The following is a 1,153,433-nucleotide window of genomic DNA, read 5'->3' as shown; positions in this document are numbered from 1 at the left end:
TGAATGTAGGGTAATTTCTCCAGTGAGGACAAAGATAACACATTTTTCTGACAAAATATATATTACAAGAATGCGGTTTTCACTTTTCATCCCTAATGAAGGGGGTAAGGCTTAGCCCCCAAAACATGTTGGTTGTGTATACACTATTTTGATATTGCATTTGAATAAACTCATTCCTGGAGTGCAATATCACTGTGGCACTTAAAGTGTTACTAAACCCAGGACCCTGCATTCACTATATCTGGTCTCCCACAGTACACAGAATGTGGAAATGCAATTATTGTAGTATATATAAACTGCTAAATACCATTTCTCATCAGCAGTATGTAGCAGTCTTCTGACTTCTATCAGTGTCTGGCTGAGCGCTGAGTAATCTTGTAAAAGGAGTTTTCATTCTGCTTTGACTGTCCTATGAGGCTGCATAACCCCTGACCCTCTGTCTGGACAGTGCTGATTGGCTCTGTGCCGATCACATGCACTCGCTCAAAAAAACCCCAACTCTCTAGCAATACACACCAAACTGAGCATGTGTAGAGTGTCTCCTAGGGCTCTGTACTTTCAGCAGATGGATTGGGGACAGTAGAAGAAGGGGAGGATCAGAAAAGACAGGATCAAGCAGCCTTTTTACATGATGGGGAGGATTAACCCCTTAGGTTCCACAATGACTATAACAATCATGCTTTACTGCAGTATGTAAACCACCTGCGCTACTCAGAATGAAGACAAATATAAAGATCAGGAAGCTGCTATCACCTGGTTATATACCTGAATACGTTGCAAACATAAAAAAGAAAATGGTGTTGCGCTTCCATACACAGTACCTAAATACATTTAAATACCATAATTAGTGCATAAATATAAAACTCAAATAAATTCTAACAAAAAGAAATATACACATCAAAAAAGGACAATATCATGTGATAATATGCAAAAAATAAAAACAAAAATAAAAACAAGCTTACAGAGCCTCATATGTGAAATGCTGGGTGTACTCTCTGAAGTTCCTGAGGAAGTCATGTGATATGTGATGCAACGCATCAGATGATTACGGAGGCGTACTGAGGTCACTTCCAGCGTAGGCGCCATTTTGGTACACCCAGAGAGTACACCCAGCATTTCACACATGAGGCTCTGTAAGCTTGTTTTTATCAATGGAAATGTGAGTGAGCAATTTGCTGGTTTATGACATTTAAAATAAACATACAGTATTACACTATGGGAAGATTTCTTTTCTTCTTTCAAATATATATGTGAGTTGGCTGATTTTATCATCCTGCCTAAAAGAAGTTTGGACATCAGGATTGCTCATTCCTATTGTTCCATAAGGGGGATACCACCACTACTGCTAAACCGGAATTATTTATGTTGATTGGCCGTATTGCTGTATCTTATATTGTGGAGGCATATTGGCCCTTTGGGGTCGGTGCATGAAGGTGAGGGGGCAATCCAGCCGGTGACGGATCCCAATTTTTATATCTATACACAAATGTTTTTCCTTTCATTTGTATTTTAAACTGAATGAGTTATTTTACAAGGTGAGGGTTTACAATCACCTTATGTTTCACAATAGCTTTCCTTTAAGATCTAGCTGAAGAAATACAGTATTTGCAATGTATCACTGGCAAATCAGAGTTAATTAGTTAATTACCATTAAACCTAGTATAATAATGCAGTTACTTTTATAAAATGGCAAATATTGCTGAAAGATAATTATCATCCATAACTATCCCATGAATTCATAATAAACAGCATAGCAGGCATGCAGTCAGGCTATTAACCAGTAACAGCTATGCCAGCTATTATTTATTAAGTAAACACAGTTTATTGGGCATGTCAATTCTATAACAGCTGACTAGAGCAGGGAGGATGTTGATTAACTTTTCCAATGTAATGTTGTGGAGGTGAATAAATTATAGCCAGCAATATATCTCTAATATTCTGCACAGATCATTAATGCAATTCATTACCTTTGGCTGGGTAACCACGGGGTGATAATAAATTAATATCCTAATCGTACCAAAATGCTTGAGCACCGATATAGAATGTTCTCTTCCCTGGGATTTCAGCTGAGGGTCTGCTGACGTGGTTGTGCAGCATGTCATTGTGATATTACAGATTACCAGACCTGGGATAATAGCACACTAGCAAAAACACCATCATATTTCACACACACTTACATAAATGTACTCACCAAGACACCCCGGACAGAAACGGGGAAATACAGGTGTCTTTTTTAAAGAATATGCAGACCCAACATTTCATTTTCCTGGTATGTGCCTGCTGCACCATGTATTCGGTGAAAAAGTATCCTGTTCTCTTTGTAGTACTTCCTTTGTGTGAAATCCCTGGTGTTCCTGTCAATTCCTCTGCTTTCCTTTTAAAAACTGACCATGGCATGAGAACACAGTTTGACCAGTATTCTGGCTGTGCTGGGAGCTAATCCAATGATCATGATTGTGTTGACATGCCCCCTGCACTGCCATTCACTAGGAAGATAAGTGTACTAGGAAGGTAATATATAAATATACAAATTGCCAAAAGTATTGGGATGCCTGCCTTCACACGTACATGAACGTTAATGGCATTCCAGTCTTAGTCCATAGGGTTCAATATTGAGTTGGCCCATTCTTTGCAGCTATAACAGCTTCAACTCTTTTGGGAAGGTTGGCCATGAGGTTTATGAATGAGCCTATGAGAAAGTTTGACAATTCTTCCAAAAGCACATTTGTGAGGTCAGGTACTGATGTTGGACGAGAAGACCTGGCTTGCAGTCTCCGCTCTAATTCATCCCAAAGGTGTTCTATCGGGTTTAGGTCAGGACTCTGCGCAGGCCAGTCAAATTCCTCCATCCCAAACTCATCCATGTCTTTATAAACCTTGCTTTGTGCACTGGTGTGCAGTCATGTTGGTATAGGAAGGGGCCATCCCCAAACTGTTCCCACAAAGTTCGAAGCATGAAATTGTCCAAAATGTCTTGGCATGCTGATGCCTTAAGAGTTTCCTTCACTGGAACTAAGGGGCCAAGCTCAACCCCTGAAAAACAACCCCACACCATAATCCCCCCCTCCACCAAACTTTACACTTGACACAATGCAGTCAAGCAAGTACCTTTCTCCTTGCAACCGCCAAACCCAGACACATCCATCGGATTGCCAGAGAAGCGTGATTCGTCACTCCAGAGAACACATCTCCACTGCTCTAGAGTCCAGTGGTGGCATGCTTTATACCACCGCATCTGATGCTTTGCATTGCACTTGGTGATGTAAAGAATGGTTGCAGCTGCTCGACCATGGAAACCCATTCCATGAATCTCTCTACACACTGTTGTGCTAATCTGAAGGCCACATGAAGTTTGGAGGTCTTTTTCCCTTTTGACTCTACAGACAGTTGGCGACTTCTGCGTACTGTGCTCCTAAGTATGTGCTGACCCTGCTCTGTTATTTTACATGGCCTACCACTTTGTGGCTGAGTTGCTGTTGTTCCCAGTTGCTTCCATTTTTTTTTTTTATTATATCTTTTATTAAATTTTTCCAATACAAAAAGAGCATCTAATGCACACAAAAATAAAAAGAACTTCACCAATACATAAATTCAATTTGCATCGTCTTATCCCCTGCCCCACCCTTCCTCCCCCCCTCCAATTACCTCAGTCCATATCCAAATTCCTAGTTTCTATCCTTTCTCGTGATTATCTATCTATATCTGTATCCCTTCCCTCCTATCTCCTTCTCTCTGTTGGGTACTCCATCAGAACTCCCTCTAATACCCTTCCACCTATATTCCATCCAGTTCCAAATATCTTTTAGATGTTTAGAAAATTAACTAGTTAGTCCACATTTTCCTACATTTTTCCATTCTATCCTCCTCAATATGACACAACTCCTCCATCCTGTAGATATTTTCCACTTTTGCTTATACATTCTATCCCAAACACCTAAAACTTACTTTGTCAGTGGAATAATATTCACATCTAATGTGCAGAATATGTGGTACCCAAACTATCTTCCCTAACTATGCCTTACTCAGAATCCTTTCCATATTCACCCAACCTTTCCCTTGTGAATTAAATATCCAGTCCATTATTCATGAAAATATCACCACTTGATAAGATTTCTTAACATTAGGCATACCCAAACCCCCCTTCTTCCACTCTGTTATAATACATCTAATAGTTGACTGTGGAATATTTAGTAGCAGAGAAATTTCATGGTTGGACTTATTGCACAGGTGGCAACCTATCACGGTAACACACTTGAATTCACTGAGCTCCTGAGAGCAACCCATTCTTTCACAAATGTGTGTAGAAGCAGTCTGCATGCCTAGGTGCTTGATTTTATACACCTGTGGCCATGGAGGTGATTGGAACACCTGAATCCAATGATATGGAGGAGTATCCCAATACTTTTGGCAATACAGTGTATATATACAAATATTTTGCCTTTCATTTTTTTTTTAAACGGAATGGGTTGTTTTACATGGTGAGGCTGTACATATACTTTAAGTTTTATACAGCATTTCTGAAAGTGGGGTAACACTTTTCAAAATCACACCTTGCAATTTGGATGCGTAGCCTGCTTTAAAACAACTCCCTGCCTAGAGACGTATAGGAAGGGTTCTCACCGACTGCTGCTCCCTCCTGCTGAAAGAAATAATGATAGGGTGATGCAAAGAGGAAAATCAATGTATATTTTTATATATTGACAAATTGTGCATAATGTTTCGTTACATTATAACAGTTATTAGTATCAATTGAGACAAGGCAGTATGTTTTAGCATGGTTAAATCTGCTTATTTTCTATGTCTCTGTGTGCTATATGTTATGGTGCACATTGATGTCAATGCAAAATATGTGAAGGGATGCGTACATTGCCAGCACTAAATAAATACCTATAAAAAATAGACATTTTATTGGTACAATGGCAACCAAATAAACAAAAAAAAAAACCACACACTTTGGGGAATACCCAAAACTTTATGTTGGGTGGGAACAAAGCCACCTATCAAATGGAGGTAGGCATGCGCTTTGATTAACAACTAGCTAAATGAGGTTGATACTGCCCCAGTACAAGGATAATTGTTTTATAGGGTGATATATCCATAGGCTGTTGTTTACGGTCTTCCCTCCTAATGCTAATTGAAAACAAAATTACCTTTTACATCATCACAAACAGGCATACAGTATTTGTGACTGTAGCGTTTTTTTCCTATGACAGACATCCCAAATATAACTCAATAATTTGCAATTTTTTGTCATATGTAGAAATTACATCAAAACATTTAATGCAAAAACAAAGTACACAGCATCATGATTTTAGTCTGCTTGCCTTAACTTGATTTATGGAACAGACCTGACCAAGGGCCGTGGAAAGACAATAAATACTGGTCAACTGGGAGATATAGTACCTTCAGGATACTCACCTCTTCCAGTTGGTTAGGCCTGGAAGAACTGCGAGGGGGAAGCCATGTATGTTGATGCACAAAACTAGAGTAAACGATGCTTAGAATCATCAAGGCGTCTTTGTGGTCAGCACTATCTACACAGTTACTACAGTATATTCTCCTTATATTTTTCAGCTTTCCCACAGGCAAAACTCAAACATGGGCTACAAGTATTAACCACTTCCCGACTGTCCTATAGCAGAAGTACTGCTACAGGGCAGCAGGAATTCACAAAATCATGTATATATATATATATATATATATATATGTGTGTGATTTTGAATTTCTGGGTGGGTAGGGGGCGTGCACACGCCCGCTACCTATCCGCTCCGCTATTGGCTCCTCGGGATGTCAGTCACCAGGTTCCGGCCGATAATTCTCGGCTGGGACTCGGAGATCCTCGGCGAAGCTGACGGAAGAGGTCTGTATCTGAACAACACAGATCTCTCCCGTCAGCACGAACAGGCTGCTTTGTATTGCTCTGCACAGAGCAAAACAAATCAGCTTGTCTACATAGTAAATCACACACAGCACACTGTTAACCCTTTGATCACCCCAGATGTTAACCCCTTCCTGCCCAGTGTCATTAGTACAGTGACAGTGTTTTTTATTAGCACTTGATCACTGTATTAGTGTCACTGAGGATGTCAGTGGCAGTAAGTCAGGTCCCACCCAGTGTCAGAATACCCACCGCAGTCCCGCAATATGTATAGACGCCATAAATAGCCATTTGTAGACGTATAACTTTCACGTCAACCAATTCATTTACATGTATTGGGGTTATTTTTTTTATAGCAAAGACATGTAGCTGAATACATTTTGGCCTAAATTTAAGAAGAAATTTTATTTTTTACATTTTTTTACTCGATATGTTTTATAGCAAAAAGTCAAAAATATTGTACTTTTTCAAAATTGTCTGTCTTTTTTTGTTTATAGCGCAAAAATTAAAAACCGTAGAGGTGATCAAATACCACTAAAAGAAATTGAAAGAAAGCTCTATTTGTGCGAAAAAGGACATAAATTTCATCTATGTACAGCGTTGCATGACCGCACAATTGTCAGTTAAATTAACACAGCGCCGTATCGCAAAAAATGGCCTGGCCAGGAAGGGGGGTAAATCCTCTGGAGAGCAAGTGGTTAATAGCTTGCTTTTAGGAGAGGGCAAGGACTGATGTCAAGTGTCCTATTTATTTTGCAAGATTCTTCAGAATTTGTTGTTGCTATGAATAACTTTCCTACTGATAATAAAAGTATATAAAAGCTGCCATTTAATCTAAACTAGTAATGTATTTATCTTCTATATTTAATCTACTTTTTCAGACCGAAAGGTTATTGCATATTACACATAGGAATGAATTGCCACCTTGGTTAGGTGTCAATTTCCTTCATGTAAAGTGAAAGTGCAGATATGTGACCTATGTATAATTTAAATGTCCTCAGACTGATAGATGACATTGTCAGTTATTGTCAGTGATGAGGAACTGAGTCATTAGCGTATGTTCTTCCTAAGTATTTCCTTGGGGGTTATCTGGTGCAGAGGCACTTAGCTGGAAATTCTTGGCATTACCAAAGGGATGCAACATCTGGTGATAACAGTATTTTATGCATCATTCTACGTAAAAAAAGCTAAATAGAGATCTCTCTAGAAATAATCACATGTTGGCACCTCCAGATGACATTCATCAATCTGCTCTGATTTGCATGCACAGTCTGTCACTGTTAGGGACCTCAAGCTGCAACACTGTGCAGTTCAATAGCAGATTATGCTACTGAGTTGATTGATAGTGCAGGCTGATCACCTAATTGATCTCAGGATGAGGCCACTGTCACCAAGCACAACTACTGCTGATGCAAAATTTATGTACCTATTAAGTTCACTCAAGACTGCTGGCACTAAATATACATTGACATAAAGTAGTTAAGACGTGATATGTTTCAATCTCTGGTTTTACATTCCCATGTCACCTTACATTATCCGTCAGCACTGCATGACAAGGCAATGATCTTTAATTGCACAATATTCTTACTGTTCTATCAAATTTGTCTCAGAAAATGTTTAGGGAAATCTAATATATTGTAGTAGATTACTGATCTAAAGTTTTGGGCTAGAATAATGGGAAATGTTTAATTACACCATCAGTTTTTTTGCATAAGAACACATATCACAATAAGTGTCACATTCTAATGATCTTTATTTTAAACTATTGATACAGAGATATAGAAAGAAAGCATTACTTTGATTTTACACATTTTGTTAAATGACGAGTGATATGGGTCCCTAAGGGACACTAAATACACTAAATATTGTTTCGTCAGGTGTTCAATGCATAATTATTTGACGATATGCTGTATATATAGAATATACAGTATGTCACATGATTGATAGCTCCCTTATGAAGAGTCATGGTGCTGCATGTTAGATTACCATTCAATGTAAAGCATACTAGTGGCAATATTAAAACTGCAGCTGAAAGCAAATCTGTCTAGTAAAAAAGCAACTGTCATGTATTATGTGCAAGCACCTAGAGGTACCTGCACATATCCACTACAGCTTTTAATTCTGTTTTTATTCCCAAGTGCTTGGTCATTCTGATAGTCCAGGTTTACCCTCCCAGTTCTGCCTCCTGCACATTACTATGGTCCAATGAGTAAGGAAGGAAGGCGTAAAAAGTTGGAAGGAGCAGCAAGCTTCAATACTACCTAGAAGTGTCACAATTTTGTCTTTCAGAACGGCCTGACATTCAAATAACTTTGCATCTAAAGGCACTTTATACTTGAGGACATTGTTTTTCTGGATGAGACATCATAAGTTAATTTAAGATATAGAGTGGGCACTTTCAGGGTGCCTATGTGTTACTAACTGGGTACCTTCCATATGCGAAAAGGTTTAATGTTTGCCAGCTCCCTCCTTCCTGTCTATTGTGCCTTACTATAGGACCCCATCACAGTGGGCAAAGGGCCAACAGTAGATTAAAGTACTGCCTGCTTTCCAAAGTGTCAGATTCAGTTATAGCATTACTATAACAGCTGGTACTGTGTGTAAAATGAATACTAAGAAGTGGTCTTTTGAGCTGTCCACAGTGCTGATTCTGTGTTGTAAAAGCATTGATGCTATAATAGTTTTTTTTTCCACAATTTTTAACACATTTAAAAAAAAAAAAAAAAAAAAAAGCTTGTGGCACTCCAGACATGGTAAGCACCAAGTATCTGCATGTCTGGAGGGCTCTTAACTGTGCAGGCCATCCACGATGCAGTTACCAGCCCATATGCCCTGGTATGCTTTGAAAGTGGCTCACTAAAATAAAATGAAATATTTTAAATTGAATTGGATTAATATTACAATAACAATTGATAAGCATCATAGTATAAACATTTACTTCAAAGATTATGCTGTCATGTTACCTAATTAAATAGAGGTGCTTTAATACACAAATGGGCTTAGGGTAATACTAAAGTCACTATACATCAAGGAGGCATTTGTATACAGAAAAACATGCATTTTTACAAATTTCCTAAGAGAAATTCACCAAAAGCATTTTTAAATTACTTCAATTATTGTTGTAAGAAGGATCAGAACATTTCAGATTTTTTTTCTAGGAAATGTCTTTGTGTTTGTAGAAGAACGTAAAACTGATATTATTTGGATTTTGTTTACTTTTCCCTATCTAGCCACAGAAATCAGGAGGCCTTATGATGTGCTGTCATTAGGTGACAGTCAAATGATCTTTTTATTCTTTAAGCAGCAATTGCATTCACATTTTCTGAATCTGGATGTTTACATATTGGAGAGCAGGGATAGTCAGAAAGGACAGAACCCCTCAGTACTGGTATGATCTTAAAGGAAACCAAAAAAAATAACCTGGTTAAAAATTCATTCACCTGACAATGACCTCCATATGGTGTCTACTGCTTCTCTCTGACATTGGCCTGACTGCAAAAAGACCATGCCACAATAAGTGCTACTTAGGGTCTATGCACACTGGGCTTAAAAAAATGCAGAAAAGGAAATCACATATAGAGTGTGTTTGTACAGGTGTTTAGGAGCGTTTAGCATTTTTTTTGCCAGAAATTTCCTCTCAAAAACACAAACAATAAGGGTTTTTTTTCTGTCTATAAACACTGAGCTTAAAGCGGAGCTCCATCAATAAGGGGAAGTTCCACTTTAAGGATTGGTCCCCCACTTTCCTTGAGGAATTGACACCTTCGGGGAGCAGATTCCTGATTTTGGCAAGTACCTGCCCCCCGATGGAAGTTTTCCTTCCCTCTCCCTCCCCATAGTCTTCTTTGACACATGACAGGTCCACTAACACTACAGGACCATTCACAATGCGCAGTGCTGCTTGCACATGCGCAGTGGGCACCCGGCTGTGAACCCGCAAGGACAGGTGAGTGGCTGTTTTTTAAAAGTCAGCAGCTACAGTTTTTGTAGCAACTGGCTTTTATTTCTTTCAGATGAGACTGGAGATCTGATTTAAGATATGCCTCTAAACATCCTAGTGTGCGTGGACACATAGGATAACACTGAGCTGCATTTACTGGCAACAGACAAAACTCCTGTAGAAGCAGCATTTATTTAAGCTCAGAGTGCATGGACTCTTATAATACATATAAAATTATAACAATAAAAAAGAATTGTCTTAGGGTGGACTATTGAAAAAATAGTGCTTTTATATAAGTGAACTAAGCAACTGAGATGTTATCGATTTTTACTTTTGCCCACTAGCATGACATAGAACCTTTTACTACTAACTTACTATCTTGCATACAATGTCTATTACAGAGGTGTCAAACTATGGCCCTCCAGCTGTTGCGGAACATAATGTCTCTGCTTTTAGGAGTCATGTCTGCAACGGTCAGCCTTTAAATGCATCATGGGACTTGTAGTTCTGTAACAGCTGGAGGGCCATAGTTAAACACCCCTGGTCTATGGGAATTCTGCAAAAGCACTGCAAAAACATTGAATCTTTCTACTGCACATTTTTCTCAAACTAGCTGTTCAGCAAAATTAAAGTTAATGTTACAGCAATTGTACAACTATGCAACAATAAATTGCTGCCATGAAACAATATAACTCACAACGTATATAGAGTAAATATACACCAATCAGCCATAACTTTAGGACCACCCACTTAATACTGATTAGATCCCCCTTTCTGCAGCCACAATTCTTGCTTTTGCCACCAAAATGGTCCTGTCCCATTTAGGCATGGACTCCACTAGTCCTCTCAAGGTATTCTGTGATATCTGGCATCAAACCATCAGTAGCAGATTCTTTAAACCCTGTAAGTCGAGAGGAGGGGTCTCCACGTATTGGACTGTACTTCACACCCATCCCACAGATGCTCGATTGAATTGCAATCTGGAGAATTTGGAGGCCAACACCTTGAAATTGTTGTGTTTCTCAGACCATTTTTGAACTAATTGTACAGTGTGCCAGGATGCATTATCATGCTCTAAAGAGGCCACTACCTTCAGGGAACACTGTTTTCATGAAGGGGTGTACTTGGTCACCAGCAATGTTTAGGTAGGTGGTATGTGTCAAAGTAACATCCACATGAAGGACAGGTTTCCCAACAGAACATTGCTAAAAGCACACTGCCTCACTTTCTTCCCATACTGCATCTTGGTCCCATCTCTTCTCAGGTAAGTGCCACATACGCACCACCCACATTATGTAAAAGAAAATGTGATTCATTTGGGCCAGCACTGCTCCGTGGTCCAATTCTGATGTTCACATGCCCATTGTATGCACTTTTGGCTTTGGACACGGGTCAGCATGGTTACCCTGACTGGCCTGCCATTACGCATCCCCATATGCAAAAAACTGCAATGCACTGTCTTCTGACACCTTTCTATTGGAACCAGCATGAACTTTTCGACAATATGAGCTACAGTAGAAATGGACTACACAGGTCAGTCTTCGCTCCCCGCGTTCATCAATGAACCTTGACCACCCATGACCTTTTTGCCAGTTTGCTGGTTTTCCTTTCTTGAACCGCTTTTGATAGGTCCTGGCCACTGCAAACTAGAACATCTCACAAGAGCTGCAGTTTTGGAGATGCTCTAAACCAGTTGTCTAGCCATTACAATTTGGCCCTTTCTGCTTTCAACACATCAACTTCGGGAGCAACATATTTACTTGTTGCATAACAATTCCACCCACCTTCAAATACCATATCAAACAGATAATCAATACTATTCACTTTTACCTGTCAGAGGTAATATTGTTAATTGGTGATGGCTGATATACTGTATATTATACAGTAAGTACCCTTTATTATTAAAAAGGAAAATTATGTATTCAACCTACCGCAGGCAATAGTGAACCTTCATTGCACAGCTAAGGAGTGTATTCTCACTATAACTTAAAGACCCAACAACGTAACAACAAGGTAACATAGCCAGTGCCTATAGGATGTGGAGTTTGTTTGTGTGAGTTAGGTTTTTTAAAATTTTTGTTCTAAAGATTTTTTTTAGTATAATCTTTTTTAACTTTTATACAACTTTATGTGGGGAATGGAGGGCTATCATTAAAATGGACCTTTCATTTTCATTCAAGGCCCACTTTAATACAGGGAGATTAAGAGTTAGGCTATATACACATGAGCGGTTTTGCCCATCTACACCAAACCCTGGCGTTTTCGAGCACCCAGGAAGCACAGGTGCAGTGTTCAGCCTCACCGGCAACAGCCTGTCAAAATCTATGACAGGCTGAAATATGCCTAGCTGTATGCTGTATCGAGTGGAACTCGCTTTTAGGGCTGTATGCATGCAGGGATACCCTGAATGCAAATGGCTCTAAATGTCAGTTCATTTTTAGGCAATTACTAAAGGCACAATAAACATATCTAGATGTTCTATAAAACATAGCGCATCTTCACTTTTTGAGTTCAGGTTCACTTTATCAAAACAAAAAGTGTATCTAGGTCCACTGTATTTTTTTTATAGTTACATCACACAAGTTTATTTTTTCAAAATATTTTAATTACGTTTGAGTGGGGCTTACTACTACACTATATTGCCAAAAGTATTGGGACACCCCTCCAGATGATTAAATTCAGGTGTTCCAATCACCTCCATGGCCACAGGTATAAAAAAAAAATCAAGCACCTATGCATGCAGACTGCTTCTACAAACATTTGTGAAAGAATGGGTCGCTTTCAGGAGCTCATTGAATTCAAGCGTGGTACCGTGATAGGTTGCCACCTCTGCAATAATTCCATCCATGAATTTCCTTGCTACTAAATATTCCATGGTCAACTGTTAATGGTGTTATAACAAAGTGGAAGCAACTGGGAACAACAGCAACTCAGCCACAAAGTGGTTGAGAGCGGGGTCAGCGCATGCTGAAGCGCACAGTGCGCAGAAGTCTCCAACTGTCTGCAGAGTCAATAGCTAAAGACCTCCAAACTTCATGTGGCCTTTAGATTAGCACAACAACAGTGCGTAGAGAGATTCATAGAATTGGTTTCCATGGCTGAACAGCTTCATCCAAACCATACATCACCAAGTGCAATGCAAATCGTTGGATGCAGTGGTATAAAGCATGCCACCACTGGACTCTAGAGCAGTGGAGACGTGTTCTCTGGAATGACAAATCCCACTTCTCTGTCTGGCAATCCGATGGATGTGTCTTGGTTTGGCGGTTGCCAGGAGAATGGTACTTGCCTGACTGCATTGTGCCAAGTGTAAAGTTTGGTGGAGGGGGATTATGGTGTGGGGTTGTTTTTCAGGGCTTGGGCTTGAGCCTCTTAGTTCCAGTAAAGGGAACTCTTAAGGTATCAGCATACCAGAACAATTTCATGCTCCCAGCTTTGTGGGGACAGTTTGGGGATGGCCCCTTCCTGTTCCAATATGACTGCGCACCAGTGCACAAAGCAAGACATGGATGAGCGAGTTTGGGGTGGAGGAACTTGACTGGCCTGCACAGAGTCCTCACCTCAACCCTAAAGAACACCTTTGGGATGAATTAGAGTGGAGACTGCGAGCCAGGCCCTCTCGTCCAACATCAGTGCCTGACCTCACAAATGCGCTTCTGGAAGAATGGTCAAACATTCTCATAGACACACTCCTAAACCTTGTGGACAGCCTTCCCAGAAGAGTTGAAGCTGTTATAGCTGCAAAGGGTGGGCCAACTCAATATTGAACCCTACGGACTAAGACTGGATTGCCATTAAAGTTGTGCATGTAAAGGTAGGTGTCCCAATACTTTTGTCAATATAGTGTACGTTATAATTCTGAGCCATTAAATAAGATTACTTATGTTATAGTATCGTACCAAATAATTATAAAGAATATAAAAATGTAAATAATTACACTACAGATACAATTTTTCATACAAATGATTAAGAAACAAGAAGATCAGAATGGCAGAAAACTAAAAAAAATGTTAATTAACTGTTCATAATACAAAACTGTATAATGTTAGAACTTTAGCACTTGAAATTTTGATGAATTGATTATTATAATCACCTTACTATGGCTGTAATGAAAGCTGTCTAGTGAAGGCTGTTAGCACCTGCATGTCCAAGTGAATCAATGTGAAATCAATATAGGGTGTCATAGAAAGAGTGAATGAACACAAGAGACCCACAGAGCTTCCAAACTTCAGGTTCACGTAGTTATAAAATAAGGCACTGGCTCCACCTGCAGGCAGCTGAAAAAAAGAATTCTAAAAAAGCAAAAAAAAACGCAAATGTAATGGATTAACCAAAGCCAATTCCAGGTTGTTTAATAATTAGAGTTACTATAGTTGCATTTTGTATGCAGACATTTTTCCACACTTCCATTGTGTGGAAGTGGATGATGTGAACTGTCATAAACTTTTCCAATACACAAAATTACAATAAAAATAAACGTTGCTGCTAGCTTAGATGTACAACACAGATCCCTATAAATTCATTACTGCTGTATGCCTATCATAGGTGGAAGAATGGACAGGTGGACACAAATAAATCTCAGGACAAGGGAACATTTTTTAAATTAATTGTTTCTATTTCATATGTTTTTATGCACACAAAAAGGATATTTTGCTCCTAGGCGGCCATACTTGGATCAAAATTCACCTGCTTCAGTAGGGACCAGTTAAATTTCAATCCATATACGGGCAGACTGGTTGTACAGAAGTCGATCTACCAATCGACTTCTGTACAATCAGCCTCTAGGAAAATTTCTGTGCAATTAGCCGCGCCGGCTTTAGCTGGCAGCACTGATCAGTGTATTCTGGTGGCAATTAAGTTTCTTCACTGTCAGAACACATTACCTAAGCGTGAGTGATTCCCTATCCACATTGAATCTGTCTTTTCTTGTTCAACACGTTGTTGAACGAAAAAAATGACTAATGTCTGGGTCGCCTTACTGAGCCTACCTTAGCCACCTCAACACTGGGCACTTTTACCCCCTTCCTGCCCAGACCAATTTTTAGCTTTCAGTGCTGTCACACTTTGAATGATCATTACTCAGTCATGCAACACTGTACCCAAATGAAATTTTTGTCATTTTTTCACACAAATAGAGCTTTCTTTTGGTGGTATTTAATTAGCACTGGGTTTTTTATTTTTTGCGCTGTAAATTAAAAAAGACCGAAACATTTAAAAAAAAACCCAAATGTTTCTTCGTTTTTGTAAAAAAATGTTTGCAAATAAGTAATTTTTCTTCATAAATTTGGGCCAAAATGTATACTGCTACATTGCTTTGGTAAAAATAAATCTAATCGGTGTGTATTATTTGGTCCGTGTGAAAGTTATAGAGTCTACAAGCTATGGTATCAATCACTGAAAATTGAACACACCTGATCAAACCTGATGTACTGACGGCTTATCTCATTTCTTGAGACACTAACAAGCCAGGACAGTACAAATACCCCCCAAATGACCTTTTTTTGGAAAGTAGACATTCCAAGGTATTTAGAAAGATGCATGGTGAGTTTTTTTGAACCTGTTATTTTTTTCCCCACAAATCTTTGGAAAATGAAGAAAGTAAATAAAATGTTTTTTTTTTCACACAACTGTTATATTAACAGGTTATGCCTCTCACACAGCATATGCATACTTGCAGCTTCACCTCAAACACATTCTGATGCTCCTCCTGAGTTTTTTTTACACAAAGTTGTCCATTTATAAGATATTTCTAACACATAGCATGTACATACCAAAGATTACACCCCACAATACATTCTGCTACTCCTCCTGAGTATGGGGATACCACATGTGTAAGACTTTTCCACAGCCTGGCCACATACAGAGGCCCAACATCCAAGAAGCAAATCTCATTTCCTGACTATCTATCACAATTTTGAAGGCCCTGCAGCACCAGGACAATGGAATTACCCTCAAAATGACCCCATTTTGGAAAGCAAACACCCCAGTATATATTCTATGATATAACGAGTCTTTTGAACATGTCATTTTTTTCCACAAGTTTTCAGAAAATGTGGAAAGAAAATGAAAATGTATTTTTTTTTTTACACAAAGTTGTCCATTTATAAGATATTTCTAACACATAGCATGTACATACCAAGAATTAAACCCCAAAATACATTCTGCTACTCCACCCCAGTATGGTGATACCACATGTGTCAGACTTTTCCACAGCTTTGCCAAATCCAGAGTCCAACATCCAAGTAGCACTTTCAGGCTTCTAACACATAGCATGTACATACCAAGAATTACACCCCACAAATACATTCTGCTGAGCAAAGGGTAAACAAAAAAAGTGCATGTAGTTTTAATAGTGCAGTTGTCCAGAGAGGAGAGCATTGGTACAGGCAGCAAACAGGGACGTGGTCAGTGACATCGAAAGGAATCATCCAGGCAGCAGGAAGGAATACTGTTCATAGTCACTACAGACAGCAGGCCCAGATATTGCCAGCACAGCCAAAGCATCGGTTGAGGAAGCAGGAAGACATGCGGTCAGCAACAGCCAAATGAGTTGTCCAGGCAGACACATGGTCAGCACAGCCAAAATATCAGTCCTGGTAGTAGGCAGGAACATGGTCCATAGTACAGGTAGCAGGCAGAGGTGTGGTCAGTTCATGCGGCAGGCAGAGGTATGATGGCAGTAAGTCAGCAGCAGGCAGAAATATCAGGCTTAGGGCCTTGGTCAGGTAAGACCTGGGCACGGGGTAGAGGCTTCGTCCCACCCAATCTCTTCGAAGCCTCTGGACTAACGGACCCTTTTCTGAGAATTACAAAACCTGGAGAAAACCAAAAACATTGTTTTCTCCACTCTGAAAATCTATTCTGGAGCCCCTCACGTACATGAGACCCCTATGTTGTCTTGAATCCAACTAATAGAGTCGCAGGGCATAAGATCAGTTCAGGAGGCGGGCAAAAAACATGGTCGATTAACAGGCTGAGATCAATTCACGTGGAAGGCAGAAACGTGGTTGATAGTTCAAGCGGCAGGCAGAGGAATCATCAATAAACAGTCCAAGGTCAGTTCAGGTGGCAAACAGAGGCATTGTTGATAAGCAGTCCAGGTCATACAGGGAAATAGCAGATAGTGGACACTGGAAAAATATATTGACTAATAGTGTAGAGATGTGTGATAGATGTGGAATCACTCTCCAATACAGAGTCCTGGCTGGGAAGGACATTGGGGACAGTAGTATCGGGTGTCATGGCGAATATGGTTACTGGAACATACACAACATTTTTTTGGGGGGGTTTGCGGCCTGTTAGGTTAAGAGGGAGGATATCGGGGAAATGCCTCTCATGGAGTCTGGTCAATGAAGCAGAGTGAATTTGTTCAGGGGCATGGCCATAGAGAAGGGCTGTAACAATATCCTTATGATACTTTAGGTAGGTTAGGGATCTTGGTGTGCACTTAGAAAAGATGGCAAAATGAATTGCACAGGGCTAACTGAAACAAGTAGATAGCAACCTTTTTATACCGATAGAGTGATCTCCTGTTGGCTAAGTATGGCTGTAACATCTGGTCATTCATATCCCCCCCCAATGAATTGGTTATAGTCGTGTATGCATCTTGGTTTCTGGACAGGACCTTGTCTTGCTTGAAGTTCCACCGAGGTGTCATCATGAATTGAGGAAAGGATATAGACATCTCTTTTATCGTTCCACTTTAGAGCTAGGATCTCTTCATTCCGCAAACTGGCTGTTTCACCCTGTTTTAACTTTGTAGTGACCATTCATTGTGGGAAGCCCTTGCGGTTGGCCAGTTCTATCCCACAGACCACAGTTTTCTTCAAATAGAGATGGCGGAATAATGGGAGACTTGTGTAGAAATTATCTACATACAAATGGTAACCTTTCTCGAACAGCGGTTCTATAAGCTGCCAATTTTGCCACTTTTCCTTATATAGATAGGGCATCCAATGGGGTCTAGCTGCCTGTCCTTTCTCTCATAAATCTTGATGTTGTAGGTATATCCCACGGCCCTTTCACATGCCTTGTAGAATTTTACTCCATATTTTTCCCATTTACGGGGGATGTACTGTTTGATGCCAAGCCTTCCAGTAAAGTGGACTAGGGATTCATCCACAGAAATATTTTTGTCGGAGGTAAACATTTCCTTGAAGGTACAGCAAAAAAAGTTGATTAGTGGCCGAATTTTGAATAGCTTATCATAATCCGGATGATTTCGAGGAGGGCACTGGGTATTATTATTGAAATGCAAAAACCTCATTATCATCTCATAGCGTGTTCTGGGCATACAAGATGAATAGACTGGCATATGATGTATAGGTTGAGTAGACCAGTAGGCATGGACTTTTTTTTGTCAGTCCCATGTTTAACCACTTGCCTACCGGGCACTTATACCCCCTTCCTGCCCAGGACAATTTTCAGCTTTCAGCGCTGTCGCACTTTGAATGACAATTGCGTGGTCATGCAACATTGTACCCATATGAAATTTTTATCATTTTTTCACACAAATAGATCTTTCTTTTAGTGGTATTTAATCGTTGCAGGGTTGTTTTATTTTTTGCGCTATAAACAAAAAAATAGCAAAAAATTTGAAAAAAACGTTTTTTTTCTTTGTTTCTATTACACAATTTTGCAAACAGGTAATTTTTCTCCTTCACTGATGTGCGTTAATGAGGCTGCAATGATAGGCAACACTGATGAGGTGGCACAGATAGGCAGCACTGATGGGCACTGATAGGAGGCACTGATAGGCAGCATTGATAGGTGGCACTGATGAGCTGGCAAGGATGATGCTGCACTGATAGGCAGCACTGATGGGCACTGATAGGTGGCATGGATGGGCAGCACTGATGGGTGGCACTGATGGGGGGCACTACTGGGTTCAGGTGGATGGCACTGCTAGGCACTGCTGGGCACAGATGGGTGGCACTGCAGGGCACAGGTGGGTGGCACTGATGGGCACAGGTGGGCGGCACTGATCATCAGTGCCGATCTCTTCTCTGACAATTGTCAGTTATTGGCAGTACTTTCCTCACGCTGTGACAGCATGATAAAAGTGCATCCAATAACCGGCAACTGTATTTACCAGGTGATCATTGGACACAGCTGATCACGTGGTAAAAGGCTGCTGTGATTGGCCTTTTACCACATCACGTGATCAGCTGTGGATCACGGGTACTGTGACAGATGTGGATCACTGGCACTGTGATAGATGTGGATCACAGATGTGAATCACTGGTGCTGTGACAGATGTGAATCACTGGTACTGTGAAAAATGTAGTTCACTGACACTGTGACAGATGTGGATCACGGGTACTGTGACAGATGTGGATCACAGGCACTGTGACAGATGTGGATCACGGTTACTGTGACAGATGTGGATCACTGGCACTGTGACAGATGTGGATCACGGGTACTGTGACAGATGTGGATCACAGGCACTGTGACAGATGTGGATCACTGGCACTGTGACAGATGTGGATCACTGGCACTGTGATAGATGTGGATCACTGGCACTGTGACAGATGTGGATCACAGGCACTGTGACAGATGTGGATCACTGGTACTGTGACAGATGTGGATCACTGGTACTGTGACAGATGTGGATCACTGGCACTGTGACAGTAGTGGATCACAGGCACTGTGACAGTAGTGGATCACTGGTACTGTGACAGATGTGGATCACTGGCACTGTGACAGATGTGGATCACTGGCACTGTGACAGATGTGGATCACTGGCACTGTGACAGATGTGGATCACTGGCACTGTGACAGATGTGGATCACTGGCACTGTGACAGATGTGGATCACGGGTACTGTAACAGATGTGGATCGCGGGTACTGTGACAGATGTGTATCACGGGTACTGTGACAGATGTGGATCACAGATGTGGATCACTGGTACTGTGACAGATGTGGATCACTGGCTTACAACAGATGTGGATCAGAGATCTGGATCACTGGTACTGTGACAGATGTTTCTCACTGGTACTGTGACAGATGTGAATCACAGATGTTGATCACTGGCACTGTGACAGATGTGTGTGGATCGCAGGTACTGTGACAGATGTGGATCACTGGTACTGTGACAGGGTGATTTTAATTCACAGATCGGCTCTGCTTCTCCTCACTAGCGGGCTCTGTGTGAGGAGAGGCAGAGCCGCTCAACTGAACGGTGGCTTTGTTGACATCACATGATGGCTGTGATTGGACACAGTTGTCATATGATCAAAAGAGCCAATCAGAGAGCCCTTCTGCCGAGCGCCGTTGCGCTGTGTCCAGGGGACAAGGGCACACCGAGAGCGTGCAGCTGCGCGGTCACAAGGATTCACGCGTGCCCATGTTCTGCAGGACATTCAGGAACATCCACTCAGGACAGCGAAGCTCCCACCTGGCCAGTTATGTGCAGTGGCCAGGTGGGAAGCGGTTAAAGAAGAACACCATTAAAACCAGCAACTGTTGAGAAAATGAACAGCTTGGTCAGGTCTTTGTATATATATGCATAATGTACAGAATACAGGGGTCAGAATAAGTAAAAAACTAAACAACATATGGAGTGTAGCAGTCAGAATGAGAGCCACATTCACATCAGAGTCCTCCCTTACATCAGTGTCTCCAGAGTAAAACCACCAAACATTACATTCTGCAGAGTCCCCCTTAAATCAGAATCTAGAGTGCCCCCCCTTACATCACAGTCCAGCAGATTGATCCCTTACATCAGAATCCAGCAGAGTGCCCCCTTACAGAGTTTAGCAGAGTGCCCTCTTACATCAGAGTTTGGCAGAGTGCCCCCTTACATCAGAGTCCCGCAAAGTGCCCCCTTACATCAGAGTCTGGCAGTCAGAGCCCAGGACAAAGGGATTTTGTACGGTCACTTTTCTCTTGTCCATGAACATTTGCAGATTGGAGATAAGTCTCTTTTTTATACAAACTGTCTGTAAATTTATGGATGGTTGGCAACACAGGATTGGGGTGTACACATACTGCCACTGTGAAGTTTTGTGGCCATTTAAGAAATTTTATCCTCTGTTGCTTTCTGTGGGCACAGTGCCTGCTGAATGTGACCCATTCAAGTGAATGAGGCTGCTCTGCAAACACCCCGCAACGGTGTGCAAAGCACGTGGTTGCAGTGCACTAGTGTGGGGTTCCAGGGGTTAAAGCAGGTGGTGAGGAGGTTATACATCTCCTCACTACCTGCCAACTGCTTTCTGAAGAGTGATCTGAATGCAGATCGCTCTTCAGAGACCAAAGTTCATGTGCCAATCCCATAAAGGGATGCTGGGGCTGGGCAGGAAGAGGTTAAACAGAAGCATCACACACTTTTGAGTAATAACTCCATCAGTTTATCCAGCTTTCAGATTGTCAACCATCCCCAATAATACTAAAGTTGTCCCTGTGTGTTAACATGAACAGAGACGGGTAGGGAGACAGATGGGGGAGAGAGGGGATGGGGAGAGATGGGGGGGATAGAGAGAGGAGAGGAGGGGAAGAAGAGAAGGGGGGAGAGAAGGGGGAGGGGATAGAGGGGGGAGAGATGAGGGGGTGATAAAGGGAGGAGATAGAGGGTGGAGAAGGTGGGGAGATGGGGGGGGGGGAGAGATAGAAGGGGGAGAGATAGAGTGTTAGGGACCAACCGGCTGTAACCTCTAGCGCCCCACATACCAGAATTCCCCAGGGAGCGGAATCTAAGCTCCGACCTGTTTGTTCACCAGAGCCCCTGATGGTGGGGATGGACTTGGAGCAGGACGAAACCAGGTCGCGGCCCCTGGGTACAACCAGCTGCGGTAGTGGTACCTGCCAGTGGTACGTAACAGGTGAGAGCCTGATGTGAAGAGGTGGAGGGAAGCGAAGTCAGCCAAGCCAGGTCAGTAACAGTGGAGGCGTAACAGTACAAAATCAGCAGGCAAAGGGATAAACGGGTCACAAGCCAGGTTCGGTAACAGGATGTCAAAACGTATAGGAGCAGACAGAAGAATGGTCGGAAGAGCCAGGAATCAGAGCAGGAGATGGTCACCAGAATCAGGGTCAGGCAGGGTCGGCAACAACGCAATCTCACAGGATACAGCAGGAAAGACCATAAGGCAATTTGAACATTGCACTGGCCAGTTTAAATAGCCCGCCCGGATCCGACAGGCGCGTCTGGGTCCTAGTGCCTGCCTGGTGCTGTCATTGGTGACAGGCGCACCTGGGTCCTAGTGCCCGCCTGCCTATAGGTCTTGTCGGGATCCTAAGCACTCGCAGATTCGCGCGTCTAGGTAAACCGCACCGTGGCGAACCTCGGGAGAGAAGGGGGCAAGATAGAGGGGGAGAGAAGGGGGGGCAAGATAGAGGGGGAGAGAAGGTGGGGAGAGAAGGGGGTGAGATGGGGGGAGAGATAGGGAGAGTTCAGCTGTAGTGCAGAGCTCCCTCACCCAAGTTGGTCTCTGCAGGCTCACACAGAATAATCAATCCTGCAGCTACCATGTAGTTGGCTGCAGTGCTTCAAATTTCCCGGCTGTATATCTTTTTAGGTACATCACTGGCCGGGAATTGGAGTGTGGGCATGGCAGACAGGAGGAGAGGGGTGGGAGGAGGCAGAAGGGGAAGGGGGAGTGTGCTGTTTGGGCTATGTAAGCCGCTGCAGACAGTTTCTCTTGCTGAAAAAAGTCCACGGGTTGCCGGGGGGGGGGGGGGGGGGGTGCCCTCCTCTGTTACCATTTTTTTTTAGGTGTCAGGAAAACTCATCAGAAATGTCTCATGTTGATAGTACTGCAGCCCGGGGTCCGGATGTGGCCCTTTCCTTGCTTTTATCTGGCCCTTGGGGCATTACTCCTCCCACTGATACCAATGAAGGGGCACTATTCCTTCTACTGACACTATTGATGGCGCACTATTCCTTCCACTGACACCAATGATGGCACACTTTTTTTTCCCACTGATACCAATCATGGGGCACTATTCCTCCCACTGACACAATGATGGGGCACTATTCTCTTCACTGACACCAATAATGGGGGACTATTCCTTCCACTGACACCAATGATGAGGGACAATTCCTTGCACTCACACCAGAGATGGGGAACTTTTCCTCCCACTGATACCATTTATAGGGCACCATTCCTCCTCCTGATACCAATGAAGGGGCACTATTCCTCCCACTGATACCAATGATGGAGCATTATTTTCCCCATTAATTTTGGGGCATTTTATACTCTCATTGACACCAGAGTATTTTCTACTTACACTGCCCCCCTCAAAGTCTGAAGGACATTATATTGGCCCTTTGTTTAAAAAGTTTTGTAGACCCCTGCTATAGAGGGATATACATTGTTTATGTCTGAAGTTTACAACCACTTTAACTGCTTCACAACCGCCCTATAGCAGAAATACTGCTACAGAGCGGCACGGGCGCACAAAATCATGTATATACGTAATTTTGCATTTCCAGGTAGGGGGCATGCACCCTACCCATGCAACCATTGGCGGCCGCAGCTGTCAATCACCGGGCCCCGCCCAGTAATTACCCGAAGGTGCCCAGTTATTACCGAGCATCTCCGAAGGGAAAGAAGACTGTTTTGTTTACAAACAGTCTTCCTCCCTGTCAGCTCAGGCACACTGCTCAGGATGGCTGTGAACAGTACAGCCATCCCGATCAGTGTGCTTACAGTGAAGCACACCCCCCAACCCCTAGTAAAACACTCCCTACATATAGTTAACCCTCTCATGTTAACCCCTTCCTGCCCAGTGCCATTAGTACAGTGTCAGTGTTTTTTTTTTTAGCAATTATCACTGTATTGGTGTTACTGGGTATGTCATTGACACCAAGTTAGTTCCCCCCCCAGTGTCAGAATGTCTGCCGCAGTCCCTCTAAAAGTCGCTGATCGCCACCATTACTAGTAAAAAAAAATTCCCAGTATCTATACCGCCATTTTACGTAAATCAATTAATTTACACGGATTGGGATTTTTTTTAGGAAAGACATGTAGCAGAATACATTTTGGCCTAAATTTATGACGAAATTGTCGGCCTTTTTTTTATAGTGCAAAAAATAAAAAATGCACAGGCTATCAAATACCACCAAAAGAAAGCTCAATTAGTGGGAAAAAAGGACATAAATTTAATTGGGTGCAGCGTTGTACATCTGTGCAATTGTCAGTTAAAGTAACGCAGCGCTGGCCAGGAAGGGGGGTAAAACCTCAGGAGGGCACGTGTAAAGTCAATTTTATGTGAATGTATTATTTTTATTATTTTTATTGTGTTTGTAAGAGTATTGTTGTTGCACCCAAATAGTCCCAGTCTTTATTCCTAGTTGTATTCTTAGTGCAATGATGGATGCGGTGCCATGACCAAAATACCGGTCCAGATACACATATTTATAGCTGACCAAGGCTGGCTGTACACTATACAATCTGATTGTACAATCTTTTTACATCTCCCTACAACTATGTAGTGTTAGGGCCTGCCTGAATGAATGTAAATTGATTCAGTAGATCAGGTTATGTCCTCATATTACACAGTTTGGTAGATTCAAAGTTGATTGTATGGTCAGCTTGTAATGTGTATGGTGACCCTAAGCGCAATGTCAAAAAAATATTGCCGCACTGTGATTTCTCTTTCAATTAAAGGGAAACTAAACACTCCAAACCAACATTAATAAATGTTATTCTTACGCTGCTAGCATTAGTAAATATATTCATTTTACTTATTTTAAAGTTTTGTTTTTTTTTTATCTTTTCTTCACTCACTTCTTTGCTAAGGCCAAAATGATGTTATATGTCCCAGGAGCATTTTTTTCTCTGGAGGAGGGGCTTTCCCAGCTAAGCTCACTCTCCTGCCTGCATGCCTGAGTTAAGGGCAGATGGATTCCAGGAAGTAAATGCTAAATGTATCATCTGCCCCTCAAGATGACCACAGCTAGAAAAGCTAGAGTGGGTGTCTTCTAAGTGCATTCTCAATAAAATAAACTATGGAGACATTGGTGGATGGGGGAGTTATCTTTGAATATTAACCGCTTCACGACTGCCCTATAGCAGATATACTGCTACAGGGCGGCACAGGTATGCAAGATCAAGTATATTAATGTGATTTTGCATCTCCGGGTAGGGAATTGAGCGAGAGGTGCGTGCGCGCCCTACCTGCACCGCCATTCGCCAAGCATCTCTGACAGGGAGGAGAACTGTATGTAAGCAATATAGTTCTCCTACCTGTCAGCTCATGCACACTGCTTTGGATGGCTGTGCACAGCACAGCCTTGCAAAGCATTGTGATTATAGTGAAGCACAGACACAGACACAACTAAAACAGCTCACAGTTAACCCTTTGATCGCCCCTCATGTTAACCCCTTCCTGCCCAGTGCCATTAGTACAGTGTCAGTGCTTTTTTTTTTTAGCACTGATCACTGTATTGGTGTCACTGGGGTTGTCAGTGACACCAAATCAGTTCACTCCAGTGTCAGAATGCCCATCACAGTCCTGCTCTAAGCTGCTGGTCACCGCCATTACAAGTAAAAAATAAATAAAAATAAATTCTAATATCTATACCGCCATTTGTAAATGTTAAACCTTTCATGTTTAATGTACACGCTTTTGGATTTTTTTTGGCAAAGACATGTAGCAGACTACATTTTGGCCTAAATTTATGACAAAATTAGTTTAAATTTTTTACTGGATATGTTTTATAGCAAAAAGTAAAAAATATTGTTTTTTTTTCCAAAATTGTTGGTCTTTTTTTTTGTTATAGCGCAAAAAAATAAAACGCACAGGTGATCAAACACCACTGAAAGAAAGCTCTATTTGTGGGAAAAAAGGACGTAAAAATTCATCTTGGTTCAGCGTTGCATGACTGCGCAATTGTCAGTTAAAGGAACGCAGCGCCATAACGCAAAAAATGGCCTGGTCAGGAAGGTGGGGGGATCCTGTGGAGGGCAAATTGTTTAAAAATGCTGTTTTTGGTACATGATATCAGTCCCACCACAATGAATATTGTGCACAGGTGAGAAGCATATTAAATGATTGTGTATATTATGGGGCGTCAGTCTAGCAGAGGCAGTACTAACATCACGCCACTAGGGGGCGCTTTGATCTCGCAGAAACATAGCACAGACAGCACAAGCAGCAGGCAAGTGCGAGCAGAGAACCGGAAGTGGAGAGGCCTCGGGGGTCCCACACTAAACGAGGTCCGTACACACAGGAGCCCCGCGGTCAGTGTTCCCTGTGTCAGAAGCATGGGCTCGTCTATTAGAACATACCGTGCCCTCTGTGCTACCGCTCCCCATATCACCCATGTCATGGTGACTTCTTAGAACGCTGCATGCTCTGCACTGTCCGGGGTGTCCTGAAGAGGCAGAGAACCTGAGTCTACAAATATGAGAGATGCCATTGCTGCTTTGTTTTGGGTGGGAGGGCATCTTTATGAATCCTTTAGGCTGCGTTTACACCTGCATGGTCAGCCTCATTTAGGGTGCAAAAATATATGTTTGAGCTGCGTTTTTGCCGCCCGCTAAATGCCACCAATCTTAGGCTGCAATAGTCAGCAAAGGGGATGTTTACATGCCATCACCACAATGCTTTGCAACCACGGTTAAATTGACCCAACGTAGCAATTGGTGAGCGGCAAGCCCACCAGACACTACAAATGCAAGTCTATGGGGAAGCAGTGCACGCAGTTACTGCTCAATTGTTACTAAAAATGGGGTTAAAACAAGTGGTGAGGTGTTGCAGTATTTCCTCACTGCCTGTCAGTAGCCTTTGGAGCGTCATCCGAATGCAGATCAGGCTTTAGAAGCATATATAAAATAAAGAAAAGTGAGCGCACTCCAGTGAGCGGCAAATGCGCAAAAAAGGAACTACAAGCCCTTCCAACCAGAATAGAAACAATATAAGTGCAGCGCTACAAATAATATCCAAGTGACAATTATATACGATCATCAAATATAAGAATATTAAAGATGATAAACAGTTCAGTGATGGGGGACTAGCAGGGAGTGTAGGTGTAATCCAATCCCAGGAATAGATAAATTGCCTGCTTACCAGAAGCGCAATTATAATACGCATGTACAGGTTTCATGTAGCCGGGGTCCCATGTAGGCGCTGCTTTATAGTACCCAGATGGTCCGTCGGTGGTAAGACGATGCTGGCCTGGTCGGATCACACTGCTCCTTGGATCCACACAGAGAACCTAAAAATGCTGGGGCTGAGGTATGGGAACTCCGTGCCAGGTATAAGGAGTAAAAATACTCATAGTGTAGTATGTTTTAAAAATATTTATTAAATCCAATACGTAAAACCATAGAAGTTACAAAACGCATGCCTGCAGCCTGTAGCCAGTATAAGCAGCTTGAAAAAGAGATTCTATACACTGACCAGTGAACACCATAGGTGGGCCGCCGGACCTCCTGACCCGGCGGCGTAACGTCAAGGCGTGCGAAGGCTCCTCCTAGACGCGTTTCGTGTCAATACACGTCTACTGTAGGGGTGATGCCATCCTGGGATTGGATTACACCTACACTCCCTGCGAGTCCCCCATCACTGAACTGTTTATCATCTTTAATATTCTTATATTTGATGATCGTATATAATTGTCACTTGGATATTATTTGTAGCGCTGCACTTATATTGTTTCTATTCTAGGCTTTAGAAGCAAGGGAGATTTATAGGGTTGCACTGATACATTTGTGGTGCGATATGAGCACATAAAAAATGAATGCATTGCGATTCCTGTTCCAATCCAATGCGGTTGCAATTTCAGCCATTTATTTTGTATGGCTCAAATTGCACTGCGAATTGCGCCGCAAGGAAACTGCATGTGATTTAGACAGGAATCACACCACATTTCTGTTCAAATCACATACGATTCTTTGCAGTGCGATTTGAGCCCATTCATTTTGTATAAGCTCAAACTGCACTGCAAAGGTATCAGTAATTGGTATTGGCCAGTAATTGAGCACAAGTATTGGTACTCGTACTCGCCATTATAAAAACGGTATCAGTGCAACCACTTGCCCTCCAGAGGATTTACTCCCCTTCCTGACCAGGCCATTTTTAACATGGCGCTGCATTACTTTGACAATGGCGTGGTCATGCAACGCTGCACCCAAATGAAATTTACGTCTTTTTTCCTAGAAAGAGCTTTTTTTCAGTGGTATTTGATCGCCTGTGCGTTTTATTTACTTTTTGCGCTATAAAAAAAAAGATGACAATTTTGAGAAAAAAACTGTATTTTTGACATTTTGCTATAAAACATGTCCAGTAAAAAAATTTTAAGAATCAAATTTCGTCATAAATTAAGACCAAAATGTATTTTGGAACATGTCTTTGCTAAAAAAAAATCCCAATATGTAAATTAATTGGTTTACATCAGTGTTTCTCAACTCCAGTCCTCATGGACCCCCAACAGGTCATGTTTTCAGGATTTCCATTATTTTGCACAGGTGATTTGATCAGTTTCACTGCCTTAGTAATTACCACAGCTGTTTCATCTGAGGGAAATCCTGAAAACATGACCTGTTGGGGGTCCATGAGGACTGGAGTTGAGAAACACTGGTTTACATGAAAGTTTACAAATGGCGGTATATATACTGGGATTTTTTAAAATATTTTTACTAGTAATAGCCGTGATCAATGACTTATAGCGGGACTGCAGTAGGCATTCTGACACGGGAACTGACTGTCACTGACATCTCCAGTGACACCAATACAGTGATCAGTGCTAATAAAAAGCACTGACACTGTACTAATGGCACTGGGCAGGAAGGGGTTAACATGTGGGGTGATCAAAGGGTTAACTGTGTGGTGTTCTACATAGTGTGCTATGCACAGCCATGCAAAGCAGTGTGCAGGAGCTGACAGGGTAGAGAGCTGTATTGTTTACAAACAGTTCTCCCCCCACCCCCATCGGAGATGCTCGGCAATCATCGGCCGGGACCTGGCGATTGACATCCATGGCGGCGCGGGTAGGGCATTCCCCCTACCCGGAACTGCAAAATTGCATACATATACGTGATTTTGTGCACTCATGCCGCCCTGTAGCAGTACTTCTGCTATTGGGTGGATGGAAAGCGGTTAAACATGTCCAAACCTATTCTGGAAATGTGTGAAAAGTATTGCTTGCGATTCTTAATGGCATCGCAAACATGGGCAACAGATGTGCAGTTAAAAAAAAAATGCAGAAGTTCTATACCGAAAAAGGTGCAGGACCTTCTTTGGTATGAGTAGGGTAGTCTATTCAAGTGAATGGACAACCCTATGCACGTTGCCAGAAAAAAAAAACAGGTGCATTCCCACTATGCTAGGTGTGAATGGTGTATTAAGTGTATGTCTAGCTAAATTATTTTATTTTGGTTTGGCTAAATGGGGGAAGGGTTAAGTCTCATAGACACAACTGGAAGTTAGATGAACTTTCCCAAAGTTTTCTGTCCTTGCTGCTTCTTCGCCAGCCCAAAGCAGTGCTCTTCTGATTAAATGAGCGATGATGATGTCAGAGACAAATTTTGCTTAGAAACTATAAATGAAGGGTGCCGAGGCGATGCCTTCTTAGGAGGGAAGGGCCATGACACCCATTCATTCATACTACGCACCATATTTGCAAGATGCATGGATGGGGGGGGGGGGCATTAGGAATTAATGACACCCGCATGCATCTGCAGACGGCAACATGGCGGCAACATCCTGTGCATTATGGGAAAAACACGCTGCAGTTGTGAACTGGCCTTTAAAGTTTTAGTTCACCTTCACAGAAAAAAATGCAAAGGTGAACCAACACTGTACACCCAAATGTACACCTTAGAGTTGAGTGGAAACAGATGTAATCCTTTATACAAAATAATACACTGTACCAGTTGGTGGTCAGTGCATTCCCCAAAACTTTCAGAGGGCCACACAATAGCAGCGCATTCTTTTACATTGAGGTGCATTGCATTATAATTCACCTCGATGCCCAAAAATGCAAGTCCTGCTGCGTTTTTTTTGCAGCATATTCGAATGCACACTGAAGAAATTGGAGTACAATAAGCTCAGCAATGGTGTCAGTGACAGTAAAAAAACAAAACACAGTATTGATGTCAGTGGATACAAAAATAACCCCCACCATTTGTGTCAGGGAGTGAAATAATAATCCCAAATATTGGTGTCAGCTGCTGTAATAGTAGCCCCCAGCACTGATGCCAGTAATATTAACTCCCCCCCCCACACACGCACACACACACACACACACAATGTTGGTCTTGGCAGTGAAAGTTAACCCCCCAATCTCCCCAGCATTGGTGGGTATGGCTGTAGAAGTTAACCCTCCCCCCTCGCTTTGGTGCCAATAACAGTAAGTAACCCCCCAGAATTGGTGGGCATAACAGTGAAAGTTGAACTCCATCTCCCTCCAACATTGGTGGTCATGGAAGTAAAAGTTACACCCCCTCTCCCCCTTTCCATTTGTGGTCATGTCAGTGAAAGTTAACCACCCAATTCTCCCCTCTTCCTGCATTGGAGGTCTCGGCGGTGAAAGTTGACATATTTCTATTAGGGGTCGAAGATGCAAACTGCGAATTAGACATATGCAAGAAAAAGTAGTCACACATGCTTACTTCTTCCCTTGTAACATATCTTTATTTCTATTTAAAGGGAAACTTTACATAAAATGGTACCAATAGCTGGTGCAGAAATGGTGCATAAACCTCTACAGCTTTATCGGTACCTTCTTCGTTGTTGTAAGCAGCTTCCAAATGAGAATCTCCAGCATTATTACAAGCATGCAGTACGACAGGTATGTTTTATTGTGCAGAAGCTCAGATGTATAACAATTCCTATTAAAATGTGTACATACAGTTAGGTCCATATATATTTGGACACGGGCACAATTTTAGTTTTTTTCAGGTATTTACCAAGACATATTCAAGCTATAGTTATATAATGGATATGGGCTGAAAGTGCACACTCTCAGGTTTAATTTGAGGGTATGGACATCCAAATTGGAGAAAGGGTTTAGGAATTACAGCTCTTAAGTGTAGCCATCCCCCTTTTTCAAGGGACCAAAAGTAATTGGACAATTGAATCAAAAGCTGTTTCATGGCCAGGTGTGGGCTACCCCTTCGTTATTTCTTCATCAATTAAGCAGGTAAAAGGTCTGGAGTTGATTCTAAGTGTGTTTTTTGCATTTGGAATCTGTTGCTGTGAACCTTCATCATGCGTTCAAAGGAGCTGTCCATGCAAGTGAAACAGGCCATTGTAAAGCTTCAAAAACAAAACAAAATCCATCAGAGAGATAGCAGCAACATTAGGAGTTTGGTACATTGTGAGGAAATAACGCACTGGTGTGCTCACCAACATAAAGAGGCATGGACATCCACAGGAGACAACAGTGGTGGATGATCGCAGGATCCTCTCTATGGTAAAGAAAACCCATTCATAACATCCAGATAAGTGATGGACACTCTCCAGGAGGTGGGAGTATCATTGTCAAAGGCTACAATAAAGAGAAGACTTCATGAGAGCAAATACAGAGAGTTCACCACAAGGTGCAAACCATTCATAAGCCTGAAGAATAGAAAGGCCAGATTAGACTTTGCCAAAAAACATCTAAAAAAGCCAGATCAGTTCTGGAAAAGCATTCTTTGGATGGATGAAACTAAGATTAATCTGTACCAGAATGACAGGAAGAAAAAAGTGTGGAGAAGACTTGGAACAGCTCATGATCTAAAACACACTACATCAGTGTTTCTCAACTCCAGTCCTCATGGACCCCCAACAGGTCATGTTTTCAGGATTTCCCTCATGAAACAGCTGTGGTAATTACTAAGGCAGTGAAACTGATCAAATCACCTGTGCAAAATAATGGAAATCCTGAAAACATGACCTGTTGGGGGTCCATGAGGACTGGAGTTGAGAAACACTGCACTACATCATCTGTAAAACATGGTAGAGGCAGGGTCATGGGATGGGCATGTATGGCTTCCAGTGGCACTGGGTCATTGGTGTTTATTGATGATGTGACAGAAGACAGAAACAGCCAGATGAATTCTGCAGTGTGTACAGATATACTGTCAGCCCAGATTCAGCCAAATGCAGCAAAGTTGATTGGACGGCGCTTTACAGTACAAATGGACCATGATCCAAAACACACTACAAAAGCAATCCAAGAGCTTTTGCAGGAAGAAAAAAGAAGTGGAATATTCTGTAATGGCCAAGTCAATCATCTGATCTAAACCCAACTGAACATGCATTTCACTTGCTGAAGAAAAAACTAAAGGCATAAAGACCCGCAAACCATGAACAACTGAAGACAGCTGCAGTTAGAGCCTGGCAAAGCATCAGAAAGGAGGAAACCCAGTCTTCGGTAATGTCCATGGGTTACAGACTTCAATCAGTCATTGCCAGTAAAGGATTCTCAACAAAATATTAAAAATGAACATTTTATTCATGATTATATTTAATTGTCCAATTACTTTTGGTCCCTTGAAAAAGGGGGCATGGCTACTCTTAAGAGCTGTAATTCCTATACCTTTCTTCTGATTTGGATGTACATACCCTCAAATTAAACCTGAGAGTGTGCACTTTCAGCCCATATCCATTATATAACTATAGATATGAATATGTTTTAGTAAATACCTGAAAAACCTAAAATTGTGCCTTTGTCCAAATATATATGGACCTAACCGTATGAAGGAAAATCAATAAAGTTTTGGAAAAATATGCTTTTCAGCCTAGGGATGCATAACTCGAAACACCTGTTCTTGGGCCCCTTGCATGCAGGCAGTCTTATCAGATCCTCCTGTCCGTTTTTCAGGTGGATCTGATTGGAAGCTAGTTTGTGGGCGTCCAGATGAAAATGGGCTTGCATCCACTTACATTTGAGCCCATCCAGGTTCGATGGTAAAATTGGAAAAGGTCTGTGTCCCTTTCTATTTTTTCAGAGCTAAATGTGATGGATTGGATGTCCTGTCCACTTGAAAAATGGACAGGCGGACCTGATTGGTCCGCCCGTGTGAAGGGACCCTTAGTGAAATACTTTTTTGCTGATGGTTTCAAGGTTACTATGTGAGAGATCTACTAAAACCAGTGCGCACAGAATCTGGTGCAGCTGCGAATAGTAATCAATCAGTTTCTAACTTCAGCTTGTTCAATTAAGCTTTGACAATAAAACATAGAAGCTGAATGGTTAGTATGCACAATCGCACCAGATTGTGTGCTCCAGTTTTAGTAAATCTTCCCCTATGTGCCCACCTTTGCAAAGCTCGCAAGTCAACTGATGCATAGCTAGTAATAATATTACTAAAGTATTTTCTTCCATTGTTGAAAGCAACATTAGAAATAATATGCATGCTTGCATATAACCGAGCAAGACAGTTTTTTTAAGTCACTTGTTATAATTTAAAATGTATGTTGGACAACATTGAATTATTAAATGTGCTTTCTAACAGAGTTTTCAAGTTCATGCTGATGAGGATGATCCAGAACGAATACAGCAGATCATTAAAAGAGCCATAGAGGATGCTGATTGGGTGATGAATAAGGTGTGTGGAAGAAAATCCTAAACTAAAGCCTGAGTTTTGTTTTTGAAATAGGTTTAGTCACACCAGTCAAAAAATAGGCATTGAGATACAGACAAGGAGCACAGCCTATCTGCTCAGTATTTGTTTTCCACGCATTAACACACACATGGTGAACGGGCAGATGATGGGTGCTACACCTTTCTTAATGCAATGCACTGCCACTCACAGATTGTTTATATCTCTGTTCTATTGTGCATTTCAATGCGTTAGCATGTTGGAGTGCTATTCAAAATGAATGGCAAAGCACTTTACTGCACTACACTTGTTGCTGTACGTTTGTGGTAAAGCATGGCAAAATGCGCAGTTTAGAGTGTGTCAACACAGTGCGCTGGTGTGAACAGGCTCTTAGTCTAGTGCACCAGCCCACCCCATTCCCAAGTGAAGTGCAATAACCCTTAGCAACTTGGCACCTATCAGTGTACTGTAGTTAGATAATGAAAAAAATAGAACTTAATTCCTTGTCATCAGTTACTGCACGTTACAGTAGATATTGCATTTTGTACTCATATACAAAGCGGAACTAAACCCTGCTACTTTTTACAGCCCAGGAAACTGCCATCTTTGCCTCTGTTTTATCTGCAGTTGCCATTATGCTGCACATATGACACCAGGCATTTTAAAGCCTAGTATACACGATGAGAAAATCAGATGAAAAATAAAATTTTTGGAACAATTGTCCAATAATCTGATCATTCGTATGTAGCTTTCGGGAGCTGATCATGACAGTTCATGCAAAATTATCCAAAGGGACAAGCACAAAAAAATTTCTTGTACAATATCAGAACGAACAATTTTTTTTTAATCGATACAGTATTTGTCCAAAAAAAAATGAGCGACCAAGACCATGGATGCTCAGAAACTAAAGAATACATTACAATTTAATACTTTAGAAGTTGTATTCTGTCAAATGAAAATTTTTGTAACTTTAGTGACATTCATTTTCGATAAGAGACTATCATGCAAAAATAACCCAGACGATCATTTGTTCGATATTCTCATTGTGTGTAAGAGGCTTTTAGGCTTAACAGTTTGTTTGAGAGCTGACAAAAGCACACTAGCAACTGTAACATTTATCATTCAAGGCATGCCTTGAATGTAACTGTTTTGAAAAAGTTACATTGGTGGGTTTATGTCTGCTTTAACCACTTGCCTTCCTGAGGATTTACCCCCCTTCCTGACCAGGCCTCTTTTTGCTACTCGGCGCTGCACTAATTCAACTGATAATTGCGTGGTCATGCAATGCTACACCCAAACAAAATTTACGTTCTTTTTTTCACACAAATAGAGCTTTCTTTCTATGGTATTTGATCACCTGTGCGCTTTTTATTTTTCATGCTATAAATAAAAAAAAGACCAAAAATTTTGAAGAAAAATTTATATTTTTTACTTTCAGCTATAAAAAATATATAGTAAACTCAGAGTTAATTATAAATTTAGGCCAAAATGTATTCTGCTACATGTTTTTGGTAAAAAAAAAAAAACTATGGTATAGATACTGCAATTTACGCCATTTTTTTGCTATACAGCGCTGAGCTAGTTTAACGGACAATTGCACGGTCATGGAATACGGTACATAAATTAAATTTATGTCCTTTTTTCACACAAATAGAGCTTTCTTTTGGTGGTATTTGATCACCAGTGCACTTTTTAGTTTTGGAACTATAAACAGAAATTTTCTTTTTTTAAAAAAAACAATATTTTCTCATTTTATCATAAAAAATATCCAAAAAAACTAAACTTTTGTCATAAATTTAGGCCAAAATGTATTCTGCTACATGTTTTTGGTAAAAAAATCCCAGTAAGTGTATATTTATTGCTTTATGTGAAAGTTGTAGCGTCTACAAACTATGGTATAGATAATGGAATTTACACAGCTTTTACTTTCTGACTGCCCATCACATTTCTTGAGGTAGTAAAATACCAGGATAGTACAAACACCCTAAAATTACCCCTTTTCGGAAAGTAGACACCCTAAGCTATCTGTTGAGAGGTATATTGAGGTATATTGAGGTATATTGAGTCCATGGAAGATTTATTTTTTTTCCACAAGTTTCTGGAAAATGACACATTTTTTTTTTTACACAAAGGTGTTAATTAAATGATTTCTTTCTCACACAAGCCATGGGTATATATGGAATTACACCCCAAAATACATTCTGCCACTTCTACCGACATATGTGAGACTTTTTTGGGAGCCTAGCCACATACAGGAGCCTGAAATCCAATGACTACTTTGAAAGCCTGAAGGTGCGTAACTTCCTCATTACACTTCCTCACTACCTATCACAGTTTCGAAGACCCTGAAATGCCAGGATAGCACCAAACCCCCCCAAATGACTACTTTCTGGAAAGTAGATACCCCAAGGAATTTAAAAAGAACCATGGTGAGTATTTTGCGGACCTCATTTTTTCTCACAAGGTTTTGAAATATAAAAAAAGAAAAGAAAAAATATGTTTTTGTTTTGTTTCTTCATTTTACAAAAACTTGTGGCAACAAATGAGATCTGCAAAATACTAATAGGTGGTCAAGAAGTGTAATGAAATAAAGCCCTTTAAAAGCCTTAAGGTGCTTATTGGGTTTTGGGGTCCTGTACTTGGCTAGACTGCCAAAACGTCTCTCACATGTGGTACCCCCATACTTGGGAGAAGTAGCAGAATGTATTTTGGGGAGTAATTCCACATATACCCATGGCATGTGTGAGCAGTAAATCATTTAAGTGACAATTTTGTATAAAAACAAAAAAAAAAATATTTTCCAAAAAAAAAATAAATTCTTCTATTGATTCAACATGCCCCTCAGCAAATAGTTTGGGGTGTCTACTTTCCAAAAAGGAGTCGTTTTGGGGAGTGGGGGGCGTTTTATGCCCAGCATTAGAAGTTTATGCCACACATCACTCACTCTTCTAACCACCTGAAGACCAAGCCTTTTCTGACACTTTTTGTTCGCATGAAAAAAATCAGTATTTTTTGCTAGGAAATTAATTTAAACCCCCAAACATTATATTTTTTTTAAAGAAGACATCCTAGTGAATAAAATGGTGGGTACTACAATTTTCTATGGCACATAGTACTCGTGCAGCAATTTTTCAAAAGCAAATTTAAAAAAAACACTTTTTTTATTTTTAATGCACTTTTATTACTTTTATGTGCCACAATATATTGGCCAATTATTTGGTAACATATAAAAGATAATGGTATGCGCTGAGTAAATAGATACCAAACATGACATGCTTTAAAACTGCATATGCATATCCATAGGCAACGCTTTAAAAGCTACCATTTTAGATTTACAGAGGAGGTCTAGTGTTAGAATTACTGCCCTTGATCTGACGTTCACGGCGATATCTCACATGTATATTTACATACCGGCACAGGGTCAACGCTTGTGCACACAGGTGTGCGCACATGGGAGGGGCGAGTTTTTTTTTAATTTTTTTTTTAAGTTATTTTGATTTTTTTATTATTTTTACACTGTAACTTTCATTTTTTTTTTATCACTTTTAATGCTATCACAGGGAATGCAAATATCCCCTATAACTTCAATGGGCATTGTCATATATTCTTTTTTGAGAAATCTGGGGTCTATCAGACTCTAGATATCTCCTCTGCCCTTACATTATCTAATCAAACCAAAATCGGTGTGATCAGATGCTTTCCCAATTTACAAATGGCGCTGTTTATATTCTGCAAAACTGAAGTGATGAAATGCTTGTAGCTTCCAAATTCTTAGACTATAGAGATGATTGGCACCACTCTGGTCTCCAATCAGCTCTATGGTCAGCTGGCAGAAACACCGGCTGCATTCTCAGGTTCCCCTGATGGCACGGGACTGCCCGAGAAGGCCGTGGAAGGCAGCGGGGGAGGGGCGGGGGCATCATCTCCCACTGCTTGTAAAAGCAATTCTGCAGCTAATTAGCCACTAGGATTGCTTTTACATGAAAGCCGATCGCCGGCTGAAAAAAATTATACCAGGATGATGCCTATAGCTGTAGGCATCATCCTGGTATAACCATTCAAAGTCCAGTGATGTACCAGTATATCGCTGATCCTTGTTGGTTATATATGCTATGTTCTTTTTTTTTTTTGGATGCAGCCTGTGGGCTGAATGAAAAAAAGAGAAGAAATCTCTGCCAGAAAAAGTGTGTGGTATGCCCACCATTAGAATATACCGCCCTGCATCTACCCACTTCTAATGGTGGACACACACTAGGTCACACTTTGCCACAAGCGCCAGTTCCAAGATTGAACAAATGTTTAAATAGTGGCACGCTTGAATAAAAATTGTCCACGTATAAGTGGTACCCCATATGGAAAAAGGATGACGCCAAGTCCCAAACTATCTTGCCACTACTCCCCATGTAGTCTGGGCATCCGGGGGGCTCCACGTGACTAACTTTTCCCCATAAATCCGAAACTTATAAGTATAGCCTGTTGCCCTCTCACAGGTCTTCTACATCTTGACCCCATATCTGGCATGCTTGCTGGGGAGAAATTGTTTGAATGCAAGGCGGCCAGAAAAATTAATAAGGGACTTATCAATGCAGATGTTTTGCTGGGGAGTATAGACATCTGCAAATTTTTGGTTAAGGTGATTTACGAGTGCTGAATTTTGTGGAGCTGGTCAAATTCAGGGTCCCCCCGAGGACGACAGAGTGTATTGTCGTTAAAATGCATAAAACACATTATACTCTCATATCTATGCCTGGCCATGGCAGCAGAGAACACGGCATATGATGAATCGGGTCTGTGGACCAATACAACCGCAATTAATTTCTTTTAGTAATGCCCATGTTGATGGTTAGGCCCAAAAAAAATGTAAATTAGAAAACCGTAATGAGTTTCCATGCGACTGGTCTGGCAAGGTTTGAATTTGGGTTGGCGGCGATAAATTGTTGTGCATATAAATTGCTTTGATCCACAATCAACACATACAGATATTCCGTGAAAAACAGCTAGAAAAATCAAGGGGAGGAGTTAAATTTGCTATTTCCACCTGAATTCCGGGTTGGGTAGTGAATGGGGGAAGTACGGGTGCTGCAGAATTTGTGGGCTGTCAATCGGTATTTGCAAGCACATCCGGAAGGATACTAGGGGATCTACAGGCCTGTGTGCGAATTCTTGGTGGTTGTGGGACAATACTTGTGCTCGCCACAGCACCAGCTTGTACTGCACTTATGGGACTCACCACGTCGCCAAGTCATACTGCAGTGCTGGTATTATTATTATACAGGATTTATGGCGCATACAGTTTGCTCAGCGCTACAATATAATGGGAGACAATACAGAACAATACAGTTCAATACAAGAGGGTTAGGAGGGCCTGATCCTGGGAGCTTACAATCTAAGAGATAAGTGAAAGACCAGGATGTACTAGGCCACTAGTACTCGCCAGTTCACCAAAAGGTAGCGTGGCACTAGTACTGGCACTCTGCTGCATATAAGAGTCATCAAAATTTACTGACAAGTGCTAACAGAGATCAGGCCTGATTCTGCAAACACTGCGGTTTTGTGTGCAATTTATCAAGTAACAATGACCTACTGACACTGCACTTGCTGGGGGAGAAGGGGGAGGGTAAGCATAGGTGCTAAACGCAGGTGCCGGGGCTGATCTTGCTAACGCTGCGTTTTTGGGGACGCTATACTAATGTGAACTCTGGTATAGTGCTGATCTGATCAAAGATATTTATCCGTTCAGACACTATACTAGCAATGGAGGTTTATTGTGCATGAGCGTGCTCCTGGCAATCAAGGGGTTAAATGTGATGACTGGTGTACTGACGGCAATCTGACACTATCTGGGAGGGCGTGAACACCGCGGGAGCGCGAATCACGTATATATATATATATATACCCATGTCACCCTGTAGCAGTATTTCTGCTATAGGGCGGTCAGGAAGCGGTTACAGAAGCGGTTTGTGTTACGTCGCTGCTTTACTTTAACTGATAATTGCTCGGTCATGCAACACTGCACCCAAACTAAATTTATGTCCTTTTTTTTTCCACAAAATGAGTTTTCTTTCGGTGGTATTTGATCACCTGTGCATTTTTATTTTTTTGCGCTATAAATAAAAGGCTGACAATTTTGAGAAAAAAAACAATATTTTGGACATTTTGCTATAAAACATGTCCAGTACAAAAATTTAAAAATCACATTTTGTCATAAATTTTCAGCCAAAATGTATTCTGCGACATGTCTTTGCTAAAAAAAAAAATCCCAATACGTGTAAATTAATTGGTTTACGTGAAAGTTATAGCGTCTACAAATGGCAGTATAGATACTGGATTTTTAAATTTTTTTTTTCTATACTAATAATGGCGGCGATCAGCGACTTATGGCGGCGATCAGCGACTTATGGCGGGACTGTGGCGCACATTCTGACACTGCGGGGAAACTTACTTGGGGTCACTGACATCCCAAGTGACACCAATACAGTGATCAGTGCAAAAAAAACCCAAACACTGACACTGTACTAATGGCACTGGGGAGGAAGGGGTTAACTTTTTTAGGCAATCAAAGGGTTAACTGTGTGAGGGGAGTGTTTTACTAGTGGGCGGGGGGTGTGTATTTCGTAGGAACACACTGATCCCGAGAGCTAAACTACGCTCTCAGGAACAGTGTGTTGGGAACTGACAGGGAGCAGAGCTGCATTGAAAACAATGCAGCTGTGCTCTGTGTCACTGTTTGCCAGCAATCACCGGGTAATGACCGGCCGGGGCCCGGTGATTGACACCCACGACTGCGATCGTCTGCGCAGGTAGGGCGGTCGCGTGCCTCGCACGCACCCCCTACCTGTTTTGCTGAATGACGTTTTAAAACGTGATTCAGCACAGCGGTGCCACCCTGCTGCAGTATATACACTGTGGCTGGTAGGCAACCAGTTAACCATTTGCCGCCCGCCCTATGGCCGAATGGCGGGCAGCAAATGTCATCAGCGTTCCGGGTGAACGCCATATGGCGTCCTCCCGCACATGCGCAGATTGCGCTCCTGCAGAGCGGCGCAGCGGCGCGATCTGTCACCGGCCCTGTACCTCGGACACGGCCGATGACAGATCTGAGTATCGGCCCTGTTGCCGGTACCATGTGACCTGCTGTGACCAATCACAGCAGGTCACATGACAGTTGAATACAATGGATGGCTTCATTCATGCCATCCATTGTATACTAGTGTCTAGCTGTGAATGGTCACAGCTAATCACATGCACATGTCATGTGATTAGCTGTGGCCAAATCACAGCTAAGCACAAAAAAAAAAAAAAAACCCTGAATGAATCGATGTCATTCAGGTAAATGCTTGCTTATAGCAAAGTAATTCTTTGCTATAAGCAAATTGTGTAAAGAAAAAAAAAAAATACTGATCACTTCTCCAAAGTAGTACAATGTTACTATGGTAACACTGTACTACTTTGGTCATAGTGAAATATGAAAAAAAAAATCTTAAAAAAAAGAAACAAATTTTTATAAAAAATTAAAAATAACAAAAAAAAATATATATATATATATTTTTTTTTTTCATACTGTCACCAGTCAGTGTCCCTGATCACCGCCATGCCAGTTATATGATGACGCTGTACTGCACTGGTGACAATATGTAAAAAAAAATATAGTGAAACTAATTTTTTTTATTTTTTCATTTTCCGAAAAATTCTGACAAAAAAAATACAACTTCAAAAAACTCGTCATGCCTCTTATGAAGTTCATCGGACTGTCTACTTTGCAAAAAGGGGTCATTTGGGAGATATCTGTACTGTTCTGACATTCTTGGACCTCAAGAAATTAGATTGGCTGTCAGTACTTCAGGATTGATCAATATTCAGATTTATACCATAGTTTGTGAACTCTATAACTTTCCTACAAACTAAAAAATACATCCTAATTTGGGTAATTTTCACCAAAGACATGTAGCAGAATACATCTTGGCCTAAATTTATGAAGAACAATTATTTATTTGCAAACTTTTATAACAGAAACAAAGAAAAACTTTTTTTTTTCAAACTTTTTGGTCTTTTTTTGTTAATTTAGCAAAAAATAACCCCAGTGGTGATTAAAGACCACCAAAAGAAAGCTCTAGTTGTGTGAAGAAAATGATAAAATTTTAGTTTGAATGACAATTGCACGGTCATACAACATTGTACCCAAAGTGTGAGAGCGTTGAAACCTGAAAACTGGCCTGGGCAGGAAGGTGTAAAATTGCCCGGTATTGAATTGGTTAAAGAACATGTAAACCCAATTAATAATTTTAAGCTTTAGCTTTTTAAAGTCAGTTCAAAATCATTTTAAATCTGCAGCTTTCATTTAAATAATTCCTGCTGGTCCTACCATGGTAAGTTGACACACATCCGCCACCTCCTGCGCTCAAGGACTCAGATCAGAGGAGAGCCAATCGAGTAAAATGATATTGTTCATCCAACACTGATCAAAGGTTCTGCAGCTCTGACACAAAGCTGGGGAAGCTCGATATAGACTGTAGTAGAGAACAAAAGAAAATAGCGCACCAACCTTGCGCATTACCTCAGTAAACAGTTCATGAATTTATTGATAAATTATACTCACAAAAGTAGCAGTAAAAAAAGCATTTAACATCCAAAACCAACACAGGGTTAGAAGACACATGCGAGTTCCATACTGAAGGGAGATATACTCTTGGTCAAGTTGATGCGTTTCGAAGGGGGGTCTCTTCTTCCTCAGAGCTTAAATGGTCTACAAAAGAGGACCTAGATTGCTGGCAGGAATGATCTGTTTTCAGTACTCCAATGATATTTGGCAATCTTACTGTTCTCTATTTTCTGTGTTACTAATTCACAGGTGGCATTCTGCTACTGTGTGTCAGTGTTTTTTTCAGTTTTGCAGCTGACAGAAACACTGACACATAGTGGCAGAATGCCTCCTGTGAGTGAGGCTGCCAAATATCATTGAAGTACTGAAAACAGATCGTTCCTTCCAACAATCTAGGTCTTCTTTTGTAGACCGTTTAAGCCCTGCGGAAGAAGTGACCCCCCTTCAAAACACGTCAGCTTGACCAAGAGTATATCTCCCTTCTGGATGGAACTTGCACGTGTCTTCTAACCCTGTGTTGGTTTTGGATGTTATATGCCTTTTTTACTGCTACTCTTGTGAGTATAATTTATCAATAAATTCATGAACTGTTTACTGAGGTAATGTGCAAGGTTGTTGCGCTCTTTTCTTCTGTTCCCTACCATGGTAAGACCTTGTTCAGCCACTTCCTGTTATGGGCTACAAAAGCTCTGCTCCTGTTGGCCAGTTGTGCTCCTGTATTGTCACCCTGTCTCATGGGTTTCCAATGGAGACTACAAGTGGCCATTTTAATACAGTTTATGCAGAAGCGGTCCACTGTCAAGGCCATCAGGACACCCGCCTTAATGTGTAAACTCTCGCCTTGCAAAACAGCCATTTCCAATTGAAATAGAAATGAAAAGCAAAACGTGTGTTTACATATAAAGAACATTATAAATATCATTTTTTTCTCTTAATATAAGTAATCACATACCCTTTGTTCTCAGTTGCATAAGGAGCTCAGAGAACTGGGGAAGGAGAAACTGCAGCACTGAAATTGCCAGTGAATGGCTGTTTGGGGGGGAAGGGGGGGGGGTGTCAGCACAGGCCTGATCATTGGAGGAGAGCAGGCTCCTAATACAGCCAGAAAACAGACTACCCTGTGTTCTCTTGCTTAGTGTGGTCAGTTTTTAATAGAAATGCAGAGGGACAGGTGGGAACACCAGGGATTTCACACAAAGGAAGCAATACAAAGAGAACATTACACTTTTCATACAAGTGCATGGTGCAGCATGCACATATCAGGAATATGAAATGGGTTTCCATATTCATCAGTAAATCAGCAAGTTGCTAGGTGACAGTGGAAAGTTTTCAGTCTTGCATGGAGTTCTCTTTTATTCTGGAAAAAACATTTTGTTCTGTTTTGTAGTATAAGAAACAAAGCTAGAAGAAGAGTGGAAGAAAAGAGAGATGCCTTTCCTTTAGAGTTGTGATGCAGATAAAATGGGAGAATGTTTCTTTTCGTTCATCAGGCTGGATGTCATCTCCTAAGAGTGTACTACATGTTATGGGGAAAACTGCTTCTGCGAAAGGTCTCTCTTCCATAAAAATGACTTGCTGATGCATGTGAGGATGCCTGCAGTCTTCGGCTTTGAGATCAGCCATTCTGGAAGAATATAATAGTGTTTATTAAATATTTTGCTGCTTTTTTAAAATGCCAACATTGTTTTCTTCTTAATGTGTTTTCCTATCATATCACGGTTATTGTTAGGTACATGATCACTATTCAGAAGATCTTCTCTGTGTGGCACAATGTTCATTTTCAGTTTCTGAAAATATACAAAGAAAGCAATTTCAGTAAAAAAATGTTTACTGTTTTTATGTGGTCCCTAATCATCTGACAGCCAAACACATAAGGAAAAAATAAAAATAGAATTAGGACCTATTTATGATTGCTTTTCAGCATGTCATTCCTTAGAAATTATGAATCAAGGGGGAAAAGAAGACTGGCTTCCACATGGTAATAGCAGTTTGCCCTGTTATGTGTAAGCTGTGTTGCTCAATGATGGAGGTGGTCACTGACACAGACTTTCCTAAGCTGTCAGATTCTGTTTCCACAAATATTTCCATTACTTTTTCCCATTGCAAGGAAATAAGGTAAAATGCGTCTCTGTGGGTGTATTGATTTTGGCAGCATTTTTTTTTTTTTTTTAAGTCCAGCTTCGTGTTGGCTCTGTTGACTTTTTCATTTTCCTTTCCTCTATCCAAAGTCTTCCGGCTTGTCACATGATGAACAGCATCCTCTTCTTGTTCTCCCATTGGTGAGTAGGGGGTGGGCCCATGAGACCCTGCACCCACAGTATATCCACAGTATTTCAGAGTGAGTATTTCTGGGCTTCATTCTACATGAAAACAGAATCATAGGCAAAATGTTTTTTTTCATTTTGGATAAAGCAAAGGATGGGTTATAACTCGTGTCAGATTTTTTTTGCCATGTGTATCCCAATGTGGAGATTTCCCTTCACTTCCTGTCCCATAGCCAAACAGGAAGTGAGAGAAAATCCCTGCAAATTAGGGGAATCCATTGGCACACCAGGCCACCAGAACTAGTGTCCCTGTTGGAAGATTTCCACTCTATTACTTTTCTGGGGACAACCCAAAATTTGGGGTTTTCTTTACTTTCACTTTCAATGCTAATGATAAACAGGACAAATAGAGATGGCAAATCTCCTTAACGGGGGTACAGACAGCAATAAAAAAACTGAAAGTGTCCTAATCCATCTTCACTCTATCCAAAACTAAAACAAAATACCTACACTAAATAAATAAAAAAAAGTTTTGCCTTTATTTATAGTTGAAAGGCTGAGGACATCTTGTGGCAAAAAATAATACTGTCTGGATTAAAAGTGAATACTAAAGCCTATGGATTAATTTGTATTTTAAAGTGGAACTTCATCCAAAAAGAGATGTTCCACTTTAAGCCCTCCTCCCACCCTCTGGATGCCGGCGCTGGGAACCTGAATGCTAGTAAAGAACTAGACTGGGTGAGGACGGTGCTGGATCCCTGGACAGGTAAGTACCACTTGAACCCCTTAACATCGACACCTCCGGGGGTTTCTGATGCTGGAAGGCAGGGCGGGGTTTATGATCATGTGACTGTCATGATTGGCTATTACAGCGGACTCATGATCTGAAAGCTTCCATTCCCAGGTAGAGATCCGGAGCTTTCAGTTATCCGCTGGTAGGTGTGCGCTCTTGGCACAGATTTGTTTACATTTTAGTACGCATATATGCGGCTTCGCAACATCAAGGTCCACCCGCCGAGAGGCTGCATATATGCGTACTGTTGATGCAAAGGAGTTAAAAAGGTTTGTCTAGGGTAGGCTTTAATCTAACTACTAGAGAGGTACATTAATAAAATATTTAATACTGTAAACACTTTAATAATATTCAGCAGAGTTACTTAGTTAAATAGAACAAAATTAACAAATTGATATTCTGATTATTTTTCTTCTGAGGAATATGAACTCTCAGAAATCTTGCTACTACAGCTTTTTGGATTCAATTCAATTAAAGATATTCCATACATTGACATTTTGTGGTCTCACTTTCTGTACTAAAAAGAATTGAATTTTAAAATTAGTTTCTTTAGCTTTTTTGGCAAATGTTCACTTGCACCAGTGAAGCACCAGTAGATGGCAGCAATATAATGCATTTCACTACAATGTTTTGTTAACTGTTGTGCCTCATCATAAATGTTATGTGGTGTTTTCAGTTATACATATCAGCAGCTCTGTTCTTTATCCAAATTTTGAACAATGACCTAATGGGTGGCAATGTGGAAAAAGTTAATCCACGTTTGCATTTCAATAGTTGTAATGCATTCTATGTTAAACAGTCATGTTTTCTTTAGCTCAAAATTGACTAGAGGAGTGAACTTTACAATTCAAATTGATTGTTTTTAAAATAGTGATAAGTGTATTTTAAAAATTGGAGTACATTTTTTTAAAATTAATGTTAATGCTAAACTCCAGATACTGTAAGTGTAAGACACACATGCAATAATGCAGCTATACATTCAATAAAGTGACCATTACTTCTTTAAAAAATGCCAACAGCTGCATGGGTGATGCTTCCAATCTTCCCTGTTTTGCAGAGCTAGAAGCACTGTAGTAGACACCTCTAAGTGTGTTTGAATACTTGTCTCTTACGGGGCATTGTGGGTCCTTCCGCCAGCCGCAAAATGCAATCTCTCATGCTTTTATGTGTTTTGGTCTTTTGGTGGGTATGTGAAAATATGCCTTTAAATGCCAAAAGGCTCACCTGCTAAATACATAACATAGATGACACTAATTTATAAGTATTGTGCATCCAGAATTTATTTTTTTTGTATTGTATAGTTTATAGTACTGACCTTACAAAAAAGTATTTTTTGTAGGCGCACTGCCTTGTGGAATGCGCATTATAATTAATAAATGCATAGAGGGGTTTGAAAAGGTAAATCCTTATGGGTACTGTAATTTTTAAATGGTACTTACTGATACACTTCAAAATCATTACTGAAATTTAAGTGTTTAACATCATAGAACAGCTCATTTCCATTACTTTTTAAAATACACACAACATCTACACCTATATATTGTTGCTTGTGCTCATCCTAAGTTAATAATATTGGGAGTCCATGAACACCATGCTTGTACAATATTAGTGTTTATGGCATAATGAAGTTGAAGAGTAGGTACATGCAGATCCTAGTATTTGCAACGTTCAAAATGTGGACACATAAGCTGAGGTGTTTTTGACAGATAATGGATGGATGTTGAATCACACATGTTTTTTTTGCTGTCTGTCCTACTGAGAAGATTTCCCTTTATGTTCTGCACTGCACATGCAACAGGAAGTGAGAGGAAACCTCTCCAAAGTGAGGGGATTTCCATCTTAGACAGTAGTCATCAGAGCATTTGTTCACATTGGATGATTTCCTCTTGCTGCCATGACTTTAAAATGTAGGGCCTACTGTCTATGTGAGAATGATCAGAAATCAAAGAGAGGGGTGAATCACCCCAGCAGGGCCCCAGACTTTATTAAACACTTAGCAGGGGATCTGAGCCTCCTCCCCCTGTCCAAAATTTATAAAAATTTTTCTTATAGTTTAATGAAATACAGCTTTATAGTGGCACCCATTCTATTAATCTGTCTCCTGCTTTTGTTTTAATAGGAATAAGGATTTGAAAATTCCCTGTGAATATATAGTTAGGTCCATATATATTTGGACACAGGCACAATTATATATTTTTTTCAGATATTTACCAAAACATATTCAAGCTATAGTTATATAATGGATATGGGCTGAAAGTGCACACTCTTGGGTTTAATGTGAGTGTATGTACATCCAAATCAGAGGAAGGGTTTAGGAATTACAGCTCTTAAGATTAGCCATCCCCCCTTTTCTAAGGGACCAAAAGTAATTGGACAATTGAATCAAAAGCTGTTTCATGACCAGGTGTGGGCTGCTCCTTCATTATTTCTTCATCAATTAAGCAGGTAAAATGTCTGGAGTTGATTCTAAGTGTGGTATTTGCATTTGGGATCTATTGCTGTGAACTTACATCATGGATTCCAAGGAGCTTCCATGCAAGTAAAACAGGCCATTGTAAGGCTTCAAAAACAAAACAAATCCATCAGAGAGATAGCAGCAATATTAGGAGTGGCCTAATCAACAGTTTGGTACATTCTGAGGAAAGAAGAACGCACTGGTGAGCTCAACAACATAAAAAGGCATGGACGTCAACAGAAGACAACAGTGGTGGATGATCGCAGGATCCTATCTATGGTAAAGAAAAACCCATTCACAACATCCAGACAAATGAAGGACACTCTCCAGGAGGTGGGCGTATCATTGTCAAAGTCTACAATTAAGAGAACACTTCACGAGAGCAAATACAGAGCGTACACTAGAAGGTGCAAACCATTTATAAGCCTGAAGAATAGAAAGGCCAGATTAGACTTTGCCAAAAAACATCTAAAAGAACCAGACCAGTTCTGGAAAAGCAGTCTTTGGATGGATAAAACTAAGATTAATCTGTACCAGAATGATGGGAAGAAAAAAGTGTGGAGAAGGCCTGCAACAGCTCATGATCCAAAGCACACAACGTCATCTGTAAAACATGGTGGAGGCAGTGTGATGGCATGGGCATGCATGGCTTCCAGCGGCACTGGGTCATTGGTGTTTATTGATGATGTGAAAGAAGCAGCTGGATGAATTCTGCAGTGTTTAGAGATATACTGTAAGCCCAGATTCAACCAAATGCAGCAAAGTTAATTGGATGGCGCTTCACAATATGGACAATGATCCAAAACACACTGCAAAAGCAACCCAGGAGCTTTTGAAAGAAAAGAAGTTAAATATTCTGCAATGGCCTAGTCAATCACCTGATCTCAACCCAATTGAGCATGCATTTCACTTGCTGAAGGCAAAACTAAAGATAGAAAGACCCGCAAAGCATGAACAACTGAAGGCAGCTGCAGGTAGAGCCTGGCAAAGCATCAAAAAGGAGGAAACCCAGTCTTTGGGTTATAGACTTCAGGCAGTCATTGTCAGTAAAGGATTCTCAACAAAATATTAAAAATGAACATTTTATTTATCATAATATTCATTTGTCCAATTACTTTTGGTCCCTTGACAAAGTGGGGATGGCTACTCTTAAGAGCTGTATTTCCTAAACCCTTCCTCCAATTTGGATGTACATACACTCAAATTAAACCTGAGAGTGTGCACTTTCAGCCCATATCCATTATATAACTATAGCTTGAATATGTTTTGTTAAATACCTGAAAAAACTAAAATTGTGCCTGTGTCCAAATATATATGTACCCAACTGTAACTGTTACACATAACTGAGCCCCAGTTTAGCCCACAGGGGACTGTTAAAAAGTGTTAAAGCCTCTGGTTATATCAGATGGTATGATGGTAAGGGGAGATAGCATGGGTCTGTGGTGAAAGTATCTGCAGACATTGATTATAAATTTAAACATGTAAAAATTAAGGTCCCCTCAGTAGTATGAAAACTTAGCTTAAGATGTGAAAGAGTTTTTTTTTTTTTGAAAGAGACTATTGCAGATTCAGTGGAATTGTGGAAACAGTCACCAGGGTACAATAAATTATTTTTTTTATTTTGGATACCCACTTTGTAAAGAACCATTAGGAGACATTTCTTCTATCTATGTAGTCTCCAAACCTGTGATTAAGCAAGCCATTGTGCCCTTAGTACCTTACTTTGCCCATTTGAAAACAAGTGTAATATATAATGTATCTTATCATACACACCATGGATACACTGTTGTCCAAATGTAAATATTGCTCATAATTAATGAAGAAATTATGGATAACCCTGATCTGACCCTGCTGCAGCCTCCAAAAATCATTATATGCAGAGAATAGCAATATCAGAAAAGGAAGCGTCGCAGCCCAGAATGATTGGTTAGAAGGTAAAGTTACACCTTTTGGAACAGTGAATATCCTGCTAAATCTGGCTGTTAATGATCATGGGAAACTATATACAAACCTATTTCAAGCAGCTTTTTACTTTTCCAATTTTTACCAAAACCATAGAAAAAAATTACTATACACCCTATACAGCTTGTAAACAAATCAATTAGAACATAGTGGATAAAAACTCTACCAGCCTATACCCAAATACCTATCTTCCTCCTTTTGGGATGCCACCATCTTGCTTCTTAACAGAGAGATGAAGCCAGACACCTTTGCCCTTCCTGTGGCAGTTGTATCCGTGAAGAGTAGAAGACGATGCAGGCTTTTACTTGCTGCCTAGAGTTGCTTAAATGTTGCTTTTCTGTTTCATTGTTCTCATTTCTCACGCCAATACACCGTTTTGTTTTCCTGTGTCAGCTTTGGTTTTCATCAGGATCAAAGCACATGAAACATTAGACTATTTCCTTGTCTTCTGTCGCTACTATCTTGTGTCATTGTGTGTGTAAGGCATCCATCATTCCAAAGAATATTGAAGTAAAGTCAAAATTAAAAACATAAAAGAGTGGGGTTGATTTACTAAAGACAAATAGACTGCACTTTGCAGGTGCAGTTACACTCTGCAAGCCTTAAAAGTGATTGTATAAGCATAGTTTTTATTTTTTGAAAACAACAAAAATGTCATACTTATCTGATTTGTGTAATGGTTCAGAACAAAGCAGCCCCAATCCTTCTTTTTTGGGGTCCCCAGACGGTGCTCCCGGCGCTTTCTCCTTGCCAAGTGCTCCATAGCCAGCTGCCATGGGGGCACTCGTGCATGCTCACTCTTGAGCTGGCTCTGTATGTCCATAAGATACACAGCACAGCTTGGCCCCACCCCCTCTCCCTCCTTATTGGCTGTTTTTGACAGCAGCAGGAGCCAATGACTTCCCCTGCTGCCTGAAATAATGAGGAGAGAGCCACCGCTGTCGTACACATCGCTGGATCTAGATCGGGCTCAAGTCTAGTGGGAGCTGCTTTCCGAAGTTTTTTTTATCTTAATGCAGACAATGCATTAAGGTAAAAAACATTATGCCTTTATAAACTTTAATTAGTACATATGAAAGAAAAAACACAAAATAAGCAATGAAAAAAACACAAAAACCCACAAAATTACCAATAATCAACAGTTCTGTTCAGTTCAGCTTTTTCAGGGCTTGTGCATACATTTAAGAGTTTCTAAGAAATAAAGATAGTCTTTTTACAGAGATAAGATGGTGTGATTGTTATTTTTAAAAACCTGGTTTTAAAGTAAAATGGAGAAGCAATAGACGTGGGTAGCACAGTGGTTAAATGGCTAGCACTTCCACTTGGCAGTACTAGGGTCGTTGGTTCGAATCCCAACCACAGCACCACCTGCCTGGAGTTTGCATGTTCTCCCTGTGCCTGCGTGGGTTTGTTCCCACACTCCAAAGACATGCTCGGTAGTAATTGGCTCTTGTCTAAAATATTGGCCCTAGTATGTGTATGTATGAATATGAGTTTGGGACCTTAGATTGTATGCTCCTTGAGGGTTAGGGACTGATGTGAATGTACAATATATATGTAAAGCACTGTGTAAATTGATGGCACCATACAAGTACCTGTAATAAATAAAAATAAATGTGGACCAATAACATATTAAAAGGGGGGAGAACATCAGGCCATCAAGTTCTGGTGGCACTGGAGTTGGTTCCATGCAACCCACTTGCCTCAGATTTTATTAAAAAAATTTTAGGACATCCTTGCACATCATACGTGATTCCATAAAGAGGGAGCATTTTATTAACCAAAAGTTTAGGACTATGGTTTTCCAAGTATAATAAAGTAGCAGTCTTCTAAAAGTTTTCTTTGGCTGTACTCAAATCCAGCTCCTCAAAAATACAGATAGGATGAGAACATTGTGGGAAATAAATTCAGCAACCAAAATGGGTTGACTATAGAACATCCCTATACCATATGTAGAGTATCCCCATCCAACACTTGGTAGTTCTGACAGATATTTGTGTGTTAAACCCATTGTAAATAGTCAGGTAGGTGTTCTATTTGAAAATATCTTAATTCCGTGAGATCTTGTACAGAGATAATTATGTCAAAATATGAGCCAAAAAAATCCTTCCAGCTCTGCTCAAGCAGGTCTGGAATATCTGCATTCCATTGTTTCCATATCACATTACCCGGAGTCTTTTCAAATATTTAAAAGGATACAAATTTGGCAAACTTGAAACTTTGAAGTAGATTAAAAGTGCTGAACCAATTTGATGAACATGTAAAAAAGAGCTGTAGCTAAAGGTTTGCAATACTTAAAGGAAACCTGTACTGAGAGAGTATGGAGGCTGCCACTTAAGATATCTTCTAAAAAATGCTAGTTGTCTGTCTGTAATGCTGGCCCAGTGACTTTTGTTTTGAAGCATGGACTTGGAAAAAATATGCACATCAGGAGATATGACTTCATCCTGACATTTTCTGAAGTGATTGAAGCTGGACAATTACAGTAAGTCCCCGACTTACGAAAGAGTTCCGTTCCGGGAGGACGTTCGTAAGTCCGACAAAGTGAGTCTTATACACATTTTACATCGCTTTGCTCATCCAGGTTTAGAGCACGCATACGCAAGCCCCCCTGCTGACACCCATTCATGTCATTCGTTGTAGTATGTCAGCGGGTTTTGGCCAGGACTCTGCTGAGCTACAGCGAATGGAGATGCAGAGCAAATACAAGCACAGGATCTAGCTGGTTCTCTCCATGGAACCATTTTGTTCCAGAGAGAGACGAAAGACATCACATGTGAGTAAAAGCAGCACACTGCACCCACACACGTTAGAGACATTTTAACCCCTTGATTGCCACATTTAACCATTTGATTGCACCCTGCCATCCTGCAGTGCCGATAGTACAGTGTCAGTGTACAGTATTTTTCTCTGACCACTGTATTAGTGCCACTAGCGACGTCAGATAGCGTCAGGGTTTCTGATCACTGTCACCTGTAATACATTGCACACAAAATCAGTGTTCACAGAATCAGGCACTTGCCCGTAATTTTTTTTGTTTAAAATATATTAAGTATGTATTCCCATTAACACCAATAGAAGGATCCACCAAGTGTATCACTGCGCCAAAGATACTCCAAGCTCCTTACTGAACCAATAAACTGTGCTTTTAATAAATCATTCCACCTTCTTCCCAGTCTTTACCAGCGTGACTTGTGCAAATGGTCCCCAAAAGATAAAGACTAATATAATGTGATATCGCTTGTAAACAGCGCTTGAAAATTAAACTTAAAACCACTCGCATTTCCATACCATGAAAATAGAGCATATCCCTTTAAATGATCCAGATCCACTGCATGCAAGTGTTTAATAGTGTCATTCCATGCACCTTACCAGATCAGTGCCTTTCAAATCGCTTTCCACCAAACTCCTCCACTTTCAACAGTCCCCTTCTTAACTCCAGCTTCTCCAGGGTTCCCATGCAAGAGGTGTCATACAGAGGCCATAGTGTAGTAAATCCTTATAAAACCATATACTGTATTTATTAAAATCTATGCATGACATCTGATATTCGGTTTTAAAGAGACAATATTGAACCTATCACATTGAAGGCGCTGGTCTCTTCAGCTGCTAAGGGAATGATCACTGTTTACTACATTTAGTTTGTGTTAAAAAAAGGGGAATTCCAGTGCACTGTTTAACCTCCCTAGCGGTCTGACTATGTCAGTATTTCTGTGCTCAAAGCGGTACATTTTTTTGCATGGAAATATGTTGTTTTTTTATTGTAGGCCTGTAATTCTTAGGAATAACTCACTGAAATCTGTCCGAACAAGAGTCTAATAAACATCCCGGGTATGATAAAATTTGAAACACGAAATCATATATTATAATATAATAAATAATCATAAAAAATAATAATATAATAATAAATTTAATTCAATAATGTAATCAAACCAAAAACACTGAAATTTGAAACAGCGCCAAGTTGTTTTCAGTGTCTGATGATGAATTTCCCCAAAATCATCACTCAATTCTGCAAGTGGTTCTAATTTACTATCGCTGTTCTCTAGCTGGTCTAAAATTGCTTTTGACCTAAAGGGACGCTTTTTGGACACCATGGACTTTTCTCAGTTTCCAGGCAGAAAGAACAGTAAAAATGCAGGCAGGGCACAGGACAAAGCACTAGGGACAAAATGTATGTGAAATGGTTTGATACAGTAATGTTATACTATGAGATTTTAGTGTATTGAGTGAATGTCACTTTTAAAATTTTTGAATTTCCCCCCTGGTTTGGTCCACTGTACGTCCCGTATTGTCAGGAATGGACTTGCCAATAATGGTGGGACTCACCTGCCTTGTGGGCTGCAGTACCAGGGCTGGCCAGCGGGTGCTCTCAGCAATCAGAGACTCACACCTGCAGTCAGCCAAACACCTGAAGCTGATTGCAGGGGTTGTATTTAAGGAATGGCCAGACTCACAGTCAAGGCCGTGGTGTGTGTTTTCCATGGGCCCCTGTATCTTGTATCCTGTATTCCTGTTCCTGTCTGACTTGTTGCCGACCCTGCCTGATCCTGACCTCTGCTGACTTCTCCTGTTTGATCCCTGGCTTGTGACCCTAACCATTCTCTCCCTGACCCTCTGTACCGCGCTGCCCATGAGTTACTGAACCCAGCTTGTGACCCCGACCACTCTCCCGCCTGTTCCTGGTACTCCGTTTTCCCGTTTGCTACTGACCCGGCCTGCCTGACGACTCTTGCATTGTATGTATTGTTATCTGTGGGTGCTTTGGTTTGGTTTGTTTGCACTATGTTTAGGTTTAGTTTTGCACTGTGTTTTGTATTGTTAGTCTTAATAAATTATATTGTTTATACCAGATCTGAAGCCTGCGTTTCCCTGTGTCAGTCCACACACCTCTGGTCATACCCGGAGCCCTGACACGTATGTCCCGACGCTTGCAGGGAAAAGGAACCCAGAAGACGGATGCCGGAGGAGATGGCTGGGGATGCTGCAGGGGGGACTTTGCGGGAGTGAAGGACAAGGTAAGTGCTGGAGGGAATCCTTGAGCAACGCTGCAGGGTAATCCCGAGTGTAGCTCGGGGTTACCATTTTTGATACTGAAAGTTAACCCCGAGCTACACCCGGGAATACCGCCAGGGAGGTTAAAAATATTCAATGCTAGTTTTATAGAAAATATGTGGAATTATTAAGATCTGGGTCTTTTTACACTAATTCATGGTCCCATGCTGCAAAGTAAAGGCATTAGAACCTCCTAAGGATTTTATGCGAGTCACTCCCTAAAACAGTGGGGGAGCATGAAATAAGGTTACCTGCTGCAGTAGGACTGCCATACATACAGTTACATATCCAGGTATGTTAATCCAAATGCAGAGACATATGCACAAGATAATAAGCTTTAGAGACTGGGTCAGACCAAAGGTCTGCCATGACTCTGAAAATGGAGGGTAGTTTGCAGGTAACTGACATAGTATACAAAGGTCTTGAAAAAGCCACAATATAGAATCCCATGTTGCCACCCTGCCCTAAATCTAAATTTAGTATGCTGGGCAGTAAACACTCATCTGGCATTAACTCAGTGTTGCTGAAGCCTCTCCTTATTGCCAGTAGGTATCAGTGAGTGAGACAACAGTAATGTTGGTTTATGAATATTTATGTTCCCCATGGTGAACCACTAGGAGGATTATTGCCAGTGGTGCAAACTAGGAGAGGATATAAATAGATGGGGCTGACCTTGTGAGGCTTTATCCTCCTGTGCTTTGGCCTTGAGAGGTGTGCTGCTTCTAGTCTGACTTGTTAGGCCTGTAGCAGGGGCCCGGGGTCAGTAGGGAGCCCCATGAGATGCCCCTGGTACCTTTTTCATAGGCTTTTTTGAGTTTGGGCAATGACACAGGGGCCCCATGATCCCCGTTTGCCCGGGGGCCCCATGAGTTGTCAGTCCGCCCCTGGCCTGTAGCCTGTGTGGGGCCTAACATCTGCTTTTTCTGTGAGCTAGAGTGGGACCAGCAGTGATTTGCAAAAGCTATCCTGCCTGGTCGAGTTAAACTCAGATTGAAAACCAACAGGAGGACCCTGCTGGAGAAAGGAGCCAGGGAGAGGCTGCTTTCCCACAGGGACCATTCAACTCTCTGGTATACACAGAAGTTTGGGAGGATGCACATAGAAGTGTGCTACCCAGCTGTCCTTTACACTGTTCAAGCTGGAAGTGGATCTAGTGTTTGTAAATGCTGCCATGGGTATCTACAGGTCTTATTCAGACCTCATTTATACAGCTATATACCTGTGTGAAGGGCTGTCTTCACCCACATGGGATTCACAGGTGCTCCATGCAGCTGCATGCAGGCAACCTGTTCAGATCAATGACAGACAAGCAGCTGCACAGACCTGCATCGGTCTCCAAGTGCATCTCCAACAGTACAACTGCAGAGATAAGAACGCAGTCTGCCTGCGTTCTGATTCATGTATCTGTCCTGCACAGATGTACAGTCACAAAACAACTGTGCATCCCTCATGGGTGAAGACAGCCCTTCACAAAGGTGTACAGATTGGCATGCTCATGTGAATAAAGCCTAAAACCTAGAACAAAATTCTTAAAGTGACTGAAGTCCAGTGTTTTTTTAGTCCTCTGTCACTACACATCGACTCTGCGGTAAATGTCAGTTGACCCTACCACTGGGGGTCCCCCACAGGTCCATAGGGGTCAGGAGGGTGTCACCAGTGTCCAAAGGGCACATAATAAATCACCCCCCCTTTCAAATTCTCTCTAACTTTGCCCTCCTAGCATAAATCCTCTTTCCAAATTCTACTTCCCCAGCCCAAATCCTCTCCCCCCCAAACCCCTTCTTTTTGCACTAATCCTCTCACCCACAGCACCAATCTTAGGTATTCCCCCACCAGGTCAGTCTGTGCTCCAGTACAATCCTCCCCATGTCAATCTGTCCCCCAGTACAATACCCCCCCCCTCCCCCCTGAGGTCACTCTGTCCTCCAGTACAGCCCCCCTCACCAAGTCAGTCTGTCCCCCAGTATATTCCCCCCTCCCCAGGAAAGTCTATCCCCCCAGTACAATGCCTCAGGTCAGGAAATGCGGGGCACATACCCTGGGTACCTGATGCTAGCTAAACCCCTGGCAGAGATAGCTGGGTGCATATTCGGAGGCCAGATTGTCCTTCCCTGTTAAAACTAGTGTGCAGGCAGCCATGCAGGAACCTCATAGCATGCAGCTTCTCCAGAAGACCCAGCTACTGTGGGGAGCAACTTCCTCTACTACAAAGTACTGCACTTTCAGTAGGGTGGTCCCTCTGTATCCTCAGGTCTGGGATCCCTCCACCTATTGACCTGTATTTCAGAGCTACCCAGGACTTCACTGAGAGGAATGCTGTTTATGAGGGCAAGCACAAATAACTTTTCTGAACTGTTTTACTGAAGTAGTGATTCTCAGCTAGACTCTCCTTTGTACTAGGGATGTATAGAGACTATGCTGTGAAAAGCCCATGTCTCTCTCAACCTGTAATAAATAATACATGTCTGTGCAGCTTTCATTAATGGTGTGAACCTCCTGCGCTCACAAGTGTTTCAACTATAAAAAACAAACGAAGAGAAGCTGCTAACATTAAATCATATACCAGTGATTACCATAAACTAATACAATAAAGAATATAGCGCTACTCCTTTAGGTGTAAACACACATATATATCTAACAAATTAGTGATAAGTGAACACAAAATTACATCCAAAATTGTGATAGAAATATCAATTAAAAATAATTAGTGCTCATTACTCAAAAAAATCTGCAAAATTAATTAAATAACCTAAAACATGTGAAAAAAATTCATTTATATATATATATATATATATATATATATATATATATATATATATATATATATATTCTGTGAATAAAAATCACACGTGCCTCTCGTGTAGTGAAAAACACAATATAACAATAAATAAAACAGTGCTCTCAAAGTCCAATCAATGCTAATAGTGATCAAACATTAGCAAACACTCGTGCTCTCAAAGTCCAAAAGCTGCTGGTAATGACCCAAAAAATGACAGAAACTCGTGTAGGTATTTGTGTGCAAGTGAATATGACAATCCGACCACCATCTGGATAAGCCTGTCACCTTATCACTTCGACCTTTGCGGATCAAAGCGCTTCAGTGGATCCCTCTCACAGATCCTCCAAGTAAGCTATCACTCCAAATGCTGCTCTTTGTCGCACCCCAATACCTCAGAAATTAATACTCCAGCAATGGCTCCTCTCCAGGTAAGATGTAGCATCAATCTCTCAAATAAGACATAAAATAGATCCTCCCATAGTGCAGTATGTTTTATTTGTCAAGTAGGGACAATAATAACAACAGATCTTCACTCACATAGCAGCCGATCCTGTCCAAAACCTCATGCTTTCAGATGAGGGCATGTATGTATGGGTGTACAGCTGGGTGTACAGGTGTACCAAGATGACCGCCACGCCGCAAGTGCGTCACTACCTCAGGCCGACGCGTTGCGTCACAGTGTCATGTGACTTCCTCAGGGCTGTCATTCATAGTGACAATCTCTCCTAATATACCCAACACAATGAGAGGAAACGCCCTCAAAGGAGGGTTCTCACCTACTCATCGATCCACCTCTATTTCCTGTGGCCTTGACTATGACGTAACCTCAGCAAATTAGAATTGAAATGGATTTATAATATGCAAACGTATTTTCCTAGAGGATTGAATATTGAGTTTGATTTAAACTGTTTTATTTCAGATTTTTGATTCGATATGGGTATGAAATTGGTACAATTAGGATTTCTGGTTATATTTTCATGATCTATTTTAATATATTTTAATATATTTTGATATGAGGACATTTTTAGTAAAACTACCCATGAATCTACAGGTGATTTAAATACCCTGTATAGAAGACTTGGTCATGTGATGGAGAAAAAAGTCAAACTGTGGTGGGATATGACGACCCATGAAAAATATCTCAAGGATAGGCTAGTCCCAAGAAGATTGAGATGGGATGTGCCTATTAGTGATGGACTAGTAGATCAGGAGTCCAAAGTTGAATGGTTTGACTTTTTTCAAGAAAAGGGTTTGGAATTAATTAAATTTTTATTAAAATGTAAACAGAGAAAATTGAGGATTTTAGAGACACAGATTTTAGAGATTAAAGAAAAAATGGAACCGTATAAGGAATCCATAGAGATGAACAATCTTGCAAAAAGATTGAGTAAGGATTTAGAGAAAATAGATTTAGAAGTGAAAAATAAAAAAATGAAAAAGTATCATAGAGATGTGAACGATTTTAGTAAGGATCAGGTTTTTAAATGGCAAACTTCAGGTGTAGAGTCTGATTTTAATTCAGCTAATACCACTCCCATTAAAGAAGTTCCTATAGAACCTACTAAGGGGCATGTGAATGAATACCCAACACAATTTAGAGGTCAAGGTAAAGGAAATCTTCAAGTGAACTATCCCCAAGGAGAAAAGGGATATCATATGCCATATAATGGATGGAGACCGAGAAATGGAGGTTCATTTCATAAAAAGCCACAGGGGAAGAATAATGGGTATGGAAAACCTTATCGTCCCCCATATAGACCATACTACCCGAAACCTAATCACAACTATTATCAGCAGCCCTATAGACCATTCTTTCAGCCTAGGCAGGAGAATAGACCATTTTTTCCTAGAAGTCCCAGACAGGAGAATAGATCTTGTTATCCTAGAAGTCCTAGACAGGAGTATGAAGGGTGGCAAGGACCAAGATTTGAAGGTAGGAGCCCAATCCCGCTATACAATAGGTTTGAACCATTAGAATATGAATATCAGCAGAAGAATTTTTTAGGGAAGGAATATGGGGAGAAAAGTCCCCGGAGAGAAGGATGGACCAACAGAAGTCCAGGAAGGCAAGAGGCTGTAGAGCAGGACGGAAGGTCCAAGAGAAAAAGAGAGTAGTAGGAGAAGGTGTCTTTAACATTAGTGGTACTGAACTTACCAAAGAAGAAATCCTTGTGTTGGATAAGGGATTAAAGTTTGCTCCACCCAGGCCAGCAAATAAATTTGATGTATTTATATTTCAATATTTTTATTGAGAAACAAGCATAATAAAGCGTAAAACAAGATGGCAAACAATAAAAGAGAAAAAAAAAGGGCCCACCCGCATGGTGGAACAAGATGTAGAATTATAATCATAACACTGGTAGGTACATAAAAAGATTAGCAGACAATAGCATTACAATTCACACAAAAAATGTCATAGCCATCAAAACATACAGGTTTCATAGATCAATAAACAAAAATTAAACCAAAATGAAACAAAAATAACAGAGAGAAAAAAAATGTTTCAACGAATAGTAGAAAAAGAGAGGAAGAGAGAGACGAAAAGGAAAGTACTCTTAAGTGAAAGAAAAAAAAAATATAAGGGGGGGGGGGGTCAGCTGCCAGACACTCATGATACAGTAATATAATTAATCCAAGGATCCCAAGTCCTCTCAAATCTGGACACATCATCAGTGACGATACTCGTCAGTTTATCATTAACCATTATCCAGTTGAGTTTTTGTTTCACTCTTTGCAGCGGGATCAAGGATTGTTTCCAACTCCTAGCTATGGTAATGCAAGCCGCCAGTATGATATATAAAATTAATTTAATCGATTTTTGGGAACATCAGAGGGCAGTATATTAAACAAGGCCACTTCCGGTGATCTACGGATATTAATTCCTGTCACTGAGTAAAGAAAATTAAATATGCGGATCCAGAACCTACTCACGACTGGACATTTCCACCAGACGTGGAACATGGTACCCTCTTGACCACAGCGTCGGAAACAGCCAGATGAAACGGAAGGATACATTATGGCTAGGCGAGCAGGAACCAAATACCATCGAAGTAGCGTTTTGTAGTTAGATTCAACAAGATCAGTGTTAATCGAAATCTTCGATAGGGCATGGGCCGCAGTCCGCCAGGTATCCAAATCTAATGAACTATTTAAATCCCGTTCCCATAGAATCATGTAAGATAATTTAGTTAGGGGATCAACCAACAAAGCATAAACAATGGACAAGCGACCTCGCATCATCCCACTTGCCCCACAGGAAACCTCGAGGGAAGTAAGCGCACAAGGTTCTGTGAGTAGTCTAAGTTTGCTATCAATAAAAGAGCGAAGTTGATGGTAACGAAATATCTCTCCACGAGGCATCCCACAAAAATTCACAAAATAATGAAGAGACCGAGGGCGAACCCCATCCAAATAATCCCCAATACGTAGCAACCCCTTATTAATCCACCTTTGGAACCTCGCGAAAGATAAACCAGGGGCAAACTCAGGATTACCAAACACCGGAGCCAACGGGGTATGCGGAGAGAAGAAAGGTTTACAAGCTCGCCATCTATCCCACACTGACAATGAATAGGATAGAGTAGGACACAAAATAGGAGGGCGCAATCTACTGGGAAGCCACATAAGAGTACCAATAGCATATAGACGGCACGAAAGAGCCTCTATCCCAACCCATTGGGGGACATATCCCCTGGCCGTAGTACAAGATAGTTGTGCTATTTGGGCCACCTGAAAGTATGCGAAAAGATTAGGGAGTCCCAAACCGCCATGCCTCTTCAAAGAAAATAAAGTAGATTCGTTCAGCCTAGGGTGCTTTCCCTTCCATACAAATCTGGAGACTGAATTGGTAACGTCCTGAAATAGTATAATAATCTAGGTAGGAAGGTCATTTTAATAGAATTAATTCTACCGAACCAGGAAAGTGAAAGATCCTGCCAGGCTAATAAATCATTTTTAAGTCGTTTGAAAAGCGGGAGATAGTTGGCCTGGTATAGCGTCGATAAAGATTTCGTAAGGAGAATCCCTAGATAGGGGAGAGAACCAGGGGCCCACTGAAAATCAAAGTTTTCCCGGCAGTAGCGAACCTCTGAATCGGGTAACGAGATATTTAAAGCAACAGTTTTAGATGAGTTGAGCGTAAGACCGGAGGCCTCAGAAAACCGATGAAACAGATGGAAGAAACCAGGCAGAGACGTTCGAGGATTAGATATGTACATAAGAACATCGTCGGCAAATAGGGCGCATTTATGAACCCTTTGACCACAGGTAACACCCGATATAGTGGAATCAGCACGAATAGCAATCGCAAGAGGTTCCATCGCCAACGCAAAGAGCAACGGAGAAAGAGGACATCCCTGTCTAGTTCCTTGTTCTATCGAAAAAGGGACTGATTTATGTCCACGAATGGAAACTTGAGCTGACAGAGTAGAATAGAGGGCCCACAACAGCGTTGTAAAATAAGGGCCAAATCCAAACCTGTCCAACGTTCTAAACAAATAGTCCCAGGACAGACTGTCGAATGCCTTCTGAATATCCAGTGACAGTAGTAAAATTTCCCTTTGCGACGATCCATCCCAATTGGACTGCACAGCTGACAGCAAAGCTATAGTCCGCCTAAAATTTGGTCCGATGTTTGTCGACCACTTATGAATCCTGATTGGTCATCATGAATGTATAAAGCCAAGAAGTTATGGAGCCGTAGGGCCAGGATTTTAGTAAGAATCTTTAAATCACATGAAATAAAGAAATAGGCCGGTAATTGGAGACCATAGCGGCATCCTTGAAAGGCTTGGGAATGACACTAATGAATGCCTTATTTTCCTCTGGGAGAACCACTTCCCCCTCCCGCAAATAATTAAAGTACAGGGCCATATGGGGTATCAGAATGTCCGGGAAAGCTTTATAGTAATTATTGGGAAGACCATCCGGGCCTTATGAGAGGCCAGGGATTTCACCGCATTCCCAACTTCTTCACAGGAGATAGGTTGTTCCATTAGCTCTCTATGGGCCTCCCGGAGGGGGGGAACTGAGATAGACTCCAAAAAAGCCTCCAGAGAGGAAGAAGAACAACCCCCTGTGGGCGAACTATAAAGCTGAGAGTAAAAAGAATGGAATTGGTGGAGGATCTTACCCGGGTCCTGGGATAACGAACCGTTGTCCAGTCTGAGCTTGGGGAGGGCCGTCTGGGAATGTCTAGGAGTCAGCTTGCGTGCTAACAGGGTGCCAGGCCTGTCCCTCCAAGTAAAGAATTTATGATTAGACCAACGAAGTTGTTTATCCGCAGTGGTAGTAAGACATAAGTTAAGTTCCAGTCGGGCCTGGTCAAGTTTAAGCAACAAATCAGAACTGGGATGTTGCTTATGTTGAGCAACCACTTCAGTATACAACTGAGTTTTAGTAGCAAGTAGGTCATTTCGGGCTTTTTTTAAACGAGAAGAGAGTTGAATAATATATCCCCTGACTGAGGCCTTATGAGCTGCCCAATTAATCGCCGGGTTCGTGTCCTCTGCTTTATTAAAATCAAAAAATATTTGTAGGTGTGAGGAGATTTCCCGACAATGAGAGGGGTTACCCAAAATAGAGTCATTAAGATGCCAATGAAAAGCCGTCTTACCAGGAGTCTCGGACGACAAGGTGATAGAAACCGGGTCGTGGTCAGACCAGGGCGTGGAAAAGATTTTAGCAGTAACAAGTTTGGGGAGTGAATATGTATGAAGAAAAATATGGTCAATGCGAGAATAACTATTATGAGCCCTGGAGTAGGGGGAGTAGTCTCGAGAAGTAGGATTAGCCTCCCTCCATGCATCAATAAAATCATATCGATATAAAAGTTGAGCCAATTTACGGCTCCGTCTAGAAGGAGGCTGAAGCGTGGCGGTTTGGGAACGATCCAGAGTCTGGTCCACCGCTAAATTAGTGTCACTAGCTAGAATAACGTCACCCTCAAATTCTCCGACCAGAGTGCTTAGCAAAGATTGGAAAAATTCAACCTCATTGGCATTGGGGGTATAATAAATTATAAAAGTGATAAGGTTTCCTCCCAAGTGGCCTTTCACCAAAAGATATCGCCCCTCCTTGTCCCAGATTATTTTAGATTCGACAAAGGACACTCGGCGAGAAAAGCATAGGGCCACCCCCCGCTTTTTCTCTGTAGCATTAGGAAAAAAGCAGAGAGGGTAATTTTTATGAATATAACGTGGAGAGAAGGAGGGGGGAAAAATGAGTCTCCTGTAAGCCAACTATATCCGCCCCAAGGGAGTGGTATGAGCTAAAGGCCTGTATGCGTTTGGATGGGGAATTGAGCCCCTGAACATTGTGAGAAAGGAAGCGAATTTCTCCGCTAGTAGACCGTAAGGAAGACATGATAAATAATTATGGAACTAAGCATAATAAAGACCCCTTGTTCCTTAAGAGTATGAAGATCCCTAGAAGTCCTTAAATGTTGCCAGCTGACCCCCAAAAAAATCAGAAAAAAACAAAGAGAAAAAAATTGGAAAAAAAAAGAAAAGAGAACATTTGGAACACAAAAGTCCAAATGCCAAGTGACCGCGGTACACGAAACAGTACTAGTAAATGAATGAAACAATGTACCAGGAAATACAGAGCAATAGCCCTGTGGTGGAATAGATCTGCCCAGAGAAACAATCCCGGGGAAGAGTCTTCCAATCAGGGAGAGCGCAAAGACACTCTCCGGCACCGACAGCAATTATAACCCATCAACAATAAATCAAACGCACAGCGCATTGAACATAAAAACAAAGCAATTAAAACCACTTGAAATGGTATTCAGCAAACAGATGCAATTAACACCCCAAGTCCCACCCTCAGCACATCCCCCCACACCAACACAACAACAGCGGCCAACGCTCTTAAGAGCCACAGAGAGGCCGCCATCAATGAACATATCCCAGCGAAAAGTCCCCAAAAGAACACGGAAGTTCAAGAAATCCTCCCAGGTGGATTCCGGGACCCCTTCTTCTTAGATGTTGGAGTAGTCCACAATGGCTGGAGCAGCGGAGGTCGAGGAGCCGATCCCGTAGGAGAATGGGACGTCGGACTGCGAGATATAATACCCAGCTGAAGCAGCAACTCCTCGCCATCCTGGAATGTAGCAAACCCATAGGACCTTCCATTAAGAGTGAACTGTAGACGAAAAGGGTAGGCCCAACGATATTTAATGCCCTTTTGGACCAGGTGAGAGAGAAGTGGCTTAAGGGATCGCCGCCTCTGGATAGTGGCCAACGAGACATCAGCAAAGATTTGTACCTTGTGCCCTGCAAGCTCTATATCCGGATTCTCCCTGCCATACCGCATAACAGCTTCCTTAACCTGGAAAAAATGAGGCTTGACGATGATATCTCTAGGAGGCCCCCCTTGCTGGGGGGGGGGGATCAGTGCCCGGTGAATGCGATCAATCTCAAGGTGAAGGTCATCAATAGCAGGCATAGCAGACCGCATGCGGGTGTGTGCGCAGCTAGTAAGCTCCTTAACCGATTCAGGAAGACCTCGAATGCAAAAATTGTATCGCCTGGCCCGATTCTCCAGGTCATCAATTTTAGAATACGCCTCCTCCAGGCGATCTTGCAAGTCGGTGATCATGTTAGAATTTTGGGAGATACTTTGGACTGTCGCATCAACTTTAGCCTCAATACTGTCTAGACGGTGGCCCAAGGCCTGAAAATCCTGCTTAAGATCAGCCGCCAGTTTTGAGGTAGCTCTGTCTAATTCGCGTTTCAGCAAATCTGCGAACCGAGCTATGCGGGTCAGGAGGAATCGTTGGCGAGGAAGCCGGGCTATTATCTGCGGGCTCAGGACCGCTATGCTGGCTTGAAAAAATGGCAGCTATTTCGCTGCTCAAGGGCGAGGATGCAGGGAAGTTATGGCTCAATGAACAGGCCGAAGCCTGGGACTCTAGTGGCACAGGGCTGGAGGGTGACTGGGGGGGCTGCAGGGAGTCACTCACCCCAGCTGATGATGCTGCTGCAGTCCTCCCCGGACCAGCGTGGGACGAGCAGCCCATCTTCTCCCTCCGAGGGAGAGGTGCTGCTGCAATAGGGGCAGAGGAGGCACCAGGAGCCGCGGGCGCCGATCTGGCCGCCATCTTGGATCCCCCAGTCCCCGCAGGGAGCCGCAGCTGGGAGCCTCTACAGCTCTTCACCGCCGTCTTTCCGGGCATATTATCAGGTGCCCGAGATCCGGAGAAAGGCGGGGGGGCCCCGGGGGTGAAGCAGCACTATGCCCTTTTATGGGCTGCTGTCAGTGCCGGAGATGTGCGGAGCTAGTGCCGGGACATCCGATCCCAGCGGCCGCGCATGCGCACCTGTAAATTTGATATATTTATAGATTTACAGAAATTTATTAGAAAGGTTAATATTAAAAAGTATTTTATGGGTTTACCCAAAACCAGAAATGTGGTCAGTAGTACACTAGATAGTAATGTTCATCATACTCTATTGAGGAATAAATCTTTATTTAATCCCCAGATTACTAGCAATTGTCAAGTTGAGGTTTTTAAAAAAATGGTGAGCCAAGATTTAGAATCTTTGAAATTCCCTAGGATACGGCCTAATATAGATATACAAAAAGGAATTAAGATGTTAACACAGAGAAATGACATAGTGGTTAGGCCGGCCGATAAAGGAGGGGGAATTGTGGTGATGTCTAAAGAATATTATTTAGAAGAATTGAGTACTCAATTAAGTGACACTAGCACCTATCAAATTATTAAGAAAGATCCTACGGTCAAATATAAAAAGGGATTAGAGAGATTGATCAAAAGAGGGCTTGAGAAAGAATATCTAAATAAAAAAGAAGCCAGATATCTTGTTCCAGAAATTTGTAGGATCCCGATCATTTACACCATTCCCAAAATTCATAAAAATAAAAATCGACCTCCAGGACGCCCTATAGTGAATGGTATTGGATCATTATTAGCACGATTGGGACAATATGTTGATGTGTTCCTACAACCGTTAGTGAAGGAAACCAGGTCCTTTTTGAGAGATACCAAGCACCTAATACAACTGTTGGATAAATTAGATATCGATGGTAATGATGTCATTTTAGCTACGGCAGATGTTTCGTCGTTATATACGATCATTGGTCATACTGAAGGCATGGAAGCAACTGAATGGGGTTTAAATAAATATGGAAATCTGAAAAGAGGACAGAAAAAGTATATCTTAGACTGTTTAGAGCAGTGGTTCTCAACCTTCCTAATGCCGTGACCCTTTAATACAGTTCCTCATGTTGTGGTGACCCACAACCATAAAATTATTTACCCAGTAATTATACTTCATGAGTGTCGTTTTACCTCCAATACTGCTGCTTTCAACACAGTAGCTGCTTTTAACAGAGTAGCTGCTTTCAACACAGCAGCTGCTTTCTACACAGTAGCTGCTCTTTACACATCAGAAATATGTGTTTTCTGATGGTCTTAGGGGACCCCAAAGGGGTCGCGACCCACAGGTTGAGAACCGCTGGTTTAGAGTTTTGTTTGCAACATAATTATTTTTTGTATAACAATTTCTTTTATAATCAGATTAAAGGTGTAGCCATGGGAGCCCGTTTTGCCCCTAGTGTGGCAAACATGTTTATGGCACACTGGGAGGAGGAGGCAGTATATCTGAGACCCCCTAATGAATTAATATTTTTTAAAAGATATATAGATGATATAGTAGTTTTATGGAAGGGAAAAGAAGAAGATCTAATATGTTTCTGTAATAATCTAAATATGAATAACAATAATATTGTTCTATCTTGGAAACATAGTCGGGAGCAGAGTAGTTTCCTCGACTTAGATATCAGAATAATACAAGGTAAGATTTCTACAAAGACATTTTTTAAGAGTGTTGATAGGAATGGCTACATTCCTCAAGATAGCTGCCATTTTCCACCGTGGTTACTGAATATACCAAAAGGACAAATGATTAGGCTCAGAAGAAATTGTACGACACAGGATGATTTTTTTAATCATGCAAAAAATGTAGGCCAAAGATTTGGACCCAAAGGATACTCACAACAGGAAATAAGCAAGGTCATTCAGGAAGTAGGAGATACAAAAAGGGACCTACTTCTTATGGATAGAGAGAAAAAAGAGGATCAGAAAGACCAACTGGCTGTGTGTTTAGATTTTAATGTCCATTTTAGGAAAGTGGAGACCATTTTTAAAAAACATTGGCAACAAAGAGGCATTGGCGGGGTAGTCACAAGGTGCATTCCCTAAGCAAATTAGAATCGAAATGGATTTATAATATGCAAACGTATTTTCCTAGAGCAGCGTTTTTCAACCACTGTGCCGCGGCACACTAGTGTGCCGTGAGATATTGTCTGGTGTGCCGTGGGAAAAATTCCAATTTCATCTGTAACATGTGGCTTCGGCTCACAAATAGACCAATCATTAGAATCTAATGATTCAGTGGTCGGCAAGCCGCGGCTCTTTACCCAGTCTAATGCGGCTCTTCTGTGTGCCGGGCGCCTGCTCCCCTCCCTCCTCTCGGTCGGCCGCTCCCCTGCCTCCTCTCGGTTGGCAGCCCCAAAAGTCCGCGCGGACCTTTTAATCCGGCTTGCGGATGTGGCTGTCAGGATGTGTGTAGGCGGGGCAGCGTGCCGAACGTGAGGGGAGGGGAGCTAGGCTCCTCTCACAGTCCGCCCTGAAGACCCGAACGGCGCGGGAAGACAGCGAGAGGAACGCAAAAGGTAAGTGAATTGACACGGGGGACTTGGCTTACTAGAAGGGGGGGGGGGGAATAGTACTGTGGGGGATGAAATACTATATGAGGGATGAATTACTTTATGAGGGATGAAATACTATATGGGGGGATGAAATACTATATGGGGGGTGAATTACTATATCAGGGATGAATTACTATATGAGGGATGAAATACTATATGGGGGGATGAAATACTATATGGGGGGATGAAATACTATATGGGGGGATGAATTACTATATGAGGGATGAAATACTATATGGGGGGATGAAATACTATATGAGGGATGAAATACTATATGGGGGATGAATTACTATATGAGGGATGAATTACTGTATGAGGGATGAAATACTATATGGGGGGATGAAATAATTATAAAATAATTTCTTTGTGTTTGATTACTATTCAAGAGAATTACTTTATATATAGTCAATATAGGCACAGAGGTAATTTTTTTTAACATTTTCTAATGGTGGTGTGCCTCGTGATTTTTTTCATGAAAAAAGTGTGCCTTTGCACAAAAAAGGTTGAAAAACACTGTCCTAGAGGATTGAATATTGAGTTTGATTTAAACTGTTTTATTTCAGATTTTTGATTCGATATGGGTATGAAATTGGTACAATTAGGATTTCTGGTTATATTTTCATGATCTATTTTAATATATTTTAATATATTTTGATATGTATTAATTATATGTCATATGGTGTAAACTCATGCTTTTAGATAGACGTATTTATGTATATTTGAGTGGATACCCTTATTATTGCCGGAGAAGGGGTGGAGTAGACTAGATAATTTTAATTTTATGTTTATTTTTATGTTTATATTTATTTTTATTTATTTTTTATATTAATTTTATTTTATTTTTATTTGTATTTTATTTTTATTTTTGTTCTTATTTTTATTTTTATTTCTATTTATAGATTTTTATTTTATGTTAATAATTTTTTTTTTTTTTTTGATTTTAAAATACGTTTTTTTATTTAAAAAATATTTTTAAGGATTTTTTAATATATATTTTTTACATATATACGGTTTTGAGGAACTAAATGTTTAATAAATAAATTTATTGTACCAGAGATACTTTTTTGAAGGAATTAATATCATGTTTCGAATTAATTTTTATTTTCATATTGAATTAAATTATATAATAAATGTAGATTTAAATTATGAAATAAATGCAGGTTTTATAAGATTAATTAAAAGATTAATATTTTATTTCTATGGGGTTCCATATACTACCACTATTTAATAGTAGATATATTTTATAAGATTTGAGGTTTTTTTTTAATATAGTATAGAATAATTATTTGGGCTGGTTGTACAATATATGTCTCCCGTGGATTCATATATTTGTTGAGCTAATTGCATAGTAGTCTCTTGTGGTCTTCATAGTCATGGCCCCAGGAAATAGAGGTGGATCGATGAGTAGGTGAGAACCCTCCTTTGAGGGCGTTTCCTCTCATTGTGTTGGGTATATGAGGAGAGATTGTCACTATGAATGACAGCCCTGAGGAAGTCACATGACACTGTAACGCAACGCGTCGGCCTGACGTAGTGACGCACTTGCGGCGTGGCGGCCATCTTGGTACACCTGTACACCCAGCTGTACACCCATACATACATGCCCTCATCTGAAAGCATGAGGTTTTGGACAGGATCGGCTACTATATGAGTGAAGATCTGTTGTTATTATTGTCCCTACTTGACAAATAAAACATACTGCACTATGGGAGGATCTATTTTATGTCTTATTTGAGAGATTGATGCTACATCTTACCTGGAGAGGAGCCATTGGTGGAGTATTAATTTCTGAGGTATTGGGGTGCGACAAAGAGCAGCATTTGGAGTGATAGCTTACTTGGAGGATCTGTGAGAGGGATCCACTGAAGCGCTTTGATCCGCAAAGGTCGAAGTGATAAGGTGAGAGGCTTATCCAGATGGTGGTCGGATTGTCATATTCACTTGCACACAAATACCTACACGAGTTTCTGTCATTTATTGGGTCATTACCAGCAGCTTTTAGACTTTGAGAGCACGAGTGTTTGCTAATGTTTGATCACTATCAGCATTGATTGGACTTTGAGAGCACTGTTTTATTTATTGTTATATTGTGTTTTTCACTACACGAGAGGCACGTGTGATTTTTATTCACAGAATATATATATATATATATATACAGTCATGGCCTAAATTGTTGGCACCCTTGATATTTTTCCTGAAAATCAAGTATTTCACACAAAAAAGGTATTGCATTAACACATGTTTTGCTATACACATGTTTATTCCCTTTGTATGTATTGGAACAAATATAAAACAGAGGCAGAAAAGCAAATATGACATAATGTCACACAAAACCCCAAAAATGGGCTGGACAAAAGTATTGGCACCCTTAACTTAATATTTGGTTGCACACCCTTTGGAAAACATAACTGAAATCAGTCGCTTCCTATAACCATCAATAAGCTTCTGACACCTCTCACCCGGAATTTTGGACCACTCTTCCTTTGCAAACAGCTCCAGGTCTCTCTTATTGGAAGGACACCTTTTCCCAACAGCAATTTTAAGATCTCTCCACAGGTGTTCAATGGGATTTAGATCTGGGCTCATTGCTGGCCACTTCAGAACTCTCCAGCGCTTCTTTGCCATCCATTTCTGAGTGCTTTTTGACGTATGTTTGGGGTCATTGTCCTGCTGGAAGACCCAGGATCTTGGACGCAAACCCAGCTTTCTGACACTGGGCCCTACAGTGCGACCCAAAATCCTTTGGTAATCCTCAGATTTCATGATGCCTTGCACACAGTCAAGGCACCCAGTGCCAGAGGCAGCAAAACAACCCCAAAACATCATTGAACCTCCACCATATTTTACCGTAGGTACTGTGTTTTGTTCTTTGTAGGCCTCATTCCGTTTTCGGTAAACAGTAGAATGATGTGCTTTACCGAAAAGCTCTATCTTGGTCTCATCTGTCCACAAGACGTTTTCCCAGAAGGCTTTTGGCTTACTCAAGTACATTTTGGCAAACTGTAGTCTTGCTTTTTTATGTCTCTGTGTCAGCAGTGGGGTCCTCCTGGGTCTCCTGCCATAGCGTTTCATTTCATTTAAATGTCGACGGATAGTTCGCGCTGACACTGATGCTCCCTGAGCCTGCAGGACAGCTTGAATGTCTTTGGAACATGTTTGGGGCTGCTTATCCACCATCCGGACTATTCTGCGTTGCAATCTTTCATCAATTTTCCTCATCCGTCCACGACCAGGGTGATTAGCTACAGTGCCATGGGTTGCAAACTTCTTGATAATGTTGCGCACTGTGGACAAAGGCAAATCTAGTTCTCTGGAGATGGACTTGTAACCTTGAGATTGTTGATATTTTGCCACAATTTTGGTTCTCAGGTCCTCAGACAGTTCTCGTCTCCTCTTTCTGTTGTCCATGCTTAGTGTGGCACAGACAGACACACAATGCAAAGGTTAAGTGAACGTCTCTCCTTTTTATCTGCTTTCAGGTGTGATTTCTATATTGCCCACACCTGTTACTTGCCCCAGGTGAGTTTACAGGAGCATCACATGCTTGTAACATTCTTATTTATCCGCAGTTGTGAAAGGGTGCCAATACTTTTGTCCAGCCCATTTTTGGAGGTTTGTGTGACATTATGTCGAATTTGCTTTCTTTCCTCCCTTTTTTTGTTTTGTCCCAATACACACAAAGGGAATAAACATGTGTATAGCAAAACATGTGTTAATGCAATACGTTTCGTGAGAAATACATGATTTCCTGGAGAAATATCAAGGGTGCCAACAATTTCGGCCATGACTGTATATATATATAAATGAATTTTTTTCACATGTTTTTGGTTATTTGAATTAATTTTGCAGATTTTTTTGAGTAATGAGCACTAATTATTTTTAATTGATATTTCTATCACAATTTTGGATGTAATTTTGTGTTCACTTATCACTAATTTGTTAGATATATATGTGTGTTTACACCTAAAGGTGTGAAGCTTTCATGATTTGTTAGGCATTATTGTGCAGTGTATGCATATTCTTTGCTACCTTGACCATGTTCTGCATTACTAATTTTAACTTTGCACCAGGGGCGGACTGACAACTCATGGGGCCCCCGGGCAATAGGGGATCATGGGTCCCCTGTGTCCTTGCCCAAACTCAAAAAAGCCTATGAAAAAGGTACCAGGGGCATCTCATGGGGCCCCCTACTGACCCTGGGCCCTCGGGCAGTGCCCGATTTTCCAAATGGTCAGTCCGCCCCTGCTTTGCACCTGTTTATTAGTAAAGTGCAAATTACAATCTGATGAATTGGCCAATAATGTATCCTATTACAGAACAATGGAGCTGGAGACAAAGAGTGGAAGAGAAAAAGGCATTTAAGGCATTTCCAAGTCAAAATCAATTAATATCATAACATAGGATGGTACAGAACTATAAAGAGAAAAAAAGATTGGACTTTAGTGATTTTGGCTAGAGAGTTCTTTTCCCCAGATTTAAAGTGTTACTACACCCAGGGCCCTGCAATCACTATATCTGGTCTCCAACAGTACACAGAACATGGAAACGCAAGTATTTTAGTAAATATAAACTGATAAATACCTTTTCCCATCAGCAGTTAGAGCTGTGTTTTGAAACATACGTAGATTAGGTGGTGTAGCGCTAATACCATTTAATTATAGACACAAAAAATTTATAAAGGACTCGATATTAAATGGGTGAATACATACATAATATGAATAAATATATAGGTGTACAGTGGTGCACCTAATGTGTAGTCCAAAAACATGCCATCAAGAATGTGACTAAGTATGAGTGATAGGTGATACAAGTGAAACAAAAATTAACCAAATATAAATACATGTGATCATAAATGAACAATATTCATAAATCATTTAGCACAAAGTCCCAATCATATAACTAGGATGAATCAACCTTCAACCATGAAAAATAATACGTGCTCAAGTGCATCAGACCATCTGTCACCATCTAGCGTGCACGCTTATCTCCAATCTTTGACCCTCAAGGAGTCATAAGGCATAACAAATCACCATTTAGTCCCAGGTGAGATGAATCTCACTCTCTGGATGGATATAAGATCGGCTTTCACACAACCAACAGTTAACCACTTCCCTTCCTGTCCAGGCAAATTTTCAGCTTTCAGTGCTAAAGTGTTTTTCTTATAAAATTTTGCAAATAAATAGTATTTCATCATAAATCTTGGCCAAAATCTATTCTGTTATATTTTTAGTAAAAAAAAAAAAAACAAATTAGTTTATAACCAAAAATTATAATTTTTATACATTTTTTTTTATTTTTTATTTATTTTTTCATTCACAGATTTCACACGTAGTAAGCAATGATGTCAGAAGTGACATCTTGCTTACTATTCTGCATGTGATCACTAATTGGCCAATCAGTGATGTCATGATCGGGACCTCGTACAGAGGTCCCGTCTGACGATCGGTGTTCCACTGTGTCCGGAGGACACAGCGGGCACCGGATCGCGGTGCTGTGCGCTCCCAGGGAGCGCGCACAAGCAGGGTGTAGGGAGGCCATTTATAAACGGCCACCTGACCCTGCACTGCCACCGTCTGGCCGTTTACATACAACGGCCAGACGGGAGGTGGTTAATTACGTACGGACAGCAGCCATCTTTGGACTCCCTATACAAGCACCCTGACTGTGGGTTATACAGTTCATGCCTGGTGGGTCTATGACCCGATTTTAATGTGTGAGTATGTCTTTGGCATTTGTGTATGGTATACTAAACTTTACTTTATTACACTATGGTGGCTTTTTCTCTGATTCCCTGTTTATGAGCCATTGGGAGAGTGGAGGAGTTTTGTAAAGGTGCCTTTCCATTGTAATAATTGATTAACCGTGGGCTGTGTGGAAGCTGATCCTGTGTCCATCCAGAGAGTGAGATCCATCCCACCTGGGACTAAATGGTGATTTGTTATGCCTTATGACTCTTTGAGGGTCAAAGATTGGAGGTAAGCATGCATGCTAGACGTGACAGATGGTCTGATGCACTTGAGCACGTATTATTTTTCACAGTTGAAGATTGATTCATCACACAACTCTCATCTCTGTCTGGGCAGTGCTGATTGGCCCTGTGCTGATCACATGCACTCTCCCACGAGAAAAAAACCCCCTCTATAGCACTTCACACCAAACAGAGCATGTGCAGTGTCTCCACACCATATGTCTTATCAGGAGATTAGAGGGAGACTCTGGAAGAAAGGGAGGAACAGAGATGTCAGGATTAAACATCCTTTTTACACAGTGCAGAGGATTAACCCCTTAGGTTCCAGGGGTACTGAATTAAAATTCACGGGGATCTGGTCAGTAAAATTTTCTTCCAGTGGAGGTCCAAGTGTCATGTTGGTGCTATGACTCAGATCCTTCACATCACGCCCTCGTGCACATCACAGCTCCTCCCCCCTATCCCCATCACCCCCTTTTACATCATAGACCACCCCATTACAAACCCCCCCAATCATCAACTGCTCCATCACGAACCCCCTCAGACCCTACCTCCAAATCACAGACCCCCCCTCATAACAGATTGCCCCATCACAGTCCTCCTTGCATATTACCTACCTTTTTCACACAAGACGGCAAGCACGGCACGTCTGGACTTTTTATGTTAAAGGCAGGAAAAAGATTGCTTGGACCACCCTGCTGCCTAGCAGCCAATCACTCGCTTCCTAACATGAAAAGTCCCGCCCTATGTCAAGACCTGCAGTTCTTCTCGTCTTGTGTGAATAAGGTAGGACAGTGTGGGGGAGGGGGGGTGCGAGGAAGGTGAGGGTACTGTGTTGTTATGAAAGAGATAGTCCTGCTGCACCTCAAATGTTGTGCCCTTCCTTGAGGACCATAGCGGCAGCGGTGGGCAAGTGAGCCGGCAGCAGAGAGAGGACATTCAGGCAACTATTTGGGGAGGCTGTGGTCCAGAAAGGAATGTTTCTAGGTCTGGATCTGGACCACGGTCCGCCATTTAGTGATGCCTGCTTTACTGCATATACAGACTGATTTTACTGTTGGGTTTAGTAACACTTTAATGAACCTGTAGTATCTACACAGCTAGTATTTAAAGGTTCTGCAGTGAGATGTTTTAAAGTCCCGCATATATACTGTATATATTTAGGGTAATTGATTGAACTTCAAAACACCCTCTACAACATAATGTAACAATATACAGTGGGGATCGAAAGTTTGGGCACCCCAGTTAAAAATTTGTATTAATGTGCATAAAGAAGCCAAGGAAAGATGGAAAAATCTCCAAAAGGCATCAAATTACAGATTAGACATTCTTATAATATGTCAACAAAAGTTAGATTTTATTTCCATCATTTACACTTTCAAAATAACAGAAAACAAAAAAATGGCGTCTGCAAAAGTTTGGGCACCCTGCAGAATTTATAGCATGCACTGCCCCCTTTGCCAAGCTGAGACCTGCCAGTGTCATGGATTGTTCTCAATCATCATCTGGGAAGACCAGGTGATGTCAATCTCAAAGGTTTTAAATGCCCAGACTCATCTGACCTTGCCCCAACAATCAGCACCATGGGTTCTTCTAAGCAGTTGTCTAGAAAACTGAAACTGAAAATAGTTGACGCTCACAAAGCTGGAGAAGGCTATAAGAAGATAGCAAAGCGTTTTCAGATGTCAATATCCTCTGTTTGGAATGTAATTAAGAAATGGCAGTCATCAGGAACAGTGGAAGTTAAAGCAAGATCTGGAAGACCAAGAAAAATATCAGACAGAACAGCTCACAGGATTGTGAGAAAAACAATTCAAAACCCACATTTGACTGCACGATCCCTCCAGAAAGATCTGGCAGACACTGGAGTTGTGGTACACTATTCCACTATAAAGAGATACTTGTACAAATATGGTCTTCATGGAAGAGTCATCAGAAGAAAACCTCTTCTACGTCCTCACCACAAAAATCATCGTTTGAACTTTGCAAATGAACATATAGACAAGCCTGATGCATTTTGGAAACAAGTTCTGTGGACCGATGAGGTTAAAATTGAACTTTTTGGCCGGAATGAGGTACGTTTGGAGAAGAAGGGGCACAGAATTTAATGAAAAGAACCTCTGTCCAACTGTTAAGCATGGGGTTGGATCAATCATGCTTTGGGGTTGTGTTGCAGCCAGTGGCACAGGGAACATCTCACGAGTAGAACGAAAAATGGATTCAATAAAATTTCAGCAAATTTTGGATGGCAACTTGATGCCATCTGTGAAAAAGCTGAAGTTAAAGAGAGGATGGCTTCTACAAATGGATAATGATCCTAAACACACCTCGAAATCCACGGGGGATTACATCAAGAGGCGTAAACTGAAGGTTTTGCCATGGCCTTCACAATCTCCTGACCTCAACATAATTGAAAATCTATGGCTAGACCTTAAAAGAGCAGTGCGTGACAGACAGCCCAGAAATCTCAAAGAACTGTAAGACTTTTGTAAGGAAGAATGGGCAAAGATACCTCAAACAAGAATTGAAAGACTCTTGGCTGGCTACAAAAAGCGTTTACAAGCTGTGATACTTGCCAAAGGGGGCAGTACAAGATATTAACTCTGCAGGGTGCCCAAACTTTTGCAGACGCCATTTTTTTGTTTTCTGTTATTTTGAAAGTGTAAATGATGGAAATAAAATCTAACTTTTGTTGACATATTATAAGAATGTCTAATCTGTAATTTGATGCCTTTTGGAGATTTTTCCATCTTTCCTTGGCTTCTTTATGCACATTAATACAAATTTTTAGCTGGGGTGCCCAAACTTTCAATCCCCACTGTACATTGCCTTTTCCTAAATGCTAATTATGCAATGAATGTATAAAAGCACATTGATATTTAAGTGATAGTTTCCAGTTGCATTTACAGATAACATTTTATTTCTCTTACTTTCATCAAACATGGCCCGTGGTGATAACTTTTGAAATAATCATACAGGAAAGGGGCGGTAGCACTCCACCATCCACCCTTTTTTCCCAAACAGTGCTTACCCATCCAGCCAGCCTTTCATCTGCTTTTATTTTATTTGTTTAATCTTTGCAACTCATCAGGTCAAGCTTATGAAGTGGTGTTAAGTGAGAGGCGCTGCCTTCATCTGGTGAACCTTTGAATGCAATCAGTAAAAAAGGCAAAACATTTGTTGGTAAAATGTACATCTCTTCTGCTGCTGTGATTTTCTTTCTAAGCCCTTTATTAACCAATTATTGCTCTGTAGTTGTGAAAACCATATCAAAAGGTTGCTCACAACCTTTTTTGCTCTGTGATTTGTTCACTAATGTCACTTTTTTTATCATTTTGTATGCTTAACTCAACTCAATAAAAATGTTTTGAAAAAAAAAAGAGTTGCTCACATAATTTGTACTTTATAATGGAAAGATAAAAGTGTCATGTGCCACAATTCTCAATGAAATTCACTGCCTAAACCTTTAAACTGTTTTATATCACTTCCTGTTGTATATTCCTGACTACTTTTAAGAAAATAAGGATTTCACGGAATTAAAGCTGGACTACTAAATACACAGTCAAGTCACATATCATATTGGTGAAATTTTTATTTTCCAAGATGTTTGCAATTTTGACTTCACCCGCACCTGCCAGAAGTGTATATCCAGGCATTTCCACAATGGACGCCCAAACCCCTCTCTCCCCCTCTAGAGCATTCATTTTCTTTTCTTTTATGTTTTTCCTGTAGCAGGAAACAGCTTTTATTCCTTCTTGTACATCACAAGGTTTGTAAAATTTATGCAGGGGCAACTCCTATTTAAGTATGCCCCCAGACATACACCTTCCAAGAGCCATTTCCTGACTGGTGTTGGCAAGCCCTTATGAATTATGGCAGGATAGTTTAGTGAGGGGTTTAAACCTCTGTCAGGAGTTTATTGCTATCTATGTTCCTGCTGAAGAGATTCACCATGTTTATTTGTCCTAGTGGCTATTGCCACAAGACAGTACTAATGGAAAATCCATAGCCACCAGAAAAAGAGATGCAGGGAAAGGTTCCAATGAGACACCTGTTCCAGTGACAACTGTCTAAAAGGGTGATTTCCCCCACTCTAAAATTTCCACTTGTTTACTATTGAGATCTGCAGGACAAGAAGAGACACAATCTTCCCAACAGGTCACAGACAGCAAATAATAAAAAAGAAACTAACAAGGGTTTGAACTCTTCCCTACCCGTTTCAGATATACATATACTTTTATTTTCATAAATTGATAAACACATGTACAAGTGTCCAAGCACTATCAGAGTGTTTCTGCTAATGGGGTGGATCATAGTCTGAATAGAGAACTAATATTAGGTTCTTTTTTAGGGAGCACTATTTCTCTTTAATCACATGTATTTCCTTTTCCTACCCCAATACATTTTGTGAGGTGAGGTTTATTCATGTTTATTGGGTCACAGATGTGATTATTTTAGAGAGGTATTTTTTGTGGATATGTATAATATGGAGGTGTGTTATATCCACATGGATGGGTGTACCCGCGTTACATATCATAGATAGATGGGCCTCATGACCAATAGATAGAAAAGAAAGAGACTAGTATACCATCCTCTGGGATGAAGGAATGAATAGCAGTACTTTTCTCCTAATGTTATACCATCTAACTGATGGTGGCTGGAAATCATACTTCTAGTATCCACATATACTGTATGTTACTCCCCAGGTTTGTAAAAGATACCATCTTGTCTTACCTCAACCTATAGGAGTTTATATGTGTGGTAGTATGACATACTATTTTATTTAAATAATAAAAGTTACATTTTATTCAGGTGGCTTAATGGTGCAGTGAAATACGCACCCCCGTTTAGTCTTTATATTCAGTTGCCACATAGGATGTATGAGTAGCATGTCTTAGGCTAAAGTTTGGTTGTTCAATTCATAAATAATAGACATACGTCAACTCAAACATGAGCTTGGAACTATAACTTTGGAAATTTTAATGCAATAACTCAGTAATCTTACAGCATAATATTTTTTTAATTAAATCTTAAATCAAAAGTATTACTTCATAGAAAAAAATGAAGGGTGGTTTAGCTGAAAACAAAATCATTTGACAATTTCTTATATTGCTCAGAGATGCTATTGATAACATTTATATGCTTGGATCCTGGGTTAGCACATTAGATTGTATGCCTTTGAGGGTTAGGGACTGATGTGAATGTACAATATATGTATGTAAAGCACTGCGTAAATTGACGTCGCTATATAAGTACCTGAAAAAAATAAAATAAATGTGTATAATCCCTGTTGGGTTTGAAATGTATTCTGGATTATGTAACAGGGAGAGACAGAACATGGAAAGGTAGGGGGGGAAGACCCAAAACTCCCAGACTAACTGTAACAAAATTAAGAACTAAAACAAGGAAATCTCGCTGTTGGAGTAATCAAGACCCATTTATAGTTCAAATATAATGTGTATGTGTTTTGGACCATGAGCTGGGTCTCCAACAGTTCGACACTCCTCCTGCCCAATGTTCCAGTCAACAGCACTCATGCTCTCTAAACAGTCATGTTAAATGCACTGCAGGGGGAGTTTTGAAACGCTGGATACCCAGACATCTGCACTCTGTGTGAAAGCAGTGGTCCCTTTCTCCAGTATGCAGCAGACGCAGGCAAATTATACAGCATAAAACACATACTCATTAAAAAATATCATATTCTTTACTTGTTATGAAGCTTTACTACATAACAAATAAAAAAACTTTAGTTCTTGGCTGAGATTTAAAATATTTATAATAGTTATTACAGTTAATTAGAATTAGTGCTGTGCTAAAGCCATATCTTCTTACATCCTGCTACTATAAATATATTTGCTTTCAATTTTTGGCCATGAAGATCCCTTTTGAGAAGACTATCTGGCTATTAAAGCCTGTTAGGGAAGTTTGACCATTTTCTAATATCCAGATTGCAGTATCCAGTTATTCACTGTTGAAGGCATACATTTCAATGAGCCACTGCTGACTGAAACATTATAAACTGACTAGACTGGGATATATTGGTCAATTGGGTCTTTGTTTAAGCTGGGGGTGTTACAGTAAGTAATCCTGTCACTACACATCTTTCTTCTTTTTATAGAAACATTTACATGAAACACACCTGACTGCAGCTGACCTGCTCTGTTGCACGTACTCACTTGGCAAAAAACAGGATCATTTAACTAATCTGCTGGTCAAATAAAATAATGTGGATTATAAATGTGGATGCTAATGAACACAGTTATTGAAATAATATACAAATGAAATGAAGCATGTGTTTTTTTAGAGGTTTGTATTTATGAAAAAAAGTTGGGGGAAAAGGCAGAGAAAAAAAATCCAGTGGATAAAAGACGTAAAAAAAAAAATTGGTATCAAAACCACAAATGTAATTATTAGTTCAGATGTAGGTCTTTAATTAAGACATGTTTTTGTGGATTTACATATACAGTCAGGTCCATAAATATTGGGACATCGACACAATTCTAAAATTTTTGGCTCTATACACCACCACAATGGATTTGAAATGAAACAAACAAGATGTGCTTTAACTGCAGACTGTCAGCTTTAATTTGAGGGTATTTACATCCAAATCAGGTGAACGGTGTAGGAATTACAACAGTTTGCATATGTGCCTCCCACGTCTTAAGGGACCAAAAGTAATGGGACAATTGTCTTCTCAGCTGTTCCATGGCCAGGTGTGTGTTATTACCTCATTATCCCAATTACAATGAGCAGATAAAAGGTCCAGAGTTCATTTCAAGTGTGCTATTTGCATTTGGAATCTGTTGCTGTCAACTCTCAAGATGAGATCCAAAGAGCTGTCACTATCAGTGAAGCAAGCCATCATTAGAGAGATAGCAAAAACATTAGGCGTGGCCAAAACAACTGTTTGGAAAATTCTTAAAAAGAAGGAATGCACCGGTGAGCTCAGCAACACCAAAAGCCCCGGAAGACGACGGAAAACAACTGTGGTGGATGACTGAAGTATTCTTTCCCTGGTGAAGAAAACACCCTTCACAACAGTTGGCCAGATCAAGAACACTCTCCAGGAGGTAGGTGTATGTGTGAAAGTCAACAATCAAGAAAAGACTTCACCAGAGTGAATACAGAGGGTTCACCACAAGATGTAAACCATTGAGGAGCCTCAAAAACAGGAAGGCCAGATTAGAGTTTGCCAAACGACATCTAAAAAAGCCTTCACAGTTCTGGAACAACATCCTATGGACAGATGAGACCAAGATCAACTTGTACCAGAGTGATGGGAAGAGAAGAGTATGGAGAAGGAAAGGAACTGCTCATAATCCTAAGCATACCACCTCATCAGTGAAGCATGGTGGTGGTAGTGTCATGGCGTGGGCATGTATGGCTGCTAATGGAACTGGTTCTCTTGTATTTATTGATGATGTGACTGCTGACAAAAGCAGCCGGATGAATTCTGAAGTGTTTCGGGAAATATTATCTGCTCATATTCAGCCAAATGCTTCACAACTCATTGGACGCTGCTTCACAGTGCAGATGGACAATGACCCAAAGCAGACTGCAAAAGCAACCAAAGAGTTTTTTAAGGGAAAGAAGTGGAATGTTATGCAATGGCCAAGTCAATCACCTGACCTGAATCCAATTGAGCATGCATTTCACTTGCTGAAGACAAAACTGAAGGCGAAATGCCCCAAGAACAAGCAGGAACTGAAGACAGTTGCAGTAGAGGCCTGGCAGAGCATCACCAGGGATGAAACCCAGCGTCTGGTGATGTCTATGTGTTCCAGACTTCAGGCTGTAATTCACTGCAAAGGATTTGCAACCAAGTATTAAAAAGTGAAAGTTTGATTTATGATTATTATTCTGTCCCATTACTTTTGGTCCCCTAAGAAGTGGGAGGCACATATGCAAACTGTTGTAATTCCTACACCGTTCACCTGATTTGGATGTAAATACCCTCAAATTAAAGCTGACAGTCTGCAGTTAAAGCACATCTTGTTCTTTTCATTTCAAATCCATTGTGGTGGTGTAAAGAGCCAAAAATGTTAGAATTGTGTTGATGTCCCAATATTTATGGACCTGACTGTAGGTATAATTAAGGCATTTTTTGAAATGATAAATGTGGGTTTTTTTAGGTTTGAATTTATAAACTTTTAACATGGCGTAGTTGGGGAGAAGGGAAATCAAGTGGGTAAGAAACTGGTAACAGAACTGCAAACATAATCCTTTTTTTATGATTTAACCTGTTCCTACTGGCCATATGCATTTATGGTGTAGCTGGTTGGTTGGGCCTTAAAGTGGAACTTCACCTCTTCTCTCACTTCTGTTTTGACATGTTAATCCCAGCAGAAGTTAACCCCCACTATCACCACCGCAACCTCCTGAGACTTGTCAAAGGTCCCAGGAGTCTGTGGGTCCATTCCAAACAGCAGAGTGACTTGCACATGCACAGTGGCGAGCTGACTTTTTACAGTAAATATGCTGGTGTCAGGAACCAAAGACAGGTGAAGAACCACCCTGGGTGAGATTAGTGCTGGATCCCTGAACAGGTATGTGTCTTTTTATTAAAAGTCAGCAGCTACAGTATGTGTAGCTGCTTAGTATTTCACTATTACCACCCACTTCTAGGGAGCCCAGAAGTCTGTGGAAGATAAAGTCATCTGGAAACAAGGTCTTGCTCCTGGAGCAAGTCCTTCCTGGTGATAGATCCCCTGGTATCTATAGGGTAGGGTGGCATGGCCCTGGCACATTTTCAGTACATGTCCTCTTGGATGTATTGCTCCATCTGTTAAAGTTTATTTTATGGAATTCCTTCCATATAATAGAATGTCAGAGGCCTAAATAGCAAATTTAAATGTGCTCTGATTTTTCAATCACCTAAATTAAACATCACATTACTCTCTTACAAGAGATGCACTTGGAAGTTAACAATATTTTAGCCTTACACCACCAATTCATATGCCAGGAAGGTTTCCATTTTGATTTGGTTAAGTTAGATGATCCTTGCTGTGCACCATTCACCATGTTTTTCTTGATCCAGGAAGACATTATATTGTGTTAAAATATGCGTAGGGTAGCTGTTGTACATGTGTATGTTCCCCCGCTTTTCCAGCTGCAGGTACTGTATGATATTATTGATAGGCTTTTATGCCCCTTCCACTGGTGATTACTGGAGATTTTAGTAATTATCTGAATTAATCTTGACATCACTTACCTGCCTCAAATCACCCTCCTCTGCTCTGACCCCCTGGGCTGGTGTCACTTTGCTCACTGAGGTGTGGAGATGAAAGCATGTCTTGATTTGAATTTATTCTTACCTAAATTAGGCACACAGACTCTCTTTAAAGATTGACCTGGTGTTTGGGAAGGTAGAGTTCCTGTAGATGGTGGTGTAGATCTTTTTGATCTTAGAATCTGAACTTTGTGTCTGAGTGGGTTGTGTGGGACACTTTAACATCTGTTTATGAGGGAAGTACATTTATGTTACTAAGTTGGCTTTTGTGAAACATGAAGCTACACTCTTACTTACAGGAGGCTGAGAAAAGCTCTACATACCTTAATTTAGCTTCCCCTTCAGAAGAAGCTAGGAAAAGGCCTAACCTCCATAAGTACAATCTCACCCAAACACCTTTAAGGAGGAGGGATTAGTCACTATTCGAACAAGGGGACAAGAATGGGAAGCTATTAGCGTTGGTGGATTCAGATCAGTGGGAATACACAAACATTCCCTGTGACTACTGACCCTGAGGAAATAATGACCACCTTTATATATTATAATAGTTCCTTGTATGCCCCTATTCCGCCATATGCTGGAGGTTCTCTGAGGACCCTGCATTATTCCATTCACATGCCAGTCCTGTTGGATTAGGAGAAGACTTCTTTTCACCAGGATAGTATCACTGCTGAAATTGAACAAGCCACGCAGTCATTCCCTAATAATAGGCCAACAGCTTATACCACTTAATGGGTTTCTCAATAAGTGGTAAAAACCCTATGCAGATCAGCTGGCTTCTTACCTTCAATCCCTCTGTACTCTCAAATGTACTTTCTTTGGAGTTGGGTATTCTCCTATGATGGATGCTTATGTTATCCTTCTCCCTAAGTCAGGAAAATATTTACAATCCTGTTCTTCTTGCAGACATACAGTAATATGTTATTGGATGTAGATCTTAAGATATCACCTAAAGTACCATTAATAAAATTATTGAAAGTTATCTCCTCTTTAGTATTTATAAATTACATGGGGTTCATCCCTTACATGTATATGGACACAAATCTGTGCAGGCTTTTTTTCCCAACTTCTAATACACCATCTCAATGTAGGCCACACAGTCATTGCATCATTAGACATAGAAAGGACTGGAGTCATATGAGGGAAGTCTGAGAGTGAATGGTTTTTGGGCCTAGGTACTTACAATGGATAGCTGTATTGTACAACATCCCCAGGGCTGCCTCTAAGATTGGCATATTTATGTAATCCTTTTATTCTATTAGTAGAGGAAAAAGGCAGGGATCTCATCTGTCTCCGGGCCTTTGTGCACTGATGATGGACTCATTGGCATTGGCCCTCCAAACCTCACCTGATGTTGGCGTGCATGTGGGCAGCATAGAGGAACATTTAGCCCTCGATGCAGATTAATTTCTCCTGTTCCTCCATGACCTGGGGCCCTTGCTGCAGGCAGGGGTGTAAATTCTTAATGAGTTCATGCTCTATTCTGGTTTAAAATAAATTTGAGGAAAATATATTCTTTTGATAAATCCAGAAGCAAAGGAAACAGCGACTGCAAATCTCCCGTTCTAGTGGGTTATGCAGATTAGATATTTAGGCATCAATATGACATACAAGTTATTCCTCCCAACCTAAACCCCCCATGGGTTTTTATGATACAAAAAACTTAGCATGGAAACACCTCCCTTTATCCTTGATTGGCAGGATAAATTTCAAAATGAAGATATTTCCTGTGTTTCTTTATGTGCTCAGTTAAACTTCTGAAGTCATTCTTCTACGAAGTTAAACATTTTGGCTAACAAGCACCCCAGAATTTATATATGAGCATTGCAAGAACCTTGGGCTCAAAGTGGTCTGCTTCTTCCTAATATGTACAAGTACTGCTTAGCCGGTCAGATGATATTCATCCATAGATGTTTGCTCCACGGTGAAGGGGATATGGCTACAGTGCTGAAGGTAGCATGTTTAAGCTCCTTTGAGGCTCTACACAATTTCATTTATACCACAAACTCCCTATAATGTTACAGGGTGGTTCTTTCTGCTTGGCAGCAAATCCATTAAATTCTTTGCCCTCAGGGAGCAGCAACAACTCCGTATACTCCCCTGTGGCGTACTCCTAGATTTTCACATTTCTTGGAAATCTCTGACCCAGCACTTTCGGTGGCTAAGGGTGTTAGCATTTTGGGAGATATAACACCGTTGAAAGTACTTCTTACGTTATATAAGCTGAACACTCCCAACTATCTGTTCCACTATCTACAGCTTCACCCAGTTTGGCACGGCAGAACTTGTGACTCAGCCCTCTAAACTGGAACAGTTAGGAATTCTTCTTCGGGGAAGCCCTTGTCCATTACAGTTGTGTTCAAAATAATAGCAGTGTGTTGAAAAAAGTGAATAAAGCTCAAAATCCTTCTAATAGCTTTTATTTCCATACACACAAGTGCATTGGGAACACTACTCATTCTATTCCAAATCAAAAGATGGAGAAAAATATATCAAATTTGTGTTGTTCCTTTAAAAAAATTGAAGAAAAGTGAATATTAGACTGTTCAAAATAATTGCAGTGTTTGTATTCTTCTTTACAAACTCAAACATTCACTATATAAACTGAAAAATGTTTGAAGATTTTGCTTTCCTTTGAATCACTTAATTAATATTTAGTTGTATAAGCACTGTTTCTGAGAACTGCTGTACATCTGTGTTGCATGGAGTCAACCAACTTCTTGCACCTGTGAACAGGTATTCCAGCCCAGGATGATTGGACTACATTCCACAGTTCTTCTCTATTTCTTGGTTTTGCCTCAGAAACTGCATTTTTGATGTCACCCCACAAGTTTTCTATTGGATTAAGATCCGGGGATTGCGCTGGCCACTCCATAACGTCAATCTTGTTGGTCTGGAACCAAGATGTTGCACGTTTACTGGTGTGTTTGGGGTCGGTGTCTTGTTGGAACACCCATTTCAAGGGCATTTCCTCTTCAGCATAAGGCAGCATGACCTCTTCAAGTATTCTGATGTATTCAAACTGATCCATGATCCCTGGTATGCGATAAATAGGCCCAACACCGTAGTATGAGAAACATCCCCATATCATGATGCTTGCGCAACCATGCTTCACTGTCTTCACAGTGTACTTTGGCTTGAATTCAGTGTTTGGGGGTCATCTGACAAACTGTCTCCGGCCACTAGACCCAAAAAGAACAATCTTACTTTCATCAGTCCACAAAATGTTGCGCCATTTCTCTTTAGGCCAGTCAATGTGCTCTTTGGCAAATTGTAACCTCTTCAGCACGTCTTTTTTTCAACAGTGGGACTTTGCGGGGGCTTCTTGCAGATAGCTTGGTTTCACATAGGCGTCTTCTAATTGTAACAGTACTCACAGGTAACTTTAGACCTTCTTTGATCTTCCTGGAGCTGATTGTTGGCTTGCCATTTTGGCTATTCTTCTATCCATTCGAATGGTAGTTTTCTTCCACGTCTTTCAGGTTTTGGTTGCCATTTTAAAGCATTTGCGATCATTTAAGCAGAGGAGCCTATCATTTTCTGCACTTCTTTATATGTTTTCCCCTCTCCAATCAATTTTTTAATCAAGGTACACCGTTCTTCTGAACAATGTCTGAAACGATCCATTTTCCTCAGAATTTCAGAGAGAAATGCACTGTAACCAGCATGTACTACATTTGCTGCCTTCCTTCCTTAAATAAGGGCAATAATTGCTACCTGTTTTTCAAAGAATGAATGACCTCACTAATAGAACTCCACACTGCTATTATTTTGAACATGCCCCTTTCAATTAGTGATTCAATTACACAGAATCAGCAGCATGCATGTCATGACTGTTGGGTCTGTTGGATTTCTATTACTCTACTACACCTGCTAGTAAATTATTTGCCATGGTGAAATATAATTTCTACCAAAAACAGTGCTATTATTTTGAACACAACTGTATATACAAGGTACTCTTCCTAATTTTACCCCCTTCAGTCAGGCATTGTAGAGAAAGGTGGGTTTGGGATGTTACTGATATCCAGCATATGGACTGGGTTAATGAATAGGAGTACTAATTCTTGCACATAGAATCCAACAGGGATTGTTATATTCAATATATGTTTTTATACAGAATTTATTTAACTCCTGTCAAACTAACAGGTATCTGTCTAGAAGTGCATTTGGAATGTTGGTGTTATGCTCTCACTGCTGATTACATATATAAAATGGGGAATAATTATTTTAACCCCTGCTGATTTTGTAAGTTTGCCCACTTACAAAAAAATGAAGGATCTATACTTTTTATCATAGGTGTATTTTAAATGCTAGAGACAGAATAGCAACCAAAAATCCAGAAAGAACACATGATACAAATGTTATAAATTGAAATGCAGTTCAGTGAGTAAAATTAGTATTTGATCCCCAAATGTGTGTGTGTGTGTGTGTGTGTGTGTGTGTGTGTGTGTGTGTGTGTGTGTGTGTGTGTGAGAGAGAGAGAGACAAAAAAGAAGAAGAGAGAGACTTTTCCCTAATGTGGAAAAAAGTTTACTAACCAAAAAAAAAAAAATTAAGTTACATCCAAACACTTAACCCCCCCAAAATGTTGTGCTTGCCCTCCTGCAAACATATGCATTGAGGGGCACCTATATTCGAAAACATCAATGGCACTACACATATTAACCACTTCCATACAGGAAGTGCTTTCAATGCTGTCACACTTTGAATGACAATTGCGCGGTCATGCAACACGGTACCCATATTACATTTTTATCATTTTTTTCAGACAAATAGACCTTTCCTTTGGTAGTAATTAATTACCACTGGGTTTTTTTTTTTTTTGCACTATAAACAAAAAAAGACCGAAAATGTTCTAATTGTATAATTTTCTTATACAATTTTGCAAATAAGTAATTTTTCTTCAGTACTGTATATTATTTAGTGTGTGTGAAAGTTTCAGCACAGCCAAAGTATAGGTCGAAGCAGCAGGGAGGAACATGGTCTGAAAAAGTCTTGGGTCAGTACAGGTAGCAAGAGGAGATATGGTCAGCACAGCCAAAGTATTGTTCCAGGCAACAGGCAGGAACATGGTTCATAAAAAGTCCTGGGTCAATACAGGTAGCAGGCAGAGATATGATCAGCACAGCCAAAGTATTGGTCCAGGCAGCAGGCAAGAACATCATGCTTAGGGCCTTGGTCAGGTAGGACCGGGGCACAGGGGTAGAGGCTTTGTCCCACCCAATCTCTTTGAAGCCTCCGGACAAACAGACCCTTTTTTGGGAACTACAAAACCCAGAGAAAACCAAAAACTGTTTTTTCTCTACTCTGAAGCCCCTCGCATATGTGAGACCCCTGTGTTATCTTGAATCCCACTACTGCAGTAGCAGGGCAAAAGATCAAGCCAAGCGGTAGGCAAAAAACACTGTCGATTTAACAGGCCGAGGTCAGTCCAGGAAGAAGGCATAAACGTGGTTAATAATCCAGATGGCAGGCAGAAGCATAGTCGATAAACAGGCAAGGGTCAGTTCTGGTGGAAGGCACAAATGTGATTTAGAAACAATTCAGATGGCAAGCAGAGGCATTGTTGGTAAACAGGCAAGGGTCAGTTAAGGTGGAAGGCAGAGGCATGGTCAATCAAGGCAGCAGGCAAAAGATCAGCACAGATAATAAAAATGGGGAAATTTCAGGCTGTTAAAAATATGGGGAACTAATATTTTACTAACGTGTGATAACATCGGAAGCAGTCTCCGATGCATAGGCCTGGTTGGGAGGAACACTGGGGACAATGAAAACTGGTGTCTCTCCTAACTCCCCCTCTGTTGCATACACTACATTTTTTTGGCGTCTTCTTCCTGTTTCTGATCGTGGAATGTTCTCAGGGAAATGGCGTTCATGAAGTCTGCTGACACAATTGGAGCAAATGCTTTGTGGTGGAGATCCCTGCTGATAGATTAGGGCAGTGACGATATTTTCTATAAATTTGAGGAAGGTGGTAAGTCTTTCCATTGAGTTTTGATAGGTGATGTACAGTATGCATTAAAAATGGCCATGTGGAAAAAGTATATTGCAACTTTTTTATACCAGAAGAGCGATGTCCTTGTTGATAAATAGGGCTGCAGCATCTGATCGTTTAAATCCCCCCTCCCCCATGAATCGATTATAATTGTAGATACACTTTGGCTTTTGGATGGAATCTCGTCTTCCGTGAATTTTCACCATGGTGTCATTATGGATGGTGGACAGGGTGTAAACATCTCTCCTATCCCTCCACTTCACGGCCAACACTTCCTCATTCCTCAGACTTGCAGATTCCCCCGACTTGTAGATTCCTACCTTTGTAGCCTTGTGTTCACTAAATTTTGTGGGAATCCTTTCCTGTTTGTTCGGGTGGTACCACAGGCCATCGTTTTCTCAAGGTACAGGTGGCATAAAAGGGGCAGGCTTGTGTAATAATTGTCTAGGAAGATGTGATGCCACATATCCCATGGCACTTTTACAGAACTTGTTGAGCTTCAGTCCATACCTGTCCCTTTTACTGGGAATGTATTGCTTGATTCCAAGCCGGCCAGTGAAGTGGACAAGAGATTCGTCCACACAGATATTTTGGTCAGGGACATAAAGTTCAGAAACTATTTTAGAAAAAAAATTAATTAGCGGGCAAATTTTATAGAGTTTGTCATAGCCAGGCTGATCTCAGGGAGGGCACTGGGAATTATCACTGACATGCAGGAAGCGCATTATCATGTCATAGCGTGACCTGGACATTACAGCTGAAAAATATGGGACATCTTGGCTGTATAACAGGCAACTGTGATGGGTACACTGCTGATGGGCGGCAGTGATGGCGGCTCTGTTATGAGTACACTGATTAGGCTGCACTGATGACAGATACACTGATGGGCTGCACTGGTGTATGCACTGACAGGTACACTGATAGGCTTTAATAACCATACAAAATGGAGGCATTAAAGGTAATAGGTATTGCTAGATGTATAGTATTGCCCAATAACCAAAAAAGCCAACAGGAACCCAATCTGGATATTGTGTGTACTCTCCAGCGCTCCAGGAAATGGATTGCCAAAGGGAAGCCAAGGGGACCAGGACAGAGGTGACCTAAAGATGATGCTTTAGGGGTGCAGCCCTCCTCAGACGGGGAAATCAACCACTAGAAAAAGAGTAGATAAGTGGCGCACACACCTAGTGCATTATCCAAGATTTATTCAAAGGTATAAAAGACAAAAACATACTCACAGACGAAGCATGTATAAAAAGCTTTTGCATAATGGAGCGGGCAAGGTGTTCCAACTGTCAGTGCAGTCAGGAGGCCTATGTGCTTCGGGGGTGAGTCCCTTTCCTCAGAGCTTCTGACCAGCCTCTCGGACAGGTTCAGATGTGATGTGAGTGAGGTAGACCGATGGCTGAAACAAAACCAGTGGTGCTTGTAATACCTCTATTGGACTCGTCCCCGAAACAAATCAGCCTTCTGACCTCACTGACAGTTGGAACACCTTGCCCACTGTTGTGGCCATCTCCATTATGCAAAAGGTAAGGCCATGTTGGCTATCTGGATTGCATTTAGTGCCTTAATCACCACTACCTTGATACAGGCATTCACATGTGGAATATATCCAATATATAGACATTTAGTCTATTTTTCTACTGTGTATCCTTCCCAGCTGGGCTTCTATTTCCATGAAAGTAGAGGTTACACTTGCTCAATTTTGTCTCTACAGCATATTACATTGTATGGCCTAGCCATGATGTCTTTTTTTATTTTTATTTTTTGCTTTTATGTCGTTTTTTGTACTGTCGTATATTGAGGTGATGGCTATCAACGGTCTTTACTCAATGTTTCACATTACTATTTTGCTAATAAAAGCATATTTTGATTACAAGTTTGAGTATCACATTGTCCTTTATGTAACTGCTTTTTCTTGTGAATCTCTTGTTCACATTGGTTTCCTGTACACTGATAGGCTTCCATGATGGATGTGCTGACAGGTACACTGATGGGCTGCTGGACATGTACACTGATGTCCTGTACTGACATGTATGCTCATGCGCTGCACGAAAGGTACACTGATGGGCTGTGCTGACAGGTACGCCAATAGGCTATGCTGACAGGTATGCTGATGAGCTGTGCTGACAGACTGCACGACAGGTACACTGATGGGCTGTGCTGATAGGCATCATGACAGGTACACTGATGGGCTGTGCTGGCAGGTATGTGATGGGCTGTGCTGACAAGTACGCTGAAGGACTGTACTGACAGGTACACTGACAGGCTGCATGACATGTACATGATGGGCTGTGCTGACAGGTAATTGGCGGGCTGTGCTGGAAGGTACACTAACAGACTGGCGACAGGTACGCTGATGGGCTAGCAACAGGTACACTGATGGACCGGTGACAGGTACGCTGATGGTCTGGCAACAGGTACGCTGATGGGCTGGTAACAGGTGCGCTGATGGGCTGGTAACAGGTGCGCTGATGGGCTGGTAACAGGTGCGCTGATGGGCTGGCGACAGGTACACTGATGGGCTGGCGACAGGTACACTGATGGGCAGCTGTGACAGGCAATCAGGGCAGTGTGGTGCACAGTACTGAATGCGGTAACTCACTGTTCCCCCTTCTCCTTCTCACACAGGAAACGAGGAGAAGCTGTAACAGAAAGTTACCACTATTTGTTTACACTTGTGAAGGGCTGTGATAGGACACAGCCAATCACATGGTAAACAGCCAATCAATTTCATAGGCTGTTTAACTGCATCAGTGAAGCACTGTGTTCATGGGACGGCAGACTAAGGATCAGGGGCTCATTCGAGGGGCGTGACTGGGAGGACGTCATATGACACCCTACCGGAGGCCCCGTCGTCATTTTACCATAGGCCTTTACCATAGGCCGGGCAGGAACTGGTTAAATATCACCATGCACATTGGAGTGAGAGCAATAATTATAGGGCCATTATTCACAGTTAACTCATATATGATGACCTATGGGGGCTTTTAAAGTGTTGTCTGTGGAATCTTTAGCCTACCGAAGTTTGTTTACTTCCTTCTGTGACACGTATTTATTATGCTTTGTGAGTAGGTACTGCTGTGTCACAGAATTCACTGGGCCTGCCTTCTGAGCTACAGAGATGCTGAGAGGAGGAGTTTCAGGAGGTAGAGTCAGTACCGGGGGCGGACTGACAACTCATGGGGCCCCCAGGCAATAGGGGATCATGGGGCCCCTGTGTCCTTGCCCAAACTCAAAAAAGCCTATGAAAAAGGTGCCAGGGGCATCTTATGGGGCCCCCCACTGCCCCCGGGCCCTCGGGCAGTGCACAAGTTTCCAAATGGTCAATCCGCCCTTGGTCAGTACAGGAATCACTACTTGCAGGCAACAAGGTACCATGGGATATGTAGTCCTTAGAATTTATAAGTAAACCAAAGGCATGAACAGAGGGGAAGACACAAAGCATGCAGGGAATACAGGAAATTTTGGAAATAGATGGCCAGTAGACGGGCATCACTCATAAACATCAAAGGAGATTTGTTTAAGTAACCTTATAATAGATTGTCAAAAATAACAAATGTTTGTATTGCTATTACAAATCTGATGTTATATAATGACATACTTTGACCATAGAAAAATTGAGTTCTAATCCAAAAGGGACAGGCTAGATTATTCTACTTATTATGGACAAGTCACAAAAATTTTCAAATTCACACAATGATCAAAACCTGCTACTCAAACTATTCATAAAACACTATCCTTCCAATCAGGATAATGCCTCCTTACCACCATCTATTCTGATGAGTAACCTGGCAACAAGACCATCTTACCTTTGAATACTATAACTCTTAAAGCACCTTTTTCATTCCTCCAGTCCAGATCACACAGATCTGTATGTTCATATTTTCAAATAATTATCTTAAATCTATGTTAACAATCTTGCTGGAATGAATATGTAACAGGGTGAAATATTTAACTTTCTTGGCGAAAATGTGCTCCAAGCTCTTTTTGGTATTGGTCCTATGACCAAAAAGCATTTGGTCAGATGATCTCAGCTGAACAAATGGTCAGCCAACCTCAAAACAAGAAACCCACTGTTGTTTTGTACATTTTTCAAATGGCTACTGTAAGAGTTTGGATTATAAAAAAGTTTGTGGTCAATGATGTTTTGCAATTTTGAATGCCAGTTGTACCCACTGCATCTAGGACTGCAACCCCATTTTCTTTCTTTTTGCACACTATTTGTTTGCAGAAGAAATACAAATATGCTCTAAAATTTTAATTTGTATGTGAATTAAAATAGGAATCAGTATTAAAATGGGAAATGGATGAAGACTACCTGGCAGTTTGCTGTAGTAGGTATATTTACACAAATCTTATTGAGGGTGAAACTGTCTGTGACTACTCTTTAAGTGTACACATTATTTTACTTTCATTTTATTGAAATTTGAAAACTGGAAATTCCACAAGAATGAAATAATTCACAATTTATTTTACTTTCATTTTATTGAAATTTGAAAACTGGAAATTCCACAAGAATGAAATATTTCACTACTGTCTCAAAATTCTTCACTTTGGTTGTGCAATGTATAGTAGACACAATATTTTCATCTCAACATAGTTTTATGGTCATGGTTTGTGATGACTAAGTGCCTGTGGTCATTTATTTACTTCCTAGATGTTACTGTCTTTAGAGAGGGGGATAAACTGTTAACCAAAGTGTATTTTAAGCCGACTGACCGGAGTAGTTATCTATCTTTGTTGGGTGGTCATCATCCATTATGGTTAACAAATATCCCTAAGGGACAAATAATGAGGGTCAGAAGGAATTGCAGTTTAGAATCTGATTTTGTGAACCAATCTCAAGTGATAGAAGACAGATTTGTCCAGAAGGGTTAAAATAGTGACCAAATACAGTGGACAATCCAGGAGGTAATGGAGGTGCCAAGAGAGGAATGCTTAAGAGAAAAAAACGCAAACAGTACAAATAAAAGCCAAGAGTGGGACTTCATTTATGATTTCCATGTACAACACAGGGAGGTTGAGGCTTTTTTCAGGAGACACTGGCACATCTTATGTATGGAAAGGGTGTTAGGCCCAGTGCTTCCAGAAAATCCACCTTTTATTTATCGGAGAGTCCCTAATTTTGGGGTTAAAGTGGTTAAAAAAGATTTTAGACCCCCCCTAAGAAACAGATGACATATTGGAATAAGAAAGGTTTCTTTGCCTGTCAAAAGTGTAATGCTTGTAAATAGGTAAATGAACTATTAAGGGGTATAACCAGCTTCACATCTTCCGCAAATAAAGAATTTAAAAGCTCTGAATTTATTGCATGTAACACCACTCATGTGGTATATGTTTTGGAATGTCTTTCTGGGCTAATGTATATGGGTCGAACAAAAAGACAACTTAAAAAAAGAATAGTGGAACACATATATAAAATTGGAATAGTATACAAGTACCATAGCGTTTCGCTACATTTTAGATAGTGCCATAATAGGGATCTTGCTGGTTTAAACTTTTGAGGGATAGATAGGGTCTTGCCTCAGTAGAGAGGCGGTAATATGGAGGGGGATTTATCTAAAAGAGAAATGAAATGGACTTCTATGGCAGATACATTAACTCCTAAGGGCCTGAACATTGAAACTGACATTAACTGTTTTATTAGCGACTATTAAATAGATATCAGTACTGAGCTCATAATGTTAGGGGTTTATTTTAAAGTTTAATGCACTGAATTTTATATGTATGAAAGTTTATTATGTATGTTACCCAAATTTTAAATAATGTTTGCTATGTAAAGAGATTGATTATAAAAAGATTAAGGGACAAAGTGTGGTTCGATGCATGGTTATTCTATGGAGGTCTGTTAACTGAGATCTTTTAAAATTGTTTATTTCATTGGATATAAGTAGATGCAATATGATGTGTGACCAAGAGATGTCTCTGTCTGGATACCACTGTGGTTAATAGAATGGACATTGGTGGACAAGAGATTATAAAGTGTTAAATACCAAAAGGAGGTCAGTTATAAATAATGGAACGCTGTGCTGTGCTGTTTAGCCATTAACTCAGAAGAAGTCGTAGGGACTAAACGTTAGGGACGTGGCTAAACAATGTGAAGGAAGTAACGTCAGTCTGTGAATCTACAGGGTGGTGAGATACCACATGCATTACTGTGATGTGGAGGACTGACATCTAACAAATTGAGATTGTGATAAGCGATCATGCTTTTTATGTTTGTGAGTGGGAACGAACAAGCAATACATTTGTTAAATGTGATTATGCTATGTGTGTTGCTTTGTTCCCTAATCTTGAGCTTTTAGAGTTTTAAACTACCGCTGTGGGGAAGGAAAATGTTGGATGGATCCACCTAAATGGATGATCGAATAAAAGTGTGGTTTGCCTGTCAGTAATATGACAGCCATTTGATTGTGGTGAGTGTTGTATCCTGAGGTTTGATTAATCTGCTACTCTGATGAAGTTGGAGTGAAACTGTGAGCTATTTGACCCATCTCACTGACTGTTTGGGATTTGGTTCACTTTTCATCGCCAAATGGTGGAAGACTATGAACTTTTAAAAGTGTGGAGTGCTGTGATTAATGTTATATTGATTGCTATTCGTGACATTTATTGTGCATGCTATTTACCAAGCCTTGGGAATAAACACTGAAAAAAAAAATAGAAAAAAATAAAGCTTCCATGTTCTTTCCTCCACTAGAGATAACCACAGTAGAAGAGTGATGTAATTAAACCAGTGGTAGAAGGTGGAAAATCTAAAAGTTAAATGACTTAAAAAGTTAAAAGCAGATCTACCCTCATAGATATTCCTTTAAGTTAAGTACATGCATGATAAGTAATGCTATGTGTTTCTCCCCAACAATGCAGTCATATTTATTGTACGCTAAAAGGCCCTTGTTTAGGCATAATCAAGGGTCAGCAACTATCATATCCTGACCATAGGATCCTGACCCAAAGTCATAGAATTCTTGGTGGCTGTACACTAACCTTGGCAAATGTTGACTGCTTGCTGTGATCAAGATTACTAACTTTTCTCCCCCTGGAGGCTTGTTTTTTGTTGTTGTAACAAGCCTGATGAAAAATAAATTTTCTTTTTTCTTGAACAGTTTAAAAAATGTATTTAAGCTGATTTTTTTTTATATAGGAAAAAAGTTTATTAATTGCATCATTATCCAAGTAGTTTTGCATTCACTTGTGCCACAGTGAAGTGATACAGATAACCTGGAACTTTACTGAGGCCTTAAATTGGATTCTGAGGCTACTGTTGTAGTGAAGAGAAATGCATGATTTTGAGTTTTATTAATGTTCGTGGAGTTTATGGTGGACAGTTTTAAAGTCTATATAAAATACAATAATCTCACACCTTACTAAGACTGTGTGGACAGGCTTTCATTCATGTCAGATCTGCTTTCCCCATACAAGTCTATGAGAATGCAGGTCAGCTGCAGGTAAAATACACCTGCAATAAATAATACTCTCAGAATTATTCTAAACTAATCATAAAAGCAACTGATGTCAAAAAGCATGTTTAAAAATAATAAAACATTGGAGGTCCTCCAATGCAAACAAGTGTAATTGTATAGTTCTTTTGCAAAAGGCTGCTTCAGCTACTGAGTATGGCTCAGGTGACTTTGCAAAATTGTATAGAGAGCTTTTACACATCTCTAAGTCACACATCCTTAGGTTCAGGCTTCCCGGGAGATTCTAAAATTACACTTTATTAGAGGGGGCTTTAAACAATTTTAAACAATAACATTTATAGTAACATGAAGATGTTGGCCTTAAGAAGAAATAATATCAATTTCCAGTTTACCAGGATTTGCTGAGGTGGATAAACTTCAGGCACTAGTGAAGGCTATAATTCCTATGATGTCAACATTTTCGTAAATCAAAATTGAACCACACCAGTCAACTACTAGACCCTCCTGGCTGTGATCCAAAAAATATCAATATATAATCTGCCATATTTACTACTGTGTTCTTGTAGAATCTTTTCCCACAAATCCCTGTGTTTCTCTGCTTTCCTCCCTCAGTAGCTCAGAGAGGCCACACCCGATGAGGCAAAGGTAGCTGGGCACATGCAGCCAGGTGAGAGTCCCTCCCCTGTCAGAACTGGCAGGCAAGTTTCCAGGCCAAAGACTAAAAGTTTGCATGCAGGCATGCTAATAGGTTTTGGCCCGCCCTTGACGTACAATCAAACAGCAGAAAACTGCAAATTGGTAAATTAGATGAACAGCAAAAAGTTATAACACATAGATTATTTAACAGGCATTTGTCCTCTAGTAGACTTCTTGGGATGATGTCTCCTATTGCTACTTCCTACATCAACACGTGGACTGTCCGCAGCAGTCAGTTTTATGTTCACAGGAGACATAGGAGGCAATATGACAACTTGATCACCCCCTTTCTCTGATGGTAGTTCATCTACAGCTCCAACACTATTAGCAATCTGATTTTTCTTCAACAGGTACAACTTCAGATTCCTCTAGGCGCTGGTCTCTGTCCGCTTGCGGCTGCTCCACAGAGTAGCTTAGCTTACAATGGAAGATGTAGTTAAACCGGGCTTGCCTCGCAGCCTATTGCTAGACTTGTGCATTTCGCTTCATAACAGATCGATTTTTGTCCAAAAACTTGACTTTCGGATATTCAGATGTATATAAATCTCTGAATAGACATAGTAACAAATATAAACAAATCTGAAAAAAGTTATAACAAAATTAACAAATGCATTCATTTAATTTGTTTCAGTTGAATAGTAGTTCAGGCCAATTGGGAAATTAATTCAATTTTCAAATTCATTCAACAATTCGAATTCGATGAATACATTTGTGATTTAAATTGAATTTGTAATTGTCGCAGTCAGTCAGTTCAGTTCCACAGTCTAATACAATTCTTAGGTTTGAAAATTTCAAGACTGCCTAATTTTGCTTTGTTTATTCAGTTAGGTCTGAAAATATTGAATCCTTCTGAATAGTTTTGATATACAAATAATGAATCCATTCGAAATATTGAGTTTGAAAAATTAATACACTGCTCAAAAAAATTAAAAGAACACTTTTTAATCAGAGTATATCCTCAAGTCAATTAAACTCCTGGGATATTGATCTGGTTAGTTAATAGAGGGGGTTGATAATCAGTTTCAGCTGCTTTGGTGTTAATGAAATTAACAACAGGTGCACTAGATCGGCAACGATGAGATGACCCCCAAAACTGAAATGATTTTGCAGGCGGAGTCTACTGACATTTATTTTCCTACTCATTTTTTTCTGACTGTTTTTTCACTAGTTTTGCATTTGGCTTGGGTCAGTGTCACTACTGGTACCATGAAGCGATGTCTGGACCTACAGAGGTTGCATAGGCAATCCAACTCCTCCAGGATGGCATACCAATACGTGCCATTGCCAGAAGGTTTGCTGTGTCTCCCAGCACAGTCTCAAGAGCATGGAGGAGATTCTAGGAGGCAGGCAGTTCCTTTAGGAGAGCTGGACTGGGCCGTAGAAGGTCCTTAACCCATCAGCAGGACCGGTGTCTGCTCATTTGTTTATGGAGAAAAAGAATGAGCACTGCCAGAGCCCTACAAAATGACCTCCAGCAGGCCACTGGTGTGAATGTCTCTGACCAAACAATCAGAAACAGACTTCATGAGGGTGGCCTGAGTGCTCAACATTCTCTAGTGGGCCCTGTGCTCACTGCCTGGCACCATAGTGCTTGATTGGCGTTTCCCATCAAACACCAGAATTGGCAGGTCCACCACTGGCACCCGATGCTTTTCACAGTTGAGAGCAGGTTCACCCTGAGCACATGTGACAGACATGAAAGGGTCTGGAGAAGCCGTGGAGAATGTCATCCTGACTGAAACATCATTCAGCATGACCGTTTTGGTGGTGGGTCAGTGATGGTCTGTGGAGGCATATCTATGGAAGGACGCGCAGGCCTCTACAGGCTAGACAATGGCACCCTGTCTGCCATTAGGTATCGGGATAAAATCCTTGGACCCATTGTCAGACCCTACGGTGGTGCAGTCGATCCTGCATTCCTCCTGGTGCCTTATGTGGCGAGAGTATCCAGGCAATTCCTGGAGGATGAAGGAATTGATACCATTGAATGGTCACCATGCTCGCCTGACCTAAATCCAATAGAACACCTCTGGGATATCATGTTTCGGTCCATCCGATGCCGCCAGGTTGCACCTCAGACTGTCCAGGAGCTCAGTGATGCTCTAGTCCAGATCTGAGAGAAAATACCGCAGGACATCATCCGTTGTCTCATTAGGAACATGCCCCAACATTGTCAGGCATGCATACAAGCATATGGGGGCAATACAAACTACTGTGCACCGTTTTGAGATGCTGCAATGAAATTTCAGCAAAATGGACTAGCCTGCTGCATGATTTTTTCACTTTTATTTTTGGGGTGTATTTGAATTCAGTCCTCTGTAGGTTGATCATTTTCATTTCCATCAAAGGATGGGGAATCCTTACATTCCTAACACATTACCCAGTCATTCACCAAACATCCTGTATGGCTCATAATGTCACTGACTCAAAATATAAACCAAAAGTGGTGCAGAAATAAAAGTTCCATATTTCCAGAAACATACAAGTGTTCCATGCCAATTCTTACATTATTGGGGATCTGTGCTGGCAGTGGTTTCTAATTGTCCCATGTCGAGCGGTGTTGTAACCAAGCAGGTACTAATCTCCCACAGTGGTTTGATAGACCCAGGACCAGAGCCGCATGCTCAGGAAGTGCTGTACTGGAGGTGACCTCACAATGCCGCCTAGGAACACATTGGAAAGAGCTTCTGGTCACAATAGCACAGAAGCTTGGAACACACAAAAGCTTGTAATTACCACGACAGTGTGTTTGGCAAATGTATGCTTTATCACCTCATACTATAAACTTGCTTTTGAAATGACTGCTACAGAACTCAGTGCCTGACTGTTTGTGGTTTACTCAGTGAAAGAAAGCATCCTAAATGAAAGGAAATTAAAATTACTGGCGTGCACATGTCTACCCATTGTTGTTCCAGGGCTCCTTGTTTAGCAGATTCTAGACAGGCTACTGGGTTATTATCATTGAAGATGCCTACATGTCCGCCAATACGATACTCAGAAAACCTTTCTGTGATAGTCCAGACCAGGGCTAGGAATTGCAACTTAAAGGAGCTATACAGTAGTTGTGCAGATTACACTTGGTAGGTTGTGGCTGGCATAAGCAATCACTTTTCAACTCCATCTTGTTCTTGAGCCAGCACCACCCAAAGTCCTTGACAACTGCCATCAGTGTATACCCAGAAGGGCTTAGAGGAGCTGTCAGACGCCAGAAGGGGAGCAGTCGTTAGCCATTCTTTAAGCTTCTCAAAAGCTTCTGTTTGAGCGTTGTGCCATTGAGTTTGTATGGAAGGGGACAGCTTGCTCTTTTGCTGAGATAAATGACCGCAACGTAGTTGTGTGAGGTGTATGGCAATTTGGGTGAATTGAGAAATAAACTGTCAGTAGTTCCCCACCAGTGCCAAGAAGAAGCAAAGATAAGTAACTGTCTTTGGGAATGGCCAGTTTCTCACAGCCTGGACTTTGGCTGAGTACAGTGACACCTCTTTAGCCTGCACAACAAGACCCAGATATTGGATGCAAGCCTGCATGAGATGATATTTGTAAGGCTTTAGTTTCAATCCAAACTGTGCTAATTGGGGAAAGATTTGGTCTAAGCATTTATGTTCCTCATATTTCTTGGAGAAATTCCTCCCTCAACTGTAACCACCCTTCTGAGCTTCCACATCCTCCTGCTCCCTCACCACTGCATCAGATAATCTAGCACTTAAGGCTAAGTCTTTGATGAGTTTTACCTTGTTTTGCAGTGCCCCCCAGAGGGGATGGCTCAAATTCCCAAGATAAATTGATCTGTGATGACCTGGTCAGGGGTCCTTATGGAGACACAGCCCTGCTGATCCTTGTTCCTTAGCTGTTTCCACAGCAACAACAAATTGAGGAATAGTCTCATCTTCTTGCTGCTTCCACGCAAAGAATTGCTGCCATAATTCCACCACAGGGGTCATGGCACCATACAAACTTGCTAACCAGGCTGTAATCTATGCCAAGATGGTATGTCTTGGGTCTGGCAGTAGCAGAATGGCTTCTTCCTAGCATCATGTTAATAGCCAAGTCAGGAACAAAGGCTTCCAGTACTTGGCGAAGGCAGGCTGCACTCTTTTTTTTTATTTATTATTTTTATTTGGATTTTCAAGTTTTCTTTTCACAAGATAACAAAAGGAACAAAATATACATGATCTCGATACATAGGAACCAGGTAGGAGACAAGAAAAACAAATGAATGGCATAGCAGTCAAATATTTGAAATGAAATGTTCTCTGCGAGACAGATATGTAGAGAAGATCTTGTCATTAGGCTGCACTCTTAATCACTACCCAGTCAGCTAGCAGGAGGTTCTTTTCTTTGTATTTGGGTATCATTGCTAAAGCTGCTCACAGAGATATCGTTGTTGCACAGTTGGTACAATTGATTGAACCACAGAGGCATTGTTGTGTTTGTGCAGCTTTCTTAATCTGTTTTGCATTATTCTGCAGTGTATGCATGCTCATTGCCATTCTGACCCTCTTTTGCATTTTTGATTCTAACTGCATCTGTTCAATGAACTGCAAATTACGGTTAGCCTCTGTCTGACTATCTGGCCAAGGAAACTACAAAAAGTCAAAACCAACTTTCCTTTCCCCTCCCAAAAAATTCCAATTGTAAAGTAGAGGGGAAAGGATGCAAACAAGCGAAACTTCCCTTTCTGGTTGAAGTTCCGATTTAACTCATTTATTTGAAACCTTTTCTTCATTAGTTAATCACCAGTAAACAGATAATACTGTCTGCTTGTGAGATATCTCAGTTTGGCTGCAAGTGGTTTGAATTTCAAAGACTGACATAACTGGGTACAATATTTCATGGATATTTTTATGTTGTGCAACTTGGTACAAACCAAGCCTCAGGTAATATACACATATTATTTTAGTGAGGGGATTTCCATTTCTATAAAAACAGAAGAAAAAATAGCATTCTTCATTTATGAGCTTATTTAATGGAAAGTGTGGCTGGCAGACTTTTGGTTTTGTGCCATGCTGTGAGTCAAAATGTTTGAGTTCTGACCAGCCCTCTTTTCCAGTGAATTCATCCTCAGTAATAACATGGTTATATTTATTATATAATGCTTGTCTAAATTAAAAAAAACGAAGTAGCAATATATTGCATTTTATTCATTCTTAGATATGGCGTTATTAATTTATTTTTTTTCCTTTTTTTGTTTATTTTTGTCTGGTAATCCTGCCAGAAATAGTTCCTTTCCTACACTGACAACACTTACTGATGACACCATATCTGTAGGAGTAGTGTTGTTACCCTAGGCTGCTTTCCTGATTTGGGCTCCAAACACCTCCACCTTTCCTCATCTTAATTGCACAAGGTGTCTTGTAGTTCACAGAAGATATCTGACAAGTCTGATTAAACTGATGTTTCACTTTGCCGTGTAAGTATAAATTAACAGGGTACAAGATTTCTGTCAAGATCAACAGGCATTTATCTGTACTTGCAGAAAACATAATTACCCTGAAAAAACTAATGCAGCCACCACTTGCACTTTACATACTGTATATTGTACATTCTCATCAGTGTCGGCCCTCACATGCATACATACACATACGTTATACTAGTGCTAATTTAGGCAAAAGCCAATTTACCTACCAGAATGTCTTTTCAGTGTAATAAGAGATTGGACTATTACTTACTACCTTGTGTGCAGGTTTTGGCATTCATGTCATATGCTAAAGTGCAACGCCTAACAAAATTGTATCTATTTTAACTTTGGATGGAATGAGGAATGGCTAGGAGCTCCGGTAGGTCCTTGTTGATGTTTTTGTCCCCAATGGGTAGATTTTCCTCAACCTCCTCTGTGGTTACCAAAAACAGTAATAAGGATCTATCCAGAGGGGACCTGGCAAGAAAATATTTTTAGCATAGGAAAGGGTTGAAACCTTATTGATTTTTTTTGTCATTGTTTTGTTTGGTGATTTTATTATAAAGAATGCAATAGGTTTAAATAAATTCTGTCACATGAGGAACATGAAGAATTCAAAATGTGGAGAACAGAGCTGGGAAATGCAGAGTAGAGGTTTTACCACCTTAGGGATAATATAAGCCATTGGGTAGTACCATCCAGCATGTCAGGGTCCTTTAGGAGGGTGTATTGGCTCTTTTTCAGTGGGCCACTTAGAAATGGCTTGTAAATATTTCTAGTTGGTAAGAGAACTGATATGTGATCAGAAGGAAGACCTGATCATGCCATAGATAAAGTGGAAGCAAGTAGTGGTGCACCGAAATAAAAATTCTGCTACCAAAACGGAAAATTCACAACAAACTGAAACCGAAATGGACAGTTTTTAAAAGTTAATATATTTTTCCATCGCAATTTTACAATTTAGTGATTAAAAAAAAACAAAATATATACCCAAATTTTTTTGCAAAATATGAAAGATGATGTTACCTCGAGTAAATAGATACCCAACATGTCATGCTTTAAAATTGCGCACGCTCATGGAATGGCGCCAAACTACGGTACTTAAAAGTTTCCATGGATGATGTTTTAAACATTTCTACAGATTACCAGTTTAAAGTTACAGAAAAAGTCTAGTTCTAGAATTATTGCTCTTGCTCTGATGTTTGTGGCGATACCTCACATGTGTGGTTTGAACACTGTTTACAAAAGGAATGCAAACACCCCTTGTGATAGAAAGAAACAGTGACAGGTCCTCTTTAATAAGACCCAACATCTCTCCTTTACAATGTAAAGCATTAGATCAGGAAAAGCATTTGATCTAGTGCTTTAAAAAAAAAAAAGCCTTGTTTCCAAGGCTCTGGAACTGGAAGTGACGTAGTAGTGACGTCGCTGCAGTCCTCCAAGGGCATAGAGATGAGAGGAGGCCATCTTTCATTCACTGATCTCTACGTCCAGCGCCGGGATTGTTGTATGGGTTCTCAGGTAAGGCTGAGAACCAGCGGGCGGTGGCGAGGGGTGGGGTTATTTTCGGCCCCTGTATCAATGCCTATTTTCATATCGGATAAAAGGCCAATAGGGGTGTTCTTGGCCGAAACGTTTCGGCCACTGAAATTTCGGTGCATCCCTAGAAGCAAGATATTCTCATGCATAGTGAAAAAAGATTGACTTCAACACACATTAAAGCACCTACCTCTTTGACATGCTTTTTTATGTGTTTTTGATGCTTAGGTGATGCTTTGAAAAAACTTTGATGATGCTTCAATTATGCTTTTTTGAAGCTTTAACCACTTGCCGACCAGCCACAGTACATTTACTGCGGCAGGTTGGCACCGCTGTGCAAAATCACGTATATATATATATACGCGATTTTACTTTGCAGGTAGGGGGTGCGCGCGACCGCCCCACCCTCGCTGCTGATCGCGGCCACGGGTGTCAATCACCGTGTCTTGGCCGTTGATTACCCGCCGGAGCCTGGCGATTGCCATCAAACACTGACAGGGAGCACAGCTGCATTGTTTACAATGCAGCTTTTCTCCCTGTCAGTTTGAGCACACTGATCCCTATCACCGAGCACAGTCAGTGTGTTACAGTGAAGCACCCCCCCCCCGCCACCTATTGAAACACTCCCCTCACAAAGTTAACCCTTTGCTTGCCTTCTAATGTTAACCCCTTCCTCCCCAGTGCCATTAGTACAGTGACAGTGGTTTTTTTTTGCACTGATCACTGTATTGGTGTCACTGGGGGTGTCAGTGACCCCAAGTCAGTCCCCCCCCCTAGTTTCAGAAGTCTGCCGCAGTCCCGCCATAAATCAATGATCGCCGCCATTATTAGTATAAAAAAAAACAAATTCCATTATCTATACTGCCATTTGTAAACGCTATAACTTACACAAAAACCAATTAATTTACAGGTACTGGGATTTTTTTTTTAGCAAAGACATGTCACAGAATACATTTTGTCCTAAATTTATAATGAAATTTGATTTTAAAATTTTTTTTACTGGACATGTTTTATAGCAAAAAGTCCAAAATATAGTTTTTCTTCTCAAAATTGTCGGTCTTTTTTTTTATAGTGCAAAGAATAAAAAATGCACAGGCGTATCACCGAAAGGAAGCTCAATTCGTGGGAAAAAATGCCGGAAATTTTTATTTTGGTGCAGCGTTGCATGACCGCACAATTGTCAGTTAAAGTAACGCAGCGCCTCAACACAAACCACTTCTGTAACTGCTTCCTGACTGCCCTATAGCAGAAATACTGCTACAGGGCGGCACGGGTGCACAAAAATCACACATATATATATATATATCACACATGTGTGTATATATATATATATATATATATATATATATATATACAGTGGGGATCGAAAGTTTGGGCACCCCAGCTAAACATTTGTATTAATGTGCATAAAGAAGCCAAGGAAAGATGGAAAAATCTTCAAAAGGCATCAAATTACAGATTAGACATTCTTATAATATGTCAACAAAAGTTAGATTTTATTTCCATCATTTACACTTTCAAAATAACAGAAAACAAAAAAATGGCGTCAATTGCCAAATACAGGACCCCAAAATGCATTAAGCACCTTCAGGCTTTTAACCTCCCTAGCGGTCTGATTATGTCAGTATTTCTGTGCTCAAAGCGGTATATTTTTTTGCATGGAAATATGTTGTTTTTATATTCACAAATAATAGTGCAGTGCTGACTCAACAATAAATACTAAACCACTGGGTGTAAATAAATACACCTAAAAGTGCAAAAATAATAATACAATATGGTGGATAGACAAGGGGATAGACAAAAGTGCTAAGTGCAAAAATAAGTGTCCACACTTCAAAAACACTCAATAATCACAAAGTCCGTAAAGCAAACAATGAATGATAAATGCGTTCATGCAATGAGCAATGGTGCTATGCAATTCTGGGACCGTGTCAACACACTTCTTCTATTGCGGCTAAAGTGCCTCCTCACCTCCTCCCGATGACCCCCAGGGGCCAAACAGCTTTCAGGTTCACCCTGGATCCTTAATCATATGGGCTGGTAACAATCCTCATGCCGTGGATCTCCTATAGGGCTCCCATTGCCCTAGACAGGCAGTTTCTGTAGGACAATAGCTATCCAACACAGTGAGCCAAAAAAGATCCTCTATAGTGCAGTAATTCTTTGTACCAATACTCTTTTAATAAATGTAAAAGAATGCCACTCACATGTTTAACAGTACCCCCTCCTCATCGATGTATGGGTGTACTGCATGTGTGTGGAACTTCCTGGGTATACCAAGATGGTGACCGACGCCGGAAGTGCGTCACCGCGCACCGGAAGCTGTGTATTAGCGTACCTACGCATTTCATCAGACTGCTCGTGACTTCCTCGGGGTATCACCATGGGAATGCAGCTCCTCCCTTTTATACAGAACCTGATCACTTGCACCAGCTACGGCCCACCTCCCATACTAATTAGTGGCGTCCGCGGCCATTTTATTGAAGCACCACTCGCATTTTGATATTGCCCAGCAATCATAATACACTGTGGGGAATGGAAGGATGTTTAAATCCACAATAACCCAGTATTATATTAATAAACGGAAACCTGGTAACCTATATTCCCGACAATAAAAATATATATAAATCTTTATTACAATAATTATAAATAAAAATACTATTGAATTAAAATCATTTATACTACATTCTCAAAAAAAAATAAAAACAAATAACGGACAATATGAGTAAGCTCCGGGGATGAAAATAACCTCTAACCTGACACTTAGAATCAAATCTAAATAAATATATTAATGAATATAAAGTTTATTAGTTTATTTAATTTTTATTTAAATGATTATACATATTTTTAAAAAACAAAAAATTATAAATATTAGTAAAATCCTCCTTTGAAATAATGACATAAAAAATAAATAAATAAATAAATACATTATTAATTCTAAAAATACTAATAAAAAATCTATTAAAAATCTATTAAAAAATCTGTCCCTACATCATGCAATACACATTAACATAGATCACTATATCCATATTCAATCCTCAAAGATACACAAAAATACAAAACTTAAAAATATAAAAACAGCCATATAAAAAGAATAAAAATTATAATATAGACCAGCCTGAAACTTGAAATTAGAAATCACTAATGAAGCAGTTGAGGTTGAATTCTACATTCAACCCTTTAGGGACCTGCGTTTGCATATGATAAATCCACCTGGACTCGGCTTGACTCAAAGATTTAATTTTGTTACTGCCCCTCCAATGTTTCTTAAATTTCTCCATACCCCAAAATTTCATCTTACTAGGGTCCTTGTTATGATATGTGGCAAAATGTCTGGAAACATTGTGTTTTGGGAATCCTTTCTTAATATTTTGGGCATGCTCTCTTAATCTCTTCCACAATGGCCTTTTGGTTCTGCCTATGTATTGGAGTCTACACTCACACTCTAAACAATACACGACCCCCTCAGTCTTACATGAGATGAAATCATCAATAACATACTCCTGGCCGGTGGTATTAGCAACAAAACTCGTTCGCCTCTTGTTTTGTCTTTTGGTGGCTATACAGGCAAAGCAATTCCTACATGGAAAAAATCCTTTTTCGTTTAAAAAGGTAATATGATTTCTAATGGGAGGATCCAACACATTCTTCACAATCTTGGACCTAATAGTGGGTGCTCTTCTGTATATGAATCTAGGAGTATCCGGTAACACACCCCCTAAAACTGGATCCAACAATATTCCAATGTTTTTTATATATACTCTCTATCTTTTTGTAGTGTACATTAAAATCTAAAATAACCGCAATTCCTGAATCCGCCTGCTCATCCTTAATTTTATCTTCCAAAAAAGTTTTTCTGTCAATGTTTCTTATCTCTTCTATTTTAAGGTTAATCTTATCTTTAGAATAACCTTTATCTATAAATCTTGACCCTAATAGCTTGTTCTAAATAATCATTCTTAGAGATGCAATTCCTTCTAACTCTAACAAACTGGCCTTTAGGGATATTAAATAACCAAGGTGGATAATGACAACTCCCCATAGGGATGTATCCACTGCGATCAACTGTTTTAAAATATGTCTTAGTTACAAATTTCCCATTGTGAATCTTAATGTTTAGCTCCAAAAAATTCAACTCTTCTTTACTAAATTCCCACGTAAACTTAATATTCTTATTATTTACATTAAGTTTATTAAGAAATGTCACCAAGGTGGTAAATTCCCCTTCCCAAATGATGATCACGTCATCAATATACCTTTTGTAAACTTTTTACTCTTCTGGATAATTCTGATAGAAATCCTTATTTTCCCAATGGGCCATGAATACGTTGCTACACTCAGCACAAACCTTGCACCCATGGCTACTCCTCTTATTTGTTTATAGTACTTATTGTTATGCCAAAAGTAATTGTGATTCAAACAGAACTCCAAACAATCCAATAGATAATTCCTTTGAGTCCAGGATAGATTACTATACATCCTAAGTCCCCAACCAACCGATTCCATTGCGTCCTCGTGTCCTATAATAGTATATAATGAGGACACATCTGCACTGGCCAAATATATCTCTTGTCCTCCTTTAAATTCTTCCAACAGCTGTATTAGCTGCTTAGTATCTCTCAGAAACGACTTCGTTTGTTTTACCACCGGTTGTAAAAATTCATCAATATACTGTTCCATTCTCGCCAAAACAGATTGTATGCCATTTACTATAGGCCTGTCCGGTGGATTTGTGGCATTTTTATGAATTTTGGGAACAGTATAAATAACTGGTACTCTGCATGTGTCTGGTATAAGATATTTTGCTTCTTTTTATTTAAAATATTTTTCTCTGCACCCTTTTTTACCAATGATTCAAATTCTTTTTTATTGCATGGTAGGGTCTCTCCTTAAAATCTGATAAGTATGACTTCTAACTGGGTAGCTAACTCACCAAGATAATAATCTTTGGACAATATCACGATCCCTCCTCCCTTGTCCGCTGGTCGGATGACTATATCATCCCTCTTGGTTAATCTCTTAATACCTATTTCCATACCGATATTCCTAATTACTTTTAGGATGATTAGTTGTTCTAGGTGATGATTGACCATTTTTTTAAAAACATCAATCTGGCTGTTATTCGTAATTTGAGGATTAAAAAGTGATCTATTTTTAAAATTGGTGTGAGTAAATCTACTATTAGGGGCACTATTTTAAATATTCTTAGCCCCTGGTAATCCTAAGAAATACTTTTTAATATTTAGTTTTCTAATAAATTTCTGAGTGTTAATATAAATATTAAATTTATTTGCAGGTGCGGGGGGGGGGGGGGGGGGCGTATTTTAGGCCCTTATCCAAGACCAATAATTCTTGGCTTTTTTAATCGATTTTTAATAGATTTTTGTTAGTATTTTTAGAATTAATAATTTATTTATTTATTTATTATTATTATTTTTTTTTTAATGTCATAATTTTTATGTCATTATTTTAAAGGAGGATTTTACTAATATTTATAATTTTTTGTTTTTTAAAAATATTTATAATCATTTAAATAAAAATTAAATAAACTAATAAACTTTATATTGACTAATATATTTATTTAGATTTGATTCTGAGTGTCAGGTTAGAGGTTATTGTCATCCCCGGAGCTTACTCATAATGTCCGTTATTTGTTTTTATTTTTTTTTGAGAATGTAGTGTAAATGGTTTTAATTCAATAGTATTTTTATTTATAATTATTGTAATAAAGATTTATATATATTTTTATTGTCGGGAATATAGGTTACCAGGTTTCCGTTTATTAATATAATAATGGGTTATTGTGGATTTAAACATCCTTCCATTCCCCACAGTGTATTATGATTGCTGGGCAATATCAAAATGCACGTGGTGCTTCAATAAAATGGCCGCGGACGCCACTAATTAGTATGGGAGGCAGGCCGTAGCTAGTGCGAGTGATCAGGTCCTGTATAAAAGGGAGGAGCTGCGTTCCCAATAGCGATACCCCGAGGAAGTCACGAGCAGTCTGTGATGAAATGCGTAGGTACGCTAATAAGCAGCTTCCGCTGCGCGGTGACGTACTTCCGGCGTCGGTCGCCATCCTGGTATACCCAGGAAGTTCCATACACTTGCAGTACACCCATACATCGATGAGGAGGGGGTACTGTTAAACATGTGAGTGGCATTCTTTTACATTTATTAAAAGAGTATTGGTACAAAGAATTACTGCACTATAGAGGATCTTTTTTGGCTCACTGTGTTGGATAGCTATTGTCCTACAGAAACTGCCTGTCTAGGGCAATGGGAGCCCTATAGGAGATCCACGGCATGAGGATTGTTACCAGCCCATATGATTAAGGATCCAGGGTGATCCTGAAAGCTGTTTGGCCCCTGGGGGTCATCAGGAGGAGGCGAGGAGGCACTTTAGCCTCAATAGAAGAAGTGTGTTGACACGGTCACAGAATTGCATAGCACCATTGCACATTGCATGAACGCATTTATCACTCATTGTTTGCTTTATGGACTTTGTGATTATTTGCGTGTTTTTGAAGTGTGGACACTTATTTTTGCACTTAGCACTTTTGTCTATTCCCTTTTTTAAGGGGTCTACATCATTCTTCATTTTTTATGTGTGTTCACTGTTTTTCATTTTTTATGTGTGTTCACTGTTTTTGAGTCACTTTACCATTAGTGGCACTATATATATATATATATATATATATATATATATATATATATATACTTTTACTTTTATTTATTTTGGCACCATATTGTATTATTATTTTTGCACTTTTAAGTGTATTTATTTACACCCAGTGGTTTAGTATTTATTGTTGAGTCAGCGCTGCACTATTATTTGTGAATTATACTACACTGTTTAGGTATCAATTGTGAGTGTTGGCAGCTTTCAGTGAGGTCACACTTCCTTTTAAAGCACAGGAGGACTCTGTTTTTATGTTGTTTTTATATTGTAGGCCTGTAATTCTTAGGAATAACTCACTGAAATCTGTCGGAACAAGAGTCTAGTAAACATCCCGGGTATGATAAAATTTAAAAGACGAAATCATAAATTATAATATAATAAATAATCATAAAAAATAATAATAATAAATTTAATTCAATAATGTAATCAAACCAAAAACACTGAAATTTGAAATAGAGCGCCAAGTTCTCACATCACTGACCTTAGTCGCAAAATCGTTTTCATTGTCTGATGACAAATTTCCCCACAAATCCTTATCACTCACTTCTGCAAGTAGTTCTAATTTACTATTGCTGTTCTCTAGCTGGTCTAAAATCGCTTTTGACCTAAAGGGATGCTTTTTGGACGTCATGGACATTTTTCAGTTTCCAGGCAGAAAGAACAGTAAAAATGCAGACAGGGCACAGGACAAAGCACTGGGGACAAAATGTATGTGAAATGGTTTGATACAGTAATGTTATATTATGAGATTTTAGTGTATTGAGTGAATGTCACTTTTAAATTTTTTTAATTTCCCGCCGGTTCCGCTCCCCGTACGTCCTGACACTCGCAGGGAACAGAACCTGGAAGATGGACGCTGGCACCGGCCGGAGGAGATGGCTGGGGATGCTGCAGGGGGGACATCGCGGGAGCGCAGGACAAGGTAAGTGCTGAAGGGAATCCCTGAGCAACGGTGCAGGGTAATCCCGAGTGTAGCTCGGGGTTACCGCTTTTGGTACTGAAAGTTAACCCAGAGCTACACTCGGGAATACCGCCAGGGAGGTTAAAGGGCTTTATTTCCTCATTACACTTCCTGACTACCTATCACAATTTTGGAGGCCCTGAAATGCCAGTATAGCATCAACCCCCCCCCCCCCCCATGACCTTTTTTTGGAGAGTAGCCACCCCAAGGAATTTGATAAGAAGCATGGTGAGTATTTTGCAGATCTCGTTTGTTGCCACAAGTTTTTGGAAAATGAAGAAAAAAACCAAAAACATATTTTTTTCTTTTCTTTTTTTATATTTCAAATCCTTGTAAGAAAAATGAGATCTGCAAAATACTTACCATGCCTCTTTTTAAATTCCTTGGGGTATCTACTTTCCAAAAAGGGGTGCTATCCTAGCATTTTAGGGCCACCAAAACTGTGATAGGTAGTGAGGGAGTGAAATGAGGAAGTTACGCACCTTCAGGCTTTCAAAGTGGTCATTGGATTTCAGGCACCTGTATGTGGCTAGACTCCCAAAAAGTCTCACACATGTGGTACCCCCATACTCGTTAGACGTAGCAGAATGTATTTTGGGGTGTAATTTCACATATACCCATGGCTTGTGCTAGAAATATATAATTTAAATGACAACTTTGTGTAAAAAAAAAATGTTTTTGTCATTTTCCAGAAACTTGTGGAAAAAAAATAAATCTTCCATGGACTCAATATGCATATCAGCAGATAGCTTAGGGTGTCTACTTTTTGAAAAGGGGTCATTTGGGGGTGTTTGTCCTATCCTGGTATTTTAGCACCTCAAGAAATGTGATGGGCAGTCAGAAAGTAAAAGCTGTGTAAATTCCATTATCTATACCAGTGTTTTTCAACCTTTTTTGTGCAAAGGCACACTTTTTTCATGAAAAAAATCACGAGGCACACCACCATTAGAAAATGTTAAAAAAACTTATTGAAAAACTTTTTGACTTGAGGGCCGCAATGGGTTCATATATTGGACCCGGGGGCCGGACCAAGAGTAGATGAATGATGTGTATGTGTCATCCATAGTAAGTATAGTAATATTCCCCCATAGTAAGCATAGTAATTAATCCCCCATATAGTAATTCATCCCCCATATAGTAATTCATCCCCCATAGTAATTCATCCCCCATAGTAATTAATCCCCCATATAGTAATTCATCCCCCATAGTAATTCATCCCCTATAGTAATTAATCCCCCATATAGTAATTCATCCCCCATAGTAATTCATCCCCCATATAGTAATTCATCCCCCATAATAATTCATCCCCCATAGTAATTAATCCCCCATATAGTAATTCATCCCCCATAGTAATTAATCCCCCATATAGTAATTCATCCCCCATAGTAATTAATCCCCCATATAGTAATTCATCCCCCATAGTAATTCATCCCCCATATAGTAATTCATCCCCCATAGTAATTCATCCCCCATAGTAATTCATCCCCCATATAGTAATTCATCCCCCATAGTAATTCATCCCCCATAGTAATTCATCCCCCATAGTAATTCACCCCCCATATAGTAATTCATCCCCCCTATAGTAATTCATCCCCCATATAGTAATTCATCCCCCATATAGTAATTCATCCCCCATAGTAATTAATCCCCCATATAGTAATTCATCAACCATAGTAATTCATCTCCCATATAGTAATTCATCCCCCATAGTAATTCATCCCCCATAGTAATTCATCCCCCATAGTAATTCATCCCCCATATAGTAATTCATCCCCCACAGTAATTCATCCCCCATAGTAATTCATCCCCCATATTAAGTCCCCAAGCCCCCCCCGTGTCAATTCACTTACCTTTGCTCCGCGCGTTCCTTTCGCCGTTCCGGTGTAGCATGAAAATCTGTCTCCTATGAGGATCTGTCCCCCTCGACGTATCTGCGCATGTGCCAGTTTCAGGCATTAGCAGCCGATCGGCGATCTCCGGCACATGCGCAGATACGTCGAGGGGGACAGATCATCCTGACAGTATCACGCTCCGCGGGCCGGATTAAAAGGTCCGCCGGGCCGTAGTTTGCCCATTGCTGTTCTAATGATTGGTCTATTTGTGAGCCGAGGCCACATGTTACGGATGAAATTGCAATTTTTCCCACGGCACACCAGACAATATCTCACGGCACACTAGTGTGCCGCGGCACAGTGGTTGAAAAACGCTGATCTATACCATAGTTTGTAGACGCTATAACTTTCACACAAGGCCATCAATATACACTTATTGGGGTTTTTTTTTACCAAAAACATGTAGCAGAATACATTTTGGCCAAAATGTATGACTATCTTTGAGTTTACTATATATTTTTTATAGCCGAAAGTAAAAAATGTTGTTTTTTTTCAAAATTTTTGGTGTTTTTTTGTTTATAGCGGGAAAAATAAAAAGCACACAGGTGATCAAATACCACCGAAAGAAAGCTCTATTTGTGTGAAAAAAAGGACGTAAATTTAATTTTGGTACAGCATTGCATGACCGCGCAATTATCAGTTGAATTAGTGCAGCGCCGAGTAGCAAAAAGAGGCCTGGTCGTTAAGGGGGGTAAATCCTTTGGAGGGTAAGTCGTTAATGAAGCTTGGCAAATGTCCTGTGTGTGAGTGTTGATTTTCTGTTTGTTTTAAAGGGGCACAGTAGAATCCCAGCTCAACAGCACCCCCAATCAGCGGATCCGCAGCTCATTAGTACCCCTGTTCAGCAGATCCCCAGCTCATTGGTATATCAACAGTAGAAACAAACAGCAACTGCCCCAAACTTTAACTGGTCTTTGCTGCAAGGAGCACATTCAGTAATATCCCCATCTTTGCTGATCCCTTGCTCAGCAGTAACCCTCAGCTCTGCTGATCAGCTGCTTAGTAGTATACCCCAGTCAGTATTCCTACTCCTGTTGATGCCCCACTCATTAGTGCCCCAAGCTCTATGTTTATCCGTTACTCATTGGTAACCACAACACTCAGTAGTACTCCATGCTCTGTTTATTTCCGCTCTTCTGATTCCATGCTCAGTTGGTACTCCCAGTTCTGCTGATCCCCCACTCAGTAGTATCCCCAGCTCTTCTGATGCCTCGCTCAGTAGTACCCCCAGCTCTGCTGATCCACCTGCTCTCTCTGTTGCCTAAGCTCTACTGATACTACTTCTCTCTCTGGTCCCCCAGCTCTGGAGAACTTCCCCTCCTCTCTCCAGGGCCCTTAGCTCTGTTGTGACCCTCTTCTCTCCAGTGCCCCCAGTTTTGTTGTGATCCTCATCTCCCCAGTCTCTCCAGTACCCCCAGTTCTCTTGTGACCTTCTCTCTCCAGTGTCCCCAGGTCTTTTGTGATCCTTCTCCTTCCTTGGTACCTGCTCAACATCCACAGTGTGTTCCCTTGCTGCACACCACATTGTGTATGTTGTCCAAGCTAGTTTCTTGCTCTGATGCCCCCAGCTCTGTTGTGATCCTTACTCATTCTCTCTCCAGTGCCAGCAGTGTGCTGATACTCCACTTGCTCTCTCCAGTGCATGCAGTGGGCTGATCTCCCCTCTCTACTGTGTGCACAGTGGGCTGATCCACCCCCCCTCCTGTTTGTGCAGTGTGCTGACCCTCCATCACCTCTCTCTCCTGTGTGTGCAGTGTGCTATCTCCCCTCCCCCCTCCACTCCTGTGTGTGCAGTGTGCTGATCCTCTCCAACATCTCTCTCCTGTGTGCAGTGTGCTGATCCTACCCCCCCCCCTTCTCCTGTGTGTGCAGTGACTTGAACCTCCACTCTCTCCTGTGTGTGCAGTGTGCTATCCTCCCTCCCCCCTCCACTCCTGTGTGTGCAGTGTGCTATCCCCCCTCCTCTCCTGTGTGTGCAGTGTGCTATCCTCCCTCCCCCCTCCACTCCTGTGTGTGCAGTGTGCGGACTCTCCCCCACCTCTCTCTCCTGTGTGTGCAGTGTGCTATCCCCCCTCCACTCCAGTGTGCGCAGTGTGCTGACCCCCCCTTCTGTGTGTGCAGTGTGCTGATCCCCCCTTCTGTGTCTGCAGTGTGCAGACTCCCCCTTCTCCTGTGTGTACAGTGTGCTGACCCTCCCCCCCTTCTCCTGTGTGTGCCCTGTGCTGATCCTCCCCCCTTCTCCTGTGTGTGCAGTGTGCTGATCCTCCCCCCCTTCTCCTGTGTGTGTGCTTATCCTCCCCCCCTCTCCTGTGTGGGCAGTGTGCTGATCCTCCCCTTTCTCCTGTGTGTGCAGTGTGCTGACCCTCCCCCCCTTCTCCTGTGTGTGCAGTGTGCTGACCCTCCCCCACTTCTCCTGTGTGTGCAGTGTGCTGATCCCCCCCTTCTCTGTGTGTGCAGTGTGATGACCCCCCCCCCTTCTCCTGTGTGTGCAGCGTGCTGATCCTCCCCCCTTCTCCTGTGTGTGCAGTGTGCTGATCCTCCCCCCTTCTCCTGTGTGTGCAGTGTGCTGATCCTCCCCCCTTCTCCTGTGTGTGCAGTGTGCTGATCCTCCCCCCCTTCTCCTGTGTGTGCAGTGTGCTGATCCTCCCCCCTTCTCCTGTGTGTGCAGTGTGCTGATCCTCCCCCCCCTTCTCCTGTGTGCGCAGTGTGCTGATCCTCCCACTGATCTCTCAGCAGTGCTGGCAGTGTGTTCATACTCCCCCACCTCTCTCTTCTGTGTGTGCAGTGTGCTGATATTCCCCTCCCCCTCCTCTGTGAGTGCAGTGCGCTAATCCTCCTACTGATCTCTCACCAGTGCTGGTAATATGCTGATCCCCCCACACCTCTATATTCTGTGTGTGCAGCAGGCTGACCATATCTCTATCTCCCATTTTTGTGTTACGGCATTGCGTTACTTTAACTGACAATTGCGCGGTCATGCAACGCTGAACCCAAATGAAATTTAGGTCCTTTTTTTCCCATGAATAGAGCTTTCTTTCTGTGTTATTTGATCGCCTGTGTGCTATAACAAAAATGACTGACAATTTTGAGAAAAAAACAATATTCTTGTCTTTTTGCTATTAAACATGTCCAGTGAAAAAATTTTAAAAATCAAATTTCGTCATAAATTTAGGCCAAAATGTTTTCTGCTACATGTCTTTGCAAAAAAAATCCCAATACGTGTAAATTAATTGGTTTACATGAAAGTTATAGTGTCTACAAAAGGCGGTATATATACTGTTTTTTTTTTTTTTACTAGTAATGACTGTAGCAAGCGTACACACAGAGATGGACGCGGTTCAACCATTTCAAGTGTGTGTGTACTGGTTGTGTGTCACTGGCAGGCCAGCACAGCAGGGAACCCCAGAGCTATAAAACATTTTTGAGCTAGGTGCCTGGCTGCCTGGGCGAGGTGTACCATATAAAACCTCGTATAAGATAAGGCAAGCTTTCCCAGGAGTTCAAGGCATTCCAACAGAAGCAAGAATCAGATAAACACTTTTCAAAATCCATTTTTTCCCTTTGTGTCATATATTGGAATATGAGAGACATACATAAAAACCAGACATATCGTCAGATTGGCCATAGAGGAGACGAACAATTTGATGGGTCATTCTCCTTGTCTCGAATACATAGGAAAGCAGAAAAGTAGATCTCAGGAACCATTCAGTGTATAATTTCATAATTTATGTCTAATCAATCCTCAGACGTGTCTGCATCATAATCTACCCGCGGGTGGAGTGTCACTTGTGCATAGGAAAAGTTATGAGCCAAAATATGAACTACAGGAGATTTTGGTTCTAGTTTAGGGCTACGCCCAGACCTCCAAGCCCTAAACGGTGTATTGGTCCTTGACTTCAGAGACACCCCCTGCTGGGGAACCCCAAACTGGCCTGTCAGGCCTAAGAGTCGAAATTGAAGAGGTCTCCCTTTTTAACATCAGTACCACCTGGGGAGCCCCTGCCCTTTCGCTCTGAAACTTGGATCTGCTAACCCAGGACTTTGGCAAGTACCTTAACCCTTTCACCTCTCTCTGATATCTCTTTGCTGTGCTGTTGGTCTCTGTTTATTTATATATATATCTTAGTTACATCTTTTTCTGTAAATATTTTTATTGCACCCCTTTGACCTTTTAGTGATAAAAGATTAGATTACACTATCTGGCCTCCTTTTTTGGAGCTCCTTGCGAGCTACTAATACCCACAGAGCAGCAGTATCATGTGTGGCAGTGGTTACCAGGCAGTGAGGGGCAGCTGACCAGACCAGACCATAGAGGGATCTCCAGTCCTCTGAAATTGGTATTTCTAAATGCGCAGTTTGATTGCGTATCTGGTGAGTGCGCAATCTTATAATTTATATCACCACAATACCAGATCAGACCACTGGATTTTTGAAGATCATCAGGATCTCCTGCGCACCTAAATTGTGTACTATTGTTTGATTTACCAGTCCGGCACCTTGCACCTGATTTGTCACCATTTAGTGACACAGCCATCACTTCATGTTGCACTTTATGCTAATTTATTTATTATGAGTTGTTTTATGCGTTTTTTATGATGTATGCATGCATTTATTATTGACACGTTTTACATCACTTAGTCACTTTATTTTATGCATCTATATTATTTGATATAAGTACAGATTTTAGCGCTACACCCTGCTTTTACTATCTATTTGGAGGTTTTATATGGTACCTTTTGGTGTTTAGCAGCTTAAATTCGTTTTAAGCGCTCGCTTGCTTCTTCAGGTGATAATGTTAGCTGTTGGTAATCTTAGTTCTGTAAATTAGGAGGCAATACACTTGCTTCTAAACGTAAAATTTTCAGCACTAGCACTGTATACTAAAGCCCATGGTGTATTTTGGTTTTAATATTTTAATTATTGTCTTACATTATTAACAATAGCAGCCAGACGTGCAAAAATAATTCTTATTTTATTAAAGCATTCTGAAAGTGAAAGCAAAACTATCTGCCTTCAACCCTCGGGTTATTTTTCTTGGAACTGCAGTATTTCATCAAGACACAAAATTCCATACTTGCGTCTGGTATTGCATGAATAGTTATTGGCACAAAATACATCACCACATTATTTTCTAACGTACATTCAGTCTGGGTCGAATCAGCAGATATTATTGTAAAACCTTTTCCATGGTAGTTTTCCATGTTGCTGTATATTTTATATTGATGATGTTGAGGAAATGTGTTTCGCTCTGTATTTCCAAAGGTTGTTATTAACTTGTTTAAAATGGTATTAAAACTAAATCATTAGGCTTTTTCCCCTCTGTTTTCATCTGGTGATCTGGCCAGTAACACACCTCCTGTATTAGAGTGCCTTCACTCTGGATGAAGTAGCAGCATTGCCAGTCTGGGGGGGAGAGGATTAATAGATGTACTAGCAGATGTAGATACACTAACTAAAGCCAAACTCCAACTAATACCTTATAAGCAGTTACAGCAAACTTTTTTTTCCTTTTGCGATAAAGGCTTTACATAAATAATTAAAATCTGATCATCATATGCACATCTGTCAATGGTAAATGGTTTGTCTCATCTCTGTAACTGATACATTCTGCTGCAGAGCTTGTTCTTTTAAAAACAACAGACTTACTGGCTGATTCACCAGATGAAAATACAAGAAAAAAAGCCTAAAAAAGAAAACAAATGCAGCCATCACATCAAAGAATTGGTAAGCTGCAGTTTAATAAATGCTTTCTTTTGAGTTTAATATTGCTTTAATAACAATATAAGCTGCGATTTTACTTTCTCCATCCCCTCATCTGGCACAGCTATTACCTTTTGTATCACTCGACCCTTCCTCTTAGATTGTAAGCTCCAACGATCAGGGCCCTCTGATTCCTCTTGTACCAAATTGTATTGTAACTATACTGTCTGCCTTCATTTTGAGAGCGCTGCGCACACTGTTGGCGCTATATAAATCCTGTATTATAATAATAATATTTCTAGACTGGACATCAACAAACCTTCCCAAGGTCAAATGTGGACATTAAACCCCCCAATAATAAAAACACATTTCTGTTACATACTTATATATTAGTTTAACCACTTGCCTACTGGGCACTGTCACCCCCTTCCTGCCCAGGCCAATTTTCAGCTTTCAGTGTTGTCGCACTTTGAATGGCAATTGTGCAGTCGTGCAACACTGTACCCAAACCAAATTTTTATCATTTGTTTGAGACAGAGCTTTCTTTTGGTGGTATTTAATTATCACTGGGTTTATTATTTTTTCTAAAAAAAAACAAAAAGACACAATTTTGAAAAAATTAAAAAGGTTTCTTAATTTTTCTCCTTCACTGATGTGTGCTGAAGAGGGTGCACTGATAGGCGGCACTGATAGACAGCACTGATAGGCGGCGCTGATGGGTACTTACAGGCATCATTGATGGGCACTGAAAGGCAGCACTGATAGTTAGCATTGACTGGCACTGATAGGTGGCACTGAATGGAACTGACAGGTGGTACTGATTGGCACTGATAGGTGGTACTGATAGACTGCACTGATAGGCAGCTTTGATGGGCATTGACAGGCATCACTGATGGGCACTGAAATGTAGCACTGATGGGCACTGATATGTGACATTGATGGGCACTGATAGGCAGCACTGATGGGTGGCACTGATGGGCACTGATAGGCAGCACTGATTGGTACTGATAGGTGGCACTGATTAGAGGCAGTGATGGGCACTGATAGGCTTCACTGACTGGCACTGATATGTGGCACTGATTGGCACTGATAGGTGGCACTGATGAGTACTGATAGACTGCACTGATGAGGAGGCACTGACAGGCGGCACTGATGGGCATTGACAGGCATCACTAATGGGCACTGAAAGGCAGCTCTGATGGACAATAATATGTGGCATTAATGGACACTGAAAGGCAGCACTGATGGTGCTGCACTGATAATCGAGGCACTGATGATCAGTGCCCTGATTATCAGTGTAGATGTCTCCTCTGAGGAATTCCACTTATCGGCTCTTCTCTCCTCACGCGCTGTCAGAGTGAGGAGAGGACTGCCAATAACCGGCAATTCCTGTTTACACGTGATCAGCTGTGATTGGACACAGCTGATCACATGGTAGAGCCTACGTCATCGGCTCTTTACTGTGATCGGTGATCCACTGTGTCTTAGGGACACAGTGCACCACTGGTCACTGTGCCGCATGCCCCCTAGGGGTGCGAATGCTCAGCTAGAGTGGGAGGACATCAGAATTGGCAGGTCCGCCACTGGCGCCCTGTGCTTTTCACAGATGAGAGCAGGTTCACCACCCTGAGCACATGTGACAGACATGAAAGGGTCTGGAGAAGCCATGGAGAACGTTATGCTACCTGTAATATCATTCAGCAAGACCGTGTGGTGGTGGGTCAGTGATGGTCTGGGGAGGCATATCCATGGAGGGAAGCACAGACCTCTACAGACTAGACAATGGCACCCTGACTGCCATTAGGTATCGGGATGAAATCCTTGGACCCATCGTCAGACCATATGCTGGTGCAGTAAACATGACACACTCATAAAATTAAGTACAACCATCTCAAGTGCAACATTCCAACTGTATTCATTTTCAAACCGCAAAAATGTTCTGGGGGCCTTAGACTGCCCTAATAATTATTGATGTTAACTGACCAATCAAAGCTCTCACGGTGAAACCATCTCTCAGCTTACCTCAAAAAATCAAAGAGTTGTCTTCTTCAAAAATACATTTTAAGTCAAACATTTATTATTAACATCACCAACACCTTCATCAAAATAATTTAAAGCAGAACTCCAGCCAATATTAAACATAAAAATGAATAGCCCAATAACAATCCCAGTTTTTGCAGAAATATTAACCTTCAATTCAGAGGTTTCCCCTGCAGTACTTTTTTTTGCCACTAGATATCCCTAGTTTGATGGGCAGCATCATTCAACCTCTTTCTTGGAGCCCAGGTTGTCCTGGACACACTCCAGCCTGTTAATAAACAGTGAAAGGAAAAGTAGCACAACAATGAGCTCTTCCTTATGACACTCTGCTTTCTCTTCCTATCAGCATACTTTTCATCAGCACAGGAACTGACTGACTCTATGTGCTACTTTGTGTCACATTACTTCTCTGCTATATAGAGACTGCAAGAGGCTAAATCCAGGTTCTTATGTTGCTTACATTAAAAAAAAACACATTTATTATGTATTATTGATTTTGTTTAAAACTTTTTTTAATGTGTTTTGAGGTATCATCTGAAAATTCCAGGCAGTAAAGTGGGTTTTGTTCTTTTTGGTAGTTTTGTTAGGGATATAGGTACCAGTTTGACTGGCACAATACGTAAGGTCCATTGGATTCAGGTGTTCCAATCACCTCCATGGCCACAGGTGTATAAAACCAAGCACCTAGGCATGCTTCTGCAAACATTTGTGAAAGAATGGGTCGCTCTCAGGAGCTCAGAGAATTCAAGTGTGGAACCGTGATAGGTTGCCACCTGTGCAATGAGCCCATTTGTGAAATATCCCTGCTGCTAAATATTCAACTGTTAGTGGTATTATAACAAAGTGGAAGCAACTGGGAACAAGAGCAACTCAGTTATGAAGTGGTAGGCCTCATAAAATGACAGAGCGAGGTCAGCGCATGCTGAAGCGCATGGTGCATAGAAGTCACCAACTGTCTGCAGAGTCAATAGCTAAAGACCTCCAAACTTCATGTGGCCTTCAGATTAGCACAACAACAGAGCTTCATGGAATTGGCTTCCATGGCCAAGCAGCTGCATCCAAGCCTTACATCACCAAGTATCTTTGCCTCAACCTGCTAGAACACCTTTGGGATGAATTAGAGCCTTACTGAAAGAAGGAAAAAAAGATCAAGTATTTCTAATTCCTGGACCGCTACACCGTTTGCGTGGGCAATGACAGCTCATTACCCAGGAAGGTAAGTGCAGCAGGGACCAAGGGATGGGGAGGGTGTTAAATTACCTTTTAATTTTTTGTGAAAAGAGGAATATATACTTTAACTGTAATTATTCAAAAAGCCACCTAACACTGTAGTTGGGGTCCAACCTGTGCCCCACGGGCAGCATGCGACCCAAGACAACTATGAATGCAGCCCAGCACACAATTGTAAACTTACTTAAAATTTTTGATTTTTGGGGGGAATTTTTTATAAAAATGCATTTACATATAGCAAACACATGTAGCAAAGTACATTCAGAAAGCATAGAAAATGTATGAGATACTTAGCTGGCTTAATTGAGATGCTAGTAGGGGATCAGGTGCAAATCCATTCCTGTGTTGGGTGTCCATGTCTGGACACCATTGCTCGTGATTTTGTTTTTGGTTTGATAAATTGAGCGAGAGACTGATATAAAAGGGAATGGTTGTATTGTCAGGAAGCTTCAATTTTTGATAATAATAAAAGTGTTGGACACAGGACTGCAAGCAAATTGTGCTAGAAAGGTAATGCTAAGTACTGCTGATGTGTAAAATAAGTTTGGTTACTTATGTTTGAGTGTCAGTGTAAGTAAAAATACTGAAACTAGGGTAAACGTTATGAGAAAAGTGAAAGCTTTTGAAATCATTTGTAGCAGAGATGGCTGCAGGTTTGGAATGTCTGTGTGTATGTGACCCTTTCCCTGCTCCTTGATGGATAATGTACATATCCTGTTTGAAAAAACCTGCTTGTGTGAGAGAGAGAGAAGAGCTGTTTCCAGCTCTCCCCTCAATCCCCCTTAATAGAAAGTCTGTCTGTAAAACAAGACATTTTTGACCAGCTGTGAAATGACTAGTACAGTGGTCTCCAAACTGCGGCCCTTTGCTTGCTTTTATCTGACCCTTTGGCACTATTTAATCCACTTACACCAGCGAATCCCTCCCAATGGTACCAACGATGGGGCACAAGTTCCACCAATGACACCAATGATGGGGCACAGTTCATTTCAATGATACCAAAAATGGAGCCCAATGACACCATCCATGGGGCACAATTCCTCTCACTAACCCCAAAGATAGGGCATTGTTTGCTCCCACTGATGCCAGGTCATTTTTTGTTCCAGCCCCCCTAAAGTCTTTAGGACAGTAAACTGGCTCTTTGCTTAGAAAGTTTGGAGACCCCTGGACTAGTATAAAGGGAAATGTTTAATTATGTTGCATAATTAACATCTCTGTTGATGTAATTCTAAGATTACTTGAAATAAAGAAAAGAAAATGGATGATTGTGGTCAACACCCTTTTGCTGATTGTTGCCGACACCCTTTAAATTCCTAAAAGCAGCAATGATTATTATAATTATTTAAATGTTTAGTTGTCTGTTCCAGCCTACTGGACATGGAAATGGAGAAGGCTTCACCTACCAATAAACCCTTGGTGTAGTCCTTTAATGACACTCATTTGCACAAGTTAGGTGACTGGTAATGTTCTGTATAACTTGTTATATTTGTGACCAAGACAGGGTTGGACTGACCATTTGGAAACTCGGGCACTGCCCGAGGGCCCAGGGTCAGTAGGGGGCCCCATGAGATGCCCCTGGTACCTTTTTCATAGGCTTTTTTGAGTTTGGGCAAGGACACAGGGGCCCCATGATCCCCTATTGCCCAGGGGCCCCATGAGTTGTCAGTCCGCCCCTGGACCAAGAGCACAGCATGAGATAGGACAATAGTGAATGATCACTAGAGTTGTATATCTACTTTGTATTGTCCTTATTGGTGATTGTAATGAAGTGTGATACTTTAGAGTATAACACTAATTGTTTTTAAGTTTTTTTGTTAAACAGAAAGAACCATATCTGTTCCTAGAAGTTAAGGAGTTGCCAAGATCTGTATGGGATTGAACAAGAGTTTGAAATATAAAAATCAAAATGGATGGTGAGGTATAATGCTTGTGCGCAAATGTGATTAATCTGTGAATGTCATCTCACAGGAATCAACAATATAATGGCCATATGTTTTGTGTCTTGTGTAATGTGTTCTGTGCTAACCATTTGCTTATTTCTAGGAAGGAAATTTATTGATACTCACTAAGACCTTTTATTTTGTTTAGTTCCCAGACAATACTAAATTGAATTAATATACGGTTGTTTTAAAAGAATTAAAGAAAAAGACCACAGCCCGGACAATTTGCACCATTTTATTATTGTTTTTTATGTTTCTGTGAAATATTTGAATGTGATGAGAGTTTTTGCTAGAGCCAATTGTAAACTGAGTAGGTAATAATTGTGATGCTGCATGATGGATATATAGTATTATTGTTTTCACATCTGGGATGATTTACTAGTTTTTTTGTGTTTTGAAGACTAAAGAATATCCAAACATTTACACATAAAAAAATGTTGTTGTATATCTTCCTGTACTGTTCCTGTTTCCTGTGTGTGTGTGTGTGTTCAAACTAGCTTATGGTGGCATGTACTTTGGTATATTCTGCCATAATCATCTAGAGCAGGGGTTCTCAAACGTTTTAAACAGGGGGCCAGTTCACTGTCCCTCAGACCGTTGGAGGGCCAGACTATAGTTTTAAAAAAAAAAAACTATGAACAAATGTGGACACAGTACAGGAGATGACCAGAGACTGAGGACATACAACGGCGGCGGGAATACTGGGCCAGCCGCTCCATAAGACGCACAGACATTTCCCCGCAAGTGTGTCTTATGGAGCGAAATAGTGCCCCATCATTGGTGTCAGTGGGAGGAATAGTGCCCCATCATTGGTGTCAGTGGGAAGAATCGTGCCCCATTAGTGTCAGTTGGAGGAATAGTGCCCCATCATTGGTGTCAGTGGGAAGAAACGTGCCCCATCATTGGTGTCAGTGGGAAGAAACGTGTCCCATCATTGGTGTCAGTGGGAAGAATCGTGCCCCATCATTAGTGTCAGTGGGAGGAATAGTGCCCCATCATTGGTGTCAGTGGGAGGAATAGTGCCCCAGCATTGGTGTCAGTGGGAAGAATCGTGCCCCATCATTGGCGTCAGTGGAAGGAATAGTGCTCCATCATTGGTGTCAGTGGGAGGAACAGTTCCCCATCATTAGTGTCAGTGCGGGGAGGAATAGTGCCCCATCATTAGTGTCAGTGCGGGGAGGAATAGTGCCCCATCGTTGATGCCAGTGTGGGGGGCGGGGGGGAATAGTGCCCCGTCATTGGTGTCAGTGGGAGAAGGGCATATTGTCCCAACATTGGTGTCAGTGGGAGGAATAGTGTCCCATCATTGGTGTCAGTGAGAGGAATAGTGTCCCATCATTGGTGTCAGTGGGAAGAATAGTGCCCCATCTTTCGTATCAGTGGCAGGAATAGTACGTCATTGGTGTCAGTGGGGGGGAATAGTGCCCTGTCGTTGGTGTCAGTGGGGGGGTAGTGTCCCAACATTGGTGTCAGTGGGAGGAATAGTACCCCATCATTGGTGTCAGTGGGTAAAGAAATAGTGTTCCATCGTTGGTGTCAGTTGGGAGTGGAATAGTGCCCCATCGTTGGTGTCAGTGGGGGGAGGAATAGTGCCCCATCGTTGGTGACAATGGGGGGAGGAATAGTGCCCCATCGTTGGTGACAGTGGGGGGAGGAATAGTGCCCCATCGTTGGTGTCAGTGGGGGGAGGAATAGTGCCCCATCGTTGGTGACAATGGGGGGAGGAATAGTGCCCCATCGTTGGTGACAGTGGGGGGAGGAATAGTGCCCCATAGTTGGTGTCAGTGGGGGGAGGAATAGTGCCCCATCTTTGGTGTCAGTGGGGGGGGGGAATAGTGCCCCATCTTTAGTATCAGTGACACCAATGATGGGGCACTATTCCTCCTGCTGACACCAATAACACTTAACTTACTGACCCCTGCTCCAGCATGGTGCTGCTGCAGCCAGCATACCTGATTGCAGCAGCACCATCTGCACGGCACACTTACCTGTCAGCTGTTGTCCTTCACTCCGGCCTCTCCCTCACTCGATGTTCGCGGGGCCGCTCGGCTCTGCCTCCTCGCAGGTGATTGGCTGCCTGTGTTCCTTTCCTGAGCTACAGTTCTGGCGCCCAATCACCGGTGAGGAGGCGGAGCCGCAGCACGAACATCGAGTGAGGGAGTGGCCGGACTGAATGAAGGAGCAGCGCTTCCTGGACTGGATCATCGTGGGACTGGGATACGGAGCCAGGTAAGATACAGCAGCCCCCTGCCCGCCCCTGTTCTTAGCGTCCCTTCCTCGCGGCAAATACGCCCCTGCCGGCGGGCCAGATAAATGTCCTTGGTGGGCTGCAGTTTGAGGACCCCTGATCTAGAGGGACTGTAAGGCAGAACCACTTGCGGAGTGAAAAACAGAATTCAGAGAATGTTCACAGTATAGGGAGAGAAAGGGTGACACAAAAAGTTTAACTTGATGCAAGTTTTAAAAATTAGTCTTTTAAAATAAGGCGCTCTAAGTATCGATATATACATTGCTATATCTGACACTCAGCGATCCTCTGGCTACCACGTTTCATATACTTGATTGAGTGTTCATAACATTTTCTTACTAAATAATCATAAAGAAATAGGTTTCCAGGTTTGATTTTCTTCAACACTCCCCGATTGCTTTCTTTATGGGACTGGCATGTAGAGTATGATGACACATATGTATAGGTAATTTGTAAACACATACAGGCGTCAGTGCAGACAAGATCCAGTTAGCCTGCCAGAATGGCTTTGGTGTTTGGGAGGAGACCAGAGTACACATACACTGAAACATTTACATTTGAAGTTGGGCCTATAGTTTAAGTAGATACAGAGTTGTGTAGAGCTGAGGTGGTAGATGGGTGGTAATCATGTAACAATATTTAATCTTTAACAAAAAAGGCTGAGTTTTTCTTTTAGTGTTAGGACAGTTCACTATGGATCATGGATTTACCTGTTGAGAAATCTATAATAGTCTATATGGGCATTGTTGTTAGTTATGGAATGTTGGACTGACGGTCTTAGTAACACGTGCCTTGACGTCAACCAAAGCATGTTGGAGAAAGGAGATTAACGCTTTTGACAGCAGCACTTTTGACAGCAGCAACCGTTAGTAAAGACTTTTGGTGCAAGTCCCACCTGCTCTGATGGTTAATTACCTGAATTGTTCCATCCGCTATCATGGTCAAGTACCTGAACTGTTGGAAGACAACAAGTTCATCTCCCTGAGACTTTCTTGCAGCAACAAGAAAATTTGTATCAAAAATATATCAAATAGATCCAAATAATTAATAAAAAATTAATAAAAAACAGATTTATTGTAATTCCATCTAAAATAATGGCTTAAATAAAAACAGAGCTCTGGTCTTGTCTATATAATTTGATAGTTATAATATTCTTACCTAGCATATATGAACAATCATTTGCCACATGCAAAGGTTACAGGGTATCGACAATGATTAGCTGGATTCTGATCTCTAAATTCACGTTTGACCAATCTGTCTTTAAGAGAAGTAGCTCATCAAAAAGTGATAGCTGTGGGTCTTGTGTTAGAAGGGACCAATGTTTCTTTTTAGAATTTTCTTAATGTTTAGTTGTTGACTAGTATAATGTAAGATAATTTGTGTGGGTCCTGGTTTATACTAGAAGTGTCAGAAGTGGAAGAATCAGAATCACCCATTGTGACGATCACGGCGTCAGACCCCAGCTCTTCTCACCAACTCGTGACCGAAGGACTAGCCAATTAAAACCGCGCTGTCACGTGCGTAACAATGCCACGCCCAGCTGCACCCTGCACAACGATTTTCCAGCTAATGGACCACAACCTGTGTGCCGGCAGCCTGGGAGTGATTGTTACTGGGTCAGGTTAATTACGCAATTAACCCTTAAGCTCGCCCCAGGTTTCCCTGAAACCAGACACCATCTATCATAGGCCTTGCCAGCAACTTCTGTACCTGAATGGAAAGGGGAGGTGATTGGAGCTGAAGGCCGCAGCCCCCTCTCTGAGAGCCGGCTATCAACTCCAACGGGACCCCTCACACTTCCAATCCAGGTGTGCTGTCACTAGCTCTGACATGTGTTTGTCTGCCTGGTGCTGGGGGAGGGAATCTAAGCCAGAAATAGTTGGAGGGGGTTTCCTCCCTAGCTTCAGATTCTCTCCACACATGTTGACAGGCCAGATCAGGTGACACTCTTTCAGTCCCCAAGCCCCCTGCTGGTAGACCATTCATTCCACCATCCCTGTCAAGCCATTGTTTACCTTTCTCAGCAAGGAAGCTCACAGCTAGCTGGCTGCTGAAGTCCACATGTTGATCACTTTTCAGTGTTGCCTTGCCCGTGGAACTACAAGTACCAGCTGGCTGTTGTGTACCTTTCTCAGCAGGGAAGCTCACAGCTAGCTTGCTGCTGAATGCAACATGTTGGTCACCCCTCAGTGCTGCCTCGGCCGTGGGACTACAAGTACCAACCGGCTGTCCAGTACCATGCAAGGACAACGGATGGGTGATTATCAAGGTAGAATCCTCTGTACCTTGGCAAGGAAAAGGCCTATCCAGACCATCCTTTGCTCAGCTCCCAGAGATTGTACCTCTGCCCCCTTCACAGCACTGTGGGTGACCCCCAACAATGAAAATGCATCATTATTATCATAATGACCATCATCATCATTATCATCATTACCATTGACAGTATCAACATTATCATCAACATTATCAATATCAGCATCATTGTCCTCATTATCATCATCATTATCAACAGTTACGTTTATAATATCAATGATACATGAGTTCATTACCTCCCCATGCAAGGGGATTTCTTCTCCATCTCCAGCTAATGGAGAATCCTGTAGCCCCACTCTATTCCCAGCCCCCTCCCTCTGTCCATCCACAGGTTTCCCAGACATTACCTTGGCATGTCCAGAGAGTTCCAGGGGGGCCTTTTGGGTATTCTTGGCAGGGGCATAATAGGACACAAGAGTACCCAAATTGGCACCCAACAAAACAGGTGTGGGAATTTCATCTGAGACCTCCACCTCCCTCATCCCCCTTCCCGCACCCCAATCTATGAATAACTTTGCACAGGGTATGCGTGAACGGGTCCCCCCAACTCTCGTGAGGGTAAGGAACTTTCATGGGATGAGGTTCCTTTGCTCAATCACCTCTGGCCGGATCAAGGTGACTTCTGCCCTGGTGTCATGGAAACCAGTTACGGTCCGGTTGCCAACTATGACTGGCTGTAAGTTGGTGCTGGTTCCCTGAGGTTTACCACTGACCAACAGCATAGAGGAAGAGTTGCTGGCCGGCTGGCCAGGTGATGTCATCTGCTTCTGCTCAGGACACTGCATCCTGAGGTGTCCGGATTTCCCACAGGTGAAACATCTGCGGTTGTCAGTCAGGAATGGCTTGGCCCCAAGTGCTGCATGTGTTGGGTGAGGGGGAGCTTGACTCACCGGCGTAGGAGGGGTTGCTATGGGCGATTAACCTCCTTTCCAGCCATTTGGAGGAGCCTTGCGATGGTCAGACACCCGCGTGTGGCTATAGGTATCTGCCAGATCGGCTGCAGCTTTAGCAGATGCTGGTTCTCTTTCTAAGACAAACTGTCTGATGTCTTCCTGGCAGATATGCAGGAGCTGATCTTGTATCATGAGATCCTCCAAAGACTCTTAGGAGTCAGCTTTCAGTCCTTTAGTCCACTGCCGGAATGTGGTGCGTAAGCAACTTGCCACATCCGTGTAAGAGTCCCCAGGTCCCCTTTGCAAGGACCTAAACCGCTTGCGGTACACTTCCGGGGTCATCTAGTACCTTTTAAAGCTTCATAATCGTCGTCCTGCCCCTCTGGCAATTTGACAAACGCATCCAGGGCCTTGCCTCATAGCCTTGGTGTCAGGTACCGAGCCCATTGTGCTTGGGGCAGATGGTACTGACGACAGTAAATACATGTCAATGTCACTATCTTTTTCCATTACCGGAAACTTGGCTGCTGTGCCCACGGTCAGAGAGGCGTCCCTATGCTCTAAGGACCCGAGGTTCTGAACCCGTCACTGCTGCTGGAATCTCGCCATCTCCAGTTCGTGCACTGCCTCTCGGTCAGCCTGGCGTTCCACTCTGACCGCTGCTGCTTGGCGTTCTGCAACCTCTCTGTCAGCCGCTGCTTGGCATTCTGCAGCCTCTCTGTCAGCCGCTGTCTCAGCCTGGTGGTCAAGGAACTGCAAGTATGCCATATGATCTGTCTCCATGATGCTTTTCAGGGCTTCCTGCATCTGAGGAGAGTCTCTGCTGGTTACAGGCATTCCACTGCTGGCCTGCTCAGGCTGTGGTGTGAAGATAGCATTCGATGATACTCTAGTGTCAGTCTCTGTATGTCCATCCTGTGAGGCCGTCTCTGAGCCACTGGGATCGGAGGTAGCGGGAATCCCTTCATGGTCAAGTTCCCCCGAGTTCTGGTCTGCTCGGCCATCATGCTCCAGTAGGTCACGAATCAAATCTTCACGAGTTTTGCGACCGATGTCCATTCCTCGTGAGGTACATTCCGTACTCCAATCACTTTTGCTCATTTTCTTGTATTCTGCTGCACCAGGCATAATTGCAAGCAAAGATAGAATAGAAAGCAGAAAAAGGAAGGAGCTGTTGCTATATGTCTCTCTCTCTCTCTCTCTCTCTCTCTATATATATATAAAAAACATGCACCGCTTGTTTCTAAGGCCACAAAGGTTACAATCCTTCAGTGCAGAGCTAATTCCTAACAATGCAGTGAAGCTCAAACACAAACTATCCCACGTACAGTTGCAAGAAAAAGTATGTGAACCCCTTGGCATAAAATGTGCTCTGAACGTCATCTAAGTCATAACAATAGAAGAACACAGTCTGCTGAACATAATACTACACAAACATTAGATGTTGCCATGGTTTAATTGCACATAACATGTAAACATTCACAGTGCAGGGAGGAAAAAGTATGTGAACCTTTGGACTTAATAACTGGTTGACCCTCCTTTGGCAGCAATAACCTCAACCAAACGTTTCCTGTAGTTGCAGATCAGACCTGCACAACGATCTGGAGTAATTTTGGACCACTCCTCTTCACAAAACTGTTTCAGTGTAGCAATATTCTTGGGATGTCTGGTGTGAATCGCAGCATTTCAATCGGGTTGAGGTCAGGACTCTGACTGGGCCACTCCAGAAGGCGTATTCTGTTGCAGCCATTGTTTTGTTGAATTACTTGTATGCCATTGTCATTGTCCTGTTGCATCCTCTGCGGAGCTTCAGTTGGCGGACAGATGGTCGTACGTTTTCCTGCAAAATGTCTTGATAAACTCTGGAATTCATTTTCCCATCAATGACAACAATCCGTCCAGTCCCTAAGGCAGCAAAGCAGCCCCACACATTTTTTCTCCAAACATAATGTTGTGTTTTCTTCCCAAACAACTCAATCTTGGTTTCATCTGTCCACGGTATATTTTGCCAGTAGTGCTGTGGAACATCCAGGTGCTCTTTTGCAAACTTCAAACGTGCTGCAATATTCTTTTTGGACAGCAATGGCTTCCTCCGTGGTGTCCTCCCATGTACTCCATTCTTGTTTAATGTTTTCCTTATTGTAGATGTGTCAACAAAAATGTTAGCATGTGTCAGAGATTTCTGTAGGTCTTTAGCTGACACTCTGGGATTCTTCTTTACCTCATGCAGCATTCTGCGCTGTGCTCTTGCAGTCATTTTTACAGGACGACCACGCCTAGGGAGAGTAGCAACAGTGCTAAACTTTCTCCATTTGTAGACAGTCTGTCTTACCATGGACACATGAACATCAAGGCTTTTGGAGATACTTTTGTAACCCTTTCCAGCTTCATGCAAGTCAACAATTCTTGATTGTAGGTCTTCTGAGAGCTCTTTTCTGCGAGGCATGGTTCACATCAGACAGTGCTTCTTGAAACCAGTAAACCCAAAACAGGTGTGTGTTTTTTAAGGGCAGGACAGCTGTTAGCAACACATCCAATATCATCACACTGATTGGAGTCAAGGTTGGCTCACTCCTGGCTCCAATTAGCTCTGGGAGAAGTCATTAAGCTAGCATACTTTTTCCTCCCTGCACTGTGAATGCTTACATGTTATGTGCAATTAAACCATGGCAACATCTAATGTTTGTGTAGTATTCTTTTCAGCAGACTGTGTTCTTCTATTGTTGTGACTTAGATGAAGTTTAGAGCAGAGCACATCTTATGCCCAATTCATGCAAAATTCCACGTAATCCCAAGGGGTTCACATACTTTTTCTTGCAACTGTACGCTGCCAGCTAATATGTGACGATCGCAGCGTCAGACCCCAGCCCTTCTCACCAACTTGTGACCAAAGGACTAGCTAATCTAAAACCATGCTGTCACGTGCGTAACAATGCCATGCCCAGCTGCACCCTGCACAAAGATTTTCCAGCTAATGGACCACAACCTGTGTGCCGGCAGCCTGGGAGCGATTGTTACTGGATCAGGTTAATTACACAATTAACCCTTCACACTGCCACCACCTCCTTTTTGTACAGAGAAAGAGGAAACTCAGCAATATTAGCAATAACACTATGTTGGTTGGATAATCGTCTGTATACCACTGTCACCGCAGTGTCAGGAATGGTGGTGGGACTCACCTGCCTTGGTGTAATGTCAGGGCTCCGGGTATGACCAGAGGTGTGTGGACCAACACAGGGAAACACAGACTTCAGGTATAGCGTGTAAAACAATATAATTTATTAAGGGCAACACAAACATAAACGCAGTGCAACAAACCAAACCCAAAACTAACACAAATACGTACAACAAGGTGCAACAAACCCAAACCTTAACTGATATATATATATATATATATATATATATATATATATATAAATACGGAGCACAACGTAGTCAAGCGGGACGGGTCGTTAGCTAACGGGCAGACAAGGTACAAGGAGTAGGCAGAAGATTGGTCATGAGTAGCCGAGGTCGGTGCAGGCAGAGTTCAAGCAGAGTCAGGATCAAGCAGAGTCAGGATCAGGCAGGAAGCAGACAGGATGCAGGTACAGGAGCTCATGAGAACAATACACCAAGGCCTTGACTGCAGGCCTGGCCATTCCTTAAATACACCTCCTGCAATCAGCCTCAGGTGATGGCTTGATTGCAGGAGGGAGCTTCTGGCTGCTGAGAGCACCCGCTGGCCAGCCCTGGTACTGCAGCCCACAAGGCAAGATATATAATCATAGAGGAAAATGGATGTTGAATGTGGTGTCTGGTTTATGATCTATCTGGAATGTCTTTGAACTCAGTGAAGGACTTGGTTTATGGTTTTAAGATATCCCAGATTGCACAGCTAACAGACAGCTAGGCCCCAGCTTGGTTGTGGCATTTATAGCCATGACGCATGGAGTTTGCTGCCTGTGATCTGCATCAGACAGACCATATGTCACTCAACAGAGAGGGAGGGGGGATGAGGAAAGCTGATTTGGGAGTAGAGAGATGATACAAAATGGAAGATTCTTAACAAGATGGAGGACCACGTCCATCTCGGTGTGCACGATTGCTACACCCATCACCTCACCTTTGAGCATAGCCTATCTGATAAGAACAACGAGAAGGTTGAGGGTCGCCATGTACAGTATGAGTATTGGATGCGTGAGGTATAGTGGTGCGCTTTTTGTGTTCTTGATCCAATGTTCCATCGCCACTAAAATGTCTTTTAAAGCAAAAATAGCCTTGTTGTCCTTTGACCTGTGTAGAGAAAGGTGAGGGGGAATCAGAAAGTGCAGAAAAATTTGTCCCATAGTAAGTACGTTTGTTATATCTATTCAAAGAATTTCCTGGTGGGTTCAACCACCTATAACCCTTTCCTTCATCAAAAGCCAGTTTGTTCCACCTACCATGGTGGTCAAGTGTCTGCACGTCTATGATTTGTGAATTGTAATAGTCTGGAGGATGAAATGGACTTTGTATTCTACAGTTCTTTGAGCTCTACAGTTTTGCAATTGCTGTGCTTCAGCTACGATCTGATCATTGGCTGTCTAAGACTCTGTTGCCCATTATCAGATATGGAGAACTTTGACAAGCTTCTACGCTTTTAAAATCTTGGAAATGAAAGTCTGATGTTCATATCTGCTCCTGTGCTTTTGAATTCTTGGAAAGAAAAGTTTGGTGTTCTTTTGTTAGTCCAACATGTAGTTTTTTTTTTACATTTTGGATATTTTTATATTTTTCAGGCCTAACATAGCCAAATTCGATTTTCTGTGTAGGTAAATCAGACAGGGAAAGTAGATTTAGATTAGATTAGATCCCCAATTTTTCATTTAAGGTAAATTTAACTTAGGGGGTGGAAGGATGTAGAACTCTTGTTTACAATAATTAGGTGCTTTCTCTCTACTGTTGACATGTTGCATTTATGTACAATGGGAGGCATTACTGTACAATATTTGTGATAGTGTGATTGGAAAATTGAAAATTACATATTTCCTTATTAACGTTGGCCTCACAATTGTTTAAGAATACCTCCAAGGCTATACGAGGACAAAGTCTGATTACCTTAAATAACAAAAGAATGTGACTATATGGACGAGCCAGCCCACTCTCCTTTTAGGAATATACCATTTTCCTTAGAAGGTCATCAAGTTTTTTGCAGTGGGGGGCTGGACATTCCCTTCACATGATTCTAGTATATAACACACAGCTAGACTGGAAATATTTGTCTCGACCCAGAGCTTGCGTTAAGTATGCATCTGTTCTGATCATCGGCCACACCATATAACGGAGGGACCCGTGGTGCCAACAGAATCTTTAGTTAAGTATTCTTGTTATATTTTCTTTATTGTTATCTGTATCTGTCATTTCTTGTAATAAATGTTATGCTTATAAGTATTTGTGTGATTTCCCTTTGCCCATATCAAATACAACCCAAAAACCATAACAAAACAGTGGGCCAAGACAATTCCTCTACTTCTAATGTGGTCCAGGAAAAACAAAAGGTTGGAAAATCCTGGAGTAGAAATTGTTCACTCAGAATTAGCCCTCAGATTTAAACTGAGGAAGATAAATAAGGTGAAACAGCCACATTCCTTTTACCATTGACACAAGTTGGGCAAGCTCTTATGAGGAGGAGTGTTCACTTTTAGGGTTGCAGTCCCACACAGATTCTTTCCCACTGGGTATATCATCACAGTTTCTAGAGTCTCTCAGTAAACAATCTATAAGACAGGAGGAGAGGAAGAATAAAAATATCCATTAGCTTGTGGTGATGGGGCAGGGTTGGTGTTGCTCTCCTCCATGTTTCCCCAATTAACTTGTTGGGAGCCAAGTATGGGTCACATAAGAGGGCTGTCCCGAGGCATAGGTTTTCTACTACACATATGGGGTACCTTTACTCTTGTGCGGTTTTCATCAATGCCCTGGGACTCAATTTTAAGTTGGATCTCTACTCTTAGAGATGAACATGCACCATGTACACTTGCACCACAACTGTTCTCCAGTTAGCTCTCGGGTCCCCATGTAAATGTATATTCATCCACTGTAATTTGCAATTAGGAGGTACATGCTGGGCTTTGTCCACAGCCACCTGTCCAGAGTTTTCCATTACCATTCTCAGTAGCAGAGTGGGTCCCACTGTGCACTTAGCGCAGGCTCCACAAGTGCACTTGACTTGACTACTTGAGCATCCGTACCTCTGTAGACTTCTGTTACCCATGGTAACCACTTGTGGTACTGCACCAGGATGACTCTTAAGTGCTATCTCTTCATACCCCAATATACTAGTGACCCAAGAGCTGCAGAAATGTGATAGTTACTTGCATTGTACTCCATTAAATTACTTCAGACAAGGCAGAAGGCAAGAAGGCAAGGTTTCAACTCTTTACTTGAGAAAGACTTCGAGCATACAAAGTCCATAATATAATAAAACAAAACAATTATTCTACCTACATCACTAATTCTAACTCAGGGTATGTGCTACCCCAACATGCCTGTAAAAGTATAGATCATGTATAAAAAGGTCCATCAGTTGCATTCCCCAGTGGCAGGTGTCTTTGGGGCAATCTCCAGGTCCCGATGACCTCCTACATCATGACAGGTTCACAGAAGTTAGCTTCAGACTCTCTCCACAACCCCAGGGCTCTCTGCTCCTGACCACTGTCCCTCTTTTATATCACAGGACCAGTGGGTCAGACCCAAAGAAACCTGCCAAGCAAAAGACCTGGGAAAAACATTAATTCTAACCCTCCCATCTGGGGCAACACCTAACTAGCTCAAATGCAACCCGCTTACATACGTAATGGTTTCTATGCAGAGCTGCTCCAGATTTTCCACTCTCCAGTTTTAGTAAATCAACCTCAAAGTGTTAAAGGCTAGTTACTGTTGATAATGAAGATGAGCCTGCACAGTACAGACAAGGTTAATATTGGCAAACACAGCTGCCCAGCCCCCACATAAACAAATAAAACTACCTAGGATTTTTGTTCTTTGTTGGATGTCCCAGAATAGAACATCTAAAAAAAGGTAAGCTGTCATTTTTAAATATTTTTTTTAAGATATAGTGTGTGAATGGGGACATTTAACAAATATAAAGTAGGTGTCATCCCACTTTGGCTGCAAAAGTGGAAATACACTATAAAGTTTAATTTTATTGGGTTTTTTTCCCCTTTTTTTAAGGGATTCTTTAAAGTGACCATTCAAACACGGAGCCATGGTTCGGCCCCACCCCCTGCCCATGAAGACTCCTGGGATGTATGACATCATTTTGGCCAAGGCAGAAACCAGGAAACAAGTGTAAAAACAAGTAAATTATAATATCTATTTAATGAAGCCAGCAACATAAGGATTAAAAATAGTTTGTTGATTGAGAGAGTTTGGATTAACAATTACATATCCTCCCTAGGATTAACCATTACGCATTAAAGATTAACAATTATGCATCCTCCTTAGTTACATAAGATATTGTTGATGAAAGAAGAAGCTCAACAAGGAAACGTTTCTTTTATTTACAGCAATAACACAGAAACACAGAAAATACAAAGAATTGGTAATTTATCAATTTTCTGAAAAGTGTGCAAACCTTTGATTATAAATTTAGTGTCAATGCACAGTACTGCGATATTATTCTATTGTTATTATTCTATCATTATTTCTGCTTCTGGCTTTTCTATCGGAAGAGGTCCTGTTTGTTTTGTTTCTGTTTTCTGGTGCTATCTGATGTTTAAAATTAGACCTTCCTCCTCCTTTGTGGATTTTTTTAAAATGTACATTTTTATGAATTCTGTGTTGACTTATTGTAATCTATCACTTTGCTGCTGCACACCTGGTCCTGTACCACCATCTTTCTTCATTTATATCATTGGAAGACAGCTGCAAGAATCTGATCTGACTCTAGATCCATCTGTTTGTTCTGATGCCTCCTGAGATATGTGACATTGGTATTCTGGGAGGCAGCTGATACATCATTCTCGCTTAAAGGAGATGTGCAACCAAAATGCTTTTGGCTGTACGTCTCCTGTGGATCACAGGAGTGCGGATCGTTCTGCACTCCTGTAAACTGGTTTCATCTGAAGCCTGCTGCTGGCTGATGTCACTCAGCTGGTGCAGGCTAGGGAAAGATCCCGACTTTAAAGTCAGGATCCACCCCAGAGTCTGGAGCGGCACCTGACTTAGCATCTCAGTGAGTTGCTGAGAGGCTGAGCCAGCTGCTCCCTCCCCCTCCACAGGGGGGGCAGAGCAGACAGCAGTGACTGACTCTCTGCTCATAGCTGCTATGAGTTTTGCCGTATTTTGTTTTGGTACAAAAAAATCCAAAAATGCTGGTTTGCTGCGTTTTACCGCATTTTGCCACGTTTTTCAGTGTTAGAGCGTTTTTACAGCTAAAAAACTCATGTAGAAACCCATTAGTCCTGGGTTTTTTTCCAGCCAAAAAAACGTCCCTGCCAAAAAAGTTGATTACAGTATGTGTGCATGGACACATAGGATAACTTGCTGGGGGGTTTACTAATTGTAGAAAAAAAAAAGCCAAAAATAGCAGCTGTAAAAACGTCAAGTGTGCATGAGGACTAAGTGGGGGTAAAAATGGAAACCTTTACTTCTCTTTTAAGCAAGAATCGAGGGGCAGGTCAAATGAATTAAAAAAAGAAAAAAGTTTAAAAAAATGAAAATATTAAAAATATTTTTTTATATTATAAATGAAGAATGATTAGAATTTGCCATAAATGGAATGCGGTATTAAACCCAAAAACAAAAATGTAGTAAATTGCAGCTCACCAATTGTTAGATGTGATGGCTGCATTCATTTTGTTTAGGCTTTTTTTTATATTATTTTCACCTGGTGATACTAGCAGTGAGTCTGTTATTTTTCAACTTCCTTTTCTGGCCAAGCTGTCCAAACAAAGAAGCAGTTAGAGGGTTGAGACAAACCATTCAACACTGACAGGTGTGCTTACAATGGTCAGCTTTTATTCATTTATGTAAAACTTTTATCCAAAAGGAAAAAAAACTGTTTACTCTAACTGCTTATGAAATGTTAACAAGAGTTCTGCTTTAATTTGTTATTCGAGTCCATTTAGATCTGATAGTCTAAGGGACTTTTCACACAGGTGGCTTCCATTCTGATCAGCAGGGGATCTGTGAGCTGATCCCCTACTGATCAGAGCAGAGCGAGCGGATGACAGGTCCATATCTGCTCAGTTTCAGTAGAGTGGACATGTACACATCCAGCTCTGCTGTATGGGTGGTAGGGAGTAAACTAACTCCACTCTCTGTTTACACCTGGCTGCCTCTGATACAGGCTGCCCAAATGGAAGAGAACTCAGTCCTCCATTTTTTTATTTTTTTTAATGAGCCTGTAGGTAAACGGGTGTAATTGGACACAAGTCCATGTCAAAAAGCCTGCATGGACTTTCCAATCAGGTCCGGCTGAAAAATGGATATGTGGACCTGATCAGATCGCTTGTTGGGGAAGGGCCATAACACTACCCTCTCCCTAGATTGGCAATGATTCTATCCAAAAGTGTCTGCTTTAGGGTCCTTTCACACAGGCACCATCTATTCAGTCCTGTTTTTGCTATTGAATTAATTTTTTCATCTGTCTTCAGTTCAGTTTACATCAGTCTTCATCTGTTTTATTAATTGTTGCAGAAACCAATAAAAGGTGACAAAAGTATAAACCAAAGATGTTTCTAGCCTAAAAACGGATATAAATGGAACAGATTTAAATAAATGGCATTGGTTTGCATCCATTTACATCCATTCAGATCCATTCAGATCTGTCAAAGTGGAGCAGGGATGCAGCCTTGTTCTGTTGAAAAAAATGGACCTGAATGGACACGGATGTAGGCAAATGTAGATGGATGTAAATGGATAATTATCCATTTACAGCTGCCCACCAATAGAATGCATAGTAGTTCAATCTGGATCCATATGAAAAACTGACAGACGGATCTAGACTGAATGCCTGTGGGAAAGAGCCCGTACAACTTCTTCCAGAATGCAGCATCCTAAGACAGGAAGTGTGTTACTGGAAGAATCAACAGAAAAATAAAAGGGAACAGCCTAAAAAAGAAAACTAATGTTGCTACCACATGTAAGAATTGGTAAACTGCAGTATATTCAGTTTTTCTTTTTTGGGTTTAATACAGCTTTAACATGGATATATATGACGTTATTATTTTTCCTTCATGTAAATAAATCTTCTTTTGGCATATAATAAAAAGTAAGTGCAAAACTCAAATTAGATTTTTTTGTAGATGCTGTAAATGAAATCTGCACACCTTCTGTGGTCATTATACAGGGGTCCCCTGCTCTCTGCCAGGAGCTATGGCAGGAGGATCTCACTGTTGTAGTATGCAAGATATAAACAAATCCAGAGGCTGGCACAGCCCACAAAGTTCCACTAATAATTATATTCCAGTTCACACTGCCGTGCTGCACTCACTTATCATGTGACTTGCGACACAAAGTTGCATGACAAGTCAAAACACATTCATTTCAATGGGAGCGGTCTTAATCAATGCAACTCAGTTTCAGCAACAAAAGAAAGGTTCGTGCACTACTTTTTTGAAACTTTCATGCAGGGGCGGACTGACAACTCATGGGGCCCCCGGGCAATAGCAAATCATGGGGCCCTTGTGTCCTCGCCAACACTCAAACCACACCCAAAAAAGCCTGTGAAAGGTATCAAAAGGCATCTCATGGGGCTCCCTACTGACCCCGGGCCCTCGGGCAGTGCCTGAGTCCTAAAATTGTCGGTCCGCCCCTGCTTTCATGTGTCTTCAATGCCATAGACTGCAATATTAAATCACAAAAGTCGCAAGCAAGATGCATGACTTTGGGGTCACAGCAGTGTGAACCAAGCCTAAATATTACTTTTGAGTGGAATGGGAAGCAAATCAAAGAACATGATTTACTAAGGTCAGAAACTTACTTGTCAGCAATACAGTAGGCATACCTTACCCTTATTTTGCATGTGTAAAGTCCATGTGTTGCTTGTACATACTGGACTCAGACCTGTCATGGGAACAAGTGTCTCCATGGGAAGATTTCCCCTCTACTCCTGTACTGGTAGCAACTCCAAATTTTGGATTAACCCTCACTTTCATTTCCCATGATGTTGGTGATTAGGACAACGGGGAGAGAAAAATATCTCTAATGGGAAGGACAGCAATAAAAATTTGCCAGTGGTTCTAACTCTTCACAACTCTATCCAATTCTACATGAAAGGTTTTATATTTAGTTATACCTTAACCACTGTTAAATGTATTAAAGTGACTCTGTTGCCACATATACTTAACTTTTACATATACTTACCTTACTTTTTTTATATACGGTACTTATGTTTTTGGTGGCCCATGTAGTAAAAGCTGCTTCATCTTCACTATTCAGCCATTACAAGTTCCCCCCACTAGCTGCTGTGGTTCCTCCTACCATCCTGAAAGTCTTGTAGTCACGTACCAGTTGGTAGAAGGAACCATAGTGGCCGGAGGGTAAGCAAGTATTCTGCACACACAGAACTGTAGAATACTTGCAGCAGCTGGGTAGCAGATGCCACGACTTTGCAATATACAGGCCACCAAAAGAGTACATACTGTATATAAACACTAAACACTTGTCCCATCACTGACTATGTAGTTATTCTGAGGGAAATAGCGTAGAAAACTGATTTTCCTCCACCAACTCTTTTACACACTTTATACTTTACTTGCTTCAGCTCAAAGGCATGGAGGGAATCTGGCAGTTCTATACCTCTCACAACCGTGGACCAGACCCAGTGTCCATAAGAGGGTTACATTACACAGCGGGTCCTAAAGTAGGGGCCTTACTGCTTAGAGTGTACCATACAGCCAACAATTCTTTATCCTGACAGATCCTCCATCACTCTCCACCACTACCTCCTTTCCTGAGCTGGCTTCTCCTCCTCCCCTTTACATCTTTCTCTCCATCACCCAGAAGGCTGACATGAGGATTTACACTTTGTTTACGTCCCAAATTCACAGTAGGGGCATACCTTTACTCTGTGTTTGCAGTAAATCAGACCAGTCATTGTTATTAAATCAGAACTCTAGTTGAATAAAATGGCATAAAAGTACAGTTCCTCTTCATCTCCACATTACATTTTTACATTAGACACATGGGCAATGCTACAGATTACCAATCATGACTGTGTTCCTTCTTTTCCTTCTTATATACTATGCTGGAATTGGGCTATGCTTTGGTGCTCATACCTTTAACTTGGAGTAGTTTCCAATTGGTGGTATCATAACTTCAACAGTCCAGTTTAAGGGTCCTGCCAAGGGGCAACCCCACTTAAGTGCAACTCTATATCTTCTCATTCATGGTCTTTCTCACTCCCAGGATCAGCAACCAGCAAGCCCCAGGCCCAACCCTCTTCTGCCTATATATCCCCCTACATAAAGCACCAGAGGCCAAATGGCAGGCACACCAGTATATTAACCCCAGAATTACCGAACATTAACTTCAAAGAGTAAAGATCACCAGTAACACTTTAGGCACCTGCCTATAGGTGAACCGTTATTCAACCCCCTATTCAGCTACGATAGATAGATAGATAGATAGATAGATAGATAGATAGATAGATAGAGTAGTCTTTGAATTACCTTGAACCTTGATTTATCTATTTATCTATCATCATCTATCCACATTGAATATGTCACAGTAATTGTGTAGTAGCTGAATAAGGGGCCAAAAAACGGTTCACCTGTAGGCAGGTGCCTAAAGTGTCATGGTGAAAACAGTCATACCAAAACAGAAGAAGCATTCTGAATGTCTTAGTGTTGGCCAGGCAGTGAATTACTAACCTGGAGCAATGTTTGGACATCATTCAGAATAATTTCTGCTTCTCACCTGCATAGAAGGGAGCAGTGCCCACATGTCTATGACAAACAGAGCAAGTCCTTGTCTAAAGCACTAGTGGTATAAGAGATCCCTACTTCCCAAAAAGCCTTTGCTCATTTGCACAAACGGTATGTCCTTCTGCTAGCAACCATAAGAAATATGCCTGTGTGATCTGGAAACAATATAATCTGCTCCATACTTTAATTATAGTGGAAGCAATAAAATCATATTTTAAATTGGGCAGTCATTTATACTCATGGTACCAGACTTTGCCCACATGTAGAAACATGTACTACTGTATAAAGCTGTCTTGTAGGCAAAGCAGCCTCCATTTTGCAGGTAGCACTCTGTGCTGGCCACTATACAGATGGAGTGGAGACTGGGAGAAACATTTTCCCCCTGCAAACTCCACAGTTATCATCAATGAGTAGCGGTTTGATTGGACCCTGCAACCCTGATTGACCTTGATGGCTAGATTAGGGAAATGAACCATGCTGGCCATAGACAGGGAATTAGCTTTAGGGCAGGCTCATGTTCCAGGAGGGACAAATTAGGGACACTGCTGTTTTCTTTGCTTTCCACCAATCTCCAGACTTACTGCTAGTACCTGCTCAGCTTCTCTAAGAGCCGCTTGTACTGCCACTCTGCTAGTCAGCCACCCTTCTTGCAGAGGCTGCCCTGTAATGTAGATGGTGCCTGTGTGACATTGTGTGGTGTTGAAAAGATACCATATACCATCGACACTACTGTGACTGCCACTAACTGCACCACTGCACCTATATTATCAGCATTATTGAGACTTTTAATACAAGAGTGTCTGGAACTTTACCTGTTCCACCTTTTCCTGGACCCTGTGTGTCATTCCTTCAACCAACCTCCTGGTGCCGCCCAAAATCTGACAATAACTTGAAAATCACAGACAATGTGCACTAACCTTACCCTGCAATGCACTTGTTCTGAGTTGTCAAGCTTTTTTTTTGTATGGCTCATTGCCCCTATCCAATAAGAATGAGGGGCAAATTATGGAAAACATGCAGTGTTTTGCAACATGTCAGTGGGAAATTGTAATTGCATGTTATCTGCAGCTGTGTGTTACATTTCCATCTTGTATCCTTTGGTGTGCCCAGATTGTCCTTTTGTATTTCAGCACCTGGCTGAGGCAGCTGCTTTGAAAAAATACAGATATTCCCCAGCACTAAATCCAACTAGTCAACACATACTGTAAATTTTAAATTAAACTGTTTTAACATTTAGGTTGTAGCAGAAAGTTTGTAATTTAAATGATACCCTTCATTACCTAACTTCAGTTTTTAAAGATGCAAGCTTTTGCATTGCTGACTGATACAGCTTGTGTGCCCCTGACATACTGTAAGTTGTTGGATGCTTTATAATTTGTGAGGACATTTACAACAATAAGCTGGTATTGGTAGGTCACCAAAAGTTCTTTTTGCAATTATTACTGATCTGGCATTAACGCTCCTCTTAATGACTGTTGGCATCTAGATGGCCTTAGTGACCACTCAGTGGGAGGAATGGTGGCAAGTGTTTTGTTTTTATGTATTTTCATCGCCACTCTGTCTACCACTGTGTGAGTACTGTACACTCATAGAAACAGGATGATATTGTGTAGTATGATTTTGACATGCCTGTTCAAAAAATGTCATTCTAATTTTGTCATAGACTACGCTACATTTATTGCAGTCACACCTGAAGAAGGAGCTTTATTACTCTGAAATGCTTCAGGTATCATCTGACAATCTCTGCATAGCAAGGTCTCTTGAAATAACTCTGTAGTTTAGTATTTTAGAGTGTATCATAGTGGTAATGCAGTGAATTTGTATTAACCACTTGCCCTCCTGAGGATTTACCCTCCTTAATGACCAGGCCTATTTTTGCTACTCGGCGCTGCACTGATTCAACTGATAATTGCGCGGTCATGCAATGCTGTACCCAAACTAAATTTACGTCTTTTTTTCACACAAATAGAGCTTTCTTTTGGTGGTATTTGATCACCTGTGCGCTTTTTATTTTGTGCGCTATAAACAAAAAAATACAGAATGTTTTGAAGAAAAACGATATTTTTTACTTTCGGCTATAAAAAATATATAGTAAACTCAAAGTTAGTTATAAATTTAGGCCAAAATGTATTCTGCTACGTGTTTTTGGTAAAAAAATCCCAATAAGTGTATATTGATTGCTTTGTGTAAGAGTTATAGCTAGAGATGAGCGAATCGAACCAGGCGAAGTGGATTTCGTTTCGAATTTCAGGAAAAATTCGATTCGCGTCGAATCCGAATATTTGCATAATTCGGGTGCGCGAATCGGATTTTTCCCGATCAGCCGGCAAAAGTGTCCCCGCAGAGAGCTCCGCTATTTCTGACAGTTCTCTGACAGTTCCTTCACATGTACAGTGGTTGAAACATTGTATCTATTTGTTTCCATTTAGGATACAGATGTTTTTATTCGGAAATAAATAGATACAATGTTTCAACCGCTGTAAATGTGAAGGAACTGTCAGAGAACTGTCAGAAATAGCGGAGCTCTCTGCAGATACACTTTTTGCTGTACTGGAATACTTCTTCTTTTCATTCTTCTTTTCATTCTTCTTTTCATTCTTCTCATTCTTCTTTTCATTCTTCTTTTCATTCTTCTTCTCATTCTTCTTTTCATTCTTCTTCTTCTTTTCATTCTTCTTTTCATTCTTCTCATTCTTCTTTTCTTCTTCATGAAAAGAAGAATGAGAAGAAGAATGAAAAGAAGAATGAAAAGAAGAATGAGAAGAATGAAAAGAAGAATGAAAAGAAGAAGAAGAATGAAAAGAAGAATGAGAAGAAGAATGAAAAGAAGAATGAGAAGAAGAATGAGAAGAATGAAAAGAAGAATGAGAAGAATGAAAAGAAGAATGAAAAGAAGAAGAAGAAGAATGAAAAGAAGAATGAAAAGAAGAAGAAAAATAATCTTTTCATTCTTCTCATTCTTCTTTTCATTCTTCTTTTCATTCTTCTTCTTCTTCTTCTTTTCATTCTTCTTCTTCTTTTCATTCTTCTTTTCATTCTTCTTCTTCTTCCTTTCATTCTTCTTCTTCTTCTTTTCATTCTTCTTTTCATTCTTCTTCTTCTTCTTTTCATTCTTCTCATTCTTCTTTTCATTCTTCTTCTTCTTCTTTTCATTCTTCTTCTTTTCATTTTTCTTTTCATTCTTCTTCTTTTCATTCTTCTTTTCATTCTTCTTCTTCTTCTTTTCATTCTTCTTCTTCTTTTCATTCTTCTTTTCATTCTTCTTCTTCTTTTCATTCTTCTTCTTCTTCTTTTCATTCTTCTTTTCATTCTTCTCATTCTTCTTTTCATTCTTCTCATTCTTCTTTTCATTCTTCTTTTCATTCTTCTTCTCATTCTTCTTTTCATTCTTCTTCTTTTCATTCTTCTTTTCATTCTTCTCATTCTTCTTTTCTTCTTCATGAAAAGAAGAATGAGAAGAAGAATGAAAAGAAGAATGAAAAGAAGAAGAAGAATGAAAAGAAGAATGAGAAGAAGAATGAAAAGAAGAATGAGAAGAATGAAAAGAAGAATGAAAAGAAGAAGAAGAATGAAAAGAAGAATGAGAAGAAGAATGAAAAGAAGAATGAGAAGAAGAATGAGAAGAAGAATGAGAAGAATGAAAAGAAGAATGAGAAGAATGAAAAGAAGAATGAAAAGAAGAAGAAGAAGAATGAAAAGAAGAAGAAGAATGAAAAGAAGAATGAAAAGAAGAAGAAGAATCTTTTCATTCTTCTCATTCTTCTTTTCATTCTTCTTTTCATTCTTCTTCTTCTTCTTTTCATTCTTCTTCTTCTTTTCATTCTTCTTCTTCTTCTTTTCATTCTTCTTTTCATTTTTCTTTTCATTCTTCTCATTCTTCTTTTCATTCTTCTTTTCATTCTTCTTCTGATTCTTCTTTTCATTCTTCTTCTTCTTTTCATTCTTCTTTTCATTCTTCTCATTCTTCTTTTCTTCTTCATGAAAAGAAGAATGAGAAGAAGAATGAAAAGAAGAATGAAAAGAAGAATGAAAAGAAGAAGAAGAATGAGAAGAAGAATGAGAAGAAGAATGAAAAGAAGAATGAGAAGAATGAAAAGAAGAAGAAGAATGAAAAGAAGAATGAGAAGAAGAATGAAAAGAAGAATGAGAAGAAGAATGAGAAGAATGAAAAGAAGAATGAGAAGAATGAAAAGAAGAATGAAAAGAAGAAGAAGAAGAATGAAAAGAAGAAGAATGAATGAATGAAAAGAAGAATGAAAAGAAGAAGAATGAGAAGAAGAATGAAAAGAAGAATGAGAAGAATGAAAAGAAGAATGAAAAGAAGAAGAATGAAAAGAAGAATGAAAAGAAGAATGAGAAGAAGAATGAGAAGAATGAAAAGAAGAATGAGAAGAATGAAAAGAAGAATGAAAAGAAGAATGAAAAGAAGAAGAAGAAGAAGAATGAAAAGAAGAAGAAGAATGAAAAGAAGAATGAAAAGAAGAAGAAGAAGAATCTTTTCATTCTTCTCATTCTTCTTTTCATTCTTCTTCTTCTTCTTTTCATTCTTCTTCTTCTTTTCATTCTTCTTTTCATCCTACTTCTTCTTCTTCTTCTTCTTCATCCTCATCCTCATCCTCTTCTTCTTCTTCTGAGGATGAGGATGAAGAAGAAGAAGAAGAAGTAGGATGAAAATAAGAAGAATTCCAAGCCGGCAAAAAGTGTATCTGCAGAGCTCCTCTATTCTGCAGATACACTTAGAGGAGCTCTGCAGATACACTTTTTGCCGGTTTGGAATTCTTCTTATTTTCATCCTACTTCTTCTTCTTCTTCTTCTTCTTCATCCTCATCCTCATCCTCGGAAGAAGAACAAGAGGATGAGGATGATGAAGAAGAAGAAGTAGGATGAAAATAAGAAGAATTCCAAGCCGGCAAAAAGTGTATCTGCAGAGCTCCGCTAAGTGTATCTGCAGAGCTCCGCTAAGTGTATCTGCAGAGCTCCGCTAAGAAATAGCGGAGCTCTGCAGATACACTTTTTGCCGGCTTGGAATTCTCCTTCTTCTCATCCTTCTTCTTCTCATCCTTCTTCTCATCCTTCTCCTTCTTCTCATCCTTCTTCTTCTTCTCATCCTTCTTCTTCTTCTCATCCTTCTCCTTCTTCTCATCCTTCTTCTTCTTCTCATCCTTCTCCTTCTTCTCATCCTTCTTCTTCTTCTCATCCTTCTCCTTCTTCTCATCCTTCTCCTTCTTCTCATCCTTCTCCTTCTCCTTCTTCTCATCCTTCTCTTTCTCCTTCTTCTCATCCTTCTCCTTCTCCTTCCTCATCTCCAAGGGCATTTAAATTAAAGGTACAGTGTTCTGCACTAATTTAAAGGCTCTCTGAAGCCTAGAAACCCTTTTTATAAGTTAAATTCGTAGCGAATAAATTCGCATCGAATCGAATTTCTTCCTCAAATTCGGCGAATCAGCCGAATCGAATTTTTGAATAATTCGCTCATCTCTAGTTATAGCGTCTACAAACTATGGTATTGCAATTTACACCATTTTTTTGTTATACAGCATTGCACTAGTTTAACTGACAATTCTGCAGTCATGCAACACAAATAGAACTTTCTTTTGGTGGTATTTTACCACCTGTGTTCTTTTTATTTTTGGCGCTATAAATAAAAAAAGTTTGAGAAATTTTATTTTTAAAAATGATATTTTCTCATTTCTGTCATGAAAAATATACAAAAAAACTAAAATTTTGTCATAAATTTAGGCTAAAATGTATTCTGCTACATGTTTATGGTTAAAAAAAATCCCAAAAAGTGTATATTGATAGCTTTATGTGAAAGTTATAGCGTCTACGAACTATGGTATAGATAATGGAATTTACACAGCTTTTTCTTTCTGACTGCTCATCACATTTCTTGAGGTGCTAAAATACCAGGATAGTACAAACACCCCCAAATTACCCCTTTTCGGAAAGTAGACACCCTAAGCTATCTGCTGAGGGGCATATTGAGTCCATGGAAGATTTATTTTTTTCCCACAAGTTTCTGGAAAATGACAAAAACTTTTTTACAAAGTTGTCATTTAAATTATATATTTCTCACACAAGCCATGGGTATATGTGGAATTACACCCCAAAATACATTCCGCTACTTCTACTGAGTATGGGGATACCACATGTGAGACTTTTTGGGAGCCTAGCCACATACAGGTGCCTGAAATCCAATGACCACTTTGAAAACCTGAAGGTGTGTAACTTCCTCATTTCACTTCCTCACTACCTATCACAGGTTCGGAGGCCCTGAAATGCCAGGATAGCACCAAACCCCCCCAAATTACCCATTTTTGGAAAGTAGACACCCCAAGGAATTTAAAAAGAGGCATGATGAGTATTTTGCAGATCTCATTTTTTCTCACAAGGTTTTGAAATATAAAAAAAGAAAAGAAAAAATATGTTTTTGTTTTTTTTCTTAATTTCAAAAACTTGTGGCAACAAACGAGATCTGCAAAATACTCACCATGCTTCTGATCAAATTCCTTGGGGTGTCTACTTTCCAAAAAGGGGTCATTTGGGGGGGTTTGGTACTATCCTGGCATTTCAGGGCCTCCGAAACTGTGATAGGTAGTGAGGAAGTATAATGAGGAAATAAAGCCCTTTAAAAGCCTGATGGTGCTTATTGGATTTTGGGGTCCTGTACTTGGCTAGACTGCCAAAAAGTCTCTCAGATGTGGTACCTCCATACTAGGGAGAAGTGGCAGAATGTATTTTGGGGTGTAATTCCACATATACCCATGGCATGTGTGAGCAATAAATCATTTAAGTGACAATTTTGTGTAAAAAAAAGAAAAAAGTTTTGTTTGTCATTTTCCAAAAATTTGTGGTAAAAAAATTAATTCTTCTATTGATTCAACATGCCTCTCAGCAAATAGTTTGGGGTTTCTACTTTCCAAAAAGGGGTCATTTTGGTGGGTTGGGGCATTTTATGCCCAGCATTAGAAGTTTATGCCACACATCACTCACTCTTCTAACCACCTGAAGACCAAGCCTTTTCTGACACTTTTTGTTCACATGAAAAAAATCTGTATTTTTTGCTAGGAAATTAATTTAAACCCCAAACATTATATATTTTTTTAAAGCAAACACCCTAGTGAATAAAATAGTGGGTGCTGCAATTTTTTATGTCACTTAGTACAAATGCAATTTTTTTAAAAAAATACACATTTTTTACTTTTAATGCACAAAAACACTAAATATTGGCCAATTATTTGGTAAAATATAAAAGATTATGGTATACCGAGTAAATAGATAACAAACATTACCTGCAGCTGTAGGCATCATCCTGGTATAACCATTCAAAGTCCAGTGATGTACCAGTACCTCGGTTTACAAATTTAATTCGTTCTGCAGGACATTTCATATAGCGAAAAATTTGTAAACTGAAACACTGTTTCCCATAGGAATGCATTGAAAACCAATTAATCCATTCAGAAGGTCAGAAAAACAGTAAACGGTACTAAAATACTGCATGAGTTATTTTATTAACTCATGCAGTATTTTAGTAGTGACAACCATGTTTTAATATTTCAGCTGTCAGCAGGGTTCCCCATTGACAGATGAATGTAAAAGAATTGCTGGTAATTAAAAAAAAAAATTTAATTGCAGGCAGTTCACTCAGTTGTCAGGTGCCAGTTTTTAAATGTAATTACTGTTTTTTTTTTACCCTTCACTATACAGTAGTTCAGAAATTCAGCAGTTACTGTAAGGGATTTCTGACAAGGAGAATCGTGATCGGGAACGCGCATGCGCACAGGCATTCCCGCAGGAGAATTGCCAGTTGCACTCTGCGCACAGGAATGCGCGATCGCGCACATGCACGCGCACGTGCACACGCATGGCGAAGATTGGCACCAGACGGCCCATTTAAGGAGTGCCTCTGCTCAGGTTCAGTGCTGACTGGTCTTCAGCTCCCCCCGTGTCCTGCTAGTTCCGTACGTGTCAGGGACCCCAGGCTTTACCGCGGCACGCGAGTCTGCACATGCGCGGTATGCCGGGGTGCATTAGCATGCGGGCACTAGGACCTGGGCGCCCGCGATGGCAACGGCAGTAGCGCATGCGCACTCACGATTGCGGACGCACGCCTGGCACCAATGAGAGCGCAGGGTGCCCTATTTAAACAGGCTCTGACTATGCTCAAATTGCCGTATGGTCTTTTCCTGTTATCCTGTGTTCCTGAGAGATTGCTTTGTTGACGACCCTGCCTGACCCTTATCCATTGACTGTCTCCTGCTCTGATCCCTGGCTTGTCTGACCATTCTCCTGTCTTATCCTGTACGTTTGACCTCCTGTTGCTGAACCTGGCCTGTGACCCGTTTATCATTCTGCCTGCCGCTTTGTACCATTCTGCCTCCACCATTACCGACCTGGCCTGTCTGACTTCGCTCACTCCACCTCTTCACATCAGGCTCTCACCTCCTACGTACCACCGGCAAGTGCCTCTACCACAGCTGGCTGCACCCAGGGGCAGCGACCTGGTTTCGGCCTGCTCCAAGTCCATCCCCACCATCAGGGGCACTGGTGAACAAGCAGGTCGGAGCTTAGATTCTGCGCCCCGGAGGAATCCCGGTCTGTGGAGCGCTAGAGGCTACCGCCGGTCAGTCCCTAACAGTACAATTCCTTTGTTCCTGACCCGAATCCGATTACTCTTCTGCTCCTGGTTCCTGACTTCGGCTCTGCTCCTGACTTTGGCTTCTCCTTCTGATTCTGTACCGCGCTGCCCGACTGTTTATGACCCCGACCATCCTTGACTCTGCTCCAGTCCTGTGTCCTTGCTACCTACCTTGCTCTGCTGCACATCTGGCAATCCACAGAACCTACCTGGTCTATTTCTATGGTGCCCAAATCAGAGGATACTCTGCCTACCAAGGTCATCACCTGCAAGAGCCGCAAGCAACAACCACTGGCGCTCTTGTCCCCCTGGTCCCTAGACTCCCTCTGTTCCAACATCAGCGGGGTCAGGGCTAGTGACACAAGTGAGGCCGACCTCGTCAATTCAGACTCCCATCAGGTACGTGACAGTTACTTTCCCCCTCCAGTTGAAAGAGAGAAAGTTTCTTTTAGTTTATTTCCCCAAATTAAAAGATACAATATTTACTTTAAGTTTCTTAAAAGATACAATGGTTCCTTTCAGTTTCTTAAAAGATACAAAGTATCCTTTAGCTCTGGGAAACTGACAGCTAATGTTGTGAGCTATACTGAAGAAAAAAAAAGATGGCAATTGCATTTGAAAATCAGCACTGACATACACTTAGTATTGTGAAAAAAATTAGTAAACAATTTGTAAACTGAGGCATTATTTTCAATGGATTTTCATTCGTAAACCGAAAATTACTTTACCAGAGGCATTCGTAAACCGAGCTATTACTGTATATGCTGTGTTCTTTTTTTTTGTATGCAGCCTGTGGACTGAATGAAAAAAAGAGAAGAAATCTCTGCCAGAAAGTGTGTGGTATTCCCACCATTGGAATATACCGCCCTGCATCCACCCACTTCTAATGGTGGGTACACATTAGGTCACACTTTGCCACATGCTCCAGTTCCAAGATTGTACAAATGTCTAAATAGTGGCACGCTTGAATAAAAATTGTCCACGTATAAGTGGTACTCCATATGGAGAAGGATGACACCAAGTCCCAAACTATCTTGCCACTGCTCCCCATGTAGTCTGGACATCTGGGGGGTCTTTTCCCTTGTAAATCCGAATAATACTTGTGCTCGCCACCGCACCAGCTTGTACTACACTTACAGGACTTAGGCACATCGCCTAGTCATACTGCAGTGCTCATATTATTATTATTATTATACAGGATTTATATAGCGTCAAAAGTTTTCTCAGCACTTTACAATATAACGGGAGACAATACAGCAACAATACAGTTCAATACAAGAGGGTTAGGAGGGCCTGATCCTGGGAGCTTACAATCTAAGAGGTATGTGAAAGGCCAGGATGTACTAGACCGCTGGTGTCGCCAGTTCACCAAAAGGTAGCGCGGCACTAGTACTGGCACTCATGCTGCATATGAGAGTCATCAAAATTTACCGGAAAGTGCGAACAGAGATCAGGCCTGATTCTGCGAACACTGTGGTTTTGTGTGCAATGTATCAAGTGACAGTGACCTACTGACACTGCACTTGCGGGGGGAGAAGGGGGGGGGTAAGCGTAGGGGCGAAAAGCAGGTGTTGGCAGGTGCCGGGGCTGATCACACTAACGCTGCATTTTTGGGGACGCTATACTAATGTGAACACTGGTATAGTGCTGATCTGATCAAAGATATTGATCCGTTCAGACACTATACTAGCAATGGAGGTTTATTGTGTATGAGCGTCTTCCTGGCAATCAAGGGGTTAAATGTGATGACTGGTGTACAGACAGGCAATCTGACGCCATCTGGGAGGGGCGTGAAAACCACGGGAACGTGAATCACGTATATATATGTGATTTTGCGCACCTGTGCCACCCTGTAGCAGTATTTCTGCTATAGGGCAGTCAGGAAGCGGTTACATAAGCGGTTTGTGTTACGGCGCTGCGTTATTTTAACTGACAATTGCGCAGTCATGCAACGCTGCACCAAAATGAAATTGACATCTTTTTTTTCCCCACAATATGAGATTTCTTTTGGTGGTATTTAATTGCCTGTGCGTTTTTTATTTTTCGTGCTATTACAAAAAAAAAACGACAATTTTGAGAAAAAAAGATATTTTGGACTTTTTGGTATAAAACATGTCCAGTAAAAAAATTTAAAAATCTAATTTTTCATAAATTTCAGCCAAAATGTATTCTGTGACATGTTTTTGCTAAAAAAAAAAAAACAATACATGTAAATTAATTGGTTTATGTGAAAGTTATAGCATTTACAAATGGCGGTATAGATACTGGATTTTTATTTTTTTTATACTAATAATGGTGGCGATCAGCGACTTATGGCGGGACTGCGGTGGACATTCTGACACTGGGGGGGAACTCACTTGGGGTCACTGACATCCCCAGTGACACCAATACAGTGATCAGTGCAAAAAAAAAAAACACTGACACTGTACTAATGGCACTGGGGAGGAAGGGGTTAACTTTTTTAGGCAATCAAAGGGTTAACTGTGTGAGTGGAATGTTTTACTAGTGGGTGGTGTACTTCACTTTTCCACACTGTTCCAAGAAGCTAATCTCTGCTCTCCGGGACAGCGTGCTGGAAACTGACAGGGAGCAGAGCTGCATTGAAAACAATGCAGCTGTGCTCTGTGCCACTGTTTGCCGGCAATCGCCGGGACCCGGCGATTGACACCCGTGACCTCAATCGGTGGCACGGGTAGGCGGTCATGCACCTCGCGCGTGCCCCCTACCTGATATGCAAAATGACGTTTATATATGTGACGTTGCGCAGCAGTGCTGCCCTGCCGCAGTATATGTACTGTGGCTGGTCGGCAACAGAAAACAGCCGTGAAACCCTTTTATAACGCTTTTTAATTTTTAATTTTTATTGTTTGTAGACAAAGTACAGATTGGTATAATTTTATACACAGTAAAGTCCCAAAATTGGGGGATTTATTTTCATATTTAGATCCCTTCCTCAGGCTTTATACATTTTGCTATGGTTAAAAAGGAGTTTTTGGTGCATACATCTTTAAATACATGTAAAGCTACACTGCCAAAGCAATTCTATAAAGTGTGGTTCCTAGCTCTAAACTATCTGAGCTCCCACTCTACAGTATATAGCAATGAATACATTGAAAATAAAAATACATTGGAGTTAGCCCTACAGCTGCCATTCATAGAATGCTTTGTATTTTGCATTTAAATATAAGGCATGTTTTAATTGGACAAGGTGGAGATTGTGATGCCACCTTCACATCTTTGCACAAGGTCCAATCAGAGAATGCCTTGTATTCACTGAAAAAACTACAAGGTGTTCCGTGAATGACAGCTGTGCTGAGCAAGCAACCATGTTCACTATGTAGAAGGGCAGCTGCTTGGCAAAGAACCCTAAAGGAGCCAGAGATTACTGTAATAGCATTGACTACTACAGTGATTCTCTACTTTAGCTGAGGTCCCACTGGTACTAAATATGCATACTTACATTGGTCAAAGCTGGATCAATGTAACTATGCAATAAAAACCTTCCCTGGAGTTTAGCTTTAAAGGTACAACAACACACCACAAGCCCAGATTCCCTGGGGGTAAATGAAGACCCCCAGTGTGTGTCTGTACTAAATATAACAAAGCAAAGATTGGCAAACCATTTCAACATTTAGGCCTTGTGTGCATTGCTACTCCTTTATTCATGTTTTTGCAGCCTTACAGCGTTTTTTTTGCCAAAGCCCCTGAGCACAACTCAGTAAAAGCTTGTGTCAATGCACACATAGGCTTTTACCAGAGTTTAGGAGCTCAACATTTAGAGGCAGTAAACTGTCCTCTCCCAAATGCTTAGGAGAGAACAGTTTTGGCAGAAAAAATGCTAAACGCGGCAAAAACACGTGTAAACAGGTGGGTTTCACACTTGAGCGTTAATTCATTTCAGTGGCCAGAATGAATCATTTATCCTGGCCAATGAAATGAATTAACACTTAAGCAAGCACTTGACACTGCTAAATGTGGGTAAACGTGGCTAAGTGTGGTTCACATGTTTATCAGCACCCAGCATTTTTCTGCTGCCAAGAGAAAGGCGTCTAGGGAGTTTTCAATGTGAATGAACCCTTATTAGGATTTTTAGGTTGTGTCAAATGTTTATGGAAGGAGGGAGGTGTTGACACATCATATACAGATTCCATTAGGGAGGAGCAATATAGTTACTAAAAAGAGACCACCAACTGAAAGACGAATGGGGGTTTACAGGGAAGGGGCATGTTTGACACTTAAGGAGGCCGGATATGCCTCTGTTCAATAAAACCATTTGACTGAGAACTTTTTTGGGGTAGATGAGTATAGCCAAAAGATTGAGCTCTGAGGAAGGAGTACATCTCCCGAAACGTGTTAGCTTACCCCACCAAGGGTCTACCATCACTTTGGACTGTTATTACAGACTCTTCTCTGTTTTTATCCCCTTTGGTTTGTGAGTATGCATGTATATGCTTTAAAATAAATTTGTGTTTCACCACCGTAATGCATGATGAGCGTGCTCCCTGTTTTGCTTTTGTTCAATAGCCAAAAGATGTGTTGAAGGAGGTGCTGATAAAAAGAAATATAAGGGCTGATGAGCTGCACTGGCCAGGCTCAAAGTAATATGGATGTGCTGTCCAGATATCTACCTGAGCCACAACAAGAAAAGGAAGATAATGATTTTGAAGCATTTACAATAAAAAAAATATGGAAGAGCAAGTATGTAAAAATGGGAACGTCAGATCAAAAGTTGTGTAAACATGAATAATGTAACTTTAAAGTGTTACTAAACCCACAACTCTAAAATCAGTCTATATATGCAGTAAAGCATGCTTGTTATACTCACTGTGGAACCTAAGGGGTTAATCCTTTAAATTGTGTAAATAGGGTGTTTGGTCCTGTCTTTTCTGATTGTCCCCTTCTTTTACTGACTCCAATCCATCTCCTGATAGAACAGAGCTTCGGGGGCAAGCTGCACATGCGCAGTTTGGTGTGTAGTGCTAGAGAGTTTTTTTTCCTTGAGAGAGTGTATGTAATCAGCACAGGGCCAATCAGTGCTGTCCAGACAGAGGGTCAGGGGTCCTGCAGCCTCATAGGGGAGATTGAAAACTCCTCCTACAAGCTTTAACCAGTGCTCTGCTGGACATTGATAGAAGTTACAAGACTGTTTTAACTGCTGATGAGAAAAGGTATTTAGCAGTTTATATTTACTAAAATAATTGCATTTCTTCTGTGTCCTGTGGGAGACCAGATATAGTGAATGCAGGGTCCTAGGTTTAGTAACACTTTAAATCAAGATTTCCACAATGCTTTGTCTTAAGGTAATCAAGCTTTTGCCCAGGATCCTCAACTGACTTGAATTAAAACATCAGGGTGCAGAGCTAAATAGTAGTGACTGAAGTAGGGGAATGCTATATCTTCAGTCCAGGAGGACCGTTCTCTGGATCTCTAAAGAGAAGTATGAACTCAGCATATTTTTACTTGATCAACTTCCACACAATGTTCAGTTTTTTACTTTTGGAATACCTAACAGTAGGCAAACCGAACCCCTTATAAGCTTTACTTTCTTCTATAATGTGTTCATGTAAATGTGTTCGGATTGCTTTAAGTAGTCTTTAAAAATGACTTTCCTGAGTTTGTCAAACACTTTATTGTGAAATATGGGAGTAATGTGCTCATTTTCCGCTTAGCTGAACTAAAAATAACGCCCCATGTAGGTAATAAATATGACTTGGGCGAGTTCCAATCATTTCCAGTGAACGCTCATAGCACACATGGGTGGGGAGAGAAAAACAATAATATTTGTGTATTTATGTTCAGCCTAAAGAGGAAGAAATATAAGATGATTAAGCCCTGGTTCACAATGATGCGGTGCGGAATTCACAGCATTTTCTGTGCGATTTCCGCACTGGATCACAATCACACTCTGTTCATGCAAACCACCGCGGGTGTGTATGTTAAGTAACAACACCCCAAAAGCGGTCTGCAAAGCGCGGTGCAATGTGCAGAATTGGATCGCATAGGTGTGAATACCCATGCGATCTGATTCTAGTGCGGACCAAAAAAAGTATCCTGCACAGGAATGCGGTGCGAATCACATGCGATATACCGCACCGCATTAATGTGAACCCAGGCTTAGCATATTGTCCTCACTTCCTTATTGTGCCATAGCTATACATCTGATTACAAGTTTCTTATACTGTGTAATGTCAGGGGCCTGTAAAATGTGCTGGTGCTGCACGACTGTATTGTTATGTTACTGAAGAAGTAACTTACAGGCCTATGTCTCGTGGGGTCCACTTTAGAATCATCTATGTGTATTCACCTTTCAGCCATGATCCTCCAGAAATCGCAGAGTCCAGTTCATTTGCACTCCTATGACCTGTTTTCAGTTGACAGTGGGCTAAAGCTTGCTGTTGGTTTACGTCACTGAGCTAGTCCAGCCTCTGAGAAGATCCTGACCATATAGTTGGGATCCCACCAGAAGCCTGGAACAGCACCTGGCTTAGCCTTTCAGTGATCTGCCAAGTGCCTAAGCCAGCCCCTCATGCCCTTCCACAGCCTGGCGATCCAGTGAGCACTGGAGGGGCAGAGCAGGGAGCCGGAGACTGACAGTCCCACTCTCTGCTCAGTGCAGAGGGGAGAACTGAGCCATTAGCAGTGTTTGATCACTCAGTTCTCACTGCAGAGCTGGCAGAGGACATATGCAGCATTAGATCAATTCTGTATTCACCTAGGTGCGTATAATTTTTTTTTCTAAAGTCCATACTTCTCTTTTAATAAATAGTGAAAACAAAAAGAAGTTACACCACATTAATATCCAATGCCTAGGTACATTGTGCACATTTTACATTGTTTCCTCATAGTACAGAGTCATTCCTTGGTAATTATTCTATAAGGCAGCCTTTCTCAACCAGAGTGCCCAGGCACCTTGGGATGCCTTGAGGTTTCTTCAGGGGTGCCTTAGCAAAATGTCTAAAAATTGCTCAAAACTTGTATACAAGCCAGCAGGTGGAACAAGCCTGCCTTTTAGTTACACAAAGCCACAGGTTTTCATTGTGCACCATTACAACCTGCTAGTCGCCGGCATCCATGACATCAACACTTGATAAGGAGGATGTCAGTTGCCTGCACAGCATCCTAGTTTGACCCTCCCCTGCCCCTCCCTATCAGTGCTGGGGTCACATTGGCTTAGTGATGGAGAAAAACTGAGGGAGAAGAGAAACATTGGAATACTAGCCATTACCAGTGTGCAAAAGTGTATTTGCTTAGGAAGAATAAATCACCTGTAATGATGGGTGTCCTATGTGTGTGGATGTTGCTGCGTTATATAAAACTATTAGAATAGTTTTTCACATTTTAGAATGGGGTGTCCTTTTAACTGTTTCAATACCGTGCAATTTTACACCTTCCTGCCCAGGCCATTTTTCACGTTTCTGCGCTCTCACACTTTGAATGACAATTGCGCGGTCATACAACATTGTACCCAAACTAAAATTTTATCATTTTCTTCACACAACTAGAGCTTTCTTTTGGTGGTATTTAATCACTGCTGGGGTTTTTATTTTTTGCTAAATTAACAAAAAAAGACCAAAAGTTTGAAACAAAAACACGTTTTTCTTTGTTTCTGTTATAAATGTTTACAAATAAATAATTGTTCTTCATAAATTTAGGCCAAGATGTATTCTGCTACATGTCTTTGGTGAAAATAACCCAAATTAGGATGTATTTTTTAGTTTGTAGGAAAGTTATAGAGTTCACAAACTATGGGATATATCTGAATATTGATCAATCCTGAAGTACTGACAGCCAATCTAATTTCTTGAGGTCCAAGAATGTCAGAATAGTACAGATATCCCCAAATGACCCCTTTTTGCAGAGTAGATAGTCCGACGTACTTCATAAGAGGCATGGCGAGTTTTTTTGAAGTTGTATTTTTTTGTCATAATTTTTCGGAAAATGAAAAAATTAAAAAAATTCTTTTCACTATTTTTTTTTTACATACTGTCACCAGTGCAGTACAGTGTCATCATATAACTGGCATGGCGGTGAACAGGGACACTGACTGGTGACAGTATGAAAAAAAATATATATATATATATTTTTTTATTTTGTTTTATTTTTTTATTATTTTTAATTTTTTATTAAATTTTTTTTATTTTTTTTAAGATTTTTTTTCATATTTTACTATGACCAAAGTAGTACAATGTTACCATAGTAACATTGTACTACTTTGGGGAAGTGATCAGTATTTTTTTTTTTTTTTTTTTTACACAATTTGCTTATAGCAAAGAATTACTTTGCTATAAGCAAGCATTTACCTGAATGAAATCGATTAATTCAGGGTTTTTTTTTTTTTTTTCTTGTGCTTAGCTGTGATTTGGTCACAGCTAATCACATGACATGTGCATGTGATTAGCTGTGACCATTCACAGCTAGGCACTAGTATACAATGGATGGCATGATTGAAGCCATCCATTGTATACAACTGTCATGTGACCTGCTGTGATTGGTCACAGCAGGTCACATGGTACCAGCAATGGTACTCATCTGTCATCGGCCGTGTCCCAGGTACAAGACCGGTGACAGATTGCACCGCTGCGCGGCTCTGCATTAGCGCAAACTGCGCATTTGCGGGAGCACGCCAAATGGCGTGCACCTGGAATGCCGAAGCACTTTTGAAGCCACCAAACGGCCATTGGCCGGGCGGCTAATGGTTAAAACTATGGACAGTCTTGAGGCACCCCATTTTAGAACTGGGTTCCTCAAGACTGTCCATAATTTTAAAGGGTGCCTCGGGACTGTCCATAATATTAAAGGGTGTCTCGGGACTGTCTATAATTTTAAAGGGTGCCTCGGGACTGTCCATAATTTTAAAGGTTGCCTTGAATGAAAAAAGGTTGAGAAACACTGCTATAAGGTACAAGGAGGGTGTGTTAACCATTAATGCTACATCTGGTTATATACAGGGTATGAGTTGTTTCTGAAAGCAAAAATGTGTTCAAATGAGCATAGCATGTTGACTTCAACAATAAGTTCCAATAAACATGGTGGGGTTGAGGAGTTCTACTTGTTTGCTATACAGGATTTAAGTGCTAAAAGTATATGTTATATTATATTCCATATTAACATATTAGCTTTATTCCATATTAACATAGCTACCTTCAATAAACTTTCCAGAGCAATAATTATTGCTCTGGAAAGTTTATTAAAGGTAGCTATGTTAATATGGAATAAAGCTAATTCCATCGAGGCTGGAATAGGGAATTTGGTTACATCTGAATGCAACATAAACACTTGGTTCCAATAAGATCTAATAGATTTACAGAGCCAAAAATGTGGGCCAGGGAACTGATAGAACTACATTCCCACCAGCAAGAAGGAGAGAAGTTAGGATAAAATTTGGACAATCTATATGGGGTTAAATACCACCTATGTATGAGTTTTTGTTGTAATTCCCAATGATTAGCGCATTGAGTAGCCTGATTTAAATTTTATGGCCTTAAGCCAGGACTAGTCTGTAAATGATGTCCCAATTTCTTGTTCCCATTTCAAAACAGAAGAGGTTTGGAGAAGTTTATTATAAAAAAGCGGATATACCCATTGGACGAGAAGTAGGGGAATCGTAAAAAAAAACATCAAGTGAGCATGTGGTCTGGAATTGATTTTGGTTTAGTAGGTGCTGAATTTGAATGTACTGTAAATACACCACTTGTTTTCAAGAGCGGAAAATGGTTTTAGGGAGGATTGCGTCATTAAATCATTAACTCATTAAATCATTGATGCCATAAGAAATGTCCATGAGAGTTTAAGTGCAGGTAAGGTATGCAAAGATATAAGGAATCTAAATGGGTATGGATGGTACAATAAGGAGCAGGGGCTGATTTGGAGCTACCAGCATGTTTTTATTAGAGTGTTTCCTATGTGTCCTAATAGCCAGAAAGGATTTAGATCCAGTTTTTGTGCACCTAATGCTTTTACAAACCCATATATTACTTTGTAAAAGTAGTAGTGACATCATCACTATGCTGTACGTAACCTGTGCAGAGAGTAGAGCTGTTGGAGGGGCCCAGCAGGTCCACCCACTACAGGCTGCCTGCAGAAAGGTACAGGAGGGGGCAGATACAAGACCAGACACCCTGCACAAGGAGATGGAGCCATAGTGATCGGTCTTTATTACAGGAAACTCCTGCACAGAGACAGTTTTACACTGGATTACTGCACAGATATGGGAGAAATACATAAATCATACAAAGAGTCCAGTAGGAGTACACATGACTCTTGTACTTACTGTAGAGATCATTTGCCTCATTTGGAGAGGAGATTTAGAAGCAAAACAATATCATGGGAAATAAACCCTTTAAAACCATGACACCTGGGTTATGTGATTGGCAGCAACAGGGTTAAAAGTGTGAGTTAACTAGCTGTTATGCTGATCTACTGGCTTAAATACCTCAGTAATCACTGACACAGACTTACAGTACAGTATCCATAGATGTATTTTTTTTTTCATCGGCCAGGGGGCTGAAAAAAAAAATGAACAGATTCCTCCATCCACACAAGCAAGGCGAATGGTAGAATCCTCCCCACTACCAGAAGACACTGATCAGTGGCTGCAGCCGCTGATGAAAAAAAATTTCCAACGTTCTTGTTCAATAGAAGTCTAACGATTGTCTACTGTCAAATGAGGATGGCCACAAATGGTTTGAAATTCAGCCGGTCCCTGCTGAACTGGCCAAGCTTGAGTTAGAGGGAACTCAGAATCCGTTATCTGCTATTTTGTTCCAAGCCATTAACTTAAAATATTGAAGCCAGAGGGTCAGCAAGATAGCCAGGTATCTACAGGGGCAGACTAACAACTCATGGGGCCCCCGGGCAATAGGGGATCATGGGGCCCCTGTGTCCTTGCCCAAACTCAAAAAAACCTACGAAAAAAGTACCAGGGGGATCTCATGGGGCCCTCTACTGACCCCGGGCCCTCGGGCACTGCCCGAGTTTCCAAATGGTCAGTCCGCCCCTGGGTATCTAGCACTTTCAGAAGGTGCTAAGCAAAGCACAGGTTTCCTTGAAAATCCCAAAGAAAAATGTACAAACATATGACACAATTGCTTAGCAATGATGAAAGCAGGAACTCACGCATTTTGCAGAACAGGTTATTCATTACTAAAAACAACATTCAGAATAGATGACTAATGGTCAGCACACTTAAAAGGTTCCCACTGATGTAGTTTTGTAATTATGTTTTGCATATAATCACTTTGTCAAATATTATTTTGATGACTTGATTGGTTTAATTACAGAAATTTTGTATTGTACAGTAAGAATAATATTAATAATAATAATAATACACGCTGCATGTTACCCTTATTTTATGAAAAGAGACTTATTAACTGTTTTAAGACCGCCCACATACTTTTACTGTGGGCAGGCGGTCAGGCTCAACAACGTAAATATACATTGCTTTGCACATGTGCACTGGCGCGTATACTGACAGTATGTAAAAACAAGAATTGTGAAAAAAAACACATTTTATTTATGTGCCAAAAAATACAACTTCAAAAAACTCACTATGCCTCTGAGGGTCCTTTCACATAGGTGTTCTGTTTATGTCAGTTTTTCATCAGTTTACATCCGGTTATCATCCGTTTGTTGTCCATTTACATCTGTTTTAATCCGTTTACATCCATTTTTGTCCGTTTACATCAATTTTTTGTCCATTTTCATCCATTTACATCCATTTTTGTCTGTTTACATCAGTTTTTCATCAGTTTACATCCATTTTTGTCCGTTTACATCTGTTTTTCGTTTGTTTCTTTTTTTTTAATGGAAGAAAAATAAAGTTTTCTTCCGTTCACAAAAACAGATGTGGACATTAACGGATGTAAACAGATGATCGTCCGTTTACATCCGCTAGTCCATACATGGGTGTCCGTTTTTAAACGGTTATATGAAAAACATACATACAGAACATCTGTGTAAAAGGGACCTTACTAAATACCTTGGAATCTCTACTTTACAAAAAGGGGTAATTTGGGAGGGTGGGGGGGATTTGTACTGTTCCGGCCTTTTAAGGGCCTAAAGAGATAAGATAGCCTGTCAGTACTTCAGGATTGATCAAATATAAATTACATTGTTTGTAGACTCTATAACTTTCACACAGACCAAAGCCAGCCATATATGGTGCGATATTCTTTTTACTACAACCAGGTTGCAAACAGGTTGCAGGAAAAAACAATCGCTTGATTCCCCCATCAACACAGTCAGTGTTGATGGGGTAATCCCTCCTGCGGAGCTATTGTGTTCTCCTGGGGGGGGGGGGGTGCTGGTTCAGGGGGATGCTGTGCAAGCCAGGAGAACACAGTGATTATTGTTAGAGGCTATAGCCATTGCAATAATTGCATGAAAAATGTGACAGGTTGATTGTACCCAAGTCACCAAGTCATACAGCAATTGAATTGGGTACAATCGGCCTGCCCAAAGATCGCTTAAATGTCGGCTGATCCCTGCTGAACCAGCTGAGATTTGAACCATCTGAGGCTGGCTTTAATAATATACACTGATTTGGGTTATTTTTACCAAAGAAATGTAGTAAAATATATTTTGGCCTAAATTTATGGAGGATTTATTTGCAAAATTTTAAAAAAGAAACTAGGGAAAAAAATGTTTCTCAAAATGTCTGGTATTTTTTCATTTATATAGCAAAAAAATGTTTAATTGGTTTATTATGGGTTAAACTAAAAAGCTATATACTCCATCAGTGTTCAGGACTAGGAACAGAGCAGAATGGTTTTATATATAATTTCCTAATGTATGAAACAGGCTCTGTTTGGCCAAAATGTTGACCTTGATTAAACCATGTTGGAAAACTCCCATTGAGTGCCCCTACTGCCTATTTCATATTCTACATATTTTTCATGGATTGAGTCCTGGCCAACATCCCTACAAGTGTATGTGGTGGCCAACCTCTACCACCACTATTTGTTTAACCAGATAAATATGAAATACTGCATATGATAATTTTGTAATTTAATTTTACAGCCAACAGGTGGATCCCTACGCCTCCTTGCACATGCTTTCCAACTCTTCTTAGCTTTCTGTTATCTACAGCCTAATAGCTCAAGCTCAGATTTAGACTAGGGCTCTATAGGTGTAAAAATGTTTTTTAGTACTACTGCCAGAATTTCTGGTTAATTATAAACAGATTAGGTCCCAAATGGCCATGATCAAAAGTTTACATGCTCTGGAATGTTTGGCCTTCGTACAGAGACACAAGGTGACACACACAGGTTAAAATGGCCATCAAAGATTAATTTCCCACATCTGTGGCTTGTTAAATTGCAATTAGTGTCTGTGTATAGATAGTCAATGAGTTTGTTAGCTCTCATGTGGATGCACTTAGCCATGGGGATCAGAAAAGAACTAACAACTGGGGGGTGTACAACTGGGGGAATCAATGGTGGAGAAGGATCTGAGAGTTCTGGTAGATCACAAGCTTGATAATGGCATGCAATGCCAAGCTGCGGTTTCTAAAGCGAGCAAAATCCTCTCTTGTATTAAAAGAGGTATAGACTCCAGAGAGAGATATCATATTACCCTGTACAAATCATTAGTAAGACCTCATCTGGAATATGCAGTTCAGTTTTGGGCACCAATTCATAAAAAGAACATTGGGGAACTGGAGAAAGTACAGAGAAGGGCAACCAAACTGATAAGAGGCATGGAGGAGCTCAGCTATGAGGAAAGATTAGAGGAACTGAATTTATTCTCTCTTGAGAAGAGGAGATTAAGGGGGGATATGATCAATATGTATAAATACATCAGTGGTTCATACAGTCAACTCAGTGTTATTCACCCTGAGGTCATCACTGAGGACAAGGGGGCACTCTTTACGTCTGAAGGAAAAGAGATTTAATCTCCAAATACGGAAAGGTTTCTTCACAGTAAGAGCTGTGAAAATGTGGAATAGACTCCCTCAAGAGTTGGTTCTGGCCAGCTCAGTGGATTGCTTTAAAAAAGGCCTGGATTATTTCCTAGATACACAGAATATAATTGGAAGCTAACATTTATAGGTAAAGTTGATCCAAGGAAAATTCGATCGCCTGTTAGGGGATCAGGAAGAAATTTTTTTCCCTGCAGGAGTAAATTGGATCATGCTTTGCTGTTTTTTTTTACCTTCATCTGTATCAACTGTGGGTATAGGATTATAACTTTTTTTTTCTTTTTAATGGTTGAACTTTTGTCTTTTTTCTGCTGGAATAACTATGTAATTTTTTGGCATGATCAGTCAATATCAAGGCCAAAATTTTACGATTTCTGCCAGGGTATGCAAACGTTTATGCACAACTGTATATCTACACAACTACCCATATAGTAATTCTTCACCTATAGCATAACCATAGGCAAGCTTTTGGTGATGAGGACACATCATTGCCATTTGCAGTGTTTTTAATGAGCTTACATCTTTCAGAGAGGAACTAAAATTAAAATTTGCATTGGTAAGATCATGGCATGTAGGCTTACCAACAATAAACTGTTCTGTTAGGCAGGGCAGCTGTCATCGTCATCATAAAGTGAAACAATCACAGTTTATAAATGAAACATCTGACTAATGTTTTAATAAGTATGAGTTGCCCATCTTCAGAATCCTAGCTGATACTTTCCTAGACATTAAACAAGCATGTTGAACCATGATGGGTTTTCCCAGCAGTTAGGTAACTCAAGTCCTTCTGTTCCTGTCACTTCCAGGGGCAAACCCCTATCTCATCCTCATGGCTGGATTGTATATATAAGGCTTTCACTTTGCTGTGCTTCAGGTCACTGACTAAAAGAACAAGCCAAAGCAGTATCCAGGTAAGAACAACTATGTAGATTATGTAGCATGTGTTTTCAGGACATCTATTGATTTTATATTATAGAACAATGCACACCTGCTGATGTACTGATAAATGTTTAAACCTTTTTGATGCTGCTGATAAAAAAGTAAAAGCAATTGGATCCCTCTGGTTTAGGAGGATGTAAAGTCAGAATCTTTACATCAAAACAGGTTGCATCTTCCAACAGCACTACAAATAATATACATATAGGTACATGAAGATATATACATTTTTAAACACCTTAAAAAGCAACTGTATCATTTCTAAAAGAATATTGCAAACACTATAGAAAACTTTTATTGTTACTAGTAAATTATTTTTGTATCCCTGAACCATTTGCTTAATTTCACCATTTTCACAAACTATAAATATCAATAGTTTGGACTTTATTCATGCCTATGTTATTCAATCTCTTTCCTATTCAGTAAGGCAGCAGCGCTTAATCTGTCTGTTGGGAACCCACATAGGGGTCCCACTCTCAGTTTCGGGGCCCAGAATTATTAGCAATTATATTAACTCTATAAGCTGGAACCATATGTTGTTGGCATCCATGAAGTGGAATTCCAAGCTATTCCTAACTATTCTTAAATCTCCTAGAATTCCTCCCCCCCTTCTAAATCCCATTTTACTACCTTGTAGAGGGAAGGTGCTTATACTTACCTATTCTCAGGGCTTCCGTGTGATCTCCCCAGTAGCCAGCTTCAGGACAGAGGAGAGATTGGTGACAATGGCTGAAACGCCTGTGCAGTGATGTGTCCAATAGGCTTACTATAGGGCATCCATTGTAGCAGTGGTCTCCAAACTGTGTCCCGTGGGGCTGGATGCGGCCCTTTGCTTGCTTTTATCTGGCCCTTGGGGCACTATTTTATCCACTGATATAACAGTGGGGCATAAATCCCTCCACTGACACCAGTGATGGAGTAAATTCTTCCCGAAGACACCAATTATGGGGCACAATTCCTCCCAATGACACCAACAATGGGCCCAATAGCACCAATGATGGGACACCATTTCTCCCACTGACACTAAAGAAGGGGCATGGTTTCTTCCCACTGATGTTGGGACCTTTCCTACTCCCCCTGGCCACAGTCTGGCCCCCTAAAGTCTGAAGTAAACCGGTCCTTTGTTTAGAAAGTTTGGAGATCCCTGCATTGTAGGCTGTTCCTTCTCTCCTCTAAAGCCACAGCTAAAAGTCGATCCTATGATGAGCCAGAGTGACCTGAGAATAGGTAATCATAAGAATCTTCCTTTTACAGAGTAGTTAGAATAGGAGTTAGAAGGGGGTGGGAGCTGGTTTTAGCTTAGTTAGAAATAGCCTGGAATTCTACTTTAAGCCACTTAGAAGATACTAATATTGACTTTATTTATTATACCTAACATCAGAAATGGGAAGTAAGGGCATATATTTCAATACGATGCACAGTGGTTATTCCAGGGTGCAAATCACTATGGTTAATATGGTTTGACATTTACAATAGTGACATCTGCAGACAGTAAAAAGGTACTGCAACTCAAATTGTTAAAATGTCTGTTCATAACTCTTGAATTCTGCAGCCTAGACAAAGTCCTGCACATCTCCTCCTTTTAGAAACATGGAATTCCTCAATAAATAGATAAAACATATTTTATCAAAAGAAAAACACGTGCAACAGTTCTAAAGTAATTTATACAATCCCCTTATGTATAATTTTACTGTAAATCACAAGCTTTTCAGTGCTATGTACTTGTAAGACAGCAGAAGTAGAGCACCATGGAGCTTTGATAAAATTCCATTTTTTTCTCCTGATTGGACTGATAATGAAGACGGAACAAGACAGTGTTTATACATCCACCTGTGCCACATAGTCTGGCTGGGATCATTTCATGCCTAGGTTCTCCTGCCTGCCACTGTGCAGAATTATTAAAAAATCACCATTAGACAGGTTTATTATACCTCAACACTGGAAGCACAAGAAGATTGTTTAGGTCATCTTGGGCTAGATGAAGAGCATCTCTCACTTTTTCCTGACATCTTCGTAGCTTCACAGCAAAGGTAATTTTAAGTATCAGGACATGCTGTTAGTAAATTATCATGTCAATACAAAATCATTTATATTTTATACTTTTAGTTTAAACATTGCTATTACTGTAATAAAAATGTGCATGCTTTCTTTTTTTTTTAAACTGCACTTATTTTACCTAAATGTTAGTTTGTCATTGTTAAAAAAGTATCTTGGTTGTATTAGAATGAACAGAAAGTGTAATGTACTGTTTGCACCTGTCAGATAAAAAGTAAGAGCACAAAATTCCAGTGTTTACCGGCTACAAATTCTTCTGTATTCTGTCCAGTCAGATTCTTGGATAATTGTGTGTTCTTTGATATGATCTCTAAAATAAAGATAGATACTAAGCACAAAAGCTAAAAGATCTGTTGCTTCATTGTGGATGTTCAACAAATACCTAAAAAGGTGTTGCTTGGCACAAGATAACTGTGTTGTTACGTAGACTAAGGGCTTGTGCACACATAACTTTTTTATAACACTACTTTTATGGGTGTCTGCCATTTTTTTTCCGCCTCTAAATGCCCCTCCATGTTAGCTTGTGGGGTAGATTTACTAAAACTGGAGCACGCAGAATCTGGTGCAGCTCTGCATGGTAGCCAATCAGCTTTTAACTTCAACTCGTTCAATTAAGCTGTGACAGTTAAACCTGGAAGCTGATTGGTTTATATGCACAGCTGCACCAGATTTTGCACTCTCTAGTTTTAGTAAATAACCCCCTATGTGTTCATGCACACATAGGAGTTTAAAGGAGTTTAGAGACAAAGAATCCCCACTGCCAGCACATCCAGGAGCGGCTGCCTTTTTTCTCAAAAAAAAAAATAAAATGCTTGATGTGTCAAGTGCTTGAGAGTTAAAGTGTTACTAAACCCAGGACCCTGCATTCACTATATCTGGTCTCCCACAGTACACAGAACATGGAAATGCAATTATTTTAGTAAATATAAACTGCTAAATATCTTTTCTCATCAGCAGTTAGAGCAGTCTTGTGACTTCTATCAGAGTCCAGCAGAGCACTGGTTACAGCTTGTAGGAGGAGTTTTCATGCTCCTGTAGGAGGATGCAGAACCCCAGACCTTTGTCTGGACAGTGCTGATTGGCCCTGTGCTAATCACATGCACTTTCCCAAGAAAAAAAAAACTAGCAATACACAGCAAACTGAGCATGTGCAGCTTACCCCAGAGCCTCAGTACTATCAGGAGATATTTAGTAGACACAGGAAGAAGGGGAGGACAAAGAAGTAAGGATCAAACATCCTTTTTACACAATGCAGAGGATTAACCCCTAAGGTTCCACAGTGAGTATAACAAGCATTCTTTACTGCATATACAGACTGATTTTACTGTTGTGGGTTTAGTAACACTTTAATTTTCATGAAATTACGTAATGCCCAAGTGCTTGACATGCCTAAACTTGCCTAAATGTGTTTACATGCGCCAAATGTTTTGTCTGCCAAAACATGGCTGACGAGAGGAAAGGAATTTATGAGAGGTTGTGGGGAGGTGCAGCGTGGTATGGGCAGTAAATACACAGAGTCCGATTGCAAAAAACATGGAACTTGTATTAAACAGAATGCTAACCTTACAAACACCCAGGGGGGAGATCAAAGCTAGGGAAATACCTCACAGTTCAATGTAGTCAGATGTAGAGGAGGAGAGGTGCTGACAGCGTCTTTTTCAGAAGGTGAAGCACGGGTTGGCGAGTCTGGTCCCAAGATGGAAGCTTCTTTCAGGATAGAGAGTCCCCAAACTTTCCCTCCTCATAAGGAACCGTTCCCTAGCACTAGTTACTTTCCCTAACAAGTGCGGTCTATCTTCCTACACTAGCCACATGCTAGAAGCGCTCCAAAACCCGGGGGCAGGGACATAAATAGCTCCTACTGACCCAAGATGGCCACTGAGGGTCACATGGGTGCAGCATAGCCAACCGGAACGCTGCTCCATTGACCCAGGAAACCATAGAGAAACATTTCTCTTGGACTTCCTCTTCAGGCTGAGGTGCCACTCGATTTGAGCGCCACCTGCAGTGGAAAAAACAAAGCACACCTGCCTACATAGCTAACACCCTGTGTGCACGGGGCTTTAGGCTGGCCATAAACTGATCAAATTTCTGTACATTTCTGCTGAATCTGACAAAATTTGTTCTGTGGGTGAACCCATTGGCACACCTGCCTCCACAGAAGTGAATTTTTCAATTGAATTTTGTGAAAGGATTCAAGCAGAAAATTTTTAGTTGGACATTGACTGCATCCAATCAAATGCAGGCACTGCTTAAATAGTCTAAGAGCCGTGGATGCTAGCTGGTGGAATACAATTTGTCCATCCATACTGTTTAGCAAGGATGGGACAGTGAGGGATTTCTCTTGTTCAGTTCATAGGGCTGAATGAGGGGAATCCAAACATGTATGGCGAGCTTAAAGTTCAACATACATGTCACAATCTGTTCAAACTTTATATAATCTGCTTTATATTTATCAGAACTATGTAATATGAAAATTTATCCAAAATATTTAATCAATTTGTATCCATTCAGGCAGGACCTTGTGCTAAATAGTTGTTGTAAGATCTAAAGACAAATGTACAGTCCGATTGTAACATGTCAATGAGCTTAAAACAGAACCAAATTTGTTTTAATTGTTACATTATTAACACATTTGGTTTCTTTTATTAAAATCTCTTAGTGACATGAATGTAGGGACAGATAAACTCTGGGAAGATGTTACTAAGGGCTGGTTCACACTATAGAAACACAGACCAGATGCGTTCCAGATGTATTTCTGCATGCACATTTTTTATGTGTTTTTTGGTGCATTCCGGTGCGTTTTTGATGTGTTCCAGTTCATTTTTTCCCCAATTCTTCAATTTAAATAGGGACATGTGCATTTCGGTGCATTTTTGGTGTTTTCCCAGTGCATTCTGCTGCATTTGTTATGCGTATTACCGCATGCCAGTACAGTTCTGTACAGGAAAAATGCAGCTCTGCATCCGGAACGCACTGGAACTGCAAGCACTGATTTGAACTATTACATTGACAACCATATAACCTATTTTCTGTGTGTTTTGGATGCAGAAAAAAAGCACACTTAAACACATGTAGTGTGAACCTGCCCTTAAATCTTATTTAATAAATACATAAGCACATATGGCAGCGTATCAGCAGCGCATGAGTAGTCAGACTGTATTTTCATAATATTTACTATGGCAATGTGATGCGCACGCACGCACGCACGCACACAAGCACACACGCACACACACTGCACTCTAGCATTATAATATATGCCAACAAGGTAGGTTTTGTGCCCTAAGTAAAAGTGTGCTTTTTATTGCTGTTAGCAATTTCACATGTGCATTTCATGCAAGAACAAAAATGCAGAAAGTGCATAATGCCATCATTAGTGGAGTCGTAATAATACATTCAAAGTAAAAAAAATAGTGTGTGCTGTGCTGGGGGTATCACAATGAACGGGGGCAGATATTCAAGTTGTAATCATGGCAAGTGAATATACATGACATGATTTAATGCACATCTGCATGACAGAAACACCCGCATGCACACACAGTCTGGTTTTACCCTGACAGCACAACATTCAGGTATTTTGAACCTGCTGCAATCCACTCCTTAGTGCCCGGTCACACCGGTGAGATTTCAGCTGTGATTTGCGAATTGAAATTACACCTGCAATCGCATTTAGTGAATGTGAATGTCAGTGTCTTAATGTGCGATTTTCTGCAGCTCGATTTCTAAAGTAGTTCTTGCATTACTTTTTCTGCAGTTTGTTGGGGTTTCACATATATAGAATATAATGGAAATTGCACTGCAAATTGCAAGAAATTTTAAAAATCTTCATGAGTAGCAATAAGTCTTCAGAAAATCACACCTGAAATTGTGTTGAAATTGCACACAAATCACACGCTTTTAAATTGCAGTGGTGTGACCGGTGACTAAATGAGAAATTGTGGTGCTGGTCACGTTATTATTATCCTTTTTTATTTCCTGTTGACTTCCTGCACTTGTAGGAACTGAGAGCACAAAAGCATCATTATTTGGATGTTCAATGCACTCTGCCACACTATGATTGCACTCTGCCACATTACGATTGCACTCTGCCACATTACGATTGCACTCTGCCACATTAGGACCATGCTACGATTGGTTAAATAGTTCACATTCACTATGCTTGCCTACATCCACAAGTCTGATCTTTTTCTTTTTTCGTGTCGGTGGTCCAAAGAGTGACATATTATATGTATCTATATATCTATGATGTCAAATCTTGGAAGAAAAATATCTTTCTTTATCTAGAGTTTAGACATCTAGGCTGGTGATAGTGACCATTCAATAAAAATGACACAGCATAATGTTAAGATAGGATGCCATCTACTGGCAGAATGTGCCACACCTTTTACATTGCATTGAAAGTTTGCATAATTAACCACTTGCCCACCTGAGGATTTACCCTCCTTCCTGACCAGGCCTCTTTTTGCTATTCGGCACTGCACTATTTCAACTGATAATTGCGCAGTCATGCAACGCTGTACCCACACTAAATTTGGGCCCTTTTTTTTACACAAATAGAACTTTCTTTTGGTGGTATTTGATCACCTGTGCGCTTTTAATTTTTTTGCTATGAACAAAAAAGGACCAAAAATTTTGAAGAAAAACGATATTTTTTACTTTCGGCTATAAAAAATATATAGTAAACTCAAAGTTAGTAATAAATTTAGGTCAAAATGTATTCTGCTACATGTTTCTGGTGTAAAAAAATCCCAACAAGTGTATATTGATTGCTGTGAAAGTTATAGCATCTACAAACTATAGTATAGATACTGCAATTTACGCCGTTTTGTTGCTATACAGCTCTGCACTAGTTTAACTGACAATTGTGCGGTAATGCAATATGGTACGTAAATTAAATTTACGGCCTTTTTTTCACACAAATAGAGCTTTCTTTCGGTGGTATTTGATCACCTGTGCGTATTTGGTATTTGATTTTTGGCACTATAAACAAAAAAGTTTTGAAAAAAAAACGGTATTTTCTCATTTCTGTCATAAACATATCCAAAAAATCTCAAATTTTGGCATACATTTAGGCCAAAATGTATTCTGCTACATGTTTTTGGTTAAAAAAATCCCAATAAATATATATTGATTGCTTTGTGTGAAGGTTATAGCGTCTACAAACTATGGTATAGATAATGGAATTTACACAGCTTTTACTTTCTGATTACCTATAACATTTCTTGAGGTGCTAAAATACCAGGACAGTACAAACACCCTCAAATGACCCCTTTTCAGAAGTAGACACTTTTTTTCCACAAGTTTTTGGAAAATGACAAAAACATTTTTTTTTTACACAAAGTTGTCATTTAAATTATATATTTCTCACACAAACCATGGGAATATGTGGAACTACACCCCAAAATACATTCTGCTACTTCTACCGAGTATGGGGATACCACATGTATGATACTTTTTGGAAGCCTAGCCACATACAGGAGCCTGAAATCTAATGACCACTTTGAAAGCCTGAAGGTGTGTAACTTCCTCATTTCACTTCCTCACTACCTATCACAGTTTTGGAGGCTCTGAAATGCCAAAATAGCACCAACCCCCCCCCCCCCATGACCCCTTTTTGGAAAGTAGACACCTCAAGGAATTTAAGAAGAGGCATGGTGAGTATTTTGCAGATCTCATTTTTACTCACAAGGTTTTGAAATATAAAAAAAGAAAAGAAAAAATATGTTTTTGTTTTGTTTCTTCATTTTACAAAAACTTGTGGCAACAAACGAGATCTGCAAAATACTGATAGGTAGTGAGGAAGTGTAATGAGGAAATAAAGCCCTTTAAAAGCCTGAAGGTGCTTATTGGGTTTTGGGGTCCTGTACTTGGCTAGACTGCCAAAACGTCTCTCACATGTGGTACCTCCATACTCGGTAAGTAGCAGAATGTATTTTGGGGAGTAATTCCACATATACCCATGGCATGTGTGAGCAATAAATAATTTAAGTGACAATTTTGTGTAAAAAAAATTATACTTTTTTTTGTCATTTTCCAAAAACTTGTGGTAAAAAAATAAGTTCTTCTATTGACTCAATATGCCTCTCAGCAAATAGTTTGGGGTGTCTACTTTCCAAAAAGGGGTCATTTTGGGGGGTGGGGGCATGTTATGCCCAGCATTAGAAGGTTATGTCACACAAGATTCACTTCTGACTACCTGAAGACCAAGCCTTTTCTGACACTTTTTGTTCACATAAAAAAAATCAGTATTTTTTACTAGGAAATTACTTTGAACCCCAAAACATTATATTTTTTTAAAGCAGACACCCTAGTGAATAAAATGGTGGGTGCTGCAATTTTTTATGTGACATAGTACTTGCGCAGCGATTTTTCAAACGCAAATGTTTTGAAAAAAATACACTTTTTTTTACTTTTAATGCACAAAAACACAATATATTGGCCAATTATTTGGTAAATTATAAAAGATGATGGTATGTCAAGTAAATAGATACCAAACATAACATGCTTTAAAACTGCGCATGCCCTGTGCAATGGCGACAAACTGTATACATTTTTAATATCCTTTACAAGCTACTATTTTCGATTTACAGAGGAGGTCTAGTGTTAGAACAGGGGCGGACTGACAACTCATGGGGCCCCCGGGCAATAGGGGATCATAGGGCCCCTGTGTCCTTGCCCACACTCAAAAAAGCCTATAAAAAAGGTACCAGGGGCATTTCATGGGGGCCCCTACTGACCTCAGGCCCTCGGGCAGTGCCCGAGTGCTCAAATGGTCAGTCCACCCCTGTGTTAGAATCACTGCCATTGATCTAACATTTGCGGTGATACCTCACATGCATGGTGCAACCGCTGTTTACATACTGGCATGGGGTAAACGTGGCGAGCGCGGGGGGCAAAGGGTGTTTTTTTTTGGTTTTTTTTTACGTAATTTTGATTTTTTTAATAATTTTTACACTGTTCCTTTCATTTTTTTTTCATCACTTTTAATGCTATCACAGAGAATGCAAATATCCCCTATAACTTCAATGGGCATTGTCATATATTCTTTTTTGAGAAATCTGGGGTCTATCAGACTCTAGATATCTCCTCAGCCCTTAAATTATCTAATCTCACCAAGATGGGTGTGATCAGATGCTTTCCAAATTTGCAAACGGCGCTGTTTATATCCTGCAAAACTGTGATGAAATGTTTGTAGCTTCCGATTTCTTAGACTACAGAGATGATTGGCACCATTCTGGTCTCCAATCAGCTCTATGGTCAGCTGGCAGAAACACTGGTTGCCCTGATGGCACGGGACTGCCCGAGAAGGCCGTGGAAAGCATCGGGGAAGGGGGGACATCGTCTCTCGCTGCTTTTAAAAGCAATCCTGCAGCTAATTAGCCACTAGGATTGCTTTTATATGAAAGCTGATCGCCGGCTGAAAAAAACAATACCAGGATGATGCCTGCAGCTGTAGGCATCATCCTGGTATAACCATTCAAAGTCTAGTGATGTACCAATACGTCGCTGGTTCTTGTTGGATATATATGCTATGTTCTTTTTTTTTTTTTTTTGTATGCAGCCTGTGGGCTGAATGAAAAAAAGAGATGAAATCTCTGCCAGAAAAAGTGTGTGGTATGCCCACCATTAGAATATACCGCCCTGCATCCACCCACTAATGGTGGGCACACATTAGGTCGCACGGTGCCAAATGTGGCAATTCCAAAATTGTACAAATGTCTAAATAGTGGCATACTTGAATAAAAATTGTCCATGTATAAGTAGTACCCCATATAGTACCCCATATGGAAAAAGGGAGACACCAAGTCCCAAACTATCCTGCCACTGCTCCCCATGTGGTCTGGGCATCTGGGGGACTCCACGTGATCTTTTCCCTCGTAAATCCGAAACTTATATGTGTAGCTTATTGCCCTCTCACAGGTCTTATACATCTTGACCCCATATCTGGCACGCTTGCTGGGAAAAAATAGTTTGAATGCAAGGCGGCCACAAAAATTAATGAGGGACTCATTAACGCAGATTTTTTGCTGGGGAGTATAGATTTTTGGTTAAGGTGATTTACGAGGGGCTGAATTTTGTGGAGCTGGTCAAATTCAGGGTCACCCCGAGGACAACAGAGTGTATTGTCGTTGAAATTGTCATTGAAATGCATAAAACACATTATACTCTCATATCTATGCCTGGCCATGGCGGCAGAGAACACGAGCATATGATTAATCGGGTATGTGGACCAATATAACCACAATTCATTTTTTTAGTAATGCCCATGTTGAGGGTTAGGCCCCAAAAAAATTTAAAACTGTATTGGGTTTCCATGCGAATGGTCTGGCAAGGTTTGAATTTGGGTTGGCGGCAATAAATTGTTGTGCATATAAGTTGCTTTGATCCACAATCAATGCATACAGATCGTCCGTGAAAAACGGCTACAAAAAATCAGGGGGAGTAGTTAAATTTTCTGTTTCCACCTGAATTCCGGGTTGGGCAGTGAATGGGGGAAGTATGGGTGCTGCAGAATTTGTGGGCTGCTAATCGGGATTTGCAAGTACATCCGGAAGGATACTAGGGGCTCTATGGGCCTGTGTGCGAATTATTGGTGGCTGCGGGAGCATCAGCCTGTACTGCACTTATGGGACTCGCCACGTCACCAAGTGATACTGCAGTGCTGGTATGTGAAAGACCAGGATGTACTAGGCCGCTGGTGCTCGCCAGTTCACTAAAAGGTAGAGTGGCAATAGTACTGGCACTCAAGTGCTAGCAGAGATCAGGCCTGATTCTGCAAACACTGCGGTTTTGTGTGCAATGTATCAAGTGACAGTGACCTACTGACACTGCATTTGCTGGGGGAGAAGGGGTGGGGTAAGCGTAGGGGCTAAACGCAGGTCCTGGCAGGTGCCGGGGCTGATCCCACTAAAGCTGTGTTTATGGGGACACTATACTAATGTGAACGCTGGTATAGTGCTGATCTGATCAAAGATATTGAACAGTTCAGACCCTATACTAGCAATGGAGGTTTATTGTGTATGAGCGTGTTCCTGGCAGTCAAGGAGTTAAATGTGAATACTGGTGTACTGACAGGCAATCTGACACTATCTGGGAAGGGAGTGAAAACCACGGGAGCGTGAATCACGTACAGTCAGGTCCATAAATATTGGGACATCGACACAATTCTAACATTTTTGGCTCTATACACCACCACAATGGATTTGAAATGAAAGGAACAAGATGTGCTTTAACTGCAGTCTGTGAGCTTAAATTTGAGGGTATTAACATCCAAATCAGGTGAACGGTGTAGGAATTACAACAGTTTGCATATCTGCCTCCCACTTGTTAAAGGACCAAAAGTAATGGGACAGAATAATAATCATAAATCAAACTTTCACTTTTTAATACTTGGTTGCAAATCCTTTGCAGTCAATTACAGCCTGAAGTGTGGAATACATAGACATCACCAGACGCTGGGTTTCATCCCTGGTGATGCTCTGCCAGGCCTCTACTGCAACTGCCTTCAGTTCCTGCTTGTTCTTGGGGCATTTTCCCTTCAGTTTTGTGTTCAGCAAGTGAAATGCATGCTCAATCGGATTCAGGTCAGGTGATGGACTTGGCCATTGCATAACATTCCACATATGCAAACTGTTGTAATTCTGTATATATGCAAGATTTTTGCACCCGTGTTGCCCTGTAGCAGTATTTCTGCTATAGGGCGGTCAGGAAGCAGTTTGCATTATGGTGCTGCATTACTTTAACGGACAATTGCGCAGTCATGCAACACTGTAAAAAAATGTAAAAATCAAATGTCGTCATAAATTTAGGCCAAAATGTATTCTGCATTATGTCTTTGCTAAAAAAATCCCAATACATGTATATTAATTGGTTTACGGGAAAGTTATAGCGTCTACAAATGGCGGTATAGATACTGGATTTTTAAATTTTTTTTTTTAATACTAATAATGGTGGCGATCAGCGACTTATGGCGGCGATCAGCGACTTATAGCGGGACTGCAGCAGGCATTCTGACACGGGGGGGAACTGACTTGGTGTCACTGACATCCCCAGTGACACCAATACAGTGATCAGTGCTAAAAAAAAAGCACTGACACTGTACTAATAGCACTGGGCAGGAATGGGTTAACAGGAGGGGCAATCAAAGGGTTAACTGTGTGATGGGAGTGTTTTACTAGGGGGCAGGGGGAGGTGAGCTTCACTGTAAGCACACTGCTCTGGATGGCTCTGCTCAGCCATCCAGAGCAGTGTGCCCAAACTGACAGGGAGGAGGGCTATTGGTAAACAATGCAGCCCTCCTCCCTGTCGGTGATTGCCATAATCACCGGGCGCCGGCAGGTAATCACTGATCTGGGACCCGGTGATTGACACCCGGGACCGCGATCGGAAATTGCTATCTGAAATGCAGAATCATGTATATATACGTGATTCTGTGCACAGGGTCCGCCCTGTAGCAGTAAATGTACTGTGGGCGGTCCTTAAGCGGTTAAAGAAAATTTGTATTAAAGTGGATGTAAACCCTTACATATACTATGTGAAGTGATTGGCCTCAGGTGATACACAGAGATTAAACAATTCCTCCTACATAAGTTGTAACTGTTATCTGCAGGTTTATCTACAGTTTTCTCTTCTATACGTCCATTCAAAGTAGAGCTTGTGTCTCTCCCCTCCAATCAGCTCTCAGAGCTCCGCTCACTGATCTCTGCAGGAGGTGAAGTTACACTCTGCAGAGATCAGGGAGAGCTGATTGATGGTAAGAAACACACCCCCTCCACACAGCTGACAGGAAGAGAACTGAAGCTGTCAATCTGCTGGAGGTCTCTCCTCTGTCACCTTTGTTTCCCTTGGTGTCAGGAAAACGTGTCAGTGGCGATTCATGCTGATGGCAGAGGAACAAAGCAGCAGACTGAAAATACATTTAGTGCTCTGGACAAGTACACACTATAGAGGGATATGCTTTGTTCATATTTCATGTCTGAGGTTTACAACTACTTTAACCTCATGGCCTGGCTGTCATGCTGATCCAGTGCCTTCAGTACTTTGTGAGGTTGTAGCAATATGTAGATCAGAAGTTCTGATATCACTCTGACTTTATAAGCTTTCTAATCTGAATGCTGCTTCTGAGTCAGTGACTTAGCTTACCTTTAAAGTGTATGTAAATACAAAATCTATTTTTCAGTATGTTAGACATAATGTCTTATTATATACAGTTTTCTTAAGCAAGCTGTATCTAAAAAAATCCTGCCAGTAACGACACTTCCTGTTGCAGGCCGACAATGCTAATTCAGTGCCTAACATCTTGGTATCTATGTCAGCCTGCAGTGTGTGCTCCTTCTTTTGACCACCTAAAAAAAAGCGCACAAGGTAGGATAACAATTCTGCTAATTGAGAATCATTAAAAACATACATTTGAAAATTAATAAAAAAAAAAAAAATGTTGAGGTTCTTTAGACCACTTACCAATAAATAAATAAATGCAAAACTCACACTCTATCCATTGCTCTGTAACCCTAACCCAAACATATCCAATGTGTGACTGTACAGAGCTGTAGAGGATGGAGGGGATTAAGAATTGTGATTTCCTCACTCCAGTAATGTATATAAAAAAAAATAATATGGAATTTCCTTATTATGGCATATGGCATGGCAGAGCATGGCAGAGCAGGGAGCATTAATGCGTTCATCCTGCACATTGCTTCACTAGTGGCCCATGGGTAAGAGTAGGGATCCCACAGTCTGGGACAGAGCACAGGTCCCCAGAATGTATACCTATCTAATCTAAGCCATGCTCTTTCAAATCCCTAGAAGAGCATATTTTATGGGATTTTGCACATTAGTAAGTAGGCTATTTACACAATTGACAAATTATTTCAACTACATGAAGAGAGCCTTATTGCCCTTTGAAGGCTTAGAAAATGATCAGATGACCAAAAGCTCACCTTATATAAATTCCAAGTATGCAGAGTAAATAAACGCTAGATGTTTTCTCTGACCGTGTAGACTGAGATCATTAATATCGTCTCCTCTTTGTATTTGGCAATGTGGCAATGGTGCACATTCTCTACTGAGCGCCGCCACAATCATTGAGTATAACAGAAGATCAGAACACAGACTTTCAACCGATCTCATGCAGAGGATATCACAGACACTCCCCACCCAAGTCATACAAAACCTAGCGCCACTTTGACCAGAAACTAATTAGTTTACTATGTTCTTAAGTCATGCAAGGAAATCAAATAACTCAAAAGCAGACTGTGTCCTTGGTCAAAATGAATCTCATAACCCCCATGTGACTCCCCAAATCTATCACATGCTACCATCATCTGGCTACTACCGGCAATACAGGTGTTTCTTGATATGGTCATCTCTCTGTCTAGTTTTTAAATGAAATATAAAAAAATGAACCAGGAAATATTAAGGGTAATTGCTATTACATCAGAACAACCAACTGTTTGGTCACACCCTAATAAAACACTCATGTATAACAGGTCATGTATATTAAGTGCAGAGAATGCTGCTCTTCTTTTTTACTGTACGAAAAAAATGTGTTTCCTGATTTCATGAAAAGCGGTTTTTTCTCTCTTTGACTAGGATCTTTTTTTTGTCATGCAGAAGCCCAGCCCCCGTGAGAACTTTTTTTTTTTGCACTTAGTGTGAAGGCTGTCAAGGTCCTAATATCTAAACAATGATGTGCCCATGGAAGCTGTTCATGAAATCTGGGAACAATAAGGATAAATTTGCACAGGATTCAACAGACCTAAACAACAATCTGTCAAAGGAGAGAAAAAACCATTGCAGGTAAAAAGAATTTTACAGTCCTATTTATTTGCTATGAGGCTTGTATGCAGTCATTGTGCAATTGGTATTGCTTTTACTGATACATTTTTTTACTGTTCTGATGAATTTCAGCAAAATGTAGTTTAGCTTGAAACTTGTTATGACACTTGAAACATGTTAGTTTTCTGAGAATTTTGTATGCTTTATAACAAACAGATAATGATGCATTAGAAGTGTCTTGGATAACATGCAGAACTTGTGAAACTGTAAATTTGACTTGTTTTAATGTATAATGTCAATGCACAATGCATCCATTTCTAAAACTGGTCACAGCTTTACTTCTTTAGTTCCCTACTTTAAACCTCTTTCTAAACTCATTATTTAATTTTTTAACTCTCTATTGTGAGAGATAGAACAGAGAGATTTTATTATTACAGGGCTTATTCAAAGTAAATTATACATTTTAAAAAACAAAGTAACAGATATGATAAAACACCCTGCCCTCACCCGCTGATGACTACGAATTTGTACATGGCGCAATGTTTATGATAATCCCAACCAGGGGCAGACTGACAACTCATGGGGCCCTCGGGCAATAAGGGATCATGGGGCCCTGTATCCTTGCCCAAACTGAAAGAGGCATCTCATGGGGCCCCCGTACTGACCCCGGGCCCTCAGGCAGTGCCCGAGTTTCCAAATGGTCAGTCTGCCCCTGATCCCAACACTCAGTTTGAATTGAGGTTTTAAGTTGTGAGGAGGACATTGTGTTGTGTGTTTAAATAAGTAATAAAGGAACTTTTGTATGGGCACCTTACCTTGCTGAATATGACTTTGAAAATGTGAAAAAGAAAGGCTTCAGATATTTTAGCAGTGATTATGATGATGTCTTTTAATATATAGTAGTTTCCCTTAAAGTCCCATATTGTTGATGTTCTGTTCATAGTAAGTTTGAACTGATGCGTGCACCTTTGGCATCCCACAATTAAAGAGACCTCAGCAACCTGGGGCCCAATGGGGCGTTTTTCAGATTTAACAGGGAAGTTGGTATTTGCATATTGAATGTATTGTTGGCGAGGGCACTGCCAGGATGGGCTGACACCACAGCTTGAGAAACTGCAGCATGTACCAATAACTAGTCCAGCCTGTTTTTAAAAAGTTACCTTGATTACACGTTAGTTTCAATACATATTCATTGGGATTATTAAATGAGTAGAGGCTGTTCACTTTTCCAAAGGTCCATGCTAATTTCTTTTTGAATAAACTTTGGTGCTGGCCTGGCACATGAATACAATTGCAAAGTCAGCATTTGCTTTGTTAGGTGAAGAGCCTTTATTTCTATATTCAATAATCCCCTATGTGCATTTACCATATGACTTAAATTACTAAAACAAAACTTTAAAGGAATACTGTGGGTTGACATATAATTTCCATTTTCACCATGCGAGTAATGCAGCCCATTGCATTTGTTTTCTTGTACATTCATAGTGATTATTAATGTGTGTTATCCAACGTACCAATCTTCATAGGTAGTATTATACTGTAGTTATGCCAGTTTTGGTCATAAAACATGTCATGTGATTGGATTTTACAATTGTTATCTTTATGGGCATCACTCCATTGTAACATTAATGCAAAATTCTTTGTAATAAAAGCGTTACTGATAATACTGTTTATTATTATCAGTCATTACTTATTTTATGATGAGTACATGAAGTAACCCTTGGGCTTATTGGGAAAGGCAGTATGATGCAAAGTTGTATAGTATCTAACTGCCACCAACTACATTTTATCTTTCATTACTTAAGAGTAGTTTTAACAATAAAACATGAGTGCTAATTAGATGCAGTGGGTTACTACACATTATTATTATACAGGATTTATATAGCACCAACAGTTTTCGCGGTGCTTTACAATATAAAGGAAGACTGTACAATTACCATAAATTTCAGTACAGAAGGAATAGGCGGGTCCTGCTCGTGGAGCTTACAATCTAAAGGAAGGGGGAGGTGATACAAAAGGTGATAGCTGCAGAGGATGATCTGATGGAGGTGACTCAAATACAGTTCTTAGGTAGAGGTGGGGTAGGCTTCCCTGAATAAGTGAGTTTTCAAAGATTGCCTAAAAGCAGACAGGGTGGGGGCTGACCAGACTGCGGTATGGAGTTCCAGAGGATGGGAGAGGCTCTGGAGAAGTCCTGGAGGCGAGCTTGGGAGGAGGTGACGGGGAAGCTAGAGAGCAAGGTGTCATGGGAAGAGCGGAGCGGGCGATTTGGACGATATCTGTGGATGAGGTTGGTGATGTAGCTAGGGGCAGTGTTGTTGATGGCTTTTTATGTCGTGGCTAGTATTTTGAATTTTATATGTTGGGTTAGTGGAAGCCAATGAAGGGATTGGCAGAGAGGGGCAGCAGTAGCTGATCTGTTGGTAAGGTGTATAAGTCTAGCAGCAGCATTAATAACAGACTGACGAGGGGATAACCTATGTAATGGTAGACCAGTGAGGAGGGAGTTGTAGTAATCAAGGCAGGATATAACCAAGGCATAAATAAGTTGTTTTGTTGTGTCATTGGTCAGAAAAGGGTGGATTTTGGAAATGTTGTGGAGGTTGAGGCGGCAGGATTTAGCCAGTGATTGGATGTGAGGCCCAAAGGAGATTTCAGAGTCTAGGATTACACCGAGCACCAGGCATGAGTTGGGGATTGGGAAGGAGAAATTATTACAAGCTCAGTTTGCTTGATTGAGTTTTAGGAGGTGGTGTGACATCCATACTGACATGTCACTTAGTAGATTTGTGATACGTGAGGAGATTGAGGGGGTGAGCTGGGGAGTGGAGTGATAGATCTGGGTGTCATCAGCATAGAGGTGGTATTGGAAGCCATTTGAGGTTATCAATTGGCCCAAGGAGGAGGTGTAGAGAGAAAAGGAAGGGCCAAGGACAGAGCCTTGGGGTATCCCAACGAAAAGAGTAAGAGGAGAGGAGTTGTTGTTGTATGTGATACTGAAAGTGCACTGAGAAAGGTAAGAGGAGAACCAGGAGAGAGCAGTCACGGAGGCCAATGCAGTGGAGTTTACTGAGGAGGAGCAGGTGGTCGGCTGTGTCAAAGGCAGCGGAAAGGTCTAGGAGTATGAGTATGAAGTAATGGCCATTGGTTTCAGCAGTTGATAGGTCATTAGTGAGTTTTAGTAGGGCAGTTTCAGTGGAATGTTGTGGGTGGAAGCCAGACTGTAGAGGATCGAGAAGGTTGTTGTTGGTGAGGTAGCACGTTTGTGAACAAGGTGCTTGAGAAGCTTGGAGGCAAATGGGAGCAGAGAGATGAGTTATTCAAACAGGTTGGGTCCAGTGAGGGATTTTTAAGAATGGGGGTAACCAGTGCATGTTTGAGCGGGGAGGGAAAGGTGCCCGTGGAGAATGAGAGGTTGAAGAATGTGGGTTAGAGAGTTTAGGATAGAGCAGGAAGGAGGTCGCAATAATCGTGAGGGGATAGGGTCCAGGGGACAGGTGGTGAAGTGAGCCTTGGAAAGGAGTTCAGTAACTTCCTTGGCGATAACAGGGTCGAATGAGGAGAGTATTGAGCGTGGTGTTGGGCGCGGTACACATTTAGCCTGATCTCTTTTGTCATATCATTTTATGGAATAGTTGTTCTGTGTGGAGGTGGTCATCTTAGTAGAAAAAGGTACAGCTTCCTCTTCAGCAAGGAAAGCAGTGAACAGCACAGTAAAAACACCAAATCTAATTTCTAAAACTCTTGAGACTAGCAGTCAGAGATTGCAATGCCTTAGATGTTTTGAAACTGCTTATTTACAGCTATGAGGCTGTGGGCTGAGGTGTGTCAAGGCTCAAGAAGTGTGCTGATATATTTCTGGAGGAATTCAAGACAAAACCTTTTCAAGGATAATGTTTATGTTGGTTTTAATCCCATCCCATCTGAAGGATTTTATATATAGGACAAGAACAGCTCAAGAGCAGTCCCCTGTTTCCAGAGCCCACAACTCTGTAAGCAGCACCATGCTCTCTGACACACCCAGACTGCAGAAGGGATATTTATTGCAACAATATGTATAATACTACAAATGACTGAAGAAATCTAAATGCCAATAAACCAATGGTCCAGAGGGTAACCCCCAAGCCTATAGTGAAGATGATCCTGCCAAAAGGAAAATGCTAAGATAATAGTTCGGCAGTCTCTGTCAAACCCTTTCCCTACTGGTCAGTACGTTGGGGCCCAAATCTGGTGCTGGAGTGCTCAAAGTTCCTCCGAACCCTGTTGTAGGTGCCTGCACTGTGTCCCAAGTGATGTAGTGGGGTTTGGCCAGCAGCCTTTCACCAACTCCAGGGGCAGCAGCTGGTCTCCCTCAGTCTTTTTTTGATGGCTCATCTGGTTCAATGGCAGCAGTGTTTTCCCCAGCAATCAGGCTGCAATACCAGTCAGCCACAGTTCTCATGTACCAGAAGATGTCCACTACTCTATCTATCTGCATCCCTGATGGGTGACAAAACCTTCTGCTAACAGCTGCAGCACAGTTTGTCTCTGACAATGTCCACAGTACATCTGCCTTTAGCTCAGGAACAGACTTTCGTTTTACTCTCCACAGAGCCCGTCATGCTGGGATGTGTAGTTCCATTGCCAGTCTAATACATAGGCTCAGTCTGCCTGGGGACTACAGTCTCAGTTCCTTCCTGCAGGCTTTTGTTGTCCAAGGATGCACAGCAGTCTATATCCACTTCTTCTGTGTTCTCCTTTGGCCAATCACAATCCACCCTGCATATCGGTTCACCTAAAATGGCTGCCCCAGGATTGAAAACACTTTATACCTTAGCATTATTCATGCCTATTCACTTTTCCAAAATGTTCACTTCAGCTCAGCATTGCAGGCAGTTCATTTAACCCTTCGTGTGTCACAAATAAGGAACAAAGCTTCCAAACAGGAAAAAGCATTTGTAACCACAAGCAAACCTGGCTACACCTAAAATTACAATAATGCATTTGAATAAGAAAACAGAACTGCATTTTGTGGTTTGAAATTGATCTTGTTTTATTTTTGAAGTTCTTTGAAACAGGAGGATGCTTGCGTCAATGGCCCAACTAAAGACATGGCTGAAATTAAAATGACTTTAAAGGTTAGTACCATTTAAACTCCAAACAATTCTCATTTGAGGATCATTACTGAGAAAGTTGTAACTGATTGTGATAAGAACTTAGGTCTCCACTACTAAGTTAAATTTCAGGTGGTACAAAATATGCTGTATATTTTTACCGGGTGATATGCAATTTTTCGGTATTAATTGCAATTTTTTTACCTGTTTTGTGCTGGATAAAGGTGACTTCCGAAGAGGTGTAAAGGCTCCCTGTATGGATTGGGGTTATGGCCATTGTTGGTTAAAATGTCATAGTGTCTACTGGCAAACTTGTCGGCCACTACACATAGAAGTAGTTGAGCTTCATGTATTGATACAACCCCAAAACTTTGCAGAATTTCTTTTTTTTTTCCAAACTGGTGATTTCATGACCAACCAGACTCAGACATATAGCTTTTCTAGGGCTGCTGCCTGGACAAGCTAAGTGGGCTGCACCACAACATTAGTGCAGCTCATATCTTATTGAAATTAATCATGTAGTTTATGAGTGTGGCTAAATATTAACAGTGACAACCTGGGAAAAATCAATACTATACACCCTGTTCCAAATTATTATGCAAATTATATTTTTCTCATTTACCTAAATAATTGATGTAAATAACAGTCAGCATAATTCTCATGTTATCAACTATTAAGAGTACAATTCAAATTTTATTGAACAAACCTTCTAATGATAACAGTATTTTTTTTAAACATAAAAAACATACAATGCACTGTTCCAAATTATTACGCACAGTAAGTTTCAAAGCACTTTATAGGTTGTAAAGAACTGAAAATTGTCATTTGTTGTGTTTGCAGCATATTTACTGAAATCAAAAGCTGTTTCAATCAAACTTTTAACAACTTTTTAACTTTTTAAACATTTTAACAGGTCACGTTACATTGTAACATAGGACCACTTATTTGATAGCAGCTTCACAAGTCTTGCATCCATTGAACTTGTGAGTTTTTGGACGGTTTCTGCTTGAATTTGTTTGCAAGATGTCAGAATAGCCTCCCAGAGCTGTTGTTTGGCTGTAAACTGCCTCCCACCCTCATAGATCTTTTGCTTGAGGATGCTCCAAAAGTTCTCAATAGGATTGAGGTCAGTGGAGGATGGAGGCCACACCATGACTTTCTCTCCTTTTATCCCCATAGCAGCCATTGATGCAGAGGTATTCTTTGCAGCATGAGATGGTGCATTGTGATGCATGAAGATGATTTTATTACGGAAAGCATAGTTCTTCCTTCTGTACCAGGGAAGAAAGTGGTCAGTCATAAACTCCACATACTTTGCAGAAGTCATCTTTACACCTTTGGGGACCCTAAAGGGGCCGACCAGCTCTGTTCCCATGATTTTGGCCCAAAACATGACTCCACCACCACCTTGCTGACGTCGCAGCCTTGTTGGAACAGGGTGGCTGTCCACCAACTATCCACCACTCTATCCATCTGGACCATCCAGGGTTGCTCCAGAGGCACCAGCAACTTCAAATATCTGTTTGCTGCTATGTAATGGTATTTTAGCAGCTGCTCTCTTGATCCGATGCATGGATCTGGCAGAAATCTTCTTTAATGTGCCTTTATCTGCACAAACCCGTCTGGACCATCCAGGGTTGCACGGCACTCATCAGTGAACAGGACTGTTTGAAAATTAGTCTTCATGTATTTTTCTGCCCAATGCAGCCGTCTCTGCTTGTGAGCATTGGTTAGTGGTGGCCAAATAGAAGGTTTATGCACAGTTGCAAGACTCTGGAGGACTCTACACCTTGATGTCCGTGGGACTCCAGAGGCACCAGCAGCTTCAAATATAAATTTGCTGCTATGTAATGGTATTTTAGCAGCTGCTCTCTAGATCTGAAGCATGGATCAGGCAGAAATCTTCTTCAATGTGCCTTTATCTGCACAAACCCGTCTGTGCTCTGAATCAGCCACAAATCTCTTAATAGTGCGATGATCACGTTTAATTTTTCGTGAAATATCTAATGTTTTCATACCTCATCCAAGGCATTGAACTATTTCACTCTTTTCGGCAGCAGAGAGATCCTTTTTCTTCCCCATATTGCTTGAAAATGGTGCTCTGCTTAATAATGTGGAACACCATCCTTTAGTAGTTTTTCCTTAAATTGGGCTCACCTGCCAATCTAATTATCACAGGTGTCCGAGATTGTTTTCAGTGATCAAAAGAGCCCTGACACACAATGCCATCCATGAGTTAAACTGAAAAACAAAATATTTAATCGTTGTGACACTTAAATAGAATTTGCATAATAATTTGGAACAGGGTGTAGTTATGTATATTTACTACCATATACAACTCTGTGCCAATAAATTAAAGCTTAATTCCAGGCAGATATATATATAACACCATTGAATAAAGTTGTGTATTCCTTTGCAAAAAATACATTTAATTTAACATGAAACTAGCATAAATATCTGCATCTATATTGATACAAGCCTTTATTATCCCTTTAATAGCAGTATTTAGACTGGGAAACATTGGATCTGCATTAAGAGCTAATCAGGCTCTGATTAATGCAAAGCTAATGACTTATCAATGCGCTGCTACTCCTGCATTGTAAGATCTGAATGCTGGGGGCGGCAATAATATTTGCTAAAAAATGTAAGCATTAACAATATATTGACAGTACTAATCTACAACTATATAATTTGTGTTACCAATTTTCTACCTTATTTCTACTCTTCTGGATACTTGGATACAATTCTCTGTGGTGGGTGTGATATGGAGCCATAAATCATGAATGTAAATGTCTGCATACATCAGTGTTTCTCAACTCCAGTCCTCATGGACCCCCAACAGGTCATGTTTTCAGGATTTCCCTCAGATGAAACAGCTGTGGTAATTACTAAGGCAGTGAAACTGATCAAATCACCTGTGCAAAGTAATGGAAATCCTGAAAACATGACCTGTTGGGGGTCCATGAGGACTGGAGTTGAGAAACACTGGCATACAATAATGTGTATGTAGATTTAATGCATGAAGTATATTCTAAGACAAACCTGGGTTCAGCTAAAAGAAGTCTTTAGATCCTTAGTTGATTAACGGGTTAGACTTTGCAGGGGGTGCTGAAGTGATGATAATGAGTACTTCCAGCAAGGGGTTTGATTAACCAAAGCTAAATTGACTGTGCACTTGGCAAGTGCAGTTGCACACATTTTATCCAGAGCTTAGTGAATGAGGAGAAGCTCAACTTTGTAAAGAATACCCAGTCAGTTGATAGGAAATTTAATTTTTTTCTTCACATGATTGGATGATGGAAATCAGTAAAGCTTCATTTTATTCACTAATTTCTGGGGAAATATGAGTGCACAGTCTAGTAATCCAATAACTTTGACTTACAATATGAACAGTTGCCCAGGTAGCATGATATAAGACATCACTAGGCAACCTGCAGACCTTCAGGTTTTGAAGAACTGAAAGGCTAAGCATGTGCAATCAGTGGACATGATGAGTACTGTAGATATTTAGCAGTTGAAGGACTAACTAGAGTTTGAAAAAAAGTGGAGGTATTTTTCGAGCAGTCAAATCTTTTCTTTCAATGACAGCTGTAACCAAACAGTTGCTGTAAGCAATACACCCCGATTTACATTAGTTCACTTTTACAGAATAAGTCTATATGTGTTTCTACTGAGTTTAAGAGACTGTCCCAGACTCTTTCTCATTAATCTTTTTCAGAAAGATGCTCCCGAAAATCATAGAAATTCGTGTAAAAAAGAAAGATACCAAAGGTACATGAAGCTAAAAAACTATGAAAATGGAACAATTCTACAAGATACTTTACACCTCAAAGCAAAACAGGTTTGTGGTATCTTTATATTTAAAAAATGTGTAATAGGATGGTGTTATTATGGCAAAATCATTTTACTCCTTATCAAAATACATCCGCATGGTATTCCTGGCAATGATTTTCTAATGCTCCAGCAGTTTTGGTATTTGAGATTTTGTCCTTTGATATTTTAGTCAATTAATTAATGAAAAGCTGTGATTTAGTAAGAGTCCCATTTAAGCTGGATGATCTATTATGCAATATTCTATCAAACTAAATCAGTATCGCCATGTGTAATGAAGGCAATGGGGCTGATTTACTAAAGGCACGTAGGATGTTAACTTTGCAAGGGAATGTATCCTTTAGCTTAGTAAATGTGATGAAAATTCACTCATTTCTTTTATACCTACATTTAAGCTTATAATAAAGCTTATCTGTAAGTAAAATGAATATCTCCTAAACATGCACCGTTTAGAAGATATTCTACAGAGCTGCAGCCAGTGACATCGCCGGCGCATGCACTCTGAAGGAACGGCATACCCATGCTGTTCCTTCAGAGCTGTGTGCCGTGGCCGAAACTCCCACGCAAATGCACGGAAGTGACGTCATCAACGGCTCAACCACTCAAGGAGCTGCAGCCCAGAGAACCGGAAAGAAGACCAGGTGAAGATGGAAGCCCTGTCATTGTAGGGCTTCATTTTAAGGTAATTTTCAGATAATGCGCTAGTACACAATGCATACTAGCACATTATGATATTACTTTGCAGGGGATTTTTTTTTTCAAACACGTTTACTACCACTTTAAAGTGGTTCTAAAGGCTGAAAGTTTGCAGTCCAGTGTGCAGCTCCCCCCTGAGCCCCGCCTCCCTTCTTATACTCACCTGAGCCCAATCCAGCAGTGTGCAGAAGCTCTCCCAGGGCTGGCTCCTTGTTGGCTGAGACAAAGCAGTGGGAGCCATTGGCTGTCAATCACAGTGAGGAGTGATCAGACCAAGACACACAGAGGCTGCTCAGGAGCAAGCACGCACAAGTGCCCCATTTGTTTGAGTATCAAAAAAATGTTTTCTGATTGCTCAATAAAGTCTTGTAACAGCTGTTATTTCCTGAGTGTATCTGTTATTGCATACAGTCTATTATCTGGCCTTGCAGTTTACAGCATTATATGTATTTGGACAATGTCAAGACATTGATACACAGAGACTGAATGAGTATAAGCTTGTAGCATGGGGTTACTTTCTGTAGAGCAGTTACCCCTTGGGGCACAGATTACCAGTCCTATGTAGTCTGAGCTCTGCCTACTGGACACCAGGCTGTGCCTTCCACAAAGCTCACTTGGGAACTTCAACCCCAGGACTTCACAGCTTCTTAGCAATACTTATCTGGGGCTCCAATGTTACATGACACAGGGACCCAGAATTATAATTCAGCTATCACCCGGAGGCAGCAACAGTGGATGTGAAGAACATCACCCATACCATTGTCCCTCTGGGAACACCGGGCAGCAACATACTTGACAGAGCCAGGAAAACCAGTGCCACTACAGAGCCCAAAGACTCTTTAATAGAGTTTGTCTTCTCTAATTTATGCACAAGTTCTTCTAGCAAGATAATTCCCTCAAGCAAATAAATGAATGGTCAGATGACATTTCCATTCATTATCCTAGATTTTAAGCTCGAAAGAGCAGGGTCCTCGAACCCCTCGTGTATTGTATTGTTTCTGTCTTGTCTCATGTTCTGTCCCCCTTGCTATTGTACAGCGCTGAGCAAACCCTTTGGCGCTATATAAATACTGTATAATAATAATAATCAAAGTTACAAAATCCAATTTAGACAATGGTAGCTGTTTCTCTGCAGTCATACACTTTGACTCTTTCAAAGTAGCACTACTGCAAACAGGGATATCACAAAGTTCAAATAGACATCACATAACAGTCTTCTCCACAAAATTGGCAAATGTTCTTCTTCCCTCAAATTTCCCCCAGGGAGCAGTCCCAATGCTTTCCCTGAAGGGGACCACACAGTCCAGTACTCTAGGCCACTGACATATTGGCTTTCTATGTGCTCCCTGTATAAGGCGAGTTCTCTCCAACATTTTTTCCACACCGAGCAACAACCTGACTCCACCCACCAATCCTTCAAATCCAACTAATAAACATGTGAGATTGACATGGAACACTGCTCAGCTACTATCTGGGTGGGACCTAAAAGGTCAAATGTTCAAAATGTTCATCTAGTTTGAAAATAAGTAATAAGTGGGTATTTAACCTCCCTAGCGGTATTCCCGAGTGTAGCTCGGGGTAAAATGTCAGTAACAAAAGCGGTAACCCCGAGCTACACTCGGGCTTACCATGCGGCGTTGCTCAGGGAGTCCCTGCAGAGCTTACCTTGTCCTTCGCTCCCGCGATGTGTCCCCTGCAGCGTCCCCGGCCATCTCCTCCGGCTGATGCCGGCACCCGGCTTCTGTGTTCCGGCCCCTGTGACGTCGGGACGTACGGGCGGCAGCGGCGGCAGGACATTTGAAAATTTAAAAAGTCATTTTTTTCAAAACGAATTTTACATATTAAAACATTGCTGTTTCAATCCATTTCACATACATTTTGTCCCTAGTGCTTTGTCCTGTCCCCTGTCTGCATTTTGACTGTTCTTTCTGCCTGGAAACTTAGAAAAGTCCATGGCGTCCAAAAAGCGTCCCTTTAGGTCAAAAGCGGTTTTAGACCAGCTAGAGAACAGCGATAGTAAATCAGAACCACTTGTAGAATTGAGTGATAATGATTCGTGGGGAAATTTGTCATCAGACACTGAAAACAATTTTGCAACTTTGCTCAGTGATGTGCGAACTTGGCGCTATATTTCAAATTTCAGTGTTTTTGGTTTGATTATATTATTGAATTAAATGTATTATTATTATATTATTATTTTTTATGAATATTTATTAAATTATAATTTATGATTTTGTGTTTCAAATTTTATCATACCTGGGATGTTTACTAGACTCTTTTTCGGATAGATTTCAGTGAGTTATTCCTAAATATTACAGCCTACAATTAAAAAACTACATATTTCCATGCAAAATAATGGTACCGCTTTCAGCACCAAAAATCTGAAATAATCATACCGCTAGGGAGGTTAAAGTGAACACAACTTCACAGTATTTATTAAACTAAGTGAGTGTTCACTTTGCTAACTGAACACGCTCTATTCCTTTAGTAATTCAACTCCATCGCTTATGGGTTTTATGAAAACTGTGTTTTGTATTAGCTGCTTTATATACTCAAATAATGTAAAAGTGTTAACTGGTTATATTTAGGGATTTCAGTGGCTTCCTTATAAATACAATTATTTAATTTTTTTTATATTGAAGTTCCTTAATGTGTAATTAAAGGCAATTTTTTAAAGTTTTCCATAGAGTGCGGAAGAGTTAGACCTCTGTCAAGTTTTCATTGCTCAAATAGATAGGTCCAAAAAAGAATCTACCCTCTTTAAACAAATAGTCTACCTATATGTGCAACAACAAAATTTTCCCCATATAGTTATATACGTAAACTAACACAAAGTCATAAAGTCCAGTGTCTCAGTGATCCAAAACAAATAATAAAAGTCCAGTGTCTCGATAAAAAAAGAAAATAGTAGAACTAAAAAGGATGTATTTCTTGCAGTGTTGATTGTTGTGAAAAAACCTCAAAAATAAAGAAACTCACAATAGTGCATTACCATAATATAATCAAAGAGAAAAAAAAAAAAAAAAAAAAAATTATATATATATACACCTATATACACCTATATATACGTATACATGCACACACAGATGTGTATCAAAAAATTGTGCAACATTAAGTGATAAAAAAATAGTAAACACTTGTGAAAACCTTCCAAAAAAAAGTAATAAAACACTCGTGCTCATAAATTATAAAATCCTGAAGTGATCCATTCAGTGAGATTCCTACCCACACGTGACACTTCTAGTGAGTAAGGCCAATATACCCTTACCAACAGTAGAAAGAACCCACGCCTTAATCATATATTATGTAGAAATCCTCCAAAGGAACTTTATCCTCCTCTCCTCCTTCACTTTTTGTTAGGGTGATGTTAAAATGCCATCCACATTCACAGATCTATGAAGCATGACGTACCTCCATATATATTCAGAATTTTAATGAATCTGCTTGCATTTAGAGTTAAAAAATTAGCGGTTTGGACAAACCCCACTAAGTGGGGATTACCAGGCAGTTCCCACAGTTTCCCAGGCAGTTCACACACGAGTATCCAGCGATTCCCCAACAAAGATGGCCGCTGTAACACTTCCGGTTCCTGCTCCTTGCGTATGACGTCACTTAAGAGGAAGTGACGTCATACGCAAGGAGCAGGAACCGGAAGTGTTACAGCGGCCATCTTTGTTGGGGAATCGCTGGATACTCGTGTGTGAACTGCCTGGGAAACTGTGGGAACTGCCTGGTAATCCCCACTTAGTGGGGTTTGTCCAAACCGCTAATTTTTTAACTCTATATGCAAGCAGATTCATTAAAATTCTGAATATATATGGAGGTACGTCATGCTTCATAGATCTGTGAATGTGGATGGCATTTTAACATCACCCTAACAAAAAGTGAAGGAGGAGAGGAGGATAAAGTTCCTTTGGAGGATTTCTACATAATATATGATTAAGGCGTGGGTTCTTTCTACTGTTGGTAAGGGTATATTGGCCTTACTCACTAGAAGTGTCACGTGTGGGTAGGAATCTCACTGAGTGGATCACTTCAGGATTTTATAATTTATGAGCACGAATGTTTTATTACTTTTTTTTGGAAGGTTTTCACAAGTGTTTACTATTTTTTTATCACTTAATGTTGCACAATTTTTTGATACACATCTGTGTGTGCATGTATACGTATATATAGGTGTATATATATATAATTTTTTTTTTTTTTTTCTCTTTGATTATATTATGGTAATGCACTATTGTGAGTTTCTTTATTTTTGAGGTTTTTTCACAACAATCAACACTGCAAGAAATACATCCTGTTTAGTTCTACTATTTTCTTTTTTTATCGAGACACTGGACTTTTATTATTTGTTTTGGATCACTGAGACACTGGACTTTATGACTTTGTGTTAGTTTACGTATATAACTATATGGGGAAAATTTTGTTGTTGCACATATAGGTAGACTATTTGTTTAAAGAGGGTAGATTCTTTTTTGGACCTATCTATTTGAGTTTAAGCTTTCAGGGGTTGAAAGTTTTTTCCAATTTGGAATTAGTGTAGGTGTAAGGGTGCTTTGTTATCATTTTCACATTGTATTTATAAGTTTTCATTGCTGTGTTCTCAGAGAGAAGATTCACCTCTCTATTTGTCATGGTGACCATGGTAACCTAAACAGAAAGTATGGGGAAAGCCAAAAATTTTGAGTTGTCACCAAAGCAAGGGGTGGGAGAAAATCTGTCATGTATCTGTGACAACTCAGTAAAGTGGGAATTCCAAATTTCCTCTAATTTCCTGTTGCATCTCCAGAACAGGAGGTGAAGGTAAATCTCCATAGTTGGACACAGGTAGCAAAACTTCCCTGATAGGGGTTCTAACCCTTACATGCTCTATCTAAAACTAAAAAAAAGTGTGGGCTTTATGTTGACTTAAGGTTTATTTTTAAAAAAACCCAAAAAACAAAGAAAAACATGTTTAATCACCATACTATTATCAATGTATCCTGATATTGTCGGTGTAACCTTCCTTGTGAAAATAGCTTTATGTCAAGTCCTTTCTTTTTTATATCAGGCTGATTTGCATTGCATTGTCTTAACAAGGTCATAGTTCTTTCAGTCTTGCATACTTACACTATGCTTCCATTTACTTTACAGAAACTTGGATGCCAATCATCAATTTGTCATGGATCAATAATGAACCCTCAGTGTTATATAAGAGGTCCAAGAGACAAACCAGTGTCACAAGATGTAATCTTACCTCAAGCAATAGAATTTCTAAACCAATATTACAATTCTTTCAAAGAGTAAGTCAAGCTGACATCAAAAAAGGTATTTAATTGCCAGCATAAAAACAGTTCTAGAGGAAGAGGAAAAACAAGGTACTCTTCTTAAGGATTATATGAATGAAGTAGGTGTGTATTATATCTCGTCCAATTCCTGAGTGCCAGCAGTAAACTGCTGCAGAATATTTTACAGAACTAAGTTAGCAACAGGACAACAGACTTACTGCAGAGGTCATACACATACTTATTTCAAGTACCTATGTAGGACCATTGATTTATGGTGCGCTTTACTCATTTTGTACACACTCACATTAGTCCGTGTCCTCAAGGAGCTTACAATCTAAGGTCCCTTACTCACATTCATACATAGCTGAGCCAGTGTAGACAGGAGCCAGTTAACCTACCAGCATGGGAGTTGCGAGGAAACCCATGCAGACACAGTGAGAACATGCAAACTCCTTTCAGGTAGTCAAGATGGTGACAGAGATCCCCCTGCGCTAAGATGGAACCTAATTTCTATATGCTGCTAACACCCTATCCTCTACCTATAAGTGGACAAATATAAGTGATAAAATATAATAGTGGTGTAGCGCTGATAACTAAATGTGCAAACTCCACAATAATAAGATAAAAATCATAAATCACATCAATGAATGAATATAAATATATAAGTGATAGATCTTTCAAGATCTAGAAAAACAGTGTCTCAAACTGTGATATTATCAGTACACAAAGTGCATAAGATGAACTTGGTCCTATGCCCGGACCCTCATACAGTGACAGTACCCAGTCCCACTTGGGACCAAACCCCAAAAGACTAGATTCTATATACAGTGGATCCCAAAATAAGGGATATGATCACAAACAAAGTGAATGATATATAAAGTGTATCCCAAAATTGTGATAAAAACAAAATAAAGTGACTAGTGAATAATGTTAAACACAATATATAAACATAAACTTCATAAACGCATAAAACGATAAAAAGTGTCCAACAAATTGCCAAGAATAGCAAAGATGGCAATTACTGCCAAAATGTGCCTATATCTTCAAACCACGTGCTATAGTGCTGGTGCAGATGGTGAGCATATCCATCCGCCGATTTTGGACGCTATCCTGAGGAAGTGTACGTGACGCAACGCGTAGATACGTTGTGGTGGCACACTTCCGGCGGAGCGCTATCCTGCTACACCAGGTTTACACAGTACACCCATACTGAGTGGTGTGACAAGCCTTGTTTGATCTGCATTAATAGTGATTTATATTGGAAGGAAGTTACCAGTGAGGTTCAGTGGAATCAGAGCAACCTGGAGAGTTGGTACCTGTAGAATCCAGAGTGATCCAAAAGGCGTGTTGACCCTTTTCGGTTGCAGCAAGGAGGTGAGGGGGTATGCCTGCCATCTAAGGATATATGCTCACCATCTGCACCAGCACTATAGCACGTGGTTTGAAGATATAGGCACATTTTGGCAGTAATTGCCATCTTTGCTATTCTTGGGAATAATTGGCTGTAAAATTGTATAATGGTCCTACTGTCTACTGAAAATGTATTATATTGTAGAACCATATTTGTAGACTGGCCAGTAGGGAAGTTTTAAAAGTACAAATTATTTCAGTTTAGTGGGACATAAAAAAAATACCGGATATAATACAGCAACATGGTATGTACTTTGCTTTAAAAACTCATAAACATTTTTTTTTCAGGCTAGAGATAGAAAATTACCTGAACAGGCTAGAAACCATTACCAAAGATATTGAACTAACTGGAACTTACCAATTAACTATGGATGAGCTTGTCTTTGCTGCTAAACAGGCATGGAGAAATGCTCCCAGGTGCATAGGCCGGATTCAATGGAACAATTTACAGGTAACAGATGTTCAGTAACGTATAAGTAATATTCTTATGAGTTCATACTACTTCAGTGTTTACCAGTCTAAACTGTTAACCCTTTCGCTGCCATACAGAACTGCTTCCAGCTGGCCATGTCAGTACTGACGTGGAATTCCTCCTTTTGTTATAAGCTCACAGTCACTTCAGTAAGCATGACCCTATAGCCAAAGTTTTCAGCAGGCCCTGCTGAACAAACTAATAGCTGTGATCAAGGCTATTCACAACAGCCTTCTACCATGTGACACCCCCCCCCCCCCAACACTGCTGCTCTGCCCTGGTCTCCCATGGTGTTGCTGGCCTTTGCTCCTTTCCTCTCCCCTCCCTCCAGACTTGGGTGCTGTAGGAGAGCCACAGGGGATTTAACTCTGCAAACAGATCCCCCAGCTGCTGTGATATCCCACCCCTGTATTGGCCCCACCCTCACTCATCCCCCTGTGCCCCTTCTCTGTACTGCTGCTGACTGGCTTCCTTCCTCCCCCTCCTGCTGGCTTCAGCTACAGCAGGTGAGCCTCAGGGGACATAAAATGTGCCAAATATATTCCCCCTTGGTTCTCCAACCTGAAATGCACCCCTTCCAGCAGCATCAATCCCCTGTGCCACCCCAATCCCTGCAGCAGTGCTGGCCAGCTTCCCTTTCTCCCTCTCCCACCTTCTGCAGCTGCTGCTGTGGTGGGGAATCGGTATCAGGGTGGAGAGCGGGGGGAGGGCTAGTAAACATGTAATGTTTACCAACCCCTTCCTGAATGAACACAGTGAGCGATTGGTGCTGATCACTCCTATGTAAATTCATTACTGAATCATAGTAAACTTTTAGTTTTAGTTTAGTGTAAAATGATTTTAGTTTATTTTTACTGAAAATGGTGATTGAAAAACATTTTTGTAAAAATTTTATGGGGCCTAAAAAATCAGTAGCAAATTTTGTTATTCTACGGGTCATGTGCTTTCAGAAAATGTATGGTTTGGGGGGTCTTTTACAAAATCAGCTATCAGTAAATGAAAAATTATAACTTCCAGATTTTTAAAATAAATTGCTTATTTACAGTTTTGAGTAAATTTGATTTTCACCATTTCGTAAAAAAAAGGCGCAAGTTAAGATTTACAAATATTTGTTATTAATTAACTCAATACAGTTTTAGATTTTCTATTTAGGCAGAATTGTGTATTTTTTATTGTGTTTGTGTCCAATAATAATAATTTTTGTGTATGTATAGTAAAGTTATTGTTTTGATTAATATTTGTGCAAATATCACAGGGCCAAACAAAAAAAAAATCAGTAGCACCTTGTATTTATTGTACTGGTCCTGTGCTTTCAGAAAATATATGGTTTGGGGGTCTTTAACCACCTCCCATCCGGCCGTTGTATACAAACGGCCAGATGGTGGCAGTGCAGGGTCGGGTGGCTGTTTATAAATGGCCTCCCCGCACCCTGCTTGTGCGCGCTCCCTGGGAGCACGCAGCACCGTGATCCGGTGCCTGCTGTGTCCTCCGGACACAGTGGAACACCGATCGTCGGACGGGACCTCTGTACGAGGTCCTGGTCATGTGATCGCTGATTGGCCAATCAGTGATCACATGCAGAGTAGTAAGCAAGATGTCACTTGTGACATCATTGCTTGCTACGTGTGAAATTTGTGAATGATCACAGAGGTCACATGGTAAAAGGCTATTCACAACAGCCTTGTACCATGTGACAAGCTGTGACCAATCACAGATCACTTGGTAGTTCTCAATGGCTGCAAGAATGCAGCTAGAGAGGAGAAATGATTGCTTTTACATCCTTTATGGGTGTAAAAGCAATCAGTGTAAAAAAAAAAAAATCTTCATCACCCCCCACAAGTAGTACAGTGTCACCATGTTGACACTGTACTGCTAGGGTGACAGTATGTAAAAAGAAAATAATAAATAAAAAATAATATAAAAAAAATTAAAAAATGTTTAAAAAGTATAATTTTTGGTTATAAACTAATTTGGGTTATTTTTTTCTAACTAAATATATAACGGAATACATTTTGGCCAAGATTTATGATGATACTATTTATTTGCAAAATTTTATAAGAAAAACACTTTTTAAAAAATTTTTTGGACATTTTAATTTACATAGCAAAAATAATAAAAATCCCAGTGGTGAATAAATACCACCAAAATAAAGCTTTATCTGTCTAAAAAAAATGCTAAAAAATTCATATGGGTACAGTGTTGCATGACCGCGCAATTGTCATTCAAAGTGTGACAGCGCTGAAAGCTGACAATTGGCCTGGACAGGAAGGGGGTAAAAGTGTCCGGACTGGAAGTGGTTAATAAACTATGAAAGCTGAAAGTGAAAACTTAAAAAACTGGAAAAATTGCAAAAATAGTCTGGCCACCTAAGTTTTAAATGTGGAGCACAGGGTCTGGCAGTGAAATGTCGGTGCTACAATGACAATGTATTTGAACAAATTGCTTATTTGCATTGTTTTCTTTTTTATTTAAAAGTGTTACTGGGGGATATTATTTATTTATTTCAGGTACTTATATAGCACCGTCAATTTACGCAGCGCTTTACATATATATTGTACATTCACATCAGTCCCTTACCCTCAAGGAGTGTACAATCTAAGGTCCCTAACTTACATTCATACATACACATATTAGGGCCAATTTAGACAGGAGCCAATTAACCTACCAGCATGTCTTTGGAGTGTGGGAGGAAACTGGAGTACCCGGAGGAAACCCACGCAGGCACAGGGAGAACATGCAAACTCCAGGCAGGTGGTGCTGTGGCTGGGATTCAAACCAACGACCCTAGTACTGCCAGGCAGAAGTGCTAACCATTTAGCTACTGTGCTGCCCATAGGCAATCCAACTGCTATAGATGTGAAGTGCAGACACAGAGAAACCTGCACTTATCTGAAGCAGCCTTCAAAATGTTTTAGTAGTGCTCGATTCTCAGGCTGTTCCAATAGCTTGCTCGCCCCTTACCACCTCCTGCACATTCTTATTGATAAGGAGCCTGTCCATCATAGTTATGAGCAAAAGGAATGTGTATGGGTGGAGCTTAGCAGCAAATTCTGACATCACTTTGATGTGTTAGAGCTTTACCTGTCAAAATGGCCCTGCATTTACCCATGACAGGAAGGAATCTGCACTTTAAGCTTGTAGCAGTTTGTCTCCCTCCCTCCTGTGACTGATTCTCTTTAAAGAGACCCTGTCACCAGACCATTCTTTTTAACAACAATCTTCGGATAAGATTTTATGTACATTTATTATGTTTGAAGCATGTTATTTACCTTTAAAAGCCTCCCTTGTGTAGACAACCAAAATCCCTGAGGCCGCTGCTGGGAGCTGTTATTTTGGATATGATATCAGTTCTTTGACAATTGATATCACTCAATTGACACTCTATAGAAGCTTTCTCAACCTTTTCAATACAGAAGAACCCTTGAAATAACTATCCTGTATTAGGGAACCCTGCTATAAAATACTATATCTTTATCATCATATCCTTTGTGGCACAGAAGACTGTTCTACATAAGTGAATCTACACAGCACCACCTGCTATTTCTTTAATTATAGCTAAATTATTCTACGTTTTTCACATAGAATGGGTGGAGGCCTCCCTGAATATGGAAATATGGGTTCAAAATGTCTTTACATTTGGGAATCTTTCATTCAAACCTTGCCCATAAAAATTCAACAATCTACATTGCAATGCTTTCAACATACTCTATAGCAGTGGTTCTCAACCTGTGGGTCGCGACCCCTTTGGGGGTCGAACGACCCTTTCACAGGGGTCCCCTAAGACCATCAGAAAACACATATTTCCGATGTGTAAAGAGCAGCTACTGTGTAGAAAGCAGCTGCTGTGTTGAAAGCAGCTACTCTGTTAAACACAGCTACTGTGTTGAAAGCAGCAGTATTGGAGGTAAAACGACACTCATGAATTATAATTACTGGATAAATAATGTTATGGTTGGGGGTCACCACAACATGAGGAACTGTATTAAAGGGTCACGGCATTAGGAAGGTTGAGAACCACTGCTCTATAGTATCTACGCAGACTCCTAGCCAATGTCTAATTGACATTCCATGCCTCTTGTAAATTGAATTACACATGTTAATCTAAAATTTGAGGCCTCCCCCTTTTCCTTTTGCTTGCTACTTACTAGTCTGACCACCGTTCACTCAAATATATCTTAATGTACACCACTAGACCCAGCACTGCTAGATCTCTCTCAATTTATATTAACATACTGTATATTGTCTTTCTTACTTTAACTTGTCGGCCAAATGGTGCGACCATTGTTCTTATTAATTGCATTCTCATAATGAAATGTAATTTTTTTTAAAATTACTATGTCTGTATCATGATAAATTAGTGTGATGGTCAGTGGGAAGAATGCTCTTTACACTTGTTGCGTTCATTGGGAAAAATGACCTCCTTATAGATAGCTAAAAAGATCAGTGGTGTCAGTGGGAATGTATATGAGAGGCAGAAACTGCTCATTGCTCAAGGAACACCTAGCAACCTCTGAAGGAACCCTAAGAATTAGTGGAACCCTGGCTGAGAAACCATTCTATAGTAGTCCTCTTCACTCCTGGCTGTAACATAATAGGTTATTTCATAATTTGGTTGGGACAGGAGCAGGGGCGGACTGACAACTCATGGGGCCCCCGGGCAATAGGGGATCATGGGGCCCGTGTGTCCTTGCCCACACTCAAAAAAGCCTATAAAAAAGGTACCAGGGGCATTTCATGGGGCCCCCTACTGACCCCGGGCCCTCGGGCAGTGCCTGAGTGCTCGAATGGTCAGTCCGCCCCTGGACAGGAGACAATTTATGTATATGGGGCAGTACACAGCAATCTTGAATAATTGAGCATAGGGAACAAAACACTTGGTTAAAGCTTGACTAATAACTAGTGTTTTCCCTGAGACACGCTGGTACAAGACTCACTGCCATGTTCTATCACCCAAGCTGGGTAGGTTCATAATACTAAAGCTTTAATGTTGGGGCAGAAATAGGTCTCAAAGACATCATAGAGATTCAAATTCTGGAAACGTATTCATGTGTGAATTAAAAAGGTTCTTCAATAACTATAAGTCTTAAGAATTATGTGCCAAAATATTGACAGAGAAAAAAGCGGTATCTTCGCTTTAAGGCTCCATGCACACTAGTATTTATTTAAGCTCAAACAACGCTGGAGAAAACGCTGGAGAAAAAACACTGGTAATAGAGTTTTTAGTAGCATTTTAGTAGCATTTAGGAGCATTAGCGTTTTAGTAGCATTTTACGGTAGATGTAGAAAAAAGCTGTTAGGAATGTTTCAGGTTTCAGTGTTTAGGACCATTCATCGTTTTTTTCTGCTGAGAAAATGATCACAAAAAATCTACAAAAACAATTATTTTTCTGCTCCTTAACTGAAACTCGAAAAATGCTGCTAGCCTAAAATAGACACATAGGAAAACCCTATTTAACTTCCAGAAGCATGAAAAAAATGCTGATAACAGCTTCTAGGAGCTTAATAAACACTAGTGTGCATGGAGGCTTATATTATAAGCAAATGTGTCTGATGAGCTGTGTAACATGAAATATTGCAGATATCGCTATTTTTATTAGAGGCACAATTATCGACTTTTATCACTGGTAATTTAAATTCAGATGTTTCAGTTTCAGAGCTTCATAAACAGCAAAACAACACTATGACAAAATAAAGTATATAGGTGTGTAATGTACAATGTTCCTGAATGTACAGTAAACATGTAATTTAGTATATCAGTAGTATAAAACAGTATTGTGGAAAGTAACATTAACCACGCTTAATGGTAGTGCTAGTATAGAAACATAGATATATACAGTTGCAAGAAAAAGTATGTGAACCCCTTGGGATTACGTGGAGTTTTGCATGAATTGGGCATAAAATGTGCTCTGAACGTCATCTAAGTCACAACAATAGAAGAACACAGTCTGCTGAACATAATACTACACAAACTTTAGATGTTGCCATGGTTTAATTGCACATAACATGTAAACATTCACAGTGCAGGGAGGAAAAAGTATGTGAACCTTTGGACTTATTAACTGGTTGACCCTCTTTGGCAGCAATAACCTCAACCAAACGTTTCCTGTAGTTGCAGATCAGACCTGCACAACGATCTGGAGTAATTTTAGACCACTCCTCTTCACAAAACTGTTTCAGTGTAGCAAAATTCTTGGGATGTCTGGTGTGAATCGTTCTCTTAGGGTCATGCCACAGCATTTAAATCGGGTTGAGGTCAGGACTCTGACTGGGCCACTCCAGAAGGCGTATTCTGTGCTGTTGCAGCCATTGTTTTGTTGAATTACTTGTATGCTTTGGGTCATTGTCCTGTTGCATCACCCATCCTCTGCGGAGCTTCAGTTGGCGGACAGATGGTCATACATTTTCCTGCAAAATGTCTTGATAAACTCTGGAATTCATTTTCCCATCAATGACAACAATCCGTCCAGGCCCTGAGGCAGCAAAGCAGCCCCAAACCATGATGCTCCCTCCGCCATGTTTTACAGTGGGGATGAGGTTTTGATGTTGGTGTGCTGTGCCTATTTTTCTCCACACATAGTGTTGTGTGTTCTTCCCAAACAACTCAATCTTGGTTTCATCTGTCCACAGTATATTTTGCCAGTAGTGCTGTGGAACATCCTGGTGCTCTTTTGCAAACTTCAAACGTGCTGCAATATTCTTTTTGGACAGCAATGGCTTCCTCCGTGGTGTCCTACCATGTACTCCATTCTTGTTTAATGTTTTCCTTATTGTAGATGTGTCAACAAAAATGTTAGCATGTGCCAGAGATTTCTGTAGGTCTTTAGCTGACACTCTGGGATTCTTCTTTACCTCATGCAGCATTCTGCGCTGTGCTCTTGCAGTCATTTTTCACGCCTAGGGAGAGTAGCAACAGTGCTAAACTTTCTCCATTTGTAGACAGTCTGTCTTACCGTGGACACATGAACATCAAGGCTTTTGGAGATACTTTTGTAACCCTTTCCAGCTTCATGCAAGTCAACAATTCTTGATCGTAGGTCTTCTGAGAGATCTTTTCTGCGAGGCATGGTTCACATCAGACAGTGCTTCTTGAAACCAGTAAACCCAAAACAGGTGTGTGTTTTTTAAGGGCAGGACAGCTGTCAGCAACACATCCAATATCATCACACTGATTGTAGTCCAGGTTGGCTCACTCCTGGCTCCAATTAGCTCTGGGAGAAGTCATTAAGCTAGGGCCTCACATACTTTTTCCTCCCTGCACTGTGAATGTTTTCATGTTATGCGCAATTAAACCATGGCAACATCTAATGTTTGTGTAGTATTGTGTTCAGCAGACTGTGTTCTTCAATTGTTGTGACTTAGATGACGTTCAGAGCACATTTTATGCCCAATTCATGCAAAACTCCACGTAATCCCAAGGGGTTCACATACTTTTTCTTGCAACTGTACATATAAGGGCCGGTTCACACTGCATGCATTTCAGTGTGCTTTTTTTATGCATCCAAAATGCACAGAAAGTAGTTATATGGTTGCCATTGTCATAGTTCACATCAGCACTTGCAGTTTCAGTGCGTTCCGGTTGCAGAAAAAAAGTAGAACAGGCTGCATTTTTCCTGCAGAGAACTGTACTGGAACGCGGTAAAACACATCAAAAAAGCACCGGAATGCATCAAAATGCACTGGAATGCACATGCCCCTATTTAAATTGAAGAAAAAGAGGGGAAAATTAACCGTAAAGCATCAAAAACACACTGGAATGCGTCAAAATTCATTACAAACGCACCGGAACGCACCAAAATGCGTCAAAAAATGTGCATGCACAAACGCAACCGGAAGGCATCTGGACTATGTTTCTATAGTGTGAACCGGCCCTAAAAAATATAATTGATTAAGGGATAGTGGGATTGATTAGAGCGTTTCACTTTTATTTATTTTTTATTTCAACATTAAGTTCCCATTCACACTATACTGCACAACATCAGGCGTTACGCATATGAGTGCTTTTTATGCACTGTCGCATGTCATGCATAGGGCAGCCTATTAATTTCAACAGGTTGCCCTACGTACAACAAAAGCAGAAAAGAAGCTCATGCACCTTTTTGACCTTCAAGCTTTGCACATTGTTTTAACTGAGCAGATTGCTGTGTTTTCTGTATTCTTTTTTGTGTGTAAAAATGCACAACTTTCCTGCTGCATTTGGGGTGCCATTACCAAGAATGGCACCACAAGCACAACACATATTTTTCATGCTATGCCAGTGTAAATGCAGCATGACAGTTTAAATGGGGCTAAATGTGGTCTGAGTGCATTCCATTAGAAATAATTACATCTTCAGCTATTATTATTATAAATCATAGATGGAGAGGTTGATCCAGTGAATTAATCTGACTACCACTGATGAAGTCAAAAAGTATATATTTTTTATATACATACCTGACGGATATATTATTATTATACAGGATTTATAGAGTGCCAACAGTTTGCTCAGCGCTTTACAATATAACGGGAGACAATACAGCAACAGTATAGTTCAATACAAGAGGGATAGGAGGGCCCTGCTCCTCGGAGCTTACAATCTAGGAGGGAGGGGCTACTAGTACAAAAGGTAGTAACTGTGGGGGATGGACTGGTTGGAAGAGTAGAAGATTCCATTGCTAGCTGAGGGCAGGATAGGCTTCCCTGAAGAGATAGGTTTTCAGAGATCGCCTAAAAGTGAGCAGAGTAGGCGATAGTCTGATACATTGGGGTAGAGAGTTCCAGAGGATGGGAGAAGCTCTGGAGAAGTCCTGGAGACGAGCATGGGAGGAGGAGACAAGGGAGCTAGAGAGGAGGAGGTCTTGCGAGGAGCGAAGAGTACGATTTGGGTGATATTTAGAGATAAGATTGGTGATGTAATTTGGGGCTGAGTTATAAATGGCTTTATACGTTATTGTTAATGTTTTGAATTTTATATTGGCAGCTACCTTACAATTGTGCCTTTTGATTGCTTTTTTTCTGTAACAACACTTTCAATCTTAATTATTAAATTACTGTATGCATTTTTTTTCATTCAAGGTAATTGATGCCCGAACCTGCAAGACAGCTAAAGAAATGTTTGATCTTATTTGCCGTCACATAAAGTATGCCACCAATGCTGGGAATATAAGGTAAATTAACTTTCTTGGAGGGGCAAAACCCAAGTTTGTATTTAAAAAAGACATTGATCAATGTGTAAAGTTATGTAATGGGATGTAGTGTTCACCCCAAAGGAGCCACTGTATTGATTATGTTTTTCTATCCTGCTCCAACAATGGCCCTCTCAGCACCACCCAAAACTCACCAACAAACCTTGTGGGTTTTAATGGGTTTTATTAAAAGGTGCAATAAAGCCTTAAAGGGAGAAAAGTGGTTGCAACAATCACAGCAGAAAGACAACACAAAACAGGGACAGTAAACACAAAGGCAGTATATATATATGAAAAATAATGTGTATACAGTAATGCAATGCAGAGAAACTATAAATGTACACAACTACAATATGGACAATCAAAAATTACCACAAGGCCTAACTAAGGGATACCAAAGTCCCTGCCTACCATACTGTCCAGTAATAACAGGCCCAGTCCTGCCAGTATTGGGGCCCTTAATTTTTAGGATGAAGCCCACCTTAACTGATTTTTTTTAATCCCCAAAAGAAACTAGATTGCTTCCAAAGGAATATGTTCAGATTAATCCCAAATGGGCAGCACTAACCCACTAAATAGGCAAACAAGGAACGTCAGAGGCCAAGAGCCCTCTCACCACTGTAGTTGGTCTTTGGGTCTCCAGCAGTGTTTCCACCAATCTCATGAAGGCCAGCAAAAGGTCCCCTCTGGAGCCTACAGCTACTTCAGGTGGTCGTTTCCTTGAAGGTCAAGAACAGCCGCTGACTCTCACTGGATTGGCCACAGTCTTTCATTGTATTATCTGAGGACAAAAAGCCTATAGTTTACAGAAAGTTTACAGGTCAAATTTACATACAGAACCAAGAAAAGACTCATTCTTTATTAGTTGGCTCAGTATGTTTCAAAGTGAGATGGCTGTGCCTGACAGGGAGCTACTTCTGTTATGCTGTCTATTTAGCTATCCCATTGTGCTGTGGGAATTCTTTATACTATATTACATTTGTAGGTGCAAAACAAAGACTGCATACATATATAGCCTTCTTATTAACATAGATACCTTTACATGGCTACTTGCATATTTCACACCTGTATGGTATTTGAAGATTGAGCCTTCGCTCAGTTGGGAGGACTTTGGCCTTTCTCAGATAACAGCCTCAGGATCAAGGCTTGGACTTCACCACTCCAATCCTCATTTACCGAAGGCTGAAGTAATTCCTGTGTATTCACTGCACAAGGTGTTTGATTATACCACCAGACCAGTGAAGGTTCTAGATTTACTTCAATGCCCCCATCCCTCAGCCCATTGCTTATAGGCAGCAGGGTTAGGTCACAGCTGCAGCAAAATCCTTTAAAAGCTTTTTTTGAAAAACTAGGACCCCTCTAGACTGTTGTCCCAGATATTTAACAATTGTTCCGCCCAACCTACTGGGTTTAACTCCAAAGGGATTGGACAGCTAATAAATATGTAATATTAATCCCTATTTATTGTTCCTACACATCTCACGGGAATAGCTCAACAGTGGTTGTTAGACAATACGGCAGGGGAAAACCAAACAGAACTGCAAAACCTGAAAATCCATATAGGAGATAATATTATTATTTTAGCACAAATGACTTTTTGGAGACATAATTGCATGTTTGATTTGATTTGTAATTTTTAGAAGACTGCATAGGGCAGCGCTCTTATATTTATGACTGTTTACATAACTGTTACTGATGGTACCACAATGATTTGTTATTAATTGTAAATGTGCTCATTTAGAGATCCCCTTCCTTTTCGTGCCCCCTGCAGATTGAAACGTGTCAGATTTCCTGGGGAATGTCCTGTTGCGTTAACCCTATAAGGGACTACATAAAAAAATTTCATTTTTCTACAATAAAGTATACTGTATATAATTTTTTTATACAAATACATGTGTGGAATTTTGTCAGCTGCATTAACGTCCCAAGGGGGAAACGCTTTCTTGCACTACATTTGCACAACCCGGAAGTAATGTGACAAAAAGATTTATACCTTACACTTGGTGGGGTTTTTAAGGCAACCTTAGAATATATAAATCAGACTATTTTTTAAACAAAATATGATATTTTATTTAACACATCAGTACCTATTTTCCCCATAGAATATAACAATTCTTGAAAGCATACTTGCGTGACAATATTAGCAATTATTGCATAGAGAAATTAGCGATATCTCGTGACGCTGATATTCATCTTGCAACCTCATTTGAGGGAACTACAAGTGCATTCAGCCTATATCTAACGTGTGTTGAATACTTTAATGTGATTCTTCCTCAGGGAAGGGATACCGCTCACAAAAAATGGTCAAACTGAAAATGCTTAGCTGTGCTTTTGGAGAATGAGTCCCCCTCATGTGAAGGATGAGATCATCACTTGGCATGCAAGAACCATGGGCGCCACGTTGAAGAGTAATTCTTTAAAATTGCCATGAATATATACGGTGCTGTTGTAGTTTAAACTCAGAAATATGTCAAATTGTGTCCGGTCCCCAGGAGAACCACATGTATCACATCTATCTCTGACTCTCTGATGGGTTAAAGTCTGAATGCCAGATTTCTGAGGTTAAACTACCACAGCACTGTGCTTTGAACCCCAAGGACAAAAAAACTTGTTTTCCTGTAATCTGGTACATTTTGTTTGGGAGGATCAATAGAAGCTCATATTCATTTAAAACATTTGAGTTTAGCATATAAGGCTGTTTTGAAAGCAAAGCATTGTCAAAGTGTCTTGTCATAATAGCACCTCACAGGTCAAATTGATGGCCTCCCTACAAGTAAAAATGCCATATATCATGCATAAATGTGCCCAAAGCCTTGCTGCAATTACCCTACCTACGTACACTCTCACGCAAGGTACATTACAGAAATATTTAAAAAATTTTGCTTTGATTGAACCCTGGGAATACAAAAACGTTTTCTTGTAATTATTTATATCGATCAATTGAAATTAATGTGGTTCTTCTTTTAGGTTATATCGTAACCATTGAGGTGCGATGTGAAGGGGGCCAGTGGGTTGTAATGACACATTGAACTATTTACTTTTTTTCAACTTCATTTGACATTTCATTCATCTTTATGCATCTTTATGAATGTTATGATGCACAGTCAGTGTTGCCAACTGTCTGTAAATTTAGTAAAAGATTAGCACTTTTCTCCAGTCTGTAAATGTCCATAAATGGGAGAAAAGTGCCTGTAAAAAATCCCCTTGTCGGGGATCTGAACTATACATGCACAGTTCCCGAGCCAGCTGATTAGAGAACTGCCAGGCTCAGCCTTGGATCGGGCAGTGGGTGTGGCTTATATTCATGCTCCTTGCTGCATGAGTTGAGACAGAGCTTGGCAGTTCACTAAGCGGCTGGCCCCCTCAATGACTCCAGATTGCCCCCTTGCATCCTCTAGAGTGCCTACTTACATCCTTTACTGTACCCCCTTAGTAATACTAAGGGCACACTCTGGAAGATGTAAGGGAGAACTATGGAGGAACTAAGGGGAGTTTTGGAGGATGTAAGGGGGCATTCTGGAGGATGCAACGGGGCACTCTGGAGGTACTAAGGGGGCATTCTAAAGGATGTAAGAGGGCACTCTGGAGGTACTAACTTAATACCTCTAGAGCACCCACTAAATCCTCCAGAGTGCTCCCTTATATCCTCCAGAATGCCCCTTACATCCTCCAGAGCTCCCACTTACTTCCTCCAGAGTGGCCTTTTATTAACTCCAGAGTGTCCCCCTACATCCTCCAGAGTGCACTGGCAGGGGGATCCCCAGAAGAGAAGTTTTGAGGCCGCTCTGTGTAAAATCATTGCACAGAGCAGGTAAATACTGTTTAACATGTTCATTAGTTAAAAAAACTTCTAATTTTGCAAACCAGTAATTTCTGATGGCATAATATGATTGGTTTTTGCGGTATGGTTCTAACCTATAACAACATCTTAGCAGGCTTGAGTCAAATGCCTTGGTTGAAAAGGTTTGTTTATGTTTGTGATGTCTTGCAACACGTACACATACCATAAATGCATGCAAACACGTTTGTTACATAAATACTTTAGATTTTTAGCTTTGATTGAACCCTGAGAACACAAAAACTGTTTTCCTGTAATTTGGATTTATATTTTTTCTTTGTATAGATCAATGGAAACTCATGTTGTCCTTTTTTTAGGTCGGCAATTACTATATTTCCTCAGAGGACTGATGGGAAACATGACTTTAGAGTCTGGAACAGCCAGCTACTCTGTTATGCAGGGTTTGAAATGCCAGATGGGATAGTCATTGGGGATCCAGCCAGAGTGGAGTTCACAGAGGTATGCGATTTATGGCGTGTCAACATAAAAACAATATGCTGTGGCCATACACGCAAACAAGGTTTTAGAAATGCCTACTTTCAATATTTTGTTGTTAATTTTAATTTTGAAACTAAACTCACAAGTTCAGTTGATTGTTTAAAAAAAAAGTAATAACATCAGAGACTGTTAATCTAGGGAATATCCAACAGTTTTACGAGATTGGGAACAATTTTTTTTCCTGGTGGAGAAAATTGGGCTATGCTTTAAGTGCTCTTTTGCCGCCTCTGAATAAACTGTGTCTATAGGGTTCTTTACATGGAGGTTTTTAATTTGATAATTTATATTAATTGACCTGGAATTAATTTCTATTGCTTGAACTAGATGCAAATGTGTCTTGTGTCTTTTTTCAGCCTGACTAACTATGTAAATATGTTGCTCTGTAAGGCAGGTAATACCTGAATAATTTTTTTTTGTTCAACTAGGAAGTTGAACAACAAAAACACTGTACACTTGTGTTCTGATGGAAAGGAGACTTCCCTGCCATCAGAACACATTGATTAGTGTTGCTGGCTATAGCCAGTGGCAGTGATCATTTGAGAAAAACCTGACAGACTGGTTGTACAGAAGTCAATCAGTAGATTGACTTCTGTACAACCAGCCTACCAATACATGTATTAAAATTTGACTGGTCCCTGCTGAACCGATAGGATTTCAATCCATCAATGGCTGGCTTAAGGCCCCATGTACATGGGACATTTCTAAACTATGGAAACTGACTGCTAGAAAACGTAGGTTAAAAAACGTCTGTTTAGCCGCGTTTGCATAACGCGTTTATGCACATTTGCGATTAGAACCGTTTTTTAAAGATAAGCACTGGAGAACCTCACAAATGACCAGAATGCACTGAACAGTGGTAAATTATTAACTATTTCAGACGGTTTCAAAGAAATACAGAGAGTAGAAGCAGAGAGAGCAGTATGTGTTGAGATTATATATGAAATAATGGTGAAGCGCTAAGCATATAAAACAATCATAAATATTCACAAAAAAACAATATATCAATGATGAACCATGATAAAAAAAATAGATAAATGCATAAAGGTACATATATAAATAAACACAATAATAGATCACAGTGACTGGTGCTAATAACCCACACTTGTGGTAGTGTGCAAACGACAGGTCTAATGTGCCACAAAGAAAAACCCCCCAACTTCAATAGAGGGATATATAAGTAGTGTATCACTCAATATACTTTACAATAAAGTGACTAGTGCTCATATACCACACACTCAATAAACATATAGATATAAATATCAAATAGCAAAAATAAAACCCATAATGTAGTGCAAACCAATATGTGCAAAATTGGTGTGCAAATATGCAAATAAGGTGCTTCACTTTTCCACTCCAACCTCAATGCGTGCTCGTGCGACACTCTATCTATCCTTAAGTGGCTAGAGTGCCTCCTCACCTCCTTAACTCGAACCCTGGGGGCCACAACTCTTTTATCATAACTGGCTCCAATGGCTCCACTCAGTATTCACTGACAGTTCAGATGCGCCTGAACTTCCTCAGGATCCTGAGGAAGCCACGTGGTATTCGTGGAGTAACGCGTAGAGCCCGGTGACGCACTTCAGGTTAACGCACTTCCAGTTAATGCACTTCCGGTATACGCCATCATCATACACTCAGTGTCCCACAGTACACCCATAGCACATGGGAAACCGCTTGTCTGTACCAGCTAAACGCGAGTGTTCTATTGGTGTTTTAATGTGATATGTACCAATAAATAGTATCACACTATGGAGGTCTCTTCTGTTTACTCCTCTATGGCCCTGATACTTACCATGCACCTTTGAGCTTTACTACAGTGACCATTACCTGAGAGGCTGTCAGTGGATACTGAGTGGAGCCATGTGCATTTATTATTTTTTATATGGGAGTCTGCAGAGCTTTGCACCATGACCAGTGCAATGTCTGGCTCCTGCACACTCCCCCTACAGATTTCTGGCCTATACCTCTGTACAAGAGGTATAAGAGGGGACTCATCGGTGTCTGCAGTTCATCACTTCATTGAGAGCTACAAGTCATAGCTATCTGCCTTGTTGGAACATGAGACTTGTAGTCTTCTAATTTTTAGACTGCTGTGAATGAATGATGTAACTGCGGGTGGAGCCGTTTTTAAAATGTGACAGCGGGTGTGGGGAAAAAGTCGCCTGCCCTCTGTCACAGTGTTGGGAGGGGGGGAGGGCCCTAGTAACATGTTACTGAAGCTGAACATCTTTTGAGGATGAACACTTTTGATTTGATAAGGTTGATATCTAAAACCTGTTGTTAGGTTTTGCAATACGCAATACGCAATACTCACACTCATACAAGATGACCTACATCCAATCATTCATAAATATTACATTCAATTCAAAGGTATTAATTCAAAAATGTATTAATAGTTTAAAAGAAAGTTCATCTGGGCTTTTACTCACCTTATCCACTTTGTTTACATTGTATAAATCTAAATGGAATATCATGCAGTTGCATTTTTTATACAATATAAACTTTTTTTACAGCTATGTATACAACTTGGATGGAAACCAAGATATGAACGCTTTGAGATTCTTCCTTTGGTGCTGCAAGCAAATGGTGAAGACCCAGAATTATTTGAAATTCCAAAAGATCTTATATGTGAAGTTATAATAGAGCACCCTAGGTAAGCCCAAGATGTGAAATACTCAGATACACTAACAGAACCTCCCTTCTGGCAGTATCTTCATTTGGAAATACATTTTCCTCTTGTGACTTTGATTTCTGTAATCCTACAATTTAACATGGATGTTGTTTTGTTTTCTGCTAAGGCACTGAAAATGGATTTTGGGAGATGTTAGAGAAAGAGTCTGCTCATAAATGCTCACAAGCTGTTGGTTAGCTTAGCCCATTAAGAGAGAAGAGCTTAATGCCCCCATTCCCCACGTAGGGACAGCTTTTTTAAAGTGGACCTAAACTCAGAAAGTGAAGATTTGCTATGTTAGAGGGAACCTTTAAAAATGTTACTGGTATCTAAGTTCTAGCCTGAAAAATTGTCCTTTTTGGCTTGAATTACTCATGAAGCATAGCAGTGCACTTCCTGGTATGTGAGGGTGCCTAGGCATTCCTTTTACTACAGCTGTATATTTGCAATGTGAGATCTGCATTGCCACTGCCTGTAACTGCATGTCTCAGGAGATCTGAAGAGAGATTTTGAAATCACTCTTGTACTGCTTGCTGTCCTCTTTGCTGGAAGCTCTGACATGAGGATCAAATGGTGTTGGCACCCGCTTGCGAGTAGCATACAATGCTTTATTAAATCAGGATAAAAGGATACATGATGTCCTCTACACTTACACATTTCAGCCCTGTGGGGGCCTATAGGGCTGAATGCGTGAGCTTAGAGGACATCATGGGGTTTATTTACTAAAGCTGGAGAGTCCAAAATCAGACTCCCTTCTGCATAGAAACCAATCAGCTTCTAACCTCAGCTTGTTCAATGAAGCTTTGGCAATGAAACCTGGAAGCTGATTGGTTTCTATGCAGAAGGGAGTCTGATTTTGGACTCTCCAGCTTTAGTAAATAAACCCCCTAGTGTCCCTTTTTTCTTGATGTAACAAAGCATTGCATGTTACTCTTTAAGTGGGTGCCAACAACATTTGCTGCTAATAAAGACTGGGCTAACAGGAGCCTCTGTGCACTGCTACTTACACCAAATACAGGCAGTCTGGTTGAGAGGTGGGTTTGAGTTTTTTTTCTCTGACATGCGGAAGCAAACGTCCAACCTGTTAGCCACAATTAAAGTGTGAATGGACAACTCTGCAAAGATAACTCCTAGGCCAAAATAGGTTTTCCAAATACTATATCACTTGAAAAGAGATTCTAATATGTTGGAATATCACTGCAACTGATCAGTGATTGTCCTTCTATTTTCTCTATAGTAAACATGCTGAAACCTATGATTAGTCTCTGAGAAAAGCCACAACAGGTCCTGTTAGTGCAGTAGTCCAGTGGAGGTTGGACAGATGTCTCACCACCAGTTCTTCTCAATGAGAGATCTGTCCACCTATGGATACGCTAAGATCAAGCACATGTTCAGATATAACATTGATTTTATTTCACCTATTGGTATGATATGATATTAATGGAAACCTATTACAAATGTTACGAAGAACAGATATTACAAGGGGCTGCTGTTACTGATTAATTAAAAAAACCCTTTTTCTCTGATCCCAGTTTCACTTTTTTTTACTAAAAGCCTGACTTTCCTGAGCTTGGAACATACAGTTCTCTGTCCAGTGAGAGTACCTCAGTGGTGGGAAAGGGAAATCTTTTTGGGGATAGTAGGTAAATGGGGCTTAAATCTTAAAGTCAAGCCAATTACACTTTTGCACTGTTTTTTTTTTATCTCTGTGAGCATTGAACATATTGGAGGATATGTTGTGTGTGAAATTAGTTATACCATTAAAGCAATTTAGGAATCTACTTTGTACTGAAAACAGTAAGCCTAAGGTCGGGTTTTATGCAGGAGATGGATGTGCTTTAAAGTTACCTGAACCTTCAAATTAATATGTTCAAGACTGTACAATTGTTTATTGTTTCTTAAAGGCTTGAGTGGTTTAAAGAACTGGATTTAAGGTGGTACACCGTGCCTGCAGTTTCCAACATGCTGCTTGAAGTTGGAGGCATTGAATTCCCAGCATGCCCCTTCAATGGTTGGTACATGGGTACAGAAATTGGTGTTCGAGACTTTTGTGATGTCCAGCGTTACAATGTGCTAGAGGTAATTTTATTAGCTTTAAATACCATACAATGTATTCTTTTTTATCTATTTTGATATCTCTTATCAGAGATATCAGGAAACATTTGGATTTTATGCAAGACTTTATTGCCAGTGTTCAGTTTTTTTTTTAAAACTCAACCTTGATTATTAGAATACCTTGAAACACGCACTGGGGTTAATTTTCTAAAGGCAAATAGGCTGGTCACATTGCAAACAAAGTTGCACTTTGCTAGGGAATCGTTCCCAGAGCTTCATGAATGAGGTGAGGTGCTGCTAACTTTATCCATTCACGTGCAAGCAAAAACGCTATTGTTTATCTTCCTTCTATTTGATTGGCTATTCTTTGTAAAATGAAACGTTACTACATTCACTAAGCTCTGGGGTAATTCCCTTGCAAAGTGTAGCTTCCCTTGCAAAATGAACAGCCTATTTGCCTTTTGTAAATCAACCCCCTTGCCTGCTGCCCACATGGCATCCAATTGGATTCTTACTTTTATATTCTTCTTCTTTATTACACCCGGTAATTTAAAGTGAATGCAAAAATCTGATTGGCTACCTTGAGCAGCAGATGCTTTGCATTTCAAATGCATGTATTTGTACTCGAATATCAATTGCAATATTTGAAACAAAGGCTTGTCAATAGGAACCCTAATAGATAGTGGAAATAGCAGTGACAATATGCAGAATGCAGTGCCCAGATGCAACCAAGTAAATAATCAATATCAACAGTTCCCTTAATGAAGAAGCTCAGTGAGAATGGATTACTGTTCTGCATGTGAAGATTGTTGGTAACTGGGTGTTGAAACTGCTGTAGCAGTTTTTTTACGCAGAGATGACTGATCAGTGGTATGGGAAATTTGTTTAACAGGAACTAACACGTAGACCACCCATTTCTTGTATGTTGTGAAAACCTTATGCTGGTTTCATGGGTTACGGTCAGCTTCCTCTAAACTGCTGTATCTTTCCTAACCCTTATTTCCCATTCAGTTTAAGCAGCATGCTGAAATAACTTGTTACTAACCCCAATCACAACTTTAAGATGATAACATAAAGACTTATTGGCAGCCATGTTAATGAGCAATTAAGCATTATATAAGTCAATAAGGTGTTAGCAAGGAAAAATATCTAAAATCAAAGAAAATAGGCAGATGAGAAATCACCATAATAAGGAACTATTGGCTTATGTTAAAATGGAAGCTGGACGTTGACTGATTTAGTATTTCTGCTATTTGGATAAAATTGCTCAGCAATCTAATACTGAACTGGTGTAAATAAACAAAAGTGTGTTCAAAAACAAAAGTAATACAAAATTTAAAAAATTATGAACTAAATAGCTAGATCAAGGGTTGATCTAGATCAGTGCTGACGTTACGTAAGGGTCAAAGGTCAAGTTCAGAGTCAAAGGTGATATCTTAAGTAGGATTTTTTTTTTTAGGAATTTTTTAATTTAGTTTCAGTGTCAGTTAGTGTCAGTGTGTTTTATGTAGAATTGAAAAAGAAAAATGTGCATTATTGTTTTCTGGCCCCTACTACGGGTACAAACAACAAATAACGTCCACAAATGTGGTATTTCTGAAATTGTCAGGATCATCATGTTTCTTGATGGTAAGCTATGGTAATACCAAGAAATATAAAGCTAAATTTAATTTAAAAATATTTGATCTTTTACTATTTTGGGCCAGTTTTCCTTTAATAATAAAACATATAAGGAGATATCCATTACCATCTACCACAAAAAAAAAAACCCAGTTTGTCCTGAAAAAAAAACACAAGGCATAATCCACCTGGATACACAAACTAGTTGTGATGATATACAGTATACAGTTTTACTGGTGTGATGCCCTCCAGGTTAGTTAGATAGCAGTGTGTTGTTTTATTTTACTAGGCAGAGGCTGAGTAGCAGCCTGGGATGAGCCAGCCTGTGAGTGAAGCAGCAGTTCCCCTCAGGATAGGCTAGGGAGGTTCTGAAGTTCAGAATTTCTGGAGCCCTCCCACCTCTTCAGAAACCTGAGAACTTTCTGGAGGAGGAATGGAGGAGAGGAGAAAGCTCAGATCTGCATACTTGAGGGACCTTAGCCAATCCCCTGGCAGGAGGCTGGGCACGGTGACCAAGGCAACCCTTAATTATTGCAGAGCCTGGGTGGAAAGGAGCAGTGTTGGGTAGAAGATGTAGTGAGAGACTGGAGTGTGAAGTCTGGGAGGGGGCACAAGTAAGGGGCCTTCCTACAGGCAGCTGCTGGAGAAGAGGATCTCTACTTTACCACTGTCTCCAAGGGAAAACAATCCTGAGTAGCAGGGATGGAGCCAGCCCAGTGGAAGACCTGAAGGCAGCCACCAACCCATTGAGCTATCATGAGAGGACTGTGTGAGTACTCTTACACCCTCTGGGCTGGATAAGGGAAGAGGGCAGTGAGGTGGAAAACCAAACTAGCTTCTCATCCGGGGTTACTATGCTAAATTGGCAGTTTCTGGGCCCCCTTGCCCAGTGCAGCTGGGTGAAGAGGAGGATTCTGGGGTCTGAGGAGGTACAACAGAGAAGTGGAATGCTCTTAAAGGAGAGACTATTTTGTCTACATGTGTACAAACAGTGAGGAACAGACGTATTTGAACACCCTGCGATTTTGCAAGTTCTCCCACTTAGAAATCATGGAGGGGTCTGAAATTCACATTGTAGGTTCATTCCCACTCTGAGAGACAGAATTTATTTTTGTTTGGAGGAAAAAGAAGGATGAATTGCATCCCAAGAACACCATCCGTACTGTGAAGGATGGGGGTGGTAACATCATGCTTTGGGGGTGCTTTTCTGTGAAGGGGACAGGACGACTGCACTGTATTAAGGAGAGGATGAATGGGGCCATTTATTGTGAGATTTTGAGCAACAACCTCCTTCCCTCAGTCAGAGCATTGAAGATGGGTCGTGGCTGGGACTTCCAACATGACAACGACCAGAAGCACACAGCCAGGATAACCAAGGAGTGGCTCCATAAGAAGCATATCAAGGTTCTGGAGTGGCCTAGCTAGTCTCCAGACCTAAATCCAATAGAACATCTTTGGAGGGAGCTGAAACTCCGTGTTGCTCAGCGGCAGCCCCGAAACCTGACAGATCTAGAGGAGATCTGTGTGGAGGAGTGGGCCAAAATCTCTTTTTCAGTGTGTGCAAACCTGGTCAAGAACTACAGGAAACGTTTGACCTCTGTAATTGCAAACAAAGGCTTCTATACCAAATATTAAGACTGATTTTTTTAGGTGTTCAAATACTTATGTTCAGCAGTGCAAGACAAATAAATTCTTTAAAAATCATACAATGTGATTTCCTGAATTTTTTTTTTAAATTCTGTCTCTCAGAGTGGGAATGCACCTACAATGTGAATTTCAGACCCCTCCATGATTTCTAAGTGGGAGAACTTGCAAAATCGCAGGGTGTTCAAATACTTCTGTTCCTCACTGTAGCTGTTAAAGAGTTTGTCCTCAAGATTGCAGTTTCCTTGGGCATCCCATACACCTCTCAACCCCATCCAAGTTCTAAACCTCTTTAATATAATCACAAAACCAGTCTCAAGGACTGTATACTGACTCTGAATGCAACATGTGTAAGAAATTGCATGTGGCCTGGCTATGGAGAACTGTAAGGGGACCTTAAAATCAGCAGCTCATAAGGGGGTAGTGCTAAATTAACAAATGTCAAAGTTGCAGAATTGTGTTCAGACATTAACACTTGTTTTACCCTCAGTCACTAAGAGGTTAAACATTACTCCAAAGCCCCCTACTAAACATTATAAAGCATGGTGAGCTTGTTAGGATTTTTAAGCAAAAAACACTTAAAAAAGTAACCAGCAATTTATAAATATGTAGGTTATGCTATAGCAATGGAAATGTGTCACAAATATAAAGGTGTTTCCGCTACAGAAATTCATGCTCTGTATTTCTCCCAGTGATCATTGCCTCCAATTCAAAATATTGTGGAATTAAAATGATGCAGAATCTACAATTGTAGAGTTGTTGCAGGAACAGTATGTAAGAAGAATTCTAATGGGCATATCTGTTCTGGTGACAGCTATCTTAGCAGGAGAAAAAAAAGAAAACTGATAGGGTCTTAAATATTTCCTACAGAGTCAAATCTAAAAAATGTGGGCTATACATACTCTTTAGGCCATATAAAGCAGAAGGAAATTTGTATAATTTACATTTACAAATATATTGCCAGTGTTTGAAAATTTTGTTGAATTCATCAGCTGAACTCTGATTATGGTCAACTTTAGGCCATGTTCACACTGTTGTGGGCCGCACGGTTCGCATTTGTATGGGCTCAGTAAACTTTTTATTTAGATAGACCGCTGTACCTCAGAGAAAGGCAGGGAAAAGTCCATGACCCCTTTTTAAAAATGCGGCTACATGGAACCGCTTGGGCATTGCCTGTGCATTTTCATCTGCAAAAGAGCAGAGTGTTTTGCCTGCAGGTTGGGGAATCCATGCAATTTATACCTGTTCCCAGACCTGCTACAGTGTGAGCTTAGCCTTATGCTGGCCAAGGATTGGCAGTTATTTCACCAACATTGTTTTGTGTTTTTTCAGCAACCATTAGAAATCAATCATATTACATTGTTATATTTTCTAATATTGGTAAACTGAACTTTGCTTGATTGTGATAGATTGCTACATTGTTAAAAGCATCAGTGCTATGCATTCTGCTTTGGAAATGAAATAGATTAACATGTGCTTTTGTATCTTTAGGAAGTTGGAAGAAGAATGGGATTAGAAACTCACAAACTGGCATCTCTGTGGAAAGACCAGGCAGTACTTGAAATCAATGTAGCTGTTCTTTACAGCTTCCAGGTAGGTTCTGTTGTATTAAAATGGAAAACACTGGAAAACATATGCAGGTTTAATGACTGGTAGTATTCATGTGGTTATAAATCACCTGTTCTAGATTTATATCTTCTAGTATTTTAAGCAACCTTGTTGCAAAAATGTGTTCAAAGTACATCAATCACTAGAACTGGTCCCACTGGTAGCCCTCTTAGACTTAAGGTCTGTAAAATAAAATATATTTAATGTTTCTACATATAAATCTTAACTACCTACCTACCGGGCAAATTCTGATGCTTCTCACATACATATAAAAATCAGCATTTTTTTGCTAGAAAACTACTTAGAACCCCCAAATATTATATACAGTGGGTAAAATAAGTATTGAACACATCACCATTTTTCTCAGTAAATATATTTCTAAAGGTGCTATTGACATGAAATTTTCACCACATGTCAGTAACAGCACATACAATCCATACATACAAAGAAACCAAAATAAATACATTCAGAAATTAAGTTATGTGTAATACAATGGAATGACACAGGGAAAAAGTATTGAACATGCTAACTGAAATGTATTTAATACTTTGTACAAAATCCTTTGTTGGTAATAACAGCTTCAGGATGCCTCCTGTATGGAGAAACTAGTCACATGCATTGCTCAGGTGTGATTTTTGCCCATTCTTCCACACAGTCTTCAAATCTTGAAGCTTCCATGGGCCTCTTCTATGAACTCTGATCTTTAGTCCTTTCCATAGATTTTCTATTGGATTCACCTCAGGTGATTGGCTGGACCATTCTAGCAGCTTTATTTTCTTTCTTTCTTTAAACCAGTTGAAAGTTTCCTTGGCTTTGTGTTTGAGATCATTATCTTACTGAAATGTCCACCATTGTTTCATTTTCATCATCCTGGTAGATGGCAGCAGATTTTTATCAAGAATGTCTTGGTACATTTTTCCATTCATCCTACCTTCAATATGAAGTTTGCCAGTACCGTATGCTGAAAAACAGCCCCACACCATGATGTTCTCACCTTTAACGTTCACTGTTGGTATGGTGTTTTTGGGGTGATGTGCAGTGCCATTTGACCTCCAAACATGGTGTGTATTATGGCATCCAAGGAGTTCAATTTTGGTCTCATCTGACCAGATAAATTATCCCAGTATTTCACAGGCTTGTCTAAATGTTGTGCAGCAAACTTTAAGCAAGCTTCAACATGCTCTTTCTTCAGCAATGGAGTCTTGCATGGTGAGCGTGCATACAGGCTATGGCGGGTGATTGCATTACTTATTGTTTTCTTTGACACAAATATACCTGTTAATTCCAGATCTTTCTAAAGCTCTCCACAAATGCTCTTGGACAACTATTCTGATAAGTCTTTTCTCTCCTCTGTCAGAAATCTGGTGAGAAGCACCTGGTCGTGGCTGATTTATGGTGAAATTATGTTCTTTCCACTGCCAGATTATGGCCCCAACTGTGCTCACTGGAACATTCAGAAGTTTAGAAATCCTTAAGTAACCAATGCCATTTCAGTATGTTTTGGAACAATAGGGCTGCAAAGGTTTTGAGAGAGCTCTTTGCTTTTCATATTCTTGTGTGACACCTTGGTAATGACACTCCTTCTTATAGGTCATCAGTTGAGACTGAACCAGCTGATATTAATTTACACTGACAGGCAGGATTGCTTTCTAATTACTGATAGATTTCAGCTGGTGTCTTGGCTTTCCATGCCTTTTTGCACCTCCCTGTCTTCATGTGTTCAATACTTTTTCTCTGTGTCATTCCATTTTATTACACATAACTTAATTTGTGAACTTATTTGTTTTGGTTTCTTTGTATGTATGGATTGCATGGGTTGTCACAGACATATGGTCACAATTTCATGTCAATAGCACTTTTAAAAATATGTTTACAGAGAAAAATGGTGAGGTTCTCAATACTTATTTTACCCGTTGTATATTTTTAAGTAGAGGCCCTAGAGAATAACAGGGTGGGTGTTGCAATATTTTGTGTCACACTGTATTTACACAGCATTTTTTCAACTGCAAATTTTTGGGAAAAAATACACTTTAATGAATTTTGGTGAACATATGTGTCCTGTACATCCTAGTACTCTGCCACCGAGCCCGCCTTTAGCTGTAGTTGGATAGTGGCTTCTGTAAGGGGTATCACTCTCAATACAACAGGAGTCTACAAAGCAACAAGTGGCAACTCTGCCCCCTCAGAGCTCGGGGAGAGAAAAGAAGACTGAGCAATCATGTGACCGCTAATAAAATAAGGAAAATTGGGTATTTACAGTTTTTTTTATACATTATCATCTACAGGGCATGCTTAGGCAATGGGTATGCTTTGCCACAAAGTGTTTTAGTTTACCTTTTTACTTTAACTGAAACTGTACAGTATACAGTAAATACATAAGTTGGTGACAGTGCACAGAACGTTTATTTTAATGTTTCAAGTGTTAATAATCGCTTCATTTAAAAATTTAAAATATACTGTGTGTATGGCAGCATCCTACAATATTGATGTCTGCTTTCTGTTCTCAGCTTGTTACGTCTCTGAAATTTGCCTTAGAAATATAACTCTCTTTGGTTTACCCCTTGTAATGTCCCCTTGCTGTAGCCACCTTGTGAGCTCACTCCTGGATGGGACTACAGCCTGACAAGCCACAGCTCCGTGTCATACATGATTTGTAGTAAAATGTATTGCATATGGCAGCCTTTAGTTGTTAAAGTGTTACTAAACCCACAACTGTAAAATCAGTTTGTATATACAGTAAAACACGTTTGTTATACTCACTGTGGAACCTAAGGGGTTAATCCTTTGCATTGTGTAAAAAGCCTGTTTGATCCTTTCTTCTCTGTTCCTCCCCTTTTTCAAGTGACCACCACTTATCTCCAGACTGAACCGTAGGCATGCACATCCTATTTTCTCTAGAAAAAGAGAGGAAGGCGCCTCTAAGTGCAGTATTGACAATTTATTCATTAAACAATGGAAAATTTGCACTTACAAGATAAACGATTAAAAAGACTCATCATGTGGTAATTAGATCCAGGTGGGACATCCAGCCGTCCAGCAGCAGACTATGCCTATAGGATCAGGAAGTAGAGACCAGGATGTGCCTGTGCATCAAATATGAAGCTTGGAGAACAGAGTCAGATGTAGCAGGTGAAGGGGGCGGTAATACATTTCGGAGCATGCTCAATAGGCTCCTTCTTCAGACCTCCAGAGGTCTGAAGAAGGAGCCTATTGAGCATGCTCCGAAAGCTCCGAAAAGCTCTCCAAGCTTCATTTTTTTGAAAGATAAATAATGCATTTTATATACAACTGTATAGATCAGACCAATGAGGGACAAAGGAGGAGGAACAGTTGGGAGGTATGTTTATTACTACTTTAAGGGGGTTTGGCTATCAAGTCTACTGGTGCACTTCTGTGAACTATTTGGCCTTTCCGCAGACTCAGGTTTGTTTATGGTCAGTTTATAAAAGGGAAAAAACTGTTCCATTTATTCAAAGTAGAAATCATATTTACTGTATATGTGAGCTGAACAGCAACAGCGCATATATGTTTATATGTGTATACATTATACATTATTTATACATTAGCTATTATTGCTGACCTGCTTGTGAAAATCCTACTTCCTTACTGCCTTAAGCTTCATGATTTTTAAGACACTGGCCAAAAATAGAAATGAAGTTAGAGGAAACACGCAGAGAGTAAAATGAAGGCTATCACTGCTGACTCCCTTTGGAAAATTTGGTCAACTAGAGTTTTTAGAAGGTGGTCAGCAATAGCAGTCTCCATAGTTCTCTCACTAGTGGAAACATTATCTAGAGTACCTCTTTAATTCTTTTGCCATTTTTTCATTTTGCTCACACATATCAAAAAGCACATTTTGTGCACATGTCCACATTTTGGAAGGCAGAAACCCTGTAGAATAAAATGGTGATAACTGTAATTTCTTATGTCACAGGATATTTGTGCTAATATTTATCAGATCTATATTTTTAGTAAAAAAAAAAATACACCCAATATTAATTTTAGTGTACAACAGCACAAGGTGACCCCTATTTTTTTGGTAAAATATATAGTTGATGAGGCTGTGCTGAGTAAACAGATACTTAGTGTATCTATTTACCCGACACAACTTCATCAATTACTGTACCCAAAATTTTACAATGGCCTTTAAACCTCATCAGTTTAGAGTTAACCATGAATGATGGCCCTGGAAGTATTGCCTTACTCTGGCATGTGCAGCAACTCCTAATACATATGGCACAGTTGTTGCTTTCAAACATGTTTACACTCAATGTAAACATTTACTATATTTTATTAAATCTTAATTTTGTAAACATTTTTTTTTTTTAAACTTAAAGTGGAGCTCCACCCAAAAGGGGAAGTTCCACTTTACGGACTGATCCCCCACTCCCTGTTAAGGATTGGCACCTTTGGGTATCGGGGGGGGGGGGAGCAGATACCAGAAATTGACAAGTACCCGCTCCCACTTCTGCTGCGATCGCCTAAGGAGATCAGAAGCGGACGTTTCCTCCTCCACTCCCTCCCCATAGTCTTTTGGGGAGGGAGTGGATACTAGTTCTGGTGACACCCAGGGATTCCCTCACTTTGGAGGGATTTCCTCTCACTTCCCGTTTTGGCTATGGGACAGGAAGTGGAGAGAAATCTTTCCAGTGGGACAAAGATGGCAAAAACAACTGATAGGGGTTATAAACTTCCCCTACTAAAGTGGTTCTAAAGGCTAGACATTATTTACCCTAATGCAGTCCCTACATTAAGGTAAAAGAATGCCCCACCAGTTGTATCACCTCTCAACTCCCTTTATACTTATCGAATCCTATCTCGATCAAACGATGTGCCGCTGTGCTGTTCATAGGCTTACATACAGTAGCAGGAACCATTGGCTGCTGCAGTCAATCAAATCATGTGGGGAGGGAGCAGGGACAGTGCTGAGCTGCACTTTGTGTGTCAATGGATGCACACAACCTGGCTAGAGAGCAAGCACGCAGGTTTGCCACCATAGGAAGCTGCTTTCTATGGTGGCACACTGAGAAGAGGAGGAGCCAAAAGCACCTGCAGGCGACCCCAGAAGAGGAGGTTTCAGGCTGCTCTGTGCAATATCATTGTACAGAGCAGGTGAGTATACCATGTTTATTATGTTAATAAAAAAAATACCTTTTACAGCTGCTTTAACTTTACTGCTATTGCTGACAATCTTCCTATGGAATTGCATACAGCAGGTGACTGTAACAAGCGTGCACACAGTGAAGGACGCAGCCTCCATCTTGTTAAGAAATCTCCATTTTGTCCTTTCATTCTCCCCCCCCCCCCTTGCTCTCTGTTCATACACATTGACATATGACCTGTGTGTTAAAAAGTGTCACAGGCCAGAGCACAGCAGGGAATCCCAGAGCTATAAAACATTTCTGAGCGAAATGCTGGGGTGTCTACCAGAGCTGTACAATTTAGCACCTCGTAAAAAGATAACGCAGCCTTCCCAGGAGTTCAAGGCATTCCAGAGAAGCAGGAAACCAGATAACCTTTTTAAAAATCCATTTTTCCCCTATGTCTCACATCTTGGAGTATGAGAGACTTACATAAAAACCAGGCATATCTTCAGATTGGCCACGAGGAGACAGTTTGGTAGGTCACACTCCCTGACTGGAATACATAGGAAAGCAGAAAAGTAGATCTCGTGAACCATTCAATAATGTATTTCATATTTCATATCTACCCGTTCTTCAGAGGCAGCTGCATAATAATCTACCCGCGGGTGGAATGTCACTTGTGCATAGGAAAAGTTATGAGCAAAATATGAGTTATGAGAGATTTTGGCTCTAGTTTAGGCCTCCGCCCGACGATCCCTCCCTAAACGGGGCATTGGTCCTTGACTTCAGAGACACCCCCAGCTAGGGAACTACAAAATGGGCTGTCAGGCCTAAGAGAGCTGAGTTGAAGATTTCTCCCATTTAACATCAATACCACCTGGGGAGACCTGTACCCTTTCGTTCTTAAACTTGATGTGCTAACCTAGGACCTCGGCAAGTACTTTAACCCTTTAACCTCTCTCTGTTATCTCTTTGCTGTGCTGTTGTTCTCTGTATATTTATATTTATATTGGTTACATCTTTTTTCTGTAAATATTTTTATTGCACCCCTTTTTGACTTTCAGTAATAAATCTTTTCTTTTGAAAGTGTTGAACTGTTTCTATAGCTCTTAAATGCAATTTACGAATTCCTGCCTCTAAAAAGAGCGCTACTATGTTTGTTTAACCCTCTGTATAACCGGCCTGCGGTGACCGTGTTAGGCAGACGATTATCTCAATCATTATAGTGTTATTGCTGGTATAGCCGAGTTTCCTCTTTCTCTGTACAAAAAGGAGGTGGTGGCAGTTTGAAGGGTTAATTGCGTAATTAACCTGACCCAGTAACAATCGCTCAGGCTGCCGGTACACAGATTGTGGTCCAATTAGCTGGAATATCGTTGTGCAGGGTGCAGCTGGGTGTGGCATTGTTACGCACGTGACATTGTGGTTTTAGATTGGCTAGTCCTTTGGTCACGAGTTTAGTAAGAAGGGCTGGGGTCTGACGCCGTGGTCGTCACATATTGGTGACAGCGATCGCGGGATTGTCGCATATTGGGGGCAGCGATCCTGTGTCCGTCACAGTGACAGGTTCCTTTAAGGAGACACCAGGGATCTATTAGAATCCAATGTCATCTCTGCACTCAGCCGAAGTCAAACCAGCACACACTGCGCTCGATTAGCTGTTTCTCCTGCCAGATGGCCAAGGTTTGACTACTCTGAGCATGGACATGCTCAGAGCCAAGTTCACATTTTACAGGGGAGATTAGCAAATGGATGTTTACTATCTCCCATTGCTCTCCCTTCTAAAACCTACCATGTACATCCTGGGCATTCAGGAGGAACAGGTAAGCTTTAGACACATGGTGGAGGTGGGTTCAGGCCGGACGGGGACAGCACTTCACCAGCATTTATGAGTTATCAGGCGACTGTAGGGCCATTTCTATCACATTGCAAGCAGCCAGGAGTAAAATGCAGTTTGGTAAAATGCTGACTCTGCCACCATCGCAATAGTTTGGGCTGCAGATAAAGGGTTATATCATAACTAGAGGTCAACAGCAACACAGTTGTGAAGCCAGAAGATGGCCATGATTGTTGGGCTAGCATTTTTAGAAGATATGTAGTGAACACCAACTTGTTTTTTTCAAGACAGTTTTTCTTTCAGTTCCAGAATATCTATTTGTTGCACATTTTAACTGTCTTGTATGCTTATGGTAAACCGATGGACAAGCTTTTAAGTATTTACATTTTCATTTGTATTAAAAAGCTGCTTTAACAGAAGCCCATGATCTCCTCTGTGGCTGCAGGCACTGTGGAGTAATTCATCTTCAAGGTTCAGAATCTCTGTTGTTCAAGTTATTTTCTCAGTAGCACTGTTTACCCTGCTTCCCCTCCCAGAGCACCTGCTATATGTTTACATTAAAAAAGTCTGGAAGAATTCAAAGTCACTGGGAGGGGGGACAGGGTAAAGTGAACTGGTACAGACAAGGAATTCAGTTCTTCTATTAGAAACTTTGAGAATTAATTTATCCACAGGAGAAGGATATCAAAGCATGCATGACAATGGGAATACATATGGAAAGACAAGCCTTTGGGCAGTTGGATAGTGTCAAGATAACCATCCTCTACTACCAACATTAGGCTACATTTCCTTTGCCTACTTACTGTATCTTTTAATTATACTTTTTAATTGTAAGCTTCTTGAATGGGTCTCTCATTTCAACTGTTACATGCATTTGTGAATGATATAAGACTATCGCTCTAGTTATTACATTTTAGAGAAGTGGGTCTATATAGTTAATAGGAATGACTGAATGCAGTTATATAGTGATGTGATTATAAAAAAGTTATGTAAGTAAAATCTTCAGTCAGAGCACATTGCTTTTAAATAACTTTTGTTTTTCAGAAACACAATGTAACTATAATGGATCACCATTCTGCAGCAGAGTCTTTTATCAAACACATGGAGAATGAGTACAAGCTGCGGGGAGGCTGCCCAGCTGACTGGGTTTGGATTGTGCCTCCAGTGTCAGGGAGCCTCACCACTGTGTTTCATCAGGAAATGCTCAACTATATTCTGAGCCCTTTTTACTACTACCAGGTAGGACAAGTGTGACACCATAATGAGCTTCATTTTCAAAGTATCAGTCAGTCACCAGTCAGAGTCAATTTGAAATGGCAAATGACAGAACAAAAATAAAAAGGTGATTTATGAGGGTATAGTGCAGACAAACATGTCTTGGAATGATTACAGGTAGCACAGCCTACTAGTTCAGAAGTTCAGTGTTCCATCCTGACATTGCTGTAGAGCACAGTCTATGCCATTTTCTTTCGCTGACAGTCTGTCTGTTTGTAAAGCAGAAAATGCATTCCAAGACACACCTATTGCAGGAACTTCACCTTGTTATTAACACACAGAAAGAATGATGGCCTTATGCAGGCAATACATGGATCGGATTCAGAAACAATTTTCTTTAGAAAATCGTAAATTTCATGCAATTTGTAATCCGATGGTGCCACCATTGATTTTCCAAATTCAGCCAACCAAGCCTTCAATTTCACCTCATCTTGCTACAGAAAAGAAGAATTTTCTTTTCTTTCCAGGTCACAGCTCATGCTCATTTCTTTTCCGATTAAATTTCTCACACCATTCTCCCATCAATGATTAGAAATTTGTTCGTTTTTCAAAAAAATTCCAACATGCCCGATCACTCAAATTCGATGGTCGCTCGAAAATCAGCCATTGCTGTCGCCCTCTAATGGTGCAAAATTTGAATGAAAATTCTTAGAAACGATATTTGAAAGAAAATTCTTACGGAATTCGACCCATGTATGGCCAGCTTTACTCGGAGGATTCGTTGGAAGTTTGAATCTGATTGGTTATATAGCATGCAGGCTGATAGGAAGGTCAGGAAACAATCTCCCACTGAACATGTGAGGAAATATGTGAACTCTGGTTTCAATGGATAACAGAAAACCCAGATCAAGGTAGTCAAGTCAAGTGACATTGACAGTTTGTGTTGGTTATTATTTTCAGTGCATTAGTTGATTTCAGTTGCTTTCTGGAATTTTCCTGTAATAACATTAAAGCTGAAGTCTGCGTAGAATAAAATGACACAAAATAATGCAGTTCTGTATTTATGAATACATTAATAAATGTATTTGTAATGGAAGAAGTTTACCTGCTTGAATTTTACCAGAATTTTATCAGCTGCTTGCAATCCTTGCACAGAAGATTATAGACTTTGAGAGGGAGATACAGCATAAGGGGCAAATTAGTTTTGTTGCATCGCAAGCTTCATGCTGAGTGGAGAAGAGAGCAGAGTGACAGAGAGATGAGCTCATAAGTCTGCTGCTTCTCCTTTCACTGGTTGGGGGAGGGACAGGACCTGTGAGCATTAACTGACTGTAGCAGAGAACAAATTGGTCACCGGCCGTGCTAGGCAAGACTTTGCTTTTTGGCAGATATACAGTATGTAATATACAGTATGAAAATCTCAGACCTGGATATGTATTTTATCTGTGTATTTAGCTGTTTTCTTCAAGTTCAGCTTTAAAGCCTTTATAAACCCGACAAAAACATGTAATTTTATGAAGCCTACCTGTCATTATATATTGTGGCTGGATTGGTTTTCTCTGCTTTTGCTTTATTTTCTCCTAGTGTTCCTGTCAGTAACATATTTCCTATCCAAGGGTGACAACACTCATTCCATGTTCCATATCTATGGAAAAGCAGTGTTCCTACCCTAGAATGCTTTCCTTATTTGGAATACAATCACACTGCCATCCCCTCATTTCTTTTGCATGGGGAGCATGTGTTTTGTAGTTCACAGAAAATAACTGAGAAGGCTGATAACATTGTCTGAGTCTTCAGTTTGGTGCACAGAAAGTACACTAGAAAATGTGCTTAGCCTGAAAGATGAAAACTAATGCCGCCACCACATCTAAGGCCTGAAAAGTTGCAATGTATTACATTTTTGTAGTTGGGTTTAAATATAGCTTAAATTATAAAATGGCTTGTGTAGCATTTAGGTATGTTTGCTCCAATGTTTTGCTATCAAAAATATGCATTAAAGTGGTTGTAAACCTGAGACATGAAATGTGAACAAATCAAATCACATCCCTCTATAGTGTGTGCTTGTCTTAATAAAGAGGACAAAGTGCCATTTCTGTTTGCTGCTTCATTCCTCTGCTACCAGCATGAGTCACTTCTGACAAGTTTTCTTGACACCAAAAGAAAAATGGTGACAGGAAAGGGACCTCCAGCAGACTGACAGCCTCAGCCTGTGAGCTCCGTGGAGTGTGTTCCTTCCCTCCAATCACCTCTTAGAGCTCTCCTCACTGAGCTCTGCAGAATGTAATTTCAGCTCTCCACCCCCTCTTTTCTGAACACTCAGACAAGCTTTATAAATTCAGCACTTTGAATGGATGTGGAAAAGAGAAAACTGCAGACAAGCACAACTTATGTAGGAGGATTTGTTTCATCTCTGTGTATCACCTGAGGCCAGTCACTTCACTGGGTATATGTAAGGGTTTACAACCACTTTAGAACAGATTACATTTATTTTAAATACAAATGAATGTGAATGACCGTTAAACAGCCATACATTAAACAAGTAAAAACGGGGGAGTGATCTTTTATATATAGATCATACTTTAGATATGATTTGGGAGTTGTGCATATATAAATGACCATAGGCATTTTTCTAAAACAATGATATGGTACTCCATAACTCCAGTGCTTTCTTACTGCACAGTATGCTTTGTCTTTGCAATTGTTTCCTGTATTTGTTTAAATTTGACAATTACCACAAAATGCATCTGACTCTGCAGGTCTCTCATAAATAAGTACTGGAAAATTTATAGCTGCGAGCAATCCAGTTATAGAATTATTTTTCACTGTAGGATAGAAAAGTGAAATGAACACAGAAAATGTTTATTTGCTCTTTTTTGTCAGCAGTTTAGTTTATTTTATTTTTCTATATTTTAAATATTTACGGCTGTCTGAATGTAATTGAACTGAAAAATATGGTGCTGCTAGCTGATGCTTGAAATGTTTTGTTAATCTATCTAAAAATACAGTATACGGTGCATTATTAATGAGATATCCCAACACTTTATTCCAGATTAATGCCTGGAAAACTCACGTGTGGCACGATGAGAGCCGAAGACCTAAGAAGAAAGAATTTAAGCTCAGTGTTATTGCCAAGTAAGAGACTGAGATTGTCAGCACAGATATGTGAATGGGAATGGAGCTTTTCCACTTGTTATGTCATTAAGTGGTCGCAGTCACATTCATCCTCTGTGACATGTTTAGGGAGTTTTCAGCTTTGCAATAATGGAACAAGTTTTCTGATGAATTGCGATAAATCTCCGTATCCATTTGTTCTGGTAGCTGTGTACTGTGGATATACATAAATGGTGCTGAGCTCTTAGGAAATAAACTATTAATCAGTTTACAGAAATGGATTGATCTGAGGTGTGTTGCCAGTGTTTGACATGTTTAACTTATGTTTTAGGGCTGTGTTCTTTGCTTCTTTACTTGTGAGGAAATCTATGGCTGCCAGGATAAAGGCCACAATCTTGTACGCCACCGAGACCGGAAAATCAGAGACACTGGCAAGAAAACTGCACACGTTATTTAGCTTTGCTTTCAAAACCGAGGTAGGTAAAGTCAAACATATATATTATCACTAAAGGGGCAACTATATTGCGGTCATATATAACAGAAGTGTACATTTACTTTGGTGGCCTCTGATGTAAGAACTGGTTACTTAGCCACTGCAATGAATGCCCCAATATTGTGATGGGGTTCATACTGAGCTGTGTGGCAGTGCCTTTATTTTGCTGCCCAGTGGAATCCAGACCTTGGTGGCCACACACAGGTTTATTTACTAAAGCTTGTTCACTCTGCCCCAATTAGGTTACAGGTTTTACACTCTGGTCACATCGGGTGCGACTTGGCATGCAATTTGCATGCCATGTGACTTGCAAATCGTATGCCAAGTCGCACCCTATTGTCCGCTATTAGAGCGGTCATATCGGTGCGGTTCCGACTTGGTTGGAGCGGCACCGATTTCTAAAGTAGTACATGCACTACTTTTGGTGTGATTTGCATAGACATCGGTGTCAAATGTCTTGCAAATCGCACCTCAAATCAGCAACTCACCTGACTTTGAAATCGTGCGACTTCACTGCAAGTCATACGATTTCAAAATGGGCTTTGATGTGACCGGGGTGTTATTGCTACAGCTTAATTGAACAAGCTGAGGTTAGAAGTTGATTGGCTACCATGCACAACTGCACAAGATTCTGAGTGAACCAGCTTTAGTAAATAAACCCCACAGTTCTGTACATATCCAGGGAGTTCTGCAAGTGACTGTAGTATAATGCTTAAGAAATCTTATCTTATGAAATACATAGAAATGATGGAATGAGTTGGTATTGCTCTTAAGTTGACACGAAGCCATATCCTTAGTCTTCAAAAATAATTCAAAAATCCACTACATAATGGCCCTGTAATATGTATATTTTTTTGTTTCTTAACCTCTCCTTTCCCCCATCACTTCCATTTCTTTGCAATGAGCAGGGCACTTTAGTCATGGTCATATGCACTGCTCTATGCACATTAAAAACCCCATAGTCCATAACACACAGTACACCATGGGAGCAAACAAAACAGGGTGGCTACATTCCTAAATACAGTGGGACCATGGAGAATGAATGTAGTCACCTTCTAACAGGAAGTTGGATCACAACAAGAAAATACAAATAATTTGGAGATTTGGAGGAGGCTGAAAGCAAAAGAAGTCACTTTTTCAGTTAAGGCTACTTTCATATTGAGGAGTTTTTCAAGCGTTTTTGCGTTAAAAAAAGTGCCTGAAAAGCTCAAGAAAACTGCTTCCCTGTGTATGTGAATGTATATCTATGTATGTTTTCACACTGAGGTGTTGCGCTTGTGGTACGGTGTAAAAGCTCCTGCTTGCAGCATCTTTGGGGCATGTTTGGAGAGTTAAAAAAAACACCCCAAAAACTGCTCTTTCCATTGAAATCAATGGAAAATGCCTCAACAACGCCTCTGAGAAGCGTTTTTGGTGCAGTTTTAAGTCATGTGTCCTTTAAAAAACGCAGCAAAAACATGCTAAAAACGCCTATGCGTTTTTGAGGCGTTTTTGCAGCGTATCAGTGTGAAAGTAGCCTACGTACTTGCTCAGAATTTTTGTTAAACCAGAGTTTAGTGTTACATTAAATGTTGTGATCTTGCACTTTAGAGGCGTTTTTGCGGTGTATCAGTGTGAAAGTAGCCTACGTACTTTCTCAGAATTTTTGTTAAACCAGAGGTTAGTGTTACGTTAAATGTTGTGATCTTGCACTTTAGAGGCGTTTTTGCGGCGTATCAGTATGAAAGTAGCCTACGTACTTGCTCAGAATTTTTGTTAAACCAGAGTTTAGTGTTACGTTAAATGTTGTGATCTTGCACTCTGTGTTTCTCCGCTCTTGGCAGAAATGGCTTACCCACCCATGTACACTATAATGTTCCCTGATCACACTTATGATTTATTTTATAAGATGAACTCCTTCAAAATCCTTATTCCCTAGGACCAGGTAGTTACAGTTCTCTGGTTTTCTTACACTCATATGTTTGTTGGTTATACATTTATTTACTTCTTAGGGATAGGTGGATTTGCTCTTATTTTTTACTGTATAAGATGTAAGGCTTATGCTCTGTTAATAAGATGATGTGTTAAAGTATCAGACACAAGATCCTATCTCATAATGTGTATTGTATCCTACCTGTTTTAAAGGCCTTCCTTTGTAACTTGTTTTCTTCGAAATTAGTAACGATGAATAACAACACGACTGTTGTGATTCTAGGGTTAGGTCTTTTTTATTGTTCCACAAATGTTTTGTTGAAAAAGATATAGCAGCATACAGAAATGGCACCAGTTATATTGCGTTCCAGGAGAGAAAGGCAAACACATAGCACATCACAACTGTGTAAGAAAAACTATTTTATGTAAACTGTAGATATTTCAAGTAGATCCCTGGAGGTAGGTTACCCAAAGCATCAGAATGGAATGGGGAGCAAGTTGAATTGTGAAAAAAGAAAGCTGAGATAGGAGAAATAGAAAAAAAGGATGGCAAGGTTGGGGGTTAAGGGGGTAGGGGTCTGAGAAGGCACAGGCGAAGGGAAGCCATGGGAAAACAGCGCCTACTCTTTGTATCTGGCCCCTATACGCTGGAAAAGATTACACTGTCTTTTAACTCAGGAGATATTTCTCCCTTTCTGGCCCAAAGCACCCTCTTATGTCAGGATGTGACTGGATGTCAATGGAACAGGAAGTAAATTCTTCCTAATCAGTGTGCAGACAGCACAAAAAAAGACTGACAGGCTTCAATAAATATTGCCAAAAAAAAACCCGCAACCCTGGATGGGCATATACTGTACCTTGACAATTAAGTATTTTGGACACACCATCCTTCTGCCTTTCACCAGGAGCTAATTCAATTACATGAAAAATACTTCATACAGTTTCTAATAATACTTAGTCACATTCATAGTTACATAGCTACATAGTTAGTCTGGCTGAAAAAAGACAAAAGTCCATCCAGTTCAACCATTTAAAAAAAAAAAGTTATAATCCTATACCTACAGTTGATCCAGAGGAAGGCAAAAAATCCCCCAGCAAAGCATGATCCAATTTGCTCCTGCAGGGAAAAAATGCCTTCCTGATCCTCCAAGAGGCAATCGGATATTCCCTGGAACAACTTTATCTATAAATGTTAGTATCCAGTTATATTCTGTGTATCTAAGAAAGCATCCAGGCTTTTTTTAAAGCAATGCACTGAGCTGGCCAGAACAAACTCTTGAGGGAGTCTATTCCACACTTTCACAGCTCTTACTGTGAAGAAACCTTTCCGTGTTTGGAGATTACATTTCTTTTCCTCCAGACGTAAAGAGTGCCCCCTTGTCCTCTGTGATGACCTCAGGGTGAATAACTCTACACCGAGTTCACTATATGGACCATTGATGTATTTATACATGTTGATCATATCCCCCCTTAATCTCCTCAACTGGACTTGTTCTGTATTGCTAAAGTTGTTGTGTATCTCATCCAAGTACCTATGTTTTAATGAGTCACCTTAATCCAATCACCATGGAACATGTCCAAGAACAGGATGAGAGGTGTGAAATTTCTTACATAATTCCATTCTTTGGTTGAAGGTATAAATTATATAAAAAATATGTCCCTTAAAATAATCTGGACTACAGCATATTATAAATGTTTTTAGCTGTGGTTATGGTTATTATCTGTTTAGATGTAGAAAAACCCCCCAAAAACCAAGCTTGTGTCTCTAAGATCACTAAAGGTTAAAAGCTGCAACCACACGCTGAGATATTTATCACAATAGTCACAGTAATACATAAAACATGTTGCATTATTATACAAAAGCCAATATGAAACAAATCAAATGTAAAAGTCCCATTAACTGGTGAAATAGTCCACTCTCTGAGCAGATTCACAGCAAATTAATATGTCCTGAATTGTGTTCCCACACCAGAAAGAATCTCCACCACCACCAAATAGCCACAAATGAAGCTTTACCAAAATTATATGACTCTCTTACGAAGGGAAGTCATATGCAGCATATGATTCCAATGGTCAGCTTAGGCAAAGCTTCTGACTTCCTCCAACAGGCTTAGTGGTTGGCCAGAGGCGTTAATGCTCATATACTGTATATCTTCCATCAACTTCCACATCTCCATATGTGCTCAGAAAGAAATAGGAGAACAAACGCTCCACATAGTATGAAATCCAAAGTATGAAATGTATTAAATTCTAAAATGCACTTACAAATAGAGAACAGAGTACTGCAGAGTAAAAAAAAAACAGTTCCAGCCATCACAAAGGCTCACTTCAGAGTCATTTCCTATAGCGTGATGACGTTAACATGTGGTTCCAACATATGCATTTCATCAGATGTGATGTGTTCTGGGACATGGGTGCCATGCGGATACATTTCTCCTTATATACTCAATTGTAATGAAGACTCATTTTGGTGAGCCAAGATCAATATCTCAAGCAAAACACCAATTAATCCATTCATAACCCATCTAGAATATGCCCAAATCTGTCTTACACCATACCATGTTGATGGTGAGTGCCACCTTTCACTGTTATGAATTCAGTTGAAATGAGTGATTTTTTTTACTGTGTCCTTTTAGGTTAACTGCATGCAAGATTACAATATCAGCAATCTGAACAAAGAAACTCTCCTTCTAGTAGTTACAAGTACATTTGGAAATGGTGACTGCCCTGGTAATGGGGAGGTAAGCTTCATGTAAATGTTTGGATGGAAGTCAAATAATGAAAATCAGCACTTTAAAGAACAATGACATAAAAATACAAACATTTATGTAAAAGAGCACAGGAAATAGGTGTAACACTCAAATATATTGCTGTTTTCCTAGCACACTTAAGGAGCTAAAAGCAAACATTTCATTTTTGCTGTGAGGTAAAGGATGTTTCCTGTACAATTACTTTACCATTTTCAGGGAAAAAATGCCCATAAAAGATTATAGACTACAGAATACTGATCCAAGTCTAAATCCTAGATTTTGGACAAATAGACCAAAGTGATTCAACTGTTTTGTTAAGTTTAGCTCATAAAAGTCCCAAGGCTCAAGATTCCCTTTACTGAATTCTGAATAAAATATTCTGAAATATCGCTAAATGTTTTCTGATGTCTGGAGCTCTTATTATGACCATAAGTGTTTACTGGATTGATAAAGGCTGAGCAGTATATTAGGTAGTTAAAGTGCATCGATCAGTAAATTTACAAGCCTGCATGAATAAATTCATGACAAAAAAAATAGCTTTTACCTTAACCACTTCCCACTCATAATCTGTTTATCATTGGGTGAGAGTTACTAAAACTGGTTTACACAGAATCTGGTACAGCTGTGCATAGTGACCAATAAGCTTCTAGGTTTTACTGTCAAAGTTTAATTTAACAAGCGCAACTTAGATGCTGATTGGCTACTTTGCACAGCTGCACCAGATTCTGTGTGCACCAATTTTAGTAAATTTCTTTCCCCTCCCCAATGTTTTCCAGCACAGTGACCCACATCAAGGATACATTATTAAACATCCTCCCATTGAGAACAGGTGCTGACACTTTGGGGGGATTTACTAAAACTTTGACAATAAAACTTAGAAGCTTATTGGTTACTATGTACAGCTGCATCAGATGCTGTATGCACTAGTTTTAATATATCTCCCCCCTTTTGTGCGGCTGCTCGCTCCCAATGTAGACTGTTACTGACAGCTGGGGTCCTCACTATTGATCAGGTATAAATCAGAGAACCACCAGCCCTGATGTGACATAACATGACATGCAGGCTATTGCCTTCACTGACAGAAATGAAGGCAGCAGTGTTCACCTGCAGTGCCATCTATTAACCTCTTCCCATCCGCCTTATAACAGAAGTACTGCTACAGGACGGGACGGGTGTTCAAAATCACGTGTATATACGTGATTTTGCATTTCCGGGTAGGGGGTGTACACACTCTACCCATGCCACCATTCGCAGCCTCGGCTGTCAATCACTGGGTCCTGGCTGGTGATTACATGCTGGCACCCAGTGATTGCCAAGCATCTCCGAGAGGGGGGAGAACTGTTTGTAAACAAAACAGTTCTCTCCCTTGTCAGCTCCTGCACATACAAAGCTCACTGCCATACAAAGCAGTGTGCTTACACTGAAACACAGACACAGCCCATGTAGTAAAACAGTACACAGTTATCCCTTTGATCGCCCCACATGTTAACCCCTTCCTGCCCAGTGCCATTAGTACAGTGTCAGTGCTTTTTATTAGCAACAATCACTGTATTGGTGTCACTGGGGATGTCAGTGACACCAAGTCAGTTTCCCCCAGTGTCAGAATGCCCGCTGCAGTCCCGCAGTCTTGCTATAAGTCACTGATCACCGCCATTACTAGTAAAAATAAAAAAATTCCAGTATCTATACTGCCATTTGTAAATGCTAAAACTTTCACGTAAACCAATTAATTTACACATATTGAGATTTTTTTTTTAGCAAAGACATTTATTTATTTATTACAGGTACTTATATAGTGCCATCAATTTACGCCGTGCTTTACATATATATTGTACATTCACATCAGTCCCTATCCCTCATACACATACTAGGGCTACTTTAGACAGGAGCCAATTCACCTACCAGCATGTCTTTGGAGTGCGGGAGGAAACTGGAGTACCTGGAGGAAGCCCACGCAGGTGCAGGGAGAGCATGCAAACTCCAGGCAGGTGGTGCCATGGTTGGGATTCGAACCCATGACCCTAGTGTTGCCAGGCGGAAGTGCTAACCATTTAGCCACTGTGCTGCCCGCATGTAGCAGAATACATTTTGGCCTAAATTTATAATTAAATTTTATTTTTTAAATTTTTTCACTGGACATGTTTAATAGCAAAAGGTCAAGAATATTGTTTTTTTTCTCAAAATTGTCGGTCTTTTTTTTAATAAAAAATGGAAAAGCAATCAAATACCACTGAAAGAAAGCTCTATTTGTGGGAAAAAAAGGACGTAAATTTAATTTGGGTGTAGTGTTGCATGACTGTGCAATTGTCAGTTAAAATAATGCTTATCATTTTTTTTGTTAGCAGACCGGATTGGAGGCAGGTATGTCCATTTGCACCCGCTGGTCCATAGGAATACATGCATCCGATCAGGTCTCCCTTAAAAACTAACAGGCGGACTTGATCAGATCGCCCATGTGAAAGGGGCCTTAAATGCACATAAAACAGATGTGAAAAAGTACTTTCAATTGCATATTTAGCGGACCAACAGGAAGAAAATAGTTCATCATTGCCAGGTGAAAACAGTCATACCAAAACAGAAGAAGCATTCTGAATGTCTTAGTGTTGGCCAGGCAGTGAATTACTAACCTGGAGCAATGTTTGGACATCATTCAGAATAATTTCTGCTTCTCACCTGCATAGAAGGGAGCAGTGCCCACATGTCTATGACAAACAGAGCAAGTCCTTGTCTAAAGCACTAGTCAGGTATAAGAGATCCCTACTTCCCAAGATAGATAGATAGATAGATATGATAGATATAATAGATAGATAGATAGATAGATAGATAGATAGATATGATAGATATAATAGATAGATAGATAGATAGATAGATAGATAGATAGATAGATAGATAGATAGATAGATAGATAGATAGATTGGGTTATAAAGCTCAATGCAAGGTATACGCTGACTCTTTACTTTTTATTTTTTAGAAATTCAAGAAATCATTGTTTACCCTGAAACAACTCCACAGTAAAGTAAGGTACGTAGGCATGAAGTATGTAACAATGTATTTACATTTATCACTTCTGCATTGTTTCTTCTTCAAGTTTAGGATACGTTTTTCATATCAGATGATTCTATAAGAGCAGGACTCCTTTTTCACATACAATGACAACAGATTCCTTAAGCCGGCCATAGACAGATCAAAATTCAGCCAGTTGTGCAGGAACTAAATAAATTTCAATTCATGTTTGGGCAGACTAGCTCTATCAATCGACTACAAGCAGCCTGTTGGGTTTTTTTTGTGCGATCACTGCCACCAGCTATAACTGCCAGCAGTGATTATAGCAAACGTGCACACAGAGATGGAGGCGGTCATTCATTTTGCTCCAAACCCCTCCATCCTGTATCTCTCTCTCCCAAATCATATTCCTCCGATATCCCCCCTCCCTCTCTGTTGAGTGACATGTGGTCTGGATGATGACAGAGATCACAGGCAGCAAACCCATTGGGAGGGCGTCATGGCTATAAACCCCAATAAGCTGGTGCCCATATGTCTGCGAGACTCTTGCTTGGAAAGGGATCATAAAGCCATAAACCAAGTCCCTTGCTGAGCCTCAAAGACATTCCAGATAAGCAATAAAGCAGACATCACATTCAGGACCCACTTTCCCCTATGATTACATATCTTGGAATATGAGAGACGTACATAAAAACCGGGCATATATTCAGATTGGTCTTGGTAATACAAGTCGTCTGATATATTACACTATACTATCTAACATATACAGGAAAGCAGAAAATGATATCTCCTTAACCGTCACAACAGGTATGTCATATTTCATATGTAGACGTTCAGCAGAAGATTCTGCGTATTAATCTACTCGTGGATAGAATGTTATATGTATCCAGGGTAAGTTATGAGCCATGACATCAACTGCGAGGGTTTTTGGTCATAGCTTGGGTCTCCACCTGCAACACCCGCCCAAATGAGGCAATTGGTTCTCTGCTTCAGGGAGACACCCTGCTGAGTTCCTAGAAAAAGCTAAGCTAAGCTGAGTTGAGTGAAAGTTGCAGATTCTCCCTTTTAACATCGGAACTAACTTTGGGAGATAAGGCATCCTTTTGGCACAGGGAACCTGATCTGCTTAACCCAAGGCTTTTGGCAAGTACTTTATCTAACTAAATTCCTTTCTGTTATCTCCTTGCTGTGTTATTGCTCTCTGTATATTTATATATATATATATATATATATATATATATATATATATATTGGCTACATCTTTTCTGTAAATATTTTTATTGCACCCTTTTGACCTTTTAGTAATAAATCTTACTTTCTGAAAGTGTTGAACTGTTTCTAAAGCTCTTTAATGCAAACTAAGAACCCCTGCCTCTGAAGAGCGCTACTGTGTGTGTGTTTTAAACTTCGGTATATCTCTGCCTGCAGTGACAGTGGTATACCGACGCTTATGCAAACATCATAGTGTTATTGCTGATATTGCCGAGTTTCCTCTTTCTCTGTACAAAAGGAGTTGGTGGCAGTGTGAAGGGTTAATTGCATAATTAACCTGACCCAGTAACAATTGCTCCCAGGCTGCAAGTACACAGATTGTGGTCCATTAGCTGGAACATCTTTGTGCAGGGTGCAGCTGGGCGTGGCATTGTTATGCACGTGACAGCGCGGTTTTTGATTGGCTAGTCCTTCGATCACAAGTTTGGTGAGAATGCCTGGGGCCTGATAGTCACAGTGATAATTGTATTCTGATGGCAGAGAAACCTCCAGCTGCCAGAATACAATAGTACAGCGGGAGAGATTCCTCCATCAACACTGACTGTTTATATGAGAGAATCAAGTGATTCTCCTTCAATCTGTGGTTGAAGGAAAGAAGGTTGCATAGTGTATGGTCAGCCTTAAAAATGCCTTAAAGTGGTTGTAAAGGCTCATGTTTTCTTACCTTAAAGCATTCTATGCATGAAGGTAAAAAATATTCTGTGTGCAGCAACCCCCCCAGCCCCCCTAATTCTTACCTGAGCCCCTTTTCGATCCAGTGATGTGCACGAGAGCCTTGACTCTCCCAGGTCTCTCCCTCATTGGCTGAGACAGCATTGGTAGCCAATGGCTCCCTTTTTTGTCAATCACAGCCAGTGAGCCAATGAGGAGAGATCAGGGTTCAGAGCCAAGCCATGCTCTTTGGACACACAGAGCAGCTGCTCAGGAGAAAACCTTCTCAAGTGCCCCAATGCTTTGGGGCACTAGGGAGGATGGAGGGGCAAGGAGCACCAGCAGGGGGCCCGGAACAGGCTGAAATTTGATCCATGTGTACCCAGCTTTATTAGAGCAATAAAGTTTGTTCAATGTGGGAAACCTGGTTGTCCAGTCTACTATTGTATAGTTCTAGTGGTACTCTGTCCTAACCTAACCTAAAATACTGTACCTGCCAATATTCCTAGATTTGCAGTGAAAATGCCCAACATCAGCCATTTGAAGTTTACTGCCAAACTAATGACCCCATCTAAAGAAATCAAGGATTGCTGGTAAACAAAACTGAAGAATGGAGGGATTATAACACATGAAAGGAAATACCTTTGGGTTAAAAAAAAAATTTTTTTTTGTTTTAAATCACTTAAATCACTGAAGTTGTGTCTTGTAGATGCCCTACATAGTAAACTCTTTGCAGCCTCACTACTGAGTTTACACTGTCCAGGTCCTGCACTTGCCACACATACTTGTCATCATTCTCCAGTCATTCCTGTGCCCATACTCATACTCCAAACATATTACAAATGCATCCATATGAATGATCGTGGACTTTAGGTCCTGGCCAAGATAGAAAAGAAAAGGCCTTGTGACACCTGGCAGGGCTGTACAGTAAAGATCTCAGGATTGGGGCTGCAGCCATGAACCCACATGGAAATTCACTATGGACAGCTAAGTAAAAGACAACTTCACTAAAAGTGAGATTGTTAAATAATTTTTTGCTTGAAACATGTCATAAATACTGCTTTTTTTTATACCAGGTATGCAATTTTTGGACTTGGTTCCAGCATGTATCCACAGTTTTGTGCTTTTGCTCATACTTTGGACCAGAAGATGGCACAGCTTGGTGCTTCCCAGATTAGTCCAACTGGTGAAGGGGATGAGCTCAATGGACAAGAAGAATCTTTTTCATCATGGGCTGTTCACACATTTAAGGTAATAAGTGAAAGCAGCAAGTACACATGCTAATACTATCCTGGTAATATTGTGTACCAAAGTCAGAAAGTCCATTCAATATTACAATTTACTCTCACCAACCACTTTATTAAGTACACCTTGCTAGTACCGGGTTGGACCCCCTTTTGCCTTTAGAACTGCCTTAATGCTTTGTGACATAGATTTAACAAGGTGTTGGAAACATTCCTCAGAGATTTTGATCCATATTGACATGAGTTAATGTTGCCTTTCTATCAATTTGAACCAGCTGATCTCTGACATCAACAAAACATTTTCATCCACACAACTGCTGCTCACTGGATATTTTCTTTTTTTTTTGGACCATTCTCTAAAAACCCTAGAGATGGTTGTGCGTGAAAATCCCAGCAGATCAGCAGTTTTTGAAATACTCAGACCAGCCCGTCTGGCACCAACAACCATGCCACGTTCAAAGTCACTTAAATCCCATTTCTACCCAATTCTGGTACTCAGTTTGAACTTCAGCAAGTTGTTTTCACCATGTCTAGATGCCTAAATGTATTGAGTTGCTGCCATGTGATTGATTGATTGATTGATTAGCAATTTTTGTTACCAACCAATTGAACAGGTGTACCTAATAAAGTGGCCGGTGAGTGTATATCTGTAGCTAGTCTATGTCCTTTTAAACCAGCTTCTTCTCTTAGTAGTTCTGAGGAAACTTGAATGAAGCATCCTGCTTTTGAGTTGAGGGAGCTGGAAGGGGTGCAGCAGAGGGGAGGTGGGAGCAGTGCAGTGGGTGTCTGAAGACAAAGAGGGGGATTCGTGAACATAATTAAAAAATTGGGAACTCAGTGGAGCATGCTGGGAGATGATGACATAATGGGGTTGATTTACTTAAGGCATTGGATGTTCATTCTGCAAAATAAGTTGCACTTTGCAAGGAAATTTGTCACAGAGCTTAGTGAATGAGATAAAGCTCTTTTGACTTCCAGGAAGCAATCATTTGCAAGCAAAATTGTTTTTTTTTTTATTTTCTTTGCACATGATTGGGTATTCTTTGCAAAGTGAAACTTCACCACATTCTGTAAGCTGATCACGCCCTTTATGGGTGCTCAGCCTATTTGCCTATAGTAAATCAACCCCAATGTGTTTAAAACAATTTATTAAAAAATGTACATTGTTTACCTCTGCACTCCCCTATCTTTTCTAATCAAACCGTGTTAATCTAAGCTGCTGTGTTTATTGTCAGTGATCAAAGTGATATAGTCAGTCACTTTGTGGTTGTAGATTTCCTAAAATGACAATGGCGTTATGATATGCTGCCATTCTACTTGTATAAAGAAGCAAGGCTCTCCACCAACTTGCCTTGACTTTCACTTTAACACTGTTAAACCACTGTGACATTGTCCTTTGACTTCCTTGTGTGTATTCTAGGCTTCTTGTGAAGCATTCAAGATTAGAGACAGACAAAACATTATACTGCCAAAATGTTATACGTCAACTGAAACATGGAATGCAGAAAACTATCGCCTGGTCAGCGAAACCCAGCCTTTAGAATACATCAAAGGTATTTCTACAGAAAGACAAATAAAAATATATGTGAAGCTTAATTTGTAAAAGAGTTTTTCATTACAGTTATCTCCCTATTATTGCCATTTTTATCTTTTCTATTGCTCATAATGACTTTCTTTCTATAAAGACAATCCTAATACATTGAGTATTGAAATCAGCACAGGGGAAGCCTGTGCATATATAGTAGCACCTTGAAAAGAGTATGCGTTACATTATCTCCACTCATTAAATGCAGTGGGACTTGTATAAGTTCATTTGGGCCAATGACTCCAATGTAGCTGAGGTAGATTGCATGCTTGGGTGACATTGCATCCTGAATAAACTGTACATGCTATTTGCTGTGGTGTTTGTGCTGTACAGTTTGATTCTTTGAAAACCAATGATGTTGCCCAATTTGGGTAAAACATATTAAATGATAATATGCCATATGTTCATGATGCCCAACATGCAGTGCTGAAACAAGTTCATCTAGAGAACAGGGAAAACATGCCAAACTGCGACCCCCCCAAGATGTATGCGCATTATGTATCAGCAAAAATCCCCCAGTAGTTAGGTGAAACAGTTGTATGGGCTAAGCACTGTTTTACTTTAAGGTGAGAGTAGAGCTAGAAACATGGGTCACAGCTTCTCAACATAATGATTCTTCAGAGGTCTTCTGACCAAGGTAATGGTATGATCCCCAAAATGAAGGTGCTATTCAGCCAGTGACAGACATAGAAGGAGTGTGCGCATAACTATTCTTCATGGAGGCATTTTCATTAAAGTAAAGGGGCATGGAAGAGAACCTGACAAAACACAGATACTTTATACATATATAAATAAATAATACTTTGCAGCTCATATTTCCCAGGTTATTGCACCTGCTGACCTCTAGGTCTAAAGACACCAGCCACAGACTGCTTGCTGGGAACTGCTAGGAAAGGTGGCGTACATGTTTCCAATGACTGCATGTTTCCCTTTTGCACCATTCTTCACTGTACACTTGGCTCATTGTTCCTCAACATCTGCCTAATAGTAGAGGTCAGGAAAAGGTGTGGATTCTGTGTGCTAAGGAAACAGCCTGTATAGTAATGTGCCTATTAACGGCTCAGACTGAATGAGAGAATAAATGTATTGTGCCACAGGGGATAGAAACTTTTATTAATAATACAGATAAAACAATGAAATATAGGTACAGTTTCTTAGATGTTTTTACAGCTTTGTGCATTTATCATATGCATATCGTAATGAACATATTAATGATAGAGAGATTGCAAGATGTGCAAAGTACTACATTTCACTAGATTTGCATAACTTTCAATAATTTTGCAAGGATCAATGTTTACTTTTGATATACAGGTATGCCTTTATGTAACTGTTTTTTTTTATATTTTACCAGTAGAATTGCTACATTTAATTCACAATGTATGATATCAACAAATAGGTGCAGTTTTGCTAATGTATACAAATATATTTTGCATACATACAGTATCTGTATCAGATACATATATATAAATAACCCCAATTCTAAAAACGTTGGAACACTGTTGAAACAAAATTCAATGATTTAAAAATCTCATAAACTCATATTTTATTCAAAATAGAAAATAAAAAACATATCTAACGTTTAAAATGAGAAAATGTACCATTTTAATAAAAAAAAAAAAGGTAAATTTTAAAATAAATGGCAGCCAGTTTCAAAAAAGTGGGGACAGGACTTCAAAAGAATCTGTAGAAATCTCTGTGCGCAAAGGACAAAGCTGAAATGCAATACTGGATGCTCATGATCTTCGGGCCCTCAGGTGACATTGCATTAAAAACAGGCATGATTCTGCACTGGACATCACTTCATGGACTCAAGAGTACTTCCAAACCGTTTGTGAAAACAGTTCGATGTGCCATCCAAAAATGCATGGTAAAACTCAGTCATGCAAGCAAAAAGCCATATCTGAAAACGATCCAAAAACGCCACCTACTTCTCTGGGCCAAAGCTCACATAAAATGGTCTATTGCAAAGTGGAAAACTGTTCTGTGGTCAATCAGTTCAAAAGCTGACATTCTGTTTGGCAAACATTGGTGCTGCATCCTCCGGACTAAAGAGGAGAAGGTCCTTCTAGCTTATCAGTGCTCAGTTCACAAGCCTGCATCTCTGATGATATGGGGGTGCATTAATGTGAAAGGAATGGGCAGCTTGCACATTTGGAAAGGCACCATCAATGGTAAATTATATATTCAGGTTTTAGAGCAGCATGTGCTCAGGCAAGAATGGGACAATATTTCTCTCCAAAAACTCAAACAACTGCTTTCTTTGTATCTCAGACGTTTACAGTGTTGTCAGAAGAAGAGGGGATGCTACACCATGGTAAACATGTCTGTGTCCCAAATTTTTGGGAGCTGGGTTTGTACTTTGCTGGCTTTTTGTTGCCCTGTCCCACCTTTCTGAGATGTGTTGCTGCCCACAAATTCAAAATTACCTTTTTTTTTCTTAAAACTGTTAATGCTAATTTCTACTGTGTCCCAACTTTTTGGAATTGGGGTTTTGTATATATATATATATATATATATATATATATATATACATATATATATATATATATATATATATATATATATATATATATAATACTACAGTATATACGCATACTATATATTTATATTGTATAAACTGTATTTGTAATAGTTTTCAGTTAGTATTACTTCTGCAGAATGCTTGCATTTTCTCCACTAAAAAACTTATTTACCAATTCAAAATTCCTTTTTTTCATTTAGCCCTCTCCATATTGCACTCGAGAACTATCCTAAAGATGAAACTAAAGTCAAGGCAAAATCTGCAAAGTGACAGATCTGGGTAAGTTATCTGCTAAAATAAATAAATTCCCATTATAGCTGTCATAAAGGCATACCTATATGTCAGGATTGCTTCTCTTCATAATAGCTAAGTAAACAACCATAAAGTGTCCTGTCATTTTGTTGCTGTTCATTAAAAATCAGCCATAGGCAACAGAAGATGGTTGGGCATGGTTGCCTGCCTGATCACACTTTAAAATTGTTTTTTTAAGCATAATTTTGCTACCATTACATTATATCTCCTGAGTTTGTCTGTTAATACATCTTGAAGGGAGCAGTCAGAAAGCAGCAAGATACTCCCTGGCACCATCCTTATCTGGAAGTGACAGGTAAAAAAAATCCACCACAGGTGATCTCCTGAACCATTAGGTTGGGTTGTCTGTTGGCACCCATGGGCATAATGATCCTTACTTGTCTGTGGGTACATTTAGTTCTAGAATGATTCCTAATTCTGTTTTGGCTCATACAGCAAAAAAGCCCTCCCTCCCTTTCTTCCTAGTTGTAAAGGAAGTAATTATGCTCATACTATAACTATCCATTGTATGAACATCCAGCACAGTTTGAGTTATACTCAAGTAGTCTGCAACATATCTCCACCTCCCTATATGTCAATTCATCTCTGTGCTTTCCTATACAATATTCAATATCTGCTCATCAGACAATGATAACTTCAGTGTAATGAAGTCCCAAAATCAAATTACTTGTTGATTCTGTCAGAGAAAGGAAATCCTGCATACGCAATTAGTCCTATTAGAAGTTCTTTTCTTGTTGTTTTCAGCCTTGCCACTCTGCTAGTGAAACTTTCCAGCGAGAATTACCAGGAAGCTCAGTATCTGCCAGGAGAACATGTTGGTGTATTTCCTGGCAACCAGCCAGACCTAGTTACCAGCATAATTAAACTTCTAAAGGATGTTCCCCCCAACAATCAGGACATCCGACTGGAGACACGCAGCCCACAGGGTAAGAATCTGTTTTGTTTTGGTGAACGCCTTGACTTCCTTCTTGGTATATTCAGATAAGTGTTTCGTCATTTTATAAATAATCTTGGATGTTTTTGTTCTGTCTGATGGAATGACTTCCCAGTTGTGGTAAATTAAGCAATCCTGTTATACATAAAAAGATTTTATATGTATGGATTTATATTCTTTGTTATAGAACATCTTATAATGGGTAATTTTATAAATCTCTACAGAACACTTTAAGGCATCAGTGGGATCAGAGAAACACTCAATTTTCATGGACCCCATAGACATATTGTAAATCTTTGTGACATATAGCATAGGGTATGTGCACATGAGGATCCCTGTCTCTCACATCTCCCATTCTTAAAAAAAATGGTCAAAATTCTAGAAGGAAAGGCCATGCAAAAAATGGTAGATCTCCATTCTTAAATATTATCTTACTTATCTTATAGTAAACTGGAACTGGTTGCCGACACTAGCAATTTGAAGTGCTGGCTGTGGAGGAGGAAGGAGTGATGAAGTGAAGTTTGGGGATTGGAGGGGGGTGGGGGCAATATAAGACATTGTCATTGTGCCCTACATAGGGAAGAGAACAGCATCTCTAATGAAAACCTGCACTGACAAAAATAAGCAGGCCATCTCTGCCAATATCTTAAAATACTAGTTACCTGACTCTAATGCATAATACTTAGATTTATTATTTTCTGTGATCCCAACTATTGGATCAGTGAGACAGTCAGGCAAATAGAATTTTAGGCATATCAGCAATGGTGATCTCCCACTTTCCCCCAAGCATTGTGATCCATTTGCAATTCATTACATACAATTTCATACAAGTCTGTTATGTCTTTTCCTCCCTCCTACTGACACAAGGAAGGTCCCCTTTAGGTTCTTTTGAAATTACCCTTCTGTCTAATGGTGTACAGCATCAAAAAAAGAATATTTATCACAGACCAAGTACAAAAGGACGAACAAGTGAGAAGATACAACAGCACTTAAAAATTAACACAAATATATATTAAAGTGGTACTGAAGGCAAAATCATAAATTACATATACAGTATGATGCAGTCTGTCATTAGCATTTACACAACAGTCTTTGACCTACTCTGTTGATCTACTGGGATTTTCACACACAACCATCTCTGGGGAAATCGAAACTCATCAGACCAGGCAACGTTTTTCCATTCTTCTATTGTCCAATTTTGGTGAGATTGTGTGAATTGTAGCCTCTGTTTCCAGTTCTTAGCTGACAGGAGTGGCACCTGGTGGGGTGGTCTTTTGCTGCTGCAGCCCGTCTGCTTCAAGGTTCAGCATGTTGTGCATTCAGAGATGGTATTCTGCATACCTTGGTTGTAACAGGTGGTTATTTGAGTTACTGTTGCCTTTCTATAATCTCAAACCAGTCTGCCCATTCTCCTCTGATCTCTGACATCAACAAGGCATTTTCATCCACACAACTGCCACTCACTGGAAATTTTATCTTTTATGGACCATTCTCTGTAAGCCCTAGTGATGGTTCTGCGTGAAAATCCCAGTAGATCAGCAGTTTTTGAAATACTCAGACAAGCCCGTCTTGCACAAACAACCATGCCACATTCAAAGTCACTTAAATCTTCTTTCTTCCCCATTCTGGTACTCGGTTTGAACTTCAGCAAGTTGTGTTTACTACGTCTAGATGCCTAAATGCATTGAGTTGCTGCCTTGTGATTGGCTGATTAGCGATTTGTGTTAACAAGCAATTCAACAGGTGTACCTAATAAAGTGACTATCAATTACTGCATGTTACAACTTATTTCAAGCCCAGAAAAGTGTGCTTGCCTATGTGTTATAACTAGACAACCCTGGTGCCAGCCTTATCACAAGAATGTAAACCAATCATTCAAGCAATTCCAAGGCAAACCATCCATTGTCTCCTCCCTTTGATCTGTTAGACTGTGGAGTCAGCTACAGTCTGAAAGTGTACCTAGACATCACAATCATTGCTCAGTCCTACTGATCCTGTAAAGTGACATTGCTAAAGCTCATTCTTTTTATTGTTGATACCATATAATTATTGAATTGCATCACACACAAAAATAACTGCATCTTTCCATATTAGGTACAAAATAATTATAGTGTTATTAGACAGCTCAGTTAAAAAGGCTATTTAAACCAAAGACACAGCAGAACCACTATCAGCATGCAATTGTTACATATGTAGAGCATTATATAATATGTATTTATTTCCGAGGTGTCAATATTGTTCAACAGGCACTGATTATAGAGTAAAGGTTGTTAGACATGCTGATGTACAATGACGTTTATTAAAAGTGTACAACCCTGGTGCCTTGTGATTACACTGGAGTAGTTGAATAAATATAGCTTTCTTTGCATTTATGCAAAATAATGAACACCAGCCATTATACTCTGAAATGGGTGTTTTTTTCAAAAGATCATGATAATTTTATGCGATGAAGTCAGCAATAGCCATTCAGTTGCAAAGGCTTATTATATGGTTTAATGACAGCAACCTTCCTTTGCCGTCTCTCATTATATACAAGTAGCACAGAGCAGTTTGGGTTTCGAACTAGCCTGCTTTATTGTATGGTTAGATAACAAAATTAGCTTGCCCAAAGCAAATATCAATAAGTAATAAATCCTAGCCCAGCAAACAAAACCCCTTCCTTGCAGGGAAAGGGATCTTGCGTCCATGTCCCTCAAAACTGTTAGTTTTGACTTGGTGTCACAGCTGCTGCCACACAATGACTCTCTGAGGAGAGACATGCTCTGGTTTTCCAGGGTTTGCGACACCCTTGTGAAGGCGGCTACATCTTCTATAAAGAAAAATCACAACAGTGGCCTACCTACCCCTGATTATGATAGCTTCTCAAAAACACAGCCCTTCCTAGCCAAAGTGACTTTCTTGATACTCTCAGTAGACATGAGAGCATCCTGAGGAAAATGAAAACCATTTCTAAAATCTCCCAGATCTTCTCTCACAGCAGGAAATATTATAATATCACATAGTATAATTTTACCATATATCTGATTAAAAAAAAATTGTTGCGCTGTGTAACTGATTATCTCCACTAAAACAAATAAATAAACAATTATAGTGTTCAAAAACCACTGACATTGTAAATTATCCTCAACAAAACATTTGTGAGTATGAAATGACAACAATATAAAAGTCCATAGATCTACTGCAGCTTTAGTCCATGAAACAAATTGTCATGGGGACCAGTCTATCATGCTGACATACTTCTGCTTTATATGTATAGGAGACTATACACTAGGACTGGGAAAGGTTTTCTCTTACTAGTTCACCTGAGATTACTTTTTAAACTCATGTCATGCTCCGATAGGGAATAGAAACAATTACTTAAATAAGTAAATTAATTTATTAAATAATTCATTGAATACACCAACCCTTTTAATTCACATCTTTTCGGAGGTATATGCCTCCTAGCATATGAAAATATAAATATTTTCTAGCTAAATATTGAAACCAACTTCATTTATATAAATTAATATTGAGGATATCTGAAGAGAAAATTAATTTCCCCACCTATTACAATAAAATTCTTATATCCATAGCTAAAATAATTCATTTTTATATGATAACTATTTCATGAAGATAAAATTAAAATAAACTATAAGATATTAAAAAATTATGCACATTATAAAAGAAGAGGATTTACAAATATTATATACAAGACAAGTTTAATTATGTATATTCCTAATTATTACTAATAAAACTATTACTATCCCACCCCATGATATGATGATGGGAGGCAAAGAATTTTAAATTAAAAATCCATCTCGTTTCTAACTGGGAAATGCCTTTTTTTTTATCACTGCCTCTCCAGTGAGGTATATCTATCAATCCCTATAAACCTTAGGCTCGATGGATCTTTATTGTGTCTCAAAGCATAATGTTTTGATAAATTGTGGTTTGGGTAACCTTTTTTAATATTATCAATGTGTTCCCTAATTCTTATTTGTAGGGTTCGCTTAGTCTAAGTACAAGTTATAAAGTGCATAATTTCAAAGGATTCATTTGTCACTTTAGATAAAAACGTTTTGCTTTTATGACAGTTATTCCCACTGTTTTACACTTTTTGCATGGAAAAAATCCCTTTAAATCTTCAAACACGCAGTATGTCTTTCATGGTTTGTGAACCGCATTTAGGGCTAAAAAATGCCCTAAATTTGGGGTTTTTTTTATAAACAATAGAAGGTTTTTCAGGAATCTTGCTGTCCAGGATCTTATCACTCTTTATTATGCTTATTCATTAATTTATTAACAAAATAATATTGAGTTGAAAAGCTTGTATAGAAAGCCTTTTCAAATTTATTCTCACTTTCTATGTTATCATTATCTTGAAGCAATTATGTTCTTTCTGAATTTGAAATTTACTTAATTTCATCCTTTAATCATCCTTTATAATATCCGTTCTTTTTAAATCTATCCTTCAATATTTCTGCTTGTTGCTGAAAGTCAGAAATATGTAACAATTCCTGAAAAACCTTAAAAATTACCCTTTAGGTATACATCTCAACCACAAGGGATGGTGACAACTTGTGGTCAGTATGTATTCATTTTTGTCTGTGTTTTTACATATGTATTATTTGAAAGGGATTGGTTATCTTTATAAATGGTGAGATCCAAAAAATGAACTGAACTAGAACTTACTTCATAAGACCATTTAAACCTCACACTAGAGTGCCGCTGTGTGGAGTCCCCATTCAGTTGAATGGGACAATGGGAATCATTTCTGTGGCATGTGTACAATGTCCCTCGCACTTGCCTTTGCAGCTTATGGAGGGAGTGGTTTGGGGGATGGTAAGAACATGGCTCAACTACATTTTTTTAATTCCCCCCAATGGCAAGTATAAACAAGCTTTAAATTGGAGCTTAGCCCTCTTACCCCTTACAGCCAAGGAGGCTGCCATCTCATCCTAGGTTTGATCTGCAGTTGCTATGGTGCTGCGCATGTGATCAATTATGACACCAGCCATTTGATGGTTTGGCAGTTAGGGTGAGAGCCCAGGTAAAAGTGACAGTTATCATTAATGGCATGCACTGAATGTAACTGTTTTGGGAAACTGTTAAATCGAATGGGTTTTGTTCCACTTTAAAATGACCAAAGGATTGAGCCCTACCCTTCTTCACCTAAAATTAGAGCGGAACTATAATCACCTAGAATCCAGTGACGTGCTGTCCCCAAAACACGCTGATGAACCCAATGACAGCAGCCGGAGGTTGTTAGCGCCCAGCTGCTGTCATTGGCCATGCAGAGATGACATCACTCTTGCACGTGCGCGGGAGTTCTGTCAGATTTGGTATTGCCGAATTAGTGCAGCTTACTGTACAGGGGCAGACAGGTGATAAGTACTGATAGCTTTAATGCAGAAGAGACAAAGCATATCACTCCTGCATTGAAAATCATGCCTGTACTCCCATTTTTAATGTAGAGCCTAAAGTTCTTCTACTTTAGACAGGGCATTTGATTGAAATGCTCTTTAAGAAATCTATACTATAAAACATATTCAAATATTAAAAAGATGTCAGCATTTTAATATGTTAAAATAAGAGAACTTCAACATAAATTGCTGGTATAGCAGGTAGAGAAATTGTAATAACTAAGGCCCTTTTTACCTCTAGTACTAAATAATCCAGTAGCTATTTACAAAAGTGTCTTTACAAGAGGAATCATCTGAGTAGAGTATACTGTAGGAAGGACATTTGGAACTTCTCAAGGTTATATCATTTATGAAACTTTTAATAGAATCTCTGAAACAGGATAACCGAATAATCCCCAAAAGTTTTCAAGACAATGAAAATTAAAAGCTTTAACTGGAACACTTTGGGATATCTTCTGAATGATTTCCTTCCATGTTGTACTTGCAGGTAACTTCTGGACAGTCAGTGAGAAAATCCCTCCTTGCTCTCTGTTCCAAGCGTTGACTTTTTTTGTAGACATAACTACTCCACCCTCCCAGCTACTTCTGAAAAAGCTGTCACTGCTGGCTGCTGATGCAAAGGATAAACAGAGACTGGAAGACTTGAGCAATGTACGTACAAGGTTCATTCACTCTGCACCTAGCATTGTCCTCTGGTTGTAAGCACAAGACTTTCATTCTATTTTTGGCATGTTGTATGTGTATTTTAGGTGCAGTTAGGATATAAGTGGCACATACCGTATGTATAGAAAATATTTGCATGAAAATATTATTCCAAAGGTAACTTTTTAAAGCAGAAGTAAATTCTAATATAATAAAAACCTTTCGGTCCCCCTGCAATGGAATGTCATAATGTGCAAGTATGCATTGCATACTAGCACATTATGAAAGACTTACCTGTAAAATGCAGCATTGCATCGGTGCCCAGGTCACCACTTGCAGGGCTTCCATCTTCACCCATATATGTACACAATGCCTTGTAAATCATACAAGCATATTCAGTTCTCAGAATGGTGATGGAATATAGCCTTTGTGCAAGTCCATAAATTTGTAGATCAGCAATAGGGATACACACACAATGTCCGGCAACTCCTCGCTCAAGGTTAGGGAAACTCTTCAAGTCATGTAAAGTAGAAAGACAGCAGGGCACCAGATTAGTATTTCTAAAAAATAAACAATACTTAAATGTAGCTCACTCACATGTCAAAAATGCTGTGAAATGCTCCAGTGGTCAGGATGGCATGCACATGCACAGGCTTTTTTAACATGTGAGTGAGCTACATTTAAGTATTGTTTATTTTTTACACAACTAATCTGGCGCCCTGCTGTCTTTCTACTTCCATCTTTACCCAGTCTTCCTTCTGGGTTTGCAGGCATCAGCTGTTTGAATGGCTGAGCTGTGATGACGTCACTCCTTCACATGTGTGCGGGAGCCTTGATCGCGGAACAGCACTCTCAATGGACAGCATACTCGAGTATGTCATCCATTGAGAGCGCTGTGCCCATGCACCAGTGACATCAGCAGCTGCTAGTCATTGGAATATCTCCTTAACAGTTGCACATTTAGGAGATATTCATTGTATCTTGTATTACAACTGATTACTAATTTGTGCAGTTTAATAAGACATCACTGGTACCATTCAAGGCACCATCACCAGAACAAAGAGACCAACAGAAATGTCATCCTGCGGTTAATCCTGATCAGCTGTGCTCCTTTATACTGATGACCATCAGGATCTTATTAGAAACCCACTTTTTCTAATGGTCTTTCCAGTGGGATCTCCTGTGCAGCAGTAATTACTGTCAAAGTGGACCTTCACTCACCTTTTATACTTTATATGTATTTTTTTATATGTACTCCTTTCCTCCCTCCCTTTCAGAGATTTGCCTTTATCTGTGTAGCTATGATTTGACCTAGGGGAGAATGACGTTCTCACCTGCCTGAAGCCTCCTGGGATAACCATACCATGCATCCCAGAAGGCTTTGGAGCTATAGCATCATTTGGAGATTAATTGCTAGGACCCAGAAGAGACATAGGACCTCTTGATGGCTTCACAAATTAGATGGTGGCATGAGACTCAGTGTGTGTCCACTCTCAGCTGGACACTCTGGATTCGTTTGGTCGGTAAGTATTCTATTTCAGCTAAACCCAGCATATCAGGTAAGAAGAGTTCAATGTTAAAGTTAACCCTGGGGAGAGGCGTGAGAGTTCTCTTTAAGGCTTGCAAAATCAAATCAAAATCAAAACTCAAAATATAAATCTTAAAAGCATCAGAGATTGAGTTTTTTTTATTGTGTATTCAGTTATTTATTTTTTCAGTTTTCAACAGCTTGATTGCTTACCAGTTTATCCTATGTAAGCTAATTTAAATTCTTTTTTTTTTAGAACATTGAAAAATATAAATCATGGAAGTCCTATAGTTATCCATCAATACTTGAGGTTCTGGAAGAGTTTCCATCTCTGGAGGTGCCTGCTACATTTATTTTAACTCAGCTCCCACCACTGAAGGCACGGTACTACTCTATAAGTTCGTCAAAGGATATGATACCAGGGGAGATCCATCTGACAGTGGCTGTGGTAAACTACAAAACGAAAGGTAATAACAGACCTGTATTAACCCCTCCACTATCTGCTCTCAATCCTGGCTTCACTGATGATCAGGAAAAAGAGTGGCCCAAAAGTTTCACTTAAAAAAAATCAGCTGAATATTCATGCAGATGAATACTGTCACCTTCATGCTGCAATAACACCTGCAGTACCTTTTGTTAATTACTCTAATTGTCTGGTACAATAAAGTAATTAAAAAAACGTAAATTATTTTAAAAATACGAAATAGTCTACCAAATAAAGACCTTAAATATATAGGACTCTCCCTTATGGTAGTAGGGAGATAATAGTGATGCAAAGGGGTTCCTCTTCAGACCATTGGTAGATTTTTTTTTAAACAACTCTGCAGCTGCTGCTTGGTATTTCTTAGCATGATATAAAGTAATTGTGGACTCTGATACTAAAATCAATGGTCTTCAATGGAGTGCTTCTGTGTACACTGTTAGTTACATTGCTCATTGGGTTTACTGGAGTTCTGTCTGTATATCAGGTGTACATAAAATTGCCTATGTATGCAAACCTAAGAGCAGTAGTTCTCAAAAAATGTAACCTTGAAAATATGTTTACTTCATTTTACAATATTTAGTTCAGTACATCAGTACATTACAGGGGCGGACTGACAACTCATAGGGCCCCCGGGCAATAGGGGATCATGGGGTCCCTGTGTCCTTGCCCAAACTCAAAAAAAGCCTATGAAAAAGGTACCAGGGGCATCTCATGGGGCCCCCTACTGACCTCAGGCCCTCGGGCATTGCCCGAGTTTCCAAATGGTCATTCCGCCCCTGGTACATTAATATTCTATAAAAATTATTTTCTTCTGTTTTAGGAGGTCACGGTTCTCTTCACCATGGAGTGTGTAGTACATGGTTTAATACCATCGGTCTCAATGAACTAGTTCCTTGTTTTATAAGAAGGTAAGTATAAAATATAGCTATGTACAATATCCTGGCATACAGTGGTATCTTGGTTTATGTACACATGTCCTTGCACAATAAGTGGAACTAAACACAGGGCCCTGCATTCACTATATCTGGCCTCCCAAAGTACACAGAACATGGAAATGCAATTATTTTAGTAGATATTAACTGCTAAATACCTTTTCTCATCAGCAGTTAGAGCAGTCTTGTGGCTTCTATCTGTGTCCAGCCCAGCACTAGCTAAAGCTTGTAGGAGGAGTTTTATTTCTCTTGTAAGAGGATACAAATACCCTGACCTCTGTCTGGACAATGCTGATTGGCCCCGTGCTGATCACATGCACTCTCTCAAGAAAAAAAAACAAAAAAACCTCTCTAGCAATACACACCACACTGAGCATGTGCATGCCTGAAGTTCAGTCTGGAGATAAGTGGTGGTAACTTGAAAAAATGGAGGAACAGAAAAGAAAGGATCACACAGCCTCTTTACACAATGCAGAGGATTAGCCCCTTAGGTTCCACAGTGAGTATAACAAGCATGTTTTACTGCATATACAGGCTGATTTTACTGTTGTGGGTTTAGTAACACTTTAACTAATGCACCCTTGCAATTTACACTCTGGTATTCCTACCAAGTTCACACCTAGACATGCTTTAATGGCACCCATGAACAAATTGATTGACACAATTCATTTTCTGGTTAAATAAAGAAACGGTATATGCTCTATATTGCTTTTGATGACTATTTAATAAAAAAGGATTATGTATTCCTAACAGAAACATGTTTAATCATTATCTGTGGAGATTTAGAGTGTATGGTTTATCAAACATTTTATTCCAGATTTGATCCCTTCACTCATCATTGGTTGAAGGTTATTCAAATAGGACTTTTAGTAGCATTAGCCAATTTTTACCTTTAAAAAATTGATTTTTCATTGAAAATGTGATAAACTGAAACCTGTTTGGCCAGTTATAAAAAGGAATTAGATCAGATAATCTAAATTAAATGAGAAAATCAATGTGTCTTTATCTGCTGGAGGCTTGGACAGTAGAGCGCAGCAAAACCTCTGCTTCTCTGATGCGTTTTGTTATACTTGATTCATACGTGCCAAACAAATGTGTTAAACCTGGCAGAAATCCAATGAGCTGATAACCTTCTGTGAAAATCACAAGCAGTGTTATCAATCCTTCCCAGTTATCCTCTGTACACCATAATAGAATTCCTCCCCCTATGTTATGGAGATGGAGGGTAAAGTATTCTGTAGTTTATCACATTTCCTGTCAGCACATTGATGGAGTCTTGTCATCCCTGTACAGGAAAGGAGTGCCAGATGAAATTTAGTTTTTTGTTCTTTTCTTTATGTATAATGGTGTGTATCCCATTACCTGTGGGCTACTGCTTTTGCTAAACATCCTCCCTGCAGTGTCTTCTCACTGATGCTGGATACTGTGCTGAACGTACGATGTTGTGAGAGTTAACTGCATCCGCTAGGAAAAGACATAAAACGCCACTTCAGGTCGGTCCCCTCTTCCACTACCATTCACACACTGTCAGGTGCTGGCCCCATCTGTACCAGGCTTCATAGAACAAAAGAACATCCGATTGGCTGCACATCCAATAGAATCACCTTTATTCACAAATTTCTTCTTTATTTACAGTACTCCTTCTAACGCATTTCTTGCTCCATCAGCACTTAGTCATAGTTCATAATATAATGTCATACACAGATATTTATATGAGAGTTAACTGCATCCGCTAGGATAAGTCACAAAACGCAGCTCCAGGTCGGTCCCCTCTTCCACTACCATTCACACCCTGTCTGATGCTGGCCCCATCTGTAACAGGCTTCATAGAACAAAAGAACATCAGATTGGCTGCACAGCCAATAGAATCACCTTTATTCACAAATTTCTTCTTATAAAAACACTTCCACATAACATGGCAAGGAACACAGTACCCCTACTAACGCGTTTCATGCTCCATCAGCACTTAATCATAGTTCATAATATAATGTCACACACAGATATTTATATGTACAAAGATGTGAACAGGACAATTCCTAATTCAAATAACTTGGGAGGACAATCAGAGTGCAGATGCCAATCAGCAGCTGCTACCATGTTCATTTAAAACTACAAAGCAAAAAAAAAAAAAAAACATGGAACAAAGACATTTAAAATCATTAGAACACAATTTCATGCACTTAAACATAACTGCTACAGGACAAATACTGCACCACTCGCTCATCCCCCTCTGCCCTCTCTGCCTTTCACAGAACTCCTATTACTACACGCCCACAATGCATTGTGTTCTGTGAATGGGCGATGGAATCCTGTCATTCAACTGCTCCACCGCCCATTCACAGAACCTTACATTTTGGGGGTGTAGTGATAGGAGTTCTGTGAATGGCGCAAAGAGCAGAAGGGGGCAGGTAAGTGGTGCAACTTTTCTTTGTAGCAATGGCTGTACTTAACCCTCACAGCGCCAATATACAGCGACTCAGGATGGTATCCAGCAGGTATAAAGTGGCACTGTCGGACGGATTTTTAGCAAAAACTGCATATAATGAGGTTGATTTACTAAAGGCAAATAGACTGTGCACTTTGCAAATAGTTTAGTAAATAAAATGTGGCTCTGTTGACTTCCATCATCCAATCATGTGCTAGCAAAAATACTGTTTTTTTTTCAATTTCTTTTCATTTCTTCTTTTTTTTTTTTAACAATTTTATTTTAGCCAAAAAGCAATTTGTGTAAAAGTTGGTCACCTGATTGATTTCAATAGCTATGAGGCAACAATACAATCCACTGAGATACGATTTATTCTTACATTATTTTTATTGGATGAATACCTGAGTGCACAGTAATGATGTAAATGTAACTATTTTACAGCACAAACACATTCCATCTTCCAGAGAGCCCTTCAACTCCGTGCATTTTGATTGGTCCAGGTACAGGAATTTCACCATTCAGAGCATTCTGGCAACAAAGATTACATGATCTGGAAAAAAGAGGTATGACTCATGAATTTTGAATGAAATATTAGTTAGGTTAGACTTATCATAAAGTTATATTAGCAACTAGGTAATAAATTGGCATCCATGTTCATATTAAGATGCATTGTGGATCAGTTATTAAACCTGGAGCAAATCATTTAGTGCTGCTGTTCTTAACAATCAGTAATTTGTTAAATTCAATTATTTCACCTGTACTGAAGAAAGGTCTTATGACTGGCAGTTATGAATTCATGAACTTGCCTTTACACTGGCATTTTTACCATGATCCACAATATAACAAAAGATAGGGCTGTCAGGAGCCTTAAAGGGAATGTATCGGCCCATTCAAACCATTGCGTTGCACAGGGGCGGACTGACAACTCATGGGGCCCCCGGGCAATAAGGGATCATCGGGCTCCTGTGTCCTTGCCCAAACTCAAAAAAGCCTATGAAAAAGGTACCAGGGGCATCTCATGGGGCCCCTACTGACCCCGGGCCCTCGGGCAGTGCCCGAGTTTCCAAATGGTCAGTCCACCCCTGACGTTGCTGTCTATAGAGTGCATACATTACATCACATAATGGACTTTACTTACTAAAGCTGGAGAGTGTAAAATCAGGCTCACTTCTACATAGAAACCAATCAGCTTCTAACCTCAGCTTGTTCAGTTAGGCTTTAGCAATAAAACCTCAAAGTGTCTTGCAGTGCGGTGCTGTAAATGAAATAGAGCAGGTGCAACTTCTTCTGCATTTGGTCTATAATATAAAAAGCACCACGCAACCAATCCAATACTATTCAAATAAAAACGGAATGCATCGAATCTAGAGTGAAAATACAGAAGTGTCCCATGCACATATATGTGAACTATACACATATAAACATATACAAGAAAAATACATATATGTCACGTGTCTAACTAATGGGTCACACTAACCTGCTCAAAGTTTGTTTCAGTACTGTCACGGTACTTTGCTCTTTGCATTAATAATGAAGGAAACTCACAGAGAACATACATTGGCTGCCATTGGGAGCCATTAATTATATTAATAGCAAACCCATGCATCTGAAAAAGTGGTGCATTTTTTGGTGCGTGTCAAAGCACCACGCAATTCCCTGTGGCTGCATTTATAATTAAGCGTTAAGACTTTTCCCTGTGTTTTCTGCAGGTACAGCAGCCCTATAAAATAAACGCACTGCTGTGCCTGTGCAATCCTGATATGCAGGACTCGCAGTAGTGTGAACCTAGCCTAAAAGTTTCTTTTAAATATTCAATAAATTTAGTTGGTCCCATTTTGTCCAATCTTGTTATCATTTGCTAGTGAAATTAATGAATACATACTGTACGTACAGACACATACAATGAAAACTCCAGCCTTGCCAAATAGTTACTCCATGAGAGGCATGTACATATACTGTATATATTTTTTTCACTCTTTATCCAATTATATATGATTGGTTTAATAACAGGATCACAGGTGAGCCCTATGATACTGTTGTCTGGTTGCCAGCAATCAGTTTGTGAAATCTATAAAGAAGAAAAGAAATTCATGAAAAGCAGAGGCATTTTAAAAGATGTATTCACAGCATATTCCCGGGAACCAGGACAAGCAAAGGTATGAAACAATAGGATATGATGGTTATGATTTACCACATATTCATTAGTTATTATCTGTCTTTATATCTTTGCTAATGTATTCCATTTCATCATATATACCAGCCTTTCTCGACCTTTTGAAAACAGAGGAACCCCTGAAATAACTTTCCAATCTGAGGGAACCTCTGTTAAAAATGACTTTATCTGCAACTCTTGATACATTAGATGGTCAGTGTGACGAATGCTCCTTACCCTTGTAGTCATTGGGAAGAATTCCCCCCTTACAGATTGATAAAAGGATCAATGGTGTCAGTTTGAACTTATCTGAGAGGCACACATTTCTCATTGCTCAAGAACTCCCTAGAAACCTGTGGAGGAACCCTAGTGTTCCATGGAACCCTGGTTGAGAAACCTTGATATATACAAACAAAAGGTCCAGTCCACCCTAACATTACATTAGTTAATTTAGCTGACTTAGCCCTGGCTTTTTCTAAACCTTGAATGTCCCTCTCCGCTATAATTACTGATCTGTTCTCATCATCCTGGGAGTATTGGGTGCTACCTCTTGCCACTGTTTTCTCCACAATTAGAAAATTAGAAAAAATATATATAAAAAGTTCAACAGGGAGATCCAGACCCCTTGACATGGACAAAATGGACATGTAGACCCAGGAACTGGACTGACCCTTTATTACAGCTAGACTTAACATCCCAATATATCCACTTATTTTCTTACCAAGTCCATCATGGATTGCCTTTAAATTAATAACAGTGAAAAGAGCAATTCATAAGCAAAAATATTGTTATTCCTGTATTAGTTGAACTGAACTATCTGGTCACAGAGATCGTCGACAAACTCACATTGATTTGTGGCATAGGTACCCCCCTTCACTCCCATCTTGAAATGAGCAGCATTTTCTCCTTCTAGAGAGCCAGTGGGCAGTTCTGGTCAGGACCTGTTTTTAATCATTGGTTTCTTTAGAAACACAATTTCTGGTACCCTTTTTGAGAATTGCCTCTTTTACAGAGAAAGTTTCCTTATTTTCCTGGTCCTAGTTTGGCTTAGAATATTGTGATAATGTATGCATAACCTTATAAAAGTTCACTATTAGTACCCATGATGATTAAAAAAAGTGTGGCCAAAATATCCCATCTTTTGTAAATTGTAGTCCATTTTTGGTTTTAGGATTATGTCAGTAGATTACCTTTAGTGCTTGGCAAGAGTCTCGGTCATTAAGCAAGAATATTCTTCCACAAGCTGTCATTACAGATAGATTCTGATCTTTGCCAAGTGCCAGTAGAGACAAATACCACCAGTGGTCATAGCCGTATACTTTCTGATACACTGGTTCACAAGTCCAATAGGAGAATGTGTGATAGGTTGATGAACATTGCCAGACACTATTTATCCTGTAATTACATTGCAAATGAAAGGCCTTGTAGCACAGATTGAATTAACATTCTCATTTTGTTGCACATTGCTGTTATTTCCAAAACTTATGATTTATTAAAGATGTGTTTATTGTTAGACTTATGTACAGGATATTCTGAAGAAGCACCTTGCGGATGATGTGATCAGGATAATCTTCAGAGAAGAAGGACACATTTATGTGTGTGGAAGCATTGAAATGGCTAGAGATGTGGCCAAAACAATTAAATGGATTATTGTAATGCAGATGGGGCTGAATGAGGAGGAAGCAGAAAACTATTTTTCCCAGCTAAAGGTATACTACATTTTAATTGGTCATCTAAATAATTAATCACCTAAGTGACTATTTAATGAAAAGTAGTTAATGCAGGGTCTAATGCTGAATTATAGTCAAACAATAAAATGACAATGTGACCTGCTGATCCTGTCAGTAGAACCATTGGATAGGCGCTTCCTTTTATTGGATGACAATGCTTTTCTACTGCAGTGAAATCACTGCACCAATTTTACCCTTTCTGCTGCTGTAGTTGCTTAGATGACATCTTATCAGTAAATTGCAACATCTAGTTCTGCTCACAGACCTTAAGATTGACTGTACCTTGCTGTCAGCAAAATCTTAAGGAAAAATGTAAAAACCCTACTTCGACCTTTCCACCCCATCCAGCAATGTCCAGAAGGGTACAGAAATAGCTGCATTTACCGTTAAAAAAGCTAATTTTCTAACTCTATTTTTACCTGGTGATCTAGCCAGTAAGTCTGTTGTTTTTCATAAGAACACGCTCTCCTACAGATGTATCATTTTACAGGGATGAGCCAAACCATTTACCACTGGCAGGGGTGCTTACAATGATCAACATATTTAGTCATGTAAAACATTTATCCTAAAAGGTTAACTGTAACTGCTTATAAAGTGTGAGCTGGAATTTGGCTTCAATTTGTTAGTGTATCTAAGTCTGCTAGTACATCTAACATTACCCTCTCCCAGTCTGACAATGCTTCTGTCCAAATGTGCCCCCTGTGCTATTTCATCCAGAGTGGGGGCACTCTAATACAGGAGATGTGTTACTGAACAGATCACCAGGTGAAAACAGAAGGGAAAAAAGCCTAAAAAATAGGAAAATTAAATCTGTAATATATTACATTTTTGATTTTGGGTTTAGTACTGCTTTGCATGTTTTTACTTTCACAAGCCCAGATAAAGGGGGATGGTTGAATGACCCAAAATCCTTTGGCTGTCAATTCAACATCACATTGTTCTGTTTATCATCAATAGCCCATTCCATAATTACCCAGCTCATTATTATCAATGTCATCAGGAACTCTTTACCCATTCTATGCTATGACCTCGTCTGAGGAGGGACCACATACGGGCAAGCAGTTACTCCTCACGGGACCTTCCCAAAGTTTCACATCGCCTCCTGTTGTCTAACACTTCACAGGCAACTGCCCTACCAATGAGCATTTTCAAAACAACCCTTGGTCAGATTGGTTACACCAATCTCTTAAACCACCTCTGTGTTCTCTGGTACTTTAACCAATACCTCTGACCTGTCCAACAGTGCTCTGGAGTGCCTCTCATCCACAACACCAGTAGGAATCAATCCAGCAACGCATTGTGAAACAAACTTTCAACATTATCACAAAACATTGCATCACATAATTCCCATATTGGTTATCTTTGCTCAGTACAGCCTGTAGTATCAACCTTGAATTAGCAGTACCCCGTGATACGGGGTCTCCTTACCAAGGAGGAGACTGCAAGATATATGGGGGGTTGTACATTCCATGACTCTAGCATTTCTTTCAGCATGTCTGTCATCACAAGACATACTACACCCTTTATTTCTTTATGCATTGTGAGCAAAATGCCTCCTATGCATTCGTACTTACTCAGTCCTTCTGTCACAAGAGGGTTAACTTCTGCAGCAGCCAACGTGCCCTTGACTACCGACTACTCTGCAGACCCTCCTCCTGCCACAGGCAGCACTGCATCTGTCCAAGGAGACACAGACGGACCAAGGGGCTCAGGAGCACCTGACACATTACACGTGTCATTAACATCCCATTGCAAGACCACATCAGACATCATTGGCTGCAATACTACATTTTTACCACCATGCACTGGGGCACTTTACTTCCAACACAGGATTTTGCATTATCAGCTTTTTTCCGGCTGCATTAACCCATTATTCACCTCAGCATTTTCAAACTCATTAGTAAGCAATATTTTATCACATTTAGTTTTACCACTCATCTCTTTGCTACGCAGAACACTGCATGGAGACAAGTTCATAACAGTCCTCAGTCGCAGTGTGAGTTCAACTTGAATCCATGTTTCCCCACTACACAGGGTACTAGACAGCAGCAAGTCTCGATTGGAAGCGGATTTACTCACCAGACTTGCCGTCACTTCACCCAGATTAGACTCATCAGTCTCTCTTGCATTTCTAACAGCAACAGGCTTGCCACTCCACTTGGAAGGTGTTGCAGTCTTCCTTTGCATGTGTCGCCTCAGGAACCATTCCTCTATGGCACTTTCCCTGGTGCATTCACCCATGCAACCACAGGGTGAAACAACAGACTACCTCCCAGGCATCACAGACTCTCGAACACCTCAGCTCTTTATGAGGAAGATGAGCCACCTCTCCAGTGCAGCTCCACCATCCAGACTATACTTTTTCATAGGAGACCATCCTCTCTGAGCAGAACTTTTCCAGCTCTCTGGCTGTAACTGTTCCTCTCAAGCCCACCAGCCATGACTCTTTGCTGGAAGACTCCACCATTCACCAGTCTCACGACTGACCTTGACTTTGTTGCTACAGGCAACAACCCCCATCTTTGCAGTCAAGCACACAGTTCCTCAGAAAAAGTTTTGGTGTAGTGTCTCTTTAAGGCTGCAAGACAATACACATCTCCATGCAGAGACACCACCTGCTGCTCACACAGCAAAGCACAGACAGTCTGTGACAGCTCACAATTTTTTTTTGGTGTGCGAAGATCGTAACTCTGCATTTTTCCCACAGCAATCCTCCACCAATTGTGACAACATGGGGGTTTTGTAGCTCATTGGTAGTGTAAAACCATGAGTTTACTCCATGCCAGAACTGTGTTTTCAGGGCCTTTTCTGCTCACTTTTATGCAAAAGCAGAAAGAAAGTTCACAAAGGAATATCTTCCCATGCAGGGGTTTCCACCATCAATATGACAAAACAATATTCAGTATCCCAGCTCTCTTTGCAGCTTTACTTCTCAAACGTAGTACCTTTGGTCCTTCTGACCATCAAACACATTCCAGTACTTGTGCAGTAACCGCTGTACCTCTCAGCTTCTTGGCACTTTCCTGCATCTTCTTCTATCACAGGCTCATGCCTTTGTCCTGGACAGCACAGTGCAGACGTGTACCTCTCTCTGCTCCCAACACACATTGGCCCCCTCGGGAGGCAGGGGCACCGACCTCTAATCCTGTCTCTCCCTAGAAGCCAGCACACACCTGTGCCATTTGTTTACCACAAAACCCGGCCCAGACTACCATGTTCTACCATGGCATCGCCTCGCCCTGCCACACCATGTACACCAGTTACAGAAATAGGAACAGCCAATGATTCACATTCCACAATTTGAGAAATGGGCTTACGTCAAAAGACAGTTACTTATTTCAGCATGATATACATGATATCCAGTTATTCTGACAGCTGTGTTCTGTGTCTAGTATTGTGGAATGAATCCTACATTCAGAACACAAAGAGTAATCACTACGTTTGTCATTGTTTTTGTTTGCTTTGCAGAATGAAATGCGTTATCATGAAGATATCTTTGGAACAGTCTACAAACCTCTGCAACTTCAGAATGGAATCTAAACATCATCCAGCTGGGTCCCTGGCACATCTTTACTTTTGCAGTCCTGAATTGGAGAAAATCTGAAACGTCAATATGTGATTCAATTTTAGATAAATATAACATGATAAAAAGTTACATGCAGAACAAGCTATTTTAGTATACAATATTTCTCATCAAAAACATTGGAAACAAGAAATCCACAGCCAACAAAGAGGAAACTTTGGTGAAATCTTTATCAGGATCTTAGTTTACCAATACTACTGAAGACACTACAGACTACCAAAATGATGTGCTCTACACCTAAGATCACTTTCTACGACACAACATTTATTTAAAATGTTTTGTATTTAATATAGAGTACTTTTGGAGACCATACAGAAAAGTTTAAACTTCAGGTCAAGTATAACTTTAATATGAAACATCAGCCTTAATATAAGTACCTGAAATAAATAACAACATATTGCAAGCACTTTAGAAGGCTTTATAAGAGAATCCCAATGTGATGATCTGCAGGGGGTTGGGTTTAGTGTTTAGTTTGCCAATCAGTGTAGCAAAATACCCAATATGTGCCTCTGTCCTCCACAGACGACTCGTCAGGCATCAAAAAAGGTGTCTAATGAGACCTGAAGGAGTTCTGTTAGCTTACAAATTGTAGTTTAATGATAATAAAACTTTTAAACCTTACAAAAGCTGCATTGTGCATGGCTGGTTTAAAATTCATGTATCTGCATGCGTCTGTTGTAGCTTGTGCTGTAAAACTTTGCTACGTACTGGATATAAAACACTAAAAAGCTTATTTAGCATGCAAAACTCAATAATAATGTGCTTCCTGACTTTCAGCTTTCTGAAGTCAGATCAGTGAAAATGAATTACAATTGGTTGTCATTGTTTACCATACAACGTTCTTTCATTAAAAGCTGGCCATAGATGGTTAGAATCTCAGCCGGTTCAAGAGGGACTGGCTGAGATTCGAACCATCTACGGGCAGGCTGATTGTACGCAATTCAATTGGTGTACGACTTGGGTACAACCAGCCTGTTGGATTTTGCATGCGATTATTGCCAGTGGTTATAGCTGCTCATCTAGCAATAATTGCTGTGTTCTCCCAGCAGACATGGCTCCCCCCTATGCACCCCCCCTCCAGGAGAACACAATAGCTCTGTAGGAGTGATTCCCCCACCAACACTGAATATGCAGATGGGGGAATCAAGCAATTTTCTTTCCTGCAACCCATGGTTGCAGGAAAGAGAACTACATCTTCTACGCATGGGTGTCAAACTGGCAGCCCTCCAACTGTTGCCAAACTACAAGTCCCATGAGGCATTGCAAGACTGACAGTTACAAGCATGACTCTCAAAGGTAGAGACATGATGGGACTTGTAGTTTCACAACAGCTAGAGGGCCGCCAGTTTGACACCCCTGGTCTGCAGGTATGGCCGGCTTCAGAACAGCAGCCAGCAATTACTGTTTCTATCTTGTGACCACACTTGTGTTGTAGATAACAGGTTCAGTGGTGTATTTAGGTTTTGTGCTGCCCTAGGCAACACAAAGATTGTCTGCCCCTGCGGACATGAACCAACACCACCACCCCTTCCCCCTCCCATGGAGAGAGCCTGACATTGACCAACAACACCCCTGTCCCCCACCTGGAAGAGCCTTCCACTAACCCCCCCCAGCGATAGAGAGAAAGACTCTCATCTTCACAGCTCCGGACATCCCTGGGAACAAGAGTCAGGCTCTACATACAGGGGGGGTGCTGCCCCCCTGAAAAATATCTCCCATCCCTTCTTCTGGGGGGAGGTGCTGCCCCCCTTAAAAATTCCGCCCTAGGCAAGTGCCTTGTTTGCCTTGTGGTAAATACACCCCTGAACAGGTTTACAGTATTCAGAAAATCTTAGATAATTGTGATATCAAGCATCTTGTTTATAGGTTAATATTACAGTTTTGTGGTTTACAGAAATCCTACTGATGTCAGCACTTGGTTTTTATCACACATTACAAATTAGAACACTTTATAATTGGTTTCATAGTAACATTGTGTAAATAATGTAAATTAATCTTAATATATTTTTTATATATTTGTAGAAACTATATATCAACTACTCCTTTCAAGAGTATAACTAAGTAATACAGATAGAGATCATTTTAGAAACTTAAATCTTAAATATCAGCAGCACAAATTAAGGTACAGATTTTGACTGAAAAGATTTGTTCAGAAAATTGTGGTTCCACTGGTTTTATTTTATGATTGGATAGACTGATAGCTTGGCCATAGCCAAGTAGTATTTGTATGGGTTTTTAATGCATTTACACAACATTGTAAGCTTCTTCCAGCCATAATTATCAATACATCTGAAAATGTTCTCACTTCAGTTAGATGGTTATTGGTCTACTTTGAGTCATTCACACTGCAACATAGGGACCAGTTCAAACTACTGCCAACTGTCAAGCATCTGAGCCTAGATGTTTTTTACACTCTAGTATTTAAATGCTACTGTTATTCAACTCTTTTTTAAATGTACTATATATATGTTGTTTCTATAAAGCAGCCATTTTTATTGCATTTTTCCTGTTTTATGATTTTTTTTTATGAACAGAAATATTTTTCCATAATCTATTTCCAAATAAGTAACAGCATAACAAAACATTAAGGGTGCACTGCCCTCATTATGTTTTCAATATATACCTAATAATAGTAAAAAAGTATTTTGAAGCAGAGGTCAAGGAACTTGCTCACATTTGAATCCATAGGTTGTTTGCCAGAAATAGTTTTTTCTTGTAAAATGGGTGACTCAGTTATGGCAATTGTGCAGATCAACTGCAGGTTTCAAGTGACAATGCAGCTTTTAATTTTTTTTTTTTTTGGTTGAAATTGATCTTTTCTAACCTACATACATAACTATGCAGGGTCACTGAATTATATTTCAGCTTGATTGGCTAATTAACCTGGTACGTCACCGGTCTTCAAGGTTGCAACTGTAGACATAATCCCGGTACCGTTATTTACAGTCACCCCCACTGCCTTCCGCTGCTTTAATGGGTTCTCCAGTCCCACCAAGAGTTCCGATGGACTAGCCGGCACTGCCACCAGCTAGTCATGGGGCTGAACAAAGACCGGATTGGTTTTGTTTAGTTTTGTTAGATAGTAAACCTGAAGCGATAACCTAACATCACTTCGGATTTACTCGAAAACAATTGGTGCCATTTTTAAAAAAATAAAAGCATTCAGTCACACTGATCTTGGTGTGATTGAATGCTTTTAATAGCACAGGATGGATTTGGGGTCTTATTGACCCCAGATCCCTCCATAAAGAGTACCCGTCACATGCCTATTGCCCTCAGTCCAGCAGTGTCCTCACAATGGCTGGTTTCCCCAGCCGTCTTCTCTCCCTGGCGCCAGTATTTTCAGTGTGGGCACCCGGCTGTGACAGCTGCGCATGTACAAGAAGCGCTGTGCTTTTTGAATGGTCTCGTGTCCCAGAAGACTACGGGGAGGGTGGGGGGAGGACAACTTACGCTTCCGATCGCCTTAGGCGATCACAGCGGAAGTGGGAGTGGGTACCTGTCAAATTTGAGTAACTGCTCCCCAAAGGTGCCAATCCTTAACGGGAAGCGGGGGACAATGCATTAAAGCGGAACTTCCCCTTTTGGGTGGAGCTCCACTTTAACAAGGGAAATTTTCATTACAAAAGAATAGTAATGAAATAGGGAACCTAGGTATTTCATGCAAATATTACCTTTGGAAATCAAAGTATGTGTTTTTAATACATGCAAACAGCAGTTCAAATATTTTTCTTTGTTTTCTCTGGGAGATTTCACATATATGCAATTCTATGCAGGACAAAATCCTGGCGGAATGCTGCATTCTGCAGTTTGCTTGTAGCAGTTTATTTGAAATTGCACCAAAGCACATAAAGGGAGGCAAAAACCTATTCTAAGGTAGCTTGGAACCATGAAAAATGTAACCTGAGATGCCCTTAAAAACAAGAAAACTGCAACCCAGAGAATCTCAAGAAATATAAAAGGCATTCAAATGAACAAAAAAATTTGATTTTTTTTTTCTTTGAGCAAACAGCCTTACAGTTTAATGGTTGCTTTGGTTAACATGTCAGCTTTTTTTTTTGTACTTATACCCAGATATCCTTAAGTGATCTTTAATTTAGGGGCACGATACAGGATCATTAGACCCTAGTCCTGGTTCTACAGCTTTTTACCTCACTAGGTGAATCAACTCTCACATCAGCCCTTTCTACCTGACTGTGTAGCATTCAGCCTATTGAGCAGCCTTTATAAAATACCGCCAACTGCAAAAACAAGAATGCTATAAATGTCTCTAGTTGTTTTTTGAATAATGGTACTACAAAAATGGCACCAAACCTACACTCATAACAAGATTCTATATTTATTTTGAAAGATGAACCCTGATTATTACTGTAGCAATAGTTGGTGAAAGCCTTTATGGCTGATTTATGGAAACTGGATCAAAATTGGAGCTGTTCTACAGAACAGTTCCTCTAGAAAATAAAAACTGATTGGCTGCTTTCTTGAACAGTCTCACTTAGCTGCAGTTTTTTTTTTTTTTTTTGCATTAAACATTTTTTTTTCGAATCAGTCCTTGCATTCCCATAGAGACTTTCATAGCACTATGACTAATGAGATGCTTAATAGCACTGTCTGCTATGTAGGATGAATTCTAGGTGACAATGGATGAGTAGTAGGAAGAAGAGAAGGGTTTTATACCAGTAGGGAGGGGGAAAGACTGCCATTGGAGCCCAAATGCCCCCATGACTGCTGTGCTAGGTGAATGCTGGAGGATACATCATTTAACTGTCAGCAACTTGGCTGGTCCAGTTGCACAACTTCTGATGCAGATATCTCCAAAGAAAACCTGTATTGAGTATAACTGGTAGACTGATGTTGATGATCTTCTTGTGAAAATTCTACTTGCCTGGCAGTCTTCTGAGTCACTGACCAATTGCAAGCATATAGCAAATAAAGCCATAGTGCTGCAAGGATTTGTGAGCTGCATATTTCTTCTGGTTCAGTAAAATTTATTCTCACGAAAGGTCAGTATTGGCAGCCAGGGCATATATCTCAATACATGTTTCCTTTAATATTTGACCAAATGTATACTTTAATATTTATAATGTACAATAGTATTCTGCAATGTATCTGAATTCTATCAGACCCTGTTTCATTGTAATGTAACAGTTTTTTCTTGAATAATAATAGATAAATACAAGAAAAATAGTTTACATCTTTCAACAAATGTACAGAACATATATTATAAAATCATAGTCTTTTGTTATATACTGTATATAAATGATATTAAAATATACAGCCCCTGACTAGGATTTGTAATGTGGATCATTTTAAATCATATGTACCGGTAACTAACAAGCAGTTAAAACTGGGAGAACACTGATCTTATTTTATTATATGTTATTTTCTGAGTGTTTGTTTTACTCTTATTATCACTCAAATTTATTTAGGAATCTGCAGTCTATTTTTTTCAGATATGTATGTTAATGTAAATGATTGTATCCACGTGTTAATGTTATATATATATATATTATTATTATTATTATTATACAGTATTTATATAGCGCCAAAGGGTATGCCCAGCACTGTACAGTAGCAAGGGGGACAGAACATGAGACGAGACAGTAACAATACACTACACGAGGGGTTCGAGGGCCCTGCTCTTTCGAGTTTACAATCTAGGATATATATATATATATATATATATAATGTAAATGTTTACTTTTTTTCAGAATTACACAGGACATCTTTGATTTATTTGTTTTACATAATTGTTAGTAAATCTATGTTCTGTACAAATTAATTAAAACAAAAGATTAAAGCAGATTATCACCCGGAGTGCTTCCTGCAGTGTAAAATAACAGAGAATGCACTTTCCTGATGCCAATGCAAGTCTATATTTTACTCACAGTGATTCATTAAGCAAGATAAAAGGGGAACAATAAAGCTCTAATGGCATGTTTCTGGTGCAGTTCCCTTTAAAACTACCTGCCCATAATTCAGGCAAGCATTTGTGACTGTTTCAGTAATACAGGCATAAATCGGTTTACAAATGTCTCGGTTAACGTAATTTTTGGTTTACGAATGAAAATCCATTGAAAATAGTGCCTCGGTTTACAATTTTTTTTTGCAATACAAAAGTAAGTTTCCCCAGGATGCATTACGCCTGGGAGGTTTATAGCACTGGCCCCGTGCCTTTAAAGTGCACTTTATAAAGCATTTTGAACAGATAAGACTTTTTTTTACTTTTTTCTGACCTTCGGAACTGATTAATTGGTTTTCAATGCATTTACGAATTCATTTTTAATCATGTCCCTGTACAGTATTTATGCTATTAAAGTTCACTTTCTAAAGAGTTTTGAACAGATAAAAGACTTTTTTTTTACTTTCTTCTGACCTCTGAAACAGATTAATTGGTTTTCAATGCACTCCTATGGGAAACCATGTTTAGTTTTACAAATTTTTTGCAATATGAAACGTCTCAGAGAACGCATTAAATTCGTAAACCGAGCTACGCCTGTATTACCAACACATGCAACAAATCTAGGCAGTTCTAACTACTGCCACTTTAAGAAGTTGAACTTATGACAGTGACAGATTCTTAAAGTGGAACTTTACTCTCTCAATCAACATGGACTATTTCTAATCCTTATGCTGCTAGCATTAGTAGGATATAGATAGGAATAGATAGAAATAGATAGGAAAGATAGGAAATTATAAATAGGAAAGTACCGTATTTTGCGCTCCATAATACGCACCTGACCATAAGACGCACCTAGGTTTTAGAGGCGGAAGACAAGAAAAACAATATTCTGAACCAATGGACTGCAGACACAGTACAGCAAATGACCAGAGACTGCAGACATAGCACAAGAGATGACCAGAGACTGTGGACGCAGTACAGGAGATGACCAGAGACTGCGGACACAGTACAGGAGATGACCAGAGACTGCGGACACAGTACAGGAGATGACCAGAGACTGCGGACAGTACAAGAGATGACCAGAGACTGCAGACATAGTACAGGAGATGACCAGAGACTGCTGACACAGTACAGGAGATGACCATAGACTACGGCCGTAGTACAGGGGATGACCAGAGACTGCAGACAGTAGAGGAGATGACCAGAGACTGCAGACAGTACAGGAGATGACCAGAGACTGCAGACAGTACAGGGGATGACCAGAGACTGCGGACAGTACAGGAGATGACCATAGACTGTGGACGTAGTACAGGGGATGACCAGAGACTGCAGACAGTAGAGGAGATGACCAGAGACTGCAGACAGTACAGGAGATGACCAGAGACTGCAGACAGTACAGGGGATGACCAAGAGACTGCGGACGGTACGGTAGATGACCAGAGACTGCAGACAGTACAGGGGATGACCAGAGACTGTGGACAGTACAGGAGATGACCAGAGACTGTGGACAGTACAGGAGATGACCAGAGACTGCGAACAGTACAAGGGATGATCAAGAGACTGCAGGCAGTACAGGAGATGACCAAGAGACTGCGGACAGTGCAGGGGATGACCAGAGACTGCGGACACGGTGCAGGAAATTACCAGAGTCTGCAGACAGTGCAGGGGATGACCAGAGACTGCAGACAGTACAGGGGATGACTAAGAGAATGCGGACCTTTGGGAAGGGAGGGGGAGCAGGTACCTGAATTTGACAGGTACCCGCTCACACTTCCGCGGATTTGTCCTCCCTTTAGTGTGTGCGCATGCGCGAGAAGTGCTGCGCTTTGTGATTGGACCTGTCATGTGTCCCAGAAGACGCCGTACTATTCACAAAGTGCAGCACTTCTTGCGCAGCCGAGAGCCCACACTAAAGATGCCGACACGGGAAGCCTTCTCAGAGCTGCACCGAGGAACAGGTAAGGTCCTGCTGCAGAGAAGAGATGAGCGGCCGGCCCGGTATTCTGACATCGCAGCTGTGGTGGGAATACCGGACCGGCCGCTCCATATTCGCTCCATAAGACACACTGACATTTTCCCCCCTTTTTTGGGAGGAAAAAAGTGCATCTTATGGAGTGAAAACTACGGTATATCATATTTACTTTCTTTAACCTTTATTTTGCATTCCTTCATTTACTTCCTGGTTTCCATGCCTAGGCAAATTATGTCATACATCCCAGGAGTCTTCAGGAGGGGATGGAGGATGGTTGAAGGAGTTTGTTTTGAATATTAAAAATGAATTATATAGCATTTTTGGTTTGTGGTGCTCAGGTGCAATGCAGTTCCACTTTAAAAAATTACTGCCAGCTTACTAATCTGCACACTGGCAGTAATTCGTTAAGACCAGCTCTAAGGCTAGGTTTACACCTATGCAGTTTGCGTTTGACCCATTTCTGCATTGCGTTTTGCGTAGCGTTTTGTGTTTTTGCACCTGCGTTCTTTTTTTCATTTTTTTTCTTGTTGCTAGGAAGATTTAAAACACAAAATGCAGCAAAAATGCAGCAAAAACACACCACATGCTTTTCTGCAGCGTTTCCATTGAAGTCTATAGAACCAAAAAAGCTAATTTTTGTGTTCAAAAAAGTCCCTGACCCTTTTCAAAAAACTCACTGGGTGAAATCGCGGAGATGTGAACGTGTCCCATAGGAAATTATGTTAAATGGACTGTAGTGCATTTCTGCAAAATGCAAAACGCTGCGGAAAACGCTTCAGTGTGAACCTAGGGTAAGCCCTGGTATGCCAGTACTCATGGCTGTGCTGAGAAGCTGTAGAGAATGTGGCAGCTTCCTGCACAGTACTGTATACCCGGCCCCATTCAGCTGTCAGCTCGGACATTCCCTGTCAAAAAGCTAAAGGTGAACAGATGGGCTAGGGATACTGTTAATGCCATTACCCAAATTGTCCATATTTGGGAAACTACTTGGGGATCGCCTTATGTTTGATTGACAGTGGATGTCAGTGGGCAAATTGAAAAGCCACTATTGAGCTGAAGAGAAGCTATGGATCCACGCAATTCTGTGTGCTGTCAATCATAAAAAAGGCGGACCAGATAGGGAATAAAATCAGTGAAACCTGTGGGCTGCTATATGATCATAAAGCAATATTATTGCTACGTGAATCAATAAAAAAATATGGAGATTGCTGCAACCACTCACCAAGTGTACTCTCACTCAAAAAAAATTCTAAATATAATCGTGGTGCGCTAATTCCTCAAAGATCATACAAGACCATAGGGAACAATAAAAGAATAAACATAAGTCCACAAATAAAATCTGTCAGAAAATAGTGACCCCCATCCCAATTATAATGTCCTAATATAGTGCTTTATGAAGTGTCTGGCATCCGCTTCAAAAACAATTTTTTTTCCTTGGGAATACTCTCCCTGCTCACCTTATAATTAGAACTACATAATAGTATAGGTCAAATGTGCTTGTGGTTAAATCTTATCCTTCATGCTGCAACTAGGTTCCCTCCAAGCATATCTTCACTTCTTGGGACTCCAAACGTGCAGTATGATTCCAAAAAAAACAAAGAAAATATTTTGTAGTGCAACCCTGTTTAGGTGAAAGCAATAAATATGATAACCATGTGCACTCACAATAAACCAAGTTACAACGTGCCCCACACCAAGTGCTTCAGTGTTCAGAAACAACAATCCTGCCTAGACCCAGCAATGCTCACGGTGTGTAATTACTCGTGGTACTTCCCACCACCAATACATGTACTATACACTCACCTTCTTCATTGATCTATAATAAAATAGGCCACATACACTTTTAGGTTGATCAATCTTTGCTCATCCACCTCTGTCCTTTACTTTCGATGTACTGTCCCTTTAAGAGACCGAACTTCAGAGTTTTCCCACTGGGATGGTGAATGCTAGCCTGGTATCATGGGACAGGAAGTGAAGGGAAATATCTCCACTATGGTCATAAAAGCAATACTGAAGTTCTAGCTTTTCTCTACTTTATCCAAAACTAAAAATGTTATAGGATATAGCTTTACTTCCATAAAATGATCAAAGTTTAAAAGAATGACAAGTCTACCAGTATATTATCTCAGTATCATCTGAGAGAGAAATCCCCCTACAGTATGTCATGCCAAAGTGATCCAGCTGCCTTTCTGAGTTGGCATTATAATTGCTGTAGCATGACCAAAAACTGATACTTAATGTATATTAGACCTAAAGCCCAAGTTTAGCTAAAATAAAAAAAATAGCAAGGGATGGTACTTCCCTTCAGTGAGAAGTGTCTGTTATACTGCTGGCATTCTTAGTTGATATGTATGATATGCCTGCAGATATGATATGTATCAGGAACAAAGTCGGAGGTGATTGGTGCAGGGGAGGGACATTGACAGCATCCTCCCTCCTGGGCCCCCCTTCTGTGCTCCTCAGCCCCACCCCCCTCCTCGCATGTCTCTGATGTCTCCTCTTCTCTGACAGTGTCCAGCCCCTCCCCCCATCCTCTATGGCAGAGCCGAGGAGAGAAGATCAGCTCTGCCTGCCCTGTCCAGATCAGCCGCCAGCTCTGTGATGCTTCTGCATGTACCAAGTCAGTTCTCTCTCTCTCTCTCTCTCTCTCTCTCTCTCCCTCTCTCTCCCCTCTCTCTCCCTCTCCTCTCCTTCCCTTCCTTCCCACCCCTTCTTTCCTTCCTTCATCCATTTCATCCCTCCTTTTGCTTCCTTCTCCCTCCCTCCCTCCCCTCCTTCCTTCCTTCCCTCCCTTCCTTCCTTTTGCTCTCCCTCCCTCCCTTTCCTTCTTTTTCTTTCTTTCCTTCCTTCCTTCCTTTTCTTTCTTTCTTTCTTTCTTTCTTTCTTTCTTTCTTTCTTCTTTCTTTCTTTCTTTCTTTCTTTCTTCCTTCCTTCATTCCTTCCTTCCTTCCTTCCTTCCTTCCTTCCTTCCTCCCTCCCTCCCTCCCTCCCCTCCCCTCCTTCCTTCCCTCCCCTTCCTTCATTCAGTCCTCCATCCATTTTCTTCCTTCCTCCATTCCCGCCCTCCCTCCCTTTTCTTCCTTACCTTCATTCCTTCCTCTATCCCCGCCCTTTATTTTTTCATTCCCTCCCTCCTTGTCCTTCAATCATTCTTTCCTTCCTTCCCCTTCCTTCAATCCTTCCTTCATTTCTCCCTTCCTCCCTCTCCTTCATTCCTTCCTTCCTCCATTCCCACCTTTCATTTCCTTCCTTCCTGCCACCCTTCTTCCTTTCATTTCCTTCCTCCCTCCCTTTCCTTCATTCTTTCCTCTATCAATTTCCTTGCTTCCTCCATCCATACCCTCTCTCGCTATTCTTCCTTCCCTTCCTTCCTTTCTCTATCCATTCCCTTTTCTACCTTCCTTCCTGCCTCCCCTCCTTCATTCCTTCCTTCATTACCTCCTCTTCCTTCATCCCTTCCTCCATCCATTCCCTCCCCCCCTTTTCTTCCTTCCTCCATCCCCACCCTTCATTCTTTCCTCTCTCCCTCCCTCCCCTCCTTTAATTTCCTTCCTTCCTCCCTTCCTTCTTTCCTTCCCTCATCTTTCTTCATTCCTTCCTTCCATTCCCTCCCTCTCTTTTCTTACTTCCCTCCCTCCCTTCTTTCCTTCCTTCCTTCATCCATCCATTCCCTCTTTCCCTTTTCTTCCTTCCTTCCTTCCTTCCTTCCCCCCTTTCTTCATTCCTTCCTCCATCCATTCCCTCCCTCCCTTTTCTTCCTTCCTCCATCCCCTCCTTTCATTCTTTCCTTCCCTCCCTCCCTCCCTCCCCTTCCTTCCTTCCCTCCCTCCCTCTCACCCTTCCTTCCTTTCGCTCTCCCTCCCCTCCCCTTCTTTCCTTCCTTCCTTCATCCATTTCCTCCATCCTTTTTCTTCCTTCCTTCCTCCACTCCTTCCTTCCCTCCCCTTCCTTCATTCCTGCCTCCAAACATTTCCTTCCTTCCTTCCTCTATCCCCTTCATTCTTTCCTCCCTCCCCTCCTTTCAAGTCCTTCCTTCCTCCCTCCCCTCCTTCCTTCCCTCCCTTTCCTTCATCCCTTCCTCCATCCATTCCTTCCTTCCTCCCTCCATCTATTCCCTCCCTTTTCTTCCTTCCTTCCTCCTTTCCTTCCCTCCCTCCTTTACCTTCATTACTTTGCCCATCCATTTTCTTTCCTTCCTTCATTCCTTCCTTTCTTCATCCATTCCCTACCTCCCTTTTCTTCCTTCCCTTCCTTCCTCCATCCCCTCCCTTCTTTCTTTCCTCCCTCCCCTTCCTTCCTTCCCCTTCCTTCCTCCATCCATTTCCTCCCTCCTTTCCTTTCTTTCTTTCTTTCTTTCTTTCTTTCTTTCTTTCTTTCTTTCTTTCTTTCTTTCTTTCTTTCTTTCTCTCTTCCTTCCCTCCCCTTCCTTCCTTCCTTCCCCTTTGTTCCTGCCTTCATCTATTCCCTCCCCTTTCTTCCTCCCTCCATCTATTCCCTCCCTTTTCTTCCTTCCTTCCTCCCTCCCCTTTCTTCCTCCATCCATTCCCTCCCTCCCTCCCCTCCTTTTCCTTCTTCCATCCATTTTCTTTCCTTCCTTCCTCCATCAATTCCCTCCCTCCCTTTTCTTCTTTCCCTTCCTTCCTCCATCCCCTGACTTCATTCTTTCCTCCTACCCCTCCCTTCCTTTCCTCCTATTTCTTCATTCCCTCTCTCCCTTCCTTCCTTTCTTCCTTCCTTCCTTCCCTCCCTCCCTCCCTCCCCTTCCTTCCTTTTCCTTCATTCCTTCCTACATCCATTTTCTTTCTTTCCTTCATTCCTTCCTTCCTCCATCCATTCCCTCCCTTTTCTTCCTTCCTCCATCCCCTCGCTTCATTCTTTCCTCCCACCCACCCCTCCTTCCTTCCCTCCCCTTCCTTCCTCCATCCTTTCTCTCCCTCCCTTTTCTTTCTTCCTTCCTTCCCTCCATCCATTCCCTTCCTTCCAATATAAGGGGGTACAGGTTCTGTTTATTCATCCCAATCTAATGACAGCCCAACATATACTAGTGCTCCCTGTTCACTCCCTACTGGCACTGCCCAATGCCCCCACAAAATCATTGTGAAAAAAATAATACAGAAACAAATTGTAAAAAATAATAAAAAAATCAGATAATAAAAATAAAAAAATTCTGACACCTACACCATTGCTCTACTGACACCATCCACTGGCCACCCAAAAGCATTTTGAAAAAAAATATAAAAAGAATAAAACATAATTTTTTTAAAAATATCATAAAACTGTAAAAAAAAATACTAATAAAAATTAAGAACTACTGACACCACCTACTGACACCATACTACACATACTACCCACAGCCATGCACTCCGTATTCCTCTCCCTGTACATACTTCCCACTGTCATACACTCCACTTTGTACATTACCTATTTAACATTACCTCATTCTGCACTATATAAGTCATCGCAGACACTTTTTAACCCTCACCCCCTTCTCTCTTTCACTTCCCCCACATGGCAGTCATCTTTAAACCTGAAAGTGTCTAGTGGCTTCTACAGAAAGAAGCCGGGAACATTCATACAGTCTTTGCTGCAGTAAATATTTAAATGCCCCTTCTATGCAGCTGAGCTGCAATATGTAGGTAGGGTGTTGTGTGGGTGTAGGACAGGGCACAGGGGGCCTAATTATCTCTTACTGCCCGGGGGCCCCGTGAGTTGTCAGTCCGCCCCTGATCTGCTCTAATTTTAAGAAAGGGGTTTTCATATCCTGAATTCTTACTAAATAAAGCCATTTTGTTTTTAAGATACCAGTGTAAATGTTTCTTTGAGAGACCAGCCACCTTTAAAGTTCCCTGTCTTTGAGTTGTCGGGGTTCACTCGACAATAAAAAAAATCTCCTGTAGCAAATTAGCCCATTTGACTCTGGAGTCCCTAAGGCCCCTTTCACATGGGTGATCCGATCAGATCCACGGGCCTTTTTGGATGGTCCATGTATCCCTATGGGCCATCCGATGGAAAGGGATCCATTCCCCTCCATCTAGGCATATCAGATGGGAGGGCAGTCGGGTGTAAATGGACAGCGGAGACCTGCGATCCACCTACTCTGCACTGTTCAGCAAGGGAGGCAGATCCCACCTCGTCTGAAAGGGGCTTAAGAGATATATAAAGACTGTGAAATTGGCTCACTACCTAAAGGATGAGCTTAACTTGCATTCCTGGCCTGCGCTGGCTGCTCCTTGATAGACAGTTGTGCAAACACTGAACTTCAGCCCATTCAGTGAGAGCCAAACATTGTATATACCAATGGATTTTCTACTGCTACTACATATGACAGTTTCCCTCTTCCTCTGTCAATGGTTGTTAAGGAAGCAGTGGGCGCCGACACCTGCTGTGTCCTTAGTAACCAGTGATGTTACAGGACCCCATTCATTTGCTAGCTGGGAATTCCTGGCCATGTAAACAGAGGGGCAGAGTTAGTGGCTGACATTATTGCTCAAATATGGACACTTCACCAAAATTGGGCAATGACATCTCTGGTATACCCTGCTTCTTTGTTTACATTTAGTGGCAAGGACTGGAGTCATCATTTGTGTGTAGTAACCACATCAGTTATGTTAGCCAGTCAGTGGGTTTTTTCTTTTGGCGAGCGTCATTGGTAATGATTGACATGGATCTGTATCGGTGGACAATGTGACCCAATGTGAATATACACCATGGTACAATTTTTTTGTATTTTTATTTTTTAATAAGGGACTTGTCAAAAAATGTGGCGCACTATGCACCCCTACTCATGTAGGTAGTGGAGGATTGGTATGAGGGGCCCTTTATGAAGGGGGCATCCAGATTCTGACAAGCCCCCTGCTTGCAGACCCCCACAACCACTAGGCCAGGGCTGTGTGAAGGAGGCCCTCGTCCTCATCAACAAGGGACAAGCTGCTTTGTACAGTGGTTCTCATAACTTGACAGATCTTCCTTCTTTTGATGGTATACGAGAGCTGCCAAATGTGGTTGCAGTCCCCTTTTCTGGACCTCGAGGGAGTGTTGACAGAAATTACATGACCAATCATCCGGTCTAAGGTGTGACTCAGTAATACTCACCTGGAGCAGCATCATTTTCGCTTTACTGATCTAAGGTGTGGCTGCTGGAATATCACTTGTTATGACCATGTCCCAGATACAGATTTCTATAGGTATTAATATGAATACCTACATGTTACAGCAGGGGTAGGCAACATTTTGAGCATAGTATGCTGAAAAATGTTTTTGAAGAAATTGTGAATGTCAGTTGTATAGAAAAAATGTCAACTTTACACATTCAATCACGAAGAAATTTTTATACTGTAAATGCTGTAAACTATTTGAATAATAGTAAGAAGACATTGAGCTTTCAAGGACAAGGACTTTTCCAGAACACATGTGCTGTGAGGTAAGTATGAAAAGGTTGAAATGAATAAGTCAATGAAGGACTTCTGCGAAATATACAGTTGGAAATAAAGTGTGAGGTGATAGTGGTCACCCTAATAAAGTTCTCTCAGATCAAACTTAATCTCTGCACCTTCAGACCCTAAATCAGCCCACATTCCTGCACCTTCACACCTCAGGACACCCTGATTCGTATACTTTCACCCCTCAGATCACCTCAATTCCTGCACCTTTACACCTGAGATCACAGCAATTTCTGCATCTTTACCCCTCAGATCACCCCAATACCTGCACTTTCACACCACAGATCCGCCCCAATTCCTGAACCTTCACACCTCAGATCACTCAAATTCCTGCACTTTCACCCCTCATTTCCTGTTTCTTCAGGCCTCAGATAAGCCCCAATTCATTCACCTTTACTCTTCAGATAGAATTCCAGCACTTTCACACCTCAGATCACCCCAATTCCTGCACTTCGAGACCTCAGATGACCCCAATTCCTGCACCTTCACACCTCAGGTCCCCCCAATCCCAGCAACTTCACACCCCAGTACCCAGCGACAATTCCTATGCTTTCAGGCCTCAGATAAGCCCATATTCATGAACCTCCAGAACTCTTATCACAATTTCTGCACCTTCATACTGCAGATCACCCTGATTCCTGCACCTCCAAGCCTCAGATCAACCCCAATTCCTGCACCTTCACACCTCAGATCAGTCCCAATTTTTGAACCTCCAGACCTCAGTTCACTCCAATTCCTGCATTTTTCCAACCCAGATCAGCCCCAATTCCTGAATTTTCCCACCTTAGATCACGCAAATACCTGCACCTTTACACCTCTGATAATCTCCAATTCCTACGACCTTACAGCTCAGATCACCTCAATTCCTGCACCTTCACACCTCAGAATACCTAATTAATGCACTTTCACCCCCCCCAATTCCTACATTTTCACACACAAAATCAGTTCCAGTTTCTGCTCCTTCAGGCATAATTTCAGCCCCAATTCCTGCAACCTTCTGGCATAAATGTACCAAGCAATTTTCACATAGACACTCCAGATACGAACACCAGCCAATGCTCCAGTCAAGACAGTTCCACCTGTACAATGCAGTTGAATTGAGTCCCAATCCTGCAGTTTCCAATTTCTTTCTCTAAAGTATTACCAGTATCAGTTCTGAAGTTGAGTTCCCAATAGAAGTTCTAAAGTAGTAGTTATCAAACCTTGTTTTAAAGTAGTAGTTCCTTTTATTTGGAGGCCACACTTAATGGTAAGGGCAGGAATCTGCTAATTCCTGCTGCTGTTTTTGACACTTGTGAACTGCTAGCTGCAGCTACCCAGCCAGTACAATACACTTTTATGAAAAGTTGCCTGTGGCCATAGCTATTTGTGCCTATTCACACAACCAGCGATTGCCGATGGTGATCTCTGCTCATTGTACACAAAGTGTGTGTTCAGCACCCATCATCATGGGTAATCACTTACTGTGTGTACAGACACGAATAACTGCAGCACCCAGTAACCTGTTATTATAGTGTACTGTATGGGCTTGGCAGTTGCAGTTAAATACTCACTGGTGTCAAAAACATTCATTCGCCCGTGTCTAAATGCCTGTGTGAATGGAGCCTAAATTAGTAGTTACGAAAAGCTGTTATGTCTGAAAAGCCTTTAAAATCCTTCTCCCTCCACATTATTTATTTATTACAGGTACTTGTATAGCACCATCAATTTACGCAGCGCTTTACATATATATTGTACATTCACATCAGTCCCTATCCCTCAAGGGGCGTACAATCTAAGGTCCCTAACTCACATTCATACATACACATATTAGGGCCACTTTAGACAGGAGCCAATTCACCTACCAGCATGTCTTTGGAGTGTGGAAGGAAACCGGAGTACCCGGAGGAAACCCACACAGGCACAGGGAGAACATGCAAACTCCAGGCTGGTGGTGCCGTGGTTGGGATCCGAACCCACGACCCTAATACTGCCAGGCGGAAGTGCTAACCATTTAGCCACTGTGCTGCTAAATCCTTCTTTTGCATTAAGTTACTCATAAAAGATTGCTGTGGAAGGGGTTAATAGCCATTTAAGATAAACCTCTCTGGTATATCTCCTCCAAGATGAGCCAGGCATGCGGATGCTAAGGGAGAGAAACGTTGAGATGGAGAGCAGGTACACCGATAGTAAAAGCCTGGCCATGAGCCGGCTCAGGCTAAAAGAGTGGTGTACCATAGAGGTGCAAAAATACTGAATATAATTATCCTTTCAAAGTGAGAACAAGCAGCCTGGGGAATCCGACTCGACACAGCTTCAGTGTGGAGAGAGCAATGCAGGAACCAATGCTAGCAGGCATAGAGATAGGTGGGCACTAGCTGTGCTGCTTCTTCTGTGTCCAGCTGCTGGCCAGCTTTATTTTTTGGGAGGTGGGAGCTGTTGGGGGATGAGCTGATGGAGGAAATAAATGGCAGCTTACTAGGTAGAAGCAGGATAGGCTTCTTTAAAGAGAAAGGTTTTCAGGGATCATCTAAAGGTGGATAGATTAGGAAACAGCCGGACAGATTGGGGTAGGGAGTTCCATAGGATGGGAGAAGCTCGGGAGAAGTCCTGGAGGCGAGCATAGGAGGAAGTGACACAGGAACTAGAGAGCAGAAGGTCTTGGGAGGATCGAAGAAAGCGGTTTGGTTGATATTTTGAGACCAGGTTGGTGATGTAGCTGGGGGCAGAGTTGTGGATGGCTTTGTAAGTTGTTGTTAGTATTTTGAATTTTATTCGTTGGGCGAGTGGAAGCCAGTGGAGGGATTGGCAGAGAGGGGTAGCAGACACTGAATGGTTGGTAAGGTGGATGAGCCTGGCAGCAGTATTCATGAATGACTGGAGGGGGGATAGCCTATGTAAAGGTAAGCCAATAAGGAGGGAGTTGCAGTAGTCAATGCGAGATATGACCAGGGAGTGACTTAGGAGCTTTGTGGTATTATTGGTTAAAAAGAGGCGTATTCTGGAGATGTTGCGGAGGTTGAGGCGGCATGATTTGGACAGGGATTGGATGTGGGCCTGAAAGGATAGTTCAGAATCCAGGGTTACCCCTAGCACCCTGGCATGCAGGGATGGGTTGATAGTGGTGCTATTGATCCTGACTGAGAAATCAGGGGAAGAGGCACGTGGGGGAGGAAATATTATGAGCTCAGTTTTGGATAGATTGAGTTTTAGGAAGTGGTGTGACATCCAGTCTGATATGTCTGTTAGAAAATCGGTGATATGTGAGGAAACTGATGGGGTGAGCTGAGGAGTACACCCTGTTCCAAATTATTATGCAAATTATATTTTTCTCATTTACCTAAATAATTGATGTAAATAACAGTCAGCATAATTCTCATGTTATCAACAATTAAGAGTACAATTCAAATTTTATTGAACAAATCTCCTAATAACAGTATTTTTTTTAAACATAAAAAACTTAAAATGCACTGTTCCAAATTATTACGCACAGTAAGTTTCAAAACACTTTATAGGTTGTAAAGAACTGAAAATTGTCATTTGTTGTGTTTGCAGCATATTTATCCCCCTTCCTTTAGATTGTAAGCTCCATGAGCAGGGCCCTCCTATTCCTTCTGTACTGAAATGTATTGTAATTGTACTGTCTCCCTTATATTGTAAAGCGCTGCGCAAACTGTTGACGCTATATAAATCCTGTATAATAATATTAATAATAATAATATTTACTGAAATCAAAAGCTATTTCAATCAAACTTTTAAGAACATTTTAACTTTTTAAACATTTTAACAGGTCACGTTACATTTTAACATAGGACCCCTTATTTGATAGCAGCTTCACAAATCTTGCATCCGTTGAACTTGTGAGTTTTTGGACAGTTTCTGCTTGAATTTGTTTGCAAGATGTCAGAATAGCCTCCCAGAGCTGCTGTTTGGATGTAAACTGCCTCCCACCCTCATAGATCTTTTGCTTGAGGATGCTACAAAGGTTCTCAGTAGGATTGAGGTCAGGGGAGGATGGAGGCCACACCACGACTTTCTCTCCTTTTATCCCCATAGCAGCCATTGATGCAGAGGTATTCTTTGCAGCATGAGATGGTGCATTGTGATGCATGAAGATGATTTTATTACGGAAAGCATAGTTCTTCCTTCTGTACCAGGGAAGAAAGTGGTCAGTCATAAACTCCACATACTTTGCAGAAGTCATATTTACACCTTTGGGGACCCTAAAGGGGCTGACCAGCTCTGTTCCCATGATTTTGGCCCAAAACATGACTCCACCACCACTTTGCTGACGTCGCAGCCTTGTTGGAACAGGGTGGCTGTCCACCAACCATCCACCACTCCATCCATCTGGACCATCCAGGGTTGCTCCAGAGGCACCAGCAACTTCAAATATCTGTTTGCTGCTATGTAATGGTATTTTAGCAGCTGCTCTCTTGATCCGATGCATGGATCTGGCAGAAATCTTCTTTAATGTGCCTTTATCTGCACAAACCCGTCTGTGCTCTGAATCAGCCGCAAATCTCTTAATAGTGCGATGATCATGCTTACGTTTTCGTGAAATATCTAATGTTTTCATACCTCGTCCAAGGCATTGAACTATTTCATTCTTTTGGCAGCAGAGAGATCCTTTTTCTTCCCCATATTGCTTGAAAATGGTGCTCTGCTTAATAATGTGGAACACCCTCCTTTTGTAGTTTTTCCTTAAATTGGGCTCACCTGCCAATCTAATTATCACAGGTGTCCGAGGTTGTTTTCAATGATCAAAAGAGCCCTGAGACACAATGCCATCCATGAGTTGAACTGAAAAACAAAATATTTAATCTTTGTGACACTTAAATAGAATTTTCATAATAAATTGGAACAGTTGTAGAGAGATAGATTTGTGTGTCATCAGCATAGAAATGGTATTGGAAACAATGGGAAGCTATCAGCTGACCCAAGGGAGAAGTGTAGCTTGAGAATAGGAGAGGTCCAAAGACAGAACCTTAGGGGACTCTGACAGTAAGAGGAGTAGGAGAGGAGGAAGTAGAGTTGTAAGTGACACTGAAGGTGCGGTGAGATAGGTAAGATTCAAACCAACGGAGAGTACAGTCATGGAGACCCAGTAAATAGAGTTTTTTGAGGAGGAGGGGGTGGTCAACTGTGTCAAAGGCAGCGAAGAGGTCCAAGAGCAAGAGTATAGTATTGTAGACTTCACCTCCGCAACATCTCCAAGATACGGCCATTCTTAACCTCAGAAACCACTAAGCAACTTATTCACTCCCTTGGTATATTTCGCCTTGACTATTGTAACTCCCTCCTCATTGGCCTACCTCATCACAGGCTATCCCCTCTTCAGTCTATCATGAATGCTGCTGCCAGACTCATCCACCTTACTAACCGTTCTGTATCAGCCACTCCTCTCTGCCAATCCCTCCACTGGCTTCCCATTGCTCAACGGATAAAATTAAAAACATTAACAATAACATATAAAGCCATTTATAACTCTGCCCCAAATTACATCAGCAATCGTCTCCAAATATCACCCAAACCGTACTCTCCGCTCCTCACAAGACCTCCTGCTCTCTAGCTCTCGTCTCCTCCTCCCATGCTCGTCTCCAGGACTTCTCCAGAACTTCCCCCATCCTCTGGAACTCTCTACTCCAATTTATCAGACTATCGCCTACTCTGCTCACTTTTAGGCGATCTCTGAAAACCTATTTCTTCAGGGAAGCCTATCCTTCCCTCAGCTAATAATGGAATCTTCTACTCTTCCTACCAGTCTATCCCCCACAGTTATTACCTTTTGTACCACTAACCCCTCCCTCCTAGATTGTAAGCTCCAAGGAGCAGGGCCCTCCTATCCCTCTTGTTTTGAACTGTATTATCTCCCTTTTTATTGTAAAGCGCTGAGCAAACTGTTGGCGCTATATAAATCCTGTATAATTATAATAATAATCATCAAAGGAAAAAGATGGCGGCCCGGGATTTGGGAAAATGTCTCCAGATGTTAGGAGAAGCAGAAGGGTGAGGGAGGTAATATGGGAGTATGACTTATACGGAGCGATAGGTTCCAGTGTCCTGGTGGTTTTATTAGTGTGTAAGTTCAGAATTAGCAGCAGTTGATGAGTACAGTAATAAGGTGAAGAAAGGAGTGAGGGTGATATATATAAGTTGTGGGGTGGAGAAGAGGAGTGAAGGAGAGAGAGTTTGAAGAGAGAGGATACAACTGTAAGTAGGAAGAGTAGGGAGTGCATGTTACAGAGTGGAGATAAAGCAGACTGGATAAGAACTGAAAGAGCTGGATGAGGAAAAGGTTACCTGTAGTCTGATTAGTATTTGAAGTTGTCTGTTGTGGTTTCTCACTTTGTTCGCTGAAGTGCAGAGCCGAAGTGTAATACTTAATCCAAAATCAATACTTTATCCAAAGATGACAGTTGACAATGTATGTGTCTAGTTTATATAGCACATATTATTGTCACATAGCACGATTCAATTCACATATGTATATTGATTTATTTAGCACTGTATTTGAGTTTATAGTACTGCACTGCATTTTTGTGATTTAAAGAAGCAGTCTGAATGCCTAGGTGCCTGATTTTATACACCTGTGGCTATGGAGGTTGAGTGGAACACCTGAATCCTATGATTTGGAGGGGTGTCCAAATATTTTTGGCAATATAGTGTATATAAATATATAAAAGTCAGATCAATATCAATAAATAAATTAGCAGGTAATGCTTAACCTCTTCAAGCCGGCACCTCCCGGCCCTTTAAGGGGTTTCAGACTCCGGGAGGCGGGGCAAGGATTTAGGGTCATGTGACCGCTGAGATTCGCCATCATGGCGGTCACATGATCGGAAAAGGTCCCGATTGCAAGGGGAGATCGGGACTTTTCCGTGAGACACGACACGTGCTGGAAGCGCGCAGGGCGCACGCTCTCAGAACATATGTGTTTTCAAATGATACACAAATATGCAACAGCTTGGCATCAAGGCCCAGCTGCCGAGAGGCTGCATATTTGTGTACGGTTGGCGTCAATGGGTTAAGTAATTATCTTGTATAGCTGTGAAAAGACAATTGTAAAAAAGCGCTCTATAATTCATTGCTATAAAAGATCATTAAAAATGGCATGAAATATACTACATTCAATATAAATCCTGCAGTTTTGAAATAATGATACTTCTGTAAGCTAAAGTTGATTGTGCTGCAAGGAAGAATCTGTACAAAGAACAAAAACCTGAAACAGGGCTGAAACAAAGATACTTCTTTTATACTATTTAGTGATATCTGATCTTAAACCAAATATATTACTGTAGATGATGAGCATGACCAGCTCTTATTAATGATATCATGTTGCTAATATATTCCTGTAGCTGTAGGTAGTCTAGTATCTGAAAGGAAATATTTGACATACTTTGCAGCTAATGAGAAATGTTATGAATTAGACATAGATACAGAGAAATATACCTGAGCTCTCTGATCTCCAGACGGCTGCATATTTGCACCTGGTCACATTTGGTGCACCTGTGACTTGTAAGCACATCTTTCTTGAAAGCTAGTTTTGTGTATCTCCTTTTCTGATTTCTCTTGTCTTCCACTTCAAAAATGTGTTTATTGGTGTCATAAGTTCACCATGACTGCACACCCAAATTGGCCCCAAATGCTGTGTTTCAAGGATTGGGGAAAACAGTGAGTTTTGCTTTGGGTAAACGCACAAGCTTTAATTTGCTATTACATAAGTATTTCCTTCACATCAAGTTTAATTATTATAAACCGCAAAATTCAGTATCATAGATGCCAAAAGAATGTCTTGCGCTTGTCTGTATTTTTTTCATATCAACATTTCAAACCTTCAGGCATGTGGTTTGAAGGGTTTACACCATTGCAGACCTCCTGATGCCAAGGTTTATGTAACTACAACAGACATACACAGGTCCACAACTTTCATGCGCTCCTTGTTCTTGGACAATCAGCATTACACATTCCATGGTGATTAGATTAAAGTGGTTGTAAAGCCTAAATGTTTTTTACCTTCTTGCATTCTATGCAAAAATCTTCAGTGTGCAGCTCCCCCTAATATTTACCCAAGGCCAATCTCAACCCAGCGTTGTACACAAGATTGGCTGCTGTCCCAGCTCTCTGCCTCCTCATTGGCTCAGAGACAGCAGCAGGAGCCTTTGAGAAGGGAGGGTCTTATGGACACACAAAGAAGGGCTTGGGAGCGAGCACGTACGTGTGCCCCTAGAGCAAGCGGCTTGCTATTGGGGCACTTGGCGGGGGAGCCCATAGTGCCAATGGGGGACCTGAGAAGAGAAGGATCAGGGCTGCTCTTTGCAAAAGCCTGCACAGAGCAGGTAAGTATAAACAGGTTATTATGAAAAATATATCATTTTAAGTTGTCTGTGCTTTTTTTGTGAATATACTTGCTCCTGAGAAATTAGAACTGAAGAAGTGACTTGTATAAGCTACAAACATATTCAACATTACAGATTTGGTCCAGTTAAATGCGACTGACTACTAGGGATGAGCTCAGGCATGTTTGGATCCCAGTCTGAACATATCTGAGCTATCCTGCCAGAAAGCAGTCATTGTACAAAGCCAATCATAAGCTGCTAAAGCATTTGCTGTCCTGCAGCCACGTGTGTATACTCCCCTTGTATACGTGCAGCTAGGGGGTGGGGGGGGGGGGGTAATGCCTCTACCGTCTATGATTGGTTTCGGCACTTCTTAGTGGTATAGCTTTGGTGGGTTCGGACTAGGATTCAAACACACCTGAGCCCATCCCTACTAACTACAGTTCTACTATCTATACCATTACCTGGATAAAAAAGAACCTTCACATACAAGGGTATATAATGTTACTTGTTGTAACTCCAGAGCCCACTGGTGAAACATTCCATTTTATACCCAGGACAATAGTAGCCATTGGAAATGATGTTATCTGAGCAAAATGCAGACCCATCTAAAATCACCGAGCGTTCTGCATAGCACTTGGGAACTGGAAGGGCAGAGAATTTTGATGATCGCATTTAAAGTGAAACAGCTTAATAGACATTTGAAACACATATATGAACTCTTTTACATGCCAAAGATGTATAATTTTGTTCAGCTAGTCTTGTGACAGCACAGGCACTGTTCTTCAGTTTTACTGCTACAGGGCGGCTGCTCTGCACAAAATCACACACAAACATATCTATCTATCTATCTATCTATCTATCTATCCATTCAGTCGTATCTGACCCTTGGCGATTGCATGGACCATCACTCGTAAGCGACTTTTTCCATGAATTCTCTTAGCAATTATTTTACAGGGTAGGTTGCCAGGTCTTTCCCCAACCCTACCATGCAGGAGATCCCCTATGGCCAGGGATAAATATATATATATATATATATATATATATGTACATACATATATAGTTGTGTTCATAATAATAGCAGTGTGTTGAAAAAAGTGAATAAAGCTCAAAATCCTTCTAATAGCTTTTATTTCCATATACACAAATGCATTGGGAACACTACACATTCTATTACAAATCAAAACATGAAGAAAAATATATCAAATTTGTGTTGTTCCTCTAAAAATAATTGAAGAAAAGTGAATATTAGACTGTTCAAAAAAATAGCAGTGTTTGTATTATTCTTTACAAACTCGAACATTCACTACATAAACTGAAAAATGTTTGAAGATTTTGCTTTCCTTTGAATCACTTAATGAATATTTTGTTGTATAAGCACTGTTTGTGAGAACTGCTGTACATCTTTGTTGCATGGAGTCAACCAACTTCTGGCACCTGTGAACAGGTATTCCAGCCCAGGATGATTGGACTACATTCCACAGTTCTTCTCTATTTCTTGGTTTTGCCTCAGAAACTGCATTTTTGATGTCACCCCACAAGTTTTCTATTGGATTAAGATCCGGGGATTGGGCTGGCCACTCCATAACGTCAATCTTGATGGTCTGGAACCAAGATGTTGCACGTTTACGGGTGTGTTTGGGGTCGTTGTCTTGTTGGAACACCCATTTCAAGGGCATTTCCTTTTCAGCATAAGGCAGCATGATCTCTTCAAGTATTCTGATGTATTCAAACTGATCCATGATCCCTGGTATGCGATAAATAGGCCCAACACCGTAGTATGAGAAACATCCCCATATCATGATGCTTGCGCAACCAAGCTTCACTGTCTTCACAGTGTACTGTGGCTTGAATTCAGTGTTTGGGGGTCGTCTGACAAACTGTTTCCGGCCACTAGACCCAGAAAGAACAATCTTACTTTCATCAGTCCACAAAATGTTGCGCCATTTCTCTTTAGGCCAGTCAATGTGCTCTTTGGCAAACTGTAACCTCTTCAGCACGTCTTTTTTTCAACAGTGGGACTCTGCGGGGGCTTCTTGCAGATAGCTTGGCTTCATATAGGCGTCTTCTAATTGTAACAGTACTCACAGGTAACTTTAGACCTTCTTTGATCTTCCTGGAGCTGATTGTTGGCTGAGTCCTTGCCATTTTGGCTATTCTTCTATCCATTAGAATGGTAGTTTTTCGCTTTCTTCCACGTCTTTCAGGTTTTGGTTGCCATTTTAAAGCATTTGCGATCATTTTAGCTGAGAAGCCTATCATTTTCTGCACTTCTTTATATGTTTTCCCCTCTCCAATCAAGGTACGCTGTTCTTCTGAACAATGTCTGGAACGACCCATTTTCCTCAGAATTTCAGAGAGAAATGCACTGTAACCAGCATGTACAACATTTGCTGCCTTCCTCCTTAAATAAGGGCAATAATTGCCACCTGTTTTTCAAAGAATGAATTACCTCACTAATAGAACTCCACACTGCTATTATTTTGAACATGCCCCTTTCAATTAGTGATTCAATTACACAGAATTAGTGATTCAATTACACAGAATCAGCAGCATGCATGTCATGACTGTTGGGTCTATTGGATTTCTATTACTCTACTACACCTGCTAGTAAATTATTTGCCATGTAGAAATATAATTTCTACCAAAAACCAGTGACTGATCAGGTTAGTGATGTCTGACTGCTATTATTTTGAACACAACTGTATATATACATACACACACACAAATCTCTCTCCTGTCAGCAGGGACATTCTGCTGTTTATCTCTCTGCAAAGCAAAGAGATAAAAGCCAGCACATCCCCTAGTAAAACACTAAACAGTACACTGTTTAACCACTCCCTAGCACACAGTTAACCCTTTGATCACCCCAGATGTTAACCCCTTCCTGCCCAGTGTCATTAGTACAGTGACAGAGATTTTTATTAGCATTGATCACTGTACCAGTGCCACTACAGATGTCAGTGACAGTCAGTTCCCACCCAGTGTCAGTTAGTGTTAGTGTCAGAATGCCCTCTGTACTAGCGCAGTCCTTCTATATGTTGCTGATCGCGGCCATGACTAGTATAAAAAGTAAATAAATAAAAATTCCAGTGTATATACCGCCTCTTTGAAGACGCTATAATGTTCACGCAATAAACACTTATTGGGATTTTTTTTTTTTACCAAAGACATGTAGCAGAATAGATTTTGGCCTACATTTAGAAATACATTTTATTTTTTACATTTTTTATGGATGTTTTATAGCAAAAAGTAAAAAATACAGTTTTTTGTAAAAAAAAAAAAAATGTTCAGTCTTTTTTCATTTATAGTGCAAACAATAAAAAAAAACCCAATGATGATCAAATACCATCAAAGGAAAGCTCTATTTGTGTGAAAAAATATGTATATAAATTTCATTTGTGTACAGTGTTGCATGACCGAGCCATTGTCAGTTAAAGTAATGCAGCGCCTTATAGCAAAAAAATGGACGGGTCATGAAGGAGGGCAAATCTTCCGGAGGGCAAAAGGTTAAATTGCATTTTTCAACGATAGCATTAAAAAAATAATAATCTGAAACAGTAATGGGAAACTGTAACCCAAATGTATTCTACTAAAAACAAAGAATTTTCCCATGCCCATGTAATTTGCTTGTATTGGAAAACACAGCAGGATGCGTGATAACATTGAGACCTTAAAGAAAAAGGTCTCAAGTGTAAGGAAGCTGTAAGGCCCCTTTACACCCTTGAGGTCAGTTGCTGTGTGTTACTACACATTTATTAATGGGTGTTATTTTGCATGTTATCATGCATTGCATTTTACCTGCAATTGCAGCATATAGGTATGAGGCAATAGAAGAGCCTTTATGATAGCAGTCTTACATGCTACAACAGTGTTTGTTAACATAATATTGTAGCATTTTACTTGGAATAGAATAGAAAAGGTATTTAAAAATATTTGTAGAAATAATTGAGCAAAATAAATAATTAGCATTATAAAGACATATTCATCTACCTTGGCAAAGCACAGCTATTAAAATATGTGGCAATCCTTTTGTATACTTTTGTAATATTTTATGGCAACAGTAACATTATCTTTAATAGAAGTGAGGGTGGGACCTTTCATCTTCTGTATACAAAACTAATATAATGCTTGCCACAATCCAAGAGGGAGAAGAAGTCTATAGAAGAGATGGATTAAAGATTAAAAAGAATACCAGAGAGCTGGAGGTCACACAGTGGTTATTAAAAGCAATGTGTAGCTGGATATGGACTAAAACCTGGGCCATTCAAGAGCTGTAGAGCAAAAAACGTAAAACACAGGTCACTTTCAAACTGCACGTATCATATCTTACACATAGAAACACAAGCACCTATCATTTAAAGGATTTGCCAAAAATAATAAATATACATTTCTTTGCAGGTAAAAAAAAATGTGCATTTATTATTTTTGTCTGCAGGAGCCTGGAAAGCATTGCACCATAAATCAGTAGATCGCTGATGCCATGCAGGGCTCCTGCAGACCTGTCAGAATATCTGTTTGCCGTACGGGATGTACGAGCAAGCAGATATTCTGAAAGGAAGCTTCAATGAACTAACACAGCGCTCCACAGCGCCGTGGTAGTTCATTGAAAACTACAAGCCGATAGCTACTAAGGCTGCCGGGACTTGTAGGCACTCAGTCACAGAACTCTGTGACTGAGTGACGCAGTCATTTGGGCGTGGGCGGAGCCCCGCACAGCCATGCTGTTTTCAAATTGGACAGATAGTATGGGGGGGAGGTGCAACTGCAGCTATGTGAACATGTTACACGTTCCACCCTAAAAAGGGGTGGAGCATGTAACATGTTCCCAAAGGTGAACTTATTGTCTTACACTCTTCTGCCACCCAGAGAACAAAGTTTATGTTACTAGGTGCTTCCTATGTCTCGTTATGAGGTCCAACCTGCCCCCCTCTCTTTTCCCCACAGCAAACCCAACAGCAGCTAGGAAGGATGGACTCATCATAACCACAGCCTGTTATGGTCTCTTGTAGAGAGACAGGAGGCTGACATGCCCCCCGTGCATTCCTTTTGTCTTGGAAAAATGTTTTAAGCTGGGACAAGCTGCCATTATGAGTCCATCTCCTTCCTAGCTTTTGTCAAATTTACTGTAGGGGGAGGAGAGGGGGGCAGGTCAAAACTCATACTAGACTTAAAAACCTAGCAACATGCAACAAAGTACTGTGCCTCATTGGGGGGCAGAGCTGTGTAATTAAATTGTAATGATAGTTTTTCTTTAACAAATAACAAAATAAACATTTCCCAGTTAATTATTTGTTAAACTTATTACCCAGCACTTGCAGTTTAAATTTTTCATTGCAGCTGGATCCTGCTCTCTTAGCACTGCTTCCCTGAACTTCTAGTCTTTAGAGGAAAGAGTTAACAGATGACAGTGCAGTCCCAAGTCAGTCTATTGGCTTGGAGAAGGCTGAGGGGAGGAGCAGGAGCAGCAAAGTGTAGGGAGACAGAGCTCTAGTCCCTGCATACAAGGGTGACTTCATAGGAGGCTGCAAGAGAAAGGAACCATTCTGAAACAGGAGACCTGCGGCAGTTGCCATGGCACCAGCTTAAACTGGAACATAGGCAAGGATTCTAAGATAAAGAAGCTGCACACTCAGTAAGCAATTTGGTCAGCTGCTGAGAGTGCTTAAAAAGGAAGGTTTAATATTGCTTTATAGAAATAATTTAATGTTGAAATATTATTACACAATGTACGAAGTATAAATCTTTTTGTCACTAAACATATACTGTGTTAAATAACTTGAACATCTTCTTGTGAACAAGCTATAGTATTTGCATAAACCGTGCCATGTGAAGTCCATTTATCCATAAGGAAACTCATCAGGAACAGACAGGTTTCTTGCGTCACAGTGCCTGTTATGTGATAATGGACATCTCTTCCCGGTCCCTGCTCTCTGACAATGAGGTGACGACACCTCGGAGATATTTAACAAATTCCATTCTTACATCCTCAGGATCTTCTTCTAGATTGGAATGTACCAGTGCCAATTTGCTTAAGGCTGGAGCTGTAAAATAAACGCAAGGATATTTATAATAATATTATTATAATTATTAGCGTCCAACAGTAATGCTTAACGTGTTACTAAACCCACAACACCCACAATCAGTCTGTAGATGCAGTAAAGCATGCTTGTTATACTCACTGTGGAGCCTAAGGGGTTAATCCTCTGCATTGTGTAAAAAAGCCGTTTGATCCTTTTTTCTCTATTCCTCCCCTTTTTGAAGCGACCACCTCTTATCTCCTGATAAGACAGACTGAACCGCAGGCATTTTGCACATGCTCAGTTTGGTGTGTAGTGATAGAGAGGTTTTTTTTTTCTTGAGAGAGTGCATGTGATCAGCACAGGGCCAATCAGCACTGGTCTGACAGAGGTCAGGGGTTCTGCATCCTCCTAGAGCAGAAAGAAAACTCCTCCCACAAGCATTAGCTAGTGCTTGGCTGAACACTGGTAGAAGTCTCAAGACTGCTCTAACTGCTGATGAGAAAAGGTATTTAGCAGTTTATATTTACTAAAATAATTGCATTTCCATGTTGTGTGTACATATGGAGATCAGATATGGTGAATGCAGGGTCCTGGGTTTAGGAACACTTTAAATACAGCAGTAAATAATCAACAGCTATGAAGGAACTATTTTTAAATAAATCTGTCTACAGAAGCTTCAAATAATATATTACTCATTATATCTTCACAATCTACACACTATATTTGACTGATCTATTTTGGGCTGCGCTAAAAAAAAAAAAGTAGAACAGGTTGCATTTTTACCCAGCGGAGCTCAATGCGTTGCAATGCACTAAACCACATCTCAACATGCTGCGGTGCATAGAGTTGAATGAAATAGAATTTTGTGACATTTCAATGCAGTTAAAAAAATATAAAGTGTGATTGCATTGTAACAACACATTGTACCACCCCTACACAATGCACACAAGCAGGCATGCATTATGTGGAACAGACTCAAAACAGAACACGTAAAAACAATAATTTACTATGCAAGCCTCCCTGCACATTTACTTTGCTTTATTATACTGAAATGCTCTTTGAGAGTCTCTGAATCAATACAGCCGGACCAGCAGCAAGCTGAGTGTCCACAAACTGATATTCTACTGCCATCTAGTGTCAACAGAATGAAAGCACACCTAACAATCACACATACACTATATTGCCAAAAGTATTGGGACGCCTGCCTTTACACACACATGAACTTTAATGGCATCCCAGTCTTAGTCTGTAGGGTTCAATATTGAGTTGGCCCACCCTTTGCAGCTATAATCGCTTCAACTCTTCTGGGAAGGCTGTCCACAAGGTTTAGGAGTGTGTCTATGGGAATGTTTGACCATTCTCCCAGAAGCACATTTGTGAGGTCAGGCACTGATGTCGGATGAGAAGGCCTGGCTCGCAGTCTCCGCTCTAATTCATCCCAAATGTGTTCTATCGGCTTGAGGTCAGAACTCTGTGCAAACCAGTCAAGTTCCTCCACCCCAAACTCACTCATCCATGTCTTTATGGAGCTTGCTTTGTGCACTGGTGTGCAGTCATGTTGGAACAGGAAGGGTCCACCCCAAACTATTCCCACAAAATTGGGAGCATGAAATTGTACAAAATGTCTTAGTATGCTGATGCCTTAAGAGTTCCCTTCACTGGAACTAGGGGGCCAAGCCCAACCCCTGAAAAACAACCCCACACCATAATCCCTTCTCCACCAAACTTTACATTTGGCACAATGTAGTCAGACAAGTATCGGTCTGACAACAACAAACGCAGACACATCCATCGGATTGCCAGACAGAGAAGCATGATTCGTCACTCCAGAGAACACGTCTTCACTGCTCTAGAATCCAGTGGCGAAGGAAAATAAGTTGTACTTATTGCACAGATGGTAACCTATCACGGTACCACGCTTGAATTCACTGAGCTCCTGAGAGCGACCCATTCTTTCACAAATGTTTGCAGAAGCAGTCTGCATGCCTAGGTGCTTGATTTTATATACCTGTGGCCATGGAGGTGATTGTAACACCTGAATCCAATGATTTGGAGGGGTGTCCTAATACTTTTGGCAATATAGTATAGAGCCTTATGTATCAATGTCTTTTCTAATCAGTTCGGAGCCATTTTTCCACAAACACCCTATGAACTCAGACTTATAGAACAGGTAGATAAGTGAATGGAAGTAACTTTACTTCTTGGCAAGTAAATGCTTATGAATTATATAGCAAAATAGGTCAGGTGTGTTTTTTTTCCACTTTGTAATTATTTGGTAGCCTGAAAAAGAGCATCTAATTCATATATATGACTTCAAGACTCAGGCCCCCTCCTCTATTTCCACCAAAAGACAAGTTGAAGGATCCTAGTGGGAAGCTGTAATAACCCTAAAGATGCAAATGATCTAATTTCTGTCCTGATACATATGCAAAGCAGACCTTGTCATTTGCAAAGGAGACCTGGGTGGAAAGAACAGCAGAGCTGTACAGATTTAGTGGATTAAAAGAGGATTTTGGATGGAAGTTGGTTGAAATATAGAGAATGGACCAACAAAGAATTATTCAATAGCTATGAACAGCCAAGTAAAGCAGAGGATGTGAGAAGTCAGTATCTTGGATAACTTGGCCACAGCAAAACAAACAGATAGAGAAAAACTATAGTCTGGATAATAATTCAAAACAAGACAAGATGTTATCAGGGATATCTCTGCTCCCTCCAGTCCCGTTATGACATAAATGTCTCTGCTTTAAACTGTACATCCTTATTATTATTATTATCTTCTGGCATGCATTCCCCATATATTCATAAGCAGTGTCCCTTAGAGCAGGGGTGTCCAAAATTTTCCAAGCAAAGGGCCAGCTTACTGTCCTTCAGGCTTTAGGGGGGCCGGACTGTGGCCAGTGGGAGCAGAAAATGCCCCGGCATCAGTGCCCCATCATTATTTTTTATGGAAGGAACAATTCCCCATTGTTGATATCAATGAGATAAATAGAGTACAAATGATAGTGTCAGTAGGAGAAATGGTGACCCATCATTGGTGTCAACTGATGGAATAGTGCCCCAAGGACCAGATAAGGGCAAGCAAAGGGCTGCATCCAGACTCCGGGCTGCAGTTTGGAGACCACTTCCCTAAAGGGCTGTTAAGAGCAAAATGTGTCTGTGATCTGCCCCCTTGCAGAGTTTGATAGCAATATATAGAGAATGCACTATGTCAAGGGAACAAAGAAGTACAGCTCACAGCAAAAGAGATGTTATGGTAGAACTACAGAAGGTGGGTCTGTTTGGGGGTCATAGACATCAATTAATAAGGAAAATTGCAAGTGATATCAATTTAGGGGTAATAAATAAATACATTTCAAAACATCACTGGGGGATGAGAAATATAAATATAAAGTTATTGGCTTGTTTACAAAACACCTTTAACTGCTTCCTGTCCACCCGCTGTCTATAAACGGCAGAAGGGAAGCAGCGCTGATGTGGGCTCATGTGCCTGTACGTCAGCCCCCCATTGGCGGCTCCTGCGCGGCTCATAGAGTGCGAACCCGGGAGGCTTGTGATCTGTGTGTTACCTGGACATAGCGGATCACATTACCACTGTGTTTGGGTGATTACATGGTGTTTTACCATGTGATTGCTGTGTCCAATCACAGCAATCAAATAGTAAATAATAGGACATAAAAATAAATATTGGTTCTCTCTGCTCTCACTGTGAGAGCAGAGAGAAGCGATGCTGCAGCCTGTGAGTATACAGCAGCCTGTGTCCCTGATCAAGGCCTCAGCATCCTTTATCACTGCCCTAGTGTATTCACAATAAATAATTCAGACAATCCTTGTCCCATTTCTCACAATAGCACCTTCATACACCATACCAATGTCTTGATCAATGCCACACCAGAGTCCTGATCACCACCGTACCTGACACCAGCACCATAATCACCGACATATGCTATACCAGCACCCTGATCACCGTCATATGCCATACCAGGAGCCTGATCATGCCATATGCAATACTAACGCCCTGATTGCCGCCATACACCATTTCACCACCCTGATCACCACCATACCCCATACCAGCATCTTGATCGTCGTCATACCACATACCAGTGTTCTGATACTCCATATGCCATACCAGCATCCTGATCACCAGCATAGTCCATACCAGTGTTTTAGTCAACGCCATACCCCATACCAGCTACCCGATCACTGCCATACCTCATACCAATGGCCTGATCACCACCATACCCCATACCAGCATCTTGATTGTTGCCATACCACATATCAGAGTTCTGCTCACCCCATATGCCATACCAGCATCCTGCATTTTAGGGCCTCAACTGATTAATTGTAATATATACAGTTAGGTCCATATATATTTGCACACAGGCACAATTTTCATACTTTTGGCTCTGTATGCCACCTGAATAAACTAAAACGAAACAATCCATATGAATCTGAAGTGCAGACTTTCATCTTTAAATCAAGGGGTTGAACATAAATATCAAGGAGGAAATGCAACCATTTTTATACACAATCCCTCCATTTTCAGGGGCTCAAATGTAATTGGACAAATGAATATAATCATAAATAAAATGTTCATTTTTTAATATTTTGTTGAGAATCCTTTACTGGCAATGACTACCTGAATCTGGAACCCATTGACATTACCAAAGACTGGGCTTCTTCCTTTCTGATGCTTTACCATGCTCTACCTGAAGCTGTTTTCAATTGTTCTTTGTTTGTGGGTCTTTCTTCCTTTATTTTTGCCTTCAGCAAGTGAAATGCATGCTCAATTAGGTGATTGACTCGGCCATGAGAGATCAGGTGATTGACTCGGCCATTGCAGAATATTCCACTTCTTTTCTTTAAAAAGCTTCTGGGTTGCTTTTGCAGTGTTTTGGATCATTGTCCATCTGTACTGTGAAGCGCCGTCCAATCAACATTGCTGCATTTGGCTGAATCTGGGCTGACAGTACATCTCTAAAAACTACAGAATTAATCCGGCTGCTCCTGTCTTCTGTCACATCATCAATAAACATCAATGACCCAGTGCTACTGGAAGCCATGCATGCCCATGCCATCACACTGCCTCCACCATGCTTTACAGATGACGTTGTGTGTGCTTTGGATCATGAGCTGTTCCAAGCCTTCTCCACACTTTTTTCTTCCCGTCATTCTGGTACAGATTAATCTTAGTTTCATCCATCCAAAGAATGCTTTTTCAGAACTGGTCTGGCTTTTTTAGATTTTTTTTTTTGCAAAGTCTAATCTGGCTTTTCCATTCTTCAGACTTATGAATGGTTTGCAGCTTGTGGTAAACTCTCTGTATTTGCTCTCGTGAAGTCTTCTCCTGATTGTAGACTTTGACAATGATAGGCCCACCTCCTGGAGAGTGTCCTTCACTTGTCTGGATGTTGTGAATGGGCTTTTCTTTACCATAGAGAGGATCCTGCGACCATCCACCACTGTTGTCTTCCGTGGATGTCCTGCTAGCTCTCATTTGTTTCATTTTTTAAGCATTACAATGGCCTGTTTCACTTGCATGGACAGCTCCTTTGAATGCATGATATAGGTTCACAGCAACAGATTCCAAATGCAAATACCACATTTAGAATCAACTCCAGACCTTTCAATTGATGAAGAAATAATGAAGGAGTAGTCCACACCTGGCCATGAAACAGGTTTTGATTTAATTGTCCAATTACTTTTGATCCATTGAAAAATGGGGGTGGCTACTCTTAAGAGCTGCAATTCCTAAACTCCAATTTGGATGTCCACACCCTCAATTTAAACCTGAGAGTGTGCACTTTCAGCCCATATACATTATATAACTATAGCTTGAATGTTTTGATAAATACCCGAAAAAAAATAAAATTGTGCCTGTGTCCAAATATATATGGACCTAACTGTATATCCCATAGTCTGTAGACTATCCAAAAAATGTAGCAAAATAAATTTAAGAAAACAACAGTATTTGCAAAATTTTATAATAAAAGGTAAGCAAAAAATGTTTTTTTCCAAAATTTTGGGGTATTTTTTAATATATATACAGTTGCAAGAAAAAGTATGTGAACCCCTTGGGATTACGTGGAGTTTTGCATGAATTGGGCATAAAATGTGCTCTGAACATCATCTAAGTCACAACAATAGAAGAACACAGTCTGCTGAACATAATACTACACAAACATTAGATGTTGCCATGGTTTAATTGCACATAACATGTAAACATTCACAGTACAGGGAGGAAAAATTATGTGAACCTTTGGACTTAATAACTGGTTGACCCTCCTTTGGCAGCAATAACCTCAACCAAACGTTTCCTGTAGTTGCAGATCAGACCTGCACAACGATCTGGAATAATTTTGGATCACTTCTCTTCACAAAACTGTTTCAGTGTAGCAATATTCTTGGGATGTCTGGTGTGAATCGCTCTCTTAAGGTCATGCCACAGCATTTCAATCGGGTTGAGGTCAGGACTCTGACTGGGCCACTCCAGAAGGCGTATTCTGTGCTGTTGCAGCCATTGTTTTGTTGAATTACTTGTATGCTTTGGGTCATTGTCCTGTTGCATCACCCATCCTCTGCGGAGCTTCAGTTGGCGGACAGATGGTCATACGTTTTCCTGCAAAATGTCTTGATAAACTCTGGAATTCATTTTCCCATCGATGACAACAATCCGTCCAGGCCCTGAGGCAGCAAAGCAGCCCCAAACCATGATGCTCCCTCCGCCATGTTTTACAGTGGGGATGAGGTTTTGATGTTGGTGTGCTGTGCCTTTTTTTCTCCACACATAGTGTTGTGTGTTCTTCCCAAACAACTCAATCTTGGTTTCATCTGTCCACAGTATATTTTGCCAGTAGTGCTGTGGAACATCCAGGTGCTCTTTTGCAAACTTCAAACGTGCTGCAATATTCTTTTTGGACAGCAATGGCTTCCTCCGTGGTGTCCTCCCATGTACTCTATTCTTGTTTAATGTTTCCCTTATTGTAGATGTGTCAACAAAAATGTTAGCATGTGCCAGAGATTTCTGTAGGTCTTTAGCTGACACTCTGGGATTCTTCTTTACCTCATGCAGCATTCTGCGCTGTGCTCTTGCAGTCATTTTTACAGGACGACCACGCCTAGGGAGAGTAGCAACAGTGCTAAACTTTCTCCATTTGTAGACAGTCTGTCTTACCGTGGACACATGAACATCAAGGCTTTTGGAGATACTTTTGTAACCCTTTCCAGCTTCATGCAAGTCAACAATTCTTGATCATAGGTCTTCTGAGAGCTCTTTTCTGCGAGGCATGGTTCACATCAGACAGTGCTTCTTGAAACCAGTAAACCCAAAACAGGTGTGTGTTTTTTAAGGGCAGGACAGCTGTCAGCAACACATCCAATATCATCACACTGATTGGAGTCAAGGTTGGCTCACTCCTGGCTCCAATTAGCTCTGGGAGAAGTCATTAAGCTAGGGCCTCACATACTTTTTCCTCCCTGCACTGTGAATGTTTACATGTTATGTGCAATTAAACCATGGCAACATCTAATGTTTGTGTAGTATTATGTTCAGCAGACTGTGTTCTTCTATTGTTGTGACTTAGATGACGTTCAGAGCACATTTTATGCCCAATTCATGCAAAACTCCACATAATCCCAAGGGGTTCACATACTTTTTATTGCAACTGTATAACAAAAAATAAAATACTCAGTGGTGATTAAATACCGCCAAAAGAAAGCTCTATTTGTGTGGAAAAAAAGTGGTTAAAGACAGTAGCTCCTAAAACATAACCAGTTGTGGTATTCTGGTCTGCACATATATGACAGACCTAAGCATACCTACAGACATAAGAGAGTGTTTGTACTGGCCAGCCGTTTATGGTAGGATTGGGGTTTTCCAACACCCGTCTGAGCTTTCTTGGCCATGTGGTTATTTGAACATGATTCATTTCTGACTGGTAGAAATTTTCCCTCAAGACAGACCAGGAGTGGGGTGTCAACAGTTAGCTCACTGGAACATTTATAATCAGACCAGTGGAGACAGAAGAGGTTGGGCAACATCTGGCAGCTTGAATGTTGATGTCTGTAGGCACTTTTGGTTACCAATACCACAGATAGTAAACTCCTTAACATATAAAACTACATCACAAACAGGCTCACGTTTTTTTTACAATATGCTTACACAAATCTGGTTTCTCTGAATCATCCCCTGATCCAGGCTTGTGGTGTGCTATCAGCAGACACTGATTTTCTTGAAACCTTTGTTGTTGAATGAAGTTACTGTGCCACATTTCAATCTCTTTGAGGTGACTTGGAATGTCTGCATTAAAAACAATGATTACCCCATGGCAATCTTTCATTATGGCAGGCCAGCAAGTTTCAAACCTACAGTACCAGAAGAAGAAACAGAATATGTTAAGAAACTTTGAGCAAGTTATATTGAAGAGAATCTGTCACTTAAACAAAAAAAAAAGGAAGAGCTGTTATCAAGAATGAAGTGTAGGTACTTAGAGAGGCCTGCATATACCTGCAGCAGTTTAGATTGCCCTCACATATGCCCAAAGGCCAGGCCATTCAAAACAGGCAGAGCACTGACTTTTCTATGTAGTGTCAAACCTTAGCAGTTTCCTTCCATCCTCTCCCAATCCTATTCGACTATCACTATGTCAGGCTGCCTCACTGTCTAAAAGAAATGTGGGTGAGCTGAAGGGGATTGGGGAATGGACTAATGCCATTGTCATCAAGATGTGTTTGGGCATTGCTCACCACCTAAGAATGGCCCAGCATTCAGATGTAACATGAAAGTTGAAAGCATCTAGATAAAATTAAACATTTCTTCTTTTGGAGCAATAGCAGAAAATGAAACATTGCATAACTGATGTCCCTGCAAAGACAGTAAATACTTACCTCTCCCGCTGCCTGTGCCACCAATCATCATTCTGATGCAAAGGAATCATAGTTGAAATTTTGTCAGAAACCGACACTTCTGAGAGTGTCGATCTCCTCTGTTCCACCATGTGCAGGTTACATCCTGGTATGACAGGCATGACTGTTATTTAGTATAGCAGAATATTACAGTAACCTTTTCAAAACAGCCACTGTATCAGGTATATCAAAGGATGAAAGAAATATTGGCATTGAATTGTGCAGAAAAAAAAAATGCAGCAAAATGACAAGCACATTAACTGAAAGGATTATGCAATAATGCACCTCTGTTCCTCTTTTACTAAGACCAGCCATTGGCTAGGCGCTTCAAATCTGTGGATCATGGTACATTATATAGTATAATGATATAGAACTATATTATATAATATAGTACAATATATTAATCAGGATTATTTTTTTATTCACCTTCCCTTCAAAATGTTTGGTGACATGAATCCAAAAAAATATATGTTAGCTACCACTTATACAGTTAGCTGAACTTCGTGTGAAGACATCAAGGGCCTGTTCACATTGGCTGGCATTTTTTTGCACTGCCAGTCACCACAAGGGTACATAGAAAACAATTTTGCAAAATGTAGACATCCTACATTTTTCACAGTGTATTAGATTGTACCGCAGGTCACTGCACTGCAGTACACAGACTTGAATTGAGTGTAGCATTGTAAACTCTCTATAATGTTAAACCTAAAGGAAAAAAAAAAAAAAGTATGCAGCGCATCACACCTCCACTGCTTGTCAAGACAGACACCAGCGAGTGTGCTAAAATTAATTTTAGTATGCAGATAGTGTGAACAGGCCCTTAAAGCGGAGCTCCACCCAAAAGGGGAGGTTCCGCTTTAAGGACTGCTCCCCATTAAAGATTGGCACCTTTGGGGGGCGGGGGGAGGAGCGGGTACCCACTTCCACTTCCGGTCCGATCGCCTAGGCAATTGGAAACAGAAGGTGTCCTCCCTCCCTTCCTGTAGTCTTTTGGGACACGTGACAGGTCCCAGAAGACTACAGGACCATTCATGAAGCGCAGCGCTACTCGCTCATGCGCAGTGGGTTCCCAGCTGTAAAGCCGCAAGCAGTTACAGCAAGGTGCCCACACTGAAGATGCCGACCTCCAGGAATACAGGATGGCTGGTGAAACGGGCTGCGGGGGACACACCAGGAGACCGATGGACAGGTAAGTGGCTGTTTTTTAAAAGTCAGCAGCTACAGTTTTTGTAGCTGCTGACTTTTATTTTTTGACAGGGTGAGTGGAACTCTGCTTTAAAGTAGAACTTCCAGCAAACAGCTCAACACAAAGATGAAATGCATACTGTGTATGTGAACTGGTTTACTTGCCAACCTTTTTTTTATCTATTCACGGAGCTATGCCAAGATGATGAGCCCATTATTTCTTAGTTCAGCTTTAGAGTTTTTTGCCACTGGATCACAGTTAAGATAATACTAAATTATTGCTTAATACACAGACTTGTGGCAGATGCATGACAAGGGAAGTTGTAACTGGAATAGTGGTGACACTTGTTTGGCTGTTCCGTGTGGCAGAGATGTGTGAATCAGAAGACTGGCTAAACAGAATTATGTATAAGAAAACAGTTCATATATATGCATTTTGCTTGTGTATTTGGCTACTTGCCTGGAATTCCACTTTAAAACATGACATGGATAGCCTGTTGACATATCTAGTGTAAAAGCCTTTTACAGTGATAGCAGATGTTTTCTGTGTTCCCCAGACATGCAAATTCTATATATGAAATGCACTGATTATTGCTTTACGGTATTATTTTACATAGGAAATAGCTGATATTTATTTACTTGTGATCGCCTCCACAGTCCCACAGTTCCACTTCACATCCAGGTCCTTTGTTCCCATTTATATTAGGACACTCAAATTCTAATATTCTGTAAATAAAAGAGACAGGTTATTAAGAGAAGTGTTTATAGATGTTTAACAAACATCACCGTGTGAATATCATTGAACAAATTTGCTATTATCTTACAGCTGAAGGAGTTACAGCTGAAGATGACACATGCTATACATTTTATGAGGGGTTTCATTAAACTCTGCACATCTGTGCATGCCTGTTAGACTGAGCCTTTGTGTGAAACTACAGTGCATCATAAACAAGTGGAGGAAATAATCTGCACTCTGCAAGAACCCTGAACATGTGCTCCAAATAAAACAAGAACATACAATTGTCAGAAATGTAAATGAACAAAAAAGGTCTCAATGTACTGCCCTATAACAATCAAATTCTCTAAAAAAAAAAAAATCTTATTTGTAGTTTTGGGGCAATAGAGATTGAGACTGTTCTCCTCCTTGTTCCAGAATACTATGGAATCATTTCTAAGCTACAGAACACAGACATGTTTCAATTCCCTAGTTTTCAGGCAAAGAATATCAGCACGGGTGACCCAGGTATCCAATGCAAATAAATAACATTTTACGCTCATCTTTTTGAAAGTCTTTTCTACTGTCAAGAGAACCTTCCACCTTCCTTGGCTACCAAAAAGCCATCCTGGCTCTTCCACTAGACTGGCTTTTGTATTAACAATATGCTACATGGGTTAGAAGAAATTCTGCAATGTCTCTAAACCTTATCAGCTATAACAGAGTAGATAACTGATACAAAACACTGAGCATTTTTAAAGTTTCCTGCATTGTTTCCTGCTTGGACCAATGTAAATATATGCACATCTGAGGAGCCTTTGTGGAAGCCGATAATCACTGTAGTAGTCAGGTCTACTATAGTGAAAGCCATAATCTACTAGTTCCTGTGTAGAGTGGCTGCCCCACTCCATGGTAAACACTGGAAGTTGCTTGGCACTGCTTCCAGAATGCCTTGTATTTTTTTCAATGAACACAAAGCATTCTCTGATTGGAGAAGGTGAAGAGAAAGAGTGGTGATGTCACAATCATCAACTCATCTGTTTAGCGAACTCCTTGTATCCACTGACAAAAATAAAAGGCATTCTGTAAAGTGGCGGGCAAATGACCCAGATGGCAGCTATCAATGTATTGCAGTGTGGTAGTGATTACTACAGTAATTGGCGGCTTCCCCAGCATTGGTGCAAGCTGAACCAGTGTAAATAAGTATGCCCATGCTCAGACTTCTGCTTTAGTGTTTGTAAGCCCTAACAATGAAAATCTCGAGCATGATCAGTTTTGACCTTTTACATATACAAGTTCTTTGTTATATCTGTTCAAAAAATAGTAAATACACTTGTTGATTCTGATTTGAAATCTAGTGAGGTCCCAATTTCCTGTGCTGTCTGCCTGTTCTTTTTTTCCGAGCCCATGCTGAGTGCACAAAATAATAAACACCAAGTGAACAAAACCACATATGAACAACACACAAAGTTCACTGGGTGTGTTATTGATCCCTTCCCAAAGAGGACGGACCCTTCTCTGCCCCCCTGGGTACAGGGATCCTATTAGGGACACTCTGGTCTCCCAGTCAAGAGGCTCAACTGACCCCTCTACTCATGCTAGACAACCACCAAGTACTAGGTGAAGGCTGTCCTGAAGAAACACCCCCAAAGCAGAAGAGAACCCAATAGCCACACATCCTCCCCCTAGACTTTGGAGTAGGCCCAAAAACCCACACTTGTCATCCTGTGGAGTGAAAATAACACATAAAAAAGGTGAAGTGACACACACATGGAGAGAAAAATAAATAGTTGTCAATGTGTTATAAAATGGCTAGGCCTAGGAGCCTGGAAACAAAAATTACCCTGGTCTCTGCCTATAGGCCTAGCCCATTATGTGTGGTGCAGAAAAAAAAACAGGTTTTGTCATGGCCTAATGCTCATTCTCAGAATGGGTTCCTAAACGTATAGTGATACTAAGAGCACCCCAGGGTTCCCACTCACAGGAGGCGCTTGACACTGTCAGCTCTCTGTCTTCCTAGCCCTCAGCTGAAATCAGGCACTGGGCCCCTCAAAACCCTCTAAACTAGGGAAGTACTACCAATCCCCACATCACCCTGTGGGCTCTTAATTCAGATTCCTTCCCATGGTGAAGGACCCTCAGGACCCCCTTCAGACAGGAAGAGCACTATACAGAAAACCATTCCTGCAAAAAGGCCAGAGTAGCAGAAGAGAGCTCTTCCTGGACACTGATAAGAACAGATACTACACTTGATCTTAGATAAAAGGCAGAGAAGCTGTGCTCCACTGAATCTCCAAAAATTGTTATCAGCCCATTCAGTTCTCCTCTGTCAATTACAGAACCCCTTCCCCGGTCCCACCTATGTTATGGACATAAGATGTTCTTTAGATTTGAAAATCCTGAAAAAAAATGGACTGTTGAGCTATAATACAGTATATACACGGTTTTGTCCCTGTGGGTTTGCATACACTTTGATAAACTAGCTTTCATAAAAGAATAATCAATTTTCCATTCCGTACTTGGTGGATATTGAATTCTCACTGGCTGACAGGTATAGAATACTCCCCAACCTTGTCATAAACATAACAGAAAACTATCAGATTACCTTACACCTTGTGTTGGACTGTATTCTCCACCAATGTTCTCTGTAGCATCAGCTAAAAAGTTTGCCAAAACGCTCTTTCCACACTGAAAATATTAACAATTTAAGTACACATTATAAGAAATCTTCAAAAAAGTGGTCATGGGTTAGTTTTAAACATTCAATATGAAAAAATAAATAAAAATAAGACACAGATATAATAGTCCATAAAAAGATACCAACAAAACTAGCCTTTGCTGCAGTATTCACTTTCAGTCCAGAGACTGCTCCTGCAGTACTTTTTTTGTGCCACTAGATGTGCTCAGTCTGATGGCCAGCATCATTCAACCCACCTCCTCTGAGCACAGATCATTGTAAACCTCCCAGCCTGTGACTGGACAGTGAAAGGAGAAGTGGCATAGTGAGGAGCTCATCTCTCTGCTTTCTCCTCCTGTCAGCACATTTCTTGTCACCACTTGAACTGACTGGCTCCTTATACTGCTTCTTTCCCTTACACTCCAGTTCTGCTATATGGGGGACTGAAAGAAACTGATACCAGGTAAAATGTAGGTACTTATACTGTCTGCATATAAAAATAATTATTTTTATATATCAATGATTAACCACTTGCCCTACTGAAGATCTACCTTCCTGACCAGGCTATTTTTTACATTACGGCGCGGTGTTACTTTGACAATTGCGCGGTCACGCAACGCTGCACCCAAGTGAAATGTATGTCCTTTTTTCCCCACAAATTGAGCTTTCTTTCGGCGGTATTTGATTGTCTGTGCATTTTTTATTTTTTTGCGCTATATATATATTAAAAAAAAAGACCGACAATTTTGAGAAAAAAAATACAATATTTTCGACTTTTTGCTATTAAACAAGTCCAGTAAAAAGATTTTAAAAATCTAATTTCATCATAAATTTAGGCCAAAATGTATTCTGCTACATGTCTTTGCTAAAAAAAAATCCCAATACGTGTAAATTAAATGGTTTACGTGAAATTTAGTGTTTACAAATGGCGGTATAGATACTGGAATTTTAACATTTTAAAAAAAATGTTTACTAGTAATGGCAGCGATCAGCGACTTGTAGTGGGACTTCAGGGGGCATTCTTACACTGGGGGGAACTGACTTGGTGTCACTGACATCCCCAGTGACACCAATACAGTGATCAGTGCTAAAAAAAAAAAGCACTGACACTGCACTAATGGCACTGGGGAGGAAGGGTTTAACATGAGGGGCGATCAAAGGGTTAACTGTGTGCTGTTTTACTTGTGTCTGTGCTTCACTGTAATCACGCTACTTTGGATGGCTGCCATCCAAAGCAGTGTGCACAAGCTGATAGGGAGGAGAACTGTATTGTTTGCATACAGTTCTCTTCCCCATCAGAGATGCTCGGCAATCACCTGCCGGGACCTGCAGCAGTATATCTGCTATAGGGCAGCCGGGAAGCGGTTAAAGACCTCATACGTGTCTTTAAGACCTGCCTGGAGATTAGCTTTTAGTGAATTTGCCATCAAAATGACAGATGAGCTCTCAACTGAAAGGAATGGAGTAAATGTTTAGTCCTTCACTACAGAATCCTGTAGTTTTTGGACAAAGGCCATTCTAGGTAGCCTAAAGACATAGTTACATAGTCTGACTGAAAAAAGACAAAAGCCCTTCCAGTTCAACCATAAAAAAAAAAAAAAAGTTATAATCCTACACCCACAGTTGATCCAGAGGAAGGAAAAAAACCCAGCAAAAGCACAATCCAATTTGCTCCTGCAGTGGGGGCGCGGGAGGGCGCGTTCTGGGAGGACGTCATATGACGCCCTCCCAGAACTGGACAACCGCGCTGTAGCCATCATTTGGCTATAGCGCAGTTGCCAAGTGATTAATCTTTGAAATAAAACCTGGAAACTTATTGGTTTCTATGCAGCGCTGCACCAGATTTTGCACGCTTCCGTTTTAGTGGATAACCCCCATTGTGTTTGTCTATTGTGACTTAGATGAGGATCAGATCACATTTTACAGCAATTTACTGCAGAAAACCGTTTAATTCCAAACAGTACTTTTTTTTTTTTTTTTTTTTTTTTACACACTTTTCTTGCCACTGTATTTGTGCATTATTTTGGCTACTTTTGCTTTTGCGGTTTCTGTATTTATACTGAGACATCTGGCATATTTGATATTAGGAGAAACGTATTCAGGGGTTGATTTTGTAACTTTCTGTTGAAAATAGAAACATTAAAACAGAAAAGTGACAGCAGAAAAAGATCGAGTGGTCCATCAAGTCTGCTTGTTTTTTGATTTTTTGTTAACTTTTTTGTACAGATCTATGCTTGTCCGGAGCATGTTTGAAGGGATTTCTGTTGACTGACTCACTACCTCTGGAAGTTTATTCCAAGCACCAACTACTCTTTCAGTAAAAATACTTTCTGAGTTTAGTTTTGAACTTTCCTCCAGTTAGTTTAAGGTCATGTCCCCGTGTTCTTGATTTTGGTTTCATGTTGAAAATCCTGCCCTCCTGAACCTTATTCACCCCCTTGATGTACTTAAAGGTTTCAATCATGTCTCCCCTTTCCCTTCTTTCCTCCAGACTTTGTTAAGTTAATGAAGTTACTCTTTATATGTTTTATCCCCCAGACCTTTCACCATTTTTGTTACACATCTCTGGACTCGTTCTATCTTATCATTATCTTTTTGTACGTGAGGTCTCCAGAACTGGACACAGTATTCTAAATGAGGTCTAACTAAAGATCTATATAGGGGAATCAGGACCTCCTTCCTCCTGCTGGTGACCCCTCTAGTGATGCATCCTTGAATTATATTTGCTTTCCCCACTGCCTGGCCACACTGTTTGCTGATTTTACAATCATCTGAAATAAGTACCCCCCAAGTTCTTTTCCACTAGTGCTGGCCAACAATGTACCCCCAATGTTGTAGTCTCTTAAGGGATTCTTTTACCCGAGGTCCATTATTTTACATTTAAAATCACTGAACAGCAATTTCCACTTCTTTGACCAATCTTTGAAACATTGAACTGCAATTTCCACTTCTTTGACAAAGATGTTATATATTTTGGATATTTCTTTTGCCTTTTATGCTATATGCCATCATCATATGTCACTAGGTCATACATTAGGTCACTGGTCACACTGCTGTGATTTCAAATCGTGTGATGTGTGCAATTTCAGTGCGATTTCTGAAGACTTTATTGCTATTTGTGAAGATTTTCAACGATTTCTTGCAATTTGCAGTGCGATTTCCATTATATTCCATGTATGTGAAATCGCGACAAAACTGCAGAAAAAGTAATGCAAGAACTACTTTAGAAATCGCGCTGCAGCAAATCGCACATGGTAAGACACGGACATTCACTAGATGCAATTTCAGGTGCAATTTTAATTTGCAAATGACACCGGTGTGACCGGGCACTAAGAGTATTCAATACTGCATTCTCAATATTCTGGTTGAAAAATCAGTAAAAGAAAAATATAAGACATTTTGCAGTACAATTGGTTTGAAATTAAAAATGTTCTCTTGTTTTGCAGGCTTCATACCAACAAAACTATATTGGCTTCAGGTTCAGTGTTCAGTTCAGTGACGTACTATGTGGTTGATTTACTAAAGGAGTAAAAGCTGTTCACTTTGCAAAGTGAATTGTGGTAAAATAAGTAAAGCTGTGTTCAGTGCCAGGACCAGGTTCTCTAGCACCTCAGACAAGAATGACAAAGTTTGGTGTTCCCCTGAGCTTGTTAATAAAAATAATAATGGGTTAACTAAAATATTAACTACAAACTTTAGGGTTAAAAAACTAATTAGGGTTAACCATAAAGTTTATTCGGCCTTTTTTTTCTTTTCAGAAAGGTACATAATCAATAGAAATTCTAGATAAACCCTCTGCAAACTACTATATACCCTTTTTACCAAACTTTGCAATAAAAACAGGGATTTTTAGTTCACACATATTGCAATACATGTTTAACCACTTGACCTCCAGAGGATTTACCCCCCTTCATGACCAGGCCATTTTTTGCGTTACGGCGCTGCTGTACTTTAACTGACAATTGCGCGGTCATGCAATGCTGCACCCAAATGAAATTTACGGCCTTTTTTTCCCACTAATTGAGCTTTCTTTTGGTGGTATTTTATCACGTGTGTTCTTTATTTTTTGCGCTATAAGCAAAAAAAGGCTAACAATTTTGAGAAAAAAAAAATAATATTTTGGACTTTTTGCTATTAAACATGTCCAGTAAAAAAAATTTAAAAAATCAAAATTTCATTATACATTAGACCAAAATGTATTCTGCTACATGTCTTTGCTAAAAAAAAATCCCAATACGTGTAAATTAATTGGTTTACGCGAAAGTTATAGCATTTACAAATGGCGGTATAGATAATGGGATTTTTTTTTTCTACTAGTAATGGCGGTGATCAGTGACTTTTAGCGGGACTGCGGCGGACATTCTAACACTGGGGGGAACTAACTTGGTATCCCTGACACCCCAGTGACTCCAATACAGTGATCAGTGCTAAAAAAAAAAAAAAAGCACTGACACTGTACTAATGGCACTGGGCAGGAAGGGGTTAATGTGAGGGGCGATCAAAGGGTTAACTATGTGCTGGGAGTGTTTTACTAGGGGGCAGGGGGTGTGTGCTTTACAATAAGCACACTGATCGGGATGGCTGTACTGTGCACAGGGAGGAAGATTGTTTGTAAACAAAACAATCTTCCTCCCCATCGGAGATGCTTGGTAATTGACATCCGCGGCCATGGAAATGCAAAATCGTGTATATATATATATATATATATATATATATATATATATATGTGATTTAGCGCAGACGGGCCGCCCTGTAGCTGTATATCTGCTGTAGGGCGTTCCTTAAGCGGTTGAGCTCATTACCAGAAGGGTCGAGTATCTGGCTGCTTGTCCCTGAATGGATACATGGAAGAAAAAAACCCTTTATGGTACTTTATTGCAGCAAACTGATACACTGCACATATACACCCAAGAAAACTTTTTAAAAAACATCAACTTTATTACATAGACGTGCTCCCTTTCTTAGGTGTCTTTTCACTTTGTGAAGAAAGCCTTTTTGTAATATTTGTCAGAGTGAATGCTTTTTTAACAAAACTCACGTATTTCTTATAAGCAAGTCTATGTAATAAAGTTGATGTTTTTTAAAAAGTTTTTTTGGGTGTATATGTGCAATGTCCCAGTTTGCTGCAATAAAGTCCCATAAAGAGGTTTTTTTCTTCCATGTACATATTTAAGCTGGCCAACTGCGTCAAAGTAATCCCTCCTGGCCAGTCCTACTCTGCTCTGCCAATGCAAATTCTACTGTGGACACAATTCTAACATACGGCAAATAGACACTTTGTGGTTGATTTACTAAAACTGGAGAGGGTAAAATCTGGTGCAGCTCTGCATAGAAACCAATCAAATATCATTTTTTTAAGTTAATTGAACAAGCTGAAGTTTGAAGCTGATTGCCTACCATGTACAGATTTTGTACTCTCCAGTTTTAGTACACCCCAAATAGTCTGGTTTATCTTGTTTCAGGCACATAATCAGGGCACTATAATCAAAGCCTTTTAAAAAAAAGGTTGTGCTACAAACATGAATGAATGCAAGTATATAAGTTAAAAAAAAATTTAAAAAATAATTATGGTTCTCTATGGGTGAATACACATACACAATGGTTATCTCTTGCTGTGAATGTGTGATATAAATGGCTGTATGTACTAAGACACTCTTTAGGCTTGTTTCAATGACAAGCAGCATCTGGCCCTTGTAGATCTGTACTACGGTGTAGACCTTTCTGATGGACATTACAGCAACCAGGACTTCTCACAGCTTGGGGAAGTAGTGATACATGATGGAGATGCTGCCAGGTTCCTTGATCAGCTTGCATTTCGTGCCCTGAGCCTGGAAGGATGAGCAGCAGTTGATCAGGAGCAGGAGCAGGCCAAAGATGGCCATCTAAAGAGAGCTGTGCATCAGCCTCCTAATGGACCACCACTGTGTGACAGCACTAGGAATACAGCTTTGTTACCTTGATGAAGATATATGGAGATCCCAGATGCGCTGGGCTTTGGCTGGGCAATGCATAAGAAGGAAAGCCCCCCAAGCTGCATTATCTGCAGAATGGAACACCAATTCATGTGCAATGGAAATAAAAATTAAAAAAGGATTTTTGCTAGCACTTGATTGCCTAATCAAAGTGAACACAGATTTACCTGATTCATTAAACACAGAATTTGGCAAATGAAAAGCCTCTATCTGAAAAGCCTCTTTTAGTAATCAATTTCACGGTTTGGCAATAGACTCCTATGGACATGGAAGTTTTGGAACATGAGTCACACCATGACATCGAACACTACACAACCAAAGCTGCAGTTAACCCCAATGTTAAAGAACAGACTTAAATGAGAAGTATAGCCAAGGCTCATTTGGCTGTACTCCTGTGTATCACAGGAGTGCAGTTTGTTCTGCACTCCTGTGACCTGTTTTCCGACAGCGGGCAGACATTACTGGGGAAAAATCGCAACCATATGGTCGGGATCCACCCAGGAGCCTTGATCGGCACCTGGCTCAGTCTCTCAGCAGCGCTCCTGCCCCCTTCACAGCCCAGCTTTCCAGCGAGTGCTGGGGGGGGTTGGGGGGATTTGCAGAGCAGAGAACAGGTGACTGACAGTCACTGCGCTCTGCTCAGAGAGGCTGGGAGAACTGAGCGATCAGCGGTGTCTCACCCTCAGAACCAGCCAGGGACCGATGCAGCATAGGATCGATGCTACATCCACCTAGGTAAGCATGATTTAACATTTTTCATTCTATTGCAGAAATAACAAAGCAACTTTAGTGAAGGATCACAGTATATTGTATAAGTTCTGGATAAAACTGATGCCCTCTTTGAGATGAGCCCAGGGCCAAATGACCCTGTTGGCCTCCCTCCATAGGACTGCTTTCATCATCAGAGTGTTCTAAGGGTGTCAGTGCAGGATCATAGTTACACTTCAGGCATCAAGGATAAAGCAAACACACAGTATTAGAATTGAGCATTTTACACTAAATATGTTTACTTAGCGAGTGCACTTCATCAAGCATGTACACACACGTTCTAAAGGGATCTAAAAAACAGAAAAATATCCGATTGTGATCCCTACCCTTCTTCCTATGCCAACACTACACTGATGAATGGTGAGGTCAGACTTATTTTTAGAGGTAACTTAGTACAAACGATCACTCTGTGCAGAACCAAGCTGAAGTGTGGCTCTAGAGAAAGATTTAATTTTAGTTTAGTTCTGTTTAGATAAGGAATGGTTAAAATCTCACCCGTTTTTTTTTTCACTATCTGTGTCCCATTAAGAACTGAAACGGCAAAGCCCACATGTATGGTTCATTGTGTACGTGACAAAGCTTCTGAATTACTCCCACTATCACCAATAATGGGACATTTATTACTCCCAGTATCACCAATAATGGAGTATTTATTACTCCCACTATCACCAATAATGGGACATTTATTACTCCCACTATCACCAATAATGGGGTATTTATTACTCCCACTATCACCAATAATGGGACATTTATTACTCCCACTATCACCAATAATGGGACATTTATTACTCCCACTATCACCAATAATGGGGTATTTATTACTCACACTATCACCAATAATGGGGCATTTATTACTCCCGCTGACACCAATGATGGGGTATTTATTACTCCCACTATCACCGATAATGTTGTATTTATTACTCCCACTATCACCAATAATAAGGCATTTATTACTCCCACTGATACCAATGACAGGGCAATTATTACTCCCACTGACACCAATGATGGACCATTTAGAACTCCCACTGAGAACAATGATGGGGCATTTAATACTCCAACTGACACCAATCATAGGGCGTTTATTACTCCCTCTAACAATGATATTCCCGCTGACACCAATGATGCGACATTTATTACTCCCACTGAGAACAATGATGGGGCATTTATTACTCCCACTGAGAACAATGATGGGGCATTTATTACTCCTGCTGACACCAATGATGGGGCATTTATTACTCCTGCTGACACCAATGATGGGGCATTTATTGCTCCCACTGAGAACAATGATGGGGCATTTATTACTCCCACTGAGAACAATGATGGGGCATTTATTACTCCCACTGAGAACAATGATGGGGCATTTAATACTTCCACTGACACTAATGATGGTGCATTTATTACTCCTGGTGACACAAATGATGGGGCATTTAATACTCCCACTGATAACAATGATGGGGCATTTAATACTGACACTAATGATGGGGCATTTATTGCTCCTGCTGACACCAATGATGAGGCATTTAATACTCCCACTGAGAACAATGATGGGGCATTTAACACTTCCACTGATACTAATGATGGGGCATTTATTACTCCCACTGACACTAATAATGGGAAATTTAATACTCCCACTGAGAACAATGATGGGGCATTTATTACTCCCACTGAGAACAATGATGGGGCATTTATTACTCCCACTGAGAACAATGATGGGGCATTTATTACTCCCACTGCGAACAGTGATGGGGCATTTATTACTCCCACTGACAGCAATCATAGGGCGTTTATTACTCCCTCTAACAACGATGGGGCATTTATTATTCCCGCTGACACCAATTATGCTGCATTTATTACTCCCACTGAGAACAATGATGGGACATTTATTACTCCCACTGACCCTAATGATGTAGCATTTATTACTCCTGCTGACACCAATGATGGGGCATTTATCACTCCCACTGATGCCAATGATGGGGCATTTATTGCTCCCATTGAGAACAATGATGGGGCATTAAACACTTCCACTGACACTAATTATGGAGCAGTTATTACTCCTGCTGAAACCAATGATGGGACATTTAATATTCCCACTGACACCAATGATGGGGCAATTATTACTCCCACTGACACCAATGATGGACCATTTAGAACTCCCACTGAGAACAATGATGGGGCATTTATTGCTTCCACTGAGAACAATGATGGGGCATTTAATACTTTCACTGACACTAATGATGGGACATTTATTGCTCCTGCTGACACCAATGATGAGGCATTTAATACTCCCACTGAGAACAATGATGGGGAAGTTAACACTTCCACTGACACTAATGATGGGGAATTTATTACTCCTGCTGACACCAATGATGGGGCATTTAATACTCCCACTAAGAACAATGATGGGCATTTATTACTCCCACTGAGAACAATGATGGGGCATTTAACACTTCCACTGACACTAATGGTGGGGCATTTATTACTCCTGCTGACACCAATGATGGGGCATTTAATACGCCCACTGAGAACAATGATGGGGCATTTATTACTCCCACTGATAACAATGCTGAGCATTTAATACTGACACTAATGATGGGGCATTTATTGATCCTGCTGACACCAATGATGAAGCATTTAATACTCCCACTGAGAACAATGATGGGGCATTTACGTAATAAATGCCCCAATAATGGGGCATTTATTACGTCCTCTCACACCAATAATAGGGAAAACACAGCTCAATCGTGGGGTTCACTAGTGTGAACGAGCCCTCGGTTCTATTTACCTTGTACAGTATTGGATACACTTTGATGAGAAGTCGTACAGAATGAGCCCTATGGTAGCAGTACTGGCCAAGCAAGCAGCATATATTCATCAGGACAGACACATATAAAGGAAGGGCGATCTACAGCACAGGAGAAGGAGTCTGTACATCGGGGGCACCTCCAGTTTAAGACAATGCAGCAATCGGTCTCCCCAGCCATGTCCTATCCCCGGGATAGGATGACTGTCCTCACCTCGCTGGGTCCCAGCAGCAGGACTTTCGCCTTTAGCATCTTCCAGGCGGCTCTCCCCTCCCGATGTGTACGCCCCAGAAGATTCTACGAGGGGCCCTCTAATCGCTATTCCAGGGGCCGATATAAGGCCACACAGAATCCGACAGGTAAGACTGACTGAGGCCTATGCCCTCCGCGGCGTCTTCTCTGTTGCCATAACAACAGCTTCTCGGTGCCGATTGGCTGCAACACTTTCCACAGCATGCGGAGTCAGCCTTCCACTTCTCCGTCGCACATTCCACTCACAGCTCAGCGCGGGAAGGGCGCAGTGTAGTCGGTGTTCAAATTGAGCTGGAGGTATGTTCTAGAAATGTATACAGAGAAATGTCCGCCTTTATTCTGTGCATTGCCAAATCATTTCATCCTTTGGCTGGTGAGACCCCTCATATGTTTATGTTCTATTCAATACCTGTAATAAATAATACATGTGGTAAAAAACAGCACTTACAGTCTCCTGCAGGGCCCATTCACTAGGGTGGCCACCTCATCCCTTTAAAACTGAACACAACAGGTTCTGTGGCTGATTCAGCTGGTAATTAACCCCTTCTCGCCTAAGCGATACCATATATGTGTATGTTATTTGTCGTTTGTGCCTGTACTAGAGCCCACAAACAATAGTGCGCATTTTGTTTTTTGTGCTTTTTTTTTTTACTTAAAACACACTGACATGGATACCAATTAAAAAAAGTACCTGAGGACGATCTATTGGTCAAAACTAGTCGAGGGCTTAGAACACAACTTCCGCTGACGTCACTTCCGGGATTTGGAACACATGCTGGAATGCGGCGGCCATCTTAATTCCCATTCATAATATACAAAGCGGACTACCCCTAGTGCCAGGAAAGGCACTTTTTTTGTGAGTGGCATTTCTATTGTTTGACCCCATATTAAAGTTCTATTCAGTTTTACACTATGGGATGTCTGGTTTTGATTTATGCTGAAAATATGAAATACTGCCTGTGGAGGAGAGGAGTTGCCTAACGTTGATGCAGATCTAGTGGAAAGTTATTGGTTACTACCTACAACCACGGTTATAAGGGTGAAGGAATATCAGCCATCAGGACCAGATTGCAAACTAAAATAGTCCCAAAAAGCGAGTGTGACTTACCAAGAGATACAGGTGAAACTCGAAAAATTAGAATATCTTGCAAAAGTTCATTTATTTCAGTAATGCAACCTAAAAGGTGAAACTAATATATGAGATAGACTCATTACATGCAAACAAGATAGTTCAAGCCGTGATTTGTCATAATTGTGATGATTATGGCTTACAGCTCATGAAAACCCCAAATCCACAATCTCAGAAAATTAGAATATTACATTCAATCAATAAAACAAGGATTGTACATAGAACAATATCGGAACTCTGAAAAGTATAAGCATGCATATGTACTCCGTACTTGGTTTGGGCCCCTTTTGCAGCAATTACTGCCTTAATGCGGAGTGGCATGGAAGCTATCAGCCTGTGGCACTGCTGAGGTGTTATGGAGACCAGGATGCTTCAATAGCGGCCTTCAGCTCTTCTGCATTGTTCGGTCTCATGTCTCTCATCTTTCTCTTGGCAATGCACCATAGATTATCTATGGGGTTCAGGTCAGACGAGTTTACTGGCCAATCAAGCACAGTAATCCCACGGTCATTGAACCAGGTTTTGGTACTTTTGGCAGTGTGGGCAGGTGCCAAGCCCTGCTGGAAAATGAAGTCAGCATCCCCATAAAGCTCATCTGCGGAAGGAAGAATGAAGTGCTCCAAAATCTCCTGGTAGACGGCTGTGGTGACCCTGGACTTAATGAAGCACAGTGGACCAACACCAGCAGATGACATGGCTCCCCAAATCAACACAGACTGTGGAAACTTCACACAGGACTTCAAGCATCTTGCAGTGTGTGCCTCTCCATTCTTCCTCCATACTCTGGGTCCTTGGTTTCCAAATGAGATGCAAAAGTTGCTCTCATCAGAAAAGAGAACTTTGGACCACTGAGCAACAGATCAGGTCTGTTTTTCTTTAGCCCAGGTAAGATGTTTCTGACTTTGTTTGTTGTTCAGGAGCAGCTTGACAAGAGAAATACGACATTTGAAGCCCATGTCCAGGATCCGTCTGTGTGTGGTGGCTCTTGATGCACTGAATCCAGCCTCAGTCCACTCCTTGTGAAAGTCCAACACTTTTTTGAGTGACCTTTTCCTGACAATCCTCTCCAGGCTGCGTTCATCCCTGCTGCTTGTGCACCTTTTTCTTCCACACTTTTCCCTTCCACAGAACTTTCTATTAATGTGCTTTAATACAGCACTTTGGGAACATCCAACTTCTTTTGCAATTACCTTTTGAGGCTTTCCCTCCTTATGGTTGGTGTCAATGATGGTTTTCTGCACAACTGTCAGGTCAGCAGTCTTTCCCATGATTGTGATTCCTACTGATCCAGACTGAGAGACCATTTAAAGGTTCAGGAACCCTTTGCAGGTGTTATGGCTTAATTAGCTGATTACAGTGGGACACTTTGAGCCTAGAATATTGCACCTTTTCACAATATTCAAATTTTCTGAGATTGTGGATTTGGGGTTTTCATGAGTTTTAAGCCATAATCATCACAATTATGACAAATCACGGCTTGAACTATCTTGCTTTGCATGTAATGAGTCTATCTCATATATTAGTTTCACCTTTTAAGTTGCATTACTGAAATAAATGAACTTTTGCACAATATTCTAATTTTTCGAGTTTCACCTGTAGGTGGTCATGAAATGATGGTGAGTTTACTTCTATGTGGGGCACCAGCGTGAACCCAGTGAAGCACTTTTCATTTCAGTATGGAGTATCACCGTTAAAGATACAGCACCATTGCACCAATTATTCACATGTTGGGACTGAATATTAATATTGTATTTGTATTTTGCTCAGTGTTATCACTTTAGATTGCACAGTTTATTTTGTCTATTTGTGACCTTAGGGTGGTTCATTTTTGAAATATATAATACAAAATGTCAACTGAATGTCTGTGAGAAAAAATGGTGCAAGCCAAAATGAATTAAAAATGTGTTGAAATTATGTCCATCCACCACCATAAAGTGCTCTTGCTTGTAGCAAAACAACTCCAACCAATAAATGTCATCATCGTCTCCCAGTGAATTGAAAACTCACCAGAAATGATGACTGCTACTACAACAGTATAAACACCCATAAATTTAAGCAGGAACACATATGTCTTGACGTGAGACTCTCCAAATACGTGTCATTCTGTCTGACCGGGCTGTGGTGAAATAAAGTTTACCAGGAGCAAAATATACTTCCAATAGTGTAGCATTTATTAGCTAACAAGTGAATGCAAATGCATAAAGTCGAAGAGCATATAGCAAAAAATGACAGTTTATATGAAGATCCCCTGCCGACCCGGGATCGTGCAACAGCATGACATCAGCACCGTAAACTCCTCCCTGACGCATTTCGTCCAATAGGACATTATTAAGGGGTAATGCAGTGTTGACGTTTCACATAATTATATAGTATCGTGTATCCACTCTCTGACTGTCAATCAATTAGGGAATGGAAATACAAAGCATCCATCTTGGAAAAACTTTAAGTGATGATACCGCCATCTTTAAAAGGGTCATTAATGGATATCTAACTAGAATCGGATGTAAGTAGCCCCCATCTTAAAAAAGGGCACAAAATAGTGGAGCTGCCATCTTACAAAGGGTCAGTGGATACATTATCCACATAAATGGAAGCTAAAAACAGGGCAGCCTGAAAAGGACAAACCCCACCGACGTAGACTATGTCCGAAAATATGATTTACAAAAAATTAAATATATAGTAATATAATACGAACAGGTAAAAAAATCTTGATAACAATTATAAAAAGTATATCAGCAATAACGCGACTATCAATGCCCCCAAAAAATTACAAAAATAAACATAAAAATAATAAGAGAATGGGAACGTTCCACTATAAAGACATGACATGTTTATTTAGTATCTATAAAACAATTGATATCCCAATCTGAATTCATACAGTACCAAAGGGAGCATAAGACTTAAGTTCATAAATCCATCGCATCTCTAACTGTGAGACTTCTCTAATTTTATTGCATTCTCTCTGTTGCGGTTCTAGTTTGTCTATTCTGACAAACCTAATCTCCCTCGGATCTCTATTGTGGAATTGTCTGAAATGTGCTGAAAGACTATGATGTTTGAATCCATGTTTGATATTATTCACATAAATAAATATAGGAGTGCGGCGCTAATGAATATATGTCTCAGATGATCTAAAACACAATATGATGTATAAGCAAAAGATCAGTGCATCAAATAAACCAAATAATAAATAATGTCCAAATAAATGTCCAAATAAAATGAACGCAGGATCTTGCATAAAAGATAAAAGAACCAGGATCCAACGGTAAAAATGCGCACTCACCGGACGCGCTATGGAAAAGCGCATATGTAGTATGACCTTTAGGAAACCTTCATCATCTGGAGACGGTGGATAGCCATCCAGGAACAAGTGATCTCTGTGTAATGGACAATTTCAAATCCAGGAATCCCTTTAGAAATTGGATGACTAATGAGTGAGGAACTCCCTCCGGTGGTGAAGATAGGTAATTCCTGAAATATGTTAGCTCCAGATGGGAGCCAAAAAATCTCTCATAGTGTAGTAAGTAAAATGTATTTATTCAAAAATAAGTATCATAAAAGCAAGGCAGAAACACTGTGACAGTCAAACATGAAAAAACTGAAGTGTAACTGACCCAAAAGTAAAATGGCCGCCGGGCCTCCTCGTGGCTCCAGGCGGCTAGATGTCACGCTCTGCTGGCTCCTCCTAAGGCCTTTCGTGCTCCAGCACATCATCAGAGGGGAGGCCAACAGAAGCATGACAGACCTCTCTCCCTATATAACATTTGTGCGGTAATCGCGCATGCGCGAATCGGCGCCGCCATTTTGCCGTGGTCGGCACAAGTGCGCATGCGCGGAACCGCGGGCGCCATTTTGCCATAGGTCTGAAATCTTATTTCAGACAGCACTCTCAGCTGCGGAAATACTGTGCCACCACAGCACACCACAGCTGATGCTAATTAAGTCCAGACCTTAAGCACTCTATAGTAGTGCATGTAGTGCAGCACCGTCATCATATTAATGTTATTGACATCCATAAGGAGTCACTTAACGGGCGCCATTCTACTAAAGGGCATAAATAAACTAATATCATGTTATATATAATCTAAAAAATTAAAATGCAAACAGAAACGCCAGTGAATCTGGCTGCAACATTACAATATTAGATATTAATTATGTTATTATAACACAGAAATGACAACACTCAGAATTCTTAAGCAAACTCAATGTGCAATAAAGATACTATTACAAATTCACACATATGAGATATATAATACAGAAATGTGTAGGAAAAGATACAAATAACCTCCATTATAAATGGTTAACAATTGTCATAATGCTGCCAGCATATTTAAAATCAAAAAAGTGTAAATATACACTCCCTACACATCGAAAGACCCCGACGTTCATGTTTATCTTTTAAGAAACCCACATGAACAATTAAGATAATTTAAACTAGTGATGACCACTAAAGATGGAAATAGTAACCTTAATCCAAAAAACATTAAAAATGGTTAAGATACCATGAATACAAAATTTTTTGAAATTTATAGAAGAGTCTCCCTCAGTCAAGTATCACCAATAATGGGGGTAGGGGGGTGGAAAGAAAAGACCAATACCAATGTAATATTATTAGCTATTAGCGATAAAACTGTTGACATCAATTTCGATGTTAAGTCCCAGAGGGTATAAAGTACCCAACTCGTATATCCATCTTGTCTCTGCCTGGGACACTGCACGCGTTTTGTTCACACCCCTCCAGTGGGGAGTGACAACATCAATAGCAGTAAACTTAAGGGAAGTGGGATCCATATTATGATGTATTCTGTAATGGTTTGACAGGGAATGATCCTTGTACCCTTTTCTGATATTTGCCACGTGCTCTCGCAAGCGGTCCCTTAACCGCCTTGTGGTGCGTCCCACGTACTGTTTTAGACAGGGGCACTGAAGTAAATAGACAACATATCTACTATAACAGGAGATAAAATTCTTGATGGCATATGTGTTGCCTGTCGTGTGTGATGTAAACTCAGTGATCCTGCGTTTCCTACTATTATCACATCTGCAGATCACACATCTATTACATGGACTGAACCCCTTCATGTCAGAAAACAGGGAAATGCGGGCTGGTGGATCTATCACATTTGGTGCTAAATTATGTCTAATGGATACAGCTTTCTTCAACATAATCTCAGGTCGTGCGGGTAAGACGTTACTCAAAATTGGATCAGAAAGTAGAATATCCCAATTTCTTTTGATCAACCCACTGATAGCTTTATGTTGTATGTTATAGGTAGTGACGAATGGGCAGACTTTAGTTTGAACAGGTCTATGATTGTCCTGTAGCATAGTATCCCTATCAGAGTTCGCAACCGACTGTATTGTTTCCATCAGGCTACTGCTACTGTAACCCTTTTCCATAAATCTTTCTTTCAAGACCATAGCCTGGGAATAATATGCATCCAAGTTGGTACAGTTGCGTCTTATCCTAGTAAATTGGCCCCGTGGAATGTTCGCTAGCCAAGAAGGGTGGTGACAACTATGCATGGGGATGTAGCTATTACGATCCGTGGACTTGAAAAAAGACTCCGTGATAATCTTTCCCTCTACGTTAAAGAGTGTAAGGTCAAGGAAGTTTATTTGCGAGTTACTATACACATATGTTAGACTTATATTGTGTGTGTTGTTATTCAAAGTTCCAAAGAAATTCACAAGTGATTCCTCACTGCCATTCCATAGGAGGAGGACATCATCGATATATCGCCCGTAGAATGCCAATTCAGGCCAGTCTCTGGCATAAATGATGTCCTCCTCCCATCTTGCCATAAAAAGATTAGCGAGGCTGGGGGCAAACTTAGCCCCCATGGCTACACCCTTGATCTGCAAATAGTAGGACTTGTTAAACCAAAAATAATTATTGGTCATTGCAAAATCAAGCAATTTGAGAATGAACTCTTTCTGTGTAGCCGGCAAATTACTATGATGTAATAAGTAATAATCAACTGCTTCCATTCCATCACCGTGTTTGATGTTAGTATATAGTGAGGCGACATCCGCCGTCACGAAAAATGTATCTGCTGATATTGTAAGATCTTTAATAAGGTTGAGTACCTGTTTGGTGTCTTTAAGGTAAGCAGGCGTTTGTACTACCAATGGTTGCAGGTAGTGATCGATATATTTGCCCACCTTTGAGCAAAGGGATCCTATACCGCTTATAATTGGGCGTCCCGGGGGTTTGATGGGATTCTTGTGAATCTTTGGAAGTATATATAAAATAGGCAATTTAGGAGCAGTTGGAATGAGAAAAGCTTTCTCCTTTTTATTTAAAATTCCTTGTTCAAAGCCATCATTAACGATTTTTTTCAATATACATTTATAGCCAGGAAGTGGGTCGCCAAGTAATGGAGAATATGTCGTATGATCACTCAAAATATCCATAATTTCTGAGATGTAGTCTGACTTATTGAGGATCACGACCCCACCCCCTTTGTCAGCGGGTCTGATTACTAGATCTTTCTTTTCGAGAAGTGATCTCATCGCTGTAATATCACCCGTCCTATTGTGTGGTTGCTTGACGGTTAGATGTCCTAGTTCTTTCAGGACCTTATCTCTAAAAATATTGACATACGAATGGGCTTGTGGAGGAGGGTTATATGTGGAGGCATTCCGTAAATTGGAATGCACAAACTGATCTACCTGCATATTGCTGTTACTTGGTTTATTGGCAAAAAATCTTTTTAGAGACAGTTGCCTAGTAAATTTATGTATGTCCATATAAACTTTAAACTTATCCAGTCTGCCAGCAGGGGCATATTTCAAACCTTTATCTAACAAACGTAGTTCATCGCTATTAAGGGCAATATTACTGAGATTGAATAACCCTTTACCAACTAGATCCTTCTTTTCTTGTTTATGTCCGTGTATTCTTCTCCCTCCTCGTTTAGTAAGGGAGAAACTTATACCATTTAAAGAAAAGGATAATTAGAAGAGCGAATCAGATAGACTCAAAACACATTTGGAGGGGGTAGAGAAAGAGCAAAAATTAAAGAAAAAGAAAAAGTTTCAGAGGGATTATAAAGATTACTCTGATGGAATAGTTTTTCAGTGGCAGAAGGAGAAGGAGACTTCACATGTTCCTCCCACCAATACCCCTAAACCGCCTGATAATATGAATAAACCTAGACCAATTTCTAAATATCCCCATAAAAAAACTCAATATTATAATTCTAACAACATTGTGACTAGTGGTTCTGAGTCCACACAACATTTACATGATGAGAATATAGGGTCCAGGGATTCTTCCTGGCATCCTAATAGGTACCCACCAGGATATAGAAATTCCCCTTATAAAGACCCTAGGAATGGTTCCCAACAGTGGGGTAACCCAAGAGGAGAAAGAAGGATTGATACTTTCTATGCCTCTCCAAGGCAACATTACGACAACTATTCTAATTACCCTGGTGGTCCTCAAACATGGAGGAATGACCACATGTACTATGCGTCTCCACGTCAGCATGGAGGCCACTTTAATCAGAACAACACTAGACCTTATAGACCTGGTCCCCAAACATGGAGAAATGACCATGTATATTATGCGTCTCCACGCCAGCATAAGGGCTACTCTAATCAGAACAACAATAGGTCTTTTAGACCTAGCCCTATGCGCTCTAACCATCCACATGCTCAAAGGACACCACACACTCCCCCTAGGCATATTTTCCATCCTGATGGTGGGAATAACGGGAATAATCACCCTAGACAACCTTTTTTAGGGGAAGGCAAGGTGAGAAAAAGGAAGGACGCAGAAGAGGCAGACGAGGAGGGAGAAGAATACACGGACATAAACAAGAAAAGAAGGATCTAGTTGGTAAAGGGTTATTCAATCTCAGTAACCTCAGTAATATTGCCCTTAATAGCGATGAACTACGTTTGTTAGATAAAGGTTTGAAATATGCCCCTGCTGGCAGACTGGATAAGTTTAAAGTTTATATGGACATACATAAATTTACTAGGCAACTGTCTCTAAAAAGATTTTTTGCCAATAAACCAAGTAACAGCAATATGCAGGTAGACCAGTTTGTGCATTCCAATTTACGGAATGCCTCCACATATAACCCTCCTCCACAAGCCCATTCGTATGTCAATATTTTTAGAGATAAGGTCCTGAAAGAACTAGGACATCTAACCGTCAAGCAACCACACAATAGGACGGGTGATATTACAGCGATGAGATCACTTCTCGAAAAGAAAGATCTAGTAATCAGACCCGCTGACAAAGGGGGTGGGGTCGTGATCCTCAATAAGTCAGACTACATCTCAGAAATTATGGATATTTTGAGTGATCATACAACATATTCTCCATTACTTGGCGACCCCCTTCCTGGCTATAAATGTATATTGAAAAAAATCATTAATGATGGCTTTGAACAAGGAATTTTAAATAAAAAGGAGAAAGCTTTTCTCATTCCAACTGCTCCTAAATTGCCTATTTTATATATACTTCCAAAGATTCACAAGAATCCCATCAAACCCCCGGGACGCCCAATTATAAGCGGTATAGGATCCCTTTGCTCAAAGGTGGGCGAATATATCGATCACTACCTGCAACCATTGGTAGTACAAACGCCTGCTTACCTTAAAGACACCAAACAGGTACTCAACCTTATTAAAGATCTTACAATATCAGCAGATACATTTTTCGTGACGGCGGATGTCGCCTCACTATATACTAACATCAAACACGGTGATGGAATGGAAGCAGTTGATTATTACTTATTACATCATAGTAATTTGCCGGCTACACAGAAAGAGTTCATTCTCAAATTGCTTGATTTTGCAATGACCAATAATTATTTTTGGTTTAACAAGTCCTACTATTTGCAGATCAAGGGTGTAGCCATGGGGGCTAAGTTTGCCCCCAGCCTCGCTAATCTTTTTATGGCAAGATGGGAGGAGGACATCATTTATGCCAGAGACTGGCCTGAATTGGCATTCTACGGGCGATATATCGATGATGTCCTCCTCCTATGGAATGGCAGTGAGGAATCACTTGTGAATTTCTTTGGAACTTTGAATAACAACACACACAATATAAGTCTAACATATCGTGTATAGTAACTCGCAAATAAACTTCCTTGACCTTACACTCTTTAACGTAGAGGGAAAGATTATCACGGAGTCTTTTTTCAAGTCCACGGATCGTAATAGCTACATCCCCATGCATAGTTGTCACCACCCTTCTTGGCTAGCGAACATTCCACGGGGCCAATTTACTAGGATAAGACGCAACTGTACCAACTTGGATGCATATTATTCCCAGGCTATGGTCTTGAAAGAAAGATTTATGGAAAAGGGTTACAGTAGCAGTAGCCTGATGGAAACAATACAGTCGGTTGCGAACTCTGATAGGGATACTATGCTACAGGACAATCATAGACCTGTTCAAACTAAAGTCTGCCCATTCGTCACTACCTATAACATACAACATAAAGCTATCAGTGGGTTGATCAAAAGAAATTGGGATATTCTACTTTCTGATCCAATTTTGAGTAACGTCTTACCCGCACGACCTGAGATTATGTTGAAGAAAGCTGTATCCATTAGACATAATTTAGCACCAAATGTGATAGATCCACCAGCCCGCATTTCCCTGTTTTCTGACATGAAGGGTTCAGTCCATGTAATAGATGTGTGATCTGCAGATGTGATAATAGTAGGAAACGCAGGATCACTGAGTTTACATCACACACGACAGGCAACACATATGCCATCAAGAATTTTATCTCCTGTTATAGTAGATATGCTGTCTATTTACTTCAGTGCCCCTGTCTAAAACAGTACGTGGGACGCACCACAAGGCGGTTAAGGGACCGCTTGCGAGAGCACGTGGCAAATATCAGAAAAGGGTACAAGGATCATTCCCTGTCAAACCATTACAGAATACATCATAATATGGATCCCACTTCCCTTAAGTTTACTGCTATTGATGTTGTCACTCCCACTGGAGGGGTGTGAACAAAACGCGTGCAGTGTCCCAGGCAGAGACAAGATGGATATACGAGTTGGGTACTTTATACCCTCTGGGACTTAACATCGAAATTGATGTCAACAGTTTTATCGCTAATAGCTAATAATATTACATTGGTATTGGTCTTTTCTTTCCACCCCCCTCCCCCCATTATTGGTGATATTTGACTGAGGGAGACTCTTCTATAAATTTCAAAAATTTTGTATTCATGGTATCTTAACCATTTTTAATGTTTTTTGGATTAAGGTTACTATTTCCATCTTTAGTGGTCATCACTAGTTTAAATTATCTTAATTGTTCATGTGGGTTTCTTAAAAGATAAACATGAACGTCGGGGTCTTTCGATGTGTAGGAGTGTATATTTACACTTTTTTGATTTTAAATATGCTGGCAGCATTATGACAATTGTTAACCATTTATAATGGAGGTTATTTGTATCTTTTCCTACACATTTCTGTATTATATATCTCATATGTGTGAATTTGTTAATAGTATCTTTATTGCACATTGAGTTTGCTTAAGAATTCTGAGTGTTGTCATTTCTGTGTTATAATAACATAATTAATATCTAATATTGTAATGTTGCAGCCAGATTCACTGGCGTTTCTGTTTGCATTTTTAATTTTTAGATTATATATATAACATGATATTAGTTTATTTATGACCTTTAGTAGAATGGCGCCCGTTAAGTGACTCCTTATGGATGTCAATAACATTAATATGATGACGGTGCTGCACTACATGCACTACTATAGAGTGCTTAAGGCCTGGACTTAATTAGGATCAGCTGTGGTGTGCTGTGGTGGCACAGTATTTCCGCAGCTGAGAGTGCTGTCTGAAATAAGATTTCAGACCTATGGCAAAATGGCGCCCGCGGTTCCGCGCATGCGCACTTGTGCCGACCACGGCAAAATGGCGGCGCCGATTCGCGCATGCGCGATTACCGCACAAATGTTATATAGGGAGAGAGGTCTGTCATGCTTCTGTTGGCCTCCCCTCTGATGATGTGCTGGAGCACGAAAGGCCTTAGGAGGAGCCAGCAGAGCGTGACATCTAGCCGCCTGGAGCCACGAGGAGGTCCGGCGGCCATTTTACTTTTGGGTCAGTTACACTTCAGTTTTTTCATGTTTGACTGTCACAGTGTTTCTGCCTTGCTTTTATGATACTTATTTTTGAATAATACATTTTACTTGCTACACTATGAGAGATTTTTTGGCTCCCATCTGGAGCTAACATATTTCAGGAATTACCTATCTTCACCACCGGAGGGAGTTCCTCATCATTAGTCATCCAATTTCTAAAGGGATTCCTGGATTTGAAATTGTCCATTACACAGAGATCACTTGTTCCTGGATGGCTATCCACCGTCTCCAGATGATGAAGGTTTCCTAAAGGTCATACTACATATGCGCTTTTCCATAGCGCGTCCGGTGAGTGTGCATTTTTACCGTTGGATCCTGGTTCTTTTATCTTTTATGCAAGATCCTGCGTTCATTTTATTTCATTTTATTTGGACATTATTTATTATTTGGTTTATTTGATGCACTGATCTTTTGCTTATACATTCATATTGTGTTTAGATCATCTGAGACATATATTCATTAGCGCCACACTCCTATATTTATTTGTGTATTATGAGGGTTTAACTGTGATTACCTTTGAGTGCATTGGCTGCTGCTGAGCGAGCGCTCACTTTCATATTTCTCTTTTTTGATATTATTCACATGTTCTCTAAGACAGTCCCTCAAACGTCTCGTGGTTCTGCCAACGTAGTGAACACCACAAGTACATTAGAGGAGATAAACAATGTGTAGAATTACAGGATGCAAATGAATCTATATTGTACTCTTTACCTGTATGAGATGAAATTGGTCTGTTTCTTGTGTCTATGTCCTCCTACTGTATAGATAACACATTTGTTGCGGCGATTAAAAGCCTTTTAGACCCTTAAAAAATAAAATTTTCAATGGAGGATTGACTATGTTCGGAACTATTTTATCCCTCAAGTTTGGAACCTTATGGAAAACAACTCGTGGGACATCTGGAAGAATTTTATCCAAAACCGCATCTCCTTTTAATATATCCCAATGTTTACGGATAATTGGTGGAAAAATTGGTGCTAAAAAGACAAGAGATTTTGCTAACATTCTCTTTGCCCTTATGAGTCAATAAAGAGGATCTGTCTAAAGAACTCACTTCACATATTAATGTATCCAATTCATCCTTCTGATATCCTTTCTGTGGGCACTTATATATATATATTGGTTACATCTTTTTTTCTGTAAATATTTCTACTGCACCCTTTTGACCTTTTTAGTAATAAATTTTACTTTCTGAAAGTGTTGAACTGTTTCTATAGCTCTTGAATGTAACTTACGAATCCCTGCCGCTGAAGGGCACTACTATGAGTGTTTAAACCTCTGTATAACCTGTCTGTAGAGATAGCGGGATACCGATGATTAACCAATCATCCTAGTGTATTGCTGATATTGCCGAGTTTCCTCTTTTTCTGTACAAAAAGGAGGTGGTGGCAGTGTGAAGGGTTAATTGCGTAATTAACCTGACCCAGTAACAATCGCGTCCAGGCTGCAGGTACACATTGTAGTCCATTAGCTGGAAAATCTTTGTGCAGGGTGCAGCTGGGCGTGGCATTGTTACGCATGTGACATCGCGGTTTTAGATTGGCTAGTCGGTCACGAGTTTGGTGAGAAGGTCTGGGGACTGACGACACGCCCGTCACAGTTCTACCTTGTTTAACTTAAAAATGCCTGCGGAATCTACATTTTTCTTTTTTTGTTGCCTGTTGAGAGTAGTTGGATGTACCATAATCTCGATTATAGGACAACATCCGAGGTCTGTAGTATGTGTTATTTGAAGGCTTGGGTAATCTGTAGTTTTGTTGCCAATGAACAACTATTGGGTGGTCGTTGAGAATATGAGTTTTGTGGGTGTGTATAATATACCGATCACCCACATGTTCATCCTCCGTAGAGTATAGGGGTTCATAGCGATTATGTACTTCAACTCAATAAGAATTGTCATGTTGTCCAGTAACATAATTATGAGACATCTCAGATGGCTTATTAACTTTGTTGGGAATAGAATTAGGTTTAGATACTGGTCCTCTCAATTTAGAAGGTATAGGAGTCCCAGTCATGGGTCGTGGGGGAGGATCTTTTCCCATGGCCATAGGGGGATGAAAAACTTCCTCTTGGGCCGAAGACGCGGAACTTTCCTCCTGCTATCTAAACACTTTACCTTCCTTATAGTCATCATGATCCCTTAGAACTATTTTCCTTTTCTTTCGCCGTTGCTCTAGTTCTGTCTCTTCTAAGATTTTCTGCAGAATATCAGTCTTGTCCTTATAAGGATCCAATAGTTCTTTAATCTTTAATGATTTCTGCATTTATACTTAGATCTTTTAAAGTTTTTGATTTTGAGAAAAAGGGAAAAATTGCTATTCCAGCATTGTTAACAAATTTAAACCATTCTGGATCATCACTTTTACCATCCCTATCAGGTGGGACATCCCATCTCAAAGAATGTGGAACAATTTGTCAGTAATATATTTTTCTAGATATGATATGTCCCACCATGACCTCATTTCTGCTTTCATGAGGTTCTTTAACCTCCCTGGCGGTAATCCCGAGTGTGGCTCGGGGTTAATTTTCAGTACCAAAAGCGGTAACTCTGAGCCACACTTGGGATTACACTGTAGTGTAGTTTACCTTGTCCCTGTGATCCCCCGATGTCCTCCCACTGTGTCCTTCGGCCGATGCTGGCATCCGTCTTCTGGGTTCTTTTCCCTGCAAGCGCCATGACGCAGGGGGGCGGAACCGGCGGGAGATTCAAGAAAGTAAATAAAACATGACATACACACAATACATTGTAATCTGTTAGGATTACCTTACTGTATCAAACCATTTCACCTTAGTTTTGTCCCTAGTGCTTTGTCCAGTGCCTTGCCTGCACTTTTACTGTTCTTTCTGCCTGGAAACTTGAGAATGTACATGGCATCCAAAAAGCGTCCCTTTAGGTCAAAAGTTGTTTTTGGTTTGATTACATTATTGAATTAAATTTATTATTATTATATTATTATTTTTTATAATTATTTTATTATAATTTATGGTTTTGTGTTTCAAACTTTATCATGCCCCAGATGTTTACTAGACTCTTGTTTGGACAGATTTAAGTGAGTTATTCCTAAGAATTCTTAAGAAATATAAAACAACAAATTTCCATGCAAAACAACATACCGCTTTGACATTCAAAAATATTGACATAATCAGACCGCCAGGAAGGTTAATTGAATAAAAATCCCATGCATTTCCACATCTCCATCATTGGTGTTAAAAACGTTATCTATATTAGAAACTGCCCTGGTTTCAAAAGTATCCAACATAATTGACAGAGCACAGCTGCAGATATCAATATATTGAAAGTATTAATAAGATAAAATAAAATAAACAATATCCACGCTGACTGATAATACAAAGCAGCTAACACAAATAGGTAGTATAAAACCTATATAGTGACTAAAAATGTGAAGTGCAGCGCTAAAAATATAATAAAATGATTAAAGCATATCAAATAATGCAAAAATGCATACAAAATGTCAAATGAATGTCCGTGAGAAAAAATGGTGCAAACCAAATTTAATTAAAAATGTGTTGAAATTATGTCCATCCACCACCATAAAGTGCTCTTGCTTGTAGCAATGGGTATAGCTGTTTTCTAGGGAAAGACAAAGGTAAATGACAGAATGGAATGCTGTTAGGGTATAATGTGAAGTAAGATGTGACTTGACATCAGAACCATTAGACACATCAAATAAATCCTTACCCAACATACTCTTCAAGAAAACAATAATATTTCCACTTTCAATTTTAAACACCACTGAATGTACAGAGTATGTCTGCTAAAGATTTATTTGATATGTCTAATGGTTTTGATGTCAAGTCACAATTTGCTTCCCATTCCTTTTGTGTCATTCACCTGTCATTCAATAGAAAACAGCTATAATCCTAAATAATTTCATTCTTACAATCTGATACTCTACTTTGGGAACACATGTAGAAAAGGTTAGTTTGCTATGTGACACAGATTTGTCTGCAAATACATTCACTTTTTGCGTTTCATTTTATTCTCTGGGCATTCCGTTCTGTTATCCACCTTTCTCATTCCATGGAAAGCAATGATAATCCTTTTTAATGTCAATTTTAATCTGCCACTGAATGTGAAGATTGTTCATGTAAGCTTATATCAGGGCTCGACGGATCCCAGGCACCAGGTCGTCATGATAACTAGACTTCCACTGGGAAGTCGCGCCCCACCGACTTCCAATGGGAAGTCGCGCCCCACCGACTTCCAATGGGAAGTCGCGCCCCACCGACTTCCAATGGGAAGTCGCGCCCCACCGACTTCCAATGGGAAGTCGCGCCCCACCGACTTCCAATGGGAAGTCGCGCCCCACCGACTTCCAATGGGAAGTCGCGCCCCACCGACTTCCAATGGGAAGTCGCGCCCCACCGACTTCCAATGGGAAGTCGCGCCCCACCGACTTCCAATGGGAAGTCGCGCCCCACCGACTTCCATGGGAAGTCGCGCCCCACAGACTCTAATGACAAGTCGGGCCTCACGGACCCCAATGGGAAATTGCTCCCAACGGACTCCCATAGACTTCAGTGGGCCCGCTACGCTTGCCCAGGGAGAGCTATGGTGGGTGCCGGCGAGTAGAGAGGAGAGCGGACGAGCGTCCGCTCCCCTTCCCTACTTTGTGTGAACTGGAAGGCGACTTCCATGACGTCACTTCCAGGTCATGGCTGTCAGTTTCCCAGCCGGGGAAAGATGTATTGCAATGCGGTTTACATTACAATACATCTAATGGTTCACAGAGAAGACATGCAGGGTCTTTTAGACTCTGCATGTCTCAATAAAGAGAATCTGTCACCCAAAAATCATCACATAGGGGACTTTGTGTCCCCTAAGTGATAAGAAAAAAAGTTAAGTAAAAAAAAAAAAGCACATATTTCTTCCCCCCCCCCCCCAAGAAAAAAACATTTTTTTTGAGGCCCCCCCCATATACGCATGTAAGAATGTAAACACACACATGTAAAAATGTTGATCACGATACACATGTTACATATTGCCGAGCACGGAGTGAGAGCAATAATTCTAGCACCAGTCCTCCTTCGTAACGCTAAACTGATGACCTATAGGGGCTTTTGAAGCGTCTATAGAAAATATAGAGTACTGAAATTTGACGCAATTTCATAGGCGCACACAAATTTAAGGTTTGGCATGTTGGTTACTCGGCACAACCTCGTCTTGTATATTTTGCGAAAAATGTGGGTAATTTATTGTGTTTGTTTGCCCTAAAATTCACTTTAGTGTGATTTTGACAGAAATTTTGCATTTCCTAGACCTTTGGAATAATATTGTGTGACATAAAATATTGGAACTACCTCTATTTTAATCTCTAATCTTCAGGCCTAAAATAATTTTTTTAATCGTGTATAAAAAAATGCAAAAACGACTCTGGCAGCAAAAGGGTTCAATTATCCAGCCCCCTCACTATAAAAGGGGAAAGCGCAGATCAGCCATACTGTCAGAGTATGAGAAGGCTGCTATTGGAAAAGAGTACAGAAAGCTGACAAATTACATAGAGAGAGAAAAGACTGTCAGTTTTGATTCTGTATTCTGATTGCTAGCTCTTTGGGTAATAAACCCTCTTTTCCTTATTATTACGGGATGTTAATTGAAACTTGTGGCTGATTTAAGGACAGCAGTTCTTTTTAGCTGCTTTCCTGTTCATAGCAACATTTTTCTTTTTTTTTTTTGCAAGGCTTTCCCTTAAACAAAAATAGACTTTTATTAGTGTGTGGTATTCTGGGGTTTTCGTTTAATGTGCAGGTAAGGATGCACGGAAATACTGGCAGCTGAAATGTGTTGGCTGAGAATGGTGTTATCAGCATTTTGCTGATAGGAAAAAAGGTGCCTATAGTGGCGGCCTAAAACGCATGATTTTGCCTACGATTTTGCCGCAACGTACACGTTTAGGGTGCTTTTTTTCATAGGCCATGTGACTCAAAAAATGCATCAAAACAGAACACGTGTGCGTTTTTGTTGTGTTTCAATGCATTTCAGGCCTGGTTCACACCAATGCAGTTAGAAGAATGGTCAATGGTTCCCACATTTTCCTATACCTTGTGGACAGCCTTCCTAGAAGAGTTGAAGCTGTTATAGCTGCAAAGGGTGGGCCAACTCTAAACTGAACCCTACAGACTAAGATTGGGATGCCATTACAATTCATGTGCGTGTAAAGGCAAGCGTCCCAATACTTTTGGCAACATAGTGTACAGTGCATCCAGAAAGTATTCACAGCGCTTAATTTTTGCCACATTTTGTTATGTTACAGCCTTATTCCAAAATGGATTAAATTCATTTTTTCCCTCAACACTCTACAAAACAATACCCCATAATGACAGAGTGAAAGAAGTTTGTTTTGAAATCTTTGAAATTTGCCATGACACTCAAAATTGAGCTCTGGTCCATTCTGTTCCCACTGATCATACTTGAGATGTTTCCACAACTTGATTGGAGTCCACCTGTAGGAAATTCAGTTGGCTGAACATGATTAGGAATGGCATAAACCTGTCTATATAAGGTCCCACAGTTAACAGTGCATGTCAGAGCACAAACCAAGCCATGAAGTCCAAGGAATTGTCTGTAGACTTCCGAGACAGGATTGTATCAAGTCACAGATCTGGGGAAGGGTACAGAAAAATTTCTGCAGCATTGAAGGTCCCAATGAGCACAGTGGCCCCCATCATCCGTAAATGGAGTTTGGAACCACCAGGAATCTTCCTGGAGTGGACCAGCCGGCCAAAATGAGCGATTGAGCGTTTCTCCGTGGAGAGAGGAGAACCTTCCAGAAGAACAACCATCTCTGCAGCACTCCACCAATCAGGACTGTATGGTAGAGTGGCCAGTCGAAAATCACTCCTCAGTAAAAGGCAAATGGCAGCCCGCCTGGAGTTTACCAAAAGGCACCTGAGGGACTCTCAGACCATGAGAAACAAAACTCTCTGGTCAGATGAAACAAAGATTGAACTCTTTGGCCTGAATGCCAAGCGTCATGTCTGGAGGAAACCTGGCACCGCTCACCACCTGGCCAGTGCCATCCCTACAGTGAAGCGTGGTGGTGGCAGCATCATGCTGTGGGGATGTTTTTTAGCGGCAGGAACTGGGAGACTAGTCAGGATCGAAGGAAAGATGAATGCAGAAATGTACAGAGACATCCTTGACGAAAACCTGTTCCAGAGCGCTGTGGATCTTAGACTGGGGCGACGGTTCATCTTTTAACAGGACAATGACCCTAAGCACACAGCCCACATAACAAAGGAGTGGCTACGGGCCAACTCTGTGAATGTCCAGAGCCCAGACTTGGCTTGAACTCGATTGAACATCTCTGGAGAGATCTGAAAATGGCTGCGCACGGATGCTCCCCATCCAATCTTATGGAGCTTGAGAGGTATTGCAAAGAAGAATGAGAGAAATGGCCCAAAAATAGGTGTTCCAAGCTTGTAGCATCATACTCAAAACAACTTGAGGCTGTAATTGGTGCTAAAGGTGCTTCAACAAAGTATTGAGCAAAGGCTGTGAATACTTATGTACATATGTTTTTTTCCGTTTATTTTTAATAAATTGCAAAGATTTCAAAACTAACTTCTTTCACATTGTTATTATGGAGTATTGTTTGTAAAATGTTGAGGAAAAAAATGAATTTAATCCATTTTGGAATAAGGCGGTAACTTAAAATGTGGCAAAAGTTACGTCCTATGAATACTTTCTGAATGCACTGTATATATATTTTTTCATAGTTTGAAAATTACCATATTGAAGGGATTCTGGAAACTGAAACAATCCATGAGAGCCTATTATTGAGAAATAACATTTCTGATATACAAAACATATTGAAAAATCAAAATCTTAAAAGAAAAATGAGGAGTCCAGAAATATTTGCCGAGGTGATTATGTTTTTATGGCAATGTCAAAAGCAGGCAATGAAAATGGAACAAATTGCAGCCAGATTTCCAGGGGCCTTTAAATTAATTGATGTGTTTGTAAAACAAGCAATAGTAGAAGACAATAAAGGAAAGAAAAAAATGTTCATACAGACCATTTGAAAATATTTACAAAAGTAACTCCTAGAGCTACACATAAGGCACAAATGAGCGAAAGGACAAGAGCAGCGGATGTGATGGAAGACAATATTACCAAGTTCCCAATACCTTCACCATCTGAAACAGTTGACAACATGGAGAGCACAATAACAGCGGTGACATCTGATATGATCAGTGAGAGGAAAAAAAAAACCAAACTGACACATTCTTGCATGCCAAATCATAAGTTGTTGACATAGTAAAGTGTTCAGAAAAATTGGACAATAATGTTGCAGGGTAATAATTGAAGGAAGTTAAATGCTATTTATGTACATTTTTTTAATATATATTTATTATAAATGATATTGAACTATAAATTTATAACAGTGCTGACAAATTATCAAAATTCTGCAAATATTGAAAGAGCATGGAAAAATGTTGCTGGGAACTTAAAATTGACCCCTATAAAATCTTTGATGCCAACATACAAACATTACACCCAAGATGGGAGCTAGAAAGTGGGGTAGGATATCAACTTCATAATAAATACCTATCCTTACATCTTGTGCAGATGTGCTGAGGAGCAAAGGAATGAGAAAATCAAAATTACAGACACTTATCTAATGAGCAAATGTGTCATGGGTGTGAATTAGAGATGAAATTTCGGCAGCCGAAACATATTGGCCGAAAATAACCTTATTGGCAAATACAGGAAATTTTTAGCCAATACAGGTGCTGATAGGGGGCTGTGTGTACTGCATAGGGGGGGGTGGCGGAGAAAGGCAGGAGAGAGGCAGTGTATGCAGTGAGATGCCGCTGAATGTCACTGCCGGGTTTTAACTGCAATCACCGATTTTTTTTTTTTTCCCCCTTCACTATAGCTCCAGGAATGAGCTGTCATTCTCCCCTCACCTAAAGAAAATGTTACTGGGTGATCCCGCCCCTTCATTTCTTTTAGTGGAGGGGAGAATGACAGCTCAGTCTTGGGGCTATAGTGAAGGAAAAAAAAGCCTGTAATTGCATTTATAAACAGGCAGTGACATATATTGGCAGCCAGTGAGCGAGTCTGACTGTATACATTTCTCCCTCATTGTATTCACTGCTCCCTCCTTACACACACTGCCCCCCCACCCCCTCACCTCTACAAAGAGGACCTGTCACTCATATGCTATCACATACGGGACTATTGGTCCCCTATGTGATAGCAATTAAATAGTAAGTTAAAAAAAAAAAAATCAAAAATACACATTAAAGTTAAAAAAAAAAAATACAAAAACAAATTGAGCCTCCCCTCACCTCTTGGATTATGATATGTAGATTGGGTCTGATAAAGCTACCACAAATGTACTTAATAAGTACATACTTAACGAAAAATCATTATAATTAAATACATCATGCACTTCTTATTATTTTATTTTGCATTGTTCTAGTCCAGTTTGTTGTTTACAATAATCAGCACCACAAATCCGATGCGTTACTTACTAGTAAAAGAGTACAGATTATAAGGAGGCATCCACCGCCACATAAAATGTTATTTTCAGCTAGATTGTTTAAATGAACACTGTATGTTAATGTTTCTCTTTGCAAAACAGTGTTCATAAGGATTCAAAATGACCGAAAATAATAATTTTTTTATGTTCAGGTTAAAGAATGACAAAAAATTAATTATCAACACATCACACCACATCATTTTTAAAAATGTGAATTTACAAGTTTATCACTGTGTCTGAATATTAACAAAATGACTGATCCTGATTGTTGGCTGTCAATGTTATGCTTAAAAGAGAAGTGTGGGTTTAATAAAAAACAAAAAAAAACATTTATGCTCATCTATGTAGATACAGCATCGATCCAATGCTGCAGCTGTCCCCCCACTGGTTCGACACCTATTATACATTCTCAGGTTCGCTCTGAACACAGAGTGGTGACTCGGAGCCACCGTTTTGCTCCTACAGCACTCACTTGAGTGCCAGACTGTGGAGGGGGTTGGAGCGGCTGGCTCAAGCTCTCAGCGGCACACTGAGAGGCTGAGCCAGCTGCCAGCCAGGATCCTGTAGAGCCTGTACCAGCTCTGTGACGTCAGCCCCCTGTGGGCTTCAGTCCACTGTGTGCTGTATTAGAGGCACAGGAGTGCAAAAGTAAGTTCACTCCTGTTCATCCCTGGACATAAGTGTTTATCCTAGATTGTAAGCTCCGAGGAGCAGGGTCCTCCTATCCCTCTTGTATTGAACTGTATTGTTGCTGTATTGTCTCCCATTATATTGTAAAGCGCTGAGCAAACCGTTGGCACTATATAAATACTGTATAATAATAATCATAATTAGGGATGCACCGATACTGTTTTTTAATTGATGAGTACCAATACTTTCGATAAAGTACTCACTGATACTTATTACAGATACTTTGCGGTGGATATTAATGGATGCAAATTGCACCACAAAGAATAGCATGCGATTTGAAAAAGAATGCGATTCCTGTCCAAATCGCATGCGGTTTCCTCACTGCTCCTGTGTGAACCCAGCGTTGTCAAAGCCTGAGTTTACACAGGAGCGGTGCAGGGAGGTTTCTCGTAGCGGAGAGTGGGTGAGTGGGGATGTATACTATGGAGACAGATGCTCCTTATTCTCAGTGGTAGGAGAGGAGAGCAAGCGGCAGGGATTTCAAATCCCCAGACCTGTGAAACGGGTTTCTTTCCTCTCCTTGCAGGGATGACAGTACAGACTAGAGGACTTTTGATTGGTCAGCAGCACCTTCACATGGACAGTGCTGACCAATTAGATGCTGTTTAACCCGAACTGTCATTGCTGCAAAGAGGAGGAGAGAAAGCCACTTCACAGGTCTGGGGATTTGAAATCCCTGCCACTTTCTCTCCTCTGCTACCACTGAGACTCAGCATGGGATGCCTGCAGGGAGGCATCCCGCACCGCTCCTGTGTGAACTCTGGTTATGCTAAGCTTGGGTTCACACAGGAGCAGTGAGGAAACCACATGTGATTTGGACAGGAATCGCATTCCTGTCCAAATCGCATTCTAATCTTTGCGGTGCAAAGAGTGCGAGTACTCATGAAAATACTTGGTATCAGTGTATCCCTAATAATGGTTTGAGTATGCACAGCACTTAATATTTCCAAACCATGAATCTTTAATTATTAAATTTTTATGATTTACAATACTGTCATAGACATGTAAATTAGTAAGTCATATGACAATTTTCTTACAGTGGGCAATTAGGACATAGATGCAGGTGGTTGCGTGTTTGATATGTTGATATCTAAAAATAAGCAATCTTTCAGAAGGAATTCCTTATGTCATCAGTTAGAGCTATGTAATTACATCATACAAAAGCAATCATTAGATTACTGATAACATTTCTTGACTTAAGGCCCGTACACATAAGAAAATCGTACAAAAATTTCTGTATGAGAAACAATGGGTGGATTATTGGTTCATTAGCATAGTGCTTGCAACAGCTGAATCCAGCTGGACTAAAAAAAAAACAAAGGTGCAAGCTAGAGAATTTCTATTGAACATGAACAACAACGTCCGATTTTTGCTCAGTGTGTACAGTAATAATTTGGAAATTATTGAATAGAAAAAAACACACATGATCAGAGGCAAAGAACGACTTGGAAGAAGGAGGTAACAAGCATAGAAGTTGTACACAAGAAAAAACATTTGCCTACATAGGCCAAGGCTGCAAGTGCTGATCTGTGAATTCTGACAGCGGGGAGGTGGGAGGGAACTTTGCTTGTGTTGGTATGGGAATCCATATTATTTTGTTGTCTTCAACATGCTGGTTAAATGTAACAAAAAATTACCTTGTATTCCCAGGGTTAGTGTTTGGATATCTCCCTATCATTGGTATAAAGTTTTTCCCGTTACAAGATATAGTACATTGACAGAGATTCTCTCTCTCTCTCTCTCTCTGCATATGTGTATTTACCAAAACATAATTAAACTTATCTTACAATATAAGATTTTCTTTTTTCTAAGCTGTCATGTGAAAAGTGTGGATTGTGGTTCCACATATCCCGCATAGGCTGACAATTTAAAGATGAATATACTGTATATGCCCAGTGTGCATAAAAATGTATGTTTAAAAATTTCAATATTATGGCACAGTTGGCTGAACATAGAGTATGGGCATTTCATTATGTAAAATGAACAACTGAAACTTGTTTACCCAAGTATACATATTTTTTATAGTTTATAAGTTATAAAACAAGTTATATAAGTTTATAAAACAAATTGTTGTTGATATTTTATTACTAGTAACATTTTTTATAAGCAACAATATTGACGACGATATATTGCAACATCGATCTTTTTCCATTCTTCAAGAATTACCTCTTTTAGAGCCTGGATGCTGGATGGAAAGTGATGCTCAACTTGTCTCTTCAGAATTCCTCATAGGTGTTCGATTGGGTTCAGATCAGGAGACATACTTGGCCACTGAATCACTTTTTTCTTCATCAGAAATGCAACAGTGGCCTTAGATGTGTGCTTTGGATCATTGTCATGTTGGAAAAGTGCACAATGACCAATGGCACAGAGTCATGGTAGCATCTTCTCTTTCAATATAGAGCAGTACACCTGTGAATTTAGGATACCATCAATGAACTGCAGCTCCCCAACACAAGCAGCACTCATGAAGCCCCACAGAAGGACACAGCCAGCACCATGTTTCACAGTAGGCACCATGCATTTTTCTTTGTACTCCTCACCTTTGCGACGCCGTACAGTTTTAAAGCCATTAGTTCCAAAACCATTTATCTTGGTCTCATCATTCCAGAGTACAGAGTCCCAGTAGACTTCTACTTATTCAGCATGGGTCCTGGCAAATTTTAGGTGGGCTTTTTTGTTCATAGGCTATAGGAGAGGCTTCCTTTGTGGATGAAACCCATGCATGCCATTCCTCTGCAGTGTACGCCGTATTGTGTCACGGGAAACAATCACCCCAGTTTGGCTTTCTTTAGCTTACTGCAGTGAACTTGCATGGCGATTTTGTTCAACTCTTCTCATCAGAAGACGCTTCGGTTGAGGTGTTAACCTCTGTGGACAGCCTGGATATCTCTGTGAAATGGTTGCAGTTCCATCTTTGTTACATTTTTGTATCACTTTTGCTATAGTATTCTGACTGATAAGTAAACTTTGCTGATCTTCTTGTAGCCTTCACCTTTCGTGTGTAAAGAAATTATTTTCTTTCTCAGGCCTTGTGACAATTCTCTTCCATGTGGTGCCATTGCTGACAGCATGAAATGAGAAGGGGTTTTCTTTGTAAAGTAATGCCCTTTTATAATCAACTGTCTGCTGGACACCTGTTTAATGAATAATTAGACTCACCTGTAGTTAAATCCTTGTTAATTAGATTTTTTTTGTCAAAAATTTAGCTTTGCTTCTAAGACTTTCATTTGGGTGTATTAATTTTTTGCAACATGGTCTTGAATTAATTTGTTAAGAAAAATACTTGTTTGTGTGTGTAAATGAACAAATCTTGTTTGTAGTCAATGGCCCGTATTTGTGGGAGTATTTTGTAGTTTGCTGTCCCTTAGAAAATGTTGACACAAATTCCGGGGGCTCCTGATGTCAAAGGGGGACTCTAATGTAAAGGGAGCACTAAGGATTCTGATGAGTAGAGAAACTCTTACACAAAGAGGGGACTGAGGACCCTCAAGTAAAAGGGGACTCTGATGTCCACACTGCCTCATTCTGTATGATGTGCTGGAAGTTCATTATTCTACATTGCCTCATTCGGTATTATGCACTATACATTTCCTATTCCACACCACCTCATTCTGTAAAATACATTTATTACACTCAGCCTTATTCTGTATACTGATTTGTGCCTTTCCGTTTTCCACGCTGCCTCATTTTGGAAACTGCGCGGTACCTTTCCTATTATACTCAATCTCATTCTGTACTATGCCCTGTACATACCTCACTCCACACTACCTCATTCTACCCCATTTCACACCACCTCATTCTGTACACTGCACTGTATGTACCCTATTCCACACTTACATTCCCTATCCTGCACCAACTCGTTGTGTACGCTATGCTTTAAATTCCCTATTCCACACTGCCTCATTCTATACTAGTAGTATCCAAACTGCAACCGGCTGTGGCCCTTTGCTTGCCTTTACAAACTATGAAAATATTGGACGAATGATAGACCCCAGGGCCTGGTATGGATGGAAGGGGGAACCCAACGTTGTTTTTGTCATCATTTGTAATTGCTGGCATGTTTTGTTTTCATTCAGCTGTCAGTGGGACACCCGCTGACAGTGAATGAGTTATCCATTGTTAAGTACACTGCGACTGGCTTCCTTAACAACCAGCTACTGTGCAATAAATTACTGCATGAAAATATGCGCTAATTATCGCAATACAGATATTTTACCGCAAGAGTTATTTACCACAAAATTCTTAGTGAATTGCACATTTGCAAAAAATTACCGCATGTGTTATTTTACCGCATTTTTTCAGTCATTTTTTAACTTTTAGTGAATTGACCCCAATAAATTGGATGCACATCCAGGTCTCTCCACATTAGGATTGGGGAGCATTATAATGGGGCCAGTTATATGGAGGAAAGAAATATATCTCAGGTCTCTAGATATTTTAAAAATGCACATGCAGACAATATGCAATCCTTTTCTTAGGGTTAACAAATCTCTTCATGGTGATTTCCACCGCAAGATGTTAGAGAGGGAGGTTTGGTGGATTTTCACCCTAGGCACTAGCAGTCCAGGCGGTTTGAATTCAGGATGGGATGTGGTACTCTTTTTAAAATAGATAGATAAATTAGATATCCTATGATCTCATTTATCCTTTTCCCATCTTCTTTTTTCCATCTCTATAGGTATCGATTTATTGTGAGGATTTGAGTTTTGGATCTGCCATTTATATTACCAAACCTGTATCATTCATTTGGTCTTTGCTCATATTGTTTTTAATTATGTGGTTGTGTAATTGTTCAGACCCTTCTTTTTTTTGGGTGGAGGTTTGTGTATACACACACACATGTGTATGTGTTATGCCTTTTATTAAGCATTATGCTGTGATCAAGGCTACTTGCTGAAATGCATCAACGTGCTTTAATGTCACTCCTGTATCACTAATAAAGCTTTCATGAGGATTTTGGAGCTGCCGGCTTCCTGCTTTTTGTATCCTGTATCCAGTGTTTGGAGGACACTTTGGAGCCTGGGCACTCACCCTGGATCCCACTGCTGAATCAGGTGTGTTTCCTGTTTGAGCACTGGTTCTCTGCTATCACATTCGACCCAACTTATTATCATTTACACAGGCCTACTGCATTCAGAAAATGTGCCTCATCATAGCTTATCCATTCAGCTTTATGCTGGATGAAAACCTCCCTTTAACATTACTACAACAACATAGATGGACATATACATAAGGAGTGAGGGAGGTGCAACTAGATGCAGCTGACAGAGATGCACCCCTTTCCTGTTCCATGAGGTGAGGTACCTTTGTTATGCTCTATTCACTCGACAGCGGTTTTCAACATATTCTTTCAGGGGAATTGCAAAACTGCATTTATAAGATGTATGCCATTGCTGCACTGACACTAAGTTCCCTGACCCTCAATATATAAAGTTATGATGATTAGTTTAATTGACTCAGATTACATGTATATAAAGGTTAATAAATATTTAGGTAATATAAATGTATAAACCTACTTAACTTCAACAACATAACCACAATTCTAAAATTATTTATATGTAATACTTCTTCAAAATAGCATGTTTATATCCCTCATCTCTAACATGTCAGCAAATGCAGTATAAATGAAAGCCCACACACATTTCACAAATCTATCTAGAGGGGATGGGGGAAGTTGGAGGTGTATAAATGTACAATTTTTTTTTTCATAGAGCTCTTCTACTTAGGGATACTACTAGTACTTACTATTATCTATACACCATGTGAATAGCAAATAGCAGAACACATAGAACATGCATGTATTTTTGGCATATTCACTGCTTGATTAAAACCGGGACCAAAATTACAATAGTGTATGGCAAAAGAGATCTCATTCTGTGAATTATAAATGCAATACTCTGCAATGTATCATTCAACAATGCTAAAGTCAGAAATTCCTCTTGATTTACCTTAAAATTAACCTGTACTTTGATTATGCAAGGTGTTTTTTAACTACTTAAGTTCTGAAAGGTTTTACCCCCTTCATGACCAGGCCATTTCTTGCTATATGGTACTACGCCACTGTGACTGGTCATGCAACTCTGTACCCAAAGAAAATTCATAAATATTTTTTACATAAATAGAGCTTTCATTTGGTGGTATTTGATCATCGCTGGGATTTTTTTACTACATAAACTAAAAAAGACCGAAATGTGGAAAAAACACCAATATTTTTTACTTTCTGCTATAAAACATATTCTATATAAAAATGACTAAAGAGTGCAGTGGGATTTGAATGCATCCTACAGGTTCTAATAACTCTTTCAACTGTCCTGAACCTGCTCTTGTGCTGCCCCTTGTTAGTCCCTTTATTTAAAATATTTGTAAAAACTATTTTTTTGCCTAAGCAGCTTAGTGAACAAAACTGAATGTTCGGCGAAACTGGTAATTATGGCAAAATCAATTTAGTTTACTCTTCCCTATCACTCATCCCTGACCAGCTTCTCACCCTAAGCCTTCTTTCACCACTTAGACTTCCACTTCCACTCCATTTTAGCTTTCAGAAGAGAAGAAAAATATTCAGTGCTTCTGGGTATGATGAACTTGAGACTCAGTTCCTCCCATGTGCTGTTTATTTTTGGACATCTGGGTACCCAGTGCTGTATAGAGATAGGGAGAAGTTCATTATCCTTGTGAAGGTTTCAAGGTAATATTTGGAGCTTACACAGGCCTTTTTCTTGTTGCCTCCATGGGACAATGGGCTGGCAGTGGAGCAAAGTTAAAGTAAGAATAAGCAGCTCCAAGGACCGTAGAAAGACTGCAGTTTGCTGAAGACAAGCAAACTAAAGACATGGATTACTGGAACCATGTCCTGTGGTCTGATGAGACCAAGATAAACTAATTTGGTTCAGATGGTGTCAAGCATGTGTGGTGGCAATCAGGTGAGGGGTACAAAGACAAGTGTGTCTTGTCTACAGTCAAACATGGTGGTGGAAGTGTCATGGTCTGGGGCTGCATGAGTGCTGCCGGCACTGGGGAGCTACAGTTCATTGAGAGAACCATGAATGCCAACGTATACTGTGACATACTGAAGCAGAGCATGATCTCTTTCCTTCGGAAATTGGGCCGCAGGGCAGTATTCCAATATGATAACGACTCAAAACACACCTCCAAGATGACCACTGCCTTGCTAAAGAAGCTGAGGGTAAAGCTGATGGACTGGCCAAGCGTGTATCCAGACCTAAACCCTATTGAGCATCTGTGGGGCATCCTAAAACGGAAGGTGGAGGAGCGCAAGGTCTCTAACATCCACCAGCTCTGTGATGTCATCATGGAGGAGTGGAAGAGGACTCCAGTGGCAACCTGTGAAGCTCTAGTGAACTCCATGCCCAAGAGGGTTAAGTCAGTGCTGGAAAATAACGGTGACCACACAAAATATTGACACTTTGGCCCAGTTTGGACATTTTCACTTAGGGGATGTACTCACCTTTGTTGCCAGCGGTTTAGACATTAATGGCTGTGTATTGAGTTATTTTGAGGGGACAGCAACTTTAAACTGTTATACAAGCCGTACACTCACTGCTTTACATTGTAGCAAAGTGTCATTTCTTCAGTGTTGTCACATGAAAAAAGATATAACAAAAATGTGAGGGGTGTACTCACTTCTTTGAGATACTGTATATACATACACATACACCAGTGGTCTCCAAACTGCGTTTGTTGGCTTTTATCTGGCCCTTGGGGCACTACTCCCACTGACCCCAATGATGGGTAACTATTACTCCCACTGACACAAATGATAGGGCACTATTCTTTCCACTGACAATAATAATGGGACATTTTTCTACTCCTGGCCACAGTCCCCCCCCCCCCCCCTCCTAAAGTTTTAAGGACAGTAAACTGGTTCTTTGTTTAGAAAGTTTGGAGACCCTTTGTGTGTGTGTGTATATATATATACACACACACTCAAAACTTAGTTATATACGAATATACTAGGTATACATGTGCATATACCACTTTTCATTGTGTGGGGTATTTTCCCATATTTGCTGTTTAAATCTAAAACAGAATTCATCTTTCTGTTATTTTATATAATGTTACTCACTGAGTCATCCCAAGTGTTTTTGGTATTTATTGTCTCCCTCTGGTACCTTGTCAGCTTCAATGATAACATCAAAACTGAACTAACAGACATCTGTGATAAAAGCCAGCACTTTTTCATTAAAATACTATTTTGTGATCTTGTCCCACGAAATACATTTGTACCTTGATGTCTCCCTTTTTTATTGTTTGGTACAGACGAGAAAAGAGAAACAAAGGAATTATGGCAGAACTTGTGAAAATTGAGCAATCATGACTTTTTCACGTTTGGCACATAGTCAGAACAACAGCTATGAAAACAGATGCATTTACAGATTGTGTGAAAGTTTCTGTGTGGGTTCTACTAAGCAGAATCAGATGTGGAAGGTGCAGATTGTATAAAAGCCTCAAGGTGGCGCACAGTGTGACTCAGGTGATAAATATTGCATTAAATGAGCCCAAACGTTACCGCCATAAATCATCGTGCTACAGGGGGATGTTTGACAGCAAGATGGCAACAAAACTTTTTAAAGATCTAAACACATAAAAAGGGCAAATCAGTAAAGCTATAAGTAGATAATATTTACCATACTATGTTAAATAGGATTATAAACATTGCATTCCTCTACTAAGAGCACCCGTGGGACCAGTGAAGAAAGTGGTTTATTTAGCAGAATGCCTGTATAAAAATTGTTTCCATAAGTAAGTCTGCAGACATTTTTTCCAAGTGTGTTGTGACCCGCAGCTGTCAAATTAGACAAGCAGTTGCCCAAGGAGGATCTGTGTAGATGTCTTACATGTTGTACAAGCAGAACAGTGGCTAATTAACCACTTGCCTACTGGGCACTTTCACCCCCTTCCAACCCAGGCCAATTTTTAGCTTTCAGTGCTGTCACCCTTTGACAATTGCGCGGTCATGCAACACTGTACCCAAACCAAATTTTTAGAATTGTTTTTAGACAGAGCTTTCTTTTGGTGGTATTTAATTAGCACTGGGTTTTTTATTTTTTGCTAAACAAACTAAAAAAGACAAAATCTTGAGAAAAAAAAAAAAGTTTCTCTTAGTTTCTGTTAGAAAATTATGTAAATAAGTAATTTTTCTCCATCACTGATGTGTGCTGATGAGGCTACACTGATAGGCGGCCCTGATAACACTGATAGGCAGCACTGATGGGTACTGATGGGCACTGATAGGCTAAACTAACAGGTACTGATAAGCAGCACTGATAGGTGGCACTGATGTCAACTGATAGGTGGCATTGGGGGGGGGGTGGAGATTGAACATGGCGGCTGAGGAGGGCGCGATGTAGGAGCTCTCTGATAAGCTCCACTTTCCAGCCTCCCCAAGGGCCCTCTTAATGCAGGAGACAACCATGGTGAGACCTACCTCCGTGTGAGAGGTCTCGGTGGACCTGGCGAAGGATTTGTGATGTGGAGGGCCAGGGCTTGCCGGCGAGGACCCAGTATAGCGCGTCGGGTTGCCGGGAGACTGGGTGATGCGGCGTTACCACATGGGCAGCCGCGAAGGAGCGCTGGGAGGAGAAGCCGGCTGGCGTCCTGAGGAGGTAAGGAGGCGCCGGTCCGCTCCCCAGCCCGTTTCCCAGCTTGTTTTCCGGATTGGAGTCAAGTTCTGTGCCCCAGCCCATTTTCCCCGGCCAGACCCCTATTAAACAGGGGTATAATCAAAAGAAGTGACCCAGAGGAATCCCCCTAAGGACTGAACTGTCTGTGGAAGGACTGAAATCTGCAGCCCGGAGCTGCCTCCCAAGAAAAGTAAGAGAGGGGGGTGAGTGAGAGCGGCTGGGGCTTGCTATATGTTATATGATGCATTGTGCTGAATAGAGGAGCAGGGGGTGAAGGGGGGATTCCCAGGGGTCATGAAGGAATGGAAAAGAAAAGAGGACTAAGTGACACTAGAAATAAGTGTAAATGAACAAATAGTAAGTCAAGTCTGGGTTCCTAGTATATATATTTAACACTTACCCTGGGTTTTTAGAAGAGAACAGGATTCACAGAAGACATGAAGAACAAAAGTGCTAAAGGAAGTGGGCTCAAAGGGTCCCAAACTGGTACGATCAAAAAATATTCATCCCAGGGAAATGTGACCCCAGAAAGGTCCCAAGGTGTAAACGAAAAAGGTGAAATGGAAATTAGCCTGGAAAACAGTCCTAGACTATCGCTGGGAATGAATAGTAGTAGTCAACAAATGATAGGAAATATGGAGATGAAAGAACCTGAAACTACAAGTACCGAATAAAAAAGATGGCAGAAATGTTAAAAGATTTGGAAAAAACAATAAAGCAAGAAATGCCAACCATACGGAAAGATTTGGGGCAGTTGTTATTGAGAGTGGAAGAAACGGAAGAAAAAGTTAAAAAACATGCCCAAAACATATCCAAATTAGAAAGACGACAACTAACATTGGGAAAGTTCAGAAAAAATTACTTTATAAGATAGAGGTACAAGAAAATAGGGACAGGAGCAGTAATCTTAGGATACGAGGAGTCCCAGAGATTTCAAAAGGGGAAGAATTACAAGAATTAGTTTGTAAAATCTTAAACTCCATAATGGACAGACCTGATACAGAATTGATTAAATTGGGCGGAGTCTTTAGAATAGGAAAGTTTCTACAAGGCAATGGGAAGGAAAAACCGAGAGATATAATTGTTAAATTCCATAAGTATGGGGACAAAGAAGAGATTTGGAGGAAGATCAAAGGAAGAACAATTATTAAGTATGGAGAAATAGACATTCAGATTTTCACAGACTTAACACCTGAGACTTTGTGGAGAAGGAGATCCTTGAAACCCCTGTTACAGCAGATGAGAAAACAGAACGTGCATTATAGATGGGGGACCCCAGCGTGCCTAATTGGATGGAAGAATGGAGTTACAGCTTATCTAAGATTTCCTGAGGACTTGAGAGACTTCTGTGATAGACTTTATTTGCAAAGAATAGAGATTGCTGGATGGGAAGAAGAAGACAGAGAAATAGGAGCGATGGGAAAAGAGGACTGGCAGTTTGTTAGAGGGGGAAAGTAAGGAGGAAGGGGTGTTTTTTTTTTTCCTTCCTTACGGTATCCCCCTAGATTTCTGATCTTAAGAGTTGGTGGAAACTTACAGAGTTAAATAGATAGAGGGTAATTGGGGAGGTTGGAGGGGGGCAGAGACATTCATGGGTGGAGTTTAACCCCAAGGTTTGAATCAAAGGTGGGACTAGGCCCACAAATGATTAGTAGGCAAATTAGAAGCCTAAAAATTGGAAGGGTAGTAAAAGGGGGGGGGGGATGGATTGGGAGATGGATGGGATAGGAGTATTAGGGCTAACACTCTGCAGGATTAGAGGAGTCATAAAAGTAAAGAAAGAGGAAGAGAGGCGATGGAGGAGAAGAAAAGAGATTTAAGAAGGGTGGAAGAAATACAGTTTATAACTTTTAATGTAAATGGGTTGAATTGTCCAGGGAAAAGATATAGGTTATTTAAAGAGCTACAACACAGAGCATCTTCAGTGGTTTTCTTGCAGGAGATACATTTTGAGATAGAGTCAAATGTTAAGTTGAATTCTAAATATTATCCAACATGGTGCTATGTAGATTCCCCAATTAAGAGAGCAAAGGGAGTAGCAATAGGGTTTGCAAAGAATATAAGGTTTGAGTTGGAGGACAGAAAGACAGATCCTGAAGGGAGATTTTTGTTCTTAAAAGGTAAACTACAAGAAATTGAGTGTACAGCAGCTAATATTTATTGTCCAAATAAGAGACCAGAGATATTTTTGAAAGGTGTACTGAAAAAATTGATGACTTTAAAAAAGGTTGTTTGATACTGGCTGGAGATTTCAATTTCTGTATGGATCCACAAAAGGATGCAACATCTTGCGTGCAGAGAGAGGGGGGTAGGTCTCTGAGATTACTGAAGAAGGTGATTCATGAGTGCCAACTGGTGGACATCTGGAGAATTACGCATATGAATGATAGAGACTATACCTTCTTCTCAAATGCACATGAAATGTATTCGAGATTGAATTATATATTGGTAGATCATCAACTTATAGAGTTTGTGGTTAAAGTAGAAATTGAATCAATGTCTTTTTCGGACCACGCCCTTGTCACAATGAAACTAGGGTGGGGAAGGCGGTGGACAGGAGGTTCAGGATGGAAGTTGAATGAGGCACTTCTCCTGGATGAGGATACTGATCAGAAGATTGGGGAAGAGATTAAGCAATTTTTTGAGAATGAGACAGGAAACGTGTCGGTAGCTACAGCGTGGGAGTCCCATAAGGTTTACATAAGAGGAATTCTGATCGCAATTGGGGCAAAAAAGAGAAAGAAGAGAGAAAATTAGTGGGCTTTTTAAGGAAATATTTGACTTCGAACAGATACACAAGAATAGAATAACAAAAGAAATAAGGCAGAAGGTAATAAAAAAGAAGAACTAGAGATTTTGATGGAGGAGGAGAAGAGCCTATAATAAAGTGTTAAGCGAGAGGTACAGATGGGGAGATAGACCAGGAAAGTACTTAATGAGAGCCCTGAGGAAAAAGAAAAATAGGAATTATATAGAAAAAATAAAAAACTGCAAGGGAAAATTGGTTCAGTCAACTAAAGAGATTGCTAAGGTGTTTAAGGAATATTATAGTAAGTTGTATAATATTATCTCCCACGACTCTTTAAACAACACTGGAACTGAGAATATGGAAAAAAGAAAGACATATCTAGAGAATGCGAAGTAAAACTGAATTCCCTAGATGCAGAAATTACACAGGAAGAAATAAAAGCAGCATTAAAAAGTACGGTGACGGGGAAAAGCCCAGGGCCAGATGGGAGTTAGAATGAGAGAGTGGATAGGAAAGTTGTACAGGGAGCCCTCCACAATTATTATGGTTAATGGGGAGAGGTCAGAGTCTATTGGGATGTCAAATGGAACAAGACAGGGTTGTCCATTGTCCCCATTGTTGTATGTTTGTCATTGGAATCTTTGTTGTCAACAATAAGGAAGAATATAGATATAAAGGGAATACAGATAGGAGCTATAGAATATAAAGTGGCTGCCTTTGCGGATGACCTGTTGTTTTATGTGGGAAACCCCAGGATAACACTCCCAAATTTAATGAAGATATTGAAGGAATATGGGGAGTTATCAAACTTAAAAAGTAACCCAACAATAACTGAGATTTTAAATATAAAATCTTTCAAAAAGTGAAAAAGAAAAGATACAAAAGGAATTCCCCTTTATATGGAAAGAAAGATATAAAATATTTAGGGGTAAAACTCACTGCTTCATATAAGTACTTGTATAAATTAAATTATATTTCACTGTTAAATGAGATTAAGGAGGAATTAAAAAAATTAGGAGGAAACTCGTCTTGGATAGGATGCATAAATCTAATAAAAATGGTAATTGTACCCAAAATCCTATATAGATTTCAAATGATCCCAGTTACCCCCCACAGAGGTTTCCCAACAAGATATATATGGGGGAATAAAAAAACTAGAATATCCTATGAATTGCTAAGTAGAAATAAAGAGAAGGGTGGATTGGGAGTGCCAGATTTTAAGAGATATTACAAGGCAGTAATTTTAGCGAGAATTTTTGATTGGACGTATAATTCATAAGGTAAAAGCTGGGTTAAAATTGAAAATGAACGGGGGGCGCTCGTGAGCAGCAGCCAGGATGGCTGCCTATTAATTCACTGTCTCGGCCACCGGACAAATCGGCCGATTTCTGACCCTCAGGGGGGGTCCCTCCGCTTCCTACCTGTCCCCCTGTCCTTCTAGCACCCTGATGGGGAAAAAAACCCCGGCTGCCCGCACCTCCAGTGTCCGACGGACCGTTCGGGAGGTTGCGGCCTACCCGCCGGAGATCGCGGGTGAAGCCGCGGCCTCGATTTTGGGCCGGCCGCCGGAGGCTTCCAGGACCCCGGCCGCGGATTCGCGGTTTTCGCCCGGGACAACAGCTGAAGCCCTGGCTGCAAGTTTGGGTCCCCTGCCATCACTACCTGCAGGTGAGATGGATCCTGGCAGTGGGGAGGACCTGGATCCCGAGCCATCCCGGCAGTCGCACATTCCATCCCTGCGGGATGCCGAGCTCCTGCGCCGCTTTAAAACTATGTTGCAATCAGAATTGTCCTCCGCTACCTCCAAGCTGGCCGACCGTCTTTCGCGGGAAATTCGGGATTTGGGCAATCGGACGAATGATCTCGAAGATAAAATGGACGCTGCTGCCACGGTCATTGAAAATCACGAACAGGACCTGTGCGACCTTAAGAAGGAATTGGCGGACGCACTACTGCGGCTTGAGGATTTCGAAAACCGTTCCCGCCGTGGCAATTTGCGGTTAAGGGGTATTCCGGAAACGGTCACGGATCTTACCTCCACTGCTACTGCTCTGTTTCAGGAGCTGACACCCGCTATTCCCATTGACCGGCTCGAATTTGACCGCATACATCGTTCTTTGGGCCCCAGACGACCGGATGGGCCCCCGAGGGACATTATCATCAAGTTTACTTATTACCGCACTAAGGAAACTATCCTCTTGGCGGCCAGAAATAACCCTGATCTTAGCTTCCAGGGGCACCGCTACCAGCTTTTCGCAGACCTCTCTCAGACCACTCTCCAGAAGCGACGCCAGTTGAAGCCCTTCACTTCGGTCCTGGTGAAACACAGAATTAAATATGCTTGGGGCTTTCCGTTCCGCCTCACCTTCACCTACCAGGGCCGCAGTCATTCTGTGGCTACGCCGGAGGAGGCCCATTCTCTCTTGGAATCTCTACATCTTCTCTCGCCGGAAGCTGCTGATCGGAGCCCGGCTCATTCATCTGGATCCTCGGCAAGGCCGCCCGCTCTGGGCCGCATCTGGGAGCGGTCGTCCACCAGGAGGGGGGCTCTCCCTCAGACCCCTTCGCGATCAAGTCCTTCCTGTTCTTCTCCAGGCTGAAGATGCGCCTTGGAACTCCCACATATTGTCTCACCGAGGGACTACCCTGACGAGATCGTGAGTTTGGCCCTTAGGGCCTCCCCGGTTTGTCAACATTCTAGGTTGAGACTGCTCCGGCTTGCCCTTTTGGGTTTCATCCCGGGTTGGGGGGGGTCTCTTCCTGGACTTAGGAATCGGGACTTTTTGCTGCCGCAGCCTGTTTTGGGTCCATGTGATGGTGCTTGGGTCTACGTTTGTGGCATTGGGTGATGGTTCCCTTGGGCTCCGGGGTGGGAGGTTGACCCGGTGGGCCTGGTTGGGTGGAGGGGGGTTGGCCCCTGTGGTTCTCCGGGTTTCTATGGGGAGGTTGTCGCGGAGGTTCCTGCTCCTGGGACTTTTAGTTTATTAAGATTTACTATATTCTATTATGTACATTGCCTTTTTGCCCCCTGAGGGCTTCTGTTTTGATGTTTCCATTTGCAGCCATTTGTCCGGTGGTAGAGTTACCCCTAACTGTATCCTTCATGTGTAGGATGCACGTCACCATTGGTGTGACACGATTGCACTGTTGTGTATACTTTTTGTGTCTTTTTCCTTTTTTCTTTCTTTGTTCTCTTTTTCTCTGTTTTTTTTTTGTTTTTGTTTTCTGCAGGGTTCCGGGACGCCATGGTCCGATCGCCATTGGGAGTGGAAATTGCTGGCTGCTTTGGGCTTTTTTCTGCTGAGCGTGTTGCGTTGATACCGCCATGGCCTCACCCCTTTTGAAAATATATTCACATAATGTTCAAGGCTTCAATTCGCCTCAGAAGCGGGCTAAAGTTTTTCATCATCTCAAGTCACAACAAATTGATGTGGTATGTCTACAGGAGACCAGGTTTTCTCAGTCCTCCGCTCCGCGTTATCTTTCACCTCACTATCCCATCTTTTACACGGCCTCGGCTCCTGAGAAGCGTCGGGGTGTTCTGATAGCTTTTAAACGCAATCTCCCCTTTGTCTGTGCTCGGAATATAGCGGACCCCACGGGCAGGTATTTGCTTCTGCAAGGCACCCTCTGGGACCAGGAGGTTACCTTTGTCTCTTACTACGCGCCTAACCGTTTCCAGCATAAATTCTTTTCACATCTTTGCACCATTATTTCTCGACACCCTAAGGGTCTTCTTCTTGTTATGGGGGATTCGAATGTTACCTTGGATTCCACACTGGATAGGCGCTACGCACAAGGAGCGACCCCCTCTCATGACTTGGTGCTGGAGGCACGTATGCGCTCTCTTTTGCGGACAGCGGGGTTAGCGGACGTCTGGAGGGAACTTCATCCAACTGAACGCGACTTTACGTTCTATTCTAACCCTCATGACAGTTTTTGTAGAATTGATCATATATTCATGCAGGTCCAGCAACTCCCCTCGGTCCGGCGGATAACTATTCCCTCCTCACCCTGGTCAGACCATGATCCTTTGGTACTCCTCCTTGCCCTTTCTGGGTCAGAACGACGCCCTTTTCATTGGCGCATCAATGACTCTTTACTGACCACTCAGGCTACCTGCCAAGAAATAGAATTCTTCTTACGGACATACTTTACGGAAAACTCAGGATCGGTCTCTTCAGCAGTGCCCCTATGGGAAGCGCATAAGGCCACGGTGCGGGGTCATGTTATACAGCTGGCTGCGGTCCGGAAGCGGGAGCGGGAACGTCGACTCTCGGAGCTTCATTCTCTCCTGGCCTCTGCGGATGCGCGTTGGAAGTCATCTCCATTCGTGGCCCATAAACGCGCTCGGGACGCTCTGGCGACAGAATTGGACCTCCTTGCCTCTTCGGAGGCGGAACGGGCCTTGCGTTGGACCAAACATAAATTCTATTCGTGTGCTAATAAGCCCGGTCCCATGCTAGCCAGGAAACTAAATTCTGTGGGGAAACCCCATAAACCGATTCGGCTTCGACTTTCCACGGGTGGCTGTACTTCTAATCCCCAGCAGATTGTTTCCCGATTCTCGGACTTCCTTTCGCGCCTCTATGCTGCCCCAGATCCCTTCCCTGTGGCCCAGGCAGAGGCATTCTTTCAGGACCTCCATCTTCCTGGATTAACCGAGGCAGCACAGGCGGCCCTCAACGCAGGTGTCACCGTACCGGAAGTGCTACAAGCAATCAAATCTTTACGGTCCACCGCGGCCCCAGGTCCAGACGGCTTCTCCGGTCTCTATTATAAAAAATTCTCAGCCCTTTTGGCACCCTTTTTAGCTGCCTACTTTAATGAGTTACGACAGGGCTCCTTGCCCTCTCCGGACGCACTTAGGGCACATATCTCTATGATTCCTAAGACGACCGATGATGTCCAGGAACCGCAAGCCTTCCGGCCCATCTCTCTTCTTAATGAAGACTTGAAAATATTGGGCAAGATCCTTAGTTTTCGCATCAATAAATATTTGTGTAGCCTGGTCCACAGGGACCAAGTAGGGTTCGTCCCCGGGAGGCAGGCGGGTGATAACGTCCGTAAGGTGGTCCATCTTATACATTTTCTGCAACAACGGAAAATCCCAGGATTCTTACTGTCCTTGGACATATATAAAGCTTTTGATTCTCTATCCTGGGAATATCTGCGGTTTGTGCTGTCTCGCTGGGGTTTTGGGGATTCTATTCTCTCATGGATTCAAGCCTTGTATTCCTTTCCTTCGGCTTCCGTTAAATACGCTGGATATTTCTCGGATCCCTTTCCTGTTGGGCGAGGGACGAGGCAGGGCTGCCCACTGTCCCCGGCACTCTTTGTCCTGGCGCTTGAGCCACTGGCTTTAGCGCTCCGGACCGACTGCAATGTATCGGGGGTTCCATACGCGGGACAGGAGTTTAAGCTGAGCCTCTTTGCGGACGATGCCCTCTTGACCCTTACTAATCCTCTGACGACGCTTCCTAATTTGCAACGGGTTCTTGAGCGCTTTTCCTTGATCTCGGGTCTACGTATTAATTTGGATAAAACCGTTGCTCTCAATATTACTTTGGCTTCAGATTTGGTTTCACGCCTACAATCCCATTTCCCTTACCGGTGGGCTTCCTCTTCTCTTGAATACTTGGGCATTCGCTTGACCCCCACCTATGACTCCCTTTTTGCTGCAAATTATTATCCTTTGCTTAGCTCCTTATCTTCTCTTATGCATTCCTGGCAATTTCCGCACCTGTCTTGGATAGGACGGGTTCACTCAGTGAAAATGACCATCTTGCCGAAATTGTTATATTATTTTCGCACCCTCCCAGTGCGGGTTCCCCCTCATTTTCTTCGGTTGCTTCAGGCGAAGTTTATGCGTTTTATCTGGGCCAATAAGCATCCCAGAGTTTCTAGAAATACGCTCTTTGCTCATAGACTCCAAGGTGGTCTTGGGGTACCCAATGTAACTAAGTATTATCAGGCGAGCCAAATTGCCCCGCTGTCTATGTTGCACGCTTCCTCCGACGTTCCTCTCTGGGTCCTGCTGGAACTACCTAATTGTGCCCCTATCGCACTATCGACACTTCTATGGCTTCCCCCTGCCCTGCGCCCTACGGTGCTGAGTCCGATGTTGCTCCATGGCCTACGAGTCTGGGACTCGGTACGTTACTCCAGTGGTCTGATGTCGCCTTTCTTGCCCTTGCTTCCAATCGTTAATAATCCTCTTTTCCCGCCGGGTCTAGATCACCCGAGGGCATTTTCTTGGTGGGTGGCTCATGGTTTCTCACAGGTGCAACACTTTTTGATTTTTCGGTCCTTTCCCACCTGGAATGTCCTCCGGGAGTCTCGGGATGTTCCCCCAGCGGAATTTTTGCGGTACCTTCAATTGCGGCACTGGCTGCTCTCGCTGAGGGCCACTTCTGCTTTCCCATATCAGAAATCTGCCTTTGAACGGCTTTGCCAACAGCGTCCGGGCGCCCCGGGCCTTATCTCCCTTCTTTACGCAGCTTTGAACAGATGCTCGTCGCACACTTCTCTTTCATATGTAGTTCAGTGGGAACGCGACCTGGGAGTGGCTGTGGATCCGGAGGACTGGCATAAAGCCTGGTCACTCATAGCTAAATGTTCGTTTAATACGACCACGCTGGAAGCAGCCTATAAGGTATTGTTTCGTTGGTATTGGGTGCCGGCTCGTTTGGCCCAGGCTAACCCTGCCTGTAGTGATCGATGTTTTCGGGGTTGTGGCCATCGTGGCGATGTACTGCATATCTGGTGCCCGAGGTTGGTTCGTTTTTGGTCTCGTGTGTTTGGCCTCCTTTTCACTTTGTTTCATCTCTCCATACGCCGGGATGCTCGGTATGCTTTGCTTCATTGCCCCATACCGGGCCTCTTGGCTCGTCAGCAGCGGTTGGCTTCCTATTTGTTTTTATCGGCCACTAGGACAATTGCCCAGGCCTGGAAGAGTCCGTTTGTACTTTTTCAGGGGGTGCGGGATCGTATGACTACTATGATGCTCAATGAACAGATGTCGAGTATATGCAACGACTCTCAACATAAATTTTTGACAATATGGGAGCCGTGGTTGCAATATGCCTTTCCCACGCTCCCCCCTGCCAGTGTAGGGAGGTGAAGGAGTTTTGTATTGGCGCTCATGGACCCTTGCTCTTTTGTGTGTGTTTTTTTTTGTTTTTTTTTTTTTTTTTTTTTTTTTCTTTTTTTCTTTTTTCTCTTTCTTTCTTCTCTGCTTTTCTTCTTTCCTTTTCTGTTTGTTTTGATGTGACAGTGGACAGCTGTCTTTAGGTGCGATAATCTGAGTTTCACTGATGTTATTGTAACCTATGTGCCATTGATAGCCCCTGCGCGGGCATACGTTTTGCCTTATTGGAATTAGAGCGTTGTCTGCTCTATTATGCATTTTCTATCGGTGCAATTGATAGCCCCGCGTGGGCGTGTTTTGTTGCCTCTGTTGCCTCTGTTTTATACTGTTTAAAATTAATAAAAACCATTGAAATACAAAATTGAAAATGAACTTAATGGAACTAATTTGAGTAGAATTGTATGGGTGCCAGCACAATATAGAGGATTAAAAGATAGCACAAGTTTATATACTTTAAATGTTTTAAGAGTTTGGGATATTTTGCACAAATATATGAAGTGGGATTTTAATTCTATATTAATGCCACTGAGGAACACAGTTTTTTCCTCCAGGTAGAGAGGAGATTACAGGTAAATGGTTTAAGAAGGAGGATGGAGGAGAGATATAATGGCGGGGGGGATTTGAGATCATTTAAGGACTTGGAAAAGGAAAAGGGAGGAAGTTTCACTAAGATGAGTGACGTTATCACCAATTAAAACACTTTGTTGGGAATCTTCCGAAACCTTTGAGATCTAGAAAGGATTGGAATTTGTTTGAGAGGTTGTTGGAATCACGGGGAGATGAGAAACACGGTACTGCTAAAATATATAAAATTCTCACTGAATTAGACACAAACACAAAGCCAATGTATATAGCAAAATGGGAAAGCGATATGGGGGTTGTGATAGAAGAGGATAAACAGAAAAATATATATAGATTAACTCACGAGAATGTAAGTATGAGAGAGGTGGAAATAAATTATAAGTGTTTGACAAGATGGCACATTACACCGAATGTTGAACATAAGATGAGTGGGGAGAATTCACCGTGGTGTTGGCGGGGGTGTGGAGAGATAGGCACGGTGTATCACATATGGTGGGAGTGCCCAAAAATTCAAGTATTTTGGAAGATAATAGTTCATTTAATTGGGATGTTTACTGAGATTGATATTGGGTTGGATCCAGAGACTTGTCTTCTACATAGTACAGAGCTATCAGTGAATAAATATAAGGAATCGGGTATATGGTACTATCTAAACGCAGCAAAAGGTCTGATACCCAAGTTTTGGTGTAAGACAAAGGTGCCGAAGGAGGAAGATTGGGTAGATAGAGTGAACCAGATTTGTAGGATGGAGAAGCTTTACCATATGCATGAAGACAAGATGGGGCTACTATGTGAAATGGAAAAAATGGGAAGAATCTGGATTGAAGGTGAAATATAGGAAGCTATAGTGGGTGATGATGTAAACGTTCTTCTTGCTTTAGTAGGGAAGATATGGGGGAATGCAGAGTGGATAGATTGGGGGGGGGGGGATGGAGGGGAGGTGTGCTGGGAGGGTGTGGGAAATAGTTATAGAAAGGGAAATAAGTAATGATTTTGTATATTTTATGTGAATATGATGGAAATATGTATTCATCTGAAAAATCAATAAATATTTAAATAAAAAAAAAACCTGATAGGTGGCATTGATGAACACTGATAGGCGGCACTGATGAACACTAATAGGCAGCACTGATAGGCTGTAGTGATGGGCACTGATAGACAATTATGGGCACTGATAGGCACTACTGACTGGCACTGATAGTCACCACTGACTGGCACTGATAGGTGCAACTTATTGGTACTGATAGGTGGCACTGATAGCTACTGATAGACAGACTGCACTGATGAGGCACTGATAGGCATTGACAAGCATCACTAATGGGCAGTGAAAGGCAGCTCTGATGGTCACTGATATATGGCATTGATGGACACTGATATTTGGCACTGATGTCTGGCTTTGATGGGTACTGATTGGTGGCAATGATGGGGCTGCACTGATATCAGTGCCCTAATTTTCACTGTAGATGTCCCCTCTGAGGAACGCCGCTTACCGTCTCTCCTCTCCTCACTCGCTGTCTGCATGAGGAGGCGACTGGCGATAGCCAGCATTTCTTGTTGACATGTGATCAGCTGTGATTTGACGCAGGTGATAACATGGAAGAGCCTACATCATCTGCTCTATACCACAATCGGTGATCCACTGTGTTCTAGGAACACAGTGCACCACTGATCGCTGCGCTGTGCACCCCCATGGGCGTGCATGCGCAGTTAGAGTGGGAGGACCACATATAATGTCCTCCCAGAAGAGAGCTCCCATCTGTCTTTCATTTCTCTTTATGGCAGGCGGGAGGTGGTTAAAGGGTAAATTGATGTAGTTGGTAAAATTACCAAACGTAATTACTTTTACTGTTTGATATAGAAAGGTAGCAAGTATAGTACCCAACTCACTACCACACTATAGTTCTGATTCATCAAACTGTATGGCATTCAAGGCATGCTAAAATACACGGAAATATTTATTGATGCTACTTTTATTGAGAAAAAAAACATTCCCCTCTGGGTGATCTATTTACATTGCAGGGATTTTAACAAACTTGCAGATTCCTACTTTTTATTATTCTGATGGAATGTTTGTCTTTTAAGGTGTGATTTGAGACTTCATTTGTGCCCATTTCAAATGTTGTTAGTACACTAAAGGAAATATAGCGGGTGGCAAGGATTCTTAGGCATCAAAACAGTCAACACAAGTTGTTTATAAAAAAAATTTAGACAAAACTTTATTGTTACAAAACTAAAACCCTAAATACAGGGCAGATATTCCTTTATATACCCCATATCTTAAATAAAATAAAAATCCATGCAAACTGCATACGTTGAACCATACAGTAGATTCTCAATACCATCCGACCAAAGAGGAATTTTTACTATTAATTGTGTCATGCCCAAGTGCCCGTTGAGATGAAGATGAAACACATGACATACTGCCCTCAACTTGCACATGCTTTGTAAGGCATTACACCTATTTGTTGGAAAACATTTTTTTTAACAGTTGAATGTAATGTTGTATTATGCATGCATTCACGAGAAGAGGCGCATGATATCATGAGCTTTATCTCACGCACACGTAGTGTGACATAGCAAGAGATTTGAGTTATTTTCAAAATAGCGGCACAGGAGCAGAAGCATAGGCAGCACAGAAGCAACTTGAAAAGGGCTTCAAATAAAGAAATAGGAGCATGGACAAATCTAAATATACTTGTTTAAGTACATCTTTTTACATATTTTTGCATTTTTATTTTATGAGGAGAGGTCCTTTTTAAGGAAAACCGACTAAGAGTTTCTTACTGGTTCCCATTCAACACAGCATACCTAAAAACAATTAAAAAAAAAATCTTGCTTTTGTGGATGTTTGTTTGGATGAGCAGACTTCTGGGCAGACTGTAAGATACTCTAAACAATTTCATGGTGATTCTGTCCCCACACAGAATAGGGACACACTGCGCTTTCAATCATACATACAGTGCAAGAAGCCCAACTTCTAGGTCTTTAACCCTTTGATAGGACAGACAGTGTACAAATCTAGCTTACAACAGATAATGAGATCTGTCAGTACAGTACAGACAATCAGTGGTGTATTTTGGTTTTGTGCTGCCCTAGGCACTAACATCTGCCCCCCCCCCCCCCCAATCTAAATTGAGAGAAAAATATATAAAGAGGGAGAGAGAGAAAAAGGGAAGGAGAAAAAGAGAGATAAAGAGGGAGAGGGGGAGAAAGAAAGATAAAGAGAGAGATAAAGAGAGAGATAAAGAGCGGGTGATAAAGAGGGAGGGAGAGAGAGATTGAGAGAGAGATAGAAAGATGGGGGGGGGGGAGATATAAAGAGAGTGAAAGAGATAAAGAGGGAGGGAAAGAAAGATATCAAGAGAGAGAGATGAAGAGGGAGAGAAAGATATATATATATATAGAGAGAGAGAGAGAGAAAGAAAAAGAGGGAGAGAAAGATAAAGAGAGATAAAGAGGGAGGGAGAGAAAGAGATCGAGAGAGAGATAGAAAGATAGGGGGAGAGAGATATAAAGAGAGTGAAAGAGATAAAGAGGGAGGGAAATAAAGAGATATAAAGAGAGGGAGAAAAAGATAAAGAGGGAGAGATATAGAGAGAGAAAGAGGGAGAGAAAGATATCGAGAGAGAGGAGAGGTATAAAGAGAGAGAAAGAAGGAGAGAGAGAAAGAGAGAGGGAGAGATAGAAATAGAGAGTGAAAGATAAAGAGGGAGGGAGAGAGAATAAGAGAGAAAGATAAAGAGGGAGGGAGAAAAAGATAAAGAGTGAGATAAGAGTGAGTGATAAAGAGGGAGGGAGAGAAAGAGATATAAAGAGAGAGAGATGAAGAGGGAGAGAAAGATAAAGAGAGAGAAAGAGGGAGGGGGAGAGAAAGAAGGAGAAAGATAAAGAGGGAGGGAGAGAGAGATCAAGAGAGAGACATAGAAAGAGGGAGAGAGATATAAAGAGGGAGAGAGAGAGATATAAAGAGAGAGAGATAAAGAAGGAGGGAGAGAAAGATATAAAGGCAGAGAGAGATAAAGAAGGAGGGAGATAAATAAATATAAAGAGAGAGATAGAGAGGGAGAAAGATAGAAAATACAGGGCAAGAGATATAAAGAGAGAGAAAGAAAGAGGGATGGAGAGAAAAAGAGATAAAGGGAGAGAAGGAGATCAAGTGAAAGAGATGGAGAGAAAGAGGGAGAGAGGAAAAGAGAGCGAGTCTAGGCTGATCAGATAGGATCCCCAGTGCAGCTGGTACTTGTAGTCCTCCAGGCTGTATAGATCTGCTCACTATAACAGTATATAACAATGGAGCAGCAGATCCCATCCTTCCATCCTCCTCCTTGCTGTGCTGTCTCCTACTGAGGTGTCTGCCTCCCTCTGCTCATACTCCTTCCATCCCCTCTGTACACACAACACTGACACCCAGCAACTGTCATAGCTGCAGCCAGCCAGCCCCTCTCTGCTGCTGCGGATCGCTCACCTGTCACCCAGCTCAGCCCAGGAGTAAACCTCTGACACCAAGCTCTGCGCTGACCTGGAGTGTAGCAGCCAGTGAGTGAGCTCATGCAGTTCCGGCCCTCACCTGGTCCCCATCGTCGGTGGCCAGCTGCCTCGTGTGTCCCTTCTTCCGGGGGGTGGCGCCACCCCCCTGAAAATTGCCGCCCTAGGCAAATGCCTTGTTTGCCTCGCGGTGGATACGCCCCAGCAGACAATGTGAATTATGGTAAACATTAACTTCCTAGTAGCCTTGTAAAGATAAGCTACATTTAGTAAATTTAGAGTATTTAAAAAAGGTAAACTGAAATTATTAATATTTTTTATTTTTATAAATGAACTATGTGAACATGTAACAAACATAAAGAAGTGTTATCCCAGTTTAGTTGCAAAATTGAAAATGCATTTTTATCTCTTTGTCAGGGCAGACAGTGTGCAAACATTAGATTACAACTGATAATAAGATCTGCCAACACTGTAGGGGCAGGGATAATTAACGTAAACATAGCTTGCCAGCTCCTTAACTTTACATAGGAAAAGCTAAGTAGGATTTTTAAGTACATAAAACAGTAAGCAGCAAGTTTTAAATTGTTATTTAACCTTTACAGAAACAATGTAAAGGTGAACAATGGTCACCTTCCTCATCCCCCCAGTCCCTGCTGTACTTACTTCTGGGGTTGTTGAGCTGTCAGCATCTCCACAGCCACTCCAGAGGTCCTTTTTGCACTAATTTGTTTGTGCACTTTTTAATATTATTATGCTATTGGAGAGCTACCTTGACCTGATGACAGTTTGAAATGGGACTTTATGGGTGCTGGACTAGAAAAGATAGGACTTGTTCAACAGTTTAACTACTTGCCCTCCGGAAGATTTACCTTCCTTCATGAACAGGCCATTTTTTGCTGTTTGGCACTGCGCTATTTCAACTGGTATTTGCACAGTCGTGCAATGCTGCACCCAAACTAAATTTATGTCCTTTTCTTCACACAAATAGAGCTTGCTATCACCTCTGCGATTTTTATTTTTTGCGCTATAAACAAAGACCGAATTTTTTTAAAAAAAAATATATTTTTCACTTTTGGTTATAAACAAATATCCAATAAACTCAAAGTTAGTCATACGTTTAGGCCAAAATGTATTCTGCTAAATATCTTCGGTTGAAAAAATTCTAATACATGTATATTAATTGGTTTGTGTGAAAGTTATAGCGTCTACAAACTATGGTATATATATATTGGAATTTCCAGAGCTTTTCTGATGTTTTGACTATATGCACCGTGTGTTCACCAGACTTGTAAATAAAGCACCGCTTTATTCACTAAGATCCTGCTGTTGTGCTGAGCCTCTTCCACCGTGCTCTGACCCATCCAGGGGGTCAAGCACAACCCGCTACTGGGCTAATCCCTCACATATGGTGGAGGATGCGGCAGGTGAAGTAAGGCCAGCATGGAAGAGATACTGAGACAGCTTGCTTTGGCAAATGCAAATCAGCAGCAAAAAAATACAAACAGAAAATAAAGCCTTGCCACACTGGGTGTCTAACTGCAAACACAGGTACCTATCTAGCTGTCTGAATACAGCCTACCACTGCTCAGACACAGGGTGTTCACACAGTCTAAGATCACACCGATTTTCTCTCACCACAGGATTGTTTGGTTTCTCCCCAGTATGTCCTGCTCAGCAAACTGGTTCCAGGTTGGAGCATCCAACCTAAGCCGCCTGGGAGTTTTATAGAGCCCAGAGCCCTTAACTCACTACACCTGAGCTCATTAAATCATCAGTGAGCCAGACAGGCTCACTACACAGCACCATAGGAGAAACAGTCAGCATGAACCTGGGACAAACATACCTCCCATCCTGGACACATCCCTTGGTTCTTACTGACCTACTGTCACAATATATACATCTATTATTGGGGTTTTTCAATTAAGGTGCGATTAACCCAAATCCTCTGTGATGTGTGAAATAAACAGTATTCTTCACCGCTTGTGCTCTGTCATCACTTTTACTACCTGTTCACCTCAAGGATATGACCTATGATTTAAAATAGGTCATACTGCGCCTTGCCCTTTAATTGAGACTTAAAGGTTCGTCTGACTCCTCCACATGTACCATTCGGACTCATCAGACCTCCACTGCTTCCAGGGACATCAGCTAACCACCTCTGATCCATATTGTTCAGGAAGAACAAAAGGTTATCCTTGTGTAGTATATTAAAATAAAACACTTTATTTCTCAAACAAATAAAAAACAAATGGTAGAAATTCACTTACAAACACAACACACAATCTTCCTGTGCACTGGAAATAATCAGCTTCTTTACATTTGCATTGCAGCAGCTTATCCACATAGTATGGAACCTCACTTCCTGCATGTGCGATGATATCACGTGGTTCCACCTCTGAGACGTTTCATCATGCCTTAATCATAGGGAAATCACCTGGGTCATGGATCATGGGGCATGATAAAATGTGTCGGGGGGCAGAGCCACGTGACATCAAACAAGCTGGAATTGAGGTTCCAGACTATGTGGATAAACTGCTGCTATTGTCTCTTAAGGGTGCAATGCATATTTAAAAAGGCTGATTATTTCCAGTGCACAATAGGATTGTGCACTGTGTTTGTAAGTGGATTTTCATTTAGTTATTTTAGTTGTTTGACAAATGTTCAAAGTTAATATACTACATGATGATGGCCCTTTGTTCTTCCTGAGCAATATGGGTCAGACGTGGCTGGCTGATGTACCTGGAAGCTTGCAGCTTCACAGCCGGGTGCCCACTGCGCATGCACGAGAGGCACTCTTGAATGGCCCAGGCGATTGCAGCAGAAGTGGGAGCGGGTATCTGTCAAATTCGGGTACCCGCTACCCAAAAGTGCCAATCCTTAATGGGGAGCGGGGACAAAGGCTTAATGCGTAACTTCTCCTTTTGGGTGAAGCTCCACTTTATGTCCTAATTATTATTATTATACAGGATTTATATAGCGCCAACAGTTTGCGCGGCGCTTTACAATATAAGGGAGACAGTGCAATTACAATACATTTCAGTACAGAAGGAATAGGAGGGCCTTGCTCGTGGAACTTACAATCTAAAGGAAGGGGGGGGTGATACAAAAGGTGATAGCTGCGGGGGGATGATCTGGCGGAGGTGATTCAAGTACAGTTCTTAGGTGAAGGTGGGGTAGGCTTCCCTGAAGAAGTGAGTTTTCAAAGATCGCCTAAAGGCAGACAGGGTGGGGGCTGACCGGTGGTAGGGAGTTCCAGAGAATGGGAGAGGCTCTGGAGAAGTCCTGGAGGCGAGCGTGGGAGGAGGTGATGAGAGAGCTAGAGAAGAGGATATCATGGGAGGAGCGGAGTGGGAGATTTGGGCGGTATCTGTGGATGAGATTGGTGATGTAGCTGGGGCAGTGTTGTGGATGGCCTTGTAAGCTGTGGTTAGTATTTTGAATTTTATACGTTGGGTTAGTGGAAGCCAGTGGAGGGATTGGCAGAGAGGGGCAGCAGTCGCTGATGGGTTGGTAAGGTGTATAGGAGTCTAGCAGCAGCATTCATAATAGTAAAATACATAAATATGCAGCGCTAGTAAATGAACATAAGTAGAAAAACTGGACTAATAAAACACTCTGGATCATATAAAAGAAGAGTCCATTATATGGTGCGATAAATAAAGTGTTCAGTGCAAGTATTTGGTAAATCTGTACTGGAGGAAAACTGTGACTTTAGTGATTGTGAAGATAGACAAACATTGCACTAACCAGATAGCGCAATTAAAGCGCATGGAGCATATAAGACCTGCTCCTGGTACTCTGGATGTGTAATCATGTAAGGGTGTGGAGGCATGGAATACTGGTGTGTAATGTTAAACTGTAATATGCCTGCAATATGCTCTTTGGTCAGTAGATGGCAGCAAAGTACAAGAATCGATTTTGTAGTGACTTTTGCTTATTTACCCTATAAAGTTTAATGAATACTAATTTAGGGGCCGAGTAGGACCCTCAGAAGGGTCATAGTGAACTGTAAATGCAGGTTTGAGGCTGCAATTAAGAAATGACTTACTGCATCACAAACTCTATGGGAAGGGGAGGAGTTCCGGTGCAGAGGAGGAAGTGACAGGGAGTCTGGGTCTGGCTGGTGTATGCTGAGGACGTCTGGAGAATCTGTGTGAGGCCTGGAAGAGGATTTATGGCTCACAGTTGAATCTGGCGACAGCTCCTAGGGAAGATTCACCACAACGAGACCAGGAAACAAGTGAGTGTATGGTCCGGTTTTGGAGGGGATCAGGAGAAAGTACCAAGAGCCTGCCAGGGAACTGTAAGTGCGGCTTTGCCGCAGCACATCGCACCACACATGGTCAGTGACATTTTGGATATACCAGAAAGTTACAAGAGACACACTCCACTTTCCTTTGGATTACAAATAGTATTGCGCAATACTTAGGGTGCACCCCAATGTTATATCTTGCTCAGGAACATTCAGGCGCAGCAAGGCTGCTTTCTGGACATTGGGGAAAAGTCCGCAAGTACGGGGTTAGTGTTAGACAGTATTATTCTTACTGTATGGTTATGCGCTGTTATCATTCTGTTTATGTATGCTCAGCTACATGATCACTATAACTGTTCAGTAAACGTAATTGTTTTAAAAGAACCGCTGTCTGTGTCTGTGTGGCATCGTGTACCCTCTGAATCTGTGGGCCCAGCCCTCGGTCTTCCTTCAATACCACAAGGATAGGTGTCATCAGCATATAGGCCACTAGGTGTCATCCATCCACGTATACCCTCCAGTCTCCGGATATGCCAGTCACAGCCACCAGGGGAAGGGTCATGCACCAATCCAAGCCACCTTCAAAAAACAGGCTGTCAAGGGAATGAAGAGCCCAGAGACAGCCTCCAATAGTGTAGTAGGTCTTTATTTCCAAAAAATCAGCATAAGCAGGTTAAAAGAGTGAACTTACGTCCAAATCCAATATGGCCACCGGCCGTCTATCAAAGTGGCCCTGCGGTCTATGCACAGTAGTTAGGGGCACCTCCCTAACGCGTTTCGTGTCCTTACACTTCCTCAGAGGGAGTGTGCCCATAGTCAGATGCATATATATATATACTAATCGGTGCGCATGCGCAGTAGTGCGCGACTGCGTTATCTTCTGGAGACTGGAGGGTATATCTGGATGGATGACACCTAGTGGCCTATACGCTGATGACACCTATCCTTGTGGTATTACACATCCAGAGTTTTACCGTTTTTACATTAGCATTCATAATAGACTGAAGGGGGGATAGCCTGTGTAACGGTAGACCAGTGAGAAGGGATTTGCAATAATCGAGGCGTGATATAACCAAGGCGTGGATAAGTTGTTTTGTGGTGTCATTGGTCAGGAAGGGGCGGATTTTGGAAATGTTCCGGAGGTTGAGGCTGCAGGATTTAGCCAGTGAGTGGATGTGGGGCCCAAAGGAGAGGTCAGAGTCTAGGATTACGCCTAGCACCCTGGCATGAGGGGAAGGACTAATGGTTGTGCTGTTGATCTTAATGGTAAAGTCAAGAGTGGGGGATCGGGTAAGAGGAAATATTACAAGCTCAGTATTTGAAAGATTGAGTTTAAGGTAGTGATGTGACATCCATGCTGATATGTCGCTTAGTAGATTTGTGATACGTGAGGAGATTGAGGGGGTGAGCTGGGGAGTGGAAAGATAAATCTGGGTGTCATCAGCATATAGGTGGTTTTGGAAGCCGTGGGAGGTTATCAGTTGACCCAGGGAGGAGGTATAGAGAGAGAAAAGGAGGGGCCCAAGAACAGAACCTTGGGGTACCCCAACAGAAAGAGGAAGCGGAGGAGGAGGAGTTGTATGTGACACTGAAAGTGCACGTAGAAAGGTAAGAAGAGAACCAGGAGAGAGCAGAGTCACGGAGGCCGATGGAGTGGAATTTACTGAGGAGGAGCGGGTGGTCAGCTGTGTCAAAGGCACTGGAAAGGTCAATGAGTATGGAGTAATGGCCATTGGTTTTAGCAGTTAGTAGGTCATTAGTGAGTTTTAGTAGGGTAGTTTCTGTGGAATGTTGTGGGCGGAAGCCAGACTGTCAGGGATCAAGAAGGTTGTTGTCGGTGAGGTAGCAGTTCATACGGTTGTGAACAAGGCGCTCGAGAAGCTTGGAGGCAAACGGAAGCAGGGAGATGGGTCTTAAGTTATTCAAACAGGTGGGGTCCAGCGAGGGAGAGTGAGAGGTTGAAGATGTGGGTTAGAGAGTTTAGGATAGAGCAGGAAGGAGGCTGCAACAGTCATGAGGGGACAGGATCCAGGGGACAGGTGGTGAAGTGGGCCTTGAAAAGGAGTTCAGTAACTTCCTTGATGGTAACAGGGTCAAAGGAGGAGAGTGTAGTTTGGTGTTGTGTCTGGTATGTTGGTTAGAGGAGGAAGCTTGACACTGGAGATCTCATCACGAATTGTGTCGATCTTCTTCTTGAAGTGACTGGCAATCTCCTGTGCAGTAAGTAAGTTGGGTGGAGGCAGTGGAGTAAGGAATTAAGGGTAGAGAAGAGTTGACGAGGATTGGATGAGAGGGTCTTGAAGAGAGTGTTATAGTAGGTTTGCTTAGCAGCATGGAGGCTGGAGTTGTATTTGAGAAGAGTGGATTTGTAGAGGGTAACGTTTTCCAGGGATTTATTTTTACGCCATGCTCGCTCAAGAGTGCGGCTGCATCTAATTAAAGGGCAAGGAGCGGTTTGACCGATTTTAAATCATAAGTCATATCCTAGAGGTGAGCAGGTGGTAAAAGTGGTGACGGCGCACAAATGGTAAAGAATATTGTTTATTTCACACATCACAGAAGATTGAGATTAATGGCACTTTTATTGAAATTATCCAAATGATATATACAGTCAGGTCCATATATATATTGGGACATCGACACAATTCTAACATTTTTGGCTCTATACACCACCACAATGGATTTGAAATGAAATGAACAAGATGTGCTTTAACTGCAGACTGTCAGCTTTAATTTGAGGGTATTTACATCCAAATCAGGTATGGACCTGACTGTATGTAGCGCTACCCCTGTAAGGGTCGTTGGATATTGCCTTTCCTCTTGTGCTGCCCTTACCCTGAGAACGTCCCAGCCCTTTTGACCCTTTAGGTTCTCACATGTTGTATACTCCTTTAAGTGAACCACAGACACAATGTAAGGTGAATACAGCAACTTCTGTATTGATTACAGCAAACAGTGAATTTGAAGGTATCAGCCAGCAAAACTCTGGAACAGCATCCAAGACTTTCTGGACAGCAGGAAGCAATTAGGTACTTTAACCGCTTCCTGACCGCCCTATAGCAGAAATACTGCTACAGGGCATTACGGGTGTACAAAATCACATATATATATATATATATCAATATATACGTGATTTTGCATTTCCGGGTAGGGGGCCCCGCCATTCGCAGCTGCGGCTGTCAATTACCGGGTCCCGGCCGGTAATTACTCGCCAGCGCCCGGTGATTTCCGAAGATCTACGACGGGGAGGAGGACTGTTTTGTTTACTAACAGTTCTCTGTCAGCTCAGGCACACTGCTTTGGATGGCTGTGCACATCTATCCAGAGCAGTGTGATTACAGTGAAGCACACTGACACTGCCCCCTAGTAAAACACTCCCTGCAAACAGTTAACCCTTTGATTGCCCCTCATGTTAATCCCTTCCTGCCCAGTGCCTTTAGTACAGTGTCAGTGACACCAAGTCAGTTCCCCCCAGTGTCAGAATGTCCGCCGCAGTCCCGCTTTAAGTTGCTGATCGCCGCCATTACTAGTAAAAATTAAGAAAAAAAATCCCAGTATACAGTATCTCACAGAAGTGAGTACACCCCTCACATTTTTGTAAATATTTTATATCTTACTGTATAATAATAATAATAATAATATATTTTCATGTGACAACACTGAAGACATTACACTTTGCTACAATGTAAAGTAGTAAGAGTACAGCTTTTGTAACAGTGTAAATTTGCTGTCCCCTCATAATAACTCAACACACAGCCATTAATGTCTAAACCGCGTGCAACAAAAGTGAGTACACCCCTAAGTGAAAATGTCCAAATTGGGCCCAATTAGCCATTTTCTCTCCCCGGTGTCATGTGACTTGTTAGTTTAACAAGGTCTCAGGTGTGAATGGGGAGCAGGTGTGTTAAATTTGGTGTATCACTGTCACTCTCTCATACTGGTCACTTGAAGTTCAACATGGCACCTCATGGCAAAGAACTCTCTGAGGATCTGAAAAAAAGAATTGTTTCTCTACATAAAGATGGCCTGGGCAATAAGAAGATTGCCAAGACCCTGAAACTGAGCTGCAGCATGGTGGCCAAGATCATACAGCGGTTTAACAGGACAGGTTCCACTCAGAACAGGCCTCGCCATGGTCAACCAAAGATGTTGAGAGCACGTGCTCAGTGTCATATCCAGAAGTTGTCTTGGGGAAATACTGTAGATGTATGAGTGCTGCCAGCATTGCTGCAGGGGTGAGGGTCAGCCTGTCAGTGCTCAGACCATATGCCGCGCACTGCTGCAAATTGGTCTGCATGACTATCGTCCCAGACAGAAACCTCTTCTAAAGATGATGAGGTGCTATCCTGTAATGCTTCCAGAGGACCTGATGAGACCAAGTGTCTTCTGTATGGTGCGTTTGTGTACATGACTCACGGCTGCAGTGCCCTGCATGGCTGTCGTCCCAGAAGGAAGCCTCTTCTAAAGATGATGCACAAGAAAGCCTGCAGTTTGCAGAAGACAAGCAAACTAAAGACATGGATTACTGAAACCATGTCCTGTGGTCTGATGAGACCAAGATAAACTAATTTGGTTCAGGTGGTGTCAAGCGTGTGTGGTGGCAACCAGGTGAGGAGTTCAAAGACAAGTGTGTCTTGCCTACAGTGAGAGTGTCATGGTCTGGGGCTGCATGAGTGCTGCTGGCACTGGGGAGCTACAGTTCATTGAGGGAACCATGAATGCCAGCATGTACTGTGACATACTGAAATAGAGCATCATCCCCTCCCTTCAGAGACTGGGCCGCAGGGCAGTATTCCAACATAACAACCCCAAACACACCCCCAAGATGACCACTGCCTTGCTAAAGAAGCTGAGGGTAAAGGTGATGGACTGGCCAAGCATGTCTCCAGGCCTAAACCCTATTGAGCATCTGTGGGGCATCCTCAACTGGAAGGTGGAGGAGTACAAGGTCTCTAACATCCACCAGCTCCGTGATGTCGTCATGGAGGAGTGGAAAAGGACTCCAGTGGCAACCTGTGAAGCTCTGGTGAACTCCATGCCCAAGAGGGTTAAGGCAGTGCTGGAAAATAATGGTGGCCACACAAAATATTGACAATTTGGACATTTTCACTTAGGGGTGTACTCACGTTTGTTACCAGCAGTTTAGACATTAATGGACATGTTTAAATCTGAAATATTTTTTTTTTTCTCAAAATTGTTGGAATTTTTTTTTTATAGCGCAAAAAATAAAAAATGCACAGGCAATTAAATACCACCAAAACAAAGCTCAATTCATGGGAAAAAAATAACGTAAATTTCATTTGGGTGCAGTGTTGCATGACCACGCAATTTTCAGGTAAAGTAACGCAGCGCTGTATCGCAAAAAATGGCCTGGTCAGGAAGGGGGATAAATCCTCAGGAGGGCAAGTGGCTAAGATAACAAAAGCAAGCAGCAATGAACCAAAACCTTTAAATATGCACAGAATGCTAGATACTAAATAATTGAATGTAACCAAAGGACTCACAGGTGGAAGGAAGGCCGGTTATAACTAAAGAGGGCTTGACTGCAGGAAATCCTAATCCTATGGTGAAGGGTTAAATTCTATATGGATCAGCGCACACGCTGCAGATAAAAGGATAAAGGTAGTTCAATTGTCAGGCCTGAACATAGTCTTCGCTGGCATGTGCAGCTCAGTGATGTTGAAGAAAATATCTTCTGTGGGGGGAAAAAGATTTAAACAGCAAGCAAGCAGTAGGTATAGCAAAAGTGACAAGTTACTTTGTGATCCAGATTATGATGTCTGCATGCAGTGTCCTTGTGCTGAGTGTTACTGAAGAGAAGGGAATTTGGGCTGAAGCTGGTCACCAGATTCTGAAGGTAGTTGGCACAAACAGGAAGCGAAGCAGGGTCTGCACTTCAGCCACTGTACGGATGGATGCAATAGGTCTGTTGGATGTGAACTCATCAGTCCAGGATGGCGCCCGCAGTGCGGTGACAGAGGGTCTCCTAATGCTGCACAGTGGTGCAGGCTCACCCTTACAGGAAAAGAGATGGCTCACAGGTAGGCAGCAGTCCCAGAAGCAGGATGGCAGCTCTGATGCACGCTGATGGATCCCGGGGAGAAGAGAGAGAGGACCCATTGAACACAGATCTTTAAATAGCCTTTCCCATAATCTCCCTTCATGAATAGCAGCTGGGAACTGTAGTCTAAGGAAGACTCAGCAGTCCAGATATGGCTACAAGACCCACTGTCCTTTACTTCTGGACTCAGGAATATGATGCAAGCTGGAACAGTCTGCACCAATGAAGGTAATGTCCACTGCATTCAAATTATTGTAGCTGGCACCTGGCTACATATATGTACAGTATAAACCAGGCCTTGAAATTTCCACTCACCTCCTCGCATTGGTGAGTGGAAATTATGGTGGGGGTGAGTGTGTACCCCAGGGCCATCTTGCTGAGCAGGCTCGGAACTCAGGGCTGGCTCCGTCACTCGCACTGGGAGCTCAATAGTTGAGCAAAGTGAAAGCAAAGGAAGGAGTGTGTGCTGTGCTCTCTGCCTCCCCCTAGAGTGCAGTAACCAGCTCCGTAAGTGGAGGTAACAAAGTACTGTACTGCAACTTTTTATAGGGCTGTGTATGTACATGTGTGTGTGTATATGTGTGTATATGTGTGTGTATGTATGTACGTGTGTATGTACGTGTGTGTGTGTGTGTATATGTACATGTGTGTACATGTTTCTGTGTGTGTGAGTGTGTGTATGTGTGTGTTTAAGCATACATGTATGGCTGGTTTGGTCAGGTTCAGGACAATGTGGTTATTATTGGTGTTAGAGGATGGGGCATTTGAGGTACTGCTGGGTTGGATAGAAGGTAGGATATGCTTGGTAGAGTTATGGTTTGGTGAGTGAGAGATTATGGTTGTATGCGGTGCATGGTCTAAGTATGATGTAGTGCTTAGGGGGACATGGGGGGACTTTGGGGACCATGATATGATGTGGGGGGACTCTGGGGACCCTGATATGTGGGGGGACTCTGGGGACCCTGATGTAATGTGGGGGGACCCTGATGTAATGTGGGTAACATTTAACAGTTTAATTTCATGAGATAATTTACGAGGGCATGTTTAGGGGCAGAATTAGGTGCAGGGCAGGGTAGGGGATGGGTGGGGCAACTGGTGGCGAGCAACTCTTAAGGCCCGGCTAGTAGTTCAGAATTTGAAATTTTAAGCTCTGGTAAACACATGTCACTGTATGTTATCAATTGATTTGCACTTTTACATTTAATGTAAATATACACTTCACAAATGCAAATTGATGTATTATAATTTACAATTGAGAGGGTTTGTTTTGTATTAATGCACGTCATTAGGAAAATTCTTGTGGACATGATGCGAAATATGAATTATTGAGTGGATGCAGGTGTATTTATTTTTGGTATATGTACTATTAGTGTGAGATTATGTTAGGATAATAGGAGATTGTACAGCATTTGTTTGAAAAAAATTCACATTGCTGATTGGGAACGCATGTTAGTGCTAGCAGGAATACAATTTGAATTGGTGATTATATATTTTTTTTATTGTTATTTTTTTTAGTTATAATTGGTGGTTGCTCAGAGGATCTGGTTTATATACTCTTATTCATTTTGCACCAAAGTGCACAGAGAACTGGCTTTGAAGCGTGGACACTGGAGGAATAGCAAAGATGTAGAATACATCAAATTTTTGTTTTATCAATGTTGAATAAAAAGAGCAAGCTCAGTTGGCATAGAGTTGTGGGACAACCCTCTTGGCTCTACGTGTTATTACATTATATATACTAAACATGATGAAAAGGCCCATAATGTTTATCTAGGCCAGACTGACATTTGCAAAATACAGGTCTGTTTCGCTTTCAAAATCTAAAACATAAGGAGATCTGCCCAGGTTTGTCTAGTCGCCCCTAATTTTGGCTTAGAACTCTGACCATTCACATGAATGTCACATTGCTGAGATACCTCTGTATTGAAGTATGCTTGTGGCTCATGGATACTTGGGTATGGATGACAAGGCCAGCAGTATTGCCATGTTAGATTTCCCAATACACACGAGGACATGTACAAACAAATGGCAACTGCCCCAACCTATAACTTGCCTTTGCAGCAAGGAGCACATGGAAAGACGACGCATGTCAAACAACAACAAAGAAAAATTCCAGGCTCATTTACCAGCCTGTATGCAACAAACTGAATTGTCCTATCTAACAGTTCATGGTAAAACCAGGGGTTTAGTTTGCACACATTTGCAACTATATGTGTAAGCTGCAGGGCCACTTCACGACACCTTTAGTGTACTGCAGTCCTAACTCTATACATTTTGAGAGCCTCCATAGTAGTATCACATTTATACTAATGGATAGATTGAGGGCAAGTATGCCTGGAGGGAGCCCACCCCTCCTTAAATGCACAGGGGTGCACTGGACACCCAGCAAATAGCACAATGGCAGTAAAGGTGTCCAGTGTGCCCCTCACCAATATACCAACAGTACAAACAAATGGCAACTGCCCCAACCTATAACTGGCCTTTGCAGCAAGGAGCACATGGAAGGGCAATGCATGTTAAACAACAACAGAGGAAAATTGAAGGCTCACTTGCCACCCTGCCTGCAACAAACTGAATTGTTCTATCTAACTGTTCACATTAAAACCAGGGGTTTAGTTTGTACACATTTGCAACCAGGGGTGTGGAAATTTTTGAATGCCCCAATCTACTTGTCCCTCATGACAATTTACTTGTCCCGATAGAAAAACATACATTTTAACCAAAACCGTATTTAAATCTGCTTAAGTATGTCTGAGACATTTATTATTATTATTTTATTATTATTATACAGGATTTGTATAGCGCCAACAGTTTGCTCAGCACTTTACAATATAACGGGAGACAATACAGCAACAATACAGTTCAATACAAGAGGGAAAGAAGGGCCCTGCTCCTTGGAGCTTACAATCTAGGAGGGAGGGGCTAGTGGTACAAAAGGTATTAAACTGTGGGGGATGGACTGGTTGGAAGAGTAGAAGATTCCATTATTAGCTGAGGGCAGGATAGGTTTTCAGAGATCGCTTAAAAGTGAGCAGAGTAGGCGATAGTCTGATAAATTGGGGTAGAGAGTTCCAGAGGATGGGGGAAGCTCTGGAAAAGTCCTGGAGGAGCATGGGAGGAGGAGACAAGGGAGATAGAGAGCAGGAGGTCTTGTGAGGAGCGGAGAGTACGGTTTGGGTGATATTTAGAGACAAGATCATTGATGTAATTTGGGGCAGAGTTATAAATGGCTTTATACGTTATTGTTAATGTTTTGAATTTTATCCATTGGGCAATGGGAAGCCAGTGGAGAGATTGGCAGAGAGGGGTGGCAGATACAGAACGGTTAGTAAGGTGGATAAGTCTGGCAGCAGCATTCATGATAGACTGAAGAGGGGATATCCTGCGATTAGGTAGGCCAATGAGGAGGGAGTTACAATAGTCAAGGCGAGATATAACAAGGGAATGAATAAGTTGCTTAGTGGTTTCCAAGGTTAGGAACGGGCATATCTTGGAGATGTTGCGAAGGTGAAGTCTACAAGATTTGGACAGTGATTGGATTTGGGGGTGAAAGGACAGATGGGAGTCTAGGATTACTCCTAGTACCCTGGCATGAGTTGAGGGAATGATGATTGTGTTATTGATCTTGATGGAGAATTCAGGGGAGGGGGTACGGGCTGGGGGGAATACTAAGAGCTCAGTTTTGGAAAGATTGGGTTTGAAGAAGTGGAGTGACATCCATGCCGATATGTCACTTAGTAGGTTAGTAATGCGAGAGGAGACTGAAGGGGTGAGGTGAGGAGTAGAAAGATAGATGTGTGTGTGATCAGCATAGAGATGGTACTTAAAGCCATGGGAGTTTATCAAGTGACCAAGGGAGGAGGTGTAGATGGAGAAGAGAAGGGGTCCAAGGACAGAACCTTGAGGGACCCCTACAGAAAGAGGGAGTGAAGAGGAGGAGGCAGCGTTATAGGTAACGCTGAAGGAGCGATAGAGAGTGATAGGTAGGAGGAGAACCAGGAGAGAGCAGAGTCTCTGAGACCAAGAGAGTGGAGTTTTTTGAGGAGGAGGGGATGGTCAACCGTATCAAAAGTCACAGAGAGGTCAAGTAGTAAGAGTACGGAGTAGTGGCCATTGGTTTTAGCTGTTAGTAGATCATTAGTGAGTTTTAGTAGGGCAGTTTCAGTGGAGTGTAATGAGCGAAAGCCAGACTGTAAAGGGTCAAGAAGGTTGTTGTCGGTGAGGTGGGAGCTCAGGCGATTGTACACTAAGCGTTCTAGGAGTTTAGAGGTAAATGGCAGCAGAGAGATGGGTCTTAAGTTGTTCATGTTGGTGGGGTCCAGGGAGGGCTTTTTAAGTATGGGAGTGATGTGCGCATGCTTTAGAGGGGAGGGGAAGGCACCAGTAGAGTGGGAAAGATTGAAGATGTGAGTGAGGGAGCATAGGATGGAAGAAGAGGGCGACCGTAGTAGTTGTGAGGAGACAGGATCCAGGGGTAGGTAGTGAGACGGGCTTCTGAGAAAACCTTAGAGACCTCTTCGGTAGTAGCAAGGTCAAAAGAGGAAAGTGTTGAGGGAGGTTTAGTATAAGGTATGCTAAGTGGGATGGGTGTCTGTGCAGGGGCGATGCCCCTACAAATTGCATCAATCTTGTTTTTGAAATGATTTGCAATCTCGTGAGCAGTGAGTGAGGTACTGGGTTGAGGTGGAGAAAGTAGAGAGTTAAAATAGAGAAGAGATGATGAGGACTGGATGACAAGGTATTAATAAGAGTGACAAAATAGGCTTGTTTGGCAGCATGAAGGGAGGAATTGTGTGTTGAGAAAGCAGATTTATATAGGGTGAATAGGGTGATTTATATAGGGTGAATATAGGGTGAATGCTTGCTGGGATTTGGTTTTACACCACAATCGCTCCAGCGCACGACTATGTCTGGTGTCGTCAGTCTGCCAAGGTTGTAACAGTCGGGGCCTGATGCTTCGTGTTGTTAGAGGAGCAAGTGAGTCTAATGCGGATGAAAGCAAGCTGTTGTAGACAGCAGTGGCCAGGTCGGGGCAGGACAGGGGAGAGATTCTGTCATAGAGTTGGTCAGTTGCAGAGTAGAAAGGAGAAGGGTTCAAGTTGTGAAGGTTTCTGCGTGTAATTGTTTGCTGCTTGGAGGGATAGGTGTTTGAAGACGAGGACACTGTGAAGGTGATGCGATTGTGATCAGAGAGAGGAAAGGGAGTGTTTGTGAGGTTGTAGGGAGTGCAAAGATGGGAGAAAACAAGGTCTAATGTATTCCCATCAGAGTGAGTGGAGGACTGTATACATTGTGCTAATGCAAAAGATGAGGTTAAGTTGAAGAGTTGGGATGTAGCCGGGTTGTTGACATTAATAGGGATGTTAAAATCTCTGAGAATGATAGTGGGTAGTTCAGAGGGGAGAAAGTAGGGTAGCCAGGCAGAGAAATCATCAAGAAAGCGGGACACCGATCCAGGAGGCCGATAGATCACTGCAATTCTCAGAGAAATGGGAGAAAACAGCCAGATGCAGTGAGTCTCGAAAGAAGAGAAGGATAGAGAGGGAGGATTAGGGAGGATTTGAAAGGTGCTCAGTGGGGATAGAAGCAAACCAACTCCACCACCTTTCCGACCACTGGGTCTAGGTGAGTGGGTCCAGATGAGGCCTCCAAAGGAAAGTGCTGCAGGAGAAGCAGAATCTGCTGCTTGGAGCCAGGTTTCTGTAATTGATAGTAGGTTAAGGGAGCGGGAGACAAAAGGTCATGGACAGAGGTGAGCTTTTTACAGCTTATTAAAAATAAAAGGGGCTCTATGGCGACTTAAACATTTAATATTGCGCTGTATATCTTTTCCTCCCCTCCCTGCCTGTCTCCAGCACCGCACCCGGGGACTAGCAGGGAGGAGAGAGACCTTGCAGTGCAATGAGCACCGATTGGGTGCTTGTCAGGAAAGGGGAGTGTCAGGCTTATCCTTTATCCCTTTCGCTGTCAGAGCTGTTTTTGCCATTTTTTTCCATTCATTTAAAAAATCATTTAAGGCCTGAAGATTGCACAAACCCCCCAAACTTATATTTTCTGAAATTAGAGACCCTAGAGAATAAAATAGTGATAGTTCCAATTTTTTATGTCACACAATATTATCACAAAGGTCTAGGAAATGCAAAATTTCAGTAAAAAATACACAAAAAAGCAATAATGTATCCAATATTTTTATCTAAAAGACCCTGCATGTCTCCCCTGTACTACACTGGATGTAATGCAGTGCACATCACACTGCATTACATTCTTTCACAGCCTTGATTGCTGGAAAATCTGTCAAAAGAGACCTGGAAGTGTTGTTACATCACTTCCGGGTCAGGACAAGAAGTGGAGGGGATAGGTCCACTTTCCTCCCTCCCCTATACCCGCTGGCACCCACTGAACTGGTCCCGCGCCTGCAGATGGGCAAGCAGAGCCCGGCAGACATAGCAGGCAGGGGGGCTGAGGCTGTCATTATAGTGGGCTATGTGGAAGCAGTCGGATGGCAGTGCTGCCGCTGAATGCTTCCACCTGACAGATGAGTCCTGCTGCTTGCCTGCAGCCGGGCTAAAGGTAAAAAAAAAAACTACCTGCCCGGCGGCTGGAACTACATGTCCCGGGTGTTAGGCAATATGAATTGAACATCCCTCTGCAACTATATATGTAAGCTGCAGGGCCACTTCAGTGCATCCTAGTGTACTGTAGTCCTAACTCTATAAATTTTGAGAGCCTCCATAGTAAGAGCAACCTGGCCAGCCTTCAAAAAACTGAATTGTCCTGTCTAACAGTTCACATTAAAACCACACATATATTTGCAAATGTGTGCAAACCAAACCCCCCGTTTTTAAAGTGAACCATTAGACAGGACAATTCGGTTTGCTGCAAGCTGGCTGGTAAGTGAGCCTGGAATTTTTCCTTCTTGTTGTTTGACACATGAGCACATACCTGAACCCTTGTTCACTGGCTAAAAGCTTCAGGTCTCTGATCAAACAAGGGGCTTAAATGCCGTTGACCACAAGGAGACTGCCCACATACATATACTGCGGCAAGGCAGCCCCTGTGCGCAGCATCACATTTATAAACGTCATCCTGCATTTCTGGGTAGGAGGCATGCGCGAGGCACATGACCACCCTACCCGTGGCACCAATTGTGGCCGCGGGTGTCAATCACCAGGTCCCGGCCATTGCCATCAAACACTGACAGAGAGGACAGCTGCAATGTTTCAATGGAGCTCTCCTCCCTGGCAGTTTGAGCACACTGATCCGTATTGCTGAGCTCAGCCTTCCGGATCAGTGTGTTACAGTGAAGCACACCCCCTGCCCCCTAGTAAAACACTCCCCTCACACAGTTACCCTTTGATTGCCTTCTAATGTTAACCCCTTCCTCCCCAGTGCCATTAGTAAAGTGTCAGTGCTTTTTTTTTTTTTGCACTGATCACTGTATTGGTGTCACTGGGGATGTCAGTGACCCCAAGTCAGTTCCCCCCAGTGTCAGAATGTCCACTGCAGTCCCGCCATAAGTCGCTGATTGCCGCCATTGGTATATAATAAAAAAAATCCAGTATCTATACCGCCATTTTTAGATGCTATAACTTTCACGTAAACCAATTAATTTACACGTATTGGGAATTTTTTTTTTTAGCAAAGACATGTTGCAGAATACATTTTGGCTGAAATTTCTGCCAAAATTTGATTTTTAAATTTTTTTACTGGACATGTTTTATAGCAAAAAGTCCAAAATATTGTTTTCTTTTTAAATTGTCATTCTTTTTTTTCATAGCAGAAAAAAATAAACTCACAGGTGATCAAATACCACCAAAAGAAGGCTCAATTCGTGGGGAAAAAAGAACATACATTTTGGTGCAGTGTTTCATGATCGCGCAATTGTCAGTTAAAGTAATGCAGCGCCATAACACAAGAAATACTGCTACAGGGCAGCACGGGTGCGCAAAATCACGTGTGAGAGGGCAACAGGCTATACTTATAAGTTTCGGATTTACGAGGGAAAAGATCACGTGGAGCCCCCTGGATGCCCAGAGTACATGGGGAGTAGTGGCAAGATAGTTTGGGACTTGGTGTCATCCTTTTTCCATATAGGGTACCACTTGTACGTGGACAATTTTTATTCAAGCGTGCCACTATTTAGACATTTGTGCAATCTTGGAACTGGGGCATGTGGCACCGTGCGATCTAATGTATGCCCACCATTAGAAGTGGGTGGATGCAGGGCGGTATATTCTAATATAAGAAAACAATGAGAAATATGAATGAAACACAGTCCAATATAAAGGTGCTCCGTGATTCCCCGTGCAAATGGTAGAAATTCACACTAACCAGAGAGCTAGTCGGAGGAGCTCCGTGCAGCGATGTCCGTACTCCTACGAGGGAGATTTCTCATCCAGGCTATCCGTCCAGCCAGTAGTACTGCCAGTGTACATATCTCACCAGCAGATGAGGTGGACACACATGAAAATGAAATTGTAAACCCTGAATTCACCAATCGGAATCCTCGTAACTGGGAACGTCTGTCGCTTGCAGTTAAGGATCGTGGCTGGGGTACAGTGTGGCCAACCAGGGCATATTGGCATAGCCCCAAGTGATCCTGGTGTCAGTTCCTGTGAGGGATGAGGTTTATCCAGTTACTTCAGTGACCTGCTGGACCACATTTCCACCACAAGAGGGCGTAGGATCTCTATCTTTTCCAGCCATTCCTTTGACCAGACCTGAGAGGAGAGGGGAGCCTTCAGGAGATATATATATATATGCGTATTACTTATACGCTCTCTGGTTAGTGTGAATTTCTACCATTTGCACGGGGAATCACGGAGCACCTTTATATTGGACTGTGTTTCATTCATATTTCTCATTGTTTTCTCAGAGCGCTGCATTTTCTTATACATGAATTTTGGGACTCTTTATGCGTTTTCCTTTATGTTCAGCTGCTGTTACTGTTGTTGAGCGCTTACTATATATTTTATTATCCTGGTATATTCTAATAGTGGGAATACCACACACTTTTTCTGGCAGAGATTTCTCCTCTTTTTTTCATTCAGCCCACAGGCTGCATGCAAAAAAAAAAAAGTACATAGCATATACAGGTGAAACTCAAAAAATTAGAATATCGTGCAAAAGTTAATTTATTTCAGTAATGCAACTTAAAAGGTGAAACTAATATATGAGATAGACTCATTACATGCAAAGCAAGATAGTTCAAGCTGTGATTTGCCATAATTGTGATGATTATGGCTTACAGCTCATGAAAACCCAAAATCCACAATCTCAGAAAATTAGAATATTACATGCAATCAATAAAACAAGGATTGTACATAGAACAATATCGGACCTCTGAAAGTATAAGCATGCATATGTACTTAGTACTTGGTTTGGGCCCCTTTTGCAGCAATTACTGCCTCAATGCGGCGTGGCATGGAAGCTATCAGCCTGTGGCACTGCTGAGGTGTTATGGAAGACCAGGATGCTTCAATAGCGGCCAGTATAAACAGCGGTTGCACCATGCATGTGACGTATCACCATGAACATCAGATAAAGGGAAGTAGTTCTAACACTAGACCTATTCTGTAAATCTAAAATGGTAGCTTGTAAATGCTTTTAAAACATTGCCTATGGATATTAAAAACGTATGCAGTTTGTCGCCATTGCACTGGGCATGTGCAGTTTTAAAGCATGTCATGTTTGGTATCTATTTACTCGGCATACCATCATCTTTTATATTTTACCAAATAATTGTCCAATATATTGTGTGTTTTTGTGCATTAAAAGTAAAAAAAGTGTATTTTGTTTTAAAAATTGCTTTTGAAAAATTGCTGCACGAGTACTATGTGACATAAAAATTTGCAGCACCAACCATTATATTTACTAGGGTGTTTGCTTTAAAAAAATATATATAATGTATGGGGGTGTAAATTAGTTTCCTGGCACAAAATACAGATTATCCCCATACTCGGTAGAAGTAACAATGTATTTTGGGGTGTAATTCCACATATACCCATATCTTGTGCGAGAAATAAATCATTTAAATGACAACTTGACAAAATGTTTTTGTAATTTTCCAGAAACTTGTGGAAAAAAATAAATCTTCCATGGACTCAATATGCCTCTCAGCAGATAGCTTAGGGTGTCTACTTTCCGAAAAGGGGTCATTTGGGGGTGTTTGTACTATCCTGGTATTTTAGCACCTCAAGAAATGTGATGGGCAGTCAGAAAGTAAAAGCTTTGTAAATTCCATTATCTATACCATAGTTTGTAGATGCTATAACTTTCACACAAAGCAATCAATATACACTTATTGGGATTTTTTTTAACCAAAAACATTTTTCTCAAAACTTTTTTTGTTTATAGCACCAAAATAAAATGCGCACAGGTGATCAAATACCACCAAAAGAAAGCTCTATTTGTGTGAAAAAAGGACATAATTTATGTACCATATTGCATGACCGCGCAATTGTCCGTTAAACTAGCGCATCGCTGTATAGCAAAAAAATGGCGTAAATTGCAGTATCTATACCATAATTTGTAGATGCTATAACTTTCACACAAAGCAATCAATGTACACTTATTTGCATTTTTTTTACCAAAAACATGTAGCAGAATACATTTTGGCCTAAATTTATAACTAACTTGGAGTATACTATATATTTTTTATAGCCGAAAGTAAAAAATGAAGTTTTTCTTCAAAATTTTCGGTCTTTTTTTGTTTATAGCGCAAAAAATAAAAAGGTGATCAAATACCACAGAAAGAAAGCTCTATTTGTGAGAAATAAAGGACATAAATTTTATTTGGATACAGCATTGCATGACCGCGCAATTATCAGTTGAATTAGTGTAGCACCGAGTAGCAAAAAAAGGCCTGGTCATTCAGGGGGGTATATCCTCTGGAGGGCAAGTGGTTAAAGAGACTCTGACAGAAGAACCCCCAACCCACTGATACTCACCCAGAGCCGCCAAGAAATACCCATATCTTTTAGTTATGGAGGAATATGTGACCTTTTCTATTTCTTCAAGAATGCAACGTCTGGACAAAAGTGGCCAGTCCCCAGGTCTAAACACTGTTAGGAAGGGGTAGAAGTAAACAACACTGTGTAAGCACTATCTGACACATACACAGGCCTATGACCCTGGCTGTGATGGATGAATGGAATGATAGGGGGATGTGAGGAAGGTGAGAACCAGTGAGTAGAAAGCTCTCTTATATAACAAGAACCTGGCGCTTTGACCATTTAGAATCTCAATAAGGTGCTCATAGATATTAGCTCTCCATATTTGGCCATCTGTTATTTTTCAACAGACTGAGAATTTTCAGGGACACTGGTGTTAAGGTTAAAACCTGACCTTGACCAGTCATCATTGTTTTCCTCTGACAAGGTAGTGGCAAAGGTGTGTTCAACATGACTTTCCTCTATGTCCCCTTAGGCCAAGCGCAAATGGTCACTTGATATGAACATACATGGTTAGAGACCGTTGGCTGAAAATGATTGAGGGATGTCAAATTGTACTTAGAATCAAAAAAGAAAATTGGTTCTAAACAGTTTATGCTTGCATGTTTTCTAGTGTCTATGATAATAATAATTTATACATTATAACATAAGCAAAGGGAATCTAGACATTGCAGTCCATTGAGAGACATGAGTTACACAGGATTGCAGATTGCTGTATGTCTATTCTGCATACATCTTAATTCAGAACACTTCAGATAATACAGACAATGCTATTTTCAAAAGTCATTCTGTGATTTTCCAGTTCTTTTTATTTCACTCCTGAGTCCCAGCATTGTACTGACACTCACTGTCAGATACAGTCTGATAAAATTGTATATCCAGCTTTTTACAGTCACTTTAAACATGCTCAGAAGAGACTGCAGATGATTACACATGCAGTATACTATACTTTACATATAGATTAAAGGATCTCTGCTCATGTAAATATCCCAAGGGCTCTAAATCCTATTGATGTTGATCTTATTCTGTGTAACAACTCTCCATATTTTTACATAAAAATCATCATATTGCATGTTCATCACATTTCATAACATCAAAGTCATTGTTTATGTTCTTTTCATAATTTTGGTTGATGCCTTTGTTTTTACTTTATATTTTGAGGCGGATGAGAAAGTTGAAGAATAACTTTGTTTATTTTGCTGGTCCTCATAGGCTTTACTTGGGTGGTTGGGTGGGCTCTGCCCTATTTGGCCCTGTAGGATTCTTTCCTCTGAGAATTCCAATATTGAACAAAACGTTTTTACTTGTAAAAGAGGAGACATGTATTGCTGTTATTAGTGGGTTGCTGGCGCATCAATGGTAAAAACATACTGCTTGCTCATTTTATTTTGAAATTAGCTAATAAAGGATAAGTAATCACAATAGAAAAATAGTTTGTACTAACATTACCTGAGCATACAAATATTATCAAGTTTTAATTTCAGGCAGCTGGCCACTAGAATCTCTACAAACATGGCAAATGCCAAATATGCTTAATTATAGCAAGTAGCAGAACAATACTGCTCACAGACCTAATTAAAGTGAACCTAATCTCATTGTCTAAGCAGTACACTGAAAATTGTGTCAATTGTCTGGAATTCCTCCTAAGAATGTTGCAGTGTAGATCCTGGTATGTGAAGGTTCCTACAACCACATAGGTTTGTACAGTATCTGTAGTGTGAGATCTAAGGCACTGCTGTCTCAGGAGATTTTAAGTGAGATTTGGTAAGGTCAGTGCTGTGTTGCTTACTGTTCTCATTGCTGAGGTAATGAGGAGACAAAGCCCTACCTTTACCAAGATGACCACCTGCACACAGGTACACAGTGTAAAACAAGACATGGTAAGTCAGTAATGGAGAAAGCTCAGCTGCAGGGAGGACACCTGAGTAGGGGTTGCTTTCAAAACTTAGTGTACTGAAGGCACTGTCCATCACTACTTTAAAGTGGAACTATACTCACCTTCTATCCAACGTGAGCAGGAGGTCATGCATCTTGGCATTGCTCAAATTTGTACACTGAGCTGCGTGTGCACAGCCCAGTGTACAGGCATACAGGCAGATAGTGAAATTTAATGTAGAAAAGAAATAGTGGGATTGATTTACTAAAACTGGAGAGTGCAAAATCTGGTGCAGCTGTGTATGGTAGCCAATCAACTTCTAACTTCAGCTTCTTCAATTACGTTTTGACAACCTGATAGCTGATTGGTTTCTATGCAAAGTTGCACCAGATTTTGCAAGCTCCAGTTTTAGTACCCAGTATGTCTCTTCTGCATTAAAATCCTGCCTGACTGCCAATTTTTCTTTCTAACATAAAGTTCCACTTTAAGACACTTTTTTGGACATCATCAAGAACGAAACTATGAGGACAGCTTTGGGGAGTTCAGGTTATTGGCAGAGGAGAGGAGTCCCAGTGCTGCCCCCAGTATTTGCTTCAGCATCCTTCTGATTAAACTACCAATACACGTTCTGCCTGGACTAATACACGTGTCTAGGATACCAATACGGTTAAGCACACTAAACAAAGTTAGGGGCTTGGTAGTAGGAGTAGTTTTTTGTTTTTTTTTTCACAAAGAGAATTACATAGGGTGATTCCTTCCCATGTGGAAAATATGCTGTTGATTTTTATGCTTTGTATATCCATACATTTATTTCATATTTTCTTATAATGTATTATATTATTTAATTTATCTTGCTATTCATGCTCCATTACTTTTTCTTTCTAGAGTGAGACATGGGAGGTTGTTCTAAGTCAACAGATACATAAATCTAATCTTTCTAAACTTTTTCAAGTTTCTGTTTGCTCTGTAAAAAGTTAGTATTTTTTATTGTTTCTTTTTATAACATTTCTAATGATTTTAAATGCTGCAGGAATATACTCTATACACATGCTTACTCGTTTATTAAAACGTTGTAAAATAAAACAAATTATTATACTTTCCTTATCTAACTGCAATCTGGTCTGCTTATGGACTGCAGAGTGCTGCACAACTAACCCTGGTGCTCAGCTTGTGGCCCAGGGGCAATATACAGTCCTTTGGCACTTATTATGTAGCCCTCAGTGCCCCTGCTGCGAGTTGTCTGTGTTTTTGTGCTTACTCAAGCCAGTGAAGGAAAATATTCTTTAGACTAGCCTTTTGTTTGACTTATTTCTTTCTTGTCTTTTTGATCAGGTCTTTAACAAGTCATCTTAGTGAGAGAAAACTTAAATAGGATGCAAGTAATTTTTGAAGAGGCTGATTTTTTTAACTTCATTTTAAAAGAGTGCCCGCTAGTGACCCCCAAAAAAATACAATAATAATAAACAGTTTCCTGAGCATCACACCCAATGTGTAATAGAATAAATCTGTGAAACAAATATAGTCAAAATAAAAAAAAACAAACGAAAAAAAAACTGACTGAGCCACTAAATCCAAACAATAAGTGAAACATAAATCAAAAATAAACCAAAATCAAGTAGCAATAAAAACCTGGCCAGCCTATAATAAACACCTGACTGAGCTGAAGAATAAAGTACAACAAAAACAGTTAAATATGGAACATACCACTCACATAGATACAAGATTCACAAGGTTCAAAAAAATCTATGTGAGTGGCATTTTTTATACATTTTTATGGTAATAAAGCCTTACTACACTATGAGTTGTTCATTATCGTTTGAGCACCTATCCATCAGAGAGTGCCTGGAGAGACCTGTGGAAGCAGAGGATCCAGTGGGATTAATATTGAGAGCATGCTGACCTATATTTTCTATAGGTCAGCTGTTAAGGTGAGTGTTCATGCCTGAAGGTGGAGGAGCACGATAGATTTGCACACCTAGTGAAGTCATTGGTGCATTTATTTAAATGTTGGAAGAAAGAGACTGTTATATCACTTTTGAACTGCATTTTGCACTTTATTAAGTGTTATCTATCATTCACCATTTATCTGTTTTTTGTATATTCAGTAGAGCTGCATATCTTTTTTTTTCAATACACACTTTTTGTGAATATCTAGCCCAGCTGAACATTGGATTTAGTGGTTCAGCCAATTTTTTTTTTTTTAATTTACTATTGACTTTATTTGATTCACAGATTTATTCTATTACACATTGGGTTTGATGTTCAGGAGGGTGTTTATTAGTGTATTTTGTTGGCCACTAGGGAGCAGCGCACAACTATTCTTGGGGAGTTTTATTGATGTGGAAACACATTTAGGTGCTTTCAGCAGCTTGTCATTTATTTGTGGCAGTGAATGAGTATTATATCCTTGTTATTAGTATTGGTTTCATGTACCATTTCTCCAGTCTATGGCTGTCCCCTAAAGCATTTCCCTAGTCTCTGACCATCTACTGTAGCATGTCTTCAGTCTTGGACCATATGTTGTTGGATGCCAGCTTTCTCTGACCATCCTGCATGTCTGAAGTCTCTGTTTTCTGTCTCAGTTTTCTGTGGCATTACATTTACTGAATATTATGTGCAACCCTTTGGTGATGTCAAAGGTCACACTTTAGGACCTGTATTTTAGGCAATCTGACCACCACTGTGGTAAACGTTTCCCTGTGTGCTCAAGCCTTTAGGACACTAGATTTTAAAAAAATATAATATGTAATTCATTGCATTAGTGCATTAAGAGAAGGTAAGGTAGCAATCACCAACCTTGAATTATTATATTTTACATTACAATATACTTATTTGTGAATGAAAGTTAACCGTGCCTTTAAAACACATTAGCTCGTAACTCTTATACAGAAATAACAAGTAATAATGGAAATATAACGTGCTACTTCAGCCATTTCCCCCTTTGATTTGGCCTCATGTGGTAAAAATAGCTGTATTTACATTTAGCTGGTCTACAGTCTGCACAATAGAGTGTAGAGAACATCCTGCAGACAAGGGCTGAGAACAAAAAAATGCATCTACATATACCCACGTATCTTTTTGATATCATTAATATTGTAAGCTATAAATCAACATTTCTGTTCTAAATGTAGCTTAGACCTACCTTTCCCCATGTCGGGCAGCCAGCTGTGGGATGCCTCTCTTATTTTGAGTTTGGGTATTTACACAAGACATTAGCCAGTGTTGGCATAATTCATGAACTGAGAAAAACTAGTCCCGGGAGCCCCACCCCCCAAAGCATTAGGCTTATGGATAGGTCCACTGCTCTCGAGGTCACCAAGTAGGATCCAACAGGGATTCCGCTTTTAATGATGCAGGGGTTTCTCAACCTCTGTAACATAGGTGGTCTAATAATATTTTTTTTGTAAAGTTCTGTTTATTCATTATCTGTAAAACATACAAAAAAGTATAATAAACAATAGACAATATAGCCTTGCTAGTGCAAGGCTTGAATTGGTCACTCAGGACCAGCCACTGAATGCTTGACCAGCAAACGGAAAAATAATTAGAAAAAGGTAAAGAGAAACCAAAAACCACATAGAAAAAAATAATTGTACATTCCTATACTGCGCCCCCCCCCCCATTCCAGGCATGTCCATCCAGGCTAGACCCTAACATGCAGGAGTCCAGAAACCCCAAAGGGTCTTAACAGTGGGTAATTTACCAACCTTTCCCAGAGCCAGCCAGGATCTACAAAACTAATATGGAATATACAGTAGTGTCACACCAGCATACCACCAGGTCTAATGAAAGTCACAGGGCAACTTATCAAGCCGTATCTGTGGGCACTCCCATCAGCAATCACCAATGGCATGTAGGGGCATGGGCCAGTTAGGAATAGAGTAAGTTTATAATCATGTTCTAACATCTAAGCACTAGTAGTGGAGCTAACTAGCCAGGGTCACCAAACTTTATAAAATTTATAATATGTTTTGGACACCCTCTCCTTAGGTAAGTAGCTATATAATAAGACGTGGATTTACCCTAGGTTCACATCTGTACGGGTGGTGCTGCTGCAGATCCGCACGAAAATCCGTGTAGCCCGGCTCCACCAACCACACAGAGAAATGCGGACCCGTGGGTGGGTGCCATTAGTTCTAATGGCATGCCGCCCGCACTGGAAAACGCAGCCGTACTGGGAACTGAGGTTCCCATGTGGGCTTCGTTTTCGAAAGAAGTGCGAGGACTTCTTCCCTGCGCATTACGGGCACGGGAGTCCATTCAAACGAATGGTCTCTCGTGCCTGTTCAAAACTGGGCCCATGCGGTCGCAAATAAGTGAACCGGGGATAATTGATCATCTTTTTCCAGAAAGACAAGGAAGGAGCCGTCAGCTTCCTCCAATGGATAATAATAGTTTTGCGAGCATAAAAACAAGTAAACTAAGTAACGTGTTCTGCCCTAGAAGGAGCTAAACCTTCCACGAAACCCAAAAAAGAAACAGATACAGTCAGTGATAGTTTTATGGAATTTTATGGAATCGCCATCACTCCTTGGAAACCTGTGATTAATCGTGTGCCAATTTTGCAGGGTTAGAGTAAATTCTATGTAAAAATTTAAAATGGATCAGATGATCCCTAGCTGAGACCAAATGTGTGAAAGGAAAATCCCAGATGTCATCCCAGCCTTCACTATCTAGAACAGGTACATCATCCACCCAATTTGCCCCACATTTTTACACCAAAGCTGGAGGAACTGGAAACAATTCTTTATAAAGCTCCAATATCGGTTTATTAAGAGATTGGTCCATAAGTATTTTGTCAAGGGTCATGGGCCATGTCACTATTTTGGGAAACGAATGTGTGACGCAACTGCAGATATCTAAAAAGATTTTACAAATTATGCTTGGATTTCAAATCATCAAATGTTAGCAGAGTGCCCCCTCTAGTGATATCCCCAAGGGTATTAATGCCTTTGGAAGCCCAAATTACGGGATCCAGAATCGGTGAAGTATGGGGTTCAACCAAAGTGGGGAAGCAGATGACAGAAGTAGAATCAGGTTGAAGAATTGACTGCATACATTCCCAGGGTTTAATCGTGGCCTGCATTTTGGTGGTTAGGGGACATTGGGCCCCCGAGCCTCTATACAGTAGAAGTCTCAAGCTCTTATAAGAGCCCAGGACTGCGGCCTCCAAAACCGCAGTCAAATCTCCCTTCCTCACTGAGAAGCCATCAGTCATTAGAGAAAATAGGAAGGGTGACAGAGGTCACCCCTGTCGAGTCAAAGTGGTCTAATAATACTTGCTTATATGGTGTTGCCTTAAAAAGAAATGTAGTACTTGAGTTTAGCAGTGTCACAAGTAGTTGAATTGAAGTTCATCTGGGGGCAGGAATTTCTGCTTCAAAGGCAGAAAGCAAAGAAACCACTTAACTAGTTCAAAGGGTGAATTAGGTTTCCAGGTGATGCACATCATCACCTTGTGGTGAACCCCATCTCAAAGTGAAACCGTTTGAATCACTGCAGGTTTTGATTCCCTTATCCATACTCTGCACCATTCAGTGTAGAATGCAAACAAGCTGAATGAAAATGAAACAATGGGGGTTACTTACTACAACTACATGGTGAAAAATCTGGTGCAGCTCTGCAAAGAAACCAATCAGATTCCAGGTTTTATTGTAAAAACTTAATTGAACAAGCTGAAGTTAGAAGCTGATTGGTTACCATGCACAGCTGCCAGATTCTGAGTGCACCAGTTTTAGTAAATCTCCCCCCAATGTTTACACTGCCAATCACCTCTGGTTAAAATTTTCATGGGAAAGCACGAGGAAAAAAAGGTAGAAGAAAGTTAGTTGCTGTCCCTGAATATATTAAAAAAGCTAATGTACAACTGTCCTTTAAAAACTGTTATACAGTACAGTGTTCAGGTTAGAAAATAAGAGAATGTAGTACTGATTTTAATAAACCATTCCCATTTGCATCACTGTGTACAAATGTTAGCTATTAGGTCATATCAACAATGACAGTTAAATTAGAATCTGACCATTGCGTGCCAACAAGCTACTTCCTTCCCCTAAGATTCAGTCCCTGTCTACAGCCTAAATACTAACAAATGCTTGGGCAATAGAGGAAGGAAGTGCGCTTGTTTTGATTCTCATTTATATATAACTTGTTAAATTTAGATGCCATATATTTGTTGTTTTTACTCTTCAGAGAGACCTTGAGGTTAGTTTTATCTCTAAATGGTCCCAGAGCAACCTCTGTTCTGTAGCCAGTATGAACTGAGCTTCTGCATCTTCTTTAAAGGTACTAACAATGACTGTAACATGTTATTCTTTTGAGGATAAGTTCACCTTTGGAACATGTTACATGTTCCACCCGTTTTTAGGGTGGAGCATGTAACATGCTCCTATAGCCAAAGCCACACCCGCCGCTCCCCTCCCTCTGACAGATAGTACGGGGAGACTTCTCCACATACTATCTGTTAGGTTTGAAAACAACATGGCTGTGTGGGGCTCGGCCCACACAGCCACGTCTCTCATTCACAGAGTTCTGTGAATAAATGCGCACAAGTCCCGGCAGCATTAGTGGCTGTCAGCTTGTAGTTTTCAATGAACTACCAGGGCATTGTGGAGCGCTGTGGTAATTCATTGAAGCTTCCTGTCAGAATATCTGCTTGACTGTACTTCCCATATGGCAAGCAGATATACTGACAGGTCGGCAGGAGACCTGCATGGCATCAGTGATCTACTGATCGCTGGTGCAATGCTTTACAGACTCCTTTGGGCAAAAATAATACATGTTAATTTTTTTTTACCTGCAAAAAATGTGCATTTATTATTTTTGTCCAAAAGGTGAACTTATCCTTTAAGGCTTGAGGGATATTTGGGTGGAAGAGCTTAAGGCCCAATGAAATTTACACACAAACCACTCAAAAAACAAAAAATAGATTTTTGTAATTTTACAATCCTAAATTTTATTAGGAAATTACCTATGTAATTTTAACTTAATCCCTGACTCACCACCAACTCTCTTAAAATGGGGTACACACTATGAGAAAATAAGAAGAATGATCGTAGGATTTTCCACGAAGGTGCGTATCATGATGTAACCAACAATGGTATTAACTAGTACGAAAATTCTCCAATGGCAAAAGACAAACGCTCTTTCTTGTGCATGATTTCTGTGTTCGTTGCCACCTTTTTCCGGGTCATTGCTTCTGATCATGCACTTTTTTCTATTCTTTATTATATTATTTCCCTATGATTACTGTACATATTGAATGAAAATCGGATGTTGTGGTCACGTACAATAAAAATTTTCTAGCTTGCACCTTTTTTTTTCCCGAACTGTCAGAATTGGCTGTTAAAAGCACTATACTAACGATCAAATAACTGACCGACTGTTCCTCGTACAGATTTTTTTTTCCAGTTTTCTTACAGTGCGTACCCAGCTTAAGCTGGCCATACATCAGTAATTTTTTTGTTGTTTCATAATGTTTGCTGTAGTTTCTAATGCTTAGTTGGGTCAAATCAATAATCTTTGAAATATAGCGATGAAGAAATTTGAAGGAGCAGGATGGAAAACATCTCAAATAAGTGAGGCATATATTTTAACTAGGAATGTAGTTTTCTTTCGAGAAAAATTGGAGAAGGCACAAAACTAACCTGCTTAGTAAATCTGAAATTCCATTGAAGTGGCAGGTCTAGATGAAATTGTTCGAGCATAGTTATTTGACTCAATCATAGCAAGATGGAATTCTCTGATGAACATTCTGTATGACTGTTCAAAACAAGTCTCGCTTGTCAGCTTAATCCTATAACCAAACTACTTATCCCCATAAAAACGAATCCTTAACCTAATCCCTAAAGGTCAACTTAAATCCCACACTTCATCCCTAACCTAACCCAAAATCTAATCCTAAGGATAAAAATAAACATAACCCTTAAACTGAATCTTAACCTCAAAACCAATAAAACTTTAACTCAAAAATTAATGACGGATTAATAATACTGAAACTGTCCTATCATGATAATAAAGCCATACTACAAAAATCTTAGGACCAAATCACACTGAAAACTACTTATCTGGATTTTTGGAAGCAGTAAAATACACCAGGTCACATTGATAATGAGAGTGAAAGGGGAAGCTGCCCTGGGCCCACCATTCCTGAGTCAACTAGAGGATCCTCTTGTTGACCCCCTGATATCCAGGCACTGGTTCTAGTAATATTTCAGGTCCCAGTAAAGCTGCAAATAAACCTGTGCTCCATTTTGAACTTTTTAAAACAAAAGTCCCAGGTACCACCAGCTTGGACTATTGTAAAAATACATATTCTGTATCTGGCCAATCCCTGTGGAAGCATAGACTCACTGTAGTACCTGGCACTGCTACAATGATTGCCACTGTTTTCTGGGTCCCGTGCTGCCCTACTGCATAGTGAACAAAGGGGGCTGCTTGCTTCGCACAGATGTTCTCTGAATGGCACCCATACCAAGCGAACAGCCCCTTGTGCTCACTATATGGCAGTTTCTCGGTACTGGATCTAGAGGGCGTAAGGTTCAATGTAGTAGCAATGGCTATCATGGTGATTTTTCCACCTCCACGGAGATCAGCCAGTTATGGAACATGCCAAGCTGGACCAATGTACCTATGCAAAATATCTTCACCTGGAATCTAGCTTTATTCATTATGACATTTAGGCTAAGTTCACACTGGCATTTAAAGCAGACATTTAAGGGGCATTTTTTAATGCAAATCATACAGCGCTGTTCACATTATCAAAACATGAAGCTTTAGCATTGCATCACATCACTTCAAAATTGAAGGCTCATGTTGAGGCTGGAGGAGTTTGAAGCCTTTCAACACCTCCCATTCAAGTTTATGGTAACGCTTCACAAACGTACTAGCAGGTGTTTTCAGCATGTTAACAACAGTTTATTATAAGCATTTGTGGTATGGTTTTAATGAGCGTCAAACTTGGCAAAAATGCACATAGGGCATTTGAGGAGTTGTTTTAACATGCGTTAAGCGCAAGTTAAGCGCCCCTGTTAACATACCATATCCCTCTAGTGTTGTCAGGGATGTTTAAACAATTAATTGAGTAGGCTATATTGATTATTTAATCAATGGATAACAGTACCTCCAATACAAAATAATTTACTAAAAATCATTAAGCTGACTAATTAATTATTCCTGAGATTCTTTGCCCTGTGCAGATATTCTATAAATATAATTAAATTGGGTGAAAGTACAGACTGCAAAAAGATCACATAATAAATTGCGATGACAGATACATGGCCCTTTTAATTGAAAAAGCAGGTTCCTGGTGGAATGCCTAACAAATCTGACAAAAACAGTCTTTGAACAAAAGATAATATGAAATGATTCAATCTAGAGTCATTAGGACCTCTGTCAGATATTTATTTCAGAAAAAAAAAAAAAGGAATTTTTTTCGGCTGGAGATCCACAAGAGTCTGACTTATGCAAGGGAATAGTAAACAGGCCACAAATAATTTACCTTTTGTGAGGATGAACCATAGGCTCCAGGGGAGCTTCAGCAGACCTAAAGTGCAAAACGTTTGTAATTTTTTCTATATTTGTAGGAAATAGTAATTTTTTAGCAACAGAGACTTTGTATGTCTCTCCTGCTAGAAAACTCATTTTCACCTTTCTCCTAGCAATTTTTAACCACTTGTCTACCAGGCACTTATACCCCCTTATTTACCAGGCCAATTTTCAGCTTTCAGCGCTGCCGCACTTTGATTGACAATTGCGCGGTCATGCAACATTGTACCCATATGAAATTTTGATCATTTTTTTCTCACAAATAGAGCTTTCTTTTGGTGGTATTTAATCGCCACTGGGCGCTTTACTTTTTGCGCTATAAATAAAAAAATTGCAAAAAATTTGAAAACAAAAAAGTTTGTTTCTATTATAAAATTTTTCAAACAGGTAATTTTTCTCCTTCACTGATGTGCGTTGATGAGGCGGCACTGATGGGCACTGATAGGCGGCACTCATGGGCACTGATAGGCAGCACTAAAGGGCACTGATAGGCAGTACTAATGAGGTGGCACGGATAGGCGGCACTGATAGACAGCACTAATGAGGTGTCACGGATAGGCGGCACTAATATGCAGCACTGATAGGCGGCACTGATGATGGGTACTGATAGACGGCACTGACTGGCATCACTGCTGGGCACTGACTGGCGGCACTGACTGGCACAACCGCTGGACACTGGTGGCACTGACTGGCAGCACTGCTGGGCTGCACTGGTGGGTGGCACTGGTGGGCAGCACTGGTGGGTGGGCACAGGTGGGTGGCACTGCTGGGCACAGGTAGGTGGCACTTCTGGGCACAGGTGTGTGACACTGCAGAGTGGCACAGGTGGGTGCACTGCTGGGCACAGGTGGGTGCACTGCTGGGCACAGGTGGGTGATCTGCTGGGCACAGGTGGGCGGAGCTAGTGGGCGCACTGCTGGGCACAGGTGGGCGGAACTTGCGGGTGCCACTGCTGGGCACCGATCATCAGGGCACTGATCATCAGTGCCCTGATGATCGGTGCCGATTCTCGCTCTGACAACTGCCGGTTCTCGGCAGTACTTTCCTCACGATCTGACAGCGTGAGGAAAGTGCAGCCGAGAACCGGCACTTGCATTTCCCTCTGATCAGCGTGTCATTGGACACCGCTGATCACGTGGTAAAAGGCCGCTGTGATTGGCCTTTTACCACATCACGTGATCAGCTGTGTCCGTAGGACACAGCGATCATGGAGATCGCCGGGTGCGCGCCCCCCGGGGCGCGCAGGAGAGCGCGTTCTGGGAGGACGTCATATGACGTCCACTCAGAACTGGCCGGCCGCAGTGCAGCCGTCATTCGGCTATCTGCGTTCCTTGGACAACAAGTTAAAAGAGTGTACCCTGTTTGAGGTGCATATACGCAGTACATTGTACACCTTGGCTCATCCTCGGCCAGGAATGAAGCCGGATGCTGGGGACAATATAACTGCAAGAGGCAGAGATGAGTGACATGGGATCCAGAAAATGCAGCAGAGAAGATGGGGGTGATGAAATATAAAAGTAATTAATGAACTGAACACTGTCATTACATGTTTTGAAAGAGGAGTGTGGGATTCTAAAAACAGAAACACACATACTGACCTCAGCACAACAGCATTAGTCCCCTGCCAGCTCTGAGCCCAAGAACTGAGCAATCATGTGACCTCTGATCACTCTGTTCTCAGTCCCCATTGACTGTCAATAAACGGCTCTCTGCTCTGCACCTCCAGCACTCATTGGAGCATCAGACTGGAGAGGGGGAAGGGGCGGGAGTGGGTGGCTCAGGCTGCCAGCTGCCAGGCTGAGCCAGCTGCCAACCTGTTCAAATTTATCCCCACATTAAGTGGTTAACTGCAGTTAGGAATAGGTATCTGACCCTGGATGCATTCAACTGTGAATTTTAATGGCTGCTGTCAGCCTGTCATTACTTTGTACAGGCTGAGCAGCCACCGCTCTTTGCATGCACCTGTCATTCCAGCCTCAAGAATACACTGGTTCTTGCCGCTCCTGTTTGACGGAGATTTGGATGTTGAGTAGCCACCACTATTCACATGCACCTGCCACATTTGCATAAAAGTGATGTCATTCTGCACCAGCCAATCCAGGTGGACAAAGACTGGCACCCAGAAGAAGCTTGAGAGAAGATGCCAGTCCCGGCACAGGGCCTTAAAGAGTGTTGGACCAGAGGTAAAAAGTTGTGCCTTTAGTTCCACTTTAAGCTTAAATTAAATGGTGCTAGGAGTTTGCAAGCTCATGAAGCAGCTTTGTACGTTTTGTGGCCCTAACATGATAGTGGTCATTTAACAATAACTTGTCTAAGTGTTGACAAGAATACTCAAAGCCACTTAGGCCTGGACGACCGATATGGAAAAATAAGTTAAAGTATATGTGAACCCTATCCTATAAAACAACGTATTTAAAGCAAAATGTTTGTGTATATACATTTTTTAAAAATAGTTTTTTGAAGTGATCACATGACCTGTTTGCTACACAGGGGGTTTAGAGAGATGGGGGCGGAGACTACAGGAAGGCATTTCAGCAGGAGGCAGAGAAACAGCAGTACACTTATCTTCCCAAAAAAGGGCTGTGCAGGAGGGCATGTCAGCACAAGTCTGACCACTGGAGTACAGGAAGGCTGATCTCCCAAGTAGAATGCAAAGAAAATGATCATACTAAGATGGATGCGCTTCCTTTGGTCTTAGATATACTTAAACTTTTTCCTATTACTTGCCATTTCCAAATATAGTCCTTTCATTAAAAACACTAATGTCAGCATCCTGAGCCATGTTCTCACAATTGCAGATGACATTGGTATGTGGCGAGTACTATTTAAGGAAGATGAAAACCTTATATATATTTATCCTCTTTTCCAATTGTACATCTGGATCTTAGACTGCATTTTATATCCTCAGCAGATTCGATAGTCTCACAAGACAGTAGTGGATACTGCTATAAAAAACTAATTTCTTAATTGGTATCTAAACCAGGAGTAGACAAACTTTTGAGCATGGTGTGCTGAAAAATGTTTTCGCAAAAATTGAGTGCCAGTTATATAAAAAATGTCAACTTTACATACTCAATCACGACAAGGAATTTTTATACAGTAAATGCTGTAAACTATTTGAACAATAGTAAGAAAATATTGAGCTTTCAAGGATGGTAACTTACCCCTTTTCCAGAACATATGTGCAGAACACGTGCTGTGAGGCAAGTATGGTAAGGCTGAAATGAATACGTCAGCCAAGGACTTGTGCTAAATATACAGTTGGAATTGAAGTGTGAAGTGATAGTGGTCACCCTAATAAAGTTCTCTCAGATCAAACCCAATCTCTGCACCTTCAGACCCTAAATCAGCCCTCATTTCTGCACACCTCAGATCACCCCAATTCCTGCACCTTCACACCTCAGATCACCCCAATATCTGCACTTTCACAACCCAGATCAGCCCCGATTCCTGCACCTTCACACCTCATATTAGCACAATTCCTGCACCTTCACACCTCAGATCACCCCAATATCTGCACTTTCACAACCCAGATCAGCCCCGATTCCTGCACCTTCACACCTCATATTAGCCCAGTTCCTGCACCTTCACACCTCATATTAGCACAATTCCTGCACCTTCACACCTCAGATCACCCCAATATCTGCACTTTCACAACCCAGATCAGCCCCGATTCCTGCACCTTCACACCTCATATTAGCCCAGTTCCTGCACCTTCACACCTCCGATCACCCCAAATCCTGCACTTTTGCACCCCAGATTAGGCCCAATTCATATTTCTTAAGGCCTCAGATCAGCTCCAGTTTGTACACTTTCATAACCTAGATCACTCCAATTCCTGCACTTTCACACCCCAGATAGTCCCAATTTCTATTTCTTCAGGCCTCAGATCTTCCCCAATTCCTTCACCTTTACACCTCAGATTAGCTCCAATTCCTGCACCTTGTGGTGGTTTATGTAAGGATATATTTTATTTATAAAGGGCGTGTCCCTTTCCCTTAGATGAAATATTACAGTGCCTCCAGCCGTTAAAATACGGCAAATATTTAGTAAACCAATAATTTGGACACCTTGATAATTTGATCATCACTTATTATTATACCTTGAATTCTTTTAGCCAATATGATTTCGTACCATACACACAAAATTTGCCTTATAATAGATAAATATAAAAATTTATTTATGTACAAAAATTATATATATATTAACACAAAACGCAAAAGACTGGTGATAGATGAATATTGATACACACAATCAAAGATATACCCTACCAATGTAAGACAATAATAGGGTTTCTAACTAATTAAATCAATATCACAATTTTAAATGATCTGATTATTAATTAAATTTATTAATAATTAATAATTTCGAGTATCTCAAAGGTTATATTCTCACAAGCCGTGGCCATAGGATTGCAAGAAGCTAGCCCTTGATATATTATACTCTGATTATTAATATTCAATAAATTATGAAATATATAAAAAAAATTATAATTTGACACCACACAATTTCGAAACAGTAAAACAGGATCTCTCTACATATCTCTCGAACTACCCAATATTGTTGTGATACACTAAGGTAATTCTATGATTCCACACAGCAGAGAAAATAGGTAATGCAAAATCAAATAAACAATCTCACCGCACCCGGCATTCAGACTAGGAAACTCTCCCGTGGATTTAGCTGGCCGTGGAATGCCTTCAGAATGATGACCACAGGGGAAATTGAGATAGAGTTCAATAGTGTGGGAGAATGTAGGAAGTTATAAGGACAGAGGTTTAGAAATTTAGTAAAGTTTTAGGAAGTTTGAAAGTATGGAAGAGGGGTTATAGAGAGGTCTCTTCAGATGTCTTCAGAATCAGGTCTTTCTTCAGTCAGGTTTTCTTTTGATGAGGTCTTTTCTTTTGATGAGTTTTTCTTTTGATGAGTTTTTTCTTTTGAAGGTACAAGGGCTTTTATACCAACTAATCCATTGTTCTAAGATACCTTCCCACCAAGCTTCTTGATTGGCTAGTTGAGAAATGTGTGTACATAAGCTATTTCTCACCTGCCCGCCAGGTGGCGGTCATGTATCATAGAACAATTTGAGTATTTGAGATGACTCATACCTCGGGTGGAATCTTAAGGTAATTTCAGGGATCAAATATACGTCTTTTTCCAGATATAAGTGATCATACCTATAATATTCTAAATAGGGACCATGGAATATAGGTGTATATTCAGTTATTCCTTCTTGAAATACCATCCTGTTTGTTTCCTGATAAGACATGTAACTAATGCTAGTTTATAATACATCTTACTTTCCATCATCTCAATACTCAAGTTAGTGATATATAGTTCCCATTGCTGAATATTTGGTGGTGTGTAAAACCTATCCTTTATAACATCTCATTTATAATATGTTTTTGTAGTATATCTTTGTAGTTATATACAGTCAATTTTTAGACTTAAATGTCCTGAATTTCACTTCTTTGTTTTAGAACCAACATTTTCTATGTGTAGGGAAGAACTCTCTGTTTGCCTGGCTCTTGTATTGGAATCACGGTAAACAACTCTTAATACTTTCACCCTTGGTGGACAATAGTATATTGTGATAGTTTCAGAGGTCTGTTGGTTTATCACACTCTGCAAGGTTTGGTTAAGCTCTCAGACAATCAGTTTGGTTCCTCTATTGTCATGTCCAGACCTTGTATATGTTTACCTGCTATTGAAGTCTGAATAATGGTGTTTGACCACCTGTAGAACTTCAAAATAGTATATTGTCTCTGGGAGGAAAAAAAAATCCCTTCACCCACCGTCTACACCTCTCCAGCCAGATGGTCATTCGACTTTCCAACCAAGAAAAATTAACCCCTTAACATCCGGCTATATTGAGCTGCTTGTCATATAATATTATGTCTTGATAAAGTCATATTTTTGAGACATAATTCAAAAGGTCCACAACAACCTTCACACCTCAGATCTCCCCAATTCTTGCACCTTCACGTCTCAGCTCATCCCAATGCCTGCACCTTCACCCATCAGATCACCCCAATGTCTGTACTTTTTATACCCCAGATCACCCCAATTCCTGTACTTTCACAAACCAGATTGGCCCCAATTCCTGCACCTTCACCCCTCAGATCATCCCACTTTCTGCATCTTCACACCTCATCTAACCCCAATTCCTGAAATTTCACACCCAGTCCCCAGCAACAATTCCTGTGCCTTTAGGCCTCAGATCACCCTAATTCCTGCATCTCCAAGCCTCAGATCAGCCCCAGTTTGTGCACCTTCGCACCTCAGATCACCCCAATCCCTGCACCTTTACACCTCAGATCACCCAATTCCTGCACCTTCTAACCTCAGGTCAGTGTCAATACTGGATCTAGACCTTCACACCTCGGGTTACCCCAATTCGTGCACCTCCGGACCTCAGTTTACTCCCAATTTCTGCATTTTTGCAACTCTGATCAATTCCTGTTCCTTCAGGCCTCCTGCATTTTCACACCTCAGATCATGCAAATACCTGCATCTTTATACCTCTGATCATCTCCAATTCCTGCACCTTATTAGCTCATATCGCCACAATTCCTGCACAATCACACTTCAGCTCACCCCAAATCCTGCACCTTCAAACCTCAGATCAGCCCCAAATTCTACACCTTCACACCTCAAATCAGACCCATTCCCTGCACCTCCAGGCCTCAGATCAGCCCCAATTTCTGCACCTTCACACCCCATTCTCCAGCAACAATTCCTATGCCTTCAATCTTCAGATCAACCCCAATTCCTGCTCCTTCAGGCCTCAGATAAACCCCAATTCTTGAACCCCCAGAATTCTGATCACAATTTCTACACCTTCACACCTCAGATCAAACTAATTCCTGCATTTTCACACCTCAGATTAGCCCAAATTTTTGCATATCCAAGCCTCAGCTCACTCCAACTCCTGCATTTTTATAACCCAGATCAGCCCCAATTCCTGTTCCTTCAGGCCTCAGATCAGTCCCAATCCCTGCATTTTCCCACCTCAGATCACCCAAATACCTGCACTTTTACACCTCTGATCATCTCCTATTCCGGCACCCTTACAGATCATATTACCCCAATTACTGCACTTTCACAGATTAGCCCCATTTTCTACTTCTTTAGGCCTCAGATCAGCCCCAACTCCTTCATCTGGCATAAATGGACCAAGCCGTTTTCCACATAGATTCTCCAGAAATAAACACCAGCCAATGCTCCAGTCAAGACAGCACTGCCTGTACCATGCAGTAGAATTGGAGAATTGCTTCCCAATTCCTGCAGTTCCCAAATTCCTTTTTCTAAGGTGGTAGTTACCAGTATCTGTTCTGAAGTTGTAGTTCTTCATAGAAGTTCTAAACTATAAGTTACCAAACCTTGTTTTAAAGTAGTAGTTCTATTTGGAAGCCATGGTGAATGGCAGTGGTAAGAATCTGCTGATTCCTGTTGCTTTTTTTTGACACCTGTGAACTGCTAGCTGCAGCTACCGAGCCTGTACAATACACTTTTATGACAAGTTGCCGGTGGCTGTAGCTATTTGTGGCTGTTCACACAACTGGCAATTGTTTCTGGTGATCACTGCCATCACCGTGGGTAATCACTGACTGTGAACAGACATGAATAACAGCAGCACCCAGGAACCCTTTCATTATAGTGTACTGTATGGGCTTAGTGGCTGCAGCTAACTGATCACTGGTGTCAAAAACAGCAGCAGGAATGAGCAGATTCCTGCCACTGCCATTCGGATAGTGACTAAATGCCCGTGTGAATGAAGCCTAAATTAGTAATTCCCAAATGTTGTTATGTCAGAAAAACATTTAAAACCCTTCTCCCTCCACATTAAATGCTTTGCATTGAGTTATTCATAAACGATTGCTCTGGAAGGGGTCAATAGCCATTTGAAGATAAACCTCTCTGGCTATATCCCCTCCAAGCTGAGCCAGGTGCAAAGAGTGCTGTACCACAGAGGAGAAAAAATACTGAATATAGTTAAGCTTTCAAAGTGAGGACAAGCAGCCTGGGGAATCTGAATCAACACAGCTTCAGTGTGGAGAGAGCAACATAGGAATTAACACCAGCGAGAATAGAGGTGGGTGGGCATTAACCGTGCTGCTTCTTCTGTATGCAGCCGCTGGCCAGCTTTATTGTTTGGTATGTGAGTCTCCCAGGACTCCCCTTGGGTGCCATCCTTGATGCTGTCATGTGCCACCTCCAGCACTAATGCCTGAGGTTGCCTACCCCTGATCTAAACCCAAAAGAAAAATGTAAAGTACTGCAGCTAACTAGTGCTTGGTGAGGTGGTTGAATTAGTTTTCTTGTATTCAAGCTTCTTTTTGCCTTACTTTTGCCTGGTGATCCTGCAAAAACACACACATGCATCCCTGTGCCTGGGAGCAGAAGTATGCAGAGAATGCATTAAGGTAAAGAAAACTTTCTGCCTTTAGAATCACTTTAAGAATACATACATCAATATATTTTTTTAAAACCAGAGTTTAGTGCCCTTTTAAACATATACCTCTGTTTCTTTTAGCAATGACATGTCGCATGTTGACTTCATTTGTTTTACTCCACATGTTTTCATGGCAAGCCTAAACCTAGCAGTGCTATTTTAAGCATTAATTGCAGTGATCTCTGGTTCTAATCCTTAGTCTTGTCTTATCCAGGCATTCCACTAGATGGTGCTAGCAATATACACTGTCATTGTGTTACAGCCCACTTTTTCAATGACTGGAGCAAAACTCACCAAATTTAAAGGACTTCAGTTCAGAGAATGCCTTGAGCAGCCAGTTCCTGTGTGCTCAGTCCAGCTCAGCAAAACTTTGTTGTCCTTGTACCTTAGATTCCTTTATATTGCTGCTGGATTGGCTCTTCATCTTGGCATGATCCCCTCATTGATGACAATGAAGTTCCCTTTGGTTTTGTTCTGGTCCTCCAGCCTGTTGGGATTTACCTGTAGCACCGGTTTCTTGTACCAATTCCCAGCATCCCCTCTGCAACATAACTATCCTGATCAAAATGCAGCATCTGCTAGTGCCAGTTACACAAATCGCAGGTAAGTACAAATGTTCTGCATGCCAAAGACAATTGCAACTTTTTTTTATTATTATTTAATGCATTACTGTTTGGTTATTTTGCATGTTTTATAAATGAAAAAAATATTTAAGGAAAATATATAAATCATTGTTTTTACAAAATGAAATAACTTCTGCTTGGATTGCTGCTCATTTTAATGTATCCACTGGCCATTGCATATTACATTTTGTTTATGCTTCACACTGTGATTTGAACAATTCATCTTTTCCTTTGTGGAAAAACTTTTTCATGCATAAAAGGAGTTTTTGTTTAACACAAAAACAAATTGCAGCTTATTTTTTCCATCATGGGACACTTCATAACATACACCCCATTGCAATGCATATCCTAAACATATGAAAGCTGAAAGAGAAGTTGATTAGACAGGTTGGAAATTTTTTGCCAATTCTTTCTTGTTATGATAAGAATGAATGGTTATGTCCATGTTCTTTACTCCAAAGATATATTCATAGAAAGGGAGACAAAGAGATCATATGAAAGAGTATATCTAAAAAAAACCCTTTGACATCTGTATAGACAAGTACGCCAACCTAGACTGCTTAAGATTTTATTTGACTTCATATTAACTTTTTATTGACTTTGTTGTATCATTTTATCACAAAATTTTAAAAATGGTATGCTCTAAATACAAAAACAAACAAAACACGACTGAAATCTTTATCCTGATGCATGTACTACTCTTTACGTTTTACTATCATTAAGTTTCTGAGTCATGCTTTATCTGAGTATTTTTTTCTTTTGACAGTTATTTTGCAATGTAAGGCTTGAGTAAAGGTGCCTTATAACATGGTCATGCAAACAATGCACACACTTTGATAGGCTGATCACTGGGTTTTCAAACTGGCCTGGTATTTTAATTTGCATGTAAAAAGTTTGTTTGGCACCCCTCATCCTGAATTTCTCAGGTTTCACCAAAGACAGGCATTCCCAAGCTAATTTTAGTGGTGTGATCATGTATATCATGAACCCATTTGAACTCTACTGTCCCAAATTCATTCCTGAGAAAGCAGTGTTCCACATCTGGATTGCTTACTTCATCATGAAGTTCTCTCTTGGGCCAGTAGAGGGGAGTGTTGTTCCAGACAGGGCAGGGCATTCTGGTTCTAATAGTTGTATAGGGTCTGGGTCCTATTAATTTGGAGGGCTACATTACATTGTGCTCCCCAGTAAAAGAGTGTATCATGTTTATGCCACATGATATGTTTGTAGTGATATACTGTATATTTATAGAGTGTATGTCTAGCTACAATTAAACCTTAACTTGAGTTTAATGTTGCACAAATTGAATTTCTCTTTGAATTGGGTGCATGCGCTAAACTGGATTTGGGATCTGGCATAGGGATAAATGACTAGACCTTTCTTTTAACTAAGCGCATATACCTAATTCTATAGAAGCTACAACCATCAGAGTGAATAGAGACTGGAGATAAAAACTGAAGAACATTTAATGTATTTTTGCAGAAGTTACAATAATGGGCCGTAATATTTTACAAAAGTAACTATAACATTTTTATTTTACCTATTATGATAGCAAGGATAGCTGATGGCACTACAAAGCAATGTAAACCACTGTAGAAGAAACTAATTTACATATTTCTATGTAAACCCCAATATGGTGACACTTGAGTATGCTAAAGCACTGTCTCTCATAAGTGATTTACATTTTTTACACCTTTTTTCATTAGTTTTTGAATCTCCGTGCTGCTCATCCCCCCTGTCCTCTCTGGCCGCGGCTGTACATCATTGCTCTGGACCACCTTTCCTGGTAGTAACAGCGGTGGATCATGCTGCTCAATGTTTGTCAGTACGGCTGCATATAGTCTCCACCAGGGGCACATGAGAATGAGGGGGACAACCAAGGAGCATAACTTGCCATTGACACATCATCATAGGAAGTGCCTGAACCAGGACCTTCATGACAGAATGACAAGGTGTTATTTTAATGAATGTTGCCATTTTAATTACATTGACATGATAAAGTATGTATATTTTATAGATTGGGTTGAGATCTACATTAACCCCTTCATGCCTGTGAATGTAGCAGTTAGAGGATTGAGGCAAACTAACACTCAAAGGGGGGGTTACAATGACCAGCTTTCATTCATCTGTGTAAAACGTTTATCCCAAAAGGAAAAACACTGTGTTTCTGTAACTGCTTTAAAAGTGTTAGCTGGAGTTGGGTTTTAATTTGTTAGTGTAACTTAACCAGCTAGTACATCTAACACTCTCTTCCCCCTAGATTGACAATACTGCTGTCCAAAGGTGTCTTCACCCAGATTATAGGAACCCTAATACAGGAGGTGTGTTAATGGCCAGATCACCAGGTGAAAACAGAGGGGAAAAAGCATAAAAAAAAGAAAACTAATTCAGTCACAGCATTTAAAAATTGGTGAGCTGCAATACAGGAATTTTTTTACCGGGCACTTATACCTCCTTGCTGCCCAGGCCAATTTTCAGCTTTCAGCGCTGTTGCACTGTGAATGACAGTTGCATGCAACACTGTACCCATTTGAAATTTTTATATTTTCTTTCACACAAATAGAGCTTTCTTTTGGTGGTATTCAATCACACTGAGTTTTTTACCAGATAAAACAAAAACACCTGAAACTTTTGAAAAAATAACAAAAACGCACTTTTCTTTGTTTCTGTTATAAAATTTTGCAAATTAATAACTTTTCTTCATACATTTAGGTCAAAATGTATTCTGCTACATTTATTTGGTGAAAATAATAATAATAATAATTGAATTTGTATTTTTTTTCAAATGTTTTTATTATTTTTTATTACATTTTTTTCTTTTTTTTACTATTTTATTTTTCAACACACTGTGACCAAAGCAATACAATGTTACCATAGTAACATTGAACTACTCTGGGCAAGTGATCAGGATTTTTTTTTAACACATTATGATTGCTAATATCAATGTATTTCATTGATATTTGCAATCATTGTTACTGAATGAAACTGATTCATTCAGTCTTTTGTTGTGATTAGCTGTGATTGGGCAACGCTGATCACATGATACAGATGGGCTGTGATTGGCCCTGTCTGTATCATGTGACTGCCTTGACCAGTCACAGCAATACAATGTTACCATAGAAACATTGAACTACTCTGGGCTTCAGCAGAGAACTGTATACAGCAAGCTATTACAAAGCACTTGAAGAGCTTTCTGCAAGTTTCATGCAGACAGTCAGAGACACTGTCACTTTGTATAATCAAAGGCAAAGTGACATTATCTGTTTAGAATCCACCCCCTCCCAAGACATTGTTCTTACTGAGGCATGCTCCCTCACCACCTCCCTGCTGCAGGAGCCCATTCTAGGTAATCTCCAATGTTGGCTGGTGTTGGAGCTTACCTGGGTGGAAGATCTCACTACCCCCTATGGAACATTTTCAGGTCTGGCAATTTACCTTATCACTCTCACATAGGGGTGGGAGGTAGGTTACATACTCCATACCTGGAAGAGCAACATAGCAAGGACTCTGACACAGGAGGGAACACAGCATGGGAGCATGAGTAAAACATAAAGCTGAACTCCATGTATGAACTTAATTGCTTACTTATATTGTTCCAGGTTGGACCAGTGGAACCATGCACATCTCATACTTGAGGGACCGCTGGTGAAGCGTAAAATCATTCCAGTAGTCTGCACTACTACAATCAACACTGCAATCTTCCTGGTATTTTTTCAATAAATACAAGGCGTTCTCTGATTTCACAAGGTGAAGAGTAGGAGCAGTGATGTCATGATCTCCACCTTGTCCAATCAGAGAATGCCTTGTGTTTATTGAAAAACAAGGTGTTCTGTGAATGCTGATGGTGACTAGCAAGTGACCCCCTGTGGTCAGTATGCGGTGGAGCAGCAGTTCAGCACAGGACCCGGAAGATTGTGTGGTTGACTGCAGCAGCACTGACTAATACAGAGATTGTCAGCTTCCACACTGGCCCAACAGGTATGAGATAGGCATGCTCATATTATGCCAAGCTGGACCCATTTAATAATGCAATTATATCATACCTGGAGTCAGCTTTAAGGTTAGACTATCAGCAGACACTATCACTTTACCCTTTGTAAAGCTGAACTCCAGGTAGGATCATTAATACCTCCCTTAGTGGGTCACATTTTGCTGTTTCTAGTTAGCTTCATATTTAGCAGTGTAAAGTGCATAAAGGTAACTACCATCATGTGTTTGTATTTACCTATGTGAGTTTCATGTTATCATGCCAAACTCATGGTCTGTGTTTTCTCCTAAAAAACAGGGTCTCTCTTTTCTAACCTGACCTAACATCTAGAAATTTTGATTGAGGGTAAACATATGACCTTTTAATAACATATACATACAGTAGTTATCAGTGGTGTATTTTGGTTTTGTGCTGCCCTAGGCAAGACTAAAATTGGGCACCCCCCCATCTAAATTCGTCTCTCCCCTTCCTGTTTAAGATCCACCCCTTCATCTGTAAACTCCACCCTTCCTCTTTAGGCTCCACCTCTTCCTTTTAGAGCCCCACCTCTTATTTTATTCCATTATTGGTGTCATTTGGAGGAATAGTGCCTCACCATTGGTGTCAGTGGAAGAATAGTGCCCCACCACTGGTATCAGTGAAAGGAATAGTGCCCCATCATTGGTGTCAGTGAAAGGAATAGTCCCCCATCATTGGTGTCAATGGGAGGAATAGTGCCCCATCACTGGTGTCAGTGGGAGGAATAGTGCCCCATCATTGGTATCAGTGAGATGAATAAAGCCCCATCATTGGTATAGGTGGAAGGAATAGTGCCCCATCATTGGTATCAGTGGAAGGAATCTTGCCCCATCATTGGTGTCAGTGGGAGGAATAGTGCCCAATCACTGGTGTCAGTGGGAGGAATAGTGCCCCATCACTGGTGTCAGTGGAAGGAATAGTGCCCCATCACTGGTGTCAGTGGAAGGAATAGTGCCCCATCACTGGTGTCAGTGGAAGGAATAGTGCCCCATCATTGGTGTCAGTGGAAGGAATAGTGTCCCATCATTGGTGTCAGTGGGAGGAATAGTGTCCCATCATTGGTGTCAGTGGGAGGAATAGTGTCCCATCATTGGTGTCAGTGGGAGAAATAGTGTCCCATTATTGGTGTCAGTGGGAGGAATAGTGCTCAGTCATTGGTATCAGTGGGAGGAATAGTGCCCCATCATTGGTATCAGTGGGAGGAATTGTGCCCCATCATTGGTGTCAGTGACACCAATGATGGAACACTATTCCTCCCACACTGACACTAATGATGGGGCACTATTACTTCCACTGACACCAATGATGTTTACATTGCTGACCCCTGCTCCAGCCCGGGCTCCCTCCCTCTCCCATGCACAGCCCGCACCCCTGGCTGCAGCAGCACCATCTGCTCTGCCCAGATTCCGACCGCACAGACACCTTACCGATCAGGTGTCTTCTTTCTCCGGCCGCTCTCCTCCTGTTCACCGGCTTTGGCTGGTCCCTCACTCCAATCAGCTTTTTTGATCTTCGTGCTGCCGCTCGGCTCCTCCTCTCTAACCTCTGCCTCCTCTCTGGTGATTGGCTGCCTGTGTGCTTTTCCTGAGCTACAGATCCAGTGGCCAATCACCGGCGAGGAAGCGGAGCTTGGAAATGGAGGCATAGGCTTCCCAGTGATCCTGGAGGTGTGGCTAAATGAGAGGGGCGGCATGTCATCCTGCCCACATCACAATCCAAGATCCAGGGAGATGAAGACACCGGACAACCTTTCTATCTACCCCTCCTCCAGCAGCACCTCATGGTCCAGATCGAAGAGGGACACGGAGTTGCGGCGACAGGTAAGACATAGCAGCCCCTGTCCCTATCCCATGGAAGTGTCCCTTCCATTGGAAAAGGGGCGGGGCAGCACCGCCCCCCTGAAAAGTGCCGCCCTAGGCAAAGGCCTTGTTTGCCTCGTGCCAACTACGCCCCTGATAGTTATCACTGAGCAAATATGGACTTTTAGAAACAATCCAGCAGCTTAAAACAAACTTTTAACCCCCCCCCTTAAATAATCAGATTTCATTTTTTAAATACATTTTAGTGGGTCCTGAGTCCTACACTTCCTCATTTCTTGCCTAGGTGAGGGTGACATCCCTCTCTCCTCAAAGCTTCCTGGGATATTCGCGTCACCTTTCCCAGGAGACTTTGAAGCAATGTCCGGCACTGTGTGCATGCATCAGGCAATCTAGGACAATATAGAAGATGGCTGGACCGGATCTGGCATGAGGCAACTGAGAGGAAGGTTTCACCAGACAACGCTGGATTTCCTGGATATTTACAGTATCTCACAAAAGTGAGTCTACCCCTCACATTTTCGTAAATATTTTATTATATCTTTTCATGTGACAACACTGAAGAAATTACACTTTGCTACAATGTAAAGAAGTGAGTGTACAGCTTGTATAAAAGTGTATATTTGCTGTCCCCTCAAAATAACTCAACAAACAGCCATTAACCTCCCTAGCGGTATGATTATTTCCGATTTTTAGTGCTGAAAGCGGTACCATTATTCTGCATGGAAATATGTAGTTTTTTATTGTAGGCTGTAATATTTAGGAATAACTCACTGAAATCTGTCCGAACAAGAGTCTATGATAAAATTTGAAACACAAAATCATAAATTATAATTTAATAAATAATCATAAAAAATAATAATATAATAATATTACATTTAATTCCTATAATATAATCAAACCAAAAACACTGAAATTTGAAATATAGCGCCAAGTTCGCACATTGCTGAGCAAAGTCGCAAAATCGTTTTCAGTGTCTGATGACGAATTTCTCCACGAATCATTATCACTCAATTCTGCAAGTGGTTCTGATTTACTATCGCTGTTCTCTAGCTGATCTAAACCCGCTTTTGACCTAAAGGGACGCTTTTTGGACGCCGTGGACTTTTCTAAGTTTCCAGGCAGAAAGAACATTCAAAATGCAGATGGGACAGGACAGAGCACTAGGGACAAAATGTATGTGAAATGGGTTGAAACCGCAATGTTTTACTATGAAAAATCGTTTTGAAAAAAATGACATTTTTTTTAAATTTTCAAATTTCCCGCCGGCGCCCGTACGTCCGGATGCCGGCATCTGCCGGAGGAGATGGCCGAGGACGCTGCAGGGGACACACCGCGGGAGCGAAGGACAAGGTAAGTGCTGCAGGGACTCCCTATGGAGCGCCGCATGGTAAGCCCGAGTGTAGCTCGGGGTTACCGCTTTTGGTATAGAAATTTTACCCTGAGCTACACTCGGGATTACCGCTAGGGAGGTTAATGTCTAAACTGCTGGCATCAAAAGTGAGTACATCCCCTAAGTGAAAATGTCCAAATTGGGCCCAATTAGCCATGTTTCCTCCCCAGTGTCATGTGACTCGTGTTACAAGATCTCAGGTGAGAATGGAGAGCAGGTGTGTTAAATTTGGTGTTATCACTCTCACTTTCTCATACTGGTCACTGGAAGTTCAACATGGCACTTCATGGCAAAGAACTACCTGAGGATCTGAAAAACTGAATTTTTGCTCTACATAAAGATGGTCTAGGCTATAAGAAGATTGCCAAGACCCTGAAACTGAGCTGCAGCACAGTGGCCAAGACCATACAGCGGTTTAACAGGACAGGTTCCACTCAGAACAGGCCTCGCCATGGTAAACCATAGAGGTTGAGTGCACGTACTCAGCATCATATCCAGAGGTTGTCTTTGGGAAATAGACATATGAGTGCTGCCAGCACTGCTGTAGAGGTTGAAGGGGTGGGGGGTCAGCCTGTCAGTGCTCAGACCATACACCACACACTGTATCACTATTGGTCTGCATGGCTGTCGTCCCAGAAGGAAGCCTCTTCTAAAGATGATGCACAAGAAAGCCTGCAAACAGTTTGCTGAAGACAAGAAGAGGAAGGACATTGATTACTGGAACCATGTCCTGTGGTCTGATGAGACCAAGATAAACTTATTTGGTTCAGATGGTGTCAAGTGCGTGTGGCGGCAACCAGGTGAGGAGTACAAAGACAAGTGTGACTTGCCTACAGTCAAGCATGATGGTGAGAGTGTCATGGTCTGGGGCTGCATAAGTGCTGCTGGCACTGGGGAGCCAGTTCATTGAGGGAACCATGAATGCCAACACGTAATGTGACATACTGAAGCAGAGCATGATCCCCTCCCTTCAGAGACTGGGCCACAAGGCAGTATTCCAACATGATAACGACCCCAAACACACCTCCAAGACGACCACTGCCTTACTAAAAAAGCTGAGGGTAAAGGTGATGGACTTGGCAAGCCTAAACCCTATTGAGCATCTGTGGGGCATCCTCAAATGAGGACCTGGGTGGGACATGTATCATGTTCCCAAAGGTGAACTTATCCTTTAAGGTTTGGGTGCGGCTTGTTGGATGGGTTAATAACCTGATAATTAAAAAGAAAAAAAGAATACATTTATCTACTGGGGGAAACAAATTTAAGCAAAACTAAAAAATGAATCTCTTGAATAGCACTAGAATACTGGGAACAAAGTCAGTAGAACTGCACAGCTGGCAAATATTTAAAAAAGTGAACTGTGAGAGTTAGGCAGAACTGGTCTATTATGAACACTGTGTTTCCTAGCCCAGTTGTGACCACTGGTAGCTATCTGGTGTTATTTGCTATTTGTCCTTCCTCTGACCACATGACCTCCTCCCAGCCACCACAGCAGGGAAACAATGGTTACTTTCTTTAGTACAGGAAACACAGACAGGCAGTGAGTGATTGTGTCTCTTCTTGTAATGCTTTTTCTGTATGGTGACAGTGCAGACCTTGTTCAACAAAGAATTGCGTAGAAAGGTTGATATGGGATGATTCAATGCCTTCCAAATTTCAGAAAGTACATTTGAGTTGTGCCTGCTTTATCATGAGAAAAAAAGTACATTTTTAAAGAGTTTTAAAGCCCTCCAAAAATGTTTTAAAACTTTGAATAGAGTAAGGCTGCTTTCATATGAGCGATCTGATTAGATTTGCCTGTCAATCCATTTATTCCAATGGACCAGCAGGTATAAACTGACTTGTCCATTTACACCTGCCTACCGCTGGGTCCAATCAGGCCCGCTAAAAAAATAGCGGAGGACTGCCTCCTGTTCCAATTGGGCAGACTGGATTGGAGCCAATCAGTTGTAAAGGGATAGTGGAGTCTGTTTACTCCCAGCTGCCCACAGAGCAGAGCGGGATCTATCTATGTCCGCTCTGCTGAAACAGACCTGTCATCTGCCCCACTCTGCTCCGATCAGCAGAGGATCAGCTCACAGATCCCCTGCTGCTCGGAACAGAAGGTGCCTCTGTGACAGGGCCATAAGGATGTCTAGAGCAAGGAACTATTAGAACCCCTATCAGGTTTTTATTGTTAACATTATCTCTGTATTTTATAAATAGGCTTGTTGGGCTGTCACAATGGTGGTTTCTGGTTCTCGATATGACACGCTGGCTATATGGCATGCTGGCTTTCTCTTACTATTAGGTTCCTATTGCCGTTTGTGTCCCTACTGGTGGTATTCACCCCTTCTATATGTCTGGGTGATCATTGTGAGGGGAAAATTAGAATTTTGAATGACCAGAATAGCGACAGAGGGAAACTCTTCCAATGGGGGAACTTGTTCAGGTGCCAACAGTCTAAGAGGGTTTTTTTTTTTAAAGAGATTTCTTCCTGTATGCTGTTGTGTCTACTGGACGGGAAGTGAAGGGAATTCTCCATATTGAGACAGAGTTTGACATAAAACCTGACAGAAGTTTTAAGCATTCCCTACACCAGCATTTCTCAACCAGTGATCTGTGGAACCCTAGGGCTCCTTTAGAAGTTTCTAGGGGGGTTATTTGAGCTGTGACTGATTGTTCTCCCATTTGATGGTGGCTGCATAGTTCCAGGGCCAATGCCACTTGGCAAAGAAGCAGCATGACACCAATGATCTTTTTAACTATCTGTAAGTACGGCATTTTTCTTACTGATCACCAATGTAAGGAATATTATTGTTGTTGACCCCCCCCCCCATAAATTGGTTTTAGTAAAGACTCCCTAATATCTGGAAATGATTTCAGAGGTTCCTGAGGATTGCAATAAAAACAGAAAAGCATGGTCCAATTTACTCCTGCAGGGGAAAAAAATTCCTTCCTGATCCCCCGAGAAGCAATCAGATATTCTTTGCATCAACGTTACCTATACATGTTAGTGTCCAGTTATATTATGTGTATCTAGGAAAGAATCCAGGTCTTTTTTAACGCAGTCTATTGAGTTGGCCAGAACCAACTCTTGAGGGAATCTATTCCACATTTTCACAGCTCTTACTGTGAAGAAACCTTTCTGTATTTGGAGATTAAATCTCTTTTTCTCCAGACGTAAAGAGTGCCCCCTTGTCCTCTGTGATGAGCTCAGGGTGAATAGCTCTACACAGAGTTCACTATATGAACCACTGATGTATTTATACCTTTGGGGTAAAAGTGTTGAGAAAGGCTGCTCTACATGATCCAAAACTAAAAAAAAATGTTTTGGCTTTGAATATACTTTAGTTTAGGCTATTTCAGGTTATGAGAAAAAAGAGTTTCAAAGGCGGTATCATCTCTTGATAAAAGTATGATAATGGATATCTGAACCAACATAAAATCCATCTTTCTTTTTATTTATTCTTTAAGGAACCACTGAACCGACTTTACACTATGTGGTTTCTTGAATCAGAAAAATAATAACTTGGTGGCTACAAGATAATAACTAAAACAGAGCAATCAGGATTAAGCCCTAAGTAGATTTCTAAAAGAAAGATTCTCTGAGGTCTTGAAAGCTTTTCAACAGCATCTGATGCTTCCAGATATTTGATGGGTGTGAATGTTAGCAGTGGCTGTTCAGTGAATATGAATAATTGCAAGAGCTAATAATGGCACTTTATATTTTCAAGGAAACTTGCACGGACACAAGATATTGGTACCCATGAGCATGTGTGTATCACGTGAAAGATAGGCATTTTATCTACAAGCATATCTGCCAACATAAGAGACCTTAATTTAATTTTAACATGTAAATTAATTCATTATAATCATGTGCTCTGAACTAGTTTGTGTTTTGAATTGCAGTTGTATTGATTTTATTAAACAATGCCATTGCCCTTTAGCACTCAGAAACCACTGCAAACACACATGTTTATTTTAAACGTACACCACATGTAGCTACATGTACATCATTTATACCACCAAATAAAGTAGTATACTTCTTTTATATTTTATGTGTTGTGAAATGCTGCCCTAAATTGACTTGATATAAATGAATACATGAGATAGAAAATTGAGACATTTAAAGTGTAACTGCACTCAAAAAGTGAAGTCCTGCTTGTTTGTTCCCTTCACCCTGCCTGTAACTGAGTTAAATTTTTTTGGAGGGGGAAGCATTGATTGAAGCCCCACGAGTGCCGCTCACTCTTTTGGAATATATATATATATATATACTGTGTGTGTGTGTGTGTGTGTGTATATATATATATATATATATATATTTAATTTTGCCTGGAAATACGCATTAATGCTGTAATTTGATTACAACAAGGGGCGGACTGACAACTCATAGGGCTCCCGGGCAGTAGGGGATCATGGGGCCTCTGTGTCCTTGCCCAAACTCAAAAAAGCCTATGAAAAAGGTACCAGGGGCATCTCATGGGGCCCCCTACTGACCCTGGGCCCTTGGGCAGTGCCCGAGCTTCCAAATGGTCAGTCCGCCCCTGATTACAACATTTAACAAATAATCTAAATGAACAAAAAAGCTGCGCACCAAGTAAAACCTTTATATGGTCTTGAAAATATTTAGTTATACAAATTAGTCATAGAATTACTGCCAAGTTAACCAACACAGGCTGGCACTGCTAATTTTGACATAGGCATCAATGACCTCTGGGGCACAAAAGGGTTAATGCATAAAACAATAAGCAGGTTAACAGACCATGTAAAAGTGTAGATATCAGTAAAAATAGCAGTCAATTTGAACTATCAAGGGACCACGCAGAGAACACATGTTTTAATGTTAAAGCTGACCGTTCTGATTTATGGTCATGTTTAGTCCCTTACGTATACCTTATTGAATCACAGTGAGATCACAATATTCAGTGTCGTTCGTAGTTTAAAAAGTTGGGTTATGCCAATAGGGACTCTAAGATACTTCTTTGAAATGACTTTAATTGTTTTGTTCATAAAGAATTTCCTGTGGGAAGGGCAGCCTAGAGGAAATGATGTCATGTTTGTAATGTTGTCTCAGACATATGTTAGACTGCATGTTTTCAATGTCAAATGGTAGGGTCTCCTGTACAGTCACATGAACGACGTTTCTTATGACAGCACTGAAAATAAAACTGTTTTCCTGTAGGATATCAGAGGAGTAGGTTTTATGTTGCCAGCACATTTTATGTTTGTTTCTTTTTTTTTTTTTATAATATATAATTTTTCATGTTTTTGTTACATCATATAGGATATGTTTGTGTATTTTTGTTTCATTGAATAGGCCTTTACATAACTGTGTATGTTGTTGGTTATGTAGTACATTAGTGAGCAATTACATGAATTGCAGGTGTGCAATAAAAAGCCACCCATGGCACTTGCCTGGACCATCCCATCAGCCTGCATGATCTCAATAAACAGAACCTGGACAGTTTTGTGACATCATTGATTTTGGAAATTAGTGTGATAACAAATGTCATGACCACACGTTTACACTGGGGTATTACCTCATAAAGCAAGCTTGTAATGTTATCTGGCTATCAGAACATGATCTAGTATTGTGGTGTAGGTAAAGAGCATTTTTTTGCTTTGCATACCACATATGACTGTGAAAATTGCAGGCTGTTTTTCCACAACTGTACCACAGTATATAACCCAGGCATCAGCAGTCCAATGAAGTTACTGTGGCTATAGCATGATGACATCATCAGTCTAGCATGATGAAATAATCAGCAGTGCATACAGGGCTACGCCACACATCTTGGCTTTCCAAGTATGGCAGCATTGTAATTGGGGCTATTTTTCAAAGGGTAAGGTGAGGTTTGTGTCAAGGTAAATACTGACTTAGGTGAGAACATGATTAATGTTAATGTAGGTTTGGTATTAGAGAAAAGCTATGCTTTGTTCATAAAGCACAAAGCAACAGTTTTGCTTTAATGTCCCCTCCTTAGCAGCAAATAATCACCTTTCTGTGTTCTCTTGCCACTCTGTTTGTGTTAAAAAAAACTTACAAACATCTGGTACTTCTAGGTATGGAGCATCATGTATCCCGCGCAATGTAACAACCAAATCTATCTTTCTACTCAGGTCGCCACTTCAGTCTCCTCACAAATCAGTAATTAACTAATTGACATTATTGACATATCAGTATGAATGTCACACCACTTCCTCAAACTCAGTCTTTAAAAAACTGAAGTCATAATATTTCTTCAACCCCCATATGGTGTCCACTCCCCTATGTTTTCCATCAAGATCAGTAGCAGAAATATTAGTCTGCTCATGCCATGGTGCTATGTGTAATCTCGGTCTCTGGCCTTTCCTTCCAGTTATTCTCCAAATATTTCCTCCTTTACTTTCATCTCCAAAATTCATCCCTTCTTTACAAACGACATCACAAAGATACTAAGCCACTACCTTTTCACTTTTACTTTGACTATTGTAGTTCCTTTCTCATTGATCTGCCTTTACATAAGCTAGACTCTTCCACTTTGGCAACTATTTATCCCTTATGTTCTGCCCCGACAACAATGTACAAAGCCATCCACAACTCCACACAAGCTACATCACCAACTTCACCTCAACAAATATCACCCAAACTGTACACTTCCAAGCCCATCCGCTCTTTAGTTTCCTCATAACCTCATTTAATGCTCACCTCCAGGACTTCACCAGAGCCTCTCCATTCTTCTGGAACTTTCTACCCCAATGTGTCCAGGTATCTCCTACTCTGTTCACCTTTGGGTGATCCTTCAAAAATGATCTCTTCTGGGAAGCCTATCCTTCTTCCACCTAAAACTGTACTTCTATCTACATCAGATTGTAAACACTCAAAAGTATGGCCCTCGTAATCATCTTGTGTCAAATTATATTTTAACTGTTCTATCTCTCTTTATTTTGTAATGTACTGAGCAAACTGTTGGTACTATATAAATCCTGTACAGTAATAATAATAGTACTACAGCACCAGTAATCAAGCACCTGTGCAGTCAGGAGGAGAGTTCTTAGCCTATGTAAGCTAAAGTTTGAGCAGCTAATGACTTACACAGTTAGGCTTCTCCTGCTGCTGGCAGATGAATAGAGCAGCAGAGGAATGAAAAACATTTGATTGAAGGGGTCATTAAAGTGAACCAATTGCTTTGCTCTGCATGTGGAAAGTAAGGGTTCATACAAACTTTTACAGCTGAAGTTAGAAAGTGACTCATTTTATAAGGTGTCCATAGTCAGGTGGGTCTCACACCACAAATGCCAGGAGATGATAGGTCTGCCATTATTAAAATCACAGACTGCTGGTACTTTGTGTGACTTTGGCATGAAGCACACATATTGTGAAGGGATTTCACTCCTTTGTAAGCAGGTTAAGAATCAATGGTGATCATTATAGAATTGGTTGCACTGCCTTAAAATGTATGGGTCAGTTACATGCTGACTGCTTCAGCAAGCATGTGAGTACACGATTTGCTGATTCAGTTGTGGCGCCTGCCTTCCACATATTGTAGATGACACCGCTCCTGAGCCTACTCTGCGGGAGATCCTGGTTGCAGTCACTACATGCAACACTTCTATATCAGATTTAACTAGGGAGGTAAAGGGGATGAAGGTAGAACTCTCCCTAGTGAGACAAGACATGCAAAAGTTATGTGATCGCACTACGGCTCTGGAAGGCAGGCTCAGTTTCTTAGAGGATGAGTGGCAGCCATTACAGCGAGATGTCTGCTATGCAGCCAGATTAAAGGACCTTGAGTATAGACTAAGGCACAACAATGTACGGGCTGTTGTCATTCCTGAATGGACTGATGGGAAAAACTCGGTCTTCTTTATTGAAACCTGGCTTACTGACACCTTTGGGAAGAATGCATTCTCACCTATGTTTGCCGTGGTGCGGGCACATCGGGTTCCGGCGAGACCACCTCCGCCAGGTTCCCTTCCTCGCCCTTTCCCGTTCTGTCTTCTCAATTACAAAGACAGAGATGTCATCCTGACCAAAGCCAGATCGATTGTGGATCTTATGGTGGATAATGCCAAAGTGTCTCTCTTCCCAGACTTTTCTACTGTGGTGCAACGTCAACGAGCGAAGTTCTTCGACATTAAACAACGGCTCCGTAAATTGGGTGTACAATACGCCATGCTGTATCCTGCCAAGCTGAAAGTTGTCGCTAATGGTACATCACAATTTTTTGATAACCCCTCAGCAGCCATGAACTGGCATGATAAGGAGGAATGCAACTTGGCATGTCGCTCCACACCTTGATCCTTCTGGCACTCCAAATCTCCGGTGCATCCACGGGGGAAAAAAAGTATTTTCTATGCAAATGGTGGACTATGACTTGCTATGGAAGCTCATATTTCATTTTTTCTTCCTCTCTACACCACCACTCTATTTTCTCCATTGGGAGTCACTTCCACATGACCAGCTATGTGACTTTGGGGCTACTAATTTACCCCCCTTACCATGGTCCTCCAAGGAATTAAGAGTTTTCTCATGTTATGGTTTTGTCCTGACGTATGGGCCAAGTTGGTCTTGATCTTCAGGATGGCAATACTTAACTTTATTTCAGGTGGGACTTATGCCAAAAATATACTGATACAATACTATTGGTCTCCATCTAAATTACCAGTTTTCCTTGTGTCCAATCAGCCCTATGCTTAGAACAGCGGTGGGCTTTAGTATTTCATCATTTTGTCCACCAGTCCATTAACTGGCTATCTCTTCAGCAGCACTAACCTGTAAGGCCGATTACCATGGTTACCGTTAGTAATGATGGCGAATAAACAGTCTAAAACAGGGGTGGGCAAACTTTTTGACTTGAGGGCCGCAATGGGTTCATATATTGGACCCGGGGGCTGGACCAAGAGTAGATGAATGATGTGTATGTGTCATCCATAGTAAGTATAGTAATATTCCCCCATAGTCAGCATAGTAATTAATCCCCCATATAGTAATTCATCCCCCATATAGTAATTCATCCCCCATATAGTAATTCATCCCCCATAGTAATTCATCCCCCCTATAGTAATTCATCCCCCATAGTAATTCATTCCCCATATAGTAATTCATCCCCCATATAGTAATTCATCCCCCATATAGTAATTCATCCCCCATATAGTAATTCATCCCCCATAGTAATTCATCCCTCTTATAGTAATTCATCCCCCATATAGTAATTCATCCCCCATAGTAATTCATCCCTCATATAGTAATTCATCCCCCATATAGTAATTCATCCCCCTATAGTAATTCATCCCCCCTATAGTAATTAATCCCCCATATAGTAATTCATCCCCCATATAGTAATTCATCCCCCATAGTAATTCATCCCCCATATAGTAATTCATCCCCCATAGTAATTCATCCCCCATATAGTAATTCATCCCCCATAGTAATTCATCCCCCATATAGTAATTCATTCCCCATATTAATTAATCCCCCATATTAAGTCCCCCTTGTGTCAATTCACTTACCTTTGCTCCGCGCGTTCCTCTCGCCGTGTTCCCGCGCCGTTCCGGTGTAGCATGAAAATCTGTCTCCTATGAGGATCTGTCCCCCTCGACGTATCTGCGTATGTGTCAGTTTCAGGCATTAGCAGCCGATCGGCGATCTCCGGCACATGCGCAGATACGTCGAGGGGGACAGATCCTCATAGGAGACAGATTTTCATGCTACACCGGTCTTCAGGGCGGACTGTGAGAGGAGCCTAGCTCCGCGGGCCGGATTAAAAGGTCCGCCGGGCCGTATACGGCCCGCGGGCCGTAGTTTGCCCATTGCTGGTCTAAAACCTTACTTTTTTTGTCATGAAATGTACAAGAGTTGAGAGACAAAATCAAATGTGGTGCTGTATTTGCATATGTGAACAGGTTAAAGTCATCCCTGTTATGCTTACAAGAAACGCACTTGACACCCGACTCTGTCCATCTGCTTCACTCTCGCAAGTATAGGGTTCATTCCCACTCTATGTACTCCTCTTTTTAAATAGGGGTAAGCATTCTGATCTCTCGAACAGTGTCCTTTGCTTGCTTGCTTGTGGGAACTTGTGGACGATTGTGACTATATATATTTTTGTTATGCAAGTTAGATGTATAATTGCTGCTATATACATCCTTCCACCCTTCTCCACTGAGGCTCTAAAATGTTTGGCCCAGTTCATGGCTATCTACCCTGATGTTCATCTCCTTGCGCTAGGGGACTTTAACAACTATTAAAACTCAGCCTTGGATAAACTATCCACAGACGGTCAAGGCAGAACATTTGCTCCATGTAAAAGGATGTGTGGAGGGAAAAGCATATGGGGGATAAATGTTCATGTCATTCTGCTTCCCATGGGGGTTTATCCCGCATAGACTTGGGCCAAGGCAATTCTGGTATTCTACCCCCTGTTGTGGATTCTGCATATGAACTGAGGCTTATTTCTGACCATTCTCCATTCTGGGCTTGCCTATCAGTGCCGGTTCCCAAATACACACTCTGTGGTGAGTTAATCCATTTTGGCTTACACTCTTCCCAGCAGATGACCCCATTGCAAGGGAACTGCCAGATTTCCTTAGGCAAAAGGAGGGTTCGACCTATGGTTGTATGGGACTCCCTTAAAGTATATCTTAGGGGGCTTATTAGAGCAATAACCTCTGTAAAGCACAAATCTAAGGAATGGGAGGATGGGAGGTTGGAGCTACAGTGCAGAGAGGCAGCCATGATAATAGACCCTAACCTTACCACTCAGTTCAGGTGGACTGAGGCTTAATGCTTATATAACTCAGTAAATCTGTCTGAGGCAGAAAAGAAATGCTATTTCCTGTAGCAAAGCTATTTCAAGAAGCGAGAAAATATAGGCCATGGTGGCCAGATCACAACAGGACACCTCTTCCATGATACCATTATGGCTCGTGATGGGGCCTTACATACCTCCCAAAGGGACATCTTACAAACTTTTCACCAATTTTACTCCAAGCTCTATACATCAAAACAAGATGTTATCTCTAACGAGATAGCAACATTTCTAGAGGGTTGTCCCCCCCCATTACTGCGAAGGCTCTAGCAGCGGCCCCCAGTAATAAATCCCCAGGCTCTGATGGTCTTTCCTCATAGGTGTATGCTAGATACAGTACAACACTCTTACCTTCTTTATTGCTACAGGAGGCTGCTGTCAACAGGGAACTGCCGATTTCTTTGTAGGAAGCTATAATTATAGTACTCATGATACCTGGGAAAGATAAACTTTTGCCTGACTCGTATCATCCCATTTCTTTATTGAATATAGACGTTAAACTCTTAGCTTGAATCCTGGTGACCAGGCTATCCAAGGTCATTGATAAACTGGTTCATTGAGGATCAGCCCGTGTTTATCCCTTCGAGATCAATGGCAAATAATATTAGATGCCTCTTTATCAATATGCAAATGTTGGTGGACAATTCGGGGGGGGGGGGGGGCAGAGCCATTTTTTCAATGGACGCTGCTAAGGCATTTGACAGTCTGGAGTGGCTTTACCTTTGGGAAATACTCTCCAGATTTGGCTTGGGCACCAATTTTATTAACTGGGTCCACATACTTATTCTACCCCTAGAGCCAGACTCCGCATAAATAATGAACTCTTCAATAGTTTCCTGTTGCATAGGGGCACTCAGCAGGGGTGTCCCCTCTCCCCCCTGCTTTTTGCCCTTGGAAATAGAGCCTCTGGCCATTATGATCCACAAATCTACGGACACAGTTGGATTCCGCAGAGGAAACACAGAGGAAAACATCCCTTTATGCCGGCGACACTTTACTATATCTAGGTGACACAGCTACCTTGTTGAAGGCACTCATGGATCTTATCACTAGATTTGGGAGATATTCCGGTTTTTCCATTAATTGGAATAAATCTGCCCTTATGCCCCTGGATTCACCGAATTTGCCCCTACTGGCTTGTGCCTTGCAGATACCGGTCACTACGTCCTTTAAATACCTGGGGGTTATAGTCTCACCTGACCCTAATCAATATTTACAAATAAATATGGCTCCGCTACTGGATAAGCACAAGGCAAAATGCAAGGCCTGGTGTAAGCTTCCCCCATCGGTGGTGGGGCGGGTGAATCTGATCAAAATTATTTGGGCAACACAGCTCTTATATATTTTCCACAACTCCCCTATATGGATAGTGAAGAGATGGTTCTCTAGCAGCACAGTTTCAGCAATTAACTTGTTGGGGGCTTTTGAATTACCTGGACTCTGGCTAGACTGATCACATTAACCAACCCAGTTCTACCAGCACTTTCCCACTTGGAGATGGCCTTCCCTGCTCTCCCTCCTCACTGCCCCACCGCTGTTCTCCTACGAAAAGTATGGGACGCTGTGAAGACTGCCCTAGTCATCAGTGTTTTTTTGGACATTTCCCCCATTTGGTGCACTCCTAGTTACCCAGAATTCGCTAAACTCAATAGTTTTCATGAATGGAGGCAAAGAGATATATGTTTTCTTGATCAGCTGTTCCTGGATTCCACAATCGAGTCATTCGAACAATTAAAGTCTGATTTTCCATTATCAAACAAATATTTTTCTCAGTACTTACAACTCAGGCATGCGATGAAAACCCAGCAGCACACTGTTACTGTGAGCAAAACTACCTCTCTGCTCATTAGAGAAGTGTCCAAAGTGAGGAGGGGGTTAATCTCAAGAATATATCAGACTCTGCTATCCACTATTCCATTATTCACAATTCCACTAATTTTAAAAGTAGGGCACAATGGTCAGCAGAAGTGGACGAGATTGATGGGGAACAGTGGGAACTGGCACTCGAGTCAGTACCCTTGACATCCCTATCAGCATCACACAAACTCTCCGAACTGTTTATACTCCACAGGGCCTATAGAACCCCTGACAGGTTGTTCTTGTGTGACAAAAGAAATACACCTTTGTGCCTGAGAAGCTGCTCCCACACAGGAGACTTTATCCACATGATTTTAGGTTGTCCTAAACTTACTAGATACTGAACGAAGGTGGTGCAAACTGTCTCACTAGTTGTCAAAAGTGCTATCCCTCTGAATCCCTTGATATGTCTCCTAGGCATGCTTGACACAGAATTGTATCAACCGGGAACATATATTATGGTTAATCGCTTGTTATACTTGGCCAGGAAACTCATTGCGAGATATTGGATGTCACCTACACCCCCCAACCCAAAAACAATGGATAGAGTATGTCAATTCACTATTGTTAAGGGAACAACTCACTTATAGACACTTATGGATGGGATTCTACAACTCTAAGGGGTATAAGCTATGGCTACTTGTCTTATCCTAATAGAATATTTCTCTTGATTATTATACTTTCTGGTAACAGTAAGACTCAGAATTACCCTATATCGACCAGCATTCTATTGGCATTAAATTTACCTCCCTTTTGTTAGGTTGATGGTTTCTGTTTTACTAGCACTGACAGGACAACCCTTATGACAAAAAAGGGATAATCTTTCACTCTGTATTGTACTGTTTCTGCTTCTGTTATAATATGGAGAATGTGATATGCCTTCATCAATGCAATACTGTAGAATATCTACCTCCTCTACTTCCTTTTTGTCGAGATGTACTGTCAATTGTACTTTATAATACTAATAAAAAGAGTTTGGATTAAAAATAAATGGGTGACACTAGTAGGGGACTAAGCTGGTTTCCCACCAGAGTGCTCCTTCCCCTATCCGCCCAGGGGGTGCACACAGATTCTCTCCTGTACTGCTTGCGGAATGACTGCTGCTACCAGGCCTATTAGCTGGGCTGCTCCTTTCCTACCATACAGGTGGACCTCTCTCAGGGGGCCAGTGAGTCCTGAGTTTTCCTCCTTTCCATCTCCAGGCTCGCAGGCAAGCCCAATCCCACCAGATCTCCTGGCAGCCTTCCTCCTCAAACTCACATTTTCCTCTCTCCTTCTTCCACCCAACTCTCCTGCTACTGAGCTGGCTCCAACACTGTTATGGGAGTCCAGTCCCTTGCCAAACCTCCAGTTGGGGATTGGCTGAGGTCTCTCAATAGTGTAGTCAACCACTCCTCAGATCCACCCACTGCCTCTAAGTCCCTCCTCTAAAAGCTCCAGAGCAGGGGGAAATTTCAGAGGCGCTGGCCTGCAGAGTCTCTCAGTCCTGACCAGAATTTGACCCCTCTGACTATCTCAACTGAGCTGCTAATCTGCTCCTCACTAGCCATCAGGTTCTAGCTCCCCCTACCTAAACTAGGAGTGTGCTACAATACTATAAATAATGTTTTCCTGAATTTGGCCTCAACCTTTCTCTATAAGTGATCCACTTCCTGTATTACTGACCTGAAATTGTGGCCACATATTCGAATGTGGATTCTGTCCACAACACTCCAAAAAGTCACACAATACAATAATGCCTTTCAAAGATGAAAAAATAATACAGTCAGAATTTCTTATTCAAATATTTGTTCTGGATAAGCAACAGGAAGCCAACAGCTTCCAACATATGAGCAAAAGCGTTGAATGCATCTAGGAATTCTGTGTACAAGCCCTTCCAAACAAAAATCTTACACTGTAATGTTACAGTTTATATGGACTACAGCACTCTGATGATCATTGTATCAAATTGGATCATTGTATAAATAAAAACACCTAAAGTGTATATTCCCTCTCAGCAACATATTTTATCCAGCTGTAGCTGAGAAGGAGAGAGTGCACTACACTTGTGCATAGTTGGAGCAGCCCAGAGCTGAACTCAGCTGGAGAAGGAGAGAGTGCACTGAGCATGTGGGCAGTTTGAACAGCCTTGAGCAGCCCCCAGGGGGTGCACAAATGTAGCATCCAGCCCATCCTGCAAACAGCAAGATGGAGGGGGTTCCAATGGCCATTGGATTTGTGGAGAGTACCTCCAGAGCTGCATGTGTAATGGGAGAAAGTATTTGAAAACAGGAGGACTGCTAGTATGTACTATTAGAAGATATGGAATTGTATAGGGGGATTTTTGAAATATGTTGTTGAAGGTGAACTACAGTTCAATATGTTTAATTTAACCAGGGAAACCCAAACACAGCAGACTTGAACATTTATTATTCCTTCTACAGTTCTGTTTATTTGAAACAATGGGAATTGTGGCTAAGAAGGTCTGAACAAAACAGGATAATGAGCTGTATAGACCAAATAAGTACTTTATGCTCTGCATTTCATTGTCAAATTCACACCATATACATAATCTCTGCACATAAATCTTAAATGACAAGTGAACAGACCTGCACATCTGTAAGTGTACACATATGTATTGTTTATGTCATTTATGAGGAGTGCTATGGGAAGCATTTGTCAAACAAACATATACCGCCACTATATAGAAGTGACAGTTGCGGTAACACAGCAGTGACCTTATTATGCGGTCACTGGAAATAAATGCTTTGCTTAGAAATTGGTACTGTGTTGGACAGCATTAGGAAATGACTCAGTTCAAGCTGCCAGCTCACTTTTCTCCACAAACATTATCAAGAGTCTATTCAGCATATGAGAAAATACACAGTCATGAGTCTAGAGACTTCATGTGATAACAGGAAAACATGAGGGATGTGGCAAGTCAACGAACCAGCTGTATATGTTAAACAGTTCTTTTTGTTCTATATCCAGCCATACAGACATCTATATGGCATCTATTTATAAAGAAGGCAAAAATAACTGCCTTTTGTTTTGCCAAATTTGTAAAAATTTCAAATGCAAACTATTTTATGTGAGGTGGAAAATTGTTTATCATAGGATGGTAAAAAGAAAGAAGGCATTTAGAAAATGGCAACTTGGTAACATACATTCCCAAGCTTCCCTGTATTAAAATTATAACTTATGGCTGATTTACAGTGGAACAAATGTATTACATTTTGAGAAAAAGGAAAATTACAGAAAATCTTAATCAACTAACAAATGTGATCTGCAAAATGCATATGTATTGTTGATATGGGTAAGCCGATAAATTTCTAAATGGCAACCAGTTCATGTGAGGTACCAGATAACCCACCAGCTACCGGGTAATGCAAGATGTTGTTAGCCTTCACAGGCCAGAGATCTTAAAGCCACCAAAATTCCTAATGAAAGGTCCGTACTGATGCATATCCATTTGGTGAGGAGGGCATACAGGAAACATTTTACAGTGCTATTTAACATTTCAGTTCTAATTAAAACATAACAAAATGTGCACTTTTAGAAACTGTGTTTAGCATGAAAAGAGATGAAATAATCAGAACCCATGTAAATAGTACTCTTTCAAGGAAAGCTCTCCTTTTACCTAAAGGATCTGCCAAAAGTGATATTTAAGTTGTTTGATGGTCTGATGAACCCACTGGATTAGAAAAAGCTTTTGATTGGCATAAGACCCAGAAGCCCCCACTACCACCTTAGTCATCCCCAATACCACCCTGGAGTCACACTTTCTGCTTTGGCAGGGCTGTTGTCTTCTAAAAGACATGTTCCTAAAGGACATATGTTTTTGTGACACATCTTTTAACACCATCAGCTTCTCTGATCAATGTCTGATTGTTCAAGTACCTTCACTCAAGACCAAGAAAATAAAATGTGTTATTATTACTGGCCCAGTCCTCCCCTGCTTTAAAGTATACTATACAGTAAATAAACGCAGCTGAATTAAGATGACTTATCTTTCCAAACTGTTATACTATTGTTGAGTGCTGCTGGCAGATGTCCCTTCGCTGCAGCTCCAGAACACTCACTTTCTGTGGCATTAAACCAATCCCTATCCAAACAGGGGACCCTACCTCATAGCAAACATTTGTGGGGACTTGGTCTACCACACTTGTATTAATACTATTACACAGCCCAACTAGTCCAAATTCCCAAGTTGCAAGCCATACGAGATACCCCTCTTGTTGGTTATTGAGGCCACAGAATGTAACCCTCTGTGAGCTAACCTTTTTTTGGCTCAACCCCCTGATAGACATCTTCTTTCTAACCTTGTCACTAAACTCACAATACAAGTCTGCAATGCATTTAAATACTCAGCAAACCTCCAGTCCCTTACAAACCCCTTATGACCATTACACATAATCCTGCATTTCCCCAGGATTTCATACTATTATAATCTCCAGGCATCTTAATTCATTATACCACCTGATTACCAAAAAAGGGGCAAGTCCCCTGGTTCTTATCTCCTTTGAACTTAGATACAATTCAGAACCCCATACACTAGGGATGATCATTTTGTTACGTTGTACAGTATATACCATGATTCTAGCACACACATCCCAGCAATCCACTAAATGTACCCAAAAATGGCCACCAGAAGGGCTAGTCGATACCAATGATAAAGTCCCAACATGATATTTAGTACAGTCCTGGATTGCTCACTATGCACCCATATACAGGTGGAACTCGAAAAATTAGAATATCGTGCAAAAGTTCATTTATTTCAGTAATGCAACTTAAAAGGTGAAACTAATATATGAGATAGACTCATTACATGCAAAGCAAGATAGTTCAAGCTGTGATTTGTCATAATTGTGATGATTATGGCTTACAGCTCATGAAAAGCCCAAATCCACAATCTCAGAAAACTAGAGTATTACATGCAATCAATAAAACAAGGATTGTACATAGAACAATATCAGACCTCTGAAAGTATAAGCATGCATATGTACTCAGTACTTGGTTTGGGCCCCTTTTGCAGCAATTACTGCCTCAATGAGGCGTGGCATGGAAGCTATCAGCCTGTGGCACTGCTGAGGTGTTATGGAAGACTAGGATGCTTCAATAGCAGCCTTCAGCTCTTCTGCATTTTTCGGTCTCATGTCTCTCATCTTTCTCTTGGCAATGCCCCATAGATTCTCTATGGGGTTCAGGTCAGGTGAGTTTGCTGGCCAATCAAACACAGTAATCTCACGGTCATTGAACCAGGTTTTGGTGCTTTTGGTAGTGTGGGCAGGTGCCAAGTCCTGCTGGAAAATGAAGTCAGCATCCCCATAAAGCTTGTCTGCTGAAGGAAGCATGAAGTGCTCCAAAATCTCCTGGTAGACTGCTGCGTTGACCCTGGACTTAATGAAGCACAGTGAACCAACACCAGCAGATGACATGGCTCCCCAAATCAACACAGACTGTGGAAACTTCACACAGGACTTCAAGCATCTTGCAGTGTGTGCCTCTCCATTCTTCCTCCATATTCTGGGTCCTTGGTTTCCAAATGAGATGCAAAAGTTGCTCTCATCAGAAAAGAGGACTTTGGACCACTGAGCAACAGACCAGTTCTGTTTTTCTTTAGCCCAGGTAAGGCGCTTCTGACGTTGTTTGTTGTTCAGGAGTGGCTTGACAAGAGGAATACGACATTTGAAGCCCATGTCCAGGATCCGTCTGTGTGTGGTAGCTCCTGATGCACTGACTCCAGCCTCAGTCCGCTCCTTGTGAAAGTCCCCAACACTTTTGAATGGCCTTTTCCTGACAATCCTCTCCAGGCTGCGGTCATCCCTGCTGCTTGTGCATCTTTTTCTTCCACAATTTTCCCTTCCACATAACTTTCTATTAATGTGCTTTGATACAGCACTTTGGGAACATCCAACTTCTTTTGCAATTATTTTTTGAGGCTTTCCCTTCTTATGGAGGGTGTCAATGATGGATTTCTGCACAACTGTCAGGTCAGCAGTCTTTCCCATGATTGTGATTCCTACTGAACCAGACTGAGAGACCATTTAAAGGCTTAGGAACCCTTTGCAGGTGTTATGGCTTAATTAGCTGATTAGAGTGGGACACTTTGAGCCTAGAATATTGTACCTTTTCACAATATTCTAATTTTCTGAGATTGTGGATTTGGGGTTTTCATGAGCTGTAAGCCATAATCATCACAATTATGACAAATCATGGCTTGAACTATCTTGCTTTGCATGTAATGAGTCTATCTCATATATTAATTTCACCTTTTAAGTTGCATTACTGAAATAAATGAACTTTTGCACGATATTCAAATTTTTTGAGTTTCACCTGTACTCACCACAGTGTTTCAGAGAGTGTGGACAAATAGGAACCTTTTTTTTACATATAGTGGACCTGTCCTATAGTATGCATTTCTGGGAAAGAAATATTCTAGATGATCTCTGAACATGATCCCTTTTTTAGACCAATATGCACTCTTAAAACTCAAACCTCCAGGCATTTTCATTCAAATGATTAATGCATGTTCTAACAGCAGCCATGCCAACAATAGTCAAAGGCTGGAACCAAGCTGAAGATATTGTTGAAGGAAAATATAGAAGCTAACATGACTGACAAAATGGATAAATATTTGTCCAGCTGGCATTTCTGGGCTACCTGATATCTTCCAAAAGGATTAGAACATGATCTTTTGGCCCTTTGGGATAGAAGTGTGTCTTTTGGGACACCTATTCTGTTTCCAACACCCCCCTTAATACTCTTTGCAAGTTGTAATGCCTCTTGTACATTTTTCATAATCTCCATTAGAAACTGTACTTTACTACTGTTTTTCCCTGCAAATTGTTAATGAACAAAATTAATGCGTAATCTACAGTATAATAAACCCAGTTACTAAAACCTCATATAAGCTGTAACATTTTCATTTCAAAAGTAATTTTCAATATTTAGAAATCTTAAAGTGGTTCTAATGGCTGAAGTTAACAATAATGGTGTGAACCTCCTGCGCTACTAGCCTAATGTAAAAAGTGTTATAAGAAGAAGCTGCCAACATTAAATCATATACCCATGATCAAAACTGAATCCATATCTAAATGAATGTGGCGCTACTCATAAATCTAATAATGTACTAGCGTATGGTTTGTTTTTATTTCTATACACTGTCCTATGCACATGTTCTGTATGTCATATTTATAGGGTATTGTAGTATCACTGTGACCACTGGATTATTATTCACTTTCACAGTAGGTCTTTATTATATGTATTGTATTCACATGTCACATTGCATGGTTTTTGTGTTTATTATAGAGGTAATTTCTGTGTGGCACTTTATGGTATCAATTATTCACTTGTATATATTTTTTTTGTGATTTATGAGTAACGCCACATTCATTTAGATATGTCTAAAGGCTGAAGGTTTTTTACCTTCATGCATTCTATGGATGAAGGTAAAAAACCTTCTGTGTACAACAGCTCCCCCAGCCCCCTCAATATTTACCTGAGCCTCATCACGATCCAGCAATGTAAATGACAGCCTCAGCTGTCCAGGGTCTGTGCCTCCTCATGGGCTGAGACAGCAAGCGGGAGCCATTGGCTCACTGTTGTCAATCACAGCCAGTCAGCCAATGAGGAGAGAGAGGGGGTGGGGCCAAACCACAGGCCCATGTGTGAATGGACACACAGGGCTGCAGGTGCCCCCAAAGCAAGCTGCTTGCTGTACAAAACCACAACACAGAGCAGGTAAGTATAGACATGTTTGTTTTTTTTAAAAAAAAAATATCAACCTTTAGAATCGCTTTAACTGGTTGCTGACCAGCCACAGTGTTTATACTGCGGCAGGGCGGCACCGCTGCGCAGAACAACGTTTTAAAACGTCATTCTGCAAAACAGGTAGGTGGCTCGCTCCCGCCATACCTGTGCCGCTGATCATGGCCGTGGGTGTCAATCACCAGGTCCAGGCCGGTCATTACCCGCTGGGTCCCGGCGATTACCGGCAGTCACTGACAGGGAGTATGGCTGCAGTGTTTACACTGCAGCTCTGCTCTCTGTCAGTTCCGTGCATGCTGATCCTGAGAGCGGAGTTTATCTCGGGATCAGCGTGTTCCTGTGAAGCACACACCCCCGTCCCCTAGTAAAACACTCCCCTCACGCAGTTAACCCTTTCATTGCCTAAAAAAATGTAACCCCTTCCTCCCCAGTGCCATTATTACAGTGTCAGTGGTTTTTTTTTTGCACTGATCACTGTATTGGTGTCACTGGGGATGTCAGTGACCCCAAGTCAGTCCCCCCCAGTGTCAGAATGTCTGCCGCAGTCCCGCCACAAGTTGCTGATCGCCGCCATAAGTCGCTGATCGCCGCCATTATTAGTATAAAAAAAATTAAAAATCCAGTATCTATACCGCCATTTGTAAACGCTATAACTTTCACGTAAACCAATTAATTTACACGTATTGGGATTTTTTTTTAGCAAAGACATGACGTAGCATACATTTTGGCTGAAACTTATGACGAAATTAGATTTTTACATTTTTTTACTGGACATGTTTTATAGCAAAAAGTCCAAAATATAGGTTTTTTTCTCAAACTTTTCAGCCTTTTTAATAGCAAATAAAAATCACATAGGCGATCAACTACCACCGAAAGAAAGCTCAATTTGTGGGAAAAAAACTACGTAAATTTAATTTGGGTGCAGTGTTGATTGACCGCGCAAATTTCAGTTAAAGTAACGCAACAACGTAACACAAACCGCTTTTGTAACCGCTTCCTGACCGCCCTATAGCAGAAATACTGCTACAGGGCAGCACGGGTGCACAAAATCACATATATATATATATATACATGATTTGCACTCCCATGGTTTTCACACCCCTCCCAGATAGTGTCAGATTGCCCCTCAGTACACCAGTCATATTTAACCCCTTGTTGGCCAGGAAGACGCTCATGCACAATAAACCTCCATTGCTAGTATAGTGTCTGAACAGATCAATATCTTTGATCAGATCAGCACTATACCAGCGTGCACATTAGTATAGTGTCCCCAAAAATGCAGTGTTAGCTGGGTCAGCCCCGGCACCTGCCAACACCTGCATTTAGCCCCTACGCTTACCCCCCCACACTTCTCCCCCAGCAAGTGCAGTGTCAGTAGGTCAGTGTCACTTGATATATTACACACAAAACCGCAGTGTTCGCAGAATCAGGCCTGATCTCTGTTAGCACTTGTCAGTAAATTTTGATGACTCTCATATGCAGCAGCGTGCCAGTACTAGTGCCACGCTACCTTTTGGTGAACTGGCGAGTACTAATGGCCTAGTACATCCTAGTCTTTCACATATCTCTTAGATTGTAAGCTCAGGATCAGGCCCTCCTAACCCTCTTGTATTGAACTGTATTATTCTGTATTGTCTCCCGTTATATTGTAGCGCTGAGCAAACTGTTGGCGCCATAAATCCTGTATAATAATAATAATACCAGCACTGCAGTATGACTTGGCGATGCGGTGAGTCCCATAAGTGCAGTACAAGCTGGTGCGGTGGCGAGCACAAGCATTGTCCCGCAACCACATAGAATTCGCACACAGGCCCGTAGAGCTCCTAGTATCCTTCCGGATGTGCTTACAAATCCCGATCGACAGCCCACAAATTCTGCAGCACCCGTACTTCCCCCATTCACTGCCCACTATTTCAGGTGGAAATAGCAAATTTAACTACTCCCCTTGATTTTTGGAGCTGTTTTTCACGGAATATCTGTATGCGTTGATTGTGGATCAAAGCAATTTATATGCACAACAATTTATCGCCGCCAACCCAAATTCAAACCTTGACAGACCAGTCGCATGGAAACTCATTACGGTTTTCGAATTTACATTTTTTTTGGGCCTAACCCTCAACATGCACATTACTAAAAAAAATGAATTGCGGTTGTATTGGTCCACAGACCCGATTCATCATATGCCGTGTTCTCTGCTGCCATGGCCAGGCAAAGATATGAGAGTATAATGTGTTTTATGCATTTCAACGACAGTACACTCTGTCATCCTCAGGGTAACCCTGAATTTGACCGGCTCCACAAAATTCAGCCCCTCGCAAATCACCTTAACCAAAAATTTGCAGATGTCTATACTCCCCAGCAAAACATCTGCGTTGATGAGTCCCTTATTTTTCTGGCCGCCTTGCATTCAAACAATTTCTCCCCTGCAAGCGTGCCAGATATGGGGTCAAGATGTAGAAGACCTGTGAGAGGACAACAGGCTATACTTATAAGTTTCGGATTTACGAGGGAAAAGATAGTCACGTGGAGCCCCCCGGATGCCCAAACTACATGGGGACCAGTGGCAAGATAGTTTAGGACTTGGTGTCATCCTTTTTCCATATGGATTACACTTATACGTGGACAATTTTTATTCAAGCATGCCGCTATTTAAACATTTGTTCAATCTTGGAACTGGCGCTTGTGGCAAAGTGTGACCTAATGTGTGCCCACCATTAGACGTGGGTGGATACCACACACTTTTTCTGGCAGAGATTTCTTCACTTTTTTTCATTCAGTCCACAGGCTGCATACAAAAAAAAAGAACATAGCATATACACCCAACAAGGATCAGTGATGTACTGGTACATCACTGGACTTTGAATGGTTATACCAGGATGATGCCTACAGCTTCAGGCATCATCCTGGTATTGTTTTTTTCAGCCGACGATCGGCTTTCATGTAAATGCAATCCTAGTGGCTAATTAGCTGCAGGATTGCTTTTGCAAGCAGTGGGAGATGATGCCCCCTGTCCCCGCTGCCTTCCACTGCCTTCTCGGGCAGTCCCGTGCCATCGGGGGAACCTGAGAATGCAGCCGGTGTTTCTGCCAGCTGACCATAAAGCTGATTGGAGGCCAGAGTGGTGCCAATCATCTCTATAGTCTAAGAATTCAAAAGGTACAAGCATTTCATCACTTCAGTTTCGCAGGATATAAACAGCGCCATTTGTAAATTGGGAAAGCATCTGATCACACCGATTTTGGTTTGATTAGATAATCTAAGGGCAGAGGAGATATCCAGAGTCTGATAGACCCCAGATTTCTCAAAAAAGAATATATGACAATGCCCATTGAAGTTATAGGGGATGTTTGCATTCTCTGTGATAGCATTAAAAGTGATAAAAAAAAAAAAATGAAAGGTACAGTGTAAAAATAATAAAAAAAACAAAATAACTAAAAAAAAAAAAATCGCCCTGCCCATGCCTGTGTGCACAAGCCTTGACCCTCTGCCGGTATGTAAACAGTGGTTGCACCATGCATGTGAGGTATTGCCATGAATGTCAGATCAAGGGCAGTAATTCTAACACTAGACCTCCTCTGTAAATCTAAAATGGTAGCTTTTAAGGCGTTTCCTGTGGATATTAAAAATGTATGCAGTTTGTCGCCTTTGTACGGGGCATGCGCAGTTTGAAAGCATGTCATGTTTGGTATCTATTTACTCGGTATACCATTATCTTTTATATTTTACCAAATAATTGGCCAATATATTGTGTTTTTATGCATTAAAAGTAAAAAAAGTGTATTTTTTTAAAAAAATTTGCTTTTGAAAAATCGCTACTCGAATACTATGTGCCATAAAAAATTGTAGTACCCACCATTTTATTTACTAGGTTGTCTGCTTTAAAAAATATATAATGTTTGGGTGTTTAAACTAATTTCCTAGCAAAAAATACTGATTTTTCATGTGAACAAAAAGTGTCAGAAAAGGCCCTGAAATGCCAGGATAGCACCAACCCCCCCCCCCACAAATGACCCCTTTTTGGAAAGTAGACACCCCAAGTAATTTGATAAGGAGCATGGTAAGTATTTTGCAGATCTCATTTGTTGCCACAAGTTTTTGGAAAATGAAGAAAAAAACCAAAAACATATTTTTTCTATTTTTTTTCTATTTAAAAACCTTGTGAGAAAAAATTAGATCTGCAAAATACTCACCATGGTTTTTTTTAAATTCCTTGGGGTGTCTACTTTCCAGAAAGGGGTCATTTGGGTGGGTTTGGTGCTATCCTGGCATTTCAGGGCCTTCGAAACTGTGATAGGTAGTGAGGAAGTGTAATGAGGAAGTTACGCACCTTCAGGCTTTCAAAGTGGTCATTGGATTTCAGGCTCCTGTATGTGGCTCGGCTCCCAAAAAGTCTCACACACATGGTATCCCCATACTTGGTAGAAGTAGCAGAATGTATTTTGGGGTGTAATTCCACATATACCCATGGCTTGTGTGAAAAATAAATCATTTAATTGACAACTTTGTGTAAAAAAAAAAAATGTTTTTGTAATTTTCCAGAAACTTGTGGAAAAAAAATAAATCTTCCATGGACTCAATATGCCTCTCAGCAGATAGCTTAGGGTGTCTACTTTCCGAAAAGGGGTCATTTGGGGGTGTTTGTACTATCCTGGTATTTTAGCACCTCAAGAAATGTGATGGGCAGTCAGAAAATAATAGCTGTGTAAATTCCATTATCTATACCATAGTTTGTAGACGCTATAACTTTCACACAAAGCAATAAATATACACTTACTGGGATTTTTTTAACCAAAAACATATAGCAAAATACATTTTGGCCTAAATTTATGATGAAATTTTAGTTTTTTGGGATATTTTTTATGACCGAAATGAGAAAATATTGTTTTTTTCAAAAAATGTTTTTTTCTTCAACATTTTTCTGCTTATAGTTCAAAACATAAAAAATGCACAGGTGATCAAATACCACCAAAAGAAAGCTCTATTTGTGTGAAAAAAAGGACATAAATTTCATTTATGTACTATATTGCATGACTGCACAATTGTTTGTTAAACTAGCACAGCGCTGCATAGCAAAAAAATGGCGTAAATTGCAGTATCTATACCATAGTTTGTGGACGCTATAACTTTCACACAAAGCAATCAATATACACTTATTAGGAATTTTTTACCAAAAACAGTAGCAGAATACATTTTGGCCTAAATTTATAACTAACTTTGAGTTTACTATATATTTTTTATAGCTGAAAGTAAAAAATATTGTTTTTCTTCAAAATTTTCGGTCTTTTTTTGTTTATAGCATGAAAAATAAAAAGTGCACAGGTGATCAAATACCACCGAAAGAAAGCTCTATTTGTGTGAAAAAAAGGACATAAATTTTGTTTGGGTGCAACATTGGATGACCGCGCAATTATCAGTTGAATTAGTGTAGCGCCGAGTAGCAAAAAGAGGCCTGGTCACGAAGGGGGGTAAATCCTCAGGAGGGCTAGTAGTTAAGCTTTCATTACAAAATGCCTGTTAATTCAGCCATAAAAGTGTAAATGTATGGTCAGGCACTATAGGGTGACATTGCTGTGTCCCTGTCTTCCCAGTTCTACTTCTGAATTGTCACCCTGTCACATGGGCTTTTTAATACTTCAAGTGGCCATCCGCTGTTGTCACCATCAGGAAACCCAACAAAGGAAATGCCATGCAACTATCAATGGAGTGCATGAGTGTTGACAGAGGCTGCGAGAGATGTGCAGCACCAAGACGCAATGAAGGAAGAAAAAAAAGTTCAAAATTGTATTTTATAAAACAACAAAAAAAACAGCAATTGTTTGATACATAGTTATTTAGCAAACTAAATGTCACCCAGTTATGGTTTCATCAAATTTAATGGCCAGTCAGATGCTCCTGTTTTTTTCTTTTTTATTTTTTATAGTGTTTTTTATTTATATTGTCTTTTTATTTGTGCTCTCTATATTTTTGTGCTTTGTTGTGCTATCTTCTTATTTTTTATGTATTATTCTGGTTTATTCTTGATGTTTTATCTCTTTTTTTTCTCATAATATTTTATGTATGGTAACAGACAGTACTGCTTTTTTCTATGCTGTGAAGTTCCTGTTTAATATATGGTCAAATTATTCCAGACTGGGAAAAAGCCAAATAAAAACTTTTCAAAAGCAAATAGTTGAAAAAAGTATGTCTATGGACAGTAATGCAGACCACATGCCCTGCTGTCCTTTAACCTCCTCTCTGTTTTCAGTGTTATTTCTGTGGCTGTGTATAACAAAAGAAGACTATTGTTCTTATCTTTCCTGCTTTGGAAGGCACCCAAATCTAACATGAAGGACCTCCATAGTGATATGAATGGAATCTCCTTGGTGTGATATGCTATAGAGCCTTGCTTTAGATTGATGCAGTCTCAGCATGATCATAAAGCAGCAAGTCATGTTTTACCTATTTTTTGTGATTTTGTCATCCAGTGTTTATCTTAAATACGATTTATACATGTTTTCACATTTATGTTGCAGAATTTGATGGAGCCAAAAGGAATTTCATGAAATCTATCTATTATTGCACATTAAACATATCTGTTTCGGTAATTGCAAATGGAGCTCAGTCAATTCATTTTTTTGTTTGGTTACATATCTGAGACATATCAGATTTTAGAATCGAAACAGTAATTGTTGGGGATATTTTTGCGCTAAGATTTTAATAGGTTTAATTTTTTTGTGTGGGAATGTTTCTTATTAACTTTCACACACATTTATCTTTTATTTGACCTCGGCACTTACATAAATGTGTAGATATACTGTACATAATCTGCTTAGCAAAGAGCAATTTCCATTTGGAAATTTTAGTGTGGGCACTGGGAATATAAGAATATTTCAATCAAAATGTTTTTGTTTATCTTTGGGGAAGAGTTGGGGTAGCACTAATTTTTTTTTCTCTCTTATGTTAATTTACGGAGACAGCTTCTCTTCATTCTTGACCATAGGGTTTATAGCTCCACTTACAGGAGTAGGACACTGGGCAGTCCTCGCTGGTATAAACCCCCTCTCTGCTATAGGTAAGCCACTTATTTCAGCCTAGTGTTTCAGGAGTAAGGACCTAGTTTTCTGCTGGGACCTGTGGTTCCACAGCTTTCTTTTTTCCTTTGAGCACAATCACTGCTGTGCACTGCATGTTGGCGGTCTTGTCCTGTCTGTTTTCTTATTGGCCTTTTTCCTTCTGAAGGTAGTAGCTGCCTTTCATCTGGTTAGGATGTTTCCTACCTTCACTGTATCCACATCCTTTGTACTTTTAGGTGTTTGCCCTGCATTCCTTGGACATGATCCTGGTGGTTCGTGTGTACCTGTCTACTACGGCTTCCTTCCAGAGGTGGGATCCTCCTTTTTGTGAATATAGACAGGCCAAGGATGGGCCTTGTGGCCTTATCTACAACTGATTTTCTATGGATCAGGCAAATGGTGCTTATGGCTTCTGCCATTAGGGGTCGGATTCCTCCCTTCTCTGTTACGGCTCACTCTACCAGGGCGATTAGTTTATTTTGGGCATTCCAACTTCAGGCATCTGTGTCCTAGGTTTATAAAGCGTCTACCTGGGCATCTGAGTATACTTTTTCTACCTAGTTTTATGAAGTTGCTTTTTTGCGCATCTTGGGTTGCTTGTTTTGGCCGTGAGGTTTTCCAGGTGGCTGTTTGAAATTCCTTGTTCCCCCTGTGGGGGATTCCTTTTTGGGTGGTTTCCTGTCTTGCTTGTTGACTCCTGTTTTGCTTTCCACCCCTCATTGAGTCACTGCACCTCTATGGTCATGAATGAAGAGAAGTGGTGGCCATCAATGAACGTAAGAGAAACCAGTATTTTGTGTTACTCACCGTAAAATACCTTTTTCTTAGTCCATTGATGGACACAGTACCCACCCCTCTTTTGGTCTTTTTTCTTCTACTGCTTGGTAACACACTGGCTTGCCTATAGCAGAGATGGGGTTTAAACCAGCTAGAACTGTCCATAGGCAGTACTGTGTTCTTTTTCTTCCTAGTGTCCTGCTCCTGAAGGTGGCGCTATAAATCCTATGGTCAAGAATGAAAAGAAGCTGTTATCCATCAAAGATGTCAGAGAAAGGGATTTTACAGTGAGTAACAAAAAAAATCCAGGTTTTTGGAATTGCAGCACCAAGCCAGCCATAGTGTCATACACCACCCACTGGGTAGGGAGACTGCTAAGAATTATTATTAAAAATAAAAGTAGAATTTTTTTTTGTTTTTTTTTCAATGGCTACAGCAGTATCATTAGCATTCCATATGACATATTGAACTTTAACAAAATAAAAAAAATCTTCTATTTATTTTTTTCCAGTAGTGAAGCACATCACTGTAATAATCTTGTACTTGGCAAGGAGGCTGGCAAAGTAGGCTAGTGATGATAAAGCATAACTAGACAATAATACAAATTTCTTTTATCATATGTAATAAATATGTGTGAGAAAGGTCTGAAACTGATAGTGGGCTGTAGTAAATGTAGTCAGTCAATGGTATGGTATTGGGCTAAAGGACTTTAACATAGCACCCAAGCTTTCCTCTGTGAGTAACTGTCCTGAGATTTATGCATTGATTGATAACAAACTCAAATGATATCTTAGAACCCAAAAACATGTAAAGATTGTTGGAGCCTCAGGCCAGGCCCCATCAATGGGTGATGTAGTGTTAGCATGGGAACCAATTGATGCGATGACAGAGAGATTGATAAAGGGTCTGCTGTAGTGAACTGATATCAGGGACACAATTTCAAACATGATTTATGCCTTGCTTGCCTGTTGTGACTTTGCTGACACTTGTTACACATAATGTGACAATTGCCAGCACACCGCTAACCAAAGATACTCAACATATTTCTATAACCAAAATTCCCTAAAAAGCAAGCGGTAAGAGCAACAGAGTTCTAACTAGAGCCCTATGCTACTTGTACTTTGGACAATGTATAGTTATTACATGACTAGTTGTAGCATGCCTCATGTATCCTGTTCTCCATCATCATGACCCATGAGCCATTTTTTCCAGTGTAATTACCTAATCTACAATCCAATACATCACAGCTAGTATTACAGCTGTCATTATTTGTAAAATACTAATTTCCTTGATTTAATATGTAAGTCAAAGATCCCAAAAGAAAATGAGATTCTGGAAACTACAAATCCAATTACATGGCTTTAAATTTGAAGGTCACAATATATGGAGTGATGAGACCAAGATAAATGTTTTTGGAACTGATGGCTTCAAAACTGTATGGCGTCGCAAAGGTAAGGAGTGCAAAGAAAAATGCATGGTGCCTACAGTGAAACATGGTGGTGGTAATGTCCTTCTGTGGGGCTGCACTATATATATATATACACACAGTATACTGTATATATTTATTCAGAATTAAAAATGTTTCCAGGAAGGACAGAAGCAAACCCTTGGATTATTATTAATACAATACAGAATAGGGAGACGTTCTAGCAGTTTAGTTTATCTAATTCTATGTTCCTCTGTTATCTCCAATTACACCATGCACTCGGGTCACAGTTTTCGACAGGTAACTTTACTCACTGCTGTGTAGTGCTGGAGATAATGCAAGACTTTATCCATAGCAAGGGCATAAGTACAGGGGTCGCAGAGGTTTCAATTGCAACCTGGTCTGTGTGGCTTTCCTATACACCTGGATAGGTGGCATGGCAGGGGTGGCATATAGAGGAACCGATGCCCTCCACTTCCCTCCTGCAGCTACTGAATTCCCGCTTCTCCTCCTCTCCCTCCCACAGGCTGTCACTGGGGCCCTGAAGGTTATAGTTATACCCCCCCCCCCCGCTACAATATTAGCCTGACAGCCTAAAAATAAATAGAAAATAGATACAGGGATTTAGAGAAGGAGTGGTGGAATGAGGCTTGCTACCCCTTAAATTGTCTGTTAGGACCTATGTAGGAATTATAACTGTGTGACACCAATCTATCGTTCCAGATTTAGACCCAACTACTGTATATTCTCCTATGCCTCATGTGTGCCACTGCTTTTAGCACATTTTTTCACTAACTCTAGTCATGCCTTTTGATTGAAGCATACTGGAAAAAGGTGATCAACTTCCTTCATGATTTAAGGGGCTCCTTGATTTCCTTGAACCTGAAATACTGTTTGCTGGTCTGTTGTCAGATCTAGAACTGGATAAGGTCACTACTGTTTTTTTTTTTCTACATGAAACTATTTATTGCTTACAAAAAGATTGCACACACTTAGATTTAAGCTGCCTCTCCAACCCATGCATCCAGCGCATGCATCATGTTAACTCTGTTCTTCTATATAAGAAATTTGTAAATGACCATATGAGTTGTACTGCCAAGTTTCAAAGGCTACAGGCTGAATGGATGGCTGAATCTGGTACTTTCAAACTATCACCATGAACTTTCTAAACAAATGGCCAGTTTACTGTCCTTAAGACTTTAGGGGGGCCAGCATCAGTTGGAATAAACAATGCCCCATCTTTGGGGTCAGTGAAAGGAACTGTGCCCCCTCCTTGGTGTCATTGGGAGGAATTGTACCCCATCATTGGTGTCAGTAGGAATCGTGCCCCATCATTGGTTTCATTGGGAGGAATTGTGCCCCGTTGTTGTCATTGGGAGGAATTGTGCCCCATCATTGGTGTCATTGGAAGGAATTGTTTTCCTTTTTGTTAGTGTTAGTGAATAAAATAGTGCCCCAAGGACCAGATAAGAGCAATCAAAGGGCCGCATTTGGTCCCAGGGCCGCAGTTTGGAGATCACTGACCTATACAAGCTTAAAAGCATATTTACTTCTGAGATTGATCCTTCTGAAAGGAAAGGCTCTCCTGATACCATCCGTGTACATTGATATAGCTGAACTGGCTTTCTGGTTCTTGAATCTCTTGTATATTCATATTGCCACACTATGACAATAACATTACATTATGGTATTACCATTCTGTGCTTCTCTATATGAAGCTTATTTGCCACATGGAGCACCTTGTGATCTGATGTTTGTAATATTTTTTTCCCAGAATGGGGGGTGTTATTTTTATGTTCAGAGCTCAGAAAGGCAGGGGGCAACAACTTATCTGCCTATTAAGGGGAAGTTAACCTCCAATCAATCACCCCCCCCCAATCAATATCTTCAGTCACTTTCAGTGCATATCATGGGTTGACTTTTTTAAATTACAAAATTTTTTGGGCTCTATAAGGATAACCCTGACTGGTAACCTTCAGTGCATCCCCCAAACACGCACCCACACCCACATACACACTTTTCTTTTTAATAAAAAAAAAGAAAAGCAATTAGCAGATCAGGAAATATTTTTAGATATCTGATGTTTGGAGATCTGCCTGATATGGATCATGAGAACTGTTTTGCATTTAAAAAAAGATTGACATTTATATATGCCAACGTCAAAATCCCAGTACATGGTATGTGGGTCTCTTAAAGAAGTCTTCCTAAGTGCTATTTCGTAGTTCAGCCTTTGCAGACTTTAGAAGTTGTATATTTCTTTGTGGGTTTGCTAACTTCACTTTATATCTCCAGCACTAGTACAAGAAGTAATTTTTCTTGAAAATAGAGCTGCCGTCACATTCTTGACTCTGATCTGCTCACTGCCACCTGGATTCAAGCCTGAATTTCCCTCAAGCTATAGATAAAAAACATGAATACCGAAGCTTATATAATCATGACTTTGTTCTGCATTCACTCATGGATAAAAGCTGCAGTCTATACTGTTTTTTCCTGAACGTATCCCTAATTCTGTGTACTGCTTGCAGCCTTTTTCATTCTTACATTTGCTTTTGTATTAGTAAAAGCTTTTTTCATTCCTTGCACATAATCACTGAGTAATTTGTAATATCAAATAGTTTAGTATGTTACTGTGAGCTAAATTGAACTAATTAATGGTAGACATCTGGAGTTAAAGTTGAACTCCAGTCTTAACTTTAGTCTCTCCCCTATACTGAAATGTATTATTCTGATTTCACTGCAGACTGTGAGCTCCTCAAAGTGTTCATTAAAGCTGCAGAAAGGCAGAGCCTGCTAATTTCCTGTTTGAGAGATGTTCAGTTCAAAGTTAGTTTGATTCATGATTTTATTCATGGTTTTCAGTTCTTTCAATCATGGAGACTGAGCCAAGAAAAACGTACTACTCCAGACTGATATCCACCCTTCAAGGCGTTTTGATATTTGCGTAACTCCTCTCAAGCACCAGAACTCTGCTTGTATCAGAGCAGAGGGCCCTTGAGAGGAATACTAGGCAAGGTGCTGTGATGTTTTTAGGAAGCTGCTTTTAGCACCCTGCTAGTTCCTCCCACCAACCATGATCTGCCTGCTTTGCCTAGAGAAGTACAGGTTTGGGGACAGGGTTAGTAGGAATCAAGAAGTCAAATTGTAAGAGGAATAAACTTCACATTTTAATGGAAATACTAGTTCCTTGGATGTCTTTGTCCTCAATACTTTTTAACCTATATATATATATATACAACTTACCATGCTGAGAGCGTGCTCCCTGCACTCTCCCAGCACAGTAGCCGGTGGGGATCAGTAAGCTCATGATGCATACTTGCGATCGGGAGCTTTCCGATCATGTGATCATGTAACAGCCAATCACACCGGTAACCTGACCTGCATGCCCACCTCCAGCTCCCAGTTTTTAGAACTTTTTAAAGGCCAGCAGGTGCAAAGGGGTTAAGTAACTGATCTGGAACAAGCATGCAGATACTGAACTCAAAGAAATGGCCAGTCTTCCTGATCTGAATATTTATTCTGACTCAAAAGTTACTGAAGCCTTCAACATCAATACAACAGCTAGGCAGTGAGTTTGTCCAAAGCTCAACAATGTGTCACCACTTCTTGTAGATGTTTTAATTACATTTTGAAATGAGAATAATGTAGCAAGGTATTGCACCATGCCTGGATTTCTTACTGTAACTAACTGGGCTATCAGCTGAAATCATTACTGTAATGTCTTTATAATTTGCAGCGTCATGTAAATCCAAACACAGATTTAGGGTTTGTTTTGCAACGCCCATGTCTGGGCATCTCTCTGGGATAGCAGCTTAAATTATTTGTGTAATGTCTTCATAGTTTGTCATGAAATATAAATCCAAACACAGATTTAGAAATTGCTCATGAATCATTTAAAAAAGTTTGACTGCATAGTAAATAATCTTAACTTTTATGAACTTCCCTTTTAGCTGCATTTCATTTAAATTTAGAATCATGTTTTGGATTTGTGTCTTTTCCTGTGTAATGCGTGTTCTGTCTGTAAGACGTTTTGTGTTAGTTCATGTTTCCTTTCTTCGATCTTCCTTTGTGTTCTAATAATTGGCTGTCTTTGTTTTTTTTTCATGTGTAATCACTGAGTAAATATATACTGTAAACAAAATGCATGTTTAGTCTATGGACGTCTTTCTTGACTTTTTTACCATGGAGGAGCCCTTAAAAAAACGTTCAGGTCACAGAGAACCTCTGCTAAAATGAATGATGCTACAATGCACAATACGTGATAAGTAACTTGTACATTTAATAATAAATAAAGGTATAAGGAGCATGGTCTACCTAACGTATTTAACATCTAGATTCGATAGATTCTAATACCCTACACCCAACTTTACATAATATTATTTTCAGTAATAATCATAAAATGAGAAGAGCAAGAATGGCCAGAAGAGAAAAGTAGACAGTGACCCTTTGCATTTGGCAATCAGTGGAAAAATGGCAGTTTAGATAGAGGGTCAGTGTAGTCAGTGAGGTGCTACTGCCATCTCCTGATGCCTGTGATCTTGTTTACTTTTTTTTGTAATTGCCTAATAGCAATTTTACACTGTGGGACCCTGCCACAACTGCCAGCCAAGTGTTTGGCTCACATTTGTACATGTAGTGCTACCGGTCAAACTCTGCAGCTTGAGTTAATAAAAACAGGACATTGTAGCTACAGCATGTACATCCCTATCTGGGTTGAACACATACCACATGTTAGGATACAGGCTGGCGGTTGGGGAAGGAAAACTGTCACTCAACTGCCTTTTTTATTGCCGCCCCCCTCATGTGAAGAGCCCATACTGGTTGGAACACCAAGTGAAAATAAAGGGAAAAGGCCTTAAAAAAAGAGCGAACACAGCCACCACATCTAAGAATTGGTAAGCTGCAGTATAACAATTTTTTGTTTTTGTTTTACTACCACTTTAAAGTGGAACTAAACCCACCAATCGAACAGGTTTTCAAAACAGTTTAATTTAGGGCATGCCTTGACTGATAACAGCAACCGTTATTAATGTGCTTATGTTCATCTGAAACTGTCAATCTATCAAAAGGTTGATGTCAAAAATGATGATGCGGTACAATGGGGTTGACTTATTAACCACTTGACTTCTGAAAGATTTACCCCCCCCCCCCTTCACGACCAGGCCATTTTTTGCACTGTGCTACTTTAACTGACAATTGTGCAGTCATGCAACGCTGTACCCAAATAAAATTTAGATTTCTTTTTCACACAAATAGAGCTTTATTTTGGTGGTATTTGATCATCACTGGGATTTTTTTATTACTATATAAATGAAAAAAGGCTGAACATTTTGAAAAAAAATATATTTTTTACATACTTCTATAAAACAGCCAAAAATATAAATTTAAAAATTCAAATTTCTTCTTAAATTTAGGCCAAAATGTATTCTGCTACATTGGTCTTTGGTAAAGAAAAAACCCAGTAAGCTTATATTAATTGGTTTATGTGAATGTTAGAGAGAGGGAGGGAGGGGGAGAGAGAGAGAGGGAGGGGGGGATAGAGAGAGGGAGGGGGAGATAGAGAGAGGGGGTAAGAGAGAGGGAGGGAGAAAAAGGGAGAGGGAGGGAGGGAAGAGAAAGGGAGGAGAGAGAGGGAGGGAGGAGAGAAGGGGGTGAGGGGGGAGAGAGAGAGGGGGAAAAGAGAGAGAGGAAGAGAGAAGGAGGGAGAGAGAGGGAGGGAGAGGGAAGGAGATGGAGAGATAGAGGGGAAAAAGAGAGGGAAGAGGGAGAGAGAGAGGGGGGAAAGGGAGAGAAAGAGAGGGATAAGGAGAAAGAGAGGAAGGAAGAGAGAGAAAAAGAGAGGGAGGAAGAGAGAGAGAGGGGGGGAGAAGAGAAAGAAAGGGAGAGAATCATATATACATACACACACGTATTGAACTCTCTCGCTCTCTCATTGGGGAGGGTGCAAAATTTTTGTGTTGCCTAGGGTAGCACAAAATCTAAATACACTACTGGGTACACTACCTGACTAACTGACATCAGTTGTGACACTAATACAGTGATCAGTGCTAATACTATACACTGTCACTGTAGTAATAACACTGGCTGGGAAGGGGTTAACCACTTACGCACCGCCCTACAGCAGAAATACTGCTTCAGGGCCACCATTCGTGCCCTTGGCTCTCAATCACCAGGTCCCAGCCCGAGGATTTCCAATGGGGGAGAAACCTGTATGTAAACAATACAGATCTCTCCCCTGTCAGCTCCTGCGCACTACTTTGTATGGCTCTGATATGCTTACAGTGTAATAGACACACAGCCCACATAGTAAAACAGCTCACAGTTAACCTTTTGATCGCCCCAGATGTTAACCCCTTCCTGCCCAGTGCCATCATTTTAGTGTCAGTGCTTTTTATTATGTCAGTGACTCCAAGTCAGTTCCCTCCAGTGTCAGAATGCACACTGCAGTCCCTCTGTAAGTCGCTGATTGCCACCTTTACTAGTGAAAAAAAAAATCCCATTATATATACCGCCATTTGTAAATGCTATAAATTTCACTTAAACCAATTTACGCGTATTGGGATTTCTTTTAGTAAAGATATGTAGCAGAATACATTTTGGCCTAAATTTATGACAAAATTTGATCTTTTAACCACTTCCCGCCCGGCCTATAGCCAGATGGTGGCTGGGCGAACAGCTTGCCCTCCTGGTGGACACCATATGGCGTCCTTTCAGGCATGCGCAGTTTGCCTCCCCACAGAGCCATGCAGTGGTGCGATCTGTCACCGGCCGTGTACCTCGGACACGGCCGATGACAGATCTGTGTACCGACCCCGTTGCCAGTACCATGTGACCTGCTGTGACCAATCACAGCAGGTCACATGACAGTTGTATACAATGGAAAGCTTCCTTTCATGCCATCCATTGTATACAAGTGTGGCTTGCTGTTAATGGTCACGGCGATCATATGCACAAGCTGGGCCAATCACAGCCCAGCTGTGTCATGTGATTAGCTGTGGCCAAATCACAGTTAAGCACAAAAAAAAACCCCTGAATGAATCAATTTCATTCAGGTAAATGCTTGCTTATAGCAAAGTAATTCTTTGCTATAAGCAAATTGTGTAAAAAAAAATACTGATCACTTCCCCAAAGTAGTACAATGTTACTTTGGTAACATTATACTACTTTGGTCATCGTGAAATATGAAAAACAAATCTTAAAAAAAGAAAAATGTAATAAAAAATATTTAAAAAAAAAAAAAAAGAATTATCAATTTTTTTTTTCGTACTGTCACCAGTCAGTGTCCCTGATCACTGCCATGCTAGTTATATGATGACACTGTACTGCACTCGTGACAGTATGTAAAAAAAAAAATAGTGAAAATATTTTTTTTTTTCATTTCCGAAAAATTATGACAAAAAAATTACAACTTCAAAAAACTCGCCATGCCTGTTATGAAATATGTTGGACTGTCTATTTTGCAAAGAGGGGTCATTTAGGGGATATCTGTACTGTTCTGACATTCTTGGACCCCAAGAAATTAGATTGGCCGTCAGCACTTCAGGATTGATCAATATTCAGATCTATATCATAGTTTGTGAACTCTATAACTTTCCTACAGACTAAATAATACATCCTAATTTGGGTTATTTTCACCAAAGACATGTAGTAGAAAACATTTTGGCCTAAATTTATGAAGAACAATTACCGTATTTATTTGCAAACTTTTATTACAGAAACAAAGAAAAACGTGTTTTTTTCCACAATTTTTGTTCTTTTTTTGTTAATTTAGCAAAAAATAAAAACCCCAGTGGTGATTAAATACCACCAAAAGAAAGCTCTAGTTGTGTGAAGAAAATGATAAAATTTTAATTTGGGTACAGTGTTGTATGACCGCACAATTGTCATTTAAAGTGTGAGAGCCTGGGCAGGAAGGGGGTAAAAGTGCCCTGTATGGAAGTGTTTACATTTTTTTACTGGACATGTTTAGTAGCAAAAAGTAAAAAATCTAGGGTGTTTTTTTGTCAGTCTTTTTTTTGTTTATAGCGCAAAAAATGAAAAACGCACTGACAATCAAATACCAACGAAAGAAAGCTCTATTTGTGGGGAAAAAAAGGACGTAAATTTAATTTGGGTGCAGCATTGCATGACCATGCAATTGTCAAAGTAAAACAGTGCCATATAGCAAAAATGGCCTGGTCAGGAAGAGGGGTAAATCCTCTGGAGGGCAGGTGGTTAACTGTGTGCCTTACAAGTGTTAACGTGTGTAATATGTGGTGCTTTTACTAAAGGATCTTAGCAGGGAATAAAAAAGCAGCAAAGACTCTAACACAGCAGCAACACGCTCTTCTTCTAACAGGTATATCCTTGGTAAAGAAAATACACAATTTTCATATATCTATCCATATGCATATCATTTAATCATCATATTAGTGACTGCGCAAGAGTCTTTTTAAAGCAAGATCACTTGTCACTGTACAGAGCTCTGTGTTGTTTACAATCACTGAGCTGGTCAGTGGGTCCAAGCGATCAGTCATTGGCCTGGACCCACTATTCGGCTTGTGCTGGAACAAATCAGATGTGCACCCTACCCAGAAGCGCTGATCACAGATCAGATATGTGATCCATCACACAGCAGCATAGTATATCTGTGTGGGGTGGTCCCGAAGCAAAAAAGACTGTTCACTTTGCAAGTGCAGTTGCTCCAGAGCTTAGTGAATGAGATAAAGCTTCACTTTTCAAATACCCAATCAAATGCAAGAAAAATAAAAAGCAGCACTTCCCCCCATTTACTAAGCTCTGGAGCAACTAGTTAATCAACCCCACTTGCAACTCCGGATCAAACAGGGAACAAGATGGCAGCTTTCCTGGCTATAAAGGTTAAGAGGGTTAAGTTTCAGTTTAAGAACTGAAGAAATGAAAAGTTCCCAACAGCAACCAACCAAATGTTTGCATCTTTTTTTTTTTTTTTTTTTTTTTTTACATAACGTTCATCTTATAAAAAACTGGAGTGAGCCTGGTTGCCCTCACCCTGGTGGCATAACATAAAAAACTCAGCAGCTCTTTAGGCTCATTTTGTCATTTCCTCATTCAGGTCCCTGGACGAGTAGGTGCTCTACACAAGTAAGTCCCCTCATGACACCACCAGATGTGTCTTGACAAGCAGCCAAGATGACGTTTGTTTGGTGTCTGGCGGTTACGGAGGGCTTGCACAGCTGAGTGGAGGTCTGTTCTTGTCTGACACCTTCTAAACCCTTGGCAATCAGCATTGAAATGCAAACATCGAAAAAAAAGTCTTATTATCCAGTCTCATAATAATATGGAAATGTTTAGTAAGGTTTTTGGTTTTAATTTATTGCAAAATATAATTTTTGAAAAATGAAGGTTTATTTTTGTCCTTGGTGTACAAAGTGGAGCAAGGAGAAACAATCATCTGTCTAACTTTTGGCTTGCGCATTTGTTTTCAATTTTGTTTCAAATTAACTGTCTCAGCTTTTATAAACCTGAAATGGGTTACCATGACTCAGGCTTGTACACATGAACATGGGCAGCTGCTACTTCTGTTTATGTACATGATTACTTTCCATCTTTGTTTCATTACGTGGCAGGGTAAAATGGACTCTGGTGCAGTGCATAGGGTTAATGAAGATGGACCCATGGTTGCACCCTGACATTAAAGTATATGTAAACCATAACTGATTGACATGTAGTTTGCCTAAAGTTGAACTCCAAACAAACATTTTTTTTCGTTTAAATTTAAAGCAGAGCTGAGCTTCCGCTGTAAGAAACAGAGAGCTGGCAGGCTATCATTGCAGAAGAGACATGCAATACCCCTACCTGCTTGCTCGGTGTGTTCTCTGGTGCAGTAAACTGAGTTGCGAGGGACTGTTGAACAAGTAAGCATTCACCCTTTAGTTCTGTTTTAAACATATTTCTCAATAGCCATAACAGATATACAGTGGGGATGGAAAGTTTGGGCACCCCAGCTAAAAATTTGTATTAATGTGCATAAAGAAGCCAAGAAAGATGGAAAAATCTCCAAAAGGCATCAAATTACAGATTAGACATTCTTATAATATGTCAACAAAAGTTAGATTTTATTTCCATCATTTACACTTTCAAAATAACAGAAAACAAAAAATGGCATCTGCAAAAGTTTGGGCACCCTGCAGAATTTATAGCATGCATTGCCCCCTTTGCAAAGCTGAGACCTGCCAGTGTCATGGATTGTTCTCAATCATCGTCTGGGAAGACCAGGTTATGTCAATCTCAAAGGTTTTAAATGCCCAGACTCATCTGACCTTGCCCCAACAATCAGCACCATGGGTTCTTCTAAGCAGTTGTCTAGAAAACTGAAACTGAAAATAGTTGACGCTCACAAAGCTGGAGAAGGCTATAAGAAGATAGCAAAGCGTTTTCAGATGTCAATATCCTCTGTTCGGAATGTAATTAAGAAATGGCAGTCATCAGGAACAGTGGAAGTTAAAGCAAGATCTGGAAGACCAAGAAAAATATCAGACAGAACAGCTCGCAGGATTGTGAGAAAAACTATTCAAAACCCACGTTTGACTGCACGATCCCTCCAGAAAGATCTGGCAGACACTGGAGTTGTGGTACACTATTCCACTATAAAGAGATACTTGTACAAATATGGTCTTCATGGAAGAGTCATCAGAAGAACACCTCTTCTACGTCTTCACCACAAAAATCATCGTTTGAACTTTGCAAATGAACATATAGACAAGCCTAATGCATTTTGGAAACAACTTCTGTGGACCGATGAGGTTAAAATTGAACTTTTTGGCCGGAATGAGCAAAGGTACGTTTGGAGAAGAAGGGGCACAGAATTTAATGAAAAGAACCTCTGTCCAACTGTTAAGCATGGGGTTGGATCAATCATGCTTTGGGGTTGTGTTGCAGCCAGTGGCACAGGGAACATCTCACGAGTAGAAGGAAAAATGGATTCAATAAAATTTCAGCAAATTTTGGATGGTAACTTGATGCCATCTGTGAAAAAGCTGAAGTTAAAGAGAGGATGGCTTCTACAAATGGATAATGATCCTAAACACACCTCGAAATCCACGGGGGATTACATCAAGAGGCGTAAACTGAAGGTTTTGCCATGGCCTTCACAATCTCCTGACCTCAACATAATTGAAAATCTATGGATAGACCTTAAAAGAGCAGTGCGTGACAGACAGCCCAGAAATCTCAAAGAACTGGAAGACTTTTGTAAGGAAGAATGGGCAAAGATACCTCGAACAAGAATTGAAAGACTCTTGGCTGGCTACAAAAAGCATTTACAAGCTGTGATACTTGCCAAAGGGGGCAGTACAAGATATTAACTCTGCAGGATGCCCAAAGTTTTGCAGACGCCATTTTTTTGTTTTCGGTTATTTTGAAAGTGTAAATGATGGAAATAAAATCTAACTTTTGTTGACATATTATAAGAATGTCTAATCTGCAATTTGATGCCTTTTGGAGATTTTTCCATCTTTCCTTGGCTTCTTTATGCACATTAATACAAATTTTTAGCTGGGGTGCCCAAACTTTCGATCCCCACTGTAAATGCCAAATGTCTTGTAAAGCCAGATATTACACAAAAAAAATAATGGTGACATCATCTCTATGCCGCACATAACTTGTGCAGAGAGGATAGTTGTTGGATGAACATAGTAGGCTTCACCCATTGCAAGCTGCTGCAGAAAACTACAGGAGGGGGCATATACAAGACCTGTTACCCTGCACAAAGTGGGAGAGCAGCAGAGAATGGTCTTTATTACAGGAAGCTACTACACAAAAGCAAAGCTTCACACTGGATTATTCCACAGATCTGGGAAAAATACACAAAGCAAACCAAGACTCTGGGTGTAAGAAACATAATTCTTTAGTAACACCTCTAGGTACAGTATATTAGATTTGCTCAACAGAGTAGACCAAAGGAATAATGGGATTAGGGTGCAGAACCCCAGTTAACACATGAAAGCATAAACACTGGTATAATAGAAACCGTCAATACACAATGTTTAACAGATTATACAATTACTAGATGTAAGCTTCAACCAATTAGGTACAACACCGGCAGTAAGAGGGGGAAGGGAAGACTTGTTGGTTTATCAGCTCTCTCTGGTCCACCAGCACTACAAGAAGTATGCAGAGAATTATGTAAATGTGGACTCTGACATAAATATATGTAGGTACCCTAGTTTGAGTAACAGTTGCTTAAAATGGAAGAGGTCTCTTTAACTAGAGATTGCAGCTTGAGTCCTGTGATGTTAAAAGTTCCAAAATTGGTAATATCTGCTGTCTTTTGCTAGAAATGGTGGGGCTCATGAACAATATTAAATACTGGTAATTCAATTAAGTTAAACAGGCTGTGTTACTGCTCAAAGCAAAGGTCTCCTGGTGACAGAAGTGTAAAGATGTGCAGTGTCTCTAGAGTGATGACAGAAGGAGGTTGGCCATCTGCCTGCACACCAATCCTCTAAAAAAGGCTCTGGATATGGAACAGTTAAAAAACGCTTGTAAACGCAAACGCTTATAAACGAGGTTAACCGCATTTACAAGTGTTTAGCGTTTGAAACGCCGGGGAAATCTACTCCTGAATGCAAGTTTGGTGCATTCAAAAAAAAGACTGTAAACTCAACTGCCTGTAAATGACTGTAAATGACTGTGTACATGGACACATAGGAAAACATTAGGGAGAGTTCAGGGGCTGCTGAAAAAAACACTGAACAGCTCCTGAACATCAGTTTAGCAGCTGCAGTGTACATGAAGCCTAATAGGAGTTTAACATTTGGCAGGATACTTTCAGGGACCTGTTTGGGGCTGCAGGGGCTGTAGCAGGGGCTAGGGCTGCAAGGCTGCAGCTTTTCTTATTACCACTAAAAAGGGGTTATAGCGAATCTCTTGACTGAGCACTAATTTTAGCAAGGACATCCATACCAAGAGGGTAGGAGCAAGTAAGCTGCAATAAAATGTTCTAAAATTCTTGAACTGCATATAGGCCATCTGGAAAAGATTTGTTTTTTCAACGATCCACTTTCAGCTTTGCAACAAAGATGCTTTATTTGGTTCTTCACCCATTTTGGTATATTGGGTATATAGATCATAGACAGCAAGATGAGTCATTGAGATTAACAGAAGGGGGGACATCTGCTGTCTCTTGTATTACCACAATGCAGGAACACATCATGTTTTTCTACTTGTTCCTCCAGTCAGGAGAGGTACAGAAATGAAAATGATCTTCTCTTTTTTGCCTCAGCTGGGCACTCATGCTGCCCTGCTGTTAATACTGAGAGCAAGGGGGGCTTCATGATGGACACCCTGGAAGCCCTAGGGATCGGAGACAGAATGAGAGAGTGGATAGGAAAATTGTATAGGGAAACCCTCCGCAAATATTATGGTAAATGGGGAGAGGTCGGAAACCATCAAGATGTCAAATGGAACAACACAGGGCTGCCCATTGTCCCCACTGTTATATGTTCTCTCATTGGAACCCTTGTTGTCAACAATAAGCAATAATAAAGATGTAAAGGGAATTCAGATAGAAGATATAGAGCACAAAGTGGTTGCCTTTGCGGATGACTTGTTGTTCTATGTTGGGAATCCCAGGATAACACTCCCAAATTTAATGAAGATGTTGAAGGAATACGGGGAATTGGCAAATTTAAAAATTAATCCAACAAAAACTGAGATTTTAAATATAAATATTTTAAAAAGTGAAAAAGAAAAGCTACAAAAGGAATTCCCTTTTATATGGAAAGAAAGAGATATAAAATACTTGGGTGTAAAACTTACTGCTTCATATAAATATCTGTATAAATTAAATTATATCTCATTGTTAAATGAGATTAGGGAGGAATTAAAAACATTAGAAGGAGGAAATCCGACATGGATAGGATGTATAAATCTGGTAAAAATGGTAATTGTACCTAAAATCCTATATAGATTCCAAATGATTCCAATTAAACTCCCAGAAGCCTTCTTTAAAGCAATTAAAAAATAAGATATATATGGAGGAATAAAAAAACAAGAATATCCCATGAATTGCTAAGTAGGAACAAAGGGGTGGATTGGGGGTACCAGATTTTAGAAGATACTACAAAGCAGTAATACTGGCAAAAAGTTTAGATTGGACGTATAATTATGAGAAAAGTTGGGTTAAAATTGAAAATAAACTCAGTGGAACCAGCCTAAGTAAAGTTATATGGGTACCACCACAATATAGAGAATTGAAAGATAATGTAAGTATATACACTTTAAATGTTTTAAGGGTTTGGGATAATTTGCACAAAAATATGAAGTGGGATTTTAATTCTACATTGATGCCACTAAGAAACACAGAGTTTTTTCCCCCAGGTAGAGAAGAGATAGCAGGTAAATGGTTTAAAAAGGAGGATGTTCAATTGAGGGATGTTATGGTGGGGGGTGAATTGGGATCATTTAGGGATTTGGAAAAGAAAAAGGGAGAGATATTCACTAAGATAGATGAGTGGCGTTACTTTCAATTGAAATGTTTTGTTGGGAATCTTTTGAAACCCTTGAGGACTAGAGGAGACTGGAATTTGTTTGAAAAGTTGCTGGGGTCACGAGGTGATAGGAAACACAGTATTGCTAAAGTTTATAAAATTCTTACTGAACTAGACACAAACACAAAGCCAATATATATAGTAAAATGGGAAAGAGATATGGGGGCTGTGATAGATGAGGAAAAACAGAAGAAAATATATAGATTAACTCACAAGAATGTAAGTATGAGGGAGGTAGAAATAAATTATAAGTGTTTGATAAGATGGCACATTGCACCAAATGTTGAACATAAGATGTGTGGGGAGAATTCACCGTGGTGTTGGCGGGGATGTGGAGAGATAGGTACAGTGTACCATATATGGTGGGAGTGCCCAAAAATCCAAGTATTCTGGAAGATAATTCATTTAATTGGAATGATAACTGAAATTGATGTTGGGTTGGACCCAGAAATATGTCTCCTGCACAGTACAGACTTAACAGTGAATAAATATAAGGAATCAGGTATATGGTACTATCTTTATGCTGCAAAAGGTTTGATACCCAAGTTCTGGCGGAAAGCAGAGGTGCCAAGAGAGGAAGACTGGGTAGATAGAGTGAATCAGATCAGAAAGATGGAAAAACTTTATCACATGCAGGAAGATAAGATGGAGGTTTACCATATGAAATGGGAAAAAGCTGGATTGAATACAAAGTATAGGAAACTATAAGGAGAAATGAAGATTAAACTCTACTCACCTTAGTAGGAAGATCTGGAGAGAATGCAGAGAAGGTTGACGGGGAGGGAGGGAGGGAGGGAGGGAGGGGGAGGGATTGGGAAATTGGTTTAGAAAGTGTAAATAAGAAATTATTTTTGTATTTTTTTTCTTATGTGATAATGATGGAAAGATGTATTTAACTGAAAAATTAATAAATATTTAAATAAAAAAAAAAAAAATACTGAGAGCAAGGAAGAAATGAGTCCTGAACCAAGAACACCATTTTTTCTTAACCAGAGGGAATTTTTCCAATGATAGTATTAATGCTAACTGGTTGCTTTAAGTTAATAATGCTGTTGATTGCTTCCACAGCTCCCAGTTCTGGTAACACTCCCCCGCACGCTCCGCCATGTAACCGGGCTCCGCTCGCCCATCTGCGGGCCCAGGGAGTGCCATGGCGGGTGGATGGGACAGCAGATTAGCATCCGGTTCCCTCCCCTTCTTTGTGTGACCGCACATGTTGGGGTGCCTACGCATGGGAATGTTGATTGCAATACACATGTTACATATCGCTACACACCGGAGTGAGATCAATAATTCTAGCACCAGAACACCTCTGACGCTAAACTGATGACCTATAGGGGCTTTTGAAAATATAGGGTACTGAAGTTTGTCGCCATTTCATAGGCGCACCCAAATTTAAGGTTTGGCATGTTGGGTATTTATTTACTCGGTGCAACCTCGTCTTTTATATTTTACTAAAAATTGGGGTAATTTATTGTGTTTGCCCTAAAATTCACTGTAAATGTACTAGAATATTTAATCAAAAATGAAGGAGTATCTAAAGCCCAAACCTTTTTTTTTTCATTTTGGATACAGTGGTGAGGTATTCGAAACAGCATACACAGAGAGACACAGACAGCAATAAAAACATGACAGGGGTCTGTTTGTCCTGAGAACAGTTGGCAAAGTTTTGAGCTGTAACCAGGAACAAGATTGAAGGGATATTTTTTTAAAGGAGGTCTTTCAGGGTAAGAAATGTCTAAAGTCCCTTACACACGGACCGAATATCGGCTGATATCGGCCAGTACAGTAAACACCAGCTGACACTTGGTGTACAGGTCCTAGTTTGACAGAAACAGCTTCTGTCAAATGAGCATGCTGGAAAGCCAGCAGCTGATCAACAACGCATCAGCTCTTTCAGCCAACGACTGCGAGCGCTGACTTGTGTGGCGGGGGGGTAGCGGTCTGGTCCCCCTGTCAGAACACAATAGCTCAGTGGAGACATTACTGTAACATTCAGCAGTTCAGCGAGCTGAATGAAAACAGAGCTACCATGTGTACCAGACTTAAGACTGCATCTCCTTAGCTGTGGAGAAATGTAAGCTGGCCATACATGAGTAGGAAATCTTTGAAATTTTGTTCAAAACTCCTGGTCGTTCAACTTTCTAAATGTTATTGGGCTCTTAGTAGTTCTTGAAGGGCAAAGATTTATGACAAAAAAAGAACAGTCATGTTGGAATTTTTAGTATGAGCAAACGATTTTCAAAGCTTGAAAAGCGGAATCGATTGAGAATAATGCAATAAATCATAGCACGCATGAATGTTTCTGCAATTGATCAACAAAAAATTTACCTTTAGTGTTGTGCACAAATGACAACATATCAACAAGTGGGGGAAATGAATTTGCATCATTGACCTATCTTTATCAAACACATTTTCAAACGATTTTCTACTTATCCATGGCCAGCCTTACTCTCACTTATTGTATGCACAGGGCAGGAAATTTAGGGACATCTCCCCAATGGAATAAAGATGGATAAAAAAAACTGACCAGGGCTCTTAACAATTTCCTACTCTATTCAAAAGGAATATGACATTTTGTCTTTTTGATTTAATAGATATTGATGAATGATATAATGTATTTCATGAAGAAAGGTGCATTTAAAATGGAATTACACTGCATTTGAGCACTACAAACCAAAAATTCTATTTATTCAATGTTAATATTCAAACCAAACTCCCCCATCCATTAATGTCTCCATGCTTTATTTTGCTGAGAAATCATTTTGAAAAACACCCCCCTAGCATTTCTGACAGTGGTCATCTTGAGTAAGGGCAGATGATTCATGTAGCATTTACTTCCTGGAATCCATCTGCACTTAGCTTAATATTGAGAACCCTCCCTCCCCTTCTGAAGGCTCCTGGGATGTATGATATTATTTTGCAACTAAAAAAATGTAACAAAAAACATTTAAAACAATTAAATATGATATGCTTTCCTATCCATTTACTAATGCTAGCAGCATAAGGATTGAAAATAGTCAATGTTGATTGAGAGAGTGAAGTTCCAGCTTAAATCACAGAAAATTGATCTGTTATGTATGACCAGCAGAACAGCTCGTTTTATTCCAGATGTTTGCATCAGCTTTCATTGATCAGCCTTAAAGTATAACTAAAGGAAAAACTTTTTTTTTTAGTTTTGTATAGAGGAGAGATGAATTAGAACATTTGTCAGTTTTTATTGCTGTCTGTGTCCCTGCTAGGAGATTCACCCTCTCTATTTGTCTTGTTTACTATTATCTTTGAAAGTGAATGAAAATCATACATTTTGGGTTCTCTCTAGAACAGGTAAGAGAGAGGGGATCTTCCAATAGGGACATTAGTTCTGGTGACCTGGGGTCTCCAAGAAATTCCCTTAATTTGCAGGGATTTCCTCTCACTTCCTGTTTGGCTATGGGACAGGACATAAAGGGAAATCTCTGCAATAAGACACAGATGGTGAAAGAAAAATATTGACAGGGGTTATAACCCTGAAGGGGAAAGTGTACAATCCAAACACACACGTTCCTGCATTAAAAATGGCTGTGTGTATAAGTGGGTGCTGCAGCGACCGTTGGCTGGAACTGAACAGAATCAGCAAGGGAAAATGTCACCAGCACACCGAAGATCACCAATATGGGTCCAAATGTTTTAATGAACAATCACATAGTTACAACAAGGCAACGTTTCGGAGTCTCGCAGGACCCCTTCATCAGGCATGTGACCTGATGAAGGTCACATGCCTGATGACCCTCTCTTACTCTATCCAAAATAAAAAAAAAGTTTTGCTGCAGTTCAACTTCAAAGCAGAACTAAACTGTATGCACTATAAACTGAAAACATTATTTAGTTAATTTTCCATATTCAAAGCAAACGCCCCCATCCATCCATATGTCCATATTTTATTTTGTTGAGGAATAATTTTGAAAAACACCAGCCTAGCATTTTTAGCTGCACCCATCTTTTTTTAATTTAAATATTTTATAGTTTTCAAATCACCATATTAAATGTACAAAAGCTAATAAAACAGACAGTATACATTACACATTTCTATCATAACACTCCCCAGAAATAACCTTAATCTTGGTGACCTTTTACCCCTCCCCTTACCTATCCCCCCCCCAACCTTTAATAATGCATCTTTAACTGCATTCTAGAAATCCTGAACCTTAGCTATTACTGGTATTATACTGTACTCTATTTATCCCCTTCCCCTTCTTTTCCTTATTTCACATATTCTAGGTATACCTCTGAATTTTTAAACTGTACCCACTTTTCCCAGCTTGTACGAAATACCTCAATTTTATCTTCCTCCATATGGTAAAGTTCCTCCATTCTATATATCTTCTCCACTCTTTCTACCCAATCCTTTATTATCGGTGCCTGTTGTTTCTTCCAAAATTTGGGTATCAGTCCCTTAGCTGCATTTAAATAATACAATAATCCAGTTTTTTTATATTTTTTAACCAAAAACTCGGTACCAAAAAGAAGGCAAGTCTCAGGGTCCTTAGGAATATTTACCTCTGTTATTTCCTGAATTATATTCACTATGCCCTCCCAGTATTCTTGAATTTTGTGACACTCCCACCATAAATGTATCATTGTACCTCTCTCTCCACATACCTGTCAACATAAAGGTGAGTTGTCTCCACTTATTCTATGCGCTACATCCGGTGTAATATACCATCTTACTAAACACAAATAATTAATTTCCATTTCCTTCATATTTACATTCCCGTGAATTAAACTATATATTTTCTTTTGTTTTCCCTCATCAATTATTAAACCTGAGCTGCAGCCATCTTGAGTAAGGGCAGATGATTCATGTAGCATTTAATTCCTGGAATCCATCTTCCCTTAGCTTAGCATTGGCTGAGCTGAGAACCCTCCCTCCCCTCCTGAAGGCTCCTGGGATGTATGACAGTATTTGCAACTGAAGAAATGTAACAAAAAAAGTTTAAAACGATTAAATATGATCTACTTTCCTATCCATTTACTAATGCTAGCAGCATAAGAATTAAAAATAGTCAGTGTTGATGAGAGAATGAAGTTCCACTTTAAATCACAGAAAATTGGTCTGTTATGTATGACCAGCAGATCAACTCCATTTTTATTCCAGATGTTTGAATCAGTTTTCATTGATCAGTCTTAAAGTATAACTAAAGGACAAACTTTTTTTTTTTTAGTTTTAGATAAAGGAGAGATGAATTAGAACATTTGTCAGTTTTTATTGCTGTCTGTGTCCCCGCTAAGGAGATTCACCCTCTCTATTTGTCCTGTTTACCATTATCTTTGAAAGTGAAAGAAAATCATACATTTTGGGTTTGCCCTAGACAGGTAATGGGGGGGGGGGATCTTCCAATGGGGACACTAGTTCTGGTGACCTGGGGTTTCTAAGAAATTGCCTAAATTTGCAGGGATTTCTTCTTACTTCCTATATGGCTATGGGATAGGACATAAAGGGAGATCTCTGCAATAAGATACAGATGGTGAAAACAAAATTGACGGGTTATAACCCCTTATAAAAAGTTTTGCCTATTCTACTTTAAAGCAGAACTAAACTGTGTGCACTGCAACCTGAAAAACACTATTTAGTTATTTTTCCATATTCAAAGCAAACTCCCTCATCCATCCATATGTTCATATTTTGAAAAACACCAGCTTAGCATTTTTAGCTGCAGCCATCTTGAGTAAGGGCAGATGATTCTTGTTGCTTTTACTTCCTGAAATCCATCTAAATTTAGGACATGCAGGCAGGAGGGTGTACTTACCTGAGAAAGTTCCTCCTTCCCTCCTCCAAATGAAAGAAAAAAAAATGTCCATGAAGACTCCTGGGATGTATGACATAATTTTGGTTTAGAAACCAGGAAACAACTGAAGAAATGTAAAAAAAAAGTTAAAACAAGTAAATATACTTTCCTATCTACTAACTAATGCTAGCAGCACAAGGATTATAACTACTTCATGCCGATTGAGAAAATGTAGTTATGTTTTAAGGGATCTGATTGTCTGCTGTGCACAGCCACTCCGCTTTTACTTGAGTTTCAGAAATCAGCTGCATGATTCCAGTTCTCATGCAGTTCCACCATTTAAAGCAGCTTTAAAACCCTGCTGTGCAGTCAGTCTTTGATCACACTGCACGTTATGTTATATTTAGGTTCATATCTGAAGGCGCCCTTAGGGTATTCATGGAATAATAACAGACAGGTCTTTGCAGCAATTTAATTTCTGAAAAATGCTTAGCTAGAAAGTTTACAGCAGGATTTTTAGTATCAGAGAGCAAAGCAACACAGCTGTAGTGTCTTTGTAGAGTCCCCAATGTTTTCCTGTGTGTTTAGAGCTCTCTTCACCTTGGCTGAGAGGCATGTGTCATATTCTCGCTCTCTCTCTCTCTCTCTCTCTGACTTTCTTCACTTCCTTTCTGGTGATCACTGTCAGCAGGTTATCTCAGTATGAGGTGGAAACAAGGAATGATTTAATAGCTGACTGTCAAAAAAACAATTGACCGTTTTTATTCATAGTAATAAAACATCATAGCTTTATGTCAGTCATGGGACATTTGAAGCTTTCTAGATCCAACTGGGGAGTTACATATCCTAGCACAACCTTTTAGTCTTTCCAATTAAAGGAAATCTGTAGGGGTGAAGTATGACGGCTGCCATTATTGATCTCCTGTTCTAAAAATGCTAGTTGTCTGGCTGTCACACTGTTGGAGTGGTTTTAGAACTAACTGAGTCACTAAAGTAGAACAATTATGCAGAGCTTTGGCTATCATGAAGTTATGGGATCAACATGATAGCCATGGAACTAGCATTTTTGAAGGTGGTTAGCAACTGAAGCCTTTATATTAAAGATATATTTTGAAGATAACTGTCCAGTCTCAGTTTTCTCAGTATATTTTATTGGAGTTCCTTTAGAAGTTGCTAGGGGTTCTTTGAGTGATGGGTGATTGACCTCCCATTTGATGGTGCCTGCATGGTTCTGGTGCCAACTCAACTTAAAAGGAGAGTCAGCTGCATGGCATGAATGATCTTTTTATCTGCATGTAATAGTCATCCTTTCCACTAGACATCAATGTAAAATTGGCCATAGAGGGGCTAAATGAACAATTAAAAAAAGGACAAATTTTTCCATTAACAAAAGCAAGGTGAATGAAGGAATGTTCCCTGCTGAGGCATTGTATTCTGACAACAAGAATCTCTGACAAACGTTTTCCAACATTCCTGTTAGATTGGCTTTTGTAGAACAGGAATGCCCACACATTGATCAAACTTCAGCTGACTTTCTTTCCATCTGTGGTCAGCCTAATGATCCTTTTTTCTACCGGCCCCCAATTAATTGGTTTTGACAGGGATTTACTGATATATGGAAATTATTTCAAGGGTTCCTCTGTACAAGAGAGGCGATGAACTCACTGGGCTTCACCATATCATGGATGCCCTGATAGGGGATTAAATCCTATTCAGGGGCGGACTGACCATTTGGGCACTCGGGCACTGCCCAAGGGCCCTGGGTCTGTAGGGGGCCCCATGAGTTTCCCTTGGTACCTTTCATAGACATTTTTGGGTGTGGTTTGAGTGTGGACTAGGATACAGGGGCCCCATGATCCCCTATTGCCTGGGGGCCCCATGAGTTGTCAGTCCACCTCTGATCATATTCCCTATTAACCAAAACTCATTTGAAAAGCTGAATAAACTGAGTTTTTATTTAGCAATTGATGAACCTCAAGAGTTATCCTCAGATGATTAAAGAGTAGGTCATTCAGGGCAAAGTGACATGGGCAACGGGAGATGGCCCCAGCAAATTATACTCACCCATCTGTGCCCTTGCTCAGTTGCTCTTATTTCTGCTGTGTATCAGCGAGTATGTTATCTTCCCAAGTGATAGTGAGCTAGCCTATGGCCAGTTCCAGTTCCACCTGAGTAACTTTGACACTGGAGCTCACACAGGGTGGACTCCTGCAGTGAAGAGGTAATGAGGTGCAGATCAGAGAGTATACCTCCTGTGGGGGGAGGGTTTTCTGAAGACGCTGTCACTTTAGTTAAATAAGGGGGTATATATTGTAATAAATCTAAATTATGATTCGGCACTTATATTGATGGCAACCTTGCAAAATATTTGGTTTTTATGATTAGTCATAATTAATATTAATATGTGTAAATGGTCTTTTGACAAATGGTAGTATTAGTATTCTTCAATTAAACTGAGACTGAAATAGATATGAATAAGTTAAGCTGAACTAGCTAAATCAGTTGAAGGTTGAGTATACTATATTTAGGCATAAAGTATCTGGTAGTTATGTCAAGGTTATTAGAAGTGACTTACTATTACATTATGTATTTTAATAGTATCTGTGTGTATTTAGTATACGTTTCTAACATTGATACATATATAGTTTAGTGATTATACATTGATATGTTCTTAAGCTATACTATTCTTTAAATATATAGCTGAGGGTTCATCAGCATACATATGTTCCTGTCCATCAAACATCATATGTATAGCATCCTTTCCTTATATGAAATGGCTTTGCTAAGCAGTAATAATTTCCATAGAAGGTATTAAGATCACTAACTATGACGTACATTTGCCTCATAAAAGACCATGAGACAACGGACAAGACACACACTTACACGCTACATGACTCTTGCATACACACGTCTGAGAAGCTGCAACAGGTGCATACTGTTACAAGATCACTTCCGGCTACGATATCGTCACGTCCGGTTTCTTCTTCACAAAGTCATTGAGACGGACAAGGACATGGATAACTGCACATGGCCGTACTTCAATACCTAATAATGGTGACTTTATCTTTACACATTTGCTCGTTATTTCTACAGTAATTTTATCTACATGGAACTGTTCATAATACGCTTTACATTTGTTATTTTACACCATTGTGTGATAGAATAAAATCACACTTCATTTTTTATTTCAATGGTTCTTTCATTCATAATCGCCTCAAGACACTAGAAGAAGTATTATATGTGTCTAAAAATCCAACATATATAAAGGTTTTTGGGGTTAGTTTGTGAAATTTTAACACTTTAAAGCTGAACTCAAGGAGTTGTTTGTAATGTGTACTTACATTGGTCCAGTTTGGCACAATGTAAGTATGCATATCTCATACCTGGTGGGCCGCTAGGGAAGCTGAAAATCACTGTAGTAGTTGGAGCAGATTGTGAAACCACCACCCCTTAATCTTGTCCAATCAGAGAAGACCTTCATTAATAAAAATGCAAGACATTCTATGAATGGCGTCAGTGTTGAACAAGCAACCCCCTGTAGTCAGCGTGCAGAGGGGAAGTCGCTTGCACAAAATGAGCAAGACATGGTAGTTTGCGGCTATCACTGTAGTGGTGCTGACTACTGCACTGATTTTATGCAAACCTTAGGTATGGTATATACATACTTACAGTGTACCAAGCTGGACTTGCAACACAGTTCCTGGAGTTAAATTCTTGCATATGCCCAATTGTGACTGGTTCTCTCTAAAGCCCAATGGACATGTGTTCATTTATATCCGCCTCCCCATAGAGAACAACGGGTGGTCTGATCGAGTCTGCCTAAAAAATGGATAAGCGGACCCGATCGGTCTGCTCATGTGAAAGTGGCCTAACAATGAGTTAAAGTGTAAACAAATAAAACATTTCAAATTAAGGAAACATTTTTATCACAAAATCATGTTAGGGAAAGCTCAGTTGCATGTACAGAGTACAGGGCATTTGTGTCTTGGTTGTCATTTCAGACCGATCTTACAGTCATTATAATAAAATCATGTAAAAATTGATTGGAGATATCAATCATCTTGCTGTGCCATGTTGTAAATCTCTTAGCCAGGTACAAAGTATATTAGTTCATTGCAGACTTTCTTTTCCTCCCTATAATGTATACTGCACATTTGCAATTTAGTTCTTGTTTCATTTCCTAAACCTGATGAATAGACCCAGTAGGGGGAAGCAGTAGATCTTGTGTCTATTATTATACATAAGGAAAGAAACAAACTGCACTGTTTTGTCCTTTATAGTTTCTTGGCCAGCCAAGGCGGTGTACAGCTGTGTCTGTACCAATCCTCCTACATCAGGATTCACAGTGGCTGTCTCCTCCTAGAAATACATCTGTTATCCTTAGCCGCACAAGAATGTGCTGGATGTACACTTAGCACCTTTCACCATTAAACAGTTTGGCCTTTTTTTTTACTTAAAACACAGAGCGGCTGATAGGATGAAATCGCTAGATGTCAGTGTGTCCTTTGATCACTCTGCCTTCTGTGCCTCTATAAAGCATATTAGTGGAATGTGTCCAACAGGAAATCATTGTCAATTGCAGTGAAAACTATCAAGATAAACTCTTTGAGGGAAAAAGTAGCTCAAGCTTCATTATAGGAACATCTGCAAAACAAGTTGGATCACATTTTTTGAGGAAGCAATGAAGTCGACATGAGTAGACATGTGAGCACCAAAATGTTTCATTTTGAAATTTGACAGGCAGGTGTTTAAAGAGAGGAAGTAAAGGACCACTTTGGAGATCAGGGGATTATACTAGTTAAATGGTAATATCAAATATATGTTTAGGCTGTTTGCCTTTGTGTTAAATTACATACACTGAGATTTGGTCATGTTAGACCAAATTTTAAGATAATGAGCCCATGTATGAATAGGAAGTGACTATGCACCTAAATGCTGTATGCTGGATTATTGATAAATAGGGGTAGAAAACTCAGTTGCATAATGACTGCATCTGTGTATATAAACATCGCCATGCTTTTTTTTTTTTGTTTAGCCACACAACCCAGAATTCAGATCTGCTAAATTTGGTCTTATTTATTTATGGCAAAAGGTCTTTATGATAAGCCCTATCTTCTTAAAGCGAATCAGTTTAACAACAGTGACAAGATAGTAACTTCTAGGTGCAACAGCCCCCAGTCTTCTGGAATACTGGACTGTCCAGTTTAGAAAAAGCTTTGGTACTTCCTGTAGTATCAAAGCTTTCCCACCCTTTCTCACCAACTACATTACTATTGGCCAGTAAGCAGCCCATTTTTATGGATTTATTCAAAACAGGAAATTTTCTAGCACCAAAAATGTACACAGTGCTTTACATACTGTACATTCACATCAGTGCCTGCTCTTAAAGCGGAGTTCCACTCACGCTGTCAAACAATAAAAGTCAGCAGCTACAAAAACTGTAGCTGCTGACTTTTAAAAAACACACACTCACCTGTCCCTCATGTCCCGCGGTGTGTCACCTGCAGCCCGTTTTATCGGCCGTCTTCTCTCCCTGGGCGCTGGCATCTTCATTGTGGGCACCCGGCTGTGACAGCTTGCGGCTTCACAGCTAGGTACCCACTGCATATGCGCGAGTAGCTCTGCGCTTCCTGAATGGTCCAGTAGTCTTCTGGGACCTGTCACATGTCCCAAAAGATCAAAACTGCTTTGATGTTAGCACCATTGGCTGCCCTATCACACTAGCTGTGCCCACAGACTTAAAGCATATGAAAAACAACGTACTGTCTTCCCAAAAACTTCAGCTCTGTCTAGCAGGGTGCATGAAAACTACAGTTTCTCAGCTATATGTAAAATTCCAATTACATTTCTTTTAGAGCATATCACAGGCCAACTTGTATCAGTGGCCTGGTGAGGCTGATTTTGGGAAGTATGCTTAGGGTTAGGTTTAGGATAGAATATAGTTTGGGTGTAGGGGTAGGTTGCTGGTAGGTGGGGTTTTTTTTAGCTTTATAATTCCAGGTGTGATTATTACTGATAACATAGGCTATAAACATAATTTCTATATACATTTTGGTTACTAAAATTTACCTTATTCTTCATATGCAAAAAAGGGGTTTACTTTAATATTCTTTGGCTCAAAACAACTCAACATGCCATACAAGTCTTGACTCAACATAATGGATAATGTCATATGAGTTCTGGTGTAAGATGGTTTGAAAAAAGACAATCAGAAAGACTCATTGTATGGTATGGTAATCAGATATTAGCTAGAATAATATGAATATGAATATATAAACCCACTTAAAGTGATATTAAAGGTTCAGATTTTTTAAAAAAATAATAAGTATGTCATACTTACCTGCTCTGTGCAGGGAATCCAAGGAAGCTGTAATTTTGGCCTGTTTTTGATCTGCAGTTGTCATTACATAAGCACATTAGTAACTGTAACGAATATCATTCAAAGCATGTCTGGAATTTAACTGTTTTGGAAAACAGTTGAAGTGTTACTAATTCCAGGGCCCTGCATTCACTATATCTGGTCTCCCACAGTACACACTACATGTAAATTCAATTATTTTTAGTAAATATAAACTGCTAAAATACCTTTTCTCATCAGCAGTTAGAGCAGTCTTGTGACTTCTATCAATGTCCAGCAGAGCACTGGTTAAAGCTTGTAGGAGGAGTTTTCTTTCTGCTCTAGGAGGATACAGAACTCCTGACCTCTGTCTGGACAGTGCTGATTGGCCCTGTGCTGATCACATGCACTCTCCCAAGTAAAAAAAAAACCTCTCAGCAATACAAACCAAACTGAGCATGTGCAGAGTGTCTCCACATGATATGTCTTATCAGGAGATAAGAGGTGGCACTGAAAGAAGGGGAGGATCATTGAAGTCAGGATCAAACAGTATTTGTACACATTGTAGAGGATTAACCCCTTAGGTTCCACAGTGAGTATAACAAGCATATTTTACTGCATATACAGACTGATTTTACTGTTGTGGGTTTAGTAACACTTTAAATCAGTGGGTTTATTTCAGTTTTCTGGGGCTTGAAGCTGCAACATTTAAAATACCAGGGTTTTCAATTGTGCCTGTTCACACCTAAATGTAGTGTTGCTTGCAGCTTGAAGCTTGTAGCTTAAAAAAGTACATGAGCTTCTTTTGAGCTACAAGCTTGAAGTGTTTTTGGCACCAATGCACTTAAATGGGTGCGTCTGAAAAATGCTCATATTTATCTTCCCATTGGCTAAACATATTTAGCCAATGGAAATGTAGCCTTAGTAAAGCTTATTGAATTGAACATTATGATGTTATATAATTAAAAAATCATTCATAGATTTCAGTAAAATTGTGTGCTTACTTCAGATAAATAGTTTAAAAACCATTTGTAAAATTTTTTTTAAAGGATAGCTACAGGACTGACAAATATAATGCATTAGAAGGAAAATTTTCTGTGTTTCAAAGACAAGATAAAACGTGTAGCATGAAGATCTTTTTTTACTCATTCACCTCTTCATATTCTTACTGTTTAATTAACCATGAAAAGATGAACTTTGCATGGCATGGAATCTGAAACTTTAAAGACAAGTGTTAGGAGCAGAAAGGAGAAAGAGACAAGATTGTGTTTCTAGTATTCGCCTCCAGACGTAAGTAAGTTGAACAGAAGGTTGTCTAGGCAGTGTTCAGATAAATGCATTCAGCTTTACAGATATGAATAACAAATTCATTGTTTTCTCATTTTTAAGATATCATCCTATTCCACATTGATTACTGCAGGAAAAGATTTCTATATACGGTAACTCAACATGTAATAGTAGATAACACTTTTGTTCGCGTTAAATAAAAAAGCCTGCAGAGTTTTGGGAGCATTGCCTTCAGGTTCATGGTAATAATTTCAAGTGGTTGTCAAATAAATGTTGAAATGTATAAACATCTATACATATTTATTTCAATAGTAAGGTGTAAAAGGACACATGAGTGTGCCTAAGGCAAAGATTACAGTACTAATACTTGTTAAAAAAAGACAAAGGGGCTCATTTACTCGTGGAGAAATTTGATCTTGGCTTTGCGAGGATTGATAACGTTATCTGTCTAAACTTGGCTATACATGGGTCAAAATGTATATATTTAAATATTTTTATATAGATTTCTATCATACATTTATATAATATATACAGTGCCTTATAAACGTGTTCATACCCTGTGAAATTTTTCACATTTTGTCATGCTACAACCAAAAATGTAAATGTATTTTATTGGGATTTTATGTGATAGACCAACACAAAGTGGCACATAATTGTGAAGTCAAAGGAAAATGATAAATGGTTTTCAACGTTTTTTACAAATAAATATCTGAGAAAAGTGGTATGCATTTGTATTCAGCCCCCTTTACTCTGATGATAAAATCTAGTGGAACCAAATGCCTTCAGAAGTCACCTAATTAGTAAATAGATAGATAATCAGAGTCCACCTGTGTGTAATTTAATTTCAGTATAAATACAGCTGTACTGTGAAGCCCTCAGAGATTTGTTAGAGAACATTAGTGAACAAACAGCATCATGAAGGCCAAGGAACATACCAGTAAAAATGGTGGAGAAGTTTAAAGCAGCGTTAGGTTATAAAAAAATATCCCAAGCTTTGAACATCTCATGAAGCACTGTTCAATCCAACATCTGAAAATGGAAAGTGTATGGCACATCTGCAAACCTACTAAGACATGGCCGTCCACCTAAACTGACAGGCCGGGCAAGGAGAGCATTAATCAGAGTAGCAGCCAAGAGGCCCATGGTAACTCTGGAGGAGCTGCAGAGATCCACAACTCAGGTGGGAGAATCTGTCCATAGGACAACTATTAGTTGTGCTCTCAACAAATCTGGTCTTTATGAAAGAGTGACAAGAAGAAAGAAATGAAAGAAAGCCATAAGAAGTCCAGTTTGCAGTTTGCGAGAAGCCATGTGGGGGGGAAAGCAAACATGTGGAAGAAGGTGCTCTGGTCAGATGAGACCAAAAATTAACTTTTTGGCCTAAAAGCAAAACCCTATGTGTGGCGAAAAACTAATAATGCACATCACCCTGAATACACCACATGGTGGTGGCAGGATCATGTTGTGGGGATGCTTTTCTTCAGCAGGGACAGGGTAGCTGGTCAGAGTTGATGGGAAGATGGATGGAGTCAAATACAGGGCAATCTTAGAAGAAAACCTTTTAGAGTCTGCAAAAGACTTGAGACTGGGGCAGAGGTTCACCTTCCAGCAGCACAACAACCCTAAACATACAGCCGGAGCTGCAATGTAATGGTTTCGATCAAAGCATATTCATGTGTTAGAGTGGCACAGTCAAAGTCAAGACCTAAATTCAATTGAGAATATGTGGCAAGACTTGAAAATTGCTGTTCACATACACTCCCCATCCAATCTGACAGAGCTTGAGCTATTTTGCAAAGAAGAATGGGCAAAAATGTCACTCTCTAGGTGTGCAAAGCCAGTAGAGCCATCCCCCCAAAAAAATGCAGCTGTAATTGCAGCGAAAGGTGGTTCTACAAAGTATCAACTCAGGGGGGCTGAATACAAATGCACGCCACACTTTTCAAATATTTATTTGTAAAAAATTTTGAAAAGCATTTATCATTTTCCTTTGACTTCACAATTATGTGCCACTTTGTGTTGGTCTATCACATAAAATCCCAATAAAATACATTTACGTTTTTGGTTGTAGCATGACAAAAAATGTGGAAAATTTCAAGGGGTATGAATACTTTTTCAAGGCACTGTATTTATATATTGCAATTTTTTTGTATTTATATATTACAATTTTTTGGGCTTAGGTTTAATTCTGCTTTAAGAAACGTACATCACCCATGTTGTCCATAATAACCAAAGTCTTCCATTCATTTTCAGCCTGAACAAGAGAAATAAAAGCTGGAATCTAACTGTGCATATAATTTAGGTACCTTGTTCATATTGCCATGCAAAGTAGATAGTATACTTCAGTAGCCTGATCTTAGCTATTGCATAACAACACTGAAGTTAATATATAACTGGCCCCAAAATAGTTTCTTAGTGTGGCCTAATATATGGCACCCTGCACATGTCACACTTTTTACACATCAGAGTGTTAGAATGCCACCTCAGAGTCACATGCCTGAAACATAAATGGTAATGAGTCATAGCCTGTCACTCAACGAACACCTATATTAAATTAAATGTTTTACTTTCCAATACATTTTATGAGCTTAAAATATTACCTCTGACTCCTCACCCTCACAGAATGCAGCAGAACCCCACTTTTTAAACTAGGAATCTGAATCTATAGCTTGGCTACAGTGTGTCTATATCCTGCGCAAACTTGACTTTGGATAGGAAAGCGAAGATGCTATCATCAAATTCATAGCTGCTCTGTTTATGCTAACAACATGCAAAGGAACTGATATTTATTCTCCTTACAGAGTCCTGGCAAGGAGATACAAGCTTATTTTATGGTTACAATATGCCAAACTAAACCAATTTCTCATTGAAAGCACACTGAGAAACTGCCATTATTACTTTTTAGAATTTGAAGAATACATGCCTTCTGCCTTCGGAAGGGGCTGTAAGAGGGGGCAAGAGTTCACTGTGGTTGTAGCTGGTGGAAATCTCTCCAACAGACAACAGTGTGTCAGAAGTTCTGTTTGTTCATTCCATCTGAAGCTTAAACATGTTTTTTTTTAATGGAATTTGTTTAGGCCATTCAGAAATTATATTATACTTTTTTTTGGTAGATGCAGGAGAGTGCAACCATCTAAAAAGTTTTTATGTCTCAAAAATGCTCTCTCTACATTACTGCCAAGTTCCACTTTCCTTTTTTGGGCTTTTTATTCATTATATAAGGAGTAGAATGAAACAGAAGTAGGAACACATCAAGTTGAGTGAGAACATCCAAAACTTCATGGTACGTTGTAGAGAGGTAAGAAGGCAGACAATGACTTAGCTCAGTAGACTTCAACTATACATGTAATACTGGTTTTGGCTGGACAGGCCCTTTAATATAAATTTCTCTATGAGTGCTATTAATTGGCAGAAGGCATATTGGGACTGGTTTGGTAATTCTGTCCGGGATGGTTCAGTCACATAGAAATATGCACTCTAGCCTCAGACATTTGCATGGCTACATAAAATGATTCCTTTACGACAAACAACTCTAAACAACGAGATTAGTAATGACTGGTATTTTTTAGCTTAATATTTGCAAACAGTGATCTCCAAGTCCAGCCTACACAGATGACAAAGAATTCATGAAATTATTGGGTGGTAATTATTATTATTATTATTATACAGGATTTATATAGCGCCAACGGTTTGCTCAGCGCTTTACATTATAGTGGGAGACACTACAATAACAATACAGTTCAGTACAAAAGAGGGATTTGAGGGCCCTGCTCCTTGGAGCTTACAATCTAGGAGGGAGGGGTGAATGGTACAGTAGGTAGTCACTGTGGGGGATGGAGTGGTTGGAAGAGTAGAGGATTCCAGAATTAGCAGAGGGCGGGATAGGCTTCCCTGAAGAGAAAGGTTTTCAGTGATCGCCGAAAGGCAAGTAGAGTAGGTGATAGTCTGATAGATTGGGGTAGGGAGTTCCAGAGGATGGGTGACACCCTGGAGAAGTCCTGGAGATGAGGTAATTGTGGGTGCAAATGAGTATGATGTTAAGATAATTCACAAATGAACTAATAATTTAAAAATGTAATATAAGTATATCACCAGGCAAAAATGTAATTTAAAGTGAGTCATTAACCATTACCCTCAACCTATCCCCAAACACTAAACCACAAATAAATCCCTAAACACACAAAGCCCCACCATACCCTAAATCCAAACCTAAATTTTAACTCTGATTCAAAGAAGAACATCACTTCTCTGTGCTATTTTTCCCCTCTTACCTAGTATCATGGGTTACTCTCAAGACACATACTGATACATTCAGTGAATCTAGTCTTCTTTCCTTATGTCATCGGACGTTGGCTGTCTCTTCCGGGTTCTTGCAGATGGCCCCTGATGTACTCTGGTGCATATACAGTGTGATCTAGATTGGCCAAAAGCCTCCTGGCATGCATGATATGAGTATCCCAGGAGGCATTGGGCAGCTGGGGACATCATTCTCGACTAGGCTGTACTCCACATAAAAATAATTTGAAAAATGTATCTAATTATATGAAGGGTCGATTTTTTTTTCGCAGAACTTTATTGACATGCCACAAGTAACACTTCAATACAGTTCTGTTCACTACAGCACCGTTATAATGCAGTGGTTCGTGTCGTAACCCACTGTGCTGAAAAAAGTACCATGTGCAGTAGTTTTTTTTTCAGTGCACACCGCAGTAATGCTATTCTGTGAACTGACATTCACATTTTTTGCATTGTCTATGTGTTAGGGCACTGCAGGAATTAGCTGCCAGCATAGTACCAATGCATCTAGTATGAACAAGCCCTGACTTTAACATAAACCACCCTTTTTCCTTGTCTCCACCTCACCCAGACACACCCTAGGCTGTCCCCTACTATCACCTTTAGCAGTAGGACCTGACTCCCTTCAAAATTTGTGATTATGCCAGGGACTCTTATTAAGCCATTATCCCTTCCATTTGATCCCTGGTTACCACCTATTCATAAGGTTAAAATGTTTTCTATTATGCATAATTGTTGGCTCTTTCCGTGTCGTACATGAATGCTAACAGAATTTGAAAATCATGTAAATATACTTATATACGTTTTTGGACTTTATGTAAAAACTCTGCATCTTAACTTTCAATTAAATATTTAGCTAAACCTAATACTCAAAATAATCCTAACCCCTAAAAATTAACATTATAAAACCAAACACTGGATTATCACAACAACATTATATAGTATAACACGGAAATTTCCATGTCTCAAAAATTCTATATACCAATAGTTTTATATTTTTGTTTAGATTTAATGGTCTGGTAGTCCAATGTATGCAATATTACAGTACACAGTCTTGGATTTAGGTTTTATTCTTTAATTTTGACACCTTAGCCTATTTTACTGTGCTCAGTAACATTGGCTTTAAACATCTTTAACTTTGAGAAACCTATCTTGGTTCCATAGCATAAGTGACAGCATAAGTGATAGCTCATAAATGACTAATAGGAATATGTTACACCATTCAGTTGAGCCAGAGGAAATATTGGTGGCAAAATATAGGTTACAGTTCACATATACATGCTAATTAAAGTAAATGAAAACAAGGAACTGTTAAAATGGCTAGGGATAACCGGTTGATGTTTTTACCCACTTTACTTTCAGTTGAACAACTGCAAATTGTCAGCTTCGTAGTATACCACACCCTTATAATTAACTGTGTCTCCCATCCTGAGCTTCATAATATAGACTTTGAAGATGAGGAATCCCCTATTTATGGGTGTTTCAAGATGGTGGAGCATAACTTGATGCGCAGTGAAGGAGCAGCAGGTAAAAAAAGGACAAAGCAAGATTCACTGGGCTTGGTAGTATGTGTATCCTGCATAAAGAGCATCAAAGGTGACAATTGTCTCTTGACCTTGCATATGCACAGAATTCCAATAGGTCATGCATGGGTGGAAGGCGGTAAACAACGAGATACTTTGGCACAGCCTCCTGTGTGACATTGATATCTCATAAAGCTGCAGGTAACTGAACTTATCTCGGTACCATACGCATTGGTCAATGTAAATACGCGCAGTTTTGTCAAATGCTTAGGGGTACCATGAAGAATTATTGAAACCTACACTCATCTGCAAATGGCAGCATGTTTTTGTGTGACACTGTAATTGTTCCCGTATCGCATCTGGTGTGAACAAGCCCTAAAGATTGCCAGAACTCTGCACTGTAACACCTGAAAGGGCATTTTTTTCAGCACATTTTAATATTACCATGGCACCACCTGCCTGGAGTTTGCATGTTCTCCCTGTGCCTGCATGGGTTTCCTCCGTGCCTTCCAAAGACATGCTGGTAGGTTAATTGGTTCCTGTCTAAATTGGGCCTAGTGTGTGTATGTATGAGAGTAAGTTAGGGACCTTAGATTGTACTCCCCTTGAGGGTTAAGGTCTGTTGTGAATGTACCATATATACAGTTTTGTTCAAAATAATAGCAGTCAGACATCACTAACCTGATCAATCACTGTTTTTGGTAGAAATGATATTTCTACATGGCAAATAATTTACTAGCAGGTGTATTAGAGTAATAGAAATCCAATAGACCCAACAGTCATGACATGCATGCTGCTGATTCTGTGTAATTGAATCACTAATTGAAAGGAGCATGTTCAAAATAATAGCAGTGTGGAGTTCTATTAGTGAGATCATTCATTCTTTGAAAAACAGGAGGCAATTATTGCCCTTATTTAACTTAGGAAGGCAGCAAATGTTGTACATGCTGGTTACAGTGCATTTCTCTCTGAAATTCTGAGGAAAATGGGTCGTTCCAGACATTGTTCAGAAGAACAGCGTACCTTGATTAAAAAGTTGATTGGAGAGGGGAAAACATATAAAGAAGTGCAGAAAATGATAGGCTGCTCAGCTAAAATGATAGAAATGCTTTAAAATGGCAACCAAAATCTGAAAGACGTGGAAGAAAGTGAAAAACTACCATTCGAATGGATAGAGGAATAGCCAAAATGGCAAGGACTCAGCCAACAATCAGCTCCAGGAAGATCAAAGAAGGTCTAAAGTTACCTGTGAGTACTGTTACAATTAGAAGACGCCTATGTGAAGCCAAGATATCTGCAAGAAGCCCCCGCAAAGTCCCACTGTTGAAAAAAAGACGTGCTGAAGAGGTTAGTTTGCCAAAGGGCATATTGACTGGCCTAAAGAGAAGTGGCGCAACATTTTGTGGACTGATGAAAGTAAGATTGTTCTTTTTGGGTCTAGTGGCCGGAGACAGTTTGTCAGACGACCCCCAAACACTGGATTCAAGCCACAGTACACTGTGAAGACAGTGGAGCTTGGTTGCACAAGCATCATGATATGGGGATGTTTCTCATACTACGGTGTTGGGCCTATTTATCGCATACCAGGGATCATGGATCAGTTTGAATACATCAGAATACTTGAAGAGGTCATGCTGCCTTATGCTGAAGAGGAAATGCCCTTGAAATGGGTGTTCCAACAAGACAACGACCCCAAACACACCAGTAAACGTGCAACATCTTGGTTCCAGACCAACAAGATTGACGTTATGGAGTGGCCAGCCCAATCCCCGGATCTTAATCCAATAGAAAACTTATGGGGTGACATCAAAAATACAGTTTCTGAGGCAAAACCAAGAAATAGAGAAGAACTGTGGAATGTAGCCCAATCATCCTGGGCTGGAATACCTGTTCACAGGTGCCAGAAGTTGGTTGACTCCATGCAACACAGATGTACAGCAGTTCTCGGAAACAGTGCTTATACAACTAAATATTAATTAAGTGATTCAAAGGAAAGAAAAATCTTCAAACATTTTTCAGTTTATATAGTGAATGTTTGAGTTTGTAAAGAAGAATACAAACACTGCTATTTTTTGAACAGTCTAATATTCACTTTTCTTCAATTTTTTCTTTAGAGGAACAACACAAATTTGATATATTTTTCTTCATGTTTTGATTTGGAATAGAATGTGTAGTGTTCCCAATGCATTTGTGTGTATGGAAATAAAAGCTATTAGAAGGATTTTGAGCTTTATTCACTTTTTTCAGCACACTGCTATTATTTTGAATACAACTGTATATGTAAAGTGTTGCGTAAATTGATGGCACTATATAAGTATCTGAAATAAATATTCCATGTGGGACACAACCTGTTTTTTTTACAACTTTTTAATTTTCCTTGGGGAACCCCCACTCTAGATCTAAATTGCTCAAACTTATTATGTCTTTTTCTTACAGCTGGTTGCCTCACTCAATTCCTAAGGGGGCCACTGTTCCTGTTTTCAGAGTGGCCCTGAATCTGAGACTGGTCATACACAATTTTTCTTTTTCATTCAGCCAGTGAAAATGAATCAATTCCCATATCCACACACTCAAGATCGATGGGGAATCCTTTCCGCTGTGCTATTCTATTCTGACAGCGGGGTGACTTCTGATCGAGAGAACAATTTCCAACAGGCTAGTTGTAAACAAGTCTCTCAATAGATCAACTTGTGTACAACCACAGCCTACCCAAACCTGGATCAAAATTTGGCCAGTCCCTGCTGAACCAATCCAAATATTGATCCATGTGTGGCCAGCATAAGTCTGTGAAAACATAGGCCTTGCATTTGTTGCATCCCAGGTTCTTCTGTTCTCAAAAAAAGAGGCAACACAGAATCATGTGACTTTGTTAGTCTTCAGCCCAATGCAGAAACACTATGAAAAGCCTGCTGGATATGGCTGCAAGTTATGATTTACATGCTTTTTCAGTGGCATGTTTCCTGGGTTAGTTAAATAAGAAGGGAAGTAACCCCTTAAACATTATTAGCCAAACCATTTATAAAAAAGCATCAATGTTCCTCTGTAAATAAACAGCAGTCACTGAAAATAAGCCTTTTACCTGTTTGTATCTGGGGCGCAGCTGTGCTGGCATCCCTCACGGACACCCTAGAGCCTCAAAGCAGAAATGCTGTCAACATGCCATGGCAGATTTATTAATAGATTCTTTACTACCTCAATGTGCACAGCAGCACCAATAGCCTTGTACAGCTCCAATGTGTTTTCGGAAAATAACAGAAAGCTTAAAAAATGACAATGTTTGAAAACTCCAGTGGATGTTCTATTGCTGCCAGTATGTGGAATAAAAGGATTGTATCAAATTAGCTGTTTTTCAAGTCACTCATTTTAAAACATATCTGCGTAATGTTTTTATTCACTATGCAAAACATAATTTCTTTTGAAATAAACAGGCAAAATTATGTATTGTTTTTTTTTTCTTGTGAGTAGGCAGCATTGAAATGTATCTATAGCCAAAGCTAATTTTTGGAGATAGAATGAGCGATGAATAGAGCTCCTGTCAGGTTTTTAATGCTGTGCAAAAGAGATTTCCCCTCATCTACTGTCAATTTCACCAGACAGGAAGGACACAGACAGTAATAAATCGCTAATAGGGGTTCTAGCCTTCCATTACTCAGCATTTTGCATGTAAATCCTAACAATTAAGGTTTTTTTTTGTTCACTTTTGGTCTGGTAAATATGCAGTTGGAAGTAAATAAAAACTTCCACATACTGAAGACATCATTATAATATGAGTTTATTCCAAAAGAAACCACAATGGCAGTTCTCATCTCTACAACTAAGCCCTATTAGGTGAAACGCATTAGAGAGTGGTCTTCAGGCGGGGACTCCCATTGTGGTTGCTTTGTGAAATAAACTTGAATTACAGTGATGTTATCAGTGTGCTGCAGTTTTCGTTTTCTCCAGCAGTATGTTGAGAGCACAGACCCCCAGGGCCCAGTGTTTCATTTATTCCCAGCACCCAGTGTTTAGGTTACAGTGGAAAGGGTCAGCTTGAGAGTGAAGGAGGAAGCTTTACCTGTTGATCCTGTCAGAAATCTTTTCAGCTGATAACTTCCTGTGCGCTCTACCTGTGCTGCATTTTAGTCAGTTCCTTTGTTCTGAGAACGACAGAATCCCATCATTTGATGTTATGGAAAAATGAAACAGAGAAGTTTTCAGTAGTTGTAGTTTCTGTTGTTCAGGTAGGGCGCAGTGAGTAAACATTGTCACCCTGCTTCAAAATACCACAATGTGCATGGACACATTGGCTGAAATACATCTGTATTCAAAGGAATAAAAAAGAAAAAATGAAAGCAGTGTTTTTTTCTGCCTGTGTGCATGATGCTTTCTTCCCAAAAAGTTTTGGTTGGACATTTTAAGAAACACCTGCTTTCCATTGATATTGGCTCTTGTTAAAGGGCAATTCCCACATCAGTTATACTAAGCTATTCTCACCTTACCGGTACCCCATTGCTACTCCTACCTCCATGGATTTCAGCACTGGCTATAGCAGAGGCAGGAGCTGGGAGGGCCCATTGTATGGTGATTATATCTGAGGTGTGTGGGGGGGTAGCCTTTACAAAGATAATGCCCCTATGCATGGGCAAGATGACAGTGTGTCTTTTATCAGAAAGTAAAGCTGGCCATAGATGGATTGAAATTTAGTTGATTTGGCAGGGACCAGATGCAATTTGTTTTGTTTATGACCATTCCCTTTTCAGAGGAGTTGATCTATGATTGACTCCTCCCATATGGTACTGTTGGTAAATTTTAATTTGATCAGCCATTGCAGCCAATCAGCTGCAACACTGATCAGTGTATTTTGACAGCAAAGGAGTCCCTCTATTAGGTTACAATAGCGCAGCGGGGAGGATTTCCCCATCCCCCTCGAATGTGTGGATGGGGCAGTCCTTTCAGCTTTTTTTAATCAGCCTGCTGGCTCATGAAAAAAGAGTCAGGGCCAGCCTAAGTATTTCATGCCCTGTATTAATAACTGTTAATCAAGTAAATCAGCAGTTGAATCTGACATAATCTCAACTGGATGTACTGTGAATAAACTGAGAGATGCATCTGTTTCTCTTCTACAGATGTTGGGCAACATATGAGGCAGAACTAAATTGAAAGTATACTGTATGCAAATGTCCCCCTTCTGATGCAGTTTCATGAAAATATAATGAGAAACTGATTTGCACATCTTTGGCTTAAGCATTTAATAAGCTGGTATACATTAACTACACAGTTTGAGACGGCTTCTTTCATTAGAGTTATGAAGATTTTTGAGGCCAAAGTTTGTTGTTGCCCAGATCTTCTGCTGGCTGGCCCTAGTCTCCATCCTGCTGAACATTCTCCCAAAGCATTCCTTCCAGTCAATGCATTGGGATGCATATAGTTAGTCTGCACATAATTTCTCATAAGTACCTGCAGAGGACTCAGGTTTGGTATAATAGCTTAATACTGTTATGCCTGCAACAAATACTGAACCGTGGGTAGGCGCACTGTAGACATCTTAAGGCTTAAAATCCCTCACCAGGCAGAAAAACAAATACCCTTGCATTGTGCACATCCGCCCCCACTTAGTTAATTCCTCACTTTTGTAGAACCCCCTCTATTTATGTGTCCAGTCCCCTGAAACTTGTATATTCATTGAACGGGCTGAATATCTAAAGGCACCTCACCACAACGGTGAAGAGCACAGAAGTGCACATTGGCAAAGTGGCAGTAAGAGTCCCGAGGCATGCATCAATGTAGTGCCATTGAACAAAGAGGTAGGCATTGGTTCAGTGGCAAGTAAAGTGGGGGCATGTGGGCGGGGTAGTGAGAGCAGGGCAGAGGATAGGCGTCAGGTGTAGTGGTGACAGTGGGGTTGCTGTATAAGTGTGGTGCAGGGTGAGGAGGATAGAGGTCACTGCGGTGATGAGAACATGGGGGATGGGGAGGGGTTATCATGAGTACATAGTGGTGAGGAGGTTTCATGTATGGTGGTGGGAAGGGAAATGAAGGCAGCTAGGGGATAGGGAGGTGGTATGAGCTGGCAAGAAAAGAAATGAGAAGGGCTTGTCCCATTGCAAGAAAAACTCAGCTGTTGTAGGGACCACTCTGTACATGCTTCCTGCTGGGTATGACTGTTGTGGATCGTGCTGGTGTACATTTAAACACTGATGGTACTTCTCATGCATAGTAGTGACACAATGACGTTGATTTACTAATAAAACTGGTGAACACAAAATCTGGTGCAGCTCTGCATGGTAGCCAATCAGCTTCTAATTAGAGCTTGTTCAGTTAAACTTTGACGAAAAAAACTGGAAGCTGATTGGTTTCTATGCAGAGCTGCACCAGATTTTGCACTCTCCATTTTTAGTAAATCAGCCCCAATGTTATTGCCTTCCTGAAGCAACTGTGGATGCGCCGGGTATGGATGCCTTTTTGGCCTATCCCAAAGACTATACTTCCTTCACAGTGGCACTGACATTTAGTGACAGTGCTGCTGATCTCCTCCAATCTGCATGGACCTTTGCAGATACTGGCAATCAGCTTTCACAGGAAGTCTCCCATCAGTAAAAACTTATTTGTGACTCCACATCATACCTCCCAGCTGTCCCTTATTTGGAACCCAATCTCTCTTTCTGTCTTTTACTCTTTAGTTGTAACTCTTTTTTGGACAGATGTGCAGACATTTATAGTAAATGCAACACCTAGCTACCTTTTTATTATTTCATTATTATTTTAAAAAAGCAAGTACAAAGGAAACATAATGATGACAAAATATGTGTGGGTTTAGCAAATCAATGTTTGTTTATTAATTTTTCATGGTCCATGTAACGGGTGTGTGACATGGGGTAGTGTAGTTTGCCTCTTTTACATCTCTTTTACATCTCAGAAAGTTGGGAGACTTGCCTACATGCCACAAGATCCAATAAAGTGAGCTGCAAATAAGTTATTAAAGTGTTAATAAAGCCAGAACAGTAAAATCAGTCTGTATATGTAGTAAAGCATGCTTGTTATACTCACTGCGGCACCAAATGGGTTAATCCTCTGCATTGTGTAAAAAGGCTGTTTGATCCCGTCTTCTCTGATACTCCCCTTCTTCCACAGTCCCCAACTCATCTGCTGATAGAACAGAGCCTGCACATGCTCAGTTTGGTATGTATTGCTAGAGAGGTTTTTCTTTTCTAGGGAGGGCAGATGTGATCAGAACAGGGCCAATCAGCGATGTCCAGACAGAGGGTAAGGGGCCATGCAGCCTCGTAGGACAATCGGGGGAGAATGAAAACTCCTCTTACAAGCTTTAACCAGTGCTCAGCTGGACACTGATAGAAGTCACAAGACTGCTCTAACTGTTGATGAGAAAAGGTATTTAACAGTTTATATTTACTAAAATAATTGCATGTTCATTTTCTGTGTACTGTGGGAGACCAGAGATAGTGAATGCAGGGTTCTGGGTTTAGAAACACTTTGAGGAGAGGCTTCCTTTGCCGGGATATTTGGTTTGTGGGGGAATTGTTGGAGGTTGGAGGAGATCAGCAGCACTAAATGCTGGGTCCAGGTCCTGTTTCCCACGCATGTGAAGTAGAACCTAATAGCCTTCGCTGGAGACTGGAGACAGATCCAAATTCAGGCCCAATAGAAGTCAATAGGCTTCTACTGCGCAATTTATTAAACTCTGAACTGCTTCAAAACATGTTTGGTAAGATTTCAAACATAATCTATCAGCTTAAATTTGTTAAGCTGGAAGTGAAAATTTATGAAAAGTATAAACTGTCTCCCATTTTTGGAAGCCCTCATAGTCCACAAATCACATTACCAGCAAGGCAAAACAAAATATTAAGACTCCATTCACAATATGGCCATGGTGTTCAGTTGTTGGGTGGGTGGAGCCTGATGAGTAGCTCTAAGACTAGGTCCGCATCATGTCCACCCTCCCTGTTATTGGCAGAGGACCAATTCCATAGCTGTTATTCATCCCAATAACCACTCTGGAATCCGCCTACTGCCATCTACTGTCAATGACCAGTAAAGTGGACCTGATGGGAAGGGGCCACACTGCCAAAAAGGTGCTTTACTGAATCCCCTCCCTCCCGTTGTATGTTGTGGGGGAGGGGGGGGCGGGTAGAGTGACAGTCTGGTTTGGTTCCAAAGAAGAGCCATGGTGGCGGTTTTTGCTAATTGATTTGCCCCCAACTGTACTGTGTTATAATAAACTCAGATATGAAAATTCTTCTCCTTTAGACATTCCCACCAAATATGTGTCAACATACCATCAGATTGGTATCCTTGGAAGTTAGTGGAGAGGTAGCAAGGTTAGGATCAGGTACTAACCCAAAAGGAGTTTATAATTTGTTTCAATTGCTATGGCATTTTCAACAGTTAGAGATGGCATGCCACATTTGATTACAAACCTTAGCTGCTATTGAATAAAGTAGATCTCTTTTTACTTTTGAGAAAGTTGATGTGACCTTAAGGTTATAAGTAGTTAGGAACAGATTGCTGAAATTATCCCCTGTGGATTGGTACTTTATTGGCATTTGAATAGGGTATGTTTAGTAAAATTTTAGCTTCTATGGGTGTGTGTATGCTTAAAAAAATTCTCCGTTGATCTCTGACATCAACAAGGCATTTTCGTCCACACAACTGCCGCTCACTGGAAATGTTTCTCTTTTTCAGACCATTTTCTGTAAACCTTAGAGATAGTTGTGCGTAAAAATCCCAGTAGATTGGCAGTTTTTGAAATACTCAGACCAGCCCATCTGGCACCAACAAACATGTCATTTTCAAAGTCACCTAAATCCCCTTTCTTCCCCATTCTGATGCTTGGTTTGAACTTCAGCAAATCGTCTTCACCATGTCTAGATGCCTAAATGCACTGAATTGCTGCCGTCTGATTGGCTGATTAGCAATATGTGGTACCAAGCAATTGATCAGGTGCACCTAATAAAGTGGCCAGTGAGTGTTTACGCAGTACTTCACATATACTTTATATTTACACAGGTCCATGCCTCGCATGCATACATACAGTACATGTGCTAGGGCCAATTTAGACAGGAGACAATTGACCTACCAGCTTGTTTTTGGATTCGTACCTTGTATATCAGATTTTTGATTTGAAAATGTTTTCTTTCCCATTCATGGTGCCTTTAAATTAATTCCCTGCATTTGTTTCCAAACCATAGCTCACTTTGGCGGTGTACATTGTCAATCACTAATTGAGAGCAATACTCATTAGTTTCCTTGACTCCTTCTAAATTCCACAGGAAAACACATTTATCATGTTCTGCTATAGCAGCAAATGCAAATAGTAGCTGACAAAGCCTTTGTGTAATTATAATCGCCATTAGTTTTGTTTGGGTTTTAATTTCTTTGGTATATTAAACTTGATTTTCCTGACAACTATATAATGATTTATTGTGTCCGTAAATACATAGGTAGGGTACACTTTAATAAGTCTGTTTCAAACTATGGAGATTTCAAATCGCTGTTTGGATATTTCCATCTGGTATACATGGTATGCGTGTTGTACAATACAAATAAATAGACATCAGTGGCTTAGAATGCTCCTTCAATAACAGAGCAGTAAAATGCAGGATATTTAATGTAGCTATGCAAACTGTAAAAATCACAATAGCTCAGTGAATACGTTCTTGTAGGTCTTTCTTCTGCAAGGTATTGTGAGAAATAATTTGTAATGTCACAGTAAATGGATCAATAATTGTGGTTGAATTTGCTGATAATGCTAAGAAATAAAATTATCCATGCCCACCTTATATATGTAAACCCTAACAACAAACGTATTTATTTGCTTCCTTTTGATATGTTTAACTTACCATTAAAAGCATTTTGTTATATCTATTGAAATAGATAAATAGAGACCTATTGATTCTGCCAGAAACCTAATGCTGTCTTGTGAACTTTGTACAGTTATCTAAAATGTTATTATGTAGGCTGTGTGTTGGGACTACAGAAATTCTCCTCCTATGCTCCTATGTTATGGATATGGGGGGCTTATTCTGTAGTCCTAGCTTACTTCCTGTCCTAGCAATTCTCAACCTTTTTTTAAGACATGGCACCCTCTAAAAGTATGCAAAGGCTCGAGGCAATCCCAGGTGAATCGTCTTTTTCAGAACAAATTGGGTCCTAATTTGGTGGCAGATGGTAACTGGTATCTCCTGATTATTTACTATCAAAAACAACAAAACAGAAACAGCAGTGTTCATTTTGCTTTTTTTTTTACCTACCTAAGCACACTGATTCTAACACTGACACTGACTATAACGCACTGACACTGACCCTAAGACTGACACTAACGCTAACCTGGTTGAAATCCATATCTATTTTATATTATTTTTTGTCATTAGATTTTTTTTCGCTTACACAGACTTCTCCTCTATTGAGGAGAAAAATATACAATATATTTTTTTCTCCTCACAGAGAAGAAACAGTAGAGGGGTGAGCTCTAACACTAGTGTTCACTGTGATTGGCTGTCACAATGATCACATGATCAAGAGCCATTGCGGGTACTGGTGCATGACCCCAAATGTAGACAGCATGTGTTTGGGGTCACGCACCTGCACGGATGTGAAATTGGGAGCAGCGGTTGTGTCTGCACAGGTGCTGTGTCCCAATTCACAGGAATAGGACTGCCTGCATGGGGATGTGTGGAACATCTGTGAACAGCTTCTGGCATTCAGACACCTTTCTGGTTTTTACCTCGGGCCACCTGCAACCTGTAGTCACAGAACCTTTGCTGCTCTTGTTTAACTGGTAGCACGCTGACTCCAGCTTGGGTCCATGAGTATTCCTGGGTGTTCTTGTAGCTCTTTTTCTAAAAGGTAGACACCTTTTTTGTTATCAGATAATGTATAGCTTCAAACAGAATGTGGGTGAATCTTCAAGTCATCAGAAGCTATCGCTGAACCCTTCCTCACTATTTTAAGGATGACATTTCTTCTGTAATGCAAGGCATTCTGTTTCAATTAAGGCTACTTGTTGCTGGCCCTGATCACAAGGGATTGAAAAGCACTTTGTCACATGTCCCTGTGGATTCTGATGTTAAGGTATCTAACGCTCCTGAGTCTCTCCCTTCCCATGAGGAGGAGGTGACCCTGCAAGGTGAATTTCAATCGGTAGTAATTTCACTTATAAAAGTGCAAATTCAGCAAGCACTAAAACATAAATAGAAGCAGCAAAATGCACTAAAAAGAAACCTTAAAACCATCTTAAATATTGTAAAATAAAAAGTGCAGCGCTAATAAAATATATATATGAATGCCTGAGGTTCAATGTTAAACACATAGATTAATATAATAAGACAATAAATTATAGTCCAGTAGTGGTATAAAATTGTGTAAAACAGTTCTATAGTGCTCTTTACGAAGATGTAATTATGAAGGTGACTCAGATATTCCCAATAAGGCATAAATTCAGTGTCGTGCAGGAAATGATAAAATTGCGCACTCACCAGATGCGCAATTAATAAGCGCAGTAATCAAAACCAGAGGTCCCCTCTGTTCTGGAAAAGGTGCAGCTCGCAATGGATGGGCTTTCACTCAGGAATGGGCAGTAGGAGTAGTAGTAATTTCACTGATGCAGAAATAAACTTTTTTCTTTCTCATCAATGCTGTATGTGGCGCTTTACATTTAGAGGATTCTACTGTTACTTCACCTACCATAGTGTTCAATCTTGGTTCCACCAGGGTTTTTTCTCTTCATCCACTATGGAATTAATTTATTTACAAGGATTGGAAACAAACAGACAAATATTCCCTTGCCTCCAAACGGTTTCAAATGCTCTATCTAACCTTTGTGGAGGATTTTGTCACCAAATGGTTTGCTTTTCCTCAAGTTGAAACTCCACATTGACCATTCCTATCAAAGGCGATCCTTTCTTTAAAGGCCCTGCTGAGAAGACATCAGAAGCACTTTCTTGATCCATCTACCCCTTTGTGACCTTTGATAGATAATGATTTTATTTCCAAAACTATGACTGCTTTACCCAGAAGACTGTTGTGTCAAATTTTAAGTCTGACGTGGTTTGGTTGCTAGCCGTGTTCTATTTTAGGCCTCCCTTTCTTCTGTCCAAATCTGCAGAGCCATATGCAAACTATATGCAGGTACTTTTAGTTTTTATACTATTTATTGTATTCCCTTTTTTGTATTTTATATTCATATAAACATACATCAATTTATTTTTATAAAGCAATTTTTTAAAGCTGAACTCCAGGCAAACAATTAACTACACAAATGAGATACATAGAGAGCCGTTTTATCTGTCAAATGATTTTTATTTTAGTTCTAAACCATTCTCACAGTCCAGCAGGGAAGTGGAACTAAAATTTCTCTGCTAAAGTTTAATTTTCACTTACAGGTAACATCCCCACCCCCACTTGGTGTCTGTAACTCTGAAGTTGCTCTTTCCTGACCAAATTGGTATGTAGGAATACTTTGCATGACTATTCCTATTGTCATTAAATAGGAAATAAATTCTTCTTTTTGGATTTGTAATGAAAGTGATGACATAAATATATTCTAATTTAGAAAAGTAATGGTTTACTTGACAGCTGCAAACAACCCTTTAATGAGGAGCCTGCTTCATCTATTGCTTCACTTTTCCAACGACTACAATCTAAGGAATGATATTTATGTTGAATCTCTTTTGATGTGACTCAAGACTGTTTTAATTGTATAGAATGTGAAAATCTGACCTATGTGGTATTAAAGGTTGACTAGAATAAACATCTTTGCCAGATGACATAAAGGCTTTGAAAAATAAACTTAAAGGTAAAACCAAAAGAAGAAAAACCATCACGTTTGATTATAGTGGCTGCAGGGCATATACAAACTAATAAAATATGTCTAAAGGTGGACAACCTTGTGTAACTATAGTAGAAGTTACTGGCTTATTGGGCAGATACGGAAAACAACTCAAAGAACTACTCTTTTTAGTAATGCTTTCATCTTAAATCCAAGCAGTAATCGCAGGTGACTTTCAGGCTATACTATTGACTTCAGATTACTGGAAACTTAATAACTGTTCTACCCATATGTGTTATAACCTGATCTTGTACAATCTGCCTTTCCAATATCTTGATCATAGTTTTCATTTTCTAAAATGTTATTGAACAAGATGTAAACTCAAAAAAAAGATTTGTAGTTCAATTGCAATAGTACTTATTTAAGTAGATATAAATCTCATATAATCTGGTAATGTAGTTTCAAAAGTAATTTTTGTAAAAGATTTCATTATACAGGATTAAACACTTCAGCTTTGGAAGGCTTTACCCCCTTCATGACCAGGCCATTTTTTGCTATTTAGCACTGTGCTACTTTAACTGATAATTGTGCGGTCGTTCGATACTGTACCCAAATGAAATTTATATAATTTTTTTCACACAAATGTATTTTTTTACATGTCTTTGGTAACAGCAATCCAAATAAGTGTATATTGATTGGTTTGCATGAACATTACAGCATCTACAAACTATGGTATACTATATACTGGAATTATATATTTTTTTATACTACTAATGATGCTGATCAACGACTTATACTGGGACTGTGATAGTGTGGTGGGCAATCTGACACTAACACTGGGTGAGAACTGACCAACTGTCACTGACATCTGACTAACTGCCACTGACATTAATACAGTGATCAGTGATAATACTATACACTGTCACTGTACTAATGACACTGGCTGGGAAGTGGTTAAAATCAGGTAATCAAGGGGTTAAACGTGTGTCTAACAATGTGTAGTGTGGGTAATATGTGCTGATTTTTACCAAATATCTCTCTGTTTCTTCTCCCTGCTTCGCAGGGAGAAGAAACATAGATTGTTCCCTCTGTACACAGTCCTGTGTTGATTGTCAATACAGAGCTCTGGGCTGTGATTTGACAAAGCCGATAAGCAGGTCCCTGCCATGAATCATTAGCTATTACCTGCTGACTAGCTCCTGCTGTGTACAAGCAGTACGTACACTGTACCAAGAAGAAGCTAGCAAAGTACAGGTACGACGCTGTGCCTGTACAGGCTGCCCGTCCACAGTACATTGCGGGAGAGCAGTCTGCAAGCTGTTAATAGATGGTGATCCTGCCATGAAGGTGCTTGTAAGATCATTTGTTGTTGTAGGATAGCAATGTTGTGCCCCCTTCTCTCAATTGCTTTCCTGTACTGTCTTGACACATGTGATTTCAATAGAGACTATGGGATTGATTTGCTAAAACTGGAGAGTGCAAAATCTGGTGCAGCTGTGTATGACAGCCAATCAGTTTCCAACTTCAGCTTGTTCAATTAAGCATTGACAAAAAACCTGGAAGCTGATTGGATTCTATGCAGAGTTGCACCAGATTTTCTACTCTCCAGCTTTAGTAAATCAACCCCTATATGTTGGCCTAGCCTATGCTTTCTGTGCAGACATGTTCCAACATTCTCACAATAACCGCCCATCCCGAGAAATGATGGACAGCAACTGCTAAAGAGCATTCAGATAGATTGATCACATCTGCAAAAAAGAGGTGATCAGCAGTGCAGACATGCAAAACTGGATGAAGTGAATCTGAAAAACACATGGTGATTGTTTATGATAAACACAACTTTAACATTAACATCTGTTGCTTTAAAGTGATAGTAAACGTGCTCATAAAACTGAAAGAATATATGTAGCCGTATACCATTGTACACCATTGCCTTCTGTCCCCTGTTTTGTGCAGTCAATCCAGCGTTGCCAACCTCTGAAAGTTGGCTTGTGCTGTTTCCACCTGTAGGGTTCCCCTTTGGCCTTGAGTATCTCCCATAATGTGAAGGTGCCAGATAAACAAAGGGCAAGACTGTACACAAGAGAGCTGTCCTCCAGTGTGCACATGCCAGCAGGACAGCACCAGTGGTCCCAGCACCGGTTGTCCTCCTGCACATGCATCCCAAAAATTCTAACTTCACTCTTCTGCATGTTTGTTCCTGGTCTGCAACTCATAAAGTATTGAATCCACAGACATTTAATCAACCATAATTTTTTAAAAGCAATAGCAACCAACTTGACTCAATAGAGGTTTTCTTCAGATCTGATTTCCACCTGAGGCATTGTCCTGCAGGTTGCTGTATTTTCTAAAATAATCAAAATGCATGAACATCCAAAAGATGCTATTAAAAGACTCTCACAAATATTTTAGGCTGCAGTGCACTGGGAAAAAGTCCTGCATGCTGCATTTTGAGTGTGGTAAATTGAACTTTCCCATTGGGAAAAAAACACAATATACATCAATACATGGCAATACACGTCAATGCAATTCATGTTAACATACCGTATGTGCTCTAGTGGTAACAGTATATTTAACAAGTTTTGTTGACTTAAATACATATTACTTCAAGTATATTTCAAGGTTTACATGTGTTTTTATTTGTCCTTGATATAGCTATGGATAGTGTGGTAAAAACATAATATGGCTGCTTGCTAAATCAGTTTTAAAATGTACTGCGCCAGGGTACAGCTTCTAAAGTTGCACGTCTTTGTACAATTACGAACCTGGTTCTTTTAATTAGGTGGTACTGTAGTACAGCTGTTCAATAGTTTAGTAAATGCTGTGAAGCGCATTTTTCTGAAAGTGCAACTTATATGTAGTTATGTCGCATTTGCATTTACTTTAATAAATCAGCCATAGTTTGTATATAATTTTTTGATTGTCCTAAGATAAAAAAAATTATCAAAATATGGACAAAAAAGCACTTTTTGTCTGACAATAAACAGTAAAAGTTTCCCAGGCTGATTTAATGTGCATCGTTTTTGTTTTTCGTTTGCACCTGAATCTCATTGCCTTCCAAACAAGTCAATGTGAATGCAAAAGCCATTTGATGCATCCCAGCAGATTATCATGTCTGAAAAGTAACTCACAGCAACTCCATGACCAACTGCGTGTCCTGTGTCAATTTCAGGAGCAGCTGAATTTGTCCTTTTGACTTTGATGCTGACACCTAGTTCCCATGCACACAGATGTGCTTTCTCCTTATGGTGTTCAATAAACTCAGCAAACAGCTGCAGCTCAGCTATGCTTGCTTCTGCACATGAACCTGAGCGCCAACCATAAAAAGCATATTAAGGTTTTGGAATGCGTAGTATAGTACAAAGCGCCCTCTGCATCTAAGTTTTGTTTGATGTGTTGAAGTGTGCACTTTGACTTGTATTATGGAGTCCATAGAACTAAATAATAAATTCCAACAACTGACTAAAAATAAGAAGGCTATTTATATAGAAGGGGGCATGGTTCAATTTACAAGAGGCAGCTTGGACTCTTTTCTCATTAGAATTCAGTGACCTCTGAGTCTCTGAAATTCCTCCACTATATAACATGGAAATTGATAGCCCCAGTCAAGGAGCACTTGTACAAAAACTCATGGAAATCTGTCTGTCTGTCAAAACAGTCCTACTGTTTCGATGCCCCAAATGCTGATCTTAACCAACTGTAACATACAATCCATTATCCTTGTGAAAACAAAAAGATAATTTGGTACAGTTGTTTACACAGCTAAAAGGTTTAGGCCTAAAGAAAATGCCATCCTGTGGATGAAAGCTTTGTAATATTCCCTGTGGTCAAACACAATTTGCCTACATCCCCTGGGCAGCTGCTGTCAGTAGTGTTGCTAAAAAGCTATAAATAATTGAAAGGTAATGTTGTTCCTCTTGTGAGGCCATTTTCCTCAGATGTCATGTGTAAACAGTCTTAAAAACCAGCAGCAATGGGATTTTAACAAAGAATGCCACCTTCAAACATTTGTCCTTATGTCACCGCAGAATGTGTTAATTCCTACATTTATATTTGTGCTGCCTGGGTCATACCTTTGTTTGCAATAGGCCAATTAAGTCAATTTTGATAATATGCAGTGTGTGTATATATATATATACATATATATATATATATACATATATAAAACCGTGCTCAGCATAAATGAGTACACTCTTCTTGAATAGTAAGATTTTAATCAATATCTCAATGAACACAAGATCAATTTCCAGAATTTTGACAAGACTGAGTTTTATAGAACATTTGTTTAGCTCATTACAATGACAGCAAAGTTAATTATATAACTTAGATTACAAAATCTTCAGTGTTACTCAAATTAGTTGATGCAAAAGTGGATACACCCCACAACTAAAACTATTACATCTAGTATTTTGTATGACCTCCATGATTTGTTAGGATAGCACCAAGTCTTCTAGGCATGGGATGCGATATATTGCAACATCTATTTTTTTCCATTCTTCAAGAACGACCACTTTTAGAGCCTGGATGCTGGATGGAGAGAGCTGCCCAACTTGTCTTTGCAGAATTTCCCATAGGTTTTCGATTGGGTTCATATCAGGAGACATACTTGGTCACTGAATCACTTTCACCATGTTCTTCTTCAGAAATGCAACAGTGGCCTCAAATGTGTCTTTTGGATCATTGTCGTGTTGGAAAAGTGCACGATGACCAAGGGCACGGAGTGATGGTAGCATCTTCTCTTTCAATATAGAGCAGTACATCTGTGAATTCATGATACCATCAATGAAATGCAGCTCCTCGACATCAGCAGCACTCATACAGCCCCACAGAAGGACACTGCCACTACCATGTTTCACTATATGCACCATGCATTTTTCTGTGTACTCCTCACCTTACAGATCTGAAGCTATTAATTCCAAAAACATTTATCTTGGTCTCATCACTCCAGAGTACAGAATCCCAGTAGTTTTCTTTTTCAGCATGGGCCCTGGCAGGGGCGGACTGACCATTTGGAAACTAGGACACTGCTCAAGTGCCCGGGTTCAGTATGGGGGCCCCATGAGATGCCCCTGATACCTTTTTCATAGACTTTTTTGAGTTTGGGCAAGGACACAGGGGCCCCATGATCCCCTATTGCCTGGGGGCCCCATGAGTTGTCAGTCTGTCCCTGGGCCCTGGCAAATTCTAGCTGGGATTTTTTGTGCATGGGCTTTAGGAGAGGTTTCCTTTGAGGACAACACTCATGCATGCCATTCCTCTGCAGTGTACACCATATTATGTCATGGGAAACAATTACCCAAGTTTGGCTTTCTACTTCTTTAGCTAACTTCAGTGAACTTGCATGGTGATTTTCTTCAACCCTTCTCATCAGAAGACGCTCCTGTCGAGGTGTGGACGGCTCGAACGGCTCTGTGAGATGGTTGCAGTTCCATCTTTGTTAAATTTTTGGATCACTTTTGCTATAGTATTCTGACTGATAAGTAAAGCTTTGCTGATCTTCTTGTAGCCTTCACTAGAGATGAGCGAATCGAACCAGGCGAAGTGGAATTCATTTCGAATTTCAGGAAAAATTCGATTCGCGGCGAATCCGAATATTAGCATACTTCGGGTGCGCGAATCGGATTTTTCCCGATCAGCCGGCAAAAGTGTCCCTGCAGAGAGCTCCGCTATTTCTGACAGTTCTCTGACAGTTCCTTCACATGTACAGCGGTTGAAACATTGTATCTATTTGTTTCCATTTAGGATACAGATGTTTTTATTCGGAAATAGATACAATGTTTCAACCGCTGTAAATGTGAAGGAACTGTCAGAGAACTGTCAGAAATAGCGGAGCTCTCTGCAGATACACTTTTTGCTGTACTGGAATACTTCTTCTTTTCATTCTTCTTTTCATTCTTCTCATTCTTCTTTTCATTCTTCTTTTCATTCTTCTTCTCATTCTTCTTTTCATTCTTCTTCTTTTCATTCTTCTTTTCATTCTTCTCATTCTTCTTTTCTTCTTCATGAAAAGAAGAATGAGAAGAATGAAAAGAAGAATGAGAAGAATGAAAAGAAGAATGAAAAGAAGAAGAAGAATGAAAAGAAGAAGAAGAATGAAAAGAAGAATGAAAAGAAGAATGAAACGAAGAATGAAAAGAAGAAGAAGAATGAAAAGAAGAATGAGAAGAAGAATGAAAAGAAGAATGAGAAGAATGAAAAGAAAAATGAAAAGAAGAAGAATGAAAAGAAGAATGAGAAGAAGAATGAAAAGAAGAATGAGAAGAATGAAAAGAAGAATGAGAAGAAGAAGAATGAAAAGAAGAAGAAGAATGAAAAGAAGAATGAAAAGAAGAAGAAGAAGAATCTTATCATTCTTCTCATTCTTCTTTTCATTCTTCTTTTCATTCTTCTTCTTCTTCTTTTCATTCTTCTTTTCATTCTTCTTCTTCTTTTCATTCTTCTTTTCATTCTTCTTCTTTTTCTTTTCATTCTTCTCATTCTTCTTTTCATTCTTCTTTTCATTCTTCTTCTTCTTTTCATTCTTCTTTTCATTCTTCTTCTTCTTTTCATTCTTCTTTTTCTTCTTTTCATTCTTCTTTTCATTCTTCTTCTTCTTTTCATTCTTCTTCTTCTTCTTCTTTTCATTCTTCTTTTCATTCTTCTTTTCATTCTTCTTCTCATTCTTCTTTTCATTCTTCTTTTCATTCTTCTCATTCTTCTTTTCTTCTTCATGAAAAGAAGAATGAGAAGAAGAATGAAAAGAAGAATGAAAAGAAGAATGAGAAGAATGAAAAGAAGAAGAAGAATGAAAAGAAGAAGAAGAATGAAAAGAAGAAGAATCTTTTCATTCTTCTCATTCTTCTTTTCATTCTTCTTTTCATTCTTCTTCTTCTTCTTTTCATTCTTCTTCTTCTTTTCATTCTTCTTTTCATTCTTCTTCTTCTTCTTTTCATTCTGCTTCTTCTTTTCATTCTTCTTCTTCTTCTTTTCATTCTTCTTCTTTTCATTCTTCTTCTTTTCATTCTTCTTCTTTTCATTCTTCTTCTTCTTCTTTTCATCATTCTTCTCATTCTTCTTTTCATTCTTCTCATTCTTCTTTTCATTCTTCTTTTCATTCTTCTCATTCTTCTTTTCATTCTTCTTCTTTTCATTCTTCTTCTCATTCTTCTTTTCTTCTTCATGAAAAGAAGAATGAAAAGAAGAAGAAGAATGAAAAGAAGAATGAGAAGAAGAATGAAAAGAAGAATGAGAAGAATGAAAAGAAGAATGAGAAGAATGAAAAGAAGAATGAGAAGAAGAAGAAGAAGAATGAAAAGAAGAAGAAGAATGAAAAGAAGAATGAAAAGAAGAGGAAGAAGAATCTTTTCATTCTTCTTTTCATTCGTCTTTTCATTCTTCTTCTTCTTTTCATTCTTCTTCTTCTTTTCATTCTTCTTCTTCTTCTGAGGATGAGGATGAAGAAGAAGAAGAAGAAGTAGGATGAAAATAAGAAGAATTCCAAGCCGGCAAAAAGTGTATCTGCAGAGCTCCTCTATTTCTGACAGTTCTCTGACATTCACATTTACAGCGGTTGAAACATTGTATCTATTTGTTTCCATTTATGGAAACAAATAGATACAATGTTTCAACCGCTGTATGGAGTGAATGTCAGAGAACTGTCAGAAATAGTGGAGCTCTGCAGATACACTTAGCGGAGCTCTGCAGATACACTTTTTGCCGGCTTGGAATTCTTCTTATTTTCATCCTACTTCTTCTTCTTCTTCTTCATCCTCAGAAGAAGAAGAAGAGGATGAGGATGAAATAGCCTATTTCTGACAGTTCTCTGACATTCACTCAAAAAGATACACTTTTTGCCGGCTTGGAATTCTTCTTATTTTCATCCTACTTCTTCTTCTTCCTCTTCATCCTCAGAAGAAGAAGAAGAGGATGAGGATGAAATAGCCTATTTCTGACAGTTCTCTGACATTCACTCCATACAGCGGTTGAAACATTGTATCTATTTGTTTCCATAAATGGAAACAAATAGATACAATGTTTCAACCGCTGTATGGAGTGAATGTCAGAGAACTGTCAGAAATAGCGGAGCTCTGCAGATACACTTAGCGGAGCTCTGCAGATACACTTTTTGCCGGCTTGGAATTCTTCTTATTTTCATCCTACTTCTTCTTCTTCATCCTCATCCTCAGAAGAAGAAGAAGAGGATGAGGATGAAGAAGAAGAAGAAAATAAAATAAGAAGAATTCCAAGCCGGCAAAAAGTGTATCTGCAGAGCTCCGCTAAGTGTATCTGCAGAGCTCCGCTAAGAAATAGCGGAGCTCTGCAGATACACTTTTTGCCGGCTTGGAATTCTCCTTCTTCTCATCCTTCTTCTTCTTCTCATCCTTCTTCTTCTTCTCATCCTTCTCCTTCTTCTCATCCTTCTTCTTCTTCTCATCCTTCTTCTTCTTCTCATCCTTCTCCTTCTTCTCATCCTTCTTCTTCTTCTCATCCTTCTCCTTCTTCTCATTCTTCTTCTTCTCATCCTTCTTCTTCTCATCCTTCTCCTTCTTCTCATCCTTCTTCTTCTCATCCTTCTCCTTCTTCTCATCCTTCTTCTTCTCATCCTTCTCCTTCTTCTCATCCTTCTTCTCATCCTTCTCCTTCTTCTCATCCTTCTTCTCATCCTTCTCCTTCTTCTCATCCTTCTCCTTCTTCTCATCCTTCTCCTCCTTCTTCTCATCCTTTTCCTTCTCCTTCTTCTCATCCTTCTCCTTCTCCTTCTTCTCATCCTTCTCCTTCTTCTCATCCTTCTCCTTCTTCTCATCCTTCTCCTTCTCCTTCTTCTCATCCTTCTCCTTCTTCTCATCCTTCTCCTTCTCCTTCCTCATCTCCAAGGGCATTTAAATTAAAGGTACAGTGTTCTGCACTAATATAAAGGCTCTCTGAAGCCTAGAAACCCTTTTTATAAGTTAAATTCGCAGCGAATAAATTCGCATCGAATCAAATTTCTTCCTCAAATTCGGCGAATCAGCCGAATCGAATTTTTGAATAATTCACTCATCTCTAGCCTTCACCTTTCTTGTGTAAAGAAATTATTTTCTTTCTAAGGCCTTGTGAGAATTCTCTTCCATGTGATGCCATTGTTGACAGCATGAAATGTGAAGGGGTTTTCTTTGTTAAGTAACGCTCTTTTATAATCACCTGTCGGCTGGACACCTGTTCTTTTTGTTTTGTTAGGAAAAATACTTTTTTGTGTGTGCATGTTAACAAATCTTGTTTGCAAGTCCCTATGCTTTCAATCCTTGACTTTTTCCATTGCCAATAGGTGTACTCGGAGTTGCGTGCTGTATTATGCATTATTCACCAGTCTATGTATTCATTGATGTACATTTATAAGGTTGAGATCAATGGTTGAATATATTTAGCCCATGAGTGTTGCAGCTGCAATTGAGGAGGCAGGACGGTTTGGATGGTGCATGGCAGATCAGGGATACATGCAGGACCTTTACCTAGTAGTCAGCCCCAAGCTTGTCAAGCACAGTAGGCACTAGGACTGGCTCTGTTTGATTTCTTGCCATTTAGGTAGGCATTTTGTGGGATGAAGTGGAATATACCATATTTTCCCTGCCTGAAGGGGGGGTCCCTTATTTAGGGGCTAGGAGATTTTAGGACTCTGGCTGGAGGCATTTTGGTGGGGGGGCTCGGGGATTGTTGGAGAAGGGAGGGTGAGGGTGGATGGGTCTTGTGTGTGTGTGTATGTGTGTGGGGGTGTTCTGGGGGGCTGTCCTCCACATTTGGGGGGGAGGGAGTGCATGGGCTCTGGTGAGGTGGTTTAGGTTAGGAGGGATTTTAGGACATTGAGACTTGGCTCTTAAGTGTATGGTGGTCCCACATACGTGTGATGCATGTCATTATTTTTTACTCCGTAAATAATTTTCTAGAAGTAGCCAACTGGGTGTGCATGCATCTTCTTTTCTCTCTTTTTAATGTCATAAAGCATGGTATCACCAATCTAATTAGAATATCAAATTGGCTCAGATAGATTGATCTAATGCCTACCCCACCCTCACCTAACAGCCGATCTCCTCTACTCCTCCTACCACTCCATCCCCCACAGCCACTTCCTCCTGTTCCTCTATCCCCTCCCTCCTAGATTGTAAGCTCGAAAGAGCAGGGCCCTCGAACCCCTTGTGTATTGTTTTGTTACTTTACTGTCCCATGTACTGTCCCCTACTACAATGTACAGCGCTGAGCAAACGTTTTGGCGCTATATAAAAACTGTATAATAATAATTTAAAATAATCTTTTTTTTTTTCTGTAGGTGCTTGCCTGTGCAATATAACGTGTATAAAAATTGTTTTTTTTTTCACAAAACAACAGAGTGTTACGCTTGCATGGGGTTCCCATGTCTTCCATAGCAACACAAATGCTTCACTTCAGCCTTCTGGCTATCTAGGCACTTCCACACAGCTACAAGGATTCCTTCGGGAGATAGAAGTCAGGAACTATTGCAAACAACTAATTCATAAGGGCTGTGCACAACTGCCCAATCAAGATTGGAGGTTTCATACTTTTCAGGTCGCTATGAAGCCTCCAGGCTCCAGAACCCATACAAGACCTACTAACTCCAAAGGACACTGAGCAACCAGTTTCCTCTGTATGAAATATGCATCCCATAGCCCCTTGACCAGTATGGGTGATAATCCTGGGTGCCACTTAACCCTCCTTACATCATGACAGGGTCTCATACTGTCACAACATACTTAAAAAAGCCATTAACCTAATTTTGACACTGAAAATAATAAATATGTTACCTGTTTGCTAATTTTAGCCACATATCAGAAATATGTCAGGGCAAACAATCCAATTAATTTACCACAGTCAGGTCTGCTGTTAGTGTAATATGCAGTTCTTTTTTTTATTTAAACTTTTATTTGATTTTCATACAAAAGGGACAAATAAAGCAGTTCTAAAAATATTTCACATATACATAATCCATTTTCCCCAATAATAACCCCTCCCCCCCACCATTCCCCCCCCCCCCCCCCCCGACCCGTCCACCCCATCCACATCCTCTTTCCTTATCTATTTCTTCTCACATAGTTATCTGTCTATATCTAGCATTTCTCTTTCTCGAACTCTCCAATGAGGCTCTCTTCTGATTTCTAATTTCTAACTGCCCCCTCAACTCCAATCAATTCTGTATATCTTTCAGGGGTTTTAAATTTCAACCGACTATACCATATTTTCCTAAATTTTTCCATTTTATCCTCCTCCATATGATATAGCTTCCCCATCCTATAGATATTTTCAACTCTATTTATCCAGTCATTAATTGTTGGTGCTTCAGGAACCTGCCAAAGCTTGGGAATCAAACCCTTAGCCGCGCTAATTAAGTGATAAAGTACCCTATTTTTGTGTAATTTCATTAAGGGCTCAAAGTTATAAAATAAACACTTCAACTTATTTCTCTGTACTGTTGTCTCACATATTTCCTGAATAAGTTGGATTATTTCCCTCCAGTAATTCTGTATTTTCGGGCAACTCCACCATATGTCTGCCATTGTACCCCTTTCTCCACATCCTCTCCAACACAGAGGTGATATATCTACTTGTTGCTTGTGAGCTAAGCTATGCTTGATGTAATATACCATCTAGCCATACATTTATAGTTAATTTCCACTGTACTCATATTTGTCACCTCATGTGTTAATTTAAAAACTTTATTCCTTTGCTGTGCATTCAATTCTGATCCCAGCTCCTTTTCCAATTTTTCCAAAAACCCCAGATGATCAGTTCCTTCCATGTCCATAAGAATCTTATAGATCCTCGAAGTAACACGTTTTGGAGTTATTTTTTCATTTAACAATTTTTCAAATGGATACATATCCTCCGATGTCCTCGGTGGTTGTGGGAGACTCAAAACAAAATGATTTAGTTGATAATACACTTATCTAACGTGATAAATAAATCTTTATTCTTTTTTAGGTTTTGAAGTGTGCAATTTCCCTTCCTTTAATATATCTTTCAAACGTGATTCTCCTTTATCCATTTCCCACTAATGTTGTCCTTCCCTGGGGGAAAGTACTTCATTCCCACTAAGGGGGTTATCAGTGAATTAAATTTCCATCCTTTTTGACTATGTATTCTATCCCAAGTACTCAAAAATTTCCTTGTCAGTGAACTAATATTAACATCCAATGTGTGAAACGTATGTGGTATCCATACAATCTTTTCTAATTGTGACTTACTTAAAATCCCTTCCATATTTACCCATTTTTTCCCTTGTGAGTTCAATGTCCAATTTACTACTTGTGATAAAATCACAGCTAGATAATAATTCCTCACATTAGGTAATCCCAGATCTCCATTCCCTTTTACTGTACTCAATACATCGTAGCTGATTCTCGGTTTCCTATTTGCCCATATAAATTTAATAATCATCCTTTTTATTGTCCCAAAAAAAGACCCTGGAAGGTGGACCGGGAGCATGTGGAACTTGTACAGACTTTTTGGCATTATCATTATCTTAACCAGGTTTATACATCCTATCCAGGAGGCTCCACCTTTTAAGAGTTCTCAGCTCTTCCTGAATTTCATTTATTAGGGGGATATAGTTTGCCTGATAATTTTTTAATGAGGGGGTTATTTTTAATCCAAGGTAACCTATTTCTTTTTCCCTCCAGGTAAATGGGAACTTTTTTTCTAAGCCCATCTTCTCTGACCTTGAGAGGTTAAAAATAAAAATTTCTGATTTTACTGGGTTTATTTTCAGGTATGATAGCTCACCATACTGTTCTAATACTCTCATTAGATTAGGCAACGTTATTCTAGGGTTAACAATATAAATCAACATATCTGCATATGTGGCAACCTTGTGCTCCACTTCTCCTAATTTTATTCCCGCTATATCTACACACTTCCTTACCCTCTCCAGGACAGGTTCCAGAAACAATACAAACAATAAGGGAGAGTGGGGACATCCTTGTCTTGTACCATTGTACATTTTAAAAAATTGAGAAAGAGATCTGTTAACCTTAACCACCGCTGACGGGCCATTATACAATCCTTTTATCCAATTTAACATTTTAGGCCCTATTCCTAGTGCTTCTAGAGTATCAAACATAAATCCCCAATTAACACTTTCTAAAGCCTTTCGGCATCAATCGATAGAAGTATTGCTGGTACTTTTTCTCTCTTAACTTTGTACAAGAATCAAGGATCTCAGACCATTATCTCTACCCTCTCTTCCCGGGATTTTTAATGGCCATTTCTAGTTTTGCTAACATTTCTGCCAGTTAATTTTTTAAAGTAATTGTGACGTGAGCCCTTGCTGTTCCATGTTTCTTTGTCCTCCTGCATTTTCCATACTTGATCTTTCTTTATCTTGGTTCTCTTCCAGAATTCCAAAAGACAATCTATATTGATCTCCACTAGATTTTATTGGCCTTTCATAGTAATTCTCTCAGATTTGCGACTCCGGGCTTTTTTCCTGAGAAGGCAAATACTTTCTTATAGTGCTAGTGTTTGCTCTTGATTGGGGGGTTTTAGATCCCCCCCCCCTTTAGTCGGTCTACTTCTCATTTTTTTCTAGGACTTTGCAGTTTGTTTTCCTCTTGATCTAAATATCAGGAACATTGCACCCAAGACAGTCCTCTTTGCCCTTCACTATTAATCACAGACAGTCTCTTTATTCTTTGAAGTGGAAAGTGCTTAATAATATTCAATACAAAAAGTTGAATGGCCCCTCTGAACCCCAAGACCTCTGGACCCCCCAGAGGTCCTGTACTGGACCCCCCAGAGGTACTGTCTTTCCAAACAGTAATCACTCTATATATTGGTATGTTGCATAAAAATAACAGTTCTTAAGAATATTTTGCAATGTTTTTAAGCAACTTGCGGCAACTCACCAGGCCATGCTTCGGCTCCTCCCCTCCTGACCAGCATAGGGTCTGACAAATAATGTAATATGCAGTTCAATTGCTAATTTTACAATTGTGGCCTGAAAGTCACCTATATGGCACACAGAAAAGTTATTCAATATCATTCATAGTAAGAGTTAAAAAATCCGTAAATGCTCATAAAGAAGCTTAATGAAGCTTAATGAAACCAACTCCAGGCATGTATTCCAAGTGTAAGCTGAAATGCCCTGCAGCTATTCCCAGTGCTCAGGGAAAGAATTCATTAACTGCAAAATTAAACACAAAGAACATGTAGCAGCTTTGAGCTTTCAGTATTCGCTGAAATTCACAGTTAAAAAAAAATTGCACTTACAAGCAAATGCAAGCAAGACAAGCTCATCTCCTACGATGTACGTAACACATTATCTGTTCTGCATTGCAGGGAAAATGCTTTTCTGGCTTGCTAGACTTTATCATTATCCTTTATTTTCTTCTTTGGCATCTTTGTTGTTCTGTCTTTTTGGTTTCCTGTGTAATCAAATATAGCCAAGCAAAGCCAAGCAATGGTCAGAGGATAATCTGACCCTTGGGTGCTCAGCAGACATCTGAAAGGTCTGTACCCTCCATTGTCTGTCAATTGCCTCTTTTTGAGAGGCCGTACAGAAGTAAAACCTGACACAGTTTCTAGTATACGTTTTTCCCATAAGCATTCTATAAAGCAGATTGTTCAGTAAACTAACTGCAGCTGTGCATAGCTCAACTGATTACATTTCACTGGAAGGAAGTGGCCAGTGTAATTACACCCATGCTCCAGAGTTTTTGTAACTGACACCTTGCTGTAAGTACAGTATCTGTTGTCCTCTCTTTGTGTACACAAATCATTTAATAATCTAGTAAGATTGTCAATCTTATTCTTATGTTACTGTCTTTTTATACATGGAATATGATACTGTACTGTATGTATGCCTTATCTGATTAGTGCGCACATAATAAGAAATATTTGTTAGAATGGGGATATCCTAAGAGCTGCAGATGTTTAGGAAGTATAAGCTCACAATAAATTCAGTTTTAATATTAGCATAATAGGTAAATTATATCAGTATGCATTTGATGGTTTGGTTGGGCAGTGATCTGCCAGATTTTGTTTACCTTGTCTGGGCAAGGTGGAGACTGGTGGGCTGAGTCGATATCTGGCTTTTTCTATGCCTTGGATACACCCCAAAATATAATAGTCAGGCACATCACGTGTGCAGACCCAGGAGTGCAAGTGTAGCGCTTACCCCATTAGGAGCCGCTGTAATATTGTCCAAGTCTTCCCTAATTTCACCCCTCAGCCAGGCGCAAGGTAGTGTCACAGCCAGGTACACACACACTTTCGCTCATTGTCTCAAATGATCAGTCTAGGGGTTGTTGTTTTTGTTGTTTTATTATTGGAGAACTTGGATAGGGATGGAGAATATAGTAGGACAGGGCTTAAAATTTCGAGTCTAGACCTACCAGCCAGGCACAAACCTTACTGTCCAGTTGCCCCACCCAACCTTGCCCAGGTCTGCCTCCAACCCAACCCGCCCCAGTCCTGCCCCCAACCATGCCCAGCCCTGCCCCCAACCATGCCCCCTTAAAGCTTATGAAATTACATTTTTCTTTAGAATAAAGAGTCCAAAATATAAAACTGTATACAATAATGTACATCCCAGCTCCCCTGTACTGCATTATAGTGATATGACGTGTATACAGTACTTATTCCTTGAGTCCCCCGCGGTGGTGGAGAGGGTGTCTTCCATCAGTGGAGGAGAGCGGACCTCTCCTGCACCTGTCCCCTCAGCGGCGGTGCCAAAGAAGCCGGAACTCGGACACCGGAACTCGGCTTCACAATGAGGCTTGGAGCGCAGCCGCTCCATCATCTGTGCTCGCCGCTAGAGAATTTCTCCTTGCATTTGGTGAGCAGGCGAGTGGCCTTTTCAAACCCTGTAGTACAGTGTTTCTCAACTCCAGTCCTCATGGACCCCCAACAGGTCATGTTTTCAGGATTTCCCTCAGATGAAACAGCTGTGGTAATTACTAAGGCAGTGAAACTGATCAAATCACCTGTGCAAAATAATGGAAATCCTGAAAACATGACCTGTTGGGGGTCCATGAGGACTGGAGTTGAGAAACACTGCTGTAGTAGGATACTCCAGGAATAGAACTAATTACAGTTGAAGACAGAACTTCCTTAAGTAGCAGCCTTGAGCAAAGTCCCAGTGTTAGGAAGAGATTAAGTGAGCAGTGTTCTTCAGGACACCAGCCGATGTCTCATTGTTTCAGACTCACACTTTAAAACACCAGAGGGTTAGCAAAGCACACAAGTCCCCAAGATCCTATAGTGTCTGTACTCACAAGGCCCATGGACAGAATGGTAGCCTCCTTCCAATATTTTAAGCGATGCCCTCCAGTGATACCAGACAGATCTTTGTCAGACAGCTCCCCTCAGTCAGCTTACTGAAGAACCAGGGTCACTCTCTTTCCTACTTCGGGCCCTCAAGTCACACACCTGAGACTGATAGCAGCAGGTGCCTTTCCCCAAGCTGGTGCAATCCTCTCCAGGAAAGACCCAGGACTTAGTATGCCCAAAGAATAAACACTCTCTCCCAGCATTCCTCAGGACTGCACTCCCTGGGATTGGCTGGAGTGGCATTAATATTCATACAGTGTCCTGCATGAGTTCCACCTACACATCCAGAACCTTCCTAGGTTTCTTAAAAACAGAGGAAGTCAGGGGCAGAGCTAGCAGTACTTGAACACAATGAGTAAGCACTACTAACAATTGCAGCTCTCTGTTAAGCAGAAAGCCTAAGTAGATTTTCCTAGCAGTTCTCCTGTTAAGCAGAGGAACCAACTATAATCTACTTATCCTAGCACCTATCTAGGAGGGTGCTACATTCATCCCCCTGCCAAAAATAGGCCATGTCCTCTTTGGCCTGGACATCCGACCCTATAAAAAACTTTTTACCAAAAGCCTAAGTGCAGTATCCCACAAAGTTGGAGGGGGAAAAGGGAAATACCAAATGTACAGGGCCAATGTGGCCAGTAAATACAAATAAATTATACCTATCTAGGGGGGTGCTACAAAAGCATAGTGATCTCACCAATATAATCTTTACTTACTTGCCCTACAGAGCATTTACCCCCCTTCCTGACCAGGCCATTTTTTGTGATACAGCACTGCGTTACTTTAACTGACAATTGCGCGGTCATGCAATGCTGTAAATAAATGAAAATGATGTCCTTTTTTTCCCACAAATAGAGCTTTCTTTCAGTGGTATTTGATCACCTTTGTGTTTTTATTTTTTGCACTATTAACAAAAAAAGACTGACAATTTTGAAAAAAAAACCCACAATATTTTTTACTTTTTGCTATAAAAAATGTCCAGTAAAAAAAATAAAAAAAATCTAATTTCTTTATAAATGTAGGCCAAAATGTATTCTGCTACATGTCTTCGCTAAAAAAAATCCTAATACGTGTAAATTAGTTGGTTTATGTGAACGTTTTAGCATCTACAAATGGCGATATATATATACTGGAATTTTTATTTTTTTTATACTAGTAAGGGCGGCAGTCAGCGGCTTATAGCAGGACTGCGGCGGGCATTCTGACACTGGGTAGGAACTGACTAATTGCAACTGGTATCCCAATGTCACTAATACAGTGAGCAGTGCTAATAAAAAGCACTGACACTGTACTAATGACACTGGGCAGGAAGGGGTTAACATCTGGGGTGATCAGAGGGTTTACTGTGTGCTCTGTGCTGTTTTACATGATGTGCTGTGTGTTTTTTACTAGGGAGACATGCTGCTATGTATTTCTCTGCTGTGCAGAGAAATACACAGCAGCATGTCCTTGCTGGCAGGAGAGAGACCTGTGTTGTTTACACACACGTCTCTCCCCTGTCAGTCCCACAGAGCAATCGCCGGGTGCCAGTGGGGCCCGATGATTGACATCCATAGCTGCCAATGGCGGAGTGGGTAGGGCAGCGTGCGCCCCTACCCGGAAATGCAAATCACGTATATATACGTGGTTTTGTGCAGCCATTCCACCCTGTAGCAGTAGTTCTACTATAGGGCAGTGGGAAAGTGGTTAATGGGTTTATTTATAAAGCAGCTAGTTGTCCATACTGTGGCCATATTGCTGCTTTACAATAGAAAGAGTGCCATATAGTGATGGGACTCTGAAGTCAATGGAGCGCAATTCAAATAAATAAAGGGAAAAAAGATAGAAGAAAGAGAACCTGATAACATGATCTGTCAGTCATGCGACTGATCTCTCCTCCAATCAAGAAGCTCTCTTTGCAGTGTTATGCAGAGAATAATCCACTGGACATCACATTAGGGATCATTTACTAAAACTGCATGGTGAAAAATCTGGTGCAGCTCTGCATAGAAACCAATCATCTTCCAGGTTTTATTGTCAAAGCATAACTGAACAAGCTGTAGCTCGAAGCTGATTGGTTACTATGCACAGTTGCACCAGATTTAGTAAATCCCCCTCATTGTCTACACTGTGGTGGCATGGAGTAATACTGTGATGTCCAATGGGCTTTCAGAGATATAAGAAATTGTCAGTGGTTTAACTCTCTAACATCAATAATAAACATAAATATCAGTTTTGGGTTCTCTGACTTTTCATTGCTATTCATAATTGCACATAAAATCACAGATGCAGCATCCATGCACGTAGTAGAATGGCTATCAGAGCCTGGACTTGAAACCAGGACCTCTATTGCTATGTCTGGCAATGACTCTTCTTGCTGAGCCACCTGGAATACTGCATAGCTCCCTAGTCAATTCCTTGAATGATCCTGCCTTGAACCTTGTTTGTCTTAAACCTTGAACTCTCTGCTCCTCCCATGAACTTCCTGATTTAAACCATGTTTCTGCTGTTCCTGTTTGGCAGATTATTGTGCTCTATACAACATTTATCTTGCTCTTGTCTCTACCGACCTTTGGCTTGTTTACTGACTACGTTTCTGCCTGATCCCTTCCTGCTTATCTGCTACTGGCCCAGCTTGCTCACCCCCTGATGGGGTGATCCTGAGGACTGCGACCTGGTACAAAAATGCAGCCAAACCCACCGCCTGGAGCTCTGTTGAATACCGATTAGTATATAGACCCCGCACATCAGGTGAGCCCATGTCATTCGCCAGGGTGACATGCTTGTATACCTGTCCTGCTTGTCTGTGAGTGCTGCTCCAGTGCTATAGCTAGTGGCCTCCGAGACTAACTCCAGACATTGACAATGGTACTGGTAAGAGGCATTTGTAAAACCAGTGCATGTACGGTAGATCCATATCTCAATATAAAACAATATTGATGCAGAAAACCTTTTTTCTAAATGGCTTTCTGCAAAAAGCAGGCATATTATACTGAGTATCGATCAAGGGCAAAATCAACTGAACTGAACACTGCAGGGCAGCTCTTCTGGTATCATAGCACTATGCATATGTTTCCTCACAAATGTTGCCTAATCTTTTTATCTCTTTGAGCTTTTCCAGTTTTCTTAACAGATGGCTTCAGTTCCACTGCACATTCTGAACATTTCACAGTATATCGATCATCACATTCATTCATGTATTTTACATGTAGAGTATGAGTCATTCTGTCTGTGGGAGATTCCACGATGTATACTGTTATCACCTTTCATTACTGCTAGTACTCATTACAGAGACACTAGTGTGGAAACAAGGTAGAATGTGTTTGTTAAAGATGTGTCTTATGGTATTTCAATGTAAATTTATCCTGTATCCTAGACTACAGTGAAACCTTATAATACCCCCCATGTATATAAGAAACAAATGGGTAGCCCCAACTAGTGATCCACATGTGGCTTTCAGCTGCCTTTAGTATGACTACCTACGGCCTCTAACCTCATGCTTAGTACTGTAGCGGTCTGTCTGAACCTCTACAGAATCATACACATCACATGAGCAAAAAAGTCAAGCAGAGGTCACCCAATATCAAACATTATTTCTTCAGCAATCCATGTGATTCTTATTTTTCAAAGTAGTGTAGTTTACAATGTAGCAAATGGCTACAGATCCTTGCTATAGATGGTATTAGCACTATTTTATGGTAAACCTGTAACCAAAATGAACATCCCAGTTGGACTATATTAAAAAAAAATGGTAGATATCCAAATATGCAAAAGGGTTTCCTTGTGCCTGAAGATCTTTTTTAGTCCTATGTACACAATGTATGCTAATGCTTGCCCATATCTGTGTTGAGTACACATTTACACACTTTAGGGGCTCATCCACAAGCATGGCATGTTGACACATGTAATGTAGAGCATGCCCATAAGTTTAATAGGTTTTTAATGCATGCCCACAGACCAAAAATACACACCTGCCTTTTTTTATTTGTTTTTTGTTTTATTTAGCTAAGATTCAGGTGTATTTCTTTTGTTTATGTATGTGTCTTGTGCCTGGGGATTCCTTTTTCCTGGGAAAACACTGATTGCTGGCACTTCCTCCATCTGTATTAAGCTCAAATTGTCACATGTAAAAAGTTCATCCACAAGTGTATATTGGTATGTTGATGCCTGTTATGTAGAGCGTGCCCAATAATTTTTAATAAGACTTCAGTACAGGCACATGGACCAAAAATACATGCTTGCCCTATTTTTTTCCAACTGAGGTTCAGGTGTATTTGTTTTGTTCATGAATGTGTCTTGGTTTGTCATTGCATTGGCCATATACAGTCGACTTACTATGCTTTAACATACACTATAACATGACAATATATGCACATAAGTGTGAATGTAACCCAACAGACAAGGCTTTAAAAACTGAGATTTGTGATGAATTCATCAAAAAGTTTTAATCAATCTTTGTCTTTTGAAGTTTCACATAACACTTGTAGGAAGATATTGGTACCTGTTCATCTACCAAAGTCATTGCAAACAGGATTAATATTCACTTTTTAATTTCTGGTTCTTTATATTTTAGGAAGTCCAGCAGAAGGATTATAACTGTCTACACACTGTACCATCTTATTGTCTAAGCTCATTTAGATTTACCAATAGAATCTACCTTACTAGATATACATTAAATAGATTGTTTGGATAGACTCCCGTATTACATTGCATTGGCTTTGTTGGTAGCTAGTGTTAAAATGTTTTCAATACCAAAACTTTTTTTTAGTGTTGGACATGCTGGTAATGGTTAGAATCCCTGTTGGGTTTTTAATACTGCCTGTTCCTATTAGGGAGATTTACTCTATTTGTCCAACTTGTACCTGTTACTGCAACTGAGAGAGACAAAGTGAGAAAAAATCCAAAATCTGGAATTGTCAATAGAACAGGTGTAAAGGGGATATCTTACAAAAGGGACAACTGCTCTGGTGACAACTGTCTAAGAGGACCATTTCCTCACTTTGATGAGATTTCGTCTCTCCAGTGGGACATAGTTTGGGAATTTAGCCATTCACGTAAATGAAGAAAACAGGATTTTACTTAGATTACGCTTTGGTGAGATTTCACAGCTTGGGCAGGTTAAAGCTGAATTCTGGACTGGAAAAAAATATCCTGCTGGTGAAGGGGCCCCCACACTGCAAGGAATAATTGGTCATTAAATGTAGGGGTACAGGAATAAGGACTTAACTTACCAGCAGGCTCTCATCATCGATGTGACCAGTCTATAACTGCCACCCCTCTAATGGTTTTTCAGCCGTGATCGCATTCTTACCTCCTTCACTTACAATGCAGGGTTAATAGCTATCCAACGTAGAAACATCAAATGGCACCCGCACTGCAGATCGCAAATGCTCCTTATTGTGTCACAGATAAAAGTTACAAAATCCCAAAGTTACCAAATTATCCCCAAACGTACACATTACAGCTCAATATGAGCCTTAGTCATAGCTAGCATAGATCCATACAGGGCTGAAATGCGTAAACATTGGGATCTAATCTGTAACTTTTATCTGTGACACAATAGGGTTGGTTTACGAAAACTGGATAGTGCAAAATCTGGTGCAGCTGTGTATGATAGCCAATCAGCTTCTAACGTCAGCTTGCTCAATTAAGCTTTGACAGAAAAAACTGGAGGCTGATTGGTTTTTATGCACAGCTGTGCCAGATTTTGCATTCTCCAGTTTTAGTAAATCAACCTCAATAAAGAGCATTTGTGATCTGCAGTGCAGGTGCAGCTTTATGTTTCTACACTGGAGGACTGGCTGACAGGAGCAGTCAGTGAACACTGCCAGCCTGCAAGAGGGTATTGTTACCTAGCGATGAGATTTTCCTACATAGGGTAAATAGCCCTGTATGTGATGATGCTGAGAGAGAGCCCAGAGCACAAAGATTAAGGGAGAAGAGGACAACACTGAAGCTGGTCAGATCAGGGAGTAAGGTAAGTAATATAGCCTCTTCTGATACCCCTAGCGATAACAAGCAAGGGTGCACCACTGTAAACGTTTTGGGTTTTTTTTAACACTCCAAGGGTACAGCTTCAAAATGTAACTGATGGCAAAACTTTTTTTTCAGTTTTGGATAGAGTGAGGAGGGATTAGAACTCCTGTGAAGTTTTTTATTGCTGTCTATGCCCCTGTTAGGGAGAGTCACCCTCTCTTTTTGTCCTGTTTTCCATTATCGTCAAAAGTGAAGGTAAAAAAAACTGGCAGAGGCTATGACCCTCCCTTACTCTATATTAAAAAAAAAAAAAAAAGTTTTATCCTTGATTCTACTTTAAAGTTTGCATGGATTTTTAGAGGTTGCAGCAGAAATTTAGAAACTCCAAATTGAGTGAAAAAAGCTCAAAAAATCTAATTCAGTGTAGTTTTGTTTTGCTTGATGCACTAATTGATTTGTTTTAATGTTTCTTCTCTTGTAGGAATTGGTGTCAGTTCACAGTAACTAAAACAGTTACTTGCCAAGTACAGAATGGATCAGAGACGGTGGTCCAGAGAGTGTACCAGAGTTGCAGATGGCCAGGACCATGCACTAATCTTGTCAGGTACTGTGAACTCTAAAAACTAGTGACCTTTTTTACGGTCTTTAACCTTTTCTAATCCTATATTTCCATATTAGTTTCTTTTTAATAATTATCCTTGTATTCCATTGTGTATGCAGGCTTTTCTAAAATTAGTCTAAAATTAGAGATATGTTGAGGCTGCCATTGCTGTCTTCCTTCTGAAAATGCCATTTTCCTGTCTTTCTTTTTTCTTGGTCACTGACCTGGAACAAGCATGTAGATTAGTAAGAGAATAAAGTCAGAACTCGTGATCTGCATCCTTATCCCAGATCAGTGCAACTTGCATTTTCAAAAGGATAGGCCTACATAGTGGGGTTTATTTACTAAAATTGGAGAGTGAAAAATCTGGTGCAGTGGTACAGGGTAGCCAATCAGCTTCTAACTACAGCTTGTTCAAGTAACCGTTTCAATACCGTGCAATTTTACACCTTCTTGCCCAGGCCATTTTTCACGTTTCAGCGCTCTCACACTTTGAATGACAATTGCGCGGTCATACAACATTGTACCCAAACTAAAATTTTATCATTTTCTTCACACAACTAGAGCTTTCTTTTGGTGGTATTTAATCACCACTGGGGTTTTTATTTTTTGCTAAATTAACAAAAAAAGACCAAAAATTTTGAAAAAAAACCACATTTTTCTTTGTTTCTGTTATAAAAGTTTACAAATAAATAATTGTTCTTCATAAATTTAGGCCGAGATGTATTCTGCTACATGTCTTTGGTGAAAATAACCCAAATTAGGATGTATTTTTTAGTTTTTAGGAAAGTTATAGAGTTCACAAACTATGGTATAGATCTGAAAATTGATCAATCCTGAAGTACTGACGGCCAATCTAATTTCTTGAGGTCCAAGAATGTCAGAATAGTACAGATATCCCCAAATGACTCCTTTTTGCAGAGTAGACAGTCCGACGTACTTCATAAGAGGCATGGCGAGTTTTTTTAAGTTGTATTTTTTTGTCATAGTTTTTCGGAAAATGAAAAAATGAAAAAAATTATTTTCACTATTTTTTTTTTTACATACTGTCACCAGTGCAGTACAGCATCATCATATAACTGGCATGGCGGTGAACAGGGACACTGACTGGTGACAGTATGAAAAAAAAAATATATATATATATATTTTTTTATTATATTTAATTTTTTATTACATTTTTTTCATATTTTACTATGACCAAAATAGTACAATGTTACCATAGTAACATTGTACTACTTTGGGGAAGTGATCAGTATTTTTTTTTTTTTTTTTTTTTACACAATTTGCTTATAGCAAAGAATTACTTTGCTATAAGCAAGCATTTACCTGAATGAAATCGATTCATTCAGCTTTTTTTTTTTTTTTTTTGTGCTTAGCTGTGATTTGGTCACAGCTAATCACATGACATGTGCATGTGATTAGCTGTGACCATTCACAGCTAGGCACTAGTATACAATGCATGGCATCATGAATGAAGCCATCCATTGTATACAACTGTCATGTGACCTGCTGTGATTGGTCACAGCAGGTCACATGGTACCAGCAACGGGAGCCGGTACTCGGATCTGCATCGGCCGTGTCCGAGGTGCACGGCTGATGACAGATCGCACTGCTGCGCCGCTCTGCACTAGCACAAATGGCGCATGTGCGGGAGCACGCCAAATGGCGTGTACCCGGAACGGAGAGACACTTCTGAAGCCGCCAAACGGCCATTGGCCGGGCGGCTAATGGTTAAAGTGTTACTAACCCAAAACAGTAAAATCAGTCTGTATATGAAGTAAAACATGCTTGTTATACTCACTGTGAAAACTAAGGGGTTAATCCTCTGCATTGTGTAAAAAGCCTGTTTGATCCTTTCTTCTCTGCCCCTCCTCTTGTTGAAATGACCACCTGATACAGACTGAATCTGTAGTCACATGCACATGCTCAGTTTGATGTGTATTGCTAGAGAGGTTTTTTTTTTTTTCTTGGGAGAGTGCATGTGATCAGCACAGAGCCAATCAGCACTACCCAGACAGAGAGTCAAGGGTTTCACATCCTCCTAGAGCAGTAATAAAACTCCTCCTACAAGCTTTAACTAGTGTTCTGCTGAAATCACAACATTGCTCTAACTGCTTAAGCGAAACGGTATTTAGCAGTTTATATTTACTAAAATAATGTAGGGTCCTGGGTTTAGTATCACTTTAAGCTTTGACAATAAATCTGGAAGCTGATGCTTCCTTGCACCAGATTTTGCACTCGTGCAGGTTTTCTTTGAATTAGATGTAGTTATTTGTTGTATCAAACTGATTTATAGCAAAACAATGTATTGGAAAGCAGACAAAATTTTAATCGTTTTTTAGACCACATATAAAAAAAAGCCACGAGTGTGGCTTTGAAATTGTGCTAGTTTGTGCAATTTCACACCTGACTATTCAGTGCAACTTTATTGTGGCTTGCTGACACTCTTAGCAACTTCATTTAACAGATGGCAATGCAAGTTGCAATGAAGTCCCACAAAAATAGTGCAGAAACCTTTTTCAAAGTTGCTACAACTTGAGTCGAACCAATCTGAATGGTTCCATTGCAGCTAATGGAGTGTGACTTGTCATGTGGCTTTGAAATCTCAAGTCACATGACAATTTACACTGGTGTGAACCAGGGCTGCATCTAAAAATGAAAAATCAATGTGATTTGATGTGTATGTGACCAGCATAAGAGCTAAGGCATGTTAAAAACGTTGTTTTGCAAAGGCTGTAACTGCCACTTTTTCTGGACAGCTTGGCCTGTATCTAAATGCGGAGGAAAAAAATATACTGTATATATACTAATACAACCATTACAGGCATGACCATATACAGTTACCAGAAGAAATTTTTTTTCAATAGTAGTCATTTAAAATCAAAACATTTGAGCTTTTGTAATTTTTTTCTGGTTGCATTCTGTAAGAAGACAGATAGCTGCAATAATTATATTACCCATGGCGAGCCTATGAGCGCATTCAGCTATTATTCAAAGCACTATGCTGAAATACAAAGCTGTGATCTCATATTCCAGCAAAAAACTGTACTTCTGGCATTACATTTCATTTGGTGATTACCCCTGTCTTATACATTACCTATTTAACTGGATGTGATGAATGGAGTGATGAGATAACTGAACAAGTGTGCTCTTGGCTAGTTAAAATCCCGATTAGATGTTTAGTTTAAATCAGATAAATACATTCCAGGTACATCAAAACAAAAGGTATTTACAGTTTTTTAGAGGGAGAGATTTCAGTGCACTAATGGCTAATGTCCAGCGTTATATGTCCATAAGTCCCAATAATGTTTATGGCTAGTAACTGCTTCAGATAGCAGCCATCCCAGAGTAAGCCAGCCCTGTATGCAAAAAGAAGGAGAAGAAAGGCACAGGAAAAATTTAATGAACCACAATGATAAAACTTACAATGTAAAGAAGTTAAAAAAGCCCATCAGTAGACCTTAACTGTGTCCTGTGGGGGTCCATCCCATGGGGAGCTGGCCGCTTAAAATGGTGACAGGATCTCAGGCTGCTGGAGAGAGTAGAGGATCCCACAGTCTCGTAGTGAGTGTTAGGCAGAGTCCTAGGCTGCTGAAGCTGATAGGGAATCTAAGGCTGCATCGTCCATCCAACTGGAACCGGAAGTGTCTGTGATTAGCGTGAACCGCAATGAGGCGGACGTGACGTAACACAGGAAGAGATGCTTTGAACTGAAGGGGGGACACAAGGCTACGCACTCAGAGCTAACTGCTCCTTCTAGAGGCCAGTAGAAGGAGCAGTTAGGAGCCCTAAGGAAGTCACATGACCTGTGACGTAATGCGTAGGACCAAAGCGTGGTGACGTCATATCCGGTACAGACAGCAGCCACCATCTTGGTACTCCCAAAACCCCTACACCTTCCTTGCAGTTTTTTACTGCAAGAATTTTGCCTTTTTTGGTCTGCTGACCGATATAAATGGGAGCAGTGATTCTTAGATGTTATTTAAAATAAAGTTTGTGACATATTCAGGGGCAGACTGACCATTTGGAAAGTCGGGCACTGCCCGAGGACCCGGGGTCAGTAGGGGGCCCCATGAGATGCCCCTGGTACCTTTTTCATAGGCTTTTTTGAGTTTGGGCAAGGACACAGAGGCCCCATGATCCCCAATTGCCCGGAGGCCCCATGAGTTGTCAGTCTGCCCCTGGACATATTACACTATGGGAGTCTTCTTGCTTGCATCTTCCATGTGACATATTACACTATGGGAGTCTTCTTGCTTGCATCTTCCATGTGAGACACTGTGGATGACAGAGGTCTGCGGCCATTGCTGGAGCATGCTTATGAGTGTTTGTTGGCGCCATTGAAGATGACCTTTTGCTCTCTGATTGTATCGAGGATCTATTCCTGTATATTAATAATATAATGTACAGCGCTGAGCAAACCTTTTGGCGCTATATAAATACTGTATAATAATAATATTCCTTGGAAATTATTGTTTGAGGCTTCTTTGCTTTGTGACTCCTTGTGGGTCGAATTTTGAAGGTGAGCGCGCACGCTAGCTGGTGGAGGATTTGTTCATATATGTTTGCAGCACTGTATCTGTCACGGCATGCACTGAAGATTTACTGTGTTTTTTTCTGATTTTTTTGGGGACTGTTGTTTTCATTTTTATAGTTATACACATATATTATTTGGGACTGAGTCACTTTTTGATGTTTTTGCATTGAGTCACCTATCAATTATTTTTGATTGATAACTTTGGGACTGAGACCCTTTTTTTATATATATATCAGCCATTGTTTTATCAACTTGTGTTACTAGCACTTCTCAGCCAGTTTTCTGCGACTGGTATTGTCATTTATTATTGTTTTTGATTGATCATTTTGGGATTGAGTCACGGTTTGTATATATTAGCTATTGTTTATTCACCCATGTCACTAGCACTTCATAGCTGATTCCCTGCGGCTGGTATCATCACTTGGCATTTTTTGCACCACCTTACATATCTGTATGTTATGTTTACACCTGGATGAGGGATATATTTATATCTAGCTTATGTCATCCATACTTTGTGCAACCACCTTTCGCTGCAATAACAGCTGCAAGTCTTTTTGGGGATGTCTGTACCAGCTTTGCAGATCTACAAAGTGAAACCACAAAGTAGACCATAGTGCAGTAGGCTTCTCTAAAAGGCATATATTTATTAAACTCACATGATAATAGTGTTAAAAACACATGAAACAGGGGTCAGAATCAAATAATGGAGAGCAAGACCCTGCCTGTCGGAACAATGTAGGAGCGGTGATGTCACCTGACTTCTCATGCGTATCATCACACACCACGTGACTTCATCAGAGGTAGCTAGGTGACATGCGCAAGCTATACTATATATAGCCGTCAGAGATCTTCAATCAAGCTAATGTGAAATGGCTGCAGCTGGAGAGAAAGGCAGGGAGAAGACCTTACTCGGACTCAAAGGGGACATCTAGTGGTGCAAAAAGAAAAATGCTCCAATGATCCAGAGCTCATGAGCACAAAAACGGCCAGAGGGAAAGATGTATTAAGATAAAAACGACCAAAAATCTATTAAACGACATTAAACAAATACTTTCCACACAGAGGTTCACAACATGCATAGATTTCAACTACAATTCACATGTGGACTCGATGCGTTTTGGAAATCCTTCTTCAGGATCATATGTGAAATAATCAATACATTTGATCCCACTCCTAATCTTTAGCGGAATAATGTCAGACAGTAGGATCGACTAGAATTCATAGCAGCCTATGCCGGTGAATTGTTGTAAATTAAGACCTCCGAGATACTGATCTAGAGCCCCCTCTTTGGAATATGAGCTTTGACTACCATGTTGTCATTATGGTGATTTATCTGCACTATGTTTGTATAGTTCCCCATTGGGAATTTGGTCCCTTTATTTGAAGAATATGCTCAAAAGACCATTGTCAGTTCTTTGATTGTATCTGAATCCCCCACCTGAGAGGCAGTGGCTTCACCTTGGCTTATTTATTTGCACCTCTATGGGAAACATACAGAATACATGCTATGAATTCCAGTCAATCCTACTGGCTGACTTCATTCCACTAAAGATTAGGAGCTGGAATCTATGCATGTTGTGAACCTCTATGTGGAGAGTATTTTTTAATGTTGTGTATTAGATTTTCAAGGGTATATAATAAAGTTTTTTTTATGATACTCAGTTATTTTCTTATATGTCCACATAAAGTCCATAACTATACCCTTTGTTTATAGTAACGTATGACTTATAAGAATGTGGGCATTTAGCACATACAGTCTGGATCTTTTTCTATCTGTAATTTTTTGTAAAGTATCATGTAGACTTGGTGTGTTGTGCTACTTTGCAATGACATGTGGTGCCATCCAGTGCAGTGCAGAAAAATGCTGACATGCTGCATTTTTCTGCAACTCACCGCTCCACGTTGCATTTATCCATTGTGGAAAAATGCGGATCATCGCTGATAGTATAAATGAGCCCTAACACCTAATTATTTCTGCCCCATTTAGATTGGCCCTCCTGATAAATTCCGGTGTTGTAGAGTCACCATTAATTGCTAATTTTACTCTGAATGCAGCCAATTTATTTTTAAGGGCAGACTTCAGTCCACATGTGCAGTAAAGAGCAGCAGTAGGGGGTCCTTCTTGTACTTACAAATACATTACAAGAATAAAGAACCCTTTTATGTTACTACACAGCAGACTCACAAGTAAAGCACAAGTTTCCATTTGTATTGGAATTATCCTAAAATTATTAGAAATATTAGCACTTTTAGAAAATAGGAAATTGGTTTTACTTTAAATCATACCTAAAGTCTGAGTTTTTTTCATTTTAGTAGTGTAGGTAATGGTGAAAACCCCTCTCATTTCCACTTGTCAGTTCCATTTGTGTCTCAGTGGGAAGATTTCCCCTCACTTCCTGTCCTGAAGAGACAAAAGTGGTAACGAAAATCTCTTCAATGTGAGGAAAATCCCTCTTAGACAGTTATTGGCAAATGTTTCCCCATTGAAAGATTCCCCCTCTACTCCTGTTCTTCCCACATTTGTTCCCAGAGATGGCAATTACTAAAACAAAAAAAAGAGAGTGTGACGCCCTAAAAGGGACTCAGATAGCAATAAAAAATGGACAGGGTAATAACCCCCTTATCACTCTATCTAATCCTAATATAAACATTTTGGCTTTAGACACTTTAAAGGGTTATACCAAGCACCGATGTTCTATCAACAAGGCAAACACTTTGACCTTTTATTCCAAATTGTACAAATTCAGTTGAATTACAATTGCTGCCATCCTGTATGAGCGCTTGCTCACACTTCTATCTGCCAAGCTGCTGATGATTCTTCTGCCAGGAGACCATCAATTTGATAACAGAATATTTTCTTGCAAACAGATGTATCTGTTGCTATTGGGCCATGTATTCAGCTGTTTCCCATCACCAGCCTTATTGTTTTTATTATGGCTCCTTGCGTAATAATCTGATCAGTGCCATATGCTGGAGAGTGCAGCACTAATTGTGGACACAACAAAGGAATATAAATCCAGCTGCGGAGTCAGCGGCACTGCACACATTGAAGGCTTAAGTCATACATGCTTACTTTTATGTGCTCTGTTGGACTCTGCGATGTAGGATGCTTCTCATGATTCATCAAAAATCATTAGAGCAGTGAGATGTTGCTTTCCACATGTTGCAGTCATTAGTTATTGCGTTTATCTACTAAAGCTACTATACTTTTGTGAATCACTACTTCTTTGCAATGCTGGTCAACTAACAATCCAACAACAGTTATCCTCATTTATAATATCTGATATGAGACTCATCAATGTAGTGTTGGGCTGAACTGTGATGTCACTTTAATAGACTGATACTTCTGCCAACCCCTACTTCCTCTTACCACCAGTAATTGGATCAGTACAGCTGACTTCTAATTAAACCCTAAGCAAAAAAGATCATGTCTATACTGTAATCAGAAATTGTGTGTGCATGTATATACAGTGTCTTGAAAATGTCTTCATACCCCTTGAAATTTTCCACATTTTGTCATGTTAGAAACAAAAACGTAAATGTATTTTATTGGGATTTTATGTGATAGACCAACATAAAGTGGCACATGATTGTGAATTGGAAGGAAAATGATAAAAGGTTTTTAAAAATTTTTTTCAAATAAACATTTGAAAAGTGTGGCGTGCATTTGTATTCAGCCCTCTTTACTCTGATACCCCTAACTAGTGGAATTTAGTGGAACCAATTGCCTTCAGAAGTCACCTAATTAGCAAATAGAGTCCACTTGTGTGTAATTTAATCTCAGTATAAATACAGCGATTCTGTGAAGCCCTCATTTTGTTAGAGAACATTAGTGAACAAATAGTATCATGAAGGCCAAGGAACACACCACACAGGTCAGGGATAAAGTTGTGATAAAGTTGTGGAGAAGTTTTAAGCAGGGTTAGGTTATAAAAAAATTATCCCAAGCTTTGAACATCTCATGGAGCACTGTTCAATCCATCATCCGAAAATGGAAAGAGTATGGCACAACTGCAAACCTACCAAGACTTGGCCGTCCACCTAAACTGACAGACCGGCAGGAGCTGCAGAGATACAAAGCTCAGGTGGGAGAATCTTTCCACAGGACAACTATTAGTCATGCACTCCACAAATCTGGCCTTTATGGAAGAGTGACAAGAAAAAAAGCCATTGTTGAAAGAAAGCCATAAGAAGTCCTGTGTGCAGTTTGCGAGAAGCCATGTGGGGGACACAGCAAACATGTGGAAGAAGGTGCTCTGGTCATATGAGACCAAAAGTAAAATTTTTGGCTTAAAAGCAAAACGCTATGTGTGGCGGAAAACTAACACTGCAATCACCCTGGACACACCATCCCCACCGTGAAACATGGTGGTGGCAGCATCATGTTGTGGGGATGCTTTTTTTCAGCAGGGACAGGGAAGCTGGTTAGAGTTGATGGGAAGATGAATGGAGACAAATACAGATCAATCTTAGAAGAAAACCTGTTAGAGTCTGCAAAAGACTTGAGATTGGGGCAGAGCTTGAGCTATTTTGCAAAGACGAATGGGCAAAAATGTCACTCTCTAGATGTGCAAAGCTGGTAGAGACAAACCCAAAAAGATTTGCAGCTGTAATTGAAGAGAAAGGTGGTTGTACAAAGTACTGACTCGGGGGGGCTGAATACAAATGCACGCCACACTTTTCAGATATTTATTTGTAAAAAATTTTGAAAACCATTTATCATTTTCCCTTCACTTCACAATTATGTGCCACTTTGTGTTGGTCTATCACATAAAATCACCCAGAGGGGATTTTTTTTCTCAACAAAAGTGGAGTTACTCTTAAAATATTTTGATCTCTGACTCTACTTATTTGGCGTTCCTACACTTTAACCTGTTCAGATTCATAAAGTTCTTCTCCCTGGAGGCCAGCCTGTCTAAAGCAGTGTAGATTGAAATCTGGAAAACTTTCTAAAGTGAAACAACAAGTAACATCACTCTTTCCAATTGATTCAGTACAATGGCAGACTGCTACAGCATAAATTGGCTGGCAATGTTGAATGGTTGGATTCACTTCATTGTAAAGATATGTTAAATTCGGGTGGGACAACACCAGCTTAATGCTAATGAATCAATACATGGTTGAGCACTGGTTGTAATATGTTTTGAGTTACTGGAATGTGGAATGTGGACGGTAAATTGCATATTATCAATCCACCAGAAAATTTGTCTTATTACTCACAGATGAGAGAGGTGATAGAATAAGACTGCCCATACTGTAAATGGCAGGAATTGTCAACATTAGCAAGTGGTAGTGACATATCTGCTCAAGCTCCCTTGTTTTGCTTGTACGTCATCAAACCCTTATTAACTCTTACACAGTCCACTGATATCCCAGTCAACTAAGGTGATGTTTGAATTAGTCCAATTTTCCCTTCCTATAGTGCCTTGAAAAAGTATTTATACCCCTTGAAATTTTCCACATTTTGTCATGTTACAACCAAAAACGTAAATGTATTTTATTGGGATTTTATCTGATAGACCAATACATAATTGTGAAGTGGAAGGAAAATGATAAATGGTTTTCAATTTTTTTTACAAAAATCTGAAAAGTGTGGCGTGCATCTGTATTCAGCCCCCCTGAGTCAATACTTTGTAGAACCACCTTTCACTGCAATTACAGCTTTTTGGGGATGTCTCTACCAGCTTTGCACATCTTGAGAGTGAACGTTTTGTCCATTCATCTTCGCAAAATAGCTCAAGCTCTGTCAGAATGGATGGAAATCGACTATGAAGAGCATTGTTCAAGTCTTGCCACAGATTCTCAATTGGATTTAGGTCTGGACTTTGACTGGGCCATTCTAACACATGAATATGCTTTGATCTAGACCATTCCATTGTAGTGCTGGCTGTGTGTTTAGGGTCATTATCCTGCTGGAAGGTTAACCTCCACCCCAGTCTGAAGTCTTTTGCAGACTTTTAACAGGTTTTCTTCTAAAATTTCCATGTGTTTGGCTCCATCCATCTTACCATCAACTCTGACCAGCTTCCCTGTCCCTGCTGAAGAAAAGCATCCCCACAACATGATGCTGCAACACCATGTTTCATGGTGGTATGGTGTGTTCAGGGTGATGTGCAGTGTTAGTTTTCCACCACACATAGCGTTTTGCTTTTAAGCCAAATATTTTACTTTTGGTCTCATCTGACCAGAACACCTTCTTCCACATGTTTGCTGTGTCCCCCACATGGTTTCTCGCAAACTGCAAACGGGAATTCTTATGGCTTTCTTTCAACAATTATATTCTCTACAATGCTCATATCCTCAAATAAAAATTAAACATGATTCAATAAAGTGGCCTTTGTGCTTCAATAAAGTCTCTCTGTGCATATAAAGTCTACAAGTGTTTTCAGTTATTGACAATATAATGCACAATGCCTTCAAACATATTAAAGTGTTCATGCTCAAAAAAGTGCTCCATTGCCAACAATCAGTGCCATAGTGTTCCCGAAATCCTCCACCATAAACACAGACCACTCACCAGATTTATATGACTACCTACCTACCCTAAAAGATAGGGTATACATAAGGACTGATACCAATAATATAGTACTTGGTACAGCAGCTGTGGTGAATTAAGGGATCACATCAAAAGTGCTGCTTCACATTATTTAAATTTCTTACAATAGCTTTCTTCTTGCCACTCTTCCATAAAGGCCAGATTTGTGGAGTGCACGTCTAATAGTTGTCCTGTGGACAGATTCTCCCACCTGAGCTGAGGATCTCTGCAGCTCCTCCAGAGTTACCATGGGCCTCTTGGCTGCTTCTCTGATTAATGCTCTCCTTGCCAAGCCTGTCAGGTTAGGTTGACAGCCACGTCTTTGTAGCTTAGCAATTGTGCCATACTCTTTCCATTTTTGGATGATGGATTGAACAGTGCTCCATAAGATGTTCAAAGCTTGGGATATTTTTTTATAACATAACCCAGATTTAAACTTCTCCACAGTTTTATCCCTGACCTGTGTGGTGTGTTCCTTGGCCTTCATGCTGCTGTTTGTTCACTCTTAACAAACCTCTGAGGGCTTCACATAACAGCTGTATTTGTACTGAGATTAAATTACACACAAGTGGACTAATTTACTAATTAGGTGACTTCTGAAGGCAATTGGTTCCACTAGATTTCAGTTAAGGGTATCAGAGTAAAGGGGGCTCAATTACAAATGCATGGCACACTTTTCAGATATTTATTTGCCAAAAAAATTGAAAACCATTTATCAATTTCCTTCAACTTCTCAATTAGTTGCCACTTTGTGTTGGTCTATGACATAAAATCCCAATAAAATACATTTATGTATTTGGTTGTAACATGACAAAATGAGGAAAAATTCAAGGAGTATGAATACTTTTTCAAGGCACTGTATCATTAGGCCATGCATGGGCACCTTAGGTCTAACCAAACATTTATAGCATAATTAACCAGTCTTGTTCTCAACCTTTTTAACATGATTTATTACCTGAAATTCAGATGTAGTACAATAATGAATTTGGAAGGTCTGTTAAATATAAAAACAAATGGTTTGTGCTCTTGAATGTCAAGTCTTATACAGCATGCATTGAGGAAAAATGGTTTTTATTGGAAAGCTGCTGCAGATATTATTCTAAGTCAGCTATAGATGGATCCAGATTCGGCTGCTTCAGCAGGGACCGGCTGAATTTCGATCCATGTATGAGCAGGGAGGTTTTACAGAAGTTGATCTACTGAATTACTTCTGTACAACCACTCTGTCTGCTTTTCCCCACTCGGTCGGCTCCACTGGCTATACAGTATCTCATTGAAGTGAGTAAACCCCTCACATTTTTGTAAATATGTTATTATATCTTGTATATCTTGTGTACAGCTTGTATAACAATGTAAAGTTGATGTCCCCTCAAAATAACTCAACACACAGCCATTAGTATCTAAACCGATGGCAACAAAAGTGAGTACACCCCTAAGTGAAAATGTCCAAATTGGGCCCAATTAGCCATTTTCCCTCCCCGGTGTCATGTGACTCATTAGTGTTACAAGGTCTCAGGTGTGAATGGGGAGCAGGTGTGTTAAATTTGGTGTTATCGCTCTCACTCTCTCATACTGGTCACTGGAAGTTTAAAAGGACACCTCACGGCAAAGAACTCTCTGGGGATCTGAAAAAAAAGAATTGTTGCTCTACATAAAGATGGTCTAGGCTATAAGAAGATTGCCAAAATCCCAAAACTGAGCTGCGGCAAGGTGGCCAAGATCATACAGTGGTTTAGCAGGACAGATTCCACTCAGAACAGGCCTCGCCAAAGAAGATGAGTGCATGTGCTCAGCGTCATATCCAGAGGTTGTCTTTTGGAAATAGACGTATGAGTGTTGCCAGCATTGCTGCAGAAGTTGAAGGGGTGGGGTCAGCCTATCAGTGTTCTGACCATACGCTGCACACTGCATCAAATTGGTCTGCATGGCTGCCATCCCAGAAGGAAGCCTCTTCTAAAGATGATGCACAAAAAAGCCCGCAAACAGTTTGCTGAAGACAAGCAGACTAAAGACATGGATTACTGGAACCATGTCCTGTGGTTTGATGAGACCAAGATACACTTATTTGGTTCAGATGGTGTCAAGCATGGTGGTGGGAGTGTCATGGTCTGGGGCTGCATGAGTGCTGCCAGCACTGGGGAACTACAGTTAATCGAGGGAACCATAAATGCCAACATGTACTGCGACATACTGAAGCAGAGCATGATCCCCTCCCTTCGGAGACTGGGCCGCAGGGCACTATTCCAACATGACAACGACCCCAAACACACTTCCAAGACGACCACTATCTTGCTAAAGAAGCTGAAGGTAAAGGTGATGGACTGGCCAAGCATGTCTCCAGACCTAAACCCTATTGAGCATCTGTGGGGCATCCTCAAACAGGAGGTGGAGGAGCGCAAGGTCTCTAACATCCACCAGCTCTGTGATGTCATCATGAAGGAGTAGAAGAGGACTCCAGTGGCAACCTGTGAAGCTCTGGTGAACTCTGTGCCCAAGAGAATTAAGGCAATGCTGGAAAATAATGGAAGCCATACAAAATATTGACACTTTGGGCCCAATTTGGACATTTTCACTTAGGGGTATACTCACTTTTGTTGCCAGGGGTTTAGACATTAATGGCTGTGTGTTGAGTTATTTTGAGGGGACAGCAAATTTACACTGTTATACAAGCTGTACACTCACTACTTTACATTGTAGCAAAGTGTAATTTCTTCAGTGTTGTCACATTAAAAGATATAATAAAATATTTATCTATGAACTGCCTTACCAGTCAAAATGGGGCTTGACACTTGGCTGAGCCCTTTTGGAAAATGACAGAGAGACAGGACATTGCATTGTAACCATGTAAAGGTACTTACACTAGAAAGAGCATTATATTTCTCGGGTATCAGATATTAATACCACCTAATGCCAGAACTACACAGAAAATCACAGTATAATATATGAGAATAATTGCTGCACCTATGTCGGTATAAGCTTGCTATCTGTGTGCATCTGGGATAATTTTGGGATACATATAAAATGCATTTAGGATTCTTTTTCCTTGCTTTTACATTCACCTTTATAGAGGAATAAAGCAGCATTAAGTCAAGCAAAAGCAAGAAAATGATGCATGCCCCGTTACAAGATCTAGTCCAAAATTCAGACACAAAATTCCATGACCTTGAAGGCCCATTAACACAATGCTGGTTTGTTCCGTTGCATTTAATGTACACATGCTGACCTCAATGTGTGGTGTGAACAAGCCATCAAATTCCTCAAATTGATTCCACAAGCATAAGTCAGAACTAAACTAATAGCCTACAGTTGTGCTCAAAAGTTTACATACCCTGGCAGAAATTGTGAAATTTTGGCATTGATTTTGAAAATATAACTGATCATGCCAAAAAATGCTCTTTTATTGAAGGATAATGATCATATGAAGCCATTTATTATCAAATAGTTGTTTGGCTCCTTTTTAAACCATAATGATAACAGAAATCACCCAAATGGCCATCATCAAAAGTTTACATACCCTGGAATGTTTGACCTTGGTACAGACACACAAGGTGACACACATGGACTAAAATGCCAATTAGAAGTTAATGTTCCACATCTATGGCTTTTTAAATTGCAATTAGTGTCAGTGTATAAATAGTCAATGGGTTTATTAGCTCTTACATGGAAGCACTGACTAGGCTAGATACTGAGCCATGGGGATCAGAAAAGAGCTGTCAAAAGTCCTGCGTAACAAGGTAATGGAACTTTATAAAGATGGAAAAGGACATAAAAAGATGTCCAAAGCCTTGAATATGCCAATCAGTACTGTTAAATCACCTATTAAGAAGTGGAATGTTCGGGGATCTCTTGATACCAAGCTAAGGTCAGGTAGACCAAGAAAGATTGCAGCAACAACTGCCAGAAGAATTGTTCGGGATACAAGTCATATTTTCAATATCAATGCCAAAATTTCACAATTTCTGCCAGGGTACGTAAACTTTTGAGCACAACTGTATATACACTAAACCGTAATGTATCTAAAATGGCCAGTTGAATTTTTAGATCATAAATAAATATATATATATATATATATATTTCTTTTTTTTAAGAAAATGACTTGCTGGCTAGGAACACTAGAATAAGCCTATACCATATTTTATCATTTGTGTGTAATTTCAGTGTTTTAAACCATTTCACCAATAAATACAATTTACTTTTATTAGAAAAGTGAAAATGATGCTGCTCCGAAAAGCCCGCAGGATTTTCTGCCCTAATAGATGCATTGCTGCATGAGAGCCGGTTCTAACTGATGTCCAGACACAGCAGTGGAAGGAAAGACTATGTATTTAAGTACATTTTATCCAGCAAAAGTATACAAGACACAACCCCCTCCAAAGCCCAGAATGAGCTCAATTGCATATTTTGGGTAAAAGGTATCAGTGTGGGTGGAATCAAGGTGTCTTGAACAGCTTTGCTGAATAAACTTGTACTTTGTTGGACCAGTGTTTCTCAACCTTTTTTTTAGTCAGGGCACCCTTAAAAGTTATGAAAAATCTTGAGGCACCCTTTAAAATTATGGATAGTCTCAAGACACCCTATTCTAAAATGTAAAAAAAACTATTCTAATACTATTACCTAATGCAGCAACATTCAGTGTTAGAGGGGATTTATTCTTCCAATTCAAATATACTTTTGCGCACTGGTACTGAATAGTATTCCAGTGTTTCTCTTCTCCCTCAGTTTCTATCACTCAGCTAATTTGACCCCATTGCTGACAGAGAGGGGCAGAGGAGGGTCAAATAAGGATGTTGTGCAAGCGACAGACATCCTCCATATTAACTGATGGCGTCATTGGTTGTTAGGACACAGGTGGCTAGAAGGTTGTAATGATGCACAATGAGAACCTGTGGCTTTGTGTAACTAAAAGGCAGGCTTGATCCATCTGCTGGCTTGTATACAGTTTTTGGGCAATTTTTAGGCATTTTGTCAAGGCACCCCTAAAGAAACATCAAGGCAACCCAGGCTGCCTGGGCGCCCTGGTTGAAAAAGGCTGTGCTGAACACATTGCAATGCAGCCATTCCTTTCACTGTTGTGTTTTACTAGAAGAGTGTTATAGTTTGTTAATATTAATTGCATAATATCCATCCACCAATTTGTTTTGATGCATACAGATGAAACAGGTGATGGCATAAGGCTTTACACTCTAGTAAATCAGGTCTATAGTCTAATTTGGTTGTACACAAATTGGAGAGTTTGGTTATCTCATCTGTCATGTAGGTAGGCATCTCCCACTCATTTGGCGGTGATTCTTTCACACTAAGGCTGGCCATACACTATACAATGTTCTGTCCAATTTCTGCCCAATTTCCTTTAGATCTATCTTTAACTATGTAGTGCAAAGGCCAGCCTAATTAGATACAATTGAAAGTGTTATTTTGGCTTAACCTCATATATGGTTTTTGGTAAATATAAAGCAAAAATCTCAAGAAAATTGTATAATGTATGGCCAGCCTTAGTATCCTTATGAATAATTTTAAATCACCATTGCGTATCTATGGCTAGAGAGACAGATGCATTCAATCTTTGTTGTAACAGGTATAGTATATTACCATGTTAGGTAATTAATAAACCTTTCTAGGAGAGCGAGCTTTTGTATAGTTTTACCTTTTACAATAGATCCAGACATCAAAAGCCACACATTAGTATCAAAGTATATTTGTATAAATACTTATTTGCCTTAAATTATGCATAGCAACTTTTAAAATTCTCAGCTGATTTCACTTGACTTAGATGAGCCCACAGAACAAAGGATAAAAAAACACATTACTGTGGTTTCGAAAAAGTACCTCTATGTTCTGCAATCTTCATGAAAAAGGATCCGAGACAATAGAATTTTTCAAAGAATAATTAAAGTAGAGATAAAAATAAGTACAGCGAGCGCTCGATATATATAAAATATAGTATATAAATATGTAAAATATATTTCCCTTACATATACTTACAGCACAAAGGAAATCAATTTTTTGGATCTTACCCTTAAAAACCAAGGAACACAGGTTGTAACAAAATCATTCTTTAAAAATAAGGATAGGAATAGTTATATTCCCAATAACAGTTGCCACCACCCCTCATGGTTGTCCAATATAACTAAGGGACAATTTATGAGGATTAGACGTAATTGTGGTGACCTGTATACGTATATTTCACAAGCAGCCATTCTTAAGAAAAGAATTGGAGAAAAAGGGTATGATGAGACAACTTTGGACCAAACAGTGAAACAGGTTGCGTGTATGGATAAGGAGATGATGTTATATCAACCAAGGAAAGAAAGAGTTAATCAAGTCTGCCCCTTTGTAACCAATTTCTCCATACAACACAGGGAAGTAAAGAAAATAATAAATAAAAATTGGGGGGTACTTGAAACAGACCCTATTTTATCTAAGTTACTCCCCGATAGGCCAAAAATTACCTTTCGTAAGGCAATGTCACTTAGAACCAAAATAGCGCCAAGCATTATTGACCCCCCTATTGCTACATCATTTTTTTCTGACATTAAAGGTTTTCACCCCTGTAATAGGTGTATGATTTGCAAGTACAATGGAATTAGAAAAAGTAAAAGCGAATCTTTTGTCTCCTACACTACTGGAAAGAGTTATAAAATTCCTTGGTTCATTTCTTGCAATAGCAGATATGTAGTGTATTTATTGGAGTGCCCATGCCATAAACAGTATGTGGGTAGGACCACAAGGAGATTGAGAGACGGGCTCAGAGAGCATGTGTATAATATTAAGAGAGGTTATAAAGAGCATTCTCTATCTAAACACTACAGACACTTTCACAATAGAGATCCCTCGTCTCTGAAATTTACTGGAATTGACATGATCAAACATCACTGGAAATGCATTAACAGGCGTAGAGCGATTTCGCAGCTAGAAACCAAGTGTATCTATGAGATTCAATCTCTAAACCCACTTGGGTTAAATATAGATCTAGACATTAATTGTTTTATAGATAATAGCTGATTTTTATATATTTCGTCAACTCTATGCCTTATCCAATAATCATTTATTTATTTCAGGTACTTATATAGCACTGTCAATGTACGCAGCGCTTTACATACTGTATATATTGTACATTCACATCAGTCCCTAACCCTCAAGGGGCATACAATCTAAAGTCCCTAATTCACATTCATACATACACATATATATTAGGGGCAATTTAGACAGGAGCCAATTAACCTACCAGCATGTCTTTGGAGTGTGGGAGGAAACCAGAGTAACCGGAAACCCACGCAAGCACAGGGAGAACATGCAAACTCCATGCAGGAGGAGTCATGGTCGGGAATCAAACCCATGACCCATTTACTGCAAGGCAGATGTGCTAACCACTAAGCCACTGTGCCGCCCAAATCATGTTAGTGTTTTGTTGGTCTGACCTATAGGACACAGTGATACTATGGGGTTTATTTACTAAACCTGGAGAGTGCAAAGTCAGGCTTACTTCTGCATAGAAACCAATCAGCTTCCAGGTTTCATTGCCAAAGCTTAATTGAACAAGCTCAGGTTAGAAGCTGATTGGTTTCTATGCAAAAGTGAGCCTGACTTTGCACTCTCCAGGTTTAGTAAAAAAACCTCTATATGTCTATTGCATTATTTATTTATCCTTATATATTTTTAATATGTCCCAATTATTTATTATATGGACTTATCAGTTTTACTCCTATTCTATTCTATATTAATTTATGCTATTTTTAAGTTCATATTATCTATAGGGGGCTCAGTTGTTACACTTCTAACTTTTTGTGTATATATTTTAGGTCTCATGATTCCACATTGTGATCTGATTATGAATATTATCCTTAGTCGAGATTCTTTTTTATTTTATCTCTCCCTTTACGTAATTTTTTCATAACCTTTATTTAATTATTTTTTAAATTTTTAAATGTTTAATTTTCTCTCTCTCTCTCTCTATATATATATTATAATTTTTTCTGAGACTATATAATGCAAGTTTTATACCCATTTCTTTTTAATAAAGAATTGCATGTCCAGTCACAATGAGCGATCATTTGCTATTGCCCCTTTCTATTAAGAATGGTATTTGTATTTTATTATTATTTCTTTAGTTGTTCCTCATGTCTAATAATTTTGTCTAAACATGTGGATTTGTATATAATCAACACCATTGATCAGCTTGTGTCAAGCTGAATAGTATCAGCTGTCAATTGAATGCTGGTGTCCGGATCCCGGCTGCATGCACACTCGCACATTCGCTTTGGTGTTCTTGTCCCCTAATGCTCTGAGAAAGTCATGCCGCCAGTGCCGCACGGAAGTCTGGCGGCCTTTTTGGAGAGTGGCTGAATAGCCACAGGAGATATTTGTGCACGTTATCAATTTTAATTACTTTGGAAACTTTTACAAATTGTTTTATTGAGCTTTGCGGATGATAAACCTTTCATAAATGAATGCTTAAAAAGTACTACACTATACGACTTTTTCATATATTGCCTGGCTCTGAGCCAGCTGCTCTTGGAGACCCCCAGAGGAAGCGTGGCTGCATGTGAAGCTGGTGTCCGGATGAGGGATCCTTGCTCCAGGCTGGCTGGCTGTTCCACTTAAAGGGGCCCCTGCAGAGTTTTATTGGTTCAATGCACATTACCTATGTGCATCTAGTGAGTGCGCATTTTATACATTGCTGCACGGAGTCACATCACAAGGATTATCATTATGAGAATTACCTATGAAGTTGGAATTTAACCACTTGTTATTGCTGACCTACCTGAGTCAAGCCTGCACGCTTTTCCACATACAGTTGTGTCCAAAATTATTCAACCCCCACTGAAATTGAGTGTTTTGGCCAGTTTGACATTGCTTTTGATCATTCAGTCATCTTGCTTACATTTACATTAAAGAGGCACTTGTAGGTCAGACAAATATAACATAACAGTTATAATGAAATAACCACAAATGTCTTTTCTGTGCTCACAGCATTATCAGTTTTATTCAACCCCCAAGTGACATTCAATCTTAGTACTTAGTACAGCATCCTTTTACAGTTATAACAGCTTTTAAACGTGAAGCATAGCTTGACACAAGTGTCTTGCAGCGTTCTACGGGTATCTTCGCCCATTCTTCATGGGCAAAGGCCTCCAGTTCAGTCACATTCTTAGGCTTGCGCACTGCAACTGCTTTCTTTAAGTCCCACCAGAGGTTCTCAATCGGATTTAAGTCTGGTGACTGCGATGGCCACTCCAAAATGTTCCAGCCTTTCCTCTGCAACCATGCTCTAGTGGACTTGGAGGTATGCTTGGGATCATTGTCCTGTTGAAAGGTCCAACGTCTCCCAAGCCTCAGGTGTGTGACGGACTGCATCACGTTTCCATCCAATATCTCCTGGTACTGAAGAGAATTCATGGTACCTTGCACACGCTGAAGCTTCCCTGTACCTGCAGAAGCAAAACAGCCCCAAAGCATGATTGACCCTCCACCATGCTTCACAGTAGGCAAGGTGTTCTTTTCATCATAGGCCTTGTTCTTCCTCCTCCAAACATAGCGTTGATCCATGGGCCCAAACAGTTCTAATTTTGTTTCATCAGTCCACAGAACACTATCCCACAACTTTTGTGGTTTGTCCACATGGCTTTTGGCATACTGCAGTCGACTCTTCTTATTCTTTGGAGACAGCAAGGGGGTACGCCTGGGAGTTCTGGCACGGAGGCCTTCATTACGCAGTGTGCGTCTTATTGTCTGGGCTGAAACTTCTGTACCCACATCTGACAAATCTTTTCTCAGTTCCTCAGCAGTCACACGGGGACTTCTCTCCACTCTACGCTTCAGGTAGCGCACAGCAGTCGAAGTCAGCATCTTCTTTCTGCCACGACCAGGTAGCGTTTCAACAGTGCCCTTTGCCTTGAATTTGCGAATGATGCTTCCTAAGGTGTCTCTTGGTATGTTTAACATCTTTGCAATCTTCTTATAGCCATTGCCCTTCCTGTGAAGAGAAATCACCTCTTCTCTTGTCTTCCTGGACCATTCTCTTGCCTTCACCATGTTTGTAACCACACCAGTAAATGTCTAGAAGGAGCTGAGTATCACAGTCATTTTAAAGCTGCCTAATTGGTGCTTATTATGCTTGATTGCTGCTCGGTGACATCCACAGGTGTTTTCAATACCTGATGGAAAGCACCTGTATGAACCTCTGTTCTTCAGAGTGGTAGTCTTTAAGGGGTTGAATAATTGTGGCAATGAAGAAACCACATAAGAACCATTTACTACTGTATTACATAAACAATTGATGTCATTTTAGTTGCATTTGGGTAGTTACAACGTCCTTGTAGGATTTGATTCTGAATACAATTCCAAATGTACACTATAGTCCCTAAACCCCTTTACAGCATTGGGGGTTGAATAATTTTGGACACAACTGTATCTCTACTCATTAAGACTGTGCTATATCATTTCTCATTTGTGCGCCTTAATTAGTGCCGTACTCGTTTGTTGGTTTTACTGCACAGAATGTTTACATATTTTGTCATATTTTAGCGCTGCACCTTTTTATATATATATAAAAATTAAAGTAGAGCTACAGGCAAAACGTTTTTTTTTTTTATTTGGATGGAGTAGGGGAAGGTTATAACCCCTGTCATATTTTTGTTCACCATCTGTGTCCCATTGGGGAGATTTCCCTTAATTTCCTGTTCCATAGCCAAACATAAAGTGAGAGGAAATCCCTGCAAATTAATTGAATCCCTTGGGGACCCCCAGGGTACCAGAACTAGTGTTCACATTGGAAGATTTCCCCTCTATTACATTTCTGGGCACAACCCAAAATTTGGGATTTACTTTTACGTTCACTTTCAATGAAAATGGTAAGCAGAACAAATTGAGGACTAATGGGGGCAATAAAAACTGACAGGGAATCTAATCCCTCTCCACTATATCTGAAATAAAAACAAGTTTTACCTTTAATTATACTTTAAAGGTTTAGTTTACAAAGAGATTAATTTACAAAAAAAATCATGCAGTATATATCTATCTGTCTATCTATCTATCTAGCTATCTATAAAAGAGTAGAGGAAGTATACAGGCTACCATTACTGACATCTCTTTTTTGAAAATGCCAGTTGCCTGGATGTCATGCTAAAACAATGTCTTTGTTACTTTCTGAGCCTTCTTTGGCATTCTGAATTTCCTTGTGTACTAGTCATTTCACCTTGTTATAGAACAGGCATTGGATTTGCAAAGTGTTTGGAAAGCTTCAATAAGGCAAAGCAAGTGCCTGAATGTTTTCACCCATGTGAACAAGACCTTAAGGGGGGCTGTCTGAAATTTCTGGATTGTATATTACTATGACATGTATTTTGTGGGATGAATCTCCAGTTCTCTATTTCTGTTATTTTCTGTCTTAAACTGAGTTTTAGTGTACTGATTATCTAACTGACTAGTTAATGTATTATAATCTTATGGTTTTCCAGATACCACAAGCAGTCTAATGTTAGATTGGCATCATGTGCTTTTCCCATAGCAACAATAGACCTAATAAGGTGTATGTAATACTCATTACTGATCAACCCATTCCTCGGTTAATAATAAATCTTGGACACTTGCCTTCTTTCTCATGTTCAGTTGTTTTTATTAATTTTTCAATACAAATACCAAAAAAAGGGGGGTTGAGGCCCAAGAACAGACTCTCTCATAACAAGAATGTACAAAGAAATACAAAATGTGTCATGCTGGAAAAATACAGTTAAAATAGCTATCAAACAAACCTATTACATTGCAAATTGGAGTCAAAGAGATATGTGCCACATTAAAAGATTTTTCCTATCAGAGGAATACAAATTTTGTATATATTTGATAAGTGTCAACTGAGTAATCAATATTGCCACTGTGGCCTTTCTAGAGCTTAACCAGTTCCAGATCATGCTATAGCCAAAAGATGGCTACAGCGCGGTCGGCTAGTTCTGGGAGGCCATCCATGAACGTCCTCCAAGAACCACACACCCCATGGGGCACAGACTGCACGCGATCTGCAATCGCTGTGTCCTTTGGACACAGCTGATCACATGGCTACCGAACGGGCCAATTTACAGCCACGTTTACCATGTGACCAGTTGTCCAATCACAGCTGATTACCGGGTAAATAGGAAATGCCGGTTATTGGCAGTCCGGTAAGCAGCATTTCGCAGGGGGACATCTACACTGACCATCAGGGCACTGATCATCAGTGTCCTGGTGATCATCGTAGCCCCAATTAGTGCAGCCAATAGTGCCCATCTGTGCTGGCAATCATTGCTGGCAATCAGTGCCCATCAATTAATCAGTGCTGCCTATCAGTGCCGTCCATCAGTGTTGCCCATCAGTGCCACCTAACAATGCCCATCAGTGCTGCCTAACAGTGACCATCAGTGCCACCTATCAATGCCCATCAGTGCTGCCTATTAGTGCCACCTATCAGTGCCCATCAGTACCACCTAACAGTGCCCATCAGTACCGCCCATCAGTGCCATCTATCAGTGCAGCCTATCAGTGCCCATCAGTGCAGCCTATTAGTGCCCATCAGTGAAGGATAAAAATTACTTATTTACAAAATTTTATAACAGAAACTAAGAAAAACTTGATTTTTTTGAGAATTTTTGGTCTTTTTTAGGTTGTTTATCAAAAAATAAAACCCCTCGTGGTGATCAAATACCACCTAAAGAAAGCTCTATTTGTCTAAAAAAATTATTAAAAATGTAGTTTGGGTACAGTGTGGCATGACCATGCAACTCTCATTCAAAGTATAAGAGCACTGAAAGCTGAAAATTGGTCTGGGCAAGAAGGGGGTAAAAGTGCCGGTAGACAAGTGATTAATGGGCAATGGGAGTTTAGAGGATAGAGTAGTAAGGTAGTAATAAAGAAGAAATGATGTAAGAAAAGAGGTGGGGGTTGGGGGTAAAGGGGTAGGGATAAAGGGGGAAGGATGGAAGTTAGGGAGGTAAATACCCCCCTACCTGGGAGAATATGTTGGCAGCTCCAAGAGTTAATGCTCTTATCTAAGGTTGAGAGTATGAGATCCAAGGGGACCAGATTGTCAGGAATTTCTCATTTGTATCAGATTAGATATAAACACTTAAATACCTGCTGTACCAATCTGTTCATAAGGTTCCCTCTCCTGGCATAATACTTGCTTAAGTACTTATCCACGCACCAAAGCCAATGAAACTTGATGAGTTACCTAATAGATAGTTAGGATTTTTATAGACATAAACTGGGGATTTTTATGTTCAGAATTTCTTCAACAGAGAGATCCAGCACATATCGCCCATTCCTTCTTCAAAGACCATATCATAGGAGAGAGGATAAACCCCCTCTTATCATGTCTTCAAAATCAGATCAATATTTAATAAAGGCACATATCTGGGATCAAAGTTGAACAGTATACTGCTTGTAATAAGACACTACTCCATATCCCTATCTTCATTGTGACCATGCCCCTAACTCCTATTGCCTCTTTCCAGGAAGGAACCATGCATTAGTTGGCATAATGATGTTATCTTGATCCCAATCAAAGGATAGGCAAAATTTGCTTGATCTCAATCCTCTAAATAAATATTCAAGTGCTCCAAATCATATAAAAAATAAGAGTGCTCAAACCAAAAGTAATAAAAATAACCTCAACATGTTTTGCTCCTACATTGGAGCATCATCAGGAGTAAATATTTGTGTACCCCATACTGTGTCAAACAAAAGCACATGGTTCAAAGCTTGGATTGTTTCTATGGGACTTCTATTTATATTTTCCCTATTCAAAAATGGCCACTGCGTCAAATGACACGAGTACATCATCATGCTGCGTCCATACGTTGTGACATCACCGCATATTAACGTCATGCATGCGCAGTAGCAGTAAACAGCACAATCTTGTGGAAAATAGATGAAATAACACAGACAATGCAAAATATCATTACAGCATCAGTGCCCAACAGTTAGAAATACATTCTTTAATATAATATAAACAGAGGGGCACAGATTTATTTTATAAATTCCACATATACATATTCCCACAAATTGTCCGAATATCTTATTCTCACCCAAGCAATCACTTGTGTGTATATTAGTATAGCTCTATGGAGGACGATGCATTTCCAAAATTTAAAATTCAACACCATTCCTCCTACTTCAACCCTACGTGAATTGCCAAATAAATATACTTAATACAGCCTTTTTGAATATTTGGGTCCACATACAAAACTTGTTGGTTAAAATCTGCCTAATACCAAGTCTTGACCTCAAAACACAAAACACACCCCACATAATAACATATATATGTAAAAGAGGCACTCAAACGCATGCTGAGAGCAACTTTGCATCGTGTTTTTATGCATCAGCCATTCACAAATGGCAAATAGGTAAATCCCTGATTGAGACCATGAGGGATTGTTATCCCAGGCAGAAGATCCATTTTGCTTCCAATTTCAATAGGATTTTATCCAGGTCTCCCTTCCTGGGGCCCAACCTATCTTTCTGTATTACCCAGAGTGATAAACATTCTGGTTTGCCAATGTGTTTTTCCAAAATATGTCTCGCTTTATCTATCTTTTTTCTTTCAACTCTTTTTTTATTAAGGTTTTTCAAGTCAATAACAGAAAAAAGTGGTCGACTGTAACAGTAGTCATAAGAACATCACATGTTGTCCAAATTATGCAGAGTACATTCAGCATTTACAGAATATTATCTGATATATATACCAGAACATAGCAGTGCACACTTCACTACCCAAGCTGTCAAATGTGATACATATGGGACTAAATTTTATCCATTGCAAATACAGTCGAACAAGATTTAACAAAAAAAATAAAAACAGGGGAAAATATTGAAAAAAGGAAAAAATCAAAGGAAAAATAAGGAGAAAAAAAGAGATTCAACATATCCTACAGAATTCAACAAGACTCCAACATCCTTGCCATATGGTCTCTTACTCTTATAGATCAGAGATTTTGAATAAATTGTTCCAGCATTGCCATTTAACTTCAAATACCCTTATAGTGTGATTTGAAAGTGCGTAGGCTCTCTCATACAGATAGTGGGAGTGTACTCTATTAATCACCTCCAAAATAGGAAGAAATGTAGAAGATTTCCACACTTTAGTAATAGTTAGCAGTTATTAAATGTGGGCGATAATTGTTCGAAATTGATCAGAAAATAAATTCAATGTAATATTCAATAATGCTAGATGAGGATTGGGATTTGTCTGTACTCCTGACACCCGAGAGATTAAAGCAAAGACATCACTCCAGAATTCTCGTATATTTGCGCATTCCCACAATACGTGCAGTAAACTTCCAAGCTCACCACAAGCCTTCCAACAAGAAGGTGATGCATTTAGGTATATTTTTGCGATTTTTGTATGGGGTGAGATAGCTGCGATACAGAATCTTAAGAGAGCTATCCCAGTGGTTAGTACACTTCGAAAGGCTGATATTGCAAGACCAAGCTGCTTGCCACTCTTCTTGAGTGAAGGATCTCCCCAGCTCCCTTTCCCACTTCTCTACACATGCTGTCACTGAATTGTCAGAATCATACTGCAAAAATCTATAGAACCATGAAATGCCCTTTTTTAGTCCAGCTGGGTTTGATAATGAATACCAAATCTTAGCGTCCACATCCAAGCTATAATTGGTGCCCTTGTAGGCCCGAATCTGAAGAAATGGGTATATATTGAGAAGCATGGATGTCGGTAAACCTGGAATAGCCTGCTTCTTTCAGGGATTTTACAGTAAGATTAGGAATAAGATGTTCATAGGTTAATGGTATGTCTAGCTTAACCTTAGGGGTAGATGGGGCGAATTTAGATAAGCCTATTACCCATGCGCTCAATGTTGCAGAGACAGAGGGAAGGTAGGTATGAATTAATTTCGGGGAGATAGTTTTCGCAAGTAGTAGAGCCTGAAGATCCCCAGCCGGAACTGTGCTTCTCTCTATTTGTACCCATAACTTATCCGAGGGGATCAACCAGTGCTGAAGCTGATCTAGTAGTGCAGCATGGTAGTAGGTAATATACAACAGGGAAACCTACTCCCCCTTTAGATTTATGATTAATGAGAGCCGAAAACGGGATTCTGGGCCTCCCCCCCCCAAACATATTTTTTAAATCAATATCTAGTTTAATAAAGTAAGAATGAGGGATGAGTATCAGAATCGTTCTAAAATAGTATAAAAGTTTAGGCAGGATCAACATCTTAAAGACCGCTATTCTGCCCAACCACGAGAGCTCATGTTTTCCAATTGCTAATAGATCTGTTAATATCCCCTGGTATAATTCCTCATAATTAGCCTTGAACATGCTAGAATAAGGGGAAGACACCCGGATACCCAGATACTCCAGATGTGGACCAGCTATACAAACATTTATTTTTAAGACATTGTAACAATGCTTTTGGTATATTTATAGAGAGTGCACAGGATTTAGTAACATTGAGTTTGTAGTAGGAGATGTTGCTAAACATTTGGAGTGTAGAGGAGACTGCTGTTAATGAAGTCAATGGGTCCAATATGGTAAGTATCACATCATCTGCGAAGAGGCCAATTTTGTGGGAAAGATTTGCAGTTCGTATACCCGAGATCAAGGGGTTAGCTCTAATTGAAGTCGCTATGGGTTCCATCAACAGAGAAAAGATAATAGGGGAGAGGGGACATCCTTGTCTGGTTCCATTTGTGCTAAGAAAGGGGTCTGAGAAGGCATTGGATGTAAAAACTTGTGCGGAGGGCACTGTATATAATGCCGTAATAGGTGATTTGATTTAGCCATTGATACCGAAATTGTAAAGAGTGGAGTCGAGATACTGCCAATAAACTCTATCGAATGCCTTTTCAGCATCCAATGCCAGGAAAACAGTTTGCGATTTACGCAGTTCAGTAATCCACAATAGGTTAAGTACTCTGCTCGTGCCATCTGCTGCTTGCTTACCGTTAACGAACCCTACTTGATCTGATTGGATAAGAGAAGGAGTCACGGTTAACAATCTGCTAGCTAGAATTTTAGCATAAATCTTAAGATCTGTATTGAGTAAGGATATTGGGCAGAAATTTTGCAGGCAGTCTGGGGATTTTCCCGGTTTAGGCAGGGTGACAATGATTGCTTTAAGCATCTCTGAAGGAAAAGTAGTATTTTGTAACATCTGCAAGAACACCTTTTTAATATGGGGTAATAATATATCTTGAAATTCTTTGTAGTATTCTGCAGCAAACCCATCTGCCCCAGGTGATTTCCCCTTCGGTAGTGTTTTAATTGCGACTACTATCTCATTATCTGATATAGGTTGATTTAGAGTATCCAGCTTAGCCTGTTCCAATTGAGGTAGGGAGATATTCGCAAAAAAATTATTGATAAGGTCAGGGGTAGGTTGAGGTGTATGTGAATCATCTTTCAGATTATATAATTGAGTATAGTGGGTCCGAAAGGCTGCTTCGATTCTATTGGGATGGAAGACCTTTTCCTTAGATTGAGGGTCTATCATCGAGGGGTTTTTCGTTTTAGCCTGTTTGACATTTATGTAGGAAGCCAGAACTTTTCCGGCTTTATTACCTTGGGTATAATAATTAGTTTTGGCTCTTCTGAGGAATTGTTCGTGTTGGAATAATAGGATTTTTTTAAGGGCTATTCTATTAGTCTGTAATTCCTGTAATACCGTAGGAGAAAGAGCTCTTTTATGATGAGATTCTAAGCTAGCGATCTTAGAAATCAGTTCTGACATGACCTTTTGTCTACAGTTTTTCTCCCTAGAGGCTGTCTGTAGTAACATGCCTCGACAGAAGGCCTTATGTGCACACCAAACATTAACGATATCCGCATCTGAAGAGGCATTGATATCAAAATACTCCTGCAAAGATTTGGAAATGTATGTGCGAGTATTGGGGTTAGTGAACATAGAAGTTTCATTACGCCACAGGAATACCGGTGAAAATCGCAATGACTCCTCAATACTAATAGATCTAGGCACGAGATCTGACCATGTCATGGGATGAATTGTTGCTTTAGTAACATGTTGCAGAAGTTGTATATTGGTTAAAAAATAATCAATCCTAGAGTAAGACCTATGCGGAGCAGAGTAATATGTAAAATCTTTCTCAGAGTCATGGAGACATCTGCAAGGATCATAAAGATTTGATTCCTGTATAGTTGGCGCCATAGAATACCTTACCCCGCGGGACTGGCCCAAGACATCCGAAAATTTGTGGATGACAGCATTAAAATGGCCGCAGTAGAGTAAGAAACACTTCTGAATTTTCATTCCTTTCTTCTCCAGGGACTTGAAAAAGGAGATTTGGTTGACATTAAGGACATATAAATTCATTATCGTGTAGAGAACATTATTTAATGCACACACCATTACTATGTATCTTCCCTTCCGGTCACTCTCCAGGGAGTTGAGGGAAAAGTTACAGAGCTTTTAATGGCTATTAAAACCCCACATTTTTTCACAGGGGCATTATCTGTGAACACCTGTGGGTCCAGTTGGTGTGAGCATTGTGGAGGTTTGTTTGTAGAAAAATGCATCTCTTGCACACAGACAATATCCCCATGCAATTTCTGTGCCTCTTTCCACATCATATTACATTTGTAAGGGCTATTGAGACCGTGCGCATTCATAGATACAATATTCAGTACCATATTAAAGTATATAACATAGATAATGCATGCTCACCATCTAGTGGTCTAAAAAACAGTAGCGGCCCTTTATAGCTAACCTACATGAAGCCACTCACTTCATTCAGCTCTCTTTGATTTGGATACATAGGCAAATTTGAAATCAGAATCATTGCATTGCCCCATAGGAACTCCTGGGTTAAAGCAGTTGCCAATACTCTGCTGAAAAACTTAGAAAGAAAAAACAAAACATAAACAATATAAACAAATAGCAAATAACTGCAAGTGAACCGAATCACTTCGACGTATTGGGGGAATATCCGGGAACCACGAGCAATGACGCTCGGCATGTTTACGTGGTGCTGGGCTAGTGAGATGCCCTCTCAAGGCACGAACAAAGCATGGGAGTACATAAGGCTAACCAGCTACTTTGTCCCATTCCGAAGTAACTTTCTTAGGGTAAGATTTGGTGGCCGGTGATTCCACTCCTGCAGGTACAATCCCCCACTTCTTTGCCAGTCGGAAACCCTCCTCTTTCGAGTTGACAGTAAACGATTGTCCTGTGTTATCAGCAATTTCGTGGGGAAACCCCATTGATATTTTATATTATTATTGCGGAGTAATTTTGTAAAGGAGATTAACTTTATACGAGCAATGATGGTATACTGCGAGAGATCCTCAAATAGGGATATTCCATTGTATGGCGTTGGTAGTGGATTGTGTGTTCTAGTGAAGATCATCAGTTCCTCCTTTATATGGTAGAGGTGGATTCTAGAGATAATGTCCTTAGGAACATGATCGGGAAGAAAGGAAGGCTTCAGCAGCCTATCCACTATCACATCTCCCTCTGACATATGTGGTAACAAGGTACTGATCATCTGTTGGATATACTGTCTAAGGTCTGCAGCAGGGACAGTTTTGCTCACCCCCCTAAATTTAATATTGTTCCTGCGCAAGTGGTCCTCCAGATCCGCCACTTTTAGTTTCAGCACTTTTAATTCCTCTTCTTCATCATTACGAACATCCACTAACTCATTGTGGGCATTTCCACATGACTGACGCGCTCCCCCAGACTCTCAAACTCTGCATTTTTTTGAGACACAAAACTCAGCATATCTTTATGTAATGAGCTTTTAAGGGTAACAAGCATATCCTTCATAACTGACGCAGTCAAAGGCAGAGTTTCATCAGGGTAATCTTTCAGATGTTCAATAAACTCTTTTGCAGCAATATGCTAATTAGAAACAGTAGATTGCACACCTGGAGGCTGGTGGTCTGAAGAACAGCGCTGCTTGGATTTTTGAGGGCTGCTGGGAGGTGTAGCCCCCTCTGTATGTGCAGGACTTGTCTGCTGGAAGCTGGAGCGAGGGCTCTCCTCTGCTGCCTTCTGCTGCACGGGGGGAGAGACACTAGGGCCGGCGCCTTCTTGTGGGGAGGGGCCACCCGCCGGAATGAAGAACTCTGTTAGTTTGCGGGGCCCCTCTTTGATTTTACATTTCCCCATGATTGCAGGGGAGGTCCGGGGACTGTTACACAGCTGCCTGAGGTAAGAGAGACACTCTCCTTTGTCCCACGTCCGTGTAGCACGTTTCGGTTCCCAGAGCACACAGCTCAAGCGGCCATCCCGATCCTCAGCTGGCCACACCCCCCGGTTTATCTTTTTTAAGGATGATATTCACATTTTCCAGTACTCTACATCCTAACTGACTAATCGTTTTTCCAACATATACATACGTAGATAGAGGCAAGGACATTTTACCACATAAATTACACCTTCTGTACTACAATTGAAGAGATCTTTAATGGTGATAATCTCACCATTTTTTGGATTGGTGAACTCTTTTACCTTAGAGACATAGGTATAAGCTTTACAGTGACCACATTTATGGTTGCCCATAGGTTTGTCTGGCAGCCACATATGTGTTTGCCGTGGTTGAGATATTCTTTCCATATGACTATATACCAACAAATCACGTAAACATTTACCCTTTCAATATATAAACAAAGGAACATTTGACAGTATATTTGACAGATCTTTATCGTCAAGCAATATATGCCAATACTTCTTTGTAATACTATAGATCTGCCCTGACCATCTACAGTATGTTCTTATTATCCTCATTTCACCTTCCTCCTCTTTAATCCTTTTGGGAGCTAAAAGCCATTCCCTGGGGATGCTTCTTACCTTCTCATAAGATTTTTTTAAGATCCAATGTTTTGTATCCCCTTTTCCTAAATCGTTCAAACAATCGAGTACTTTCTATTTTAAAAGTTTCCTCTGTGGAGCAATTCCTCCTGGCCATTAAAAACCATCAATTTTGAATCCCACGTTTGTGGGGGATAGGATGATGGCTTTCCCAATGCGGGAGACTATTTGTAGATGTTGGCTTACGATATATTGCAGTACCTATTTTTCCTTCATTATCCCTAATACACAAGTCTAAAAAGGTGATGCTGTCCCTATGGATTTCACTGGTAAAGAACATACCTATATCATTGGCATTAAGCGTTCTAACATAGGTGTCCGTTTATGAACCAGCGATAAATGGTCGCTGCTCAGTTCTCCGGAATTCTCGGAGAACACAGTTCTCCTGTGAATGCTGTTTATGAAGTGGTGTAGATCAGTTCTCCGAACAAAGGGAGAACGGTCTACAAACGCTGGAAAACGGCTGCTTTTACTATAATCTCGCGTGATTACAGTAAAAGATCAATTTACTAAGCAGAGGTAAATTATCGCTGCTTAGTTTTCGGTTCCTCCGATTCTCCAGCTCTGGGCTGGAGAATCTGGAGGGAGAACACAGATCTGCAGTGAAGGGCTGAACATGTTCTCCGCTGATCTCCTGAGTGTCATAAACTGTGAATGACCAGAGAATAGCTGCGATCCTCTTAATCGCAGCTATTCTCTGTGTCATAAACGGACACCAAAGTCATGTATCAGATGAGATAGTTGACAATTTCTCATTTAATTTCTCATGGTTCTGTTTAATTGGGAAATAATTTAACCTTCTTGCCTTCTTGTTCAGCAGCTAATACCTGGAGATTCTGCTAGTCCCCAGGTGGCTTCTAACAAAGACTTTGCCTTGTGTGTAACCAACTGTGATCAATCAGCGCAATCACACTCCCCACCTAAATCCAAAATACTATTTAATACCTCTTTGTTGTTTGCTGAACACAAAAACAGTGGATTGCATCTCATTATCTAAATATATTCACAAATTACTAGTGCAGCGCAACTCTCTAAATTAATAATTGTTAGAAAACATAAATACTCCTCTGAAAAACATAAACAAGTGATAAACTAAAGAGTCCATAAACAATCCCCTTAGTGACGTGTATCACTTTCATGAATATCTTCTTCTTTAGTAATATTCCGTGATCCTCCACCACACCAGGGGAAAAACCTGCTCACCTCAAAAAAAGAAAATATGCGCTCATCTGGGTGTACTCGCGGTGACATATCTTCTTATCTCCTCTCTCCTTCCACTCACTCACCCTGACATCAGGCCAAAATTGGTTTCATGCAACAGAAAGACTAAAATATAGTGCTCTCTGTATAACACCTTATTGTATCCCACACTAAAATAACACATTTACCGATATAAAAGCAAAAAAAGCATAAAATGTGTATCCACATCCAGCTCACCACTCCGTTAGCAAGATAGTGGCAGCGTGGTAACATAGTACTGGCTCCTCCTTCCTAGACATGTTGCGCCCCCTCACAGGGCTCCAACCTACTGAGGAAGCCCTGAGAGGGGGCCCAATGTGTCTAGGAAGGAGGAGCCAGAACTGTGTTACCACGCCACCACTATCTTGCTAGTGGAGCGGTGAACTGGATGTGGATACACATTTTATGCTTTTTATGCTTTTATATCTGTAAGTGTTATGTTAGTGGGGGATACAATAAAGTGTTATACAGAGAGCACTATGTTTCAGTCTTTCTGTTGCATGAGATCAATTTTGTGAGTGGAAGGCGAGAGAAGATAAGAAGTTATGTCACTGCGACGAAGGAGTTGAGTACACCTAGATGAGCTCATATTTTCTTTTCTAACAATTATTGATTTTCTAACAATTATCTTTAATTTAATTTAAATTTAATTTAGAGCGTTGCGCTGCACTAGTAATTTGTGAATGTGCCTTGTATGTGTTGCTGAACTCTTGTGAAATGTCCGATATACTTGCTTTCCTGCCCGTCATCGCCCCAGAGTAACCGGGGCGGCTCATCAGTACACAGATGTATTTCGGCTGCTCCCCAGGTGGTCATCAACAAAGACTATGTGATTGTAGGTCTAGGTTCCCACCTATGCGTTTTCCTTTGTGTTTTCCAGACGCACACCGCAGTCCATTTAACATGATTTCCTATGGGACACGTTCACATCTCCGCATTTTCACCCGGTGCATTTTTTGGAAAGGGTCAGGGACTTTTTTAAAGTTTTAAAATGTTGCATTTTTGGTTCAATAAACTTCAATTGAGATGCTGTAAAAAAATGCAAAACACGTGAAAAACGCATGTGCAAAAATACAAAACGCACCATAACAAAGCAATGCAGAAACGGTTCAAACGCAAACTGCATTGGTGTGAACCTAGCCTTAGGAACAGTAAAGTGGTCCGGTGATGCTAATCATAGAAGCATATCTGTGCAGGTGTGGTGCAGCTTCTAATCTGAGCTACAGAATGCTGTAGTTATGCACGAGGTGACTGTAGTTCCATGGGCAGTCTCCCAGATCCGATCTGCTTGATTAATGCAGCAGCTGCAGAGAAGAAATTAGGAAGATGGGGAATATGCTTTATCATTTTTAATATTCTAAAAGGTGTTTTAATGTCATGTTGTGGTTAACAATATGTCTTCACATATACTTTTATTTGTGTTTGTTTTAGTTATAGGACTCTTCTGAGACCTGTGTATAAAATGTCGTATCGTACTGTCACCACCATGGAATGGAGATGCTGCCCAGGGTTTACTGGAAGTAACTGTGAAGAAGGTAAGATACTGTACCACTTTTTTTTTTAATGGGATGTGTTGTTTACATTGTTTGGGTGGCTGAACTCCCTGACTGGTTTATCTACAATACCAGCTTTCACCACTAGGTGATACTGCAGATGGAATCTGAAACCACAACTTCAGATAATATGGAAGCATGACTACACAGAATGGTTGAACATTTTACAATTATCTTAGGATCTCTTAGGTCCTTTTCACATTTATTATTTTCCAATGTCATTCCTTTTTTTCTCTCACATTTTTATATTTCAGTATTTTTTTTTTAAAAAGTGATATACAAGAACATAGAAACATAACCCACCTACATGGTGAGTTGAGGTGAATAAAGGTTCATGAATATATAAGCACATAAGAAGTATCAATCAATGATGTTGTAGACAAAAAAATACAACCCCCATATGGTAGCAAACATTCCATTGGTCAGTAAACATGGGGAGTTTCATATTGCCATTTAACAAAATAAGGAGACCAAAAAAAAATTAAATAACAAGAGTCAAATAAAAAAAAAGATCAGGAATATAACAGAAGGAAAAAAGAAAGGGGGGGGGGGGAGAGGAAAGAAAGAGAAGAAAAAAGAGAAGAGAGGGTCAGCCGCAGCTCCATTAAATGATAGAGATATACCTAATCCATGGCTCCCATGTAACCTCAAATTTAGAAGTATTATTGTTAACAATACTTGTAAGTTTATAATTTATCAAAATCCAATTAAGTTTTTGTTTGACCCAATCTAGTGGAATAGATGACTGTCTCCAACATCTAGCTATTGTAATTCGTGCTGCTAACAAAATATGGTTTATGGTTTATGGTATGGTTTTAGCCATCAAGCATGATTTTCTTGTGACATCATGAGTGAATGTACTTCCTGGGTTTTCTGTGTCTAGAGTTGAGGACACATGGCTGGTTTACACGGCTGTTTGCAGCTGCTGCAGCAACTGTTGCGTTGTTCATTATGGCTGAGCACATGGCAGGTATCCAGAGGAGGTGCTTGTAACCATGAGATGTGGGCACACACAGCAACTAGAAAATGCATAAAGCTAATGCCAACTGGCCAGAAAACACATATAAATGCAACTAAAATTGGACGTGTCTCGTTTTTAGTGTTGAATATATTTTTATCCTACCTCTGACTCTGGCTTTGTGCTCCCTGCTATCTACTGTTACTTGTAAACAGAGAAAGATGGCTCCCATGTTTACAGGTGACAGTGTGCCTCTGTAGCTGCCTCCCACAGAACCCACAGAACCTCCCTGCCCCTGTACTCAGGACAGGGACAAGGGAGGGACAGCTGCCAAAACATAGTGTGTTCATGGGTGTGAGGCATGGCATCACATGCTGAGCTTGTTCCTGGATGCCAAACCCCTCCAAGCAATGATCCCGCTGCTGCTGGCCATTGAGGGGAGGCTGAGCAGCAAGTGAATGTGCACTCTGTGGGAACAATAAGACTTTGTGCCATTTGCAAGGTAAGCAAGACATCGGAGGGAAGGGTAGGGTGTGCAAAGGAGAGGAGGTCAAGGAGAAATACAGTCCAGTCTGGGGATCACCAAACATATTAAAAATATAATGCAACCTAAGAATCAGCCTTAGAAATAGCTTTGAGAAAATATTTCATAGCTGAGAAAACCTGTACTCAATTGTGAGGGCAGATTTGAAGACTTGCGAGAACAATGTATTTTAGAGTCTACTTTTTAGGACATCTAAGAATAGAATATAGCATTCACACTGTCCATTGGGAAAGAAATTTCTCTCTGGTATCAGTCATAAGCTAAGAGTTCCTCCATTCTCATGATATTGTTTACTAAATGTATCCATCTAATCAAGGAGGTGGTTTAGGGGTTTTCCAGAGAGATGGTGTCAATCATCTAGCAGCTGAAAGGAAGTGCTTCCAAAAACAATGATTTTTCATGACTTACTGAACCTGTTAATATGGATAATAGATCAATTTTCTGGTGAAGGAGATAATGACTGACTGAGGGAGATTTATTCAGACCTTACATGGGTCAAATTCCAAACAACTTTTCTTTAAAAAATCAGCAATTTTGTGTGCTTTGTAACCCGATGGTGCCACCATTGATTTCAAAATACGACCAACAGAGCCTTCAATATCACCTCAGGTTGCTACAGAAAATAATATTCGTGGCCAATAATTTTTTTTGCTTTCCAGGTCACAGCTCAAGCTCATTTCCTTTTTGTTTATATATCCAGCAGGATCCTCCCATCATTGATTCGAAATTCGTTCTTTTTTAAAAAAATTTCCGACATGCCTGATTACTCAGATTCGATGGTCACACGAAAATTGGACATTTCTTTGACCCACTAATGACCCACTAATGGTGCGGAATTTAAATGAAAATTCTTAGAAAAGATTTTCGAAAGAAAATTCTTTCAGACTTTGACCCCTGTATTGCCTGCATTACTAAAACTGGTGCACTCGGGTGAATCAGGTTCATCTGTGAATGATAGCCAATCAGTTTCTAAGTACAGCTTGTTCAATTAAACCTTAGCAATTAAACCTGGAAGCTGATTGGTTTATGGTCTATGCAGAGTTGCACCAGATTTTGCACTCTCCAATTTTAGTAAATAACCCCCAATGTATTTTTATGACACATGCATTTTTATGCATTACAGAATGCACAAAAAACGCAAAGATGTGAACCAGGCCTTAGTACTTATATGAGATATAAATAAAATGTATGTGTAACAAATGTCGCATCTGCTATGTTATATAATATCCAGTTATATATAATATCCAGTTAGACCCACTAATGACCCACTAATGGTGCGGAATTTAAATGAAAATTCTTAGAAAAGATTTTCGAAAGAAAATTCTTTCAGAATTTGACCCCTGTATGGCCTGCATTACTAAAACTGGCGCACTCGGGTGAATCAGGTTCATCTGTGAATGATAGCCAATCAGTTTCTAAGTACAGCTTGTTCAATTAAACCTTAGCAATTAAACCTGGAAGCTGATTGGTTTAAGGTCAATGCAGAGTTGCACCAGATTTTGCACTCTTCCAGTGCTAGTAAATAACCCTTAATGTATTTTTGTGACACATGCATTTTTATGCATTACAGAACGCACAAAAAACGCAAAGATGTGAACCAGGCCTTAGTACTTATATGAGATATAAATAAAATGTATGTGTAACAAATGTTGCATCTGCTATGTTATAATAATATCCAGTTATATACATACATACATGCTGTACATCAATATGAACAAGATAGGATTTAGAGAGTATTTGCATTAGGCGGCGATATATCAACAGCCAGCTGATTATAAGTTCTTAAAACCCAAATTTGCTTTAATATAAATTGTTTCACTACTACCTTACACTGTGTAATAATGTGCATGATCCCATACAAACTCACAGAAAATGGCTATAGGTTTTCTACAATATATAACATTTCAAGTTAATATTTCAATGAATAACATTTTTAATTTAGAAAGTCAACAGTATGAACCATATTTGGTTTTCCCGATGTATTTAAAGATAAGTATATACTATTTCTAATTTTAGCTTAAAATAGTTGGGTAGACATGTCAGGAAATGGTTATTGAAATTTGGGGGTCGGACAATCCAAGTGCATTGTACATGGAGTCTGGTGAGCCAATTGTTTTCTTATATCTCTTGGGATGTCCAACTGTCAAGGTCTTGTTTTAGACAAAAATTGCGTCCTGGCCAAAAAACTAAAGTGGGCTGCATATGCTGAAATTAGCTAAATAAAGTGAATTAAAAAGTGGGTCTAAAATGAACACAATCAGATACAGATCACTCCCATTACTTACTCTACTGTAGCTGACTACAGTGCTGTTACTCTACAACAAAAGCCTCCCCAATCACACTGCGCTAAAACTGGGTTATTCCTTCCATGTTGATTTATTGCATATGTTTCTGTAATTAAAATAAATGAAAAGGGAGACCGAGGAATGACTACAGCAGGTATGCAGACTTGTTAAGCCAAATACAGAGATCTCATCACTAGACATAAAATCATTAACATGAATGGATTATCTACCTTCCCAGTACCTTCCAGAATCTGAAATATCACTTCTGGGTTGTCTGACCCCTTAGCCAAAACTATACCCAAACCAGACACTACACTTGGCCACAAGAGGGCGACCTATATCTCTTTCATTTCTGATATTTGCTGTAAAGGGCACTTTAAAAAAGTATTCTGTGGAAATCACCTCAACACACATGTGTTGTATGCCAGAGAACATGCATTTGAAAATGAGATCTGGCAAACAAAATAATAGAATTCAGCTGTTATGCCATACAAAATGAAGCTCTATATTCAAAATATTTCATCCTTTGATAGGGTAACTCTCTTTCAGCTTTGGTTTTCCCTTTTCAAGTACTATTGCTGAAGCCTTCAGTTGAAATCCCAAATTAACTTGAACCTTAAAATAGATCTAAAAGATGAGTTATGAGTTTTATCAGTTCTCTGCCTCAATGTAGAAAACGTGTCCCACCAGCATAGTTTTAATGGGTTGCTGGCTACTGAAATTAACTTGAAACTTTGTGTTGATTTTAAGACAGTGGAGATCCTAAACAATATAATTGTCCTTTACGTGTAATAAAGTAATGGGCAGTTACTTCTAATTGGTTGCAGGGGGTTATTGAGAGTTGTGTAAATTTGCCTTACTAATCAAAGCTCATTATTTTGCCAAGTCATTTGGGGCTGACCATACTTTTTATTTAGAACATATTTCACAAGCACAAAATTATAAAGTTATGCAATGATTTGTATTAATAAAAGTCAGGGCTTTTTTTCTGAGGGAATGTGGGGGAACGCAGTTCTGGCACCTCCAGCACTGAATGTATATAATGGCAAGAGGTGCTGGGGTGTGCACGGAGGTCTATTGATGCTAGCTACTGGGGGATCTATTGTCACTGGAGGGGATTTATTTTTGCATGGTGGTCTATTGTTGCTGGGGAGGTCTATTGTGGCTGGTGGGCGATCTATTGTTTCTGGAAGGTATCTGCTATTGAGTAAGGGTGGATTGTTGCTGGCTGCTGGGGAGTGTATTGATGCTGGCTGCTGAGAGATCTGTGGTTACTGCTAGGGGTCTGTTGCTGAGGTGGTATTATGTTGATTGGGAGGGGGGGACTGTTGCTGCAGAGCATCTATTTTACTGCTTTTATTGATATTAACAAATTCCATAAAAATTACTTAGCACCACAAAATGATACTTGGCTGTGTATTCTCTATAAAGAGCGTTACTGGGAGGTGGGTAGAGGGTGGAACCAAGGGAATGTCCTCAGAGTTGGGTGGGGGAGGATACAAGAAGTGATTCAGAAGAGTGAGTTCCTGCACCTATTCTCTGAGAAAAAAAGCCCTGATAAAAGTAGTTCATTATATCTGATTACATATTGTGGTCTGATCTATGAAGTTCAGAAAGTAGGTTGAGAAGTTCGGTCTTGTGTTACTGCTCAGTCATTCGTTGTCAACATTCACTGTGAATATTATAACACCTTGTCCACAAAGGAAAAAAAACATTTGGGGAAGTAAAATGTGTACTTGTCCTGTTAAAAGGTAAGTAAAGATATCACTGCATCTAGGTAAGATAAAAAATCTCCAGGTGATCTATACACATTGCAAGGATTTTAGCAAACTTTATTGCAAATTCTTACCTTACTTTATGCTGGGGAAATAACATACCTTACAATGTATTTTGAAAAAAACTATAACAAATCCACCGTGGGTGCATATTGAAGGTAATTTTTAATAAAACAAATTCATATTTTAGTAAAAGTACAGTTTTCCAGTTAGAGCAATGCACATTCATGACACCTTACAAGCATTTGAAAATATGTTTGTTTTCCATATTTTGTCTCTTCATCAATGCAAAACTTTCTTTCATTTTGGGTGGATGTTGTACCTACCTTTGTAGCCCCAGTGTACAATTAACAGTGAGGTTTATTCTGTAATATACGCCCCTCTGGATCCTGTTTCTGGTGTTATCTGAAGCAATTCAAGATAACTTTCAGTCATACAATACCAAGACAAGCAGCGTGCGCAGCAAGGGAAGCAAAAGTGCAGAGGAGCTTCTGATCTATGTCACATCATTACCTAAAGCGGTATTAAATGCCAAATGAAAAATGGAACATATTGCAGTTTACTACTCCTTAAATGTGGTGGCTGCATTAGTTTTCTTTTATTAAGCTTTTTTCCTCTGTTTTCACCTGGTGATTCAGCCAGTAACACACCTCCTGTATTAGGATGTCTACAGTCTGAATGAATGAGGTACACCTTTGGACATTGGCATTGTCAGTCTGGGCAGAGGGGAGTGTTAGATGTAATAGTAGATTTCAATGCACTAACAAACTGAATTCCAGATAGCCCTTATTTAGCAGTTACAGCAACAGTTTTTTTTTCTTTTAGGATAAAGATTTGACATAAATAAATGCTGATAATTGTACGCACCCCTGTCAGTGTTAAACTGTTTGTCTCATTCCTCTGCTACATCTGTAGAACAGCTTGTTCTGTTGAAAAAATGACAGAAATGCAGCAGTCACCACATCTAAGAATTGGTAAGCGGTAGTATAGTAAATGTTTGCTTTTGGGTTTAATACTGCTTCCGCATCAGCACATCACATCATTACTTAGGGTAAGTGGTTGACCCCATAACCCTATTTCTAAATGCTTTTGTATGGAATTTATTTTAGGAATACAGTGTTCATGTATTTTGTGTAACTACATCAGTATTCAGTAGAATATATTCTTCAACCAGTAGATGGCAGTGTTTATAAGTTTGTAGCTGCATCTATGATAAACTCTGTCTTTTCATTTAACCACTTGAGGATCGCCTTATAGCAATTTTACTGTCCACCCTCCTGTGCAAAATCACATGTGTATATATTTGTAAGTGTGCACTTCCACCATAGGGGGTGCAAGCGTGCCAGTGGCGGCTCGCTTCTGCTGTGAACACTCACCGCCAGCACCCGCAGATTGTGGGGCAGGAGAGAGAACAGAGCTCTCCCTATGTAAACAAGGCAGAGCTCTGTTCTGACAGGGGGTGAACTGAAGGATCCTGTGCAAACTGGGAACACAATTCTTCAGTTCCTGTAGTATTAGGGCCACCTAGTGTACACCAAGCACATAGCTAGGCACACATTTAACCCTATGCTTGCCCTAGATGTTAACCCCGTCTCAACCAGTGTATTTAGTACAGTGATCAGTGCATATTTTGAGGACTAATCACTGTGTTAGTGTCATTGGTTCCCACAAAGTGTCAGTGTAAAAATGTCCACTGCAATATCGCAGTCCCACTATAAGTTGCTGATCGCCGCCATTACTAGTATAAAAGATTTTTTTTAAACTCCACTATATATCCCATAGTTTGTACTAAACTTTTGCGCAAACTGATCAATATATACTTATTCGGATTTTCTTTACCAAAAATATGTAGCAGAATACATTTTGGCCTAAATTTATGAAGAAATTTGATTTATTTTTTAATTTTTTTTATTGGATATGTTTTATAGTAGAAAATAAAATTTATTTTTTTTCAAAATTTAAATTTTTTTTGTTTATAATGCAAAAAGTAAAAACCAAGTAAATACCACCAAAATAATGGTCTATGTGTGGGGAGAACATTGCATAAATGTAATATATGTACAGCATTGCATGACTGCGCAGTTGTCAGTTAGGCAGTGCCGTATCGCAGAAAATGGCCTGGTCAAGAAGAGGCAAGTGGGAAGGGCAAGTGGTTATAAAGTCCCCTGTTTCCTTGTTGCAGTGAAGCAGAAAACACGTGTGGACTGTGCACTGTCTGTTCTGTAGAGCTATATACAGAATTTCAAACATTTTTTTAAAGCTTGCTATAAATAATAAAGGTCACAGTTCATTAAACTTAGATTTACAGTCTACCTTTTTTTTGAAAGAAGGCATCTTACCTGTTTTAAACCTAATATCTCCCATACATATCATATATACTATACATGTAGGGAATACTGGAAATAAAAGTACACACCTTTTAATGGACACTTGGCATTCTTCCAGTGTCATACAGCTATACCTAAATGTTATATTATCTTGGAAGTAGCCTTTTTCTGTATGTTAATCTTGGTACCAATTCCAGTTACAAGATTTCCTCCACTTTTAAAATATTTACATTGTCCCATATTTAATTGGTTGCCAAGTGTTCAGTCAACACAATAAAACTGATTTGTCGTGCTGTGTAAGATTTCTTTTCAAAGAAGGGTCCATAGAGGACATAATGGACAACAGAGATCTGTTACGCATTGGCTGTGTAACATAATTGGTTATGCCAGTTCTTCATGAACATTATGAGATTTCGAAGGAGAAGATATTTCCCCTTGGACATGTTAATGCTTTCGTATGTAAATAATGATTTCACTTATAGAGTCTGGTGTCTTGTGCTGCCAAATTTACCATAAAATAAGTAGAACTAAAACCATGATCAGTATTTGGAGTTACACTTTTTAACTGCCATTTTAAGTATTTATATTTAATTTTACCATGTCTCCAAGTCTAAGTAAAACCCAGTTGAACTTTCAGTTTAATTAATTCAGTCTAAATACATTCCATGTCCATCAAAACAAAAGGTGTATAAAGAGTAGTTTTGATTTAGAAAGCGGCCACTGCCAGAATAGAAAAGCTGCAAGGACACCTAGGGGTTTATTTACTAAAGCTGGAGAGTCCAAAATCAGACTCCCTTCTGCATAGAAACCAATCAGCTTCCAGGTTTCATTGCCAAAGCTTCATTGAACAAGCTGAGGTTAGAAGCTGATTGGTTTCTATGCAGAAGGGAGTCTGATTTTGGACTCTCCAGCTTTAGTAAATAAACCCCCTACTGTCTGTAGAAGCAGTGGTTTCTCTGCATAAGGCTGGCCCTACATTATACAATTATCTGGAGGTTTTTGGTTTACCAAAAACCATATAATAGGAGGACAAACCTAAACAACACTTTCAGTTGTATCCAATTAGGCAGGCCCTTGCACTACACAGTTGAAGGTAAATCTAAAGGAAATTGGGCAGAAAATTGGAAGATAATTGTATAATGTATGGCCAGCCTTAGTCTGAACACCCCCCCTCCCCATACACATCCTTTCCCTGCTTAGTGAGACCTACACCCCTACAATCAGCAACACTTATGCCCTTATTAGTTGGAGATCTTTAGCTTTAAATCAGCAGAGGGTTTGTTGGACCTACAGAGAGACCACTGATTTGAGCTTTTGATTGTAAGATGCAATAATTACATAGTTGTAAAGACATACACAGTATTGTCATTAATTTCTCTTTGGGTTTTAAAAATGTTTGCTTTCTGAGTTAAATTTCTTGCTATATTTTCCATGCATGGGTATATAAAATGGCAGCTATTCCACCTATAATAATGGCACACCTTAACAGTAGTGTACTTTTGGTGCACCCCTCGTCATGGTGGACAATTCCCTAATTAGATATACTTACATAAAACTGGTGATATTCAGTGTCAAACCTACCATCACAATACAAATCTAGTTGGCCAGTGTATCCCCACCTGGTTCAGATTATTTCAGTGAAAGGCCTTGTTGCAATCTTTTATTTTCATTTCCAAGATAAACCCTCAAAAGTATTTTAGTTTTTGTCACAGAAACCATTTTTTTACCCTATGCAAAGTAATCGAGAATGAGTTAAAGCAGATGTTCTCCCGTTTTATCACTCTATTCTATTCTGGTTTCTCCCCTCTCCCTCTTGCAGAGGTGGTAAAACGTTTTAGTATTTTTTGGAAAGAACAGAGCATTTTTGTGCTGCAAAGCACTGCTTCCTGTTTTCTCGTCTAGGTGAGCATTATGTAGGCCCCTCACTGCTTCCTGGGATTGCCACCCCACACAAACTAGGAGGTAGTGTTTTGCTGAAGGAGCATGCACACCTGAAAATGTGATGCATGTGCAAACACATCATTCTTCTTAGCAAGCACGCAGATACTATGTATCTCTACAATATCTCAATACCAAAAACTACTGGAATCTGTACAAATGAAGGTTCAAAATACAGGGCTGAGACCTGTATTTTTTTTTTGTTTACAAACATTTTTATTTTGTTTTTTTGTCAAGATATAAACTGCAAAATGGCAGTACAGTATCAAGTAAAGCATACAACAAGAACAAGGCACATTTGTAATGCATATTTCAAATGGTACATTTGTAATGCATATTTCAAATGGTACAACCATGTAAAATAAAAAAAAGGGAAAAAAAGAGAAGAGAAATTAAGTACATGAGGAGTATAAGTAGAGGGGTGTATAACGCTATATAGCTTCCAAGAAAATGACTCAATCAACCAAAATATAAGTGGACATTGGTCAGATAGTAAATGCCTATAAGTTCTCCAGACTTCCCATTTTCTGTCAAATAAGTGCATCTTATCTAGTAAAGTGTAATGAATTCTCTCCATGAGCATCACTGCATCAATTCTATTCAGAACTGTGGCCAATGGTACTGTGAGGGACTTCCAATGTAGGGCTATAGCCCACAGGGCAGATAAACAGATGGTATGGATTAGCCTCATAATCTCAGTTCAGACTCCCGGGATATGGGCTCCTAGTAGGCAAGATTGCATAGACAGATGCACCGGGGCCTCTGCCACAGCGGTGGCCGCATCTGAGATCTTGCTCCATAACAATGAGAGGTTTGGACAGTCCCAAAATATATGCACCAAGGTACCAGTAAGGCTGCAGCCCCGGAAGCAAAGGTGGGACGTCCCTGGAAACATGATATGTAATCTAGATGGGGTATAATACCATCTGGTTAATATTTTGAGGGCAGTTTCCCGGACAGAAAAAGATCTAGAGCTGTTACATATATTATCCACCATGGACTCCCAATCTTCATCAGAGAAGGTGACACCTCCATCCTCTTCCCACTTCTGTCTATAAAGGGGGGGAGATGGGAAGGCAGCAACCAGAAATTGGCGATACAAATCCGAAATGAGACCCCTACCCCTGGGAGAGTCACGGCTAATACGTTCGAAAAGTGAGATTGGGGAGGAAGGTATCAGACCAAAATGTGAGAGGAAAAAATGTCTAATTTGTCGATTAATGATAATATTCTCTGAGCGGGATGTCAAAAAGTATACGAAGCATCTCAAAAGTGACAATAGAACCTCCCCTTTGAAAGTCAGATAACCTGATGAGGGATCTATCATACCACCAACGAAATGCCTGTGGGGGTGAGAATGCTATAGCAAAATTCGGGTCACCAAAAAATGATGAACCTGGAGAGATAGAGGAGACAAGCTTTAATTTAAATTTATATCGAGACCAAAGCATTAGCGATTGGGCAACAATACAATTATAAGTAAATAATAAACGGGGGGGGGGGGCGTTTTTGACCATAATATGCCTGGAAGATAGTATGGACTGATAGACTGGGGTTCAAATCTAATCCAAGGGATCTGGGAATTGATACTTGACCATTGAGATATCTGTGCAAAATGGGCCGTCAAGTAGTAAAACCAGAAATTGGGGAGACCAAAACCTCCCGTCCGTTGCGATTGGTATAGGACCAATGAGGTAAAACGAGGGCGTTTATTACGCCAAATAAAATTATTAATCGTCCGTTGGAAACGATCTAAGAATGCCTTTGAGACTAAGATAGGGAGTGGCCTAAATAAGTAAAGTAGTTTAGGCAAGATGTATATTTTTACTGCCGTGACTCTGCCCAAGAATGAAATGGGGTACCCATGCCAGACTTTTAAAAGAGTAGCAAGACGAGACACGCACGGTGGGTAATTAACGGTAAACAGTTTTGAAAAGTTTGGAGTGAGGTAGATACCTAGGTATGGGATCCGGTCAGTGGCCCAACGAAATGGAAAAGAATTGCGGAGAGATGCACTCAGGGAGTCAGTAACATTAATAGGCATAATCACTGAGTTGGTAAAATTAACTGTAAGACCTGATACTGTAGCAAAATCATTCAATAATGTGCATAAATGCGGTAGTGACACTAATGGGTTAGTGAGGAAAACCATAACATCATCAGCATACATAGATAGTTTGAAGTGTGAAACCAGTAATAGATAACCAGAAATATCTGAATGTGATCTTATTACAATAGCCAAGAGTTCTAAGACAAGCGCAAATAATAGGGGTGAAATGGGCAGCCCTGACGGGTACCTCTGCCTAGAGTAAAAAAATCTGAATTACAACCTGGGAGTCTGATTCTTGTTTTGGGGGAGTCATACAAAGCATGTATACCAGACAGAAATTCGGAAGCCCATCTTCTGCAGTAGAGAAAATAGATAGGGCCAGAGGATGCTATCAAAGGCCTTGCTGATATCCAGGCACAGTAATAAAACTTCCTTGGAATGCAAATTGGCATCCTGTATAACATTTAACGTGAGGCGAATGTTGTATGTGTTAAATCTGTCTGGGATAAATCCCGATTGGTCCGGTGAGACCAAAGTGGGTATAATTGAGGCCAACCTATCTGCCAGAATACGGCTAAAAATTTTCAGTTCATTGTTCATTACCGAAATAGGTCTATAGTTTTGGGGGAGATGGTGGTCTTTTAAGGGTTTAGGCAAAAGAGACATATTAGCCAACAGCATCTCCTCAGGGAACCTACCGCCCTGCAAAACATGATTGAACAATGACAGCAAAAAAGGAGCAAGTGTAGCAGCAAAATGTTTATAATAGCTGGTCGTAAACCCATCAGGGCCAGTTGCTGTGGAAGTTCTTAGTGCACTAATCGCATGGGTTATTTCCTCCAATGTACATGGGGCATTAAGGGAGGATACTTGAGAAGGTGTGAGAGTAGGGAGGGGAATAGAATCCAGCCAGGAGCCGTTTAGGGGAGCAGAATGTGGAGCTAATAGAGTAAAATTTTTCAAAAATGCCTAGGACTTCATGAGGCAAAGAGGAGATGCTGCTGGTTTTGGTTCGTAATTTATAGATATGTGAGGGTCGTATAGAATGGTTTAATTTCCATGCAAACATAGTAGATGCCGAGTTGCTATGTAACAGAAAAGAGGCTTTCGCTCAATGTAGGGCTTTTTCAGTTTTCTGGGACAATAAAGTATTCAGCTCTAAACGCTTTTGCGATATCATTGTTTTGTTCAAAAGAGATGGATTACCAATATGAGCTCTACAATGTGTTTCTAACTCTCGGGTATGTTTATGAATTTGTTTCCACTGCTCCCTATTCTTAGTTGAGGCCATAGAAATGAGGCGACCTCGCATGACCTTCTTATGGGCTGTCCACAAAGTAGCTGGGGAGATTTCAGGAGTTGCGTTTAGCTGAAAGTATTCCGGAATAGATGTAGCCACTTCCTGGCGGGAATTAATATCCGTGAGCATAGAGTCATTAAGGAGCCAGGAATAGGGCGTGGGTGCAAGACCTTTGAAAGTGATAGACAATGCCATTATATTATGATCCGACCAGGGACTTAGATGAATACATGCCTTCCTTGAATTCTGAGACTTGTATTTTTTAAGATGCAGGCACGGAAGAGGGGTGAGGTGGAATGATGTTGGGGCAAAGTTCCTCTTATTAGTCCCAGTCCAAATGTACAGTATTTACCATAGTGTACACATCCCACCTTCATAAATCAAGTCTTTTTTCTGACTATGAAAAAGGTTAAAATTGATAATGCTACCTGCTTTCATATATTTTGGTCTTGTCCAGCTGTCTCAAATGATAGGTTGCAAAGACATACATATATTTCTGCAAAATTGGGATTAAAGATACTTTGTACTCTTCAAGTATGTCTACAATATTTATCGACTCATCTGCTCCAGGGACATATCCTTGATTCATGTTTCCTCTGCTACTATTATATGCCTGGAAAGTTTATTTTTGGAAAGTTCCTCAAGGACGAATTTTCAAACTCTTTATTCAGATAGTAAATGATGCTTTTCAGTAATATAATATTGTTTATCTAAGCTAAGCCTAGCCAGCCTTGACACTGTTTGGCAACCCTGGTTAAAACTTGAATTTTCCAGGTGATAAATATTGTGTGTACTCTGTTCAGTTAAACATTCTGTTCTGGTAGCTTAATACTGGTTGGTAAATGGTGTGGGAGAGAAATGATATCAGTGGGTTTTCTATTTTAAATGTTTAATTTTGTTTTATTGTATGTCAATGTGATTTTTTTTTAACTTTAAACCACCTTTACAGCACACCTGTGGCCTTTCATCATGGTTAGGTGGCCTCCAGTTCACATAGATGGTACCACTAGGTTTATGAACTCATTTCATTTCCAGAGAGTCCCTGAAACCCCCAAATCTGAGGGGTAATTTTATGCAATTGATGACCAAAGCTTGCATGGTTGCACTGTGCTCTCCAATGTCTCCCTATCAGCCACAAAGAGTTATGGGCAGCCCCACTGACTCATATGGGTGAGAGAGCAGCAGTTGCTGTACCACAACATGAAAGTGCAAAATTTGGGTAAATTTCAAACAGAGCACCTTGAAATCTGGAGGCATCTGTAGATACCTGCAATGCAGACAAGCTTACAACCTTAAAGAATGCCAAATGTTTGCAAAGAGTCAACTTGTGGCGCCAAAATAAAAAGAAAACAGCCATACACGTCAAAATTTATACTACTATCTTCCAGCAGATCACACAGGGAGCTCTGAAATATGGCTCGCATTGTCATGCAGACAGTGACCAATTTCTGTTTTAACTGGTTCTGCACCGCTGCTTCCTGTCTCTTTCATCTCATTATTGGTCCGTCAATGTGATGGTCAGCCTCAGACCCCAGTTAATAAATTGAAAAAGGTGGAAGAGCCTGGGCCATACCTAGCGACCATGAAAGAAGGTCCCTGGATACTTTACAAAGTGATGCACTGTGTTCACTTATAGATTTTGGACACAGTTTCCCTTTAAGAAGAGTTTTTCTTAAATTCTAAATTATGTAGGTTTTGAACTTTACAAAGGGGACTTTATTTTGTGATACCTAATTCTTCTGCCTTTTACCATATGTCACAACCCTGTTTGTTTCTGCCTTGTGAGCTTTTTTCCTTTCTTCTATTAAAGCCCAGCTCATCAGGTAATTTTTAGTAACCAGATTTTCAATAACAAATCATTTGTTACAGAAAGCAATTCTTTTCTTGAAGATCAAATGTTTCACATAATGATTGGTTTAAATAAAATAAGCTAAGACAAGTATAGGAAAGTATACGTTGCAAGGAAAAAATAGTATCTATTCAAGCATTCCAAAGAATTCCCTTTTAGATAGCTCATGCAGTGCTCCTGGAACTTAGTAAGCAGTGTAGATTGCCTACCTTATCTATGGACCAGCTGCCTAATTCTCCTCTTCAGCACCCCAAGACAGTGATAATTGTGCTGATTTGTTAGAATCCAACCACTGAGACCACATTTTTTTTTTACATTTTTTTATCAGGGCAACCCTTGTGTTTATAGGTAAACTCCTCTCTTAAATTAAAGTTAAATGCATTCCACCATTGAGTGTATGTTGGAGGTGTGGGCGAGATTCATTACTGGAGAATGAGTTTACGACCCAAGTACAAGCACATTAAATGCACTTCAACCGGGAGCACATCTTCTCCCAATTTACTCCCAAAAGAGCACGTTTTGGATCTAACGACACCTGCACAGAACAAAGGGAGTTCAGGATTGTAAAAATAGACTCCCAATATCGGTGAAGTTTGGGGCAGTGCCACAACATGTGAATACGAGTACTCGTAGCTGAAGTACATATGGGGTATTGTGGATATGCCACTCTCCCCCAAGCGTGCAGCCTGTGTGGGATATAATGTGCTCTATGGATAACGAATTGCTGAGTCTGGCATTGAAAAGGGGATAAAGAGACCTTTGCTAAATTTTCCAAAGCCTGAGTCTTGTCCTCAAGGGCGGACTGACAACTCATGGGGCCCCTGGGCAATAGGGGATCATGGGGCCCCTGTGTCCTTGCTCAAACTCAAAAAAGCCTATGAAAAAGGTACCGGGGCATCTCATGGGGCCCCCTACTGACCCCGGGCCCTCGGGCAGTGCCCGAGTTTCCAAATGGTCAGTCCACCCCTGCTTGTCCTCATCATCCAGTGATGTCCTTTTGCCAGATTTGGAGGCTATTTACCTGTACTCAAGTATTTACAGCTGTTTGGATAGTAGAGTATAAATCCCCTATTAGACCTAATTTTGCACAAGATGTGGAGATTGCCATGGTTGGATTATATGTTAGCTGATACGTTGCCGCTTGGCTCTGTAGAGTATGGTGCAGTTGAAGGTATTGAAAGAAAAGTGTATTGGGTAGCTGATAGCATTTGTTTCTATTTTTAGTTTTGTAAATAGTGGAGAAGGGTTAGAAAGTTTTTTAAATTCTGCCTTCCTCCCTGTTGCAGAGATTTCCCGCCATTTCTTCTTGTCTTAAATGCATCAAACAGATCAGAAGTAAAGGGAAGTCTCCCAAACATGGACCCAGACAGAATTAAAACCTGGCAGAGTTTCTAAGCCTTCCCTACTCTATCAAAAAAAATAAAAAGTTTTGTCTGCATTTGTTTTTATTACTTCAGTTAGAAATAACACATAACCTTGGAAGGTTGATCAAAAATGGAAAAAGAGAGGAAAAGATAAAGGTAAAAACATTTTGTGTATACTATATTTATCTTTACTGCATTTATCACTAAAAACATACCCAAAATTGAAGTTACATTTTAATGTATATGAGTCCATTAAAACTCAAAAGTCCTCATTCTGAGTACCCATCCCTCAGATAAGTTTTTTGACTTGTATTCAGTTCATTTGAAATGTTCCAGCTTACAGTAGCATCATTTTCTTGCTATTAAGCAGAAGTGTTTGTAAACAGACCAACATTTAAATTCTCCTTTCCCAGTCTGTATATTATACTACATCTGTTTTATTGGGTTAGAACATAACATTTGCCCATTGTATGTTGGAACAAGGTTGCCATCATAAGCCATTGCTTAAAATTTTATGACTTACTGCTTTTGGTTTTTCACTCTCGTCTTCCAAGCTTTCCTCTAAAGTGCTATTTAAAGATTGCCAATCCTTGTAAATTTGGCAGCCATCATGCATGCTTATTGTGTTGCTGCTTTGAGTCTCTGAAGTAGAGCATGGCTATAAATTTGAATGTTCTGACATGTCTATGTATCTCAAAATGCTAATAAAATTGTGCCGTAAAAAAATGATGCTGTCTCCACAATTTCTACCAATCTATCTGGTTCATCTTATCGCTGCCTGTATTGTAAACAGACTTTACTCAGGAGGGTTGATTATTATTTTAATTTACAGATAGCTCAGGCTATCATTTATATTTTTAGTCTGACATTTTTCTAAAATTTAATAAACTAAATTATTTAAATAAAATGTCACAAAATAATACATTTATGCCTAAAAGTCTGAATTTACTGATTTCTTTTTTATTCTGATTTTAAAGTGTATATTTTGGCAAATTAAAAAAAAATGCTCAGTACATCTCTAAAATACATGCACAATTTTCAACGTTTTCTTGGTTTTAAAACACTGCATGGACAGTAAAATACCTGTTGATCTGCCAGACGTTCAGTGAACGTCTGACTTCTTGTGGTGAGCTGACAACAGTTCCTGTGCTGCTCTGAAATCCCAACCAATGTTGTCAGGCCTACCCATGTTCTCTTCAGGGGGGTGCTGGAGGACAACTCCATACTTTTTTTGTTTTGGAATTAAATATCCAACAAGCTCATACAGGTGTGATGGTCAGATCACACCTGTATGATCAGATCACACAAAAGAAAAAACACTACTGTGCTTGGCAAAGAAATGCTGAAGACATCATTCTGTGACATTATTATGTGTCTAATGGCTAACATAGGAAAGTACAGTGGCTAAGTAGCTGGCACCTCCACCTGGCTGCACTAGAGTTATTGGTTTGAATCCCAACCATGGCACTACCTGCCTGGAGTTTGCATGTTCTTCCTGTGCCTGTCCAAAGACATTTTGGCAGGGCATTTGACTCCTGTCTAAACTGGCCCTAGTACAGTGCCTTGAAAAGGTATTCATACCCCTTGAAAATTTCCACATTTTGTCATGTTACAACCAAAAATTTAGATGTTTTTTTATTGGGATTTTATGTGATAGACCAACACAAAGTGGCATATAATTGTGAAGTGGAAGGAAAATGATAAATGGTTTTCAAAATGTTTTACAAATAAATATCTGAACAGTGTGGTGTGCATTTGTATTCAGCCCCCTTTACTCTGATACTCCTAACTAAAATCTAGTGGAACCAATTGCAAATATCCCAGGCTTTGAACATCTCATGGAGCACTGTTCAATTGATCATCTAAAAATGAAAAGAGTATGGAACAACTGCAAACCTACCAAGACATGTCCGTCCACCTAAACTGACAGGCCTGGCAAGGAGAACATTAATCAGAGAAGCAGTCAAGAGGCCCATGGTAACTTTGAAGGAGCTGAAGAGATCCACAGCTCAGATGGGAGAATCTGTCCACAGGACAACTATTAGTCATACACTCTACAAATCTGGCCTTTATGGAAGAGTGGCAAGGAGAAAGCCATTGTTGAAAGAAAGCCATAAGAAGTCCCATTTGCAGTTTGCGAGAAGCCATGAGGGGCACAAAGCAAATGTGGAAGAAGGTGCTCTGGTCAGATTAGATCAAAATTGAACATTTTAGCCTAAAAGCAAAATGCTATGTGTGGCGCAAAACTAACACTGCACATCACCCTGAACACGCCATTCCCGTGAAACTTGGTGGTGGCAACATCATGTTGTGGGGATGCTTTTCTTCAGCAGGGACAGGGAAGCTGGTCAGAGTTGATGGGAAGATGGATGGAGCCGAATATAGGGCAATCTTAGAAGAAAACCTATTAGAGTCTGCAAAAGACTTGAGACCTTTCAGCAGGACAATGACCCTAAACATACAGCCAGAGCTACAATGGAGTGGTTTAGATCAAAGCATAATCATGTGTTAGAATGGCCCGGTGTCAAGTCCAGACCTAAATCCAATTGAGAATCTGTGGCAAGACTTGAAAATTGCTGTTCACAGACACTCTCCATCCAATCTGACAGAGCTTGAGCTATTTTTCAAAGAAGAATGGGCAAAAATGTCACTCTCTAGATGTGCAAAGCTGGTAGAGACATCCCCAAAAAGACTTGCAGGTGTAATTGCTGCAAAAGGTGGTTCAAAAAAGTATTGACTCGGGGGCAGAATACAAATGCACGCCACACTTTTCAAATATTTATTTGTAAAATATTTGGAAAACCATTTATCATTTTCCTTCCACTTCACAATTATGTGCCACTTTGTGCTGGTCTATCACATAAAATACATTTACGTTTTTGGTTGTAACATGACAAAATGTGGAAAATTTCAAGGGGTATGAATACTTTTTCAAGGCACTGTATGTGTATGTATGAATGTGAGTTAGGGACCTTAGATTGTAAGCTACTTAGAGACAGGGACTAATGTAAATGTACAATATATATATGTAAAGTGCTGTGTAAATTGTTGATGCTATATAAGGAAATAATAACGTATAAATGTCATGTGCACACATTTACTAAGTAGTTTTGTATTGGGTAACTACACCCACAGTTGGAAATGCATAATTTGAAGCATAATTTAAAGCACATCTAAGCCCAAAAACAAAAATGTAATATACAGCAACTTACCATCCCTTAAATTTGATGATTGCATTTGTTTTCTTTTTTTTTAGGCTTTTTATTTTGACCTGCAATTCTGCCAATACCACATTTCCAGCCCTAGAATGCACTCACCCTTTTTTATCAGTTCAGCAAAATAAGATAGGACTATGAAACCCAGTCCTTCTCCTGTTGTCTATAACATAGGGTGCAGTTTTGTAGTGCATAGAGAAACAGTTTAATTGATAAGAAGTTATCATCTCACAAAATTTCCGCCATGGTCACAGTAAGGGTGCTTTCACACTGATTAGGTGCAATTCAGTGTACCCATGGGTTTTGTGTGGGTTACCTGTACTTTGCTATAAACTTCTATTACTTCGGGTGGTTTGGTTCGGGTGAAATCTTGGTGCACCAAGATTTCTGCATGCAGGACTTTTGCACTGGAAAAAGCCCACAGGTGTGATCAGGGCCTAACCGTACAGGCAAATGCAGTGTCAGCTTTGGCAGGGAGCAGTGTGATGCATGTTTCAGCACAAGGCACTGCTTGTTTTTTTTTTCAACTTTATTTTAAGTGTGACATAGTGACAATATATTCACGTCACTGCACAGCGGCACAATGCATTGTTGTTCAGTGACAGGCAGTGTCATCCAGTGCTGCACTTTTCCATACTGCAATAGACTGCGCATCAAACCAGTGTTGTGCTCTGAACATGGTGCATAGAAATCAATTGTCCATCAACACCAGTCTTAGAATGGAACCTACTAACCCATTAATACAGAAATATTTGTTTATAAGCCTTACAAATGGATGCAAAGTCAATATGCATAAAAAAGTGTTGAAAAAAGTTTATTACTTTCCTGTCTTCTCTCACTACCAGATTGAAAAATCGGCATTGGATTTAAAAATGCATTTCAGTTCATGTTTAAAACACATTAATGTGCCAAAGCAAACCCATTTCGGTTTATTGCTGGAATACTCAGCAATGCAATAAATGATTTACAAAGTAGGCCTATTTCTGCAGCCAATAACTAATCATACAAATGAGTGAAATATATTAGTGTTATTGTCCAGAACAGTAACAGCCATTTAGAGACCAATATGTCTCACATAAACACTTCCCTTAGGTGTTTACAACAGACTTTTTTTTGTTCTTTTCTAATTTCGAGTCTGAAAAATTACTTGTGGTGAATAGCCCAAGCCAGTCATACAAATAAATTCACATTAACGTAAACCTGTCACAAACCAAAGCGATTCGAGCTCAGTGGGGACTACATGCAAAAACGATTGGTAGATTCACAGAAGTAGCTAGTGTTTTAAATTGAGCTTGGCTTGGGCCCCATTTCAAGCCTTCCTAATTGTTATGTTAATGCTCATAATATTAAAGTGGAATTCCAGGTAAACCCTAGCTACACCTATGCTTACTAACCTGTAAGAAAAATGCATATACTTACCTATTTTCATGAACCCATTCCCCTGTATCAGCCAGTATAGCAGCGGGGGAGAGGAGGGCGCACCGACAATGGATGGGCCATGGGTGAGTGATGTCCAAATATAGTAATGCAAAGCCATTGTTGGAGCACAATCTCCTCTCTTAGAAATAACTGCAGCAGCAGAAGGAGGGAGAGATCCAACCAGGGATACAGGCTCATAAGGAGAGGATCATTGGGAAGCTCATAAGGGATACCCACCATCCATTAGACAGTGGGAGCAATAGATTTTTCACATCAGGTTCCTTTTTGTGAACAAGAAGCGGAATATGCCTATATATTAGGCTGACAAGGAGGTGAGCGCCCAACCTTATCACATCAAGGATTCACAGAAAGTCACAATTATTTCTTTTGAATCACATTATTGCTGATTTGGGGACTGCTAATATTGATTTATCTTTAGAGACATTTTATTTACAGGAAGTCACTATTATCACTTTTGGATCACAATATTGTTGATTTGGGAATTGTCACTATTGATTTAGTATTAGAGATTATTTAATGAGTAATTTATTATTAGTTGCATATTAATTGGCACATATATTTTATATTTTTTTATTGAATGATTCACATTAACTTTAAATTGGTAAATAATATAAGAAAATAGAGTATATATTGGCACTTAAGTACTTAGGATTCAATATTAAATTAGGGGCGTGACATTTTTTTGAATTTTCGAGTATTACACACACATATTGGATGAGGATGTGAGTAATGTCAGCGAACCTTTTTATTTATTTATATTTTCACTAAGTGGCTCACAAGTAATAATAAACATATTAGCTCCCCAAAGCTGCCAATCCTTAATGGGGAGCGGGAGACAAAGCCTTAAAGTAGAACTTCCCCTTTTAGGTGGTGCTCTGCTTTAACATATCAGCACCCCTCCCCTGTCACCGCTACCTGCTTCAAAGTGTATGTAAACTCTAACAATGAACTTATCATATTAACTCACTTTTGTTCTGTTAATTATACAGAGGCAAGAGATTTTCTATATCTGTTTTTTAGTGCAAAATAAAACCCGTTGAGCTTGCCAGAAATTTAGAACTTTCCTGTGTTCTCAGCAAACCTCCTATGTCATCTAAATGAGCCCTCCTGGTTCATATATTGGACTACAGAATTATTACCTCTCATGTAGATATCTGAGACTGGGAGTGAATGAGTAGTTTAGTAATAGACACTGGGTAGAGCTGACAGCACCCAGTCCACAAAAATGCTGTGTTGTCAGCCTACAATAGGGCTTAACAGGGAAGTGATAGATCAATGGGTATGTTTGTGTATCTGCAAAGTCTTTAAAAGGATAAAACACAGGGAAATGTACATGTAGTGCAGAAATGTACACTAACATCATCTCACACAATGTAGGGTCCTGCATCTTATGGGTGGACAATGAGGCCCATCAAAATCCAGACAGTTTTGAACAGTGTTAGCTGCCAGGGGATAAGTATTTGTATGTGGGGCTTGTGTTAGGTATTTTTTTGGGAGGAATCATTCACAGACAATTTATAATGCATGGTCATCTTTTATATAAACCTTGAATAAGCTTGTTTGTATTGACAGAACATCTGATTGTTAGCATTGATATATAGCAGTCTAGAAAATATACAGTCCCAGCATTTACACATTATATTACTGGAGGATGGCTCCAGTTTCTAGGGGCAGTGTTCCTTCTGTGGAGGTGCAAATATGAATCTGCAGGATGAAATGAAGAAGGAGCATCCCCTAAGTTATCTCTTCTCCTCTGGTAACCTATGCTAGATACTGCTCCTCACAAGTTGGTCCCTATCCCTGACCATCCACTTGAAGAATGCATGCGAAAATGAAATGGGTCCCATTATTCAAAAAGTTTCCCTCGCCCAAAATGGCCACCAAAGTCTCTTGAGGGTTCTTTGTCTCTCGAGGCACTGGATGGAATCACCAAGAGATCATTTTTCTCACAAGACTACCCTCCTGAACAACAATGGCACTAGGCCACCTGCAGGTGAGAAGACTAACTACACCTGCCTACATATTTTTACTTATATCTTTTCCCCAAGGGGCTTGCATTGGTTAAATACTACTACTGTATAGTGTAGACATATAGCGCAGAAACTCTGGTAATCTGGAAGAGCACCCTTAAAACCAGGTGACATCCTAGTTTCCTGAGTATGTTAACCTCCCTAGCGGTATTCCCGAGTGTAGCTCGGGGTAGAGTTTCAGTACCAAAAGCGGTAACCCCGTGCTACACTCGGGCTTACCATGCAGCGTTGCTCAGGGATTCCCTGCATCGCTTACCTTGTCCTTCGCTCCCGCGATGCGTCCCCTGCAGCGTCCCCGGCCATCTCCTCCGGCTGATGCCGGCATCCAGCTTCCGTGTTCTGGTCCTTGTGACGTCGGGACGTACGGGCACCGGAACCGGCGGCAAATTTGAAAATTTAAATAAAATGACATTTTTTTAAAAACGATTATTTCATACCAAAACATTGCTGTTTCAAAGCATTTCACATAAATTTTGTCCCTACTGCTTTGTCCTGTGCCCTGCCTGCATTTTGACTATTCTTTCTGCCTGGAAACGTCCATGGCGTCCAAAAAGCGTCCATTTATGTCAAAATCGGTTATAGACCAGCTAGAGAACAGTGATAGTAAATCAGAACTACTTGCAGAATTGAGTGATAATGATTTGTGGGGAAATTCATCATCAGACACTGAAAACGATTCTGCGACTTTGCTCAGTGATGTGCGAACTTGGCGCTATATTTCAAATTTCAGTGTTTTTGGTTTGATTATGTTATTGAATTAAATTTATTATTATATTATTATTTTTTATGAGTATTTATTAAATTATAATTTATGATTTCGTGTTTCAAGTTTTATCATATCCGGAATGTTTACTAGACTCTTGTTCGGACAGATTTCAGTGAGTTATTCCTAAATTACATGCCTACAATAAAAATAATACATATTTCCATGCAAAAAAATGGTACCGCTTTCAGCACCAAAAATTTAAATAATCATACCGCTAGGGAGGTTAAAATGTCTTGCTTGCAAAGGTATAGGGATACTTGGTCATGTATGCCTTTGTTTTAAACTAACGCATTAAAAAATATTGTTCTTTGTGATTTTTTTTTTTTTAAATCTAGAAAAGGAAATTCTTTTAAAGCATGACTCGTGTAAACAGCTAGACATGCACATGACATACTGTACCTATAAAGAAGCTGTTTTGCCTGCTAAAGGATTTCTGTTTCTCTAGCTCTGAGATATACATGGCCAGGCCACAAAACACAGTCTTGTCGGGCAGGGTGGAAGACCTGATTTTCTCTGCAGGGGTTCATTAACAACACAGCTGCCCATGGATGGACCGAAATTTGGCTGGTTCAGCAGGAACCAGCTGAATTTCAATCCATTATGTCTGTTAGATTGACTTCTGTCAAGTAAGAACAATCTACTTTTGTCAAACAGGACTGTTGGATAACTTTTGTAATTCAGTGGCTGTAGCCAATTGGCTGCAGCTGCTGATCAGTGTATTCTAATGGCTGAGGAGTCCTGCTGTCAGAATAGAATGGCACCGTGGGGTAGATTCCTCCATCCATCTTGCATATGTGAATAGGGAAATTAGTTTTTTTTTCAATCAGCCCGCTGGCTGTTAAAAAAAAAAAAAAAAAGCATCTATAGCCAGCCTAATAGGTCTCTTTTCCTACCCCCATCCTGTGAAAGGAGACTGCAAAGCTCATCTGTCACTCTGCTCTTTCCTTCCATCATCATGCTCCTTGCATTGCAACACAACTGCTTTTCCCACCCCCAATCTTAGATATAGGGTTTGTAAGCTGATACCAAGTAAAATTTAGGTACTTCCAGTACTTTAATTTAAAAATACATTTAATATAAAAAAATGAAAGGATAACTGCAATTTAAGGCATAAAAGCACACTTTGCTAAGGGCTGAAAAACTGTTACTGCTGTTGAAATTACTAGCACTGCTCTACAGCACATGCCATGAAAGACACCATAAGCTGGAGATGTGAAGTACCTTTAATAATGTAGGAAGATTCCCAGGGCCTGTTCTAGGTCACACAGCAGCAATGGCTATGTCAAAGGCAAGATATTTCCAACTCCTGAGCTGGTTGGCCAATGCAAACTCCTCCTCAGAATCAATTATGGTAGTAATTATTATAAATGATAAATAAATAATAAATAACATAACCAAAGAGTGTAGCACTCAAACAAAATTAATCTAACATAACTAATACTATACTAAACTGATAAATAAAGAAAAATGATGAATAATGATATATCATAGTTGCCAACATTCCAAAAATTTTTTTAGGGACATCTTTTTTTGCCATGTGTCCAACAAGTCATTGTAGGCGGAGCATGTACTTTAGGAGCCGGGCATTAATTTAAAATGGGCATGGTCCTACAAGAAGCATATCATTAACATATTAATTTATTTGTTGCAGCCATATGTAGTGTTTTCTACCCTATACGATTTCTCAGATATTTGAGAACTACAAGTCCCAGCATTGTCATTTATTACGTACGACATACAGTTTCAGGAGTTGGTGCACTTTTGTTACTAGTGTGTTGGTAATCTGAGGAACTACAACTCTCTGGGTAGTGAGATAAACTGAATGCTGAAACTTTCTGTAACGTTGCAGACCTGGGACAATTTTGTCTTCTTTCATGTTGAGTAACTACAACACCCGGCATGCCCATGTAATTATTTTGCACATATATATATACATACAGGCCATCCTTTGCTCCCCAGGTGCATCAGTAAGCCTTGGCTGCTCATAATCCTGTTTCTGGTTCAATCGGTTCTTTCCTTGGACCACTTTTGATAGGTCCTGACCACTGCAAACCAGTAACTTCCCAAAAGGGCTGCATTTGCAAGTTACCCTCACCTAGTTATCTAGCCATTACAGTTTGGCCCTCAAATCGCTCAAATCCCATTTTTTCTACTTTCAGCACACCAATTGTGGGGAAATGTTTACTTTCTGCCTAATACTGTATACCCCCACCCACTTTCAGGTTCAATTGTCACAAGATAATCAATGGTTTACACTTTACTGGTTAGTGGTCATAATGCTATGACAAATCTGTGTATATGGTAATTTTTTTTACCTTTTACATTATATTATACTGTGTTAATTTGCTACACTCATGTATTATTCATCATTTGTCTATTTGTTTATCACTTGTGTGTAAAAGAAGATACAAGTGCTAGGAGTTTGGCACTGCTATTATTGGCCACTAGAGAGAGCACATTCTGTCTCATGATTGTTCCACACAGAAAGAATAGTGTATCAAAAATGTGCATTCAGGGCGCCACCAGATATAAGTTTTTAAATGCAGCACAAACACATATGCAAGAAAAAATTTTGTATTTCAAAGAGCCTAGTTTACACCACTGTGGTGCTTTCACATGTGTTTAAAAAAGTATAGCATGCTATATGTTTTTGCATGTACATGGAACACACGTCAATGTATTTAAATACAATTCTGGAAACAAAAATAATAAATAACTCTTAAAAACGCAATGCAAACACATTGTAAATACATCACATGCACATTACAAATGCAAATAAATGTGCATGCAGCACTGTACACTGAACACAGGAATTGTGCCCTTTACTTTAGACATTTAGTTTGCACCTATGTGTATTTTCATGATCATATACCATACATGCCAACTGTCACAGATTGCCCGGAACAGTCCCGATTTTGTGGATTCTGTCCCGCCATTGCTCAGTCCCGGCCTGTGTCCCAGAATCTGGGATCAGAGCTGAGGTGGGGACAGCTGCAGATAGGACTCCCTACTACTCAGCAAACCTAGAGCAATTAAAAAAGTTAAAAACTTTCCTTGGCTCCATTTGTTTAGCTGCAGGGGGACCGCTGCAGAAAGCGGACAATTTTTCCATTTTCGAGTGCGGAGAATTAATCTTCATGCAGTGGCCCCCATTAGATAAACTAAAGTCCCGGCGTCTTTAATTTCAATCCACTGAATCGCTTCAGCGGATAGATGTAGAAGAGGCCAGAAGTTTAGTTTTTCTATTTGGAGCTGCTACATGAAGATTACTTCTCCGCATCCAAAAATGGAAAAATAGTCCGCTTTCTACAGCGGTCCCCCCTGCAACTAAACAAGTGGAGCCAGGTAAAGATTTTTATTTTTTTAATTGCTCTAGGTTTGCTGAGGAGGATTAAAGAGTACCTGGGTACCTGAGCAAGGAGTACATCTGTGGCATATGAGACCCCCACTTAAAAGGGAGTGTACTTATGGCCTAATATCAATTAGGTCTAACTATAAGGTAAGAGCACAAGAGGGGTGGTAGAGTGAGATTTGCACAAATGGTGAACTGAGTATATTCAGGTTACAAGTCACAAGTTTGCAAGGTATTTGAAGTGTTTTATATGACGTTTTTGTTTTGGTATTTTTTCATTTTTCCATTTGGGTATAGGGCCGATTCAGCGGAAGCTGCCCGCTGCGGATCATCATAAAGTATGGCCATCGCTTCAAAAAAGTCGTTTACCGATTCTAAATGATTGTCATGGTTTTCCATCAATCGATGGGCCCAGTCCTGGGGTTCGTCCTGGAGCAACGAGATTATGAACCCCTTTTTAACCGACTCGGTGGTGAACGTGCGGGGCTGCAAGTCAAAGTAGAGGAGACAGGAATTCCGGAAAGCCCTAAAACGCGCACGGTCTCTCTGAAAACGTTCCGGCAGGGGAACACGGGGTTCGGTCATAGGGAGTGCGGCAGCAGCTCCCGTGGCAGGCCCAGGAGTTTCCCCGGAAGGGGTGGTAGAGATCAGGGCATGGGAGGTGGTGTCTGACACGGTTAATGTCTGGAAGCGGGTTTCCAGATGGGTGTATCTGTCTTGTAGTGCCGTGACGGCTTGGGTCAGGGCCGCTAAGTGCTGGCATATGTCCTCCAGTAGGGAGGGTCCTCCTCCAGACTCAGTCATGTGCCAAATGGTACTGTAAGGGACCACCTGACAGCACCTCTAGCAACCCACTGGTCAGGCTTCCCCAGAGCGTGGAGTCTAAGTTCCGGAGCACTTGTTCACCAGGGCCCCTGGTGGTGGGGATGGATTTGGAGCACTCCGAGACCAGGTCACGACTACCGGGTATACCCACCAGTGGTAGAGGAGTCCGCGAAAGGCTCCCGCAGGGTAAGAGTCTGATGTGAGGAGACCGGTGGGTCCCAGTGAGAGGGATGGATGGGCTAAAGCTAGGTCAGACAAGCCGAGTCGGTAGCCGGGGGGTCGGTGCGGTACAAAGCAGCAGGCAAAGAATGGTCGGGTCACACGCCAGGTCAGTAACAGGAGATCAGATCTATATAGGGACATTCAGGAGCGAGGTCAGGCAAGCCAAGGGTCAGGACAGGAGAAGGCAGCAAAGGTCAGACAATCTGGGTCAATAGTACTCACAATCACAGGTTTCAGGGAACAGGAATCACAGGAAGACCATTCGGCAACCAGTGACAGCACAGGGGGATTTAAATATCGCGCCCTGTGCTGTCATTGGTGCCAGGCACGCACCCGCGAATGCCAGTGCGCATGCACAAACTCCGTCGCCGCGGCGGGCCAGGACCTAGCGCCCACATCCCCGCATGAGAAGGCCTAATGCGCATGTGTCGGGACCAGCGCCGCGGCAATCCCTGACAGATTGAGATAATCATCTGTATAACACGATCATAACACAGGCCTGTTATACAGAGGGTTAAACAAACAGTAGCGTTCTCTTTAGAGGCAGGGATTCGTAGATTGCAATACAGAGGTATAGAAACAGTTCAACACTTTCAGAAAGAAAGGTTTATTACTAAAAGGTCAAACGGTGCAATAAAAATATTTACAGAAACAAGATGTAACTAAGATATATATACATATACAAAGAACCATAGCACAGCAAAGAGATATCAGAGAGAGGTGAAAGGGTTAAGGTACTTGACAAGGTCCTGGGTTAGCAGATTCAAGTTTCAAAGCAGGAGGGCACGTGTGTCCCCAGGTGGTCATGATGTTATAAAATGGGAGACGTCTTCAACTTAACTTCTCTTAGGCCTGACAGCTTGTTTTAAAGTCCCCAGCAGGGGGTAGCTCTCAAGTCAAGGCCCAATAACCCATTTAGGGCGTGTAGTTATGGGCGGATGCCTCAACTAGAGCAGAAATTGTCCATAACTCATATTTTGGTCCATAACTGTCCACCTGCACAAGGAACATTCCACCCGCGGGTAGATTATTATGCAGACAAGTCTGAGGATTAAGTAGATATGAATTATGAAATTAAATACTGCACAGTTCACGAGATCTATTTTTCTGCTTTCCTGTGTGTTCGAGATAAGGTGAGTGACCCATCAAACTGTTTGCCTGCTCATTGGCCATCTGATGATATGTCTGTTTTTTATGTAAGTCTCTCATAGTCCAAGATATAAGACATAGGGGAAACATGGATTTTAACAAAGCTTATCTGATTCTGTCACCTATGCTGAGTTAGGTTTATGAGGTTGTGTTTCCTTGGAATGTTCTTTAAACTCCTGGGAAAGCCTGCCTTATCTCTTCCAAGGTGTGAAATGGGACAGCTAGCTATGCTCCTAGCTCAGAGATGTTTATAGCTCTGGGGTTCCCTGCTGCCTTGGCTTGCCAGTGACCCACAACCAGCACACACACATACACGCTGGCCAAATGTCTCCTCTCAGAGAGGGGGAGGGAAGAATAAGGGAGAAATGGATACTCTTAACAAAGTGGAGTCTGCGTCCTTCACTGTGTGTTGCGCACGTTTGTGACAGTATCCTCATTTTCTTTTCAAATAAAACAAACAATATCCATGCTGACTGGAAGTATAAGGCAGCTGACACCAATAGGTAGTATACAAACCTAAATACATATACGTGAAACATAAAGTGTAGTGCCAAACATAAACTGGTGAAGCTAAAATTATATCAAAACAAATAAAAACAATAACATAATGTAATAAGTCTTCGTGATATAAAAAAATCAGTGAGAGAATATGAATAATGTCCATCCACCACCATAATGTGCTCTTGCTTGCAGCAACACAATTAAAAAATGCTGTCACCGTCTCCCAGTGAATTGAAGACTCACCAGAAATGATGGCTGCATTTTTTTTGTATTACACCCTTATTCTTTTTGCCAACCTCTATTCCCAGTTTCTTCTGTCCCACCACAACTGCTCCTATGCACTGGGAGGGACATAAGACTTCCCTAAGACCCCTTTGACATGAAGGGTTGAATCAGGTCCACCTGTCAGTTTTTCAGGCAGACCTGATTGGAGGGTCCCGGAATGTGGGGTGTAAATGTATTTGTGTCTGTTTATACCCACCTACCTCCAATCTTATGAAAAAAAAAAGGAAGGGGATCTGTCCTCCTTTGTCTAGGCGGATCAGATCGGAGGGCAGTTGGACAGCGGAGTCTGTTTACACCTGTCCGCCCATACAGCAGAGCGGGCTCTGTCCATGTCAGCTCTGCACTGACTGAGCAAACACGGAACTGTGATCCACCCACTGCACTCTGATCCACAGGAGATCAGCAGACAGATCCCCTACTGATCAAAATCAAGTCCACCCATGTGAAGGGGCATTAAAAGGAGGGTGGGAACCTCCTCTGTAGTCTAATACCCTCCCACTGATCTAGAGAGGCAAATCTATTGGATGTGGCTATGCTATAATAATCCTTATAGTGTCCCCTGGTACTATCCCCAAATTATGGGGCATTTCTCAAATACCTCCTGTCTTGTACAAATTGAGGCTGTTTAAAGCTGTATTTTCTCTTAGGGAGAAATTTCTTGCAGGGGCCTACTTTAGGGATGTTTGTATTAATTATATGCACAAAACTGTTGAAACGGTTGTCACAAGACAAACAATGGAGATACATCTCTCTAATGGAGTTCCAAAGTAATGTTCTATGGTACTATGTCCCTGTAACAGACCTGTTTGTATGTGCTACAGACAACAAATTAGCTATTAGCCATGATCCAGTAATCTTTCCTCCATCCCAAAATCCTGATTAGAGGAACATACTCTCAGCCCTGGGAAACAAATTTGTAGTGTTTGGGTAACGTATTGCTTTCAGTCACTAAAGTAGAGCAGGATATTATATACACTGCTCAAAAAAATTAAATGAACACTTTTTAATCAGAATATAGCATCATGTTAATTAAACTCCTGGGATATTGATCTGGTGAGTTAAGTAACAGAGGAGGTTGTTAATAAGTTTCAGCTGCTTTGGTGTTAATTAAATTAACAACAGGTGCAATAGATGGGCAACAATGAGACGACCCCCAAAACAGGAATGGTTTTACACTGACATTTTTCTCCCTACTCATCTTTTCTGACAGTTTTTCACTATTTTTGCATTTGGCTAGGGTCAGTGTCACTACTGGTAGCATGAGGCGATACCTGGACCCTACAGAGGTTGCACAAGCAGTCCAGTCCTCCAGGATGGCACATCAATACGGGCTATTGCCAGAAGGTTTGCTGTGTCTCCCAGCACAGTCCCAAGAGCATGGAGGAGATTCCAGAAGACAGGCAGTTACTCTAGGAGAGCTGGACAGGGACGTAGAAGGTCCTTAACCCATCAGCAGCACTGGTATCTGCTCCTTTGTGCAAGGAGGAACAGAATGAGCACTGCCAGAGCCCTACAAAATGACCTCCAGCAAGCCACTGGTGTGAATGTCTCTGACCAAACAATCAGAAACAGACTTCATGAGGGTGGCCTGAGGGCCCGATGTCCTCTAGTCGGCCTTGTGCTCACTGCCCGGCACCATAGAACTCAACTGGCATTTGCCATTGAACACCAGAATTGGCAGATTTGCCACTGGCATCCTGTGCTTTTTCACAGATGAGAGCAGGTTCACCCTGAGCACATGTGACAGATGTAAATCCTACTATCCTACAGTTTTTGTTCTATGAAGGATATAAGAGTTTGTATACCCATGACTTTCCTTTCTTCATTAATAATGTAATTTTTGTAATGCAATCAATTGCCTACAGGTGTCTTGGTTCAGTATCTTTGATGTAGCTTGCTTACTGAATACACTGTATTTATAAAAACAATGTTGTTCGGCGTGCATGTTTATATCTGTTTGCAGTTTATATAATTTTCTATTACTATTTTTATCACTTTTGGTATTATTATCATTATGTTTTATTTTAAATCTAAAAGAAGGTTTACAAACGTTTGCCAGGCGTCACATTTGTAGGCTGTATCTGACACATTGTTACTTAGAAAAGGGTGTTTGTGATGGCTGCATTTATATTGGGTGTGAAGTAATTATACCTGGATGAATGCTTCCAAATGTTGCATTCATAAGTAGAACACACATCTGGTGCTACTAAGAGACACTGGTGTCCTGAATGTAGCCACTTTTCTCACGTCAGTATTCAGACTAACATTTTCTCATGGCTTTCTTGGCATATTGTATGTTAGCACTGCAATCTGTGGCATTGATAAATTATGGCATAGCTCTGCATTAGAAGAAGCATTTATTGCACAGGCATTTGATCAGCATAAGATTTATGGCTATGATAACCCTTAATTTAGAGAATGTGTGTTGGGGTTTAGGCATTTAGATTGAATATTAAATAATGGTAATCTCTCCAAGTAAAATTATTAACAGGTTTCTGTATTGCTCATCCTGGTGGTTGAGATCAGCCCACAGCAAAAGTATTCATTGATGATTAAAGTCCCTCAATGGGAAAAATGTATTTTTCATAGAAATCCTACGCCTTCCTCAATATAGGGGTCAATTCACTAAGAATGAAATAACAAATGCGGTAAATCTTTTTCAAATGTGCAATTCACTAAGAATTTTGCGGTAAATAACTCTTGTGGTAAAATATCGGTATTGCAAGAATTACCGCATATTTTCATGCAGTAATTGTTAAGGTTGGTAAGGAAGTCGGCCACCGCATCCTTAACAATGGATAACTCATCAGCTGTCAGTGGGTGTCCCACTGGCAGCTGAATGTAAGCAAAACATGCTGGTAATTAAAAATGATGAAAAAAAACAGCTTGGGTTCCTCCCCCCATCCTTACCAGGCCCTTCGGGTCTGGTATTGTTTGTAAGGAAAACCCCACACAAAAACTAAAAAAAAAAAAATGTCCCTCAGGTCTGGTATGGATTTTGGGGAACCCCATGCCAAAATGTAAAAAAAAAATGGCGTGGGGGTCCCCTCACGGATTTTTGATTTGGTATGGATTTGGGAGGGACCCCACGCGGTTTTTGTTTTTTTATCATTTTGGCATAGGGTTCCCCTTACAATTCATACCAGTCCCCTAGAGTAGGGCCTAGTATTGTTTTGGGGGGGGGGGAATTAACTGCACGCAATAATTTATGCAAATGATTCACGTGACCCTGTTATTGCATGTGGTAACCTTTAGTGAATTGACCCCATAGGCTAGGTTTTTTTTGTACGTTCCACCTGGAGCACAGAAATTCTTTTATTTGTCCTGTGTCCTGTGTTATAGAGGCTTAGGAGATCTTCTTAGTACTAGAACCAGGAGATGGGATCCAAGAGGGAACCTTATGTCACTACTGACATAGAGCGTCATGCAAAGTAATGATACCTCTTCACCACGGCTAATGTGGGCAGCAATTTGTTGTCAATCACAATGGCTGTGGGTGGATTTGATCAATTCAACTTGGTGACAACATTGCTAATCCCTTTCCTTGCCCTACGTTTAACTGTTTGAATGGTTGTGAATAGAAAGGTAGCTGTGAAAACCATCTTTGGCAAATAAAATATATCATAATATGCCATCATTTTCATTAAATATTTTTTACAGTGAAACTTTACCAATAACAGCTTGATCAAAAAATAACATTCTTTAGCAAAGAAACATACATTCCACATTCTGTTACCAAAATTAGTGTGTGTTATAAATTGCTTCCAGCATTCTTCCTGTTTCTTCTTGCTGGGAGCAGCCATTTTGTTGAAGCCCAGAGCCCCTGAGAGGCAGTAAGTCATAGGCTGTCAGCAGATCAATCTCTACATTTTAGGCACAGTGCCAAAAATAGAGAGCAATTGAGGATGTGCAGAGCAGGGCGAGACAATGTATTACTGGATTTTAAACAGTATAGGCACTTATTTTTAATGTTTAACATAGCTATACCTGCAAAAGGGGACCAGCATGAAGTGATTTAGCAGGACTTAATTTTCTGACTAAAGTTTCACTTTAATATGATATTTTAAAACTGACAAATGCTTTTTAAATCATCTTTTAGCTATGAATGCTACTATAGTGATATCACATTGATAAGCATGGGAATATGTGTGCAGTATAATACTCAGAGAAATGGTATGTTACTTGCTGTATCCAGTTCAAAGTAGTTAAATCTGACTTTCCCAGCAAATGTTACACATCTCATAAAATGTAAAATCTAAACATTTCTCCAGATCATTACTTTTTACTGGAATTGTCAAATAAAATGGCAAAACCCAATCTGCAGGACACATTCACTTTTTCCAGGTGAGCTCTGCTTAGCAGTGAGTTGTACTTTGTTCAAATCTATGATTAAGCTGTATTATTCTAATGGAAAGAAAAGCCACAAGTTTCTTTCTTATAGGTCTTGTGAAATCCTCAGAGCTGCTTTATCCCACCAGTATTAAAACAAATGATCTTATGTCCTACATTCCTTAATGTCAAAAATAACCACAATAGCCTTAGCTTATGCACTGAGTATTTGTTAGTTATATTTAATTTTAATAGGTACAACTACATCTACACACTATTATTCTATTGGATCAAACCCTTATCTGTTTTCCTACCACACTGCTGCAGGTTCCTTCGTATTGACCCCTTAAAGTGTTTAAAAATAAATTTAAAAAAACGAGCAGGTATGTTAGAAAATAAAAATACAAATATAGCTGCTGCAACGTTCACCTTGTCTTCAGCACAGTCCCCCACACTAGCTCCTCACCTTCGTGGTCTACCATTCCTCATTTGGAATAAATGATCATTCAACCCTGGGTGTCATGGACTCGCCCAATGGGGAAGCAACAAATGACATCCAGAAGAAGAGGATGCCATGTGTCCAGCCTGAAGAGTATTTAAGAAAATATAAAATATGTGCTGGAAGGGGTGTTTTTCAAACTAGAGATGTATACTATCAAAAGTTAAGACTCTGACTGATTATAGTTGTCAACCCAGTCAGTTCTTATCTGGCACACTTAGAAAAATAAAAACTCTTGTGTTGAATAGCTCCCTTGTTAAATACACTTATTATTATTGTTATTCTCGGTAGTACAACTGAAATGATTAAATGGAATGGCCAATTCCTTTTATTATCGTCTTGCTGAATACTGATTCTCCATTCTATCAGCATCCCATCTCACAAAATGCTTGTGGTAAAAATGTGTTTTAGGATTATAAATGGTAGCAAAGGAGAAATGAAAGTTACTTTACAACGCAGCTCCGCAAATAATCAGCGAGAGTCATGGAAATACTACAGTGATATGACAAAAGAAAACCACCTGGCACTTACAAATCTCCATGGAGGATCTAAGCAAGCCTTTTTATTTATCTTACAAGTCATTATACTCAGTTATACATATGTAAATGAAAAAAATAGCAATCTCCATTAAAAGACAGCAACTTTTTCTTAAAAGTGGAAGGGGATTTCAGAAGTGATGTCCCAGTACATTCATATTCTGCATTCTTGGTTAAACCGTAGACCCTAAAGATTTGGTTTTATGACCCCTCCACTTTTCCCTTGTACCAGCTCCAAGTGCATTTTAATCTTTTTACTATTCTTGCCCTGACACCTTTGCCATGTTGTTCATTTTAATAAAGAAATGCTTTATCTTATTTCCCCTGTGTATCGACTTTGTTCCAATATTTATTATATTAGGAAAAATTCTACATTTTTCTTTATATGCCTTCTAATGTGTATATAATATACGTAGGACAAATTAACTTTCTCTGTTACCCATGTAGATATGAAAGCTTTCTACTGTTTGCTGGGAGTGCATACATGAGGTAGAAAAGGGTTTACTTTGCAGTGCTGTACCTATTGGGTATTTTTGTGGTGCTCTGTCTCTCCTGCCTCTCTAATTTCTTTATCACAAATGAGTATAAATCATAAATTTAATTTTCTGGGCCCTGCTGCATGCTCTTCTGATACCTGCCCCACGTCCTCCCGTTTCGCAATTAGATCCTGCTGTTCCTGCTATTCTTTTTCTCCATCCTTTAACTCAATTGGCTCCCTCTGTGTCTCCTCTATCTCCTTTCCATGGTCATCTTCTTCACTTGAAAAAGAAGGGGGGGTAGCCACCTAACATGACACATAAATATGTGTCATATAAATATCTCCGTCTCACTAATAATAAGTGTGGATTTATAAACCCAAATGCTTTACATAAAACATAGCAGCATGACAAGTGCAACACTGCTCACAAAGAGTGGTTATTAGAAAATCCAAGCGGAGTAATGTAATAAGTATTAACAAACAAGTTTTATTTGATCACATGGATCATACTGAGGTTAGACAGAGACATGGTAAACAAATCTTTTTAAAATCACTGAATTAAAAGCATTCGGCGTCTCCAGATCTAATAATATTCGGCAATCAGGAATCCACATAAGGCAAACAAACAAGCCTACTTCCTGACCCTCATCAAGGCCCTCTCCTCCAATCCTCGCCGACTCTTCTCCACCTTCAACTCTCTACTCTCGCCACCCCCACCTCCACCCAGCACCTCACTCACTGCCCTTGAGATTACCAATCACTTCAAAAACAAGATTGACACAATTCGCAAGGACATTGCCGCAACTCACACGCCTTCTCAACCCGTCCCCTCTCACACAGCTACCCCCTCATCCCCCCTCCCCCTCGACATAACCCACAGGGACTTCGTCGCTGCTCAAACTCCCTCCAACCCCCTTCCCCCTCACTCAGCTACCCCCTCTACACCCCTCTCCCACGGCCCCACCACTGCCCTGACCTCCTCTCCCACCCCACCCTACATTCCTCATACTGAAGCTCCCCCAACACTCCGCACCTTTGACCTTACTACCATCGAAGAAGTCTCCAAGATCCTCTCTGATGCCCGCCTCACCACCTGCCCCCTTGACCCTATCCCCACACAACTCCTACAACCTCCCTCCCCCTCCATCCTACGCTCCCTCACCCACATCTTCAATCTCTCCCTCTCCTCCGGCACTTTCCCTTCCCCTCTGAAACATGCACACATCACCCCCATACTTAAAAAGCCCTCCCTGGACCCCAATGACCCGAACAACCTCAGACCCATCTCCCTGCTCCCATTTACATCTAAACTCCTCGAGCGCCTAGTCTACGCCCGCCTATGCTCTCACCTCAACGACAACAACCTTCTCGATCCCCTACAGTCCGGCTTCCGTCCCCTACACTCCACCGAAACTGCCTTACTCAAACTCTCCAACGACCTGCTAACCGCCAAAGCTAATGGCCACTATTCAGTGCTCCTACTCCTTGACCTCTCTGCGGCCTTTGACACAGTCGACCACCCCCTCCTCCTCAAAAAACTACACTCCCTCGGCCTCAGAGATTCTGCTCTCTCCTGGCTCTCATCCTACCTGTCACAACGCTCTTTCAGCGTTACCTATAATGCCACCACCTCCCTCTCACTCCCCCTCTCTGTTGGGGTCCCCCAAGGCTCTGTCCTCGGGCCCCTTCTCTTCTCCATCTACACCTCCTCCCTTGGCCAACTCATACACTCTCACGGCTTCAACTACCACCTCTATGCCGACGACACACAAATCTATCTCTCAACCCCCCACCTCACCCCCTCGGTCTCCGCCCGAATCACACACCTGTTGAGCGACATATCAGACTGGATGTCGCTCCACTTCCTTAAACTGAACCTCTCCAAAACAGAGTTTCTTGTCTTCCCTCCAGCCCGGACACCACCCCCCATTGACTTCTCCATCATGTCCAACAACGCCACCATCAAACCCGCCCCGCAGGCCAGAGTACTTGGTGTCATTTTGGACTCCAACCTATCCTTCCAGCCCCAAGTCCACTCTTTAACAAACTCATGCAGACTCCACCTCCGCAACATCGCCAAAATCCGCACGTTCCTAACTCCAGAAACCACTAAACAGCTCATCCACTCCCTCATCATATCGCGACTCGACTACTGCAACTCCCTCCTCACTGGCCTGCCTCGCCGCTGGCTATCCCCGCTTCAGTCCATCCTGAATACGGCTGCCAGACTCATTCACCTTTCCAACCGCTCCGTTTCCGCCACCCCCCTCTGCCAATCCCTCCACTGGCTTCCGATTGCGCAACGGATCAAATTCAAAATCCTAACACTGACGTACAAAGCTGTCCACCATACTGCCCCGAACTACATCACTGACCTAATATCCAAGTACCGCCCAGCACGCACACTCCGCTCCTCACAAGACCTCCTTCTCTCTAGTTCCCTGGTCTCCTCCTCCCATGCCCGCCTCCAGGACTTCTCCAGGGTGTCACCCATCCTCTGGAACTCCCTGCCCCAACCCATCAGATTATCACCTACTCTCCTCTCCTTTAGGCGCACCCTGAAAACCCATCTCTTCAGGGAAGCCTACCCCGCCCCCTGCTAACTTGCCGACCTCCTCCACTCTTCCTACCACTCCATCCCCCACAGCTATCTCCTCCTGTGCCACCATCCCCTCCCTCCTAGATTGTAAGCTTGAAAGAGCAGGGCCCTCGATCCCCTCATGTTTTGCATTGTATTGGTATTGTTCTGTCACATGTTCTGTCCCCCTTTGTAATGTACAGCGCTGAGCGAACTATTGGCGCTTTATAAATACTGAATAATAATAATAATAATAATAATAATAATGAAGTTCCTAACTACTAGATCAGAGGATTTCCATATTTTCCATATAATATCTGCATGAGGGGAACATTCTTCAAAAATAGTTTTTGTTGACCACCACAGTGAATAGAATGACCTCCTGAAAATGGAAAACCAGAAAAAAATAAAGGGATCATAGTAGAGGGAACAAAAAATAGGAAATATGTACTGATCATATGCAATAACAAAACAACCCCATATCAGATATATATGTTATTCCGTTACCTTCTCATAAACTTGACCATCATGAAAAGATGGATATATAGCCTTCCTGGATAGCCACCCCAAATGGAAATGTATCCACAGTAGTAAGTGATTCTAAAAATGTATAAATGTGAGACATAAATATAAAGCTACCAGCAAATCTGAATAAGACTAAAATGAGGGTAAAAATCTAAAGAATATTACCATACAAAGGATCAAGGGGACTCCTCCTCTCTTGAAGTAAGATCAGGTCTGGATGAAAAAGTGAATATGGGGGTGGGCAGCCAGGTGGTTGATATGTAAAGTCCAGACTGGTTAATACAGTCTATGTATATATGAATATATATGAATATATAGACCCAAATCTGGGTTTCCAAAAATTGCTCAATAATGAGAAAGTAATGCGGTTCCTTAAAAATATGTATGAGACTGTAGAAGCATGCCACAGCACATATATATCATAGTATACAGATATTTCTCCAATAGGAGTTCAAAAAATTCCCCCAAGTGAGGTAAATAGGCACAGGGTTTCCAGAAATGTGGGGGTATATAACCCGTTAATATTAATAGCACTAAAGCCTGATTTCTAATAACCACTCTTTGTGAGCAGTGTTGCACTTGTCATGCTGCTATGTTTTATGTCATCTTCTTCACTGCCTGCCTCCCACCTGGCTATGATTATCTTCACCTCTGCCCCCAATGTCCTGATTAATTTTGCCTCCTTTCTCTTCATTCCCTGATCCACAATAGGCTCCCTCTTCTTCTGTCTCTCAATAGCGTTTTACAGTCCGCTACCTGTTGTTTCTTTTCTCTGAACCCCCCTCTGTATTAAGTATCCATTCTTTCTCTTATATATACTTCTTGGACCATAGTCAGTTGCCATTCTGCACATGGTCAATAATAAGCTCCTGTCCTATCCTGTCATGCAGTGGTCCATAGTCAGCTGCTTTTAGGAAGGTAGGGGGGGGTTAATGTGTTTAGTTTGTGCTCCTTTTGGTACCTCCCAAGGAAGTGAAGCCTCAAACTCTGCCCCTTTTGGTAGGAGTCCATATAAATAAGTGGGTGGATATTAGTCAGTGGGAGCTGCAGTGTACAAGGTGTTACCTTGGTCATCTCAGGAATGGTGATGGTCAGGGGAGAAGTTGCCATGACGAAGAAAAGCCCTCTATGGTACACTTGCTTCGTGACGTGGGCCACCATGTGACTTGAACCCCAGCGAGGAACCCCTCGCGGAACCACTTAGTAACAGAGGGCTCCACAACGAGTATTCCTGACCTCTTATGGTTCATTGCAATGATAGACCAGGGGATGGTGTAGCAAAGGGTTTCAGTCCACACTCTGAGTTGGCAGACAGCTTGCGTTTGAATGGGAGACCCGTCTATATTAAGGCAGTAGGCAACTGCTTGGAATTGCTAGAAACCCTCCTACATGCCAGCTCTTAACTGTGACCTCTTGCTCTGCCTTCTGTACCCCTGCTACATAATAGTTTCCACTGGTGATATTCTACTGCCCCTTCCTGGACCAATATAGATCAGTTGGATCAGCTATTGGAGACAAGACACTTTACAGATTGAATTCTGTCAAAATAAAAAGTGCATTAAATACATTCATTTGATTTCACCTTTTAAATAATTGAAAAGGTACAATTTCACTTAATTGGACATATATAGCGTGCCTGGTACAACATGTTTCTAGTACCTTAAACTTTAAAGCAGTGGTAAACTTAAACTCATTTAAAAGAAAAAACAAGTTTCCTGCTGCAAAGGAATATCATAATGCACTGCATACTAGCACAGTATGAAATACCTACCTTAGAACAAAGCCCTCCAGTGGTGCGCTGTCACCATTGTCCATTTTCACCCGGTCCTTCTTTTGAGTTTTTGGGCTGCGGCTGCTTGAATAGACAAGCTGCCAAGGATGTCACTACCGTGCACTCGCACAGGAGTTTCGGCCATGGCACACAGTTCTGAAGGAATGGCACGGTATGCCATTCCAAGAGAGCACATGCGCCGGTGATGTCACTGGCTGCTGCTCTGATGAATATCTCCTAAACAGTGAATATTTAGGAGATATTTTATCTACAGGTAAGCTTTTTTTATAAGCTTACTTGTAGGTAAAAATAGAAAACAAGAGTTTACTACCACTTTAAATAGTTGAATGTTTGAAAAGATAACCCAAAAAGTTAACATTTTTGTAGCACTGAAGTATGTACATAAAATTCTCCATGTGAAGGATTTCCTATTTTGAGATCTGTCTGGACCACACATGGTGTCTGGACAGATGTAAAATGGTTCCACTGAGGACTAATAAAGTTCTAATGATGGAATCTAAGAGATGTCTATGTTAGCCTTGAAGAAATTCAGAAAGCTTTTTAGGAAGCTGTTGACAAGGTACTATTATTGGCCTATAAATGTTATTAATAGCAGATTCCATGAACCATTAGATGTCACAACTTTCAGACTAAATTGTTAAACAGATCTCTTCCACATAACAACTGTTCAGTACCTCCATGTAGGTATATGACATCTGTAATAGATCTGCCTCGCATACCTGACACCAATCAAAATGTTTCTTTTTATTTTCTCACCTGAACTACAACATTGGGGTTGGAAACTGAAACAATGGACACATCTGGTTGTAAATGTGCCTGGGAATCCAGCATTGCTCTCAGACATGACTACCTTGTTACATATGTTTTGTTAAGAAAACTAATGTGGAAATTTATAAATTGCACATCAGGGATCTGTTATTGTCTCCGAGCAATCTGCTGCACCTGTATATATGAGGATTCCTAAAGCAACAGAAGTTGCTCATCAAAGCATCTAGAATAACTGATGATGCTAGGTGACAGTCACTGAGGTCTTTTTATTACTACCCTGATGAAATGAAAACAGAAAAAGTTTTGCTCTTCACTCAGATACAAGAAGTGTAAACATTCTTCACAGTTATACGAATGCTGTGAGAAAATATGAGAATTGATACAGACCTAAAAAGACCCGGGGCACCCAGATCGAAATGTGTATTAAAGTGCAACAAAAACAGGATAGGACTACAGAACCCTACTCCTATTGTTTATAAAATAAGTGGGCAGATTTTGCTGATCCACAGAGAACAAGATAACTAATATGAGTTACCACAGTCAGAGAGTACAGAAAAGTATTCTCCATGTACATTGAACGATGGAAACTGACTGCTGTAAAATGTAGATTAGAAAACGTCTGTTTAGCCGCGTTTGCATACCGTGTTTATGTGCGTTTATGAGTGTTTGCGTTTAGAAGTGTTTCTTAAAGCTAACCTCAGGAGACCTTCCAAAATGCCCAGAATGCAGTGAAAAACAGTAAAAAATTAACTATTTCAGACATTTTGAGAGAAATAGAGAGAGCAGAAACAGAGAGAGCAGTATTTGTTGAGATTAGCTGTCTCTTTTTTTGTGGTATGTGGATGTGTTCCAGCTCATTTCTGTGCAGAAATTATTTCAACAGTGTCTAACATATTTTCTTCCATGTGAAACCTCAAAGTATGGTGTGCTAGGTCCATTTGAGTACCGGAAAAACGCTTTGCATGCATTTTTCATGATGAAAAAAGGCTCTGGACAGCATCTGGAAATGGAAGAGTTAAAAATAATTTACAAACGCTTATAAATGTGGTTAGCCACGTTTACACACATTTACAAGTATTTGGCGTTTGAAACGTTGATAAAATCTGTTCCTGAACGCAAGTTTGGTGCATTCAAAAAAACGACTGTAAACTCAACTGCCTGTAAAGGACTGTAAACGACATAGTGTACATGGACACATATGTAAACATTAGGGAGACTTCAGGGGCTGCTGAAAAAAATGCAGAAAAGCTCCTAAACGTGAGTTTATTAGCTGCAGTGTACATGGAGCCTAACAGGTAACAAGATTTCCAACAAGATAAATATTTATTTTTTGGACTTATTAAACTACCACAGGACACAGTAGTGACATAGGAGTTGACTGCAGGAACCATTCAGCTCAGTGGGGGTCAGGCATCCAACATTACCGAAAGTTTGTCAAATATGTAGATTGTGCCTGAGGCTGAATCAGTGGAAGAAAGTGTCATGCGTTGGTGGTCAGGCACTTTAACTGGCCCTGTGTTCTTCACCTATAGCAACCCTTGTTCCTATAAGGAAAGCAGGCCTAGTGGTACTCAATTACCTCCAGTTCTTATACACAATGCTCCAATGCCTGGTTACCACGTTCAGGCAGGCGTAATCTAGGCACAGCAAACAGGTAATTGTGGTTGGCAGACTGAAAAAGTAGTTCACTGGCAGTCCGGGTTCAGGATAGGCCACATTCAGAGAGTGGTCATGATCAAATCCATGGCCAATAGGCAGGCAGAGTTCTGATAGTAGTCCAAAGTCCAATCTAAGGTCAATGACAAGGAAATTCAAACTGGTTGGCAGAGTGGAGATCAAGCAAAAGCAAAGGTTAAGGCACTGGAACAAGGCAGACAAAGTCTGAAGTTCTAGACACTAACAAAAGCATGACACTAAAGACTTGGCAGGCTTAAAACAGGCTTGGTCTCTACCCAGAGGCTGTGTCTATATCAGTCACCCTGCAGATGGACAGTCAGACAGGGAGAGTGCAGCTCAGCCAAAACCGGGATGCTGGAATGAGACCAGCAGCTGTCATGGAACAGTAGCCTTAACGCGCTCCTGACACAAAGTTTGGACTTGCCGCCTGTGTGAAAGGTGATTTGCATGCATGATTTGACTGGTTTAACATTTTTCTTTAAAAGAATCAAATCACAAAATTATTTAACTTAAATGTTTAAATTGTATAAGATGAGGGGGTTCTTTATTTTATCACTGATAGGCAAACCATCAGCACCTGCTTGAGCAGATGTTTTCACAAATACAGCAAAAAAGATGCCAAGGTTTCTGGATGTCTGTGAGTGGTGGCAATAAGACTCCTAGCATGAGCTGTATTCAGCCTTGTGGCCTAGGAGCAGTTGTGTCCAACATAGTAAAGTTTTGGTTCCAAAGTTTTTAGATGCTGGAAATTGTTTCACCCCGCACAATGACCCTACAGTTGATTGAAGAAAGGAACAATTGTTAAACTCTGTGCACCATCAAACATCTTGACCCTACTTAATAGATTTAGCTTGAGAAAGGTAACTCCTTAACCACCACCAGCTGCTAGGCATCTACTTAGAGCCTCTGGCTCCACACTGTTTTCATTAAAAGGTTACTAAGGAATTTAACTCTTCCACAGCTGGGAACATTGCTAGACCCTGTATGATGCTCCATACATTATATTAAACAGAGAATGTGGAGCTTGCTGAAGCATCAGGTGAACTAGACTTAATGGTTTACATTTAATATACCATCAAATAAACTTTTATGTTTGATATTTACACATGTTTTGTATTCTTGGGAGCTGTTCCACAAAATAAGACCAGATTATAGAAGATATGTTAAAATGTATGAAATCCCAAACACTTAAATAGGTTATTGCGTATGTTACCGTAATGTCAATAAATGTCATTTTGTTTCTGCTTTCAGCTAATTTCTGGTGATCCTACCAGCAGGGTGTATCCACAGACTGTTCCTTATCTAGAGTGACAATTCTTACTCATCGGTCCTCCTTTCCTGTACATCCCAAGATGTACTACATGCAACCATATAACAAGCAGTACAATGGCATGTTGCATTGTGGTAACTACAGTAAAACTGTGTATGAAAAAACCCTCAGCGCACTGGACCTCCTACGAGACAAATATTGCAGCTAGCATGTAATGTGTTCCCACATGTAAACCATAAATCAAAAAATGCAGCACAGTACTATAACCTTAAGTACGGTACTACTAATATCCAACGTGCATAAACGAATAGTGAAAACAAAAATTGTGCTTAGTGACAATAATGTGTGCTGCATCAAATATATATCAACACATACATATAAATACCCATACAACTGCATACACTAGTGCTAAATGAATAGTGTACACAAATATCAAATGAACCATTCTAAATAGTGAACTGTCCCTTTAACACTCCAATATCTTCACATGTTCTTGTGCGGTATATCTCCTGTGCATCGTATACCAAATATACCATCAATAAGTGTCCCAAAATGATAGTCTCAAAATAATGGTGAACCATCTCTTCCCTTCTCATCCCTGGTGCTCCACAGCACTGCTCCCCAGTTTGCACTTACTATGTTGACAGTTCTCCTGCATCCTAGTCATGGTATAAAAACAAAAACTACAAATGTATAAAAAATTTTTTGAATAGCTATATAGTTGCAAAAATATTTAGATTGAAGACAACTAATAACTGTGTAAATGTGAGGCCTTTAAATGAACATCTAATTTTAATAAAGTGTTTTTACTCATAAAGCAACCATTTGCTTTTTCAGCTTTTATAGAAATCACTGCAAATCCTTATAACTCATCAGTAGATAATAAAGGAACCAAAACTGTCCTCCAACCTTTCTTCCAAGATCAAGTAATTCCTTTTTTGGGTGCCACTATTTTTTCTATCCCATGGGCCAGAGAAGGTAAAGCCAGGCTGCCATATGGCCAGATGTCAAAAACACCACTGTCCTTCTTGTGACAGTCGTGTGCTTTTTTGTGCATGGAGTGAGCATAGGGAAACTGCTTAAAGGGTAAAAATAGCAAAAAAAGTAGTATAGCATATACAATTGCTACACCAGTGATATTGTAATCGAATGTTATTAAAAATTACTTTTTCTTTTCAATCTGCAGTGCTGCAAATTTCCACTTCCTGCTTGTGAGATTGGCAATGACAACAGTAGAAGATGCAATGTGCATCATCGTGATTTCCTATAAAAGGGGGAAGGGAGAGGGTGATTAACCAAGAGCTCAGCTGGGAGACAGGAGCAGACTGTTATTATCCTATAACAGGAAGTGTCTGTGCAAGGACTTTCATGGAAGTACCACTAGATATTATTTTAATTGAAGCTGCATTAAAAAAATGTCATGTCATTATCATATTAACGCTTACAAAAGGTTTTAGTGACTGGGTTTACAATATATAGAAATGTGAAAGACTGGAGACCAGATATGATCGTTTAGTTCTTTCTTTAAAGGAGAAGTATAGTCAAAGCTCATTTGGCTGTACTTCTCCTGTGGAATGAAGTGCACTCCTGTGACCCATTTTCAGCTGACAGTGGGCTAAAGTCCATCTGACATCACTTAGGTGGTCCAGGCTGTGGAAAGATCCTGACTGTAACCACTTGCCCTCCAGAGGATTTACCCCCCTTCCTGACCAGGCCATTTTTTGCAATATGTCGCTGCATTACTTTAACTGACAATTGCGCAGTCATGCAACGCTGTAAATAAATGGATTTTATGTCCTTTTTTTTCCCACAAATAGAGCGTTCTTTTGGTGGTATTTGATCACCTGTGCGTTTTTCATTTTTTGCGCTATAAACAAAAAAAACAAAAATTTTGAAAAAAAAACAATATTTTTTACTTTTTTGCTATAAAACATATCCAGTAAAACATTTTAAAGATCTAATTTCTTCATAAATTTAGGCCCAAATGTATTCTGCTACATGTCTTTGCTAAAAAAAAAAAATCCCAATACATGTAAATTAATTGGTTTACATGAAAGTTATATGGTCTACAAATGGCGGTATATTATGACACTGGGTGGGAAATGACTAACTGCCACTGACATCCCAATGACACTAATACATTGATCAGTGCTGATAAAAAGCACTGACACTGAGCAGGAAAGGGTTAACATCTGGAGCGATCAAAGGGTTAACATTGTGCTGTTTTACATGATGTGCTGTGTGTGTTTTACTAGGGAGACATGCTGCTGTGTATTTCTCTGCTGTGCAGAGAAATACACAGCATCATGTCTTTGCTGGCAGGAGAGAGACCTATGTTGTTTACACACAAGTCTCTCCCATGTCAGCTTTGTCCGATGATCACCGGGTGCCGGCGGGGAATCTCCGGATAGGACCAGGTAATCGACAGCTGTAGCTGCCATTGGGGGCACGGGTAGGGCGGCGTGTAATGCATATGTATATATATATGTGATTTTGGTCAGCCCTGCTTTCCTGTTCTACTATAGTGCGGCGGGAAAGTGGTTAAAGTCATCCAGATGTCTGGACTGGCACCTTGCTCAGACTCTCAGCCAGCCGCTTCCTGCCCCTCCACAGCCCAGAGCTCCAGTGAGCATGGGCGGAGGGGGGACAAAGCAGAGAATGGTGACTGATAGTACTGGCTCTCTGCTCAGGGTGGTAGGGAGAACTGAGCGATCAGTGGTGTCTGATTGCTCAGTTCTCACCCTTAGAGCTGGCAAGGGACAGATGCAGCATCGGATTGATGCTGCGTCCACCTGAGTAAGTATGATTTAAAATTAAAAAGTCCCATACTTCTAAGTGTATCTACAGTATTGTCAAAATGTAAATTCATATATTTATTTTTCCATTGTATTTCACTTTTGTCTAGCCTAAACCTATTAATCCGATTTTGAACTTTTCAAACTTTGTAAGATCCCCATACATTTCCTTCCTTGAATTCTGTGACACATATTCACTATGTCCTATGAGTAGGCACTGCTGTGTCACACATTTCACAGAGCCTGCCTTCTGAACTACAAAGGTGATGAGAGGAGCAGTTTCAGGAGGCGGAGTAAGTACAGGAATCACTGCTTGCAGACAGCAAGGTACCATGGGATATGTAGTCCTTAGAAAACTGGAAGCTAAAAAAGCATGCAAGGAATCCAAGCTGTTGTGGAAAGAGATGGTCAACAGACAGGCAGAACTCACAACATATAAGAAGATTTTTTAAGTAAGCTCAAACTTAATTTCCAATAATAACATTTGTTTGTGCTTCTATTACAATGCTGATTTTATAAAATGAAAGTGTATGCTGTGACCATAGAACTCCTTTTTATTAAAAAAAAAAAATCCAGTATAGCAACACATGCTAGAGCTTTTTGGCTTTACAAAGCCGTAATCATAAATATATAACTATGGTTAAAGTAAAGCTAAAACAAACTTTTCTTTTTCATATTGGATAGAGTAACGGAGGATTATAACCATTGTCAAGTTTTTTTTTCTTCTTTGCCTTCTGTATCCCATTGGGGAGTTTTTCTTCACTTCCTGCCCCATAGCCAAAACAGTAAGTGAGAGAAAATCCCTCTAAATTAAGTGAATCCCTTGTTGTCACCAGGGTCACCAGAATTATTGTCCCCATTGGAAGATTTTCCCTCTATCAGTACTCTAGGGACAACCCAAAATTTGGGATTTTCTTTCATTTTCCTGTTCAGTGATAACTGTGAACATGAAGAGAGAAATTGAATCTTTGGGGAAGGGGCACAAGACAGCAACAAAAACCTGATAAATGTTCTGATCCCCTTCCATGCTATCCAAAAAAATGCCTTTAGTTATATTTTATGGTTTTTTTTAAAACCGAAATGCGTTAAAGTTTGCTGCTGTACTGGATTTTATGTATTTTAATTAATAAAGAATTGGTTGGTTATATCTAGTTTCCAGTCTTTGACTCTTCTGAACTGATGTTAATGGGCCGACAAGGGGCCCTGCTTTCCATAATGGCTTAGAGGTAGACCAGTGTTCTTTTAAGTGTTGGGAACTGTACTGGGTTTATATTATTTATTTATTACAGGTACTTTTATGGTGCCATCAATTTACATATATATTGTACATTCACATCAGTCCCAAACACTCAAGGAGCATGCAGTCTAAGGTCCCTAACTCACATTCATACATACACATACTAGGGACAATTTAGAAAGGAGCCAATTAAGTTACCAGCATGTCTTTGGAGTGTGGGAGGAAACCAGAGTACCTGGAGGAAACCTAAGTAGGCACAGGGAGAACATGCAAACATGCAAGAACCTGCAAGCATGCAGGTAGTGCCATGGTTGGGATTTGAACCAAGGACCCTAGTGTTGCCAAGCAGTTTACATATATTTTAAGTTCACTAACCCACAGCAGCCAGTCAGAATCCATCTTGTACTAGTATGACTATAGTAGAATTACTTCTTATTGGTATGAGTTACTGCACCTAAAGTGGAACTAAACTCTTTCAATTAACTATTTGTAATTGTTATGCTGCTAGTATTAGAAAATATAGGCCCAAATTCTGTCATACATCCCAGGAATCTTCATGGACATTTTTTTCTTTCTTCTGGAAGAGGGGCTTTTTCAACTAAGCATGCCCTCCTGTCTATATGCCTGATCTAAGGGTGAATGGATTCCAGGAAGTAAATGCTACATGAATCATCTACCCTTATTCAAGATGGACCCAGCTAGAAATGCTTGAGGGCTTTTTTAAATTAGATTTCACAATAAAATAAAGCACAGAAACATGGATGGGTGGGTGAATGTGCATTAAATATTAAAAATTAATTAAATATTGTTTTCAGTTTGTGGTGCTCAGAGACAGTTTACTACCACTTTAAGTTAAAAAAAAAAACTTTATTATATCAGGTCAGAAATGTTTTTTTTTTTTATTAAACTTTGATTTTCCTTTAGGTTTTACATTTTACAGCCCTGTTGAAATAAACAGTCAACATCATTATTTCCTGTAATACTTGTTCTTAATGCACATCACTTACTGTGCCGCCATGTAATTTATTATAGAAAAATTAAAGTATAACAGGGGAAACGTAAAATAGAATGACACATTTACGTTCCTCATATTAAAGACCAGCCGAACCTTTGACAGGACATTTACTGCACACTTGTATTGTAACTATCCTTTATTATTTCAATTTCTTTTCCTATTTAATTCACAGGGGTGTGTTAATTTATACTAACTTTGCCTGATGTTGAAATGCTTTTATTAGGAAGAATTCACACTTTTAACTCACAGTTCAATCGCCACAGCAGTCAATTCCTGTGTTTGGTGAATTTCAGCATCTTCACTGTACATTATTTATATAACATTACGAGGCTCTTCCTGTCTAGCCTAATCTTTTATTTATCCCATAGGGCACAGTTATACGGTTGGAGGGCCACTTCTATTGAACACAGTCCTATGCTTTACCAGCATTGACAGCAGAAATGAATTACAGGCTTGATGTAAAGCAAAATACACAGTCTCATGTAACTTTGAAAGGGAACTGATGTCTTGTGGTTTTAATGTTCTCTTGCTGCCCATAAGATACGTAACATACTTAAAAATGTATATTATGAATCACGTTCAGCTTACAGTAACGCTTGCTTTATAATTGTCAGTCAGTATTCTGTTGATGAAGACTTGTATTATTTGTTCACTCTGTTTGCTTCACCTTCTTTGTAAAAGTTAAAGTAGTATTAAACCCAAAAGGGTTTATGTTACAGCTTACAATGTCTTAGATGTGATGGCTGACTGTCATAGTTTCCTTTTTTAGGCTTTCTTTTTGCTATTTTCATCTGGTGATCCAGCGAGCAAGTCTGCTGTTTCTTAAAAGCACAAGCTCTCCAGCAGAATGTATCAGTTTACATGGATGAGACAAACCACCTAATACTGGCAAGGGTGATTAATATGATCAGATTTGATTTATTCATGTAAAACCTATATCTCAAAAGGAAAAAAAAAATGTTTGCTGTAACTGATTATAAGCTATGAGCTGGAGCTTGGCTTCAATCTGTTTAGTGTATTTAAATTTGCTAATACATTTAACACTCCCCTCCCCGCAGACTGACATTTCTACTGTCTGCTGTGCCTCCTGTGCTCATTCCTTCAAAGTGATGTCTCACTAATGCATGAGGTGTGTTACTGGACAGAGGTGAAAAAAGCCAAAGAAAAGAAAATAGATGCAGCCACCATATCTAATTATTGGTAAGATGCAATATAATACATTTTTGGTTTTGGGTTTAAAACCACTTTAAACATATAACTGAGAAAGACTTACAGATTCTTCTGCCTTCAGTAAAAACCTTGCTGTGTTCTACCACCCACAGCCATCTTCTGGTGCAGTGGGGTTAATACAACTAGTGGGCTGGCAGAAGCTTTCATTAACCACTTCCAGACCGGACACTTTTACCCCCTTCCTGTCCAGGGCAATTTTCAGCTTTTAGCGCTATCACACTTTGAATGACAATTGCGCGGTCATGCAACACTGTACCCAAATGAATTTTTTACCATTTTTTTTAGATAGATAAAGCTTTATTTTGGTGGTATTTATTCACCACTGGGATTTGTATTTTTTTTGCTATGTAAATGAAATGAAAAAAGGGATCCCTGTTGAAAAAGTCCGGATGTGACGAAACGCGTCCGGGGAACGTGACGTTGTGACGTACTGACGTTTTCCGGAAGTGCCGGGCGGCCATCTTGGATTCGGGAACACGCGGTGGTTCCAACCCCTGAGACTCCCATGGTTACCTGGCTCTCTCGGTTTTATGAATAAGGGGCTGTAAATCAGTCACCACGAAGGAGTGGGCTCTTTTTATGGGACGTTCCCAGTGTATGGAAGCTGTACTCATCCAACTTGAATGTAAGTTGCTACAATAAAATTGATGATATTTTAATATATATACTGATCCCTGGTCTGTTTATGAGGTCTGTGGGCAAAGGCAGAAGACGATATTTGATCCATGTGTGGAGACACTTTCATCTTTAATATGGACTCTATGCTGATTATATCTTTGATGGGGGTAATTATGCACTTCGTTTATTGTGTGCAGTGAAGTTAATAACTCAATTTATACCCTGGAGATCTCACGATTGCTGTGACACTTTTATTGTGTATTTTGCATGTTACACGTGTGGCACATGATATATAATTTTTAGGGTAACACACTATGTTTAGTTTTTTTGTTTTTTGAGGCACTTGAAGATTCTCTGGAATATATCACCAATCTGATCCGGGGATAAAGACAAATTGAGAGATCACTTGTAAAGATTTTGGATACGTGAACTTTATTTGGACTTTAGGTGTATGGGACTTTATATATATTTTGATATATTTTTTGGATATTTTTTGGGTAGTCACTCATTATAAGTTTGCTTATTTCTATTACTATGTTTGTACTTCAGGGGAAGGAATGTTAAGCAATTTATTAGGTTTGTGGTAGAGGAAGAAAGTGCTATTTATTTTGTATTAGTTTTGTAGATTGATGCCCAAAAAAGCCTTTGATAGGGTAGGCTGGGGATTTATATTTGACACATTGGAAGCACTAGGAATTGGACCCAGAATGTTGCAATGGATAAAAAAGTTATATAGTTCTCCATCAGCAGTTGTGAAAGTTAATGGCTCAATGTCTCAGTTCTTTAAAATGTACTTTTTGTTATATCCCTGGAACTGCTACTAGCGACTGTATGGAGGAATATAGATGCAAAGGGAATTATAGTAGGAGAGGTGGAACATAAGGTCACGGCATATGCTGACAACATGTTATTTTATATCATAAACTCTAGAGTAACCTTACCCAACTTAATGAAAATCTTAAAATATTATATTCCAAAGAGTGACAATGCAGCTGTCCAAGAGTGGCTTGGGGTGTCCACCTTAAGACAGGAAGTGTGTTCCTTTCCAATCATCTGGTAAAAATAAAGATAAAAAGCTTAAAAAAAAACAAATGCAGCCACCACATATAAGGATTGGTAAGCTGCAATATATTAGTTTTTGGTGTTGAGTTTAGATACACTTTAAGTGAAAGTGAACTTTCAGAAGAGGCCTCCTTGCCATCCAGACAGGGCTGTGCAGCAGAGCTGTGCAAATCTTAGGATTGACTAGACAGAAATACAAATCCTTTGGCAGGTAAAGCAGCTCCCATATACAGTATTTCTTTAATAAAAGTTTTTTTCAGAGCATACACTGACAACCATACAAGAAAATATTCCAGAGAATAGCTATGGTAATATCATATAGACATACACATACTGTAAAGAGTATAATAGTGTGAGAAGCCTACTTTTAGGGTTGGGGCAGAGCATAGAGGGAGGTTGGGTATTTACAAGAATAGGTGGGAGAATCAGGCAAATCTTGAAGTACCGCTCACTGCTTGTTGTTCAATACATAGAGGGATTCCAGAGAGGGCTATAAGTGGTGCCTGATGGATCCATATATGATGCCACCGTTTGCCTTAGGTTTCACTTTAAGTTGTGACTTTTATCCAGCGCAGTGTTTATGTTATCTACTTTCTTCCATGAGCAGTAAAAATGTATTTCTAGATGTTTATTCAAAAGCTTACTCTATTACTTGACAGAACCATCAAAGCTGAAGAAAGATTTTATGTGAAGAGATGGATAGGGTGTGTCTTTTGAAAATGCCAAAGGTTTTTTGCCTACAGGCTTCTGTCATATGAGTCTGGCCCTTTGTGAATTACATTCTGATGTATTTAGGAATACATTGAGCTCAATCCAAGCTAACATTATCTAGGTTATGAAAGTATCAAGGTATTATCCATAGCATAGAGTTTCAGGAAATACGGATATATCTGAAGCTTTTTTTTTTCTAAGGGCAGTCTTAGTGCATTGTGTAAGGGAAACTGCGATGAGCGATTGATTGTATACTTAGGTCTCTGAAGAATGGCTTTTACAGGTCACAACAAATTTAATTGGCAAAATGTTTTTATCATTTAACATTTCAAATCTATGAAGGATCAGAAAAGGACATACATGGCCTAACATCCTTGTTGGTGTATTTTTATGCAGTGGAATAATAATGCAAACAAAATAAAACATGTTCAGATGCTTAACACGGCATAAATATTATGGATATACATTTATGTAAGAGCTTGCTAATGGCCCTGCTGCTGGCACAAGGATTAGCAGTATAAATTACTTGTATTCATTAAATAGGCCTTCCAGAATCTTGCTTTTTTTTTACACACAGGTACTGTAAAAAAAAGAAGATAATGTTATCTGGATTAAATTTTTAAAGAATATGTTTGACCTGGTCAGTGGGTCGTATTTTATTTTACTCCAACGTTGAACCAATTGGAAAATATTATTATTATTATACAGGATTTATATAGTACCAATAGTTTACAAAGTAAGAAGAATAGTATAGTTACAATACAATTCAATACAAGAGGCTTAGGAGGGCCCTGCTTGTTATAGCTTACAAACTAAAGGGAGGGGCAAGTTATACAAAAGGCATTAAAGTGTTACTAATCCCAGGACCCTACATTCACTCTGGTCTCCCACAGTACAAAGAACATGGAAATGCAATTATTTTACTAAATATAAACTACTAAATACATTTTCTCATCAGCAGTATATAACAGTCTTGTGACTATATGTCCAGCAGAGCACTGGTTAAAGCTTGTAGGGGGAGTTTTCATTCTCCTCTCACTGTCATATGAGACTGCAGGACCCCTGACCCTTTGTCTGGACAGTGCTGATTGGCCCTGTGCTGATCACATGCACTCCCTCAAGAAAAATAAAACATCTCTAGCAATACACACCAAACTGAGCATGTGCAGCTTTCCCCCTAAGCTCTGTTCTATCAGGAGATGAGTCGGGGACAGTGGAAGAAGGGGAGGATCAAAGAAGACAGGATTAAACATCATTTTGTACACAATGTAGAGGATTAACCCCTTAAGTTCAACAGTGAGTATATAGATTGATTTTACTGTTGTGGGATTAATAACACTTTAACTGTGAAGGATAAGCTGGAAAAATGCAGTTTTTAGGGGAGGCAGGCTAGGCTTCCCTGAGATGAGTTTTCTAAAATGGCCTAAGGACTTGTTTACACTTTGAAGGTTAAAGGGCAGTGAAACCACACAGTTGAGCTGCATTTTTACCACCCCTGAACCACTCCACCTTTAGTTGTCATATTCAATGGGCACTACTGCCCACTGAGCATGACCTATTCAGGTCAATGGAGCCATGCTGCAACTGTTGCATACTGCATACAATGCTTGCATTTGTGGTACTGTAGTCTGGCATTTAGAAGGTAAAAACAGGTTGTGAGGAGGTGATAAAATGTCTCCTCACTGCCTGTCAAATGCTCTCTGAAGTATGATCTGAGTATAGATGAGGACTTAAGCTTAGGTTCACATATGTGCGGCAAGTTTGTGCCCACATGTCGCAGATACAACAGCCCATTAAAAAATGCCCCTGCAGAGCTCAATCTCAATCTTCACTCTGTAGTCACTTTTGCAGCAGTTGTTTTCTTATTCTGGGTCACAATCCTGCTCAATGTCCTTTTGTCTCTTTCAGTCAGTTGACCTTGTCATCCGCACCTATGTTTATCGATGACTTTTTCCCAGAAATCACATATGCCATCATAACCTTTAATACTGTACCTTGTGACATGGCAAATTATTATTATTATTATACAGGATTTATATAGCGCCAACGGTTTGCTCAGCACTTTACATTATAGTGGGAGACAATACAGTAACAATACAGTTCAATACAAGAGGGAATCGAGGGCCCTGCTCCTTGGAGCTTACAATCTAGGAGGGAAGGGTGAGTGGTACGATAGGTAAAACTGTGGGGGATGGAGTGGTTGGAAGAGTAGAGGATTCCAGTATTAGCAGAGGGCGGGATAGGCTTTCCTGAAGACACAGGTTTTCAATGATCGCCTAAAGGTAAGTAGAGTAGGTGATGGTCTGATAGATTGGGGTAGGGCGTTCCAGAGGATGGGTGATGCCCTGGAGAAGTCTTGGAGATGAGCATGGGAGGAGGAGATAAGGGAGCTAGAGAGTAGGAGGTCTTGCGAGGAGCAGAGTGTACGGTTTCGGTGATATTTAGAGATAAGATTGGATATGTAAATTGTTGCAGTGTTGTGGATGGCTTTATATGTCATTGTTAGTGTTTTGAATTTTATCCGTTGAGCAACTGGGAGCCAGTGGTGGGATTGGAAGAGAGGGGTGGCAGATACAGAGCGGTTAGTGAGGTGGATGAGTCTGGCAGCAGCATTCATGATAGACTGAAGGGGGGATAGCCTGCGATGAGGTAGGCCAATGAGGAGGGAGTTTCAATAGTCGAGGCGTGATATGACAAGGGAGTGAATAAGTTGCTTAGTTGTTTCCGGGGTTAGGAATGGGCGTATCTTGGAGATGTTGCGGAGGTGAAGTCTACATGATTTTGTCAGCGATTGGATCTGGGGCTAGAAGGACAGATGTGAGTCTACGATTACACCTAGTACCCTTGGCAACTTCAGTCACAGAGGCACTAGCTAAGCGGGCACCAACAATCTGCCCTTTTTGAAGTAAACTGAGACATGACACCATATTAATAGCAGCGCACACAGAGAATGGCAAAAGTGAGGCTTCCCACCTGTTAGCTAGGTGTCTCATCACATAGCGGAAACAAGAGAATGTTACATCACTTCCGATTTCAGCATGAAACATGTCATCACTTTCACACTTGCAATTTTTTTGTCTAAACCCTGTACATCATCTCATCCCAGCCAATCAAGATGACCAAAGACTCCAAGCCCCATAAAGGACCAGGTGAAGATGAGGCACTGACTATGGAAGGCAGTGCAGACATCACAGGGGATTGCTTTGCTAGGCAAGTGTGCCATCATGTTCAATTATACTGTGCTTACATGCACATCATGGCAAAAGACTCTTGGGGACCCAACAGTTTTTTTTTCTTCATTTTACAGGCAGTTTATTTTCACTTAATCACCTTTCCATTCCTAAACCACTTCAATTTAGTCCTTTTTATTTTAAGGAAGAGCAGGTGTACTGTGGAACATTATCAGTAAACCTCTCACCACACTGTATGGAGTAAAAATGATTCTGCTGCTAGTACTATATTGACAGTTTAACATTGACAAATCTTAGCAATGGACTATCATAAATATAGTTTTTGAAAATGATCTCAATGAGTTACATTGTTACTGTTGTTCAAAATAAAAGCAGACAAAATCAATTTGAATAGTCAACAATAGTTAAAAGATTTCCATAGTGTACTTTCCACCAACAGGATAAACAATACTGCCCAAAGGGTAATGTTTATTTCTGTTTATTTCCCATTTTTTTTCATTTGTGGAGGCAACAGTTCCATTGGCCAGGTCCTCTTTCATAGGCTCCAGAGGCAGGGGAACTCAAAGGGCCAGTTACGGGACCATGCCAAAGAAGAAGACAAGAAGGGAAAAATTTCTGGTCCCCAGAGCAGGATATTAGCTTTGCTCAAAGGGGAAACTGTGACTTTGATTCATTACACTGCAGAATGGCTTAGAAAGAGGTGTTTGGAATCAAGACTGAGGAGTAAGGTAAGTTATGCACAATGCACTATTTACATTTCATTTTTGCTTGGGGTGGACTTTCATATGTATGAAATTGCATTGTGTGGCTGCTAATTGCATGCAGATTTTGTCAGTGCGTGGAAACTATTGTATCTGTCAGACAGGGATCTGTGTGTATGTTTGCCTAGCAGACCAATCAGTTGACAAACTGCAGGTGGTGGCAAGCTACCCTAAATCATGTGTCTGTGTGTGGGTGGACGCAGGGGCGGACTGAGCATTTGAGCACTCGGGCACTGCCCGAGGGCCCAGGGTCAGTACTGGGTCCCATGAAATGCCCCTAGTACTTTTTATATGCTTTTTTGGGTGTGCTTTGAGTGTGGGCAAGGACACAGGGGCCCCATGATCCCCTATTGCCCGGGGGCCCCATGAGTTGTCAGTCCGCCCCTGGGTGGATGGTAGGAAAGTAGATCATGCAAGGATTCTTGCTTGCAGAATGACTTTGGAAATCTCAGAGGTGTGTGGACAAGACATCGGTTTGCTGTGCAGATATTGTGATAGTAAACAACGTGGGGTAGACTTCAAATGAGCCAACTGTAACTCTTTTTTTCATGCAGCCTGTACATGTGTTTTACACATCTTATATTTTGTAATAGTAATTGTGTATTATTAAGCATATTTTTGCACATTTTGCAGTGTTTTTATTACTAAAAATCATCAATCTCATTTTGTAAACAGTTTTCTCCAGGCAAAGATTATCGATCTATTCATAAAATCATTTACTGCTAGGCTAGTTAAATTCCATGGTACGATAAGCAATATCAGCTGCTGATGATAAGAGTCAATCTGACAAATAAAATGACTAGAGATGAGCGAATTATTCAAAAATTCGGTTCGGCTGATTCGCCGAATTCGCTGAATAAATTCGCTTCGAGCCGAATATATTCGCTGCGAATTTAACTTATCAAAAGGGTGTTTCTAGGCTTCAGAGAGCCTTTATATTAGTGCAGAACACTGTACCTTTAATTTAAATGCCCTTGGAGTCTGCTGGGGAAGAGAAATAATACTGTCAGTCAGTATGACATGCAGATGAGTGCCGTTGATCTTAGAATCACCGCACACTTCACTCATTTGGGCAGTCACGGGGCCAAAACCAGAGTGTGGAGCCACAGTGTGGCGGTGGAGGCAGCAGCAATGGGAGGCCATACAGCACCCTATGACAAAATGGAACCCACCAGCAGTGTGAGGAGACCTGAAAGTGGCACATGGCAGAGTGTGGCGATGGAGACAGCAGCAATGGGAGGCCGTACAGGGACCCATGACACACTCTGGACCTGGCAGCAGCATGAGGAGGCGGTACAGGGGCCCATGACAGATTATGGGCCTGGCAGCAGCATGAGGAGTCGGTACGGGGGCCCATGGCAGATTACGGGCCTGGCAGCAGCATGAGGAGGCGGTACAGGGGCCCATGGCAGAGTGGCGGAGCGTAAGCAGCTAAAATTGAAGGCCATACAGAGGCCTATGTTAAAAAGTCCCCCCAGCAGCAGCGTGGGGAGACGACTATCAAGAGTCCAATGGCAGAGTGGCGGAGCAGAAGCAGCTTAAATTGAAGGCCATACACAGGCCTAGGTTTAAAAGTCCCTCACAGTTAATTCCAATAACGAACTCTACTCCTCCGTGCAATCTACTTACGAGACCCTGGGCAGGTCTGGGTCCAATTTGTGGTAGAGACTGGTTTTGTTCAGCCATGCTTGAGCGAGTAATAACAGGTCTGTGCTGCCCTTTGGTGTCTGGCTTAATGCGCACAACACTGAACGTCCCAGCGTTTGTCAACGATTTGCCGTTAAGTGATGCAAACCCGCTGAACCACGTTCATGAGGAGCCGGTACAGGGGGCCATGAATCAGTATGGACCTGGCAGCAGCGTGAGCAGACGACAGAGGCACATGGCGCAGGGTGGCGGTGTAGGCAGCATTATTCTGAAGCCATACACAGGCCTAGGTTAAAAAGCGGAAGCCGTCAGCAGCGTGAGCAGACGACAGAGACACATGGCGCAGGGTGGCGGTGGATGCAGCAGTATTCGGAAGCCAAACACAGGCCTCGGTTAAAAAGCGGAAGCCGTCAGCAGCGTGAGCAGACGACAGAGGCACATGGCGCAGGGTGGCGGTGGAGGCAGCAGCAATGGAAGGCCATACAGCACCCTATCACAAAATGGAACCCACCAACAGTGTAAGGAGACCTGAAAGTGGCACATGGCAGAGTCTGGCGATGAAGTCAGCAGCAATGGGAGGCCGTACAGGGACCCATGACACACTCTGGACCTGGCAGCAGCAAGAGGAGGCGGTACAGGGGCCAATGGCAGAGTGGCGAAGCGTAAGCAGCTTAAATTGAAGGCCATACAGAGGCCTATGTTAAAAAGTCCCCCCAGCAGCAGTGTGGGGAGACGACTATCAAGAATCCAATGGCAGAGTGGCGGAGCGGAAGCAGCTTCAATTGAAGGCCATACACAGGCCTAGGTTAAAAAGTCCCCCCAGCAGCAGTGTGGGGAGACGACTATCAAGAGTCCAATGGCTGAGTGGCGATCCGGGAAGTCAGCGTTGTGATTGCAGATGCAATGCAGAAATTCTACGAAGTAATGCCGTGGGTGCGAAGAAGATCATATACCGTCGTACTTCCATCCATAAGACGGAACAACCTGCGAACCGGGAGCTTTATTGCCCTGACCCGCTGAGCAGCTTCTGGGATACCCAAGAGGCCCATGGCAGAGTGGCGGAGCGTAAGCAGCTTCAATTAAAGGCCATACAGAGGCCTATGTTAAAAAGTCCCCCCAGCAGCAGCGTGGGGAGACGACTATCAAGAGTCCAATGGCAGAGTGGCGGAGCGGAAGCAGCTTCAATTGAAGGCCATACACAGGCCTAGGTTAAAAAGTCCCCCCAGCAGCAGTGTGGGGAGACGACTATCAAGAGTCCAATGGCTGAGTGGCGATCCGGGAAGTCAGCGTTGTGATTGCAGATGCAATGCAGAGATTCTATGAGGTGATGCCGTGGGTGCGAAGAAGATCATATACCGTCGTACTTCCATCCATAAGACGGAACAACCTGCGAACCGGGAGCTTTATTGCCCTGACCCGCTGAGCAGCTTCTGGGATACCCAAGAGGCCCATGGCAGAGTGGCGGAGCGTAAGCAGCTTCAATTAAAGGCCATACAGAGGCCTATGTTAAAAAGTCCCCCCAGCAGCAGCGTGGGGAGACGACTATCAAGACTCCAATGGCAGAGTGGCGGAGCGGAAGCAGCTTCAATTAAAGGCCATACAGAGGCCTATGTTAAAAAGTCCCCCCAGCAGCAGCGTGGGGAGACGACTATCAAGAGTCCAATGGCAGAGTGGCGGAGCGGAAGCAGCTTCAATTGAAGGCCATACACAGGCCTAGGTTAAAAAGTCCCCCCAGCAGCAGTGTGGGGAGACGACTATCAAGAGTCCAATGGCTGAGTGGCGATCCGGGAAGTCAGCGTTGTGATTGCAGATGCAATGCAGAGATTCTATGAGGTGATGCCGTGGGTGCGAAGAAGATCATATACCGTCGTACTTCCATCCATAAGACGGAACAACCTGCGAACCGGGAGCTTTATTGCCCTGACCCGCTGAGCAGGGTCACACACAGGTCTGTCTCTCTTGAATGACCGGAGGCTAATGGAGAATTCTAAGATGGCCGCGATTTATAGCTCCACCATTACACAGTGCTGGCTGGCTGCTGATTGGCTAATGCGATCACATGTCATGAATGCATTATGGGTCAGCGCGCCTTGTCTGCGCGCCTTCCCAGAGATCCCCGCCCCATCTTCTCTGTCCATTTTCTCCGTCGCCACACATGTTGCCGCCATTTTTGGGAAAATTCGATTCGTGCATCCGAAGTTTGCTAATCTTCGGATTCGTCGCGAATAGAATTTTTCCAAATCTTCGGAACGAATTCCACTTCGTCATGTTCGATTCACTCATCTCTAAAAATGACCTGCCTAAAAACAACCATGTGTGGGGAATGTTTTATGCAACTGTACTTGAGAATGTCTGCAGGATAAACATTACAGATTAGTTGTCACCTGTTCCTTTGAATGTGAAAGTGATGTATAGCATCAGACGTTTTATCAACGGATTACACTCTGAGAATGGGCTTTTCATAATGTTTATGTATGTATAAACATTTCACAGTTAGGTTAGGAGAAACTTTGCTATATTTGTAAATGCAATTGTAACATTATTGAATGTTTTATTCTTGTTTATTCATGTTCTACTCAAAGGAAATGTATGTTTTTTTTTGTGGGGGTATAGCCTTCCTTTTATGAAAACACCAAATTATTGCAGCTTTATGTTCATCTGTCTCTATTTGTAAATAGATGTGCTGTTTATCAACGAATTCATGTGTAGCACCTTCTGTCTCTACATTTTTGAGTTGAAAACCCAAGAAGGAGGAAGTGAAGAAAAAGAGAAAGTCTGAGACATATCCTACAATGGAAAAGCTGCTACTGATCCAGACCAGCAGCAGGTGTTATTAGGCATGTGCTCCTATGTTTAATAGTTTTCTATTGTTGTCCGTAGCTTCTGGGTGTATATATACTGCTAAAGACTGCTGACAGAGTTATATCTGTCCCCTTATTGTTATCTTACATGCATTATACCAGCTAACAAAGCCTGTGATACAGCATGTGTGTGTACGTGTATAGTGGTCACCTTGCTGTGTGTTAGTTAACGAACTGATTTGTTGCAATTTGTGGCGTTTATATGCAACTCTTGCTATTTTAGTTAACTCTGTCCCTTCTAGTCGGAGATGCTATAGCTAGTTTTAGCTCAGGATTCAATTGCCAGCATAGGCTATAGCCTATAGGTTAGACATCCAGCAGCCACTTGGTAGTTAAGGGTCCAGTTGCAAGACAGATTAGAAGCTACTAGGGACTACGACACAGAGTAGATGGGCTAACTCTGAGTTCGAGTATCAAACCACAGTTTCTGTTGACAAGAAGCCAATTGGAATACGGTTGGAGGATCTCCCTATCATCGCTGATCTTGTCTTCAGGTCTGTGGCAACAAGCCGGACACTGCATCGTGATCATGCTCAGGGGCCCCTGCAACTTGACTTTACTGTACCAGTCATCTGGAGGTATCTGTAATAATAACTATATATAGCCTGTTATTTGTGCACAATTTTACCAGGAGTCCTATTGGGCCCTTTGCTGATATTACCTATTTGTACATTGGATGTATGTACTATTTTTTCTTTTGTTGTCCACTATTTTAGCAACAATATGCAGAAAGAAAGTACACATAGCAGGCAGCAGTGCAATAGGTCTGGTCTCGAGTAGACAGGTAAAACAGAGAACAAGGTATGGTTACCAAAATATAGATGTTTCATAAAAAGTCAACAATAATTGGTAAAAACAGAGCTAGTGAATTCACTGAAAGCAGGATGACCCATAAAGTTTTGTAAATAAAAATATGTGATGGCTGACAGGAACATAGGTTGCAGGCGGGGACAGGAATTCATTTTCTCCTCCAAAGGGTTTTATATTTTCACAGAGACAGAAATGAAAATAAGATATACAGGAGCATGAAAAGGAAAGAGAGAGAGAGGGAGCAACAAAAAAAAAGGAAAGGGGTATTAGGTGAGTGTGGGTAAGCAAAAAAAGGTCCTTTCCAGAGCCATCATATTTCTGCTTACAAGAGTCTATGTGTAAGGAGCTCCCAATATCTCCCAGAGAAGAAAAAGTAAAACCACATCTTGTGGAAGCGATATTCTTGTTTGCTCATGGATGAGGTAAGGTCCTCCATGTGCATTATATCATTCACCAAATTATTCACTGAGAACTGTGGAAGCGAATGGAGATTTTGCCACTGTGCCAGAATACATGCTCTGGCCAAGATGAGGAGGTGTCTCAACAGTGAGTGGTGAGACTTTTGTTTGGACAGCAAGTTGTTAAGGCATAGGAGACATACAAGTGGGTTCTGTTCAAGGGGCAGACCAGTGAGATTGTGAATAAAGGCACCGACATCTTGCTAGAAGGGGCTGATCCGCAGACATGTCCAAAAAAAGTAGAATATTGTACCCCTGGCCATGCCACACCTACAACTGTCTGGGCTAATGTCTGGGATGTTGAGACATGCACTGAGACAACTTGGAGTGGGATCCAAACTGCGAAAGATGATGGGTCACGTACATTGGGTTGGGGGGTGCAGACTGGCAGCATTGCCCTGGGCACTGTATGGTCTTGTCCTTACAATTCATGAACTATGTAGAAAAAAGTGAGACTAGTGGAGACAACATCCAGAGTTTACACCTAAATCATATCTTTAACATTTTTGCAATGATGTTTAAAGTGGGTGTCCAAGCATCTGTAAAAATGCTGCTTGCAGATCTAACTCCAACCTCTCTCTTACCTATAGGGGTTAATTGCTAGTTTTGTCTGGGGGACTGAAAAAACACAGTATTTACCTTATTCCTCTGCAGTTGATGCTTTTCCATGCTTTCCAAATCTCTCAGTATTTGGGTTGGTTCTCATGTTTGCTATGAAAAACCCCATTGCATGTAAAAACATTGATAATACTGTGACTGAAGAAGCAGCAAAAAAGAAGCTGAAACTTGATTGATCAATGAATAAGGTAAAGATTTTTTCTTATTCAGATTCCCCTAGCAAAATAAGCAATTAATCCTTGCACTGCAGGGGAATGAGGGCTGATAATACAACAAAACAGGGATGCCCAAAATAAGTTGTTGGCCTTACAGACATCTATGAATGTATTCTTGACAACTGTCTGCTTTCAAAATAGCATGCATATGGTGGAGACATGCACAGACCTAGACTGCAGTTAAAGATCTCTTGTCCCTTTGAATTCTTTTTTAACTAGTTGCCGACCGCAGATAGCCGAATGACGGCTGCACTGCGGCCGGCCAGTTCTGAGTGGACGTCATATGACGGCCTCCCAGAACGCGCTCTCCTGCGCGCCCCAGGGGACGCGCACCCGGCGATCTCCGTGATCGCTGTGTCCTACGGACACAGCTGATCACGTGATGTGGTAAAAGGCCGATCACAGCGGCCTTTTACCACGTGATCAGCGGTGTCCAATGACACGCTGATCAGAGGGAAATGCAAGTGCCGGTTCTCGGCTGCACTTTCCTCACGCTGTCAGATTGTGAGGAAAGTACTGCCGAGAACCGGCAGTTGTCAGAGCGAGGATCGGCACCGATCATCAGGGCACTGATGATCAGTGCCCTGATGATCGGTGCCCAGCAGTGGCACCCGCAAGTTCCGCCCACCTGTGCCCAGCAGTGCGCCCACTAGCTCCGCCCACCTGTGCCCAGCAGATCACCCACCTGTGCCCAGCAGTGCACCCACATGTGCCCAGCAGTGCACCCACCTGTGCCACTCTGCAGTGTCACACACCTGTGCCCAGAAGTGCCACCTATCTGTGCCCAGCAGTGCCACCCACCTGTGCCCACCCACCTGTGCCCACCAGTGCCACCCACCTGTGCCCACCCACCAGTGCTGCCCAGCAGTGCCACCCACCAGTGCAGCCCAGCAGTGCTGCCAGTCAGTGCCACCAGTCAGTGCCCATGGGTTGTGCCAGTCAGTGCTGCCAGTCAGTGCCCAGCAGTGATGCCAGTCAGTGCCGTCTATCAGTACCCATCATCAGTGTCACCTATCAGTGCCACCTATCAGTGCTGCATATTAGTGCCGCCTATCCGTGACACCTCATTAGTGCTGTCTATCAGTGCCGCCTATCCGTGCCACCTCATTAATACTGCCTATCAGTGCCCTTTAGTGCTGCCTATCAGTGCCCATCAGTGCCGCCTATCAGTGCCCATCAGTGCTGCCTCATCAACGTACATCAGTGAAGGAGAAAAAATACCTGTTTGAAAAATTTTATAATAGAAACAAAGAAACTTTTTTTTTTTTTCAAATTTTTTGCACTTTTTTTATTTATAGCGCAAAAAGTAAAGTGCCCAGCGGCGATTAAATACCACCAAAAGAAAGCTCTATTTGTGAGAAAAAAATGATCAAAATTTCATATGGGTACAATGTTGCATGACCGTGCAATTGTCAATCAAAATGCGGCAGCGCTGAAAGCTGAAAATTGGCCTGGTAAATAAGGGGGTATAAGTGCCTGGTAGGCAAGTGGTTAAAGTAGTTTTGATCATACTGTACAATGTTATACTAATACTGATAATACTAATACTATGCAGGCACCATAACTGATTTTGTTTAGTTTCAGTATCTTTTTCACCATTTTTTATAAGGTTAAACATTGCTGTAATGTGACCATGCATCTCTTCTTCTTGATAGTGGGGGTTACAGGAAGCATAGTGTACATGTATTCCATAGTCTGTTAAACCTGAAGCAAGATGGAGGCTGTGCTTTAGCAGGGGGTGTGTTTAAGAGCCAGGCTGTGACTGGGAGGGGTGTATGCTAGATGTAGGTTTTGATTGTTTGGAGGGTGTAGTGGCTGAACAAACTACCCAATACAGGCATGTTGTGTGTTTGAAAACTGACTACGCTAACACAGACCAGCTATTGTGCTTTGCTTGGTCAGTTTAGACTAAAGAAGAAAGGTGACTGGCAGGATCACTCTGGTTCCTCAGATGGAAAAAGTACACAGAAACTATACAGACTATGATTTGTAAAATAAGATAAGAATAATAAAGATAGGCGCTACCCCTTTAAATTAAATTTGTGAAAAAGCTAAAATTAAAGTGAGAAACATATAAACACTGTATCACTGTAAATAATACCAATAGTATAACAGTGACAGCAATGAAATAATGTCCATGTCATATGCAATATTAGTGGAACGTCCAATAATATCCATGTGGTGAGTTCCCAGTGACTGTGGAGTTTATTTACTAAAGCTGGTTCACTCAGAATCTCATGCACTTGTGCATAGAAACCAATCAGCTTCCAGGATTTATTGCTAAAGCGTAAGTGAACAAGCTGAGTTTAGAAGCTGATTGGCTAACATGCACCAGATTCTGAGTGAACCAGCTTTAGTGAATAAACCCGTGACTATTAGGCTGTATTCACACTTAAATGTTTTGTAGCTTGAAGCTCAAAGCTCCAAAAAAGCTGAAACTTAAAAAATTTATTATTTTCTATGGTGCCTGTTCACACCTGAGCACGTAAACAGGCACCATAGGGAACAATTTCTTTTTTTACGTTTGAGTGTTTTTGGAGCTTCGCGCTTCAAGCTACAAAACACTCAAGTGTGAATGCAGTCTTATAGTAACCAGTGAGTGATAAATTCTTCCTATATCCAAATCATGTTCTCCACCACGTGCAAAAAAAATCCTCACTCACCAGATACTTATAGCCATAATATAAAATATATAGATATATTGTTCATGTATATGTATATGCACAATGTATTTTGGGGGTTGGCGCACTCTCATTTCACATATTCTATGATTTAGAAAATACACATGTGAACACACATAGAAAAGGTTAAGGTAACATACATGTTAAGCCTTGGAATATGAATACATATCATTGTACCAATAGGACATTGTGGATCCGGACTGTAGAATAAAGTGAGGAACTTTAGAAAGGTGCTAACACTTTCTAGAAAAAGTATACAGATTATGGTTAAAAACAATACAGATTGCTGTGCATTAATAAAACAGTTTAGTACACAAGTACTAAAGTACACTAAAGTAAAATATATCATAAATATTTTTATTTATTGCAGGTACTTATATAGCGCTGTCAATTTATGCAGCGCTTTACATATATATATATTGTACATTCACATCAGTCCCTAACCCTCAAGGGGTGTCTAAGGTCCCTAATTCACATTCATACACACACATACTAGGGCCAATTTAGACAGAAGCCAATTAACCTACCAGCATGTCTTTGGAGTGTGGGAGGAAACTGGAGCCTGAGTGCAGGCACAGGGAGAACATGCAAACTCCAGGCAGGTGCTGCCATGGCTGGGATTCAAACCAACAACCCTAGTACTGCCAGGCGGAAGTGCTAACCATTTAGCCACTGTGCTGCCCAAATATACCCTATATGTAGCCCTCACCACTCAACATACAGTATATATGGTACTCTATATTAAGAAATAACCAGCATGACACAGTTGAGCAAATGAGGAGAGGAGAGAATGTACTCTCAAAATAATCACAAGTTGCTGTGATGCTGTAATCAGAGTGTGGGGGCACCGTCCCAACGTGTTTTGTGGAAAGCTTCTTTAGGGGATCAAGGTACTGATAAAAGAAAGTATACATACAGTGGGGCAAAAAAGTATTTACTCAGCCACCAATTGTGCAAGTTCTCCCACTTAAAAAGATGAGAGAGTCCTGTAATTGGCATCATAGGTAGACCTCAACTATGAGAGACAAAATGAGAAACAAAATCCAGACAATCACATTGGCTGATTTAGAAAGAATTTATTTGCAAATCATGGTGGAAAATAAGTATTTGGTCAATATCAAAAGTTCATCTCAATACTTTGTTATATATCCTTTGTTGGCAATGACAGAGGTCAAACGTTTCCTGTAAGTCTTCACAAGGTTGGCACACACTGTTGCTGGTATGTTGGCCCATTCCTCCATGCAGATCTCCTCCTAGAGCAGTGATGTTTTGGGGCTGTCGCTGGGCAACACGGACTTTCAACTCCCTCCAAAGATTTTCTATGAGGTTGAGATCTGGAGACTGGCTAGGCCACTCCAGAACCTTGAAATACTTCTTACGAAGCCACTCCTTCGTTGCCCGGGCAATATGTTTGGGATCATTGTCATGTTGGAAGACCCAGCCACGTTTCATCTTCAATGCCCTTGCTGATGGAAGGAGGTTTGCACTCAAAATCTCACGATACATGGCCCCATTCATTCTGTCCTGTACATGGATCAGTCGTCCTGGTCCCTTTGTGGAGAAACAGCTCCAAAGCATGATGTTGCCACCCCCATGCTTCACAGTAGGTATGGTGTTCTTTGGATGCAACTCAGCATTCTCTCTCCTCCAAACACAACGAGTTGTGTTTCTACCAAACAGTTCTATTTTGGGTTCATCTGACCATATGACATTCTCCCAATCCTCTTCTGGATCATCCAAATGCTCTCTAGCAAACTTCAGATGGGCCCGGACATGTACTGGCTTAAGCAGGGGGACACGTCTGGCACTGCAGGATCTGAGTCCCTGGCGGCGTAGTGTGTTACTGATGGTAGCCTTTGTTAAGTTGGTCCCAGCTCTCTGCAGGTCATTCACTAGGTCCCCCCGTGTGGTCCTGGGATTTTTGCTCACCGTTCTTGTGATCATTTTGACCCCACGGGGTGAGATCTTGCGTGGAGCCCCAGATCGAGGGAGATTATCAGTGGTCTTGTATGTCTTCCATTTTCTAATTATTGCACCCACAGTTGATTTGTTCACACCAAGCTGCTTGCCTACTGCAGATTCAGTCTTCCCAGCCTGGTGCAGGTCTACAATTTTGTTTCTGGTGTCCTTCGACAGCTCTTTGGTCTTCACCATAGTGGAGTTTGGAGTGTGACTGTTTGAGGTTGTGGACAGGTGTCTTTTATACTTACAACAAGTTCAAACAGGTGCCATTGATACAGGTAATGAGTGCAGGACAGAGGAGCCTCTTAAAGAAGAAGGTACAGGTCTGTGAGAGCCAGAAATCTTGCTTGTTTGTAGGTGACCAAATACTTATTTTCCACCATAATTTGCAAATAAATTCTTTCCAAATCAGCCAATGTGATTGTCTGGATTTTTTTTCTCATTTTGTCTTTCATAGTTGAGGTCTACCTATGATGCCAATTACAGGCCTCTCTCATCTTTTTAAGTGGAAGAACTTGCACAATTGGTGGCTGACTAAATACTTTTTTGCCCCACTGTATATATTACAATATACAAACAGTGCATTCAAATGAAATAAGTAACCAAAACCACATAACTTAATAATACTCACAGGAGCAAATACACATACATACATATAAAAGTGTAGCACTAAAAATAAAACAATACTAGTGCAATCCTAGCTGTCCGTCTGTAAAGCTAGATAAATGTTCCAATGCAATATTATTATTATTATTATTATAGAAATTATATACAAAAGTATAAACTAGAAGTGAGTCCCGGTCTATGGCTGCTGCAGTCCTGGTGTGCGGGGTGGGAGCTTACTCATTCCATGTACATGCCACTTTTAATGCCTGACAATGCAAACATTGATGGCCAATACAGAGTGGGCGAACGATATTTGAGCCACATTTGGATGCTAGGGAGGAGGCTGGAGCGGCTGCTTAATTATCATTCTTGAGCTGATTTTGACCACTCTATGACATGATGGTCAAATACTTCTGGTAAGCCTTCTTTGAGCACAGAGTGGGTGACACGTGTTTGCACGGATAACATTTGGTCATCTAGCAATTGAAGATTCATGTTTCAACTTTTGATATACTTCATTTTTGGAATTGGGACTTCTAATTTATCATGTTGTATATCATTTCTATATTGCATTGAAACATTTTCACATCTAGCTTTCCAGCCGGACAGCTAGGATTGCACTAGTATTGTTTTATTTTTTAGCGCTACACTTTTATATGTATGTTTTGAAAATTCTTTGTATCAGAATTTTGTGTTGGCAGTTTGTGATTTATTTGAACCAGCACAGATTTTTATAGTTTATTGAAATACATATACATAACACTATTCTACTGTTTGTGAATTGGCGCTGTGCAGTCCAAGACCCAAAGGGTGAGGAGGAAGCTGTCAAGGGAGAGTCCCAAACAGATATGTTTTTCAACTACTAGACTATATATTTTAGTGTGAATTGTGCTAAACTGTTTCCTGGAAAGTGTTAGCACCTATCTAAAGTGCTGCACTTTGTTCTAAAATTTGGATCCACATAAAGTTTAAAGGATGTGGTGCATTATTTACCTACCAACACCGTTTGGTCATAGATTACCAATAGGATAGTTACAGTATCATTTATCATCTCTGCATGTCTTATCTTCAGCTTTGTTAAATGTACATTGTAGCCCCCCCAGTCTTATACCTACCTATCCCTGATCCATTGAGACATCAGACTAGATTGTACAGCTCCTTGTTAGAGTCTTATGCAAGAGTGATATCACTGGGCTTTCTCCTGCAATCCTGGAAAAGCGAAGTTACTTCTGCACTGTTCTGGAACAACGTATTGCATTATTTGGGTTTCGCAGCATTCCCATGATTGAAGGTGTTGTCACCCTTGGCTACAAGAGGCATCTAAAAGCCATGGTGTTAAGAGTAACCAGGGGCGGACTGACCATTTGGAAACTCGGGCACTGACCGAGGGCCCGGGGTCAGTAGGGGGCCCCATGAGATGCCCCTGGTACCTTTTTCATAGGCTTTTTTGAGTTTGGGCAAGGACACAGGGGCCCCATGATCCCCTATTGCCCGGGGGCCCCATGGGTTGTCAATCTGCCCCTGAGAGTAACTTTCACTTTTTTCTTCTAATGCTTTATTCTTTTGTCCTACATTTGTGTTTACTTAGCATAGGTGGCTACAAAGAATTGGACCTTGCATAAATATATCACAAAAGACTAGCAAGGTAGCAAGGAACTGGGGCTTGCAGAGAGCTGGAGGGTTTTTTATGGAGGTTCTCTGTGTTTTCTGCCAGTGTCCATTCACGTGAATGGACCTGCCTATAAGCCTATATTCACTGAATCTTCTTGTGTCCTGTATTGTATGGACAAGAAAAACAAAGACTATAAAACCCCTTTAAGTGTATAATGAATGTATGCATTCCCAATATATAACGTGTTTTGTATATTACAACATGTACTACATAAATGATGTCATACTCGGTTTTAGCAGCTTCATGGCTGGATTTACAGGTGCATGATAGATGCCCAAATCTTGCATTAGCATTGTGAGCCAAAATATGAAACCTGTATAATGACAAAAGATAAGGTATCTGGGAAAAGGCAAAAAGAAATACCCAAAACAATGCACATTTAAGAGTCTGAGTCATGAGAAAGTTTGAAAGAAATGTACAGAACCAATGAACTCATCAACACAGCACAGCTATAATGTGTTTAAAAGTGTTAATGCTTTCTAGAAAGCACATTCCTTGCAGTATGACACAGAGGGTCATGGCATAAAAATTCTCTGATAATGCAGCTGCCAAGATGTTTAGCTCTCGTTTGATCAGCGTTTTACCATGACAACCGCAGGCTATTCCTGACATGCTGTAATATATAGTCAGGTTCGCGGGATGATGCGAGGTAATTCCTGTTGGTTGTCAGTGACAACATTGTTAAGAAAACCTGGATTTCATTAAGCCTGATGTCTGCTGACATGGTGAAAGACCTTTTTAAATTCATGGTGAAATATGATCAGCCGGGCCATTTAATAATTCCTGTAGTTTGATATAATACAATAGGCTTAGGGTATTTCGTTATTTGAGGAAAGTCACTTAAAGAGAATGATATGCTTCCTTTCTTCATAATTCGAGTCTTTTGCTGATGTTTTTCTTGTATTTGTCTTTATCCAGAGGGTGGTTTGAAGGCTTTGTGGTAAAAATAAGAACAGCTGGGCATGAAGAGATTTGATGTGATTTTTGTTATTGTTGCTCTTTAGCATGTCTAGACTGCAAGCAAGCATAGGGACCTCCTGCCTACTGAACGTTGGATTTACTGGAAGGTTCCTTTAGATCTTGTGGTTGGGGAACGGGGGGCATCAAATGTGACCCATTTACACAAAATGAGGGTAACCTACAACTGCGTGTAGTGCACTTGTTTACAGCGTGCCTTGCAGGGTTTAAGGGGTTAAAACAGGTGGTGAGGAGGCAATATAGTGTCTCCTCATTGCCTGTAAATTGTCCTCTGTGTAAACAAGACCTTAGTGTGTTCCCAAAGGTACAGTATGTACTGGAGCTAAATTCATTATTATAGCTATACAGGATTTATACAGCACCAACAGTGTGCAGCGCTTTACAATATGAGGGCAGACAGTACAGTTACAATACAATTCAATAGAGGAGGAATCAGAGGGCCCTGCTCATGAGAGCTTACAATCTAAAAGGGAGGGTCAAATGACACAAAACAAAATAACTGTGAGGGATGAGCTGATGGAGATAGTGGAAATCCAGTTGTTAGGTGCAGGGATGATAGACTTCTCTAAACAGAAGGGTTTTCAGGGATCACCTAAAAGTCGACAAAGTAGGAGCCAGACAGATTAGAGTAGGATGTTTCATAGGATGGAGAGGCTCAGGAAGAGTCCTTTCGGGGTTCCCCATAACTAAAGAGGGTCTAGCTTCAGATCTATTTTTTTCATGTAAAGTGCATGTAATGTGTAAGAGTAAAATTTACAGGTATAACCTCTAGCAGAGATCATAGTACTCCATTTCACCCTTTACCTTTCTCTGCAGAAGGAGAGAACCATTTGTATAAAGGCACCATTCATGGTCAGCATTTACATAGTGGACTGAACTGAACAACATGCCCTAATGTAAGACGTGCAAGTGGCAAAGCTAAGACGTCCAGTCACTAACAGGTGTCCAGCGCTGGACTCATAATACTATGGGTACCTGGCCGTTTCCAGTTTGAGCTTCCAGCCAATTTAATGTAATCATGCATGAGGATAAGTGTACATGGATAACTGTGTTTTGCTGCTGATGTGTGCTTGAACTATCTATGAAGGATTTGACATTGTTGAAATTTGGACTGGATCTGATGCACTGGTACATTTTTCAAATCATGCGTGCAGTGTTGGTAATATTGGAATTATGCATCCAGGTAGTGGGAGTTCATTACTGAGAAGACTGCCATTGCTGACCTGTTATAGGAAAAAGTATAAATTGCTGAAAGTAACCTACTGTGAACAGCACTTAGGTGTAGGACCTTTTTTGCACGCTCATGGGCCTCCATGGAATCTGGGCGCTGCTCAGCCACCCAGTCTGCCCTTATTGTAATCCCCCACTGCAGGTGTGGGATGTAAACAGTGATAAAACAGACAATAATAAGTAAAACACATATTTGACCATTTTGAACTCCTTCATAAACTCATAGATGTCAGCAACAGGTCAATCGTGACCTACCTGTTGATTGCAGCCATGTGACAGGTAGACTGCAACCCTGCCTGCATGATCACCTGGGGCACATGCCCTGGATTCTTTGCCTGGTGCCCTTGGCAGTTGATGTGGCTGCCACCCATGTTTTTTGATGCTTTGGCTGCCTAACATGCTTCTGGGCAGACACACTTCTGTACACACATGGGTAGGGTACCTTACACAGGGCACAGCCCACCATGCCACTCCTCAGGACTGCTGCCTCCATGTTTTCCTGCCAGCAAGAAGAATTGAAGAGGCTGGAGGAGTCAACCATACCATTAGTGGAGCTTAAGGTACAGTTGTGTTCAAAATAATAGCAGTGTGTTGAAAAAAGTGAATAAAGCTCAAAATCCTTCTAATAGCTTTTATTTCCATACACACAAAGGCATTGGGAACACTACACATTCTATTCCAAATCAAAACATGAAGAAAAATATATCAAATTTGTGTTGTTCCTCTAAAAAAATTGAAGAAAAGTGAATATTAGATTGTTCAAAAAAATAGCAGTGTTTGTATTCTTCTTTACAAACTCAAACATTCACTATATAAACTGAAAAATGTTTGAAGATTTTGCTTTCCTTTGAATCACTTGATTAATATTTAGTTGTATAAGCACTGTTTCTGAGAACTGCTGTACATCTGTGTTGCATGGAGTCAACCAACTTCTGGCACCTGTGAACAGGTATTCAAGCCTAGGATGATTGGACTACGTTCCACAGTTCTTCTCTATTTCTTGGTTTTGCCTCAGAAACTGCATTTTTGATGTCACCCCACACGTTTTCTATTGGATTAAGATCCGGGGATTGGGCTGGCAACTCCATAATGTCAATCTTGTTGGTCTGGAACCAAGATGTTGCACGTTTACTGGTGTGTTTGGGGTCGTTGTCTTGTTGGAACACCCATTTCAAGGGCATTTCCTCTTCAGCATAAGGCAGCATGACCTCTTCAAGTATTCTGATGTATTCAAACTGATCCATGATCCCTGGTATGCGATAAATAGGCCCAACACCGTAGTATGAGAAACATCCCCATATCATGATGCTTGCGCAACCATTCTTCACTGTCTTCACAGTGTACTGTGGCTTGAATTCAGTGCTTGGGGGTCGTCTGACAAACTGTCTCTGGCCACTAGACCCAAAAAGAACAATCTTACTTTCATCAGTCCACAAAATGTTGCGCCATTTCTCTTTAGGCCAGTCAATGTGCTCTTTGGCAAATTGTAACCTCTTCAGCACATGTCTTTTTTTCAACAGTGGGACTTTGCGGGGGCTTCTTGCAGATAGCTTGGCTTCACATAGGCGTCTTCTAATTGTAACAGTACTCACAGGTAACTTTAGACCTTCTTTGATCTTCCTGGAGCTGATTGTTGGCTGAGTCCTAGCCATTTTGGCTATTCTTCTATCCACTCGAATGGTAATTTTTCGCTTTCTTCCACATCTTTCAGGTTTTGGTTGCCATTTTAAAGCATTTGCGATCATTTTAGCTGAGCAGCCTATCATTTTCTGCACTTCTCTATATGTTTTCCCCTCTCCAATCAACTTTTTAATCAAAGTACGCTGTTCTTCTGAACAATGTCTGGAACGACCCATTTTCCTCAGAATTTCAGAGAGAAATGCACTGTAACCAGCATGTACAACATTTGCTGCCTTCCTTCCTTAAATAAGGGCAATAATTGCCACCTGTTTTTCAAAGAATGAATGATCTCACTAATAGAACTCCACACTGCTATTATTTTGAACATGCCCCTTTCAATTAGTGATTCAATTACACAGAATCAGCAGCATGCATGTTATGACTTGGGTCTGTTGGATTTCTATTACTCTACTACACCTGCTAGTAAATTATTTGCCATGTAGAAATATCATTTCTACCAAAAACAGTGATTGATCAGGTTAGTGATGTCTGACTGCTATTATTTTGAACACAACTGTAAGTGCCAGCTGGTTTCTGTGTATGTATGTAGATGTATGTATGCGGGTGTGAGTATGTGTATATATGTAATTGTATTTATATGGGTGTGAGTGTGTGTTTATGCATGTCAGTGTGTGGGTGTGTTATTGAAATGCCTCATAGCACTCATGTGGTATGTATGGGGTGGAATTAATCTTAGGGGGTGCTGTACACTAGGGTGTAACAAGTCCTGCCCCCTGCATTGTATACATAAAATACTCCTGCCCTTTGCACTCAGTATTCCTGACACCTTCACTCAGTATATTGCATATTCCTGGCCCCTGCACTCTGTACATAAAAAACTTCTGACCTCTGCACTCTGTATGTTGCATACCCCTGACTAAGTATATAATACACTCCTGACAGCTACACCATGTATGCTACATACTCCTGACCCCTGCACTAAGTAAATAACATGCTTCAGACACCTGCACCCTGTATGTTACATACTCATGACCCCTGTACTTTGTACATAACACACTCTTTACCCCTACACTCTGTTCTTAACACACTCTTGACCCCTGCAACCTGTATGTTACATACTCTTGCACTCTGTACATAACACGCTCCTGACTTCTGCATTCTGTTTATAGCACACTCTTGACCCCTGCATGTTGTATGTTACATAACGCTGAACCTTGCACTCTGTACATAACACACTTCTGACTCCTGCACCTCTGTGAATAAAAGTGCAGATAAAAAGTAAATTTTATATTATTTTATCTTTCTAGGTTTTTTCAGATGTTCCTTACTTTTAAATAGGGCATTTCTAGGTTATTTCCTGTAAAAAAGCATGCTACACCTTGGGGATCTTTAAATTTTTCCTTGTTGTTTAGGCAGATTTCCACACCTCCAGGGTTGCCTACCCCTAGGATGTTTTTATATTTCCCTTCATTGCTTTTTTAAGACAACTGCCTCTGTTCTTTTCAAAAACAAGAAGAGGGGAAGAAAAAAGGCTACACACCTAAAAGGCTAACCTCAGAGTAATTTTATTATGCACCATACACAGTTATAGGCCATCAGAGACATGACATTCCTGCATGACAGAGGACCCTACCCCCCCATAGACATCAAGAGGGAACCCTCAAGAATGGACCGAGAATAGAAATGGTCCACTAGGACTAACCTAACCCAACCCTCCAACACCCAACCCCTGACACAACCCACCCCACCAGCCCTATCAACCCCCCCAAAACCCCCACAAGAAACCCTTCCCCTAGATCAGGGGTAGGCAACCTGCAGCTCTCTAGCTGTTGTGGAACTACATTTCCCATGAGGCATTGCAACATTACAAAACTGACAGTTACAGCTATGACTTGCAGAGGCATGATGGAACTTGTAGTCCTGTAACAGCTGGAGAGCCGCAGGTTGCCTACCCCTGCCCCTAGATAATTGCTTAGGTAGCACCCTTCCAGATAATCTGGTGGCACCTCCACTTTCAGACATTGTACGTGGATTCCCCAGCATTTCTCAATTCCCTTTTCCCTCATTTTTGATATTTTGCCTCTGTTCTTTTCCCCTTGAGTTGTACTCAAGTGACACATACAGTTAAAAGCCATAAGATATACAGCATTTCACTATTCATTGTCTGTATCCTGGGAGATCTGTTTTGTAGCAGGGTTGCTATATTGACATTGCTCGCTGACAAATCTGCTAGAGAATAAAAAACAGGCCGGAGAATGTTGTCAGCTGTGACATTGTCATGACTAAACTAAGATCAATTGTATTTTCGTAATCCTTGGTATCAGTATGTTTGCATCTTCTTGTAAGAACCCCACAGTCTGCTTTGATCTCTAACATATGCCTAATTTAATATCAACCAATAAAATGAAACAACCATGTGGTCAGGATTAAACAAAGTCTTACTTATCACCATCATAAAAGTAATTACAATTTATTTCTGATGCAACTGCAATAGCATTACACACGCCAGAGCCTTGTTCTTCATGAATCAGAAATGTTCCTAATGTCTTTTCTATTACACTAATATTTCTTGCAGCCCAAGTGTGAGAATGTGGCAATGCTAAGTCTTCAGATCTGTCTTGGAGTGAACATCTTATCCAATCCATGCTATGTAACCAATGAGCAGAACATAAACACTGCTGTGTGTCTACAGTGATTAGAGCAATATTGCATTTGTAATCATTTGGACAGAGATACAGAGAATTCCATTAGAACGTTTATATTTGTTTCTATTTTTTATCACTTTGAAAATTGCAGTCCTTAGTAACAACATATCTGTTTACAAAACCTAGTAAGAGAAAAGTAATTGCAAGTCCTTATTACTTCAGAGCATGCCAGATGGAAATGTTAAGAAAGGTCCCTATGGTGTTGGCCTTATACAACATACTCATCTTAATCTACTTGCAGAAAGGAAGTCACGTTTGTAGCTGAAATACTCCTTGTAACTCTTGAACCTGATTGGTTATTTCCTTTTTTTTTAAATTTCATTTCAAAATCAAATATGAAGCTAGAGGCTAGATTTGAGAATCTTCCAGTGCCCTCTGAGTTATCGTAAAAGTGGCCCTAGATCCTAGATAATTCTCAGACATTCATGATAGCTGACCTCCAAACAGGCCTAATCTAAGGTCAGATATATTTATATGTTGGAACTGGAGTAAGGTGACTGAGTTATGCATATGGCTATAAATGCTGGGATGTGTTCCTGACACTCATTTGAACTGATCACATTACTTGGATGAGTGGTAGAACTTGAGTTAGTCTTTCGGACATAAAAATTAAAGTGATAATAAAGGCATAAAAAAAGAATTAAATAAATAAATATATATATATATATACACATACACACAATTTATACTTACCTGCTTTGTGCAATGAGCAGCCCTGATCCTACTCTTCTCACCTGCTGCGCATTCCTGCCCCTAGAGCAAGCAGCTTGGTATGGGGGCACCCAAGCAGACTTGCTCCCAAGCTGCTGCTCTGTGTGTCTATTCACACATAACTACGGCTTGGCCCCAGTCCCCTCTCCTTATTGTCTTACTGGCTGTGAGTTCCTGGAGAGCTGAGGCTCTCTTCCACATCACTGGATCATGATGAGGCTCAGTTCAGTATAAGGGGGTACTAGGGGGGCTGCTGCACACAGAATGCATAAAATGCATGAAGGTAAAAAACCTTGAACCTTTAAAACCACTTTTTTGGCATTTTCTGCAGCAATTTAATCTACTACGTATCCCACTCAGCACTTGCAAAATTACTCTTCTTGAAAATATGTTCTCCATCCAGATAGAATGCGTCTGTTTTCAAAAGATGTGCCCACAAACCTAAATTTTCTGCTTTGGCCACATGATCTGGGACTGTACATCAGTGCCTGGGAATCAAACAACATATTCCCCAAATTCTGCACATAAGAGCGAGGGAGTGTATGTTTAGTGAATCCTGCTCCTGTGATCTTAGTGCTGCTGTGACTGCAGGAGGGAGAGCATAGTACCTGCTCACTAAGGGAGAGGAGAAAGTGCTCAATGCATGTTGGAAGCATCAACATTCAGTTTGTCCTTGTTTAATTCTAGGGCTCCACCGATTCTTTTGACTACGACTTTTAAGGTTGGAGATTGTGTAAGCTGGGGTTGGCCTACAGGTGGGCTATGAGAATGAAGAAGATTTTGACTATCAAGTCTACTCGGGCCCATATAATGCATTTATTGTTTATTATGACTACAGAACCATTTGCAAGCCCAGCGTAACATGATTAATTACTAGTAGCTTATCCTTCATTAGAAAACTTGTGGGAGCAAGTTACCTATTAATATGTTATTTCTTCATGTCAATATTTTATTATACATCCTAAAAATACTTTCATGCAGTTTAAAGGGACTGTATAGATGCCAGAAGAATAATAACAGCTCGACCAACTATCATACTTTAAAGCAGGGGTAGGCAACCTTTTGAGCATGGTGTGCCAAAAAAATGTTTTCGAAGAAATTGAGAGTGCTAGTTATATAAAAATGTCAACTTAACACACTCAACCACCAAAATACATTTTTATACAGTTAATGCTGTAAACTATTGGAATAATAGGAAGAAAACATTGAGTTTTCAAGGATGGTAAATGGTAACTTACCCCTTTTCCAGAACACATGTGCTGTGAGGCAAGTGTGGTAAGGTTGAAATGAATATATTATCCGAGGATTTCTGAAAAATATACATTTGGAAATTAAGTGTGAGGTGATAGGGGTCACCTTAATAAAGTTCTTTCAGATCAAACCCAGTCTCTACACCTTCAGACCTCAGATCATCCCAATTCCTGCACTTTCACACCCGAGATCAGCCCTGATTCCTGCACCTTCACACCTCCAATCACCTCCAATCCTGTACTTTTGTACCCCAGATCAGGCCCAATTCATGTTTCTTCCAGCCCCAGATCAGCCCCAATTCCTTCACCTTCACACCTCAGATTACTCCAATTCCTCCACTTTCACACCCCAGACAGCCCGAATTCCTATTTCTTCAGGCCTCAGATCAGCCCCAATTCCTTCACCTTTACTCTTCAGATTATCTCCAATTCCTGCACCTTGACACCTCAGATCACCCCAATTCCTGCACCTCCAGGCCTCAGCTCAGTCCCAATTCCTGCAACTTCACACCCCAGTCCTCAGCGACAATTCCTGTGCCTTCAGGCCTCAGATAAGCCCTTATTCCTGAACCCCCAGAACACTGATCACAATTTCTGCACCTTCACACTTCAGATCAACCCAATTCCAGCCCCTCCAGACCTCAGATCAGCTCCAGTTCCTGCTTCTTCAAGCCTCAGATCAACCCAATCTCTGCACCTTTACACCTCAGATCATCCCAATTCCTGTGCCTTCACACTTAAGGTCATTCGTAATATCTACAGGCCTCAGATTAGTCCCAATTCCAGCATTTTTACACCTCTGATCACGCAAATGCCTGCATTTCTCTGCATACCTCTGATCATCTCCAATTCCTGCACCCTTCAGCTCATATTACCTCAATTCCTGCACCTTCACACTTCAGCTCACCCCAAATCCTGCATCTTCAAACCTCAAATCAGCCCCAATTCCCACACCTTCACATCTCAGATCAGCCCCAATCCCTGCATCTCAGCTTAGCCTCAATTTTTGCACCTTCATACCTCAGCTCACCCCAAGTCCTGCAACAGCACACCCCATTCTCCAACAACAATTCCTGCACCTATACACCTCAGATCAGCCCCAATCCCTATACCTTCAGGCCTCAGATCAGCCCATATTCCTGCACCTTCACACCTCAGATCAGTCCCAATCCCTGCACCTTCAGGCTTCAAATTAGCCCTAATTTCTGCACTTTCACATCTCAGATTAGCCCCAATTTCTGCACCTTCACACCTCAGCTCACCCCAATTCCTGCAACTTCACACCACATTCTCCAGTGACAATTCTTGTGCCTCCAGGCCTCAGATCAGCCCCTATTCCTGCACCTTCACATCTCAGATCATCCCCGATCCCTGCACCTCCAGGCTTCAGATCAGCCCCAATTCCTGCACCTCCAAGCCTCAGATCAGTCCCAATTCCTGCACCTTCACACTTCAGATCAGCTCCAATTCCTGCACTTTCACACCTCAGATCAGGCCCAATTTCTGAACCTTCTCACTTCATGTCAGTCCCAATTTCTGCACCAGACCTCAGTTCACCCTAAATCCTACATTATTACAACCCGGATCAGCCCCATTTCCTGTCCCTTCAGGCCTCAGATCAGTCCCAATTCCTGAACCTTTACACCTCTGATCATCTCCAATTCCTGCACCTTCACACCTCTGATCACCTAATTAATGCACTTTCACATCTCAACCCAACCCAATTCCTGCACTTGCACACACCAGATCAGCCCAAATTTCTGCTCCTTCAGGCTTCCGATCAACCCCAATTCCTGCACCTTCTGGCATAAATGGACTAAGCTGTTTCCTCATAGATGCTCCAGAAACGAACACCAGGCAGTGCTCCAGTGAAGACAGCACTGCCTGTACCATGCAGTAGAAGTAGAGAATAGAGTCCCAGTTCATGCAGTTCCTAATTCAGTTTTCTAAGGTGGTATTTACCAATATCTGTTCTGAAGTTGTAGTTTCTAATAGAAGTTCTAAAGTTGCATTTACCAAACCTTGTTTTAAAGTAGTAGTTCCTTCTATTTGGACGCCATCGTGAATGGCAGCGGCAGGAATCTGTTAGCTGCAGTCACCAAGCCTGTATAGTACACTTTTATGACAAGTTGCCAGTGTCTGCAGCTATTTGTGGCTGTTCACACAACCGGCGATTACCTGTGGTGATCGCTGCTGAACGCTCACAAAGTGTGCGTTCAGCAGCCATCACTGTGGGTAATCGCTGACTGTGTGAATAGTTACGAATAACTGCAGCACCCAATAACCTGTCATTATAGTGTACTGTACGGACTTTGCGACTGCAGCTAACTGCTCAGATTCCTGCCACTGCCATTCGCACCATGGCTAGATGCCCATGTGAATGTAGCCTAAATTAGTAATTCCCAATAGCTGTTATTTCTAAAAATCTTTTAAAACCCTTCTCCCTACACATTAAATGCTTTGTTGCATTGAGTTACTGTGGTAGGGGTTAATAGCATTTTGAAGATAAACCTCTCTGGCTGTATCCCCTCCAAGCTGAGCCTGGCGCATATTGAGGCAGAGACATTTTCACAGGGAGGGTAGGTACACCTATAATAAAAGCTGGACCATGAGCTGGCTCAGGCTAAAAGAGTGCTGCACCACAGAGGGAGAAAATACTGAATATAATTACCCTTTGAAAGTGAGAACAAGCAGCCTGGAGAATCCGACTCAACACATCTTCAGTATGTAAAGAGCAATGCAGGACCCCGACACCAGCAGGAGTAAAGGTGGGTGGGCACCAGCCGCGCTGCTTCTTCTGTATGTAGCTGCTGGACAGCTTTATTATTTGGGAGGTGGGTCTTCCAGGACTCCCCTTGGGTGCCGTCCTTGATGTTGTCATGTGCCACCTCCAGCACTAGTGCCAGGTGTTGCCTACCCCTTCTTTAAATATTAAAAAATAAATTCTAAAAAAGTTCCATCATAAAATTATTTCACCTTTTGTAAGTTAGATAATACATCTCTAACCCAGCCTTTCTCAACCAGGGTGCCTTGCCAAAATGCTTAAAAACTGCCCAAAAATTGTATACAAGTCAGCAAGTAGATGCCTTTTAGTTACACAAAGCCATAGGTTTTCATTGTGCACTTTTACAACCTGCCAGCATCCTAACAACCAATTACATCATTAGTTGATGAGGATGTCGGGCACCTGCACATAATTGTTGTTTGCCCCTCCCCTTCCCCTCCTTGTCAACAGTGGGGTCACATTAGCTGAGTGAGTGAGAGAAACTGAGGGAGAAACACTGGAATACTAGTCGGCACCAGTTTGCAAAGGAATATTTGCTTTGGAAGAGTAAATCACCTCTAACATTGGGTGTCCTACACGTGTAGATAGTGCTGCATTATGGAAAACTATTAGAATAATTTTACAATGGGGTGCCTTGAGATTGTCTATAATTTTAAAGCGTGCCTTGATTGAAAAAAGATTGAGAAACACTGCTCTAACCAGTATTCATGGTACCCCCAGCAGCAATGAATAGAGCAATCAAGTGTACAATCCAAACGCACACATTTCTATGTTAAAAATGGCCGTGTGTATAAGTGGGTGCTGAAGCAACCGTTGGCTGGAACCAGATAGAATCACCAAAGGAGAATGTCACCAGCACACCGAGGATCACTAATATGGGTCCAAAAGATTTAATGAACGATCACATACAGTCAGGTCCATAAATATTGGGACATGGACACAATTCTAACATTTTTGGCTCTATACACCACCACAATGGATTTGAAATGAAACGAACAAGATGAGCTTTAACTGCAGACTGTCAGCTTTAATTTGAGGGTATTTACATCTAAATCAGGTGAACGGTGTAGGAATTACAACAGTTTGCATATGTGCCTCCCACTTGTTAAGGAACCAAAAGTAATGGGACAGAATAATAATCATAAATCAAACTTTCAATTTTTAATACTTGGTTGAAAATCCTTTGCAGTCAATTACAGCCTGAAGTCTGGAACGCATAGACATCACCAGACGCTGGGTTTCATCCCTGGTGATGCTCTGCCAGGCCTCTACTGCAACTGTCTTCAGTTCCTGCTTGTTCTTGGGGCATTTTCCCTTCAGTTTTGTCTTCAGCAAGTGAAATGCATGCTCAATCGGATTCAGGTCAGGTGATTGACTTGGCCATTGCATACATTCCACTTCTTTCTCTTAAAAAACGCTTTGGTTGCTTTTGCAGTATGCTTTGGGTCATTGTCCGTGTGCACTGTGAAGCGGCGTCCAATGAGTTGTGAAGCATTTGGCTGAATATGAGTAGATAATATTGCCTGAAACACTTCAGAATTCATCCTGCTGCTTTTGTCAGCAGTCACATCATCAATAAATACAAGAGAACCAGTTCCATTGGCAGCCATACATGCCCACGCCATGACACTACCACCACCATGCTTCACTGATGAGGTGGTATGCTTAGGATCATGAGCAGTTCCTTTCCTTCTCCATACTCTTCTCTTCCCATCACTCTGGTACAAGTTGATCTTGGTCTCATCTGTCCATAGGATGTTGTTCCAGAACTGTGAAGGCTTTTTTAGATGTCCTTTGGAAAACTCTAATCTGGCCTTCCTGTTTTTGAGGCTCACCAATGGTTTACTGTCAAGGTCCTACCTTTTTCCTGTGGTTATGTTACTTCATGTGCTGGTGTCCATCTTGGATTCTGCTGTGCATGATGGGAGCCCTTTTATGCCTTCAGGTTTCTGTGGTCCATCCTCCAGAGGGGTGTGGCTGATGACATATAAGCCTGTGGCCCGCACATGCTCTTTGCACTTGTGTCTTGTGTCTTTGTGTTGCTGTTACTCTGTTCTGACTCTCGTGACTCTCCTGGTATCTGATTCGGCTTGTCTTGACTATTCTTTGTATTCTCCTTTGATCTGACCCTCTGTTGCTGAACCCGGCTCGTGACCTGTGATTCTCGTCTGCTGTCCTGTACTGTTCTGTCCTGTTGTTGTTGACCCCGGCTTGTCTGACTACTCTTTTGTCTCTTCCACCAGCTACACGCCATTGGCGGCGGCCATTACCGCAGCTGAGGTGTCTCGGGGGCCGCGACCTGGTTCCTGGCTGCGTCAAGTCCATCCCCACCATCAGGGGCCCTGGTGAAGGGCAGCCTGGGACTTAGACTCCGCGCCCTGAGGGACTTTGGTCTGTGGGTGGTGGTTGTCGTCAGCCAGTGCGTTACATTGTTAGGCCTGCCTGTCCGTTCCTCAGCTCCTGCCCTGACATTACACAAGTGCCATGAACCCTGACGGTGCAGGCACGCCTTCGCTCCCAATGCTAGTCGCCAGACTCGATCAACAGGATCACCTGTTGGATCAGTTCGCTCAGGCGTTGCAAACTCTGCTTGCACGCACCGCGCACCTTACTCCTGGTGTTATTAGGCCGGTTGTCGCTCCGGTGGTCGCTTCCGATGCCGTTCCGCTTGCTGTGCCTACCGCCGCGGCTGATGCGGTACCCGCGGTGTCCAGAGGTATGACCGGTTCAGCCCCTCTTCCACAGCGCTTTGGGGGTGAGCCGAGTCAGTGTCGTGGGTTCCTCAACCAGGTGGGTATTTATTTTGAATTAATACCCCACGCCTTTCCGTCTGAGAGGTCAAAGGTGGGGTTCCTCATCTCACTACTCTCAGACAAGGCCTTGGCCTGGGCAAATCCCTTATGGGAGAGGAACGACCCGGTGATTCAAGATTTTTCTGGTTTTGTCGATGCCTTCCGTAGGGTATTCGACGTACCGACTCGTTCCGCCTCGGCGGCCAAGCTGCTCATGACCATGCATCAGGGTTCACGGACCGTGGCCGAGTACGCTATAGAGTTTCGTACCCTGGCGGCAGAGGTCGGTTGGAACAATGAGGCTCTGGTGGCTGCGTTTTCCCATGGTCTTTCTGACTCATTGAAGGACGAGATTGCAGCTAAGGAACTGCCGGTGGTGTTGGAGGAGCTCATCTCTTTCCTGATCCTGATTGACACCAGGCTCAGGGAGAGGCCTTCACTCAAGGAACGCCTGCGGAGGCCTTCCAATCGACTGGCACCTGCGTTTTCTGTCCCACCCGTTCCTCCCTCTCCTCCCACGCCTCCTGGGGATGGCTTGTCTGGTGGGGAACCCATGCAGCTGGGGTTTGCTCGCCTTTCCGAGGGGGAGCGGGCCGCTCGGCGTCGGGAGGGTCGCTGTCTGTACTGTGGCCTCGGTGGGCACTTTCGGCAGTCTTGTCCGGTCCGTCCGGGAAACGCTCGCACCTGAGATCATGTCGGGGACAGATCTTGGGTGGAGTTTCCTCGTCCCCGGCGTCCCGCAAGGATAAGCCACTGATCACCGTGGTCCTTTCTTGGACAGGGGGCTCGGTGACGGCCCAGGCGTTGGTAGACTCTGGGGCCGGTGGGTTGTTCTTGGACAGCTCGTTTGCTGCGCAGCACTCCATTCCCCTGCAGGCTCGTGCTGCCCCATTGGTTCTCGAAGCAATAGATGGCAGGCCCCTGCAGCCGCCGCAGGTTACCCACGAGACCCTGCCAATAGAGGTAGCCATTGGGGCTGTTCACAGGGAGTTGGCCTGTTTTCAGGTGATTTCTTCCCCACACTATTCGGTGGTTTTGGGGTATCCCTGGCTCCAGAGGCACAATCCAACCTTCAATTGGCAAACAGCCGAGATTCTCTCATGGTCTCCACAGTGTGGGGCCGGGTGCATCCGGGGGCCGGTTAAGGTATTGTGTGCCTCCTCGGACTCTGCGTTGCCCACCGACTATGGGGAATACCGGGACGTGTTCGATAAGGTACGCGCTGGTACCTTACCACCGCATCGTCCTTACGACTGCGCCATATCCCTGCAACCCGGGGCCACTCCTCCACGTGGCAGGGTGTACCCTCTCTCGGTTGCGGAGAATAAGGCCATGGAGGAGTACGTGGTGGATGCGCTTTCCCGGGGGCACATTCGTAAGTCTACTTCCCCAGCAGGAGCGGGGTTTTTTTTCGTAAAGAAGAAAGGTGGGGAATTGAGGCCCTGCATCGATTATAGGGGTCTCAATCGGATTACCATTAAAAATGCATATCCAATTCCTTTGATTTCTGAGTTATTCGACCGCCTTAAGGGAGCAACGGTCTTTACCAAACTCGACCTTAGGGCGGCGTACAACCTCGTACGGATCAGACAGGGGGATGAGTGGAAGACCGCGTTTAACACTAGAACTGGGCACTACGAATACCTGGTGATGCCCTTCGGATTGTGTAACGCGCCCGCGGTCTTTCAGGAATTCATAAACGATGTCCTTCGTGATTTGTTGCAGCAATGCGTAGTGGTTTACCTGGATGACATCTTGGTTTACTCTACCTCCATGGAGTCCCATGTCCAGGATGTTAAGCAGGTGCTGCAACGATTGCGTGAGAACGGACTCTTTTGTAAACTCGAGAAGTGCGAGTTCCATCGATCCCAGGTTGCCTTTTTGGGCTACATAATTTCCGCGGAGGGATTTTCCATGGACCCTCAGAAGGTTGCGGCAGTTCTGCAGTGGCCTCGTCCCAATGGTCTTCGGCCCATTCAGCGCTTTCTGGGTTTTGCCAACTACTATCGGAAGTTCATCAGGAACTTCTCCACATTGGCAAAGCCTCTCTCTGACCTAACCAAGAAGGGGAGTAACCCTCACGAGTGGCCATCCGAGGCCATCAGAGCTTTCGAGGCTCTGAAAGCTGCCTTTGCTTCGGCTCCAATTCTTTCGCATCCCAATCCTGGGTTGTCCTTCGTCCTCGAAGTTGATGCTTCCGAGACGGGAGTAGGGGCTCTCCTGTCTCAGCGTCGGTCGCCCGATGGACCCCTACTTCCCTGCGGGTTCTACTCCAGGAAGCTTTCCTCGGCTGAGTGCAACTACCAGATTGGAGATCGGGAGTTGTTGGTCATCATTCTGGCTCTCAAGGAATGGAGGCACCTGCTCGAGGGTTCCGCGGTTCCGGTCCTCATTCTTACCGATCACAAGAACCTGACTTATCTTTCGGAGGCCAAGAGATTGACACCCCGCCAGGCCAGATGGGCTCTGTTCTTGTCACGCTTCAACTATGTGGTTTCATATTTGCCTGGTTCCAAGAATGTCAGGGCTGATGCGTTATCACGGCAATACTCTGAGTTGTCCAGGGAGGACTCTGAGCCAATCTCACTTATACCTCCAGATCAGATCCTGGCTGCCATTCGCACCAGTCTGACCTCTCCCCTTGGGGAGCAGATTTTGGCGGCTCAAACTGATGCTCCTCCCGGGAGGCCGGAGGGTAGATGTTTCGTACCCGAGGGATTGCGCACCCGCCTGCTGCGTACCTACCATAACGCCAAAACTGCCGGGCATCCAGGGAAGAACCAGCTGTGTTGGGTCGTCTCTCGCTTATTCTGGTGGCCAACCCTCCGTGCCGACATTGCCTCTTATGTAGCGGCATGTTCGATCTGTGCCCAGAATAAGTCTCCACGGCATCTCCCTTTGGGTCTTCTGCAACCCATTCCCAATGGGGAGCGTCCTTGGTCACATCTAGGGATGGACTTTATTGTAGACCTCCCGGTGTCTCGGGGTCATACGGTCATCCTCATGATCGTCGATCGGTTTTCCAAGATGTGCCATTGCATTCCACTCAGGAAATTACCCACAGCGCAGGAACTGGCCACGGTCTTTTCCAGGGAGATTTTTCGCCTGCATGGGTTACCTAAGGTGATTGTCTCAGACCGCGGGAGTCAGTTCGTGTCCAGATTCTGGCGTGCCTTCTGCTCCCAGTTGGGTATTAGTCTCTCCTTTTCATCAGCCTACCACCCGCAGTCCAATGGGGCTGCGGAGCGTTCCAATCAGGCCTTAGAACAATTCCTTCGGTGTTATATTTCAGACCATCAGGATGATTGGGCCGATCTCCTGCCGTGGGCAGAGTTTGCCAGGAACTCGGCGGTCAACTCCTCCACCGGGATGTCTCCCTTCATGGCCAACTATGGGTTTCAACCTGCGGTATTACCTGAGAGGTTCTCACCACAGGACATTCCGGCTGTGGAGAACCATCTTGCTGCCCTGCGTTCTTCTTGGGGGCAGATCCAGAGGGCCTTGAGGGACTCAGCTCAGCGCCAGAAGTTCCAGGCTGATCGCAGACGGTTGCCCGCTCCTTCATACCAGGTCGGCGATCGGGTGTGGTTGTCTACTCGCAACCTCAATCTTCGGGTGCCCACACCCAAACTGGCTCCCCGTTTTGTCGGTCCTTTCCGCATTCTCCGCAAAGTGAATCCGGTGGCCTATGCACTTGCCCTTCCGTCTGGGATGCGGATCTCCAATATCTTTCATGTTTCCCTGTTGAAACCTCTGATCTGCAATCGCTTCACTACCTCTCTTCCTCGGCCCCGTCCTGTCCGGGTTGACGGTCATGAGGAGTATGAGGTGAGCCGGATCCTGGACTCTCGATTGGTGCGCGGTCAATTACAGTTCCTGGTTCATTGGCGCGGTTATGGTCCCGAGGAGCGTTCCTGGGTTCCTTCCGCGGATGTCCATGCTCCTGCCCTCCTCCGCGCTTTTCATACCCGCTTTCCTCAGAAACCTTTTGTTGAGCCGCGGAGGGGGAGGGGCCCTTGAGGGGGAGGTACTGTCAAGGTCCTACCTTTTTCCTGTGGTTATGTTACTTCATGTGCTGGTGTCCATCTTGGATTCTGCTGTGCATGATGGGAGCCCTTTTATGCCTTCAGGTTTCTGTGGTCCATCCTCCAGAGGGGTGTGGCTGATGACATATAAGCCTGTGGCCCGCACATGCTCTTTGCACTTGTGTCTTGTGTCTTTGTGTTGCTGTTACTCTGTTCTGACTCTCGTGACTCTCCTGGTATCTGATTCGGCTTGTCTTGACTATTCTTTGTATTCTCCTTTGATCTGACCCTCTGTTGCTGAACCCGGCTCGTGACCTGTGATTCTCGTCTGCTGTCCTGTACTGTTCTGTCCTGTTGTTGTTGACCCCGGCTTGTCTGACTACTCTTTTGTCTCTTCCACCAGCTACACGCCATTGGCGGCGGCCATTACCGCAGCTGAGGTGTCTCGGGGGCCGCGACCTGGTTCCTGGCTGCGTCAAGTCCATCCCCACCATCAGGGGCCCTGGTGAAGGGCAGCCTGGGACTTAGACTCCGCGCCCTGAGGGACTTTGGTCTGTGGGTGGTGGTTGTCGTCAGCCAGTGCGTTACATTGTTAGGCCTGCCTGTCCGTTCCTCAGCTCCTGCCCTGACATTTACATCTTGTGGTGAACCCTCTGTATTCACTCTGGTGAAGTCTTCTCTTGATTGGTGACTTTGACACACATACACCTACCTCCTGGAGAGTGTTCTTGATCTGGCCAACTGTTGTGAAGGGTATTTTCTTCACCAGGGAAAGAATTCTTTGGTCATCCCCCACAGTTGTTTTCCGTGGTCTTCCGGGTCTTTTGGTGTTCCTGAGCTCACCGGTGCGTTCCTTCTTTTTAAGAATGTTCCAAACAGTTGTTTTGACCACGCTTAATGTTTTTGCTATCTCTCTGATGGGTTTGTTTTGTTTTTTCAGCCTAATGATGGCTTGCTTCACTGATAGTGACAGCTCTTTGGATCTCATCTGAGAGTTGACAGCAACAGATTCCAAATGCAAATAGCACACTTGAAATGAACTCTGGACCTTTTATCTGCTCATAGTAATTGGGATAATGAGGGAATAACACACACCTGGCCATGGAACAGCTTGAAGCCAATTGTCCCATTACTTTTGGTCCCTTAATAAGTGGGAGGCACATATGCAAACTGTTGTAATTCCTACACCGTTCACCTGATTTGGATGTAAATACCCTCAAATTAAAGCTGACAGTCTGCAGTTAAAGCACATCTTGTTCGTTTCAATTCAAATCCATTGTGGTGGTGTATAGAGCCAAAAATGTTAGAATTGTGTCGAAGTCCCAATATTTATGGACCTGACTGTAGTTACACCAAGGCAACGTTACGGAGTCTCGCAGGACCCCTTCATCCGGCATGTGACCAAATGTGCTGGTCACATGCCAGATGAAGAGATCCTTTGAGACTCCGAAACGTTGCTTTGTTGTAACTATGTGATCATTCATGAAAAAATTTGGACCCACATTGGTGATGCTCAGTGTGCTGGTGACATTCTCCCTTTGCCGATCAGAGCAATCAATCTCTTTAAAAATTGCATGTGCAAATCATAGCTCTGCATTTTATTGCTCTCCCCATACAGGGACAAGCACTTTCAGCCAATTTAATAAAGATCTGAGCATCACATTCAACAATCCTTACAATAAAGTGTTTCAAAGGATAGGATGTTTTTTTTGGTTAGCTATACTTTGTTGCATTGCTAGTGAAAACTATGAAAATTGATCTTTATTTCCTTCTTTTTTTCTAATTTATTATGCATCTTTTTTTGTACAGGTTTACAACTCCATAGTAGTCTCAGATGAAGCTTGGGTTAGTTATAATCAGAGGGTGTATGTTGCGCCCACACTGTCATGCTTCATGAGATAAGACACTCCATAACTTGTGTTAACATTCATTGTGGTAAAGTAGCCATTTTTTAATGGCCTGCCAATACACTACATCGCAGGTTTTAGGCCCCATTTACATCTTGAGATTTTGGGATTGCAGGTAGAATTCCTGCGATCCCGAATCATACGGCAATCACAGCACAATGAGTTGGCTGCCATTATTCTTCAAAGCACCCCAAATGCATTGCAATTCTGCACAATTGTTGCACATCAGGATCGTGCAGCAATCATGGCAAACTGTGCCTTTACCAATCGTGTGAAGCTTGTTGCCGAAAAAAGGGGCAGGAGCTTCTTTTCAGGTGACAAATGTGCACAGGGCAGCCCATTCAAGTGAATGGGCTGCACTGTGCAACAATCAGAATCATGTTAAAAATCACATGTCAAAATTGCGTAGTGGGAATGCTCAATCCCGCTATGCAATAATGTGAATAGGGCCATAATGGAGCAGCAGCATTTTTGTTTTCAATTCAGGGCACAATTACTGTATGCTAAAATACTAAAATACATGTGCTGTATGTTGGGGTGCAGTGCAATTAGTTTAGTTCAGTACAATAAGTTTCTATAAATTGGCAAAACAAGCTTTACCACTAAGCAATAGTGTCAATCTACCGTTAAAATATTTACAAAATAATATATACACATTATATATAAATATATATATATATATATACTATATTGCCAAAAGTATTGGGACACCCCACCAAATTCAGGTGTTCCAATCACCTCCATGGCCACTGGTTTACAAAATCAAGCACCTAGACGTGCAAACTGCTTCTACAAACATTTGTGAAAGGATGGGTCGCTATCAGGAGCTCAGTGAATTCAAGCGTAGTACTGTGATAGGTTGCCACCTGTGCATCCATGAAATGTCCTTGCTACTAAATATTCCATGGTCAACTGTTAGTGGTATTATAACAAAGTGGAAGCAACTGGGAACAACAGTAACTCAGCCACGAAGTGGTAGGCCATGTAAAATGACAGCAGGGTCAGCACATGCTGAAGCGCACAGTGCGCAGAAGTTGCCAACTGTACACAGAGCCAATAGCTAAAGACATCCAAACCTCATGTGGCCTTCAGATTAGCACAACAACAGTGCATAGAGAGCTTCATGGAATGGGTTTCCATGGCCTAGCAGCTGCATCCAAGCCTTACATCACCAAGTGCAATGCAAAGCGTCAGATACAGTGGAGTAAAGCATGCCGCCACTGGACTCTAGAGCGGTGGAGACGTGTTCTCAGGAGTGATGAATCACACTTCTCTGTCTGGCAATGAATATGTGTGGGTTCAGCAGTTGCCAGGAGAATGGTACTTGTCTGACTGCATTGTGCCAAGTGTAAAGTTTGGTGGAGGGGATTATGGTGTGGGGTTGTTTTTCAGGGGTTGGGGTTGGCCCCTTAATTCCAGTGAAGGGAACTCTTAAGGCTTTAGCATACCAATATATTTTGGACAAGTTCATGCTCCCAACTTTGTGGGAAAAGTTTGGGGATGGCCCCTTACTGTTCCAACATGACTGCGCACCAGTGCACAAAGCAAGGTCCATAAATACATGGATGAGCAAGTTTGAGGTGGAGGAACTTGACTGACCTGCACAGAGTCCTGACCTCAACCCGATTGCCTGACCTCACAAATGCGTTTCTGGAAGAAAATTCCCATAGACACACTCCTAAACCTTGTGGACAGCCTTCCCAGAAGAGTTGAAGCTGTTATAGATATAAAGGTTGGGCCAATTCAATATTGAACCCTATGGACGAAGACTGGGATGCCATTAAACTTCATGAGCATGTAAAGGCAGGTGTCCCAATACTTTTGGCAATATACACTATATATATATAGTTTGTGTATATATATATATATATATATATATAAAAAATTTGGCATTCAGCCCGGGTTCAGACTGATGTGGTGCGACACACCCCATGTGAACCGCACATACGATTTCTGTGTGGTGTAATTTGAGCCATACAATTTGTATTACTCGAATCGTATCACATCCACACCAAAATAGTGCTGGAATCTTTTTTTGTCCACACCAGAATCTGATTCTGCACATTGCACCATGTTCTGCAACACGATTTTGGGATGTTGTTAACTTACACATCACACCCGCAGCGGTTTGCATGAAAGGGTGTGTTTATGATGTGGTGTGGAAATCTGACAGAAACGGTGCAAATTCTGCACCGCATCATTGTGAACCAGGGCTCACTGATTATTCAGTGTTACCTGCTGAAAGGCATGTATCAGTGTCCTATTACATTATGTGCCTCTTTTTGTCTATCACTCTCACAAGTAATCTAAGCTACACATTTCAGTGATGACAATGAAGACGGAGGAAAATTCTTTTCAGGAAGCTGGGTGCTGTTTCTAGAACAGCCACCAGGTGGTATTCCACAGAGCCCCTGGTCCTCCTTTGCAGATTGCTGAATGCAGAAATTTTATGACTTCTGACCCAGTGCTGCAGATCATTGACACCTGGGATAGCATTTTGGCAATCTATGCCAACAATACCAAATTTCTTCTTCTATTACTGACTACAGGTGCAGGCTGTTTTTAAACAATGAGACTGAATCCATACTAATGCAGTGCGGGACTCTGCATGTAATTCGCACAGCAATCGCATTGCATTCCTGTGCGAATTACATACAATATCTGTGCAGTGCAATTTGAGTTATACATTTTGTATGGCTCAAATCGCATCACATCCACACTAAAAAGGTGCAGGGCCCTTTTTTTTACCCGCATGTAAACTGCATCGCATGGGTGTTCTCACACATGAAATGCGATTTCTGGCAATCGGATCCTGTTTTGCGATCTGTTTTAGGGTATCATTAATTTAACAATAATACCCGCAGCAGATCGCATGAACTTGATGCTATTGCAATGCTGTGCAGGAAACGCACACAGGATTCGCAGCATTTCCACATTAGTGTGAACTCAGTCTGAAGCTGCAGTTTAGAAAAAGTGACAATTTTTTTCTGTTTTTTTTTATAACTTGGTCATTTTAATAGGTAGCAAAGCCACACTGGTAAACTGACATTTTTGCACTCCAGTTTTTCATTTAAGTAGGTTACCTCCTTGCCTCCAGACTGTGAAAGGACAGTGAAGGAGAAACAGTTGAATGATGAGTTTATAGTTCTACTATCTCCCCCTAAAGCGGAGCTCCAGTTTCTGGTGAAAAAAATAAGTCAGCAGCTACAAAAACTGTAGATGCTGACTTTTTAGAAACAGCCAGTCACCTCTCCCAGGATCCATCGATGTGCTCACCGCAGCCAGATTCCCCGGTGCCCGCATCTTAAGTGTGGGCATCCAGCTGTGACAGTGCAAGCAGCGCTGCACATTGTGAATAGTTTTGCAGTCCTCTGGGACCGGTCACATGTCTCGGAAGAATGCGGTGGGGGAGGAGAAGTTCCGCTTCCGATCACCTAGGCCTGTCAAAATAGGGTACCTGTTCCCCAAAGGTGCCAATCCTTAACGGGGACGAGACCTTAAAGCAGAACTTCCCCTTTTGGCTGGAGCTCCGCTTTAAGGGCTGGTTCACAACAGATGCCGTCCATTGCATTTTTAATCTGCATCAACAACGTGGTGTTTTCCATGTGTTCCAAAACCCTAGCTCACACGAATGCAGTCAGTTTTAGTGCAGTCAACAAAATTTGAACATGTTGGATTTTTCCTGTATGGAACGCATTTGGAATGCGTCAAAACTGAAACCAGAACACATCAGAAATCCTCATGCAGAAACTCATCCAGGAATTCAGAAATGGTGGTGTGAACCAGGCTTTAAGCATGTTCCTATGTAACACATGTGCATACAGTTCACCTGATTGGACCATAGTACTACCGCTCCCTCTATGTCTGTGCTCCAAAGTGAAGGGAAATTTAAGAGGCTGATATCACGTTATAATCATACACTTGCACTAGTTGCATTTAAAAAATAAATATGGTTTGTCACTGAATGCATAACTGTATTCACTTGTGTTTTTATATCTGCTTGAAATTCGGGTTTTAAAAAGTAACAGAATGTTCATTTGTTTGCTTTATTGCAGTATATTGTGTCAGAATGTAATACATCATGCTGGCCCCAATTTAAAGGATAAGTTCACTTTTTAGAATATTTTACATGTTCCACCCATATTTAAGGTAAAACATGTAACATGTTCCAGCAGCTTCAGCCTCTCCCCCTCTTCCACCTGTCCCAATGACAATGAGCGGGGATCTTCTCCTGGCACCCGCTGTCACTGTTTGAAAATGTTGTGGGCATGCAGTACCCACACGGCTGCATCATTCATTCACAGTTTTCTGTGAATGACTTGAACTACAAGTACCTTCAGTCTTTGCGGCTGATGGCTTGTAGTTCTGAATGAACTGGGGGATTGCTAATGGGCAGCCTTGTAGGCATTGCATCCCTAATTCACTGATCAGGGTTGCAATGCTTTCCAGGCTCCTTAGGAAAAAAATAATAAATGCCTTTTTTTGTTTTCCCTGCAAAAATTATGCATTTATTGTTTTTTCCCAAAAGGTGACATTATCTTTTAAAAATAGGTGACATATTAAAACAAATTATTGTTTTATTTAATAATGATTGAATCGTTAGTGCTCTGATCTCTAGTAAGCATAGTCATTAAAAACATCCATTAATAATAACTAACAATTTATTATCTCTTAATACACTGATTTTCTTCACCAAGAGATCAATGCATTCTTAATTCATGTACTATCCTGAATAAAGGGTATATTCATAGTGTGGTATAGCTACAGCTAGAAAATGGAGAATTGTAAAAACATTGCAATTCTGCTTGCTTAGTGATTGATGAATTGTTATTAGAAAATGTTAACATCTGTAAGTGTTTTAAATAACTTTGTTCCCCCCTTTAAACTTAATTTGCCTTTTCATAAAATAAAACAAAAACAAAAAAACCCCCCACATATGTTTAGGATATGCTTCTTAATTAAGTGCAGCAGAAATAATTATTACTAACAGCAGTTGGTTTTGTGATTAGTTTTAAAACGTAATTGATTTAAAGAGGACCTGTAGGCATTTTACATAGCTTAAGATAACATATATTTAATAGCAGGAGGTGTCTGCAACCCAATTCAAGTATCTAGTAGATGGTTCCATGGCCCTAAAAACCAGAGGATGATCTCGCATATTCAGGAACTTGCTCCTCGCTGCCAGCTCTGGGCCATCACCTCCAACCTCCTCATCTTTGCTACTGGCTCATCACTTTGAAAGGCAGCCAGCCTAAAAAATAACAAAATAGGGAAAGCAGGAGGGGCCAGACCAAGCTGGTTATTGTTAAAATGCTAATTTACCCTCTATTTAGGACCAAGACAAATCTAGATACAGGGACTGGATAGGTACCTCTAAATGCTAGTTAAATGCATCCTAAACTATATATCCAAAACATTTTTAGAAGGCAAGGGTCAGAATTCCTGTCAATTTGTTTATTGCTGTCTGATGGGTATATGCACCCTTTGATTTGTCTTGTGACCATTGAGTGATATAAAGCCAACATTAATAATTTTCACCGGAACAGAAGGTGAGGGAAAATCTTTCAAAGTAGCCACCTGTTCTGGGGAGAGCTGTGTAATAGCGGAATTCCCCTCACTTTGTAGTAATTTCCTTTAACTTTCCGTGGTGTCACTGGGAAAGGAAGTGTAGAAAAATCCCCACCATTGGAAAAAAGTTAACTAACAGGGATTTTATGCCTTCTCTATTCTATCCATATCAAACAAAAAAAGCTTGGGCTATGCATATGCTTTAAGCTATTTAAATGCCTACAGATTCATTTTAAACATGTTGTGACAGCTAGACACCTTTCCAGAGTATTAATCAATGCTGCCCAAAATTCTAAGCTGGGCGGCCACCAAGCAAGTTTGGCCATCCACAATAGTGAGAAGTAAGATAGATAGATAGATAGATATAAATTAATACATGCCCATACCTGTTGCTCAGAGGACAGTTGGAAGATTGACTGCCCATATTGTTTTTGGGGCAAAATAAGTAATTTTGTGAGAGTTTTATACACCTGTCAACATTATTATCATCTTTTTTTCCTATAGTAATATATCTAATATTGTCTTATTTAATAGTAAGATCCTATTCTTAAGTGCTAAATTATAAATGCAGTAACCTACAGTATAGCACTTAGTGTTCGGTTTGATGTAATCAGACCAGTACATGATGAATTCTAGTACTTCACATAAGAATTTGAATTTTAGGATAAAACTCTCTATAGGCAGTCCCTGGGTTATGAACAAGATAGGTTCTGTAGGTTTGTTCTTATGTTGAATTTGTATGTAAATTGGAACGGGTACAGTTTTTTATAATTTTTGGATATCATAGGAAAGGTTTAACTGGCCATGCTGTGATGTCTTATTGCTAACAGGTCTGCCGGACAGTAGGTGGCAGCATGCAGTGAGCAACAAAATGGCCACCTGAGTCGTATGTAAGTTGGATGTTTGTAAACTCAGGGGCTGTTTGTATTGAATAAGACTATATAGCTCTTGACAGAAAGCAATTGCCAAAATTCAACAAGTCCCCACCCCCCTAAAGTTTCAGTAACTTCACCAGCATATTTGGTAGCGATAAGTAGTTCTGAATAGCACCACTTTAAAATACACCAAATTAAAAAATAATTACCTCCAAAACAGGAGGTAATTCCTTATAATCCCTTTATCAAATCATACCTAGCCCTCATTAAAAGGATATCTTTATCATCTAGCAGGTTTAAAATAGCTGATATTCTACTAATCTATAGTGTATGTAAAGCCAAAATCTTTATTTTTTTCTGTCGCTGTCCCTTAAGAGAGATTGCCCTTCACTTCCTGTCCCACAGATAGAGAAAAATTTGAGGAGACATCTACAAACTTAATTGTCACCAGAATAGATTTACCTAGTACTCCCCAACCTCCTGTGCATTTGACCAGTTAAAAATGTTGGATTTCCCATCATTTCCTGGTCACAGAACCAGTGGCTACATGGACAGCAATAAAAACTTGACAGAGGTTCTAACTAGGGATGAAGTTCAGGTTCGAGTCTATCATGGCGAACTAATGTGGGAATTTTGCTTTCTGAATTCTTTGTAACATTAATGCACCACAGAGGTCTTTGAACTTAAGTCAGCTGGCTTAGAAGGACAAAATTATCGGGGCTTTGTAATGTGCCTTCTCACTGTAAAAAGTTGGAAGCTTTCATTTTATTTTGTGGTTGATTTAAGGAAGAACTCTCACCAAAGGGTATTATCTGGCTCCTGTCCCCCAGGTGACAAAGTAAATAATGCCTAGAACAGAAAACCGGAGTGTACAGTTGCATACGGTCAAACTGGGTGGTCCTGTTCTATTTCCAGTGAAAATGGGACTTTGTATGTGTCAGTCACCGTAGGGTAAATCTGTAATATCACATCGAACAACAGTAATTAAAAAATATATACACTTTTATTGGTTCATTATTAAAAAAGTCACACTTCATGTTTTAAAACCAAATGATCTTTGAAGATAATATCAGCATGTGGTTACATTCAAATAGCAGTAAGATGCACAATAAGCGTATAGGATCAATGCATTTTGCTGCATTTGCTTCCTCAGGATGCACACTTTAGATGAACCACTATAACAATAGAAATACAGTCATAAAATACAGCAAAGCTAAGGTAAGAGTATTGACACCAAATAAATTAGTAATTGTAACAAGTAGCCAACAGTTGGGGGAAAAAGAAGGGGGGGCAAAAGGAAGCTCCCCAAGTTTTGAGGGGCGAACAATGGGGGGGGGGTGCATTTTTGCAGTTTTGGAAGTACCCCTCTTCCCTCACCACTAAATCAAGGAGGTGGCTAATTAGGTTTTATGGATGGTGCTTGTAAATAGAAAGGTATTTGAGACAGGCACACTCACAGCAGATAGCAGTTCTGTCTGGTCTGTCCAACTTTGCTATCGTCAGTACTGATAGGGAGAGAGCTCGACAAGTGCACTCACTACAAAAGTGTGGGGTGGTAGCCGTGCTCTGCCAATATCCAAAACAATTACGCCCAGAAATTAGTCATCTTGTTGGGGAAGAGCAGAGAAGCTGATATTGAATAAAGAAAGAAGCAATTTTCTTCCAAAACAATTGTGGAACATTGGAAGGTATTTGGGCATGGTTTTCAGGACTACAATTTGATTTATGCCTATTTACATAGTTAGTCTGGCTGAAAAAAGACAACCATCCATCCAGTTCAACAAGTATGTTTGAGAGTTCTTATTTGAGGTTAGTCAGTTTTAGCTGCTGTTGTGTTTTTTTCCCAAGGGGCGTAATTTTGGGGTTTTCATTTAATTGGGACTTATATTGTTTTTTTATTGTATGTTGATAGGGCCATTTTTTAGGTTCCCTTTAAATAATGTGGGCTTTTGTTTCTGGAGTGGTATTTTGGAGTTTTTGTTTCCTTTGGGATTTTCTTGGTTTTTATTTTATGTTAATCTAATCTTTTTTTAAGTTTGGGGTGCTCAAAGCACAGCATTCACTTGTCCCAGCACCCCTCATCCCCATAGATAAAATAAAAGTTAGCATTTGCCAGTTAGGCCTATTATCCCTGATTAAAGGCTCAGTTCACCTTTTGTAATGGTTAAATAATAAATGCACATATTCCTGAAGAAAAAAAGTGCATTATTGTATTTTTTCCCACTGGAAAGCATTGCACCCATGATCAGTATAGCTGTCTGCCTGCATCTCATGTATGGACAGACAGTTACTGAAGAGCCTTAAGATCAATGAACTACGAGAGCCCTCACAATTTATGGAGAACAACAAGCTATCTGCCATGGTTTCAGACTGTACTTGTAGAATAATGCGGGTGTATGGGCAGAGCCCCACACAGCCGAGGTTTATAAAATTGTGACAGCGGGTGCAGGGAGAAGAACCACCTACCCACTGTCACAGGGGGGAGGATTGGGGGGGGGTGGTTGGGACTATTGGAGCATGTTACATGTTACACCCTAAATATGGGTGTATTGTGTAAAACGCTCCCAAAGTTGAACTTACCCTTTTAAACTGTTCTGCTGCTGGCCAGTTTTTCATTCCTGTATCCTTTGAAGTATCTTAATTCTTGTAGTAAAACACTTTCTTGTGCTTTTTGGGGTTTATGTACTAAAGGCAAATAGACCACTTTGTAAAGGAATTTTCCCCAAGGCTTAGTGACCGAGGTGAAGCTATGCTGACTTCTGTCATCCAGTCATGGACAAGCAAAAATTATGTTTTTTATTTTCCTTGTATGTGATTGGGTAATCATTGCAAAGTTAAATTTCACCCCATTCAGCAAGCTCCAGGGAAATTCCCTTTCAAAGTGAACAGTTGTCTTTAGTAAATAAGCCTGTTATTATAAAGTCTTTAATAAATGCAATCATAAAATTCCTGTTTAAAATTATTGTGCTGCTGGACAGTTTTACACTGCTGTGTCATCTGCAATTACTTCTTGTAGTGAAACCCTTACATGTGCTCTTTGTCTCTTGCAATTTGGGCCTAAAATTGCTATTTAAAATTGTCCTGCTGCTGGCCAATTTTACAGTGTTATATATCCTCTATGGTAACTTAATTCTTGTAAAACACCTAAATCTAAGTCAATCTCAATGTCCAGTAATGTACTCCACACAAATCATGGCCCCCTGATGGTAAATATGAAAAATCAATTCCACAGTCAATATGCACTGCTACTTTGCTGCCAGAGATTGTCCATTAAAATCAGTAATCCAAAATACCTCATGCAGCTTTAAAGTATCTCCTAGCGTGTCTTTTTAGGATTTATGTGTTTTTATGTTGTCCATGAAACTGCATGAAAAGATCCTCTCCTCACTGCATGTTACCCATGGCAGTGCACAGCTTATTATGTCTTTTGACAGTAATTTGCCTATTAGCCTACAAAATGACAAGAATTTAATAAAAAGTCTCCCATGGACTTAAGTTAGAGTTCACTGCTAAGTTCAGTTGCATTGAACTTCAAACAGAATTGTAAGAACACTCAGCAAGTAAGGCCCAGTCTGCATCCTGAAATCAAGAGTGGGATCTGTATCAGGCTGGCCAATGGCAAAAAAAGAAGGCAATAGTTAGATGGTATAGCTAACTGTGAATAGCAGCCAATTTGAAATGTAGGCCTTAGAATGTGACATCAGTGCCTAATAATGACATCTTATTTTTAGTAATACATCTCTGGCTTTTTCCTTAGTAGCAGCGCCAGGAGAATCACTGGGCAACTGGTCCTAGCTCAAAGTGGTTTAGATATTGGAGGCTCATATTTCATGTAATTATACATGAAACATTTTGTTGGCCATGTTTCCGTTATGATCTTGATGCTGGTGGCAGGAATCCATAAACTTGGAGAAATGTCTTCCACTTGCTAATTTATGAGGTGTTAGATTACTAAATGTCTTTATTTTTATTTTTAATGAGAATACTCCAAAGTTATTGTGATTATAGTAATTATTGGAGGGAAGGTGCTATTTTTGGACCAGCCATTGGAGAGGATTAAGAATTATTTTTGTTGGGATTTATCGAGTGCCAGTAGGGGATGAGCACCTCCCCCTTGTCCACTGGAAGCAATTACCATATGCACCAATTACAACTACAACATGATGTTGAGTGCATTACATCTGATGTGTTGCATCCTGTAAAGATTTTAATTGACAGGCGCATGATGCTGTTTAAATGTAGGAAATACATCTATGTACTAAATATTTTTACTTCTTTCACTCTGCATAAAATACAATTCACATTTAAGCTTATTGTTAATCATAATGGAAAAAAAAGAACAATTTACTAATGGATAAAACCAATGGTCACTATTCTGTACTCATATTCTTGGACCTCTCCTGTCTTTGATAAAGTTGACCACCCACTCCTCCTAAAAAAAACTCCATTCCCTTGGTCTCTGTGACTGTACTCTTTGTTGGTTCTCATCTTAAATATACCACTACACCATCAGTGTCACTTGCAATTCTACCTCTTCCTCTCCTCTTCCTTTTTCTGTCGGGGGCCCATAAGGATCTGTTGTTGGACCTCTCTTATTCTCAATCTACACCTCCTCCCTCAGTCAGCTGATAGCCTCCAATGGCTTTCAATACCATTTCTGTGCTGACAACACCCAAATCTATCTTTCTACACCAAGTTCACTCAGTCAGTCTTCTCATGGACCCCTATATAACATATCAGTCTAGATATACACCACCTACTCAAACTTAATCTATCCAAAACTGAGCTCATGTCCATTTCACCCTTCCCCTGACATCTCTGTTGAGATTGACAGCACAACTATCAGTCCATCCCAACATGCCAGAGTGATAGGTGTAATCCAGGACTATGAACTCTCATTTCAGTCCCACATCCAATTACTGTCCAAATCCTGCCACCTCAGGCTCCACAACATCTCCAAAATATGCCCCTTCTTACCCATGACACCACAAAGCTTCTAATTCACTCCCTGGTTATCTTTTGCCTCAACTACTGCAGCTCCATCCTCATTTGATTACCTTTACATAGACTATCACACTTTCAGTCCATTATGAATGCCTCTGCCAAAGTAATTTACCTTATCAACCATTCAGTGTCTGCTACCCCTCTCTGAATTCATCCATTGGCTTCTGCTTACCGAGCTAAGAAAATTCAAAATACTGACAACTTACAAAACCATCCACAACTTTGCCCCCAGCTACATCACTAACCTTGTCTCAAAATACCAGCCAAATCATTCTCTTTGTTCCTCAGAAGATCTCCTCTAGCTCCCTTGTCACCTCCTCCCATGCTTACCTCCAGGAATTCTCCAGAGCCTCTCCCATCCTCTAGAACTCCCTAATCTGTCCAACTGTCTCCTGCTCTATCCACTTTTAGGTGATTCCTGAAAACCCTTTTCTATATATTGAAGCCTTTCTTGCCTCTGCCTAACAACTGTACTTTTATTTTCTCCATCAGCTCACCCCCCACAGTTATTACCTGTAAGGGATATAAGGGATAGAAAATGCAGGTACCAAGCAAGGATGACCAGATCAGTGGGCTGTACCTTAACCCCTTAATGCCAACCACACACAAATATGCAGCCTCACTGCACTGGGCCTTATGCCGTGGGGCTACATATTTGCAGATCTCTATTTGTGCTGGGGGTGCGCTCCCAGCACAGAAACCAGGTTCTCATCGTGAGCTCCGGCTCACATGCTAACAATTGGGACCCGGAACTCCTGATTCTGGGTCACCTGATTGCTTCTGATTGGCTATCACAGTGATCAGTCACTGTGATGCCCGCCCCAATGTTTTCTCTCTCTGAATGGAGAAGAGAAATACATTGTGTGTAAAATAAATAAATAATTATTAAAAAATAAAATAAAACATGAGGAAAAAATACCTAGATCAAGATTTGATCTACGTCAGTGCCAGGCTTAGTGTTTGGGTCAAAGGTCAGGGTCAGTATATTTCGGGTAGAATTGTTTTTTTAGGTTAGTATCAGTGTCAGTTAGTGTCAGTGTCTTTTAGGTAGGACAAATAAAAAAAAAGCAAAATGTGCACTATTGTTTCTGGGCTGTATAATGGGTACAAAGAAGAAATAATATAAGCATATGTGGCATTGTTGCGATCATCAGGAGCAGGATAATTTATTTTGGGTTATTCTTTGGTAGCAGGTTATGGTAGTAAAAAGAAATATACAGCTAATTTGTACTATTGTGGACCGGTTTTCCTTTGATCAGGAGATATCCATTACCATTCACCACCAAATGAAAGCCAAATTTGTCCAGAAAAAAACATGGTACAATCCAACTGTACATACAAAGTAGTTGTGATGATATGTACAGATTTAGTAACACATGTCAAAGTTGCAAAATTGTGCTTAGGCATTATATTTTGTTTGACCCTTAGGCGTGAATGGGTTAGGAAATCAGGAACCAGGCTCAATAAGGTTAAATGAAGTATACTAACAAAAATATTACTCTTCTAACACCAACACCAGTAAACCATAAGCAATGTAAAGTGACAAAGTAAATGTGAAAGTGCAGCAACCCAAACGATACCCTAACTCTGTACAAGTGGAGGGAGCACACATGAGCAGGGCAAGGTCAGGACTGCAACAGTAAGTAGGGCGCAATGGTACTGGGAGCTGGCTGCTGGGAGCAGGGTACAGGGAGAAGGTCACAAGATCAGGTACAGACTCAGATACAGGTGTCATGATCGCGACGTTATACCCCAGACCTTCACACCAAACTCGTGACCGATCTAAAACTGCGATGTCACGTGCGTAACAATGCCACACTCAGCTGCACCCTGCACAATGATTTTCCAGCTAATTGGACCACAATCAATGCACTGGCAGCCTGAATCGATTGTTACTGGGTCAGGTTAATTACGCAATTAACCCTTCACACTGCCACCACCTCCTTTTTGTACAGAGAAAGAGGAAACTCGGCGATATCAGCAATACCATTAGAATGGTTGAGGTAATCGTCTGTATAACTCGGTTATACAGAGGGTTAAACAAACACAGTAGCGTTCTCTTTAGAGGCAGGAATTCGTAAATTGCAATAAAGCGCTATAGAAACAGTTCAACACTTTCAGAAGGAAAGATTTATTACTAAAAGGTCAAACGGTGCAATAAAAATATTTACAGAAAAAGATGTAACTAAGATATATATAAATATAAAGAGACCAACAATACAGCAGAGATATCAGAGAGAGGTGAAAGGGTTAAAGTACTTGCCAAAATCCTGGGTTAGCAGATCCAAGTTTCAGAGCAAAAGGGCACGGGTCTCCCCAGGTGCTGCTGATGTTAAAATGGAAGACGTCCTCAACTTTTTTCTCTTAGGCCTGACAGCCTATTTTGTAGTTCCCCAGCAGGGGGTGTCTCTGAAGTCAAGGACCAATACCCCGTTTAAGGCGTGTAGGTATGGGCGGATACCTCAACTAAAGCCAAAATCTCCCGTAACTCATATTTTGGCCCATAACTTTCCATCTGCATAAGTGACATTCCACCCGCGGGTAGATTATTATCCAGACAGGTCTGAGGATTGATTAGATATGAATTATGAAATTATACACTGAGCGGTTCACGAGATCTAATTTTCTGCTTTCCTCTATTGAACACGGTGTGAGCAATGCCATATATTTCACTGATTTTTTTGATCAGTAAATGTTATAAATTAACGAAGACACTCTGACTAGTTATGTCATGCAGCAAATTCCTTTAGCGTATGATGGGCAGCCAAAGGGGCTATGGAGAAGGTGTATCATACACGTTATGTCACTAAGCACTGTCAGATTGAAATGCATTAGTGCAATGGAAAGTTGCTGCACAACTTGAGAACACTTCTGTGCCTGAGACACATAAATAAGGATGGGGTGTGCAAGGAGCTTGGTAGACCAGAGGTATGGAGTTTTTAAAACAAGATCATTGCAAAGACAGTTTACAAGCAAAGAAAAATCATTTTTTCTTGTATTGTACATTTATTAAATCCAGCATATTATTCCCATTACACCTTGGAATTGAGTATGTAATAGGTGGGCGTTGTTGCAACCACCGACTGGGAAGTGGTTTCAATAGAAGGTTAAGGTATATATTGCCAGTACAATGTGTATTTTTTAAATAGCATCCAAAAGTGTATTCAAGCAATCACTTTTGCAAAGCTTCTGGGCTGCACAGGACACAGATCACATGCCTAAAAAAGGGGTCCTGTGAAGCCTCAAGCTGCCGCAATTCTATACTTTTGGACACTATTTTAAAGATCTGTGGTGTGTTGGCGTCAATTGCTTTAGCCATACATTTATTTATTGAGGGATCCTCTTTATGTTTTTAAAAACACAAATGATATGATGGCACCAAAAACCAAAGCACAATGACAATGAAAGTTGCATAAACAGTGATTATGATGCAGATGGCAATGAAGGGTGGTCAATAATTGTGAATTGTGCCAACTATGCTGAGAAAGCAAGGAGTGCCTGGAAATGAGTAACAAATCTAAAAAAGAATAAACAAGTGCACTCAGCCTAGTGGAAGAATTCTATAGTCATACCAATTCATAGTGATGGGGATATAGCAAATGCTATAGACTAGAATTGAGTGCAGGAGGTAACACAATATACACACGAACACTCCAAAAGAGCAGAAGGGACAATGGTAAAATGTTTGTGTGGCCAGAGTGTCCCTACCCCAGTAACACTATCTTCAGATATGTACACACTGTGGGGACTGATTATTATTATTATACAGGATTTATATAGCGCCAACAGTTTGCTCAGCTATGTACATTATAAAGGGAGACAGTACACGAGACAGTACAGTAACAATACGATTCAATACACAAGGGATTCGAGGGCCCTGCTCCTTGGAGCTTACAATCTAGGATGGAGGGGATAGTGGTACAGGAGGAAATAGCTGTGGGGGATGGAGTGGTAGAAAGAGTGGAGGAGTTCAGTAATTAGCTGAGGGCGGGGTAGGCTTCCCTGAAGAGATAAGTTTTCAGAGTGCGCCTAAAGGTGAGGAGAGTAGGTGACAGTCTGATGGATTGGGGTAGGGAGTTCCAGAGAATGGGGAAAGCCCTGGAGAAGTCCTGGAGACGGGCATGGGAGGAGGAGACCAGGGAACTAGAGTAGGAGGTCTTGTGAGGAGCGGAGAGTAAGTTTTGGGTGGTATTTGGATACCAGATCGGTGATGTAGTTTGGGGCAGTATTATGAACAGCTTTATAAGTCAATGTTAGCATTTTGAATTTTATCCGTTGGGCAATCGGAAGCTAGTGGAGGGATTGGCAGAGAGGGGTGGCAGATACTGAGCGGTTAGTAAGGTGGATGAGTCTGGCCGCAGCATTCAAGATAGACTGAAGCGGGGATAGCCTGCAGTGGGGTAAGCTGGTGAGGAGGGAGTTACAGTAGTCGAGGCGTGATATAATGAGGGAGTGAATGAGTTGCTTAGTGGTTTCCGGGGTTAGGAACGGATGTATTTTGGAGATGTTACGGAGGTGAAATCTGCATGAGCTTGTCAGCGAATGGACTTGGGGCTGGAAGGACAGATTGGAGTCTAGGATGACACCTAGTACTCTGGCTTGAGGGTAGGGACTGATGGTGGTGTTGTTGGTCTTGATGGAGAAGTCAGGAGGGGGGTGGGCCTGGGGGAGAACTAGGAGCTCAGTTTTGGACAGATTTAGTTTGAGGAAGTGGAGTGACATCCAGTCCGATATGTCGCTCAGTAGACTTGTGATACGAGCGGAGACTGAAGGGGTGAGGTGAGGGGTAGAGAGATAGATTTGCGTGTCGTCGGCAAAGAGATGGTAGTTGAAGCCGTGAGAGTGTATCAATTGGCCAAGAGAGGAGGTGTAGATGGAAAAGAGAAGGGGCCCGAGGACAGAACCTTGAGGGACCCCAACAGAGAGGGGGAGTGGAGAGGAGGTGGCAGCGTTACAGGTAACACTGAAGGAGCGCTGTGATAGATAGGAAGAGAGCCAGGAGAGCGCGGAGTCTCTGAGGCCAAGAGAGTGTAGTTGTTTGAGATGAAGGAGATAGGTGAAATCCTAATTGGGTCAGCCAGCCAGAAGATGAACCAGTGAGCCAAAAAGTTCAAATGCAAAGTCTTCTTTATTGTAAAACCATAAAGGAATAAAAGCCAGATACACCAGAAATTATCCCCCTCCTAGATGTATTCAAAAGCTGCCATATTTGGGTATTAATTTCATTATTTTGGATAAAGTGGTGAGAAACTAGAACTAAGTTTTATTGTTGTATATTTGCCCGTTTGGAGGATTCCCCCCTCTCTATTTGTCCTAGTGACTACTATCACTGGGACTGTAAGTCCCAGAAATCTGGAATTCTGAGTTGTCACTAGAACATGAATATAGAGAAAATTTTCCAGTGATGACACTTCTTTCAGGGAAAACTGTTTAAGAGTGCATTTCCCCTAAAGTTTGAGATTTCCTTTTACTTCGTGTTGAGTACCAAACAGGAATCTCCACAAGGTAGTGCACAGAGCTAAAAGAAACTGTCACTGGTTTTGTCCATTCCCTACTATATCCAAAATGAAAACAAACCTTGACTTTAGATAAACTTTACATAAATAATAATGTCAAAATATTTGTAAAGTTCTTCCCTTTAAATTGTCTAGTATGATTCCATGTGACAGCCTAGCTGATTGCACCACATTTCTTATTTTCAGGGGGTTACTAATTCTTTTGCTCAGTTTTCTTTGTGTTGGGTAGACAGTTTTTATGTTAGACCCTATTTATCATAAAATGCTCATCATCAAATACTGTTAGTAGCTTTTATGTGTTCCCATATTACTTTTTCTTGTTTGCAGACTGCATATTTTTAGATTTATCCAAAAGCAGAAAATGGGATAGGGTAAGGTTTTTATCTTAGAGTGAAATCACAAAACTACCCACAGCATGGGAAACATGCAGCCATAATGTCTTTCTTTGCTGACTCTTATTTATTTACTGTATGTAAAGCATATGCCTTTCTGTGTCCAATAAGTGCCTTGTCTTTGTATCTTAGAATTAACAGTCACATAAGAAATGTGGGGGAAAGCGGCATATACTTTAAATGTGCTTAAAACAACATAAACACTAAATATGAACCAAATGTATATTAAAGCTCTGGTATCTTAAAGAGGTAGTCAGTGGGGAATAAAACAAGTGGTCCATCTAGTCCCATATACTGTATATATATATTTACAGTGCTCAGCATAAATGTGTTACCCCTTTTGAAAAGTACGATTTTAATCAATATCTCAACGAGCACAAGAGCAATTTCAACAATTTTTACAAAACTGAGTTTTATAAAACATTTGTTTTACTCACTACATGAAAGTTAGGTTAATAATATAACTTAGATTATACAATCGTCAGTTTTACTCAAATTAGTTGATGTTAAAATGAGTACACCCCACAACAAAAACTACAACACCTAGCATTTTGTATGACCTTCATGATTTGTAAGGACAGCACCAAGTCTTCTAGACATAGAAAGAACAAGTTGGAGCCATATTGCAGCATCTATCTCTTTCCATTCTTCAAGAACAACCTTTTTTAGAGCCTGGATGCTGAGTGGAGAGTGATGCTCAATTTGTCTCCTCAGAATTCGCCATAGATGTTCGATTGGGTACAAATCAGAAGACATACTTGGCCATTGAATCACTTTCACCCTGTTCTTCTTCAGAAATACAACATTGGCCTTAGATGTGTGTTTTGGATCATTGTCGTGTTGAAAAAGTGCATGACGAGCATGACCACAGAGTGATGGTAGCATCTTCTCTGTCAATATAGAGCAATAGATCTATGAATTCATGATATCAGAAGCACTCATGCAGCCCCACAGGACATTGCCACTACCATGATTTACTGTATGTACCATGCATATTTCTTTGTACTCCTCACCTTTGCGACGCCATACAATTTTGAAGCCATCAGTTACAAAAACATTTATCTTGGTCTCGTCACCACAGAGTACAGTGTCCAAGTAGTCTTCTTTTCAGCATGGGTCCTGGCAAATTCTAGTCAGGCTTTTTTGTGCATGGGCTTTAGGAGACACTTCCTTTGTGGACAACACCCATGCATGCCATTCCTCTGCAGTGTACCCCGTGCTGTGCCATGGGAAACATCACCCCAGTTTGGCTTTCTACTTCTTTAGCTAACTGCAGTTAACTTGCATGGTGATTTTCTTCAACTATTCTCATCAGAAAACAATCCTGCTACCTCACTTCTGTGGATGGCCTAGACATCTCTGTGAGATGTTGCAGTTCCATCTTTGTTATATTTTTGTATCATTTTTGCTACAGTATTCTGACTGATAAGTAAAGCTTTGCTGATCTTCTTGTAGCCTTCACCTTTCTTATGTAAAGTAATTATTTTCTATCTCAGGCCTTGTGCCATTTCTCTTCCATGTGGTGCCATAGCTAATAGCATGACATGGGAAGGGGTTTTCTTTGTTAAGTAGCACCTTTTGTAATCAACTGTCTGCAGAACACCTGTTTAACCACTTGCCCTCCTGAGGATTTACCCCCCTTCCTGACCAGGCCATTTTTTGTGTTATGGAACTGCGATACTTTCACTGACAATTGTGCGGTCATGCAACACTGCACCCAAATGAAATTTACGTCTTTTTTTCCCACTAATTGAGCTTTCTTTCGGTAGTATTTGATCACCTAGTGTTTTTTATTTTTAAAAAAAAGACCGACAATTTTGAGAAAAAAACAGTATTTTTGACTTTTTGCTATTAAACATGTCCAGTAAAAAAATGTAAAACAAATTTAATCATAAATTTAGGCCAAAATGTATTCTGCAACATGTCTTTGCTAAAAAAAATCCCAATACGTGTAAATTAATAGGTTTACGTGAAAGTTACAGCGTTTACAAATGGAATTGTTTTGATCAGCGACTTATAGCGGGACTGCAATGGGCATTCTGACACTGACACCAACACAGTGATTAGTGCTAAAAAAAACACTGACACTGTACTAATGGCACTCGGCAGCAAGGGGTTAAAATTTGTGGCAATGAAAGGTTTAACTGTGCTGGGTGTGTTTTACTATGGGACCTTGTGTTTGTGCTTCACTGTGTACGTGTGATGGATGGAGGTAAATTCCGGAGAAGCTGTGAATGATAGTTGAGGTCCATCAAGTTGAATTTCAGCATCCATACTGGGACAAAAAGCGCAATTCGACCAAACCATAATATTATGTAAGGTCACACTACTAGAGGTAAGCAGACATCTGGTGGCGGAGTATTTGCACTCTTATGGTCTGCAGCACTTGGTGTTTACATAAGGCAAGAAGGATGGAAGCATTTCAATGAAGATAAAAGAAATTATTCACACATTTGTATTTTTGTGATTTACAATTTTGTAATTTATTATATTGTAGCGCTGCACTTATCACTGCATCTATAAGTTATTCCTGATATGAGATAAGGTTTGGGTGCATTAACGACTTCTTATTTTGAAAAAATATATATATTTTTGGTTACATTATTTATTTTATTTAATCAACTCTGGGGTGATCTATTAGAATTATAGTTGTCATCTATAGAAGCGCCAAGATTATTTAATTGATTCCTTGGTCACTTTAGATACTTGTTATGGCTGTATGATATTTCTCAGGGTAGGTTCCTGATGGTGACAACAATGGACCATACCTGTACAAGCCGGAGTGACAAGGTGACAGTGCAGAACAACTGAGAAACAGGGAATAGGATTGTCGCTCTATAACAGGATGTGCCTAAACAAGGGCCTTAATGGCAGGATAACCAGATATTTTTCAAAGAAAAACTGAGGATTTAAAAATTGTGGTAAAGCTTCTATAGAAATTTTCGCAATTGGGTTTAAATATACTTTTTAAGGCAAGTAAGGTAAGTTAAGGTAAGGTAAGTTAACCAAAGAAAAGTTATTACTTATGTACATCGGCAATAAAAGTGATTAGCTGGCAGTCTTGTATGGACCATTAGAAAATGGAGTGGAATAAAGTTATGTCTGTATAGGTGTTTTGTTAACTTGATTTAGAGTTTATCTGATGTAGACATTATTTTGTAAATGCTTTGTTCATATCTCTGTAACTGAGAAGAATAGATGAAATAGAGAAGAGCAAAGCATCATGTGAATGAAGCAACTTGATAAAGTACAGATAAAGCAGGTCCTCTAAGGACTCGCAAACTGATTGAGTCAGTGTTACACCCATTTCACTCATCTGACCCCGAAACCCACAATCAAGCATGTTGACCTTTGTATGAACAAATTACTTCACATGAAAGTACTGAGCAAAAAGAGCTGAAGATATGGAAAACCATAACTGTGAGATATTGCCACACCTAATAATTACTAACCTTGGCTGTGCATCTTCTGTTCATAAAATTGTATTGTAGATGAAGACCAAAAGGTATGCTTTAATATTAGAGGACCTGAAACAAAAAGGTTTTTAGATGATGATAAAAATTATATGTATTGTATTACGTTTAGTAATGAAACAAGTAAAATTTAAACTGAAAAAGATACCATCACAACCTTTGCAATTCTGAATATTAAATGGTTCTTGATTTGCACTGAATAAATTCATGTGTGTAGCTAGGAAGTGAACAGAGAGGATACATACAGTTCCCTCTGTGATGAACGGAACCAATATTACCTTGAGAGAGCTAGGCAAAATCCCAGATTTTACAGTTGTCACAGGAGTAGTGGGGAAATTTTCCAATAGAGCATTTGTTCCAGTGACAGCTCAATTCGGTGAGATTTCCTTGTAATCCTTGTTGTGTTTCCAGTGTTTGTTTGTTGTGTTATAGTTAACAAAACACCTATACAGATGTACCTTTATTCCATTTCATTATCTAATGGTAACAAGACTGCCAACTAATCATTCAAGGGATTCCCCCCCCCCCCCCCAGGAAAAAGAAAACTGACCAGGGTTTTAACTGGTGCCTAGTGTATGCAAAACATACAAAAGTTTGGCTTTAGATACGTTTTAAAGTGACCCTATCAGTACGTTCTGGGTGTATGGAATACCTGCTCCACCCACTGCATGCTGTAGTTCATTTTGCGGGCTCCTATATCCTGTATTGACATAGGAGTTGGTGAGAGGAACCACAGTGTGCCTCAAGAGCAGGTATTCTATACACCCAGACGTGTTGGATGCCTGCAGATGTAGTGGAGTTTTAACACATGGACCACCGGAAAAGTTAGTATTTATCTTCTTCCTTTACAGGATGGACATATTTTTAATTTCAAAACTTACTGATAGGGTTGTTTTAATTATTCCTCTTAAATTGGCTGAATTAATAAAAATGCCAAGCAGCATGGGATAGAAGTAACATAGTTTCATCCTCTTTGGGGGTGACATTTTCAAGCAGTAATCTATGTGTAAGATCCTGGCCTCCAAGTATACCAGTACTATAAGTGGCATAAATGCAAGCAAAGGCACCTGGTAAATGACCTTGTAATAAATGAAACCATTGATCTGTTGCTTGTTTTTGTTTTAAAGTGGTAGTAAACTTGTTTTTTTTTTTTAATTTTACCTACATGTAAATTTATAATAAAGCTTACCTGTAGGTAAAATGAATATCTCCTAAACGTGCACCATTTAGGATATTCTGTCTTTGCCAAAGCCGGCGCATGCACTCTGAGAGAATGGCATACCCATGTCGTTTCCTTCAGAGCTGTGTACCATGGCCCGGGACACCCATGCGCATGCGCAAGAGCGACATTATCTCGGCCCAGCCTGTGAGACAGCCAGAGAAGAGCCGGGTGAAGATGGAAGCCTCTGTAGTGGTGACAGCTTCGGTTTAAGGTAAGTCCTTCATAGTGTGCTAGTATGCGATGCATACTAGCACATTATGTCTTTACCTTGCAGGGAATTTTTTTTTTTTCATGTGGTTTACTACTGCTTTAATTAAAAAATGTCTTGGGTGGTTTGCTAAAACTGGGGAAAAGCAAAAAAAAGCTGGTCACTGCAACCTATACTAATGTTGATGGTGGTCTTATATCTCTCTTTCTTTGACTAATAAGAGAATCCACGTAGTGGTCCAGCTAAATCTTTAAAAATCTAAAAATATCACTTTTGGGTAGACATATCTTAACCTCCTTGGCGGTATGATTCTTTCCGATTTTTGGTGCTGAAAGCGGTACCATTTTTTTGCATGGAAATATGTAGTTTGTTTATTGTAGGCCTGTAATTCTTAGGAATAACTCACTGAAATCTGTCCGAACAAGAGTCTAGTAAACATCCCGGGTATGATAAAATTTGAAACACGTAATCATAAATTATAATTTAATAAATAATCATAAAAAATAATAATATAATAATAATACATTTAATTCAATAATATAATCAAACCAAAAACACTGAAATGTGAAATATAGCGCCAAGTTAGCACATTGCTGAGCAAAGTTGCAAAATCGTTTTCAGTGTCTGATGACGAATTTCCCCACAAATCATCACTCAATTCTGCAAGTGGTTCTGATTTACTATCGCTGTTCTCCTAGCTGATCTAAACCGCTTTTGACCTAAAGGGACACTTTTTGGACGCCATGGACATTTCTCAGTTTCCAGGTAGAAAGAACAGAAAAAATGCAGGCAGGGCGCAGGATAAAGCATTAGGGACAAGATGTATGTGAAATCGGTTGAGACAGCAATGTTTTACTATGTAAAATGTAAAAAAAAAAAAAGACATTTTTTAAAATTTTTAAATTTCCCGCTGCCAGCGGCACCCGTACGTCCCGACGTCACAGGGACAGGACACAGAAGCCGGATGCCGGCATCGGCCGGAGGAGATGGCCGGGGACGCTGCAGGGGACACATCGTGGGAGCGCAGGGTAAGGTAAGTGAAGAACAAATGCCGGAGCAGTGCCGCATGGTATTCCCGAGTGTAGCTCAAGGTTACCGTTTGTGGTACTGAAATGTTACCCCGAGCTACACTTGGGAATACCGCCAAGGAGGTTAAAACAAGTGGGAAAAAAAAAATATGTGTGTGTGTGTGTGTATTTAACTGCAGCAAAAACTCCCAGTTTCTGGCATTTTGCTGCTTAGCTTAAACTTGTTTGAAAAAAAAACAAAAAAAGCTCTTTTTAGGGAATGTGTTGTTTTTTAGGGGGAGGGGGTATAATTAGGACAGTGTAGATGATTTTTGCATTTGTGTTTTTTTTCTTTTTTTTGTGTGTGTATTTGATCCTTATTTGTGTAGTGTTGCTTTACCATTTTTATTTTCTTTTTTTTTTCTGTAAACATACAACCAAAAACAGAAGAAAAGAAGAAGCTACTGTAACCAAGAAGCCTTTTAAAGCCTATTGCACCCTTGAAAACCTCATTAAATGTGCATTTAGCCAAAATGGCAAACATTTGCTGGGATAATTAGATTTTTGCTGAAATTACACAAAACTTAAAACTTCTAATTTTGCTCATCTCTAATGTTGAAGAGTAATGCAGGTTAGCCAGCTTGTTTGCTGGCAGGCTACAGGAACCAAATCTTTGCATTGCTCGAGTTTTATAGGACCTTTACTCTTGTGTTTCTGTATAGCATTACCTTGCTTGATGGCTTCATCTGGAGAACAGACCATTTTTCAAACATTGCATTACTCATCCTGCGTGTTAGGAGTAAATAGTATTTATTATAAGTAAAATTTTACATTTGTTCATCCCTATTCATATGACAGACAAAAGCGGGCTCAAACCATTACCTAAAGCAGCTGCTTTAGAATCCTTTCTATTTTACTGATGATGGCAATTAAAATTTCTGGATACTGTAAACTTTCTCTACCACAAAATATAAGGCATACCTTAAAATGATGTCATGTCTAGACAAGAGATTCAGGTAGAAATACACTTTGTGTCGAAATAGATACTAACTCAACCTAGCTGTGTTTAAGGCTTTGACTTTGATAAACTGAACATTTATAGCATGTTAGCTAAAAAGAACCGTTCATAGATATTACAATGCTTGGAAAGTGGATTTGTTTCCTTACAATATGATGTACGTTTTTCTATACTTTGATTAATGTTGTGGGAATAAACTTTAAAATACATAGTAATTTCCAGAGAAATCAATCTAAAATTATGATTAGATAATTTGGTCATTAACCTTCAGGATAGAGAGCTCTCTGAGACTCATAAAGAAGGTTCCACAGAAAAAAAAATTGTTTCCCCACTTGTTAATTTATGAAATTTACTTTCATTGCACTCACCTATATGTTGATGTAATGACAAAAGAAAGAACAACCTGAGCTAGTCACGCTACATGGTAATTATTTCTCTGGGTTTCTCTCTGGCTCTCAAGACATTTGGGTATTTTTGGGAGCAGGTATCTGGACTGGCTGAGCTGTGTTGGCTGCATCTCAGGAAAAAAAGGGACAAAAATAAACCTTTATCCTAATTAAAAGGTATGCGCTAATAAAAAAATTATACAAAGATGTATATCATCATCCAAAAAAACATTCAGTGTTTTAAATAAATAATTATAGTGTACAAACATAAATTAGTGTCCAAAAAAAAAAATATATATATATATCTTCAGTGACTTGAACCAATTGTGAAAAATCCACCACCAAAGGAGATTAAATGAACTCACCAGAGCTAATGGCTGGTCAGATTATAAACCAGCAACAGCGCTTGTGCTCTGGGAGCAATGAACCCGATGTCCAAATAGATATGGTAATGTTTCAGACACTTCCAGATAATAATAATCACAGACAAACAACTTTGCAGCCCAAGCTCTTATGATGAACTTCTCCACTCTTTCTCATACCTCCATGAGAGCATACAGTACACTCAGGGAAAAAAAGAGAACATAATGGTGCAATACGTTTTTTTCATTTATCTCTTTAATAAAAAAGGTATAAGGAAACTCACAAACAAGGTGTCCAACAGACACCAGCTTCAATCGCAAAAAAAGGGTGAGATACAATTACCGCTCACCGCGGATCTCTCCCATACAGCACAGAACAGCAAGGCTCTCTAACGTCCACATCAAGTAGGCCACGCCCAACCGGTTTCATCACACCGACGTCATCAAGGGGCGGTGCAAATGGGAACTTCAGACAGCTCTCATAAATACCACCCTTCATCTACATAATTTTAACACCCAGCCAATCACTGCATTCCTAGTCTCCTTAATCACGCCGGCTTGAACAGGTGTTTCCCAATTTAATTATACATATACACTCTACTACATAAAAAAAGCTAAATATATATACCCTGTAGGTTTGAATCAGCGCAATACCGCTCTCCTTCAAAAATACCCACAAAAAAAATATATAAAAATATAAAAAACCTAAATATATACAGAAAAGCAATATAAACTATCCTGTGCATGGCTCTTCAAACCACAGAAAACCCTTAAAGGGCCATGCACAGAACTTAAAGCACAACTCTTCTCAAAATCAAATCAAATTACAAACATTTATAAAAAATATAAACCTCTTGATACTAAAGACTCCAATTCATATATCCAAAAAGTCTCCTTTTTTGATATTTCTTTAATCAGATCTGAACCCCTCCAATGACTTTTTACTCTCTCAATTCCATAAACTTTTTTAGGATTCATATCTTTAATTTCAGTCTCAACCATTGTTTTAAAAAAATCTAGATATTCATTCTCTGTATTTTTAGGATTAAACGTAGAAGAGTTCTTCAGATTACTATGCATGTAGACCTTTGCAGGTACTTCACTAATCCTCTCTTTCTTATTATCTTTATTTTTCTCAAAAAATTTTTTTTTTTTTTATATATGTTCAGCTTTCTAACACATTTTTGCAGATCGATAAAAACATCGAATTTATTTACATTTTTGCTGGGTATATATTTTAGCCCTAAATCTAAAACTTTTAACTCTTTTTCAGTAAGACAAACATCACTTAAATTAAAAATTCCAGTGCCTATAGATCTCTTATCCTGGTTTATAATCTGACCAGCCATTAGCTCTGGTGAGTTCATTTAATCTCCTTTGGTGGTGGATTTTTCACAATTGGTTCAAGTCACTGAAGATATATATTTTTTTTTTGGACACAAATTTATATATATTTTTTTTTTGGACACTAATTTATGTTTGTAAACTATAATTATTTATTTAAAACACTGAATGTTTTTTTGGATGATGATATACACCTTTGTATAATTTTGTTATTAGCGCATACCATTTAATTAGGATTATTGTTGCCAAAATTTATTTTGGGTGGGATATGCTGCTGACACTTTGGTGTTTTTTGTAAGCTGGACAATAAAACATTTGCTATGTTAAACAGTTTACATACATGTTTTTAACTTCTGTAGTTTCCAGCTATGCTTTAAGCAAAATTAACATTCACCATGTCATTATTGTATACAACATTCTATAATAATGACTTTAAAGTGGTTGTAAAGGTGCAAGGTTTTTTACCTTGATGCATTCTATGCATCAAGGTATAAAACCTTCTGTGTGCTCAGTGCCCCCAGCCCCCTAAATACTTACCTGAGCCCCTTCAAGATCGAGTGATGTGCATGACAACCTCAGTTGTCCCGGGTTTCTGCCTCCTCATTGGCTGAGACAGAAGCGGGAGCCATTGGCTGCTGTCAATCACATCCAGTCAGCCAATGACTAGAGAAAGGAGGCACAGCCAAGCCGCGGCTCCATGTGTCTATGGACGCACGGAGCAGCAGGTGCCCTCATAGCAGGCTGCTTGCTGTGGGGGCACCTGACAGAAAGGAGGAGCCAGGAGAGCCTGTGGAGGACCCGAGAAAAGGAGGATCCAGGCTGTTCTGTGCAAAACCACTACACAGAGCAGGTAAGTATAACATGTTTGTTATTTTAAAAAAAATGTACGTTTAGTATCGCTTTAAGTTTCAAAAACATATAATTTAATTTCCTATACTTAAAAACAACTCTTTTAAATGAGACTACTTTGTTTACTAATTTTTTTTCCAGAAGAAAAAGGGGTTCTGTGGTTCAAGTAGCAAACACTATGGCCTGATTCACACAGACTTCAGCTTGTGTAAGAGCAGCATAAACATCTAGATTTTATAAAGCATTTGTAGAGCTTTCAACAAGCTTTTGAAATGCCCTTCAGCTCCAAATTGTATATCTTGAACACAGATCCTAAGGGGGGTGTTGATTGCCACTTTAAACACGCTGCTAGCAAGCTTCAGCGCTACTTGAAGCGTGTTGAAAACCTGCTGAAGCCTGCTAGCAGCTTGTTTAAAGTGACCATCGGTATTCCCATTAAGATCTGTGTATAACTTTTCCAAACAAGCTGAAGGTTGCTTTAAAAGCTTAGAGAAAGCTGCCTAAAGTTTCATAAAAGCTTGCTGTTCACATTGCTCTTACAAACTGAAGCCCATGTGAAACAGATCTAAAGCTCACCACACACGTTACAATTTGATAGTGCAATCTCCTTTAGATCTACCAACTGTGTAGTACAAGGGTCTGCATGATTAGAGGCAGACTGGTTTGATAGATTAGGTAGATCCTCATATTACATAGGTTTGATAAATATAGTTGATTGAACAAAAATTGTAACGTGTTTGCTGCTATACAGAGACCTTAAGACATTGTAGCTATTAATAATATATCTCTCCAAAAAATATAATTTGGTGTTCCCAAAGCTTTTTTCCAGGAGGCCAAAACACTTAAATATCAGCCTGATTTTAGTGAATTCTTGAATGCACTGTAGATACAAGCATACTGTGAAAAGATTTAGTGTACAGTATATTTATTTATTTCAGATACTTATGTAGCGCTGTCAATTTACGCAGCGCTTTTACATATATATTGTACATTCACATCACTCCCTAACCCTCAAGGGGCAATCTAAGGTCCCTAACTCACATTCATTCATACACATACTAGGGACAATTTAGACAGTAGCCAATTCACCTACCAGCATGTCTTTGGAGTGTGGGAGGAAACCGGAGTACCCGGAGGAAACCCCTGCAGACACAGGGAGAACATGCAAACCCCAGGCAGGTGGTGCCATGGTTAAGATTCGAACCAACGACCCTAGTATTGTAAAAATTCTAACCATTTAGCCACTGTGCTTTTATTGTGGAAGATACCAGACTGTTCAAAGTCCAAATATTGTACCATTCATCCTGAGTCATATTGGGGATAAAAAGTTTGGCTTTAGATTTATTTGAATTGGTATTCTCAGACTAGAGGGATAAAATGTCTTAAAATGATTCATATATAGTACTTCACACAAACCAAATTCCCAAAGACCCAACTAGCAGCCTGTCAACTAGCATTGGTTTTGGCCATTCCTCCTTTGCTTGCCCTATTGCCACCCTCTTCTCTATTGCAGTTTTTATTATGCAGCACAAAGCAGCCATTGCACTGTCCGATCTTTTCAAGATTGCTTTAGTTTGGAAAACATATTGTACGTTTTCACTTTTTGAGATAAAAAGTGGTTACTTACCTAATTTTTAACTAAATTGTGAACAGGTGAGGATAAAAGAAAAGCAATATAGTGATGTAACAAACCAGAGCAAGCCATTATTGAAAGAAGAAACACCAAAGTGCAATGTTAATTTTCCGAGAGTTGATAGGTAAGGACAAGATGATCTTACTATGATCATGTGGTCATCTGGGAAAAATATTCACAGGGCACTTCAGAGGACTCTGAGGTAAAATGACTCCATACTCAACCTTGGTGAGGACATCAGCCCTGGTGTGTCTTATAACATGGTTTGTGGGTGAGATAATAGTTATCATTGGTAGGTATAGAAGAAACATAGAACATTTCATTGCCTCTTCATTGCTTGCATCTGACTAGATGTGTCTTTTACAAGCTGTTCTTACACTATTGGCAAATGGCTGTATCCCCCAATGGAGCATTTTAATGCAGCATGTGTATTTCATTTTAATTCTTGGTGATGTTCAAGATTGATAATGCTCACATCCTTTTCCAACTCATTAAAATATGATTTGGCATAATTTTATTGCAAAGAGAGAGAAAAATGCCAGATTCAATTTGTACATTGTCTTAGCAGCTTGATATACATATTACACAGTTTGTGATTCATTGTACAGATACAGAGATGTTCATCTGTTGGGCTCTGTATGTAACTGACATTATTTAAGGGAGCTTTGTGCATTACATGGATATTTAAACCATTTCTGATCCTTTATATGTACGTTGTATACACATGCCTGATTTTTCAAATGCAAATAAAAGAAAAGAAATTCAGAGGTGGCTAAAATTACATAGTAGAAATAATCACTGAACAATCAGGCTAATTATAGCTGGTCAGACTGTCTGTGGGTACCCTCTAAACTCATAAAACATTAGCATGAGGGATCTTGAAACAGGAAAACTTTGGTTAGGCCAATGGTAACACTGATGGAGTGGCGCCTCTTATAGCTACAATGGACATGAACATGCAAACGCATAATTATTAAGATCTTTTTAAAAGCCCTACTGTATAATGACTGAAGTCTGGTACAGCTCTGCACATTCCATTGTACACATGGTATCATTGATCTTTACATAACATGCAAAAAGTGTATCTTTGAACTCTATATAACTGCCTGTACCTCGAGCCACTTCAGAGAGGCAACAGGCGATTAGAGAACTTAACAAGTTGCTGAGGAACTGGTGCAAGAAGTAGGGGTTTGGGTTCAAGGAGAACTAGGCTAACTTTTCGGTTGGTTACTGGTTCTATAGCAGGGATGGACTGCACCTAAATGGGGAGGATGCAGCTCTGTTGGGAGAGAAGATGGCCAAAAAGTTGGGGGAACTTTTAAACTAGGTGGTGGTAGGAGTGATCAGAGGAAGTTATATCCGGCAGGAAGAGAAAATCAGAGAGTGCTACTGGGGCAATAGTGGTAGTGTAATTAGACTCTAAACACAAAGTAAGAAGGTTGGCAGAATCCAAATGCAGCATCAGAACAACTAAGGAGGAAATAATATGCACCCATACAAAGTTAAAAGGCATGTACACAAATGCTGGAAGTCTAGCTAGCAAAATGCATGCTGGAGCTGCTGATACACAAGGAGGAGTTTGCCTTTGTAGGAATATCAGAAGCTTGGCTTCACAGCTCATATGACTGGCTTGCGACTGTCCAGGGGTACTGCTGGTATCGGAGAGACAGGGAGGGTAGAAGAGGGGAAAGGGTGTGCCTGTATGTCAAGAATGATTTGCTAGTGAATATGAGAGACAACATGGCTAATGGAGCAAGGGAGGAGGTGAAATCCTTGTGGCTGGAGCTTCAAAGGGAATAAACAAATGAAAAATTAATAGTAAATGTATGCTACAGGCTTCCTAACCTGAAGGACGACGAGGAGTCTGATCTCCTGTCAAAATTAGGAATGGTGGCAAGGCATGGGAATGTTATTATCGCGGAGCTTCAATTATCCAGGTTTAGACAGGGCAGAGGGAACTGTTCACTCATTTAAGGCTCATCATTTCTTAAATGTCTTGCAGGACAACATCACATGTCAGCTGGTGGATGTCCTGACTAGAAATAATGCATTGCTGGATCTACTAATTACAAATAACACAGACATTATTGCAGATGTGGAAATACAGGACAACCTAGGAAACAGCAATCACAGGGTAAATACATTTACCATAAACTGTAGGTGGACAGAACTGATTACAGGGCATGTCCAAAGACTAGTGATAAATAGCATGTATGATCTGATGTGGTAAGTGAGGTACCCCAAGTCTTTGTCCTAGGACCATTTCCTTTTTTAATTTCTTAAAATAGCTCGATGTCAGTGTTTGCTGATGATACAAAGTTATGCTGGTCAATAATTTCACAGCAGTATGTAGAAACCTTACAGGAAAACCTCAATAAAATAAAGGGATGGGCAACTATGTGGCAAATGAGGTTTAATGTTGAAAAATGTAAAGTAATGTACTTGGGGGCTAAAGACATGAACACAAGTTACTCACTATGAGGGAACCTTTGTGGGAATCCATTGTAGAAAAAGATCTGGGGGTCCAAGCAGATCACAAGCTCAGCAATGGCATGCAATGCCAAGCTGCAGCAATCAAAGCTAGCAGAATATTAGCATGCATTCCGTTCTGAGGAACAATTTAAAGCATTAAACGTTTTCTCATTGGAGAAGAGACGCTTCAGATGAGTTATGAGAGCAATATACAAATATCTCAATTGTGATTCTAGCATAGGGAGAAAGCTATTCAGTCTCAGGGAGCTTAAGAACATACACAGCCACTCAGTGAAGCTGAAGAAGTGGTTTAACCTTAAACTCTGGAAGGGGTTTTTTACTGTTAGAGTAATAAGGAGGTGGAACTCCATTCCATAATCAATGGTGTCAGTAGGAAGTGTTGATAAATTCTTAAAACTCTTTAACCACTTGCCTCCCGGGCTCTTATACCCCCTCCCTGCCCAGGCCAATTTTCAGCTTTCAGCGTCGTCTCACTTTGAATGACAATTGCGCAGTCATGCACCATTGTACCCATATGAAATTTTTAGCATTTTTTTCACACAAATAGAGCTTCCTTTTGCTGATATTTAACCACTGGGTGTTTTATTTTTTGCGCTATAAACAAAAAAAGAGCAAAAAATTTGAAAAAAGTTTTTCTTTGTTTCTATTATAAAATTTTGCAAATAGGTAATTGTTCTCCTTTACCGATGTGCATTGATGAGGTTGCACTGATTGGCAGAACTGAGGGCACTGATGGGCACTGAAAGGCAGCACTGATGAGGTGGCACAGATAGGCAGCACTGATGGGCACTAATAGGTGGCACTGATAGATGGCACTGATGATGCTGCACTGATAGGCAACACTGATTATGCTGCACTGTTATGCAGAAATGATGGGAATTGATAGGCGGCACTGATGGGCGGCACTAACTGGCAGCACTGCTGGGCACTTACTGGAGACACTGCTGGGCAGTGATGGGCGGCACTACTGGGCAGCATTGATGAGTGGTACTGATGAACGGCACTGCTGGGCACAGGTGGGTGGCACTGCAAGGTGAACCCAAGGCAAAAAAAAAACAAATACACTGCTGTAATTCCTTTTAAGGGAGCTGTACCTTGCCAGGGGACCATCCCTGGTAAGGCACCATGTTCCATATTCACAGGGACAAAGCTCATGTCCCTTGTCACACATTCACAAAAGAATGTACAATTTAAACAAACGCACATGCACACCATATTCTATATATGTATTCATATACAGAATATACAGTGTGTGTATATGTGTATATATATATATATATATATATATATATATACACACATACACACAAAGTGTCCCACAAAGTAGATACATCTTCAGTCAAGATGAATGACATCGCAATGATCCACCCACACAAACATGATGATCCGCGCTAATGATCCTCTCCAAGCAGACAATCGGGACAAACGACAGCTCCCTGTCCAGTAGCCAATAAAGCGGTCAGCTGTTGTCACTTAACAAATATGGTCATGACCATATTTGGTCGCTGACATCACCTGGGATATCCGACAACTTGTGTAGAATTTATAACAAGCCAGCAGGTGGCCTGCAAGAAGCTTCGTTTAGTAGTAGTAATAATTCCATGAATGATTGAAATGAATGAATTCCAGCTGCAGCTCAGGTTTTGGCCAAACTTATGCAGGCCATAGATGGGTCGAAAATCGGGCGATTTTTCGGCCGAAAATAAAATCGGCCGATTTTCGGATTGTTAGTGGGCTATTTGTTCGGCCGTTTTTCGGTATTTTGGCCGATTTTTTTTATCGGTAAAGTTGGAAAAAAATTGGCCGATTTTGCCGATCGGCCGATTTTCGTGGCAATGATGGGCAAATCGGCCAATTTTTTACCGATAAAAAATCTGCGCATGAGCAGTGACCTGCAAGAGGAAGACAAAAAGAAGAGGAAGAAGAAGAGGATGAAGAAGAAGAAGAGGAAGAAGAAGAGGATGAAGAAGAGGATGAGGATGACGATGAAGAAGATGATGACGATGAAGAAGAGGATGAGGATGAAGAAGAGGATGAGGATGAAGAAGAAGAGGATGAGGATGAAGAAGAAGAAGAAGATGAGGATGAAGAAGAAGAGGATGAGGATGAAGAAGAAGAAGAGGATGAGGATGAAGAAGAAGTAGGATGAAAAATAAGAGGAATTCCAGTCCAGCAAAAAGTGTCCCTGCAGAGAGCTCCGCTATTTCTTTGACAGTTCTTTGACAGTTCTTTGACATTTACAGCGGTTGCAACATTGTATCTATTTGTTTCCAAATAAAAACATCTGTATCCTAAATGGAAACAAATAGATACAATGTTGCAACCGCTGTAAATGTCAAGGAACTGTCAAAGAAATAGCGGAGCTCTCTGCAGGGACACTTTTTGCCGGCTGTAGACGGGATGAAAATCGGCCGATTTTTTTACCACTGATGGTAACGTCGGCCGCTTGAACTACCGATTTTTCGTTTTTTAAAAGAAAAATCTGCCGTTTTTCTCCCCGTCTATGGCCTGCATTATGGTCAATCCAAAAATTATCTCCAGCCAAAATGAGAAACAGCAGCTTAGCAAGCACACAAGTGAAGGTTGAATTAAAAATTTAGCATCATAGGTATTCCTGTTAAACATGTACAAATGTTAAATTAAGCTTTACCTTTCAGAGCTGAAAATAGACAGTTGATCACTAACGTGTGCTTGAGGAGGTACATGTGATTTGAAAGACGCTTATAGCTCAATATTTAACTTAAAGTGAGTCTACAGTCAAAACTAAAGAGATTCACATTCTCTATTTTCCTGGGAACTACTATCACCAGAACAAAATGCGATGGACAAAATCCAAAGTTTGGAGTTGGCGCCAGAAGAGAAATAAAGGAAAAATCTTCTAATTGGGATGCTTGATCTGATGGCAACTGTCCAAGATCTTGACTAATTTTGGAGAGATTTCCTCTTACTTCTTTTAGTGCGTACAGAAGAGGAAGTGAAGGTAATTCTCCTCAAAGGGGAAAAAAAAAGAAAGAAAAAACTGACAGGGGTTTTAACCTTTCTTTACATTTTCTATCCAAAATAAAGGTTCAGCTTTACATTTTCTCTAAAGAACCCTTGCAGAGACAACTAAAACACATGAACTATTCAGATTCTGGACAACTCACACTCCAAATAATAGATCAGTTTGAAGCATCTGCACAGAAAGATGCGACTAGTGCGGCAATTGTACAAAAGAATCTAAAGTGCAACTTTTTGCGCAAAAAGTCTCAATGTCTGTGCCAAATAAATAATGGCACAGGAAATAAGTTTTTCAATACTTTTTGCAATAGAAGCGTGCAGCTAGAGGATGATGAAGCAAAAAAGTAGCACATTCTACTATGCTGTGCATAACCTATACTGTGACATAAACAACAATTCACATTCCTCAATAATTAGCAATCTCGGGCTATTTGTGCCCTAGTGTTTACTACAATTTCACGTGTTCTTCTCTTCTTCTACAATAGGAATTATCCTAGATTGTACAGGCTTTTCATTTTTTTTTTCTTTGCTGAGAATTGGCTGAGGTGAACAATTAGATTTGAGATGAACTCACATTTACACAATTTCTGTCTGCAACTTCAAAACAGTTGTTTTAGATTAGTATACAAATAGATGTTAGTGTAATACAGCTGTTGTTAATCCACATTCTGGTAGAAGGAAGATGCCAACACATCATTTATTAAGGCTGTTGATCGTCTAATGTTTTCTTTCTTGCTGCTTTTGTCTTCAATGTAAGCTCATGAAGGGTTCCAGGAAGTCTTTTATTTCACTAGAGGACACATTTCCTCTTGTCTAGTGTATCAGAACATAATGAATTCCAGCAAGTAATTTTTATGTGATTCTGGAACCAGAGTGTATGTTATTAATCCTGCAGATATCTGTCCATCTGTATGACACTAACTGTGTTACTTTTTGTCTTGATGTTTCTTGTGACACAGTCAACATGCTGGAGAAAGTGTAAAACTAGTAGGACTACAACAGATGCCTCCTCAGTCCTCTACTAGATATGCCCTTATGCATAGTAACTGGAGCATTTTGACTCAACCTCAATCTGGGGTGATCTTTTGCTATCATGTGCAGCAAAATATGATTCAGTTAAAGAGCAACATCTAAAAACAGGTAACATTAGTACAACATGGATGAAGTCTTGGGTCCCACTGTTTGGTTTTTTCAGCTTGTCCTTTTCTTTTTTTCTTGAATAAACATAGTCACCTGCCCAGCAAATCCAGCATTGCCATTCTGGACTTCCCCTTTTCACTGCTACACCTTGAAACCCATGCCAGCATCTTCACTTCTTTGTCATCGGGAGCTGGCAGTTCCTCCCAGGATCTTGCAGTTGGCCTCCAGTGATGCGCCACCTTCATCTGCAATATGTTCCTGCTCTAGCATCCTCATGGCATATCCTAGGTGGCTGCAGTAATAGAGGTAGGGTGGTGGGTGGTAAGTCAATGGGACAACGATTGTTTTTGGAGTCAAGTTCTACTTTAAATAACTTATAGCTAGAAATTAAATTTCTCCCTGTGCTTTTGGGTCTGAACCAATTTGTGTGATTGGACAAGGTGGAGAGCATGACATCATTGCCCCGCCTTCCCACCCAATCCGATCAGAGAACGCCTGTCATTCACTGAGAAAATGCAAAGTGGTTTCTGAATTGTGCCCCTGCCAAATGGGCAATCTCCTGTGTTCAGAAAGCAGTAGGGATGCTCAGGATGGGACCTGGAAGCAAGTGGGGATCGCTGTTGTAGTTGTGTCTTTGATGGACCACCTGGGTGCCTCTGCCAAACAGTGCCTCCTGCCCTCCACTCCCTTCCAGTAAAAGGTCCCTATTGATCATTGAAGGCGGTTTTCCCAAAATAAGGGACAACAAGTTAAGTCTTAAGAAAGTAAAATATAATCTATATGCATATATTGTTTGAATGTTAGGGTAACCCAAGCATGTTTGCTGTTTTTAAAGATGGATCTGTTTTGCAGGTGTAGCAAAGATTAGGAGGAATTTATTAAAACTGGAGCAGGCAAAATCTAGAGCAGCTATACATTATAACCATTCAGATTCTTTCTTCAACTTGCTCAGTTAGTCTTTAAAAATGAAAGATAGAATCTGATTGGTTGTCATGCACAGCTACTCCAGAAATTCCCCTCTATGTTTCTTTGTATATTAAGAGGAATTTATTTTTATTGCTATCTGTGCCCGTGTTAAGGTGATTCACTTCCTCTATTTGTCATGTTTACCATTATTGAAAGTGAATGAAAATGTTAAATTTTGGGTTGTCTACAGAATAGTATTAGAGGTGAAAACCTCCAATGGGGACACTAGTTCTGGTGATCCTGGTGAAAACCAGGGACTCCCTTATTTTGGAGGGATTTCCTATCACTTCTCATTTGGGCTATGGGACAGAAAATTAAGGAAATTCTCTACAATGGGACACAGATGGCTAAAAAAAAACCCTGGCAGGGGACATAACTCTTCCTTTCTCTATTTAAAATGGGAAAAAAAATAGTTTAAAAGGCAATTTTTCCATAATACGTGAAAATAGGTTGATAATAAAACACACAATAAGTTCTTTTTATGCCTGTCTATAAACTAATCAGTTTATTCACACCAAATATTTTAGTAGTTTTATATGTTTTAACAGTGCAGCTTGTGTTATTGTTACATGAATACAGTGCCAGAAAAATCTTCATGTCTGCATATACATTGAGGACAAACTGTTCCAAGTATGAACAGATTATTTTCCCTCTGTTTTATGTGATTGAATGCAGTTGTGATGTGTGACAGCTCACAGAGGAATAATAGTTCAGGTTATTAGATTATGCCAAAGATATTTCCATTCCATTTGCAGCATAAAGCCCCTCGTTTTTATATTGATGCTCTATTCCAGGGAATATGTATATGGAAATGCATTTGAGAGAGTAACATTTGGTACATACTATTTCCCTGCAACTACACAGGAAAAGGAGCTGTATAAATCCATCACTCATTATGTTTCATTTATATTGGCAGAAATTAGCAAGTCTTTATTAGAGGAACAGATGAAGGAGCTCAGCTATATGAGTTTTAAAGGAAACCTGTACTGAAACAAATACAGTATGTGAACTAAAACAAATATGTGTCACTGCTGACCTTTTCTTCTGAAAATGCCATGTGTCTGGCTCTCCTGCCAATCCAGTGACTTCAGTAATATCAGAGTCAATGACTCTGAACAAACATGGCTCTGACTTTTTTCTTGAGCTAAATAACTGTCACTTTGCTGAAAGTGAAAATCCTTTTTCTTAGTGTGTTTGTTTTGTGAATTTTGCCCTGTGTCTCATAGACAATTGCCTGTTTTCACATTTTGTCATTGCATCTCAGTGGTACTAATCTCCTATATCCTATTTGCAGTTACTTCCTGTCTATATGCTTTTATTCCAGCGATGGCTACATAGAATTTCTCTGGGATGGTTCCTGAAGGTGTGGTGAAATGGTCTTTTTTAGTCTCCATCAAAAGATTGTGTGACAGGGTGCCAACCCAAGGCCACCATTGGACAACCTTGTGCTTGAACAAGGTTCTTATTCTGGCACAGTGGTTATAAAGACAAAAGGTTTTTTAGTGATATTAAAGGCTTAAATTAAAAAAATACTAATAATAATAACAAACACATCCTACTTGCCTGCTTCTCAGTGGTTTTGCACAGAGCAGTCCAGATCCTGCTCTTCTTGGGTCCCCCGCCAGCACACCTGGCCTCTCCCTCCTGTCGGGTGCCCCTACAGCAAGCAGCTTTCTATGGGGGCACCTGCTGCTCCGTGTGTCCATTCACACACGGAGCTGCGGCTTGGCCCTACCCCCTCTCTCTTCTCATTTGCTCATTGGCTGTGATTGATGGAAGCCAAAGAGGAGAGGGAGTTCCAGGATTGCCAGTGACTCTAGTGCACATCGCTGGATCGAAAGTGTGCTTAGGTGAGTATTAGGGGAGCTGGGGGAGCTGCTGCACAGAGAAGGCTTTTTACCTTTATGCATAGAATACATGAAGGTAAAACATATTGAGCCTTTACACCCACTTTAATGCATTCCCTGCATTAGGATAAAAACACTTAGCTGAACTTGATCTCGATCCAGCGCTGTCCCATCTGCAGAAGCTCTTCTCCTTCTCTCTCTTTTCACAGGAGACTCCACAGCAGTGGGAGCCATTGGCTCCTGGTACTGTAAGTCAAACCCTGTGAGGGATCAGGGGGCGAGGCTGCACAGTGCTGTGTGTGTCTATGGACACACACAGCCCTGCTTGGGATCAAACAGCTTGCATGGGGACACTCAGAAAAGAGGAGGAGCCACAATTATTGCAGGGGACCCCAAAACGGGAGGTTTTGGGCCACTCTGCAAAACCATTGCATAGAGCAAGTAGGTATAACATGTTTATCATTTTAAAAAAATAAACTTTAATGTAAGGATCACAACACATTTTAATAAAAAATGCAGGTTTAAAAAAATATTGAAAATGGCTTTTGAAATTACATAAACCTGTTATATGAGATTTAAGTAATTGAATTGAAATATACTTTAATTCTCATGAGATGGAACCCAACATTTACAATTGCTCCCATTGTTTTATATTGCAGGTGAACAGGTGAGTGCACCCTGCGTGCTTCTGGCACAGTTACCGGAGCCTCACGGAAAGCTCCCGGTTGCTACCTGTGATCAGGAGCTTTCTGATTATACGCTGCTCAAAAAAATTAAAGGAACTCTTTTTAATCAGAGTATAGCATCAAGTCAATTAAACTCCTGGAATGTTGATCTGGTCAATTACGTAGCAGAGGGGGTTGTTAATCAGTTTCAGCTGCTTTGATGTTAATGAAATTAACAACAGGTGCACTATATGGGCAACAATGAGACGACCCCCAAAACAGGAATGGTTTTACAGGTGGAGGCCACAGAAATTGTTTTCCTTACTCATCTTTTCTGGCTGTTTTTGACTAGTTTTGTATTTGGCTAGGGTCAATGTCACTACTTGTAGCATGAGGCGATACCTGGACCCTACAGAGGTTGCACAGGCAGTCCAACTCCTCCAGGATGACACATCAATACGTGCCATTGCCAGAAGGTTTGCTGTGTCTCCCAGCACAGTTTCAGTAGCATGGAGGAGATCCCAGGAGACAGGAAGTTACTCCAGGAGAGCTGGACAGGGCTATAGAAGGCCCTTAACTCATCAGCAGGACCAGTATCTGCTCCTTTGTGCAAGGAGGAACAGGATGAGCACTGCCAGAGCCCTACAAAATGACCTCCAGCAAGCCACTGGTGTGAATGTCTCTGACCAAACAATCAGAAACAGACTTAATGAGGGTGGTCTAAGGGCCCGACATCCTCTAGTGGAGCTTGATTGGCATTTGCCATTGAACACCAGAATTGGCAGGTCCACCAATGACGCCTGTGCTTTTCACAGATGAGAGCAGATTCACCCTGAGCACCTGTGACAGATGTAAAAGGGTCTGGAGAAGCTGTGGAGAATGTTATTCTGCCTGTAACATTGTTCAGCATGACCGTTTTGGTGGTGGGTCAGTGATGGTCTGGGGAGGCACATCCATGGAGGGATGCACAGACCTCTACAGCATAGACAATGGCACCCTGACTGCCATTAGGTATCGTGGTGAAGTTTTTGGACCCATTGTCAGCTCCAATGCAGTTGGTCCTGGGTTCCTCCTGGAGCATGACAATGCCCGGCCTCATGTGGCGAGAGTATGCAGGCAGTTCATGGAGGATGAAGGATTTGATACCATTGAATGGCCCCCAAGCTTGCCTGACCTAAATCCAATAGAACAACTCTGGGATATCATGTTTTGGTCCATCCAACGCCACCAGGTTGCACCTCAGACTTTCCAGGAGCTCAGTGATGCCCTGGTCCAGATCTGGGAGGAAATACTGCAGGACACCATCTGTCGTCTCATTAGGAGAATGCCCCGATGTTGTCAGGCATGCATACAAGCACGTGGGGGACATACAAACTACTGAGTACCATTTTGAGTTGCTGCAATGAAATTTCAGCAAAATGGACTAGGCTGCTGGATCATTTTTTTCACTTTGATTTTTGGGTTGTCTTTGAATTCAGTCCTCTGTAGGTTGATAATTTTCATTTCAATCAAACGATGGGGCATCCTTACGTTCCTAACACATTTCCCAGTCCATATCTGTAGATAGCCAGAATGATATTTTTCCCCATTGAGATCTGATGTGTTTTCAAAGTGTTTCTTTAATTTTATTGAGCAGTGTATAACACAGTCACAGTCACAGTGGTCACATGACCCTAAACCCTGCCCCACCTCCCAGCGTCAGAAACCCCTTAAAGGGCTAGGAGGCACCAGCACCAATGGATTAATTAGATATTTCTCACACATGCCATGGGTATGTGTGGAATTACATTGTAAAACACATTTTGATACTTCTGTCAAGTATGGGAATACCACGTGAGAGACTTTTTGGCAGCCTAGACACACATAGGGGCCCAAAATCCAATAAGCACCTTCAGGCTTTTAAGGGGTGTTAATTATGCATTGGATTTCTTGACTTCCTATCACACATTCTCAGAGGTCTTAAAATTCCAGGACAGTATAAACACCCCCCAAATGACCCCTTTTTGGAATGTAGACACCCCACGGTATATGAGAGATATGTTTAGTCTTTGGAAGATCTCTAGGCACACCTGAGAGATGACTATCTCCACCTGACAGGAAACATCAACAATTGACAGTTTAAATTCCCTGCCTTTCCCTCCACTCCTCAGTCCTTGATTGTGTTTCCCTGGCAGCGAAACATTTATTTTTTTTCTTGTAAGACCTAAGGCTGGGGACTGGAGGTCCTTCCTGGAGTAGCTGAGCCGGGGAGGGCAGGCTTCCACTTAAACACTCCAGGGCTTCTGGTGGTATGGAGCCTTTTGTACGCGGGGGGTGTCCCGGTGTTCCAGGGACAGGTGCCTTCCTTCCTCTTTCCTGGCAGTGGAGAGACATGTCAGATGAGATGCCGCTCACGGGTAGATAGAGGCCAGCTGGCGTGTGGTTACTCCGGTCGGGTTTGCCGGGCGGCCGCCGTGGGATTTCTCACTGGGTTCTCCAGTGAAGCCAAGGGTACAGGAACGGAAGTGGGAGGAAAGGAGGCTGAATTCCAAGTCTTGCTTCCAGTAGCACTTCAGGTAGGGGCTGTGTGACGGACATGGTGCCCAACACCTGCCCTTCTCACCAACTCATGACAAAGAACCAACCAATCTCACACTGCAATGTCACTTGCGTAATAATGCCACTCTCAGCTGCACCATGCACAAAGATTTTCCAGCTCGTGGGACCGCAATCTATGTGCCAGCAGCCTGAGAGGGATTGCCACTGGGTTAATTAATTACGCAATTAACCCTTCAAACTCCAAACTGCCACCAGATAGCTTTGGAACTATCAACCCTTCACAATGTTGGCAAGAACAAATGTGAACAATAAACATCTGTAACACACACTGTCACCACAGACAAGTATATTCAGAGGATTATTATATATAGTAGCACTCTTCAAGAGACAGGGATTCTTTAGTTTGCATTAAAAGCCTTAGAGATAATTTTAAGATAGGGTTTATTAATGAAAAGTTCAAATGGTGCAATTAAAATATTTACAGAAAGGGATGTTACGAAGAAATAAAAAGAACAATAAAGCAACAGAGAAATAAAAGAAAAGAGTTAAGAAAGCAGAAAGTAATTAGTTTTGGCAAAGTCCAATTGTCCAAGCAAAAACATCACCTTGGCTCTTAAGTCCGTTAAAATGTTCCTTGGTTGATGTTAAACGAGAGCTCCCTTACTAGATCTGGGCAGTCCCTTTCTATGATATCAAAGGGGTGTCACCCGAGAACAACTGACCAATCATCTGGTTTAGAGGATGGGTGCTAGGAGGTCACCAAATTTATGACCAAGTCCCAACTACAGTTTCATACTAATATTAAAAACTTCCAATTCGTGCAGGTGGTATTCTAGCAACTGGCATATTATTATTCAGAATTATATTTCGAACCCAGGGATACCAAACACAGCATACCTTTGTCACCCAGGAGGGAAGAGATTGCTTTTTCCCCTTTCCTATATGCTAACATATTCATGTATGACTTTGATTTGTTCAGTATGATATTCCCTATTCAAATATATACAGTTGCAAGAAAAAGTATGTGAACCCCTTGGGATTACGTGGAATTTTGCATGAATTGGGCATAAAATGTGCTCTGAACGTCATCTAAGTCACAACAATAGAAGAACACAATCTGCTGAACATAATACTACACAAACATTACATGTTGCCATGGTTTAATTGCACATAACATGTAAACATTCACAGTGCAGGGAGGAAAAAGTATGTGAACCTTTGGACTTAATAACTGGTTGACCCTCCTTTGGCAGCAATAACCTCAACCAAACGTTTCCTGTAGTTGCAGATCAGACCTGCACAACCATCTGGAGTAATTTTGGACCACTCCTCTTCACAAAACTGTTTCAGTATAGCAATATTCTTGGGATGTCTGGTGTGAATCGCTCTCTTAAGGTCATGCCACAGCATTTCAATGGGGTTGAGGTCAGGACTCTGACTGGGCCACTCTAGAAGGCGTATTCTGTGCTGTTGCAGCCATTGTTTTGTTGAATTACTTGTATGCTTTGGGTCATTGTCCTGTTGCATCACCCATCCTCTGCGGAGCTTCAGTTGGCGGACAGATGGTGGTACGTTTTCCTGCAAAATGTCTTGATAAACTCTGGAATTCATTTTCCCATCAATGACAACAATCTGTCCAGGCCCTGAGGCAGCAAAGCAGCCCCAAACCATGATGCTCCCTCCGCCATGTTTTACAGTGGGGATGAGGTTTTGATGTTGGTGTGCTGTGCCTTTTTTTCTCCACACATAGTGTTGTGTGTTCTTCCCAAACAACTCAATCTTGGTTTCATCTGTCCACAGTATATTTTGCCAGTAGTGCTGTGGAACATCCAGGTGCTCTTTTGCAAATTTCAAACGTGCTGCAATATTCTTTTTGGACAGCAATGGCTTCCTCCGTGGTGTCCTCCCATGTACTCCATTCTTGTTTAATGTTTTCCTTATTGTAGATGTGTCAACAAAAATGTTAGCATGTGCCAGAGATTTCTGTAGGTCTTTAGCTGACACTCTGGGATTCTTCTTTACCTCATGCAGCATTCTGCGCTGTGCTCTTGCAGTCATTTTTACATGACGACCATGCCTAGGGAGAGTAGCAACAGTGCTAAACTTTCTCCATTTGTAGACAGTCTGTCTTACCGTGGACACATGAACATCAAGGCTTTTGGAGATACTTTTGTAACCCTTTCCAGCTTCATGCAAGTCAACAATTCTTGATCGTAGGTCTTCTGAGAGCTCTTTTCTGCGAGGCATGGTTCACATCAGACAGTGCTTCTTGAAACCAGTAAACCCAAAACAGGTGTGTGTTTTTTAAGGGCAGGACAGCTGTCAGCAACACATCCAATATCATCACACTGATTGGAGTCAAGGTTGGCTCACTCCTCGCTCCAATTAGCTCTGGGAGAAGTCATTAAGCTAGGGCCTCACATACTTTTTCCTCCCTGCACTGTGAATGTTTACATGCTATGTGCAATTAAACCATGGCAACATCTAATGTTTGTGTAGTATTATGTTCAGCAGACTGTGTTCTTCTATTGTTGTGACTTAGATGACATTCAGAGCACATTTTATGCCCAATTCATGCAAAACTCCACGTAATCCCAAGGGGTTCACATACTTTTTCTTGCAACTGTACCTAATATTAATGTGCCCTGTTCCTGTTGAACTGTATGTGGAATTGGTACATGTGGAATAAATGTTTTATGGCATGCTCTGCATTCCTAGTGCCTTCATGGCCTTACAGGTCATGTGTGACTGCTTGACTGAGTTCTTATTGTTTTACAATAGGGCAGAGGAAAGTGTTTTCCATGGTTCATGGAAACAGACATCCTGCTAAGACTAATTAGCTGTTTACAGCCCTGGACAGGTCTGGCGTCTATTTATGTTTTAATTAAGATAATAGGTTCTTTTGAAGTTCGTTAAAAGTTACAGCTACAAATTCCATAGCTTTCAGGAGGAGGGAGGGAGATCATTACTCATGAAAAACAAAATGCTGAGACCTTAACAAGATGGCATGACGCATACAGCTCCATGTCTCTGTTGTGCACAACTGTTACAGGCAGGACTCCTGGGAACATGGCATTGCCAGTCGGCTTTTTCTCCATGTGAACCTGGTGAGGAGCTTCCAAGAGTTACCCCTTGAAGTGGGGACCCAGGAGCCCGGGGAAGGCAGCACAGTCCTGAAGCTCCCTGCAAAATGGAAGACAAGGCAGTGGCTACAGCCAATGAGAAGACCAATGGTGGTGAGTCTGACTCGGCTGATGGGGGAGAGGAGGAGGGTAGAGACCTTACCCACTCCCCTGTAGGTGTGCTTAGAGGGGGGAAAAAGGGATTATTCTAACCCAGGCCCCCTGTTTATCTCTCCTTTTAGAGCCGTGTGAGACTCCCAAGGACAGCACCCACAATCCACCTAAAGCTCAAGCCCCCCTGATCCAAATGATGTGGTTATTGTATCGATAAGGTTCCACAAGACCACGACAGACCCTTTTGTTACCAGTGTATCCACAAGTTGTCAGGGAAAGAACCTCAGTGGTTATGACGGAATTTTTGTTGGTGCAGACGGAAATGTTAGCCACCTTATAATCCTTTAAGATGTCCCTGACAGCTAAGGATGTGGATGCCCAATCCTTCAGAGAGGAATCGTCTTCCCAGGAGGGAGTTTGATCAGGAAAGCAGTGGGGAGTGTAGGTTCCTCGTCCTCTCAGGTCACGGTGGAGGAAGTCTTAGAGGAGGCAGAGGTTTCAGGCCAAAGCACCCTGGAGGAAGGGAAGGATTTGGTGGTGCTAGTGTAGATAGCAAGGAATCTAGACTGGGTAGACACCTCTTTGCTGTGGAGGATATGGAAGGGCTCCTAAGGGCTATTTATGCCTCAGAGGACATTCCAGAACCACCAGCGCACATCCCAGCCCAAGACAAGATGTAAGGAGGGTTGGTGAGACCGAAAGCTAGGGTATTACCCATACACCAAACTCTCAAAGATATCGTCTTGAGAAAGTGGAAGGAGCCTGAGAGAAAAGTCCTAAAACTGAAGATCTGGAAAAAGCAGTACCCCTTTGGGGATGAAGAGGAGGAGAAATTCCTCAAAGCCCCCAAATTGGATGCAGCATTATCGGATCCTTTGAAGAAATCTGTCCTTTGAGAACTCAGGTAACATCAGAGACCAGATGGACCATAGGTCAGAGACGCTCCTGCGTAGGGCCTGGGATGCCAACGTGTCTACTATGACCCCAGCCCTGGCATCCACCTGCATCACGAGAAACGCCGATGATTGGATGCACAGAGTGATTGACCACTTTGTGTGGGGTACGAGGAAAAAAGGTGAAACTCAGTCAGCAGTCTTGAATTCCCTGGAGGTGGTTGGAAAGGCAGTGGACTACCTAGCAGATGTTGTGGTGGAGATGGTCAGGACATTGGCTAAGACCACGGCCCTCCTTAACTTAGCAAGAAGGACAGTATGGGTTAAAGCCTGGGAGGGCGATCAAACTTCAAGAGCCCATCTCTGTGGTTTACCCTTTGAGGGTTTCTTATTGTTTGACTCAGGGTTGGACCAGGTGTTATCTAGGTCCACTGAAAAGGGGAAGATGTTCCCTACCAAAGCCAAAAAGGATAAGGGGAAGAAGTTTTTTCAGTGCCCCCCTTAATCACAGCCATCAAAGGTTTAGGAAGGACTCCCCTAAGAAATGGGCCAACAAAGGGAGAGAAAAGGGAATTTTTCTTTTTCCTGGCTCCAAACCCACCAGTAAGGACCCCAAATGACATAGACCTCAGGGTTGGTAGAAGGTTCTGCAGATTCCTTCAACAGCGGGGGAAGATTGTGGACAGCACATACATCCTGCAGCTGATAAGGGAGGGGTGCCAGTTGGAATTCTCCTCTCTCCCCCCTCATACCTTTGTGCTGACTTCTCCCCCAGAGACAGGACAAGGACAGAGTTTCTCTTGTGAGGGATCAGAAATCTAGCGGAGCAGGGGGACAATCGTGCCCGTGCCAGCGGACCAAAGGTTCCAGGGATTTTATTCCCACGTGTTTGTGGTCCAGAAGTCTTCAGGGAATTTCTGCCTGATCATAAACCTGAGAAAGTTGAATGGTTTCCTGCGGTACAAGAAGTTCCGCATGGGAAGTATCTACAGTGTACAGAAGCATCTGCTCAAAGGAGACTTCATGGCCACTGTGGATCTCAGGGATGCCTACTTCCACGTTCCCATTTCCCCAGAATATCAAGCCTTCTTTACGCTTTTGCTATCTCCACTGAGCAGGGCATCGGTCACTGGCGGTTCCCGCTCTCTCCCTTTTGGACTAAAGGCCAGTCCAAGTATATTTACTAAGGTCTTGGCAGAGGTAGTAGCTTTTTTACACCTTCAGGGAATTTCCCTCATTCCCTTCCTAGATGATCTGATGATCTATGGAGTTTCACGGCACCAAGTCCTGAGAGACCTGGAAAAGGTGTGCCTCACCTTGGAATCTTTGCGGTGGATTCTCAATTGGGAGAAGTCTTCATTGACTCCTTCCCAAACTAAGGTGTTTTTGGTGTACATAATGAACTCCAGAGTCCAGAAGCTAATTCTACCCCAAGAAAAGACCAAAAAGGTAGTGCAGGCAGTTTCCGCCTTGATAGTGGTTTCAGACTGCTCCTGCAGACACATCATGAGAGTTCTAGGTCTCTTGACTGCCTGCATTCCGGTCGTGGAGTGGGCACAATTGCATTCCAGGGAGTTGCAATTCTTCCTCCTATCCTCCTGGAACATTAAAGAGGAGTCACTGGATGAGAGGGTTTCCCTCCCAGAGAATGTAAAGATCTCTTTGAGATTGTGGCTAAAGCCCCAGAATTTGGGGGCAGAGAGACTGTAGGTGCAGTGGGACCCAGTTCAGGTAACCACGGACACAAGTGAATTGGGCTTGGGTGCTCATCTAGAGGACCAACAAGCCCAAGGCGCCATGGGATTCACGCCAAAAAGGGACCTCCTCCAACTGCAGAGAGCTGTTAGCAGTAGGTCAAAGCCTTTTCAACCAGGATCAAAGGAGAAGAAGTCCAAATTCTGTCAGACAATATGTCGACAGTGGCACACCTGAACCAACAAGGGGACACCAGATCTGGAATCTCCTGAACCTAACACAAGAGATTCTAGGGTGGGCAGAGACCAGAGTGCTTTTGGTATCAGTGGTCCACATAAAGGGGTCAGTCAACATGAAAGCAGGTTTTCTCAGCCAACAGTTAGTGCACCAGAGAGAGTGGGAACTCCATCCCAAGGTGTTTTTCAGATATGTCAGGTCTTTTTCTGCACGGAGATAGACCTTTTTGCCTGCAGGAGAAACAGGAAGGTGAAATGGTATTGTTTCTTGGTGTGGGAACAAGGATCCGAAGGCCTGGACGCATTAGCACAAGTATGGGATTTCAAGCTGGCATATGCCTTCCCCCTATGCCACTGATCCCGAGGTTTTAAAAAATGAAAAAAGAAAATTAAAAACTACATTTTTACATTATTACATTACATTACAATGAGTTTATATAGCGCCAAAGGGTTTGCTCAGCGCTGTACAATAGAGGGGGGGACAATACATGAAACATTACAGCAACTACAAACAGCACACGAGGGGTTAGGATGGGGGAGGACCTGGAGAAGTCTTGCAGACGTGCGTGTGAGGAGGAGACCAGGGAGCAAGATAGAAGGAGGTCCTGTGAAGAGCGAAGGGTACGGGTAGGGTGATACTTGGGAATCAGGTCGGTGAGGTAGTTAGGGGCAGTGTTGTGAATGGATTTGTAGGTCAGAGTGAGTAGTTTGAATTTGATGCGTTGGGCGATAGGGAGCCAGTGGAGGGAGAGGCAGAGGGGGGTGGCAGAGGTGGAGCGGGTGGTGAGGTGGATGAGTCTAGCCGCTGAGTTGAGGATGGTCTGAAGCGGGGAGAGCCTGCACTGTGGTAGGCCGGTGAGGAGGGAGTTGCAGTAGTCAAGGCGTGAGATAATCAGGGAGTGTACGAGTAGTTTAGTGGTGTCTGGGGTAAGGAAGGAGCGTATTTTGGCGATGTTCCGGAGGTGGAGTCTGCATGTGTTTGTAAGTGATTTGACATGAGGTTGGAAGGAGAGGTTAGAGTCCAGAATGACTCCAAGGACTTTGGCTTGCGGGATTGATGGTGGTGATGTTAGTAGTGATGGATAGGATGGGGAGGGGGGCGCGGGCAGGAGGGAAGACGAGAAGCTCGGTTTTGGAGAGGTTGAGCTTGAGGAAATGGAGTGACATCCAGTCAGAGATGTCGTTTAGGAGGTGAGTGATGCGGGCGGAGAAAGTGGAGGTGAGGTGGGGGGTGGAGAGGTAAATTTGAGTGTCGTCAGCGTAGAGGTGGTAGTTGAAGCAGTGGGAGTGTATGAGTTTGCCAAGGGAGGAGGTGTAGATGGAGAAGAGAAGGGGTCCAAGGACAGAGCCCTGGGGGACCCCAACAGAGAGGGGGAGGGAAGGGGAGGTGGCACCATTGTAGGAAACGCTGAAGGAGCGTCGGGATAGGTAAGAGGAGAACCAGGAGAGAGCGGTGTCTCTGATGCCAAGGGAGAGTAGTTTATTAAGGAGGAGGGGGTGGTCAACTGTGTCGAAGGCCGCGGAGAGGTCCAGGAGGAGGAGGACAGAGTAGTCGCCTTTGGCTTTGGCGGTTAGTAGGTCGTCGGTGATTTTGAGGAGGGCGGTTTCGGTGGAGTGTAGGGGACGGAAGCCGGACTGTAGTGGATCAAGGAGGTTGTTGTCAGTTAGGTGGGCGCTTAGGCGGTTGTAGACTAAGCGCTCCAGGAGTTTGGAAGTGAGTGGCAGCAGGGAGATGAGTCTGAGGTTGTTTGGGTCAGAGTGGTCCAGGGAGGGCTTTTTGAGTATGGGGGTGATGTGCGCATGCTTTAGGGGGGAGGGGAATACGCCGGTAGAATGGGAGAGATTGAAGATGTGGGTGAGGGAGCAGATGAGGGAAGAGGGGGGTGACTGGAGGAGTCGAGAGGGGATAGGGTCCAGGGGGCAGGTAGTGAGGCGGGCTTCTGAGAAGACCCTGGTGACTTCCTCAGTGGTAGCGGGGCTGAAGGAGTGCAGAGCTGGTGGGGTTACGGTAAGCGGGGTCTTGGGTGTGGAGGGGGGCAGTGCGGTTGCGAGGTCAGAGGAGGGAAGAGATGAGGGGGAGATAGGGGGGGGGGGGCTAGGTGGGGAGGTAGATTGCGAGTTGACTATGTCCTGGCGGATTGCATCAATCTTGTTGTGGAAATGAGTGGCAATTTCGTGGGCGGTGAGTGAGATACTGAGTGGAGGAGGGGGGGGGGAGAGCAGGGAGTTGAAGGTGGAGAAGAGTCGGCGAGGGCAGGAGGAGAGGGTGTTAATCAGGTTTACGAAGTAAGCCTGCTTGGTGGCGTGGAGGGAGGAGGTGTAAGTGAGGAAGGCAGATTTGTAGAGGGAGAATGAACGGGGGACCTGGTTTTGCGCCATAGTCTCTCTAGCGCGCGACTGCGACGTTTGAGGCATTTAGTGTGGTCGTTCTGCCATGGTTGGAGCGGTCTGGGTTTGATGTAGCGTGTGGTTAGGGGTGCCAGAGAGTCTAGGGTAGCTGATAGTGAGTCGTTGTACGTGTTAGTGGCTAGGTCAGGACAAGACAGTGGAAGGATGCTGTCGTGTAGGCGGTCGGCAGCTGAGTGGAGGGGGGCCGGGTTCAGGTTGCGGAGGTTGCGGCTGGTGATGGTTTGGCGCTCTGGGGGGGGGGAGTTAGGGGAAGGGGAGATGGAGAACGTGAGGAGGTGGTGGTCGGAGAGAGGGAAGGGGGTGTTAGAGAACTGGTTGAGGGTACAGAGGTGGGAGAAGACGAGGTCCAGGGTGTTCCCAATGATGTGGGTGGAGGATTGAGTGTGCTGTGTGAGCGCGAAGGAGGAGGTTAGGTGGAGGAGTTGGGAAGTAGCCGGGCTGTTGTCATTGATGGGGATATTGAAGTCCCCGAGGATGATGGTTGGTAGCTCAGAGGAGAGGAAGAAGGGAAGCCAGGCGGCGAAGTCATCCAGGAAGCGGGGTATGGATCCGGGAGGCCTGTAGATCACTGCGATCCTTAGGGGGGTGGGGGTGAAGAGCCGGATGCAGTGAGCCTCGAAGGAGGAGAAGGTTAGGGAGGGAGGGTTAGGGAGGACCTGGAAGGTGCTCAGCGGTGATAGGAGCAGGCCGACCCCACCACCTTTGTGACCGCTCAGTCTTGGTGAATGGGACCAGATGAGACCTCCATAGGAGAGTGCCTTAGGGGAGGTGGAGTCAGTGGCCTGTACCCAGGTTTCGGTGATGGCTAGGAGGTTAAGGGAGTGGGAGATAAAGAGGTCATGGATGGCAGTAAGTTTGTTGCAGACCGAGCGGGCGTTCAGGAGTGCAACCGAGAGAGGGGGGATGGATGCGGGGAGAAGGGGCACAGATATGAGGTTGAGGGGGTTACGGCAGCTGGCGGGAGCAGGGGGGTCCCTAGAGGAGGGGTGAGGTGGCGAGGAGCCAGGGTTCGGGGAGATGTCCCCGGCGGATAGGAGAAGGAGAAGGGTGAGGAAGGTGGCATCGAGATGGGAAGTGTAGGAGCGTGTGGGTCTGATAGTGGTGGCACGTGGGTCGACGGGGGAGTGGAGTAGCAGGAGGAGGTGGTGAGTGCCGTAGTGGGGAGAGGGGAGAAGTGAAGGGGCAATGTAGAGCTGTTTTGGGGGGGTAGGCGGCTAGAGGGAGGTGATTTTTGGGATGGTGGAGAGGAAAACGAGGAGGAGGAGTGCAGGAGGCATGTTGGGGTGGGTGGGGTGACAGTTGGGTCAGGGGAGGTGAAGGGATACAGGTCAGGGCAAGGTGGTGTGGGGAATCTGTATTACCGTGGGAGAGTCATTTGAGTCCTTCTGTAGGGGTAGAGTGAGGGTGGAGGGCGGCAGCTGGTTGGCAGCAGTCTGTGGGTGCAGTAAACTGGCGACCATGGGTGCTGTGGCATGTCTTCAGTGGGTACGGTGGTTCGGCTAGTGGAAGGGTCGTAGGGTGCGATGGCTGGGGGTGATGGTAGGCACAGCGACTGGTGATGCTGGCGGCTCGGTGACTGGGGTTGTTGAGGCCAGGCGTCGGGTGCTGAGGGCTCGGCGTCGTGAGGCGCTGAAGGTGTTGAAGGATCGTCATCAGGGTCGAGCGGGGCATTGCGGTAGCGATCGTCGGTCCTGCGTGGTTTGTGCTCAAACGTGATCTGTTGCGGCCGGTAAGAGAGACCGCGGCTTCAAGGGTCGTGGTGGGCCATTAGTCGCCGGGGCATTGCCAGAGGGAATAGCGTGCCGGAAAGCAGGGTGCTGGGCGAGCGGTACTTGGTGTGGTGGCTGGCTGGTAGTCCCAGGTGGGGTGGTGGGCAGGGGATCCCTGGTGGGATGGTGGCCGTGCTATCCCTGGTGGGGTAGTAGCGATCCCTGGAGGGATAGTGGCTTAGGGTCCCTGGTGGTTTGGGGTTTCAGGTAGATGGTGGGATCCCTGAGTGAGTCCCTGGAGGCTGGCGGTGTGATGGTGGTTGGGCTCCCTGGTGGGTAGTGGGCGCCCCTGGTGACGTACCTGGTGTCCTCGAGCGTCGGGGTGGAGGTGGATCCCTCCTGGGTTAGCAGGACCGTTGGTGGTGGTGGTAGCTTCCCGGAGGAGCGGAGGCGTCCCGCCGCGGCCGCAATTCCCGCCGCGATTCCAGCCACGGCTGGCAGGAAACACCGCGGCTTCGGGTGCCGTGGTAGGCCTCAAGCTGCTTGGAACCGCCGGAGCTCCGCTGGAGGGACGGAGTGACTGTGGGTGTTGGTGGGGACCTCAGCAGCAGGCACAGGGGCCCGGATGGCAGCGGTAGGGGCGCAGGGGTGCCGAAGCTGACCATCCAGTGGCTGCTCCGGGCGATCTGGTACCCGGTGGTCGGGGATGGACCCAGAGTCGGTGAGGGGGGCCCTGGGGAGGCTGGCTGATCGGCGGGGACCGAGGAGCGGAGCGGCAGTAGTCCGTGCTGATGTCCGGCGATCCTGGTCGGCCGCGCCAAAAATCGAGGCCGCGGCTTCAGGTGCCGGGTGGGCCGCAAGTCCCGGAGCTCCGGGAGAAAGGTCCAGTGGCCTTCCCTGGCTGGCGAACAGGGACCGGAGGGTCGTGGGGCCCCCGTCAGGGTCCGCTGCCGCCCAGATGGCAGCGGATTGGGGCCAGGGGAGCAGGAGCTCGCCGAGACACGTCCGTCTCGCCGGACGTCCAGACAGACGTCCAGACAGACAGACATTTTTGTTTTCTTTCTTAGAGTTGGTGGCAATGTACTGTAAGCAATACTTTGGTCCACAATCAAATCATAGAGGTTTTTTGGTGAAAAGCAGCTCAAAATAGTCAAGGGGCATTAAGTTGGATTTTTCCACCTGAACCCCGAGCTGGGTTGTGAATGAATGGGGGGATGTTGCTGAATCTGGGGACAGCCAATTAGGGTTTACAAGCACCTGGAAGGTTACTATGGGCTCTACGGGCCTGTGCTTGAATTCTTGTTGGCTGCATTACGGTAATAGAGCTAGCCACCTCACCAGCTTGTACTGCACTGCTGGTGCTCCCCCCTTCACCATGAAATACTGTAGCGCTGGTGTCTAAAAGGCCAGGATATACTATGCTGCTGGTGCTTGCCAGATCACCATAAAGTAGTGCAGTGCTATTACTTGCACCCTGCTGCATTGGAGCAAAATCACATTTTATTAGCACTTAAGCAACAAGGGGTCGGGCATGCCTAATTTTAGCAGGGACTTCTTCACTATTGTCTGAGATAGTAGTCACGGTGCCATTGATTTTTACATGTTCATATTCCAAACTTGATTCTGCCAGTTAGACCTCCCCTTCACTCTCATCTGTCATGCTCAGAATCCTGTATGCCTCCTCACTAGTGTACTTTTTTTTAGACATTTTGTACACTAGCTTTATAATTACCTAGTGCCAACTATGGGAAAAAGAGCTCATGGCTAGAAATCAAGGAGTGCTTGCGTGCTAGAAATAAAATGAACTGCTAGTGCTCGCAGAGATCAGGCCTGATCTTGCTAACACTGTGGTTTTGCGAACAATGTATCAGTGAAGGCATTGATCAGAAAAATTATACTGACACCGCACTTATTGGGGGGGGGGGGGATAAATGGAAGTGCTGGCAGTGATCAGGGCTTATCCAGCTAACACTGCATTTTTGGGAGCATTCTACTATTGGGGACACTAATATAGTTCTGACTGTGAGCAGGATACTGATCCAGAGAGAATCTATACTAATAATGGCGGTAATCAGCAACTGTGACTATGATAGTGTGGTGGACAATCAGGGACGGTCGTTAACTGACACTGGCTGGAAGAGACACTAGCTGACTCTTACTGACACTATCTGATGTTGCTAGTGAAACTAATACAATCATCAGTGATAATACTGTACACTTTCACTGTACTAATGACACTGACTGAGTGACAGGGGTGATCAGGAGTGCAATCAAGAGGTTAACTGTGTGCTGATTTTACTTACAGCCTGGCTGGCTTTTCTCCCTGATCTCCGCTTTGAACAGTAAGTGAGATCAGGGAGCAGAACCAGTCAGATCTGTGTTTACAAATACACTGATCTCTGTGCCGTGGTTGGCCACAGCTGTCTGCAGGTTCAAAACAAAAATGATTGGCTGTGAGCCTGCTGACAAACTCTTGCTGTGTCCACAGCATGAGCAGCAGGGGGTGTGGACACCTGTAAACCTGGAAGTTCCCTGGCAACACACAAGTACATTGCAGGGGAACAACAGAGCTTCTGGACAGCAGTAAAACTTCAACTGTTGGTCGGCAAGTAGTTAAACTTAGCTTGTAAACACTGATATAAAATGCATCAGATTCAGCAACTATTTACAAACACAAGATGCACTGGCCCTGCAGCTCCAGTCTATTGGCTGTACCAATAAGCAAGTTTTACCTATACTTTAGCAGGCTTTTGTAATCTTCAGCATTTTTAAAGCTTGCTAGAAGTCTGCTAAAAAAAAAACTTGTTAAAACATCGGGACAGCACCAGAAGAGCTTTGAACTTTAAAGTACATTAAATCATTTACAACAGCCCTCCTGAAGAAACTTACTCTCTAATGACCTACATGTAAAATAAAAAAAAACCTAAAAAACTAAACAATAATGTTGAAATACAATACAGAGTGCTGCTGATGTGTGTTTATTCTTAGAGCACCAGACTGGAATAGTTGATATTCACTTAAATATTCTTTAAGTCAGACCTTTATATATAAGACTCTTGTTACACAGATGCCTATAAATGTAAAAGGGGGTGTTGACCCTACTGTAACTCATGATTCAAGCTAATCTTATCAAGTAACTACAGCTGTACACATTTAAGATTATTGCTAGTATTTTGCCTTTATTTAACTTGATTGAAATAACATGGCGTGTCTCTCCAAAGTGAAATTAGAACATAACTTCCTGGCAGCTGCAACATCTGTATCTGTATTTATAGCCCAGTTTTCCACAGGTATGCATCCTGTTCTTTGCTTTATTTGATCAGCTCAGGGAAGATAAGGCTTAAGTTCTGGTAAAATTGCTTGGATACTTTACTAGATCCTCATTTGCTCTACTTAGTAAAAAAAAGATCATATATGCCCCACTGCAGATTTATGCTGTGAGTGTAAATGTTCAGGGAATATGAGATGGGGAAGGTAGGAAGTTGTGATCCATATGCTTTGTGTGGACATGCTGGTCTTTCCCACTCAGCCTATGCATTGTTTCTTATTTCTTAGATAATATTATATGACTTTCAAGAGCTTAATGATAAATACCTTAATTGTATGTAATAGGAAGCCCAAGATCTTAAATCTTATAGTATATCTAAAGCCAATTTTTTTTTTTCATTTTGCGTATAGTAGGAGAGGGTTCAAGCCGCTGTAATTTTTTTTTTTTGTTTACATCTGTGTCTTATTAGGAAGATTTCTCTTTACTTCCTGCCCTGTACACTCAACAGGGAGTGGGGGGATATCTTTCCAATGTGAGGGAAATACAGTTGTTACAGGAACAACTGTCCCATTAAAAGATTAAATGTTTTCAATTTGCTAAATTAATCTAAAATAAAGTGCCTTTAGTTATATAGTTATACATTAAAGGATTATATTTAAGTGGCTTCAAATTTATCTTTCATGGTTCCTTAAATCAAATGCTTAATATTTTTATATTTATTTTCTTCATTATTATGTATCGTAAAAAAAAAAGTAAAATGTTTACGGTTTACATTAAAAAGGTATACATTTTTCATTTGCCATTGATAGCCCCTGCGTGGGAGCACCTTTTGCTCTGTTGGTGTTAGAGCACTGTTTTCTTTATTTTTTTTATGTGCAATTGATGGCCCCTGCATGAGCATGTTTTGTTGCTCCTGTCTTCTTAAACTGTTTATAAATTAATAAAAACATTGAAATACAAAAAGATATACATTTTTAAATTGTACAGTCAGCCTATTTTCAGAGTTCAGTACTCAAGCTCAAATTTACACACACAACTGCACAAGTCAGAAATGTGTTTCCACCCCACCCCCCTCCCTTTTTGCTTGCTTTGACCAATTGACTTTCAGTCGGGAAGAGACAGGCTGTAGGTAAATAGCTCTATATTTAGAAAACACAAAATTCTCTATGATACCAGCATAATGGATGTGCATTTCATTAGGTGTTTATTTGTATACAATTTACATATAAAAATTTTACATGTTTTATATAACTAATGAAAAAAAGGCATCATATGACGTCCTTCCGGATTGTGCCTTACATGTGCCTGCAGGGCTACGCTATGGGAAGATCTGTCACCGGCTGTGTACTTTGGACACAGCCAATGACAGATCTGTGTACCGACCCATTACCAGTACCATATGACCGCTGTGACCAACCACAGCAGGTCACATGACAATTGTAAACAATGGATCGCTTCCTTTCATGCCATCCATTGTGTCACTAGCTGTAAATGGTCACAGTGATCACATGTACAGACTGGGCCATTCACAGCCCATCTGTGTCATGTGATTAGCTGTGGCCAATTATAGCTAATCACAACAAAAAAAGTAATTAATTTATTTCATTCAATTAAATGCTTACATATAGCAAAAACATTATTTGCTATAAAGAATCATAATGTGTAAAAAAAAAAAATACTGATCACTTAAAAAAAATAAAAAAATTGAAGATTTTTTTTTTTTTTTGTAATGTCACCAGTCAGAGTTCCTGATCACCAGTTATATGATGATGCTGTACTGCACTGATGACAGTATGTAAAAAAAAAATTGTGAGAAATTTGTTTAATTTCTTCATTTTTCAAAAAATTCTAAAAGAAAATTACAACTTCAAAAAACTCACCATGTTTCTTACTAAATACCTCAGACTGTCCACTTTGCAAAAAGGGTCATTTGGGGGATATCTGTTCTGACATTTTTGGGCCTCAAGAAACTAGATTGGTTGTCAGTACTTCAGGATTGATCAATTTTCAAATATATACCATAGTTTGTGGACTCTATAACGTTCCTACAGACTAAATAATAAATACAAAAAAAACTCACCCAAGCTCTACTGCTAATCAGAGAAATGTGAGTGGGGGCTGGTGCTCAGGATGATCATTCAATCCAGAATATGTAGCAATATAGCCAGCAACTCCTTTCTTCATCAAAATGTCTTTATTGGCACACAGTAGAAGATATAAAATCCATGAAAGCTGATGCGTTTCAGCCTTTCTCAAAGCTTACCAGGTATCATTTAATGGATTTTATATCTTCTACTCTGTGCCAATAAAGACATATTGATGAAGAAATGAGTTTCCGCCTATATTGCTATATATTCTAAATATTAAATACTGATTTGGGTTATTTGCACTAAAAAAATGTAGCAGAATACATCTTGGCCTAAATTTATAAAGAACAATTAATTATTTGCAAAATTTTATAATGGAAACAAAGAAAAACATTTTTTTCAAAATTTTGGGTGTTTTTTCATTATTTTACCAAAAAATAAAAAACTCAGTGGTGATTAAATACCATCAAAATAAAGCTTTAGTTGGGTGAACAAATGATACAAATTTAGTTTGGGTACAGCATTGCATGACCGCGCAATTATCATTCAAAGTGTATAAATGTGTGAGATAGCGAGCGCACCAATAAGAAGCTGCTGATGCACAAAAAGGAACCACAAAGCCTTTCTAGGAAAATGACATGAAAATAGGGTGTGCAGCGCTATACAAATAAAACACACTATCTAAAGTATGGCAAAATATGACAGAAATGGAAAAGTCCTATAAACTGAATGTTAAACAGTCCAAGGTGGTAAAATATCAGTCCAAAAGGTATACTCCAGTGATGGAGTATACCTTTTGGACTGATATTTTACCACCTTGGACTGTTTAACATTCAGTTTATAGGACTTTTCCATTTCTGTCATATTTTGCCATACTTTAGATAGTGTGTTTTATTTGTATAGCGCTGCACACCCTATCATTCAAAGTGTGAGAACGCTGAAAGCTGAAAATTGGCCTGGGTAGGAAGGGGGTAAAAGTGCCCAGTATTGAAGTGGTTAATAAAAAAGATCCAAACATATTATATATTCTCTTGAAAAAAGAATTCCAATATAAATAACATCATACCTGTCTAATTAATAGGGTTAAACCATTGTTATAAGTGAGTTTTTCTAGTCAACCTTGTTTTTTGACAGCTCTATGTCTTGGCTACACTATGAGTCATGTGACTGCTGGGACATTCCGTGATCTGTGAGCCTTAGTCTGTCTATGAAGAATTTTGAGAGATTATTCCTGTACTCAGGCATGATCAATAATGTCCTTCTTGAGCTGCATTTTGCCATACCTTAGCTTACAGTGGGCTTGCAATATTACAGTGCCTTGAAAGAGTATACTTGCCCCTTGAAATTTTCCACATTTTGTCATGTTTTTTTTTTTTTTTTTAAGAAATATTTATTGGGTTTTATCAAAAATAAAATTACAGAGATCACTTGCACGTTGAAAAGATATAAAACAGTCATATGTTGAATGAATGAATGTTTGTACAGATAACATCAATCAAAGAGGCAGGGGGAAGAGGTAGCATGAGGATAACCATGGGTCATTGGGCCTAGGGACCCCCTCTATCTTGTTTCTGGGCAGGTTAACCAGGACGGATTCAACTTCCGGGTAATGTAGTGGCATCATGAAGTGGTAGAAGGTCTCTATACCACAATGTACGAGTGTAAGATGATCAGAGAAAGAAAATCAAGGCGGGGAAAGGAACTAAAAAGAGAGAGTGGAGTAAACGAAGAAAAAGAAAAGGAAGAAGAAAAAGAGAGACAATGGAGGGAGAGTAAGAAAGGGGGAGAAAGAAAGTTGAAGAGGAGTAGAAGGGGAGAGGGTAGGGCTTGGTGGGGAAGGGAAGGGAGGGGAGGGGAGGGGGGGGGGGAGAGAGGAAGGAGAAGGAAAAATGGAGTTGGGAGGGAGGAGAAAGGTAGAGTGTGGGCAAGGAAGTATTCACAGAGCTCTGAAGTGTAGTAATGATAATAAAATTAGTGAGTACCTAGGCCTTTAGGGTGTGTACATAGGGCGTTCTATTTTCAGAGTTTTTTTTGGGGTGTTTAGACCATCAAGTAGCCAAGCACCGGAATGATTGACAGTCAAGCTATAGTGACAAACACCAGTTGAGAAGAGTTACACCACTTGTAGGGGGGTAGGGAGTGGCAGGGTCCGCCATAGGATTTTCAAGAAGACTCCTTTGTTCCAGCAGAGAAAATGATCTGGATATATATAATTGCCATTTGCAAGCAAAAGAGTCAGATCTATAGAGGCATGAGGAAAACAAATCCAGTTTGTCCTTGTGAAAGAGGCGAATGAGTTCTTTAATATCTGATATAGTAGGAGGTATAGCCTCTACCCATTTTTTTCAGAATGGCTCTTCTCGCCATTCCTGATCCCTTCACATGTGTGTTTGTCTGTGCTCACCTATCTAGGTAGCACAGACAAACATACATGTGAAGGGATCAGGAACAGCACTGCAGCAAGGAGGAGAGAAGCAGAGGGATGGAGTGGAATCCAGCATAAAAACAGGGATTAATCCAGAAGAACAGAGGGGAGTCCCACAGTTCATATCTTCCTGAAGGATCCAACCACAGAATAAAAGTCATCATTTAATTGGATCAATCGCATGGCTTGCCTAGGATTAGGCTTACAGGAAGGTGAGTGCATAAGAGTGTCAAAATTGAAGCAGAGAATTAAACAGCGTTGTGAACACATAATATTTGGACCATTTTTTATTCACTTATTTATTTTTATATATTTCATTTTTATTTTTTATATATTTCACTTTTCATTTTTTATTTTATATATATTTTTATATTTTTATTGTCATAAATTTACCATTGCACTATTATATATATATATTGTTTTATTTATATTACTCCACATAAAATTGAATTCAATTACAAAATGGATTGAAATATAGTTTAACAATATATTAATCTATTACCACATTTATTTCACGTAACACAGATATAGAGTAAATAGTTAATTTATCAGAGGGGCGTGGCATTTTCCCTGTAAACATTCACAGTGTAGGCTGCATGTTGTTGTGGGAGAGGGAAAGAAGGGTTACCATGAATGGGGAGGTAGCAGGACACCCACGGGGACACGCCCAGTTTACATCTTACTTTTCTCCAAGCCACAAGTGTCTCCTATGAGAGGGTTGTTTTTAGATGGGGTGGAAGCTGATTTACATTACAATGCAGAACTGCGGCTAGGCTGAAAGGGTGGACCATAGCAGATTCAATCTGGTAATTGGAATAGTTGGAGGATTTAGATAGTCAATCTAGGCTTATGCATAATAGACATGTGAGACTGTACACACAGATATTGGGTGGGCCTGACCCTCCCTCACCCCTCGGGAGATATAGTTTTTGCAGTGTGATGCGAGGGCGGCAACCCCTCCAAAGGAATTTGGTAATAGCTTTGTTTATCTTGATTACATCTCCGTGTCGGAGCAAAAGAGGGATGGTTTGGAGCTGGTAAAGCAGTTTTGGAAAGCTCGCCATTTTAAAAAGGTGTGATCTCCCCAGGAGTGAGAGAGGCAGCCCTGCCCACATGTCCAGTTCACCCAAAATTTTATTGATTATAGGCGTGAAGTTAAGCGAGTAAAGGGAGGAGGGGATTTTCCCTATTTTGATCCCCAGATAGGTAATATGGTGCGTGGCTAATTTCAGTATGTTGGATGATGCCGGGGGGGGGGGGTCTTGTGTGGTAGATGGGTAGTATTTCGCTTTTTGAGAAATTGATGTGAAGGCCAGAGCATTGTCTGAATGCAGAAAAAATGTCACAGATGTGAGGTATATCTAAAGTCTGATTAGAGGTGAAAATTAAGATGCGTCTGCAAACAATGCGATGCGAAGGTCTTGGTGTCCTAATTGAATACCGTGTAGGTGTGAGTTAAAAAGCAAATATCGTGCCAGGGGTTCCAAAGCTAGGTTGAAGAGGAGGGGGGAGAGCGGGCAGCCTTGTCTAGTGCCCTTAAGGGAACAGATTTGGACATAAGTCCTGCAGCTATGACCTGTGCTGTTGGACTAGAGTACATGGAAGTGATTAAATGGACAAAGGGGCCCGAAAAGCCGAACCTCTGAATAACCAATTGGAGCCAGGTAAAGTTGACATTATCAAATGCTTTTTCAGCATCGAGTGATATAATTGCTAAGTCCTGGAGGGGGTTGAGTTGGGCATGATTGAGGATCGCAAGCACTTTACGTATATTAGAGGTCGCTGATCTTCCCTGGATAAATCCGGCTTGGGAGGGGTGGATGAGTGAAGGTAATATGGCAGCTAACCTGTTGGCGATTATTTTAGATAGGAGTTTGGCATCTAGATTTAACAAAGAGATTGAGCGATAAGAGCCTGGTTCTGTGGGATCTTTACCTTTTTTTGCCATCAGTTTAATATAGGCTTGATAGCCGGAAGGGATATAGCTACCTCCATTTTGAATACTCTGGAATACCGACAGTAGAGTTGGGGTGAGAATTTTGGACTTCAGTTTATAGAATTCTGCTGTGTAACCATTGGGGCCTGGGACTTTGCCATTGGCCAACGTTTGAATCGCTAAGGTAATATCTGAGGCGGTGATAGGAGCGTTGAGGGTAGAAAGAGAGGCTGAATCAACCTGTGGTAGATTAATTTGTTCCAAGAATGCGTTAGCATGAGAGATATCTATTGGGTCTAAGCCATATAGTTGGGCATAAAATTGTTCTAGAATAGAGATAATTTCGTTCGGTGTGGACCTCAAGGATCCCTGGGAGTCTTTCAAGGCTGCGAAGTGAGTAGGAGTGAAGGGCTTTCTACATAGGCGGGCTAAGAGTTTTCCGGGTTTATTGCCAAATTTATGACATTGTAAGTCGAGATATGACTGGTGCATGGTTTCTTGTGCTTTAGCCCACATGTCGAATTGGTGTTTGGCTTTGAGCCAGAGTTTTCGGTTATTGAAGGTATTAGAGTCTGAGAGCCTTCTCTGAGCTTTCCTCAGCGAATCACTAGCTGCTGAGAACTTGAGTAACACTCTCTTTTTATACGCTGAGGCAAAGGCTATTATTTTGCCCCTCAGCACAACCTTGCCAGTCTCCCAGAACAAATTTGGAGTGGAGCGATGAGCTGCATTAGTTGCGACAAAATCTGCCCATGTTGTGGCAATTACTTGGAGGAGGTCTTTATTGTTGGCCAAGTAAGAGGGAAAGCACCAGATTCAGGGGGAGGTGCCTGAATCCAGGTATTCCAGGATCACAGAGATTGGGACATGATCGGAAATAGCTATATCATGAATGGTGGAACTAGAAATATTTGGTAGCAGAAGAGGATTGCAAAAAAAGGTAGTTGTCATGTTAAAACCAAAAACATAAATGTATTTTTTGTGGATTTTATGTGATAGACCAACACAAAGTGGCACATAATTGTGAAGGAGAAAAATGATAAGTGGTTTTCAAAATTTTTTACAAATATGTGAATAGTGTGGTGTGCACTTTTATTCACCCCCCTGAGTCAATATTTTGTAGAACCACCTTTCACTGCAATTACAGCTGCAAGTCTTTTTGGGGCTGTCTCTACCAGTTTTGCACATCTAAAGAATAAAATGTTTGCCTATTCTTCTTTGCAAAATAGCTCACACTCTGTCAGATTGGAAGAATGTCTGTGAACAGCAATTTTCAAGTCTTGCCACAGATTCTTAATTGGATTTAGGTCTGGACTATGACTGGGCCATTCTGACACATGAATATGCTTTGATCTAAACCATTCCATTGTAGCTTTGGCTGTAGGCATAGGATCGTTGTCCTGCTGGAAGGTGAACCTCCACCCCAGTCTCAAGTCTTTTACAGACTCTAACAGGTTTTCTTCTATGATTGCCCTGTATTTGGCTCCATCCATCTTCCCATCAACTCTGACCAGCTTCCCTGTCCCTGCTAAAGAAAAGCATCCCAACAAAATGATTATGCCACCACCATGTTTCACGGTGGGGATAGTTTGTTCAGGGTGATGTGTAGTGTTAGTTTTCTGCCACATGCGTTTTGCATTAAGGCCACAAAGATCAATTTTGGTCTCATCTGACCAGAGCACCTTCTTCCACATGTTTGCATTGTACCCCACATGGCTTCTTGCAAACTGCAGATGGGACTTCTTATGCCTTTCATTCAACAATGGCTTTCTTCTTGCCACTCTTCCATAAAGGCCAGATTTGTGGAGTGCACGATTAATAGTTGTCCTGTGGACAGATTCTTCCAACTGAGCTGTGGATCTCTGATTAATGCTCTCCTTGCTCGGCCTGCTATTTTAGGTGGAAGGCCATGTCTTGGTAGGTTTGCAGTTGTGCCATACTCTTTCTATTTTCAGATGATGGCTTGAACAGTGCTTCATGAGATGTTCAAAGCTTGGGATATTTTTTTATAACCTAACTCTGCGTTAAACTTCTCCACAACTTTATCCCTGACCTGTCTGGTGTGTTCTTTGCCCTACATGATGCTGTTTGTTCACTAATGTTCTCTGAGGGCTTCACAGGACAGCTGTATTTATACTGAGATTAAATTACACACAGGTGGACTCTATTTACTAATTAGGTGACTTCTGAAGGCAATTGGTTTCACTAGATTTTAGTTAGGGGTATCAGAGTAAAGGGGGCTCAATACAAATGCACACCACGCTTTTGAGATATTTATTTGTAAACAATTTTTGAAAACCATTTATCATTTTCCTCACACTTCACAATTATGTGCCACTTTGTGTTGGTCTACCACATAAAATCCCAATAAAATACATTTATGTTTTTGGTTGTAACATGAAAAAATGCACTATAGGCAAACAAGGATTTAAATGACAGATTCCCATTAAGGCAAATCATTTCTGAGAAATTAAAAAAATTGCCCTTTGGAAAAGAAGATGAATACTTAACAGTCCAGCAAGAGATGACTCCTGTCTTGGCTCATTTGCAGAGCTGTAGCTACCAAAGTACTTTCAGTAGAATGGGTGGAAGAATGTGTCGGTGGAGCATGCTAATGAGGAATGGCAGCCAGTGGTAGATGATGTATTGGAAAACCGGTACTGAGCAGCACTTCTTAAGAGTGGAAGCAAACTCTGTGTGGAGGAAGATAAGACAGGAAGGCGCTTCTAAGTGCAGTATTCCAAGGTCAACTTTAATAAATGTGGTTAAAAACATTTACAGTGTAGCAGTATAAACAGGCTCTAAGTAATCTGTCAATTGCGGTGCTGTATCCTCTAAGCAATGGAGCTGCTGTGCCAGTCAGCAGCTGCAGGAAGAGCTTGAGATGAGATGTCAAAGATGGCCACCGCTTGTTCTGGAACACTGGAGCACACGCTGGAATGCACGCTGTCCGCGGACCGGAAGTGGTGTGAGCATGGAGCGGTGACGCATATCGGAGCATGTTTATACTGCTACATTGTAAGTGTTTTTAACCGCTTTTATTAAAGTTGACCTTGGAATACTGCACTTAGAAGCGCCTTCTTGTCTTATCTTCCACCAAAGTACTTTCAGCATCTAACTTCTTCTTGTGTGAGTTGTATGGTCTCCTGTTGTGTGCTGTCATTCTACCTGCTTGCTGTTGTGTATTCAGAAAATATGGTTGAAGTGGCATGGTTCACTTTCTTCAAATTTGTATTTAGAAGTGCAATGATGTACTCAGTCCATAGTGCTGATCTTGTAAAGAAACACAGAATTAACATAATTCATCACTGATATTTTTATTTTTACAAGAAAAAACAAAAAGATCCCTGCCTTGATGACAATCTGCATGCCTATCCCCTTCTGGACACAATTAAGTAAATGTAACACTGTGTAACAGCACTCAGTTGCTCACAATGATTTGCCTTTCTTTGGCTGCCCAGATTATTGGAAAAGTAAAAGTAGAAAACTCCTTTAACCATTTCAGTACTGGGCATGTTTATCCCCTTCCTGCCGAGGCCAATTTTCAGCTTTCAGTGCTGTCACACTTTGACAATTGCGTGGTCATGCATCACTGTACCCATATGAAATGTTTATCATTTTTTCCACACAAATAGAGCTTTCTTTTGCTGGTATTTATCACCACTAGGGTTTTTATTTTTTTGCTAAACAAACAAAAAAAACTGAAAATTTTGAAAAAATAACCCTAAATTTTGCAAATAAGTAATTTTTCTCCTTCACTGGTGGGCAGTCATAGGCTTCACTGAGGGGCACTAATTGGTGGCATTGATGGGAAGCACTGATGGACACTCATTGGTACTGATAGGGCTGCATTGATAATCAGGGAATCGATGATCAATGCCCTGATTATCTGTGTACATGTCCCCTGCCATACTGGCCGGTTACTGGCTCTCCTCTCCTCATACTGTGACAGCGCGTGAGGAAAGTACTGGTGATATCCAGCAAGTGTGTTTACTTTGTGATCAGCTTTGATTGGATCAGCTGATCACATGGTAAAGGACCTTTGTGATTAGCCCTTTATAGTGATCTGTGATCAGCTGTGTCTGAAGAACACAGCAATCACAGAGTGCGCCAAATGCTCACCCCAACCGGCATGTCTCCGTCTTTCGATTATAGTGCAGTAGTGAAGTGGCTAAACCAAACCTGTGCGTTAGCAGAAGTACATACCATGCTTCCCATTAATTCCTAATTGCTTTGTTCAGCTGCAAGGAATGAAGGAAAATACCAGGTACTTTCGGTATGAGAATGCATGTGACTCACAACCCCATGTGACAGTATTGGTGAATGTCCGATAGGTACTCGGTGTTGTCACATGGGGATGAGGTTGGAGTCCTCAGGTTGCAACCTGTAGCTTACAAAGGTTGTCCTCTCTTCATTTCCAGTAGCGTAACAGAGTGATAGGAAGCAAATGGAAAATAAATATTTGTAGCTTGTGGGGCTGGCATTAAGACCCTCTAGGTTCATCAAAGCAAAAGATGTTTAAGTCTTTCAATTTTTTTTTTCTTTTTACTTAAAGCAGGCACAGCAAATGCCTGTACGATGCCAGTATGCTGCAGAGAACGACCCTTTCCCTCTCTGTGAAAGTGGTCTCGGCAGAGAGCTGACACACCACCTGCTGCCCTAGATCTCGGGCTCTGCAATCAGCACAATTGTGCCTGTTTTTTTAAAGAATACAAACTGTGAGACCTGGAATGCGTTTCGCTGATTTAAGCTGAAAGTTCAGTTGGACTTTAAAGTGACAAGTTGCCCTTAAATAATGCTTAAAATAACAACACCAATGTTTCCCATGAAGTTATTTTAATATGTGTTTTTAAAACCATGTTTCAGATTGCACATTTTGCGGCCTGGTCTTCAGACAGTTTACTCGTATTAATGATGAAAGAAACAAGAAGTAGCTGCCGAATTCAATGAGACTGATTGATGTTGACCAGAGCTACAGTCTAGCTTAGAGCATTGGGAAGCCCAATCCCCTGAACTATTTTATTGTGAGGAATATTTGGCTTTTTATACATTGCAAGTGATTGAGCACCGAGCAGAAAGCTCAGGAAACGTTCTCTGTTAGTACAGTATGTGTTTTCTTTATGTATAATGCGTAGAGCTCTCAGGGACTGCATGCTTAGTCAAAACACACCTTCCATTAGACCACCATAATGTTATCTCTATGAACTGAAGCTGGATCATGTTCTCGGCTCAGAATGCTTGGAATTCACCAGAATATGGCTGCTATGCAGTTATTTCACTGATTTTCTCACAATAAATCATTGTTATCTGAAACTGCAAGTGAGCATTAGGTCTTTATTTTTATAGTTATAATATAAATGAATGAATCCATTTGTTTAACATATGACCAAAGTTTAAAAGGCTCAATTTGTGTAATATATGACCAAAGTTATTTGGTAATTCATTTTAAGGCAAAATTTATTTTTTAGCAAACACTAATGTTCATATGGCAGTGCAGTACTAGGTTATCAATTTTGTGATACAAAATCAACAACTCTAGCTTTAACTATATGGACTTTTAATGTAAAATCATATAGCTTATTGCAGTCATGTGTTGTAGTTGAAATAGTTGCCATGTGTTACAATGTGTATCTACATTTTGCTCATTATTTCTCCTTTTACCCTTATTGAATAATACTAGTAATTATTTTTGAAATCTGAAAACATAACATACATGTAAACTCTAGCAATGAATTTCTTTTTTTTTCTCCCGGTTGATCTGTAAAATATAAAATTAAAAGTTGTGTTATATCAGGTAAATTAGTGCAAAAAAGGCTGAGTGTCACGGAGTGCCTGCTCCTCTTCTGAAAAACCCCCACCACCCCCCCCCCCCCCGGTGCCTGTGTCTTCCCCATGTCCCCTCACCCTCTTCTCATCCCGTCGCAGCCTTTGAAGTTAGGCTGCACAGGATGAGAAGTGTCACCTCTCCCCCATGCCTCTTGTCACCTCCTCCCATCCTGACGCAGCCTTTGAAGACAGGCTGCGCAGGATGGGAGAAAAGTGACCCCTGGGGCAGGACTCACAACTCTCCTGGCCATATAGCCGCTGACCTGTCGACGCGCGCCCCCCAGCAGGTGCAGCGCAGGCACGAGGCTTCCCGCACCCTGCACCCGCCGGAGACAAAGGCCGCGCTCTCGAGAGCATGGCCCGTGTCAAGGGGGCGTGCCTCGTTGCCCAGGCAATGCGGCGCTGGGCCGGGCTTTGTCAGGGCAACCAGGAGCGTCCTGCTCGGCCTTAAGAAGGCCGGCGCAGGACTCTCTGGGTCATTCGTCCACTGCTGAAGATGCTGGGAGGTCTGTGCTGAGGCCAGACTCCCGCAGCCAACCCCGCTGGCACTCTACCTAATACTCTGGGTCGGGTGTACCCACTGCCACTCTGCATAATACTCTGGGTCGGGAGTACCCGCTACCACTCTGCATAATACTCTGGGTCAGGACTATTACCCACTGGCACTCTGCCTAATCCTCCGGGTCGGGAGTACCCACTGGCACTCTGCATAATATTTTGGGAGACTCAGGATTATTACCGGCTGAACACTCTGCTAATACTAGGGGCTCAGGAGGAGTACCCACTGCTACAGTGCCTGATACTGTGGGGCCAAGATTGCCTGTGCTGCTGTGTGCTGGCAACACCCGCTGTGTGGATCCTCTGCTGTGTGCTGAAAAGTATCGCTACCTGCTGTCAGCTGCTGTGAGCCAGGAAAACCCCTGCCAGAACTGTGAGTGTCATTTGCCCCTGTTTTCCCCCTGTACGGACTGGCCGTGAACTTTCCCCCCTTACTCTTCCTGGCCTGGAGTACAATTTACCAGAAACTCCAAGTTTGCCCTCCCTGGGGCCGGATTACAGTTATTTTGGCCCTTCCCTGCTCCTCCCCTGCTCCAGAAACTTGGATGCTACCCTCAGACCCAAATTGAATGATCGTCATAATTCAATAAAGCTTTGGGTGTTCGTCATTTTGTCTGTGTGTTCTGTCCTGCCTACGCTCCGTCACACTCAGATTTTCTGGCTCTCCTCTTTTTTGAGCTGTTAGACGCCCACATCTTGTAATGGGATACACACTTGGCTGTACCTACCGCAGGACACTCCCCCTCCATGTTTTTATCCATTCCCTTTTCACTTCTTTCCACTTTCACTAATTCTGATCTTTCTCTTACTTCCCTTTTTAACCACTTGCCTACCGGGCACTTATACCCCCTTCCTGCCCAGGCCAATTTTCAGCTTTCAGAGCTGTCACACTTTGAATGACAATTGCATGGCCATGCTACATTGTACCCAAGCAAAAATTTTTTTGAGACAGATAGAACTTTCTTTTGGTGTTATTTAATCACCACTGGGTTTTTTTATTTGTTCCTAAACAAACTAAAAAAGACTGAAAATTTTGAAAAAAAAAGGTTTTTTCTTAGTTTCCGTTATATAATTTTGTAAATAAGTAATTTTTCTCCTTCACTCATGTGCGCTGAGGCTGCAGTGATGGGCACTGATAGGCGGCACTGATGAGGAGGCATTGGTAGGTGGCACTGATGGGCATTGACAGGCATCACTTGTAGGCATTGACAGGCATCACTGCTGGGCACTGAAAGGCAGCAATAATATATGGCACTGATAGGCGTTACTGACGGGCACTGATAGGTGGCACTGATGGGCACTGATAGGTGGCACTGATAGGCAGCACTGACTGACACTGATAGGCAGCACTGACTGGCACTGATAGGCAGCACTGAAAGGCAGCTCTGATGAGCACTGATATGTGACATTGATGTGCACTGGTAGGTACTGATATGTGGCATTGATGTGCACTGATGGGCACTGATATGTGGCATTGATGGGCACTGACAGGTGGCATTGATGGGCACTGATGGGGCTACACTGATCATCAGGGCACTGATCATCAGTGTCCTGATGATCAGTTTAGATGTCCCCTCTGAGGAATGCTTATTACTGGCTTTCCTCACACGCTGTCAGTGTGAGTACAGGACTGCCGATAACCAGCAATTCCTTGTTTACTTGCGATCAGTGGTTGGACACAGCTGATCACATGACTGAGCTGATGTCATCGGCTCTTTACTCTGATTGGTGATCTGCTGTGTCCCAATTACATAGCGCACCACTGATCGCCGCGCAGCACACCCCGGGGGCGCGCATGCGCAGTCAGAGTGGGAGGACGTCATATGACGTCCTCCCAGACCGAGAGAACCACTGCCCGTCTGTCATTTCCTTATATGGTGGGCGGGAGGTGCTTAAAGTGAAAACATGGTACATATATCTGAATTTTTGCAGACGATTTGGTTTCCTGGAACAGGAGTCCATCTGGGCAACTGCTCTGTTTTATGGCAAAGCCATGCAAGTGGAAGTCAAAGCCCATACTCACCAGTAGATTGTCGAGGTTTATGTGTCTTATTGACACTCATTGTTATGCTTTAAGGATGGGTTTTTTCCATCTCACTGAATGTATTACTGCTTTTACAGTCTTACCCATCTGATTGTTACAGTGTCAACCTTCTTCCGCTGTGTTTCCGTTCTCTTGTCAATCTTCCTCTTCATGTTCCCCTATTCCTGCCTCTTGTCCTGCCCATCATTCCTCTCTTTTCCCCACACAAAGCTCCTATCAATGAGGTATCTTATGCTTGATGAAGGTGCGCACCTGTCTACATTGGACTTTACGCATGCTCAGAAACACATGGCACGTTATGACGTCAGATGCCAACGCTGCTGCTCCAGACTTCACAGTGGGCCATTGCAGCAGCACCATCTGGCGCTCTTCTCCCTCTTCAGTGCTCCCCAGTGTCCTGCCTGTACACATCCATACTGCGGTTTACCACCTGGCAATGAGGAGGTCTGCACATCCGTTCCATATGAGCCTGTTTGTCATTTTAAATATGTGAGTTGCTAACTTACTTTTTAGCTATTAAAGCTGTTATACAGTCTACACTCAGAGGCGCTGTGTTTCTTCTTCTGTCAGCCTTCTTAATAAGGCTTTGTGTACACCATGGTGCAGAGATGTCAGTTTTTCTGCATGAGTTCTGCAAGGGAACAATGAAAACAATTGTTCTCTATGTGCCCTGTTCACATCACAACACTGGTATCACCTGCAGATTTTTTCAACACAAGAATCTGCAACATGTATAAAATTCATTGCAACGCACATGAAAACTGATATCTCTGCAAGGGAAATCTGCGCGTTTTTTCCATCATTTTCATTTTCTGTGCTTATGATGTGAACAAGTCGTAAACATTTATTCTTTACAAGAGCACAAAATTTCTGTCAGGATCATCAGGGATTTTTTTTGCACTTTATTTTTTTAATTTTCTGCCCAATTGACTTCTGTAAACTGTCATGTTGTGGAGATCAGGAAAGGGAAAGGTGTTCTGTAGTCAAAATCAGGAGCAAGCAGCCTAGAGTGACAATGGTGCTCCTCGATAGATACAGTACAGTGAATGAACATTGCCACCAACATGTTGCCACATTGCCAAAAACATGAAAATAAAAAAAAAAATGTAAAAAAGAAAAATAATGCAGCTACCACAACTAAGGATAAGTAATCTGCAAAATAATACATTTTGGTTCTTGGGTTTTAGATACACTTAAATAATGAGTGTAGTTTTTAATTTTACACTCAAGTGGCCCTTTTCTTCCATTTCTCTGCTTGAAATCCTAATCAGTGTGATTTCTGGGATCTGTTTATTTGTACTTCAATGGCCCTGAAAAAGTTTCCAAACCCATGGAGGTCTGTTAGGAAATCTTTGGCACAAGAGGAGATGGAGAGAAGGGCATATGTCCCAGAAATCATTCGGATCAGGGCAGTGAAGGGATGCATCACAAGTGGCTCTCAAGTGAGGGTAATTGACACACTACATTTATCTTCTCCTGCCCCTTGCTGAAGCAGAAGCTTTCTGTATGCTTGAATTTTGTGAGTGCTTCAAGGCAGAAAAAGATATATGAATCTATGGACTTTCCTCCACATCACGGATTCACAGCAAAAAGTTTCAGCCAGTCTGCTGGGTTTCCTATGTATTTTGGCCACAAATCTTGGTAAAAAGATTTGAATGTAAAGACATGGGCTCAGCTATTAGCAGCATCTTGGGAATTTATACAATAAAAGCTGCTGACTATCATGAATAGTAGATCAGATGATCTTGATAATACAAAATTGCAGAAGGTGTTACATGCTCTTACTTTTCCTATTTTGGTGTGTAATATATCAGTAGGTGTATTAGAACCTGTTTTATTACATTCTCTGAATACATCCAGGTTTTCTGCAAGTGTGTTCTGTTTCCTGTCCAATCAGTCTTAAAGTGCTACTAAACACACAACAATAAAATCAGTCTGTATATGCAGTAAAGCATGCTTGTTATACTCACTGTGGAACCTAAGGGGTTAATCTTTCGCATTGTGTAAAAAGGATATTGCTCTTGTCTTTTCTGATCCTCTCCTTCTTCTACTGTCCCCAATCCATGTGCTGATAGAACAGAGCCTTGGGAGCAAGCTGCACATGCTCAGGTTGGTATGTATTGCTAGAGAGTTTTTTTTTCTTAGGAGAGTGCATGTGATCAGGGCCAATAAATGCTGTTCAGACAGAGGGTCAGGGGTCATAGAGGAAAGAATAAAAATTTCTCCTACAAGCTTTAACCAGTGCTCTGCTGGACACTGATAGAAGTCACAAGACTGCTTTAACTGCTGATGAGAAAAGGTATTTAGCAGTTTATATTTACTGAAATAATTACATTTCCATGTTCTGTGTACTGTGGGAGACCAGATATAGTGAATGCAGGGTCCTGGGTTAAGTAACACTTTAACATATCAAACGTTACATTTCTGTTCCTAATGCTGCAATTTTATTCTTGGGATCATTTAAAAACCATAATCTTTTCTGCTGATACACTTCACATATTTTATTAGAATGTATGGTTTTTCAATTTAATACCTGCAAACAAAGACAAAGCAGCAATGTGTTACTTCAGACACAGCAAAGTAACATTGAAGTTCCCTTCAATGCAGGCCTTCACAGACACATATACAGTGCTTACCTTCTTACACTGATCTGCAACTCTTAGACTCTGGGAGTGAAAGAAAAGTAAGCTACAAGTTGTCAGAGCCATAGTTCATACAAGGTTGTGGAATCTGTGAGCAATAACTGCTGCAGCATGGTCACATGAGTCAGTTCCATGATTCTTTAGGGCTTGTTCACTCCAGAACGCAATTTGGGAGATCCACGTTTCTTTACGGTTTCTTGTTCTGCATTCCAATCGCACTGCCCTTGCGATCTGCAGCAGGTGTCAGTGCAAAGTTGATGACACTACAAATACAGATTGCAAACGCAGTGCACCGGATCGCATGGTACAAAAGTGCCATGCAATCTGTTTGCAGTGTGTTTCCAAAAGTAGTGCTTGCACTACTGTTTGTGCGGGGCGAGGTGATTTCTGGCCATTCAAAATGAATGGGCTGAAATCACATTGCACAGAACTGCATGCGAATCGTACAGGAACCACACAGCGTTCCTGTGCAATTCACATGCAGTTCCTAGCATGAATGGGCCCTTACAACCAGAAGTACCCAGAAGTACCAAATTTTCATACAGTTTTCAGCACTAAAGAGTGCTTTGTGAAAGCAAATGAAATAAGTTAATGCTGCTCAGTATAGGAGAATGGGCAAAGTACAGGTTTGTTTTAAGTTGTAGAGAGCCTTTTGGATTTTTTACTGTATGTCCCAGTACTGTATACTTGCACAAAGACTGATTGTAAATTCATTGATAGAGCTGAATGAGCTAGAACATGGCAGTGTGGAATCAAAAAACTCTGTTTAGTTCTTTACACAGCAATATCAAAACCTTGTTAAAATAAAAAACATTTTGTAAAAGCTATACTTATTGAGGTTTGTTGCTGTTACGTACCTCAGTGGAGACTGAAATGACGAGGCTGGCCTCTCTTGTATCTCCAGGCCAGGTCCCACTGAAGGTGGAACAGAGGGTACTGAGGGACAGGAGGAACACAAGTGCTGGAAGGTGTTGAGAGGAGTGTTGGCATCAGAAGATGCGGTACCGGGAAAAAATAGCTGTGCATGGAGATCCATCCAAGGTCAAAGGGGCACTCCACACATGCTGCAGGTTCTGCATCAGCAGCATGTCAGAGTTCCTAGAGGACTTGAGGCAGAAACACACTGTGGTGAACAATGCTGGTACAGATAACAGCCATGTAGGCACCTGGATAGGATGTGGGAACAGAAGCGTGGTCACAGGGATAGTCAAGGTCAGCAGCAGGCAGTCAGCAGTCAGGTACCGAATCATAAGGCAAAGATGTGGTCAGGAACAGAGTTGGGGTCAGGAACTGGTTACAAGGCAGAAGCAGGATTCAAGTTCAGGTCAGAGATAAACCAGGTCAGCAACAAGGAAGTTTAGCAGGGCACGGGGAAAAGCTGAAAGACCAGTCACCACTTGAGCAAGGGGAGAAGCATCCTTAAATAGTCTATCTAGCATCAACATGCACTGTGTGTGCGCCCGTGCACAAATCTGTGCACATGCACGTGCCTAGTCACACTTCTGCAGAGAATGCCACACACATGCGCATTTCTATGAGCTAGCTGTTTCACACAAATTCCATGACAGTTGCCCTTACCCAGCAGCTCTAAGCTGTGGTTTACTTGTGCCTTGTGTTACCTACAGCAAAAAATAATGTGTTTGCAGAATTTGACTTTCAGGTGATTTTTAAAAAAAACATTTTTAGAATTTAGTCATCAGTTTATATATGGAACGCTTAATTCCTACTGTTGATACAGAGTACAAATGATAAGAAACACATTCGTTCTTCCAGCCATGATTATTTGCGTTAATTTGATTTTAGTAGAGCTTATAAACTTTCAAAGAAAAAAAATGACCCAGATGTGAACTCTTTTGCATCTGGGTGGGGTCTGCAAACAATTACTGTGCAATGCATAACAGTTGACTTTGGTAACTACAAGCTGCATACATTTATACCTGAACACTAGACCCAAATTTCCTTTATTTTCCATCATCACCCACTATTTTACTGTAAGTGATTCAGCATTTCAGGGTTCAACAATTACATCCATGCAGAGGGTCGTTTGTCAAAATCCCCTGTTTTCAAATCTGTAGCAGATTTATCAAAGATAAATATATGGGTTCCATTGAATTTGGTTAGACTTTCTTTCCAAAAAGATGTATGATTGTGTCTTCAAATAAATGTTTCTCAAATGTTAATTTGAGGGCTCAGTGATATAGATAACATGCCTGAGCATGTGTATGTCTTTAACAGGACAATCTACTAAAAAGTTATTTTTTTTTACAAATTAATTTTTCTGGGCTGAGTTACCTTCTGGCCTTTTCTGTTTTGGATACTCTATCAGTTTTGCTGCCACAATTCTCAACTCAGTTCTAGGTTTGGGTGTTTCAGCACCCTTTGCTGCATTCCTCATAATCAATGTTAAAGGCCACAGCAAACTTAGTTAAAATCCTTTGATAATGGCCACAGCAGGCATGCAATACCAGAAATCCAGGAGATATTAATAATTTAATAGAAAAAACTTGCATTCCTTCCATATTATTTACCTGCAATCTCAAATCTAAGCAGTAACTAAAGATCCTTTAGTATTTTTCGTGTTCTCATTACTTTTTACTTTTGTACCAAAGCCCATTTTTAAATTAGACACTCACATATTTGTTGACTGATTTTATATTGCAATGAAATGAACAATTTTGGACTTCAAAAGTGGTACTCTTGTTTCCTTATATTACCAAGATATTAGAAACCCTATCAGGTGATTAAACTGTAATAAGCCTCATGTTAATAGACGTGTGTTTCGCTATGGTTTGTTTTTCGGACGAAAATTTCATTTTGAAAGATTTGGATGTATACGAATCTTTGAATGGACATAGTAATAAATGTCAATGAACCCAATAAAATTATAATGACATTAATGAATGCATTTGTGTAATTTGGATGATGCCACATAATGTGATATTGGTTCAGGCCCATAAGGAAATGAATTCAATTTTCAAATTTGTTTGATAATTCAGATTAGGATAACAATTCGATCAGAATTTTGTTCCATTCATTAATTCGAATGCACATGATGCCAGTTGATATTGTCCAATCAGCTCATGTCAATTCTCTTGGTGTGTTAGACTAGTGTCTGAAAATGCAAATAAACATTACGTCAGCACTCAAATCAGGATGCTCCTTGTATTCCATGGTGTATGCCACTCAGGTGCAGCCCTCCACAGATTGGGGAATCTTCAAATCACTACAAAGAACACACCAGAGGGCACACACTCCTTCTGCAATAATTTATTTATGAAGCAGACAGCCAATCCCCTCCATGCGGACACCCACATGGTGGGGCCCAGCCAGAGAAGCACCCTCCACCACGTGGAGACCCACAAGGTGGAGCCCTACCAGGGAGGCAGCCTCCTCTGGTGTTCCAAACAATATGGAAGCCAAAAACAAAGACCAAGGTATAATGCTCATATGTCAAGCTGTCTGCTTCCAATCTAATGCTACATCTAGATGGTTGGCACGCTTTGCCCATTCAGCTCCGAGGAAGGAAGTGCTGCACCCGAAATGCATCAGGTTTTTGAACTAGATGGGTGTATGAAGGGACTCCATTATCCCACACAGATGCATCTTGTTACGTGCCTACCTTTTAGTTTGGTTTGTGAGTATCCATTTGTTATCATTGTTAATAAATACATTTTGTATCACGGTAATGCACGAGGAGTGTGCACCCTTTTGTGTGTTCTTTGTAGTGTTTGAAAATACTGAATCCTTCTGATTCAAATTCCTCCAATTTGATAATATATAAAATATATAGCAGTCTTCCGGAAAAACTGCAAAATTTTTCAAATTCACCTGAACCAATGAATATACTAAACGAATGTAATAGATACAAAATGAATTCCGAAAATGAACCGGCTCATCATAACAAATATGACAAAACAAAATAGATAGACTTTTGTGCCACAAAATGATCATTCAAACTTCCCTTAAAATTATATTACAACTTTGCTAATCTCATTATTGGTAAATGGGGATTTTGGGAAAGGATACTGTTGCTTACAAAACTAGGAAAAGAAAACTAAAAATATACAGGGCCTCATTTTAGAATCCCAGAGAGATAACAATGAAAAGCCTCCAATTTTATCCTTGCTATCATGCAGCTTTTCTATGATGAATGCACATATTGATCTCCTGGGTGCTAAAGGCTTAGCTGAAAATTTACTGCCCTCTCTGACAATTAAAACTCAGGAGAAAAGTGTCATCATTGCTGGATGAGATGTATCTCAGAAAGCATAGAAATGATCACCCTCTGCTAAGGGAGGCCAAGAAAGCCTGTTAGACCTGGAAAGCTTAAAAAATTAGGATGGTTAGGTTTTTGCATTGTTCAACTGTTTTTCTATTTCATTCTTGCTTTTGGAATTTGGAAACATTGATATTGTGCTTTCTTCTTCCTTTTAACCCCTTTTAATACTATGGTTATTTTATGACCGGAGTGACCATGTTCAGAATCCTTGCACACAGTCTGTCTGTGTCTGTTTCTGGGCATTACGGGGCTGATTGCTATGGCACATCTGTCTTTTAAGTACATGAAGTCTTTGCTCAACCAAAATGTTTACTGTTAACCTGGTAGTTAGCAACAGCCCATTGAAAACAAGTATATAATGTTCATGAATGTGTACACTTGTTCCCTTAGGCAATGATGGCCCAGTAGATGTGTGCACATTTGTGCATATATAGTATCTGCATACCCATGGGGTTGTACAGGTGCATTTAATACCCCTTAAAATGGGAAGTGTAGATCTACGCCTGATACCGGTACTAAAGATTTAAAATCTGTACTCAATTAAATTTTCCTCTGAAGGCATTTAGCAAGCGCATTGCTTTGATTATAGAGAATTATGCATACCAGAGTTCTGTCCACAAAACTGTTTTATTGTATTTAAAATATGCGTACATATGTATGTAGTATGTAGTAATGTGATTTTGGAATATATATTTCACAGTAATTTTGTTAGCACTAATATATTTGGACATTTTATGCTAGCACCAAAATGTTATATTCATATTATTATTACATATGGCATATATTTGTATTTTTTGTAATTAATTGGCTGTACTTCTTTTCCTCTGATAGTATTTATTGCTGTATATGATAATATAGTATTTATTGCTCTGGTAGCATTCATTTTGCCTGAAGTTTAGGGGTAGAATTTAGATTGATGGTAATGGTTAAAGATTTAATGGTTGAGATTTCAAGCTAAACTTTTTATATTAAGACTAGCATAAATATCCAAATCTGTCTTTGTTTTAGCCAGGGTAGATTTGATTTAAATCAAGTTGATTTAAATCACGATTTAAATCATGAATTAAATCAATAAAAGTGAAAAGGTTCGATTTAAATCATAATTTTTAAAGACCAACTGTCATCTCTGTCCCGCAGTGGCTCCTCCTCTGACCCTTTGTTGACTCACCAACAGTCCTATTCACTTTAATGGGATGGCTGGTGATGCAGCATTGACACAACAAGGCGAGGGACGTGGCGGCAGCAGGTGAGTGGATGCCTGCTAACAGGCGCTGTCATGATGGATCTAAAATGACAGGTGCTTTTTAAATGTTAGGAATCTGACTCATTCTTGCTGGTAGTTAGAATCTTTAATATTTGCAAATCAAATAAAGGTTTCCTTTTTAGAATAATAAGCTGTCAGGTTAATAAAACAGCAATATCAGAACCGATTTTAGGTTAATAGGTTAATCACACATAATTGGAGAACTACTCAAATTCTTTTATTTCATGTTTGTTTCTCATGGTTACTCTGCAATTATGTGAATGCATCAATGCAGTGTTTGCAGAGCTTGGATTCATTGAATGAGTTTACCAAAAATATAAATATTGCTGAATATACAGCCTCATGCTACATAACTAAGCTCCATTTCATGCTGACTAAATTAAATTATTAATGAATCTTAAAACAGAAAACTATCTTTAGATAGATGTTTACTCCAAAAGCATTTTATTAAAATAAATGTGCTAAAAATAAAAAAAAAGATTTAAATAAAAAAAATCTGATTTTTAAAAAAACATTAAGTGATTTTTATCCACCCCCTATCCACAAAGAATGGTCATCACTCTGAGCCAGTTATAGTACCTTTGATCAGGGCTGTCTGGCTGTCACTTCTGCTACAGCAGACCTAAACCTTAAAGCAACAGGAAAGTGGTTGATGGCTGATAAATAGTGGAAGGCCAGTCTTGTCCCCAAGTGTATATCCGAGAAGTATTAGTAGGCATTTGAGGTAGGGTATGTGGGATTGTTTTGAGGGTATAAGTCTGCTTTAAAAATACCCTGTCAATATGCAAAAAAGAAACTACAAGCTCCCTGCCAAAGCAGATTAGTAATGCTTAACAATCTGGCAAGTGGTGGCTACAATCTTGGTTGTCGGTGGTTTCTGCGGTGAATTCTGCAATTTTAGATGCTGGCTGTGGTTCTACCTGACAGCCATTAGGTCACTACTGTGTTCACATTCACAGGTATTTCCAGTAAACAACACACTTGCTGAAATGTTCACTGTGTAGCTGCTTTTATTATGGCCGGTGATGCTGCTGAGCTCTTGCTGCAGTCACTAATTTAGAGAAAGCCCTACATGGTGGTTGGTGGTGGCTTATACTAGTGCAAGTGGAAGTGACGGAAAGACTACATAATTGTAATGGCTTTGGACAGTATATGATATGTTCTAATGTTGCTCTTTTTAATGGAAAATCAATAGAAATAAATAGTCTAGGCATGGTCCATGAGACTGCTGAAACTAAAACAGTGTTTTTGGTATGTAGAGTCTGTTTACTTTTTGACATCATAGTCATGAGGTCAATTGGCCTTGAAGTGTTGCTGATGTCAGCCCTTCTCTGGTTTATGATGCTGCCCATTATTTTTTTCTAATGTTTTTGTTTTGCCTTTGTCCCAAGCAATTTGTATTATGAAAACAGAAATACATTTTTGGAGAGGCATTCAACAGCAAAATCAAATCTGGACATCTACAGACTCAGCCATCTGTGTTGTGGCTGATAAAACATTCATAACCTCCCCGGTAGTACAATATAATTGTTGCCTTACTTTGCATTTATGATGCCAAAGGATAATGAAGGGCAGAAACACGGAAAACATTTTCCTCTGCACCACATATTATGTTTCTACATAAATCAGTCTGCAGTTGGAAAGCATTTGTACATGCTGGGAACATGTTAAAAATCATTATTTTGCACATGTATGCATGTTAGGTATTCAATTTCTAATGTGCATTAGTTAAATGTACTGAATTCTACTGTATTTTTCTGAGCTAGATTTAAATATTCACCATTCTCCACCCCAACATAAAGGACTTAGTTATTGTAAACTGCTTTAATTTGTTTACTAGTACTTTGTACTTAGTTGCTTCCAGATTGTAGGAATTCAGCCATAATAAATAAGAGGGAATGGATACACTGTCAAACAACAGGTTACCAAAGATGTCAGATGACTGTTGCACTGTTTGAGGAAATTTGGCATTTCCATCACTTATTCTAGGAGGGAAAAATAATTTAGCTTGCCTTCTTTCTTCGGCCAACCACTATTGCTCCTTCAAGACTAAGCTTGTCATGGGGATGGTTGCATAAACTGATTGCCATATTCCGTAATAGGTTCTGTGCATTAACTCTGAAAATAGCATTCATCTCATAACGTGCACTAATTAAATTCACCAACAACCAGATTATCATACAGTTGTGCTCAAAAGTTTGCATACCCTGGCAGAATCCCAGTGAGGAGTGTCAAGGAGTTGTCAGGCATATTGTAACAGGGTTTCTTTGCAGCATTGGCGCAGTAAAGGCTTCTTTCTGGCAACTTGACCATACAGCTCAGTTTTGTTCAAGTATCCTCGTATTGTGCTCCTTGAAACAACCACGCTGTCGTTTTCCAGAGCAGCCTGTATTTCTGCTGAGGTTACCTGTACCAAACAATTATTCTGGAAGTTGTGTCTGCACTCTTTCTTGGTCTACCTGACAGTGGCTTGGTTCAACAGATCCCCAAATTTTCCAATTCTTAATAAGCGATTGAACAGTACTGATTGGCATATCCATGGCTTTGGATATCTTTTTATATACTTTTCCATCCTTATAAAGTTTCATTACCCTGTTACACAGGTCTTTTGCCAGTTCTTTTCTGCTCCCCATGGCTCAGTATCTATTCTGCTCAGTGCATCCACATGAGAGCTAACCAACTCATTGACTAATTATACACAGACACTGATTGCAATTTAAAAAAAAATAGATGAGGGAAATGAATCTTTAATTGCTATTTAAACCTCTGTATGTCACCTTGTGTGTCTGTATAAAGGCTAAACATTCCAGGGTATGTAAACTTTTGATCCCAGCCAGTTGGGTGATTTCTGTTATTATGATTTAAAAAGGAGCAAACAACTTTGTGATAATAAATCTATTCATATGATTACTATCCTTAAATAGAAGACATTTTTTGGCACGATCAGTCATTTTTGCAATATCAGTGCCAAAATGTAATGATTTCTGCCAGGCTATGCAAACTTTTAAGCACAACTGTAGGTTGTTTATCTAATCATAGGTGTCATTATAATAGTAGATGTGACCTTGGAGTACAGTAAGTTCTGGTGTAAACACAAAATATTTCTTCAATTTCCCTCCTGAAGAGAGTAGAAAGAAAACTGGACTCTCAACAAACCAGCTGTACTGTATGTAGTCTGATCCCAGGTCAGCGTACCCCTTGTGACTCACATCTCTGCATAGACTGTAATATCTTCCTGCCGCCTGATCCAATCTATCATAATCTGCTGCAAGGACAACAGGATTTGAGGCCAGTGGTTGGGGAGCTATAAAACATGCTCTGAGCAAAAAAATCGAACTCTTTTACTTTAGGAATCCGTGTTTTTTTTTAATCTTTATTTTAAAGATAAATGCACTTTTAGGCTGACCTAAGAGATTTCGCACCCCCCGAGGTGCACGCTTTCCTTGATCCAATGGTTGTGGCCTCTGGGGATTGTTTGCCAAACGTCATCTGCCTCCTAGCCACACCTGCACAACAGAAACCCATAGAATTCTTTAGGACCTGCCTGCCTCCATCTTTGTCTTGTTTTAACCAACAACTATGCGGTGTGAAAGCCTGTCTGACTAAATGCAGATTGAATAGGCTGTGTAGGCTGGCCTTTAGATGACATCATTTTGACCAAGCTGACCAAACTGGTCCAAATTAACTATTTTCTTCACTAGCATATGCACCTGCTGGGAGTGCTATGTAAACTTAGAAAACTATATACACATTGGCTTCTGGGATAAAATTGATTTGAGCTGAACACTGCTCACCGATCAGTAGGAAGCTTTGTATTTTATGAATGCGTACAAGGCTTCCTCTAATTGGCTGAGGTGATAATGATGTCATGTGCCTGCCTCTCTACCTCAGCTAATCAAAGAAAACCCTGTACTCATTCAGAAATCACAAAGCTGCCTGTGATTGGCTGAGCAGTGCTCAGTCCAACTCGATTTTATTCTGGGAGCGGAATACCATTGCCAGAACACACTTATGCTACATACAGTTTATACAATGCTTCACTGTTAGTTAAGGTATTAGTTCATTTGGGCCAACTTGGTAAACTATTTAAAGTGACAGAAAGCTGGAGTTAGGTGATGAACAAGCAAGGAAAGAAGAAAAAAACTAGTGGGGAAAGTGCAGCAAGTCCCAAAGGAGACAGATAGAACAACCATGTTCTTCTTATACCTTTCTGTTATTATTTTACCTCCTCAAATATTTATTTTTTAGCACCCTCTGATGAACTGATTGGAAAACTTTCAGAGTCTTTAATTCACAGCTAATACACAGCAAAGTTCATTGGATAACAACAGTGCAAAAAAAAAAAATTATGCAGTGTCGTCCCCGAAGTCAAATAAAACAATTATTTTTCTTTACTTATCCCATCTGACATATAAATTGGACTTTCCATGTCATCCCTATGGGAAAAAGATGTAAAATCAAAGTATGGAACTGTGAAAATAGAAGATTTTGGTAAGAAGCAGACACATTGTAAAATAAAATCGTTTTTGGCTTTGGAATCTAGGTTACTAAGACATATTGCAAACACATGTCTTATTTTTAGTAAACCACTTAACAATAAACAAAATTCAGAAAACCACAATAAGGAAAACAAGATCTTGCTTTGTTAATGTTCCTCACTTAAATTCTGTTTCTGACTTGTTTTATTTTACCAAAAAATGTGCACACATGTTGTATATAAATTTAATCCACACATGCATCTGAAAGAATCACACAAAGAAAATGATATAGTTAAAGAACAAAATATTATATTCAGGAAAAAGAAACAGTTGAATCAGTAAGTATAACCCATTGACACCTTTACATTTATTTCTCTCTAACCAGAATGCACTTTATTTGCAAATAAAAAAAAATCCTCTTTTCTTGAAAATATTTAGATTCATAGTATCCTAAAAATACTGTATTATATGAATGAGCTATACGTGGCATCTGATGATTGGCTGAAATATAATTATCTCAGCTCCTAGCACCAGTTGGTTTGAGGATCTGCAAAGTTGACAGGTTATAATTTGAAGGGAGCTTGCTGATTGGTGGAGGAGATTTCAGAATGCAGTTGAAGGAGCTGCATTGAGGTCAAAGCTACCCACTATCAATAACCTACTGTTAATAAAATGTACAGCAATCAGCCATAACATTATGACCACTGACAGGTAAAGTGAATAACATTGATTGTCTCTTTACAATGGCATCTGGAAGTGGGTAGGATATATTAGGCAGCAAGTGAACGTGTTGTCCTTGAAGTTGATGTGTTTAAAGCAGAAAAAAATGCGCAAGTCTAAGGATTTGAGCAGCTTTGAAAGGGGCCAAATTGGAATGGCTAGATGGCTGGTTCTGAACCTTTTAAAAAAAATGGCCTCGCTTGTGGGATGTTCCCAGTCTGCAGTGGTCAGGACCTACCGAAAGTGGTCCAAGGAAGAAATAGTGGTGTATTGTATTACTGGATGCAAAGCATTATCCTCCCACTGGCTAGCTTTGTGCATCAACAGGCAATCCCTATTCAAATGAAAGATTTATAAATGATGTTAGTCACTATTAGTAAGTGCTGGGTGATTGGAAACATGTACTGCATACAGTATATCTGGTTTCCTAAATATGAACTGATAAAAAAGGTATGGGGTTTGCTAACGTTTGCATATACTGTATGATCATCTTCCTTACTTATTGAGAACCCATTGTGCTTTTTTGGTTACTTTCACTACCATGTTAAATGAAAATAAATGTTGCATTAAAGGTTTAAATCATATTGTGAAAGTGTGAGGCCCTGCTACTGTGAAAAATGGATGTTGAAAGGACACAAGGTATGCACATATGCAGCATGCGGGACTTTGGAGTGTCCAGTATGAGCAGTGAAAACTGTTTTTCCAGCTTTCTCCAGAATTTGCTGTTCCTGAATTGGGCTCTGTAGTTTGGAGATTTCAAAGTGCTTTGGGAGGGAATAAATCTCAAACACAGTGTCCAGGTCTTTTTGAAAACCAGCAGGGTGTGTGTTCAGGTGCACACAGTGCTTATAATAAAGGCTTGGGCATAGCTCAGGGGTCCAGCCAGAAGAGAGGTGTTTGATCCTGTCAGGAGACAGAATGCCAATGCTGGGGAGATTCCATGCACATCAGGCTGAGAGTCGGGAGACTAAGAAAGAGCCTAGGAGACTAGGAGAGCTGGAACAACTAGAATCCAAGAGGCTGGAGGAATGTGTAAGTCTCAGAAGAGTGAAAGAGCCTGGGGTGTTTGGAGAACCCCTATATAGAGGCCAGGAGTGGACCCATTCAGCAAGATGCTGTAAGCAAGGCTGAGTGAGCCATGAGAGAGTTCACAGTGCCAGGAGAGCTGGTGAAAAAGGTCTGAGAGACCAGTGACAGGAGCAGCGGTGCTGCTGAAGTGGGAGCCAGATTGCTTGGCAATTGTTTTGCTTTGTGAAGATAAAACCCCTGTGTGGGCAAATTTGTAAAGACACTGCTTTTCATTTAAATAAAAGTGGGCTGACAAGACTTTAAAACCCAGTTCACACTGGCATGGACTTCACTAAAAACACATCTACCTCATGAGCTTAATCACCCCCTATCACAGTATTTACAAAAAAGGTTGGGAATTGATAATTTTTGCCATATTCAAAGTCCACTGTACCTTTTATAGAACTAGCAAATACTCTCCCTAGTCCTTTAGACCTAGTCTACACTAAAGCCCCCCATCCCAGCTGCATACTTCTATAATGAGAGAAGCTTGGAGTATGACCCTGCACAAGTCTATGAGGGCTCAATGCTCACATCCAATCAGTATTGAAAATAGAAGATGTACAGTACTCAACTGTGTTGTTGAAAGCACACTATCATAGATACAGTTACTATAGGCACCATGTACTAGCAGTAGTTTGTCACATTCAACTGCATTTGTTCTGTAATGTTAAAGGCATTTTGTAGCTTTGTCAAGCCAGTTCTTCAGTTTTTAGTGTCAGGAAGATACCTCAGAATTTATATTCACACATTAGACCATCTTAATACAGTCATCATGGCACGTGAAAATGTTAAAGATCAGAACGGGAGGGGTGCACATTGTGGTTCCATCCTATCCTAGCTACATAACCTTGTAATTGGTGTCCGGGAGCCTGCATAGATGTTAGTTCTTCAGTTTACATGGCTAAAGGTGTGAATTGTCACCAGGGCAGAAATGTTAAAACAGCATGACATATGAAAAATTATGAGGACAAAGGTCTCACCCCACCCTCCCCAACCCCGTTCAGGGATGGTTGTTCCATTTTGATGTGAAAGTAGATGGCTTCTTTCACAACATGGCTTCCTTTCTGCCCAAAGTGTGCACTTCAGTGTTCTTCAAAGAATGTCCATTTTCCTTAGGTGTTGGCCTGTAGAATTTACATTTTGTAGAATTTACCCATTTGTTTGGTATGAGGTTCTTTTGTCTACCCAATGTACAAGTCTCACTACACTACATGGCATATGTCAAGTTCCTTTGCTTGTGTTTGGATGTTGGATCTTTAGGATGCACAAGCATCTGGCTCAATGTATTGCTGGACTTGAAGGATACATGTATGCAATGTTTGTTAAAGAGCTTTTATTACACACGAGCTTCTGTACATATTGTATCACTATATTACTGTTTCTCCCCTCTGTTGGATGGTACAGAATTTTTACTTGACCTTAGGGTTGTTTTAATGAAGGCCGGTCTGGGTACTCACAACCTTTCAAGGAACTCCTGAGATGATGGTGGTCTTTAACTTTAGACTCTGTTTGTTCGATATTTAAATAAAACTTCCACTGTACTACATCTGTATATTACAAAACCCCAAGAAAATATAGAAACATTATTGTTACTCCATAAGGTTGTATTTTAAAGGCACACCATGAGGCAGCCACATTAGTTAAAAAAACATGTAGTTTATTCACAATATCATTACTAAAATACATCTAGGATCTCAAAGGTTCCAAATATCTACAAAATTAATTTAAGAAAATATAAAATGTCAGTGCATAGCAGCATCCCAGAAAAGGGACAGGAGACCAGCAAAATTCGATGGTCATATGATCTTCATATTTTCACAAATGTGAATAGTTATATGTAGAAAAGTGTCCTTCCTGTATTCACTGAGTAATGTATATCCCATCTCCCCTGTACTCCATTATAGTGATATGGCATGTATACAGTACTTACTCCTTGAGTCCCCCACGGCGGTGGAGAGGGTGTTTCCTCTAAGCGGAGGAGAGCAGACCTCTCCTGCACCTGTCCCCTCAGTGGCGGTGCCGAAGAAGCCGGAAACCGGAACTCAGAAACCGGAACTCGGCTTCACAATGAGGCTTGGAGCGCAGCTGCTCCATCATCTGTGCTCGCCGTTAGAGAATTTCTCCTCGCATTTGGCGAGTGGGCGAGCGGCTTTTTCAAGCTCTGATCTATGGTACAGTCATTGCTAGTGATTTTTGTTTTCTGATGGTAGGGAAACCTCACGCTGTCAAAGCACAATAGTGTAGTTGGAGATAGTCAGGCTATGCAAAGGGATATAATACATGAAAACCATTGTGTTAGACAGAGAAACAGGTATGATTGTATGTAAAACCTCTGTAGCCATGCATTCATGTTGATTTACTAAAGGCAGTCTGTTTACTTTGCAAGGGAATTTCCCCATAGCTTATTGAATGAGAAACAGCTCTGCTGACTTCCAGCATCCAAGCAAAAATACTGTTTTTTTATCCTTGTTGCATGTGATTGGGTATTGTTTACAAGTGAATTTTCACCACATTCACTAAGCTAGAGAGAAAATTCCCTTGCAATGTGAACAGCTTATTTGGCTTTCATAAATCAACCCCTTTATCTTTGGAGGTAAAAGTGTGTTCTACCTAAAATTTACCTGTTATAGTAATGGCTAAATTTGTGGAAATGGAAGTACAATGCTATACAATGTAACCTAACCTTATAGGCCAAACATGGAGACATCCCATCTGTGGATGCCTGTGGTTGGTTTCAATCTAAATCTCACTGCCAAGTGTAATTTTCTGTGTTTCTGTAGATGATTAAATTTCCATTGTAGATCTTACACTTGGCTGCAAAGCAAATTATCTTTCGCTAAAGGTATTTTGTATCTCCCACAACCTGCTTTGTCAGAGAATGTCCATGCTGTATCGTTTAGTTAGGGCTAAAATAGGGTAATAATGGGACATATATAAATTTAAAGTAAAACAGATCATGTACAAAACATCACCTGTAAGTAATATATAGTGCTGCCTGTGAACGCAAAATTTGCAAACTTTACTACCTGCTCCACTCCATGCTCCAGTAAAAAAACGATGGCAAAAGTATGAAAACAGAATAACTAGGGAAAATACTAAAAAGGAAGAACTAGAGACTAATGAAGGCTTGTAGACAGAGACACCAAATGTTGCCATCTGGCATGGATCCTTGCACTTATCCAAGTAGTCATTATTAGGGATCAGCACAGTCATTTTGCCTCAAAGTGCCTCAAGTTTCATTAAGCTCAAATTCTTAATTTTGCTCATTGAGCTGGTTTGGTGAAATTAATTTGAAAAAAGTGATCTACTCTTTATTTTTTTATTTTATGTTTACATTAGTTATATACAGTATATATTTAACATTTTTGATTTTCAAAAAATTGCAAGGAAGTCAAACCTTTGGTTTTCACTCATTCCTAATGAAGACTAAAATCAATTCAAAAGTCAATTATACTCCTGGGATATTTATCTGGTCAGTTAAGTAGCAGAGGGGGTTGTTAATCGGTTTAAGCTGTTTTGGTGTTAATTAATTTAACAATAGATGAACTAGATGGGCAACAATGAGACGACCCCCAAAACTGGAATGGTTTTACAGGTGGAGGCTACTGACATTTTTTTCCCCTACTCATCTTTTTTGACTGTTTTTCACTAGTTTTGCATTTGGCTAGGGTCAGTGTCACTACTGGTAGCATGAGGTGATACCTGGACCCTACAGAGGTTGCACAGGCAGTCCAACTCCTCCAGGATGGCACATCAATACATGCCATTGCCAGAAGGTTTGATGTATCTCCCAGCACAGTCCCAAGAGCATGGAGGAGATTTCAGTAAACAGGCAGTTACTCTAGGAGAGCTGGACAGGGTCGTAGAAGGTCCTTAATCCATCAGCAGGACTGGTATCTGCTCCTTTGTGCAAGGAGAAACAGGATGAGAACTACCAGAGCCCTACAAAATGACCTTCAGCAGGCCACTGGTGTGAATGTCTCCAACCAAACCTGAGGGCCCGACATCCTCTAGTGGGCCCCGCGCTCACTGCCCAGCACCATAGAGCTCAATTCGCATTTGCCATTGAACACCAGAATTGGCAGGTCCACCACTGGCATCCTGTGCTTTTCACATATGAGAGCAGGTTCACCCTGAGCACATGTAACAGATGTGAAAAGGTCTGGAGAAGCCATGGAGAACATTATGCTGCCTGTAACATCGTTCAGCATGACCGTTTTGGTGGTGGGTCAGTGATGGTCTGGGGAGGTATATCCATGGAGGGATGCACAGACCTCTACAGGCTAGACAATGGCACCCTGACTGCCATTAGGTATCAAGATGAAATCCTTGGACCCATTGTCAGACCCTACGCTGGCGCAGTGGGTACTAGGTTCCTCCTGGTGCACGACAATGCCTGGCCTCATGTGGCGAGAGTAAGTAGGCAGTTCCTGGAGGATGAATGAATTGATACCATTGGATGCCCCCACACTCGCCTGACCTAAATCCAATAGAACACCTCTGGGATATCATGTTTTGGTCCATTCGATGACGCCAGGTTCTACCTCAGACTTTCCAGGAGCTCAGTGATACCATGGTCCAGATCTGGGAGGAAATACCCCAGTACTCCATCCGTCATCTTATTAGGAGCATGCCCCAACGTTGTCAGGCATGTATACAAGCATGTGGGGGCCATAAAAACTACTGAGTAAAATTTTGAGATGCTGCAATGAAATTACAGAAAAATGGACTAGCCTGATGCATCATTATTTTACTTTGATTTTCAGGGTGTCTTTGAATTCAGTCCTCTGTAGGTTGATAATTTTCATTTCCATCAAATGATGGGCATCCTTATGTTCCATTACCACATTCCATTTAGGTTCCACATTACCCAGTCCATTTCAGTAAAGATATCCAGCATGATTGTTTTTCCCCAATGAGATCTGCTGTGTTTTCAAAGTGTTCCTTTAATTTTTTTGAGCAGTGTAAATAAAAATATTATATTGTAGTAAGTTGTCCCAATACACATGGACAATGAGAATATTTTTTGCTTTGATTAGCATTATTCCATACTAAAACTTACCATGGAAAACACTGACTAGGATTTCCTCCAGCTCTACCAGAAAACCTCCATCAAAATAGAAAATTAGTTTTGAGTATTTCATATGTTGGAATTGCAACAGACCTAAAAGATGCCCTACAGATGTAGACCGTATTTATCAATGAAAGGCCCATCTTAGGCAATATTTATTGCCCCCCCAAAAAAAACAATCAGATTTAATCTTTTTTTATCCAGCTGTCACTTTCCATTGACTATTTGAATGTAATAATTTGCTACAAAGTAAAACGACTTTCTCCCAAACAGTTCATGAAGCAAAATTATTATGCTTTTTTTTCAATTGCTCCACCCAGAAGTAAATGTTATGTCGTACTTATAAACATGGGTCAGTTTTAAAATAATCACAAATATCTAAGTAGCATATTGATTGATTAAACATTTTTTTTAGTAAATGGTGCTAGTATGTGAAAGTGGTTCATTAAGCCTCCATCTGTATTATGTGCAATGCTTTAAATAATAGATACAAATTTAAATTCTTTAACATCTATTTACATAAAGTTGACAAATAGTTCCATTGATTTAATGAAATTCTGTTAGATATCGGGTGACCCCAGGATACTGTCATTTTTGTGCTTGCTAAAGCCTGTTAGGTTGTCCTAGGATAATGTAGTAATTATAGGCATAAATCACCACTTAGTCTAGGGAGAAAAATGATGGCTTTAAGTGTCAGCAGTGAGTGAATGCCAGTGGAATGCAGCCTCTTGGGGGTCTGGAGGGAAAAAAAAGGAAAGCATTCTCAGCCACACATACTGAGAAGGAGTATTGACAATTTTACAGCTTTGTCCTCGATCAAGGAGTAACTTCCAAATGAAACTAGCTTCAATTTTCAAGCAGATTGGATTTCTTTTGAGAACTCTTGCTGTGTCTGCGCTCCATCTTTAGCGTAATTCAGAGGATTTGGCTAAGGATTCGTTTTTATCTATGCTGTTAATCCCACTTTTTTGTCTGTTCTTTGCTCCTACATTGAGAAATGCTAAAAGATTTGCTGAGCACAGCAAAAATTAAGCAATATTTTATCCCAGAGAAGCCTCTTAAATTTTAATGAGGCATTTCCAGGTCACCAACATAAAAAAAACATCTATTAGGGATCTTAGGGATTGCAGCATTAAGATCTTCTTACTGTCCCCAGTTTTGCCCTCATAGGAATTTCATATTGTAAATAGTAGTAAAGGCATCTCAGAACTGATGATTTCTCTATATTGTAAAATGAAGAAAAAAAATATGGAATTGGGGAGTGAGTTTTCCTCATGAGAGACATAAATGGTGGGACTATCCAAAAAATAAAATACAGAGATCTTTCCACAACTGTCCCAAAGCTGTAGGAAGCCTGTGCATGTTTCTACACAGCATTTACTCAGAATGGTAATATCCGTTTTGAGTAGATTTACCTGTAAAACCAATATTTGAAAAATAATGGAAACCCATAAAGTACTGTGTGTTTTTCTATATTGTCACTATTTAGTAAAGCATATCTAAACCCAAAAACAAAAATGTAATATTGTCACCTACCAGTCCCTGGATGTAGTGGCTGCATTCATTTGTTAGGCTTTTTTGCCCTTATTTTAGCCTGGTAATCCTGTTTAGTAATCCACACTTCTTGTCCTTTTGTACCTACACTCGTTTTTCCATGATATGTGCTCATAGGGGGACAGACATGGTTATTACACAGGCTGGACTACAAACATATCTAAATTACATATTTCCAATTCTGAATAAATAATATATCTAAATATATACAGTATATTTGAATAATACCCCAGTTGTTTTTTGTGTGTTTTTTTGCTATCTTTGTGCCATTAGGGAGATTTTCTTTCGCCTCCTTCCAGAGTGAGGACAACTCCCTTCTTAGACAACTGTCATTCCTCAATTATAGCCCTAGTAACAGTTGGCACCAGGCAAACAGAGAGAGTAAATATCCCTACTGGGAACACAGAAAGCAATAAAAACTGTATACATATATACAATTTATACAGTGTACATATATATATATATATATATATATATATACACACTGCTCATAAAAATTAAAGGAACATTTTTTAATCAAAGTATAGCATCAAGTCAAACTCCTGGGAAATTGATCTGGTCAGTTAAGTAGCAGAGGGGGTTCTTAATCAGTTTCAGCTGCTTTGGTGTTAATGAAATGAACAACAGGTGAACTAGATGGGTAAAAATGACATGACCCCCCAAAACAGAAATGGTTTACAGGTGGAGGCCACTGACATTTTCCCCTACTTATCTTTTCTGATTGTTTTTAACTAGTTTTGCATTTAGTTAGGTTCAGTGTCACTACTGGTAGCATGAGGTGATGCCTGGACCCTGCAGAGGTTGCACAGGCAGTCCAACTCCTCCAGGATGGCACATCAATAAGTGCCATTGCTAGAAGGAATGTTCTGTCTCCTAGCAGAGTCTCAAGAACATGGAGGAGATTCCAGGAGACAGGCAGATACTCTAGCAGAGCTGGACAGGACTGTAGAAGGTCCTTAACCCATCAGCAGGACTGGTATCTGCTCCTTTGTGCAAGGAGGAACAGGATGAGCACTGCCAGAGCCCTACAAAATGACCTCCAGCAGGACACTGCTGTGAATGTTTCTGATTAAACAATCATAAACAGACTTCATGAGGGTGACCTGAGGGCCCGACATCCTCTAGTGGGCCTTGTGCTCACTGCCTGGAACCATAGAGCCATACGTTCCATTACCACATTCCATTTACGTTCCACGTTACCCAGTCCATTTCAGTATAAATATCAAGCATGATTTGTTTCCCAAATGAGATCTGATGTGTTTTCAAAGTGTTCCTTACATTTTTTTGAGCAGTGTATATACTGAAAAAATCCATGTATCTCTGTATCAATGTGATTTGCCTGATTTAGAAATTAAATTGTTCAATCCTCGACTAGACTGCTGGCTGCCTGGAGTAGATGAGCATCAGCCAACAGTTGAATACCCATATGATGTTTGATTACACTGCGAGCCTGCTAACATTGCTAGTACCTGACAAAAACAATTGTCTGTACAATAAAGCTGTGCTAAATTAGCTGAAACACTACGGTAACATATTGTTTTTATAATGCATAAGTATTTGCTATCAGTGTCATGTAATTATACAACCGCAATATGCTAATAATAGCCATGGACTTCATCTCAACCTCTGCTGATTGCTTCCCCAGATCTACAATACATTGTTCCCTGATGAATTCCTTATCCAAACTGACTGACTCTTGCTAGCTGCAATGCTTCACATATATATCATTGTTGGATACTCTTTGTGTCTGCTAAAGGTTGACCTATACAGGAACCTCGTTGTATAACATAACAGAAAATGATGTGCTGACCCATTTAAAATCCCACTGGTTTATTGGTGGGAATAATCTGACCTATACTTAATGAATCCTCTTTCTCTCTGTGAGAAAATTCCGTTTATGCCAAACTTATAGCAAACCCACATTAGAAATAGGCCTAAAAACTGGATTAAAATTTGTCAGCTGTTATATTTGAATGGCAGTAAGTGGTGAAATGTATTCTTGCACGTGTTTAGTGACAGACTTTATATTAAACCCTTCATTTTAAGCCATGATGCTTCACATAGAACCAGCTCCAAAAATCATTTTGGATAGAGTGAAGATCGAATTAAATCTCTGTTAGGATTTTATAATATCTGTGTTCTTGTTGGGCACATTTTCTTTCATCATATCCCTTAAACAGTCATCACTAGCAAAGCATGTTAGGATAGATTTTCCCAACAACAACATATTGGATTGAAGTGAACCTAGTAGTAGATATAGTGTATCTTTTCAAGTTAAGTGCATTCATGTTAATGCTAGCCATAAATTACTTGATGTTCTCATATTCAGCCCATGGCCTGAATGAGAGAAAATCAACTGATTCCCACATCAACACTAATAGCGTGGATGGATGAACCTCTACTGCCAGCTATTGTACCAGGCAGCCATGACTACCTTAATACCTAAACAGTAACTACATCTAAGTATGCAGTTGTAAACAGGTGTTAATACCTATTTTAGAGAGATTCCCCCCTGGGAATCTGTACCCCTTTATAATCTGGTGTGGTTGGAGTCCTGGGTAGTTTTGGATGGAAAGAGGTTACCCCTGACATATGCAATGTACGTTTGTAACCTAGGGAGGAGAGGGCCTTCCAGGCCTAGGCCCAGAAAGGCTTTATGTGGGGACCTACTTCAGGTGAACTCATGCAGGAGAGTGTGGGAAGATGGCTGGACTTTTAGAGATCAAGTTAGCTGTACTGATGTGTTCTGCACTGTGATCATATATGTGAAGATGGAAAGATGATGTGCAAAGTCGTTAACCTCATGTTTTACAGTAAATCCTTGAAATGCTGCCTGTGTGGACATTCCTTTATTTATGGAGGTAGCCTCCATAACATATTGTGGGAGTCACAATATGGAAGAGTTTCTCCCTGTACAGGTACCCTATAGCATGAAGAATATGGGGCCCTCAGCCAGCTTTCCGGGAGCTGGTGGTGCTTGCAGGGCCTGAATTTTGCTTGAATTTTGTACAATGCTTTAGACATGGAATGAAATGCAGACTATGGCCAGATTAAACAATGTGAAAGTATGACACTAAAGCCTCTACCACTCAGCCAGTTAGCGCCATGCCTAGCCAAGAATCTGCATATTTCTGTGGCACAAACATTTGTGATCAGTCATTAATCGCTTCCCGACCGCCCTATAGCAGAAATACTGCTAAAGGGCAGCATGGGTGCGCAAAATCACGTATATATATGTGATTTTGCATTTGCCATTCGCGGCCACGGTTGTCAATCACCAGGTCCCAACTGATGATTACTCGCCGCCGCCCGGTGATTTCTGAGGATCTCCGATGGGGAGGAGAATTGTTTTGTTTACTAACACTTCTCCTCCGTGCCAGCTCGGGCACACTGCTTTGGATGGCTGTACACAGCACAGCCATCAAAAGAAGTGTGCTTACAGTGAATCACACTGACACTGTCCCCCTAGTAAAACACTCCTAGCACACAGTTAACCCTTTGAACGCCCCTCATGTTAACCCATTCCTGCCCAGTGCCATTAGTACAGTGTCAGTGATTTTTTTTTAGCACTGATCACTGTATTGATGTCACTGGGGATGTCAGTGACACCAAGTCAGTTCCCCCCCAGTGTCAGAATGTCCACTGCAGTCCCGCTATAAGTCGCTGATCGCCACCATTACTAGTAAAAAAAAAAGTTTTCTAAATCCCAGTATATATACCGCCATTTGTAACCGCTATAACTTTCACATAAACCAATTAATTTACACGTATTGGAATTTTTTTGTAACAAAGACATGTAGCAAAATACATTTTGGCCAAAATTTATGAGGAAATTTAATTTAAAAATTTTTTTACTGGACATGTTAATAGCAAAAAGTCAAAAAATATTGTTTTTATTTCTCAAAATTATCAGTCTTTTTTTTTTTGTAGTGCAAAAAATAAAAAATGCACAGCCAATCAAATACCACAGAAAGAAAGCTCAATTTGTGGGAAAAAAGGATGTAAATTTCATTTGGGTGCAGCGTTGCATGACTGCACAATTGTCAGTTAAAGTAACAAAGCGCTGCAATGCAAAAAAAATGACCTGGTCAAGAAGAGGGGTAAATCCTGAGGAGGGCAAGTGATTAACTGGAAAGCCTATGCAAATCAGTGGCAGGCTACCAGGTACTGCAGCTATCCATGGCTGTTCATAAAAAACTGCACATCCAGTAGTTACAGACAGCTGAGCAGCTCTGGATGCAGACTGTCCTGACCAGAGCTGCTCATCTGTTCTTAATTGCATGTAACAGCACAATGTACGAACAGCTGCGGACAGCCTGTCATTGATTTGTAAAGGCTTTCTGGCCACAGTTGATTGCTAACACATGTGATCCCCACAGCTGATGCTTGGGGGTACATGGCCCTAATCAGCTATGAGAACAAGGCCTTGAGTATTTATTTCTTCTCACAGAGATTATAGTACTCCCAATAACAATGCTTTATCTCCACACGAATACCATATACTGTTTACATAGTTGTGCATATGTTGCATTTACCTTTACAGTTACACTTTTGTGAAATACTAAAGACCGATGCCAGTAAATTAACTTATGCCTTTGGTAAATGAGGATCTTAGTATGTGCATCATCTATATTGTAAAAAAAGTAAAATACAATACATTTGCTATTTCCATTCCTAAATGCTGGAAAGAGTGGCTATTTTTTTTGAGTACTTTTTTCTTTTATTAAAGATTGCAGTATATGCCATTGGTTAAAAGTTGAACTTCAGCCAAACATGGAAATACATAGTTAAAATTTGTTTATGTGAACTATTTCCCTGACTACAGATTTTTCATTCTGTTCTTCAGGCCTCGTATTTACAGGCATTCCTCCTAGACAGCACAGCTAGATCCTGGACTTCTCTGCAGACTACTCTGTAGTTAAAGAATATTACATTTAAAAAAAACTTGTGCTGCATCACTTAATTAAAGGTGATTCAGCACTTACAGTTTTCCCTTAGTCCTGCAATGTTCCACAAATACCTGTTGATCCTGCCATTATAGTCCATTTAATGTAGCTTCCTGTGATAGTGTGGTGATAGTGTGGCAACAATGCTGCACTCCTCATGAATTCAGAGCAGAGTTGTAACTCTCATTTAGGCTGTGCCTGCTTGCACTACAATGGGATGAAGAATATGTTGCAAGGGGCATGGCTATCAGCTTCATCACTGTTTATTCACTAACCTGTAGCTTATCAATCAGAAACTAACCACACACATTCCTGCCCCCTGCTTTCTGAATTGACAGCACTGACAGCTCTGTTGCTGAAACTTTCCAACAGTCAGCTTCAGTGTCTGGGAAATGGAGCATGTGAGACACAAAGGAAGGAGGATTTGACTTAGTCAGGGGAGGTGAAATAAGGTTTTTGTGTTCATTATCATGCTTGTGCTTCACATAATAACTGGATTTGGAACCTGTTTAGACTGTCATACAGGAGCCTTTAGGCTGGGTTGACACTGATGAGGTGCAGAATTCGCAGCGTTTTCTGTGTGAATTCCGCACCGCATCAGAATCGCACCCTGTTTATGTGAACCTCTGAGGGTGTGTATGTTAAGTTAACAACACCTCGAAATCAGTCCGCAAAATGCGGTGCGATGTGCAGAAACGGATCGCATAGGTGTGAATACCCATGCAATCTGATTCTAGTGCAGACCCAAAAAAGGGTCCTTCACCTTTTTGGTGCGGTGCGATTTGAGCCATACATAATGTATGGCTCCAAATGCACCGCACACAAATCGCATGTGATTTGCACAGGAATGCGGTGCGATGAACTGCACCGCATTAGTGTGAACCTAGCCTTAGTCCTACTTTAAGCAAAATATGTGTCTGTCTATAAAAATTTAATGTTTTCATTTTTTTTGTTCAACATTTTTATTTTGTTTTGTAGTTCAGAAGACTTGCATGTACAATGCATACTAGTAAAGGAAAAAGTATTGCAGCCTAAAATGGAACTAACCGCTTCCAATTCTTAACAGTCAAAGAAGATGCCATCTTAGCCTTTGTTTTGTCCACATTTAACATGTGCTACACATGAGATCAGTTATGACACCCGTGATTTGACGATTTGACAGTTCAGTTGAGAGTGCAAGCAACAGTGACAGTTATCGTTCACGGTGTGCCTTGCATTTAACTGATTTGGGAAACAGTTTAATTGATGGTTTAGTTCCACTTTCAGATTAACTATACTGTGCTTGTAGTGTATTCAAGATCCAAACAGAATGTTTTTAGTTTAATCCTGAGCATAATGAAAAAGCATAAGAAAATATATATATTTATTTATATATTTTCTTTAAATGTTTTTCATTTTGCATAGTTACATAGTTAGTCTGACTGAAAAAAGACAAAAAAGTCCACACAGTTCAACCATAGAAAAAAAAAAGTTATAATCCCACCCACAGTTGATCCAGAGGAAGGCAAAAAAAACCCCCAGCAAAGCATAATCCAATTTGCTCCTGCTGGGAATAAAATTCCTTCCTGATCCCCCGAGAGGCAATCGGATATTCCCTGGATCAACTTCACCTTTAAATGTTAGTATCCAGTTATATTCTGTGTATCTAAGAAAGAATCCAGGCCTTTTTTGAAGCAATCCACTGAGCTGGCCAGAACCAACTCTTGAGGGAGTCTATTCCACATTTTCACAGCTCTCACTGTGAAGAAACCTTTCTGTGTTTGGAGATTACATTTCTTTTCCTCCAGACGTAAAGAGTGCCCCCTTGTCCTCTGTGATAACCTCAGGGTGAATAATTCTACACTGAGTTCACTTTATGAACCACTGATGTATTTATACATGTTGATCATATCCCCCCTTAATCCCCTCTTCTCAAGAGAGAATAAATTCAGTTCCTATAATCTTTCCTCATAGCTGAGCTCCTCCATGCCTCGTATCAGTTTAGTTGCCCTTCTCTGTACTTTCTCAAGTTCACCAATGTTCTTTTTGTGAATTGAATTTTTAGAGTGCTTATCATGCTATGGTTGCATTTGTTAGTCACTAAAGATGTCCATAGACATCACTGTTTTCTCCTAAAACAAACCAATGCCACTAATGTCTGCAGCATGCTTTCTGTAAATAGCTCCCCTGGTTTATATACAAATAGTGGCATCATGTGGCTGCTCATACTTAGGGAATGTTCCCCGGAACAGATGCCTTGGGATAGTTAAAGTGGTTGTAAAGGCAGAATTTTTTTTTTTACTTTAATGCATTCTCTGCATGCAAGTAATAAACCTTCTGCATACAGCAACCCCCCTTTTTGCAGTACAAAAACCTGAAACTAAAGTATAGAATTCAACTTGTAGTAACAGATGCCATGTAAAAAAAAATAACAGCACAAATCCCACTACTTAGTGCTTATTCACACATGCTGATTATGAAGACTGAAACAATGATCATTAATGCGCCTATAACTTTTTTGATGTGTTTTTGAAGCATTGAAAAAACATGAAGATAGCTTGTTAAACAGCCATGAAAATGTTTTTCTAGGGGAATTGCTTAAAGGGGAAGTGATGTAGAGGAAATGATCTGCTTTAGGGAGTGGTTAGGCTGTGCTGTGAATTCTCTGTAAGATGGATTCATATACTTTGATCTCTTTGACACTTGGCTTGGTCCAGCTCCAGATGATCATGGAAAGAATGGCCCAGCAGAAAAGAGGAGGGTATTGCATCGGTATTGGGTACATCCCATAATTTCACAGAGAATTTCCAAAGGACAGTTCAATACACTTTATAATGAATTGCAGGCATGCCCCCAAAGGTTCTTTGATTATACTCACATGGAGTTGTCCACTCTGTTGCTCTTCTTGAGATTGTTAAATCCTAATAATGTGAGCCACAACTGATGTGAGGCATCCTGTGTCACCAGAAGAACGTATTCCTTTATACTTTGTGGTAAGCCATGTCTAAGTATTTTCTTTATTGCCATTTCTGAAGGCAGTCACCCTATAAAGTTCCCCTTCCTTGTGATTGTCAGTAAGTGGATTCCATAGTTGAATCTCAATATCGGGTATTAAATCTACCTACTACCCACCTCTACCCTGAGTACTGATACATTATTATTATTATTCAAGATTTATATAGCACCAACAGTTTGCTCAGCACTTTACAAAATGAAGGCAGACATTACAGTTACAATACAATTTGGTACAAGAGGAATCAGAGGGCCCTGCTCCTTAGAGCTTACAATCTAAGAGATATCAGCTTTCATGACAGTAGTTGGCACCATCGCTTCAATGTACTGACACTTGCTGGCACAAACACTTTGCTGACACAAAAATCTTTTCCACTGGCAATAATGCTCCATGCTTCTGCTCCTGCCTGGCATTGTTAGTATTGCTGGCTGGTTGATACTTTTGCCTGCACGCAGCAGCAAATGGTGTCATCACACTGTTGTTCTGTACAACCAGGAAGTTACTGGAACTGATGTGTCCTAGTCCTCTATTACTTCCCAGTGCATTCTGGGATTCAGGAGCTACTGCCACTCACCCATCTAACACTGTATAAATGCTTTACTAACATACCATAACTGCTTTAGGTGTGATTAAGGTGTCGTTATGATACACTACCAATGAAATTAATGAAGAAGGCTGATTTGCCATTTTTATATAAGTTTATATGATAATGATAAAATCCTTATAATTTTCTTTCACCTGTTCTGTTTCTAGCTATCCATGTGTAAATTTAAAACCAAACCCACTTTTGTCATACTCATTGTCAACAGGACTGGTGAAAATGATTATTTCAACAGGATTGTTGATGGTTTATGGGGAAATATTGGACAATCCACTGGGGGTCTGTAAATTTAAAACAGCTATGAACCTTTGCTCTGAAGAGCGAATCTACAAATCTGAAATACTTTGATGAAGATATGCAACAATAAGCAAAAACAAATGTGAAAGTCACATCAAAATTATCGTGAGGACAAAATATGCAATAGTATAAAATGTGTACTTATTGAGAATCTACTATGGTTTTCCTTTAAATTGAGCAGATCTGGAAGACATTTATGAACTCACTAGTTTACTATAATTTATTTGCTGAAAATATGCTCTTTTATTTTGTTTTTTCATTTCCTGGTTGTTCTGATGCTCCAGGGAGATGGTCACAAAATGTTTACTCAAGTGCTGAATATTACAAAGCTGGATCTTTTCTTCAACCTAAAACAATAGTGCCCTGAGGGATTTAGATAAATTAGAACTGTAAATATTTCCACCTACACAGGGAAGGTTTTTCAGTTTGGAAATGCTTATATAAATAGCCAAGTCAAAATATGCATATGTTCTTTGTTTAACCTGAATGTACATAGGCCTTTGTATTGGCTGATCCTAAGACTTTAACTGCATAGGCTCAGTTTAGTAATTCCATAGTCTGATGCAAAATTGTATTTTAAAGTAAAATAGGACTCTGCAGCATCACATGACTGATGATATCTGAAAAAGTAAGTATTAAAAAGCAAAAATGACAAATGGAGGGTATCTAGAATTGGAGCAAAAGGACCTGGGAGGGTGTAGAGTAAAGTTGGGCCTTAAACTTCTCCAATTTTGACAGAAAGCAGGTGGGTTTAAATATCTACTAGATTATTTTAACTCTTGCGTCTTTCTGGGGCACGATCTGCTCCCCTATGGCTACTGCTAAACCAAGTTTACTGCACAATGCAATTGAAGGAATTATTTGAAAATTGGTTGTCATGTATGTCTTTGAAAAATATATAAAACCAGTTGGTAATTCAACTTTGCATTATCTCCCAAAAACTTTGAGTAGACTTGCATTAAAAATATTCAAGCATGGTGCATTTCAGATTCCGCTTACCACCAACTAGCTTTCATTCCTAGCTAGATACTACTTAAAAATCTACCTTTGTTATGGGGTGTTAAAATTGTAAAGAAGGAAAAAGACTTCTGACAAACATGACTGCATTTCAGCTTAACCTGCTTGTCAATCAATTTCACCAAAATCACTAGCTTATCTTTTGTCACAACATTAGAATTAGTACATTTTGTCCAGTATCTTGTTCCAACCCACATAGTCCATGCAATACATATTTTAGGTTGTTTCTAGGACATCCAAGCTGATGGTGATATGCTCAGCATTTGGTGCACTTGAGCCTGACATACTGTAAAGCTGCTTGTTGTATGAAGTAAAAAACAATAACCTTGGATTCTATATCACCAGGTTGACAATCTACATACATCTCATGATAATCATACATACATTTTCATTGTTTTTACTCTTACTGTCTGCAGAACAGACATTCATGGAAAAAACAATCCGTACTTTCGATGAAGTAAAGTGTGACTTTGTAACTTTGTGACTAGAGATGAGCGAATCGAACCAGGCGAACCGGAATTCGAGTCGAATTTCAGGAAATATTCGATTCGCGGCGAAACCGAAATTTTGCCTACTTCGGGTGCGCGAATCGAACATTTCCCGATCAGCCGGCAAAAGTGTCCCTGCAGTGAGCTCCGCTATTTCTGACAGTTCTCTGACAGAAGGAACACATGTTTAGCGGTTGAAACATTGTATCTATTAGTTTACATTTAGGATACAGATGTTTCAACCACTGTTCATGTGAAGAAGCTGTGAGAGAACTGTCAGAAATAGAGGAACTCTGCACATACACTTTTTGCCGGCTTGGAATTATTCTTCTTTTCATCCTACTTCTTCTTCTTCTTCATCTTCATCCTCAGAAGAAGAGGATGAGGATGAAGAAGAAGAAGAAGAAGTAGGATGAAAAGAAGAATAATTCCAAGCCGGCAAAAAGTGTATGTGCAGAGTTCCTCTATTTCTGACAGTTCTCTCACAGCTTCTTCACATGTACAGCGGTTGAAACATCTGTATCCTAAATGGAAACTAATAGATACAATTTGTATCTATTAGTTTCCATTTAGGATACAGATGTTTCAACCGCTGTACATGTGAAGAAGCTGTGAGAGAACTGTCAGAAATAGAGGAACTCTGCACATACACTTTTTGCCGGCTTGGAATTATTCTTCTTTTCATCCTACTTCTTCTTCTTCTTCTTCTTCTTCATCCTCATCCTCATCCTCTTCTTCTGAGGATGAGGATGAGGATGAAGAAGAAGAAGAAGCAGTAGGATGAAAATAAGAATAATTCCAAGCCGGCAAAAAGTGTATGTGCAGAGTTCCTCTATTCTGCAGATACACTTAGAGGAGCTCTGCACATACACTTTTTGCCTGTTTGGAATTAATCTTATTTTCATCCTACTTCTTCTTCTTCTTCTTCTTCTTTATCCTCATCCTCAGAAGAAGAAGAAGAGGATGAAGAAGAAGAAGAAGAAGTAGGATGAAAATAAGAATAATTGCAAGCCGGCAAAAAGTGTATGTGCAGAGTTCCTCTAAGTGTATCTGCAGAGCTCCTCTAAGTGTATCTGCAGAATAGAGGAACTCTGCACATACACTTTTTGCCGGAAACCGCTGTATGGAGGGAATGTCATGGAACTGTCAGAAATAGACTATTAATGACAGTTCTGGGACTGTCCTTCCATACAGCGGTTGAAACATTGTATGTATTTGTTTCCATAAATGGATCCATTTATGGAAACAAATACATACAATGTTTCAACCGCTGTATGGAAGGACAGTCCCAGAACTGTCATAAATAGTCTATTTCTGACAGTTCTATGACATTCCCTCCATACAGCGGTTGAAACAGCTGTATGGAGTGAATGTCCCAGAACTGTCAGAAATAGACTATTTATGACAGTTCTGGGACATTCACTCCATACAGCGGTTGAAACATTGTATCTATTTTTTTCCATAAATGACATTCTGCAGATACACTTAGAGGAGCGCTGCAGATACACTTTTTGCCGGCTTGGAATTATTCTTATTTTCATCCTACTTCTTCTTTTTCTTCTTATGAGGATGAGGATGAAGAAGAAGAAGTAGGATGAAAATAAGATTAATTCCAAGCCGGCAAAAAGTGTATCTGCAGCGCTCCTCTAAGTGTATTTGCAGAATGTCATTTATGGAAAAAAATAGATACAATGTTTCAACCGCTGTATGGAAGGACAGTCCCAGAACTGTCATAAATAGTCTATTTCCGACAGTTCTGGGACATTCACTCCATACAGCTGTTTCAACCGCTGTATGGAGGGAATGTCATAGAACTGTCAGAAATAGACTATTTATGACAGTTCTGGGACTGTCCTTCCATACAGCGGTTGAAACATTGTATGTATTTGTTTCCATAAATGGATCCATTTATGGAAACAAATACATACAATGTTTCAACCGCTGTATGGAAGGACAGTCCCAGAACTGTCAGAAATAGTCTATTTCTGACAGTTCTGGGACATTCCCTCCATACAGCGGTTGAAACAGCTGTATGGAGTGATTGTCCCAGAACTGTCAGAAATAGTCTATTTCTGACAGTTCTGGGACATTCACTCCATACAGCTGTTTCAACCGCTGTATGGAGGGAATGTCATGGAACTGTCAGAAATAGACTATTAATGACAGTTCTTGGACTGTCCTTCCATACAGCGGTTGAAACATTGTATGTATTTGTTTCCATAAATGGATCCATTTATGGAAACAAATACATACAATGTTTCAACCGCTGTATGGAAGGACAGTCCCAGAACTGTCATTAATAGTCTATTTCTGACAGTTCTATGACATTCCCTCCATACAGCGGTTGAAACAGCTGTATGGAGTGAATGTCCCAGAACTGTCGGAAATAGACTATTTATGACAGTTCTGGGACTGTCCTTCCATACAGCGGTTGAAACATTGTATCTATTTTTTTCCATAAATGACATTCTGCAAATACACTTAGAGGAGCGCTGCAGATACACTTTTTGCCGGCTTGGAATTAATCTTATTTTCATCCTACTTCTTCTTCTTCATCCTCATCCTCATAAGAAGAAAAAGAAGAAGTAGGATGAAAATAAGAATAATTCCAAACCGGCAAAAAGTGTATCTGCAGCGCTCCTCTAAGTGTATCTGCAGAATGTCATTTATGGAAAAAAATAGATACAATGTTTCAACCGCTGTATGGAGTGAATGTCCCAGAACTGTCATAAATAGTCTATTTCTGACAGTTCTGGGACATTCACTCCATACAGCTGTTTCAACCGCTGTATGGAGGGAATGTCATAGAACTGTCAGAAATAGACTATTTATGACAGTTCTGGGACTGTCCTTCCATACAGCGGTTGAAACATTGTATGTATTTGTTTCCATAAATGTCAGAAATAGACTATTTATGACAGTTCTGGGACTGTCCTTCCATACAGCGGTTGAAACATTGTATGTATTTGTTTCCATAAATGGATCCATTTATGGAAACAAATACATACAATGTTTCAACCGCTGTATGGAAGGACAGTCCCAGAACTGTCATAAATAGTCTATTTCTGACAGTTCTATGACATTCCCTCCATACAGCGGTTGAAACAGCTGTATGGAGTGAATGTCCCAGAACTGTCAGAAATAGACTATTTCTGACAGTTCTGGGACTGTCCTTCCATACAGCGGTTGAAACATTTTATGTATTTGTTTCCATAAATGGATCCATTTATGGAAACAAATACATACAATGTTTCAACCGCTGTATGGAAGGACAGTCCCAGAACTGTCATAAATAGTCTATTTCTGACAGTTCTATGACATTCCCTCCATACAGCGGTTGAAACAGCTGTATGGAGTGAATGTCCCAGAACTGTCAGAAATAGACTATTTCTGACAGTTCTGGGACTGTCCTTCCATACAGCGGTTGAAACATTGTATGTATTTGTTTCCATAAATGGATCCATTTATGGAAACAAATACATACAATGTTTCAACCGCTGTATGGAAGGACAGTCCCAGAACTGTCATAAATAGTCTATTTCTGACAGTTCTATGACATTCCCTCCATACAGCGGTTGAAACAGCTGTATGGAGTGAATGTCCCAGAACTGTCGGAAATAGACTATTTATGACAGTTCTGGGACTGTCCTTCCATACAGCGGTTGAAACATTGTATCTATTTTTTTCCATAAATGACATTCTGCAAATACACTTAGAGGAGCGCTGCAGATACACTTTTTGCCGGCTTGGAATTAATCTTATTTTCATCCTACTTCTTCTTCTTCATCCTCATCCTCATAAGAAGAAAAAGAAGAAGTAGGATGAAAATAAGAATAATTCCAAGCCGGCAAAAAGTGTATCTGCAGCGCTCCTCTAAGTGTATCTGCAGAATGTCATTTATGGAAAAAAATAGATACAATGTTTCAACCGCTGTATGGAGTGAATGTCCCAGAACTGTCATAAATAGTCTATTTCTGACAGTTCTGGGACATTCACTCCATACAGCTGTTTCAACCGCTGTATGGAGGGAATGTCATAGAACTGTCAGAAATAGACTATTTATGACAGTTCTGGGACTGTCCTTCCATACAGCGGTTGAAACATTGTATGTATTTGTTTCCATAAATCCATTTATGGAAACAAATACATACAATGTTTCAACCGCTGTATGGAAGGACAGTCCCAGAACTGTCATTAATAGTCTATTTCTGACAGTTCCATGACATTCCCTCCATACAGCGGTTGAAACAGCTGTATGGAGTGAATGTCCCAGAACTGTCAGAAATAGACAGAAACTGTCACAGAACTGTCCTTCTTCTCATCCTTCTTCTTCTCATCCTTCTTCTCATCCTTCTTCTCATCCTTCTCCTTCTTCTCATCCTTCTCCTTCTTCTCATCCTTCTCCTTCTCCTTCTTCTCATCCTTCTCCTTCTTCTCATCCTTCTCCTTCTCCTTCTTCTCATCCTTCTCCTTCTCCTTCTTCTCATCCTTCTCCTTCTCCTTCTTCTCATCCTTCTCCTTCTCCTTCTTCTCATCCTTCTCCTTCTCCTTCTTCTCATCCTTCTCCTTCTCCTTCTTCTCATCCTTCTCCTTCTCCATCTTCTCATCCTTCTCCTTCTTCTCATCCTTCTCCTTCTCCTTCTTCTCATCCTTCTCCTTCTCCATCTTCTCATCCTTCTCCTTTTCCTTCTTCTCATCCTTCTCCTTCTGCTTCTCCTTCTCCTTCTCCTTCTTCTCATCCTTCTCCTTCTTCTCATCCTTCTCCTTCTTCTCATCCTTCTCCTTCTCCTTCTTCTCATCCTTCTCCTTCTTCTCATCCTTCTCCTTCTCCTTCTTCTCATCCTTCTCCTTCTTCTCATCCTTCTTCTCATCCTTCTTCTCATCCTTCTCCTTCTTCTCATCCTTCTCCTTCTCCTTCTTCTCATCCTTCTCCTTCTCCTTCTTCTCATCCTTCTCCTTCTTCTCATCCTTCTCCTTCTCCTTCTTCTCATCCTTCTCCTTCTTCTCATCCTTCTCCTTCTCCTCATCCTTCTCCTTCTTCTCATCCTTCTTCTTCTCCTTCTTCTCATCCTTCTCCTTCTCCTTCTTCTCATCCTTCTCCTTCTCCATCTTCTCATCCTTCTCCTTCTCCTTCTTCTCATCCTTCTCCTTCTTCTCATCCTTCTCCTTCTCCTTCTTCTCATCCTTCTCCTTCTTCTCATCCTTCTCCTTCTCCTCATCCTTCTCCTTCTCCTTCTTCTCATCCTTCTCCTTCTCCTTCTTCTCATCCTTCTCCTTCTCCTTCTTCTCATCCTTCTCCTTCTCCTTCTTCTCATCCTTCTCCTTCTTCTCATCCTTCTCCTTCTCCTTCTCTTTCCTCATCTCCAAGGGCATTTAAATTAAAGGTACAGTGTTCTGCACTAATTTAAAGGCTCTCTGAAGCCTAGAAACCCTTTTTATAAGTCATCTTCGTAGCGAAGAAATTCGCATCGAATCGAATTTCACACTGGAATTCGCCGAATCAGCCGAATCGAATTTTTGAGAAATTCGCTCATCTCTATTTGTGACCAATAAAAAATGTACAGATTTTAGAACATTTTAAAATCTTAGCTTGGGTAGACTGATCTCAATTCCCTACATTGTTTGGCGTTTGTACTGGTTCACTGGGGATGATGCTAATGTAACTGAATCAGAGTTCAAAACTGATTTACTTTCTGCTGTTCACTTTTTTATGCCTTTTCCTTTATTTAGTTTTTACATTTTCTCTTTTTATGTTGTACCTCATCTTCTGCTCTTCTTTTGTTATTACTGTTGAGAAACAATATGTAATTCTTTAGATAAACATTCACCCATATATGTTTTGTCCCCCAACACATGCAGCTTGCAAACTTAATAAAAATCAGCACATTAAGGGCAATCGTTGAATAAAACTTCTGTTTATTAATTTCTATTTTAAAAGCATAGCGTGGATGCTGTTGTAATATGCAGTTCAACCCAAACAGGGTTAGCACTTAGTTTAAATACCTTTACAGTATTTACAGTTAAATGTTTTAGATTTTTAAACTTATTTTTAGACGTTCTACCAAAGTTATTCCAGGAACCTGTGTATAATGTTAATCTTTTGCTTGACAAAATAATGAGTGTTGTCTGATGTGATCTTTCTTAAATACTTAATAAGTTAGTAAAAAATATATATAATTTAAAAAAAATGGTATCATATGAAAAGCAGATCTTCTTGGATCAGTTCAAGACTAAAATATATTTACATGTATTTTCCATGAAAAAAGACATATTCATATTTTCTAGTAGAAGCTATTTCACCCATGAGAGCCAGAACACGGGTAAGGTTTATGCATTATCTGGGGCTGTAATGCACTTTTATGAGATGCTGAAATGTAACATGCAGCTAAAACGTTAATGGAGCCCATATGCCAAATATTGAGAAGATGATAACGCTTTTACATATAACATAGAAAGCAATTGCTTGTTGCTCAATGAAAGTGAGAAATACGAGAGTTTTGTTATGAACAATGGTTTCCCTTTGGTGATAGTGAAAACTTTAGATTTCTTGAAAATTTTTTTGCCATTGCACAAGTCATTTTTAGAGCCTCCTTAACCATAAGGGAACCAGTCTGGGAAATTGTACCGTTTACTGAGTGGACTGGTTTGTTGGCTTAGCTTGGCTGGTGATTAGGGATGAATGAAATTGAGAGTTTACATTTTTCTGAGATTTTGGGAAATATTCAGTATTTGGAATTAGTGGAAAAGGTGGACTTAAGCTAACTTTGCTGTACAGTGGGCTCTAAATAGCTCCTGATGGTTACAGAAACTGCTTTTTAACTATTCTCGACCTATTCTCAAAAAAACAAGCCTTTTCATAGAAAGAATACAAAGATAAAGTAAATAAAAAATGTAAGTGAGTGTCAGTGTAAATTCAAACAACACTACCCTGGTTACTAAAAAAGCACCCTCTAAACAAAGAAAATTGAGTAAAATGTTTTTCTCAAGTTTCACTTAAGCAGCCCTATGAAAAAAACTGAGGATTTTAAGTAGATAGAAAAAGTTAATTTTGCACAGAAATAAGTTTCACCAAAATTACTCTTTCCTCTCTTCATTCCTAGAGGCTGTAGATGAACAAATGCCTTGTGGAAAGCAATAGGGATCTCTCTGGAGTACCAGCACAAGCTTCATTTTTTCTTTTCCTACTTCCCACTGGTTGCCTGTTCGCAGTGTCAGATAACAGCCATCCTGATAGGAGGCCATGTAACTACAAACAGGTTTTCATGGACACTTTTTACCTCTTATCCAATAGTATAGGATTAGGACAAGAGCGCATGATTAAGGCATATGTGCATGAGCTTTCTGCAATTTATCATTTCGTTTTGAAGCTCAGTTAGTAATTTTCTTCCAAAAGCCCTCTGGTATAAGACCAAAAAACATTTTTCAATCCGGTTTAGAAAGCATGCCATGATCAAACTGCAATGTCCCATGGATGTCTGCACAGTAATACCAGGAGATTATGTACTTTGGCAGCCCAGGAGCCCAGTAGTGTCCTTGGAGATCACTTAACCGCCTCCCGCCCGGCCATCATATAAGGAAATGACTGGTGGCCGGCAGCTCTCTCATTCTGGGAGTATGTCATATGACATCCTCCAAGTCTAATTGCGCATGCACACCCCCGGGGGCACTCTGCGATCGTGTCCCTGGGACACAGTGGATCACCGATCACAGTAAAGAGCCGATGACACAAGCACTATCATGTGATCAGCTGTGTCCAATCCCAACTGATCGCATGTAAACAAGGAAATACCGTTATTGGCAGTCCTCTCCTCATGCTGACAGTGGGTGAGGAGAGGAGAGCCGGTAAGCAGCATCCCTCAGAGGGGACATCTACACTGATCACCATAATTTTGTAGGAAAAACAGTTTGGAGACAAATTGTAAGTCTGCATTTTCTAAAATAATTTATGGAACATATGGATAAAAATTAAGCTAACAAAAATATTTTATGTTGCCCAAAGCCTCCATTTTGAATCATTGTTACATTTGGACTGTAGAAATGACAGCTATAAAACATTTTCTTGCTATACATAAGCCCTTATATGGTCTGTTTTTCCTGAGTCTTCGATTTGGGCTACTGGCAGTACCCTGATACTGGACCCAGGCCCCATTGATTTAGTGGGGAGCTCAGGGCCTTGTTAGGTAGACTGTATGGGTAGGCCCCATTTGCAAAGAGGTCAGTGTCAAATAATGTTCTCTAAATATTTGATGCAAATGTGTTTGCTTTGTAATTGGTGGTTATCACTGTATTTTCCACAAGAGTCGTTGGGTTGCCACACTGTGAATTAACTGTATACAGTAGAGTATAAAGTTGTAACCAGCTAAAATACTTAAAGTATAAGTTCACCTTTAGGAGAGTGTTACACCCATAATGTATTACAAAAATAATAAATATACTTTTTTCTTTACCTGCAAAAACAATAATTTTTTTTTTTTTTTTTTTTACAAAAGGTGAACTTAGCTTTTAAAGTGGTTGTAAAACTCTGAAAGGAAAAATTACCAAAGCATATCCTTCTATAGTGCGTACTTGCCTCATTCCAAATGATATTTGCATTAGTCGCTTTTGATAGGTTATACCAACTCCAAGGGATTCAAGGGGACAAGGGATAGGAGCTGCAGTACACAGCTGTGATTGGCAGCCTTAGCTGTGAATGTTTCCCTATGAGGCTGTTTAGAGGGGAGGGGAGGTCCATTCCCTCCACTCTGGTCTTAGATTACACTCAGCATCCTGCTCTATGCTGTGCAGTGTGTGACAACAGATCCTCACTCTCTGCTTTCTGACAATCACAAATGCTCTGTGAACTGTACACTCTGAAGAGATGTAGAAAATAAATAGCTCCACATAAACAGGTAAAACTTATGTAGGGGATTTTTTCCATCTCCATTTGCAACCACCTTAAGGAATTCTAGTAATGACCAATACCTTCTTAGCTGTGTGTATGTTCTATTTATGAAAAATCTTGTATATACGGTTTTTAAAATTTAATTGTACAATGCGTTAATGATATGCCATCTGTAGAACCATGCGCATTTTAAATCAATGTCACACTCCTAATCAAAGTACATTCTCCTTCTACAATGCCTTGCTGGGTAAACAGTTACAAAAGGTATCCCGTGAAACTTTTTTGAAATGTTGGCATCCATGGTTTAATGAATTCCTATATGGCTAGATTGCTGCCATGTAAATGAGACTTGAGAGGGACACTCAACTTTCAGACATTTTTTCAATACAACATTTAGAATGCTAAAAACCTTTGTGTAAGAGGACTCAAGGAGAACGCAGCCTAAGCTGTTAAACAGAGCTCAAGGAGCAGGCATCATTGGGTGGATTTCATACTGTAACAGCTGGAGCTGTGAGCAAAGACAGTCAAAAGGACTCAAAGAATTTCCGAATACAGGATACATTTGGGACAAACCAGGTGGGAAGATCAGACAATGAGACAAAGATTAGAGCTATTAAATCAGCCTCAATAAATAAATGCAGTCTTAAGTCTTATACTTGTTTCATAAAGAAAAAGATCCTTAAAATACCTTTTCTGGCAGTGTCTGTTTTGTGTGCTTTTTTTTCTTCTTTTGTAGTATTTTTTTTTTCTAAACCACAGACGTGAATTGTCTCAGAGAAGGATTTCTTTTGTATATCTTAACTTTTTCTATATAATTTGCACTTACAAGTACAAAAACTATCTGGGAAGAAACATAAATAATATGCTGTATGTTACCCTATAAAACTTTTTCGTTTTACACAAGGAGTTTCTGGTTAACTTTACATTGCAGCTATTTGCCAATTCTGCGTCTGTATTCCATTGCACTAAGAACAATCTCAAGGTCAGGAACACTTTCAAGTGCTTTTTAAACAGAGCAACTAGAATTACATTAAGATAAACAATTTACATGTGTTAAGTTAAACCGACAGGCTGAAATGTGTATTTTCCCTCAGCACAGTGAATTTTAATCCCATAAACGAGCTTTAATGTTTCCAGATAACATTAGCATTTGGACTTTTTTTGCACTGCTACATTGTCTGTACTTTCACCATACTTGTCAAGCTGTAAGTTACTTGGTCATGTGTTCTCAGTGGGTGGCATTTTCACTCAGTGTTAACAGACCCCAGCATATAAGCTATATATAGAATGGGACTTTACATGACAAAATGTGTCTTCACTAAATTTAAAAATTTAATGGCTAGGCTCATCTTTGAAAAAACATAAATAAATGCATGTTTTTGCAGCCAAAAAATGTGCATTTATTATTTTTTTCTTAACAGGAGCCTACAAAGCATTGCACCCACTGGAGGTAGATTCAATGGACTGATGCTGATCACTGCATTCCATCTGCCAAGGTGGCATCTGCTTTAACTCTATTAAAGGCTACATTCACAATTTGCACCATGTTACAGGGATCTAAACCTTAACTTGATGACATTTAGTATGCTAAAGACAATTATTAAACCATTTTTTTTTCATAAAATATAGTTTTTACAATCTTTATTGTAATTTAATGCTTCTGACCTCCAGCCTTATTTCAGCTGCTTCCTATCTACATACATGTACTTCATTAACAGCTGCACATAACTCCTCTGGAGCAGCCTTTTGGACCAACCTTTTGGAGTAACAATCTAGCAGCCCCATTTTGGAGTAGTGATGGGCCGAACACCCCTGTGTTCGGTTCGCTGTCGAACATTAATGCAAGTCTATGGGACTTGAACTTGCAAATTCAAAAGTGCCTATTTCGAAGGCTTATATGCAAGTTATTGGCCATAAAAGGGGTATGGAGACTCGGGTACTGCCCTGAGGGACATGAATCATTAAAAACATTTTTTCAAAAAGTACTCTTTTTAAATTGTCCGTCATTTTTCACTGCTTAAAATAAAAAGAAAAAGAAAAATTCCTTTAAATATCATGCCTGGGGAGTCCCATTAAACTACCTGCAAAGTTACACATATGTACAATGTATAGGACCTGCTTCCTATCAGACCTTTAATCTGATCATAGACCTGGCAGGGCAGGAAAGGGGTGGGACGAACAAGCACCCCCCTTCCTGTGGCTTGCCAGGCCATGTGCCCTCAGCATTGCAATGGTGTCCCCATGCCGATAGGGACAAGGGCCTCTTCCCCACAACCCTAGCCCAGTGGTTGTGGGGGTCTGCGAGCAAGGGAGCTCATTAGCATCAGGGTACCTGCCCCCCTCTTTGTGAATGAGTAAAGGGTACCTATACCCCTACCCATTCACTAAAGGGTTAAATTTAGTAAAAAAAAAGAGAATAGCCTCTTGAAAAAAACCCTTTATTGAACAAAAAGCAAAACCAAAGTCCTTCATTAAAAAAAAATGGTTCCATCATTGTTATCCATCATCAATCATGGCATCCAGCATTGTCATGACAACTCCAACTTGCCAAAATTAAAAAAATCACCACTAGCTCTGCCCAATTATGCTGTGATTTGCCAAAGCATTACACCTGACCTGAGCTCAGGTGCATTGCTTTGGCCAATCACAATGCACTGTGAGAGCGCAGTGCATTGTGGGGAGCTGTGGACGAACAACCAACTGAACGCCCTTACCATTCACTAATTGGGAGACAGTTGTCACTACGTAACAGGAAGTGTCTGAACAAGAATCTTCAAGGCAGGATCAATAGTTGTTATTTTAATAAAAGCTGCATATCTGAAAAGATTGGAAACAACTTTTGAATCTGAAGTAACATGTTAATACGTACTGTATATGAGATATTAGCCATAGGGTTTAAATCCACTTGAATTGAATCATATTATAAGTACAAGGGGTGGTGTTTCTCACAATTTGGTGAGATAGTGAAACTCCAGCTTTGGTCATTAAAATTGATCTCCAGGTGGACTACACATATGACAAACATTTAGCAAATATTATTTTATATTCTTACTTTTTTTTCTATTGGAGATATTGTTGTTAACCTTGCAAGCACTTTTATCAAACTGACTTCTATGTATTAACAAATGGCATACTTTGCTTTGTTAGAACAGAAGTTAAGGGGAAATCTTCCAGAAGGTAGACTGCTTATGAAGGTGGAATTTCCCATTTTATGGGGGAGCTCTTTACTTCCAGTTGTGTCTGTGAGGACAGTAAGGGTAGGGAAAATCTTCCTGATGTGGACAGCGATTAAAATCACACCGACGTTCTATCTCTTCATAAAAAAATCTTTGGCTGAAGTTGCACTTTTAAGTCAGGAATGGCCAGTTTATTTTATGAAGGCAATTTTTTTTTGTTTTAGTGGAGTGGCGAGACGTTAGAATTCCAGTCATTGGATTAGTGCCATCGGTTTTCCTTTTAGGGAGATTCACCCTCTATATTTGTCCTGTTGACCATTTTGCAGTGGGACTGAAAATGTGGGAGAATACAAAGATTAAGTTGGCACCAGAAAAGGAATAGAAGGAATCTCTCAATAGCAGGCACGTGTTCTGGTGACAGCGATACCTTATTTTAGAGAGGTTTATTCTTACTTCCTGTTTTTTGCTGTTTTTGTTAATCCCTACTCTATGCAAAATGAAAAAAACATGATTTAGACTTTAGGTAAACTTCAGTTTTAAAAGTGATGTGTGTGCTTATTCCTATGGAAACTGCTGCACATCCCACACCCTGTAAATGTGGTCCTTCTAAACCTTAACATGTCATTCAATGCTTGCTTTGTAACATCATGTGGCAGTAAGTTATGATTCATTACTTGCCTTTACACTCTTCAGTTTTGGCAAATGTGTTAAACATTTTGATGTATTTGTTAAAATGGTAACCTAAACGAGATGCATTTCATGTGGATTTTAAATCCATCCATTTTAATATCATGTATTTATTCACAATCATTGTATTATATGGATAAGACTGAATAAAAGCCAGTTCAGCCAAGAAAATTCGATTAAAGACATATGTTACCGAACAATCATCCTCAGCTGGATAGTCTCAGGGCTGAGCTAGGTGAACTTAACCATACCTTTATCGATAGAAGGTATTTACATTTCATTATGTATTTTATACATTTATAAATAAAAAAAGAGACATTTCTTATGTAAAGATAGTGGGAAGTATGTACAACTATGTATCCAGAACCTTCTTTTATGGGTCAGAAACTCCATGGCTTCTGTGGGTTTATGGAACAATGAGCTACTTACTCCATGGAAGCAAGAATTTTGATATCCTGCACTGATTAGAACCAACAGTCCTGAACCAGCTCCATGACAGTGGCCTCTATATTGTAAGTTGTATATAGCAATTTTAGAGGTCCATTTGGACTTTGGTGGTATTTTAGTTTACATATATGATACATTTTGCCTCCCTTAAGCTTAAGCAGCTACAATTTGCTGATGAAATGCATATATGTGAATTGTTTCACCTTCCAAAAAAGATGTAATTCTGTGCAGTCAGTCATGTATTCTGCTTAGTCAAGAACATATTTGCAGGTTGTCAATGGACAATGATGAATAAACGTCGAAACAGTGAGGCCTTCCCTGTTCTCTGTACCCTTCCTTTTGTTGCAATGATTATTTTCCAGGAATTCAGCTCCTTTGTAAAAAGTGAAGGCACACTATGAGTTAAATCCAACGAGGTGCATGACACATCCTGGGCTAATTTCTATAACTTACATCTAACAAGTTTATGGCTCTGCTGGGGATACACTCTAGGCTCTGAGGAGGAAAGCACACAGAGCAACTATGCCTGCCCCTCCCTCCTGCTCTGCTGCCCAGTCACAGAAGCTTTTGTATTTTGTGAATAAGTTCACATAATACAAAGGCTTTTGTGATTGGGCAGGAGAAGGGGAGAGGTGGGTGTAGCAGCTGCAGTGACTCAACTGAAGCTGCCGAAACCAGAAGGTCCAGTGTTGAGCTTCCAGAATTACAGTGATAGCTGTCTTCCGGGGAGTTTTATAAACCTGCCAGTTGTAAATAATAGTGATAAGCCCAGGAGGTGTCATGCACCTCCTTTGATTTAACTCATAGTGTGCCTTCACTTTTTACAAAGTTTACTAAAGAGAATTTACAAACAGTTGTATGGCAATCTATTATTTGTGACACTCATTTAGCGTAACAAGAGAATAATGTAGGTACATGGGATTGGAGAAAACAATTGATTATTAGGTTGGTTCATGCTTCAACTGATAGGGTCCAGGTATTGGAACAGTGCTCGATTGATCTGGTAATGGAGGAAAAGTTACTCTTCCCTCCTTATAACAAGAGTCTGACTGGCTGCTAGTGGTTGCATCATCAGAACTCTTAATCCACAGCTGATACAAAAGAAGGCAAAACGAATTAGAAAGTGCAGGACAATTTGCTCTAATGTGTAGTACCATAAACTCCAGTGGAGGAAGCACTTACTGTAAACTGCACCAATAGTCCAGCAAACATTCTTTTGTAATTTTTTACATTTCGTATAGAGTATGGCCAAAGCCCCTGTAGGTTTTTAAATCCATATCTGCAACATTTGGAGGATTTCCCCTCACATCTTGTACTGTTAACGCAACAAGAATTAGTAGGAAATATATCCAAAGCTGAGTAATTCCTCTCTTAATTGTCACTGAAACAAGTGTCCCCATTGCAAGATTTCACCTCTATCCCTGTTTGGGACACATTAGAATTTAGAAGTTTCCTTAAAATTTATTTCCACTTTTGCAGCCAAATTGGGATAACATCTACTATATTTTACACTTTCCCATTCACGTAGTGTAACATTAAAACAACATTTAAAAAATTCTGCTTTTGCTTTTAAGTGTTTTCTTGCTGAGAAATCCTAGTTAAAGTAGAACTATAGGCAAAACCTTTTCTTTTTTTCATTTTGGATAGAGTAAGGGAGGGCTTTAACCCCATTCAGGTTTTCTTTGCCATATTTGTCTCATTGGGGAGATTTAACTTCACTTCCTGTCCAATAGCCAAACCAGGAAGTGAGAGGAAATCCCTCAAAATTAAGGGCATTCATTGGGGCCCCCAGGTCATCAGAACTAGTGTCCCCATTGGAAGATTTCCCCTCTATTACAGTTCTGGGGACAAACTATAATTTTGGATTTTTCTCCACTTTCACTTCTGAGGATAATGGTAAACAGGACAAATACACACACCTGCCACTTTATTTGGTACACCCAGTGCCTAGTACCAGGTTGGACCCCTTTTGCCTACAGAACTGCCTTAATTCTTTGTGGCATAGATTCAAGAAGGTGTTGGAAACATTCCTTTGAGATTTGGGTCTATATTGACATGAGTTACAGTCTCCTTTCTATCATCTCAAACCAGTATGCCCATTCTCCTTTGACCTCTGACAACAGCAAGGCATTTTTGTCCACACAACTACCACTCACTGGATATTTTCTCTTTTTTGCACCATTCTCTGTAAACCCTAGAGATGGTTGTGTGTGAAAACCCCAGTAGATCATCAGTTTTCTAAATAATAATATCAGCCCATCTGGCACCAGCAATCATACCATGTTCATAGTCGCTTAAATCCCCTTTCATCCCCATTCTGATGCTTGGTGTGAATTCAGCAAGTCATCTTCACCACGTCTAGATGCCTAAATGCATTGAGTTTTTGCCATGTGATTGGTTGATTAGCAATTTGTGTTAAGCAGGCCATACGTGGGTCGAATTCTGAACGATTTTTCGATCAAAAATTGAAAACATTGTTCGTTCTCTAATCCGATGGTGCCACCAATGATTTTGAAAATTTTCCATGAATTTTCCAGTAAGCCCGAGAAACGAATGGAAAGGAACCACAAAAATCGGCCGATGCCATTGCCCCACTAACAGAGTGAAAATCGGCCGATTATTCTTAGGTCCGATTTTTGAACGAAAAATCGTTCGAAAATAGACCTATGTATGGCCGGCCTTATAAGGCAATTGAACAGGTGCACCTAATAAAGTGGCCGGTGAGTGTAGAGAGAGTGGTTCTCCATAATGAGCAGAAGTAGCATTTTTATGTGATGTTCTATGTGATGTTCAGGAGAGGAAATGTTCATTATCAGTTGTAAAGAACATTTGAACACTGTCTGTCCTAACAAATGGTTACAGAGTTCAAGGTTTTGGGTTCTGCACTGTATTTTAACTGTCCCTGTTTGTTCCTTGTCTGCAGATTGCCATCTATTCAAGGTATTAAAAGCTTGCCTATAGTATCATAGGTATAAACTTGCTTCAAAGAAACAGCTAAAAAGCTAAGGAATACTTTATTAATTATTTTTTTTGAACACTTTGTGAATGGATTTACATAACAAACATAGATTAGGGGTTTCTCAAATTTGACTGCAAAGGTGAAAATGCACTTTAATTTTCAATCTTGATTGCAGTGGTCATCAGGACAAATAGATAGGGTGAATTTTCCTTGCGGGGACAAACAGTAAAAAAAAAATAAAAAATTGGCAGGGGTCCTAATCGACTGTTACTATGTACAAATCTAAAAATAAAAGCTTTTTGCCTTTTGGTACATTTTAAAGTCACAACATAGGCAATATGTAATATGTTTGCATGTTTTTTGCAAGCATTGCTTTACCAAATTCCACTAGTGCCTCGTCTTAACCAAGTCACATAAGTAAATTCCTAGAACAGATTTAAAGCATGACTCCTGGGAGTATCATGTCACTAGCATAGTATAAACTGAGTCTGTAGCCACAAACATAGCACCTTGCAGCACAAAAGACTGCATTCAATAAAGTATGTCAGGTCTGCTACTGTGCAGATTCCAGTCCTACTGCATTTCATCTTTATTCAGAATGAAATTTGCTTTAATTCAGAAATTAAATTTGTTACATCCACAGTTACACTTGCTTCACTCAACTGCTTTAGTTAATCCTAACTTATCTTATTTTTCTGTCCTGGTAAAAGTGTTTCTAAATGTGTCCACAAATACCAGTTAATGGGAATTAAAATATCAAAGGAAGAACTACCGCAATAAAACTAGCCACCCCTGCATCTTTCTATGAGCTAATAAAAAAAAACAACACATCTAATTTTTTTCCTAAACTTGGTTAAAATAATGAAAATATTGTAGTACCAGAGGAAAGGATGATGTAGCATTAGACCCTCAGTTCAGTTTATTGGTGTGGTATTTACAGTTGCAAGAAAAAGTATGTGAACCCCTTGGGATTACGTGGAGTTTTGCATGAATTGGGCATAAAATGTGCTCTGAACGTCATCTAAGTCACAACAATAGAAGAACACAGTTTGCTGAACATAATACTACACAAACATTAGATGTTGCCATGGTTTAATTGCACATAACATGTAAACATTCACAGCGCAGGGAGGAAAAAGTATGAGAGGCCCTAGCTTAATGACTTCTCCCAGAGCTAATTGGAGCCAGGAGTGAGCCAACCTTGACTCCAATCAGTGTGATGATATTGGATGTGTTGATATACAGCTGTCCTGCCCTTAAAAAACACACACCTGTTTTGGGTTTACTGGTTTCAAGAAGCACTGTCTGATGTGAACCATGCCTCGCAGAAAAGAGCTCTCAGAAGACCTACGATCAAGAATTGTTGACTTGCGTGAAGCTGGAAAGGGTTACAAAAGTATCTCCAAAAGCCTTGATGTTCATGTGTCCACGGTAAGACAGACTGTCTACAAATGGAGAAAGTTTAGCACTGTTGCTACTCTCCCTAGGCGTGGTCGTCCTGTAAAAATGACTGCAAGAGCACAGTGCAGAATGCTGCATGAGGTAAAGAAGAATCCCAGAGCGTCAGCTAAAGACCTACAGAAATCTCTAGTACATGCTAACATTTTTGTTGACACAATAAGGAACACATTAAAAAAGAATGGAGTACATGGGAGGACACCACGGAGGAAGCCATTGCTGTCCAAAAAGAATATTGCAGCACGTTTGGAGTTTGCAAAAGAGCACCTGGATGTTCCACAGCACTACTATCAAAATATACTGTGGACAGATGAAACCAAGATTGAGTTGTTTGGGAAGAACACACAACACTATGTGTGGAGAAAAAAAGGTACAGCACACCAACATCAAAACCTCATTCCCACTGTAAAACGTGGTGAAGGGAGCATCATGGTTTGGGGCTGCTTTGCTGCCTCAGGGCCTGGACGGATTGTTGTCATTGATGGGAAAATTAATTCCAGAGTTTATCAAGACATTTTGCAGGAAAACGTACGACCGTCTGTCCGCCAACTGAAGCTCCGCAGAGGATGGGTGATGCAACAGGACAATGACCGAAAGCATACAAGTAATTCAACAAAACAATGGCTGCAACAGCACAGAATACGCCTTCTGGAGTGGCCCAGTCAGAGTCCTGACCTCAACCCGATTGAAATGCTGTGCCATGACCTTAAGAGAGCGATTTACACCAGACATCCCAAGAATATTGCTACACTGAAACAATTTTGTGAAGAGGAGTGGTCCAAAATTACTCCAGATCATTGTGCAGGTCTGATCTGCAACTACACGAAACGTTTGGTTGAGGTTATTGCTGCCAAAGGAGGGTCAACCAGTTATTAAGTCCAAAGGTTTGCATACTTTTTCCTCCCTGCACTGTGAATGTTTGCATGTTATATGCAATTAAACCATGGCAACATCTAATCTTTGTGTAGTATTATGTTCAGCAGACTGTGTTCTTCTACTGTTGTGACTTAGATGACGTTCAGAGCACATTTTATGCCCAATTCATGCAAAACTCCACGTAATCCCAAGGGGTTCACATACTTTTTCTTGCAACTGTACCTGTTGAAGTAATTTTTATATTTGTTTTACCATATATATGACACAGACAGGACCCTGGTACAAAATATTAACTGGGTCCCTTCATATTTCACATAAACACCTTTGACTGTCCCAGTTACAATAGCTTCTCAGGTAATACATTTTAAACAGTAAACTTTTTACATGAATATATTAACTAGTATAACTAACGGCAAAACTTTTTTTTTTTTAGATTGAGTAAAAGATGGTTACAACCCTGTCATCTTTTTTTATTTCATACATGTCCCATAGGGGTGATTTCTCTTTACTTCCTGTCCCATAGCCAAAACAGGATATGAGAAGAAATGCCTCCAAAGTGAAGGAATCCTGGCATGTCACCAGGGTCACCAGTACTAGTGTCCCCATTGGAAGATTTCCCCTATGTTACTTTTCTGGTGTCAGCCCAAAATTTGCGATTTTTTTTCAATTTCAATGATAACGGTAAACAGGACATATAGAGAGGGTGAATTTGCATGGTACCACAGTACCATATGGTTTGGTGTGGAATGTTCTGAAAAAGTAGTGCTTGCAATACTTTTTCCATGTTCCAGTGTGTTTTGCAGTCTATACAAATTAATTGGCTGTCAAAACTTCATCACATGGAAACACGTGCGTTTCGGTTTGAACCAGCCCAGATCAAAACAAAATAAAATATTACGTAGATGATACAATGATTATAGATGTTAACTGTTCACCCAGTTCTTATTAAATGTATAGAAATTGCCACAAGCTTTATGTATTGTACAATATTTTGGAAGTACAGATCACATTTTCCAGGTATCCTAAGAATGGTAATTAAACAGAATGTGTGCATATGACAGCAATAATGTTATTGTCTGATATAAATATTTTAACTGACTGTCCCAGCAAACAAGATCTATGCATTTACATTCCCAGTACATGTGAAATAATTACCTATATGTACTTGACATAGTAAACATTGTTAGACTTTAATATACTCCTCCCATAAGCTTCTGCAGGTAGTAAAATTCTGAATACAAAAAAATAAATAAATGCAGTCAATTAATTTAATGGCACCAATGAAAAATGTAAATTTTTAGAAATGAGAATGCCCAGCCATTGCTTGCTTCTTTTAAAATAGGGGAAATTAAGTAATTTGATTGTTGATGCCATCCATGAAAAGACTGAAGAGGTTGTGTTGCTCAGTGCGGCAATACAAAAGAATGCAATTAATATTTAAGCTTGACTTTCCTTGGGGAGGCACAAACACTTAATAAAGCTGCATAACAGGGGCTAATAGGGCTGGAGTTCTTGGATACTGTAACAAGCCAAGCCCACATGATGCTGCCAAAATAAAGATCCAGCATTAATTTTAGAAGAGCTGGAAGCCAGGAAAAGACACTGACAACCTGTAGCAAATTAGACTGGGACGTCTTCCTAAAGAAACTAATTTTGAAGTGGGAAATTCAAGTTAATATGAATGATAGTTACACAGCCTTCAGCATCTCTGCTTAGAGATCAGCCTGCAATCCAATTAAGCATCTCAAAGATCTATGGATAGGATCACCACCTTAAAATGGAATATGATATCTAGAATATATCTAATGACAAAACATTTTTTTCATTTTAGATAGCATAGGAAAGGCTAAACCCCTGGCACCTGTGTCCCATTGGAGATGTCTCTCCATTTTCTGTCCTGTATACACTAAAGGAAGAAAGCAGAAAATTTTCCAAAGTAAAAGAAAGTCCCCCTTAGATAGTTGCCAGTGGAACACGTATACCCATTCTCTCTCCAGGAAGAATAGAGTGGTTCTCCCCAGTGAGAAAAAAACAGACAGAGATTTTATCTGTTCCCCACTTTCTTATCTGTTTCCTTTAGATACACTTCAATTTTAGGCCTTGGCACCAGGGGACATGCTCCTGGTCCTCTTACATTAATTGTTGCTGTCATTCTAAGTATGATCCTGTAAACAAACATACTTCAATCTTAATTAATTTCTTTCATTCATTTTTGTCATATTTATGTAATTACAGCCAATATAATCCACATTGGCTCACAATTGATATGATCTAAAAATATTTAGACAGAATGAAGATGAATAAAGCACCTGGACCAGATGGCATACACCCACAAGTCCTTGAAGAATTGAGCTCTGTCATTTCAAAGAGCCTGTTTCAAATATTTAGGGACTTTCTAATGACTGGCATAGTACCACTGGATTGGCATAAGGCCAATGTGGTGCCAATATTTAAAAAGGGATCAAAATCTTTGCCAAGTAATTATAGACCTGTTAGTTTAACTTCTATAGTTGGGAAGATACTGGAGAGTTTAATAAAAGGCCTCATAGATGGGTTCTTGCTAGAAAAATATTTTTAAGAAACAGACAGCATGGATTCAAGAAAGACAGAAGTTGTCAAACAAATCTGATTTCTTTTTATGAGGCAGTGAGTAAAACCTTGGACAGAGGGGTGGCGGTGGACATGATATACATGGATTTTGCAAAAGACTTTGACACAGTTCCTCATACACGGCTAATGTGTAAGGTAAAGTCTACAGGCTTGGAAAAATCTATATGTAAATTTATGGAAAACTGGCTGAAAGATCGTATCAAAAAGAGCATTGGGGAACTGGAGAAAATACAGAGAAGGGCAACCAAACTGATAAGAGGCATGTAGGAGCTCAGCTATGAGGAAAAATTAGAGGAACTCAATGTATTCTCTCTTGAGAAGAGGAGATTAAGGGGGATATTAACAACATTTATAAATACATAAGTGGTTCATATAGTGAACTCGGTGTAGAGTTATTCACCCTGAGGTTATCACAGAGGACAAGGGGGCACTCTTTACCTCTGGAGGAAAAGAAATTTAATCTCCAAACATGGAAAGGTAAGAACAGTAAGAGCTGTGAAAATGTGTAATAGACTCCCTCAAGAGTTGGTTCTGGCCAGCTCAGTAGATTACTTTAAAAAAGGCCTGGATTCTTTCTTAGATACACAGAATATAACTGGATACCAGGGGCGGACTGACAACTCATGGGGCCCCCAGGCAATAGGGGATCATGGGGCCCCTGTGTCCTTGCCCACACTCAAGAAAGCCTATAAAAAGGTACCAGGGGCATTTCATGGAGCCCCCTACTGACCCCGGGCCCTCGGGTGCCCAAGTGCTCGAATGGTCAGTCCGCCCCTGCTGGATACTAACATTTATAGGTAAAGTTGATCCAGGGAATATTCTGATTGCCTCTGGGGGGATCAGGAAGGAATTTTTTCCCTGCACGAGCAAATTGGATCATGCTTTGCTGAGTTTTTTTTGCCTTCCTCTGGATCAACTGTAGGTGTAGGATTATAACTTTTTTTTAATGGTAGAACTGGATGGACATTTTTGTCTAACTACGTAACTATAATGCTCAGTGACAAAAAATAAAATGTAAAAAATAAGTTGATAACGTCAGTTTAAAATGTCTAGAATTTAAAAAGAGGTTAAATAAAAGTGATCTAACTCCTATTACAGTCACCAGTATAGGGTTCTGGAATTTTTTATGGATAGTTTATACCAGGGAGACTTTGTGCAGAATAGCTTTGGAGCCACTTTTTGGGGGCTTTTACTAATAATTTCAATAGCTTTTCATGTTGTACCAATAAATTGAAAGAATGTTTGCTTTCTGCTGTTTAGAAATCTATTGTTTCCATTATGTGTTACCAGCCTGTTTACCTTTTTTTGCAGTTTGGATTGTAATGTTAATTAACCAAGAAAAGTATTTTTTAAAGAATTGTAATTCCACATTATTTATTTAATTTTTTGTCATGTTTATTTGGATCTGGTGCCCAGCTAAGGAAGACAATCTCTGCCATGGTTGGCCAAGGTTTGCTCCTCAGATTTAGCAGTATTGCGACATGTCGTAAATTAAACTAACAAAAGGCCCTATTCATAACGATTGGTGGATACCTGTGCATTCCTGCCTTGAGTATGGTGCACAATTGTATTTTGTATTTCCCATGAAAAGAGGCTGTTTATTCACAAGCACCAAGACTTAATGATTACAGAAAGAAAAATAAAGCTTTTTTGTCCCCATGAAGAAGATAAAAACAAAACAGAGACATGAATTTCCCCCTGCCGCTCAGACAATTCCTTTGAATAATCTCAAAGCCATGATTCTGATGCTGGCAGACTCCTGTGAAAATATATATTAAAAATTCTAAGATTACAAGAATGAACATCTGGAGTTTTTCAAAATAAATATATTATGATAATTTAACCACAGCCTTGAAAAAGATTCATGTGCATGCTTTCTTTTTAGATATATGAATATTACTCTATACAGTTTTACTTCCAGTGTCGTGTTGTGCCATGAGGAAATCAAAATTTAACACAAGAAAGATGAAGTAGATGTTGTTGCTGCAGAAAATTAGGATAGCTTTTATGTGATTCTACTGTCAATAGTACCAGTTTAATTATATTTTTGAAGAATACGGGTAAGTTAAAGAAGTTATATAGTTTTTATGGTTGAAAAAATACACCAGTCCATCCAGTTTAACATATGTGTGCGTGATCTTTATTCTCTAACAATTCCCATAGCCCTATATATTCTGCTTCTCAAGGAAGACATCTTAAAGTATTTGAAGTTATGGCATTATTATTATACAGGATTTATATAGCGCCAACAGTTTGCTCAGCGCTTTACAATATAACGGGAGACAATACATTCTCAGCTAATAAAGATATATATAATAAATTATATATAAATAAATTAATATAAAAATAAAAACATTAAATTAAATTCATAAGTCCAGTGACAAAAAAATCAAGTGATAAAAAATCACTTAATATTCCTGAAAGGCGTGTGACTTACTAATATCTGGTGAGTGCGGTTAATGTTGATTTCTGCACTGGTGGATGGTGAAGGGATCAGTAACACGGAAGAATCCAATGATAATTATAAATTGATTTATTTTTGTCACGGGACTGTTAAATATATATATATTTTTTTGGGACTTTTTTGATTTTTTATCACTTGATTTTTTTGTCACTGGACTTATGAATTTAATTTAATGTTTTTATTTTTATATTAATTTATTTATATATAATTTATTATATATATCTTTATTAGCAAAAAAATGATTTTTCAAGTTGAGTAATGCAATTGAATATGTGGGTTTGCGCTGGTTTTCATTGTTAAAAGTTTTTTGGTCTTTGTACCTGTGCACAGCAGCATCTCACGGGGATTTGTGTGTTAAATAGGAGAGTCCTGGGCGCTGAGGTTTTGTTTTCTTTACATTCTCAGCTAGTATCACTTCCTATGGAAGGGAGTTCCACAGTTTTACTGCTCTAACAGTAAAGAACCCTTTACTCAATCTAGAGTTAAATCTCCTTTCCTCTAACCTCAAATCATGGCTGCATGCCCCCTTCAGGGACCTTAGAGTAAACAGTTTATTACAGTTATTAAAGTCACCTTTGATATCTTTATACATTGTAATCATATCCCTTTTTAAGCTCCTTAAATAACTGTAATCTATGTAAATGATCCGGATAGATGAGCTCCTTCATCCACCTTATTCATTTTGTTGCCCATAGCTGAACTCTTTCTAATGCAACAACATCTTTCCTGAGGATTAGTGATCAAAAGTGCACTGCTCTTTTTTTATATAGTTATTTATTATGGTCAGGACTGTGGATTTATTGGAAAAAAGCAAATACTTATCCCCTGCTATACTATACAGTACTTATAAGCACTGGGACAGTGGTTTAATGGAAGGGTCCCAACCCACCCCCCCCAAAAAAAAGAATCGAAAAATTGGTCCTCTTTTTAAAACATCTCAATATTGACCATTACTAGGCTGCTCAGCAACAATGAGGCAGATATTATAGTAAAAGCAAGTTCCACTTAATATACCAGGCACCCCCTACATATTAAATAGTAGGAGAAAAGTTTTTAAAAAGCCTGTGGCGAAAAATGGTAAATATAAAAGTACTTACTTTACCCCATCTTCCATACTGCCAGTGGTGACGTTACCACCCTTCCAACATGATCCCAAAGAAGACTGAGTAACCAAAATTTCATGAGATGAAACCCCAGCAAAGTGGATCATCTCCATAATATTTTGTGTACTCAGCTTTCCTCTGGGATCTAGCCAAAAGAATGATGACATCAACCTCACCAGGTACCACGAATGAAAGTTCAGGTAACGTAAGTATGTTTAATAAAAAGTGTTTAAATTTTTGCTTCTATTTACGGGGGGGGCCTCTGGAATATTAAGCAGACCACAGAATCTAGAATTTCCATCCCATCCATGATGAAAGCTGGGGAACCCAAGGTTCCTTGTATCTGTTCTTTTACATCAAGGAGCCAGATTGTAGAATGTCAGAGCAAGAAATGCTAAGGGATTGCCATGTTCAGTTTGGCTAATTTGTTAATTCAAACAATACTTTTTTTTAAACAAGTACTGTTACCAATCCTTGTGGATTGATGGATCCAAACCATGTCAACAGAATCTGCAGAAGTAGATTGAGCAATGGCCATTAAAAGAGGATATTATATTATTTACCACAGTCTGAAAATAAGTGTGTTGTAATAATCAAAGAAGGAGTTGCTGTCTGCAACACCTTACTATATTACATGTAATTTGCCAAAGCTATGTGCATCAGAAACAATTACCCTAGTGTAAAATACTATTTTCAAACATGGTTTTTGTCCTTTTTTTCTGAGTTTGCTGACTTTCTCCAACCTTTTTGTAACCACATCTTGTCTACATGTACTCACTCCAGCACCTGCTGCAAATCAAGGCTATGGCCTAGCTTACAGTGGACCATGCCTGCGCAGTGTGTTGGCGTGGTCACTTGTAGTCTCCTCCAAGAGTGTATATTACAGCGTGATAATCCAGTAGGACAATTGGGAGCAAGGTGCAACCCTATTGACACACACACATTCAATAGTGCATTGTATCAACCTGTTTATTCCCAGTTGGACTGAACAAGGATGGCAAGAATTCTCAATGCAAACCTTTTTTATCTATAAGAGATTAACTTATTTAACTATGATACATTCACTGAGCTTTATTTACTTCAACCCACCTAATTAAAATGGACTAAATGCAAAAACGCAGATTAAGATATGTTACATACAGTATGGTATTGGCTTGTGAAACATCAGATTTGTCTGGTTACATACATTTTATTTCTCAGTACTTTGTCAACCCTAATGTATACAGCCTACATTTTTTAATTTTGGGTATATTTGATGAGATAAACATTAACACATTAAGAAAATACTTTTTTATGGCAGGAAAATTGTGGTTTTACTGGGAATCAACTGAACTATTAGACATTAATGCATTGAAACCACTAGTTAACAAAGTTGTGCCCCTTTTTCTGATAATATATAAGGCCTGAGTGTGCCCCACTATGTTCGACAAAATATGGTTTATGGTTGATTAATTGTGTTAACTCATGTGATCATAAAACCTTGAAGCTCTTACCCTTATTGCCACCTTGGCAATACAACCATTATTATTTGTACTTTGCATCCCTTCCTTGAACAAACATACCGACTGAAACACAAAACTTGTCTTTATCAAAATATTTCACTTGGATACCTTCTGTCACCGCACAGTACCTTGTTTTAAGTTTATTTTTTAAAATTAATATAAATTTAGTTCTGTTTATACTGTATATCAAAAATTATGGTCACAAATCAATACAAGTCAATACATGCATTTGCTTTAATCTGTGGTATGCACCTTTGCTGTACAATGTGTTGGTGTATCAGACTGTGTTTGTTAAAATTGCTGTAAAAAAAAAGACTGAAGCTGCAGAATTTATCTAACTTTTATTATGAGTGAGTAAAATGTTAAAGCAAAATTCCTTTTGTCTTCCTGGTAGGTTAGATTGGCCAGGTGGTTCATATCCACATTAAAATTCTAACTTTAAATAATGAAACACCATTTCTAGGCATAAAATTCCATTAAATAATATTTTAAGATTACCCGTTTTATTGTAGCTAATATCTGCTGGTTTTATTATTTGCACACACTGTAACCCAACCCTTCACTATATCCTTTAATTTGCCCATATTTTCTTTTTTTCCCTTGTTATGTAGTTATACAAAAGAAAGAAATTAAAAATAAGAAAAAATACTGAATTGTAAAGCCAAATATATTAAATGCTTATTAGGTTGGAAGGAAAGACTTTATTAATCTGTCAATATGAAGTGGAAAAATAGTAGAATTAGTGTATTCAGCATTGTGAACGTGTCACTGCAACTTTTTAGGTTATCTAAGGTCTGTTATATGTTATAATTCATACAGCTTCTTGAAGTTCCGTTTTTCTGGATTTGGGCTATTATTTATATTTCAGTGTTTTGTATTATCATCTCTGTAAATCAAACTTAGAATATAAAAAAAATGTCTGAAAGAAAATAATTTACATCCTCTGAACTTTCGTAGTTTAAACTCTCTGTCATATGTGAAGAATTGTATGCACGAAAGAAAATAGACTTCTGCTTTCTTGGAAAGGTCTAGATTGGGCCCTTAGAGTGGAGACACTTTAATACTTGAGGGAAAAGAGTTTGAATCCTCTGAACTTTTATAGTTTAAACTCTCTGTCATATGTGAAGAAGTTGTTTGCATACAAAAATGAAGACTTCTGCTTTCTTGGAAAGGTCTAGATTGGACATTGAAAATTACATTGAAATTATGTTCTTAAGTAGCCATAAATAAGAAAACGGCAAGCATATCAGACCAGCAAGTACAGTTTTGTACTGTCATATGGTAGGCAATAGAGTGTCACGTAGTGATGAGCCAAAAAATTTCTTGAAAAGTTTATTTCTCTGTACAATTACCACTCACGGAATGACTTAGATTAAATTTTGTTGAAATAAAAGTTTGATTTTTTTTTTCTTTTCTTTTCATAGATTGTGAATTTTCTAAGGGGGTTTAGTTTATTTGATTTGTGTGTATTAGACTTTTGTGCACTGTCTGTTTATTCTTTTTTCCTGTGCATTAAAATAGTTAGGCTAATGGAAGGCTATTTTTAGGCACAGGAACAAGTCGAGGATAGTTGGAAGAAGGTTCCATAATCCTCAAGTGCTACTTAAAGTCCATTGCAACCTAAAAATCAAAACAAACCACCGTAATTTCAAGTTTTCTTATTGACTCCAAAGTATTTGGCTGAAATCTCTCATGAATTTCACTGAGATTTAGGAGTAATGAAAACTCTCAATTAATGGAAAGTTAATTGATCTGATAGTGAATCTAAGGCACCTTTGAATTGGGATTTACCACAAAAATGTTTTGTTGTCTTGCGCAGTGGCTCACACCTGAGCTTTACCATCCAATTTAAGACAATGAATATGCTGCTGAAGGATTAGTGGTTGATTTGCCAAAGGAGTAAAGCATGCTTACTTTGCAAAGGTATTTTCACTTTAAAAGAATATGTTCACTTAGCTTAGTGAATGTTGTGAAAACTCACTTTGCAAAGAGTACCCAATTATGTGCAAGAAAAATGAAAAAAACAAACAAAACACACCTATTTTTCTTGGATATGATAGGATGATTGAAGTCAGTACAGCTTACCCACATTCAATAAGCTAAGTGAAAATTCCCTTGCAAAGTGTACATGCTCTACTCCTTAAGTAAATCTATCACCAAGAGTTTGCTGGACTAACTAATTTGCCTTAGAAGGTCTTGAAATCATCAAAGGCAAGTTTGAACCCTTGTTCAGGCTTCTCTCTTCAACCTTTATCTAGGAAACCATGGGATAAAACAATGAAGATAACTCGTATATTACCAAACATGGATTCTACAGATTTGTGGAGACTGTCTTTGTATGAAAAATCCATCAAGGACACCAAGAGTAAGCATACATAAACCATTAAACAGAGCAATGAGGAATGTTTCTGTTTTAGTAAACAACCCATCAGAAAGAAGGAAATGTAATTCTCGGTGTGTGCCAGTCCAATAAAATCTTAATTTAGGCTTTCCCAGACTACAGTTTTCCCTTGTGTTAGGTTAGAGGGCAGGTTAGGATACATAGACTATAAGTGTTTGTCATGTCTTCATTCACATAGCAGGTTTAGCCAGATTATTTGCTATCATCATACCACAACAGTATGTTTAATATTGCAATTATTCTGGCCGCTAGTCCTGTTTGCTTAATAGATGAGGGACCACAAAGAATTCTGTCTTAGGGAATATTATTGCAGCAGAAATCAGGTCACTACAAACCAGGCTTACTCCTACCAAGGCCACGGAGCAAAGCTTTCATTGTTCACTTACAAGCAACACTGTTTTGGTTTCCATCATGCTCCCTCAGGTTCTTCTTGGGAGAGGGTTTACATGTGAAATTTCAGCTGCTGGCTTTGGTTTCTCGCCTGGCTGCCAAATAAAGGAACATCAAGAAAAAAAAAGTCCATTTTGCCATGGATAATAAAATTAACTGCTCAGAATAGGGCAGATGTAATTTTTATTGAAGGGGGTACGACACTCGTTTCAATCTCAGGAGATGTCTGGGAATGTGCATCACATTATTTTCAATCTGAGAAATAAAGATCATAACTTATTCCAAAGGAAATGTAACCGAATATCTGAGACAAGCCTTTGCACTCTGTAACAACAATATGATCCATTATCAGCCTGCTTTTATGACCAAACAAGCTCTGTTTAATGCAATAGAAGAATCAGTCTGAAAAATACATTTATCTTCACTTCATGGCTTTTCTAGTTTTATTATCCTGTTCACTTCCAGCAACAAAGTGTAGCCACTGAATAGAGCAGAATTGTGATAAAAGAACTCCAGCAAATTTACCTGCCCCTGCCAAATGTATCTGTATCATGTATCTACCCTATGAAATGTTTAAACTTAAATTACATACTGGTGTATATAAAATTGCTATTAACAGATATCTAAAGTTGAAACTTTTTTAGTGTAGTGGATAAAGTAGGAAGGGGCCTGAAACCCCTATCAGTGCCCCAGTGTGGAGATTTTTCTTTACTTTCCTGTTTCTGAAACATAACAGGAAGTATGTGGAAATCTCTCCAAAAATGAAGTTTAATTTTCACTTATAGAACTGACACCAAAACAAGTATTCCCTTTAAAAGAACCCCCCTTTATGTTTGTTCCAATGACAATAGTTTTGAATATTCCATAACTTTCTACACCAGAAACATCAGTCATCAGGACAAGGTTAAATCTCCCCATGAAGATACAACACAAAACTGCTAGGCATCCCAACAATCTATTAAAAAAAATAAAAAATAAAAGGTTTGATTTTAGATTTATTTTAAAGAAGTATTAAACCTAAAACCAAAAATGTAATATATTGCAGCTTACCAATCATTAAATGTGGTGGCTGCATTAGATTCCTTTTTTACCTGATGAAATCACGTGAACAACTTCCTGATGAAGTCACGTGATTAGTGATGCAACTAGTCGGACAAGAGATGGAGACGTGGTGACATCACTTCTAGCGGAAGGGTCATCTTGATACACCCATAGGAGTACACCCAGGAGTTCCTATGAGGATCTGTGAGCATTTTTTTCTCATAACACATGTGAGTGAGCATTTATAGTATTCTTTTATATCAATAAATGAAACAATATCACACGATGGAAGGATTCTTCTTCTTGTTTTATAAACATCGATGAGGAAGCTGAGGTACAAATAGATCTTATGAAAACCATCCGGATATCAGGAGAGGTGATACCTGTAAGTTCTGAAGGGGGATACCACCACTGTTTGTGATACCGAATCTGACGTGGAGGATTGAGTGGTTGGCTGTGCTTAATAGCAAAAAAGTGGTTTGACCCTGTGGGGTCGCTTCATGAAGGTGAGGGGGCAATCTTACTGGTGAAGGATTACACTTTTTGTTCACCTGCCAGATTTATATTGATCGCTGGAGGTTTCTATATATCCAGCCATAATAAAGATTACACACATGGACGATTTGTTTATTGTTTTTTAATAATTGGTGGCATGTGTTTTGTGGACTTTGTTATAAATTTAAGTTATGTGTTTATCATAGAGTGTCACTGGATTTTCATTTGTGGATTCACTCAATATTTAATTTAATTATTTTTATTTATTTATTTAATTTTTTTCTTTCTGCTATTTATATAGCATTATTATTATTATTATTATTATTATTACATCGAGTTTATATAGCGCCAAAGGGTTTGCTCAGCGCTGTACAATAGAGGGGGGGACAATACATGAAACAGTACAGCAACAACAAACAGCACACAAGGGGTTAGAGGGCCCTACTCTTTCGAGCTTACAATCTAGGAGGGAGGGGGTAGTGGTACAGGAGGAAGTGGCTGTGGGGGATGGAGTGGTAGGAGGAATGAAGGGGAACGGCTGTTAGGTGAGGGTGGGGTAGGCTTCCCTGAAGAGGTGGGTTTTCAGGGAGCGCCTGAAGGTGAGGAGGGAAGGTGACAGTCTGATGGATTGGGGTAGTGAGTTCCAGAGGATGGGGGAGGACCTGGAGAAGTCTTGCAGTTGTGCGTGGGAGGAGGAGACCAGGGAGCAAGATAGAAGGAGGTCCTGTGAAGAGCGAAGGGTATGGGTAGGGTGGTACCTGGGAATCAGGTCGGTGAGGTAGTTAGGGGCAGTGTTGTGAATGGCTTTGTAGGTCAGGGTTAGTAGTTTGAATTTGATGCGTTGGGCAATAGGGAGCCAGTGGAGGGATAGGCAGAGGGGGGTGGCAGAGGTGGAGCGGTTGGTGAGGTGGATGAGTCTAGCCACTGAGTTCAGGATAGTCTGAAGCAGGGAGAGCCTGCACTGTGGTAGGCCGGTGAGGAGGGAGTTGCAGTAGTCGAGGCGTGAGATAATCAGGGAGTGTACGAGTAGTTTAGTGAGGTCTGGGGTAAGGAAGGTGCGTATCTTGGTGATGTTGCGGAGGTGGAGCCTGCATGTGTTTGTAAGTGATTTGACATGAGGTTGGAAGGAAAGGTTTGAGTCCAGAATGACGCCAAGGACTTTGGCTTGCGGGGCGGGATTGATGGTGGTGTTGTTGGTAGTGATGGATAGGATGGGGGGGGGGGGCGCGGGAAGGGGGAAAGACGAGAAGCTCGGTTTTGGAGAGGTTAAGCTTGAGGAAATAGAGCGACATCCAGTCAGAGATGTCGTTTAGGAGTTGAGTGATGCGGGAGGAGAATGTGGGGGTGAGGTGAGGGGTGGAGAGGTAAATTTGAGTGTCATCAGCGTAGAGGTGGTAGTTGAAGCCGTGAGAGTGTATGAGTTTGTCAAGGGAGGAGGTGTAGATGGAGAAGAGAAGGGGTCCAAGGACAGAGCCCTGGGGGACCCCAACAGAGAGGGGGAGGGAAGGGGAGGTGGCACCGTTGTAGGAAACGCTGAAGGAGCGTCGGGATAGGTAAGAGGAGAACCAGGAGAGAGCGGTGTCTCTGATGCCAAGGGAGAGTAGTTTATTAAGGAGGAGGGGGTGGTCAACTGTGTCGAAGGCCGCGGAGAGTCCAGGAGAAGGAGGACAGAGTAGTCGCCTTTGACTTTGGCGGTTAGTAGGTTGATGGTGATTTTGAGGAGGGCAGTTTGGTGGAGTGTAGTATAGTACCAAGTTTAGGGACTAGAGCACGGCAATTTATTTTGGTACATGTGGGCACTTGTTGAGTGGTGGTCGCACATATATGTTGAAGGATTTGTTATTTACCTTGTAGATTTGTCTTATAGTCAGGGTTATTTTATCCTGACCATCCTATTTGTTTTTATAGGCACAATACTGCCATTTGTCAGTCTATTTCCACTGCACCTTTGGCCATTCATTTATGCTAAGTGTTTTATCACGTGTGGTTTAATACATGTGTGTGATTTCACCCTGTTTAGGGACACAAGTGGGTTTATGTATTGTGTTTTGCACATTTATATTTTATTTCATATGGTTTATCAAACATCACTGCATAAGCTTGTATAATAATATGAAGAATTGAGTTTGGGATAATTACACACAGGAGGATTCACTAGCGGTGTAATTGAAACCTCATTCTGGCCAGTAACAAACCCCCTGTATTAGAATGCCCCCGCTCTGGACTCTGAATGAGCACAGGGGGGAAAAGCACACAGCAGCATTGTCAGTCTGGAGGTAGGGGAATGTTGGATGGGATGTGCTAGCAGGTTTAAATACACTAACAAATTGAAGCCAAACTCCAGTTCACACTTAATAAGCAGTTACAGCAAACATTTTTGTTTGGGGAAAAAGGTTTTGCATAAATAAATAAAAGCTGATCATTGTTAGCACCCCTGTCAGTAATACATTGTTTGTCTCATCCCTCTAACGGCTACATCTGCAGGACAACTTGGTCTGAAAAACAACAGACTCACTGTCCTGATCACCAAGTAAAAATAAAAGAAAGTCTAAAAAAAAAACAAATGCAGCCTTCACATCAGAATTGGTAAGCTGCAATATGATAAATGTTTTCTTTTGGGTTTATTACTGCTTTTATAACATTCAGACACAATCATTGCACTAAAAGTCACTGCATGTTTATGAGGTCAGAGAAAGTGGAATCACAGCTAAGTTGAAGCAGAGTCACGGACTGAAGAATAGGGGGATAGGGTACTCTTTGGATCATGGTAGTCCTGAAATAATTCATAAGTAAGCATCAAATATAGATTACTTGAATTGTTTCTGAGATATAGCTCTGATATTGTCCTGAAAAGTGGGATATGGATATACTGTATCCTGAAAAGAAATATTGCAGTGGATGATACACTAAAGACAAATTTATTGTTGGCCAGACTAGACCTGCTGATGGCAGTTAATAGGCAATGGGCATTGAATATCTATGGTTGCCTTTTAGGGACCTATACACCTAAGATGGTTTTGTTGTACAACATTCAAAGATGTGCATGTAAACACATCCATACCTTTAAAAGGAAAGGGTACATCATAATAGATACACTTTTACAGGAATTTTGGAAAGAAAGTCAGGTATTTGTTGGGATATACTATCACCTGAATACAATCCAAAATGTTTACATAAAAATGAATCCATCAAAATTAATTTGTCATTTATGGCTATATAAGGTACATTTACACTATAGCAAATCTGAGCTAAGAGTTACAGTATGCACTTCACAAATTCACATTATTAGTTCTTCCTTTTCTTGTTTCCAAAGATAGTGCTATATCAGCCTTTTGGTGTGAATGAATTCCCTTCTTTCCTGGTATAATGCATGGAAATTGTACTTTAGGTCTTGTGAACAGGCCTTTAATAAGGTCTAAATATAAGTCAAAAAGTTGCATGAATGGTGCTTTTCCCAGTTATGCGTGTCCTTTACATTTTTGAATGGGGCATGCTTTAAAGTTTGTATCAGGGGCGGACTGACAACTTGTGGGGCCCCCAGGCAATAGGGGATCATGGGGCCCCTGTGTCCTTGCCCAAACTCAAAAAAGCCTATGAAAAAGGTACCAGGGGCATCTCAAGGGGCCCCCTACTGACCTCGGGCAGTGCCCGAGTTTCCAAATGGTCAGTCCGCCCCTGGTTTGTATCCTTTACAGTTCCCGTGTTGTTCATTATATATTGTGGTCACCATCATATTATCTACCCAGCCAAGTAGCTCTTTAGAAATTCACTTCAGTAATGCCTTTTGGAGTTTCACATATGGTTTCTCTCAGACATATTAAAATTCTGAGTTTCAATATGCTTTTCATGTTACAATGTTAAAAAGTGGCGATGATATGATACAAAGTAGTGTGATTGTGCCAGGAAAAATTGTATTAACGTCTTTCTGGCATGCCAAAGTAAAGTCTTGATAACTGGCATGCAAATGGCATGTACACCATCCCTAATACAATCAGTATATATGGAGAAAGGTTTCTGAAAGTTGGAAATGTATATTCAATATAATAGAATGATTTTATAGAAATAATCTGGAAGTGTCTTGATTTTTTAAATATTAAATAACCCCAATCTTCAAAGGTCTGACTCCGAACAGGTGAATAAATATGTATGAGGTGCAAAAAGACCAATAGCCATGTATGCCAATAGCAGCCAATCAGATATCTGTTTGATGTAATAAAATGAGTGTAAAGTAAATTCTGACTATTAGTTACTCAGTGCTACAATTAACAATGTATCGTTACCATTCAAGAATCTAGATAGGAAGAGTAGATGGCTATGTATACATGTGCTGCAGAGAGTATTGACACCCCTTCGCAACCCTTGCAACTCCTCTACAGTTTCTGTATTGAAAAACAAAATGATATCGTAATTAAGGATGACCTCTGTGCTTGGACATTCTTTTGAAAACCAACATTTAGGGTGTTCAGCATAGACTGACATGACAGCTTCCCACTGGTCAATGGTTGCTAAAGAAACAGTGGGTGCTTGCACCCTTTTGGGTCCTTACCAACCAATGATGTCACCTGGCCCATTCAATTACATGGCTATGAATCCCCAATCATGTAAGCAAATGGGCGAGAAAATGAGCATGTTACATCATTGCCTAAATACGGCCGCATGGCCATAACATAATATACGTAATGTAATTCTGAGCCTTAATTTAATCACTAAGAACTGAAATCCAATTAAATGAAAGGGATGGGTCAGGGACAGTAAGCCTGGGTAGGAAAGAGTTAGATGATGCTGGACCTTCTCCAGCCAAGAAATGGGGTTAGCTTTATCTGAATTGCTGTAGTTTCTAAAGCACACTGTGCGAAGCTCACAATGTGCAGCGAAATCAGAGTAAGCTATTTCAGTACCAGAGCCTGTATAACTCTGCAAGGCTGAAGGTAAGGTTTAAGATTAGCTTTCAATGAGCTTCCCCCAAGTCATGAAAGACATAGGGGACTGCTATTGGTTCTTCTGTTTTTTCCCCTTTCTAACAAAGCTAGTTACCTAACTGTGTCTGTGTACAGCACTTCTAAATTACAGGCCTAGAACAAACATTCTGAAAATGAAAGTCAAAGAAAATTAAGGCATATTTATTTGTATATCTATTCTAGGTCAGACACTGATTAAAGGCAAAACATTGGTATGAAAGCCAGGCAACCAGCATTATTAGAACAATGCTCAGCAATGGCAACCCATGTATTTCTGTCTTGATGTGTTTCCTTTAAAAGGTAATCTGGATTTCCTTTACCAGCTATACAAGAACTTTGGTCTGACATCAGCTGCATAGTTGCCATCTGCCCATGCCCTCCAGCTAAAGTCTTAGATTCTAAAGGGTTGTTCTTGCAATTTCTTTTTATCCCTGGGGTTAGGTTTGTTTTAGGCCTGGTCATGTTTTTATATGTTAGATATTATTTTTTTGAAATCTGTTAAAGGGTCAGTCCACAGAATAATATTATTTAATTTTTTGCTGCACTCTGGTGGAAAGAGTCTCTATACAGTTTTGTATATTTCTTGCAGGCTCCTGTGCAAGAACCTGGATTTGATCCCACTGACTTTGGAGTGTAAATTTGTCACATCCACCTTGGGGTGCTCCTCCTGCATTCCCCATAATGTATGACAGGATATAAACCTGATAGGGAGAATGAAACCCTCTCTTAGCAGCTATGTCTGCAGACTTGTAAACTAAAATACAGGGATCTTTCCCTGCCACGTGTAAAGAACTGTTAGGTGAATTAGCTTTCCAGCTTATAAAAACTGAAATATTTAGGAGCACTGATCCTTTTATAGTTCCCTTGTTTTTTTAACATTATATAGTATAAGTACATTTAGGCACTTCACCACACTATCCTCTATGCCCATTTCAGTCTCTTCACAATAAAAAAATATACAAGCCAGAAAATGGTCACATGGCCACATGGAGGAAGACAAACTACCCACCTAATGTAGGTGTTTGAGTAGTATATTTTTCTTCAGCTCCTTTATAAAGAGAACAGCATAGGTGTAGGAAGAGGTGGGGTGCAGTATTCTTACACTTTAGTGTTCTTTCTGACATATGTTTATATTTCACTGTCTTAATCTAAATATAGCTATTTTTTTATTTGAAATAGAGAAGGGAAGGTTTTAAACTCTTGCCTTTTTTCTGTCTGAGAACCATTGGGGAGTTTTCCCCTCACTCCCTGTCCCTAATGCTGTGACTGAACGAAAAAATGCTGAAGAACTTGAGAGGAGCTTGCTGTACTAAGTATCCAATGTTAGTACAGCGATCTCCCCACTGAGCTATTGTGTTTTGACATGGGGACTGCCCCCTCCCCCACCGCTCGCCAGAACACACCAGTCAGTGCTGGCAGCCATTGGCTGACAACACTGATCGAATTCTGATTGGATGCTGTTTTTCCAGCATGCCAGTTCGAAAAAGCCAGCTGTTTGGATGGCTTCTGTTAGACAGGCGGGTGTACACGCGGGCCGAATGTTGGCCAGTTTCTATTGAACCAGCTAGTATTCGGCTTGTGTCTAAGGGCTTTAAACCCAACAGGAAGTAAGAAGAAATATCTCAAAGGTGAGGTTAATAATCCTCTTTTGGAAACCTCTTATGTAATTATATCAGGGTGTTTTCACAAGCCTCCATACCCTCCATTAGGTTCTTGGACAATCAAAAATAACCTTAACACATTCCATGAAGTTACTTGTGTGAATATAAAAGCTGGAGTATGTTCCTGAGCTGAAAAAGCTACTTGAATGAGTGGCATATTGCCTTCAAAGTTACAGAACAATTCTGGTTAAATGTGACTAACTACTATGAGCTGTACCATGACCTAGATGAGATAAACTAAATGAGAACCTTCACAGACTCTCTTAGTTGTCACAGCAACAAGACTTCCATCCTATTGCTATTGATATGACAACTCAATATATTTTCCCCCACCAGTCTTGGTAACAATAGCCACTAGGAAAAATAGAGAGGGTACATCTCCCCAGTGGCAATACATTCAGCAAAAAGGAAAAAAAAAGCTGAGGCTGCTGACAGCACCCAGCAGGACACATTGGAGATATTTGGAGGTAAATAACATGCCAAAAATATATTAAATGCACATATAATCTTGTAGGAAGATTGCTGTTGAAATGAATAGTCTGGCTACAATGTCTATTTAGGAGTACTCCAGTTCCTCAAAACAGCATCAAGGTCAGAAAAGCTCAGATACAGGTGAAACTCGAAAAATTAGAATATTGTGCAAAAGTTCATTTATTTCAGTAATGCAACTTAAAAGGTGAAACTAATATATGAGATAGACTCATTACATGCAAAGCAAGATAGTTCAAGCCATGATTTGTCAAAATTGTGATGATTATGGCTTACAGCTCATGAAAACCCCAAATCCACAATCTCCGAAAATTAGAATATTGTGAACAGGTGCAATATTCTAGGCTCAAAGTGCCCCACTCTAATCAGCTTATTAAGCCATAACACCTGCAAAGGGTTCCTGAGCCTTTAAATGGTCTCTCAGTCTGGTTCAGTAGGAATCACAATCATGGGAAAGACTGCTGACCTGACAGTTGTGCAGAAAACCATCATTGACACCCTCCATAAGGAGGGAAAGCCTCAAAAGGTAATTGCAAAAGAAGTTGGATGTTCCCAAAGTGCTGTATCAAAGCACATTAATAGAAAGTTATGTGGAAGGGAAAAGTGTGGAAGAAAAAGGTGCACAAGCAGCAGGGATGACCGCAGCCTGGAGAGAATTGTCAGGAAAAGGCCATTCAAAAGTGTTGGGAACTTTCACAAGGAGTGGACTGAGGCTGGAGTTAGTGCATCAAGAGCCACCACACACAGACGGATCCTGGACATGGGCTTCAAATGTTGTATTCCCCTTGTCAAGCCGCTCCTGAACAACAAACAACGTCAGAAGCGTCTTACGTGGGCTAAAGAAAAACAGACCTGGTCTGTTGCTCAGTGGTCCAAAGTCCTCTTTTCTGATGAGAGCAACTTTTGCATCTCATTTGGAAACCAAGGACCCAGAGTATGGAGGAATAATGGAGAGGCACACACTGCAAGATGCTTGAAGTCCAGTGTGAAGTTTCCACAGTCTGTGTTGATTTGGGGAGCCATGTCATCTGCTGGTGTCAGGGATCCGGGTATGACCAGAAATGTGTGGACTGACACAGGGAAGTAGCAGGCTTCAGGAATGATGTAATAATAATATAATTTATTATTAGCCGCCCAAATATACAAAATGCACAGTAAACGAAACCAACTTTCCACTAATATCAATATGTGCAGGAACACAGGCGTGGTCAGGGCTGGAGAGGTGGAATGGTCAGGCAGGCCGTAAGGTACTGTCAGGCACCGCCCGGCGGGATCTCTAGTCACCCACAGAACGGGATTCCCCAGGGCGTGGAGTCTAAGCCCCAGTCTGCCTTTTCACCAGAGCCCCTGATGGTGGGGATGAACTTGGCGCAGGACTGAGACCAGGTCGCGGCCCCTGAGTGCACTTAACTGTGGTAGAGGGGTCCGCCGAGGGTATGTACCGGGGGAGAGCCTGATGTGAAGGGGCTGGCAGGTTTGGACAGTAGTGACTGGATCCATGTGGGATGGATGGATGACAGTATGGAGTGTAGCGTATTCAGACAAGCCGCGTCGGTAACGGTGGAGGCAGATCAGTACAGAGCAGCAGGCAAAGAGTAAATGGGTCACGTGCCAAGGTACAGCAACAGGAGGTCAAACAGCATAGGAGTAGGCAGAAGAATAGTCAGGGACGAGCCAGGAGTCAGAGCAGGAGACGGTCAACAGGAATCAGGATCAGGCAGGGTCGGCAACAAGGTAACTTCTCTCAGGAACAGATGCACAGGAAACTAGGAACAAGATACAGGGGCTCATGGGAAAATACCAAGGCGCTGATTGCAGGCCTGGTCCTGCTTAAATACACCTCCTGCAATCAGCCTCAGGTGATGGCTTGATTGCAGGAGTGAGATCCTGGCTGCACCGGTCCTGCAGCCCACACGGCAGGTGAGCCCCAGCACCACCAGCGGTGAGTCCATTCCTGACAGCTGGTGTTGGTCCACTGTGCTTCATTAAGTCCAGGGTCAACGCAGCCATCTACCAGGAGATTTTGGAGCACTTCATGCTTCCTTCCGCAGACACGCTTTATGGGGATGCTGACTTCATTTTCCAGCAGGACTTGGCACCTGCCCACACTGCCAAAAGCACCAAAACCTGGTTCAATGACCGTGGGATTACTGTGCTTGATTGGCCAGCAAACTCGCCTGATCTGAACCCCATAAAGAATCTATGGGGCATTGCCAAGAGAAAGATGAGAGACATGAGACCGAACAATGCAGAAGAGCTGAAGGCCACTTTTGAAGCATTCTGGTCTTCCATAACACCTCAGCAGTGCCACAGGCTGATAGCTTCCATGCCACGCCGCATTGAGGCAGTAATTGCTGCAAAAGGGGCCCAAACCAAGTACTGAGTACATATGCATGCTTATACTTTTCAGAAGTCTGATATTGTTCTATGTACAATCCTTGTTTTATTGATTGCATGTAATATTCAAATTTTCTGAGATTGTGGATTTGGGGTTTTCATGAGCTGTAAGCCATAATCATCACAATTATGACAAATCATGGCTTGAACTATCTTGCTTTGCATGTAATGAGTCTATCTCATATATTAGTTTCACCTTTTAAGTTGCATTACTGAAATAAATGAACTTTTGCACGATATTCTAATTTTTTGAGTTTTACCTGTATATGGCCAATAAAAGTGCTGGCAAGTATGCAGCAGAGAAATTATAAGTTGAAGGAGGATATCTTGTCCTTGTACCCTTGCAATGTTATAGGAATGTACTGTGCACAATGCTTGGTTAGTATAAAAGACAAACAACATGAAATTTATCAATCAGTGATTGAAGACTGTGTCACAAAACAATTTAACCATACCCAGAATATGCAGCAGGCAACTAAGAGTATAAATAGCATTCTCAGCAGATTAAACATACTGTAATGTTTGGGCAAGGACACAGGGGCCCCATGATCCCCTATTGCCTGGGGGCCCCATGAGTTGTCAGTCCGCCCCTGACAGGTGAGTAAAAAAATACATTTTTAAGAACGATATTAAAATGCAATATTCCCTTAAATGACATGCCTGGTGGTGTCCTTAACCTACCTGTGCAGTGGTGGTATGATGTACAATCTAATGCAAAAAAAATGTTTACATTGATGGAAAATTATAGGTTCAACCTCTTTACCTCTGTTTGTCAACAAATGGCTGAGTTTTCCCTTCATCCCTACCTGACTCTTATCCTAGATGAGGGTCTGATATCACATACTTACCTGCCTATCGAATCCAGCATTGTCCTGCTGTGATCCACCATTTCGCTGCCACACACTGGGTCCAGTCCCACCACCTTCTTCTCTGATGTCATAGGGAGTCAGCTGTCTCTTCTAGGTTCAGGCAGCCACCACCAGTATGGTGCACACCAGGACCTTCCTACTCCAGCCTAAAGTCAGGATCACTCCATAGCCTGGTTGGACTGTTGGCTGGAAATGAGTCACAGGAGTGCAGAACAAAGTGCACTCCTGTAATCCATATGAGAAGTAGGGCCACAAGAGCTTTTGCACCACCTCTCATGTAAAGGCAGTTCTTGGTATTCACATAGAATAAACCAAAGTATGTGTTAATGTAATGTCCTACAGTATGTTATTTTCCATCATTTAAAATTTGCAGCTTTCATTAACAAAAATCCCTGGTGATCCTGTATGAAAGTCCTTGTTCTGGAACTTCATGCTATATATTGTCAACTGTCTCCCATGCATCCCTGGTTGAGACTACAATTGTCTGTGCTGACACACACAGTGCAGATATGATGCACATGATGCTGGAGTGCATGCATATAGACAGGAGGTGGCTAAAAGAAGCAGGAGAAGATCGTCAGCATTGAGATGCAAAAAGGAGTGAAAAAAAGATGAACTGGTATTTTATAAAAAAAAGTAGCAGTTTTTATGATACACAGAGATTTAGCAAACTGAAAAACAACAACAACCAGTTATGATTTACATTTGCTTTAATTTCACAAGGTATCAAAAAATGTGGCTACAGTCTTGCTGTAACATATTTTCTTTGGCAGTAATGCAGTTAAAATGGCATGTGCTGTTTTAAAGTGGCACGTAGTATATGGCACTCTTTGAAAATGAGTTATCAGACGGTATAAGGGTCTGTGCACCAGGAAAAAAGTCATTTTTTAAAAATAAAAATATGAGATACTTGTTCACAAAGGGCACATCTATTTTTCTTGTAAAAATGAAATGAAAATAACTCAGTACCACATAGGTGGATATTTGTAGACTTTTCATAGCTGTTCAGTTTATATGATTTAATCTACAATTAAATTTTATGTGAGTCCATTAAACCTACAACCTGTAAAAAGTTTACATTCTTCTGCAACCAATATTGTTATAGTGTTACAATAGAAAACCTTGAATATATTGACTTACCCTTTGAGAGAGTTATCTTACAGCAAGAAAACTGTGTTTTCTGGCTTGGATCCATCCTCTTTAAAAGGTAATAACCATGACCATTGCAAAGGCTTTCACTCATATTATTGCACTGATATTTATAACACTGATGTACGCACAGGCAGCAGAACAAAGGCAAAGCAGTAATCGTATAGGTTTGCTCCTTTGTATCGTAAAAAATACTGCTCCTTTATTGCTATTTTGGAGCACAAATAGAAGAAGTGTATCCGGTGTTACATAGCAATAACCCAACAGCTACTTCATCTTCTAGGGGCTCTAGTGTTGTGATATTTGTACTTGAGTCCTGAGTTCTTCTTTCATGTAGTGAATGTTACAGGTAGAGACATGGAAACGGGGACACCCTATAGTATACATGAGGCAATTTACCAGTGCACTCTCTGAAAAGCAGAAAGCTCTCAAACAATGTGTGTTAACATTTCTATATACTGTAAGGTCAGGGATTTTCAAGGACTCCCCACTTCCAGAACTCCAGTCATTTTTAAATTCAAGAAAGATATAATCAAAGTATTTGTGATTCAGATCTTGTGCACAACATGTTATTGGCATCCAATGAAAAAGCCAGCAGACGACTCAGTTCCTAGCATCTACCAAAAAACTAAAGATTTTATTTAACCTCAACATTTGAAACACTTCTCCATCTTTCTAACAAAAGTGATATCATGAGTGATATTATTTATTAGACCTGACTGTCGATGTAACCAATTTACATGGTTTCAAAATTTGCTTACTAGCATGGAAAAGTTGTAGATACAATGGAAGACTGTACTCTGTAAGGATTTTGTGCCTCAAGATGTGTATGATTTTTTAGGGACCTGAACCATGATTTTACCATTGTTTGGTATCCATATATATTTTTTTGTAATTAAATCTCTAACATATAGATACCATTTCCATTTTTTGGTATCTTGTATGGAGTTCTGATCTAAGACAACTCAGAACATCACGACAAATCCAGTTAAAACCAATATTTTTTCATATACTCTTGCAGTTTCTCTGTAATGGATCATGCAGCATAATGCATGTTTGCTTTCACCACTTCCAGGAACAATGAGTCAAAATTTAGGTAAACAGAAAAGTGCTTTGAATAAGTGCCATCCCACACCTTAAAGTGGTAATAAACCCAAAAGCAAACATTTGTTATATTGCAGCTTACCAATTCTTAGATGTGATGGCTGCCTTACCTTTCTTTTTGTAAGCTTTCTTTCATTTTCAGCTGGCCAGTAAATCTGCTGCTGTTCAACAGAACAAACTTGTAGCAGTTATAAGGTTGAGACAAACTATTTACTACTGAAATGGGTGCTTACAATGATCAGCTTTTATTTATGTAAAACCTTTAACCCAAAGAAAAAACGGTTTGCTGTAAAGGCTTATAAAGTGTTAGCTTCAGTTTGCTAGTGTATCCAAATCTGCCAGTATAACAAACAGATTAACACTGCTGCTGTTTAGAGCTGCCCCTGTTCCTCTTCATCCAGAGTGGAGGCACTCTAATACAGGCCAGATCTCCAGGTAAAACAGATCACCCCAGAGCATAGTCTAGTTGCAGCTACAACCTCTCAACTCATCTGAAATATTGGACTGTTATGAGATTTTCATTGATATCCAGATATGATATCATGATATGTGGTGTTATCCCTGTATTCACCATGTATCCACTATATCTACTTTATCTGCTGTATCCACCTGTATCCTCCTGTATCCGCTATGTCATATCTGTGACAGGCCGCTGCCAAATTTAACCCAGCTTGATTCTATATGTCCCCTGCTAGCAGCTGCAGAGTGGGAAACTTGTTCTCTGTGGGGAAGCATTCTAGAGGTCTAAGTCACTCCTTCTAAGGCCCCATGTACACGTGACACTTCTGAATGATGGAAACTGACTGCTGGAAAATGTAGGTTAAAAAACGTCTGTTTAGCTGCGTTTGCATAAAGCGTTTATGCGCGTTTTGTGTTTAGTAGCGTTTTGTAAAGATAAGCACAGGAGAACCTCCCAAATGCCCAGATTGCACTGAAAAGTGGTAAATTATTAACTATTTCAGACTGTTTTAGAGAAATACAGAGAGCATAAGCAGAGAGAGTAGTATGTGTTGAGAGTAGTATGTGTAGAGTGAGTTGCTCATTAACATTTCTTTTGTTTCCAAGGGTGGGAAAGGTGTCTGGTGGAGTGAGTCATTATGGCCACCTGGCAGGGGGTCTTCATGAGGAATTTGAGGTGTGAATGGTCATTAACATATCTTTTGTTTCCAAGGGTGGGAGAGGTCTATGTGTTAAATTGGTCATTACAATGTGTGACAAGCTTGATAGGAACATCCTGTGTTCAGTGTTTTCTCCATTTGAGTACCTTTAAAATGCTTTGCATGCATTTTTCATAATGAAAAAGGCTCTGGACAGCATCGGGAACTGGAAGAGTTAAAAAAAATTTCTAAAAGCTAACGCTTATAAACACGATTTGCCCCGTTTAGTCGCGTTAGCCATGTTTACAAGCATCTTGCGTTTGAAACTCTGATAAAATCTACTGCTGAATGCAAGTTTTCTGCATTCACAAAAGCATGTTTAAACTCAAATGCCTGTAAATGACTGTAAACGAAGATGTGTACATGGACACATAGGAAAACATTAGGGTGAGTTCAGGGGCTGCTGAAAAACCGCTGAACAGCTCCTAAACTTGAGTTTATCAGCTGCAGTGTACATGAGCCCTAAGTCAGACCTTTAACTCTGCAAACATCAGGAAGTATGAGCTTTGCTGGCTGTAGAGTCCTGGCGGGGTGTGTTTTAGACCTTTGCAGAAAGACCACTGCTTGCACACAGAACAAGGGCCCACTTATTATGGAGGCAGGGAACAGGATTTTCTTCCAAGGCTTTTGCAGTGTTTTCATGAAACAAATTGTCCGTATTTCCATATATTTTAGGAATGTACTTAGCTAATTTAAAATGAAAGTTAAATTGGGCTTCAATGTTATTTTTTATATGGCTGCACATTCTTACATGCTTACATATCCTGATTTTTGTTATCGTATTACATACAGTATAGGGGGTTGGTCTCTAGGACGGGCTTCCTCTGAAATGTAGGTATTCTGTCTATCATTTTTAACAGATGTTGAAATAAACAAATCAGCCACATAGGGGTTTTGTTGTTGATAATGTGTCAAAAAGCGTGAAGCAGAGCCTACTTATGCAATGAGAAAGGGTATTTAAAACATAGACATATTTAGGGGAGGATTGGAAACCTGGGGGACAAGTATAACTAAAATATTTGTTCTAGGGACAAGCTTTTGATGCCTAGAGAAAGTGTGCCATGGAATTCCTAGGAATTATTTGACTGATTGTGGAGCCCTTTGATCTGTGCATCTTCTGTTTGAATATGGCAATAGAGGTGAGGAGGTCCCCAGTGCCCTGCCTTACTTATCCTCTTCCTTTCACCTTGAACCCTCCTCTACTTTCTCCTAAACTACCCTTTTCCTATTCCCCCTCCTTTCCTTATATGCCTACTTTCTCTCTTTCTTCTCTATTGCCTCTCCTCATTTTATCTCTCCCTCTTCCCCAAACCTATGGAAACTCTACATGTCTTTCTACCTACATACAAATCTTATATATGATACGTACATGAACATAGGCACTCAAGTACCCATATTCTGAAAATTCTGTTATTTTATTGTACATTTAGATATGGAAGATCACCCTCCATAATCTAGTACACTTGCTTACAGTATATGCCTTCCTGTGATTTTTCTTGTGTCCTGAGAGTTATAGTCTCCACTGTGATAGAATGGTTTTGAAAGATTTATGGCCTGGAACTTCATGCCTGTGCTCTAGCTACAAAAATGTGATTCTCTCATAATGTACTTCATCTAATTCCCACCCCTTTTTTTCTACGATAAGTATCCCTAGCTGGTCTTAGCTTAAAATTCATTAAAATTGGACTGAACGGGAAAGTGTATCATGCAAAGCATTTACTTCAGGTACTTGTATAGCGCCATCTATTTACGCAGTGCTTTACATATATATTGTACATTCACATCAGTCCCTAACCCTCAAGTGGCATACAATCTAAGGTCCCTAACTCACATTCATACATGCACATACTAGGGCCAATTTAGACAGGAGCCAATTAACCTACCAGCATGTCTTTGAAGTGTGGGAGGAAACCATAGCACCCGGAGAAAACCCATGCAGCCACAGGGAGAACATGCAAACTCCAGGCAGGTGGTGCCGTGGTTGGGATTCGAACCAATGGCCCTAGAACCACTTAACCACTGTGCTGCCCCATGGTGACATGTTGGCATGAAGGAAGGAAGGCGAAAGAACATAAATTATTGCCACAACTTACACATCTTTCAGCATCAGCTTCTTCCTTTGTGACTCTCGGTATTCAGTTAAATAAGATCTTTGTGTAATAAAATGTATATTTTGGAATAAATTGTTGTATGTGTCTATGGGGTATCGAGAAAGTTCATGTATGTTTTTTCTTCAATTAGATCTCTAGTGATGAAAAGACGCGGTATCCTTTGTCCTTTTGGTTTTTTGATTTGGCAATAGCCCAAGGTCTAGATAAAGGAGACCTTGAAACCCCAAGCATGTTGGTGCTGAAAGACTTGCCTTGCCAGATGCTGTAGTTACAAGTCTGAAAGGGGAGCTGGTAGCTATATAATGCCCAGCATGTGTCAAAGACTTCCCTACCTCCTGATGGCTCTTTAAACCACCAGCGAATGTTGCCACATGAGCAAGGCCCGTCCTGAGCTCATCTTTGTAACTTCATCCCTTCCCCATTATTTCATTATCATGTAATTATACAATCTGAAGTCAAAATAAAATCATGACTTCTTAGGTATAGATATGGAACGACTGATTGCCTTGAGTGGTTCTGGGAATAATTTAACAGTGTATGTACAACATATCTGTTTTCATTAATGCAGCAGCTGCTGTAAACACGATATAAGATGCAGCTGAATATGTGAAATACTGCAAAAAAAAAAGTGTAAGGGAAACACAATATATGAATGGGGCTAACAGAAAAGGGTTTGTGTGGGCAGACAAAGTATATTTGCTTTCAGGAATCTTCAAGATATTTTGGTGTTGAACATCGGTATGTCGCAGACCAGATGTTATTAATTATCAGCAATATCCCAGTGCAGTTCAGAAGGAAAACATGAAGTGGTATTTGCCAACTAGTTGCTTCTATAATGTATCAGTGAACTGACCTCAAATGCTATGTCAAAGGTTCCCTTTGTATCAATAATGCTCCTTTTTGTACATTTCATTTTTGCTCTCTAAGAATCTTTGTGTTATGACAACTTATGATTTAAAATCAAGCTAACAGACCATGAGCCAGGAGACATAAAACTAGCTGCAAACGAAAGGAACAGCCTGGATAAATGAGACCAGCTAACAATAATATGAAATGTATATCTGTTGGGTTTAATTCAGTTGTATCAAGTTTCATTTAAAGCAACACGTCACTTTTTCAGAACCTCATTGTGGAACATATAAATGAATGCCTACAGGCAGAAGGTAACTTTGTAAGTTTTTCTTTTTTTTTTTTTTAGCCAGGTCTGACCCCCTGTGGACATAAATTGGTAAATACGAACTATAGGAAGACTATAGCTTCAACCTGTCCCTGGTTTGGAGGGACTGTTCCTATTTTGGAACAAAGTTCCACTGTCCCTCTTTCCTCCTCAGTTGTCCCTCTTTTTGGTCTGATGTTTAGACAGCTATAAAAAAAAGTACTATTTAAAGAGGAACTAAAGTTAGAAAAGAAAATGAGTCTCTTCTGCAATAAAATAAATGATCTGCCTATGCAGCTCAGTTTACATTCCAATGCAATGCCTGTGTGCCTGGATGACTGCAGTCCTGTGCATGCATGGGAGTGACATCATCCCGTGCTGTCCAAGCAAGAAAGCAGAAGACTGGCACCTGGAGGAAGCCAGGGAGAAGATGCCGTGAGGGACCCCAAGAGTGTCAAACCATTGGAACTATGTTAAGTATTTTTGCCTTTAGTTCCCCCTTAACTATCAAAAGTGTATTACTGTACTAAACCTGTCGCTCAACTTTCTAAATTATTGAATTTGCTCATTTCAAAAGCCAGTATAAAAGAAAAACAGTGGTAAAAAAAAAGCACTTGTGGGCTTAACCAATCATTTTTCATGTGTTAATTTTCCATATAATGGGGATGTGGCAGGAGTGTGTCCTTTTCCTACATATTTTTGGATAATAGATATCCCTCTTGACCATCTCAAAGCTGGAAGGTATGGGAAGACTGTGCACAATACAGAGTATAAATGAGTGGGAATCAGAGTTTTCCTTTAGCCTGCAATTTTAGCAAAAATCGTGAGATTTCAGCTAAATATCGCCATTTTGTTGTAAGTTGGAAGGGTAAAATCACAGTAGTTTTGATGTTTTTTAAAGGTGCAGTGCTTTTTAAATTGTGTTTTAAATATCTGCTAATGTGTTGTGTTGTTAAATAGACAACACACCTAAATTAAGACTTAAGTGACAATTCAATATGAACCATAAAATAACACAGATATATTTTGATTTGCTTGTTGTTTGGTCATACACAGTGTGTTCCTAAGAGTTTTTTTATTAAGCAGCATGGGACGCTTTTGTCTTCCTTTAATGAACCACTTCACAATTATTTGAATTTTGTCACAAATTTAAGGTCATTTTTTTCACTTATATTTGTTGAATGAGATATTTATTTGTTTGCAATATATATTTTGTTCACTGAGCACGATTGTGTTGGCACTGCTAGCACTATATAGCACGTATTTCTACTTATTACATAGATTTAGTTTATAGCGCTTCACTATTCACAGTTATTTTATATTTATACTTATTGGTTATAAGTCAAGTGACAGCAGCTATAGCCAGGTTTGTGGCTTCCGCAACAAGCGCAGGAGGATATTCACAATTATCAATATGAACCATGTGAACCAATACAATATCAACCAGTGTATCCAGCAATATCAATATTTAGATAACATACATAAAATCCCAAAAATACATAACGTTGTCAGCATAAATAGCATGTTCATCTCTATTGCTTCAAGTTGTAAAATGCTTGCATGCATTCACAGATAAATGTGCTATTTAAACTGAAAGCTTGATCTCTGCAGATCCCCACTTATTATGTACTGTTATGTATTATTATCTGCAGAGAGACCACTGCTTATACACAAAGAACACAGTTTCTTCTCTACCCTTTTGCTGGAGGGGACAGTCTTTTCTAAAGAGACTGTACAGTTGATTTACTAAAACTGGAGAGTGCAAAATCTTGTGCAGCTGTGCATAGTAGCCAATCAGCTTCTAACTTCAGCTTGTTTAATTAACCATTTCCATACCGGGCACTTTTACCCCTTCCTGCCCAGGCCATTTTTCAGGTTTCAGCGCTCTCACACTTTGAATGACAATTATGCGATTATACAATATTGTACCCAAACTAAAATGTTATCATTTTCTTCACACAACTAGAGCTTTCTTTTGGTGGTATTTAATCACCGCTGAGGTTTTTATTTTTTGCTAAATTAACAAAAAAAGACTGAACATTTTGAAAAAAAGACACGTTTTTCTTTGTTTCTGTTATAAAAGTTTGCAAATAAATAATTGTTCTTCATAAATTTAGGTCAATAAGTATTCTGCTACATGTCTTTGGTGAAAATAACCCAAATTAGGATGTATTTTTTAGTTTGTAGGAAAGATATAAACTTCACAAACTATGGTATAGATCTGAATATTGATCAATCCTGAAGTACTGACAGCCAATCTAATTTCTTGAGGTCCAAGAATGTCAGAACAGTACAGATATCCCCCAAATGACCACTTTTAGAAAAGTAGGCAGTCCGATGTACTTCATAAGAGGCATGGTGAGTTTTTTGAAGTTGTATTTTTTTGTCATAATTTTTCGGAAAATGAAAAAATGTAAAAAAATATTTTCACTATTTTTTTTTACATACTGTCACCAGTGCAGTACAGCGTCATCATATAACTGGCATGGCGGTGATCAGGGACACTGACTAGTGACAGTATGAAAAAAATATATATATATTTATTATTTTTAATTTTTTATTACTTTTTTCTTTTTTTAAGATTTTTTTTCATATTTCACTATGTCCAAAGTAGTACAATGTTACCACTTTGGGGAAGTGATCAGTCATTTTTTATTTTTTTTTACACAATTTGCTTATAACAAAGAATTACTTTGCTATAAGCAAGCATTTACCTGAATGACATTGATTCATTCAGGGGTTTTTTTTTTTTGTTTTTTTTTGTGCTTAGCTATGATTTGGCCACAGCTAATCACATGAGATGTGCATGTGATTGCTGTGACCATTCACAGCTAGACACTAGTATACAATGGATGGAATGAATGAAGCCATCCATTGTATACAATTGTCATGTGACCTGCTGTGATTGGTCATAGCAGGTCACATGGTACCGGCAACGGGGGCCGGTACTCAGATCTGTCATCGGCCGTGTCCGAGGCACACGGCCGGTGACAGATCACGCCGCTGTGCGGCTCTGCAAGCATGAAAACTGCGCATGTGCGGGAGGACGCCATATGGCGTCCACCCGGAAATCTACAGCCTTTTCCCAGGCCGCCAAACGGCTATTGGCCAGGCGGCTATTGGTTAAGCTTTGACAAAGAAACCTGGAAGCTAATTGGTTTGTTTGCAGAGCTGCACCAGATTTTGCACTCTCCAATGTTAGTAAATCAACTCCTGTGGCTCTTTAATATAGAAAATGAATTGTAAGACTTTGCATGCCTTTTGTTTTAAGGTGCTCACTATGCATTTAGCTGATTTAAACTGAAAATTAAATGGGGCTTTAGGGAACTCCGGTAGCAATTAGTAGTAATCAACTACACATGATTGGATAATTGTACTAGTAACTGCTACTACATGATATGTGTGTAACTTATTCCAGCCTGTTCTATCAGTTTAGCAATTAACTGGTACTCCTACCAATTAATTGCTGAGGATAGTATAAGAAGTACTCATTAGCAAGGGAATATACTTGTATGATAATTTTTGTCGTGGAACTAAAAAACCATTATATCAATTCATAAACACAATACGTTTACTGCAGATAGCTTTAAGTTCATCTAAAATTTGTGCAGCTAGACTTCAGAGTCAACGTTTTACTTTCTCATCATTAAGAATTTTGTCACACTGCCATCTAGTGGATTTGTATGTGCCTGATGCACCACATTGTCTATGAAAAGGCTTAGCATATATATTACATTTAATGAAATATCCATTTACACTTTAACCAACCCTTTAGAAAAGCTTCATTTAGCATGATAATCACAGGTATACTGCATTTGCAGATGCATTTCTCTGTAGCATGTTGTGAAGTGTCAAAGAAAGGTATACCTGTGCATACCTATGATGTAGCATGGGAGAGAGCTCTGGAGGGTGACAATGTCTATATAAATAGTGCAGCTTCAGCACCATACAGTGTGGAGAGCTTCAGCAGATTGTATGTTGTGTTGCCATCCTCACAACATAATTACAGCTAATTTTTATTTAACCTAAAGCGTTAGTAAAATAAACCCCAACTTTGTGAGGTCCAAGGAAGACAAAAAGTTGTGAATTTAAGAAACTGTGTTGAAGTAAGGAAAAGGAATTTAAGCCGCATTATAAACCCACTGGGGGTAAATGTAAACGTTAATATGTATGGTAAACCTGCCCACATGGAAGAAAAATATATTTTTAAAATATTCTATATATATATATATATATATATATATATATATATACTGTATGTTAAAATATGTTTTTATATATTACAAAATATATGAAAAATATTTGTAAAAATACATTTTTAAATATACTGTATGTCTTTAAAAATACATTTAATCTACATTTTTGGAATGCATTTACAAATATATGTAAAAATATATTTTAAAATGACTTTATTTGTTAAAAAAAATCTGAAGTATATATTTACAAAATATTTTTCATATATTTAATATCAATATATTTGGGAAGAATATTTTTAGAAATATATTTAAAATATATTTTTCTTCCATGTGTGTTCGCTTTGAAAAACCAATCATGTACCAAAACAAACAAAAAACTTTTGCTATAAAACTTGCTTTGTAGAAGTGAGCATGGTTTCACCTTATTCAACAGCAAAATATACATTTAGTTTGCTAAGTGAACAGTCCTTATTCTGTACATATAAAGTGGGGAGTCTGAGGAGCAGCATTCATTTTTGTGTATACATAAGCCAGGATTTGAAACCATTCTTCTCCTCTACCAAGCTGAGCTTCCAATTAAAGGGACTCCAGTCACTATCATATTTTTGAAATTATTGCTAATTTCTTAGGCAGTGGTCTCAGAGTGTCAGGATGGAGGGGCAGAAAAATCTGAATCCCCCAGCCATTGATCGAGATTCTGATTTCTAAAGTAAAAAAAAAGATTAAAAATACAATTTACCACAATTTATCACAATGTGCAGTAATACAAAATCCTCCATTTGGTGTGTTGCAATCACATTCATTTTAAATGGCACTCCAGCACAGCTCAAGATACACCTTAAAGTACATGTGTTTCAGCTCACCATAACACACAGATACTAACCATGTGTGCATTGTGGTGTACTGCATTGAAAAAACAAGTATCTGTCCATTTTTTTGTATGTTGTGGCATGTTGGTGTTTATTTACAAGTAGCAAGAGGGAAAATGCTTTTGTGTTTTTGCCTGATGCATTTTACATTAAATAAATGGAAATGCATAAAAACTCATGTCAATATATGTTGTTACATTCATCAATGCGCTTGATGACAAATATCATATTATGAACAGTCATGCACACTGATTTACATTTACATGCAATGCTTCAATCATTGCATTGATTGTTTTGCACAGAAGAAAATGCAAAAGTGTGTTTGGGCCAAAAACTAAGGGCAAAATAAAATATTACATATATGACACAGTCTATCATTAGCATTAACACCACAGTCTTTGTTTTCCTGAGTCCCTCCTGTAACATAGTTTAATTACTTGGTGATCCAGCCAGTAAGGCTCCATTCACACAGGTGTTTAGCCATGCTGCGAATCCCAGTGGCAAGAATCTACTGTGCATTCAGTCATGATTATTGCAGGTAATCGCTTGCTGTATGAATAGTCAATAATAGCATGTCATTGCAGTGTACGGGCTCGGCGGCCACAGCTATCCACACGCAGCTTTAAACCCCAGCCTTAAGAATCAGTAGATTGACGATGATGGGATTCACAGTGTGAATGTAGCCTTAGAGCCCCTGTGAATAGAGCCTTACCTAGGTTCACACTTTTCCACAGCATTTTGCAGAAAGGCAGTACAGTTCATTTAACGTGATTTCCTATGGGACACGTTCACATGTCCGCGTTTTCACCCTGTGCATTTTTTGGAAAGGGTCAGGGACTTTTTGAACACAAAAAGAGTTTTTGGTTCTATAGACTTCAATGGAAACGCTGCTGAAAAGCATGTGGTGCGTTTTTGCTGTGTTTTTTATGCATTTTGCTTTTTATGTCTGCCTAGCAACAAGAAAAATGAAAAAAAAAAATGCAAAGCACATAAAAAACTCATAAAACTCATAAAAAACGCAACACAATGATCATCATCAAATGCAACCTGCATAGGTGTGAACCTAGCCTTAGTCTGTTGTTTTTCAATTTCTTTAACAGACCAAGTTATTCAGCAAAGGTGCTAGTTAGACATTTGAGACACAATATTTAATGCTGACAGGGGTGCTTACAATGATCAGCTTTGATTTATTTGTGTAAAACTCTTTTCCCAAAAGGGAACTAAAATGCTGTAACTGCATAAAAAGCTGGAGTTGGACTTTACAATATTGGTCACTAATGTAAAGTTCACATGTTGTGTTACTGGTGATTTGCCAGATGCAAATAAGGGAATAAAATGTTGAAATACAAAAGAAAACAAATGCAGTCACCACATCCAAAGATTGATAAGCTACAATATATTACATTGTTTTTGGCTTTAGTTACCTTTAATGGTTTAGCTCAAACTGCTTTTTGTATAGATCTTAAGCAATATATAGTTTGCTTCTTTACAATGTTTCACACAGCTAGTCAGACGTATTGTTATTTTTCAAGTATTATCCTAACATTGACCTATACAGCTGTAATGCTGCAATAATACACATTTGCCATTTGAACTTTAAGGAAATAGGTTTTAGCAGAGAATGCAGCTGTGCAGAGATTTCTGATGCAGATTATTGGCACCCTTAAGAAGCTACATCTGTATAATATTTGAGATTGTTTGGTTCATCTGTCTGGCAATCAATGCTTCAGTTAGCTTGTTGTCTGTATTTAGAATTCTCAGATCACAGTGAGTGGTAGAAGGGGGAAGACCCAACAATGTCTTAACCATGAGCCAAACTGTTCCTTGTGTTTATTCAGAGTTATTAACACTCATAAAACATTGAAGACTGATAGCATTAGATTAGAAAAGGATGGAGATGGGTGTATCTATATATTTACACAAATGTTGGTGTGTTTTATTTCCAAAAAAAAGACAGACACAGCTGTTAGATATTTAGCACTTGCTCTATGGAGATTGTCATCTCCAAATTGTTATTTTATTAACAGAACAGCATTATCCTTGGGATTTTATTTGCAGTAATTATTTATGGGCCAGACATATTCAAGAAGCTTCCAAGGATGATCTGAATGATGATGGCCCTTTAATTTGAGGAGTTCGGATGTCCAAAAACATATAGCAGCTTTATACCTTAGGTAACCCCTGTTTTATTATATATGCAGTGACTCTGGTATGTGTTTCTGATTCTTTTATGGATTTCTGCTATCTGAAAATACCCACAGTTCAGCCAAGGGTGCACTAAATCAATAGGCTTGTGTGATAACCTAACCACAGGAAATTCTGCCCTCACAATGAATAAGGATGCTATCTGAAATAGATTAAAGGCCTGTACAGACAATAAGAAAATCGTCCGAAAATGTTCATACAAGGACCAGTCATCCATTAATCTGATTGTTAGTACACAGCTTTCGAGAGCCGATCACAACAATTCATATGACAATAAGGGACAAGTGCAAATTTGTTTCTTGTACGATACCAGGTCATACGATTTTCTTTTAACCCCTTCACGCTGAGGGCCTGACAGAACTGGGCTTTTTTCCATGGGGCTGCGTATTTGCGTACCTGTCTTTGTGCTGAGAGCGTGCCACACAAAGCGCTCCCAGTACAAAGACTGGGGTGTCACTGAGAGTCCCGGGTCCCGTTCTAACAATTGGGACCTGGGACTCCCAATTCTGGGTCACATGATCGCTGTGATAGCCTCTGATCAGTCACTGTGAAGCCTGCCCCCCCCCCTTGTTTTTTCTCTCTGAATGGAGGAGAGAGATACATTGTAACTATCACTCTCCTTGTAAAGAGTAAAAAAAAAAAAACTATTTGTAAAAAAAAAAAAAAAAAGGATAAATAAATATTAAAAAATAAAGTAAAAGTACCTAGATCAAGGTTTGATCTAGTTCAGTCCCAGGGTTAGTGTTTGGGTCAGGGTCAAAGGTCAGGATTTTTTTATTTTCTTGAAATTGGTATCCGTGTCAGTGTCAGTATGTTTTAGGTAAAAAAAAAACCCAAAAACAAAATGAGCACTATTGTTTCTGGGCTGTAGTCCAGGTACAAATAACAAATAACATACACATATATGGTATTGCTGTGATCATCAAGAGCTGGAAAATGTATTTTGGGTTGCTCTTTTGGAGGTAGGTTATGGTAGTAACAAGAAACACACAGCTGAATTAAAAAAAAAAATGTGTTTTTTTTGCTATTTTGGGCCAGTTTTCCTTTGATAATAAAAACAATCAGGAGATATCCATTACCATTTACCACCAAATGAAATCCAAATTTGTCCTGAAAAAAACAAGGTATAATTCACCTGGATGTACAGTAGTTGTGATGATATGTACAGTTTTACTAACACATGTCAAAGTTGTAAAATTTTACTTAGGCTTTAAGATTTGTTTTACCCTTAGGTGTGAAGGGGTTAATCAGTACACTGGTCGTCCGAAAATACAATACAAATACAATACATGACATCACTTTCAAAATTATTTTCCTTCATACGAGAATTTTTGTTAATTTAGTACCTTCTTCATTTTTGATATGGAGACTAGCATGCAAAAAAAAACAAAACAAAAAACGGATGATCATTCATCCAATATTCTTATCGTGTGTGCGGGGCTTAAGGATAAGATTTTCTCTATTAACTTGGTAATTCCATGTATCAATCCCTGTGTCCATAAAGTACAAACTCTTTTCACATCTGTGATGTCATAATGGTTGCAGGCCAGCGTATGAGAGGTTATTTTTCTTTATAGATCAAGAGGGTGTTTGAGGTCATATTTCTTCATAAAAGTAACATGTCTTTGGAAAGAAACATGATATATAGATCTTCTTCTACTTTCTTGGAACTGTAAATAAAATTGTCTATTCCCTTCAACCCTATTATTTGTGCTGCTTCCATTGTCTCCATGCTGGGAAAAAGGTCTTTTCAGTAAAAATGATTAGTGCCTTTTTAGAAATGAGACATAAAATATTGGTTATAATTTGTTAAGGGAGTATACCGTATAATGTTACTGACCAATGATTTGCTTTTTGCATATGATGAAGATGTCTGAGTCAGAAGCTTATAAGTAGCTTGAACCAAAATCCATCAAAAAAACTTCACCCAAAGCTTTGAAAGAATATGAGAGTTAGTAAACCCCTCTGTTCTTTTCCATTAGCTATTGTATTAAGGTAACTGTATCCTAGGGTTGTATAACTGGAAAAGACTGTTTAGTAACACAGAGGAGATTCCTCTTCTAGTCCCAGTGCAGCAACTATTGCTCCAGAGGTATTGGTTCTAAGGGCTTCCAGAATGCTGAGCCTAATATGAGGAACCATTGTCATGCCCATTTTTTCATCTACCTGCTCAGATTTATTGTTTTTTTGATGATGCAGAATTTTTCCACCTCAGTTTTTGGTCTTTGTTTTGCCCTTCTCCCTAACCTACTATTATACACTTTTTTTTACTTTTGGACCAAAAGTACTAGAGTTTGTGCCTTATGGAGGCATGTCTCATTTTCAGCCTTTTTAACTATGTAACAAAAACATTTAAATGTGTGCTTCAGCGTCGTACCGCAAACATCACTTTGCTGGTCTGATTTGATCAAACATTTGTTGGGCAATCCTTATTTTGTAATTGTGCAGGCTGGTGATCATTATGAGTGACTTGTTTAATAGCGCAAATGTTGTTTTTTCTTTTACAAGGCGAGGGAACAAACCATAAATGATCTACAGTTGCTCACATTGTCTATAAATACTGCCTCTGTGTAAGAATGTAATACGACATTATTTGATTGGTGATAAACGCAAATAAATTCCACAGATCATTTGACATGTTCCAGAACAACCACATAACCACATGGATACCGATAATATACCAAGAACTAAGTCTGTAGTGCAGTGTTATGGCTGCATAATTACAGTGTGGCAAAATGTGCAGCGGGTCTTTAAACCATCAACACAATTTATTTATGCTTTTGAAAGGTCATACCACCCTGTTCTTGTAATAGTTACACATACACCATAGTAAACTCACTGTGGATAAGGAACTGTAATGCTGCAGAACATACATAAATCTTGGACAAATGTGCATCATAAAAAATGTCCTTTATCTCCAGAATCATAGAAGAACAGTTACAACTTTGAGAAAATATATTTCAGAATAGGATTTACAATTTATACATTTATATAGTCTCAGGAGCTGCTTGATTTATGGAAACGGCTGCCCTTCACAATCAATCAGGGCATGCTTTGTTATTCTAATGTAGGTAAGAAAAAAAGTGAATTCTGCAGAACTACAGAAATAGCATATTGTTTTTATACCCATAGTACATTTGCCTGTCCTTTTTTTTTTTTTGTGACTGTTTTTGTGATTGGTATAATGTATCATTCTTTTGGCCTTGCATTCTGCTACTGAAAAAGTTTCCATGTTAAGTTCAAAATGGCCTTTTGTTTGGCATGATACCCCTATAATCTCCTTCAACCTCATTAAGGAGTCACTGCATATGCCTACTGCCATTTCAGGTGGATGCAATTAGTGCAAACCTAGAACTAGCTTTCAAACACTATCAACATACTGGAGATTAATATACACTGCTCAAAAAAATTAAAGGAACACTTTGAAAACACATCAGATCTCAATGGGGAAAAATATAATTCTGGATGTCTATACTGATATGGACTGGGTAATGTCGTAGGAACGAAAGGATGTCCCATCGTTTGATGAAAATGAAAATTATCAGCCTACAGAGGACTGAATTCAAAGACAGAAAGAAATTTCATTGCAGCAAAATTCTCAGTTCTTTCTATGGCTCCCAAGTTCCTGACAACATCGGGGGATGCTCCTAATGAGACGACGGATGGTGTCCTAGGGTATTTCCTCCCAGATATGGACCAGGGCATCACTGAGCTCCTGGACAGGTGCAACCTGGCAGTGTCGATTGGAGCAAAACATGATATCCCAGAGGTGTTTTATTGGATTTAGGTCAGGTGAGCGTGGGGGCCATTCAATGGTGTCAATTCCTTCATCTTTCAGGAACTGCCTGAATACTCTCGCCATATGTGGCCGGGCATTCTTGTTCACCAGGAGGAACCCAGGACCCACTGCACCAGCATAGGGTCTGACAATGGGTCCAAGGATTTCATCCCAATATCTAATGGCAGTCAGGGTGCCGTTGTCTAGCCCGTAAAGGTCTGTGTGTCCCTACATGTATATGTCTTCACAGACCATCACTCACCCACCACCAAAATGGTCCTACTGAGTGATGTTACAGGCAGCATAACATCCTCCACGGCTTCTCCAAACCCTTTCATTTCTGTCACGTACTCAGGTGAGCCTGCTCTCATCTGTAAGATGCACAGGATGCCAGTGACGCACCTGCAAATTCTGGTTTTCAGTGGCAAATGCCAATCGAGCTCTATTGTGCCGGGCAGTGAGCATAAGGCCCACTAGAGGACGTTGGGCCCACTAGAGGACGTTGGGCCCTCGGGACACTCATCCTGTTCCTCCTTGCACAAAGGAGCAGATACCGGTCCTGATTGGTAAAAGGCATTCTACGGCCCTGTCCAGCTCGCTTAGAGTAACTGCCTGTCTCCTGGAATCTTTGCCATGCTCTTGGGACTGTGCTGGGAGACACAGGTAACCTTCTGACAATGACACGTGTTGATGTGCCATCCTGGAGGAGTTGGACTGCCTGTGCAATGTCTGTAGGGTCCAGGTATTGCCTCATGCTACCAGTAGTGACACTGACCCTAGCCAAATGCAAAACTAGTGAAAAACAGTCAGAAAAGATGAGTAGAGAAAAAAATGTCAATGGCCTCCACCTGTAAAACTATTCCTATTTTGAGGGTTGTCTCATTGTTGCCCATCTAGTGCACCTAATGTTAATTTGTTGAAATGTATTAACCCCCTCTGCTGCTTAACTGACCAGATCAATATCCCAGGCGTTTCATTGACTTGATGCTATACTTTGATTAAAAAGTGTTCCTTTAATTTTTTTGAGCAGTGTATATATCACTTATACTGTAAGTAGCACACAATCCTCTTCTAGTGCCTAGTCTGAGAACTACAGTCTCATAAGCATGAAGCTCACCAAACAAAGAATATGAGAATTTCAAGGCTGCTTTGAACAATAACTTCACATTAGGTTCTTTTAATACAGATTATGCCTGTTGTCAGGTGTACTCTGCAATTTGCTGTAGGTGTGTAGAGAGAGGTCTAGAAACACTGGAGAAATCTGAGAGCACCCACAGCTCACTGCGGTGGTTGCACCCCAGCTGGACAACTGATTCTGACAGCTGTTATACCAGTGGACTTGTAAGAAAGATCTTTTCTCTGGCCCAAACAGGAATATCACCACTAAAACACATAGGGGGAGACTTACTAAAACTTGAGTGTGCAAAATCTGGTGCAGTTCTGCATACAAAACCAATCAGCTTCCAGGTTTTATTGTTGAAGCTTAATTGAAGAAGCTGAAGTTGATTGGCACAGCTGCACCAGATTCTGAGTGCTCCAGTTTTAGTAAATCTTCTCCATGGTGTTCTACTGTACCCAACATCCAGCATGGCACATTTGAAGCATTTGAGAAGTTTTGCCCTCATGCCCCCACTGCATAAGGGGGAACACCATTCACAGCTTTATAACAGTAGAATGTGGCACCAATTAAAGAAATAACAACATAATTTAAAGTTGAGCTGATAGTTCTTTGGTGGATTGCAGCAGCTTACAGCCATGGATGATGCCATTTTTGCTTGCCAACAGTCATACTTCATCACAGATCTACTAAAAAATACCTACCATCAAAAGTTGAAGTGGTGTACATTGACAGTCAGGGAAAACGAGCAGCTGAAACTGGATATATTCAATTGATGATTTGCTTTAAGATTAGTTGTAGAGGCCAAAGACTGGGATAAATCAAGCATAACATGTAGTTAAAGATTGTTATTTTTATTTTAAAAAAATATTTTAAAATGCAAATTCAACTGGTCTTGGATGATGAGGGGATACGGGCATGGGACTGGCAATATTGAGCTATGGCCATGAGTTTTAGACCTAATAAATCTGTGTTCTTGCATTACTGAGCCAACGTATACATAGTTACACATCTGTTGGCATTACTAGAGTTTTTTTTTTACATTTACTGAAGGGAATTATTTGCTGCCTTCCACAACATCATTGGCTTTTCAAAGGAAATCTCAACCTTTGCAATCAAGGCTCCAAAGCTTTATTTTAATTCACTACAAACTGTATCCTTCAGCATAATAAACTTTAAATATAGAGTATTTATCACTTAACAACACCACCATAAAAAATATCTACAAAAATGTCATAGTACATAGTGCAATATATAGAAGTATCATAAACTGGGAACATGGAGGTGATGTCATTGTATCTTTTCAGAACTTGAGATAATCATGTTTTCTGTGCATCGTGACACACTAAATCATGCCAAAATTTCTAGTATTACAGGGTTGCCATACTTACAGGATACATGTGTAGCACCCTCCTAGTTTAGCTTGGGGAAGCTAGACCCTAATGGCTAGTGAGGAGCTGATTAGCAGCTCAGGTGAGATAGTCAGAGGGGTCAAATTTTTGTTAGGAATGAGATTTTGCAGGCCAGCCCCTCTGGAATTTTCCCCTGCTCTGAGGATTTTGGAGGAGCACTTGGGAGGCAGTTGGTGTATCAGAGGAGTGGTTGGCTGCACTTTTGAGGGACCTCAGTCAATCCCCAACAGGAAGCTTGGCAAGGAGCTGGACTCCCTTAAAAGTGTTGGAGCCTTCTAAGTAGCAGAAGAGTGGTGGTGAGAGAGGAGTGAGAAGCAGAAAGATGTGAGGCTGCCAAGAGTACTAGTGGGTTGGGGCCTCCCTGCAAGCCTGGAGCTGGAAAGGAGGAAACTCAGGTCTCATTGGCCCCCTGAAAGAGGACCACCTGTATGGCAGGGAAGGAGCAGCCCAGTTGATAGGCCTGGTCACAGCAGCTATTCCACAAATGGTACAGGAGAGGATCTCAGTGAGTACACCTGCACTCCCTGGGTTGATAGGGGAGGGAGCAGTCTGGTGGGAAACCTGATTATCCCTCTGCTTGTGACTGCTCTCCACTTACAGGAACAGGAGCAAGATCTCCTGCTCAGGAAGCAAGTCTCCAGATTGCTGGGTGAAGAGGAGTTCATCTAGGGTCTGGGGAAATAAAACTAGGAGCTGCTAGCTTGCACTCCAACAGAGACTGTGTCAGAGAAGAGAAGCTGTGAATAATTCAGGAAATTGTCTTCAGATTTCAGTTTCCTTGGGCATCCTTTACACCTCTTTACCCTATCCAAGTTTAATCCCCTCAATAAAATAACAAAACCAATGCTCAAGGCCTGATTTCTGTTTGTGGATGAAAGCTGTGTGGAAAATGCTAACTGACTGGCTGTGCAGGACTATAGGGGAACCCAAATTCATCAGCAACCCCTAATGGGATAGTGCTGCACATGCTACAAAGCACTTACATTTTTAATGGCCATACAATGTGACACAGCATGTAACTGCACTATAACATCAATATCAATAAAATTGCCTTTTAAATTGGTATTGGTATTCATGTATATGGTACAGATAAAATATATACTACAGAAATCTAGTTAACATGCTTAATCCTATTTTATACCCTAATTTTAGTTTACAAAATCCCTTAGCTTTAAGACATACAGTAGTTACCTGCAAAAATCCTTCAATAATTTACACGTGGCCTCCTTTACTAGAAGTGAATACCTGCTGCCTGATGAGCAACAGGGATGAATGGCGAAAATCTGTACACTTGATTTCATAGTGAAATTATCAGTTTTGCATTCACAGAAATTTCATTATAATTGCCTTCTAATCACTTTTTTCATTTTTGGATAAAGTGAGGGAGGATTACAACCCCTATCAGATTTTTTTTAACATATATGTCCCATTGGGGAGGTTTCCCTTCACTTCCGTCTAATAGCCAAAACAGGAAGTAAAGTGAGTGGAAATCCCTCCAAAGTGAAGGGAGTCTCTGGTTGTCATCAGATTTACCAGAACTAGTGTCCCCATTGGAAGATTTACCCTCTATTCCTAAAAGAAAATTTGGGTTTTTCTTTTACTTTCACTCTCGACGAAAACGGTAAACAGAAGGTGCGTCTTTTAACCAGAACACAAACAGCAGTAAAAACCTGACAGGTATTCTAAATCCCTCTCCACTCTCTTCAAGACTTAAAAAAAAAGGTTTGCCTTTGGTTATACTTAAAGAAAACAAAAAACACTCTATGCGTTGGACTTATCAGTTAGATTCAAGGCAACTGCAGCAAGGTGTTTGAACTGCCATTGTCCCCTCTTTGTCACTCCGTGAGAAGCCTTATAAATGTATATAAAGACTTCTTGCTCCCAGTTGATGCATGGACTTATAAAAAAACTCAATTAACTGTATTCTACTGTAAAGTGTGCACATTGGAGAGTCATCAATGTCTCATTTAACCGTTTCATAGTCTTCATTGATTCCAAAGCATTTCAGGTACAGTGTTATAATTTACCTGAAAAAATCTTCCAGTATTGTGCAGCTGATAGGCTTATAGTTATTTATAGCTGGAGAAGAGCTTCATGTTAGTGTTGAACATGAGTTTGACTCAAACGCAGCCTTTTTGAAGAATGGCAGCAAAACGTCTGGCCATGTTCTTTTTTTACATCAACCAGGGATCGCTATGTCACAGATTTTACTGTTTGGTGTTTGCAAAAATACCAGTTGGGGATTTTGGGGTGACATCATTGATATGGTCATGACCATTTTTGGCCAATGACATCACCCAGAATCCCTGGATGCCTTGTTGACATACAGCAGCTGGCCAGGGATCTATCATTTTGTGGCAGGAGTGTGTCAACTGAACATTGTCAAGTAGCTGGTCATTTTGATTGATGAGGATTTACATTGCTGCATGGTGTAATTGATGTTAGATCTACATTGGGAGACATTATTTTTTCTTTTTGAAATAAAGAACTTTGTGATGCTGGCTGTTTTTATTCACTTTTAACTTTTTTGGAAGAATATGTAACAAAGGGTACTATGGACCTTGTGCTCATTCCTTAAGGGATGCAGACATCTGGGAAGTGGCCTAATTACAACGGGGACTTCCAGATTCCGATAAGTCCTTGAAGGACATAATCTGGAGGTCCCTTTTAGAATGAGGACCCTCCAGATATCAATCCCCTCTAGGGGAATGAGTATGGGGCACATAATATCCCTTGTTATTAATTTCCAAAAAAATTAAAAAAATTAATTAAATTACCCATACCATGAAAAAGACCTTCGGTTAACAAAAAAAAAAACAATGTCTCCTGATGTAAATCCAATCATGTAGTCCAGCAATGTAGATCCTTCTTGCTGCATCAAACATTTTGACTCTCCACCATAATGACCTGCCAGCCAATGATGCTGACTTGATGCTATTCCCATCACATATGACAGATCCCCCGCCAGCTGTTGTATGTCAGCAAACTGGATGGGAATCCTGGATGATATTACTGACCAGACATGGTCATGCTTGTTTTTAAACAGAAGCCTGGGATCCATCATTTAGAAGTGGTAGTGCTAAATAGCAGAGAAAAAGCGAAAGGCAGCACATGGATGGTAAGCTGGAGGGCTTCAAAGTGCCACTGAACACCAATGATAGAGTTAGTGGTGGTGTTGGGGGGGGGGGGGGTTAAATTGCCAAACATGTTATTTAAAGGATGTGTTTTTTTTTTTTTAATTATTAGTAAAAGGTCTCTGGTACGTGCACATGGATAGTACAATAAAAAATCATAATAATAAAGGTATACAAAATAGCCTTTACATTTACAGTGCATATGTTCATGTTATCAACTTAATAAAGTGTCTCTGGAAAAGCAAATGTCCATGCTTCATCCTTATGTTTTAAAGTCTAGCACACCAGAATTTCCACAGCATATTGAAAACAAAGAGGTAAGAGGAGTGGGGGGGGGGTTGTTCTGATTAGTGTCCCTAAGACTCCTCTTTGTAGAGGCATTTCTTATCACAGACTTTGTGTATGAGGGGCAGCAAAGAGGGTGAAGGGCCATAGCTAGAGGGGGGGGGCAGTATAGAAAGTCAGGGGCATAATGTCAACAGTGTGAGACAGAGGTGCAGGAAAATTGTATTCTCCATTCAGTCAGCACTTCTGTACCATGAGTCACAACCTGGAAGTAACATCTGACAAATAGTGCAAAGGTGGTGCAAGAGTGAACAGGGAACACTAGTATGTATTAGGCTGTCAATAGATTAGAATGAATAAACAGAACTAGTGCCTCCTTATATCAATGTCCTCATCAGAGTGCCCCCTTACATCTGGTGTCCCCATCAGGGTGCCCCTTGCATCAATCAAAATACCTCCTTACATCAACTGTCCACATCAGAGTGCTCCCTTACATCAACTGCCCCATCAAAATGCCCCTTACATCAATGGTCCCCATAACAGTCTCTTACATCAACTATCCCCATCAAAGTTGTCCTTACATCAATTGTCTCAATCAGAGTGTAAAATTGTATAAATTGTCCCCATCAGAGTTCCCCTTTACATCAGTTGTCCCCATCAAAGTGCCCCCTTACATAAATTGCCACCATCAGAGTGCCTAATGGATCAGTGGATGCAGTCTTACAGACCTAGGGGGGGACAAATAAAATCAGGGGGGTCACAGCCCACCCAAGCACCCCTAGATCAGGGTCTGCCTCCAACATCACCAGATTACAAACAAAAGGGACTGATGCAGTGGTGCAGTCCTGCCATGCCTGAATAAAGTCTCAACAACCATTGTACCTCTGCGTTGCCATAAATTTTCATATATAAGTTACATAGTCTGGCTGAAAAAAGGCAAAAATCCATCCAGTTCAACCATAACAAAAAAAAAATATATATCATTATATATATAATTATAATCCTACACCCACAGTTGATCCAGAGGAAGGCAAAAAGCCCAGCAAGGCAAAAATTCCTTCCTGATCCTGATCCCCTGAGAAGAGATAGGATATTCCCTGGATCAACTTTACCTATAAATGTTAGTATCCAGTTATATTCTGCATATCCAAGAAAGAATCCTGGCCTTTTTTAAAGAAATCCACTGAGCTGACCAGAACCAACTCTTGAGGGAATCTATTCCACATTCTCACAGCTCTTACGGTGAAGAAACCTTTCTGTATTTTTACATTACATTTCTTTTCCTCCAGGCATAAAGAGTGCCCCCTTGTCCTCTGTGATGACCTCAGGGTGAATAGCTGTACACCGAGTTCACTATATGAACCACTTATGTATTTATACATGTTGATCATATCCCCCCTTAATCTCCTCTTCTCAAGAAAGAATAAATTCAGTTCCTCTAATCTTTCCTCATAGCTGAGCTCCTTCATGCCTCGTATCAGTTTAGTTGCCCTTCTCTGTACTTTCTCAAGTTCCCCAATGTTCTTTTTGTGAACTGGTGCCCAAAATTGAACTGCATATTCCAGATGAGCTATTACTAAAGATTTGTACAGGGGTAATATGATATCTCTCTCTCTCTCTGCAGTCTATACCTCTTTTAATACAAGAGAGGATTTTGCTCGCTTTAGAAACTGCAGCTTGGCATAGCTTGTGATCTACCAGAACTCCCAGATCCTTCTCCACCATTGATTCCCCCAGTTGTCCCCCCCCCTAGTATGTATGATGCATGCATATTCTTAGCTCCCAAGTGCATCACCTTACATTTATCAACATTAAACTTCGTTTTCCACATAGTTGCCCAATTAAACAGTGCATTGAGGTCAGCTTGTAAGTTGGAGACATCCTGTAAGGACGTTATTCCACTGCACAGCTTGGTGTCATCTGCAAAGACTGAAATAGTATGTTTAATCCCAGACCCCCATTTATAAATATATTATAAAGTAAGGGTCCCAACACTGAACCTTGGGGTATACACAGAGCTGAAGGAAGGTATTTAATAAATTTGCTCTTTGTCCCCAGTCACCCACTCTAGATTATTTTGTAAAGGGCCTATGTGCTTGGACCGGATCTTTTTACTATTAATATATTTGAAGAATTTTTGGGGGTTTGTCCTGCTATCCTTTGCAATCTGTTGTTCGTTTTCAATTTTTGCAGCCTTTATTTCCTTTTTGCATATTCTGTTACAATATATTCTTTGTAATGTTTAAACGATGATAGTGTTCCTTTATTTTTATATTTAATAAAAGCTCTTTTCTTATTATCTATAGCTTTTTTAACTTTGGCTGTAAGCCACGTAGGTTTGATTTTTAGCCTTTTAAACGTGCCCATGGGAATATATTTTGCAGTGTTTTCACATACAGACTTTTTGAAGAACTCCCATTTCTGTGTTGTATTCATTGATGCCAATATTCCCTCCCAGTCTAAGTCTTGGAGAGCAGCTCTCAGGCTTGGAAAATTAGCTCTCTTAACCTATTGCCAACCGCGCTATAGCCGAATGACGGCTACGGCGCGGTCGTCCAGTCCTAGGAGGGCATCATATATCCCAGAACGTGCCCTCCTGTGTGCCCCCAGGGGCGCGCAACCAGCGATCTCCATGATCGCTGTGTCCTATTACGTGATGTGGTAAAAGGCCAATCACAGCAGCCTTTTACCACATGATCAGCTGTGTCCAATGACACAGCAGATCACCTGTAAATGCAGTTGCTGGTTATCGGCTGCATTTTCCTCACGCCGTTACAGCTTGAGGAAAGTACTGCCAATAACCGGCAATTGTCAGAAGACAGATCGGCACCAATCATCAGGGCACTGATGATCAGTGCCCTGATGATCAGTGCCCAGCAATGCCACCCACCAGTGCTGCCTACTTGTGCCCAGCAGTGCCACCCACCTGTGCCCAGCAGTGCCATCCACCTGTGCCGAGCAGTACCTAGTAGTGCCACCCACCTGTGCCCAGCAGTGTCACCCACCAGTGACCCCATCAGTGCTGCCTAGCAGTGCCACCCAGCAGTGCCGCCAGTCAGTGCCCAGCAGTGTCACCAGTCAGTGACACACATCAGTGCTGCCCATAAGTGTCGCCTATCAGTGCCCATCATTGTTGCATATCAGTGCCGCCTCATCAGTGCCAGCCCATCAGTGCTGCCTATCCGTGCCACCTCATCGGTGCCGCCTATCAGTGCCCACCAGTGCTGCCTATCAGTGCCCATCAGTGCTGCCTATCAGTGCAGCCTCATCAACGCACATCAGTGAAGGAGAAAAAATGCCTGTTTGCTAAATTTTATAATAGACACAAATAAAAACTTATTTTTTTTTCAAACATTTATTTGTTTATGGCGCACAAAATGAAATCCCCAGCAGGGATTAAATACCACCAAAAGAAAGCTCTATTTGTATGAAAAAAATGATAGAAATTTCATATGGGTACAGTGTTGCATGACCGCGCAATTGTCTTTCAAAGTGTGACTGCTGAAACCTGAAAAATGGCCTGGGTAGGAAGGGTGTATAAGTGCCCAGTAGGCAAGTGGTTAAAGTTGAGCATTTTTATTTTTCCTGTATGTGGTTGATGCTTACAGCTAACAATAAATGAAATCATGTTATGGTCAGTGCTACCCAGATGTTTTTTTATATGCACATTCGTAATAAGCTCTCCATGGTTTCAATTTATAAGATATTTCTAACATATGGCATGTGCATACCAAGAATTACACCCCAAAACACATTCTGCTACTTGTCCTGAATATGATGATACCACGTGTGGGACTTTTACACACCCTGGCCACATACAAGGGCCCATCATCCAAGTAGCACCATCAGGCATTCTAGAGGAATACATTACACTTTTACTTTTCTGAGTACCTATCACAGTTTTGAAGGACCTGGACCACCAGGACAATGGAATTACCCACAAATTGATCCCATTTTGGAAAGCAAACACCCCAACGTATATTCTGTGAGGCATAATGAGTAATTTGAAAATGTAATTTTTCTCCACAAATTTTTGAAAAATGTGGAAAGTGAAAACATTTTTTTTTTTTTACACAAAAATGTCAATTTATAAGATATTTCTAAAAACACAGCATGGACATAGCAAGAATTACACCCAAAATATATTCTGCTACTCCTCCTGAGTATGGTGATACCACATGCATGAGACTTTTTCACAGCCTAGATAAACAAAGGGTAAACAGAAGATTACCTGTGGTTGTAGTAGAGAAGTTGTCTGCAGAGGAGAGCAGTGGTCCAATAAGCAGGCAGAGATATGGTCAGCACAGCCAAAGTACTAGTTTAGGTAGCAGGCAAGAACATAGTAAAAAAAAAAGTCCTGGGTCATTACAGGCAGCAGGCAGATATATGGTCAGCACAGCCAAAGTACTAGTTCAGGTAGCAGGCAAGAACATGGTCCATAAAAACTGCTGGGTCATTACAGGCAGCAGGCAGAGATATGGTCAGTACAGCCAAAGTACTGGTTTAGGTAGCAGGCAAGAACGTGGTCCATAAAAATTCCTGGGTCATTACAGGCAGAGATATGGTCAGCACAGTATAGGTCAAGGCAGCAGGAAGGAACATCAGGCTTAGGGCCTCCGTCAGGTAAGACCTGGCCACAGGGGTAGAGACTTCTTCCCACCCAATCTCTTCGAAGCCTCTGGGCTAACAGTCCCTGATCAGGAAATTACAAAAACTGTTTTTCTCTACTCTGAAGCCCCTCACATATGTGAGACCCCTGTGTTATCTTGCATCCCATTACTACAGTAGCAGAGCAAAAGATCCGTTCAAGCGGCAGGCAAAAAACATGGTCGATTAACAGGCCGAGGTCAGTGCAGGTGGAAGGCAGAAACATGGTTTAGAAAAATCCAGAAGGCAGGCAAAAGCATCGTTGGTAAACAGGCCAGGGTCAGTTAACGTGGAAGTCAAAGGCATGGTCAATCAAGGCAGCAGGAAAATGTTCAGCACGGATTTTAGAAACTGGGAAATGGCAGGCTGTTAAAAATAAGGGAAACTAATGTTTTAGTGACCTGTGATAATGTCGGAAGCAGTCTCCGATGCATAGGCCTGGTTAGGAGGGACATTGTGGACAATGAACACTGGTGTCTTTCCTTACTCCTCTTCTGCCACATACCCAACATTTTTTTTGGCGTCTTCTTCCTGATTCTGTGGGTGGAATTTTTTCTGGAAAATGACGCTCGTGAAGTCTGCTCATACAATCAGAGTGAATGTTTTCTTGGGGTGGGGATCCTTGTTGGTAGATCAGGGCAGTGATAATTTCTCCTATATATTTGAGGAAGGTCGTGGGTGTTTCTGTTGACTTTTAAACTGTAAATGGCCAAATGGAAAAAATAAATTGCAACTTTTTTGTACCAGAAAAGGAACTTTCTTGTTGACAAATAGGGCTGTAGCATCTGGTCATTTAAATCCACCCCCCCCCCCCATGAACCGATTATGCTCGTTCAGGTTTTTGGATGGGACCGTGTCTTCCATGAATTTCCACCGAGGTGTCATTGTGGATAGTGGAGAGGACGTAAGCATCTCTCTTATCCCTCCACTTCTGGGCAACACTTCCTCATTTCTCAGACTTGCAAATTCCCCCCTTTGTAGCCTTCTGGTTAAACTTTGCAGGAAACCCTTTCTATTTTTTTGGGTAGTACCGCAGGCTAAGGTTTTCTCACGGCACAAATGCCGGAAAATGGGGAGACTGGTATAATAGTTATCAAGGTAGATATGATAACCTATCTGGAACAGTGGGAATGCCAGGTCCCAAACAATTTTGCCACTTGTGCCGATGTAGGTAGGGCACTCAGGTGGCTGGAGCTGGGAGTCCTTGCCTTTGTACACGTGGAATGCATGCGCATATCCTGTAGCTCTTATGCAGAACTTGTTCAGCTTCAATCCATACTTGGCCCTTTTACTGAAGATGTATTGCTTGAATCCCAGCTGGCCAGTGAAGTGGACAAGGGATTCATCCACACAAATTTGTTGCTCAGGGACAAAAAGTTCTGCAAATCTCTTAGCAAAAGAATGTATTAGGGTGGCGGATTTTGTATAGCTTGTCATAGTTGGGATGATCTCTGGGAGGGCACTGTGAGTTGCTATTGAAATGCAGGGATCTCATGATCAGATCATAGCTTGACCGGGACATAACAGCAGAATAGATGGGCATATGATGGATGGGGTTGGTGGACCAGTAGGCATGCAATTCATCTTTTTTTGTAAGCCCCATGTTAAACGTAAGGCCCAAAAACAATTTGAATTCCTCCACTGTGAGACGTCTCCATAGAAAAGGAGGGGTGTAGGATGTACTGCTGAGCAAAAAGGTTTGTCTGGTCCACAATGTATTGCAGTAAATCGGCAGGGAAAAACAAATAAAAAAAATCAATTTCAGAAACATTTTCAGTATTTAGTCTGCACACCTGGCTGTGCGGTGAAAGGTGAGATTGAAGCTGACCCTGAGCTAGAAGGCAGCCATAAAGGGTTTGCCAGTGCATCAGAAAGATGTGTTTAGGCCCTAATTCTTGGGGTCTGGTGGGGTGCTCCAGTGCTGGTACTGGGCCTTTCATCTTGGGGTCTTGCTCCATTGGTGTCTGCTGATTGACCATTGGGGTGTATGGCGCTGCTCATTGTTGCCTGCTCTTCAGAGCACCTTATCCTTTTAGGAGGGACTACTTCCTCTTCTGATTCAGTCACTGACCCACTACTTTCTACTGGCTCGTATTCTAAATCTGAATCGGATGGTGGGAGCTCCTCGCTGCTCTCATCCGACATGCTGAGGATTTTGAGCGCCTCCTCACTAATAAAATATTTTTTGGACATTGTGGCTCTGGTGATTGTGGCTGTATGAGGGGTAAACTGCTGATGGATGGCTGTGATGGGTACACTGCTGATGGGTGGCAGTTTTGTCGACTCTGTGACAAGTTCACTGATTAGGGTGCACTGATGGCTCTAGTGACAGGTGCACCAATGGGATGCACTGATGAATGCACTGACAGGTACACTGATGGATGCACTGATGGGCTGCACTGACAAGTACACTGACAAGTATACTGGTGGGCTGAACTGACAGGTCCACTGATGGGCTGCACTGACAGATCCACTTTTGGGATGTGCACTGATGGGCAGCACTGACAGATCCACTGATGGGCTGTGTACTGATGGGCTGCACTGACCGATCCACTGATGACGGTTCTGACAGATGCACTAATGGTGGCGCTGACAGAAGCACTGATGGCAGCACTGACAGATGCATTGATGGGCTGTGCACTGATGGACTGCACTGACAGATCCACTGATGGTGACACTGAAAGATGCACTGATGGCAGCATTGACAGTTGCACTGATGGGCTGTGCACTGATGGACTGCACTGACAGATCCACTGATGGCGGCACTGACAGATCCACGGATGGCACTGATAGATCCACTGATGGCGGAACTGACAGATCCACTGATGGCGGCACTGACAGATCCACTGATGGCACTGACAAATGCACTAATGGTGGCTCTGACAGATCCACTGATGGGCTGTGTACTGATGGGCTGCACTGACAGATCCACTGATGGGGGCACTGAAAGATCCACTGATGGCAGCACTGACAAATCCACTAATGGGTCCACTGATGGCTCCACTGACAGATCCACTGATGGGCTTATCTGACAGATCCCCTGGTGGCACTGACATGGACTGTTTATTAGGGGCAGTGTGGTTTGAAAAACTCACTTTTCCTAGGTTGTCCTCCTCACAAGATCGGTGTGTGAGGAGGAGAAGATAGTAACAGTGAGTGATCACTGCGGGTTTACACTTACGATCAGCTGTGACAGGTCACAGCCAATCGTGTTTACACTTACATGGTAAAAAGCCAATTTCATTGGCTCTTTAACTCCAGCGGGGAAGTGCTAAGTCCGAGGGACACAGCCTGATAGGAATGGCCGCACATGCATGGCGCAATGCACAGGACATCATATGATGCCCAGCCACAGGGAGAAGAGGACCGCACAGCCGTCAATCCGCTATAGGCCGGGCAGCAACATGTTAATGGCCCAGTCATGTGCAGAATGAAGCCAAGATTCAGCAATACCAATTAAATCATAGTTCTGTTCATGCACCAAAGCTTCCAACTCACCTATTTTGTTTGGCAGACTTCTGGCATTGGTGAACAAGCGCTTTAATCAATTGACACCTTTTGCACACGTATTTTGCATATTTTTTATTTTCATACAAATGGTACCAATTCCAATGATTGTTTGTAACATGGGAACATTCTTATTATCTGCCATAGTTCTCCCCCATGTTTCCCCATTCCACCCACCAATAAGGACTGACCCCTGTCTGATATGTGTGCCCCATTATAATCTAATTCTCCCTCCCCCCTCGATCCTAGTTTAAATACTCCTCCAGCCTCCCCATAAACCTCTCCCCCAGCACAGCAGACCCCCTTCCATTTAGGTGCAAACCATCTCTAGCATATAGGTTTCACCCCAATGAAAAGTCAGCCCAGTGCTCCAAACCCAAACCCAAATCCTTCCCTCCAGGTCTTTAGCTATGCATATATTTCTCTAATATTCCCCTGCCTTTCCTGAGTTGCGCATAGCACAGGTAATATTTCAGAGAATATCACCTTGGAGGTCCTTCCCTTCATCTTACAGCCTTTAAATTGATTCTTAAGGAGCCTCCACCTTCCATGTATTCTGTCATTGGTTCCAACATGGACCAAGACAGCTGGGTCATGCCCAGTCCCTTCCAATAATTTATCAACCTGATCTACAACATGCCGAACACTGGCACCAGGGAGACAGCAAACCATTCAGTTGAGGCAATCCTGGTGACAAATTATTCTATCAGTCCTAATTATAGAATCCCCTACTACCACCAACTGTCTAAGCCTTCCTGCACAACCCTCGCCACCCCTCCCAGATAGTCTGCCCTCCCGCCGGTTAGGGATAGCAGTGACATCCTGGGCTGCCACCCCTGAGCTTGCCACAATCAGGTTACATGTCTGGTCAATAAGGTTACCAGTCTTAATAGACAAAATGAAAAAAAAAACATTCATGGGTTTAATTAGTACCTTAGTTGATTTGCTATAGAAATACAAGCTGTTCACCTAGCAAAGCAAATGTTCACTCTGCTTAATGAATAAAACAAATCTATGTTTACTCCAGTCAATCAATCAATCAATCATTCATGTGGGCAAAAATTCAATTTTTTACTTCCCTTTTATTTAATGTGAGCACAGGTTCACCTTATTTACTGTCATTCACATTACAAAGTGAACATTCATTTTCCTAAGTAGTGGAGAGTTGGACACTGCTCAGACCAGCCCAGAGAGTCTGGTGTGTAAGATGGCCTCAGCCAGCACTCCGGCCATGCTCGCTGATGTGTTTTGCCCCACCAACCTGAGGCTTGATCACCAGTGGAGGGGGGAACCACATCAGAGGGCATGGCCGGAGTGGCAGCTGAGGCCATCTTACACACACCGGACTCCCTGGGCTGGTCTGAGCAGCGTCCATCTCACCACTACATAGATGTTACTGAAACCATTCACAGATGCTGTTCCCTTTTCCCATACCGGCGGGGTGATCTCCTCTTGTTCCCTAGCTTGGAGCAGTGCCAGAAAACCTTCTACACATTCATTTTCCTAAGTTAACAAACTCATTCCCAACATGTAATTTTCTGTTTCTTTTATTGCTACCTTTAGGTAGACTTTAACTTGCTGTTGTTTCTCCCAATCTCAATACATCCAGATGCTGATTTCACCAGTAGCCCATCTTAACAAATAAAGCTCAGGATCATACTTGGACTGGCTGGGGAATTATGTATGATAACAATAATTATTTCAGTCCTGTGTTCTACGCTTAGCTTACTTGCCTATCTTAAACTCTTTACAGTTAATTCCACTCTAGCAATAACAAGGTTAAATAAAGTATATTTTCAGCCGACATATAAGCACATATGTTAGACAGCTCAATAATTACTTCTGCGTGAGCTTGCATCTGACGGCTGCTCTGGGATCACCCTGTGCTCAGAAGGCTTAGCGTGCTGCATATCAAAAGCCCTGTTTTGCTACAAGAAGGAACAACGACTTTAAATCCATGGCAAAGTGCCATGATCCAAAATAATGTTTTTGGCATTGCAACCCTCTCCTTTTGTTATAGAATGTCACATTTTACTCACTTATAGTTTCCTGTTTGTGTTTTTTGGCTTGGATTCCTATCTTAAAAGTGAGTGTGTCGTATAACATGAAACTTCCACTATGAATTATCTTGGACTGATGTTCTGTTTAGAACAGACTATCAAAAGGCATGCGCATTAAGAATTTTTGAGACAGGTAATGATAAGTCTTGCGGAAAACAGTATTGTAGCTATGACAAGGGAAATTGAAATAGAACTATAACATGTACTTGTAGCGTGATGCTATAAGCAGCATTAGAACTTTGATCACTAGTTGATAGAGCCACTGGGACATGAATCAATCTACCTGTGTATGGTTATACAGTACATACTGCAGGTTTTTTTCAATAAAATCTACCTAATGTTATCATGTATTACTTACAGTTTTTAGAGAGTTTATGAAGGTGCCCAGTGTGCTATGAAACCAGATGGGAAAGAGATTAGCAAAAAAAAGATGTCAATGTTCTTTTAGTCGCATGTGTTTGAGTGTAAACTGATCACTTGCTCTGACCCCCAATCAGACCCTGCATGCTATTATGGTTGATTTCTATGGGTGCAAATGGAATTTTTCTTTTTAAAATATTAAACATTTTACCCCAATGGCATTCACAATGCATGTTAAAATGGACAGGGTTCTGTAAACCCAATACACATTATTTCCAACTCTATTTTTGTTTAATGCACTAACTAATCTACTTATTTACCCTCAGCCAAAAGCCCTTCCAGTCACACAACATATCCATCATCCAGTTAGCTGTCTTGATGAATTCTGCCAAGAGAGCTATCATTCAGATATATTTATAATAGCAGTGCATCCAGTGTACTGACACAAGAATGTATGTCAAACATTTGGATAAGCCTTTATGATAGTTATATTTTTCATTAGCAGACAAAAGCTGAAAGTCAACTATGGTAATAAGTAATAGGTGCACAACTAAATGCCATAAAGCACTGGTACAAAATGTCTCTGTTATATTGAAAATCACTAAGGGTCTTTAAGGCAAAACACAACAGAAAAGAAAAGCTGATGTGAACATTTGCGTGGATTTTGGGAGGGCACGTATTTTCCATCCAGGTAACATAACGCATAATAACAGATTTTTGTTTAGCAGTTCATCCAGCAAATACAGAGTGATCATTATGCAGTCCATACTTGGGGCATAGTGCAAGGTACCTGGGGCACATTTCCTGCATGATGCCTAGACCGCTTGTCACTGCAGCAGCTGACATCTCTCTCTGTTGTGCTTCCTGTCAGGGAATTAGAATTCAGAGTTTAGGGATGCTTCCTGAAGCTCCATCTCGACTATTTCTCTACAAGGAATGCTCAAAGGAACCCCAAGTCTTTTGCAACCCTAGCAATGCCCCTGGTCCATACCCAGGAGTGAAAGAGATGTAATGAGTAGAAACAGTTAGTAGCACATCTGCCAAAGCACACAAAAGGGAGGGATATTGGGACACCACGGTGACACTAGGTATGAACTGCCAATTCAATCCAAACTCAGATTAAATTTCGCTTGTTTGGAAGTTTGGCAAATGGCTGAATTAAGCTGGTGTTCACCCAAGTGAAACCTCCAGCGACAGCAAGAAATGATACATTTAGCAATAACAGGAATAGCTTTCCCACAGTCTGGTTGTTAGAAAGGTGGCAGTGATCAGTATCCTAAGAACCGTGACACATTCAGCTGTCAGTTAGGAATCCTGGCTGACAGCTGAATGCATACAAAGAGGTAGAAGGCATTGTTTAAAAAAAACCACAAGCCTTCATCATGATACTGAGGGAAGGGGCTTCTTCTCCAGAACTTTGGCCGAGTGAGGACTGCCTACCCGCCAAACCCAACACAACCTGCTCCCATCACTCACTCTTCTGGTCACCGTGGCTAAATGTAAACAAAGGGAGAGAGGAGTTTCCCAGGTGACATTATTGACTATACTGTATATGGACATGATTAGATTTTCTCAGTGATGGAATGGTGGACCTGCATGTTCATGCTCTTTTCCAGGCTAGCAAGGTTGCATGCTTACATAAGGGTCTGATGTGGAGTCCAAGCATTTTTTTCTTGCTTTTTGTATGGTGTTTCCCTTAAAATTAATATCAGGCCAGACGTCTGGCATGAATAGTGGAGGAGACCCCACACCATTTTTTTTTTTTTTTAGGTGTGAGGTTCCCCTTCACATCCATACCAGACACTCTTTAAGGAATACAGATACATGTCCTTATTAGTGGCCAGTTGTTTGTATTTCCTGAAGATATCATGTGACCTGACTTTCCGGCTGGCTACTAGTGAAAGTGCTTTCCTTCGTGCTGTGAATAAATTATTTTGGCATTGATTTCATCATTTCTACCTCTTTTGCCAATTACGCATAATCCTTTATTTCCGCCTGGCCTAGAACATCCCCCTTCTTTCTCTTGGTGGACCTCCCATGGCTTTGTTATTGTACATGATTTTCTGAGCACTCGTACATTTCCATCATGGGAGTCTCTTCGACAATCAAGGAGGGTCCCGCCATGGGAATCTTATCGGTATTTGAAATTGCGCCACTGAGTCCTATCCCTCCATCGTACCTCTACATACCCTTAACGCAAAACACCCTTTGGGCACATTTGTCAGCATTCTCCAGGGTCCCCTGGTCTCATTTCTGTAATTTATGCCTCCCTTAACAGTAGGTCCTCCTCACCACCCCTGTCTTATATCTCTCAATGTGAGTGAGATCTGGGTGTCTCGATTGTGGCAGAAGATTGGCGTAGGGCCTGGGGGATGGTGGTGAAATATTAATTCAATACAGTTACTCTTGAGGCAGCCTACAAAGTTCTGCTGCGGTGGTACTGGGTCCCGGAGCGGACTACTCACTTTAATCCGACTGGCGGAGATAGGTGTTTCCAGAATTGTGGTTTACGCGGGGATGTCTTGCAGATTTGGTGGTCATGCCCGCGATTGATAGGCTACTGGTCTAGGGTTTTTGGTTTGCTACAAATGCTATTTCATATTACGGTCTGTAGGGATGCAAGGGTGGCCCTCCTGCATTGCCCAATTTTGGGTCTGTCTAGGTCTCAGCAGAAATTGGCATCCTACCTATTTATTTCTGCCAAACGTGCTATAGCTCAAGCCTGGCGAACCCCTTCAGTTGTCTTCCAGGGGGTGAAGACCCGGATGAATGCTATGTTGATCAATGAACAGATGTATAGCATTCTTCATGATTCTCATCCGAGATTCCTTAAGGTTTGGAAACCTTGGATATGTTATTTCTTGTCATCCCTGCCTCCTACTAGTTATGGCCTCTTATAGTCGTTGCCTGTGCTAGCCCTGGATCCGTGATTATTCTAGTTTGTCTTTCCTCCATATTTTCTTTCTGATTCCTTTTTTTTTGGTTTTGTTTTATGTTCTTTATCCTTTCTTCTAACCTTCTTTCTTTTCTCTTCTTTTTCCGGTACTATGTTGGATTACTGCTGCTATTATTTGGTCGGCTTTTTGCTGTTCCTCCTTGATGTCATTGGACTTTTTGTTATTTGGCTAATACAAGTCAGCAGGATATATCTGTTTATGTGTTATTGTTCTGCTCTGTCCCTGCGTGGGTGTATCTTGAGCTTGTTGTATTCTTAAAACAAAACTTTCTTAATAAAAATATTGAAACAGAAATTATTTTGGCATAAAGCACAACCAAGCTGTCTGTCATTCATTGTGTCACCACTGGGGCTGTAGCTTGTCCAATGAGGAGGAATATGGAATACTTCTTTCTTCAGTACAAAATGTAATGGAAGCAGTGTGGAAAAATTAGAAATAATGGTAATTTTGATCTTACCTCATGGGCCTGGGAGCAGCTGCATCCTCTTGCGTCACTTGTAGTTATGCCCCTAGGTGCTGCATAGTACATTTCTGCATGAAACTATTTGAAAATGGTAACAGAAATTCAGAAAAGAGCATATGTTCCAGTGACATAGAGAGAAGTGTAAGACTATATGATTAAAAAATGCATTTAAGTTTAGTGTTATAACCTTAAATTTACTACTCATGTAATGCCAGAGAAATGGAAAAAAGACATTAATTACTCTTTTCTGCTGCTCTAGATTTCCAGATAAAATCTCACTTATTTCATCTAAAATATCCTGTACAACATTAAACTGGTTGACACTGAACAAAAAAAAGTTTGCAGTTGAGAAGCACACATGGTTTTGGGTGTTACAGAACTGACAAATAGAGCAACTTTTTTTAAATTAAGGGAGACAAAAGATCCTAAATTATCTTAACAATAAATCACAAATCTATTTAGTCTATTTTGCATGTGTCCACATTCTGAAAGATTGCCAATTCCATTTAGAACTGTTCAAAGATGTACTTTTCAGAATGCCAGAGTGATGAGTTCTCAGTGTTTATCTCCAAAGAAAATACAGTAGTATAATTCCTTCTAGTTTTGTCATTCTGCAGAGGTCTGCCAAGCGAACCCACACTGAGATGTTTTCTTTTCACTGAAATGTAGGATGATTATAGGCCAATCCATAACCCCATTCACCTTTGTTCAATTCCTCAAGTTCTCAAAGGTATGGATACTTACAGATCCATCAATTGTTTACAGGCTCTAGAGTCTCATGATGTGGCAAGTCAAAAAGGGTGTTGACAAACCCTGTATGGAGACTCAGTGATGAGCAATTTTACATGCATTCATAAGACCTAATTTGCTAAGCACCGAGGCTTACCAGTACTGGGTGGTGGCAAGGCATCATTCAGCAATGCCGGCAATGACCTCGGGGCTCATGAGCATGTACATTTGCACAGGTCATAAACACTGAATGTTGGCAATCAACATATTATATCACAAAATAAAAATTGAACATCTGCAAATTATTTCCAAATCCCATTTTCAATTTTCAATTTATTTTCCATACATTTTTAAGAAAAGCAAACCAAAGTAATCATATAATAAAGTAAGGTATGGCGCTATACATTCATACTAGGTAAACAATATGCCCACTGTGATAGGAACATATAAAACCTGAACGTGATATAAATCAATGAGTCCAAAGTCAAAAACAAAAACAGGAGTCCCACACCAGTTTGTGGATCAAAAACAATGGTGCATAATCTTCTGGTGCCAAATAAATTGCTCCATGCAGATCCTTTGTGCTCCACCACCATAAGACAATATATTGCACTCACCAACCATCCATGACCTCTTAATTAGAAGAAGGTCAAATGCGCTTTGTGTCCACAAGTGTTTTGAACATCAGTGTTTATCTTCTCAATGGTCTCCCAATATACCCCATAACCAAGGTTAGCAAGAATCAGGAGAAATGTCTCATAGTATAGTATAGTATATTTATTAAAAAATTTATAAAATCAGCCAAATATGCACTCACGTTAGTTGGTGCCCAATCCTCGTCACTAATACACTCAGCTCAGGATGCTAGCACCACTTGACAGGGAAGTCGGTGTTCGTTGCATATATCCCGGAAGCGGAAGTGACGTCACCACACCCGGATGTGGCTGGACGCGATTCTGCCACTGTATGTTTCACACAATGGGCATCTTCAGGAAGCTCCATTTTTTTCCAGGTTTTATATGTTCCTATCACAGTTAGAATATTGTTTACCTAGTATAAATATATAGCATCATACCTTACTTTATTATACGGTCACAAGTGATTTTTCACTTTAAGGGGCAGCTAACATTTTTTGCATTATATTTTTATAATTTTTTGCAATTTTTGTTGGTACACTAAAAGGTTGAGTATTAATTTATATTTTATTACACAGGGGATACTCTTTTTTGTAAGACAGTATATTTATTTTTCTGCATGCAAAGAGAAGGCGCTTAGTGTTTTCACCAAATTGAACAAATGTGATGCTTTTAGACTAATAACCTAAATCTTTTAACATTTTTAGCTTAATAATTACCTAAATATTAATTAATTTGATTTTCCCTCATTTATCAGACCAAGACATGGGGGAGCATTTGTAACTTAGACAAATAGGCAGAGACACCAAAAAAACATAGTCAGTTCTAACCTTCCACGGGCTGCTTGTTTTTGTCTGTGTTCCTGTTGACAGGATTTCCCACAACTCTGTCTGGATCAGAAATCTCATGAGAAAGGCCCAGACAGCTACAGAACCTATCAGATCCTCTTACCCCTCCACACTCTTTTGAATCAAAATAAAGCATGTTTTTTTACTTGGATTTTATTGCATACTTTATTTAAATAAATGGAGGGATGATATAAACTGTGCATGCATGCACAGAACCCGTTCATCACCATGTGCACACTTGCTGGCACCTACATCTTCCTGTGGAGTTTCTGAGACCTAGTCGATAGACCATTCAATTCAGCAGCAATTTTTACATAAGATTATACTGTATGTGCATTTTTTTTTTTTACCTGTAAATATTCTGGGTGTTGCCATCTGGTATGTAATGTCAGTAGTCCTAGCAGATTCAGAGCTGTCAATCAGGTGATACTATATTAATTCCCTTCACTTTTTCCTGGCAGTTATATGCAGGTTTATAAATCAAATATAAAAAATGGAATAAACAGAAAAGGTCTTCCTCACTGTATGTATAAAATAAAAATTACATAAACTGCTACCACCTTAAAAAAATAAAATTTTATACACCAAACTAGAAAATAATTCTCAATTTGAAGAGACACTATGATCATCTATATGAAACAATTATTAGCCAATATAAATTATAATAAAGCACACATGATACAGTGAAAAAATTAAATGACAAATTGTCATTTCTCTCCGAATCCATATGATAAAGGAAAAGAGGGAACACACATAGCATCATATTGTAAAACAACTTTATTTAAAGATGATAAAAACTACTCACAAGAATCCATAAAATAAAGATTATCAACCAGATTCTACTTTAATAATCATAAGTGCTGCCAGTGCCGCTAGATGGAATATACAGGTCGAGCAAATGATGCCTCACCCTCTCTTCTAATGAGTTACATCTGTTGCATCACTTCTGATGTCACGTCCAGTTGATGTGCTGAACAGTGCATTTTATCCTTCTGACTTCTTCACAGGGGTCCCTGTGACAAAGTTGGAAGTACGAAATATGTAGGGGCTTGACTACATGGCAACCGGAAGTGACATCAGACATCAGAAGTGATGCACCGGATGTGACACGGTAGAGGGCAGGGTGAGGGCCATTGTATAATTTATAATTTATAATTGTATAATTCTGTATATTGCTGCTAGGGGCACTGGTGACACTTATGATTATTGAAGTGGGAACTGGTTAATGATCTTTATTTTATTGATGTTTGTGAGTCGTTTTTATACATTTTTATCAATTGTAAATAAAGTGGTTATACAGTATTATGCTATGGTTGTCCCCTCTTTTCCTTTATCATATGGCTGTGAAGCTATGTGAGAGGGGGAAGGATTGGAAGCTCACGCATTTGAAAAGCAGTGGAGGTCCCCACAATTACAAAAGCGTTAAATGCTGATCAGTAATATGAGAGGCATATGAGTTTGGTGAGTTCCTAACCCTATGGGAGTGGTGCTTTCACTACAAATGGCGGTTGGAAGATTCACTGGGTGGATGTTAAGAAGAATAAGTGAACATTGTGGACTTTTCTTTGAACAGTATGTTGTTTCATTTTTTCACTATATCACAGGGTGCTTTATTATAATTTGTATTGGTTATTTTATGCTTTCATATGTTTGATCACAGCACCTCCTTAATTTTGGGAATTATTCTCTGGTTTGGCGTATAGAATATGAAGGGTTATTTAGGGCCATGAGAGGAGCATTGGGGCACTTTGGCCAGCACAGACAGCAATATACAATCTCAGAGTAGAGAGCTATGGCATGCAAGGGAAAAGAGGGCTGTGCTTGGTAATTGACTCTTCCTGGAGTAGACAAATCCTTAGCAAGTTCATAGTCACATTGTAAGTGAACAGAAACTTTCCTATGAAAAGGAAAAACACAAAAAATTACATTTGAAATACTTTATTTTTCTCTGCTTTTAACTGTACATTTTTACATTAGTGACAAAGGTCTGTTTAAACATTTTTTTTTAGCTGACTCAACAGCAAAATCATTGCTCTGAGCATGTGTGCACAGAGGTATATGACATTATGGATTATAATAATCTTTGCATTTCATACGAATTTTTAGCGTTTATACAATATTTCCAGCAGGAAGAAAAAAGTTATAATTCATGCTAAAATGACCCATTACTATGACCCCATTATTATTTTTTTTAAGGCCACAGAACAATTGCAAACACTCTATTCATACAATCAAAATGATAATTTAGTTGTTGGTTCTGTGCTGGAAAAAATTGATAAATTGCCCAGAGCAACTTTAAAAAAGGAAAATGTTGGAATCCACACTTCCCATAACAAAATTCAAGGAACAACATCTAGGGTAAGTAACTCTTCAGAATCAGGCAACCTAAAGTTAGTATTTGTTGCCCACTTTATATTTCTCAGGGAGTCAGTCATGATTTCTGCACTTCAATACTCAGCACCAACCAATTGTAATTAGTAATAGTTGAAAGCCCTGATATCAGGTACCACCCTCATGTACCACCTTTATAAAGTGTACATATAAACATGAATACTCTGCAACAAACATTGTTCAGGTGAATGTTTCCTTACTAAAAAGTCAAGCCCCAATTTGCTCTATACACTTACATTGTGTGTTCTGTAATTAGATAAATGCATGTCAAAATAAAAGATATATAAACCTAGAATCTAAAACATAATACGGTAGGTATATTGTAGCTTACCAGGGCTTAGATTTGGTGGCCACATTAATTTTCTTATTTCAGGCTAAGTAAATTTTCTGCAAGTACAGAAAATACTTGTTAAACTGTCAGAAATTCAGTGTCCTTGTACATTTCTGTGCGCTGAACCAAGATCACAAACAGTCTATCTGAACCACAACTTCCCCTCCCTCTAATGCAGTGGTTCTTAACCTTGTTGGAGGTACTGAACCCCACCAGTTTCATATGCGCATTCACCGAACCCTTCTTAATTGGAAAAATAAAATATGATTTTTAAAATTCAAAACATAGGTATATATTTATACATAGGTGCACAAAATGAACAAAACCGTTAAGAACAAAGAACAAAACCATTAAAACATGATTTTCACACAAAAACAAAAACATAATAATGAATATTTACTGCACGAATCATATGAGTCGGGTGTGGGTCTTCACCTCTGCCGAACCCGCGAGACTGACTCACTGAACCCCTGGGGTTCGATCGAACCCAGGTTAAGAACCACTGCTCTAATGTAATGGTTATGGTGAGAAAATGAAGTGTTTTTAGTCCAAATCAGGAGAGCAGACTCATGTGACAACTCTGCCCCTATATAGATATAGTGGGGTAAGCTGGTGTTGTCACTCTAGCAAAGGAAGCATGTTACTGGCAGGATCACTAGGTGGAAATAAAAATAAAAAATCCAGAAAAAAGGAACATGCAGCCGCAACAATTAAAAACTAATATGCTGCCATATACAACAATTTTGCTTTTGGTTTTAGATATGTTTTAACATTAAGCAATCATGTGGGCATTCAGCCAAACTGCATTGGGTCAGTTCCTCTCAGATTTAGTGCCATCACATGTAAGAGGTGATTTAGTAACCATAAAGTCTATTTCAGATATAATGGCGATTATTCATATGCCTGTTACATATACAGTAATATATATAGGGCTTTCCCTCACATAATTAACCTCTGTGCTGATAATCTAACTTTTATTTCAAGGATGTTGATGGAAAGCCTTAGTGTACAGCAGGCACTGGAGTCTGTAATTTGCCAATAGCCAACTAATAATTCACACATAAATGCATTGACCACAAACTTACACTTTCCATTATGAAAGTTGGAACAGAACTGGATCAGCTTAACATTTCATATAAATATAGGAAAGGTGAAAATTAAACACTTTAATTTCATAGATCACGAGTATAGCGGTGAAGTACAGCTGACACAGATTAGTTAGCAATCTGCATATGCTGCATGTAATATTCTTCCAGACTTCCAAAAAAAGCTTCAGAACTTAGAAATGTTTCCGTGGTTTTCTATAAAGTCAGCAATCAGATTTCTATTAGATTTCTATTAGATTCTTCATCAAAAATGATTAGCAAGGTAAATTTCCTAATAACTGTCCACTGACTGTGATGGAATTGGGAACTAAAAGGAATAGTTTATAGCTTTTCATTTGACCACAGCTGTTATAAAAAGCTGGTGGGTTTATGTCTCACTGTCCATCAAGCTAGTCGCAGATTCAAAATAGCTATACAATGAAAGACCGACAGACATTCCAACACGCAGATAATGCAGAGGAACAAAAGTTGTAGCACATCAGGAAAAACTTCTCAGGCCAGCATGCCTGAAAATGTACAGCAGGCATTTAACTTGTTGAAGTGTGTTATCTTGCTGGCTACAAATGCACATGCTCCTTGTTTTCTTGCCAATTATCTCCTGAATTGGACTGAGTAGCTCCTTCACTCTACATTTATGTTTACTGCCGGGCACCAGGCTGAAATTGCACCTCAAGTAAATACTTTCCATTTTTGTCTGTTACAATAAAAAGCAGCAACAGAAAACCCAGTCTTTATCTGATTGTACCAAAACAAGTGGGCAATAATCATCTAAGATTTATGGTCTCATGAATTGCCGGCACATCACCATTACGAAAATACAAGATAATATAACATCTTTGTTAATTTTACAGCTGCACCACATCAAAATGGTACAAGCAATACTACAAAATATGTTCTATCGTGATTACTTGTCAAACTTGTATAGAAGCATGTTAATCACTGAATTACATATGCCATTTTAGGTGTGCCTTAAAACATTTATAGCTTCCCCTTACAGTAAACCTGTGGACAAAAACGAATTTTCAAAATCAATTTTGAAAATAGTTGGTCTCAAAAAACACATACGCTTCATAGTTCCCTGTGGATAAAAGTCTTGACGATCACGCAAGTATATTAGCAACCACCTCTTAGCACCTAAGTGCTAGTTTCTATTTCTTATAGAGTGGCTTGGGCGCCAAGAAAATAGGGTGCTCTGATAAACAGCAAGTGACCTTCAGAAGTCACTGAATCTGTCCTACTTTGTTTTGTTACCCGTGTTTCACTACTGGCTCATAACTATGATGAGTAAACAAAAAGAGCAGTGAACCCATAGGGTTATCTCACTTGTGTTGCAATCTTAAAGTATTAAAGTTGATGTAAATGATCTTATTCCCAGGCAGCCGGCTTTTACACCCTAGAAGATCTCCACAGTCTCCTTGGCTTGCAGTATAATGTAGCAAAAAGGATTACAACTTTATTCTAATAAAAGTCAGAACCAAACCAGCTGCTGACAAGGCCCGTGCTTGCAATCACACTGGAAAAAAATAACAAAGAAAGGTCCAGTTCACTTTTAGTCTATTACATTGTTGTCGATCAAGTCCTGATTAAGGGGGTGCTCTTGGTCCCCCAAAATGCATTAGACACTTTTTTGTAATTCCCCCCTGACGTTTTTGGAATAAAGTCGTATATGGCTCTCCATCAGTAGTGTGGCCTTTCCATTTCCATTTTTGTTCCATAACTTGGATAGGCAGTCATACCAGCCCATCATGTGGTGGAGGAGGTGGGTGGGGACAGGGCCAGTGACTATAGAAACTAGTTTCTATTTCTAATATAGCTTTTTTTTGGAATCCTGTGGCACTGTCATTACCATGGAAGTGTGGCATGTATGTTGTTTGAGTCAACTCAATTTAAAGTGGTATTAAACCCAAAAGCAAATATTTAATATATTGCAGCTTACCTTTTTTATATATGATGGCTGTATTCATTTTCAGCTCTGCCATTACACAGCCAAATGACTATGTGATTGTACAGTATTGTTTTTTTTTAATGTTTGCTTACTTTACTCTGGAAACACATGCAATCAATATAATGGTGTGTAGATGTGTACTCTCATAGATTTATATATCTGCCTTAAAACTTACTGTTTTAAGTTCTCTGTCACATTTAATAGCAAAAGATATCTTTTAGGCTGAGTCATTCAATGTTCCTTATATAGAGAATGTTTTTTCTGTTAATGTTTATTGCAATCTGCCAATTTTACTCATGCTGTGCCAGAAAAAATACATCCAGAATACGTATTTGATTTTTCTGCCTTCATTTTACATGAATAAAAACCACTAATTATAATAAATGAGGAGCGGAATACAGGCCAGTTGATGTATTTGCCCTAACTAACTATGAGAAAAAGAGATAGCTGGATAAGGGAGTTGCAGAGTTCAAGTGTGACACAAGAAACTTGGATCTGAGATATTGTTTTACATTAATATAATCAAAAAATCTTTCTCTACTTTTTATCTTCATCTTAAAGTTATCTAAAGCTGGTGATATACCTTAGATGGGGATTGGACATTTGGCAGCAATTTGTCTTCCAAAAGGTCTGTTTTGTTTTTCTTATGATGCTTGTAGACATGAACGTTCTTAGCCTGCAAACATACATTATAAACTGGACATACATCAGTTTTGTAGAAGTATCAGCCAAATGATCAGGCAAACAGTAATGCACAACTTGAAGTTTTCTGTATGATTGTAAGACAAATTGACAATACCAATAAAATGGAAAAGGAGTATGTAACAAGCATAAGACAAAGCATAAAGGGGAGTGCTGGGTAGTAGCACAATTGCAGAATAACATCTAACAAAACAGATTATAAGAAGAAATTGCTAATAATAAATAGCACAGTACAATTCAGTCTAGTGCAAACACAGCTACTTGTGGTTTCTTGAAGGGTTAACACTTCTCTCACAAGTAGGCTGGCTTTAGCAGGCAGCCCAGGTGGTTGACTGCAGAGGGAAGGTTGAAGGAGTCCCTGGTTTGGATGTCCAGTTAGCAGAAGAAGTCCCAAGGATGGGTGTATAATGAGGTAGCTGTAAATACACTTCATTGGAAAGGCAGTATTCTGGTTCCAGCTAGCACAGTGCCCATCACAGTGACTTGAATTTAAAATGGAACTATTTGCCCTTGTGCACTCATTTTGTGGCCCGCATAAGGAGGACCCTCCACCAGGTGACAGCCCAATAACTGCTTCCCATCAGGTACCTTCTCTGAGCTCCTAAGCATGGGAAATGGTGGTGGTGAATTATATCCCTTGGATGTGTTCAGGAGTCCTGGGGATTATAGGAGCCCACTGGATTGCAAAAATGAAAAGGTGGGTAAACAGAGACTCCACTACTTATCCATGTATATTTTTATGTTTTTGGCTTTGTGCACCCATAACCAATATATCAAACTCATTTATTGACTACCATTGTAGTTTAGATGTCAGTACTGCTTCTCTTTATCTCCCCCAAACACTGCTTAGTTAGCCAAAACTGAGTCTACCTAATACCAAATTTCACCTCTAAGTGGGTAAATGAAATCTGTAACCAGTCCTTATGAAATATGAAATCTAGAAAAGAGGCCAAAGAAGGTAACGGTCTAAGTCAAATCAGGAATTTCCATTATATCTTAACAACAAATCACAAGGTAAGAAACAGCACAGAGAAAAATAGCACAAGATATGATAGTTTTCCTTTTTGTCAATAACATTTTACAATGTTTACAAGAAAATTGCAGGCTGACACCTTGCCTGCCAGTGCAATCCAGCTGGGTCCTTACTCTTGATCACCTTACACAGTTTGTGCTAATATGTTAAGAGAATATTGTACTGTGTACCGAATTGCTGGAAGTGTAAGGTAGTGAAAGCTTACCCAACTCTTCTATTGACTCTTCTAGCTCTAGAAACTGTGCCAATCTGTTCTTATTTCTCTGCCTCGAGCCTCAGCATGCTCTATGTTATTTTTAGTAGTGTGAACTTGAATTAGCCAGTCAATTGGTAGGAGTAGGATGGCACAAGTCAATAGGGAGGCCCGGAGTAAAACGTCACAAGAACAGGGACGGACTGACCATTCGAGCACTTGGGCACTGCCTGAGGGCCCGGAGTCAATAGAGGGCCCCATGAAATGCCCCTGGTATCTTTTATAGGCTTTTTTGGGTGTGCTTTGAGTGTGGGCAAGGACACAGGGGCCCCATGATCCCCTATTGCCCGGTTATCAGATAACATGATCCCCATGTTATCAGTCAGCCCCTGCACAAGAAAATATATACGGAGGTCTGGCATGACAGGGGTTAAAGGGACTTAGACTAGGTGGGGGTTGTGAAATTTGAAAGTAAAGTAGGTGGTAGAAACTTATCTGATTGGATCAAGGTCAGGGATTGATGGAGCAGCAGGGGTTGTCTGGCACTGGGTCTGGAAAGATCTTTAGTCCGAGGTGTGCTGAGTTGAGGAAAACTTCCTGCCCTCCCTTACATTGGTGGTCTTTTCGGTGTTGGGATATGTTGATGGTTGTGGGTCGCTTTGTCATGCAGCAGCATGCAGGGTAAAAGGGAATTACTTGGGGATCCCCAGGTCACCAGAAATAGTGATTCCATTGGAAAATCCCCTCTATCACATTTCTGGATACAACCTAAAATGTGGGATTTTTTTTTAACTTTCAATGATAATAGTAAACTGGACAAATAGAGAGGGTGAATCTCCGTAATAGGGGCACAGACAGCAATACAAACTGGCAGGGGTTCTAATCCCTCTGCACTCCATCTAAAACAAAAAAGTTTTGCCTTTAGGTATACTTTAAACTCTCCATTCACCAACAAAGTTCCTTCTAAATTGGAGATTCATTAATATTAATCTGGGCACCTAGTCCTCTGGTTTTGTAATTATTGCAAGCTCATACATGCATACTCCAATGGCACCACTCTCTTTCTGTCTTCCCAGTGCAAATCTCTTCCCCGTTCTAATATTCATCACGAAAGCTATCCTAATCTCCAATCATACTTATACTGCATCAAACAGTTGTTGTTGTTGGCAAACAATATCACTGTATACAAAACATTGCATCCCCTAATCCACCACCTTCCCCTACCTTGTATTGAAAACCCTAAAAAAATTGTAAAAAGAAAGTCCTAGTTGAATGGTTGTTAGGCAATTCCAGAGGATTCAGTACTTAATCACATGACAATGAATGGTCATGTTTGCAGATCCAATGGCAGAGAGAACATATTCTGGGGCAACAAGCAACTTTTCAAATATAGTCACATACATTTCCAGACAATGTGGAGAGCTGCTTGCTTTGCTAGGAACAAGATCAAGATCAAAGGCAATGGGGATTATTGTCAGTGTGCATTCTAGTTTTCACAGGTGGCTTTCTGGTGCCCTATATGATGGGAATGAGAAGTGCTTAACTAAACTTATGCAGGGACTGTTTTCAAGCATTTGAATTGTTTCATTGGCAATTGTATGAATGCAGTGCAGTTTATAAGTTCTTAATTATGATGTCTGGCATTGAAAATATTGAATCACGCAGGTATATAAAGATAATAGCTTTCTTGTTGTTCTCAGTTTTGGTCTACAGTCATGTTATTTCTACAGTGTACAGTGCAGTCTGCCAACTGGCTTCATGTAAACATGGTTAGGTACAGTTATTCTTTAATACTAAGGTTTAGGTATGATGTGTGCACAATTATTAGCATCAGTCCATAAAATTTACAAATAAAGATTTCTGACATGTCAAAAAAAATAAAAAAATCAGTGACCAATATAGCCACCCTTCTTTTCAAAAACAGCCATAAGCCTTCCATTCATGGAGTCTGTCAGTTTCTGGATCTGTTGACGATCAACTTTTTTGTGCAGCAGCAACCGCAACCTTCCAAACACTGTTCAGAGAGGTGTACCATTTTCCTTCACCATAAATCTCCCTTGTAAGAAGGACCCACAAGTTCTCAATAGGGTTTAGGTCAGGTGAGGAAGGGGGCCATGTCATTATTCTTTCATCTTTAAGGCCTTTACTGGCTAGCCATGCAGTGGAGTACTTTGATGCATGCGATGGAGCAGAAGATGCAGACTCTTTCCTATATCACTGCTTAAAGAAAGTGTCTTCTAAACACTGACAGTAGGTTTGGGAGTTGATTTTGAGTCCATCTTCAACCTGAAAAGGTCCAACTAGCTCATCTTTAATAATACCAGCCCATAACAATACCCCACTTCAACCTTGCTGGTGTCTGAAGTCAAAAAAAGATCACTGTGCCCATTACTGATCCAGCCACAGACCCATCCATCTAGTCTGGCAAGAGTCACTCTTATCTCATCAGTCCTTTGAAATATCTGTCTTCAGATATTTCTTGGTCCAGTTTTGACGTTTCAACGTATGTGTCTTGTTCAGTGGTGGTCAAGTTTCAACCTCCCTTACCTTGGCCATGTCTCTGAGCACTGAACACCTTGTACTTCTGGTCACTCCAGGTAGGTTGCAGTTCTGGAATATGACAGCACTGGAGGTTAATGGGTTCCTGGTAGCTTCACATTTGATTCTTCTCAAATCTTTGGAAGTTAATTTGCGTCTTTTTTTTCTCAACATATTCATGCAACCCTGTTGACTATTTGCAACAAAACGTTTGATGGTTCTGTGATCATGCTCCAACATCTTAGCAATTTCAAGAGTGCTTCATCCCTCTGAAATAATTTTTAAAATTTTTGATTTTTCAGAGTCAGTTTAACCTCTTTTCTGACTAATTTTGCCTGAGGAAAAGAAGCTGCCTAATAATTATGCACACCTTGATATAGGGTGCTGATTTACTTTGGCCATACCCTCCCTCATTACACAAATACATATCCTGATACACAATACCTGATATGCCTCAATCCAATAAGCATTAAAGTTTATACAGCTTGGAGCTGAACAATATGCATAAAAATGATGATTTGGTGAAAATGCTCATTTGCCTAATAATTGTGCACTATGTATTTTGCATAGTTACATAATTTTAGCTTAGACCAAAATTAGTATGGATGTCACAAACCTGACCAGTCCCTGTGTAAGATGCAGATTACTATAGTAGCTGCTTAGTAGCAGCTAATGAACCTGGAAGACTACTGCTATCACTATAGTAGTCTATAGTGATAGCAGTAGTTTTCCAGGTTCATTGCTGAGCAAGTGCAATTGTGCATTGTAATGCTCACTCGGCACAGCCACCATTCAGAGAAAGACTTGTATTTTTTCTATGTATAAAATCCGTTCTCTGATTAGATGAGATGGAGATTATGACATCACTGCCCTGCCTCTCCACCTCATCTAATCAGAGGATGCTTTGTATGCATTGAAAAAAGCACAAGGCTTTCTTGGAATGGCTGCAGTGCTGAGTGAGTGACCCCCTTTGGTTACTATGCAGAATTGCAGACTCTTGGCCCTGAGCCTAGAAGGCAGCTGCTACCATTGTGAGGTCAGTCAGGTATGAGATATGCATACTCACATTGCTCCAAGCTGGGCCAATGTAACCATACAAAAAAATCATACCAAAACTTCAGATGTAACAGAAATTTATGCAACTGATTTGTCATTCTGTCCTTTGTCAGCTGCGAATTCCATGTAGGCATAAATCTCTGCTCGCTTCCTTCTCCAGCCTTTGTTTTGACTCTCACATTGTTTTCTTCTCACTCCTACATGGGTCTAAGGGACCACTTGTAATAGATTTGAGCCAAGAACCTGTAAGGATGCTTTATGAGTACAATGACCCACCACACATGATACTTAGCCAAATCACTCAAGTTATAACTATTTATTCTTTCAGACTGTTACACTTATGTCAGCAAAGGCACATTCAGTTGTGACATTGATTTGAAGTTGCTTATATCAGAATTATTTCTATACGCTTGTAATTTGTATACTTTTTACTACAATTTAACATAGAGACAGTTTGTTGGATGTGTCCACCAATCAGTTTTCTCACTCCTAATCTACAAGTATTATTTCCCATGTAACTTAAACTAGTACATATCTGAAGTATGTGAATGTAATTCTTTTCTCATTGGTCATTCAATTTTTATAGCTTTCTTTGGCCAACAAGGTTAATACAATTATCCAATGCCCACTTTTCATGTAACATAAAAAAGCGAGTTTGGACTAAATCTGTTTTTTCTTTTTGATTCAGATTATGTACCAGCTCTAAAATATTCAGTATTTAATGATCCAAAAGACAAAATCAAATTTTTGGATCTAAGTAGCTCTAAATAAGGCTAAAAACAAACATACACAATAATTGCTAGCCTTATAATAAAGGTACTAAGTCATAGTTTCCTATGGTCAAGTTGAAATTGAGTAACCCAAAATACAGTGAATGTTAAATGTTAAAGGCACTTGAAGCATGGGTAGCAGGTGAGCATTTGCTATGCGACAAGTGTGCTGCAAGCGCTCCAAAAAGCATAGTAAAAAATGTGCCACGCTCTGCTCTAAAGAAAATTCTGAAGCTTCTTTGGGGTGTTTGTTGCACATGGGGCAGCCCATTCAAGTGAATGAGTTAGCCAATGTGTGATGAATGGAAAAGCTCCAAAACGGCCAAAAAAAACTGTGTGTGGGAACTCCCTCCTATGTACTCATGTAAAGATGGCCTTACACTATGCAATATGATTGTACAATTTCCTTTAGATTTACTAAAACTATGGAATTGAGGACCCACCTGAATACTCTATTCAGTTTGTATCAAATCAGATTCAGTGCAGGCAAGTGCACTGTATTTGCGACCTGCATTTTGGAGTGTTATTAACATAGCATTGACACAGCAATCTGTGAATGATTAATCTAAAAGTCCCATCTGCCACCATGGAAGACAAGCTTGCAGTTCTCAACACGTGTGCTGATCAGCGTTCTCATTGTCCATTCACTCTTCCTCCAGCTTTCAAAATGAAAGATCGTATGAACGTATGAGCAGAAAGCTGGAGGGAGAGTGTGCAAGAACCTGATCTAAGAGGAAGCAATGCTTTCCAAGCTCCAGTAGGAAAAAAATAAATAAATACACATTTTTGTCTGCAAAATATGTGCATTTGTAATTTTTTCTTAAAAGTGACAAAATGTTTCGGGATTGTATGGCAGTATAGTGGCTAAATGGTTAGCACTTCCTGGCAGTACTAGGGTTGTTGGTTCAAATCCCAACCACGGCACCACCTGCCTGGAGTTTGCATGTTCTCCCTGTGCCTGCGTGGGTTTCCTCCGGGTACTCCAGTTTCCTCCCACACTCCAAAGACTTGCTGGTAGGTTAATTGGCTCCTGTCTAAATTGGCCCTAGTATGTGTATGTATGTATGAATGTGAGTTAGGGACCTTACGCTCCTTGAGGGTTAGGGACTGATGTGAATGTACAATATATATACATGTAAAGTGCTGCATAAATTGAAGGTGCTATATAAGTACCTGTAATAATAATATTTTTGCATTTGAAAATGCAAAGCCGGATTAAATGAAAGTCCATATAGTTCAGCTTTAAAATTAGAGATCAAAACATCTGGGGTTTTTTTAAACTTTAGGTAAAATGTAAACTTTGCACAAAATGACATCCTAACTATCACCTATGTTTAGCTAAGATTTGCATTGTAGTATGGTGGGTATTTTTTCCTATATGGGAACATTTTCATTCAATTTTCCCTCATTACAATCACTGGGATAATTGGTATCAGAAAAGCCCTACCCATTCACATTATCTTCTTTACATCTGGTTTAAAGATTCATACACTCTCTAACCACCAAATCCATTAATATTCTGTCTACTCCCAAAAATCCATCATATGTTTTTGACATTTCCTAAAGAAATTATAGTACATTGTACCAAAGTTGAGCACGTTCGCATTGAGACCTTGGACCTCTCTCACATTTAAAGGCAGTGTGAGTCCCGGTATGAAGCTGCTAGTCAGTACGTCATTTGTTGGTGAAATCAGGAAACTGTGGAAGATCTATTAGGATTCTTCATGGACGTGCCATTACAGGCCACAAATCATGTACAGTATGTCCATAAAATGTATGTTCATAAAATGTGCAACAAAAACCAATGTCTAGAGGGCTTGATGTAATCCTGTTCCCCGTGTGTTTTAATGCTTTTGTGTGCACCTGTGTCCCACCTGAGTTAAAGTGTTACTAAACCCATAACAGTAAAATCAGTCTGTATATGCAGTATAACATGCTTGTTATACTCACTCTGGAATCTAAGGAATCCTCTGCATTGTGCAAAAAGGCAGTTTGATCCTGTCTTCTCTGATTTTCTCTGTCTTGTCTTCTCTGATCCTCCCCTTCTTCCACAGTCCCCAATCCATCTGCTGATAGTACAGAACTCTAGGAGTCACTCTGCACATGCTCAGTTTAGTGTGTATTGCTAGAGAGGATTTTATTTTTTTGGGCGGGGGTTCATGTGATCAGCACGGTTGAGACAGAGGGTCAGGGGTTATGCAGCCTCACAGGGCAGTCAGAGCAGAATGCAAATTCCTCCTACAAGTTTTAACCAGTGCACAGCTGGACACTGATAGAAGTCACAAGACTGCTCTAACTGCTGATGAGAAAAGGTATTTAGCAGTTTATGTTTACTAAAATTATTGCATTTCCATGCTCTGTGTACTGTGGGAGACCAGATATAGTGAATGCAGGGACTTGGGTTTAGGAATACTTTAAGCTTACCTCACTGCAAAGTGAATGGATAACTTACAAATTACCATACCGGCCAAACAATTTGAATTTCTGTCAATTGATTTCTGAGATTTACGCAGTCAGGTGGATGAAGCCCATTTCTCTGTTACATTCCTAGATAATGAAACATTTACAGTGGTGTCCGTTCTCCACCCCCAACCTACTAACTGGACAGTAAAAGAGCAGCAGTTGAGTAATGAAGTAATTTTTCTGCTCACTATGTTCTCACCTTCTATCAACATGACCCTTGTCAGCACATTTGCATGCAGCACACTAGATTGGCGCCCAGTCCTGCTCCTTTCTCTCTCAGCCTATATGCTGCAAGAGACACTTACAATAGTTCCATAAAAATTTAAAAAGTGAACTAACACCATACATCCTCCGCACCCCCCAGTCCGTGCTGCACTTACCTCTGTGGATGGTTAGTTTTCACTGTCTGCACAGCTGGTGCAGGGGTTTGAGGATTTGAAATCTACAGTCTTCTTCTGGGATGGATCAGAGCAGTTCTGATTCGTCATGTGCTGGCACTTGTCTACTTTTTTTTTTTCATATTAAGAAGGTTTTATTGAAAACAGTCAAAGGCAGGTACAGCAGACAAATTATAAACCAGTAAGTCATGCAGAAAAAAACAAACAGTTGCAGGTACAGCTCCTAGGCTTCTTTGAAACTACAGAGTCAAATACAATAATAATAATAACAACAGTACAAAGGTCAATGCACATGGGGCACTAAACAAGAGATTCACTATAAAAGAGTAACCAGTGTTCAGGTATATATCAACAAAAAGGGCCTCGCAGAAGTCGCATCTGGACCAGCTCCAGCAGGCCAAGTCCGGGGGTATCCAGCCATGGGGTGCAAAGCTTGTTAAATTTACTCGGGCATCCTCTATGTTGGTAAATGAACTTCTCCAAACCTAAAGAGTCTCCTATAGCCTGTATCCACGCCTTTACAGAAGGGGGCAAAGCCAACTTTGTGGGTTAGAATTAATTTACGAGCCACAAAAAGGGCTCTGGAAAAAGCTTCCCGGGTGAAATCACATGAAATATCATCGCCCAATATATTAAGGAGGCAACATTTTGGATCTAAAGGCACAGAAGACTGAAAAAGTTGATAATGTCAGTCACACAACCTTCCAATACAGGTGAAGCTTGGGACATCTCCAAAGTAAATGGAGAAGATCACCATGGTCATGCAGGCATTTAACACAAGAGGGGTCAGGCTGAATACCCATGTTATACAATCGCTGCGGTGTGTAATGAACCCAATGTAGAATATATAATTGGGAAAGTCTTTGTGCCACATTGAGCGAACAAGAGGTAACTGCTTCAAATGCTTCCTCCCATTGGATGCCTGAGATCAGGCCTAAATCCTTTTCCCACTGTGACAGGACCCTCATTGGATATTGCCTAAGAAATCTAGTCAGGAGCATAGAGTATCTCTGCAATATAAAACCTTTAGAAGCTTCACTTGACTACTTTAACCAATGAGCATCACTCTGATCCATCCCAGCTCCCCAGGGAAAAAAGGGGATGAAGGGCATGACATTCAAATCCTTGGCCCCTGCAGAAGCTGTGTGGGCAGTGAAAGCTAATCATCCACGGAAGTCAGTGCATTGGGAATTGAGAGGGGGAAGGGATCGAGTGTACAATGTTAGCATAACTGTTCATTTTGTGTGAGAAGGTGAGCTTACACTTGAAACATTGCAGCAAATATAGCATCTCCTTAACTACCAATCTAAAACTTTTACACCTATATGTGTGATAGGAAGACATTCAAACATAGCAAAAAGAGATGGGACCTTTTTATGATGAGCACAACTGAGCTGCTAATTGCACTGTGTTATAATCAACATGATATTTTATGTTTTTGCATATTCAGTTAAAAAATACTAAAATTACTTATAGAATGCATGATAGTTTGTCAACAAAAAGTGGGTTGCCTGTGGGTACAAGCTATACTGTAAATCCTTATTTTATTGCAAAATCACTTTGAACCTCCTCCACCTCCCCTAGCATTTTTAGTCGTAGGCATCTTTTTTTTTTTTTATTCTTTTATTTATGGTAGCAAAGCTTAAAAAATACAAGCAATCGTTGCAGTATCAGAGGCATAAGAAAGTGTCAGGTATTTACAGCAATCACACCCTACATAAGCATCAGAAATACAGGATAAACAAGGTCAAACTAGCGTTATGCAATAATTGCAGCTGCCATAATGCTTTGCATAGATTGTTAGAGATGCGATCAGACAGAGGGGCTGCTAGGCCCAAGTGAGCATGAAAAAAAATCATTCCGACAAGGGTACACCGAAATAACAGTAAACTGTTTCCAGGTGCTCATCAACAGGACAAAACTACAGAGGAGGAGTCTCCTCATTTTTCACATAAAAAAAAAACAACAAAAGAGTGAACAAAAGGAAGGTAGAACAAGGGAGAGAAAAGAAAGGCTAAGGAGAGGTAAAGAAAGAGAGAAAGCAAGAGTGAGAAGGAAAAAAAAAGAGCCAGTGAGAAAAGAAAAAAAAAGGGGGACTTCCAAGGGAAGAAATGAAATGGAACAAGCCAGTCACCCACTCTCCCGCAAAGTGGGAGTGCAAAGGGCCTAGCGGACAAAATGTGAAGGCTACTACCCAGCTCGAGCGGATTCAAGGTGGGCCACATCCTGCAAGTAAGCATCCGTACAAGTGAAATAATTCCAGGGTCTCCATTTGTCCCAACACTGTTCCTCCGTATTATGCAGAGTTGCAATCAATTCTTCCACGTGATGGATATCCTCAATTTTAGCATACAACAGGACTCTGGTTGGGGGTTGAGTTTGTCTCCACAAGGCAGGAATATATGCCTTTGCTGCATTGAGTAATTGCATTGTTAGGGTCTTCTTATATTTTCCGAGAGGTCTCTCAATTAGGTGCAATAAACATGCAGTCTGATTGCCTTTCAGAATAACAGAGATTAAATGTTTTTTGGTGGATATCACCTCTTCCTAAAAACCTCCCTATTCATCTTGTGTAGCATGTGGAGTACTCTGTACTATCTAGAGAGAATTTTGTACCCCACTTTGTGGTATTGATTGAATGGAGGCTTTGTGAGCTAACAAGAAAATTTTGTCTATTTGTGGGGGCGTCAGGTGAAGATCTAAGTCAGCTTCCCATTGGTGGACAAAATCGGGATGCAAGTCATCAGCTGAGATCGTAAGATAACTATACAGTAAGGATAACGTGTGTCTCGAAGGTTCTACTGCACAGCTGTTCAAAGGGGGTAAGGGCATGAGTTGAGTAGAGCACTTTTTGAAATGTTTGCAAAAAATGTCGGAGCTGAAAAGAGCTTAAGTCATTAAGGGGTGGGTCTGAGAGCCTAGATAGCCCTGAAAGAGAAAGGAGTCCCCCCCCTCCCTCATAGCCAGGCGGGATTTGCCTTGGTGTGCTAATCTCCGTAGGTGTTTACTGATCAGGCCAGGAGTAAAATCAGGGTTTCCAGCGATTGGAGTCATTGGGGAGGGTTGTGGCGACAAGCACGTTGTCCAAAAGACTGACCGCACTACCTCAAAGGTAACCCCAATTAGGGGGTGGGTCTGCATGTCTTCAGGAAATGGAGCAGCAGTCCAGGGTGATGACAAAAGAGGTATGAAGGCGTCTTCGATCTCCATGGCCACCCATTGTTTGAAATCCGCATTGCAATGTCAATGGACGACCCTTGAAAAGTGTACAACTGTATAATATTGGAGAACATTGGGAAAGCCAATGCCCCCTCTCACCTTGGGCAGAGAGATAATCTGCAGTCTTATCCTTGGAGATTTGTGAAACCATACAAAGTCTCTAAATAGGGAATGCAGTTTCTGGAAAAAAAACGATGGGAATACAAACGGGCATGGCTTGTAAAATATAAAGAATCCGTGGAAGAACCGTCATTTTTATGGCATTGCATCGCCCAAACTAAGTCAAGGGGAGTTCCAATTCTGTATATCAATCTGCAGACCAAGCAGCAGTGGCAGCAAGTTTGCTGAGTACAAAGAAGCAAGATCAGGAGTAATGTTTAAGCCCAGATATCATATGGATTTGCCTACCCACTGAAAGGTGAAAGAGGATAGAAAGCTGCGGGCCTTGGAATCCGCCATTATTAAGTTCAACACTGCTGATTGAGTGAGATTGATCTTGAAGTAGGACAGCTCCCCATACACATGCAATGCCTCCAGGATGTTTGGCAGGGAGATATGCGGATTGGAAACAAAAAAGATCAGGTCGACCGTTTAGGAGGCAAGTTTATGATGTTCCGAAGTCTTCTGTATGCCTACAACATTAACATCGCACCTGATAGTACAGAGTAGGGGCTCCAATGTCAAGTAAATATGAGCGGCAAGAGGGGACAGCCCTCTCTCATACCGTTCCCTGTATTAAAAAAGTCAGAGCGCCATTCATTTACCCGCACTGCCGCTGATGGGGTGGAATACAATGAGAAAATCCAGTGAAGCATGTGGGCGTCAAGTTCAATATGAGACAGGGTGGCATGCATAAATTTCCAAGCCACCCTGTCAAAAGCCTTCTCTTCATCAGTAGAAAGCAACATAAATGGACGTCAGAGGGCCCCAGCAAGATGGATGAGATTAAAACCCTGTGTGTTCTTGTCCCTTGCCTCTGGGGTTAATTGCAGCCATCTTGAGTAAGGGCAGATGATTCATATAGCATTTACTTCCTGGAAACCATCTGCCCTTTGCTTAGGCATGCAGGCAAGATGTGTGCCTAGCTGAGAAAGCCTCTCCTCCACTTTTCTAGATGAAAAAGAAAAAGTCCCATGAAGGCTCTTGGGATGTATGACATTATTTTGACCTAGCCCAAAACCAGGAAGCAACTGAAAAAGATGTAGAAAAAAAGTAAATATATTATACCTTCCTATAGATTTACTAAGGCTAACAGCATAAGGATTAAAAATAGTTAATGTTGATTGAGAATTCAGTTCCACTTTAAGGAATAAACTGCTGACACCATCCTTCCCCCAGGGTGTGATGAGACAGTGAAGTACCGGAAGGTGATATGGTCACCTCTTGGCTCACCTTTTCCCTCCTCCTGTTCATTGTCAGTACATTTGAATGTATTACACTTGACTGGTTTCCTATTCTACTCCTCCCACTCCCAGTCTGGGTGCTACTGTACAGGAGGGTAAAAGGATGACACCAAGACAGAGTTAGCTATTTATACACTAGTTGTATTGCTGAATGTCCAGCTATTTCATTGGAACATTGACACAATACATTGTCCAAAACATCTATACATATCCATAATTCATCTTGTCAAAGATTCAGTACATCATATTACAATACTAATTATTTGGCATCCAAGAGCCTGTTCAAAGACATTTTCTATTCAAAGAAAACAGTTTTTCATTATTACTCCTGATGAAGCATAACATTCTAAAATATTCATAAACTATGAAAGCTTTAGATATATTTAGTCTAAAATAAACTGGAATGTGGATCTGACCTTGGAAATCAATTCGGTTACTGTGCCAGTCGACTACAAAAACACACTCCATTTTGTTTCAAATATTTTAATTGTTAACATCAAATTCCTACAACTGTTCCTCATCAAGTGAAAAGGCAGAAAAGTAGGAGACGTGGGCATGAGTGACTTGTATTCACCCTTGAATAGTGGTGCAGTCTGCAACCTATCACTCACCACATGGCAACTCTTGAAACACGTTACTGCTATTGATTGAATCTTTGCTATGAAAAGCCTGTTAAACCATTACTGTCAATTAATGCATATTTTTTGTAGCTGGACTACCACAGTGTTAGAAGATTTGTAAGTCTAATGTTTTGACAAGCCATATTTGCCACCACAAGATTTGAAGAATGTACAGGGAATACCGAACACGTTTTAATTTTTTTCCACATGGTCGAAATTGCATAGCTATCAATTACTCACTATGACATAAAGTAAACTGCTCTCTTCTACCACAATCTAGCACTAGTCTTGTGTAAGTAGGATAAATGTATTTATTAGGTGATATCTATGTAATGAACCACTGTTGGCCATATTGACCCCCATTTAGTCTGGTAAATAAATAATGAAACATGTTTTGTTGTATCTGTTCGATAAGTGTAAAAAATAAATTTTGACTCTGCTAGAAAACTTTCAAGATGGAAGGTTAGGTGAGGTAGTGGTCTTAGAGTTCTTGGCCCTACTAGTAAATTTAAAACATGTTTTGGATCATTACACAGACCAACACACATTTTGGTGCCTCAAATTTTAGACATGTTCCTGGGTATATTTCACCCACTGATTCCAAAAATGGTACCAATTTTTCCTCGTCAGCTCTAGTTTTTGAGATACAGCATAAATACCATGTACCACTCTTCACTCTGGTCGCTCATCAAAAATCAGTATATTATAATGTAGTGTTTTATTTTATATCCGTGTAGAATGAAAGAAACACAGAAAAAGTAGCCTTGACCTCTACGGTACCTAAAAAACACATTATGTTATTGACCGTTGAACCCCCCCCCCTCCCAAATTCTACTAACCATGCAAGGACCTGAAAAATATTCTATAAAGATAAGAGTAATAGGTAGAAGGGTGGGGATGACAATAGTAAATTGTGAAACAATTAATTAATTGGCTGTAAAACTCATTGTTTTGTGTTGATGTACAGGCTAATTGTGGACAGAATAATGTGTTTTAAGGTTTTTGGGCCAATGTTTTAGATGTTTTTTATTGCTCAGTTCTTTGTTGTCTGATTCAGCGGTGGCAAGCTAGTCTGATAATATGAAAAGTAATTGTTATAATGGAACATGCCAAACTTGTATGTATGTTATACATAGATAGTGGGCTGTAGCTGCTGACCAATTATTAGCATGCTCAACATGATTACAGTACTGTTTACCATGCCCAGCATAATAAACTAGCAACTTGGTACTGTACTGGTGTCATGTATCATGTAAGCTTTTAGTTTTATTTGTTTTCACAGGGAAAATTCCATGTCATTTTATGGGTCAGACAGTGTGAGCAGATATATGCACTGCCCCTGTTGAGCGATTACAGAATTCATTGCCTAAGGATCATTTGGAACCTCTGCCTCTGCAGATGGTATAGATGTAGATGTCATGTCCTGTTTCATGCTGGTTTCAGAGGGTTTTTTCATACTAGGATCATTGCATAAGCTGGAACACCCATCACTGATGGTTTGGGCACAAAATCCATATTGTCATGATGTTGCAGGTATGATGTAATGCCTAACGACCTTTCTGAAAGCTGAGCTCTGCACATGTTACATAATCAGTCTTTCTAATCCGAGTCTCCAGCTGAATGATCTGAGTCAAATGGCATGATTCTTCTGTTAATGTTATAATAGTAAGATCAGTATACCTTACTTGCCTTCAGAGTCTGCCGTGCAGGGTTAGGTGCCAATAATGTTCTGCCAGGAGTCCACCTAACTAGTGACTAAGTGAACGGGGCTTTGGAATTACACAGCGCTAGAAAAATACACGTTGATATTAAATTACCTAACTCCATGGAAACCGAGTTGTAAAACATGCGTCCCTAAATTTGGACTCTGGAAAGTTTCATGTGGTTCTTCATTATGAGAAACCTTTGTAATTGGGGTTTAGGGGATGGATAAAAATGTTAAGCGCATACCAATAAAATGTGCAACTGATTTTTGAAGGACTTGGGATGAAAACAATTTAATTTAAAAGCTGTAAGTTTACATTGGTTCTGTAATTTCTTGGCATAATCTTTGTAGAGCTGGAAAATGATGAAGAGATTAACTAGATTTATGTTGGCACACCCAGGTGTGTGCTGGCATGTAAGTAAGTAATAGAAGGAAAAGAGTCATTACAAAGAGCAAGCTTATGGTTTTTACCAATTACTCCAGGTCAAATATATCAGGCAATGTTCAGTTCAACAGGAACATGCTTGTACACTTCGCTGGTGATTACACTAATCAAGTGTAGTTTACAGAAGTAGCAGCAAGCTAGCTTTAGTAGTATATTTACACATAAAAGTGTACTTCTACAAAAATAAATTAAAAAAAAAAAATATATATATATATATATATATATATATATATATATATATATATATACAGTATATATGGATTTTTAATGTCAAGAAAAGTACAATGCCATATGAAAAAGATGACTTCCAACCTTTCTTTACTGTGGCTTCACTATACAATAGTATGTGACTTTACTATAAAAGAGTATATTTATACATTTATTATTATTATTATTATTACTACGAGTTTATATAGCGCCAAAGGGTTTGCTCAGCGCTGTACAATAGGGGGGGACAATACATGGCACAGTACAACAAAGACAGACAGCGTACGAGGGGTAAGAGGGCCCTACTCTTACGAGCTTACAATCTAACCCTTTTAAAGGTTGATTTTCTTTCACTCAGCAAGTGGTTTACAGGGAGCAATGAGATTTTATAATTGTGTTAGGCCCATTGAGGTGTGCAGATGACCAGGACCATAGTTTTGTTCCTTGGGCACCCAGAGAAGATTAATTAGGCATAGTATGCAGCAAACTGTAGTCATGGCAAAATTGTGATAACAGTGGCAGGGGCTTATCACTGTACACATGGTTACATATGAGACAGTCCTTGAACCTAAAAAATATGCTGTAGTTACTAAGTCACAAGAGAGAGTCTAAAATACATGTACAAACCTCAGCACAATAATTTCTAAAAACTGAACGTACATAATGCACCAAGTGCAGGGATCAGGAAAGCAGGATGTACAGTTCAATAGACAAAGTACAAAAAAGATTTAAAAAATTACCTCCCTCCCCAAGCTGAAATCCCCTAAATACAGATCCACCTAGTATAGATCTTACCCCCTTCCCACTAGTACAGATTTCCCTCCCAGTACAGCTCTCTGCCCCAGCACAGCTCTCCCTCCCAGTACAGCTCTCTGCCCCAGCACAGCTCTCCTCCAGTTCAGATCTCACCCCCTTCCCACTGGTACAGATTTTCCTCCCAGTACAGCTCTCTCCTAGTACAGATCTCCCCCCTTCTCATTAGTACAGATTTCTCCCCCAGTACAGACCTCCCACATAGTACAGATCTCCCCTAAGTACAACTCTCCCCCCCAATAGAAATCTCCCTCAAGAACACCCCCCCCCCCTCTCCCCCACGAAACCCACTCACCAGACAAGACCGTTCTGAATGAGGGGATGTCCTCCCTTGGCTAGGTCATGTGACCAGAGACCCTTCCATGCTCTGAACTGTCGCAGTCTGAATTTGAAGACTGACAGGTGGCAGAATCTTTGGCTGTAGTGCAATTGCGGTAGGCACTGCATGGGCAAACACTTTAAAAAAAGTCAGTTGGTCAACTATGAAGTACTTTGGGTGCCTGGTGACTCCTATACCCCCTCATCTACACTCCTGCCCATCACATCAATGGCCAAATTGCATGGGATTGGGGGGGTTAAGTTTGCAGATCTGGCAGCTGGTTAAACCTTTCATACCAGAGAAAACTACATTTTTGGGCAAGCACATGGAAGTGTCTGAAATACGGTACCAGTAGCCCTTACTGTAACTTATTTTTTATTATCTCAAGTTTTCATTCAAAAACAGCATCCTGTGTGCTATGATACTCACATCTATGCTTACTTTACCTTCACCAACAGTTAAAAATGAACACTGTTTAAAGAATTATTCAGTTAAGTATCTCTCCTTGACTGAATGCCTATTGAAAATAAAGAATTAAAAAAAAGAGAACACAATCTAGCGCTTTTTAGGTCCTAATTACTTGCATAGCATAAACCTTTATAATTTTGTGAATGTGTATATTGTAGGGCAGAGTACAGAGTTATATGTTAAATATTCAGTAATCCAGGCCAGCTAATACATTGCTGGTAATTGTAGTTCATTGAGTAGAAATTAATTAGTATTGATTGCTATGGGATATTGCAGTACATAACAATTTTCACATTAACCTATTTATGGTGTTGATTGGGATCCCTATAATGCTTTTTGGCAAATGTTTAAAGAAGAATTTTGTATGTCCATTCTAAGCATGTTGTTAAAATGTTTATTAAGATGATGTGGCTATGTAAAAGTATTCGTAAAAGTGGCTATGACTATGCAGTCAATTATAGGATATGAAATCGATATGTGTTCCTCTGGAGAAGTAGACATTAATCTAGGAAACGTATGTTGGAAATCTAAGAAACAAATTTCATGTACAATACTATGCATTCATTGGAAATTCACTGCTGAGCTGCTCTACTATAATGCTTTTATAAAATTTAGTATAATTAATCCTACTGGGGATATTTTAATGTTGCTAAATAAAAATGGCATTTTTAACAATATAATTTTTTTTTTTTTAGAACATTGTTATCATACATGATAAACTAGTATATTCTGTCTTGCTTTAATCTACTAATGTTATGTCTTGCGATAAGAGTATGGTACAAAACTAAGCTCCCAGTATACTGTACACATCTGTACTGCTTGCATTGCTAAAAGGGGGTATTAGTTATATTTAGTAATTGGAGTTTTTCTTTTTATATTGAGGATTTTCTCCAAAAAGCATTTAAAAAATACATCAATTGACATACAGTAAGTGGCCTCACTATTCTCTAAAGTGACACCATTACATATTATATATACTTTTTTCTTTTAAGTGGGATATATGTGTATGTTTGTGTGAGTGGTAATAGAATATTCCCCTTGTTTGCAACAAATGTCACTACTATGTATATATGTACAGCATGTGTATGTGGTGTGTTTACATACATTTTTTTTTATAAAAGATGCAATTTTAGGGTTCATCACCTTAAAAATTGTGAACTCTTATAGATAATTTGAAACTTTTTTTTCTAATAAAACTTCTTGGTGCGTCAGTGTGTTTTTCTCCACTGAGGACTGATTGTTAATCTTTCCTAATTCCAACCGTTAGGTTGCGCCTGCCAGGATTTAAGTACAGAAAGCCCACTTATGCAGTAATGTGTAACAGGGCTGTACTGCCTGCTGGGGAAGGAACAATTTTGTAATGCAGAATTTTATTTGGGATTTTATGGATCAGACATCTATAGTAAATGACCACATCCATGGATAAGCTGGTGGATTTTAATTGGGATACTCTGGGTAGAAAGAGCTGAAAGAGTGAATTGTAAGAGTTGCAAGTACTTTTTCACACTTCCATGTCACAAAATGTCCCAGCTTGGCACTTCATTTCTATTTCTAACCTACATTGCTCTAGACCTTGGAACAATCGTAGCTTTTATGCATTGTATAATATAATAAATATTTCCAAACTTTTAACCTAAGTAGAAAAAAAAACTGTGTAATAAAATAACAGGTGTGTATACCTTTCTGCTTACTCCCTCCCCATCCCAAAAGTCTGGCAATGTGTCCATTTGTTATTTTCAGATAGAGGCTCGAAAAATCATGCAATGTCATGGGTGAAACAATCTATCCATCCAAAATTGGACAACTTCACTGAGTTGATTGTGATGTTGACATTATTTTAATTATGTTTCCCTCCTTTGGTGGCAATCATTTTTATTATACAGGATTTATATAATGCCGGCAATTTGTACAGCACTTTATATAATTAAAAAGATAGTACAGGTAAAATGCATTGCAAGGAAAACCCTGCTCAAGACAGCTTACAATATAAAAGAGGAGCGATAAGTTGATGAAGAAGGTACAGTGCTCAGCATAAATGATTACACCCCTTTTGAAAAGTAAGATTTTAATCAATATCTCAATGAACACAAGAACAATTTCCAAAATGTTGCTAAAACTGAGTTTTATAGAACATTTGTTTAGCTCATTACATGAACGTAAAGTTGATAATATAACTTAGATTACAAAATCTTCAGTTTTGCTTAAATTAGTTGATGCAAAAATGAATACACTCCACAACACAAACTACTACATCTAGAATTTTGTATGATCTCAATGATTTGTAAAGACAGCATCAAGTCTTCTAGGCATGGAATGCACAAGTTGGCAACATATTGCAACATCTATCTTTTTCCATTCTTCAAGAAAGATTGGATGCTGGATGGAGAGCGATGCTAAACTTGTTTTTCCCCATAGGTGTTCGATCGGGTTCAGATCAGGAGACACACTTGGCCACTGAATCACTTTCACCCTGTTCTTCTTCAGAAATGCAACAGTGGCCTTAGATGTGTGTTTTGGATCATTGTCATGTTGTAAAAGTGCACGACGACCAAGGGCACAGAGGGATGGCAGCATCTTCTTTTGCAATGTAAAGCAGTACATCTGAGAATTCATGATACCATAAATGAAATGCAGCTCCCTGACACCAACAGCACTCATACAGCCCCACAGAAGGACACTGCCACCACCATGTTTCACTGTACGCACCATGCATTTTCCTTTGTACTCCTCACCTTTGTGATGCCATACAGTTTTAAAGCCATCAGTTCCAAAAACATTTATCTTAGTTTAATCACTCGAGTATAGAGTCCCAGTAGTCTTCTTTTTCAGCATGGGCCCTGGCAAATTCTATGCAGTTTTTTTGTCCATTGACTTTAGGAAAGACATCCTTCATGGATGACACCCCTGCATGCCATTCCTCTGCAGTGTACAACGTAGGGTGTCACGGGAAACAATTGCCCCAGTTTGGCTTTCAACTTCTATAGCTTATTGCAGTGAACTTGCATGGCGATTTTCTTCAACCCTTCTCATCAGAAGATGCTCCTGTTGGTGTTAACTGCCATGGACAGCCTGGACGTCTCTGGGACATAGTTGCAGTTCCATCTTTGTTAAGTTTTTGTATGACTTTTGCTATAGTATTCTGACTGATAAGTAAAGCTTTGCTGATCTTCTTGTAGCTTTAACCTTTCGTGTGTAAAGAAATTATTTTCTTTTTCAGGCCTTTTGACATTTCTGTTCTATGTGGTGCCATTGCTGAGAGCATGAAATGGGAAGGGAATTTCTTTGTTAAGTAACGGCCTTTTATAATCAACTGTCTGCTTGACACCTGTTTAATGAATAATTAGACTCACCCTGTAGTTGAATTCTTGTTAATTAGGATTTTATTGTCTAAAATTTAGCTTTGCTCCTAAGACTTTCATTGAGGTTTATTCAGTTTTGCAACATGGTCTTGAACTAATTTGTTAGGAAAAAATATTTTTGTGTGTGCAAATTAACAAATCTTTTTTGCAATCAATGGTTGGACTGTACTCATTCATGCTGAGCACTGTAAAAGTAATTTTTTTAGGTAGAGGCAGGGAAGGCTTCCCTGAAGAGAGGAGTTTTCAGGGACTGCCTATAGGTAGACAGAGTAGGAGATAGCTGGAGGGACTGAGATAGAAATTTACAGAGGACTAGGGAGCCTCTACAAAAAAAATCCTGGAGGAGAGCATGAAAGGCGGTAACAAAGGAGCTAGAGCAGAAGGCCCATAATGTTTCTTCTATGCCCATTAAATCATCACTTTTCTAAGTGAAGCACAACATGGAAACCATTTTGACACCAAGTCACCCCTCAAATCCTTCTTTTGCAATTAAATCAGGTGGTGACATGGTGGTGACATGTATCATATTCACTTTGAATTATCACAATATAGGATAAATTGCTATCATTGACAAATTAAGTGAGAGCACAGTATAATGTTAGTAGATTTGTCAAATCTCTTAAAGACAGTAAAGGTTTGGTTGGCGGATGGAAGGCCCAGCCAAAAAAAATGATGCATTATAGTTTAGGCTTACAATAATCAGATCATGTAAGTTATACAAATTCTGTGATTTCTAGGCCATATTACCCACTTTATAAATTATGTTTGAGACTGTTCAGAAAATCTCCACTGTTACCACTGATAATCAGTAAACACCAAAGCTACTACTGGAATTTACAAGCATCAGAAGCACATCTAATTGTACACAGAGATATTGCGCCACCTTGGAAAATGTATGTGCAACCTAATTCCAAATGTTTTTTTCTCTGTGCAGAAAAAGAAATACATCTTGTAAGGGATGCACTGTGTCCTCAGCTTAGCCAGAGAAAAGATTGTGACAAGTCTTGGCCTTTCATTAATTAAGAGGACAGATAACTTTAGGGCCATATTTATACATATGCTGCTCTAGGCATACCCGAATTACGACATCGTTTATGCTCAAACTCCAACTATCGTGCCATTTAATTGCTTTATTAAAAACTGCTGCTAGAATGTACTATTGGAGACAGCATGGGGTCTGCTTTATATGTATTACTATTTTTTAACTATACAGACTGTCAAACAAGAAAAACAAGAGAATGCTTCATGGCTTTCTGTGGAGTCTTTGAACTCTTTTCAATATTCCCCTTACCCCTTATCTTGCCGAATTTAGAAATGGGAAAGATGACCGAGACAAAAGAATTAAAACTTTATCATAGTTTATACATTCTCAGTTCTGATGCTTGCCTGCTTTCCCTGCTGCTGTAGTCATTTACTGTACCTACAAGGGTCTTATAGTAAATACAACCCTGGATTGATCTCTCACTGGCCACTGTTCGACTGTTAGTTATATACTTATAGCCGTCCTTCAAACATAGAAAAGTATAAACTGAAGTTTGGACTGACTTGCCTATCCTGTTTCCCCTGTGATCCATTTGGAAATAATGATAATGAGGACAGATTATGCAGTCTGTAATAAATAGTAATAAATAAATAAACAGTATGTAGCCTCTTCTGTAGATAGCAAAGTATACTTCAAAGTGCATGCTGACAAGTGCTACCATTTTACACAAATTCCAAAGTGGACTTTTGCCTAGTTTTAATAAAAGGTATGAGTAAATCCATCCATAAATTTGTAAATATTATTTTTTTCTGATGATTTGCTTTTTTTCAGACCCCAAAGTATATTTTGAACAAGGATGGTGTAATCGCTCGTGTACAAAAGTTATAAAAATGTCTGAGGAAAAATAAAGTATAATAACAAGTAAAGGAGTAAAAAAATGCAAAGCCCTACTAGTTATTCTTCCATAATGGACTAACTAGTTTAGCTAAATATTTTAATGAATATCCATTGTTAAAAAATTGAGCCAGTTGGCACAAATAAAATTGAAATGTTCATATTTTGGTGAGTCATGCAGAAATTACCACTCAAAGCTTCCACTGCTTCAAATCTGATCTGTTGGTGGTCTAAGGAACCCATCCTCACTCTGTAGAGATACGCTTACTGAAAATGAGAAGCCACACACCGATGATCTCATAGAGATTCTATGACAAAGCCTGTAATAGTGAAACATGTCAGAGAAGAGTAGCCTCCAAGTAGGGATGAGCTGTGTTGTTTGTATGGCTGAATAAACATTTACTGAGCCAACGGACTTTATCAGTGTGAGGCTTCTTTAACCCACTCAGATAGAGAAAGTCCCCTCTTTTGATTCAAAATTTTTTTCATCCCTCTGAATATGAATATGCTGCATCTTCTGATCCAGTAATAATCATGTTCACGAATCCTCATTGCCTGGATTCCAAGACCTGTCAGAATATAAGATCCACCAATTTTGCCAGATTAGCCTGATTCATGAATTGATTAGTGCATCTTTGATTTAATAATTATTGATTCACAACTTCAAATAAATGGAAAATATTCTCATGATAACCCTACAGAGACATAGGAAACAAACCAATTAAAAAGATACACCTATATTTTACAAAAGATACATGCCAGAAAAAGCAATCCTAAACAGAGGACAGAAGACACTTGCACAATTCTGAACTATGTCTTATGTTTGTGTGACTTTTGTTTGAAAAAGAAGATCAGAGCCTTTATGTTTAAAACATGTGATATTAGTCACCTGTCCTGACCAATCATTGGCATCATTTGACTGATCGAAGAGAGGCACCACCTTTCATCCATCTACAAGTTACATGTGTATATTTTTAAGATGTATAATATACACATTTATCATTCATCACTTCCAGCATGGGTGTTAGTTACTGTGTAGATATTGCACATATCCTATATTATATCATTTATTTATTTGTTCACTTATTGGTGCCCTTGGGATATTGACTACTCATGCTGACCCACATGGGGTAGCACAGGATGTTTTGTGAGTCTTCTGGCACCTGTTTATATTTTGGATCATTCTGAACTGGTGTTTTGGGTTGTCCATTGTGATTTTAAGTGTTTTTGCTTGTGTTGTATGTATTACAAATTAAGGAACATATTTTCCATGGGATTTTTTTAGGGGTATGTGTTTGTGCATTTTGCATCTTTGTATCTACAGTTAGGTCCATATATATTTGGACACAGGCACAATTTTTGTTTTTTCCAGGTATTTGCCAAAACATATTCAAGCTATCGCTATATAATGGATATGGGCTGAAAGTGCACACTCTCAGGTTTAATTTAAGGGTATGTACATCCACATTAAAGGAAGTGTTTAGGAATTACAGCTCTTAAGACTGGCCATCCCAACTTTTTCAAGGGACCAAAAGTAATTGGACAGTTGAATATTATAAATAAAATGTTCATTTTTAATATTTTGCTGAGAATCCTTTACTGGCAATAACTGCCTGACGTCTGGAACCCATGGACATTACCAAAGACTGGGTCTCCTCCTTTTTGATGCTTTGCCAGGCTCTAACTGCAGCTGTCTTCAGTTGTTCTTTGTTTGTGGGTCTTTCTGCCTTTAGTTTTACCTTCAGCAAGTGAAATGCATGCTAAATTGTGTTGAGATCAGGTGATTGACTCGGCCATTGCAGAATATCCCACTTCTTTTCCTTCAAAAGCTCCTTGGTTGCTTTTGCAGTGTGTTCTAGATTATTGTCCATCTGTATTGTGAAGCGCCGTCCAACCAACTTTGCTGCATTTGGCTGAATCTGGGCTGACAGTATATCTGTAAACACTGCAGAATTCATCCGGCTGCTTCTGTCTTGTCACGTCATCAATAAACACCAATGACCCAGTGCCACTGGAAGCCATGCATGCCCATGACATCACACTGCCTCCACCATGTTTTACAGATGACGCTGTGTGCTTTGGATCATGAGCGGTTCCAATCCTTCTCCACACTTTTTTTTCTTCCCATCATTCTGGTACAGATTAATCTTAGTCTATCCATCCAAAGAATGCTTTTCCAAAACTGGTCTGGCTTTTTAGATGTTTTTTGGCAAAGTCTAATCTGGCTTTTCTATTCTTCAGCCTAATGAATGGTTTGCATCTTGTGGTGAACCCTCTGTATTTGCTCTTGTGAAGTCTTCTCTTGATTGTAGACTTTGACAATGATACGCCCACCTCCTAGAGAGTGTCCTTCACTGGTCTGGATGTTGTGAATGGGTTGTTCTTTACCATGGAGAGGATCCTGTGATCATCCACCACTGTTGTCTTACGTGGACGTCCATGCTTTTTTATGTTGCTGAGCTCACCAGTGCGTTCTGCTTTCCTCAGAATGTACCAAACTGTTGATTTGGCCACTCATAATGTTGCTGATATCTCTCTGATGGATTTGTTTAGTTTTTGAAGCCTTACAATGGCCTGTTTCATTTGCATGGACAGCTCCTTTGTACACATGATGTAGGTTCACAGCAATAGATTCCAAATGCACTTAGAATAAACTCCAGACCTTTTACCTGCTTAATTGATGAAGAAATAACAAAGGAGTAGCCCACATCTGGCCATGAAACAGCTTTTGATTCAACTGTCCAATTACTTTTGGTCCCTTGAAAAAGGGGGGATGGCTACTCTTAAGAGCTGTAATTCCTAAACCCTTCCTCCAATTTGGATGTACTGTACATACCCTCAAATTAAACCTGAGAGTGTGCACTTTCAGCCCATATCCATTATATAACTATAGATTTGATATGTTTTGGTCAATCCCTGAAAAAACTAAAATTGTGTCTGTCCAAATATATATTGCCCTAACTGTATTAGTAACATTTCAGATTATCTCAAAACTTTATTTTCTTTATTTATATTACAGAGTTTTCTTAAAGAGTGGTATGTTTTTTATTAGGAATGTTTGTGTGTATCTTCATGAAGCTCTCTGTTTACTAAAATGTTATCTGTCTTGTTCCTGTTTCTATGGAGATAATCATCACAGCCAGTTCTATAACTTTGTGATAATTTATATTCAAGTCCCTGAGCCTTGCTGAAACAGAATTTGCCAAAAACATACAACTGGTGTAAGATGGCCATACTCGAATAGTCTTGCCAGTAATTTTGGCGAATATGCCAAGGATCAACACGTGTGGTCCACAAACAAATGGTATGGCACAGAATTATACAAATGAATGGGATCAAATTATTTTTTGACTGTTTTACAATTTGCTGTCAATCAGTCTAAGAGAGCTTCTGACAGCAATGATGAAAACATTTGTGTGTTCAGAATTACTGCTGAATTGTTGACAATTTCACTTGACAGTCATTACAAGGCAAGGCATTTTCAGCTGTTACATTAAGAAACAGTAGTTATTAATGCATCCGGCCCTTTCATTTTAAAGGTACACTATTACCTTAAGTTGGTTGTGGAATTAAAATTGCATAAAGTAAAATAGAAACATTTATTGTAGGTAAACTTAAAGTGGTTGTAAAGACTAAAGTTGTCTTTTCTTTTCATGAAAGTGAAAAAACCCTCAGTATGACAGCACCTCCAGCCCCTCCCCCACACCAATACTTACCTGAGCCCAGTGTCGATCCAGCGATAGGCACGGGAGCACTCACGGGTCTCTCCATCCTCATTGGCTTAGAGATGGCAGCAGGAGCCATTGGCTCTCACTGCTGTCAATCACAGCCAGTAGGGAAGGATGGGGGGAAGGGCTCGAGAGTGAGCATGCACAAGAGCTCCTTAGAATGCGGCTTGCTATGGGGACACTCAAAAAAGGGAGGGCCTATGTGTACTGGCAGGGGACCTGAGAAGAGGAAGATTGGGGCTGATCTATGAAACACCATTACACACAGCAGGAAAGTATAACATGTTTGTTATTTTTTAAAAATAAAAACCAAGCCTTCAATATCACTTTAAAAACAGACTTGTAACTTTATGTTTTTTAAAAATATGTGACCAAGCATAGCCTACATTATGAAAATCATTTTGGCCAATCCAAAATGGTGGCTAATTTTAAATCAGCCGATAAATAAATATACAGTATGCTGTTTATTTGCCAAAGGCAGCAAAGATGGGCCATTCGGCTATGAAGATGCATGCTATTATGCAACAGTTGGACTCCGAAACATGAAAAAATAATCAAGTCTTTCTGAAACATGAAAATTCCAAAGTCCAAATGTCAAGTCAGACCTTTTGAAACAAAGGAGAGCATAGATTTTGTTAGATGCCACCATTAAATCACATACAATATCTTTTTTTCAGGAACATATGTTCTGCAAGTGAAAATAATAATAAGGATAATCATCTGTGTGTTAAAATACATGTTGATGGACTTTTCTATTCGATTAAAGTGGTGTTAAACCCACAAATAAAATACAACCAGTAATACAACCAGTTCTTAGATGTGGTTGCTGCATTAGTTTCCTTTTTATGTTTTTTTCCTTATTTTTGCCTGGTGATCTGACTAGCAAGTCTATTATTTTTCAACTTTCTTTACAGACTAAGCTGTCCAGATAAACTAGCAGTTAGAGGGATGAGACAAACCAATTACCACTGACATGGGTGTTTACAATGGTCAGTTTTTATTCATTTATGTAAAACCTTCATCCCAAAAGGAAAAAAAAACTGCTTGTAAATGTTTACAAAATGTTAACTGGAGTTCAGCTTCAATTGTTAGTCAAGTCCATCTAAATACACTAGTCTAACACCCTCTCCATAGACTGACACTGCTTCTGTCCAAATATGTCTGCTTCACTACTTCATCCAGAATCCAGAGAACCTAAGACAGGAAATGTGTTACTGGAAGTATCACCAGATGAAATAAGAAAAAAAGACTAAAAAAAGAAAACAAATGCAGCGATCACATCTAAGGATTGGTAAGCTGCAATATATTACATTTTTGGTTTTGGGTTTATTACCATTTTCACTTCTGATACTTAAAGAGGAGTTCCACGCTTCGCCCCCCAAAAAATAAAAGTCAGCTGCTACAAATACTGTAGCTGATGACTTTTAATATAAGGACACTTACCTGTCCAGGGGTCCAGCGCCGTAGTCACCCGGGCTAGTTTCTCACTAGCCTCTTGGATCCTGGCGCTAGCATTGCAGGTGAGAGGAACCAAAAGTGAAGTCTTACGGTTTCACAGCCTGTTCCCTACTGTGCATGCGCAAGTTGCACTGTGTATTGAGATTGCGAATTGTCCCAGAAAACTGCAGGGGGAAAAAAGGGGGCCGAACTTGTCAAAACCAGGTACTCCCCCCAAAAAGTGCCAAATATGGCAGTGGAGGGGGGGAGGAGGCAGACAAGCAGAGCTTCCCCTTTTGGGTGGAGCTCCACGATAACTACTTTTGGAACATTTAGAGGAGTCACAATCGTATTTATATCATTGTTGTTTCTTAGGATCCATGCACACTGGCTTAAAAAAACACCAGCACTCTTGGCAGAAAAAATGCTAATTTATTGTGTTATTTGTACTAGTGTTTAGCAGCATTTATCAGCTTTTAGCGTTTTTTTCCTGCCACAAAAATACTCTCAAAAAAGCAAAACAGAAGGGTTTTTTCTGCCTAGGAAAGCTAAGATTAAAAAACGCCGCAAGACCACTCTTTGCTTCTACGGGCAAAATGCTAAACTCTAGGAAAAAGGTTTTTTTTTTAAGCCAGTGTGCCTAAATTTGAAGCTTTGTTTGCAGTGGTAGCACAACGGACAGTACTACTAACCAGTGTAAATTTTGTGAATCACACACACACATACACACACACATACACACATACACACACACACACACACACACACATACACACACTCTGAACTAAAATCTCTTGGTGGCACAAGCAGCTTTTAAAAGGATTCAGTTTATTTTTTCATCCAAATGGGTTTCCCTGGTACTTGGCAAAGATGACTGAAACATTGTTGGGAAAAAAAGTTTGTTTTAATTACTTCATGGCATGTTTCCTAGGTCCACATGTAAAGGTTGGCATGAAGACAGGTTTCATATTCTGTGTCCTGATACACTCATCTCCCATAGAGTGCACCACTGGAGAATATCTTGTTAGCAGTATGTCTTAAGTGTTTATAGTGTGCCAGACAGAAAATCTGTAATAACACAGCTCAGAATTCTTGTGTGCCTACACTTTTAAAATAACCAGTTAGTTAAACAGACTGCTTTACTTGTTACTGAGCAAGCAACATTTAAGTGGAGGTTTTAAAAGGAAATTAAATATATTGTACTGAAGTGCATAACCAAATAGCAGCCATGCTGCTGCCTGACACAACTTAGAAACTGTGCTAATTCTCCTGTTTATTTGTTTTTCTTCTCCTAATCAAGAGCTGGCAATTGAAAAATATTTCATGTTTTATCCTGATGTAAGTGGCAAGTTCAAATGAGAATAGCCCCCCCTGTATAGATCCAGAGCATGCTGGCAGGCTTGTATGTCCCAGGTGACCAGGAGACAGGTTGGGATCCCCAGGAAGAGTCCATGCCTGGGCAATAGGAATTCATTGTTGGCCTTTCAAGTCTGCTTTACCTACTATTTCTGCCACATATAATCACTTGAAGATGACTAAATGAACATTTCCATAAAAGAATAACAAAAATGTATGGTGGATTTTATTTTTTTATGTGAATCCATGAGACAAGAAATTTCGAAGCTGTCATTTCTGGATCTCACAGCTACAAGTGTAGGGCCTGTCATCTCTTTCCTGACCTCGCTGATTTTATGTGACTGTCTTTGGATAAACATGCTGCCAGCAAAGACTGAAAAGTCTTCATTCCAAACCTTTATGCTTGTTGCAGTTTGGTTACCTAGGTAGAAAAACCAAGATGAAGATAACAATGGAACCTGAACCTTTAAAAACCCAGTTAGTAATTTTAGCTACATCTTACTGTTCTCAAAACTTTACAGCAATTGCTCTGATTTATCAAAGCAGGGACATATAACCACCGTGTTTGAAAAGAAAAATGCTGGTGCATCAAGAAACCTCAGGCATGTACAACCACTAGTGGTGAAACATCGGCTAGGCACCCATCATAACCAAACCAAGCACCAGCTTGTAGATGTCTTACCAGTACAGATGGTGTTTGTGGAACCTATCTGGTTGCTCCAAAATGGCACTACAAATGTTTGTGAGTAGAGGTGTATCTCACACATGCTCTTTTTGTGTGAATGCCTGGTTTTGACATACAGTGCTCAGCATAAATGAGTACACCCCAAAAGATTTGTCAGAAAACCTTTATTTTCCTGTCAGAATCAACATTTTCTATGGGACACTATACTATATACAAAATACTCCCACAATTGCGGGCCATTGATTGCAAACAAGATTTGTTAATTTGCACACACAAAAAAACAATTTTTCCTAACAAATTCATTCAAGACCAAAATGCAAAAATGAATAAACCCCACTGAAAGTCTTAGGAGCAAAGCTACATTTTAGACAACAAAATCCTAATTAACAAGAATTCAACTACAGGTGAGTCTAATTATTCATTAAACAGGTGTCCAGCAGACTGCTGGTTATAAAAAGATATTTAATAAAGAAATCCCCTTCCTATTTCATTCATTCATTACTTAACAAAGAAAACTCCTTCCTATTTCACTCTGTCAGCAATAGCACCACATGGAAGAGAAATGTCACAAGGCCTGAAAAAGATCATTTCTTTCCACAAGAAAGGTGAAGGTCACAAGGAGATCAGCAAAGCTTTACTTATCAGTCAGAATACTGTAGCAAAAGTGATACAAAAATTTAACAAAGATGGGACTGCAACCATCTCACAGAGACCTCCAGGCCATCCACAGAAGTTAACACCTCGACATGAGCGTCCTCTGATGAGAAGGGTTGAAGAAAATCGCCATGCAAGTTCACTGCAGTTAGCTGAAGAAGTAGAAAACCAAACTAGGCTGATTGTTTCCCGTGACACAATACGGCATACACTGCAGAGGAATGGCATGCATGGGTGTCATCCATGAAGGAAGCCTCTCCTAAAGCCTATGCACAAAAAAACCCCCCTAGAATTTGCCAGAGCCCATTCTGAAAAAGAAGACTACTGGGACTGCCTACAATGAAACACGGTGATGGCAGTGTCCTCCTGTGGGGTTGCATGAGTGCTGCTGGTGTTGGGGAGCAGCATTTCATTGATGGCATCATGAATTCACAGATGTACTGCTCTATATTGAAAGAGAAGTTGCTACCATCACTCCATGCCCTTGGTCGTTGTGCACTTTTCCAACATGACAATGATCCAAAATACACATCTAAAGCCACTGTTGCATTTCTGAAGAAGAACAGGGTGAAAGTGATTAAGTGGCCAAGTGTGTCTCCTGATCTGAACCCGATCGAACACCTATGGGGAATTCTGAAGAGACAAGTTGAGCATCACTCTCCATCCAGCATCCAGGCTCTAAAAGAGGTCTTTCTTGAAGAATGGAAAAAGATAGATGTTGCAATATGTCGCCAACTTGTGCATTCCATGCCTAGAAGACTTGGTGCTGTCTTTACAAATCATTGAGATCATACAAAATACTAGATGGAGTCATTTTTGTTGTGGGGTGTATTCATATTTGCATCAATTAATTTGATTACACTGAAGATTTTGTAATCTAAGCTATATTATTAACCTTACTTTCATGTAATGAGCTAAACAAATATTCTATATAACTCAGTTTTGTAAAAATTTTGGAAATTGTTCTTGTTTTCATTTGGATATTGACTAAAATCGTACTTTTCAAAAGGGTTGTACTCAATTATGCTGAGCACTGTATGTACTACCACAACTTCTCTCTACAGTGATACCTCGGTTTACAAACACCTCTGTTAATGTAATTTTCGGTTTACATATGAAAATCCATTGAAAATAATGTCTCTGTTTATGAATTTTTTTCACAATATGAAGAAATGCATGCATTGCACCTGGGAGTTCTGTAATTGGCAGAAGATAACAAACTCCATGATTGGTGGAGAGAACTACTGCTACAGGACGGCAGGGCTGCACAAAATTATGTATATATATTATTTTGCATTTCAGGGTAGGGGGCGAGCACCCTACCCACGCCACCATTGGCGGATACAGCTGGGTCCCGGCCAGAGATTCCCCATCAGCACCCAGTGATCGCTGAGGAACAGTGAAAGGCAAGAGGTCTGTGTGTAAACAACACAGATCTCTCCCCTGTCAACACAAACAGTTTGCTTTGTATTGCTCTGCTGTGCAGAGCAATACAAAGCAGTTTGACTCCATAGTAAAATACACACAGCACATAATGTAAAACACAACACAGCACACAGTTAACCCTTTGATCTCCCCCAGATGTTAACTCCTTCCTGCCCAGTGTCATTAGTACAGTGTCGGTGCTTTTTTATTAGCACTGATCACTGTATTAGTATCACTGGGGCTGTCAGTGGAAGTTAGTCAGTCCCCCCCCCCCAGTGTCAGAATGCCTGCCGCAGTCCCACAGTCCCACTAAGTTGCTGATTGCCGCCATTACTAGCATTTAAAAAAAAAATTCCAGTATACACACCGCCATTTGTAGACGCTATAACATGTAAACCAATTAATTTTCACGTATTAGGATTTTTTTTTGCAAAGACATGTAACAGAATACATTTTGGCCTAAATTTATGCCGAAATCTGATTTTTAAAATTTTTTTACTGAATATGTTTTATAGCAAAAAGTCAAAAATATAGTGTTTTTTTTTGTCATAATTGTTGGTCTTTTTTTGTTTATAGCATGAAAAGAACAAACAAACACAGAGGCGATCAAATACCACCAAAATAAAGCTCTATTTGTGGGAAAAAAACATACATTTCATTTGGGTACAGCGTTGCATGACCGCGCACTTGTCAGTTAAAATAACGCGGCGCCGTATCACAAAAAATGGCCTGGTCAGGAAGGGGGGTAAGTGGTTAAATTACTTAACAGGTCATGCGAATGGGCTTTCCAGTAACTGTGGAACAGTGAATCGACTAACGCATCTGTTTAAAAGTTTTCCTACATTGAAATCTATGGGACTAATGGTCAATTATGTCACTTCACCCAGGATGTCCTATTCTTCGTTTACATTCCTGCAGCACTGGGGATCTGTCATTTAGTGGTGGGAGTATAGCAAGTAAAAATCAGAACGTGGTGGGTCATCATGATTGATGTGGATTGCATAGCTGAACTATGTGATTGACGCTGAATTGCAACATTTATTGTCTGTTTTTGTGTTTTCTTTGAATTTGAGGACTTTGACAAGGTGTCTGAATGTTTATTTACATTTAATTATTTGCACATGTTTACTAAGGGGTGCTAATGTACTCTGGTATTTATTCCCCAGGAAGGGAGTGGATACCTGGAGACCCCTAACTATGAAAGGTGCCTCCCAATTCCAGTACAAATTCCTCCCTCACATTGCAAAGATGTCTTCTCTTTGGGATTTTTCAGCCCCAGGAATAGCCTCAGGATGACCAGAAACTCTGAAGGCAAAACAATGTACACACAGATGGGGGGGGGGGGGAGAACAAAGAAGATTTGTGATTAGGAATAGCACAATCACAAAGCATGATCCTATGCATTTGAGGTTAGTTCTTCTGGAATGGAGACATCAGAAAACCTCAGTAGTGGGGCCCCATTCCCTCCCTCAGCCCTATAGCAGCCATGTGGGCTACTGTGGTTATAGTTATGCCACTAACCTGCTCCCAGTGACCATAGATCTCCCTTTTCTGATATATATGAGCAGTAAAAAGGAAAGTGTGACACAGGACTTCTTGTAATAGTTTAAAATTCCAGTCAAACTACAATTCCCTAGACAAAACAAGCAGCCCCACTGCACGAGAAAATAAAACATTTGCCATTTCTTTAAAATTATTTTTTTGGCTAAATTAAAAATATAACAAAAAAAAAACCTGTTCTCAAGTATAAAGTGTAGAGACCTAGATATGCAGTCATTCACTTGCATCAGCCTATACGTTTCTAGTGCACATTCCTATTGTCTCATTGAAGGTCTGCCTCACTGGCCAATAGGAATGTACAGGAGGCAGGAAGGCGTACCAGAAAGTTGCTCTTGAAGATGTAACACAACACCCCCTGGAAAGGTGAGTATTAGTAACCATTTTTACAGAGCGACTCTACCTCTGTGTTGGTATCTTAGCGGCAGGGTTGCTTTTAAGGTTTTTTAAGGATGCAAACTCAAAATTCTAACAATGAAATACATATTTTAGAATATGCTTTTTATCAGTAAATCAGAGCCATAGCGTAAAAAAAATCTTGTTTTCTGGCTTAGAAGATTGTAAATAGTTTATTGTTGAAATGTTCAAGAAACTTTTTGAACTGATTGAATATGAAGTGGTGACCGACAATATCAATTTTGTTTCACTCTGCATGAAAGTCACTTGGTGATGGACTATTCCGACATTGTGTAAAGGGAACTGGAAAATATTCTCCATGCTCTCAGGAAATCCTAGAACATTCATCTTATAGGATGAGAAAAGCACACTGAATAGCTGCTGTCAGACTTTCTCCCAGTCTGTTCTCAGCCAGTCATCATGTGAATATGAAAGCCGTCAAGGTTATCGTTTCATGTGGTAACAAATACATATGGTATACAATTTCCAGATGTTAATCGCCATTGTTTTTATGCCAACCTTGTTTCTGAGTTCATTTTACTCCAATATTTGAAAAACAAATCAAGTACATTTTAAAATTCTCGATAGAAACATATGCTTTGGTGCAAGCATGCGATTTTTATTCAATTTTACATACAAAGGATTATTAAAATTGTGCTGTGAGCAATAAGATTGCCATAACAAGCCAGATTTTTGCAATTTAGTCTGGTTAATGAAAGCTGATCTGTGATTTATCAATTCAAGTTACTGCACAGCTTTGCTGTTTCCAGATGAACATGGGCTGCTTGTGACACAAATTCAGTAAAGTTCATGAGATATGTTTGGAGGCTACCGTTTTTGACCTCATGTCATGCTGACCTTCTTTGGTACTTTGAGTCACTAACCAAGACCATCTATAGAAGTCAGGGGTGTGACAGACCGCCTGAGTGTCTCCATCAGATTGCTGCTTCCTCGCCACTGGAACACAGGAGCAAAGTATTATAGCTGGGCATTGCACCCAAGAACTAGACGAAACTAGCTTAGGTGCAAACAGGACCTCCATTACTGAAAAATTCCAGAATTTATACCACACAAAATTAGATAAGAGTTTGATCATATGATCCTACACAATGCAAACTTTAAAAGGTGATATCATCAGTACATCTAACAATACACCTAATGAACAGTTAGCAGCTAACAGTAACCTAATTAAACTGTGATCTAATTAAAAGTAAGTTAATCAACAGCCAAGCACCCAGACCAGTCAGGGAACCTACCCTAGATAGTCCGGCACCTACATAGGAGTACGTTATACATGCCGTCTTTCAGGTCTTTGGCTTTCAATTGTGTAACCTATCCACTAGAAAAGTCATCATAAGATAAAACTTATACAATATTCCAACAATCTGAAAAAGTGGAATGAATTCTTGAAGGAGATTGTTGATAAATATTTCTGTCCCAAGTGGAGGAGTGTTTTCAACCCAGTCTGCAGGAGGGCCACCATATTTCCTCTGACTATTAACCTGTACAAGATTAATATTACACATTTTCATCCACTCCAGAAGGGAAGCTTTATTGTCTTTATTCAGAGAATTAATCAAAGCCTCACTCTCAGTGTTCATCACGTTGTTGTCCATGATTAGAGAATGATCTGCTCTCTCCATGGGATTAGAGGCTGAACTGAGCTCTTTTCCATGCTCTGACTAGGAGAAGCAAACAAAATCCCCGGTCTCCTCCATGGGTCATAATCAGTGGGTAGATGGCTAGCCCCTAGTCCCTTCCAAAAGCCCCTGTCCTGGTTAGATCTGTCACACAGGGTATCTGACTTTATTCTGACTTTACTGACTCAGAAGTGATGAAGTCAAGGGCTAAGCATAATAGCCAAGTAACTAGCATTTTTAGATGGAGGCCTGCAATGGTTGTCGTTAGTGTCAAAGTTTTTAATTAAAGTTTTTGAAAATATAACCCTAATAAAGGCCAACATTAAGTACAAGCACCTCTACCACAGTCAAAATCAGTGGTTCCTGCAGATATCAAATTATCCTGCTATGTTGTGTGAAAAAAGTCATTTTGCATTTACTCACAATTAGGTGGCACTTCCCAATCTCTAGAGGCATTGGTGACACTGCTGCCCCCTGGGAAGGCTACGTCACCAGTACCTTCCAGGGAAATCTTTTACATCCATTGTGAAATCTCACTAGAATTCTCTTAAAAGACCCTGCAAGTACAGAAAAATAGCTACTCATCTACCAGAAATGCACTCAGCTTTTAAGCCCTACTGTGTTTTGACAATACACAAGATTTTGTGGTGGTGTCAGCCCTCCCAAAGGGTAAACTATCAACCACTCTCAGATGTCTACAACATAAAAGGTGATCATTCTGTGGTTCAAAATAAGAACTAGGAGGGCTCTTCGAGATGGCAGAGAACAGCTCAGAGCACATATGGAGGATATAATCCTTGTTTTGTTGAGGGGGAAATGTAATAGAGAATGATACTAACCTTTTTCCCATGGTCCTGCAATTTTCCTCCACGTTGGCTTCAGTAGTGATGACTGGTGCTCCCAAAGCCACTCCTCTTCTCCCATCGTATTGCATCACCTCTCACTGACATCATCAGGTATAATGGCCATCACTGGTCTTGCATTACAGGTGATGACATCAAGGGCCACATTCAGGGAGCAGGATCACAGTAGACCAGAACCTTGGCTGCCAAGAACTTAGGTAAATATTCCTATTAGATCACCGTAGACAAAATAAACATTGTATCCTGCATAGGTGGATGCCTTAGATTTAATTTTTTAACCAGTCTGGAATTTAAATTTAAAAATATATCCCATAAAAAACAGTTTGGTTATGGTGGATGTCTGCAGCTCTGAAGATGTAAGCAAACCTGTGACTGATAGCTGGCACCATGCCCTGGAGACAGAAAAGAACATGTGCTGAGCAAACCCTTTGGCGCTATATAAATACTGTATTATAATAATAATAATAATAATGTATTAAACTAACTCACTAACTAACTAACTCATGAGGTTTGGTAAAAGACAGTTTTGTTCTCTACCTTACGAAAAATGAAAAATGCAACTTTACATAAAAATAAAACAAGCTTTAGAAACATATTAAAGTCCACCTTTTTCCAAAATGTATGAATGCTTATACAGTATATTGGCAAAAAAAGAACTGTGCACTTATTGTTATTTTCTTTCGCAATGAGCCTGCAAAGCATTGAAACCATGATGAATGGATTGTGGTTGCAATGCCAGGATGTTACAGACTCTCCCTCCAACTATATGTCCATACCAAGGTGCAGACTTTCATTTACAGGAGAAGTGTCAATGGACTATGAGTTATCACCACACACATGCTCCAACTATAAATCTGCCATGGTGGTAAACAGAACTTGTAGTTCATTCATTCCCAATCCCAGATGAAAATGGTGTGAGGGGTCCAATTGCATCTTGTTACATGTTATACTTTCTCGTTTCTATACTTTTTCCTTTTTTATTATTATTTTTTTTTATGCAAAGCTATATGTCCATACTAAGGTACAGCCTTTTAGTTACAGAGCTGGAGGAAGTGTCAATGGACTATGAGTGATCATTACACTTATGCTCCATTGAGAACCGCAAGTCTGTCTGCCAAAGTGGCAAACAGAACTTGTAGTTCATTCATCCACAGATGAAGAGTTGTGGGAGGGGTCCAATTGCACCTTGCTACATGTTACACGGTGTAACATGTAACATGGTGAAAAAGGTGATGTTAGCCTTTGAATTTAATCTAAACCCCAATTTTTTTCAGAAAGGTTAGAACACCTGTCAGGTTTTACTGCTATCCAGGGATTCTCTTACCAGAAAGAAAGAGAGGAAGAGAGAAAATCTGCGACAAGGAAATAAACAACAATGGGCTCTAGCATTCCCCGATTTACCTTAAAAAAAATACTGTCTTTGTTGCTGTTTGAAAGATTTTTCCTCACCTTTTTAACAGACAGGAAACTCTCCAACTGAGCCTCCAACAGTAGTTAAAGTGGAGTTCCACCCAAAATTGGAAGCTCTGCTTATCTGCCCCCCCCTCCGCTGCTAAATTTGGCACCTTTTTTGGGGAGTGGGTACCTGGTTTTGACAGGTGCCTGCTCCCACTTCCAGCTCAGTTCGCCGCAGTAAACTGAACCAGAAGTTCATCCCCCTTCCGTCCCCCCCAGGCCTCTGGAAATTTCACAGGTCCCAGATGACTGCAGCCCATTCGCAAAGCACAGCGAGATTCGCACATACACAGTAGGAAACCAGCTGTGAAGCCGCAAGGCTTCACTGCTGGTTTCCTTTAGTCAAGATGGTGGTGCCAGCACCCCGACAACCAATTGAAGAATCGGCTCAGGGTGAGGACACCGCTGGATCCCTGGACAGGTAAGTACCCTAATATTAAAAGTCGTCAGCTACAGTATTTGTAGCTGCTGACTTTTAATTTTTGGGAGGGGAGCCGGAACTCCTCTTTAAATCAGTAAAACCTGACAGTTGTTCTAATCCTTCCACACTGTATCTGAACCTAGAAAAAAGTTTTGGCTATAGATGCATTTTATAGGATGATTGCCAGCAACCCTCAGCATCGGAGTGAAAACACCAGTATCAAGAGGGAAGGAAGAGTGACAAGCAGGGGCGGACTGACCATTTGGAAACTCGGGCATTGCCCGAGGGCCCGGGGTCAGTAGGGGGCCCCATGAGATACCCCTGGTACCTTTTTCATAGGCTTTTTTGAGTTTGGGCAAGGACACAGGGGCCCCATGATCCCCTATTGCCCGGGGGCCTCATGAGTTGTCAGTTTGCCCCTGGTGACAGGGAAGAAATTACATCACAGGGTATAGAATGCTGAAGGGATGGCACTTCCCTTTTGTCAGCCTAAGGCTGCTTGATGCTAGTGACATCACTCTGGCGCCAAGAGGACCTGATTAGCATTTGCATGTACCCTGGGCAATTTTATCACCATCCAGATGGACTGTTTCTTTGGCAGGATGTTCTTACCATACAACATAATCTCCAGGAATTATGTTTTTGAGTGCATTTAATTCCTTTTTACTGTATCAATAAATGGATTATTGACTATTATACTATGGAACCAGAAGCCTCTAATTATGAAACCTCTATATCCCCTTCCATAAGAGAATGGATCACCGAACTGAACCATCTCCTGAGAATGGAGGAAATAATTGCTATGGCTAATGACAACTATACTTCATTTTATAAAATGTGGCACATATGGATGGAATTTTCAACGTCTCCTAAAATATTGTCCTTCCTTACTTACTTACCTATTCTTCCCATTTTTCTTTCCCATGCTGTACACCCTACTCTAACACTTCTTCTTTTCTGGCTTCATTAACCTTCTATTCTTTCCTCTTCATTTTCTTCTGTTTTTCTTCTTCTTTTCTTTCTTATGCCTTTTTGTTTTATATTCAAAAATAGATTGTATTATACCTGCTTTTTCCATATACCTTCCTAAACGTATTATTCTTTTCATATTTATTGCACTATATTTCTTACATACAAGTAAGATATCTACTAGTAAGATATTGCTTATGCTTTATAAATTACATTTGACCTTGTCATAGGTCAATGCTGATGTATATTGCTTATGTTATCTCAAAATACTATGCTAATGTATTTCTTGTTACCACTATTCAATGTTTACTCTTACCATCTTATTGACCTATTACATTTAATTCTATTTCTCTGTATACTCACAACCTTAATAAATGTTTATTCATACTATGAAATCTTTTCCACTGTTCTTTTTTGTTTTGTTTACTACATACCACCTCCTCTTCTGATATCATCACAGTGCAACTTGTTTTCTCCTGAAAATATCCACATTCGGCATTATGCTAACTGTGAATATGTGCTGCAATCTCCATTTAAGTGTTACTAAACCAAAGACCCTGCATTCACTACATCTGGTCTCCCACAGTGCACAGAACATGCACAGAACATGGAAATGCAATTATTTTTGTAAAATAAACGGCTTAATACTTTTTCTTATCAGCAGTTAGAGTAGTATTGCTATCAGTGGCCAGCTGAGTACTGGTTAAAGCATGTAGGAGTTTTCATGCTTCCTTGATTGTCCTATGAGGCTGCAGGACCTTGACCCTCTGTCTGGACAGCACTGATTGGCCTTGTGCTGATTAAATGCTCTCTCACAAGAAAAAAACCTCTCTAGCAATACACACCAAAGTGAGCATGTGCAGCTTGCCCCAAGGCTCTGTTCTTTCAGCAGATGGATTGGGGACTGTGGAAGAAGGGGAATCAGAGAAGACAGGATCAAACATCCTTTTTACAGATTGCAGAGGATTAACCCCTTAGGTTCCACAGTCAGTGTAACAAGAATGCTTTACTGCATATTCAGACTAATTTTAATGTTGTGGGTCTACTAACACTTTAACTTCAGTGGAAAGCCCATTCACAGTCAGCAAAGAGAGTTTCAGTTGAAGTGGATTGTTACTGCAGTGTCCATGGATGGGTAGAACAATGCATAATTTGGAAGAATTGGGAATGTGCATTGCTAGGCAGGCCAAACATTAATGATCTCAGAGCAGTGGGTTACAGGTAAGTATGAGCTATTACCAATATGCTGGGGGAGAGGAGATGGAAAAGTGTAAGCACTGAAAAAATTGTTTATCTTTTCTCCTTTTATTAAAAGAATTCTGACATTTTTACCCTCCTAAAGAATTTATTGTTTCCTTGTTTGAATTATATACTTCCTATTTATCTTTTTTGTTGTTTTACTTACAGAATGTATGAATTGCACAAGAATGGCAGCAATAGCAGAAAGGATAAGCAATCTTGAAGCAAAGGTAGGTGCCTCAGTTTTATAAGTTTTAAAACCCAGACCACATGAATGTGATATTTCAGTATTTGGTAATGTTGGTTAGTTGAATCACTGTCCAAGTTATGATACCTCTGTAAGTTTTAAACAACAGCATATTTTGCTCTCAGTTGTGGTTTTCCAATCTTAAGTTGCGGTTATTGAAGAGGTCTCATTTTCCCTTCTTGGTTTACACTTTATATAATAGAAAATGTAGCTTAAAGACTCCTGTTAGGCTAGGTTCACATCTTCACGTTCCTGCGGTCAGTGTTTTGCGCGGGCATGAGAGCCCATTCATTTGAATGGACTCTCGTGCCCCGTGACACGCAGAGAAGAAGTCCCTGCACTGCTTCTGAAAACGCAGCCCGCAAGGGAACCTCGGTTTCCAGTATGGTTGCAGTTTCCAGTGCGGGTGGTGTGCCATTAGAATTAATGGCACCCGCCCACAGGTCCACATTCCTCGGGTGGTGCGGCTGCATGGATTTTTGTACGGATCCACAGTGGCACCACCCGCACAGATGTGAACTAGGGGTTAGTGAAGAAGAAGTGAAACTGGCAGGAAGAGTGCAAAGCTGGAAATCACATGGAGAATTGGGAATGGGAAGGCAGACCTCACCACTAAAGCCACTGAGAGACATAACAAAGATAAGGTTCAGGTTTACCTCAGCCTTCAATTTGAGGCAGAGCCTAGGGATTGATGGGTCATATATGGTAATTTCCAAATTTACTTCAACACAAGTTTTCTAGACCAAGCCTTTTCTGGTAGTTTTTGTTTAGATGGAACAATCAGTACTTTGTATATAGAAAACTTGCGCCAAAGGAATAGCCAATAAATTAAAATGAATGCTGCTGTTCAGAAATTGACTAAACATCAAAATATACTCATAAAGTGATACAGCGCAAATAATACAAATAATAAAAATGTGAAAAATTATATATTAAAGTCCAATGTCCCATAAATTTGTGAAAACATTTTTTAAATAGAGCTGTAACTCAAACTTCATAAATTTTCCAGCATGCTCACATCTTCAGTGAGAAAAACATTTGATCCACACTCACCAAATATTGTGAATTCTCAAGCTAATATAGGTGTCCGTTTACGACACAGAGAATAGCTGCGATTCAACGGATCTCAGCTATTCTCTGGTCATTCACAGTTTATGACACTCAGGAGATCATGTCAGCCCTTCACTGGAGATCTGTGTTCTCCCTCCAGATTCTCGTGCCCAGAGCTGGAGAATCAGAGGGACCGCAAACTAAGCAGAGATAATTTACCTCTGGTTAGTAAACTGATCTTTTACTGTAATCTCGCGAGATTGTAGTGAAATCAGCCGTTTTCCAGAGTTTGTAGACCGTTCTCCAGCGTTTGGAGATCGTTCTCCCTTCATTCGAACTGCTTCATAAACTGCATTCACAGGAGAACTGTGTTCTCTGAGAATGCCGGAGAACTGAGCAGCGATCTATTACCGCTGGTTCATAAACGGACACCATAGCTTTAGGAGACAAAAAGACAAGCCTGCAGGTGGGGCGTGGTATCCTCAGATGTTGTAATACTCTTAAGCGATTTCTCACTGACTCTCATAAGGTGGTTAGACACCAATTTTCATGGAATCATATGCCTCCCAAATCACAGATGATGATCCCTCCTTAACCCCTTCACGCCTAAGGGTAAAACAAATCTAAATGCCTAAGCACAATTCTGCAACGTTGACATGTTAGTAAAACCGTACATATCGTCACAACTACTTTGTACATCCAGGTGGATTATACCTTGTTTTTTTCAGGACAAATTGGGCTTTCATTTGGTGGTAAATGGTCATGGATAGCTCCTAATTTTTTTTTATTATTAAAGGAAAACTGGGCCAAAATAGTAAAAAAAATCATTTTTTTATATTTAACTGTGTGTTTCTTGTTACGACCATAACCTACCACCAAAGAACAACCCAAAATACATTCTCCAGTTCTTGACGATCGCAGCGATACCATATATGTGTATGTTATTTGTTGTTTGTACCCGTAGTACAGCCCAGAAACAACAGTGCGCATTTTGTTTTTGTCTTTTTTTTTATTTTTTTTTTTACATAAAACACACTGTCACTGACATTAACACTAACTGACACTGATACCAATTTTTTTTTTAAATCCTGACCTTTGACCCTGACCTTTGCCCTTGACCCTGACCTTTGACCCTGACCTTGACCCAAACACTAACCCTGGTACTGAACTAGATCAAACCTTGATCTAGGTATTTTTCTTTATTTTTTAATATTTATTTATCTTTTTTTTTTTTTTTTACAAACTTTTTTTTTCTCTCTCTATGTCAGGAGTTCGAGAGATACAATGTATCTCTCTTCTCCATTCATAGAGAGAGAGAAAACAAGGGGGCCGGGCTGCACAGTGATTGATCACTGTGATAGCCAATCAGAGGCTATCACAGCGATCACATGACCCGGAATCGGGAGTCCCGGGTCCCGATCGTTAGAACGGGACCCGGGGCTCTCAGTGACACCGCGGTCTTGGTGCTGGGAGCGCGCCGAGCGGCGCGCTCCCAGCACAAAGACAGGTACGCAAATATGCGGCCCCACGGAAAAAAGCCCAGGTCCGTGAGGCCGCATATTTGTGTTACGTCGGCGTCAAGGGGTTAACTTCCTCCAAGCTCTCACTCATGGATGGACGGATGGATGGATAAGGGTAATTTATGACCAGCTTGTAACTCTCAAGCCTTTGCTAATGATTCCTCCTTAATTTACCCCGAATTCATTCTCATGGATGGATGGATGAAAAATGTAAAAGAAAGGATACCAAAATAGCGTAATGCTGTTAAAAAACTTTTAATACTCAAGTGATGCTCCAAATGCACTCACATTTTAAAACTGAATATAAAGCCTTTTTGTAAATAAATCAGGACTCCTTAAACTTGTTCCAATAGCCATATAGGTCAGAATGAGCATGCTGGAAAATTTGAGTTACAGTTCTATTTAAAAAAAAATTTCTGAACTTTTTGGGATATTGGACTTTAATTTGGGACTTTTGTTGGACTTTATAATTTTTCACATTTTTATTATTTGTATTATTTACGCTGTATCACTTTATGAATCAGTAATTTTTGCTGGAAATTTTTTTAGAACCTCCAAACATTATATGTTTTTTTCAAGCAGAAGTGGAAGAGAATGAATTGGTGGGTATTTAAATTTTTTTACGGTATTTGTGCAGCATTTTTTTTTTTTTCAGAAAAATTACAGATACCAAACATGTCACACTTTGAAATTGTGAATGCCTGTGCAACAGCAACAAACGGCATACATTTTACTATTAACCTCCCTGGAGGTATTCCCGAGTGTAGCTCAGGGTAAAGTTTCAGCAGCACAAGCAGTAACCCCCGAGCTACACTCGGGAATACTCTGCAGCGTTCCTCCAGGATCTCTTCTTCACTTACCTTGTCCTTCGCTCCCGTAATGTCCCTCCTGCAGTGTCCCGGCCATGTCCTCTGGCTGATGCCGGCATCTGTCTTCCGAGTTCCGTTCCCTGCGATGTCAGGACATACGGGACGTATGGGAGACGGAACTGGCGGGAAATTTAAAAATGTCAAAAAGTGACATTCACTAAATACACTAAAATCACATAGTAAAACATTACTGTATCAAACCATTTCACATACATGTTGTTCCCTAATGCTTTGCCCTGTGCCCTGCCTGCATTTGTACTGTTCTTTCTGTCTGGAAACTGAGAAACGTCCATGGCGTCCAAAAAGCGTCCCTTTAGGTCAAAAGCGGTTTTAGACCGGCTAGAGAACAGCAATAGTAAATTAGAGCCACTTGTAGAATTGAGCGATAATGATTTGTGGGGAAATTTGTCATCAGACACTGAAAACGATTTTGCGACTTTGCTCAGTGATGCGAACATGGTGCTATATTTCAAATTTCAGTGATTTTGGTTTGATTATATTATTGAATTACATTTATTATTATTATATTTTTTTATGATTATTTATTAAATTATAATGTATGATTTCATGTTTCAAATTTTAACATACCAGGGATGTTTATAGACTCTTGTTCGGACAGATTTCAATGAGTTATTCCTACAAATTACAGGCCTACAATAAAAAAAACTACATATTTCCATGCAAAAAATGTACCGCTTTGAGCACAGAAATACTGACATAATCAGACCACTAGGGAGGCTAATAGGCGAAGCATTAGAAGCCTTTAGAGGTTACCAATTTAGATTTACAGAGAAGGTCTGGTGCAAAAATTACTGCCCATAATCTGACATTCTGCCAAATGTGTTCGCCTCTGCATGCAAGCACGGGGGAGCTTAAAAGCACGTAATCACACCAAGATCGGTGTGATCAAATGCTTTTCTTTTTTAAAAATGGTGCCATTTATATCAAAGTAAACCGGAAGCAATGTAAGGTCATCGCTTCTAGGTTACTATGTCATAGAGCCGAACAAACCTGATCCGGTCTTTGTTCAGCTCTGTGATCAGCCATGGGGTGGGGGGTTTTCCCCTCCTGCTGCTTGCAATAGCAATCGAGCAGCTAGTTATCTGCTCCGACTGCTATTACAAGAGAGCCAACCATCAGTTCTAAACAAAACGGTATTGGGATGATAACTGCAGCTGCTCAAACTCCAGCAATATACCCGTGTGTCACTGGAGCTCAAGTGGTTAAAGTTGGCCTCTATAAATCAGATAGCTGTTAGCCATGTGTTTACATCTGACTTACCACCGAGGACCATGACTATGCTTCTTTCTATTGCATTGTTTATTTGGAGTACATGGTGTACATGAAGTACACAGTGTGAGCTATACAGTATATCTAAGATAAGTAGCTTCTCAATGCAGCTAAATTGTCTCATTGCATGTGACAGTTGGACCTATTCTGCCTAAAAATATATGTATACAGAGGCCACAGACTCTGCAGACTGGCTGCAAGGGTTTGTTAGCACATTCAGCCATTGTTTACGCTGTGTGGGTTAGATTGTATATTCTTCAATTTTATTTTGAATAAGGGAACTTAAGGCCATGTTTCAATTCGACCATTCTTGGATATCTGAGACTTCATAATGATTGGAAGGTTTTCCAACCTGTCCAGCTGCTTCTCTATTTGACATGATTTGGTCAGTGGTGTCTGCAGGTATTTCAAAGATATCAGATCACAAAATCACTTAGTTTTTTTATTCAAAACAGGCACCAAATCATGTCTATTTGTGATTTGAAACCCAAAATGATGGCTTAGGCAAAAGGAAAACGGTCAGTTAAAAGAAGGTTAGATTATACCTACTTTAGATAGATGTAAAGCAGTGGTCTCCAAACTGCAGCCCGGGGGCCAGATACGGCCTTTTGCTTGCTTTTATCTGGCCCTTTGTCAGGAATGGACTGGCCAGCAATGGTGGGACTCACCTGCCTTTTGATCTGCAGTACCAGGGCTGGCCAGTGGGTGCTCCCAGCAATCAGAGACTCAACTTTGCAGCCAGCTAACACCTGGAACTGATTATGCTGGGGTATTTAAGGGATGGCCAGACCCACAGACTCTGCCTTGGTGTTGTGTTTGTCCTGGGCCCTGTATCTGTCCTGCATCCTGTTTCTGTTCCTTTGCTGACCCTCTGTACTACGCTGCTTGCTACCTGTCCTGATCCCTGGCTTGTGACCCTGACCATCCCTCTGCCTGACCCTCTGTACTACGCTGCTTGCTACCTGTTCTGATCCCTGGCTTGTGACCCTGACCATCCCTCTGCTTGACCCTCTGTACTACGCTGCTTGCTACCTGCTGAACCTGGCCTGTGACCCCAACCATTCTCCGCTTGCTCCCCCTGTACCTACCTGCCCAATTGATATTGACCCGGCCTGCCTGACGACGCTTGCTTGTATGTACTGTTATCTGTGGGTGGTTGGTTTGGTTTGTTTTCACTGTATTATGTTTAGTATTGCACTGCGTTTATGTTTGTATTGTTAGTGTTAATAAATTATATTGTTTATCCCATATCTGAAGTCTGCGTTTCCCTGCGTCAGTCACACATCTCTGGTCATACCTGGGAGCCCTGACATTACACCAAGGCCAATCCTGACCAGAAGTGGCTGCACAGGGAAGCCATCTTGGCTTGTTGCTGGGAAGGATGGATCTGGATGAGGTTGTGTATTTATATCTGCTAGTGTTTGATGACAGGGAGTATGCTTATCAAACTCTGAAGGAGTATCCCAGGGATCAACTACTAGAATGTATACGGCTCGCTCATGTTCTAGTAGATCAGGGCACAGAGTTCTCTGAGGTGCAGCCTTTGATTGAGGTTTGTGCTGAGTTGGTTTCATCTGGTTCCCCCGAATGCAGGGATGAATTTTTGCCACCATTTAGTGCAGACCAGGTAGAGTCCCTGGTGTGGTTATTAGAGGATGATGTGGGTTATTTTCTGGAGCGTTATTCCACATGTTCACCACAGACACTAAGAGATTGTATAAACGCAGTGCAGTCATTGACCAGACAGGCTTTGTGTAAGCTCAGCTTTGTTCAACCCATACTGCAGACATGGACAGACTTGTTGCACCCAGCCTCAGTCAGCTTACAAAAACCCAGTCCTGCTTCTAACTCTACTCCTGTATTCCCACCAGCTCCTCCAGTTACAGCCCAGTATACTTGGCTATCTACCGCATGTCAGTACCCTGTTCCCACTCGCTGCACCTATCCTGCCTTTAACCCTGTAAAAAAGCCCTCTGTAGCAACTGCTCCCTCTCCTGTTCCATCCTCCAGTTTTTCTCTGTCTCCAGCTGCTCCATTCGTTTGCAGACCTGCGTTTACTTGCAGTGCTCCAGTAGTTAAAACCAGAAAAAAGCGAAAATTCTTTCCAACCAATACCATCCTGCCAGTATCCAAACCGGTGAACCTGCCTTCCGTGACTCAGCCTGAAGCCTCTACTCAGCCTGAAGCCTCTACTCAGCCTGAAGCCTCTACTCAGCCTGAAGCCTCTCTTCAGCCTGATGCCTCTCTTCAGCCTGATGCCTCTCTTCAGCCTGATGCCTCTACTCAACCTGATGCCTCTACTCAGCCTGATGCCTCTACTCAGCCTGATGCCTCTACTCAGCCTGATGCCTCTACTCAGCCTGAAGCCTCTACTCAGCCTGAAGCCTCTACTCGGCCTGATGCCTGCATTCAGCCTGATGCCGCTACTCAGCATGATGAACTGATCCAGCCCGACGATCCTATTAGGCCAGTTGACTCGATGCCCGCTGTTGATCCAGATGATCCGGTACCTGATCCGGTGCTCGCTGTCGTGCCAATTGACTCAGAGCCCGCTGTCGTACCTGGTGACTCGGTGCCCACTGCCTTGCCAGATGACGCGGTGCCCGCTGGCGAGCCAAATGACCTGATGCCTGGTGACCCAGTGCCCGCTATCATACCTGGTGACCCGATGCCCGCTGTCGAGCCAGACGATCCAATGCCTGGTGACCCGGTGCCCACTGCCTTGCCAGATGACGCGGTGCCCGCTGGCAAGCCAAATGACCTGATGCCTGGTGACCCAGTGCCCGCTGTCGAGCCAGACGATCCGGTACCTGATGACCCGGTGCCCACTGTCGTGCCTGTTGATTCGGAGCCCACTGCCTTGCCAGATGACGCGGTGCCCGCTGTTGAGCCAAATGACCTGATGCCTGGTGACCCGATGCCCGCTGTCCAGTCAGACGATCCAATGTCTGACCCAGTGCCCGCGGTCATACCAGTTGACTCGGAGCCCACTGCCTTGCCAGATGACGCGGTGCCCGCTGTTGAGCCAAATGACCTGATGCCTGGTGACCCGATGCCCGCTGTCCAGCCGGACGATCCAATGTCTGACCCAGTGCCAGCGGTCATGCCAGTTGACTCGGAGCCCACTGTCGTGCCAGATGACTCGGCGCCCGCCGCTCTGCCTGAGGGACCGAGACCTGTCGCTCCACCTGGGGGTCCGGCGCCTGCCGCTCCGCCTGAGGGCCCGAGACCTGTCGCTCCGCCTGGGGGCCCGAGACCTGTCGCTCCACCTGGGGGTCCGGCGCCCGCCGATCCGCCTGAGGGCCCGAGACCTGTCGCTCCACCTGGGGGTCCGGCGCCCGCCGCTCCGCCTGAGGGCCCGAGACCTGTCGCTCCACCTGGGGGTCCGGCGCCCGCCGCTCCGCCTGAGGGCCCGAGACCTGTCGCTCCACCTGGGGGTCCGGCGCCCGCCGCTCCGCCTGAGGGCCCGAGACCTGTCGCTCCATCTGGGGGTCCGGCGCCCGCCGCTCCGCCTGGGGGCCCAAGACCTGTCGCTCCGCCTGGGGGCCCGAGACCTGTCGCTCCACCTGGGGGTCCGGCGCCCGCCGCTCCGCCTGAGGGCCCGAGACCTGTCGCTCCGCCTGGGGGCCCGAGACCTGTCACTCCACCTGGGGATCCGGCGCCCGCCGCTCCGCCTGAGGGCCCGAGACCTGTCGCTCCACCTGGGGGTCCGGCGCCCGCCGCTCCGCCTGAGGGCCCGAGACCTGTCGCTCCACCTGGGGGTCCGGCGCTCGCCGCTCCGCCTGAGGGCCCGAGACCTGTCGCTCCACCTGGGGGTCCGGCGCCCGCCGCTCCGCCTGAGGGCCCGAGACCTGTCGCTCCACCTGGGGGTCCGGCGCCCGCCGCTCCGCCTGAGGGCCCGAGACCTGTCGCACCACCTGGGGGCCCGATGCCTGTCGCCCCGCCTGAGGGCCCGATGCCTGTCGCCCCGCCTGGGGGCCCAATGCCTGTCGCCCCTCCTGGGGGCCCGGCACCCGCCGTTTTGCCTGGGGGCCCGATGCCGGTCGCCCCACCTGGGGGCCCGATGCCTGTCGCCCCGCCTGGGGGCCCGATGCCTGTCGCCCCGCCTGGGGGCCCGATGCCTGTCGCCCCGCCTGGGGGCCCGATGCCTGTCGCTCCTCCTGGGGGCCCGATGCCTGTCGCTCCTCCTGGGGGCCCGATGCCTGTCGCCTCTCCTGGGGGCCCGGCGCCCGCCGCCCCTCCTGGGGGCCCGGCGCCCGCCGCTCCGCCTGGGGGCCCGATGCTGGTCGCCCCACCCGGGGGCCCGGTGCCTGCTGCTCCGCCCGGGGGCCCGGTGCCTGCTGCTCCGCCCGGGGGCCCGGTGCCTGCTGCTCCGCCCGGTGACCCGCTGCCTGCTGCTTCGCCTGGTAATCCGATGTGCCTCTGCCCGGAGTCCAGCCCGATGTGCCTCTGCCCGGAGTCCAGCCCGATGTGCCTCTGCCCGGAGTCCAGCCCGATGTGCCTCTGCCCGGAGTCCAGCCCGATGTGCCTCTGCCCGGAGTCCAGCCCGATGTGCCTCTGCCCGGAGTCCAGCCCGATGTGCCTCTGCCCGGAGTCCAGCCCGATGTGCCTCTGCCCGGAGTCCAGCCCGATGTGCCTCTGCCCGGAGTCCAGCCCGATGTGCCTCTGCCCGGAGTCCAGCCCGATGTGCCTCTGCCCGGAGTCCAGCCCGATGTGCCTCTGCCCGGAGTCCTGCCCGATGTGCCTCTGCCCGGAGTCCTGCCCGATGTGCCTCTGCCCGGAGTCCTGCCCGATGTGCCTCTGCCCGGAGTCCAGCCCGATGTGCCTCTGTCCGATGTGCCTCTGCCCGGTGTGCCTCTGCCTGGAGTCCAGCCCGGTGTGCCTCAGCCCGATGTGCTTCTGCCCGGAGTCCAGCCCAATGTGCCTCTGCCCGGTGTCCAGCCCGATGTGCCTCTGCCTGGTGTACCGCTGCCCGGAGTCCTGCCACGTGTGCCAGTCTTTGATATCCCGCCAGTTACCAGACCCGGGCGGTGGAACATTTTTCCCAGCTAGGACTGTTTGGAGCGTCCTGAGGCCGCTCCTTGAGGGGAGGGGTACTGTCAGGAATGGACTGGCCAGCAATGGTGGGACTCACCTGCCTTTTGATCTGCAGTACCAGGGCTGGCCAGCGGGTGCTCCCAGCAATCAGAGACTCAACTTTGCAGCCAGCTAACACCTGGAACTGATGATACTGGTGTATTTAAGGGATGGCCAGACTTGCAGACTCTGCCTTGGTGTTGTGTTTGTCCTGGGCCCTGCAACGTCAGTTATTTAGGCATATATAATTCCGCCAAAAGATTTTTAACAGGTGCCTAACTAGCAATGAGTATCACCACCAATTCACAAAAATAAATTATTTTCAACATATCTCATGTTGTTCCATTCTTACCTGCCTGGACAATTTTTCAAAAAGATTTATGGTATTTTTACCATTTGGTATGCATGGTGGAACAGAAATTAGCAAAAATGTACTTTGAACATTATATGATCTCGACTGGCTTCTATTTCACTGACTTTTTTTCCCAGCCAGGCAAAAAAAGGCAAAAGATAAATCACACTGATTGACACAGTTTGGTTTTTGTAGCAGTGTGATGACTTTCAGCTGTTACAGTTTTACTTCATTTATCTGTCATTGCATTTACCATCTTTACTTTTCACACCGTTTTTTACATTTAATTATGCTATTTATAGCCTGAGCATACAGTCATTCCAAATATTTGTATGCATGCACCTATTAAAAAGAGTCTACAATACCATTTGAATTAATCAATTTTCTAAAGACATTAGAACTTTGACATCTGTAAGTTAGGAGTGTGGTAGAATTGGATGGGAATGCAACTGTCCCTGGAGCATCATAAGAGCATCCTCAGGACACTTGAAAAAGGAAAGACTGAATGCTTTTCTTAGTTTTAGGTTAAAATTGCTTACTATGTATATTTTTTTCCCTTACAGATTTATTTTACTAGTTTTTTTAATAATGTAGTAGCATGTTCTGCAGAATTCTACAGGGGATATTAAACTATTTGCTTTAATCTCTTTTTTTTCTCTAAGAAGCGTATGATTTAATGTTCATAAAACATTGATAAGCACCTAAGTACCAATATTGGGTGGAAGCTAATTAAACTGCTAGCATGTTTTTTTTAATTTTTGAGATGAAAATTGAGCACCTATGCAAACATAGCCCTCTGCTTGCAAGACACAAACCACCTCCTAATTACTGTACATTTAAACATGCCCATTTTTTATAATAAATATTTGAATACAATTGTGTGGAGATTTTGAAAAAATTACCAGTCTCGGGTGGATATTCACAAATTAATAAATTGTTAACTAATCTAAAATGCACATTTTTAAATCATATAATACATTAAATTCACTGAGGCGATATCCTAACCAGTCTTAAAAAAAATTCAACAAGCGAACAGGTAATCAAGAGAAATTTCCAGGTCACCATTGCTGAGCTCTTTTTAAAAAATGTTAAGGAAAACAGGTGTGAGGACGCTTCTACCTCCCTCAATAGCAGCTCCACCCGGTGCTCAGACCTGGAGGCTGCCTCCCATACGTCAGAGAAAAGACAGAGATGGTCAGCACACAGGATAACATCCAAAAAATATGACTCTTTATTGAAGAAACATGTAGACGGCTAAAATACAGCCAACGCATTTTGAACGATTAGTCCTTAGTCATGGATGTTATCCTGTGTGCTGACCATACCTGTCTTCATTCTAAAAATGTTAGTTGCCTAAAGTTGATTAATCAATCAACCTGGGTACAACCAGCCTTTCAGATATTACATGTGATTATTGCTAGTGGCTATTATAGCTGCTAGCAGGAATCCCTGGGTTCTCCTCTGCATGGCTGAGCTCATGGCTCATGGGTATATACAGTGAGTAACAAAAAAAATATGAGTTTACTTATAACAAATAGTACTTTCAACTCAAACAATTACTGGGTCTGTCATTTTGGTCTCAGAATTATGACTTGTGTCTCACCAGTCTCTCTTATAAGAGCATATGATGGCAATTGCACCTTTTTTAGGATTTAAACTTAATTCTAAGTAATCCTTCCATTTGTAAAACACCAATGTTGTTCTTAAAAATTGGCAGTTGTCTGGTGTTTTTCAGATCACATGTATAAAACAGTGAATGCTACTGTCCTTAACAAAGACAAAAATTGCTTGTGAATTACAGAATTAACAATAAAACTCCTATAACACTACCTAGCATATATTTTATAAAGGTGTTAGAATTTCTTGTCACATACCTGCTAGATTTACGCTTTCATTGGTAGCCAAGTAAGTCGGTTCTTGTAAACTACACTGCAGGAAAAAGTTAATTGGAGCACAGTTTTTTGTATTTCTCTCAATACTAGATTTTTAATGCTATAACTTTTTATAGAATAAGTTCTGCTGAAATGTTTACGATTGTGAAAACTATTCTTTTTCACTTATGCACTTATAGTTTCTGTTTTTTACTTGATAATTTTAGTTAAGATAAAAGCTAATTTGAGCTATATATATATATATATATATATATATATATATATATATATCTCTTAATTTATGGACAATCAGTGGAGAAATACTGTATATACCAAGTCCTTCTTTAAATCCTCTGACAGAAATAGTTACATCCCCTTCAACAGTTGCCACCAATCTTTATGGTTAAGAATGTCCCTAAAGGACAATTTTTAAGGACGAGATGCAACTGCAGATATTTATAATGATTTTTCCAACAATCTCTGGTGATGAAAGAGAGATTTATAGAAACAGGTTATTGTGAAAACACTCTGGATCAAACTATACAAGAAGTAGCCACTATGGATAGGGAAATATTACTAGCCCCTAATAATAACAAAAAAGAAAATAAGATGTTTTGTCCTCTGATTACTCATTTTTCGATACAACATTCTCAAAAAAAATATTATTGAAAATAGGTGGAGTATATTGAAATCGAACCCTGTTCTTAAAAATGCTCTACTAGAAAAACCAGAAATTGTGTTTAGAAGGGCTTCAAAGTTGGGAAATTTTTTACAGAATTAAAAGGGTTTTATCCCTGTAATAAATGTGTAATTTGTAAAGTGGATGGAAAGAGGAAATATAAAATTACTATTTTTTCATCAGTCACCACTAGTAAAAAATTACAAATTAACACGTGCATCTCCTTTGAATCTAAATGTATAGTGTAGTTGCTTGAATGTCCCTGCAAAAAAACAATATGTAGGGAGAACCACAAGGAGATTAAGAGACTGGTTAAAAGAACATGTTTCTAACATTAAAGTGTTGCTAAACCCACAACAGTAAAATCAGTCTGTATATGCAGTAAAGCATGCCTGATATACTCAATGTGGAAACTAAGGGGTTAATCCTCTGCATTGTTTAAAAAGTCAGTTTGATCCTGTGATCTCTACCCTTCCTCTTTTTAAAATGATCACGACTAAGATAGACAATAACCGTAGCCCTTCAGCACATGCTCAGTTTAGTGCCTTCTGCTGTAGAGAACATCTCCTGTTTGATTGGAGCTAGGCAGGTCACATGGCATTGATTTCACGCATTGGGGTGTGTATAATGATCCTAAATGACAGCTCAGTCCCTCACTCCTCCTCCATGCCCAGTTCATAGAAAAGACTACAGTGGGTTGGCTGTCACATGTTGATAGATCTATGTACCGCCTCCCATACAAGCATGTGTGCCAGAGTCATTGATTCCCATAAACGAAACAATCTTACACACTACTGCAGTAGTGTGTTGTGACCTCTAAAAAGCATCAGCTACGGTCTGCAGACGTGTATATTGAGGTAAAAGATTTTTCTAAACAGTTTAAAATACATTTATTAGCTAATTTCTCAATTCATAAATAATACTGATCATACTATCACATGTTTAAAACATCCCTTTCTTTCTCTCTTACTGTGCCTTTCCTCTCTTTCTCTACCCACTATCAGTTTTCTACCACCCTTCCCCCATGTCATCATTATCCTCATCACAGAGGATAAATACATCAGTGGTTCATATAGTGAACACGGTGTAGAGCTATTCACCCTGAGGTCATCACAGAGGACAAGGGGGCACTTTTTAAGTCTGGAGGAAAAAAAATTTAATCTCCAAACACAGAAGGTTTCTTCACAGTAAGAGCTGTGAAAATGTGGAATAGACTCCCTCAAGAGTTGGTTCTGGCCAGCTCAGTGGATTGCTTTAAAAAGGCCTGGATTCTTTCTTAGATACACAGAATAAAACTGGATACTAACATTTATAGGGAAAGTTGATCCACGGAATATCCGATTGCCTCTCGGGGGATCAGGAAGGAATTTTTTCCCCTGCAGGAGCAAATTGGATCGTGCTTTGCTGGGTTTTTTTTTTGCCTTCTTCTGGATCGACTGTGAGTATATGATTATAACTTTTTTTTTTATGGTTGAACTTTTGTCTTTTTTCAGCCAGACTAACTATGTGACTATGTGACACCTGACACCCCACTGCAAGCTTCCTCCAACACCCCACCCCTGTCATTATCATCCTCGTCTTCATTGCAGCTGGAAATCCATTCCAAGCTTCCTAACACCCTACCCCCTGCCATCACCATCCTCATCTTCATCGCACCTGGCACTCCATTCCAATCTTCCTACCATCCTTCCCCCATGTCATTGTCATCCTCATCACACCCAACACCCCACTGCAATCTTGCTCCCACACCATGTCATCATCATCCCCATCTTCATCAGACACCCCACTGCAAGTTTACGAACACCCTTCCCCATTTCATCATCATCTTCATCTGCATCAGACACCCCACTGCAAGCCTTATAACACCCTTCCCCATGTCATCATCATCCTCATCTGCATCAGACACCCCACTGCAAGTTTCCTAACACCCTTCCCCAAATTGCGGTTTAATGAGCATGCAGACAAAGTCTCCTACCATCCCTGGGCCCCACAGACGCTGAACTTTGATGTCCTAGAGTCACTATGGTCAATGTTGACAAACAAGATTTGGACTCGATTTAAGCCTCCAATAGGCCTGCAAGAACTGGGACAATTTTTGCATGAAAAGTCGGATAAAATTCCATTATCTACCATCCAAGACATTTATTTGTCAATTCCCGTGAAAATGCAGGCCATCTTGGATACCACAGGCAGTCCAACCCGTATATATATATATATATTTGCCACAATTTTCAGACCCCTAGGATCTTAAAGTGATGCACAAACACACACACACTATATATATATATATATATATATATATATATATATATATATATATATATATATATATATATAGATATATATATAGATATAGTGTGTGTGTGTGTGTGTTTGTGCATCACTTTAATAAAAGCTTTAAAAATCATAGCCTATTATCTAATTTTTGAGCATGGCACAATAAAGATCCTAGGGGTCTGAAATTTGTGTCAGTTGACAGACTGCAACCACACTGGAGGGATTGTCATTACACTAGGGAAGTATCTAGGCTGGAAATGAAGTGGCTGTTTTATTGATACCAGTTAATATTCACATTCCATTTATTTTTTGTTATAAATTTTTATTCAACTGAATAAACCTTTATTATGATAGTTTTTCTGTCTCTAATCATTTTTATTCATCACTGTATTTTCTTATTTTTTGTATTTATAGCTTGTAGTATGTAGCCTATCCCCATAACATCATGTTTTTTCTTTGAACTCCATTAATATGCCGTCTATTTTATTTTATTTTAATATTTATGTTGTATTTAATTTTTAACTCACTTTTTTAGATTTAACAGCTGTTCATTTTTCTTTCTTTTTTTGTATTTTTTTAATTTATTTTTGGTGATAATAGTATAAATACATTTTTTATCACTATTTTTAAAGATAATGATGGCTGTTTTTCAACCTTGTGTCTGATTTCTGATCTATACTATAATGGCGCCAGACCAGAAATGACGTTATGGACTAAAGCAAAATGGCGCCGCACTGGAAATGACGTTACGGAATAAGGCAAAAATGCACCTTAACCGGAAGTGATGTTACACACTATGGCTAGCACAGGAAATTGTTATGGCTTTCTTGATATGGGCTGCATAATGACGGCTGCATTATATCACACACATATGCTCCTGAAGACGCGCAATCGCGCGAAACAGCTGTAGAGTACATTGATATGCCAGAGGTACTGCCGGCAGTCTTCTATTAGATTGGCGGCTTATGATGTAAGTGATATCAGCGGTGGATTTCTTTTAATGATTTTATACTGTTTTACTTTGATATATGAGATCTGAGTCACCAATAAATACTAAAGTATTTTCTTTGTTGCTAGTTGTTCAATCTGGATGAGTGGGCCATATTTTATGAATTTATGGATTCATGAGATTGAGTAATGGATAGAGAAATGACTGGGCAGACCATATCAGATATGGAGTGAATTGAGTGCCAAGTTCCTAGAGGGAGTGATACTACAGTACTGAACGCATTTTGTTCTTCTATTTTTATGGGCAGCAATATGATTTGGTGAGTGTGTATTTCTACTTAAGGAGGAAACACAACACTGGATAATACTGTATGGTGAAGGACTGACAAGTTATCCTGGGGATCACTTTATTATTGGACTTCTTATAGCCAAGGTTGTATAAGGACACTGTTATAATTTTCACAGGTGTAACTACTTTTGTTTTTACTGCACGGCTACATTTTTACACACACACACACATATAGATAGATATATACTGTGTATACAGTACTGTGCAAATGTTTTAGTTAGGTGTGGAATAATGCTGTAAATAAGGAATGCTTTCAGAAATAGAACTGTTAATGGTTTAATTTTATCCATTAACAATTATTTGTAAAGTAAATGAACAGAAGAGAAATCCACACCAATTCCATAATTGGTGTGACCACCCTTTGCATTCAAAACAGCATCAATTGTTCAAAAGTACACTTGCAATCAGTTTTTGAAAGAAGTCAGCGGGTAGGTTTTCCCAAACATCTTGGAGAACCACAGATCTTCTGTGGATGTAAGCTGCCTCAAAACCCTCTGTCTCTTCATGTCATCTCTGAAAGACTCAATGATGTTGAGATCAGGGCTCTGTGGAGGCCAAACCATCACTTCCAGGACTCATTGTTCTTCTTTATGCTGAAGATAGTTCTTAATGACATTGGCTGTATTTTTGGGGTAATTGTCCACCATGCTTCCCTATTGCCTGCACCCTAATTCCTATGTTTTCGTGGATAGTTGAGTCGCTTAGTCTTGTTTCCACGTTGGAGGTATGGCTTTTTTTCTGAAATTCTTCCATAAAGATCACTTCCAGCCAGACTTCTCCGGACAGTAGATGGATGTACCTGGGTCCCAATGGTTTCTGCAAGTTCTGTGCTGATGGCACTGCTGGACATGTTTCAATGTTGTAGGTAAGTAAGCATGATGTGTCTTTCATCTGTTGCATTAAGTTTCCTTGGCCAACCACTTCGTCTACAGTCCTCAGTGTTGACTGTTTCTCTGTGTTTCTTCAAAGGAGCTTGAACAGCACATCTTGAAACTCCCATATGCTTTGAAATCTTTGCATGGGAGAGACCTTGCTAATGCAGTATAAAAACCTTGTGTCTTGTTGCTATGTTCTGTCTTGGCATGGTATATGACCTGCGACCTTAAAACTGTCTTTCACAACCTCACCTTAGTAACAGAGTTTGGATGTTCCTTACCCCGTTTTAGGCCTCCTACCCAACTGTTTCTACATCAGTTACTGACTGTGTTTTAACCTACATATGACTATGATAATTAGCACCTCCTTGGCATATTTGGTTAATCATATACCTGAATCTAATCCCACAAAATCCCTGACATTGTGCAAGTGTACAAAGTGTGCAAGTGCAAGAAATTATGCCGTTTTGAAGCCAAAGGGTAGTAACACCAAATATTGATTTGATTTAGATTTTAATTCTGTTCACTGACTGTTCATTTTGCAAATTGATAAAAAATAAACAATTAAAACATATATTTTTGAAAGAGGTACAAAAGGTAATAACTGTGGGGGATGGACTTGGAGGAATAGAAGATTCCATTATTAGCTGAAGGGTTGGATTTTTACATAGTTTACATAGGGCGAGGCAGCTCCAGCAGGGTTATGCAGCCATGCTGCAGGGGTTTGCAGAGCAACTGATTTGTAAACATGCAGAACAGTTTTGGCAAAGTCCGCACGTTTATACATTGACAAGACACCCTTCAGTAGCAGCAATATCTACATTCATAATATAGAAATAAGAGTTTTACAGTATACAATATATAGGTGTAATTATGGATAGAAAACAGTCAAAAAACATACAGTATTATAAAAAGTGCAATACACATCCATGTAGGGGTTAACAAAATGAGCAATAGTTGCTAGAGTTGATCAGAATATCAAAAAGATTGTTTTATCAAATGATCAGGTTGAAAAGTGTATGGCGAGGATGAATATTTATTAACTGCTGTCAGGTGAAAACGGGATCTTTCCACGGTCTGATCATTTCTAACAAAATAATAAGATGCAATTTGGCATACAAGAAGACCCAGTTTAGTTATTATAACCAATAAATTCACATCACAAAAAAGTATTAATTCAAATATTGTCAAGTGTGAGCCAACAGACTCTTAACACTAACAAAGCTGTGTAAACTATATTTAGAGGTTGATTTACAAAAATTAGTGCAAAATCTGGTGCAGTTCTGCATAGAAACCAATCAGCTTCCAGTATCTTTTTTTTTTTTTTTTTTGTCAAAGCTTAACAAGTTGAAGTTAGAACACGGCTACTATTCACAGCTCAACTAGATTTTGCACTCTTCAGTTTTGGTAAATTAATCACTAAATCTACAAAAGACTGTAAATGCTCATATATAAGGTTTGCAACTTTAGCTAAACAAAATAAGAAGAAATGGTTGCTTCAACTGCTTACACCAGGGAAAATGAATCTCTTTTATACATGACAGTGCATGAATGACTTACAGCAGTTAGTTTAAGTTTGTTTTCAATAGTTTCATGAGGGTCAAACTGTAATGCCTACACTTGAAGAATGTCTATTATACAGATCCGGTTGCAGAGTTAGTGCATAGTAAATGCTGTGAGATAACCTGCAACAGATGGAGGAAAGCAACAGTCGATGCCTGGTCACTGACCTGCAAAACATGCAAACATTTACACTGTTATACTAATCTCAAATGATCACAATGCAGTTTTGACAATTCTGTTGTACTCATCCATTACACCATACTCTGACTGCCAATGAGAGAGGGACATTTTATTTTTCTCTTTTCTTTTGTAATCCTTTTGATAGCTCTAGTTAAAACACATTTTTGTCTATTCAGTACTAATTTTTATTCCTGATTGTTTATGACTCCATTCTCCATAGATATGAGTGTTTTTTTTTTCTAATGCAATGCCTCCAAAACATTTAGGATTTGGTTTGTACATTCACAAGAAAGCAGAGGATCCTTTTAGAGTATTCTTGCTGATTTTCCATTTCCTGTAACCTATAACTGGGCATTTCTCAACTCCAGTTTCACTCATAAAATGATACCATAGAGATCCCTCCATTTTCAAAAGCAATTTGGATGCAACTCTGTCTAACCATTAGCCCAGTCTTTTATGTGCAATTTATTGGGGTTGATTTACTAAAACTGGAGAGAGCAAAACCTGGTGCAGCTGTGCATGCTAGCCAATCAGCTTCTAACTTCAGCTTGTTTAATTAAAGTGTTACTAAACCCAGGACCCTGCATTCACTATATCTGGTCTCCCACAGTACACAGAACATGGAAATGCAACTAATGTAGTAAATATAAACTGCTAAATGCCTTTTCTCATCAGAAGTTAGAGCAGTCTTGTGACTTCTATCAGTGTTCAGCAGTGCACTGGTCAAAGCTTGTAGGAGCATTTTTTTTATCTGCTCTTGGAGGATGCAAAACCCTTGACCTCTGTCTGGACAGTGCTGATTGGCCCTGTGCAAATCACATGCACTCTCCCAAGAAAAAAAAAACCTCTCTAGCAATAAACACTAAACTGAGCATGAGCAGAATGGCTATGGTTCAGTCTGTCTTATCAGGAGATAAGACGTGGATATTTAAAGAAGAGGAGGAGCAGAGAAGTAAGGATCAAAGGGCCTTTTTGCACAATGCAGAGGATTAACCCATTAGGTTCCACAGTGAGTATAACAAGCATGCTTTACTGAATATACAGACTGATTTTACTGTTGTGGGTTTAGTAACACTTTAAGCTTTCACAAAACAAACCCCTGGAAGCTGATTGCTTTTTTAGCAAAGCTGCACCAGATTTTGCACTCTCCGGTTTTCGTAAATCAACCCAACTGTCTCTGTTATCTGTTATCAAGATGCAATCTGAAGGAACAAGAGAATACCTATTTTCGTTGATAACAAAAAGGCTCAAACATGTTAGGTGGCAACTGTAATTTGTAGGGCGTGTCTAGTCCTATGTATATACCATGTACATTTTAGCCATGCAGCTATGTATATTTCATATTTGCTTGGTTTTAAAGCTAATATGGTATGATTTACGAAACCTGCTAAATGTGTAACTATTCTACCTCTGCATGTTTAATTTAGCTTGACACATTCTTCTAGTGCAGTCACTTATAGCAAATTTTGGATTTCCCTTTATTAACGTTGGCCACTCAAATCAGTCAAACTTACTTTATTCTTAAATCATAAATTACTACGCTTGGCAAGAGCGCAGGAAACACTTAAACTGATTTAAGTCTATTTTCATTTATAAATGAATGCCTGCACAGTGAAAATGATAAAGTAAATGTTTTGAGAATTTACCATAATCTTCAGGAGAAGATGTCAGATTTAATAATTGGTGCTTTTTTATAGTAGCCTACCTTGAAATGGAATCATGGAAACAGTGTGAATTTCACCATACGTGTTTGTTCCATGAGCATTGGGAAGTATTTTGTCAGAGGAAAGCTAGTTGAGCGCATCTACTCCTAGATTTATAGAAAGGTAGAATAGATCAAGGTTTAGGTTGGGCAACATTTCTATTGTGGGTATGGTGCTTTCTATCTCATCATACCTTAGTATTGTGCTTGAAAGAATGAAACAGTAAAGATCTAGACTAATACAAATAAACCACTAAAACAGCCATTCTCAACCAGGGTTCATTGGAACCCTAGGGTTCCCCCAGAGGTTGCTGGGGGTTCCTTGAACTGTGCTTGATTGACCTTCCATCTGATGGCACTTGCCTTGTTCAAGCTCCAACACCACTTGGCAAAGCCAGCGGCATGATACCAGTGAACTTTTTAGTTGTCTGTAAGGGTAGCATTCTGACTACCACTGCAAGGAGGGAATTTTCCACTGACCTCTGATGAAATATTTCAGTAGAGGTTCCCCTAAACCTGAAAATTATATTAAAGGTTCCTCTGGGGTAAACAGTTGGAGAGAGGTTGAAGGGATAGCAACTTAGCCACTACAATAACACTAGCTCACTATTTAAAGAGATGCTGTCATATTGCCTTGCATGGGCAAGGTGACAGTGTTTCTATAATAACTATTCAGATAAGATATAAACCACATTCTCAATGTATTACTTGTTTTTTTAACGCCTGAATGATAATTTTGCAATGTCAGATGTTGTGTAATAATGCAAAGTAGAATGCAGAGCACGTTAGGAGCAAATATGGTTGCCTAATATGGCTGTAAACAATTAACTACAAATATTACATAGAACCATAGAATTTTAAATATTAGAACACATTAATGCGGATCTACATTATTTCAGAGCACCGCAAACAAAACCAAAAATACTATTTCATTTATTTTTAATATTTAAAGCAAACTGAAACTAGCATTTCTGGCCATGGCCATCTTGAGTAAGGGCAGATGATTTATGTAGCATTCACTTCCTCAAATCCATCTGCCCTTTGCTCAGACATGTAGGTAGGAGGGTATACTTAACTAAGAAAACCCTCCCCTCCAGAAGGGATATATATGACATCATTTGCTTAGGCCTGGAAACCAGGAAGCAGCTGAAGAAATGTAAAAACAAAGTTGAAAACAAATAATTATGTTATACTTTCCTATCTATTTACTAATGCTAGCAGAATAAGGATTAAAGTGAAGTTCCACTTTAATAAAATTATTTATACCATGCTGATGTCTTTTACATGTATCTAAACAATGACTGGAAACTCTGCATTCCCTTTAAAAATACATAACAACTGGCATGTTCTGGGAGCTGAGAGCTGGAAACACTTATAAGTTCCTTTGTAATACACACAATGAATTATAGAGCCGTTTTTTAATAGTAAAAAATCAAGACTATGTCCAACAGCACTAACAGCATTAAGTATATTTATGTTTTTCTCAACTAAGCTCATTCAACACTGTTTTATTGAAATCAGCTCATATACTCCCTCCCATGGTCAATTTAGTTTGTTACAAGCTGACTTGGTTCTATTTCCTCTAAATAAGCAGATTCCCAGTGAGGCTTCATGGCTCCGATGTAATGCAGAGAGTTTCTAATCATTGAAGGAAAGGAATAATACATTCTTTGCCAGAAATACTTTAACCAAAAATAACACATCCTTGGTGTACTAATAAGTGCTATTGAGGTATCAAACTAATTGTCAGTTTTTGTGCCCTTTTACTCAATATGAACTTTAAGCAATGAGTCATCAATCCAGTTTAAATGAACTTCCCGTAAAAGGTTATACTACTACATTAAAATGGTATTATAAAAATGTATTAAATTGCAGCTAACTGATTCTAAGCTGTGATGGCTGCATTCGTTTTTTTTAAGGTTTTATTCCCTTTATTTTTACCTGGTGAAAAATAGTAAATCTGTTATTTTTCAACTTACTTAAACAAACCAAACTGCCCAGACAAAGAAGCAATTAGAAGGTTGAGACAAACCATTTACCACTGACAGGGGTGCTTAGGATGCTTAGCTTTTATTTATTTATTTAAAGCTTTTATCCCAAAAGGAAAATAAAACTCTTTGCTGTAAATGCTTATAAAGTGTCTGCTAGAGTTCAGCTTTAATTTGTTAGTCAAGTCCATCTAAATCTGCTAGTTTAATGCTACCCTTCCCACAGACTGACAATGCTGCTGCCCAAAGGTGTCTCACTTGGTCCTTCATCTACAGTGGAGACAACCTAAGACAGGAAGTGTGTTACTGGCAGGATCACCAGGTAAAATAAAGAAAAAAGCCTAACAAGAGAAAACTATTGCAGCCATCACATCTAAAGTTTAGAATGCTGTAATATATTCCATTTTTTGCTTTCGGGTTTGATACCGCTTTAAGTTTGCCTTAAAAGGTTATGTTATTATTTTTCATGACCTGTATACAGTGAAGGAAATAAGTATTTGATCTCCTGCTGATTTTGAATGTTTGCCCACTCACAAAGAAATGATCAGTCTAAAAATTGAATGGTAGGTGTATTGTAACACTGAGAGACAGAATAGTAACAACAAATTCAAAAGAAATGCCTAACAAATTATGCACTGATTTGCATGTTCATGAGGGAAATAAGTATTTGATCCCCTATCATTTAGCAGGATTTCTGGCTACCAGGTGTCTTTCATACAGGTAACAAGCTGAGATTAGAAGCAGTCTCTTAAAGGGAGTTCTGCTAATCTCATTTTGTTACCTGTATAAAAGACACCTGTCCACAGGAGCAATCAAACAATCAGATTCCAAACTCTCCACCATGGTAGAGACCAAAGAGCTGTCCAAGGATATCAGGGACAAGATTGTAGACCTACACAAGGCTGGACTGGGCTACCTTCACTGTGCTGAGTTACAGAACAGCGCAACACAAATTCAGTAAATGTTTTTCTTTAAATCAACACTGTCACCAAAAATGTCAAAAAGCATGATCTGCTGGTAGAGATTTTAGATTCATTTGTCCCACTTGCCTGTTTCTATGAATGCAGTGCCCTATGGAGTGTAGAATGCATAAAGATGCAGACAACATTCCATGATAGGCAGAGAGACTGGTCACATGACTTTTTTTTAATCAGAAGAAGGTTAATAGTACAGCATTAACAAAATTCCAGCGTGTACAGGTATCCATGAAAAACAGCATGCCATTGTACAGTACACTGCAATAGACTACATAGTCAAATTACAATTGCAAATATTGTGCTCAAGCAGATATGACTGCCAAACCGTAAAGGTGAGAGTAAACATCACTTAGTTTAAGAACATAGATAGGGTGATAGGTTGATCGTGTTATCCGCTGCAGTAGTCTGTGCGACATCAGATCAAATGGAGCAAGACTGGGGGGTGTTCAGCCAACCAGCTCATACCTTTTTAAATGTATTGGGGCAGCCTCGATGTTGATATATTAGGCATTAATATCCACTATACGTATCCACTCCCCCAGAGTCGGAGGTTGTTCTGATTTCCAATGTTGTAAGATGAACTTACGGGCTTGAAAAAATAATGCTTTGGAGATTGCCTCTCTGGTATGTGCCAGTGGGGCCACATCATCCAGTATACCTAAAATACACTATTTGGGATCTAGTTTGATATCCATGTTAAATTCACCATTAAAAGTGCTAGTAACTGTTGCCCAATATCTGTGCAGCACCAGAGCCTATGTATTAAGTTACCATAGTCCCTGTTGCATCTACTGCATTTAGGATCCTATAGCTCTTTATTATTCTCTCAGTTTGCCAGGGCCCTACATGGGTAATCCTCTGAGTGTAGCATCAAGAGATAAAGCCCTTAGTTGTGGTGCAATGCTACATTAGATGAAAAATAGGCATGGGAGAGAAACGCCAGGTGGTAGAGGGCCCCTGGAATAGCATGGCTTGCATAACCACCTCCCGCCCACCAAATAAGGAAATGATGGATGGGTGGCGGTTCTCTCGATCTTGGAGGACGTCATGTGACGTCCTCCCACTCTAACTGCGCATGCGCAGAGCGGCGATCGATGGTGCGCTGTTTTCCTGGGACACAGTGAATCACCGATCACTGTAAAGAGCCAATGATGTCGGCTCTGTTATGTGATCAGCTGTGTCCAATCACAGCTGATCACATGTAAATAGGAAATTCCGGTTATCAGCAGTCCTATCCTCCCGCTGACAGCTTGTGAAGAGAGGAGAGCCGGTAATTGGCATTCCTCAGAGGGGACATCTACACTGATCATCAGGGCACTGATGATCAGTGCCCTGATGATCAGTGTAGCCCCATCAGTGCCAGTTGTCAGTGCCCATCAATGCCACCTGTAAGTGCCCATCAATGCCACATACCAGTGCCCATCAGTGCACATCAGTGCCACATATAAGTGCCTACAAGTGCACATCAATGCCACATATCAGTGCCCATCAATGCCACATATCAGTGCCCATCAGAGCTGCCTTTCAGTGCCACCTATCAGTACCAGTCAGTGCCACCTATCAGTGCCAGTCACTGTTGCCTATCAGTGCCACCAATCAGTACCTATCAGTGCTGCCTATCAATGCCTGTCAGTGCTGCCTATCAGTGCCATATATGAGTGCTGCCTTTCAGTGCCCATCAGTGATGCCCGTCAATGCCCACAGGTGATGCCTGTCAATGCCCACCAGTGCCTCCTATCAGTGCCTCCTCATCAGTGCCGCCTATCAGTGCCCATCACTGCAGCCTCATTAGCGCACATCAGTGAAGGAGAAAAATTACTTATTTACAAAGTTTTATAACAGAAACTAAAAAAAAACTTTTTTTTTTCAAAATTTTCAGTCTTTTTTAGTTTGTTTAGCAAAAAATAAAAAAACAGTGGTGATTAAATAACACCAAAAGAAAGCTCTATTTGTCTCAAAAAAAATGATAAAAACTTTGTTTGGGTACAGTGTTGCATGACCGCGCAATTGTCATTCAAAGTGTGACAGCGCTGGAAGCTGAAAATTGGCCTGGACAGGGAAGGGGTAAAAAAGTCCAGTAGGCACGTGGTTAAAGTACAGATAGTAAAAGTGCATATTGTCCAGGAGACTGTATTTGGACTGCAGAGCAGAGAGGGGTATCAGTGTACTCAAAAATGTGGTGCAAGTGAGTGATGCCACAGGGCTTAATTACTAAAGCTGGAGAGTGCAAACTCAGGCTCACATCTGCTTAGAAACCAATCAGCTTCCAGGTTTTATTGGCAAAGCTTAACTGAACAAGTTAGAAGCTGTTTGACTAACATGCAGGGTTGTACAAGATTTAGTGAATCTACTCCAATGTGTCTGCCATTTACCAATGTACTGTAACTTTGCTAATTCAGGGTAGGTACTATTTGGCCACATGGGGATGTATAAAGTATACTTCCTGCAATTGTATAAAGTATACTTCCTGCAAATTATCCTATATTGTATGCATGAGCCTATATGTGGGAAGTGTTTTGTTAGGTCTACAGAGTAGCTGGGACCCCAGGCACGCTGCCAGGGTTGGAGATGTGAAATGCCTAATGATCCACGTGACTTTGACATGTCTTCTTCACATCAGGTTTCTTTATTCCAATTTGTGGAAATGAATGGGGCTTCATTTGCTTTGCATAATAAGATACGCTGCTTTACACCTTAGAAATTTGTATTATTAGGGGATAAAAGAACTGCCATGCAGTTAGGCCCCTTTTATGCAGGGCAGACTCCAATTAGATCAGCAGGAGATCTATCCACTGATCCCCTGCTGATCAGAGCAGATCGGGTGGATGAAAGGTCTGTTTATGCAGAACGGACACAGCCTGCTCCGCTCTGTGGGCGCTGGGGAGTAAACGGACTCCACTATCCAGTTACACTTGACTGCCCTCCTATCCTATCTGCCTTGAAGAAGGGGGGCAGATCCCCTTTTGTTTTTGGCTTTTTTAGAGGGTCATATCAGATTGGAGGTAGGCGGGTGTAAATGGACATGGGGTGATTGGAGGGTTTGAACAGTTCTGACTGAAAAACTGACAGGCGGACTGGATTGAACCCGCAATGTGAAAGTGTGCTTTGTACAGGAAATGACTTGTTGCCCAACTCTTCACATGGGAATGCAGGCCGCATTGGTCTATCCTTAAATGCATGTGCCTCTACTATGGGGGCTCTCAAAATTTGTAGATTTATGACCACAGAATACCAGGGTGCTGTGATGTGGCTCTGTGGCTTACGTATGTATTTGCAAATGTGTGATAACTAAACCCCTGTTTTTAACGTATACTGTTAGACAGGTTAATTTGGTTGTTGGCAAGCTGGCTGGCAAGTTGCTTTTGTATTTCAATGGTTTTTATTAATTTTAAACAGTATAAAACAGAGGCAACAAAACACACCCACGCAGGGGCTATCAATTGCACCGATAAAAAAGGCATAATAGAGCAGACAACGCTCTAATTCTAATAAGGCAAAACGTATGCCCACGCAGGGGCTATCAATGGCTCATAGGTTACAATAACATCAGTGAAACTCTGACTAACGCAACTAAAGGCAGCTGTCCACTGTCACACTAAAACCAACAAAAAAGAGAGAAGAAGAACAGAGAGGAAAGAGAAAAAAAAAAAAAAACACACACACCAAAGAGCAGGGGTCCACGAGCGCCAATACCAAACTCCACTACCTCCCCACACTGGCCGGGGGGAGCGTGGGAAAGGCGTATTGCAACCACGGCTCCCATATTTTCAAAAATTTATGTTGAGAGTCGTTGCATATACTCAACATCTGTTCGTTGAGCATCATAGTAGTCATACGATCCCGCACCCCCTGAAAAAGTACAAACGGACTCTTCCAGGCCTGAGCAATTGTCCTAGTGGCTGATAAAAACAAATAGGAAGCCAACCGCTGCTGACGAGCCAAGAGGCCCGGTATGGGGCAATGAAGCAAAGCATACCGAGCATCCCGGCGTATGGAGAGATGGAACAAAGTGAAAAGGAGGCCAAACACACGAGACCAAAAACGAACCAACCTCGGGCATGACCACCAGATATGCAGTACATCGCCACGATGGCCGCAACCCCGAAAACATCGATCACTACAGGCAGGGTTAGCCTGGGCCAGACGAGCCGGAACCCAGTACCAACGAAACAATACCTTATAGGCTGCTTCCAGCGTGGTCGTATTAAATGAACATTTAGCTATGAGTGACCAGGCCCTATTCCAGTCCTCCGGATCCACAGCCACTCCCAGCTCGCGTTCCCACTGAACAACATATGAAAGAGAAGTGTGCGACGAGCGTCTGTTCAAAGCTGCGTAAAGAAGGGAGATAAGGCCCAGGGCACCTGGGCGCTGCTGGCAAAGCCGTTCAAAGGCAGATTTCTGATATGGGAAAGCAGAAGTGGCCCTCAACGAGAGTAGCCAGTGCCGCAATTGAAGGTACCGAAAAAATTCCGCTGGGGGAACATCTCGAGACTCCCGAAGGACATTCTAGGTGGGAAAGGACCGAAAAATCAAAAAGTGTTGCACCTGTGAGAAACCATGAGCCACCCACCAAGAAAATGCCCTCGGGTGATCTAGACCCGGCGGGAAAAGAGGGTTGTTAACGATTGGAAGCAAGGGCAAGAAGGGTCACATCAGGCCACTGGAGTAACGTACCGAGTCCCAGACTTGTAGGCCATGGAGCAACATCGGACTCAGCGTCATAGGGCGCAGGGCAGGGGGAAGCCATAGAAGTGTCGACAGTGCGATAGGGGCACAATTAGGTAGTTCCAGCAGGACCCAGAGAGGAACATCGGAGGAAGCGTGCAACATAGACAGCGGGGCAATCTGGCTCGCCTGATAATACTTAGTTACATTAGGTACCCCAAGACCACCCTGGAGTCTATGAGCAAAAAGCGTATTTCTAGAGACTCTGGGGTGTTTATTGGCCCAGATAAAGCGCATAAACTTCGCCTGAAGTAACCGAAGAAAATGAGGGGGAACCCGCACTGGGAGGGTGCAAAAATAATATAACAATTTCGGCAAGATGGTCATTTTCACTGAATGAACCCGTCCTACCCAAGACAGGTGCGGAAATTGCCAGGAATGCATAAGAGAAGATAAAGAGCTAAGCAAAGGATAATAATTTGCACCAAAAAGGGAGTCATAGGTGGGGGTCAAGCGAATGCCCAAGTATTCAAGAGAAGAGGAAGCCCACCGGTAAGGGAAGTGGGATTGTAGGCGCGAAACCAAATCTGAAGCCAAAGTAATATTGAGAGCGACGGTTTTATCCAAGTTGATGCATAGACCCGAAATCAAGGAGAAGCGCTCAAGAACCCGTTGCAAGTTAGGAAGCGTCGTCAGAGGATTAGTAAGGGTCAAGAGGGAATCGTCCGCAAAGAGGCTCAGCTTAAACTCCTGTCCCGCGTATGGAACCCCCGATACATTGCAATCGGTCCGGAGCGCTAAAGCCAGTGGCTCAAGCGCCAGGACAAAAAGCGCCGGGGACAGCGGGCAGCCCTGCCTCGTCCCTCGCCGAACAGGAAAGGGATCCGAGAAATACCCAGCGTATTTAACGGAGGCCAAATCCCCGAAACCCCAATGAGACAGCACAAACCGCAGATATTCCCAGGATAGAGAATCAAAAGCTTTATATATGTCCAAGGACAGTAAGAATCCTGGGATTTTCCGTTGTTGCAGAAAATGTATAAGATGGACCACCTTACGGACGTTATCACCCGCCTGCCTCCCGGGGACGAACCCTACTTGGTCCCTGTGGACCAGGCTACACAAATATTTATTGATGCGAAAACTAAGGATCTTGCCCAATATCTTCAGATCTTCATTAAGAAGAGAAATGGGCTGGAAGGCTTGCGGTTCCTGGACATCATCGGTCATTTTAGGAATCATAGAGATATGTGCCCTAAGTGCGTCCGGAGAGGGCAAGGAGCCCTGTCGTAACTCATTGAAATAGGCCGCTAAAAAGGGCGCCAATAGGGCTGAGAATTTTTTATAATAGAGACCGGAGAAGCCGTCGGGACCTGGGGCCGCAGAGGACCGCAAAGATTTGATCGCTTGGAGCACTTCCGGTACGGTGCCACCAGCGTTGAGGGCCGCCTGTGCTGCCTCGGTCAATCCAGGAAGATGGAGGTCTTGAAAGAATGCCTCTGCCTGGGCCACAGGGAAGGGATCTGGGGCAGCATAGAGGCGCGAAAGGAAATCCGAGAATCGGGAAACAATCTGCTGGAGATTAGAAGTACAGCCACCCGTGGAAAGTCGAAGTCGAATCGGTTTATGGGGTTTCCCCACAGAATTTAGTTTCCTGGCTAGCATGGGACCGGGCTTATTAGCACAGGAATAGAATTTATGTCTGGTCCAACACAGGGCCCTTTCGGCCTCCGAAGAGGCGAGGAGGTCCAATTCTGTCGCCAGAGCGTCCCGAGCGCGTTTATGGGCCACGGATGGAGATGACTTCCAACGCGCATCCGCAGAGGCCAGGAGAGAATGGAGCTCCAAACGTCAGCGTTCCCGCTCCCGCTTCCGAACTGCAGCCAGCTGTATAACATGACCCCGCACCGTGGCCTTATGCGCTTCCCATAGGGGCACTGCTGAAGAGACCGATCCCGAGTTTTCCGTAAAATATGCCCGTAAAAAGAATTCTATTTGTTGGCAGGTAGCCTGAGTGGTCAGCAAAGAGTCATTGATGCGCCAATGAAAAGGGCGCCATTCTGACCCAGAAAGGGCAAGGAGGAGTACCAAAGGATCATGATCTGACCAGGGTGAGGAGGGAATAGTTATCTGCCGGACCGAGGGGAGCTGCTGGACCTGCATGAATATATGATCAATTCTACAAAAACTGTCATGAGGATTGGAATAGAACGTAAAGTCACGTTCAGTTGGATGAAGTTCCCTCCAGACATCCGCTAGCCCCGCCATCCGCAAAAGAGAGCGCATACGTTCCTCCAGCACCAAGTCATGAGAGGGAGTCGCTCCCTGTGCGTAGCGCCTATCCAATGTGGAATCCAAGGTAACATTCGAATCCCCATAACAAGAAGAAGACCCTTAGAGTGTCGAGAAACAATGGTGCAAAGATGCGAAAAAAATTTATGCTGGAAAAGGTTAGGCGCGTAGTAAGAGACAAGGGTAACCTCCTGGTCCCAGAGGGTGCCTTGCAGAAGCAAATACCTGCCCGTGGGGTCCGCTATATGCCTAGAACAGACAAAGGGGAGATTGCGTTTAAAGGCTATCAGAACACCCCGACGCTTCTCAGGAGCTGAGGCCGTATAAAAGATGGGATAGTGAGGTGAAAGATAACGTGGAGCGGAGGACCGGGAAAACCTTGTCTCCTGTAGACATACCACATCAATTTGAAAAACTTTAGCCCGTTTCTGAGGCGAATTGAAGCCTTGAACATTTTGCGAATGTATTTTCAAAAGGGGCGAGGCCATGGCGGTATCAACGCAACACGCTCAGCAGAAAAAAGCCCAAAGCAGCCAGCAATTTCCACTCCCAATGGCGATCGGACCATGGCGTCCCGGAACCCTGCAGAAAACAAAAACAAAAAAAAACAGAGAAAAAGAAAAGAACAAAGAAAGAAAAAAATAAAAAAAGACACAAAAAGTATACAAAACAGTGCAATCGTGTCACACCAATGGTGACGTGCATCCTACACATGAAGGATACAGTTAGGGGTAACTCTACCACCGGACACATGGCTGCAAATGGAAACATCAAAACAGAAGCCCTCAGGGGGCAAAAAGGACAATGAACATAATATAATATAGTAAAACTTAATAAAACTAAAAGTCCCAGGAGCAGGGACCTCCGCAATAACCTCCCCATAGAAACCCGGATAACCATAGGGGCCGACCCCCTTCCACCCTGCCAGGCCCATCGGGACAACCTCCCACCCTGGAGCCCAAGGAAACCATCACCCAATGCCACCAACGTAGACCCAATTACCAGCATATGGACCCAAAATAAGCTACGGCAGCAAAAAGTCCCGATTCTTAAGTCCAGGGAAAGACCCTCCCCCAACCCGGGATGTAACCCAAAGGAGCAAGCCGGAGCAGTCCCAACCTAGAATGTCGACAAACCGGGAAGACCCTAAGGCCAAACTCACGATCTCGTCAGGGCAGTCCCTCGATGAAACGATATGTAGGAGTTCCAAGGCGCATCTTCAGCCTGGAGAAGAACAGGAAGGACTTGATCGCGAAGGGGTCTGAGGGAGAGCCCCCCTCCTGTTGGACGGCCGCTCCCAGATGCGGCCCAAAGGAGGAGGCCTCGCCGAGGATCCAGATGAATGAGCTGGGCTCCGATCAGCAGCTTCCGGCGAGAGAAGATGTAGAGATTCCAGGAGAGAATGGGCCTCTTCCGGCATAGCCACAGAATGACTGCGGCCCTGGTAGGTGAAGGTGAGGCGGAACGGAAAGCCCCAGGCGTATTTAATTCTTTGTTTCACCAGGACCGAAGTGAAGGGCTTCAACTGGCGGCGTTTCTGGAGAGTGGTCTGAGAGAGGTCCACGAAAAGCTGGTAGCGGTGCCCCTGGAAGCTAAGATCAGAGTTATTTCTGGCCGCCAAGAGGATGGTTTCCTTAGTGCGGTAATAAGTAAACTTGATGATAATGTCCCTCGGGGGCCCATCTGGTCGTCTGGGGCCCAAAGAACGATGTATGCGGTCAAATTCAAGCCGGTCAATGGGAATAGCGGATGTCAGCTCCTGAAACAGAGCAGTAGCAGTGGAAGTAAGATCTGTGACCATTTCCGGGATACCCCTTAACCGCAAATTGCCGTGGCGGGAACGATTTTCGAAATCCTCAAGCCGCAGTAGTGCGTCCGCCAATTCCTTCTTAAGGTCGCACAGGTCCTGTTCGTGATTTTCAATGACCGTGGCCGCAGCGTCCATTTTATCCTCGAGATCATTCATCCGATTGCCCAAATCCTGAATTTCCCGTGAAAGACGGTCAGCCAGCTTGGAGGTAGCGGAGGACAATTCAGATTGCAGCATACATTTGAAGCGGCGCAGGAGCTCAGCATCCTGCAGGGATGGAATGGGAGACCGCCGGGATGGCTCTGAATCTAGGTCTTCCCCACTGCCAGGATCCATCTCACCTGCAGGTAGGGATGGCAGGGGACCCAAACTTGCAGCCAGGGCTCCAGCTGTTGTCCCCGGCGGGAACCGCGAATCCGCGGCCGGGGTCCTGGAAGCCTCCGGCGGCCGGCCCAAAATCGAGGCCGCGGCTTCACCCGCGATCTCCGGCGGGTAGGCCGCAACCTCCCGCATGGTCCGCCGGGTGCTGGAGGTGCGGGCGGCCGGCGTTTTTATCCCCATCAGGGTGCTGGAGGGACAGGGGGCCAGGGAGGAAGCGGAGGGACCCCCCCTGAAGGTCAAAAATCGGCCGATATGCCCGGTGGCCGAGACAGGAATTTATTAGGCAGCCATCCTGGCTGCTGCTCACGAGCGCCCCCGGCAAGTTGCTTTTGAACCTTTTTTTTTTTTTTATTTTTTTTTTTTTATTGAAAGGCCGCACATTATCCCTCATGCCTGAAATAACTACACTTATTTATATTTAAATAATGACACACACACAATATTTATTCTTTTTGCATAAAATTTTGGCCGCGGCACTTTTATTGGTAATTACACAGAAATTAAATTTGCAATATAATTTATTCAAAACTCTTACACTTTAATTATAAACCATGAATAAACTTACTCAGTCTTTTAGGACTCGCGCTATCTGAAATAATTCTATCAATAAGATATCAATAATATTCTATAGAAAAAGTGACACAAACCACATAAACAGTGCCTTGCGACAAGGGAGGGAGGGTGGGGAGCACATTGCTAACTCTGACCAACTGTGAGAATTCTGCAATGTCAGCAATGTGGACCAAAGAGTACCTGTCTACATCACTCACACTGCACATTACATTTTAGCAACAGAAGGTACATACTTATATTCCCTGTGCCATAATCATGGAAGTGCTTCCCCTGCCCAAATCAGTCTTTGCTATAGATTTCTTCTACCCTCATTTACGGCTTTCTTAAAAATTGCAGACCTGTGAGTAAAGTGCCGACCCTAAAGTCCCATTCACAGAAGCACTAACTCCCGTAGTCTGTTGGTTGCGTGTTTTTTGTGATTTGAGCCACCAGGTGCTGCATACAGACAGTCCATTCATTTCTGTGGGGATGCAGCAGCTGCACAGACACAGCCATTTGTCCCAATTTTACGGCCATGGATGTGCTGCTGAGCAGCCCCAAATGTAGACAGAGGTTTTGAAAATAGAGTACTTCTTTAAAGATAAACTTTTTAGCCCGTAATTGTAATTTTTAACACTTATGTCAACTCAACCAACTTGATAATTTTCATCACTGCTGGGATTGGAAAAATCTAACCTCATTACCATTGCAACAGAGAATTATGAAAGTTCCAGTGGGAAATTACAAATGATTTGGTATTAGATTAAAACCAGATTTCATTCCAAAAGCTCTTAGCATCTATCTTCCTGTGTCCAGATTAATTTATTCACTTAAACATTCATAAGAACAGCTAAATAGCCCCAGGAGAACATTTTGGAGGCAAATCAGAAACTGATACATTGATTCACAAAAGAACAGGATTTTTTTAGACCAATTCTCTTTTACTACGCTTTCAGTATGTATGTGTGTGCGTGTTTGTTCGTGCGTGTATGTATGTGCTACTCTAAAGAAGTATTCTAATTGATAACTGTTACAACCTTTCTTTAAACACAAATTATGTGAAGATGTCTCAGGTCAGTAAACTTGCTTTTTTAAGATCATTTGCATTCCATGTCCATGCTGCTTACGTGTGGCTCTTGGCTACTTTGTTCTAGGTCAGGAGGTGAGAGGAGAGCACAGAGCAAGCTCTCCCACTCAAGTCCTCGGTGTGCACTCCTTGCCACCAGCACATGAACATTCACAAGCCATCCATTTCCATTACCCACCACTGCACAGCAGTGCACTCTTGCACTTGAATGGAACAGCAAAGGGCGCCAGACTAAGTGCAGTAGCATGAGCACAATTTTTATTAAAGGCAATTGGCAATTCACTTTTAGCTGTAAGAACAAAGGATGTCTGCATTATTTAACCACTTACCCTCCATAGGATTTACCCCCCTTCCTGACCAGACCATTTTTTGCATTACGGCGCTGTGTTACTTTAACTGACAATTGCGCAGTCATGCTAGCACCCAAATAAAATTCACATCCTTTTTTTCCCACAAATTGAGCTTTCTTGGTGGTATTTGATCAACTGTGTATTTTTTATTTTTTGCGCTATAAAAAAAAGACAGACAATTTTGAGAAAAAAACAGTATTTTTTTACTTTTTGCTATTAAACATGTCCAGTAAAAAAATATAAAAAATCTAATTTTGTCATAAATTTAGGCTAAAATGTATTCTGCTACATGTCTCTGCTAAAAAATATCCAAATACGTGTACATTAATGGGTTTACGTGAAAGTTATAGCGTTTAGAAATGGTGGTATATATAATGGAATTTTTATTTTTACTAGTAATGGCGGCGATCAGCAACTTATAGCGGGACTGAGGGACTGTGGTGGGAATTCTGACACTGGGGGGAACTGACTTGGTGTCACTGACATCCCCAGTGACACCAATACAGTGATCAGTGCTAATAAAAAGCACTGACACTGTACTAATTGCACTGGGCATGAAGGGGTTAACATGAGGGGTGATCATGAATGGAGGCAATTAACCCCTAATGAACTGCACAGAGGGGGAACCACAGGATGCAGAACCAGAGATTAGCACACAATAAGGACCGATCATGTGGGGAGGCCATTAACCCCCTAGTAAGCTGCACAGAGGGGGAACTACAAAGTGCAGATAAACAAACATTGTGCAAAAATAAGGTTAATATACAAAAGGATGTAACATTAAGCCTTAGCAGGCAGTGCAAAAGCCTATGAAAAAAGAAGCACAGTATATAACAGGGAACAGGGTGTCCACCCTTAGCTGACTGTACCGAGTGGAATATATTAGCAAAAGAATGGATACAAATATAGTATAACATACTGTATGGAACTATGATGCATAAAAATATATATATAAAAAATAACCTGATCACACAAATAAAAATACATGTAAAAACATAATATAAATAAGTACTATAGATACTGAATTAAAAATGTGTAACACCCTCTAGGTTAGCTAGGTTTGTTGGCTTTTTAGATAGAGGCTGAGTAGCAGCTTGGGATGAGTCAGCCTGGGAGTGAGGCAGGAGTTCACCTCAGGACAGGCAGGGAGGTTCTACAGGTCAGGGCTTCTGAAGCCCTCCCCCCTTTCCAGAAATTGAAGAACTTTCTAGAAGAGGGATGGAGGAGAGGTGGAGGCTCAGTTCTGCATGTTTGAGGGACCTTGGCCAATCCCCTAGCAGGAGGCTGGGCATGGTGACCAGTGCAACCCTCAAATATGATAGAGCCTGGGCAGCAAGTGGAGTCGGGTGGTAGATGGACTGATAGGAAGGCTGGAGTGTGAAGCCTGGGAGGAGGCCCCAGGAAGAGAAGCCTACCTACAGGCTGGTTGCTGGACAGGAGAATCTCCACTGCCCAATGTCTCCTAGGGAGAACATCCTGAGCAGCAGGGAAGGAGCCAGCCCAGTGAAAGGCCTGGAAGTAGCTACTAGCCCACCACGTGGACAGGACAGTGTGAGTACTCCTACAGTCCCTGGGCCAGATTAGGGGAGAGGGTGGACAAGTGCAATACCCAACTGGTTCTCATCCGGGACTGCATAACTGCAAGCTTCTGGTTGAAGAGGAGGATTCATCCGGGGTCTGAGGAGGTACACCAAAAAGAGACAACAGCATTCCATAAAGGGACCATGCTATATTTTTCCTTGTCCACATTTTTGTACATAGTTGCGAAGATGTTTGTCCTCACGTTCTACAGTTGCTTGGGCACCCCATATACCCCTAGACCCCATACAAGTTACAGGTGTGGAAAATGTGTGTTGCGTGGCTGTGCAGAGCATAGGGGGACCCAAGCCAAATCCAGCAGCCCTTATGAGGGTAGGGCTACAAATGCTAAATAAATACGGTATATGTTTATATAAGAAAAAAAACACCAGGTATTATAAAGGTAAGTATTCTATCATAGATGATGGTTCGATGGGGGGGGCACCCCTTCCTTCCTCTTCCTCCTCCAATGAGAAAAGTTATTTCATTGATTACACTGCTTGTAACATGATCTGTAAATGGGTTAGAGTCTGATCAGTCACAGGATTCTCTCCCCCATTGACAGATTGTGTACAATCAATGTAATCAGTGAAATAACTTTTCTTAATTGAGGAGGAGGAAGGAGGGGGCATGTCCCTGTCACACCATCTCTACTGCTGTTCTTCCTGAAGACCTGAAGCTGTTAACCATTGCAACTCTGAAAATTGGGAGCCAGGAAGAGGACAGGCATCCCTGAAGTGAGAACGTCTTTAGGATCTATCTGTCTGCACAACGTGGGACATACTCCATTACAGATAAGTGACGCGTCTAAAGCTGTAGAGGAACTTTATTTAATTTTTTTTAGATAAAATTCAACTTTAACTACTTGACCAGAATTTTATTTTAATAAATGTTGTAATGAGTAGGACCCTCATGCTCAATTAATGTGACATGTATTCCATTTAAAATGTTTTTTTAACTAAAACTGCTGCATCAGAACTTGACAACTATTACCATTGTTAGCCAAATGCTCTGTAAACTAGTTTTACTTTGCTACCTGTCCCTGCCATCATATGGCTAAGATCTGCTAATTAATGTCATTTAATTTCCCAATGGCCTCCGTAGCCACTAGCTCCCGGATTACAGATATGCTGCCATGCAGGCCGCAATCCATTTGAATGGATTCCCGTGCCCGTGACATGCAGGGAAGAAGTCCCTGCACTTCTTTGGAAAACGCAGCCTGCACAGGAACCTCGGTTCCCAGTACGGTTGCTTTTTCCAGTACGCATGGCTTGCCATTAGAACACAATGGCACCCGCCCGCGAGTCCGCATTTCACTGTGCGGGTGGTGTGGCTGCACAAATTTTTGTGCAGATCCACAGCGGCACCACCCTCACAGATGTGATCCTAGGGTAAGACACGCATATTGAATAATGGGATTGCAATTGATGAATGTTTGGCAAGAAATCAGGTAAAATTAGATACAAGTAAAAACAAACAAACAATCACAAAATGAAAACATAATTTAAAAAAAGGCTTTTCTGGCTAGTAAAGATTATATCAGGCATGTTGGGTTGTCTGGGGTTATATTTTTAAATGTATAAAATGGAGTAATTTAAATTCTGCAGGTTTAGGATTAGGCGTTATTAATCCTAGTACTGGGTGACCACTGACTGAAGGATTTGGCATAACACAGTGGCCTGCTGATCTCAGGCAATGCCAGGAAGTAGAACCAAAGCCCTAGGCCTAGGCATGTGGACTCTTTCCTTTGTAAGTATTGCAATGCTCTGTTTTCAAGTTTGGACTGGACCTTTAAGCACAGCTTGTGTCTTATGATTGGTACCATGCATAGCTAGTTATCTGGCTCCCATGATGCAAGCATGTGCCTCATGACCCTTTGGCTAATTTTGAGAATAATATATTTGGATTGACTCAGGTTCACTGTCTTCAGTCAAAAGAGGATTACATATGTAAATCAACATGGCTCCTAATCTTGTACATCTGTGCAGCCTTATTACATCGTGCTTCCAAAACTGGAACTCACACACCCTCACAATGAGCCAGATAACAGCCAAAGTCAGCTGAATCATACAAATGGAAAAAGCCTACAATCTCTAAAACATACTGGATGACGCACCAGCAAACGTATATTAATGTATGGGTGGGTTGTTGTTTCTTCCATTACACATCATATTGATTTTTAACAACACATGCCATATGCAAACATCTTAAAATTAAGGGGGAAAATATGTCATCAACATTATTTTATTTTTAGCCTTTTTTTTCTTACAGATTGCTAATAGTAAATAATGTTTATACTTTTAAACATAAATCGTGTTATATTTTAAAGTACCATTCAATAAGTAAAATGAACAGTTGAAATGAATTGCAAGGGAACACATCCCAGTTTTCCCTAAATCACTGTTGCCACACACAAATAACACTCATTTTCCATTCATTTTAAAGTGCTACTAAACCTACAACAGTAAAACCAGTCTGTATATGCAGTAAAGCATGCTTGTTATACTCACTGTGGAACCTAAGGGGTTAATCCTCTGCTTTGTGTAAAAAGGATATTTAATCCTGTCTTCTCTGATTCTCCCCTTCTTCCACTGTCCCCAACTCATCTCCTGACAGAACAGAGCCTTGGGAACAAGCTGCACATGCTCAGTTTGGTGTTTATTGCTAGAGTGTTTTCTTTTCTCTTGGAAGAGTGCATGTGATCAACACAGGGCCAATCAGCACTGTCCAGACAAAGGGTCAGGGATCCTGCAGTCTCATAGGATAGTCAGGAGAGAATGAAAACTCCTCCTACATGCTTTAACCAGTGCTGTGCTGGACATTGATAGAAGTCACAAGACTGTTATATACTGCTGGTGAGAAAAGGCCTTTAGCAGTTTATATTTACTAAAATAATTGCATTTCCATGTTCTGTGTACTGTGTGAAACCATATATAGTGAATGCAGGGTCCGGGGGTTTAGTAACACTTTAAGCGGACATGGGCTTAAAATAACAGGAAGATGGGATATACAGTATTCTGTTGCATTAGGACTGTGGACAGCCTAAAATGTGTTTAATAAAAACAATAAAAATTCTACTGGTATGTTTTCCCTTTGTGGTTTGCTCTAGTCAGGTATATATTACCACGTTTTTATTTTAAAATAATTATTAATCTGTTTCTTTAATAAAATGATTCATTTGATGTTCTAGTTTTTTACCCTGAGTCCACTGTTAGACCATACATGGCTTCATATCTCCAGTGTAGTACTTTGAGAACTCTACAAATTCCATTCTCCAGCTGAGGAATGGTGGTTCAGAACAGTTTAAAAAGACAACTATAACAAAAAAAATGTATTGTGTTCATTGTACTCACACGTATCCTGAAGAAAAAAAGGTGCATGCACCTGTTTAAAAATGCGTCCGGCAGGGAAATGATTTTTTGACCATGCTGTTTCCCTGTGGTTCCCACCTATAAATGCGCTGCAGGCTGAGATGCGTGGGGGTGTCATTCAGAATGAATGACAGCCCTGCACGTCTTGTAAGAGCAGTGCGATTTGGCTGCCGGTGCGGGAACAGCTGCGATTCCTGCACCTGCAACCAGCCCGCAGAGTGCAGACAAATGTGAGCCTAGGCTAAATACAAGTTGTAATATCGTTCTATATATTTGTATTTGTTTTCATTTGGTATACCTTTATTTAAGACTAATAGGGGTTAAACAAACTGTGGTTACAATGTTTACTCTTCATTTACATGCTTGGATCCAATAATTGGGTTTAAAAAAAGCTGTTCCTCCAACTACTCAAGCACCCCTGGCAATATTATAGTTTGTCCCAGCCCCTTCAACTTTTTTTGTTCTTTCAGACAGTGGGCTGGGCTGTGAAAATAGTCAGCTGAGGCACAGTTTTACTGCCCCTGGCTGCCCACTCAAACTGCCCTAATATTGCTTAAAGTGTTACTAAACCCCAAACCCTGCAATCACTATATCTGGCCTCCCACAGTACACACAACATGGAAATGCAACCATTTTAGTAAATATAAACCTTTTCTCATCAGCAGTATACAGCAGTCTTGTGACTTCTATCAGTGTCCGGCTGAGCACTGGTTAAACTTGTATATGGTATTTTCATTCTGCTCCAACTGTCCTATGAGGCTGCATAACCCCTGTCTGTCTGGACAGTGCTGATTGGCTCTGTGCTGATCACATGCACCCTCCCAAAGAAAAAAAAACTCTCTAGAAATATATATTAAACTGAGATGGGCAGAGTGACTCCTATAATTCCTAGAATCAGCAGATGGATTCGGGACAGTAGAAGAAGCAATAACAGTGTAAAAAAAAAAAAAATCAATCACCCCTCTTGCCAAACAAAAAAACCTATCACCCCTCCCTCCTCCACCACACCATAGTAGTACAGTGTCACTATGGTGACACTGAACTACTCTGATGAAAGTATGTAAAAAGATGTTAAAAAAAAGAAAAGAAAAAAATGTATGAAAAATGTAATAAAATAAAAAAAAGGTACTGTTACTAGTCACTATACCTGATCACCGCCACACCAGTCATGTGATGATGCTGTACTGCACTGTTGACAGTATTGTAGACTTTATATCTTTCACAAAGACTAAATACTATACACTGATTTGAGTTATTTTTACCAAAGAAATGTAGCTGAGCTGATTACATTTTGGCCTAAATTTATTTAGAAATATTATTTGCAAAATTAAAAAAGAAACTAAAAAAGGGGCTTTTTTTCCAATTTTTCTTCATTTATATAAGAAAAGATTTAAAAAAACCCAGTGGTGATTAACTACTTCAGCTCCAGAAGGTTTAACCCCCTTCATGACCAGGCCATTTTTTTTGCTATTTAGCACTGGTAATTGAACAGTTTGGCCTAAATTTATATAGAAATTTGATTTTTAAAATTTTTTGTTGGATATGTTTTATAGCAGAAAGTAAAAAATATTGCTTTGTGTCAAAATGTTTGGTCTTTTTTAGGTTATATAATGAAACCCAGTGGTGATCAAATACCACCAAAGGAAAGCTGTATATGTGTGAAACAATAATGGTATAAATTTCATCAGTTGACAGTGTTGCATGACTCAGCAATTGACAGTTAAAGTAGCACAGTGCTGAATAGCAAAAAAAATGCCTTGGCCATGAACAGGGTAAAACCTTCCAAAGGCAAGTGATTAAAGAAACCTTTTCTAAGGCAAATTCTTAAGTGACCATAGCAGACCTTTCCCTATGAAAATGCTAGTTGGCTCTGTTATCGACATCCAATAGCCACAGTATTTCGGACCCATTGATCTGGAACGCGGATGGAGATTAGGAGTTCTAATTTTACTCTGACTTCAATTACTGCATGCTTGTTGCCGGTCAATTACTCATAAAACAGTAAAGGACACTAATGGAAGAGATAGACAGCTAATTGGCATTTTCAGAACTAGGTCAGCGATTTCAGCCTACTAACATTAAGCGCTAATTGCCATTCAGTCCTCATGCACACTGGATATTTTTGCAGCTGCTGTTTTTGGCTTTTGATGTTTTTTTGATGTTTTTTTCTACAGCCAGTAAACCCCCCAGCATGTTATCCTATGTGTCCATGCACACAAAGACTACAATCAACGTTTCTTGGCAGGGAAGTTTTTTGGCTGGGAAAAAAACTCAGGACTAGTGGGTTTCTAGAGAAGTTTTTTTGCTGTTAAAATGCTCTAATGCCGAAAAACAAAGCAAAACGTGGTAAAATGTCGCAAACTAGCGTTTTTGGATGCTTTTTTGACCCCCCCCCCAAATTTTTTTTACTAAAAACACTACAAAATGCAAACGTGGAAAAACGTGGGAAAACGTCATGAAATGCGGCTAAACGCTAATGCAAAAACGCTAAAAAAAAGCTGAAAAACGCACGTTTTTAATGTGACTTTACACAGCTAACTTTACCAGCGTTATCAAAACCTCCAGTGTGCATGGAGCCTAAAGATTATTTAAACCCTAGCAAACTTCTTTTATGCTCTCTTATGGTCATTACACATTATAATTGTTTTGATCTATCTGTTCCATAGGTACAAACATATACCTCTTAATTCTGCCAGAAACCATGTGAGCTGATAAACTTCTGTGCTCTTTGCCTCTGCTGACAGCACTGTTGTCAGTTCTCTCAGTGGACTACAGAACATCTCTCCTTTATGTTATGGAGATGAGGAGAGCAGGGGAGTTCTGTAGTTCCAAAAACCTCCTAGGATGACAACAATGCTTCTTCTTAGATTCAGTACAGTGAGTGAGCATTGTCACCCTAGAACAGGTGTGAGGCTCCATTCACATATAGGCATTTTGAATTGCGGGCGGAATTGTCACATTTCTGCCTGCAAAACACGCTGTTAAAATGTTAAATCACACATCAGCATATTCAGGTGCCATTCATTTCAATGGCACTTAAAAACAGGGGGCGATTCTGCCATGATTGTAGTGCAACAAATCGAACTGCAATCATGCAGACCAAATCACGTGACGCGTGTTGCCCAAAAGAAGTTCCAGAACTTCTTTTGGGTGACCAGCACATTTCTAGGTGCCATTGAAATGAATGGCACCTGAACATGCTGATGTGCAAATTGAAATTTTAGCAATTTAGAAATCACATGAAGGATCGCGGTGATTCCACCCATGATTCAAAGCGCCTATATGTGAACACAGCCTTACTGACAGGATCACCAAGCACAGTCAAAGGAAAACAAAAAGAAAACTAATGCAGCCAACACATCTAAGCAATGGTAAGCTGCAACATATTACATTTTTTGGCCTCGGGTTTAGATATGCTTTAAAGTGATGTACTGTGAATCAGTAACAATATATCCTGATGTCAGAGATGAACACTTTGAAGGTTATAATTTTTCATTTACAGCTTTCAGAGTTTGTAAAAGACCCACCTCCTCCCAAAACCATACAATTTCTGAAAGTACATGACTTGTAGAACAAAAGAAATACTGATTTTTTAGGTCCTGCAATTGTTGCCCAAATGTTTATCAAATTAATATTTTCACTAATAATAAACTAAATCATTATTAGAACACAAACACAACAAACAAAATTCCTGCTAAATTCCTACTAATATCTCATTCACATAATATACATACTAAAGCATACTCCTATGCGAGGCCGTGTTTGACCACACAGGAATGCACATGTGTTCTGTGCCTCCCTGTTCAGGCAACCCCATTCATGGCAGTTGGGATACTGTGGCTGCACAGACATGGCTGCTGCTCCCAATCTGACATCCGTCTGGATGTGGGTGCATGGCCCTGAACATAGGTAGTGTGCGTTCAAGAACATGCACTTGCACCCACATAGATGTCCTAATGGGAGCAGTGAATGTGTCCGTGCAGCCACTGAGTCCCAATTGATATCAATGGGCCTGTCAGCACGGGGAAAACAAAAAGAAAAGTAATGCAGCCAACACATCTAAGAAATGGTAAGCTGCAACATATTAGATTTTTTGGCTTCGGGTTTAGATATGCTTTAAAGTGATGTACTGTGTGAATCAGGAACAATATATCCTGATGTCAGAGATGAACAACAGACTAGTGTTTCCATGGTATCTAAGCCATGACACTCTAATGTTAAATAAGTTACTGAACAAAATATATTACCATTCAGACCACAAGGTGTATTCACATGCCTAAATGATTTACGTTATCAAACTCACTAAGCTCTGTTGTAAGAGATTTCTTCAAAGCCAAAATCAGCAGTCATAAATATATTCTAGAGCTATAAATTGTAGCAGTGTTCTTATATCTGTGCCCAAAGCACTGCAACAAAACAGCAAACAGCATAACGATCTTGACTTCCACATTCCAACTGGGGGAGCATACTGAAGATGATGTGATTATCTTCATTCTAATCCTAATAAATTGATTTGAATTTTCATTTTTGACAGGCAAACTTAGTCATTTTGCATAAAAGAAATGTAAGATGGAAATAATTCAATGTCAGTGGTATCGAAGTTGAGCTTTTAATGCCGGCTCTGTTGTTCTCACTGTATTGAGTTACACATTACAATCTGTCACCGCATGCACCTGTTTGCAATGTGAAAAGTGGCGACAGAACTTTTAATGGGATGTATCATGTTCTACTTTCATGTTACACGGTTGTTACTACTTTCTGTTATATCAGCTTGACAGGAACAGTATGGAACATTGTGCTTTAAGCAGATGTAAACGTGATCAATAAACTGTCATATACAGTAAGCTTTAACAAGGTAAAGTAACTCAAAAGTTAGTTTCAATATTTTCAGGTCTGCTGCTTTCAATAAAAAAATATCCGGATATCCTGCCATGAAGCTTCTTACTGAGGCAGTTCCTGTTATGTGGTGGTAACTCTTTGTTCCCGGCTCCCAACTGTTCCCCTTGTAACAGTTCCACTAACAATTACATAGTCACCCTATAACATGTTCTCCCGATGCAGGCCATATGGAAGAAAAATATATTTAAAATATTCATCCCAAATATAATAACATCTGAAAAGCTACAATTTTGGTCATATTTAATATATTTAAAAAACAAAAAAACAAAAAACAATATATATATATATAAATATATATATATATATATATATATATATATATACTGCATGTTGAAATGCGTTTTTGTTACAAAATATATGAAATTTTTTTTAAAAAATACATTTTTTAAATATACTGTATGTCTTTAAAAATACAAATCTACATTTTTGGAATGCATTTACAAATATATGTAAAAATATATGTTAAAATGGCTTTTTTATATGATAAAAAATTTCTAAATAATATTTAAAAAAATATATTTTAAAAAATATTTTTCATGTATTTTGTAATATATAAAAAATGCATTTCAACATGCAGTATATAATAACATATATTTCTTCATATATTTGTAAATGCATTCCAAAAATGTAGATTTGTATTTTTAAAGACATACAGTATATCTGAAATGTATTTTTGAAAATATACATTTTGTATTAAAAACGCATTTCAACATGCAGTATATGTATATATATATGTGTGTGTGTGTGTGTATATATATATATATATATATATATATATATATATATATTGAATATGGCCAAAAATGTAGCATTTCAAATAAATGTCAATATATTTGGGAAGAATATTTTTAAAATATATTTCAAATATATCTTCTTTCATTTGGGAGGCTACAAGTGGCTGTACTAATGCACATTGCAACAGCCATTGTACACTCTTGTCACTATCATCAAACTCACCCAAGAGTAATGATGTGCAGTCATCGCTGGAGTGCATGACATAAAGTCCCTGTAAATAGGCTGTAGATAATGAGAAGCACTGGGATGCAGCAAAGGATGAAAAAATAATGATTATCCAGTCGGATTTTTCAGAATTCCATAGATTGGGCCTACTGCAGAAATTACCAAAAATACAAATTTGCAAAGGTGATGCCCTTCTGTCAGTGCACACCTAACCCACTAGGTCTTAAAACTTCACTTTTATTACAAATATAACACTAAAATTATCTAAAACAAAAACCCTCATGTGGCTTCAATTGTTGAAGCCATACAAGGATGTTTTAGATAATTTTTAAAAAATATTTTTAGTAAAAGTCAGGTTTTAAGACCCAGTGGGTTAGGTGTGCACTGACATTAGTATATCACCCTTGCAAATTTATATTAAAGAATGAAAAATATTTTTAAAAAATGACCAGTTGTTTATAATATGTTGTATAATAGATATTAACCTCTTGACTTACATAGGATTTACCCCCCCTTCCTGACCTGGCCATTGTTTGGCGATATGAAGCTGCATTACTTCAAATGACAATTGCATGATCATGGTCATGCAACACTGTACATAAATGAAATTTATGTCCTTTTTTCCTCACAAATAGAGCTTTCTTTTGGTGCTATTTGATCGCCTCTGCATTTTTTATTTTTTGTGCTCCAGTTTTGAGAAAAAACAATATTTTTGACTTTTTGCTATTAAACATGTCCAGTAAAAAAAGTTTAAAAATCAAATTTCAGCATAAATTTAGGCCAAAATGTATTCTGCTACATTTTTTTTTATACTAGTAAAGGCGTGATCAGCGACTTATAGCGGGACTGCGGTGGGCATTCTGACACTGGGGAGAACTGACTCTCACTGACATCCCCAGTGACACTAATACAGTGATCAGTGCTCATAAAAAGCACTGACACTGTACTAATGGCACTGGGCAGGAAGGGGTTAACATCTGGGGCGATCAAAGGGATAACTGTGTGCTCTGTGTGTGTGTGTTTTACTGTGCAAAGCCATACAAAGCATTTTGCAGGAGCTGACAGGGGAGAGCTCTGTATTGTTTATATACAGGTCTCTTCCCCGTCTGTGATACATGGCGTTCACCGGGTGTCGGTATGGAATCACCGGCCGGGACCTTGTGATCGACAGACGAGGCCGCCAATGGCGATGCGGGTAGGGAGCATGCTGCCCACTACCCAGAAATGCAAAGTCACGTATATATACGTGATTTTGTGCAGCCCTGTAGCAGTATTTCTACTATAGGGCGGTGGGAAAGTGGTTAAAGTGGAACTGCACTGCGTCTGGGCACCACAAGCCAAAACTGCTGTTTAATTCATTTTTAATATTTAAAGCAAACTCGCCCATCCATCCATGACTCCATGTTTTATTTTGCTGAGAAATCATTTTGAATTCCCCAATCCCGGCATTTCTGGCAGTGGCTATCTTGAGTAAGGGCAGATGATTCATGTAGCATTTACTTCCTGGGCTCCTACTGTCCTTAGCTCAGGCATAGGCTAAGTTGAGAGCTCTCCCCTCCTGAAGACTGCTGGAATGTATGACATCATTTGCCTAGGCATGGACACCAGAAAGTAACTGAAGAAATCTAAAAAAATAGTTTAAAACAAGTAAATATGATCTACTTTCCTATCTATTTACAAATGCTGGCAGCATAAAGATTACAGATAGTCCATGTTGATTGAGAGAGTGAAGTTCCACTTTAAATATCATCCACTTAGGGTTTTACATCTACATTACATCTACATCGCTGATAACTAACATTTGAAAGAATGAATTTATGAAGTAGACCTAACCCTTACACTAAACTCTCATATAAGCTTTTATTATGTTATAGGAAACCTGAGCAAAATATGGAAGCTGCCAATTTTGACCTCCAGAACCATTTTTGACCTCTAGCTGTCATATTGACTCTGTTATTTTCAATCAGGGTTGGCTTTTTAAGGGTTGACCTGTAGACAGCCACAGCTTAGCACCCTAACTCTGTGTTTCTCAACCTTTTTTCAGTCATGGCACCCATTAAAATAATGCAAAATGTTGAGGCACCCCAGTCTAAAAAAACCTAAATGTTACTTAGGTAACTGAGCCGGGAACAAGGCACAATACCACCTTCAGAAGCCCCGTGAACATCAGACCAAAGATCCCCCCCATTACAACAAAGAGCCACCCCTATACATCAGAGTCCCCCATCATATCAGGGTCCCCTCCATCATATCAGAGCCTCCTTGTCACATCAGAATCCCTCCGTCCTCTCATTACATCAGAGTCCCATAATCACAAAGCCCCCAGAAACACAGTCATCTTCATCCTCAGAGCCCCCCGATCATACCATCCCCCTGCGCTGCTGCAAAACTTGGGTGTGGTTTTCTGTAGTTTTTGGTGACTTTAGATAGTGCCTGCTGGTTACTTGGCATTGTAAAGATGCCTGAAGGGTGTGGGGCTAATTGCCTTGTGTGGTCATTTGGATCCCGCTCTGCACCTTCCTGAAAGGGTTGCAAACACCCCACAACTTTTTCTCACTGACTAAACATGGATAATTACTGACAGAGTGCATTTTTACTGACAACTGAGAATTAATATTTAAAAAAATCTAAACAATATGTAAAAATTTAAAATGCCATAACAAGTAATATGCTTGTCTTTACAATGAAAAAGTCAAAACAGTGTAACAAAAAACGTGAGCACGACTAGTATTATGAAAGACTTGAGGAACCCTAGGACTGAGTGGAAAGTAAATCCAACAGTGCGCGAGGCGCCCCATGGTAACTGGTGGTCAAGATCAGGTTGCATCTAACAGTGGAAGTGGCTTAAAGGGAAGTGATTAAACAGAGTCTAGTCCCTGCATATATACACATATGCCACAGGTCTTGTACCCACAAAATATTCCTAATTTAAAAAAAACCAAAAACAAAACCTTCGTTTGCATATGCTTTTCGGCACACAAGAAATAATTTTGCCTGACTGAACCTACCTTAAAGGATAAGTTCACCTTTGGGAACATGTTACATTTTCCACTCTTTTTTTTAGGGTGGAACATGTAACAAGCTTCTAATGCTGCAGTCCCTACCTGATTCCCCCCCCCCCCCCCCCCCCGGTGTGTAAGCAGTATGGGAGGAAGAGCCCCGTACTAGCTGTCACTTTTTAAAAACACACTGCCGTGTCACTCATTCACAGAGTTCTGTGAATGAAAGAACTACAAGTACCGACATCCTTTGAGAACGTCGGATTGCAGTTCTCAATTAACTACCATAGTGCTGTGGAGTGCTGCGGTAGTTCATTGATTCTTCCTGTCAGTGTATCTACTAGCTGGTATGGGATGTATGGGCAAGCAGATTAACTGACGAGTCTACAGGAGACTTGCATGGCACCAGTGCATGCATGTTCTGATACAGCAGCTGCAATGCTTTACAGGCACCTGCAACAAAAAATAATAAATGCACTTTTTTTACTTGCAAAAAAATGTGCATTTATTATTGTTTGTCTACGGGTGAACCTATCCTTTAAAGAAGAACTTCATTAAAACCAGAAACTGGTAAGATGCTGAACACTTTGGTCAGGACTATTTAACAGACAACATATATAGAGTGAAGGAGTCAGGATTTTTAGGCCCCGTGATATTTGCGCAAACCCTGCTAAACTTTCAAAACCCCACCTACATTATTACTAAATATAAAAGTTAAACTGTATTGAGTTAATAAATAACAAATATTTATACATTTTTAATTTCACAGTTTTGTGAATCCGTTAAAATTGAAGGTACACAAAACTGTAAATCAGCAATTTAGTCTAAAAATTTGAAGGTTATAATTTTTCAATTACAGCTTTCAGAGTTTGTAAAAGACCCACCTCCTCCCAAAACCATACAATTTCGAAAGCACATGACTTGTAGAACAAAAGGAATACAGATTTTTTTAGGTCCTGCAATAGTTGCCCAAATGTTTATCAAATTAATATTTTCACTAATAATACACTAAATCATTATTAGAATGCATAAACACAACATACAAAATTCCTGTTAAATTCCTTCTAATACCTCATTCACATAATATACATACTAAAGCATACACCTATGCGAGGCCATGTTTGACTGCACAGGAATGCACATGTGGTTTATGCCTCCCTGTGCAGGCAGCCCCATTCATGTCAATTGGGATACAGTGGCTGCACAGACATGGCTGCTGCACCCAATCTGACATCTGTCTGAGTGTGGGTGCATGGCCCTGAATGCAGGCAGTGTGAGTTCAAGACCGGGGCGGACTGACAACTCATGGGGCCCCCGGGCAATAGGGGATCATGGGGCCCCTGTGTCCTTGCCCAAACTCAAAAAAGCCTATGAAAAAGGTACCAGGGGCATCTCATGGGGCCCCCTACTGACCCCGGGCCCTCGGGCAGTGCCCGAGTTTCCAAATGGTCAGTCCGCCCCTGGTTCAAGAACATGCACTTGCAACCACATAGATATCCTAATGGGAGCAGTGGCTGTGGCTGTGTCTGTGCAACCACTGAGTCTCAACTGATATCATTGTCTGCACGGTGGAGGCACGGAACACCTGTTCATTCCTGTGTAGGTAAACACAGCCTCGCATAGGCGTATGCTTTAGTACTTATATTATGTGAACGAGGTATTAGTAGGAATTTAGCAGGAATTCTGTAAGTATGCTGAGTTTATGTGTGCTAATAATGATTTAGTGTATTATTAGTGATACACTAATACAGGTCCATACAGAAAAAGAAGCATCTATGTAGAGGCACAAGAGGTGGGAAGAGGGTCCATAGAGCCCAAAAGAAGATGGGTATAACAGGTTATGGTATTTTCAACCTAGCAACACCACTCTGACTGCGGAGGAAACAGCATTGTTGAATAAAAGTTTAAATATACATGCCAGACCAAATTAAACAAATTTCAAACTTATGCTGACATTTATAAGTTTTCTAGATAGGTGTCCTCAATGCTGGTTCACATATATGTGGATTGGATGTGGTTTCAACAGCTACCAATCCGCATGACATATGAAAAAACATTGCTTCCTATGGTGCCTGTTCACATATGTGCGGTGCACTGGCGGTGTGTATTCAAATGTGGTTTGAAAAAGAGTCATGTACGATTTCTGAGCAGTGCGGTTCAGGTGCAGATTACAGGTTATTGACTTCTATGGGAACCTCTTCTAAACGGCATATGTGTGGACAGGATAATCCTGTCCTGAACCTGATGTAAACAAGACATGAACCTCAGAACAACTACTGTATCAATCAGCTATTGGTGTGTGTTGGCTGAAATGTTTTAATAAGCTAAAAATCATATAACTACTGGTGAGTGCATATTGATGGAAGATTTGCACTGAGGATATGTCACGCTTGGTTTGCTGCACTGTGGAGCACTATCAGAGGAGACTTCTGATTTGCTGTTTGGAAATTATTTGAACTGTCTCATTTATTTGCACAGATACTTCATGTTCACTTTAGTGGTATTTCATCACGCTCTTTGTATATTATTTTTAAGCGTTCGATTATTCATGCACTTTTTGTATACATTTTGATTTGCTGTATGCATCATGTTTACAAAGGAATTTTTGATGCACTGTATTAGCATTGCACAGATTTTAATTCATGTATGCTGTAGTATACCCTGCATGAGCAAGGCCTTACTATGGTTCTTTTTTTTAAAAAAATGTATACAATGTTATTTTTTATATTTTTTAGTTTGTGGTTTTTTTTTGGGGGGGGGGGGCGGGCTTTGGTGAAACCTTCGGCACCTGAACAAACTCCTGATGTCTCTTTTTGAGGAGTCCTCATTCCCTCTGTTCTGTTCCTCTGTACAAGTCCTCATTCCCTCTGTTCGGTTCCTCTGTACAAGTCCTCATTCCCTCTGTTCTGTTCCTCTGTACAAGTCCTCATTCCTTCTGTTCTGTTCTATGAAGTCACAAACTAAGAAGAGCAAACATAGTTTACTATGCTTCAGTGATGAATGAACACAGGAGCGATCAGTAGCAACCACTCACTGTGATCATTCAGGTTATGTTTACCAGCCCCCCTGCTCTCCTTCCTGACACTGAACTCCCGCCCAGCAGCAGCTGCAACCAGCAGGAGGGGGAGGACGGGAAGCCAGCAGTGCTGAAGGGAGGGGGCCAGTACAAAAGGCATCAGAGCATCATAGAAGAAAGGTTCTATTTGCAGAGTTAAATCCCCCTGTGGCTCCATTGCGGCAACCAAAGCCTATTTGCCTTTAGCAAATCAACCCCTTTGTGTCTTGATTAGTGGTTGTGTTACAGCTATGATTGATATCAACATTGTTTTCAGAACGGAACACCAACCTACCTACTTCTCACTCACAACACTGAGGGAAACATGGGGGTGAAGTTCTAGGAGTATAACAACACTGAAACCCAAACTTTACATTTTATAAATAATTATTTGTGTATTTGTAGTTCACCACACATTTCTGCTTTTACATTAGGTTAGATTCATTAATCCAAGACTGAAGAAATGAGATCAGTGAAATAACTGATAAAATCTATCTAACCATAAATCCGGACCTCCCACTGTAGATGACTGTGGTGGGCACCTGTCACCAGTCCAGGCCCAGATCAAAGCCTTATTACAAGTTACATTGCTTAGGTAGTGATTTTCTTGCTCCTACAGTGTAGGACCACTATATGATGTCATTTCATACAAATAGAAGTACAGCTTTGATCTCAAAGCAGTAATGCTTGTAGATAAGATTTCGTATCTTCCTCATTTCTGTTGTATAGATTGTCCAGGCATTTACAACTTAATCTATACACCGAGTACTAGAGTGGGAGACACATGTGAAAACAATTCAGCTTTTTTTGGAATGCAGCCTTATACCTGTGTTTAAAATCAATGTGGCACAAGGTTAGAGGGCATGGGAAAGCTTTAAGCAATGGCTAAACCAATTACTGCTGTATGGAACAGATTTTAGACTCGCTGATTAATGGCCATGATTGGTTTGAAGTTTTGGAGACAAAACCTGCCAGCAACTGTGTATTTAGACAAGACCCTTTCATTGGTTTATGGTTACAAGTGCACATAGAGCTTACATCATGCCAGGCTATAGTTGACCAAAGCTTGCTAAGCCTATTTGGACAATAATGTTTATGCACTGTAATCACTGCTGACCCACATAAAACAAATAATCTGTCTTTCCACTACATGATTTTATCATTATTACTATTAATACAATCATTATGTGTTACCTACATGTACCTACTGTAGAGAGGAATCAGAAGCCAACAATGTGTGGGTCTTTATAGCGAATCTGAAAGTTTTGATATGTTATAGGGGACATCTAGAAATGTTAATTGTAATTAAGCAGTGCCCTGAAATTATTTATTTATTTATTATTTTGTCTTGAACTTGACCTAAAAAATTGTGCACTTCTTGACATGTGAGAATGCCTAAGCACTCAGCTAAACATAGCCACATAGTTCTGTGTCTGCTGCCTCTGACTACTAGTCTCAGGAGATTTGGAGTGGGATTATTGATATTATTAAAGTGGTTCTAAAGTCTCAAGGTTTTTTACCTTCATGCATTCTATGTATGAAGGTAAAAAACCTTCTGTGTGTAGCAGCCCCCCCCCCTTACACTTACCTGAGCCCCTTCTTGATCCAGCGAAGTCCACAGGAGCCTCGGTTCACCCACTCCTGAATTGCTGTCAATTACAGCCAGTCAGCCAATCAGGAGATGTAGGGGGCGGGGTCGAGCCTCGGCTCTGTGTGTAAATGGGAAAACAGAGCCATGGCTCCGGAGCACACCTGCTTGGGTGCCCCATAACAAGGTGTTTGCTATGGGGGCATCCAAAAGGAGGGAGGGGCCAAGAGTGCCTACAGGAGACCCAAGAAGACGAGGATCTGGGCAGCTCTGTGCACAACCATTACACAGAGTAGGTAAGTATGACATGTTTGCTATTTTCAAGAAAAAAAAACAAGACTTTAGTAACATTTTAATATTATAATTAAACAGGAAAAACAAAAAAGATTTAGTGATACTAAACAAAGAAGTGTTATTTGCCATACATCATATATATTATGCCACTGTATTTTGTGTAGTGCGGACTGGCATCCGCTGTAGGCAAAGCGACGCACCCATATGTCGCTGCCTACTTCCAGGTTTAGGGCGTGGGCATGCATGCCCCCATCCGCCACCCACTGTGATTGTGCACAGTGGGAGCCTGTCAGCAAGTCCCAGACAAAGCAAAGGAGGAATGAGAAGCTGAGAGATATAGCAGTAAAAGCAGAACACTTTACAAATATTATACATAGTTAAGCACACATTTAACCTCTTGATTGACCTAGATGTTAACCCATTCCTAGTCAGTGTCATTAATACAGTGACAGAGTATAGCAGGGGTCTTGAATAAAATTTACGGAGGTCCGGTCAGCAAAATTTCCTTACAGCAGAGGTCTGAATCTCGTTAGCGATATAAAACATCACAGTCCCCTGGTACATTATCATCTTTAGTGTACCTTTCACACTATAGTCCCCCTACATCACAGTCCCCTCTTTAAAGAAGTCCCACAATGTCCTCAGTTCCCCGTCACATCGCAGTGCCTCTTTACACATCAAAGTGTCCCTTAACACAACACAGCGCCCCTTAACACAACACAGTGCCCCTTAACACAACATAGCATCCCTAACATAACACAGCACCTCTAACACAACATAGCACCCCTAACAACATAGCACCCCTTAACACAACACAGTGCCCCCATTACAACACAGTGCCCTCATTACAACACAACGCCCCCATCACAACACAGTGCCCCTTAACATGACACAGCGCCCCTTTTAATGCAATCCTTCCCCTGCACAGTCCTATGGTACCTTAGTCAGAGCAGAGGCACTAATCCTTCTGGGGTGTCCTCTCCTGGGCCTCCAGCCCGCCACCGATGCCATCGGACGGCAGGAGCTGCAGATCGGGACTGAGGGGCAGGAGCTGCCCAAGTTATTATGTTAACAATGGGGTAATTGCCTGGCTTGCCAATATGAAAAGACTCCAGCTTTCTGTCTCGAGCTGCAGAGAGCGGAAGTCTTTACATATTAACAAGCTGGGTAGTCACCAGCTCCCGCCCCTTAGTCCTGATCTGCAGCTCCTCACACTCCGCCCACTGTGAGGATGACATCGGTGGTTGAGTGAGAGGCCCAGAAGAGGATACCCAGCCGTGGCAGTGGCATGGCTGCTGTCCAGAAAGGACTCTCCCTCGATCCAGTTCCGGACCGGGGTTCGCCATTTAGTGACCACTGGTGTATAGCATTATCACTGATCACTGTATTAATGTCACTGGTGATGTCAGTGGCAGTTAGTCAGTTCCCCCCAGCGTCAGTTAGTGTCAATATGCCCGCCACACTATTGCAGCCCCATTATAATTCGCTGATTGCCACCATTAGTAGTATAAACTTTTTTTTTTATTCCAGTATATACCATAATTTATAAGCACTATAACTTTCATGAAAAACCAATACACTAATTGGGGTTTATTTATCAAAAACCTGTAGCAGGGAAGTGTCATTTGCCACTCTATAGTTATTTAAGCTGCACAGAATAACACGATGGAAATGAAGATCTTAGAAGGTAACTGAAATTTCAGGATGCTCAATAGAGGACACCAGCTGGTCTACACAATCTCAGCCTGTAGTGGGAACATAGAGAAGATGGGAGGGACAGCTGAAGACAGAATAAACCAGGTATATTTCTCTCTACACAAAACCAATGTTGTAGTGGCTTTGTGAGTATGTCCACTGTTATATATAATGAGAGTTTTTCATAGTGTGGGTTTAATGACACTTTAAAACATATTGTTTTATTGTTGCACACATATTAAAATACAAAATATGAAGATAACTGTGAAGCACAATTTTGTACAATATACATCATATTAAATTATTAATGTATTAATAAATTATCACTGGTAATTGATAATTTAATATTAAATTGATATTATTATGATTATACAGGATTATTATAGCGCTAACAGTTTTCTCAACACTATAAAATAATGAGACAGTGCAGTTTATCAAGACAAGAAGGTAGGAGGGTCCTGCTTGTGAGCGCTTACAACCTAAAAGAGAGTAAAAGTGATACCAAAGGTAATAGTTATTGGAAAAAGTTAAAAAAAAAACAGTTTTTAGGTGGGATAAACTTCCTAGAAGAGTTCACTTTTTTTTTTTAGGGACTGCCTAAAGATGGACAGAATAGGAGGTAGATGGACAGATTAGGGTAGGAAGCTCCAGAGCCTCTGGAGAAATCCTGAAGGTGAGCATGGGAGGAGGAGAATAAGGATCTAGGGAGCAGGAGGTCTTGGGAGGAGCAGCGAACAGTTTAGGTGATGTTTTGAGAGAAGGTTGGTGATAAAATTTGGGGCAGAGCGGTGGATGGCTTTAGATCTTTTTATTATTTTGACCATTGGATACAGCTTCCATGCTGATTTATCGAGCTGATTTAATTTAAACCCATACCATCACATGAACGATTGTCAGTTGTGTTGATGATACTTCCAGGGACATTGCTAAAACAGAGTGTATTACCTACTATAAGTCAATGTCTTGAGAACAAGACCCTGTGCAGAATGTATGTAATGTAAGCCTTATATTTTATAAAAAGCCTATTTTGAAAGATTACTATTCCATGTATCAGTAACGCATGTCTATAGAACTGTGACCTGCCCATGTGCCTACTCATTGTTTATATTGTCCCTGTAGATCATCACACTGGAGTCTTCTGAGAAAGTATCAGAGAATGATCTGCCAATTACAAGAGGCACAACTGTGTGGAACGAGGGCTACCTGCCTGATGCCATTCCGCTGCTGAGCCCAGGAGGAATATTTAGAAAATCGGTAAAATCTCCACCAGGTGAGATTAGATAATATAATGAAAAGAACATGAAAAGACATACTGTATCTTTTTTGTTTTATGAGTAAATAGCCAATCAGAACTTGAGGCACAGATATACTAGATTTAATAATTTATCATGTAGAATGCATTTACATGCAGAACTGCATAGCTACAGAGATTTACAATAAGACTGACAAAATAATTAGCTTAGCAGGGCATGTAAATGAAATCTGGCCCTGACTACAAAATGGGGCATTGCTCTGGGGTAGGCATGTCAAACTGGTCTTTATGCAGCCCAAGGTTTTTTTTTGTTAATGATTTAAAGCCCAACTCTGGAAAATCAGCAAATTTCTTCTTGTAGTGGGTCTGTTCCGTTTAGGTGTGGGGGAGGGTAAAAGCATTTTACATACCCTATACTTCACTCCCCCGGCAGACAAATCTCTACCATGATCTGGTGGTGGACTGTTCCTTGGCGGTTGCATGTCCAGTGCAGGGCTATGGACCCTGCATTGGTCTTGATTACATCAGGGCCTTAGACTGGTGGAGCATGGGGTCAAGATGTTTCAGGGACTAGTCCAGCAGCACAGAGGAATGGAGGTTTAGATAAGTAAATCTTATTTTCCATGCTCCCTAGACCTAAATGAGTAGTTAACCCTTGCAGTATGAGTACAGCCTCACTGCAAAGAGGAAGTTTAGTGTTTCATTGAGTTGGGCTTTAATTTAAATGGGGCCCAAAATGTTCGAGTTCCAGTCAATAAAGGCTATACTTTCTTACATAATTTTGCAGCTAAATACCTATTGTTTTATAGCCTGTGTTCCTGTGATCTGCTGCAGGTGTCAATTAAATGTTATTGACACCCCAAAAGCAGGTCACAAAGCACAGTGTGTTTGCCTGAAAAAAATTGCATGGGTATGAACACCCATGCGATCCAACTCCAGTGCGAACAAAAAAAGCTGCCTGCACACCGAATCACATGTGGTTTGCATAGGAATGCGGCGTGACAGTGTGAGCAGGGGCTTAATGTGGCCCCTTGAAAATGTATTCTATTTGATTTGGCCTACTGTTTGATTGAAACCACTGTAACCCAATCACAAAACTGGTAACTTATAATGAAAATATATGTTCTACAGAATACACTGATCAAAGCTCTGAGCAGCACTTAATTAGACTTATTGTCCCAGACTGATGTACACTTGCGGTGATTAATGATATTCAATTCAATTTAACAGGTTCCAAGGGAGATAGTGAAGAAAAGAAGGCAAGAGGTAAAAACTGCAAATGTTGCTTATGATATGTTCTCTGTATTTTTTTTTGCCATTCGAATTATCCTTACAGCCCAAATACTTGTGATACCAATTAATCATGGGTCTGCAAAACAAGAGAAAACAAAATTTCAGAGGTTCACACCTTTTCTCTTGATAACGTTTCTTTTTTGATGTCTCCAACGTGTCCTGATAACATGGGCATGTGTTCCAGAGGTTAACGGCTTAAAAATGATGATAGAACCAGCCTGGCTAGATTCAACCATACAGCAACAAAAAACATTAGTAAACAAGATGAGATATCCAGTGGTGCCTGAGGATTTTATGTTTTTGGGTTGTTTGCAGTTGAAGCACATATTGGCCTGATGGTTTATAATCTGGACCGATCGGCCACTAATTTCTACAAGAGTTTACCCTTCCCTGTACTGATGGATGTCTGAGCTTTTACGTTAAAAAAAACACTGCCTATTGTCACAACCTGATATTTACAGTAGTTTTAGCTTTGTTTGGCATTGCTTAATGGAAAAAAACGCATATTAGGCTTATATATATATATATATATATATATATATATATATATATATATATATATATATGAGCGTATTTATATGAAATGCCTAATATACCCCTTTCCCTCTTTCTCTACTGCTTTTTTAAGATAACAGTCAATTCCACAGGGTAGACTTTTTATTACAACTTTATTTCTTTTTTATGTTTTTGTATCCAAATTAACAGGCTTACCAGGAATACCAGGACCACCTGGACCTATAGGCTTACCTGGGTCAAAAGGAGATCATGGAGAATTGGGTGAAGCTGGACCAGCCGGTCCTCCAGGTATAAAGAAAATAAATTGTTTTTAGCCAGAGTTCCAAACCATGAACTGCATTTCTACTAAAAGATTCACTGTTTTGTTACATCTCTTTGAAATCAAATACTGTATAATGACATCAATATTTTAGGAGGCATAAAAATGTCATGCAATATAGAATATCTCTACAATGAATATATTTTGGATTTCAGAGTTGTTACTTGTACCACATCCATAATAACTTAAGTAGACAAATGTATACACAATCAGGGTGTTGCCATGTGAAATTTTTAAGGTACATAGTAGAGATGAGCGAATTTTTCAAAAATTCGATTCGGCTGATTCGGCGAATTCCAGGAAGAAATTTGATTCGATGCGAATTAATTCGCTACGAAGTTAACTTATAAAAAGGGTTTCTAGGCTTCAGAGAGCCTTTAAATTAGTGCAGAACACTGTACCTTTAATTTAAATGCCCTTGGAGATGGAGAAGGAGAAGGATGAGAAGAAGGAGAAGGATGAGAAGAAGGAGAAGGATGAGAAGAAGGAGAAGGATGAGAAGAAGGAGAAGGATGAGAAGAAGGAGAAGGATGAGGAGAAGGAGAAGGATGAGAAGAAGGAGAAGGATGAGAAGAAGGAGAAGGATGAGAAGAAGGAGAAGGATGAGAAGAAGGAGAAGGATGAGAAGAAGGAGAAGGATGAGAAGAAGGAGAAGGATGAGAAGAAGGAGAAGGATGAGAAGAAGGATGAGAAGAAGGAGAAGGATGAGAAGAAGGAGAAGGATGAGAAGAAGGAGAAGGATGAGAAGAAGGAGAAGGATGAGAAGAAGGATGAGAAGAAGGATGAGAAGAAGGAGAAGGATGAGAAGGACAGTTCTGTGACAGTTTCTGTCTATTTCTGACAGTTCTGTGACATTCACTCCATACAGCGGTTTCAACCGCTGTATTGAGGGAATGTCCCAGAACTGTCAGAAATAGTCTATTTCTGACAGTTCTGGGACATGTATGGAGTGAATGTCCCAGAACTGTCAGAAATAGTCTATTTCTGACAGTTGTGGGACATTCCCTCCATACAGCGGTTTCAACCGCTGTATGGAGGGAATGTCCCAGAACTGTCATAAATAGTCTATTTCTGACAGTTGTGGGACATTCACTCCATAAAGCGGTTTCAACCGCTGTATGGAGGGAATGTCCCAGAACTGTCAGAAATAGTCTATTTCTGACAGTTCTGGGACATTCACTCCATACAGCGGTTGAAACATTGTATCTATTTGTTTCCATAAATGACATTCTGCAGATACACTTAGAGGAGCTCTGCAGATACACTTTTTGCCGGCTTGGAATTATTCTTATTTTCATCCTACTTCTTCTTCATCCTCATCCTCTTCTTCTTCTTCTGAGGATGAGGATGAGGATGAAGAAGTAGAAGAAGAAGTAGGATGAAAATAAGAATTCCAAACCGGCAAAAAGTGTATGTGCAGAGTTCCTCTATTTCTGACAGTTCTCTGACAGCTTCTTCACATGTACAGCGGTTGAAACATCTGTATCCTAAATGGAAACTAATAGATACAATGTTTCAACCGCTGTACATGTGTTCCTTCTGTCAGAGAACTGTCAGAAATAGCGGAGCTCTCTGCAGGGACACTTTTGCCGGCTGATCGGGAAAAATCCGATTCGCGCACCCGAAGTAGGCAAATATTCGGATTCGACGCGAATCAAATTTTTCCTGAAATTCGTATCGAATTCCGGTTCGCCTGGTTCGATTCGCTCATCTCTAGTACATAGGTCATTGAATCAATCTTCATTGCTTCTAAAAAACTTAATTTTATTCAGTTACCTTTGTACTATAAAATCCCACAGGGTAACACCTGGATTGTGTTTATATCTTTTTATGTTATGAAATCTACATTTATATGGATGCCAACATCTATCTGTGCAAACAATATTCCCCCTATACTATATCTACTGACTTTTAGGAATCTAACAGCATAGTCAGTATGAAGGCTTACCTTGGAATGTTTGAGGTGATTGTACTGTTTATAATTTGTGCTATTCAGTTGACAGATCATTAAATGTTGTATAGATTCACTATGTGCTCATCCATCGGCATACAGTAAGCATAAGGACATCTAAAGCAATCATTTTTTTCTGTTATATTGGTTAATATGCATGCTAGTTCACAAAGCATTTTGTATATATTCTCCAAGTATGCAACTAATGCATGCATCTCTTGTTAGCATCATAACATATTACTGTTTAATGGTAAATTTAAAAAAATCACATTTAGCATAAATCCAAACATGTAAATAATGAAATATACTTTTTGTGTTCTTGTATGTGTGTAAGTTTTTTAATTTATGTATATATTTATATGGATTATCTTTAATAACAGGACCTATAGGGCCTCCAGGTCCAAGAGGAGCTCCTGGATTAACTGGAATTCCAGGACCACCTGGGCCTCCAGGGCCCCCTGGACCACCCACAATACCAGTCTCATTTCCAGAAGGTGTTTTATACTCTTTACAGCCTAATACAGACAAAGAAAGTAAGTATGTATGACCATCACCTTTTGGCAATTAACAGTTTTGACCTTCCTATTCGTCACTAGGGGTGAACTCTTGGTAGCTCAATTTCCTATTCTGAAACAGAAACCCCATTCTACCAAAGCCATGTTTAAAATAAACTATCAATATACTGCTAATAGTAGAAACAAGACACGTGTGTATCTCATTGCCCAGCCTGTCTGTTCTGGCTATTCAATTAAAAAATATTTAGAACATAGTTCTTATACACCAGACTTTTCTAATAATGGGGCCTCAGACCCACCAAAATATTGCACTTAGCAAGAGTCTAGTATTATATAATGCTTGCATTGTAATGCTTCAAAGCAAGGTGTTTTTCTGTGTACCACTGTGTATAACTATACCACCATTTGCAATGTCTGAGTGACATTTGTAGTACGAGTTGTTTCTAGATGTCCCATCCACCTGCACTACCATGATCCAATTAGGTCATGGTCTTTTCCAAAAGTCAACTGGAATACATAAAGTCATAAAACTGTTTTCTGATTCTTTCTGTTGGTAAATGTAACTGGTAGTAGTATAAGTAAGTATATTCTCATACATGGCAGTTTTTCACAGAAATCCTGAAGTCTTCAGTGTCCTACTAATAATTTAAAACAATGTAATAGTTAAGCATAATTCATCTAGGCATACACATTATGCCTATCCAATGCTAATACAGGATGCTTATGTCATAACAGAGCTCTAATAGTTTTTCTAAAATGTTAGCTACTCTTGTAAATTGTTTTTAATGTAGAGGTGAAATATTTGTTCTTATAGTGTGCACAGCATGTGCAGACTCTTTGGGGTTTATCTACTAAAGCTGGAGAGTCCAAAATCAGACTCCCTTCTGCATAGAAACCAATCAGCTTCTAACCTCAGCTTGTTCAATGAAGCTTTGGCAATGAAACCTGGAAGCTGATTGGTTTCTATGCAGAAGGGAGTCTGATTTTGGACTCTCCAGCTTTAGTAAATAAACCCCTTTTTGTCTTTGCTCTGGACCTACTCATATAAATTAGTTCAATGTCCGCACAAAGAGGCAGGCTCAAGCATCCTATGAATAATAGAAAGTAGGGGGAGTTGTGGTAATACCTAATACAGCATGTATTTTTTCTTACCATTTCTTTCAAGTTACCTACTGAATAATGTATTTCTTTTGTACTGAAAGGGGCTTGGATTTGACAAGATAAGAGATAAATGTTGGTTACACAGACAACTTGTATGGGGAACTTCTCCCCGTACCTCTGTCACAGGTATGGGGAAAGTGGACAGCGGCTGTATGATCGGGAACATGTTACATATTCCACCCTAAAAATGGGTGGAACATGTAACATGTTCCCAAAGGTGAACTTAGCCTTTAAAAGCACAAAGGACCAAGTCCTATGCAATTCTAAACTCTTTGGCTGCAGTTATAACAGCTACTGCTGGAGGACAAAGTAAGAAAGAGGGGAAGGGAGAGAGATTTGAAGTAGTGAAGATAGGCAGGGATGGGGGAGAGTCCGGTTACAGTGCTCACGCCTGGATGGTCCCTGGAGGCTCATTGCTCAATCACTCAGTCTTGTATTTACGTTGGATCTGCCGGCTGCTGTTCCCGCCCGCACATCTCCTTCACTGCCCTGCATGGGCTGCACAGGGAGAGAGGGGTGGGAGAAGGCAGAGCAGACCCAGCCTCTTTCCTCTCCCATTTGTTCAGGGGGAATTGTGCACAGTGATAGTGTAATAACCATACTGTGCCAATACAGGTGCAGCCAGCCACCCCTACATTTACAAACAGCTTCTCCTGTCCCATGGATGTTTATTGGACAGGGAAAATCAGGCTCATACTGGGGTCTGGGTGGCCCTGGGTGTCACCCCTCTGACAGGTGTCACCCGGGTGCACCCCTATAATAACTCCACTGGATAAAACCAACTGTGCAGCTTTGACCAAAGTTGAATAATGCCCTTGCTATATTTGTATCTCATGAAGCCTGACTGGAAAACTCCCTGGGCATTGCTAAGAGACAGCTGGCTGTTACCGCTCACCTCCACCATCAAAGGGGTGAGCTCTCTGGGGATCAGAGGAAGAGCTCACTCCTGTGATAATGAAGGTGAACAGTAACAGCAAGGCGTCTCTTAGCAATGTCCATAGCGACATCCTGGGAGTTTTCCAGTCAGGCTTCAAGATGTACATAAATAGCCTATACCTATAGCGAGGGTATTATTCAACTTTCATCAAATCTGTTTGTTTTTATCTAAAGGCATCTCTTATCTGCATAGAAAGTTTTTTGGTAAATCTGAACTATGCCTTTAAGGTTTTTAAATCCTTCTGTTCCCTTCAACATTTCATTTCATTTCATTTATTACAGGTACTTATATAGCGCCATCTATTTACGCAGCGCTTTACATACAGTATATATAGTACATTCACATCAGTCCCTGCCCTCAAGGAGCTTACAATCTAAGATCCCTAACTCACATTCATACATACATATACTAAAACCAGGAGCTAATTACCCTAGCATGTCTCTGGAGTGTGGGAGGAAACCAGAGTACCCGGAGGAAACTCTTGCCAGTACAGAGAGAACATGCAAACTCCAGGCAGGTGGTGTCATGGTGTGGAGTCAAACTGATGACCCTAGCGCCGCTAGGCAGAAGTGCTAACCACAGCATTTTGCTACCTAAAGGCCATTCAGTTCAAGTGTTTACACTGATTTGCCCCTAATTTATCAGTAGAGACCCTACTAACTTACCACAATATAAATAATAGTTCAAGAAATCTACTGATCCCAGGTTTATTTTTTGTGAAAAAAATACTACCCCACAATCTAAGAAAAACACTAAAACAATAATTTCACTAACGCTCACACTCATGGGTTCAATGTTTTCCGTGAATGAACGATCAGAGCTTTTCCTTTATTAATGTAGTGATACCCCCGTAGGAGCTGCTGAATAGTATGAGTGCTTACTCCGAACTTCTGAACACTTCGACCCTTCTGACACTCTAGGTTTAGTAATGTGTCTTGCAACCACACCAAGGAGTATGTTACAACTAGACTTCAGCATACAGTAAGAAAGCATTAGGCAAAGTAATAAAATAGAATTCTGCTATATTGACACAACTCAGAATTGTGACTTCAATAATCAGGTGTATCCACAGCACTTAAAGTGGAGTTCCACCTAAAAGTGCAAGCTCCGCTTGTTTGCCTCCCCCCCCTTCCACTGCCATATTTGGCACCTTTTGGGGGGGGAGGGGGGAGCGGGTACCTGTTTTTGACAGGTACCTGCTCCCACTTTCAGCTCAGTTTGCCACTGTGAAGCGAGCCGGAAGTTCAGCCCCCCTCCTTCCTCCTTTCCTCCACAGTTTCCTGGTCCTGGGAACCTTCACAGGTCCCAGAAGACCAATCAGGGTGCACAGCGTGACCCTTGCATGCACAGTGGGCACCTGGCTGCGAAGCCACAAGCTGTCAAAGCCTGGGCCCACAGTTGAGATGCTGGCGCCATGGGGAGAAGGGATGGCATGGGTGAGCACATCGCTGGACCCTGGGACAGGTGAGTGTGTGTTTATTAAAAGTCAGCAGCTACCTCTCTTTTGTCTAGTGCTTAAGAACATATAGGAAGGTTACTACCAGTCATCATATTATGGGTGCTAGGTTGGTATCCTTTGGGGATGTTCTTTATAAATAAAAAAGTATATTCAGAGGGGTTGTGGTAAGATGGCCTGAAAGACATCAAAAGCCCTTCACTAAACCAATATGAAACACAGCAGTGCCTTCATAAAACAGTATGTATGTGAATTTTTAGAAGAGCAGGTGGAGGCATGCAAAGAATTTATTTATGCCCTAGTGGTCAACTGTATATCTAAAACCAATGGTTTACAGCACAGATTCTTCCAGAAGCAAAAAGCCAGTAGAACAGATTTTTGTCTACTTGTGACTGGAAATTGTTGGCTGCAAAATCTATACAAAGTGAAGAAATTGCAGCATTGCAACTTTACTGATCCCCTAATGTTGGAACACAATGTTCATGTATTTTGATACAACTACATCAGTGTCAGTGTTCGGCACTGACATATTCTTCAACCAGTAGATGGCAGCGTTTATAAGTTTTATAGCTACATTTGTGGTTAAACTGTTTTTCTCTCTAATAAAGTTCCTGTTTCCTGTTCCTGCAGAGAAGCAGCAGGTAAACACATGTGGACAGTGCACTGTCTGTTCTGTAGGGCTATACAGAATTTCTAACACCTATATTCAATTCAGTACACGTGAAGAGTTTTTTTTTTTTTTTTAACTTTTAGTTGAACTTTTCTAAGAATATGCTTAAGTCCAATGATGAATGATCCTTAAACAAAGTATTCAATCAAAAATTGCTAAGCACATGTGTAAACTGGTTTGAAGTAGAACAATTTGGAGTCAGGGAAATTTCTCCTTTACTCCATGGTATAGGTGTAGCACTCTCAACATTATACCTTTCAACACCTTGTATTTCAAAAGTGGGACAGCTAAGCCATAAACAGATTTGTCGGTGAATTCCACTGACTATTCATTTTAACATCTCGCTTTTAGAGTCTCCAAATTAAGGTACATATAAAAATTAGGGACCATTTGGAGGCATGTCAGCCTAGAAAATTTGTCTTTGTTTTGTAACACTTTGATTGTCCTTAAATAAATAGCACAGCTAGTGGGGAGTGAGTTGAGGGGGGGGGTGAGTGGACTGAGCCGTGCTCTGTATTTCTTATAGACATACAGAGTGGGGCTCGAGAGAGAGCACACAAGTGCTCCCTTGCTGTGGTGCAGTTGGCGGGGGGGGGGGGGCAGGGGGAAGCCAAGAAGCCAGGTGCACGAGGGACCCAAGAAGAAGAGGATCGGGGCTGCTCTGTGCAAAACTACTGCACAGAGAGGTGTGACATGTTTGTTATTTTTTAAAAATCTGAGCCTTTAATAGAAAGAGTAACACCTTACTATAGTAGGTAATTTAACGTTTATCTCCATGTTTCTTTTCTTTTGGACCAAGCTGATCCAAACAAACTATTTCCTTCACTAAGTGCTGCACTGGCTCTAAGAACTGTATGTACTGTATGTAGCTCCAGCTCATGTAGTACACAATGCTCTGGTCTGGCTGTGAGACAGAGACTTCCCGTTTCACATTCAGAACAAAACAGAGTTGGTCTGAGTGGTGGTCAGCTTTTCATAGGCAGCTTTGTATTCTGTGAATGAATACAAAGCTTCCTCTGACTGGTGAGTTGGAGAGGTCGGATGATGACTTCAGGTTCATGTTAGGTTCTTCATCTTATATAGCTACATTTTTGTCTCATGTCAGATTTCTGATGTTTTCTCATATATTATTTTGTAGATGGAGATTCACATATAGTGTCTACTATCACAGACACAATAATGTCTGGACTTCCAGGACCTCGTGGACCAACAGGCCCTATTGGACCACCTGGTATTGCAGCATTATACCAGTTTGTGAATGATTTGCATTGAACGATTGTATATTATATGTGCATAACACTGTAAAATAGTCATCATGTATGTGAGAAGTGGTGTAACTGAATTGAGTAGTGGTTGACTACAAGAAATATTGCTTATCATCAGAATAAAAAATGTCAATACAAGAGACAAAATCATGTCATATGTATTTATTGCAGACATTGATATAGTGCAGACATACACTTACATAAGTCCTTGGCATCAAGGTGCTTACACACACTCATGCGCGCCCACACACACACTGCAAACTCCATGCAGATGTTATATTCTATCAAGTTACAAGAACTAATACTTATGTGTAATAAAATACCCTTTTCATATAGGTTATTTACATTTTCTCAACCTTTATAAAAGTATAATGCAGTAAAAATAGGATGATTACATTCTGATAATTATTGTTACTCTGATTTAGGAATTCCAGGACCTAGAGGACCAGCTGGGCCAATGGGTATTCCAGGACCTCAGGTAATTGTATATACACAAAGATTGGGAATATTCTACGCTCTTTAGGTTGAACTCCGGGCAAACAGCTAAATTCATAGTTAAGAAACATGCATGCTTTTTATTGTAAGCTATTAAACTGTGACGTGCAAAGAAAGGTTGGTACTATAAAACAATAACATGACTGTCCCCTCCTTGTGGCAGTATGTTCTGTCAGCACTCATCTGTGCAATCAGTAACGTATTTCAATTTCTATAGCATTAAATCAGCAGATCGCTGGTGCCATGCAGGTCTCCTACAGACTGCCAGTGTAATCTGTGTGCTCGTACCTCTTATAAGCAGACAGAGTATTACACTGACAGGAAGACTCAATGAACTACCACAGCACTCAACAGTGCCATGGTAGTTCATTGAGAACTACAAGCTGACATCCGCAGAGGATATTGGGACTTGTAGTTCATTCATTTGCAGAACTCTGTGAATGAATGTAGCGACCGTGTTGGCGGAGCCCTGCACGGATATGCTGTTTTTAAAAAATGACAGCTAATACGGGGAACTTCTCCCTCTACTGCTGTCGCAGGGAGAGAGAGCCACAGGGCAGCAATTGCAGCAGTAGGAACATGTTACATGTGCCACCCTAAAAACAGGTGGAACATGTACAGTGAAGGAAATAAGTATATGATCCCCTGCTGATTTTGAATGTTCGCGCACTCACAAAGAAATGATCAGTCTAAAAATTGAATGGTAGGTGTATTGTAACACTGAGAGACAGAATAGCAACAAAATATTCAAAAGAAATGCAAGTCTAACAAATTATGCACTGATTTGCATGTTCATGAGGGAAATAAGTATTTGATCCCCTATCATTCAGGAGGATTTCTGGCTGCCAGGTGTCTTTCATACAGGTAACAAGTGGAGATTAGAAGCAGTGTCTTAAAGGGAGTGCTGCTAATCTCATTTTGTTACCTAAAAGATTTTGTTATAAAAGACACCAGTCCAAAGAAGCAATCAAACAATCAGATTCCAAACTCTCCACCATGGCAAAGACCAAAGAGCTGTCCAAGGATGTCAGGGACAAGATTGTAAACCTACACAACTCTGGACTGGGCTACCAAACTATCGCCAAGCAGCTTGGTGAGAAGGTGACAACAGATGGTGCAACCATTCGTAAATGGAAGAAACACAAAACAACTGTCAGTCTCCTTAGGTGTGGTGCACCATGCAAGATCTCACCTCGTGGAGTGTCAATGATCATGAGAACAGTGAGGAATCATTCCAGAACTACACGTGAGGACCTTGTCAATGATCTCCAGGCAGCTGGGACCACAGTCACCTAGAAACCAATTGGTAACACACTAAGCCGACAAGGATTAAAATCCTGCAATGCCCGCAAGGTCCCTCTGCTCAAGAAAGCACATGTCCAGGCCCATCTGAAGTTTGCCACTGAACGATGCAAAGGAGGACTGGTTGAAAGTGTTGTGGTCAGATTAAACCAAAATCGAGCTCTTTGGCACCAACTCAACTCGCCATGTTTGGAGGAGGAGGAATGCTGCCTATGATCCCAAGAACACCATCCCAACTGTCAAACATGGTGGTGGAAACATTCTGCTTTGGGGCTGTTTTTCTGCTAAGAGGACAGGACAACTGCAGGACAACTGTACCACATCTGTACCACATCAAAGGGACAATGGACGGGGCAATGTACCGTCAAATCTTGGGTGAGAACCTTCTTCCCTCAGCCAGGGCATTAAAAACGGGTCGTGGATGGGTGTTCCAGCATAACAATGACCCAAACACACGGCCAAGGCAACAAAGGAGTGGCTCAAGAATAAGCACATTAAGGTCCTTGAGTGGCCTAGCCAGTCTGCAGACCTTAATCCGATTGAAAATCTGTGGAGGGAGCTGAAAGTTTGAGTTGCCAAACATCAGCCACCAAACCTTAATGACTTGGAGAGGATCTGCCAAGAGGAGAGTGCCAAAATCCCTCCTGAGATGTGTGCAAATCTGGTGGCCAACTGACCTCTGTGATTGCCAACAAGGTATTTGCCACTAAGTACTAAGTCATCTTTTGTGAAGGGGGATCAAATATTTATTTCCCTCGTGAACATGCAAATCAGTGCATAATTTGTTAGACATGCATTTCTTTTGAATTGTTTTGTTGCTATTCTGTCTCTTAGTGTTACAATATACCTACCATTCAATTTTTAGACTGATCATTTCTTTGTGAGTGGGCAAACATTCAAAATCAGCATGGGATCAAATACTTATTTCGTTCACTGTAAGATGATCCATAACGTGAACTTATCCTTTAAATATAAAAGTGAAACTATACTTAGCTTTTTGAACTTAATTGCTCAACTTCTATTTGCTTCCCTGTGTATCTAAATATGTAAAGGTAATGTTAAGCCCAGTAACACAAAGATTAGCCCCTCTGTAAATTAGTTCACTCTATGCTTATATTACTTATATCATTGTACATCGTAATATTTTTTATGTTATTGTTTCTAGGGTAAACCAGGACTTCCAGGTCAGCAAGGAGCAAAGGGCCAGAAAGGAGAACAAGGAAACAAGGTAAGAATATTTAAAGTCATCTATTTATACTCAAGGGGCAACTCCACTTTTTTGGGAAAAAATTTCAAATTAAAAAATAATATAATATCTCAAAAGACTTTTGTACAGTCAGCCTGCTGGGTATTTTTCACCTGATCTGTGCCACTGGCTATAGCCTGGCAACACTGATCATTGTAATTTGCCAGGGGGGGAGGCTCCCTACTACCAGAATGGATCTGTGGGAGTGATTCCCTCATCCACCTCGAATGTGTAGATGAAGGAATCAGCACTGTTTTTTCTCTTCAACTCTCTGGTTGAACAAAAAAGTATGATATATGGCTTGCCTTAGAGTTAGGTGTGCACTCATCCACATTATGCTAGTTATGGGCTCTGCTCATGAAGGGCTAATGCAGAAGAAATCTCTGCACAATGGTAATTAGCTCTTTTTTTTCTTCTGGGCTCAGAGCTGTTGTAAAGTTAGTAATTCATAAAGAGACTTTGTGATCATTTTATGTATGAATAGTGCTTTGAGGCATTCAGTAATCAATGAATTATTATGTGATGATAATGATATGAATTAGTAGCCTTCATAGTTGTGTCTTTAAAAGCAGCTTTGCATGCAATTTATATATTTTACCTGTTTCTTACTATAACATTAACACAATACAAACAATATAATACACACTTTTACTTCTACCAGGGTGAACCAGGGCTATCAGGAGAGCAAGGACCTAGAGGTCCTCCTGTAAGTATGAAATCTCTTTCTATGTCTCATTTAAATTATTTTGATATTGGTGAAATTCATAAAGTTGCAAAATCCAGACATTTTTATTTCTGTAATTGAAAATTAAAACTGAAAAAGTATATGGTATAAATTGGCAAATCCACTGACTATCACTACTTGAGCTCCAGAGGATTTACCCCCCTTAATAACCAGGCCTCTTTTTGCTACTCGGCACTGCACTAATTCAACTGATAATTGCGCGGTCATGCAATGCTGCACCCAAACGAAATTTCCGTCCTTTTTTTCACACAAATAGAGCTTTCTTTCGGTGTAATTTGATCACCTGTGCACTTTTTATTTTTCACGCTATAAACAAAAAAAGGCCAAAAAGTTTGAAGAAAAACAATATTTTTTACTTTCAGCTATAAAAAATATATAGTAAACTCAAAGTTGGTTATAAATTTAGGCCAAAATGTATTCTGCTACATGTTTTTGGTAAAAAAAATCCCAATAAGTGTATATTGATTGCTTTGTGTGGAAGTTATAGCGTCTACAAACTATGGTATAAATACTGCAATTTACACCATTTTTCTGCTATACAGCGCTGCTCTAGTTTAACGGACAATTGCGCGGTCATGCAATATGGTACATAAATGAAATTTACATCCTTTTTTCCCCACAAATTGAGCTTTCTTTCGGTGGTATTTGATCGCCTGTGCGGTTTTTATTTTTTGCGCTATAAAAAAAAAGGCTGACAATTTTGAGGAAAAAAAACAATATTTTGGACTTTTTGCTATAAAATATGTCCAGTAAAAAAAAAATGCAAAAATCAAATTTAGTCATAAATATCTGCCAAAATGCATTCTGCGACATGTTTTTGCTAAAAAAAAAAACCTATTATGTGTAAATTAATTGGTTTACGTGAAAGTTATAGCGTTTACAAATGGCGGGAAAGATACTGGGATTTTTAGGGTTTTTTTTATACTAATAATGGCGGAGATCAGCGAATTATGGCGGCGATCAGGGACTTATGGCAGCGACCAGCGACTTATGGCGGGACTGCGGTGGACATTCTGACATTGGGGGGATACTGACTTGGGGTCACTGACATCCCCAAAAACACTAATACAGTGATCAGTGCAAAAAAAAACCCACTGACACTGTACTAATGGCAATGGGGAGGAAGGGGTTAACTTTATTTTGCAGGGAAGGGTTATAGGAGTGAGGGGAGTGTTTTACTAGGGGGTGGGGGTGTGTACTGGACGGGACAAGGCTGATCGAGAAAGAGAAACTGTTCTTTCTCGATCAGCTCATCCTCGAGCTGACAGGGAAGTGACAGACAGCACAGCTACTGCAGCTGTGCTCTCTGTCACTGTTTGCCGCCGATCGCCGGGAAACAGCCGCTAAGGAGTGGCTGTGACCCGGCGATCGACATCTGCGGCAGTGAACTATAGAAACTGTACCCAAAAAGGCTAGCAGAGGTCAAATGACTAGTCACCAGTATTCATCAATTGTTACAAGCCCACGAGGCCCACAATACATCCAGGAGTGCCTATCAGAGTCCCCCCTTACATCTAAGAGTGTCCATTACAGGCCCCTCTTACTTCCAAGAGTGTCCAGCCGAGTTTTTCCTTACAGCCATGCGTGTTCATAAGAGTCCTCCCATACATCCATGTGTGTCAAGCAGAGCACCTCTTTATGTCCATGTGTGCCCTGGTACATCCACTGACTGTCAGCGGGGGTATTTTTATGAACAGTTGCTGGAGGCCAAAGAAAATCTTGTAGTGGACCGGATGTAGTGAGCTACAGTTGCAAGACCCCTGATCTAGACAAATCCTAAAAAACAATAATCAAAAAGTAAAATTCCAATATTAACATATATGGCATGTGAATGCAAGAAGGATCTAAACAGTCATAGGTAACAAATAGCCAGCAACGCATATGAATAATTCTCAGTATGCATTTATAACACCAATAAGAAATGCATTCCAGTGCAGTATATCCAGCTTATTCAGGGTTCTCCAAACTTTCTAAACAAAGAGCAAGTCCTTCAGACTTTAGGAGGGTGGACTGTGGCCAGTGTGAGTGGAATATGTCTCAGTGTAAGTGGAAGCAAGAAATGCCCCATCATTGGTTTCAGTGGGAATAATAGTGCCCTATTGTTGGTATCAGTGGGAGGAATAGTACCCCATTGTTGGTATCCATGGGGGAGTAGTGCCCCATTGTTGGTATCAGCAGGAGGAACAACATTGGTGTCAGTGGGAGGATCATTGTTGTCAGTGGATGAAATATTGCCCACAAAGGGACCTATAAAAGCAAAGGCTACATCCGGCTCCGACCGCAGTTTAGAGACCACTGAGCTAAATAAATGTGATCACTAAGAAGCTGATTTATTTCACAATTTGATACTGTTCCCTTCAATTATCTCCCAATCTTGCATTCAACACAGTGAACTTATAACCTACAGCTTTCTACAACATGAAGAAAAAAATGACTTTACCTTTAGATAGCATCTGACATATGGTATTTTGGTGCTGTAATTCGTGCTGTAATGCTCAGATTCATAATGTATGTCCTTATGCATGCTAACAGTTTTATGTTGCTGTATCTTTTATTAGGGGGAACCTGGCATGAAAGGAGAAGATGGGCATAAAGGAGAAGATGTAAGTGTGTTTCTTTTTTCTGATTTAAAGCACTATTTTTGGATATTTCCAGTTAGATGAATCTTCCCCTAGATTCTTATGTTTCTCGAAAACCCTGGAAACTGGTTATCTGTATTCTTAGGTTCCCAGGTCTGCTGCAGCTATCATAGGGTTACCTTGTAATGTATATTATATTACAAAAAACATATTATATTACAAAAAACACTTAGGGGCCATGGTGCTGCTGAATGCTAGTGATGGAAATGCTAGAGAGTAATTGGCAAATCTAAAAAGCAGTACCAGCAAAATTCTAACAGCTAGTTTATGATATATATATATATATATATATATATATAAAATCTCACAGAAGTGAGTAGACCCCTAACATTTTTGTAAATATTTTATTATATCTTTTCATGTGACAACACTGAAGAAATGACACTTTGCTACAATGTAAGATAGTGAGTGTACAGCTTGTATAACAGTGTGAATTTGCTGTCTCCTCAAAATAACTCAACAAGCAGCCATTAATGTCTAAATTACTGGCAACAAAAGTGAGTACACCCCTAAGTGAAAATTTCCAAATTGGGCCCAATTAGCCATTTACCGCTCCAGTGTCATGTGACTCGTTAGTGTGACAAGGTCTCAGGTGTGAATGGGGAGCAGGTGTATTAAATTTGGTGTTATCGCTCACACTCTCTCATACTGGTCACTGGAAGTTCAACAAGGCAAACACATTTGCTGTCCCCTCAAAATAACTCAACACACAGCTATTAATGTCTAAACCGCTGGCAACAAAAGTGAGTACACCCCTAAGTGAAAATGTTCAAATTGGGCCCAAAGTGTCAACATTTTGTGTGGCCACTATTATTTTCCAGCACTGCCTTAACTCTCTTGGGCATGGAGTTCACCAGAGCTTCTCAGGTTGCCCCTGGAGTCCTCTTCCACTCCTCCATGAGAACATCACGGAGCTGGTGGATGTTAGAGACCTTGTGCTCCTCCACCTTCCATTTGAGGATGCCCCACAGATGCTCAATAGGGTTTAGGTCTGGAGACATGCTTGGCCAGTCCATCACCTTTACCCTCAGCTTCTTTAGCAAGGCAGTGGTCATTTTGGAGGTGTGTTTGGGGTCGTTATCATGTTGGAACACTGCCCTGCGGCCCAGTCTCTGAAGGGAGGGTGATCATGCTCTGCTTCAGTATGTCACAGTACATGTTGGCATACATGGTTCCTTCAATGAACTGCAGTTCCCCAGTGCCGGCAGCACTCATGCAGCCCCAGACCATGATACTTCCACCACCATGCTTGACTGTAGGCCTTTGTACTCCTCACCTGATTGCCGCCACACATGCTTGACACCATCTTAACAAAATGAGTTTATCTTGGTCTCATCAGACCACAGGACATGGTTCCAGTAATCCATGTCCTTAGTCTGCTTGTCTTCAGCATACTGTTTGCGGGCTTTCTTGTGCATCATCTTTAGAAGAGGTTTCCTTCTGGAACGACAGCCATGCAGATCAATTTGATGCAGTGTGTGGCGTATGGTCTGAGCACTGACAGGCTGATCCCCCACCCCTTCAACCTCGGCAGCAATGCTGGCAGCACTCATACGTCTATTTCCCAAAGACAACCTCTGGATAGGACGCTGAGCACGTGCACTCAGTTTCTTTGGTCGACCATGGCGAGGCCTGTTCTGAGTGTAACCTGTCCTGTTGAAGCGCTGTATGGTCTTGGCCAATGTACTGCAGCTCAGCTCAATCTTCTTATAGCCTAGGCCATCTTTATGTAGAGCAACAATTCTTTTTTTCAGATCCTCAGAGAGTTCTTTCCCATGAGGTGCCTTGTTGAACTTCCAGGGACGAGCATGAGAGAGTGAGATAACACCAAATTTAGCACACCTACTCCCCATTCACACTTGAGACCTTGTAACACTAACGAGTCACATGACACCGGAGAGGGAAAATGGCTAATTGGGCACAATTTGGAAATTTTCACTTAGGGGTGTATTCACTTTTGTTTCCAGCGGTTTAGACATTAATGATTGTGCGCTTAGTTATTTTGAGGGGACATCAAATTCACACTGTTATACAAGCTGTACACTCACTACTCTACATTGTAGCAAAGTGTCTTTTCTTCAGTGTTGTCATATGAAAAGATAAAATAAAATATTTACAAAAATGTGAGGGGTGTAGTCACTTTTTGTGACTGGCCAGTGTAGAGACAAGTTACCCATATGTCAGGGAAAGTGAATAGCAGTAGGGAAAGGTTCCGGACGAGTAGGGACGCATCATCCTCTCCATAAGTCCTCCCAATTGGGCAAAGGCCAGCCAGGCTGCATTCCACCCTCAGAGAGAGATGCTGTCGGCCAGGGGCGGACTGACCATTCGAGCACTCGGGCACTGCCCGAGGGCCCGGGGTCAGTAGGGGGCCCCATGAAATGCCCCTGGTACCTTTTTTATAGGCTTTTTTGAGTGTGGGCAAGGTCACAGGGGCCCCATGATCCCCTATTGCCCAGGGGCCCCATGAGTTATCAGTCCGCCCCTGCTGTCGGCACATCAAGACCTGCTCTGTTCTGAATTACTGTTCAGAACTCTGAGTGTTCCCAGTTGAGTGCCCTCTTGCTGGTTTGTTTATACCTATGGGCTGTGACTCCAATATAAGTTTTGATATTTGCAACCGGGCTTTGTGTATTCACTTCTGCCACACATCAATGCACCCACCCACTCTTGGTGGCAGTTGGCAGGATATGTCCCTTCTTGCAGCAGGTGCAGTAGGAGGAACAAGGTTCATTATGGCACTGTTAGGATCGGCCCTGGATCTAGTGGCAAAGTTCAACAGCAAACATTCCCCAGCTCAAGTTGGAGGAAAGATTAGAGAGTGCTACGCACCTGTTTCAGGTTCTGGCCTGACTGACCATGGAGCTGGCTATTATAACCTTAGTGGCCACACTGGTACAGATTGCATCACATTTTGGAGGGCCTGTTGGAGATAATGTAATGGCCCCAGAATTGAGGCAGAGGTTCTTTGTCCGGGTGCAGCAGAAAGGTGAGAGTCTCACCCACTGTGCAGTAGCACTCCAGAACCTCTAGAAACACTCTAGAAAAAGAGTGATGTGTGTGACTGTGCCAATATTACTACATCAGACCATCTGCTGAGGGACCAGTTTGTGGTGGGAATGAAAACTGGCCCAGTAAGGAGGGCCCTGCAAGGGTGAATCCGAACACAACCTGTCATCTCTTTCCATGACATTGTGGTGGATGCGGTTGCACGGGAGCAGGAAGATGCAGAAGTGACCGTGGCAGTGACAAAAAAAGTATAACCCTATGCACATAAAAGAGGAGGCCTTAGCCCTTCGCCCCTGTCAGCCTTGCAGATCTCACTGAGGGAACTAGCTCAAGATATGGCCTCCTTGAAACAGGAAATGTCGTCCTGTAAACAAGACTCGACCCACCCCTTCAAAGGTTAGAATCTGTTGCAGAGGGGCTATAAAGAGGACCGGAGGTATTGGTTGTGCAGCCGCTTTGGGCATGTATCCAAGTACTGTGGGAGTACTGAATTCAAAAGCTCACGCAGAGCTGCCTGTACCTTATCCAAGGGAAAAGTCCTGGTGCAGCTTATCAACCTGGGGACAACCCCGATCTCACTTCCCAGCCATGCCACCATAACAGACCTCTATGTGGTGCCTTGTCACTGTATTTTAGAGGCCCAGCCAGAAGTGGAAGCAGTATGTGCCTCTACAGGCAGCCATGGCTTCCAAGACTTCCCTCTACCACTACAGAGACTTAATTCATCAATTACTGGAAAAACATCAACCGGACCAGAAAACTACAGGTTCACAGAGGCCCTTGACCACCAAATCCACACGGAGAGGGTGTTCCACCCATTCGGGAACTGTATTGCCACATTCCCCTAGCCCTGTGTCAAGAGTACAAGGATCTACTGCACAATATGCTACAAAGAGGGGGATACGAGTCATAGTCCCTGAGCTGCCCCTGTACTCCTGATGCGAAAAAAAGATGGAAGTCTGTGATTCTGTGTGGACTATCACAAGTTAAATGCCTGTACCCCCAGGATATCTATCCATTGCCCCAGGTAGAGGAGTCACTTATGGCCCTCGGGCAAGCCAAGTTCTTCTCCACTCTCAACCTGGCTAGCGGTTACTGGATTGTACCAGTAAGAGATCAAGTCCGTGAAAAGCCTTTATCAACCCCCTGGGATTATTCAAGTTTAACCGCATGCCCTTTGAGCTGATCAATGCCCCCAGCACCTTACAACAGCTAATGGACAGATGCCTAGGAGTTTTCAGCTGTGAGACCGTGTTAGTCTATCTGGATTCTGCAAGACTTTTGGGGACCACATTAGGCACTTGGACTGGCTGTTCTCATGTTTAACACAGTATGGACTGAATCTTAGGCCTAGCTAGTGCCATTTGATGAAACAGAAAATCCAGTATTTGGGGCACATCGTGGAAGCTGGGGGAGTCACTTCAGATCCAGCCATGGTCCAAGCTGGCACCCCCCAAAGACTGTCACTGAGATTCACACCTTCTTAGGTGTGAAGAACAGAAGCAGGCTCTCACCTTCCATTCAAGCCCAGTGGAAGGGCCCCCAGCAGCAGGCCTTCGAAACTCAGAACTTTGAAACGAAGGTTGACCTTAGAGCATTTTCTGGCCTATGCAGATTACTCTAAGTCCTTCTGAGTATACTCGGATGGGAGCCTACAGGGTCTAGGGGCTGTTCTGGCTCAAGTGAAGGACAATTGTGAATGAGTAATCACCTCTGCGAACTGCAGCCTGCGACCCACAGAGAAGAACCTTCATTAATACCACTCCTTTAAATTGGAGTTATTGGCCCTAGTACGGGGCATCACAGAGAAGTTTGCAGAATACCTCACTTGAGCAGAAGTAGAAGTTTTCAAAAACAATAACCCTCTCACTTACCTGAATGCACCAAACTTTGGGGCGTTAGATCAAAGTTGGGTGTCAGGGATGCAAAAATCTAGCAAGCGTGATCAAATCAGTAGGCTGTACCTTAAGGAATCAGGAACCAGACTAAATAAGGTTAAAATAAGTTTATTAAGACAAATGACACACTTTACACTAGTAAATCATAAGCAATGCAAATGATAAACGTGATAGTGGAATCACCCCAAATAAATTACCTAACTAACTATATACAAAAAGAAGGGAACACACATGGGCAGGACAAGGTCAGGACAGGAGACAAGGGGAGCAGGGAGCCAGGTACTGGGAGATGGAAGCAGGAAGTGAGATACAGAGACCAGGTCACAGGAGCAGGTCTCAGGGTCATGTACAAGGATCAAGCTCAGACAGATACACAGCTTGCAGTAAGAATACTAAAGCATTGAACTTCAAGCGATTTTAAAGGGGTTTTTGTTGGAAAATAACAAACATGCTCCTCTTCTCAGGTCCCCTGCATGCTCTTCTGTCCCCCCCTCTTGTCGGGTGTCCCCACAGCAAGCAGCTTACTATGGGGGTACCCGTTGCTCCGTATGTCCATTCACACACAGGCTCCCACTTTCTGTCTCAGCCAATGAGGAGCCAGAGACCCGGGAAATCCGAAGCTGTTGTTCACATCGCTGGATCGCAATGGGGCTCAGGTAAGTATTGAGGGGGCTGGGGACACTGTTGCACACAGAAGGTTTTTTACCTTCATGCATAGAATGCATGAAGGTAAAAAACCTTGAGCCTTTACAAACACTTTCAGTCAAGGGCAGGATTATATACCTCCCAGCAACCCACATTAGGTGCAGCCTGGGGAATGCAGTTCTTACTTCCAAAGTGGGTATACGAACTATCAAGCCTTGGTACAACAAATGGCTGCAAGAGGGACTCAGGAAGGGCAGCAATTGGGAACTTACCAAACGGGTAGCCCATGCCAGGCATTTGACAAACTTGGAGGCGCAGCAAAATTAGACCCAACAGTGGATGAAACCCTGGTACCAAAGACTAGCTGGACAGTGGGCACAAAACTATCGGAGGCAGACTGTGGAGTGAGCACAGAAGCATCAGCGGAAGGCTGGGAAGCAGGCAGAAGAGCATCAGAGGCAGGCTGGGCAGCAGGCAGAAGAGCATCAGAGGCAGGCTGGACAGCACGCAGAGGACCATCAGGCTCAGCAACAGTCAGGAGGGGCAGCAGGCTGAGGACCATCAGGCTAAGCAGCAGGCAGAGGCCTACCAGGCTGCACAGTGGAAACAGGTCCATCAGACTGGACAGTGAGCATGGCCCCATCAAACAGGGCAGCAGGTACAGGAACCTCCAGCTGAGCAGCAGGCACAGGATCAGCAAGGTCAGGCGGTTCAGGACTGCCAGAGGCAGGCAGGCTGTTGGGCACATGACCATCAGAGGAAGACGAACATCAGGCATGACACTGTCAGCAACTGGCAGGTTGTTGGATACAGGACTGTCAGAGGCAGGTGGGTCATCAGGCATGGGACTCTCTGGTTGGGCAACAGGAACAAGACCACCAGGCTGGACATCAGGAACAGGACCACCAGGCTGGGCATCAGGAACAGGACCCTCAGGCTGGACATCAGGAACAAGACCCTTAGGCTGAACAGCAAACACAGGACCATCAAGCTGTTCAACTGGCAAAGGAGCATCAGAGGCAAGCTTGGCAGAGGATAGCAGAACACCAGAGGCCGATTTGGCAGTGGACAACAGGGTGCCAATGGCAGACTGAACCCCATCAACAAACACAGAGGCAGGTTGAACCTCATCAGCAGGTAGTATAGAGGGGAACTGGATCCCATTAGTAGGCAGCATGCCATCAGGCTGGGCAATGGTCAGGGGAGCAGTGAGGTCAGCTTGATTAACCAGCAAAGAGTCTATGGAGCCAAACTGGATGGTGGGCAGAGAACCAGTAGGCTGGATAGCTGGTGACATAATGTTGAGGTTAAGCTGGGTCGCTGGAACACAGGCTGGATGCAGGTTGACTTGGAGTAAAGGACGAGGGCCCCAATTGGTTGAATGAGGCAGTCTGTCCAAAGAATGGATGGTACTCCTAAGACACAGTTGAGCAGATGTAATTGCCGTAGGCTGAGGCCTGGTTGCTGAGAATCCCAGATATGGAAAGGCAGAAGCTAGGACAGAGGATAAGTCAGGAGTGGACTGGCCACAGTTGAGGTAACGACAGGCAGGTCTGAAGCAGAAGTTTCAATTAACATGGGCTGAACTGAAGTGACAGGTGTGGTGGCAGGCTTGACTGGAGCATTTGTCATGGTGGCAGGCTTGACCAGAGCAACTGGCACTGTGGCAGACGGGAAAAGAGCAGCTGGCGTTGTGGCAGGCAGCACTGGAATTACTGGCATGGAGGCCAACTGGACTGGAGCAGCATGTGTGCAGGCAAGAGAGAACAGAGGCAGAATTGTATGAGTTGGGAAAAATGTCCTTTTCTTTTAGGTTTAGAGACTGGAACCTTGTCAGTGATTGGAAGGCTGTTAACAGATTGTGTAGCAGATGGAGGAGTAGTAGCAGCACTGAGAGATAGTGGAAAAGAGGGAGCAGTTACAGAGGAGGATTTCTGCAGGGTTGCCAGGGGCAATGGAGTAATATAGGGGGTTTTCACTGTTTTAAATGCAGGAAATGTGCAGCTAGTGGTGACAGGATACTGACAGTTATACTGAACTGCAGCTGTGATTGCTATGGGTAACAGAGAGGGGGATCTTTGAGTAAACTGGTGTCTAGAGGCAGAAGTGGATTGGTGCATGTTAGCTGAAGCTGAACTTAATATTTCTGACCAGGTTTGGAGTAGGGGCTGAACAAAACTCAATATCAATTCCTTTGTCTGACTAGAGCGCGTACTGCATTGATACAATCCAGCTCTTGTGAATGTAACGAATAATGTTCAAGGAAATTGGGTTTATCATTATCCAATAGCCATACCTGAGACTCCACCTGAGACACACTAAAAGGAGGAGAATAATCATCAACACCCTTAGGTATACTAGACAAAGCCAACTCTGCACAGATTTGAATGAGTGGCTGAATTTCTTTGAACAAATCTCTGCCCTGATCAACAAGAGTGTGAGCCAGACAGAAGCATCCCAAGAACTGTTCCCTAGTCTGCTCTTTCAAAATTTGGCTGCAATATCCCATCTTGTCTTACAAGCAGTGCATAATACAAAACCTCCCCAGAATGCATCTTGCAGCAATTAGCAAATGCTGAGACCTATTTCCCAGGTACAGCCAATCTGATCGTTAATGACTTCAGTGTTATGTCAGAGATTTAATCATCCAGCAAGGGTGATCAGATCAGTAGGCTGTACCTTAAGGAATCAGGAACCATATTGGATAAGGTTAAAATAAGTTTATTAAGACAATGACACACTCCCAACACCAACACCAGTAAATCATAAACAATGCAAGTGATAAAAAAACGTGATAGCTTATTATTTGGGGTTTTTGCACTAACTAACTATATACAAAAAGGAGAGAACACACATGGACAAGACAAGGTCAGGACAAGAGACAAGTAGAGCAGGGAGCAGGAAGCGAGATACAAGGAGCAGGAGCAGGTCTCATGGTAAGGTTACAAGGATCAGGAACAAGGATCAGGCTCAAGCAGGGAAACGGCTTGCAGGAAGAACACTGAAGCACTAAACTTCAGTCAAGGGCAGGATTATATACCTCCCAATAGCCCACATCAGGTGCAGCCTAATTACTTGGACAGCCCATCCGGTGGGAGACACCCGCTGGTGGCCACCGTAAGTGCACCCTTCGACTCTGAAAACAACAGTGCCACCAGGAGGTGACCCAAGTAATGACACAGGTCCTGAGAGTGGGCTGCCTGTCTGGCACTATTCAAACTTACGATTAAATACCGGCCATGAAAACTTAATGGACATGCAGACGCCTTGTCCTGTTTCTGGTGGAGCACCAGCTTTGGAGGATGTGGACTTTAGTCAAGAAGATATTGAGGTGGCACCTGTCTTGCTGACATCGGCTGCCTTGCATGCCCTCAAGAAGCAGGATGCTGGCCCACAGGTGAAAGTTGCCGATATCTACAGTTGAGAGGAATGGGTGTTGATCCAACAAAAACATCTGGATCTGATGCAATTCAACGCTTCCTCTCACAGTGACACAAGCCATCCTCCTGTGAATGTCAAAAATTATCCCTCATTGCTCGAGCAATCCTGAGGCAGTGGGATTGGCTTGAGATGCTGGACAAAGTTTTGAATGCATCCTCACCGAACAATGCGATATCCTACAGGTTGTGGTCCCCCAGTCGCATATTCTTCAGGTCTGCCATGTACTCAACGTTGCAGGCAGAAACTTTTGTGTCTCCTGCTCAGAAGGTACTTCTTCTGCCCCTGGCTGTCAGACTGGGTGCACAAAGCTTGCCAAGAGTGTAGAAACTGCACTGTGCACAAGACCCCTCCTGAAAAGGCGACACCTATGTCTATCACCACCTCTGAGCCCTTTGAGCTGGTCACCATGGACTTTTTGACAACATTTAGCTCACCCTCAGACAGCTCCAACCACAGCCAAATTGTTCTTGGAGCATGTAGTCCATCCTTACTGTTGCCCCAGGTGTATACTCTCTGACCAGGGCCCAAAATTAAAATCAGTGACCATGAACATGTTCTGCCACCTCAGTGGTATCTGAAAATTCCACAGCACTCCCTATCACACACAGGGTATTGGAGCCTGTGAATGGTTCAACCGCACCTTGCTGGGTATGCTATGAACTTTGGAAGTGAGTTACTGAGACAGATGGCATCAACACGTGGGAATCCTAGTATGGGCCTACAACAATATGGTCTATTGCTCTTCTTCCTGCTGTTCAGATTCTATGGGTGGTTGCCAGTGGACCTCCTACTGGACTCTCCAGAGCATTCTGACACCCAGTACCTGGTGCAGGAACATTGGGAGAGGATGCAAAAAGCCAAAAAGGTGGTACTAGACAGACACAAGGAACTGGCTCCTGACCCTATCCTAAAGTAGCTGCCGTTGCAACCGGGGAAAAGGTGTTAGTAAAAAAATTTAAAAAATACCAGCGGCAGCAAGGTGGAGCCTAAGTAGGAGCGTACACCTTATTGGATATAGAAACAACCCTTTTTACCAACCCCAGTATATTATGTAGTCTCAAAGGGGCCAAACCCCGTGAATAGGCAGCTTAACCGCAATCTACTGAGGCCTTGCATATTAAGTGGTGATTGCTCCATCAAACCAGCTGGGGACCAAGGTGCTCGACCCTGTGGACATTCCACCTGTGCAGGAGGACCCCATTGAATGGTTCCTGCCTCCTCTCTTGCTCGATCCCCCGCTCCTTACCAACTTGGAGACAGAGAAATACGGTACAGTAACCATGGAAATACAGACAACCCCTTCAAGCCAAAGACATAGTCCTGGGTTTGGGTGAAGGTGGTATGGAGATTGCAAGCAACCCTCAAGTACCTGTGGAAACAGACTTCACTGAAGACACTGAAAACTCAAATTATGTTGTTTGAACGTATTTTTCCTGTTTTGCCTTAACCATGTTTATTACAGTTGTCATGCTGCTCTTTACTGTGTTGTGATGCTGAGGACAGCATCTGTCAAACAAGTTGGGTGTGGGGGAGTTTAGGCAAGTGCATTCTCTTTTCTCCAATGCAGGTAGCGCTCAATCACAGCATCATTACAGAAGGAGAGGAACTCTGGGGGAGGAATCTGTTCCTCTATGGATTCCTGTGTAACTGGGGAAGAGATCCGGTTGGATGCTGCCACCCCATGTGTCTCTGGCAGCCGTCTTGGGTCAGGAAAAGTCTATTTAAGACTCTGTCTCCCTGGCTTGGCTTGCATTTTGCAACTGGACAGTGTAGGGACAGGTTTCCTGTCTGTCAGGGAAAATTAATAGCGGTAGGGAAAAGATCCAGAAGGATATGGATAGGATACGAACACACTATCCTTTCCAGGAATCCTCCCAATTGGTCCAGGTAGCATATTACCCTTAGAGACAGACGCTATTGGCACATCAGGACCTGCTCCCCTCTGCAATACTGTTCAGAACTGTCCTCAGTCAGGTGCTCTACTGTTGGGTTGTTTGACTCCAATACAAGTTTTGTTATTTGCAAGCGAACTTTATATATTCACAAGTCCTTATTAGGAACCCAGATTTTTGGAGGTTTGAAGAGTTTTGGGAGGGAAAAACTTTCAAAACACTGATTATAAGGATGCTGGTCCTGAAGGGCTAAGAAACAAGCAAGGGAATCTCAACAAGAAGCAGGATGGAATCAGCACCTGTGTTAATAAGGCAGAATGAAGTGATTCACATTTCTGGCAATTGAGACGCTTGTTGCTGAATCCCTTGTGGCCTGTCTTGCACCCTGAAACAAGGAGGAACCCTAACCCCAGTGGTGAGCCTGTTCTTGTAATTACTTTTATACAAGAACTACTGTATGAATTGTTTGCTCTACTTGTGCTGAAGAAGCTTTTTGTGCTTACCTGTTTTGGAGAAAAACATAAAAACTGCTTTTACAAGCAGCTGTTGGTGATCTTGGGCCCTTATATGACGATATATACAAAGTTATGTAAATCTCTTTTTTTGTATATTAACTTTTTCACAATTGTAGGTGTGCTAGAACTGACATTACGTGCAGATCAATTTGGTTTTACAAAAGTACCAGCAAAAATGCATCCTAACAATACTGTAATGATGCACTGTAACTACTAATTGTAGGCTACATTCATAGAGGAGCTACTGTCAGTGCTCCTGATACAAAGCATGTGACCTGAGAGAGGGCTGAGCCCCACGGACCACCAAGTGCCTTCCCCACTGCATCTTCTAACCAGGAACATCTCCTGCCTTTTTTTTTGTCTCTGCCAACAATAATAAAAGATGTTGTCTAACATGTTTAAAGTGGTAGTGAAGGCTAAGTATAGGTATTCTTAAAATACCTGGTAACCCTGCAAATGACACATTTTCTGTCCCACACACGCAAACTGTATCTAGGGAGGTAGTAATGGTGGGTGCCTAGGCTGGACTTCAAATATGTCTACCTTAGTTCTTTTCCATCCATTACATGGGGGAGGGAAGTGAACGGATTAGCAACTTCCACAATAAACAGTTCATCTCACAGGAGGTGACATGGGCACTGCACTTGCCGCAAAGTCTACAGTTAGTTTCTGTACTTCTGTTAAAAATGTTGTCACCCTGAAAAATGAAACCTAATGCAGTGACCACAACTAGGGACAGATATGCTGTGACCCATTACATTTTTGTTCTTTGATTTAGTTATACTTTAAATCTTTTATTTATTAACTCAGAAATTTCTCCCATAGAGTGAAGCTGTGCAGCAACTTAGAGAAGCTCTGAAAATTTTAGCAGAACGAGTGTTAATTTTGGAGCATATGATAGGAATACATGGTGAGTATAGACAAGCCAAATTTACATGTTAATATCTTTACCAATGAAAATTAGGACTTGAACTACCACAAGTTGTAAGAGTTTTACGCTACATGGACTTGAAACTAAAGACCTAGCACATCTGATCACAATAATTTTAGAGAAGGGGATTCCAGGTACCAGTATTGCTGTGATTGACAATGTTTTATCAATATAGGTGACTACATAAGCCTATGGGAAAATGCATATAATTTGGACTGACACTCTCAAAATGTATTTAATACCTTAAGTTAATGCAACTTTATTCATATAAATTATTGACTGCTAGAGAAGGAAAATAAAAAATATCAATAATTTAGGTATCTGCTGTATCAAGCACATTTGGTGGAGCACCAAGCAATTGATATTAGTAGTTTTTAGTCAGCACTCACCAGGGTCATAACTACAGATCATCGGCTCCATAGCAACATTTTGATGAGGCCTCCAGTGACCTCTCTCTCTAGCACCTGGCAGTGTGTATCTTCTAGCTAGCTTGGGAACACTTGCAAATCCATTAAGACTTGGTTCAAATCAAAGTGAAACAAGTTGGCCTACTTAGCAAACTCTCCCCATGACTTAACCCTTTCCCAGGGACAATGAGATTGAAAGTGATGATATCTACCAAAACTTTACCTCTTGAATTAATGCACTTCTATTTTTTTTAGACACACCAGCCTTTGGAGAGCCAGGTTCCGGCCAGGACAATTCAGGCTCTGTTAACTCTAGAAATGCAAAACTGAAACATGAACAGCAACAAAGATACCAAACCGTTGATATCTTTTCATCACTGCTGGATGACAGTGAAACGGGTCAAAATTGATAATATGGACCTTATGCCTTGTTGCGAATTCATAAAACTCCAGCCTACAGATTAAAGCCAAGCAATTTTTATTGCATAAAGATGAATTGCAAGAGCCTTCATGAAGTTTTGTTTTGTCAGTGCAAGAAATTATAATTGGAACATTATACCTTAATTTACTGTAACTTACTTAATTACAGTCAATGTAATGTGTTTTTTTTCAACATTATTAGGCTTATTCAGTAAGGCAGCACAGGGAGCTATTATGCGGTGCAATGTGCAGTATACTGTAGCAACCACTTATCAATCATCTCTTAACTGACTTGACCAGAAAACTGAAAATGTATTGGTTGCTTTGTATTACTACATCATGTTCATCATCAACGCTCTTTGCTCAGCCTTACTGATCTCAGGAATTTAGGATGGTGTACACAAGTACATTACAACTGAAAATATGTGCCTATTAATATATTAAATTCTATTTTCTTTTTAATTACTGAGTTTGCCACAATCAATTTTATCCATTCAACTCTAAATGTCTATATGTCAAAAAACATCTTGTGGAAGATATTTTACTCATTATAAGTCAGTTTCCACAAATGACTAACAGAAAAATTCAACTTGCTCAATAATTATGCATTAACTCAAACATACTTTACCTAAATTATACCCAATATACAGTAAATTAATTTCTTATGTGGCTTTTTGATTTTGTGATTTTTGAACAGCAGACATTTCGGTTATAAACCTAGAATCTGGTCGCCACATAATTAACCTTTTAATATACTAATTTCCATTAATAGACTGTGTTCATTAATGCATTTGTATGAGTAGTTTTGTAGCTTTTACTACATAATTCATTTATTTGTCTTTAAAGTGTTTATGTGATTCAGGTAGTTGTTATCATACTTTGGATATGATGAAACTCATTTGGTTTGAATAAATGGTAACCTCATAATGGTTACATTCAAGGAAAAATATTGAAAATCATCTAGCTAGATTTTGGTGGAGTTGGGTATGGGTTACGCACTGGCACCCAGATTCAGATAGGACAGCCATGGCTATGAGCCAGACTTCCTGGTTGCTGTTTCTGAAGTGCATTTTCCATATATTCTGAAGAAGCCATTAGTAGTATGGTAGTAGAAAAATACTCAATGAACCTTGATGTACTCTTTTGTAACTGATTACCTAAGGAAAAATATTGGTTAGTGCACTTTAGAGAAGGAGCACGTCCTTTTGGCTTACAATCAAGCACTGACCCTTACTGTCAGACCAAAGAGGAAAGTGTTTTTTTTCCAGCAGCAGCATTGGCACCAGTAGAAACCCAGCAAGAGATTAAATCCTGCCCCACTCCACACAAACTGAATATAAAAAAAACTACCTTGGTGACATAAAGACCTTTAGAATAACAACATAGTGAATGCTAGACAAGGACACGTGTCAAATAGATTACTCTGCGCTGAAGATGAAAAGAGTAATTTAAGAAAATATTTCAGTCTTTACAGACCTTGAAAGTCACGGCCATTTTAAACATCTAAAAATATTTAGTTTTCAAAAATTTTAGGTGCTGTAGTTTCCACTGAAAAATCTAATGAATAACTAGCTTCAGTTCTACAGATGAAACACTCATCCAATAATTATTAGTAGGACTTCAGCAGGATTCTAAAGAAAAATTCAAACTTATTATTGCATGTGCTGGGGAAGGCTGTTCTTTAATAATTCAATTTGTAGGTATGTGATTTAAAATATATTGCTTTATATTTGATGCATAAACAAGGTGCAATATCATGGTGTTGGTTTCATTTGCTTTTCGCAATTCCGTCACCCACAGGAAGAAGTTGCTTAATTTTCCTTTTGATTTGAGTGAGTGGCATTATATATTTAATTCTATGAAGGATTTACCAAATATTTTTCCTAATTAAATAATGGCCATAGTTACCAAATACATATTTAATAATTCTTCAATAAATATTTCACCAATCACACATGATTTTAACACGTTTGCTTCACATCCAGAAAAAAAGTAGTCATGTAATGTTACTTGAGGACTATCACCACGTAGCTGAATTTTTTTAAATGATTTTCTTGAGTATGCATTTGATGATAGTATCCAGTATTTGAGTTAGAATATACAAATGAGACCTTTTGAATATCTGTCTTTCCTAGCCATGTGAAGGTTTTAGAAGGAATCACAATTGAATATATTTAAAGTCCATCTATAGTCATAAAAAAGTATAATCCTCTACCCTAGCTTCTTTTTGATACCTGCAATGTAATTTCAGTTGCCTTTTCCAGGCACGGAAGAAATCCTTTTCATAGCCTCTGTCAACACATGAGCTTCAATTTTCTTCTGTATGCCAAATCTAAGAGGGGTGGAAGAGGATTCCCTGAGCCACTTCCTACAGACACAGGGTGCCCAGTAGAACCATAATCACCCCTAAGGCATTGTGGAGCAGGGCTGTCACCACTGAGAACATTCATCCTCTGCCTGTGACAACACTATGCTCAATAGGTTAACAATGCTGAAGAGGTTTCACTGAATAGTAATCTACATTGTCACCCTGATGCAGGAAGTTTGGGGTACTAGAAGGATCACCAGATATTTATAATTGGACAAGAGCATTGATATAGCATTGTAGCTTTGCAGTGTAATTTTACAATGTTTAAACTACTGGATTTTTAAATGTGCCTGTAGTTGTATTTTTTAAGAGTATAGGGGAATAGGATGTATTCAATTACGTATCTCCACCATGTTATCCCTTAAAAGAATACTTCTTACTTTCACTTTTAGGAGCCCATGCCATAAAATAGCTGAATGTGGCCTTATACCTCTGAGAAGGGTAGGTCAAACAGGCAGTATGTTGCCTGTGGGGAAATTTCTTAAGGCAGCTTTGCATTAATAAGTTTTATGCAAATCCATATTTCTGTTTATGGGAGCAAAAGAGCAGTCCTTTTACCTCCCAGGACCAGATTTTCTTGAGGGAAATATTGGCAGCTTGTCACTTTTCCAGTTGATAATGAGTTCATGCTGCCAGGGGTATCTAATGGTGCCATAGACATAGTCTTACCAACTGGCTGGATCAGGCAACAATCATTTCATGTCTATGGACAGGTTAACAGAGAACAACAGGCTGTACAACAAAGTTCAGTATAGGTCAAATTGATACTTTTTTAAAATCATTTTTGTGAATAAGTAGTCTTAATCCAAAGAAACTTCTTGTTTTGTTGGTCTTTCAGTGTATGTGCAAACTACACCAAAGTACCCTTCCTAGCACCCTTCCTAAAATAACTACCGTATGTTATTTCAGCTGCACACATACCTTTTTACACATACCCTTTAGTGTACTGGGGAATGTTTTTTTATGGTACCCAATGTTAAGCTAAAAAGTGCTTAGTGTTAATATTACTTTAAACTTTAGAGTACAGAGCACCTATGTGCAAATAGATTAGTAAGTCATGTATTGGTTTCAGAACTGTTAAACTGCATGCATTTAACTCCACTTGTTTTAAAATCACCACTTTGAATGCAGCATGGGGCCAACATTTCCAGAAGCCTGCCTTATTTGCATATAGTTGTCTTAAAGGGGTTGTAAACCCTTACAGATACCCTGGTTTCAGGTGATACATATAGGAACAAATCCTCCTTCATAATTTGTGCCTGTTTATCTGCAGTCTTATCTTCTCTACATCTGTTCAAAGTCTAGAATTTATAAAGCTTATCTGAGAGTTTAGAAAACAGGGGGCAGAGAGCTGCAATTACACACTGTAGTGCTCAGTGAGGGAGCTCTGAGAGCTGATTGGAGGGAAGAGACACACCCCCCTCCTCACAGTACACAAGAACAGAGCTGTCAATCTGCTGGAGGTCCCTCCCCTGTCACCATTTTTCTCTTGGTGTCATAAGTGACTCATGCTGATAGCAGAGGAATAAGGCAGCAGACATAAATGACACTTAATTGAGACAAGTACACACTACTTGTTAAAATTTAATTTCAGAGGTTTACAACCACTTTAACTTTACAGTTTATTCCTGATATAGTGTTCATAAAGGGGGATTCATTTAGATACAAAGCAGACCAGAAGCTGTGTAAACTACAGGTATGTTAAAGCTGCAAGCCAGGAAACATGTGTACTGTTTAATTCTGTTCAGCTAGTCATGTAATCCTGGCAACACTACCAGACAGTATACCCAGGTCAGGGACCTAAGCAATCCAGAGCGGCTATTCTCATCCCCCTGGCCTGTTGTTTAGATGCTTTTCTCCCTTAGGCACAAGATCAATTTTCAATTGTTCCCAGACCAGGTCATAATACTCACATCTCACTCACTCATCTAGCTCACTCAGAAAATGAAAGTCAAGCAACTATACATGGGCATTGTGATATTCTGAGCAAATGATGTGTATTGATAATCATATTTTTGTACTAGTTCTATGTAATTGCTTTTTCTATGAAAATACTGCAATATATAAAGGTGCTAAAATGTCCAGGGAGCACATCCCATTGTTAACTCACTAGATAGCATTATTCTTATTTATATTCCTGTGCGTGTTACATTGTTTAGTCTTTTCAAGTAAATTCATTTCTTCTGTGGCAATGTATGATGCAATATAACAGTTGACGGTTTCTAAGCCAGTCTGCTTATGTGCAGTACAGTAACTAACATAATACGTTTTGTTTTGTTCTGGTAAGTCCTGCAACTTGGAAAACTGTAGGGGAGATTAACTAAAACTGGAGAGTGCAAACTCTGGTGCAGCTGTGCATGGTGACCAATCAGCTTCTAACGTCAGCTTGTTCAATTAAGCTTTGACAATAAAACCTGGAAGCTGATTGGTTACGATGCACAGCTGCAGCTGCTTCTGTGTGCTCCCGTTTTTGTAAATCTCCCCCTGTATGTTCTTGGTTGTCAGATGCTCTTAGTGTCTGAATGACACTTCCCATATATAGTAAAGGTGCTGGGCACTAACTATCGCTCTGTAATGAACTTTTCATTTAAAACAAAATGTAAGAGTTAATATGACTGTGTACAGACGTTCATAGTGTATATATATATTAGTCCTTCTTTTACTATGGGCCTCCACTGATTCCTAATGAATATTTGGCATGCACACCATATGCATATATTACACTCTGTAACATGTACATGCTTGATACAGTCTCTACTGCAGAGAAGGAGGTGTTGACATAGGATGGCAAACATTGAGATTTTGGTATGTACATAAAATAAACATGAAAAAGTCTCTAAAAAAATGACAGCATGCATCTTTACATATCTAAAGGTTGAGAACAAATTAGAAGACTTCAACCAGGCTTTAGGCTAGATTAACACATTACCAACACATGTGCAGTGTGTGTTGAGCAGCGCACAGTTATTTTTTTTAACAGAGAAATCCAAAATGAATGGGATGTCATGCAGCTCAGCGGTCCAGAAATTGGACCTGCAACATTTTTTGACAGCACACTATACTGCAGGGCACATAGTGAATTGCCTTGGCAAGGTATGTTGGGGTGCCTTTTAGAATGAACTACACCATCACAAATAGTTTGCAATGCCAACCATTGCTGCAACACATTTGGAAACATGCACCTTCTCACAACATAACAGAGTCAATAGGGTCTTAGGGATGTGTATCTAAAGCCAAAACCTTTTTTTTTAGTTTTGTATATCGTGCTGAAGGGTTAGAACCTCTTCAGGTTTTTGTTTTTGTGCTGCCTGTGACCCTATCAGGGAGATTTACACACTCTATTCACCCTGTGACCATTGTCACAAGGACAAATAGTCAAGAAAAATCCAGAATTTTGAGTTGTCAAAAGAAGAAGAATACAAGACAAAGCTACCAATTGGGAGATTTGTTCCTTGGATCTTATACAAATTATTTTTCAATGTGCTTTTGTTGAGAAGTCCCATTTTGATTTCTATTTGTGCTTGGTCTTATCTTCAGGCGATGTGGTGTTTTTATTCACAGATCACCCTACCATGCTGCAACACTAGAGGACGTGAATGGAAATCTCCCCAATAGGACACAGCTGGCAAAACAATTGGCAGAGGTTTTAACCATTCCCTACGCCATTCAAAACGGAAAAAGTTTTGGCTTTAGATATACTTTTAAGGGTAAGTTTACTTTTACAGATGATCCGTACACCTTATGCTGCACTAACAATGGTCATCATGCCCACATGACCATGTTGACCAACAAGAATCTCTTTTGAGCCTTCTTCTTCCCAAACGGTGTCTGTGAAGAATAAAGAGATTCCCTTTGCTGAGCATGATCACATGATCACCATTGCGAGCATTATGATGCTTACGGGCTCTGGTGTAGCTAGTTCAGTGTACAGACTTCTGTGAAAGTAAGCTTACACTTTAAGGCCTCATGCACACTGAGCTCACAAAAAATGCCACCTTTAGGCCTTGTTCACACTTGCTCAAAATACTGAAGCTTAACAAACATATCTATAGAGTTAGTGCGAGTTGTACACTTAGGTCCATATATATTTGGACACAGGCACAATTTTCATACTTTTGGCTCTGTATGCCACCAGAATAAATGAAAACAAAACAATCCAATTTGAAGTGCAGACTTTCAGCTTTAATTCAAGGTGTTGAACATAAATATCAAGTACACATTTTAGGAATTGCAGCCATTTTTATACACAGTCCCTCCATTTTCAGGGGCTCAAATGTAATTGGACAAATGAATACAATCATCAATAAAATGTTCATTTGTAATATTTTGTTGCAAATTCTTTACTGGCAACGACTTCCTGAAGTCTGGAACCCATGGACATTACCAAAGACTGGGTTTCCTCCTTTCTGATGCTTTGCCAGGCTCTAACTGCAGCTGTCTTCAGTTGTTTTGTTTTTACCTGTTTAATTGATGAAGAAATAACAAAGGAGTAGCCCACACCTGGCCATGAAACAGTTTTTGATTCAATTGTCCAATTACTTTTGGTCCCTTGAAAAAGGAGGATGCCTACTCTTAAGAGCTGTAATTCCTAAACCCTTCCTCCAATTTGGATGTACATACCCTCAAATTAAACCTGAGAGTGTGCACTTTCAGCCCATATCCATTATAGAACTATAGCTTGAATATGTTTTGGTAAATACCTGAAAAAAACTAAAATTGTGCCTGTGTCCAAATATATAGGGACCTAACTGTACATTGAGTTTTGCTTCATGTTAAACGCACATTAAAGGTGAGTTAAAAATGCTCCCCAAATCCCCTGTGCGTGTTTGACGAGAGTTCAAAATGCCCTCTAGATGCCTGGGTTTGTTCTTGGTCGCTGTGAATAAGGCCTAACTCCCTGCAAATGTGCCGCAAACACGTCACAAACTTGCTGCAAACTCATGTCAATGAGTTTATGGTGTGTTATCACAGACTTGAATAGAAAGCAGTTGAGATGCTTCAACTCCTTCCAAACTCTACATGGTGCTTCAATTTTTAATCGTAGCAACACAACGCAAACTCCTCATGTTTTGATAATGTGAACAGCACTGTGTGCTGTCCATAGTATTAATTGCAGACTGCTTTACTGGGAGTTTGAGAAGAATTAAAAACTCGCCCCAAACTCCTACTTTCAATACCAGCGTGAACAGGGCCTTTACCGGCGTTTGGCGGGTTTTTTTGTCTGTAAAAGAACCTCTATGTAAGCCTATGTGTCTATGCACACAATTACAGACATATTAGAAGAGGAGTGTTTATAGGTGAAAAAACCCTGCAAAGGCAAGAGACGTGCCGTGTTCAAACATATGTGAAATTTGTGGCTTTTACTGCATTTTTCAAGCAAATTTTTTTCCTGCCAGGAGAAAAGGCATTAAGAGGTGTTAAACAGATGCTATTTGTGCATGAGCTCTAACAGATAATTGGACCCTAGTTGAAAAAGACCCCTCTGTGTAGTCACATAGGGGTTTTTATTACTAAAGCTGGTTCACTCAGAATCTTGTACGCTTCTGCATAGAAACCAATCAGCTTCCAGGTTTTATTGCTAAAGCTTAATTGAATAAGCTGAGGTTAGAAGCTGATTGGTTACCATGCACAGCTGCGCCAGATACTGAGTGAACCAGCTTTAGTAAAAAACCCCATAGAGTCCTTGCTGCGCTACTGATTTACCCCTGGTTCACATCTGTGCAGGTGGTGCCTCTGCGGATCTGCACAAAAATCCGTGCAGCCGCACCACCTGCACAGAGGAATGCTGACCTGCCGGCTGGTGCTATTAATTCTAATGGCACACCATCCGCACTGTAAATCGCAAGGTTCTCGAGGTTCCCATGCGGGCTGCGTTTTATGAAAAAGTGCAGGGACTTCTTCCCTGCCTGTCCTGGGGCACGGGAGTCCATTCAAATGAATGGGCTCTCGTGCATGAGCAAAAAGCGCCCCGTAGGAATGCAGAGATGTGAACCTAGCCTTAGCAGTCTGTAAGCTCACATGTATTGGCATCCCTTTTCAGATCAGCATTCACTTAGTTAACAAAGTAATCAGTAATGGTACATTGGAGCCATAAAGGTCACAGCCTTTGCTCCTGATCTTTTATTACTTTCAGTTCTTGTTTTTTTTTTTCCTTTTTTTTTTCTCTCATAGCTTTTTGTTACTATATAACTGTCAGACATGTCACAATACCAATAGACATACCATTTTCTATCAACCGTGTTCACCTCCGAAAGACGACTCCTGAAAAAATCAAGTAATTTTCTGTACATCAAATTACAAGTAAAATGATTGTTTGCTTGGATTAATCATAATCTTGCACATAGCTCTAGTCAAATAAAAGGACATTTCAGTTGATATAACTGCCATTGTCAGTGGAGGGTTATCATAGGGGCAAATTTATCTATAGCGTGGGGCCCAGAGCTGGAATAGGGTCCAAACCTTTGCCACTAAAAATCATTGGTGTATAAGTGGCATCCATAACTAAGAAAAGAAAAATAGACTATAGTCCACCATATTCACCTGGGTTTAGAGAGATGGTACCATTCCTTACAGCAGCGTGGAAACCATTCCAATAACTAAATAAGGATCTGTTGTTTCTGTGGGGCCATAGCCTGGTACTGTTTACAGCCTTGCTGATTGTACCACTCAACCTTTTTATGCACAGACTGTTTTTTTTTTTTTCTCATAAATATTTTTTTACATAAACTTTGATAGCAAAATGTTAGAAGCCTTAAAATCTTAGAATGTTTTTCATAAAAATGAACTCAATGTGCACAATGAATTTAACCTCTGTATGCTATGGTGTTTTCTCGGCATGTGTATTTACCTGCTCAGACTGCTTGAAATTCATTATTTTCTATATAAACACTGTGGTGTGTTTGGTTTGTCTTTTTTGGGTTTTTTTATGGTGGGGACACCCACATGCAATCCACACATGATGGAATTATTTTTATAATGCACTGAAAAATAAATGTACTGTAAATTAGAAGTTGTTTTGCTCATTCTTTAACGTGGCTTACAAAAATTATATGTGCAAAAAAAATGTATGTTCCGTTAGTCTGATGGTGGGTTTGCCCAGGACAACCTAATTTCTTAGGATATCTACAGGAAATGGAAAACCACTATTCCCAGTCTCTTGAGGTGAAATGGTTGAGGCATCACTGTTCATTCTGAGATGTGTGTACAAAATAAAGTATAATTTCTGTTTCTTAAGGACAGGTGGAATTTAGGGTGGAGGTTGATTGCAAGACACCTAGATCTGATCTTGAGCCCTAGGACATCAGAACATAATTATACTGTAGATTGCAGCTTTGCAGCAAAAAAGTTGCACTCCAGTTTCCTAATCTATACTAAGGAAAATACTTCAACATTTTAGTGGCTAATTGGTTGTCTTTAATGTTATTATTTGCATGTTCCTGTAACAGGATTTGTAATTGTAGAAATGGTCAGACAGAGAAGCTGGAACTTGCAGTTTACTAACCAGGAACAAAATAGGATTAGAATGGCAAAGAGCATATATACTCTGCAGAATAACATGAATAAGATTATGAAAGCTGCACGAACATGGACTCTTCACAACAATGTCTTTGTGGCTCAATCAGGGTAACATGTGGCTGCATAGCATAGTCTCTATAAAACTCTACAGCAGAGGTCTTCAAACTTTTTAAATAAAGGGTCAGTTTACTGTCCTTAAAGTGGAGTTCCACTCACCTATCAAAAAATAAAAGTCATCAGCTACAAAAACTGTCCCTCGGTCCCGTGGTGTGTCCCCAGCAGCCCGTTTCACCGGCCGTACTGGATTCCAGGAGGCCAGCATCTTCAATGTGGGCACCCGGCTGTGATAGCTTGCGACCTCACAGCCGGGTACCCACTGAGCATGCGCGAGTAGTGCTGCGCTTCATGAATGGTTCTGTAGTCTTCTGGGACCTGTCAAGTATCCCAAAAGACTACAGGGAGGGAGGGAGGACACCTTCTGATTGCCTAGGCGATTGGATCGGAAATGGGAGTGGGTACCTGTCAAATTTGGGTACCTGCTCCCCCCCGCCCCCCAAAGGTGCCAATCCTTAATGGGGAGCAGGGGAGCAGTCCTTAAAGTGGAACTTCCCCTTTTGGGTGGAGCTCCGCTTTAAGGCTTTGGAGGTCAGACTGTGACCACTGGGAGTAGAAAATGCCCCAGCATCAGTGGCAGCAAACAATTTTCTATAGTTCTAGTGGGAGGAATAGTGCTCCATTGATGGTGTCAGTAGGAGGTAGTGTGCCCCATTATTAGTGTCAGTGAAAGGAATGGTGCCCCATCAATGGTGTCAGTGGATGGAATGGTGCCCCATTATTGATGTCAGTTGGAAGAATAGTGACCCAAGGGCCATATAAAGGGGCAAGCAAAGGGCCGCATCTGGCCCATGGGCCACAGTTTGGGACACAGAGGCCTTGATTCACTATTGGGCGTGGGCGCATATTTATGGGCTTAAGCCCAATTTTCATGGGCGTCCGTCCATTTTTTACCCTGCAACCTAATTCACTATTGACCAGAGCCCATAAGCAGACGCCCAATCTAATTCACAAAAAGACACACGCCCGGAATCAGACTCACAAAAGCAGACTTGCTAAGAAGCACGTCTAACACCATGAAAAATCACTGTAGAGACATGTTCACTTAGAAATTTGCTTTGCCAAATATCAGGACTTCACTTTAAACAATATCTGCTATTTCCAAAAAAATTAAGAATGTGTTAAAAATCGTTTTTTTCAAGGAAATCGACACAGTAAAAATCTAGACGCCCGTGCAGTGTCTTTGGCAGATAGAACTGAGCATGTGCAGAACACCTTTTAGACTTCTGCAATGGGCGTTTGCTTTTTAGCCACTGACTAATAGTGAATCTGATTGTGGATTCCTCTGACAGCCGGCACTCGGTCGCGACTACTGTGTTTAATAAACAGCACTCGGCATATCTTCATGTAATCTAACTAGATTTCCTTAGTTCTAGTGATTCTATTTTTGTTTCTTATCCTTTATAATTATTTCTGTTATGATTTTACTTATTTTGAAGGTCTAGATAATATTTATTTTGAAAGCTGAATGTAAAAATAAAGGTCCGCAATAAAAAAAAAAACAAAAAAAAAACAAAAAAAAAAAACACAGCGTGGGTCCCCCCTCTCATCCATACCAAGCCCTTCAGGTCTGGTATGGATATTAAGGGGGAACTCCATGCTGAAATTTAAAAAAAAAACAGCGTGGGTCCCCCTCAGTATCCATACCAGACCTTTATCCGAGCATGCAGCCCGGCAGGTCAGGAAAGGGGGGGGGACGAGCGAGCGCCCCCCCCCCTCCTGAACCATACCAGGCCACATGCCCTCAACATGGGGGGGTGCTTTGGGGCAGGGGGGCTCCCCCCCCAAAGCACCTTGTCCCCATGTTGATGAGGACAAGGGCCTCTTCCCCACAACCCTGGCCGGTGGTTGTGGGGGTCTGCGGGCGGGGGGCTTATCAGAATCTGGAAGCCCCCTTTAACAAGGGGGCCCCCAGATCCCGCCCCCCCCCCTACGTGAATGATTCTGCGGTACACGGTCCGCAGACTCATTCACAAAAAAACTAAGTGTGGTGTAAAAAAAACACAGTACAGGGTCTTTGACAAGTCCTTTATTAAAACAATGTCCCCCGAAGTAGATCCAACGTCAATCGCGGCGGCGGCGACCCGAAAAAAGGAAAAAAAAAAAAAGGTTCCGCTCCCGTCCGAGGCTTCCAGCCTAGTGAAGAAAAGCCTAGCTGACATTTCTTATATAGGTATGGGCGGGGCCAGCCGGGGACATCATCCCAGTGACCCGCCCCATGTCACATGCTTGCTGTTCCCGGCTGGCCCCGCCCCATACCTATATAAGAAATGTCAGCTAGGCTTTTCTTCACTAGGCTGGAAGCCTTGGACGGGAGCGGAACCTTTTTTTTTTTTTCCTTTTTTCGGGTCGCCGCCGCTGCGATTGACGTTGGATCTACTTCGGGGGACATGGTTTTAATAAAGGACTTGTCAAAGACCCTGTACTGTGTTTTTTTTACACCACACTTAGTTTTTTTGTGAATGAGTCTGCGGACCGTGTACCGCAGAATCATTCACGTGGGGGGGGGGCGGGATCTGGGGGCCCCCTTGTTAAAGGGGGCTTCCAGATTCTGATAAGCCCCCCGCCCGCAGACCCCCACAACCATCGGCCAGGGTTGTGGGGAAGTGGCCCTTGTCCTCATCAACATGGGGACAAGGTGCTTTGGGGGGGGGAGCCCCCCCTGCCCCAAAGCACCCCCCCCATATTGAGGGCATGTGGCCTGGTATGGTTCAGGAGGGGGGGGGCGCTCGCTCGCCCCCCCCCTTTTTCTGACCTGCCGGGCTGCATGCTCGGATAAGGGTCGGTATGGATATTGAGGGGACCCACGCTGTTTTTATTTTTAATTTCAGCGTGGAGTTCCCCCTTAATATCCATACCAGATCCGAAGGGCTTGGTACAGATGGGAGGGGGGACCCCACGCCAGTTATTTAAAAAACAGTTTCTAATTCCCCGCAATACTTTGACATTCAACTGTCAGTGGGGAACTCCGCCGACAGCTGAAACATGAGCGCTGCATTGGTTTTCACTACTAAAACGCCGCATGAGTTGATAACATAAGTCATGCGGGATTTTAGAAGCGACAGCTATGTGTTAATGTTTCAGCTGTCAGCGGGGTTCCCCACTGACAGCTGAATGTAAAATAATTCCCTTTATTGCATAAATAATAATAAAAAAAAGCGTGGGGTCCCCCCTCCCATCCATACCAAGCCCTTCGGATCTGGTATGGATATTAAGGGGGAACTCCACGTCGAAATTTAAAAAAAAAAAAAACAGCGTGGGTCCCCTCAATATCCATACCAGACCCTTATCCGAGCATGCAGCCCGGCAGGTCAGGGAAGGGGGGGGACGGACGAGCGAGCACCCCCCCCCTCCTGAACCATACCAGGCCACATGCCCTCAACATGGGGGGGGTGCTTTGGGGCAGGGGGGGCTCCCCCCCCCCAAAGCACCTTGTCCCCATGTTGATGAGGACAAGGGCCTCTTCCCCACAAAGTGAAAAAAAAGGGGGAGAGAACAATGTTCTTGGACAACTTGCCAGCCAGCTTGCTAACAACCGAATTAACCTGTCTAACAGTATGCGTTTATAACAGGGGTTTAGTTAGCACACATTTGCAAATACATACGTAAGCCACAGAGCCACGACACGGCACGGCACCCTGATCATCTGTGGTCCTAACTCTAAAATTTATGAGTCCCCATAGTAGAGGCACATGCATTTAATGGATAGATCAAGGGCAGGTGGACCTGAGGGAGCCACCCCTCTTAAAGGCAAAGGAGTGCACTGGACCCCAGCATGTAGCACAATGGCAACCAGGGCCCTAGTGCACCCACGTACCAAAAACTCAAACATGCATAAAAGTGGCCACCCGCCCAAGTCTATAACTGGCTTATGAAGCAAGGACACATAAACAGGCATCACATAGTGAAAAAAAGGGGGAGAGAACAATGTTCTTGGACAACTTGCCAGCCAGCTTGCTAACAACCGAATTAACCTGTCTAACAGTATGCATTTATGACAGGGGTTTAGTTAGCACACATTTGCAAATACATACGTAAGCCACAGAGCCACGACACAGCACCCTGATCATCTGTGGTCCTAACTCTAAAATTTATGAGTCCCCATAGTAGAGGCACATGCATTTAATGGATAGATCAAGGGCAGGTGGACCTGAGGGAGCCACCCCTCTTAAAGGCAAAGGAGTGCACTGGACCCCAGCATGTAGCACAATGGCAACCAGAGCCCTAGTGCACCCACGTACCAAAAACTCAAACATGCATAAAAGTGGCCACCCGCCCAAGTCTATAACTGGCTTATGAAGCAAGGACACATAAACAGGCATCACATAGTGAAAAAAAGGGGGAGAGAACAATGTTCTTGATCTATCCATTAAATGCATGTGCCTCTACTATGGGGACTCATAAATTTTAGAGTTAGGACCACAGATGATCAGGGTGCCGTGTCATGGCTCTGTGGCTTACGTATGTATTTGCAAATGTGTGCTAACTAAACCCCTGTTATAAACGCATACTGTTAGACAGGTTAATTCGGTTGTTAGCAAGCTGGCTGGCAAGTTGTCCAAGAACATTGTTCTCTCCCCCTTTTTTTCACTATGTGATGCCTGTTTATGTGTCCTTGCTTCATAAGCCAGTTATAGACTTGGGCGGGTGGCCACTTTTATGCATGTTTGAGTTTTTGGTACGTGGGTGCACTAGGGCCCTGGTTGCCATTGTGCTACATGCTGGGGTCCAGTGCACTCCTTTGCCTTTAAGAGGGGTGGCTCCCTCAGGTCCACCTGCCCTTGATCTATCCATTAAATGCATGTGCCTCTACTATGGGGACTCATAAATTTTAGAGTTAGGACCACAGATGATCAGGGTGCCGTGTCGTGGCTCTGTGGCTTACGTATGTATTTTCAAATGTGTGCTAACTAAACCCCTGTTATAAACGCATACTGTTAGACAGGTTAATTCGGTTGTTAGCAAGCTGGCTGGCAAGTTGTCCAAGAACATTGTTCTCTCCCCCTTTTTTTCACTATGTGATGCCTGTTTATGTGGCCTTGCTTCATAAGCCAGTTATAGACTTGGGCGGGTGGCCACTTTTATGCATGTTTGAGTTTTTGGTACGTGGGTGCACTAGGGCCCTGGTTGCCATTGTGCTACATGCTGGGGTCCAGTGCACTCCTTTGCCTTTAAGAGGGGTGGCTCCCTCAGGTCCACCTGCCCTTGATCTATCCATTAAATGCATGTGCCTCTACTATGGGGACTCATAAATTTTAGAGTTAGGACCACAGATGATCAGGGTGCCGTGTCGTGGCTCTGTGGCTTACGTATGTATTTGCAAATGTGTGCTAACTAAACCCCTGTTATAAACGCATACTGTTAGACAGGTTAATTCGGTTGTTAGCAAGCTGGCTGGCAAGTTGTCCAAGAACATTGTTCTCTCCCCCTTTTTTTCACTTTGTGGGGAAGAGGCCCTTGTCCTCATCAACATGGGGACAAGGTGCTTTGGGGGGGGGAGCCCCCCCCTGCCCCAAAGCACCCCCCCCATGTTGAGGGCATGTGGCCTGGTATGGTTCAGGAGGGGGGGGTGCTCGCTCGTCCCCCCCCCTTTCCTGACCTGCCGGGCTGCATGCTCAGATAAGGGTCTGGTATGGATATTGAGGGGGACCCACGCTGGTTTTTTTTTTTAATTCCAGCGTGGAGTTCCCCCTTAATATCCATACCAGATCCGAAGGGCTTGGTACAGATGGGAGGGGGGACCCCACGCTTTTTTTTTTATTATTTATGCAATAAAGGGAATTATTTTACATTCAGCTGTCAGTGGGGAACCCCGCTGACAGCTGAAACATTAACTCATGGCTGTCGCTCCTACAATCCCGCATGAGTTATGTTATCAACTCATGCAGCATTTTAGTAGTGAAAACCAATGCAGCGCTCGTGTTTCAGCTGTCGGCGGATTTCCCCACTGACAGTTGAATGTCAAAGTATTGCAGTGATTTATAAACAGTTCTTTAAATAACTGGCGTGGGGTCCCCCCTCCCATCCATACTAAGCCCTTCGGGTCTCGTATGGATGTTAAGGGGTAACTCCACGCTGAAATTAAATAAAAAACAGCATGGGGTACCCCCCTAAATCCATAACACATACTTATCCGAGCATGCAGCCCGGCAGGTCAGGAAAGGGGGGGGACGACGACGAGCGAGCGCCTCCCCCTCTCCTGAACCATACCAGGCCACATGCCCATACCAAATTATTCAAACATTTGTAAACAGACCAATTAACTGAAATGGTTTGACATTTGTACCCCAAATATGACGTTCCCTGAGGCGTTGGTAAACCGAGGTACGCCTGTATTAGTATTGCAATCCTTTGTATTGGGATACATAGAACCAACATACATCTGAATTGGCAACATAGCACAACATTTGTGTCACATTGGAGATATCTGGCTAGTTATACTGACTAGAGATGAGCGAATCGAAGTAGGCGAAGTGGAATTCGAGTCGAATATTGGAAAATTTTCGATTCGTGCCGAATCCGAAAAATAGCCTACTTCGGACGCGCGAATCTAAATTTTTCCTAAAATGGCGGCGGACATGTGCGGCGACGGAGCGGGGATGTCTGGGAAGGCGCGCAGACAAGGCGCGCTGACCCATAATGCATTCCTTAATGACATGTGATCGCATTAGCCAATCAGCAGCCAGGCAGCCAGCACTGTGTAATGGTCGAGCTATAAATAGCGGCCATTTTAGAATTCTTCATTTGCCTCCAGTCATTCAAGAGAGGCAGACCGCTCTGTATTAGGGACAGAGTTAGGGCCACAGAAACGTTACTTGGGGACAGAGAAACGTTACTTAGGGACAGAGAAGCATTACTCAGGGACACAGAATTGTTAATGAGGGCCACAGAATCGTTACTTAGGGCCAAAGAAACGCTAGTTAGGGCCACAGAATTGTTACTCAGGGACAGACAGAATTGTTACTGAGTGCCAGAGAATTGTTACTTAGGGCCACAGAAACGTTAGTTAGGGCCACAGAATTGTTACTCAGGGACAGACACAGAATTGTTACTGAGGGCCACAGAACTGTTACTTAGGGCCACAGAAACGTTAGGGCCACAGAATTGTTACTCAGGGACAGACACAGAATTGTTACTGAGGGCCACAGAACTGTTACTTAGGGCCACAGAAACGTTAGTTAGGGCCACAGAATTGTTACTCAGGGACAGACACAGAATTGTTACTGAGGGCCACAGAATTGTTACTTAGGGCCACAGAAACGTTAGTTAGGGCCACAGAATTGTTACTCAGGGACAGACACAGAATTGTTACTGAGGGCCACAGAATTGTTACTGAGGGCCACAGAATTGTTACTGAGGGCCACAGAATTGTTACTGAGGGCCACAGAATTGTTACTGAGGGCCACAGAATTGTTACTCGGACAGACACAGAATTGTTACTGAGGGCCACAGAATTGTTACTCGGACAGACACAGAATTGTTACTGAGGGCCACAGAATTGTTACTCAGGGACAGACACAGAATTGTTACTCAGGGACACAGAATCATTGAATTAAAGAGTATGTCAGACAACATGCAGAGGAGTGGCAGAGGAGGCAATGTTTTAGGAGCGAGCAGACGTGGCAGCAGAGGAAGGGGTCGAGGCAGCACTATTCGCAGCCAGAGGCCAGTGCTCCCGGTGTCATCCAGCGGTCGTGTCTCCACCGACAACCCTGCCGTCGTCGATTGGTTGGCTCGGTCGTCTTCCTCTTCCCAGGTCACCTCTGACACCTACAGCCAACGGTCGGTGGGTACGTCAGACACAACCGTTAGTTGGCATGGCCCGGGACCAAGCCCACTGAAATCACGTGTCCTCTACCTGCCCCTGTCCTTTGGTGTTCCCTCACCAAGCGAAGTATCGCATGCTGTGGGCTCAGCCCCACTGTACAGTGAGGAAGAGCTAACAGAGGGCGGTCAGGAACGGGGGGAGACATCCGCCTTTTCAGCAGCCAGGCGAAGAAGTAGTGGCGAGGAGAGTGGCTCGGTAGCCGGTCTAGAGACAGGTCTGTCTCCTGACCCACACGCAGCCAAGGGGGCTAGTAGTGAGGCGGAGACCCTACTTGATGATGAGGAGGTTGATCGCACTTGGCAGCCTCGTCGTCATCAGGCTATTGCTTCCGCATCATCAGGAGAAGAGGGTGGCAGCTTGGCAGCGAGCGAAACAGTCGGTGGGTTGCCCAGGAGACAGCAGCAGGGTCGCAGCAGTGTCAGTGGAGCCAAACGGCCACGGAGTAGAGCACCAGCTCCACTGCAGCCTACCACCACGGCCAGTAGTGGTGCCGGTGTGCACGGAGGAAGCAGCAGTCAGCCAGTGAGGAGTATCGGGGGCAAAGTTTCCTACTCGGCGGTGTGGCAATTTTTCGTCAAGCCGCCCGAGGAAGTAAACGTAGCCGTATGTCGACTATGTGGCCAGAAAGTCAAGCGTGGCCAGGGGGCCCATGTTGGCACTACAGCGTTGCGGCAGCATATGCAGCGTCGCCATTTGGTGGCCTGGGAAAACCGTGATAAAGATACGGCGGTTCTGCCCGCCCCAGCCCCCGCTCCATCACCCGCTCCGTTACTTGCTCCATCACCCGACGTCAATCGCCCTCCATCAGCCAGTCAAGGCTCCAACACCTCTGCTGAGGGGAGTTGTCGCTCGTTGGCATCTTCCGCTCGTTCAGATGCTCCTTCTCCTGCTACTCCTCTTCACGAATTCCGTCAGCAGTCTTTCTTGGAATCCGTTTCCAAGAGACAACAGTTTGCGAGCACGCACCCGACGGTGCAAAAGCTGAACGTCCTCCTGTCCAAGTTGCTGGTGCTGCAGTCCCTCCCTTTCCAAGTGGTGGACTCAGCACCTTTCCGAGAAATGATGGCTTGTGCCGCGCCGCGGTGGAGAGTGCCAAGCCGTCATTTCTTCGCCAAAAAGGCAGTGCCAACCCTGCATTCACATGTAGAAGAGATGGTGGGCCAGTCTTTGAGCATGTCGGTCTCTGCCAAAGTGCACGGCAGCGCCGACGTGTGGAGCTGTAACTACGGTCAGGGACAGTACATGTCATTTACGGCCCACTGGGTGAACGTGGTGCCGTCACAGCCGCACCAGCAACTTGGACAGGTCACGCCGCTTTTGCCTCCACGTTTGCACGTCCTTGGTCCACAAAAGATGTCCGCCTCTACCACCTCTTCTTCCGCCGTGTCCTCAGCCGCCACCCCCGTGCCAAGTCCCATTACCCGACCGGCATATCACATGTGCAGGGCGCAACGGTGTCACGCTGTTCTGCACCTGGTATGCCTTGGCGAACGTAGTCACACAGGGGAGGAACTTCTGAGTGTAATGAACAGAGAAATCGACAGATGGCTGTCTCCGCGCAAACTGAAAATCGGAACCATGTTGACCGACAACGGAAAGAACATGGTGTCTGCTCTGCGTCAAGGAAGGTTGTGCCATGCGCCATGCATGGCTCACGTGTTCAATCTGGTTGTCAAGCGGTTCCTAAAATCCACCATCCCACTGCAAGACATCCTTAAAATGTCACGTAAACTTTGCATGCATTTCAGCCATTCCTACACCGCAAAGCACACCCTCATTGAGCTGCAGCGGCAGAACGGAAGTCCACATCATCGCCTGATCTGCGACGTTGCAACAAAGTGGAATTCAACCCTACACATGTTAGACCTCCTTTACGAACAGCGAAAGGCCATCACCGATTTCCTGATGTTACAAGCGGATAAAGGTACTCCCCTGTGTAACTTCGATGTCAGCCATTGGCAGCTCATGCGTGACACCTGCCGCTTGCTCAGGCCCTTTGAGGAGGCCACGCTATTCGTGAGTCGGCAGGACTATGGGATGAACGACGTCATTCCTCTGTTGCACGTCCTTGAACAAATGCTGTTAACAATGGCTGGTCAGGGTGCGGTAGACGTGGCGCACAGATCTCAACGCCACGTGACCCCTGTGGGGGCAGGACAGGAAGAAGAGGAGGAGGTAGAGGAGGACATTTGTGCTCAGGAATTATTGAGTGAAATGGGTGGTTTTTCCACTCAGCGGACAGGAGTGGAGGAGCAGGAGCATCTGGTAGAGGAGGAGGAGACAGAGGACCCAGACGCACCGTGGCAGTATGCTGTGGAGATGGAGGCAGGGAGTCCCTCGCATTCCTTGGCACAAATGGCCCATAGCATGCTCGGTTGCTTGCGTAGCGACAGCCGAATAATAACCATCAGACAGAGGGATGACTTTTGGCTGTCCACCTTGTTGGACCCTCGCTACCGTTCCAAAATGGTGGCCTTTTTCACACCTGCTGAGAGGGAGGCCAAAATAACGTACTATAAAAACCACCTATGTAGTCAGTTGGTCTCTGCCTTTGTGCGCCAACGTCCATCCTCAGACACTGTGGGCCCCGTGCGCTCGCGTTCTGCTGCCATGGCAGCAGGGGAGGGGTGGGGTGGTAGGAGCAGTGGCAGCTCCACCAGCAGCGGCTGCCTCAGTCTGCAGTCGATGATGAGTAGCTTTCTTCACCAGCGCAGTGAGGAAACTACTAACCAGCCGCAGCAGCAGCAGCAGCAGCATCAGGTGGACCTGAAGCAGGAGCTCAAACAACAGGCTTGGGCCTACTTGGACAGCACCCTGCCAACCGAGGTAGACAATCCCCTTGACTACTGGGCAACGAAACTTGACCTTTGGCCCCAACTAGCTGAATTTGGCCTTGAAAGGCTGTCATGCCCGGCCAGTAGCGTGGCATCGGAGCGCGTGTTTAGTGCGGCAGGAGGTATTGTAACTCCGCGGAGGACACGACTGTCCACCCAAAGTGTGGAGAGACTCACGTTTGTGAAAATGAATCAGGCGTGGATTAGTCTGGATTTCAAACCACCAGTTCCTGACACAACTGACTAAATCCGCCATGAATCATGCCTCAAACATGTGCCACTTTCAGGTCTCCTCACACACTGCTGGTGTGTTCCATTTTTTGTCATAGGGTGCTGGCAGATTACGGGCCTCCCATAGCTGCTGCCAGGCCCCTAATCTGCCATAGGCCCCTATATACCGCCTCCTCATGCTGCTGCCAAGTCCAGAGTCTGTCATGGGTCCCTGTACGGCCTCCCATTGCTGCTGTCTCCATCGCCACACTCTGCCATGTGCCACTTTCAGCTCTCCTCACACACTGCTGGTGTGTTCAATTTTTTGACATAGGGTGCTGGCAGATTACGGGCCTCCTATAGCTGCTGCCAGGCCCCTAATCTGCCATGGGCCCCTATACCGCCTCCTCATGCTGCTGCCAAGTCCAGAGTCTGTCATGGGTCCCTGTACGGCCTCCCATTGCTGCTGTCTCCATCGCCACACTCTGCCATGTGCCACTTTCAGGTCTCCTCACACACTGCTGGTGTGTTCAATTTTTTGACATAGGGTGCTGGCAGATTACGGGCCTCCTATAGCTGCTGCCAGGCCCCTAATCTGCCATGGGCCCCTGTACCGCCTCCTCATGCTGCTGCCAGGTCCACAGTGTCTCATGCCATGTGCCACTTTCAGGTCTCCTCACACTGCTGGTGTGTTGAATTTTTTGACATAGGGTGCTGGCAGATTACGGGCCTCCTATAGCTGCTGCCAGGCCCCTAATCTGCCATAGGCCCCTATATACCGCCTCCTCATGCTGCTGCCAGGTCCAGAGTCTGTCATGGGTCCCTGTACGGCCTCCCATTGCTGCTGTCTCCATCGCCACACTCTGCCATGTGCCACTTTCAGGTCTCCTCACACACTGCTGGTGTGTTCAATTTTTTGACATAGGGTGCTGGCAGATTACGGGCCTCCTATAGCTGCTGCCAGGCCCCTAATCTGCCATGGGCCCCTATACCGCCTCCTCATGCTGCTGCCAGGCCCGTAATCTGTCATGGGTCCCTGTTGTCGCTTGTTGGCATATTCCGCTCATTCAGATGCTCCTTCTCCTGCTACTCCTCTTCACGGATTCCGTCAGCAGTCTTTCTTGGAATCCGTTTCCAAGAGACAACAGTTTGCGAGCACGCACCCGACGGTGCAGAAGCTGAACGTCCTCCTGTCCAAGTTGCTGCTGCCAGGCTCGTAATCTGTCATGCGCCCCTGTACCGCCTCCTCATGCTGCTGCCAGGTCCAGAGTGTGTCATGGGCCCCCGTACCGACTCCTCATGCTGCTGCCAGGCCCGTAATCTGTCATGGGCCCCTGTACCGCCTCCCCATGCTGCTGCCAGGTCCAGAGTGTGTCATGGGTCCCTGTACGGCCTCCCATTGCTGCTGCCAGGCCCGTAATCTGCCATGGGCCCCCGTACCGACTCCTCATGCTGCTGCCAGGCCCGTAATCTGTCATGGGCCCCTGTACCGCCTCCTCATGCTGCTGCCAGGTCCAGAGTGTGTCATGGGTCCCTGTACGGCCTCCCATTGCTGCTGCCAGGTCCAGAGTGTGTCATGGGTCCCTGTACGGCCTCCCATTGCTGCTGTCTCTATCGCCACACTCTGCCATGTGCCACTTTCAGGTCTCCTCACACTGCTGGTGGTTTCCATTTTTGTCATAGGGTGCTGTATGGCCTCCCATTGCTGCTGCCTCCACCGCCACACTGTGGCTCCACACTCTGGTTTTGGCCCCGTGACTGCCCAAATGAGTGAAGTGTGCGGTGATTCTAAGATCGACGGCACTCATCTGCATGTCATACTGACTGACAGTATTATTTCTCTTCCCCAGCAGACTCCAAGGGCATTTAAATTAAAGGTACAGTGTTCTGCACTAATATTAAGTCTCTCTGAAGCCTAGAAACACCCTTTTTTAAGTTAAATTCACAGCGAATATATTCGACTCGAATCGAAATTTTTCCACGAATTCGCCGAATCAGTCGAATCGAATTTTTGAATACTTCGCTCATCTCTAATACTGACCATGCCCAGGGACCTAGGATTGATTCACAGCACAGAAATACAGGCTGGGTTAGCAATGTAGCTCCGTGGATTAGTGGTTAGCACTACTGCCTCATAACTCTAGGGTTGTAGGTTTGAATCCCAACCCCGGCGAGGTAGTAGCATGATCTCCGTGTGTGGCAGTCTTCACATACATATTCTGGCAACATCTTTGCTTTCTGTCTAAATGATCCCTAAAATGTGAATTAGAATGAGGCCTTGTCTGTTGAAACACCTTCAAAGCTGCACCTTATGTGAATGTCATACAATGGGATAAGATAAGGGCCTGAATCACTAATAGATTTGATAATGATGGTTTACACTCCACCCACTTTTGTGAAGGATTTGGCAAGCAAAGAGCTGACAGAGAGAGAGAAGAGTGAGACGAAGAAGAGTGAGCGAGAGATACATATGAAGAGTGATAAAGAGAGACATTCAGAAGAGTGAGCGAGAGAGAAGAGCGAGCCAGTGAGACAAAGAAGAGTGAGCAAGAGATACATACTGAAGAGTGATAAAGAGAGACATTCAGAAGAGTGAACGAGAGAGAAAAGACTTGGTTGGTGAATCCACACATCAAACTTGTCACAAATCCTGGCGTGCATTTTTCCCCCAAATGCATAGCAGACCCTTATCCCAGCAGGCAGGTACCGCACGCCTTCAAAGATTTATTTCCTTTGTTGATTTTCCTGCTTCGCTCACACTATATGCAATTGAAAATTACTCTTTAAGTTGCCAATTTTACTGTGTTTTCTAGAGAATTACTAACTAGTTGTGTTTTCATTTGTGTGTAGCATTGCGATTTCTATTTGAGTCTAGATGTTAAATTGCTAATAAATGGCCACAATTCTCAAATACCTTTGAACTCTCGCTGCAACAAATGGTGTATGTTAATACACTCACATTCATTATATCCAATATCAGGTACGATGTCAATGCACAAATCGCACCTGAAATTGCACACCCTGGATGTGACTTGTCATGTGATTGGCATGGCCAGCAGTTTGCTCTTTGCATGGCAAATTGCACCCAATGTTACTGGGGGCCAACACCACTGTCACATCTAATCCGATGCGGCAATTGTCCAACTTACAGTGAAGTTGCACGAGTTCACAATCCAATTGGATGTGAACAGAGCCTACAGTGGCCAATAGGGTGCGACTTGGTCTACGATTTGCAAGTCGCCTGTCATGCCAATTGCATGGCAATCGCAAACAATGTTACTGGGGGCTACCCGGTCACATTAAAGCAGATTTCTAAGTGGTGTTATTGACACCACAGTCACATCATGTGACTTGCATAGAAGTTGCATGATTTCAAAGTCGGGGTACATGGTGATTTCAAGTGCAATTTGCAAGACATTCGACATCGATCTCTCAGCAAATTGCATGAAAAGTAGTGTATTCATTACTCTATTATTACTTGCGGCTCCTACCAAGTTTGAACCACAACAATATGAACGCTCCAATAGCGTGCTCATTGAGTGGGACTTGGCATGTGATTTGCACAACATGCAAGCTGTAAATCGTCTGCAAAGTCGCACCCTATTGTCTGCTATTAGAGTGACCATATGGGTGCGTTTCAAACACTGATTTCTATAGTAGTACATGTACTACTTTAGTGGCAATTTGCATAGAGATCTGTGTCAGATGTCTTGAAAATTGCATTGAAATGGTCAACTTTACTGTAAGTCGCAGGATTTGTAAATCAGCTTTGCCCAGAGTGTAATGTTTGGTGATGTTTGATTTCTGGAGTGTTTTACCAATTGATGGGAAATTCACCATACTAGTCAAATCGTTTTGTCATTTTCATTATTGCATACAAGATGTGGTCATGTGACTGTCTTAACTCATGCGAGAATCTGGAGGGAATTGTGACCATAGTAGCAATAAAGGTTCCAATTGGGGTTCCCTTTCACATCCCTGCTCAATGTTCTGTTGTATGCTGCACACGTACATTTCACTGTATATATCTTTCTTAAGGTCAGTGGTGGGTGTGGCTTCATTGGGTGTGGGGCCTTGTTTGGCGCGCTCCAAATACAACCTAGCTTATATAAAGATGTGCAGTAGGGAGTGATTTGGCCTGTTACTAGGCCGGGTGGTTTGTGACTAAGTCCTTGCTTGTAGTGGTTTGGGGGAGGAAGAGATTTTGTGCTGAATTGCCCCAGACACCACTCAGGCTATGTTTGGAAGTGGGCTGGAAATGTTTGCATATTTTTGGCCTTGTAAAGTGTGTTTGTGTGTTATTGCACAATGATTGTGTTTTTTCTCTTTGCATTGAAAGCCTCACACGTCAATCGTTTTGTTTAAAATCTGCTCTTGTTTTAATTTTGCTTGCTTATTTAGACTCAAATGCATTTTTCTTACAAACCTGCTGACAAATGTATGTGTAGGGGATTTGTAGAGGTGGGAGGGGTTTTTCACATATGTCTTGTTTTCTTGATATTTTGATCTGTAGACTTTTTTTGTGAATGGATCTTTATACTAAATGATTGTGTAAGTAAACCTTATGTGCACGAAAATGTTACTTGATTCATCTTCCCCTTTGTTTCCTGCTATAAACTGAGCACACACAGTTCATTAGAAGTATCTTTAGATTGTAAGCTCTTATGAGCAGGAGTGTTTTATTTTTGCCACATCAATCCTATTTTTGTGACTCACCAAGATATTGACTGTACCTACTTGTTCCTGCTGACCAAATAAATGAAGATATATTTGATCAATAAATGTTTCACCGATGTTTTTGTGTTTATTTTATGTTCAATATATGAACAACCTTAATAGTTACTTTGTATACTTATATAATCTGCTCAAATGTAGCTTGTAAGAGCGTGAATATGCAAGTGGGTGCAAACTGGCTTTTTCAAAACCAAACAAAAAAATAAAAAACCTGCTTGCACCACAATATTGTTATGTACTAATGAATATGTCACATTCACTGTGCAGCCAGCTACAGGTTTTCTACAATTTGATTTACAGTAATAAAATAGTCCCCACTGTATGTTGATTTTTGGCCTTTGGCAACAAAGATATATTAGCCAAGGTTTAAAAAGAAAAAAATCACTAAAACACACATTCGCGAAAGCTATCATAGCCGTGCATAGAAATTAGCGATCGTGCATAGATATGCGCGATCGTGCACAAATAAACGCCAAACAGGTGTCCCCCATGGCGCACGAGCAGCTATCCTCCTGGAAGTCCGTCATCACGTGCGCGCGCACCCGGAAGTGGTTGTGGGGAGTGTAAGTGGATGAGAAGTGGTTGGAGGTTTTGTGTTGGTTGAAAATTTTGATAACTTTATTGGCATTTGGACATGGCGAGAGCACAGTTCTCAACTGAGGAGATGATCCTTATATGTAAAGTAACTGTGGCCATTGCAAATATGTTTATAACATGTGAGGGACAAGTAATTGTAATTTTGTGGGTGGGGCCTAGCAGAATCTCACTTGGTGCACATGCTACTTATCTGTACATTAGCTCCTGGGTATTGATGGGTCAATTATATTAACCACTTGCCTACTGGGTACTCATACCCCCTTCCTGTCCTGGCCAATTTTCATCTTTCTGCACTGTTACCCTTTGAATGACAATTGTGCGGTCATGCCACATTGTACCCATCTTAAATTTGTATCAGTTTTTTCAGACAAATAGAGCTTTCTTTGGGTGGTATTGACTTGCTGCTGTGAGTTTTACTTTTTGCTCGATAAACCACAAAATAGCTCATAATGAATAAAAGTCTGTTTATATTATAACATTTGGTAAACTGGTAATTTAGCAACACTGATGTGCGTTGATGAGGCGGCACTGCTGGCCACAGGTGGGCGGAACTGTTGGGTGGCACTGGTGGGCACTGATCATCGGGGCCGACCCCTGCTTTGATAACTGCTGGTTCTCGGCAGTACTTTCCACACATTCTGACAGCGTGATGAAAGTGCAGCCAAGACCCGGCAAATGCATTTCCCGGTGATCAGCGTGTCATTGGACATGGCTGATCACATGGTAAAAAGCCGCTGTGATTGGTCTTTACCACATCACGTGATCAGCTGTGTCCTTAGGACACAGCAATCACGGAGAGCGCGTTCTGCCAGGATGTCATATGACACCCTCCCAGAGCTGCCTGGATGCAGTGTAGCGTTATTCGGCTATCTGCGGTCGCCAAATAGGTAACCAGCTAGGCCTTCATGGCTAATCTTTGAATATCTGGACATGTATACTGCGTATAATGCATTACATTCTACAATGTGTTGGTGTACATGGTATTACAGTGTGCAATGCGTTGCTGGATTCTGCATGACAGTGGACAGCGTATCACAGTGTGCAATGCGTAGCTCCAGCCTGCATGACAGTGTACAGTGCATTACAGTCTACAATGTGTGGGTGTTCACGGTATCACAGTGTGCAATGCGTTGCTCCATCCTGCATGACAGAGTACAGTGCATTACAGTCTACAATGTGTGGGTGTACACGGTATTACTTTGTACAGAGTATTACAGTGTGCAATGCGTTGTACACTGCAGTGTGCACTAAAGCATTTTACACTCATGCACTGTACACACTAACGCATTTGACATTTCTAGTGTGCAATGCGTTAGTGTGCAATGCCTTGGACAGTACAATGCATTTGCAGTATTGGTGTATGTTTATTAAGCACAGATAATTCATCTGATTTTAGTTATCAAGGAGAAGTCTTCTCTGTCCCCCTGTTTATGAGGTGGAGGACAATTGTTTTCCGAAGAGGAGAGGAGACATTTTTTCAAGGAGATCTGTATAGATTTCCAGAGATATGTGTAGATGGTTGAGGGGCTGCATGTGATCTCCGGAGATAATTGTGATTAATGATCACCTGAGTTAAACCAGTGAATGAAAAGTGTAAAAAAACATGGATTGAAAATAATCTGCACTGACCACTGTGCTTTGTCAAGCCACATATTGGCACATTCTGGTGTCACACAGATGCGATGTGAAATTTGCAGTGTTTTCTGTGCAAGCGCTGCACTGCATCACAACCGCAACCCCTTCATGCCACCTGCTGCGGCTTTCTAGGTGAAGTTACCAACACACCAATATTGGTACACAAAGCGTATTGCGATTTGCCAAATTGGATGGCATGCCTATTCACACCCATGTGCATACCCTGAAAAAGGGTCCTGCACATTTTTGGCCCGGATGCGGTGCAATTTGAGGTGTGCAAAATGTTTGTCTCTAATTGCAACGCACACAAATTGCATGTGATTTGCCCAGGAGTGCGGTGTTAGACCACAATGCATGTATGTGAAGCCAGAATAAAAGGATGTGGATTTTGTCTATTTTTACTTGCGCATGTTAACATTATGTAAGTGCATTTTTCTTCTGTTTAACATGCTATAGAAATGCAACATGCATTTGGATGTAGTGTTTTTGTATGTGCATTTTGGAAGTATTCTAAACACACATTGACCCTAGGGCCACACCATATCTTATGCAGGCCATAGATGGGTCGAAAATCGGCCGATTTTTCGGCCGAAAATAAAATCGGCCGATTTTCGGATCGTTAGTGGGCTATTTGTTCGGCCGTTTTTCGGTATTTTGGCAGATTTTTTTTTTCGGTAAAGTTGGAAAAAAACGGCCGAATTTGCCGATCGGCCGATTTTCGCGGCAATGATGGGCAAATCGGCCGATTTTTTTACTGATAAAAAATCTGCACATGAGCAGTGACCTGCAAGAGGAAGACAAAAAGAAGAAAAAGAAGAGGATGATGATGATGATGATGAAGAAGAGGATGATGATGATGAAGAAGAAGATGATGAATAGGAAGAAGAGGATGATGATGAAGAAGAGGAAGAAGAAGGATGAAAAATGAGAGGAATTCCAGTATGGCAAAAAGTGTCCCTGCAGAGAGTTCCACTATTTCTTTGACAGTTCCTTGACATTTACAGCGGTTGCAACATTGTATCTATTTGTTTCCGAATAAAAACATCTGTATCCGAAATGGATACAAATACATTGTTGCAACCGCTATAAATGTCAAAGAACTGTCAAAGAAATAGCGGAGCTCTCTGCAGGGACACTTTTTGCCGGCTGTAGACGGGATGAAAATCGGCCGATTTTTTTTTTTTTTTTTTTTTTTTTTTTTTTTTTACCATTGCTGGTAACGTCGGCCGCTTGAACAACCGATTTTTCATTTTTTAAAAGAAAAATCGGCTGTTTTTCTCCCCGTCTATGGCCTGCATAAGCATTAGTGTGCCTGGGGGAGGGGGGGACCTTTGGCCTTTCCAAACACAGTAGATGCTCCAAGAATGTTTCCTTGAACTCTTGAAATGGTTAAAAAGGAAAGACACTCTAGATAGCCTGCACTGAGAATTGACAGTCATGATGACGTGTCAATGATTATTTGCTCTCATTTTTCAGGAGTGGTACTGCTTGCGGTTGAAGCTGGTAGAAATCCACCTTCACGTCCTCCACTCACCTTCACTTGTGGCCAGTGGATATTTTGTGGCCGCAGGCAAGAACTGGCATCGAGGACCTGCATAATGACCCTGGCATGCCAGAGGTGGTTTGGAAGCAGCACAGCAATTTGACCATCCCTTTCCTCTATGTTGGTTTTAGGGTGCAGAATTGCTTCTCGTTCGTGAACGGACTGTCGCCGGATATCAGAGTCCCCATATTTTCAAGATATGTTTTAGCCATGTTGGCTTATTTTTATGTTATTTTCCAAGTGTGTCGCACCTAACCGCACAGTAGTGTGGTGCCATGCGTATTTGTGGCTGTGAATGGGGCTGTTTTTAATAGACGTGTGTAGGTGCAACAACGTTTTCATCATGGTACCTGCGCACATCTACATAGGGCATTGCATTTCTTTGCTGTGCTGGAAAATCTGTGTTCTTGCATGCGTTTCTGCACCACCAATGGTGTGATCAAGTCCTAAGGGCTGGTTCACACTATAGAAACAGTCTAGATGTGTTCCTGATGGGTTTTTTTCATGCCCTTTTGGCATGCATGTTTAGTGTGTTCCAGTACATTTTGGATGCGTTTTGGACATGTTTACATTGCATTTTTGTATCCCTTCCACTTATTTTTTTCTATTTTCTTTGTATTCAATGTAGTTAGGGACATGTGCGTTTTAGTACATTCAAGGACGTTTCAATGTGTTCCAGTACAGTTCTGTGCAGAAACAATGCAGCGTGGTCAACTTTGTTTACAGCACCTGCAATGCATTGAAAATGCAAGCGCTGATGTAAACTATGACATTGACAACCATATAACCTTCTTTCTGTGCGTTTGTGATGCTGAAAAAGCAACTGAAACACATGTAGTGTGAACTGGCCCTAAAGGTTATTAGAGGTCAGGGAACAGGACTGACCAGGAATTGTGAATTCAATCAGACTAGTGGTGAGATACAATCAGCAATTGTATAATAATGTGAGATCTGAGCTGTAGCTGATAGAAAATGAGACACATTCACTTGATCAGTAAATAGATAGTTAAAGAGTGGGGCGGTGATCCATAGATTTGCATATGGGACAGGTGATGATGGGATGGGGGAGGGGGTCAAGTTGTATAAGGAGACAGATTTAAAAGAGAAAAAAGTTACAATGAAATATACACGGCATGAAACTTGCACATGACCTAATTGGCAGAAGAACAGTACGCAAGTAACATTCATCCACTTTCTAGTCATTAGGCAAAATCATAATTGATTGATCAATATTCCTGCCACAACCCAGAAAATTGATCTCCATTTTTTTGGGATGTTGCCAAGACTGGGATTAGAACCCATGACCCAAGTGCTGTAAGTTCTGAGCTCTAACCACTAAACCACTGTGGGAAACACAGTTTGAGTTATAATGTAGAATAGTTACATTGTTTAAAAATGATAAAGCGAGCGCTGGTCAAATGATATAGACTAGTAAAATGGTATTACACAAGATAAATATAACCACGAACAGTAGTGCATGAACTCGTGAAAGGTCATCCACCCCTGTGACAGTGTACTACACTATTGAGCACCTTTCTGGCTCCTGTGGCTGAGCTAATTCCTCCCCAGGACCATTTGGGCACCCACCCTGATGGATGGATGGAGCTGGATGACTAACCCATAGCTGCCAGCATACCGCTGCACCCCCAGATGTGCGATGTGTATAACCCGTGCACATTAATACTTTTGTTCTGGTGAGTGTAGACCAGTCCCAAGGGTGGTTTACCTTTCACGAGTTCATGCACTACTGTCCGTCACGGAGAGACCACACGTGCCATTCATAGGCACTCTCTGAGTTGGTACTCTCACACGAAGGACATTCCATTATTCAGGAATGATTCTATGAACTTATTTTAGCACGATTTACCAGTTTACATCATTATTGCAATTCTTTGCACTTTTTGGTTTTTACATGCGTTCATTATTGATCACATGCATTTATAGCGCTGCACTTGTCTTTAACATAGAATAGTTATGTGATTAAAGAGAATGAAGATATATAACTATATTGGGAAATTAGAAGTATATAAATTATTTGAGATCTAAGTGTGAAAAATTTGAAAATAAAATGTATGACATTCATTAGTAAATGCAATACTTTCCTGATCATTTTGGAGAAACAGACAAAAAAAAAAAATAGCAAAAGAGAATTTTCAGAATGTAATAGTACAGCTGTATTAGAATTTTCTATCAGAAAAACGCCAATGTTAATAAAGCCCGCGCTTGTGCGCCATCTAGGGAATATATCCGGTATTGCACCTAAAAATGTGCCAGACGGGATACCACATTCACTAATGGCAAAGTAGTCAGTAGACGCTCGTTAATGAGCTTGCTAGACGCTGGTCAGACGACTGATTGATTGACCGGAGTCTGCCTGAATGGTCAGTCTCTGCTAATACACTCACATCTTAGTGAATCAAGGCCAGAGAGCCTAGCTGAGAATCATTACTTCAGTAAAATAGTACAGAACGGCTACTTGTCCGCAGTTGTCCTCATAAACCGAATCCCTCTTAGGTAGCTTTGGTAACATACTGTATGTCAACAGGTGGAATGATTCAATGCCTAAGAACAAAGAGCCACCCCTTTGGAATCGCAATAATCTAGTAGCACATGTGAAGGTTTTCTACAGAGTAGCTGGATCTTTTTCAGAAGCTGTGTACTATTAGACTTCTGCCTGGCTGCCTTCACCCTAGTTCTGACAGTGGAGAGCCACCCACCTGACTGCAGACAACTTGCACAGTTATCCCTGCTTCATCAGGTTATGGCCTCTTAGAGCCACTGAGGATAGGAGGCAGGGAAATGTATTTCCTCGGGCATATCCAGGAACCCCAGGAGTTGTGGGAAAAGGACGTGGAAGGGGCTTGTGCTACCATCTGAGCATGGTGAGTAAATGGTCACCCTGCTACAAACCAATAAACCTGCTGAACACAGAGGGAGAAGCCTGTAATAAAGTGAAAGCAGCAGTAACTTCAAGCCTCTCAAAGGAAGATGGTGCTATGGGCATCTATACCGAATTTTTAAGACCAAGACTTGAAGCTGAAATCAAGCAAAGAGATAACACATACAGATGAAATACATTTAAGGGAGCTTCTATTACCTGCCAAAGGATTTTGTATTTCTGTCTGTCCCTAGATTTCAGAGGGTGGCTGAATGAAAATGTGACTATCTATTTGTCATCAGAGCTGTACCTCCTAATCGGGACAGAGCCGTGATGTGGTAAAATGCTCAAATACCTATGAAGACCAGCGGCTGGATTCGTTTTTCATTTCTTGTTAATGCCTAAACACAAAGGAACATCTACCAGCCTATTTTAATCATTTTCATTCTTTGCCCTTTAGGGCCCCAAGTGTTCAGGGACACATGCCTGGAACACAGACAGCATGCGTTCTGAGCCGCTCACTCTGCATGCCTTTCAGTACAGCTGCTGCTCTATGGGGGTAGAGTAACATAAGTTGCCTGTATTCAGCTGGGGTTCGCTACACTAGGATGGGGGGAGGTGCTTTGTAGTCAAAATCAAAAGCAAACAGCCTTGGAAGACAATGATGCTTCTTTCGAGATACAGTATAGTGGTAGGCCAGTGTCACCCTAGGACAAGAAAAATGTGGCTGGCAGGATTACCAAGTGAAAATAAAGGAGAGAAAAGAAAAAAAATGGAATCACTGTAAATTACTCAACTATACATCAGAGTTCAGTTGCATGATGATGTAACCCCTTACTGATAAAACTGCCTTGATTTGTATTTGTTACGGATGTGGCATGGCAGTTTGCACTATAGAGTTAATGAACTACAGACTGATCAGTCTACCCAGGGTGCAAAGCCTCAGTTTTCAGGTTTGTTAAACACTTCCAGCAATCCAGGTCATAGTGTATGTGCCTACCCTGCATAGTAGAAGTTGGTGTGATTCAGGTAAGGCAAACACCAAATGTGTTTGGAAACAAATACCTAATCATTTTCCCTGTCTGCACATCTTACGAATGTAACGTGTATATGTGTATATACTATCTATTTATCTATCTTTACAAAGTTTGCTTCACTAAACATCCTCTGAACAACTGAAAAAAACTGAGATTCCCAAATATAAGCACCTGACCTCTACTGCAGTCTAAGGGAGGCAATCTTGTAATTTTTGTTCAGGCTTTTTTCAAGGTCCGTTTGCAAGCTGTTGTTGAGAAAAAGGGCATGGGCAGCTGAGCATTACCATGGGGGACATGAATCAATGTAACATATATATATATTTTTATTTTTTATTTTTTCTTGCTCTCCAGAGGATTTACCCCCCTTCCTGACCAGGCCATTTTTTGCGTTATGGCGCTGCGTTTCTTTAACTGACAATTGCGCGGTCATGCAATGCTGCACCCAAATTAAATTAATTGGTTTACATGAAAGTTATAGCATCTACAAATGGCAATATATATACTGGAATTTAAAAAAAAGTATTCTAGTAACAGCGGTTTATAGTGGAACTGTGGGACTACGGGACTGCGGTGGGCATTCTGACACTGGGGGGGAACTGACTAACTGCCACTAACATCCCTACTGACATTAATATAGTGATCAGTGCTAATAAAAAGCACTAACACTATATTAATGACATTGGGCAGGAAGGGGTTAACATTTGGGGCGATCAAAGGTTAACTGTCTGCTGTTTTACTATTTTGTCTGTGTATGCTTTACTGTGCAAGCACACTGCTTTGTATTGTTCTGCTATAAAGAGCAATACAAAGCAGAATGCTTACAGGGGAGAGATATGTATTGTACACACACACACACACACACACACACACACACACACACACACACACCTCTCTCTTCTTGAGGATTTATCCCCCTTCCTGACCAGGCCATTTTTTGCATTACGGTGCAGCGTTACTTTAACTGACAATTGCGCGGTCATGCAACACTGCACCCAAATGAAATTAACATCCTTTTTTTCCCACAAATTGAGCTTTCTCTCGGTGGTATTTGATCGCCTGTTTTTTTTTTTTGCGCTATAAAATATATAAGTATAAAAATATTTTTGACTTTTTGCTATAAAACATTTCCAGTAAAAAAATTTTAAAAATCAAATCTCATCATAAATTTAGGACTAAATGTATTCTGCTACACGTCTTTGCTAAAAAAAAACCCAATGCATATAAATTAGTTGGTTTATGTGAAAGTTATAGTGTATACAAATGGCGGTATAGATACTGGATTTTTTTTTTTTTTATCAGTTACCTACGGTGAGTGCGCACAAACACACATGCACAGATCTGATAAGAGCCTCATATAAGTTCCTTCTTACATCAGTATCCTCACAGTTCCCTCCCCTTCACATCACAGTTCCCCTTCACAGCAGTATCCTCAGTCCCCCTTCACATCACCCCCCAAACCTTTCACAATAGTGTTCACACACTCCCTTCCTGCATATCTCCCCCCCCCCCCAAACAGTAGAGTCCTCAGTCCCCATTCACATTACATTGCCACAGTAGTGTTCCTCCTTCACATCACTGTCCTCAACCCCCCTTAACATCACCCATCCCATCTTTCACAGTTGCGTCCTCAGTCCCCTTTCACATCACCCACCCTCCCATTCTTCAAACTAGTTTCTATAGCCCCCTTCACATCGCCCCACCCCCTTCACTGTCATACCTTACACAGAGTGGAGGGTAAGAGACACAGAAAGCCGGAGAGTGGGAACTGCAAGCTGGTGATTAACCCTAGGTTCACATATCTGCGACCGTGCAGGGCGCGTTTTGCACAGGCACGAGAGCCCATTCATTTGGATGGACTACTGTGCCCCAGAACACGCAGGGAAGAAGTCCCTGCACTTTTTCTTAAAATGGTTCCCAGTACGGTTGCGATTTCCAGTGTGATTAGAATTAATCGCAACCCGCCCGCGGGTCCGCATTTCTCTGTGCGGGTGGTGCGGCTGCACGGATTTTTGTGCGGATCTGCAGCGGCACCAACCACACAGATGTGAACCTAGCCTAATTGCTAGGTCTGCCCTGCATCCTAGCAACTAATCACCTGCTTGTTAGCTTGAAAAGTTCATTTGGGCAGCTCCCGCCCTCGTTCTGGCTTCCCAGTTTTAGCTCTGCTGTGATGGCTGCAGGGAACCAGTTCTTAAATGGTACGACCGTGGTGATCCAGATGGGACAGGGATCAGCCATATAGTGATGCCTGTCCTATTGTGTGCAAGGTAAAATAAAGAAAACAGGTGCAGATGCAGATTAATCCCTTTTTCCAAGATATGAATATTCACTTTTTTATTTTATATTCTAATCTATAAATGTATATGATATGGGATAAAAAAAGGATTTTGTGACCCTTTAGGGATTCTTTTTCCCATGGGAATTGCTGTTTTACCACTAGTTTCTTGACTTTCCACGCAGCTTACTGTATGTAACAAGGACAGGTGGTAGCAGACATGTGACTGACACAAGATGAGTTGCAGATGATATTACGGAATTTCAATAACACTGTGACAGTTTCAATCCAAAGGTTCCAATCAAATCTAGGGTCAAAATGTAAAATTATTTATTCATTTCTACATTTGTACTTCAGTTGTTTCTAGACTACTCCTAGTAGGCTATGTTCACACTATACTGGTTTCCCTGCGGCTGCGTTTGTGCAGACACACATTTTAGTCTGCTGTACCTGTGGGAAATGCAGGAAAAGGTCCCCAAACCTCTTCTTAAACCACAGATGCAGGGAAACCACATAGTGTTATGCGTTTCTTAGTACGGGAAAAGGCACCATGGATTCCATATGTGTAGAGATGCCATTAGGAATTAATGGTAACCCAATGCTTCTGCTAACAGCAGTGTGTTTTTGCTGCAGGAAAGCTTCTGATATACCTGCAAATCCACACCTGAATAGATCTGAATCTAGCCTTAATCTGAATAATTTTAAAGTTTCTAACCTTACTTTGTGAAGATCCCCTCACAATTACTTCTTTGAATTCTTTGAGGCGGACTCAGCACAGGAATCAGTTTGCAGGCAGCATGGTACCATGGGATATGTAGTCCTTAGATATTAAACGGCAGAGTAAAAAATGCAAAGCATTCAGGGTGTACAGGAAGTTGTGGAAAAAGATGGTTAGCAGAAAGGCAGCATTCACAACATAAAAGGAGATTTTTCAAAGATTTTATTGGATTGTCAAAAATAACCATTATTTGAATTGTTATTACAGTGCTGATTTGATAAAATGAAAGTGTGTGTTGGGAACATAGAAGACCTTTCATGCTCAGTCTCGAGCACAAGCATTTCTGTCTTCCCTAACTTGAGCTGCACCCATTGAGGCCTTGTAGTGCCAAACTGTAAAATGGCTTTCATATTATTCCAATTACGGTACGCGGTGCTCTCCCACAAAGTAATTTTATTTCACGTACACAGTCCTGCAAGTGGGTTCAATGCAATAAGCAGCAGGAGAGATCATCAACCAGATGTTATTACAGACCCAGGTACTTAAAGAGGAACAAATTATGAGTAATAAAAAATTGCGAATAGACAGGATCTTTATTGCAGAAGAGACATGCAGTGTTTGCAGTCCCCTGTTGAATGTACACTGAGCTGCGCATGCTCAGGCATTTTGCAAAATATTTTGGCTTACTATGAGTTAAGTCCAGGGGCGGACTGACAACTCATGGGGCCCCCGGGCAAAAGGGGATCATGGGGCCCCTGTGTCCTTGCGAGGGGCATCTCATGGGGCTCCCTACTGACCCCGGGCCCTCGGGCAGTGCCCGAATTTCCAAATGGTCAGTCCGCCCCTGGTTAAGTCTGAAGAGGTGCATGACAAAGCTGATATTTAAGAGTCATGGGCTCAAAATGAATTGATAAAAATGTATTTTAAATAGGCAAACCTGTGCAGACCTCATTCATAGAGGATTGCAGAGGGAAGGAAATGGGATAACATTTTTTAATAAAAATACAAAACAGACAAAATTACTAAGCCTTTTTTTAGTTTTGGGCAAAATGGAGAATGGTTAAGACTTGTTGGATTTTAGTTTTTTTTTTGTCGCCGTGGGGAGCTTTCCCTGCACTTCCTTTCCCTAAGCAGAGTAGGAACCTAAACTCCTAGATGGGTGTCAACAGACAAGTTGTCCCATTGAAAGATTTCCTCTAAATTCCTATCCCAGTAACAATTTTAACTTTGGAATATTCCATCATTTTCTGTACTGGAGACAATAGTCACTAGGACCAACAGATAGGTTGACTCTCCCCAGTGTACACTCTGACAGAAATATAAATCTAACAAGGGTTCTAAGCCCTCCATAGTCTATCCAAAACAAAAAAAACCCAAAAAATGGCTCTACAAATGTTGTGTCGCAACAGGGAATCTAAATTTCATAGCTTAAGTTTATACCTAAAGTGAAATCTGTTTTTACTTTTTCAGATTTCTAATTAAGGAGACATTACTGTGAGAGAATGGCCAAGGATCTGGTGTACCTGGTAACTGGTGGTTGTGGTTTCATTGGTGAACATATTGTAAAATGTCTGCACAAAGAAGAATATGTGAAGGAATTGAAGATTTTTGATATGAATGAAGGTGGATTCATTAAAGATTTAAGAGGAGGTATATTTTTTTACTTTTTAACTTTTTTTTTTATTAGCCTTCTTTTACCCAGGTAGTGGACTTTACCACCTTAACTGAAAAGTGTTCTGCTATGGATTTGCTTTTCAGTGGCAGATTACAGGTATATTTACAACTCTCACATCTCTCGCATTCCATTTGAAAGTGTATTACATTTCGTATTTTTCTGAGAAAAAAAATAATTTCTGAAACTTTTGGATATATACAGTGTGTATGTACACTATATTGCCAAAAGTATTGGGATACCCCTCCAAATCATTAGATTCAGGTGTTTCAATCATCTCCATGGCCACAGGTGTAAAAAATAAAATCAAGCACCTAGGCATGCAGACTTCTTAAAACACACACACATATATAATTGGTGAATTGGATGTTGTGAAGGATAGGTGATATGATATGAAACAGAAACACACAATGGGCCTGAAGATGTTTCTCCCAAATTATTAGATTTCTGATGCCATCAAGATTTCAGATATTTGGCCCAATTCACCAACTGTTCACCAATTACTTATTTGTGGTGTGCTATATTGTGCATTAATGTGCATTGCACTAAGCCCATTAAAATAAATGGGCTGCCAATTAATCCTAATGTACTTAAAATAGTAAACTCAGTCTGTATATGCAGTAAAGCATGCTTGTTATACTCACTGTGGAAACTAAGGGGTTAATCCTCCGCACTGTATAATAAGGCTGTTTGATCTTGTCTTCTCTGATTCTCTCCTTCTACTGTCCCCAGTCCATCTGCTGATAGTACAGAGCTGTAGTAGTCACTTTGCACATGCTCAGTTTAGTGTGTATTCCTAGGTCTTTTCCCCTTTGGGAGGGTGCATGTGATCAGCACAGGGCCAATCAGCACAGTCCAGATAGATGGTCAGGGGTTATGCAGCCTCACAGGACAGTCAGAGCAGAATGAAAACTCCTGCTACAAGTTTTAACCAGTTCTCAGCTGGACACTGATAGAAGTCACACTGCTATATACTGCTGATGAGAAAAGGTATTTAGCAGTTTATATTTACTAAAATAATTGCACTTCCATGTTCTGTGTACTGTGAGAGACCAGATACAGTGAATGCAGGGTCCTTGGTTTAGTAATACTTAAACCACTTCCCGTCTGGCCCATGTACATAAACGGCCGGATTGGAGCAGTGCAGAGGTGGGTGGCCGTTTATAAACATCCTTCCGCTTTCCTGCTTGTGTGCGCTCCCTAGGAGCGTGCAGCACTGCAGTGATCACATTAATAGTAGTAAGCAAGATGTCGCTTCTGACATCATTGCTTACTACGTGTGAAATCCGTGAATGATCACAGAGATCACATGGTACAGGGCTATTCACAACAGCCTTGTACCATGGGACAAGCTCTGACCAATCACAGCTCACACAGTATTTCTCAATGGCTGCAAGAATGCAGCCAGAGAGAAGGAAAAATGATTGCTTTTACAGCCTTTATGGGTGAAAGCTGAAAATTGGCCTGGACAGGAAGGGGGTAAAAGTGTCCGGACTTGAAGTGGTTAAAATAGTACATGACCATTCTAATACAGCGCATTACCATGTGTTGTGCGATGTCTTGCTGCAACACAGGTGCATCGCCTTTTGTGTTCAGGTGCCAAACAAAATAAATGGCAGTGCAGTGCAGAATATGTGCGTTACACAGAAGGAAGTGTGAATCTTGCATACATGATGAAATGATTTTTCATGTCTGCTTGATATTACATGCTAACTTTTATATAAAAAAAAAATATATCAGGGGCGGACTGACCATTTGGAAACTCAGGCACTGCCCGAGGGCCCGGGGTCAGTAGGGGGCCCCTTGAAGTGCCCCTGGTACCTTTTTCATAGGCTTTTTTGAGTTTGAGCAAGGACACAGGGGTCCCATGATCCCCTATTGCCCGGGGGCCCCATGAGTTGTCAGTCCGCCCCTGATATAGACATATATATATATATATATATATATATATTGATGTGATAATCTCATGAGTGAATTTTGTGCACTCGCAGCAATATGCACAGGTTCACACTTGCAAGTTAGCATGTGCTATGTGCACAGGCATGCCATGCATGGAAAGTGTTAGAGACATTCACATCTTTGTGTTTCCGTAACATACATTCAAATGTATGTTTTACCACTTGTTATAGCAATGCATACTGTAGTAATGCAAAAACCACCACCATTTGTAATGGCATTCCAACACACTTTTACAGTGGAGGGCAAAACACACTACATTGCATATGCTGTGCAGTGGTGTATTTAGGTTTTGCGCTGCCCTAGGCAACACAAAAATCAGATACCCAGCCCCCCCCACAGAGGGAGCCTAACATTGACCAAAAACACCCCTGCCCCCCCCCCCCCCCCCCACCCAAGAGAGCCTTCCTCTAACTCACATTCCCCCCCCCCCACCCCGGAGAGAGAGTCACTCACCTTCACAGCTCTGGACATCCCTGGGAATGAGAGTCTGGTTCTGCATACACCATCAAGCAGTCCGCACCTTCTCTTGACTCTCACCTGATCCCCATGCCTCAAGTGTCCCTTCTTCCAGGGGACGGTGCTGCCCCCCTGAAATGTGCCGCCCTAGGCAAATGCCTTGTTTGCCTTGTGGTAAATACACCCCTGATGTTGTGCACTAAAATGCTTTTTAAAAAAGGTGCAGGGTCTGATTTTCCTTTTTTCTTTTTTTTTTTAAAGTTTCAATGACCAGGAGGCAGGTATGTTTTCCACACATAAGTTGACTAAGGCATCATTTACATGGTCACAGAGCCCCATAAAGCCTGAAGAGCCATTGCTTTTTTTTTATATTAGCACATACTGTAGGTACATGCAGGCAGTATGCGTAAGAAGATGGATACAAGAAAGTCCTGGGGTCCTTGCACTCAGTACTGATATATGAATGCTGGTTCTTCCTGGCAGAGAGTACCTGCTCAAAAAAATCTGAGTATATCCAAACAGAACATGTGTTTACACACATATGGGTATACAAATTATTTCAGATCTCAGAATGCCAAATATTCAAATAATATAATCTACTAATCAAGGACGGGGGGGCAGATGTGATTTAGGCGTGTGAAATACTGACCAGTAGCACAGATTTTTCCTGATCTAAATTCACTGATATTTACATGCATGTGTGTATAGGCACATTGAAAGCAATGGTCTGCATTCAGATCATCAAAAAAAACAAAAATGCCTGCATGCCCATGTGTGTTACAACACAGTGTCACATCAAAGTGATGTAACACTGTCTTTTACTTCCGCTGTGTGATGAGACATCTAGGTAACAGGTGGGAAGCCTCACTTTCATCATTCACTACGTGCGCTGATAGTAATATGGAGTCATGTCAGAGCTTACTGAGCTTCAAAAGAGGGCAGATTGATGGTGCCCACTTAGCTGGTGCCTCTGTGACTGAGGTTGCCAATTTATTTTCCGTGTCACGAGGTACAGTATGACAGCATATACAGTTTCCGGGAAAACATTGATAAACATAAGTGCGGTTGACATAGTCAACTGACTGAAAGACACAAAAGGACGTTGCGCAGGATTGTGACCGGATAAGAAAACAACTGTTGCAAAAGTGACTGCAGAGCTCAATCTCAGTCGTCATGGGATTAAGCGGCACCAACGATTTGCCCACTTAGAAGCTCAGTAACCTCTGACATGACTCTGCATTACTAGCAATGCATGCAGAGTATGACGAAAGTGAGGCTTCCCACCTGTTAGCTAGGTGTCCCACCACACAGTGGAAGCAAAAAAAAAAGTTAGATCACTTCCACTTTCAACACTTTATACGCATAAATATATTAAAAGAAAAATACATGTTTGAAGATTAATATATTGTCTATTGCACTACAGGTCCTGCCACCATTACCTTCATTAAAGGAGACCTTACTGACTATAACCAAGTTCTGGAAGCTACCAAAAGTGTCCATGTTGTCATTCATACAGCTGCTCTTGTGGATTATTTGGATGAACGTCCCTTTAAGGAACTTGAAGCTATAAATGTTGGGGGTGAGTTTAACCACTTTAAGACCAAGCCTATTCTGACACCTCTCTCTTACATTAAAGTCAGTATTTTTTTGCTAGAAAATTATTTAGAACCCCCAAAGATTATATATTTTTTAAAGAGAGGCCCTAAAGAATAAAATGGTGGGTATTGCAATTTTTTATGTCACACAGTATTTTGTAGTGATGCCTTACATATGTGGTGTGAACACTTGCACGACCTACGTATGAGCTTGTTTTTGTGTGAGCATGGGGGGGACTTTAAGGACCTTTAATTTTTTTTTTTTTTTTTTAATATTATTTATTTTATTACAATTTTTTTTTTTTTACAGTGTCCCTTTTTATTTTCTTATTTTTTATAACTTTTATTGCTATTGCTGAACAGCATCCTTGTGATGGCCATAAGCATGACAGGTCCTCTATACTGAGACATCTTGAGTCTAATAGACCCCAGATCTCTCCTCTGCCCTTAAAAGCATATGATCAAACTAAGATCAGTTTGAACAAATGCTTTCCCAAGCCGAAAATGGCTTGTTTACATTCTGAAGAAAGATAAAGTGACAAAATACTCATCGCTACCGGTTTCTTATACCATAGATATGATCTGGGAAGATCCGGTCCTTGTGCAGCTCTATGGTAAGCTGTTGGAACCGCCAACTTCAGTCTCAGGCTCCCAGGTGGTACGGGAGAGCCCAAGAAGGCTCCAGAAAGTGGCGGGGGGGCCTCAGGCTGCGGCATCTCAGTGTCACAAATTCACATAAACATGAAGGCTGAGCTGAGTTTTCATATCTAGACCTCATGCACACAGACTTAGGGCTCATGTACACTGCAGCTGATAAACTCACGTTTAGGAGCTGTTCAGCGTTTTTTTCAGGAGCCCCTGAACGCACCCTAATGTTTTCCTATGTGTCCATGTACACATCTTCATTTACAGTCGTTTACAGGCATTTGAGTTTACAGTCGTTTTTTTGAATGCAGAAAACTTGTGTTCAGCAGTCGATTTTATCAGCGGTTCAAACACAGAATGCTAAATGCGGCAAATCGCGTTTATAAACGTTTGCGTTTCAATTTTTTTTTTTACTCTTCCAGTTCCCAATGCTATCCAGAGCCTTTTTTCATCATGAAAAATGCATACAAAGTGTTTTCAAGGTACTCAGATGGACAAAACAGTGAACACAGGATGTTCCTACCAAGCTTGTCACACATTGTAATGACCAATTCACACCTCAGTCCTCTGCCACCAGTGAAAACAAAAGATATGTTAATGACCAGTCACACCTCAAATTCCTCATGAAGACCTCCTGCCAAGTGGCCTTAATGGCTCACTTTACCAGACATCTGTCCCACCCTTGGAAACAAAGAAATGTTAATGAGCAACTAAACACCTAATTATCTCAACACATTCTGCTGTCTCTGCTTCTACTCTCTGTATTTCTCTGAAACAGTCTGAAATAGTTAATAATTTACCACTTTTCAGTGCATTCTAGGCATTTGGGAGGTTCTCCTGTGCTTATCTTTAAAAAAAATGCTTCTAAACGCAAATGCACATAAACGCGTTATGCAAACTCGGTTAAACTGATGTTTTTTACCCTACGTTTCCAGCAGTCAGTTTCCATCGTTCAGAAGTGTTCCGTGTACATGGGGCCTAAGAGGCGGAAAATATGCAAATTTTACACAAATGTTCCATACCTGTGGATCTGCAGGTGCCACAGAAAGCCTGCCATACAAGTGAATGCCTGTATCTCACTGTAATCTTGAAATAACAATGCTCCTGGGTGTGGGAAAATGCTCAGTTTTACACATGGCATATTTTCAGCCTCTTACCGCCTATGTGCATGAGACATCATTGTTCCGGATGGGAGGATTGAATTGGCTAGAGAGCAGAGCAGTATGGGCTGACATTGACATTACTGTATATCTTAAAGGAGAATAATAGATCTGAAAGCAGTTACTACATCTGTGCACTAAAAGTGGTTGGGGAAGTCTGTCTCATATCTAGGGGGAGATTTATCTAAAGCCAAAACTGTTTTTGTTATTTTAGACAAAATAGAAGAACTCCTTTGAGATATTATTATTATTATTATTATTATTATTATTATTTTTAAATCTCTATCTCATTGGGGACTTCTTGTCCTGTAGAGACAAAGGGAGTGAGAAGAAATCCCCCCAGAGTGGGGGAAATGTCCTCCCTTTCAGTCATAGTGACAATGGTCACCTGCACATATAGAGAAGGTGAATCATCCCAATGGGGACACAGATGGTAATAAAAACATGACAGTGGTTTGGCCTAAGAGACATTGAGGGTGGCTACAGTGATTACCTAGAAAACAGAGCGTCAGCATTTACAGTAATTTAATTTAGTTACTTTTTTTTGCAGGGACAGAGAATGTTATAAAAGCTTGTCTGGCCTCAGATGTCCCCTATTTACTGTACACAAGCTCAATAACTGCAGTTGGGCCAAACATAAATTTAGATCCAATGGTGGGGTAAGTCTTTAAAGAGAGTGCGTTCTCAGCACCTCCACATTTTAGCTATCATTGTACAGATTCCATACAAGCTGCCCTTCTACATAGTAACCATTACCATGTTCTCCTCCATCACCATTCACAGAAATCCTCGTATTCTTTCTTTTTTTTGTAATAACTACAAGGTATTCTATGATTACTTAAAGTGTTTGTAAACCTCAGACCTGAAATTTGAACAAAGCATATCCCTCTAAAGCGGGGGTCAGCAACCAGTAGATCACGGTCTGGGCTTGCTGACCCACCACCCCAGAACATCTAACAGAGTGCAGTACAGAGGGACTACTTGTAAAGTGTGAGCTGTAGTAGGGAACAAGAGCTGCGTAAGCTGATGCCTCCTCTGTAGTGCCGGCTCCTGTCCCATGCAAAGTGATGCCAACTACATGCCACCTCTTATCCCGGCTAGTGGTCTCCAGAGTGGTACCAGCAGCAGGAAAGAAAAGATCTTCAGGTCAGTGTGAAGCAATACGCTGGGCATAATAATATAGGGCTGCTTTCACACCAATGCACTGCAGTTTACCAACACTGTGGGTGCAGTGCAGTGTACCTGCAGCTTTCCTGCGGGTTTATCTGTGCGTAGTTATAGACTTCTAATATATCCTGTGGGTTTGGTGCACTTTGGGTTTTGGGGGTAGGGATTGGGGGTGGTAAAACCCTGATAGCAGGGTTTTCCACTCCCCAACTTTACCTGTGAACATGCCCTAAAGGTGACGCTGCTTAATGCAACTAAGGGTCCATTCACAAGTGCAGCAGGCACTGCATCTCCTCTGAAAAGTGATTGGAGTGTGTTTAACAGGTGGTGAGGGGGCGATATGTTGTAAACCCATGATTGCATGCTATTAATAATCAAAGGTTTATATCAGGTGTGAGGAGGCAACACTGTGCCTGGTGATCTTTGAATTCTCCCATGTTCAGGTAGATCTCCACCTCTTTGAGGTTGCCTACCCCTGCTCTAAAGTGTGTCTCAATTAGGTGTCATTCCTGTCTCGTTTTTCTGCCATCAGCATGAGTCACTTCTGAAAAGTTTTCTGGACACCAAGAAAAAAATGGTGACAGGGGAGGGACCTCTAGCAGATTGACAGCCTAAGCTCTATTTATGGGAGTTGAATGAAGGGTTGGTGTGTCTCTTCCCTTCAATCAACTTTCAGAGCTCTCCTTACTGAGCTCTGCAGAGTGTAACTTTCAGCTCTTTGCCCCCTTTTTTCTGAAATCTTAAACAAGCTTTATAAATTCAGCACTTTCAAGGAATGTAAAGGAGAGAAAACTACAGATAAACAGGTAGAACATATGTGGGAGGCTTTGTTTCATCTCTGTGTATCACTTAAGGCCAGTCAGTTATATGTGAGGGTTTACAACCACTTTAAGTTGGAGATTAAAGCGGACCTCCACCCAAAAGGGAAAGTTCCGCTTTAAGTCTCTGTCCCTCGCTCCCCATTAAGGATTGGCACCTTTGGGGAGCAGGTACCCGAATTTGACAGGTACCCGTTAACACTTCTGCTGCGATCGCCTAAGGCGATCGGAAGCGGAAGTTGTCCCCCCCTCTCTCCGCGCAGTCTTGTGGGACACGTGAAAAGTCCCAGAAGACTATGGGACCATTCACTAAGCGCAGCGCTTCTTGCGCATGCGCAGTGGGCACCCGGCTGTGAAGCCGCAAGCTTCACAGGTAAGTGGCTGTATTTTAAAAGTTAGCATCTACAGTTTTTGTAGCTGCTGACTTTTATTTTTTTCTCAGGTGGAACTCCGCTTTAAGATGTCACTGGCCTAGCTCTCCACATTGTCCAATCACATAATGGTAAACAAAGAATGGTGTCAAGCAACCATATACTGTAGTGTAGTAATTTGATTTATTCAATATGTAAATAAACACTCACATGTGTACAGTAGTCAGGACATATCACTATCTGGCACAGACCTGAGCATGAATGGATGGATTGGCTAATGTGGAATGTGAAAAGCTCATCTGAAGGGAAGAGAACAAAATGCTGCTGGGACTTGAACTGCTGAAGCCACTAAAGCATCTCTGATCAGCTGGCAGAGGGAAATCCCTGCACCATGACACCACTGTGAACTGTAAGCTAGATGTAATCACAAGGAATTCTGGGAACACATTTCAGGAGACAGTACATTCCCGTCTTCAACCTGAACTGACAGATAACCTCTGGGGAATAAGTGACTGCCACCGCTACTTGAAATGAACCCTTAGATGACTTGGTGGGCAGGTAGGAATGCCAAAGATTTATACAATGTACTTAGAGGACACTGGACAAAATAAAAACGAATACAAATGTTACCTATTTAAATTCAATACAGATTATTATTGCAAATTACTGATTGGTGATCACTCTGTAATTCCAGAAAAATAATTATTATGCTAAAAAACAATACTGTGACCATTGGTTTACCAATCAATCCTAATATCAAATCCCTGGAAAAAGTTAATGAAGGAAATTACTGAAGTAATTATGAATAATAAATTCTTATAATTAAAATAAAATTGATAATTTGTTTAGAAAAAAAATCCACTGAAATATATACTGTATATAGAGTGAAAATAATTAAATTAGAGGAGGTAAAATATTATAAATTTATGATGAGTCATAAAAAACAATATATTATATGCTAGCACTATTTCTTATGGGGCAGCCAGCCCAATGCAATGCTCTGTAAAAATGTGAATTTATGAATGAGACTGAAGAGTCATGTTAAAGTTAAATGCAAATGGCACCTGAGAAATAAACTATGAAGTCACCAGATAGAAACTGAGGCATCTACCCCTGCCAGTATGCATCCCCCTCCCCTGGGCACACAACAAAAGGAGAACACAGGGACTTCATGCCAGACCCAACTGAACTTCTCAGGAGTTTTCAAGCTCCCAGAACAATGAATGGACCCAATCAGCTTGGATGCTATGACACTATTATACAAGACAAGCTCCCAAAAGCCACCAGGATTCCAACCTATCCATTCACAGACTAAGACACCCTACTATCATAGGCAGAGTTCACCCAGGTCATCTCTGACTAAGATAGTTGAGAACTCAGAGGCCAAAAATGGTGCCACTATGCAAATAGGGGACAGTATATGTTTTATCCTGGAAGGGGCCCGCCTAAAAGAAGTTATATCCAGGAAGCATTTTTTAGGGACCCCTCTCCACATGGCCATAAAACAATGGTTGGAAAGACCATAAGAGGTTGCTGAAGAGGTATTAAAAAAAAAAACAGATGCTGAAGTTAAACATCACCCTAACCACTATAAAGATTAACAATATTTCCTGTCACCCTCTCAAAACTCCTGAAACCTCCCTATTGCAAAAAAGACTCAGTTTTGCCCCTCAGGCCATGCCTGATCTGATTAATGTCATCCTAACAGGTTTGTAAGATCCATATCTATCATTAGATAGTACAATAATACTGAAAAAAACACTTCTGTTAAGCCGAGTTTCAGTCCATCTAAGAAGAATGCTTCCCTGGAGATTTCTTGGGACCATACAAACCAAATTGGTTTGGAAATACTAAACTGTGGAATGAATGCGAACCTGGGAGTACAATGGACTTTAGCACTTTGCCCTTTGAGGATCATGCTGTGAACAGGGGCAGACTGACAACTCATTATCAGTAAGAGATAATGGGACCCCCTGTGCCTCCACCTACACTCATTTTTTTTTTTCAAAATGCTTTTGGGTGGCCAGTGGATGGTGTCAGTTGAGGGTGTCAGAATTTGTTAATTTTTATTATCTAATTTCTAAATTATTTTTTTACAATTTATGTATTATTCTTTTCACAATGATTTTGTGGGGGCAGTGGACAGTGTCAGTACGGAGTGAACAGGGAGCACTAGTATATGTTGGGCTGTCATTAGATTAGGATGAATAAACAGAACCTGTACCCCCTTATATCAGAAGGAAGGGAATGGTTGGAGGGAAGGAAGGCAGGAAAAAAGAAAAGGGAGGGAGGGAATGGATGGAGGAAGGAAGGGGAGAGAAGGAAAGAGGGGTGAGAGGAAAGAATGAATGTAGGGGATGGAGGAAGGAAGGTACGGAATAAGAGGGAGGGAATGGATGGAGTAAGGAAGGAATGAAGGAAAGAAAGGAAATGGAGGAAGGAATGAAAGAAAAGGGAGGAAGGGAGGAAAGAAGGAATAAAAAGAGAGAGAGGGAATGGATGAAGAAAGAGGAGGAAAGGAAAGATTGGTGGGAGGAAAGAATGAAGGGAGGGGATAGAGGAAGGAAGGGAAAGAAGGGGAGGGAGGGAGGGAATGGATGGAGGAAGGAAGGAAAGAAATAAAATGGACTGAGGAAGGAATGAAGGAAAAGGAGGGAAGTTAGGAAGGGAGGAAATGGATGGAGGAAGAAAGGGGAGGGAAGGAAGGAAGGAGAGGAAGAAAGGAGGGAAGGGGAGGAAGAAAGGAAGGGGAGGGGAGAAAGGACGGAAGAAAAGGGAGGGAATAGAGGAAGGAAGGAAGGGAGGAAGGGAAGGAAGAAGGGGTGGGAGGAAAGAATGAATGAAGGGAGGGGATGGGGGAAGGAAGAAAATGGAGGGAATAGAAGGAGGGAGGAAGGAAAGAAGGAATGGTAGAGAGGGAGAGGGGAAGGAAGGTGAAGGAAAGAGAGAGGAAAATAGGGAGGGAAAGAAGGAAGGAACGAAATGAAAGGAGGGGAGGGAGGAAAGGATGAAGGGAGGGGATGGCAGAAGGAAGAAAAGAGAGGGAGGAAATGGAGGAAGGAATGAAGGAAGGGGAGGGAAGGAAGGAAGGAGGAAAAGGGAATGGAGAGAGAAGGAAAGGGAAGGAAGGAAGGATAACGGGAGGGGATGGAGGAAGGAAGAAAAGGGAGGGAGGGAATGGATGGAGGAAGGAATGAAGGAAAGGGAGGGAAGGAAGAAGGGGAGGGAGGAAGGAAATGAAGGGAGGGGAGGAAGGAAGGAAATGAAAGGAGGGAAGGGAGGAAAGAATGAAGAGAGGGGATGGAGGAAGGAAGGAATGAATTAAGGGAGGGAGGAAGGGAGAAAGGAAGGAAGGATTAAAGGAAGGGGAGGGAGGGGGGAAGGAAGGAAGGAAGGAATGATTGAAGGAGGGAGGGAATGAAATAATTAAGGGATGGGATGGAGGAAGGAATGAAGGTAAGGAAGAAAAGGGAGGGAGGGAGGGAATGGAGGAAGGAAGGAAGGAACGGGAGGGAAGGAAGGAGGGGAGGGAAGAAGGAAGGAAGAAAAAGGAGGGAGGAGATGAAGGAAGGAAGGAAGGAAGGGGAAGGAAGGAGAGAAGGGGAGGGAAGGAGAGTGAAAGGAAGGGAGAGAGGGAGGGAAGGAAGGGAGGGAGGGAAGGAAGGAAAGAATGAAGGGAGGGTATGGAGAAAGGAAGAAAAGGGAGGGAGGGAATGGATGGAGGAAGGAAGGAAATGGAGGGAATGAATGGAGGAAGGAAGGAAATGGATGGAGGAAGGAGAGAGGGAGAGTAGAGAGACAGAGGAGGGAGAGAGAGGGGGTGAGAGGGAGGGAGGGGAGAGGGAGAGAGAGATAGAGAGGGAGGGGAGAGGGAGAGAGAGATGGAGGGAGAGAGGGAGAGAGAGGGAGGGGAGAGAGAGAGGAGAGGGAGGAGAGAGGGGAGAGAAGGGGGGAGAGGGAGGGAGGGGAGGGGGGAGGACGGGGGAGGGAGAGAGGAGAGGGAGAGGGGGGAGAGAGAGAGAGAGGAGGGGAGAAGGGGGAGAGAGGGATGTAGAGGGAGGGGAGAGAGAGAGAGAGAGAGAGAGGGAGGGGGACGGGCCTGGTGCATTCAGAAGCATCACAGAGCTGCCGGCTGATCTGGACAGGAGGAGGCAGAGCAGATCCTCTCTCCTCTGCTCTGCCGTGGAGGATGGGGGAGGGGCTGGACATTGTCAGAGAAGATGAGGCATCAGAGACCTGCGAGGGGGGTCTGAGGAGCACAGAGGGGAGGGCCAGGAGCGAATGATCGGTGCACGGGAGGGACAGTGACAGCACCAATCTCCCTGCATGGATTTCAATAAGGCAGCTCGAAGCCTTTCAGTCCCATGGCTTTCAGCTGCTTCCTTGAAATCCATGCAGGGAGATCAGTGCTGTCACTGTCCCTCCCCTGCACCGATCACCTCCGACTTTGTTCCTGATACAGATCATCCATGGGGGTGGGGTGGGTGGGTGTGTTGTGTGGTGAACACCCCACACCCATGCCTTTCACCTTCCCACTGCCCACCGGCTCTATCACCAGCACAGTGTCCGGACCCATCACCCGACTCACTCTGCCTGCACGCTAAGTGACAGGTGAGCTATTTCTGGGTCGGGATCTGAGACTGCCTCCTCCTCCGCTCCCTACACTGTCACTGGACAGTGATCCTCTCACAGGCTCCCTACTGACCCCGGGCCCTCGGGCAATGCCCGAATGGTCAGTCCGCCTGGCTGTGAAGATACCTTTTACTCCTTAGTCTACAATTACCTAAATGCCTTCTGCAGACAGACAAATACACAAAGCAATTTACCACCACATGAGCTTAGCGCCCTACAGGACCTCCAAATGGATTCCAGTATAATTATTAGCCTGGCTAATAAGGGGGGCAGTTTAGTATTCCAAGAGAAGGATGACTATATGAAGAAGGCAAATCGCTTACTTACAGCACTACTTACCTTCTACTCAAAAGGAACCCATTGTCCATCTTTAACACAGAACTTAAAAGAACTGGTTTAAGAAGCCACACAAAAGAACATATTGGATCAAAATGAAAACTATCTCTCCTCTACCCCATACTTTTATCACATGCCTAAGGTCAATAAGGACCTTCAGAATCCACCAGGCAGACTGATCTTTGTTTCCATGCAGGGTCTCACCAGTCATCTAGCTGATTATGTTAACAGTTTTCTTCAACCTATCATTCATAGGCTCCCTGCCAACATCCAAGACTCAGGCCACTTTCTTGAAACCCTTGAACATTACAGTTGGGTGGCAGGTTACCATTGGATTTCCTTGGACATGGCCTCCCTTTGCATGTGCATCCCTCATGAAAAGGGTCTATCATCAGTTCAATACTTCTTTGCAAAGCAAGGCCATTTTAACTCCATTCAAGCGGATTTCATAGTGAAAACAACCAATTATATACAGTTGTGACCAAAATTATTCAACCCCCAATGCTGTAAAGGGGTTTAGGGACTATAGTGTACATTTGGAATTGTATTCAGAATCAAATCCTACAAGGACGTTGTAACTACCCAAATGCAACTAAAATGACATCAATTGTTTATGTAATACAGTAGTAAATGGTTCTTATGTGGTTTCTTCATTGCCACAATTATTCAACCCCTTAAAGACTACCACTCTGAAGAACAGAGGTTCATACAGGTGCTTTCCATCAGGTATTGAAAACACCTGTGGATGTCACCGAGCAGCAATCAAGCATAATAAGCACCAATTAGGCAGCTTTAAAATGACTGTGATACTCAGCTCCTTCTAGACATTTACTGGTGTGGTTACAAACATGGTGAAGGCAAGAGAATGGTCCAGGAAGACAAGAGAAGAGGTGATTTCTCTTCACAGGAAGGGCAATGGCTATAAGAAGATTGCAAAGATGTTAAACATACCAAGAGACACCTTAGGAAGCATCATTCGCAAATTCAAGGCAAAGGGCACTGTTGAAACGCTACCTGGTCGTGGCAGAAAGAAGATGCTGACTTCGACTGCTGTGCGCTACCTGAAGCGTAGAGTGGAGAGAAGTCCCCGTGTGACTGCTGAGGAACTGAGAAAAGATTTGTCAGATGTGGGTACAGAAGTTTCAGCCCAGACAATAAGACGCACACTGCGTAATGAAGGCCTCCGTGCCAGAACTCCCAGGCGTACCCCCTTGCTGTCTCCAAAGAATAAGAAGAGTCGACTGCAGTATGCCAAAAGCCATGTGGACAAACCACAAAAGTTGTGGGATAGTGTTCTGTGGACTGATGAAACAAAATTAGAACTGTTTGGGCCCATGGATCAACGCTATGTTTGGAGGAGGAAGAACAAGGCCTATGATGAAAAGAACACCTTGCCTACTGTGAAGCATGGTGGAGGGTCAATCATGCTTTGGGGCTGTTTTGCTTCTGCAGGTACAGGGAAGCTTCAGCGTGTGCAAGGTACCATGAATTCTCTTCAGTACCAGGAGATATTGGATGGAAACGTGATGCAGTCCGTCACACACCTGAGGCTTGGGAGACGTTGGACCTTTCAACAGGACAATGATCCCAAGCATACCTCCAAGTCCACTAGAGCATGGTTGCAGAGGAAAGGCTGGAACATTTTGGAGTGGCCATCGCAGTCACCAGACTTAAATCCGATTGAGAACCTCTGGTGGGACTTAAAGAAAGCAGTTGCAGTGCGCAAGCCTAAGAATGTGACTGAACTGGAGGCCTTTGCCCATGAAGAATGGGCGAAGATACCCGTAGATCGCTGCAAGACACTTGTGTCAAGCTATGCTTCACGTTTAAAAGCTGTTATAACTGTAAAAGGATGCTGTACTAAGTACTAAGATTGAATGTCACTTGGGGGTTGAATAAAACTGATAATGCTGTGAGCACAGAAAAGACATTTGTGGTTATTTCATTATAACTGTTATGTTATATTTGTCTGACCTACAAGTGCCTCTTTAATGTAAATGTAAGCAAGATGACTGAATGATCAAAAGCAATGTCAAACTGGCCAAAACACTCAATTTCAGTGGGGGTTGAATAATTTTGGTCACAACTGTACTTCTTCATAATTACTTTCAGTTTGGTAAATATTTTTACCTTTGGATCTGATGATTAGCAATGGCCGCTAACTTTGCACCTAGCTGCACCAAGCTTTTAATGGCTCATTGGGAAGATCTTTACATCTGGGCCCACAACCCGTTCCCTCATCATCTGGTTTTCTACGGTTGTTATATAGACGACATAATGATCATTTGGCCGGACGATTCTAATACCATCATGGAGTTCTTTCCACATTGCAGCAAAAATCCATTTGGAATCAGTTTCATGATTGTCACTGATCTAACCCCGCTTATCTTTCTGGATCTTGAATTGTATCATTATAACAGTCCAGAATTAAATCCCGCACTTATTTCAAGCTGACTGCTGTGAATTCCTACCTCCATCGGGACAGTTGCCATCATCCAAGGTGGATTTCAAATGTGCCCTACATCCAATTCTGTCATCTTAAATGGAACTGTAGCACCCTAGAGGACTACTTGGTCCACAGTGAGATGCTCAAAATGAAATTCCTCGAGAAGGTCTCAATATTTGAAATATGACCCTATCCAACCAAAAAACTCACCACCCAGGAAGGGGCCTTTTTTCATTACACAATACAGTGATAAACATTGGTTGATTTGAAGAATCTTCCGCAATGATCCTAAATTGAGGATCACACTCAGAAGCTACCAAACTAATCTTCATGAAGACTTGAAGTATTAAAAGAATGTTCAAGAAATGTTTGAAGTGCACTCACGTCCAACATGGACAAAATTATTTCACAGACAACAGTGGTTGGATATATGCCATAGAAGAATTTCTGACATGCTCATTTAATTACAATATTTACTTGATCACCTGTCCATGTAATCTACGTTACGTAGGCACACTATTAGGCCCTCTTTGTACCAGGTTTGGAGAGCACAGAAATGACATCCAAAATGTATCATCTCAAAACACTTTGCCCTGTGTCATGGTGGCGAAACCTCTTTACTTAAGGTTAAAGCCATTCAGTTAATATAATTGAGATTGCAAGAAACAAAAGTTTCAAGAAATTGTATGATCAAAAGAATTATTGTATCTTCAAGCTGGGCAGCCTAAAGCCAGGGAGCATCAATGATGAACTTGAGGTTCACGCTATACTTTAAAGTATAATTAAAGGCAAAACCTTTTCTTTAGTTTTCAACAGAGTGGAGAGGGATTTGAACACCTGCCAGTTTTTATTGCTTTCTGAAATAAATAGGGGGTGGTTCTTTTGGATTCCCCCCTACTTAAATTACATATATGTATTATCTTGTTAGTTCCTATAATAAACTAGTATATCTAAGCTCTAAAAATACTGATGGTAATAATATACTAACAATATTAGCTATAATAATTAACACAATGCTCAAAGAAGCAAGGTCTTATTTATTTACAAAAAAAAATAAATCTTAACAGAAATCTAATGGAATATTACAGACTATATATCGAAACAAAAGAGCAGAGATATTATGTTACGTAAGGTCATCCTCAAAGTTAAGTATCTTGGCTGGGCTCTGGATAGAAAGAGAAGAGGACGATGGCTGATCCTTGCTTTTTATACCATTCACAAACAACAACCATTCAATGCCCTCTGCCCGGCCTATATAGTCCTGTGTCCAATGAGCTACCATCCATAAATTATAAGGGGCTGTCATTTCTAATCACCGGGAAGTAATGTGTTACCCTGAATCCTCAAGGAAGAATGTTGTTGTCTCCACTAGAGAACACTGCTATATTGCCATGAAGCTTCTAGACTCAGGTCAGCATCACAGCCCACATCTGGCCTTCTTTGATGATGTTACAAGTCAGGAAATCAGTCATTTTGATTCTTCACATCACCAGGAGGTCTGGGCTGAGGTCTGAGCTGATGCTCCTCTACCCCCACACATCACATCGGGAGGCCTATACGGGAACATTCTTCGAGAGATGAATTTTCCTTTGCGACCCCTTGTTACAAACACCCTGCTGTGTCAACCAATTTGCTTGGTGTTGCAAGATGCAGGCCAGATGGCCCTTTGATAACCAGACAGTAAAAATCCAATAATGTCTGAAGAACAATGTTGCCTTACAACACTGTCTGTGCCTCTATTAGGGAGATTCATCCTCTCTATTTGTCCTGTTTACCATTGCCATTGAAAGTAAAAGTAAAAGAAATTTTGGGTGGTTCCCAGAAAAATAATAGAGTGGACACTTTTTCTGGTGGCCTCAAGGTCCTCCAGGAATTCCCTTAATTTGCAGGGCTTCCTCTCACGTCTTTTTTGACTATGGAACAGGAAGTGAAGGTAAATATCCCCAATGGGACACAGATGGCAAAAAAGAAACCAACGGGTTATAACCCTCCCTTACTCTATCTGAAATGAGAAAAAAAAAGTTTTGCCTTTAGCTGTACTTTAAGTCCTCCTAGGGCTGTCGCCCGCCTTCCTCTCGGTGCCCCTCATGGGCTCATTTTTTTTATTCCCATCCCGTTAGCCCCTCTACTTAGGCACTTTCAACGGGTTTAGGCTGCACAATTCTCAGATACCTTAGCCTTCTAATTTTGGTCCTATCTGGGGCCAGAGGAACAAGAAGATATGTGATGTAGAGATCTACCTTTCCAGGTCTCCCGTGTATACAAGTATATACTTGTATACAATCATTCACAAGGTCATTTAACGCATAAATCATTTCACGCTGATGTTTTTGTCTATTCAGCTGCTGTCTCATTCCTCTTCCCTTTCAGCTGGTGTATCTTTACATCTTTTTCCCGTGTTACCTTAGGAGTATGTATGTTTTCTACACATGCATTGTATGTATCAGTGCATATACGTATGGAGATATATACTGTGTGTGTATATACAGTGTGTGTGTGTGTGCACATACACATGCGTACATCATGTTATGTCCTTTTTGCCCTTTTTCATTCCATAATTTTCTTTCTTACCTGTAACTTCATAGTTCATTTCGCAGATGTCATTTGCATTTAAACTTAACTGGATGTTTCAGTCTCATTCATAAATTCTATGGAGCACATTTGCATTGGGTTGGTTGCTCCATAATGAATAATGCTAGTATTTAGTATATTGCTTTTTTATGATGCATCATAAATTCACAATTTTACCTCCTCTAATTTAATAAATTTTCTCTATATACATATTTTAGTGGAATTAAAAAAAAATGTTAAATGTAATTTTATTTTAATGATGGTAGGATTCATGCTGTCCCCAAGTGTTCCCAGAATTCCTTGTGAATACATCCAGATTACAGCTCACAGTGGTGTCGCTGTGCGGGGATCTCTTTGTCTCTCTCTGTTGGCGGATCACAGATGCTTCAGTGGCTTCAGAAGCTCAAGTCCCAGCAGCATCCAGTTCTCTGGTGGCTCCAGGGGCTCTTCCCTTCAAATGAGTCTTTCACATGCCACCTCAACTGATCCATCCATGCTCGAGACTGTGCCAGATAGTTGAAAGGGTGGGCTGCAGGTGGTCCTTACTTGCCCTGAGTGCATTACTGTAAGCCCACGAGGTTCTTTGGGTACACCAGGCAGTGTGGGAGGGTCACTCAGTCTGCACATGGGGTACATTTCCTGTGCCCAGGCTCATCAATGCCCCAGGACAAGGCAGGGGCAGTGGTCAGGTGAAGTCAACCTTAAGACAGGCCCCTCAATTTAGAGGTGAGCTGTGCACTGTGTGCAATGATTGTATGTACTGAGTCCCAGTAAACATATTGTCCTGTGTCACTGCACACCTTGAAAGTTAACTGTTGCATTTAGGAGGAAAACTGCTGAGCCTATGCTCAATCCACCCCTCAAGTGTGCCTCTGTCAACTCATTCCCTGTGAAAAAATGGGGCACCATTGTGCTCCTGCGAGGGCTTCTAATCCAGAACCAAATCCACACTACAGAGACACAAGCCTCACGAGTGAACGCATAATAACCTTCTTATTCTCCCTTACCAGGTGGTGAGGCTTGTGTCTCTGTAACATGGATTTGGCTCCGATTGCTATGGGAAACTGATCACTGGGGTGAGAGGCAGGATACTGACTTCCTCACCACTGGAGGATACCTAGGCTGACCCAGGTATCATGCTTCACGGCAAGCTGTTATTCACTTTACAGCAGTCCTTTGGTTACATGTGGCAACTGCTTATTTCCTCCACACCTGATGCCGAATTAACCCTCTGTAACGGATTGCTTCATAACCCATATACAGTGAGGAACAGAATTATTTGAACACCCTGCGATTTTGCAAGTTCTCCCACTTAGAAATCATGGAGGGTCTGAAATTCACATTGTAGGTGCATTCCCACTCTGAAAGACAGAATTAAAAAAAAAATTCAGGAAATCACATTGTATGATTTTTAAAGAATTTTATTTGTCTTGCACTACTGAACATAAGTATTTGAACACCTGAGAAAATCAGTGTTAATATTTGGTACAGAAGCCTTTGTTTGCAATTACAGAGGGCAAACGTTTCCTGTAGTTCTTGACCAGGTTTGCACACACTGCAACAGGGATTTTGGCCCACTCCTCCACACAGATCTCCTCTAGATCTGTCAGGTTTCAGGGCTGTCGCTGAGCAACACAGAGTTTCAGCTCCCTCCAAAGATGTTCTATTGGATTTAGGTCTGGAGACTGGCTAGGCCACTCCAGAACCTTGATATGCTCCTTGGTTATCCTGGCTGTGTGCTTCGGGTCATTGTCATATTGGAAGACCCAGCCATGACCCATCTTCAATGCTCTGACTGAGGGAAGGAGGTTGTTGCTCAAAATCTTACAATAAATGGCCCCATTCATCCTCTCCTTAATACAGTGCAGTCGTCCTGTCTCCTTTGCAGAAAAGCACCCCCAAAGCATGATGTTACCACCCCCATGCTTCACAGTAGGGATGGTGTTCTTGGGATGCAACTCATCCTTCTTTTTCCTCCAAACACGACGAGTGAAGTTTAGACCAAAAAGTTCTACTTTGGTCTCATCTGACCACATGACTTTCTCCCATGCCTCCTCTGGATCATCCAGATGGTCATTGGCAAACTTCAGACGGGCCTGGACATGTGATGACTTGAGCAGGGGAACCTTCCATGCAATGCATGATTTGAAACCATGATGGCGTAGTGTTCTACGGACAGTGACCTTTGAAACTGTGGTCCCAGCTCTCTTCATGTCATTGACCAGCTCCTTCCTTGTACTTCTGGGCTGATTCCTCACCTTTCTTATCATCAGTGATACCCCACGAGGTGAGATCTTGCATGGAGCCCCAGTCCGAGGGAGACTGACAGTCGTCTTTAGCCTCTTCCATTTTCTAACAATTGCTCCAACAGTTGATCTATTTTCACCAAGCTGCTTGGCAATCGCCCCGTAGCCCTTTCCAGCCTTGTGGAGGTCCACAATTTTGTCTCTGGTGTCTTTTGACAGCTCTTTGGTCTTGCCCATGGTAGTAGTTGGCGTCTGACTGACTGTGGGGTAGACAGGTGTCTTTAAAGAGCTCAGACAGGTGCTACTAAGTTAGATTAATGAGTGGAGTAAAGGTGGACTTTTTAAAGGCACAGTAACACGTCTTTGAGAGCCAGAATTCTTGCTGTTTCTTAGGTGTTCAAATACTTATGTTCAGCAGTGCAAGACAAATAAATTCTTTAAAAATCATACAATGTGATTTCCTGATTTTTTTTTTCAATTCTGTCTCTCAGAGTGGGAATGCACCTACAATGTGAATTTCAGACCCCTCCATGATTTCTAAGTGGGAGAACTTGCAAAATCGCAGGGTGTTCAAATACTTCTGTTCCTCACTGTATGCCTAAACTTACCCAAGTTGGTTTAACTGCCAATTTAACCTCCATGCACCCCTTTAGTAACTTCAGACCGGGCTTAGAACATGTTTGCCACATTTTACTGAAAGCTGTGCAGCATAAAAGAATAAAGTGCAACACAGTTCCATGAGTCCCTATCCTAGGTAACTGACTGCATAGTGGCTGCCCAGGCATACCTCAGTAAGGTGAGAGTCCATAAGCTGGTAAAAGTCCATACTTGGCAGTGCTCTGAATAAGTTGGCATTTTTTGGGGGGACTGCAGCGCCCAGCAGTCCCCCTCCACAGAACGGTGTGACAGCATCTTAGCACTCCTGGCTGTGGTTGCTGATAGTAAAGGGTTACACCTTCTCCTGTGGGCCTCTTGCTTCTATCCCCCTGTGGCTGGAGCTCTTAGTGCAGAGCCCTTACCCTTTTTAGAATCACACATTAACCCTTCCCTAACCTGGGAAGACTAGCTAGCTCAGCTAACACAGACCCCACACCTCTAGGCAACTTACCTACATAATGATATGCCCTGACAGTCAGCGGATTTCCAAACCTGAATCTGAGGAGGTAGCCTCAATCTGGCCATGATAGTGTTTTAGGTCTAGTTTGCAGCTAAACCTCCTGTAATAGTTTTAAAGTTTTTTACAGTTTGCTTGTTTCAGCAGTACAATAAAGTTTTTTTTTATTTACAATTTTGATCTGTTTTGGTTACATTGTTTCAATTTGAGAGTTGCTTTCTGACCCACTACTAATCTACATAATACATCATTAGTCAGTCCCAGTGTGCCTACTGTTTACCTTTTTATCAGTTCTGTTTCCGTCAGCACTTGATATTACCTAGTTGCGATTGTGGGCCACAGGCATTGCTCTTTGCTCTTGTATACACTCTTGTATACTTCCAATCACAGAATGCCTTGTATTCATTAAAAAGAAATACAAGGCATTCTGCAAATAGTGGTGGTGCAGAGTGAGCAATCCCCTGCTGTTAACACAATACTTCTGCAATAAAGCAGAACTGCAATTTTTTTATTAACTCTTCCCCGCCGCCCTATAGCAGAACTACTGCTACAGGGCGGCAGGGCTGCACAAAATCCCGTATATATGTGATTTTGCATTTCCGGACCATTGGCGGCTACAGATATCGATCACCGGGTCCTGGCTGTAGAGTCCCCGCTGGGGCACCCGACGATTGCCGAGGAACAGTGACAGAGGAGAAACCTGTGTGTAGATAACACAGGTCTCTCTCCTGAGAACCATAACATATTGCTGTGTACTTCTCAGCAGAGAAATACACAGTAGCTTGTTTCCATAGAAAACACACACAGCACACAGTTAACCCTTTGATTGCCCCCGATATTAACCCCTTCCTGCCCAGTGTCATTAGTACAGTGTCAGTGCTTCTTATTAGCACTGATCACTGTATTAGTGTCATTGGGATGTCAATGGCAGTTAGTTCCCACCCAGTGTCAGAATGCACGCCGCAGTCCTTCAGTCCCGCTATAAGTTACTGATCTCCACCATTACTAGTATAAAATATTTTTTTCTTTAAATTTCATTGTATATACTGCCATTTGTAGACACTATCACTTTCACGTAAACCAATTAATTTACATGTATTGGGATTTTTTTTAGCTAAGACATGTAACAGAATACATTTTGGCCTAAATTTATGATGAAATTAGATTTTATACATGTTTTTACTGGATATGTTGTATGGCAAAAAGTCAAAACTATATATATATTTTTTTTATCAAAACTGTCAGTCTTTTTTTGTTTATAGTGCAAAAAATTAAAAAGAGGTGATCAAAATATCGTCGAAAGAAAGCTCTATTTGTGGGAAAAAATTATAAAAATGTAATTTGGGTGCAGCATTGCATGACCTCTCAATTGTCCGTTAAAGTAATGCAGCACCGTTTCGCAAAAAATGGCCTGGCCTGGAAGGGAGGTAAATCCTTTGGAGGGCAAGTGGTTAACCCCCACTTTATTGCTTACAGTTTATTGCCTTTATTGCTTACAGTTTCATCATTCCTAGATAGTACAGCTTTCACTACACTCTCAGCACTGTGACTATGAGAGGTACATCTCTAATATACAGAAGTCAATCTGAGGTTTATCTGTCCTTCCTTCCCATTGTTCAATCACAGAATGCCTTGTATTCTGTGAACCACAGTGCTCCATTCAAGGGTGCTTCTGCCTGGTCTCCAGTGGCTAATCTACAAATCTCTGCATTTTTATAAAATTAAAATAAAATAAAGAGGAAACATGTGAAAATGTAAAAAGTCATGTTACTAAGAGAACTATATAGGCTTCTATTGGTATATTGGTTGCCCCCAGTGCTGTTTGGCTACAACACATACTGTGTCCCCCTGTCCTAGAACAAGTATAAATCATAAGAAATTAAGCAATAAGCAATTTCTACTTATATTTAAAGCCACACAGACATTTTCAAAAGGAAAACACAAATCACCCTCCCTGTACTTGACAGGTATTTTCCCATGAAGTTTTGTGACATCTGGCTTCAGTAACTATTTTGCTGAAGCTAATGAAACTAGTTGTTCATTGAACTATGTCTGTATCGCTGGTCAATGACTCTTTAGGAAGAATGTGATTATTATGTTAAGTGGATTCTACTAGCTAACATTTTCTTTTTAATGTGAGGTGTTACCTAGCTTGAAAAAGACCCATGACATTCAAATTCAACCACCTAAATTAAAAAAAAACTGACATCCTCAGATCCCCAGACGACTAGTTTTTTTAATTGGAGAACTTGAATAGGGATGGCAAATTTGGTAGGATACTCCAGGAACAGAACTAATTACAGTTGAGGACAGAACTTTAAGTAGAAGCCTTGAGCAAAGTCCCAAAGTTAGGAAGAGATAAAATGGACAGTGCTCTTCAGGACACCAGCTGGCATCCCCTTTATCAGATCCATGACTATAAAACATCAGAGGGGTAGCAAAGTACACAAACTCCCCAAGATTCCACAGTTGGTGTGGTGGCGAGCCAGGGTCTGCATCTGTATGGGGTTTGATATAGGTTGTTCTACCTGAGCAGTACTCCCTTTCTTTATTTGCTGTAGAACCAGGGTTACTCTCACTCTCACTTCATGCCCTCAGGTCACCCATCTGAGGCCATGTGGCAGCAGGTGCCTGGAAAGGCAGCATGTCTTCCTCCCGGGCTGGTGCAATCCTCTCCAGGAAAGATTGAGGGCTCAGTATGCCCAGAGAGTAAATACCCTCTTCCACCATCCCTCAGGGCTTCGCTCGCTGGGATTGCCTGGAGTGGAATTAATATTCATACTGTGCTCTGCATGAGTTCCACCTATACATTCAGAAACGTCCTAGGTTATTTGGATACAAAGGATGCCAGGGGCACAACTAGCAGCACTTGAACACATTAAGTAAGCACTAGTAACAACTGCAGCTCTCTGTTAAGCAGAAAGCTTAAGTAGATTTTCCTAGCAGTTCTCCTATTAAGCAGAGGAACCAACTATGATCTACTTATCCTAACGCCTATCTAGGAGGGTGCTACATATATATTTTGGTTAATTATGGCTAACACCTCTAGGTAAGCTAATTCAGTTCTGTAATTTAGTCTTCATATATGAGGTCCCCCATACCTCCTTTTTTAGTTACCATTCTTTCTGTGCTCCAAGTCTACTTAAAAAGAAAAATCTGTAAAAGCATTTTTGTATACTTTCCGGCACTATTGTAATGTTTCCAAGATGGCATTCCTAGTTCATTAATTTACCCGTTGCTTGTGGCTGCTGCTTAAATATAAAAACAAGTAATGATTCCAAGCATTAGAAAACAACACAATAACATGTCTAATGCCTTAATTTGTAAGCCTCATCCACTCTAAACAGATGTTATGCAGCATTTAAATTGCTTACATCATCCTTACTTCCAGAGTTCAAAGGACTTTGAAAAGCTGATAACATGCATTCATTAGTAAATAGCTCTGGATTAGGTGCTCAGCCATTCTCATGGCCAAGGTTATTGAACTCAGTGTCATTTAAGAGGGAAAGGTTTATCATTCTGGGTAATGCATGCATTGCTCTTACATTGCTCTGTTCATATAAATATATGTACTGTGAGTGTGAGGTCTCATGAACTAAAAGTATTAAGAAAATCAAAAGCAGGTTAATGAGTATACAGTTTATGTGTTGTGTGTGCTCTCAGTGCAAAGAGCAATGGTGATGTGCAAAATGCAATAGGTCCCAGCACTTGATTCACTAAGTGAGTATGCTTCCTTGACTGATTATCTTTGACAATGCCAAGGGGATACTTTATTGTGATTTAGAAAAAGTAAGCATGATGTACTGCGTTAACACCTCTATTGCAGCAATGCCCAGTTAAATACATGTTATTGCAACACAAGGTAATGCGCAATCCTGGCGTAGCCCCCTTGTCCTAAACAGGGGCTACCAGTAAATTTAGTTGTGCTGGGTTGTAGACAACCTGGTTGATTTATAGTCTTTTTGATCATTAGGGTTTTCTCCTAAGCCTGGTGTAGCTGTAGTTCCTCCCTTCTGTCAATAGGTGTCACTGTTACCTTTGGCATTAGGATGATGAATTGCAGTAAAGCTAGGTAATGAATATGCATACTTTTCTCAGATAATCAGTAGGAGTTCCTTTGGCCACTGAGCATGCTGGGAGAAATTATAAATATTTGGGGAGGTCAGGTGATCGATGACTTCCCACCCAGACCTTGGTCTGGTATGGATGAGTGAGGAACTTCTGTCCTGGGTAGACCTGAAACCTAAGGCCTAGCCATGTGCTTGAGGCTCTGTCAAGAGAGAGAGCCTGTTTGTTGTCTGGATGCATGAAGGAAAAAATGGAGACCTGAGATGAAGTACCAGAGGAGACTCTGCCATAGACTGGGGAACTGTGGAGAACCTTGGAAATCATCAAGATTGCCTCATTCAGAGAATTCCTGCATTTTCTTGTGAGTTTTCGTTTTGTTGCTATGGGAGAGAGCTGTTGCTACTAAAGTATAGATTGCTGGTTACAGTTTATAGGCTATATTCTTGTACTGCTCTCTGCTCCCTTCTCTTTTGTTTAGGGAGTCAGTTAGTCTGCTGTTTTTTTTACTTAAGGCAGGTGTAGGCATCCTTTTGAGAGGTGGAGATCGACCTAAACAACATGAGAGATCAAAGATCACCAGTGTTCAGCACCATTTAAAAAAAAAAGAAGAAGAAATAAACTAGCAAGGCTTAAATAAAAAGTAAGGGAAATGTAGAAACATATAATAAAACAAATGTTATTGTAAAAATACAAACTTAGCCTACCTTAAAACTGGACAGTGTCAGTCAATAGGGCAGTGGATGGTGTCAGTAGGGCAGAGGTTGGTGCCTGTCAGTAGACCAGTGGCCGGTGTCAGTCAGTAGGGCAGTGGACAGTGTCAATAGGGAAGAGGTTGATGTCAGTAGTTATTTTTACAATTTTATTTTTTAATACTTTTCACAATTTTGTTTGTTGAAAAGGGAGCACTTGGGGGAGGGGCTGGGCAGCAGAAAAAAGGAGGAACAAGGACAGGAGGAGCAGTGGGGGGGGGGCGTTTACTAGAATCGAGCCCCGGGATTTTCCTCCTGCTGCAGCTGTACGCTGTTCGGAGGGTGAGCAGGAGATGCTAGCTTTCAGCTTCTCCAGGAGGACAATAAATGGTGCCAGCATAAAGATGGTTAGGCAGCTGCCTTAGGGCACCAGGGTAGCTGGGGGGCAGAAAAATCCCAATCCCCAGCCACTTGCTGGGAAATGAGATTTTTAATACCTGTCCATGGAAGGGAAGGAGGGAGAGGACACTGCTAGCGGAGGGGCTAAAGTTCGCTGCTATGGAGAAAGGGGGGCAGAGGACACTACTAGGGGCGTGGGGTGATGTGAAGGGGGGCAAAAGACACTACTGTGGGATGATGTGAAGGGTGGTTGAGGACACTGTAATGGGGTCCCCCCACAGCAATGTCCCAAGCAATATCCTACCTCTGTATGAAAGAATGTGGAAGGCTGCACTGTTCTGGACTGACGGTGTATTCCTTCTTTCCCCAGCTTCATCCACTGCTGCTGTCATCCTCAGTGCACAGCGGAGAGCAGAAGGCAGCACAGCTCAGGACGGAGGGCAGGACCAACCTAGAAATCAATCATCTGTGGGTTTACATGAAAAGTTCATTTGGCCAGCTCCTCCTCCTGCTCCCCATCCTGAGCTGTGCTGCCTTCCATTGTCCACTGAGGATGACAGCAGCAAAATACTCTAGAGGAAGGGGGGGTAGAGGGACTGGCACCTAAAAGGCAGGGGTTGACAGTGCAGGGACCTGTTCACGATATACCTGTCACCAGCCTGTGGTCAACAGGTAGACCGCGATCAACAGGTTGCCAAGGCCCGACTTAGGGTGTCCTGTGCCCTAACCCTCTCTCTCTAAGTTTTCTACTGCTGTGAGTAAAAAAACTCAATTTTTGTTCATTCTAAAAATTACTGGCACCCATTTTTCTACACTATCCACCATCCAACATGCCTAGCAATCTGTACCCTGGGGTGAAATCTCGGCCCTTCCTGTCTTTGGTGGTAACCACCATACTCTCGGAAGTCAGGGGGGTGCTACAGTGGTTTAGTCTGTTGCAGTGCCATTTGTTTTCATTGGGTCCCTGATGCACCATGCCAGGGCCTCTCAACACATGTGGTTTTCAGTAGTACATAATTGCACAACTGTGAGAAATCCAGTGGCATCACTAGTGTTGGGCACCTGGGGTACTGATCTCACATCTGATATCTGGTGCCCTGGTCCCAAGGCTACACCTAACTGAATTACTTATTAGTATGCAGCCTGTACTGCTGAACCCCACCACACACACATAAACACGTGTCATGATATTGATTGCATACAAAGGGAAAGGGACACACTGACCAATAATGTAATGGGACACATTGACTACCAGTGTATGGTGGTACACTGACCCCCATCATAATGGGACACACTGTTATGTTATAGTGGACAGGACACTGTTCTACCTGCTACACTCCATACACTATATTGTGCATCATATAGTCCTGAATGTTGCACTCTATACACTGTGTTGTGCATCAAAGATTCATTGCCTAGGTGTTATTGTCTCAATAATTGCTAGTTGCAAAGTAGCTCCTAATTATTTTAAAGACGTTCTTCTTTAAAGTATAACTAAAGGCAAAACTTTTAATTTTGGATAGAGCGAAGAAGGATTAGAACATCTCTCAGATTTTTATTGCTGTCTGGGTCCTGGTTAGGGGGATTCAACCTCTCTATTTTTCCTGTTTATGATCAGCAAAAGTGAAAATTTTGGTTTGTTGCTAGAAAAGGAATCAAGAGGAAATCTTCCAATTGGGACACTAGTTCTGATGACCCTCATATCAACCAAGGATTCCCTCACTTTGGAGAGATTTCATCTTACTTCCTGTTTTGCTTTGGGACTGAAAGTGAAGGGAAATCTCCTCCATTGTAATAAAGTTAGCAAAAAAAAAAAAAACATAAACTGATAAAACAATCCTTTGAAAAAAAAAATGTTGCCTTTAGTTCTACTTTAATGTAGGACGAGACAAACTGGTAGCTCTCTGTATTTTCTGTGTGTAGAAAAGCCTATGAAATTGAAGAGTTACATTTTTTAAAACAGATTCTTCATGCTGAGGTTCATGCTTTTTGCTTAGAGATGCTCTTTTGTTGTGACACAGTAATGGGGCACATTTTTTGTCTACAAGGACTTTGGCGTAATTGTGCAGAATATGCAGAGAGAAGGCTTAGGCTTTTATTATTCCTCCTAAGTCACTACCATCGGCAGGCGTGATCTGGCCAAGCTCACTGTTTGCTGTGTAGCACACTGCAGAGTTACTTTCCTCAGAGTTCCCCTGATCTTCTACAGTCCTAGTAACACCCCAAGAGTCATGTGTGGTAAAGTGCATTGAAAAAATGGTTCATGTCCATTATCTGGTGAGTTGGCAGCCAGTTCAAATTAAAGAAGCTATCTTAATGTAACATGTTTATGCACACAATACCATGTGTTAACATAACGTGTCGCAGTACTCCAAACGTGTGAAGGTGCCTAAACCCTGGCTTGAGAAATGCGTATTCTTTGACGTGGGAGTGGAGCACTGTGGTCAAAATTGCCTATTTCCAACAGTTAATGTAAAGAAAACATATTAAATAGAACAAATCACCTTGAGAGCCGTCATTTCATAATGTAGTTTTTTTTTACAGAAAAAACATAGGCTAGATGCTAGTCTAGCCCAAAAAGACCCGGACTTGAAGTGGCACAGAATAAGAGACAATACTAATTCTTAATTTACATTCTTATAAAAATATACACTTTGTTCACAATATATAAAAAGAAGTATAAAACTTGGAAACAAACCCCCAAATAACAAGGGGGAGGAGAAACCCTCTATGTTACACCACTCTCAATGGAACTGGAAATAAGCATTAATCAAATATTGCTAATAAAATGACATATATGTGGTACAGTAGAATACATGAGTTGTTCACTTCCAGTTGCCAAAGGTCCCTTGGCATATATTTGTCTGATGCTTAATTTCTAGTTCCATTGAGAGTGGTGCAACATAGAGGGTTTCTCCTCCCCCTTGGTTATTTAGGGGTTTGTTTCCAGGTTTTATACCTGTTTTTATATATTGTGAATAAAGTGTATATTTTTATAAGGATTAGAACTGTGCGCTTAAATTCTGGATCTTTTTTGGGCTAGACTAGCATCTAGCCTATGTTTTTTCTATATACCGGTATATTTTTTCAGATGTGGGCAATTGAAAGCCTCATTTTATAAAATGTTTTTTTTTTTTTTTACACACTTCTTACTAATTAATGTTCTTTGTAATTTACAAGTTCATTTACATTTATTTAAGTTTACTTGTTGTGACTCCATATTAAGGCTATGGAAGTAGGATTCTATATCTCGCCATATATATTTATTAAAAACCTTTTGTTTTTGTTTTAAGAATCACAGAAGACACAATCTATAATGGTGAGCACTTACTGTCTTATGGTAAAACAAAGGCTCAGGCTGAAAAGTTAGTCCTCTTGGCTAATGGTCAACAGGTATGTACTTTAGTAATCAGTTTGGTACAACAGTTATATTTCATGTGCTGTACGCTTGTATTTGTTTCCAGTCATTCTTCCCTTGGCAGTTATAAAAATCTGTATGTGGCCTCACACAGAAGTAGAGACTGTCCACACTGTCATGCATGAAGCAGTAAGCAACGATACTGTATGTGCAGGGAAAAAAAAGAAAACTCCTGCTGATAACAATATATGTCTTCATGACTTAGGGCTTGTGCTTTTAGGTGCAATCAGCTTGCTTTTGAGATCAGTTTGAGGAGCATAAACAGGGAGATGCATGCAATTCAAGTCCTCAGGAACAGATTCCTTTCCAGCAAGGTGAACAGTGATCAGCACAGCACAGTGCTTATCAAATCTCGCCCATCTGGTGAGTCTAGCAGTCAGAGGCAGCAGTGCTGTATATAATCTTACAAAGCAGATATACAGTTTAGACTACAGAACAGGAGTGCCTAGGCACAGGCACATCAGAAATGGAAATGAGGAATCTGCCTAGGTTCAGTTTTGAAATTCAGCAAACCCAAATTTAGAAGCAGATCCCAGTAAATTCTATGGGGGGGGGGGGGGATCCTGCTATTAAAGTCTGACCATTTGTAGTGCTAATAGGCAAATTACTGTTAAGAAGGGGGAACATAGGGAAACCTGACTACTGCCGAATGGGACATGTACCATAAAAAATGCCATATGTGGGCTAAGGGTTTTTCTTATGTGGCTTTGAGGGCAGCATTGAAAATACACAAATCCTTGGTTTTAACATGCTTGATATTGCCTTAAAACTGTACATGGTGTTATGCAAAAGTATGATTATGGGCTTGTGCACATAGCATACAGTGCACAGAACAGGAGTATTTCTGAACCTGTGATTCAGAGGTGCTGCAACAATCTGTAAAAATCAATGACAGGTTGAAATATGCAGTGGCTGTACACTGGTATATAGACATCTAAGCAGTAATTGTGCACAGGGATATATGCGCTGCTTCTAGTAGAACTGCCCATTATGTACACTGCAAGCATGTACATAAGCTTCCAGGTGATTAAAACAATCGTTTTGGCATAAAAATATAGTATACACCGCAGTTTTTTGTCGTGGGAACCAAACAGGAAGTTGTCCACTAATCCTAGCTGAAGACATCAGTTTTTCTGCACACATTCTACCGGGGGCGGACTGACAACGCATGGGGCCCCTGGGCAATAGGGGATCATGGGGCCCCTGTGTCCTTGCCCAAACTCAAAAAAGCCTATGAAAAAGGTACCAGGGGCATCTCATGGGGCCCCCTACTGACCCCGGGCCCTCGGGAAGTGCCCGAGTTTCCAAATGGTCAGTCCGCCCCTGCATTCTATAAGGGCACAACAAAATCAATTGTTCTCTATGTGCCCTGTTCACACCACAACACTAGTATCACATGGAGATTTTTTTCTGCACAGAAATCTGCAACGTGTATGAAACTCATTGAAGTACACATGAAAACTGATGTCTCTGCAAGTGAAGTCTGCGTGTCAGTTTCCATCAGTTTTTCTGCATGTATGATGTGACCGAGGCCTTAATTGTTCAGGAGACACATGGCCAACTCAAGAAATTCAAAACATTGATCTCTGGGGACACATCCACCAGGCATGAAAGAAGTCTGCCTCCTGACCATACAGACAAAAGCATGGGCAATTTTTTTCACTATGAGCAGACGCTCATAGTGACTATTTGACTGTTGAATAGTTTTTTCTTCTTTTCCAGTTAGCATGGCTTAAATCTGATTCACCAGGGAAAAAAAAGGCTTTTTTGCCAGGTAATTTTAGTAGCTATACATTTTCATCAAATAACCAAAAAGGAAACCACTGTTAGACCTTAGACAACATCTATACAATAATATTCCTGTCAAGTCAATTCAACCTAAAACAGAAACAATGGAAAAGCCATGTCCCCTTCTTTGGTGGTGTTTTCATCAAATAGTTGTAGGCCTGCTTTGACTAGCAGTTAGAAATTGGCCAATAGTTTGCAGAGGTTGTCCCTGCTCTCGCTGAAGTAAAATTGTCCTGCCTCTGGCCAATTTCTACTACATACTCCTCAAAAAAGATACAGCAGAGTAAAACTGGCCTGCAGCAGGACATTTGTAATGAGAGAGAATTAGACAAAATGTATTGGAAAAAAGAATATAGGCAGTTGTTTTGCCACAAGAATTAAGAGACTGCAGATGGCACAGCAGTGTAAAATTTGCCAGCAGCAGGAAATTTTTAAATGGCAAGGTTAGACCCAAATTTACTAGAGACAAAAACACAGGCTGGGGCTTTACTACAACAAATAGGATTGTGCAGTGTAAAACTGGCCAGTGGAAGTACAGTTTTATTTGGGAGAATACGCCTAACTGGTGCATGCTTAACTGCTATTTTATCTATGATGATAGGGGGTTGTAGGTAAGGTAAGTAGTATAATGTGTTTAGGTGCACACTGTTTCTTTCAACTGATGCAGTGGTGAGCTGTGAAAAAAACAGATGGTCAGTAACAAATGAATGCTGGGCATTGAACACCCAAAATTTAAATAGGCCATATTAACACAAATAAAAACAAAATAAATGAAAACTTTCAGATACTATCCTGCTCTTTTTAAGGGAAATGTTGCTGCAGAAAAAGCAGTTTACCCTAAAATAAAGGTCCTATCAGAAAAACCTGTCAGAAGAGATTTATGCTGATAGCAGAGGAACAAAGCAGCAGACAGAAATGACAACTAGAGCTCTCAATTGAGACACACAAATACACACTATAGAGGGATGTGTTTTGTTCATATTTTATGTCTGAGGTTTACAACCACTTTAATATTTCCTAATGTTCCCTATAAGGTACACAATATTTACTCTATAACTTCAGGTCCCCTTTTTAATCACCTTTTAAAGTGGAACTAAACTCCCAAAAGGGAATTTAGTTATATTTTAACACTACCCTCTTTTACAAGCAGAATTGCACTTCATTTTTTTCCTATCTATTTTTTTAACTTGTTTTTAATTTTTTGCCCTGCCCCCACTGTCATTCTGGCCTAGGCTAGAATGATGTGTAATTGGTCCTGCAGTCTTCTGGGATAATTAAATCACATCTCCCTGGAGGCTGCACAATCGGTGCACAGAGTAGCCAAGGGGAAGTCTAGGGTGGGGGCCTGGCACGTCATCAGAGCTGGCTGCCTACACCCAAAAGAGGCATCAAGTTGAAGAACACCAAGATGTTGGCAGAAGACCCACTGTGTGGCACCTGAATAGTGGATCACAGCAGGGCAACGTTGGAATCGCTTTGCAGGCGAGTATGTGCTTTGAAGAGGACTGCTGCACTGCAGGTAAATGAGGGGAATAAGTGGGGGGAATGGAGTACAGTTTTAAGTGTTTATGGACAAAAATCGGGTTTAGAGTGGCCTCACATCTTAGCACAATTCCACCAGGCAGTTGCAGACATTTGATTAGTATTGGGATTGGCATAACTACATTGATTCTTCCCAGTCCATATATGAGCCTTCTAATTTTAATGACACCCTTTGAAAATCACATTTGTTTCAGAATTTCCTCTCTATGTTACTGCTTTGCAGATGAGCAATGGAAATAAATTTACTACCTGCGTCATCCGACCATGCGGTGTCTATGGTGAAAAGGCACAAACTTTGCTGAGCCATTATCAGTCTACAAAATCCCGGAATAATCGGTTAAACTACCTTCAACCAGATAATGCAGGAGAAAGTTTTGCTTATGTTGGTAAGAGGAACTATAACATAGACATGACACTGATCATATGTCAGAACCCATTTTCATCCATTGATACCACACATTACCACAATAGCGCAGATTTCCTGAAATTACCATTCCCTACTAGACATTTACTCTGAAACATCTACCATACAGTTACTTGTACAAACTATGTCAGGGCAAGCGCTTAGACTCTATTGCTCTTTCGGCATATGAGAGATAATAATATAGTCTCAAATTGCAAAATGGCATTAGTTTAGTGGCAAATTAAAACTTTCACAAGCATTCGGCCCCTACCAGTACACAAGGATGGGTAAGCAACTGTGTTATCTGGTGGGCGCGGCGATATGTAACGTGTGTCACAATTGACGATTTCACACGTAGGCGTCCCGACGCATGCGTATATGTGGGGATGGGAGGCCTCAATATTTTTTTGGGGGGGGGGGGGGATGTTGTGTGCTTGGGTGTAACTTTATTTTTATGCAATAAAAAAAATTTTTTTTTACTTAACTTTTTTTCTTTCATCACATAGGGAGACACTAAGTCTGTGTGTGATGATTTTTAGGTGACGGGTTCTCTTTAATGAGACATGCAGGGTCTAAAAGACCACTAATGTCTCCTCTGCGTTAAACTGGCTGTATTGCAACACAGATTGCATTGCAATACATCTCTCCCCAGCTATTCTAGCAGGGAAAGTGACAGCAGTGACCCGGGAGTGACATCATACATGTCGCATTCCAGGTCACAGTAAGAAGGGGAGGATAACAGACATGTGGCTGCTCTCCTCTCACCCATCCACCTGCCAACACCCACCATGTTGGCCCTGGGCCCGCAGATGGGTAAGCAGGGCACCGTTACTGGGGGGCTCTGGAAGCAATCGGGTGACAGCACAGCCGCCTGACTGCTTCCAACTGGCAGGAAGGAGTATGCCTGTCAGTTTGACACAATCCTGGTGGCTGCAGCCACTGGATTGTGTGTAAAACACCCCACTGTCAGGTACCTACAATGTACGGACCTGGCAGCCAAAGAATTAAAACCAAAATCCCTCTGTCCCTCCTTTCTGCTTAGTTGCCTCTCATTTTTGTTTGATGTAACATTTATCACATCTCTAAATTATTGCATATTCTAATTTGAAAAGCCAGTATAAAGAAACCCACATGGAAGAAAAACATATTTTAAAAATATTCTCCCCAAATATATTGACATATATTTGAAATACTACAATTTTGTCTGTATTCAATATATTTCATTACACACACACATATACAGTGTGTGTATGTATATGTATATGTATATATATATATATATATATATATATACATACATACATACATACATACATACATACAGGTGAAACTCGAAAAATTAGAATATCGTGCAAAAGTTCATTTATTTCAGTAATGCAACTTAAAAGGTGAAAATAATATATGAGATAGACTCATTACATGCAAAGCAAGATCGTTCAAGCCGTGATTTGTCATAATTGTGATGATTATGGCTTACAGCTCATGAAAACCCCAAATCCACAATCTCAGAAAATTAGAATATTACATGCAATCAATAAAACAAGGATTGTACATAGAACAATATCGGACCTCTGAAAAGTATAAGCATGCATATGTACTCAGTACTTGGTTTGGGCCTCTTTTGCAGCAATTACTGCCTCAATGTGGTGTGGCATGGAATCTATCAGCCTGTGGCACTGCTGAGGTGTTATGGAAGACCAGGATGCTTCAATAGCGGCCTTCAGCTCTTCTGCATTGTTCGGTCTCATGTCTCTCATCTTTCTCTTGGCAATGCCCCATAGATTCTCTATGGGGTTCAGGTCAGGCGAGTTTGCTGACCAATCAAGCACAGTAATCCCACGGTCATTGAACCAGGTTTTGGTGCTTTTGGCAGTGTGGGCAGGTGCAAAGCCCTGCTGGAAAATGAAGTCAGCATCCCCATAAAGCTTGTCTGCGGAAGGAAGCAGGAAGTGTTTCAAAATCTCCTGGTAGACGGCTGCGTTGACCCTGGACTTAATGGAGCACAGTGGACCAACACCAGCAGATGACATGGCTCCCCAAATCAACACAGACTGTGGAAACTTCACACTGGACTTCAAGCATCTTGCAGTGTGTGCCTCTCCATTCTTCCTCCATACTCTGGGTCCTTGGTTTCCAAATGAGATGCAAAAGTTGCTCTCATCAGAAAAGAGGACTTTGGACCACTGAGCAACAGACCAGGTCTGTTTTTCTTTAGCCCAGGTAAGACGCTTCTGACATTGTTTGTTGTTCATTAGCGGCTTGACAAAAGGAATACCACATTTGAAGCCCATGTCCAGGATCCGTCTGTGTGTGGTGGCTCTTGATGCACTGACTCCAGCCTCAGTCCACTCCTTGTGAAAGTCCCCAACACTTTTGAATGGCCTTTTCCTGACAATCCTCTCCAGGCTGCGGTCATTCCTGCTGCTTGTGCACCTCTTTCTTCCACACTTTTCCCTTCCACATAACTTTCCATTAATGTGCTTTGATACAGCACTTTGGGAACATCCAACTTCTTTTGCAATTACCTTTTGAGTCTTTCCCTCCTTATGGAGGGTGTCAATGATGGTTTTCTGCACAACTGTCAGGTCAGCAGTCTTTCCCATGATTGTGATTCCTACTGAACCAGACTGAGAGACCATTTAAAGGCTCAGGAACCCTTTGCAGGTGTTATGGCTTAATTAGTTGATTAGAGTGGGACAATTTGAGCCTAGAATATTGCACCTTTTCACAATATTCTAATTTTCTGACATTGTGGATTTGGGGTTTTCATGAGCTGTAAGCCATAATCATCACAATTATGACAAATCATGGCTTGAATTATCTTGCTTTGCATGTAATGACTCTATCTTATATATTAGTTTCACCTTTTAAGTTGCATTACTGAAATAAATGAACTTTTGCACGATATTCTAATTTTTTGAGTTTCACCTGTATATATATTATATACTGCATGTTGAAATGCATTTTTTATATCTTACGAAATATATGAACAATATTTTTTAAAATATATATTTTTAAAATATATTCTTCAAATTTTCTTAACATATAAAAAAGTAATTTTAACATATATTTTTACATATAAATGCATTCTAAAAATGTAGATTAAATGTATTTTAAAGACATACAGTATATTTGAAAATGTATTTTTAAAAACATTTTTCATATATTTGTAATAAAAACCCATTTCAACATACAACAGTTGGGAGGTATGTCAAATGCATAATTCCTCTAGGCCACTGACTCAAAGTATAGAAGCCACAGGGCTCCATGTTACTCTCATGACAGGTTTCTTTTAATACCTGGCTGGACTGGTACAATATTTTCATTTTTTTATTTCTAATATTTTTGAGAAGAACACTTTCTACAACTGTGTTTTTTATGTCTGCAGACATGGATCAACTGAAAAAACTTTGCTGTCATATAAAAATGTCCTTTTTGTCTAGTTAGCACAAACAGACCATTGCCTTGTTAAAATCCTATCCCAGTTTGTGGCTTCCTGCACACTGCAGCTTGAAGAAGCTCAGTACAGTGTTTTTTTTTTACTGAGGCAAAATTTAGTCCATTATTTACAATGTGCCTTTGCATTCTGACACGTAAATAACCGCATATTCCTCAGTAAGAAAAAAAAAATAGGAAAACCTGCATTTTTGGTGAGTAATTTACACCGCCTACATGCAAATGCATGTGAATAATAATGAATTTTCCCTAAATATATATTTTGTGCGCAAATGCACGAACACACATACGCACATAAATACGTGCCTGAAATTATGTTAAAAAAAGCAGACGCTCAGACATCAGTACCATGTGCAAGAGGCCTTTTACATCCAAAAGCCAGAAGTGTTGCTTTATGATAACTTTATGAAAGAGGAATGGCACCATCTAGTGATTTTTAAAGAAGGCACTGCAGTGTTTCAAGTTTTTTCACTGAGAATCTACATGGTGCAACTGTCACAAGGCTTCTCTTTTCAACTGTCTTTTGTCGTGGATAAGTAATCATTAAAGGAGATAGAACATTTCTACAAGGCTCACCATGTGTAAAGAAAAAGTTTTGTTAAATAGAAAAAAATATAAATTCTTGGCACTTTGTAGACATTAAAATGATTTCTGCAAATGCTGTTGCAGATGTTTTATCCTTTTTATTTTTTGTAATCTTTATTTAGGGATTTTGTATAATGTTGTATCTTTTTGTGTTTCTTTATTTGAAATGAACTGATGTTTCCATAGTACAGTTTTTCTCAAACAGACTACAGACACTAAAAAAAACATAGCTTTTTTTCTTTCAATGATGTCCATTATCCTTTTTTTAGGGTAGAAGTGATCAGACAGCTATTAAGCCACCTGATCACTTCTACCTTGCTTTTTCATGAGCAACGAACCAGATATGAAAATTCTAATGCAGAGGCTGCCTGAAACTTTTCCCCAAGCCCTGTTTTGTAATAGCATGGAGCCAGCCCACAAACCACTATAGTTCCTCTTAAAAGCAAAGGTTTTTAAAGAAAAAGTAAGAGTCAAATTTATATTTCTATCTTTATACCCATTGACCTCTCCTTGCTTTCTGTCCTGGTGAGACCAGAGCGATAAAATGAGTGCATGGGTTGGGAAGATGCAGAGCAATAAAACTCAACAGATGTTCTATCGCTGCTCCTTACTACTAAATAAATGTGCTTTCATAGCTGTCTCTAGAAAAGAAAGATTACATCACTTCCTGTCCTTGGGGAACAGGATGTGAGGGTAAATCTCCTGAACGGGTACATAGACAGGTATAAGCTTGACTTCTAACTTTTGCCCCTTGTTCATAAAACGAAAAAAGTGGGTTTTGTTTTTGTTTGTTTTTTTGCTGGACAGATTTTTGACTGGTTCCTTTAATGAAGATTCATGTTGTAACTTTTTATTTTTACGATCCAAATCCTTTTTGAAGATTTGGCGTAAAACTCCAGTCTTAATGTTATTTTTTTTATTTTTGATAGAGTATGGAAATTTTAGAACTTGTCAGTCTCAGAATGTCCCCATTGGGGAGATTCCCTTTTAAATTGTGTGTGAAACAGGGAAAGGAAGTCAGGGAAAATTTCCCCAGTGGGGACACAGGAATAAAAGCCATAAAGTTTCCCTGAATCCAGATCTGAATAAAATTATTTGACTAGATGCCCACTTTAATTATTTAGCTTTACATGTTAGTGTGGGGATCACAGTCAGTATATATGTTGCAGAAAAGTTGAATGTCAATGATTCCATTCATTGTAATAGGACTGATGAACAGTTGTAACATCAGAAAAAGAAATAAGATTCTTTGCAAAGCAGTACTTTGGACACTTGATGGCGCTGTTCACTACACAATTTTACAGTTTCCAGTAGACAGGCCTAGTCTACTGGAAACTGGCCTAGTTTGTGTTGAACTTTTACAACTTTTTTTGATACAATCATAGGAGAATAGATCCATTTTATGTAGCAAGTTAAGTGTTACATCTCCAGTTCTGAACAATTGTGTTGGATTAAGCGAAACAATTATGTGCAGCTCTGTTGAGTGCCCTTTCACTATGTCTACATTTAAAGGATAAGTTCACCTTTCCACAAAAAAAAATAAAAGCAGATAAAAAAATTTGCATTTATTTTTTGTGTAAGGAACTGGTCAGTGTATCTGCTTGCTCATACATCCCATATGCTCAAGCCGATACTTGCTGATAAGAAGACTCAATGAACGACCACTGAGCTCATATCACGGTGGTAGTTAATTGAGGACAACAAGCCGACAGCTGCTAAGGCTGTCAGGACTTGTAGTCCATTCATTCACAGAACACTGTGAATGAATGATGCAGCCATGTGGCCCCAGCCCCACACAGCCATGCTGTTTTTGAATAATAATGAAATGTGTAGCGCTTGTAAATAACAAATCAGTCAATATGCCAATATATATCAACTGTGCAAATCTGCAATGTTATTCAGCGTACCTTGGTTTATGAATTTAATGCGTTCTGCGGGGCTTTTCGTATTGCGAACAATTTGTAAACTGAAACACGGTTTCCCATAGGAATGCATTGAAAACCAATTAATCCGTTCCGGAGGTCAGAAAAAAGTTAAAAAAAGTCTTTTATCTGTTCAAAACTCTTTATAAAGTGCAATTTAAAAGGCATAAATACTGTACGGAGACATGATAAAAAATGAATTCGTAAATGCATTGAAAACCAATTAATCCGTTCCTGAGGTCAGAAAAAAGTCAGAAAAAGTCTTATCTGTTCAAAGCTCTTTATAAAGTGCACTTTAAAGGCTTAGTACTGTACAGGGACATGATTAAAAAAAAATTGTAAATGCATAGAAAAACCAATTTAATCCGTTCGTATTGCGAAAAAAATTTGTAAATCGAAACATGGTTTCCCATAGGAATGCATTGAAAACCAATTCATCCGTTCCGCAGGTCAGAAAAAAGTAAACAAAAAAGTCTTTTATCTGTTCAAAACTCTTTATAAAGTGTACTTTAAAGGCATAAATATTGTACAGGGACATGATTAAAAATTAACTTGTAACTGCATTGAAAACCAATTAATCCGTTCCGGAGGTCAGAAAAAAGTAAAAAAAAAGTCTTCTGTTCAAAACTCTTTATAAAGTGCACTTTAAAGGCATAGTACTGTACAGGGACATGATTAAAAAAATAGTAAATGCATTACGTTAAACGAGGCATTCGTAAACCGAGGTATGCCTGTATATACAATAATAACCACATATAACAAAAGTGTTCAAAATAAGTCCACCATGCAAAGTGCAAATCCAGTGCCATCCTAAAGAAATATAAATCCTTCCAAATGCAAATAAAATGAAAATAGTGTGAAAAATGCTCCACCAATCCACCACAGTGCATGCAGATTCACCTTACCAAATGGTATGACCACCGATTAAGGAATGGTCATACAAGATTCCAAAGCATCCACGCTGGGATATATCTGTCTTGAAGAGCAGAGCTCCCCTGTACATCATATCTCAGGCACATCCACAAAAATAGATAAAAGGACTCTCATAGCTTAGTAGGTGGGAAATATTCACAATTTATTAAAGTTAACAATACTCACAAAATCAGACTAAAATACATGCAGTATCATATAATCTCCATATAGGCAATCCTCCTCCTCTCATGCCAAACAATGATCCACTTCTGAGTCTCGGTCTACGTAACAACGTCACCTCCTGAGGCCCTACCCAACGCATTTTGTCATAGAAGATGTCATCAGGGGGAGCGGCCAAAGGAGGCGACACTATCCAATGCTTAAATAGCGGTTGAGATTACAGAGGGGTGGAACACACAAATGCTTTCCCCAACGAGTGGCGTAAAGACAACAATATCTGCGAGCGATGGCTGGAAATATAAGATAACAGGAATTAAGCATAGTACCATCTTGTGTATATACTAAATACTGCATGTTAATTTTAAAAGAGATCCATATGGAAAAGTGTCAGCATGAAGTGGGGAGAAAATGCCTAATACAAGTATTTAAAACAAAAGTCTATGTAATAAACAATATTACAAAAAACATTTTAATAAAATATAAACTTAAAAATATACAATAAAAATAAATATATCGTACCATTATAAAATTGTCCCCCATACATAGAAAACGGGTATGATAAATTCAGTTTTTTTTTAATAAAACCGTTGATATCTCAGTTCATGTTCAATTCCTGTGGTCTATAGGTTTCAAGGTCATATATCTAGCATGTTTTGAGTATTGATATCTCTCTTTTGGAAGAGATCCCCCTCCAGTGAAGACAATACCTGTCAATAGCCATAAATAAAGTGCCAGCTGGTCAGGAAGGGGGTAAATCATTGCACCAAGCATAATGTCTTGACAGATAATGACCTTGAAAACCATGTTTGATATTTGTGACATGTTCTTTGAAATGCACTTGTAACTTACGAACAGTGTGTCCCACATATTGTATGCCGCATGGACAGCAGATGACATATACTGCATTCTTGGAGGAGCAAGTTAAAAAGGATTTATTATCATACTGTTTTATTAGTTACACAAGAATTAAAAGATACAATCTTCCTACCCTTAAAACTATTATCCTGACATGTAATACAGCTATGACAGGGATAAAAACCTATGAGGTATTCAAAGAAAACAGGTCTGGAAGGGGGGTCTAACACATTTTGTGCAATTGTATCTCCCAATGCTGGTAACCCCCTGTTAGGATGTTCAGGAAGTACTGTATTCAAAATGGGATCACTCCTGAGCACAGACCAGTGCTTCTTCATAATGTTTTTAATAGCATAATGCTGCGTTGAATAATTAGTTACCAAAGACCAGTTAAACGTATTATTATTCTCAATTTTTGGTCTGTTAGCTAACATTGGATTATGAACCATATTACCCACCTCATTTATAGTCCTGTCAAGCTTATCCAAATCATAGCCTCTTTCCACAAATCTGGTTTTCAAAATCTGTGCCTGAGAGAACAAATTATTAAGACTTGTACAGTTACTACAAATTCTCTGAAACTGACTGACTTAAACGGAATAAATTAGTTCCTGTCTGTCTATGTGCTGTTAATGAGCTGTCCATTCACCACCTTTTATATTTAGGTCTAAAAAGTGTACTTCTTCAGCACTAGCCTGACAGTCCAGTGTTATGCCTCTATAATTGGTATTCAGGTATTCTATGAAAGATTTCAAAGAATTAGTGTCACCATACCAGAGAAGGAGGACGTCATCTATGTACCTCCTCCAGAACACCAGGTGGGAAGCTGAATTTCCATAGATGATCTCCTCCTCCCACTTGGCCATAAAAAGATTGGCCATACTCAGGGTGAACTTGGCACTCATTGCAACACCACATTGCTGTACATAATAGTGTCCACCAAACCAGCAGTAGTTGTGTGTCATAGCGAATGTAAGGAGATCTAGAATGAATAGTTTCTGACTAGCAGGCAACGTCTCACAATGCAAAATTATAGTATGCAGTGAAGCCACAACTACTGTGGCCACAATATAACTACCTTTCCAAGTGATCTCCTTAAGTAAATTCAATACATGAGTGGTATCCTTTAAATAGGAGGGAGTAAGAACCACCAGGGGCTGCAAAAATTCATTGATATATTTCCCAATATGTGATGTTACAGAATTGATACCACTAATTATGGGTTGTCCTGGTGGGTTATTCATACACTTATGGATTTGGGGCAAATAGTATATAATATACACCCTAGGTGCTACTGGAACTAAAAAATGGTTTTCTTTTTTATTCAAAATATGTTGAGTGTAACCTCCATTGATAAATTCTTATAAAAAACGTTTGTATTAGGAATGTCTAGTAGTAGAATTACCATCCAGAAGAACATATGTGTTATGATCTGACAATAATCATTCCATTTCATCTATATAGTCCCCTTTATGCAATACTACGACCCCTCCCCCTTTATCAGCAGGATGCATGATAATGTCACAAAGAGCACACATGGTTTCTAATCATTTCCTGAAATTTTGTTCAGAATGAACAGATTTACCTTTCAAAGTTTCCAAATCTGATAAAACCAAATCTTTAAACACAGAAATGGAAGGAGCCAGAACACCAGGTGGGTTAAAAAGCAACATGTTTCGTATGAACAAAACATTCTGATATAATTGAATTAGCACTATAATTTCCTACAACTCCAACATTATTCTGGACAGGGTTAGTAATTAGATATTGTTTATTTGTTTTCCTAATATACTTCTGTATATTAATAAATGTTTCAAACGTATTACGTTTTCTAGGGGGAACATCTAGTATGAGGAACTTCTCCCCCTACTTCTGTCACAGGGAGGGGGGCAGCGACTGCAGGATTGGGAACATGTTACATGTTCCACATGTTCCCAAAGGTGAACTTATCCTTTAACTGAAAATCTGGGGGAAAAAAATTATAAAACCAAGCAATATATACCTATCTGCCATACAATATGAGAACTGAAAGGTGAAATTGATTATCTCATGGTAATGACTCTGAAAAGTGGGTAGGATATATTAGGCAGCATGTGAACATGTCCCCAAGGTTGATGCAATGGAAGCTGAAAAAATAAGCAAGCGTAAAGGATTTGAGTGACTTTGACAAGGGCCAAATTGGAATGGCTGATCTACTGGGTCAGAGCAACTCCAAAAATGCAGCTGTCATGGGATGTTCCCAGTTTGCCTTGGTCAGGACCTACCAAAGTTCTCCAAGGAAGGAAAATTGGCAAACCAGGACAGGAGAAGAGCTACTGTAGCTCAAATTGCTGAAAATGTTTATCAGGATTTTTTTTTCTTTTTTGTTTCTATCATAACCAGTAGAGATGAGCGAATTATTAAAAAATTCGGTTCGGCTGATTCGCCGAATTCGCCAAATAAATTCGCTTCGAGCCGAATATATTCGCTGCGAATTTAACTTATAAAAAGGGTGTTTCTAGGCTTCAGAGAGCCTTTATATTAGTGCAGAACACTGTACCTTTAATTTAAATGCCCTTGGAGTCTGCTGGGGAAGAGAAATAATACTGTCAGTCAGTATGACATGCAGATGAGTGCCGTCGATCTTAGAATCACCGCACACTTCACTCATTTGGGCAGTCACGGGCCAAAACCAGAGTGTGGAGCCACAGTGTGGCGGTGGAGGCAGCAGCAATGGGAGGCCATACAGCACCCTATGACAAAATGGAACCCCCCAGCAGTGTGAGGAGACCTGAAAGTGGCACATGGCAGAGTGTGGCGATGGAGACAGCAGCAATGGGAGGCCGTACAGGGACCCATGACACACTCTGGACCTGGCAGCAGCATGAGGAGGCGGTACAGGGGCCCATGACAGATTACGGGCCTGGCAGCAGCATGAGGAGTCGGTACGGGGGCCCATGGCAGATTACGGGCCTGGCAGCAGCATGAAGAGGCGGTACAGGGGCCCATGGCAGAGTGGCGGAGCGTAAGCAGCTAAAATTGAAGGCCATACAGAGGCCTATGTTAAAAAGTCCCCCCAGCAGCAGCGTGGGGAGACGATTATCAAGAGTCCAATGGCAGAGTGGCGGAGCAGAAGCAGCTTAAATTGAAGGCCATACACAGGCCTAGGTTTAAAAGTCCCTCACAGTTAATTCCAATAACGAACTCTACTCCTCCGTGCAATCTACTTACGAGACCCTGGGCAGGTCTGGGTCCAATTTGTGGTAGAGACTGGTTTTGTTCAGCCATGCTTGAGCGAGTAATAACAGGTCTGTGCTGCCCTTTGGTGTCTGGCTTAATGCGCACAACACTGAACGTCCCAGCGTTTGTCAACGATTTGCCGTTAAGTGATGCAAACCCTCTGAACCACGTTCATGAGGAGCCGGTACAGGGGGCCATGAATCAGTATGGACCTGGCAGCAGCGTGAGCAGACGACAGAGGCACATGGCGCAGGGTGGCGGTGGAGGCAGCAGTATTCGGAAGCCATACACAGGCCTAGGTTAAAAAGCGGAAGCCGTCAGCAGCGTGAGCAGACGACAGAGGCACATGGCGCAGGGTGGCGGTGGAGGCAGCAGTATTCGGAAACCATACACAGGCCTAGGTTTAAAACTGGAACCCAGCAGCGTGAGCAGACGACAAAGACGCACATGGCAGAGGATGGATCTGGCAGCAGTATGAGAAGGCGGTACAGGGGCCCGTGGCACAGTGTGGTGATGGGGGCTACAGCAACTGGATGCCAGAAAGTGGCCGATAGGGCTATATACTGCATGGAATTATAAAGTTGTAAAGACAGCGGCCTATAAGGCTATACACACTATAACAATCATGACTTGATTGACCATTGGCCTATAAGGCTATACACAGCATGAATATCATGACTTATTCTGAGAGTGGTTTGGAAGGCTATATACAAAAAGTAATTCATGAGCTGTCTGGACAGCGGACAATAAGTACATATATGCAAATCAATTCATCAGCTGTCCAGCCAGCGGCCTCAAAGGCGACACATATAGAAAGCAATTCATGAGCTGTTCAGACAGCGGCCTCTAAGGCGACAGATATACAAAGCAATTCCCGAGGTGTTCAGGGAGCGGCCTGAACGGCTAGGTTATTACTAAATATATTTTTGTGGCCAAACATCGGCCTATAAATAGATTTCTACACAGTGACAAAAAATTATGTCGCCAGACAGCGGCCCCTAAGGCGACAGATATACAAAGCAATTCCCGAGGTGTTCAGTGAGCGGCTTGAACGGCTAGGTTATTACTAAATATATCTTTCTGGCCAAACATCGGCCTATAAATAGATGTCTACACAGTGACAAAAAAGTAGGTCGCCTTACAGCGGCGTATCCTACAAATTGACATTATAAGAAATGGTTTAGACCAAAAAAAAAAAAAACTTTGATGCAATGCTATACCTTAGTAGATTGTGGAAAGTCGACAAGTCAAGCGTAACTGTGTACATTACAGAAAATCTTAACAAGACAACCAAACATGTGGCCAAACCGTGACCGATACAACAAGTTAACAATGTAAGAAACAGGAGGGGGCCAAACCGTGGCCAATAAATAAACAGTCCACCTCATTGATGAGATGGACAACACGTGTCAAATAAATATTTAAAAAAATTGCTATTCCATCGGTCTGGAACTGGTCGACTATAAATAATTAAAAAGTTTAAATTCATGTGACAGTCGTCCAGCGACGTATAAATAATTTAAAAACACCAATTCATGAGGGGCCCGACCAGCAGATAATAAGTCATTAAAAAGGTTCAATTCATGTGACGGTCGTCCAGCGAAGTATAAATAATTTAAAAACCCCAATTCATGAGGGGCCCGACCTGCAGAGTATAAGTCATTAAAAATGTGCAAAACATGAGTCGGCCGACCAGCAGCCTCTCAATAAAATATATATACAAATGTACGGATCAGGTGGAGGTCTTCCAATTGTCCCTAATAACATGTTTGGGGCATGATTCATGGCGGATTTAGTCAGTTGTGTCAGGAACTGGTGGTTTGAAATCCAGACTAATCCACGCCTGATTCATTTTCACAAACGTGAGTCTCTCCACACTTTGGGTGGACAGTCGTGTCCTCCGCGGAGTTACAATACCTCCTGCCGCACTAAACACGCGCTCCGATGCCACGCTACTGGCCGGGCATGACAGCCTTTCAAGGCCAAATTCAGCTAGTTGGGGCCAAAGGTCAAGTTTCGTTGCCCAGTAGTCAAGAGGATTGTCTACCTCGGTTGGCAGGGTGCTGTCCAAGTAGGCCCAACCTGTTGTTTGAGGTCCTGCTCCAGGTCCACCTGATGCTGCTGCTGCTGCGGCTGGTTAGTAGTTTCCTCACTGCGCTGGTGAAGAAAGCTACTCATCATCGACTGCAGACTGAGGCAGCCGCTGCTGGTGGAGCTGCCACTGCTCCTACCACCCCACCCCTCCCCTGCTGCCATGGCAGCGGAACGCGAGCGCACAGGGCCTACAGTGTCTGAGGATGGACGTTGGCGCAGAAAGGCAGAGACCAACTGACTACATAGGTGGTTTTTATAGTACTTTATTTTGGCCTCCCTCTCAGCAGGTGTGAAAAAGGCCACCATTTTTGAACGGTAGCGAGGGTCCAACAAGGTGGACAGCCAAAAGTCATCCCTCTGTCTGATGGTTATTATTCGGCTGTCGCTACGCAAGCAACCGAGCATGCTATGGGCCATTTGTGCCAAGGAATGCGAGGGACTCCCTGCCTCCATCTCCACAGCATACTGCCACGGTGCGTCTGGGTCCTCTGTCTCCTCCTCCTCCTCTACCAGATGCTCCTGCTCCTCCACTCCTGTCTGCTGAGTGGAAAAACCACCAATTTCACTCAATAATTCCTGAGCACAAATGTCCTCCTCTACCTCCTCCTCTTCTTCCTGTCCTGCCCCCACAGGGGTCATGTGGCGTTGAGATCTGTGCGCCACGTCTACCGCACCCTGACCAGCCATTGTTAACAGCATTTGTTCCAGGACGTGCAACAGAGGAATGACGTCGTTCATCCCATAGTCCTGCCGACTCACGAATAGCGTGGCCTCCTCAAAGGGCCTGAGCAAGCGGCAGGTGTCACGCATGAGCTGCCAATGGCTGACATCTAAGTTACACAGGGGAGTACCTTTATCCGCTTGTAACATCAGGAAATCGGTGATGGCCTTTCGCTGTTCGTAAAGGCGGTCTAACATATGTAGGGTTGAATTCCACCTTGTTGCAACGTCGCAGATCAGGCGATGCTGTGGAATTCCGTTCTGCCGCTGCAGCTCAAGGAGGGTGTGCTTTGCGGTGTAGGAATGGCTGAAATGCATGCAAAGTTTACGTGACATTTTAAGGATGTCTTGCAGTGGGATGGTGGATTTTAGGAACCGCTTGACAACCAGATTGAACACGTGAGCCATGCATGGCGCATGGCACAACCTTCCTTGACGCAGAGCAGACACCATGTTCTTTCCGTTGTCGGTCAACATGGTTCCCATTTTCAGTTTGCGCGGAGACAGCCATCTGTCGATTTCTCTGTTCATTACACTCAGAAGTTCCTCCCCTGTGTGACTACGTTCGCCAAGGCATACCAGATGCAGCACAGCGTGACACCGTTGCGCCCTGCACATGTGATATGCCGGTCGGGTAATGGGACTTGGCATGGGGGTGGCGGCTGAGGACACGGCGGAAGAAGAGGTGGTAGAGGCGGACATCTTTGCCGGACCAAGGACGTGCAAACGTGGAGGCAAAAGCGGCGTGACCTGTCCAAGTTGCTGGTGCGGCTGTGCCGGCACCACGTTCACCCAGTGGGCCGTAAATGACATGTACTGTCCCTGACCGTAGTTACAGCTCCACACGTCGGCGCTGCCGTGCACTTTGGCAGAGACCGACATGCTCAAAGACTGGCCCACCATCTCTTCTACATGTGAATGCAGGGCTGGCACTGCCTTTTTGGCAAAGAAATGCCGGCTTGGCACTCTCCACCGCGGCTAGGCACAAGCCATCATTTCTTGGAAAGGTGCTGAGTCCACCACTTGGAAAGGGAGGGACTGCAGCACCAGCAACTTGGACAGGAGGACAATCAGCTTCTGCACCGTCGGCTGCATGCTCGCAAACTGTTGTCTCTTGGAAACAGATTCCAAGAAAGACTGCTGATGGAATCCGTGAAGAGGAGTAGCAGGAGAAGGAGCATCTGAACGAGCGGAAGATGCCAACGAGCGACAACTCCCCTCAGCAGAGGTGTTGGAGCCTTGACTGGCTGATAGAGGGCGATTGACGTCGGGTGACGGAGCAAGTAACGGAGCGGGTGATGGAGCGGGGGCTGGGGCAGGCAGAACCGCCGTATCTTTATCACGGTTTTCCCAGGCCACCGAATGGCGACGCTGCATATGCTGACGCAACGCTGTAGTCCCAACATTGGCCCCCTGGCCACGCTTGACTTTCTGGCCACATAGTCGACATACGGCTACGTTTACTTCCTCGGGCGGCTTGACGAAAAATTGCCACACCGCCGAGTAGGAAACTTTGCCCCCGCTACTCCTCACTGGCTGACTGCTACTTCCTCCGTGCACACCGGCACCACTACTGGCCGTGGTGGTAGGCTGCAGTGGAGCTGGTGCTCTACTCCGTGGCCGTTTGGCTCCACTGACACTGCTGCGACCCTGCTGCCTCCTGGGCAACCCACCGACTGTTTTGCCCGCTGGCACCCTCTTCTCCTGATGATGCGGAAGCAATAGCCTGATGACGACGAGGCTGCCAAGTGCGATCAGCCTCATCATCATCAATTAGGGTCTCCGCGTCACTACTAGCCCCCTCGGCTGCGTGTGGGTCAGGAGACAGACCTGTCTCTAGACCGTCTACCGAGCCACTCTCCTCGCCAGTACTTCTTCGCCTGGCTGCTGAAGAGGCGGATGTCTCCCCCCGTTCCTGACCGCCCTCTGTTAGCTCTTCCTCACTGTACAGTGGGGCTGAGCCCACAGCATGCGATACTTCGCTTGGTGAGGGAACACCAAAGGACAGGGGCAGGTCGAGGACACGTGATTTCAGTGGGCTTGCTCCCGGGCCATGCCAACTAACGGTTGTGTCTGACGTACCCACCGACCGTTGGCTGTAGGTGTCAGAGGTGACCTGGGAAGAGGAAGACGACCGAGTCAACCAATCGATGACGGCAGGGTTGTCGGTGGAGACACGACCGCTGGATGACACCGGGAGCACTGGCCTCTGGCTGCGACTAGTGCTGCCTTGACCCCTTCCTCTGCTGCCACGTCTGCTCGCTCCTGAAACATTGCCTCCTCTGCCACTCCTCTGCGTGTTGTCTGACATACTCTTTAATTCAATAAGCACCCCAAAAATAAAACCGGATTTAACTCTTTGAACGTACAATAGTGGTTGTGAAGCAGAAAGTCAGTTTATTTAGCACAATCGGTCAATTGCAGCTTGCCGTTGGCTGGAAACTGTAAGTTTATGTCACTGGAATGCACTAATCACCCAAAAAATATTACCGCCCCCGGCGTGTATATGGATTTAACTCTTTGAACGTACAATAGTGGTTGTGAAGCAGAAAGTCAGTTTATTGTACACAATCGGTCAATTGCAGCTTGCCGTTGGCTGGAAACTGTACGTTTAGGTCACTGGAATGCACTAATCACCCAAAAAATATTACCACCACCCGGCGTGTAAATGGATCTAACTCTTTGAACGTACAATAGTGGTTGTGAAGCAGAAAGTCAGTTTATTTAGCACAATCGGTCAATTGCAGCTTGCCGTTGGCTGGAAACTGTACGTTTATGTCACTGGAATGCACAAATCACCCAAAAAATATTACCGCCACCCGGCGTGTATATGGATTTAACTCTTTGAACGTACAATAGTGGTTGTGAAGCAGAAAGTCAGTTTATTTAGCACAATCGGTCAATTGCAGCTTGCCGTTGGCTGGAAACTGTACGTTTATGTCACTGGAATGCACTAATCACCCAAAAAATATTACCGCCACCCGGCGTGTAAATGGATCTAACTCTTTGAACGTACAATAGTGGTTGTGAAGCAGAAAGTCAGTTTATTGTACACAATCGGTCAATTGCAGCTTGCCGTTGGCTGGAAACTGTACGTTTATGTCACTGGAATGCACTAATCACCCAAAAATATTACCGCCACCCGGCGTGTAAATGGATCTAACTCTTTGAACGTACAATAGTGGTTGTGAAGCAGAAAGGCAGTTTATTGTACACAATCGGTCAATTGCAGCTTGCCGTTGGCTGTAAACTGTACGTTTCTGTCACTGGAATGCACTAATCACCCAAAAAATATTACCGCCAGCCGGCGTGTAAATGGATTTAACTCTTTGAACGTACAATAGTGGTTGTGAAGCAGAAAGTCAGTTTATTTAGCACAATCGGTCAATTGCAGCTTGCCGTTGGCTGGAAACTGTACGTTTGTCACTGGAATGCACTAATCACCCAAAAAATATTACCGCCACCTGAAAAATATTACCGCCACCCGGCGTGTAAATGGATCTAACTCTTTGAACGTACAATAGTGGTTGTGAAGCAGAAAGTCAGTTTATTTAGCACAATCGGTCAATTGCAGCTTGCCGTTGGCTGGAAACTGTACGTTAATGTCACTGGAATGCACTAATCACCCAAAAAATATTACCGCCAGCCGGCGTGTAAATGGATTTAACTCTTTGAACGTACAATAGTGGTTGTGAAGCAGAAAGTCAGTTTATTGTACACAATCGGTCAATTGCAGCTTGCCGTTGGCTGGAAACTGTACGTTTATGTCACTGGAATGCACTAATCACCCAAAAAATATTACCGCCAGCCGGCGTGTAAATGGATTTAACTCTTTGAACGTACAATAGTGGTTGTGAAGCAGAAAGTCAGTTTATTTAGCACAATCGGTCAATTGCAGCTTGCCGTTGGCTGGAAACTATACGTTTATGTCACTGGAATGCACTAATCACCCAAAAAATATTACCGCCAGCCGGCGTGTAAATGGATTTGACTCTTTGAACGTACAATAGTGGTTGTGAAGCAGAAAGTCAGTTATTTAGCACAATCGGTCAATTGCAGCTTGCCGTTGGCTGGAAACTGTACGTTTATGTCACTGGAATGCACTAATCACCCAAAAAATATTACCGCCAGCCGGCGTGTAAATGGATTTAACTCTTTGAACGTACAATAGTGGTTGTGAAGCAATAAGTCAGTTTATTTAGCACAATCGGTCAATTGCAGCTTGCCGTTGGCTGGAAACTGTACGTTTATGTCACTGGAATGCACTAATCACCCAAAAAATATTACCGCCACCTGAAAAATATTACCGCCACCCGGCGTGTAAATGGATCTAACTCTTTGAACGTACAATAGTGGTTGTGAAGCAGAAAGTCAGTTTATTTAGCACAATCGGTCAATTGCAGCTTGCCGTTGGCTGGAAACTGTACGTTTCTGTCACTGGAATGCACTAATCACCCAAAAAATATTACCGCCAGCCGGCGTGTAAATGGATTTAACTCTTTGAACGTACAATAGTGGTTGTGAAGCAGAAAGTCAGTTTATTTAGCACAATCGGTCAATTGCAGCTTGCCGTTGGCTGGAAACTGTACGTTTATGTCACTGGAATGCACTAATCACCCAAAAAATATTACCGCCAGCCGGCGTGTAAATGGATCTAACTCTTTGAACGTACAATAGTGGTTGTGAAGCAGAAAGTCAGTTTATTTAGCACAATCGGTCAATTGCAGCTTGCCGTTGGCTGGAAACTGTACGTTTATGTCACTGGAATGCACTAATCACCCAAAAAATATTACCGCCACCCGGCGTGTATATGGATCTAACTCTTTGAACGTACAATAGTGGTTGTGAAGCAGAAAGTCAGTTTATTTAGCACAATCGGTCAATTGCAGCTTGCCGTTGGCTGGAAACTGTACGTTTATGTCACTGGAATGCACTAATCACCCAAAAAATATTACCGCCAGCCGGCGTGTAAATGGATTTAACTCTTTGAACGTACAATAGTGGTTGTGAAGCAGAAAGTCAGTTTATTTAGCACAATCGGTCAATTGCAGCTTGCCGTTGGCTGGAAACTGTACGTTTATGTCACTGGAATGCACTAATCACCCAAAAAATATTACCGCCAGCCGGCGTGTAAATGGATTTGACTCTTTGAACGTACAATAGTGGTTGTGAAGCAGAAAGTCAGTTATTTAGCACAATCGGTCAATTGCAGCTTGCCGTTGGCTGGAAACTGTACGTTTATGTCACTGGAATGCACTAATCACCCAAAAAATATTACCGCCAGCCGGCGTGTAAATGGATTTAACTCTTTGAACGTACAATAGTGGTTGTGAAGCAATAAGTCAGTTTATTTAGCACAATCGGTCAATTGCAGCTTGCCGTTGGCTGGAAACTGTACGTTTCTGTCACTGGAATGCACTAATCACCCAAAAAATATTACCGCCACCTGAAAAATATTACCGCCACCCGGCGTGTAAATGGATCTAACTCTTTGAACGTACAATAGTGGTTGTGAAGCAGAAAGTCAGTTTATTTAGCACAATCGGTCAATTGCAGCTTGCCGTTGGCTGGAAACTGTACGTTTCTGTCACTGGAATGCACTAATCACCCAAAAAATATTACCGCCAGCCGGCGTGTAAATGGATTTAACTCTTTGAACGTACAATAGTGGTTGTGAAGCAGAAAGTCAGTTTATTTAGCACAATCGGTCAATTGCAGCTTGCCGTTGGCTGGAAACTGTACGTTTATGTCACTGGAATGCACTAATCACCCAAAAAATATTACCGCCAGCCGGCGTGTAAATGGATTTAACTCTTTGAACGTACAATAGTGGTTGTGAAGCAGAAAGTCAGTTTATTGTACACAATCGGTCAATTGCAGCTTGCCGTTGGCTGGAAACTGTACGTTTCTGTCAATGGAATGCACTAATCACCCAAAAAATATTACCGCCAGCTGGCGTGTAAATGGATTTAACTCTTTGAACGTACAATAGTGGTTGTGAAGCAGAAAGTCAGTTTATTGTACACAATCGGTCAATTGCAGCTTGCCGTTGGCTGTAAACTGTACGTTTATGTCACTGGAATGCACTAATCACCCAAAAAATATTACCGCCAGCCGGCGTGTAAATGGATTTAACTCTTTGAACGTACAATAGTGGTTGTGAAGCAGAAAGTCAGTTTATTTAGCACAATCGGTCAATTGCAGCTTGCCGTTGGCTGGAAACTGTACGTTTATGTCACTGGAATGCACTAATCACCCAAAAAATATTACCGCCACCCGGCGTGTAAATGGATCTAACTCTTTGAACGTACAATAGTGGTTGTGAAGCAGAAAGTCAGTTTATTGTACACAATCGGTCAATTGCAGCTTGCCGTTGGCTGGAAACTGTACGTTTCTGTCACTGGAATGCACTAATCACCCAAAAAATATTACCGCCAGCCGGCATGTAAATGGATTTAACTCTTTGAACGTACAATAGTGGTTGTGAAGCAGAAAGTCAGTTTATTTAGCACAATCGGTCAATTGCAGCTTGCCGTTGGCTGGAAACTGTACGTTTATTTCACTGGAATGCACTAATCACCCAAAAAATATTACCGCCAGCCGGCGTGTAAATGGATTTAACTCTTTGAACGTACAATAGTGGTTGTGAAGCAGAAAGTCAGTTTATTTAGCACAATCGGTCAATTGCAGCTTGCCGTTGGCTGGAAACTGTACGTTTATGTCACTGGAATGCACTAATCACCCAAAAAATATTACCGCCAGCCGGCGTGTAAATGGATCTAACTCTTTGAACGTACAATAGTGGTTGTGAAGCAGAAAGTCAGTTTATTTAGCACAATCGGTCAATTGCAGCTTGCCGTTGGCTGGAAACTGTACGTTTATGTCACTGGAATGCACTAATCACCCAAAAAATATTACCGCCACCCGGCGTGTATATGGATCTAACTCTTTGAACGTACAATAGTGGTTGTGAAGCAGAAAGTCAGTTTATTTAGCACAATCGGTCAATTGCAGCTTGCCGTTGGCTGGAAACTGTACGTTTATGTCACTGGAATGCACTAATCACCCAAAAAATATTACCGCCAGCCGGCGTGTAAATGGATTTAACTCTTTGAACGTACAATAGTGGTTGTGAAGCAGAAAGTCAGTTTATTTAGCACAATCGGTCAATTGCAGCTTGCCGTTGGCTGGAAACTGTACGTTTATGTCACTGGAATGCACTAATCACCCAAAAAATATTACCGCCAGCCGGCGTGTAAATGGATTTGACTCTTTGAACGTACAATAGTGGTTGTGAAGCAGAAAGTCAGTTATTTAGCACAATCGGTCAATTGCAGCTTGCCGTTGGCTGGAAACTGTACGTTTATGTCACTGGAATGCACTAATCACCCAAAAAATATTACCGCCAGCCGGCGTGTAAATGGATTTAACTCTTTGAACGTACAATAGTGGTTGTGAAGCAATAAGTCAGTTTATTTAGCACAATCGGTCAATTGCAGCTTGCCGTTGGCTGGAAACTGTACGTTTATGTCACTGGAATGCACTAATCACCCAAAAAATATTACCGCCACCTGAAAAATATTACCGCCACCCGGCGTGTAAATGGATCTAACTCTTTGAACGTACAATAGTGGTTGTGAAGCAGAAAGTCAGTTTATTTAGCACAATCGGTCAATTGCAGCTTGCCGTTGGCTGGAAACTGTACGTTTCTGTCACTGGAATGCACTAATCACCCAAAAAATATTACCGCCAGCCGGCGTGTAAATGGATTTAACTCTTTGAACGTACAATAGTGGTTGTGAAGCAGAAAGTCAGTTTATTTAGCACAATCGGTCAATTGCAGCTTGCCGTTGGCTGGAAACTGTACGTTTATGTCACTGGAATGCACTAATCACCCAAAAAATATTACCGCCAGCCGGCGTGTAAATGGATTTAACTCTTTGAACGTACAATAGTGGTTGTGAAGCAGAAAGTCAGTTTATTGTACACAATCGGTCAATTGCAGCTTGCCGTTGGCTGGAAACTGTACGTTTCTGTCAATGGAATGCACTAATCACCCAAAAAATATTACCGCCAGCTGGCGTGTAAATGGATTTAACTCTTTGAACGTACAATAGTGGTTGTGAAGCAGAAAGTCAGTTTATTGTACACAATCGGTCAATTGCAGCTTGCCGTTGGCTGTAAACTGTACGTTTATGTCACTGGAATGCACTAATCACCCAAAAAATATTACCGCCAGCCGGCGTGTAAATGGATTTAACTCTTTGAACGTACAATAGTGGTTGTGAAGCAGAAAGTCAGTTTATTTAGCACAATCGGTCAATTGCAGCTTGCCGTTGGCTGGAAACTGTACGTTTATGTCACTGGAATGCACTAATCACCCAAAAAATATTACCGCCACCCGGCGTGTAAATGGATCTAACTCTTTGAACGTACAATAGTGGTTGTGAAGCAGAAAGTCAGTTTATTTAGCACAATCGGTCAATTGCAGCTTGCCGTTGGCTGGAAACTGTACGTTTATGTCACTGGAATGCACTAATCACCCAAAAAATATTACCGCCAGCCGGCGTGTAAATGGATCTAACTCTTTGAACGTACAATAGTGGTTGTGAAGCAGAAAGTCAGTTTATTTAGCACAATCGGTCAATTGCAGCTTGCCGTTGGCTGGAAACTGTACGTTTATGTCACTGGAATGCACTAATCACCCAAAAAATATTACCGCCACCCGGCGTGTATATGGATCTAACTCTTTGAACGTACAATAGTGGTTGTGAAGCAGAAAGTCAGTTTATTTAGCACAATCGGTCAATTGCAGCTTGCCGTTGGCTGGAAACTGTACGTTTATGTCACTGGAATGCACTAATCACCCAAAAAATATTACCGCCAGCCGGCGTGTAAATGGATTTAACTCTTTGAACGTACAATAGTGGTTGTGAAGCAGAAAGTCAGTTTATTTAGCACAATCGGTCAATTGCAGCTTGCCGTTGGCTGGAAACTGTACGTTTATGTCACTGGAATGCACTAATCACCCAAAAAATATTACCGCCAGCCGGCGTGTAAATGGATTTGACTCTTTGAACGTACAATAGTGGTTGTGAAGCAGAAAGTCAGTTATTTAGCACAATCGGTCAATTGCAGCTTGCCGTTGGCTGGAAACTGTACGTTTATGTCACTGGAATGCACTAATCACCCAAAAAATATTACCGCCAGCCGGCGTGTAAATGGATTTAACTCTTTGAACGTACAATAGTGGTTGTGAAGCAATAAGTCAGTTTATTTAGCACAATCGGTCAATTGCAGCTTGCCGTTGGCTGGAAACTGTACGTTTATGTCACTGGAATGCACTAATCACCCAAAAAATATTACCGCCACCTGAAAAATATTACCGCCACCCGGCGTGTAAATGGATCTAACTCTTTGAACGTACAATAGTGGTTGTGAAGCAGAAAGTCAGTTTATTTAGCACAATCGGTCAATTGCAGCTTGCCGTTGGCTGGAAACTGTACGTTTCTGTCACTGGAATGCACTAATCACCCAAAAAATATTACCGCCAGCCGGCGTGTAAATGGATTTAACTCTTTGAACGTACAATAGTGGTTGTGAAGCAGAAAGTCAGTTTATTTAGCACAATCGGTCAATTGCAGCTTGCCGTTGGCTGGAAACTGTACGTTTATGTCACTGGAATGCACTAATCACCCAAAAAATATTACCGCCAGCCGGCGTGTAAATGGATTTAACTCTTTGAACGTACAATAGTGGTTGTGAAGCAGAAAGTCAGTTTATTGTACACAATCGGTCAATTGCAGCTTGCCGTTGGCTGGAAACTGTACGTTTCTGTCAATGGAATGCACTAATCACCCAAAAAATATTACCGCCAGCTGGCGTGTAAATGGATTTAACTCTTTGAACGTACAATAGTGGTTGTGAAGCAGAAAGTCAGTTTATTGTACACAATCGGTCAATTGCAGCTTGCCGTTGGCTGTAAACTGTACGTTTATGTCACTGGAATGCACTAATCACCCAAAAAATATTACCGCCAGCCGGCGTGTAAATGGATTTAACTCTTTGAACGTACAATAGTGGTTGTGAAGCAGAAAGTCAGTTTATTTAGCACAATCGGTCAATTGCAGCTTGCCGTTGGCTGGAAACTGTACGTTTATGTCACTGGAATGCACTAATCACCCAAAAAATATTACCGCCACCCGGCGTGTAAATGGATCTAACTCTTTGAACGTACAATAGTGGTTGTGAAGCAGAAAGTCAGTTTATTGTACACAATCGGTCAATTGCAGCTTGCCGTTGGCTGGAAACTGTACGTTTCTGTCACTGGAATGCACTAATCACCCAAAAAATATTACCGCCAGCCGGCATGTAAATGGATTTAACTCTTTGAACGTACAATAGTGGTTGTGAAGCAGAAAGTCAGTTTATTTAGCACAATCGGTCAATTGCAGCTTGCCGTTGGCTGGAAACTGTACGTTTATTTCACTGGAATGCACTAATCACCCAAAAAATATTACCGCCACCCGGCGTGTAAATGGATTTAACTCTTTGAACGTACAATAGTGGTTGTGAAGCAGAAAGTCAGTTTATTGTACACAATCGGTCAATTGCAGCTTGCCGTTGGCTGGAAACTGTACGTTTCTGTCAATGGAATGCACTAATCACCCAAAAAATATTACCGCCAGCCGGAGTGTAAATGGATTTAACTCTTTGAACGTACAATAGTGGTTGTGAAGCAGAAAGTCAGTTTATTGTACACAATCGGTCAATTGCAGCTTGCCGTTGGCTGGAAACTGTACGTTTATGTCACTGGAATGCACTAATCACCCAAAAAATATTACCGCCAGCCGGCCTGTAAATGGATTTAACTCTTTGAACGTACAATAGTGGTTGTGAAGCAGAAAGTCAGTTTATTTAGCACAATCGGTCAATTGCAGCTTGCCGTTGGCTGGAAACTGTACGTTTATGTCACTGGAATGCACTAATCACCCAAAAAATATTACCGCCACCTGAAAAATATTACCGCCACCCGGCGTGTAAATGGATCTAACTCTTTGAACGTACAATAGTGGTTGTGAAGCAGAAAGTCAGTTTATTTAGCACAATCGGTCAATTGCAGCTTGCCGTTGGCTGGAAACTGTACGTTTATGTCACTGGAATGCACTAATCACCCAAAAAATATTACCGCCACCCGGCGTGTAAATGGATCTAACTCTTTGAACGTACAATAGTGGTTGTGAAGCAGAAAGTCAGTTTATTGTACACAATCGGTCAATTGCAGCTTGCCGTTGGCTGGAAACTGTACGTTTCTGTCACTGGAATGCACTAATCACCCAAAAAATATTACCGCCAGCCGGCGTGTAAATGGATTTAACTCTTTGAACGTACAATAGTGGTTGTGAAGCAGAAAGTCAGTTTATTTAGCACAATCGGTCAATTGCAGCTTGCCGTTGGCTGGAAACTGTACGTTTATGTCACTGGAATGCACTAATCACCCAAAAAATATTACCGCCACCCGGCGTGTAAATGGATTTAACTCTTTGAACGTACAATAGTGGTTGTGAAGCAGAAAGTCAGTTTTATTGTACACAATCGGTCAATTGCAGCTTGCCATTGGCTGTAAACTGTACGTTTATGTCACTGGAATGCACTAATCACCCAAAAAATATTACCGCCAGCCGGCGTGTAAATGGATTTAACTCTTTGAACGTACAATAGTGGTTGTGAAGCAGAAAGTCAGTTTATTGTACACAATCGGTCAATTGCAGCTTGCCGTTGGCTGGAAACTGTACGTTTCTGTCACTGGAATGCACTAATCACCCAAAAAATATTACCGCCAGCCGGCGTGTAAATGGATTTAACTCTTTGAACGTACAATAGTGGTTGTGAAGCAGAAAGTCAGTTTATTTAGTACAATAGTGGTTGTGAAGCAGAAAGTCAGTTTATTTAGCACAATCGGTCAATTGCAGCTTGCCGTTGGCTGGAAACTGTACGTTTATTTCACTGGAATGCACTAATCACCCAAAAAATATTACCGCCACCCGGCGTGTAAATGGATCTAACTCTTTGAACGTACAATAGTGGTTGTGAAGCAGAAAGTCAGTTTATTTAGCACAATCGGTCAATTTCAGCTTGCCGTTGGCTGGAAACTGTACGTTTATGTCACTGGAATGCACTAATCACCCAAAAAATATTACCGCCACCCGGCGTGTATATGGATCTAACTCTTTGAACGTACAATAGTGGTTGTGAAGCAGAAAGTCAGTTTATTGTACACAATCGGTCAATTGCAGCACCAACTGTGCACGACAGCCACCAAAAAAAAAAAGGGTGTATGTCTTTAAATTTTAGATTCTTTGATAGCTGTGGCCCTAAGTAACGATTCTGTGTCCCTGAGTAACGATTCTGTGTCCCTGAGTAACGATTCTGTGTCCCTGAGTAACGATTCAGTGGCCCTAAAGTCTCTGTGGCCCTAACTCTGTCCCTTAATACACACAGGTCTGTCTCTCTTGAATGACCGGAGGCTAATGGAGAATTCTAAGATGGCCGCGATTTATAGCTCCACCATTACACAGTGCTGGCTGGCTGCTGATTGGCTAATGCGATCACATGTCATGAATGCATTATGGGTCAGCGCGCCTTGTCTGCGCGCCTTCCCAGAGATCCCCGCCCCATCTTCTCTGTCCATTTTCTCCGTGGCCACACATGTCGCCGCCATTTTTGGGAAAATTCGATTCGTGCATCCGAAGTTTGCTAATCTTCGGATTCGTCGCGAATAGAATTTTTCCAAATCTTCAGAACGAATTCCACTTCGTCATGTTCGATTCGCTCATCTCTAATAACCAGCATTAACAGCCATCATCCCCAGAATTTTGGATTAAACATATAGGAGGGACAACCTAGATTAAATGCGACTTTAAAGGCATGAATACATAGATTAAAAATATGAAATCTTTATTTCCATTGAATTTTCACACATTTAAAATTATGACACGACAAACCATTTTCAAAAGATCATATTGTAACATGACATCAGCATCAAAAAATATTGTTTAGTTACAGAGATAATTTTGTAAAGATCCAGCGTGTTTCGGAGTAATTTTACTCCTTCCTCAGGGATAAGAAAACAGAAGGGTGATATAATCGGTGAGATTGAAAATACATTTGTTTAGAACACACTATATGTACATAAGAAATATTTGCATAGTTCCAACTATACTAATATACTCACAACGTAGAGAAGTAAAAAGACACATGAATAAATCTTTAACCGAACTTAAAAGCTAGGCTCCAGTTTGCCGCCACCTCCCAGCCAAGGGACGGGCGGGCCTCAGATAACTGGCACTCCCCAAAATGGAACACAAGGGCCACCCAAATCACTGCAAAAAAGGGTTTGGATAGTAAAAAACATCTCCAAAGAGAAATTCGCACATTGGAGAAAAGCCATTGCATAACCTCTGAATTTAACTCACCATTGTACTTGTGAGCATCTAGATATTTCCAAAAAACTGTTCACATCTATACAGATGAACAAGAGGGCATGTAGGTATAAATCTTCAAAAATGTGTATCCAGTCAAGCCACATGGACCGTTAACCACTTGCTTTCAGCACTGTCACATTTTGAATGACAGTTGTGCGGTCATGCAACACTGTACCCATATTAAATTTTTATATTTTTTTTCACACAATAAAGCTTTCTTTTGGTGATATTTAATCGCCACTGGGTGTTTTATTTTTTGCGCTATAGACAAAAAAAAAGCAAAAAATTTGACAAATAAAAAAGTTTTTCTTTGTTTCTATTATAAAATTTTGCAAACAGGTAATTTTTCTCCTTCACTGATGTGCGTTGATGAGGCTGCACTGATGGGCACTGATAGGCAGCACTGATAGGCGTGCCGTAGGTGTGATAGGCGTGATGAGATGGCACGGATAGGCAGCACTGATAGGTGGCACTGATAGGCAGCACTGATAGGTGGCACTGATGAGGCGGTACTGCTGGGCAGCACTGATGGGTGGCACTGACTGGCAGCACTGCTGGGCACTGACTGGCGGCACTGATGGGTGGCACTGCTGAGCAGCACTGATGGGTGGCACTGATGGATGTGCACAGTCAAAAATATGTTTGTTTTTTTAAATTGTTGGGTTTTATAAAATATAAAAAATGCATAGGCGATCAAATACCACCGAAAGAAGGCTCTATTTGTGGGAAAAAGGGATGTAAATTTCATTTGGGTGCAATGTTGCATGACCACACAATCGTCAGTTAAAGTAATGCAGTGCAGTAATGCAAAAAATGGCCTGGTCAGGAAGGGCGGTAAATCCTCAGGAGGGCAAGTGGTTAAGGTGAAACCTGTTCAAAATGATGCAGAGTGGCTTAAAGTAGATGCAAATCTTAACTGAATGACATTTAGCTTGCCAGGAATGGCCAGAAAAAGAACCTTCATGACAGAATTGCAAGGTATGTTTTTTTTTAATCCATAGTTACATTGGCCCAGCTTGGATAAATGTAAGTATATATATCTCATACCTGGCTTATCCCTGTGGAATCAGAGAATCACTGTAGTAACTGCTGCAACTAAATATCTCATACCTGGCCAATCCCTGTGGAATCAGAGAATCACTGTAGTATCTGCTGCTACTACAGTGATCTTCGCTGTCTTCTGCGTTCTGTGCCAAGCAGCTGCCCTGCTTTATAATAACCACAGAGGATCAGAGGGTTTGGAGAACTCCTGGTATTTGTCTCAGTGAATACAAGGCATTGGCCTCTCCACCTTGTGCAATCAGAGAATGTGTTGCAGAAAAATGCAAGTCATTCTCTGAATGGTGCCAGTCCAAGCAAGCGACCTCCTGTGATTACAATGCAGCAGGGCAGCTGCTCACCACAGGATCCAGAAGATGGTGAAGATTATTGTAGTAGTGGTGGCTACTTCAGTAATTCTGTGCTTCAACACTGATCTGCCAAATATGGAATATGTATACTTGTATTGGTCCAAGCTGAACAAATGTTTTTATGCAAAAAAAAAACAAACCTGGAATTCAGATTTAGGAATAATGAAAATTACTTTTATAATTATATTACCATTTTAAAGCTTATGCGATTTTAGTGACTAGATATACATATACCAATTAGCTAACCCAAACCTTATTGTGAACGGGCCCTTTAAAGTTCAGATAGTGATTCTTTGCATCTTTGAGCCTTGTTATTATTGTACCTGTTGTCTACTCCTTAGTTTTTAGTCAGTTCTTTTTTAAACCAGTTGAAAAATCATTCTGTGTAGTGCCATCCTATTGGAAACCTGTGCAGAGAGATGAGGGGAGGTACCAGTGCTGATCCCTTCTAAAAATGTCAGATATCTTGCCATCATGCTGGTTCTCTGGCTTCAGTACTTTGAGTCACTGACCTAGAACAAGATTGCATCAAAGAAAGTCAGAACTTCTGATCTGCATATTGCTCTAAGATCATGACTCAGAAAACACAGAAACCATTGGATCTAAATGGCAACAGAGCTATTGTTTTTAAAAGGACATCAGTATTGGCAGCCTATGTATTCTGAATTAGTCACATTTTGAATGTCAATTACAGGTGTAGCGCTGTTGTATTGGGTCCTCTATTCTTACCTTGACAACTACAAAACCCTCTGTACCTCTGCCACCTCAGGTATACACATTGTGACATGGGGTAGTCGTGGCAGATGCACCATTTTAGTGAGTCCACAGCAGACAGGAACTATTTTTAATGGTTTAGTAACCCAATTTTATTTAAAAGAAGGCAAAAAGTTCACAAACAAATGATTTCCCACTCAGGTTAAGAAGGCAAAAGTTCACAAATGTTCCCATGCAGGTTATCCTCTCCAACTTCAACAGAAATCCATGCACTGGAAAATGTCAAGCCATCTGGCTTGTAAGCTCACTCAGCTTCAGTTTCAGTACCTCTCCTGGAAACTTGGCTTTCTAGCCTTTAGACACAGTGCCCTGCTGTAAGGCCCACTTTTGGCCTATGGATGGAGGTTCTGTTGACGCCCCTATAAGAATCGACCTGACTCCTGGAACTGAGACCTCTGTTTCTTGGCTTCTGGCTGTGTCCTCTGACCCCTTTGATGAGACCTTCCGTCTCCTACACTGGGAGCTCTCTCCAACTGGGAGCCCAGAGCTATTCTAAGATCTGAGTATATAGCAACTAGAGATGAGCGAATCGAAGTATCCGAAGTGGAATTCGAGTCGAATATCGGAAAAATTTCGATTCGTGCCGAATCCGAAAAATAGCCTAATTCGGACGCGCGAATCGAAATTTTTCAGAAAATGGCGGCTGACATGTGCGGCGACGGAGCGGGGATGTCTGGGAAGGCGCGCAGACAAGGCGCGCTGACCCATAATGCATTCCTCAACTACATGTGATCGCATCAGCCAATCAGCAGCCAGCCAGTCAGCACTGTGTAATGGTCGAGCTATAAATAGCGGCCATTTTGGAATTCTTCATTTGCCTGCAGTTATTGAACAGAGGCAGACCGCTCTGTACTAGGGACAGGGACAGAGTTAGGGCCACAGAAACGATAATTGGGGACAGAGAAAAGTTACTTAGGGACAGAGAACCATTACTCAGGGACACAGACTTGTTAATGAGGGCCACAGAATCGTTATTTAGGGACAAAGAAACGCTAGTTAGGGCCACAGAATTCATAATCAGGGACAGACAGAATTGTTACTCAGTGCCAGAGAATTGTTACTTAGGGCCACAGAAACGTTATTAGGGCCACAGAATTGTTACTCAGGGACAGACAGAATTGTTACTGAGTGCCAGAGAATTGTTACTCAGGGACAGACAGAATTGTTACTGAGTGCCAGAGAATTGTTACTTAGGGCCACAGAAACTTTACTTAGGGCCACAGAATTGTTACTCGCACAGACACAGAATTGTTACTCGCACAGACACAGAATTGTTACTGAAGGCCACAGAACTGTTACTTAGGGCCACAGAATTGTTACTCGCACAGACACAGAATTGTTACTCGCACAGACACAGAACTGTTACTGAGGGCCACAGAACTGTTACTTAGGGCCACAGAATTGTTACTCGCACAGACACAGAATTGTTACTCAGGGCCACAGAACTGTTACTTAGGGACAAAGAAACGCTAGTTAGGGCCACAGAATTCATACTCAGGGACAGACAGAATTGTTACGGAGTGCCAGAGAATTGTTACTCAGGGCCACAGAAACTTTACTTAGGGCCACAGAATTTTTACTCAGGGACAGACAGAATTGTTACTGAGTGCCAGAGAATTGTTACTCAGGGACAGACAGAATTGTTACGGAGTGCCAGAGAATTGTTACTCAGGGCCACAGAAACTTTACTTAGGGCCACAGAATTTTTACTCAGGGACAGACAGAATTGTTACTGAGTGCCAGAGAATTGTTACTCAGGGACAGACAGAATTGTTACTGAGTGCCAGAGAATTGTTACTTAGGGCCACAGAAACTTTACTTAGGGCCACAGAATTGTTACTCGCACAGACACAGAATTGTTACTCGCACAGACACAGAACTGTTACTGAGGGCCACAGAAACTTTACTTAGGGCCACAGAATTGTTACTCGCACAGACACAGAATTGTTACTCGCACAGACACAGAACTGTTACTGAGGGCCACAGAACTGTTACTTAGGGCCACAGAATTGTTACTCGCACAGACACAGAATTGTTACTCAGGGCCACAGAACTGTTACTTAGTGACAAAGAAACGCTAGTTAGGGCCACGGAATTCATACTCAGGGACAGACAGAATTGTTACGGAGTGCCAGAGAATTGTTACTCAGGGCCACAGAAACTTTACTTAGGGCCACAGAATTTTTACTCAGGGACAGACAGAATTGTTACTGAGTGCCAGAGAATTGTTACTCAGGGACAGACAGAATTGTTACGGAGTGCCAGAGAATTGTTACTCAGGGACAGACAGAATTGTTACTGAGTGCCAGAGAATTGTTACTCAGGGACAGACAGAATTGTTACTGAGTGCCAGATAATTGTTACTCAGGGCCCCAGAAACTTTACTTAGGGCCACAGAATTTTTACTCAGGGACAGACAGAATTGTTACTGAGTGCCAGAGAATTGTTACTCAGGGACAGACAGAATTGTTACTGAGTGCCAGAGAATTGTTACTCAGGGACAGACAGAATTGTTACTGAGTGCCAGAGAATTGTTACTTAGGGCCACAGAAACTTTACTTAGGGCCACAGAATTGTTACTCGCACAGACACAGAATTGTTACTGAAGGCCACAGAACTGTTACTTAGGGCCACAGAATTGTTACTCGCACAGACACAGAATTGTTACTTGCACAGACACAGAACTGTTACTTGGGGCCACAGAAACGTTAATCAGGGACACAGAATTGTTACTGAGGGCCACAGAACTGTTACTTAGGGCCACAGAATTGTTACTCGCACAGACACAGAATTGTTACACAGGGACACAGAACTGTTACTGAGGGCCACAGAACCGTTACTTAGGGCCACAGAATTGTTACTCGCACAGACACAGAATTGTTACTCGCACAGACACAGAATTGTTACTCGCACAGACACAGAATTGTTACTCGCACAGACACAGAATTGTTACTCAGGGCCACAGAACTGTTACTGAGGGCCACAGAACTGTTACTTAGGGCCACAGAATTGTTACTCGCACAGACACAGAATTCTTACTCGCACAGACACAGAATTGTTACTCAGGGACACAGAACTGTTACTGAGGGCCACAGAACCGTTACTTAGGGCCACAGAATTGTTACTCGCACAGACACAGAATTGTTACTCGCACAGACACAGAATTGTTACTCGCACAGACACAGAATTGTTACTCGCACAGACACAGAATTGTTACTCAGGGCCACAGAACTGTTACTGAGGGCCACAGAACTGTTACTTAGGGCCACAGAATTGTTACTCGCACAGACACAGAATTCTTACTCGCACAGACACAGAATTGTTACTCAGGGAAACAGAACTGTTACTGAGGGCCACAGAACTGTTACTTAGGGCCACAGAATTGTTTCTCGCACAGACACAGAATTGTTGCTCGCACAGACACAGAATTGTTACTGAGGGCCACAGAACTGTTACTTGGGGCCACAGAAACGTTAATCAGGGACACAGAATTGTTACTGAGGGCCACAGAACTGTTACTTAGGGCCACAGAATTGTTACTCGCACAGACACAGAATTGTTACTCAGGGACACAGAATTGTTACTCAGGGACACATAATCGTTTAATTAAAGAGTATGTCAGACAACATGCAGAGGAGTGGCAGAGGAGGCAATGTTTTAGGAGCGAGCAGACGTGGCAGCAGAGGAAGGGGTCGAGGCAGCACTATTCGCAGCCAGAGGCCAGTGCTCCCGGTGTCATCCAGTACAGTGAGGAAGAGCTAACAGAGGGCGGTCAGGAACGGGGGGAGACATCCGCCTCTTCAGCAGCCAGGCGAAGAAGTAGTGGCTCGGAGAGTGGCTCGGTAGCCGGTCTAGAGACAGGTCTGTCTCCTGACCCACACGCAGCCGAGGGGGCTAGTAGTGAGGCGGAGACCCTAATTGATGATGATGAGGCTGATCGCACTTGGCAGCCTCGTCGTCATCAGGCTATTGCTTCCGCATCATCAGGAGAAGAGGGTGGCAGCTTGGCAGCGAGCAAAACAGTCGGTGGGTTGTCTCCATCGCCACACTCTGCCATGTGCCACTTTCAGGTCTCCTCACACACTGCTGGTGTGTTCCATTTTTTGTCATAGGGTGCTGGCAGATTACGGGCCTCCCATAGCTGCTGCCAGGCCCCTAATCTGCCATGGGCCTCTGTACCGCCTCCTCATGCTGCTGCCAGGTCCACAGTGTCTCATGCCATGTGCCACTTTCAGGTCTCCTCACACACTGCTGGTGTGTTCAATTTTTTTGACATAGGGTGCTGGCAGATTACGGGCCTCCCATAGCTGCTGCCAGGCCCCTAATCTGCCATGGGCCCCTATACCGCCTCCTCATGCTGCTGCGAAGTCCAGAGTCTCTCATGGGTCCCTGTACGGCCTCCCATTGCTGCTGTCTCCATCGCCACACTCTGCCATGTGCCACTTTCAGGTCTCCTCACACACTGCTGGTGTGTTCAATTTTTTTGACATAGGGTGCTGGCAGATTACGGGCCTCCCATAGCTGCTGCCAGGCCCCTAATCTGCCATGGGCCCCTATACCGCCTCCTCATGCTGCTGCGAAGTCCAGAGTCTCTCATGGGTCCCTGTACGGCCTCCCATTGCTGCTGTCTCCATCGCCACACTCTGCCATGTGCCACTTTCAGGTCTCCTCACACACTGCTGGTGTGTTCAATTTTTTTGACATAGGGTGCTGGCAGATTACGGGCCTCCCATAGCTGCTGCCAGGCCCCTAATCTGCCATGGGCCCCTATACCGCCTCCTCATGCTGCTGCGAAGTCCAGAGTCTCTCATGGGTCCCTGTACGGCCTCCCATTGCTGCTGTCTCCATCGCCACACTCTGCCATGTGCCACTTTCAGGTCTCCTCACACACTGCTGGTGTGTTCAATTTTTTTGACATAGGGTGCTGGCAGATTACGGGCCTCCCATAGCTGCTGCCAGGCCCCTAATCTGCCATGGGCCCCTATACCGCCTCCTCATGCTGCTGCGAAGTCCAGAGTCTCTCATGGGTCCCTGTACGGCCTCCCATTGCTGCTGTCTCCATCGCCACACTCTGCCATGTGCCACTTTCAGGTCTCCTCACACACTGCTGGTGTGTTCAATTTTTTTGACATAGGGTGCTGGCAGATTACGGGCCTCCCATAGCTGCTGCCAGGCCCCTAATCTGCCATGGGCCCCTATACCGCCTCCTCATGCTGCTGCGAAGTCCAGAGTCTCTCATGGGTCCCTGTACGGCCTCCCATTGCTGCTGTCTCCATCGCCACACTCTGCCATGTGCCACTTTCAGGTCTCCTCACACACTGCTGGTGTGTAGAATTTTTTGACATAGGGTGCTGGCAGATTATGGGCCTCCCATAGCTGCTGCCAGGCCCCTAATCTGCCATAGGCCCCTATATACCGCCTCCTCATGCTGCTGCCAGGTCCAGAGTCTGTCATGGGTCCCTGTACGGCCTCCCATTGCTGCTGTCTCCATCGCCACACTCTGCCATGTGCCACTTTCAGGTCTCCTCACACACTGCTGGTGTGTAGAATTTTTTGACATAGGGTGTTGGCAGATTACGGGCCTCCCATTGCTGCTGCCAGGCCCCTAATCTGCCATGGGCCCCTATATACCGCCTCCTCATGCTGCTGCCAGGTCCAGAGTCTGTCATGGGTCCCTGTACGGCCTCCCATTGCTGCTGTCTCCATCGCCACACTCTGCCATGTGCCACTTTCAGGTCTCCTCACACACTGCTGGTGTGTTGAATTTTTTGACATAGGGTGCTGGCAGATTACGGGCCTCCCATAGCTGCTGCCAGGCCCCTAATCTGCCATGGGCCCCTATATACCGCCTCCTCATGCTGCTGCGAAGTCCAGAGTCTCTCATGGGTCCCTGTACGGCCTCCCATTGCTGCTGTCTCCATCGCCACACTCTGCCATGTGCCACTTTCAGGTCTCCTCACACACTGCTGGTGTGTAGAATTTTTTGACATAGGGTGTTGGCAGATTACGGGCCTCCCATTGCTGCTGCCAGGCCCCTAATCTGCCATGGGCCCCTATATACCGCCTCCTCATGCTGCTGCCAGGTCCAGAGTCTGTCATGGGTCCCTGTACGGCCTCCCATTGCTGCTGTCTCCATCGCCACACTCTGCCATGTGCCACTTTCAGGTCTCCTCACACACTGCTGGTGTGTTGAATTTGTTGACATAGGGTGCTGGCAGATTACGGGCCTCCCATAGCTGCTGCCAGGCCCCTAATCTGCCATGGGCCCCTATATACCGCCTCCTCATGCTGCTGCCAGGTCCAGAGTCTGTCATGGGTCCCTGTACGGCCTCCCATTGCTGCTGTCTCCATCGCCACACTGCCATGTGCCACTTTCAGGTCTCCTCACACACTGCTGGTGTGTTGAATTTTTTGACATAGGGTGCTGGCAGATTACGGGCCTCCCATAGCTGCTGCCAGGCCCCTAATCTGCCATGGGCCCCTATATACCGCCTCCTCATGCTGCTGCCAGGTCCAGAGTCTCTCATGGGTCCCTGTACGGCCTCCCATTGCTGCTGTCTCCATCGCCACACTCTGCCATGTGCCACTTTCAGGTCTCCTCACACACTGCTGGTGTGTAGAATTTTTTGACATAGGGTGCTGGCAGATTATGGGCCTCCCATAGCTGCTGCCAGGCCCCTAATCTGCCATAGGCCCCTATATACCGCCTCCTCATGCTGCTGCCAGGTCCAGAGTCTCTCATGGGTCCCTGTACGGCCTCCCATTGCTGCTGTCTCCATCGCCACACTCTGCCATGTGCCACTTTCAGGTCTCCTCACACACTGCTGGTGTGTAGAATTTTTTGACATAGGGTGCTGGCAGATTACGGGCCTCCCATAGCTGCTGCCAGGCCCCTAATCTGCCATAGGCCCCTATATACCGCCTCCTCATGCTGCTGCCAGGTCCAGAGTCTCTCATGGGTCCCTGTACGGCCTCCCATTGCTGCTGTCTCCATCGCCACACTCTGCCATGTGCCACTTTCAGGTCTCCTCACACACTGCTGGTGTGTAGAATTTTTTGACATAGGGTGTTGGCAGATTACGGGCCTCCCATTGCTGCTGCCAGGCCCCTAATCTGCCATGGGCCCCTATATACCACCTCCTCATGCTGCTGCCAGGTCCAGAGTCTGTCATGGGTCCCTGTACGGCCTCCCATTGCTGCTGTCTCCATCGCCACACTCTGCCATGTGCCACTTTCAGGTCTCCTCACACACTGCTGGTGTGTAGAATTTTTTGACATAGGGTGCTGGCAGATTATGGGCCTCCCATAGCTGCTGCCAGGCCCCTAATCTGCCATAGGCCCCTATATACCGCCTCCTCATGCTGCTGCCAGGTCCAGAGTCTGTCATGGGTCCCTGTACGGCCTCCCATTGCTGCTGTCTCCATCGCCACACTCTGCCATGTGCCACTTTCAGGTCTCCTCACACACTGCTGGTGTGTAGAATTTTTTGACATAGGGTGCTGGCAGATTACGGGCCTCCCATAGCTGCTGCCAGGCCCCTAATCTGCCATGGGCCCCTATATACCGCCTCCTCATGCTGCTGCCAGGTCCACAGTGTCTCATGCCATGTGCCACTTTCAGGTCTCCTCACACTGCTGGTGTGTTGAATTTTTTGACATAGGGTGCTGGCAGATTATGGGCCTCCTATAGCTGCTGCCAGGCCCCTAATCTGCCATAGGCCCCTATATACCGCTTCCTCATGCTGCTGCCAAGTCCAGAGTGTGTCATGGGTCCCTGTACGGCCTCCCATTGCTGCTGTCTCCATAGCCACACTCTGCCATGTGCCACTTTCAGGTCTCCTCACACTGCTGGTGTGTTGAATTTTTTGACATAGGGTGCTGGCAGATTACGGGCCTCCCATTGCTGCTGCCAGGCACGTAATCTGCCATGGGCCCCCGTACCGACTCCTCATGCTGTGACGTTGCAACAAGGTGGAATTCAACCCTACATATGTTAGACCGCCTTTACGAACAGCGAAAGGCCATCACCGATTTCCTGATGTTAAAAGCGGATAAAGGTACTCCCTGTGTAACTTAGATGTCAGCCATTGGCAGCTCATGCGTGACACCTGCGCTTGCTCAGGCCCTTTGAGGAGGCCACGCTATTCGTGAGTCGGCAGGACTATGGGATGAACGACGTCATTCCTCTGTTGCACGTCCTGGAACAAATGCTGTTAACAATGGCTGGTCAGGGTGCGGTAGACGTGGCGCACAGATCTCAACGCCACATGACCCCTGTGGGGGCAGGACAGGAAGAAGAGGAGGAGGTAGAGGAGGACATTGGTGCTCAGGAATTATTGAGTGAAATGGGTGGTTTTTCCACTCAGCGGACAGGAGTGGAGGAGCAGGAGCATCTGGTAGAGGAGGAGGAGGAGGAGACAGAGGACCCAGACGCACCGTGGCAGTATGCTGTGGAGATGGAGGCAGGGAGTCCCTCGCATTTCTTGGCACAAATGGCCCATAGCATGCTCGCTTGCTTGCGTAGCGACAGCCGAATAATAACCATCAGACAGAGGGATGACTTTTGGCTGTCCACCTTGTTGGACCCTCGCTACCGTTCAAAAATGGTGGCCTTTTTCACACCTGCTGAGAGGGAGGCCAAAATAACGTACTATAAAAACCACCTATGTAGTCAGCTGGTCTCTGCCTGTCTGCGCCAACGTCCATCCTCAGACACTGTGGGCCCTGTGCGCTCGCGTTCCGCTGCCATGGCAGCAGGGGAGGGGTGGGGTGGTAGGAGCAGTGGCAGCTCCACCAGCAGCGGCTGCCTCAGTCTGCAGTCGATGATGAGTAGCTTTCTTCACCAGCGCAGTGAGGAAACTACTAACCAGCCGCAGCAGCAGCAGCAGCAGCAGCATCAGGTGGACCTGGAGCAGGACCTCAAACAACAGGCTTAGGCCTACTTGGACAGCACCCTGCCAACCGAGGTAGACAATCCCCTTGACTACTGGGCAACGAAACTTGACCTTTGGCCCCAACTAGCTGAATTTGCCCTTGAAAGGCTGTCATGCCCGGCCAGTAGCGTGGCATCGGAGCGCGTGTTTAGTGCGGCAGGAGGTATTGCAACTCCGCGGAGGACACGACTGTCCACCCAAAGTGTGGAGAGACTGACGTTTGTGAAAATGAATCAGGCGTGGATTAGTCTGGATTTCAAACCACCAGTTCCTGACACAACTGACTAAATCCGCCATGAATCATGCCCCAAACATGTGCCACTTTCAGGTCTCCTCACACTGCTGGTGTGTTCCATTTTTTGTCATAGGGTGCTGGCAGATTACGGGCCTCCCATAGCTGCTGCCAGGCCCCTAATCTGCCATGGGCCCCTGTACCGCCTCCTCATGCTGCTGCCAAGTCCAGAGTCTCTCATGGGTCCCTGTATGGCCTCCCATTGCTGCTGTCTCCATCGCCACACTCTGCCATGTGCCACTTTCAGGTATCCTCACACTGCTGGTGTATTCCATTTTTTGTCATAGGGTGCTGGCAGATTACGGGCCTCCCATAGCTGCTGCCAGGCCCCTAATCTGCCATGGGCCCCTATACCGCCTCCTCATGCTGCTGCCAGGTCCAGAGTCTCTCATGGGTCCCTGTACGGCCTCCCATTGCTGCTGTCTCCATCGCCACACTCTGCCATGTGCCACTTTCAGGTCTCCTCACACTGCTGGTGGGTTCCATTTTTTGTCATAGGGTGCTGGCAGATTACGGGCCTCCCATAGCTGCTGCCAGGCCCCTAATCTGCCATGGGCCCCCGTACCGACTCCTCATGCTGCTGCCAGGCCCGTAATCTGTCATGGGCCCCTGTTGTCGCTTGTTGGCATATTCCGCTCGTTCAGATGCTCCTTCTCCTGCTACTCCTCTTCACGGATTCCGTCAGCAGTCTTTCTTGGAATCCGTTTCCAAGAGACAACAGTTTGCGAGCACGCACCAGACGGTGCAGAAACTGAACGTCCTCCTGTCCAAGTTGCTGCTGCCAGGCTCGTAATCTGTCATGCGCCCCTGTACCGCCTCCTCATGCTGCTGCCAGGTCCAGAGTGTGTCATGGGCCCCCGTACCGACTCCAAATGCTGCTGCCAGGCCCGTAATCTGTCATGGGCCCCTGTACCGCCTCCCCATGCTGCTGCCAGGTCCAGATTGTGTCATGGGTCCCTGTACGGCCTCCCATTGCTGCTGCCAGGCCTGTAATCTGCCATGGGCCCCCGTACCGACTCCTCATGCTGCTGCCAGGCCCGTAATCTGCCATGGGCCCCTGTACCGCCTCCTCATGCTGCTGCCAGGTCCAGAGTGTGTCATGGGTCCCTGTACGGCCTCCCATTGCTGCTGCCAGGCCTGTAATCTGCCATGGGCCCCCGTACCGACTCCTCATGCTGCTGCCAGGCCCGTAATCTGCCATGGGCCCCTGTACCGCCTCCTCATGCTGCTGCCAGGTCCAGAGTGTGTCATGGGTCCCTGTACGGCCTCCCATTGCTGCTGTCTCTATCGCCACACTCTGCCATGTGCCACTTTCAGGTCTCCTCACACTGCTGGTGGTTTCCATTTTTGTCATAGGGTGCTGTATGGCCTCCCATTGCTGCTGCCTCCACCGCCACACTGTGGCTCCACACTCTGGTTTTGGCCCCGTGACTGGCCAAATGAGTGAAGTGTGCGGTGATTCTAAGATCGACGGCACTCATCTGCATGTCATACTGCCTGACAGTATTATTTCTCTTCCCCAGCAGACTCCAAGGGCATTTAAATTAAAGGTACAGTGTTCAGCACTAATATTAAGTCTCTCTGAAGCCTAGAAACACCCTTTTTTAAGTTAAATTCACAGCGAATATATTCGACTCTAATCGAAATTTTTCTACGAATTCGCCGAATCAGTCGAATCGAATTTTTGAATACTTCGCTCATCTCTAATAGCAACACCTCACACCTATGTACTCCAGATTGCAGGTGTCTAGCAAAACCTGGACACAGGATTTAATGTTCGGATCCAGAGCTGCATAATCCAGAGAAATCCAAATCCACAGCTTTCTCTGCCCAAAAACATTAGTCAGAAACATCGCATTCAGCCTAAATGTAAATCCTGTCACATTTTCCTATCTTCTCACAGTGCAGGGTCTCATCCTGTCACAATGTCAACAGACACAGATTGAGAACCTTTGGCTAATGCCTCAGGGTCACCCCGAAATGAAACTTGAGACCTTGGGGTATATCAATATATATTGAGAAAATGAGTTTTCAAAAATTGTTGTTGACAAACATACAATTTCTTGTTCAATAGTAACATGAAGGCACAATAATATAAAGAGCACCTAGTCCACCCACTCAGGAGCTATGACTGGAGCCATCAAGTGGAACAAACACAATAAAGAAAAAATAAAGGAGGAGGACCATCCTCCACAAGCAATCACATTAAACACAAAGTATAACATGTAAACATGTCAATGGTAGCCCAGATATTAAAAGTAGCAAATTATGGTACAGCAAATCCTGGGCATGGATAGATCTAAGGAGGACACAGCCCCCCCCCCCCAAAAGGAGAGACAAAGAAAGAAACAAGAAAATGAGATAGAGGCAAGAGAAGGGGAGGGGATAAGGAATCTGAGATCTTTGGAGACACCATTGGCATAGATACAGTTTCTAATATCAACCAATGTAGCAGGATTGCCTCCTTAGGTTCTGATAAGGCTACATAAACAGTAGCTTTCCCCATTGGAAATGAGCAACATAAGGTGACAGTGAATTTGGTATCAATAGAATAATGACTAAGTCACCTAGCATCACTTAAGGTGAGTAAGCTAGGACCTAGGCTATAATACAATAACTGCAAGGTAACTGTAAACTCTTGACTAGGCAGGATAACAGGTCCTCTTATACAGTCCTCAAAGTAAATCTTCGGCCAGTCACATTGCAGCTCTTGAAGAAGTTTCTGTACTAGAAGGAACAATTTCAGCAAGACGGAAATGGTTGTAGAACACTGATTTCCTAAGTACTGAGTGGTGAAGTGTCCAGCAAGGGGTTCATTATCAAAGTTATAATATGGGATATCTCTCAGATGTTCAGGGACACAGTTCTGAGCAGCAGTACTGTTGCCAATGTTTGTGGATGATATGGGAACAGAAAGTCAATATGACTTTCCAATGATATCAATACAGGGCTGGTTGATATGTTACAAAGGGTTAATTTCCACTCACTCACCTACTCCTGAATTTTTGTAATAGAATGTCTCCATTGGTGATGAGCTGGGGACCCGCTTTACGGTGGAAATGGTTCCAGATGAGCTTCTGCAGTGATCAGACAGCGGTAGCTCTGTGATACTGCTGCACTCTTAGATAGACTTGCATAGTTGACAACATTTCAAAAAAAAATTTAGGGATACCTTTTTTTGCTGTGTGTCCAGTAAGCCATTGTAGGTGGACAATGTGCTTTAATTAGGGGTGTGGCAGTTATTTAATAAGGGCGTGGTTCTACAAGAAGCATATCATTAACATATTCATTTATTTGTTGGGGGCATATATTTATAGTGCCTAAAATGTATACTGTGCTTTACATACTGTATGTAACATTTAATTTTTAGAATATAGTATATACAGGAAGATACTGTATATCATAAGGATAGAAACCCAGCTAAGAAGATATTGTTCATTAGTAAAATGATGTATGTAATTGTCTGGCTACACCAGCTCATTCTTTTTACGCTACATGCACACTGGGCGTTTTAATAACGCTGACAACGGTAGCTGTATAAAGCTTTTCAGCATTTTTTAAGCGTTTTTGCATTAGCATTTAGCTGCGTTTTTCTCAGTTTTTTAACTTTTTTTACAAAAAAAACCCAAAAACGCAGATTTACCGCAATTTACCACATTTTGCCGCGTTTTTCAGTGTTAGAGCGTTTTTACAGCTAAAAACTCCTCTAGAAACCCACTAGTTCTGGGGGGTTTTTCCAGCCAAAAAATGTTGATTACAGTCTGTGTGTGCATGGACACATAGGATAACATGCTGGGGGGTTTATTGGCTGTAGAAAAAAATGTCAAAAACAGCAGCTGTAAATGATCTGGTTCAATTTGGTCCCCACAGATTAATGCAAATGCGGTTTTACAGGACAAATATCTCTACAAAATTTTCTAAATACACCCCCAACAAAGGCTAGCCATACACGATCTAATAATTCAGCCAAGGTAACTGTGCTGTTTTCATGCTGAACAGGGCCAAGCCAGCAAGGCCTGTGGTGACAATCACACTGGAAATAATACTATTTAAGGTCCAGTTCACATCTAGTCTATTCACGTTGTTAATCAATCTCTGATGAAGGGGGCACTCTAGGACCCCCAAATCACCATGTTTACTGTTTTGATTGTCCCTTGGACTTTTATTGGAATAAAGTTGAATCTGGACTTCCTAGCAGTGCTGTGGCGCTTCAGTTTCAATTTTTGTTACATTAGACTACAATTCAAGGAGGTCCACTGGTGTGTAGAAGCTGCCTGCCCAGGAACCAGATCATTATACCAACATCAGTACATTAAGAGAACAATAAGAGTGAGATAAAACTACAGGTCCAGTGCTATTTTTCTACTTTCCAATAAAAATTAAGGAAGACTCGAAGAAAACTTAGCAAATATAATAAAACAAATGTCACTGTAAAATTATAAACTTAGGTTGGGTACACACTGGCCAAAAGTCAGTTGGTTCAGCAGGAACTGACCCCACTTTTGGTCAATGTGTACAGCTTTCTCTCCGACAGAAGCCGGTGTAATGATCTGCTTTTGTAGAAGGGACATGCTGTAAAAAACAGCATCCAATCAGAGCTTGCAGCCATTGGTCTGTGAATTCTGGAGGGAGTGGGAGAGCCTCCTCACTGTCAGAATTCAATGGAGCAGCAGGGGATATCACCGCACCAACATCACTTTAGTTTTTTTACAATGATCGGTCAGTTTTTTATCATTCAACCTTCTGGTTGAACAGAAAAAAAAAACTGTCAGTGTGTACCCAGCCTACTTTAAAGGTTAACTTCAGTGAAAAACTTGGCATTCACTTTCATTCACAACTTTTTCATCTTTGGGAGGTAATTGGTCATCCTCACAAGTCTGTACAGGTATTCATCATGCAGACAGAACATCTGATACTGCAGCCTGATTTGTTCAACTAGTTTCAGGCTTGGATGTTTGCCCATGTAAGCAGTATGTAGTATGTATGTACAGGGGTCAGCAGGATGTAGAGAAATGTACAGGGGTCAGCAGGATGTAGAGAAGTGTACAGAGGTCAGCAGGATGTAGAGTAGTGTACAGGGGTCAGCAGGATGTAGAGTAGTGTACAGGGGTCAGCAGGATGTAGTGTACAGGGGTTAGCAGTATGTAGAGTAGTGTTCCATTGGTCAGCAGGATGTAGGACAGTGTACAGGGGTCATCAGGATGTAGAGTATTGTACAGGGGTCAGCAGGATGTAGGACAGGGGTCAGCAGGATGTAGGACAGTGTACAGGGGTCAGCAGTATGTAGAGTAGTGTACAGGGGTCAACAGGATGTAGGACAGGGGTCAGCAGGATGTCGGACAATGTACAGGGGTCAGCAGAATGTAGGACAGTGTACAGGGGTCAGCAGGATGTAGAGTAGTGTACTGGGGTCAGCAGGATGTAGGACAGTGTACAGGGGTCAGCAGGATGTAGGACAGTGTACAGGGGTCAGCAGGATGTAGAGTAGTGTACAGGGGTCAGCAGGATGTAGAGTACAGGGGTCAGCAGGATGTAGGACATTGTACAGGGGTCAGCAGGAGGCAGGACAGTGTGCAGGGGTCAGCAGGAGGCAGGACAGTGTGCAGGGGTCAGTAGGATGTAGGCCAGTGTACAAATGTCAGCAGGCTGTAGAGAAGTGTACAGGGGTCAGTAGTATGTAGTACAGTGTACAGGGGTCAGCAGGATGTAGGACAGGGGTCAGCAGGATGTAGTACAGTGTACAGGGGTCAGCAGGATGTAGGACAGGGGTCAGCAGGATGTAGGACAGTGTACAGGGGTCAGCAGGATGTAGAGTAGTGTACAGGGGTCAGCAGGATGTAGGACACTGTACAGGGGTCAGCAGGATGTAGAGTAGTGTACAGGGGTCAGCAGGATGTAGCACAGGGGTCAGCAGGATGTCAGACAGTGTACAGGGGTCAGCAGAATGTAGGACAGTGTACAGGGGTCAACAGAATGCAGGACAGTGTACAGGGGTCAGCAGGATCTAGAGTAGTGTACTGGGGTCAGCAGTATGTAGAGTAGTGTACAGGGGTCAGCAGGATGCAGGACAGTGTACAGGGGTCAGCAAGATGCAGGACAGTGTACAGGGGTCAGCAGGATGTAGAGTAGTGTACTGGGGTCAGCAGGATGTAGGACAGTGTACAGGGGTCAGCAGGATGTAGGACAGTGTACAGGGGTCAGCAGGATGTAGAGTAGTGTACAGGGGTCAGCAGGATGTAGAGTACAGGGGTCAGCAGGATGTAGAGTACAGGGGTCAGCAGGAGGCAGGACAGTGTGCAGGGGTCAGCAGGAGGCAGGACAGTGTGCAGGGGTCAGTAGGATGTAGGCCAGTGTACAAATGTCAGCAGGCTGTAGAGAAGTGTACAGGGGTCAGTAGTATGTAGTACAGTGTACAGGGGTCAGCAGGATGTAGGACAGGGGTCAGCAGGATGTAGTACAGTGTACAGGGGTCAGCAGGATGTAGGACAGGGGTCAGCAGGATGTAGGACAGTGTACAGGGGTCAGCAGGATGTAGAGTAGTGTACAGGGGTCAGCAGGATGTAGGACACTGTACAGGGGTCAGCAGGATGTAGAGTAGTGTACAGGGGTCAGCAGGATGTAGCACAGGGGTCAGCAGGATGTCAGACAGTGTACAGGGGTCAGCAGAATGTAGGACAGTGTACAGGGGTCAACAGAATGCAGGACAGTGTACAGGGGTCAGCAGGATCTAGAGTAGTGTACTGGGGTCAGCAGTATGTAGAGTAGTGTACAGGGGTCAGCAGGATGCAGGACAGTGTACAGGGGTCAGCAAGATGCAGGACAGTGTACAGGGGTCAGCAGGATGCAGGACAGTGTACAGGGGTCAGTAGGATGCAGGACAGTGTACAGAGGTCAGTAGGATGTAGGCCAGTGTACAAGGGTCAGTAGGATGTAGGCCAGTGTACAGATGTCAGCAGGCTGTAGAAAAGTGTACAGGGGTCAGTAGTATGTAGTACAGTGTACAGGGGTCAGCAGGATGTAGTGTATGGGGGTCAGCAGGATGAAGTGTATGGGGGTTAGCAGGATGTAGTGTACAGGGTGTCAGCAGGAAGTAAAAGTAGTGTACAGGGGTCAGCAGGAAGTAAAAGTAGTGTACAGGGGTCAGCAGGATGTAGTGTATGGGGGTCAGCAGGGTGTAGTGTACGGGCTCAGCAGGATGTAGAGTAGTGTACAGGGGTCAGCAGGATGTAGTGTATGGGGGTCAGCAGGGTGTAGTGTACGGGCTCAGCAGGATGTAGAGTAGTGTATGGGGGTCAGCAGGGTGTAGTGTATGGGGGTCAGTAGGATGTAGAGTAGTGTACAGGGGTCAGTAAGATGTAGGACAGTGTACAGGGGTCAGCAGGATGTAGTGTACAGGGGTCAGCAAGATGTAGGACAGTGTACAGAGGTCAGCAGGATGTAGTGTACGGGGGTCAGCAGGATGTAGAGTAGTGTACAGGGGTCAGCAGGATGTAGAGTAGTGTACAGGGGTCAGCAGGATGTAGAGTAGTGTACAGGGGTCAGCAGGATGCAGGACATTGTACAGGGGTCAGCAGGAGGCAGGACAGTGTACAGGGGTCAGCAGGATGTAGGTCAGTGTACAAATGTCAGCAGGCTGTAGAGAAGTGTACAGGGGTCAGTAGTATGTAGTACAGTGTACAGGGGTCAGCAGGAAGTAGAGTAGTGTACGGGGCTCAGCAGGGTGTAGTGTACGGGCTCAGCAGGGTGTAGTGTACAGGGGTCAGCAGGATGTAGTGTATGGTGGTCAGCAGGATGTAGAGTAGTGTACAGGGGTCAGCAGGATGTATTGTACGGGGGTCAGCAGGGTGTAGTGTACAGGGGTCAGTAGGATGTAGAGTAGTGTACAGGGGTCAGTAAGATGTAGGACAGTGTACAGGGGTCAGCAGGATGTAGTGTACGGGGGTCAGAAGGATGTAGAGTAGTGTACAGGGGTCAGCAGGATGTAGTGTATGGGGGTTAGCAGGATGTAGTGTACAGGGTGTCAGCAGGAAGTAAAAGTAGTGTACAGGGGTCAGCAGGAAGTAAAAGTAGTGTACAGGGGTCAGCAGGATGTAGTGTATGGGGGTCAGCAGGGTGTAGTGTACGGGCTCAGCAGGATGTAGAGTAGTGTACAGGGGTCAGCAGGATGTAGTGTATGGGGGTCAGCAGGGTGTAGTGTACGGGCTCAGCAGGATGTAGAGTAGTGTATGGGGGTCAGCAGGGTGTAGTGTATGGGGGTCAGTAGGATGTAGAGTAGTGTACAGGGGTCAGTAAGATGTAGGACAGTGTACAGGGGTCAGCAGGATGTAGTGTACGGGGGTCAGAAGGATGTAGAGTAGTGTACAGGGGTCAGCAGGATGTAGTGTACGGGGGTTAGCAGGATGTAGTGTACAGGGGTCAGCAGGATGTAGAGTAGTGTACAGGGGTCAGCAGGATGTAGTGTATGGGGGTTAGCAGGATGTAGTGTACAGGGGTCAACAGGATATAGGACAGTGTACAGGGGTCAGCAGGATGTAGTGTACACTGTCCTACATACTACTTTAGGTGTGTTTAGATTGTGATGTGATAGCAAACATTTTCTTTGCAAGATAGATTCGTATAGCTTGATCTCTTTGACATTTGGCTTGATCCAGTTCAGGATGATCATGGAAAGATTTCATAGTCACTTGCTGGCACCAAAATTTGCTGACACTGAAAACTGCCAGTGGCAATAATACTCAGTGTCTCTGCTCCTGACTGGCACTGTCAGCATTGATGGCTGGCTTGAAGCTTTTGCCAGCACACAGAACCCAATGGTGTTACCATATGGCTGTTCTGTACAAACAAGAAACGGTTTGAGCTGCTCTGTCTTTGCTCTCTATTATTTCCTAGTACATTCTGGGATACAGGAACCTCTGCTGCCATTCCCTCAGCACCCAGCCAACACTTTATAAATGCTTCACTAACGTGGCGTAAACGCCATAGGCATGGTTACAGCAGCCTGCCAGTGGACTTAATGAAGGCAGCTGACAAGCAGCAATGCCTTCTGAAAGTGACATGCTGCTCAATTTTAACACAAAAAAATGCTAATGCACCTATGTGCGCTGCACTGTATGGTACCATTTTAATATTCATGGCAGGCAGTTTAAGGTGGTTAAGAGGCATTAAAAACACTGCTTCAATGCAGCTTAAACACAGGGTATTGACGCATGTGTGAATGAGCTCTATCTATTGCAGCAGAAGTCAGCTGTCATCTGACAACTGTGAATCCAGAAGTACTCAGATCAGAGCACTTGTGGGTTCACTGCATGGAAAGAGATCAGGCATCGGTTCTTTCCTCCATGATCCCTGCTGACCATTCTAAAACAGTTTTTTTCTTGTAATCTTAGGCTGGCATGAGTTTTTGCTGAATCTTTTGGTTTAATTACAGGTAATGTGGCCTGGATGCATGTGTTTGCCGCTCGTCAGATACAGCTGAACCCACATGTCCTTGGTGGACAAGTGTACTACTCATATGATGACACCCCATTTAGGCATATAAAGGACTTGAATCAAGAACTGTTCACTGAATTTGACCCGGATATACAAAAGGGGTCATACATTCCGTACTGGAAGATGTGGTTTATGATATCAATTTACAACTCAATAATATTCATTCTGAGGCCTTTTTGGAAACTGAAACCCTTTTTAACTGTACCAGTCCTGAAGTTGGTGCATACAACATTCTATCCTGACACTGACAAGGCATTCAGGCACTTTGGCTACAAGCCCTTTTACAGCTGGGTGGAAAGCAAGCAGAAGACCTGCCAATGGCTGAAACAGGCAACTGGAGACTTGAGAAAGACTGAAAAGAATTCTTGAAGGCTAATTCTATAAATGTTTAAGAAAAATAAAAGTGCAAAGCTACCATGTTATAATATGTTTTTATTTAAAATTAGACTGTCCCTAGTTGCACACACGTTCCTCCAAAATATTACCTCTCGCCAACATACCCCCATATACTGTAATAATACCCCATGGCCACACTTGCTGATGCAGAATTTCAACACAACAAGACATTGTCTAGACAAAGTCCTGTTATGGCAAAACGCAACATCAGGAGGTGTGGATGAGGTATGTATTGGTATTGACATTCTGACCTCTTAAGTGGAGCACTCTGGAGCCCAGCAAAAGTATAATGTTATGAAGAGATACCAGGCGGGTGGAGAGATGCTTGATACAACTGTGATACATTAGTTGCAGGGGCACAGAGGTTGAATCAATTTAGGATTATCTCATCCATGCATTCTGTTGCACCATAAAAAATGAGTGTATTTATCAGGTTTTTTTTTTGGTCAAGATTTAATGAAAAGGGTGTTTTTTACAGTAAAACTTTATTTTTTGCATGAGCAGAGCAGCCCATTTATATGAATGAGCTGCCATGCCTCCTGAAACGCAGGGAGAAGGTCCCTACACTATTTCTGGAATTGCAGCCTGCATGAGAACCATTGCGGAAGCGGGAACATGTGCGGTCCCACAGTGGCAATCACCTGCACGGATGTGAACCTAGCCTAATAGTGGGTTGATACCCCACTAGGAGTGCATGAGACCTGAAATTATTATTATCAAGATTGATATAGTGCCAACAGTTTGCGCAGTGCTTTACAAATTGAGGGCAAACAGTACAGTTACAATACAATTGAATACAGGAGGACTCAGAGCGCACTTCTTGTTAGAGCACAATCTAAAAGGGGAGGGTCAAGAGATACAAATGGTAATAACTGTGGGGGTTGAGCAGATGGAGAAAATACATGTATAGTTGTTAGGTGGAGGCCGGATAGGCTTTTCTAAAGAGAAAAGTTTTCAGGGATCAACTAAAAGTGGACAGAGTAGGAGATAGTTGGACAGATTGGGGAAGGGCATTCCATTGGATGGGAGAGGGTCAGGAGAAGTCCTGCAAGTGAGCATGGGAGGAGGTGACAAGGGAACTAGAGAGCAGGAGGTCTTGGGAGGAATGAAGATAGCGATTTGGTTGGTATTTTGAGTCTAGGATAGTGATGTAGCTGGGGGCAGAGTTGTGGATGGCTTTATAAGTTATTAGTATTTTGAATTTAATTTGGGTGAGTGGCAGCCAGTGCAGAGATTGGCAGACACTGAATGGTTGGTAAGGTTGATGAGCCTGGCGGCAGCATTCATAGTTACCTGGAGGGAGGATAGCCTATGTAAAGGTAAGCCAATGAGAAGGGAGTTGCAGTAGTCGAGGCGAGAGATAACCTGGGAGTGAATTAGGAGCTTTATGGAGTCATTGGTTAGGATGGGGTGAATTTTGGAGACAGCAAGCTTTGGAAAGTGATTGGATGTGGAGCCAAAAGAAGAGTGTAGAGTCCAGGATTACACCTAACACCCTGGCATGTAGGGACAGATTGATGGTTGTGCCATTGATCTTGACAGAGAAGTCAGAGGAAGGGGCATGGGGGAGGAGACATTAGGAGCTCTCTTTTGGATTTATTTAGCTTGAGGCAGTGGTGTGACATCCAAAATAATATGTTGGTCAGTAAATTAGTGATACATGAGGAGACTGATGTGAGCTGAGGGGTAAAGAGTTTTTGGTATTGTCAGCATAGAAATGATATTGAAAGCCATGGGAGGCTATCAGCTGACCCAGGGAAGAAGATCAAGAATAGGAGAGGTCCAAGAACAGAATGGTTGTAGATCAGGCATTCAAGGAGTTTGGAGGAAAAGGAGAGCAAGGAGATGGGGCGTAGGTTGTTAAGATTGGTGGGGTCTAGTGAGGGCTTTTTAAGTATTGGGGTGACTAGTGCATGTTTTAGAGTGTTGGGGAAGGTGCCAGAAGAGAGGGAGAGATTGAAGAAGTGATTTAGAGAGTGTAGGATAGAGCCAGAGAGTGATTGCAGTATTTGAGAGGGAATAGGGACCAGGGAACAGGTGTTTTTTTTGCTAAAAAGTTTAGCAACCTCATCTGTAATAGCAGGTTTGAATAAGGGTAGTGTTGCGTGTGCCTGTGGACATAGGGTGTTAAGTGGGGGAGTTATCTGTACAGCGAAGATTTCATCATGAATTAGTGGGTGGAGGCAGTGGTGTACAAAGTAGAGAGTTAAGGAAGGACAAGAGTCAACGGGGACTGAATGAGAAGCTGTTAATAAGAGTGACAAACTAGATCTGCAGTTTTATATTGGTTGAAGTCTTTGTGAGACTTAGTCTTACGCCACAGATGCTTGAGAGCACTGCTTAGTTTTTTGAGACATCTGGTATCTTCTGCTTACCAGGGTTGTGGGGGTCAGGGTCTGATTCTGTGGGTGAGAGGGGTGAACTTGTCCAGGGACAAGGGACAGGGATCTATTGTAGACAGAAGTGGCTAGATTGGGGCAGGACATGGTTGAAATATTGTCATAGAGGTGGTCAGTAGCAGAGTGGAGTAGAGAAGGGTTAAAGTGGCAAAGGTCTCTACAGGTAATTATAAGTGGTTTGAGGGAGAGATGGTGGAAGACAGGGAGAGATAGTGAAACTAATAAGGTGGTGATCAGAGAGAGGAAAATGATTGTTGGACAGAGTGTATAGGTAGGAGAATACAAGGTCCAGGGTGTTGCCTTCAGAGTGAGTAGAAGCATGTACCCTTTGCTTCAGGTCAAATGAGGAGGTTAGACTAAGGAGTTTAGAAGTAGGAGTGTTAGTATTATCAGGGATGTTGAAGTCACCGAGAATGATTGTGGGAATTTCAGAAGAGAGAAAGTAGGGTAGTCTGGCAGAGAAGTCATCAAGGAAAGTTGATACTGTTCCAGGGGCCTGGTAGATGACAGCAATTCTTAAAGAAATAGAAGAAAATAGATGTACACAGAGGGATTCAAATGATAAGAGGGACAGAGAGGGAGGAGAGTGAAGAACCTGAAGGGTGCTCTGTGGGGAAAGGAAGATTCCCACTCCACCTCTCTTGCATCCACTGGGAAGTGAGTCTAGAGAATACCACCATGGAAGAGGGAAGCAGGAGAAGCAGTGTTGGATTCATGAAGCCAGGTTTTGGTGGTAACAAATAGGTGAAAGGAGTTAGTGACAAAGTGGTCATAAACAGAAGTGTTTGTTGCAGTGTGGAAATTACAGAGGGCAAAGGAGAAGGGTAGACTAGTTTTGGGAAGAAAAGGAATGGAAACTAAATTGTGTGGATTGCAGCAGCTGCCAAATGGTGTAGGGTGATGGGTGCATTGGTTACAGGTAAATAAAGGAGGCCCAGGGTTTGGAGATATGTCTCCTGAGGTTAGGAGAAGCAAAAAGGTGAGAAAGGTATTATGAGAGTGCGATTTATATGAGGGGACATGCCTCAGCATCCTGGGGGTTTTATTAGCATATGGTATTAGGATTAGGAGATGATGAGCACAGTGCAGAAGTCTAGAAGTGAGGGTGATATGTACAGATTGTGAGGTGAAGAAAAGGGATGAAGGACACAGTTTGAGGAGAGAGGACACAACTGTAAAAAGGAGACGTAGAGAGTTACAGAGAGGAAGGAGAGCTGAATGTGGAAATTGGGTCACCTGCAGTCTGATGTTTTGCAAAGTAGCTTGCTGTAGATTTTCACTTTGTGCAATCATTGAAGTGCAAGAGCGGAAGTGCCACTTAATTAACGAACTCCACTTTATTGAAAGAACTCCAATATGCACCACCATGGTGTGCATCATCATTTCCCTTCCAGTGTTCCCCCATTCATCGCATCAGTTCCCCTCCTCTGCCCAGCCCCTTCCAGTCCCTGTTTATCAATCACCCCCCCCCCCCCTTGGTCCTGACTCAGCTTCCATCCATCCGACCCCTGTGCCCTCCTCCCCACAGGTTACCCCACTGGTCCTGAGCTCAGCTTCTGTCCCACCAGACCCCTCCTCTGCCCAGACCCTGCCAGTGTTGGCACCCTGTTTACCAATCACCCACCTAGTCCTGGACTCACCCCTGTGTCCTCCCCCAATCCTGACTCAGCCTCCATTCCACCACTATGCCCTCCCCACCAGTTACCCCACTGGTCCTGGGCTTAGCTTTCAACCCACCAGTCCCCTCCTCTGCCCAGATCCTTCCAGCATCAGCACCCTGTTTACCACACGATATTTGCCCAGATTTAAAACACATATTTCTATTGCCAGACAGGACACAACAGAATCCCAATGGATTTCCAATACATTACAACTCACCGGACCAGGGATTCAAACTCGTGACCTCTTGCTTTCAAGCCCGGTGCTTTACCACCCAAACCACTGTTAGAATTGCTTGCTTCAAAGGCTAAACTATTGAAATATGTATTTTCAATCTGGGCAAATATCGCATGATGGAAAAAAGTGTAAAAACACCCATTTTATTTTCCAGGGCCTCTGATTATACCAAAATATGATGCTTGGGGTCTCTTCTCCAAAATTGTTTGGCCCCCAACAATGCTGATTTTGACATGGCCAAGATGGCAGGTGGCGAAGGTTAGATAGGCTGCCTTCAAAGTACAGGATAAGGCTCCACCATTTTACAAGTACACACTGGCTCAAGTGCTAAAGCAACGGGCTTGCAAGCATAAGGTCATGAGTAAAGGGGACCCGGCATGTTGCTCTTGTGCTAGCAAAAACATAAAATCTTTTTTTTTTAAATGCCAACACATGAATGCCAACGCATATGTGCGTTCCACTTGCATATGTACATGGCCATCGCACCTCACATGTGAGGTATCGTTGCAAACGTCAGAGAGAGAGCAATAATTCTAGCACCGGACCTCTTGTGTAAATTTCAACTGGTAGCCTGTAAAGTGTCACCTTTGGATGATTGAGGACCCCTGCACTCGAGTCCTTTTCCGCCTAAACGTATGCATTTTGAAACAGGCTATGCATATATCGTATGACGCAAACAGATGCAAAAAACACCATTTGATTTAAGGTTAAGAAGGTGGTGGAGGAGGAGGGAGGATCATTGAGTGGGAAGGAAGTAACCTGGGTCCCAGTGAGGTGGAAAAGGGGAGGAGGTAGCTGAGGTCACAGGGAGGAGGTAGCCAGGGGGATGTCACAGTGATGTGGAAAAGTGGGGTTGGGGGAGGTAGCTGAGGTCACAAGGTGTAGGCAACCAGCTTGAGGTGACGGGGGGAGGTAGTTAGGGTCACAGGAGGTAGCCAGGGGGAGGTCAAAGTGAGGTGCAAAAAGGGGGTACGGGGGGAGGTAGCCCTGAGGTCACAGGGAGGAGGCATCCAGGGTGACATCACAGTGAGGAGAAAAAGGTGTGGGGGAGGTACCTGGGGGGTCACAGTGAGGGGGGGGGAGAGATAGCTAGGGTCACAGAGAGCAGCAGGAAAAGGGGAGGATATAGGAAGGGTTACAGTGAGGAGGAAATGGGGGTAGGGGGGAAATCACAGGGAGGTAAAGGGGGATAGGTCAAAGGTAGGAGGTGGGCAGGTCAAAGTGAGGAGGAAAAGGGGGTGTGGAGGAGGTAGCTAGGGGCATGGGGAGGGGGGATTGTCACAGAGAGGAGTAGGAAAAGGGGAGGATGTAGCAAGGGTCACAGTGAGGAGGAAATGGGGGTAGGGGAGAAAAAGGGGGGTGGGTGAGGTAGCTAGAGGTCACTGTGAGGGGGGGGGACAGGCCGGAGGAAAAGGGGGGGGTAGGCAGGTTAAATAAATTGAGGTAAACTAATCTTTCCCCTTATGTCTGCTCTTCACAATTACCCCTCAACCTCCCGACTCACCCCAACAACTTTTGGGGTTCCTCCCAGCCTGACACCCCATCCTGCATCCCACCAGTCACCACCACCGAGTCAGTCAACCCCCCCTTTCTCTCTATGCTGACCCTGTTCACCACCCTTTCCAGCATCCCTGCTTGGTCTATGCCCATTTCAGAGAGCTGAAAGTTCGAGTTGCCAAATGTCAGCCACCAAACTTTAATGGCTTGGAGAGCATCTGCCAAGAGGAGTGGGCCAAAATCCCTCCTGAGATGTGTGCAAACCTGGTGGCCAACTACAGGAAAGTCTGACCTCTGTGATTGCCAACAAGGGATTTGCCACCAAGTACTAAGTCATGTTTTGTGAAGGGGATCAAATACTTATTTCCTTCATGAACATGCAAATCAGTGCATAATTTGCTAGACATGCATTTCTTTTGAATTTTGTGTTGCTATTCTGTCTCTCAGTGTTACAATACACCTACCATTTGATTTTTAGACTTATCATTTCTTTGTGAGTGCGCAAACATTCAAAATCAGCAGGGGATCAAATACTTATTTCCTTCACTGTACGTGTGAAATCTGTGAATGATCACAGAGGTCACATGGTACAAGGCTATTCACAACAGCCTTGTACCATGTGACAAGCTGTGACCAATCACAGCTCACACAGTATTTCTCAATGGCTGCAAGAATGCAGCCAGACAGAAGGAGAAATGATTGCCTGTACAGCCTTTATGGGTGTAAAAGCAATCAGTGTAAAGAAAAATAAAAAATCTTCATAACACCCCACAAATAGTACAGTGTCACCATGGTGACACTGTACTGCTAGGATGACAGTGTGTAAAAAAAATAAAAACCATAAATAATAATATAAAAATATAAAATAAAAATCATTTTTAAAAAATTATAATTGTTGGTTATAAACTAATTTGGGTTTTTTTTTTTTACTAAAAAGATAACTGAATAAATTTTGGCCAAGATTTATGAAGAAAGATTATTAATTAGCAACATTTTATAAGAAAAACACTTTTTTCAAAATGTTTGGACTTTTTCATTTATATAGCAAAAAAAATAAAAATCCCAGTGGTGAATAAATACCACCAAAATAGTGTTGCATGACCGCGCAATTGTCATTCAAAGTGTGATAGCTCTGAAAGCTGAAAATTGGCCTGTGCAGAAAGGGGGTAAAAGTGTCCAGACTTGAAGTGGTTAATTCTTCTTTTGAGATCAACTTTCTATATAACGCTCTCTGTATTCTGTGGGAGAGTTAAAAGAGAAGTATGGGTTACATTTTTTTTGCATTGTGTGAATCCTGGTGAGCTGCTACTATAAAAAACTATTTTCCGCCTTCTGAAATGTGCACCCTTTCATGGTAAATCAAGGGAAATATCTGTGGGAGAGGCTGAGGTCTCTCATGCAGCATCATCTCAACATTGAAGTCACTATCCACACCCTTCTTATGACTGACGTTGGCTCATGACAGTCTGCACGCTCTGGAGACTTCAGCAGTGCTTCAGCTCTTCTCACACTCCCCCCTCCTTCCTCTTCCACCCAGGCTGTTCTCCCAGTTTCTTCACACACAGGCAGCTTCTCACCGTCCTCCTTCCTTCCTGACAGGTATCCACGTTCCACCCTGTGGCTCTGTGGGGAAAGCAGGGTCACAGCTGAGACACCTTGTGGCTCTGTGGGGAAAGCAGGGTCACAGCTGAGACACCTTGTGGCTCTACGGGGAAAGCAGGGTCACAGCTGAGACACCTTGTGGCTCTACGGGGAAAGCAGGGTCACAGCTGAGACACCTTGTGGCTCTGTGGGGAAAGCAGGGTCATATCTGAGAGCTGAAGGAGGAGTGAATGACGGAGCGGCCCACTCCAGATGTAACCACCCACTGTAAACTTTTAAACCTGAAGAGGACCCTTACTCAGCCCTAAGCAGGACTTGGAATGAGGATACAGCAAAACTGGAACAAAACAGGAAAGAAAGAACAGCTATTCTGTGGTGAGGGTAGTTAATGTTGTATATTTCTACTATTCCATACTTCTCCATTAAGCTGGCCAGACATGGTTTGGTTTTTTTTTTGTTCAGATTGGTGGCTATACAAAAAAGGGAACCAATTTCCTCATCCACCTGAAATGTAAATCTTCACCACTGTGTCCTTGTATTCTGACAGCGGGACTCCCTCTGAATCCATGAGAACACATTGATCAGTGCTGCAGCCCATTGGCTGTGCACGTTGACCGAATGCAGATTTTCCAGCAGGACCGTTCTGTTGAACAGAGAGGGCTAAATACTGATCAAAATGTGTCTGATTCCTGCTAAACCGGCTGAATTTTGAACCATGTATGGCCAGCTTTAGACTTATTAAGAGATTTTTATCTTTATTAATTTTTTTTTTATTGTTTATTTTATTTAAATGTATTTTTTTACAGTGTCTCTTTATTATTATTTTTGTAATCAACTTTATTGCTATCACAAGGGATGAGCAGCAACAGTAAGTGTTGTTGGAGGAATGCCTTCCACAGCGGTACTGTGCTCTTCCGGCAGGGAGCCTTCCTGTCTAGCAGAACACAGTGATCACTGCTAGCTGCTATATTGCATACAGAAAAATCAGACTGGCTGGTTGTACTGAAGTCAATCCATGGATCGACTTGGGTACAACCAGCCTGCCCATAGATGGATTAAATCTTAGCCAATTCCTGCTGAGCCAGCCAAGATTCAATCCATCTATGGCCGGCTTTATACTTTCATGGGTCATCGTGGTTCTCAGATAATTCTTTATCTTTATAGATTTCTTAGCCTCAGTTTTTATCTCTGCATCAGGTAGACTATATACTATTACTTTGAACCTCTCATACACTGATTGGTATGCTATCCCGCACTCTTGTAAGGCAACAGGCAACTGATCTAAAATAACATTGAAAATTTCACATCTGAATTTTTCTTTGAGAGAAAAATGTTTCCTCTGAAACTGATGTTGGGCTTGCTTCTCTTTGCTGATATGCTGGTAGTTGATTTGTAGTCTGCATTATATAGTCACACAGGTTGAATAAAGACACCAATCCATCCAGTTCAACCTGTGTGGTGTGTGTTTGTTCATTTCAAAACATTGCCCGTATCCCTGTATATTGTGTTCATCAGTTCCATCCAGTTCCAGCTCTTTATACATATCTTTTAATGAAACTAATTTTATAATTATTACAGTGGTCAGGGGGCCCCTTTTGCCCTCTTAGAAATTTGGCATTGGCTCCAATCAGATATGATATATTCCTGGTCGCTCAACCACCATAAACGTATGTAGGCTTTTCACAAATATGCAGGCTACACATGACAACATGAGTTCCAGAAATGTGGTGGCCCTGGACATCCATAATCCATTTGATTTTGTCGAATATTATTATTATACAGGATTTATATAGTGCCAACAGTTAATAGCCATACCTTAGATTGTACACCCCTTGAGGGTTAGGGACTGATGTGAATGTACAATATATATGTAAAGCGCTGCGTAAATTGATGGTGCTATATAAGTACCTGAAATAAATAAATAATACCTGCCAGAGGTTCTTGCAAAATTTGGTTTTGTGCCCTCTTTCCTTTGGTGAGTGTAATTATTGTATTAAAAACCCAGGCCTGGATACAGGTAAATAATTATATAGCAGCTCCCTTTTCTGTTTTTCTGTTTCCAGAAGCACTAAGCAGGGGTGTCCATTTTCACCCATCTTTTTTGCCTTGGCTATAGAACCTTTAGCAGAACTCTGGTCCTGGTATACACAGACTAGCTGTTAATTGACATGAAAAAAAGGTGTCCCTTTATGCAGATGATTTGTTTATCTATTTGGCAGATCCACAGCACTCTCTTCCCAAACTGTTGAGTTTTATTACATACTTTGGACAATTTTCCGGCTTCAAGGTGAATTGGGAAAAGTCCATTATCTTCCCCTTGGATCCAAGTCATATCCCAAGCTTTTGCCCTCTTAAAATACTTAACACTTTTAGATATTTAGGTGTGCTCATCTAACAACTCATTCAAAGATATATTAACATTTACCTGACCCCTCCTATTAGGCCTGGTTCACACCGTAGCATGTGTGCTGGGCATGTTTGCTCAGGTGCTGCGTCCCATTCATTAGAATGGGCTGCTGTGCCAGCCTTTCAGGCAGAAAAAGGTGCATGCACCTTTTTCAAAATGCGTGCAGCAGGGAAATCGTACGGCGATTTCCATGCAGTTTCTGCAGCTGCAAACACACTGCATTTCTACATGTGTGGGGAAGCTATTCAGAATGAATGGCAGCCCTGTGAGTTTTCTCATAGTAGCGCGTTTTCACTGTGGATAGTTGCGTGTGCTTTCTGAGACATATCATTTCCGGTTGTTGGCTTGCAGATGGAACGTAAGCAGGCCCTTTCACATTTCATTTCTGTGCTACTATATACCTGGTTGTTTTACATTGATGTAGGTGCAATTTTAAAGCTTTTTTCAAATAAATTGGATAATACTACACTATGAGAAGTTCCTCTATCTCTTTCCCTCTGTGAGGAAGATCTACACAGAGTCTCCTAAAAGTGCAGGAGTATCCTCAATATATGATGAGATCCAATTGTCCATATGCATGGAGTATCATCGCTTGCTCAAGAATCTGACATCCGTTTGGAATATCACAAGCAAGTTTGACCTTCTTTGAGAAAAGAGGTCATATATTTCTGGAGAGTGTGGTGTGCTTCTTTTGGGAAGAGAAGAAGAGTACTATTCTCCATGGTGTCACTTTCCTGCACATTTTGGATACATTTGTTTGGCACTGGGCACTTTTGATTATAATGGGAGAAAAAATACTTTTTATATTATGAATTGCTGAATGTATTTATTAATTTGCACTGAGCACTTAAATTTGTTGCATATTGTTTAATTTGTTGCACATTGTTCATCTATAAAAGCACGGTCTATACTATACGGTATGATATTTTGAAAATACTTCTATGTGTACTGTTTTCTATGCTAAGAAATAATAAACCTGCATTGGAAATCCACTGTCCTCCCCTCCATGTCTTTATGGCTTGCTCTTGTTAATAAGGCAATGCCCATGTACAAATTGACATATGAGGCGAGCGGATGCCTTAAGAAGTTTGATAAGGTCTGCTCCCTTTGGCTAGATTTCCAGGATACGGCTACTCCAGAATAGTGCTCTGTGCCTACATGTACAAAATTACTTACTTTCATTGGCTCTGAGGTCATTGAAATACCTATGCCATTGAAACATTCGTAATGATATATTTCTTATGCCATGTCTCTGTCTCAGTGCATGGGTATTTGGTCCTTTTCTTTTATTACTGCACTAGTATGTATAGACATGCTGTTATTTGATCTTGTATTGTAAACTGCTGAGCCATGTCTTGGTTTTGTATTTCACTTGGTTTTGTTTTCTTTCTTTTGAATATTGAAAACATGAGAACATTTCAATAAAATTTACCATTAAAAAAAATTGTGAAGGGACCAATTGTTCCATATCAGATGTCTCATTCTCCCTCTGTAAATAAAATATAACATTTAATCTGGGATATATATATATATATATATGTATATATATATATATATATATATATACTGAAAAACTGAGTCTTGTAGAAGATTTGTTTAGCTCATTACATGAAAGTAAGGTTAAAAATCTAATTTAGATTACAAAATCTTCAGTTTTACTCAAATTAGTTAATGCAAAAATGAATACACCCCACAGCAAAAACTAATACATCTAGTATTTTGTATGACCTCTATGATTTGTAAAGACAGCACCAAGTCTTCTAGGCATAGAATGAACAGGTTGGCTACATATTGCAACATCTTTTCCCATTTTTCAAGAACAACCTTTTTTAGAGCCTGGATGCTGGATGGAGAGTGATGCTCAGCTTGTCTCTTCAGAATTCCCCATAGGTGTTCGATTGGGTTCAGATGAGGAGACATACTTGGCCACTGAATCACTTTCGTCCTGTTCTTCTTCAGAAATACAACAGTGACCTTAGATGTGTATTTTTTAATGTTGGAAAAGTGCACGACGAACAAGGGCATGGAGTGATGTTAGCATCTTCTCTTATAATATAGAGCAGTATATCTGTGAATTCATGATACCATCAATGAAATGCAGCTCCCTGACACCAGCAGCACTCATACAGCCCCACAGAAGCACACTGCCACCACCATGTTTCACTGTAGGCACCATGCATTTTTCTTTGTTCTCCCCACCTTTGCGACGCCATACAGTTTTGAAGCCATCAGTCCCAAAAAAAGTATTTTAGTCTCATCACACCAGAGTACATATGTGCATGGGCTTTAGGAGAGACTTCCTACGTGGACAACATCCAAGGATGCCATAACTCTGCAGTGTATGCCTTATTGTATCATGGGAAACAATCACCCAAGTTTGGCTTTCTACATCCTTAGCTAACTGCAATGAACTCGCATGGTGATTTTCTTCAACCCTCATCAGAAGATGCTCCTGTCGAGGTGTTAACTTCCATTAACGGTCTGGACATCTCTGTGAGATGGTTGCAGTTCCATCTTTGTTAAATTATTGTTTCGCTTTTTCTACAGTATTCTGACTGATAAGTAAAGCTTTGCTGATCTTCTTGTAACCTTCATCATTCTTGTGTAAAGAAATTATTTTCTTTCTCAGGCCTTTTCTTTTCCATGTGGTGCCATTGCTCTTCCAGGTGGTGCCATTGCTGACAGCATGAAATGGGAAGGGGTTTTCTTCATTAAGTAACATCCTTTTATAATCAATTGTCTGCTGGACACCTTGGATTTTGCCCTCTAAAATTTAGCTTTGCTCCTAAGACTTTCATTGGGGTGTATACATTTTTGCAACATGGTCTTGAATTAATTTGATAGGAAAAATATTTTTCTGTGTGAGCAAATTAACAAATTTTGTTTGCAATCAATGGCCCGCATTTGTGGGAGTATTTTGTAGTATAGTGTCCCAGAGAAAATGAGAAAATGTTGATTCTGAAAGGAAAGTAAAGATCTCTAGCTACTTAAATGGGGAAGGTCCAGTTGTGATGGGACACCCTGGTGTCAGGGTAGCAGTATGGACCAATAATTCTAGTGTTAAGTTTTCAGGCTGCCTTTGGAGTCCCAGAATTGGAACTCTTATGCTGTGTTCAAGAATTGTAAGCTCCAAGTGTTGCGCCTCGTCAGGTTTATGATAAGCAGGTTTTTGCCCAGTTTTCGGATCCTGCGGTGGAGTATTCAGTCAGCCTCCAGAGCCCAGCTGCAGGATACTCAGTCAGCTTCCAGACCCCAGAGGTGGGAAATGATGGAGCATCCAGAGGCCACTCCTTTTATATATATATATATATATATATATATATATATATGTATATATATTATATGTGATTTCTGTGGGCCAATCAAAGATCACAATCGTAAGCAAGCTGTCCATGAATAGAAATCTGTTCATGAAACTTTGTTTATATTTTTATATGTTTATATTTTTTTTGCTATGACCAATTATAGCAATCACATAATACCTGGTGCCCATTTACTGGTAATTGTAATCCACCTGACAGCAATCACAGGAGTGGTGCGCTGCATTCCCCAAGCAGGTTGGATGACATACATGTACATGATCCAACCTTTCCATGCTGCCCACCTGCAGAAAAGGTTCTGTGGGTAGGCAGGAAGTAGTAAAATAAAATGTTAACCCAATATTTCATATTCCAAATATGTACCTGTTGTACCATGTACTTGTGTTAAAAAGTATCCTCTTCTCTTTCTATTTTTTCCTTTGTGTGAAATACCTGGTGTTCTTGCTAGTCCCTCTGGTTTCCTATTTTACAATGACCACACTAAACATGAGAGCACATCCATACCAGCCTGGTCATTTTTGTGACTGTGCTGAGAGTACAGCCTACCTGTCCTCCAATAAGCAGACTTGTGCTTACATGCCCCATTGCACAGCCAGCCATTCACTGGGAAGATCAGTGTACTGCTTTTTCTCCATGCTCACCCCTCCAAGCTGTTATGCGGCTGAGAAGAGAGGTTAGGTGATCAGTAATTAGAAAAATGTATTTATAATGTTTTTTCTATATTCATACACAAAAATGTTGGCTTTCATTTCTATTCTAAACCGAATATGTTGTTTTTACAAAGTGAGGGTTCACTTATATACTTATAGGTAAAAATCTCTGTTTTAATTTTGCAGATTCTAATTAAAGAGTCATTACACTGCGAGCATGGCCAAGGATTTGGTTTACCTGGTGACAGGTGGTTCTGGGTTCATTGGTGAACATATTATAAAATTTCTGCACAAAGAAGAATACGTGAAGGAAGTGAAGATTTTTAATAGGAGTAAAGGTGGATTTATTGAAGATTTAAAAGGAGGTATTTTCTATTATTATGTTTATGGTTTTATTAGGCTCATTTCACATGGGTGTGGACTACCTCTCTGAAAAGTGTTCCACTGTGTATTTGCTTTTAAGCTGCCCATAGGTTAATCTTTTTTTTTTGTTCAGCCAGCGGACCATATGATAAAAAAATAGATTCTCTCCTCCACACAAGTAAGGTGGATGAAAGAATCCTCCCCAGTGTGCTATTGTATTCTGACTGCAAAACTCCTTCAATCAACTGCAGCCTCTGATCAATAAAAGTTTTCCAACATTACCATTTGAGAGAAGTTCAACTTCTGTCAAACAAGAATGGCCATAGATGGATCAAAATGCGTCTGCTGAACCAGTTGAATTTCAATCCATCTATTGTCAGCTTTAGAGACAGCTGAGTGGTGGTTTGCAAGAGTCTCTCACATGTACTGTATATCTGAAAACATTTTTAAAGTCTGCGCTTTATCTGTGAGGGTACAAAATTATAGCTGAGGACTGAATTTGATATGAAACTGTATTACATTTGTAGGCAGGCTGAAATCAGCTGCCTACAAGGAGAATGTATCATGTTAATGAGAGAGCTAGTCTGCCCGGGTTAGGGAAGGATTAATGCTATTTTTGCTGGCTCGCGAGTGGGCTGCTGCGCCCCATAAGAGACTTGAGCACTGCCAAGCATGGACTTCCACCAGTTAATGAACCTTTAAAAGGTATGCTTCGGCAGCCACTAAACAGTCAAGATTTGCATGTTCTGGACTTTGTATGCCCTTTATTATGTTACTTTACAAAGTTTTCAGTAAAGCTTATTGACTGTGTTGAGCCTGGTCTGAAGTTACTAAAGGGGTGCATGAGTGTCATATGGCAGATATGCTAAACTACTCAGGGCCTGTAAAGCACTATAATGGTATGAAGTATACTACACTACTGTGTCAAGTGAATATACCAAGCAAGAGCAAGGTTGTTACTAAGGGTAACTAAGTCCACACCAAAGACACAAGGCAACCAGTCAAGTTGTGGTACCTTCGGGAGGTGACATATCCTCTGCAAGTGAGGAGGTTCTTAATTGGGCTCCTTTCCTAGCGGTCCGTCTTCCATAGCAACTGGGAGCAGACCAGCATCATGGAGGCCCTCAGCCTAACTGTAAGGTATGGAAGAGAAACAGGACACACATGAGATCTGTGCTATGTGTCTCATTCTGTTACTTGGAGCGAGGTAACAGAGGTACGCTAGTTGGTGGAGTCAGCTCGGCTCATGCTACCAAGTCACTGTGTGTAGAGCTATGGGACAACACCTAAAAGAGAAACTCGGCTTCATTACTACATTCAGTGTTTACTCTTCTCTAAGTTGGGAGACTGCCTTAAGGTTAGACTGTTCATATGACCACAGTTCCTTCCTGGTCCCGGACATTGGTGAGAGCCCTTGAGCAAAGGTACCCCTAGTGAAAGGGCACAGTAGGCCCTGCCAAAACTGCCTAGCATTGCTCAAGAACTTAGTGGGCTTTCAATCACGAGGTACACTCACAACCACCAATCTACACACTATGTGCATCTCTGAAAGTTTGGTATGTATATAGTTTGTGAGTTGGATGTTGAAAACGTGAAAGCAAACCGAAAACATAAAATGATCTAAACAACATGCACTGCAATACAAGGTCAGGATTTGTGGATTCACTATCAAACAATTAGTATGGAGCAAAAATTTGGTACTAAAAAAAAACTATTAGTATGGAGCAAAAATTTGGTACTAAAAATATGGTAATAGGTGGGCCCAAAGATATTTCTCACATATCATTAAAATCCTAAATCTTTTAAGATTTTGAGATATTTAGCCTTGATTACTAAGGGACCAAACATATCTTTGCATTATCATGCGTTAATGTGCATTGCGTTAAACCTTTTCAAAATAAATGGACTGCCAATGCATGCTAATGTGTTTAAAATAGCACATGACCTTTTTTGCTAATACCACACTACCATGTGTTGTGGCATACTAATGTGGATGGGTTATCTTAATATGTTGGGGGTGTCATGCATAATAAATGGAACCACAATGCAGGTTACAAGCATTACTGCAATACATTAGGGGGAATCCTGCCTAAATTATTAAATTCATTTTCGGATTTTACATCGGTTTTCGCATGCTAACTCCTTTTTATAATTGAAATCTACTAATCCAATGGCTTCACAAATGAATTTTGTTTATACGCACAACAGCACACATGGTTTTTTATAAAACAAAAAGTAATGTGACGCTACTACCATATATATCCTTCACATATTGACACACTGAATTTGCATAAATTAAACTTGCCCTGATGAAGTCACGTAACAAGCGTGACGATAGGCGTCGGCTGTGACGCACTTCTGGTCGGACGCCATCTTGAGACACCTTGGACACCCATGCAACTACATCTGATCTGAGGTTTGAATTATATGCGATGGGAAAGATGATATATAATGTGAGAGCATATTAGATTTTATTACTGCTGTATCAGTGAATAAATGCAAGTATTTAATTATATTTTCTGAGGGATTTACCATCTTATTGCCTAAAGAGGAGATCTGCTGTCCTGTGAGCCTGTATTTGAGCCTGTACTTGAGGGGAGACCAGTGTGGAGAGCTGTGGAGGAGTCCCGGGTATTAAGGATCCAAGTATTAGTGATCCTAAAGGCTCTTTGACCCTGTGTGGGTCGCAAGAGGGAGGTGAGCGGACAATTCAGCCATTTTGGATATCTTCGCACACCTGTCATCACTTTGTGTTTAAAGAATTTATGTGGACTTTATTTTGTTGATTGCTGATAAGTGTTTTTTCACTTCACGGGACTTTTTTACTATATTTCACTATATTATCTGTTGTATTATGTGTTTATATATATAAAAAAAAAAAATTTTTGCATGATTAGACTTAATTATATGTTTTTTGGAATGCACTTGTGATTTCTTTTTTTTGTGTGGTTGGAACAATTTATTTGTTCTGGTGGGAGGTTTTGCAGCACACATTTATGCTGAGTCCCCTTTTTGGACTTTTTATGTTGTCTGTTGATCACTATTAGATCCATTTGGATTTGCACTATCATCCTAAGCTTGGTCCCTAATTGGACCTTCCACTTGTTACACGTGTTATTGTGTGAGGTAACTTTACACTGTTGTCCATCACGGTTTATGTATTGTTGATTTGGTCTTTGTTCACTCATTTGCACTATTTCACTTATATTTATGCAAATTCAGTGTGTCAATATGTGAAGGATTTATATGGTAGTAGCGCCACATTACTTTTTGTTTTATTTTTTACTTGTCTATAGGTATATGACTGAATGTTGGCAGCTTTACCTCTGTGATTAGCTGATAAGGTTTTAATTAGGAGCGCATGAGGTCTATCACATTTACACATGGTTTTTTACAACTTTATACTTGAAAAATAGTATGCTCCAAGTGCACACACACCACACATGGATGGTATAAGGGCCCATTTACCTCCTTGCCTTTCTTTTACTGGAGAAAGCTATTTTGGTTATATTTCCCCTATGGGTCACAGGGATGCACTCCAGTGACCTGTTTTTGTTCTCAGGAAAAAGCCAGACTTTAAAGTCTGGATCCATCCAGATGCCTGGACCGGCTGCTGGTTCAGCCTTTAGCTACTCCTGCCCTCTCCACAGTCCAGTGCTCCAATGAGCCCTGGAAGGGCAGAGCAGAGAGCAGGAGACTGACAGCCACTGGTCCTCTGCAGACTGAAGACCGAGAGCTGAGCAATCAAAGGTGTTTAATCGCTCAGTTCTTGGTCTTAGGGCCAGCAAGGGACAGATGCGGCATGGATCGATGCTGCATCCACCTAGGTGAGTATGTATGTATGTATGTATTTTTTTACATTTCTTAACTTCTCTTTTAAATTTGGTAAAATGTGTGTTATACCACTTGTTTCTGTAATACATGGTAATGCACAAACCACCATTTTAAATGGTACCCAATGTAGTTTTACAGTGGTAGACAACCCAAAAGCACTGCAGCTTATTACATTGCATGTGCTGTGCACCGTGTGTGTGTTTCAAAAAAAAAAAATGCAGGGTCTGCTTTTTTCACGCAATAAACAATTCGCTATACACATATTCCCCACCCCACAGTAATGTAATGTCTGGGAGATCCATTACAGTCGCTGACGTTATGTGCAGAGAACGTATACTGAGCTCAGCCCAATTTGCATAGGAAAATGTGCATTTACTAACTATGTCATCAGTTTAACTTAGCATTATACTAATGAACACCAAAACCTTTTAAATCAGGTGTAAATGTACGCGGAGAGCTAACTAAATTAATTTAACTCATAAACTCATGTGCCGCTGAATCAGGTTGATTGTATTCTGGTTGAAACTTAGATCCAATGACATGTTAAAAAGAACCTGTGCTTTACCCAAGCAGCTACATAACCTTTAAAACTGGGATAAATAGAGCTAAGATAGGAACTGTGAATTAAATAAACTTCATGTGTGGACAAGGAACTGAGGATTAAGTGGAAAAGTCAGATCAAAGTGACTCAAATCTCTGTTTTCTGTTGACTAGTGCAGGTTCAGAAAATCAAAGCAACATCATAATTGTTATAGGTAACACTTCACTCACTGTGCTTTATTTTCCTTCCTTTATATGAAGCTTAGACAATCTATCACTTCTGAATTGTGTATGTAAATGTCTTCATATTCATGCTTGGATTTCTGTCTGTTGCACTACAGGTCCTGCCACCATTACCTACATTAAAGGAAACATTACTGACTATAACCAAGTTCTGGAAGCTGTCAAAGGTGTCCATGTTGTCATTCATACAGCTGCTCTTGTGGATTATTTGGATGAACATCCTTTTAAAGACCTTGAAGCTATAAATGTTGGAGGTGAGTTTACAGAAATATAAAACCCTACACATGTTGCACTGCTATATATGTAAATGTTCTATATAATTGTTGATTCTAAATTCCTGATATCAAGATGGGGATAGACCTACAGAGTGGCGTGCGTTATGCAGTACCTCAAGATACGTTGCGTTAAGGCACTGATGCACATTGTGCTGTGTTGAGAAGGTACATTGGGGCTTCATTTATAATGAATGGCACTGCAACACTTCAGCATATGTAACTCATCAGTGTGCAATGCAGTAATGCATGCATTACTGTGGCACGTCAGTGTAAACCCAGCCTCAGGTATTTCAGACTGTATTTAATCTGTTGGCACTTATGGGCCATTGCCAAGGACTGGAGGGAGCAGCTCCAAACCTCAACATTTACCAAATGTGGTACAACTTTTACATTATTTTGCTTCCTCTCTGAACATTTGGGGTGAAGTGATGAGATTTGTAATGAGAATGGTGTGCAGGGAAGATTAGGTGGAGTTTGAAGGTTCTATTTCAGGGGTCTCCAAACTTTCTAAACAAAGGGCCAATTTACTGTCCTTCAGATTTTAGGGGGCCGGACTGTGGCCATTGGGAGTAGAAAAGGTCCCGATATCAGTGGGAGGAATAGTGCCCTATCTTTGGTGTCAGTGGGAAGAATAGAAACTGATTGTTGGTGTCAGTGGGAGGAATTGTAACTCATCATTGGTGTAATTGGGAGATATTGTGCTGCATCATTTGTGTCATTGGAAGAAATTGTGCCCCTTCATTGGTGTCTATGGGGAGAATTATGCCCCAATTGTTGGTATCAGTGGGTGAAATAGTGCCTCATGCGCCGGATAAAAACAAGCAAAGGACAACATGTGGCCCCCGGGCAGCATTTTGGAGAGCACTGTTCTATTTAGTTCAAGAATCATGAGAACACTTCTTTTCCCTTGTCTTTCAGTCTGTACAGTAAAAAAATATGAAATGTATATTAGAAAGCAAATTGCCTCATATAGTCCATTCTAGAGGTAGTTTAGAAAATAAAAAACATGACAAGGGGCAGAACTTGTAAACTTGCATGCTGAAGAATGCATAATTTCCACATAAATCCATACAGGCATGATCTTATCGCCCTAAGGAATTTCTGTTGCCCGCATTCCCATAACCAGACTGGCTGGTTTTTCATGTTTATTGTTGGGGATGGGCAAGCTGTTTTAAATCTGCAAACTTAAATGCCCTTCCAGAAAGCAAACTATTGATAGAGCCTGTCTTGTATCCAGGGGGAGGTTTACATTTCAATAGTAAAATTGTATCTACTTGGATATAACAGGACATTATTAAAACTCCTGTTATTTTTTTTTTGTCATTTATATCTAATTGGGGACTTTCTGTCCTGTAGATTCAAAGGAGAGAGAAGAAATCTCCAGTGTAGGCGCCCTCAGATAATTGTCACTGCCACAACAAACAGAAAATTGATGTTGTGCTAATCACAATAATGCCACAGACATTCCAAAACAAATAATGAGATGAGAAGACAATAGATAATACACCATAACATAATCAGTAAATGGAAGGAATATGGGAGTGAAGGGAAAGGTGAAATAATAAAGCTCCAAAATGAGGACCAAAAGGTGTAACAGACAATAAATCGTGACCGTGGGCAAAACGCATGGAAATGATCAGGGAGAAATAAAATATAACTCAATCATAGTAATAGTGGGACATATGAGTCCGTCACAACATAAATGAAATAACGTGAATACAACTGATGAGAAAGTGGAGCAAAATGTGAAAAATACAAAATGAAGTGCTTAATATTAAAAGTGGACAAACCACTTATCACAGAAGAATGACAATAACAACGCACAGTGAGGCCAAAAACTGTGACCATGCGACTAAGAAGTCATACCACAATGTGCATCAAAATGCCATGTGACATAAAATGACTAACAAGTCACCATATCAATACCATAAATAAATGTGGCAAACATATATAGAGTGCAACTAGTATAAAACAGAAAATGGTGATATAAATGCACAGTGAAACCAAATGAATGTATTACTGTGCATCATAAAATACAATAACAGAATGAAGAAATAAATAACACGTGACTAAAAAAAAATCGTAAATACGACATAAAGTCCATGTGCAAAAACGTCCAACTAAAACGCATAAAAAGAAAAAAACACAACCTGGATAGGTAAATGATTGTTGAATCCCACACCGGCTAAATTGCCTCCCCACCTCTGCGCCCAGACCCCATGGACAGCAATAAAAACATGCTAGAGGTTTGGTTTTGGATACACTTTATAGGAGGTTACAGTGATCTCCAAGAAAGCAGATCCTCTATACTTCATTTTTGTTACTTTTCTTTGCAGGGACAGAGAATGTTATAAAAGCTTGTCTGGCGTCAGATGTCCCCTATTTACTGTACACAAGCTCAATAACTGCAGTTGGACCAAACACAAATTTAGATCCAATGGTGGGGTAAGCCAATAAAGTGAGAGTGTGTTCTCAGCACCTCCACATTTTAGCTATCACTGTACAGACTAACTAAAGGCTATTTCAATGTGGTGGTCACATTTTTTACTTAAAGTGGAAGTAAATTCTTTGGTGGTGGATGGGATAACCTGCATGTAGGCATGGCTTACTTGCACTGTATGGCACACTTACATTACAAGTGTGCTTTACTCCAGCAGTGACTGATCTAGGCAGTCAATTGCTGCACTATCCTTAACCGCAATCTTCTCCGCTGCTAATTTTCGGTTCCACGTCTTTGTTTTGGATGGCCTCCAATGATGTAACCTCTGCACATGTTAGTTCCATTGTCCCGGCACCAGCATCATGTGACATACATTGCACACAAGAAGTAAAAAACTGCTACAAGCGAGAAGAAGCGGTCTCTTAGCAAAACTGACTTTGCAAGTCTCCTCTGCCAAAAAACCCTAATTCATTCTTCTGAAAAAAAATTTTCCGTTTCTGCATCTCAGCACTGCGGAATAATTACAAAACAGGGACAGAGTGTTGTCACTCCATACCAGGAGGTGATTAAACAAAGGACTTTGTCGGGCTTATCAAGTATTATTTTAATTAAAGTTGCCCTTTCAATGTATATACTATTGTCTATGGGATCGTATGTCTTTGACAGTAACACATAGAAGAGCATTCTCCATTCCTTAGTCTGTCATAGCTGGTCTGAATCTGTCTTCCTCTCAAATGTCCTTCATTTGGAACTTCTGTCCCTCTTTCTTTCTCAGTTGTCCATCTTTTTGGCTTGATTTAAGGATCTCTAAAAAAAATTTATTTAAATATGTCAACCCAACATTTCATATTCCTGATATGTGACTGCTGTACTATGTACTAGTATGAAAAAGTATTCTTTTCTCTTTTGCTTCCTTTTTGTGAAATCCCTGTTTTTCCTACCAGTCCCTCTGCTTTCCTATTAAAAGCTGACTACACTAAGCATGAGAGCAGAGCATGGTCAGTCCACTAGCTGTGCTGACAGCCCCCACCCCCCACACACAGCCTTCACTGGGAATGTGCTGATGTTTCTCCACCCTGAACTTTCTGTGCAGGTGATAACAGAGGGTATGTGATCACTTATGAAAAGGGGGAAAAGGTGTGTATAATTTTTATATTATATCTTTTTTTATCTCGCCTTTAAAGTGAAATTCCACACTAACTATGCTTAACCACTTCCATACCAGCACTTTTACCCCTTTCCTGCCAAGGCCAAATTTTCAGGTTTCAGCACTCTCACACTTTGAATGACAATTGACCGGTCATACAACATTGTACTCAAACTAAAATGTTATAATTTTCTTCACCACAAAACCAGACTTTTCTTTTGGTGGTATTTAATCACCACTGGGGTTTTTATTTTTTGCTAAATTAACAAAAAAAGATAAAAAATGTTGAAAACAAAAACATGTTTTTCTTTGTTTATGTTATAAAAGTTTGCAAATAAATAATTGTTCTTCATAAATTTAGGCCAAGATGTATTCTGCTACATGTCTTTGGTGAAAATAACCCAAATTAGGATGTATTATTTAGTTTGTAGGAAGGTTATAGAGTTCACAAACTATGGGATATATCTGAAAATTGATCAATCCTGAAGTACTGATTGCCAATCTAATTTCTTGAGGTCTAGGAATGTCAGAACCAGGGGCGGACTGACGATTTGGAAACTCGGGCACTGCCCGAGGGCTCGGGGTCAGTAGGGGGCCCCATGAGATGCCCCTGGTACCTTTTTCATAGGCTTTTTTTGAGTTTGGGCAAGGACACAGGGGCCCCATGATCCCCTATTGCCCGGGGGCCCCATGAGTTGTCAGTCCGCCCCTGGTCAGAACAGTACAGATATCCCCCAAATGACCCCTTTTTGCAAAGTAGACAGTCCAATGTATTTCATAACAGGCATGGCGAGTTTTTTGAAGTTGTCATTTTTTTGTCATTTTTCACAAAATGGAGAAATTAAAAAAATTATTTTCACTATTTTTTTTTTACATACTGTCACCAGTGCAGTACAGCATCATCATATAACTGGCATGGTGGTGATCAGGGACACTGACTGGTGACAGTACGAAAAAAAAAAAATATATATATATATATATTTTTTTTTTTTCTTATTTTAAATTTTTTATTAATTTTTTTTTTTTTTTAAGATTTGTTTTTCATATTTCACTATGTCCAAAGTAGTATAATGTTACCATAGTAACATTGTACTACTTTGGGGAAGTGATCAGTTTTTGTTTTTTTACGCAATTTGCTTATAGCAAAGAATTACTTTGCTATAAGCAAGCATTTACCTGAATGAAATCAATTCATTCAGGTTTTTTTTTTTTTGTGATTAGCTGTGATTTGGTCAGGGCTAATCACATGACACAGCTGGGCTGTTATTGTCCCAGCTTGTGCATGTGATCGCTGTGACCATTCACAGCTAGACACACTTGTATACAATGGATGGCATGAAAGGAAGCCATCCATTGTATACAACTGTCATGTTACCTTCTGTGATTGGTCACAGCAGGTCACATGGTACTGGCAACGGGGCCGGTACACAGATCTGTCATCGGCCGTGTCCGAGGTACAAGGCCGGTGATAGATCGCGCCACAGCGCGGCCCTGCGGGCATGTGCAATGCGTGTTCCAGAACGGACGCCATATGGCATCCACCCAGAGGGACGAGCTATTCGCCCGGCCGTCATCTGGCTATAGACCAGGCGTCAACTGGTTAAAAATGCCCCCTCCCCCAACCTGCTACCTATCCTGTCTGACTTGTGTAAAAAAAATCTGCATAGTTACCTACTGACCTATTTTTAGTCCAGTCACATGATCCTGGTGTTTCAGCTCCCCTGTGTCAGTGAGTAGTGGCTGCAGGGGAGAGAAGGGAGTGCCAACAGTGGCTGGGACATTGGAGATTATGAGTGATGTCACAACTCTTGGAATTTCCAGCCATTGTTGAGCACTTCCTCCTCTTCCCTGCAGCCGTGGACACAGGGGATCATGTGACCAGAGTGAACTAAAAAGGTAAGTACATCTTTTTCTACAAAGGTGAAGCAGGATAGGTAGTGGATGAGGGCGGGAACATTTTTAAGCAGAGTAGGCTGGAATTCCACTCCGTTGTTTTGAAAACAAAACTCAAAATAAAGGAAAAGTAGTGACATAAAATGGGCTAAAACAACCATTTTTTGGACATTAATCTTCATGGCCTATGGTACTGCACAGCATTGCAGGAGTGTGTCATTTGCCTATATACCTCATGCTATAACGTGTCCCTCTTTCCCATCTTACAAAGTTGGGGAGTATGCTGTCACACCATGTGAGTTTTATTATCTTAATCACATCTTCACTCTCAGATTGAACTTCCCTCCTCTCCACCCATATGCTACACAAATAGGGCTTTTTTTGTTTATTTATGTTTTTTGGTAAAAGACCTCTGGTCTGCCCCCCCCCAAGTACAGCACTCACCTAGGTGAATGACATGCACTATGATCGCTGTTCTTTCTGGGATTTGCACGCCACATATCCCAGGAGGCAAAGTCCTTCATGGACAAAAGAAGTGGGGGGCAAGCCTAGCAGGACATCATTGGGAAGCCTGTCAGCTGAACCCGGAAGAGTCAGCAGCTCCTGCTGATGTCATACAAGATGGTGGTGCAGGACTTGAGCAGTGGCAGATCAGAAAAGGATTCTGCAGGACAATGCTGAATCTGCTGGGTGGTTGTATATCCTAATTGTGCAGGGCCTGCATCCAGGTAAGCAGGGGTTAAAAAAAACAAAATTTTAATATACTGCGGCTTATCAGCTTAACCTCCCTGGCAGTATTCCCGATTGTAGCTCGGGGTAGAGTTTCAGTACCAAAAGCGGTAACCCCGAGCTACACTCGGGCTTACCATGCAGCGTTTCTCAGGGATTCACTGCAGTGCTTACCTTGTCCTTCGCTCTCGCGATGTGTTCCCTGCAGCGTCCCCAGCCATCTCCTCTGGCTTCCGTGTTCTGGTCCCTGTGACGTCAGGGACTTACGGGCGCCAGAACCGGCGGCAAATTTGAAATTTTTAAAAAATTTCATTTTTTTTAAAATGATCATTACATAGTAAAACATTGCTGTTTCAAAGCATTTCACATACATTTTGTCCCTAGTGCTTTGTCCTGTGCCCTGCCTGCATTTTGACTGTTCTTTCTGCCTGGAAACTGAGAAACGTCCATGGGGTCCAAAAAGTGTCCCTTTATGTCAAAAGCGGTTTTAGATAGGCTAGAGAACAGCGATAATAAATCAGAACCACTTGCAGAATTGAGTGATAAATGATTCGTGGGGAAATTCGTCATCAGACACTGAAAATAATTTTGCGACTTTGCTCAGCGATGTGCGAACTTGGCGCTATATTTCAAATTTCAGTGTTTTTGGTTTGATTATATTATTGAATTACATGTATTATTATTATATTATTATTTTTTTATGATTATTTATTAAATTATAATTTATGATTTCGTGTTTCAAGTTTTATCATATCCGGAATGTTTACTAGACTCTTGCTCCGACAGATTTCAGTGAGTTATTCCTAAAAATGACAGGCCTACAATAAAAAAACTACATATTTCCATGCAAAATAATGGTACTGCTTTCAGCACCAAAAATCTGAAATAATCATACCGCTAGGGAGGTTAAGGTCCACCAACATTATTTTCCTAGATATAACTGGCCTGGTTGTCTCTGCACCACCTGTCTTCTCTCCTGCCTTCCCTTTCTTCTCTGTCCTTTTCTGCTAAATTTCTTTTCCTCAGCCTTAAAGTATAACTAAAGGCAAAACTTTTCTTTTAGCTTTAGGTAGAGTGTAGAGGGATTAGAAACCCTGTCAGTTTTTATTGCTATATGTGTCCCCCTTCAGGAGATTTACCCACTCTATTTGTCCTGTTTACCATTTTCTTTGAAAGTGAAAGTAAAGACAATCCCAAATTTTAGGTTGTCCCAAGAAAAGTAATAGAGGGGAAATCTTCCAATGGGGACACTAGTTCTGGTGACCTGGGGGTCCCCAAAGAATTCACTTAAATTGCAGGGATTTCCTCTCACTTCCTGTTTGACTATGAGACAGGAAGTGAAGGAAAATCTCCACAATGAGATACAGATGGAGAAAAAAAAATTGGATGGGTTATAACCCTCCTTTGCTCTAACCAAAATTAAAAAAAAAGTTTTGCCTATAGTTCTATTTTGACCTTATCTACTGTCTCAACAAGATTTGTTTTAGTCTCCTCTAGCTCACCCAACTGGCGTAAGAGGGTAGTAGCTTCATGGACCTTGCTGTTTAAATCCAGCCCCCCCAGCAAGGACAATGAAGGTGCTCTGAGATTAAGACTTCATTACCTTAAAGTGCAGAGCAGACCTAAGGGGTTCCATATTCGGACCCATTCTGGAATCTTAGTGATTCTAGTTATACAACCCATCTCATGTAAACTGGCAATACCTTCTCTTATCGTTCTCCACAAGCAGGTATTTTCCAGGTCACTAGGATTAGGGTAAACACAGACTATCCCATCTCTCATAGTCTAATAGTAAAAAAAAATCACTGTAAACTCTTGGGCTTTGCATGACCTTGTGTGAAATTTTGGATCGTAGGTTAACACTCTCATAGCTACTGCTTCCTTGTCTGATGAAATTACACTGCCCATGCCTTCATCCCACAAACATAGGAGCCACATTAAAAAGGGGTGTCTGAACCTCTGTACTGTTTTGCCAGCTCATGGAGTTCAGTTTGTGCAAACTTCCTTAATTCCTCAAATTCCACTTCTCTAGAGTTGCGATAATGCACCTCTCTGTCTCTCATGTTCTCTCTCTCACATTGCCTTTTTCTCTGCTTGGTAATAAGAGATCTGGCACACTTTTTCTTCCCCACTGAATGATCAGAAATATCAAATTCTGTATCCTCATCCTCGTTAGCACATCCTTACAATTCCAGTTGTGGTATGCGATAATGGCATCTACTCTGAGCCTACTAACAGGTTTACAGCCCTTATTTTTCCTTAACCCCTTCACGCCTAAGGGTAAAACAAATATAAATGCCTAAGCACAATTTTGCAACGTTGACATGTGTTAGTAAAACCGTACATATCATCACAACTACTTTATACATCCAGGTGAATTATACCTTGTTTTTTTCAGGACAAATTGGGCTTTCATTTGGTGGTAAATGGTAATGGATATCTCCTCATTTTTTTTTTATTATCAAAGGAAAACTGGCCAAAAACAGTAAAAAAAAAATATTTTTTTATTGAGCTGTGTGTTTCTTGTTACTACCATAACCTACCACCAAAGAACAACCCAAAGTAAATTCTCCAGCTCGTGACGATTGCAGCGATACCATATATGTGTATGTTATTTGTTGTTTGTACCCATAGTACAGCCCAGAAACAATAGTGTGCATTTTGTTTTTGTCTTTTTTTTTTTTACCTAAAACACACTGACACTGACTGACACTGATACTTTTAATCCTGACCTTGACCTTTGACCCTGACCTTGACTCAAACAATAACCCTGGCACTGAACTAGATCAAACCTTGATCTAGGTATTTTTTCTTTATGTTTTAATATTTATTTATCTTTTTCTTTTTTTTTTTACAAACATTTTTTTTTCTCTCTATGCCAGGAGTTAGAGAGATACAATGTATCTCTCTTCTCCATGCATAGAGAGAAAAAAAATCAAGGGGGCCGGGCTGCACAGTGACTGATCACTGTGATAGCGAATCAGAGGCTAGCACAGCGATCATGTGACTCGGAATCGGGAGTCCCAGGTCCCGATCGTTAGAACGAGACCCAGGGCTCTCAGTGACACCGTGGTCCTTTTTCTAAAAGCGCGCAGTGCGGCGCGCTCCCAGCACAAAGACAGATACGCAAATATGCAGCCCCACGGAAAAAAGCCCAGTTCCGTGAGGCCGCATATTTGTGTGATGTCGGCGTCAAGGGATTAAGGCATTTATTGATTTGGTCATGATAGCTGCACACTGATCATCAGCCTGACTAGCAGTTGAATATACACACTCCGAAGCAACTGATAGATGGTCTTTTAATACATCGTACTTAATTTCTGCCTCTTCCTTCTCCCTCTTTTGTATTTCAGTATAGTTAGCATGCAGGATGTACCAGCCAAATAGAGACACTGCCTTCTTTTTTGCTCTGCTTAAATCACAAGTGTCAATAATAAAGTTTAGAAAATGATCTGAAACTTTATGATCCCAAGTCTTCTTCAAGGGGAAAATTTCTTAGCAAGAAGCATCCACTGACTGTCTCTATCCAAAGCAGGCAGGTAGCATGCAGAACCTGCTGTAGCCTTGTTTTTCCTGCACAGTTTACACAGCATTTTTCTTATCCTTGGCAACAGAAAACACTACAGAAAACAGGTCTGGTTCAATTGAACTTTAGCACAAATTCCAGCCATCAGCCTCCAACCATTTGGCTTGCATCTTTTTGGCTACTTAGAGTTAAGGCAAGGAAAAAAACCCTGCAGTATATTATTGTGCATTCACTAAACAAGAATGCTGCATATATAGTACAAACTACTTACAATTGTAGAAAAACAATAAAAGGCAAACAGAATACTACAAATATTTATACAACACACATGCACATGCTATTTATTCTTCCTAGCAAATAAACTTTGCAATGATCGGTATGCTATAGGAACACACTAAAAAATCACTTAGCTTGTGTCATAGTGCATTCACAATTTCTGAAGCAAGCAGGACCCCAGTCTACTCAAGGGATTGCAGGAAACCAGGTTCTCTCATTGTGAATATTTAACGTCATCCCCAGATGTAGTCCTCTCTGGAACAATCTTCTTTGGTCTCATGGAGTCCCACTTTCAGCTTATGCTGCTGGCCTTTTATTTAGAACATTTGTGTAGCTATTCCCAAATGGGCATATCCTTTTACCTCTTCCTTTTTACATCAGTTTCTATGAGAGAAAACATTTCTAATGCCAAATTCTGAATTCCACTGTAATATCATACATGCCATAGGTCAAATATGTCAAAAGATCAAGCTATTGTTGACTTTTATTGGCAGAGCCTGGGTGTAGAGTTTGACCAGAACTCCTCAAAAACAATGAGAACCGCTGAAAATGTGTAGATTGCTCATCCAATCATTTACATTTGCCCATTTACAATAATAGTATATCTCCATTGTATTAGAGGGCAGCATTGTCCATTGTCTCAATGGCATTTGTTTGATAAACGATCACACAAGTAAACTAATGTAAACTTCTAAAAATGGTGATTTTTATTTTGGGGGGGGTCGAAAAAAGTACTATCTGAGGTAACATACTTAGATACTCTTTAATAAAGATCTTCTCAGCAGTAAAATAATGAGGAGTAGCCATACACAGGAACTAACATTCAACTCTGCACAATAAAGGCATGTGACTATAATATACTTTCACAGCTTTTTCCAGTTATTACTATTATTATTAAAGATACAGTCAGGTCCATAAATATTGGGACATTGACACAATTCTAACATTTTTGGCTCTATACACCACCACAATGGATTTGAAATGAAACGAACAAGATGTGCTTTAACTGCAGACTGTCAGCTTTAATTTGAGGGTATTTACATCCAGATCAGGTGAACGGTGTAGGAATTACAACAGTTTGCAATGTGTATGGCTTGTTAAGGGACCAAAAGTAATGGGACAATTGGCTTCTCAGCTGTTCCATGTCCAGGTGTGTGTTATTCCCTCATTATCCCAATTACAATGAGCAGATAAAAGGTCCAGAGTTCATTTCAAGTGTGCTATTTGCATTTCGAATCTGTTGCTGTCAACTCTCAAGATGAGATCCAAAGAGCTGTCACTATCAGTGAAGCAAGCCATCATTAGTCTGAAAAAACAAAACAAACCCATCAGAGAGATAGCAAAAACATTAGGCGTGGCCAAAACAACTGTTTGGAACATGCTTAAAAAGAAGGAACGCACCGGTGAGCTCAGTAACACCAAAAGACCCGGAAGACCACGGAAAACAACTGTGGTGGATGACCGAAGAATTCTTTCCCTGGTGAAGAAAACACCCTTCAGAACAGTTGGCCAGATCAAGAACACTCTCCAGGAGGTAGGTGTATGTGTGTCAAAGTCAGCAATCAAGAGAAGACTTTACCAGAGTGAATACAGAGGGTTCACCACAAGATGTAAACCATTGGTGAGCCTCAAAAACAGAAAGGCCAGATTAGAGTTTGCCAAACGACATCTAAAAAAGCCTTCACAGTTCTGGAACAACATCCTATGGACAGATGAGACCAAGATCAACTTGTACCAGAGTGATGGGAAGAGAAGAGTATGGAGAAGGAAAGGAACTGCTCATGATCCTAAGCATACCACCTCACCAGTGAAGCATGGTGGTGGTAGTGTCATGGCGTGGGCATGTATGGCTGCCAATGGAACTGGTTCTCTTGTATTTATTGATGATGTGACTGCTGACAAAAGCAGCAGGATGAATTCTGAAGTGTTTCGGGCAATATTATCTGCTCATATTCAGCCAAATACTTCACAACTCATTGGACGCCGCTTCACAGTGCAGATGGACAATGACCCAAAGCATACTACAAAAGCAACCAAAGAGTTTTTTAAGGGAAAGAAGTGGAATGTTATGCAATGGCCAAATCAATCACCTGACCTGAATCCGTTTGAGCATGCATTTCACTTGCTGAAGACAAAACTGAAGGCAAAATGCCCCAAGAACAAGCAGGAACAGAAGACAGTTGCAGTAGAGGCCTGGCAGAGCATCACCAGGGATGAAACCCAGCGTCTGGTGATGTGTATGCGTTCCAGACTTCAGGTTGTAATTGACTGCAAAGGATTTGCAACCAAGTATTAAAAAGTGAAAGTTTGATTTATGATTATTATTCTGTCCCATTATTTTTGGTCCCTTAACAAGTGGGAGGCACATATGCAAACTGTTGTAATTCCTACACCGTTCACCTGATCTGGATGTAAATACCCTCAAATTAAAGCTGACAGTCTGCAGTTAAAGCACATCTTGTTCGTTTCATTTCAAATCCATTGTGGTGGTGTATAGAGCCAAAAATGTTAGAATTGTGTCGATGTCCCAATATTTATGGATCTGACTGTATATGTGACCATTTAGTTACGAACAACTATTGGTTTTGTTCTATTTTAGCCTGCTGCTGCCCATGTAATGCTTGTGTGGTGACAAAGAAAGTGGGCGTTAATGTCCATGTGCCACACATACAGTTGCAAGAAAAAGTATGTGAACCCCTTGGGATTACGTGGAGTTTTGCATGAATTGGGCATAAAATGTGCTCTGAACGTCATCTAAGTCACAACAATAGAAGAACACAGTCTGCTGAACATAATACTACACAAACATTAGATGTTGCCATGGTTTAATTGCACATAACATGTAAACTTTCACAGTGCAGGGAGGAAAAAGTATGTGAGGCCCTAGCTTAATGACTTCTTCCAGAGCTAATTGGAGCCAGGAGTGAGCCAACCTTGACTCCAATCAGTGTGATGATATTGGATGTGTTGCTGACAGCTGTCCTGCCCTTAAAAAACACACACCTGTTTTGGGTTTACTGGTTTCAAGAAGCACTGTCTGATGTGAACCATGCCTCGCAGAAAAGAGCTCTCAGAAGACCTACCATCAAGAATTGTTGACTTGCATGAAGCTGGAAAGGGTTACAAAAGTATCTCTAAAAGCCTTGATGTTCATGTGTCCACGGTAAGACAGACTGTCTACAAATGGAGAAAGTTTAGCACTGTTGCTACTCTCCCTAGGCGCGGTCATCCTGTAAAAATGACGGCAAGAGCACAGCGCAGAATGCTGCATGAGGTAAAGAAGAATCTCAGAGTGTCAGCTAAAGAACTACAGAAATCTCTGGCACATGCTAACATTTTTGTTGACACATCTACAATAAGGAAAACATGAAACAAGAATGGAGTACATGGGAGGACACCACGGAGGAAGCCATTGCTGTCCAAAAAGAATATTGCAGCACGTTTGAAGTTTGCAAAAGAGCACCTGGATGTTCCACAGCACTACTGGCAAAATATACTGTGGACAGATGAAACCAAGATTGAGTTGTTTGGAAAGAACACACAACACTATGTGTGGAGAAAAAAAGGCACAGCACACCAACATCAAAACCTCATCCCCACTGTGAAACATGGCGGAGGGAGCATCATGGTTTGGGGCTGCTTTGCTGCCTCAGGGCCTGGACGGATTGTTGTCATTGATGGGAAAATGAATTCCTGAGTTTATCAAGACATTTTGCAGGAAAACGTACGACCATCTGTCCGCCAACTGAAGCTCCGCAGAGGATGGGTGATGCAACAGGACAATGACCCAAAGCATACAAGTAATTCAACAAAACAATGGCTGCAACAGCACAGAATACGCCTTCTGGAGTGGCCCAGTCAGAGTCCTGACCTCAACCCGATTGAAATGCTGTGGCATGACCTTAAGAGAGCGATTCACACCAGACATCCCAAGAATATTGCTACACTGAAACAGTTTTGTGAAGAGGAGTGGTCCAAAATTACTCCAGATCGTTGTGCAGGTCTGATCTGCAACTACAGGAAACGTTTGGTTGAGGTTATTGCTGCCAAAAGAGGGTCAACCAGTTATTAAGTCCAAAGGTTCACACACTTTTTCCTCCCTGCACTGTGAATTTTTACATGTTATGTGCAATTAAACCATGGCAACATCTAATGTTTGTGTAGTATTATGTTCAGCAGACTGTGTTCTTCTATTGTTGTGACTTAGATGACGTTCAGAGCACATTTTATGCCCAATTCATGCAAAACTCCACGTAATCCCAAGGGGTTCACATACTTTTTCTTGCAACTGTATGTGTCCATGAGTGGGCAAGGTTTCTGTGCTGAGAGTGAACTAGTGACCTGAGAGTGATCATCATTACAAGAGACTGTGACCAATTGGATTAAAAATCCCATTTCGGTCTTTGCAGATGACACCAAGCTGTGCAGTGGAATAACGTCCTTACAGGATGTCTCCAACTTACAAGCTGACCTCAATACACTGCTTAATTGGGCAACTATGTGGCAAATGAGGTTTAATGTTGATAAATGTAAGGTTATGCACTTGGGGGCTAAGAATATGTATGCATCATACATACTGGGGGGAATACAACTGGGGGAATCAATGGTGAAGAAGGATCTGGGAGTTCTGGTAGATCACAAGCTTAATAATGGCATGCAATGACTTCAAAGTTATTGATTCATATTGTGTTGCGCTCCCAGTGAAAAATATCTGTGATTTAAATAACTCTATTTACCCTTGGTAAACAAATATATAATACGGTGATTGTGCAAGAAATGTATGCAAAATAAAAAATTATATATTACTAAAAAATCATATATATTTTCCACTAATAATATCCCCAGAACCAATAAGTGATAAAATAATATGTACTATAACATATCTATAAATAAATCAATGTGCATCATGATTAGTAAATATTCAAAAAAATATATATAAATAACCTATAACATATATATATATGATCTGCAAATTAATTAGTGATATAAATGTCCTTTAAATTCAGTGACTTTGTGCTTGATTAAATCTTGATTAGGTGACTTATTGTGAATCCGTGACTTTCTTTGAATCCTTAATTAGTGAAGATGTATGCTCACCTCCTTCTTAGCCTGCAATTAGGCTATACACACATGTGGTTCACCTCCTATGGAACCTGCTTAGATGGAATTCCTCCTTTACAGATTGTGAAAACGTGGATATCCGTTATCCTCAATTAGCCCATATGCATTTTTCCATATGTGGGGAAAAAATTGCCAGACATAGTGTTTTATCCTTGTAGAAAGGTTTCTGCTTTATTGCTTTCCAACAGGTACACTCACATAAACAATATGCGGTATAGGATGAATTGCTCAGCTCAAGTAATCCGCCAACCGTCTAGCCATGCACCCGCCGTCTGTCAAAACACTCCGGCTCTCTCCGAGTGACACCGCAGCCCCACCCCTACGCGTTACGCCACTGGTCACGTGGCTTCATCAGGGGGTTGTGATAGGTCAAGACGTAAGTGGTCACACTGACCGTTAATGTAGGGAGACATGCTGACCATTAACAGATGCGGATACAAAGCAAAGGGACAAACTGACATCTACCATGTGGGGATACACTGACACCAATGCAAGGGGAGACACTGACCACCACTGTAAGGGGGTGCACTGACCACCAATGTAAGAGAACACACTAAGCACTTGCTAGCAATTTAATGGAGCACAATGACCACCAATGTAAGGGGAAACACTGAACGCTAACGGATGGGGACGTATCTATCTGAAGGAAACAGTTTATTTGGGCCATTTTGGTCCAAGCATACTAAAGAGAAAGGAAAGGTGATGTTAGGCTTTATTAAAGTTCCTCTTTAGGATGGGATTAGCCAAAGTGTTAGCACTCTGTGTATAATCTGAGTAGGCTCAGATTCTATTTAGCCATTGCTATAAATCCACTCCCACTGGCAGGCGCAGTCTGCACAAGTCCACTGTTTGCCATGTAGCATGCTGCAGAGTTACTTTCCTCAGTGTGCCCCAGGTCTTTTAGAATCCTAAAAACGGCCCTAGAGCCTTCTGCGCACTGTAGTAAGGAGTGGTGAAAAAAATGGACACTGTCCATTATTTGGTGCGTTGGCAGCCCATTCATAATAAATGCTCTGTCTTAATGTAACACATGTTAATGCACTAAATGCCACATATTAGCATGCATACACTGTAATTCACAAATCATTTGTGAAGACGCCTAAACCCTGGCTTGAGTAACACACACATTCTCTAAAGTGAGAGAGGAGCACTATGGTTATAATTGTCTATTGCCAACAGTAATGAAAAAAAACTATATTAAATGGAACAAATCACCCTGAGAACCATTATGGTTTCATTACAAAACTATCAACATCATCTTTTTCACACACCTCTTGCTATTTAAATGAATGTTCTTTGTAGTTTACCGGTTTATGTACCCGGTTTTCACCTATTTATGTTTACTTTTTAAAAATATGCTTTTGACTTTAATATTATATATCTCGCCATCCATATGTCTTAAAAATGTCCTGTTTATTTTGATTTAAGAATCACAGAAGACACAGTATATCATGGTGAGCCTTTACTGTCTTATGGTAAAACAAAGGCTCAGGCCGAAAGACTAACCCTCTTGGCTAATGGTCAGCGGGTATGTATGGGTATTATTTATTTAATGTTGGTGTGAAAAGTGTGAAAGACACTTTGATTCAGTAATCTCCCTATTTAATAATTAGGAACTGGAAAAAGTACAGAGAAGGGCAACCAAACTTATAAGAGGCATGGAGGAGCCTGGCTATGAGGAAAGATTAGAGGAACTGAATTTATTCTCTCTTGAGAAGAGGAGATTAAAGGGGAATATGATCAACATGTATAAATACATAGGTGGTCCATATAGTGAGCTCGGTGTACAGTTATTCACCCTGAGGTCATCACAGAGAACAATGGGGCACTCTTTATGTCTGGAGGAAGAGATTTAATCTCCAAATACATAAAGGTTTCCTCACAGTAAGAGCAGTGAAAACCTGAAATAGACTCCCTCAAGAGTTGGTTCTGGCCAGCTCAGTAGATTGCTTTAGAAATAGCCTGGATTCTTTCTTAGATACACATAATAAAACTGAATACTAACATTTATAGGTAAAGTTGATACAGGAAAATATCTCAAGGGATAAGGAAGAAATTTGGTCCCCCTGCAGGAGAAAATTGGATCATGCTTTGCTGGGTTTTTTTTTGCCTTCCTCTGGATTAACTGTGGGTATAGGATTATAACTTGTTTTTTTTTTTGTTTTTTTTTATGGTTGAACTGGATGGACTTTTGTCTTTTTTTCAACCAGACTAACTATGTAACTATGTAACAAAGGTCTTCTGTACATGGCCAAAATACTGTACAAAGTAGAGAAAAGGTGTATTTCTGTGCCCAGGATTCACAGGTTCAGCGTACATCTGATTGATCCTTGTGTACAGGGATGCAGGTGCTGACCCAAACAGAGACTGCCTGTTCTATGTACTTTATGGCCTTTTTCGACTGTGTGAATGAGCCCTTTCATGAACCATTTTACTGACAGCACATATTTTGCTGTGGAATACATTTTTTTCTTTTACAATTAGCTTGGCTTACATCAGCAGCAGCACCCCAATCTGACTCATTTCAGTTTAAAGCAGACTTTTTTTAAGTAGTATATAATAGGCTCTCTTTGACTAGCAGATAGAAATGGCCAGAAGTTTGCTGAAGCTGTACCGGTTATTGCCGGTGTAAAACTGTTGGCAGGACCAGGATCTAAACCCATGACATCTGCTGCATGCAGTAGTAGCTCTGCTTGCCAAGCCACCTAAGATGCTGGACAGTATCCTATCTGAACGCTTAGATAATCTTATCTTGTACTTTGTTTCTGGTGAACCTTGAACTCCTCCTACGAACTTCCTAATTAAACTATATCTTTAGATTTGCTGTTTGCCAGATTATGTGCTCTCTCCAGCCAATATCTTGTTTCTTTGTGTACCTGCAGCTGTCCATATCTCGATTACCACTGACCTTTTGCTTGTTCCTCTACTATGCTTCTGCTTGATCTCAACCTTCAACCACTTGTTACCAACCTTTGGCTTGTTTACTGACTATGCTTATGCTTGATGCCCACCTGCTATATCCGCTATTGGACCTCGGCTTGCTCAACTCCTGGCGGGGCAATCCTGAGGACCGTCACCTAGTACTAGCATGCAGCAAAAACCCATCTCCAGCATCAGGAGCTCTGGTGAATACTGGCTTAGACTTTGCACATTGGGTAAGCTTGTGTAATTTGCCAAGGTGACCAGCTTGTGTACTTATCCAACTGGTCTGTGGTAGCCTCTCTACTGCTATAGCTACTGCTTCTGGCCACTTACTATTGCACTTTCATTAAGAAAGAAGAGACTGTGGATGATAAAGCAGTGTAAAACTGGCTTGAAGAAGGACATTTTTAATGAGGGAAAATTTGCCAAAATGTACCAGAGAAAAAGATTACAGTCAGGTGTTTTTCTACAAGAATTAAGGAACTGCAGATGACACAGCAATGTAATATTGGCCAAAAGCAGGAAAATGTTAAAGCGGAACCTCACCCAAAAAGGGCTTGTCTGCCTCCCCCCCCCCTCTCCACTGCAACATTTGGCACTTTTTGGGGGGGAGGGGGACTGGGTACCCAGAGGTACCTGCTCCCACTTTCAGGTCAGATCGCTGCAGTGATCTGAGCTGGAGGTTTGCCCCCCTTCCTAACCTCCCCAGCCTTCTGGGACCTGTGTGGCCCATTTACAAAGTGCAGCAGGGAACCGGCTGTGAAGCCGCAAAGCTTCACGTCCGGTTTCCCTTACTGAAGATGTCGGCACCAGCACTTGAAGCCCATTGAAGGACCCCCCAGGACAGGTAAGTGTCCTTAAAGGCATGGTACATGTACAGTATACGACAGAGTGGTACACATATTCACAGCAATAGAAAGTCACAGTAGTGTACAGTCAAGTCGAAAATAGTCAATAAGTACTCATAGACAGTTCTTGAAGATTAAAGGGACTGTGAAGGTACAAATGCAGACTAGGGAACATTAATTTGCAACTATGTGAGGACATTAGACAAGGAAGAAGAACATTTTCATTCCACTGTCCATGGCTACCAAATCCTATCATACTTCTTAGGATAGTTCCTATTAATATATGTTAGCTTATACATAGGCAACACAGTGCTGAGTTTTCCCATGAGGCTACCAAAGGGGGGGAAGGTGCATTCCATTTACAAAGTATTGCTTTTTTAGCATAGCGTAATAGAAAGGAAACCAACAATTTAGTGCATTGAGGTCTTTGCTCATCATCTTGTATGCCCAAAAGCGCCAACTCTGGAGACATTGGAAGGGACAGTTGGAGTCGGACATTGATGAGTTCAAAGACATCTGTCCAGAACTGCGTTATCTTAGGGTAGCTCCAGACCATGTGGAAGTATGTACCTACATCTGAGTAGGAATGCAAGCAGTTAATGGATCCCTGGGGGTAGATTCTGTGCAATATCTGAGGAGTATAGTAAACCCTGTGTAAAAATTTGGTTTCTATTAGTGTGTCCCTAGAGGAGACAGCTAATTTGGAGCTGTCCTTGAAGCAAACCTCCCAGTCTTCCCTATCGAGAGAAGGTATGTCATCCTTCCACACCTCCCACAACCTCTCCATCTTAGGGGAATCAAGACTAAGTAATACCAGATAAAGAGAAGAAAGAGGCTTGGACAAAGATTCCTGAGCAAGAAACTCCTCAAAGGGTCCACGGCCAGCTTTCGGGGGTGTGGAAATTGGGCCTGAGCAGCATGACACAACTGAATGTAGCAGAAATACATCCACCTAGGTAACTCAAATTTAACAGAAAGATACCTGAAGGGTAAGAGGACTCCGGTGGGCATAACACTCCAGAATGTCTTAATGCCATATCTGGCCAAGACCTGGGGATCCGGTATATATCTAAAGTGTGATAGGGAAGGGTTACCCCCATAGCGGCTGATATGGTGACCAGTGACCAGGTTTCAAAAACTGTCTTCTGGTGGACACCCATACCCTGAGGGTTGTCCTGGAAAGATGTGGAAGGCTAACATAGGCTTTGGGTCCCCTATACACCAAGTTTCTAAGCTCCGTAAGTGAATCCAACAGAGTAGCCTCCAAACAGACAGCTGCATTTTCCTGGGAACCCGTAAACCACCTACTGACTGAGACCAAGGTAGCAGTCCAGTAGTAGATTAGAAGATGCCAACCATTCATATCTCATATGGAAGACATTAGGTAGTGTAGCACTACCCTCTTGAGGGCCGCTGAGTTTTTGGGTCCCCCTTAAGCTCTGCAGAGCCAAGCAGCATGCATTTTCCACTTCTTCAAACACAGAGTCAGTAAAACAGTCCTTGAGCTGGTTTTTAGTTGTTTTTATTGAGGGGTTAACAACTTGGATTGGGTCTAGGGGTATATGGGATGCCCAAGAAACTGTAAACTTGAGGACAAACTTCTTAGCAACCTGTACACTGTAGAAAAATGAGGATAAAAAATAGCACTGACTCTTTAAGGAGCACTAAAGTCCTCTTGATGTACCACCTCAGACCCCAGATGAACCCTTCCTCTTCACCCAGCTGCACTGAGGGTATCCTTGGGAAAGGGATTCCGAGATCTGACAAGTAGTCCCAGTTGAGAACTAGTTGGGTCTTGCATCTGACCACCCCCTTCCTTTATCTGGCCCTGGTTGGGTAGAAGTACTCACACTTTCCTGTCCTGTTAGCTTGGTGGATTGAAGCTGCGTTCAGGCCTTACGCTGGGCTGGCTCCTTCCTTGCTGACAGGTTGTCCTCCCTAGGAGATGGCGAGACAGTGGAGATCCTTCTGTCCAGCCACTAGCCTGTAGGTAGGCTCCCCTCCTACCCGGCCTCTTGCCTGTGAATTGGCCAAGTTTCCCTAAACATGCAAATCTGGGCCTCTTTCCCCTGATGAAAGTGCTGATACAGCGGTCTAATTCCTTATAGAATGAGGCAAGTGTCCAGGCAGGGGAATTTTGGAATATATAATTAAATTTAGAGAGCTTATTTTGAGACAGTTTATAAGGCCCATTAGGTTCAAGGGTAGGGTGCCCCAGGAGAAGCATCTATCACATAACTGCAAAAGCAATGGCTGTAAATTAAGGCCATAGAAACTAGTGGTATTCCATTGAACCTAGATACTTAAATTAGTTGACCCACATCAGCAGAGTAATCGCTGCAGTCTCCTGTGCCTGAAGATCTAAAGGAAACAGGATGGACTTCGACCAGTTGATCCTCCTGCAGGGAAGAATTTGCATCATGCAGATACAAAAAAAAACATTGGCCACATAAATTCAATTGTTTTCCTCCAATGGACCAACCCGCAACCCCTAGACCAGAATAGAGTGCCAAATAAAAATGGCCAGCAGTTCCACAGCCAGGGCAAAAAGGAAAGGAGACAGGGGGCAGCCCTGAGGAGTGCACCGTTAGTGCCTATGCGAGCATGGGGTACCCGCTCCCGGTAAAGCATGCCCAACCAACTAAGGAATTGAGACCCAAACCCAGATCTCCACATTACCTCCCAAAGTTATCCCCATTCAATGGAGTCAAATGCCTTCTCTGCATCTAAAGAGGCAATTAATCTCTTGCCATCATTGTCATGGGCAATAGACAAATTGAGAAAAAGACGTCATCTAGGATCATCTAGGATCTTTGATAATCAGTTAGCCAGGATTTTAGCCAAAATCTTTGCGTCCACCTTGAGCAAAGATATTGGCTGATAGGAGGCAAAATCTTCAGGATCCTTGCCTGGCTTGGCTACCAACACAATCTCCTCTTCCGACATAGCCTCATAGCAAGGGGACCACCTAACATCAGAATTCAGGCCCCGGACTTTCCATTATAATTGAGAATTTAGCCATCCTGGGGCAGTAAAAATATATGTAGGAGTGCTGTCACATAGCAACAATGCTGCAACCAGGGGCAGTTGATGGGCTAGAGAGAGTAGACTAAACACTTCCCTGCACCATACCATATGCAGAAATAAGGATAAGACAGTATACAGTAGAAACAGGGGTGGACTGACCATTTGGAAACTCGGGCACTGCCCGAGGGCCTGGGGTCAGTAGGGGGCCCCATGAGATGCCCCTGATACCTTTTTCATAGGCTTTTTTGAGTGTGAGCAAGGACACAGGAGCCCCATGATACCCTATTGCCCGGGGGCCCCATGAGTTGTCAGTCCGCCCCTGAGTAGAGACCATGCCATATAATAATGTAGAGCAAAAACAAAAGAAAACAACAACACAGCAAACCACCCCACCCCGCAGATCCCTCAATGTAGGGCAATTCATAATTCCCAGAACTAGCCCCATATGAGCAACAAGAACCCGGAGGTGCACTCCAAATAGTAGGACTCCAAACATAAGGGGGGACTATAGCAGTCAGTAAAAAGGAGTACCCAAACACTTTCCAAAAAAGAGATACTGGATAGATATTGAACAATATAAGTCCTATTCACCTGGTTACACCAGGAGCGCAGTCTTAAAAGTTACTTGCAGAGAAACTTGAGAGTTCCACAGAACCAGTAAGATAAAATAGTAACAGCAGGAGCAGTCCTCCAACAATCAACATCCAGAGGTCCTGGGGTCACTACCCCACCCAGGAGTTAAAGAAACAACATGCCACAGTTCTGTAAGAGATTCCTCATAGCCATTAATCCTACAACAGGTAATGGTCAGCACAGTGGCATAAGTTTCCAAATAAAGAGAATTGGAGGGCAACAGGTAGTCACCTAATGGGAGGGAGAGACTCCAGCCAGGTTGCAGCATCTTTAGGTGTGGTAAGGAACCGTACTATCTCTCTGTCCACTACCCACAATTTAGCTGGGAACAGGATACTTTACTTTATGCCTTTGGCCAGCATGGCCTCCTTGACCGAATCAAATAATCCGGGAACAATAGTCACCCTCCATTTTGATAGGCAAGTTCACGGCCCGGGTGGCCCATAAGTTCTCATCTCGGTTTCTAAAATTTAGCAAACAGAGGACAAGTGTCCAAGAGCGTGACCCCAAGGGGCCCGGCTTAGGCAGCATGCGATGTGCCTGCACCACAGTGAAGTAAGGAGAGAGCTGAGCGGAAGGTAGCAGGGACTGCAGAAGCTCTTCCACAAACACCATTGGGTTCTTACCCTCTACTCCTTCCACCAGGCCCACGATGTAAAGGTTGTTCCATCTGCTGCAATTTTGGGCATCTTCAGCTGGGTACTCCCGGGCATGCACTTTAGTTTGCAGTGTATGGATAACCATGGTGTGCTCCGCCATGGTGTCTTAACCCACTGTTCGGCAGTAGTAATCCAGGAAAGGATCTTACGTCCAGACTGATCAGGCCAACATCCAGCTGTATTGCTTCTATCTTGTTGGTGAGAGCAGCCTGGCAAGCCATAATAGCCACCATGACCTTCTGGGAGAGAGCAGCAACCTCCACAGGATCTGTTTGAGAAGCTATATTAAAGCACGTTCCTGGGTTTCCTGCCTCACAAGGCACCGGACTGGGTGGATCAAGCACACACGGGGGAAAACAAAGTTTCTTTCCCCCTTTTGAATGGATAGAGGGCTTGTGAGGCATCTGGAGCAGAGACACCAGACACAGGATATAAGAAATCTAGGTTAAAAGAAATAAAATGGATCTCTCTCTAGCAGAGCTCCAGGGAGCAGGTCTGCTCACTCCGCCATCTTAGATATGCCCCCGACACAAATTTAATAGAGAAAAAAACCACAGGCTGGGGCTTTACTACAAGAATTAAGATGCATTGCAGAGCAATGCACTAGCATCAGGACAGTTTTAATAGGAGATAATAGGCCTCGCTAGTGTATGCTTAACTTTTATTTTATCAATAGTGATAGGGGGTTGTGGTGAATGGAAGTGATGTAATGTCTTTATATGTACACTGCTCTTGCACTTTTTTTTCTTTCAAATGATGCAGTGGCGTGTTGTGAAAATTCAACTCTAAGAACAGATGGTCAGTAACAAGTAAATGCTGGGCTTTGAGCGCCTGCAAAATTAGAAAAAGGTCATATTAAAAGTCAAAAACGTACTTTTTTAAGAAAAGCCCTGCTGTTGTTGCTGCTGCGAAAAAAAAAACCAGTTCAATGAAGGCCTCATCAAAATAAAGTAATAAACAATATAGCCCCCAAATAAATTAAAAAGCAAAAATACCTCCCCTTGAAAAAAAATGTTAAGGGTAAGCCTTGCACAAAAAAAAGTTTGCTATGGCTGAAAGATTAGCTAAAATTAACCGTTGTCCCTATTCAGTTTGTCAGTTTTCCCTATCCTTTCCCTACAGGTGCTCCATTGACACTACGGCTGCCCTGTGGCACCTAATTTTTATAGTGGGGGGCCTGGCTTATCCGCAGGCCGCCTTACTGGTCTTTCTAAGCCTGCTGGTCATATTTCAAAGGCTAGGCAGTGCATTATGCTTTCAAAAAAATCTCCTGGGCAAATCTGCACATAAATCCCCTGGGACACTAAATGTTGAACCTGCGGGATTCACTTCGAATCTAATCTGAACATCATCCCTAGTTGTAAATTGCACTGCTATGTTTCAGGAGGAATTTAAGACCAAGTACACATTTTTCAGGGCACAATTAACATTTCTTTTAACTTCAGGTCCACCTATTTTAGTAACCATTTAAGTGTTTATGGGCATTTCCACAAAAAGTGGGTTGACTGTTGAGAGTGGCCTTACTCCAAATACGATTCTACCAATCAGGTGCAGACAATTGAGTAGCATTGGTATTGACATAGCTACAAATGAGCCTCTAATTGTAATTAAACTCTCTGAAAACGACATTTGACTATCTTTGAGAAATTTCTCTTTATGTTACTGCTTTACAGATGAGCAATGGAAATAAACTAACTACCTTTGTCATCCGGCCATGCGGTGTCTATGGTGAAAAACTACAAAGTTTGCTGAACCATTATCAGTCTACAAAATCCCAGAATAACCGGATAAACTATGTTCAACCAAATCATGCAGGACAAAGCTTTGAATATGTTGGTAAGAGGAATTATAGCACAGACATGTCACTTTTCATATGGAAGAACCCATTTTCATTCATTGATATTGCATATTACCAGAACATTAGGTTGGATTTCCTAAAATTACAGTTCTTTTTTAGACTTTTTACTCTGAAACTTTAACAGCATACAATTACTTGTATGAACCATTCCAGGTTAGTGCTTAGGCCTTGTTTCCCCTATGCTGAATTTACAGCTCAGCAGTAAACATATCATTGATTTGTGTGATTATCACAAGGATTTTGCCTATGTTTATCGCTCCTTGGGTATATCAGAGATAATTGTATAGTTTTAAATAGAAGAATGGCATTAGGTTAGTAGCAAATTAAAGTGAAGGTCCAGTCAAAATTAAAAATAAAAGTCAGCAACTACAAAAACTCACCTGTCCCTCGATCCCGCGGTGTCCTCACATCGGCCAGGTTGACCGACTGTCCTGTCTCCTAGGCACTGGCATCTTCAGTGTGGGCACCTGGCTGTGACAGCTTGCGGTTTCACAGCTGGGTGCCCACTGCGCATGTGCAAGTAGCGCTGTGCTTTCTGAATGGTCCCGTAGACTTTTGGGACCTGTCACATGTCCCAGAAGACTATGGGGAGGGAGGAAGGACAACTTCCATTTCCGATCACCTAGGTGATCGCAGCAGAAGTGGGAGTGGGTACCTGTCAAATTCGGGTACCCCCTCTCCCCCCGCTCCCCAAAGGTGCCAAAGGGGGCTTAAAGCGGAACTTCCCCTTTTGGGTGGAGCTCCGCTTTAAGGTAGTTATGAACATACAATGTTATGGACACTTTCTAATACAGCTATAACTATGCAGGCACCAACTGTTTTTGCTTAGTTTCAATTAATTTTTTTTTACTTTTTTACATGTGACCATGCATCCTTTTTTCCTGATAATGGGGTGCAGAGTTACAGGACACAGTACAGACATAGTCTGTTTAGCCTGTTCATAGAGGACACTGTGTTCCATAGTCTGTTCAGCCTGAGGCAAGCTGCAGGGAATGTTCAAGAGGTAGGCTGTGATTGGGACTGGAAGTCTGCTACAGGCAGGCTGTGATTGGTCGAAGGAGGGGGGGGGGTGCCTGAACAAACTACTCAATAAAGGCATGCTGTGTGTCTGCACAGTGTCCTGTACCTCTGAATGGCCAGCCAAAGGATGAAAACTGACCATGCTAACACAGATCAGCTTCTGTGCATGGTGTGTTCAGTTTAGAATATGTAAGAATGGTCACTGGCAGGATCAACCAGGTACTTCAGATTGAGGGAGTACATAAAAATGATAGAGGCTATGATTTATAATATATATATATATATATATGAACACACATATAAAAAAAGAAAATATTCAGGATAACATACACTTTAACCACATGCCAACCACACAGTACATTTACAGCAATTGTCCAGCATGTACAGGCAGAGCGACATACTGGTATGTTGCTATGCTTGTACTGACACGGGGGGGCAATGTGTGTCCGTTGTGTCATGCAGCACGACCCCCTCCCTTTGCTGCATCCACCTGGCGATCACATGATCATAATGTGAACAAGGCTGTTATGAATCAATCAAGTTTTATTTCACACACCAGCACTGCAGTATCACTTGGTGACGTGGCGAGTCCAAAAAGTGCAGTCCAAGCTGGTGCAGTGGCGAGCACAAGTAGTGTCACACAGCCAACAAGAATTTGAACACAAGCCCATAGAGCCCATAATGTCCTTCCGGATGTGCTTGCAAATCCTGAATCATAGCCCTCCGATTCTCCAGCACCCATTATCCCCCCCATTTACTGCCCAACCCAAATTTCACATGGAAACAGAAAATTTAACAACTCTCCTTGATTTTCTTGATCTGTTTTTCACAGATTTGTATCAAATGATTGTGGGCCAAAGCAATTTATACACATAACAATACATTGCCGTCCACCCAAATTCAGCTCTTGCCTGACAATTCGCATGGAAATCTATCACAGTTTCCGAATTTGAAATGTTTTGGGCCTAACCCTCAACATGGGCATTACAAAAAAGAATGAATTTCGGTTGTATTGGTCCACAGACCCGATTCATCTTATGCCCATGTTCGCTGCTGCCATGGCCAAGTATAGATATGAGACGATAATGCGCTTCATACATTTCATTGATAACACTCTCATGAAAAAAAAAAATATTACATAAATGCCCAACAAGGACCAGCAACGTACAGGTACGTCGCTGGACTTTGAGTGGTTATACCAGGATGATGCCTGCAGCTGCATTGTTATTGTTTTTTTCAGCTGGCAGTCGGCTTTCATGGAAAACAATGCTAGCGGCTAATTTGCCACTGTATCAGTTTTACAAGCAGGACTAAAGGACGTCCCCCCCCCCCCCCCCCGCCGCCTTCCTTGGCTTTCTCGGGCTCTCCCGTCTCATCGGGCAATCCGAAAATGCAGCCGGCAGTTCTTCCGGGTGACCATAGAGCTGATCGGAGACCGGAATGGCTCCAATCATCTCTGTGGTCTAAGAAACTGAAAGCTACGAGCATTTCATCACTGCGGTTTTGCTGGATATAAACAGTGCTATTTTTAAATTGGGAAAGCATATGATCACACTGATCTTGTGTGATCAGATGCTTTAAGGGCAGAGGAGAGATCTAGAGTGTAATAGACCCCAGATTTCTCAGAAAAGAGTACCTGTCACTGCTTATTGCTATCACAGGAGATATTTACATTCCCTGTGATAACAACAACAAAAAAAAAAATGAAAGGGACATGGTAAAAATAAAAAAAGCAAAATAAATCATTTATTAAAAAAAGCACCCCTGTCACAGCCCTGTGCTTGCGATCTAAAATAACCCCTTAGCAAAATCCCTATGTTTACAGTATTTGAACTAACCCCTTAACAAAATGCTACCACTTACACCCTTTATATGTGAAAACACTGTTATATACACTATATTGCCAAAAGTATCAGGACCTGAGCTCTCTGCGTTATTCAGTCCTGACCCCTGAACTCCGTGGCACTTAATTCTGATCCCATAACTCTCTGCATTACTTAATCCTGACCCCTGAACTCTGTGTGTTACTTAATCCTGACCCCTGAACTCTGTGTGTTACTTAATCCCAACCCCTGAACTCTGTGTGTTACTTAATCCTGAACTCTGTGTGTTACTTAATCCTGACCCCTGAACTATGTGTGTTACTTAATCCTGAACTCTGTGTGTTACTTAATCCTGACCTCTGAACTCTGTGTTTTACTTAATAGTGAACACTGTATGTTACTTAAACCTGGCCCCTGAACTATGTGTGTTACTTAATCCTGAACTCTGTATGTTACTTAATCCTGACCCCTGAACTCTGTGTGTTACTTAATCATGACCCCTGAACTATGTGTGTTGCTTAATCCTCACTCCTGAACTACTTAATCATTTCTTGACCCATAACAGCATAGGTTCAGGGGTTGTTTTTACCCATATCTTTTAGCACCCCACCCACTGTTGACATGAAGTGGCCACATCCACAATTTGCGATGCATTATTCCTCTTCTTATAGTGGCCAAGGTATTTTGTGTTTATATTTCCAAAGCCTTCCTCTTGTTTCAAAAGTCTGTGACCAATTGTTTCAGGGAGTGTAAAAAATATGGGGTTGTAAATTTGTAGATGTGGCTACAAATTAGGGTATGATTTTGTGGGCATGGTCATGAGAGCATGTCTGGATTTCATTTTGAAAATCTGTTAATCTTAATATTATTTCTTCATAATCCTCATAACTAGGGATGTAGCAGGTGTGTGTCCTTTGCCTACACCAAGCACTTTGTTCTATAATTTCCCCCCCCCCCCTTCCCATCTCAGAAAGTTGGGAGAAATGTCAACTATATAATTGTCCTAGACCAGGGGTCTCCAAACTTTATATACAAAGGGCCAGTTTACTGTCCTTCAGACTTTAGGGGGGCCGGACTGTGGACATTGGGAGTATAAAATGTCCAAGTATCAGTAAGAGCAAACAATGCCCCATTTTTGGCGCTAATGAGAGGAATCATGTCCCATCGTTGTGTCACTGGGGAATCGTGCCCCATCATTGGTGTCATTGGGAGGAATTGTGCCCCATCATTGGTGTATTGGGCCAAATTGTTGCTGTCGTTGAGAGGAACTGTGCCCCACAGTTGGTGTCATTGGGTGGAACTGTGCCTCATCATTGGCATCACTGGGAGGAATTGTGCCCCATCATTGGTGTCATTGGGAGGAATTGTGCCTCATCATTGGTGTTATTGGGCCCAATTGTTGGTGTCATTGGGTGGAACTGTGCCCCATCGTTGGAGTCATTGGGAGGAATTGTGCCCCTTCATTGGTGTCTTTTGGAGGAATTTTGCTCCTTCATTGGTGTCAGTTGGGGGGAATTATGCCCCATTGTTGGTGTCAGTGGATTAGATATTGCTCCAAAGGCCAGATAAAAGCAAGCAAAGGGCCACATCTGGCCCCTGGACCGCAGTTTTGAGACCACTGTTCTAGACCACTGACTCAAAGTTTTGAAGCCGCAGGGCTCCATGTTACTCCCATGACAGATTCCTTTTAAACTCTGCTTGACTGATACTTTTCATATTTTATTTTCAATTTTGTTTTCTAGGTACACTGGCTCCAACTTTTTTTTTTTGGGTCAAGTAACATGAATCAACTGGCAAAACATTAGTATTAATTGTCATATAAAAATGCTCTTATTGTCTAATTAACACATATAGATCATATCTCTGTTTTTTACATCCAAAGTCCAGAAGTGGTGCATTATGAAAACTCAGAAAGTGGAACGGCACCATCTAGTGGTTTTTTAAGAAGTTATTGCAGCGTTTCTACTGTGTTTTCACCAATGTTTGACCCACTAGCTAAAGGATAAGTTCACCTTTTTATGAAAAAATTATAAATGCACATTTTTTTGCAGGTGAAAAAATAATAAATGCACTTTTTTTGCAGGTTAAAAAATGTGCACTTACTATGTTTTGTTTTAGGAGCATGGAAAGCATTGCAATAGCAATCAGCAGATCACGGGTGCCATGCTCATACCTCACAGACGGTTTTCTACTGACAGGAAGAAGAAATGAACTACCACAGCGCTCAACAGCACCATGGTAGTTTATTTACAAGCCAACAGCCGAAAAGCTGCTAGGACTTGTAGTTTCCCATTCACAGAAGTTTCTGAATGAATGACATGGCCAGGTGGGCGGAGACGATCGCCTGATAGCTGTCAAACAGGGATTGGGGGGACAGGGGCTGGTCCTACAGTAACATGTTCCCCCCTAATATGAACTTATCCTTTAAAAATGTTTCCTAAGAGAACTTATCTCTTGCAACAGTTATCCCTTGTTGAGAATCTATATGGCTCAACTGTCACAAGTCCCAATAAAAGGATATTAGCCACCCAGGGATCAGGATTAAGTGATTTGGCCACCCGGTCACTTCTACCTTGGTCCTTTGTGAACAACTAACCAGATATGACATTCCTATTGCAGAGGATGCCTGAAACTTTGCCCCAAGCGCTGTTTGGTAAAATCCATATGAGCCAATCCATAAACCATTATAGTTTCTCTTTAAAATCAGACTCTAGCCAAAACCTTTTTTAGATTTTTTTTTTTTCCCTACAGCAAGAGTAAGGCTGGCTATACGTAGATGGAGCAAATTTCTTTCCTGCAACTTCAGGTTTCAGGAAAGAAATTCGCTCGATTCGATTCAAAATAGACAGTGTTGACAGGGGAATCTTTCCCATAGGGCTATTGTGTTCTCCTGGGGACAGCTGCTTTCAATAATTGCATGTAAAATCCAGCAGGCTGGTTGTACTCAAATTAATCGATCAATCAACTTGGGTACATTCAGACTGCCCATACATGGTTTGAATCTTGGCCGGTTCCTGCTAAACCATCCTAGGTTCAAACCATCGTTTACCATCTTAAGAATCAAATGTATACTGCTACCTGTGTACCTGCTGCGTAGACGTCTCCTATCTTCATGTCCTGGTGACACCAGAACAAGAAGTGTGTGGGTCAGGAAAAGAAGCCACAGAGCAATAAACCCTGACAGATATTCTATCCATTGCAGGACAAGAAATGAAGATTAGGCCTCGTTCACATGGGTGTACTGTGCATCCATGTGCACGTAGTCCCATTCATGTCAATTCGGGGACATGCACCTGCACTTACACGGATGTAAAATTGGGAACAGTGGTTGCATCCGCTGTGTCTCAATGAACATGAACGGGACTGCCTGCACAAGGATGCAAAGAACATCTGAGCATCACATGCAGGCAAGTACATCCATGTGAATGAGGCCTAAGTGCCCTCAATGGGACCACACAGGTATACTAATTAATATATACAGAAAGTATATTAATATATACAGAAAACAGTGCAGTACTTTGAAAAAAGTGTGCAGTGAACAGCGCCATCATGTGTACATTTATCCAATAGATGGGTTTGATGCAAAAAAAATAAAATTATATATATATATATATATATATATATATATATATATATATATATATATATAAAATCTCACAGATGTGAGTACACCCCCTCACAATTTTGTAAATATTTTATTATATCTTTTCATGTGACAACACTGAAGAAATGACACTTTGCTACAATGTAAAGTAGTGAGTGTACAGCTTGTATAACAGTGTAAATTTGCTGTCCCCTCAAAATAACTCAACACACAGCCATTAATGTCTGGCAACTAAAGTGAGTACACCCCTAAGTGAAAATGTCCAAATTGGGCCTAAAGTGTCAATATTTTGTGTGTTCACCATTATTTTCCAGCACTGCCTTCATCCTCTTGGGTATGGAGATCATTAGAGCTTCACAGGTTGCCACTGGAGTCCTCTTCCATTCCTCCATGACAACATCACAGAGCTGGTGGATGTTAGAGACCTTGCGCTTCTCCACCTTCTGTTTGAGGATGCCCCACAGATGCTCAATAGGGTTTAGGTCTGGAGACATGCTTGGTCAGTCCATCACCTTTACCCTCAGCTTCTTTAGCAATGGTCGTCTTGGATGTGTGTTTGGGGTTGTTATCATGTTGGAATACTGCCCTGCGGCCCAGTCTCCGAAGGGAGGGGATCATGCTCTTATTCAGTATGTCACAGTACATGTTGGCATTCATGGTTCCCTCAATGAACTGTAGTTCCCCAGTGCTGATAGCACTCATGCAGCCCCAGACCATGACACTCCCACCACCATGCTTGACTGTAGGCAAGACACACTTGTCTTTGTTCTCCTCACCTGGTTGCTGTGCATCATCTTTAGAAGAAGCTTCCTTCTGGGACGACAGCCATGCAGACCAATTTGATGCAGTGTGCGGTGTATGGACTGAGCACTGACAGCCTGCCCCCCCACCCCTTCAACCTCTGCAGCAATGCTGGCAGCACTCATACGTCTATTTCCCAAAGATAACCTCTGGATATGATGCTGAGCATGTGCACTCAACCTCTTCGGTCGACCATAGCGAGGCCTGTTCTGAGTGGAACCTGTCATGTTAAACCGCTGTATGGTCTTGGCCACTGTGCTGCAGCTCAGTTTCAGGGTCTGGGCAATCTTCTTATAGCCTAGGCCATCTTTATGTAGAGCAACAATTCTTTTTTTTAGATCTTCAGAGAGTTCTTTGTCACGAGGTGTCATGTTGAACTTCCAGTGACCAGTATGAGAGAGTGAGAGCGATAACCCCAAATTTAACACACCTGCTCCCCATTCACACCTGAGACCTTGTAACACTAACGAGTTACATTACACCAGGGAGGGAAAATGGCTAATCGGGCCCAATTTGGACATTTTCACTTAGGGGTGTACTCACTTTTGTTGCTAGCGGTTTAGCCATTAATGGCTGTGTATTGAGTTATTTTGAGGGGACAGCAAATTTACACTGTTATACAAGCTGTACACTCACTACATTACATTGTAGCAAAGTGTCATTTCTTCAGTGTTGTCACATGAAAAGATATAAAATATTTACAAAAATGTGAGGGGTGCACTCACTTCTGTGAGATACTGTGTATGTATGTATGTATGGTATGTGTGTGTGTGTATATATATATATATATATATATATATATATATATACACAGTTGCAAGAAAAAGTATGTGAACCCCTTGGGATTACGTGGAGTTTTGCATGAATTGGGCATAAAATGTGCTCTGAACGTCATCTAAGTCACAACAATAGAAGAACACAGTCTGCTGAACATAATACTACACAAACATTAGATGTTGCCATGGTTTAATTGCACATAACATGTAAACATTCACAGTGCAGGGAGGAAAAGTATGTGAGGCCCTAGCTTAATGCCTTCTCCCAGAGCTAATTGGAGCCAGGAGTGAGCCAACCTTGACTCCAATCAGTGTGATGATATTGGAGGTGTTGCTGACAGCTGTCCTGCCCTTAAAAAACACACACCTGTTTTGGGTTTACTGGTTTCAAGAAGCACTGTCTGATGTGAACCATGCCTCGCAGAAAAGAGCTCTCAGAAGACCTACGATCAAGAATTGTTGACTTGCATGAAGCTGAAAAGGGTTACAAAAGTATCTCCAAAAGCCTTGATGTTCATGTGTCCACGGTAAGACAGACTGTCTACAAATGGAGAAATTTTAGCACTGTTGCTACTCTCCCTAGGCGTTGTCGTCCTGTGAAAATGACTGCAAGAGCACAGCGCAGAATGCTGCATGAGGTAAAGAAGAATCCCAGAGTGTCAGCTAAAGACCTACAGAAATCTCTGGCACATGCTAACATTTTTGTTGACACATCTACAATAAGGAAAACATTAAACAAGAATGGAGTACATGGGAGGACACCACGGAGGAAGCCATTGCTGTCCAAAAAGAATATTGCAGCACGTTTGAAGTTTGCAAAAGAGCACCTGGATGTTCCACAGCACTACTGGCAAAATATACTGTGGACAGATGAAACCAAGATTGAGTTGTTTGGGAAGAACACACAACACTATGTGTGGAGAAAAAAAGGCACAGCACACCAACATCAAAACCTCATCCCTACTGTAAAACATGGCGGAGGGAGCATCATTGTTTGGGGCTGCTTTGCTGCCTCAGGGCCTGGACGGATTGTTGTCATTGATGGGAAAATGAATTCCAGAGTTTATCAAGACATTTTGCAGGAAAACGTACGACCATCTGTCCGCCAACTGAAGCTCCGCAGAGGATGGGTGATGCAACAGGACAATGACCCAAAGCATACAAGTAATTCAACAAAACAATGGCTGCAACAGCACAGAATACGCCTTCTGGAGTGGCCCAGTCAGAGTCCTGACCTCAACCCGATTGAAATGCTGTGGCATGACCTTAAGAGAGCGATGCACACCAGACATCCCAAGAATATTGCTACACTGAAACAATTTTGTGAAGAGGAGTGGTCCAAAATTTCTCCAGATCGTTGTGCAGGTCTGATCTGCAACTACAGGAAACGTTAGGTTGAGGTTATTGCTGCCAAAGGAGGGTCAACCAGTTATTAAGTCCAAAGGTTCACATACTTTTTCCTCCCTGCACTGTGAATGTTTACATGTTATGTGCAATTAAACCATGGCAACATCTAATGTTTGTGTAGTATTATGTTCAGCAGACTGTGTTCTTCTATTGTTGTGACTTAGATGACGTTCAGAGCACATTTTATGCCCAATTCATGCAAAACTCCACGTAATCCCAAGGGGTTCACATACTTTTTCTTGCAACTGTATATATATATATATATATATATATATATATATATTGTATAACTAGTATGTCATTTATTCGGGCAAATATTTCCAAATTTTGATACAATTGTGGGGGAATAGATCAATTTTAGGAACAAGCTTTACACCAGTGGCTCTGCAAAATTGTGTTGGATCATGTAAAACAATTATGTACACCTACATCTAGTGTCCTTTTAATTATGGTACTTCTAGAGTTAACTAAGAAATGTGGTCAATAAATATATATTGGTATTTTCCTTGGCTATTTGCATTCGCTAAGGCTGGCCATAATAAATTTTTTGCCTAATCAGTACATTTTGTGTACAATTAATCTGGCAAATGTCACAGGAAATAATTCCTATTAGAAGGTCACTAGCAAGAAATTTTATCCGTGTGACATTCTCTGGTTTTGTGGACAGTGGCATCACTTTCACATTAGTGTAAAATCTGCCTTCTGACCAACACTTGGAATGCGGGCTTTACAATGCGGTACTACAATGCATGTTAACACTGCCACAGTTTGGTGTGTTTTATGGCACTCCAACAGACTACTAATATGGAGGGTAATGCCCTGCACTGCAGGAGACCTCAATACATATGCCATGTTTTTGTGGAATGCATCAGATAAACAGGGTCATTTGGATTAAGGTGTGCTGCCAAATCAATCAAAATTAATAGGCAGCCTGAATGCAGAGTGCCTTTAAGTAGTTTGCTGAAATATTGTGTATCATGAGCAATTGCATTTTCTTTTTAATACTTGTTTTCATCCTTTGTTGTATCTCAGCATGTTATCTTTTGCAGTCTATTAATCCTTTAAAGCTTACATGAGACGTTAGTGCCTGGATTTATATATACAGGTGAAACTCAAAAAATTTGAATATCGTGCAAAAGTTCATTTATTTCAGTTATGCAACTTAAAAGGTGAAACTAATATATGAGATAGACTCATTACATGCAAAGCATGATAGTTCAAGCCGTGATTTATCATAATGGTGATGATTATGGCTTACAGCTCATGAAAACCCCAAATCCACAATCTCAGAAAATTAGAATATTGTGAAAAGGTGCAATATTCTAGGCTCAAAGTGTCCCACTCTAATCAGCTAATTAAGCCATAACACCTGCAAAGGGTTCCTGAGCCTTTAAATGGTCTCTCAGTCTGGTTCAGTAGGAATCACAAACATGGGAAAGACTGCTGACATGACAGTTGTGCAGAAAACCATCATTGACACCCTCCATAAGGAGGGAAAGCCTCAAAAGGTAATTGAAAAAGAAGTTGGATGTTCCCAAAGTGCTGTATTAAAGCACAGTAATAGAAAGTTATGTGGAAGGGAAAAGTGTGGAAGAAAAAGGTGCACAAGCAGCAGGGATGACTGCAGACTGGAGAGGATTGTCAGGAAAAGGCCATTCAAAAGTGTTGGTGACTTTCACAAGGAGTGGACTGAGGCTGGAGTCAGTGCATCAAGAGCCACCACACACAGACGGATCCTGGACATGGGCTTCAAATGTTGTATTCCTCTTGTCAAGCAGCTCCTAAACAACAAACAACGTCAGAAGCGTCTTACCTGGGCTAAAGAAAAACAGACCTGGTCTGTTGTTCAGTGATCCAAAGTCCTCTTTTCTGATGAGAGCAACTTTTGCATCTCATTTGGAAACCAAGGACCTAGAGTATGGAGGAAGAATAAAGAGGCACACACTGCAAGATGCTTGAAGTCCAGTGTGAAGTTTCCACAGTCTGTGTTGATTTGGGGAGCCATGTCATCTGCTGGTGTTGGTCCACTGTGCTTCATTAAGTCCAGGGTCAACGCAGCCGTCTACCAGGAGATTTTGGAGCACTTCATGCTTCCTTCCGCAGACGAGCTTTATGGGGATGCTGACTTCATTTTTCAGCAGGACTTGTCACCTGCCCACACTGCCAAAAGCACCAAAACTTGGTTAAACGACCTTAGGATTACTGTGCTTGATTGGCCAGCAAACTCGCCTGACCTGAACCCATAGAGAATCTATGGGGCATTGTCAAGAGAAAGATGAGAGACATGAGACCGAACAATGCAGAAGAGCCGAAGGCCGCTATTGAAGCATCCTGGTCTTCCATAACACCTCAGCAGTGCCACAGGCTGATAGCTTCCATGCCACGCCGCATTGAGGCAGTAATTGCTGCAGAAGGGGCTCAAACCAAGTACTGAGTACACATGCATGCTTATACTTTTCAGAGGTCCGATATTGTTCTATGTACAATCCTTGTTTTATTGATTGCATGTAATATTCTAATTTTCTGAGATTGTGAATTTGGGGTTTTCATGAGCTGTAAGCCATAATCATCACAATTATGACAAATCACGGCTTCAACTATCTTGCTTTGCATGTAATGAGTTTATCTCATATATTAGTTTCACCTTTTAAGTTGCATTACTGAAATAAATGAACTTTTGCACGATATTCTACTTTTTTGAGTTTCACCTGTAGATCACAGTAGTAGCAGTGCCTATTTGTCAGCACCTGTGGTAGTGAGCTCTTGTAGATACTCAACTTGGGGTTCCCCAGGGCAGAGTCTAAGCCCCAGCCATCTTCTTCACCAGAGCCCCTGATGGTGGGGATGGACTTGCAGCAAGCTGAGACCATGGCACGGCCCCCAGCTATGCCCAGCTGAGGATAAGGAGACCACTTGCGGGAGCAAAGTACAATGGGAGGAGACAAACGGAAATCCGATAGACTAGCTGAGGTCAGGACAGGTGAAAAACAAGCACAGTCAGAAAACGACGCTGGGGTCGGCACACAAGTAGTCAATGCAGGATACAGGCAATAGCAACACACAGGCGCTCAGACAACTAGGAAGTTGCTCAGGCCTGGGCTGAGCATGTCTTATATAGACAGGCAAACAAGGAGGTGGGCCAGGAAGTGATGGAAGGGAAGGAAATAAAACCCAGAGAACAGCAGATGACACCCATAGCTGAGCACAGACAAACACACATGTGAAGGGATCAGGAACAGCATTGCAGCAAGGAGGTAAGAACACAAACAAGAAACTGCAGGCTAACTTGTGACACTATTACAGTGTTTTCTAGCTTCAGGAGGGATCCAACGGGAATCAACGAAACAGTAAAAATTGCCATTCCCAAACTTCAGCTTTAGTGTCAAAGGGTAGAAAAAAATGATCGGCTACAGTGTGCCCAAAGACTTCGTAGTAGACCAAAAAAAATAAAAAATTAATTCCTACTGACCTTTAGTAAATCAACCCCATAGTGTGAATGGGCCCTTAGAATTTCAGACAGAAATTCTTTGCATTATTAAAATATAAAACATAAGATTGTGCTTTGTAAATAGGTACCAACCATGTCAAGTCTAAAAACCGCATGTTCCCAAAAATGCAACAAACTACAGTGCCCAGTACTGTCTACAGGAGACGCTTTAAATACTGTATCTTCACTGCTCAAGGTTTATAATTGATCAGAAATAATGTCCCTAGGATTATTTCATTCACTTTGACATGCATGGCTATACCATATGCATCAATCAGCCATAACATTATGACCACTGGCAGGTGAAGTGAATATCATTGATCTTGTTACAAGGCTAGATGACTGGGTCAGAGCATCTCCATCTTGTGGGATGTTCCTAGTCTGCAGTGGTCAGGACCTTCCAAAAGTTGTCCAAGGAAGGAAACCGTTAAACTGCTAACAGGGTCATGGACGGGCAAAGCTCATTGATGCACATGAGGAGCAAAAGCTGCCCTGTGTAGTTCAATCCATTAGAAGAGCTACTGTAGCTTAAAAATCTGTAAAAGTTAATTCTGGTTTCTGATAGAAAGGTGTCACAACACACAGTGCACCACAGTTTGTTGCATATGGGGCCCTGTAGATGCAGACCTGTCAGAGTGCCTGTGCTGACCTATGCCCACACACAAAAATGCTTACAATGGGCACATGAGAATCAGAACTGGATGACGGAGCAATGGAAGAAGGTGGCCTGGTCTGAAGAACTCAAGAATAGTTTGAGGAGCACAACATCGAGTTTAAGGTGTTGACTTGGCATCCAAGTTCTCCAGATCTCAATCCAATCGAGCATCTGTGGGGTCAGCTGATCCATGGAGGTCCCACCTCCCGACGTACAGGACTTAAAAGATCTGCTACTGAAGGCTTGGTGCCAGATACCGCAGCATACCTTCAGAGGTCTGGTGGAATCCATGCCTTGATGGGTTAGGGTGGGCAGTCAAAATGTTATGGCTGTTCGGTGGTATTATGTTATCGCCATCATATTATATTTTACCTTCACTTTTATTTCCTTTTTCCTTACTGTATTGCTATCACAAGGGAGCTGATAAGCCCCATACATAATAATGTTGTGCAGATTATTTTTTGCCTACTGGCCCCCATTGCACTGTCCTGTCCTGCACTGTCCCTGAGCTGACTGAAGACCAAAAGTCCCCATTAAGCATCTATCACAACAGCAGCCAGCTGTCATGTGACAGTTGTGAGCCCAGAAGTGCTCAGGGCAGGAGCACTTGTGGGTTCACTGCAGGAAGGAGAGTTTGAGCATGTTTCCCACCAGCTATCCTGAAACAGTTTTTTGTGATCCCTAGCTCCCAAGAGATTTGTCAAATTAAATATTTTCATTTAATTACAGGTAATGTGGCCTGGATGCATGTACTTGCTGCTCGTCAGATGCAGCTGAACCCACATGTCCTTGGTGGACAGGTGTACTATTCATATGATGACACCCCATTTAGGCATTTCCAAGACTTGCATCAAGAACTGTTCACTGCATTTGACCCTGATATACAAATTGGGTCACGCATTCCTTACTGGAAGATGTGGTTGATTATATTGATTTACAACTCAATAAGATTCATTTTGAAGCCTTTTTGGAAACTGAAACCCTTCATAACTTTACCAATCCTAAAGTTATTGAATGTCGCCTTCTACTGTGACACCGACAAGGCATTCAGGCACTTTGGCTACAAGCCCTTTTACAGCTGGGTGGAAAGTAAGCAGAGGACCTGCCAATGGCTGAAACAGACAACTGAAGACCTGAAAAAGACTAAAAAGAATTCTTGAAAGTTGATTTTATAAATGTTTAAACAAAATTAAAGAGCCAGAGCTACCATATTAGAACACATTTTTATTTAAAATGAAGCTTTCTGGACATATACTTCTAGTTACACACACATTCCTCCAAAATAATACCCCTATCCTCTCTGCTAAAGATTCGAAGTCTCACAACATTTATCTGTTTAGTCCTGTGTCCTTGCATATTGTGCCTTGTGATTCTTTGTTGGAAATGCTTTAAAACACCTTTTTTTTCTCAGTGAAAATTATGCATCCTGCCCTCACACTGCAGTGGTTTGTGCTGGCAGAGCTGAGAAACGTTCACACCCCCTCAGCTCAAGGGTCCGCACACAACCTAGTATTTCAGAGAAGGGGAGAAGGCACATGTGCCCAAGTCTGTATGAGTTAATGAAAGCATGGGGGTCTCATTAGTAGACTGCACAATCATCATTATATACCCTGACATAACTGCTGTAACATGAATATAGAGATAAAGCTATGCAATAGAGTTTCTTAGTATAACATTCATCTGACTGCATATATATATTTCTGTGACTTCAATTAGGCTTTAAATGTTGTAATTGAAAATACCTAAATGGTTCATACTTCAGTTTTCCATGGCCTGCAGAAGATCCTGGAATTGACATGTTCCCGCAACTCCTTTAAAGGATAAGCTCACCTTTAAGTAAAAATCAATAAACATATTTTTTGCAAGTTAACCACCCGCCGACTGCAGATAGCCGAATGATGGCTACACTGCGGCCGGCCAGTTCTGGGAGGACAACACCCGGCGATCTCCGTGATCGCTGTGTCCTACGGACACAGCTGATCACGTGATGTGGTAAAAGGCCAATCACAGCGGCCTTTTAACACGTGATCAGCCATGTCCAATGACATGCTGATCACCGGGAAATGCAATTGACAGTTCTTGGCTTCACTTTCCTCATGCTGTCAGAGCGTGAGGAAAGTACTGCTGAGGGATCGGCACCGATCATCAGGGCAGATGATCAGTGCCCTGATGATCAGTGCCACCCACCAGTTCCGCCCACCTGTGCCCAGCAGTGCGCCCACCTGTGCCTAGCAGTGCACCCTCCTGTGCCCAGCAGTGCACCCACCTGTGCCACCCAGCAGTGCCACACACCTGTGCTCAGAAGTGCCACCTACCTGTGCCCAACAGTGCCACCCACCTGTATACACCCACATGTGCCCACCAGTGCCGCCCAGCAGTGCTGCCAGTCAGTGCCACCAGTCAGTGCCCAGTGGTTGTGCCAGTCAGTACCCAGCAGTTGTGCCAGTCAATGCCTAGCAGTGCCGCCAGTCAGTGCCCAGCAGTGATGCCAGTCAGTGCCACCTATCAGTGCTATCAGTGCCGCCTATCTGTGACACCTCATTAGTGCTGGCTATCAGTGCCGCCTATCTGTGATACCTCATTAGTGCTGCCCATCAGTTCATATCAGTGCTGCCTATCAGTGCCCATCAGTACCGCCTATTAGTGCCCATAAGTGCTGCCTCATCAACGCACATCAGTGAAGGAGAAAAATTACCTATTTGAAAAATTTGATAATAGAAACAAAGAAACTTTTTTTTTTTTCAAATTTTTTGCAATTTTTTTGTTTATAGCGCAAAAAGTAAAGCGCCCAGTGGCAATTACATACCACCAGAAGAAAGCTCTATTTGTGAGAAAAAAATGATAAAAATTTCATATGGTTACAATCTTGCATGACCGCGCAATTGCATTCAAAGTGCGACAATTGGCCTGGTAAAGAAGGGGGTATAAGTGCCCGGTAGACAAATGGTTAAACAATGTGCATTTTTATTTTTTGCACCTGCGATCAGTAGATTGCAGGTTGAATTTCAGGCTCCTGCACAGTCTCCCTCCAGCTTTCAGCCTGTACCTCTGTAAGGTAACCTCTGGTTGTGCAGAGAGACAGCTGTGGAGAAGTTGGGGGTGTTCTGTAGAGATGACAGCTTGGGGGAGGTGGTAACTGAAAGTGGGAGCTGTGGGTGGGGGGATCTGTACAAAGTTAAGAGAGCTGTGGAGGTAGCTGGGTTTGCAGAGGTGAGAGCTGTGGATTGGGGTGAGCTGAAGATGAGGGTGCATAAATGAAATGTGGACAGGGTGAAAGATAAGCTGTGGATGGGGGTGCGGAGGTGAGTTGTGGACTGGATGAGGGGTGTGTACAGGTGACATATTGACAAAGGGTAAAAAAGGTGAGTTGTGGATGGAGGGGCACATGCAAAGGTGAACTGCGGATGGAGGTGAGGAGAAGGTGAGCTGTGGACAGGAGCAGAAAGGTGAGATGTGAATGGGGGTAAGGGGGGAGGTGAGTTGTGGACAGTGGGGGGAGAGGGTGAGCTGTGGACAAGGGGGGTGGGGGAGGTGAGCTGGGAACAGGAGTGGAAAGAAGGTGAGATGTGGATGGGGGGGTGACCTGTAGACAGTGGGGGGAGAGGGTGAGCTGTGGACAAGGGGGGGGGGCGGGAGGTGAGCTGTGGACAGTGGGGGGAGAGGGTGACCTGTGGACAAGGGGGGAAGAAGGTGACCTGTGGACATTGGGGGGAGAGAGTGAGCTGTGCACAAGTGGGGGGGGGGGGGGGTGAGCTGTGGACAGGAGTTGAAAGAACTTTAGATGTGGATGGGGGAGAGGGTGAGCTGTGGACAGTGGGGGGAGAGGGTGAACTGTGGACAAGGGGGGGAGGTGAGCTGTGGACAGGAGCGGAAAGAAGGTGAGATGTGGAGAGGGTGAGCTTTGGACAAGGGGAGAGGTGAGCTGTGCACAGGAGCAGAAAGGTGAGATGTGGATGGGGGGGAGGTGACCATGGACAGTGGGGGAGAGAGTGAGCAGATGAGGAGGGTAGAAGGTGAGCAGTGGACGGAGGACCCTTCCATCCCCTGTAGCTGTGATCTTCCAGTGCAGGGGTTAATAGAGCCGAGGGACCTGTCACGGGGGCAGATTTCAACTAAAACAGCAGCCAACAGCACAAGGGAAGCTTCGCAGTGTAAGTACTGTCCCATGTGCTGATTTTTTTCTGTGCCCTGTGTGATACACACTCCTCAGCAATGCACAATACACACTTATGCACTCCTGAGTCCAGTACTCTTGTGTTAAACATTCCAGAACTTTGTGTTGTGTGCGAAACACAGTTGTGACCCATGACCACATTTACTTGGCATCGCTTTACATCTCTTCCCCGAGGAATGTCAGTATTGGGGGTGGGATTGGAGGGCAGGGATTTGACTGGGGAGGGTGGGTTCCAGCACCTTTTCTCTGAGAAAAAAAGCCCTGATGCTATGTATCTAACGATTTTAATGTCATCTAACAGCACCTCGTCTTTTCTTTAGGAAGCTAAATGCGAAACTTGTAGAGCGGTGACCTCACCCTCACACAGTGCAAATGGTTAACATTTTGTAATATAGATATAGAGTTCTATACTTATAGACACAGTTATGATGATATGTGTCAATGTGATTGGACAGGACACAGGAGATGTTTGTAATGACTATGTTTTCTAATTAGGAATGGAGTATTTATCACTCAAAACTTTATTATTTGATTTTAATGATGTACTGTGATGAGAAATATATGTAACTAAATAATTGGTTTTATGAGTAGTATACATATGTATGTATTGTATTTTTATTCAAAGAGAATTAGCACCAGAAAAAAGTTCCAGATCCTTCTTTTTTTTGATTGCTAAATCTGATTACCAGGGATGTGTTGTGCAAATTATCCATCACCCTACTCACATGCAATATACACCCGAGACTAGCAGTCAGAGGCAGCAGTGCCTTATGCTAGCCATATACTAGTCGAAAAATCATTTGAACAGGTTTTCAAAAATCAACCACATGGTTGTGAGAGCAAATGATATTGCCATCATGTAACCGAATTTTGAACAATAATACCTCAGATTGTACGCCTGTTGAGGTTTAGGGACTGATGTGAATGTACAATATATATGTAAAGCGCTGTGTAAATTGACAGTACTATATAAGTACCTGAAATAAATAAATAAAATGTTCAAGGGACACATCTGAATCAGTTTTTGGTCTATTTTTTGCTTCTGGGTCACATATGCGCAGTACCAACAGCTGGGTTTTTAGCGGGCGAGAAACACATTAACCTTTCAATTTATCGTCCGTCAGGCAGTTTCCTAAACTTTTCCTAATACTACCAATTTTTGATTTTTGCCCATTAACTGAACAAAAACCGAAATGTCCAAATGACAGATTTTCGAATGATTTTTTGTCTAGTGTATGGCCATGATTAAATCTCACTGAAAATAAACAGCTATGAGACTGTAGACACAGGAGTGCCTAGGCACCTCACATACCAGGAAGTACACTGTTGTTATTGGAGGAATTCAAAGCCAAAGCTACATTTTTCAGGGCACTGTTTAGATACATATAACACTTCTAAATTGTTCCCTATACCGTAGGAAAAAATCACTTTTAAAGTCAGGTCCATAGTAAATAAGGACATAAAATAATTTTACACTGGCCACCTGATTCTATTTCCCCATTTTTACACTCATGGTTGACAGTTTTGACATCAGAAACATTGTTAAAGAATTTAATATCTTGTAAGCTGTCAATGCTTTCTTCTTGGAAATTGCTAGCTTCCTAGTTGTCATGCTGATCCCTTGCTTTAAATATGTTGTGGGTTACTGGGTAGGAACAAATATACAATGAAATCAAAAATCTTGATTTGCATCTTCAGTCCTGGTCCATGGTCCAGTTTATCAGTTTCATTTTAGCCAGAGGATGAACACCACAATCAGGCCACTTCTTTTAGAAGGAAGTTCGCAATGCAGCCCTTCATATTTCTTAAAACAAGTTTCCAGTAAATAGAACTATTATGGTTTTTAGTCAATTTTATGTAAAGAAAATACTTTAAAGTTTAGCCAACCTTATATAAAAATAAACACAATGAAATGTGTCTTCCAGATCCTCTGTCCCATCAAACACAAACAGCACATCTGAAGGGAGGCGGCAGTATTGATTAGATTGTTAAAAAAAAAAGGAAAAAATAAAAACTTGACTATGGCTCCGTTCACACCAATTCGTTTTTAGTGCTTTTTGCAGAAACGCACTACAGTCCATTTAACATGGTTTCCTTTGGAACATATTCACATCTATGATTTCTTGAGCTGCTGCATTTTTGGAAAGGGTCAGGGACTTTTTTAAAAGCAAAAAGCAGCGTTTTTGCTACAATAGAGTTCAATGGAGAAGCTGCTGAAATGGATGATAGTGCGCCACATTTTGCATTTTTATTCTGCCCAGCAACAAAAAGAATTCCACTTTAACAAAAAAAAAGATAGCTGAACAAAAAAAAAAACACACAAAACGCAGTAAAAACACGTAAAAAATGCATCAAAAACACTTGTAGCAAAACGCATCCGATCAGTTCTGCCAGCCAATGGCTGCAAGTGCTGACAGATGTTTTCTGGTGGGGGTGGGGGGTGTTGTAACCCCTGTCAGAACACAATAGCTTATAGCAGCCTTTCTCAACCAGGGTGCCCAGCCACCCTGGGGTGCCTTGAGGTTTCTTCATTGGTGCCTTGGCAAAATGTCTAAAACTTGCCCAAAACTTGTATACAAGGCACCGGGTTGATCAAGCCTGCCTTTTAGTTACACAAAGCCACAGGCTTTCATTGTGCACCATTATGACCTTCTAGCCGCCGGCGTCCTGACAACCAATATCATCAGTTGATAAGGAGGATGTCAGCTGCCTGCACAGCATCCTAGTTTGATCCTCCCCTGACACTTTCCATCAGTGCTGGGGTCACATTAGCTCAGTGATGGAGAAAAACTGAGGGAGAAGAGAAACATTGGAATACTAGTCAGTACCAGTGTGCAAAAGTGTATTTGCATTGGAAGAATAAATCACCTCTAATGTTGGGTGTCCTACATGTGTCGATGTTGGTGCGTTGTATAAAACTATTAGAAAAGTTTTTCCCATTTTAGAATGGGGTGCCTCAAGACTGTTCATAATTTTAAAGGGTGCCTCAGGACTGTCCATAATTTTAATGGGTGCCTTGACTGAAAAAGGGTTGAGAAACACTGGCTTACAGCAAACAGCTTAGTGGGGAGATCGCTGTACTAACATCGGACAGTACAGCAAACTCTTCCTGAGCTCTTCAGTGTTTTTTGTTCAGCCTGCTAGATTGAACAAAAGAAAGCTGATAGTGTGTACCAGGCATAAGGCTCTACCTCTAAACACTTTGATCATTATTGTTTGTAATAATTCAAGAATCATAACATTTGGGATTTGGGGGACAACTCGGCACTGTATCCTTATATAAACACATTCTTTATTCTTATCCAAAATATAAAACATGCATCTACCAAATTCCAAAAATACCATTAATATCATAATTGATCAATTATTAAAAAAGAAACCCCAGCAGCTGCAAACCTCCCCCCCCCCCCCAAAAAAAAAAAAAAATGGTTCTTAGAGGACTCCTTATAATCTTGAAATAACTTCCAGAAGTAGGTAGGTATAACCCCCTAAGGAAGGGGAACAGCCCAGCATCTAAATGGTTAGCACCTCTGCCTGGCAGTACTAGCATCATTGATTCAAATGCCAATCATGGCTCCACCCACCTGGAGCTTGCATGTTCTCCCTGTGCCTGGTAGGTTAATTGGATCCTGTCTAAATTGGCTCATGTACGTATGAATTCAAGTCAGGAACTTTAGACTGTTCACCCCCTTGAGGGTTAGGGACTGATGTGAATGTACAATATTCAGTTGTGCTAAAAAATTTACATATCCTGGCAGAAATTGTGAAATTTTGGTATTGATATTGAAAATATGACTGATCATGCCAAAAAATGGTCTTTTATTGAAGGATGATGATTATATGAAGCCATTTCTTATCAAATAGTTGTTTGGCTCCTTTTTAAATCATAATAACAGAAATCACCCAAATGGCCCTGATCAAAAGTTTACATACCCTGGAATGTTTGGCCTTGGTACAGACACACAAGGTGAGACACACGGGTTAAAATGCCAATTAGATGGCACTATATAAGTATCTGTAATAAATAATAAAATGGTGCTCTCATATATAAAATGTCCCAAATTAGGGTACAAGCTGACCACATCACATATTTAATTTCTTCTTTACTTTGGTATTGTGCATGGGTATCTGAAATTCAACAAAACAAATCCCAACTTCAGCCTCAACATGGTGGACCTACCATGTTACCATATTTCCATGTGGAAATACAAAAGCCTTCCCTTGGAGACTTCTAGCATTGCCCACTTAAATGGAGCAAATTTCTGCAACATGTGGAAAAACCTTTTTCACTGCACTTAGTGATCAGGTTGAATAATAAATCCTATAGCTGCACTCAAAAAACATCCACCATATGTTTAAATTATACTGTCACAAACAAGTTGCGCTGTAAATAAATAAATGAATAATAAAATAGTAAAATACTAAAATAAACGTGATATATCCTAACGTGACATATAATTAAAAGTCCACATCATTAAAGTTCTCCCGTGAAAGAAGCATCCATCAACTTCAATAATCAATCCTTTGTGAGAAGTGCATCCACCACCAATATAACCAGCCTTTTACCGAATCCCTGGACCCCAAATTATAGGAGGTCTATTTGGCTTGACGCTGAATACATCCTGATGGTGTAATTAGATGTTGATGAAATATTCCAATGTCATGACAGTTTGTCCTTTATCTTGCCACCAAGAGCGCTCACATATAAAAGAAATCCACCATAGTGTGATATAGCCAATAATGTATTGATAAAAAAATGCAAATATTCTACTTACAAAGTCATAAAATCAAACCGTATGTAAATGAACGCTGCTGGTGTCGGCTCCAGTCAGCGATGAGGTCAACATGGACTCCTCCTACCCCAACGTACATTTCATCCAAAGGGACGTTGTCAAGGGATCAGTCTACACATGCTGATGTACTTGCACATTATATAGAGCCATCTTGAACGTGGCACAAGAATTTTTTTCTACATTTGCTTCAGTTTGTTTTACGGTGTTTCCTTCAAAACAATGATCCACAAGTGTGTTTTTCCAATACAGCAAGAATACTTAGTCCAACAGTTTTAATCCAGGAAAAATTCTCAGACTCAGGAAGCCCTGAAATTCATCCAACTGAGTGACTCCAATCCACCTCTCTTCAGGTGCGGGCACTAGAAGTAGTGCACAGTACCAAAGCGAAGGAGAAATAGAAAATATGACATGTGGTCAGTACACGACAAGACACAGCTCCCTCTCCTCTTGTTGCGCTCTAATATTTCTTGCTAACAAAACTGGGGCAATGCTGACAGTGGGAAGGGTTATGCAAGGCTGAGTCACGCTTTGCTATTTATCAGCGATCAACCATCTGGGAGGTGAAGCATAATCCAATGGTCTAAAAATGACATCTCCCATCATGTACTCCAAGGGTAAGTCTAAATCCTGTTTTTGCATGCGCTTTGTGGTTCCACCTGCTGTCTGTACTATGTCTAGTTCAAACAACCCCCATATGAAACATGGTAAAATAACATGATATTCATGTGTAGCATGGTAGCTGAAGTACATGCAGTACATAATACAGAGCTTAGAGACACTTCAGTAGTTAGCGAAGGACCAAGCTAGTCCAAATAAACTATTTAAAATTAAAGGAAACAAGGAGATCAGCCCTAAATCTCACTGCAACTTGGCACAGACAACTTAAAAAGGGTATCCGACCCTATAATCCAAAAGTGAAGATGCAAATATCATAGAAATGTTCATTTCAGATTTAGTTTTCAAATAAAAACTGTATTACTAAGCAAGATATGCTCCAAAATAGCAAAACAATAGATAATATTATACTTCACCATGGTCCAAGTGTCAATTCAAAGGCCATGATTGTTGTAAAGTTCATCTAGAAACAAGTGGTCAGAGTACATGGCTAAAGAAAATGACATGTTTCGTCACCATGTGCAATGACTTTGTCAAGTGAGCTGGTATTGTCTACGTTGTGTAATACACTCCAGCAGAATAGCAGAAATGGAGGAACTCATTCATGTAACTCAGGACAATCTATACAAGGACATCGGGACTTGCTGAACATTCTTAAAAAAAAACAAAAAAAACCCAATGTAAACATACCATGCCTCCCCACCACAAAAGTCTGCATTCAGATAAATCTCTTCTTGTCATAAAGGCAACCTTAGACTTCAGGATCCGTTGGCCATAGCTGTGAAGAAGAGCTTCAAGAAGACTGGGATTCCCATGAGTGGGGGCTTTTTCCTTTATTCCTGGCTCATGTGTACTTACACCTTCTGTCCTGAAGCAATGCCTTCAGTTCCTGCCCTTTTTTCCCTTAATTTTTTTCCCTCTCTCTTCCATCCAGGTTTCCAAATACTCTCCCTTCTGTTTTCTTTTCTCTAATTTTATTGAGATATCCTTAGATCTTCTTTATACTATCTCTTGGACATAACAACACACCTTGTTATGAAGCTAGGGTTGCCAATTTAAACAAGAATACTGTTACCAAGACGTGCCCCTTGATAGTACAGCCCTATTGAATAAATTGACCAACCTGGACAAACACTAAAATAGTTGTTGATCTGGAAACTTTACATATATACATATACGTATAAAAATGCTACATCCAGAGAATTACTCTGGTTGAGACACAGTTTTACTGCCCACAGACCGCCAACCTTAACCTAACAAAGTGGCTAAAGGAGGTGGTATACGTCCCTGCAGGTCGCATTCTGCAGGTGGTATCAGTCAACTGAATGGAGTCATGCAGCAACTGAGTCTAATGCACTGCAAGTGTAATCAAGGCCTGAGGACAAAAGCGGCAGCTGTGACAGGCAATTAGCCCAGAGGGACCACTAGACTGGGCACTGGAGCCTTGGGGTCAAGGCCAGTACAGCTGCAAGTACACAGATTAGTAAATAGGAAGGCAGACTTCTGATTGGATTGGATGCCTGTGAAGGAAAATCCTCCCTTTCCGTGCTGCACAAAATACAGTTAGGTCCATATATATTTGGACACAGGCACAATTTTAGTTTTTTCAGGTATTTACCAAAACATTCAAGCTATAGTTATATAATGGATATGGGCTGAGTGCAGACTCTCAGGTTTAATTTTGTATAATAATAATAATAATAATTTGAGAGTATGAATAAAAATTGGAGGAAGGGTTTAGGAATTACAGCTCTTAAGCGTATATAAAAGGTAGTGCAGCACTTACACAAAGGAATACAATTGATATAATAAATATACAAGTAAGTAGTGACCAGACACAAATGAATCCATATATTTAGAGTGGGAGTGGGGGAGGCACGGTTATTGATAGTTTCATTTGTGTCTGGTCACTACTTACTTGTATATTTATTTATTATATCAATTGTATTCCTTTGTGTAAGCGCTGCACTACCTTTTATATATCTTAAATTAACTGTTGGGTATCAGACCTAGTGCTGGCAGCATTTTTAAGGAGATTGGTTAGATTATTCATTTAAGCGCAGGAGGATTATATATTTATTTATTAGCTCTTAAGCGTAGCCATCCCCCCTTTTTTCAAGGGACCAAAAGTAAATGGACATTTGAATATAATCATAAATAAAATGTTTATATTTAATATTTTGTTGAGAATCCTTTACTGACAATGACTGCCTGAAGTCTGGAACCCATGGACATTACCAAAGACTGGGTTTCCTCCTTTCTGATGCTTTGCCAGGCTATAACTGTTGCTGTCTTCTGTTGTTCTGTTTGTGGGTCTTTATGCCTTCAGCAAGTGAAATGCATGCTCAAATGGGTTGAGATCAAGTGATTGTTTTGGTAAATACCTGAAAAAAACTAAAATTGTGCCTGTGTCCAAATATATATGGACTTAACTGTATACTAGATAGATGATGGTTATCTGCTTACCCAATAAAACAGCACATGAAACAACATAAAAGGCAGGGCCATCCACTTCGTATTTCTTAAAATAAGCTTTATAACATTTAAAAACAAGTACAGTACACAAGTGAACACAAGCTTGAAGAAACAACTTAACATATTACAGAGTCATCATTGCACTTAAAAAATACAAGTTCTGCAAATTCACAATAATAACCTTGAAAAGTAACAACAGAGTGAGACTGCTAACAGGAATGGAGAGTACTGAGTACACATTTGGTCATAGCAATAAAATATCTAAATAAAAAAATAAAGCAATAATCCATTAAATAAATCTTTACATTTCGGCAGCAACATCTAAAAGTAAAAATAATCTGTACATGCATTCCACCAGTTTCCATTGTTGCCTCTCCAATTGTGGTCTGTGTACCTGATGTGAGAGCAGGAAAGCATGTCAGGTGAAAGACAGATGATAAATATGAGACAGCATATCCTTTCACTATTCTGTCATGCATTCCCTAAACGGCCATGGTAAAGTGTATTAATACCCAAACTTTTTTTTTGTAATTGTTTTTTAGTTTTGTACAGGGAAGTGTTAAACCCGTTACCAGATTATTTTTTTACCTGCATGTACCATTGAGAAACTTCCTTTCATTTCCAGTTCCAGAGACAACAGGAAGTTAGTGATATCCCTAAAAGTAATGGAAATTCCCCTGGAATTAATGTACCCATTAGACAAATTCCCCTTACCTCTTGCTCTGGGGACAATACAAAAATTTTGGATTTCCCATCACTTTCCTCCCCAGTGAGAATGGTCACTAGTACATATAGAGGGATGAATTTCCCCTATTGACTTAGAACTACAACAAAACACTTCAGCAACACCATCATATACCATACATGTAAATTGTAGACATACAACATACACAATATTGCACAATTTCAATTTTGTTTATATACATCAGATATCTGAACTAAAAAAAAAGTGAAAACATCGCTGCTGCATGTAAAGATACGCTAATGTATGTAAGCAAAGAAAGTATAAGTTCAGTAATAGGGATAAAGTCTATGATGAACAAAGATCCGTACCAAACCTACCACTACAATATAATAGTAGCCTTGTAGGTACAATGAAGGGCCCATTCACACCTGCAGACTTAGGCTACATTGCCCATTGCATTCACCTGGTAAGTAACCTTATATCCCATGCTTTCAGTTCACACCAATGCATTGCAATAGTGTGCACTGTAAAAAAATAAGACAAGTTGCATTTTTTTAGGAAGCGCATTCCAACGTGACATAACCCATCATAACATTCTACAGCAAGGTGAAACATTAGAAGAAAAAAAAAGCGAAGGCACTACAATACATGTAATGGGTGATATGTTAATGCATTGTGCCTTCTCATTTGCTATGAGCCCATGCCCCGAAAACACATCTAACCTTATTTTTCCATAAACATAGAGCAAGTGTTTTTTTTGTTTGTTTTTTTACATTTATGCACGATGGTGTGTTAAAGGGTCATGTGTCTATTACTGTGTGGATGTGTGTTGGGAGACCACCCCCAAAACCAATGCACAAAATGTCAATTCACATTACAATGCAAGCATGGGTGTGAAGCTGGCCTTAAAGTGTAAACAATAATTTAAACCCACAAACAAAATACATATATACTGTATTGCAACATAACAGTCCTTACATGTGAAGGCTGCATTTGTTTTTATTTTACAAACTTCCTGTCCTACACTCACTCACTGTACTGAATCAATAAAGGTGCAACATGAACACCTCTCCCACTTCTGATCTCAATAATATGGGGGTTGTCCTGTAGTCCACATAGGTCAACTGGGCAGATCTAACAACATTGATTCAGGTTTCAGAGGCAGAGTGCCCAGGAAGTTCCAAGCTTATTGGATTTCTGGCAAGATAAGCCAGTGTTTTTCAACTTTTTCTCAGTCAAGGCACCCTTTAAAATTTGGGACAGTGTTGAGGCACCCCATTCTAAAATGTGAAAAAACTATTCTAATAGTTTTATATAATGCAGCAACACCCACACATGTAGGACACCCAACAATAGAGGTGATTTATTCTTCCAAAGCAAATACACTTTTGCACACTGGTACTGTCTAGTATTCCAGTGTTTCTCTTCTCCCTCAGTTTTTATCCATCACTGAGCTAATGTGACCCCAGCACTGATGGAGAGGGGCAGGAGAGGGTCAAACTAGGATGCTGTGCAGGCAGATGACACCCTCCTTATCAACTGATGATGTCATTGGTTGTCAGGAAGGTCATAATGGTGCACAATGAAAACCTGTGACTTTGTGTAACTAAAAGACAGGCTTGTCCACCAGCTGGCTTGTATACAAGTTTTGAGCAATTTTTATACAAGGCCAAGGCACCCCTGAAGAAACATCAAGGCACCCTGGTTAAGAAAGGCTGAGATAAGCACATATGACAAAACACTTGTAACAGTTTATTTAACACCTAAGTGCAGCCAAAGTAAAAAAAAATAAATGTCCAGGATGTGTAACTCTTCTGTTAGCTGAACTCCTCCTCCATTCCCCCCCCCCCCCCCACTGCTGAAATCTTCTGGTACGGTAGGCAGCCTTTTCTGTCCAGCTGCTCCATTCATAGAAGCCGTATTATAACTTCTACGAATGAAATGTGATCTTTGAATGGAAGATGTGTGGATGACTGAAAAGTCTGCCCCCTCGTTCATAGATCTCGTCTCTTTCATAGAAGTTGCAGTATGGCTTCTGATGAAAGAAGCAGCACAGTGGCTAAATGGTTAGCACTTCCACCTGGCAGTACTAGGGTTGTTGGTTCAATTCCCAGCCATGGCACCACCTGCCTGAAGTTTGCATAATCTCTCTGTGCCTGCATGGGTTTCCTCCAGGCACTCCAGCTTCCTCCTACACCCCAAAGACATGCTGGTAGGTTAATTGGATCCTGTCCAAATTGGCCCTAGTATGTGAATGTAAACTAGGGACCTTAGATTGTACACCCCTTGAGGGTTAGGGACTGATGAGAATGTACAATATATAGGTAAAGCACTGTGTAAATTGACAGCGCTATACAAGTACCTGAAAGAAAATAAGAATGGAGCAGCTGAGCAAAAAAGGGCAGGCATAGTTGGGCTGGTAAGAGCCTGTGACAACCCCTGATCAGAGGAGGATTTCAACTAAAACTGACCATAAAAGCTCCAAGGAGCAGGGCCCTCCTATCCCTCTTTTAGTGAACTGTATTGTTGCTGCATTGTCTCCCTTTATATTGTAAAGTGCTGAGCAAACTATTGGCACTGTATAATAATAATAAGTTATGTCCCTTGTGCTGATTCTTTCTGGTATTAACAGATCAAAAAAGAGCAAATAAGAGCTGTTAAATGTTAAGCTGGTCCACTAACCATGATGAATACAGGCTGTCATGCTGCCAACTTCACAGACAAAAGCCTCCTAGCAACCAGTGATGCTGCAGTGGATGGAGCTTGATGGAGAAGCTGAGACACCAATTCCCCATCAGGTCCACTCTCACCTTAAATTCGACAGCAGGCACATTATGCAGCCAACAGTAGGCTCTCTATTGACTAAGCAACCAAGCACCGTCAATCACAAGGGGAGCAGACCTCATGGGGAACTTGTGTCAGTAAAACCCACTGGGCTATGCCCCAACGCCCCCCCCCTCCCCGGTATCAAAGTCCCCTGCTTCTATGCTGAGAGGTGCAGCAGCAGGGAAGAAGCACAGTTGCACTGTGGGCACTCTGATCTCAGTGCATCTCCATGCTTGGTACATGCCTCAGATTCGTGTTCCTGTCTACAACAGGTACATTTGACGTGTGGAAACATGGCAAAATTCTAGAGTGTCTTAGACACCCTTTATAAATTCCCCTGATAAAGTACCACTCAATGATTTAGAAGGCAGTTTATGGAGTCATCAGGTAACATAGTAAAGTAATCAAATACGTAGGTTTGTGAAGTAGCAGCATTTTTTAGAATTAAAGTTAAGTTACATTTATACAACACATTGCCCAGTCTTTGGTCAGTTGTGTGTCACCACCATGACCTGTGCAGTATCAGTGCCGGTTCACATATATGCGGATTGGATGTGGTTTGAACCGCATCCAATCCGCATGACATGTGAACAACATTGCTTCCTATGGTGCCTATTCACATATGTACCATGCACTGGTGGTGCAGATTCAGTGCGGTTTGAAAAGAGTTCTGAATGATATCTGAGCAGTGCCCACAGGTTCAGGTATAAATTACAGGCTATTGACTTCTATGGGAACCGTTTCTAAACCGCATATGTGTGAACAGGATAAAATCCTGACCTAATCCTGTCCTGAACCTGATGTACTGAACAAATACTGTGTCAATTAGCTGTGAAACCTGAGCTTCAATCCGCACCACACTTGTGTGAATCAGCTCTAACCCCCCCGGTCACACCAATCCCGACTTTGACACTGTGCGACTTACAGTGATGCTGCATGATTTCAAAGTCGGGTGACCTGCCAATTTGAGGTGCGATTTGCAAGACATCTGACACAGATGTCTATGCAAATCGCACCAAAAGTAGTTCATGCACTACTTTAGAAATCGTTGTGGCTCCGACCAAGTCGGAATCTCACCGATATGGCCGCTGTAATTGCAGACAATAGTGTGCGACTTGCAACTTGTATGGCATGCAAATCGCACGCCAAGTCACACCCAGTGTGCCCAGTGACTAAGTGTAAATTCTATGTCCCAAGATCCCTTGTTCCAGTTGTAACCCACACATGCTGAGATTGCCACACAACGGTCCAGAAGACACTAGATAACTATAAAATAACCAAAGCCAGCAACAAATCCAAAATGAACTGGAAAGACAAAATCTGTCATGATTTTTTGTTTGATGCAATCAGCTAGAAAGCACGGATACTATCTCCTATGTACCATGCTAGTACAGAGAACCATTGTGAGTGCTACAAATACGTTTCATTGAATCAATAAAGTGCAGCTGTGTCCCGTGTCAGGCATGTGGTTGCTTTGGCTCATCAGGAAGTGTTTGCACTTAATTATCTTTGCCATCTGCCTACAGCTAAGATCTATTCAACTAAATCACATAACATTTTTTCATAAGGGTGGACATTATAATATGAAAGATATCACATTGGATCTGCACAGAAATTGTAGAAAGCTTTTGTTTAAATGAAAAAGACATCAGACTATTCATAACCAATCAAATTGCTTGCATCCACACATATAACTTCTGCAGTGACCCTTGTCCAATACATTATTATAAATGCATAAGCAAGTCCAGAAAGGAGAATACAAGGTAGTATAAAATCTTAAAGAATTAAATATACTGTATATGATGCATTGCATATAAAATGACAATTCCCTACTATATAAAAAAGCACATGGAAAAAAAATCATAAATCATCAATGCATAACAGTAAGAACAGAGTCAACTTTCAGAACATTTAGGGCTCGTTCACACTTGACTAATTTCTAATTCTTGCCAAACGCCATATAGCGTTTGACAGGCATTTGGGAAGCGGTTTTAATGCTCCTCAAACGCTCCCCAAATGCCCTATGCACATTGTTGAGGTGTTTGATAGGCGTTTACCAAGCATTAAAACCGCACCACAAACTCCTAGAATGAAGTTTAATGGTAATAAAGCTTCACAAACGCCTACCAGGCGTTTGAGGAGAGTCACCATAGACTTGAATGGGAGGCTTCGACTCCTACTGACTTTGACGAGGCGTTAATTTTGCCAGGACGCTAACGCTTCAATGTGAACAGCACTGTGAACAGCACAAGCTAGTTAGTGTGAACTTAGCCTTATGGTATAAATTCTATGTGTGTATGAGCAATGTGGTGTGTAATTTGTAATTTATATGTATGTGTGTGAATGTATATACAGTATATATATATATATATATATATATATATATATATATATATATATATATATATACACACACACATACACACACACATATACACACACACACAGTATATAGTCAGTCAATCAGCGATTGCCTAATATCTATTTAAGTTTCAGGCAAAGTGTTTAACACCCTTCTTTAGGTCGGAACATTTTTCATCATAAAGTTCCTATCTGAAGAAGGAAGTTATACACTGCCCGAAACTGTTGTATTTGGAACATTATATGTACATTTTTGTATTTTTGTGAATACTTTTTTTTCTATATCTGACGTTTGAGACTGATTTTATCTGATTGCTTTGCACTGAAACAACTTTGTTGTGCTATTCCCCCCACCTGTTTGGAATATATATATATATTTTTTTTTTTTACTGTGGCTGCATATCAAACATACAAATGCAGTCACAT

At 41.1% G+C, this 1,153,433-nt stretch overlaps 6 protein-coding genes, 1 long non-coding RNA gene and 2 pseudogenes across 10 annotated transcripts; 6 read left to right on the top strand and 3 right to left on the bottom strand.

The window, feature by feature from the left end:
* The first annotated feature begins 25,877 nt into the window (after positions 1-25,877).
* On the top strand, positions 25,878-43,573 carry LYRM9 (LYR motif containing 9). Of its 3 annotated transcripts, none has more exons than XM_089683757.1 (4): positions 25,878-25,978; positions 30,414-30,555; positions 33,209-33,301; positions 43,282-43,573. In XM_089683757.1, the coding sequence occupies exons 2-4, from the start codon at positions 30,430-30,432 to the stop codon at positions 43,297-43,299; spliced, it is 237 nt and encodes a 78-aa protein (XP_089539883.1). In that variant the 5' UTR covers positions 25,878-25,978; positions 30,414-30,429; the 3' UTR covers positions 43,300-43,573. The 3 variants fall into 3 exon arrangements, with proteins under 3 accessions (XP_089539883.1, XP_089539884.1, XP_089539882.1); XM_089683758.1 differs by having other exon boundaries at positions 25,879-26,002; XM_089683756.1 differs by having other exon boundaries at positions 25,974-26,092.
* Positions 43,574-181,216: 137,643 nt separating this feature from the next.
* NOS2 (nitric oxide synthase 2) lies at positions 181,217-273,708 on the top strand. The gene is made up of 26 exons (XM_089683754.1): positions 181,217-181,329; positions 186,353-186,425; positions 190,120-190,242; positions 196,062-196,210; positions 197,894-198,056; positions 207,129-207,220; positions 211,394-211,535; positions 214,088-214,227; positions 216,150-216,324; positions 221,056-221,157; positions 229,138-229,332; positions 232,358-232,440; positions 232,751-232,895; positions 237,460-237,564; positions 240,545-240,594; positions 243,576-243,750; positions 245,164-245,296; positions 248,050-248,128; positions 248,906-249,087; positions 254,985-255,148; positions 256,924-257,134; positions 257,972-258,059; positions 260,950-261,071; positions 262,519-262,664; positions 264,175-264,369; positions 267,859-273,708. Exons 1-26 carry the CDS (start codon positions 181,217-181,219, stop codon positions 267,928-267,930), a joined length of 3,417 nt encoding a protein of 1,138 aa, XP_089539880.1. The 3' UTR covers positions 267,931-273,708.
* On the bottom strand, positions 259,926-278,184 carry LOC149457397 (uncharacterized). The gene is made up of 3 exons (XR_016313630.1): positions 277,651-278,184; positions 267,905-267,990; positions 259,926-261,058 (listed from the first exon to the last, which is right to left on the bottom strand). It is a non-coding gene; the product is annotated as an uncharacterized LOC149457397 (long non-coding RNA).
* A 19,082-nt stretch (positions 278,185-297,266) lies between these two features.
* On the bottom strand, positions 297,267-321,071 carry IFT22 (intraflagellar transport 22). 2 transcript variants are annotated; one of them, XM_089683752.1, is made up of 5 exons: positions 320,863-321,071; positions 311,037-311,119; positions 308,356-308,442; positions 305,789-305,991; positions 297,267-297,648 (listed from the first exon to the last, which is right to left on the bottom strand). In XM_089683752.1, exons 1-5 carry the CDS (start codon positions 320,899-320,901, stop codon positions 297,500-297,502), a joined length of 561 nt encoding a protein of 186 aa, XP_089539878.1. In that variant the 5' UTR covers positions 320,902-321,071; the 3' UTR covers positions 297,267-297,499. The 2 variants fall into 2 exon arrangements, with proteins under 2 accessions (XP_089539878.1, XP_089539879.1); XM_089683753.1 differs by lacking the exon at positions 311,037-311,119 and having other exon boundaries at positions 320,863-321,069.
* Positions 310,590-310,710, bottom strand: LOC149457396 (U2 spliceosomal RNA; annotated as a pseudogene).
* Positions 321,072-409,454: 88,383 nt separating the features above from the next.
* COL26A1 (collagen type XXVI alpha 1 chain) lies at positions 409,455-966,277 on the top strand. Its single transcript, XM_089683751.1, has 15 exons — positions 409,455-409,732; positions 515,812-515,934; positions 550,490-550,593; positions 870,757-870,818; positions 927,100-927,250; positions 928,463-928,498; positions 929,231-929,329; positions 931,692-931,844; positions 937,189-937,281; positions 937,741-937,793; positions 940,278-940,340; positions 941,020-941,064; positions 943,662-943,706; positions 955,968-956,052; positions 956,736-966,277. Exons 1-15 carry the CDS (start codon positions 409,560-409,562, stop codon positions 956,888-956,890), a joined length of 1,440 nt encoding a protein of 479 aa, XP_089539877.1. The 5' UTR covers positions 409,455-409,559; the 3' UTR covers positions 956,891-966,277.
* On the top strand, positions 686,477-687,552 carry LOC149457394 (uncharacterized; annotated as a pseudogene).
* A 23,792-nt stretch (positions 966,278-990,069) lies between the features above and the next one.
* Positions 990,070-1,077,418, top strand: LOC149457392 (3 beta-hydroxysteroid dehydrogenase type 7-like). The gene is made up of 7 exons (XM_089683731.1): positions 990,070-990,185; positions 994,657-994,836; positions 998,697-998,852; positions 1,001,224-1,001,332; positions 1,024,824-1,024,923; positions 1,028,502-1,028,664; positions 1,076,943-1,077,418. Exons 2-7 carry the CDS (start codon positions 994,689-994,691, stop codon positions 1,077,371-1,077,373), a joined length of 1,107 nt encoding a protein of 368 aa, XP_089539857.1. The 5' UTR covers positions 990,070-990,185; positions 994,657-994,688; the 3' UTR covers positions 1,077,374-1,077,418.
* Positions 1,077,419-1,084,569: 7,151 nt separating this feature from the next.
* On the top strand, positions 1,084,570-1,136,299 carry LOC149457391 (3 beta-hydroxysteroid dehydrogenase type 7-like). The gene is made up of 7 exons (XM_089683750.1): positions 1,084,570-1,085,169; positions 1,091,358-1,091,536; positions 1,096,250-1,096,405; positions 1,098,763-1,098,871; positions 1,112,987-1,113,086; positions 1,121,321-1,121,483; positions 1,135,808-1,136,299. The coding sequence occupies exons 2-7, from the start codon at positions 1,091,389-1,091,391 to the stop codon at positions 1,136,236-1,136,238; spliced, it is 1,107 nt and encodes a 368-aa protein (XP_089539876.1). The 5' UTR covers positions 1,084,570-1,085,169; positions 1,091,358-1,091,388; the 3' UTR covers positions 1,136,239-1,136,299.
* The last annotated feature ends 17,134 nt before the right edge of the window (positions 1,136,300-1,153,433 follow it).

The sequence above is a fragment of the Staurois parvus genome, unplaced genomic scaffold (assembly GCF_062004578.1).
Source record: "Staurois parvus isolate SC_StPar_1 unplaced genomic scaffold, SC_StPar_1.0 ptg000321l, whole genome shotgun sequence".
In the NCBI taxonomy this organism is placed as follows: Eukaryota; Metazoa; Chordata; class Amphibia; order Anura; family Ranidae; genus Staurois; species Staurois parvus.
This window is presented reverse-complemented; position numbering and strand designations above follow the sequence as displayed.

Coding starts and splice junctions, on each gene's coding strand:
- LYRM9 (XM_089683756.1), top strand. Junction 30,556..33,208: donor ACAAGCATGCAGTACGACAG/GTATGTTTTATT, acceptor GCTTTCTAACAG/AGTTTTCAAGTTCATGCTGA.
- NOS2 (XM_089683754.1), top strand. CDS start 181,217: ATGATGTGCCCATGGAAGCTGTTCATGAAATCTGGGAACAATAAGGAT. Junction 258,060..260,949: donor GTTCCTTGTTTTATAAGAAG/GTAAGTATAAAA, acceptor ACTATTTTACAG/CACAAACACATTCCATCTTC. Junction 264,370..267,858: donor ACTATTTTTCCCAGCTAAAG/GTATACTACATT, acceptor TTTGCTTTGCAG/AATGAAATGCGTTATCATGA.
- IFT22 (XM_089683752.1), bottom strand. CDS start 320,901: ATGCTAAAGGCGAAAGTCCTGCTGCTGGGACCCAGCGAG. Junction 308,443..311,036: donor AGTCCAACACAAGGTGTAAG/GTAATCTGATAG, acceptor TTTTATTTACAG/AATATTAGAATTTGAGTGTC. Junction 297,649..305,788: donor TTCAGAGAAACCAGATTTGT/GTAAGCATATTG, acceptor TTTATTTTACAG/CTCCAGCCTTAAGCAAATTG.
- COL26A1 (XM_089683751.1), top strand. CDS start 409,560: ATGATCCCCTCATTGATGACAATGAAGTTCCCTTTGGTTTTGTTCTGG. Junction 929,330..931,691: donor TGGACCAGCCGGTCCTCCAG/GTATAAAGAAAA, acceptor CTTTAATAACAG/GACCTATAGGGCCTCCAGGT. Junction 940,341..941,019: donor AAGGAGAACAAGGAAACAAG/GTAAGAATATTT, acceptor TACTTCTACCAG/GGTGAACCAGGGCTATCAGG.
- LOC149457392 (XM_089683731.1), top strand. CDS start 994,689: ATGGCCAAGGATCTGGTGTACCTGGTAACTGGTGGTTGTGGTTTCATT. Junction 1,001,333..1,024,823: donor AATTTAGATCCAATGGTGGG/GTAAGTCTTTAA, acceptor TTTTGTTTTAAG/AATCACAGAAGACACAATCT. Junction 1,028,665..1,076,942: donor AGAAAGTTTTGCTTATGTTG/GTAAGAGGAACT, acceptor GTTTAATTACAG/GTAATGTGGCCTGGATGCAT.
- LOC149457391 (XM_089683750.1), top strand. CDS start 1,091,389: ATGGCCAAGGATTTGGTTTACCTGGTGACAGGTGGTTCTGGGTTCATT. Junction 1,096,406..1,098,762: donor TGAAGCTATAAATGTTGGAG/GTGAGTTTACAG, acceptor TTTTCTTTGCAG/GGACAGAGAATGTTATAAAA. Junction 1,098,872..1,112,986: donor AATTTAGATCCAATGGTGGG/GTAAGCCAATAA, acceptor TTTTGATTTAAG/AATCACAGAAGACACAGTAT.